At 38.5% G+C, this 1,153,433-nt stretch overlaps 7 protein-coding genes, 1 non-coding gene and 4 pseudogenes across 21 annotated transcripts; 3 read left to right on the top strand and 9 right to left on the bottom strand.

Moving 5' to 3' along the window:
• LOC130858475 (serine/threonine-protein phosphatase 1 regulatory subunit 10-like) overlaps positions 1-2,037 on the bottom strand; it is a 3,329-nt pseudogene extending 1,292 nt beyond the window's left edge.
• Positions 2,038-30,841: 28,804 nt separating this feature from the next.
• LOC130858425 (ras-related protein R-Ras2-like) lies at positions 30,842-41,453 on the bottom strand (annotated as a pseudogene).
• A 4,748-nt stretch (positions 41,454-46,201) lies between these two features.
• Positions 46,202-82,155, bottom strand: C1H1orf185 (chromosome 1 C1orf185 homolog). Its single transcript, XM_057744742.1, has 5 exons — positions 82,068-82,155; positions 76,551-76,656; positions 70,714-70,849; positions 47,907-47,943; positions 46,202-46,676 (listed from the first exon to the last, which is right to left on the bottom strand). The coding sequence occupies exons 1-5, from the start codon at positions 82,153-82,155 to the stop codon at positions 46,282-46,284; spliced, it is 762 nt and encodes a 253-aa protein (XP_057600725.1). The 3' UTR covers positions 46,202-46,281.
• An 87,566-nt stretch (positions 82,156-169,721) lies between these two features.
• Positions 169,722-169,828, top strand: LOC130842541 (U6 spliceosomal RNA). The gene has a single exon (XR_009050465.1). It is a non-coding gene; the product is annotated as a U6 spliceosomal RNA (small nuclear RNA).
• Positions 169,829-207,907: 38,079 nt separating this feature from the next.
• LOC130858313 (protein capicua homolog) lies at positions 207,908-240,375 on the bottom strand. The gene is made up of 4 exons (XM_057744632.1): positions 240,087-240,375; positions 239,878-239,955; positions 239,328-239,734; positions 207,908-208,707 (listed from the first exon to the last, which is right to left on the bottom strand). The coding sequence occupies exons 1-4, from the start codon at positions 240,373-240,375 to the stop codon at positions 208,504-208,506; spliced, it is 978 nt and encodes a 325-aa protein (XP_057600615.1). The 3' UTR covers positions 207,908-208,503.
• A 2,361-nt stretch (positions 240,376-242,736) lies between these two features.
• CDKN2C (cyclin dependent kinase inhibitor 2C) lies at positions 242,737-248,898 on the bottom strand. 2 transcript variants are annotated; one of them, XM_057710504.1, is made up of 3 exons: positions 247,500-248,898; positions 246,908-247,047; positions 242,737-243,489 (listed from the first exon to the last, which is right to left on the bottom strand). In XM_057710504.1, exons 2-3 carry the CDS (start codon positions 247,034-247,036, stop codon positions 243,112-243,114), a joined length of 507 nt encoding a protein of 168 aa, XP_057566487.1. In that variant the 5' UTR covers positions 247,037-247,047; positions 247,500-248,898; the 3' UTR covers positions 242,737-243,111. The 2 variants fall into 2 exon arrangements, with proteins under 2 accessions (XP_057566487.1, XP_057566497.1); XM_057710514.1 differs by lacking the exon at positions 247,500-248,898 and having other exon boundaries at positions 246,908-247,408.
• Positions 248,899-249,293: 395 nt separating this feature from the next.
• Positions 249,294-712,472, top strand: FAF1 (Fas associated factor 1). Of its 12 annotated transcripts, none has more exons than XM_057710451.1 (20): positions 249,294-249,432; positions 323,258-323,326; positions 393,686-393,732; positions 405,655-405,860; positions 438,465-438,556; positions 446,422-446,513; positions 469,979-470,084; positions 512,135-512,221; positions 561,262-561,357; positions 571,063-571,189; positions 572,157-572,220; positions 573,182-573,263; positions 590,020-590,174; positions 610,572-610,708; positions 614,716-614,804; positions 656,155-656,235; positions 657,121-657,198; positions 670,327-670,542; positions 696,963-697,113; positions 712,220-712,472. In XM_057710451.1, exons 4-20 carry the CDS (start codon positions 405,755-405,757, stop codon positions 712,240-712,242), a joined length of 1,782 nt encoding a protein of 593 aa, XP_057566434.1. In that variant the 5' UTR covers positions 249,294-249,432; positions 323,258-323,326; positions 393,686-393,732; positions 405,655-405,754; the 3' UTR covers positions 712,243-712,472. The 12 variants fall into 12 exon arrangements, 11 of the variants coding, with proteins under 11 accessions (XP_057566434.1, XP_057566467.1, XP_057566425.1 ...); XM_057710442.1 differs by lacking the exon at positions 249,294-249,432 and adding an exon at positions 249,864-249,985; XR_009049289.1 differs by lacking the exon at positions 249,294-249,432 and adding an exon at positions 255,584-255,786 and having other exon boundaries at positions 696,967-697,113.
• On the bottom strand, positions 291,542-303,749 carry LOC130858476 (60S ribosomal protein L34-like; annotated as a pseudogene).
• Positions 322,287-322,861, bottom strand: LOC130837511 (proline-rich protein 3-like; annotated as a pseudogene).
• An 18,579-nt stretch (positions 712,473-731,051) lies between the features above and the next one.
• Positions 731,052-733,994, top strand: DMRTA2 (DMRT like family A2). The gene is made up of 2 exons (XM_057708720.1): positions 731,052-731,622; positions 732,943-733,994. Exons 1-2 carry the CDS (start codon positions 731,067-731,069, stop codon positions 733,992-733,994), a joined length of 1,608 nt encoding a protein of 535 aa, XP_057564703.1. The 5' UTR covers positions 731,052-731,066.
• Positions 733,995-930,161: 196,167 nt separating this feature from the next.
• On the bottom strand, positions 930,162-1,016,059 carry ELAVL4 (ELAV like RNA binding protein 4). 2 transcript variants are annotated; one of them, XM_057744676.1, is made up of 7 exons: positions 1,013,106-1,013,381; positions 979,467-979,707; positions 955,502-955,605; positions 939,323-939,476; positions 937,208-937,433; positions 935,530-935,568; positions 930,162-932,525 (listed from the first exon to the last, which is right to left on the bottom strand). In XM_057744676.1, exons 1-7 carry the CDS (start codon positions 1,013,112-1,013,114, stop codon positions 932,198-932,200), a joined length of 1,101 nt encoding a protein of 366 aa, XP_057600659.1. In that variant the 5' UTR covers positions 1,013,115-1,013,381; the 3' UTR covers positions 930,162-932,197. The 2 variants fall into 2 exon arrangements, with proteins under 2 accessions (XP_057600659.1, XP_057600654.1); XM_057744671.1 differs by lacking the exon at positions 1,013,106-1,013,381 and adding an exon at positions 1,015,943-1,016,059 and having other exon boundaries at positions 932,198-932,525.
• A 60,877-nt stretch (positions 1,016,060-1,076,936) lies between these two features.
• On the bottom strand, positions 1,076,937-1,077,197 carry LOC130854114 (ubiquitin domain-containing protein TINCR-like). The gene has a single exon (XM_057736846.1). It carries the CDS (start codon positions 1,077,195-1,077,197, stop codon positions 1,076,937-1,076,939), a length of 261 nt encoding a protein of 86 aa, XP_057592829.1.
• Between the last annotated feature and the right edge of the window lie 76,236 nt (positions 1,077,198-1,153,433).

Genomic DNA, 1,153,433 nt, shown 5'->3' with positions numbered 1-1,153,433 from the left:
CTTCTCGGGGCCCCCTCAGTCTGAGTCTCAGCCTTCACCTCAGTCAACAGTCACTCAGGAGGGGTGGTTTGACTCTTTCCCTCTTCTTTCCATTTCTTCTTATCTTTCTCAGCAGGCTGGGTACTGTTTTGGGAGTGGATGACAGTCATCCAGTTGCTGAAAAGGACAGAGGCCAATTTCCAGAATTCTTCATCCTCACTTGACTTGCTCAGTTGCTTCACAGTTTGGCTGATTGTGCTGCTTGAGATGGTCAACAGTGAGTGGTAGATGATGCAGGGTCAGCAGAATTTGCTGCAAGGGGGAATGTTGTTGGTTGCCTTCGAATATGTCAGCCAATTATTAAGAAACTTGTAACTACCAACATCAGTAAACTTGACCTATATTTCTGGTGAACAGGTCTGCAGGAGAATGTTCAGGTAAGTGCATCAACTCACTATCTTTCGTGTTTCCTTATAAGACTGAAGATCTTTGAAATCTCATCCACACTCTCAACTTCCCCATCTGGGTTAAGGAAGGTATCCAGCTTCCTTAAGCTTAAGGAATCTCTTTGGGGTCTATGGGATCTAAACTCATGATCAAGGTTTTATCCGGCTCGTGGTGGGAGGGGGTTAAAATTTTGGAGAAAAAAAATAAAACAACCAACCAGAACCAAAAACTCAATTATTTGCAGGGCCTCATTGGATCAAAAAGTCTCTAAAAAAAACAAAGGGCAACTCAGTATGCATTCTCTCCACCACAACTCCATTTGGGGGGAGGGGGGGTCATAAAAAAAAGTTCTGAGTGGATTAAAAATAGTAAATGCTAGATGAGTGAATCTGGGTGGGTTTGGGAAGGGAGGGTTGTTAATTATTTTTGAAGTTATGTGGTGATGGTCCTTCAGCCACAGATTTCAAGTCCCAGGCAGTGTGGGCTGGTGGGGTGCTCACGATAGGTGTGAAGGGGAAGAAGACACAAGTGATCGGGTTAGTGGCTGCTGTTTTCCCTCCCCGCACCCCCCCCCCCACCCCCGCATCCTTTCAAGGGCTTAGATGTTGCTGTGGTTTGTTTCTTTTTTCCTTGTGGCCATCCTGTCTTTCTCTGAGGAAATCCAAACATCTGAAAGAACCCCAGAATTGAGCCCTCTATTTCTCCCTTCAGTTCCATCAGAGGGAAAAATGGGGGTGGGTGGAGGTGGAATAAGGGCGCCAGCCCTCTAAATCCCCTGGAATTTAGCTATATGGGTAGGGGCTTGCATCAGGGTGGCAGGTGCAGCAATGACTGCTTGCCTCTTTGTCTGCACCTCTGTGATCAGAAGCAAATCTTCCCCTCGAAGTCATAAGCAAGCCTTCAATAGCCTCCAGAGTTCCAAATAGTTACAGGAGGCAGATTCTGCTAGTGCAGCTGTTGTCTAGGTAGGGAGATAGAATCCTGGTGCTTTCTACTTTGCCGTCTTCCCAGAATCCTGTCTTGCTAACATTTTGCCCTCTGAAGCATAAATTGTGGTGATTACAACCTTTACAGTAAAACCAGGAGCTAAAACTGCCTGTAGTCCTCTTTTCGAGTTTTATTCTAAAGGGAAATTTTAAATAAAAAATAAACATATATTTCACTGATAGGCAATCTCAGAAACAGCAATCTAAATGTTTGATCATAGGGAAATATTAAGTAATTGTGTATTTACTCCAAGAGGTATTTTCTAAAGTGGTCACTCTCTACAAAATTACTCTCTGTTCCATTGCCTTGCTTTAATTTGCTTTATAGAATCTGACATCTTACTATATATGCATTGTTCATTGTATGTCTCTCTCACCAGAATTAAGTCCACAGGGTAAGGGCTTTGGCATATTCATTACCAAATCCTGTCATCTAGAATAGAACCTGGCAAATTATTATTGTTTGTTGGATATATGCATGAGTGAAACATGAAATTTGGGGGGAACATGCTATTTAGTAAAAAGTACAGAAAATAAAATGAATTGTATTCTCTCATTAAAACAATGAAAAAAATGACATACATTGACAGAGTTTGGAATTTAGGAACTTGGAGACAATGGTCATCAAGGTTACGTGGAGAAATGAAAAACAGTTTATATGGTAGGAGACAGGAGTGTCAGCAATGTTTTCTCTCCCTCTTTCTCTTTATTCCTGGTATTAGGGTTTCAAAATGGTTTGTGCACTGAAAAAAAAAACAGAAAACAAACAAAAAAATGTCATTTTCCTAAGGCAGATGAAATTACAGATAGAATATTATGCTTGCCAAACTTATTCCTGACAAATGGGGCTCTATATTCCAGAGTAGAAAGGAATAGTCCCTGGAGCTTTCAGAGAGAGGAAAATAAAGACAAAGAAGGAGGATGATTTGCTTAGTGTTCGAACAATAAGTCACAGAATATGTTATAATTAAGGGATGTGGGGAGCAGGAAACGGAAACTAGCTTCTCTGGTCTGTGTCCACGGGCTCTGTTCTGAATTTAACAATAGAACACCAATAACCAGGCAAGGCCAGAACATAGAGTCACACATTTTGTATATGTCACAAAGGTGCCCGAAGCAGGAAACAAGTGGCAGCTGAAATTCAGACCCTGCTCTACTCTCCAAGCCACTGAAACCTGGTGTGGGCCTGTATCCGCCCAGAGGATATACCTTTTTCTAATTTTCATGAAGGCATTGCAGGGGACAAGTATTGGAATGGGTCTTTGACTTAGCATGTTGGAGTCTGATGCCAAGTAAAATAACCTCTTGGTTGAACCACATCAATCATCACTCCAGTAAGCACTAAGGTCAGGCTTAATATGTAATCTTCAAATAACCATGTGAAAAGGCATAATTAATATTTATGACACACAGTCTGTTACCCAGATTTGCACACATGTTGGAAAACAGAAGTTTATATGCTGGATGTAAATATAGAACATTAATTGACCTTATCTTACCCTAATCCTATTGCCATGATTTAGTGAAGAAATGGGGTGGGAGGGTTGCAAACAGAAACAGAAAGAGAAGCTTTGGAGTCACAACTCTTAGAATCAATAGGAAAAACATTAGATTGAAGTGAAGTTTCCAATCACCTTCTCCCTAATACAACTCAGGGAAAAACATTAAAATAATTTCAGGCTTGCACTCCTCACATTCTCCACATCAATCATGTGAACTCCTCAATGTTTCCCAAACATACCATGTTCTCTCACCCTGCCTCTTCTTGGCCCATGCCTAGAAAGTTTTCCACTGTCTTCTCTTCTCAGCAAATTCCCTTCAGCTCCTAAAACTCAGCTCTAAGGTAATTTCTCTAGGAAGCCTTCCTGATATTCCCTCTTCCCCACTGTAGATATTCCCTTCTTCTTCCGTGTTCCCCCAGCATTTGGCATAACTCTCTATTAGCATCTACCATTATCTGTGAACACATCTACTGACCTCATTAAACTGTGGGCTATCCTAGAATAGAGTTTATACTTTTTTAATGATTATATCCTGCCTCAGCATCTAACATGGTACCTAACAGACAGGGGCATTTCAGGAATATTTGTTGAATCATGAATGAATGAAAGAATGAATGAGTGCTATGACACATACATCTAAAGGCAGAAGATCTGGGTTCAACTCTTTGTTTTACTGTTAACTTTCTTTATGTAGCAGCTTAAATATGGACACATATTTAATGATGCTCCTATTAAGAGATGATGGCCGTATGCTTTCCCCTTGAATCTGAGCAGACTCTGTAACTGCTTTAAGTAATAAATAAAATATGGCAGAAATGACATCGCAAGTTTCCAAGCCCAGGACTGAAAAAACTGGAAGCTTCCATTTCCTATCTCTTGGAACACTGCCTCTTGGGTCCTTTGGGTGTCATGTAAGATGTTTGACATCCCTTCTGGGCACACTTCATGAACAGGCTTTGAAACTATGTGCAGAAGAGAAGGACCTGACTAAGCCCAGGCTTCAAGAGAGGGACAAAGAGAAGGCCTTCAAGAGAAGGCTAAATCTACCTTTCCAGTTGTGCTTGCCAATGTCTCAGTCATGTGAATGAAGCTATGTTGGGGCCTTCAGACCAGCCCAGCTGTCAGGTCAATATCATCAACTGACCCCAGTTCATTTCATATGGAGTTAAAGAACTGGTCATTCAAGCCCTACTTCAAATATTGACACACAAAATCGAGAGAGATAACGATTTTTTTTTTTTTAAGCTACTAAGTTTTGGGGTGGTTTGTTAGGCAACAACTGATAATGACAACAGAAGCTGATAACTAGCAATTGGGCACTTCTATAACCCAAAACCCCAAACATGTGATATTGGCTTTGAGACTGGGCAATGCAGGGGGACTTGAAGGGCCTCAAGGCGTCTGTTAGAGAAAGCTAGGAAGACTTGGAAATGGTGTTGCTGATCACTTTCAGAACAGTCAAGGAATTGTTATTGGAAGCTAGAGGAAGATTTGGCAACAAGGTTACTTATGGTAACATGGAAAGTAGAAAGGTACCTAATGAATTTGAGGATCTGTTTGGGGAGTTTCCAGGCAGAAAGTCCAAAGCGTCAGCTGGCTTTTTCTAGCTATTTATAATAAAATACGAGAAGAGAGAGGTAAACTAAAAAAGGACGCAAGATAGTATTTCCAGGCAGCTCAGGAATCTCAAAGGAAAAAAATGGCCTCATAGTAAACATCAAATCTAAGGTGTTGCCAGCAAAATGAGATCACAGGGTAAAGACAAGTCAAGGATGCAACTGTAAAATCTTTCATTAAGACCTTAGACAGATTTTTTTAAATTGAGGTAGCATTGGTTTATAACAGTCATACATATAACATTATATTTTGACTTCTATATACACTACAGCATGCATACAACCAAAAATTTAGTTTATATTCATCACCATACAGTTGATCCCCTTTACGCATTTCATCCTCCCCCCCATACACCTTCCCCTCTGGAAACCACTACTTTGTTCACTGTATCTATGTATTTGTTTTTGTTTGGTTTGGTTTATTTTATTTTTTTATGTTCCACATATGAATGAAATCATACAGTGTTTGTCTTTCTCTCTCTGACTTATTTCACTTAGCCTGATACCCTCAAGGTCCACCCATGTGGCAAATGGTAAGATTTCACCCTTTTTATGGCTGAGTAGTATTCCATTGTCTGTGTGTATGCGTGTGCGTGTGTGTGTGTGTGTGTGTGTGTGTGTGTACCACATCTTCTTTATCCATTCTTCTGTTGATGGGCACTTAGGTTGTTTCCATATCTTAGCTATCATACATAATACTGTGATGAACATAGGGGTACGTGTATCTTTCCTAATTAGTGTCTTCATATTCTTTGGATAAATACCCAGTAGTAGAATAGCTGGATCATATCATACTTATATTCTCAATTTTTTGAGGAACCTTAATACTGTTTTCCATATGGCTGTACCAGTTTACATTCTCACCAACAGTGCAGGTCAGGAGGATTTAAGGCAGCGTCTCATAGATGCTTTCAAAGTTATTCCTGGTGGAAAAAAATTCTTTCTGGGGATCTTAATGCTGTGCCTCATGGACCCTCTGTGTTAAACAATAGGGTTTCTAAGAGTCTAAAGGGTATTGTTCCACAGCAGGTTCACAGGGGGCTCAAGGTCGAGAAAGGCTACCTGAAAAATTTGTGGGTGTGTTTTTTGGATAATGGAGTAGAGTGTAATTTGATACACAGGAAATCCCCCAAATTTTAAAGGATTACTTAGCTTGGCCTGAAAGTGACAGAGACAGTATAAAGTGAAATGAGGTCTTTGGACTCCCAGTCTACTAAGGGCAGAAAGCAGGCTGAGATAACTACTCAACTATAAAAATGGACTATTTCTTGTGGAAAAAGAAGGTGACTCAGAGGGCAGAACCAAAAGTCACAGACACTCATTCCCAGGGAGCACAACTAGGCCTTAGTTAAAGAACTGGCATCATGTGTTTGGCTAGATTTCAGAATTTCTAAGTACCGGTGACTGCTTAGTGCTTCCATTCCTTCTACCCACCACCACCACCCCACCCTCTTTTGAACAGGAATGTCTACAGAAATTACCTGATGCCTGCCTTACATTGTTTGGTATGTATGGGGAAGATAACTTTTCTCTTTTGTTCAGAGATTTTCAATGGAAAGGACAATGCTCAAGAAACTACACCCTAGAAACTACATCTGAGGAAACATCCACATCTGGAACTTATTCAGGTGGTGGGATCATGGACCTTGATCCTGAGGCTAATTCTGTAATAGGCTGAGTTTGGAGGGGTAGGTCCTTTGAGGAGGTGAATGTATTTTGCTGTGGGAAGAATGTAAATAATTTGTGGCCAGAGGGCAGACGGTGACAGATTAAAGATGACTGTAAATTCTTTGATCCTCCTTCCATTTGACAGTGGGGTCTACGTCTCCTCCTCTGGAGTCTGAATGGGCTCTATGATTGCTTTGACCAATAGAGTACTGCAGAGGAGACACTGTGCTAGTTTCCAAGCCCAGGTTTTAAGAGACTGGTAACTTCCACTTTCTGTCTCCTGGGAACATTTTCTCTTTGAGCCCAGACATACCATGTACCCTGCTGGAGAGATCACATTGAGACTATCTGGAAGGGGAGAGGGGGGCAAATGAAGCCAAGGCTCAAGGCATTGAGTGAAGCCAAATGAATACCACTGAGTGGAGCAGAAAAAGCAACTAGCCTAGCCCTGACTAGATTCCTAACTCATAAAGTTGTGAGAAATAATAAAATGGTTGTGGATCTAAGCTGCTGAACTTTGGGATAGTTTGTTACACAACAGTAGATAACTGAGATCTCCATGACCTTGGGTCAGTCTCTTATCTCTAGAACTACTTTAACTTGGGCAGTGTTGGGGTAGGTTAGGTGAACTCTAAGGTTGAACTACACCAGATGGCATTTAGACATCTGTTAAATGACCAGAGGAACATAGAACATATATTATTAGGTACTCAATAAATATTTTAATGAGTTTTGAAGGATAGAGAAGAAATGGATAAGTAGAAGTGAAGGGAAGAACACTTCAGGCAGAATGAATGGCATGTACAAAAATGCAAAAACCTGAACAGCTTAGGAAACTGAAAGCATTTCAGAATTGTTGAAGTAACAAGTACAAGGGAGAATGGGGGAGATGAAGCTGGAAAGGCAGACAAGGGCCAGATGGTGGAGGAACTTGTGTGCCTGGCCAAGTGCTTTAGGCTTTATCTACAGACCCTGGGAGACCTCTAAAGGAAAATTATCACTGAATCCTCAGTCAGATAAATGATGTTTTTCTTTTTTTATACATATAGAAACTGAGGTTTTGTCACTTGCCCAAGATCACATTATTAGTAGGTGGTTGATCCAGGATTTGAATCCATGTTTAACAGCTTTGAAACGACATTTTAAAAGACTTAAGAAGTTAATATAACTTTATTTTAAAAATCATTTTGAACATATTCTACATGGCTGAAATTGTATAAAGTAAAAGAGATGTGTAAGCAAATGTCACAAGCAATATGAATTGCTTATGATTAATTTTCCTTGGGGAAGATAGAAGGAATGACTAATTTTCCTTAGAGAAATGAATAAAGCTTCCTAGAAAAGAGGATGTTTAATTTGTTTATTCATTATTCATTTATTATTATTTTAAACCAGAGCTAACATTCATTGAGCGTTTTACACATGTTACTGATATCTCACAATAACCCTGTGAAGCAGGTACTATTATCTTCTCTTTTAGCTATTTCATCTGGTATTTACTTCTATTAAAAAATAATATACTGATTCTTTTTTGATTTATCAGTTTTAGACATTATCTTTCAAATTCCTATTGTGGAAGATGAGGATTCATCTCTTCCATCACCCTATGCCCCTATTTCCTCTCCCTTATGTAGTTAAAATATAACTTTTGACTAAATCCAAATTCATTTTTTGAATTTGTGTAAGTATTGGTTAATGCTAGGCTAAGTTCTGTACTGTAATTATATTTCCTTTCTTGTACATACTTTTCTTACTGGAGATATTAAGAATTTCACTTTTTCATTTGCTTCATTCTTTATGCCACTATTTTCTACATTATCATATATATCAGATAATTTATCTGTTCCACTTATTTTCCTGAAGACATGAGTCCTGGAGCCCTCTACTCCCCTGTTCAATCTTTATACATGCTAAGCAGTGGTCATCCTAGGATTCCCTTTTAAAATCATCATGGGGATTCTCTTCGCCTCTTTTCTGTGTTATATCTCCTGTGTTTTTGTTGTTGTTGTTTTGTTTTGTTTTTTAACCAATCCCATGTCTCTCTCTCTCTTTTAACACCATCATTTTGGTAGTACATATCCTATAGTAGCTTCCTGGAAAAGAGGTATGGGAAGAAATTTTTTTGAAGACTTGGCAACTCTCAATGTGCCTTAATTTTACCTTCACACTTGATTGGTAGTTCTCTGGATATAGAATTCTAGGTTGAAAAAAATTTTGCACAGAACTTTTAAGGCATTGCTACATTGTATCCTAGTTTCTAGTATTTGCTGTTGAGAAATTTAATGTCATTTCAATTCTCTCTCAGTCCCTTATATGATACCATTATTTTCCCCTTGAAATCTGAGTATATGTTTTTTTAAATCTCCTAGTGTTCTGAAATTTCTTAATGATGCACCTTGACATAGTTTTTGTTTTTGTTTTTGTTTTTTTTAATTCAATGTGCTCAGCCCTTGACAAGACTTTACAAACTGAAAATAGTTATTCTTTAGTCTGGAAATTTTTTCTTGTTTTCTTTCTTTAATACTTTTTCTCTTCTCTTCTTCTGCCTTTTTGCTTTCTCTTTTTGAAACTCACATTGTTTGGATGTTAGATCTCCTGAATTGTTTTTTCAGTTTCCTTATCTCTTCCTTATCTCTTCTCTCTTTTTGTTGTGCTCTTTGGGGCGATTTCTTTAATTTTAATTTCCAACCATTCTATTGATTTTTAAAAAGTTACTGCTTTCATGTTTTTTATTTTCATGAGTTCTTAGTCTTTTATTATTCCTTTTTTTTTTTTTAAAAAGAAAGCATCCTAGTCTTGTTTTATGAATGCAACATCTTCTCTTACCTAAGTTCACTGATGATCATTTAAAATTTTTTTCTTCTGTTTCCTAATTTCTACCCTTTGAGTTTCATTTTCTGTTTGTTTCTTTTGTGGCATCTCTCATTTTGGAGTCTCTTTTCAAATATTTGGTGAAACTTTGCAGCCCTTCATATTTAGCAGTAAGTTACTAAAAAGTCAATTGGAAGCTCTGTGTGAATAGATGGAATTTTTTTTTTTTTTAATTTTTTGGCCACTCTCTGACCAGGGATCAAACCTGCACCTGCTGCATTGGAAGTGTGGAGTCTTAACCACTGGACAACCAGGGAAGTCCGAATATGGAATTGGTTGATTGGTGGCTTCACTATTGAGTAATAGGGAGGCTACCTGACCATTTTGCTGGGTCAAAATATCAGTACAAAATATCAGTATTTGTAGTTCTTTTTTCTGAAGCTGGTCAGTTTCTTCAGTCTCTTCCCTTGAGTAACAGAGGCAGGTGTGACTGCCTGGCTATCCAATGACTCTAAGCTGAGTAGGACAAGGGGGTCAAAGGCCTCACCATTCAATAAGTAGACATTCACTTAATTCCCTTGCTTTCACTCAGCACTTCTCTCCCCCTACTGCAGGGCCTAATTTACCTGGGCTTTGGCCTCTCAGGCTCAGTTTTTCCTTTGATCAAATGTCTGGTCTCCTGCCAGGGTAGGGAGATATACCAGTCTGGTTGGTTTAGTTGGGGAAGGGACACTGTAAGTCTAACTTCTCTCTTCACAGACTTTCAACCAATCTCCATACCTCAACCCTGCCTTCCACAATTTCCTCAAATTACTGAGCCTTTCTCAAGAGGCAGTACAAGGTAGTTGTTAAAGGAATAACTTTTGAACCCAGATAGCCTGGGCTTGAAATTTGGCTACGTGACCTTGGACAAATTATTGACCTCATGCTTGAGTGTCTTCTTTTGTAAAATGGTAAAAATAATAGTATCTACCTCAAAGGATGTTGTGAGGAATAAATGAGCTTATATACATAAAACACTTAGAACAATGCCTGCCATCTACTAAGATATGTGTTAAGATATTACTCTTATTCATTTCTACAGCTTCTCCCCTCAGCATACTTCAACTTTCTCAAGTCTGCTAACTTTTCCCACTCCTAAAAATATGTCCACTGACAGCTTCTCTTGCATTCTCTTTAACTGTGAGTTGATACCTTTAAAACAATCATTTCTTCTCTTTTTATTGATGTTTTGGGAGAGAAGAAGAGATAAGTACCTATATAGACTCTAATATACACACATATATATAAAACATGTGTTACATATAACATATTTTGCATATATAACATATTATTTATATATTATTATGTTAGAACTGGTTCAAGCAGCCAAAATTGAAAGCAATGAAGTTATAACATCAATATTGTTAAGATAGTGGTAAAATAGGGAGCTCATTCATTATTGCTATCAACATAAATCAATACAATTTCTTTGAAATATAGAAATATATATTGAGTCATAAAAATACGTTGACCTTTGATTATCCTATGAAATTTTTTAGGGGAAAAAATTTAATAAAAAAGTTATTCATTTTAATGAGAAATTAGAGGCAACAAAAATTTCTAACAATCTCAAGATATTAAAATTCAGCAGATGTCTAGCTTGAGTTGATAATATCATATAGTAATTATTTCCCAACATGCATTACATCAACATTTAAACAATACAAAATAACACTAAGTGCAAAGAAAAGGACACAAACACAGGTTCACTGTAGGTAAGCAATGTAAACTTTATATGCTATAAAGGGAATATACAAAAATAAAACCAGTTATTTTAGTGAGGTAGAATTAGGAAGGTTTTGTTTTTCTTTTTAAAAAATTCCTTTTATGTTGCCATAAAAATGTTTTTATAATTAAAAAAAAAAACCTCTCAAGCCTAAAGCTGACAAAAATCATAGCGATTGTGTCTACCAGGCCCCTTAGGTGAAGATGAAAACTAAACCGTTCAGCCAAACATCTGAAAGTTTCAGAACAGCCAGGTCTTTGATGTTGGGTAGACTAAACAACCAGATGTCTGACTGAAGTTTTCCGTTTTCATCTGAAGGCTGACATCATGTAACTATAGCCTGAGTGCATTACTGATGTCAGTCACCATAAAGTTCAGTGAGTTGTTAGCATGTCCCCGTGCAGCTCTCCTGGCCTTCCTCATTTGGTACTCACAGACATCATCTTTAACTTGCTCTTTGCTTTAAGGTGTTACCTAACTCTTTGATTATTATTCATTGTCGGAAGAATAAAGGCTTAACTCTTCATAATGTGGCCCTAACTGGCATCACCAGCCCCATCTCTCACCATTTCCTTCCCTCACAAGGTCTATATGCTCTAGATGCTAGAAATATAGTCCCTGACCCTCAAGATTCTCATACTTGTATTATTAATATTATCATTGGCTAGAGAATATTAGTGTTATCATACATTGAACTATTATGTTCCAGAGTGCTAGGGCTTAGTATACACTATTGAGTTTAATCTTCACCATAACTTTCTGTAGCATGATTATTTCCATTTTACCAGTAGAGAAACAGAAGCTAAAGAGGTTAAGTATCTTTCCCCAAATTATATAACCATTATATATTACAGAGCCAGGACTCAGTCTATTGGATTCCAAAGCTTATACTCTTAATCACAACACCACTGAGACATGTTTACTAATAAATTTACTAAGGTATTATGGTGGCTATGTGGTAGTATGGAGAGAATGAGGTCCATAAACTGGCAGTAAATAAAGTAGAAACAGACAAAGGTTTAGTCCAAGTACCGTTTATAGAGTGCCTAGTATGTTCTGGGCCCTATCCTAGTTACTAGGGACACACAAAAAGCCAAATATCATCTTTGCCCTGAAGGAGAAATCAGTTTAATAAGGGTGTTAGATACCCAAAATTAGGTGGAAAGTGCAGGTGTTCCAGAAATGGAAGCCCAAAGGAGTGATGGTGTTATATATGCCCAGGGCTTGTCTGGGGTACCAAGTCATGGGGTAAAAGCCCCGGGAAGGGGAGAAAGGGAATAGAAAGATTCCCAGATACCAAGGAATCTGCAAAGAAGTGCCCAGAGAGATCTCTATCTCCCTACAGGGATATTTGAGGGATGCATAAGAGGAGAAACTATTACCCATCAGAATCAAGAAAGCACCGAAACGCATGATAGGCACAACTGTTTAAAACAATAAAGATTTTCTTTTTCACTAGTTCCTGTTGTGTGCCTCTACTGGGCACCAGGGATTCAGATAAGAGTTAGACACAGTCCATCCGTGTAGTTGGGAGGGACTCATTGGGGTTGGCTCATTCTTTCCACAAATAAGTATGGAGAAGATACTATGTTTGAGGCTTTGTTCTAGGCACTGGGGATATAACAGTAAACAAAACACACATGCCTTCATGGAGCTTATGTTCTATTAGGGAAAGACAGACAAATAAATATGTAAAATATATAGTATTTTAGAAGGTGATAAGAGTCTGGAAGAAAAATAAAGAAGGGAAGAGGGGCAGGAAGTATCAATGAGATAGCAAGATTAGGAAAGGCCCCTCTAGGAAGGTGATATTTCAGTAAAGACCTTGGATTTTCACAAAAAGGAAAGCATTCTATGTAGAGAAAAGAGCAAGTGCAAAGGTCCTGAGGCTGAAGTGTGCTTGGTGTGATCCAGGAATAGTAAAAAGGCCAGTGTAACTATGGCAGATTAAGTATTATAAGAATTTTGACTTATTCTGAGACAGATTGGTAGCCATTGGATGGTTTTTGAACCAAGCAGTGATATGATCTACTTTATGTTATCACATTTTCATTCTGGTTGCTGTGTTGATAATAGACTGAAGAAGGACAAGGGTGGAAGTAGAGAGACCAATTAGGTGGTATTGTAGGGGAGAGATGATGGTGGCTAGGATCGGGATGATAGCAGTAGAGGCAGTGAATGGTCTGATTCCGAATATACTGTATTTTAAAGGAAGAGCTTGTGAAGTTTGCTGATGGATCAAACTGAGGTGTGGAAGAGTGGAGTCAAGGATGACACCAAGGTTTTACCCTTAGGAAATGGAAAGGTGGAATTGTAATTTACTTTGGTGAGTAAGACTGAGGAAGAAGCATGTTTTAAGGGGAATATCTGGAGCTTAGTTTGGACATGACAAGCTTTATGTAACATATTAACTGTTCAGGTGGAGATGAGTAAGTAATTGGATTATATGGGTCTGGAGTTCAGGGGAGAGGTCCAGGCTAGAGATAAAAATTTAGGATTCATCAGCAAGTAGATGATTATTTGAAGCTTCATGAGGTCACCAAGGAACTGAGTATATACAAGAAAGAGGTCCAAGGACTGAGCTCTGGGCACTCCAAGATTTAGAGGTCAGGACATTAGAAACCAGAATAGAAGACTGAGGAAAAATTATTAAAATTAGAGGGCTTCCTAGGTGGCGCAGTGGTTGAGAATCCGCCTGCCAATGCAGGGGACACGGGTTCGATCTCTGCCCCAGGAAGATCCCACATGCCACGGAGCAGCTAAGCCCGTGCACCACAACTATTGAGCCTGCACTTTAGAGCCCATGAGCCACAACTATTGAGCCCATGTGCTGCAACTACTGAAGCCCACGCACCTAGAGCCTGTGCTCCACAACAAGAGAAGCCACGGCAATGAGGAGCCCATGTACCACAACGAAGAGTAGCAACTAAAGAAAGCCCGCGCACAGCAAAAAAGACCCAACACAGCCAATTAAATAAATAAATTTATTAAAAAAAAAATTAGAAAGAAAACCAAGAGAGGGTAGATTTTAAGAATCAAATGAAGGGCTTCCTAGGTGGCGCAGTGGTTAAGAATCCGCCTGCCAATGCAGAGGACATGGGTTCGATCACTGCTCCAGGAAGATCCCACATGCCACGGAGCAACTAAGCCCGTGTGCCCCCCCCCCCAAAAAAAAAGAATCAAATGAAGGCAATGTTTCTAGGAAAGGGAGTGATCAACTCAATTATATGCTGCTGAGACTTGACTGTTGGGCTTAACAATGTGGAGGTCATTGGTGACCTTCACAAGAGAAATTCCTGTGGAATTCTGGGGGCATAGCCAGACTGGAAAAGTTCAAGTGAGATTTAGAGAAAAGATGTGACACAGTGAGATTAGATAAGACTTTTGAGGACTTTCTCAGTAAAACAGCAAATAGGGTTCAAGTTGGAAGGGGATATGGAGTTAGGAGAGGGATAGGAATTTAATATGGGAGAAATATCAGCTTTTGTGGGTATGTTTATAGGAATGATCTAGTTTAGGGTTTCTCAACTTTGGCACTACTTACATTTTTTTAAATTAATTAATTAATTTATTTACTTTTATTTTTGGCTGTGTTGGGTCTTTGTTGCTGCGCATGGTCTTTAGTTGCGGCGAGCCAGGGCTACTCTTCGTTGCGGTACGTGAGCTTCTCAGTGCTGTGGCTTCACTTGTTGTGGAGCACAGGCTCTAAGTGCATGGGCTTCAGTAGTTGTGACACAGGCTCAGTAGTTGTGGCTCACGGGCTCTAGAGTGCAGGCTCAGAAGTTATGGCACATGGGCTTAGTTGCTCCACGGCATGTGGAAACTTCCTGGGCCAGGGATCTAACCCATGTTCCCTGCATTGGCAGGTGGATTCTTAACCACTGCGCTACCTGGGAAGTCCACTACTGACATTTTGGGCTGAATAATTTTTTGTTGTGGAGGGCTGTCTTCTGCATTGTAAGATTCTAAACATAACATCCCTTGCATTGTATCCACTCGATGTCAGTAGCATCCTCATCTCCCCAGCTGTGATAACCATAAGGGTCTCTAGACACTGTCAATTGTACACTGAGAGATGGGGGGAAGGTAATGAGCAAAATCACCCATGGTTGAGAACTACTGACTTAGTAGAAAAGAAAAATATTGATGATGCTGGATAGAAAATGGGAAAATTGCTGGGGCGATATCCTTGAGTTAGCGAGAAGGTATGGGATCTATGGCACAAGAAGAGGGATGGGTTCACTAGTTTCATACACTGTGAATCCACCTTAACAGAGAAAGCAGGGGTTATGGGCACAGATGCAGCTGAGTGGCTGGATGTGGTGGTACAAACCTAAGGAAGTTCTCTTCTAGTCACCTTTGTTTTTGCAGTAAAATAAGAAGCAGAGTAGGCAGCTAAAATTGAGCACATGAAAGGAGATGTTGGAGGTTTTAAGAGATGGAAGGTGATCTAGGAGAATGAAAGACAACACAGACTATTGAAATGTATTATGATTGCTGAGCAGCTTTACTGTTCAGCAGTAAAGACCCATTAAGAGTAGAGTAGGGCTAATTGACATTGTTGTGTGTTTTTCTCCAGCCACACTTAAAGGTCTTGGTGCACAGAATAAGCTGAGTTGGGTATGGGCAGGGTTGTAGCCTTACCAAAAAAGTATCATGAAATGAAGTATTATGAAATGAATGGGGCAAGGGGGTGGATAGAGTATGCAAAGGAGTGATTATAATCATGGTCCATGAAATGTAAGTTGGGTAGGGAGGGAAATGAGGACATGATGGGGTGAGGAACAGTGAAAAGGTGGTAGGAACATCAGTGGAATATAAGTCGGTCATCAGTGGAATATAAGTGGGTCATCAGTGGAATATAAGTGGGACTGAAAGATTGCTGGAGTTGGAGTATTAAAGAAAGTGAGCTGGAAATATAGTCAGAAAATGAGATGCTTGAAAGTGAAATTGTGGAGGGGTGTATTTATTGGTAAAGATAAGGTATGACTGTGTTAGTAATTTTCAGGCTGGGGTGGAAAATGGAGTCAGAAAGGCAGATGCACAGAACCATAGAGTATCAGAGTTCAGGGGATAAGGAGTGACAGCAAGACCTTACTGTAGTAATTAACATAAATATTTACCAATTTCCACCCTGCCTTAGATGATTAGCTAAGCTCTTTGTGATAACATTACTCCCCTTGCCAGTGACTGATTAAGGGGTGGCCGAGAAGATGAGGAAAAGTCTGCAGAGGAGTTTCTGGGATATACTTCCTTATTTCAAAGAAATAGAAAGTTTCTCTTCTTTCTCTAGATTATGTGATGCCTGAAACTTCTTAGCCATCTTGGTAGCAGCCTGAGGATGAAGTTAACACTGAAGATGGCAGAGAGAGGGAAAGGACCTGGATTCTTGATGATACCGTCAAACTGCTATACCAACCAATCCTAGAGCCTGCCCTACCCAAAGACTTTCTATTTTGAGAAATAATAAATTCTCATTGTTTAAGTCAGTTTGCATTAGGTTTCTCCTATTTGCAGCCAAAGCATCTTATAACACTATCCTTGAGGAGAACCCTGCCTGTGGGAGAGCCAGACGTGGAAACAAACACACACATCTCAGTATGCCAAGTACTGCCCTGGAGGAAAACCAGGGGACCCTGAGAGCCTTGTGTCAGTGCCTAACCAGATTGAGAATAGAGAAGCCTTTTCAAGGAAAAGTAGTTCTTAAAGGTCAATAAGGGATTTCTGGGCAAAAGGGGATTCCTAGGGAGAGAGAGCTGAGTATGTGATGGGGCAATGGTAAAAGAAAGCTCAGACCTATTTGTAGTTTTACAGCCGGCAGAAATTCCAGATGACCTCAACATAAACACTAGCAATAGTTGATACATATTTCCCAATCAAAAAAGGTAACATGTTAGAGGTTCATTAGTTACCTATCCAGCATCTACCTTCTCTCTCCCCTTCCTAATCATACTCATTTTCCTCTGGGAGCTACTCCTTCCTCCTTGTGTGGTTGACTCCAGCCCCAGCTCTAGAGGCGACTCTGACTGACAGAAGCCAAGTAATCTTAAGCCCCTTGACACAATGATTTGTTCTGGTGAATCAGGTACGTTAGTCAAATCTGGTAAATTCTGGCTATAGAAAGCAGTTTAGTGATGGTTTAGTCAAGTTTGGGACTTTTATTCATTAGTTTTGAGAAGCAATGCTCTCTCACTCTGCATGTGATCAAGAAAGCACATAATCTTCTTTCCGCTAGCTGCTAATTTGCATCCACTAGGGAAGCCAGTCCAAGGATTCCAGGCTACATACATGGTGGTCAGAGATGAGACAACTGAAGAGCAATTGAAGAAAAGCCCTCACTGAACTGCCCTGAAGTCTGCCTTACTGCTCGACTTTCAGTTACATTTGCCAATAAACTTTTCACTAGGTTAAGACAATTTGAATTGGATTTTCTGTTACTTGAAACTGAGTGGATTTCAATCTAAAACACACATACAAGGGATCAGTATGTTCATTTATAACTTACATTATATTTTATGTTAGCTGGTATATGAACAATTCATACAATAATATAATATTTTGTATTTTTTATTTCTCAGATAGATGAAATACAGAATGTCCAGTATTCTACACCAGACATCTGCAGACCCTGATGGCCTGGAATGGGATACATGGATATAACTCTGGAGAAGAGGACAGAGGACAGGATTTTATCCTAAAGATAAAGGAGAGTCAAGAGTAAGCAAAAGGTAATAATCATGGTTTTGAAGATAAGCCTTTTCAAAAGGGAAATTCTTTTTCCTTGCTTTTTTCTGTCATTAAAATTCTTATTGATTTCAAGATCAACCCATTCATTCAATAGCTATTTATTAAGCATTTACTATGTGCCAGTCACCGTTGTAGGGACTTAGGATATAACAGTGAACAAAACAGAAAAATAATCCCGCCATCATGGCGCTTATGTCCTTTTTAGGCCAAATAGTATCCTCTCCAAGATGTCTATCTGAATTTTCTCCATCACAATTAAAATCTCCTTCTGCTTTTATGGCATGTTGTACCATTGTAGTTACACTTCGGGTCTGCTACAAGGTAGAGGTATTTTTCAGATGTCAAATATCTCCCTCACGAGACCAAGGGAATCTTGGGGTCAGGGTCTATGTTATAGTCTGTCTCCCAAGCACAGAGCTGGTTTGGAGTAAGTGCCATTGGGCATTTGTTAAATGAGTGAATGACTGTGTCTACAGTCCTATAGGGGCAGCATACATGGTGCATCTCTCACTGCAGCCTCTGCCAGGTATTCATTTGGAGCTGTTTGGACTTAGGCAATCTGGGAGTTGTATAGAAATGACATTCTTACTGAGTGATTATTACTGATAAATGATAATAATAAAGTTCATTTGTATGACTATGGGCATAATAGGAAATGAAAGTCTGGATAATTCTATTATGAAATTCAAATAGCTATCCAGGTTAATAAGTGTAAATGGCTCTTTGATGAAGAAATGGAACAATGCCAGTAAAAATAGTGACGGCAAATATGAAAATATTTCTTTGGTTAAACTTAACCCAATAACTGGGTCATATATGCACTTGAATACTTTATAAAGTATTGTAATTTAGGGGTAAAGAACTCTGATTTTCCTAAAAACAAACAACAAAAAAAGAATTACTGTAAAGATGCAAAGCAATGGTTTCTGCTGGATATCAAATGGTTGCTGTTTTATTGCTACACGGTCAACAGAGGGAGCCCATGTTACAAAACCTAATAACAATTTCCTTACAGAATGTTGTACATTGGTAGAAAGCCAATAGCAGAAATAGAAAGAAAAAGAATAAATAGAATAGAAGAATTAAGGTATTGGACAATTTGGTTTTAAATTGTAATGGGAATCTGGAATCTCTCTTTCAAAACTGGGTTTGGAGAATGATGTTAATTACAGGTATTTCAAAATAGCACATATGTAGTGGCTTTTTAAAAAAAAGCACTTTACATACTGCCAGAGTGATCCTTTATCTCTAAAGTACACAATCATATTACTCTCCTGCTTAAAACCCTCCAATGGCATCTTTGTCATTCCTATGACAAACCCAACTTTATGGGATTGTGAAGATTAAAGGAGACAATAAACAGCATAGTGCCTGGCACAATAAATTCTCAGTAAATGCTTAGTATTATTTTTCACTACTGTGTCTTTTATTGTAGTGATCCTTCAGACTAGCCTGTTTCCTAAACTACCTTGTTCCTACTCTGGATTTTATCTTGTTAACTCCCTTCTTACCCTATAGGTTTCAGGATCTCAGAAGTCTTGCCTCATTCACAGTCTGAATCCTTTTCTGTTATTTATCACACCATATTATAGTAACCTGTTCACAAAGGTGTCTCTCTGACTTGAGAGCAGAGGCTGGAGCTCATAAATTGTTCTGTCTCTAATGCCTAGCAATAAGGTATCCAACCTTCTAGGTTTGCCTGGGACTGTTCCAGTTCTAGCACTGAAAGTCCCGTGTCTCTGGAACCTCACAGTTCCAGGCAAACTGGACAGTCACCTTGCCACAGGTTCTGAAACATAATGATAGTTCAATCAACAAATTTGTTTACCTCAGTAATTATTTTTGGTGAGTCACTTTTGCTTCACGGGTTTAAATTTATCCAACTATAACTAAAAAGTTTAAACAAAATAATATTTAAGGCCCTTTTAAACTCTGACATTTTAGAATTGGATGTCACATTTATGGCCTGCCTACCTTCATTATTTTACCTTATTTACAGTACTAAGGAAATCTTAACTAGGTATCCTCTATTTTTTTTAAAGCACTCCTGAAAATATCATGAAAAATTAAACGAAAAGAGTAAGATATACACCTTTTATACATGGTACGATTCTGATTTTGTAAAATGTGTATATATTTATGTTTTAGAGAAGAGAAGGGAATAGAAATATGAATATATTTTTATTGTGGATAAACTTTCTTACTTTTTGAATTTTCAAACATCTCTACAATGATCATATGATTTTACAGTCAGCAAATAGTATCTATAAAACACCAGTTTTTTTTTGCTAATGGGGCAGTGGGTATACTTTAAATAATTATTTTCTAGAAAATTTTTGGACTTCCCTGGTGGCGCAGTCGTTAAGAATCTGCCTGCCAATGCAGGGGACATGGGTTCAATCCCTTGGCTGGGAAGATCTCACATGCTACAGAGCAACTAAGCCCATGTGCCACAACTACTGAGCCTGTGCTCTAGAGCCCATGAGCCACAACGATTGAGCCCACGTGCCACAACTACTAAAGCCCATGTGCCTAGAGCTCGTGCTTTGCAACAAGAGAAGCCACCACAATGAGAAGCCTGTGCACCACAACGAAGAGTAGCCCCTGCTTGCCACAACTAGAGAAAAAGACTGTGCGCAATAGCCAATAAATAAATAAATAAATTATAAAAAGAGAATTGTTACTTTTGTGAGAAGTTATTGGCAAAAGTTAGGCAACTGATTACATGTTTCCTTTAGGACAGTGCTTCTCAAACCTTAATGTGGGTCTGGGATGTGCCTGCGATTCTGCATTTCTAACAAACTTCCAGATGATGCCAGGGCTTCTGGTCTGTGGACCACATTTGGAGTAGTAGGCTCTAGTGTACATTAAGTCTAATCTATATTTGACCATTAATTGCAAAATTTTTACCATCCTTTGCCTTTCATAGTGCTTCCCAAAATGATGCACTGGGGTAAATGCAGAAGGCTTCTCCTAATTCAACTTTCTGAGAACTGGGGGAATCAACACCTTGGGAACCTCTGTGAACTCTCTGAGGTACAGTATAGTGGTTGGGAGTTCCAGCCTGAGAGTTAGTTGTTTTTTGTAAACAAGAAGTCAAACGCAACAAAACATATCAGACCAACCAAAATACCAGAGCACTCTGTTGATGGATGCTATGTTACTCAAAATAGATTAACTGTCCCCTCCTCTGTGCCCCTCACAGAGCTCCTAGTACAGTTGTGTTTGAAGGCAGGAATGAGTTTAATTATATAATAATAGCTGACATTTGAATACTTTCTGCAGGTTTAAAGCACTGGTTCTCAAGTTTCAGTGTGTGTGAGACTTATCTGGAGAAGTACCTGAAATGAAGATTCCTGAACAGTACCCTCAGAAATTCTGATTCTGGGCAGTGGAGTTCAAGAATCTGCTTTTTTAACAGGCATCCAGATGATTCTAATGTAGATGTCTCTGGATACGTTAAGCAGCACCATTTTGTTTGTTTGTTTGTTTTTTATTATTTATTTATTTAGTCTGCACCAGGTCCTAGTTGCGGCATGTGGGATCTTTAGTTGTGGCATATGAACTCTTAGTTGCAGCATGTATGTGGGATCTAGTTCCCTAAACAGGGATTGAACTGGGCCCCCTGCATTGGGAGTGCAGAGTCTTAGCCACCAGACCACCAGGGAAGTCCCAGCAGCACCGGTTTTAAGTGTAAGAAAAAAAAAAATACTACAACCTATAGTAAGTACACTTTACAGCATGATTCAGTTCACACACACACACACTTCTATACATATATACCTGAAACAAAATGTCACAAAATAATACTAACCCTTACTCTGTGTTATATAGCCTGATATTTTGTATTTTATTCAACTTCATTATAAAAACACTGCCCATGACCAACCACATTGATTTCACATCATTTACCTCATTTGATCCTCACATCAGTGTTGTAAGGTAAGCACACTTAACTTCATTTTTCTTTATTTGGAAACTTAACCTTGGGGAAGATTAATGTGCCCAATGTTACACATCGAGTACATGGCAAAGGTGGAATTCAAATTCAGAATGCCTGGCTTTAAATGGCCCTGACCTGCCCTCACCCTCACACAGACATCCTGAAAAAGCTCAGCAACCCTCCAATTTGGGAGTACATTCAGACAACCTCTGGTTTCCCCAGTTGAATCCTATCACTTTTGAATACCAATTTGAAATTTCTAAGAGAAAAAGAATTTGACTCAACTTCGACCAGGTGTGAACTCTGATCTGTTCTGCTGTAGTCAAAAGGATGCTGAGGAGGGGTCACCTAGTACAGCTATGGCCAACAAACCCCTACAGCAAGGGCGGAAGCTGGGCAAGATTTCAAAGAAGGGGCAAAGGGCTTAGCAGTCACATAGAAACACATTTACTGTACCTGCATTTCTCCTCCTTTGAGAAGGGCAATTTTCTGCCTCCCTCTCCAAAAAGGTCCTCATTGAAGCACCATAGCAAGAGAAACTAGAACAGTATAATCACATCCCTGTCAAACGTCTGCCCTCTTCACCTCCCCAAATACATATGTAAAAGGGATAATCCTGAAAGTTCTCACCTGAGGCAAAGGAGAATGTCAAAATGCAAAGGGCATCTCCTTCAGTCTCTGTGACTGAGGACAGTGATTGACTTTCTGGGTCAATAAAGATCTTAAGAGATTCACAATAGCTGACTCCTCTCCATGTTTGAGGTTGTCGTTGTTGTCCCCTTCATATCTGGGTCCCAGCAGCAGGTTTTTGCCTAAGGTTCTGAAAACTTGATACTGTTGATTACATTATTCAAACCTTGCATCCAAGACACTATTTTAACCTTTTGAAAAATGAAAAATTGCAAAATTTCTTCCAAAAGTTGCTGAATAAAGAAAAAAAGCATTATTAGACTTTTAAAAAGTATTCAAAGTAGAAAGCTAATGTGGCAGTTCTTTAACACATGTTCCTTTCTTCTGTTAATGTAGGCACACACCTTTTATGAAGACCAGCTATGGAAGTTTCAAGTATGCCAAGAAACATAAGACTAAATAAATCAAAAGGTTATAAAAGCATATGGAATTTTTAAATGCCTAAATCCTTTTTGGACAAATCAAAGAGTGCTTTCATCTCAATCCTTTGTTTTCTTCCCACCCCTGAGGAAGATTGACAGTTTCTTTGATTAAAAGAATAATTTGATTGAACTGTTTTTTAAAAGAATATTTTTAAGATTTTACTCTCTGTTATTTTCAATATTCTTAAAAGTTTTAAGATATTTTGTCTCTTTAACCTGGCAAAATAAAGACTGACTTTAACTCGCCTTATAACTAGAATGTTAATAACGGTTATTTCTAAATGCACTCTAAAATTTTTTTAGAAATAAAAACAATCTCTAAATCCTAACTCAGCAAGTATTCTCCTTTTCCTCCCATTCTTTTCAAGTCTTTGTATGCTATGATTTTGTATAATGATAATCCTGGCGAATGTAAAATGTTGGGTTGTACCTTTTCCCTTTTATGACAACTACAATAACAATATGGTGCTTGCTTTTGCAGAAGTTCATTTGCTGTGCACAGTCATTATAAATATTACTTTCAAGTGTTTCAGGTATTGCTATCATGTCTCATACTCTTTCATCTGGGAGCATTTTGATTTATATTATTTAAGATGAGTATTATTTTAACAAACATTCTTTTGTTTGTTATTATTCATATTTACCTGAGTGAAGATAGCATCTACATCCTGCCAAAGTAATGCCAAAAGTCAACCCAAGGAGCATCTGAAAAGTAATAATACATTTTTAGTTCCAATAGGTAAATACTTTAAATAGTATTACTATTACTTTAATAAATAAAAACTGGCATTTTTCTTCAGAAAATAAATGTCTCAGGAAATAAATGTTTCACACAAAAAATTAACCAATTAAATGAAACTTTTAGGAAGAAAGAGGTAAATATACAATTGAATCCTATCTTAATGGTAGCTGTGAAGAAAGAATAATTGTATGTAAAGTTAGGCCTAAGTCAGAAATTGAATGTACTCAAAATTACCTTTTAAAATGTAAAGTCAGGACTTCCTAGGTGGTGCAGTGGTTAAGAATCCACCTGCCAATGCAGGGCACACGGGTTCAAGCCCTGCCCTGGGGAGATTCCACATGCCATGGAGCAACTAAGCCCGTGTGCCACAACTATTGAGCCTGTGTTCTAAAGCCTGTGAGCCACAACTACTGAGCCCATGTGCCACAACTATTGAAGCCCAAGCACCTAGGGCCCATGCTCCACAACAAGAGAAGCCACTACAATGAGAAGCCTGCGCACCACAGTGAAGAGCAGCCCCCACTCGCATCAACTAGAGAAAGACCATGTGCAGCAACAAAGACCCAACGCAGCCAATAAATAAATAAATAAATAAATAAATAAATAAATTTATTAAAAAAAATAAATAAATAAAATGCAAAGTCAAGTACTGTATATACCACTCTTTTTTTGTATACAATCATGTAGAATATCAATGTATAAGATACAGATCAAATATGAAGAATAGAATTCCAAGATGACTCAGAAGTTAAATAATTTAAGTACTTCACTATTTGAAAGACTGCAAATTACTGAAGATTCCAGCTTGTTGTTCTTCCTATAATTGATTTTATCAGTTCCTCTTTTCATTATCTAGGAAAGAATACAATTTATTTTCAATGCAACTGCATATGTTAGTATTTGGTTTGATTTCTATGAAAAATTTTGTTTTATTACATTTCAAAATCTCTTGTTTGCTTAATTTAGTAAGTTAAATGCCACTTTCATTGTATTTTTGTTGGTCTAGGTTTTGTATGTGTGTGTGTAAGAATAACACCAGCAAAGAGAGAAGCATGTTGGTAAAATCCTAATAAAAATAGTGTTGCCAAGACTGGAACAAAGAGTCTTGTGTTTCTGAATAGAAGAGCTAAAAAATAAGAATCTAAAACAATAATTATTATCCCTCTGAACTTAGAAACCCTGCAAATGAAACATAATTCTAAAAATGCAGGAGTTACAAAAATAATCAGACTTAATACTCAAAAATACATTTTTAGCAGATTCAAGGAAAGGTACAAAATATTTTAGTACTTGATATACCTATCTGAGGAGACTTAAATCAGCTGGCAAGTTTACATCTCTTCAAGAATATAGTTTCCTGGAATTTTCTTTGTAACTTTGTTTTGTTAAAGCACACAGTGTCATTTATGACAATCTAATAGGAAAAGTGACAGGGAAAAAGTATTTATCCTTTTTTGTTTGTTTGTTTTTTAATTTTATTTATTTATTTATTATTTTTTTGGGGGTACACCAAGTTCAATCATCTGTTTTTATACACATATCCCCGTATTCCCTCTCTCCCTCGACTCCCCCCCACCCTCCCTCGAGTCCCCCACATCCTCCCCATCCCAGTCCTCTAAGGCATCTTCCATCCTTGAGTTGAACTCCCTTTGTTATACAACAACTTCCCACTGGCTATCTATCTTACAGTTGGTAGTATATATATGTCTGTGCTACTCTCTCGCTTCGTCTCAGCTTCCCCTTCACCCCCTTGCCCCCTCCCAAACCTCGAGTTCTCCAGTCCATTCCCTGCATCTGCGTCCTTATTCTTGTCACTGAGTTCATCAGTACCATTTTTAGATTCCGTATATGTGAGTTAGCATACAATATTTGTCTTTCTCTTTCTGACTTACTTCACTCTGTATGACAGACTCTAGGTCTATCCACCTCATTACATATAGCTCCATCTCATCCCGTTTTATAGCTGAGTAATATTCCATTGTATATATATGCCACATCTTCTTTATCCATTCATTTGTTGATGGGCATTTCGGTTGCTTCCATGTCCTGGCTATTGTAAATAGTGCTGCAATAAACATTATGCTACATGTTTCTTTTGGGATTATGGTTTTCTTTGGGTATATGCCCAGTAGTGGGATGACTGGTTCATATGGTAGTTCTATTTGTAGTCTTTTAAGGAACCTCCAAATTGTTTTCCATAGTGGCTGTACCAACTTACATTCCCACCAACAGTGCAGGAGAGTTCCCTTTTCTCCACACCCTATCCTTTAAAATAAAAACTTTCTACATCTTGAATTTTAAATTTTTCAATTTTGACCTTGGGTATAGGAAAACATTTCAATACTCTTCTATTATTTTCTTTGCAAAACATCTTTCTCGTCTTAAAAATATTTTATGTCAATGATTGCCTATAGAATCTTAGCTTAGCATTCAAAGCCCTCCACGATATGGCTGCAATATATTTTTCTAGTCTTATCTCCCATCATTCTGTCCTTTTCCACACTCCGGCTCATGCCACATTAGACCATAACTTAATCTTCAAACAAGCTTCCTGCTCCTTTTGCTGTGTAATGTTAACTCTTCTGCCTGTGTCACTCTTCTCCTACTTCTCCGCCAAGTAAAACACTGGTCATAGATCAAGATTCAGGTCAGATTGCTTCTCTGATACTAGAGCAAGTTCTTAAATGATTTCCCTGCAGTTCATCTTGCATATCACTTCTAAGCCAATCTTATTAAAACTATTGCTTTATCCTTTTATTATCAGCTACCCACTGGGTCATCTAGTTCAAGATGGTAAACTAAACAATTATGTTATAGATGTGGGAAATACAGCATTCCTAAATACTTCAACATGTGACTCTTAAGCATGTGGACATTCTTTTACATTATCACAATAAAATTATCACACATGAAATTGAACATTGATACAAAATTATTATCTTATAGTTTATATTCCAATTTCCCCAACTGTCCTTATAATATTCTTTATAGCTCTGTGTGTTTATGTGTGTGTGATGTGTGTGTGTGTGTGTGTATGCGTGTGAGAGAGAGAGAGAGAAATCCAGGATCCAATCAAGTATCATATGTTAGTTGACATGTTTCTTTAGTCTCATTTAATAAAGAACAATTCCCTAGCTTTTCATTAGTCTTTCACAACATTGGCATTCTTGAAGAATCCAGGCCAGGTGCATTATAGACTATTCTTTAATTTGGATTTATTTTATTGTTTTCTCATGATTACATTCAGATTAATTGGAGGGGGGTCAGGAATACCACACAGGAGTTGTAGTGTCCTTCTCTGTACAAACCTATCAGGAGGCAAATGATGTCAATTGGTCCCATTTTGGGTGTTATATGTTTTGATCATTTGGTTTGCTCATTTTTAGATTTTTTTCATTGTAAAAGTACTTTCCTTTTTATACGTAATCTGTGAGTGATTCTTTAAGACTGAATATCATGCTCTCAATAATCTTAAACCTAACGTTTTAGTGTACATTGACTTGTTGCATAAATCAATTATAGCTAAAAAGATTGCAAAATGGTGATGTCCTAATTTTATCATTCTTTCTGCATTTATTACTTGGCTTCCTGTCATTACCTCCTTTAAATTTTTAAAAAAGTTAGCAGTACGGACTAAAGGATTATTTTCTATTCAATATGTTATAGCCTATTATTATTCACTTCGATTTCAAATTTTCCTGAATTTGACCAGTGGGAGCTCAAATTCAAAATTCAAGCTGGCTCAGGTGTCCTTTTGACCTGGCCCATCAATTTATGAGCACTTCCTTACTTTAGGCACAAGAAAATGTTCCAGGTTCAGTTTGTACTTTCCTTGCCCCAGCCCTAGAATTAGTCATTTCTTCAAGGAATGTTGTTTCCTTTGAGTGGGGAGTAGTTGTTAGAAACTAAGATCTGGGCATTAACTGTGCTCGTTGCCATTGGAATGAGGTATCAGTATTAACATATACAATGTGAACCTATATAGTATGAATATGCTAATACTAGTAATAATATTAGAGGTATCAGTGTAAATAAAGTACACACAGAAACACAATATATACACATACATACAGATACCTCTAATTCCAATTCAATACCATGCTACATCTTTTTTTTTTTTTCTTTTCTTCTGTGGTCCTACTCTGCATGAAGATTAGCAAAGGTCCCACTAAGGAATTGATATTTGAGATGGAATCAGAATACTATTTAGAAGCTAGCCATGCAAAACTCTAGAAGCAGATCATCAAAAACAGGGGGAAAAACACAAAGGTCTTAGGCAGAAATAAGTGTGATATATAGGAGAAGCAGAATGGCCAGAGTGGCTGGAATGTACTGAGCTACAGGAAGGTAGTTTAAAATGAAGTCAATGAGGTAGGAAGTAATAGTTGCCTCATATAAAGCTGTACAGGGTATGGTAAGGAGTTGGGAATTAATTTTAGCACAATAAAAAGGCACCGAAAGTTTTTGAGAAGGTGATTGTGATAACCTGATTTATGTTTCAAAATAATACTCTGGATGTTGTATAGAGAATAAACTGTTCAAGGGCAAGGGAAAAAAAGCAGGGAGATAATTACAAGACTTGCAGTAATGTAAGCAAGATAAAATGATGAATTAGAGTAGCAATAGATGAGACAGAAGAGAATATTCTTGAGATACATTTTGAAGGTAGAGCTAATTGGACTAATTCTGAATTCTCAAATGGTTAGTATACATCTAATATGTGCTATGCATTTGCTAAGTCTTGGGGATAGAAACACTAAAAAGAAACGAGCCCTACTTTTAAGGAGCTCATAATTTAGCAGCAGGGATAGATACACAAATAACTTTTTTTTGTATGTGTGATGAGATCAATTTTAGTCCTAGAACCTGAAGCTATACAAGGGTATACTTTATAAATGTCTGTTGTACACGTTCAATAAAGTGACAACTGTGCAGTACCCCTTAGAATCTCAAATCAGGAGCATACTTTTGAATTGCCTAAATACAATCCACAGAATTAAAAACAAAATAATAAGCCATCCACAGCTGTATTGTCAAATAAAAGTTCTACACTCACTACTTGATACAACAGTAAATATCTAGAAGGGGATATTGAAAGTGATTTCAGATTCTCATCCTGTTGTTGGGAGGTTTCTTGAGTAGGTAGGTGACTGGCCAAAGGTGGGTACAACAAGGACCAGAACAGCAAGTAAAAATTCTTTCACAGTTTCTGTAGTTTTCACTTTTTTGTCTTCCTCAGTTAAAAGTGAACAATGAGAATTAAATATTTATCTTTACATGTATACAAGGTATGCTATGAAAGCATATTTGCTTACAAACATAAAAATACTTGTTAACTAGTTTAATACGAAAATAATCTATAAAAGTACATAGCAAAAATATTAACAATCTCTGACCCTGGACAGATCAATTCCATATTTTATATTACAAACAAAACCAGTTTTGGGTTTTTTGAATCCCTTATCCAGAAATAGTTGAAAAGAAAGGCAGAAAAAATTATTTATTTTTACTCTCAACATGGCTGTGAAAAGATTAAATTAGAGTCCAAATACTTGGCCACACAGAATATTATCATCTTTAGGAGTAGGAGTAATAATAAAGGCTTTATAAACAGTTTTTCATCTACAAATACAATAGACATTTTGGTATTTTGGTCACTGGCAAGCAAAGACTGTAGAATCAGTAAAGTTTTGAGTTTTCTCACTTTTATGGATTCAATTTAGTGTATTTAAGGTTAACTAAAGTTGACATCAATACTTTCAGAGACAGACAAAAATTCACATTTTAAATAAACTCCCTATGATTCTATTTAGAGTAACAGTAGGCAATGATTCTAGAAGATAAAATATATTTCACAACCTATGACTTCAGATTGGCAAACAGTTTTGGTTCCCAAACTGATCCACTTCTACTAAAATAAAAGCCCTTACAAAAGAATGTGTCTGTGTATATAGATACATATTTAAAAGGAATCAGATAATTTAAAAAATATTTTATATATTTATATATTTATTTTAATCAAGTTATATGTGATATACAATAATATATTAGTTTCAGGTATAAAACATAGTGATTCATATTTTTATACATTATGAAATAATCCCCACAATAAGCCCAGTAACCATCTGTCACCATGCAAAGTTGTTACAATATTATTGCCTGTATACCCCCTGTATACATTATATACTGTGACTTATTTATTTTATAGCTGGAATTTCCTACCTCTTAATCTCCTTCACCTGTTTCACCCATCCATCCGCTCCCTTCCCCTCTGGCAACATGTTTGTTCTCTGCATCTATGAGTCTGTTTCTGTTTTGTTTTGTTTGTTCATTTGTTTCATTTTTTAAGATTCCAGATGAGTGAAATCATATAGTATCTGTCTTTCTCTGACTTATTTCTGACTTATTTCACTAAACATAATATCCTCAAGGTCCATCCATATTGTCACAAATGGCAAGATTTCATTCTTTTTATGGTTGAGTAGTATTCTATTGCATATATATATATCTTCATCTATTCATCTACTGCTGGGCACTTAAGTTGCTTTGCTTCTATATCTTGGCTATTGTAAATAATGGTACAATGAACATTGGGGATGCATGTATCTTTTTGAATTGGTGTTTTTGTTTTCTTCAGATATATACCGAGGAGTGGCAGTGCTGGATCATACAGTAGTTCTATTTTTCATTTTTTGAGAATCCTCCATTCTGTTTTCCACAGCAGCTACTTCAATTTACATTCCTACAAACAGTGCATGAGGGTGGCCTTTTCTCCACATCCTCACCAACACTTGTTGTCTCTTGTCTTTTTGATAACAGCCATTCTGATAGGTGTGAGGTGATATCTCATTGTGGTTTTGATTTGCATTTCCTGGATGATTAGTGATGTTGACAACCTTTTCATTTGCTTGCTGGCCTTCTGTATGTCTTCTTTGGAAAAACGCCTATTCAGATCTTCCATCCATTTTTTAAGCAAATTGTTTGGGCTTTTTTGATATTGAGCTGCATGAGCTCTTTGCATATCAACCTGTTATTGGGCGTATCTTTTGAAAATATCTTCCATTCAGTGGGTTACCTTTTCATTTTGTTGGTGATTTCCTTTGATATGCAAAAGCTTTTTATTTTGATGTAGTCCAATTTGTTTATTTTTGCTTTTGTTTCCCTTGCCTGAGGAGACATATCCAAAAAAATATTGCTAAGACTAATGTCAAAGAGTGTACCACCTATATTTTCTTCTAAGAGTTTTATGGTTTCAGGTCTTACATTTAAGTCTTTAATTCATTTGAGTTCATTTTTGTATATGGAATCAGATAATTTTTGAAGCATCCTTAGTGGTTCCTTTAAATCTGTCTTGAAATGACCATAAGATTAACTTCGTGGAAAGGATTAGCCAGCTTCTCGGTCTAAGGCTACCAGGATCATTTGTCTAAGGCTAGAAAGGCACCAATATTATGTAAACTGTAAGGAGAGGAGAAGATTCAGGTTTTTCCTGGCAGTTGTAGCTAAAACTCAAATAATTCTTAGAAAATGACACAATGGCAGCTTTTCTTGTCTTTTTCTTTCCTCGTTGGTCCTGGTGAAGAAAGACATTCCCACTCTTGAAATTTCCTTGTAACCCAGACAAGTTCACAGAAAGCTTGATCCAATCTTTGCTGACGCCTCCATGGTATGTTACCTTAAGTTGTGGGCTAACTGCTGTTCTTCCTGTTACCTGTCTTTGATGATCCAAGTCTGCTTTATTACCAATTAAAATCATTGGAACTCATCATGATCCTTTACTTTGAGAGTCTGTCTTTGCAACTTACAGATTTCTTCAAAATTGCCTCTATCTGTGACTGAAAAGAGCAATAGGAAACCCTCATCAGTTCTTAGGAACTTTCTTATAGCTCCAAACTTCTTGTCCTATTGTATCCAGAATATCTAGCTGGACAGCTGTGTCATCTATCACACATACACAGAGCAGATGGTTGGCTCACAATCTGTTACAAAATAGGACTGGATGATGAGCACCAACTTGCCTAAGCCTCCCCCATCAACCACCACCAACTGGTACTTCTGGCCGGAGCTGTTAGGTCAGTGGGCCACCACCACAGGTATGTGCACAGTCCAGCCTGGCCACACCAAGCTGCCACCCATGCTAGGTCTAGCTTTGGGGACATGCGTGGCCCACAGGTGTTCAGGGTCTGGTGGAACTGCAGTGCCCCTGGGGCTGGCTGGTCTGGCCCAAGGAGCAGAGAAGTGGGGTGACCTCAGGAGCCAGGAGCATCAGGGGCCAGGGTCTTGCTCCTCTACACCTCTCCGTAGCATCTGCCCACAACTAATTTTAATATATGTGTGATGAAAAGAAATAAAAGAGTTAACAATAATAACGACACTGAATTCAGTACTAGATAAAATGTCAGTACAAAGGAAGAAGGAATTGACTGTGCCAGATGCAGGGAGTGGTTATTGAAGCTTTAATAAATGATACAGAAAGCTGTCCCTTTTTTCCCCTCCATTGAGATATAATTGACATATTACCTTGTGTGATATTAAGGTGTAAAATATGTTGACTTGATATACCTAATATATTGCAAAATGATTACCACCATGGCATTAGCTAATACCTCTATCATCTCACATATTACCATTTCTTTTTTATGGTGAGAACATTGAGGATCTCTCTCAGCAACTTTCAGGTATATAATACAATATTATTAACTATAATCACTGTGCTGTACGTCAGATCTCCAAAACTTCTTCTTGTAACTGGAAGTTTTTACCCTCTGACCACCGAGAGCTATCTTTTAAAGGCTAAAGGAGTAGGGAGTAAAATAAGCATAGGTGCATGAAACAGCCTGATGAATTCCAGGACTGCTTAGAATGACGGAAACCTAGAGTTTAAGAACGGGATTAGCGTCAGGTGGAAGCAATTGAGGGGTTTTAAGTGAGGAGAGATAATATTAGATCTGCATTTTTAAAATATCACTCTGGCTTTATAAGGAAGAAGATGGATTTGAGGAATGTACAACCAGAGTTAGGAGGGACTTACACTTCTAGCCATGAGGCAGTAACAGGGACTAGATTTATCCTTCCACTTAACTAGAAAACCAGACAAAATATGTGAAACAATGTTTCAGACATTGGACAACAGGCCTTGCAGGACTGTGAACCCTGAGAAATGGGAAAGAAATGAAGCAAACCCTTTCATTTCTTCAGCTTACTCCCTGGAGGAACTTTCTACACCTCAGGGGAGGGAAAGGAAATTTAGAGTCTGGTCGTCCTGTTGAGTTGAGGAGATAAATACTGGAGTTTTTGGAGGTGAAGGCAGCTATTATTAGCCAGGCAGAGTGCCAGAGAGGAGGGAACTGCACAAAGAACGAACTTTGGAGATCTGCAGAGGGTTCCCCCTGAGTCTTTGGCTGAGCATTAATTTGTGAATGCAAATGAGGAAACTACCTGAGGCTAGGGAAAGTCTGTTAGAAAGCAGTGGGCCAAACAATTCCCACATTCACCTAGGGCTGGGACTATTTTGTGTGCAAAGTCCGAGTGGGGAGACATGATACACAAGGCACCAGATAGAGTTCTCAGAAGAGGAATGCCTTAGTAGTGGAGCTTTATTAGGCCTAGACTAAAGGCTCATCTGGATGCGCCTAACAAAATCTTTTTTTTTTTTTAAGAAAATATCAATATTTGTTTACTCGGGGAATTCACATATAATTCCTTATAATAATTTTTATGGTACTTTTCTGTATTTTAAAATGCAAAAACAAGCAAACCAGATAAGATCGTTTTTCCCAAAGAACACAAGTTTATTATCTTTTTTATTTTTTTAAATCTCTGGGCTGCTGATGAAGATATTATCATGATATTCAGTGGACATTTGACAGTTTCTTGAAGCCATAGAATTTAATGGAACAGCTTTGGGAGATGTTTTGTTTTGTTTTGTTTCCAGCTTTACTGTATTGAATATATTCTATATAATGTATACAACATATACATGTAATATATATATTATATCATGTTCAAATATTATAGAATATAATTGAATAATTATTGAATATAATTATTGAATACAATTTTATTGTAAAAAATTGTATATATTTAAAGTGTACACAAAAATTAATAAAACATTTTTTAAAATAAATATAAAGTGTACATGATGGATTTGATATATAAATCTTGATACACTGTGAAATATTTACCACAATTAATTTAATCAACATGTCCATCACCTTAATAGTTACCCTTTTTTGAGTATGTATTGTGAGATAGCTTAAGATCCACTCTCTTAACAAATTTCAATATACAATACAGTATTATTAACTACCGTCACCATGCTGTACATTCGATCTTTAGAGCTTATTCATCTTATAACTGAAAGTTTGTACCCTTTGACCAATATCTCACCATTTCCCCAATCCCTAGCAACTGCCATTCTACTCTCTTTCCATAAATGTGACTTTTTTTCTTTAGATTCCATGTATAAGTGATACCATATAGTAACTGGCTTTCTCTACCTGGCCTGTTTCACTTAGCATAATGCTCTCCAGATTCATCCATGTTGCGGCAAATGGCAAGATTTTCCTACTTTCTGTAGCTGAATAATATTCAATTATTATGTGTGCGTGTGTGTGTGCATTTGTAAACACCATATTTTCTTTGTCCTTTCATTCATTAATGGGTACTTAGGTTGTTTCCATATCTTGCCTATTGTAAATAACGCTGCAATGAACATGGAGGCACAGATATCTCTTCAAGATATTGATTTTCAGGTATATATTCAGAAATGGGATTGTTGGATCATGTGGTAGTTCTGTTTTTAATTTTTTGAGGAAACTACATGCTGTTTTCCATAATGGCTGTAATAATTTACATTCCCACCAACAGTGCACGAGGGTTCTCTATTCTCCATATCTTCACCAACATTTGTTTTGTGTTATCTTTTTGATAGTAGCCATTCTGATAGGAGTGAGGTAATATCTCACTGTGGTTTTGACTTGCATTTTCCTGATGATTAGTGATGCTGAGCATCTTTTCATGTACCATTGGCCATTTGTGTGTCTTCTTTGGAAAACTGCTTATTCAGTTCCTTTGCTAATTTTTAAATTCTGATTATTTGATTTTTGCTATTGCGTTATATGAGTTCCTTATATACTCATATATTTAGACATTAATCTCTTATTAGATATATGGTTTGCAAATATTTTCTTCCATTCCACAGGTTGCCTTTTCATTTTGTTAATGGTTTCCTTTGCTGTGCAAAATCCTTTTAGTTTGATGTAGTCTCACTTGTTTACTTTTGCTTTTGTTGCCTGTGCTTTTGGTGTCAAATACAAAATACCATTGCCAAGACCAACATCAAGGAACTTTTTCCCTGTGTTTTCTACTAGGAATTTTTACAGTTTCCAGTCTTACATTAAGTCTTTAATCTTTGTGAGTGGTGTAAGATAGAGGCTCAGTTTCATTCTTTTGCATGTGACTATCCAGTTTTCCCAACACTATTCATTAAAGAGACTATCCTTTCCCCATTGTATGTTCCTTTGTGCCCTTGTCAAAGATTAGTTGTATATGCATGGGTTTATTTGCAGCTTCTCTATTTCATTCCATTGTTCTAAGTGTCTGTTTTTTAGGCCAGTACCATAGTATCTTGATTACTATAGCTTTGTAATATAATTTGAAATCAGGAAGTGTGATGCCTCCAGCTTTGTTTTTCTTTCTTAAGATTACTTTGGCTATTTAAGATCTTTTGTGGTTCCATATAAATTTTAAGATTTTTTTTTCTGTGTCTGTGAAAATGCCATTGGAGTTTTAATAAAGAAAATAGAAATAGAGACACAGATGTAGAGAACAAACATATGGACACCACATGGGGAAAGCAGGGAGCGTTGGGGGGAATGAATTGGGAGATTGGGATACCAAATCGTACACTCTAAATATATGCAGTTTATTGTCTGTTAAAAAAATAAATTAATTAAAAAAAAAGGTATCAAAGAAGAAGAGCCACAATTATCTGAAAAGGCTATTATAATATTCCTCCCTTTTTCTGATTCTATCTTTGTGTGAGTCTATTTTCCTCATATACTTCAATCAAAGCAATATACTAACTATAGACTGAATACAGAAACAAACACCAGCTGTCTTCTATTAAGCTAGGCTTAACAATATTTGCAGAAATGTAAAATAATGCCACTTATTAAACTTTTTGTTTTGGAAAATATAAAAGAAAAGAAAAGAAAATTTTAAATAAATTTTGAATCTATAGATCACTTTGGGGAGTATGGATGTTTTATCAATATTAATTTTTCCAATCCATTTTTGTCTTGTTCAGTTTTTTTATCAGTGTCTTACAGTTTTCCAGGTATAAATCTTTCACCTCCTTGGTTACGTTTATTCCTAAGTATTTTATTGTCTTTAATGCGACCGTAAATGAAATTGCATTCTTAATGTCTCTTTCAGATAGTTTATTTTTAGCATATCAAAATGCAAGTGATTTTCCTATGTTGATTTTGTATCCTGCAACTTTACTGAATCTGTTTATTAGTTCTAATAGATTTTTTGGTAGAGTATTTAGGGTTTTCTATATATAATATCAGGTCGTGTACATACAGAGAAAATTTCACTCTTCTTTTCCCATTGGGATGACTTTTATTTCTTTTTCTTGCCTAATTTCTAGCCAGGACTTCTAGTCCTATGTTGAATGTAAGTTGTGAGAGTTGGCATCCTTGTGTTATTCCTGATTTTACAATGAAAGCTTTCAGCCTTTCACCATTGAGTATCATGTTAGTTGTGTGCTTGTCGTATATGGCCTTTATTAAGTTGAGGTACATTCCCTCAGTACTCACTTTGGTGACAGTTTTTATCATGAATGCATGCTGAATTTTATCAAATGCTTTTTCTGCTTTGATTGAGATGATCATATGATTTTATCCTTAATTTTGTTAATGTGATGTATCACATTTACTGATTTGTGGATATTTGAGCCATTTTTGCAACCCCAGAATAAATCTCACTTGATCATGGCTTATGAGTATTTTAATGTATTGTTGAATTTGGTTGGCTAATATTTTGCTGAGGAGTTTTGCATCTATGTGTATCAGGGGTGTTGGTCTGTAATTTTCGTTTCTTGTAATATCCTTGTCTGGGTGATGCTGGCCTTTCAAGTTGAGTTTGGAAGTGTTCCACCTACTTTAAATTTTTTGGAAGAGTTTGAGAAGGATTGACATTAATTCCTCTGTAAATGTTTGGTACAGTTCACCAGGTAAATCATCTGGTCCTGGACTTTTCTTTTTTGGGGAGATTTTTCATTACTAATTTAATCTTCTTACTAGGTATAGGTCTATTCATACTTTCTACTTCTTCATGAGTCAATATTTTCAAAAATTAAATAAAATTTTATTTTATTTAAAAATTTTTATTGAGGTATAGTTGATTTATAATATTATATTAGTTTCAGGTGTACAACATAGTGATTCAAAATTTTTATCTATTCAACATTGGCAGGTTATGTTTCTAGGAATTTATGTTTCTGTTAGTTCAGTTTGTTGGCAATTGTTTATAATGGTCTCTTAAGGTCTTTTGTATTTCTACAGTATCAGTTGTAATGTCTTTTCTTTCATTTCTGATTTATTTGAACCTTCTCTTTTTTCTTAGACAAGCTGAAAGTTTGTCATTTTCTTAGACAAGCTGAAAGTTTGTCAATTTTGTTTGTTTTTCTTTAAAACAGCTCTTAGTTTCACTGATGTTTTTTCCTACTATTTTTCTGGTCCATATATTGATACTTTTCCTACTCTGATCTTTGTTTTTCTTCCTTCTGCTACCTTTGGCCTTAGTTTGTTCTTTTTCTAGTTCCTTGAGGTGTAAAATTAGATAGCTAAATAAACTATGTATTCCTCTGATGATAGATGGATAATTTCAAATTACTTGTCTTTGAATTCACAGATTTTTTTTCTTCTGCTTGATTAAGTATCTTGTTGATGCTCTCTACAACATTTTTAAAAATCTTATTCATTGTATTCTTCAGCTGCAGAATTTTAAAAGTAATTTCTCTTTCTTTGCTGAACCTCTTATTTTGTTCACATACTGTTTTCCTGATCTCATTGAGTTGTCTGTGTTCTCTTGTAGCTCATCAGGTTTCCTTAAAACAATTATTTTGAAGGACTTCCCTGGAGGGTCAGTGGTTAATATTCTGTGCTTCCACTTCAGGGGGCGCAGGTTTGATCCCTAGTTGGGGAATTAAGATTCCACATGCTATGCAGCATGGCCAAAAAACAAAAACAAACAATTATCTTGAATTCTTTGCCAGGCAGTTTGTTGATCTCCATTTCTTTGGGGTTGGTTACTAGAAAATTACTGTGTTCCTTTGGTGGTGTAATATTTCTTTGAATTTTTTTTTTTCTTGAAGTCTTGCATTGCTGTCTTCACATTTGAAGAATCACCTCCTCTAATATTTACTAACTGGCTCCAGGAGAGAGATATCTTTATCTGTTAGTCTAGCTAGAAATTCTGAGGCTTTGAAAGACCTTTTCTATGGATGTGCCCAGTCTACACTTCTCGCTTCCTCTTAGGGGGTAATTCATAAGATTGCATGCCTTTTCTCAATCCTGCAAAGATAGGCTGGGTGCTGAGAACCTCCCTTTTTCTCCCTAGGGCAATGCCCTGAAATACTCAAGTTTGTGAGCCTTATCCTAGTCCCACAGAGTTGGGATGACTTTCTGTGCTTGTTTGCTAGCCATCTGCAAAGGCTAGCTCTCACTGTCCACAGGAGCTCATGCTGCGAGCCAGCCATGGGGAGGTCGTGGGTATGAGGGAGATGCACAGAGAGTTGAGGGTTCTCATAAGGTATTCCCAGTGTCTCATGACTGGCCTTCTTGATAGAATCCACAGATCAGTTGGTAGGAAGAAGCGTGAAGCTGTTAGTTGTATCCCTTTGATGTATACCAAGTATATCAAAGGGGCACAACTGTGTCCCTGTGCTCCCAGTCTCTCCCAGTCCCACAGCCTTGCAGATCACCTCAGTAATCTGAGTTAGACGAAAAAGAAGTGGACCTCTTGCACAGCATCCTGCACAGCTGGGGGAGGCAGGCACTCACTTGCAGGCTCTCCCTTTCTTCTGTGGGCAAAATCAGAGGCTGTGGGGCACCAAGTCCTGCCACCTTGTGAGAGAGGTGACATGGGCAAAGTGAAACTCTTTCTCTTACCCTGTTCAATATATTTATTCTCAGATTTTTTTCTTCAATGGTATTTTGGGACCTCTCCACTGGATTCCTGGACTCCCACAAATGTACCTTCATCTATGGGTGATTGCTAAAATTGATGTGGAGCCCCAAATCTGCATATAAATGCTCCAGTAATCCAGGGCTCAATATTTATTCAAATTTATTTAAATTTTTTCCAGTTTTACTGAGATGTAATTGACACATTAGTTTAAAGTGTACAACATAATGATTTCATGCATGTATATATTGCAAAATGGTTGCCACAATAGGTGTAATTAACATCCATAAGCACACAGTGTTACAATTTTTTTCTTGTGATAAGAACTTTTAAGGTTTACTCTCAGCAACATTAGCAACATTCAAATATATAATACAGTATTTGTTAGCTAAAGTCACCATGTTGTACACTATATCCCAGAACTTATTTCTTATAAATGGAAGTTTGTACCTTTTGACCACCTTCACCCATTTCTTCCACCCCTCACTCCTAGCCTCTGGTAACCACTAATCTGTCCTCTGTTTCTATGAGTTTTGTTTTTTGAAATTCCACATATAAGTGAGATCATACAGTATTTGTCTTTCTCTGTGTGACTTTTTTTCTCTTAGCATGATGCTCTTGATGTCCAGCTATGTTGTCACAAATGGCAAGATGTCCACTATATGGTCCTGTACACTATTCCATTGTGTATATATAACACATTTTCCTTATCCATTCATCTATTGATGGACACTTGTTTCCTTGTCTAAGCTATTGTAAATAATGCTACAATGAACATGAGGATGCAGATACCTCTTTGAGACAGTGTTTTCATTTCTTTTGGATATATACCCAGAAGAATTGCTGGACCATATGGTAGTTCTATTTTTAATTTTTTTGAGGAATCTCCATACTGTTTTCCATAATGGCTGCACCAATTCACATTCCCTCCCACAGTGCACAAGTGTTCCTTTTCCTCTACACCCTTGCTAACACTTGTTATCTTTTGTTTTTTTGATGACAATCATTCTCACATGTGTAAGGTGACATCTCATTGTGGTTTGAATTGAATTTCTCTGATGATTAGTGATGCCGAGCAATTTCTCATGTGCCTGTTGGCCATCTATATATCTTCCTTAGGAAAATGTCTGTTCAGGGCCTCTGCCATGGCTCACTCTTGAACTGTTATACAGGTGAAAATCCAAGTTATCCAGGGGCGAAACAAGAGCTGAAAGAGCCAAGCAGACACTTCAGCTGTTGTCTACCACAGTGGAGACAAATTTAACCTATAACGGTTAACTTGATTTGAATAAGAGGAAAAGCTCTAGCTCGATAAATAGGTCTAACTTGAATCATTACAATATAGAGTTGTGGCTTCTCAACCACATCTCAGATTTAAGCTTGTTTTCAGACCCAGAGTCCTTTGGATAAAAGATGGCTTTTGATGAAGGACCCTGCAGCTCTGCTGAAAATTTACAGTGTAAATCTGCCTAGCTTCCCTGCAAATATTTGCAACCATTTGCCAGTGTGATGGTGCATTAGGCTAAGGGAAATAACCAGATTTTAAAAATGGATTACTAGATAATGGTTGTGAACTGACACTAATTACTGGGGTTCTAAAATGTCACAATAGTCCACTAGTCGAATAGTGGTTTATGGAGGTCAGGTCACTAATGTAGTTGTGGTTTGGATCCATCTCAATAGGTCCAGTGAATTCCAAACGCAATCCATGGTTCTCTCTCCAGTTCCAGAAAGCATAATTGTAATAGATATACTTAACAAATGGCAAAAATCTCCATATAGGTTCTCTAACCCATAGAATGAGAGCATTATGGTAGCAAAAGCCAAGTGAAAGGCCCAAGAAGTGCTTCTCCATACTAAAATAATAAACCAAAAGCAATATCACACAGAGAGGTTGCAGAGATTAATGTTGTTTGAAGGATGCGGGGATGGTGATTCTTGCCACACATCTTCTTTCAGCTTGACTATTTGGCCTGTGCAGAAGACAGATAGATCCTAAAAAACAAAAGTGGATTGTTCCAAAAGATTTATTCAGCTGGTCCCTCTAATTACAGCTACTGTTCAGGTGTCGTTTCATTGCTGGAAAAAAAATCAACTTTCCCTTGTATCTGCTATCTGGCATGCCTCTGGCAAATACTACCCACCCCACCCCCCCTTTACCTTTATTCCTGTTAGTATGAACCACAAGATGCAGTTTTATTTCATCTGGAAGGATCAGCACTACACCTTGTTCCACCCCAGGGTTATATTATTTTTCTAACCCTCCATTAGAGTCTAGTCCAAATGGGTCTTGATCGTCTACATTACACATGAATGGACACCACAGAATATTTGTGGTATCATGCTTACTGGACATGGTGAGTAAAAATTAGTAACTATCCTAGATAATTTGATAAGATATATACATGTCAGAGAGTGAAAATAAGTTCCACAAAATTTAAGGACCTGTTGCCTCAGTAAATTCTAGGCATACAGTGGCCTGGAGCATGTCCAGATGCTCCAAGATGAAATACTAGTTGCTGCATCTGACTCCTCCAACCACTAAGAAGGAGGCACAATTGATATTGGAGGAAACATAAACCTCATTTGGGTGTTTACTGAGTAACCTGAAAGAGTTCCAGTTCTGAGTATTGCCCAGAAGAAAAGAAGGCTCTGCAACGGGTCCAGGTTACCAGGTTAGTTGTTCTGCCCTTTGGGCCATATGGCGCAGAAGATCCATGCTATTTGAAGTGTCTAGCAGATATGGATGCTGTATGGAGGCTTTAGCAAGCAAATACAGGTTAATCAGAGTTTACAGGATTCCAAACAAAGCTATGCTATCACCTGCCAATAATTATTCTCCTTTTGGAAACACCACCTAGCTTGCCACTAGACTAGCAGAGACTTAACATGTGACCATGGCCAACCAAGTTACCTTTGAATTGAGTTGTTCACCATGAACCGGATGTTGTCTGATTCACTAATACATAAAGTTAGGCATGCAGATATGCACTAGACTAAAACATATAAAATTGAATATGAGCAAATTCTGAAGGCACAAAGAAATTGTATGAGGAAATGGTTACTATACTGTGGCTCTTACTCTTACTACATGATCTTCTCTCTCTCAACATATATCTAGGGCATGAAGTGGAGTTACTTGTCACCAATTGACTGAGGAAAAAAACACTTGACCCTGGTTCATAGAAAGTTCTGCACAATATGCCAGCATCAGCTAAAAATTCACAGCTGGAGTACCATAGCCCTGCTCATATATGGCTCTGATGGGCAGTAGTGAAAGACAGTCTCAATTGGCATAACTCTGAGCAATGACCTATTTGTATAGCCTGGAAGAACAAATGTTCAGACCATATAGATTTTCACTGATTCATTGGCAGTGGCTAATGATTTGGCTGGATGTTTGGGGACTTGTAAGGGGTATAATTGGAAAATTAGTGATAAGGAGTCTAAAGAAAATATATGTAGGTACAGAATGTAAAGATAAATTTGAGTCCCTTGTAAATGCTCCCCAAAGGGTAGTATCAGAAGAAGTTAATAATCAAGTGGACAAGATGATCTGTTCCATGGCTGTTAGTCAGCCTCTTCCAACAGCTACCCTTGTCCTTGCCCAATGGACTCATGAATAAAATGGCCATGTTGGAAGGGATGAAAGTCACTCATGGGTCTAGGAAAACGGACTTCCACGCACTAAGGCTGACATGACTACAGCTACTTCTGAGAGCCCAATCTGCCAACATCAGAGACTAACACTGGTTCCCCGTCCCCTGGGGGGAGTACAAGTCAGCCACCTGGTAACAGGTTGATTACATCAGATGATTCCTACCATGAGAAAGACATCACCTGTGTTCTCAATGGAATATACACTCACTTTGTATATGGATTTGCCTTTCTAGACCACAATCCTTCTCCCATTACCACTATCCCTGGACTTCAGGGTGCCTCATTTGCCATCATGGTACCTGAAAGGATTGTTTCTGACCAGAGAATAATTCTACTTAACATCAGATGAGGTGTATCCGTAGGGTCATGCTCATGGAATTAACTTTTCTCACCATTTCCCCCATTACCCAAAGCAAGAACCCGACGCAATGGTGTGGGGGTTGGGTGGGGTAGACTTTTTGAAGACCTGGTTTTAGTGGCAATACTTTTCATGGCCCAGACAGATAATATCCTCCAGGATGTGGTATATGTTCAGGTACCAAGATATGGTGCTATTTGTCTCAGATAGGATTCTCAAGTCCAAGAGAGAAAGGGTAAAAATGAGAGTGACTCTTCTTTTACTCCTGGTAATCCAGTAGTGAACATTTTACTTTGTCTCAGCTGTGACCATGTGATGTTACAAAAAACAATGGTAGTAGTTACAGGACTCCTCCTTTGAAATGAATATATACCATTCTTCTGCTTTTCTTCCCCTATTTCTATTTCATTCCCCTACTAGCACATATGAATAGTGGCTAAACATATTTTATTATTTAGGTTACAGATTATCAATGGAGATCTGTCTCACTAGATGAAAAAATATCACTAAAGATGGATAAAGTGACATATGGGACTTTGTATCCGCCACTGGGGAGAGTCCTGGTGTATTGTTTGTTATAGGAGGGATCTTGCATCATGGAACATAAGAACATGATTCCTATTTTGCTATACAGAAGTTTTAAATATTGTTAAAGTGTAAATGAATGACAAATTGATGAGTGGACTGAGGTAGTTTTTACTCTGTTAACTCGTTAAGCTAGAATTATGTTTCCTAGTATCCTTTTCCCTATATGATTCTGGGTTAGAGTTGGCCAAAAGAGGAATATGTGCAATATTTGGAACACAGAATTTAAGCAGGAGCCATTACTCTGTGAAGGTCATCATGTGCTGTGGTAACAGCAGAGAGGACAGTGGGTTCCAAATTGTCCTCACTCTCCTCTGCCATGTTTTCAGTTCTTCTTCCCCATGTCCAGCTTTTCCTCCTAACTACTGCCCCTATTGACAAAAAATGGCCCCAGGGTCACCACCCGATGGTTGGTAAAGTACTGTCAAGGTAGTTGCTACTCAGAGGCACATCTCCCTATAGACGTTCCCACAAGCCTTCCCTCCCCCTCCCCGCCGCCGCCAACAGTAATATTGTGGCAGTCCGACAAGGCGGCTTCTCAGGTTATCTGACTGGTGACTTCTCTGATTCTCCAACTTCTCTCCTAAACCTTCACTTCCCCAGCTTTTCCTACAACTACATAAGATATAATTCCTACAATAAATCCCTTTTCTCATACATGACAATGGTTCATATTCCTTCATCAAAACTTGACTGGTGTGCATAGAGAAACTCCTGATGGACTTTGAGCCTGTTCCATCTGTTCCTGAGGCCCCGTTACAACCTTGTGCTTCCTATATTTAGTTTCTTAACCATTATTTGAATTCTATTTACAAAATAAAAATTTTTGTCCTAAACTAATTTGCATTAGTTTCCAGGTATTTGTGATTAAAAAACAAAAAAACAACTGTAACCAACACCCTATGGCAAGGCTAATTATAGATCTCTTGTATTTCTTCATGCCTGTAAGCAAAGACACAGCTTGCCAAACTCTTTTCAAGGATGTTTATGTAGCAAAGAGTCTTGGAATATATTGTGACTTCCTATGATACAAAGGGCTGGTATGCTTACTGCCCATTATAAAATATTTGGTTCCCTCAACTCAGTGCTCCTTTCCTGTTATGCAGTCCACTGTGCAGGTATTATCTGGGTCTCTTCCCAGTGCCCTGTGGGAACTGAGGCTCAGGAAATGAGGCAAAAATGATGATACTTTGGCTATGAATAATAAACTGTCCTTTGTGGCTGACCTAAGAGACATGAAACTGTTGCAGGTTAACTTGTCAGTTGGTATGGATGGTGAAATCTCAGCTCCTTCACAGTTCTTGAAAATAAGATTATTTTAGACTGGTGTAATTTCATATGTACTGCTCACTCATTAGGCTTTTCAAAGAGAACAATGTATATACCTATGATACAAAGTAACATTTTAATAAACAAGTAAATGTATTAGATTTTGAAGAAATAAACTCAGTTTATTCTATCACTTCAGTGTAACAATTACTTTAAATGCATAGATCTCTTTATTTCTCATTTGTAATGACAAGAATTTGGTTAGGATGCTTTGGTTATAGTAACAGAAACAAAATTCAACTTTATGCAAAAAGGATAACATTAAAACATTACAAGGGTACCTTACCAAAGCTAAGAAAAACAGTTAAAAACAGGCCTCAGGAATGGTGGCTAGCAACAGAAATCAAATCTTGTGAGCTTAAGCAAAAAGGGGAATTTATAATTAGGATTTGAGGGCAGGATTCATGAAGGGCTGGAATAAGGGAATGCAGCACTGTTAGAAAGCCAGGAATCACATTCCCTTGATCTCTCATCACTGTTCTTCACTTTGCAAATATTTCACTGCTCTATCAGATTTGCTGGGTTTTTTTTCTTCCTAAACTACAGGGTGGGACATGGCAACTCATAGTTCCTTAATTCATGTTTCCTCTATTCCAGAAATTAGTCAGACCAACGCTAGAATCTCTTGTCTCCAACCCCAAATTCCTAGGGAAGTTTTAGAATCTTATCAAAATTAGAGATGACTTTCTTCTCTGGGATAGACAGTAAGATAGATGTTGGTAGAACACCAAGAGACAGAGACCAATTCAAAATACTTTTTACCACTCCTTACAAACCTTGAGCTGAAGTAGCTTGTTTTGATCTAGGAATGGATAAAGAGATGTTCTCACAACCTACAATCAGTAGAAATGACCAGATGCTTCAAAAGAGAGAGGTGTTCTATTCCTTTTTAATATTCCCCCTAGGAGAGAAGTGATCAGCCTGGATAATGCTACTACCATATTTGAGACAAGTTTCTTTTTATTTATTGTAACAGGCATGATTTATCACTTGGGAAGATATGCACAGGTTCTGGTATGAGTATTTTAAGCACAAAATGTAATATTATATTTTGTTAATTGTTTTTCCCAAGAGAAAGAAAAACAGAGACTGATTACATGAAGAATATGAGAAAGAAATAAAACAAGATTAATTACAGGGTGGGTGTCAGAAATCCCTTAGAGCCTTACATAGAAATCTGATCAAGGGTCTCTCAAATTAGAAAGGGATTCTGGTCATCTAGCTAGAGTCAGGTGCCTATGAACATAGCTGCTCACATCTTCTTCATAGGGGGGTAAGGGTTGGAGGGCCATTCTGAGAAACACATATAGGAGAAAGCAAAGAAAATTATTTTCTATACTCTTCACAGTGTACCAGGCTCCCCTAAAGGAGCAAAGTTATATTGCTTATGAAAATCATGGCATAATAAGATTTAAATGGTAGGTGATTTATGTATTTAAAATTCAGAATAGCTGATGGAAGTATTCCGCCCAGCCTTACCCACACTGAAATAAAACTGAAAATGTCAAAAGTATAAAGGAATGCTGCAAATGTTTTATTAAAAATGTGTTTGTGCCAAAGATTTCTTAAAGTATTTCTCCTGTGTGCCGAAATACATTTGTATTATTTATGTCCTTTGATGAGATATAAGGAGTTAAACTTAATGTTTATGATATCACTCCAGTTATTCTTGTAATTTTGTTTCTAGAAATAATTGGCAAGGAAAGTAGGACCATTCTATGGTAAAGAACAAGAAAAGCAATATTAGCATGGACATGTTAAGAGACTCAGAAGCTGGTAATTCACTTTTAACTTTACATGATTTCAGTGCACACAAAGTTTCAAAAGAAAAAATCATTCACTATTATGTTGAAGGTTTTGTATTTCAACCTCTGTATTTCTTCGTGTAAATATTTCCTTAATGTTGTCATCTTTTTGATCATCATAAAGTGTCATATTTAGTACAGTTCCGGTACAGTCTTCTAGTGGAATGGTTGACAAGTATGAAAATACTTTTTCCATTAGAGGCTCCCCAAGAAAAGGCATTGGAGGGCTCTTTCTCACTAGAGAATCATCAGAAAACCAGTCATCAGCTACTTCTATACTTTGGCTGTAGTAAGAATCAGATGGTAATGTTGATAAGCTTAAGGTAACACTGCTGGGATTTGCTGCCGAGCTTGTCTCTGAGGGGTCACAAATAACCTTCTTTGTTGCAAGGCAGAATTCATCTTTAGAATGATCTTTAATTGCTGTAAAGAATTAGATTTACTATGAATATTACATATTCATTAGCCAAATCTTAATTATAAGGATAATGTTACTTTCTAAAATTCAAACTCTTTTTAGGGTTTTAATGAACAGGATGATGCAACAATGAAAATTCTAAGTTGCTATCATCATTCATACAATGTTAAATATGTTATGGGGAATCAGCAATATTTTCATGATAATAAAGAGTAGAAAAATCTATTCTAAATAAAATCAACCTGTTTTAACAGGAGAAGATTCTAAACAAGCTAGAAAGCTCAGTTTTTGAATGTCCCTTAAAATCAGAGATGGCAGACAGTTTCTTAACAATTTACAGCTAAATATTGTCTTATTTAAAACATAAATTTAAAAATGCCACCTTAAGCAGGTAGATTACAAAATGTTTGATTCACAGTGGGAAGGGCCCATGAGTGGCCGTACACCAATTAAAGTAACAACTAACATTCATATAGTGCCTTACAATTTACAAAGCAGTTCGATATACTTCCACATCTCATTTATCCTCTCAATTATTCTTCGAGGTAATTATTCTTCAAGGTAGTTATTAGCCCTACTTCACAAAAGATATGACTAAGACTGAGACTTAGAGGAATGAATCACTATAATCAGATATAAAATCTAGATTCAATCTAGACTTGTGTTATTCTAAGTCCCATGCTTCTCCCACTACATTACTTATGCTGTATAGTTGTAAATAAAAAATGTTAAGTTCTAGAAAATATCACATTTATACGATATCCTAAAATATCTTTTATAATATTTTACATATTAATTTTTGATATGAATATATAACATTAATTTTAAAAGCTATTTTAAATACCTTATTACATTTTATATTCAGCATTTCTAAAATTACGTAGGAGGGTAATGTGTTGAGGTACTAAGTCAATACCTAAAGGGTTACAAAACACTCATGTCTTTTGACTCTCCATCATCATTACGTGGTATTGACTATGATACCTTTGGATATAAACAAGGGACAAAAATTAAAATTTAACATTTTAATTTAAGATAGGACACTGTAAATCTTGTTTTCTAAAAAATATAGGCCAATTTATATACTAATAAATAAATGTTCCCCTTGAATTTTTATGATTTTAAAAAATATTTAGATATTTAGGATATATTTAGGATAGGCTCTTGAGTCTTTAAAATGTGAATTTTTGGAAGTTGATTACAATTTCTTCTAATAAATTGTTGAGAGAAAGTACCTTTTATATGCTCTGTTTCCGTTTTTCTTTGCTCCTCCTACATTAAAAAAATGTTATTTGTATTTAAAAAATTAACTTTTAAAATAATTCATTTGATATATATTTATATGAGAATAATATATTTAACATCATAATAAATTTTTGACAGAATCATATTTTTTTCATGATATGAATTTATTTCACCAAAGTATACTGACAAGAAAGAAAAAGTGCTGAGGTATCACTTGAAAAGAATGTGAATTGGTCCAAGAAGGCAGTCTCCAGGATAAGGAATGAAGGGTGAAATAGAGCTCAACAGGATGATTTCTATCCATTCTCACTAACTTAGAGTCACCTGGTTAGAACTAGAGAGGGCTAAAAAAGTAATTACAATTTCTATACTCATTCTATTAACTAATAACAACAAAAAAGTGAATTCTGGCTGAAGGCTTTTATAAAAATGCGACTATTCTTTTGAAGCAAATAAAACATTTGATCAAATAATATATTCCAGATGTGTTCTGGGAAGCGTGGTGGTGTAACAGCTCTCAAACTTAGGGCATCAGAATCATGCTGATTCTTGTACAGAATATCAGGTGCTATTAAAACAGATTTTCTACCAGTAGGGTTTAGGAGTATGCCTTGTGGAACACTCCACAAGCGGTTCTGATTCAGTTTTTCCTTAGACCACTAGATAAGCCATAAGCTAGGGCATAGGCTGTCTGGTATACAGTAGGTGAAGACAGAGCGATAACACTGTCTCTTGTGTTATAGGGAAGACATCCCCAACCTTTCTGGCACCAGGGACAGGTCTTGAGGAAGACAATTTTTCCACAAACTGGTGGGTGGGGGATGGTTCAGGCGGTAGTGTGAGCCATGGGGAGTGGCAGATGAAGCTTTGCTGGCTGGCCCACTACTCACCTCCTGCTGTGTGGCCCGGTTCCTAACAGGCTGGGGACAGGTACCCATTAGCGGCCCGGGGGGTTGGGGACCACTGTTACAGGGGAACAGTATTGGTACTCTATGCTGATCTTCACTGTCCTGTTCACCAAAAATGCTTGCTTAGGATATACATATATATAGGGTATACATATATATGGGATATACATATATATATGATAACACACAAGTACTTTTTTTACAACCTATTTTACTTTTTGGTCATTTTCACCTTTGATTAATATAAAAGCCAGTATGGGCTCATGACTTACCTTGCCTGGACTTAGGACCAATTCAATTTGTGATTCCTGTACAAATGATGTTAGAACACTGCTTCTCAGACTTTCATGTGCCTATATATCACCTGGGGGAAACTGTTAAAATGCAGACTCTAACTCAGTAGGTCTGGAGTGGGGTCTGCATTTCTAACAGGCCCCCAGGCAATGCTGATACTGTTGGTCTGGGAACCACTGAGTAAGGCCCTAGACAGATTAAAATTCTACCCAAACTAAGGTAATGACAAAATGGGCATTCTTATATATTGCTATATATAAATAGGTATAATTTTTTTGGAAGGCAATTTAACAAATCCACTTCTAGAAATTTATTATGCCAGGTAAATAATTTTGGATTTCTATAAATATTCAGTTACCAGAATGTTTATCACAACACTGTTTAGCATTTTAAAAACCTACAATTTAAAATTCCAAGAGTAAGGAAATATTTAAATATGTTAGGATATGAAGATATTAATACAATGATTATTCTTTCAAAAATGATACTATAGTATCAGAAGTAAATAAAGACTCATGACTTTCCTGGTGGTCCAGTGGCTAAGAATCCACCTTCCAATATAGGGGACAGGGGTTTGATCCCTGGTCGGGGAACTAAGATCCCACATGCCATGGGGGACTAAGCCCGCACGCCACAACTAGAGAGCCTGCACACTGCAACTAGAGAGAATTCCATGTGCCACAGCTAGAGAAAAGCCCCCACACTGCAATGAAGAGCCTGCATGCCACAACAAAGAGCCTGAGTGCCGCAACGAAGGCCAAGCATGCTGCAACGAAAGATCCCATATGTTGCAATGAAGATCCCACATGCCACAACTAAGACCCAACACAGACAAAATAAAATAAATAAATAAATATTAAAAAAAAGAAGTAAAGACTCAAAAAATGAAGGGGACATATAAAAAAGACAAAGAAATAATCTTGAACAAGTGGCTCACTGGTTAAATTTAGGAAAATTTGAGCATCAAAATAATGATAGTAATGGATTATAATCTGCTGAATAAAACAGAAATCCATGAGTCTATACTAATAATAAGTAAATAAAATAAGGAAGAGGGGAGGGCTTCTTACTTACAGTAGAAAGCCAAATGACAAATATGGGTGGGAGTGGTAGAATTAGAAAATCATCATTTTGCCACAGTTTTGTAAAGATTATCTCAAGCAATAATAATTTATAGAGCTAGCAAGTAGAGTTTGATGAAGAGGAGGATATTTACATGTTTTCAAAGTGTCACCACACAGACTGTTTATTAACTGCAAGAGTAAAAACAGAAATAATACAGTGAGGGAAGAACAGATATCATCTTGATTGTTCAATCAACTAAAATCACCAGGGAAGATCAGATGAACACTGTATGCCTTCAGACGTGATAAGCTGAGTTTGACTGCAAGGAAAAGTCACACTGAGGAACAGTCTATGATCTATAAAATAACTGGCTTGTATTCTTCAAAAATATCAATATTGTTGGAAGACAAAGAAAGGAAGTTTTAAAATATTTTGAACTAAATAATTATGAAAACAAAACATATAAAAATTTGTGGGATGCAACAAAAGAAGTGCTTAGAGGAAAGTTTAAATATTAAATGTTTATATTCTAAAAGAACAAAAGTCTCTGTGTAATAAAACAGAAAACTCCAGGCAAGACTGATTTAGGAAAAGAAAAATGTAATCAGGAATAAAAAGAGTGACATCACTAAAGATTCTATGATTTTAGAAGCATAGTAAGAAGAAACTATTAAAAACTTTCTGCCAATAAACGTAACAATTTAGATAAAATGGACAAATTAACTGAAAAAAATTTCTAAAACATACAAAATAGAACATTAAAATAGTTTCATATCTATTAAAGGGGCTAAATTCATAGTCAAAAATTTTCTCTTGAAGAATATTCCAGACTTTGACAACTTCATTGGTGAATTCCAGAAATAAGTTTGAGAAAGCAATATAACCAATTCCACATAAAAATTTTTCAGAAAGTAGAGGAGCAGGAAATATTTCCCAATTGTTTTGTGATCAGAATAAAACTGTGATTCTGAAATCTTACAAAATATTACAAGATACGAAAACTATAAAATAGTATCCCTTGTTAACATAGATGCAAAAATTATTTAAAATATATGAGTAAATCAAATCCAGTGGGGTTTATTCCAGGAATACAGGGTCGAATTAACATTTGAAATTCAATGTAATTTGCATTAACAAAATAAAAGCTAAAACCCATGTGAACAATTTCAAAAGATGCAGGAAAAGCATCTGGCAATATCAGTAACCCTTCATGGCAAAACAAACAAAAACAAACAGACAAACCTCTCAGTAAACTAGGAACAGAAGGGAATTTCCTCAGTCTGACAATATGCATCTACAAAAATTCTATAGCTAATCTCCTATTTAATGATGAAAAGCTGAAATCCTAAAATCAGAAAATAAAAGGGTATCTGCTCTCAGTACTTTTATTCATCATTATACCAGAGGTCCTGTCCAATGCAATAAGATGAAAAAATAAAAGTATAAACATTGGAAAAAAAGTAAAACTGATGTTTTTCACAGATCACACGATTGTACATGAAGAAAACCTTTTGGGGGTCCTCAAAAAAACTCCTAGATGTAAAAGATAAATTTATTTATAAAGGTCATAGAACACAGGTCAACTATAGTAAAGATGGCAATTCATTACAAACTAATCTATAAACTAAATGTAACTCTTAGGACTTCCCTGGCTGTCCAGTGGTAAAGACTTCACACTTCCACTGCAGGGGGCATGGGTTCCATCCTTGGTTGGGGAACTAAGATCTCCGTGTGGCTCCTGGGTGGCACAGCCAAAATAAATAAATAAATAATTCTCATCATGATCTCAAAAAGATTTTTTCTAGCTAGAGATAAGTTGACCATAAAATTTATATGGACACACACACACAAAAGAAAACCTAAAACAATGTTGAAAAAGAAGAATGAAATTGGAGTAATCATACTGCTCAATTTTATAATTTACTATACAGCTAGAGTGTGATATTGGTAGAGATAGATGCACAGGTCAATGAACCAGATAGAGAATGCATAAATAGACTCACACATATATGCCCAATGGATTTTTGACAAAAGCTGAAAAACAATTCAATGCAATAGATAGTACCAGAATAGTATGACATCAACAGCCTCCCAAAAATGAACTTTGATTTAAACATCACACCTTATACAAAAATTAACTAAAATGGATCAAAGATAGAAATATAAAATGTAAAACTAAAATAGCCAAAAAAATCTTGAAAATGAAAAACAAATTTGGAGAACTTACTGATATCAAAACTTACTACAAAGCTACAGTAATTAAGACAGTGTGGTATTGGTATAAGGATAGATATATAGATCAATGGAATAGAACTGAGATTCTAGAAATAAATGCTCATATTTACAGTCACTTGATTTTTGACAAGAGTTCTAAAGCAATTTGATAGGAAAAGAATACTCTTTTTAACAAATGGTGTTGGGACAACTAGGTATATACATGCAAATAAGTGAAGCTGGACACATACCTTACATCATATACAAAAAAACTAACTCAAAATGGAACAAACACTTAAATATAAGAGCTAAAACTGTTAAACTCTTAGAAGAAAACAGGCATAAATCTTTATGACCTCAATTAAGCAGTGATTATAGATATGACACCAAAGACACAAGCAACAAAAGAAAAGATAGGTAAATTGGACTCATGAATATTAAAAACTTTGGTTCTTCAAATAAAACCATAAAAAAGTGAAAAGACAACCCGTGAAATGGGAGAAGATGTTTACAAATCACAAATCTGATGTAGAATATATATTAAGAACTCTGAAGATGGCAGAGTAGATGGATGTGTGCTCACTCCCTCCTGCAAAAGCACCGTAATCACAACTAACCGCTAAACAGTCATCAACAGGAAGACACTGGAACTCACCAAAAGAGATACCCCACATCCAAAGACAAAGGAAAAGCCACACGAGATGCTAGGAGGGGTGCAATCACGATACAATTGAATCACATAACCCATGGTGAGCAACTCACAAACTGGAGAACAATTATACCACAGAAGTCTACCCACTGGAGTGAGGGTTCTGAGCCCCACGTCAGGCTCAGCCTTGGGGGTCTGACAACATGAGGAGGAATCCCCAGAGAATCAGACTTTAAATGCCAGCGGGATTTGATTGCAGGACTTCCACAGGACTGGGAGAAATAGAGACTCCATTCGTTGAAGGCACACACAAAGTAATGTGTGCACCAGGACCTGGGGGAAGGAGCAGTGACCCCATAGGAGACTGAACCAGACCTAACTGCTAGTGTTGGAGGGTCTCCTGCAGAGGCAGGGGGCAGCTGTGGCTCACCACGGGGACAAGGCCACTTGCAGCAGAAGTTCTGGGAAGTACTCATTGGTGTGAGCCCTCCTGGAGTCTGCCATTAGCCCCACCAAAGAGTCTGTAAGCTCCAGTGCTGGGTCACCTCAGGCCAAACAACCAACAGGGAGGGAATTCAGCCTCTCCCATCAGCAGACAAGCAGATTAAAGTTTTACTGAGCTCTGCCCACCAGAGCAACACCCAGCCTTACCTACCACCAGTCCCTCCCATCAGGAAGTATGCACAAGCCTCTTAGGTAGCCTCATCCATCAGAGGGCAGACAGCAGTATCAAGAAGAACTATAATCCTGCAGCCTGTGGAATGAAAACCACAGCCACAGAGAGAGAAAAAATGAAAAGACATGACTTTCTACTAGATGAAGGAACAAGATAAAATCCCAGAAAAACAACTAAATGAAGTAGAGATGGGCAAACTTCCAGAAAAAGATTTCAGAATAATGATGGTGAAGATGATCCATGACCTTGGAAAAAGAATGGATAAGATGCAAGAAATGTTTAACAAAGACCTAGAAGAATTAAAAAATAAACAGAGATGAGCAATACAATAACTGAAATGAAAAATACACTAGAAGGAATCAATAGCAGAATAACTGAGGCAAAAGAACAGATAACTTATCTGGAAGACAGAATGGTGGAAATCACTGCCATGGAACAGAATAAAGAAAAAAGAATAAGAAGAAATGAAGACAGCCTAAGAGACCTCTGGGACAATATTAAATGCACCAACTTTTGCATTATAGGGTCTCAGAAGGAAAAGAGAGAGGGAAAGAACCTGAAAAAAACATTGGAAGAGATTATAGTCAAAAAATTCCCTAACGTGGGAAAGGAAACAGCCACACAAGTCCAGGAAGCACAGAGAGTCCCAGGCAGGATAAACCCAAGGAGAAACATGCCAAGACATGTAGTAATCAAATTAACAGAAATTAAAGATAAAGAAAAATTATTAAAAGCAACAAGGGAAAAACAACAAATAACATACATGGGAACTCCCATAAGGTTAACGGCTGATTTCTCAGCAGAAACTCTGCAAGCCAGAAGGGAGTGGCATGATATATTTCAAGTGATGAAAGGGAAGAACCTACAACCAAGAATACTCTACCCAGCAAGGATCTCATTCAGATTCGATGGAGAAATCAAAAGCTTTACAGACAAGCAACAGCTAAGAGAATTCAGTACCACCAAGCCAGCCCTACAACACATGCTAAAGGAACTTCTTTAAGTGGGAAACACAAGAGAAGAAAAGGACCTACAAAGACAAACCCAAAGCAATTAAGAATATGGCAATAGGAACACACATATCGACAATTACCTTGAATGTAAATGGACTAAATGCCCCAACCAGAAGACACAGACTGGCTGAATGGATACAAAAACAAGACCCATATATATACTGTTTACAAGAGGCCCATTTCAGACCTAGAAACACAAAAAGACTGAAAATGAGGGGATAGAAAAAGATATTCCACGCAAATTGAAATCAAAAGAAAGCTGGAGTAGCAATATTCATATCAGATAAAATAGACTTTAAAATTAAGAATGTTGCAAGAGACAAGAAAGGACAGTAAATAATGATTGAGGGATCAATCCAAGAATAAGATACAATAATTATAAATGTGTATGCACCCAATATAGGAGCACCTCAGTACATAAGGAAAATGCTGACAACTATAAAAGAGGAAATCGACAGTAACACAATAATAGTGGGGGACTTTAACACCCCACTTACACCAATGGATAGATCATCCAAACAGAAAATTAATAAGGAAACACAAGCTTTTAATGACACAATAGACCAGATAGTTTTAATTGATATTTAAAGGACATTCAATCCAAAAACAACAGATTACACTTTCTTCTCAAGTGCACATGGAACATCTCCAGGATAGATCACATCTTGGGTCATAAATCAAGCCTCAGTAAATTTAAGAAAATTGAAATTTTATCAAGCATCCTTTCTGACCACAATGCTATGAGATTAGAAATCAATTATAGGGAAAAAGCTGTAAAAAGCTGTAAAAAACACAAACACATGGAGGCTAAACAATACCCTACTGAATAACTAAGCGATCACTGAAGAAATCAAAGAGGAAATCAAAAACTACCTAGAGACAAATGACAACGAAAACACGAGCCAAAACCTATGGGATGAAACAAAAGCAGTTTTAAGAGGGAAGTTTATAGCAATACAATCCTACCTCAAGAAACAAGAAAAATCCCAAATAAATAACCTAACTTTACACCTAAAGAAACTAGAGAAAGAAGAACAAACAAAACCCAAAGTTTGTAGAAGGAAAGAAATTATTAAGATCAGAGCAGAAATAAATGAAATAGAAATAAAGAAAACAATAGCAAAGATCAATAAAACTAAAAGCTGGTTCTTTGAGAAGATAAATAAAATTGATAAACCTTTAGCCAGACTCATCAAGAAAAAGAGGGAGAGGACCAAATCAATAAAATTAGAAATGAAACAGGAGAAGTTACAATGGACACCACAGAAATAAAAAGCACCATAAGAGACTACCACAAGCAACTATATGCCAACAAAATGAACAACCTGAAAGAAATGAAAAAGTTCTTAGAAAAGTATAACCTTCTAAGACTAAATCAGGAAGAAATAGAAAATATGAACAGACCAATCACAAGTAATGGAATTGAAACTGTGATTAAAAATCTCCCAACAAACAAAAGTCCAGGACAAGATGGCTTCACAGGTGAGTTCTATCAAACAGCTAGAGGAGAGCTAACACCTATCTTTCTAAAACTCTTTCAAAAAATTGCAGAGGAAGGAACATGCCCAAACTCGTTCTGTGAGGCCACCATCACCCAGAAACCGAAACCAGACAAAGATACTACAAAAAAAATCACAGGCCATATCACTGATGAATATAGAGGCAAAATCCTTAACAAAATACCAGCAAACAGAATCCAACAACACATTCAGAGGGTCATACACCATAATCAAGTTGGATTTCTCCCAGGGATACAAGGATTCTTCAATATACACAAATCAATCAATATGATACACCATATTAACAAATTAAAGAATAAAAACCATATGATTATCTCAATAGATGCAGAAAAAGCTTTTGACAAAATTCAGCATCCATTTATGATAAAAACTCTCCAGAAGGTGGGCATAGAGAGAACCTACCTCAGCATGATAAAGGCCATATACGACAAACCCACAGCAAACATCATTCTTAATGGCGAAAAACTGAAAGCATTCCCTCTAAGATCAGGAACAAGACAAGGATGTCCACTCTCACCACTACTATTCAACATAGTTTTGGAAGTCCTTGCCACAGCAATCAGAGAAGAAAAAGAAATCAAAGCAATCCAAATTGGAAAAGAAGAAGTAAAACTGTCCCTGTTCACAGATGACATGATATTATACATAGAAAATCCTAAAGATGCCACCAGAAAACTACTTGAGCTAATCAATGAATTTCATAAAGTTGCAGGATACAAAATTAACACAGAAAAATCTTTTGCATTCCTATACACTAACAATGAAAGATCGGAAAGATAAATTAAGAAAACAATCCCATTCACCACTGCAACAAAAAGAGTAAAATACCTAGGAATAAACCTACCTAAGGAGGTAAAAGACCTGTACTCAGAAAATTATAAGACACTAATAAAAGAAATCAAAGACAACACAGATGGAGAGATATACCATGTTCTTGGATTGGAAGAATCAATATTGTGAAAATGACTATACTACCCAAAGCAATCTGCAGATTCTACGCAATCCTTATCAAATTACCAATGACATTTTTTACAGAACTAGAACAAAAAATCCTAAAAATTGTATGGAGACCAAAAGACCCCGAATAGCCAAAGCAATATTGAGGGAAAAAAACGAAGCTGGAGGAATCAGACTCCCTGACTTCAGACTATACTACAAAGCTACAGTAATCAAGACAATATGGTATTGGCACAAAAACAGAAATATAGATCAATGGAACAGGATAGAAACCCCAGAGATAAACCCAAACACCTACGGTCAAGTAATCTACAACAAAGGAGGCAAGGATATACAATGGAGAAAAGGCAGCCTCTTCAATAAGTGGTGCTGGGAAACCTGGACAGCTACATATAAAAGAATGAAATTAGAACACTCCCTAACACCATACACAAAAATAAACTCAAAATGGATTACAGAATGAAATGTAAGGCCAGACACTATAAAACTCTTAGAGGAAAACATAGGAAGATATTCTTTGACATAAATCACAGCAAGATCTTTTTTGACCCTCTTCCTAGAGCAGTGGAAATAAAAACAAAAATGAACAAGTCAGACCTAATGAAACTTAAAAGCTTTTGCACAGTAAAGGAAACTATAAACAAGACAAAAAGACAACCCTAAGAATGGGAGAAAATATTTGCAAATGAATCAACAAAGGATTAATCTCCAAAATATTTAAACAGTTCATGCGGCTCAATATCAAAAAAACAAACAATCCAATCAAAAAATGGGCAGAAGACCTAAACAGGCATTTCTCCAAAGAAGACATACAGATGGTCAAGAGGCACATGAAAAGATGCTCAGCATCACTAAATATTAGGGAAGTGCAAATCAAAACTACAATGAGATATCACCTCACACTGGTTAGAAGGGACATCATCAGAAAATCTAGATGAATTGAGATCGGGTGCATTCAGGGTGGTGTGGCTGTAGACAGAAAATCTAGAAACAATAAATTCTGGAGAGGGTGTGGAGAAAAGAGAACACTCTTGCACTGTTGGTGGGAATGTGAATTGATACAGCCACTCTGGAGAACAGCATGTAGGTTCCTCAAAAAACTAAAATTGGAATTACTGTATGACCCAGCAATCCCACTACTGGGCATATACCCAGAGAAAATCATAATTCAAAAAGACACATGCACCCCAATGTTCATTGCAGCACTATTTACAATAGCCAGGTCCTGGAAGCAACCTAAATGTCCATCAATAGATGAATGGATAAAGAAGATGTGGTACATATATACAACGGAATATTATTCAGCCATAAAAAGGAATGAAATTGGGTCATTTGTAGAGACAATGGATGGACCTAGAGACTGTCATACAGAGTGAAGTAAGTCAGAAAGAGAAAAATAAATGTATATTAATGCATGTATGTGGAATCTAGAAAAATGGTACGTATCGACAAGTTTGCAAGGCAGAAACAGAGACACAGATGTAGACAACAAACATATGGACACTAAAGGGGGAAAGCTGGGAGGGTTGGAGTGGGTTGAATTGGGTTGCCATATATACATTACTAATAAGAAAAAAATATATCAAATGGTACAATTTAAATATATGCAGTTTATTGTATGTCAAAAAATAAAAATAAAAATAGAATATATAAAGAACTCTTATGATGCAACAATAAAAAGACAAATAGCCCAAAAAAGAAAAAAGGACAAAGCCTTTGAATAGATATTTCTCTAAAGAAGATATACAAATATATAATAAGCACATGAAATTATTTTCAACATCATTAGGCTTTAAGGAAATGCAAATCAAAACCATGATGAGATGCCACTTGATCCCCACTAGGATAACTATAATAAAAAAGTCAGGTTAAAAACAAGGGTTAGCAACGGTGTCACAAAATATAATCTTCATACACTGCCTCTGGGGATATAAAATGGTGCAGACACTTTGGTTAACAGTCTGGCAGTTCTTCAAAGATTAAACATAGAGTTACCATATGACACAGCATTTCCACTCCCAGGTATATACCTGAGAGAAATGAAAACATATATCCACACAAAAACTTTTATACAAATGTTCATAGCAGTGTTATTCATAACAGTTAAGAAGTGGAAACAAAATGTCTTTCAACTGATAAATGGACAAATAAAGTGTGATATATCCATACAATGGAATATTATTCAGCCATGAAAAAGAATAAAATACTGATATATGCAATAACAGATGGACCTTGAAAACATTATGCTAAATGAAAAAGCAGATACAAGAGGCCATATATTATATATTTCTATTTATAAGAAATTCCAGAACAGGCAAATTCATAGATACAGAAAGTAGATTAGTGGTTGTCTAGGCCTAGGAGGGTTGGAGGAAAATGGAGGGGCAGTGATCACTAAGGGTACAGTGTTTCTTTTTGAGGTGACAAAAATGTTCTAAACTGATTATGAAGACAGTTCTACAACTCTGTGAATATCTAAAAACTATACACATTAAAAAGGCAAACTGAATGGCATATGAACTATATCTCAATAAAGCTGTTAAACATAAAACAAAACAACTCAAAACTAACAAACTTTTATAAGAGAACTTAGAAGCAAATTCTTGTGACCTAGAGTTAGACTAAAAGTTTTTGGACATGACACTAAAAGCATGATTCAAAAAGGAAAAATGTACAGCTCAACAACAAAAAAGAAAGCAACCCAATCAAAAACTGGGCAGAAGGCCTAAACACACATTTCTCCAAAGAAGAAATACAGATGGCTAATAGGCACATGAAAAGATGCTCAACAGTGCTAATAGTAAAGAAATGCAAATCAACTACAATGAGGTACCACCTCACACCAGTCAGAATGGCTATCATTAAAAAGTCTACAAATAACAAATGCTGGAGAGGGTGTGGAGAAAATGGAACCCTCGTACACTGTTGGTGGGAATGTAAGTTGGTGCAGCCCCTGTGGAAAATAGTATGGAGGTTCCTCAGAAAACTAAAAATAGAATTACCATATGATCCAGCAATCCCACTCCTGGGCATACATCTGGATAAAACTTTGTTTCAAAAAAATACATGCACCCCTATGTTCATAGCAGTACTATTCACAATAGCCAAGACATGGAAACAACCTAAATGTCCACTGACAGATGAATGGATAAAGAAGATGTGGTACGTATATACAATGGAATACTACTCAGCCATAAAAAAGAATGAAATATGCCATTTGCAGCAACATGGATGCAACTAGAGATTATCATGCTCAGTGAAGTAAGTCAGAAAAAGAAAGACAAATACCATATGATGTCACTTATAAGTGGAATCTAAAATATGACACAAATGAACCTAACTATGAAACAGAAAAAGAATCTGGACATAGAGAACAGACTAGTGATTGCTAAGGGAGGGGGCCTGGGGGAGGGATAGAGTAGAAGGTTGAGGTTAGCAGATGTAAGCTTTCACATATAGAATGGATAAACAACAAGGTCCTACTATATAGCACAGAGAACTATAGTCAATATCCCATGATAAACCATAATGGAAAAGAATATAAAAAAGAATGTATATATACATATAACTGAATCACTTTGCTGTACAGCAGTAATTGACAAAACATTGTAAATCAACCACCCTCCAATAAAAACAAAATAAAAAGGAAAAAATGGATAAATTGGACTTCACCAAAATTAAAAACTTATGCTTTGCAAAATTCTCTGTTGAGAGGATGAAAACACAAGTCACCAAATGGGAGAAAATATTTGTAAATCACATATCCGACAAAAAGACTTGTATCCAGAATATACTCTCTAAATTAAACAGAAAGATAATCCAATTAGCAAATGCACAAGAGACTTGAAGAGACTCTTCACCAAAGAAGATATATAGATGGCAAAAAAAAATATGAAAAGCTATTCAACATGACTGCCCATTAAAGAAATGCAAATTAAAATCACTAAACACATTTAAATGGCTAAATTCTAAAATGTTGCTAAATACCAAATGGTAATGAGGATACAGAAACATGATTCTCTTATACATTACTGGTGTATATGTAATATGGTACAATCTGGAAATCAATCTGGGAATTTCTTTATAAATTAAGCATACTAGAGATAGGATTAAGGTGGCGGAGTAGGAGGACGTGCGCTCACTCCCTCTTGCAAGAGCACCAGAATTAAAACTAACTACTGAACAATCATCGACAGAAAGACACTTGAACTCACCATAAAAGACACCCCACATCCAGAGACAAAGGAGAAGCCGCAGTGAGATGGTAGGAGGGGCGCAATCGCATTAAAATCAAATCCCATAAATGCTGGGTGGGTGACTCACAAACTGGAGAACAGTTATACTGAGGAAGTCCACCCACTAAAGTGAGGGTTCTGAGCCCCACATCAGGCTTCCCAACCTGGGAGTCCAGCAACGGGAGGAGGAATCCCCAGAGAATCAGACTCTGAAAGCCAATGGGATTTGATTGCAGGACCTCCACAGGACTTGTGGAAACAGAGACTCCACTCTTGGAGGGCACACAAAAAAATGTGCTCACCAGGACCCAGGGGGAAGGAGCAGTTACCCCATAGGAGACTGAACCAGACCTACCTGCTAGTGTTGGAGGGTTGCCTGCAGAGGTAGGGGGGCAGCTGTGCCTCACCGAGGAGGCAGGGGCACTGGCAGCAGGGGTTTGGGGAAGTGCTTATTGGTGTGAGCCCTCCCAGAGTCTGCCATTAGCCCCACCAAAGAGCCTGTGGGCTCCAGCACTAGGTGGCCTCAGGCCAAACAACCAACAAGGTGTGAACACAGCCCTACCCATTGGGAGACAAGCAGATTAAAGTTTTACTGAGCTCTGCCCACCAAATCAGATTAAAGCTTTACTGAGCTCCACCCACCCAGCCCTACCCACCATCAGTCCCTCCCATCAGGAATCACACAGGAGCCTCCTAGATAGCTTCCTCCACAAGAGGGCAGACAGCAGTATCAAGCAGTATCAGCAGTATTTCGTCTTGTGGAACTGAAAACCACAGCCACAGAAAGATAGAGAAAATGAAAAAGCAGAGGACTTTGTACCAGATGAAGGGACAGGATAAAACCCCAGGAAGACAACTAAATGAAGAGGAGATAGGAACCCTTCCAGAAAAAGAATTCAGAATAATGATAGTGAAGATGATCCAGGACTTTGAAAAAAGACTGGATGCAAAGATTGAAAAGTTTACCAAAGACCTAGAAGAATTAAAGAGCAAACAAACAGAGATATGCAACACAATAATGGAAATGAAAAATACACTAGAAGGAACCAATAGCAGAATAACTGAGGCAGAAGGGCGAATAAGTGACCTGGAAGACAGAATGGTGATAATCACTGATGTGGAAAAGAATAAAGAAAAAAGAATGAAAAGAACTGAAGACAACCTAAGATACCTCTGGGACAACGTTAAACACACCAACATTCGCATTATAGGGGTCCCAGAAGGAGAAGAGAGAGAGAAAGGACCCGAGAAAATATTGGAAGAGATTATAGTTGAAAACTTCCCTAACATGGGAAAGGAAATAGCTACCCAAGCCCAGGAAGCGCAGAGAGTCCCAGGCAGGATAAATCCAAGGAGAAACACACCAAGACATATATTAGTCAAGTTGACAAAAATTAAAGACAGAGAAATGTTATTAAAAGCAACAAGGGAAAAACAACAAATAACATACATGGGAACTCCCATAAGGTTAACAGCTGATTTCTCAGCAGAAACTCTGCAAGCCAGAAGGGAGTGGCATGATATATTTCAAGTGATGAAAGGGAAGAACCTACAACCAAGAATACTCTGCCCAGCAAGGATCTCATTCAGATTCGATGGAGAAATCAAAAGCTTTACAGACAAGCAACAGCTAAGAGAATTCAGCACCACCAAACCAGCCCTACAACACATGCTAAAGGAACTTCTTTAAGTGGGAAACACAAGAGAAGAAAAGGACCTACAAAAACAACAACAAAACAATTAAGAAAATGGTAATAGGAACATACATATCGACAATTACCTTGAATGTAAATGGACTAAATGCACCAACCAGAAGACACAGACTGGCTGAGTGGATACAAAAACAAGACCCATATATATGCTGTCTACAAGAGACCCACTTCAGACCTAGGGACACATACAGACTGAAAGTGAGGGGATGGAAAAAGATATTCCATGCAAATGGAAATCAAAAGAAAGCTGGAGCAGCAATACTCATATCAGATAAAATAGACTTTAAAATAAACAATGTTACAAGAGACAAGAAAGGACATTACATAAAGATCAAGGGATCAATCCAAGAAGAGGAGATAACAATTATAAACATATATGCACCCAATATAGGAGCACCTCAATACATAAGGCAAATGCTAACAACTATGAAAGAGGAAATGTAAGGCAGAAATAGAGACACAGGTGTAGAGAACAAGCACATGGACACCAAGTGGGGAAAGCAGGGAGGGTTGGGGGGGAATGAATTGGGAGATTGGGACACCAAATTGTACACTCTAAATATATGCTGTTTATTGTCTGCTAACTGTATCTCAATAAAAGTTCTTAAAAAATAAAAAAATAAAAAAAAATAATTTTTTAAAAAATTAAGCATATTTACCACCTGATCCAGCAACTGCATTCCTAGGTATTTATTCTAGAGAAACTAAAACTAATGTTTTCAGAAAAGCCTATACACAAATGATCGTGGCATCCTTATTTTCTAATAGCTCCCAATTGGAAACAACTCAAATATTCCTCAACAGTAAATGGTTGAACAAACTGTGGTATATCCACACAATGTTACACTACTCAGCAATAAAAAAGGAAAAAACTATTGATACATGCAATGATATGGAGGAATCTAAGGGCATTATGCTAAGTGAAGAAAAGCTGAGCTCAAAAGGCCAAATGTTATATGATTCCATTTATATAACATTCCAGAAATGAGGAAATTTTAGAGATGGAGAACAGATCAGTGGTTGCCAGAGGTTAAGGAAAGGGAGGGAGGGAGTGAGTATAAAGGATAGTATGAGGGAGTTCCTTTATGGTGATGGAACAATTCTATATGTTGATTGTTGTGGTGGTTATACAAATCTATACATATGATAAAATGTCATAGAATTATGTATACAAAAACAACAAAAAGCAAGTACATGCAAAAACTGGTAAACTCTAAGTTAGGTCTATAGTCTAAATTTCCTGGTTTTGATAATGTATGCTTATAATAAAGTATAAAGTATACTTTTTATAAAGTATACTTATATAAGATGTTGTCATTGGGGGAAGTGCATAATGGGTATACAGGACATCTTTATAATTTTTGTTTTGCAACCTTTTGATCTGTAATTCAGAATAAAATAAATCAATTGTATTTATATTTACTAACAACAAATTGGGGAAAAAATTTTAAATCAATACTATTTACCATAGCACAACAATACCTATAAGTAAATCTAAAACAAATATGAAGGACTTCTATACTGAAAACTATGAACTAAAATAAAAGAACACCTCAATAAATTAAATTAATACATTTAAATTAAATGTCAATAAAAGTAGAGTAATATTATCCTCATAGATCAGAAGAATCAATATTAAGATATCCATTCTCCCTACACAGATATATAAATTCAATGCCAGTTCAGTAAAAATTCAAGCAGTCCCTTTTGAAGAACTAAACAAGCTGCTTTCAAAATTATATGGAAAAACAAAGCACCTAGAATAGCCAAAATATTCTTGAACAAAGAAGAATAAAGTTGGAGGACTTACTATTCTTGATTCTGTGACATAAAGCTACAGTAATCAAGACAGTACAGTGTTATTTAAGGACAAATAGTTCACTAAAAAGAATACAGAGTTCAATAAATAAACCAATGCATAAACAGTAGATTGATTTTCATTTGAAGCGACTAATTAGTTCAATGGGGAAAGAATGTCTTTTTAACATAATTTTCTGGAACAACTGGATATCATCATAGAAAATGATGAAACTTGACTTTTACCTCACAGACCTAAACATAAAACCCAATACTATACAGCAAAGATAAAAGAAAATATAGACTATTTTTGCAAACTTAGAAAGATAAATATTTGTTAGGATACCAATTTCTTTTAAAAGAAAAAAATCATAGATTGGTCTTTATTAACATTAAAAATTTCTGTCTACCAACTGGTACCATTATAAAAATGAAGAGACAAGCTACCGTTTGGAAAAAATCATTCACAACATATGTATCTTACAATAGACTAATTCCAAATTGTATTTAGGATTCCTACAAGTCATTAATTTAAAAAACAAACTAAAGCAAGCCACTAAATCAATTTAAAAATGAGCAAAAACTTGAACTGTCAGGTCACATACAAAAAAATGCAACTAGCCAATGAACACATGAAAAGGTGCTCAACATCTTTAGTTACCAGGAAAATGTAAATTAAAAGCACACTGAAATGCCATTACAGGCCCGTTAAAATGGCTAAAATAAAAAAATTCTAATAACACCAAATGTTGGCAAGGATATGGAGCAACTGGAGCACTCACTTATTGTTGATGGGAGTGAAATAAGTTATAACCATTTTGGAAATTTGTTTGGCAGTTTCTTATAAAAATACACATATGTCTACCCAAGTCCCACCAACTCCATGGTCAGGTATTTTTCCAAGAAAAATGAAAATATATGTTTACTAAAAGTACATAAATATTTAGAGCAGCCTTATTCATACCAGTCAAGAACTGAAAACAACTCAAATGTCCATCAATAAGAGCATACATAAACGTTATTGTATATTCATACAATGGAATACTACTTACTAATAAAAAGAACAAAGTTTTAACACATACAGTAACATGGATGAATGCCCAAAATTTGTATTAAGTGAAAGCCATATGTAAAATATATATATTATATGATTCCATTTGAATGAAACCTAGGAACAGATTAAAACTAAATTTTGTTGATATAAATCAGAAAGTGCTTACATGGGATGGTTAGAGGAACTGACTGGAAGGGGACATGAAGGAACTTTTTCAGATGATAAAAACATTCTGTATCTTATTTTCAGTGTTGTTTAAACGTATATACAATTGTCAGTATTTACTGAGTGGAACATCTAAGGTCTTGCATTCTATTGTAGGTAATTATATGTCAACAAAATATTTTAAAAATCATATAAATTTCACTTCAGTGTTATTCTTCCCCCAAATCCATGAGCCCAGTATAATAATGAGAAAAATATCAGATAAATCCAAATTGAGGAATATTTTACAAAATACATGGTCAGTACTCCTCAAAACTGTAAAGCTCAGGTAAAACAAGGAAAGACTGAGATACACAGAGCAGAAGAAATTAGAGACAAATGCAATGCAATATACTGGATTAGGTCTTGAAGGAGCAAAAGTAAATTCATGTGAAAACTGGTGAAACTCAAATAAAGTCTGGAGCTGGTTAATACTGATGTACTGAAGCTGGTTTCTTAGTTTTGACAAATGTACCATGGTAAAAAGATTTTTAACACCGGGGAAAATGGGTAAAGTACAAGATAGCTCAATACTATATTTAACCTTTGCAACTTTCCTACAAATCAAAAACTTCCAAAATACTTTACTTAAAAACCATATCATAAAAGCATAACAGAAAATTTCCTGTAATAAAAGCTAGTATAGGGTGGGAGAGAGTTGGATTGAGAGTTTGAAATTAGCAGATGCAAACTGGTATATGGATACAATGGATAAAAACAAGGTCCTACTGTATAGTTTTATGTATACGTATAGAACTATAATCAGTATCCTATGATAAACCATAATGGAAAAGAATATGAAAAGAATGTGTATATATGTATAACTGAGTCACCTTGCTATACAGCAGTAATTAACACAGAACTGTAATTCAACTATACTTCAATAAAAATAAATTAAAAAAAGCTAGTATAAGATGTGCAAGGCTTTTATAAAGGTAATTATAAAGCTTTATTAAAGATATTAAACATAACATATGTAAATACAGAGAAACATGATTTTCATGGATTAGAAAACTTAATATTCTAAAGAATCAATTTTTCCCCAATTGATCTAAAACTGCACTGCAGTTCCCCTCAAAATTCCAAAAGAATTTCAGTAAACGTTACTAGGCATGGGTAAACATGTGGGGAAAAAAGTGAAATTGGATTGCTATTTATACCAAACACAGATATCAATTCTAGATTGATTAAAGAAAGGTCTCTGTGGTCAAAACTATAAAACTCTTAGATGACAACACAGAAGAGTATCTTTATGACTCTGGAGTAGGGAAGGAAATAAATAACAAAGGAAAAGGCTAAGAAATTAGGTTACATTAAAAATTAAAGACTTTTTTGTTCATCAAAACAAACCATAAAATAGTGAAAAAAATAGAAACAGACTCACAGACATAGAAAACAAACTTATGACTACCTAAGGAGAAAAGTGGGGGAAGGAGGGGAGAGTGATAAATTAAGAGTATGAGATTAACAGATATACATCACTATATATAAAATAGGCAACAAGGATTTAGTGAATAGCACAGGGAACTATACTCAACATCTTCCAATAACTTTAATGGAAAAGAATCTAAAATATACACATATATACACACAATATATGTAAAAGCTGAATCACTTTGCTGTACACCTGAAACACAATATTGTAAATCAACTATACTTCAACTTAAAAAATAGTGAAAATAAAAGCCACAAAATGGATGAAGATATCAAAATTAACATAACTGACAAAGGATTAGGTATCCATATTAATATAATCCATTTATATTAATATAAAACTTTTAAAGTTTTATAATAAAAAGGCAAACTAATAGAAAAAGAGGTAAAAGATTTGAACAGGCGTTTTAAATAAGAGAAAATCATAGTGGCCAATGAACTTCAGAAAAGACAATTATCTCATTTTTAGCAGGAAAATATAAATTAAAACTATAGTGGGACTTCCTAGGTGGCGCAGTGGGTAAGAATCCGCCTGCCAATGCAGGGGACACGGATTCGATCCCTGCCCCAGGAAGATATCACATGCCGCGGAGCAACTAAGCCCGTGCACCACAACTATTGAGCCCCTGTGCTGCAACTACTGAAGCCCATGTGCCTAGAGCCTGTGCTCTGCAACAAGAGAGGCCACCGCAATGAGAAGCCCACGCGCCACAATGAAGAGTATCCCCCACTCACCGCAACCAGAGAAAGCCCATGTGCAGCAATGAAGATCCAACACAGCCAATTAAATAAATAAATACATAAATTTATAAAAAAAAAAAACTATAGTGAGATATCAAGAGAATGAGAAGACAAGCCACAGGCTGGGTAAAAGTGTTCGAAAAAGACATATAAGAAAAGACTGTTACTAAAAATATACAAAGACCTCTTAAAACTCAACAATAAGAAAAAAAACCCAATTAAAAAAGGAGCAAAAGATCTGAACAAAAGAAGATATACAGATGGCAAATAAACATATGAAAAGATTATCAGCATCATATATTATTAGGGAAATGAAAAATTAAAACAACAAAAAACTACTATATGCCTATTATAATGGCAAAAATCCCAAACACTGACACCACCAAGTGCTGATGAGATGTGGAGCAACAAGAACTCTGACTCATTGCTGGTAGGGATGCAAAATGGTACAACCACTTGGGCAGACAGTTTGGCAGTTTCTCACAAAACTAAACACCTCTTACCATTTGATCTAGTAATCATGCTTCTTGGTAAACACCCAAATGAGTTGAAAATATATGTCCACACAAAACCTTCACATGAATGTTTATAGCAGCTTTATTCATAATTGCCAAAACTCGAAAGCAACCAAGATGTCCTTCAGTGAGTGAGTGGGTAAATAAATTGAAGTAGATCCATACAACGAAATATTATTCAGCGGCAAAAAAAAAAAAAAAGTGCTATCAAGCCTTCAAAAGACAGAACTTTAAATGCATATTAACAAGAGAAAGAAGCCTGAAAAGGCTACATACTGTATGAATCCAACTATATGACATTCTGGAAAAGGCAAAACTATGGAAACAGCTAAACAATCACTGGTTGGAGGGAAGAATGACAGGCATGGAACAAGAAGATTTTTAGGGTAGTAAAACTATTGTGTATGTTATAATAGTGCATACATCTCTCTGTCTCTCTGTCTCTTTGTCCCTGTTTCAGTGTGTGTGTGTGTGTGTGTGTGTGTGTGTGTGTCTGTCTCTCTCTCTCTCTATATATATATATACGTCAAAATCCATAGAATGTAGAATTCAAGAGTGAATCCCAGTGTAAATAATGGACTTTGGATGATGATGTGCAGTGCAGGTTCATCAATTGTAACAAATGTACCACTCTGGTGCTAGATGTTGATAGTGAAAGAGGCTCTTTGTATGGGGGCAAGGAGAATATGAGAACTCTACACTTTCTTCTCAATGTTGTTGTGAACCTAAAACTGCTTGAAAAAATAAAGTCTACAAAGAAAAAACTACAGTGAGATACTATTACACATCCATCAGATTGTTAAAAATTTAGGAAACTAAAAATATCAGTATTTGTTGATATGGAGCAATCCTAGTAATTATGTATGCCTTAGGGGAATGTATATTGACAGAACTACTTTGGAAAATAATTTGAAATTGTCTAATAATATTAAACATGCACAAACCCCATGAGTCAGTGATTCCACTGCTAGGTACATTCCCTTTGGAAATTTCCTTAAAAAAACAACTCAAAACAACTCAAATGTCCATAACATAAAATCTGATACATTCATGCAGTGGAATACCATACAACAATAAAAAACGATGCATGGTGGATATACGCACCAACCTGGATGAGTTTCAGAAATATGATAGAAAAAGGGAAGAATATATTAGACATGGAGTCCAAAACCATATAAAAGTTAATAATACATTGTTTAGCTATATCATAGTTTTAAATTTCTACTGGTGTCTCCCTTGTTTTACTTTGTCCATACAACACTATTCTGATGCCATATAACAGAAAGTTAATTATGTGTCTACCTTTCACACTTGTACTACACTAGCACTCTGAAGGTAGGGTTTGTATCTTACTATCCTCAATAGGGAGGGCCCAGAGCTCAGAATGTAATGAAGACTTAATAAACCCTTATTAAATTGTATTTAATTTCAATTAGTTGGTTTGGTCAGCTTATTTGGCTATCTGAGTATACTCTTATCTCCAAATCTCTTTCTCCTGATAGGCTTGGCAATTTTTGCTTTTTCTTAATGCTATTTATCTCCATCCCTGTAACAATTCCATATGGGGACTACAGGTTCTCAGGCTAGAGATATAGAGAAGCAAATGTAGGAGACATTTTCATTTAGTTTTTCAGTTTCCTATAATATAAACTCTAACTAGTTTGGGTAATTTAAATTCAGCTCCTTGTTATTGTCCCTCAAATTTAAAAATAATAGTGTATAATTTAAATAATTTAAAGACAACAATGCTAATGACATGGTGTCAAAAGAAATTATTTGAAAAGATTGCTATAAAACATTACACACTACCTGTAATTGGAATCTTCCAGTATGAAAATTTCGAGAAATAAAAACACACTGAGAATGAGATTTAATCTTCGCCTTTGAAGGTCTCTGACTGCATCTCTCATCAATTGCTTTAAATTTGGAATCTTGAAAGATTTCTCTGAAAAAATTTTATAGATATTATTAGACATGAATTATAAAACAAAATTATTCTGTTTCTAACAGTTCTACATAAACATTTTAAAATCAGAATATATTACTATATATTTATTTTTAAAAGCAAAAATCAACGTATATATTTCCTTCTCATGTGTTACTGATTTCATTACAACAATTTTGTTCATAGAATGTAAATTAAGCTACTTCTTCGCAGGGTTAATATTTCCATTTTGAAGATTAACCATCAGCTTTTGTTAACCTTCTCTCTTGTGGGATAATTAATCAATTCTCATGTCAATTAGGCTTTTCATAAATTTGCCTTTAATGGTAAAGGAAATTAAATGAAATGAAACTCATTGGCCAATTTTATATTTAATAATATCTCTGGCAAAAGTAAGTAGAAGGAAACTGAATTGAAACTAATGACTTTACAAGGGAAGAGTACCTATGATCTTTATGCATGCAGCCACAAATAATTTTGAGAGAGGGTTAGAAAAAATGAAACAGCAAGTAAAACCCCAGCTAATCAGACAGCTAAGTATAAAGGAATGTAGTTTCCAATAGTAATTCTAAAATTAACAACCTAAAAAATAAAGCTGATTGCCATTTCTTCCTTCTGAGGTACCAGAAAATTTCCAAATTAATTCAAGAGATCATATTATATTACTTAATGAGGTATTAACAATTAAAATTCATTCAGTTATTGAATTCAATTAACTTAACAAATATTTACTGAGTACTTACTATGCGCCAGGCATTATGCTGGGTGTTGTATATACAGTGGCAGGGGAAAAAAAGCACAGCCACTACCCTCATGGAACTGTCATTGCTCTCATGGAGCTTAAACACCAGCAAGGAAGACAGATATCAATAAAACAATCACAAGAAAATGAAAGATTACAACTGTGGAAAGTGTTATCAAGGAAAGCTATCTGCTACTGTGTGAGCATATAAGAAAGGGAATTAACCTGGTTAGAGAGGTCAGGGAAGGCTTTTCTGAGGATGAGATGATTGAATTAGGCATCTGAAGAAATGGGAGTAGTTATTAGATAGAATGTAGTGGAGGAGGGCAGTTGTAGGAATAAGAATATTCTAGTCAGAGAGAATATCAAGCACAGAGACCTAGTGGCCAGATTGGGACAGTGTAGCAGAAGCACAGAAAGCAAGAGGGGAAGTGGGAAATGAAATTCGAGAGTATGCGTGGGCAGACCATGCATGGCCTTAAAAGTCATGTTGTTTTGTCTTTATCCTAAAAGAAATAGGAAGTCCTTTATAATATAGTGGGAATGGGGTGGAAAGGTGGAATGACTTGATTAAATTTGCATTTGGATAATATCTGGCTGAAGTGTGGAGAAGAGATTAAATGAGGACAATCGTGGATAGTCATAACTCCTGCTGTAGGAGTCTATGTGGCGGATAATGATGTTAGATAAGGTGGTGGCGATGGTAATAGAGAGAAATGGATAGATTTGAGCAATTAATGAGGTAAAATAAATATAACTTGGTGATGGTTCACATTTAGTAGGGGTGGGAAAGAAAGAGGGAGAAATCAAGCATGCCTTCCATCTTTCAAGGAAAAAAACCAAAACAAAACAATCCTTCCTTGACTTCACATTTTTTCCAGTTTCTGCCCCTTTTAGCAACTCCTCTACACCAAAAAAAAAAAAGCTTCTTAAAAGGGATGTATATACCTATATCAATTTTCTCACTTCTTGTGTTTTCCGCAAAAGTAAGTTTCTGAACCCATCACTCCACCAAAACTGTTCAAGGATACCAATAACTTCCATGTTGCTAAATCCAAAAGTATTTCTCTATCCTCATCTTTTTTAATCTTTAACATAACTAGTCATTGCCCCCTTGAAACATTTTCTAATTTTGACTTCCTTGACACCATAGACCTTTCTGCGTTTCCTTCTCAGATGTTGTTAATTCTTCCTACTCTTTTTTCTAGATTTCTAAATGTTGGTAAGCTGAAGAGAACAGTGCTATGTTCTTCTCTTTGAATGATCACTCCCTGGTTAGTCTTATCCAGTTGTATGACTTTAGATTTATACATTTATATCAATGTATTTTTAAACATTGATAACCTAAATCTTCAGCTTTGACTTCCCTCCTGAAGTTCACACATGTATATCTGACTGCTTATTTAACATTTTCACTTAGATGTCTCATAGGCTTTCAAACTTACTTCCAAAATACAACTCCTAGTTTGTCATCATTCCCTCAACTTCTTTCCCCCCAATCACCTCCTCATCTCAGTAAATGGCATGATTAACTACTCAGTTGCTCATGGTAAAAATATAGGTATTAGCATTAACTCTGCCATTTTACTTATCTTTCCTTACCTCACCCAGTTCATCAATAAGACCCGCTAACTTTACCTGCAAAACTATCCCAAATCTAACCCCTTCTTTTCATCTCCTCTACTTCCATATTAGTCTAAGACACTATCATCCCTAACCTGGACTGGGTAATAGCCTCCTAACTTGCTTCTCTGCTTTTACTCTTGCTCCATTAAAATACAGGATTCATAGACACATAAGAAAAATCTTTTAAAAATATGAATCAGGGGGCTTCCTAGGTGGTGCAGTGGTTGAGAATCCGCCTGCCAATGCAGGGGACACCGGTTCGATCCCTGCTCCAGGAAGATCCCACATGCCGCAGAGCAACTAAGCCCACGTGCCACAACTATTGAGCCTGTGCTTTAGAGCCCGTGAGCCACAACTATTGAGCCCATGTGCTTCCACTACTGAAGCCCACGCTCCTAGAGCCCATGTTCCACAACAAGAGAAGCCATGGCAATGAGGAGCCCGCGCACCACAACGAAGAGTAGCCCCCATTCACTGCAACTAAAAAGAAAGCCTGTGCACAGCAAAAAAGACCCAACACAGCCAATAAAATAAATAAACAAATAAATTTATTAAAAAAAGAATATGAATCAGAACTCTCATACATTGCTGATGGGAGTACACATCCATCTTGGAAAACAGTTTAGCAGTTTCTTACAAAGCTAATCATATGATCCAGCAATTCTACTCTTAGGTATTTACCCAAGAGAAGTGAAAGCACATGTTCAAAAAGATTTATACAAGAATGTTCATGGCAGCCTTATTCTTAAGGGCTAAAAATTGGAAATGACCTAAATGTCCATTAATAGAAAAATGGATTAAAAAAACTGAGGTATAGGCATACAATGTAATACTGCTCATTACTTAAAAAAATGAGCAGATAAATGCAATAACATACATGAATCTCAAAAATATTATGTTAAGTGAAAAAGGCAGACATAAAAAAGCCCATTATACAAAAGTGTAAAGCAATTATATTCCAGTAAAGAGCTTTAAAAAAAAAAAGCCCATTATATGAAGTTCAAGAGTAGGTAAAATTAATCTATGAGGATAAAAATCAGAATAATGACTGCCTCTGGATGGGAGGTGGGAAGTAATGCCTGGAAAGTACATTTTTTGAAATTCATCATCATATATTTAAAATCTATATCTCAAAATTTTTAAAGTATTATTAAAATGCAAATCATCTATAGGTGGTATTGTAGTCTTTAAAATTGGGATAATATTATTGCAACTTCATGGGGCTGTTATGAAGTCTAAATGAGATAACAACGTATAAATCGCTTAGAATAGTGCATAGTAAACACTTGATTTTCGCTATTATTATGATGATAATGCCATTGCCTTGCTTAAAACCTTCTGATGTCAGAAATAATAAAATCTACCTAGCCTACAAGTTCCTATGTGATTTGACCCCTATCTACCTCTTTAATATCATCATTTCCCTTTCACGGCAGTCTATTAACACTGACTTTTTCTGTTTACTGAACAATACCAAGATCATTCCCACTTGGAGTTTCTGTACTTGCTTTCCCATTAGCATAGACAAAAGTTCTTCCACAGGGTTGCTACATGTCTGATTTCTTTTAACCTAAGTCTCAGATTAAATAATACCCACTTGTAGAGACATTCCCTGTCTCCTCCCAGTGACACTACAAGTCTGTGAAATAAGAACCTTATTGGACTTCCCTGGTGGCACAGTGACTAAGAATCTGCTTGCCAATGCAGGGGACACAGGTTCAAGCCCTGGGCCAGGGAGATCCCACATGCCGCGGAGCATCTAAGCCTGTGCACCACAACTACTGAGCCTGCGCTCTAGAGCCTACGAGCCACAGCTACTGTGCCCACACACTGCAACTACTGAAGCCTTCACACCTAGAGCCTGTGCTCCACAACAAGAGAAGCTACTGCAGTGAGAAGCCCGTGCACCGCAACGAAATGAAGAGTAGCCCCTACTCTCTACAACTAGGGAAAGCCCGTGAGCAGCAACGAAGACCCAATGCTGCCAAAAATAAATAAATAATAAAATAAATCTTAAAAAAAAAAAGAACCTTATCTAACTTGTTCACAGTTGTATCCTCAGCATCTTGAACAACAGCAGGCACCCGATAAATATTTGTTGAAATAGTGAATAATTTCTGGTTTTCTGACTTGTGCAAGTTGATAGATAGCATGTATTCATTTGCTGAAATGGAATACTGGAAGAGTGTTTGGGAAGATCGTATTATAATTATTACAATTTACATTTTTTAGCATGAGCCAAAGCAAATACTGAACCAATTAAATAATTAAAAACATCAAATTTTAGTGTTGAAAGGAACTGAGGTAGCAAGTATCTTTTTTCCATCTCTGGCAAAAGACTACATTTAGATCATACCAGAGCATTCTGCCAGCTATTTTATTTTATTTTATTTTATTTTTTATTCTTTTGATTGTGTTGGGCCTTCATTGCTGCATGCAGGCTTTCTCTAGTTGTGGCGAGTGGGGGCCACTCCTCCTTTCGGTGTGCAGTCTTCTCATTGCAGTGGCTTCTCTTGTTGTGGAACATGGGCTATAGGCCCATGGGCTTCAGTAGTTGTGGCACGCGGGCTCAGTAGTTGTGGCTCATGGGCTCTAGGGCACAGGCTTAGTAGTTGTGGAGCACGGGCCTAGTTGCTCGGTGGCATGTGGGATATTCCCAGATCAGGGCTCAAACCTGTGACCCATCAATGGCAGGCAGGCTCCCAACAATTGCACCACCAGGGAAGTCCCCTGTCAGCTCTTTTCTTAAATATCTCCTAAAGAAAGACAGTCTTTTTCTCTCAGTAATGTTTTTAACCTCTAAATTAGTAGTCAAAATTTTAAAAATTTTATTAAAAAAATTAAAAATTTTTTCTAGCCTTCTATTATAATTCAAACCCATGTCTTCTATAGCAGGCGTCCCCAACCCATGGGATCTAATGCCTGATGATCTGAGGTGGAGCTGATGTAATAATAATAGAAATAAAATGCACAATAAATGTAATGCCCTTGAATCATCCTGAAACCATCTCCCATACCCACGGTCCATGGAAAAATTGCCTTCCACAAAACCGGTCTCTGGTGCCAAAAAGTTTGGGGAGTGTTGTTCTACAGAATAAAACAGATCTCATTATTCCTTAAAATTTTAATGCATGAGGATTGCTATTATACTACTCAGACTATCATACTACTAGGACTTCTCTTCTCAGGCTACTCTAAACATGTAAAGTTTTCTCTCCCCAATCAAATTACAGAATCAATATCATTATAGGTATTTAAGTTTAACATCACTTGAGAAAATCTTTCATTGAATTTTTAAAAGAAAAAAAAGTCAAATATTCTAATAAATCTTACCTTCGCTTGCAAATCAGGAACCACAAAGCTGATGCCAAAGCAAAGAAACCAATTCCCAAAGTAACAGCACCAGCAGCCAGAAAATAGGTTAAGTGGTTAAAAAAACCTATACAAATAAATTATAAAAGATTATTTCAGGCTTGTATCATTTTCTATGTAAAATTAAATGACGTAATATTTCAAATGATATTATTGTAGTGTTTAAGACATTAACTAGGAGGTTGGGAGACCTGAATTCTAGTCCTGTACAATTCTAATAAATTTCAAGACCCTGAGTTTGAGGATTACATGAGGCCTCATGCTGATTACAGCCCAGGGCACTTTTCTTTGACCTTACCAAAATCTGAGACCTAGGTTTTGTTTGTTTTTATACAGCTGTCACCTCCTTTTTTCTTATCTAGTTTTCTCCCTTTACAGTCCAGCTGTGAATTTTTATTTTCCCAGTATCATTCTTTGTCGTCCTCTAACAGAAAACAATTTTCCATTTTAAGATTTTTACTATCAATCACTACAAGGAGGTAGATTAGGGTAGTAAAGGACAAATACGAGGAATTTTTAAAGATCTTAGAAATCTTTAAACATTTTATCTCTTTCTCATAAACAGTAAAAGATCATAGCCAAAAGCTAAATAAAAGCAATGTAAATACTAACATATCACAGGTTTATAACTGGAAAAGTCTACAGGAATTATGTGGTATAACTCCTTCATTTTACAAATATAAAATTGAGGCCTAGGTGAGCCAAGTAAATGAAGTAAGGTCATGCAACAAATTAAAGGCAGTCCTCTGTTTTTGTTTGTTTGTTTGTTTTTTCTATTATCATATCCCTACTCCCAAACATCTTAATACTGGCATGTATTAAAAGGAATTAAGAATAAAAAGCATTATATATTTATAGTTAGGTTGGTCAAGTATTCATTAAGATTCTGAAATCTGCTACCTAAGCATAAAGCAAGCTGTGGAAAGCTTTCACAGAAGGCTGTATAGAATTTGAAGAACCTTAAGACAACTTAGGAGTGTATTATTTGGGGAAAAAGGGGTTTAAAAGTATAAAACTAATAGAAGATCTTTATGTGTGAACATATTATAAGTTCCACTAAGGGTATGACATGGTAAAGACTTTGTTGTTCCCATATTTTTGTTGTTTTCTAAGTATTGGGTTGGCCAAAAGGTTCATTCTGATTTTTCTGTAAGGTGGCTCTAGAAGCACTTGATTGTCTTTAACTTCATTCAAAACAATTTTGTCAGATTGTATTGTGACAGTTACATCAGCGTGTATTTTAATAAAAACTTATCAAAACTGGTGAATTTTTGTGTGGCTGTTTTAATACTGAAGATGGAAGAAAAAAAGCAACATTTTTGGCATATTATGCTTTATTATTTCAAGAAAGGGAAAAACTTAAAAACCAAAGGAACTTTTTGGCCAACCCAATAATTTCCAACTTTCTAGATGGTATCTCTCAAATCTTAGTTTTCTTTGGGTTCAGAAATATCTACATTTGGGAATTAATTAATGGTACAAAAAAGTTATGTAATGTTCTTTATCAAAGTGATTCTTACAACACCAAAACAGCACCTCCAAACGCCCCACAATAGGGAGTCAAGTGAATTATGATGATATTATATACGAAAAAAATATAGATATTTTGGACCAGATAAATTGTTCTGTGCGTTGTGCCAAAGATATCTCCAGGCATTACCAAGTGCATTCTGAGGGACAGAATCACCCTCAGTTGAGAATCACAGGCATAGTGGTGTAAGGAAGTATCAGATAGTATTAAATGATAAAAGCAAGATAGATGAAACCCATATTTTAAAAAAATTTAAAAGATATAGTTGTACTCAAATATAAGATAACTATTTCTATGGGCAAAAGAAGAAAAGCAACACAGAGAAATAAGTACGAGCTAAAACCACAGGCATGCTAGGCACTGAGATTTGTAGGCAGGAATTAAGTAGAAGAAACAGAGAAAATCAATGAGACAATTCCCAGACCAAGCTATCCTCCGGTGTAGTGAATGAGCAACTCAAAAGAAGACCAAGGAGGAATCTTTGAAATTATAAATTAAAAAATTTTAAGATGGAGTAAACTCTTCTTTAACCACAAAGAATTAATGAAATTAAAGATAATACTGAGAGGTTCACCCAGTTACATAAAAAAGTAAAAAATATAATAAATTATGAGGCTTGGAAAAGATTAAGAGCATACAGCATAAAACTAATAGGGATCCCAAAAGAGAATAGAGAAGTAGCAGAGAAAATAATCAACATTGGCTACTCCTGGGCTAAGGGCTTATTTATAATTTTCCACTCTAGACTTTTCTGTACATTCAAATTTTTCACCATGATAATCTTAGAAAAATCAGGAACAAAAAATTTTAATCCTCATATGTGATTCTTGACTGCTTTACTTAGATAATACAAGTCTCCTTGTAGCACCTTCTCTGTTGTTATCACTGTGTTTACAGCCTACTTAGTTTTCTCCTCCTTAAGATCTCTGCCCTACTCCTTCATCCGTTTTGTAATTCTCCATTAGGGAAGAAAATAGGTGTGATTAGTAAAACACCATTCTAGTCTCTGGTTTAAATGGGCCATTTACCTCTCAGGGGAATTCCAATGAGGTACCAAGAAAAAGACAAATTACATGTTTTCTACCTCCAACAAATCACATTTTATCTGTAAATAAATCTGTAAAATGAAAAGGCTTGACTGTGATCATTAAGATCCCCTCTCACTTTGAAGATTCAGTTCATATATAATTTAAAGAAACACTATATACAAAAGTAGTAGTTTTACTTTCTTGACTGCCCTTAAGTATGCTATCCAAAGTAATGACTCCTTACTTTCAACAGTCAGTTTATTATATCACCCTATTTCTTTGCTTTTAATAATTACTATAATAAATAATCTTCTTTACTATTGGTTTACTGTTTATAGTCTGTCTTCTACTAGAAGATGTCTTTTTCACTCTGGTATTCTTAGAGTTTAGAATAATGGCTGGTTACTTAAAAATGATTGACTATTCAATGAATAAACGACAGGCTCTGTGCTAGATGCTTGTATTACAAAAATGAATAGTAAAGGTATGTGGTCTTTTTCTTGGGTTTTTTTTTTTTTTTTGGCCATGCCACACAACATGCAGGATCTTAGTTCCCCAACCAGGGATCAAACCCATGCTCTCTGCAGTGGAAGTGCAGAGTCTTAACCACTGGACAGCCAGGGAAGTCCCTAGCTATATGGTTTAGTAGGAAGGTCATATATGTGATAAAGAACAAGTGCAATTAAAAAGGTATTATAGGCATTATAATGGAAGAAATAAACACAAAATATAGATACAGGAAGATCTATAAAAAGATAGGAGAAAAATTTATAAAAAGGTACATAGTTGAGTTAAATATAGTTTGAGAACTTTCTATTGCCAAACCCTTGTCAAGAATTGGTGACTGAAGGTAAGTGACATGTGGTCATAGAGCTTAAAATCTTGAGGGTGCAACATTTAAACAGAATATTCATTACAATATTCTAATTTCTATGATAATGACCTGTTGACAGCACTAAGATGACAGAGGCAGTTTGCCCAATGCAGGAACAGTTTCTTAGAGAACACCTGAGCTAAATCTTACAGAATGAGTAAGAGATAGCTAGCCAAAGATATTAAGTCCTAAACCAGGGTATGACTCTTTCACCTTAGGATAAACAAAACTTTCTCTCTAGGCACAGTAACCTCCAGCTTACAGTTGATCCTTTTCTTACCATTTGCAGCCAAAACTCTTAAAATGAAAATTTCTACTTTACAACTTCTGTTCCCAAGGCCATTAATAACTTCAACACAAAACTGAAAGGTTACTATTGACCATTCTCCCTTGGCATAAGTAACCTAAATTCACTTGGTTTTCTTCCCATTTCTCTGTCTATAACTTATTGCCTTTACAGGTTCCCCTTCCTCATTCCATCTATTCTTTAATCTATCCATCTATAGCTAGATATAGATATATCCTTTAACATATCTACATATGGATATACATACACAGATATATAAAGGATATAGATAGATATAGACATAGACATAGATGTTACTTATCTGTATTCTGTGCCTATATCTTTGACCAGAATTACTATATATTTATGTCAGGAGTATTTTCAGATTATTTTTTGTAGTGATTCCAGAACTAAATGTTCAGTTTTATTTTTTGAATATTCACAAATTACCTGTTTATTATACTCTTTTAGGGTTTTGCCAGATTTCAGTCTGAGGTTTATGCCAATTCTACAAACACCTATTGAGCATCAAATATGTGTGAGATACTGTTTGAGGCACCAAGTGAGGGATAAAAGGCCACTGAAGTAAGAATGATTCCTTACCCTGAGGTTTAAAAATCTGTAATGAAATATAAGCAGGGCTCCTATGCAACTGGTAAAAAAATTGACCACACTGATTTTTCTAATTGGTGGCTGCTCTGATTGAATATAAAACTAACTAGATCTCTGAACTTGGAAGAGTTACTTATTATGCTGGTTGGATTTTAATGTTATTATTTGAAAAATGGGAGTCATATTATCTGTGTCATAGAATTATAATAAGGAATAAATAAGATAATGTTGCAAGGAATTACTAACACACTAAAGAAGGCGACATCTCAAACAGCATGCATGTACCAGGCCATAAAGCAAGACTCAACAAGTTTTACAGAATCATTATTACACATACCACATTCTCTGACAGTAATGCAATTAATTTCAAATTAGTAACCTAATACATACTCTAAAAAAAACCTCCCATACTCAGAAAATTTTAAATCACACTGTAAATAATTCATGCATTAAATAAGAAATCAGTGGAAATTTGGAAATACATATATCTAATCAATAATGAAGCACTACGTATAAATGCATGCAGCAACAAAGCTGAAGGCAAATTCAAGGGGAAAAAAAGCTGAAAAATAATGAGCTTATTAGCATTCAAATTGCAAGTTGAAAAGACCAGCAAAGAAAGTCTGAATAATGTGGAGGAAGGAAATAAAAAAAGAACAGAAATTAGTGAAAAAATATTAAGATTTTAGGTAAAGACTAATAAGATTAACAAATCTCTAGTAAGAGTAACCAAATTTTGAAAAAGAAGGCACAGGTAAACAATTTCAAAGATAAGGAAAAAACATAATTACAGTTACAGCAGAGATTAAAATAAAAAATATTTTCAACAAATTTATGCTAGTATATTATAAAACTTATACTAAATTATATATACCTAAAAAGTGACTTACAAAAAATGACTCAAGAAGTAATAGAAAACCTAAATGAACATATATCCTTTAAAATGAATCAACAGTTACAAAATTTCCCCCAATGAAAACAGTAGGCCCCAATAACTTTATAATTTCTACTGTATACCCATGATTCAAGTATTTCTTATCTTATACAAGCTCTTCCAGAGAATAGAAAAGGATTTCTGGCTGTTTGTCCAAGTGTATTTTCTTCTTCCCAGGCAAAAAGCTAGACTACATGTCCCAGCTTCCCATACCATTAGGTGAAGCTATGTGACTGAGTTCTAACCAATGGAATTTGAATGGAAGTGATGTCATAAAAACCTCCCAAGCAGCTTTCTTCATGTTCTTTCTCCCTTTAGGCTTGACTGGGATGGAGATGATCTCCAGGGAACTTTGGAAGCCATGTGTCATCACAGATCTAATTGACATTTACAGAACACTCAGCCCATATAAAATGAAACACAACATATCAGGATTTGTAGGATGCCACTAAAGCAGTACATAGGGGAAAATCAATACCAAAAAACTGAAATATTAGGGGGAAAATGTGTGAATAACCTTAAAAACTAAAATAAGTAGAGCAAATTAAGCCCAAAGTAAACAGAAGGGGAAAAAAAATCTAAAAATCAAGTGAAAACCAATGAAAAGAAAACAGAAAAACCATACAGAAAATCAATGAAACAAAAAGCTGGTCCTTTGAGACCTATATAATTAATAAACTTCTAGCTAGACTGACCAATCAAAAGAAAAAAGGCACAAATTATCAACCTCAGAAATGAGAGAGGTGATGTTACTACAGATTTTACAGATATTAAAAGAATAATAAGGCAATATTATGAACAATTTTATTCTAATAAATTTAACAACTTAGATGAAAGGGAAAATTCCTTAAAAGATAAACACTTTCAAATTCACTCAAGAAGAAATAGATAACACAGATAAATACACATCTGTTAAATAAATTTAAATTGTAGCTAAAATTCTTAAAAAAAAAAGTCCATGTCCTAAGTGCTTCAATGGTAAATTCTACCAAACACTTAAGGGGAAATATAATACTAATTCTATACAAATGATTCCAAAAATTTGAGACAAGAGAATTCTTTTTGATTTATCCTATGAGGCTGATGTTATTCTAATACCAAAACCAGTAAAAAAAAAGAGACAAAGAAAGAGAGAGAGAGAAAGAAGTGAGAGAGAGAAAGAGAGGAAATTATAAACTGAACATAGATGCAAAATGCATCTATGAACACAGATGCAAAATTCTAAGTAATATTTTAGCAAATTAAATCCAACATTATATTAAAAGGATAATACATCATGACCAAGTGGAGTTAATCCCAAGAATACAGGGTTGGTTTACCATTAAAAAAACAATCAATGCAATTCACCATATTAACAAGTTACAAAAGAAAATCCATGTGATCAATATGAATGTGTCAACAGATGTGAAAAATTTTGAAACATCCATTCCTGATTTTTTTTAAAAAAGCTCTCAAAAATTAGGATATAAGGGACTATCTATCCTAGTTATCAGGTTCCCCAACCTGATAAAGGTCATTTATTGAAAAAAATCAGACTTGATGGTGAAAGAATAGATGCTTTCCTCCTAAAATACAGGAATGTCCACTCTTACAACTTCTATTCAACACTACACTGAAGGGTCTAGCCAGTGCAACCAGGCATGAAAAATAAATAAAAGGCATCTAGATTAAAATGGAAAAAAATAAGTGTTATATTCTCAGTGTTTTGGTCTGAATGTTTTTGAGCCCCTCATATTCATATGTTGAAATTCTAATGCCCAATGTGATGGTTGTAGGAGGTGGGGCCTTCAAGAAGTGGTTAGGTCATGAGAGTGGAGCCCTTGTGAAAGGGATTAGTGCTCTTATGAAAAAGATCCCACAGAGCTCCCTAGCCCCTTCCACCACTTGAGGACACAGCAAGAAGCAAGAAGAGGAATCTCACCAGACACAAAATTTGAGCCTTCAGCCTCCCTGATATCAGATTTACAGCTTCCAGAACTGTGAGAAATAAACTTCTATTGTTTACAACACATCCAGTCTGTGGTATTATGTTATAGCAGCTCAAATTGACTAAAACACACAGAGAACATGATCATCTATGTAGAAAACTCTGTGGAATTTTGAATAAACCAGTAAAACAATTGAGTTTAGTAAGTCTGCAGGATACAAGAAGAATACACAAAAATCAATTGGCTTCTGGAACTGTAAAACTCCTAGAAAAAAACAGAAAAAATGTTTCATGACATTAGTCTTGGCAATTATTTCACATCTTTTATCAGGTTTATCACTAAGTATTTCATATTTTTATGCTGTTGCAAATGGTAATTTTTTTCAGTGGTGTTTTAACTATTCTTTGTCTTTTGCATTTCTGTATGAATTTTAGAGCCACCTTATCAATTTTTACAGGAAAGCCTACTAGAATTTTGATTGAGACTGCATTGAAACTATAGATCAATTTAGGGAGAATTAATATTAAAACAGTAGTATGTCTTTCAACCCATGAGCAAGGTATGTGCCTCTATTTATTTAGGTCATCCTTAATTCCTCTTAGCAATATTTTGTAGTTACCTATGCACAGCATTTTCACAGGGGATTAGGGGATCAGAGGGGAATGGCCAGCATCTCCCCTGCCCACTTGGGCCTGGGGGAGCCTGCTGGGGTCCTAGGCCTGAACCTCTGCCCTATGGGGTCTCCTCCAGCTGCGCAGTTCCTGAGCATAAGCCCCGGCACTCCCCAAAGGCCTTTTCAAGCCACGTAGGTCCTAAGTCTAAGCCCTGCCCCCCAGGGCCTTTTCTGGTCACAGGGGTTCTGAGCCTAATCCCCACCCCCACCTGCCTCCCATCACCAAAGACTTTTTCTGGCTACATATTTTGTTTTTCTAATTTTATTTATTTTTGATTCTTTGTTATTCTGCTTTTTTTTTGCCATGCCACATGACTTGTGGAGTCCTGGTTCCCAGGCTGGAGGTCAGGCCTGAGCTCCTGTTGTGGGAGCATCATGTCCAAACTGCTCAACTAACAGAAAACCTCAGAAGCCAGGGAATATTAATTGGTATGGCCTCTCCTGGAGGTCCTCATCTTGACACCAAGAACCAGCTCCATCCAACTGCCTACAGACTCCAGGGCTGGATGCCTCAGGCCAAACAACCATCAAGACATGAACACAGCCCCACCCATCAAAAATATATTACAGATGAAGGAGCAAGGTAAAAACCTACAAGATCGAATAAATGAAGAGGAAATAGAAAACCTACCTGAAAAAGAATTCAAAGTAATGATAGTAAAGATGATCCAAAATCTTGGAAATAGAATGGAAGCACAGATCAAGAAAATACAAGAAATGTTTTAAAAGTGTTGAGAAAAACTAAAGAGCAAGCCAATAGTGATGAACAACACAATAACTGAAATGAAAAATATACTAGAAGGAATCAATAGCAGAATAAGAGAAGTAGCAGAATGAATAAGTGAGCTGGAAGATAGAATGGTGAAACAAACTGCCACAGAGCAGAATAAAGAAAAAAGAATGAAAAGAAATAAGGACAATCTCAGAGACCTCTGGGACAACATTAACTGCACCAACATTCGAATTATAGGGGTCTCAGAAGAAGAAGAGAAAGAGAAAGGGTCTGAAAAAGTACCTGAAGAGATTACAGCCAAAAACTTCCCTAACATGCGAAAGGAAATAGTCAATCAAGTCCAGGAAGCACAAAGAGTACCATACAGGATAAATCCAAGGAGAAACATGCTGAGACACATATTAATCAAACTAACAAAAATTAAATTCAAAGAAAAAATATTAAAACCAGCAAGGCAAAAACAAAAAATAACATACAAGGAAATCCCCATAAGGTTATCAGCTGATTTTTCAGCAGAAACTCTACAGGCCAGAAGGGAGGGGCAGGATATATTTAAAATGATGAAAGGGAAAAACCTACAACCAACACTACTCTACCCAGTAAGGATCTCATTTAGATTTGATGGAGAAATCAAAAGCTTTACAGACAAGCAACAGCTAAGAGAATTCAGCACCACCAAACCAGCTTTACAACAAATGCTAAAGGAACTTCTCTAAGTGGGAAACACAAGAGAAGAAAAGACCCACAAAAACAAACCCAAAACAATTAAGAAAATGGTAATAGGAACATATTTATTGATAATCACCTTGAATGTAAGTGGATTAAATGCTCCAACCAAAAGACACAGATGAGCTGAATGGATAAAAAAACAAGACCCATGTATATGGTGCCTGCAAGGGACCCACTTCAGACCAAGGGACACATATAGATTGAAAGTGAGGGGAGGGAAAAGATATTTCATAAAAATGGAAATCAAAAGAAAGCTAGAGTAGTGATACTCATATGAGATAAAATAGACTTTAAAATAAAGACTGTTGAAAGAGACAAGGAAGGACACTACATAATGATCAAGGGATCAATCCAAGAAGAAGATATAACAATTATAAATATTTATGCACCCAACATAGAAGCACCTCAATACATGAGGCAAATGCTAACAGACATAAAAGAGGAAATTGACAGTAACACAATAATAGTGGGGGGACTTTAACACCCCACTTAACACCAATGGACAGATCATCCAGACAGAAAATAAATAAGGAAACACAAGCTTTAAATGACACAATAGACCAGATAGATTTAATTGATATTTATAGGACAGTCAATCCATAAACAACAGATTACACTTTCTTCTCAAGTGCACATGGAACATTCTCCAGGATAGATCACATCTTGGGTCACAAATCAAGCCTCAGTAAATTTAAGAAAATTGAAATCATATCAAGCATCTTTTCCGACCACAACGCTATGAGATTAGACATCAATTATAGGGGAAAAAAACTGTAAAAAACACAAACACATGGAGGCTAAACAACTCGCTGCAAAATAACCAAGCGGTCATTGAAGAAATCAAAGATGAAATAAAAAAATATGTAGAAACAAATGACAATGAAAACATATCGAACCAAAACCTATGGAAAGCAGCAAAAGTGGTTCTAAGAGGAAAGTTTATAGCAATTCAATCTCACCTCAAGAAATGAGAAAAATCTCAAATAAACAATCTAACCTTACACCTAAAGAAACTAGAGAAAGAAAAAGAACAACAAAAAAAAATCCAAAGTTAGTAGAAGGAAAGAGATCATAAATATTAGAGCAGAAATAAATGAAATAGAAACAAAGAAAACAATAGCAAAGATCAATAAAATTAAGAGTTGGTTCTTTGAGAAGATAACCAAAATTGATAAACCTTTAGGAGACTCAACAAGAAAAAAAGAGAGAGGACTCAAATCAATACTAATAGAAATGAAAAAGGAGAAATTACAAGTGACACCACAGAAACACAAAGAATCAAAAGAGACTACTACAAGCAACTATATGCCAATAAATTGGATAACCTGGAAGAAATGGACAAATTCTTAGAAAGGTACAACCTTCCGAGACTGAACCAGGAAGAAATAGAAAATATAAACAGATCAATCACAAGTAATGAAATTGAAACTGTGATTAAAAATCTTCCAACAAACCAAAGTCCAGGGCCAGATGGCTTCACAGGCAAATTCTATCAAACATTTAGAGAAGAGCTAACAACTATTCTTCTCAAAATCTTCCAAAAAATTGCAGAGGGAGGAACCCTCCCAAACTCATTCTATGAGGTCATCATCTCCTTGATACCAAAAGCAGACAAAGATATCACACAAAAAAGAAAATTACAGACCAATATCACTGATGAACATATATGCAAAAATCCTCAACAAAATACTAGCAAACAGAATCCAACACACATTAAAAGGATCATACATCATGGTCAAGTGGTATTTATCCCAGGGATGCAAGGATTCTTCAAAATACACAAATCAATCAATGTGATACACTGTTTTTAACAAATTAAAGAATAAAAACCATATGATCATCTCAATAGATGCAGAAAAAGCTTTTAACAAAATTCAACACCCATTTATGATAAAAACTTTCCAGAAAGTGGGCATAGAGGGTACCTACCTCAACATAATAAAGGCCATATACAACAAACCCACAGCAAACATCATTCTCAGTGGTGAAAAAGTGAAAGCATCTCCTCTAAGATTGGAACAAGACAAGGTTGTCCACTCTTGCCACTATTATTCAACATAGTTTTGGAAGTCTTAGCCATGGCAATCAGAGAAGAAAAAGAAATAAAAGGAATCCAAATTGGAAAAGAAGTAAAACTATCACTGTTTGCAGATGACATGATACTATACATAGAAAATCCTAAAGATGCCATCAGAAAACTACTAGAGCTAATCAATGAATTTGGTAAAGTTGCAAGATACAAAATTAGTGCACAGAAATCATTTACATTCCTATACACTAACGATGAAAGATCAAAAAGAGAAATTAAGGAAACAATCCCATCTACCAATTCAACAAAAAGAATACAATACCTAGGAATAAACTACCTAAGGAGGCAAAAGACCTGTACACAGAAAACTATAAAACACTGATGAAAGAAATCAAAGATGACACAACCAAGGGAGAGATATACTATGTTCTCAGATTGGAAGAATCAATATTGTGAAAATGATTATGCTACCCAAAGCAATCTATAGAATCAATGCAATCCCTAACAAATTACTGAAGCCATTTTTCACAGAATTAGAACAAAAAAGTTTACAATTTGTATGGAAACACAAAAGACCCTGAATAGCCAAAGCAATCTTGAGAAAGAAAAACAGAACTGGAGGAACCAGGCTCCCTGACTTCAGAATATAGTACAAAGCTATAGTCATCAAGACAGTATGGTACTGGCACAAAAACAGAAATATGGATCAATGGTACAGGATACAAAGCCCAGAGATAAACCCAGACACCTATGGTCAAGTAATCTACAACAAAGGAGGCAAGGATATACAATGGAGAAAAGACAGTCTCTTTAATAAGTGGCGCTGGGAAAACTGGACAGCTACATGTAAAAGAATGAAGTTAGAAAACTACCTAACACCATACCCAAAAATAAACCCAAAATGAATTAAAAACCTAAATGTAAGACTGGACACTTTAAAACTCTTAGAGGAAAACATAGGAAAAAGGCACTTTGACATAAATCACAGCAAGATCTTTCCCAAGCCGTCTCCCAGAGTAACGGAAATAAAAACAAAAGTACACAAATGGGACCTAACTAAACTTAAAAGCTTTTGCACAGCAAAGGAAACCATAAACAAGATGAAAAGACAGCCCTCAGAATGGGAGAAAATATTTGCAAATGAAGCAACTGACAAAGCATTAATGTTCAAAATATACAAACAGATCATGTAGCTCAACATAAAAAAAAAATTAAAAACATACAACCCAATAAAGACACGGGTGAAAGACCTAAATAGACATTTCTCCAAAGAAGACATATAGATAGCAAAGAGGCACATGAAAAGATTCTCAACATCACTAATTATTAGAGAAATGCAAATCAAAACTACAGCGAGGTATCACCTCACACCGGTTAGAATGGTCATCATCAAAAAATCTACAAACAATAAATGCTAGAGAGGGTGTGACAAAAAGGGAACCCTCTTGCACTGTTGGTGAGAATGTAAGTTGATACAGCAACTATGGAGAACAGTATGGAGGTTCCTTGAAAAATTAAAAATAGAACTACCACATGACCCAGCAATCCCACTACTGGGCATATACCCAGAGAAAACCATAATTCAAAAACACACATGTACCCCAATGTTCACCACAGCACTATTTACAAAAGCCAGGACATGGAAGCAACCTAACTGTCCATCAACAGATGAATGAATAAAGAAGATGTAGTACATATACACAATGGAATATTACTCAGCCATAAAAAAGGAACTAAATTGAGTCATTTGTAGAGACGTGGATGGACCTAGAGACTGTCATACAGAGTGAAGTAAGTCAGAAAGACAAAAACAAATATCATATATTAAAGCATATATGTGGAATCTAGAAAAATGGTACAGAGGAACATATGCATAGGGCAGGAATAGAGATGCAGACATAGAGAATGGACGAGTGGACACAGAGGGAAAGGGGACAGTGGGATGAATTGGGAGATTGGGATTGACATATATACACTACCATGTGTAAAACAGATAGCTAGTGGGAACCTGCTGTATAGCACAGGAAGCTCAGCTTGGTGCTCTGTGATGACCCAGATGGGTGGGATGGGAAGAAGTGGTACGGATGTCCAAGAGGGAGGGGATATATGTATACATATAGCTGATTCACTTTGTTGTACAGCAGAAACTAACACAACATTGTAAAGCAATCATATGCCAAAAAACAAACAAATGAAAAAACCCAGTATGGTATTGGCATAAAGATAGACAAATAGGTAAATGGAACAGAAGAGAGAGTGAAGAAATAAACCCACACATAAGAAGACAACTGAGTTCTGATAAAGGGTCAAAGGCAATGCAGTAGTGCTGGAACAACTGGATAACCATATGCAGAAAATAAACTTGGATCTCTATCTCACAAAATCTCTCATAAAAATTTTAACTCAAAATTAATCAAAACTAAACATACCTAAAACTATAAATTTCTAGAAGAAAACACAGGAGAAAAATCTTTGTGACATTGAGCTAGGCAAAGATTTCTTAGATATGACACCAAAAGCACAATCCAAAAAGAAAAGATGGACAATATCAAATTTTAAAACATCTGCTCTTCAAAAGACACTCCTAAGAGAATGAACAGATAATCCACAGACTGAGAGAAAATCTTAGCAAAGTATATATCTGATTAAGAAGTTGCATCCATAATTGAAAGATTGGGATTGACAAATACACACTACTATATATAAAATAGATAACTAATGAGAACCTACTGTATAGTACAGGGAACTCTACCCAATACTGTGTAATGACCTATATGAAAAGAATCTAAAAAAGAGTGTAGATATATACATATATGTGTGTATATATATAAGTGTATATATATATGTGTGTGTATATATGTGTGTGTGTATATATATATAACTGATTCACTTTGCTGTACCGCAGCACTAACACAACATTGTAAATCAATTATAAATTTAAAAAACTTGCATCCAGAATATATAAAGAAATCTCAGAACTCAACAGTGAAAAAATACTGAACAGTGACAAAATGAACAACAAAATAAAAATAAACAAATTACATGAACATACCCTTTACCAAACAAGATATATGTATGACAAATAAGCATATGAGAAGATTCCCCACATTATTAGCACAGCTAAAATTAAAGATTGACCATACTAAAGACTGGCAAGGATGGGGAGGAATTGGAACTCTTATACTTTGCTAGGGGGAATGTACAATGGTATAACCACTTTGGAAAGTAGTTTGACAGTTTCATGAAAAGTTAAACATATGACCACCATGTGACTCAAAACCATTCTATTCCTATATATTATCCAAGAGAAATAAGAAATATACATCCACACAATTTTCATAGCAGCTTTATTTGTAATAGCTAAAAACTGTGTGTTAGGCAGAATTCTAAGATGGTCCCAAGATTCCTAGCCCCTGGTATACATGCTTCCATCTTCTCCCAGTTATTAAAACAGCACTAATCTAAGTACTATTTTGAAAAAATTGTGCAGATGTTATTAAGGTCCCAAATCAGTTGAGTTTAAGATAGGGAATGATCTGAGGGGCCTGACCTAATCACTTGAACCCTTTAAATCTAGGTTTAGTGATCAGATTGGTAAAGTCAGGGATTTGAAGCATGAAGGGATTCATGTATGAAAAGTTCTCTGCTACTGGCATGAAGATGGAGGGAGCCATGTGGCAAAGAATGAAGGCAGCCTCCAGCAGCTGAAAGCAACCCCTAACTGACAGCCAGAAAGAAAATGGGGACCTCAGTTCTATAACTAGAAGAAACTAAATTTAGTCAACAACCTAAATGAGCTCAGAAGTGGATTTTCCCCCAGAGCCATCAAAAAGAAATGCAGCCTGGCTGACACCTTGATTTCAGCCTTATAATACCGTAAGCAGAGAAATCTGGACTTACGGTGTGCCTGGACTTACGCCCTACATAACTAAAAACTAATAAAAGTCTGTTGTTTTAAGCAGCTAAGATTGTAGTAACTTGTTATGCAGCAATAGAAAACTACTACAGGGACTTTCCCTGGTGGTGCAGTGGTTAAGAATCTGCCTGCCAATGCAGGGGACATGGGTTTGATCCCTGGTCCAGGAAGATCCCACATGCTTCAGAGCAACTAAGCCTGTGCGCCACAACTACTGAGCCTGTGCTCTAGAGTCTGTGAGCCAGAACTACTGAGCCCATGCAATGCAGCAGCTGAAGCCTGCACACCTAGAGCCCATGCTCTGCAACAAGAGAATCCACCACACTGAGAAGCCTGCACACTGCAACGAAGAGTAGCTCCTGCTGGCCACAACTAGAGAAAGCCTGCACACAGCAACAAAGACTCAACACAGCCAAAAATAAATAAATTTAAAAAAAATAGAAAGAAAACTACTACAATCTAGAAACAATTCAAGTGACCATCAACAGATCAATGGATAAACAAATTGTAATATATTCATACAGCGTAAAACTCTCATCAATAAAGAGAAATAAACTATTGATACATGCAACATGAATAAATTTTAAAATTCTGCTGAGAGAGAAAAAGCCCCCCAAAAGGGTTACATATTATATGATGCCATTTTCATAAAACTCTAAAAAATGCAAACATCTACAGTGACAGAAAGCAGACGAGTGACTGCTTGGAGATGGGGGACAGGGAAGCATGGGAAGTAGGGATTACAAAAGGGTACACAGATACTTGTGGGGTAATGAATAGGCTTATTGTCTTGATTGTGATGATGTACATTTATACATATGTCAAGACTTTGTCAAAAGTGTCAAAAATATGTTTCGCTTATTCCTCAAGAAGCAGTTTTAAAGTAAAAATTAAATTATAATATTTAAAAAGAAGAGAAAAGAAAATTTGAACACAATGAAAATGAAATTAAATGCTACATGTTAAAAAATAAATAAATAGAAGAGTCTCTGGGAACTTTTTTTTTTGCTTGTTTTTAGAACCATTTAAATTCTACAGTGAAAGATCTGAAAACTTGCTAAAGTAATTATAGTTGATACTCATTATTTGTGGATTCTGTATTTGTGAATTCATCTACACACTAACATTTATTCGTAATACCAAAATCAATACAGTGTTCTCATAGTCGTTTACAGATGTGCATATGGGCAGTGGTGAAAATTTTGAGTTGAAGTGCATGTTTTCAACTGAGGTCAAACAAGGCATCATTGTGCCTTTCTATTGTAGCTCTTGTACTACGAGGGTGAGTCAAAAATTATCGACACTCTGGCTGTAGAATTTATTTTGATTAATTTTTAGAAAAAACAAATACATCATTTTTCAACACAGTCTCCTTGCTTTTCAATACACTTTGTCCATCTGTCAACAAGCTTTCATATTCCCTCATTAAAAAATGTTTTAGGCTGAGCTGCAAGCCACAAATGCACTGCTGTCTTCACTTCTTCATGAATCCAGCTCCTTCTTGATGGCTAACACTTGTGCGACCTTCCTTGAATTGCTCTACCCATTCAGACACACTTCTTCACGACAAAACACTTTCTCCATACTGCACACAAAGTTTCGATAAATAGCGCCACCAGATACACCCTCAGACCACAAAAAATGAATCACTACATGCTGCTCTTCTTTTGTGCAAATCACAAGTGGGGTATCCGTTTTTCCTCACACCACATTTACAAATGAACTGATGTAACACATTCACACCTGCACAGCAGTGACTGGGGAGACAGTAGCCTTGAATGGAAAGCACTGATAAAACAGTGCAGCCAACAGAAGTTTTAATATAACTGGAGTGGGGATAATTTTTGACTCAACCTCATAGAAACAGTCCTTTTTGTGATCTATTTAGTGCCATGGTTTTTGCATTTTTGCAATTTCTGTTGGTAATTTCACTGTTTAAAATGGTCCCCAAGCATATGTGCGTGCTAGATAAATTTCACTCAGCTATGAGTTATAGTGCTGCTGTGGGCTGTGAGTTCAATGTTAATGAATCAGCACGATACCTTAAAAAGTGTCTTTAAACAAAAGCACACACAAAACAGTATAATATATTGTTTGATGAAAGTATTGTAATCAGAGGCTTGCAGGAACCTAACCCTATATTTTCCCCAGAAGCAATATTTAAGTATTTGTTAATTCAGTGTTCACAGCAAGTTTATAGAACATAACTACTATGAATAAGGAGAATTTTGTTTTCAAAGAACTATAGATCTAGATCCTATAATCTAATGGCTTATATGGGTAGTCAGAGGCTTTAGAAATAATTATTTCTCTGATAACTTCTGCTTTGCTTATTTTTTATTTTAATAAATTAAATCCAATAAATTATGTAGATTTTTAGCCACTTATTCTTCACTGTAGATACTCTAATTTTTCTCCTTTACGCTCAAGTTTTCAATCCTATCTACTATCCTTGATTTCAGATGGCCTCTGTCCATTTCATGCTTTTTTAAAGCATGGACTTCCTCTCACCTAAAATCATTTTAAAATGTTATAAACCTTATAGTTTCAGGAATTGCATAAAATTCCTTCTTATATAAAACAAGGTGATATTCCAACTTTCCTTCTTAAATTTACTTTTAAAGAAATTGGTTCAGTTTCTACATGACTTGACAAGAAACATTACTGTATTTGCTGTCAAATTTTTATTGGGGATGCATTTTGCCATATCACCAAATAGTCTCTTAATAAAATCCTATGTGAGAAATAAGATTTTCAAAGGCAACAAAAGCAAAAGTAAGCAAGTGGGGCTACATCAAACCAAAAAGCTTCTGCACAGCACAAGAAACCATCAACAAAATGAAAAGGCTTGTAAAAAATGGAGAATATATCTGCAAATGTGATAAGGGGCTAATATCCAAAATATATGAAGAACTCATACAATTCAATAGCAAAAAATCACAATTTGATCAAAAATGGGCAGATGATCTGAATGATGGCCAACAGGTACATAAAAAAGTGCTCAACATCACTAATCATCAAAGAAATGCAAATCAAAACCACATCGGGGATATCACCTCACACCTTTCAGAATAGCTATTATCAAAAAAGACAAGAAATAATAAGTGTTGGTGAGGATGTAGAGAAAAGAGAACCCTTGTGCACTGTTTTTTGGGAGCGTAAATTGGTGCAGCCAGTATGAAAAACAGTATGGAGTTTCCTCAAAAAATTAAAAATAGAACTGTTATATGATCCAGCTATTCCACTTCTGGGTATTATCCAAAGGAAACAAAAACAATAACTCAAAACATATGCACCTCTCTGTTCACTGCAGCATTATTTACAATAGCCAAGACATGGAAGTAACCAAAGTATCCATTAATGAGTAAGTGGATAAAGAAAATACTGCATGTGTGTGTAGTGTATATATATATACACACACACAATGGAATATTATTCAGCTATAAAAAGAAGGAAATCTTTCCATTTGCGCCAATATGGACAAGAATTGAGGGTTGAGGTATTATTCAAAGTGAGATGTCAGACAAAGACACATACCATATAATTTCACTTATATGTAAAATCTAAATAAAACAAAACAAACAAAAGCAAAAACCAAAACTCATAGATACAGAGAACAGATTGGTGGTTGCCAAAGGTTGGGGGAGAGTGGGTGAAATGGGTAAGGTGGTCATAATGTACAAACTTCCAGTTATAAAATAAATAAGTCCGGCGATGTAATATATAGCATAGTAACTAGAGTTAATTATACTGTCTTATATATTTGAAAGTTTATAAGAGAGTAAATCTTAAAAGTTCTCATCATTAGAAAGGAAAACATCAATGCCTAAAAATTCTTTTTTTCCTTTTTGTCAAGGAAAATAATGTAGTTGACCATGTTGCCTTTTACATTTTGCTTTCTAGGAAGCTCAGAGTTAAACTTTAGGTTCAATATAGTTAATATGAAGACTTTCTATTTCAAAAAAATATTTTGCCAATTCTGAATCTTTACTCCTTATTTCTATTATTGAATGTGTTCTTGCTATAAGACCTTGTTGTAAGTTGTGTTGCATTCTTGACATAAAGACCAGTACATGACTGAAAGCTAATGTCCTAGCCTTACAATCACAAACCAGAAAGAATAGTTTAATATCAAATATGCCAAAATCAATATTTCTACTTAGGGAAAACGCTTTCCACTTTTCAATGGATAATACTAACTAATTTTATTCATTAGATCTGTAACTTTTGCATTGGGTGGGTAATTTTTACAGCTGGCTCATCCTGAAGGTTTATCTGGACATGACACTAAAAATCAGATGGGCAGGAATTATAAGCAAGTCTTTAATGATTAACGCCAAATTATAACAATTCTTTCAGAAAAAAGTTCAGGCCAAAATAATCTATTCCATTTTCAATAACAAAACAACAGCAACAAACAAACAAAATACAAACCCCTTGATACTTAAATAAAAAAAAAAATGTAGTCATCGTAGATACTCTTGGGACTCATCTGTTTTTGAAGATGGGCTAGCCCTAGGGGGAAGGTACCACACTTCAAAGCAGAAGTTCTGAGCTAAATTCTGATTCAGCCTCTTGATGTCTACCTCAGGGGTGTGGTGGCAGAGAAGGTTGGAAAGATTAAATTAGCTAATAAAATGAAAAACATATTTTCTGACTTACTTCACTTAGTATATTCTCTAGGTCCATCCATGTTGCTGCAAATCGCAATATTCTTTCTTATGGCTGAGTAATATTCCATTGTGTATATATACACCACTTCTTTTTAAACCAATCATCTGTTGATGGGCACTTGGGTTGTTTCCATGCCTTGGTTATTGTATATATTACTGCTATGAATATTGGGATGCATGTATCTTTTCAAATTAGAGTTTTCATCTTTTCACTTTGTCCAGGAGTGAGATTGCTGGACTTATTTTTAGTTTTTTAAGGAACTTTCATACTGTTTTCCATAGTGGTTGCATCAATTTACATTCCCATCAACAGTGAAGAAGGGTTCCCTTTTCTCCATACCCTCTCCAGCTTCTATCATTTGTAGACTTTTTGATGTAGCCATTCTGATAGATGGGAGGTGATAGCTCACTGTGATTTTCATCTCTCTAATAATTAGTGATGTTGAGCATTTTTTCATATACCCATTGGCCATCTGGATGCCTTCTTTGGAGAGATGTCTATTTAGGTCTTCTGCCCATTTTTTACTTGGGTAGTTTGTTTATTGAGCTGAATGAGCTGCTTGCATATTTTGAATATTATCCCCATCTGTCACATTCATTTGCAAATATTTTTTCCCATTCTGTAGGTTGTCTTGTTTTGTTGATTGTTTCCTTTTGCTTTGCAAAGGCTTTTGAATTTGATAAGATCCCATTGATTGTTTTTGTTTTTATTTCTTTTGCTTTGGGACACTGATGTAAGAAAATATTGCTATGATATATGTCAGAGAATATTTTGCCTATGTTCTTTTCTAGGAGTTTTATGGTGTCATGCCTTATATTTAAGTCTTTAAGCCACTTTGAGTTTATTTCTGTGTATGGTGTGAGGGAGTGTTCTAACTTCATTGATATACATGTGGCTGTCCCACTTTCCCAACACCACTTGCTAAAGAGACTGTCTTTTCTCCATTGTATATACTTGCCTCCATTGTCATAGATTGATTGACCGTAAGTGTGTGGGTTTATTTGGGGATCTCTATCCTGTTCCATTGAGCTATATGTCTGTTTTTGTGCCAATATCATGCTGTTTAGATTATGCAGCTTTGAAGTATGAAGTGTGGAAGGGTTATGCCTCCAGCTTTATTCTTTTTCCTGAGGTTTGCTTTGGCAATTCTGGGTCTTTTGTGGTTCCATATAAATTTTAGGATTATTTGTTCTAGTTCTGTGAAAAAATGTCATAAGTATTTTGACAGAGATCACGTTAAATCTGTAGATTGCTTTGGGAAGTATGGCCATTTTAACAACATTGATTTTCCAATGCATGAGCATGAGATATCTTTCCATTTCTTTATATCACCTTCAATTTCCTTTATCACTGTTTTATAGTTTTCAGCATATAGATATTTTACCTCCTTGATTAAGTTTCTTCCAAGGGTTTTTTTGTTTTTTGTTTTTGGATGCAACTTTAAACAGGATTGGTTTTTTGCTTTCTCTTTCTGATATTTCATTGTTAGTATAAAGAAATGCCACAGATTTCTGTATATTATTCTTGTATCCTGCTACCTTGCTGAATTCATTTATTAGTTGTAATAGTTTTGTGGGGAGAATTTAGGATACTATAGAGTATAGAGCATACTCTATAGAGTATCATGTCATGTGCCAACAATGACAGTTTTATCTCTTCTCTTCCAATTTAGATACCTTCTATTTCTTTTACTTGTCTGACTGCTGTGGCTAGGACTTCCAATTCTATGTTAAATAGAAGTGGTAAGAGTAGGCATTCTTGTCTTGTTGCTGATTTTGCAGGAAAGTCTTTCAGCTTTTCACTTTTGAATATTATGTTGCCTATGGGCTTGTCCTAAATGGCTTTTAATATGTTGAGATATGTTCCCTTATACCCACTTTGGTAAGAGTTTTTATCATGAATGGATGTGGAATTTTGCCAAATGCTTTTCGTCTATTGAGATGATCATGTAGTTTTTGTCTTTCCTTTTATTAGTGTGGTGTATCATACTGATTGATTTGTGTATGTTGAACCATCCTTGAGACCCTGGAATGAAACCAACTTGATCATGGTGTATGATCCTTTTCATGTATTGTTGGATTCAGTTTGCTAACATTTTTGTTGAGAACTTTTGCATCTATATTCATCAAAGATATTGGCTTGTAATTTCCTTTTTTGTAGTGTCTTTGGTTTTGGTATCAGGGTGATGGTGGCTTCATAGAATGAATTTGGGAGTGTTCCCTCCTCTTTAATCTTTTGGAATAGTTTGAGAAGTTCAGGTATAAATTCTTTTTATGTTTGGCAGAATTCGCCAGTGAAGCCATCCAGTCCTGGACTTTGTTTTCAGGAAGTTTTTGTTTTTTTACAGATTCTATTTCACTTCTAGTGTTTCTTCTTGACTCAGTTTTGGCAGGCTGTATGTTTCTAGAAACTTGTCCATTTCTTCTAGGTTGTCAAATTTGTTGGCATATAACTGTTCATAGTATTCTCTTATGATTTTTTTGTATTTCTGTGGTATTGGTTGTTATTTCTCCTCTTTCATTTCTTATTTTCTTTATTTGGGTGTTCTCTCTTTTCTTCTTGGAAAGCCTGGCTAGAGGTTTGTGACAAACTTCTTTTAAAATTTGATATCAAGAAACAGTCTTTTTAGACCACAGGACAATGTGTTCAGTTGTCAGATATAAGAACTATATACCCAGTGTTTCTTTGTCTTGAATACAAGAAAGTTCAAAAACTCATGCTTGATTATGGGAATTATGTTAACTAAAATTTTTAAATTATGACTTTTTAATTTCTCCTTCCAATTTTTAACTTTTATATCTTAATCAGTTCTATTATATGACTTTTACTGAAAGCTACTTTAAATCCTTTCTGAAAGTAAGATAGCTATATATTTCTTAAATTTGTTGGAATTTTGTTAGTAAGAAAAGGGCCCCATACTATTTACTTTTTGTGTCCCTGAGGATTTTAAAGTTTATCCTTAAATTTTGCTTGCAGCATAGTACACAATAGAGATTGAACTATGAATGGTTCATATTATCATTTGAAGAATTGCTACACAATGGGCATGGAATTCATTAATTCCATAATTATTTACTGAGCACCTACCATGTACCAGACACCATTCTGAAGCCAATGATATTGCGGTGAACAAGATGAGGGCCCTGGGACTCATATTTTAGTAGGAGAGGATAAATAATAAACACATAAGCAAATAAGATACTTTCAGAGAGTGATAAAGGTCTTGAAGAAATCACCTAAGAACCAGGTGGAAGTTGCAAAGGATACCTCAAGATAATGTGTATTTCTGCGCTATCATCCATAAAAAGATCTGAATTGTCAATCTGAATGGGAAAATGACTATATTTGTCACCACTTCAGTCATTGGAGGCACTTTTTTAAAACAATGCTAGGGAGTCTTGTTTAAGGATTTAGAAGTAGAAGATGTTGAACATCATATCATTAGAGCATCAAAATAACATAAGCAATTATGTTATTTAAGCTCATTATACAAACAACAGAACAGTCTGTTGACTTTCACTAAAGTAGTCTTCTATTTTTACCCCTTAAATTTCCTCTGCATTTTCCTAGGTTCTCTTCATTGTAACCTTTCTTCCAAAAGGTGAGCAGATGATAAACCAAAAGATAAACATGTATCACCAGCTAGGATAAGTACTTAAGTTTTAGTTTCCTTGACGTGAATTAGATAGACATAATATCATTGACGTCATTATTTTCTCTTCTTCATGCAATTTCAGCATCCTCTGGTGGGCATTAACTTATTTAAAAGATTTTGAGAAAAGCTTTTATAGTTTTGGAGAAATAGTTTTTATGGCATTTAGCACAGGAATAAAATATATAGTGCTTCATTAGTTTCATTGTTATCAACTTCACAAAGTACTATGTTAGTGCTTATCGTCAAATTCAAATACATATCTGAGAGATGTGTAATTACATAAGTACAAGTAATAATGACACTACTACAAATACATGATAATACATCATTCTGGAAAGTCTTCAATTGAATTTTTAGGGGAAAACAAATTTCTCATGAGATTTAAATTCTCTAACAGAGATTTAAAATCTCTAATGCTTTTATATATCTTGACTTCTGTCCCATGCACATTTATTCTCTCTTCAGAAAAACTAAAAAACACAACTGAAAAAGGCAAAATAAGTTATTTAATATAATTTTGTATCCAGTGGGACAAAAATTTATTTGTTTCTAATAAGAGACAAAATCGATGAAATAAAATAGCATAATTTATAAAACAAATAGCAAAGATTCTTTTTTTTTATAGGATGCTTTACAACCCAATTTCATAAATAGGTATTGATAATCTATAATAGAATACGTAAGAAAAGTTGGAGATTAGTGCTTTTTCATTTCTGAAATCGATTTCCTTCTAGTTATAGATGTTACTGCTTTCCAAGGAGAACCTGTAATAAGGAAAAGGGTCTCAAGAGAACAAAGTTGTGACAGTGGGATTAACTGGAAACCTACCCCAAAGCCCTGAGATTCCAATACTAGAGATAGGGATAGAATGCCAGGAGAGTAAATTATGTGTGGCTGATACATCACAAATGCTTATTATAACAAAAAACTGAAGAGAAGGTGGGACTTAAGTCAGGACTTAACGGATGCATAAGCTAAGAGTAAGTGTAAAGAAGGAGGGACTCAAGTGCTTATGAATCAAGAAGGGGACTCTAGAGTTACGAAATTCTAATCAAAAGAGTAATTACAGCTTCTGTCTGGGCAGGAGAACAAAACCACAAGTATAAGATAAACACTTAGCCAGTGTGGAAGAGTCACTAGGGCATTCTTTTTTTTTTTTAATTGATGTGTAGTTGACATACAATATCATAGTAGTTTCAGGTGTACAACACAGTGATTCAACATTTAAACAGTATGAATTTATCACCACAGTAAGTCTAGTAACCATTTGTCACCATACAAAGTTATTACAATATTATTGACTATATTCCCTATGCTGTACATTACATTTCTCCGACTTATTTATTTTATAACTAGAAGTTTGTACCTCTTAATCCCCTTCACCTATTTCACCTAACCACCTCCCCCCACTCCCCTCTGGGGACCACCAGTTTGTTCTCTGTATTTATAAGTCTGTTTCTGTCTTATTGTGCTTGTTCATTTCTTTTCTTTTTTAGATTCCACATGTAATCATATGGTATTTTTCTTAGCATAATATCCTCTAGATCCATCCATGTTGTTGCAAATGGCAAGATTTCATTCTTTTTTATGGTTGAGTAACAGTCCACTTAATATACATGTGTGTATACATAGATATAGATATACATATATATATATCTCATATCCATTCATTTATTAATGGGTGCTTAGGTTGCTACATTATCTTGGCTATTATAAATAATGCTGTAATGAATATAGGGGTGCATATATCTTTTTGAATTAGGTTTTCATTTTCTTAACCAGGGCATTCTTATGTTACTTTTAAGACCTCTTGAATGGCTGCCACTGTTTGGCATTTTCAAGTGTGTAAATCTCTCCTATCCTAAACTGACACTTTATCTAAGATTGGTGCTCTGACTGCCACCTAAAATACGGCTGTTTCTTTCCTGAAGTTTCTATGGTAAACCGCTGCTGAGCTGACTGAACTCCATTTTCACAATGCCATGAAATTTTGAAATCACTGTAAGTGCTACTACTTTTTTCTTCCATTGCTTTCTAATCCTGATAAGAAACTCTGAAATAAAATAAGCAATTATGTTATGGTCATTATACATTATGAAATAATCAAATATATGACTGTAAATTAATTTAACCTCCTCAAATCTGGAGGAGAATAAAAAGGAAAAAGTAGATTAATCTGTTCTACAACAGAAACTTCCAAGCCTTAGAGAATCAGGTCAATACAATCAGCAAGCCTTACTGCAAGCAACCTTTATATTAAATATGTTGTATATAATTCCATTCATGAAAGTACATATGTAAAAGATTTCCTTATAGTCACTGTTGTAATATCGTTTTTATAAAGACTATTTTAACCCAGTTTTGAGGCCCTGGCTAGATGCTGGTTAGTCCCCTTTCTTGAGCCAATTAAATTCATACCCCCAATCTCCCTTACAGATCTCTCACAATTCAAATCATTGTACACTTACCCTAACTGCTCCAGGACCAGGTACCAGACAACCAAGAACAGCCCCTATGTTCCAAAATGAACATATTGATGAACATATTCAAACCAGCCTACCTTAAGCCTCCTTACCCTGCCTCACCCTGTTTCCCAGAGGCACTTGCCTACTGTTCCCGACTCTCTCTCTGCCTTGTGACTTACTCTGGTACTTCCCAAGTGGGCCTGTGTGGCATACTGCTTCTTTCCAGGGAGCTGTGAGTATAATAAACTATAAAAGTCTTTCTGGTTTCTCTCTTTTGATCTGCATCTGGCCTCATATACCTCATTCAAGGTAATATGGTTTAAAACAAGTGTCAATAGGGAATTCCCTGGCAATCCAGTAGTTAGGACTTGGCGCTTTCACTTCCAGGCCTGGGTTCAATCCCTGGTCAGGGAACTAATGGCCCATTAGCTGCATGGCATGGCCAAACAAACAAACAAGTGTCAGTAATAGTTGTCAATGGAGTTTATAGTTTCTATCATAGACGACTATGTCCTATTACTTGGGAGCTGCCACAAATCAGCAAAAGTGACTGTACGTAAGCCCAAAAACTACTGTTTTATTTTAGTACAGTTCCAGTGATGCAGGTATTCAGCTAATAATGCTGAACCTGAAACTTTACCAATTGATCTTTTGTTACCAAAAAATTCTATTCTTAAGATTTATTTTTAAAATGGTAATATTAATAAACAAAGAAAAATCTTTGAAACAATTTAAACTATCTTTTGAAGAGATTATTACAAAGGAATAACCATGTCAGATAAGCAAAGCAACAAGGTAGAAGGACTAACTGAAATCTAACATAAAAGTAAGCACAAATGAAGAAAAACTTCCTACCATCCCTTGTACTGGATGTGCAAGGCATACAGTGCAAGGCATTTAGAGTTGACTGTATGCAGATTATGCAGAAATTGACCTATATGCAAGAAAACTTGACACACTGCATACATCAAACCAGGAAATGTTAAACTAAACAATTTAATAAATGGAACTGCCAGCATAGTTATAATATTTGATTTTTATTTTTCTGGTTATCCTGTGAGCCCCATCAGTAGATGTAATAGCTGAGCTGGGCTATTTTTTAAATGTGCTATTTTCACAAGTATCCAATTATTTGTACTAGAAGTAAATCTAAGGGTAGCATAACAAAAACAGTATGGGAAAAACAAAGTAGGGTTGGTCACATACTTACCTAATGGATTTCACCTTGCTTTGTTGATGTTCCTTGTCTCATCCCCCAAAAAGATCTCTAAAATAATTACAACTTCAAAGGGAAGAGACTTTAGCCATTATCTTTTTAATGTTCCTATTAATAATATTCCAGTGCCATTCTACCTTATCTTAGATGTAAAGTAAATCCAAGTTGATAGCAAGTGTGGTTTACTTCCTACTCAGAGTTGTAAGTGTCTACAACCAGCCTAAGTTTTCATCATAAGACAGTTTTATGTTCATCAACAGAGGAATGGATAAAGAAGATGTGGTACATATATACAATAGAACATCACTCAGCCATAAAAAGGAATGAAATAGTACCATTTACAGAGACGGGGATACACTTAGAGAAAGTCAGAAAGAGAAAAAGAAATATTGTATAATATCGCTTATATGTGGAATCTAGAAAAATGTTACAGATGTAGAGAACAAAATTTGCAAAGCAGAAATAGAGACACAGATGTAGAGAACAAACTTATGGATACCAAGGGGGGAAAGAAGGGTAGGATGAATTGGGATATTGGGATTTACATATATACACTACTATGTATAAAATAGATAACTAATGAGAACCTACTGTATAGCACAGGGAGCTCTACTCAGTGCTCTGTGGTGACCTAAATGGAAGGAAATCTAAAAAAAGAGTATAACAGATTCACTTTTCTGTACAACAGAAAGTAACACAACATTGTAAAGCAACTATACTCCAATAAAAATTAATTTAAAAAATAATAAAATAGTTTTAGAGAAACTAAGAAAAAGCTTCTGTTTGCTGTATATACTTCTTTTTTTGCCCTCCCTTCACCAGTTTTTTAGGTATAGATAAAATTTTTCATTGGCTTTGAGCTATACTCCAAAGCCCTCAGCCTTAGTCATTACATTCTTTTTTTTTTAAAGGAAAACAATTGTAATCAAAAAGTTACTGTTGCCAACCAGCAGGAAAATATAAGAATCTCAAGGAAGGGACAATTCACAAGAGAATTGAACTGTGTTGAAATTTACTTCTGGACACATGCAGTTAATAAGTTTTCCCACTGCCCAGTGAGAAGATATTAAACAAAACCATATTTACCTCATACATGTGATAATTAACTACACTTGTATCTAAGAGAAATAGTTTCACCTATAACAGTTTTGGCTCATCTAAACTAATTTATTTATTTTTTATTGGGGTATAGTTGCTTTACAATGTTGTATTAGTTTTTCCTGTATAGCAATGTGAATTAACTATATGTATACATACATCCCCTCTACAAGTATCATATTAATGCATATATGTGGAATCTAGAAAAATGGTACTGATGAACCCATTTGCAAGGCAGAAATAGAGACACAGACATAGAGAACAAATGTATGGACACCAAGTGGGGAAAGGGAGGGGTGGGATGAATTGGGAGATTGGGATTGACATATATACACTAACAGGTATAAGACAGATAACTAATGAGAACCTGCTGTATAGCACAGGGAACTCTACTCAGTGCTTTGTGGTGACCTAAACAGGAAGGAAATACAAACAAGAGGGGATACACACACACACACACACACACACACACACACACACACACACACAGCTTAGTCATTACATTCTGACTGTTAGTTTTTGTCACCCTATTAATCTCTTTCATTTTTGAAGTTTTCCAGATATAAAAATTAAATGTTTCTTAAACATTACAAACTAAAGCCAATATTTTAAAAAATAGATATCTACCTTCCCTGAGAAAAGATAGAAATTATAGATGGCAAAAATTCTTAGGTAACATTAAATTTTTAAAATTGTGTTAATTAGAAGGATTTAAAATTCAGTGAAAATGTTAAATCTCCCAGTTTTCTGGGTTTTGTACTTTAGTTATAAATTCTACTAAAATTCTTAGTGTCCTGCCCAGATCTGGGTGGGTTAAAAATAAAGAATGACCAAAAATGTCCATAGATCATTAACCAAAAACTACTAAAGATAATTAAATGGTTTAAGAAGATTCCTATTTTTTGTACTACATCACAAAACTGCTATCTCATACACTTAATCATGACTCTCACAGCTTATACTACATATAATTGTGAATGTCATTCACCTTATACTTATACAAAATATACTTTTACTCATCATCTTCTAATCAGATACATTCCTACCTTGAAGTTAAAATAAAAAGACTTTATTGATTGGAGGAGTGACACCACCAAAACAGTGAAATAAGAGTTTTCTACCATCTTCCCCTCAAAGAACACCAAATTTGACAACCGCCCATGGATGAGAAAGCTTTTGTGGAAGTCTGGAAGTCCAGTTGAAAAGTTATAGCACATCATTGAAGAGGAAAAAAAATCTGAGTTTGGATGCATTGAAGAAGGTAAAAGGAACAGTTTCACTTTACCCACGTTATCCCTCCACCAAGGTGGCACAGTTCAGTGCCTAGAAAGTTCTCCTTGGCCCATGATTTCTCCCATGGGAGAAAGTGAGAGCATGTGGGTGAACACCCAGATTTCCCTAGCTGTTCAGGATGCTGCCAAAGAGGCCCATTTCTCTCTTAAATACTGTCATGAACTATACAACTGAGGGTCAGAGAAGGGCTGAAAGAATGGCACCCAGGGCTCAGAATACGACATAACAAAGGGACACAGATCCTACTAACCACTTCATGGACTCCATCAAGAAGCCCATGCACAATCCACTGATGATGCCTTTTTTGAGGTTGCCACAGCTGGCCCATGGGCAGCCCAAATGCTCTGCATGCCTCATTCACAACCTGATACCCCACAGCTGGTTCCCTGCGCATGCCCTCAGCAGCAAGAGCAAGTCTTTGCAGATGGCTAGTGAGCACATGCAGAAAGCTGACCTGACTCTGTAGGACTGAGAGAAAGCACACAAATGAGCATTCAACACTGCACTAAGGAAAGAAAATGGGAAGCTGTCAGTACCTGGCCTGACTTTGCAGGATCAAGAAAAGACATACAATCTTAAAAATTCCCCACTAGAAGGGAACAAGAAGCATGGAGCAAGTCTATCCATAGGAAAGGACTGAGAACGCTTTAGAATCCCTAATAGGTCAGATGAAAGGTATTTATCCCTTGAAGCCAGTCAGTTAAGACTAGAAGACGAAATTGGCTCTTCAAATATGAAGACAGCAACACAAAACTTCAAGGAATATGAAAAAAATAAAGAAAATATGACACCATCAAAAGAACACAATAATTTCTAGTAACCACACCAAAGAAATGGAGCTATGCAATTTGCATGATAAAGAATTCAAAATTCTTGTTTGAAGAAATTTCAGTGATTTACAAGAAAACACAGAAAGACAATTCATTGAAATCAGGAAAGCAATACATAAACAAACTGGGAAATTTAACAGAGAGATAGAAATCATAAACAAGAAAAAGAACTCTGGAGTTGAAGAACACAATGAATGAAATGAAAATGCACTAGAGAACACCGAGGGCATACTTGATCAAGCAGAAGAAAGAATATATGAAGTAGAAGACAGATCATCTGAAATTATTTAGTCAGAAAAGAGCAAGGAAAAAAAATGAAAAGGAGTGAAGATAGCCTACGTGAACTTCAGATACCATTAAGAGACACAATCTATGCATTACTGGACTCTCAGAAGAAGAAGAGGAGGAGAAAGGGGTAGGAAGCTTATTTAAAGAAATAATGGATGAGAACTTCCCATATCTGGGGAAAGATTCAGATGTCCAAGTTCATGAAGCTTAGAGGTCCCAAACTCAACTCAACTCAACTCAACTCAACTCAACTCAACTCAAAAGGATCTTCTCCAAGTCACATTATAATTAAACTATCTACAATCAAAGACAGGTGAAAGAATTTTAAAAGCAGCAAGAGAAAAAATACTTCCTCCCATACAAGGGCCCATAAAGCTATCAGTGAATCTTTCAGCAGAAACCTTGCAAGCTAGGAGAGAGAGGGATGATATATTCGAAGTACCGAAAGAAAAAACTACCTACCAAGAATAATTTACTTGGCAAAGTTGTCTTTCAGAATTAAAGGACAAATAAAAACTTTCTCAGACAAACAAAAGCTGAGGAAATTCATCACCACTAGACCTGCCTTACCAGAAATCCTGAAAGGAGTTCTTCAAGCTGAAATGAAAGGACTATAGAATAACATGAAAACATGTGAATATATAAACATAATGATAAAGGTAAGTATATAGTCACAATCAGAATGCTTCACTATTGTAATATAGTGGTGTGTTAATCACTGAACTCTAGCATAAAGGTTAAAAGTACTAAAAATAATAGTAATGAATACGCAATATAAAAAGATGTAAGTTGGGCATTTCTTCTGCCCACTGGCCCAGGAAGCCTGCTGGGCTCCCGGGCCAGGTCTCCAACTTTCCAGGGTCCCCTCCCAGATGCGTTGGTCCAGGGGATGTTGGAGCATGGCAGGGGAAGAGGAAGAGAGGCAGACTGGTGGTGGGACATTCCAGGAGCAGAGGACCAGGGGAGGTGCAGAGGACCTTTCCCCAGCCCACTTGGGCCCGGTGGGCCTACTGGGCTTCCGAGTCTGGTTTCTTGGTCTCTCCAGTTGAGTGGGTCATACAGGAGTGGGAGGGAGGGAGGAGAGGAGAAGAGGAAGAGAGGTAGACAGCAGTGGGGGGGACCCTGCAGGACCGGAGGATCAGGGCGGATGCTGTGGGAAATCTCCCTACCCACTTGGCACCAGGAGGCCTATTGCACCCCCAGGCCTGGTCTTTGGTCCTCCAGGGGCCCCTATAGGTCTCACCGGTTCTAGGGGTGTAGAAGGAAAGCAGGGGAGAAGAGGAGACGTGGGCAGGGGAAGGGGCTTTTTGGGATTGGAGGATCAAGGGAGGTGGGGAAGGTATTTCCCCTGCCTACTAGCTCTGGGAAGCCTGCTAAGCTCACGGACCTGGTTTTTCACACTCCAGGGCCCCCTCCAGCTGCTTGGAATCTAGGAGAGTGGGGGGCGGGGGAGAGGAAGAGAGGCGAACAGGGACCCTACAAGACTGGGAGATCTGGGGAAGTGCTGCAGCTGTTGCCCTAGCCCAGTTGGCCCTGGGAAGCCTGTTGGGCATCAGAGTCTGGTCTCCTGCCTTCCAGTACCCCCTGCAGCTGTGAGCGTCCTAGGGGAATAGGAGAGATGGGGTGAGGAAGAAGAGAACCCAAGGGGGAGGGACCCTCTGAGATTGGAGCACTAGGGGAGGTGCCTAGCATTTCTCCCACCAACTCGGGCCCAGGGAGCCTGCTGGGTACCTTGACCTGGTCCTTTGCCCCAGGACCAAGAGGCATTCCTGGGCCCCTCTGCCTCATTGGGCCTAAGCCCCATTCCCCACCACCCCCAGGCCCTTTTCTAAGTGTAGGTCCTGCCCATTGCCTAACCTCCTCCCACATCCCCCCCACCCCTGCCCTTGTCTAAGCCTCGCCCCCACAGCCAAGGCCTTTTCTGGCTTTCTTTTTTTTTCTTCTTCTTTTTTTTCTTTCCACCTCCTCACTTAGGCTGTTGCAGTTGTTTTACCTTCCAGTTGCCGCTCCATCATTTTTTTTAAAATTTTTTCTAACACTTCTGTTACTTTTTTTATCTTGCTATTGTTCTGCTGTTCTCCTACTTTTTTAAAAAGTTTTTTTCGTTCTCCTGCTCCACACAGTTTGTGGGATCTTGAGTCACAAGTCCAGGGACAGGCCTGAGCTCCTGAGGTGGGAGCTCTGAGTTCAAAACATTGGAGTAACAGGGAAACCCAGTTCCCAGGGAAAATTCATCAGAGTGAGATCTCCCAGAGGTTCTCACCTCAACACCAAAGACCCAGATATACTCAACAGCCTACAAACTCCAGTGCTTGAAACCTCAGGCCAAACACCCAGGGGGACAGGAACACAATCACACCCATCCAAAGTGGGGGAAAATGAGATGACAAAAAAATATGTCACAGATGAAGGAACAAGGTAAAAATACACAAGACCAAATAAATGAAGAGGAAATAGGAAAATTGCCTGAAAAAGAATTCAGAGTAATGATAGTAAAGATGATCCAAAATCTCAATAACAAAATAGAGAAAATACAAGAAACAATTAATAAGGACTCAGAAGAACCAAAGAGCAAACAGACAGTAATGGACAACAAAGTAACCAAAATTAAAAACACTCTAGATGGTATAAACAGCAGAATAACTGAGGCAGAAGAATGAATAAGTGAGTTGGAAGATAGAATGGGGGAAATAACTGCCACAGAGCAGGAAAAAGAAAAAAGAATAAAAAGAATGGGAGACAGTCTCAGAGACCTTGGTCACAACTTTAAGCGCACCAACATTCAAATCATAGGCATCCCAGAAGAAGAAGAAAAAAAGAAAGGGTCTGAGAAAATATTTGAAGAGGTTAGAGTGCAAAACTTCCCCAACATGGAAAAGGAAATAATTAATCAAGTCCAAGAAGCACAGAGAGTCCCATACAGAATAAACCCAAGGAGAAATACACCAAGGCACATATTAATCAAACTAATGAAAATTAAACACAAAGAAAAACTACTAAAAGCAGCAAGAGAACAGCAACAAATAACATATAAGGGAAAACCTATAAGGATAACAGCTGATCTTTCTGCAGAAACTCTGCAGGCCAGAAGGGAATGGCAGGATATACTGAAAGTCCTGAAAGAGAAAAACCTACAACCAAGAATACTCTACCCAACAAGACTCTCGTTCAGACTCGACGGAGAAATCAAAAGCTTTACAGACAAGCAAAAGTTAAGAGAATTCAGCACCACCAAACCAGCCTCACAACAATTGCTAAAGGAACTTTTCTAAGCAGGAAACACAAGAGAAGGAAAAGACCTACAAAAACAAACCCAAAGCAATTAAGAAAATGGTAATAGGAACACACATGTCAATAATCACCTTAAATGTAAATGGATTAAATGTTCCAACCAAAAGACACAGACTGGTTGAATGGGTACAGAAACAAGACCCTTACATATGCTGTCTACAAGAAACCCCCATTTCAGACCAAGGAACACATATAGACTGAAAGTAAGGGGATGGAAAAAGATATTCCATGCAAATGGAAGTCAAAAGAAAGCTGGAGTAGCAATTTTCATATCAGACAAATTAGACTTTAACGTAAAGACTATTACAAGAGACAAGGAAGGACACCACATAATGATCAAGGGATCAATCCAAGAAGAAGATATAACAATTGTAAATATCTGTGCACCCAATATAGGAGCACATCAATACATAAGGCAAATGCTAACAGCCATAAAAGAGGAAATTGACAGTAACACAATACTAGAAGGAGACTTTAACACCCCACTTGCATCAATGGACAGATCACCCAAACAGAAAATAAATAAGGAAACACAAGCTTTAAATGACACATTTGACCATCTCAACTTAATTGATATTTATTGGACATTCCATCCAAAAACGACAGAATACACTTTCTTCTCAAGTGCACATGGAATATTCTCCAGGATAGATCACATCTTGGGTCACAAATCAAGCCTCAGTAAATTCAAAAAAATTGAAATCGTATCAAGCATTTTCTGACCACAATGCCATGAGACTAGATATCAATTACCTGAAAAAAAACTGTAAAAAATACAAACACATGGAAACTAAACAATATGCTATTAAACAACTAAGAAATCACTAAAGAAATCAAAGAGGAAATCAAAAAATACCTAGAAACATATGACAATGAAAACACAACAACCCAAAATCTATGGAACACAGCCAAAGCAGTTCTAAGAGGGAAGTTTATAGTGATACAGGCCTACCTCGAGAAACAAGAAAAATCTCAAATAAACAACCTACTCTACAATCTAAAGGAATTAGAAAAAGAAGAACAAACAAAGCTTAAAGTCTTCAGAAGAAAGGGAATAATAAAAATGAGAGAGAGAATAAATAAAATACCAAAAAAGAAAAAGATGATTGAAAGCAAGAGCTGGTTTTTTTAAAAGATAAACAAAGTGGACAAAACTTTAGCCAAGCTCATCAAGAAGAAAAGAGAGAGAGCTCAAATAAAGAACAAGAAATGAAACAGGAGAAATAACAACCAATACCACAGAGATACAAAAAACTCATAAGAGACTACTACAAACAGTTACCATTTGGATCAAAGATCATAAGAGATTACTAAGAACAACTACATGTCAATAAAATGGACAAACTAGAAGAAATGGACAAATTTCTACAAACCTGAAACCTGCCAAGATCATATCAGGAAGAAATAGATAATCTGAAGACACCAATCACTATTAGTGAAATTGAATTCATAATTTAAAAAAACAAACAAAAAACAAAACAAAACAAACAAAAAAACAACCTCCAGCAAATAAAAGTCCAGGACCAGACAGCTTCACAGTGGAGTTCTACCAAATATATTAAGAAGAGTTAATACCTATTTTTCTCACACTATTCCAAAAAACTGAAGAAGAGCGAATGCTCCCAAATTCATTTTGTGGCCACTATCACCCTGATACCAAAATCAGACAAAGACAACACAAAAAAATTATAGGCCAATATCTCTGATGACTACAGATGCAAAAATCCTCAAAAAAAATTAACTAACTGAATTCAACAATATATAAAAAGGGTCATACACCATGATCAAGTGGGATTTATTCCAGGGATGCAAGGATGGTTGTATATTTGCAAATCAATCAATGTGATAAACAAAAAGAAATAATAAAAACCACATGATCACCTCAATAGACACAGATAAAGCAGACAAAGCATTTGACAAAATTCGGCATCTATTCATGATAAAAACTCTCATCAAAGTTGGTACAGAGGGAACATATATCAACATAATAAAGGCTGTTTATGACAAACCCACAGCTAACATCATATTCAATGGTGAAAAGCTGAAAGTCTTTCCTTTAAAATCAGGAATAAGACAAGGATGCCCACTCTCACCGCTTCTATTTAACATAGTATTGGAAGTCCTACCACAGCAATCAGACAAGAAAAAGAAATAAAAGGCATTCAAGTTAGAAGGGAAGAAGTAAAATTGTCACTATTTGCAAATGACATGATACTATATATACAAAACCCTAAAGTCTCCACACAAAAACTTTTAGAACTAAGAAATGAATTCAGTAATGTGGCAGGATACAAGACTGATATCATAAATCTTTTGCTTTTCTATACACTAATAATGAACTATCAGAAAGACAAAGCAAGAAAACATTCTCTCATCAAAAAGAATAAAATATCTAGGAATAAACTTAGCCAAAGAGGTGAAAATCTTTATTTTAAAAACTATAAAACACTGATGAAGGTAACTGAAGATGATACAAAGAAATGAAAATTATCCTGTGTTCATGGACTGGAACAGTTAATATTGTTAAAATGGCCATAAGCAATCTACAGATTTAATGCAATCCCTATCAAAATACCCATGACATTTTTCACAGAACTAGAACAAATAATCCTAAAATTTATATGGAACCACAAAAGACTCAAATTATCAAAACAACCTTGAGAAAAAAGAACAAAGATGGAGGTAGCACACTCCCTAACTTCAGACTACACTGCAAAGCCACAGTCATCAAAACAGCATGATAGTAGCACAATAACAGACATAGATGAATGGAACAGAATAGAGAGCCCAGAAATAAACACACATACCTATGGTCAATTAATCTATGACAAAGGAAGCAAGGATATATGGACAAAAGACAGTCTCCAATAAGTGGTGTTGGGAAAACTGGACAGCTACATGGAAAAGAATGAGATGAGAACATTTTCTTATACCATATACAAAAACAAACTCAAAACAGATTAAGACCTAAGCATAAAACTTTAAACCATAAAACTCCTAGAAGAGAACACAAAACACTCTTTGATATAAATTATAGCAGTATTTTTTAGAATCTGTCTCCTAAGGCAAAAGAAATAAAAGCAAAAATAAACAAATGGGACCTAATTAAACCCCAAAGCTTTTGCACAGCAAAGGGAACCATCAATAAAATGAAACAACAACCTATAGAATGGGAGAAAATATTTGGAATGATATGACTGATAAGGGGTTAATATCCAAAATACATAAACAGCTCATACAACTCAATGTCAAAAAGCAAATAACCTGATTAAAAAATGGTAAGAAGACCTGAATAGACATTTTTCCAATGAAGACATACAAATGGCCAATAAGCACATGAAAAGATGCTCAACATTGCTAATTCACAGAGAAATGCAAATCAAAACCACAGTGAGACATCATCTGACACCTAACAGAATGGCTATCATCAAAGACAATAAATAACAAATGCTGGTGACGTAGAGAAAATACAACCTTATACACTGTTTGTAGAATGTAAATTGGTGCAGCTACTATGGAAAACATTATGGAGGTTCCTCAAAAAACTAAAACTAGAACTACCATATGATCCAGAAATTCCAACCCTGGGTATATAACCAAAGAAAACAAAAACAATAATTCAAAAAAAAATACACGCACCCTTATATTCAGCATTATTTACAATAACTAAGATATGGACGCAACCTAAGTGTCCATCAGCAGTTGAATGGATAAAGAATATGTGATATATACATACAATGGAATAATATTCAGCCATAAAAAAGAACGAAATCCATCCATTTGAAACAATGTAGATGAACCTAGAGGGTATTATGCTTAGTGAAATAAGTCAGATGAGACAAATATACTCTATGTTATCAGTTATATATGGAATCCAAACAGTAAAACAAATAAAAGTATATAACAAGGCAGAAACAGACTCATGGGTACAGAGACAAACTAGTGGTTACCAGTAGGGGGAGGGAATGGGGAGGGGGAAGATAGGGGTATGGAATTAAGGGGTACAAACTGTTATGTGTAAAATAAATAAGCAACAAGGATATATTATACAGCACAGGGAAATACAGCCCTTATTTTGTAACAACTTTAAATGGAGTATAATCTATAAAAATATTGAATTACTGTCATACATCTGAAATTAATATAATATTGTAAATCAACTATACTTCAAATTAAAAAAACCAGTATGGTACTGGCATAAAAACAGACACATAGACCAATGGAACAGAATTGAGAGCCCAGAAGCAAGCCCATGCATATATGGTAAACTAATATATGACAAGGGAGCCAAAAATACTCTATGAGGAAAGGACAGTTTTTTCAATAATAGTGTTGGAAAGCTGGATATTCACATGGAAAGAAATGAAACTATATCCCTATCTCATACCTCTCACAAAAATTAACTTGAAATGGATTAAAAACTTAAATGTAAGACCTGAAGCCATAAAATTACTAAAAGAAAACAGGGGAAAAGCTCCCTGAAATTGATCTTGGTGATGATCAAAAGCAAAAACAAACAAGTGGGATGACATCATACTAAAACCTTCTGCATAGCAAAAGAAACAATGAACAAAATGAAAAGGCAACCTACAATGAGAGAAAATATTTTCTTACCTCTTACATGATAAGGGATTAATATTCAAAATGTATAAGGAACTCATAGAACTCAACAGCAAAAAACCAAATAATCTGATTTTTAAAGTGGGCAGAAGATCTGAATAGACATTTTGCTAAAGAAGATATACAAATGGCCAACAAGTACATGAAAAGATGCTCAAAATCACTAATCATAATGAAAAGGAAAATTATAATGGGGTTATCACCTTACACCTGTCAGAATGACTATTACCAAAAAAGACAAGAAATAACGAGTGTTAGTGAGGATGTAGAGAAAAGGCGACTCTTGTGCACTGTTAGTGGGAATCTAAATCGGGGTACATCCACTGGAAAATAGTATGGAGTTTCCTTAAAAAATTAAAACTAGATTTATTGTATGATCCAGCATTCCCACTTCTTGGTATTTAACTAAAGGAAATGAAATCATTGCCTTGAAGAAATATCTGCACCCCCCCCCCGCAATGTTCACTGCAGCATTATTTACAATATCCAAGACATGGAAATAACTGAAGCACCCATCAGTGGATGAACGGGTAAAGGAAATGTAGTATATACGCACAATGGAGTACTATTCAGCTATAAAAACAAAGGAAATCTGGACAATGCAGATAGACCTTGAGGGCATTATGCTAGATGAAATAAGTCAGAGAAAGACAAATACTGTATGATTTCACTTATATGTGTAATCTAAAAATGCCAGTCTCATAGAAACAGAGTAGTATGGTGGTTACCAGGGATTGGTGGCTGGGGGAAATGGGGATATATTGGTCAAGGGTATAAACTTTCAGTTATAAGATGAATAAGTCTGGGGGTCTAATGTAGAACACGGTGATTAGAGTTAACAATAGTGTTAAATATTTGAAAGTTGCTAAGTAGATCATAAATGTTCTGACCACACATCAAAAAATGTTATTATGTGAGGTGACAGATATGTTAACTGTACTGTGGTAGTCATTTCACAGTACATACACGTATCAAGTCATCATGTTTGTACACCTTAAGCTTACACAATATGTCAATTATATCTCAATAACACAAAAATAAAAATCTTATTAAGCCCCATCTATAAATTAAAATCTCTCAAGAACTTTATCTTACAGAGTGTAAAGAAGGAACATATAGATATATGATGGATTTCTTTGCTATAATTGCCCTAATGACTATGAAGATGGATCTAATACCAGTAGGATTAAAAAGCTAATAATAAGGAGACTAGTTAAATTTTTACTTCCAAAGCACAAGTAAGTCTTTAATGGTCAGAATTAAGCAACATAGATGTAACTTTATAACTGATATCTACTGTTTTACTTTCCCTTCAGAATTCAAGTGATGACTAATAATAAACTTGTCCAAAGATGAGTTATCTTACACAGTAAGAGTTCTTTATAGTAGAACTCTGTAACATGAGTTTCTATGTAAACAGTATAATATTTAATAGGCATGCAATAATCCACAAAATTCAGGGGGGCAAAAACTGAAGTCTTAGTTATTTTAATAGTTTGACTACTTGTGGCAAATACTTTAACCTAGATGCGTTCTAGTAATTGTATTTCAATTTTGTGATGTTTTAAAAATAAATTCAGCATTATTTGCTCAGTTGTAGTCTAATTTGCACATGTCATTCAAGCTCTCACTATTATGGGTGTGGTCCATCTTGGTTTCACCTAGGCTGTTGGTACAATAGCTGATGTCCTTATAGTATCTTCTTTCTGTATAGGCAGTGTCTGATGATGAAGGTTCAGTCTTTTTTTTTTTATCATATCACATCGTAAATTATTTATTCCAGATGCAATCTTCATCTTATATCATCTTGTAAATTACTCATATTTTTCTACCTCTCATTTAAAGTATGCTGGCTGTGGGCCAGTTATTTTTTAGTGGAGTCCACCTTTTCTCTTTCATTAAATACAGAGAAAAATTTGACCATAACATCCAATGAAATGAATGGAATTATTTCTTTAACTTATTCCCAAAACCAACACCAGAGTTCAAAGAAAAAGGATGCTTTTTATCAAACTCCTAACTTACTAAACAACTTAAAATTTTGTTTCACAACATTATTTAGAAACTTTACAAATTAAGTAATCATTAACTATACACTTTGTTTTTATAATGTATAAAGTAGATTAAATAATTATATTGGATCAAAATCACGTAATTCTTGACCTGACTGTTTTTAGAACACTATCTTATGAGATTTATTCCAAAATTTATTTTCCAGTAGATTGTATGGTATTCCTTGAAATGCCCATTATTTTTCTGATAGAAAGTAAGTCTGATTGGATTGGTGGATTTAACAGTAAGGACTGGTATGACAAGTGGTGTGAGAAATATTTTTCATAGGTTGATGAACTAAATTCGCAGTTTCTAGGTACATATTGCAAAAAGCCCCTGCCTACCTCTGGCTTCCCAATCCTTACCTATGAGATGAATTGGGAGTGAGGAGGCGAAAGTCTATGGGCTCTCCTTCTAGCTCTGACCTGCTGGGTTTCTGTGATTCTCAGGCTTGAAACTAAGACGAAGGCAAAGGGGAGTCAAGCTGTGAAGGGAGCTCACAGCAGAGCAGGAGTGAAAGTCTCTGCTTCTCAAGTGCCTGGAGATCCACCAAGGTCTCCTGCCTCTTACACACAGCCAGCAGATGCCGGGCTGACTGGACAAACCCAAGAGCTGCCGTTTCTGTGATCAGGAGACAGGAGTGAAGGTGCGTGATTGCTGCCACAGGTCTCTCAAGTGAATCCCAGGCCCAGCAAGCCCCTCCTCATCACTCCTGGAAACTCTGTACCCTACGATGGGCACTGTTCCACTACTGCCCAGCAGAAGCGGGCACTGACTGAGGGGCTGGCAGGGTCAGGGCAGGGCCTGAGGATGAGGGAGCTGGAGACAGTGGCCCAAGGAAGCAGAAAGGGCAGGAGGTATGCTGTTTCCCTCCATGAGTCAAATGGGGAGCAAAAGCCCACAGAATCTAAACGACTCACCCCAAATTGTCCACCTAGAGCCCCAGCAGGTTCAGTCTTATTCTTCATCTAGTAGTCCACCCTAAAGTCCTATACTACAGGGCCACTTTGCCTCTCCTTTATCATTAAGATCCTTTGGTCATTACCATCTTTCTCTTCTCATTTCCCTTCCTTCCTTTAGCATATGGGAATTTTACATTTCCTCCTCATCAAGCCAGGGACTCAGATTGTAGCCTACTCTTTTCCACTGAGGGGTACCACTCCACCATTTTTTCTGATTCCTCATTCTCTCATTCTCTAAATAATACTGGATGCTGCTTTTAATCTACTACCTATTAGAAATCCAAGCAAAACAAGAGGAGTATGTGTCTGCACTCCTTTTTGGATTCGCCAATTCACACAAACACCGCTCCGCCACACACACACAATTTACATTATTCCTTGAAGCAGGGTGAAAGAACTCTGTATCATTCTTTATTTTATCTTCTTCCAAACTCCATCTTTTCTCTTCAGTCCATTTTAAAGTTCTCTAGCAGCTTTAAGGCAAACCAGTTCTTATATTCTCCTTTTCTCTTTTTGCTCCCGTTTGTTTTTATCTCATGCATAATATAGTGCCCTTTGAACTCAGCAATTTATAATCCAATGGTTTTGCTCTTGGTGATCAACAGAAAAAAAAAAAAAACCAGATCATCCCTTTCAATGTTCTATTAATCTGCTGCAAATTAACAATCACATATCTTTATCCTAATTGTGTTAGAATTCTGAGATGGCCCCTAAAATTTCTTTCCTCTGATATACATGCCTTGTATATGCCTCTCTCCTTGGATGCAGGTGAGACCTGTAAATATGATGGGATACTAATTCCGTGATTAGGTTATATTATACGGCACAGGTCAAGAGATTTTGCAGATATAATTAAGACCTATTATCAGTTGACTTTAAGTTAATTGAAAGGGAGATTATCTTGAGTGATCCTGACCTAATCAGGTGAACTCTAAAGTGGATTTAGTGGTCACAGTTGGAAGAAGTTAGAGGGAGATTCTCGTTAGCCTTGAAGGAGCAATTTGCCATATTGTAGAGAAGGCCATGTAGTATGGAATGGTAGTCAACCACTAGGAGCTGAGAATGGCCCTGGCTGACAGATAGCAAGAAAGTTAGGATTTAAACCCTACAACAATAAGGGATTGAATTCTACCAAGAGCCAATAAATGTGGAAGAGGACCCTAAGACGTGAATGAAATAACAGCTTACCCAAGACTGATGGGACCCTAAGCAGAGAATTCAGCTAATCCAGGCCCAGAGTTCTGACCCACCATAATTGTGAAATAACAAATTTGTATTTCCTGCTGAAGCTGCCATTCTGTAGCTTAAAAAAAAAAGAATATATTTATGAGAAGACTACAATTTTCTAGCCTTAAGTAATATATTCAGCTTTTAGAAGACTGCCATGAATTCTCCCATAAATGTACTGATTACTCTTTTTGATATATTTGCATTCTTTGAATGTGAACTAGTAACAAATGTGATGTTGACTTTAGATCACATTTCTAGATATATATGTTGCTTCTTTTCAAGAATATTTTTTACCTCAGATACCTGTCTTTTTTGTGATTCATTCCTGCCACTTGTCAATTTAAATATATCATATAAAACTTTTGATTCTTTTGTGACATTTACCATTTGGCCTTAAAAACTTATTATTTTGTAGATTTGGGTGACATTCTTTGAAAATGTTTTGAAGATTCCATCACATGACTATATTTAAATCTCACAATCTTTGCCAATTTAAATGAACATAGAAATCTTTTCTTGAACAAATTCTCAAGCTGCTGCTCTACTTTTGCGTTTTAAAATAAACCGAATAACTGTTTGAAAATCTGTTACTTTATTACAAAGGTTTCTTGAATTACCTTCTGTATACTTGTTCTATTATAATCAAACCTACATTTTCTAGAACTTGGCGACTCTTTTGCACTAAGGCTGATTTTTGTTTAACAGGGGTTAGTAAGGATGAAGAATCTTTACTTTCCCTTTGGGGTAAATTTGGTAAATTCTGAGAATACTTGCCAAATGTTTCAACCATTTATTAAACTACTTTAAAACCATAATCCTCCAGACATGCTTTAAATAAAACACTGTGGATTTTTTCCTTTATTTTCCTGTTTAACAAATAAAACATCTTTTAAATGCATTGATTTAAATGTATCATATGGTTTCTATGTTCTGAAACTCTGATGAATTATCTTTGAGTTAAAAAATGTTAGCAATGCAGTAAAAACATAATATCTTTTTCATTTTAGTTTGAAATGATTGTTTTCATTGTCCTGAAAAGAGCTGGTTAAATTTAATATTGAGATGCTTTTGTATTCCCACAAGATTTTCTTAATGCATTTACCAACAATATGTTAGAGCACATTGTTAATATTTATTAAAGTTACTTGAATTGGTATTCTTACTGACTTCTTTCTTAGGTAATTTAAAACTCCTTATATGTAATGTGATACACATTATATGTATGAATGTGTATACATATCATGTATGTATATGTATTTGAAGATCTTCAAACTTCTTACAATTCCAAACAATATTGTTTTTGCTGTTAAAGCAGAACTGTTTCTTTTTTATCTTTTTTAAATAGATATTTTAATTTCATTGATACTCTTTTTGTTTACCACATTAAATGATTCTTAAAGTATTTTCAAATGAAAGTTTTTGTTGCCAATTCTTTTGTTTCATATTTTCTCTTGAAACACTGCTTTTCTAACATGCATAAAATAATTTTTCTCCCCATCCCTTTAATAAATTACATTCTTTGAGGTGTGGCCTGCTCTGAATTTGAAGATGGTAGTTGTCCAATATAAGTAGTTTAGTTCAGCGCTGATTCTGATTCCCTTTTATTTGACCTGAAAAGTATAGTAAAATACAACCATAATTAAATAGATGTTTTAAATTGCTTTGTTATTCAATATTAAATCATTTATTATTATGATTAAAATTACTCTGAAAAATTCTAAGAATTAGTAAACTATACCATTAGAAAGAATCTGCTGAAGAACATAGTAAGAAAATTAATCATAAAATGAAGCTGCCTTTGATACTGTCAAAATGACTATACTACCCAAGGCAGTCTACAGATAAAATGCAATCCCTATCAAATTACCAATGGCATTTTTTGCAGATCTAGAACAAAAAAAATCTTAAAATTTATGGAAACACAAAAGACCCTGAACAGCTAAAGCAATCTTGAGAAAGAAAAACAGAGCTGGAGGAATCAGGATTCCTGACTTCAAACTATACTATAAAGCTACAATAATCAAAACAGTATGGTACTGGCACAAAGACAGACTTATTGATCAATGGAACAGGATTGAAAGCCCAGAAATAAACACAAGACCTATGGTCAATTAATCTATGACAAAGGAAGAAAGAACATACAATGGAGAAAAGATCATCTCTTCAATAAGTGGTGCTTAGAAAACTGGACAGCTACATGTAAAAGAATGAAATTAGAACATTCTCTAACACCATACACAAAAAAAACCCTCAAAATGGATTAAAGACCTAAATGTAAGCCAGATACTATAAAAGTCTTAGGGGAAAACATAGGCAAAACACTCTCTGACATAAATCGCAGCCATATCTTTTTGGATCCACCTCTTAGAGTAATGAAAATAAAAGTAAACAAATGGGACCTAGTTAAACTTAAAAAGCTTTTGCACAGCAAAGGAAACCATAAACAAAGTGAAAAGACAACCCTCAGAATGGGAGAAAATATTTGCAAATGATGCAACCGACAAGAATTAATCTCCAAAATATACAAACAGCCCATACAGCTCAATATCAAAAAAACAAACAATGCAATCAAAAAATGGGTTCAAGACCTGAATAGACATTTCTCCAAACAAGACATACAGATGGCCAACAAACACATCAAAATATGCTCAACATCACTAATTATCAGATACAAGCAAATCAAAACTACAATGAGGTACCACCTCACACTGGTTTAGAATGGCCATCATCAATCATCATCATCATCAATGGCCTCTCCAATAACTGCTGGAGAGGGTGTGGGAAAAAGGGAACTCTCTTACTCTGTTGGTGGGAATGTAAATTGACAGCCACTATGGAGAACAGTATGGAGATTCCTTAAAAAACTAAAAATAGAAATACCATATGACCCAGAAATCCCACTACTGGGCATATACCCAGAGAAAACCATGATTCAAAAGACACATGCACTGCAACGTTCATTGCAGCCCAATTTACAATAGCCAGGACATGGAAGCAACCTAAATGTCCATCAATAGATGAATGGATAAAGATGTGGTACATATATACAATGGAATATTACTCAGCCATAAAAACAAATGGAATTGGGACATTTGTAGAGACATGGATGGACCTAGAGACTGTCACAGAGAGTGAAGTAAGTCAGAAAGAGAAAAACAAATATCGTATATTAACACATATATATGGAATCTAGAAAAATGGTACCGATCAACTGGCTTGCAAGGCAGAAATAGAGACACAGATGTAGAGAAGAAACATATGGACACCAAGGGTGGAAAGCAGGGTGGGAGGGAGCTTGGGGTGGGATGAATTGGGAAATTGGGATTGCCATATATACATTACTAGAAAGAAAAAAAATCAAATTGTACACTTTAAATATATGTAGTTTATTGCATGTCAATTATATCTCAATAAAAATCCTAAAAAAAAAGGGAATGAAATTGTGTCATTTGCAGAAACGTGGATGGACCTAGAGACTGTCATACAGAGTGAAGTAAGTCAGAAAGAGAAAAACAAATGTCATATATTAATGTATATATGCGGAATCTAGAAAAACAGTATAGATGATATTTGCAAAGCAGAAACAGAGACACAGATGTAGAGAACAAACGTATGGATACCAAGGGGTAAGAAGGGGGTGGGATGAATTGGAAGATTGGGATTGACATATATACAATACTATGTATAAAATAACCAATGAGAACGTACTGTACTGCACAGGGAACTCTACTCAGTGCTCTGTGGTGTCCTAAATGGGAAGGAAATCTAAAAAAGAGAGTATATATGTATACATATAGCTGATTCACTTTGCTGTACAGCAGAAACTAATACAACATTGTAAAGCAACTATTCTCCAATAAGAAAAAAAGATGTGGTACATATAGACAACAGAATATTACACAGCCATACAAAAGAATGGAATAATACCATTTGCAGCACCATGGATAGACCAGAGATTATCATACTAAGCGAAGTAAGTCAGACAGAGAAAGACAAGTATCACATGATATCATGTATATGTGGAATCTAAAAAAATGAAACAAATGAACTTATTTATAAAACATGAGCAGACTTACAGACATAGCAAACAAACTTATGGTTACCAAAGGGGAAAGGTGGGGGGGAGGGTAATTAAGGAGTTTGGGATTAACATATAAACACTACTATATATAAAATAATCAACAAGGACCTACTGTATAGCACAGGGAACTCTACTCAATATTCTGTAATAACCTATATGGAAAAAGAATCTTAAAAAGAATAGATATATGCATATGTACAACTGACTCACTTTGCTTGCTGTACACCTGAAGCTAACACAACTTTGTAAATCAACTATACTCCAATATAAAATAAAAAATTTTTTAAAAATGAAGCTGCCTTAGCCTGGATGGGAGGGGAGTTTGGGAGAGAATGCATACATGTATATGTATGCCTGAGTTCCTTTGCCGTGCACCTGAAACTATCACAACATTGTTAATCAGCTATACTGAAATATAAAAGTTTTATAAAAACAAATAAATATATTAACTATTTTAAGTAAAATGAAGCTGCCTTATAAAATCTGATTCTATTAGCTTAATTTAGGAAAGTAACTATCAAAATCACCTCATCTATCAAGTGGAAATAATGATAGTATTTACCTCATTAAGGACTGTGAGAATTAATAAGATAATGCATATAAAGTGCTTAGTACATATCTAGCATTCTAAAACCTTAATAAACGCTAGCTGTAATCACTCTCCATGCCCTCCCCCCACCTCCATCCCAGCTCAGTCCCTAACTGCTTCACCTTTGAAATTTTAACTACCATATTCTACTCTTTGGACATAATATGCTTTTCTCTGATCATTATTTCAGCTTTTACTAGCTTAATACAACATTAATTTTAATTTTACTTCATTGATATTTCCAAACCCTTGATCTTACCATTTTCCCCCAATTTACTACTACTCCTTGGCTTTACTTCCAGTCCTTCTTCTTTCCCTACCTAATATAAGACCCCATAGTCCACAAGTCTAATTGCACTCCCATGGGCTTTGTTAAACCCTAGAAGTGTATCTGTCATAGGATCTGAAGCCAGAAAAACTTTGGGTTCAAATTCTGTCTCTGTTATTTACTATCTGTAAGAAATGAGCCTCTCTCTCTTTTTTAAAAATTTTTCAGAAAAACTTTCATTACACAGAGCATGATATACCTATATTTATGATAAAAATGCCATAACTATTGACAAGGTTATAATAAAAGTGCTTTGAATTCATTACTGTTATTACAATTATACCTTACATTTATCTAGGAGTTTACAATGTACAAAGCACTTTCAAATACACTGTTGAAATAAGCCTCTCTTGATATGATATATATAATGATGATTGTTAGAATTAAATGCAATAATGTATATAAAGCATTTACCATAGAGGCTATCATTAGACTTTCGATAAATCTTAGTTCTTTTTCTCATTCTTTTCAGTAACTATTCCAAAATTTCAGCTCTTCATTCAAACTCTCATTTAATTGGTTCCTCCCACTAGCCCAGCAGATGATATAATTTCCTATTTCACAGAGAAAATTGGAACCATTAGGCCCAAACTCCTTTCATCTCCTCCATACCTCTTATGAATTAACCTGCATCGGTACTCATCTTTACCTCATTTTTCCCAAGCTCAGTGGAAGACTCTCCCTTGTATCTATGACTTAAAGTTCCACCTTAGCTCAGAAGCCATTAATCATCATTTCTCTCTTCCTTCTGTACCATTCCTTTGCCACTCCTCTATTGATCTTTTCCCTTAACCTACAAACTGTTCAAGTCCCTTCCGTCTTCAAGACAAACCCTTTATCATTCTCCATAACCAAGTATCTTTGAAGAGTTGTTCACTCTCACTACTGTGCTTTCTTACATCCCAACTCACTCTAATATTACTTTGCCCATACAGTTCTTCCAAAGCTGCTCTCACTAAGGTCAACATTGATCTCCATATTACCATGGCCAATGGACACATTTCTGCAGTAATGACACCGTTGACCCTCCCATCATTCTTGTAATCATTCTCTTCCTTGACTTCTATGCCATAATTTTCTCCAGGTTTCCAGCTCTTGCTTTAGTCTTCTTGTCAGGCTCATCTTCTAATGCCCATCTCCCAAATGTCATAGTTCCCTAAGATTCTATTTTAAATCCTTGTGTTTTTTTCTCACATTAGTAGGGTGATCCACCTGAATACATGGCTTTAACTATAATACGTATATGCTGAAGACTTATTAAACTTTATTTCCAGTCTAGATATCTAGTACAAGCTCCAGAATTTTTTACTCAACTAGTTATCACATCTCTCCTCCTATATGTCTCATAAACACCTCAAGTTCAATAACTAAAAGCCAAACTCAAATTTACTTCTACACACATAGGACACATTTTAGTCAATGATAAGCAACCATCTTCCACACAATCACCAAGGTCTTTCTCAATCCATGTTCTTCACCTGAGTACATAAAATTATTTAAGTGACTATTTTCTCAATTTTTCCAAGGATCAGTAACATAATTAGTACTATTCCAGATGCACAGGAAGTTAATTCATTGCATATAATAGATACCTTAGGGCACCGGGGCTTAATTCTCTCATAGAACTTGGTTGAAATAGGTGCTCACTTACCTTCTGTTATTTATGCATCAAATTATGTAGCTTTTACTTCTATCTCTGGTATCCTCCACTCCTCCTTCTCTAACCTTTGTTAGTTTATACTCTCATGCTTTTCCATTTGACTACTACAATAGCCTATAAATCTGGTTTAGCCCAAATCTAACACTCTAAGTTGATTTCCTCACACTTTCCTTTCGGCTCATTATGCAACAGCCATACTATACTCCCTGAATATGATGCAGTCTCCTGAGCTAAAGTCCCTGCCTTTGCTGTTTCCTCTCTGGTATCCCTTCAATCAAGTTAATGTTCTTTTCTTTAATTACACAAGCAAATAATGAGTACACATTCTTTATAAAAGATTCACACAACACAAAAGTATACAGAGAAAAAAGTTAGGTATTCTTTATTTTGCCCTCTCTCCTCCAAGTTACACACACACACACACACACACACACACACACACACACTTCCCTCTCCACAGGTAACTATTATTAACAGTCTGGTTTGTATCCTTTCAGACAAAATTCTACTTAACAGCTGTAAGCTGAAGTAGATTTCCTTCTGAAACTCTCTCTGACTTTTAAAGACAGGGTGAATTAACTCCTATATGCTTCTCTAAAACCTTGCATTTACCTTTATCTGAGTATCATGATGTATTTTAGTTGTTTAACTTTTCGTTCATATCCAGTCTGAACTGTAAAATCCTGAGAGTGGGGCTTTCTTTTTAATCTTTATGTTCCCCAGTTTGTCACAGTGCTTCATACATTTTTGTTGAAGTACAAATTACACTGTTTTTGTTCTCATTATGGTCTAGTGGGGAGACAAATTGTTCTAGGGAGAGGAGTAAGGTGTTAAGAATCAGGTTTAGGAACATCTTCCAGGTAATGTGTGATTCCTGTAAGTGTGAATAGAAGTAGACTAGAAGAAATGGGAATGTGTTCCACAAATAGAGTGACACCACAAATATTCATGTATGCTTAAAATCTTAAAAAGAGGTGCCTAAGTATTACTGAACATTATCCTATAAACATATTTAAATATTTAAAGTATTTTTATGAGCTAGAGACTTAACATCACTCTAGGTATAATCTCTAATTATTATCTCTAGATTACAGAGAAAGAAGTTAAGGCTTAAGGAATGTATCAGACATGATTAGTGCCCAGCTCATAATCCCCTGTCCCACCTTGGAGGTCACCTGCAACTTCATGTGTCAACTTCCATTAAGCTATGCCAGAGGCTTCCTATCTCAACCATTTGTCTTTATGCCTAAGGGTTTTCTCTAGCAGCAGGCACATGCTACTCAAAGAAGTCTGCCTAGGGAAGTACCAGAGAATTAACAATCCCAAGAATAACGCTCAACCACTGAGAGAAGGGAATTAGTACCCCAATCCTTATCTCAGGGTCTTAGTTGTAGGAGAACCCAACTTAAGGTAAAGAAGTTGGTTAAATTCATACATAGCTAATAAATAGGGAGCTTAGGTCCATCAGACTCTACATAACCCACACTCTACTATATTTATATCACCTCCTAACTTGTTTTGAACTTTCTTTTTCCTATTGGTCAGGCCCACAATTAAATTCATATGAGGCATTAAACTCAGAGAAGAGTGGGGCTATAAAAGTTTAAGAGTAGAATACTAGTTTTGAATACACTTTCTTGACAGTGAATAAAATGAACTACATTTTGAAAAATATTTGATGGATTATAATAATGGAAAATATATTCAAGTAGAATCGGTTGCTTTTTTCATTTTCTATGCTATACAGGCATACCCCATTTTATTGTGCTTCACAGATACTGTTTTTTTTTTTTTTCACAAATTGAAGGTTTCTGGCAACCCTGCATTGTCAGATGATGGTCAGCATTTTTTTTCCCCAGATCTTTATTGGAGTATAATTGCTTTACACTGTTGTGCTAGTTTCTGCTGTATAACAAAGTGAATCAGATGTATTTATACGTATATCCCCATATCCCTTCCCTCTTGAGCCTCCCTCCCACCCTCCTTATCCAAAAGTTGTTTTTTGCTTTGTTTTGTTGGGGTTTTTTTTTTTTTTCTTCCTGTTTTTTTTTGTTTGTTTTGGCCACGCCGCACAGCATGTGGGATCCTAGTTCCCCGACCAGGGATCAAACTTGTATCCCCTGCAATGGAAGCAAAGATTCCTTTTTTTTTAAAGCTCTTTATTGGAGTATAATTGCTTTACACTGTTGTGCCCTGTATCCTCTCACTCCCACGATTGCTTCCCACCCTCCCTATCTCACCCCTCTAAGTCATCACCAATCATTGAGTTGATCTCCCTGTGTTATGTAGCAGCTTTCCACTAGCTATCTATTTTACAATTGGTAGTGTATATATGTCAATGCTACTCTCTCACTTCATCCCAGCTTCCCCTTTGCCCCCCACCCCGTGTCCTCAAGTCCATTCTCTACATCTTGCCCTGCCACTGGGTTCATCAGTACCACTTTTTTAGATCCCATATATATGAGGTAGCATACGGTATTTGTTTTTCTATTTCTTACTTACTTCACTCTGTACAACAGACTCTAGGTCCATCCACCTCACTACAAATAACTCAATTTCATTCCTTTTTATTGCTGAGTAATATTCCATCGTATACATGTGCCATATCTTCTTTAGTCATTCATCTGTGAAAGCACAGATTCTTAACCACTGGACCACCAGGGAAGTCCAGCATTTTTAGAAATAAAGTATTTTTAATTAGGTTACATACATCGTTTTCTAGACATAATGCTACTGCACAGTTAACACACTACAGTATAGTGTAAACACAGCTTTTATATGCACTGGGAAACCAAAAAAATTTGTTACTTTATTGCCATATTCACTTATTGTGCTGGTCTGAAACTGAACCTGCAATATCTCTGAGGTATACCTTTATTAGTTCCTAAGGTTCAGCAAATGTTAATTTCAGAATGTCAGCCATAGATATTCCTTTATACCCTGAAAGTTTACACTTCATTTCCATTACAACCCCTGCAAAAGTAAGGTCACATGTGAAGGAGCGGTTCTTGACCATTACTCTAATTAGACACGGTAGGAAATTAGTTTCTTTCCAGTGAGTGTTCGGATCTAAGGAAAAGGAAAAGAGGGTTATCTCACTATTCCAAAGACCCTTCTGGAACGGCCAGAATATGGCAACTTTTAAAATTCAGAGTTAGCAATTTCTTTATCATTTTAGGAAGATTCTGGACTTTCCCTTACAAACATGGCAAGGGCTCCTTATCACAAACCAGAGGAGTCAACTAAAGCACGGGCTCTTTCAGGAACTCTAGGTCAGACTAGATTTCTAAAATTCTAAAATTTTAGATTCCAAACTTCTAAAGCCCAATGGGTGCCAAAGGAAGGGAGCAAAAGAAAATGAGGGTGAAAATGGATGCTAGGTCGTTAACTCAAACCTGCAGTAGGAGACTCCACTGAAGACGCGAACCGCCACAAGAACTAGTGGTGCAGAGCCATTTCTTTCTAAGGGTTTGCTGAAACAGCAGAAAAGAAGAGACGCTCTTGTAGGGCAAGGAAGGAGCAAGAAGACGCACAACTGGCAACTGCTACCGCGTCACCCACCATGCGCTGTCGGGACTGGGCGGGGCCTCCGCGGCCGGCTGGAAGCCAGAGCCTCGCAGCCGGAAGCCGGAGCCCGGCCGGCGGAAAGCCTGGGCCCAGCGGACTGCGCCGCGCCGCGCCAAGCCGTGAGGCGAGAAAGCTGGGGCTGGGAGGTTGGAAGGTGGAACCTCATTCAGAATGTTGGCTCAACTTGGCACCAGTCCCTGGGCTGCTTTTATCTGAGGGAAGGGGACCAAGCCTTCTAAAGTGCTCCCAGATGGCTTCTTCGAGGCCAGTTTCCCAGTCCTCGTTCTGGCCTTTGGTTCTTTTGAGGTAACTCGCCCTTGCCTCCCGCCAAACCCCAACAGTGTGTCAAGCCCTTCCGAGTCCCTGTCCTGGGAGCTTCGCCTTTCCGTCCCACGCCAACCCCTACCTATTACCGACAGCCCCCTCCCCCCAACACCCCCACCCCACCATGACCTTAAGCTGGGTCTTGCCAGAGCACTCAGTATATTGTAGTCCCTTACTATTAGTGTTTAATTCAGTAGCATGTAGTAGATTTATTTGCGCATCCAAATTCTGAAAGAAATTAAAGGTCAAAAGGTTGATTCTGGTTCTTACCAACTTTGGCATATTAATTTAAGTAATTTTTTTCAACCAGCACATGGCACTGGGCATCAATCTGTCAAATCCTGTGGAAATGAAGCATATTTTTTGTTGTTTAGGAGCATCCAAGATAGGTAAGAATACTGTATTCAGCATGTTAATACTTCTTCATGTGTATTGTATTCAATGAGAATTTATTAAATAGCTATTATGTATTAAGCTCTGTGCTAGGTTTTGGTCTTAGGAAGTTGAATCAATCTTTATCTTAGAGATCTGAGCTCACAGTCTTGGTGAGGGAAAGGGACAGAGCACAAAACAATTATCTTTAAAGGTATAAGATGAATACTGATAAATGCTACTCACAGATTCAGAACAAGTCAGAGAAGAGGAGACAGAGAACTGAAGAATATGTCTAGAGGGAATTGGAAAAGCTTTGTAGAGGAGGTAACTTGTGAAGTAAGCCCTGGAAGAGGAGGGGTTATGTTTACAAGTGGAGTTCCGGCTTAAGGTTTGAACTTTCTAACATCTCACTTGAGGGCTTTGCTTCATTTTCTCTTATTTTTCCTAGCTTTCCAGTTCACTTTGCCTTCTACCCACCAGCTCTTGTTCTGTTTTCTTGAAAGTAGCCAAAGCCAGGTATTGCACTTACAAGTGATAATTACCTCTTATTAAAGTACTTATTTCTGCATAGACAATCCTTGTAAAGAAAAGATTTTATTTCTTTTTATTTTTTTTAAATTTGTTTTACACAAGTCGACAAAGCACAGTTCCTGTGGCCCATATCCTAGAACACAAGAATAGTCTCACCATGTAGAAACAGATGTTTAAAATGGTATTCATTAAAATCAGATTCCACCTGTAATGGAAAACAGAAAGTGGATGCAAAAGAAATGTCGTAAGCTGGCAGTGTTTGCTATTGTCTTCCATTCCCTTAGAAATGTATATTTGTGGGTAAAATATTGTTATTTGGAATATGCTTCTGGCTTTAATCTCTAGCCATGTGGGTTATTAGTAATAAAAACAATCACCATAGCTCATTATGAAAGTAGTAGTCATGAAACAAAACAAAACAAAACCCAAACTACCTCTAGGGTGGATGCCTTCTTACCAATGAACAAAGTTATCTTGGGTAGAAAATTAATAACTCTTCTATGTTAGTAACAGAAACTGACATTTACTGGTTACCTTCTGTCAGGTGCTTTACTTTTTTACAAGGACCTGATGAAAGAGATTTTATCCTAATTTTGTAGATGAGGAAATTGAGACTGAGCAATATATTAAATAACTTGCCCAAAGTCACAACTACATTGGAATCCAAGACTCTCAGATTCCTAAGCCAATGTACTTTTCCCACTATCTCACACTGTCTTTACAGCAATGGAGGCACATAGAGGTTAAAAACCCTACCCTATCAAGTGGAGTATCTGGGATTTAAATCCAGGTCTGTCTAATTCCAAATTCTATGCCTGTGTACTTCTATATATTTTTGGCCTTTGCTTCCAAGTTCGTTTAGCCCCATTTATGGCATGGAGGAAAAGAAGAGAACATCTAGTGAAATAGGCAGTGTTCTGAGTTATAACTAGCAAGGCCAGACTGGCTTTCGTAACTGTAAACAGAAAAACATTATATAGACTGGTGAAAATACATGAATCGTTTTTGAATATGTAAAATGTAGATTAACTTCTTTACTACTTCTTTCATTTGTATTTTTTCATGTTATTTCATTAATCAATAAATTTTGTTGATCTCTTACTTTTTGTGAGACATAAGATCAATCAGACAAAAGTTCCTGTCTTCATGGAGTTTACATTCTGGTTGGAGATGCAGGCAATAAGCAAGATAAATATAAAGCAGCAAAATATATTTCATGTTAGATGTTAAGTGTTAAATAGAAAAGCGAGGTGGTGAATGGAGATAGGATGTATGTGGTAGGGATTGTTGCATTTTTAGTTAGGGTGGCCAAAGAGGACCTTACCTGAAAGAGATAGGAGAAGGAGTCAAGCTGATATCTGTGGGGAGTGCATTTCCAGAAATAGACTATCAAGTGCAGTGACCCTGAGCCCAGTATGGCAGGAACAAAATATGGGAGAGGTAGATAGTAAGATGAGGTTAGAGTGATAAAGAGAGGGGGTTTCAGATCATGAAGGGCCTTGTGGGTCATAATAAGGACTTTGACTTTTATTCTGAGATGAAACTGTTAAAGAATGTTAAACTGATGAGTAACCCTATTTGCCTCATCTTGTTGTTGTAAAATACACATAACATAAAACTTACCATCTTACAGGTTTTTAAGTGTGCAGTTCAGTAGTATTAAATACATTAACCTTGTCGTGCAGCTATGACCATCATCCATCCCCATAACTCTTTTCATCTTGTAAAACTGGAACTTTATACCTATTAAGCAATAACTTCCCATTCTCTCCCCTTAGGCCCTGCCAACCACTATTACACTTTCTTTCTTTATGATTTTGATTAAGTACCTCATATAAGTGGGATCATATAGTATTTCTTTTTTTGTGACTGAATTATTTCACTTGGCATAACGTCTCCAAGGCATAACGTACCCATGTTGCAACATATGGTAGAATTTCCTTCCTTTTTAAGGCTAATATTCCATTGTATGTATATAGCACATTTCTTTATCCAGTCATATGTTGGTAAACATTTAGGTTGTTTCTCTATCTTGGCTATTAAGAATAATGATGCCATGAACATTGGTGAACAAATATCTCTGAGACCCTTCTTTCGTTTCTTTTGGGTATATACCCAGAAGTGGAATTGCTAAATCATAGGTAATTCTGTTTTTGACTTTTTGAGGACCCTTCATACCATTTTGCGTGGCGACTGTGCCATTTTATATTCCCATCAGCAGTGCACAAGGGTACCAATTTCTCCACATCCTCGCCAACACTTCTTTTCTGGGTTTTTGTTGTTGTTTTTATGTTTTCTTTTTTTCTTTTTTAATTAGCTATCCTATTGGTGTGAGGTAGTATCTCGTAGTTTTGATTTGCATTTCCCTAATTATCAGCAATGTTGAGATCTTTTCATATACTTTTTGGTCATTTGTATCTCTTCTTTGCAGAGATGTTGTTATTCAAGTCTTTTGCCCATTTTTGTACTGGAATGTTTGGTTTTTTGGTTGTTGACTTTGAGTTCTCTATTCTGGATATAAATCCTTTATTAGGTATATGATTTGCAAATATTTCCTTCCATTTTGTGGGTTGCTTTTTTACTCCCTGGATAGTGTCTTTTGATGTACAAAAAGGATTTGATGTACAAAAGGATTGGTATTAGTTCTTCTTTAAATGTTTGGTGGAATTCATCAGTGGAGCCTTCAAATCCAGGGCTTTTCTTTGTTGGGAGATTTTTGATTATGGTTTAAATCCCCTTACTAGTTATAGGTCTGTTCAGATTTTCTATTTCTTTGTGACTTAGTCTTGGTAGGTTTTGTGTTTCTAGAAATTTGTCCATTTCATCTAGGTTATCCAGATTTTTGCCATACAGTTTTTATAGTACTGTCTTATAATATTTTCATTTCTGCAGAATCAGTAATAATGTCCCCACTTCTATTTCTAATTTTAGTAATTTGAGTCTTCTCTCTTTTTTCTTAGTCTGTTTACCTAAAGGTTTGCCAATTTTGTTGATCTTTTTGAAGAATTAACCTTTGGTTTCATTGATTTCTCTATTGTTTCTATATTCTCTATTTTGTTTATCTCTGCTCTCATCTTTATTATTTCCTTCCTTTAGCTAGCTTTTGGGTTTTTTGTTCTTTATCTAGTTCCTTAAGTTTTAAAGTTAAGTTGTTGATTTCAAATCTTTCTTGCTTTTTAATGTAAGCATTTATAACTGTAAATTTCCTGCTTAGCACGGATTTCTCTGGATCCCATAAGTTTTTGTATGTTGTGGTTTTGTTTTCCTTTGTCTCTAAGCATTTTCAAATATCTTTGTGATTTCTTTTTTGACCCATTGGTTGTTTAAAAGTATGTTGTTTAATTTCCACAATTTCGTGAATTGTTTAGTTTTCATTATGTTACTGATTTTTATTTCATGCTGTTGGACAGAAAAGATACTTTGTATGATGTCTATCTTTTAAAATCTATTGAGACTCATTTCGTGGCTTTAACTTATAGAAAGTGCTGGAAAATGTTCTGTGTGCACTTGAGAAGAGTGGGTACGCTGTTGTTGATGTATGGAATGTTCTACATATATCTTTTAGATCTACTTGATTTATTGTATTGGTTGTATCCTCATATTTCCTTATTTATCTTCTGTCTGGTTGTTCTACCCATTATTGTGAGAGAGAAATTAAAGTCTCCAACTATCATTGTACACATGTATGTTTCTCCCTTCAGTTCTGTCAGTTTTTGCCTCATATTTCGATTATCTGTCATTAGGTTCATAAATGTTTATACTTGTTATATTATCTTGCTCTGTTGAAACTTTTATTAATACATAATGTCCTTCTTTGTCTCATAAACCTTTTTGATTTGAAGTCTGTTTTGTTTGTTTTTAGTATAGCCGCAGGTGCTCTCTTTTAGTTAATATTTGCATGGAATATGCTTTCCCCTACTTTCACTTTCAGCCTGTTTTGGATCTCAAATGAGTCTCTTGTAAACAGCATATAGTTGTGTCACATTTTTTAATCCATTCTACCAATCTCTGTCTTTTGATTGGAGAGTTTAATCCATTTACATTTAAAGTAATTACTAATATGGAGGGATTTACTTCTGTCACTGAGCTATTTTTTTATATGCCCTATAGTTTTTATGTCCCACATTTTCTTCATTCCTGTCTTCTTTAGTGTTTGGTTGATTTTTGTAGTGAAATGGTAAAATTCTTTTTTTTTTTTAATTTATTTTTATTTATTTATTTGGCTGTGCTGGGTCTTATTTGCAGCACATGGGATCTTGGTTGCCACATGCAAGATCTTCATTGTGGCCTGCAGGATCTTTTAGTTGTGGCATGCGGGATCTTTTAGTTGTGGCATGCGGAATCTTTTAGTTGCGGCTTGTGGGATCTAGTTCCCCAACCAGGGGTCAAACCCAGGCCCCCTGCATTGGGAGCACAGAGTCTTAACCACTGAACCACCAAGGAAGTCCTGGTAAAATTCCTTCTTAATTTCCTTTTGGATATATTCTGTAGCTATTTTCTTTGTTGATATTTTGTTGATAACACCCTAATGTTATAATGTTCTAATTTGAATTTATAGCAGCTTAACTTCAGTAACAGACAAAAACTCTGCTTCCTTACATCTTCATCCCCAGTGCTTTTGGTTGTTAATGTCACAAAATTCCATCTTTATTCCATCCACATTGTGTACCCCAAAACATAAACTAATAATTATTTTAAATGCATTAGTCTCAAATTATGTAGATAGCAAGATGTAGAGATGCAAACCAAAGTACAGTAATATTAGCTTGTTTTTTTTTAAATCTTTCAAGGTATTTGTTTCTTAAATTATGTAGAAAACAGTAAGTGCAATTACAGACCATTGTTACAATAATACTAGCTTTTATAATTGTCCATGTATTTGTTTTTATTGAGATCTTTATTTCTTTTCACAACATCAAGTTACTGTCTACTGTCCTTTCATTGCACCTTGCAGGTATCCCTGAACATTTCTTGCTGGCAGGTCTAGTGATCCTGAACCCCCTCAGCTTTTGTTTATCTGGGAATGTCTTGATTTATACTTCACTTTTCTTTTTTTAATTTAATTTTATTTTTTTAAGTTTTTGGCTGTGCTGTGCAGCATGCACAATCTTAGTTCCCCAACCAGGGATCGAACCTGCACCCCCTGCATTGGAAGCACAGAGTCCTAACCACTGGACAGCCAGGGAAGTCCCTCTACTTCCCTTTTAAAGGACAGTTTGTCAGATACAGGACTATTTGTTTACTCTTTTTTTCTTTTAGTGCTTTGAATATACTGGCTCATTGCCTCTGGTCTCCAAAGTTTCTGATGAGAAAATCTTCTTATTACTTTATTGAGGCTTCCTCGTATGTGACAATTCACTTATGATTTGCTGCTTTCAAGATTCACTCTTGTCTTTTGAAAATTTGATTATGATGTTTCTTGATGTGGGTCTCTGAGTTCATCTTGCTGGGATTCATTGAGCTTCTTGGATGTTTATATCCACGTCTTTTCTCAAATTTGGGAAGTTTTCAGCCATTTTTTCTTCACATATTCTCTTTGCCCTTTTCTCCTTTTGGGACTCCCTTGATGGGTATGTTGGTTTGCTTGTTGATGTTTCACAGATCCCTTAGGCTCTGGTGACTATTCTGCAGTTGTCTTTCTTTCTGTTTCTCAACTTTGATAATTTCTGTTGTCCTGTCTTCAAGTTCACCTATTTTTTTCTTTCTGATTGCTCAATCAAATCTGCCTTTAAATCTCTCTAGTGAAATTTTCATTTTAGTTATTGTGCTTTTCAGCTCCAGAATTTATTTTTAGCTTCTTTTTAGGTTTTATATTTCTTTATTTTACATTTCTTTATATTTCCATTTTTATCACAAATTGTTTTCTTTTTTTTTTTTTTACAAATTGTTTTCTTGACCTTCCACATGTTCCTTTAGTTCTTAGCACATCTTTAGGACAGATGTTTAAAAATCTTTGTCTAATATACATGCTATTAAGTCTTTTCCAGGGACAGGTTCTGTTGATTGATGTTTTTTTCCTTTTAATGGACCATAGGTTCCTGTGTCTCTGTATGTTTTGATTTTTTTTTGATGAACATTGGACATCTGAATCCAAAAATGTGGTAAATCTGGAAATCAGATTCTCCCTTTTCCCCAGGGTTTGCTATTTTTTTTTGTTGGTGGTGGTTTTTTGTTTGTTCATTTTGTGCTTTTTTTGTTTAATTGTCGTAGGCTATTTCTATGCCAAAGAGCAGCCCGATGTGTAAACTTAGTATGTTCCTAGGTCTTTTCTGAGCCTTTCCCTATGCATTCACTGTCATGTTGTAATTTTCCCCATACATGCAATTGTTTTTGAATGTTAGTCTTTAATGTCTGGCTCCTGAAAAAGGGAAAGCTAAAAATAGAGAGCATAAATCAGAACAGAGATCCCCAATATGTGGAGGACAGAGTCCTTTTTACCCACTAGATCCCACAGCTATGTGCAACCTACTCCAGGAACACATGCACAGCTGCCTGTCCTGTGTCTATCTGGGGTTGAGGAAAAGGTAGCTGCTACTATGTTAAGAGCTGAAATCAACTGAAATTAATCACATTTTACTGGCCAAGCCTTACCCTTTAAGACTCCAGAGTTTCAAGAGTTATATTAGACAGATTCTGACAGTGCAATTGTTTGGGTGGGGATGCAGATTCCTGATGCTTCCTACTCTGCCATCTCCCCAGAATCCTCTTTCCATTATGTTTTAACAGGATCATTTTGGCAGTTGTGCTGAGAATATACTGAAGGAGAGCAAGGAGGAAACATGGATACCAATTATGAGGTAAGTAACCCAGGTGAAAGATCCTCAACAGGAGATTGGAGTAGGTATGAGACTAAGGCAAGGATAATTACTCCCCTGTAAGGGGATTACTTCCTGCAGGGTCACCTGGCTGTGTCTCTTGACTAATGGCCGGTGTCTTTTTCAAGATAGGTAATTCTACACAATTTTTTCCTTTCCCTTTTCTCTTTGGGGTGTTGATAACTTGGCTACTATTAAATTAATGAACTATCCTTTGTGGTTTTCCTATATCTACATCTTATAAATATTCCTTTATAAATAAACCTTCATTGAGTTGTCTTTTTGAAGTGTGCCATTTATTTCTTATTGAGACCCTAATTGATAACATGTCTTAGCTCTGTCCACTAAAAAGGAGTAGAAAATGTTCAACCCAATAATAATGAACAACCCTAGCACCCACAGTCCCAGGTTATAGTCTAGAATTAACATTTGTCATTTAAAGAAACCAGGGCATTTTAGAAAAATGGCTTATTGCAGAAATGTGCAAGATGAATCTGGAACATCTTATCATTACTAGATAGCAAGAAAGCTATCAAGGTAAATGAAAAAGACACAGGCCTAAACTTGAAGAGGCTCCCATTGGCCAGATACAGGACAAATGGAGCTTCAATAAGATCATGATCACAATAGACTTAAAGTCATAGAATCCATGGGTTCATAGTGATAAATAATACTAGTCACTTTCAGAAAATGATAGGAAACAAATTTGTTACTTGAAAACTGGCAAAAGGAAAGATCGAGAAATTATCCTGCCTTTCCTGCATGAGCTGTATCATTTGGTAACCAAATAATAGATGAAGAGAAGCATCACTTTTAATGAAGTGTTTCTACTAAGAAAAAAGAAATGTTAGAATTAGAATATCAAGGACTTCCCTGGTGGTGCAGTGTTTAAGAATCTGCCTGCCAATGCAGGTGACAGGGGTTCGACCCCTGGTCCAGGAAGATCCCACATGCTGCGGAGCAGCTAAGCCCATGTGCTTAGTTGGGCAAAGCTCAACTACTGAGTGTGCTCTGGAGCCCGTGAGCCACAACTACTGAGCCAGAGTGCCACAACTACTGAAGCCCACGCACCTATAGCCCATGCTCTGCAGCAAGAGAAGCCACTGCAGTGAGAAGCCTGTGCACTGCAATGAAGAGTAGCCCCTGCTCACCGTGACTAGGGAAAAGCCCATGTGCAGCAACAAAGACCCAACACAGCCAATAAATAAATAAATAAATAAATTTATTTAAAGAAAATAATTAGAATATCAGCATTTTGGAAGTCTCAGTGAATTAGTGGCTAAAAGCGTTTGGCAGCAATAGCTGTTAAATCACAACCGGACATGATGTGCCTCTTAATGAAAGACCACAACACTACCTGTGGTCTTGATGATATGAATAAACCTGAATCTGTTCAAGCCTCAGGATCCGGTTGCCAACTTGAAGGAAAAAAAAAAAGAGTCAGAGGAACACCTGAATTGCATGTTCCTCTGACCCAGTTTCAATTGTGTTTACCTTATAATAATTCAGTGATCTACAAATTCATGTATTATTCTTGATCTGTGCTTTATTTTACAGTAAAAAAATAAAAAAGGATAAAGAAAATATCCCACTGTGCTAAATAGAATTGCTTGTTTTTCCTCGAAGTTCTCTCAATTTTTGTCATAAATAAATAAATAAATGTATATAGAGGGAAAGGGAGAGAAAGAGAGGGAGGTGGGGGGGTGGAGGAAGAGGGCAGTTTATTAAGAACATACAAGTTTTGTTTTTAATTTATTTTGTTTATTTATTTGGCTGCGCTGTGTCTTAGTTGTGGCATGTGGGATCTTCGTTGCCGTGTGCTGGATCTTTGCTGTCATGTGCTGGATCTTTGTTGTGGCATGTGGGGTCTTTAGTTGCAGCATGTGGGATCTAGTTCCTTGACCAGGGATCGAACCTGGGCCTTCTGTATTGGGAGCACAGAGTCTTAGCCACTGCTTTGCCACTGGACCACCAGGGAAATCCCAACATACAAGTTTAGAATTATTAAATCTTCTGGCAAATTGTCTTATGATTCTCTATGTTGTTAATGTTTTTTTCCCTTGAAGTCTATTTTTATATTAATATAATGACACCAGCTTCCTTTTGGTTAATATTTTCCTGGTATATCTTTATCCATCCAATTAGTTTATTATTATTTTTATTTTTTACTTTTTAAGCTCTTTATTGGAATATAATTGCTTTACACTCTTGTACCAGCTTTTGAGGTACACCAAAGTGAATCAGCTGTATTTATACATATACCCCCATATCCCCTCCCTCCCGTGACTCCCTCCCACCCTCCCTGTCCTGGCCCTCTAAAGCATCACCTATCATCAAGTTGATCTCCCTTTATTATACAGCAACTTCCCACTAGCTATCTATTTTACATTTAGTAGTATATCTGTGTCTTTGCTATTCTCTCACTTTGTCCCAGCTTCCCCTTCGCCCCCCCACACAGCCCCGTGTCCTCAAGTCCATTCTCTACATCTGCATCTTTATTGTTGCCCTGTCACTGGGTTCATGGGACCACTTTTTTAGATTCCATATATATGAGTTAGCATATGGTATTTGTTTTTCTCTTTCTGGCTTACTTCACTCTGTATGACAGTCTCTAGGTCTTATCCATCTCATTACATACAGTTCAATTTCATTCCTTTTTATGGCTGAGTAATATTCCATTGTATATATGTGCCACATCTTCTTTATCCATTCATCTGCTGATGGGCATTTAGGTTGCTTCCATGTCCTGGCTGTTGTAAATAGTGCTGCAGTGAATATTATGGTACATGTTTCTTTTTGGATTATGGCTTTCTCTGGATATATGCCCAGTAGTGGGATTACTGGGTCATATGGTAGTATGGTAGTTCCATTTTTAGTTTTTTAAGGAACCTCCAAACTGTTTTCCATAGTGGCTGTACCAGCTTACATTCCCACTAACAGTGCAGGAGAGTTCCCTTCTCTCCACACCCTCTCCAATATTTATTGTTTCTAGATTTTTTGATGATGGCTATTCTGACTGGTGTGAGGTGATACCTCATTGTGGCTTTGACTTGCATTTCTCTAATGATTAGTGATGTTGAGCATCATTTCATGTGTTTGTTAGCCATCTGCACATCTTCTTTGGAGAAATGTCTATTTAGGTATGCCACCCATTTGTGGATTGAGTTATTTGCTTTTTTGGTGTTAAGCTGCATGAGCTGCATATATTTTGGAGATTAATCCTTTGTCCGTTGCTTCATTGGCAAGTATTTTCTCCCATTTTAAGGGTTGTCTTCTTGTCTTGTTTATGGTTTCTTTCACTGTGCAAAAGCTTTTAAGTTTCATGAGGTCCCATTTGTTTATTCTTGATTTTATTTCCATGATTCTAGGAGGTGGGTCAACAAGGATCTTGCTTTGATGTATGTCATAGAGTGTTCTGCCTATGTTTTCCTCTAGGAGTTTTATAGTGTCTGGCCTTACATGTAGGTCTTTGATCCATTTTGAGTTTATTTTTGTGTATGGTGTTAGGAAGTGTTCTAATTTCATTCTTTTACATGTAGCTGTCCAATGTTCCCAGCACCAAGTATTGAAGAGGCTGTCTTTTTTCTGTTGCATATTCGTACCTCCTTTGTCAAAGATAAGGTGCCCATATGTGTGTGGGTTTACTTCTGGGTTCGCTATTCTTTTCTTTTTTTTTTTTTGGCTGGGTTGGGTCTTTTTTGCTGTGTGTGGGCTTTCTTTCAGTTGCGGTGAGTGGGGGCTACTCTTCATTGTGGTGCACGGGCTCCTCATTGTCATGGCTTCTCTTGTTGCAGAGCGTGGGCTCTAGGTGCATGGGCTTCAGTAGTTGCAGCACATGGGCTCAGTAGTTGTGTCTCACAGGCTCTAGAGCACAGGGTCAGTAGTTGTGGTGCACAGGCTTAGTTGCTCCACGGCATGTGGGATCTTCTTGGGGCAGGGATCGAACCCATGTCCCCTGCGTTGGCAGGCGGGTTCTCAACCACTGCGCCACTTAGGAAGCCCCCTGAGTTCTCTATTCTGTTTCATTGATCTAACTTTCTGTTTTTGTGCCAGTACCATACTGTCTTGATCACTGTGGCCTTGTAGTATAGTTTGAAGTCAGGAAGCCCAATTCCACGAACTCCGTCTTTCCTTCTCAAGATTACTTTGGCTGTTCACAGTCTTTTGCATTTTCATACAAATCGTAAGATTTCTTGCTCTAGTTCTGTGAAAAATGCCATTGGTAATTTGATAGGGATTGCATTGAAGCTGTAAATTGCTTTGGGTAGGATAGTCATTTTCACAATATTGATTCTTCCAATCCAGGAACATGGTAGGTCCCTCCATCTGTTTGTATTGTCTTTGATTTCTTTCATCAGTGTCTTAAAGTTTTCTGCATACAGGTCTTTTGCCTCCTTAGGAAGGTTTATTCCTAGGTATTTTATTATTTTTGTTGCAATGGTAAATGGGAGAGTTTCCTTACTTTCTCTTTCTGCTCTTTCGTTGTTAGTATATAGGAATGCAAGAGATTTCTGTGCATTCATTTTGTATCCTGCTACTTTACTAAATTCATTGATTAGTGCTGGCAGTTTTCTGGTACACTCTTTAGGGTTTTCTATATATAATATCATGTCATCTGCAAAGAGTGACAGTTTTACTTCTTCTTTTCCAATTTGGATTCCTTTTATTTCATTTTCTTCTCTGATTGCTGTGGCTAAAACTTCCAAAACTATGTTGAACAATAATGGTGAGAGTGGACACCCTTGTCTTGTTCCTGTTCTTAGAGGGAATGCTTTTGGTTTTTCACCATTTAGAATGATGTTGGCTGTTGGTTTTTCATATATGGCTTTTATTATGTTGAGGTAATTTCCTTTTATGCCCATTTTCTGGAGAGTTTTTATCATAAATGATGTTGAATTTTGTCAAAAGCTTTTTCTGCATCTATTGAGATGATCATATGGTTTTTATCCTTCAATTTGTTAATATGTTGTATCACATTGATTGATTTGCGTATATTGAAGAATCCTTGCATTCCAGGGATAAACCCCACTTGATCATGGTGTATGATCTTTTTAATGTGCTGTTGGATTCTGTTAGCTAGTATTTTGTTGAGGATTTTTGCATCTATATTCATCAGTGATATTGGTCTGTAATTTTCTTTTTTTGTGACATCTTCACCTGGTTTTGGTATCAGGGTGATGGTGGCCTCGTAGAATGAGTTTGGGAGTGTTCCTCCTTCTGCAATATTTTGGAAGAGTTTGAGAAGGATAGGTGTTAGCTCTTCTCGAAATGTTTGATAGAATTTACCTGTGAAGTCATCTGGCCCTGGGCTTTTGTTTGTTGGGAGATTTTAAATCACTGCCTCAATTTCCGTACTTGTGATTGGTCTGTTCATAGTTTCTATTTCTTCCTTGTTCAGTCTTGGAAGATTGTAGCTTTCTAAGAATTTATCCATTTCTCCCAGGTTATCCAATTTATTGGCTTATAGTTGCTTGTAGTAGTCTCTCATGATCTTTTGTATTTCTGCTGTGTCATTTGTTACTTCTTTTTCATTTCTAATTCTGTTGATTTGCATCTTCTCCCTTTTTTTTCCTGATAAGTTTGGCTAATGGTTTATCAGTTTTGTTTATCTTCTCAAAGAACCAGCTTTTAGTTTTTTTGATCTTTGCTACTGTTTCCTTCCTTTCTTTTTCATTTATTTCTGCTCTGATCTTTATGATTTCTTTCCTTCTGCTCACTTTGGCAATTTTTTGTTCTTCTTTCTCTAATTGTTTTAGGTGTAAGATTAGGTTGTTTATTCAATATTTTTCTTGTTTCTTGAGGTAGTACTGTATTGCTATAAACGTCCCTCTTAGAACTGCTTTAGCTGCATCCCGTAGGTTTTTGGTTGCTGTGTTTTCGTTCTTATTTGTTTCTAGGTATTTTTTGATTTCCTCTTTGATTTCTTTAGTGATTTCTTGGTTGTTTAGTAGCGTATTGTTTAGTTTCCATGTGTTTGTATTTTTTACAGTTTTTTTTCAGGTAATTGATATCTAGTCTCATGGCATTGTGGTCAGAGAAAATGCTTGATACAATTTTTTTGAATTTACCGAGGCTTGATTTGTGACCCAAGACATGATCTATCCTGGAAAATGTTCTATATGCACTTCAGAAGAAAGTGTATTCTGTCGTTTTTGGATGGAATGTCCTATAAATATCAAGTCAAGATGGTCTAATGTGTCATTTAAAGCTTATGTTTCCTTATTTATTTTCTGTCTGGATGATCTGTCCATTGATGTAAGTGGGGTGTTAAAGTCTCCTACTATTTTTTTAAAGAACTTTTACTGAGATACAGTTAACAGACAATATACAGCATATATTTAGAGTGTACAATTTGGTATCCCAATCTCCCAATTCACTCCCCCCAACCCTCCCCGCTTTCCCCACTTGGTGTCCATATGTTTGTTCTCTACATCTGTGTCTCTATTTCTGCCTTGCAAACCAGTTGATTTGTACCATTTTTCTATAGTCCACATATATGTGTTAATATACGATATTTGTTTTTCTCTTTCTGACTCACTTCATTCTGTATGACAGTGTCTAGGTCCATCCATGTCTCTACGAATGTCCCAGTTTCAAAGAACCAGATTTTAGTTTTATTGATTTTTGTTATTGTTTTCTTTGTTTCTATTTCATTTATTTCTGCTCTGATCTTAATGATTTCTCTCCATCTACTAACTTGGGGTTTTGTTTGCTCTTCTTTCTTTAGTTTCTTTAGGTGTAAGGTTAGATTGTTTATTCGGGAATTTTCTTGTGTCTTGAGGTAGGATTGTATTGTTATAAACTTCCCTCTTAGAACTGCCTTTGCTGAATCCCATAGGTTTTGGATCATTGTGTTTTCATTGTCATTTGTCTCTAGGTATTTTTTGATTTCCTCTTTGATTTCTTCAGTGATCTCTTGGTTACTTAGTAGCGTATTGTTTAGCCTCCATGTATTTCTGTTTTTTCCAGTTTTTTTCTAGTAACTGATTTCTAATTTCATAGCATTGTGGTCAGAAAAGATGCTTGATATGATTTCAGTTTTCTTGAATTTGCCAAGGCTTGATTTATGACCCAAAATGTGATCTATCCTGGAGAATGTTGCATGTGCACTTGAGAAGAATGTGTAATCTTCTGTTTTTGGATTTAATGTCCTATAGATATCTATTAAATCAAGCTGATTTATTGTGTCATTTAGAGCTTGTGTTTCTTTTTTAATTTTCTGTGTGGATGATCTGTCCATTGGTGTAAGTGGGGTGTTAAAATTCCCCACTATTATTGTGTTATTCTCAATTTCCTCTTTCATAGTTGTTAGCATTTGCCTTATGTATTGAGGTGCTCCTATATTGGGTGCATATATATTTATAATTGTTATCTCCTCTTCTTGGATTGATTCCTTCATCTTTATGTAATGTCCTTTTTTGTCTCTTGTAACGTTTTTTATTTGAAAGTCTATTTTATCTGATATAAGTATTGCTACTCCAGCTTTCTTTTGATTTCCATTTGCATGGAATATCTTTTTCCATCCCCTCACTTTCAGTCTGTATTTGTCCCCAGGTCTGAAGTGGGTCTCTTGTAGACAGCATATATATGGGTCTTGTTTTTGTATCCATTCAGCCAGTCTGTGTCTTTTGGTTGGTGCATTTAGTCCACTTACATTCAAGGTAATTATCGATATGTATGTTCCTATTACCATTTTCTTAATTGTTTTATTGTTGTTTTTGTAGGTCCTTTTCTTCTCTTATGTTTCCTGCTTAGAGAAGTTCCTTTAGTATATGTTGTAGGGCTGGTTTGGTGGTGCTGAATTCTCTTAACTTTTGCTTGTCTGTAAAGCTTTTGATTTCTCCTTTGAATATGAATGAGATCCTTGCTGAGTAGAGTATTCTTGGTTGTAGGTTCTTCCTTTTCATCACTTTAAATATATCATGCCACTCCCTTCTGGCTTGCAGAGTTTCTGCTGAGAAATCAGCTGTAACCCTTATGGGAGTTCCCATGTATGTTATTTGTCATTTTTCCCTTGTTGCTTTTAATAACTTTTCTCCATCTTTAATTTTTGTCAATTTGACTACTGTATGTCTTGGCGTGTTTCTCCTTGGGTTTATCCTGCCTGGGACTCTCTGCACTTCCTGGACTTGGGTTGCTTTTCCTTTCCCATGTTAGGGAAGTTTTCAATTATAATCTCTTCAAATATTTTCTTGGGTCCTTTCTCTCTCTCTTCTCCTTCTGGGACCCCTATAATGCGAATGTTGGTGTGTTTAATGTTGCCCCAGAGGTCTCTTAGGCTGTCTTCATATCTTTTCATTCTTTTTTCTTTATTCTTTTCTGCATCAGTGATTATCACCATTCTGTCTTCCAGGTCACTTAGTCGCCCTTCTGCCTCAGTTAACCTGCTGTTGGTTCCTTCTAGTGTATTTTTCATTTCAGTTATTGTGTTGCATATCTCTGTTTGTTCTTTAATTCTTCTAGGTCTTTGGTAAACTTTCGATCTTTGCATCCAGTCTTTTTTCAAAGTCCTGGATCATCTTCACCATCATTATTCTGAATTCTTTTTCTGGAAGGGTGCCTATCTCCTCTTAATTTAGTTGTCTTCCTGGGGTTTTATCCTGTCCCTTCATCTGGTACAAAGTCCTCTGCTTTTTCATTTTCTCTATCTTTCTGTGGCTGTGGTTTTCAGTTCCACAAGATGAAATACTGCTGATACTGCTTGATTCTGCGGTCTGCCCTCTTGTGGAGGAAGCTATCTATGAGGCTCATGCGTGTTTCTTGATGGGAGGGACTCATGATGGGTAGGGCTGGGTAGGCAGAGCTCAGTAAGACTTTTATCCAATTTGGTGGGCAGAGCTCAGTAAAACTTTAATCTGCTTGTCTGCCAATGAGTGGGGCTGTGTTCCCACCTTGTTGGGTGTTTAGCCTGAGGCTACCTAGCACTGGAGCTTACAGGCTCTTTGATGGGGCTAATGGCAGACTGTGGGAGGGCTCACACCAATGAGCACTTCCCAGAACCCCTGCCCCCAGTGCCCCTGTCTCCTCAGTGAGCCACAGCCGCCCTCCATCTCTGCAGGCAACCCTCCAACACCAGCAGGTAGGTCTGGTTCAGTCTCCTGTGAGGTCACTGCTCCTTCCCCTTGGGTCCTGGTGAGCACACTGTTTTGTGTGCCCTCCAAGAGTGGAGTCTCTGTTTCTCCCAGTCCTGTGGAGGTCCTGCAATCAAATCCCACTGGCTTGCAAAGCCTGCTTCTCTGGGGATTCCTCCTCCCACTGCTGGAGTCCCAGGTTAGGAAGCCTGACATGGGGCTCAGAGCCCTCACTTTAGTGGGTGGACTTCTGCAGTATAACTGTTTTCCATTTTGTGAGTCACCTACCCAGCATTTATGGGATTTGATTTTAATGTGATTGCGCCCCTCCTACTCTCTCATTGTGGCTTCTCCTTTGTCTCTGGATGTGGGGTGTCTTTTTTGGTGAGTTCCAGTGTCTTTCTGTCGGTGATTGTTCAGCAGTTAGTTGTAATTCCGGTGTTCTTGCAAGAGGGAGTGAGCGCACGTCCTCCTATTCCATCGTCTTGGTCCTATCTCTGAAGTCCTCTACTATTATTGTGTTACTGTCGATTTCCCCTTTTATGGCTGTTTGCATTTGCCTTATGTATTGAGGTGCTCCTATATTGGGTGCACAGATATTTACAATTGCTATATCTTCTTCTTGGATTGATCCCTTGATCATTATGTAGCGTCCTTCCTTATCTCTTGTAATAGTCTTTATGTTAAAGTCTAATTTGTCTGATATGAGAATTGCTACTCCAGCTTTCTTTTGACTTCCATTTGCATGGAATATCTTTTTCCATCCCCTTACTTTCAGTCTACATATGTCCCTTGGTCTAAAATGGGTTTCTTGTAGACAGCATATGTAAGGGTCTTGTTTCTGTACCCATTCAACCAGTCTGTGTCTTTTGGTTGGAACATTTAATCCATTTACATTTAAGGTGATTATTGACATGTGTGTTCCTATTACCATTTTCTTAATTGCTTTGGGTTTGTTTTTGTAGGTCTTTTCCTTCTCTTGTGTTTCCTGCTTAGAAAAGTTCCTTTAGCAATTGTTGTGAGGCTGGTTTGGTGGTGCTGAATTCTCTTAACTTTTGCTTGTCTGTAAAGCTTTTGATTTCTCCGTCGAGTCTGAACGAGAGTCTTGTTGGGTAGAGTATTCTTGGTTGTAGGTTTTTCTCTTTCAGGACTTTCAGTATATCCTGCCATTCCCTTCTGGCCTGCAGAGTTTCTGCAGAAAGATCAGCTGTTATCCTTATAGGTTTTCCCTTATATGTTATTTGTTGCTGTTCTCTTGCTGCTTTTAGTAGTTTTTCTTTGTGTTTAATTTTCATTAGTTTGATTAATATGTGCCTTGGTGTATTTCTCCTTGGGTTTATTCTGTATGGGACTCTCTGTGCTTCTTGGACTTGATTAATTATTTCCTTTTCCATGTTGGGGAAGTTTTGCACTCTAACCTCTTCAAATATTTTCTCAGACCCTTTCTTTTTTTCTTCTTCTTCTGGGATGCCTATGATTTGAATGTTGGTGCGCTTAAAGTTGTGACCAAGGTCTCTGAGACTGTCTCCCCTTCTTTTTATTCTTTTTTCTTTTTCCTGCTCTGTGGCAGTTATTTCCCCCATTCTATCTTCCAACTCACTTATTCATTCTTCTGCCTCAGTTATTCTGCTGTTTATACCATCTAGAGTGTTTTTAATTTTGGTTACTTTGTTGTCCATTACTGTCTGTTTGCTCTTTGGTTCTTCTGAGTCCTTATAAATTGTTTCTTGTATTTTCTCTATTTTGTTATTGAGATTTTGGATCATCTTTACTATCATTACTCTGAATTCCTTTTCAGGCAATTTTCCTATTTCCTCTTCATTTATTTGGTCTTGTGTATTTTTACCTTGTTCCTTCATCTGTGACATATTTTTTTGTCATCTCATTTTCCCCCACTTTGGATGGGCGTGATTGTGTTCCTATCCCACTGGGTATTTGATCTGAGGTTTCAAGCACTGGAGTTTGTAGACTGTTGAGTATAGCTGGGTCTTTGGTGTTGAGGTGAGAACCTCTGGGAGACCTCACTCTGATGAATATTCCCTGGGAACTGGGTTTCCCTGTTAGTCCAGTGTTTTGGACTCAGAGCTCCTACCTCAGGAGCTCAGGCCTGACCCCGGGCTTGTGAATCAAGATCTCACAAGCTGTGTGGAGCAGGAAAACGAAAAAAAAAAAAAAAAGTAGGAGAACAGCAGGGCAATAGCAAGATAAAAAATATGGTAAGAATAGGAAATTAACAGATGTGTTAGGAAAAAATTTTTAAAACAAATAAATGGAGCAACAACGGGGAGGTAAAACAACTGCAACAGCCGAAGTGAGGAGGTGGGAAGAAAAAAGAAAGCAAAAAAAAAAAGCCAGAAAAGGCCTTGGCTGTGGGGGTGGGGCTTAGACAAGGAGGGTGGGGAGTTAGGCAATGGGCAGGGCCTATGCTTAGAAGAGGCCCTGGAGTGGTGGGGAATGGGGCTTCGGCCCAATGAGGCAGAGGGGCCCAGGAATGCCTCTGGTCCTGGGGACAAAGGACCAGGTCAAGGTACCCAGCAGGCTCCCTGGGCCTGAGTTGGTGGGAGAAACGCTAGGCACCAACCCTAGTCCTCCAGTCTCAGAGGGTCCCTCCCCCTTGGGTTCTCTTCTTCCTCACCCCCTCCCTCCTATTCCCCTAGGACCTTCACAGCTGCAGGGGGTACTGGAAGGCAGGAGACCAGACTCTGATGCCCAACAGGCTTCCCAGGGCCAACTGGGCTAGGGTAACGCCTGTGGCACTTCTCCAGATCTCCCAGTCTCATAGGGTCCCTGTTCGCCTCTCTTCCTCTCCCCCGCCCCCCTCTCCCCTAGGTCCCAAGCAGCTGGAGGGGGCCCTGGAGTGTGAAAAACCAGGCCCGTGAGCCTAGCAGGCTTCCCAGGGCTAGTGGGCATGGGAAATACCTTCCCCGCCTCCCTTGATCCACCAATCCCAAAAAACCCCCTCCCCTGCCCGCCTCTCCTCTTCTCCCCTGCTTTCCTTCTACACCCCTAGAACCAGTGAGACCTATAGGGGCCCCTGGAGGACCAAAGACCAGGCCTGGGGGTGCAATAGGCCTCCTGGTGCCAAGTGGGTAGGGAGATTTCCTGCAGCGTCCCCCCGATCCTCTGGTCCTGCAAGGTTCCGCCCACCCCACTGTCTACCTCTCTTCCTCTTCCCCCTCCTCCCTCCTTCCCACACCTGTGTGACCCACTCAGCTGGAGAGGGCCCCAGAGACCGAGGGACCAGACTTGGGAGCCCAGCAGGCCTGCCAGGCCCAAGTGGGCAGGGGAAAGCTCCTCCGCACCTTCCCTGGTCCTCTGATCCTTGAACGTCCCACCACCAGTCTGCCTCTTTTTCTTTTCTCCTGCCACGCTCCTACACCCCTGGGATCAACGCGTCTGGGAGGGCACCCTGGAGAGTTGGAGACCAGGCCCTGGCACCCAGCAGCCTTCCCAAGCCAATGGGCAGTGGAAATGCCTTCCACTTCTCCCCCAATCCTCTGATCCCAGAGGGGCCCTCCCCACTTCTGACTCTCTTCTTCTCCCCCCATGGCTTCTCTCCTGTACTTCTAGAACCAACGGCCCAGAGGGGCCTTAGAGGGTGGAGGACCCACCTGGAAGAAATACCCGGTGGTGCCTCCCCTATTCTTCTGACCTGGAGAAATCCTTTCCCACCCCCACTGTCTGCCTCTCTCCCTCCCCCATCCCCCTCCCCCCCATGCCCCCAGGACCCACGTGCCAGAGAGGGGCCCGGAGAGTGAAGGACCAGGCCTGGGAGCCCAGTTGGCCTCCCTGGCCAAGAGGGCAGGCGAAATACCCTCTTGCCTCCCCATCCCCCGATCTCACAGCCCCCACCCCCACCAGTCTGCCCCTCCACCTCCTCACCCCTCTTCCTTCCCTCCCACGCCCCCAGGACCCAGGCAGCTCAGAGGGGGCCTTGGAGGGTGGAGGACCCCGTTGGGGAGCCCAGGAGGCTCCCAGACCCAGGAGCTCAGCAGGCCTCCTGGCCTCCTGGGCGAGAGAAACCCAGCTGCAGTTTCTTGATCTCCCCAGCACCCAAGGGTCCCTCCAGGTGGGAACCTTCCCCCTCACCCAGCCACCCCCCAGGGGCACCGGTCCCATCCTACTTCCCCTTTCCCACCCCCGTCCTACCCAGTTCTCTGGGGTTCCTCAGGTCTCCTTGGGCCTTAGGTCCCCCGCCGGCCTCTGGCAACCGATCTATTTGTGGGGAGACGCGATGTCTGCGTCTTTTCATGCTGCCATCTTGACTCTGCCTCTCCATCCAATTAGTTTTTAACCTTACTGTATTACTTGGTTTTAGATGTGTCTCTAGTAAATTGGATACTGCTAGATTTTGTTTTCCATACAGTCTGTCAATCTTTGTCTTTTAACTGAAGTTTTATACACCTTTATGTACTGTGATTATTGATACACTTGGATTTGTCTTATCAGCTTATTTTGTGTTATCTATTATCCTTTTATTTATTTATTTATTTATTTATTTATTTATTGGCTGTGCTGGGTCTTCGTTGCTGCACATGGGCTTTTTCCAGTTGTGTCAAGCAGGGGCTACTCTTCATCGTGATGCACAGGGCCCTCACTGCAGTGGCCTCTACCGTTGCAGAACACGGGCTCCTCATTGTGGTATACAGGCAACTAGCTGGGCAGGGGCAAAGCCCCACCCTTCAGAAGGTAGGCTGCTTTAAGACCCTCTGAGCCCACAGCCACCCTGAGACACACCCCTGTCCATCAGAGGATCAGGACCCTGCCCCACACTGTGCAGGCAGATCCCTGGAACTCCCAGGGGCCTGCAGCCAGAGAACCCAGGCTATCCATCAGCAGGTCAACACCAGCTCTGAGATACTTTGAACTCCTCAGCCAGCTGCCCCAGGATCCAGCCCCACTCATCATTAGGCTAACACCAGCTTTGGCATACCCTGGAACCCACAGCCAACCTTGTCAGGAACCGGCCCCACCTACCAGCAGGCTGACACTAGATCTGGGAACCCTGGCCACATGACCACCTACCTTAGAACCTGGCTCTGCCCACCAGTGAGCCTGCACTAGCCCTGAGATCCACCAGGTTTCTGCAGCTAGCTGACCCAGAGCAGCCAAAAATAAATTAATAATGAAATATCTACCTTCTGTTATCTACCTTCACCTCAAGCAACTAGTCTTAGCAGTTTCATATGTATGGCTGCTTAGTTTTCCATCCCATGAGTATATGAACATAACTAGCTCCCAGCTGATGAATATTAAGTTGCTTCCAGTCTTTTGCTAATACAAACTCTGTTGCAGTGAATAACCTTTTATATGTATAAATATATATATAATTTCATATATATATGAATAAATCTATGGAATAAATTCATAAGTAAAATTGTTGGGTTAAAGGATATGTTCATTTGTAATTTTGATAGAGTTTGCCAAACTGTCTTCCATGGAAATACCACTATATATTGATACTTCCATCAATAATATATGAGGACTTCCGGTTTCCAGTTTCACATGTAGGGAGCTTGGAAGTCACCACTTCATCCTAACAATAAGTAAAAAACTGAACAGATTGCAAAATAAAAAACTCATTTTGGACACAAGGCAAACCACTTCCCCCAAGACTAGAGAGAAAAACAGTTGAATACAGGAGGTCACAGCTTACCAGAGCAGAGCCTCCTGCCTGAGCAGAAAATGAACCAGAAACCAGTGTCAGGATAAAAGAACCTGAACTGTAACTGATGAATTGCTGGAGGCTCAATGTCAGCAACTATGAGAGTTAAAAACTCCAGGGGATAAAAAAAAAACAAAAAAACTCCAGGGGACACAGTCATAGGGGAGCATCCACAGTGCTGTGATATTTCTTTCCTAGAGTTCAACTAAATTCCCACAGCAAATATAGAGAAAAACAATCCCTCATGTTTCCAGGAGGAGGGGAAAAGAAACAAGTTTGAAATAAGCCAGATCATTCTGTTCTTCTTGAAAAGACCTGCCATCAGGCAAAACTAGTTAACCAGAGCCTAATCTTCTGGAATATTATCAGAGCCTAACTAACATGGGGGAAGAGAAATGCTCAACTCCAGCTCCCTCTAGCTATTCTGCCTCACCCAAGAGGGGAGAAAAAACTGAGATACACTTGTGAAATTCACAGTCCAATGGCATAGGCTCACTAAAAGACCAAGACCTAATCATAGGACTAATTTCCCCTCCCCTGACAGTTTACTAGCACGTTACTAAAGTTCTCTTTGCAGCAGTTCCTTTACCTAATATATCAACTGTACTCCAATAAAAATTAACAACAACAACAAAAGAAACGTGCTGAGGGCTCTAATGGGTAAAGTAGACAGCATGCAAGCACAGACCTGCAATTGTAAGCAGAGAGATGAAAATCCTAAGAACCAAAAATAAATGCTAAAGATCAAAAACACTATAAAAGAAATGAAGAATACCTTTTTGGTGGGCATATTAGTGGACTAGACATGACCAAGGAGATAATCTCTGAACTTGAGGATGTATCAGTAGAAATTTCTAAAACTGAAAAGAGAAAAGAGCCTGCAAAAAAAGAACAGAATATTCAAGGACTGTGGGACAAGTACAGAAGCTATAATGTATGTTCAGTGGGAATACTAGAAGGAGAAGAAACAGAAAGGAACATAAGACATATTTAAAATCATAATGACTAAGATCTTCCCCAAATTAATATTAGACACCAAATCACAGATCCGGGAACTCACACATCTAGCAGGATGAATGCCAAGAAACTACATCTAGGCATATTTTTTCAAATTATAGAAAGTCAAAGATAAAGAAAAAATCCTGAAAGAAACCAGAGGCGGGGGTGGTGGTGGTGGGGGGGCTTACCTATAAAAGGACAAAAATAAATTATATCCAACTTCTCCTCAGAAACCATTCAAGCAAGAAGGAGTGGAGACAAATATCTGAGGCATTAAGAAAAAAAAAAAAAAACTACTTAGAATTCTGTATCCTGCAAGTTATCCTTCAAAAGTGAGGGAGAGAAGCAGGGGAGGGGGTTGCGGTGAGATGAATTGGGAGAATGGTATTGCCATATATACATTACTAATAAGAAAAAATATCAGATTGTACACTTTATATGCAGTTTATTGTATGTCAATTATATCTCAATAAAATTTCAAAAAATAGTGAAAGGGAAATAAAGACTTTCTCTGACAAACAAAAATTGAGAAAATTCATCACTAGTACATCTGCCTTGCAAGAAATGTTAAAAGAAGTTCTTTAGAAAGATGGAAAATCATATAGTGCAGAAACTTGTATCTACATTAAGAAAGGGAGATCATCAGAGAAGGAATAAGGAATAACTAAAAACTTTTATTTTTCTTATTCTTAATTGATCTAATAGATAACATTTTGCCCAAAATAATACCAACAATGTGTTTAATTATGTGTGTATGCTTATGTACGCTTATATGTAAGTAAAATGAATAACAAAACGATACAAAGGATGAAAGGGAGGAATTAGGATTATTTTGTTGTGATATGGTACTCACACTACCCATGAAGTGTTACAGTGTTGTTTGAAAGTTGACTTAGATGTAACTGTGTATTCCAAACTCTAAAGCAACCATGGAAAACAAATTTTTAAGTATAACTGATATGCTAAGAAAGAAAAAAATGGAGGGGATTCCCTGGCAGTCCAGTGGTTAGGAGTCTGTGCTGTCACTGCCAAGGGCCTGGATTCAGTCCCTGATTGGGGAGCTAAGATTCCCCGAAGCCATGCAGCGTGGCAAAAAGAGGAGGGCTGAGGGGGAGGAAGAGAGAGGGAGAGAGAGAAAATGGAATCATATAAAATGCTCAATTAAGACAATGTATGAGAATGCCTCTATTTTTCCACGTCCTCACATATATGGTATTATATTCAACTTTTGTCACTATAAGGAAACTATCACAGTGTAGTTCTAATTTATTTTTCTTATTATGAGGAAGATTTTTTAATAAAGTGTTTGATGTACTTTTATTTCTGTGAGCTCTTTGTTGCTTGGAGACTAAGGGAAAAAAATGAGTTTCAGAATCTTTTTTGAATGATATTGTAGATCAGAAAATACTTCTGTCACTTAATTTTAGATTATTTTGAAAAAAAATTCCAAAAAAGACTTGGAGAGATTTGTAAAGAACAGTTTTTCTACTTACACATAATGGCTGCAGTGACCTAACTAATTATGTAACAGAACAGAATTGAACAATTTCTGTCACACCTCTAGTACATTTATCTTCATAATGGATGAGTCAGAGAATTTATGTCTAAAAGACATATTGGGGAACTTCCCTGGTGGAGCAGTGGTTAAGAATCTGCCTGCCAATGCAGGGGATGTGGGTTCGATCCCTGGTCCAGGAAGATCCCACATGTTGCAGAGCAACTAAGCACATGCACCACAACTACTGAGCCTGTGCTCTAGAGCCTGTGAGCCACAACTACTGAGTCCAAGTGCCACAACTGCTGAAGCCCACACACCTAGAGCCCATGTTCCGCAACAAGAGAAGCCACTGCAATGAGAAGCCCGTGCACTGCAACAAAGAGTAGCCCCCACTCGCAGCAACTAGAGAAAGCCTGTGCACAGCAATGAAGACCCAACACAACCTAAAAATAACTAAATAAATAAATTTATTTAAAAAATAAAATAAAAAGATGTTGGGGTGACATAAGCTGGATGGCAAAATAGGAAGTCCTAGTCCTTGTTTCCTAGAGATACATAGATTTAACAATAACATAAGTAACAAAATACCCTTATGAGCAATATATTATTCAGTTAAGAAGTTGCAATGCTCCTGACAAGCACAAGGCTGAGATCTGCTGCACTGAGACAGGTTAAACAGAGCAGTTTTTCTTTACCTGTATCACAACTAAGCACAAAAAGAGATTGTGACGCCTCTTTTTTGGGGGACAGAGAAAAAGTAGGTCAAACTTCCAACATCCCTGGCCTTTCAGTGGACTCCCAGAGGGACCAGCTTCAGTCTCATTTCACCCAAAGCACTGAAAGAACTGGTATAGTCCAGATGTCTGGGGTAGCTAAAGGAATGGACAGCGTTTTTGCAGCTGACATGGTTCTGCAAGATTGGAAAGAAGGCACATAACTGAGGCTTTTCCCCCAGAAGGGAGGGGAAAGAGTGGAGCATGGCCCCAAAGTTACCAGTCTTTCACTGCACCACCGAAGGGGCTGGTTTCTACCTCACCTCACACAGAGGACTGACATAATTGACATAGATCCCACAAGTCACGTGGCGTGGCCTAAAAAATTTTTTTTAATTAAAAAAAAAAGAGTTCATTTTTTTAAAAGATTCTGAAAATTAACAAACCGTTGACTAGACTAAGAGAAAAAGAGAGAAAACTAAAATAAATAAAATCAGAAATGAAAAAGTAGACATTACAACTGATGCCACAGAAATTTGAAAGATCATAAGAAACTATTATGCACAATTATATGCAATCAAATTGGATAACCTAGAAGAAATAGCTAAATTCCTAGAAACATCTAATCTACCAAGGCAGAATCATTAAGATTTAGAAAACTTGAACAGACCAGTATCAAATAAGGGGGTTTCATCACTAATTTAAAAAAAATCTCCCGGCAAAGAAAAGCTCAGGACCAGATGGCTTCACTGGTGAACTCTACCAAACATTTAATAATTAACACCAGTCCTTCTTAAACTTTCCAAAAATTGAGGAAGAGGGAACACTTCCAATCTCATTTTATGAAGCCAGCATTACTCTAATACCAATGTCAGACAAATACCACAAGAAAACTACAGACCAATATCCCTAATGAATGTAGATGCAAAAATTCTGAAAACAAACAAAAACACTAGCAAAGTGAATCCAACAGCTCATTAAAAGGGTCATATATCGTGACCAAGGGGATTTATCTTTGTGGTGTAAGGATGGTTCACCATATGCAAATCAGTTAATGTGATTCACCACATTAATAGATTGAAGGATAAAAATCACATGATCATCTCAATAAAGGCAGAAAAAGCATTTGACAAAATTTAACACCTTTTCATGATAAAAACTCAAAAAAGTATGTACGGGAGGCATTTACTTCAACATAGTGAAGGACAAATATGAAAAGCCCATAGCTAACATCATACTCAACAGTGAAAAACTAAAAGCTTTTCCTCTAAGATCAGGATGTCCACTCTCCACTTCTATTCAACATGATCCTGGAAGTCATAGCCCAAACAATTAGGCAAGAGAAAGAAATAAAAGGCACCCACATCAGGAAAAAAAAAGTAAAATTATCTCTATTTGCAAATGACATGATCTAATGTATAGAAAATCCGAAGGACTCCACAAAAAAACTATTAGAATTAATGAGTGAATACAATAAAGTTACGGGGTACAAAATCAACATACAAATATCAGTTGTACTTCTGTACACTAGGAACAAATTATCTGAAAAGGAAATTAAGAAAACAATCTCATTTACAATAGTGTCAGAAGGAATAAAATACCTACGAATAAACTTGACCAAAGATTAAAGATTTGTACTATAGAAACGATAAATCATTGAAGAAAGAAATTAAAGAAGATACAAATGAATGGAAACACTTCCTGTGTTTATGGATTGGAAGCCTTGATATTGTTAAAATGTCCATACTACCCAAAGTGATCTACAGATTTAATGCAATCTCTATCAAAATCCCAATGACAGTTTTTTAAGAAATAGAAAAAACAATCCTGAAATTCATATGGAACCACGAAAGACCCCAATTGCCAAAGCAATCTGAAGAAAAAGAACAAAGCTGGAGCATCACTCTTCCAGATGTTAAAATATATTACAAAGCAATAGTAATTAAAATAGTATGACTGCCATAAAAACAAACATATGTATATAGAACAATGCAACATAATACAGAGCCTAGAAATAAACCCATGGGTATAAGATGAATTGATCTTCAACAAGGGAGCAAGAACATACAATGGTCTCCTCAACAAATAATGTTGGGAAAACTGGATATCCACATGCAAAAGAACAAAATTGAACTCTTATCTTACACCATATTCAAAAATCAACTCAAAGTGGATTAGTGACTTAAACATTAAGACCTGGAAATGTAAAACTCCTAGAAGAAAGCATAGGAGAAAAGCTTTATAACATTGAGCTTGGCATTGATATGATATGATACTCATATGGATATAACATCAGAAAGCACAAGCAACAAAAGCGAAAAAACCCAAGTGGGACTACATAAAACTAAAAAGCTTCTGCACAGCAAAAACAAACAAAAAACCAAAAAACAATCAACAGAGTGGCAAGGCAACCTACAGAATATAAAATATTTGCAAACCATATATCTGGTAGGAGATTCATATCTAAAATATACAAGGAATTTTTACAACATAACAGCAAAAAAACCAAATAACATATTTCTTAAATGGGCAAAGGACTTGAATAGACATTTCTCCAAAGAAGACATACAAATGGCCAACAGATGTATGGAAAGATGCTTAATATTACTAATCATCAGGAAAATGCACATCAGTGCCACAATGAGATATCACCTCACACTTCTTAGGATGGCTGTTATCAAGAAAGTGGAATGCTTATATACTGTTGGTAGTAATGGAAAATGGTGCAGCCACTGTGCAAAGCAGTATGGAGATTCCTCAAAAAAAAAATAGAACTACTATATGATCTGGCAATCCTACTTATGGGTATGTGTCAAAAAGAATTGAAATCTGGATCTCAAATGAATGCTCCAGTGCTCATTACAGCACTATTCACAATAGTCAAGGTGTGGGAAAAACCTAAATGTCCATGAACAGATGAATGGATAAAGAAAATGTGTTGTATACATGCAATGGAATATTATTGAGCCTTAAAAAAAAAGAAGAGAATCCTGCAACAGCACGGATGAACCTAGAGGACATTATACTAAGTGAAATAAGCCAGTCACAGAAGGACAGATAGAGAATGATTCCACTTTTATGAGCTATCTAAAATAGTAAAACTCACAGAAACAGAGTACAAAGCTGGTTACCAGGGGCTGAAGGGAGGGGAAATGGGGAATTGTTTAGCATTGTTCAACGGGTATCAAGTTTCAGTTACACAAGATGAATACATTCTAGAAATCTATTGTCTGACATTGTGCCTATAGTTAACAATACTGTATTATGCACTTAAAAATTTAAGAGCGTAGCTCATATTAAGTGATAATTGTTTTTAATTTTAAAAGGCTTGTAAAGAGTTTTAAGCTACAGTATTTAATAAAAGAAAATGATGATTAAGAGGATATTTATGCTTTAAAAAAGTTACCATTAAGGAAAATTCCTTTCTATTTATGTTCTATTCTTATTTATATCTATCTAGAATTAATAATATACCTTGCATTCCTGTACTTTTATAGTATTATATTATTGGAAGACTTTTGTCTCAAAATGCAATAATATTAAACTTAGTGCATTAAAAACTGCATATGAAAAATTAAATAGTTTTTTAGCACAGCATTGTAAATCAACTACACGCCAATAAAATTTTTTAAAAAATTAAACAGTTTTAATTTGGCATAGCTTTGGACTTTAAGTAAACAGATTTTTAAATTCTATTTTACTATCTGGATTAAAATCTCTGATATTTATCTGAATTTCTAAGAAGCAGGTTTGTGTTAATACAAGAATTTGGGCTTTTAAGACTTGGGTTAAAATTATGACTTCTTGTTAGCTGTGTGACCTTGGTGGGTTATATAGTTACACAGTCTTGATTTTCCCTATATGCAAAGTTGAAATAATAGTACCAACTCAAAAGATTGTTGGAAGGATTGTGTTAGATAATGTACCTAAATGCCTAGCCTATAGTGGGATATACAATAAATGCTACCATTAAATGTAATTGTGAACTCTAAATTCTGAATCTTTGCAATGAAAATATTACAGAAAAACACTTTCAGTGATCTTTTTTGAAAAATCACATGAATTACACCAATGATTTTTCCATATACTCTCTGAAAAAGTCATTAAAACATTGCATGATTAAGACTTTTCTAATTAAAATACCACCATATTTAGTATAGTCTCCTATTACAGTCAATAAATATTTAAATCCTTCATATGAAAATAATATATACTTTTTGATTTGATATTGTCTTGATATGTTTGGTATGTCAACTCTAATATTTGATAATTACCAAAATATTTTTCATTCTACCCCCCAGAAAAGTAAAATTTCAAATAAATGCTTCATAGCCAGTGAGTGATTAAACTTAAATTTACTAAACATTTTTTCCTTTTTAAAAACCTACTCTGTATCAGTTCCCATATTTTAACAGATCCTGATCTTAAATCAGTATAAAATTTTAGTAGCATGCACAATATTTATATATGTAAACATACATATACATACGACACACACTAAAATATAATCTATTTGATGTATTTAGAACCAACTGGCCAGTTTGAAATTTTATATATGCATTTACTGAAGAAAATGCTTTAAAAAAGAAAAAGTAACAATGCTGGAGTTGGTTCAAGAGTTTATTTATATACCTGAAGCACTTTGAAAGAGATTGAGGAAGACTACTTGCCAATGTTTTATTTCATTAACCTAAACTTCATTTTAAATTTGTCATTTTTTTTCGTGAATACTTTCATTTTCAGTAACTTCATCTAAGTGTTTGCACAGCTCAGCTATTTGATAAATATCCACAAGATGGTGCCATGGTTAACATGTTAACATGGAAATTTGAAAATAAGAAGGGAGAAAAGTGTTTGATACAGCACCATTGTATATGACAAAATTACCACCAGATTTTCATTTCTTTTCTATAATAATACTCATTTATGCATTTTACATGTTCAAATTGTTATATTTTAGTATTAAAATATTTTATTCTTTGTAAATATATACTTCTTCAAAGGGAATATTAAACAATGAAATGATATTCAAAGTTGCTAAAAGAGACATAAATTAGACCTTTTATATTTTACAAATTAATAGATATGTTTTTAATGATCTCTGTTCCATTTTTACAGCCAAAATTAAGAATAATATCCAAATGGTGTCCCATTAATTAGCATCAATTAATCTTATATATAGGCTAGGTCTTTGCTATAAACTGAATTGTGTCCCCCCAGAATTCATATATTGAAGGCTTAACCCCCAGTGGGATGGTATTTGGAGATGGGGCTTTAGGCAGATAATTAGGTTTAGATGAGGTCATGAAGGGGACCCTCATGATGCGATATATAAGTGCCCTTATAAGAAGAGACACCAGAGAGCTTGTTCTCTCTCTCAACCATGTGAGGACACAGCCAGAAGGTGGCCTTCTGCAAGCCAGGAAGAATTCTCACCTCAAACTGATTATACTAACATCCTGATTTTGGACTTCTAGCCTCTGGAACTGTGATAAAGTAAATGTCTGTTGTTTAAGCTACTCGGTCTGTGGTACTTTGTTACAACAGCTTATAACGGTCTTTAGCAGACTAAAACAGTCTTTAACAACAAAAATTACCAAAACTGCAGAAAAAATTATTTTAAAATAAAGCATATTTACACAGTAGATGGAAATTCATATAGTTTATAACAATTAACTATTAGTTATCATTAACCATATATAATTGTTAACAATATTTAAGGCTGTTCCAATTTGAGTTCACCATAGCTGTAGAAATAATGATTTTGTTGATGAAATATCTCTTATAATCATTTTAAGGATGTATTTTGAAGGAAAATCTAAAGGAGAATTTGATGAGTGGGTGGGGAGAATTTGCAAAAATAGCCAAAATTATACAGCAGGAATACATTGAAATTTAAAAAAGTAGCTCAAGAGGGAAACTAGGAAAATGGTGAAGTGAAAAATTTGTGGAAAAGGGGAAGTGTGAAAATACTCTGATTGGATTTCCTACAAACACCTAAAAGTCATTATTTTAAAAGTTTATCACTAAACTCTTATCTCTTTGCATTTTTCTGTTATGGTGTGCAATTATTATTAGTTAGCTCTGCTTGAAACTTGAAGTCTTCTTTGATTTCCCTAGTTATTTTACATCTTATCCATCACAAGATTTTGCCATTTCTTTCTCTGTTTAATAGGTCTAATATATTTTCTACCTGATTTCTGAATTACTTATCCAAAAACCTTATAAAAAGAACCTTAACTACTTATTTTTTAAAATTTACATACTCTCCCAGATTTTAATCTAGTAGCCTACTTCCAACATAATCTATTGCTTAAGAGTTGCCTTTTATAAATTCTGTTTTGGTGATGTAACTATTCAAAAATCTTGTTTTCTTTTGGACTTATTCTGAATTTTGCAACCCTTCAATTACTGCCTCTTTCTTCCTGTCTCCCAATAGTCATTTCTCATTATTCATCATCAAATCATATGTTCATCTAATGCAGACACTGGGAAAAAAAATTGATGAGTATGGGTAATTAATATCTTTTTTACAAAAAATTAACCTCTCTCCTTTCTAAAAAAAATCTATCTATCTATCTATCTATCTATCTATCTATCTATCTATCTATCATCTATCTATTTTGGCTGGTGCCTTCTTAGTTGTGGCATGCAGGCTCTTAGTTGCAGCATACATGCAGGATCTAGTTTCCTGACCAGGGATTGAACCCAGGACCCCTACATTGGGAGCACGGAGTCCTACCTACTGGGCTACCAGGGAGGTCCCTGATATCTTTTTTAAGAACTTATTTTGAAATACTTTCAAGCCTAAAAAAGTGTAACAAGAATAGTACGAAGTTTTGTACATCCTTCAGTCAAATTCACTAATTTTACTGTTCTGCTAGTTTTTTAATTATCACTCTTTTCTATCACTCTCTCTACACACACACATATGTGTATTTTTCAATTTTCTGTTGTGGTAAAATACACTTGACATAAAATTTACTGATCTTAACCATTTTTAGGTGTATAGTTCAGTGGTGTTAAATAATTCATAATGTTGTGCAACCATCGCATGCTATGGAGATGGAGCTGTTCATCTCCATAGCTCTTTTCATCTTGTAAAATTGAAACACTATACCCATTAAGCAATAACTCCCCATTCTACCCTCCTCCCAGCACCTGGAAACCACCATTCTTTCTGTCTCTATAATTTTCTATATGAGATATTACTCTAAGTATCTCATATAAGTATAATCATACAGTATTTATCTTTTTTGTGACTATCATTTCAATTAGCATGATGTTCTCAAGGTTCATCCATGTTGTAGCAAATTTCATAATTTTTTTTACTTTTTAAAGCTGAATACTATTCCTTTGTATGTATGTACCACATTTTGTTTATCCATTTATCCATTAATGGACACTTGGGTTGCTTCCACATTTAGCTAATATGAATAACAGTGCTATGAACATGGGTGTACAAATAACTCTTCGAGACCCTGCTTTCAGTTCTTTTGGTTATATACCCAAAGTGGAATTGCTAGATCATAAATACATGTGTATTTGTGTGTGTGTGTGCCCATATATATATATATATATGTAATTTCTTGAGTCATTTGAGAGTTGGAGTTACAGACATAATGCCTCTAAATACTTATGTGTGTTTTGCCTAAGAACAGGAAAATATATGATTATATATCCACAGTACAATTCCAAAATTTGGGAAATTTTACATTGATACATTAGTATTATCTAATGTAGTGTCCATATTCAATTTTTGGCAGTTATCTCAGCAATGTCCTTATGGCATTTTCCCTTTGGTTCAGGATCCAGTTCAGGATTACATATGGCATTTTGTTGCTATGTCCTTTTAGTCTCCTTTAATCTAGAACAGTTTTTCAAATTTTCTTTGCCTTTCATTACAAATAATGGAGCAACGAATAGCCTTTTGCATATGTATTTTCATGTTTTTGGAGATGTATTTTGAGGGTAAAGTTTTAGATGTGGGGTTGCTGATCAAAGAATAGATATACATATATGTAACTTGTTAGATATTGCCACATTCACCTCTATAGGGAATGCACTATTTTTCATTCTCATCAGCAATGTATGAAAGTGTTTCTTTGCTCAAAGCCTTACCAATATACTGTGTTGAAAAGCTTGTGAGGTATGGCCAATCTGATAGGTGAGGAATGGTATCACAGTGTAGTTTTTATCTTGAAGGACTCCTTTTAGTATTTCTTATAGTACAGGTCTGCTAGTGATGAATTCTCTCAGTTTTTGTTTATCTGGAAGTGTCTTAAGTTTTCCTTCAATTTTTAAGAATGGTTTTGATGAATATAGAATTTTCTGTTTGACAGTCTTTTTTTTTTTTGAGTGCTTTGAATATGTCTCCTCATGACTTTTGGCCTCCATGATTTCTGATTAGAAATTAGCTATTTATCTTATTTAGTATATTTTAACCTGATGAATTACATCTCCCTTGCTACTTTCAAGTTTCTTTTTGTCTTTCAAAGTTTGATTTTGAAGTGTCTGGGTGTAAATCTCTTTGAGTTTATTCTACTTGGAATCTATTCTGCTGTGTGGATGTGTAGATTAATGTTTTTCATCGTTTGGGATGATTTGGGGCATTATTTCTTTTTTTTTCTTTTTTTTTTTTTTGATAGGCAAGAAGTAGATTTATTAATATAGGACACTTGTAAGAGATGCAAGCGGGCAGGCTAGGGGGCTCTGCCTGGGGCATTATTTCTTCAAATATTCCTTATGCCCTTTATCTCTTGCCTTTTCTTGTGGGACTTCAATTATGCATATGTTGATATGCTTGATAGTATTCCACAGGTCTGAGACTTAGTTCATTTTTGTTCATTCTTTTTTCTTTATGTTCCTTAGACTGGATAATCTCAATTATGCATTCTCATATGCATAATGGTATATATGTATAATGCATAATGGTAGTCCAAGAAGGCAAGGAGAGAGAGAAAGGGGCAGAAGAAATACTTGAAGAAATTTTGGCCAGAGATTTCCTAAATTTGGTGAAAAACATTAATCAACACCTCAGAGAAGCTAAACAAACTCCAATTTAGAATAAACTCAAAGATATCCACACCTAGACATCAACACCAGTTTCTATAAACTAGGATTATGGTTTCTTTGGCAACACAATTTCCTAAAATATTTAGTAGGTTTCTGATATACTTTGACAGTTCTGTGTTTTAATATTCAAAATGCAAGTTGTTTTCTTGAGACTAACTTATTTACTTTTTTTTTTTCTTTTTTGGTCTGTGCAAGATCTATCCTTTCCTCATTTAATGGCAGTTACCTTGAGTCCAGTTAGGTTAATAACAGCCTTGGGTGGGAAGACATCACCCTTAATCTAACTTTTGCAGTTGCTCTGGCTACCATTTTATGGAAGAAAAGTATTAATGGAAGAAGCTTGAGAAAAATCTGGAGCCAAATACTCTTGTTTGGAGGAATATAAGTAGTTGGAGTTTTCCAACCCTGCTGGGTATGAGTCAACCTACATGGTAGTCCACAGGCAGAGAGAATCTCTCTTAAGAAAACTGAATTCTTTTTCATCTGTGCCTGAAAATTGGCCAATTCTAGTCCAAAGATATTTCTTTCTTGTAATATCTTGCTGTAAGCATCAAGGAATACACACTATATGCTAGTATTTTGTAACTTCATCTAGAGCTCCAGGTTCTGTTAGTACATAATTTTACTTCCAAGATATCAGAGACAACAATTTTACCAAATCTCTTTCCACAGTATATGAAGATAATTAAATTTCCAACATGCAATTGTTTCCTTTCCATCTACTAAGCAAATCCAGATGCTGCACATTTGAGTAATTTTATTTATAGTATCATCCATTTCTGTTACCAAATAGTCTATCATTCTGGCTTTGCTCCAGGCAGGAGAAAGAAGATTAGATATTTCATGCATGAAGGAATTTAATACAGGGAATTAGGTGCTTAAAAATCTTTGGAGGGTTAAAGGAGTGGCTTCTTGAATGAACATCCTGGGATTACTTCCAGAATGAGCCTGAAGTGATACACTAGGCGACAACTACCACTGAGGCCACAGCATCTATGCTTTAAGATGCTGCTGCCACAGTGGTCTCTTACACTCAACAATGCAAAGAATGAGTGTCTAAGTTAGCAAACTAGAGGTTATGAAGTATAAATTCGGATGCAGAAGCATTGCCATGACTATTGTTTCTTTACTTACAGGACACAAGTGGACACAAATCCTTTTGCAGAGGGCTGCACATTTACAAAACTTGCTGTCTAGTAGCAACAGACTAGAACTACAGCTAAATGGCATCTATCTCACTTTCACCTTGTAAATCTCATTCGGGTGTATTCTGTTGGTAGAACCTGATTCATACACAGAAATCTAACTGCAAAGGAGTCTGGGAGATGTATTTTTTACAGCTTTCCAACCTCTACAAATATATAAAGAGAGAAATTGAAGTTGAGAGAACTACCCAAAATATCTACCATAGTCTGTTAATGTGGCTAATTTCAGTATTTTTTTTTACATTACTAAGCTAAGTTCCATTATATAATATTGCATTTTAAAATACACTGTTGGATTCAGTTAGCTAATATTTAAGACTTTCACAGGTATTTTCATAAGTGAAATTTGCTTGCAAGTTTCTTATGCTATCCTTGTTTGGATGCTCTGTCAAGGTTGCCTCATAAAAATAATTCATGCTCTCTTTCTATGTTCTATTCTCTGATATATGCATAAAATTCTACTCTTTGACACAGGCATTTGGAGAGGGGAAATAGGGAAGGGAGGTTGGATGAAAGATTGGAAAGGGAAGTATGCAACCAATACTACAGAGATACAGAAAGTTATAAGAGAATACTATGAACAGTTATATGCCAACAAATTGGACAACCTAGAGAAAAATGGACAAGTTTCTAGAAACATAAAGCCAACCAAAGCTGAGTCAAGAAGAAACAGATAATTTGAACAGAAAAATCACTAGAAGTGAAATAGAATCTGTAATAAGAAGAAGAAAAAAAAACTCCTTGCAAACAAAAGTCCAGGACTGGACAGCTTCACTGAAGAATTCTACCAAAAATACAAAGAAGAATGTATACCTATCTTTCTCAAACTATTCTGAAAAAAATGGAGAGGACAGAACACTCCCAAATTCATTTTTTTGAAGCCACCATCACCCTAATATCAAAACCAGACAAAGACACTACAAAAATAAAAAGAAAGAAATTGCAGGCCAATAACTTTGATGAATATAGATGCAAAAATCCTCAACAAAATATTAGCAAACAGAATCCAACAATACATAAAAAGGATCATACATCATCATCAAGTTATAGTCATTCCAGGGTCTCAAGGATGGTTCAACATATACAAATCAATCAGTGTGATACACCACATTAACAAAAGGGAAGACAAAAACCACATGATCATCTCAATAGATGAAGAAAAAGCATTTGACAAAATTTAGCATCCATTCATGATAAAAACTCTCACCAAAGTGGGTATAGAGAAAACATCTCTCAACATAATAAAAGCCATTTATGACAAATCCACAGCCAACATAATACTCAACAGTGAAAAGCTGAATGCCTTCCCACTAAATTCAGGAACAAGACAAGGATGCCCACTCTCACCACTTCTACTCAACACAGTATTGAAAGTTCTAGCCACAGCAAGAAGACAAGAAAAAGAAATAAAATGTATCCAAATTGGAAGAAAAGAGGTAAAACTGTCACTGTTTGCAAATGACATGATATTCTATAGAGAGAACCCTGAAGTTGCCCCACAAAAGCTATTACAACTAACAAATGAATTCAACAAGGCAGCAAGATACAAGTATAACACACAGAAATCCGTGGCATTTCTGGCTTAATATTATCAAAACAAACAACCCAACAAAAAAAATTGGGCAGAAGACCTAAATAGACATTTCTCCAAGGAAGACATACAGGTGGCTAAGAGACACATGAAAAGATGTTCAACATTGCTAATTATTAGAGAAATACAAATCAAAACTACAATGAGATACCACCTCACACCAGTCAAAATGGCTATCATCAAAAAATCTGCAATCAATAAATGCTGGAGAGGTTGTGGAGAGAAGGGAACCCTCGTACACTGTTGGTGGGAATGTAAACTGGTACAGCCACTATGGAGAACACTTTGGAGATTCCATAAAAAACTAAAAACAGAACTACCATATGATCCTGCAGTACCACTGACATATATCCAGAGAAAAACATGGTCTGAAAGGATACACGCACCCCAATGTTCATTAGCACTTTTTACAATAGCCAAGACATGGAAGCCACCTAAATGTCCATGGACAGAGGAATGGATAAAGAAGATGTGGTATATATAGACAATGGAATATTAGTCAGCCATTAAAAAGAATGAAATAGTGCCATTTGCAGCAGATCTATGTCATACTGAGTGAAGTAAGTCAGACAGAGAAAGAGAAATACATGATATCACTTATATGCGGAATAATACAAATAAACTTATTTACAAAACAGAAACAGACTTGGAGACTTAGCAAATGAACTTATGGTTACTAGGGGGAAGGGAGGAGTAGTTAGAGAGTTTGAGACTGACAGGTACACACTGCTATATTTAAAATGAATAGCCAACAAGGACCTACTGTATAGCACAGGGAACTCTGCTTAATATTATGTAACAACCCAAATGGAAAAAGAATTTGAAAAAGAGTAGATACGTGTATATGTATAACTGAATCACTGCTGTACAACAGAAACTAACACAGTATTGCAAATCAACTATATTCCAATATAAAATAGAAATTTAAAAAATAAAAATAAAAAAAAACCTGTGGCATTTCTTTACACTAACAATGAAATATCAGAAGGAGAAAAAAAAATTTAAATCCTGTTTAAAATCAGGAATAAAAAAAGACCCTAGGAAGAAACTTAATCAAGGAGGTGAAAGATATATGCTGAAAATTATAAAACATTGATAAAGCAAATTGAAGATGATTCAAAGAAATGGAAAGATATCCCATGCTTTTGACTTGGAAGATGGCCATACTTCCCAAAGAAATCTACAGATTCAATGCAATCTCTATCAAAATACCCATGACATTTTCCCAGAACTAGGAAAAAATAATACTAAAACTTACATGGAACCACAAAAGATCCAGGATTGCCAAAGCAATCCTGAGGAAAAAGAACGAAGCTGGAGGCATAACTCTTCAGATTTCAAACTATACTACAAAGCTACAGTAATCAAAACAGCATGGTACTGGGACCAAAACAGATATATAGATCAATGGAACAGAATAGATAGCCCAGAAATAAACCCACAAATCTACAGTCAATTAATTTATGACAAAGGAGGCAAGACTATACAGTGGAAAAAATACATTCTCTTCAATAAGTGATGTTGGGAAAGCTGGACAGCTACATATAAATCAGTGAAACTAGAGCACTCCCTCACACCATATACAAAAATAAACTCGAAATGGTTTAAAGACCTAGATATAAGACATGACACCATAACACTCCCTAGAAGAGAATATAAGCAAAACATTCTTGGACATAAATTGTAGTGATATTTTCTTCCATTAATCTCCCAAAACAAAAGAAATAAAAGCAAAAATAAACAAATGGATCTAATCAAACTTGAAAGCTTTTGCACAGTAAAGGAAACCATCAAGAAAACAAAAAGACAACCTATGGAATGGGAGAAAATATTTGCAAATGATGCAACCAATAAGGGATTAATTACCAAACTCTACAAACAGCTCTTACAACTCCATATCAAAACAAACAAACAATAAAAACAAAAAATGGGCAAAAGACCTAAATAGACATCTCTCCAAAGAAGACACACAGATAGTCAACAGGCACATGAAAGATACTCAACATCACTAATTATTAGAAAAATGCAGGTAAAAACCACAATGAGGTGTCACTTCATATCAGTCAGAATGGCCATCATCAAAAAAGTCTACAAATAAGTGCTCACTTCGGCAGCACGTATACTAGAATTGGATTGATACAGAGAAGATTAGCATGGCTCCTGCACGAAGATGACACACAAATTCATGAAGTGTTCCATATTATTTTTATACACTACCAAATGTAAAATAAATAGCTAGTGGGAAGCTGGTGCATAGCACAGGGAGATCAGCTTGGTGCTTTGTGATGACCTGGAGGGGTGGGATGGGGAGGGTGGGAGGGAGGGGATATGGGGATATGGGGCTGTATGTATAAATCTAGCTGATTCACTTTGTTGTACAGCAGAAACTAACACAACATTGTAAAGCAATTATACTCCAATTAAGACGTATTAAAAAAAACTCTGCAAATAAAAACTTCTGGAGAAGGTGTGGAGAAAAGGGACCCCTCCTACACTGTTGGTGGGAAAGTAAATTGGTACAGTCACTACGGAAAACAGTACAGAGTTTCCTTAAAAAACTGAAAATAGAGCTACTATATGATCCAGTAATCCCACTCCTGGGCATATGTCCAGAAAAGATGAAAACACTAACTTGAAAAGATATATGCCCCGCAACGTTCATAGCAGCACTATTTACAATAGTCAAGACGTGGAGACAACCTAAGTACCTATCAACAGATGATTGGCTTGAGAAGATGTGGTCTGTATATTTGAGGAAATATTACTCAGCCATAAAAGAGAATGAAATATTGCCATCTGCAGCAACATGGATGGACCTAGAGAATGTTATATTAAGTGAAGTGAGTCAAAGACAAATCTTTTATGATATCATTTATATGTAGAATCTGAAAAATTATACAAATGAATCTATACACGGAACAGAAACAGACTCACAGATAGAAAACAAACTTATGGTTACCAAAGGGAAAAGGAAGTGGGGGAGGGATAAATTAGGAGTATGGGATTAACAAATACAAACTACTATACATACAATACATAAGCAACAAGGATTTACTGTATAGCACAGGGAACTATATTCAATACCTTGTAATAAAGTATATTGGAAAATAATCTTTAAAAAATATATGTATACATCTGAATCACTTTGCTGTACACCTAAAATAACACAATATTATAAAGCAACACTATTTCAATTTTGTTAAAAGATTTTGCATCTGTATTCATGAGGGATATTGGTCTGTAGTTTTATTTCCTCATGATGTCCTTGTCTGGCTTTGGTATCAGGGTAATACTGGCCTCATAATTTGAGTTGGAAGGTATTACTCCTCTGTTTGCTGAAATAGTTTATATAGAATTGGCCTTATTTCTCCTTTAAATGTTTGATAGCATGTATCTGTGAAACCAGGGAGCACTCATGTGCATTCATGTGTTTGTATGTGTAACTACTTTTTATTACTGATTCCATTTATTTTCATATGTATATTCAGATTTTTATTATTTCAATTTCAGTAATTTTTGTTTTTCCAGAACTTTGTCCTTGTCATTTAAAATTTCCAATTTGGCATAAAGTTGTTCAAAATAACCCCTTTAATCCTCTGTTTTTCTGTAGGATTGGCAATGGCAACCATATCACTTCATTCCTGATTTTTGGTCATTTCTGTCCTCTCTGTTTGTTTCTTCGTCAGTCTGTCTAAAGATTTAGCAATTTCATTGATTTTCTTAATGAACCAACTTTTGATTTCACTGATTTTTAAGATTGCTTTCTATTTTCTATTTTATTGATTTCCTCTCTGATCTTTACTTTCTTCCTTTGCTTGCTTTAGGTTTAATTTCCTTTTTTGTTTGTTTGTTAGGGTTATAGCTTAGATGTGAGTTAGAAATCTTTACTTTGTTCTAATATATGCATTTTAAGCTGTATATTTTAATATAGGTCCTGATTTTGTCTCAAATTTTGGTACGTTGTGTATTTATTTTCACTCCTTTCAAAATGTTTTCTAATTTGTCTTATGACTTGTTAATGAAGAACCCATGGGTTTAATAGGCCATGGATTATTTAAAACTACATTGTTTAATCTGTAAATATTTGGGAATTTCCAAAATTTATTTCTATTGTTGATCTTTAATTTAAGTCCTAGTTTGACAAACATGCTTTTGATGATGTTTGTCCTTTTGAATTTACTGAGACTTGTTTTTGTGACCAGATGACTTTGCATATGGCCAGTTCTGGGAAATAGTCTATATATTCTTCATAAAAAAAAGTGTATTCTTTTTTTTCTCAAAAAAAAAGGTGTATTCTGCTGTTGTTTGGTGGACTGATCTCAAAATACCTTAGGGCAAAACCGTTGATGGTGGTGTTCAAGTTTGTTCTTTCCTTGTTGATTTTCTGCCAGCTTGTTCTATTTGCTATTGAGAACAATGTATTGAAATCGCCACCCAAAACTGCTGAATTGTCCAATTTTTCTCTTTAATTCTATCAGTTTTTGCTTCATATATTTTATGCCTCTGTTGGTGGATGTGTGTACATTTTTAATTTATCTTCTTAATGTATTGAGTTTTTTAATATTATGAAATGTGCCTCTTTGTCTTAAAATATATTTTATCTGATATTAACATAGTCACTCTAACTCTTATGGTTACTCTTTTAATAACACATCTTTTCCCATCATTTTAATTTGAACCTATTTGTGTCTTTAAATCTAGAGTGTGTCCCTTGTATACGGCATATAGTTTAATCTGCCTTCATACTGCTTTAAATTTTCTGCCTTTTAATTGGGATGTTTAGTCCATTCACATTTATGATATGGTTAGATTTACAGGCATGTCTTTTTTTTTTTGGCTGTTTAAAACTGCAGATTTTATTTTTTCCCTTTTTTTTTTATTTATTATTTATTTTTTAAGCTCTTTATTGGAATATAATTGCTTTACACTCTCATACCAGCTTATGAGGTACACCAAAGTCGATCAGCTGTTTTTATGCACATATCCCCATATCCCCTCCCTCCCGCGACTCCCCCCACCCTCCCTGTCCTGGCCCTCTAAGGCATCACCCATCATTGAGTTGATCTCCCTTTGTTATACAGCAACTTCCCACTAGCTATCTATTTTACAGTTGGTAGTATATATACGTCTATGCTACTCTCTCAATTCATCCCAGATTCCCCTTCAACCCCCGCCCCCCCAACCCCGTGTCCTCCAGTCCATTCTCTGCATCTGCATCCTTATTCTTGTCTTGTCACTGGGTTCGTACAATATTTGTTTTTCTCTTTCTGGCTTACTTCACTCTGTATGACAGTCTCTAGGTCTATTCACCTCATTACATATAATTCAATTTCATTCCTTTTTATGGCTGAGTAATATTCCATTGTATATATGTGCCACATCTTCTTTTTTTTAATTTTTTTTCTGGGGGGGTACACCAGGTTCAATCAACTGTTTTTATACACATATCCCCGTATTCCCTCCCTTCCTTGACGCCCCCCCCTCGAGTCCCCCCCACCCTCCCTGCCCCAGTCCTCTAAGGCATCTTCCATCATCGAGTTGGACTCCCTTTGTTATACGACAACTTCCCACTGACTATTTTACAGTTGGTAGTATATATATGTCTGTGCTACTCTCTCGCTTCTTCTCAGTTTCCCCTTCAACCCCCGCCCCCTCCCATACCTCGAGTTCTCCAGTCCATTCTCTGTATCTGCTTCCCTGTTCTTGTCACTGAGTTCATCAGTACCATTTTTAGATTCCGTATATGTGAGTTAGCATACAATATTTGTCCTTCTCTTTCTGACTTACTTCACTATGTATGACAGATTGTAGTTCTATCCACCTCATTACATATAGCTCCATCTCATCCCTTTTTATAGCTGAGTAATACTCCGTTGTATATATATGCCACATCTTCTGTATCCATTCATTTGTTGATGGGCATTTAGGTTGCTTCCATGTCCTGGCTATTGTAAATAGTGCTGCAACAGGCATGTCTTGTTTTATTGTGCCTTGCTTTATTGCACCTTGCAAAAATTCCATTTTTTACAGATTGAAGGTTTGTGACAACCTGCATTGAGCGTCTGTTGGCAAAGTTTTTCCAAAAGCACTGTCAGTTTGTGTCTCTGTGTCACAGTTTGGTAATCCTCACAATATTTCAACCTTTTTCATTTTTATTATATTTGTTATGGTGATCTGTGATCAGTGATCTTTGATGTTACTGTTTTAATTGTTTCAGGGTGCCACAAAACCATGCTCATATAAGATGGCAAACATAATCAATAAATGTTGTGTATATTCCGACTACCCCAGCAACCAGCTGTCCCCTTCTCTATCCCTCTCCTCAGTCCTTCCTATTCACTGAGACACAACAATATTGAAATTAGGCCAGTTAATAACTGTACAATGGCCTTTTAGGGTTCAGGTAAAGGGAAGAATCACACTTCTGTCAATTTAAATCAAAATCTAGATAGGATAAAGCTGAGTGAGGAGAGCATGTTGAAAGCTAAGATAGGCCAAAAAGTAGGCCTCTTGCACCAAACATTATCCAAGTTGTGAATGCAAAGGAAAAGTTCTTGAATGAAATCAAAAGTGCTACTGCAGTGAATACATGAATGATAAGAAAGCAGAACAGCTTTATTGGTGATATGGGGAAAGTTTTAGAGATCTGCACAGATCAAACTAACCACAACATTCTCTTAAGCCAATCCAGAGCAAGGCCCTAACTGTTTTTAAGAAAGAGGTGAAGAAGCTGCAGAAGAAAAGTTTGAAGCCAGTAGAGGTTGGTTCTTCACATTTAAGGAAAGAAGCCATTTCAATAACATAAAAGTGCAAGGTGAAGCAGCAAGTGTTGGTGTAGAAGATGCAGTAAGTCAGAAGATCTAGCTAAGGAAATTAATGAAGGTGGCTACACTAAACAACAGATTTTCATGTAGGTGAAACAACATTATATGAGAAGAAGATCCCATCTAGCATAGCTAGAGAGGAGAAGTCAATGCCTGACTTCAGAACTTCAGAGGACAGTCTGACTCACTTGCTAGGGGCAGTTGGTGACTTTAAGTTGAAAGAAATGCTCATTGACCATTTTGAAAATTCTCAGCCCCTTAAGAATTATGCTAAATCTACTCTGTCTGTGCTCTATAAATGGAACAGCAAAGCCTGGATGACAGCACATCTCTTAACAACATAGTTTACTAAATATTCTAGGCCCACTCTTGAGACCAACTACTCAGAAAAAACCAATTATTTCCAAGCTATTACTGCTCATTGACACTGCACCTGGTTACCCACGAAGTCTGATAGAGATGTACAGTGAGATTCATGTTACTTTTATGCCTGTTAATTCAACATCTATTCTGCAGTCCATGGTTCAAGGAATCATTTTGACTTTCAAATCTTATTATTTAAAAGATATATTTCATAAGGCTATAGCTGCCATGGATGGTGATTCCTCAGATGGATCTCAACAAAATAAATTGAAAAACTTCTGGAAAGGATTCACCACTATTTGAGATGCCATTAAGAAAAGTCATGATTCATGGAAAGAGGTCAAAGTATCAACATTAACAGGAATTCAGAAGTTGATTCCAATCCTCTTAACCACTGCGCCACCTAGGAAGTCCCTATTTTTAAATTAAGGTAGGTGCATTGTTGTTTTAGACATAATGCTATTGCATACTTAATAAACTATGTTATAGTATAAACATAACTTTTATGTGCAATGGGAAACAAAAAATTGTGTGACTTTCTTTATTGAAATTTTTGCTTTATTGTGGTGGTCTGGAACTGAACCCACAGTATCGCTTAAGTGTGCCTATACTTGGTGAACCTTTTTTCTATTGCTACTTTCAAGATTTTCTCTTAGTACCTCTAGCTTTTTGAGCTTCTTGAGAGTCTAAATCAAAGTTTTCATCTTTTAATTAAATTTTGGAAGGTTTCAGCCATTATTTTTCAAATAATTGTTCTGCTGCTTTCTCCCTCTCCTCTCCTCTCCTCTCCTCTCCTCTCCTCTCCTCTCCTCTCCTCTGAGACTTCCACTGCTTGTATGTTGGTACACTTGATATTGTTCCACAGGTCTCTGATGCCCTGTTAATCTTTATTGAGTGTTTTACTCTGTGTTCTTAAATTTGTATTATTTCTGTGGATCTAGCTGATGTTCACTGTTTTTTTTTTGACACAAATATGCATCTGAACAAAACGAATTTTTCTTTTGATTATTTTACTTTCAATTCTAAAATTTCCATTTGCGTCTTTTAAAAAATTCCTGCTTATATTGATATTTTCTATTTGTTCATTAATTGTCATTCTATTTTCCTTTAATCTTTAAATGTGGGTCCCTTTAATTCTTTGAACTCAAAACTGCTTTGAAATCATTTCATGCTAAATGCAACATTATAACACACCTAAAATCAGTTTTTGTAGACTCCATTTTTCCTGAGAATGGGTCGTATTTTCCTGTTTGTGTGAGAATGCAAGCAGCTTCATACAAGAATTCCACATTCTCCCTACTATTCAGCGGGTTTTCACAAACATATCTCACTTTGTTGATTCCCTTTGGTCTGTGAAGTTAGGGTTTTTTTTTTTTTTTTTTGAAATTTTTTCCAGCTTTAAGTTGTTTTGTGGTAAAAGGATTTGTCAAACTTTTTATTCTGCTACAGCTAGAAGTCTTTTCCTCTTAATTCTACATTTTTAACACTACTAAGTATATATTGTTATTTTTGCTATCAGGCAGTTTTCATTTAGATTTCTCTACATGTTTATATATATTCACTATTTCTTTATGTATTGTAGACTATCCTTCTGGGGTCATTTTTCCTATTTCTAAAGTGAATCCTCTAGAAGATTTTTAGTTTAGGTTTCTTGGTAGGTAACTCTCCGAAATGTTGCTAATCCAAAAGCATTTTTTTAAAGACATTATTCTTGAAATAAAATTTTGCTATACAACTTTAGAAGGTTATTTTTTCTAAGACATTATTTGAAGATATTATTCTATTTCCTCTCTTCCATGATGGCTTCTGAGAGGTCTTCTTCTGCCTTGTGTGTTAGTCCTTTATAAGTGACCTGTCCTTTTTTTCTGGCTACTTTTAAAATTCATCTTTTTTATCTATGTTGTTTTTTCAAGTTTCTCAGCAATTTATCTAGGAGTGCATTTTGTTTTTGTTTTTGTTTTTGCTTGTCCTGTCTGGTACATGTTATGGTTCTTACATCTAAATAATCATATTATTTATTAATCCTGGAAAATTCCAAGCTATAATCTCTTTGAATGTTACATCTCCTCTATTCTTTTTTGGAATCTTCTTAGACATATTTTAGTTCTTAAATTTTTCTTCCTATTTTCTTTTTTACTCTCTTTGTGCCTCACTCTTGGAAACTGCCTCACGTCCATCTTCCTTTCTATTTCATGTCTATTGTCCAGATTTTTCCATAGCTAGTCTGCTGTTTAATTCATCAACTAATTTTTTGTAATTTATTTATTTATTTATTTATGGCTGCGTTAGGTCTTCCTTGCTGCCCCTGTGCTTTCTCTAGTTGTGGCGACTGGGGGCTACTCTTTGTTGTGGTGCACAGGCTTCTCATTGCAGTGGCTTCTCTGGGCTCTAGGCATGCAGGCTTCAGTAGTTGTGGCTCTAGGCATGCAGGCTTCAGTAGTTGTGGCTCACAGCCTCTAGGGCGCAGGTTCAGTAGCTGTGGTGCATGAGCTTAGTTGCTCCCCAGCATGTGGGGTCTTTCTGGGCCAGGGATCAAACCTGTGTCCCCTGCATTGGCAGGTGGATTCTTAACCACTGCACCACCAGAGAAGTCCCCATCAACTAATTTTTTTAAATTTCTTTTATTTTTCATTGTTAGAAGTTTTATTTACTTTCAAATTTGCCTGATCATTTTGATTGTCTCTTGTTTATTGGCATTTTTAAACTATCATATCAATAACTTATTTTATATTCTTTGTCAGATCTTCTAATATATGAAGTTCCTGAAGGTTTAAATTTGTTGTCATTTTGTTGACTCTTACTCATGGTAACTTTTCCTTTGTGTTTGGTATTTTGAGTTCATATAATTTATTGAATTCAATATATAGAATCATGAAGGTCTAAATTAGGATTTCCAAAGAGCGAAGCATGTTATTTTGTTTGCTTCTAATAATAACCAGGAACACTATAAATATGGGACCACTTTGGCACCATTTGTGACCTCTAATTAATTATTAGAGTCTCAATTTCAGCTCTTTTACTTTGGGGCAGGGTCCATATTTTGCCCCCCAATATTAGTGTTGTCATTGGCATTTAACTCCAATGGAATCTCCTCTTCAGAATTTACCAGCCTCTCACAATTCACATTTCATATTACTGTGTCCTTATTTTGGCTCCTGGAAATCTCTTTCACTTTATTGAATGCCCAGCAAAGGGTTAAAAAAATACTTATTTTATCCAGGATGCCATTATAATGTAACAGGAAAACTCTTTAGAGTGTGTAATCGAACATTTTGTTGGAAGCAGACCTTTCATGTATTAATTTTTTCAGAAGAATTGAATGATGTATTGCATTCCAAAAGAATAATTTTGATTGTGAGTATATTAAATGTACAAATCAATAAAAGAATAAATAGCATTTTTCTATGCTAATGTAAGACATTTTTTTCCATTGAATTAGTTTCCTTTATATCCATCAGGCTTATGCTTTTCAGCATAATACTTATGTTTCTTATCAAGTTCATAACTAGAAATTCTTCTGGATGTTTTTTTTTAAAAAACATTTTTTGTGATGGTTGTCATCAGAATGGTTTTATTATCATGTAAAGTGAAACTTTGTAATTTTGCATATTTATTTTGTAACCAACTTAAGTTGTTCATGTTTCTAAAAATCTTCAGTTGATTTCCTTAGATTCTTTAGATTTTTTATCACATTATCTGCAAATAGTAATACTTTTGCCTCTTCCTTTCCAAATTAGTACCTTTCATTTTGTACTTTTGTCTCTATGCATTAGCTATAATTATCACAAACCTTCATGTTCTTGCACCAAAACTTTCCAAGATATGATATCTGTGTAGTATATATTTAAACTGGGAATAAAACAATTGACTAAAATTATCTATAAGCAGACATTTTAGTCCTTTACATACTATTAGAGGGGCATGTTATACCAACAATAAGTTGTTTTTAGATTTGTGATTAATTTAATCACAGCTTCCAAGTGATTAAATTAATTTCATCCTGAATTTGATCTCTAGAGAGACTCATGATGTCTAGAGAGACTCTTGGACTGGAATCACAAAACAGTATCCTGTGGTCTCTCAAAAATCACCATATTGTGTGGAGAAAAGGGAACCCTCCTACACCATTGGTGGGAATGTAAATTGGTGCAACTACTATGGAGAACAATATGGAGGTTCCTTCAAAAACTAAAAATAGAGCTATCACTTGACCCAGCAGTCCCACTCCTGGCATATATCTGGAGAAAATCATAATTTGAAAAGATACATGCACCCCAGTATTCATTGCAGCACTATTTACAGTAGCCAAGACATGGAAGCAACCTAAATGTCCATTGACAGAGGAATGGATAAAGAAGACGTGGTATACAATGGAATATTACTCTGCCATAAAAAAGAGTGAAATAATGCCATTTGCAGCAACATGGATGAACCTAGAGATTATCATACTAAATTAAGTAAGTCAGAAAGAAAAAGACAAATATGATATAATTTATATGTGAAATATAAAAAAATGTGATACAAATGAACTTATTTACAAAACAGAAACAGACTCACAGACTTACGTTATTCTGTGACCAGCAGAGGTTCCTTTATTGTTCGTCTGTAAGCGTCGGTGTGTGGGGAGGGAGAGGGTACAACAGTGGCTCCTTCTTCTGGGAGGGAGTGAGCAGTGGCGCACTGATGTCTCAGTCAGGCTTGGAGGTGCCTGTTGCAGAGGGCGCCAGTGGCTCAGGCGTAAACAGAAAGTCTTAGAGTTGGGCCTCTCTCGGGGGTTTTTTTCTTTTCTTTTCTTTTTTTTCTCTCGGCAGCCTCCCTGCTGCTGGCGTTGCAAGGGGTTTTAATCTAGCCCCACCCGAGTGCCTGAGGGTACTTGTTATCCCTGAGCGCTTTAGGTGGCCCGCAGGGCGTCTCTCCACTGCCTGTTGCAGAGGCACCGAAAGAGAGGGAGAGGCTATGCGCGTGGCTCCTCCCAGCTGCCAGTGAGCCTGCAGCCTCCAGCCGCCATCATGGCCGGGCAGCTCTCAGGAACGGGCACTCCTCTCCGCGGGCCTCCTCCCTCCTGTCCTCTCAGTCCGGCAACAATGTTTCCCACACTGAACCAGCTCTCCTGCTCCCACACTCCCGCTCCTGGACCCTCCGTTCAGCCGCGGATCGATGTCTTGGTCCGGGAACGCTGAGCTGCGCTGCGGACCCTTTGAATGTTTCTCACTCCCTCCCGTCTGCCACAGCTCCGCCGCTTCACCCTCTTTGAGCCCTCGTAGATGCCTCCCTACCGGCTATGTCGGGCTCCCCGCAGTCCCATCCGGTGTCCGAGGCCGTCTGCTGGTGTTCAGCTGGTTCTCTGTGAGAATTACTGCGTCCTTCCGTGCATTCCCAATGCATCTGTGGGGAGGGATGCACTCCACGTCTCTCTACTTCGCCGCCATCTTTTCCTCCTCCCAGACTCACAGACTTAAAAAACAAAACTTATGGTTATCAAAGGGAAAAGGTGGGGGGGATTAAATTAGGAGGTTGGGATTAACATATACACACTACTATATTAAAATAATCAACAAGAACCTACTGTATAGCAGAAGGAACAATACTCTGTAATAACCTATATGGGAAAAGAATCTGAAAAAGAATAGATATAGGAATATGTATAACTAAATGATTTTGCTGTACACTTGAAACTAACACAACATTGTAAATCAACTATACTCCAGTGTAAAATAAAATTTTTTGAAAATGCACTAAAGTGATTTCAATGTTTTCAATAATGTCTAAATTGCTTTTAGGCACTGAACGGAATGTCTTAGAGGACATGCTGGCAAGATGGCAGAGTAGAAAGAAATGAACTCACCCCTTCTTACAAAAACACCAAAATCACAATTAACTGCTGAACAACCATTGACGAAAATAATAATAATAATAATGCTGAACCTACCAAAAAAGATACCCTATACCCAAAAACGAAGAAGAAGCCACAATGAGATGGTAGGAGGAGCACAACTGTGATAAAATCAAATCCCATACCTGCTGGGTGGGCAACCCAGAAACTGGAAAATAATTATGTCACAGAAGTTCTCCCACAGAAGTGAAAGTCCTGAGCCCCACATCAGGCTTCCCAGCATGGGGGTCTGACAATGGGAGGAGGAGTCCCCCAGAGAATCTGGCTTTGAAGTCCTGTGGGGTTTGATCACAAGAATTCTACAGGACTGGGAAAAACAGAAACTCCACTCTTGGAGGGTGCACACAGGTCTGGTATGCACCAAGACTGAGGGAAAAAAGCAGTGACCTCATAAGAAACTGGGCCAGGCCTACCTCCTAGTATTGGAGGGTCTCCTGGGGAGGCAGGGGGGCAGCTATGGCTCATTGCAGGAGAAAAAGACACTGGCTGTGGCAGCTCTGTTGAGTACTCACTGGCATAGCCCTTGTGGAGGCTGCCATCCCCCCCCCCCCCAAGACCTAGCCCTAGCCTACAGCCATTTTTAGGCTCCAGTTGTGGGATGCCTCAGCCCAAACAACCAACAGGGTGGGAACACAGCCCCACCTATTAGCAGACAGGCTGCTTAAAGTCTTCTTGAGCATGGCCCTGCCCACCAGAGACACAAGACCCAACTCCACCCACCAGCAGGCAGGAACCAGGCCCTCCCACCAGGAAGCCTGCACAAGCCTCTTAGACAGCCTCATCTACCAGAGGGCAGACAGCAGAAGCAAGAAGAACTACAACCCTGCAGTCTGCAGAATGGATACTGCAATCACAGAAAATTTGACGAGATGATATGACAGAGGAATATATCCCAGGTGAAGGAACAAAATAAAACCGCAGAAGAACAACTATGTGAAGTGGAGGTAGGCAATCTCCTGGAAAAAGAATTCAGAGTAATGATAGTGAAGATGATCCAAGATCTTGGAAAAAGAATAGAGGAACAGACCAAGAAGATGCAAAAATGTTTAACAAAGACCTAGAAGAACTAAAGAACAAACATACAGAGATGAACAATACAATAACTGAAGTGAAAAATACGCTAGAAGGAATAAATAGCAGAGTAACTGATGCAAAAGAACGGATAAGTGACCTGGAAGACAGAATGGTGGAAATCACTGCTGTGGAACAGAATAAAGAAAAATGAATGAAAAAAAATGAAGGCAGTCTAAGAAACCTCTGGGACAATATGAAATGCACCAACATTCGCATTTATATGGGTCTCAGAAGGAGAAGAGAGAAGAAGGGACCTGAGAAAATATTTGAAGAGATAATAGCTGAAAACTTCCCTAACATGGGAAAGGAAACAGTCACCCCAACTCCAGGAAGCACAAAGAGTCCCAGGTACAGTAGACCCAAGGAGGAACATGCTGAGACACATAGTAATCAAATTGACAAAAATTAAAGACAAAGAAAAAATACTAAAAGCAATAAGGGAAAAGCAACAAATAACATACAAGGGAACTCTCACAAGGTTACCAGCTGACTTCTCAACAGAAACTCTGCAGGCCAGAAGGCAGTGGCACAATATATTTAAAGTAATGAAAGGGAAAAACCTACAACCAAGAATACTCTACCCAGCAAGGCTCTCAAAGAGATTTGACAGAGAAATCAAAAGTTTTACAGACGAGCAAAAGCTAAGAGAATTCAGCACCACCAGACCAGCTTTACAACATATAATAAAGGAACTTCTCTAGGTGGAAAAGAAAAGGCCACTACTAGAAACAGGAAAATTATGAATAGAAAAGTTCATCAGTAAAGGCAAACATAAATTAAAGGTAGGGAATCATCTGCACACAAATAAGATCTCAAAACCCACAGCTGTGAGAATAGGAGAGCACAAATGCAGTATATTGTAAATGCATTTGAAATTAAAAGACCAGCAACTTAAAACAATTTTGTTTATACATAGACTGCTGTATCAAATCCTCATGGTAACTGCAAACTGAAAATCTACAATAGATACACACACAAAAAAGAAAAAGGAATCTAAACACGACACTAAAATTAGTCATCAAATCACAAGAGAACAAAAGAGGAAGGGAAGAAAAAAAGACCTACAAAAACAAATCCAAAACAATTAAGAAAATGGCAATAGGAACATACATATTGATAATTACCTTAAATGTAAATGGATTAAATGCTCCAACCAAAAGACACAGATTGGCTGAATAGGTACAAAAACAAGACCCATATATATGCTGTCAAAAAGAGACCCACTTCAGACCTAGGGACACATACAGACTGAAAGTGAGGGGATGAAAAAAGGTATTCCTTGCAAATGGAAATCAAAAGAAAGCTGGAGTAGCAATACTTATATCAGACAAAATAGGCTTCAAAATAAAGACTGTTACAAGAGACAAAGGACACTACATAATGGTGAAGGGATCAATCCAAGAAGAAGATATAACAGTTGTAAATATATATGCACCCAACATAGGAGCACACCAATATATAAGGCAAGTACTAATGGCCATAAAAGGAGAAATTGACAGTAATACAATAATAGTGGGGAACTTTAACACCACATTTTCATCATTGGACAGATCATCCAGACAGAAAATCAATAAGAAAACATGGGCCTTAAATGACACATTAGACAAGGTAGACTTAATTGCTATTTATAGAGCATTCCATCCAAAAACAACAGAATACACTTTCTTCTCAAGTGCGCATGGAACATTCTCCAGGATATATCACATCTGGAGCCACAAATCAAGCCTTGGCAAATTTAAGAAAATAGAAATCATATCAAGCGTCTTTTCTGATCACAACGCCATGAGATTAGAAATCAACTACAAGAAAAAAAATGTAAAAAACACAAATGTTTAGCTTCCATGTATGGAGGCTAAACAATATGCTAATAAACAACCAATGGATCATTGAAGAAATCAAAGAGGAAATCAAAGAATACCTAGAAGCAAGTGAAAATGAAGGCATGATGATCCAAAACCTATGGGATGTAGCAAAAGCAGTTATAAGAAGGAAGTTTATAGCAATACAGTCTTACCTAAAGAAACAAGGAAAATCACAAACAACCTAACCTGACACCTAAAGCAACTAGAGAAAGAGGGGTGTCTTAATCTTCAAGAGCACTATTAAATAACCCTGTATATTTCTTTTCTCTAGAGTAATATAGTGTTCTTTAACCTTTATTATTAATTCCTATTTTCCAACCCTGTCATCATTTTCATTACTATCTCTAAAAGCCCTGTTTTTCTGAGGGTATAGAACTTACTGTTAGCTCACAATGGTCTAATAAGTATCTATCCAGTGTAAAGAGTAATAATTACAGATTGTTTGCCATATATTATCCTACACTTCTGGATGCTAAGATTTTATTTGCATTTTTAACAGCTTTAATTAGTTAGATTTATTTTCAGGTTGTGATACTTTGTTCTTTAATCCTTTCAGTTATACTTGCACATAGCCTGTGTTCAGTAAGAAGAACCTTTTCTTTTCTTTGAATAATGTCACTAGAAATTATTAATAGACCTTTATTAGAAGAAGGAAACCATTATATGTTGTGTCTGGAATCCAGCTAACACTCTCTGCATCTAGTCTTTTTTAACAATAGTGGATAACATTGGCATATTGACTTGATAATTAAGCAATAAAATGAGTGAGTTTTTTTTAAAATTTATTTTATTATGTATTTATTTTATTTTTGGCTGCATGGGGTCTTCGTTGCTGTGCGCGGGCTTTCTCTAGTTGCGGAGAACAGGGGCTACTCTTTGTTGTGGTATGTGGGCATCTCTTTACAGTGACTTCTTTTGTTTTGGAGCATGGGCTCTAGGCACACGGGCTCCAGTAGTTGCAGCATGTGGGCTCAGTAGTTGTGGCACACGGGCTTAGTTGCTCCGCAACATGTGGGATCTTCCCAGCCCAGGGCTCAAACTCCCCTGCACTGGCAGGTGGATTCTTAACCACTGCGCCACCAGGGAAGCCCCAATGAGTGTTTATTAAAAATGAATATTTATTAAAGACAATAATAAGAATCATAGGTGTAGGCCCTAGAGAAATGGCTAATTCTATTACTGAGGCAAGAAATTTACAACATGAACTGGAAAGTAAGAAAGTACTCAAACAAATAAACACCTAGAATAATGGGGGTATATCAAAAGGATGCAGTAGCTAACTGAAAGAGTTCCCAATAGTTGAAACAATTTGAATAACAAAATAAATGAAGTATCATTGGATTATAACCCAAAATCTAAAATAAATATCCATAAGCCCATACTGATATAAATAAATGATTGAATAAATGAATTCATGGGGGGAGAATAGACAATTATCTCATGGAGAAGAATTCCAAATAATTTATGTAGATAATTCACCTTTAAAGAGATGAATCATAAATCCCCAATACATAAGTGTGGGCTGCACATAGTGACTTTCCTCCAAAGAATAAATTATGGAAAGAGATTTTTTTAAAAGGAGAGAGAGTGATTTTACAGTAGAGAATCCTGACAAACATCTCAAGCCAAGTGACCAATGCTAGCATCAACAGTGATAAGTTGTATTGATAGTAGTCATATTGATATGATTAATATGATATTGATATGATTGATATGATATTGATATGATTGATAAATGAACATGGCATTTTACCTCTGTGGTCTTCCTCCCCAAAACCCATAACCTCAGTCTATTCATGAGAAAAACATCAGAAAAATTCCACAAAATACCTGGCTAGTACTCTTCAAAATGGTCGAGGTCATGAAAAACAAGCAAATTCTGAGAAACTATCACAACCAAGAGGAGCCTAAGGAGACATGAAAACTAAATATAATGTAGTATCCTGGATGAGATCCTGGAAGAGAAAGAGGACATTAGGGGAAAATGCAGGAAATTTGAGTAAACTATGGACTTTACTTAATAATAATATATCAATATTGTCTCATTAATTGTGACAAATGTAACATACTAATAATTTAAGATGTTAATGATAGGAGAAACTGGGAATGGGATATATCTCCACTACATTGTCATAATTCTGTATATCTAAAACTGTTATAAAATGAACAGTTTAGCAAATAAATTTCTAAAAATCTGGTGGTGGGGCTTTATTTCTTTCAAGTTTGGTATATAAATGACTGTGTTGAATAAAGACTGATAGTGTCCCAATCAAGTTTCATTGAGAAAAATGAGAAGAGATAGCTCATTTGTTTAAAAAGGTAATCAAGATTTTAAAAGATCTCAACAAACTGGAATGATAGACTGATCTCCAATAGGATACATTTCATTAAGTTAAATTATTTTGAATTTACGTCCAAAAATCAATTGCATAAGTAAATTAGTCAGCTGCAGCATATGTGAAAAAAGAATCTTAGAGGCTTTATTTTATGATGAACTTGGTGTAAAGCTTATAAATTTTGTTGTCTAAAAAAGTCAATATTCATCTACATAAACAGTATTTACAGTGAAAGGTAATGTTGCTACTCTATTATGGCCAAAATACTTCTTGAATGTGGAATTTGGTTTGGGAATGCTGCATTTTAAATGACACAAGACAGATTGGAGCATGTCCAGAGAAAAAGTAGAAATGCAAGGAAACTCTTCTTTGTATGTGAAGAAATTTTGAAGGAAATGGAATGTTTAGCTTGGGTCAGGGGAAATTAGAATATAATAAGTTTTTTCCATATTTGAAGAGCAACAGTACAAAAGGTTAATTTTATATGACTTCAGAAGATAAGATAGACATAAGATAAAAGCTTGAAGGAGATACATTTCAAGAAAAATTTAATTTCTGAATATAAAATTGTCTGTCTCATGAGTTCCCTGTCGCTGGAGTTATTCAAGTAAAATCTCTATGATAATTTGTTGAAGAACTTCAGGAATTCAAGTATTTATGTGGAGTTTCAGTAGAATGTAGTTAATACCCTTAGCCTTTATATTTTTGGACATTTCATTCAATGAAAAATTTTCAAAAATACATTATTATTTTCTGGTGCCAGTTAATCTTCTACAGATTTCATATTAGGCACTGAGGAAGCAGCATAGCATATAGTGGATAAGATCATACACAGTCTTTGGAACGATTGTCTGGATTTAGGTCTGGTTTTGCCACTTACTAGCTTTGTGACCTTGGGCAAGTTGCTTAGCTTAAGTGTGTTGGAGGTTTTACCCAGCCAGAAGCAATGTGTTTCCTCATTTGTAAAATGAGAATAGTGGTAACATCTCACAAGATTATTATAAAGATTTAATGAGTTCATGTTTGTGAAGTATTTAGAATAATAACTGGAACTTTGTAAGTATTATAAAAGTGTCGTTAAAAAATGAGGATTTTTAGTGAAAGTTTTAAGATGCTCTCGGGTTAAGACTGAACTCTATTTTATATGGTACATTTACATGTTAAATACAGTTTTTCTTCAATTTAGACCTTTTGGTGCTGTTTTGTTTTATTTTTAAATAAGAGGGAATCTTTTCAAGCTACAATTTAAAAATAATAAATCTATTAAGATCAGTAAACCAATAGTCCTCTGCTATGTAGATGTTTATATTTACGTTAAAAGCTTACTCAGTTTATGCTGTATCATTTTTCCCCACATTTACTCTATATCAAGTTTAAATTCCAAAGTGTTTCTCCCCTAACTTATTTTAAGGCCTGCCTTTCATCACTTTCTTTTTGCTCATCCCAAATACAACAGTCCCCTTGCTTAATCAACTGAACTTATGCATCTGGAATTGCAACATAAAGGTCCCAAAACAGCACTTGAGAAACTATGATTTATACTTAATGTGTTACAGGTGGCTTCTTAGGAGAAATGCTTATTTCTTGTGTCATTAAAATGATAAATTTCTAAATCCTTAAATTGCACTTCTGTTAAAAGTTTACTGTGGTACATTTTCTTCCAAACTTGGTTTTGCATACACATTCTCAAATAATACTTTTGACCTTATGTTTATAAGAGCAAATTACCATTAAAATCCTAGTAGAAGTAGATGAATATTAACAGATTTAGCAACAGGATTTCCTGCTATTAAAACATAAGTTATTTAGACTAAACTGTACCAGATTTTATAACATGTTCTAGAAATTGGTAAAAAATTTACATCAGATCACTGTCAAAACCAATATGAATGTAATGGATGAAGCAATCTCAAATACAAATTAAAATATGCAGCTATTATAGATTTTGATATGTGATGTTACATTGATATTTGAGAGGTTGGCAGCCAATTTGTCTCTTTTGAGAATTTTAGCTTCAATTTATAATTTAAAAAAAAGATTTACAGTGAAATAAATGAAATATCATGTCTTGAAAATGCATTTGACTTTACCTTTGCTAAATTAATGTTTTACAATTTAGAAGTTACTTTAAAAATGAATATAGGGGGATGAATTGGGAGATTGAAATTGCCATATATACATTACTAATAAGAAAAAAATATCAAATTATACACTTTAAATACATGCAGTTTATTGTATGTCAGTTATATCTCAATAAAAGTTCTTTAAAAAAATGAATATAGGGACTAAAAACATGGTTTCCAGTAAGCTTTGGTGTGATACTGAAAACACCTTTTGTTGACTTAAAGATAAGGAGTGTTTTGTACTGTGTTAATACTGCTAGGCTGAATTTTAGGTATACCTGCACAGATTGTCAATTTAATGCCCATCATTTTGGTACAAGATAATTAATCCTGTATAACTCTGTGATATTCTAGGAATATACTCTTTTGTTAGTGATTAAATGAAGATGGTTATTTTTGAAATTTCATATATGATAAATTAACTTTAAAAGTGCTGTGAAGACAGTCATTTCTATACTTCCTAATGTTTAATGCCATTGTATTCCTGATGAATGAATGTAGGAATGAGCTATGCTAGCCTGATTTGCCCATTTTTATTTCTCTCATGATTATTCTTAAGGAAAGATTGTAGATCTACTGATTGCTTGGCCTGCCTTGGGGAAAATAATCTGTCCCCTATTTAAATCACTTACCTACTAAAATTGTTTCTGGGAATATGAACAACTTTATATATTTTAATGTCTCCTTGAAGGAAGTAAATTTAGTGCCATCCTTGTAGTGTTCAAGTCAGAAATTATGGAGTTGTGTCATTTGAGCCTGTGGACCATAAAGAAGCCTCAAACTCTGCTACTAAACATGTAGAGTAAACTCAATACTGTAGCCTACCAGCATTTTTCCTCGTTGTTCTTTTGCTCAATCACTACAAAAACTTTTATTGTGCCTAATTTGTCAGACTCTATACTATATATTAATTTTTTTAAAAAACAAAAAGTTTGTTTTCAGGATTTTATAATTTAGTGAGATTTGAAATTGTTTGAAAATGCTATGATAGGGTACTTGAAAAACATAGCAAAGAGGTGCCTAATTGTGCCTGAGATGGCTTGGGAAGGATTGTTTTGTTTTGTTTTTTTGATAGATTTTTTTTATGTGGATTGTTTTTTTAAAGTTTTTATTGAATTTGTTACAACACTGCTTCTGTTTTATGTTTTTGGTTTTTCTGCCTCGAGGCATGTGGGATCCTAGCTCCCCGACCAGGGAATGAACCTGCACCCCCTGCACTGGGAGGCGAAGTCCCAACCACTGGGCTGCCAGGGAAGTCCCTTGGGAAGGTTTTTTGGATGAGTTACTGATTGAATTAAGACTGAAAATTTTGTGTAAATTAGTAGGGAAAATTTGGGGTAGGATAAGAAGATAAAAAGATATTTCAGGCAGAGAATAGCATTTGCAAAGGCAAAGAGTTTCAAGAGTGTGTGGTATGTTATAAAACAGAAAAATACTAAATATTTAGGCATAGCAAGTAAACAGTAGCCTATTGGTAGAATGAAGAAATATTTCTGGAATGGCAAGGTCCAGGTCAAAAAGGGTCTTCAATAAAAGCCTATAATTTAAAATTTTATTCTGAAGGTGACACATGGTCAGGCTGTTTAATGGTAGCCATACTACCATTTTTCATTAAGCTATAACCTACATATAGCAAAATGCATTATGTACAACTCTACAAAATTTTAATATATAAACACCTTTTTAACTATTACCCAGATTAGGATATAGATCATTTCCAGCATTCCAGGTTCTCTCATGCCCCTTCTCTATCATCATCCCTCACCCAGTAACCAGTATTCTAATTTATATTATCATGAATTAGTTTTACCTGTTCTTGTACTCTCTTTGTTCACTCAACATAGTATTTGTGAGATTCACCCATGTTGATGCAAGTAGTACTAGGTTTTTTTTCCTTCATTGCTATGTAGTCTCTTGTATGATTTTATCACAATTGTTTATCCATTGTACTGCTCACTAACATTTACATCGTTTCCAGTTTTTTGCTACAATAAAACCGAAGTACAGTAGTATAAACATTCTTTGCATATGTTGATATGTTGTTTGCATTCTTTGATAGATATATGCGTTCAGTTCTTTTGGGAGGATTCTCTTGGAGTGAAGTTGGCTGTTAGGTTTAGTAGATAATGCCAAAAAGTTTTTCTAAAGTGATGTAAATTTACTTGCTCACCAGCAATTGTATGAGTCGGTTGATCCACATCTTTTTCAGTACCTAATTATTTTTAGTCTTTTTTTTTTCTTTCTTTTTGGCCATGCAGTGCGGCTTGTGGGATCCCCAACCAGGGATCAAATGCGTGCACCTTGCAGTGGAAGCGTGGAGCCCTAACCACTGGAGTGCCAGGGAATTCCCTAATCTTTTTTCATTATTAGCTATTCTGGTGGATGCAAAGTGGTATTTCATTGTAGTTTTTGTTGTTTGTTTGTTTGTTTGTTTGTTTGTGGCTGTGTTGGGTCTTTGTTGCTGTGCACAGGCTTTCTCTAGTTGTGGCTCGTGGAGGCTACTCTTCGAAGAGGTGCTCGGGCTTCTCAGTGCAGTAGCTTCTCTTGTTGCAGAGCATGGGCTCTTGGCGCATGGGCTTCAGAAGTTGTGGCACACGGGCTCAATAGTTGTAGCTCATGGGCTGTAGAGTTCAGGCTCAGTAGTTGTGGTGCACGGGCTTAGTTGCTCTGCGACATGTGGGATCTTCCTGGACCAGGGATTGAACCCGTGTCCCCTGCACTGACTGGTGGATTCTTAACCACTGCACCACCAGGGAAGTCCCTTCACTGTAGTTTTAAATTGCGTTTCCCTGACGATAATGATGTTGATCCTCACTGGCCATTTGGATATCTTCTTTTAGAAATACTTGTTTAATTCTTTTATCAATTTTTAAGCTACAATTATTTTTTCCTTCTATCTTATTTGTAGGAGATTTTTGTAAACTCAGGATACGAGTACTTTGTTAGATGTATTTATTGTGAATATCTTCTCTGGACTGTAACCTTCTTTTTCAGTGTTTTTGATGAACTGAAGTTCTTAATGAAGTTCAATTTATTAATTTTTATTTTAGAGATTTTAGAGCAATGTTTCTTTGTGTCCTTTTTAAATCTTTGCCTTTCACAAGGTCATATAGATATAATCCTGTGTTTTCCTGTGTTTTAGCCTTCACATTTAGAGTCATGATTCATCTCAACTAATTCTTAAGGATGGTATGAATTAGGGCTTGTTTCATTATTTCTCTAGCATCATTGTTTAAAAAACTCTCCCCCCAGGGAGACTGGGATTGCCATATATACATTACTAATAAGAAAAAAAATATCAAATTGTACACTTTAAATATATGCAGTTTATTGTATGTCAATCATATCTCAATAAAAGTCCTTAAAATAAATAAAAATAAAGTCAGATACATTAAAAAATAAAAATAAAAAAAAATCCTCCCCCCACTTAATTGCAGTTACAACTTCATTGTAAATCAGGTGCCTGTATACATGTGACTCTATTACTGAACTCGCTACTCTATACCAATATTGGTCTGTACATCTGTTGTCTTAGTTCAGACTGCCATAGCAAATTACCATTGAGTGGGTGGCTTAAAAGGCAAGCATTTGTTTCTTACAGTTCAAGGCTGGGAAGTTCAAGATGAACATGCCTACAGATCCAGTGTCTGGTGAGAGCCTGCTTCCTAGTTTGCAGTTGGCTGTCTTCTCATTGTTTCCTCACATGGTGGAGAGCAGACAGAGAGGGAGCAAGCTCTTCTGTCTTTTTATAAGGGCACTAATCCCATTCCTGAAGGCTCCATCCTTGAGATCTAACTACCCCAAGGGCCCTACCTCCTAATAATATCACATGGGGGGGTTAGGATTTCAACATAAATTTGGGGGAGACAAAAATATATATTCTTTTGCCAACACCAAAGTGTATTAATTACTTACCTCTATAGTAGGTCTGCAAATCTTGTTTTTTTTTTTAATACTTTATTTATTTATTTATTTATTTATTTATTTATTTATTTATTTATGGCTGTGTTGGGTCTTGCAGCACATGGGATCTTTCATTGTGGCTCGCAGGCTTCTCTCTAGTTGTGGCAGGTGGGCGCCAGAGCATGTGGGCTCTGTAGTTGCAGCATGACACTCTCTAGTTGTGGCACACAGACTTATCAGTTGTGGCATGTGGGCTTAGTTGCACTGCAGCATGTGGGATCTTAGTTCCCGACCGGGAATTGAACCCACGTCCCCTGCATTGGAAGGCAGATTCTTAACCACTGGACCACCAAGCAAGTCCCCTAAATCTTGTTCTTATTCAGGATTATCTTGGCTATACCAAGTCCTTTGCATTTCCATATAAATTTTAGAATCGGTTTGTCAATTACCACAAAATTCTGACCTCAGATTTTGTTTGGGGCTGCATTTAATATATAGATAAAACTGTGGGGGAATTGACATCTCGATAATAGTGAGTATTTTTCTTCATGAGCATGGATTATCTCTCTTAATGAAGGTTTTTTTAAATTTCTGTAGGCAATGTTTTGTACTTTTCGGTGTAGAGGTTTTTCACATCTTTTGTTAGGTTTATTCCTAGGAGTTTAGTTTTTTCACATTATTGTCAATGGTATAACTTTAGAAACCTCACTTTCCATTATTTGTAGCTAACATATAGAAATACAACTGATTTTTATATATTAACCTTATAGCTAACTACCTTGCTAAATTCAGTTATTTTTGTAGATTTTCTTGGGTTTTCTATATATATAATCATATTATCTGCAAATAATGCAACTTTTATTTCCTTTCCAATCTTCATACGTTAAAAAAAAATTTTAACACTGACTAGAACCTCTAGTATAATACAGGCATACCTTAGAAATATTGCAGGTTTGGTTCCAGACTACTACAATAAAGCAAATATCTCAATAAAGCAAGTCACACAAATTTTTTGGTTTCCCAGTACATATAAAAGTTATGTTTACACTATACTGTAATCTGTTAAGTGTGAAAGAGCATTATGTCTAAAAAACAAAAAACCTATCTGGATACCTTGATTTCAAAGTACTTTATTGTTAAAAAATGCCTACAATCATCTGACAACGCAGGATTACCTTCAATATCTATAAAACACAGTATCTGTAAAGTGCAATAGAGTGAAGAGCAATAAATGAGGTAGGCCTGTGCTGAACAGATGGTAGTGAACATTAATGTCATCTTCCTAAGTTTAGAGGAAATTTAACTTAGGTATAGGTTTTATGTAGATAAAATTTATCAGATTTTTTAAGTTCTCTTTTTTCTTTAGTTTGCTGAAAGTTTTTATCGTGATTGCATTTCGAACTTTATCAAATGCTTTTGCTGCAGCTATTGAGATGATCATATTGATTTCCTTCTTATTCTGTTAATGTAGTAAATTAATTGATTTTTCTAATGTTAAACCATGCTTGCTTCCTGGAATAAATCTAACTTGGTTATGATGTGTTATCTTTCTTACATATCACAGAGTTTGGTTTACTTTGCTTAGAATTTTGGCATCTAGCTTCGTGGGAGATATTGGCCTATAATTTTCTTATAATATCTTTGTCAGGTTTTGTAATTAGGTTATGCTGGCTATGTAAAACAAGTTAGTGAGTGTTTACTCTTCCACTGTAGTCTGAAAGAATTTGTTAATATTGGTATTATTTCTTTCGTTAAATGTTAGGAATAATTTACCAATGAAGCCACATTAACAAAGCAAATAGAGAGAGGTGAAATTACTTTAAAGATGTTTTTATTTAAGAAAATATACCTAAATATTATCATTTCAAAATGTAGTCAATATAAAAATTGTTAATGAGATATTCTACATTCTTTTTTCATACTATGTCTTCCAAATCTGTGTTTTATTCTTACAGTACATCTCAACTTGAACTGGCCACATCAAGTACTTGATAGCCACATATGGCTAGTAGCTACCAAATGGGCAGTACTCTAGAGATCTCTGTATTTATCCTTGACTTATAATCATTAGTAGTTAAGTCAGTAAATACAGTCAAAAGTAAATCAAAACTTTTGCCACAATAGAAGAATCTTACAATAGTTTAACTCCATCTATCTCCCATCTTCCACATGTGGCATTGTTATCATATATTTTATTTCTAAATATATAATAAACCCCACAAGACAATACTATTATTAGTGTTGCTTTTTGAAAAAATCTGTATTCTTTTGCACTAACACATATATTTACACTTCACTCCATTATGCAGCTCTGCATTTCTTCTGGGATAATTTTCCTTCAGGCTGAAGATCTTTTAGGATTTATTGTTGTGTAAGTCAGGAGACTCACAGGAGGCAACAAATTCATTTTGCTTGCTTTCTGTCTTTATTTTACTTCATTTTAAAAAATATTTTTGCTGGGTACAGAATTCTAGGTTGGGAGTTATTTTCTTTCAGCAATTTAATGATGTCATTCTGTGATCTTTCAGCTTCTGATGAAAGTCAGTTAGAAATCTTATTGTTGCTCTTTTAAAGGGAATGCTTCCTTTTTCTTTGGATGCCTTTAAGATTTAAAGTTTCCTTCCTTTGACTTTCAGCAATTTTACTAAATTGTATCTGGGGATGGTTATCTTTGCATTTATCCTGAAGCTCTTGAATCTGTGTATTGCTATCGTTTTATCAGTTTTGGAAAGTCCTGGTCATTATCTCTTCAAATATTGCTTCAGCCCCATTCTTTTTCTCTTCTCCATTCATGACTCCAATTATATGTATGTTAGACTACTTGGCTGTGTATATACATCTTTCATTACTCTTCTGTTTTTCTCACTCTTTTTTATTTTCCATATCTTTATTGGAGTATAATTGCTTTACATTTTTGTGCCAGTTTCTACTGTACAAGTGAATCAGCTGTATTTATACATATATCCCCATGCCCCCTCACTCTTGAGGCTCCCTCCTGCCCTCCCTATCCCACCCCTCTAGGTCATCACCAGTCATTGAATTGGTCTCTCTGTGTTATGCAGCATCTTCCCACTATCTGTTTTATTTTTGGTAGTGTATATATGTTAATGCTACTCTCTTACTTCGTCCCAGCTTCCCCTTCACCCTTCCCCCCAACTGGTGTCCTCAAGTCCATTCTCTACATCTGCATTTTATTCTTGCCCTGCCACTGGGTTCATCAGTACCATTTTTTTTTAGATTGCATATATGTGCATTAGCATACGGTATTTGTTTTTCTCTTTCTGGCTTACTTCACTCTGTATGACAGACTCTAGGTCCATTCACCTCACTACAAATAACTCAATTGCATTCCTTTTTATGGCTGAGTAATATTCCATTGTATACATGTGCCACATCTTCTTTATCCATTCATCTGTTGATGGGCAATTAGGTTGCTTCCATGTCCTGGCTATTGTAAATAGTGCTGCAATGAACATTGTGGTATATGTATCTTTTTTGGATTATGATTTTCTCAGGGTATATGCCCAGTAGTGGGCTTGTTGGGTCATATGGTAGTTCTACTTTTAGTTTTTTAAGGAACCTCCATACTGTTTTCCATAGTGGCTGTACCAATTTACATTCCCACCAACAGTGCAGGAGAGTTCCCTTTTCTCCACACCCTCTCCAGCATTTATTATTTCTAGATTTTTTGATGATGGCCATTCTGACTGGTGTGAGGTGATACCTCATTTTCTCACTTTTTTTTCTTTCTATGCTTCAGTTTAAATATTTTCATTGGACCTGTCTTTGAGTTCACTAGCCTTTCTCATCTGCTTTTAAATGCATTTAATGAGTTCATTATTTCAGTTATTGTATTTTTCATTTCTAGATTATCCATTTGATGATTCTTTTTTATATGAATTTTAACTCACTCTTGAAGTTCCACGTTTTCACCCACTTTTTGAAATCTCTTTTTTAAGTTTTAAACATATTTGTAATAGTGATTTTAAAGTCCTTGTCTGCTAATTTCAACATGTGGATCATTTCTGGTTCTTACTCTATTTGTTTGTTATCTTGATTATTGGTGTCTCTTTTTTTCTCTTTATATGTATTGTAATTTTTAATTATATGAAGACATTGTGTTAATAGACCATAGAAAATACTGGTGATGGCATTTTTCCCCCAGAGATAGTCCACTCTTTTCTCTACAAAGTAAATGGAGTAAGGTGAAGATTACCTCAGTACAACTGGATTGAGCTAGGTTGGAGCTGAGTTTAGTTTTAATGAAACTCAATCCACCTCTAATGTGGCCCTTCTGAGCTTTCAGTAGAAAGCTAGGTAGGTCTTTGGTACTGACCTACTGTGGAGAAGCCTGAAACACCATTGGAGATTCATCCAGAAGTCTGAACATCATGAAACCACAAGAGATTTTACTCTACCTTTTCAGTTTAACCCCATCCTCAAGTGTGACCATCCCAGGCTTTTGACTGAAAGCCTAGTGAGTCTCTGTCTCCTCAATCCTGAAATTTTTTTGGAAATTTCTTTGAAAACTTTGAAGTTTTGAACTTAATTCGCTTGCTTCTCTTCTAATGCATGTTTAAAATCTAGCAAATTTCTTGAGAGGGATATCAGTTGTGTTTGTCTTTGTTTCCTAAGCACCATGAAATTTTACTCTGCCTCCCTGGCCCAGGCTCACCAGGTTTCTGATTCACTCTGTCAAAAAATCCCATGTGATTAACTGGCTGCACATTTGGGGTACCACTAAATTCCAATCCATTATACCAGCTGTCAAATGGTTTTGTTTCTTTTTCTCCCAGGGGAGTCCCTCTGACTAGGCCAAGCCCAATTCCTCAGTTTGTGCCTGGAATTAGCAAGTACAGTGAGGAAAGAAAACAGTTGGCTATTGTCAGCTTACCTGGAGAGGGCTCTTTGTTATGAAATTTTAATTCATCTAAATGAACACTAATGTATTTCAAAATATGATTTTTTTAATTTATCCATTTTTTTCCTAGTTGTTGCAGCAGAACATTGGTCTATGCTTCCCACTATATCCTATCTACAAGTGGAATTATCATTATCATTTAAAGTGAATTTTTCTGATTGCTAATTATTTTTTAAGTTCTCTATTGGAGATGATTGCTAACTGAGCTGTTTTCATGTATTTATCAGCATTGGATTTCCCTTGGTTTGAAGGAGATTTTTGTATTTTTTTTCTATAATGAGTCCTTTGTGAGTTTTATGTGTTGTAAATATATTCCTTCCTCTGTGGCTTTTTTTTTCCCCTCCTTTTCTGTGGATATGTAACATATCATAATAAAAAAGTTTGAAAATATTTTAGAAATGTTGAAATTAAGATTCGTGTGGACCATCCAAGTGAGACTGTCTAGGCCACAGTTATAGATTTGGGCATATATTTGATGCTTTTTATGCATTGCCTCAGATTTTCCGCTAGCCTTCCTGGCCTTCAGCTGCTTGCTCAGCCTCAGCTATTGCCTCCATGACCAGTTCTACAGACTCCAATGATCAAAGTGGTTTCACAACTGAATCCTGAAGTCTCTGAATCCTGCCACAAATTCAAGACTAAGGTGAAGGATCATACCACAGAGTATGATATCTTGCTTATACAGAAAGTACAGGAGAGGCCAAGTGACTAGAAAGGATAGGGTAATTAACTCTGTGAGGGGCGAACTTTGACAATGGGGAACAGGACACAAGAGTGGCCAGACATTCTCTCTTCATTCTTCTTCAGTAGATTTTTCTAAGGCATAGTGTTTCTGTAGTACCTGCTTGGATATGTCCTATTTGGGTAAGTTTCTGGTTGTGTAACTTTGAGAAGTAATGGCCAGTTTAGTAATATACCACATTATATTTGCTACCAACTTTCCCCTACCTCACTGCCCTTTTTCTTCACCCTTACATTAGCACTTCAGCTTTGCCTCAGAATTTGTTTTCTAGGGAACCCAGATTAATACTGCCTGTTAGTTAGTAGCCTTTCCTTCTCACTTTTAAGTTCTATCTACTCTTAAGTATCCAGTGTTATTTTCAGGTCCTGTTAAAATGCTGACTCTTCTATTTTACTTCCTAGATTCTTTATTGTTTTTTCACCCAACTCTCAAAGAACTTTTCCCCTTCCTTTCCTATGATTCTTACCATTTTTTACCTTACAATATAATGGTATAGCCTTTTTACTAAACAAGCTGAACCTGGTAGAGTGCTAGCAGACAGTAATTTTATCCTTTCCCACTAATTCCTTCAAGACTGCTCTCTCAACTTTTTTTCCCCCATCCCTGGATGATACCTCAGGAGGTCTCGTGGCTTTGCAGGTCACTTTGCAGTAATTTTTTAAAAAAACCCGCCAGTCAAAAAATGTCCAGACCAAACTCTCCTACTTCAAACTCTCATACAATTTAAACTCCTTTACCCAGCTTGACCTCTGTCAGATGTAAAATCCTGTGATGGAGAGAGTAACATAATTGACTTTTTTTTTCTACTTTACCACTTTGCACTTTCACTCCTTCTCCCCTATACACTAGACTGGAACAAGGGAGAGGTAAGAGGCAGAAAAATATTGCTTAACTGATATAGTTATAATCTGCCTTCAGAGTCTTCTTTATGGCAGTTACACAATCATTGGCTCTTTCACAGAGTGCTTTCATGGGCTTTTTCATGGACCCTTCTTTCCAATTCCTGGGGAATCTCTCTATACTACTCAATGTCTCTTCCATCTTACTGATTACAACTTCCCTCAGGCTTAGTTTCTGGCAGTCCACCCACCTGTAGAGGTCACCTCACCCTCAAAGCAGTCCTTTTGTATGGAGTCCTTCTAAAGAAGACCCAATCAGGCTCACTGGCACCCTTCTAGTACAGTGGTAGGGAATGAAGCCAGACTTGAGTGAGTTGACCACAAGATTTTCTTACATTGATTCTGAGTTTAGTGCCTTGACATTCAATAAATGTTAAATTTTGTTATTCAGGGACCCTCTGAATTCCTCAATGCCTCCAGCAGAATTCAAGGTATGACACAAAATTCTCAGCTTTTGGGAAGAGTTCCTCTCCCTTGCAATACTGTTTTACCATAAACATCTTCCTTGGGACCACCAGAAGTAATCTTGTGATGCTATTTGTCCCTGTTTATATCAATCATTATATCAATCACTACAAAAAGCCCAGATCTCTTATGTCATCCCTCTTTCCCCTCAATATAATCTCCATTAGACTATGTACATGTCTTACCTGACTTCTTTCCAACCTACCTCTGCCACTCACTACCATAATAACACCCTAGACCTTGTCTTACCTATAACTATAAACTTCCTATAATGCTGGTTTCAAGCATTCTACTCTCCAACCATCATCTGTCTTTCTAATCACTCCTTCTGGGATCATAACTCCAGTAATTCTCAAAGCCCTCTGAGAATTATAACCTGTTGTTCCTATGACCTTTTAATTGTCCTTCATGCCACTTATGACCTCAAACCATTCTTACCTAAACTCCATGGCCAATGATTATAATTATTTACTTCCACACATCTTCAACCCACTTGCTTCTCTCTCACTCATATTCCTATGGAAAAACTGGTTAAATTCAACTCTCTTTTTACCCTTTGAATACACTCACATCACTAAATGTGACGGGAGAAAAACACATAACTCTACTGACTGCTCTCGCTTTAAATTCATAATCACGAACCTCAAGTGGTCCATTAATGCTATTCAGAAACCATGCTATATTGTGCTAGTATGGGTAGTAGAAAAGTTTTTACTCTTCTACTCTCCTAGAAAACTATTCATACCTTCTGTTTTTCCTCAGCTCTCCAACTCCTCTCCCTTTTGCACTTTTCAGGTAATAACTTTACTTCCTATTTTACTGAAAAATTTGAAGCAATAAGAACAGAACTTCTGCAATTCACAAAACACTCTCCTGGTTTCTCTCTGACTACTCCTTTTCATTCTCTTGCTGGTTCCTCTTCATTTCCCTGACCTCAAATATTGGAAGGTCTCAGGACTTAAACCTTTTACTCCCTCTCTTTTTCTATCTAGCCGTATACTTTCAGGCATCTCATCCAATCTAATAGCTTTAAATATCATGTATGTGCTGACAACCTCCAAATTTATATCTCCAGTCAGACTTTCTCCCCTGAACTCCCGACTCATGTATATCCAACTGCCTACCCATCATCTCCATCTGGATATATGGTAGGCATCTCATATTTTATATCTTACCCCCAAACCTGCTTCTCCTACAGTCTTTCTTATCTCAGTTCTACTTGTTCAAACCTAAAACCTTGGAGGCAAACCCTACTGGCTCTCTCTATAAAACATATCCAGAATCTGATTATTTAATCACTATCTCCACTGCTACCATCCTGGTCCATGTTACCTTAGTCTCCTGCCCTGATTACTGCAATGGCATCCTAACTGGTCTCTTTGTTTCTCTTCTTGTCTTTGTCATCCTTCTCAGCATAGCAGCCAAGGTCATAGTGTTAAAATAGAAGATAGATTATTATTACTTTCCTGCTCAAAACTCCAATGGCTTCTTATTGTCTCACTCAGGGTAAAATTAAGAGTCCTAACAATACTCTCCAAGGTTATACATTATCTGTTTAACTGTCTCCTTTCTGATGTCATCTCTTCCTATTTTCTCCTCACTCGCTCTACTAATCCTACCATACTAGCTTCACAGATTTTCTTTGAATATGCCCACGACAGGCATTCTCCTGCCTGAGGGTCTTTGCACTTATTTTTCCCTTTGCCTTAACTTAACCCATATATTAATATTGGTTTGTATCTTTAGGTGTTTTCTTAAATTTCACCTCATTGATGCCTTCCATGATCACCCTATTTAAAACTGCAACTACTTCAATACTCTCTTTTTCCCTTTGTTATTTGATTTTCCTCATAGCGTTTACAATTTCATAGCATACCACATATTTTATTTGTATATTTTGGGTTTTGTCTTCATTCTTTCTACTAGAATGTAAGATCTATGAGGGTAGAATATTTGTCTGATTTGTTCTTTACTGTATCCCTAGAGTCTAGAAAAGTGCTGAACAAATGATAGGCACCAAGTACGTATTTATTGACTACCCAGGGGACGCCAGACTTTTTACTAGTTGTTGAGCATATTACTGTGAACAGACGTCATTCCTGCCCTCATGGAGCTTATGGCCTAATTTAGGGAACCAACTTTAAACACAAAATTACCCAAATAAATATTCAACTACATAAATACCATTAAACAAAAGTACTGGTTGATATAAGGTCATTGAACAAGAGGCCATCTAACCTGCTCTAAGGAGTCAGGAACGTTTTCCCTTATGAAATGATATTTAAGTTGATAGTGATGAGATAACAAAACATAACAAATAGAAGGAATAACATCTATAAAAGCCCTGAGGGAAGAAAGAGCTTGTCTTCTCTACAGAACTACAAAATCCCTAATGTTACTGGAATATAGTAGTTGAGAGTATTTTCAATTTGTGTTTCTCTGAAAGCAGAGTCAGAGACGCAGTCTTGGATGAAGGTAGTTTATTTGGGAGGCAGGTAGTTTATTTAGGAGGTAATCCCAGGAACCAAAAGGGAGGGAGTAAGTAGAGTGAAATAGGGAAAGAGGAAATCAAACATAAGGATGTGTTATTGAGTTTTTTGTAGTCCACTTTAAAGAGACTTGAGCATTTATCCACAAACACCACATCCTATTAATTGAGAGTTGCCCCAAATAGAGGTTAAATCCCCCACTCATCTGTACTGTGCTTGCCTAATGCGCTGAGCAAGCTCCCGTGATGTCTGGAGAAGGCCTAAGGATAGAATGCAGATTTATTTGAGTAGGACACTGGCAATGTGACATGAACTGGAATGACGTAACACAGATATAGCTAAAATCAGAGATAGGCTGTGAATATGTGATATGGGTGGTACCAGAGATATCTGCTACAAAAGGGGAGAGTGCAATTGCTACAATAATTACTGTTTTAAACTAAGAATGGAGTTGCCTCAGAACATGAACAGCTAAATTTGGAATCATTATATTTCAGTGCTTAAGCTTTTCCCTTCTCAAAATCAAATTCAATTTTTGGTCTAGTTAGGAAGCAGTGAGAATATTTATTACATTTATATTTACTGATTTCCTATTACATGAACTGCCTTCATGGAATTTATAGTTTATTTGGGGAGATAAGACAGTTTTGTAAGATGTACAAATTGGTGAATGATTCAGAATAAAATATAAAAAATAAAGTGTCTTGAATTTAGAGACATGGAATGTTCAAGAAAGGAAAATATTCTTAACCTCATTCTTAAAATATTAAATTGTTATTACTATAGGAAGTGGGGTACTTTGTGTATTTGACACCAGAAATGGATCATTTTGCTAACATTCCTCCTCTAGATGACAAAATTATTTTTAGTGAAAATAAGAAAATAAAATAAATAATCATAACGACCAGAAAAAAATGCAGACAGCAAAAATCTTTTTTATTGAGATATAATTGACATCTAACATTATATTAGTTTCAGGTATATAACATAATGATTCAGTATTTGTATATATTGTGAAATGACTACTGCAATAAGTCTAGTTAACATCCATCACCACACATAGTTAAAAAATTTTTTTTCTTATGGTGAGAACTTTTAAGATCTACTCCCTTAGCAACTTTCATATATACAATACAGTATTAACTATAGTCACCATGCTATACGTGTCCATGACATTTATTTTATAACTGTAAGTTTAAAGTTACCTTTTGACCACCTTCACCTATTTTTCATACCCCCCATCCCCTGCTTCTGGCAATCACCAATCTGTTCTCTGTGTCTATGATTTCACTTCTTGTGGGTTTGTTTGTTTAGATTCCACATATAAGTGAGATCATATGGTATTTGTCTTTCTCTGTCTGACTTATTTCAGTCAGCATAAGGTCTATATAGGTTGTTGCAAATGGCAAGATTTCCTTTTTTTATGGCTGAATAATATTATATTGTGTATATATAGCACATTTTCTTTATCCTGTCATCCATCAGAGGACACTACTGTTTCCTTTAGATAAATACCCAGAAGTGGAATTGCTAGATCATAAGGTAGTTCTATTTTTAATATTTTGAGAACCTCCAAACTCTTTTCCATAGTGGCTGCACCAATTTGCATTCCCACCAACAGTGCACAGGATTCCCGTTTCTTCACATCCTCACCAGTGCTTGATATTTCTTATCTTTTTGATAGTAGCCATTCTAACAGGAATGAGGTGGTATCTCACTGTAGTTTTGATTTGCTTTTCCCTGATGATTAGAGATGTTGAGCACATGTTCATATACCTGTTGCCATCTGTATGTCTTCTTTGGAAAAATGTCTATTCAAATCCTCTGTCCACATTTTAATTGGATTGTTGGTTTTTTGCTATTGAGTCGCATGAGTTCTTTATATGTTTTGGATATTAACTCCTTATCAGATATATGGTTTGCAAATATTTTCTCCCATTCCATAGGTTGCCTTTTCATTTTGTTGATGGTTTCATTTAATGTGCAGAAGCTTTTTTGTTTGATGTAGTCCCACTTGTTTATTTTTGCTTTTGTTGCCTTTGCTTTTGGTGTCAGATCCAAAAAAGTCATTGCCAAGTCAGATGTCAAGGAGTTTACTCCCTTTGTTTTCTTCTTGGAGTTTTATGATTTCAGGTATTATGTTCAAGTCTTTAATCCATTTTTAGTTGATTTTTGTGTATGGTATAAAGTAGTGTTCTAGTTTCATTCTTTTGCGTGTGGCTGTCCAGTTTTCTCAACACCATTTATTGAAGAGGTGCTTTTCCCATTGTATATCCTTGGATCCTTTTTTTTTTGTAAATTAATTGACTGTATATGCATGGATTGAAATACTTCTTTTATTGAAAACAAAAAATAAAAAAGTAAATATTATACAGGGGGTGGGATGAATTGGGAGATTGGGATTGACATATATACACTAATATGTATAAAATGTTTAAAAGTAAATATTATATATGGAATCTAAAAAAATGGTAGTGATGAACTCAGTGGCAGAGGAAGAATAAAGATACAGATGTACAGAACAGACTTGAGGACATGGGGAGGAGGGGAAGGAGAAGCTGGGACAAAGTGAAAGAGTAGTATTGACATTTATACACTACCAAATGTAAAATAGCTAGTGGGAAGCAACTGCATAATACAGGGAGACTAACTCCATGATTGGTGATGACCTAGAGGGGAGGGATAGGGAGGGTGGGAGGGAGGCTCAAGAGTGAGGGGACATGGGAATATATGTATAAATACAGCTGATTCACTTTTGATTTACTTTGTTGTACAGTGGAAACTGGTTCAACAGTGTAAAGCTATTATACTCCAATAAAGATCGAACAAAAAAAAGTAAATATTATAGTACAGAAAAAAAGTAAAAGATTAATCCTTCTTAATTTATTTTTAAAGGGGAAAGAAACATACTTACATAATGGTCTTTTGCAATAATGAATAACATTTTGTTTTTGAGCCTTAGTTGTCTGCATATTTGCCCATGACTTCATCAAAACTGATCTTCTTCACATACTCATATTCAGTAGAGAATATATAAAGATTTGTCAATCTATCTCTACTCACCGATTGAAGAAATCTTTTTAATTGACTCTAATTTTGAAAAGTTTCTTTTAAGTGAAGCAAGATATCTAGAAAAAGTTAGAAAAAGTCTTAAACAAAAAGGATAAGCTTGGCAGAGGTTTACAAAAATCCTATTTCACAATAAATTTTTGAAATTACACATCTTTGCTTATTCAGGATTGATTTTAGCAGCTTTCAAATATATCTAATTTAAATTTGAAATTTTAAACACAAATAAAAACTCCATATAATGACGTAAAATGACAGAATTGAAGAAATCAATTTCCTTTCTTCATCTTTACAATCTCTGCCTTATAATTTGCATCAAATTTACTGTTTAAATGCAGAAATATGTAGCAGCACAGGGGTTGGAGACAAGAACAACATATGTAGTGAACTCAAGCAATTCTGAACCAGTATGAACTTAGTCTAAAAACAAATGTGTAGCTGAGTCTGAGTGTGTTTGAAGCTGATTCCAGGTTAACTTCCATGTAGAGTACAATGTTTAAATAATTTTAAAATGTGCTAATTGGGGGCAGGGTAGGTAGATTGGCAGTTTGGGATTGCCATTGTACACAGTGCTGTATTTAAAATAGGTAACCAACAAGGACTTACTGTAAAAATAAATAAATAAATAAATAAATAAATAAATAAATAAATAAATAGAAACAACCAAAAAAAAAAAAAAAGAATAATACAAAAAAAAAAATGTGCTAATTGGAAGCTTATGTTATATTATTAAAACACAATTATTTAGAAGTTAGACTAACAAAAGGTTTGGGGGACAGGGTATCACTGTTTTGGTTTAGAAGTGCTGGTATAAGATGATAATAAAAAGCAGATCTAACTTGAATCAGTTTTAATTATTGTTTTTAATTCTCTACATTTAGTTTACCTCCGTATTGGCTTCATTCAGAACAAACTACTCCCACTGCCCCATCCTTGGTTCACCACTAACTCTAGATGGGTTTTAAACTTTATCCTAAACTATATCCCTATTTCTGATATTTAGATTAAAAGACCAGTGTATTAGGCCAACTGGGAATTTGCATGAATTGTTTTGCATGAAGTTTGGGAGAGAAAGAAGTTATAAAAACAGTAGGTAGGGTGAAAAGGAAAATTGGGAATACAACGTGGGGTTTGTCTTAGAGAATGGATTCAACTAATTGGTTTAAGTTTGAAGCCCTTAGGTACTTTAACAAGATATGGAACAGGTTATTTTTAGAAAATACTCTGGGAGAACTTGGGTCGCAATCAGCACTGCTTGGTTCCCAGGTATTATATAAAGTGTGGAAGAGGAGCATTCTCTGCTCTTCTGCCCTAAATGTTGCCCATTGAAAACTATAAGAAATCTACCAGTTTTTTGGCAGCTAAAGGATTTTAGCATATTGCTCCTAGCAGCCTTGGGAGCATCAGGAAGCAGTGTCTTTGAAACAGACATCAGAATATTCAAGATGAGCCTCAGAACTAGTATCAGTGAAGAGGCATCATTAAATAATTTCATGGGCAGTTAGAGGTCAGGAGATTTCACTGAAGGGAGTTTGGCAGGAGAGTATAACATGACAGGTGGTAGCAGAAGGACTATTCATGATCTTACATGAGATACTCTCAGACTTCCAGACATAACTGGGTGAGATTTTGGAGGTGAGAGATTATAAATCATATAATAATAATAACAACAAATAAAACAACAAAAAGCCATTTTAAATACCTATGTATATGCAAAATTTCTTTCTTTTCATAGAATCATTCCAATTCTACAAACATGCTCTAGTGTTCCATCTTTAAAAACCCTCCCTTGACACTAAATTCATTTCAGTCACCATCTCATTTCTTTCCTCCTTTTCACAGCAAAATTCTCTAACTTGTCAAATCTACTGTCCATTCTCCCTCATCTCCCATTTACTCTTCTTCCCACTTCATTCCAGCTTCTGCCCTTATTACTTTACTGAAACTACTCTTGTCAGTGTTATCAACAACCTTAGTATTACCAAATGCAGTGAATAGTTCTCTTTCCTCATTTTACTTGACCTCTCTGCAGTATTCAACACGTTTCTTCCTGAACTTTTTTTTTTTATTTGTTGACATCACTGCATCCAGATTTTTTCCCCTACCTCTCTGGTTCTTCCTGCTTAGGCTTTCTTTTTTCTCTTTCTTTTTACAGATTCTTCTTGTACTTAAGCACTAAGTGTTGGAGTGTTCCTCAAGTCAATTTATTTAGTCCCAAAACTGTAAGGCTAAATTCATCTCTCCAGCTTTGACCGCTTCTCTGTGTTTAAGACACTCACATATAACCGTTTATTTGACTTTTCCATTGTATATCTCAAATAAGCATCTCAAATTGAACAGATCCAAAACTGAACATCTACTACTCCCTGCCCCTCCTTCCCCCAAAATCCTGTTCTTTCTTGATTTTCCTCATAGTAGGCACTCAGTATCAACTGGTAGAATGAATGAATGAATGAATATTTACATTGCCTCATTTCATTCTGACATTTATTGTAGGTGCCATTTTCAGCCCCATCTTAAAAATGAGGAAGGCAAAGTAAGTAGCAAATATATTAGAGAGGCAAAGTAAATAACAAAGAATGTAAAATTTCAGAGCCAGGCTTTTGATCTCAGTCTACTTTTCTGTTCAGCTCAAATGTGTCTCCTCTATGCTATAAATGGCTTCTGTCAAAACAAGGATGAGTATCATAAGTAAAATTGTATTTGTGACTATAAACTGGTGCAAACTGGAAACATCAGTTACATTATTATTAATTACAATGATGATAACAGTGATTATACAGAGCACTTATTGAACACCTTTCATATACCAAGCATCATGAGAGGCCTTTTCTTTCTTAGTAATAGACTATATCATTTAGAACAGTTTTAGATTTACAGAAAAATTGAACAGATAGTACAGAGAGTTCCCATTTACCCCCTTATCCACACAGTTTCCCCTATTATTAACATCTTATGTTATTAGTATGATACATTGTTATAATTAATGACTCAGTAGTTGTATTATTTTTGACTAAAGTTCGTAGTTTATTCATATTTTCTTAGTTTTCACCTAATGTCCTTATTCTGTTCCAGGATCCCATCCAGGATCCCATGTTACCTGTCTTATCTCCTTAGGCTCCTGTTGGCTGTGATATTTTCTCAGACTTTCTTTGAAAGCTTTGACAGTGTTGAGTAGTACTGGTCAGGTACATTGTAAAGTTGTTCCCTTATTGGAATTTGTGTAATGTTTTTCTCATGATTAGACTAGTTAATAAATAATAAATAAATAATAAATCTATTTTGTTAATTTTTAAAAGGCTTTATTTCTTTAGAGCAGTTTTAAATTCACAGCAAAATTGAAAGGAAGGTACATAGATTTCTCGTATATTCATTACCCCTTACACATGCATAGTCTCCCCCATTATAAACATCCCTCACTTGAGTGGTACATTTGTTACAATTGATAAACCTACAGTGACATGTCATAACCACCCAAAACCCACAGTTTACCTTATGGTTAACTCTTGATGTTTTACATTCTATGGGTTTGGACAAATACATAATGATATACATCCATCATTTTAGTGTCATACAGAGTATTTTACTGCCCTAAAAATCCTCTGTGCTCTGTCTGTTCATCTCTCCAAGCACCCAACCCCCAGAAACCACTGATCTTTTTACTGTTTCGATAGTTTTGGCTTTTCCAGTATGTCACACAGTTGGAATCATACAATATGTAGCCTTTTCAGATCAGCTTCTTTCAGTTAGCAACATGCATTTAAGATTCCTCCATGTCTTTTCATGGCTTGATAGCACATTTCTTTTTAACAGTGAATAACATTCCCTTGTCTGGGTGTACCACACTTTATTAAAACATTCACCTACTGAGGGATATCTTGGTTGCTTCCAAGTTCTGGCATTTATGAATAAAGGTGCTATAAACATCCGTGTTCAGGTTTTTGTGTTAACGTAAGTTTTAAACTTTTGGGGATACATACCAAGGAATACAGTTGCTGGATCAAATAGTAAGAGTCGACTTCCCTGGCCATCCAGTGGTTAAGATTCTGCTCTTCCACTGCAGGGGGTGTGGGTTCAGTCCCTGGTCGGGGAACTAAGATCCCACATGTCCCACGGTGCCGCTAAAAAGAAAGAAAACACAAGTAGTAAAAAAACCAAAAACCAAAAAAGTCAAATAGTAAGAGTATATTTAGTTTTGTAGGAAACTGCCAAACTTCCAAGGTGGTTGTACCATTTTGCATTCCCACCAGCAATGAATGAGAGTCCCTGTTGGTCTACATCCTTGCCCAAATTTGGTGTTGTCAGAGTTCTGGATTTTGACCATTCTAATAGGTGTGAATGGTATGAGTTACAGGGTTTTTGGAGGAAGATTACAAATGTAAAGTGCCATTTTAATTATATCATGTCAAGGTTACATACCACCAACATGACTTATGATTGTTGATGTTGACTTTGATAACCTGACTGAAGTAGTGTTTGTCAGGCTTCTCCACTGTAAGGCTATTCTTTCTTCCTGCCTCTCCATATTGTACTCTTTGGAAGAAATCTGTGTGCAGCCCACACTCAAGGAGTGGCAACTCATTCTCCCCTTCCTTTAAGTTGGAGTATCTACATAATTTACTTGGAATTTTTCTGCATGGGAGATTTGTCTGTTCTCCCTCATTTACTAATTTATTCAGTCATTTACTTATATCAATATGGACTCATGAATATTTATTTTATACTTTTGATTATAATCAAATGCTGCTTTGATTTGAACAATGCTCAAAATTTCTCCAGCTCTGGCCATTGGGAGTTCTTTTGGTTGGCTCCTGTGCCCCATTGACATATCCCACTAATGTGTGTGTGTGTGTGTGTGTGTGTGTGTGTTGAACAGGTCCTTACTTTCACATGCCACAAGATGATCCAGGCTATATTTATCCATCTGTAGCTATATTAATCAAACAGGCATTTTTACTGATGTCTCTAACTTGAATCCATTACCATATTCATCATTTTCGTCTATTTCCCTGGCTTTTCTTTTCTGTAACCTCCCAGTCATGAGAGGAAATAGATATATATATTTATATATGTGAGATAGCAATTATCTCATTTTATAGTTGAGGAAACTGAGGTTCAAAGATGATACATTTTTTTCAAAGACACAGTGATTAAGAGGTGGAACTAGGACTTCTTCTGGAAGAACAAGAACATTTAAGAGGTGGAAATAAGAAGGTACATGGTTTTTTAGTAGGCCATCCTGTGAATTGGTAAAGTGGATTAAGGCTATGTTGGCATGGCCCTGAATTAAACATGGATAAATTTGAAATTATGCCAGTTGTTTCAATGTTGTGTGTACCTCTTTGAGGAGCAAACTATTATATTGAAAATTTGTTATTATACACCACTCCATGAATCACCTGAAAAACTTTAAATTTTATAACTTCTAAAAGAAGCGTGATTTGCTCTTAAATCATAAAGATCATTTTGTTTTATACATCTTAAATCAGTTGATTAAAGAATAATAAATAGGAGTGGATTAGGTAGGGAAATTGCACCTCTAGTCAATTTTTTCCTGACCCATCTAAAAATCTAAAACAACAACCATGCCCACCCAAATTATGGCCTACTTTAAAATCTTTATCTTTGACTGCTCAATGAAAAAGGAGCTCTGTGATAGAAAAGATTAAGAAACAGTGAATACATATCAATCCTCTCTTGCAAATTCATGTTTGCTTATTAAAGTAACTGATAAAACCTGCAACAGCAAAAAAATTAATTCAACTTTTGAGTAACTGTTGCCTAAATTTATTTGTCCATAGAATGCTTTTTTCATGTAAGTGCTATTAATATCCCGTAGATCGATATTGGGAACACAATTATTTATTCATTTCATAAGAGAAAGAACTTGGTTTATTTTTTCTGCTTTCAGAATTTGAAAATAGGGCCTGGCACATAAGAGGTCCTCAGTAATGTTTGTTATATAAGTGGATGAGCAAATGTTTGTTAAGTATCTGCTACATGCTAGTCACAAGCAATACAATAGTGGAAAAATAAACATGATTTCTGTCCTATGTAACTTACAGTCTACTGGAGAAGAAAGTAAAAAAATTAAACTTTAGATAAAAGTTATTATGGAGTTAATAACAATGGAGAATGAAGAAGGAGGCAGGAATGGTACTCTAGAAGATAAGCAGCTAGCCCTTCAAAGTATTTACCCAAACAAGTCAATAGTTAACCAGAATCTGAATATTTCCAACATCAACCTTCATTCAGAATGCATGTTGAAATCGTTTATGTTAATCAAAGTCTTTGCACTAAATGGATAGCATGCTCAAAAAGACAAATTAATATAGCTTGTAAGGGACTATTTACAGATATGTGGATAGGGTTAAGGGAAGAAGAGGATCTCAAGAACCAAAGACAGCCAGAAGTCATTAGCACTCTTAGGCCTGAAGGACAAGGGAGTCAGTGAAAGCAAGGCATTGGGGGTTGGCTGAAGAAAATGATATTTAATTTTCAAGGTTATATGCAGGCAGTATAAACAATATCTACAAAAATAGACCCAAACTGTGATTCTCTGTAAGCAAAAACTAAGTTTGTCTTCTTGACTGTCTCAGCACCTGTCAAAGTACTCATATGTAGCAGCACTCAAATGTGTATTGAATATATAAATTGCATACAACAGACATAACTTTCTTGAACGGCAATAATCATATGTGTTTAAATGGAGAGAATTTAAGTACTTTAAAGTTATAATTCTCCTGAAAATTTAATACATATACAGTAGTTACTGTAGTTAAAAAGTCAAAGTAACTTTTATAATACTCTGAGCATTTCAAGTTTCGAACTGTGTTCTATTTGGCAATTATATATTTCAAATGAAGAAAACTGTTCTTTTGTGAGTCTAGTGAAGAACCCAGAGATATCAGCAATAAACTGGACAGAGGTTTAAAAGGATACTGGAATAAAGGTGTAAAACAGGTCTTTTATGTTTACTTTTCAGTGTGTGAGCAGTAAATTATAGAGTACCTTAGAAAAAAGTATTTGCCACATAGAGGAATTTATCATGAATTTACACACATAATTACATTGTTCCATTCTTTGTGAAAAAAGATAGATTAAGCATGAATGAGCTTTTTAAAAGAACAGAGTCTAGATGATTAAAATATCGCTTTTTTTTTTAGAGAGATTTGTTTAGGCCACATAAATTAATTCACATTTGAAAACATACTACATGTAAAAATATTTTATGGGAATTCCCTGGCGGTCCAGTGGTTAGGACTTGGCACTTTCACTGCAGGGCCCAGGTTCAGTCCCTGTCCGGGGAACTAAAAACCTGCAAGCCATGTGGTGTGGAAAAAAAAAATTAAAAAATATATAGAGAGAGAGAGAGAAAGAAAGAGAGAATTATAAGCACTAAATACTGTTTTTCTTTCCTTTTCCCCCACTTAGTCTACTATATATAGAGAGAATTATTTAATGTTTATAACAGAGAACATAAGCAATTAAATGATCATGCTTCAAAATTATAGCCAAAATTATCTTTTTATCAGAATTCATCCAGGTGTTTTGTGTAGAATTGATTCAGTTCCCCCAGAGATGGGTGTAACTCAGGTTTGGGCAGACAGAGCCACAGTGATTACTTAAGATGTTGGTGTACCAGCTAATTAGAACCAATGAGACTCAATGATGAAAAAGGTAAGAAATCATCAGATTCAGATTCATAATATATTTTGGTGATGCAACCAACAAGGTTTGCTAATAGTTTAGATGGTGTAAAAGAAAGAGGAGAGTCAAGACTGATTAACCTGAGCAATTGCATGATGATGGGCCATTTACTTAGGAAATACAGAAGAAGAAACAGGTTTTGTGTAATAAAAGTAGAGTTTAGTTTTGAGAAAAATAAATTTGAAATGCCTATTAGACACAAGAAGAGATGTCAAGTAAACAGTTGTACAAGATGAATTTAAGGGAAATTTAGAATTCTTTACTGTTGATTCCTAGTAGTAGAGTTGCTGGATCAAAGGTGATATGCATTTTTTTAAATAAATAAATAAACTTATTTATTTATTGGCTGCGTTAGGTCTTTGTTGCTGCATGTGGGCTTTAGTTGCAGTGAGCAGGGACTACTCTTCATTGCTGTGCATGGGCTTCTCATTGCGGTGGCTTCTCTTGTTGCAGCATGGGCTCTAGGTGTGCGGGCTTCAGTAGTTGTGGCACAAGGGCTTAGTTGCTCCACTGCATGTGGGATCTTCCCAGGGCAGGGACTGAACCCCGAGTCCCCTGCATTGGTAGGAAAGGTTATATGCATTTTTACGTAGTTGTGCAGCCCCTGCTGACTTTTAAGAGCTGTTTGTTAAATTGTAAAAAATTTTGTGAGCCAGTAGTTAGAAACATCCATTTAAAAATTACATCATACAAACTTAAAATTAAATACATTACATTTTTTTAAGAAAGATAATGGAGCCAGTGTCAGAAGAAGCGTAGTATAGGGTCAGGACTTTCACCACTACCCAGCAGTAATGAGGCTACTTGTCTCCTCCTCCACAGTAGTGTCAGTGGAGGTCACAAGGGGAGCAGTAATGAGGCACTCCTATCTTTCCAGAGCAGGGAAACATCAGTTGGAGCACTACTAGGCAGCCAGAACTCCCATCCATGCCCAACAATAATTAATAGCCCTTACTTTGCATGTCAGCGGAGTCCAAATCAGAAACATGGACTTCTACCCCAACCTGGCATTAATGAGATAATATGCCCCTCTCCTCTCCTGCCACAGCAGTGTCAGAGAAATCTGGCTAAACAGAAGATTTAAATAAGATTCAGAGTCTCATAACACAAAACTCAAAATGTCCAAGTTTCAGTCAAAAATTGCATCCTACCTTGGGACGTCCCTGGTGGTGCAGTGGTTAAGAATCTGCCTGCCAATGCAGGGGACACAGGTTCAATCCCTGGTCCAGGAAGATCCCACGTGCCATGGAGCAACTAAGCCCATGGGCCACAAATACTGGGCCCATGTGCTGCAATTACTGAAGTCCACATGCCTAGAGCCTGTGCTCCACAACAAGAGAAGCCACTGCAATAAGAAGCCCACGTACTGCAACAATGAGTAGCCTCCACTTGCCACAACTAGAGAAAGCCCACAGCAACAAACACCCAATGCAGTCAAAAATAAATAAATGAATGAATAAATAAATAAATAAATATCACATCCTACCCAGAACCAAGAATGTCTCAAACTGAATTACAGAGGAAAAAAAAGAGCAATCAATAGCTGCCAACTTGATAACAGAGATGTTAGACCTGTCTGACAAAGATTTTAAAGTAGCCATCATAAAAATACTTCACTGGACACTTAAAAACATGCTTGAAACAAATGAAAAAGTAGAAGAAAGTTTCTGCAGAGAAATAGAAACCATAAAGATGAACCAAAAGGAAATTTTAGAATTGAAATATATAATAAAATAATAACTCAATGGGTGGGTTCAGTGGAAGAAGAGAGGGATCAGAGGAAAGAATCAGTGAACTACAAGATAGAACAATAGAAATTACTCAATCTGAACAACAAAGAGAAAATAAACTTAAAAAAATTAACAGAGCCTCAGGAATATGTGGGACAGTAACAAAAGATCTAATATTTATGTTATTAGAGTCCCAGAAAGAAAAGAGAAAGAAGACATGGCTGAAAAAATACTTTAAAAAATAATTGCTTAAAGCTTACCAAATGTGGCAAAAAACATAAACCTACATATTCAAGTATCTGAGTAAACTTAAAGACATCCAGACCAAAATACATCATGGTTAAAATTTTGAAAACTAAAGACAAATTAAAAATCTTGAAAGCAAGGAAAGAGGGAAAAAACACCTTACCTATCAGAGAAAAACAATTTAAATGACAATGCATTTCTCATGAAAAGCCGTGGAGGCCAGAAAGAAGTGGCACAACACTTTTCAAACACTGAAGATAAGAATTCTGAATCCAGAATCCTATATCCAGCAAAAATAGCCTTAAGAAATGAAGGGAAAATCAAAAGACATTCTCAGATGAAGGAAAACTAAAAAATTAGTATCAGCAGACCTACACTAAAAGAATGGTTAAAGGAGATTCTCTAAACAGAATGGAAGGAACTAAAAGAAACAACCTTGGAGCACCATAAAGGATGAAACAATATAGTAAGCAATAGAATTTTCTTCTTTTTTGAGGTTTCCAAAACATGTTTGATAGCTGAAACAAAAAATATTACACTGATGTGGTTATAAATGTCTGTAGAGGAAATATTTAAAACAACTGTAAAAAGGGGAGTGTAAAGAAACACAAAGGAAGGGACTCCCTTCAACTGGTAAGATGACATCAGTAGACTATGATAAGTTACATATGTATGAGGTATTCCTAAAGCAATCCCTGTTCAAAGAGATGCACTCAAAACTACTATAGATAAGTCAAAATGGAATTCTAAAAAATTCAAGTAACACAAAGGAAGGCAGGAAAGAAAAACAGAAAAATGAAAAAGAACAGAGAGAAGATGAAATATAAAATGGCAGCCTAACAGATCAACAGTTACCTTAAATGTAAATGGCCTAAATACCAATTAATAGACAGAGATTGGCAGAGTGAATTTAAAAACACAACCCAACTATATTGCTGTCTGAAAGAAACTTCAAATATAATTATCTAGGCAGGTTGACAGTAAAAGAATGGATAAAGAAACATCATACAAACATTAATTAAAAGAGCAGTAATGGCTATATTAATATCAGATAAAGTACAGCTTAGAGCAGAGACAATTACCAGAGACAGATAAATGTGTTATAGAATGATCAATCCACCAAGAAGACAGAGTAATCCTAAATATATATGCACCAAATAACAGATCTGCAAAACATGTGAAGTAAAAACTGATAGAACTGAAAGGACAAATCAACAAATCCACAATTATAGCTAGAAACTTCGATACACATCTGTCAACCACTGATAGATGGGATAACAGATTTAAATATAAGAGCTAAATCTATTAGAAGAAGAAAAAAGAGAATATCTTCATGGTCATGAATTAGGCAAAGTTTTTGCAGAGAGGACCCTAAAAACCATGACAGAAAAAAAATAATAAAAGGGTTTCATCAAATTTAAGACTTCTGCTTATTGTATGGATATACCATATTTTGTTTATTCATTCATCAGTTAATGGACTTGTGAGTTGTATCCACTATTTCAGCTGTCATGAATAATACTATGTGAACATTTGTGTACATAATTTTTGTGAACATATTTTTTCATTTTTCTTTGATATATATATATATATATATATATATATATATATATATACATACACTGAAAGTAGAGTTTCTGGATCATATGGTAACTCTGTGTTTAACAATTTGAGGAACTGCCAAACTGTTTTCTAAACTGGTTCTACTGTTTAACATTCTTACCAGCAGTGAATGAGGATTTCAATTTCTCCACATCCTTGTCAACACTTACCGTAGTCTTTTAGATTGTAGTCATCCTACTGTATGTGAAGTGGCATCTCCCTGTAAGTTTAGTTTGCTAATGATACTGAGCATATTTCATGTGCTTATTAACCATTAGTATATCTTCTTTAGAGAAATATCTATTAAAACACTTATGTCCATTTTTAAATTAGGTCATTTGTCTTTTTATTATTGAGTTGTAAAAATTATATATTCTGGATACAAGTGCATTATCAAATATCTGATTTGCATATATTTCCCTAAAATACATTTTGAAGTTAGCTTTTGTGTATGGTATGAGATAAGGGTCAAGATTCATTTTTTTTCCATATAAATATCATTTGTTAAAAATACTAAACTTACTCCCTTGAATTATCTTGGTATGTTGAAAATCAGTTGGCCATAATTGCATACGAGTATTTATGCAGATTCTTTTCTGTTTCATTGATTTATATATCTGTCCTTACACCAAGATCACAATTTTTTGATTAGTGAATTTTTACATTGTTCTTTTTATTATAAAATACACACAACAGAAATTACCATTTAAACTATTTTTACAAGTACAATTTAGTGGAATTAAGTTATATTCACAATGTTGTGCAACTATCATCACTATCCATTTCCAGATTTCTTACATCATTACAAACAGTAATTCTGTACCTATTACACAGTCATTCCCCATCCCCTTCTCCTTCCAGACCCTAGTAACCAATATTCCACTTTCTGTCTCTATGAATTTGCCTATGCTAAGTACCTCATATAACTAGAATCACACAATGTTTATCCTTATGTGTCTGGGTGACTTCACTTAACATATTGTTTTTGAGGTTCATTCATGTTGTAGCACGTAATAGAATTTCTTCCCTTTTTAAGGCTGAATAGTATTCTGTTGTATGTATATACCATGTTTTGTTTATCCATTTATCTGTTGACGGACGGGGGTTGTGGCTTCTGGCTATTGCAAAGCATGCTGTTGTGAATATGGTACAAATATCTGTTTGAGTCCTGGCTTTTAATTCTTTTGGGTATATGCCTGGTAGTAGAACTGCTGGGTCATCTGATAATTCTATGTTTAACTTTTTGAAGAATCATGAAAACTGTTTTCCACAACAACTGCACCATTTTACATTCCCACCAACAATGCATGAAAGTTCCAATTTGTCCATGTCCTCACTAACACATCATTTTCCTTTTTTTTTTTTTCGATAATAACCATCCTAATGGATGTAAAGTGACATTTCATAATGGTTTTGATTTGCATTTCCCTAATGATCAGTGATGTTGAGCATCATTTTATGTGCTTATTAGCCATTTGTATTTCTTCTTTGGAGAAATGTCTAAGTCTCATGCCCATTTTTAAATTGGATTTTTTTATTGTTGTTGTTGAATTGTAAGAGTTCTTTATATATTCTGGATATTAATCCCTTATCAATTAATTCTGGATATATGATTTGGAAATATTTTCTACTGTGTGGGTTGTGTTTTCATCCTCTTGATAGTGTCCTTTGGTGCACAAACGTTTTTAATTTTGATGAAGTTTATTTTTTCTTTTGTTGCCTGTGCTTTTGATATTATATCAAATAAATCACTGCCAAAACCAATGTCATGAAGATTTCCCTCTGTGTTTTATTTTAGGGGTTTTATGGTTTTAGCTCTTACATTTGGGTCTTTGATTCATTTTGAGTTAATTTTTGTATGTGGTGTAGGCTAATGGTCCAACTTAATTTTTTGCATGTGAATATACTGTTTTCATAGTAAAATTTGTTGAAAAAAACTGTTCTTTCTTTCATTGAATGATCTTGGCAGCATTACTGAAATCATTTGACCATATATGTGACGATATAGTTCTGGGCTCTTTTTTTTGTGGGGGGGTTCTTTATTCTATTTCATTGGTTTTAATGTCTATCCTTATGCCAGTACCATACTATTTTGATTACTGCAGTTTTTTAGTAATGTTTTTTTTATTTTTAATTTTTTAAATTAATTAATTAATTTATTTATTAGCCACATTGAGTCTTCATTGCTGCTCATGGGCTTTTCTCTAGTTGTGGTGAGCAGGGGCTACTCTTTGCTGCGATGTGTGGGCTTCTCATTGCAGTGGATTCTCTTGTTGTGGAGCATGGGCTCTAGGTGCGTGGGCCTCAGTAGTTGCAGCACACAGGCTCAGTAGTTGTGGCTTACAGGCTCTAGAGTGCAGGGTAGATAGTTGTGGCACATGGGCTTAGTTGCTCCTCGACATGGGGGATCTTCCTGGAGCAGGGATCGAACCCATGTCCCCTGCATTGGCAGGCAGATTCTTAACACTGCACCACCTAGGAAGTCCCTGTAGTAAGTTTTAAAATAAGGAAGTGTGAATAATGAAGTCTTCCAACTTCATTCTTATTTTTTCAAGGTTGTTTAGGCTATTTGGAGTCCCCTGAGATTCCATATGGATTTTAGAATGAGTTTTTCTATTTCTGGAAAAAAAAATGCAGTTGGGATTTTGATAGGGATTACATCAGATTGGTAGATTACTCTGGGTATTATTATCATGTTAACAATATTAGGTCTTCCAACCCTTGAATATGGGGTGGCTTCCCATTTATTTGTGTCTTCTTTAATTCCTTTCCTTTTTAAATTCCTTTCAGTGGTGTTTTCTGCTTTTCAGTGTACAAGACTGGTTAAATATATTCCTGAGTATCTTATTCTTTTTTTTTTTTATAAATTTATTTATTTATTTACTTATTTATTTTATTGGCTGTGTTGGGTGTTTTTTTGCTGTGCACGGGCTTTCTTTTTAGTTGCAGTGAGTGGGGGCTACTCTTCATTGTGGTGTGCAGGCTCCTCATTGCCGTGGCTTCTCTTGTTGCGGAGCATGGGCTCTAGGTGCATGGGCTTCAGTAGTTGCAGCACATGGGCTCAATAGTTGTGGCTCACGGGCTCTAAAGCACAGGCTCAATAGTTGTGGCCCACGGGCTTAGTTGCTCCATGGCATGTGGGATCTTCCTGGAGCAGGGATTGAACCTGTGTCCCCTGCATTGGCAGGTGGATTCTCAACCACTGCGCCACCTAGGAAGCCCTATCTTATTCTTTTTTGATGCTTTTGTAAATGGAATTATTATTTTGATTTCCTTTTTGAATTGTTCACTGATAGTGTATAAAAATGCAAACTTGCTTTCGTGTGTTAATTTTGTATGCTGCAACTCTGCTACTTTGCTGAATTGATCTATTAGCCCTAAAGTGTGTGTGTGTAATCTTTAGTGTTTTCTATGTATAATATCATATCATCTGCAGACAGAGATAATTTTACTTCTTCATTTCCAATTTGTATATCTTTTATTTCTGAAGTTTTTTTTTTAAAATTCTTTTCCATGACTTTTTTAAAATTGAAGTATATTTGATTTACAATGTTGTATTATTTTCTGGTGTACAGAAAAGTGATTCATTTATATATATATACATATATTCTTTTTCATATTCTTTCCCTTTATGGCTTATTACAGGATATTGAATATAGTTCGCTTTGCTATACAATAGGACCTTGTTGTTTATCTATTCTGTATATAATAGTTTGCATTTGCTAGTTCCAAACTCCCAATCCAACCCCCTCCCCTTCCCCTCGGCAACCACAAGTCTGTTCTCTATGTCTGTGAGTCTGTTTCTATTTCGTAGATATGTTCATTTGTTTCATATTTTAGATTCCACATATAAGTGGTATCATATGATATTTGACTTTCTCTTTCTGACTTACTTCCCTTAGTATGATAATCTCTGGGTCCATCCATGTAGCTGCAAATGGCATTATTTCATTCTTTTTTATGGCTGAATAATATTCCATTGTGTATGGGGAGGGGCACATCTTCTTTATCCATTCATCTGTCAATGGATATTTAGGTTGTTTCCATATCTTGGCTATTGTAAATAGTGCTTCTGTGAACATAGGGGTGCACGTATATTTTCAAATTAGAGTTTTATCTGGATATATGCCCAGGAATGGGATTGCTGGGTCTTATGGCAACTCTATTTTTAGTTGTTTTCCTTTTCTTCTTCTTTCTTTCTCTCTCTCTTTCTCTTTCTTTCTTTCTTTCTTTCTTTCTTTCTTTCTTTCTTTCTTTCTTTCTTTCTTTCTTTCTTTCTTTCTTTCTCCCTCCCTCCCTCCTTCCCTCCCTCCCTCCCTCCCTTCCTTCCTTCCTTCCTTCCTTCCCTTTCTCTCTCTTTCTTTCTCTTTCCCTTCCTTCCTTCCTTCCTTCCTTCCTTCCTTCCTTCCTTCCTTCCTTCCTTCCTTCCTTCCTTCCTTTCTTCTTTTTTGGCTGCGCCACATGGCATACAGGATCTTAGTTCCCCAGCCAGGGATCGAACCTGTGCCCCCTGCATGCAAGCATGGAGACTTAACCAAGTACCTATTTTTAGTTTTTTGAGTAACCTCCAACTGTTCTCCATAGTGGCTGCACCAATTTACATTACCACCAACAGTATACGAGGATTTCCTTTTCTTCACACCCTCTCCAGCATTTATTATTTGTAGACTTTTTGATGATGGCTATTCTGACCAGTGTGAGGTGGTCTCTCACTGTAGTTTTGATTTGTATTTCTCTAATAATTGGTAATGTCGAGCATCTTTTCATATTCCTATTGGCCAACTGTATGCCTTCTTAGAAGAAATGTCTATTTAAGTCTTCTGCTCAGTTTTTGATGGGATTGTTTGTTTTTTGTTATTGAGTTGTATGAGCTGTTTGTATATTTGGGAAATTAAGCCCTTGTTGGTTGCATCATTTGCAAAATATTTTCTCCTAGTCCATATATTATCTTTTTGTTTTGTTTATGGTTTCCTTTGCTGTGTAAAATATTTGTGAAGTTTTATAGTACATCTTGAAATCAGGTAGAGTTAGTCCTCCAACTTAATTTTTCTCTTCAAAATTATTTTGACTCTTTAGGAACTTTGCATTTTCATACAAATTATAGAATCAGATTGTCAGTTTCTAACAAAAGTATCCCCTAGGCATTTGAATGTGATTCTGTTGAATCCATTAATCATTTCAAGAAGATTAACTTCTTATTGATACTGAGTTTTCCAGCCCATGAGCCTATTATATCTCTCCATTTATTTATTTTTTTATAAATTTATTTACTTATTGGCTGCGATGGATCTTCATGTTGTGCGCAGGCTTTCTCTAGTTGCCGAGAGTGGGGGCTACTCTTCGTTGTGGCCCATGGGCCTCTCAGTGCAGTTGGCTTTTGTTGTTGGGAAGCACAGGCTCTAGGCACATGGGTTTAGTAGTTGTGGCACATGAGCTCAATAGTTGTGGCTCATGGGCTCTAGAGCGCAGGCTCAATAGTTGTGGCACACAGGCTTAGTTGCTCTGCAGCATGTGGGATCTTCCTGGAGCAGTGATTGAACCCGGGTTCCCTGCACTGGCACGAAGATTCTTAACAACTGAGCCACCAGGGAAGTCCCTGTCCATTTATTTTAAAATATAATTGGCAGTATTTGTGGTTTTAAATGTATAGCTTGTACACATATTTTGTTAAGTTTATCAGTAAGTAATTTGTGTTATTAATAAGTAAATTCCTTTCTAATGTCTGTGCCTTTTATTTCTTTTTCTTGCCTATTTCACTTGTTAGGATAACCAATACAATATTGAATAGAAGTGGTGAGAGTGTGCATCCTTGCCATGTTCCTGGTCTGATGGGGGAAAACATTCAGTCTAATAATTAAATATGAGGTTAGCTGTAATTTTTGCATAAATGACCTATTGAGGTTAAAGAAGTCCCATTTTATTACTATTTTTTAATTTTATCATGCATGGATATTGAGTTCTGCAAATGCTTTTCCTACATCTATTGAGAGATTATATGAGTTTTCTCCTGAATTCTGCTAACATAGTGAATTAAATTGATTGACCTTTGAATGTTAAACCAACCTTGTATTTTTGGGCTAAACTTTACTTCCTCAAGCTATATTATATGTTGCTGAATTCTACCTGCTAATATTTTGTTAAGAAGTGTTTTATCCATGTTCATGAGAGATATTCTATAGTTTTATTTTCTTCTGATACTTTGGTATCAGGGTTATGCTGATGTCATAAAATGAGTTGGAAAATATTTCTGCTTCCTCTATTTTCTGAAAGAGTTTGTGTAGGGTTAGCATTTGTTCTTCCTTAATAGTTTGTTGAAGTCAAACCAGTGAGGTCATTTGTGCCAGGAGTTTCCTTTGCATAAATGTTTTAAACTAAGAATTCAATTTCTTTAATAGCTAAAAGGCTATTCAACTCATCAAATGTTTATTTCTTCTTGATTCAGTTTTGTTAATTTATCTGTTTTCTTCAAGAAGAAGAGTGTTCTTTTCATTCAGGTTGTTGAATTTATTAAGATAAATTTGTTCATAATTTTTCTTTTTCCTTTAAACATCTGTAGTGATTAATTTTTGTATTTGCTATTTCTTGATCAACCTAGCTAAAAGGTTTATAAATATTTTTAATCTTTTCAAAGAACCAGATTTTGGTATCTTCTAACAAAGATATTCTCCTAAATAATCACAATCCCATTATCTCACCCAGGAAATTTAACATTTATATGTTAATCTTGTCCATTATGCAGTACACATTAAAATTTTCATAGTTGTCCAAAAATGTCCTTTAAAGTTGTCTTTTACTCAATCAAAGATCCAAGATAAGACCATGCATTGTTGCTGCATGTGTCATCTCTTTAGTTACTTTTAATCTGTAATAGTCCTGTCTGCTTCTTTTCTTTGATAACATTGATATTTTTAAAGCGTCTAGCCAATTGTCTCTTAGAATATCTCACAACCTATTTTTGTCTGATTGCCTTTCAAAAGTAGACTCAGGCTAATCATTCTTGGCAAGAAATTTCATAAGTAATATTGTGTACTTCCCACTGTATCATGTTAGGAGGTACTTAATATCAATTCATTCCATTTTAGTCATGCTAAGTTTGATCACTTGATTAAGGTGATGGCCAAAAGATCTCTCCATTTTAATACCTTTTCCCCTTTGTGATTAATAAGTACTCTTAGGGGTGATACTTTGAGATCATATAAATGATGCCGAAAACTCAGCCTATGTGCACCAGTGCCAAGTTGAATCTCAGAGGCAGAGTTCTGGGCGAAGTAGAAAAGAATAGCTTTATTGCTTTGGTAGGTAGTCTGTCAAGGCAGGTTCATGCCCTGAAAAACTGTGTCCACCACCTGGGAGAATTTGATGAGGAGTTTTATAGCAATTGTTCAAGGGTAGGGTTGCTAATAAGGATTAGGGTGTGTGCAGGGCCTGCACTCCTTTAATCTGGTCTCAGGTAGTCTCTTGATGAGCTTCTCTGGTTCCTTTAATCTGGCCTCATGTGGTCTTCTCTAGCATACAGAATGCTAGCATCTTCCATTGGTTGGGTTTTAGTTCTGTAAATAGCTCAAAGATATTGTTATGTGTATATCTTGAGGTGGAACCACGACCCTGCCCCAAGGCTGCACTATTGTTTGTTGGATGTTTCTCCCTTATCTCTGCATCCCCTCCCTTCCCTGATAAGCAACTGTTCAAATCTGCCCTTTGGAACTCAGGGAAGGTCATGAAGGCGGAGGTGTATTCCCTATAAGACCCCGGGGACACAGAAAGCCTTCCATGTCCAGGACCCTCACAGGGTCCTGCTCAGTTTCATAAATATCATATTACCCAGCAAACTTTCATACAATGATTTCCAACTAAGTACTGTTACACTGGTGGTTACAAAATAGTATTTCTTAATTCTTTCCTTCATTCTACTTTCCTTTTTCATTCAACACATGTTTACTGTGTGTCTACCATATGCTAGGCACCATGGTAGGAATTGGGGATAGTGAGGTGACCAAAAGAAACACGTTTCCCATTCTCATCTATGAAAATAAATAAGGAAATGGCCTTTTCTTAGCACCCCACGAAGGAGCTACCTAAAGAACATGTCCTACTTGGACTCATCATCATCTTTGAATCAAGTAAAGGGCAATAGACACATCTGGGTTTTGGTGTTTTTTGTTGTTTGGTTTTGTTTTGTCTCTCTCTTTTTAAAAAAGATTTAATGTATAATTCATATACCATAAAATTTAGCCTTTTTAATAAAGTGAACAAGTCAGTGATTTTGACATATTTACAAGTTGTGCAGCAATCACCATTATCTAGTCAAGAACATTTTTATCACTCCTAAAAGGACCTTTGTACCCTTTAATAGTCATTCCCTATTTCCTCCTCCAATAGCCCCTGACAAGAATTAGTCTACTTTCTGTGTGTATAGCCCATTCTGGACATTTTATATGAATGGAATCATAGAATATGTAGTCTTTTATGTCTGGCTTCTTTCACTTAAGATAATGTTTTCAAGGTTCATCCATGTATCAGTAGTTCATTCCCTTTTATGTCTGAAAATATTCCATTTTATAACTATATCATATTTTGTTTATCCATTTATCACCCCATATGAGTTTATACAGCTCTTCCTAACCTTTTAAATGGCTGCATAATTCTCCACTGTGTAATGTGCTATACTTTATTCTAACCAGTCTCCTGTGGATGAACACTTAAGATAATAATATTTTGCTGTTATAAATAATGTTTATTTATAATGCTATTACAAACACTTATACATAATGAAGTACTTTGCATTTATTCTTCCTATTTTGAAAGTGTAGTTTCAGGTTAAATTCCTAGAATTAAGATTCTAGGGTTAAAACACGAACACATATGTACTTTTGATATGTGTTGCCAAATTCACTTCATAGAGTTTATACCATTATTTTATTCTCACCGGCAATGAATAAAGTGCCTGTTTCCCTATAGCCTCACCAGCAGAATGCACTGTATATTTTTTACCAAATTAAAAATTTTCTACCAATGTTATCAGTGAGAATTATATTTTTACTTTGCATTTATCTAATTTTGAATGAAGCTGAAGATTTTTTTCAAATGTTTAAGGACCATCCTAGACTTTCCAACTGTATGTGCCTGGCCCAGATGAGAAGAACCCTCTAGTCAATCCACAGAACCACATTAAATAATAAATCTTATTGTTTTTTTTTTTTTAATTTTTTGAGGGGTACACCAAGTTCAATCATCTGTTTTTATACACATATCCCCGTATTCCCTCCCTCCCTCAACTCCCCCCCCACCCTCCCTCAAATCCCCCCCACCCTCCCTGTCCCAGTCCTCTAAGGCATCTTCCATACTCGAGTTGGACTCCTTTTGTTATACAACTTCCCACTGGCTATCTATTTTACAGTTGGTACTATATATATATGTCTGTGCTACTCTTTCGCTTCATCTCAGCTTCCCCTTCACCCCCCGCCCCCCCCAAACCTCGAGTTCTCCAGTCCATTCTCTGCATCTGCATCCTTGTTCTTGTCACTGAGTTCATCAGTACCATTTTTAGATTCCGTATATGTGAGTTAGCATACAATATTTGTCTTTCTCTTTCTGACTTACTTCACTCTGTATGGCAGACTGTAGGTCTATCCACCTCATTACATATAGCTCCATCTCATCCCTTTTTATAGCTGAGTAATATTCCATTGTATATATATGCCACATCTTCTTTATCCATTCATTTGTTGATGGGCATTTCGGTTGCTTCCATGTCCTGGCTATTGTAAATAATGCTACAATAAACATTATGCTACATGTTTCTTTTGGGATTATGGTTTTCTTTGGGTATATGCCCAGTAGTGGGATTACTGGATCAATCTTATTGTTTTAAGCCACGAAGTTTTTGGTTGGTTGGTTAACCAGCAAAAACTAACTCATATAATCCTATTAACCAACACAAATCATATGACTGAGCCTAAATACAAGGGGCTGGAAAGTACAGTCTGCCTCTTGTGAAAAGACTGGCAAATTCACCTGGCAAAGGATATAGATACAGGGAGCAGTGAGTAATTGGTCCTGTAACTCAATCTACCACAGTATTTTTCTTTGCTCCTGTCTTTATCAAGTTTTGGCATTTATCAAGTTTGGCCTATTTTTTTGTCTACATTGAGGTCAATGTGAGTAAATTTTATCTTACTAACAATTATGTATTTTTAACTATACTCAAATGTGTTTGCATAGAATTGTGCAAAATAGTTTTTCATTACTTGTTTTGATATTCTCTGTATCAATGTTTATTTCCCATTTGTCTTTTCTTATTTTGTATATGAGTAGTTTCTCCCACTTGATCAGGTAAGCTAGTGGTTTTTCCATATTATTGACTTTCTCCAAAGAAACAGAAATTTTAATTTATTTATTATATAGTTTCTCTGTGTTGTACCTCAATAATATTTGCTTTTACATTTATTATGTCCTCCCTCTGATTTCATTTGATTTATTTTCTTTTTCTGGCTACTTGAGTTGAAAAATTAATTCATGTAAATATTTTCATTTTTATTGATATGAACATTTAAGGATATTTTCCTCTGACCACTGCCTTAGTTATGTCACTGAAATTCTGATATCGAGACATTATTGTTATTTTTTGACAAGTTCTGGGATTTGCATTTGTATTTTCATTTTCAGCAAAGAGTTGTTTGCTAGAGAGTTATAAAATATGTAGTTGGAAGAAGCTTTTTTAGAAAATATTTTACTATTGATTTTTAGTTTTCTTAAATTAGAATAAGAGAATCTTGTTTGTAATATATCTACTTTATAGTATTTGTTGAGGGTTTTTTTGCTCACTATGTGACTAATTTTCATAGATGCTTCATATGTAATTGAGAAGAGGTATATTTTCTATTTTCAGAGTGTAAAGTTTGATATATGCATTAGGGCTACTGTATTCATTATGTTGTTTAGGAGTTTTAAATTCTTACATCTCTTATTAAAATTGACATGTGTTGGATTAAGAATTATATGTTAGTGTGTTTTTGTCTGTTTCTCCTTATACCTCATATAGGTACTAATTTATGATGGTAAGTTATATTTTTTCTTTTTTTTTTAACCATGAAAATATTTATTTGTGATAATCATAAGGCAGTAAGACCAGAACAGACATGGCTCCTACAGCGCTGGGATGGGTTTTACACACCCACAACACACCCACAGTGCGCACAGTAGGTGAGGCTGGTAGAGCATGGGGCTAATGAAACCACCGCTGAAACCATGGAGACCCCCCTCCTTGCAGCTGGTAGTAAGCTACTTATGAAGTTGCTGTGTTATTCATAAAATTTATAACTTCATTGTGCATTGTAGTCTTTAGTAATTATTAAAGTTTCCTTCTTTGTCTCATTTAATGTTTTTTGGCATTAATTCTACCTTGTCTGAGATTAGGATCATAAACTTTACTTTCTTATTGTTTGTGTTTGCCTGGTATATATTTGCCCATCCCTTTATGTTTAGGCTTTCTGGTTCACTTAATTTTAGATACATATCTTAAATAAAGCATAGATTGACTTTTGTCCTGAAATCGGAAAATCTTTTTCTTTTAATAGGTGAATCAAGCCCATTTACATTTGTTGATATGACCTATGTATTTGATCTCAATGGAAATAATACAAAGTATATTTTCTGGCTATAGTGGAAATAGCCCGTGGATCAAAGAGAAAGTCACAAGGGAAATTAGGAATATTTTTAGTTGACTGAAACTGAAAACAGAGCATATCAGAATTTGTTGGATGCAGGGAAATTTGAGAAACAACTGTTTCTTTTAGAAAATATGAAATATCTCAGATCAGTAATCTAAGCTTTCACTTTAAGAAAACAAGAGCAAATAATGCAAATGATGCAACCAACAAGGGGTTAATATCCAAAATATACAAACAGCTCATATAATTCAATATCAAAAAACCAAAGAACCCAATCAAAAAATGGGCAGAAGATCTAAAGACATTTTTCCAAAGAAGACATAGTAGCAGGCTAGCAGGTGCATGAAAAGATGCTCAATATTGCTAGTTATTAGAGAAATGCAAATCAAAACTATAGTGAGGGGACTTCCATGGTGGCACAGTGGATAAGATTCCACACTCTCAATGCAGGGGTCTGGGTTCAACCCTTAGCCAGGGAACTAGATCCCACATGCATACCTCAACTAAGGAGCCTGCCTGCTGCAACTAAGACCTGGAGCAACCAAATAATAAATAAAAATAAAGAAAAAAACTATAGTGAGGTGTCACATCACACTGATCAAAATGTCTATCATCAAAAAGTCTACAAATAACAAATGTTCGAGAGGATGTAGAGAAAAGGGAACCCTCTTATACTGTTGGTGGGAATGTAAAATGGTGCAACTGCTATGGAAAACAGTAAAAAACTAAAAATAAAACTACTGTATGACCTAGAAATTACACTCCTGGGTATAAACCAGGAAGAAATAAAAACACGAATTTGAAAAGATACATGCATCCCTATGTTCATAGCAGCACTATTTATAATACCCAGGACATGAAAGTAACTCAAGTGCTCATCAACAGATGATTGGATTAAGAAGATGTGGTGAGTAATGGAATATTACTCAACCATAAAAAAGAATTAAATGCTGCCACTTGCAGCAATGTGGATGGACCTAGAGAATATTATGTTTAGCGAAATAAGTTAGAGAAAGACAAATACTGTATGATATCACTTATAAGTGGAATCTCAAAAAATAATACAAACGAATGTATATGCAAAACAGAAACAGACTCATGGATTTAGAAAACAAACTTCTGGTTACCAAAGGGGAAAAAGAAGAGGGGAGGGACAGACTAGGAATATGGGACTAACAGATATAAACTACTATATATATAAAATAGATTAAGCAACAAGGCTATACTGTATAGCACAGAAAATTATAACCATTCTCTTAAAATAAACTATAATGTAGTATAATGTGCAAAAATAATAAATCACTATGCTGTCACCTGAAACTAACAAAATATTGTAAATCAACTAAACTTCAAATAAAAAAGAAACTAAGAGCAAATTAAACTGAAAGCAAGCAGAAAGAAGAAAATAATAAAGGTAAGAGCAGAAATCAGTGAAACTGAAAGCAGAAAAACAATTTAAAAAAAAATGAATAGAGCCAAAAGCTGGTTCTTTGAAAAGTTCAGTACAGTGATATCTTCAATTGATCAAAATAAATGAACGAAAGAGAAGATACTAATTGCCAACATTATGGATGTAAGAGAGGATGTAACTACCTATACTACAGGCATAAAAAAATAAGGCAATGTTATGACCAATGTATTTTCAACAAATTTAACAACAAAAGTAAAATGGACCAATTCCTTGAAAAACGCAAACTAACAAAGCTTACTAAATAATAGGTTACCTGAATAGCCCTATATCTATTTTAAAATTTGAATTTCTAGATAAAAACTTTGCCATGAAGAGGACTCCAGATCCAGAGGGCTTCACTAGTGAATTCTACCAAATGTTTAAGGAAGTTATAATACCAACTCTGTACAAATTCTTTCATAATATAGAAGAAGAGGGAGCGCTTTCCAATTAATTTTATGAGGTCAACATTACTATAGTACCAAAACCAGAAAAAAGATGTGTCTTATCTCTTCAGGCTGCTATAACAAAATACCATAAACTGGGTGGTTTAGTAACAACAGAATTTTTTTTTTTTTTTTTTTTTGGCCAGGTGGCATGGCTTGTGGGATCTTAGTTCCCCTACAAGGGATTGAACCCGGCATGCAGTTAAAGGGACAGAGTCCTAAGCACTGGACCGCCAGGAAATTCCCCCAACAACAGAAATTTATTTCTCAGAGTTCTGGAGGTTGGGAAGTCCAAGACCAAGGCTCTGGCAGATTCAATGTCTGGTGAAGGCCTGCTTTCTGGTTCATAGGTGAAAGGGACTAGGGAGTTCTGGGACGGGGGTCTCTTTTATAAGAACACTAATCCCGTTCATGAGGGGGTCTACCCTCATGATTTAAGCACTTCCCACAGGCCCCCTCTCCTACTACCATGACACTGAACATTAGCTTTCAACATATGAATGGGGGGGTGGGGACACACAAATGTTCTATCTATAGCAAGATGTCAAGAGGAAACAAAGCTATAAGCCAATAACATTTATGAACATAAACATAAAAATATTTAACGAAACATTAGGAAATAAAAACCAGCAATATGTAAAAAGTAAAATACATCAAAGCCAAGTGAGATTTCGCCTAGAAATGCAAGGTTGATTCAATATTTGAAAATCAGTGTAATTCACCTTTTTAACAGGTGATTTAAAAAAAACCTGATCACCTCAATAAAAGCAGGAAAAACTTGACAAATTCCACATTTATGATTTTTTTAAGCTGTAAGCAAACTAGGAATAGAAGGAAACTTCCTTAAACTGATAAAAAGGCATTTATGAAAAATCTAGAGTTAACATCATGGTGAAAGACTGAGTGCTTTTCCTCTAAGATCAGGAATAAAACAAGAATGTACACTCTTGCCACTCCTATTCAACATTGTGTTGGAGGTCATCTCTTGCCACTCCTATTCAACATTGTATTGGAGGTCATAGGCTTGCAGTAAGGCAAGAAAAAGAAATAAAAGGCATACAGATTGGACAGGAAAAAAAGAAACAAAACTCTGTCTTTATTTACAGATACATGGTTATCTATGTTTAAAATCAAAAATATCTACAAAAAAAGGAAAACAGAATAATTAGTGAGTTTAGCAAGATTACAGGATATAAGGTTAGTAAACAAAAGTTATTGTATTTCTATATGCTAGCAATGAACAACTGCAAATTAAAATGTAGACAGCATAAAAAGTGTGAAATACTTAGGAGCAAGTCTGATAAAATGTATGCAAAAACTGTATACTAAAAGTGGCAAAATATTAATGAAAGAACTGTTGAAACCTAAATAAGTAGTGAGATATTCATGGTCAAAAGACTCAAAATTGGTGATATGTCAATTTTCCCCAAATTGATTTATAGATGCAACATAATCCTAATCATTTTTTGAGAATTTGACATGCTAAAACTAAAATTTGAAAAATGTATATAGAAATCAAAGGACCTGGAATATCAAAATTAAATTTGATATTGAACAGTTGGAGAACTCACACTACTTGATTTTAAGACATTAGAAAGCTATAATAATCAAGACTATAATATTTATATAATGATAGACATATACATCAATGTTTCAGAATAGAAAGTTAGAATTAGACCTACACATAGATGGTCAATTGATTTTTCCACAAAGACGTCAAGATAATTCAGTGGTTATAGATAGTATTTTCAACAAATGATCCTGTAATAACTAGATATACATATGCAAGAAAACTTTAACCGTTTCCTCATACTATATATAAAAATTTACTTAAAATAGATTATAGATCTAAATGTAAATTCTGAAACGATGAAACTTCTAAGAGAAAAACTTATATCCCTGGTTTAAGCAAAGATTTCTTGGATCACACAAAGAACCAGAAAAGAAAAAAAATCGATAAATTATACTACATTAAATTAAAAACTTCTCTTCAAAAGACATGATTAAGTGAAAAGACAGGCCACAGATTAGCAGACAATATTTACAAAACACATATCTGATAAAAAACTTGTATCCAGAATTTACGAAGGACTCTCAAAACTCAATAATAAGAAAATAAACAAACAATAAAAATGTGCAAAATATTGTGACATTTAGTTTAACTTTTCCTTTGGTAATACACTCTAGCTTTATAAAGGGGCCTGCTGTCAGTCTTCCCACCTCACAATTGCCCTAAGCATTGTCTTTTATCCCTCCTAGAGTCTCCTTAAAACTAACAGGTTAACAGGTGTTACTGGTTGAATTTTGTCCCCCTAAAAGATGTCAAAGTCCTAACCTCCAGTACCTGTGAATGTGTTCTTATTTGGAAATAGAGTCTTAGCTGATGATCAAGTTAAGATGAGATTATTAGGGTGGGCCCTATTTCATTATGACTGGTATTCTTATAAGAAAAGGAAATTTGGACACAGAGGCAGACACATGGAGGGAAGACAATGCGAAAACACAGGGAGAACAGCATCTACTAGCCAAGTTACGCCTAAGGCTACAAGAAGTTAGGAGAAAGGAATGGAAGAGATTTTCCCTCAGCCCTCAGAATAAACTAACCTGATTTCAGACTTCTAGCCTTTAAAGTGTGAGACAATAAATTTCTGTTGTTTAAGCTCTTCAGTTTGTGATACTTTTGTTATAGCAGCTCCAGGAAAGTTACACCCCAGAGATCAGTGGATGCCCCCCAGAGCAGCTGGCATCAGGACTCATTTTCCCTCATTTTTGGTCTCTGTAGATTTCCCTTACCTTCTTACCAGTGCAACTCTGAATCCCAAAATATATTTTAAAAAATATTTTATCCATCAACTTATTTGTTTTGTTTTGGAAGGATTTTTAAGGAAATCTAGTTTTCATTTTGTTGGAAGTGAAAGTCTACTTGACTCTTCTAGAGTTAACTTTCTGAAAATGGAGTTTGGTTTCTCAAAGGTACTTATTACTTTCCAAATCTAATGTATTATTTATTTTGCACCTTCACTATGCCTAATATCCTGCTATACTCTGTATAAGGTATTTTGTTTCTCTCACTAAATTGCTAGTTCCTTGAGGGCTGAGATGATGTCTTACCTCATATACTCAGCATATGGAAAAATACCTCACATATAATGAGTTTTTAATAAGTGTGGTTATTAAACTGAATATACTTGTATAGTGGTCACATGTGTAGGTGCTTGGAGTGATGACTTTAAGTCTAAATTCAAAGTTTTTAATCTTAACCCACAAATGTCTGTGTTACTCAAGGTTATGTTCACCTAAGAGGGATTTTCTTTTCTTTCTGATTAATATAACTAAATCTAAATCTCAGAAAACCTGTTGGTTTATAGCCTTCCAAGTTTCCTATGTTAAAGTATTAAATGACTTATTAATAAATATTATTCCTAATTATTACAACCATGTGAAGTAATTATTATTATACCCATTTTACAAATGAGGAAATGAGGATTAGAAAGGTTAAGTGCCTATTCCAAGGTGAGCTACATATTAAGTACCAGAATTAGAAATAAAGTTTATTTAGCCCTAAAGACATTCATTCATTATCCTCTACTACTTATTATGGATCCCATTATGTAATGATTATGAAACTCCTAGGTGTTTTTCTATTCCCATTTGAATCAGAATATCATAGTCACTTGTTCTAAAATAATGAGAGATATACCTTTCAAAATACCTATGTATGTATGTTTTTTATATTTTCTGTCCATGCAGTCACTTTCCACTCTTCACCTGATATATTTGTTAGATATGGACACCCTCAGAGAGTACATGCTAGAAGAAGTCAATTATTTTGAGGTGGCTTTTCCTTTTTCTTCTCAATAAAGGAAATTTTCCACTATAGGATATTTAAATCAATATCATAAGTCTGGTGAGATTTTGGGAAATAAGTTTGCTCTTTTGGTGCAATCTATATCACATACTACCATGTGCTTGCCTATACCTTGCTTGCTTTCCAGTTGTTATATGTATGCCACATGAAAACTTTGTTTACCCAAATAGCTTTTTAAGTTCCTTGGGGTCAAGAATGGATTCTCTGTTACTTTATATTCCCCATAATAATAGTTCCCATTTATTAAATGCTTGCTGAGTACCAGGAAATTTACACACACTTCATTTATTATTTATAATAACATGACAAATTAGGTATTATTACCCCCATTTTGCAGATGTGGAAAGCTTTGGATATAATTAGTCCCAAAGTTGTAAACCTATTAAGTGACTATAATGATAGGTCCTTAATATGTGATTGTTGAGTTGACTGATTTGTGGTAATGTCTCTGAAAGTTCTTTCCATCTGGCTATAATGAAGTAATAAAAGAAATGGGTTTATATCCTTATGCTATAAATTACCAGCCTGTGACATGGGCAAATTACCCAAATCATTAAATCTCAGTTTCCCGATTTGTACAAATGGGAGAATAAAGCCCAATCCATAAGGGGGTTATGGATATTAAATTAAGTAATACAGAGATAATACAATATAGATATTGATTTATTAACTTGCTTGATTTTGTGTTTCTTTTCTCTCTTCTTTTACTGAAATGTAAGTTGAATTAATATATGTATAAATTAAGAAGTACCAAAAAGAGACAATTATTAAAGTATCTCCTATTTTCTTTGTGTACACATGATTTAACAGCCTACTAGATGATGACAAAATTCAATATATTTAGTACTTTTTATATGCTAACATGTTCATAACTATATTAAAATATCTTCAGAGAACCCTCTCAGATCAATTACTATCACACTTCCTAAACAGAGACTCACTTGCTTTTTAGCATTTCATATCCCTTTCCTAAATATTTAGGATTTTATTTCCAACAATATTGGATAAGAAACCACTAATCCTTTATTCTAATGGAAAAGAATTTAAATATTTTTTCCTATCACTCCTTTTCCCCAAATTAATGGAAGATTTTCGTGAGAGACAATTTTTCTGTTGGTTGATTTAATATCATTGTTGTTCTTTAACTTGAATTTTATATCTGAATTTTATGTTTTGATCTGATTTCTCTTTAGTCTGTTCTGTTGCTAAGTAAAGAGAAACCTCACAATTTCTACACAGAGTTCTATTGTGTAAATTCTATATACTTAAATTCAAAATGATGATATAAAATATTACTTTACTGTAGAAATGTTAAATAATCTTACATTGATCCTAAATATAATCTCTTTGTTCATAGAAGACAAAATGTGCTACTGAAAATTCCTAGATCTTTACCTTGATAATTCAAGACAGAACACTTCCCTTAGAGAGGACTGATTTTTACAATTCTTTTATATTGCTAAGCCTCACACTTTATTTGCTGATTTTAGGGTATGGTGCATGATCTTTCAATAGGATCTGATGAACTAAAAGGTACTTTGGATTACATTTCTGAGAAAAGTTTAAAAATTAGAATATTAATAAATTAGTATGTGTTGTATGTTTTATAGATATTAGTCATATGTTTGAAGAACTGTGCATTTTAAATCTTTAAAACAAAATAAATAAGCCTTTTTAAAGAAATGAAAGCAATCATTTATCTTCAGCTGATGTTATTATGTACAATTCTCTTTTATATTGCTGCATTAATATTTCCCCATGACATTTGTGATGTCCCTCTGGATGCAAAAAACATATATATATATATTCCTTCTTTTAACTGTCTTTGTATAAAGTTATCTGCTTTTCCATTAGGTACATGGTGTATTTAAACAACTGTAGGCAACTTATACTACCTCAGGGCCATTTTGATTACTCTTAAGCAAATTAGCCAGCATTCAGTCAGTTCGGTACTCTCTCCCATGTGGCCCTACTCCGGCTGCACATTAAACAGCCCCTCAGTCTAGTCCAGACGTCCAACTGTATCCACTCACCCTTTCAGAATGGTGTTGAACTTGCTATTTTTGGACAGAATATGTACATTTTGTATTTAAGTAAAACATATATGTAATTTAAAAATATGACTATAAATGATAAGTGGTTATTTTCTAGCTGTGTTTTAAAAGCATTATCCAAGTGAAAAAGTAGAAAACTTCACTGGAAACTGTAAAATTATCCATACCAAGAGCATTAATTTGTTTATATTTCCCATGGTTGTGTAATGGGAAAAAAAAATATTTTTTTTGGTCTTGTTTGCCCTGCTTTCGAATTATAGGGCAAATATCTTTTACTGGTCTTGCTTTGTCCTTGCTTTGGGATTATTTAGCAGATTGTCCCTTATGTAATTGATATTAAATTAACCCACAGGCATGGCTATCTAAAACTTGAAATGTCCATTCTTCCTCTTATCACTATCACAATTCTGTTTCTAATATTTCAAATTTGATTACATTAATTGTGGATGTTAAGTGGCTTTCATATATATATTTGCCTCATGATAAAAATTTGAAATAGTAACCTAGGTAGAACTAGGACCTACATCAGTGATTTCAGTTCTAAGATTTTAATTTATATCCTTCCCTGGATCTCACCTATATCTAAAAAATTATCAGCCTATATTTCTGTAGCAGAACATAATTTAACATCTTAAAAATAGCAATATGAAGTGAAGTGGTAGTATTTGTTCAAAATATCTATTTACTCAGTACTGAACGTTAGTAAGAAATACCTAAATACACATATACATACATAAAAATACTCATATAGAACAGGACCACAAAGTATTATTTGGATAACCTGCATAACCAACTATATGCTTATAGATAAGCATAGAGAACGTTAGTCTATATGCCAAGTGCAAATTTTAATTATAAAATAATAATCACTATAATTAAAATATATAATTTACCTGTAGGAGTAATTTATTTTAAAAAAATTGCTTTGGATTTGATATCATAGTCCTCTCTTCATATTTTCCTACAAGTATCAACATTTTAACTTTTTATTAGTTAAAACAATTAGCCTTATCTTACTATGGCAAATTAAAATATATTAAATTATTTTGCAAAGACCAGAAATTAAATTTAATATTTTCTAGATCTTGATTCTAAACTGATAATCTTAGCATATGTTATGTCAAAATATTAAATGTGTTTTAAGATTCCAACTAATCTATATTCAAAATCATAAATACACACTTGCTACAACCTAATGTCCACACTTTTTTCACTTAACTTTATTTTAAATAAAATACAGACAATGCTTTTTCACTCATAAGCCTATGATACATTTTAATTAATGGGAACAATTACTTTTTAGCATCACAAAACATGGTTTTTAAAGTTGAAGTAATGTTTGTGAAAAAAGAAGTAGATGGTTGAGGCAGCAGAAATAGAGGAGAATTGGAAACCTTTTTCTACATGCTATTTTTGTTCATCACTTATAATGTAGAGACAAAAAAGTAAAAGAAGTAGGAAAAAAAAAAGAAAGCGAAAGATGGGGACAGCCAAAAATATAGGTGAGAGTGTAGTTAAGTTTTTTTTAACTAATATGTTTTAATTATATTTTACTTAACATTGAAAAAGATATTCTGGACTTAGTTCCTTTTATATATCATGATGAGTATTACATAATATTTACATAATATTGTCTTTCACAGTTAAAAAATCATACCACAGTACACACTATTGCTTATTTCAATACTGAGATAGGGAATATTGTACTATTAATCATCATCAAATGCTGTTCAACTTAATAATTTGATCCCATTTATTCTTCTGATATATAAGGCTTTAAAAATTTCATCTTGAATCATCAACTGTAATAACTGATTTGCAAATTAATTATTCTAGGCCTTCCAAATATTAACGTTCATTCACATCTGCTCTGAACTTGGACAAAAGAAGAAATGCATGTTTCTTTTTAAATGGCGTGTGTAAGTCTAGTCTGAAGTTCTTGAATTAGCAGAATGGGCATTAGAATGCTGCTGCATCATTGAGGACAGTCACTTCTTAGTAAAAATATCTGAAGGAGAAAATTTTGGAACAAGAACAATTTGGGCCCAAATGGCTTTTACAATAGTTCCAAAATGTAAAAGAAGATACTGTTACATTAGCGGTATACAGAATAGTCAAATTATAGAATAATTATGCCTAAAGAACAGTGAGTTATTTTTTACTTTAGGACATCATGTTTCTAAGGCATACATTTGAAACTCAGGACAGATTTCTTTATCAGCAACTTGTGCAAACTGTACACTTAGAAGAAACAAGGGAGTGGACTGTAAAACAATTGTGATAATTTAGTTGCATTTCTAAACTAAAAATTTAACATTAAAAGATGTTGTCAGTTTTGCTTTATATGTGAACTTTCACTATTCTTATAACTAATCTGAAAAACTAAGGCATATAACTAAAATAAAATTAGTCAGTGTGATACTGCTTTATATGGTCAAGATAAAGCATCAGGTTTTTTCTAAGTAACCACTGTACTGATGAAATATAAAGGAAAGCAGAGGCTTCCACCTCCAAACATTTCAATGGAGTTTTCTTTTTTAGCTTTTCACCTATCAATTCCAGAAACTGTCCATTATTTTCATGTTAAAAGATAATTAATATCACTTTAATTATACCAATTGAATGCATTTGAAGTCCTGGTAAATTATTGCTTCTTTCATAGTATAGGTTATATGTAGGATTTCTTCTTAGTGCTCAAAAGAAATGACGGGTAGTTTGGATAAGGATTGGTGGTTTTTTTACTTCCTCCCCAAAAGAGCTGATGTTTTTGGCTGACTGGTTTTTGGGGGGGGAGGGGAGAGGGGAGGGAAGAGAAAAAGGCTGTATGTAGAATTATTGAATAGGCCTACACTAAAATTCTTCCTTGACCAATGGGGACTGGGGGAGAGGAGAAGTGAGGTGGAACACTTTAAATATAATATCTGTGTAGTTTTAAAAAATGTACAAACTCCTCCAGTCCCCCGTCCCCCTCTTCGTGTGTGCTGGTACCTCTGGACGGTCCAGAAGCCATTTTAGAACTCGAGAAGGAGTTCCACTTGTGCTTTTGCAGGTGCTGTGGTGGCAAGGATAACCTCTGCTCACTTGCCGGGTGTGTTACCATGATGTTATTTAATGTCTTTGAGTATTAAAGACAGCACAGAAAATTCCAAACCCACATCCTAACACCTGAAGCTCGCACAAGGTTTCTATAGCAGATGGCAAAACATTTCACTGGAACCTTGATTTATCAAGCGAATATCCAGATCTGGGGAGATTTTATTCTTTCCAGGCACTGCTGAAGATCCATACTCGACTTTCGGATCTATTCCGGGTTGAAAAAACAAGACCACTTCTAGGTGTTTTGCGCGCCCCAGCCCCACCCAAAGTCCCGACGGGCCTGCAATTTTCAGTGTTTCAAGCTAAGGGTCTTTCCGAATGAATGTGCATTTTCAGTCCTGGACGTCTAGTAATTTGCGGGGGAAAGGCAACACCATAGGACTTTCCGGACAGTCGAAGCGGGTGAAAAGCCTGAGAGGCGTTTGCCTCCTCGCAGTTGGACGCGAGGCTCGGAGCCCGGCTGTCCTCAGCTGTCACGGGGGGAGGAGGAGGGAGTGCTGGCATTGGCTTCGGGCATGGAGTTGCTCCAGCCGCCGCGCCAGGTCCCGCCGCCAGCTCACCTCTGCAGAGAGCTAGGCACTCACCGGCCCGCCTGCCCCTGCTCCCACGTCGCCCTTGGGCCCCAGTCCTCAGGCACAGGTCGCCGGAACCATCCAGCGGGATGGCCGCCGCCTCCTCGGGGACCGCTGCCTGAGGGCCAGGGCCGGGGAACCCTGGCTGCCCCGGCATCCCGTAGCGCCCGGGGCGCTGCGGCTGCAGCAGTGCGGCACCGGGGCCCGCTCCCCCTCCCCGCCCCCGCTCCCGCCTCCTGCCTGCTGCGCGGCGCGCCCGCTTGCCCCAGCCGGCTGGCGCAGCAGCGCACACACTCACTCCGAGGGCGCCTCCAAGGTTACCCGCGGGGTGGGGGCTGGGGCAGGCTCCGGCCACTGGCCTCCTCCGCTGCTCTGCTATCGCCGCGGCCCTTCCGCCGCTCCGGGGCGACCGGGTTCCAAACCCCAAAGTAGAAGAGACTCCAAAGTCCGGGGAGGGAAGTCGAGCTGGGAGCAGACAAGCGTCCGGGCGGGGGGCGGCCTTAGTTGGCTCTGGGTGCCGGGAGAGTCGGGTCAGGCGAGGTCGCGGCAAGAGGGGGCTGTGGCTCCGGCGGGCGCGCTCTGGGCCGCGCTGGCTGGGCCGGGGGCAGTGCGCAGGGGCTGCAGGCAGCACCGAGGCGTCCGAGGCGCCCCGGGCCCGCTGGGGGGCAGAGACAAGCGGGCGGCCAAACCTGCCGAGGAGACTAACTAAATAAAAGGAGACTGTTATTTAAGGCGCGGAAATTTGAAATATTTGGACAGGAAGAGAAAAGAAAAGAAACCTTAGCGAGGGAGGGGAAAAAAAAAAAACACAACGCAAGCTAACGGTTTTGAAACTCCCCCACCCCCACCTCGGGCTTTTCTGCGCGCCCTGAGGGAGCTCTGGGCTCCGGCTTCCTCACTAGGGATCCGGGAGCTGCGGTTGGAGTCTGGAGAATTTCGAAGGGACAGAAAGGATGACTTCGCAGCCCCTCCATAGAGGGCTTGGGTTTGCTTTGGGCAGAGCTTTACCCGGGTCTTAGGCTGGAAGATTGTCTCCAGTCTCTCATTAGATCCCTACATGGATCTGATTTTTTGGAATTGTGGTGTAAAATCAAAGCAGTCTCTAGAGACCAAGTGACAGGCTTTCCCCCTCCACCCGCCCCCCGCTCCCCGCCTTTTGATGAAGGTCGCTTAGGGCAGTCAGGAAGGCTGCGAGTGCGACCCTTTCTCGCTCCAGCACTGTGCTCTACCAGCGCTTCAGGACTATTACTTCTACCCCCGGCAAAAGCCGAAAGCACCTTTTTGGGAACTGAGATTTCGAAACTAGTCCGGGGCCACGGATTCCACAACGTTTGTTTGACCAACATGATCAGGGATATTTATAATATTACCAACTGAAATGCTTTCCTGGGACAGAATTGTTTTATCCATTTATTAGTCATCCAGCGTGGTGTGTGTGTAGGAGCTCATCACACCCTTAGGAGATGCATATTGTTTACCAGAATACTATTGATTCACTACCGAAACATGGTAAAATGCAGTTTGCTTAGTGACTTGGAGACCAGGACGTGGACTGAGGTCCTGTTGGTGCTCCTGCCACCCCACACCCACCCCCCGGCCCTGCTTTTCCCCAGGTGTAATCCAGGGGATTCAGCTAAGTGGGCAAAGGCTCAGCCTGAGTTTCCCGAAGTGGATGCGGGCGCAGTGAATAACTGAATTTGGGAGCGCATCTCTACTTACTGTCCTCCATTCTTTCTATGGCATCGTCCCCTGGGGCTCTGGTCATTCTATTAATTAGCACTTGCCTCTCTACTCTGCAGCTGAAAAAGTTCAGATCCTTCCCTGTCTCAGATCGTTGTAAACTAGACCCCGTTACACTCTGCAGCACCGTTTCTTCCATCCTATACATTTCGGTATAGTTGTCTTACTGAATATTGTCGAGGTTTTTGAGAGATTGAATAATGGTTTTTCATATTTCCTAAAGGAGACCACACAACTCATATCTAAAATACTTAGATTTGCAAAGCTGTTTCCTGTGAAGAGCCTAAGAAATGTGGCGATGATTTAATGCCTAGGCAAGTTTAAGGCTGATGAAGAGAGACAGAGCTCCCTCTCCTCTTTTCGTGCTCCGACTACCTGAGAATAAAGCAACTGCAGAGTACCTCTTTTTAACTTTATGAACGCCCTGTATTTGAAATATCTAAAAAGCAATCTTAGTGCTTATACCTGGTGGATACTGAGAAGTCCATTAAACTCGACTTTAAATTAAGAAAGGTTCATCTTTACAGTTGTAACTTGTAAGAAGTGTTTTTATTGTTTTTAGTAATAGTCCTGTGTTTAGAAAATATTCAGCTTACTCAAGCAGTGTATTTTGTATATTCATTCCAGTTTTTAAATCCAAATTACACCTTTTTCCTTCAAAAATCCTCTCAATTTCTACTTTTTTTCTGAACTTTAAAATGTTTTACATTTAATTTCATGTTGCTATCAAAAACAAATTTATCCAGTAACTTGTAGTTTGAGGTGGCAGAAGTTGAAGTCTTGTTGCACTTGACATAGGGAAGGTGAACTTAAAATGCCAAATGAAAAAGATTAATTTTTTCCTCTATATTCTTTTTATACTATCATGGAAAACAAATTATTAAAAACCATTTGCTTGCAAACTTCCACACCCTGTTAGGGCAGGCATCAGAACCACGTCCTTCAATAAGCCTTGAAGTATTTTGTTCTTTTTGGAGTGAGGGCAGGGAGCTTATCAAGCAGAAGGGAGTTTTCACATAAAGCATCTTTGTTCATGTGGGAGATGATGAATAAAGTATTTATGGATTTGAAAATGGCAACTGCATTGAAATCCTTTGGGTGAACCTTTAAAATAACAGAGTAAGAAGTAGATGCTGGAAAATTCTCTTGGGAATTTGATATTTCCATTTCATTCAATTTTTTTTTTATTTTTAGCTAAACATATTCTTGAGATTTTATATGCCTTTGCTAAAAAGTTTTTGGGAATCAAGTACTATATGTAGGAGTGGCCTATTTATTTACTGTAAAACTTTCTATATTTATTATACTGTAGCCCCTAAATACATTATGACCCTTATATGTAATATATGTAAGTTCTTGCTAAGCTTTTTATCCCCTTAATATTGGTATTTGCAGTGTATTTTAATACTTAAACATTTTGCAATTTTACACTTATGATATTTCAGGGAGAAAAAACCAGTGTTACACTTAGCATACTTATGGTATAATTTTGGGAAACGTACTCTTTAACCAATTGTTTCATTTTGTGATTTTTAAAAAATCAACTAAAGGGAAGCACTTTTAGATGGCATTTTCTTTATAAGTGCCTTTTAGAACTAACATATATTTGTTTTCAGACCACTACTTCTGAAACCTGTTTTTCAACTATTTAACTTTGAGAAAAAGGAAGATCGAATATTAGGATAAATTCACACTGAAATAATTTACAGGTTTAATTTCCAAAACTTGTTGTTCTTATTCTGTTTTAAAGCAGACATATTAGGCACCAAGGAAAATCTTTGAGGGGAGGCATGAGGAGAGAAAGAAAAGAATAACTGAATCATCAATAGAATATGTCTAGTGTTTCAACTGGCCTATTTTTTCTAATGTCAAGACTTAAAACACCATGATCGTTTAGTATAGTTCTTCTTAGCAAGAGGCAAATTATGTGGGGATTATAAGAAGAGTGGAAACCACAGAAAACATTGTCCTGTTTTGAAAAAGTGTTTTAATCAGGCAAAAAAAGCATCAGGACAAACCATTTTTAAAACAAAGTCTTCAAGTTGGCTATTGAGACTGGCAAAGGGAGAAGCAAGGAGAAAAGTCAGGGGAAGGTAAAATATTCAGAAGAAAGCCAAAGCTATTTGCAATTACATGTTAGCACTCAGGGTTTTGCAGGTGAAAAAGATGTTGCTTAAATATATTCATAAACTTGTAGTAAGATTTCCACTTAGCAGTTTCAGAAGATTTAACTAGCTGCTTAAAATATGACAAAACTGAATTTTAACAAATGATATTAAAATAGGACAGCCAATCAATTAACTGACAAAATAGAAGGCAGTGAGGGAGAGCCCTTCCCACATTCATTGCAGATTCGCAGCTCCCTCCGCCCGGTTTCCCTCCATCAGGCTAACGACCTCGTTTCTCCGGTAGAGCCTGGCCAAGTCGCAGGCGGTGTCCCCCTGATGGTTCCGATGCCCCACTTTGCAGGCCGTGTGCTTCACAAGGAACTCCACTACGGGGAGGTGGCCTTCTTTGGCAGCCAAGTGCAAGGGCAGGTTCCCTTCGTTATCCTCGATGTTAACATCAGCTTGAAACTCCAGCAAAGTCTGTAAAGTGTCCAGGAAACCTGCTCTGGCTGCATCGTGAATGACAGCGAAACCAGTTCGGTCTTTCAAATCGGGATTAGCACCTCTAAGTAGTAGTCTCCTGGCAATTTCGGGATTTCCAAGTTTCATAACCTAGAAAAGAAGAAAAAAATGGTAGAATCCTTCAAGTGCTCCTACTACAAGAATATTTTAAAATATCTATCTCTCTTTCTATTTATGTAACTATTTTTGGTGAAGGAGTGCTTGCGGAAGACCCATATGATGGGGTTTGAAGGGCTCAGTTGCAGGAAATTAGTACTACTAGGTAAAAGTAGAAGAAAACGTCTAAAAATTGATCTTCTATGATAAATTGGATAAAAACTGGGTAAAAATCTAGAATAAATTGATCAATAAAATAGAATGAGTCCGACTTATATAAAATTCACTGACAATTCAGTTCTCTACCTCCCATGAAGAGTAGTGTAATTGCATGAATTTATTAAAATAAAAGAAATGGAACTTGAGATTCCGTTTGCTTGTTTATGCTCATAAAATGTGCCTGGGGTATTAATTCTGTAAAATAAAGTGTAGGTAAAATTTATTTTCTAAATAGCTGAAAAGAGGTAAGGGGAGTGAGTTTCTTTAAATCCTCAAAGAAGTGTTTCCACACATCAGACTCCATCTAGTCTGATTTTACAAGCGTAAAAATGATCTCTTCAAAATCGAAACCTGGTATTTTCTTAAATAATTAATTTTCACAAGTTCTCTCCAAAAAGATACAGCCCCAAGTTTCCAAGTATTTTTTAAATAGTTCTTTTCTTTGCAGTTATTTCATATGCGTTACTAGGTGTATTTAGTGCTCAGGATCCTTCACTTGAAATTTTAAAATGTTACTGATTATTAAAGTGTTAAAAAAAAGCAACAGTGTTCTACATTACCAATGATACTGATTTATCTAAAACTAAGTTCATGATATGCCTTGTTTTAGATAGGAAATGATTGTATGGCAACTGTTCTTGAAAAGAATAGAACAGACATCTTACTATATTACTGTTTCCTAAAGTTCTAACTAGCCTCCTAATTTTCAAGTGAGGAAAAGAAGAGAAAATAAGATATTTAATGTATATTTTGGGACACAGACAGCTTTATCTTGTGGTTTCAGCCCATTTATTAATCAACTGGTGATCCCATCTTATTTCCTTTTGCAGTTATTATCAGGCATTTAGGGTGTAAACTGCCTATATTTTAAAAGCCAGAATTTGGTATTAAAATTTGCTATCAACATACAAATAATTCACATGACAAAGACTTATCTAATGGTGTTTGAATATATTTCATGCTAATAAGAGACTCTATCAGGCTCTCATGATTATAAAATATTTTGCAGAGCAGCATGCAATTATACAATACATATAATTTGGTTGTGAAAAATATAGTCTCATTAACATGCAAGAAAATTTCAGCATTTTGTTTTAATTTATATTTATGTATATTCATAATAACCTAAATTTATAATAAATAGATTGCATAGTAGACACTCAAATGTTTGTGAAATTAAATATGCACTGGAAAATACATAAAAAGCTGATCTTTAGAATGCTTGTTTTAAAAAATCACAAATTAAGTAATATGATAAAATATATTTAGAATGAATAATATTTTATAAATGCAGATTCTATAGATGGCCAAGATGTTAAGCTTCCCTGTTGATAAAACCCTGTTGACTTTTAGCCCTTTCTTTGGGGCAGTGTTTAAAAATGATACATAATTTATTTTTCAAGAACTTCAATGAAATTACTTTTTGGTTATTAAAAAAATTAACACAATCTAATTTTTACCATAACTGCCTCTAAATATTTAGTCACATTTAAGGACCTGAAATGGGAAAAATAAGTGACAGACACCTTGGATCTTTGTAAAGCAAATGTACGATTAAGGCCTTTGATAGTATTCTGATTGAGATGCTTACACTAGGAAGAGGGAAAAAGCTTTTATAATTGAGTTAAACATAATCGTAGGAGAAAATTTGCCATATTTCACCGAAAATAATAGTAATGCTGGAAATTGTTTTGAAAGAAAGTTCTTTCTTGAGTTATGACACAACTTCAGAGTCAGGATTATACATACTGAAAATAAGCCTTGAGACTCCTGTTTGTGTATGTTTCATTATATGTACTAGGACTAAACCACAATAAGTGGGTGTTAATATCTTGATAAGTATGTTTAATATAAACAAGACTGCAGAGTTGTATTAAAAATGTTTGTCAAAACTTTTTTTTTTGTAGTATTAATCTCCCAGTCTTCCTGCTCGTCAAAAAAAGTCCTGCAAGATCCTATTCTTAGAGGGTTAAGTGGCTTCTTCTTTGTGATATTTATATAGTATTTGAATGTTCAATAGGAAACTTTTCAATATATTAAATTTGTGGCATTGCTACCATCACAAAACCTGTTGAAAACTACTAGGTGGAAAAAGGAAAAAAATCTTTTCCCTACTTAATCTACCTGAAATAACAAGATAAATAATTTCGTGTCTATCTATAAGCTTCCTTATTACTGAAATTTTTGCTAGGTCAGTGTATTCTGATTTAAAATATACAAGCTGTATGGACTTCGACTGTTAATAATAATTTCCTGCCACTTAAATTTCTAATTCTTGCAATTAAAACAAAGCAGTCTAAAAACCCTCTCCCCAGTGGATTTTCAAAAACAGCTTTAAATGTTGCATTTCGAATACCAATAGCTCATAAGAATATCATCAGAACTCAGATAAAGCAACTGTTTGAGACTGCTTTGCCATTTTTCTGTTTCTAAGTCTTTCAACTAAGTTACATGATAACGTTCAGAGGAGGAAAAAAATTATCAGGTACAATACTTGGCAGCTGGATGTGTTTCATTTGTTGCTTGTAAATCTAATTACTAAAAATTAGAACATACCACGGTATGACCGCAGAGACAAAAACACTATAAACTGAGCTCTGATTAGAAAATTCAACTTTTTACTCCTCCTGACTCCTGAATGGGTGGATGGTATTACATTAACTGTGAAATGTACATCCTGTGCCCGTGCCCAGGCCACCCATTCCAAACAAGGAAAGGTCGTTTGTCAAAACTTGAAGCATTTTGAAGAAAAAACACCCTCGCCAGTAGTCAAGAAAATTAACGTTAAAGTCAATTATTGGAGCAAAGTACGGAAACCACTAATAGCAGTGTATTTACTTCAAATAATAATCAAAATAACGTGTTTACAGAGCTGTCTAAAAAAAAAAAAAACCCCAAAACTCGGCGCTGCTATGACTGCTACACAATCCCCATCGTCACAAAAGCATTCCAAAAATTAAGACCAAACCTGGAACCCACTTGATATCGAGGATGTTATTGGATTTGACGAGTTTGTTAAAAGTACGTCATTTTGGGGAGTTGGGTCCACTTAAAGATATAAAATATGGCAACCAACTAGTTTCAAAAACAGTGAAATTTTGTACCCCCGAAAGATTAAAAGCTATTATTCTAGAAACCCGGGTCACGTAGGCAACATTGTTGACCTGTTTCCCCCACCTCTCTGGATACCAACCTGCAGTGCAGTCCTTCCAAATCCATTTTGTGCATTGACGTTTACATTATTTTGCAACAAACTAGTAAGTTGCTCTAGGTCCCCCCTGGCAGCTGCGGACGCCAACTCGTTCCCCCAAGGCTCGGCCATTCTTTAGGGTCCTGACGATCGGGAAAAGATGAATTAGTTGTTTTTCTTTTTCCCTTTTCCTTCGCTCCTAACCAGGCTGCATGATGGCATCGGAGACTGACAGAAGGACTGGGATGGTTAATCTGGAGTAGAGCTTGGTAGTAAATACTAGTAAGATCTGCCTGCCAAAAGCCCGCCCCTCGATTCACACGTGATTATTCAGCAAAACTGAGCCATTGGAGAGGGGCTCCGCTCCTCGCTTTTTAGCTTAACCCCTATGAAGAATTCTGGTGATTAAACTGAGATATACAGACAAACATACATTCCTGGTAAATTACTCTGGACGTAAAATATAGGCAGAGCTGGCACGTACCTACACTACAGATCTCCATGAGGAATGTGTGCGGAGATTTAAGGGACTAGATCAGGGCAGAAAATACCGCGGAAAAAGAGACATTTGGGGGGGAAAAAGGCATTAACCCACCCTTTTTCACGGTGGTGACTTGAGCCGCGCGAGCCAGTACCACAGGGGCAGGTCCTCGGAGGGGCTCGGTCTCCATCCGTCTCGCCGAAGGGGTAGTCCTGAGTCCTCCGCTGCAGGGAGAGCGCCGCGGTGGCTGGATGCTGACGTGCTCCGGGGGTTAAAGATGATCGCCCAAAGCAAACGAGAGTAGCAGTTCCGTGGCCCTCAAGTTACAGGTCGTCACGACTCCTCCGTGGCCTTGGATTCTCCAGAGGAGCCTTAATTCGCGTCCAGGCCGAGCTGCGGGCTAACGCCGCGCGGGAGGGCTCCGGAGCCCGTCTGCCGGGCTACCGCAGCCCCGCCGAGCCTCAGAGGCCGTGGGAGCCAGGCTCGGCGCGCGTCTCCGGAGGCTGCCGGGCGCGCGGCGGGCCCCCGGCAAGCCGGTCATGCCGGCCCCGCCGGGTCCTGGGACTCCCAGCGGTATGAGGAAGGGGGGAGAGCGATGCGGGAAGCGTCTATGCGGCCCGGGCTGCTGGAGCAGCGCGCTGCAGCATCGCGGCTGCACAGGGCAGCCCACCGGTAACTTCCCGCCTACGACCGAGCCAGTTCAGACTTCCTAACGCAGAAGCTCATTGGGCTGCCGCCGCCTCTTTGCCTTCCTTTCTCGGTTTTCTGAGGGCCTCCGGAGCTCGGGAGGGTCCTGGGACGTCTCAGGCCAAGCTCCGAGTGTGGGGAGTCGCCACAATTCCAAGGCGCAGCCAGCCCTGCTGCCCTCGGCGAGAGCCCAGCGGCTTCGGCGTCCGGTGCCACTTCGCCAACCGCTCGCGGTCGCCTGGCCTGTGCCCCCAGCCTGTGCCGCCGACAGGGCAGCGGCCGCCAGCCAGCTGTGCCCGGGAGCCGAGCCGGGTAGCACCGCTTCCTCCCGAGCCGCAGCGCTCCCTGTGACAGTTTCTTTTGTAGCTGGTCCCCCCCAATTCACCGGACCCTGCTCCCTGCACCCCTACGGACACTTGCGCGTCGTGCCCCTTTCTGGTCTTTTCCTTCTCTCCCTCCCTCGCTTCTTTTTTCGCTCAAACAATTGCTGCTTCTGTTGCCGCTGCAGAGACGGTGCCGGTTTCTTCTCCCTTTTTTCCGACCTCATCAGCTTTTTTTGAAAAGAAAAAAATTGAGCGCTTTTTGAGTTGAAAAACCCGCCCCCATTTTAACGGCAGAGTTTTAAGGAGGCTCGGCGGAGTTGCCGCGCCGCGGGAGCGGGAAGGCCGGGCACCGCCCACGCCCCGCCCCCCGCCCTGGCGGCGCTCGGGCTCTCCGCGGGGCTCGCTCCGCCTCCCGCCCCTCGCCCTTTCTCCCGCCTCCGCGCTCGCCGCCTTGCTCGCTCCGTCTCTTGCGCTGCCTCCTGCCCGCCTGCCCGCCCAGCGGCCAGGCCCCAGCTGGAGCGGCTCTCGGACCCGCGGAGCCGGGTCTGGCTTCCCCCGGCTGGCGGGCGGAATGGAGTCTGCGACGTGAAACCCCGGGCTGCCCCGAGGCCGGCGGGGGCGGAGGTGGGGGACGCGGGCTTGTTAATTAAGGCTGCGGAGAGCCGCAGGGCCTTGGAGGCTCGGCGGCGCTGGCTGCTGGAAGGCGGAGAGGAGGCTGGCGCGAAGCGAGTCTTTCCCCGGCCTTGGCCGGGCAGCCCGGCCCGCCTCCGCGCTCCCCCGCTAGGCTCTCGAAGTTTGGGCGGCCAGGCCTACGGCTGCCGCCTCCTTTTCTGGGGCGCGTGCTGTGTCAACTCGGCCTCCTTTTCCTCAGTCCAGAGCTTCGGCCTCGCACCTGCCAGATCAACGCCCAGGGCCGCGGTGGGCAGAGGTGGCCGCGGGGGTGGAGGGACAGACCTGACTGACAGCAGAAACGGTGCCCAGAAAAAGCAAGTCTTTTTTATGGACTGATTTTTACGAAAACTAAAGACATGGTATAGGTAAGAAATCACGACGAACTCTGAAGCCTTAATGTTACAGGGACTTGAAACTGAAATATTCCATTTCTTTGGGGAAAGAGAGAAAAGCAATTAACTTTGAAGCAAAATTTTTTTAAAAAGTAAGTCTTGGGAAGGGTTTTCTAACAAGGCCATTTCTTGTCAAAGTTCCCCCCCTCCTTGATTACTTAGATGGGACTTGTTTTGGGGGGGAGAGGGGGTGTCTAAATGTAAAGGAGCAGTATCTTCCTTAATCGTGTATTTCAGTCATCTGAGACACCAGTTCTCTGTACTTTTACCTTCCTCTTATAGCTATGTAAGATTAATTACTGCTTTCTATATTTTTTGCTCTTAAAAATATCCAACACTGTTGCATGACGCACCCAGTGGTCAAAATGAAACCAAGCAAAAAATGACAGGTGGTCTAATTATTACCAGCCTCTAGCAAGCATATCATCAAGCAACATCTATACCCAGCTCCTTGAAGTACACTGGGAGTATTAGCGACGAAGCACACCAACAACATCTGGATAATCATCTAGCAACAGATTGCCTGGTAGGTAGAGGGAGAGTTGAAACTGCGAAGAATCTGGCAGTGTTTTCTTTAACTGAATTGTTGAGAGAAAAATAACCAGAGCTCTTTTCTTAGGTAACTAAACTTGAAATATGAATCGGACATGAACAACACAAGAAATTAACCTGTCTCGTTTCTTGCATATATCTAGACATTTCAAAGAGAACATTTAGGATTCCATGTATACCAGTAAATAATATGTATACCATAACTAATATAATTTACTTTTGATTACTCTGGCAATTTAGTATGTAATCTTTCAGTACAGCTGGAGGGTGTGATGATATCGTAGCATTGTTGGCTGATAAGAGGTAACTGGCATTAGTCCAATTTATGAGTTGCTTTCTAGCATTTATTGTAGTTTCTTGCTAAGAGAAGACATTGTAATAAGGAAGAATATTAAATTGTACTCATGTAAAGTATAGGTATACATGTGTTATAATTTTCATGAAATAAAATTCTTTTTGCCGAATTACAGTAAATAAAACTTACGGTAATTTAAGATGCATACAGAGCTGGATTAATATTTCTGGAGCTTCTAAGCACTGAAAAGATTTTGATGTTTCACCAGCTCACCTCATATGTAATTAAAAATAACATAAAACCAAAAAAATAAGTGTAAATAAGTCCAACAAAGTTCTGATTTTTCCCATGTTGACTACTTGAGTGCTTTTGCTGAAATATTAAATTCTTTAATGAAGTTTTTTGTTTGTTTTTTACTCTGGCTTTGCTGGTGTCCTAAAACATATACTTCGTTTGCTTATTGTATAACCTAGAACTGGCAGCATAGAGGTTACAGTCTTAGTTCAGAAAGTGTAAGTAAGCACAACAAAGGACCTCCAATGAAAATCTCATACTGAGTGCTAGTCCATTGAAGTAGATTCAAAGGTGAGTATCTCTGCCCTCAATAAGCTTAGATTCTAACATGGCATACAGGAAAGATTTACAGTTAAGCATCTATTATATTGAAAGTAGTAGTTTGCCTTTTAACACAGTAATGACACATCTCTCAAACACTGAGATAGAGTCTTGTAGTTGGATATAAAATCTAACAGTCATGGAAATTGTTCTCATACTCATTTTAAAGGGTTTATAGAAATACTGTAATCAAATTATTTTGTGCTTTTCCCCTCATTGACTTAAGTATGTGTAGTTTCTGAATAATTAACTTATGGATATGTGTATGTGGCATTTACAATTTCTTTACATAGTCCTAAAGCCTTCCTTTTGTTATATCTATAGATCCGAGGGAGGTAGAAAACAGATTGGTACCCTCAGGGGACCTTTTAATCATTTCATTATTGTGGCTTTGACATTTTATTTCTGAAATTCAGCAAGCTTTTTCATATGGGTTCTCACATATGCTTATGAAAGTCTTTTTGTAAAGAAAAAAAATGCCCAGTAAGCAACTCAAAAGGTTAAACATAATAGCAACAATTAATATTTGTATAGTGTTTCCTGGTTGTAACATATGATGCACACATTATTTAATCTTTACAACAACTCTGGGAGGTAAATATAATAACTATCCCCATTTTTCAGGTGAAGGAATTAAGGCTTATAGAGATTGTGACCAAGGCCAGTAAGTAGTGGATATAGGATTTGAACTCAGAATTGGTCCCCAAATGTTAGGCCTTTTCCATTACTTGAGTCCAGTTCACTGGAAACTTTGTGTTTGGAACGCTTCCAGATTTTTCCCTATATGCTTCTTCAGTTGGCTGGTTTTGGCCTGTATCCTTTCCCCTTTTCCTGTAATAAATTGTAACCATAAGTTAAAAAAAAAAAAAGTCCAGGATCAGGCACTAGTGTCCTAAGGAACATCAAATCATTATTTGAAATATATTTTTGATTACTTAAGTGTGGATCCAATTATAGTAGCACTAATCTTCTCAGCAATTACATTATAATTGAGTAGCATTGTTAAAAAGCTTGATTAACTTAAAGGGTCAAGGTTAACACCCCTGCAATAATAAGTCATGTTGATATTATGTGTCCCTGATATGATGTGATGAGGACATACCACCTTTGTGGTATCCTTTCTCTGAATCCATAAATTCAGCATAATTGTCTAATGAGAAAACATTAGACAAACCTAAACTGAGAGACACTCTATAAAATTCCTTACCACTACTCTTCAAAAGTCAAGACCAGGTAGTGGTCACAGATTGGAAGAGGCTAAAGAAATATGACCACTGAATGTAATGTGGTATTCTGGTTTGGACCCTGAAACAGAAAAAGTACATTAATGTAAAAATTCAAGTAGAGTCTCTAGAACATAATTAATAGTATTATGCCAATGTTAATTTCTTAGTTTTGATATCAGTACCATGGTTATATAAGATGGTAACATTAGAGGAAGCTGGATAAAAGGTAACTAGGAGCATTCTGTACTATGTTTGCAAGTATTATATAAATCTAAAATTATTTCAAATAAAAATTTAGCAAAACAACTACAAGTAAACTTTATTATATATATTTGAAAAATATGAAACAAAATTTCCTTTTAAAGGAAGAATGGTAAGATCAAAGAACATGGAGATTCTAGAAAAAGATCTATATTTGAATTAAACTGAGCTCCATGAGTTAATGCAGTAGAACAACTAAGAGAATGGAAAAAGTTATTTTTCTTTGCTCATGTTTATGGACAGAGAGTCTCTATACATTTTTTAAAGCTCTTTATTGGAATATAATTGCTTTACACTCTTGTACCAGCTTTTGACGTACACCAAAGTGAATCAGCTGTACTTATACATATATCCCCATATCCCCTCCCTCCCGACTATACATTTTTATTCTCTCAGTTTGTGACACTGGAATGAAATTGTTTCTTTTAAGGAAGGAATTCTGGGGAAATGAATTTTGTCTTAATTCAGTATTTATTTTTCTTTCATTTCTTTCTCTGTAGTAGAAAGTTACTCTGGATTCTGGGTATCCAGCCATGAATAGTTAGGTCATAGGGAGGAATCAGTCTCTTCAGGAACTATACACCATGGAGGGTAAAATGCAGGGAGGTAACAGGGTGAGTAAAAAGAGCACTAGTTTTGACCTAGCCTTGAATACCAGGTCTGTCACTGTATAGCATGACTTTGGGCAGATTCTTAACCTCTCAGAGTAGTTTTTTATTCTGTAAAATGGTTGTTTTAAGAATTAAATGAGATAAGGCATGTGAAGTACCTGTACATACTAGACATCCAATAAAAATTAATAAATTCAAAAGCATTGGTTGTTATTATGTACCCAAGACTTTGCTATGTATGAACTTATGGTGAATATAAAAACTCATGGAATGAAATGGCTTATAATCTCAAAGAACTTTCAGCCTTTGAGGAGAGATTAAAACATGCAGAGATGAAACAGAGGAAAAAACTACAGAATTTATCAGGGTATTAAATTGTGTTGTAAAGATAGTACGGCAGTGATTAGAAAGGAGAAGAATCCTTGTTGGCTTAAATTTTATGAAAGAGATGATCCCGAGAAAAGCATATAGGAATTGGTATACAAAGCAAAAGCAACGAATATGTTTAGAGAGTTTTAAGATTTCTGAAAAGTTTTCACAAGCATTTTATCACTCAATATTCACAATCACTCTATGAAATAAGTTTTGTGAGCCTAATTTTAGAAACAAATTGAGACTCAGAGAAGTTTTTTATTTGTTTTTGTCAAGGGGCAGAACTAGAACTCAAGCCTAGTAATACTGACTATGAAATCTATGCTTTTTTCCCCCCTATTATAAAGTTTTATTGGTAGGATATACATGAAGAACAACTATCAATGTCTATGCTTGTTTTGTAAAAATATTTTATGCTTCTCTGCATTTTCATAATTGTTTTCTCATCACCTGAAATAGTCATGTCAGAAGCTGAAGTCAGTCTCAGTGACCCATCCAAGTTCCTAGCTAATTAGTTGAGAAGGCAGTAGTAGAAACCATATGCCTGAATGTCTAGTGTATTCTTCCCTTCTTTTTATATTACCACATTCTTTTAATTTCCAGATGGAGAGAAGGGAGAGAGAAGGGGAGCAGTGCTGGATTTGAATGGGCTGTAAGATACACACACATGTCATCACAGAGAAAAATCTCCACTTTGCAGGGCTGCATTAATCCTGGCTATGTAACTAGAGACAATTATTCACCTGCCTTGTGCTGAGAATGACGTATATGAATGGGGCAAGTGGATTGCCACACTAAAATTGCTGATACTATATTTCACCTCATGATTCGCATTCGTGCTATACTTTGGAATTTCTTCCTTGGGAGTGGCGATTAACCAAGAAACCCTTCAATTTATGTGACTGTGGAGGCTTCTATTTCTTATATAGCTCATTCTGGTCTAAATACAGACTATTACATGAGACTTGTAAGCCAGACTATTTTCGTTGAAAGAAAAGAATGCAGAATAAACCTAGATCTTTAGAACACCATAGTGCTCTTTGTGTTCAGGGACTACAAAGACCTAGGCCTTGATTCTATATGGTGATTTCACTAGTATCTATTTTAACTCTACAGCACAAAATCAGCAGTCTTACTTCACACTTTCAGGATTTTACATACTTTCCAAGGCAAGTACATGCTTTACTTCAGTCCAGAAGATAATGTTTTCCCCAGTCAAAGTTGAACATATTCTGTCATTCTTCCTCCAGCGGGAATGACATTTATAAACTGTCGCACTTCATTGTACATAGTCCTTGGCTATTCTTGGCTCAAAGCCTTATCATCTTTTTCTCGGGATCGATATTCTCACCTTTCTCAGTTTCCATGTCTGCTCCTTGACTACCGTGGGAATCTGGTTACTTGCCACTTGTCGTTAATGTTTGAGGATGCAAGCGTCAGGGTTTGGGATCGAGTGCAACTCTGTATAAGTGGGTTTTGACAGGTTCAGCATAAAAGACTGTGAAATCTTATTTTGGTGAAACTTTTTTAAAGAAAATGTACATTTATGAAATGCTGTTTGTTAGACGGGATGTGACAGTGTGCTGAGTTGCTTTATGAGGCTTGATGTGTACATGGGTTACTATATAACCACGTAAGCAGCCGAATCTGATCCCCACCCCAACCATGGGGAGGCGGTACCCGGAGGCCTTTGCTTAATTCAAACCGGAATAACCTGTTGCGGGAGTCCAAGCTCCCGCAGTTGCAGGTTGGCTTCCCCGCCAGCCGCGCGCGGATCCCCTCCCGGTAGTCGCGCGCCCAGCGCTTGACAGGAGGGCAGTCACGTGGCAGCCGCAAAGCGGCGCTTTGCGACCTCGATGACAGGCAAAATGTGCGACAGCTTTGGCGCTGGCCAACCAGAGGCGGAGGCGGCGGCCAGGGAGGAAGCGGAGGAGGCGGAGGCGGCCGTGGCGTTCGCCCGCGTGCTCTTTCGCTTGCTTTCCCCGCCCCCGCCGGTCTCGCCGCCGCTGAAGGGAGCCGGCTGCGCGCTGTCGCAACCTGCCCTCATCCTGGCCGGCGACAGTAAGACCAGACCCACATCCCTTCCAACCTCCCTGTCGGGGCGGCTGCGGCTCGGGCACCGCGGGGCGCAGGCGGGCGGCCCAGGCGCCTGAAGGTTACCGAGTGCATGAGCGCCTAGCCTCCCGCGCTGCCCCGCCCGCCGGCCCGCCGGCCCGCCCGCCGGCTCGCCCGCCAGCCCCTCGGCGCCCGGCGGCGGCGGCTGCGGCGGCGGCGGCGACGGCCGCAGGAGGCGCAGTCTCCCTCCCAGGTGCGCGCTTCGCTCCTGGAGCCGCGGAACTCGGCGGCCGCCATGGCGTCCAACATGGACCGGGAGATGATCCTGGCGGATTTTCAGGTGAAGTGTCGGGCCCAGTTACCCTCTCACCTCCAACCTCGTGGTTTCCCGGTGCCCAAAGGGTGGCCTCTTTTCAGCACTGCAGTGCTGTGTGGTTTGGATTTTTATACGGTATCTGGTTTGGGGCGTGTGTGTGTGTGGTGAACTGTGGGGGACTATGTTATGTTGGGGGTGTGTAGAATGTGTTATGTACGGCTTGGATGGCATTTGTAGGGTGAGGGGGTGTTGTGTTGGGTTATTTTGTGTGTGGACTGTGTATTGTTTCCTGTATTATATGGGTAGTGTGTACCACTTGAGGATATTAAGTGGGGGGCTTTTAAGTATGAGGTGCTTTGGGTGAGGAGTTTTGGGTTGTTTATGAGGAGGGTGTGCTGTGTGGAGTGTGGGTGTGGTGTGGGTGTGGTGTATTAAGGGAAGAGTAAAAACTAATGATAATAGAGAGGTGGTGGGGGTAGTGGGGCATTGTGCTGGTTTTGATAGAAATATTTGAGACTTTGATAACCTTATTTGAATCTTTGGGGGGTAGGAAGATGAGGAGGAAGCAAATAGACTGTATATATCAAAGTATCTTTGCAGTGAATTCACAAGCTTAATGAATTACTAATTAATACTCGTGGATTCTCTTCCTCTACAGATTTGAATTACTTGGTTGGTGTACTTTCTCTAGGAATAATTTAAAGAATGAGCAAAGATTATTTCTTACTGACCCAACTGTAGTGACATTGGCATATAATTATTTTAGGGAGGCCCTTTGAAAGTAGAGCTGTGTGCTTTCATGAAAGACTTGGAGTTAGAACTAATACCCTGTAAACACCATTTTTGCCTTTTGATGTTTGAAGAAAATATTGTAGTGAGATTTTTTAAGCATTTGCTTTGGCATTAACCTAGAAACTATAGTTATGTGTAGGCAGACATTTCCCCCCTCCTTTAACACTGTCATCATTGCACATGGTCTAACACTAGCGTAGTAGGCAGTATTTTTCCTTACTGATATTTTGTTGAGGTTTTCTTCTTTCCCTAATTTTTTAAGTTCCTTATTTTTACAGCTAAATATTCTGATGGCCATTTACAGAGTTTGCTCTTTTAATTATTCAAGTGATATCTGCTACATTAGGAATATGCATATATCTACATTTGATTATACTGTAACTTTCAAACTCAAACAGAACGAGGTTCCGAAAATAATTGACGGCAAGACTTTGGTGCTTTGTAGCATTAGGATTGGGCTGAGATTTTTCTGCCTAATTCTTTCATCTTTTTTTTCATTCTCCAGTTCGGAGAATGTGAAGAATGTATCTAATGTGGAATGTAATTGTGTGAAAAAAAGGACTCTATATGTCTAGGAGTGATTTTATCCTTTTGTAAAATTGTTCTGCTCTGGTAGGAGTGGCTTTAGACAACAACAAAAAGTATGGTTTATCTCTTTAAAAAAGCTTTAAGGTATAGAGGGCCGGGATGGGGAGAGTGGGGGGGAGTCGCGGAAGGGAGGGAATATGGGGATATGTGTATAAATACAGCTGATTGACTTTGGTGTACCTCAAAAACTGGTACGAGTGTAAAGCAATTATATTCCAATAAAAAAAAATTAAAAAAGCTTTAAGGTAACTATAACTTTGTTTTGATTTACCAAACTTTTAACTTCCTCTAATAGTGTGTAGCTGTTTGCTCTCTTATAATTTGTGACAGTTATTATTATTATTGTTGTTATTATTATTTTGGCCATGCCGAGCATCACGTGGGATCTTAGTTCTCCGACCTGGGATCGAACCTGTGCCCCCTGCAGTGGAATCAGAGAGTCTTAACCACTGGACCGCCGGGGAAGTCCGTATTTGTGACAATTATTATATTTAGTTTTATTGGCCAATCAGGAAATTTAGCATTCTTTTATTCAGAGGCAAAGTAAGATTTTCTGAGAAGTATTTGGGATTTTATTTTGACTGTGTGAAAACATTCTAATAAGTTGTTTCTTCAAACCAATGGCAATGCTGTGAACAGTTGTTTACAAAATGAAAAAAGCTTATGGTATCTGCAGCGAATGATTGCCAAATGGTGAGAGTTAATTTCATATTGTCAAATAGCAGGAGAACATTACTGGTAGAATAAAAAGTTATTTAGAAAACTATGCACAAGCACATTAGCCTTTTGTGTATTTTTGGAACCTTGTATTGCCCTCCCCCCCCCCCTTTTTTTTATTCCTCTTACAAATGGTAATTCCAGATGAGTTTACTTTTGTGGACTTGGTTTTAAAATGGATTATTCTTCAGTTTGCTGTACACGTGAAACTAACACAACATTGTAAATCAGCTATACTCCAATATAAAATAAAAATAAAAAAGGATTATTCTTACTTTTAAGAAATATTATGTAAAAGTTTTATAGAATTAACTTTAAAAAATTAACATTTATCCAGTTATCAGAAACCAGACAATTTATTTTGAAAATTATAGCTTAAGACTTGGAATGTAGATGCTTGGATGTTACTGGCTTCTATAACTGGGCAAATCAATTTCCCCAGCCAGAAGTGAACATAGTAAAATTATGTTCTGTTTACTTAATATGATTGTGAAAATTAATAATAGTTTTGAGAGCTCAGTGCTACAATTGTACGGAGGACATGATTTTTAAATGTGACTAGGTTTTAAAAATAAGTAAGTTAAAGATTTTGATTATTGCAGGAAAATTGGTTCTTATAAATACAATGTCTAAATATAGGAACGTTTATCGAGAAGGATTTTGTATTCTCTTTTACTGTTTCAACTCAATAAAGAAAGGACTTCTGTTGAAATCGTGGCTAACAATCACATGAGGTAAATAGAACAATTTTACTGTGTTCACTTTAGGGTAGGGAAATTGATTTGACCAGTTATAGAAGAAGCCAGTATCAACCAAGCGTCTACATTCCAAGTCTTGAGCTATGATTTTCAAAATAAATTGCCTAGTTTCTATTAATGGGATAAGTAGTGGATGGAACATTCTAGCTCAGTTAATGGGATAGATTTGGGACTTTGTAGGTGAGTGAACTAATTACAAAGCAAATGTATTTCAGATTGTCCTCTAAAAGATTTTTTCCCTCAAGTAAAAACAGCTACAAATTGAAAAAAAAAATTAAATTGTGGTGAAATACATATAGCATAAAATGTGCCATCTTAACCATTTTTATCAGTGTGTCCAGTTCAGTGGCATTAAGTACACTTATATTTGCTGTGCAGCCATCACCACCAACCATCTTCAGAACTCTTTTTATCTTGCAAAACTGAAACTCTGTACCCACTAAACAATAACTTCCCATTCTTCCTTTTCCCCAGCCCCTGGCAACCACCATTTTTTTCTGTTTCTGTGAATATGAATGCCCTAGGTACTTCAAATAAGTGGAATCATACAGTATTGTGTTCTTTTGTGACTGGCTTATTTCAGTTAGAATAGTGGCCCTAATAATGTTCATACATGTTGTAGCATGCATCAGAATTTTCTTCCTTTTTAAGGCTGAATGATATTTGATGTTATGTATGTACCACATTTTGTTGGTCCATTCATCTATCAATGGACAATTTTTCCCATGTTTTGGCTATTGTGAATCATTAATGCTGTACATGGGTGTACAAATACCTCTTTAAGTCTCTGTTTTCAGTTTTTTGAGTGTATATCCAGAAATAGAATTGCTGGATCATATGGTATTTCTATTTTTAATTTTTTTAGGGCTGCACCACTAAAATTTTGAGTGGAGAGAATGACAGCATAGTGTTTTATCAATTATTTGTAAATTTCACTCTGAACAAGTGAGTTTATAACTTGGAATAGTCTAACAAAAATAAGCTTTAAATGTAAATAGTGTTAGCATAGTATATTACTGGTAAAGGAATGACTAGATTAGTACACCTACAGTTCTGGCTGACCAGAGCCAGGAGGGGGTGTAAAGGAATTTCCTGGGTTTAAAAAACAGGCAGGCACTGATGAATCGAGTTTTGTGTTTTTTTTTTTTTTTTTCTTCCTTAATGTCTTTTTATAACAAAGAGATACATTCAGGTGAAAGTCTCAAATCTTTTTCTCTTTAGCTTTTTTTTAAGGTTGAGATATAGAGCAAAAATCATTTGATCAAACAAACTTCTGAGACTGTATTTGGTTTGCTTACAGATGTGAAAACAGTTATCCAAACAAAATTGCAGTTGATTTTTAATAATTTCAGTCATTGGTTACCTCTTACTTTAGATCTATATGAACAAAAAAATGAGTCTTCTCCCTCCCCCACCCCTTTAACCTTTCAATTAATGCCATCCTAAATTCTTTTTCCTCTAAGACACTTTTTTTAACTTATAATTTTTCTTTGAGAACAAAATGGGTGGTATAGCCATTTAGATAGACTCACGTGGGTCTCATATATTTCTATTTATGTTTCTTTGTTACTGATAATATAGAGACATAGATCATTACCCAAGTGAAGAGAAAACAACTCTCACTAGTAGTAATGTTTTCTTTCAGACTGTGTCATAAACAAAACTTATCTGCCTTGCTAAAAAAATATTCTTTCTGAATCTAGTTCCATTGGTCACAGATTGAGTACTTTTATTTCTTCTCTAAGTTGGCACTGATTTTGATGTTACTTTCACTTGTATATCCTGTTTGACACAGTTATGCCTTTGTTTTTTACTCCTGGTCTTTCCAGCTAGTAATACCTTTGCTGCTTAAATTGCTTTATACATTTACAGATATTGGACTATCACTATGGGATGTAATAAGTTTTCATTCGCCTGTCATCTCCTCTTTGAAGCATGGACTTGTAGGTAGTTTCTGCCCTTTCATTACGTTCTTTTCCTCACAGATGAAGCTGTGAATCCCTCTTCTGTCTGCCTTTGACACAAAGAGATATTTTCTACAAAAGAGGATATCAGACTGCAAGTAGAAATGGTATCGATCCAAACAGATAGGTATCCTTGGTGATGTTGTGGATCAGGGACCAAACTAAGTATTCATGGAACATCATCTTTATTTCCTAGGAGGTTGCCTTGGGTAGGAGATACTATGGCATAGGAGATACTGTGGCAGAAAGTAGTCTTGTTACTATTCTTTCTTTCCTTTCTTCACTGTCCCCTTCATTTTTAGAGGGACAGATCATATTGTGTTTGGATTGTTGGTCATTTGGAAAATAAGGTTTTGGCATGTAGATTAAAATTTAGTAGTGGTTAAGAGCATGGAATTTGATGTCAGATTCCTTAGATTTAAATCACAGCTCTGTCAGTTACTTCACAGCACTTTGCTTCAGTTTTCCCATATGAAAAATGAATTAAAGTGATTAGAACACGTGTCTGACATAGAAAATATTTAATAAATTTTAACTGTTATTTTCATTGCTGGCAGTTTTAAGGTACACACTTGTTCTCTGCAAGGGACTTCAGAGATCATCTATTTCTAACTACTCATTTTTCCTTTTGTGGAAATTAAGAAAGACCCAGTAAAAGAAAGTGACATGTCCAAGGTCATGAACTAATTTGAAGCAGATTTTATCCAGGTGTACATAAGAGTGTTCATTTTCTAGCTTAATTTATCAGATAGCTTGGACTTCTAGAGGAAAACAAGACCCACCACTTAGAAATTTCTCCAAATTGATAAAACTTACATATAAAATAAATTAACAGTGCCTGGCATATAGCAGACATACCAGAAGGAAGGAAGGGAGGGAGGGAAGGAGGGAAGGGAGGGAGGGACTGCCATTCATTCCAGTCCAGTGCCATGCTTCTAAGCTCACAGTGGTCAGAAGCTGTGGAATGGCAAGACTTCAGATTTGTTGAGCATGGTTGGGTTGATGCCTGTTGTTTGCCATACAGGTTTTATGGACTCTGTAGTTCAGGAGTCAGGAAACTGTAGCCTGTAAGCTGGTTGCCTGTTTTTATACATAAAGATTTACTGGCACACAGCCACACCGACTCATTTACCTGTTGCCTATGATTGCTCTCTTCCTGCAGTGACAGAGGTGAGTAGTTGAGACAGAGACTTCATGGCCCACAAACTTAAAATATTTACTATCTGGGCTTTTAAGATGAAGTTATCTACCTCCACCTCTCCCCCAGCCCACCCCATGAAATTAATACTTTTCTTTCTAGGTTTTAGTAACTGCAAAGTGTTAGAACATTTGACTGCCTCACAGGTAGCATTACATGGTTCCTGCTCTATAGGAGGTGGTTAGAACATTGCATTAGGTAGACTAGAGCTCTCGTTTTTTGCTTTGTTTTTTTTGTTTGTTTGTTTGTTTGGCTGTGGTTTTCTGAGCAAGTCATTTATCCTTTCTGGGCGTCCGTTATTCAGTCTATAAAATGGAGATCTACTTAGAGCCATATCTACTTGAACACAGAAGATTGGACTAGATCAGTTATTCACATGGAGTCTGGACAGCAAGTGGGGTTGAGGACATTCATTTATAATTTCGGTACTTTATCTAGTTTAGGGGTCAGCCATCCTGAGGGCCAAATTACCATCTTTTTTTTAAACAGTAAAGTCTTATTGGTAGACAGTCATGCATATTTATTTACATATTTTCTTTGGCCACTTTTGCCCTCATTATCAGAGATGAGTAGTTAATTGCATGGCCTGCAAAGCCTAATGTATTTACCCTGCCCCTTATAGGAAAGTTTACTGATCCCTGGTCTACATAAGTAGTTTTCAACTTTGGATGATTTCTGTTCCCCAGAGAACATTAGGCAATTTCTAGAGACATTTTTGCCTATCACAACTGGGGGATGCTACTAGCATTTAGTGGGAGAGGCCAAGGGTTCTGCTAAACATTGTGTAATGCAGTACACATCCCGTGACAGTGAAGAATTATCTGCCCCAGAATTTCAGTAGTGCTGAAAACCTTTGATCTAAATCAGTAGTTCTCAAACTTTAGCTTGCACAAGAATAGGGCTTGTTAAATCACAGGTTAACAAGTTTTTGATTTAGTGGATCTTGGGTGGGGCCTGCAAATTTGCATTTATACCACGTTCCCAGGTTATGCTGATGTTCCTGCATCCAAGGACTACACTTGAGAACAATTGGTCTAGGTGATTTTTGGGGTAACATTCATTGCTGTGATTCTTTGATTTAATAATCTTAAGTACTCTTCCATTTTTTATGACTTAGGAAAATCTGAGTTTTTTGATATATACTTGATGCTCATAATAAAACGTGCTGTTTCATGACTCCATATGTTTGAACCCTTAGTTTTCATGTCCCTTTGGAAAACTTCTATTTATCGTTCAAAACTGTTGCCTACCTTTTGTTTATAACATCAATACCCTGTGCCCAGTTAGTGTTAATCATTTCTTATTGTATGAGGGTGAGTCAAAAATTATCCGCACTCTGGTTATATTAAAACTTTTGTTAGCTACACTGTCTTATCAGCGCTTTCCGTTCAAGGTTGCTGTCTCCCCAGTTGTTGCTGTGCAGGTGTGAAAGTGTTACATCAGTTAATTTGTAAATGCAGTGCGAGCAAAAATGGATGCCCCACTTGTGATTTGCACGAAAGAGAAGTGATTTGTTTTTTGTGGTCTGAGGGTGTGCCTGGTGCTGTTATTTATTGAAGACTTTGTGCACAGTATGGAGAAAGTGTTTTGTCGTGAAGAAGTGTGTTTGACTGGTTAGAGAAGTTCAAGGAAGGTCGCACAAGTTTTAGCCATCAAGAAGGAACTGGACACCCATCCACGTCCACAGCTGATGACAACATTGAGCATACACGAGAAGTGATTCTGTTGAATAGACAAGTGACAGTGGATTATGTGGCAAATCACTTGCAAATCACCCATGGCTCTGCCTAGGAAATAATCCACGACAGACTTCGGTTTCAAAAAGTTTGTGCTGAAGCCTGAACTTCGGATTAAACTCAGCGGACTGCCATCCAAGGGTGTTGTGATCTTGCATGACAATGCACGTCCGCACCCTTTTGCCCACACTGTTGACACTTGGCAAAAACTTTGTATTGAGGTCTTAAAGCATCCTCCCTATAGTCTTGATTGGACTGCATTGGACTTTCACTTGTTTGGTCCCCTGAGAAGAGCCCTACGAGGATGAAGATTCGCTTCTGTTGAAGAAGTGAGGACTGTGGTGCATTTGTGGCTCACAGCTCAGCCTAAAACATTTTTTAATGAGGGAATATGAAAGCTTGTTGACAGATGGACAAAGTGTATTGAAAAGCAAGGAGATTATGTCGAAAAATGATATATTTGTCTTTTCTAAAAGTTAATCAAAATAAATTTCACAGCCAGAGTGCGAATAATTTTTTTGTTTTGACTCACCCTCGTATATCTTGTACATATTTCTCTTCTTTTGAGTCTTAGATTGTCAGTAATCACTTAACATGTTTCTTTCCCTTACTGTCAGCTCTTTAAGTGAACAAATGCCTGGATCTTAACCGTTGTTCCTATAGTATCTATTAAGAGGTACTCAGTGAATATTTTTTGAAGGAATGTTATGAATATTGGCTGTTATGGTACAAATAAATGGAGTAGAATTGTAAATTTTTATGTATTTTTAAGCATCTACCATTTTCTGACATGGTTTTGGATAAGAAAATCTGTCATCGAGAATAAAAATTAGACTAGTTTATTGAATTGACGGTTATAACTTCAAGGTGACCCATTTATAGAGAAGTATAAAACACCTACCCTCTGTTTTGGCTTTTATAGAGGGCTCAGTAAGTTAATGTGACAAAATATAGGGCTTGAGGCCATGGACTTTGTAAAATTTGAATGCTGTTACTGAATTGCTATGTGTTAGCCATGTTTCCTGATTATGTTTTCACTCTCAAAGTGTTTTTAAGGCAGAAATTCTAACTTCAAATCAAAATTGCTTACTATGTTAAATCATTAGTCATTGACTTTAAGGTAAGTTTGAGATAATTTCAAGAAGCAAAATTAACAGAATAATTGTACCTGTCTTTGTACTTATTTGTGGTTAGGAAGAGTAATTGAGATAGAAAGAATGAGATGTCAAGTTGTGGTAAAGAAAAGTGGAAAAGTTTGCGGGTTATGTGCACCTTAATGGCATTAGAGTTAGGTTCCAGTCACTTGTTTTTTTTTCCCCTCTGCAGTTCACCTGGTTTAATGACTTAGCTGAAATAGAAAAGTGTTAGTGAGAGGAAGGCTTTGTCTCTTGTGCTCTGCTGGCTCCCCCACTCACTATCTCCCAAGGGAAAAGTAGTGGTTAAACTTGTTTTTTGTTTGTTTGTTTTAAAGTCAATTTTAGTCATATTCTTTGGCATGTAGCTAAAGTGAGATGGAGACACAAAATGAGTGTTTTTATTTTAGGTTTAATGAGGAAGGAGTAATAATATCAGCATATAGATTTTGATTGCTTTGTATGTGCCAGATATTGTGCTAGCCCCCCCCCCCCCCTTTTTTTAAGTTGATATGTTGTATTCTCATTTTCATTCAGTTCAAGAAATTTTCTTTTCTTTCTTTCTGGCCATGAGGCATGCGGGATCTTAGTTCCCTGGCCAGGGATTGAACCCATACCCCCTGCAGTGGAAGCCAGGAGTTTTAACCACTGGACCACCAGGGAAGTCCCTGTGCTAGGTTCTTAACATTTAAATTCTACAGTGACCCTGTTTTGGGATCCAGAGATACAGTTCTCCGTGGTTTCTGTATGTCTTGTGAGCAGAGGCACTAACTGTTTTTGTTTCTGACTGTGTTTTCAGGGATATTTCTGTAGTGAGCAGCTTTGGAAGACAGAGGTAATGTCTCTCTCTGAAGCAAAGGGCAGGCATGCATAGTGTCCATTTTAAAAGATTTGGGTGCTCTAGGTTCTAGGTTCCTCTTCTGTAACACAATCCACTGTGTGCACAGGTATCACTTGGCCTGCTTTGTGTCACCCTGTGGGAAATGGGACTGAGAAACTATGCAAAAAATTCTGATATTCTGACTACAAATATTGCCATGAGTCATAAAGTTCATTGTCTTCAACCCAGGAGTCTAGGTCTTCTGCCAGCATCCATGAAACTGGCAGGCTCTAACTTAGTTTGCAAGTAGGGTAAAAATCTCAGATCCTTCACTGCTCTTAACAGTTCTGGCAACAAGGATGGGATGTTGACAGACACATAGCTTTCTGGTGAGGGCCTTATGGGCTGGTTAATAATTTGAGGGAATTGATAGTGAACATGTTGACAAAATTAAGTGATTTTCTATTTTCTTGCCTGTTAATGAGGAATTAAGGAGGTGGTTGCAGACTGAATACCAGGAAGTAGTTTCAAAGACAGTTGCCTGAACATTCCTCTGGCTGTGGCTAACTCTAAACAACCCTCAGATATCCTCTCTGATAGAGGGAACTTTTTTCACCGATCTGTCAGTCATACTCCCCACAATGTAACAACTAGCACTAAGATTTGTCCTGGCTGGGCAGAAAGTTTTGCCTCCTTTCAGACATTTACAGATGTGTGTAATTTGTAACTGCTGTGGGCAGAAAGCAAAGCTGTTAGAACTTTCACTGGTTTGTCTGAGAGATAAGAGGATGGGAGTACATAATGTCTCAGCCCCTCCTTTGCCTTCCTCAGCTTTATTCCCAACTTCACTGTCGGAAGCAAAGCTGCTGACTCAATGAGGTCCTCAATTTATTGAGGTTTCCCTAAACCTGGGCCTGGTTCACCAGTGGTTCAGCCAAGCTGAAACTGATTGTGTCTGCTTGTCTTTTGTGGCTGTTCAGCTTCTGCACCAGCTATGCAGACTGGTAATGACTGTAATTGCTGTGTTCAGTGGACAGAACTCAAGGCTGTTCTTATAGGTCTGGCCCGTACTCTCCTTCATGAACTTGTATTTCTACTGATCCTTGGCCTGTTGCCAATGGCCTAGCTATTTGGTCTGCCACTTGGAAACTGTAGACTGGCAGATTAAAGACAGCTTTCTTTGAAGCTGTGAACTATGGAAACAAATTATAGCTGCTGATCAGACTGTCTGGATCACTCATGTAGATGCCCACAGTAAGGGCCTTTTCTCTGATGAAGTCCCCTGGAATCAAGCTTCTGATTGAGCCTGCACTGCCCAGAGCCATCATTGTTGCCAGGATCCATCATCGTATCAGATGTGACAGCATATCAACTATCGTAAAGTGTGTGTAAAGTAAAAGCCTTTATATTTCTGATGCAGAGGGTACCGTTGCATGCCAAACTTCTGACTCTTGCCAGAAGTTGACCTGTTTGTTACACAGTGAGAGATGCTACATTGCATGGGATGTGGCCCCTGCCTGCTTTTGGCAGATTAAATAAATTGGACCTTTGACCTCCCTCTGAGGTATCAGTGGTGCCTCAGTGCTGTTGACACTTTTTCTGGTTGTGTTTTTGTTGTTCTTAGTTTAATTAACCGACTGGCTACACCATTTTTGCCCTTGAAACTAATTATGTTACGCTTTCCAGCTTTCTGGACCATTTGCAGTCTGACAGTGGTGCACTTTTTATTGCAAAAGTCATCCAATAGTGAGCTGATAATCAAGATATTAGAGGGACCTTTCATGCCCTCTACCATTCACAGGCATTTGGTATGTGGATGAATGTTGAACGTTGGAACAACTTCCTCCTTAGTAAGTCAGTTTGGTCACAGAATGCAGCTATCTCCAGAAAGGGATCATTTCATCTTGGTTACTTCCTGGATAATGATCAGAACAGAAGGGGTGGGACGTTATATAGCTCTATTTTGAAAATTCAGGATTCTACCCTGACCATTTCTGGGCATGATGCTTCTTTATTTCTCCTAGCAGCAACTCAAGGTCAGCCTGTTGGTATACCTTCTATGTGGCAGCTTACTAAAAGGTGGCATAGGGCAGGCGTCCCCAACTCCCGGGCCTCGGATGGGTACCGGTTTGCAGCCTGTTAGGAACCGGGGCCGCGTAGCAGGAGGTAAGCAGCAGGCGAGTGAGTGAAGCTTCATCTGCTGTTCCCCGTGTCTTGCAGTACCGCTGAAACCATCTCCCTTCCACCCCCCGACTCTGTCCGAGGAAAAATTGTCTTCCACAGAAACTGGTCCCTGGTGCCAAAAATGTTGGGGACCACTGGCGTAGCGGATTCAGACTGAATTCTGGTTCAGCTACCTGGGTTCTTTTGTTGGATTTAACATGGTCCTGGGTCATAAGGATAATGACCACTTGGTTGAGTACACTGCTTGCTGAGCCTCCATATGATGGCTCATGTGGATCAGTAGGGACCTTAAATAGGTTTCTGTACATTTTATGAAAGTTCCCTTGACCATCTTGCACCTGACATTTCCAAATACGAGGCCTGCGTGTAAGCGGGAGATGATTGGAAAGAGGATGAAATTATAGCTGCTGGAATGGGACATATGATTTTGTGGCAGTGGAGGAAAGCAACAATCTTGACACCTGGGGAGGGAACACCTTAGACCCCAGAAAGTTTGGGGAAAGGAAGGACATTAATATTCTTTGTTTTTCTGAACCAAACTTGAAGCCTCCCTTATGAAGTAAAATGCCCTGGTACAGCTTTTCCAAAGTGTTGCAGGCACATTAGATGTAACCAACTGCTGGGTCTGCCAAACCTCATTAGAGGGCTCTGGTAGCTATTTGATTGTCATTCCTCTTAACCTTACTGACAGGTCTATTGGAAATACCAGGGGTTGCCCCTCAGCTTTTTTACCTTCATGCAAAACACCTGTTAACACTTCCTGATGCCTATCCCAACCCATACCATAGCCTTCACTCAGAGATTCTGGGGGCAGATTACTGGTGGCCTGAACAGATGGTACAGTTTGGATTAACTGCCTTTATTAATTGCTTTAAAAAACGAGGATTAGGCTCAATTGTTGGAACTGAACTCGGAAGCATAAGGGCCACTACGTGGATAGGAGGCCATGTTGGGAGACAGGTTGACAGTGCTTCCCAGACTGATGTAGGTCCTACTTGGAAGGACTCAACAATTGTAAACAACCCACTCTGTCTAGGTGCACTGTGTTTGCCCTCAGGACTGTATTTCTTGTGTGGAAATTTGCCAGGCATTAATTTGCCTTCCTCCTAAAAATATGGACTCTTTCACCTTTTGAGTATTTAAGCAAACACCACCAGTAGATCTTGTAGCCCTTACATGACTGTGGAGATCTCTCCAAAATGAGGCTATCCTTGGTTTCTTGGGGAAGCTTCCCAGAGTGATTTCTGATTTGTTATTCAGTTAGAATAGGTGGTTCAAAATTTGTTCCTGACTTTTCAGCTGAAGTGATCAGTGGATCATCTTGGCCCTGGAAAGTATTCAGATCAGCCTCACACCACTGACCAGAGTTGTTTTGGCTGATAAAATTGCCCTACACTTCTTCCTTGTGGGCCAGGGCAGAGTCTGTAGAACTGTTAATTTACTCTGTTGTTCCTGGATTAATGCCTTGGGCCAAGTGGAAAGGTTAATACAGAAATTTAGGGAGAATGCTGTCAGACTCTCTTTTCTGAGGTAAACCCTGATGACTTACTGGATTTCTTCATTTTATTTGGGTGTGGAACCCTGAGGAACATGGATGAAATAAACTCTGAAGGTTGGCCTCATCCTGTTGGCTGTTGATAGTTGCCTTAATTAAATGCTGTATGAGACAGATTAAATGGATTTAGTCCTAGCCTCTGTCAGTCAGATTAATCAGAGTGGCTGTTAGAGTGGCATAGTCATGAGAAACCAGAGTGTTCAGTGGTGAAGATGGTTAGGAGTGAGGGGTGGATATTGTTGGAAGACAGTTCTCTATGTGTCTCTTCTATTTCTGCACATCTTATGAACAGAGACACTGATTGTTCCAGATTATCTTTTCAAGGATGTTGGGTTGTAACCAACCTAGATAATGTCTCCTTCCAGACCAAAGGGCAAGTTTGCTTACAGCCTGTAAGATAAAGATACTTTGATCCTCCAAAGCAAAGAGTAGGCATGCTTACTGTCCATTATAAAAGATTCATGTTCCTTAAGCTCAGGGTTCCTCTCCTGTAATGCAAATCCACTACATGTGCAGGTGTCACCTGGCGCACTGTGTATCACCGTGTGGGAAGTGGGACTTGGGAACCAGTGCAAGAAAATGCTGACACTCTGGCTGCTGCTCTTGCCGTGAGTAATAAAGTACCTTATCCTTGACCTAGATGTCTTGAGTCTTCCTCCAGCATCCATGAAATTGTAACAGGCTGCGTTGTTAGCTTGCAAGTAAGTACGGTAAAATATTTGATCCTTCACAGTTCTTACCACCGTGAAAGGTTGGTGATCCCACATTTCACAGATTGATTTTGGACCTAATCTGTGATAACTCTTGTTATATTCCCGTTTTAAAGATGAGAAAGTGGAGGTGTAAAGAGGTTAAGTATTTATCTAATGACAGGTAGTTATAACAAGGCTGGGTATGGAACTCAGGTCTGCTTTACTCCAAAGTCAAGTCTATGATCTTATATATCCACATTTCTCAAATAGGTATGCTAGGGAGTACTCAAAGCTACAGAATAAATATACACATCTTGCAGCACCAATTTACTTGAATAACTTAAAAAGAAATATGTGTTTTTTTAAAAAAATTAAAAACAGTTATCGAAGTAAATATAAAGTTTGCATGAATTTTAAGTAGAAAATGAAATTTTAAAGAAATTGTAAAAATGTCTGCTTTTCTTCGGTTATCTCCTCCCCTCCTCCCATGAGGGAACGTGTTTTCTTTCCTCTGTAATTCTAACTACAGTAGTGGAAAAAATTAATAACTACTGCACTTTACAAGGTTGCGTTTTAAAAAAACAAATCAAAGATGCATGCAGTTATTTTTTGATTCCTTCATCCTGTTGCAGCTTTGTGAAACATGGAAAGGATGAATAAAGTTCTTCTGGTGTCCCTGGATTTACTGAGGTTGCTAGAGGGATCAAAGAAGAAAAAACTGGAATTCATTAACTTCTTATTTGGAAGTTGTATGTGGCAGTGGTTTCTATTGGGATTACTTAGTACTTCAGCAAGAGATTATCCTGTCACTGATATTTTTTTTTACTTCACTTACATTTATCAGAATCTGTATTGTGTTAATAGCAATCTATATTTATGCTAAGTAACTTTGCATTATTTGGGGGAGTGTTGTCAGTTTGGGTAGTTTCCTAAGGTCCTAGTAGTGGGACTTGAAACTAAAGTATAGTTGTCCCTCAGTGTCCACGGGGGATTGGTTCCAGGAGTCCCTGAAGATACCAAAATCTGAGGATGCTCAAGTCCCTTATGTAAAATGGCCGAGTACAATGAGTATAGTGGGCCCTCTGTGTCTGCAGGTTTCACATCCATGGATACTGTAATGACGTAGTGGCAAAAGTAATAGAATTGATTCCAGTTAAGGCAAGCTGACCCCAAGTTGATACACACAGACTTTGTTTTACACTGCATTGTATTTTAAAAAAGGAAAACATTACTTGATGATTATTTTGGGATAATGTAGTAAGAGATATTTTGCCAGGGCTAACTGAATATTTGATGAAATTAAATGCTTAGAGTTTTTAAGTGTGATAATGTATTGGGTTCTGTTAAAAAAAAATCCTTATCCTTTAGAGATATATACTGAAATACTTATGGATGAAATGATATGATGTCTGGAATTTACTTCAGAACAATCTGGGAGGGCTTTGGGGGTGGATTGGTTGGTGGCAGGTGAAACAAAAATGGCTATGGCTTGGTAATTGTTGAAGAGGGTATTGTGTTCATGACTGTTCATTTTGCTGTTACCTCTACTGTTGTATATGCTTGAACTTTTTTATTATAAAAAGTAAAAAAGATGTTCTGCCAGAATACAATGACTTGGAGGGATTGTAAGCTTCAGGATAATATCTTCATGTTCTAATGGACTGTAGGATTAGAGAAGTGGGGATGAGACTATTACAAGGAAGTTATAACAGCAATCACAGTATATTATGTAATCCTAGCATTTTACCAATATAGTTGGTAAATTTTTCTCTGTATTTTTGTCTACAATGTAAAACTTAAAATAGCTTATTACTACTTAAATTTTCTTTGTTAAAAGCCTTAGCTGAAGTCTTGGAATAAAGGTTTCCTAAAAATAATCAATTTTCTAACTAAGATAAAAGAAACTTGTAAGAAATTAACTTCGTGTGCTAAATTTGAATAACTGAAGACAAGTGTTATTTTGGCAAAGAGGTGCTAACAGCTTTTTTCTTTTTTTAAAGCAATATTTAAACAAAATCAGAAACTTAAAAATGTACAAAAGATGTATTAAGCAAAAAGAAAAGGCCAGTTAGATGATGTGTCATTTTCTGTGTGTATTGATACAATCTCTTTTTTGCAATTTCATTCTGCCTTTATTGTCCCAATAGAACAACAGCATGTGATGATAATATTTATTTTTTATTTTATTTTTTTAATAAATGAAATTTTATTTATTTAATTTTAGTTTTGGCTGTGTTGGGTCTTCGTTGTGGTGCATGGGCTCTTTCATTGTGGCGCACAGGCTCTGCAGTGTGTTGGCTTCTCTCTAGTTGTGGTGTGTGGGTTTTCTGTGGTGCATGGGCTCCAGAGTGAGTGGGCTCTGTACTTTGCAGCACGCAGGCTCTCTAGTTGAGGCGTGCAGGCTCAGTAGTTGTTGCTTGCGGACTTAGTTGCCCTGCAGCCTGTAGGATCTTAGTTCCCTGACCAGGGATCAAACCGCGTCCCCTGCGTTGCAGGACGGGATCTTTACACTGGACCACCAGAGAAGTCCTGAGAATGTTTAAATATGGCTTTTTCTTTCTTTCTTTTATTATACAAGGGTGAGTCAAAAATTTCCACACTCCGGTTATATTAAAACTTCTGTTGGCCACACTGTCTTATCAGCACTTTCCGTTCAAGGCTGCTGTCTCCCCAGTCACTGCTGTGCAGGTGTGAAAGTGTTACATCAGTTCATTTGTAAATGCAGTGCGAGCAAAAATGGATGCCCCACTTGTGATTTGCACAAAAAAAGAGCAGCGTGCAGTGATTCGTTTTTTGTGGTCTTAGGGTGTGCACGTCCTTGTACTTCTGCCCATACTGTTGACTCTGCAAAAACTTCATTTTGAGGTCTTAAAACATCCTCCTTATAGTTCTGATCTTGCTCCATCGGACTTTCACCTGTTTGGTCCCCTGAAAGCAGCCCTACGAGGATGAAGATTCACTTCTAATGAAGAAGTGAAGACAGTGGTGCATTCGTGGCTTGCAGCTCAGCCTAAAACATTTTTTTAATGAGGAAATACGAAATCTTGTTGACAGAGGGACAAAGTGTATTGAAAAGCAAGGAGATCGTGTTGAAAAATGATGTATTTGTCTTTTCTAAAAGTTAATTAAAATCAGTTCTACAGCCAGAGTGTGGATAATTTTTGACTCATCCTCATATATGCTTCAGGTATACAGCATTACAATTTGACATCTTTAGGCACTACAGAGTGATCACCCCCAGAACTTTAGTTACCATTCATCACCATACACTTGACCTCCTTCACCCCTTTCACCCACCTCCAGCTCCCTTCCCCTCTGGTAACCACTGATCTGTTCTTTGTATCTACACAATTGTTTTTGTTTTGTTTGTTTGTTTGTTTTGTTTTAGATTCCACATGAGTGAGATCATTTGTGTTTTTCTTTCTGGGTTTACTTAACATAATATACTCAAGGGCCATCCATGTTGTCACAAATGGCAAGATTCATTTTATGACTGAGTAGTATTCCATTGTGTATTTTATACACACATGTACAACCTCTCCCCCCCCCCCCCCCATCTTCTTGGTCCATTGATTGCTTTTTTTTTGGCAAGCAGGGGCTACTCTTTGTTGCGGTGGTGGACTTCTCAGTGTGGTGGCTTCACTTGTGGAGCGCAGGCTCTAGGCATGCCAGCTTCAGTAGTTGCAGCATGTGAGTTCAGTAGTTGTGGCACGTGGGCCCTAGAGTGCTTGGGCTTCAGTAGTTGTGGCGCACAGGCTCCATGGCATGTGGGATTTACCCAGACCAGGGATTGAATCCGTGTCACCTGCATTGGCAGGTGGATTCTTAACCACTGAGCCACCAGGGAAGTCCCTGGTTTTTTAAGTAAAATAAAAGACACATTTTTTCATTTTCACCAAGAAGTTTATTGAACCATGTATTCACCCTTTTGTTACACTACCTTCTGCCATTTTTCAGACAGCTTTGTAATTTTGTCTTCCCAAAACTTTTTATCTTTTTGAGCAAAGAACTGTTCCAGGTGCCTTTTACAGTCTTCCAGGGAATTGAAATTTTTTCCATTAAGAGAATTTTGTAAAGACTGAAATAAATGGAAATCTGAAGGTGCAATGTCTGGTGAATACAGCAGATGAACCAGAAGTTCCCAGCCAAGCTGTAACGGTTTTTGCGAAGTCATCAAAAAACATGTGGTCTTATGTTATCCTGATGGAAGATTACGTGTTTTCTCTTGGTTAATTCTGGGTGCTTTTCATCGAGTGCTATTTTCAGTTGCTCTAATTGGGAGCAGTACTTGTTGGAATTAATCGTTTGGTTTTCCAGAAGGAGCTCATATTAGAGGATTCTCTTCCAATCCCACCATATATAGAACATCACCTTCTTTGGATGAAGATCGGCCTTTGGTGTGGTTGGTAGTGGACATTTCGCTTGCCTCATGATCTCTTCCATTCTGTTCCATTCTGTATCCACTTTTCATTGCCTGTCACAATTTGTTTTAAAAACGGAATGTTTTCATTACATTTCAGCAGAGAATTGCATGTGGAAATATGGTCAAGAACGTTGTTTTTTTGCTTAACTTATGTGGAACCCAAACATTAAAGCAACGAACATAACCAAGCTGGTGCAAATAATTTTCAATGCTTGATTTAGATATTTTAAGTATATTGGCTATCTCCCGTATGGTATAACGTTGATTGTTCACAATTATTGTTTCGATTTGATTGCTGTCAACTTCAACTGGTCTGCTTGACCATGGAGCATCACCCAGCGAGAAATCTCCAGCACGAAACTTCGCAAACCACTTTTGACACATTGGATCAATCACAGTGCCTTCTCCATACACTGCACAAATCTTTTTGTGCATTTCAATTGTGTTTTTACCTTTCTTGAAATAATAAAGCATAATATGCTGAAAATGTTGCTTTTTTCCTTCCATCTTCAGTATTAAAATTGCTACACAAAAATTTACCAATTTTTGTGAGTCTTTTTTTAAATGCACGGTAGTATGACAGCTGTCACATACAGTCTAACAAAATTGTTTCAAATGGAAGTTAAAGACAACTAAGTGCTACTGGAGCCATCTTATCGAAAAAACCAAATGAACCTTTTGGCCCAGCCAATAGATAATGCTGCAGTGAACACAGAGGTGCATATATCTTTCCAAATTAGTGTTTTTGTGTTCTTTGGATAAATACCCAGAAGTGGGACAGCTGGATTGTATGGTAGTTCTGTTCTTAATTTTTTGAGGAATCTCCGTACTGTTTTACACAGTGACTGCACCAGTTTACAATACCACCAACAGTGTATGAGCTTTCCCTTTTCTACACATCCTGTCCAACACTTCTTATTTCTTGTCTTTTTGATAATAGCCATTTTAATAGTTGTAGGGTGATATCTTATTGTGGTTTTGATTTGTATTTCCCTGAAAATTAGAGACGTTGAGCACCTTTTCATGTGTGGGTTAGCCATCTGTATGTCGTCTTTGGAAAAATATCTATTTAGGTCCTTTGCCCAGTTCTTAATTGTTTTTTGTTGTTGTTGAGTTATATGAGTTCTTTGTATGTTTTGGATATTAACGTCTTATCAGATATGATTCGCAAGTATCTTCTCATTCAGTAGGTTGCCTTTTCATTTTGATGGTTTCCTTTGCTGTGTAGAAGCTTTTTAGCTTGCTGTAGTCCCATTTGTTTATTTTTGCTTCTGTTTCCCTTGCCTTTGGACTCAGATCCACAAAGACATTGCTAATACTGATGTCAATGAAGGTATCACCTATATTTTCTTCTAGAAATATTATGGTTTCAGGTCTTACATTCAAGTCTTTACTCCATTTTGAGTTAATTTTTATGTATGGTGTAGATAGCGATCTAGTGTCATTCTTTGGCTTGTGGCTGTCCAGTTTTCCCAGCATCATTTCTTGAAGAGACTACCCTTTTTTCATTGTATGTTCTTTGCTTCTTTGTTATAAATTAATTGACCATATATGTGTGGGTTTATTTCTGGGTTCTCAATTCTGTTCCATTGATCTATCTGTTTTGTACCAGTACCATACTATATAGCTTGTAATATAGTATGAAATCAAGAAGAATGACACCTCCAGCTTTGTTGTTCTTTTTGAAGATTTTGGCTATTCAGGATCTTTTGTGTCCTGTGCAAATTTTAGAATTATTTGTTCTAGTTCTGTAAAATATGCCATTGTAATTTTGATAGGTATTACATTGAATCTGTAGATTGCTTTGGGTAGTATGGACATTTTAACAATATTCTTCCAATCCATGAGCATGGAATATCTCTTCATTTATTTGTGTTTTCAGTTTCTTCATCACCATCTTATAGTTTTCAGTGTACAGGTCTTTTGCCTCCCTTGGTTACATTTTTTCCTAGGCATTTTATTCTTTTTGATGCAGTTGTAAATGGGATTGTTTTCTTAATTTCTCTTTAAGATAGTTCATTGTTAGTGCATAGAAATGGAACAGATTTCTATATATTAATTTTGTATCCTATGGCTACTGAATTCATTTATTAGTTCTAGCAGTTTTTTGGTGGAGTCCTTAGGGTTTCCTCTATCGAGTATCATGTCACCTGCAAATAATGACAGTTTTACTTCTTCCTTTCCAATTTGGATTCCTTTTAGTTGCTGTGGCTAGGAGTTCCAATACTATGTTAAATAAAAGTTGCAGTGGTAGGCATCTTTGTCTTGTTTCTGACAACTTTTCACTGTTGGGTGTGATATTAGCTGTGGGTTTGTTCTACGTGGCCTCTATTATGTTGAGGTACATTCCCTCTATACCCATTTTGTTGAGAGTTTTTATCATAAATGGATGTTGAATTTTATCAGATGCTTTTTCTGCATCTATTGAGGTGATCATGTGATTTTTTTCCCCTTTGTTATATTAATGTGGTGTATACATTGATACATTGATTAATTGGTGGATATTGAACCATCCTTGCATCTCTGGAATATGGTGTATAATCATTTTTATATATTGTTGAATTTGGTTTGCTAATATTTTGTTAAGGATTTTTGCATCTGTGTTCATCAGTGGTATTGGCCTGTAGTTTTTTTGTGTGTGTGTATGTGGTGTCCTTGCCTGGTTTTGCTATCAGGGTAATGCTGGCCTCATAAAACATGTTTAATATGGCTTTGTTTTAAGAACGGAGAAATACTGCATAAGCTATTAGTCTTCCCACTTAAACAGGCATGAAGAGTATGTAAAGTTAAAATGTATATTATGACAAAATGAAGTATGTTTTATTGTTAAGACTAAAGATTTTGCTGGATCATAAATCCTACCCATAATCCAGGAGTAATTTAATTTGCCAAGATAAAAATATTAATATGCCAAGAAACAATCACATACTTTCCTGGCATGTCTACTAGAGGATTTTTATTTCTTTACTTTTTTTTCAGTGTATGCATTGTGTATGCATGTGTGTGTGTGTGTGTGTGAGAACGAGAGTGAGAATGCGCGCACATGCGCGTGCTCAAGAGAGATTGATTATAGCAGAGTCTTGGTATTTCCAAGGGATGGATCCTGGAGGTATGCTGACTTAACATGGATATAGAGTCATCCTTTGATTAAAGGACAGTGGTAACATACATAGTTGGCCCTAGGACACAGTTCCATATGGAGTGCTCCTGAGTTTTTAGGAGACCTTCATGAAGATAGCTGCAAGGAATTCCCTGCTGGTCAGGGCACATCTCACAGTTGCAGCTGCTGTTTGTTACCCGTGGGGAAAGTATGAAACTGTAAAGTCATGTATTTAGGTTGCTTTTCTCACTTATCCCAGATAGGATGCTCTGAGCTTGCCCAACAAGTCATTTCCTTAGAAATACCTCTCTTCTGGTTGTTATTGTGGTCAGATAAGTGAGATAGAAGAGATGGGAATATCATGGAGTTTTGGTGGTATTAGTGATAATGCTAGATTAATGAGTAGAGTCTTTAATTCTTATTACACATCATATATTGTGATATGAGGTTATGATGTGAGGGTATGAAGAATACCGAGAAATATATATTACTTGAAACTGTCTTCATGAATATTTTCACTCACTTGACAAACTGAATTCCTGCTCTGTGCCAGGCATTATAGATAATTGGGAGATCACTACTTCATAAGGCAGCTAAGATCGCTAATAAAAGTTTATTTGTAATTTACTGATTTACTCTAGAGCTGTACAAAATTTTCCCACCACATGAAGGCACCTATGTTACTGTTAACTCCTATTATCTGAGCCCTAATTTTCCAATTCTTTCCACCACTCTTAACATTTGGTTGCTTTCCTTTGGATGTGTTTACTTATTAATAGCACACTTCAAAGGAGGACTTAACACAAAATTCCAAAAGCGATTTGGAGTGGAGTAGAATGGCTGTCCCCTAATTTTGCACATTATATTACTATTAATGCAGTTACCTTAAATTTTTGACACGTGTTTAATGGGTAGTAACTTAAAAAGCTGTATGCGCAAATACGGTATATATCCTTCATTTTAAATTTAATCATTTGAATTTCTCAAACTAAGTGGAGAACTTTACGTTTGTTAACATCCCTCTGCCTGCTCTTAATCATCTTTCTAGGAATCTGCTTCACGTCAGTTTTTCCTTACATTTCCTTTGGCTTCTGCATCTCCCTTTCTTTCTACTGGCTCCCGTTTCTCAACCTATTTCCAATTTAAAGACTTGCCAAGTTTCTCTCAGTTTAAAAATACCTTTTATTGATTCTATGTCCCATTCCGAATGCTTCCATATTTCTCTCTCCTTTCCCCCCGTATTTCTCTTAAGTATTAATGTACCTCAAGGATTTGTCCTTGTTCTCTTTTCCATTCCACCCTACCCTGTCAACAGATGGTCTCTCTGGATAGTCATCTTTCCTTTGGTTTTAACTATCCATTATATATGTGCTATTAACTCCTAGAGCAGCAGTCTCATTCCTAACTTCTCTCTCTCTCTCTTTCTTTAAAATTTTATTTATTTATTTATTTATTTATTGGCTCCGTTGGTTCTTCGTTGCTGCACGTGGGCCTTCTCTAGTTGCAGTGAGCGGGGACTGCTCTTCTGTTGTGGTGCACAGGCTTCTCATTGTGGTGGATTCTCTTGTTGGGGAGCATGGGCTCTAGGCACATGGGCTTCAGTAGTTGTGGCACAAGAGCTCAGTAGTTGTGGCTCACGGGCTCTAGAGCGCAGGCTCAGTAGTTGTGGCGCATGGGCTTAGTTGCTCCACGGCCCGTGGGATCTTCCCGGCCCAGGGATTGAACCCGTGTCCCCTGCATTGGCAGGTGGATTCTTAACCACTGTGCCACCAGGGAAGTCCCCCTAACGTCTCTTGAACCCTATATTTGATTGCTTATAAAGGATGAAAGTCAATTGGCATGGTTAACAGAGCTCACTGTGATTTAGCTTAAGGTAGCCCATACTTTCCCTATACCTGTACTGTAGTGATACTTTGCTTGTAATTTTTGTGAACATTTATCATTTCATGTGTCTTTGCCTTTGCCAGTTCTCTCAGTTGCTTGCCTCTAAATCTTCTGTTTATCCCTTATACTTCTACAAAGGCATTACCTCCTGTGAAGTCTTCCCTGACAGTTACTTCCCCCTCCTCTGTATTTCTCATTCTTATACATACATCCGCCATTGCAGCTGTCACATTACCTTATAAATATCTGTTTGTCATTCTTACTAATTTGTGAGGTCTTTACACCCAGGAACTATTTCTTATTCATTTTAGTATTCCTAATGTTTAGCATACTTTGTGGCGCATAGTGTATTCTCATTGAGTATTAAATTGAACTGAACTAGTTTTGAGCTTGTTGAAGTAAGACGAAGTAAGATGACAAGGATATGATTGAGTTTTTGGATCCTGATTTTGTCATCAGAATATTAGCTACTTTAGCTTTGTGTCATTTGTATATGTAAATGAACATCAGTCTGTTAGTTATTAACACTCTGAGTGTCCTGAGATTTGGAATTGTATCATGTTCACCTCTGTATTGCTGTTACCTAACACAGTGCCTGCCAAATGTCAGTTTATTGAACTGAAGTAAGTCAAGTTGAAATTAGATGAAGACATTCATGCTGCAGAGATTCTGTATGAATAGTAACATTCATCTTTATTTTTGTATTTAATCTTTAAGAATAAGTCAGAGAAATTTTGTCAGTTGCCTTATTGAAATCCAGATTTAGGAAATATATTCCTGACATGCAAGTCAAATCATCTGTTAAAAAAATGTTTGGGCATCGTTTATTTATAATAATATCAGTTCCCCTTCTAAGAACCTATTGTCCAGCATCTCTTCAAGAATTTGTTCTAAAATTTGTTATGAATTGATAGCAAAGTAATAGTTGTCTTAGTTTTTCTATTTTTCTCCTCTTTTGAAGTGCTTCTAGCATTACCTGTATTGAGAAAAAAATCCCTTAGTATCTTTGATGGTTCTTGGTGCAAGACATACATTTACAGATTTAAGAAGCTTGAGGAGGACTTCCCTGGTGGCGCAGTGATTAAGAGTCCACCTGCCAGTGCAGGGGACATGGGTTCAATCACTGGTCTGGGAAGATCCCACATGCCGAGGAGCAGCTAAACCCATATACGACAACTATTGAAGCCCACGCACCTAGAGCCCGTGCTCCGCAACAAGAGACGCCACTGCAGTGAGAAGCCCGCACACCACAACAAAGAGTAGCCCCCGATCGCCACAACTAGAGAAAGCCCACGTGCAGCAACGAAGACCCAACACAGCCAAAAAAAACAAAAACAAAACAAAACAAACAGATAAATAAATTTATTGAAAAGAAAAAAAAACTTGAGGAACAGAACGCCAAGGAGGATTAATACAAAGAAACTCACACATAGGCACATAAAAGTCAAACTCCTGAAAACCAAAGATAAAGAGAAAAGTCTTAAAAACATTCAGAGGAAAAAAAAGACATTCCATGAAGAGAACAGTGACAAGAATGTTAGTTAACTGCTTATCAGAAACAATGGAATACAGGGGACAATGGAATGATATCTTTAAGTACTGAAAAAATTATCAAAATAGAATTTTATATCTAGCAAAATTATCTTTCAAAAGTGAAAGTGAAGACATTTTCATAAAATAAAATCTGAGTGAATTTGCTGCCAACAGACCTGCACTTTATAAGAAATGCTGATGGAAGTTCTTTAGGCTGAACAAAAACAATACCAGATGGATGTGGATCTCTGGAAGAGTGAAGAGAACTGAAAATGGCACATACAGGCATTTCTTGAAGATATTATGAGTTTGTTCCAGACGACCACAGATAAAGTGAATATCACAATAAAGTGAGTGACACAAATTTTTTGGTTTCCCAGTACATATAAAAGTTATGTTAATACCATGCTGTAGTCTGTTAAGTGTGAAATAGCATTATGCCTACAGAAGCAATGTACACACCTTAATTAAAAAATACTTTATTGCTAAAAAATGCTATCCATCATCTGAGCCTTCAGTGAGCTGTAATCTTTTTGCTAGTGGAGGGTTTGAATTATTGCGGGAATTATCAAAATGTGACACAGCGATACAAAGTGAGCAAATGCTGTTGGAAAAATGGCACCAATAGACTTGCTTAATTTGTTAAAAAAAAAATCTGTGAAGCACAATAAAATGAAGTATTCCTCTCTGTGGCTAAACATAAAAAATTGTATTTCTCCTTGCATATTTTCTTTAAAAAACAAGTATTATAAAAAATAACACTACATTGCAGAGTTTTATATTTTATGTAGAAGTTAAAATACAGTTGACCTTTGAACAACATGTGTTTGAACTGCATGGGTCCATTTATACGTGGATTTTTGTTTCAATAAATTTGTACTACAATACTACATGGTCCATGGTTGGTTGACTCCACTGTGAAGTTATACACAGATTTTTAGCTGCATGGAGGGTTGGCCCCCTGGCCTCCATGTTGTTCAAGGGTCAACTCTATATGACAACAAGCTGAAAGAAAAGAAGTAATTGAACTCTCTTGTAAGGTTCTTACATTATATGGGATACAGTAATAATTTTAACTCAGGGTGCAGACTAATAAGTTATGCATACGTATAATTTTTAGAACAACCACTAATAAATAGAAGAACTGTAGTTAAAAAGTCAATAGAGAGCTTCCTAGGTGGTGCAGTGGTTAAGAATCCTCCTGGCAGTGCAGGGGACATGGGTTCGATCCCTGCTCCAGGAAGATCCCACATACCACAAGTAACTAAGCCCGTGAGCCACAACTATTGAGCCCATGTGCTGCAACTACTGAAGCCCATATGCCTAGAGCCCGTGCTCTGCAGCAAGAGAAGCCACAGTAATGAGGAGCCCGTGCACCACAAGGAAGAGTAGCCCTCACTCACTGCAACAGAAGAAAACCTGCGCACAGCAAAAAAAAAAAAAAAAAGACAGCCAATAAAAAAATAAATAATTAACTAAAAAAAAGTCAATAGAGATAAAATGGAATACTAAAAATAGGCTCAACCTTAATGCTGATAAGGAAAAATAACTGAACAAAAGAATTAGGACAGATTACAAACAAACAGAAAAGATGTTAGAGTTACCTCAGCCACAGTAATAATTATATTAAATATAAATAGACTAAGCAGTGATCAAAAGGTAGAGACCATTAGATTGGATAAAAAAGAAAAACTGATCTATATTGTTTACAAGAGGGGTATTTGAAATATAAAGACCCAGTTAGGATATAAATAAAAGGATGAAAAAAAGCTAAGTTATATAGACATTAATCACACTAAAGTTGGTGTGATTAACACATTTTTGACCAGAGACGAATTAGGGCCACAGGCATTAGTTTCTGCAAAATTTGCCCTGTCAGTAATGTGTTAGTATCAGTCGAAGTAGACTTTAAGATAAGGACTATTACTAGAAATAAGGAAATTCTGGCCTACTATTTTTATGCTTTTTAATCCTGGGTAAATCATATGGCCTTCTTTTGTTTTCTCATCTATAAATTACAATTAATATTTGAGTTCTTATGTTAGGCGCTTTACCTGCATTATCATCAGTCCTTGTGGTAGTCTTACAAGATGATTGTTATTCCCACTGAATGGGTAAGAATACTGAGGTTCAGAGAGGTAAGTAACTTTCCTAAAGTCACAGGGCTGGTAAGTGGCAAAGCGTGGATTTAAAGTCAGTTCTGCTTTGATTCAGACTTGATATTTTTTTCACTATACGTTTTTTCCTGCTGATATGCCCTCCTGAAAAGGACTGTATCCATATGTGTTTATTCTTCTTTAAGTCATATAAAAATAGTTGTATTCATATGTTTTTAATAAGTTGTGATTGAGACTTCAGTGTTGGCATTACGATTTTACTATTAATCAGTACATTTCAAAGATACCCTTTCCTGAAATACTTTAACTGTAGTCCCGAATTCCCCTAAGTCAGTATTAATTTGCTTTCATTTTGATTAAGCTAGTAGTATAGAGCATTGAAGTCCACATGGGAAAGAGATATTGGCATTTTGTAGCCTATTGTGAATTCTTTATATGATAAATTGCATGATGCATATTATTTGCTTCTTAGAGTTGTAGACTGTGCATTACTGGTACTTGTTTAACCTTTTTCATCACATTTGTAGTTTCTGGTTGGACTGAATACTTATAAACTGTAGTTTACAGTAATGCTATAAAAAACTAAGTATGATTTGTTTGTGTTTATTAAAGAATCTTTCAAATCTCTAGATGTACTTTGTTGCCTAAAATGCTATGAAGCCTGAGAGTGGGACTATATGTTTTACCTCACTGCATTTCCAGACCCTGCTGGCACGTGGTAGATACTCAATTAAATACTTGTTGGTAGTTTTATTATTATTTTTTCTGATTATTGTTCCTAAAAGTCTTATGTAAAAATTAGGGGTGTAATGCAGTTCCCATAAAGATGTATTAAGTGTTTGCTCCCTCTTGTGGATATAAAGGAAAATGTAAGCTGTTATAATGTCTATTCTCTAGTTTTTGTTTTTAAAAGGTGAACCACATTTTTTCTTTTTTTTGAAGGATATTAATCCATGCAACTTTATCAACTCAGTAAAATTTTTAGTTCACATACACTTCTAAAACACATAGAACTCATGCTCAAGTATCATTGTGTAGTGTCCAAGGTAAAATTTGTATATTATTATTCAAGCCAGAAGTTAGTAGCACTTTTTGAGCACACTCTTTCTAATATTCTGCATATAAATTACATGAATCGTGAAATAACTTAGTTTTAATTCCAAAACCACATTAGATATTTTTGTATGTATGTGAGAGTATTACTGAGTATTATTTCCTAATTGTGTTAAGCATTACTTGTTTTGATCAAAGTAAAAGTAAAAGGTTAATCAATTTGCTTGCCTTTCACAGCTTTTAATATTAACACACCTGACCAAACGGGTTTGTTTTTTTTTTAATGTCTAATATATTCATTCTAAAGACTTAATCCAACTGATACTATAAGCAACTGAGCCTTGGGAATGCTTTGACATGTGGAAAAATCTTTTTTAACACATGTATATATCCTTGAAATTCTTTTCTCTGTATACTTAGAGACTTTCACATTACTTTGTTAGGCTTCTTCATTTTTCTATTTACCTCTGTCGTTAATAGAAGTTGACTTCATTTTAGACTTTATTTATTTATTTATGGCTGCATCAGGTCTTACTTGTGGAATGTGGGATCTTTTGTTGTGGTGCATGGGCTTCTCTCTAGTTGTGGTGCATGGGCTCCAGGGCGCCACGCTCTCTACTTGTGGCGTGCGGGCTCAGTAGTTGCGGTGCGAGGGCTTAGTTGCCCTGCGGCATGTGGGATCTTAGTTCCCTTACCAGGGATTGAACCTGCGTCCCCTGCATTGGAAGGTGGATTCTTAACCACTGGACCACCAGGAAAGTCCCCATTTTAGACTATTTTTGGAACAGAAACAATATCTTCACCACTTGAGAAGAATTGTACTCTATGTGCCAGAGACAAGTAGCATGCAATAAATGTTCACTGTAGTGTAGATGTTGGACTCTTAATCAGGCTCACTTACTAGACAGGTATGTACTCCTGAAACCTGTCTAGCTGTGAAGCATGATCCAGTCCTCAACTCAGCAAAATCACAATTTATCTGTCATTAACTAAAGCAAACAAAAAACCAAAACTTTGTTGTAGTGTAATATTCATATAGCAGAGAACACAAATCATAAAAGTATAGTTTCATGAACTTGCACAAAATGAACACATCCATGAAAACCACATTCAGGTTAAGAAAACAATATAAGTAGAACTACAGACGCTGCTTTCTAGTCAGTACACCCTCACCCCTCAGGAAAACCAAGTACTTTTTTTTTTTTTGGCACACGAGCTTAGTTGCTCCGCGGCATGTGGGATCTTCCTGGAGCTGGGATCGAACCCGTGACCTCTGCATTGGCAGGTGGATTCTTAACCACTGCGCCACCTAGGAAGCCCAAACCAAGTACTTTGAGTCTAACATTATATATATGAGTTTTCCCTGAACAAAAACACTGTATTGTGTGAAACCGTGTGTAGACTTTCTTTTTGTGTGATAAAATATGCATAACATAAAATTTACCCTTTTAACCATTTTTAAGTGTGCACTTCAGTGGCATTAAGTACACTCTCGTTGTGTACCATCACTGCCTTCTATCCAGAATTTGTTCATCATCCCAAACTAAATGCCATACCAATTAACATTAAACATTAACTCCCCATTCCCTTCTCCCTCTAGCCCCTAGCAACCGCCATTCTACTTTCTCTCTCTGTGGATTTGACTGTTCTAGGTACCTCATATAACTAGAATCATACAATATTCATCCTTTTGTGTCTGGCTTATTCCAACATAATGACCTCATGGTTCATCTGTGTTATCGCATGTATCAGAATTTCCTTCCTTTTTAAGACAGTAATTTCTGTTGTATGTATATATCACATTTTGTTATCCATTCATCAGTCAATGGACATTTGAGTTGGTTTCACCTTTTGGCTATTGTAAACAATGCTGCTATGAACATAAATCTACAAATATCTGTTTAAGCCCCTGTTTTCAGTTCTTTTTGGTATATACTCAAGTGGAATTGCTGGATCAAATGGTAGTTCTGTGTTTAATTTTTTTGAGGATAGTAGGCTTTTGTCATGTATTTTGTATCCTGTGGACCTCAAAAATTTACCTGTCATCCTGGAAACTTTTTCTTTTTAAAGAATGCAGAGGATTTTCTACGTATAGTTATTTGTGATAAAAGATATCTTTGTTTCTTTCATGTTAAACCACCTTTGCATTGCTGGAAGAAACCCCACTTAGTCATGATGTGTTATCCTTTTTATATGTTCTTGGATTTGGTTTTGTTAAGGATTTTTGCATCTATGTTCATGAGGAAAATTAGTCCAGATCTGGAGAAATTGTAGACCTTCTTTCTGCTCCATGTTGGTGAGGTGAGCCAGTGGATCAGTGACAAATATGTATGAGTTACAATAGCACTGGGGACATACCTAGACTTTTTGATGGTAGTTTGCTTCTTCTCTTCTACCTTCTAAATCTTGCACACATTTTTCTTATGGCCATTCCTGACCTGAAACCACTCAGGAAAGAAATTTTCAGAAATGTAGTTTCAACTTAGATAAGTCTGAGATCAGCTGATATCATCTTGGCCACCCCTCCTATATCTCTTTGTTTGTCCCCTTGTTGTTACAAGTCTAACTTGAGTTATATTATACCACTTCATGTATAATGAGAGAACTTTATAATGAGTACACTTTGATTTATCCCCCCCAGCCTTTGTTTTATTCTTCTCTTTAAATTTCTACATGTTATAAACATCACAATTCATTGCTATTATTTTTGCTTTAAAGAGTTAATTGTCTTCTAAAGAACAGAAGAAATGAGAATAAATGTTTTATATTTACCCATATATTTACCATTTTTGGCACTCTGTGTAAAAGTTCCATCTGGTATCATTTCCCTTCAGCATGAAAAATTTAACTATATCTTATACCAAGAACGATCTGTTGGTGAGAAATTCTGTCAGCTTTTGTTTACCTGAAAATTTCTTTATTTTGCCTTTTAATTATATATTAATTTTTTTATTAAGGAGTTAGATGCAGTGGTAAACTTAATTGTGTTGGGTATGTAAAACATTTTGTCAAAGAGTATTAAAGAAAATCATTAGAGAAATTAAGTCTCTGCTACCTCATAATTTTATTATTCTGCTTTTTTTCTTTTGATAAGTAAAATTTATTTTGCTGTTTATAACTTAAAAAATTTTAATTTATGTGAAATGCATATTCAGTGAAATGTACTCATTTTAGGTGGAGAATTTGATGAGTTTTTAATAACTGTATATACCCCTCTAACCACCACCCTAGTAAAGATACATAATATTTCCATTGTTCTAGAAAATTTTCCTCATGTTCTATTCCAGTCAGTCCTCATGCCTGATAGGAAACCACTGTTCTGATTTCTATCACGGTTAATTAGTTTTGCCCTTTTTTGGTCTTCATATAAATGAAGTCATACAGCATGCAGTCTTTTGCATCTTGCTTCTTTCCCTCAACAAAATGCTTTTGCGTTTCATCCATATATGAGTATATATGTAGTTTGTATTGCTGAGTAGTATTCCATTATCCTAATAAAGATATAGAATATTTTCCTTGCCCTAGAAAGTTGCCCCAAGGCCTGTTCCAAGTCAATCCCTTTGCCTCATAGGAAACCACAGATTTCTATCACCATAGATTAGTTTTGCCTGTTACTGAACTTCATATAAACAAAATCACATAGCATGCAGTCTTTTAAGTCTGACTTTTTCTCAACCGAATGCTTTCGAGGGTCATCAAATACATGTATTATGACTATTTTATCACAGTCTGTGTCTTGCCTTTTTATTTTACCTTAGAGTCTGGTGTGTTCTTTGAGGTCTTGCCCCCTGGCTGTTTCTGAAGTGTAATTTTTGTCTTGTAGGACCATTAAAAATTATGCTCTTTTCTTTAGAGGTTTTTTTTTAACTAAGGTTTTTAGCTTTCTAACCTGTAGATGCCTATAATTTAGTAAATATTACTTACCAGAAAACCAGCACTATGTTTGAGGACCCCCAAATTTCATTAATGAGGCAAATAATAGTGTAAGGCAAAATGGAATTAAATGCAAAGTGATTGTTACAGACAGTCGTAAGAGAACAGAAAAGAAAGAAGTGTGTTTTTCCAGGACTTCATGTATGAGGGACTTTAAGGTTTTAAAGCTTAAAATCCAAGTCATCCTTTGGCTTTTTCTCTCTCACATTTCAAAATGGAATGTGATTAAATGCTAAGTAAATCAGTCAGTTTTTTGTTTTGGTGGTCTGAATACAGTAGTTTTGGAAAAATAGTTTGTCAATGGGCTAAGTCTGAAGAAAAAATGATGCTGGACACTAGAGAGTTGCATTGATTCACTCTTATCATATACTGACTTAGGGGGAAATTTAGCTTATATTAAAAAATGGTTTTTATTGGCCTATATAATTTTGTATTCTGATTTGTATGCCTGTGGCATCATAAGCAAAATTCCCTGTTTGGTGTAGTTGAAAACGAATGGAGAAAAAGATCTAACTTTAAAATTCAGCTAAGATTGAATCATAGTTGTTTATGCTAGGTTTTGATATTTCTCTGAAATGTGCCTCAAATATTGAGAGAAATTGGTGGACTTACAAGGAATCCAAGGTCTGGTCCTATGCTTTGCAGACTTACATATTTGATCTTTATTTATTATCCATTAGTGATAATGTTCTAGAAAATTGATTCAGTGTAACAGATTCGCAGGAGACTGATTGGTTAACTAGAACATTAGTTTACAACAGGATAGGCACTTTATTGGGTTGGCCAAAATGTCCTTTCGGTTTTTAGAGTAAAAATAAAAGACACATTTTTCGTTTTCACCAAGAACTATATTGAACAACGTATTCACCCTTTTTTTCCACTACCTTCTGCCATTTTTCAGGCAATTTCATAATTCCATCTACCCACAACTTTTTATCTTTTTGATCAAAGAACTGTTCCAGGTGCCTTTCACAGTCTTCCAGGGAATTGAAATTTTTCCCATTAAGAGAATTTTGTAAAAACCAAAATACGTGGAAATCCGAAGGTGTAATGTCTGGTGAATACAGCAGATGAATCAGAACTTCCCAGTCAAACTGTAACAGTTTTTGCCTGGTCACCAAAGAAGCACGCAGTCTTGCATTATCCTGATGGAAGATTATGCATTTTCTGTTGACTAATTCTGGATGCTTTTCGTCGAGTGATGCTTTCAGTTGGTCTAACTGGGACCAGTACTTGTTGGAATTAATTGTTTGGTTTTCCACAAGGAGCTCACAATAGAGGACTCGCTTCCGATTCCACCATATACACAATATCACCTTCTTTGAGTGAAGACCAGCCTTTGGTGTGGTTGTGGTTGGTGGTAATTCATTTCACGTGCCCCACGATCTCTTCTGTGCCACATTACTGTACAGTATCCACTTTTCATCACCCATCACAATTTGTTTTAAAAACAGAACATTTTCAGGCTTCCTAGGTGGCGCAGTGGTTACGAATCTGCCTGCCAATGCAGGGGACACGGGTTCAGTCCCTGCTCCAGGAAGATCCCACATGCCGTGGAGCAACTAAGCCTGTGTGCCACAACTATTAAGCCTGCACTTTAGAGCCCCTGAGCCACAACTATTGAGCCTATGTGCTTCAACTACTGAAGCCCACGTGCCTAGAGCCTGTGCTCTGCAATAAGAAAAGCCGTGGCAATGAGGAGCCCGCGCACCACAATGAAGAGTAGCCCCCACTCACTGCAACTAAAAGAAAGCCCACTCACAGCAAAAAAGACCCAACACAGCCAATAAAATAAATAAATTAACTAATTAATTAATTAAAAAAACATTTTCATTACATTTAAGTAGAGAATTGGATGCAGAAATACAGTCAAGGAGGTTTTTTCTGCTTAATTTATATGGAACCAAAACACAAAAGTGATTAACATAACCAAGCTGGTGCAGCTGATTTTCATTGCTTGATTTGGATATTTTGAGTTATGTCAGCTATCTCCCGTGTGGTATAATATTGATTGTTCTCAATGTCTCAATTTGATCTCTATCAACTTCAACTGGTCTACCTGACTGTGGAGCATCGTTCAGTGAGAAATCTCCAGCACGAAACTTGATCAGGTCACAGCACCTTCTCCATACAATGCACAAATCTTTTTTTGTGTTTCTGTTGGTTTTTTTTTTTTAATAAATTTATTTATTTATTTATTGGCTGTGTTGGGTCTTCATTGCTACACATGGGCTATCTCTAGTTGCAGCGATGGGGGGGCTACTCTTTGTTGTGGCGCACGGGCTCCTCATTGCCATGGTTTCTCTTGTTGTGGAGCACAGGCTCTAGGCGCGTGGGCTTCAGTAGTTGCAGCACATGGGCTCAATAGTTGTGGCTCATGGGCTCTAAAGCGCAGGCTCAATAGTTGTGGCGCATGGGCTTAGTTGCTCTGTAGCATGTGGGATCTTCCTGGAGCAGGGATCAAACCTGTGTCCCGTTCATTGGCAGGTGGATGTGTAACCACTGTGCCACCTAGGAAGCCCTCAGTTGCTTTTTTTCCTTTCTTGAAATAATAAAGCCTAATATGCCGAAAATGTTGCTTTTTTCTTCATTTTCAATTTTAAAATGGCTACACAAAAATTCACCAGTGTTGGTAAGTGTTTTTTAAATTGCACGCTGATATGACAGCTGTCACGATATAGTCTAACAAAATTGTTTTGAATGAAGTTAAAGACAACTAAGTGCTACTTGAGCCATCTTACGGAAAAAACCAAATGGACCTTTTGGTTGACCCAATACATTGACCACAGTACTTGTAATCATTATTCAGAACATTCTTTTCCTGGTATTAGGGTGCCTGAGAAACCAGTTTGGTCATCAGAACATAGATTGGTAAGCATGGAAGCAGAACAGAATACTTGGATTGTTTTGGGAGATGGTTTACCCAGGCCATGGTAAATTTAGGGAATTATTCCTGTTCCATTTCTAGTGTTTGGATATTCAGACTATCAGTTCCATGAATACTATCTTTTACTATCTTTAAGATATCTTTGGGACTTCCCTGGTGGTGTAATGGTTAAGAATCCACCTGCCAATGCACGGGACACAGGTTTGATCCCTGTTCCGGGAAGATCCCACATGCTGTGGAGCAGCTAAGCCCATGCGCCACACTACTGAGCCTATGCTCTAGAGCCCATGTGCCACAACTACTGAGCCTGCATGACGCAACTACTGAAGTCCGTGTGCCTAGAGCCTGTGCTCCGTGACAAGAGAAGCCACTGCAATGAGAAGCCCATGCATCACAGAGTAGCCTCTGCTCACTCCAACTAGAAAAAGCCCACACACAGCAATGAAGACCCAATGTGGCCAATAAATAAATGAATAAATAAATAATAATTTAAAAATATCTTTATAGTAACCTTTTTGGTCAGTAATGAACAAATTCGTACTTCCTTATTCTTCTTTTCCTGTGTTACCAATACCCTCCTGTTAAAAAATTTACTTAAGGCATATATTAATATGATTAGCTTGATTGATACTTATCTCCTGTTACTGACAGTTTGCTCTTCTTTTTTTGTTTTTTGCTTTTTGATTTTTTAGTACTCAAAAAATTTCACTTTTTAAAATTTAGCTTTTTAACTCTGTGCTTGTGCTTTCAATACTTTCACAATGATTTTCTGCTCATTGGTGAGGAAAGCTTGCTTGATCCTTTCACGGACACATTTAGCACACATGGAACCACCATAGGCCCAGCTAACATGTGTTTTCATTTTAGACAACCTCTAAGAACTTTAAGTCTCACAGTACGAAGTCCTTGAAGTCAGCCTGGGCACATGCCACATGCGGATTTTGGTGCTTTCCCAACCTTCTTGGTATAAAGGTAAACAATTCTATTACCAGGGGTTCGGGACAGCCTGGTTTTGTTAGAGGCTGTATTGTATAGGACAGCCTACAATGGTATGTCAAACGCTGGACAATCCTGAATACCTCTAGATACCATCCCTGGAAGAGGAAAAAGAAGCGACAGTTTGCTCTTCTTGATGAAATTGGGGAACAACCAGCCTTCCTAAGACTGTTTTACGTGGAGTGGAGGACATGGGGTGGGGTGAAGGGGAAGCTGGGACGAAGTGAGAGAGTAGCATAGACGTATTTACACTACCAACTGTAAAATAGATAGCTAGTGGGAAGTTGCTGTATAACAAAGGGAGATCAACTCGATGATGGGTGATGCCTTAGAGGGCCAGGACAGGGAGGGTGGGAGGGAGTCGTGGGAGGGAGGGGATATGGGGTTATATATATAAATACAGCTGATTAACTTTGGTGTACCTCAGAAACTGGTACAAGAGTGTAAAGCAATTATATTCCAATAAAGAGCCTAAAAAAAATAAAATAAAAAAAAGCAACCAAGGATTAATAGGGAAAAAACTCAGGATTCTTTCTAGGAATTTACATCTCATTAATTCAACAGATTTATTGTTTCCTATTCTGTGCCTGCTCTAGGTACTTGGAATTCAGCTGTAAATAAAACAGATTAAAAAAAGAAAGAAAAAAAGACTGTTCTACAGATACTCTTCCTTTTTTGATGTTAACACCTTGGTGAAATTTGCAGGGTTGTAGTGGAAAGTGCTTTGGTTTTCTGGTTCTAGATTCAGATTCTAGTTCTGCCACCAAGTAAATGAGTAACTTGAATATGTGGCTTGATTTCTTTAAGCTTAAATTTTCTCATCAGTGATACTTTATCTTGTAAGGATAATGAAACAGTTATGAATTAATGTGTCTGAAACACTCTAAAAGTGTGTAAGGAATGTATTTGTATAAAAATCACCCATCCATTCATCCTTTCAACAAGTATTAATTGAGTGATCTACTTATGTGCCAGGCAATTTGCTACACATGGGATTACAATACTGACCATAATAGTGGTCTCTTACAGCATTTACAGTTTAGTGTGATAGAGGCACATAAACAGGCAGTTATAATAGTGTGATAAGTGCTATAATAGGTGATAGAAACATATTTATAGGTGTTTTTAGAGGTGCTTTAAAAAAATACAAGTGTCAAAATCTTTAACACTTTTCAAGGCTTGAGTGCCCTAACTTAGTAACAGTGCCTGGTTCATTTCTGTGAATTGAGGGCATGCACAACTTATATGAAGGTAATGTTTGTATGAAGGTAATGTTTGTATGAAGGATAGCTAATCAGAATTAAATTCTGGTGTGGCTTCTGCATTTCAAGTTTTTGTTTTTGTTTTTAAAGAAAAACATACAGTTTTAAGAAAAACTTTTGAAGTTATTTAAGAAACTGAAACTTGGGTCAGTGACTGATAGTATTTTCTGATACCAGACTACTGTTTGATGAAATGTGTGTGCACTTGCACTGTGGCACTGTTTGGCATTTATAAGCATTCACAAACTTGTGAGTAGATTGCAGCAGTGTAGAATTATATGGCAGCTTACTTTGGGGAATGGTAGAGACATGATTTATTTTTCCTAATACACATTGCCAATGGAAGCAACTATGTAGGTTGATAAAACTAGACTAATGATGTTAAGAAAGAACAATAACAGCACAATCATGCTTGGTAAAAATTAATATAATTCAGTAGTTCTTCTTAACAACCAACAAAACTTTTATATTGAGTTAAAGTGGTTTACTTGAAAATGTCTAGCTGGGGGTTAGAAGGTGGGTAAAGCTCTCTTCCCGCTGTACTGGTGTTCCTCAAACTTTAGTCTATGAAAGAATCACCTGGGATGCTTAGTAAAATGTATATTCTAGAGCCCTATTTCCAGGAATTCTGATACAGTCTGAGGCATAGTCTAAAACTCTGTATTTTTAATAAGCATCCCAGGTAAACCTCATATAAGAAGGACAAGAACTAGACTGTAAATAACACTCTAGTCCACCATGCTGCCTCTTTTGTTGTCTGTGATAGTGACTTGTCTTGGTGCTGCTCAAGCCCTTCTGTCTATCTTTCTGAAGTTGGTGGCCTTCTTGAAATCATGTTGTTCTTACCATTGCAGCAATGACAGTAATAGTCTGTTCTGTATTGTGCTTTGGGCGTCTAAGTGCTCTGCTTTTGAGTATTATCCTTGGATATGTCTGAATTTTCTCAAAACATAGGGAATTTCATTCACTCTTTTCTTATTTTCCCCAAAATTCTTAATTTAAGAAAAATTCTCTGATATAAATTTGTGATTTAATAAAAGTAAATTATTTTTAGTTTCCTAACATGAATGCTATTTCACTGACTTTATCTCCTCTTTTTGACTTGCTGTCTTCTTCTCTACCTCTTCCTTCCTCCCATCACTCCTGTTTGTGTTTCTCTTAGTGAACTATGAGGTTCTTAAGCCTGAAATAGAATAGGTGCTTAATACATAAAATGAATAAGTGAAGGGGACTTCTCTGGTGGTCTGGTGATAAAGGATCCGCCTTGCAACGCAGGGGATGTGGGTCTGATCCCTGGTTGCAGAACTAAGATCCTACATACCTTGGGGCAACTAAGCCCGTGTGCTGCAACTATTGAGCTCATGTGCCTCAACTAGAGAGCCCGCATGCCTGCACACTACAGAGCCCACACGCTCTGGAGTCCACGTTCCATAACTAGAGAGAAAACCCGATTGCCACAATGAAGAGCCAATGTGCTCTGGAGCCTGCACTTGCCACAACTAGAGAGAAACTCCCCATGCCCCAACTAGAGAGAAGCCTATGTGCCACAATGAAGAGTCTACGCACTGCAAACTACAGAGCCCACATGCTCTGGCGCCCGTGTGCCACAACTAGAGAGAAAACCCACGTGCCACAATGAGAGAGAAGGCTGTGCACTGCAACGAAGAGCCTGCATGCCACAATGAAAAATCCCACTTACCACAGCGAAGATTCTGTGTGCTGCAACTAAGACCCAATGCAGCCACCCCCCCAAAAAAAAAAACCAAGAGAGAGTAAGTGAATAATATGCTTGAATTTTCTCAATAATGTTAGTCAAATATATTTCATAGTTATTTTACCCATTCATGGAAAGAGATTTTTCTTAAGAAAAACAAAACAAAGGTAAAACTCAGGATTAGTTAAACTAGTGGAGAAAGGAAGGCGATTAGGAAGTAGCACTGGGAAGGCTTCAGAGATGCTGAAAATGGTGTAATTTTTAAGTTGGGGGGCGAGTATATTAGTATCAGTAGGTATTTGGAAACTGGTTGTTCATCTTTGCTCTAAGTAGGGAGAACTAAAATATAAACTGACTATTATTAGGACCATTTGTAATGTAAGTGGAAAGGTTTCTGTGCTTGGGATGGTAAACCCCAAAATGAAATCCACTAGGAGATGTTTGAACACTTGGCTTCAGTGAGATTGGTAAGAAACTCTAAGCACAAATAAGCATTACTAAGGGCTTGGCTTAAACAGGATTTTAAAAATTCTAATAAAATATACATATGCAAAATTTATCATTTTAATAATTTTTAAGTTTACAGTTCTGTGGCATTTAAGTACATTCACATTGCTGTGTAACCATCACCACCATTCATCCCCAGAACTTTTTCATCTTCCCAAACTGAAACTCTGTACCTATTAACAGTAACTCCCCATTCCCTCATCTCCCCAGCACCTGGCAACAACTGTTTTACTTTCTGTATTTATGAATTTGACTCCTCTAGGTACTTTTATAAGTGGAATCATAGAATATTTGTCCTTTTGTGTCTGGCTTATTTTACTTAGCATGATGTCTTCAGAGTTCATCCATGTTGTAGCATGTGTTAGAGTTTCCTTCCTTTTTAAGGCTGAATAATATTCCATTATATGTATATATTCCATTTTGTTTATCCATTCATTCATCAGTGGACACTTAGGTTGCTTTCATGTTTTGGCTATTGTGAATAATGCTGATTTGGATATGAGTGTACAAAGATCTGTTCGGGTCTCTGCTTTCAGTTCTTTGGTATATACTCAGAATTAAAATTGCTGGATCAAATGGTATTTGTGTGTTTAATTTTTTGAAGACTGCCATACTTAAACAGTTTTATTTATTTATTTGTTTATTTATTTATTTATTTATTGGCTGTGTTGGGTCTTCATTGCTGCATATGGGCTTTCTCTAGTTGTGGCAAGCGAGGGCTACTCTTCGTTGTGGTGCGTGGGCTCCTCATTGCTGTGGCTTCTCTTGTTGCAGAGCATGGGCCCTAGGCTCATGGGCTTCAGTAGTTGTGGCACATGGGCTCAATAGTTGTGGCTCACAGGCTCTAAAGCGCAGGCTCAATAGTTGTGGCATACGGGCTTAGTTGCTCCACGGCATGTGGGATCTTCCTGGAGCAGGGATCGAATCCGTGTCCCCTGCATTGGCAGGCGGATTCTTAACCAGTGCACCACCTGGGAAGCCCAAACAGAAATTTTTTTTTTTAAAGAAAATGTGCAATTATATTAATTTTCTCAAAATGGGGGATGGGAAATGCTCAAGTAAGGAAAATATGTACAGAAACATACCAGTGCCTGATATAAATTGATGCAAACTAGATCTTTAAAAACTGCACAAATAATTGCGTGCAATAAATGGTATAGAACTCAGTTTCATACAATGGCAACAAAAGCTGAGCCTGCAATAGAATTATATATTGAAAAAGAAATTCAGTAGATTGAAAGTGCTAAAATTAAGAATCTGAAAAATTATTCTCACAGTTTTATGTTGTTTCCTATACCAAGGTAATAGCAATTTAATAGACTTATCCCAGGAGGAAAAGTAACTAAGGAAGAATAGAAAAGACCAAATGTGGAAATGGAGTTGGTTGACTGAGAATATTTGATTTCTTCAAGGATCCTATTGTAATTGGTTCCAGGAACTGGTCCCACAAAGGACCATTGGCTGGAAAGGTGGAAAACCAGGGAGTTTGTATCTCACTGCAGAGATCACTTTTACTGCATCATCTTTTTTCCCTGCAAGTGTGTGGTAGTGTAGAATACAGTATCTACGAGTATGATTCTAGTATACTGACATGGGGCACCAGAGTAAACAATTTTTTTGTTTTTTTCTTTAAGAACTTTTATTGAGATACAATTGACATACAATAAACTGCATATATTTAAAGTGTACAATTTGGTGTTTTTTTTCTTATTGGTAATGTATATATGGCAATCCCAATCTCCTAATCGTCCCCCCCCCCCCCCCACTTTCCCCACTTTGTGTACCAGAGTAAAGAACTTTTATACGGGTTTTGTTTACGCAGCTAGTTTTGTGAGATTCCAGAGGACGAACTTAGAGGAAGTCACCTATATCTATACTCTCTTGAGAGAGCAAACTGGAAAGAAAGGCAGTAAAAGACTACAAAGAATGGAGTACAGACTATTCCTTAGTCAGTCTCTGTTCTAGGAAGCCAGGGAGAATTAAACTCTGGCAGTATCTGTTGCTGCTACTGGGTTTGTCACTGGGAGTATATTACCATATAACTAACATGGTTGGTTAGCAACTAGAGTCTTTCCTATTCTGTTCCCTTCCTCCTTTTAAATCCCCTATTATACCTAGAGTTCTCTATTTATTGCAGTTTGTATTAGATATCCAAATGTTCCAACATTTTTTGTTTAGAAACTAGAATTTTTGTTAGTGTATGCACAGTGATTCATGCATGTACTAAAAATATTATTTAATTCATTTGAAAGACATTTATTATCACCAGTTATACTAGACATAGATGATGCAGCTACAAAAATGAGTAAGATACTGTTCATATCTTTTATTGTGGTGCGCAGGCTCCTCATTGCGGTGCAGAGCACAGACTCTAGGCGCATGAGGTTCATTAGTTGTAGCACATGGGCTCAATAGTTGTGGCTCACAGGCTCTAGAGCACAGGTTCAGTAGTTGTGGTGCACAGGCTTAGTTGCTCCACGGCATGTGGGATTTTCCTGGGGCAGGGATCGAACCTGTGTCCCCTGCATTGACAGGCAGATTCTTAACCACTGTGCCACCTAGGAAGTCCCTGTTGGAAGGTTTTTACTCACAGTTTCAATTTCATTATTCGTGCTTGGTCTGTTCATATTTTCTGTTTCTTCATGGTTCAGTCTTGGAAGTTTGTACTTTTCTAAGAATTTGTCCATTTCTTCCAGGTTGTCCATTTTATTGGTAAATAGTTGCTTGTAGTAGTCTCTTATGATCCTTTATGTTTTTACGGTATCAGGTGTAACTTCTTTTTCATTTCTAATTTTATTGATTTGAGGCCTCTCCCTTTTTTTCTTGATGAGTCTGGCTAAAGATTTAACAATTTTGTTTATGTTCTCAAAGAACCAGCTTTTAGTTTTATTGATCTGTGCTATTTTTGTTTGTTTGTTTCTATGTCATTTATTTCTGCTCTGATCTTTATGATTTCTTTCTACTAACTTTGGGTTTTGTTTGCTCTTAGGTTAGGTTGTTTTGTTTGCTTTAAGGTTAGGTCATTTATTTGAGATTTTTCTTGTATTTTGAGGTAGGATTGTATTGCTATAAACTTCCCTCTTAGAACTGCTTTTGCTGCATCGCATAGGTTTTGGGTCATCATGTTTTTATTGTCATGTCTTTCTAGGTATTTTTTTGATTTGCTCTTTGATTTCTTCTGTGATCTCTTGGTTGTTTAGTAGCATATTGTTTTGCCCCCATGTGTTTGTGTTTTTTACAATTTTTTTTCCTGTAATTGATTTCTAATCTCATAGTGTTGTGGTTGGAGAAGATGCTTGATATGATTTCAGTTTTCTTAAATTTACCAAGGCTTGATTTGTGGCCCAAGATGTGATCTATCCTGGAGGATGTTCCGTGTGCACTTGAGAAGAAAGTGTATTCTGCTACTTTTGAATGGAATGTCCTATAAATATCAATTAAGCCTATCTGATCTAATGTGTCATTTAAGTCTTGTGTTTTCTCATTAATTTTCTGTCCGGATGATCTGTCCATTGGTCTAAGTGGGGTGTTAAAGTTCCCCAGTAGTACTGTGTTACTGTCAGTTTCCCCTTTTATGGCTGTTAACATTTGCTTAATATATTGAGGTGCTCCTATGTTGGGTGCATATATATTTACAATTGTTATATCTTCTTCTTGGATTGATCCCTTGATCATTATGTAGTGTCCTTCTTTGTTTCTTGTAACAGTCTTGATTCTGAAGTCTATTTTGTCTGATATGAGTATTGCTATTCCAGCTTTCTTTTGATTTCCATTTGGATGGAATATCTTTTTCCATCTGCTCACTTTCAGTCTCTGTGTGTCCCTAGGTCTGAAGTGGGTCTCTTGTAGACAGCATACTTGTGGGTCTTGGTTTTGTATCCATGCAGCCAGTCTGTGTCTTTTGGTTGGAGCAGTTAATCCATTTACATTTAAGGTAATTATTGCTAGGTATGTTCCTATTGCCATTTTATTAATTGTTTTGGGTTTGTTTTCATAGGTCTTGTTTCTTCCCTTCCTCTTTTTTTCCTATTCTCCTGTGGTTTGATGACCATCTTTAGTGTTGTGTTTGGGTTGCTTTTTCTTTTTGTGTGTGTGTATCTATTGTAGTTTTTTGGTTTGCATTTCCTATGAGGGTTTGATAAAGCAGTCTGTCTGTCTATCTATCTATCTATCTATCAAAGGTTGTTTTAAATTGCTGGTCTCTCAATTTCAAATCCAGTTCCCATTTCCTCTTCTCACAGTTGCTGGGTTTGATATCATATTTGTGTGTGGATGATTTCATGCTTTTAGTGTATGATGCTTGGCTTTACCAGTAAGCTTTCCCGTTTGTGGTTTCCTTGTTTCTAGTTGTGGCCTGTTTGGTCTCCCCCCTCCATGCCCCCCCCCCCCAAAGAAGTTCCTTTAGCATTTATTGTGAAGGTGATTTGGTGGTGCTGAATTTTCTTAGCTTTAGCTTGTCTGTAAAGCTTTAGATTTTTCCATCGAATCTGAATGAGAGCCTTGCTGGGCAGAGTATTTTGGGTTGTAGTTTTTTCCCTTTCATCACTTTAAATATTTCATGCCACTCCTATAGCCTGCAGTGTTTCTGCTGAAAAATCAGCTAATAACCTTATGGGGATTCCCTTGTATATTATTTGTTGCTTTTCCCTTGTTGCTTTTATTATTTTTTCTTTATATTTAATCTTCGTTAATTTGATTAATATGTGTCTCATGTGTTCTTCCTTGAGTTTATCCTGTATGGGACTCTGTGCTTTCTAGACTGGGGTGACTGTTTCCTTTCCCATATTAGGAAAGTTTTTGACTGTAATCTCTTCAAATATTTTCTCAGGCCCTTTCTCTTTTTTTCTTTTTCTGGGACCCCTATTATTCAAATGTTGGTGCATTTAATGTTGTCCCAGTGGTCTCTTAGACTGTCTTCATTTCTTTGCATTCTTTTTTCTTTAATTCTGTTCCGCAGCAGAGATTTCCACCATTCTGTCTTCCAGGTCACTTATCTGTTCTTCTGCCTCGGTTATTCTGCTATGGATTTCTTCTAGTCTATTTTTCATTTCAGTAATTGTATTGTTCATATTTGCTTGTTCTTTAGTTCTTCTAGGTCTTTGTTAACCATTTCTTATATCGTCTTGATACGTGCCTCCAGTCTTTTTCTGAGATCTTGGATCATCTTTATATCATTACTCTGAATTCTTTTTCAGGTAGATTGCTTATCTTCTTTTCATTTACTGCCCAGAAGTTCATTTGGGTTTTTCCATAAGTTGTTGTTCTTATAGGTTTCCATCTTGCTCCTTCATCTGCAACATATTCCTTTGTCTTCTCATTTTGTCTAACTTACTGTGTTTGTGGTCTCCTTTCCGCAGGCTACAGGATCTTTGTTCCTCTTGCTTCTGGTGTCTGCTTCCTGGTGGGTGAGGTTGGTCCAGAGGCTTGTGCCATTATCCCCTTGATTGATTGGGTGTTTGACTGGTATATGGTGAATCTGCCCTGGATATTGAGCGGGGCCTCCCCTTTGTTCTGTGATTGTCATTGCCCTGTTAGGGGTAAGGTCTGCTCCCTGGTTGTTGGAGTAGAGGCTCCCAGATCTGTTTCTTAGCTGTAATTCTGATCTGTAGTGCAAGATAGGTGGATTGGAGCACTCCCTTTGGGAGAGAAGCCACTGAGTATTCCTCCTCTGGAGCTGTTCACCTTTAAATGTGCTTTGTTGTGTCCCCTTTCACCCGTTGTGTGGGCTCACAAAGTACACTGTTGTTGGCACTGCCCTCAGTCCCGCCTTAACTGTGGCTATGTTGACAGTTGGCCTTAGTGACTCTCAGGCTTTGTTTTCACCAGGCCAGCTGTGCAGATCAACTAAGGTCAGGTCCCGGGACTGCAGTGATTGTGTACCTGAACCCACTTTGGGGGCTATGGAGGCAGCTCAGACTGTGACCTGGTCCAACCCCTACATGTACCTAGCTCAACCCCCACAAAGGCCACAGCTGCTAAAGCCAGACCCATCCCAGCTGCAGGAGCACTTCTTGTGCTTTTGGATGTTTTGCAGGCACTGTATTTAGGGAGTCATCATTGCAGGTGTGACTCCATGGTTTGTGCAGCTGTGAGGAGAGATTTCAGCTCTTCTTATATATTCACTGGGCCCCTGGGGCTCAGCTGTGGTTTCAGACCCACCTCTGTATGTGTTCCTTCCATCGGAGTCTGCTCCAGGGGTTGCTGGAGAACACAGGCTCATCAGACAGGAAGGAGCCGAGGCAGCATTTGAGATGAGCAGGCCACCCAGGCGGGCGGGTACTGGGGTAGTTATTGGAATGTGTGAGCCTGTCAGGCAGCTATTGGGGCAAGTGGGTTGCCCAGGTGGGAGGGTGGGGGTGGAGGAGGCAATGGCAGGGGCGTGAGAGCTGGCTCTGGTGGGAGGCCTCCCTAGTGCCCACGGAGGTAGGGGCCAGTGCGTGAGGGGAGAGGCTGCAATGGTGGCCTTGCCCTTTGCACGTCACTCAACGTGGCACTTTGCCTCTGTGGTCTGGGTTTCCTCCACGAGCATTCCTAGTTGCAGAGCTCCTCACTCTTGTCCTCTCAGGCTGTCACCTCACAGCCAACAGCAGTCTCCTCCCAGCCAACAGCAGTCTCCTCCCTGAGTCTGCTCTCCAAACCCATATTCCAGCACTCAGCCCCAGCGTGCACCGGTGGACACCCCTCTTAGGCTGGGGCGTGCAGGGCTGTGGCACGGACTGTCTGTATAGGTCTCACTCTGTCCTGCCTGACACAGACTGGTTTCTGGGCTCTCGTCCAAGCCCCCAAAGCTCCCCTTCTGTCCCAGCTGATCTCCCCACTGTTGAGGGGTCTTCCCCCAAGATGCTGGAACCTCTGCTCACCTCAGCTTCCTGCCAGGGGCACAGGTCCCATCTTGCTTTCTCTCCTCTTCCTTTTCCCTTCTTTCTTTCGTCCTACCTGGTTACATGGGGTGTTTCTTGTTCTTTAGGTGTCTGAGGTCCTCTGCTAGTGTTTAACAGGTGCTCTGTGAGAAGTTTTCCATTTGTAGATGTATTCTTGATATGTTTGTGGGGAGAGAAGAATCCCATGTCCTCCTACTCCTCCACCATCTTGGAAAGAGTAGTATTTACTATTGAAAAAAAAAAAATCTATGTGAAGTAGACCTTGAAGTTCAAACTTGTGTTGTTCAAGGGTCAGTGTTAATCACGGGTGAATTTCATTAATCTCTTTATTTATACTTTCATTTAGCAAACACTATTTGAGAGAGGCAGTGTTGTAGGGTGGAAAGAGTACTGGCTTTTGAATTCTAATCTCATTTACTAGCAGTGGGATCCTGGACAAGTTAACTTAACCTCCTTGAAACTTTTCTCATTGCTAAAATGGGCATAATAGTAGTGTCTACCTCATAGAGTTGTTGACAGTATTAAATGAGATAATGTAAATTGCTTGGCTCATAATAAATAACTTAATGTTAGATTTTTATGGGTAAGGATTTTAATAGGCAGAATGTTTAACATGTTAGGATTATTGAGAGGATTAAAAATAATGTAAATTACTTGGCTCATAATACATAACTTATTGTTAGTTAGCTCCTGATGAACAAGAGTTTTATGCTTCGAATGACAAATCAATTTTGTGTGTTCTCCATTAGCCTCATTTCCCTTGTTTGAGAATTATTGTTACTTGGGTGTTCATTGCTGAGTTCTGATAGTTATCTTTTATAACTTATCTCTAGGTCTTAGGATGAAATAAGAAGAAACCAACTAGAGCAGACACCTCTATGTTTGCTTCAAAAGGCCAAGAGTTCTCTCACTAGAATTCTAGGCTTTTATTGGTTTAGTGGGCTTTTGGGTAGTGGCTTAATTTAGTTCCCTGAGTACTTCTTAGGGAAGCAGATAGCTTTGCCTATTATAAACAACATCTGTAACTCATCAAAACAGCTTTCATACTTGATTAAATTCATTTTGTCTTAAAGAGGACAGCAATATTTGTTAGTCATCAATAAACTGAAGGGAGAAAATAGCTAATTGGAGTGAGGAAGCATTTTTTTCTAGGGCAGGAGGGTGCTTTTAAAGCCAAACTGGTACGTCAGTGTAAAGAGGGTACAGTATAGCTAGTGGAACATTTAGTACCTGGATATTTTGCATAATATGTAATATATAATATTTTTACCTAATATTCTTTTCTGTTTGAGGATTCTATCCAGGATATCACATTTAGTTGTTGTCATGTCTCCTTAGCCTCTGCTTGCTGTGTTAGTTTCTCAGACATTCCTTGTTTTTGATGACTTTGACACTTTTCAAGAGTGCTTATCAGGTATTTTGTAGAATGTTGTTCAATTGGGATTTGGCTGATGTTTTTCTCATGATTAGACTGGAGTTGTGGTTTTTTGGGAGGCAGACCGCAGAGGTAAATTACCATTTTCATTACATCATATCATTATATGGCTTAGCATTGTTCATATCGACCTTCATCACCTGGTTGAGATAATGTTTATTAAGTTTCTCCACTGTAAATTACTCCCTCACTCCATATATTGTACTCTTTGGAAGGAAGTCACTGTGTGCATCCCACAGTTAGGGAGTGGGGAATTATATTCCACTTTCATGAAGGCTATCTACTTACATAAATTTTTTGCATTCTACATGGGAGATTTGTCTCATTTCTTTGTGTGTGTATATATAAACACATATTGTACTTTATATACACACGTATACTTTGGTTATAACCCAGAACTAGTTTATGTATTTTGTTGCTCAGCTGTTCCAGCTTTGACTGTGGGGGGTTCTTTCAGTTAGCTGCTGTAGTAACCCTTTGACATATTCCTATCGTGTGTGTGTGTGTGTGTGTGTGTGTGTGTGTGTGTTGTATTTGAGCATTTACTTCCTATCTGGCACTACCAGATGTTCCAGGCTTATCTTGAATATTGCCTACCCAGTCCTAGAATCAGCCATTTCTCCAAGGAACCCTTATTGGAGAATGGTGTTAGAAATCAAGATCTGGGTGCTAGGTGTTCTTGATTTTGACCTATTTTTACTTCCAAAATATAACCATAATTTCATGTATCCGTGTCTTTGGCCATGATGTTTTCTGTATATGGAATGTTCTCCACCTTTTATCTGCCAGTTAAACTCCCATGTCATCTTTCAAAAGCCTGTTCAAGTACTACTTTTGCTGGAATGCATTCCTTAATTTTCTGAGTCATTTTGTTTTTCTTTTTAATCCTTTTGTATATTTTACATGCTGTTATAACACATATCCTCATATAGTATTGTTTGTTTACATGTTTATTTACCCTGCTAGACATGGAGCTTCTTCAGGGCAGTGATTTGGGCATTCTTTTATGTTTAAAAAAAAAAACAGACTATCAAACAAAAACACTTGTCTTTGAGAGGAAAAGAGGTAGTGGTAATGATACTTAAAAGGGGGACTTGAAGGAATGGTTTTATGAAAACTGGAGTCCGAACACTGGGTATTACTACTATGACTAACCTGTCTTGTTTCTAATACAACTATTGCTCAGTGGAGACGATATGAAAAGGAAGACCGTTTTGTATCAGTCAGAGTTTGGTAAAAAACAAAAATAGTAAGTAGACCTCTAGGCATTTTTTTAAGGAAGGGAATTAGATGCTAATGAAACCTTTGGCTGGGTTAGAGAAGAAAGGTCTTTGCTTTCTGGAAATAAATGATTATAGGGATAGCTGGAAACTACTGCCTATGATCTCAGCTATTTGCAGTTCTGAAGCCAGTGATTTGTAACAGCTCACTTGGAGGCCATGACAGATTTTATGTCTTCAGTCTGTTTAAGGTTTTATCTTTTGCTGCAAGGAAGGATTGGTCAAAAAGATCGTTTGTTTTTTCCATAAGATGGATCTAGTAGGGCTTAGTTGTCTGTAACTTCATTTGAAAGAATTTTGTTAGATTGTATTGTGACAGCTGTCATATCAGTGTGTATTTAAAAAAACATCAAAATTTGTGAATTTTCTGTAGCCATTTTAACATTGAAGATGAAGAAAAACAAGTTTTTGGCATTTTATGCTTTATTATTTCAAGAAAGGTAAAAACACAAGTGAAATGTAAAAAAAGATTTGTGCAGTGTATGGCAAAGGTGCTGTGACTGATCGAATGTGTCACAAGTGGTTTGCGAAATTTCGTGCTGGAGATTTCTTGCTGGATGATGCGCCACGGTCAGGTAGACCAGTAGAAGTTGATAGTGATCAAATTGAGACATTAATTGAGAACAATCAACATTATACCACATGGGAGATAGCCAACATAACTCAAAATATGCAAATCAAGAGTTGAAAATCATTTGCACCAGTTTGGTTATGTTAATCGCTCTGATGTTTGGGTTCCAGATAAGTTAGGCGAAAAAACCTTCTTGACCATGTTTCTGTGTGCGATTCTCTACTTATACGTAATGAAAATGTTCTGTTTTTAAAACATTTTAATGGGCAATGAAAAGTGGGTACTGTACAATCATGTAGAACAGAAGGGATTGTGGGGCGAGCAAAATGAACCATCACCAACCACACCAAAAGCTGGTCTTCATCCAGAGATTGTGATGTTGTGTATATGGTGGAATTGAAAGGGAGCCCTCTATTGTGAGCTCCTTGTGGAAAACCAAACAATTAATTCCAACAAGTACTGGTCCCAGTTAGACCAACTGAAAGCATCACTCGACGAAAAGCATCCAGAATTAGTCAACAGAAAATGCATAATCTTCCATCAGGATAATGCAAGACTGCGTGCTTCTTTGGTGACCAGGCAAAAACTGTTACAGTTTGACTGGGAAGTTCTGATTCATCTGCTGTATTCACCAGACATTACACCTTCGGATTTCCACGTATTTTGGTTTTTACAAAATTCTCTTAATGGGAAAAATTTCAATTCCCTGGAAGACTGTGAAAGGCACCTGGAACAGTTCTTTGATCAAAAAGATAAAAAGTTGTGGGTAGATGGAATTATGAAATTGCCTGAAAAATGGCAGAAGGTAGTGGAAAAAAAGGGTGAATACGTTGTTCAATACAGTTCTTGGTGAAAACAAAAAATGTCTTTTATTTTTACTTAAAAAAACCAACGGAACTTTTTGGCCACTGTGAATTTTGGGGTGCCTGTAATTTTTCGAATTAGAGTTTCTGTCTTTTCTGGATATGTACCTAGGAGTGGGATTGCAGGATCATATGGTAACCCTATTTTTAGTTTTTTGAGGAACCTACATCATGTTCTCTACAGTGGCTGCACCAATTTACATTCCCACCAACAGTGTAGGAGGATTCCTTTTTCTCCATACCCTCTCCAGGGTTTATTATTTGTAGAATTTTTTTTTTAATCATCCAGTCTTAATGACTTTTTAAATCAATTAATTAATTAACTTATTTATTTATTTAATTGGCTGTGTTGGGTCTTTTTTTGCTGTGCACGGGCTTTCTTTGGTTGTGGTGAGTGGGGGCTACTCTTCATTGTGATGCACGGGCTCCTCATTGCCGTGGCTTCTCTTGTTGTGGAGCACGGGCTCTAGGCACATGGGCTTCAGTAGTTGCAGCACGTGGGCTCAATAGTTGTGGCTCACAGGCTCTAAAGTGCAGGCTCAATAGTTGTGGCGCACGAACTTAGTTGCTCCGCGGCATGTGGGATCTTCCTGGAGCGGGGATCGAACCGGTGTCCCTGCATTGGCAGGCGGATTCTCAACCACTGTGCCACCTAGGAAGCCCTATTTGTAGACTTTTTAATGATGACCGTTCTGGGTGTGAGGTGTGAGGGAATAAACCTCACTGTAGTTTTGGTTTGCATTTCTCTAGTAATTAGCGATATTGAGCATCTTTTCGTGTGCCTGTTGGCCACCTATATGTCTTCTTTGGAGAAATGTCTACTTAGGTCTTCTGCCCATTTGTTGATTGGGTTGTTTGTTTGATATCAAGTATATGAACTGTATATTTTTGAAATTAATCCCTTGTTGGTTGCTTCATTTTACAAATATTTTCTCTTAGTCCGTGGGTTCCCTTTTCATTATGTTTATGGTTCCCTTTTCTGTGCAAAAGCTTCTAAGTTTAACTAGATTCCATTTGTTTATTTTTTGTTTTTATTTCCATTACTCTAGAAAGCTATACATTTATCTTCTGAAATAGACCCAATTGTGTCAAATCATACCTAATGTAATGGTATAGATATAACGACAATATAGTACATGTAATGAAAAGATACATGAAACCAACAAGATGATATTACATGTAGCCATAAAATAGTCAAAATTTTTTCTATTTATTTATTCATTTATTTAGTTAAGAAGTTAGTAAAAACATCTGTATGCTAGGCACCAAGCTGAGCACGTGATACATTCTCAATGAAATCTGGTGCACATATATATTAATATGAGGGTTTGAAAGACAAATCTGGTAAACCAGGAAAAATTTAAGATGTGTATATCTTACAACCCGTTAAGTTCACTTTTAGGTGTCTACTCAAGAAAGACTCTTATACATGTGCACAAGAGGACATAAACAATGATGTTTACTGCAGCATTGGTCACAGTTTTTGCTACTGCAGACAATCTTTACTGTGAAAAGTAAAACGAACTGTGGGGTATGGGGTAGTCATACAATATAATATTCTACCATAGTTCAAATGAACTAGATGTACATATTCAAAATATGTGCATATCTGAAAACATTACCGTTGTAATGAAAGGATAGATTCAGATTGAGAAGATTTACATAGGACTTTAAAAACACAGAATGATATTGCTTATTATATCTGAATTCATATACATGTTGTAGCATGTATTAGAATATCATTCTTTTTTAGTGCTGAATCATATTCCATTGTATGTACATACCACTTTTTGGGATATTTCACTGGGAGTGAATATTTCTACCGTGAAATAATAATCAGTAGGAATTCTGACACATGATTAAATAATTGCTACTTCAAACAATTTCAGTATATTAGAAGCCATCAGTGCAATAAAACAAAGAAATGAAAGACTTCAATTTGTAAATCAAAAATGAAGAAGAAAAAATTATCTTTATTCTAATATAAAAGGGTTCTGTGTACTTAAAATCATAAGGAATCTACACAAAAGCTGGTTGAAGTAACAAGTCAATATACAAAGGCACCATACAAAAATGAGTTATATTTCTATATATCAGCCATTTAGAATAGAAATTTTAAAATGCCATTTACAGAAGAATTAAAAAAAAAAAGAGAAGAAGCATTTAGGGATAAATTCAGTAAAACATGTGGAAGATAAACATTTCTGAAAGAATAAAACCTAAATTAAATGGGACAGATTTTTATTCATCAGAAGTCTTAATACTGTTACGATATCAGTTTGCCCCAAATTGATTATAGGTTCATTGCAATCCCAGTTAAAATCCTAGCTGACTTTTTTAAGTGGGAGTTGAGAAACTGATCCTAAATTTATATGGAGAAGAAAAGACTTAAGATAGCCAAAACAGTTTTGGACAAGGACAAAGTTCAATTACTTACACTGTTTCTTTTCAGGATTTAATATAATATTCTTATATAGTATCTTTATTGGTAAAAGGTTAGACATATATATTAATGGAACAGAGTAGAGGCCATAAATAGATTCACACATATGTAATTAATTGACTTGTTACAAAGGTGCCAAGGTGATTCAATGGGAAAAGGACTTTTTTTTTTCTTTTTTAAAAAATTGTGGTATAATATGCACAACATAAAATTTACCATTTAAACTAATTTTGAGTGTACAATTACGGGGCATTTAGTACATTCGCAGTGTCAGCCATCACCACTGTTTCATTCCAGAACTTTTCATTATCCCTAACAGAAATGCTGTACCCATTAAACAATACCTTTACCTCTACGCATAGCCCCTGGTAATCTCTAATTTCTTGCTCTGTGAATTTATCTATTCTGGGTATCTCATATTATTGGAGTCAGACAATATTTGTCCTTTTGTGTTTGGCTTATTTTACTTTGCATAATTTTTCCACACTCATCTATGTTGTAACATATATTAGAATTTCATTTCTTTTTAGGGCTCAGTCATATTCCATTGTATGTATATACCACATTTTGGAATATTTCACTGGAAGTAAATATTTCTACTGTAAAATAATAATCAGTAGGAATTCTGATACTTGATTAAATAATTGCTAATTAAAACAATTTTAATGTATCAGAAACCACTAGTGAAGCTAACAAAGATTGGTAATTGTAATAAAATTGTCAAAGCTTTGGGGAAATAAGAACAGTTACAGAGAGTTGATAGCACTCACTATGAATTGATTCAGTCTTTCTTATATATTCATGTGTGAAGAACTGTCTCAGCTTAGATTTCTTAGAATCAAAGTCTGAGACAGGGATTCTTGTGCAAGTAATTTATTGAGGAAGTGGCTTCAGGAAAACCTGTTAAAGGAGTAAGAGCAGAGGAAGAAACTAGGTGGGAGATATACGGTTTCAGATGTCTATCTTCAGTCTGTTTACACAGGGAGCTTTGGAAACTAAAATTGTACTGTAGAATGGAATCACCCAGGGTCAAGGAACCACCAGCGCTGTTATACCTCTGCATCAATAATTAATTGGCCAAAGCCCACTCCTGGGGAGGAGCATGGAACCTTTCAGGCATCTCTGCTCTATAGCTCCTATCAGCAAAGGGCATTCCTCCAAGGAAGAGTGCACGCTTCAGCCTTTGGAAGCTGATACCTGTAGCAAGTAAGAAATAGATTCAAGAGCTGGGGAAAGATCATTTGATTGGGGCATAAACAGCATCTGCAAATGGACCTATAAAACTCTTGTCTTTTTGTTTTCACTTTTGGTTCATTGCATGAGTTAGAATTAGATTAGGGAAGGTGGGCCACTATGAATATGGAATAAAGGACTTATTAATAAAGGGATTAACCTTTACACAGTTGTGGAAAAAGCTGGGGGGAAGTAAAGGTCCAAAAGAGGGAAAAGTCACTCACCAGGTATCACAAAGGAAAGTTGGTGAAGAAGTTTAAGGAAGCCTACTTCCTCTGTGTATGGTGGTGAGCCTGAAGTCATTGTAGGTCAGTAAAGCAGGCAGCTAGGAAGAAAAGCTGAAATTCAAGAAGACAAATTGGAACCATGTCTATGACTGACACCACTTCTAACCCTGGTGATGTGGGTGATATATAGAAGAAGCTGGTACTGTTTGCCGTGTCCATGGTTGGAGATTCAGAGAGGCTAAAGGATGAGAGCTGGTGGGAACTGGAGGAATTGTAAGCCTCTCTGTTAGATCATTTCAATTTTTCGTATTATAAATAATGCTGCAATGAATAACTGTACATTGATCATTTTGCAGGTGTATAAATGGAAGTGGGACTGCTGGGCAAAAGGATTGTTTACATTTGTAATTTTATTTTTTCCTACAATAAACTGCATATATTTAAAGTGTATAGTTTGATATTTCTTTTCTTACTAGTAATGTATATATGGCAATCCCAATCTCCCAATTCATCCCACCCCAATCCCACCCCGCTTTCCTCACTTGGTGTCCATATGTTTGTTCTCTACATATGTGTCTCTGTTTCTGCCTTTACATTTGTAATTTTGATAGATATTTTCAGATAGGTTTTTTTTTTCAGGGCCGTATCAGTTTATACTTCTCTTATGAATATATAAGCTGGCTATTGTTACAAATCCTCACCAACAGAATGTCCATTACACCTGCAGAATTTTGGCAATTTATCATTTTGTTTCAAGTGTTTTTACTTTATTTTTTAAATTAAATTTCATTTTGTTCTCTCTTCCAGAGTGCCTCCAGTGTTTTGCAAGGTTTATTTTCCCCATCGTTTCTTCCATTTAGTCTTGTTTGTTTTTTGTTTTTTTTTATCCCCGCCTTCAATTTCTTTCCTAAATTTTGCTGCTTTGTGCTTTATCTCTTTCTATTTTTAAATCCTCTCTTCCTTGAATTTTGATGTCTGTCCTGATGGTCTTCATAGGGTTCATTGCTTTATTAAATATGCTACATTTATGGCAGGATGTTTGGTTACAATTTTTTATCTGCTCCTTAGCATTTTTATCTTTTGCTATGTTTTGCTGCCCTTTTCTACCCAAGGTATTGCTGCAGTGTCCCTTTTTTAAAAAAAATTATGTATCATTGCATGTGTTAGATTTTTCTGGATCCGTCCTTCCACGCCACCTCCCCTGCCCCTGAGATTTCTGTGGTGAGAAAGACCTAGAATATCCCTCTAGGCCTCACAAACTGAAGTTTCTTTCTTTCTCTGACACAAAGATAACCAGTTCCTTAAATATATTTCCTTTGTATGATTCTTTTTATAGTTCTAGGCTACTGCATATGAGCTCTCTCATTCATAATTGGCCATTAACCATTAGAAAGTACACTTATTTTTTTGACTGGTATTTTCTGATATCTGCCTCTACTGGGCTCCTCATTTCCCAAGTTTCTTGCTTACACCTGTCTCTGAATGCCTTCTATGTGAACCTATCCTTGCTTTCCCAGATCGAGTACTGGTTTTTGAGAACAAGGGATATTATTTTGCACTCCAGGTGAATTCTTTACCAGTCACTCCTCATAGTTTCCTTCCTCCCAGCTCCTGGCAGTCACCAATGTGCTTTCTGTTTCTGTGGATTTATCCCTTCTGGACGTTTCATATAAATGGAAATCATACAATATGTGATCTTTTGTGTCTGGCTTTTTCCACTTACTATGTTTTTGGGGCCATACATGTTGTAGCATATACTAGTACTTCATTCTTTTTTTGTGTGTATATAGCACATTATTTATCCATTCATCCATTGATAGACAGATGGGTTGTCTCCATATTTTGGCTATTGTGAATAATATTGCTGTGAACATTCCTGTACATGTTTTTGTTTGGATAGATGTTTTCATTCTCTTGGGTCTGTATCTAGGAGTAGAATTTGGTCATATGGAAACTATGTTTAACTTTTTGAGGAACCACCGAACAGTTTTACACAGCAGTTAAATCATTTTACCTTTCTACCTGCAGTGTGGAAAGATTCCAGTTTCTCCAACTCTTTGCCAACGTGTATTATTTTCCATTAAAAAAAATGCAACCATCATGGTAGGTGTGATAAAGTGGTATTTTATTGTGGTTGACTTCCATTTCCTTAATGATTGGTGATATTGAGCATCTTTTCATGTGCTTGTTGGCCATTTGCATATCTTTGGAGAAATACCTATTCAAATCCTTTGTTTATTTTTTATAAAATTAATTAATTAATTAATTAACTGGCTGTGTTGGGTCATCATTGCTGTGTGCGGGCTTTCTTTAGTTGTGGAGAGCAGGGCTACTCTGTTGTGGTGCGCGGGCTTTTTGTTGCGGTGGCTTCTCGTTGCGGTGGCTTCTCGTTGCAGAGCATGGGCTCTAGGCGCATGGGCTTCAGTAGTTGTGGCATGTGGGCTCAATAGTTGTGGCTCAAGGGCTGTAGAGCACAGGTTCAGTAGTTGTGGCACATGGGGTTAGTTGCTCCATGGCACGTGGGATCTTTATGGACAAGGGATTGAACCCGTGTCCCCTGCATTGGCAAGCGGATTCTTAACCACTGCGCTGCCAGGGAAATCCCTTTTGTCTATTTTTCAGTTGGGTTGTCTTTGTTTTTGTTGTTGAGTTGTAAGAATTCCTTGTTTAATCTTGATACTAAACCCTTATTAGAAGTATGATTTGTAAATATTTTTTTCTATTATGTAGGTTGCCTTTTCATTTTTTTGATAGTGTCCTTTGCCACACAGATATTTTTATTTTTCATTAAATCTAGTATATGCATTTTTAATTTTGTTTCTCGTGCTTTTAATGTCATATCTAAGAACCCATTACCAAATCCAAGATCATGAAGATGCACCCTTATATTTTTTTCTGAGTTTTATGATTTGGGGTCTTATATTTAGGTGGTTAATCCATTTTGAGTTAATTGTTGTATATGGTTTGAGGTAGGGATTCAGCTTCATTGTTATGCATGTGGATATCCAGTTGTCTCAACAGCATTTGTTGAATAGACTGTTCTTTCCCTATTGAACTGCTTTGGTACATTTTTGAAAAATCAATTGGCCATAGATGTTTGGGTTTATTTCTGGACTCTCAATTCTATTATATGTTTTTATATCTGTCATACACTGTTTGGATTACTGTAGCTTTGTAGTAAGTTTTGAAATTGGGAAGGGTGAGTCTTCCAACTTTTTTTTTTTACCCCCGAAGATTGTTTTCACTAGTGTGGATCCCTTGCAATTCTATGTGAATTTGAGGATCAGCTTTTTTTCTACAAAAAAGTCTGTTGGAATTTCGATAGGGATTGCATTGAATCTGTAGATTACTTTGAGTAGTATTGTTCTTAATGATTGTAAGTCTTAGAATCTGTGAACATCTAATGTCTTTTCACTTATTTAGTTCTTTTAAAATTTCTTTTAGCCATATTGTGAAGCTTTCACTGTGCAGGTCTTTCATTTCCTCAGTTAAATTTACTCCTTGATATTTTATTCTTTTAGACCATATTGCAAACATAATTATTTTCTTAATGTCCTTTTCAGATTCTTTGCTAGTGTATGGAAATATAACTGAGTTTTGTGTGTTGATCTTTTATCCTGCAGCTTTGCTGTATTAGCTCTCATAGTTTTTGTTTGGTGTGTGTGTGTGTTTGTGTGTGTGTGAATTCCTTAGGATTTTGAATAAGATCACGTCATCTGGGAATAGGGGTAGTTTTACTTCTATTCCAGTTTCTGTGTTTGTTTTTATTTTAATTAATTAATTAATTTATTGGCTGCATTGGGTCTTCATTGCTATGCACAGGCTTTCTCTAGTTGTGGTGAGTGGGGGCTACTCTTCATTGTGGTGCGCAAGCCTCTCATTGCCGTGGCTTCTCTTGTTGTGGAGCATGGGCTCTTGGTGCACGGGCTTCAGTAATTATGGCACATGGGCTCGATAGTTGTGGCTCATAGGCTCTGGAGCGCAGGCTCAGCAGTTGTGGCACACGGGCCCAGTTGCTCTGTGGCACGTGGGATGTTCCTGGACCAGAGCTTGAACCCACGTCCCCTGCACCGGCAGGCAGACTCCCAACCACTGCGCCACCAGGGAAGCTCAGTTTCTGTGTTTTTAATTTCTTTTTCTTACCTAATTGATATGGCTAGAATTCCCAATATAATGTTTCATAGAAGTGGCAAAAGAGGGCATTCTTATCTTGTTCCTGATCTTAGGGTAAAGAAAGACTTAGTCTTTCATGATTGCGTATGATGTTAGTTCTGGGTTTTTCATAAATGTCTTTTATCATGTTAAAGAAGTTCCCTTTTATTCATGGTTAAGTGTTTTTATCATGAAAGGTTTTTGGGTTTTCAATTCTTTTTCTGCATCATTTGAAATGATCATTTTTTTTGTTTGCTTTGTTTTCCCTTCAGTCTGTCAGTGTGGTATAATGATTCCTCTTTGTTGAACCACCTTTGCAATCCTGTAATAAATCCCACTTGATCATTGCTTGTACTCTTTTAATATGTAGCTGGTTCTAGATTGCTAGTATTCTGCTGAGGGTTTTTGCATCTTTATCCATAATTGATATTGGTCTCTAGTTTTCTTTTCTTGTGCTCTTTTTGTCTGACTTCATTATTAGGGTCATGCTGACTTTATAGCATGACTTAGAAACTGTTCCCTCTTCAGTTTTTGGAAATGTTACAGAAGAATTGGTGTTAATTCTTCTCTTAATGATTGGTAGAATTTGACAGTGAAGCCATCTGATCCTTGGCTTTTCTTTGCTGGAAACCTTTTGATTGCTGATGCAATAATCTCTTTGCTTGTTATAAGTCAGTTTGGATTTTCTGTTTCTTCTTGAGTCAGTTTTGGTAGTTTGTTTCTAGAAGTTTTTCCATTTCATCCAGGATATATAATTATTCATAGTGTTCTTTTTATATTTTTATTTGTGTAAGGTCAGTAGTAACATCCCTACTTTCACTTCCAACTTTAGTAATTTGAGTCTTCTCTCTTTTTTTCTTAATCAGTCTAGCTAGAGGTTTGTCAATTTTGTTAATCTTTTGAAGAACAAACTTCTGGTGTTGTTGATTTTATCTATTGTTTTTCTGTTCTCTATTTTATTAATTTCTACTCTAATCTTTATAACTTCCTTTTGCTGGCTTTGGGCTTAGTTTGTTCTTTTTCTTTTCCTTAAGGTGTAAAGTTAGATTATTGATTTGAGATCTTTTGCCTTTTTCCCTCCCCTTTGGCTGCACCTCATGGCATGGGTAACTTCCCTGACCAGGGATCCAACCCATGCCCCCTGCAGTGAAAACACAGAGTCTTAACCAGTGGACCACAGGGAAGCCTCTTTTGTCTTTTTAAATGAAGATATTTACAACTGTAAACTCCTTTTTGGTAGTAAAAAGGTATTTTACATGATTTCAGTATTTTAAAATTCATTGAAACTTGCTTTGTGGCTTTACATAATGTGCTATCCTAGAGAATATTCCATGTATGCTTAAGAAAAATATATATTTCTGTTGTTTGGGGTGGAGTGTTCTGCAAATGTCTGTTATATTTAGTTGGTTTATAGTATTTTTCAAGATTTTTATTTCATTATTGATCTTCTGTCTAGTTGTTCTGTACTTTATTGAAGGTAGGGTGTTGACATCAACTATTATTGTAGAACTGTTTCTCCCTTCAATTCTGTCAAATTTTTCTTCATACATTTTGGAAGCTCTGTTATTATTGTGTATATACTTATTTTTGTATCTTGTTGATGGATTGTCCCTTTTATAAATGTATAATACCTTTTAAATTCTCCTGTAATTTTCTTTTAACTTAAAGTCCATTTTATCTAATATTGGTATAACCATCCGACCTCTCTTTTGGTTAGTAATTACATGCATATTTTTCCATCCTTTCACTTTCTACCTGTTTGTGTCTTTGGATCTGAAGTGAGTCTCTTGTGGATAGCATTTAATTGAATCATGTCTTTCTATCCCTTCTGCTAATCTCTGCCTTTTAATTGGAGAGTTTAATACATTTATACTTAAAATAATGACTGATAAGGAAACATTTAGTTCTGCCATTTTGCTGTTTGTTTTTTATGTGTTATATCTTTCTTCTCTCCTCAGTTCCTTCATTACGGCCCTTTCTGTTTGACTTTTTTATATTGTACCGTTTTGATTCCTTATTTCCTTTTTTGTATATTTTTTAGTTTTTTTTAGTGGTTGCTCTAGGAATTACAAATAACCCCTTAAATTTATAACAGTCTATTTTGAATTTATACCAACTTCAACAGTATACAACTGTGTTCCTCTCTCTCTTCCTTTATTGTCATAATCACATCTTGCATCTTTATGCATTATGTGTGCATTAACATCTATTTGTAATTATTATTTTATGCATTTTTCTGTTAAATTATATAGAAAAAAAGACAAGTTACAAACCAAAAGCACAATAGTATTGGCTTTTATATATACCTGTGTACTTATCTTTACCAGTGTTCTTTATTTTTTTGTGTAGTGTCCAGTGACTGTCTAATGTCTTTTTATTTACTATTTCGCATTTCTTGTAGCATAGGTCTAATAGTGACAGCCTCCTTCAGCTTTTGTTTATCTAAGAATGTCTTTATTTCTCCTTCAATTTCAAAGGACTTTTTGTTGTTGTTGTTCACAGTTTTTGTTTTTTGTTTTTCATTTTAAGTATGTTATCCCACTGTCTCCTGGCCTTTTTAGTTTCTGAGGAGAAATTAGCTTTTAATCTTATTGAGGATTCTTTGTATACAAAATACTTCTCTCTTGCTATTTTCAAGATTCTCTTTGGCTTTTGGTAGCTTATCATAATGTGTTTTGGTATGGATATACTGAACTTCTTGAATTTGTAGTTTCTTGTCTTTTATCAAATGTGGAAAGTTTTCATCTATTGATTCTTCAAATATTTTTTCTGCTCCTTTTCCTTCTGAGACTCCCTGTTATGCATATGTTGGAACACTTGATGTGATCCCCTATATCTCTTAGACTCTGTTCATTGTTCTTTATTCATTTTAATTTGTGCTTCTGAGACTGGATAATTTTAGTTGACCTATCCTTAACTTCTCCGATCTTTCTTCTGCCTGCCTAAAGTTGCTTTTAAAATTCTATAGCTGATTTTTCATTTCAGTTATTGTACTGTTCAGTTCTAGGTTTTTCTTGTTTTGTAAAATAATCTTTATCTTTTTATTGATATTCTCTATTTGTGGACACATCATCCTTCTGGTTTTTGTTAGTTCTTTTTCCATGGTTTCTTGAGCTCTTTCAGCATATTTAAGATAGTGATTGAAAATCTTTGTCTAGTAAGTCTGATATCTGTTCTTCCCTCACAGACAGTTTCTACTGATTTCTCCTTTGAATGGACCATACTTTTTGTTTCCCTGATTGCTTCACAATTTTTTTTTTGAAAAGTCAACATTTAAAATATTACAGTGTGATAACTCTGGAAATCAGATTCTTCCCCATTACTCATGGTTTGTTTTTGTTGCTTTCTATGGGTTGTAATTTTCTGTTTAGTGACTTTTCTAAACTATTTTTGTAAATTTTTTTGGTCATGAGTGGTTTCTGTCTTAGTTTGCTCAGGCTACCACAACAAAATACCAAAGAACAGAATCTATTTTTTCACAGTTCTGAAGGCTGGACAGTCTGAGATTAGGGTGCCAGCATGGTTGGATTCTGGTGGGAACTGTCTTTCTGACTTGCAGATGGCCACTTCTCGTTTTGTTCTCACGTGGCATTGAGAGAGAGAGGAGAGAGCAAGAGTAAGCTCCTCTGTCTCTTCTTATAAGGGGCATTAATCCCATCATGAGGGCTCCACCTTTATGACCTCATCTAAATCTAATTACCTCCCAAAGGCCCATCTCCATGTATCATTACGCTGGGCCTTAGGGCTTCAACATAGAAATTTGAGGGGGGTGGGTGGACATAAACATTTAGTATGTAGCAGTATCTGAAATCTCTTTTTCTTTAGTTGTGCTCTGCTAGTGTTATGAGAGATATTTCCTGAACAGCTGGAGTAAAAAAAAAAATAAGAAGAAAGAGAGAAAAAGAAGAAAGAAAATCCTTTCCTAGTCCTTGCAGGCTGCCTCTGTGTTGGGGCGCTGTAACACTCAGGCTGTTGAAAACTCTGTGTTACCCTTCACTTCCTGCTTGTGCTGAGCCTAGAGATGAACCAGTAGTTTTCTCTGAGTAGGTGTCATGCCTTGGACATGTGCATGCCCTTCTAAATTCTCCAAATGTTTTTCAACGTCCTAATTTCCCAAAGAAGTTCACTTTGCAGCTTTTCCTCCAGGTTTTGGACGTGTGTGTTGTTTGACTCAAGTGTAATATTTGTCCCAGGTGGCAGTGGATTCATTTGCCTTAAAGTGTTTTTTGAAGAATTGCCCCCTGATAGCTACTTTTCTGTCTTAAGATCCAAGTTGATGAAACAAAGGGGAGTGCCTTCAGTCAGTCCTTTAGGTAGCCCTGTAGGTCACAATAGACAAACAGATTCTTTGAGAACAAAGTCTATTCTGCTTCCTCTAGAACCAGGGTCCAGGGTCCAACCATTGGAATGTGGGCTAGTGCATTCAAGACTGCTATTGAGCCAAGAGTGAAGAAAGGAAAATAAAAGTGCCTCAAGATTTTCATACTGTTTTTCTAATGTCACCTTTTTCTTGTTTCAGCATTTGCTTTGTTGACATACAGCTTTGACCATTTTCTAGAGTTTTGGCAAATTTGATTTTGACAGATTTTGCTGTGTTTTTTTCATGTTTTTATGGAGGGATGGTCTTGTGGAACTACCTCCTCCCCCCCTTTTTTTTCTTTCTTTTTTTTAAGAAAAATGGTGATGTCATTGTAAAGGTGTATTTTTGCTTGTGCTGTTTGATAGTTGCTGCTGTTAGGCTTGCTCTGTACTTCCTGTAGTTTTTCTTTCTAATTCCTTTTGTGTAACTTCTGCTCTATCTTAACTGTTCTTAGTAGCTTTTATTAGTACTTTGGAGCCTTTGGATTATTTCTGTCTTTTTCATGTAGCTTAAAATGAAGAGTGCATTTTTAAAAAATTTTATTTATTTATTGGCTGCATTGGGTCTTTGTTGCTGCATGAGGGCTTTCTCTAGTTGTGGTGAGCAGGGGCTACTCTTTGTTGCAGTGCTTGGGCTTCTCATTGTGGTGGCTTCACTTATTGCGGAGCTCGGGCTCTAGGAGCTTGGGCTTCAGTAGTTGTGGCACTTGGGCTCAGCAGTTGTGGCTCATGGGCTCTAGAGCACAGGCTCAGTAGTTGTGGCGCACGGGCTTAGTTGCTCCTCGGCATGTGGGATCTTCCCGGCCCAGGGATCAAACTGTGTCCCCTGCGTTGGCAAGTGGATTCTTAACCCATGCGCCACCAGGGAAGTCCCGAAGATTGCATTTTTAAATGTCTTACTTGTTTGCCTTTTGTTGCTTTTTTATGTTATTCAGGATTCAAACTGTTCCTTTACCCTCCAAAATTCCCTCTTGGTGTTTGTAGTCAACCCCTATTCCCACCTGATAACCCTAGTAATCATTAATATATTTTCTGTTCTTATAATTTTGCCTTTTCTAGAATGTCATATAAATGGAATCATATAGTGTATAGTCTCTTTTGAGTCTGGCTTTTACTTAGCATTTGAGATTTATCCACATTGTTTTGTGTTGTTAGTAATTTGTTCATTGTTATTGCTGATTAGTTTTCTATTGTATGAATGTACAGTTGAAGACCATTTGGGGTGTGTTCTGTTTTCAGCAATTATAAATAAAGCTGTCATAAATATTCATGTATAGCTTTCATATGAACATAAGTTTTTATTTCTTTTAGATAAATAGCTAGGAGTGGGATTACTGTGTCATAACTTTCTAAGAAACTGCTAATCTGTTAGCACTATTTTCCAAAGTGTCTGTATCATTTTGCTTCCTCCCCAGCAGTGTATGAGAGTTCCAGTTCTTTTGCATCCTTACCATCACTTGACATTGTTTGTGTTTTGGGTTTTTGTCACACTAATGTATGGAAATGGTAACTCTCTGTTTTGCATTTCTCTAATGACTAATGATGTTGAGTATTTTTTCATGTCCTTACTCTCATATGAGTATCGTCTTTGGTAAAGTTTCTGTTAAAATCTTTTGCTACTTATAATTTATCTAAACTGAGTTTTGAGAATTTAAAATTCTTATATTCCAGTTATTAGTCCTCTGTTACACGTGTTTTGCAGATATTTTCTCCCAGTGTGTGGCTTGCCTTTCCATTCTCTTAACAGTGTCTTTTGAAGAGCAGTAGTTCTTTTTTTTATAAAACTTCTCTTTATTTTAGTAGTTTTTTTGGCCTCACTGCATGGCTTGTGGGATCCTAGTTCCCCAACCAGGGATCAAACTTGGGCCCTCAGCAGTGAAAGCGCAGCATGCTAACCACTGGACTGCCAGGGAATTCCTGAGGAGTAGTTCTTAATAAAGTCCATTTTATCAAGTTTTTGGATTGTACTTTTGCTGTTGTATATAAATGTCACAAAGATTTGCTTCTATGTTTTCTTCTAGAACAGCATTAGGAATAGAATGTCATGTGTAATTAAAAATTTTTAGTATCTACGTTAAAAAACAAAATGTAGAAGAAACAGGTGAAATTAATTTAAATATGTTTTATTTAAGCAAATATATTTTAAATGATGGTTTCAACATGTATTCACTAGAAAAATTATTGAGATACTTTACATTTTTATTTTTGTACTAAGTCCTACACTAGTGTGTATTTAATGCAACACATCTTAACTCAGCTGAGCCACATTTCAAGGGCTCACTAGCCATATGTATCTAGCAGCTACCATATCCTATAGCACAGATCTAGAGGCTTTGTAGTTTGGGGTTTTACTTTAGGTCATTTATTTATTTAGGTATATATGTATTTATTTTCCACTGTGTTTGTTACTAATATAAAAAAAATTAAGAAAATAATTCATTCTCAGTTCTCCAACAGCTCTCATCCCTCCCTCTTGCCCACGCAATTCCTGACCTTTTTTCTCAGGGCCAGTTCAAAACTGAACCTGTTCACTGCCATTTGCATAGAAAACAACCAGTGCCAGGGAAGGAAGTTTGGAAGTGGGCAACAGTTCTGTCCAGGTTCTACCCAAAAGTTGCCAGGTGGAGATTCACAGAGTTCAAACAAAAGGGCTGGTGGCCTCACAGTGATGTAGTCTAAAATGGGCTGGAGAGGAGATAGGATAGGCCCATCTGAGGCTTTAGAGGACATCTCTTGGGCCTGTGTCAAACCCAGAAAAACTGAGACTAGAAGAAGAATGGGGCGGACTAGGGAGGCAGTCTTGTAGAAAGTTTCATAATTCTCCCATGTTGGGAGGTGGAGAGGTCTAGAGGGTACCAGCGGCTTCACTCAATTTGGCAGAAGAATATACTCTACTGTTGGAAGTCATGAAAATACTGTTGACACTGAGAAAGGCTACAAGGGGATACACAGTTTCACAGAGTGCACTGACCACAGACCATAGCAGTGGTAATCATGCTGTTGACACAGAAACTATGGAACCCCAAAACAGGAAGTGTAGCCTTTCAGGGAGTAACTGTACCAGTCATTCAAACTTGACCCCAGGTCAGACAACCTGATGAGTTTCACAGAGCAGCTGACACCATTGGGGGTAAGGGTTGTGACATATAAAGGACTTAAAACAAGCAGCTAGAAGAAGAGAATGGTAGGAAACTGCTCCACAGCTCTCAGGGGCTACACTGGGGGATTGGTGGACAGATGAACGAGAAACAGCACCAAAGAAGTTTCCTGTTCAGCAGTCCATTGGTGAGGGGGAGGAGGATCCAGGAGGTGGTTGAAAGGAGCAAAGATGGGGTCCTGAAGATGAGTCTCTGGAGGCTGGATCAGAAGAAAGAGTGCATACTGCGCACCAGTGATAAAACACAACTTTGGACCCAAATGGCTATGGGGGTGGGTGTGACTGACTGAGAGTGGTAGTTGAAACAGGGCCACAGGAAAGTATATGGCCACTAGGTCACAGAGGGCTCCTTCAAGCCTGAGTGGGAAGGCACAGTCTCACAAAGGAGGGCCATTGACACCTGGGTGGTAGAAGGCACAGAGGTCAGTCCTCATATGGACAGTGGACATTTTTGGCAAAGTGCCAACAGGGCGGTTGAATCTGTGTGCCATAACCTGGGGTCCATCCTTTAATGGGCAGGTGTTCTTGATAAGCGACCAGCTCTTGAAGCTTTGAGGATTTCTCTGCTCTTTGTGAAAGCCTCCCTAGAGGGATCCCCATGGCCTGGTCCAGGAAAAGGAAGTTCCGCATCAGCCCCCCACCAGCTATGACCATATGAGCCAGATCTGGAGCTTGGCCCTCCCCAAATTCGACCTCTGTCCCAGGGATGGGGTGGGAGACTCAGCAGTGGTGTAATCATTGGTCCTTTGATCCTGAAAGACCTCTGTGAAGAGCTGACTTGGGATCACCAGGGTTTCTATTGGTCATGACGGGGTGGGTGCGGGGCAGAAGGCTGGGTGGTCTGATGGGACTTTCATCCTTCTCCAGTCTCTTCCTGCTGTGGCAGTGGGGGCTGCTGCTGCTGATTCTGCTTCTTTCACTTCAGCATTGTGGTTGTGGCAATCGCGGCAGTGGGATTTTTGTCTGTTATTATTTTGAGTTAATTTTTGTATAAAGTACAAAGTACAGATTGAAGTTCATTTTTAACACATGGTTGTCCATCAGAAGCTCTTTAATAAAAGTTTTTGTGGGCAGTTAGAGATGTAGAAATCATCCTGGGCTCCAAAGCTCAACATTGAAAAATATTTTAGTACTTTATTGTCTTTTATTTCATTGTGATAGAAATTTGTATTGTAATTAACAATTTTCAAACCATCTGTGTAAAATGCTTAGCAGTGTTACACATTTAGTGTCTTGGCTTTATTTGTGTATCTGTTCAAACTTATACATGCTGTTTATTTTTTTTAACTCTAATTAACTTCTGCATTCCCAAAATTCTGTCTAAAATTCTCATTTGCTTTGTTTTAAGGCATGTACTGGCATTGAAAACATTGATGAAGCTATTACACTGCTTGAACAAAATAATTGGGACTTAGTGGTAAGTACTTTCTGTTTTCTTTTTCCAGCTTTTTTGAGATGTACTTGACATATAACATTTGTAAGTTTAAGGTGTACAACAGGATGATTTGATATACATATGTATTGCAAACTGATTACCCTAGTAAGGTTAGTTAGCACATTCATCACCTCACGTAGTTCTTGTTTTTTTTTTGGTGAGTACTTTTAAAATTACTCTTTCAGCAACTTTCAAGTATATAATACAGTATTGTTAACTATAGTTACATGCTGCACATTGTATCCCCAGAACTTATTCATCTTATAACTGGAAGTTTGTGCCTTTTCACCACCTTTACTCATTCTCTACCCACACCTGCCAACTACCAGTTTACTCTGTTCTTATGATTTGGTTTTCTTTTTAGATTACACAAATAAGTGAGGTCATGCAGTGTTTGTCTTTTACTCTCTGACTTATTTCAAGTACTTTTTTCTTTATCTGACAAGTAATGAAATTTTATGAATTCTTGAATGTCTTTAACATTCCTTATAGGTGGTTCAGCATGCTATACGTAGTCCATCTGTAATTCTAATCTGAATGAATAAAACCTAAATGTCATATCTTTAATATGAAGTTCATATTTAGTTCAGTATTAAATTACTAAATTATGAAATCTTAGGTAATTTAAATTATTTTTAAACTTCTCTTTTCTTACTGTACATTAAGGTTAATCTTCCCCTGTAGTATTGTGGTGGAGATGATTGTAAGGAGAGAAAAGTCAGACTTGTTTGAATGTCTGAATAGCTCTACTTGATGTTTCTCCTTGATTTCTTGGGATGGGAGGGGCCTCACTGATGATGACTCCTTTCTGAAGTTGTTAAAGAAGTAGCATTCTGCTGTGGCTTTCCTTATGAACTTCAGGCAGTTTATTATAGAAGTGGTTTAGTTTTTTTGAGGCGGGATGAGCACTAACTCAAAAGGCAAGGCCAAGCATAGCACTGCACATTGACAAAATCGTTATTTATTTACAATTGTAAAACAAACTAAAAATAAATTGTACAACAGTATAGGAACAATATTGGTTGTGTTGGGATGACACAGATGTCTCTCAATACCTTTGAAATCCTAAAAAAGTCTAAATTAGAATTTTGAAGAAGTGCTAATTTTTGAAAGTCAAACTCGAGGTGTATAATTACAGAGCTGAGATTAGATATGTAGGTATATTCAAATTCATATGTGGATTTACATAATCAACTGTTATCTGTGTGTTTTGTGTAGATTTACCACTATTAATTTTTAAATTCAAATATAAAAAACCTCTGCTTACAGCCTGTAAAAGTAATAACTCATTATAGTAAAATGAGAAAATGTGTAAATTTACTAAGAATAAATTAGTAATGACCTTTAGTTCCATCACTTAGAGATAGTTATTGTTTAACATTTTGGGGTATATTATTCCAGAATGTTTTCTTTTAATTATATGATTAAAATTTAAAAAATACAAATTACATTTTTCTATTCCAACCATTTTATAATCTGCCCTTTTAACTTAACAACCTATCATGAATGTCTTTCTATCCAAGTAAATGTGACTGTTCATCATTCTTTTTAATGTTTAATATTTGAATGGTACTTCATGGTGTGGTTGTAGCATAATAATTTTACCAGTCAGTCCTATGCTGTTAGACATTTAGAATTTTGGGAATTCTGTGATATTTTGGAATTATACACATTAGAGGACATTCTTGTACATCCATCTTTGCTTACGTAACCTATTGTTTTCCTAGAAGACATTGAATAAATTCAATTAATAATTGAGTTTCTGGGTCAAATTGTATACATATTTTAGGTTTGGGGATACTTGTAGTTATGTTGCCTTCCAGGATGGTTGCACTAATTTAGATTTCTACCAACTATATAAATTTTTAAGATTGCCTGTTTCATTAAACATTCATGTTCTGGCACTTGTCAAAATTTACAAATATTTGTATGGCCTTACTTCATATCCGTGCTTTTACCACTGTGTTATTCTCTTAACAAAGCACAGTATAGGTGATGTATTCCTGATTTCTGTGTGGGGGAAGGGGCAGTGACTTACTTGGAATGATATTACCAGGTTTCTTGTCTGGAAAATTCTTTTGCAATAGCAAGAGCATTGCTTTATTTAGTATGTGTATTTTTAGGGTATCTCTTGGAGAGGCTGATGTGAATTATTGGTTGAGGTTAAAAATCCCACCAAGCCACTCTTGCCATGGTACTGATGAGAGATATATGCGCTGGAATAAAGGGAGGTTGTAGACTGGGAGTAATGGACTGCAAGTCTTTGAAGTGAGAATTACCATTTTGGAGGAATGGATGTAAGTTCTTTCCTTATCTGCTTTCTGTTGGTCCATGTTCATTAGTTTCAAAGGTTAAATATTTATTGGTTCTGGATATTTTCTCAGTCCAATAATCTATCTAGAGTATTGCAAGAAGAGAATTTTTCCCAGATAGTGTTAAATAATTGAATGGTACAGGTATTCTCCAACTGTTTCTGAGTTTTTTGATTTTGGAAAAATCCTAAAATAGCACTTAGGCTAAAAACACTGTTGCTATGTTTCTGCAGAAATGCAGTCTCATCCTGTGTTGGGTCCAAGTAAAAGCATCAAGCTATCTTTCACAGTCTTAAACTCTGGCTTTCTTTTGAAATATATGTCCTAGCTGACTTTTCTTTGCAGATAATCCACTTTTATCCACAGTAAACATTTGCTGTGCTGTGAGACTATCTTGATCTGTAAAATTTCTCATTTCCCTTGCTTTTATACAGCACTCACTTTACATTGTGGTTTTTAAAAAATGAAGCAAGTATTTTGAATAACCTATTACTAGTTCAAACTTTCATTAGGATCATAGAACTTTTTATATGGTGTTTTTTATTTTTACCTGTGCATTATGTTTTGTGTTTCTAAATTATGATTATCACTGCTTTGTATTTTATGGGCCTTGTGGAACAGTTTGCATGGTTTGAGTTTTTAGCTTAGGACATGTCTGCGTTTTAAGTTTTTTGTACATATCAGTTAGACTTCTCCAGTGTTTCTGTGCGTATTTTGCTAGAGAGGTGTAGAGAAATGTGAGTTAGGCATCACAATCTGGAATTGTGATGAATTTTTAAAAGTCCAGTAGCAGAAAACTCATTCTGTCGGTACTAACTGCTCACAATATACCCAGATTTATGCTAGATACAGTGGTAGCTTAAAAACATGTTAGCACCATATGATGTCTGACTTTGAGAAGTGTACTGAAAAATTGATAAGACATGTGGTCTCATACATGTATATTATGCCCAGAAATGGGAGTAACTTCCTGAAAAAGTAATGATTGCAAATATTTTTGCTGTTTTATAGGTTTAGACACACAGATAAAAAACTGTTCTATATGAAAATATAGCCCAGTCCCAGCAACTTTAGTCATTAGTCACTTTCCCTGATCCTGTATGTTATTTTCATTGAATAGCTATCCACAGAGCAGTGCTTCCAAATCCTATGTTTTAAGTACCCTACAACTGACTAATTTTGGGGCAACTGCAGTTTGGGTTATATATGCTACATGCTGAAAACAAAATAACATGAACTTTAACACTATTGGTAGGCATCTTGGGATACTGATTTACTTGACATGAATCCCTATACCTCCATCGTCTTCAGACTTTCATTTTCCACATTGTCCTGTGCTTTGAGTTAAGAGAAGATTAATGTCATTGCAGTTGATTCAGTATACATCCAGAAAGGTGAATAACCAAGGAAGAATTATTAGCAATGAATTTTTAACCAAAGGATTGCCTTCTTAAATGGAAGCATGATCACTGTATGTTATAAATTATAAATCTGGGCTCCATAATTGACCCACTGCTCATTTGCTGTTTTCAGTTTAGAAGAATTTGGGCCAGTAGAGAATAGAAATGTATACGACTCGTGTTAATTTTGAGTAATCAAAATGTGAGGCAGCTAACTATAGTGGTAAGCCCATTGCATTCATCTTGAATCAGGATCCCTGGCTTTTTGAAACTCCTGTCGTTATTTTATTGAGTATGGCTTAGGCTAAGTTACTTCTCTCTGAACGTCATATAAAATAAGGGATTTGGGCTAGTTTATCCTCCAGATCCCTGATACATGAAATATTTATGGAGAATCTCTTTATGTCCTAATTTCTGTTAATATTCTACAAAAGCAGTCAGTTATGAATAGTAATACAAGTAAACACTTTAATGGAACTTTATAAGTTTGAAACTCTTGTATGTATACCATTTTGATGAATCCTTTTAACAACATTGTGACATAGATAATGGCTGGACAAGATGCTGTGGTGGTTGTTTCACGGAAGGTCTGTGTGTATGAAACTCCTTCAATATTTCCAGTAAGCTCTAGGAGATCCAGGGGAGGCTGACATACACTTGATAACCGAGTGCTAAGTGAAATCAAGTACAAATAAACATTAACTTAGCCATACTATACTTTAAGTACTCTCTGCTCTTAGGAAATGATTTTTGAACTTTGCACTCAATTTCTGCTGTAATTTGCTGCCTGTGCTGACATAGCTGTTTGTTGAAGAAAGACTCTATTCAGAATGCTTGTATTTATCTTTAACTGCATGTCCCAACTTAAGGCAAAAATGAAACAAATAAGCCTATCCAATTTTGGATCGTTACTGAATTTCTAGCCTTCTATTAATTTTGTATTAATAGAAGCTTATAATAAAGTCAGTAACTCTGAAGAATCAAACCCACGGAAAATTATGCACATAATTTGTCTCATTTTGAAATTCATTGAGGTGCTTTGAGACATTTCCATTCCACCAGTTTTCACTTTTGAAGAAATGTGTTTTAATACTTATCCTAAAATGCCTTAGAACAATTTCTTGTACCACTCTACTCAGGATGTGGCTATAGAGTTCCTCGAATGTGCTTTGCTTTGCTATCAATACTTTATACAGTGCTATGAACACCTGCAGTTTTATGAATGGACCAGTCTAACCAGTGACATAATGAGTCTCTGTCGTCAGAAAGCAGCCAAGCATTGAGTGCTGCCCTTCATCAATGGCCATTAGACACTGGCTTATATTTGCACAGATCTTTGCTATGACAAAAGAGATGTTATTGTGAAGGAGTATCTCATCATATCAATTTCTCCTCCTTTGGTATACCTTCTTTGTTTTTCTTGTTTTTAAGGGACTATAAGCCTGTTAAAATTCTACAGAAGTTTTCAGTTTCTCAGTTTGTAATTTGACTATCATCCATCCACCTCTACCATCTCTCCTTTTATTGAGGGTCTACTTTGTGCTAGGTTATCATGTCAAGTGATTTACCTACATTATTTCATTTAATCTTCACAGCAGTTCCAAAAGGTGGTTAGGTGGGTATTATCTTTGTTTCACAGATGAGAAGCTGAGGCCCAGTGACTTAAGTAAATTGTTCATGCTCACTCGGCTGATAAAGGATAAAAATGTGATTTTGAACCTAGGTCTCTCCATAAAAATTTTAATAGCTTTAAAATTGTAATTTAAGCTTATTAGATTTTCCATACCCAGTGTGTTATTCTTTTCTGAATTCCTATACTTTTCTTTCTACCATTCACAACTAATTTCACATTGTCAAGTGAAAGAGCTTTTGCTATAGTTACGTAATGATACTTTAAGTATGTTTATGCTTTGCTTTCAAATAGATTCTAAGATTCTAGAGGAAAGGAATTATGTTTCTTATTAATTTTGTCTTGGGACATGGTAGTTACTTAATAAAATATTTGACTGATTTTATTATTAGCATACTTATTTTTAAATCTATTCTCCATTTCCATTATTTGGGTATTTGAGAGGTCTTTGCTATTAAGATTCATGACTCTTACTGCTGTCAGTCTTCCTTATCTGGCAAACATAAGATTTGAGGAAAGAGGGAGGCCGAGATACACAAGGATTGGGCTGATTTCATTATCTCATGGATAAAATTTAGATGGTTTCTACCTGTTGTAGCTTTTTGAGAAATATTATTCACAAATCCTTTTCTTTGTAATTTTTTTTTTTGGCATCACACACACAAAATTTTTTTCTCTCCTGTTTATTTCTGGTTGTACCATTCTACCCTAAAGAAAGCTTGTCATATAAATCCAACCTATTTGAAATTTTTCATCAGTTCTGCCTCTCAGGGGAATACTAAGCATGGTAAAAAAAACTACTACTATTTAACGTATAATTAAGTAGGTATGAAAGAATTGTTTTCTCCCTTTCAAAGGAAAACAAGTTTTTACAAACATGAAATTCTCAGCTTATTAAACTTACAGTTAGTGGCTCACATTATCAAATCAAAACTTTGAGGTCCACATTTTTTCCAAGACTGCAACTTGACTTTCTGCTTATTTTTTCATTGGCTTTTGCTTCATATTTTGTTACTTTTCCTTTGAATATAATCTAGTTCTAGAATTACTTTATTGCATGAACCAAACATCTCCTCTTTTATAAAACCTATGGTAGATAAAATTTCAGAGATTTTAAGACCTAGTAAGAATGTGATGTGTTAACCAGCTAGCAGGAAATGATATACCCATTGTTAAATGCAATTTGGAAATGTGGCTAATGTTTATTGATTTCTAGTACTACTTATCTAACCTATGCTTCAGAGCACAAACTCTTTAAGTAAAGTATGTAGTAAGGAGTCCCCTTACCGCTATGAAACTAAGCCAGAGGTTTTATGCTAATTCTGAAAGAAGTAGTATATGCTACTTATGCTTTGAACATTTAAAAGAAAATAAAAATTTAAATGATTTTGTTTTTAAAATTGTTCAGTTCAATCAGATACAGTTTGATCTTGATATTTTATAAAGCTTGCTAAGCTACTAGTTAACTTGATTTTAAAAATGGGTTTGTAAAGTGTGGTTTTAAGCAGTAAAAAGTGACCTTTATCATGTTTAATGCTTTGAGTTTGAATTCTGTTTGGTCTAATATCAGTAGGCTACCCTACTCTCTTTGTTATCATTAGCCTGATATTTTAATTTAATTTTATTTTTAGTCATTACTTTGTTTTAGGTGTATATCTTGTATATAGCATCTAGTTGCGTCATTTCATGAGCTGAATTGAAAATGTTTTTCTTTTAATAATTAAGTCCATTCATATTCACTAATATGATTGATGTGTTTGGTCATTGCTGTCATAATATTTTGTAATTATGCCTGCTTTGTTGTACTTGCTGTGCTTTCTATGAAATACTACATGATTTATCAATTTTCAAGTATTGTACTCTCTAAGCCTGCCTTTTGCATATATAGCAATCAGTGTGCTTATTCTATTTTCCTTCCCCTCCTCCTTCTTTTACTTAAACATTACGTTACCTATATTTTTTCCAGGACATTAAAATTTATCTATTTGTCTTTCATCCTGCGTCTCACCTTTGTTTTAGTGATATGTATATTTATATATTTTAAAAATAGTCATCATCGATCCCTTTTACTTAAGTTTTCTTAATCATCAATTGGATGAAGCTCTTTCTCTAGTAGATCTATCAAGAAGGGCTGATTGGTGCACAATTCCTTAAGTTTTTGTGTACTGACAATTGTTTTCTTGTCACCCTGATATTTGAAGGACAGCTCTGCTGCATATAAAAATCTTTGGTTACATACTTAAATTGTGTTTTTAAAAAACTACTGTTTCATTATTGCTTTGTTTTATATATTGGATTGGAAAATCTGATGCTACTCTTATTCTTTTGCCTTTGTGAGTTATTGATCTTTTCCTGGAGGCCTTGAGGAGTTTATTTTTGACATTTAGTAGTTTTAGTAGAATATGTCTCAGAGTTAGTCATTCTGGGTTAATTTTTCTGAGGCACCAGTGAGCTATTCAATATATAGATTCTTATCTATAGATTATAGTTTTAAATTTTAGGTCTGTTCTATTGCTTTCTTTTTCTTTTTCAGGGACTTGACAATATGAATGTTAATACTTTGTCTCTCTTCCACTTCCACTGCTTTCTCTCTGATCCTTTTTACTTGTTTCCGTATGTTATTTTCATTCTCTTGGTTGGTTTCTTGACTTTCTTCAGTGCCTCATATTAAATTTTGTTGGCATCTATTTTCCCTTGGGCATCTTGTGATTTATTCTTCATTTCTGAGAGAATTTTCCTTTTTTCCTGGGTAACATCAACTTTCTTTCATTTTTTCCTGCCTTTTTGTTGTTGTTGTTCATAATTTTTGAACTTTCTCTATGAAGGTGATTTTTCATATTCTTAAATGTTTATTTAAGTATATTTAAATACACTGTTTGAGGTATTGATTTACAGGTTTTTCCTGCTTTATGGTTGCTTTGTGAGAGGGAATTTTCCTTAGTAGATATGTGTGAAATCTCATTTTCTGATTTTTTTTGCAATACCTCATATATTTGTCGGTTTGCGTGTGTGTGCACATGCACATGCATTTTTATAGGAATGGTGTGATTTGCGAAATTTTTATTTAATGGCGCCCTCTTCTGTCAGTTTAGCAAAGCTCAGATACTTATCCAGTTTTTTGGTTGGTTTGTTTTGGTGTGTGTGGAGCTGGTGGGGAGGGAAGGTGAGGAGTAACAGGTGCTTTGGTTTTATGATTCTCTTTTGCCTCTTCCCCCTTTTAACACTCGACTGCCATAGGGAGCTTTTCACTTTTGTTTTGGCTTTTATTTTCTTCTTTGCAGAAGCTATGTGTTTCTTAGCCTGCCCTTTGGGTCATGTCTACTCCTTTAAGTTGTACCTTTTTTTGAAGTCCTTTCCTTATAATCTTTGCTCTGATCTGTTTATACACTTTTTAGTGTTTTCAGATGGATCGGACTTAGGCTCTTAGGCAGTAGTTTTAGAGCAATTTTAATCTGCTTCTCTAGCTTCCCTCTTCTGTCTTCGCCACATTTTTTCTGTGTCTGTGTTTGTGGAGTAGGGTTGGGACCAGGAACACGAGAGATCATGCACTAGGATTTGGTAATTTTTCTCTTTTTATTCACGGTTATTTTGAAGTTTCAATATTCTCTGTTTAGCTTTATTTTACCCTTGTTGTTGAATAGTATTGTTATGGATGGTGTAGCAGTCTTGGGTCCAGTCAGTATATATAAAATCACAAAGTAGGTTAAACAGGTGGAGTTTAATATAATGAATTATTAACTATGATAAATGAGTAAGGATAGATATGAGGAAACTATATTGTACCATAGGGCTGAGGGAAAGTACCCAAGGAAGGACATACTTTGAAGGGATTCTGACCGTGTTGGAGAAGTGGTTCAGCTCACTCAAGAAGAAAAAGTTCACTGTATGGCCAAACCAGAAATGGTTTGTAGTCACTGGGCAAGTAATTGGCACCCTCTGGTGTGCAGAAACAGCAAACCAACAACCAGTAGTGTGAGTGTGCAGTGGGCTTGCATGGGATTGGGCACAGGCAGGCTGCATGTAGAGGGTGGGAGACTTGCAGAAGGAGTGGCAGCATGGTGTGAACCCTCTGACCACAGGTGGGCTGTGCACAAGGGCTTGTAAAGGGAGTCAAGGTACTGGTGGGTGGACAGGAGACCTTTGAAAACTGGTTTCTATGTTGAAAGGGCCATGAAAAGATTATCACTAGGCCAAGATGGCAAAGTTGCAGAAAGACCACGTTCTGGTCCCATGACTAGGGCAGAGCTCCATTGGGTGTCCTCAGTTCTGCACTGCCAGCTCCTATGCTGCAGCTGGAAACTGCAGGAGGGCCTATTTCCTCTGCAGTATCCTTCTAGTGCCCTCTACTGAGAAAATTTAAGATTGTACTCACTTTAAAAGAGATATTGAAAGGAATTGTTTCCTTCCCTTCCCTCCCTTCTCCTCCCCTCGCCTGTCCCAGAACATAGGAAATGTGCATTTGGACCTGAGAGTCAATAAATTGATAAATGACACAGAAAGAAATATTACATAATAGGTAGGCAGCCATTGTTGACTTAAGTTACCTGGAAGTCCCACCAAATTTTATACATCAGTACCTTTTTTCTCATTAAATCCTTTGTTTGCAATGCATCCCTTGGTACTTCAAACCTTTCCTTTCTCCCAGTCTGTCAAACATTTATCCTGCCTTAGGTACCTTATTTTATAATCTTTTCCTTAACCTTTTCGTTACCAATCACTGCCCCGTCCTTTGTAATCTTAATTTTAAACATCCCTCTTTCTCAGTCCCATCTCATACTCTTTAGTAACCAGATTTGGAAAATTCTTCAAGTACACTAGGATCTATATAATTCATTGATTCTGCCACCTTTACACTGTCTTTCAGATCTTCTGTATCTACCTTTTTTGACCAAAATTTTAGTTTCCTTCATTATATTGACATGGCTGGAAGGCCAAAACTTTGTCTGGGTCGTCTGACTCTAGATTCAGGTTCCACTATACTAGAGATGGCAAATGGTTTTAACATGTGTTTTTTGTTTTTTGTTTTCCCCCACTGTGTGCAAAGGCAGTTGATACTACCTGTCTGAAGAAGTGTATTAAGGTCTATGAGGTCATGTCCAGATTTAGTATAAGTGACATAATTGCATCTTAATACCTACCATGGACATATATTTTTCATTGTAACCACATTTGTTTCAGAGTGTCTTAAAAATCAGTTGTGTTCACTAGTAATGAAGTTCAAGAAGCAATTTTTGGTTTTGGTTTAGACAAAGATAATTGACATTGCATCTCTATTCCCACCACCTGCCATGATGTGTTCTATGAAGCTAATATAGAATTCCAAAATGAGTTTATCTCCTTCACCTATTAACTAATTAATTTAAATGTATTGAATCCTTACCATGTGCCAGCACTTTCCTAGGTACTGGGAATATAGCAGTGAACAATACCAGCAAGGTCCATACTCATATTGGAACTTACAGTCTTGAGTGGGAGCCATGTTATCTGCAAATAAATTTGTAAACATACAACAGAATTTTAGAAAATAATACCATGAAGAAAACCAAACAGGGCTGAAGACAGAGCAGGTTATTTTATATTGCGGATTCAGGTAGGGTTATTTTACGGGGTAGCATGCTAGTTAACACCTGGGAATGAGGAGCTAGCCATGTAAAGATTTGAGGAAAAAGCATTGCAGAGACAGAGGGAGGAGCAAATGTAAAGACCCTGAGGTGAGACCCAATGTGTGTTTGAGGAAGAGATGGAACTCTGATGTGGCTGTAGTGAGCAAAGGGGAGAGAATGCTAAGAGAACTCAAGGGACCCGATTTTGTAGGACAGTATAGATGAGAATTTTATGTGTATCAAGAATATTTTAATTTGGTAACTCATAATCCAAAAATGATTTTCTCAGTAATACATGAAACATTTAAACACATGCTTAAGAATGATAGCAAATAATATTCGTTTGGATTACAAAGTAGTGTTCTCTTACAATAGACCTCAAATGACAAGTTATATAATACCTATCAGTGAAGAAACAACGAAAGGATTCATTGCTGTTTTGAAGAAATCACTACTCAGACCCTCAGTTCTTTTTGTATCTACCTGTCTTTCACCTTTTGGACTTCATTGATCTAAGGGTTCAAAATCCACAAGAGAAAGAAAGTATTGGTTTTGGTGTGTCAGTGTGAAATGGTTAAGTAAGTACTTTTAGTGTAATGAGGCTTATAGTACATTAGTGTATCTGGATGCAACAATTTTATTTAGGGTAACGAAACTCAGTACACTTAGACAAAATACAGCAGGATCTTACATTTTTGGTCAATGAGTGAAATGTAGTCCAGAATTCCAAGGAAGTTAGAAAGTGTAATGAGGCCTTTGCATTCCTAGTCAGTCAGGAAATGTGATAGAGTCCAAATCTCTTACTTAGTCTGGAAACGTAATGATCCAGCATTCCTAGTTAGTCAAGAAGTGCAGTAGTCCAGCACTTAGCCAGATATTGCTTAGCAACTGGTATGAAGGTTTGATGGAAAAGAAACAGAAATAAATGGTCAAAGTGAAGTTTTGGAATCATTAGTTTATTTAAGCCATGCTTTTGATTGATTTCTTTAAAATTTTATGCCTTGTTATCTAGGTTTTTCTTTTTGCCTTAATAACTTCTTTTAAAAAATCTTTTACTATCTGGCTTTTCATTCTCTCTGTGTATTTCTGTCTTGTATATAAATTTATTGGCTAATTCAAAATGTTGCTTTTCAAATAACTTCATGTCTTTTTCTCTTTTATTTCCCTTTGGCCTAGAGTTTTTCCTAAAGGCCTAGAGTTCTTACCTTTGTCTTCCTTTTTACTAAAACCTCAAAGGCAAAGAAACAAATGAAAAACATATCTAGGTTTAGTCTGTTTCTTTTGAGTTTACTACTATTAATTATATTTTTACAATATAAATATTTGTGTTTAAATACATGAACAGTACATACATGTTATTGAAAAAATTGAAAACTATGTAAGAGCAACAAAGGAGTCACTAATAATCTTACATTACAACTTTTGTTTGTCATCTTAGTATATTTTTTCTAGTCTTTTTTTCCCTCCTATGCTTATGTATAAGCATGCACACATATGTATTAGTGTTTCTTAAACTGTTTTGGGTCACAAATATCTTAAAATATTTGGAACTTATGGATGAGGAAAAAGTATTTAAAATTTTATGTATCTTCAGGAGAAGTAAGGATTTAATATATCATCACTGGTCATTTTCATTTACTGGCATGTGTTGTTGCAGAACCTTATTCTTTTAGATCTTGTTCTTCTGCAGTGGAGCCATTGCTGCTTCATACCTTTTGGCCATGGTAATGCTGTAGTTGGGATGTACCACTCTCATAGTTCATGTCCAATGTTAGCTAAACATTTTTGACACCCATGTACCAAGTGACTAGGTCCTGAGAGACTTTCAGTTTCAGTAATATGTAGTGCCAGTACCAGTCTTACCTTAATAACCCATGTTATAATTTTCTATCAGCTGAGTAGTGTTCCCTTGTAGGATGTACCATAATTTATATAATTTATCCTCTACTGACATACCTTTAGGCTCTTCTTAGTGTTTCTCTATTTATTATAAACAAATCAATGGTGTAGTAAATACGTTCATATTTACTTGTCTGATGATTTCTTTGTGATATATTCCTAGAAGTGAAATTGCTCAGTCGAATTTGATACCAATTGCCTGGTTGCAGTTTAGAGACAACAAAGTTTATCTTTGCTAACACTAGTCATTATGGAATATTTTTGTTAGTTATAATTTTATAAGTGAAATGCATAGATCTTAAATATGCAGTAAGATGAACTTTTAACAATTATGTACACCTGTGTAACTAATACCTCCGATCAATATATAGAACACTTCCATTGTCACAGAAAGATTCCACAAGAAAAATTCCATTTTTTTTAGGTCATTTATGATTTTTGGTGACGTATCTATTCAGATCTTTTGTGCATTATTTTTGCATTGTATTTCTTATTAATTATAGACATTCTTTATATATATAGGTCCTGTTGTTTACCTGTTTTATATATAGTAATGTGTACATGTTGATCCCCAAATCTTAATATATATCCCCTCCTGCCCATTATCCCCTATGGTAACCATGAGTTTGTTTCTATGTCTGTGAGTCTATTTCTGTTTTGTAAATAAATTCATTTGAATCATTGTTTTTAGATTCCACATATAAGTGACATCATACAATATTTGTCTTTGTCTGACTTACTTCACTTAGTATGATAATCTCTAGGTTCATCCATGTTGGTGGAGATGGCATTATTTCATTCTTCTTTATGGCTGAGTAATATTCCATTGTGTATATAGCGTATCTTCTGTGTCCATTCCTCTGTTGATGGACATTTAGGTTGGTTCCATGTCTTGGCTCTTGTAAATAGTGCTGCTGTGAACATTGGGGAGCATGTATCTCTTCAAATTAGTTTTCTCTGGATATATGCCCAGGAGTGGGATTGCTGGATCATATGGTAACTTTATAAAGAACATATATAAAGGATTATATACAGTCTATTCCCATTTTGTGGAATATGTAAGATAGATGATGTTTTCTTCCTTTTACAAATGAGTAATGTGAGGTTTAGAGAACTATGTCTAAGGTCATAGCTAACTATCTTCTGCTAGACTTCTCTCCTAAGCCTTGGGGTCCTTTCTCTTTCTAATCACTCATTAGCCACTTGGATGTCCCACAGATATCTTAAATGCAAAGTGCCGCAAACTTATTCCTTTCTCTTTATATTCTGTAGTTAGTCATGCCTTTATCTACCCAGATGAATCTTCCAGGCACTTGGGTATCATCCTACAATTCCTATACTTTTATCTGATTGGCTTCAGGGGGAGAAGAAGTGGGGAAAGAGAACTAGTATTTTTCATGTATCTATTCAATCCCCTATTTCTTAATTTTCATAAATCTTTTTAAATGCTCTCAGCAACCACTGTGGTTAGATGGTGTCTCCATTTTTGCAGTTCTATAGTAGAAATCAGGAAATAGGCTCAAAGAAGTTAGGTAATTTGACTTAAATTGTAAAGAGTGACTCAGATTTGAACTGAGGTCTTCCAGTTTCTAAAGTTTTCATTCTCTCCAATGTTCCTAAGCAAATTTTTCTTAACTTTTCTCTTACTGTCAATGATACTACCATTATTTAAGTCTAGTTTGGATTGCTGAAAGAACCTATGCAATCAGTCTTTCTGCTATCAACCCCATTTCCTTTAGTTTAGCCTCCAAGCTGTTGAAGAGTGATCTTTTTCAAAAGCAAATCTATTCATATTGCTTCTCTTCACTGATAGCATGAAAACAGCAAACAAAGCACTTTATATGACCTAGTCCCTACCTGCTTCTCTTTCCTCATCTGTGCTTCCTCACGTCTACCCTACTCTCCAGGCACAATGAAAAACTGCATTGCAACTGCTATAGTCTGTTATGGCTGCATGCCCTCATATTTGTTATTACCTCGCTGTTTTACTCTCTGCCACATTATCTGTTACATTTATTATTCAAGATTCTAAAGTATACGTTTGTACTGGAAGTCTTCACAACACCTTCAGTGGTTGAATTAGGTGCTTTTTCTTTGCCCTATGCATATTTCTGTTATAGAACTACATTTTAACTCTTTGTTTTCATGCCTTTTGCTGTAAAATTCTGAGCTCTTTAGGGTCAGTAAATGTTAATGGATCGCCATCTAATAGTAACACTGTAAAAAATACCTTTCCTTAGGGAAGCTGGCATAAAGTGGACTTTCACAGAGTTGTGACTTTTATATTTATTTTATTCATCCCTGGTATTGGAATGGTAAATTGGGGAACCTGATTTCTGGTATTTGGTGCACTCTCTTAGGCAAGTCACTGTTAATTTTCTAGGCTTCAGTTACCTCATCCAGTTAATGACAGGTTGAATTAAATGTTTTTTGCCCCTCCCTTCCCCCCCAAATCCATATTTCCCAGTGATTCTGATTTTATTATTTTATCCGAGAAGTTTTTGAGCAGAGATGTGACACATTGACAGTAGTGTTTTAAGAGTTCCACTTTGACAGAATGTGTAGTGTGAATTAGAAGGGGATGGACTGCATGGATTCTGAGAGACCAGTTAATGAGGTTTGATGAGCATTTGGGATAGGATCAGTATTGGGGGAAAGAGAAATAATTATGAGGGAAGCTTTACAATTTGAAATGGTAAGCGCAAAGTAGAGCGAATTGTCTTCTGCCTCTCCTCCCTCAGTGGATTCCAAGATTCAAAGCCCATGTTGACTTCTGTAGGAAACTAGATTTTCTATTTTGAGGGAAATATAACTAGAGGAGTAAATAGCTTAAATTTCTTTCTAATTTCAGCCTTAGCTTCAAAAGAGAATAAAAAATGGAACTTCATAACCAGAGACATAGTCATTTCTAGATTTATACAGAAAATACATTTTTTTCCCACCTGAAGAGTTAGTTCCCTAAGAACACAGAGAGAGGGTTATTAGAAGCAGCATAAAGATAGGAAAAAAAGGGAAAATTAATTAAAGGAAAAAAACCCCAAAGTCTGAGCATGCTCATTGAGTTCAAAGGCTTTGAAGTTTTGGTTTTGAGATTTTCCTCATGGAACATACACTGTGGAGAAAGTCTCCTTGTTAGTATTATTGCAGTTGCGCACTTAAATTTAATATTTGTTGAGCTCTCATACTTATTCATCAGGAAGCTTTAGAAAACATCTCTGCTATACTGTAAGGATGCTGCTGGCTTTTATTCCAGACAGTCAAGAAATCCAGAAGACTCTCTGGTATCAAAATTGATACTGAGTCTGAGAAGTGCCATGAGTGATTGATCGCTCTGTTCCTGTCACTACCGCTGGGTCTGTGGCAGTATAGGACCATGGTAACAACTGTTGAGGCAGCTGTTGCTAATGTCTCTGCTACTCTGAAAGCTCTAAGTAATGTTTCCACTGGATTTGCAAATATGTTGAGAGGAAATGTGTTGGTTTTCCCAATTTCATCCTTCATATTTTTCCTGTCACACTGCACATTCATGTTTCTGGCAACAAGTATATTCTTTTCCTAGGACTGTCTTAACAAATTACCACCAACTTAGTGTCTTAATGCAGGAGAAATTTACTCGCAGTTCTGGAGGCCAGAAACTCAAAATCAGGGTGTTGGTGGGGCTGCACTCCATCTGAAGGATCTAGGGGAGAATCCTTTCTTGCCTGTTCTATCTTCTGATGACTCCTGGTGTTCTTTGGCTTGTGGCAGCATAACTCCAATCTCTGCCTCCATTTTCACATAACCTTCTTATCTGTGTTCTTTGTCTCTGATAAAAATACTCTCTTTGGACTGGGGCTCACTTTATTCCAGTATTATCTTAATCCTTAACCAAATCACATTTGCAAATACCCTATTTCCAAATAAGGTCACGTTTTTAGGTTATAGATAGAAATGACTTTTTTTTTTTTTTTTTTTTAAAGCACAATGTTCAACCCACTACAGGAAAGTGCTGGCAATTTGAAAACTTTTTGGTAGAGACCTTGTTTCCTTTTGACCATATTGATTTATTTGCTTAACAAACATTTAATGAACCCTAACGCTGTACCAGGAGTACGTTCAGAGAAAGAGGGACTAGTTAGATTCTTTGCTTTTAAAGAGCTCCCATGTAGTTGGAAGGCAGATATAGACCCAAGTATCTGAAGTGCAATATGAGAAGCTGAGTAATAGAGGCTTATACCAGGTGCTGAATACATCTTTGTATTCATTCTGTATTTGCTGTGGAGGGGCCTAAGAGAGAGGAGGTAAGAAGAGAGAAAAGATTTAACAAAAGAGGTGAGGTTTGAATCTTGAAGGAAGACAAGGAAGTTGCTGAGACAGAGGTAATATCAGGTGTAAAGGCACTGTAGATTGAAAGAGAGTGGCTTAGGAAACCATAGGTTTTAAAGTGTCATTGAATCGTGGAATGCATATGGAGGAATGGGAACAAATAATAAAACTTATGTTTTCTAACAACATTGACTTCTTGATCCTGGATTGCAATAATCCTGTGAACATTGTGGCAGAGGCATTACTATAGTAAACTTCTCCAAATACCTTTTTATATGACTTCTTCCTGGGAAAACAGAAAAGTTGATTTTTCTAGCCTTTTTGAAGTTACGTGGGGACATCCTCTCTTCCTTTCTTCTCCTCTTTCCTCCTTCCCTTCTTTTTTACTTCCTTCTAAGCTGTGGTCATTGATGGAAGCTCTGTTAACATGGTGGAGCAACAATACTGGAGCAGCCTGAATCACTGAGTTACTGTATGGAAGACAGCTATGCTGGAGAGTTGCCCATACTTCCAGCAGATTTTGCATGGGTGAGAAATAAACTTTTAGATTTGTTAAACCACCAAAATTGGGGTATTATTTGCTATTGCAGCAGATACTATCCTGACATAATTTTTTAAAATTTCCTTTAAATATCTCCCCAAATTAAAAATGGCAGAGGAAACTAGTTGCTACTTTTACATTTCAGGCTGAAAATATATTTCAAATGTAATTATGTGTTTCAAACTTAACCCCTTTTACAATTATAAAAGTCATACAGATTCATTTTTATGAAATTTAGAAAATATAAAATAGCTCTCTCGCCACCCAGTTATAAGTAAATACTGTTAATAATTTGGCTTAAATAAATCTCTCTCCCCCAAATGATTCTTTTATAAATTATTTTTAATAGTTCTTTTTAGATGTTATAAAGTATTTTTTATAAAGCATGATATTCAGTGGCTGTCATGGAACATAGTTTTTAACCAGCTTCCAGTTACTGTTCACTTGGTTTGTTCTAATTTTTTACAATATAAACACCAAAGATAATATCCATGTAGAAAAATCATGTAAAAAATTCCTAGTTATTTTCTTAAACCAAATACCTAATGATAGATTTGTTGGTTTAAAGGGATCGCCCTCCCTGACCTTTTTTTTTAAAAATAAATTTTATGTATTTATTTAATTTATTTATTTTATTGGCTGTGTTGCGTCTTCATTGCTGCACACGGGCTTTCTCTAGTTGTGGTGAGCGGGGGCTACTCTTTGTTGTGATGCGCAGGCTTCTCATTGCAGTGGCCTCTCTTGTTGCAGAGCACGGGCTCTAGGCACATGGGCTTCGGTAGTTGTGGCACATGGGCTCAATAGTTGTGGCTCATGGGCTCTAGGGCACAGGCTCAATAGTTGTGGCGCACGGGCTTAGTTGCTCCGCAGCTTGTCGTATTTTCCTGGGGCCGGGATTGAACCCATGTCCCCTGCACTGGCAGGCGGATTCTTACCCACTGCGCCACCTAGGAAGTCCCTCCCTGACCCTTTTTCATGCTTTTGATACTGTATCAAATTAACCTCCAGAGAGGTCTATTTACAGTCCTACCAACAATATAAAAGGAATCCTTTTCATTGTGCCTTTAGCAACACTATATTTGTGTGTGTGTGTGTATGTGTGTAAGTAGATATATATTTAAGACATACGTGTATATAAATATATTGATATATATTTTCCAGTCTAAGCAATGTGTTATCTTCTTTTATTAAAGTGTAGTTTATTTACAATATTGTATTGGTTTCAGGTGTACAACATAGTGATTCAGTATTTTTATAGATTGTATTCCATTTAGAGTTATTATAAAATATTGGCTATATTTCCTGTACTGTACCAAGTATCCTTGTATCTTATATATTTTATAGGTGGTAGTTTGTGCCTCAATTCTCTACCCCTAACTTGTCCCTCCCTTCCCCCCATTCCTCTTCCCATTGGTTGGTAACCATTAGTTTGTTCTCTATATGTGCTAGTCTGTTTCCGTTTTGTCATATATATTCCTTTGTTTTATTTTTTTTAGATTCCACATATAAGTGGTAACATACAGTATTTGTCTTTCTCTGACTTATTTCACTAAGCATAATACCCTGCAGGTCCATCCACATTACTGTGAATGGCAACATTTCATTCTTTTTTATATGTGAGTAATGTTCCATTGTATATATTATATATACCATATTTTCTTTATGCATTCATTTGCTGATGGACACTTAGTTTGTATCCATATCTTGGCTATTGTAAATAATGCTACTGTGAACATTGGGGCGCATATATCTCTTTGAATTAGTGTTTTCATTTTCTTCAAATACATACTCAGGAGTGGAATTGCTAGATAGTTATATTTTTAGTTTTTTGAGGAGTTTCCATACTGTTTTCCATAATGGTTGCACCAGTTTACATTCCCACCAAAAGTATACTAGGGTTCCATACCCTTGCCAGCATTTGTTATTTGCGGTATTTTTGACCATAGCCATTCTTACAAGTGTGAGGTAATATCTCATTGTGGGAGGAGAAAAAGATGGCGGCGAAGTAGAGAGACGTGGAGTGCATCCCTCTCCACAGATGCATTGGGAATGCACGGAAGGATGCAGTAATTCCCACAGAGAACCAGCTGAACACCAGCAGACGGCCTCGGACACCAGAAGGGGCTGCGGGGAGCCCGACATAGCCGGTAGGGAGGCATCTACGAGGGCTCAAAGAGGGTGAAGCGGCGGAGCTGTGGCAGACGGGAGGGAGTGAGAAACATACGGAGGGTCCGCAGCGCAGCTCAGCATTCCCGGACCGAGACATCGATCTGCGGCTGAACGGAGGGTCCAGGAGCAGGAGCGTGGGAACCAGAGAGCTGGTTCAGGGTGAGAAACATTGTTGCCGGTAGGGTGACTGACCGAGAGGACAGGAGGGAGGAGGTCCGCGGAGAGGAGTACCCGTCCCTGAGAGCTGCCCGGCCATGATGGCGGCTGGAGGCTACAGGCTCACGGGCAGCGGGGAGGAGCCGCGCACATAGCCTCTCCCTCTCTTTCGGTGCCTCTGCAACAGGCAGTGGAGAGACGCCCTGCCGGCCACCTAAGGCGCTCAGGGATAACAAGAACCCTCAGGCACTCGGGCGGGGCTAGATTAAAACCCCTTGCAACGCCAGCAGCAGGGAGGCTGCCAAGAGAAAAAAAAAACAACAACAGCATCAATAAGAAAAAAACCCCCGAGAGAGGCCCAACTCTAAGACTTTCTGTTTACGCCTGAGCCACCAGCGCCCTCTGCAACAGGCACCTCCAAGCCTGACTGAAACAACAGTGCGCCACTGCTCACTTCCAGGAGAAGGAGCCACTATTGTACCCTCTCCCTCCCCACACACCGACGCTTACAGACAAACAATAAAGGAACCTCTGCTGGTCACAGAATAATGCAAAAAAAAAAAAAAAAAAAAAAAACCCAAGGCAAGGAGAAGGACACTTACAGCTGAGACGCTAAGGAAACAGAAATAGTAGTATCAATACCTATTGAACTGGTCCATTCTGGGATCAGTTCTGGATTTTTTTTTTTTTTTCTTTCTTTCTCTCTCTCTTTTTTTTTTTTTTTTTTTGGATTTATTAAATACGATCTTAGCCCTAAGGGATCTACAAGTTTTATAACATAATTTTTTAATGATATTTTTTATTCTTTTTTTTTTTGGATTTATTAAATACGATCTTAGCACTAAGGGATCTACAAGTTTTATAACATAATTTTTTAATGATATTTTTTATTCTTTTTTTTTTTTTTTTGCCTTTTTATATACTTCTATATCTAGCTGAGTTTTTGTTAGTACGGACAATATATCTCTCATACTTTCCTTCCATCCCTATCTTTTATACATTTCTATTCCTTTCTTTTTATTTGCATATTTCCAACCACACTACGCTCTTCTGTTCCCCTTTCTTCCAGCCTTTTTAAGCTTATTTTATCTTAACATACTTATAAGCAACACGATCGATCGGTCTGCTCAGACTCCTTGCTCTATTCTCCAGATGACGCACTGCCTTGGTATTAATATTAGGCTTTTGTCTTTATCTTAGTTCTTAGTACAGTTGTCTAATTACATTCTGAGAATCTCCATTCTCTCTGGTGGTACTCCAGCTCTTTTCTATATTTGATCCTAGCTTACAAAATCTCCCTGGATTGATGTTTGTAGGTGTAGGGTGTTATTTGTTGTTTCTTTGCTTTTGCTTTTGTCTCTGATATGTTCTGTTTCAGTTGTCAATTTCTGTTGGGTTTCTCTTTGAATATCTGATAGCACACTGGGGTTCTGTCAGGTCTTTCTAGAGCCTTATGTCCTAACGGATTCAATAATTGTGTGTCTTATATATGTATGTGTTTCCTAGACTTAATATTCGTTTAATCCAATACTTGGACATTAGTCTGAGGCTTGGACAGTCTTCTATAAACACCTCTATCGCCAGGACAAGTAACCCCAAAAGTTTGGACAACCATGAGGAAACAAAGGAACACCATGCAGGCAAAGGAGCAGGAAAAAAACCCACAAGACCAAATAAATGAAGAGGAAATAGGAAAAATGCCTGAAAAAGAATTGAGAGTAATGATAGTAAAAATGAAACAAAATCTCGATAACCAAATAGAGAAAGTACAAGAAACAGTTCATAAGAACTCAGAAAAACAAACAGCAATGGATAACAAAATAACTGAAATTAAAAATACTCTAGATGCTATAACCAGCAGAATGACTGAGGCAGAAGAACAAATAAGTGAGTTGGAAGATAGAATGGGGGAAATAACTGCCACAGAGCAGGAAAAAGAAAAAAGAATAAAAAGATTAGAAGACAGTCTCAGAGACCTCAGTGATAACCTTAAACGTACCAACATTCGAATTATAGGCATCCCAGAAGAAGAAGAAAACAAGAAAGGGCCTGAGAAAATATTTGAAGAGGTTCTAGTGGAAAACTTCCCCAACATGGGAAAGGAAATAATTCACCAAGTCCAAGAAGCACAGAGAGTCCCATACAGAATAAACCCAAGGAGAAATACACCAAGACACATATTAATCAAACTAATGACAATTAAACACAAAGAAAAAATATTAAAAGCAGCAAGAGAAAAGCAACAAACAACATATAAGGGAAAACCCATCAGGATAACAGCTGACCTTTCTACAGAAACTCTGCAGGCCAGAAGGGAATGGCAGGATATACTGAAAGTCCTGAAAGAGAGAAACCTACAGCCAAGAATACTCTACCCAGCAAGAATCTCCTTCAGATTTGAGGGAGAAATCAAAAGCTTTCCAGACAAGCAAAAGTTAAGAGAATTCAGCACCACCAAACCAGCCTTACAACAAGTGCTAAAGGAATTTCTCTAAGTAGGAAACACAAGAAAAGGAAAACACCTACAAATACAAACCCAAAACAATTAAGAAAATGGTAATTGGAACACACATGTCAATAATCACTTTAAATGTAAATGGATTAAATGCTCCAACCAAAAGACACAGACTGGCTGAATGGATACAAACACAAGACCCTTCTATATGCTGCCTACAAGAAACCCACTTCAGACCAAGGGATACATATAGACTGAAAGGAAAGGGATGGAAAAAGATATTCCATGCAAATGGAAGTCAAAAGAAAGCTGGAGTAGCAAGACTCATATCAGACAAATTAGACTTGAAAGTAAAGACTATTAAAAGAGACAAGGAAGGACACTACATAATGATCAAGGGATCCATTCAAGAAGAACATATCACAATGGTAAATATCTATGCTCCCAACATAGGAGCACCTCAATACATAAGGCAAATGCTAACAGCTATAAAAGGGGACATCGACAGTAACACAATAATAGTGGGAGACTTGAACACCCCACTTACATCAATGGACAGATCATCCAAACAAAAAATAAACAAAGACACACAAGCTTTAAATGACACATTAGACCATCTCGACTTAATTGATATTTATAGGACATTCCATCCAAAAACGACAGACTACACTTTCTTCTCAAGTGCACATGGAACATTTTCCAGGATAGATCACATCTTGGGTCACAAATCAAACCTCAGCAAATTCAAGAAAATTGAAATCATATCAAGCATCTTCTCAGACCACAACGCCATGAGACTAGATATCAATTACAGGAAAAAAACTGCAAAAAAGACAAACACATGGAGGCTAAACAATTCACTCTTAAACAACCAAGGAATCACTAAAGAAATCAAAGAGGAAATCAAAAAATATCTAGAAACAAATGACAACGAAAACACAACAACCCAAAACCTATGGGATGCAGCAAAAGCAGTTCTAAGAGGGCAGTTTATAGCAATACAGTCCTACCTTAAGAAACAAGAAAATGATCGAATAAACAACCTAACCTTACACCTAAAACAACTAGAGAAAGAAGAACAAAGAAACCCCAAAGTGAGCAGAAGGAAAGAAATCATAAAGATCACAGCAGAAATAAATGAAAAAGAAAGGAAAGAAACCATAAGAAAAATAAATAAAACTAAAAGTTCGTTCTTTGAGAAGATTAACAAAATTGATAAACCATTAGCCAGACTCATCAAGAAAAAAAGGGAGAAGATGCAAATCAACAGAATTAGAAATGAAAAAGGAGAAGTCACAACGGACACCTCAGAAATACAAAACATCATGAGAGACTACTACAAGCAACTATATGCCAATCAATTGGATAACCTGAAAGAAATGGATACATTCTTAGAAAAATACAATCTTCCAAGACTGAACCAGGAAGAAATAGAAACCATGAACAGACCAATCACAAGTATGGAAATTGAGGCAGTGATTAAAAATCTCCCAACACACAAAAGCCCAGGACCAGATGGGTTCACGGGTGAATTCTATCAAACATTTCGAGAAGAGTTAACACCTATCCTTCTCAAACTCTTCCAAAATATTGCAGAAGGCGGAGCACTCCCAAACTCATTCTACGAGGCTACCATCACCCTGATACCAAAACCAGGCAAAGATGTCACAAAAAAAGAAAACTACAGACCAATATCACTGATGAATATAGATGCAAAAATCCTCAACAAAATACTAGCTAACAGACTGCAACAGCACATTAAAAAAATCATCCACCATGATCAAGTGGGGTTTATCCCTGGGATGCAAGGATTCTTCAATATACGCAAATCAATCAACGTGATACATCATATCAACAAATTGAAGGATAAAAACCATATGATCATCTCAATAGATGCAGAAAAAGCTTTTGACAAAGTTCAACATCCATTTATGATAAAAGCTCTCCAGAAAATGGGCATAGAACGAAATTACCTCAACATAATAAAAGCCATATATGAAAAACCATAAGCCAACATCGTTCTCAATGGGGAAAAACTGGAAGAATTCCCTCTAAGAACAGGAACAAGACAAGGGTGTCCACTCTCACCATTATTATTCAACATAGTTTTGGAAGTTTTAGCCACAGCAATCAGAGAAGAAAAAGAAATCAAAGGAATCCAAATTGGAAAAGAAGAAGTAAAATTGTCACTCTTTGCAGCTGACATGATATTATATATAGAAAACCCTAAAGACTCTACCAGAAAACTGCTGGCACTAATTGATGAGTTTAGTCAAGTAGCAGGATACAAAATTAATGCACAGAAATCTCTTGCATTCCTGTACACTAACAATGGAAGAGCAGAAAGAGAAATTAAGGAAACTCTCCCATTCACCATTGCAACAAAAAGAATAAAATACCTAGGAATAAACCTGCCTAAGGAGGCAAAAGATCTGTATGCAGAAAACTTTAAGACATTGATGAAAGAAATCAAAGACGACACAAACAGATGGAGGGATATACCATGTTCCTGGATTGGAAGAATCAACATCGTGAAAATGTCTGTAGTACCCAAAGCAATTTACAGATTCAATGTGATCCTGATCAAATTACCAATGGCATTTTCCACAGAACTAGAACAAGAAATCTTACGATTTGTATGGAAACGCAAAAGACCCCGAATAGCCAAAGCAATCTTGAGAAGGAAAAATGGAGTTGGTGGAGTCAGGCTTCCTGACTTCAAACTATACTACAAGGCCATAGTGATCAAGACAGTATGGTACTGGCACAAAAATAGAAAGGACGATCAATGGAATAGAATAGAGAACTCAGAAGTAAGCCCAAACACATATGGGCACCTTATCTTTGACAAAGGAGGCACGAGTATACAATGGAAAAAAGACAGCCTCTTCAATAAGTGGTGCTGGGAGAATTGGACAGCAACATGTAAAAGAATGAAATTAGAACACTTCCTAACACCATACACAAAAATAAACTCCAAATGGATTAAAGACCTCCATGTAAGGCCGGACACTATCAAACTCCTAGAGGAAAACATAGGCAGAACACTCTATGACATACATCAAAGCAACATCCTTTTTGACCCACCTCCTAGAATCAGGGAAATAAAATCACGAATAAACGAATGGGACCTCATGAAACTTAAAAGCTTTTGCACAGTGAAAGAAACCGTAAACAAGATTAAAAGGCAACCCTCAGAATGGGAAAAAATAATTGCCTATGAAACAACGGACAAAGGATTAACCTCCAAAATATACAAGCAGCTCATGAAGCTTAACACCAAAAAAGCAAATAACCCAATCCACAAATGGGCAGAAGACCTAAATAGACGTTTCTCCAAAGAAGACATACAGATGGCCAACAAACACATGAAAAGATGCTCCACCTCACTCATCATCAGAGAAATGCAAGTCAAAGCCACAATGAGGTATCACCTCACACCAATCAGAATGGCCATCATCACAAAGTCTGGAAACCACAAATGTTGGAGAGGGTGTGGAGAAAAGGGAACTCTCCTGCACTGTTGGTGGGAATGTAAGTTGGTACAGCCACTATGGAAAACAATTTGGAGGTTCCTTAAAAAACTACAAATAGAACTACCATATGATCCAGTCATCCCACTCCTGGGCATATATCCAAAGAAAACCAGAATCCCAAAAGAAACATGTAGCATAATGTTTATTGCAGCACTATTTACAATAGCCAGGGCATGGAAGCAACCTAAATGCCCATCAACAAATGAATGGATACAGAAGATGTGGCATATATATACAATGGAATATTACTCAGCTATAAAAAGGGATGAGATGGAGCTATATGTAATGAGGTGGATAGAACTATAATCTGTCATACATAGTGAAGTAAGTCAGAAAGAGAAAGACAAATATTGTATGCTAACTCACATATACGGAATCTAAAAATGGTACTGATGAACTCAGTGACAAGAATAAGGATGCAGATACAGAGAATGGACTGGAGAACTCGAGGTATAGGAGGGGGCGGGGGGTGAAGGGGAAGCTGAGACTAAGCGAGAGAGTAGCACAGACATATATATACTACCAACTGTAAAATAGTCAGTGGGAAGTCGTTGTATAACAAAGGGAGTCCAACTCGAGGATGGAAGATGCCTTAGAGGACTGGGGCAGGGAGGGTGGGGGGGACTCGAGGTGGGGGGAGTCAAGGAAGGGAGGGAATACGGGGCTATGTGTATAAAAACAGATGATTGAACCTGATTATCTCCCCCCCCCCCCCCAAAAAAAATCTCATTGTGGTTTTGGTTTGCATTTCCCTGATGATTAGTAATGTTGAGTATCTTTTTCATGTGCCTGTTGGCCATCTATATATGTCTTCTTCGGACAAAATGTCTATTCAGGTCTTCTGCACATTTTCTAATCAGATTATTTTTCATGATATAAAGTTGTATGAGCTTTTTATATATTTTGGATATTAACCCCTTATGGGGCATATCATTTGCAAATATTTTCTCCCATTTAGTAGGTTGTCTCTTTGTTTTGTTGACGGTTTCCTTTGCAGTGCAAAAGGAAAAGTTTACAAGTTTAATTAGGTCCCATTTGTTTATTTTTGTTTTTGTTTTCTTATTTATTTGTTTATTGGTTGTGTTGGGTCTTTGTTGCTGCACATGGGCTTTCTCTAGTTGCAGAGAGTTGGGGGCTACTCTTCATTGTAGTGCGCGGGCTCTTCATTGCCATGGCTTCTCTTGTTGTGTAGCATGGGCTCTAGGCGCGTGGGCTTCAGTAGTTGTGGCACACAGGCTCAATAGTTGTGGCTCACGGGCTCTAGAGCACAGGCTCAGTAGTTGTGGACCACAGGCTTAGTTGTTCCGTGGCATGTAGGATCTTCCTGGAAGAGGGATCGAAGCTGTGTCCCCTGCATTGACAGGCAGATTCTTAACCACTGTACCACCTAGGAAGTCCCTGCTTTTGTTTTCTTTGCCTGAGGACTAATCCAAAAAAATATTGCTATAGTTTATGTCAAAGAGTATCTGCCTATATTTTCTTGTAGAGGTTTTTATGATGTTTTTAGTCTACATTTAGGTCTTTAATCCATTGTGAGTTTATTTTTATATATTTGATGTGAGAAAATGTTCTAATTTGATTCTTCTACATGTTGCTGTCCAGTTTTCCCAATACCACTTACTGAAAAGACTGTCTTTTACCCATTGTATATTTTTGCCTTCTCTGTCATAGATTAATTGTCCATATGTTCATGGACTTATTTTTGGGCTCTCTGTTCTGTTCCATTGATCTATGTGTCTGTTTTTGCACCAGTACCATACTGCTTTGATGACTATAGCTTTGTAGTGCTTTGATGACTGTAGCTTTGTAGTATAACCTGAAGTCAGAGAGCATAATACCTCCAGCCTTGTTTTTTTTCCTTAAGATTGCTTAGGTTATTTGAGGTCTTTTGTGGTTCCATATAAATTTTGTGATTATTTGTTCTGGTTGTGTGAAAAATGTCATGGGTATTTTGATAGGGATTATGTTAAATTTGTAGATTGCTTTGAGTAGTGTGGATATTTAAAAAATATTAATTCTTCTAATCCTTGAACATGAGATATCTTTCCACATCTTTATATCATCTTCAGTTTCCTTCTTATTGTTTTCAGAGTATGGCTTTTTTACCTCCTTGGTTAAGTTTATTCCTAGGTATCTTATTATGTTTGAAGGGATTTTAAGTGAGATTGTTTTCTTAATTTCTCTTTGTGATAGTTTGTTATTAGTGTGTAGAAAAGCAACAGATTTCTGTATATTATTCTTGTATCCTGCAACTTTACTTAATTCATTCATTAGTTCTAAAACTTTTTTTGGTGGAGACTTTAGATTTTATATGTGTAGTATCATGTCATTTTCAAATAGTGGCACTTTTACTTCTCCTCTGATTTTTGATATGTTTTATTTCTTTATCTTATCTGATTGCTGTGGCTCGGGCTTCCAATACTATGTTGAATAGAAATGGCAAGAGTGAACATTTTTATCTTGTTCCTGATCTCAGAGGAAATGCTTTCATTTTTTCACTGTTGAGTATAATGTTAGCTGTGGGTATGTCATGTATGGCCTTTATTATGTTGAAGTATGCTCCCTCTATACCAACTTTGATGGGAGTTTTTATCGTGGATGGATGTTGAATTTTGTCAAATGCCTTTTAAGCATCTATTGAGATGATCATGTGATTTTTATCCTCCCTTTTGTTAATGTGGTGTATCATGTTGATTGATTTATGGATATGGAACCATCCTTGCGTCCCTAGAATAAATCCTACTTGATCAAGGTGTATGATCCTCTTTATATATTGTTGAATTTGGTTACTAATATTTTGTTGAGGATTTTTACACATATATTAATCAGGGATATTGGCCTGTAATTTTTCTCTTTTGTAGTGTCTTTGGTTTTGGTATCAGGGTGATGGTGGCCTCATAGAGTGAATTTAGGAGTGTTCCTTTCTCTTTAATTTTTTTGAATAGTTTGAGAAGGATAGATATTAGTTCTTTATATGTTTGGTAGATTTCCCCTGTGAAGCCATCAGTCGTGGACTTTTGTTAGCTGGGAGTTTTTTGATTACTAATTCAGTTGCACTACTAGTGATCAGTCTGTTTAGAATGTCTGTTTCTCCCCGATTCAGTTTTGAAGATTATGTGTTTCTAGAAATTTATCCATTTTTTCTAGTTGTCTGATTTGTTGCCATATAACTTTTCCGTATTCTTTCATGATATTTTGAATTTCTGTGATATCAGTTGTAATTTCTCCTCATTCATTTCTTATTTTATTTGGGTCCAGTCTGTCTTTTCCTTAATGAACCTGACTAAAAGCTCAGAAGTTTTTTTTTTTTTTTGTATTATTGAGACCTTACGTTTGTTTATTAAATATAGATTGATTTCTGTCAGCAGTATATAAAATCCAGGTGTTAATCTATTTTCATGGAAAACATCATCTCGAAATCTAAAAATTGTATCTAGTTTACAACTCTAATATATAAAGTCAAACAGCTGACAGAACTTTTAAGATTTGGAAATAGAGGCATAACATTTTGCTATTTTATAACAGTTGAAGTTAAAAATGAATGCTTAAGGACATAAAAGCTATGATAGCACTTGAGTAGTAGTTTTCTTTCTACTTCCTGTAACTTGAGGCCAATTTCATCAAATCTCAGTACCTGAAGATATGATCTTTAAAGGAATCCTATAGTTATCCTTTTGTAAAGTCTTTGTTATTTCCCTGCTATTAATTCATCAGAATGTCTAATTGTTCCAGACTCACAATAGAAATCTTCAAAAGGCAATTAGAAATGCATCTTTTATTCAGAAGTTTTTCTTGATGTTTTTCCTAGCAATGTTGTTCTGCCACAAGCTACTCCCATCATATGGATAGGTAGAAGTTCTGCAATATCTCCTGCTTATTAGAGTTCTTCCACGGAGGCTCTGTGCCCTCAGGAGAAAAGGCCACCGAGTTCTGGAAGGCCTCAGGCAGCCCTGCCCTGCAGAGTGCGTGGGCACCATCTCCGAAGCTCAGAAGTTTTGTTTATCTTAAAAAACAAAACCAGAAAACAGCAATTGGTTTCATTGGTCTTTTCCATGTTTTTGTCTCTATTTTATTTATTTCTTCTCTGATCTTTATTATTTCCTTCCTTCTGTTGACTTTTAGCTCTGTTTGTTCTTTTAAAAATTCCTTTAAGTGGCAGGTTAGGTTGTTTATTTGAAATTTTTCTTTTTACTTGAGGTAGGCCTTTATTGCTATAAACTTACCTCTGAGAACTGCTTTTGCTGCATCCCATGTTTTGTTAAGTTTTGTTTTTATTTTTATTTATCTCGAGATATTTTCTGATTTCCTTTTTGATTTCTTCATTGACCATTGGTTTCTTAGTAGCATGTTGTTTAGTTCCCATGTATTAGTGTTTTTCCCATTTTTTTTCCTCCTGTAATTGATTTCTAGTTTCATACCATTTTGGTTCAAAAAATGCTTAATATAATTTCTATCCTCTTAAATTTGTTGAGACTAGTTTTGTGGTCTAGCATGTCATCTGTACTGGAGAGCATTCCATGTGCATTTCAAAAGAATGTATATTCTGCTGTTTTTGGATATTAAGTCCAACTGGTTTAAGTGTCATTTAAGACCACTGTTACTGATTTTCTGTCTGGATGATCTGTCCACTGATGTAAGTGGGATGTTAAAGTCCCATACCAACATTGTGTTAATGTCAGTTTGTCTCTTTTTTTTTTCTTAGTATTTGCTTTATATAGTTAGGTACTTGTATAATAGGTGCATATATGTTAATGAATATTCTATTCTGTTCTGTTCCATTCTTTTCTTGTATTGACCCTTTTATTATTATATAATGCCCTTCTTTGTCTTTTGCTATAGACTTTGTTTGTAGTCTACTTTGTCTGATATGAATATTGCTACCCCAGCTTTCTTATTCTTTCCATTTGCATGAAATCCAGTTCTCCACCCTGTGTCTCTTGATTGGAGTATTAAGTCCATTAACATTTAAAATGATTATTGATAGGTATGTACTTATTGCCATTTTGTTACTTGTATTCTGGTTGTTTTTGTAATTCTTGTCTTTTCTTTTCTTCTTTTAGTTTCTCCCTGTGTGCTTTGATGATTTTCTTTTGTGGTATGCTTATGTTCCTTTCTTGCTAGTTTTTATATGTCTCTTGTAGGTTTTTGATTTGTGGTTACAGTGGAGTTCATATATGTTGACTTATAAATATCTACTTGTTTTAAACTGATAGTCATTTGAGTTTAAGCACATTCTAAAAGATCTACATTTTTTACTCCCCTCTCCCCCATGTTTTGTTTTTGATGTCTATTTTTACATCTTCATGTTTTTCCCTTAGCTACTGTTTATTGTAGTTACAGTTTTTTTGTTTGTTTGTTTCATCTTTTTTGTTTTTTGTTTTTACAATTTTTGTCTTTTCATCTTCATGCTGTGTTATCTAAGTGGTTGTGATACAGCCTTTACTGTATATTTGCCTTTACTAGTGGAATTTTTATATTCCTGTAAAGTGTTACTTCTTGTTGTAGCCTTCTTTTCCACTTAGAGAAGACCTTTTTAACACTTCATGTAGGGTCAGAATTACTATTGATTAATTCTTTTAGCTTTTGCTTGTCTGAGAAGTTCTCTATCTCTTCTACAATTCTAAGTAATAATCTTGCTGAGTAGAGTATCCTAGGTTGTAGGTTTTCCCCCATAAGCCGTTTAAATATATTGATACCACGCAGGGCCCTGTGGGGCTCCTAGGCTCAAAGTCATTCTGTGTCCCCCATTTCTTTGATTATAAGAAACAGCCTTCGTTCAACCTCCATGACCTCCCCTGAGTTCCACTGGGCAGATTCAAGCAGTTGTTAATTAGGGAACAGAGGGGATATGAGACCAGGGAGAAACAGTCAAGAGCGGCCTTGGGGCAAGATCCTATATCCCCAACAATGGATACATGCAACAATATCTTTGAGCTATTTTGCAGATACTGAAACCCCTTCCTGATAGGAGAAGTTAACGATTAGTGATGGTGTACTGCCCACAAACATGTAGACCCCAGACCAGTTGGACCTGAAGGTTGATGGTGCTGACTCTTACTTACCTCACCACCAGTCAGTCAGAAGAATGCAAGACTGTTGCTGCCTTGATCTTTATCGCCTACCCCTGACCACAAGCCCTGACTATAAGACCTCTCCCTATTCCCCAGGAAGGGGGGCACAGTTCTTGAGGCACTAGCCTACTGTGTTCCCCCTTTGCCTGGCAAAGTAATAAAGCTATCCTTTTCTACTTCACCCAAAATTCTGTCTCCGAGATTTGATTCAGCACTGGTGTACACAGAAGCTGAGCATTCAGCATCAATATCATACCATTCCATTCTGGCCTATACATTTTTTTGCAGAAAAATCAGCCTTATGGGGTTCCTTTGTATGTGATTCTTTGTTTTTTTCTTGCTGCCTCTAAAATTCTCTGTCTTTAACTTTTGCCATTTTAATTATGATATGTCTTCATGTGGATCTCTTTGCATTCATCTGGTTTGGAACTCTGTGATTCGTGTACTTGGAAATCTGTTTCCCTCTTCAACTTCAGGAAATTTCCAGCCATAATTTCATCAGATACATTTTCTACTACTTCCTCTCTCCCTTCTCCTTCCGGGACCTTTATAATGCAAACATTAAAGCACTTGATGTTGTCCCAGTGGCTCCTTAAACTATCCTCAGTTTTTAAAAATTGCTTTTCTTTTTGCTGTTCTTATTGAGTTCCATTATTCTGTCTTCCAGATTGCTTGTGTTCTTCTGTATCACCTAGCCTGCTTTTATTTATTTCTAGTGTATTTTTCATTTCAGTTATTGTATTATTCAGCTCTGATTGGTTCTTTTTTATATTTTCTAGTTCCATGTTAAAATTCTAACTGTGTTCATCTCTTCTTTTCCCAAGTTTGGGTAGCATTCTTATCACCTATGCACTGAACTCTTTGTCTGGTAATTTATTTATCTCTGTTTCATTAGAGGTTTTTCCCAGGGTTTTTTCTTGTTCTTTTGTTTGAAACAGAGTCTTGTCTTCTCATTATATTTAATTTTCTCTGTCTCTGTGAAATTAAGTGAAACAGTTACCTATCCCAGGCTTGAAAGGGTGTCCTTGTGTGGGAGTGTCCCTATGCATTCTGTGTGTACTCAGTGGCTTTGGCAGGAGAACTGGATCTGAGGTGAGCATGGGTCACGTCTTCCCTTGGGATGTGCTGGCATCTGCCACCAGCCTCTGCTTCTTCCAAATGCACATTCTCCCCTAGCAACAACACCTTTGCCATAATGGGGAGCAGTACTAGAGCAAGAGGGACCAGAGTGGGCACCCGGCATTGATGGGGGCAGGTGCTGGGATGGTCCTGGCATGCTTATCAGAGCCTCAGGCTGCTCTCAAACTGCTGCCTCCATGTGCACCAGCAGTGGGTATCCTCCCTCTGTTCAGAGGCAGGGCCAGATCTGAGCTTGCTCTGTCTTCTCCATGTGTGAACTCTTCTTGGCAGTGGCATGCTTCCTCTAATGGAGAGCTGTGCCTGAGCATGTAGGGCTGAAGCAGGTACCTGGTGTAGTCTAGGGTGTGCCCTAGGGCAGTAGTAGGAAACTGGCCTGAGCCCTAGGGAGTTTTCAGTCTGCTTCTTATGCCTTGTGATCAGGATTAAGCAAGCCTGTGCATTCAGTCTTCACAACTGGAATCTTGATTTCTTACAGCACTCCGGTAAGTCTCACTTGTTTTCAAACCAGCTGATGGGACTCATCTTCCTGATACTGGACCCCAGGACCAGGGCTACCAACATGCGGCTTAAACTTCTCACTCCCCAGGCAGGATCTCCAAGCCCGTGATACCCCCTTTTCCTCTGTATCTCCTGCTAGGGGTATGGGTCCTGACCTGATAGCATTTTCTCTCTTACTGCCTGACTCTGTGTGGATATTTCTTTATAGCCTGTTTGTGGAAGAGCATTTTTGCCAGTCTCCAGTTTGTTTTCAGTGAGAGTTGCTCCACATGTAGATGTATTTTTGATGTGTTCCTGGGCAGGAGGAGGTGTGGTCAGTATCATCTTACTTCCGCATCTTGATCTCCCTTCTACTAAGCATGATGTTTAATTTTTATTTCTTTGGGTGAGATTTTGTCTGTCCACTACCCCCCACCCCCAATAGGTTGCATTTATATTTATTCCCTATAGGGTTTATATCCTTTGTCCATTTTTTAGTTATTAAAAGGTTATTTTTAGTGAATTTCAGTAACTCTATTAAAGATGTGTACTTTTTTCTAAAATCATGTGTGTGCACCTATTTTTTTTCTTATTTTGTCATTTGTCTTTAAATTTATATATGGTTTTCTTGTCACACATTTTTGTTTTTATGTGGTCAAATCTTTTAACTTCTGATTTTTTCCTACGTTAGTATGCTTAGGGCTTCTCTACTACAAGATCAGATTAAACATGCCCATATATTTCTCCTAGCATTGCTGTGTTTTAGTATTTTTTCATGTTTAACTTTTTAATCTACATGGGATCTTAAAATTTTTTTTAAATTTTATATTGGAGAAAGGTTGATAAACAATCCTGTGTTTCAGGTGTACAGCAAATACATGGAATCTGTTGTTCTGTAAATAGTAATCTAACTTACTTCTTTTCCCTTCATTAATCAGTTGTTAATTTCAATTAGTCAGGAATTTTTTTTTTTACAAACTCTGTTTTCTCTATGACTTGAAATGTCATCTTTAGCATATGTTGACTTTTTCTATCTACTAAGTTTTGTTTTGGTCCCTTTGATTTTTATTTTTTTTAATTTTTTTAAGTTTTTGAATGCACACTTGGAAGATAAAACTATTCTTTTGTGGGGGGAGGGAGAAGTTCCTTTATTTTTTTAAAATTTAATTTTTATTTTATATTGGAGTATAGTTGATTTACAATGTTGTGTTAGTTTCAGGTGTACAGCTAAGTGATTCAGTTATACATATATCTATTCTTTTTCAGATTCTTTTCCCATATAGGTTATTACAAAATATTGAGTAGAGTTCCCTGTGCTATACAGTAAGTCCTTGTTGATTATTTTATATATAGTAGTATGTATATGTTAATCCCAAACTCCAAATTTATCCCTCCCCACCATGTTTCCCCTTTGGTAATCATAAGTTTGTTTTCTACATATGTGAGTCTGTTTCTGTTTTGTAAATAAGTTCATTTCTATCATTTTCTTTTTTTAGATTCCATATATATATATTGTCGTGATATTTATCTTTGTCTGACTGACTTTACTTAGTATGATAATCTCTAGGTCCATCCATCTTGCTGCAAATGGTATTATTTCATTCTTTTTTGTGGCTGAATAATATTCCATTGTGAATATGTACCAAATCTTTATCCATTCATCTGTCTGTCAGTAGACATTTAGGTTGCTCCCATGTCTTTACTATTGTAAATAGTGCTGCAGTGAACATTGGGGTGCATGCATCTTTTCAAATTATGGTTTTCTCCAGATATATGCCTAGGAGGGGTATTGCTGGATCTATGGTGATCCCTTTACTTTTAAAAGTCTGTTCTTGAACTAGCTTGAGGTCGTTTTCCTTAAGATAGCCCTGTAATGTATACTTACATATGATGGACAAATGTATTTTCATTACAGTTCTCTTATAAAAATGTTTTGCTTGTTTTCAACAGACTTTCTTTTCTTCTAGATTGGTTTTTAAAAAAAATTTTTTTTAAGATTTATTATTTATTTATTTATTTTTGGCTGTGCTGGGTCTTCGTTGCTGTGCATGGGCTTTCTCTAGTTGTGGTGAGTGGGGGCTACTCTTCATTGTGCTGCGTGGGCTTCTCATTGCTGTGGCTTCTCTTGTTGCAGACCCTGGGCTCTAGGCATGCGGGCTTAAGTAGTTGCAGCATGCAGGCTTCAGTAGTTGTGGTGCATGGGCTTAGTTGCTCTTTGACATGTGGGATCTTCACAGACCAGGGATTGAACCCATGTCCCCTGCATTGGCAGGTGGATTCTTAACCACTGCGCCACCAGGGAAGTCCCTTAGATTGGTTTTACAATTATTTTGTTTAGGTTACGAAAAGAAAATATTGGTATTATTATTGGAATTTTTTTTTATTCTTCTAAGATGACTTGGAAGGAATTGGCATCACTGTAGTAGTCTTTCCATTCAGGGGTAGCTTACTATTTCTTCAAATTTTCTTTTTATTTTCTTCTGTAAAGTTTTATTTTTTATTTTAAAGTGAGATGAGAAGCTACTGGAGTTGGTAAACAAGACTTTGAGCCCTGGAGGAAGCCACAATATTGAATAGCTTGTAATAAACTAGTAACAAATTCTGTTCAGATTATAAAATGTAGGTTGGTAAAATTTGGAAATGTTTTATAAAAAATTGTTGCTGAAGTGGCAATTCTGAATTGATTTAATGATCAAATTTATAAGAACAACTTTTTTTTTTTTTTTAAAGTGCCTGTGTTTTAAATGACATCCTTGGAATCATGAGGAGAGGGGTACGCAGGTTGTGTTTAATCTAGATCTCTGTGATGTGAATGCATATATCTTCCACCAACCTACTTGACCCCAAAAGGGACATAGCAAGCCAAGGTTTGTGTGGTGTGTGCATGCCATATTCTAATGACCAAACTATCATTACTGTTGTAACCTCACAATTCCTTTCAAGCTACTTACTAATAATGCTTTTTTTGTTTAGAATGATTTTTTTTCTTTTTTTTTTTTGCTCACTTGCAAAAGCAGTTTGGCTCATGAGGTTTAAATAACTGAAATGCTGACCCTTGGTTTGTCAATAATTGGCAGCTCAGTTACACGATGCATTATAGCTGCCCAGATTTAGAAGAAACAAGTGGAATAGGAAAAAAGAGAAGGGTGTGTGTGGGTAGTTTCTTGGTTTCCTGATGTTTCCACTCAGTAGTACAAAATGCTCTGAAAGAGAAGTGGACTTTTGGGAAGGATCATTGCCTCTGACTGCCTTTAATCCTGAGCAGCAGTCTCAGTTTCCTACCTACCCTGGCACACATGCCTGTTTTCCACTTTCGAAATGTGTTGAAGAAGGCAACAGATGGGTGTCAGCACTGTTGAGGTTAGGCTCTAATGAGAAGCTGCCTAGCTGAGGGTGAATCAACTTATGGTGTATAGCACACGATGTTAGTATTTCATAGTATGTAACACTGTGAAAGGCAAGTGTGAGACCTATTGAACAAATATTTAAGGATAAGACCTTTTTGGTATATTCTGCCCCACCCTTCTGGTTCCATTTTCACTTTCATGTTAGGATATAGCTCCTTGCAGGAATACACCTCCACGTCTCACTCCCCTCCACGTCTCACTCCCCTCCACGCCTCACTCCCCTCCACGCCTCACTCCCCTCCACGTCTCACTCCCCTCCACGTCTCACTCCCCTCCACGTCTCACTCCCCTCCACGTCTCACTCCCCTCCACGTCTCACTCCCCTCCACGTCTCACTCCCCTCCACGTCTCACTCCCCTCCACATTATGATTGTATCACATTACCTCTTAAGTGTTTGTATCAATTTTGTTACAAGTTCCAGTTGTTCTACATACTTGCCAGTACTTGGTATTATCAGCCTTTTTATTTTTATCCATTCTCTTAGGCATATAAAGGCATTTCATTGTGGTTTTAATTTATGTTTCTTTGATTACTGATGGCCATTTGGATATGTTCTCTTCTGAGTACCCATTCAAACCTATTTATTTTTTTATTGGATTGTGTCTTTTTCTTCTCCGTTTGCAAGGGTTGTGCATATTTTCTGGTTAGAAGCTCTTTGTTGTATGTGTTGTAAAGGTCTTCTTCCATTCTGTGGCTTGCCTTTTGCTCTTTTAATGGGGTCCTTAATGAGCCAATGTGACTCATTTTAATATAGCTCTGTTTATTAATCTTTTCCTTTATTGAGTTTGCCTTTATGGGTCCTGTTTTTTTTTTTTTTTTAAAGAACTCTCTGCCTATCCTAAATTGATGAAAATGTTCTTATAGATGTTTCTTTTAGAAACTTTACTAGTTTTGCCTTTTACTTTTAGAGCTGTAATTCATCTGGAGTTGATTTTTGAGTGTGGTATGAGATAGGCTTAAGTTTTTTTGGTTTTTTTTCTCCTGGATATTTGACTTACTATCATTATTAAAAATACTGTTCTTTACCTACTTCTTAGCAGTGCCATTTTTATCATTAATCAAGTACTCTATATGTGTAGACCTGTTTCTGAACTCTATTCTGTTCCACTGCTGTCTATCCTTACTTCATTACTATTTTATTTACTCTAAATTAAAAAAAAATCTTGATAACCTGGTGGTGTAGGTCCTTGAACTTTGTTGTTTTGAAGGTTGTCTTGGCTATTTTTGGCTCTTTCAGTGTTCACATATATTTACAATCAGGTTATCAGTTTCCACAAAGAATTGTGCCAGGATTATAGTTGAGATTATACTGAATTTAACGATTAATCTGGAGAGAATTATTGTCTTTACAGCATAAAGTCTTCAAATCCATGAATGTAGAATATCACTCTATTTATTGAACTTGTCTTTATTGTCTCTTAGTACTTTTTTTCCAGTTGTTTTTGTTGTTGTCTTTTACGTTTTTCATTTTACAGCCTCTAGGTACTTAAACCTTTGCGATTGTGATATATATGCTATGTTTTAAAATTTTTATTCATTGTTTTTCAATACTTTGAATTTTATTTTGTTGCATATTGTTCTGGTTCAGATCTCCTGTGCACTGTTGAAAGGTGTGATGCTAGTGGGCAACCCTGAATCTTCCCCATTCTTATGGGTAGAAATTTCAGCGTTTAAACTAAAAGTGACATTAGTTACAGGTTTTCTGTAGCTACACTTTCTCAGGCTAAGGAAATTTCTTCCTACTCTTTTAAAGAAATTATCTTTTAGTGATTATAATTGATATTGAGGTTTATTAAATACTTTTTTATAGATTGAAGCGGCCATAGAAATTTTCTTCTTTATTCTGTTAATGTTATGCATTACTTTGATTAATATTTGAATATTATATATTATTCTTTTTAGTTTACTTTTGGATGTACTTCACTAAATAATGTTTTAGGAATTTTACATCTGTGCTCAAGACAGAAACTGGTATATGATTTTTTTTCTTATAATGTTAATGTGTTTTGATATCAAGGTTATCTGGTTTCATAAAGTCCTGTCAGATATAGCAAATAAAAATCCCATGAATACTTACACTAAAAATATTTATTTTTTATCTGAAATTCAAATTTAATTTGGTGTACTGTATTTTATCTGGCAACACTGTTCACAAATAAGTTCAGAAATGTTGCCTCTCTCTTCTTTTCTGGAAGAGTTTGTGTAAGATTGGTGTTTCCAGTCTTAAATGTTTGGTAGAATTTGTCAGTGAAGCTATCTATGTTTGGAATTTTGTTAGGTTTGGACACAAATATTTCATTTTGAGGGTGCTAATATAAATGATATGTTTTTAATTTCAAATTTGAATTGTTCATTGCTGGTATATAGGAAAGAGATTAATTTTTATATATTGACCTTGTATCCTGTAAGACTATTCAATTCTTATTTATTGTATATTCTATTCTTCTTAAACTGATTGTGATAGAGGTCAAACATTGTACCCCTGATTTTTTAAAACCTAATATAAATGAAAAGTTTCACCTCTTTCCAGAAAAAGCAAGGGCATTAGAACAACACAGTATCCATTTATTGCTTATGTTGTTATGTATTTTGTTATATACTTTAATTCTATATACATGTAAAGTCCTATAAGAAATTATTATTATTGTTTTATACTGTAATATGCATTTAGATTTACATTCTAATTATTTTTTCTGTTGCTTTTTATTTCTTTCTGCATTTCCTTTCTTCCATCTTGTACCATTTCCTTCTGCTTGAAGAACATCTTTTAGTTTTTGCTTTATTATGGGTCTATTAACCAAAAATTAGATGTTTTCAGAAATGGATTTACCAAAAAAAAAAAAAGGATTTATCATCTTATTTTTTACTAACTCATTTTTGAAGAGTATTCTTAACTGGATATAGAATTCTGGATTGGAAGTTTATTTTTTCATTACTTTGAAAACATTTTCTTTTCTTCTGGCTTCCATTGTTTCTGGGAAGAAAGAAACTGTTAGATTTAGTTATGTTCCTGGAACTTAATTCTTTTCTTTTTAGCTGCTTTTAAGTTTTTGTCTTTGGTTTTTAGCAATTTAACTAATATGCGTAGGTGTGGCTTTCTTGTTATTTATCTTGCCTGGAATTCATAGGGTTTCTTTAATATGTGTCTTGATGTCCATCAATTTTACAAAATAGTAGTACTGTCCCTTTACATAAAGGTTCTGTCCTATTCTCTTTCTCTTCTAAGTCTGAAATCGAATTACATATGTGTTATACCTTTCACTTTGTCCCATGTCTCTTTTACTTATTATTCTATTATTTCATTCTTTTGTCTCTCCATGCTTCATTTGGTTATTTTCTTCTGATTAACCTTCTGTTCACTAATTATCTCTTTAGTTGTGACTACTCTGATGTTAAACCCATCTACAAAGTTCTTAATTTCAGTTACGGTTAAGTCCCTGACATACAAACGTTCAAGTTGTGAACTTTCAAAGATGCGAATGTGTGTTTTCACATCCAATCACGTTAATTCATGTGTCTGACGTACATTGTCCTGTGCGTGCATCCTCTACAAGTGGTTGTGCTTTTGTGTACTTTACTGTACAGCACTATATAGAGTGCAGTAGTACTGTACCTTTATTTCAAGCCCAGGGTGTCCGGAAGTAAGCATAAAAACAGCAGCGATGTAGCTGGTACTGCTAAGAAGCACCAAGTGATAACAATGGAAACAAAAGTGAAAATAATTGAGAGAGTGGAACGAGGCAAAAAGATGGTAGATGACACTTGTTTTTATAACATGAATCGTTCAACCATTGGCATGATTCTAAAGAACAAAGACTAGATTATGGAATGTGTGAAGTCTGCTGTGCTGATGACGTTAACAATAATATCGAAGAAGCATGAAAAAGTGATGGGGGAGATGGAGAAACTTCTCAGTGTGTGGTTGCAGGATCGGCATCAACATCGAGTCCCACTCAGCTTAATGCTGATTCAAGAGAAAGCTAAATGTCTTTATGAAGACTTGAAGAATAAACACAGCAGAGAATCACAGGGCACATCTTTTAATGCCAGCCATGGCCGGTGTCATCGGTTCAAGGCTAGAGCCAACTTTCACAGTGTAAAAGCACAGATACAGTAACTGCCCGGGAATGTCCTGAAACGCTTCGAGAAATTCTTGATGAAGGCATGTATTTACGTGAGCAGGTTTTTAAGGTGGATGAGACAGGACTGTACTGGAAGGGGATGCCAAACCGAAGTTACATCAGTAAGGAGGAAAAGTCGATGCCAGGTTAAAAGCCACAAAGGATAGGCCAACTCTGTTGTTTGGTGGCAGTGCTTCCAGTGATACGAAGCTGAAGCATCTGTTAGTTTATCATTCAGAGAACCCAAGAGCCCTTAAAAACATAGCCAAGGGCTCTCTTCCTGTTATGTGGAAGAGTAACCCCAAAGCCTGGGTTACACAGGCCATTTTCCAGGACTTGTTTTTTCACTGCTTTATCCTGGTGGTACAGAAATAATGCTTGGAGAAGGACATCCCATTCAACATTCTTTTGCTGCTCACCAGTGCTCCGGGCCACCCCTCATTCATGAATGACTTTCATCCCAACGTCAAAGTATTGCATCTGCCACCAAATACTACATCGCTTATCCAACCTATGGACCAGGGAGTTATAGCAACTTTCAAGAAATAGTACTCACATCACACTTTTTGTCAGGCAGTAAAGGTGAGTGATGAATCAGGAACAATCTTACAACAATTTCGAAGGGACTATAACATCTACAAGGCCATAAAAAACATTGACTTTGCTTGGCCTGAGATTATGACCGTCACCAAGAATGGGGTTTGGAAGAACCTTTGCCCGCAGTTTGTTCATGATTTTTGTGGATTTGAGAAGGTGGATGAAGAGTGCGAAGAGGTCTTCAGCAACTTAGTGACCCTCAGCGAGAAGCTGGAGCTAGATCTGCAAGAGAACGACTACACTGAACTCCTTGTTGTGCAACACAAGGAGCTTACTAATGAAGACCTGATGGAATTGGAGGCCCAGAGAAAGAATGAAGAGAGACAAGAGGAAGAAGAAGTAACTAAAGAACTGAGGAGATTCACAGTGCTGGAAATGTCAAGAGGATTTTCTTTAGAGGCACTGTTAGTTTTTGAGGCACAGTGCCCAAATGTAGAATAGTACACAAAGGTTGCAGCAGCTGTTCAGAATGCAATCCAGTGCTAGTGTGTCATCTATGACGAGAAAAAAGGAGCCACTCTCCAGACATCATGGATTGTTTTTTCAAGAGGGAAGATAGAATTGAATCCAGCAAGGAACCAGAACCTGTGCCTCAACGTCAGGCATGAGTGAAATTGCAACTTGCCCTCCGTCTCTTATTGCTAATGATCCTTCAGCTCTACCATCTCCCACCCCCTCTCTCTCCTCCAGTCAGTAACTCTTCTTGCCTGTTCACTGGATGCCAGCCCCTGTATGCCAGCTATTGTATTGTTTTCTTTATTGTTTGTGTTTGTTTTTTACATATTATTTGTGTGAAAAGTATTATAACCTATTACAGTACAGTACTATATAGCTGATACTGTTAGTTGGGTACCTAGGCTAACTTTGTTGGACTTAGAAACAAATTGGACTTACGAATTCATTCTCGGAACGGAACTCATTCGTATGTAGGGGACTTACTGTATTGTATTTTATTTCCATAATCTCACAGGATAAGGGGTGTGATGAGGGAAAATATAGATCAGGTTCTGTCAAAGAGCTCTGGTGAACACCCTAGGCAGTTTCAGTTGGGTCCCTGGAGGGATATATCTAAGGAATAATGGTGAACTGGAAGTAGACCAGTCCTCAGAAGAAATGAAGCCCCATTTTGAATCATCTCAGTGCTTGACTAGAGTAAGATATCTGTCTTTTACCTGTTTGTCTTCCAGGAGCAAAATCCATTTAACCTGAAATAGACTTCTTAATTTTTTATTTCCAGTGTTTGATACTTGATTTTTATAAGGCCTACCAGAAGTAAAATTTTTACTGAAGACCAGGAGAAACAGACAATTAGAAACAGATCCATAGAATATCCACATATTTTGTCAGGCAAGAATTTTTTAAAAATATGTTATTATATGACACAATGGAGTGTTTAAGCAGAGCAATGAAAACATAAAAACAAATTATTTAGAATTCATATGGATATATTTAGAAGTATGAGTATAAAATTTCAAATACATGATTTTCTAAAAAGTAATCTTTGTTATTGTTTTCTGCCATAATTTCAACATTATGGGAAAGTGTACTTTGTATGATTTCAGTTCTTTGCAGTTCATTGATACTTTCTGTGGCAGACTGACTCTAAGGTCGCTCCTGGTGATTTCTGCCTCTGTATGTTTGTGTACTTGTTTAATATCCTTCCTTCAAGTGTGAGGGAACCTGTCACTTGCTTCTAACCAGTGTAGTACAATAAAGTGATGATGTCGTTTCTGTGATTAGGTTTAGTTTAGTTTGGTTTAGTTTGTCTGAAACTTCTTTTTCCCCCTTCCTTTATTCTTGAAAAATATTTTCTCTGGGTATAGAATTCTATGTTGGTTGTTATTTTCTTTTAACATACTGATTGAAGATATCATTGCATTATATTCTGGCCTTTTTATTTCTAATGGGCCAGTCTCATGCCATTCCTGTGATAGTAATCTGCTTTTTTTCTTTGGGTTCTTTTATAACTTAAAAAATTTTAATTGAGGCATAATTTACATACAGTGATATTTGTACACTTTAAGAGTTCACTTCAGCTAACAGTGATACATGGGTACCATGTTTTATTTATGACTTTTTCTAAAGAGGAAGCATTTTCAAGGGTGAAGTCTAGGTGCTAGACCCAGGCTAATCCTCAGAGGGTCTTGGTCCAGTATGTTTAAGGATTTGTAGTAACTCAAACACTGGTCATATATCTAGCTATCTTTAGACATGGCTATTTTACTTTTAACTTTGGATGGCAAGAAGTTTTTTTCCCCTGCCACTATTTCTCTCTCTTTAGTTTCTCAAATGCAATTTCTTTCTTATCTTACAACATTTGCCCATGTAGTTTCTTCTACCTCAATATTCTTTCCCTAGTTTTTCAAGTAACTGACTCTTGCTCGTCTGTTAGGTCTTAATAAATACTTTACCTCTTCTGGTGCTTTTTAAAATTTTTTCTTTTCCTTTTGGCTGCATTGTGTCTTCGTTGCTGCATGCGGGCTTTTTCTAGTTCTGGCGAGTGGGGGCTACTCTTTGTTGCGGTGCGCAGGCTTCTCAGTGTGGTGGCTTCTCGTTGTGGAGCATGGGCTCTAGGTGCACGGGCTTCAGTATTTGCAGCACTCAGGCTCAGTAGTTGTGATACATGGGCCCTAGAGCAGGCAGGCTTCAGTAGTTGTGGCATGCCGACTCTAGGGCGTGTGGGCTTCAGTAGTTGTGGTGTGTGGACTCAGTAGTTGTGGCATGTGCAGGCTTAGTTGCTCTGCCGCGTGCGGGACCTTCCTGGACCAGTGATCGAACCCATGTCCCCTACATTGGCAGGCAAATTTTTTTTTTTCATATTTAATAGCATTTTATTTTATTTATTTTTTAACAAATTTTTTATTGAAATATATTTAACATATGACATTTTGTAAATTTAAAGGGTACAACGTTGATTTGATACACTTATATGTTGTAATATGATTGCTGTCGTAGTGATAGTTAACACCTCTATCATGTCACATAATTGTCATCTTTTTTTTTTAAAGCTCTTTATTGGAATATAGTTGCTTTACATTGTTGTGTCAGTTTTTGAGGTACACCAAAGTGAATCAGCTGTATTTATATGTATATCCTCATATCTGCACCCTCCCTATCCTGGCCCTCTAATTCCTCACCCATCATTGAGTTTATCTCCCTATGTTATGTAGGAACTTCCCACGAGCTATCTATTTTATTACATTTGGTAGTGTATATATGTCATTGCTACTCTCTCACTTCATCCCAGCTTCCCCTTTGCCCCCCATCCCCCCAACCCCCACCCTATGTCCTCAAATCCGTTCTCTACATGTGCATCTTTATTCTTGCCCTGTCACTGTGTTCACGGGACCATTTTTTTTAGATTCCATATATATGAGTTAGCATACGGTATTTGTTTTTCTCTTTCTGGCTTACTTTGCTGTGTATGACAGACCCTAGGTCTATCCACCTCATTACAAATAACTCAATTTCATTCTTTTTTATGGCGGAGTAATATTCCATTGTATATAATGTGCCACATTTTGTTTATCCATTCATCTGTTGATGGGCATTTAGGTTGCTTCCACATCCTGGCTATTGTAAACAGTGCTGCAGTGAACATTATGATATATGTTTCTTTTTGGATTATAGTTTTCTCTGGGTATATGCCCAGTAGTGGGATTGCTGGGTCATATGGTAGTTCCATTTTTAGTTTTTTAAGGAACCTCCAAATTGTTTTCCATAGTGGCTGTACCAATTTACATTCCCACCAACAGTGCAGGAGGGTTCCCTTTTCTCCACACCCTCTCCAGCATTTATTGTTTCTAGATTCTTTGATCATGGCCATTCTGACTGGTGTGAGGTGATACCTCATTGTGGCTTTGACTTGCATTTCTCTGATGATTAGTGATGTTGAGCATCTTTTCATGTGTTTGTTAGCCATCTGCATGTCTTCGTTGGAGAAATGTCTATTTAGATCTTCCGCCCATTTGTGGATTGGGTTATTTGCTTTTTTGGTATTAAGCTGCATGAGCTGCTTATATATTTTGGAGATTAATCCTTTGTCCGTTGCTTCATTGGCAAATATTTTCTTCCATTCTGCAGGTTGTCTTTTTGTCTTGTTTATGGTTTCTTTCGCTGTGCAAAGCTTTTAAGTTTCATTGGGTCCCATTTGTTTATTCTTGATTTTATTTCCATTATTCTAGGAGATGGGTCAAAAAGAATCTTGCTTTGATTTATGTCATAGAGTGTTCTACCTATGTTCTCCTCTAAGAGTTTTATAGTGTCTGGCCTTACATGTAGGTCTTTAATCCACTTTGAGTTTATTTTTGTGTATAGTGTTAGGAAGTGTTCTAATTTCATTCATTTACATGTAGCTGTCCAATTTTCCCAGCACCACTTATTGAAGAGGCTGTCTTTTTTCCATTGTACATTCTTGCTTCCTTTATCAAAGATAAGATGCCCATATGTGCGTGGGTTTATCTCTGGGCTCTCTGTTGTGTTCCATTGATCTGTATTTCTATTTTTGTGCCAGTACCATACTGTCTTGATCACTGTGGCCTTGTAGTATAGTTTGAAGTCAGGAAGCCTGATTCCTTCAGCTCCATCTTTCCTTCTCAAGATTGCTTTGGCTATTCGGGGTCTTTTGCGTTTCCATACGAATCGTAAAATTTCTTGTTCTAGTTCTGTGAAAAATGCCATTGGTAATTTGTTAGGGATTGCGTTGAATCTGTAAATTGCTTTGGGTAGGATAGTCATTTTCACAATGTTGATTCTTCCAATCCAAGAACATGGTATGTCCCTCCATCTGTTTGTATTGTCTTTGATTTCTTTCATCAGTGTCTTATAGTTTTCTGCATACAGGTCTTTTGCCTCCTTAGGCAGGTTTATTCCTAGGTATTTTATTCTTTTTGTTGCAGTGGTAAATGGGAGAGCTTCCTTACTTTCTCTTTCTGCTCTTCCGTTGTTAGTGTATAGGAATGCAAGAGATTTCTGTGCATTAATTTTGTATCCTGTTACTTACTAAATTCATCGATTAGTGCTAGCAGTTTTCTGGTAGAATCTTTAGGGTTTTCTATGTATAATATCATGTCAGCTGCGAAGAGTGACAATTTTACTTCTTCTTTTCCAATTTGGATTCCTTTTATTTCTTTTTCTTCTCTGATTGCTGTGGCTAAAACTTCCAAAACTATGTTGAATAATAATGGTGAGAGTGGGCACCTTTGTCTTGTTCCTGTCCTTAAAGGGAATGCATTCAGGTTTTCACCATTTAGAATGATGTTGGCTGTTGGTTTCTCATATATGGCTTTTATCATGTTGAGGTAACTTCTTTCTATGCCCACTTTCTAGAGAGTTTTCATCATAAATGGATGTTGAACTTTGTGAAAAGCTTTTCTGCATCTATTGAGATGATCATATGGTTTTTATCCTTCAATTTGTTAATATGATGTATCACATTGATTGATTTGCATATATTGAAGAATCCTTGCATTCCAGGGATGAACCCCACTTGATCATGGTATATGATTTTTTTAATGTGCTGTTGGAGTCTGTTAACTAGTATTTTGTTGAGGATTTTTGCATCTATATTCATCAGTGATATTGGCCTGTAATGTTCTTTTTTTGTGACATCTTTGCCTGGTTTTGGTATCAGGGTGATGGTGGCCTCGTAGAATGAGTTTGGGAATGTTCCTCCTTCTGGCAGGCAGATTCTTAACCACTGCACCACCAGGGAAGTCCCTTTTTTCTTGATTACAGAAATTTCTTCCACTTTCACCATCACATATGTGTCATAGCACTTTCTTCTTTTCCTCTGTATTGCTTAGTTCAGTGTATGGTTGTGTTTATCATTTGTCAGTTTCCCAACTGTCTCCTCTATTCGGAGTTATAGGGTTGACTCATGTAAGCTACATTCCCCAGGCTCTATTGCTGTCTGGCTTTCAGCTATCATCCAATGACGGGCAGTCTCAAGAGACTGGAGAGTGAGAAACCAGGCTATTCTCCCCTTCTCTCCCTGTTTCTGTGAAGTCTCCAGTGATTCCATTTTTTTTATGTCTCCAGCTCTTCTCAGAGTTCCATCTCCTGCTGGACAGCCTCTCCTCCATGATCCCTATTCCTATTAAGTAGTCTTGGCTTAATGGACTCTGTTAATATAGTCCTTTCCTTGGTATCTCTACCCTGGTTGGGGTAGTAGGGACTTCCTGTTGTTGCTTATTGCTAGGTTGCCTCACATAAGCTTTAAAAAAAAAATTGAAGTGAAATTCTCATAACATGATTAGCTATTTAAAAGTGCAATTCAGTGGTCTTTAGCGTATTCCCAGTGTTGTGCAACTGTCAGCTCTCTTTAGTTTCAAAACTTTTTCATCACCCCATAAAACACCCTGTATCCATTAAGTAATTCCTCCCCATTTCCTAGTCCCCTTCCCTTATCCTCTAGTAGTCTTTAACCTGCTTTCTGTCTGTATGAATTTGCCTATTGTGGATATATTATATAAAAAGAATTATATGATATGTAACCTTTTGTGTCTGGCTTCTTTTAGTTCACATACTGTTTTCAACCTATTTAGTTTTTCCAGCACTCTTGAAAGTAGTTTTCCTTATTGACATCCCTCTGTTGATCTGCCTGGCATTGGTTCCTTTTCCTTACTGGACACTGACGGATGAAATATTTATTTATATGTTTATTTTCTTGTCTGTTATTTGTAATTTTTTAGGTATGCCAAGCTTCATGAGGACAGAGACCATTACTGTTGTATTGTTTGTTGTGAGAGAAATTTTAGTAGGGTGCTGAGGAACATCACAGATCACAGAAGGATTATTAGTGACCTTATTCAAAATGAGGAACTATTTAACCTTTACAGTAAATTGGTCTGTAATGAGTACATTACTAATTGTTTTCACCTGCTTTTGATAAGAAGTCTCTACTAAAAACAGTAGACTGTCAGTTAACCAACATAAGAGTCTGCCAGTATAAGTATTTTTTAAGTTTATGTATTATTGGCACTACTCTAAGAGAATGTTTATTTTAATCTTTCCTTCCTTCTATTTCTTTATCCACAGGAATTTTTTTTTTTTAGGGAATTTTAAAATTGTGGTTTAAAAAAAAAAGATACAATATGAAACTTACCATCCTAACTATTTAAAAGTATACAATAAAATAGTGTTACACATACTCAATTGTTGTGAAACACATCTCCAGAACTTTTTTGTCTTGCAAAACTGAAACTTTATATTTATCAAACAATAAGTTCTCTATCACCCCTATACGCGACCCCTGGTAACTACCACTCTACTTTCTGTTTCTATGAATTTGACTACTTTAGATACCTCATATAGTGGAATCATACATTTGTGACTGGCTTATTTCACTTAGCATAGTGGTGTCCAGGTTTATCCATGTTGTAGTCTGTGTCAGGATTTCCTGCCTTTTTAAGGCTGAATGATATTCCACTCATTGTAGGTATATAACAAATTTTCTTTATTTATCAGTAGTCATTTGGGTTGCTTCCACCTCTTGGCTGTTGTGAATAATGCTGCTATAAACATGGGTGTACAAAAATCTTTTTTGAGACTCTCAATTCTTTAATTTCCTCTCATATCTTTTCTTTTATATACTATGATTAAGATGAGTGTTTACTAAAACTCACTATTCAGGTATTACTGGTAAAGTGCTTTATTATTATCTAAAGTCCCCCCTCCCACAAAAAAGAAAAAACACCTATCTTTATATTTGGATATCTGATAAATAAGTTTACTGTGGTAGTTGTGAAATCTGTTTTCATTGTTAATGGCTGGAAGAAACATGTTTCATTAGAGAAGTTTGACAACCTGCTAGTTTTCATATTTGCTAGTATGCTTTTTTCTTTAACTATTGCTAGAAATGGATACTTTACAATCCCAGAAATGATTGGGGTAGTAGAGTGATGTGCTAAATCTTAGAAATGTCTTTTGTATAAGTAACTGTATGTTTATTCCAGGAAGAGAGTTGTCCTGTTAGGAACAGAAAAAGGGGCAGTAATAAGATGTATGTGGTGCCATTAAGGGTCTTCTTAAGGATCTGAGAGGTAGGAGAATGATAAAAGTACATAAAAAGAAATGAAAATGGCTGCAAATGTAAGAGAAAATAGTGCTGTGGGTAGAAGACCAATTTTCAGATAGTGAGAGAGTAGACAGGAGATGCTCCAATTATCCCTTCTCTTTTATTCTTCTTGTGTGCAGCAATAAATAATCAATTTACTTCCTTTTTTAAAAAAATTTTTTCAACATTTTATCATGAAAATGTTTGAACATACAGAGAATTTAAGAGAATTTTACAGTGAACACCTATATACCTGCCACCTAGATTCTACTATTAACATTTTTAAAAAAAATATGTTGGAGTATCATTGATTTATGGCATTGTGTTAATTTCAGGTGTACAGCAGAGTGATTCAGTTATACATATACAAGTATCTATTCTTTTTCAAAATCTTTTCCCATTTGGGTTATTACAGAATATTGAGCAGAGTTCCCTGTGCTATACAGTAGGTCCTTCTTGGTTATCTGTTTTTTTAATTTGCTTTCTGTCTCTCATCATGCCCAGTGTTAAGATGGCACCATGTGGGAAAGTAAACAGAAAATGTGGCAGGAGGTCCTTTAGAGAGGATTTGAGATCAAATGTTAATCATATGTAATAGAATTATTTTTTTTTTTGTTTTTGTTTTTTTATTATTATTTTATTTTATTTTTTTTGGGGGTACACCAGGTTCAATCAACTGTTTTTATACACATATCCCCATATTCCCTCCCTTTGTAATAGAATTATTGATTGTGATTTTTGCTGTCTCATTGCTTTGATGTGAGACTTGAGAAGTCATAAAATTGTTAGTGTAATTTAAAAAAAACTAGAGGAAAAGCTAACTGAATTTTTTATCTTTTAATACGTGCAGAAGATAGGGGAGATGGTGGCTACTTTTCTCAGCATGCTGAAGGAGCATTATTGATCATTTTGCAGTTTATGTTATTTGTATTTTCAGACTGTGGTTAAATGTTTAGGTGTAGTGTGTTGGTATTGTGACTAACATCTGTGTACCAGTTGGCAGATAAGGTGTGTTTATATATTCTGTCATATTTTTGTATTGTTAAAAGGGTAGATTTATATGAAACAAAATTATTTGTCTTGGTGTTTTGTATGGATTGTGGTTCAACAAACATCACAGAAATTTTTTAAGGCCTGAACAAGTGTATTTGAATATTTCACGGAATCATTTATAGCAATTTCACATTCCTGTAAAGAATTGTACTCTACATTCTTATAGATTAAAAAAAAAATCTTGTGTTACTACAGTTAAACGAATTCAGCATTATTAATTGTAGCTATTTATTCTGTATGACAGTATGTTTTCAGGTGTTAAATAATTTTGCTGTATTTTATGTATGTAAAATGGTTATATTATTTATTTAGTTGGGAAAAGACACCATTTGCCTTAGCTCAGCCTATTTGGCTAGATCTATTGATTTTCAGAGTTTTAATTATTAGGGTTTATTTAAAAATATTTTTAACTTCCTCCAACCCCATCCCAACCCAGTATAATAGTTCCAGCCTTGCAAAAATATACCGTATGATTAATTTGGGAAAGTCAAACATCACTTTTACCCCTTAAGCTCCAATACTTGGTATTATTTTGTTTTGAGGACTTCTTAGGTAAACCATTAAATCATATCAGGGAAAATATAGATTTCCCTGTTGAGATTTGAAACCCAGAGAATATCACTGATCCTTGGCATTGGTCAAATTAGTTTGGGAATCAGTGATTCTTAAACTTCAGTGAACTAAAAATCACCTGGGGAGCTTGATGCAAAGCCCTGCCTCACCGCCAGCCAAATTTGCAGTTTTTATGAGCTTTTCTCAATATCTGGGTAGAATACTAAAGAGAATACTCTGGCGATGAAGCATATGGTTCACTGTGTCATTCAGTCTGCAGTTGCCCTAACTCCAAATCCCTACTTTTTGAGGTTCTGTTTCTCTTATTCACATACCATCTCAGTACCTTACCCCTACTTCCTCTCTCAGTGTCATACTTATCAAAATGATCCCCTCTTGATACTTATTACAGATCCCTATGAAAAATGGCTTTAAGGAAAGGACTTGATAAAATAATGGCTTTTAGAGATGACAAGGTGGTGCTATGATCTTAGACATGGGGCCTAAAGACAAGACATGATTTACAGCTCCTTTCTAATATTTACTATAAGAGCATGGCTAATTGGTTAATTAACTGCTTTAATCCTCAGGTAATCATAATTATTCCTCAAGGTTATGAAGATTAAACAAAATTACATATGGAAAGTGCCTAGCAATGTGCTTGTCAAATTGAATCCGATTTGATATTGAGCCTTGGGTATGAAAAAGTGTTCCAGTTACTGTTGCTGTATAATAAAGTACTCCAAAACTTAGTGGCATAAAATAAGCACCATATTATGTTCACAGATTCCATGGATCAGAAATTTAAAAAGATTATGATAAGAATGGCATGTCTGCTCTGTGATGTCCAGAGCTTCAGCTGGGATGATTCACACGGCTTAGAGTGACTCATATGGTTGGGAGCTGGAATACCTGGGGCTAGAGGATCTGCTTCCAAGATGGTTTTATCACTCACATGTCTGGAACCTGTGCTGGGATAACTACAAGGCTGAGCTCAGCTAGGACAGTAAACTGAATTGTCTCTCCATGACCTCTCCATGTGGTTTGTGCTTTTCTCACAGCTTGGGGCTAAGTTCTGAATGGGAGTTTCCCAGAAGTGAACTTTTAAGGTAACCGTGTAGAAGCTCTATAGCCTTTTATTACCTAGCTTCAGAAGTCATGTAGTGTACTACTGCTGTACTTCGCTGGTCAAAGCAGTCACAAACATACGTAGATTTAAGAGCCCGCTTCTTGATGGGAGTATTGTCCAAGAATTTGTGGCTAGTTTTAGAAACCTGCAAAGAGTCATTGGAGATTTTACATCTATAGCTTCTTGTAAAATAAATATGAGGGTTTATTGTATATGTCTGAATATGAGATGGTTCTCATTTTCGAAATGATAGGATAATAAAAATATCTTGGTTAGCCTGAATATATAAACTTTTCAAAGCTTGTATGTGAAATAATTGTAAGTTTAGCTTATTAAGTTATACATATATATTTTAACTTATATAAACTGTTACTTTAGAAATGTTGCTTTTTAAAAATGCTTATTTAAGGACACGTTATTCAAACTCTTCACATGCATTTTAAATGTTAGTGTCTTCCTCATTACTGGAATTACTCTCAGTTTTCCAGAACACGTGATCTTAATTTTTTCTTAAGTGATTTGAGATAGAGCACTTAAAAAATCTGGGTATGCTACTTTTTCTGGGAATTTTAATCTCAAGTCACAAGAACTCATTTACTATTCACAAGCTTTGTAATGAAACCCTGAAAGTAATCTTTTAATGGGCTTATTTATAATGACATCTAAAGTTTTAATTGTGAGCTAATGCCCCCTCCCTTCTGCTGAATAAATATGAAATCTGTTGAATTTCTTTGCCATCCTTTTTAACTGATTCCATTTCGTAACCTGTTTTCAGTGTTCAAAACTACTGTTGTCTGAAGTTGTTTTAGGCTCTATGTCTTTTCTAAACAGTTATTTTTGTTCTTCAAAAATAAAATAAGACTCAACTATAGGGCAGTTTCCTCTTTTCTTTGGGATAGTTTTGGGAAAAGAATTTTGCCCTATGTTCAGTATCATCATTTAAAATTAACCAAAGTATTACAAGAGAGCTAGTGAGTAAAGTGAAGGAGAGGTGGTTGAAGTGCAGTGGAGAGTCTAGAACAGTGCTGTTCAATACAGAAGCTACTAACTGCATGTAGGTATTTAAGTTTAAATGAATAATTTAATAATTATGTTAATTATTAAATTATAATTCAGTTCCTTGTTCATACTGGCCATACTTCAAGTGATCAGTAGCCATAGGAGGCTAGTGGCTACAATATCATACAGTGCTGATACAGGATATTTCCATCATTGCAGAAAGTTATGTTGGGTAGCACTAGACTAGAAGGTGTTCTGTAGCCTCAGAAATTCAGAGATTTCTAGGAATAATTATACTGGTGGTAGTAGATCGCCCTCCAGCCATCACCTTCCCTTCCTCCACATAGACACAGATGAGAGGTGGATTGATTTCCCAGTTCCTAAAATAGACTTAGTGACCCAAGGAATTATAGTAAATATTAGTATTGCTAGAATATTATAGAGATATGTATTTTGTTGCTCTGATACTCAGAGTACATCCTCTCCTCTATGTCGTTTTCAAGAAATAGACCCCAACTTGCTTTATGATGAGAAAAGCAGGATTTTTTGGATTCAGAGAAGTCTGAGTTTGAATACTACTGTATGTGATTTTGAATGAATCTCTTTAATTTTTCAAATGTCATTTTCCTCATCTGTTCCCATGCTTGCTTGATGGAGTGAGGATTAAATGAGATAAGTAGTAATGTATAATTACTTTGCATAATGCCTTGCACGTTAGATGCTCCCTTTCCTCTTCATTCCTCTTAATGTCCCAGAAGACATCTAAGAATGCAGATTATTCACTTAACACTTTCACTCAGAAATTCACTGGAAACTATTTATTGAGCATTTACTATATGCAAAGTTCTCTTCTCAGTGCTAGCAAAATAACAGTTAACCAAAACAGGTAAGACTCCCTGCCATGATGGAGCTTAGATTTTCATAACGGGAGATAGACAGTAAATGATATAGATAAGTAACATTATATAGTGTATCAGAAAGTGATAATTCTAAGGAAAAAATGAAACAGGGAAGAAGGATATAAAGTATGTTGGGTGGTCATCTGCAGTTTTGTAGAAAAAGTGGACAGGTGACAGTTGAATAAAGACCTGGAGGAGAAGGGAGTTAGCAAGTGAGCCATGTATCTGGGGGCAAGAACATTTCAGTCAGAGGGAATAGTGACCACAGAAATCCTTAAGTGAGAAATCAGGCCTGATATTTTTCCAGGAACATCAAGGAGCCAAGTATGGCTCAGGAAAGGAGGAAGAGAAGTTAGCGCGATTATGGGAGTGAGGGAGGAATAAGGAATCTTAAGGACATTGTCCTTTTATACTAGAGAAAATATCAATGGAAGATTTTGAGTAGAGCATTGGCATGATCTAATAACTTCACTGTAACTAAGAATACAGTGAAGGTGAGCAAGGGCAAAGCCAGGAAATCAGTTAGGAGACTATTATAATAATGGAGGAGAGAGAAGATGGAGACTTGGAGCAGAGTAGTGGCAGTGAAATGTGATCAGAATCTGAATGTGTTTTAACATTTCAGCAATCAAGAATTTGTTAATGAGTAGGGAGGAAGGGAATAGTGAGAGAAATAGGGAGTCAAGGGTAACCCTGAGGTTTTTGGCTGGACCAATCGGAAGAATGGCGTTGCCATTTATTAAGATAGTGACATTTTCTATGTTCTTCTTAATGCTATATTCTTATTTCTCCTCCTGGTTTCCCAAGGTTTGGGCTGTCTTGCCTGTTTTTATCTATAATATCTAGCACAATTCTTTGCACAGAGTAATTGCAGTCTACTTTCCTGGATTAAATTGATGAACATCAGTATCAAAATGGAGATAGCTGTACTCAGGACTGCTAGTAACCAGGAAGAGTGTTTTCCTTATGTTGCTCCTTATTATATAAAGCATATCTGATTTGTTGGCTTTGCTCAACCAACTAAAAGTCTTCCCTTGAATACTGCAGGATGTCTACCTCCATAAAGCCTTCTAACTGCTAACCTTCAAGACATTTCTGTCTTTTTTGGGTTTTAGCTTGCCAGTTGAATCTAGAAAGGGCAGATTAGTGAATTTCTCCCTTCCTTTTCCCACAGCCGTTGCATAGAGCAGAAGACAATTATTTTATAATAGGCAGGAGAGACAGAGGTTGAGTAGGCCTTTATGTGATGCTGACCAAAGTCTAAGTACTGTCCAGTTGCCTAAGGAAGAGTAAAGAATCCAGGGAAGGGAAGTAAGTGACTGTACCAGAAACTATCTTTCTTGCATTTTGATTTTAGTAAATGAGATCTTGGTTGTCAATTCATTTTGATCTTAGCTATGTGGTTCTCCCAGTTTGCTATTTGTTTTTTCATTTGTAGATATTTATTTGACAAGGATGAGTCTTTCAGGTACCATTATTAGTCTTAGGATTTGCCTCGTATTTCCTTTATCTTTAATTTGGTTTGCACCAAATTGGTCTTGATTCTGCATGTTGGGCTATTTTGATAGTGATATCTGCTTGGAAAGATTCAGTGAACTTTTTTTGCACTAGACTAAAAACAAATTTTGGAATGATTACATTTTTTAAATTGTTTTGCTCTCTGTTTTCTTTCGCTGAAAAAAATCAAATTAGAACTTATTAAAACCAAATATTTGGCTTTTAGAACATGTTATAGGATTGCCAATTGGAATTCTTTTGTACTGCAAAAATAAACAGTAAGGTTAATGAAAAGAAATTTGAGTTTAGAGTTAATTGTAGGGATGTTAAACTACTCACTTCTGCTTTGGTCTGATCATCTTATCTTTAACTGTTAGAGTATGTTGATGATGGTAGAACATTAAGTAGTGAAGAGAGAGGAAACATCTCTATAAATAAGTTGTCTGCAATTGGTAAGTGTTATGAGTGGAAAATTTTCTGTTTTTAATTAGTGTCCTTTCCTTGGCTTCAAAATTTTGTGATTAAAAACTATTTGTGATTTCAACCAAGGGTTGATCTGAGTATGACAACAGTTACAATAAAAGTAGCTCACCTTTACTGGGTATTTCACTATGTATCCAACACCATTTAAGCACTTTATATGTGTTAACAAATTTCATAAAAACCCAATGCACAAGTACTGTTATCACCCCCCATTTTACTGATGAGAGAACTGGGGCAGAGAGAAATTAGTGACTTTCTCAAGATCATGCAGCTAGTAAATGATGGGGCTGGGATACACGGCTTTCTGGCCTGAGAGCCCTCACTTTCAGCATATTTAATAACATATGAGTGAGGTTATGAAGAACCTATGCCTTTAGACATTAAATAACTTCTGAAATAATAAAGGGCTTAGGGGGAAATAATAGATTCTGTATGTAATGGCAGACTAACAGACTTTATATAGGTCTCTAAAATGTGTGCTATAAACTCTCTGTAGTTGTTCCCAGATCTAGTTGTGCATCAGAATCACGTGAGGAGTTTGTGGAGGGGAAAAAGATTTTTGGGTCTCATTTCAAACCACCTGAATTTGGATCATTGGGAGCAGGACTTTATATATCTGGATTTCTAGCCCAGCATGAGACAGATATTTATACACCACTGATGTACAGCACATAACAAAACTGATGAAAACAAAAACATCAGGTAATAGGGATGGATAATTACGGTGGCTAACATTTGTGGAGTACTTTTTAAAAAAATTAATTAATTAACTTATTTCTTGGCTGTGTTGGGTCTTTGTTGCTGCACACAGGCTTTGTCTAGTTGCGGCCAGCAGGGGCTACTCTTTGTTGTGGTGAGTGGGCTCCTCATTGCCGTGGCTTCTCTTGTTGCAGAGCATGGGCTTTAGGCTTCAGTAGTTGCGGCACACGGGCTCAATAGTTGTGGCTCACGGGCTCTAAAGCGCAGTCTCAATAGTTGTGGCACACGGGTTTAGTTGCTCCGTGGGCATGTGGAATCTTCCTGGAGCAGGAATCGAACCTGTGTCCCCTGCATTGGCAGGTGGATTCTTAACCACTGTACCACCTAGGAAGTCTTTATAGAGTACTTTTCTTGTATTATCTCATTTGATACTTATAACAGCCTTATGAAATAAGTTGTGTTATACGTCCACTTTATAGATAGGAAACTAAATCTTAGAGTAGTCAAGTTAACATGACAAAAGTCACACAGGTAATAAATATATGATAGAGCCAGGATTTGAAAGCAGACTTAGACTACAGAACATAGAAATTCCCTTAATTGACCTAGTTAAATTATAGATCATAGGTCATAGAGAACTAAATACTGAATATGAATTGTTACTGTAGTTTTTTTCTTTGCTTAAAAACAAAGTTATAAAATGAATATAAAAATTAGCATTTGCATGCCATCTGCCTTTTATCATTTTTTATTAATGGCAGTAAATTATCATACCTGATGGATTCTCTAAGGTCAACATTTCAGTATTAACGATTTGGTTGATGCATATATGTAGCTGTAACTGAGGTTTGTATTGAAGCTCAGATGCCCATATATATCTCCTTCTACTTCTCTGATACTTCTGTTTAACATTTTCTCTGATTTTTTTCTACATAACTACTTAAATGTTGGCATTCCAAAGGTTCCATCATGCGACCTTTTCTTTGGTCACACTTCCTCTCATTTTGGATAAACTTAATCCACTCCTAAGACTTTTACAAATATTTTTAAAAAACAATATTGAAGGACTTCCTAGGTGACACAATGATTAAGAATCTGCCAGCCAATGCAGGGGACATGGATTCGATCCCTGGTCCTGGAAGATCCCACATGCCGCGGAGCAACTAAGCCTGTGCGCCACAACTGTTGAGCTCAGGTGCCACAACTACTGAAGCCCACATGCCTAGAGCCTGTGCTCCGCAACAAGAGAAGCCACCTCAGTGAGGAACCCGTGTACCATGATGAAGAGTAGCCCCCGCTTGCCGCAACTAGAGAAAGCCCGTGTGCAGCAACGAAGACCCAATGCAGCCAATAAATAAATAAATTAAAAAAATATATTTTGAGATATAAAACACATAACATAAAATAAACCATCTTAACCACTTTTAAGTATACAGTTCAATAGCATTAAATGTAAACACGTTGTTGAGAAACAAATCTCTGGAACTTTTTCATCTTGCAAAACTGAAACTCTGTGCCTATTAAACTATAATGCCCCCATTTCACTCCCCAGCTCTTGGTAACCACCATTCTATGTACTTTCAGTTTCCATGAATTTGACTACTCTAGGTACCTCATGTAAGTGGAATCATATAGTGTTTTGTTAATTTTTTTTTTATTTTAAAATTTTTTTTGGCTCTTCCCAAACCAGGGATCAAATATATGTCCCCTGCATTGGCAGGCAGATTCTTAACCACTGCACCACGAGGGAAGTCCTAGTATTTGTTATTTTTTGACCAGCTTATTTCACTTAGCACAGTGTTCTCAGGATTTATCCATGTTGTAGCCTGCGACAGTATTTCCTTCCTTTTTAAGGCTGCATAATATTCCATTGTTTGTATGTACCACTTAAAAAAAAATCTATTACCATTGGTGGACATTTTGGTTGCTTCTGCCTCTTAGTTATTGTGAAAAGTGTTGCTTTGAACATGGGTATACAGATATCTTTTTGAGACCCTGATTTCAGTTATTTTGGATATATAACTAGACGTGAGATTGCTGGCTTACTTGGTAGTTCTGTTTCTCCCCAAATACTTTTTTTTAATATGTTTATTTATTTATTTATTTTATTGGCTGTGTTGGGTCTTTTTTGCTGTGTGCGGGCTTTCTTTTTAGTTGCAGTGAGTGGGGGCTACCCTTCGTTGTGGTGCACCGGCTCCTTATTGCCGTGGCTTCTCTTGTTGCAGAGCAGGGGCTCTGGGCGCGTGGGCTTCAGTAGTTGCAGCACATGGGCTCAATAGTTGTGGCTCACGGGCTCTAAAGCGCAGGCTTAACAGTTGTGGCGCACAGGCTTAGCTGCTCCTCGGCATGTGGGATCTTCCTGGAGCAGGGATCGAACCCGTGTCCCCTGCATTGGTAGGCGGATTCTCAACCACTGCACCACCTAGGAAGCCCCCCCACCCCACCCCAAATACTTTTTAAGTGAATGACTCATGACTCCAAACTCAATATCTCGAACTCTCACGTTGTAGATTCTTAACAATCTATTGGACATCTCTGTGTAAATGTCCCATGTGTACTTCAAAATCAACATGGCTAAAACTGAAAGCCTCAAACCTCCCTATAACTTACCAGCTGGTTCCTTTGCTCATATTCTGTGGCATTCATTCATTTATTCACTTGTGTATTCAGTGTATGTTAACTCATACCACCTAGGTACCAAGCACTGTTGTTCATGATGAGGGCACATCAATGAACAAAATAAAGTCCTTTGGACTTCTATTCTGGTGAGGGAAGACAGATAACAAACAGGGAGACAGTAGGATGGTTAAGGAAGGCCTTTCTGAGGTGACCATTGAGTAGAAAGCTGACTGAAATGAGGGAATGAGATATGTGGATGTCTAAAGGAATAGCATTCCAGACAAAGGGAAGAATAAGTTAAGGAGTTTAACGTGGGAGCATGCTTAACTTGTGCAAAAAATTCTAAGAAAACCAGAACAACTCGGCGGAGTTAGTAGATGATGTTGAGAGAGAGAGAGAGAGAGAGCTGGAGCCAGAATACATAGAGTCTTGTAAGGTCAGAATAAAGGCTTTGACTTCGATTCTGATGACATGGGACGGCATAAGAGTATTTTGTGTAGGAAAAGGGTTTTATTTAGTTTGACATTTATAAGCATCATGCTGGCGGCTGTGTGAATAGGCAGTAAGTGTGTGGGGCAAAGATGTTTGGAGACTATTGGAGTACTTCTCCAGAGGAAAGATGATGATTTAGACTAGAGTGGTAGCAGAGAAGGTTGGTGAGATCCTACGTTTTGGACATAGAATAAAGAATTCCTTATAGATTGGATGTGGAGTATGAGAGAAAGAAAGGTATTGAGGACTACTACATGATTTTTCACTTCAGCAATGGAATCATTAGAATTGCTTACTGTTTTTTAATGATCAAGAAGACTGAATCAGCAGCAGTCACCCAAGTCAGAAGGCTGGACATCATTTTCAGCATTTTTTTCCTTTTCAATTCATATCTCACAGTGCTACCCAAATGATTTTCCTAAAGGGCAAATTTGAATTGCAGCAGTTGCCTCCCCATTATCTTCAGGTTAAGTAAAACTTTTAATGCCTTTATCCTGCCTCTCATAATCTAACTCTTGCTTACTTTTCCAGCTGGCCTCTCACAGCTTCCTGATGCAAACCATTGCTGAAGCCACACAGAACTGCTTTTAGCTTCCAGGATATACTAAGTAGATTTATACTTTGCACTTAAAAAAAATAAAAAATCTCTTCCTGAATGCTCTCACTCAAATTTCTTTTCCCTAGAAGAGCCTTGTTTTAATACTTGGTTCAAATATCGTCCTTTCTTCCCTGCTTTTCTCTTAACGTTCAAATTACTTCCATTGTTTTGCCATTAGAGTATCTTATATATTTCTCTATAATAAATGGAGGAAAGGGTCATCAGCTTTGGAGTCATATAGTGGAGTACTTGAGAAAAATTTAGAGAAGACTATCATAACAATTAATGTATTTAGAAAATAGGAATTTGAAGGTACATTAAAAGAATTTAAATATAGTAGATTGTTGAAAATAATTTGTTACAGATATGAAAAATTAATTATTTATGAAAAATGATTTTCCTTTCTGCCCAGAAAGAAAGAGGGGAAAATGGTATGAAGCATCTTTTTGAGGCCTTACAGGCTTTCAACCCTAATCTCATGGTCTTTCTTTAGTGTGGACACTTAAATCTATTGTTTCTTTGTCTTATCACATCTGTAGCTGGGGAAATTTTCATCCCCAAATAGATCTCTTTCTCATAGCTCACTTGATTAACATAATACCAATGAGGTTTGTGAAATAATAGAGATTTATAATGGTCTGTCCTGGTTCCTGGCACAGAACTTCTAAAACCCTTGTAATTTCCTAATGATAGCATTTTTTTTGTTCTAATATTTGATCTTTGACCCTGGTTCCTGACATAGAGCTCCCAGATCCCTTGGAACTTCCTGGGTGATAGCAGTGTCTTTTGTTCTGTTGAGGAGAGTCTTGGGCTTGTGAATAGCTTCAGGAAAGGGGCTGGTCACCAGAAAGACCAAGCCATGATTAGAAGCTTGGAACTTTCAATGGTGAAAATTCCACAATTCACAGCTGTAGGATGATGATCTCTTTCAGAATTTCTCATTGGCCCAGCTTATGGCAGAAAGATGAGAGGAGGATGATTCTGTCTTATTCACAACTGCTTTTTCCTCCGTATTTAGAATAGTTCCAGGTTAGTAATTTAATATTTGTTGAATGGATTAATGGTGGAATGAATGAGTGAATGAATGAATGAAATATTTGAATGTATGAATAAGATGAATGATTGCTATGTAAGTACAACACAATGGAAAAATCATTGAGAAAAAGGTGGTGTGAGTCAGTTAGATTTTCTTGGAGAAAATGATTCAAGTCTGGGTCTTGAGCTCTTTTAGTCAACAATAGGCATTCCTTCCTTTGTGATCCCATTTCTCATGTTGGATTGAAATTAATTGTTTCTGTAACTGCTCAACCTGGGAGAAATGTGTCTTGCCATCCTTGTATTCCCTCCAGTGTCTAAAACACTGCCTTGATTATGGAGAAGAGAAAGCCCGAGTTTTGTTGAAAGAATTCACTTGATGGCAAGATCGGAGTTGTGAATGCTAAAATACTAGTATTTCGTGGGTCTGACACCTGTTGTTTAGATATTTTGAAAATACTTGAAATCTGACATGCCATAGTATTACATACATACCAAGAAATGGAAACAATGCTAATATTATCATCATAATTATTATCCTAGTTCACAGGCTTTCTAAATATGTGGAATATGCAGAGTTGCCTATACTGTTCTATCTGGTGATTTTATATATATATATATATGATTATATATAATGAAAATGTATTTGTCATTTCTGTTTCCATAAAATTTAAAATTTAAGAGGTTTTCTTTTTTTACTTGTCTATAAATTCTTATATTTGAAATGTATTAAGTATTTAGTTTCACTGATTTGCAATCAGTTAATTAATTTAGAGATTGACCAGCTGAGGAGGCTGCTGTAAGAATTAACTTAATGATAATGCTATGATGTAATTGTTGAAGACTGGAAAAATGGTGGTCTGTTAGTAACTTAATGTGTATTACGTTGAGTTTGTCACATAACCTCATCTAATCTTGGTTTATCAGTCTTTAAATACAAAGTAGAATTTGGGAGGGAGGATGGGAAGCAGGGTTTTTTTTTTTTTTTTTTTTTTAATTTTTTAAAAATTTTTTTGGGGGTACACCAGGTTCAATCATCTGTTTTTATACACATATCCCCGTATTCCCTCCCTTCCTTGACTCCAGGGAAGCAGGGTTTATTGGAAGGTTTCTGAGAAACTCACACATTTGAAAGAAAGCTTGAACAACCAAGTCTTAGGGAAACCATTAAACAGAGTTGCTCTGTCAGAAACTTATCATGAAAAGTGCCTCTGAGCACTGTTGTCAAGGCACATCTTCAACTAGTTAGTCACTCATTCAAGATCCACATTCCCAGGAGAGCCTGATTGGTCTAGATTGGGTCACATGATTAACACATTTTCAGTGGGATGAAGCAGGAGTAATTCTCCAAAGGAAGCATATGATCTGTATCAAAAGGAAAGAGGGAAGTGCTGATGGGCAGGTACAAACCACAAATGGGGCACTATAGTAGCTAATGGGACAATATATGCATCTGAGATTGCATTATTCTAGTGTTCCAGGAAATTGAATTAAACTGGAGTTTTAATGTTCTTTTGTTAAGTCAACTTTGTCAATGACTAATTTATATACATATACAGATTTTAATTGTATATAGCTCTATGAGTTTTGATGAATGTATACATTGTGTACGTATACATTGTGTATCCAATCCCCTCCCTTCAGGATATCCATTATGTTAGAGAATTTGTTTTCTTTTCCCGTCAGGAACCCTCAACCCTGCTCCAGGCAATCATTGATCTGATTTGTATCACCACATTTTGGTAGTTTTGTCTGTTGTAAAACTTCATATAAATAGAATCATATACTATGCAATCTTTTGTGTCTGGCATTATTTGCTCAACATAATGTTTATAAGATTCATCCATATTGTTGCATGTATCAAAAGTTCATTTTTATTATTGAGTGAGTCCTTTGTGTGAATATGCCACAGTCTTGTTTATTCATTGGTTGATGGGTATTTTGGTTGTATCTAGTGTTTTGGTATTTTAAATAAAGCGGCTATGAATATGTGTATACTAGTCTTTGGTGGACATATGTTTTCATTTCTCTTGGGTAAATTCCTAAGAGTGGATTGTGGTATTGTATGTTAAATGTTTGTTTAACTTCATATAAAACTGTCAAACTGTTTCCAAAGTAGTTCTGCCATTTTACATTCCCATCAGCAATGTGTGAGAGTTCCAGTCCTCCTAATCCTCATCGTCATTTGGTAGTGTTAGTCTTTTTAATTTCAGCCATTTTAGTGTGTTTGAAGCAGATTTCTTTGTGGTTCTCTTTTTAAAAATTAACTTTATTGATGATAAAAGGAACCCATTTTAAGTGTACAATTTGATAAGTTTTGACAGATGTATGTACCTACATTACTACCACCACCACAGTCATTATCCCTAAATTTCCCTATTGTCCCTTCTGTAACATTCCCCACCAACCCTAAGCAACCCTTGATCTGCCTTCTTTAACTAGAGATTAAACTAGTCTTTTCTAGCATTTCATATTCACAAAATCGTACAGTGTCTGACTTCACTCATTTAGCATAATGTTTTTGAGATGTACCCATGTAATTGAATGTATCTGTAGTGTGTTCCTTTTTATTGCTGACTAGTATTCCATTGTACCCAGACAGTGTGGTTTACCCAAAACAATGTCTACCTGTTGTTGGGCATTTGAGCTGCTTCTAGTTATTGGGTATTGTGATTAAAGCTGCTCTGAATATTAGTATATGTCTTTGGGGAATATGTTTTTATTTCTTTTAGATAAATACTTGAGTAATATTGCTAGGTTAGTGTTTACCTTATATACAAAACAGTTTTCAAAGGATTGTACAATAATGTGAGACTTCCTACTGTTCAACATTATTGTCAAAACTTATATCATATTTTTCAATTTTAGCCATTTTATTAGGTATGTGGTGGTCTCTTATCATGGTTTTAATTTGTATTCCTCTGATGACTATTTAATTTGAACAGCTTTTTATATACTTATTGGCTATTCATATGTCTTTCTTAAGAAGTTTCTGTTCAGATCTTTTGCTCGTTTTCTTATTGACTTATTTGTCATCTTATTGAGTTATAAGAATTCTTTTTATATTCTGAATATAAATCTCTTCTCGGACATTTATACATAGCAAATACTTTTTCCCAGTCTGTGGCTTACCTTTTCATTTTCTTAATGATGTCTTTCAAAGAGCAAACATTTAAAATTTTGAAATTCATCATTTTTTTCTTTCATCTTTTGCTTACCCAGTGTTGTCACCATTTTCTACTGTGTTTTCTTGGTGTCCTCATTTCTAAAATGAGGACGTAATATGAGAGTTAAATGGTTTAATATGAGTAAAGCACCTAGAGAATACATAGCACCTAGTAAGAACTATATAATGTTAGCTACCTTTATTGTTACTACAGCTCCTTTATTCAGAAGTTATCATTGAAAGGACTTCCCTGGTGGTCCAGTGGTTAAGAATCCGCCTTCCAGTGCAGGGTACTCGGGTGCAATCCCTGGTCGGGGAACTAAGATCCCACATGCTGTTGGGCAACTAAGCCCACGTGCTTCAGTTACTGAGCCTTTGTGCTCTAGAGCCTGCACGCAGCAACTACTGAGCCAACGCGTTCTGGAGCCCGTATGCCACAACTAGAGAGAAGCCCGCACGCTGCACTGAAAGATCCCTTGTGCTGCAACGAAAATCCTGCATGCCACAACTAAGACCCGACACAGCCAAATAAATAAATAAACAGATAAATAAATGTTTTTTAAAAAAGGAATTATCATTGAAGTTTTTGGATACTGTCTATACATCCTTGTCTCATCTCCCTCCCTGCTCAAGAAATCTCATTGGCATTTTCTTTAGCGTTCATTTGTTCAAAAATATAAAAACAGCAAAGCCAAGATTTGCTATGTGTGTAGGGGATGATTTGTATTAGATGTTGTAGTTTTTTTAATTAATTAATTAATTAATTAACTTATTTATGTTGGATGCTGTGGTTTTATAATCCACCAATTTATAAATGCTCATTTTTCTTCATCTACAGGAATTTTTGCCATTTCCCATCCCCCTGAAGGTCTATGGCCCACATGAGTGTCATCATTTTCTCCTTCTGTTAAGGCTGGAAGATAAGAGTATTTCTTCCAGCCACCTCAGACCTTGACTTCCACTATACTTTAAACATGCCTCACATGTCTTCCAGTGAACTCTGAGAAATGACATTTCAGAGGGTGTTGTCAAGTTTTGCTAAAGAGAACTTAGACGCTGGATTCTAATTGTGGTAAATTAACTAATTAAAAATGCCATGGACATAATTAGCATAAAGCAATAATAGTTATATACCAAAATGGATTTTCAAACAACCATAAACTGGGTCAAGGCAAGTTGCTGTTTTTGAAATACGTTGCAGTCTGATGAAGATCCATTGTAGTGTGTTTGAGTCAGTCCCAGAAATAGAAATATTGTCTTTATTCTCTGTTTCTTTGGCCAGATATTTAATCATTCCCTATTATTATTTTCCTGTTTATACAATGAGAGATATAATAGCTTCTTAGCCAAAAAAATCAGAAACCAAAAACAAATTTAGCAATGGGATTATTAGCGTTTAGTAAATGATATGTGGTTCTTATGTGCTCTGTATCATTTCTAGTCTATAATCTAGGTTTTTCTAAATCTAATCTCTTTTCTAAAAGTATCCCCTCTGTATATGCTCTCCTGAGCCCAAAATCAGGTACCAGGAACCCCCCAAATCTAGCATAGTGCCTGCAATGAATAGGCATTTGGTAAATAAGTTTGTTGAACCAAACTTTTCATTTTACCTTTTATTTCTTGAGTCTTCCCTTTCCAGTGTATTCTCTTTGAACTCAAGAAATCACTATTCTTTAAAAAAAAAAAAAAAAAGGCAAACCAAAACTTATCATAGCCATTCTTCTTGCAGTTCCTATCATTATACTTTTCGTATTGTTTCAAGAATCAGTTATACTTACTTTATTATTTCTCTTGTATTTCTTAGCTTTTTATAATATAGTTTTTACTAAAACTGTTTTCAAATATGTCTAACAGTCTCTTCTTAGGCCTCATTATATTAAACTATTTTCACATGTTTTATTTTGTCTAATCCCTCCTTATAGTACCTTCATTGCCTTCTCTATGACATATTCTTGGTCTTTCCCCTCCTGTCTAACCCTTCCATTTTTATTGTTTTGTTTTTGTTTTTAGCTTTCTCTTCTTTTTTCCTTACATATATGAATTCGCCAAGATTCTTTGTCTCAGTTCTCTTCACCAAAGAATAAAGAGAGAGAGGGAATTAAAGTATTTCTAGGGCTTCATTTATTTGCCTTTAAGCAGGTGTTTCGCTTAACCTAGCTTTGATTTTTTAAAATTACTTTTTTGTCTCCTTTTGGATATTACCGCAACTTCTCATAGTAAAATTAATTGTTGAGTGGATTTTTTTCCATGCTAGTAGATGTGCTATGTTATGTCCATTAGTATATCTTGTACATAGTTCGCAATTACTATCATTCCTTCGTATCTGTGAGGGATTGGTTCCAGGAGTCCCTGGGGATACCAAAATCAGCAGCTGCTCAAGCTCAAGTCTCATAGTGGTTCTGCATCTGTGGATTTAGCTAACTATGGATTGTGTAGTACTGTCATATGTATTTATTGGAAAAAAAAAACAAAACCCAAAACAACAAACTGAGTATTAGTGGACCTGTGCAGTTCAAACCTGTGTAGTTCAAGGGTCAACTGTCATACATATTTGTTAAGTCAGCAAATGATATCCTGCTCTTACCTCAAGGTTAATATTGTTCAAAGTCAAATTCATCTGAAATTTTCCTTTGCTTCTACGTCTACCCATTATTCAGTGTCCGTATCAAATGCCATCCCTTTTCTGAAACTTTCCTTAATCTTCACAGTCAAAAAACACTCTCCCTACTCTATATTTCTTTAGCAAATCATACTTTTATTGTACCTTCATTATGGATTACATTTTACTTATTTATGTACAGAGTTTATTATGTATATAAGGTTGAGGTCAGGGACTAATATTCTATCCGAAAGCAAATACATTATTTAAAATACTATTCAAAGTTAGAGAGTAGCATTGACATATATACACTACCAAATGTAAAATAGATAGCTAGTGGGAAGCTGCTGCGTAACACAGGGAGATCAACTCAATGATGGGTGATGACTTAGAGGGCTGGGATGGGGAGGGTGGGGGGGAGTCGCTGGAGGGAGGGTATATGTATTGTATAAATACAGCTGACTCACTTGGTTGTACAGCAAAAACTGGCACAACAGTGTAAAGCAATTATATTCCAATAAAGAGCTTAAAAATAAAATATATATAAGATCTTAGAAGAGGAAAAGGATTGAAAGTGAGGTGTGTCATGGTACCTTCTATATAGTATTGCCTCCTCTCCCATTGTGAAACTTTCATTTATCCTTCAGTCTTAGTTGAGACATTATTTCATCCAGGAAGCTTTCTGTGAGCTTTACTCAAGTCTCCACTGTGCGGCTTTTCTTTATACTCCTCTAGCACCATTCATTTAGCAAATAATTATTGAGTGCCTTTTTTGTGCGGGCATTGTGCTAGGCAATGGGGTTAAAGTGGTAAACAAAATTGGTGTCATCCCTTCCATCACGGAGCCTACAGTCTAGTGAGAAAGACAGACATAAAACAAATAATCACCAAATAAGTGATTATCAGTTGCTTATGAAGAAAATGTACGGGGTTCTATGTGAGAGTAAACCTATGGGGGGTGGGGGGTTGTTGATCAGAGGAATTTTTGGAAAAAGTGTATCTAACAAAAACATCAATTGTGGTGATTAAGATTCAGCCAGACAAAGAATAGGGAAAAGGGCATTCCAAGCAGACATAGTTTCTTAAAAGACCCTAAGAAATAAAAAACAAAACAAAACAAAAAAACAAAAAAAACTTGATGCCTTTAAGGAACAAAAAGGCAGGGCCATTTTGGCTGAATATATAGTATTCATGCCTATGAGGAAACTGAGGCTCAAGGAGGTTCAATGAGTATAGAATATAAACTAAGGTCGTCAAAGTAGTAAACGGGAGAATCTAGATTCAAACTTTGGACTTTTTTAATCCTTAGTGTTCTTTCCGTTATACCTTGGCATTCCCTAGTGAAAATTTGAACAAAATCTTTCCAAACTCTGGTATTTTGTTTCTTTTCCAACATCATAGAACATTCTCTTACCTTTTTCTAGTTTTTAACAAAGAAGATATTTGTATGTGGAACTACTGCTGTCAACAAAAAGGGATAATTGACCTGGCACCAAGCAGAGATGTTTCTGTTGAATTTGTGGCTTTGAAAACTGATTTTAATATTTGCTGGACTCCAAGAATTTCTGAGCCTCCAGAGTTGTCAGGGTTCTATGGTATCCACTGTCTATAATAATCTGTGCATTTCTTTGATTTTTGCCAGTGGAGTATTAAATCTTTCAAAATTAGTAGCAAGTATGTTACATTCTACGTTGTTTCCATTCAACAGTATAACTTTGTAAACTTGACCTGCCTCTGGCAAGTATTTAAGTTAATGTTTCACATAATACACAAACTCCTTTTTGCAATATATCTTCACACAGCTGATAAAACATCTCCCTCCCTTGCCCATTTTGATGGGGATGGGAAAGGGGAGGAGGGAAGAAGTTGTTATGATGCAAAGGCAAAGTTGGAAGAGTCATTTTTTTCTTCCAGAGAATCTTCTCTATCACCCTGTAATGATGTTCCCACAATCCAGGATGTAACAGCCTGTTTGCTTAGTAGCCTTCAAAAATGTCCATATCATGTCACATTTGTGCTATATTCTAAGTAATTGGTGACTTGTTAGCTTAGAGACCAATTTCAGGAATGTTTTCTATAAGGAGATTTCCCCAATGATGCTCCTTTTCCTTTTGTAATCTGATATAATTGCAGTGTGTTTATCAAAGACCTTTTACCCCTTACATTTTTCCCTTCTAAATGTTCTTTTCTTTAAGAATAATGATGAATTTAATTACTGAGCTAATTTTAAAATTCTTATTGGCATTTTTCATTTGTGATTTTATATCTTGCTCCTCAATCTGAGGAATGAAATAATGTTAAAAGATTACTTTAAGGTACTGATTTTACTTGTCCTAACATCCTTAAACTTTGGTTTTGTGGATGTTTTGCTTGAATGAAGACTGTGGAATTAAGCTTTTTATGACTCAAGATTTGGGGATATTAGATGCCAAATGCATGTTTTTTTAATTCTCTAAAATGCAGTTTTATTATGGAAAGGGAGAAAAACGTTTAATAGAGAATATTTTTTATCACTAAGGAAAGAGTATTTTGTTTAAATTTTCAAAGTATGCTTATTTTCCTTTGCAGTGTTTTCCACCACACTCCACTCCACCCCTGAGCACTTTTCTGTTTCTTTAAGTGTCTTCTCTGTTTTTTGTTTGCAGGCAGCTATCAATGGTGTAATACCCCAGGAAAATGGCATTCTGCAAAGGTATGTTATAAGGTGCTTAATAGTAAGATGAGAATTTAGCAAAGCAAAAAAGAGACAGTTGTTAATTTTTTTGGTTTCACTTTTTGATAGAGCATTTGATCTTTGGTGTATAAGTTCATTAATACAGTTTTTCTTTCAGACATTTTTATTAGTTATATTAATTTCCTAAAGTCCCCAGCATCTAACTGTATAATGTTATTTCAGATTGGGTGATACCACTTTTAAAGGTGATTTTATTTTATTTTTAAGAAAACTTTTCAAGGTCATCTTCTAATTCATAAGATGGAAGGAATTGAATCCTTTAAGTTGTTAGTGAGAACATGAGACATGGCTCAGTAACGCCAGAGCGTGATTATCATCTAACTATACAGGCTTTATCGCCAACCTTACTAACTCTTTTTTTTCTCCCTTTGGTTTCTAAATTAAATTTATGTTAATTTGCAACAATTTGAGTAAGTCCTTAATAATGAAACTTCCCAGAGCACTGAGCTGTTTTACCTGAAGTATCCAGTGTTAACATGTGGAATGGTCTTCGTGGTTTTGTGTCATTGCCAGAAGGTAAAATTAGAAGATGATGCCAAGAGAACTAAGTAACAAAGTAATTCCTTAAATTAAAAATAAATTCATAACTTTTCTTAAAATTAGAGACTGGTTCTGGATTAAAAGTGCACATTATAAAGTCATAGGAGGTAAAACCATTCTCCCTTCCAAGGGTAGTTTAATTATTTGATTTTTCCCCCCTCTCCTTGCAATTCAAACTTTGGCTTGAATTTTGGTGGCTGGGATTTCTAAGTCAGTGAAGCATGATCTGCTAAGTGCAGATGAGGCAAACAGAAACAGCAGACTAGGAATGAGGTTGTTTTGGAGAGGAAGAAAAGCGCTGTTGCAAAAACATCAAAAAATTCACCATGAACTGCAAAATGTGCTGTACTTTATAGGAAACTGTGTATATTTAGAAAGTAAGAAGAATTCTGTTTGGTACCTGTACCACCCTTAGTGATTAATGGTTTTTAGGTGAAAGCAATGATAAACAGACCTATTTTCCACCCTTTCCTTTTTTTTGGAAAGCTGTCAGAATTTCATCCAGAGTAAATGTGGCTGATTTCCAGAGTCTGTACCAAATTTTTGTGTTGGTTTGTTCAGTTTTTTTGTTTCTGTTTTCGTTTTTTTTGGTTCAGAAGCATTCAATTCTATTGAAACCCTTGTCTAGAAAGCAAACCAGATGATTACAGAAACTTCCTTCAAGATCATATTTTTTCCTTGGTTTTGAAAGTTTTAGACTGCTAAATATGGCTCCAGTTTTATTCTTGAGTAAATGTTATTCCACTTTTTGTGCCAAAATCTTTGCTTGCTAAACCCTTGTGGATTCAGCTGCTAGGTTCTGAGTACATATTGGATATATCTTACAATTAATAGTATTTGCTATGGGTGAACTGTAGAAATTCCCTCATCCCTGATGGGATGGGAAACATCCCATCTCTCCTGTTACAGGAGATACTTTTTGCTTAATATATTTTATAGCTAGAGGTTCAGTACTGAATTGATTTCTAATAAAGTTACTATAATATTTGGGGTTTAACTTTCATTAGAGTGGGTATTTGTTTTTTTGTTTGCTTGTTAAAGGAATGAATCATATGTCCACAGAAGAAAGTAATAGTTTTAAACTATTTTCCTTCCTAACTTTATTCTTTAGTTTTGAAATCATCGTGGGTTTGAGAGAGCTGAAAATTACTCTTGTATGTCTACTGAGCAGAGGAAATGAAAGGGGGCTCTTTCTCATAGGTTTAACACTGAAAGTGGAAGACACAACGCTAGGAATGGTATATGTAGGCAGTTTAAAAGGATCTGTTTTGTGTGTTCGATTTTTATAGTAAGTTGAATGTAATCTGTGAAAACTAATTTGTCAGTTTATATCTTAACAGAGAAGAGAGCTACCAAAAAGAGGTGTTTTTTTGTTTTGTTGTTTTTTAATATGAATTATTCTTAGAGGGAGAAGCACCTAATCTCTGTGCTTTATAGCTTTTCTTGAAGTCAGATGTTTATGTGAATTCAAAAATAGGAATTTATTTTTTTAATGTACCCATAAGTTCAAGGCAAAGAAACTAACTTTTTTTAAATGCTTAAGACACTGTGCTAGGTTATTGATATAGTTTTCTTTATTAATGCCCACTAAAACCCTTAAGAAATAAATGCTTATATTTCATAGATGAGGAAATTCAAGATTAGAGAATTTATAGACTTACTGAAGGCCACAAATGTAGTAGGTGGTGAAGTCTGGATTTTCTGATTTTGAAAACCATGCTTTTTCTTTGATACCATTCTGTCTTCTTCAAGGTCAGTAACTCAGGCATGTCACAACTTTTAAGATTTTTTCCTTTGGGTAAAGAAGTTGAAATTTAATATATGTATACAACATCTTTCTTCCACAGCTTTGTTTTTACAGTTATTATTTTAGTTGTAAGCAAGTAAAAGATATTATCCCTCATTTTACCGGTAGAGAGAATAAGGCATGAAGTGACTTGGCTCAGATGATACAGCATTATGTTGATGGAGTCGGGAGCATAAGCAAGTCTTCTGTCTCATCCTCCAACACTTACTTCACCAGACAATACATTGCTCATATAGCATATTTATAAAGTGTAAAACATATGCAGTCATAATTTAAACCATTCATTTAGTCATAAACAAACATCAAGTATATACATGCATATTTCCTACATCTTGGTGTAATATTTTATTTATTCAGGATATTTTCAGAGCCTTTAAAAATTATTTTTGGAGATTACTAATGAATCACTTGTATTAGTAGCGAGTAGATGCTATGTTTTATAAAAATTTTATGAATTAATAGTGTAATTTTACTCTTTGACTAAGTGGGTGGTATTTATCAACTCATTTATTTTATGATCCAGATGGGTGTACTATATGTTTCTTTATTGTTGAAGTCATTGAGGAAACCTAGAGAAGACAGGTTTGTTTTCAAATCTTGAGCATTATTATAATAGCTTTTAGAATATAGAAATGCTGAGATTTTCTGATTTAGAAAATGTCCATTTTGGCCAATTAGTCTCTATTTATTGTCTTTTCTGATGCCTGTTAAAAAATCTGGCTTTTTTCTAAAGATTTTTTTCCAAATTTATCTTTAAGACACATTTTTTTTTTCTTGTACCTAGAGGTTTTACCATGGGATGGATTTTTAAAAATTGAAATAAACAAATGCAGAATTTCTCTTTACATTGCTTTTGTTCACTGTCTTCCAAGGACCTGTGTGGTTTGTAGAGGAAAGTTGAGTAAGGATAAAAACACTCCTTTAGTTGAAATTTAGGTCTAAAATAGATTTCTCCATAGAGTTTCCCTTACCACTCAGTGTCTTTTTTTTTTCTTTTAAATTATTGATTAACTAGAAAAGAATAGTGGGAAGTTAAATTATAGGATGGTAGTCTTCATAGATGAAAAATCTTAAAAATAGTTTTTTTTGAGTCAGTTTTGGATGCCTCTGCACTCTTGGGATGTCATTGAACATCAGCCACAACTGATGAGATCGTTCATTATCTGATAGTCTCTTTTCCTCTCTCTCTCTTTTTTTTTGTTTGATTGCTAGTGAAAAACTCTAATGTAAATTCATTGTGTTTTGTTGATCTTGAAATAGAGTAATTATAGCTAATAATAACATTTTCAAGTGATAACTTTAAAAAAAAATCCTCTTTGTGGTTGAGAAACATACCAAATAGCCTGCTCTGATTAGAGATATTAAACTATCTCCTAGAGTTAGGGTTTGGTAAAGGGAAAAAAAGCACCACATTAGGAATTTCAAAAAAGAGGGGATTTCATATAGGGGATCAGTTACACAGATATGGAGTAGGTTGAAAGACCAAAAAAAGGATACTAAAACAATCTGGATATAATGACTGCAGGAAACAACGGGACCACCAGACCCAGATGGGGGTGAGTTCTGCTGGTCTATGAGGAAGAGAGCCTAGGGCAAGAGCAGACATAAAGCTGAGAAGGGTGAGCAGAGCCGGGACTGTAGGGGGCAGATCCATGGCATCCACTCCAGGAAACCTGTTCTAGGACAAACCTGCCCAGAAGAGCCCCCTATTGACCACTGAAGGGCACAAGGTCACTCCTGTACTGGAGGAAAAAAGGAAAGAGCTTGGGAGAGGTTGAAGTTAGCAGAACTTTGGAGCTCAGAGGAATGGCCCTAGGAACTTGGCCCCAGACATATGAGAAAGAAGGCCTGCTCAGCTGATACTGGTATTTCTGAGAGATTGCAGAGGCTTGTTTCGAAGTATTGAAAGAAAGTAGAAGCTAACTTCAGTGGCTGATGCGGAAACAAAGTGGGTGCCATTGTTACGGTGCTGTCACTGCTAGGGTGATGTTGATAGGATCAGTGTATAAACTGTAAGAAGAGAATTTTGTGTGTGTCTGTGTGCGTACACGTGTGCTGTTACTGTCCTTGTTTCTGTTATTGGTCATAAAGCCAGGGTTAATCTTTACCAGTTTCTTTCACTATTTATTCTGTATTCTCTCTGCCAGTGCCTCAGATAGTCAAGGTTCTTTACTTGGTGGGACATCGCAAACATTCATTGTTGAAGAGTTAGAATCCTCAGTGGACTTATCTTTTTTAAAAAATTGGTTGTAGTTTCCCATTAACTCTTAATTTTGGACATACCTTAGAAAATAGTCCATTGCATAGCAACAACCTGATTTTTTTCCTTGGTAATCAGGACCAGCTAGTATCTCCTCCTTTGCTAGTTGATTCAGTAGCATGAGGAATATAAAATGGCCAAGTGGCATTCTCAAATTCTAATATAGTGGAAGTACTGTGGAAACATTACATCCTGTGATCTCTGAACCACAAGAGCCCAAAGTTGCAGCAAGCAAACCTTCAGTAAGTTATTAGGCATAATAAGGGGAATCCTTACCACCACTTAATTCCCATACCCATTTTTTTTCCTGGCAATATGAGATATATCACTGTGTTTTGGTCATTGATATAAAGAATATACCACATCCTTTAAGGTGGAGACACAAGCTTTGAGGATATTTTCTCCCAACCTGTGGCATAGGTATCTTTACCATTCCACTGTTCAATCAAGCTAGCTGCTTCTGGGTAATATACACCAATGATACCAATGCTGCACTTCTGTTACTGTGAAATGAGTTCCTTAGTTAGAACCAGTATTGTGTGGGAAGCCATAGATCAATAAGGCATTCCCTAAATCCATGAATGGTGATGTTGGCAGAAGCATTGCTGTCAGGGTAGTCAATTTCATATTCAGAAAAGTGTCTTTTTAGGTAAGAACAGATCACTGCCCCCTCCATTATAGAAATGATTCATTACCAGACCCCTGAGGAATGGGGCCATATTGAGGGCTCCGCATTGGTCTCTGTTGTGTGCAGTTTAGGCACTCAGTAGTTTCCCTAGCCAGATTCAGACTTGGTGAGGGTAAGATAATGCTGTTGTGCCTATGCCTAACTTCCACCCCTGTTGGCATGGCCACATTGTACATTAATGCATTGAGTAGTCCTGGGGTAACAGAGGAGTAAAGGTAACTGACATCAACAGAACAATGTAATCCATATTGAGAGCATTTTTTTTTTTTTTTTTAGTGGAAAGCTTATAGACAATACAGTATATGTCACCCCATAAGATATATTCACATTTTGTGACCATTCCGAACGATCCATTTCCATTCCTCTTCCCCATACTTCCATGTCAGCCAGTTTTCTTTTTATTCTTTCCAAGTTCTGATCTGCTGGCCAGCCCATTAACTATTGCCTGTGATTCAGTGTAGATTTGTATCTCAGGTTATTTCTCCTTGATGGAGTGGTCAGCATTTGGTACAACCTTAAGTTCTCCTCACTGGGAGGCTTTCCTTTCACTACTGTATTTCAGGGATATGTTTGATTGGGGTTGTAATGTTGCCACAGTCTATTTTTGGTTGGTACCAGCGTATTATTCATAACCATTTTTCCTTTCCCAGTCCAATTTTTTTTCTTTTTCAGTTAGCTTAGATATCTCTTATTCATTGATGGGAAGTACAGGGTGCAGCAACCAGCCATTTATCATAATATGCTTCTGACCCCTGGACCCCAAAATTTCACCAAGGTGAAGGCCCCTGCATTTTTGTGGTGTGTATCTCCTAATCTCTAGCATGCATGGCAGAGTTTACAAGAAAAAGGTGGGAGCAATGATGTTAATACCAAAGCATCCAAGCACTTGCTACTTTTGCTTTTTAGGACCAGTCTACATTGTCATCACTATAATGTTTTTTGGAATACCTGGGTGATCAAGATCTATCCAGGCTATATTATTATGACAAAGAGCAAGAGAGTTGATATAATCTTCAGGAAACTACAGTGAAGGTATAGTGTTTACCCTGCTGAGAGGAAGCAAAATGCTTGTCATAGTGCTTGCAAATTAAAATAGAGAAAAAAAAAGTGTGTGCAAGATTAGTTGCTTCCTGTTTTCTGCTCCTATGTAATAACCCTAATTCCATGAATCAGGAAGTCAATATGAGCTATCTCTTGGAATCTGGGGAAAAAAGTACAGGGTCGGTTGAATAGATTGAATGAACCCCGTGTGAGTGAATTTAATCCAAAACTTCATTTACCACCGTAATCTTCCTTTTTTGTATCCCCAGAAATTAGTATTAGAGTTAGCATGTAGTAATCCCCTAAAGATGTAGATATTTTCCTTTTATCAGTACACAGACCCCTAGTAAATGACTACAGGCCTCTTAGGGGAATTCTTAGAGGAAAATTTACAGTACACATGTGGCTCTGTTGCATTGTCTTTGGGGGACCAAGGACTTTTATGTCTGTATTTGGAAACTGAGAGTAAACTTCCATTATAGTTATGAAAGTTAGGACCTAGGCTGCCAGATCTACATTTCTCCTGTTTATAGATCAAATAATATTTTAGTCAACTGACTTTTAATTTTGTTTCTTAGAAGTAATAAATAAATAAAGCACTAGTAAGAATCTCTGCAGGTTGAAATCTTCTGATTGCCACATTTCATCCATGCTGTCCATTAACTTCATTGCTCCCACCTTTTTCTTGTTAAACTCTGCCATTTGACCTTTGCACTCTAGGATCGCATCATGCCTCTTAGGCTTTTTCAGTGGTGTCATCTCCCCATGTTATTTCCAACCCACAGAAGACAGCTACTGCTGAGTTTTTCAAGGCTGTAGATTCCCTTAGTAATGTATTTTTCAATGCTTTAGTGCAGTGTTCCCTGGGACCTTTTGGATGATGTAGTAGGAGGATGTGTATATATTCAGATTGTATATAGTTAATCTACTCCAGCATTCATATTTTTCTAAGCATCTGGATTTCTTCTACATTTTGCCAGGAAGGTTTGGGCATTTCATCCTCATTAAATGTAGACTCCTTTGGGATTTAAGTTTCATTCAGTCAACAAGGAAACTATTAGAGGTACTTACAGCTGCTTAAGTAAATATATTATATTTGGCCCTATTCAAACTCTTTTGGTCACACTCACTTAAAATTCATTTCCACAGCTATTCCCTAGGTTTTTGCTGATATAACTTATCAAAATATTACAATTACTTTTGGGTATAAGCTATCTTTTCTAAGTTAAGACATTGTACTTATTTTCTTGGAGCGTGCCTGCATCTGATTTTAGAAGCAATAAGGAATGGCGGAGGTAGGTTTTGAGAATAGGAGGCATCCCCTTTCATGGCAACTGTCTCTGCTAAGAGTATTAATAGTTTTTAAGCAAGAGGCTAATCTTCTCAGTCATGGGAGGAGGAGCTGTTTCTGCTTACAAAAGAGGCTCAGAGAGACTCCAGGGGTTCAAGTTTTTCAACCTTCATCTGAATCCACTCAGGTATCCCCATTTAGGGGACCTTAGGTTCTCACTCCTTCCACAACAGTGCCTTAACTTTCACAAAAGAGACTTAGAAAGTATGTATATTCAACTTTCACTGTAAGTAGGCAAGCTACAAAATTAAATTTTGAATCTTTTTCTTAGGAGGATCATACCTGTGGTTACAAAAAATAAGAAACTCTTTTTAAAGTGCCACTTTAGAAACTCTGTAACTTTCTTATCATGAATTGAACTGAAAGTTAAAAACCCCAAGTGTGTCATTTTATTCTGTAAGCTCTCCTTCAGAGTCAGAAGCAGCCTGCTCCTAGTCCTTGTTGTCATTATTACACCATAATGGTCGGGTCAGATAGTCATTTGGTTCCCTTAGGCACTTGTTTCAATAGTGGTAATTAATCATTATGCCAGTGCATGGCTTTGATCACTAGTATCCCATTTTCCATAGGCAAGGAGCTCAGCAATGCATTAAAGGTCAAGGCCATAATCAAGCCAGTTCCTGAATCCTTTGTTTCCTGAGATTACCTCCATTATCAAGAAAATGAAACCATACTAGGGTGTTTTTAACAGAGGGAATTTAATGTAGGATTGGTTACACAGGTGTGGAAGACTAAAAGAGCAAAAAAGTAAAACTGAAGTAACCTAGGTATAATAACTGCTTCAAGAAGTTACTGCTTGAAGGTCTAGGGAACAAAGGACTTTGAAACTCAGAGGAGCTCTTTGGAGTTGAGCATCAGACCTCTGTGGAATGTGTACTGTCCAGCGATTACTTGTATCTCAGAGGGAATGACAGAAGAGTGCTGAAAAAAGCAGGAGACTGAAAGCTGCAGGGTGACGCTGATGGAAGTGCATGCAAACAGGAAGAAGGAAGTCTTTCGTCCCTTCCTCCCAACTACTAATCTCTACCTAGTATCCTCTATTTGACAAAGTCTATCAGGAAACCATATGCTGAAGGAAAAATATAATTTTGCAGAATCCTAGCCCCTGCATTACAGAGTAGAGTATAGAAGGGTGAATTTGGAGTTAAGAAAACAATGTCAGTAACCAAACTGCTAACTAGCTGTTTTTCTTAGGTTCTGAGAAGTTGTGACATTTAGATATGTGAAGTATCATTGCACAGATTCTGTTCATAGATACTTAGAAGCTCACTTTGGATTCCAACAGTGACATTCTTCCTGCTTTGGACATTTTCTCTGTTCTCATGTCTTCCTTCCCACATTACTTTCCTTGAATCTAACAACTGGGAGAATGGATAGGTTTTTGTCTTTGGATCAGTGATTACTAGAGTGTCTGAACTCTGGTGAGATCTAAATTAGTCACTTTCAAACTTTTTTTTGACAATGACCTACAATGAGAAATATTTGGAATCCAGAACACACATATTACAAATATGTCCCAGAATCAGAAGTTTTATGAACTAATACTTGGTCATAACTACTAAGTGAAACATACTGATAACTTCTGTCCTGTCCTATCCTTTCCTATCCTAACCTGTCCTTTCCTTTTCTATTCTTAATTTTATTCTAATTCTTTTCTTTAAGAGACTTACCATAACTGACTACATCAATTATGTAATCTATAATTTGATAAACACTGATCAAAGCAATAGTGTGAATAAATGTAAATATTTTCTCCTTCTTAATCGTATAAACAATGCTTAACTTGGCATGTTTTTGGTCATTCTTGTTATTGTTATTGTTATTCGGGTCCCCAACTCATTATTTTTCTATAAATTCAGGGTGAGAAGAAAAATATTTTAGAACTGAGCTTGCAGCTCTGGTGGTGGAGAAAAATTATGCAATAATGATGTGTAATGGGAGCATTTCTTAAGCTCCCTCACTCCCTACTTTTCCTACTGAGGGAAAAAATAATGACAATATGTATATGATAAGTCAGAGAAAAAAAATCCAAATTCTTTATTATTATTTCTCTACTCATTAGTTTGTCAAATATTTCTGTATCTTCTATGTATAAAATCTTGAACTTAGCAGATGATACAGCCATTAAAAACACAAATGTGAGCTTTATAATTATTGATAGCAGTGAGAAGTTACTAGTCTGAGGGAGTAAAACATGCTCTAAGCTGAAAAATATTCAATCTGGGATATGAAGGATAAGTATAATTAGCTAGAAGAAAGATGGAATTTAGGGATGGGATGGGAAGGCAAGAATATTCTTAGAAGGAATAGTTTTTATGTTACCCCATGAAATGGGAAGGATCAAGGCTCTTCTGGCTATTAGCATAGAGAGATGGAGATAGCATAGCACAAGATGAAGATGGGAAGGTAGATAGGATTCAGACCATATAGGGCCTTATATGCCACTTTGACCATTTATATGAAGAGCAAAGGGAAGTATAGAAGAAAATGATATGAAGGCATTTCTGTTTTTAATTTCATTCTAGTAGTGGTATGGGGTGAAATGCAGAGGGGTAAGAGTACGTATGGAGAGATTAGTTAGGCTATCACATTAATCCATGTAAGAGGTGACTGTGGCTTGGACTAGGGAGGCAGCTTCAGAGGGGAAGGTAGATGACTTATCTAAAAGATAGTTAGGAGGTAAAATTGAAAGGGCTAGTTAGATGTGGGAGTTGAGAGAGAAGAGGTCAAGGATAATGCCAGAGGTTTCTAGCTTGGGTAGCTGATATGAGGAATAAATGGGAAAATCAGGCTTGGGGAATCATTAATGGTTTAAACTTTGGCTATACTGAGTTTGAGGTTTGAGATCTTACTAAGTACCAGGCATTGTGCTAAGCTTTTCATATACATTATCCGAATTAATCCTTACAAATATAATTAATTTTCCTGTTTTATGAATGAGACAGCTATTATGTGGACAGAGCCATGATTTCATTTTTATTCTTTAAGAAGGGAGATTTAAACATTTAAATGTTTTTGAGAAGAATCCAGAAGGGAAGGAGATGTTGAAGATACTGGAAAGGAGAAGGATAATCCATAACGTAAAGCTAATGAGTAGATGGTTTTAGGTTTTGTGTAGGCAGAATGAGGTCTTCTCTATTTAGAGAAAGAGAGTACATATTGAGTTAGTTTGTGGATTTGATGTTAGAAGGGTAAGGGAGTTTCTTTTTGATGGCATTTGTTTTCTCTGCAAAGTAGAAAAAATATCTTTTAAGACTGAGGAGTGAGAGGGTGAATGGAGGTTTAAGGATGGAAAAGTTTCAGAATAGTTTTTGTGGGAAGTAGAGTTAATGAAATAAGTGATTCGGTAAGTAAATAAGAGTGGGTTAAGAAGACACTGTTCGTAATAAACAGACTTTAAAATGATGTTTTATCAACATCATAACAGCATAAGGCAAAAATCTAATTAAATGATATGTGTGATACTGCTAATAGACATAGAAAGGCAGGGATGGGAGGGAGAATAATGTGGCTTTCAGTCATCGGGAGAGAGATTTTGTGGAAGAATTAGTCTGTGATGCACAGATAGGTAAATTTGATATGAAGAACAACACAAACCAAGTACAGTAAGTCCTCTCTGTATGAACAAGTTCTGTTTCGAGAGTGTGTTCGTAGTCCAATTTGTTCCTAAATCCAACAAAGTTAGCCTACGTATCCAACTAACACAGTTGGCTATATATTACTATGCTGTAATAGATTTTATGATACTTCTCACACAAATAATACATAAAAACCAAAGACAGAAAAAAATAAAAACATTTTTAATCTTACAGTACTGTACCTTAGAAAGTAAACTAGTATAGTACAGTAGCTGACGCTTCTTAGCAGTACCAGCTGTATCACCACTGCTTTTATGCTTGCTTCCGGACATCCTGGGCTTGAAATAAAGATACTGTACTACTGTATTCTGTACAGTACTGTATAGTAAAGTACACAAAAGCACAACCACTTGTAGACGATGCACACACGTGACAATGTATACCAGACACGTGAACTAACTTATGTGATTGGACATGCAAACGCACGTTCGCATCTTTGAAAGTTCCCAACTTGACGGTTTTGTACGTAGGGGACTTACTGTACGGAGTGAGTCCTTAGTGGTAATCTGTAGTGATTTGGTTGATGATAATCCTTCTTTTATGTCAATATTTCAGTGACTATGGAGGTGAGACTATATCAGGACCTGCATTTGATCCAGCAAGTCACCCAGCTCCAGCTCCTGCTCCCTCTTCCTCTTCAGCATTTCGGCCTGTAATGCCATCTAGGCAAATTGTAGAAAGGCAGCCTCGTTTGCTGGACTTCAGGGTTGAGTACAGAGACAGAAATGTTGATGTGGTACTTGAAGACAGCCGTACCGTTGGTAAGGTTTTTCCTACCATATAGCCTCCACAAATAAACAGTTCATTAGATAAACATTCAGTTTATAGTCTTTTCTTTTGAGTTGACTGCTAACAAGAAGGGGAAAAAAACCAAATTGATATTGTTCCATACAGCTTATTGTATTCTAATTTTAAGTACTGTCTTAAGATTGAGGTAAGTTTGAGAAGAATTATTTTTTTTTTTGTTCCACATATACAGAATGGTATATGAAGCTGTTTTAGAGCAGATACAAATCAAACATCTCAGAGCTTAAAAAAAAATACCAAAATTATTAAGTATGTTGATATCAGACTTTACAGCTGAAGCTCCCTCATTTTTAATACTATGGTTAATGAGAAATCAGAAATAAGGCATTTCCGTCACTTCTTTTCCCTGCCAGCCGAATAAATGCTTCAGTACTATTCTCTCAAAGGAGACTCAAAGTGTATGCTTGCCATTTTCAGACAAACTTTACCAAAATTCTGAGAGAAACTATGTTGAATTCATGTTTGATTCATATTATTTGGTCTATGTTTGTTGTAAAATCAGTAATTGTGTTCATTTCTATTTTAATATAGTTTTATCTTAAATCTAAATTTTAGATATTTCGGAAGTTTTGCCTTTGTTCCTTTTTGGGGAAATCCTTTCCTAATTTTATTTTATAAGTTGAAGTACGTTACAGAGAAAAGCAAGGCTGTTGGAAGAGTGATCCTTCCCAAACATGAATCAGATTGCTGTTCCCTTACTTAAAGCCATTTAGAAACTTTCCACTGTTTGGGGGATAAAATTCAAATCTTTTAACATGGCCTGGAAGTCCCTGTTCAACTAGACCCTGCTGCATTTCTAGTTTTCATCATTACCACCCTCCTTTTTACTCACCATGCCTAAGTAGTAATGGACTTCTTTCAGTTCCTTGAACAGGTTATTAGCTCAGGGCCTTTGTACTTGTTTCTTTTTTTTTGCCTGGATTCCTCTCCTAGTCTAGTCCCTTCTCCCTGTGCCCATCCCCATGCCCCAAAACATTCTCTTGTGCATTCCTTTTTATTTTAAAAATGTGGTAAAAAACACATAAATGAGATATGTACAGTATAGTTTTATTAACTATAGGTACATTGTTGTACAGCAGATCTCTAGAACTTTTTCATCTTGCTTAAGTGAAACTATCCACTGAACAGCAACTTCCCATTTTCCCCTCCCGCCAACCCCCTGGCAATCGTAATTTATACTCTCTGCTTCTATAAGTTTGACTACTTTATTTTATCTTTAAAAATATTTATTTATTTATTGGCTGCCTTGAGTGTTCATTGCTGCATATGGGCTTTCTCTAGATGCGGTGAGCAGAGACTACTCTTTGCTGCAGTGTGCAGGCTTTTCATTGTTGTGGCTTCTCTTGTTGCGGAGTACTGGCTCTAGGTGCAGCACAAGGGCTCAGTAGTTGTGGCTCACAGGCTCTGGAGCACAGGCTCAGTAGTTGTGGTGCACGGGCTTAGTTGCTCCGTGGCATGTGGGATCTTCCCGGACCAGGAATTGAACCTGAGTCCCCTGCACTGGTAGGTGGATTCTAAACTAATGTGCCACCAGGAAAGTCCCAGAGTTTGACTACTTTAAATACCTTATATAAGTGGAATCATGCAACATTTGTCTTTCTGGCTTATTTCACTTAGTATGTTATCCTCAAGGTTCATCCATGTTGTAGCATATTACAGAATTTCCTTCCTTTTTTAAAGCTGAATAATATTCCATTGTATGTATATACCACATTTTCTTTATCCATTCATTTGTTCATGCACATTTACGTTGTTTCCACCTCTTGGCTATTGTAAATAATGCTGCAGTGAACATGGGATTGCAAATATCTCTCGAGACACTGCTTTCAATTCTCTTTTGGTGTGTGTGTGTGTGTGTGTGTTGTTTTTTTTTTGTTTCATTTTATTGCTTTATTTTATTTTATTTTATTTTATTGGAGTATAGTTTATTTACAATATTGTGTAAGTTTCAGGTGTACAGCAAAGTGATTTGGTTATACATGTACATATATTCATTCTTTTTTAGATTCTTTTCTCATATAGGTTATCACAGAATATTGAATAGAGTTCCCTGTGCTATACAGTAGGTCCTTGTTGGTTATCTGTCTTATATATAGTAGTGTGTATATGTGTGTGTGTGTATGTGTGTTTTTATCCCAGGCTTCTAATTAACACTCCCCCTCGCTCCCCCCAACACGTTTCTCCTTTGGTAACCATAAGTTTGTTTTCAATATCTGTAAGTCCATTTCTGTTTTGTAAATAAGTTCATTTGTTTCTTTTTTTTTCTTTTTGTTTTTAAATTAGATTCCATGTATGAGTTATGTCATATGATATTTGTCTTTCTCTGTTGGACTTACTTCACTTAGTATAATAATCTTTAGGTCCATCCATGTTACTACAAATGGCATTATTTCATTCTTTTTTATGGCTGCATAATATTCCATTGTATATAGGTACCACATCTTCTTTATCCATTACTAAATTGATGGACATTTAGGTCAGTTCTTTTGGATTAATACCTGGAAGTGGATTGCTGGATCATATGTTAGTTCTATTTTTAATTTTTGAGGAGCTTCCATACTCTTTTTCATAGTGGCTGCATATTTTACATTCCCAGCTGTAGTGCACAAGGGTTCCAATTTTTTCACATCCTTACCAACACTTGTTATTTTCTGGTATTTTGGTTTTGTTTTTATGATGGCCATCTTCACATGTATAAGGTGATATCTCATTGTGGTTTTGGTTTGCATTTCATGTTGATTGGTGATACTGAGCATCTTTTCATATACCTGTTGGTCATTTGTATGTCTTCTTTGGCGAAATGTCTAATCAAGTCCTTTGCCCAGTTTAAAATTGGGTTATTTAACTTTTTGCTGTTGAATTGTGAATTTTTTATTTGTTTTGAGTATTAACCCCTTGACAGATACATGGTTTGTAAATATTTTCTCCCATTCTGTAGGTTGCCTTTTGACTCTGTTGATTGTTTCTTTTGCACCACGAAAGCTTTTTAGTTTAATGTAGTCCCACTAGTCTATTTTTACATTTGTTGTCTGTGCTTCTTGGTGTCATATCTAAGGAATCATTGCCAAGATAAATGTTATGGAGCTTTTTCTTTGTTTTCTTCTAGGAGTTTTATAGTTTCAGATCTTTAATCCATTTTGAGTTAATTTTTGGGTATGATGTGAGATAAAGGTCTAATTTCATTCTTTTGCATGTGGATATCCAGTTTTGCCTGCACCATTTGTCAAAGAGACTGTCCTTTCTCCACCATGTAGACTTGACACCCTTGTCAAAGATCATTTGACTTATATGTGTGGGTTTATTTCTGGGCTCTCTATTCTGTTCCACTGGTACGTATTTCCATCTTTACGCCAGTACCATACTGTTTTGATTACTTTGTAAAATGTTTTGAAGTCAATAAGGTGAGGCCTCCAGCTTCATTCTTCTTTCTCAAGATTATTTTAGCTATTCAGGGTCCTTTGTGGTTCCATATGAATTTTGGTATTGTCTTTTCTCTTTCTACAAAAAATGCCATTGGGATTTTGATAGGGATCACATTGACTCTGTATGTCCTTTTGGGTAGTATGGACATTTTAGTAATATTAAGTCTCTCAATCCATGAACATATGATGTCCTTCCATTTATTTGTGTTATCTTTAATGTATTTCAGCAGTGTTTAATAGTTTTCATTGAATAGTTCTTTTGCCTCCTTGGTTAAGTTTATTTCTGTGTATTTTATTGTTCTGATGCTATTATAAATCAGATTGTTTGCTTAGTTTCCCTTTTGGATTATTTGTTGTTAGTATATAGAAACACAACTGTTTTTGTATGTTGATTTTGTATCCTGCAACTTTGCTGAATTCATTTATTAGTTCTAACAGGCTTTGTGTGTGTGTGTGTGTGTGTGTGTGTGTGTGTGTGTGTGTTTGTAATCTTCAGGGTTCTCTACATATAGGACACCTGTGAAAAGAGATAATTTTACTTCTTTTTTTCTGATTTGGATGGCTTTCATATCTTTTTGTTGCTGAGTTGCTCTGGCTAGGACTTCCAATACTATGCTGAATAGAAGTGGCAAGAGTGTGCATCCTTGTATTGTTCGTGATCTTTAGAGGAAAAGTTTTCCATTTTCACCACTGAGTAAGATGTTAGCTATGGACTTTTCTTTTATGGCCTTTATTATATGGAGGTAACTTCCGTCTGTTTCTAGTTTATTGACTATTTTTGTCATGATGGTACTTTGTCAAATATTTTTTCTATGTCTGTTAAGATGACCATGTTATATTTTCTCCTTCATTCTGTTAATATGGTGTATCACACTGATAGATTTTCATATTTTGAACCATGCTTGCATCCCATGGATAAATTCCACTTGGTTATTGTATATGATCCCTTTAATGTGCTGTCAAATTCAGTTTTTTAAGTATTTTTTAATAAATTTATTTTTATTTATTTATTTATATTTATTTATTTATTTATTGGCTGTGTTGGGTCTTCATTGCTATACACAGGCTTTCTCTAGTTGCTGCGAGTGGGGGCTACTCTTCATTGTGGTGCGTGGGCTCCTCATTGTGGTGGCTTCTCTTGTTGTGGAGCACAGGCTCTAGGCATGTGGGCTTCAGTAGTTGTGGCTCACAGGCTCTAGAGTGCAGGCTCAGTAGTTGTGGTACATGGGCTTAGTTGCTCCATGGCATGTGGTATCTTCCTGGGGCAGGGATCGAAATGGTGTCCCCTACATTGGCAGGCAGATTCTTAACCACTGCCACCTAGGAAGTCCAGTTTTTAAGTATTTTGTTGAGGATTTTTGTATCTATGTTCATTAGGAGTATTAATTAGCTTGTTGGTTTTTGTTGTTGTTGTTGTTCTTCTTTGTTTTGTTTTGTTTTCTTTTCTGGCTTTGGCAACAGGGCAATGTTGGCCTTCTAACATGAGTTTGAAGTGTTCTACCTCTTCAAATTTGGGAAGAGTTCGAGAAAGATTGATGTTAATTTTTCTTTAAATGTTTGGTAGAATTCTCCAGTGAAGCCATCTGGTGCTGGTCTTTTTTTTTTTTTTGTTATTGGAAGGTTTTTGATTATTGATTCCGTCTCCTTTCTTAGTTATAAGTCTGTTCAGATTTTCTTTTTCTTTATGATTCAGTTTTGGTAGATTATATGTTTCTAGGAATTTGTCCATTTCTTCTGTTATCCCATTTGTTGGCATATAATTGTTTATAGCAGTCTCTGTGATTCTTTTTATTTTTGTGGCATCAGTTGTAATATCTTCTTTTTCATTTCTGATTTTATTTGAGCCTTTTCTTATTTTCTTCTTGGCTTAGGCTGAAAATTCATCAATTTTGTTGATTGTTTCAAACATCAACTCTTAGTTACATTGATTCTGTCTGTGGTTTTTTTATTCTCTTTTCAGTTATTTTTGCTCTAATCTTTATTGATTCCTCCCTTCTGCTAACTTTGCACTTAGTTTGTTCCTCTTTTTCTAGTTACTTTAAGTGTAAAATTAAGTTGTTTAGTTGAGATTTTTCTACTTTTTTAATGTAGGCCTCTACTGCTATATACTTTCCTCGTAGTACTGCTTTCCCTGCATCCCATAAGTTTTGGTATGTTGTGTTTTTGTTTTCATTTATTTCACAATATTTTCTAATTTCTCTTTTGATTTCTTCTTTGGCCTATTGGTTGTTCAAGCACAAATTGTTTAATTTCTACATAATTGTGAATTTTCCAGGATAGATGCCATGTTAGGTTACAAACAAGTTAACAGATTTAAGAAGATTGAAATCATACCAAGTGTATTTTTCAGCTACAGTATAATGAAACTGAAAATCAACAGCACGTTTCCTTTACCCTTTTCTTCTTAAATTTATTATCTATCCTGGAGCATGTCCCATGTGTGCTTGAGAAGAATGTGTATTCTGGTGCTGTTAGGTGTTATGTTTTGTAGATGTCTGTTAGTTCCACTTTGTCTACACTGTTCTTCAAGTCCTTATTGGTCTCCTCTGTGGAAGTTTTATCCAGTATTGAAATCTCACACTGTTATTGTGTTGTTGTATATTTCTCCCCTTGGTTCTTTCGTTGTTTGCTTTACATATTGGGTTCTTTGATGTTGGGTACATATATATTTATAATTGGTACATCTTCCTGGTGAATTGACTCTTTTGTCATTATATAATCTCTCTCTCGTAACTTTTTTCCTGAGCTTTTTTTAAAAAATTGAATTATAGTTGATTTACAGTATTGTGATAATTTTAGGAGTACAGCATAGTGATCCAGAATTTTTGCAGATTATATTCCATTATAGGTTATTACAGGATATTAGGTATAATTCCCTGTGCTATATAGTTAATCCTTGTTTTTTATCTATTTTATGTATAGTAGTGTGTATCTGTTAATCCCATGCTCCTAATTTGTCTCTCCCCAGCTCCCTCTCCCTTTTTGTAACCATAAGTTTGTTTTCAATGTCTGTGGGCCTCTTTCTGCTTTATATATACATTCATTTGTATTTTTTTTTTTTTAGATTCCACATATAAGTGATATCATATAGTATTTGTCTTTCTCTGTCTGACTTACATCACCAAGCATAATATTCTCTGGGTCCATCCATGTTGCTGCAAATGACAGCATGTCTTACCTTTTTTATGGCTGAGTAATATTCCTGTGTGTGTGTGTATGTGTGTGTGTGTGTGTGTGAGAGAGAGAGAGAGAGAGATAGACAGACAGACAGATGTCAAGAGATCTCCTTAATCTAATTGTGTGTTGATGGTCTTGTAACATTTTTGACTTAGTCTTTTTAGTCTGATATAAGTATGACCATCTTGCTCTCTTTTGGTTACCATTTATATAGAATATCTTTTCCCATCCTTTCACTTTCAACCTATGTGTATCCATGAATCTAGAGTCCCCTGTGGACAGTATATAGTTGGATCTTGTTTCTTTAATCCACTTAGCTAGTCTGTGTCTTTTAATTGTGGAGTTTTATCCATTTACACTTACAGTAATTACTGATAGGAAAGGACTTACTATTTCCATTTGTTAATTATTTTCTTTGTGTATCTTAGCTTTTTTGTCTCTTATTTTCTACTCTTGCTGTCTTCCTTTGTGTTTGTTGATTTTTCTGTAGTGTCACTCTTTGATTCTTTTCACATTTTCTTTTGTGTATCTTCTATAGGTGTTTTCTTTGTGTATACCATGGGATTTACATAAGACATCTTACAGTTATAACAGTCTGTTTTAAACTAACTTCAATCATATATAAAAACTCTACTGTTTCACTCTCTCCTCTCTTTTTGTTACTGATGTCATAAATTGTATCTTTTCATATTATGTACCCATTAACATATTTTGCACTTTTGTCTTTTTAACTCCTCTACCAAGTTAAGTGATTTAAGCACCTCTGTTTTAATAGTTTGTATTTAATAGTTTGTATTTTGTTGCTGTCTCATGTCTTCTTGTTGCAACTTGAAGTACTGTCTTCTTATAAGACAGATCTGTTGTTGATGAACTCTCTCAGCTTTTGTTTATCTGGTAGTCTTTATTTTGCCTCAACGTTTGAGGGACAGTTTTGCTGGGCATAGTATTCTTGTTTGGCAGTTTTGTTCTTTTGTCACTTTGAATATATCATCCTACTCTCTTTTGGCATGAAATGTTTCTGTGGAGAAATATTAGCTGATAGTCTTGTGGGGTCTCCCTATATATGACAAGCTTTTCTCTTGATGAAATACAAATTTCTCTTCATCCTTTAATTTGACGATTTGATTTTAATGTGTTTTGATGTGGACTTCTTACGATTCATCCTTCTTGGTATCCTCAGTGCTTTATGAATCTGCATGTCTTTTCTTTCCCAGATTTGGGAAGTGTTCAACCATTATTTCTTCAAATATGCTTTCTCTTTCCCTTTCTTTCTCTTTTCCTTTCTTTCTCTTTTCCTCTGCAACTCCCATTATGCATATATTTGTTCTTTAATGGTGTCCCATAAGGCCTTTAGGCTTCCTTCCGTCTTTTTTATCCTTTTTTTTTTCTCCTCTGGATAATTTCAAGTGATGTGTCTTTAAGTTCATAGATTCTTTCTTCTGGTTGATCAAGTCTGTTGTTGAGCACCTTTAGTAAAATTTTTAATTCAGTTAATTATGTTTTTCAGCTCCGGAGTTTATGTTTGGTTCTTTTTTATAGTTTCTATCTCTTTGTTGATATTTAAAATGAATGTTTATTTTTAAAATCACCAAAACTTGTCTACTGATATTTGAAAAATAATTTTATTTATCTTTACAATAATAGTCAGAATTGACTATGCTTATTGCTCCCGTGGATTTGCAGTAATATTGCTAAGTTATTCTTGGTATATTAGTAGGGTGTTAGTAGGCCTTTACTTGCTTAGTATAGTGATGAATATATTCACTTTCATTAGAGAACTCAGTGCCATACACACTTTCTGTTTTAAATCATAAAATTATCTCAGATTTTTATCCATTTTAAGAAAACTAGAAGGCAGTCCTATATTAAATAAATTTTAACTGCCATTGTATAGCATGTGACTGAGTAGTTAACAGTGTTTCTTTCAAATTGACCTGATTCTTTATTTGATGGAATATTTGGCATATGGTGAAATTTCATGGATATTTTAATCACTTGAACCACTTTTCATTGATTCACTCAGTTGGAGTGAAATCCCCTGCTTATTTCAAAGATGGTGATCAAAATGCTAGCTTCTGGATTATACATGTTAATATTACACTTTAATTCTATCTTAATTTGGAGAATATGAACTATTTTAAAGCTTTGTTGTAGAAATATATGCTAGAATTTCTAGAGATCACATTTTATAAACTCTTGGCCTTTTAATTCACTGTAAAAGCAGACTTGTGCCTAAGTATGGTAGAGTAGAAGCATTTGCATTATTATTCTGTTTGAAAACAAGTACAATTTAAATAGATACATAGATTTGGTAAATAAAATTTGATTCAAAATGAATTGTAAACCAAATATTATTGTTATATGATATGTACACTTCTCCTTCTCTAAGCTGTTCCAGTTTTTTATTTGTTCTGGATTATAGTTGTTCTCTTATTACGAATTCCATGCCAGTCACACGTCGTGCACATTTTCTTTGTTCACTCTTGGTTTGTTGATATGCATCACTGTGGAAGGCATACTCAGGGATAGTTGGGATTGTTGGAAATTTTTTCTTCTTTCATTTCTTTTACTGCTTTTGATTAAGTTCTGTTAGTTTTATCACAGTATCACTTGAATTCCTCCTTTGTTTTGATTCCCTCTATTACAGTTCAAGAATTAATTTCTTTCATAAGTTATTAAAATAATTCCTCCATTTCCATTCTTTCAGTTTCTTTCTTCTAGTCTGTATTTTACATAGTTTCCCTATAGTGATCTTTTTAGAATATAAATGTCATATCCTTCATTGGTTCCTTATTTTCTATATTCTGTTACTTATTAAGGAATTGGATAAATACTAATTTTTCTGTATACATATAAATATTAAAATGCAGAGAGGTGCTAAATAAGATTGTGCCACTTCCCATGCTATTACCAGAAGACTCAACAAAGTATAAAAGTAAGCCTAAAGGCAGCCAAGAACTTTATATCAGAGTGACACCTAGTGGTAATTGTATTGGTCTGTTAATGTTTTTAGTGTCCTATTTATTACTGCAGTTTCATTTTATTACAAAATCCTTCTGGGTTTTCTTAAATAAATTTAAGTAATTATTTTAAAGCATTCATTCTTCTATAAAATACTATCTGGTGTGAAGTAGTGTCATCGTGAGGGTAGAAATTATTGTATATTATTATGTCTAAGATCTAACAATGGATTTAACCTAATGTACAGGTATTTGTTCAGTAAAGTTTGTTGAATCAGTGCTGTCAGCAAACCTACTTTTGCTGGGTCTGTTCAGCTTAGCCTTAGTTCCATTTCTGGAATGTAGCAGAAAAATAGGTCTGTTATTAGTAGAACCATTTGCCTTTTTTTTTTGTTGTTTTTAACCTGCTTTTATTATGTTGGATACCATTTTAGTTTAAAAGAATCACATTGAGTATGGAAAGAGTTAAAACATTTAGCAAGTGCATTTTGAGCCTAAAAAAATAGTTTGGGATATTTCCAACCAGTTTTTGTCTTAACTATATAAACTTGGATTCTGGACTTGACTCTGCAACTCAGATAAACTATGTAATTTTTAGCACAGGCTTCAACTCCTCTATGCCTCAGCTACCCTTTATGAATAATAAGCACTATGTAAGTGTTTTTCGTTGTTGGTTGTCATTAGTACATGTTAAAAGAAAGGAATAATAGCAATCTTACTTGCTCACATAGATGGTGTTAGCATGAAATAACAAGAAAACTGATCATAGCTTGTACTTTCGGGAGAAAAGATAGCAAATGTTGTGCATTAGTAGCATTATTCTTTAGTCCGTCTGCAAACTGATGTCTGTTGTCGCCATGCCGACAGTTATGTACTCCCCAAATTATTTATAAAATCATTTTCTTCAAGTTTTGTTGAGATATAATTGACATAAAACATTGTATAAGTTTAAGGTGTGCAGCATAATGATTTGACTTACATACATCATACTAAGTCATTTTAAAATATAAATAAGCAGCATCTCAGACTGTGGTCTTACTGTGCATAGTTTATTTTTATATATACATTAGCAATGTGTTTTTTTTTTAATTTAGCTTCACATTTTTTAATACTGCACTTTCAGTAAACATTTTTAAAATGGAGAAGTACATAAGGAACAAAATGAGTATCTTACTTTTCTCTGATTCTTAATTCTCTGCTGTTGTCAGTTTGGTATGTGGTTTAAGGTTGCCGTTTTATAAAATGTCTTTATTTAAAAGTAATGTTCACTCAGTTACTTTTATTCCTTATGTCACTTTTGTTGTCTTATCTTCAGAGCAAGGCAGTGAAGATCAGAAGCATAGACTTATGTTTTCTAACATCTTTATTTTCTTCCACTCATCTTTCAGTCTCCTCTTCCTCTGATAATTCCCTATCATCTTCCTTTGAAAGATTATGAAAGAACTTTTTTGCTTTTTAAAGGAATAAACATACATAGTAATGGCTTGGGCATATATATACAAGCATACCTCAGAGATATTGTGGATTTGGTTCCAAGGCCACTGCAATAAAGTGACTATCACAATAAAGCAAGTTACATGAATTTTTTGGTTTCCCAGTACAAAAAAAGTTGTTTACACTATACTGTAGTATATTAAATGTGTAGTAGCATTATGTCTAAGAAAATAATACACATGACTTAATTAAAGAATATTTTACTACTAAAAAATGCTAACCATCATCTAAGCCTTCAGCAAGTCATAATCTTTTTGCTGGTTGAGGATCTTGCCTCCACGTTGATGACTGCTTGACTGAGTGGGAGGGTGATGGTTGCTGAAGGCTGGGGTGCCTGTGGCAGTTTCTTAAAATAGACAACAGTGAAGTTTGCCACATCAATTAACTCTTCCTTCCACAAATGAGTTCTCTGTAGTATATGATGCTGTTTGATAGCATTTTACCCACAGTGAGCTTCTTTCAAAATGGAGTCAGTCCTCTCAAACCCTGCCACTGCTTTATCAACTAAGTTTATGTAATATTCTAAATCCTTTGTTGTCATTTCAGCAATCTTCACAGCATCTTCACCAGTAGCAGATTTTATCCCGAGAAACCACTCTCTTTGCTCATCTATCAGAAGCAACTCCTCATCTCTTCAAGTTTTATTGTGAGGTTGCAGCAATTCAGTCACATCTTCAGGCTCTACTTCAGGTTCTAGTTCTCTTGCTTTTTGCACCACATCGGCAGTTACTTCTTCCACTGAAGTCTTGAACTCCTCAAAGTTATCCATGAGGGTTGGAAACCACTTCAAACTCCTGTTAATGTTGATATTTTGACCTCTTCCTGTGAATCATGACTATTCTTAATGGCATCTAGAATAGTGAATCCTTTCCAGAAGCTTTCAATTTACTTTGTTCAGATCCATCAGTGGAATCACTATCTATGGCAGCTATAGCCATATGAAATGTTTTTCTTAAATAATAAGACTCGAAAGTTGAAATGACTCCTTGATGCACGGGCTGCAGAATAGATGTTGTGTTAGCAGGCATGAAAACAACATGAAACAGTAATAGTTTGGAAGCAATCTTTTTTTTTTCCTGAGCAGTAGATTTTAACAGTGGGCTTAAAATATTCGGCAAATCATTTTGTTATCAGATGTGCTGTCATCCAGGCTTTGTTGTTCCATTTATAGAGCACAGGCAGAGTAGATTTACTGTAATTCTTAAGGGCCCTAGGATTTTCAGAATGGTGACTGAATATTGGCTTCAACTTAAAGTCACCAGCTGCATTAGCCTCTAACAAGAGAGTCAGCCTGTCTATTGAAACTTTGTAGTCAGGCATTGACTTCTCTCTAGCTGTGAAAATCGTAGATGGCATCTTCTTCCAATATAAGGCTGTTTTATCTGTATGAGAATCTCTTGTTTAGTGTATCTGCCTTCATTAATTATCTTAACTAGATCTTCTGGCTGACTTGCCTTAGCTTCTGCCTCAGCACTTGCTTTTTCACCTTGCAGTTTTTTTTGTTATGGAGATGGCTTCTTTCCTTAAACCTTGTGAAGCAACCTCTGCTAGCTGCATACTTTTCTTCTGCAGCTTCCTCACCTCTCTCAGCCTTCATAGAATTGAGGTAGGACCTTGATCTGAATTAGACTTTGGCTTCAGGGAATGTTGTGGTTAGTTTGATCTGTGCAGACCTCTGAAACTTCCTCCATGTCACCAATATGACCGCTTTCTTATCATTTGTGTACTCACTGGAGTAGCACTTCTAATTTTCTTCAAGAACTTTTCCCCTGCATTCACAACTTGGATAATGTTTGGTGTGACAGCCCTAGCTTTTGACCATCTTGTCTTTTAACATGCTTTCCTCACTATGCTTAATGATTTTCAGCTTTTGATTTTAAAGTGAGAGACATACGACTCTTCCTTTCACTTGAACACTTAGAGGCCATTGTAAGGTTATTAGTTGCCTTAATTTCCATACTGTTATGTCTCAGGGATTCGGGAAGCCTAAGAAAAGGGAGAGACAGGGGTGGCCAGATGATGGAACAGTCAAAATACACGCAATATTTATCAAGTTGCACGTCTTATATGGGTGTTGTTCATGGTGTCCCCAAACAATTGCAATAGTAACATCAAAGATCACTTGATCACAGGCCACCATAACAAATGTAATAATAATGAAGGAATTTGAATTTTTGTGAGACTCAACAAAATGTGGCACAGAGGAATGAAATTAGCAAATGTTATTGGAAAAATGGCTCCAATAGACTTCCTGGTTGCCACAAACCTTCAATTTGTAAGAAATGCAATATCTGCAAAGTGCAATAAAAGGAGGTGGGCCTGTGATAGTAAATAACACTGCACTTTCCCAAGGTCTCATATTTAGCAATTACTGCTGAAAATTAGGAAGTAAGTTCCAAAAGACTTTTATGCATTCAGAATAAGTAATTTTATTATAGATGTTTGTTGATTACTTTGGGCTTAATATTATGCTAAGTTCTTGGGCTGTGTGTAAATAAGGCATTCCTTATCCAGGAAGATTCCATGGTCTATCTGGATAGAAGGAGAAAGAAGACATAGAAATAATGGACATTTATCCATTCATTTATTCATTCATACATGCATATACGCATACATATACACACATTACCTACTGTACACCAGCCACTATGCTCACGATACTTTGTTCCTATACAACCTTTACAACAGCACTATGAGACAGATGTTATTATCCCTGTTTCAAAGATGAATAAACTGAAGCTCAGAGAATTCCAGAACCACAAATTCAGCCTTAAATGAATCTAGAATTCATGATCTTTCCAGTAAAATAATGTCTATTATGAAAATACGTACAGAGTGCTGTAAGAATATTGAAAAAATGCAATTCAATTTTAGTTGGTGACTTAGGAGTATGGGAAGGGAATAAATACAGTTGTGAGGATGGTCAGGAAAGACTTCAGAGAGGGACCAGCCTATGAAATATGAGTTAAAATATGCCATGTGGACAAAGTGGGGAAGTTTATTCTAGACAAGGAAAAGCACAGAGGCAGGAATGATAATGTTGTGTCTTGAAGAATATGCAATCTTGAGTGTAAAGTTGGGGTTGTGGTCTTCAGTTAGCTAAGTCCACTTAAATAGAACCTCTCCTTTTCTACCAGTGACAGATTCATGCTACATTTCCCTCTCCTGATCCTGCGTCAGTCCCTGCCTCTGCTCTTTTATACTCATTGACTTACTTATTTTCATATTACCTTGGGATAACCAGAACCTGTATCCCCATATTATAGATTTGAGAACTGACATAAGAGAATAAGTGAATTATTGGTTCGTGGAGAGAAATGGATTTGGAGGGATCTGTAAAAACAGTCTAGCTGACCACAAAGTAAGCAGTCTTTTCCACATTTTTGTGTTAGGGTTATCTAGTGTGTACTTAAGTTTTTTTAGCAATGGGATGCTAATTAATTTTAAGGCAGTAATTCCATTGTTCAGCAACTTGGACTAAAATTTTATAAATAAAAACACTGTATATCAACCACATGCAAAACAAAGGTATCAATTAAATGTATTAGTTTTTTTCTTACTTTGAGTTGCCACCTGTAAATTCAATTCACTTGATCTCACTGTACTTTCAGAGACAAGAATATACAAAACAATATATTTTCTCTCCTGACAGTTCTCCAGATATTAAAAGACATTAATATTTTTCCCCATTTCTTCAGGCTAAACATCTTCAGTTATTCGACGATTGCACAGAGTTGTATTGAAATTAAAATTCATACTTTATGGGGATGTAATGTATAGCGTTTTGACTGTAGTTAGCAACTCTGTGTTGTGTATTTTAAACTTGCTAAGAGAGTAGATCTTAAAAGTTCTCATGGCAAGGAAAAAATTGTAAGAAAGTGATTTTTAATGAAACTAATTGTGGTAATCATTTTGCAGTACATACATATACCAAATCATTATGTTTTATATCTTGGAACCAATATAATGTTATATAACAATTATATTTCAGTAAAACTGTAAAAAGTACATTCTATAGATGCTAGTTGCTGTTACAGTCATTTTTTCTGAGGCATCATTTTCAGGTATTTTTCACATTTTAGAACCATGATTCATTTTAGGATGCCAGTGCTGCATATACAATGTGATACTCATATGTGTGCACACCTTGGGTTGAGAGAGCACAGTTGATCTGAGCTCTTCCTTGATTGAGGCATGTCATTTCTAGTAGTGTAACCTAAGTTATTTTTTGGAACCACCTTTTCATGATATTTCAGAGTCTCACAGTGAGATGGTGATTGGTTCTTGCCTGTGTTCTCTCTTTCTATCCTTTATATATCTTTGTGTAGCAGTTATTTTGTGGTTTCTTAAGAAGTTATCTTTCTGTTAGACCATGAGTTCCTTAAAGATGGGCATAATTTCTTCTTCATTGTGCTTGGTGCTTGGCAATAGTAGGTGTTAATTAAATATTTGTTGACTGCATTTATTGGATAATGGGATGAGCACAGATCTAATACTTACATTTTAGAGTTAAACAGTATCTTCTGTTCCCTTTCCTTTTCTTTTAGTTTCTGATGTTTTCTCGATGAGGACTTCCTTTCCTACAGCTCCTATTCCTATACAGCTTGAATTTCTGATTAGTTCAGGCTATTATACTTGCCTTTCTAAGGCCAGCTTGTTTGCCATCTTAGTTTGCTAAAGTCTGGATTAGAGAAAGCAATAGGAAGATGCCCTTAGTGTATGGCATTGATAGTTACTACCTCTTCTGTCAACCCAACAATCTCTTGTAAAAACTTAGTGCATCTTGAATGGATAAGAAGATGTGGCGCATATAAACAATGGAATACTACTCAGCCATAAAAAAATGAAACAGTGCCATCTGCAGCAATATGGATGGACCTAGAGATTATCATAGTAAAGTAAGTCAGACAAAGACAAATATGATATTGCTTACATGTGACACAAATGAACTTATTTATGAAGCAGAAACAGACTCACAGATGTAGAAAACAAACTTATGGTTGCCAAAGGGGAAAGGAGGTTGGTGAGGGATAAATTAGGAGTTTGGGATTAGCAAATACAAACTGCCATATATAAAATAGGTAAACAGCAAGGTCCTATGTATAGCACAGAGAGCTGTATTCAATATCCTGTAATAAACCATAATGGAGATGAATATGAAAAAAGAATATATATATATATACACACACACACACACATATAAACTGAATCACTTTGCTGTATACCAGAAACTAATACAACATTATAAATCAACTATACATCAATAAAAACAAACAAAACTTAATGCATCTTGGTATTTTAGGATTGTTGTACTTTTGAGCTTATCTTCTCTTCTTCATGCCACTCCCCATCCTCTCTCCCCTTTTAGGCATTTATGCTATTATAGGATATTAGACTGTTCCACCAACAGATTTGGCTTGGAAACTCTTTTAAAGGTTGGAAAGTAGATTCTAGTTTGGAGAAGACCAAGGAAACATAAAAATATAAAAATTTAGGTTAATTTGAGTATGTGATAACCCAGGAGAAATAGAATAAATTGCCTGCCCTTCATTTCCTGGCTTGGTCATAATAATAACTCAGACCCCAATGCAGACTGCTGCTATCAGCCTAAATTACTCCAGATTTCTTGGCATGTAGACACTTTGAAATTGTTTTGTCTGTTTATTTTGTTTTTCCCAGTCAGATTAGAGCCTTTGCCCCTTAATGGTTCTGTTATGTAAATACCAACCCCTCATTCAGATGGTCTCATTATTTTCTCCATTCTAGCTGATTCTTAATACTTAATAGCAATGCTCTTTTCCTTGCATGTGTTTACACATTTGTTTATTTACTTAGTATGTATTTTCTACTGTGATCTATCATAGATATAGGATGGAGAAGAAAACAGGCATGATATTTGTCTTCACAGAACTTAGTAAGGGATATAGACATAACCAATTCATTAAAAATAAATTGCAACCTATGAAAAGTGATCTATCAAGAATACAAATAAAATCATGTCACTCCTGTGATTGAAAAAAATTTCATGTACCTTATCAACAGACTAAAAAAGAAAAACCATACAATCATCTTAACAGATATAGAAAAAGCATTTAACAAAATTCAATATCCAGTTGAAAGAGATTCTTCAAAATTAGGAATAAAAAGTAGATTCCTCAGCCTTATAAAGGGCATTTATAAAAATCCTATACTTAGCATAGTACTTAATGATAAAAGATCTAATGCTTTCACCAAAAGAATAAGGACAAGGCAAGGAAGTTTATTCCTACCACTTCTATTTAACATTCTTCTGAAAGTCCTAGGTAATGCAAGAAAGCAAAAAAGAAAAAGAAATAAAATACTCATTGAAATGGAAGAATAAAAACTGTCTTTATCCAAAGATGACATAATAATCTATGTAGAAAGCCCCAAATAATCTCCAAAAAGTTACTAGAACTAATAATTGAATTTAGTATGGTCACAAGATACAAAGTCAATATATAAAAGACCAATTGTATTTCTTTATAGTAGCAATAAACAATTGGAAACTAAAATTCATTCTTGAATTGAAAGATTTGATATTGTTAAAATGTCATTTCTCCTCACATTGATCTATAGAGTCAGTGAAATTCCATTAAAAATTCCAGCTTTAGAAAAGTAGATATTGACAAGTTGATTCTAATATTTATATTGGAATACAAATGGTGTAGAATAGTCAAAACAATTTTGGAAAAGAACAAACTTGTGTGACTTTATATCACCTAATTTTAAGACTCATTTTAAGACAGTAATCATGACAATATAGTATTGGCAACAAAGACAGACAAATAGACCCACATATACCTGGTCAATCAGTTTTCCACAACTTTACGAGTTAATTCAGTTTAGTGAGAATAGATAGTCTTTTCAACAAATGGAACTGGTGCTGTTTGGACATCCAAATGCCAAAAGAGAGGCAGCAGCAGCAGCAGCACCACCACCACCACCACCTTACCCTTATACCACACAAAAAAATTAACCCCAAATAGTGCACAAACCTAAATGTAAGAGCTAAAACTGTAAAATTTGTGAAAGAAAATCATTCTGACTTTGGGCTAGGCAAAGTCCCCCCCTGCCGGACACAAAAAGCACAAATCTAAAAGAAAAATTGAAATATTGAACTTCATCAAAATTATACACTCTGATCTTTGAAAGAGTCTTAAAAAAAGACAAGCTGAGGTTTGGGAGAAAATATTTGCAAGATATATCTTATAAAAGATTTATATGCAGAATATCTAAAGAACTCTCAAGACTCAATCCTAAGAAGACAAACAACCCAATAAAAAATGGGCAAAGAATTCTGACAGACACTTTATCAAAGAAAATATAGGTAGAAAATAGTCTTTTTTAAAAAATTTTTATTGGAGAGGTAGAAAATACTCTTGTGAAAAAATTTCAATACTATTATTAGGAAAATGCAAACTAAAATCATAATGAGAAACAACCACACATCTATTAGAATGGCTAAAATTAAAAAGACTGAATGCCAAGGGGTGGCATGGGTGCAGAGCAACTGGAACTATTATATATTGCTGGTAGGAATGGAATGCAAAATGGTACTTAGTTTTTCAAATGTTTTAAAGTTTGGTAGAATCTTATAAATTAAAACATGTATTTACCGAATGACCAAGTGATTGTATTTTTAGATATTTACTCAAGAGAAATGAAAATATTTCCCCACAAAGATTTGTACATGAATGTTCATTGCAGCTTTATTCATAATAGCCCCAAACAGGAAACACCTCAATTGTCCATCAACTGATGAGTAAACAACTTTTGGTTTCAACCATGCAATGGAATACTACTTAGCAATAAAAGGAAATAAACTGTCAATGCAGGTAACAACATGGATGAATCTCAAATATTATGCTAAGTAAAAGGAGCCAGACACAAAAAGGAATCTTTATGATTCCATTTATATAACTTTCTGGAAAGGCAACACTAGTGAAAGAAATTAGATCAGGAGTTAGGGATAGGAGAGAGGATTAACTGCAGTGGGAGCATTGGGCAACATTTTGTGGGGATGAAATGTTCTTTATCTTGACTGTGGTGGTGGTTTCACAGGAGTATACATTTGTCAGATATCTCTTCAAACTGCCTCTTTTAGGATAAGTTCAAGTGCATTATCCTAGCACATATAAATATACCCTTTCTTGTCTGATCTTATCCTACCTTTCTAGCCCTACTGCTTTCCTTCCCTTCTAAGTCCCCAGTTCTGATTTCATTGTATGCCTACTATGTGCCATGTGCACTTCTAAGTCTTTTAAGGATAGGCTTGACATTAAAATGTTTGTTAAGCTCTTACAGAAAGCAGCTTCACAGGTAAGTAAAATACAGTCCCCAAAGGACAAATTAAGCAGTTGTGTAGTATGACAGAAAGCCACCACCTTTAGGCAGAAGTGATTATTAAGGTAATCTAGTATGAAGCAGTAGTTCTGTGGCAAAGCTGCAGATTATGGAGAGTCCACAGCAACATGAGCTGGTACCAACATGCTTGATAGCTAAGCCATTACTTCTATTCCTCCATCCCTCTTATCCTCAGGTTCTACCATTTATTGAACTCCATAGGAGTGTTTCTAATTTTATATGCATAAAAATCACTTTGGGAAGGGAATGAGGGCTTGATTAAATGTGTAAATCCTGGGCCAAATCCTATAGATTTTAGATTCTAATTCTGTAACGGGGTAGATCCTACAGATCTGCATTTTTAAAACAAATAGTACAGGTGATTCTGATGAACTTGAAGAACTACATCTTAAGAAACATGGCTAAAGCGTCTTTTTCACAGATTACTCTCTTGTGCCTCACCTTTTCCATTTTCAACATAAGCAATTTATGCCTTCCTTCACTATTTCTTGTATTGCTATTTTAATACCTTCTGCTAATAGGTTTCCTCTTTTCTGTTTCCCATTCAATTCTTTGCTCTACTGCTAGATTTTCTTGCTCAAAATCAATGAGTAACAAGTTCATCATTGCTACTTAGTATACATGGTTGAAATCTCACACTTAGAAGAAAGACTTTAAATAGATATTGGTTGCTTTGTTCACTTTCTTTCTTGAGTCCTAGAATAGAGATTGCCTTCCTCTGTTTTTAAATAATTCATTTCTAACCACATTCCTGCTCCATTGTTCATTGTAGAAAATTTATGAAATAGACAAAAGTGTGAAAAAAGTAAAAGTTACCAGTAATTCTGCTTTTAACTACAGTTAACATTTTGCTGCATTTATTTCCAGTTTCATTCTGTGTCTCTTGCATAAGTCTATGTTTTACAAAATTGAGATAGACTATATTTGAAAATTTAGAATCTGCTTTTTTTTTTTTACTTATATCATGGTCATTTTCCATATTTTAAAATACTCTTGAAGCACACAGTGTTTAAAGCCTGTACTATGATTTATTTTTCCGTCTTCCTTTTGCTGGTTATTTTGAGCTCCTCTTCATTCCTGATCTCTCACTATAATATACTGCAGTGAACTTTATTGAACATTAGTGATTATTTTTCTTCATAAAGGTGCCTAGAGGTGCAATTCTGCATGAGAGGGGATGTACATTTTAAAAGTTTCAGATATATTCTACCAAATTACTCTTCAGAGAAGTCTTACTTTAAATTGCCATCAACAGTATACTAAGTTAAAGTCTTGCCAGTAGTTTGTGATATTAAAAAAAACAAAACCCTCAAAGACCTCAGCATAAGAACTATGACTGTAAAACTCTTAGAAGGAAATATAAGGGAAAAGCTTCATGGCATTGAGTTTGGCAGTGATTTATTGTATATGACACCAAAACACAGGAACAAAAGCAAAAGTGGATCAGACCTCATCAAAATTCAAAAGTTGTGCATCAAAGGACACTATCCATAGAATGGAAAAGCAACCTGCCAAATGGTAGAATCACATATCTTGATAAGGGACTAATATCCAGAGTATATAAAGAACTCCTACAATTCAACAACAACAAAAAACAATCCAATTAAAATTGTTCCCACTACAGAAAAGAAATGATAATTATGTGGTATGATAGAGGTATTAGCTAATGCTACAGTAATCATATTTCTATATATAAATGTACCAAATCAACACATGTATACATTAAACTTACACAATGTTATATGTCAATGATATATCAATAAATTTTTTTTTAAATGGGCAAAGGACTTGAATAGGTATTTCTGCAAAGAAGATACACAGGTGACCAGTAAACACACGGAAAGATGATGAGCGACATGAATCATCAGGGAAACGCAAATCAAAACCGCAATGAGATATCACTTTTACCCATTAGAATGACTATTATTAAAAAAACTAACCGAATTGGAACCCTTGTGCATTTTTGGTAGGAAAGTAAAATGGTCCAGCTGCTGGGAAAACAGTATGGCAGTTCTTTAAAAAACTTAAACGTAGAATTACCATATAATCCATCAATTCCACTTTTGAGTATATACCCAAAATAATTGAAAGTAGGAACTTTTACAGAAAAACATAACGAAATGTAGAAGCAACCCCAAGTAACCATCGGCTGATGATTGGATAAGCAAAATGTGGTATGTACATACAGTAGAATATTGTTCAGCTTTAAAAAAGAGTGGAATTCTGCTATATACTACAGCATGGATGAATCTTGAAGACATTATGCTAAATATTTCATAAGCCAGATGCAAAAAGGACAAATGTATTGTTCCACTTATAAGAGATACCTATAATAGTCAAATTCCAGGAAGTATAGAATAGTGGTTACCAGGGGCAGGGGGGAGGCGGGAACGGGGACTTATTTAGTGGATACAGAGTTGTATTGTGGGCTGATGGAAAGTTCTGCAGATGGATAGTGGTGGTGGTTGCACAATGTGAGTGTACTTAATGTCACTGAACTATACACTTTAAAATGGTTAAAATGGCACACTTTTATGATATGTATATTTTATTACAATAAAAAAGAAAAAAAAGCTTTGTCAGTTTGGAAATAAATAGTATCTTATGTTTTCAATTCAGTTTTCTTTTACTACTAATCAGTTAATACACTAGGTTTATTGGCTCTTTTGTATATAAGTTTATATGCTTCTATTGTGACTTTCTTTTCAAAAATTTTTTGTTTATAACAACTGTTTATATATTGAGATTATCCTTTCATCCATTACCTGTTTTACAAATATTTTCCCCATTTGTGTTTTCATTTTATTGTGCTTTTGGAGATACAGAAGTTTTTTTATTTTTACACTATTAGACTTTTCCTTCATAGTTTTTCTTTCTATGTTTGTGGTTAGGAAGCCCTTCCCATTCTGACATATTACACAGTCTTTGTATTTTCCAGAGTGCTTAACTTAGTGCCATACACCTACTGGGTATAACATGAACATGAGGTTTTAGGACTGGAAGAGCCCTTAGAGGGCATTTAGCTGCTTTGTTTTATAGGTATGTGTAGTTAAAACTCAGGAAGGCTGCCCTGCCATCGTAGTTGGTAGCAGACCCCAGAACAGCCAGTCACTGTCTTTTGACTTTTAGCCCAGTCTTTTCTCCACTGAACTAAAACAACTCTGTTGTATGGATAGTGAGCACAAAGTGTCTTTATTTGGGTAAAGTTTCTACAGTGCAAGAAGCAAAGAGGTAAACAGAAAACAAAGTTTCTAATGAAAATTTGGTAATCTTTATTGATCATTATGCTTCATAAATGACTGGAACTTTTTGTCCCTGTGAAGTTATTTTAAATACTTCCCTTATATAATAGTCATAGTTGTTAGGTTTCTTTCAGTATTAATAGCAATATTAATGTTTAGGAAAAAAAGACTTCTGTCTTAATCTTACAGGCACAATTAAACATCAGCCTTTAGAGCAATCTGATAAGAGTGTTTTGTATGCTTTGTCGGGTACAATCTCATATCCTGTAGGACTCAGTGACGCACTGTAAGTAACCTAAAAATGAGTAGCATTTTCTGGAATCCTTTTGTCTCAGACTCCCTAAATATTCACATATTTATGATTCTTTTGATAATTATAGGTGTTATGGAAATGATCTTTTTGTTTAAATTTATGTGTTTGAGCAGCAGGATATACAAGGGCTACATCTTTGAATATATGAGGTGGGAAGGTATACAGGGAAAAACAATGGAGCATTGCCTTGTAGTCTTTGCCATTAACTTACTACTTGTTCTTGGGTAAGTCATATCCCAGAATGATTTTAAACAGCTTCTGAGCTGGGTTCTTTTTAGCCCTGAAAGTCTGATATGCTGCTTCTGCTGCAAAATCTTAATCTGATTTTTCTCAAAAGAATAGTTTCATAGTTGAAACAAGTGTTTTTAGGGGTTGGTGGCTTATAATGTTTAAAATAAGGCAATGAATGGAGGCAGTAGAAAATTTCTGACATTAGAAAAAATGTGATTTGAACAAAGGAGGAAGAAATTCGGTTTTCAGGATTGTGCTTGAGGAAAATCCACGATATGTTATTTCTCATTTTGTTTTTTCTAGGCTACAGGTTACATTTTCTTGTGTCTATTGGTAGAGTGAGTCCCATTCTTCTTTGGGGGCAGTTTTTACTTTTTGGCATCATGTTATGTTGATATTTTTTAATTAAAAAAAAGAGAATAAGGCAGTATTAATATGAAATGTATTCTTAGCTTTTCCCTTTTCTTTTTTAAATTAATGTGAAATTCGAGGCCCAGAAAGGGCCTATAAATTGGCTCAGTAATTAATAGTCACTTAGTGATAGAATTGGGATAAGCTTTTCAACCTAGTGATCAGTACTTTTGTATAATCAGTCTCGAGGAATCCCCCAAATTTCTGGACTATAGTTTTGAGAATCACTGCTTTAGATCCACCAAAATAATGTTGTAAAGAATTCTCAAAAGGATCAACCTAATATACATGAAATATAAGGACCTGTCAAAAATAAACTTTTATACTCCTTAGGGGCAAACCATTAAATGTAGACACTCATTAATGTAATTTTCATAATGTCTGGCAGTCAAGTCAAAAACTAGTAGACATGACAAGTAGCAAAATGTGACTCATAACCTGAAGAAAAATTAGAAAATAAAAATGCATTCATAAATGGCAAAAATAATGGAATTAGGAGATGAGAATTTAAAACAGCTATTATAAATATGTTTAAGGATTTAAAGGAAATCAAGAACTTGAAGAAAGAATTGAAAAAAAGTGGAAATTCTAGAGCTAAAATATAAGATCTGCAATAAAAAATTTACCCAGAAGGATTTAACAGGTAAATACTATAGAAGAAAAGATCAGTGAATTTGAAGACATGGCAATAAAAACAGTGTAAAGTACACACAGGAAAAATACAGGGGAGGGGGCAAAGGATGGCACTTAAGTGACCTGTCATGAAATAAAAAACAGCTTACTATCGGTGTGATTAGATTTCCCCAAGCAGAAAGGGGGAAATTTTAGAGAAATAATAGCACAAAATGATCCCAATTTGATGAAAACTGTAAACTTACAGATCTAAGAAGGTTAGCAACTCCAAGTAGGAGTAACTCAGAGGAAACCACATCAAGGCACATCATGTTAAAAGTGCTGAAAATCAGTAGTAGAAAAAAATTTAAAGTAGCCAGAGGTGAAGAAAAAAAAGGCACATTCCATATAGGGAAAAAATGATTTAAAAATAATGACTACAGACTTCTTATCAGAAACAATGCAAGCCAGGAAACAATTTGGTGATATTTCTAAGTGCTGAAGGAATAAAATGTCAACCTGGAATGCTATATTCAACAAAAATATCTTTCAGAAATGAAGACTAAATACAATTTTTTTTCACACAAAAACTACAAGAAATATTAGAGGAAGTTCCTCAAGCTGAAAGAAAATGATACCAGATGGGAAATTAGATTAACAGAAAGAAATGAAGAGTATCAGTAATGGTAAAAATTTGAGTATATACAAAATTTTTTCCTTTTTAATTTCTTTAAAAGATAATTGACATTATAAAGTAAAAGGGCAGTGTATTGTGGGGTTTATAAATTATGTAGAAGTAAAGGTATGAAAATAACAACACAAAGAATAGGAAAGTAGAATGGAAGTAATGCTGTTGCCGTAAGACAAGTCCTGTGTTATTTGAAGGTAGACTCTGTGAAGTTAAATATGCATATTGTAAACCCTAGAGCAATCACTAAAACAATGAAATACATAATAGTTATTAAGTCGAGGGTTGAAATGAAATGGAATACCTAAAACTATTCAATAAATGCAAATTAAGGTAGAAAAAGATGATAAAAGAAAAAATCAGGTAGGACAAATAGAAAACAAATAAGACTATAGATAATTACAATAAATATAAATGATCTCACATCCTTATGAGAAGGTAGAGGTTGTGAGACTGGATAACAAAGGAAAACCACTTATATATGTATAAGAAATCCATTTTAAATATAAAGCATAAGATTGAAATATACATATAAGAAAATAGTGATCAATATATGTTATATTAATAACATGTCATAATGCTAATATTAAATGAACTAGACTTCTGGACAAAGAATATTATGAGGGCTAAATGGGGACATTTCATAATGATGAAAATGTCAATTCATCACAAAAACATAAGTATCCTAAATGTGTGCATTTATAACAAAACTTTGAAAGTATGTGAAGCAAAAACCGATCAATAGAACTGTGAGAAAAGAACAGATCCACAATTGTAATTGGAGATAACACTCCTTTCTCATAGTAATGTTCAGAACAACAGACAGAAAATACGAACAGCATATCAACCAGTTTGACCTACTTGAAATATATAAAATGCTTCTCATAACCATAGGAAAATATGTACTCTTTTTCTCATGCACTTGCTACATTCATTAAGGTAGAAAATATGCTCATCCATAAAACAAGTCACAGAAAGTGATTTAAAGTAACTTAAAAATCATGTGAGTTATGTTCTCTGACAACAGTGGAATTAAATAGAAATCAAAGGAATCTGGAAAATCCTGATGTATTTGGAAATTAAACAACATATTTCTAAGTAAAGCATAGGTCAAAGAAGAAATCACAAAGGAAACTGGAAAATATTTTGAACTGAATTGTGATGGAAACATGGCGCATCAGTGTTTGTTTGGTGATGACCAACTGGTACTGAGACAGAAGTTTATGATTCACATGCTTAATTACAAAAGGAGGAAGTTCCAAAAGCAATAATCAAAGCTTACACCTAAGAAATAGGAAAAGTGCCCCTACCCCACCCCAGCCCACCCTTCTGCTTTCAGAACCAGGTTTACCTTCACCAGCTAGATTGGAAAACCTCATAATTTGTGAGGCTTTGGATAGAGTACAGTTGACTGTTAAACAGCACTGGGATTAGGGAGAACCAACCCTTTGCACAGCTTAAAATCTTCATATAACTTATAGTCAACCCTCCATATACTCCATTCCTCTGTATCTGCAGTTCCTCATCCACTGATTCAACCAAGAATTGTATAGTACTGTAGTATTCCCTATTGAAAAAAAATGCATATATAAGTGGACCCCTGCAGTTCAAACCTGTGTTGTTCAAGGGTACTTGGAAGTCTCTTGCCTTAGTAGTGTCAAGATTAGCCCTACATTAAATGCAACTCAGGTGGTTCCAACATCTTAAAAGCAAAGACCCAAAAGCACTGAACTATTTCCAGGTAACTTAATTGCCTCCCAGAACAAAGCACAAGTATGTTTATAGGAATAAAAAAACTTCAGCACCCATCAAGGTAGAATTCACAAAGTCTGGTATCCAATAAAAAATTGCCAAGCATACAAAGAAGGAGAAAAGCCAGGTTCATAATGAGAAGAGAAATCAAGTAACCAAAAACAACCTGGAATTGACATAGATGTTGAAATTAGCAGATAAGCACATTAAAACAGTTATTATAACTGTTACTTATGTTTAAAAAGAGAAAAGAAAGATTTAAAATCATAAGTAATTGAAAATGTAAAAATAACCCAAATCACATATCTAGAGGTTAACACCATGACGTCTGAGATGGGATTACAGAAGATTAGATATTGAAGAAGAAAAGATTAGTGAACTTGAAGACATCGCAGTAGAAACCAGTTTGGAAGAGTTTGGCTGTTTCCTACAAGTTAAAAATACACTGGCCATTCCTCTCTTAGGTATTTACTGAAGAGAAATGAAATCATATGTCCATCAAAGAAGTGTATGTTACTGTTCATTGCAACTTATTTGTAATAGCCTCAAACTGTGGAAAGCACAACATGTCCATAAACCAGTGGATGGATAAACAAATTGTTGTATATTCCTACAATGGAATACTACTTAGTAATAAAAGAAATGGATTATCATTACATGTAACAATGTGGAAGAATCTCAGATAATGTATTTTGAGTGAAAGAAGCCAGATTTTAAAAGAACATTCTGAAATTCCTTTTATTTAAAATTCTAGATAATTCAAACAGTTCATAGTCATAGAAATCAAATCACTGGTTCCCTGGGGATATGGTAGGAATAGTGTGGAGGAATTACCAAGAGACATAAGAAAACTTTTAGGGGGTGATGAATAAATTCATAATCTTGATGATGATGATGGTTTTACTGTTTGGTGTATTTGTCAGAACTTATCAAATTGCAGATTTTAAATATGTGCAGTTTATTTTATATCAACCATAATAAAGCTGTTAAGTTTTTTTGAAAAGAGCAAATCAAACCCTAAGTAAGTGTGGAAGAAAAAAAATTATACGCACACACACACATACAGAAATCAATAAAGCAGAAAATGGATAAAGACTAGAGAAAATGAATAAACCCTAAAGCTCTTTTTTGAGATCAATAAAATTGATAGTTCTCTTGCTAACATGAATAAGAACAAGAGAGAAAACACAAGTTAATCATATCAAAAATGAAAAGTGCCTACAGACATTAAATGGATTGTAAGGCAACATTAAGAGCAAATTTATGCCAGTAAATTTAAAGGGTACATGAAACATTAAAAAGAAAAATTATTTTAAAGGTATAAGTTACCACAGCTGACAGAAGAAAAAATTTTAAATCTGAATAGCTCTACATTTAATATATAAAGGTAATTAACAATGAAAACCGCACCCACACCCACCCCAAACCCAAGCCCAGATGGCGTCACTGATAAAATCTGTCTAATATTTAAGGAAGAAATGTTTGCAATCATTCACAAATAAAGATGAAATATTTCCTAATTCATTTTATGAAACCAGCATTAACCCTGACACTAAAACCAGACAAAGACATTACAGGAAAAGGAAACTTTGGTTGGCCAAAAGCTTCGTTCAGTTTTTTCCTCAGAGTGGCTCCAGTAGCACTTAGTTGTCATTTGAAACAATTATTTTAAATTGTATGTGACAGCTCTCATATCAGCATGTATTTTAAAAAAAAAATCAAAATTGGTGAATTTTTGTGTAGCTATTTTAATATTGAAGATGGAAGAAAAAACATTTTTGGAATGTTATGCTTTATTATTTCAAGAAAGATAAAAACACAACTGAAATGTGCAAGATTTGTGCAATGTATGGAGAAGGTGCTGTCACTGATCAAACATGTCAAAAGTGGTTTGTGAAGTTTCACGCTGGAGATTTCTTGCTGGATGATGCTCCGTTGTCGGGTAGACCAGTTGAAGATAGTGATCATATCAAAACAATAATTGAGAAGAATCAATGTTATACCATGTGAGAGATAGCTGACATACTCAAAATATACAAATCAAGTGTTGAAAATCATTTGCACCAGCTTGGTTATGTGGATCGCCTTGATGTTTGGGCTCCACTTAAGTGAAAAAAAAAACGTCTTGACCATATTGGTGCATGTGATTCTCTACTGAACCATGATGAAATTGTTCTCTTTTCAAAACAAATTGTGACGGGCGATGAAAAGTGGATACTGTACAACAATGTGGAATGGAAGAGATCATGGGCCAAGCGACATGAACCACCACCAATCACACCAAAGGCCGGCCTTCATCCAAAGAAGGTGATATTGTGTATATGGTGGGATTGGAAGGGAGTCCTTTATTATGAACTCAATCCGGAAATCCAAATGATTAATTCCAAGTGCTGTTTCCAGTTAGACCAACTGAAAGCAGCACTTGATGAAAAGTATCTACAGAAAACTCATAATCTCCCATCAGGATAACATAAGACCTCATGTTTCTTTGATGACCAGACAAAAACTGCTATAGCTTGGCTGGGAAGTTCTGATTCATCCACCGTATTCACCAGACATTGCACTTTTGGATTTCCATGTATTTCGATCTTTATAAAATTCTCTTAATGGAAAAAATTTCAATTCCCTAGAAGACTGTAAAAGATACCTGGAACAGTTCTTTGCTCAAAAAGATAAGAAGTTTTGGGAAGATGGAATTATGAAGTTGCCTGAAAAATGGCAGAAAGTAGTGGAACAAAATGATGAATACGTTGTTCAGTAAAGTTCTTGGTAGAAATGAGAAATGTGTCTTTTATTTTTACTTAAAAACCGAAGGCACTTTTTGGCCCACCCAATATTACAGACTATTTCTTACAACCATAGAGGCAGAAATCCTTTACAAATATTTGTAAATTGAACTCATTAAATATAATAAATATTTAATATGTATATAATATACCTCATGGTCAAGTGGGCCTTATCCAGGAATACAAGTCTTGTTTAACAGTTTCTATATAATCCATTATTGTAATTCACCACATTGATACAATGAATGAGAAACTTCGTTTGATCATTTCACTAGATGGAGGAAAAAGCATTTGACAATATTTAACAATATTTAAAATTTCTTTTTTTTTTTTAAATAACTAAACTCGCAGCAAAGTAAGAATCGACAGAAACAGTCCCACAAGGGTTCTCTTTTCTCTGTATCCTCACCAGCATTTATCTCTTGTCTTTTTGTTGATAGCCATTCTAACAGTTATGAGATGACACCTTGTTATGGTTTTTGGTCTGCATTTCCCTAGTGATTAGTGATGTTGAGCATCTTTTCATGTACCTGTTGCCCTTTTTTATATCTTCTTTGGAAAGATGTCTAATCAAGTCCTTTGCCCATTTTTAATTGGAGTATGGGGGGGTGGCTATTGAATTATATGAGTTCTTTTTGTATTTTTGTTTGTTTTTTCTATGCTGGGTCTTTATTGTGGCATGCGGGTTCTTCTTCATCGCGGCACACAGGCTTCTCTAGTTGTGATGCACGGGCTCCAGAGGGTGCGGGCTCAATAGTTGCAGTGTGTGGACTTAGTTGCCTTGCAGCATGTGGACTCTTAGTTCTCTGACCAGGGATCAAACCTGCATCTCCTGCATTGGAAGGTGGATTCTTAACCACTGGACCACCAGGGAAGTCCCTATATTTTGTCTATTAAACCCTTATCAGGTATATGGTTTGCAGTCAATGGACTGTTCCTTGATGACATCTGCATATCTTCACAGTTTTTGACGTAACATACAGGTGTACTGTAGTGGCAGTGCCATCTTATGTAAAGATCTTTGGAGTTAGGCAGACCTAGATATGAAAACTGTCTCTGAAACTTGCTGCATTCTAGTGCTTCACTGCCCTAAATTATTTTGGATATTTTTGAAACAACAAGAATATCCAAACCTGTCCTGTCCAGATACTATGCTAGACACTTACGTGTGTGTTACCTTAATTAATATGCCTTAAAACTACCACCATTTTTTGAGTCCTTTGTATGTATTGGACACATACTAACATGATGTATTTTCCATTCCGTATGTCATTTAATACAACAACCCAATGAAGTATTGGTACTATAGTTATTATTCCCACTTTAGAGAAGAAGAAATTGAGACCAACAAAGAATAATTTTTTGAATATGAGGAACTCAGGTTGCTGTCATGGTTCTGGGTTCATCTTCTATTCTCTCTGTGGAACAAAAGACTTTTTGTTTTATATGTTACCCAAGCTTGTTGCAAAAAGTAAGTGGGACTTTGACTTAAAATCTCTTTTTGTTTTTCTTTTCCTTTAGGTTATGAATGCTAAGGGTGTCTCCAAGAGTTTAAGCAGGAAGTGTCAGGTGAAGATAGGTTTCTAAGAGGAGAGCCCTGGGCAGACTTGTAAGCACATAAGCCTGGTTCCAGTTAGGTACAACTCTAGAAATAGCAACCTTAGCCACAAATGAAATGGCAGTGTTTATATGTATTTTGTATAAGAACTGTGGCTCACCTTTGTCTCATTTCCATGAACAGGACAATCCTTTGTCAGGAATGGTATTTGTGAAGGTCAAAGTTGATAAATTTTGTGCTTCTAAAATATACTGTTCACTCAGAATTCTTTTTATGATGTTTAATCCCTATTCAAAGTGCCCAGATAGGAATTTTCTTTAGGAAGGTAAAAAAATGTCACTAAGGCCATGAAGGGTTTGATAGTAGCATTGCTTACTTAGGCAGCTGTGCTTCCATAGAACTTGTGTATTGTAAGCTCCACCCTCCTTCTTTTCCCTTCTCAGCATGGAATTGCTTTTCTTTTAATGTATAGTATAATCATTTTCTGCAGTGTTCAGTCACTTACTATAAATGAAATTGAATTATGTGTTAATCTAAAATTATAAACTAACGACCTAATAAAAGCATATATATGAAATATCTGTACATTCTGATTTAATGATCTGTTTATTATACTGTAGTACCAGAAATTAGCTGGTTCATTTATAAGTAGACTTGATTCCTGAAAAGTAATCTGTGGAGTTACTGGGAAAATTGTGATTCCTCACTGTTTCTGATTAGCATCAATTTTATTTTTGCCTTTTTACCTTTTGGTCTTTGTCTTCACTAAATTAGAATACCTTGACTTTGATTTGGATCTTCTTTACAACCTAACTATACTTCAAGCTTGGTTTAAATCCATCTATATTTCAAGCTGGGTTTAAGTGTCATCTGTCTCACAAAGATTTCTCTGACTATTTGATCAACAGAAGTTTTTTTCTTTTCTGAAATTCTATTGCTTCTCCCTTTAACACAGTTTAAATTGTCTTTAGATTATATACTTTGGCTTTATTTTTTTTTCCAGCTGCTTTCATGGATGTTATCTCCTTTCACCCTTGAACCCTAGAGGTAGATAAGAGAGGCAATATCATTCCCCATTTTATAGATGCAAAAACTGAGAATAGATGAGTTATTTGATTTCTTCAAGATAAGACTTCAACCCAAGTCTTCATTCAACAATTTGCATTCTGTATACTATATAATGCCTCAAGTTTTGTACTTCACTGACTATTCCTACTGTATGCTGATCACATATAGGTATTATTGGTTGGTTTAAAATAGATTATTTCTGTTCAAACCCCCAATCATTGATACCTATTTCTTTTTAAAAAAACACTTAATTAATTGTGGAGTCTTTTATCATAATGTTGAAGCCTTAGTTCTTCAAAGGAGCAACATGTATGATCAAGATTTGAAATTTGGACTACTGAAAATTTTCATATTTATTCATCAGACAAATATGCCTGATATTAATTCTAGCTCTTGATATGAACAGATATTCATTGCCTTATTCTGTTAGTGATATCTGGTCTATTCTTATTTGTACAGGAGACATTAAACAGATTCTAGAAAATGAACTTCAGATACCTGTGTCTAAAATGCTGTTAAAAGGCTGGAAGACTGGAGATGTGGAAGACAGTGTGAGTCTCATAATTGCCTAGAAATAAAAGAAAATTAAGTTATGTTATTGACTAAATGATGTATAAAATTGCTTTTTTATTAATGTTGTTACATATGACAGATAGTAACTAAGTTTAAAAAATCAGCAAACAATGTTTTTCAAGCTAAAACATTTTCATAGTAAACCAACAACTGTTTTAAGTGAGTTAGGTATGTAAGTTGTATGTTTTTTGAATTTCTGACTAATTTATAGAAGTTAATTTGACATTCTATTTTGAGTGCTTTTACCCTTTTCTCAAACCTCATATGATGTCAGTAAATGCCTTGGAATGATAATTTACTGAACAATTACTTATTAGCTTGAAGGAAGTCCTACATAGTATATACATTTATGTCAAGTATTAATTATGGAACAAAGAAAATAATAGGAAATCTTTTTAACTTGGAAAATATAAATGGTAAGAATATTTCTTTGTTTACTTGGATAGGGTCAGGTGCATGGAATGAGTTATATTTTAAGAATTTGCACAAAGTGTTGCAATTTTAAGGTAGTAGTTGCTTTTCTCAAGGATGCAGTAGCAGCCTCGGGCATAAAATATTTCACATACTTATTCTTTTTCTGACAGAGAGAGTGGGGAGGGATAGAAAGAAATGAGTTAACTCCAAAGTTTTTGGTGTTTGAGGGAGAAATAATTATGAAATCTTCTCACAGTAGTTACTGAGTTGATATTTCAATACCAGACCTAAGCTTAGAATCTTCAACTTTTGGTTCACTTCTTTGTCTATTGCTTCTGGTAGACGTTGTGCTTATAAATACTTACATGTAAGTTCATTTGGTATATGGAGATGTTCTTAGTACTTCAGTAAGTTATTTATAATAATTTCAGGTTGGCAAGATATTTATCAATTTAGGTGCAAATTAGTGATGTGCTATATTAGGGGTCAGCAAACTTGTACAGAGCCAGGTAGTTAATATTTTAGGCTTCCTGGGCCATTCAGTCTTTGTTGCAGCTACTCAATTCTGCTGTCATAGCTTGAAAATAACTACAGACTATATGTGAAAGAGTGAGCATGACTGTTCCAATAAATCAATATTTGTGGACACAGAAATTTGCATTTTATATAATTTCACATATTGTGAAATACTTTTCTTTCAATTTGTTTTCAAACATTTAAAAATGTAAAAACCATGCTCAACTCTCAGGCCATGCAAAAGCAGGCACTAGGCTGAATTTATTGCACAGGCCATGGTTGACTGACCCCTGATGCTTTATGGCTGTTTTAATTGAAATGTGGATTAAAAAATAAAAAGAAGTGCTGCCTGAGTAAATCAACAACTTTGGCAGAAATAAAACACCAAAATGCATGTTTATATAGCTGTGTCATTTATTCATTCATTTATTTAGAAAGCTATGCTTATGAATCAGTCTTACATGTCATTTTCTGTAGTTTGTGAAGTGAAAGGCAGTCATTTTGAAAATATTCTTAAAGTATGTGTTCTAATACAGTTGTCTCTCAGTAGCCATAGGAGATTGGTTACAGGACCACCCCCCATGCCAAAATCCATGGATGCTCAAGTCTCTCATATAAAATGGCATTATATTTGCATGTAACCTACACATCCTCTGTATACTTTTAATCATCTCTAGATTACATATAATACAGTGTAAGTACTATGTAAATAGTTGCTGGTGTGCAGCAAATTCAAGTTTTGTTTTTTGGAACTTTTGGAATTTTTCTTTCTCCAGGTATTTTCCATCCTTGGATGTGGAACCCATGGATATGGAGGGCTGACTGTATTTGAACATAGTCTTTATTATCAATAATATTTTCAGTTACTTATTTCCATGTACTCTTCTCCCTAGGTGATTTCTGCTATTTCTATGCCATTAATTTTATGATTGCTCCCAAATTTACATTTCCAGGTTATACTTCTGTGAATTCACATATCCAAATAGTAGTCACTTTTTATACTTGCATACCTTATTGGCATCTTTAACTTAACATGTTTATAATGGAACTCTTGATTTTCCTTCCCATGCCACTTCTACACCAATAAATGGCAGAACTATATTGCCACCACTAAATCCAAAACTGTGGGCATTAATCTGTTCCCATTTGAAAAACACCTAATCCTCAGAAACTAACACAACATTGTAAATCAATTATACTTCAATAAGATAAATTTTAGTTAATTAATTAACTGACTGCATCACACAGCTTGCAGGATCTTAGTTCCCTGACCAGGGACTGAACCCAGGCCATGGCAGTGAAAGTGCTGAGTCTGAACCACTGGACTGCCAGGGAATTCCTCAATAAAATAATTTTTTTAAAAAAAGAAACATGCCATAATGTTCATTGCAGCACTATTTACAATAGCCAGGACATGGAAGCAACCTAAATGCCCATCAGCAGATGAATGGATAAAGAAGATGTGGCACATATATACAATGGAATATTACACAGCCATAAAAAGGAATGAAATGGAGCTATATATAATGAGGTGGATAGACCTAGAGACTGTCATACAGAGTAAAGGAAGCCATAAAGAGAAAAACACCGCATGCTAACTCATATATATGGAATCTAAAAAAAAAATGATGAACCCAGAGACAGGACAAGAATAAGGATGCAGATGCAGAGAATGGACTGGAGGACACAGGGTTGGGGGGGCAAGGGGAAGGGGAAGCTGGGACGAAGTGAGAGAGCGTAGACATATATATACTACCAACTGTAAAATAGATAGCTAGTGGAAAGTTACTGTATAACAAAGGGAGATCAGCTCGATGATGGGTGATGCCTTAGAGGGCTGGGATAGGGAGGGTGGGAGGGAGTTGCGGGAGGGATGGGATGTGGGGACATTTGTATAAATACAGCTGACTCACTTAGTTGTACCTCACAAGCTGGTACAAGAGTATGAAGCAGTTGTATTGCAATAAAGAGCTAAAAGAAAAAAATTCAAAAACACCTAATCCTTTGGTAAGGTCCTATAGATTCTCTCCAAAATAAATCTCAACTATGGCCACTTTTCAGTATTTTTATTGCACTGCCTAGTCCAGCCATATCTTGCCTGGAACAGTGTAATAGCTTCACTATTGTTTTTCCAGCTTTTTGTCTTGGGTTCTTCCAATGCATTCTCAACATAGGAGCCAGAATGGGCTTTTAAAAACATAAATCAAATTATATTACTCTCCTGATAAAACGTAACTTTATTGCACTTTGAATAAAATTCAAGCTACTCACCATGATTTAAAAGGTATTATATTATTTACCCTCTATTCACCTCTATAACCTCATCTTCAGCCTTTTATACCCTCACTTTCCAAATTGTAGCCATAGAAACCTTTTATTTTTAATTTTTTTAATTTATTTTTTATTTTTTTAGAAACTTCCTTTTAATTCTTCTAGTAGGTTCAATCTCTCTACATCTTTACTTGACAGATGCTATTTAACTGCCTGGAATGCTTTACTTCCAATTCTTCACATGTGTGGCTCTTTTTTCATCTTTCAGGTCTCAGTGTAAATGTTACTTTCTCTAACAGACCTCTGTATAAAATGGCTCCCATCCCAGCATTTTCCATCACAACCCCATAAGTAGAGGGACCATGTCTGTTTCTTTCACCATTAGATATCCAATGCCTGGTATAACAGGCATCAAATAAATGTTTGTGGAATGACTGAATGACTTAAAGAAAGTATCCATTTATTTCATTGTATCATATGTGGTTTGAGAAGGAAGATTTAGTGGAAAATCTTTGGATGATGGCATGTCAAAACAACAATAATGATCAAGTGGTAAGACCAAGCAGTTATCAGTAATCCTCAAAGTAAAATAATGAAAGATGAAAAATTGTAAAAATAACTTTCCTGTGTGTATATGCATGTAGTTTTTTTTTGTTTGCAAGTTAACTCTTGAAAGGTAACACAGATCACTGTCAAAAGGACTTGCATATATTTGACAAAAAGATTCAGAACTTCAAGGCTTCCTGGATGATTGTGAAGTTATGATTAATTGCCTACTACAGTGTTTTATTTTCAAACCGTGGGTCGCAAACCATTGGTGAATTTTGACGTTAACTGAGTGGGTTATAGCCAGCATTAAAAGAAAAAGAAATTGGATAAAAGATGTCAGTGTTTTGCAGATAATGAGTAAGCATTTCTTTTTATTTAAGAAATAACTGATATGAGTCAAGAGTAAGTCCAAAGCCCATGAAGGAAGACTGTGCCCTTAGTAAGATGGGCCCTCTCATAGAGGGGTCAAGAAGGAATTCATTATGTTCTATGCTTGGGTAAGATCAGCTCTCCCCAGGTGTCCCTACTTCCATCTGCAAGGTTAATAGGGATTCCTAGATATCCACTCCATCTTTCTTTCCAACACTTTCAGCCTTGACATTATTATTTGCTTTGGTTCAACCAGAACCAATTTCATTACTCCTTTTCCTACTGTTTATGCAAGTCACTTCAAGGAGTCTCAAATTCCCATATCACCTCTCACTCAAATCTCCATAGTCTCTGCACAGCCCATATCTGTCTCTATTCTTTTTCCTCTAGAGTGCTTGAAACCTTTTTGCTATGCCCTGTGGAACTAATTCATGATTAGCAAAATTTGTTCTATTGTCAGCCTCTTCCCTACACATTCTCTTCACCATCTACCTCTGACTGAAATCTGTCTTCCTGAGGACATTGTTTCTTTGTAGGCTTCCCAGTGTTAATTGCTTTTCTCTAGTAGCCATCATAGCACTGGACTAACTGGTAAAATGTGTGTCCTCATTGTTCTTCATTTCCATTTCTAGTCCTTCCTCTCTAAAAAACCTTCAGCTTTGACTTCCATGTAAAAAAAAATTATATCACCTACTTATTGAAGTCATCTTTCCTTATTTTCTGGAAGTTTTTCATTACTCGTTTATAATTGCTCTCTGTGTTAATTCTTAGAAATATAGGCTTGTAAGTGATTCTTCTAACACATTGGCCTGTTAGTTCCTTGAACCTATTTTCTACAATGATCTTTTTTCCCATCCTACGTCAGCCATATCTTCCTGTTGTCTTATTTAATTAAAACATTCTTAAATATTAATTTCAAGCTTCCATTTTCTGCTTATCATCTCTCATCTTTCTAGCCCACGTCTTTTAGTATCCTAACTCTAACAATCCTTTGGCTTTATTCAGACCTCCAAACCATTGTTTCTACCATCTTTTCATGATCATTACCACTTTCATGTCCTCTCTTCCTTCCTTAGAGTAGGCTAAATCCCATGGTCAGTAATTATAATCACTTTCTTGCACGTGGCTTCATTTCTTGCTTCATGGATCTTGCTTGACAAAAATCCTTACCTTGGATAAATCCAACTCTGTCTGTTCTGTGCCTCATAGCTAAATGTGACTAGAGACAAACAAAATCATGCTGATTGGTGTATGTTTAAATTCACAACCATAATCTTTACAGAGCCCCTTAATGTTGCTAGGCAATGATAGTATAGTTACCTGGTTTATCTACTCTCTCCTAAATGGGTATTTTATACTTATATTTTCCTCAGACCTTTAAAACACCTCTCCCCTATTCTCATCTTGAGCTGATGACTTACTTTCCTATTTTGTTTCACTGGTTAAATGAAGGCAATCGCAAGAGAATTTCTACAAGCTCCCAACTTGGTCTCTGTTTACTTACCTGCATCTTTTACACATACTCTTCTTTTTCTCCTGTTACTCTAGATGGCCTGTCCAGTCTCCTGTCTAACACCAAACCTCCATGTTTGCTTCAGATTACATTCTGTATTCCCTCTGGCATAATCAAAGACTTCCTTCACATTAATTCTTCCCTGCATTATCAGTATTTTCCTCTAGGAAAGCGTTACCATTAACATTCAAACGTGATGTTATTTCTTCCACTTTTCTCTTGATCCCATCTCACCTTCCAGCAATCACTCCATTTCTCTAGTCTCTTTGATAACAAAACTTCTCCCAAAGAGTTGTCTGTATTTGTTGTTTCTAATTCCTTTCCTCCTATTTCTCTCTCTCTCTTTTTTTCCCCTCCTATTTCTCTTTAGCTCAGTCTGTTAGGGACCTGCTAGTGCTCTTGTCAAAGTCACCAGTGACCACATTACTAAATTTAGTGTCATGGCTTTTAAGTGTCATCTGTATGCACTGTCAGTTTTATATCTCTGATTTATATTTCTACCCTAGACCCGTTCCCTGAATTCCAGATTGATATATCTGGTTCCTTACTTGTCTTCTCCACTTGAATGTTTGATACACATTTCAAACTTACATGTCCAAAGTAGAAGTCTTCATTTGCATTCTTCCCGTTTCAGTCGATGGCAACTTTATCCTTCCATTTGTTCAGTCTGAAATCTTTAGGATCATTATTGACTCATATCCAGTCTGTCAGGAAATCCCTTTGGTACGATCTTCAGAATATATCCAGAATTCACCTATTTTGCATCACTTCTGTTACCATCACACTGACATAAGCCAATTATCATCCTTATCTTAGTATATTTTATTACTCTCCTCTGTGCTTTTGCCCTCCTTTGTCAACCCTTTTCCCATCCATTTTCAACACAGTTGACAGAATGATCCTTTTAAAATATGAATCCAGTAATGTCACTCCAGTAGCTTTTGATCTCATTCGGAGTAAAAACCAAAGCCCTTACATTAGCTTAAATGCCTCAACAAATTTTCTCTGACCTATCTCCTACCATCACTGTTAACCTCTCTGACCTATTTCCTACCAGTACTCATTTGGCTTCAGCTGCTTTGGATTCCTTATTGCTCATTATGCGTTTTGCACTGGTTATGACCTTTGCCAGAAATATTCTTTTTCTGTATATGTTCATAGTTTCTTTCTTCACCACCTTCAAGTTTTTGCTCAAATGTTACATTCTCCAAGTGAGAACCACCCCGATAACCAAGTTTAAAATTACATAATTCGCCAACCTCATATTCTTCACCCTCCCTTTCCTACTTTATGTTTAGTCAAGAAAACTGTTGCTTCCTAATAATTAACTATATAGGTTACTTGGTTTATTCCTACTAAAGTGTAAACTGTAGAAGGTCATGGGTTTTAGACTATCATGTTCACTGCTATATCTTTGGTATTTAGAATACTCCTGGCACAGAATTGGTAGCTCAATAAATATATGTTGAGTAAATATTTTTGCCCTGAGTTATGATGTAAAGATGTAAAATGTGTTTCTTAATGTGTATTCCTGTTCAAAACAGTTTGAAGTACATTAGCAAGTATTTACCATTAAGTTGGGAGTTTGAAAGGTATATAGGAGTTCTCTGGCAAATAAATTTGGTGAAATTTTGTGTGGTTATCAAGATAGTAGGTCAAAGGTACCCAAGAATAGTTTATCCACCCCAAACAAAGTGCTTTAACAAAAAAAATTATCTGGAGTAAGAGTTAAGTGATCTAGGTGTAACACTTACTAAAGACCTCATCCAAGTCATTTCACCTCTTAGGCTTCAGCTCCTCATCCAAAAAGTCTTTGGGTTGAGCTACTCCCTGTGATCTTTTCTGTGTCTAATGATCTCTGAAAATCTACATTGCTCATTTTTGCTGTAATGATCCTGAAGTGGTTATTAGTTGCAAGGATATGCTTCATCAATGAAGAAGTTATTGATTCTCAGCTGTGTTCTTGAATATATTTGTATCTTTTCATGAGCTAAAGAATTTGTATTTTATTTTATTATTCATATTTATGCTCATTTATGATATATATGGGAGAGACATTTATTTGGATTCAATAGTTCTATATTTATCCTATTTAGGAAACTGTCAAAAGATGGAAAGTTAAACTACAATAGTGATAATTTTCTGAGAATTATAGGAAAAGATTAATAATACACAATCAATAGTTATTTTTTTTTATTTTTTCTTTTTCAGACGGTCTTAAAATCACTACACTTGCCAAAAAACAACTGTCTTTATGTCCTTACACCAGATTTGCCACCACCTTCATCATCTAGTCATGCTGGGTAAGGTGTTTGCTTTTCCTGGGAATCTGAAATGAAAAGTTTGATTGTTAAGTTGCTTTAAGCTGTATATAAATATCAAAATCAAATCAAAATCTTGTTGAAGCTTTAACTTACCAACAACTATGAACAATATAAATTTTAAAACTATTTGGTTTGGTTAGTTTATTTGTTTGATTTTAGTGATGGAGTCTTTTTACAAAGAAAAGCTTTAGCAAAACTCCATTAAGTAAAAAAAGAGTTAAAATGGTACTTCCTTGTTTGAAGGGGAAGAACTGGAGTTGGAGGGAAGAGGTGAGTAACAAACTGCAGTTTCTCCTGTGGCTAAAGAAGCATATCTTTGAGGAAGATGCTTGGGCTCTGCAGGACAGCTTGAAAAACACTGATGTAGAATTTTTATTAAGATTTTCTCTCTATTTGCAGTAGAGGGTCTCATTCTTTTTTCAGTTTTCACAGTGAAACAGTACATTTATGGAATGATCAGATGATTTTAATATTTAATTATATATTACATTATTATTGCTTGATGAAGCAACCTGATCTAAAGTGAATGATTAAGCTAGTGATAGAGTGATAATTTTTGTGAGTACAGTATCCATCCAGAACTATGTTTAAGTTGTTCTTAGATATTCACAATTTTCTGCACATTTTCTTTTTTTATTTAATGCAATTTGGTGTCCCTAAACTTTGAATATTGTCAAATTTTTCTCCATCATCTACCGAATATCTTTGTTATTAATGTAGTAGAAGGAAAAAAAGTCCTGTTTTTCTTAACTACACTACCCACAGAACACCTCTGGCCACCAAATGGGTCCACCACCACCACGAGGCAATTCTTCAATACCAGCTAGATGTTCTACAATTTAACTAAATTCTGATACTATCTACCTGGAGATAGCATTAGATCCGACAGGTTCAGGGCTCAGTCCCACAAGACTGCACCCACATCAGGCCCAATTGCAAGTCTACGTTGTCACCTATGCTTCTGACCAACTGGCTATAAATTGGAGGTTCCCACCACTCCCTTCTGGGTTCGATAATTTGTGAGAGAATGGCTCACAGAACTCAGAAAAATGCTCTACTTACTATTACCAATTTATTATAAAACATATTTTAAAGGCTATAAATGAACAGCCAGATGGAGAGATACATAGGATGAGATCTGGAAGGGTCTGGAGCACAGGAGCGCCTGCAGTGTTTGGGGTGTGCCACCCTCATGGATGGCACATGGATGCCAGCACATGGATGCATTCTTGTTTACCAACCTGGAAGCTCTCCAAAGCTCTTCAGCTAGGATTTTTTATGGAGGCTCACTACAGAGGTATGATTGATTGACTCATTGGCTATTAGTAATCAACCCAATCTCTAGTTCCTCTCTCCTGCTCGAGGAAGGGGAGGGGGAGAGGTATGTGCTGAAAGTTCCAATCCTCTAATCCTGAGGTTGGTTCCCCTGGCAACCAGCTTCTATCTAGAGGGGTTTTCCAAAAATCATCTGTTTAACAAACCCATGTGTGGTTGAAAGGGACTCGTTACGAATAACAAAAGAGACCTCTCTTTTTTTACCTTTATCACTCTTATCACTTAAAAACTTCCAAAGATTTTAGGAGCTCTGTGTGGGAAAGAAAACCAAATGTGTATTTCTTATAGCTCATACCATCACAAGTGGATAGTAGCAAAAAGAAAATTAAATTTCACTTTACCAAAGTAGAAATCACTGAACTGAAAAAAGTTAAATCTAACTAATTGTATCTGACAGTCTATTAATGGTTTATTTGAAACTAAGAATTTAAAGATTTCTTGGGTTGCTCTTTATCTCCTATGTTCAGATCATATATTAATGGGAATTTGCATTTGCGCACTGTTACAAGCCAAATGGTACTTGTAGTCCTCGTGTTTATAGTAATGTTGATATAAATACCAGATGAGATTATAAGTATGGGTTCTGTATCTGGTCATGTAGAACATTATTTTTTAGGTTAGTTAACAGAGTGTAACCACTGTCATCCAATATGTAATCCACATAATTACAAGTAGATAAGAGACATCATTGGTTATAATCTATTGCTTTCCAGTAACATGATTAAATGGGTTTATCAAAATGTCTTCCTGAAATGTTCTTCATTGCCGCGTGGCTCATGTTAGTTTGATTGCCAATTGCTCAGTCACTAGGTAGGCAGGGGCCTACAGTGCTTCTGAAATGCAGTGTTTTTTGGAGAATGAGTACTTTATATGGCACTAAAGTAGCCTTCCCAAGTCGACTTTAAGGATTTTTAGCAAGTTATAATGATGCTTTTTCCTGTGTTGGAAGAATAAGAAAGACATAAAAATTCAAAGATAAAAGACACAAAGCACAGTGTATCTGGCTAGTGAGAGGAAGAGCATTAGAGGTTCCTGCCAATGAAAAAGTTATATTAATGAACATTTTATTAAAATCTAACTAAAAAGTCAAGGTGTATTTCTTTTAGGTTTGTTAATCTAAGATATCTTTCTATAAAACTAGAGATTATTTTTCTTTGTGTGTGTGTGATGTATATCTTAAATTCTGATTTCATGAGAGACAATTTAAAAAAAACAAAATCCATACAGAATTTTTAAAGCTAATGGTAATAATTATTTTAACTTATTTTCATTTTGTGTTTTATCAAATAAAACTAATTTTTGACATCTTAACTATATAGTGGAGTCCAAAAATAATTTAACATTGTTATATAGCACACCATATTATCAAATATGGGAGACATAAAATTGCTCTGCAGTAACTCCATAATCAAATTGGTTTGTTTTTGCAAAATTTTATTATAATTGGTGGATTCATACAAATCTTATTTGTAATTTGCAACCAAATTTATAATCTGAAAAAGAGAAAATAAAAGGTAATTCTGATTTTTAGTGTTATATTTGAGAATTGGCAAATTAGAAGAGCTTTGAAATTCGTAGGGGAAAAGAGGAAAGTTTATGTACATATTATTTCACCCCCATCCTTCTCTTCACCTCAGATTTGGGATTTTTTAAAAAGGTATGTTTTATTTAGGTGGTTGGTTAGATATTTAATTGGTTTTATTCTTTTATTTCTCTGACACGAGTCGGTGAATGTTGGAAGACGGAGGGGAACTGGTTAACAAACTGCCTGTTAATTGCAGTGCAGAACTACGACGAGGTCCTGCTGCTGGATTCCACCATTCCAGTTCCAACACAGTGGCAGACATTAGGTTCTTTCTTTACAGAGTGTCAGTCTTCTCTCAATGGACTAGACAACACTGGTGTTACAGTGTCACTTCTAAACAGAATTTATTATAACCAAATCAGGAAAGTAATATGATTATAATCTGTCTCGCCATATAAAAGATAATAAGATCTAGAGAGAAAAGTGCTGGATTACAGTCCCAGCTTGGCTAGGATCTTAGATTTTTTCATATAGAAAATAGGAAGGATTTTAGTTGCCAGAGTGGTTGTAAAAATTCAGTAATTTCACATGATATGTGAAAGCACAAATTACAAAACATAATTATTAAAATGATTTATTTATGCTAGTAATACCAATAGTAATCTTTTTCATTCAACTCTCACTTGATTTTTATTGCAACTCTACAAGAATACAGGCTGATTTTGATATCTCTGTTTTATAAATTAGGAAATTGAGGTGTTTAGAAGAGTTTAGTGGATTGTTCAAGGTCAACAGTGAATACTTCCAATACTGAAATGTCCATCTGACCCTCCATCTACTATAGTTTCCAGTTTCTTGACAGAAATATATAAAGCTTTATTCCAAAGATGCCTTCTTTTTTGGAAGCTGTTCTCTATAATGACATTTAAAAAAAAAATCTTGTAATCTGTCATTATATACTTACTGTAATTCTCAAGAATATTAATGAAATTTCAGTGTGTGAATGAACTTTTAGTTACTGTTCACTATTAATCATTTAATAAAATGACAAGCTTTCCTGGTAGCACAGTGGTTAAGAACTCGCCTGTCAGTGCAGGGTTCACGGGTTTGAGCCCTGGTCCAGGAAGATCCCACATGCCATGGAGCAACTAAGCCTGTGTGCCACAAGTATTGAGCCTGTGCTCTAGAGCCCATGAGCCACAACTAATGAGCCCATGTGCTGCAACTACTGAAGCCTGCATGCCTAGACCCCGTGCTCTGCAACAAGAGAAGCCACCACACTGGGAAGCCCATGCACCGCAATGAAGAGTAGCCCCCGCTCGCCACAACTAGAGAAAGCCCACATGCAGTAACAAAGACCCAACACAGCCAATAAATTAAAAAATAAAATAAGTTAATTTTTTTTTAAAATGTAGATGTCAAATAACATGCTCTTAAATTGTTTACTGACAGTTTTATTCTCAAGGTTTGGTGAGGTTTAAAGACAAGGTTTAAAAAAACCATGTAAAAAAATTTTTTTTTGTTAACTTGATTTTACTGCCACTAGGGGGTGCCTGGTAATTGAGTCTTATTTTGTATTTACAATTTTTTTAAAAAAAGCTAAGAGCAGCAAAATTACCATATGTGTCTACAGCTGAATTATATTTAGAATTATTTTAAAGTAAATTATGTTTTTCAGAAAACAGGATTTCAGGCTTTTTGAGAATTTAAGGGCAAACTCTTTAGTCATAATCTTTATAACAGTTGAAAAGCATTTAAAAACTTTAAAAAATAAATCAGATTTCACTAATTAATTCAAAGGTGATGCAGTACCTCTGTGGCACAACTTCAGATTATACTGTAAATCGTAGTTAAATCAGAAGGGGTGGGGACTATTAATGATACCTGTTTCATATTATTATAGGGAAGATTCAATCCATCAGAGATTTATTGCTTACCTACTAGATGAAGACAATCTCTGTCCTCTAGGAGCTTATGACCTGTTCATTAAGGTTTTAGGCTTTTTCTTAATTCATCTCTTTAAAGAAAATTTCCAACACTGTCTTTTAGTGTACTGTCTGCCACTCAGGTTGATTGATCCAGTAAGCTCCTCTTTTCTTCATCTACTCTAAAGGTTGGTGTTCCCCAGAGTTCTGTTTTCAGCAGTCCCTCTTACTCTACATTCTCCCTGACATCTCCTCTCAATCCTTCAATTTCTAAATATGTATAGATGACAAATCTCTATTTACAAACACCTGTTTCCTAGTTGCCAGTGGAGCTTTTCACTGGTGTGTGTCCTGTATGTAATTCAGTTATATGTCTAGAACTGAGACAATCCTGAAAAATCTGTACTACTACCTATATTTTTTGTCTCGAATGTACAGTGGTAATGGTACAAAACTTTGCAGTGTATTCCAGGTAGGATGATGATTACTTAAAAGTTCATCGAGTTTGGCATGTAAGTAATTGATGCGTTTATTAAGATAATTTTTGGTAGAAAGATGAGAATAAGAACCAGGTTGTAGTAGATTTTAATGGATAAGTGAGAAATGAGAGATTAGAGTTACTGTTATTTTCATAAAATTCAACTGTGAAGGGAGAGAGAAGTTGAGGGAGGAGTATGGTCAAGAGACTGAAGAATTATTAGAAGTTTGAGGAGGAAGAGATGGCAAATAGCAAAAACTTGAAAAAGTGAAACAAAAAAGGGCTGGTGGCCAAAAAGGGTATGGGAGTATCTTCACTTAAGCTGCAATGACAGAATACCATAGACTGGGTGACAAACAATAGACATCTATTTCTCACAGTTCTTGAGACTAAAAAGTCCAGTCAAGGTTCCTGCGAGATTTGGTTTCTAGTGGAAGCTCTCGTCCTAGCTTGCAGACAGCTACTTTCTCACTGTGTCCTCACAAGAGGGGATGGGGGTGGAGGGGAAGGAGGGAGGGAGAGAGGGTGGAGGAAGGGATGGAGAGGAGGCAGGGAGCAAGCAATCACTGGAGCGCTCTTATCTCTCCTCCTCTTCTTATAAAGACACCAATCCTATGGGATTAGGGTCCCACTCTTATGACTTCATTTAATCTTAATTACTTCCTAAAGACTCTTTACAAATAGAGTCATATTGGGGGTTAGGGCTTCAATATAAGAATTCTAGGGGTGAGGGATGCAGTTCAGTCCGTAGTGGGGAGCCAGGGATTAAGTGTTGAAGTTAGCTGACAGGTTTAGAAACAGTAGAAAAGGTAAGAGAATAGAAGATTGGAGCAAATGGAGAACATTTCTGGGCTCTGGATTTCAGTGCAGTTAAGTAATAGTTGATGACAAAGTATAAATTACAGATAATATTGAAGTAGAAGATACGTAATAGTTATAAGAATAAGGATGTTAAGCACAAAGGTAAAGTGTTTGGTAAGTGACAATGACACAACAATTATCATTTGTGAAGACAAACTTTTTGCCAAGCTTTTTTATTACAGATGGGTAAACTGAGTTAGGGGTAGTGGTTAGGTGATGACAGAAAGAGAGTAGCTATTGAGAGTTTGTTTAGGCTCTTGTTTGAAGAAAGCTAGAGCTACTGATTGTTAGTCTGTATTAGAAAAACATAAACCTTGGTATAAATGTTGTAACTTAAGGGGATAAACACTAGAGAAAAATAACCTGCATACTTCTAGAAGAAAACATAAACATAAACAGCTATATGTTGTATAAGAGAGAAATATCTCTCAAAGAAATGACAAGAAGAGAAAGGGTACAGGAAATGATATTTGAGCCAAATGTTAATTTTTTAAAAATGTAGTGTAGTAATATTAATATCACATAAAATTGAATTTAAGGCAAATAATATCGAGGGACAGTTACCAAGAAGATATGATAATTGTAAACTTGTATGCACAAATCAGAAAAAATTGACACAATTACAAGGAGAAATAGTTCAACCACAGTTATATACAAATCATTTTTTGGAAACTAATGAATTAAGCAATAAATCAATATATTATTTGAATAACCAAATTAAACACATATGGAATACTTATGAAAATTGACCATGTGCTAGAACACAAAGCCAGTGTCAAAGAATCACTGTCATGCCAATCCATTCTCTGGCCATTATGCAATAAAATTAGAAGTGAAGTAATAATAAAATGTCATCTCTGAGATGCTCCATATATTTGGATACTACAAATAGTTTACTTCAAAATAATTTATGGGTAAAAATGAAATCATAATAGCAACCACTAGCTATTTAGAAGTAAATGTAAATAAGTACTGTATACTAAAACTTGGAATATAGCAAAAGTTGTACTTAGAGGGAAGTTTGTAATATTAAGTCCAACAATTAGAAGACAAGAAAGATAGAACAATTGCATTGTATGTTCAACTTAAGAAAATAGAGAAAAACAGAGTAAGTCTGAAGAAAATAGAAGGAAAGAGATTTTAAAGCAGTAATTAATGATAGAAGTAATCAACAAGTAATACCAGCTTGAAAAATCAAGCCAAGAGAAAATGAGAGTAAGCACAAAAATATTAGGTATGAAAAGGGGACTTAACTACAGATTCAGAAGATATTTTTTGATTAATAAAATAATTATTAAATAAGTTAATACTAAACAAATAAGAAATTAATAAATTAAATTGTTTTAAAACAAAAATGTACATGAATAGTAATAAAATAAGCATATATCTTTATGGCAATAAAAGCTGAAATTTAGTTGAAATTGAGAATTTTGCATAAGCTTTCATGTACTAAAATGAATACAGGAAATAGATAACCTGAAAAAAGTGATAACCGTTAAAAAAATTGAATTTGTAGTCAAAAATTTCACATGCCCCTTCTTCCCCCTCCCCCACCCCAAAGGATTTCCATAAAGAAATCTTACAAAAACTCTTCCCAATGGAACTGCTACCTATCTTATAATGTTCGTGTAATATTGTTACCAAAACTGGAAGAAGATAATGTAAGAAAGAGTTATGTGTAAATTTCACTTATAACCATAGATAATAAAAATGAGTAGGTAAACTTTTCTTTGCCTTCTCTCAGCCTTACCATTTAATGACCTCTTGTTTCCCCTGTCCTTATACCTCTGCCTTCGAATGGCACCTCTCCCCATATTCAAGTGGTCTAAGATATAAATAAACCAAAAACCAAAACTTGATTATGTCTCTCCCCTGCTCAAACCCCTCCACTTGCTTTTTTGTACTTAGAATAAAATTCCTTACTAAGGTATATAAAGGACTTAAATAATCTTGTTCCTGACTTTCTAACTTCATCTTTTATCATTCTCACCTCTGGCTTGTATCTTGCCAGCCACACTGGCATCCCTGCTCTTCTTTAAACATGCTAAGTGTGCTTCAACTTCAGGACATTTGCACTATGCTATTCCTCTGCCTGGAATTGTCTTCCACCAGTTATCAACTTGGCTTACTCCTTTACTTTATTCAGACCTCTACTCAAATTTACATCCTCAGATAGGCTTTTCTTGATTCCCCTGGCAAAAAAGCCCCCCTATTATACACTCTCCCTTTATCTCACATTATCCCAACAATGCAGTATATTAGTGATGTTAGTAACATATTCATATTCATATTTGTTGTCTGTGTCCCTCATCACAACGTAAAGCTATAAGAAATCAGGGACTTTTTTTTGTTCACTGTTGTATCCTCAGCAGCTAAAAGAGTGCTGAAACATAGTAGGTACTTAGAAATATTTGTGGAATGAATACTGTGAAGTGCTACATTCCTAAGGATGTTTGCCTCCTAAGAGAGACCAAAGCTAAGAAGTAAAGTTCTAATGGTGGGATATCAAGTATTATACGGAACAGATATAAGATACTTGGGGAGCCAAAGCTCTTACAAGGGTTCCATAAATGTAATGAACTAGGCAGTCTCCACTCCTTAGCCTGAGTTTAGCCTTTTGTCCACTGTTCCTTTTGATTTTTCTCACCCAAGTATGGAGTAGTGGAAGGAGCTCTGGCTTTATATAATCAGACACTGTTTATCCTATAACTGTCCTACACTGGTTTTGTGACCTCAGGCAACATCTTTCTTCTATGAGTCTTAGTTTCCCTAGTATTATTTCATATATGGCTGTCCTCTCACCAACCTGATCCTGAGCTGTGAAGAGCAAGAGCATTCTTACTGAGCATCTCCATCAGCTCATGAAAGTGCCATCTCTGTAAAGGCCCTTAATAGATAAACATTTGTTGTAATGAATATGAAAAGTTTCATGACAAATTGAGGGATTAAATTTTTCATCCATGCATGTGTAGTCTCTCCATTGGCTGTTTTGCTAATTATCAGGCTCATCATAAAGTGTTTTTCAGATAAATGGAGAGTCCATCTCATTTATTCATGCAAGATGTCAATTATTCACTCGTTTACCAGATATAGATTGGGTACCATCTTACAGTGTGTTAGGTCCTTGTTCTGGGTGTTAGGGATACAGTGAGAAACAAGACGACATGGTATCTGCTTTCATGGAGTATACAGTATAATATGTGTAGACATGAGGGTAGGGTTGGAGGGACAGGCAACAAACTACAAATAAGATAAACAAGAAAAATTATCATATGGCAATAAGTGCTTTGCAGAAAACTGAAATAGAGTGACATGATAAGATGTAATTGGGTGACTACTGTAAGTTTTAAGGTCAAGAAAGGCCTCTCAGAAGAGATACTGTTTCCACTGAGACATGAATGATTGAGGAACCATTAAAGTGAAGGGCAGAATGAATAGTATTCTAGGCAAGGGAAATAACTAGTGCCAAAGCCCTCAGGCCAAGTATAAATATAGTTGGAGAAGGTTTAGTATTTTTGGATTTGGTATTAATAATTATCACCTTGCTAGAAAAGGACTGAATGGGTGTCTTGGTAATAAAAGACAGTATTTTCAGCTTGCTTTGATCTTATTCTAAGTGCTAAAAATGTCCGGCTCTATTTTAATTGTATAGATTGTCTTCATTTTAATGGCAGGGTGACAGAAAATAAGGTATCCCTTATGTATAGTTGTCCCTTTTGTAAGTAGTAATTGTCTTGCTGTTGAACTTTGACCTTTTTATACTGGGAAGTTGGTTCCCATTAATATTTTGATGAGTTCTGTGAGGGTGTTGTTGAGCTCTGGTCATGCAGTCTAGCATATGGTCCTCTTGTGTGGCCTTTGAATTGTGAAGTTGCTTTTAACTCTGGCTTTGAATTAGTTGCTATTTGTGCAAGCATGAGTAAATTCAGGGTGCTAATTGGGACTCCTGTGATAGTTAAGTAAACCACTGGTGTTAAAATATGTGGCTTTTTTTTTTTTCGTCCTTGGAAAACCATTGGTGGGAAAGCAGGTGACAGTAGCCTTGAATTAGGCGAGAATAGGGTATTATATTTTCCAGTGGATACTGTGGAAGGAAATTGAGGAGTAGTGAGTCAAGATATCTGAGTCCTAGCCCCATTTGAGTTCTAGCCCTAGCTCTCCCACAGAATCACTGTTTGACTTTGGGCAGGTCACTCCTCTGCTCTGGGATTCAGATGCTACCAGAAAATAAAGAGGCTCCATGATTGGAAAAAGAAACTGTTTTAGTAGCCAGACAAGCACCAAATGGATCATGTGGCTTAGACTTGAGTCCTAAGTGAGGTCTTTTACCTTTCACTCCAGATCTAAATCTTAGGACCCATGTGCTCAAGTGCCATAAAAAGTTATGACTGGGTCTTCAGAGCCTTAAGAACTGATGCAATAGGCCTGCCTCACCAACCTAGTCACAGCAGGAAACATAGCTTAGAAAGCTCATGGCAAACCTTGTCCAGAAGTATCTACCACAGAGGATAAAAAGTGGAAGGGAATTTAGTGCATTAGGGCTTAGGAAATGGAAGAGGAAGCTGCTGGCCTCCTCCCTGCCTTCTGTGAAACCTAACCTAGTACAAGGTGACCTTGTGAATAATTGTAATAGTCTCTTCTTTTCTCTGGAAGAAGCAAGTTTAGAATGGGGGGAAAAAGCTAAAAGTGTTCTTATTAAAACTCTTTCCTTTGTGAGGAGAAACAGCATGGGCAGAAATAGTATTTGCCCTGTAAGCAGAGGCAGAAGCTTGAAGAAAAACAAATGAAACATTGTTCTCATGATCCTTGAGGTCTCTTCTAACCTACTTTGAGTATGCACTTCACTACATCCATTAAACATGGTATAATAAGGGAAAACCTGAAGTATTCCTTTTCTATCTCTGCTTCTTATAACTAGCTGTGGTAATAGGTATCCAGCTGTGCTCTTAGACTTGGTCTTAGCTAAGAGGTGACACCCTCTGGGTGATATGTGTATTGATACTTATACAAACAGTTTACTTTTTTGTTTTCTTTTTCCCATCTCTCCCACCCTGTACTGAGGCTATTAAAGATACTCGTTCACCCCACCCCCCATTATCCCAACTAAGAAAGATAACTGAGAAGTATCATGGAATCTGCTATTTCAGCTTTTGGTGTTCTCCCTTAACGCAAGAGTCACATCTGTGAGAGCTCTGACTTAGAAGAAAGCTCTAGGATATCATTTTTGGAAGGATTTAAAGGAAGCATCTAATCTAGTCTCATTTTATGACTGGGGGCCTGAGGTACAAAAAGGGGAAACTTTACACATGCAAGTAAATGTTCTGAATAGATTGGTTAATTTTTTTCTTCCAAAATGCTTTACAAAACAACTTTTTTTTTGTTTTCACAAAGGATATTCATCTGTGAAAATGTTTTATCGGTGTTGTAAGCAGTACAGTACTTTAACAATTTGATATATCATTCTTAAAGTAACTCGTCGTTTCTTAAGAATAAATTAATATAGGGACTCCCCTCGTGGTACAGTGGTTAAGAATCCACCTGCCAATGCAGGGGACACAGGTTCAATCCCTGGTCAGGGAAGATCCCACATGCCGCAGAGCAACTAAGCCCATGCGCCACAACTACTGAGCTGCGGGCCCTAACTACTGAAGCCTGCATGCCTAGAGCCCGTGCTCTGCAACAAGGGAAGCCACCGCAGTGAGAAGCCTGCACACTGCAACAAAGAGTAGCCCCCACTTGCCACAACTGGAGAAAGCCTGTGCACAGCAATGAAGACCCAACACAGCCAAGAAAAGAAAAAATTTTTAAGTACATTATTGTGATTACTGTTCAACTTTAATTTTTGTGAGCATTATTATTAGATTTTGTAAAAGTGAAATTTAGGAAGTATTGGATTGGTAAATGTTTTTTAATGAGAGGCTATTGAAGAGTGGCTTATTTTAAGAAGAGGACATTTCCCTAAAGTTATGCATTCTGGATGAAAGAAACCTGTCTCCAGTTAAAGCATTGATGGAGATCACAACACATCTAATTGGATTGGTGTACCAAACCCATTTATATAGTTTACTGCCTATTGGTAGGTCAGTCACTACTGAGATTAGCTTGTTAACATCACACTTTGAAGAAGAACTGCAGGTATCCTCTATGTCCAGGTTGATTTAATGGACAGTCCGGAAACTTGGTCATTAATTCATGAAACAAAGTCAGTGTATCTGTAAATTTTTTTCTTTCTTCATGGTTTGTCTAGATGGATAGAATTGTGTTTTGACAGTTTTGCTATGAACTATTTGATGGATCACAATATATCACTCTCACCACTAATTACCACATTTTGACTAATCTTATATACTTTGGTTAGTACATTTTGCTAAAACCAATATATCTCTATATTGATAAACAGTAATTATAGACATAAGGACACCTGAACTTTGAAATCTTCATGAAAAATGTTATGAAGAATTATATGAAACCAAATGTTTGTTTATGTAGACATATTTAATTGCTAGCAAAGAAAGCAATTAAAAGTAGCTGCAGAGTAAGAGGCCAACCTTTGTTAAATGTGGTTTTAAGATTGTTACAGAACTTGTGGTGATGATAACATGGTGTCTTGGAGGATGTTAACAACTGTAGCAGAGTGTTAATTAAGAATGATGTAATCTGCCGCTCAGAATTATTAGTATCATATATTAGTTTAGCTGGACAGGAGCAAAACCTAATTTCAGTTATGATGAGGGCTCAAGTTATATTTGTAGTGGAAAGATTAACATTTTATTTTTGTGCTGTTCCTGAGACAATTTAAAAATCCTGAATGAAATACAGTCAAATGTAAACATCAAGTCCCTAGCTCATTTACATATGTGCCAGATTTTCAAACTGATTGCTGTTTGAACCTAATCTGTCATTGCTGGCTGCATTAGCTACAACAAACATTACATTTACATATTGATTTCTTATTTTGTTTTAGTGTAAATAATCCATAATTATAGTAAATTTGGTCTTTTGTTGACAAGAGCTCATATGACTCTGTAAGTTTAGAATGGAAATTTAAATTGCCATGTGTCATGCTTTTTAATTTAAAAGCTTGATATATCTGAAAGGATAAAAAGATCATTGTAGATAATAAAATATTCCCAAAGAGACAAAGGAGGGAAAATTTTGTAGGGCTTTTTAGAAAGATATAAATTGTAAATTATTAATGAAAAATTCAATAGCACATTCTAAAATTATTATTTATATTTTTACAAGAAAAAGTCACAGTAATTTGAAAAAATTACTTTTTTTGGCTTCACTATCAGGTCATATTTAAAAATAAAATTATTGGAGATGAACCTTCTAAATTTGTTATTTTACATTAGTATTTGTTTAAAATACCCAGTGCAAGAAAGGAAGTAGCATACACTCACAGCAGGAATGAAACTGGAGATTTTCTATCTCTGTATTGATGTTAATATTTTACTCATCTTAACTACATATGCAACACTGATTTGGGAAATTTAATTTCACAGACAACAACCCATATATGTCAGTGATCATATAGTATTATTAAGTAACAGTGGCAAAAAATCCATGTTTAACATTTACATTGATAAAAAGTGTGTTCTGTTTTTGAGGTTAAAAATATGAGATCCATTTAATTGCAAAAACAGTAGTTATCCAGTTCAAGTACTTTTTTATGGCTTATAATATTTTTATGGAGATATAGTTTACATACAGTAAATGCACAGTTCTTAAGTATCCCCCAGTTATATGAGTTTTGACAAACGCTTATTGTTTTCTACAGTGGGTTTTAATGAGTGGAATTTTAATTTGGGTGGTCATATACCATTTAACAAACAGATGGCCATCTAGTAGAAGCCTGTGCAGAATTGATGGTATCTGTTTACTTCAGTGTGCAGAATTGATGGTATCTGTTTACTTGAGTGCTGTGAATACAGAACCCCTAAAAGCCCTTAGTCAGTCAACTCAGTTTGCTATAACAAAATGCCATGGACTGGGTGGCTTAAACAAAAGACATTTATTTCTCACAGTTCTTGAGGCTAGAAAGTCCAAAATCAAGATGCTGACAGATATGGTTCCCGGTGAGAGCCCTCTTCCTGGTTGCAGATGGCTGCCTTCTCACAAAGTCCTCATTTGACAGAGGGAGAGCACAAGCTCTGTTCTTTTTTCTTCTTATAAGAACCATAATCCCAAATGCCCTACCTCCAAATACCATCACGTTGGGGGTTAGGCTTTCAGCATGTGAATTTGAGGGGACGCAAACATTCAGTCATAACAGCCCTGAAACCCAAATCTGAATGTGTTTTTTTTCCTAGTCTAGTTGTTTAATCTTGATGGATTTATACTTTATAACAATGAGTGCTTCCCCTAGAACTGTTACTGTTTTAATAGGAAAGCTGTGGTTTAGCCTGTCCACCTCTTCTGCCCACTGAAGGTTTAAGAGGGAATTCTTGATTCAAGGTATTGCTGGAGAAGAAATCCTTAAACTTACTGTTATTATCCTTGATGCAAGACACCCTGCCTTCTGCTGTTCCACCCATGGGCCTGCTGCTATTTGTCAGGAGGAAGCCATTCCTCTTCCTAATCAGGAATTAATGACAGGTATATAAGTACATGATGATCAAATGATCATTTCACTGTCATAATGCAATCTTGTTAACCTTGAAAAATCACTGTCATACATATTAAAATATCTGCATAAATGGATCACTAAAGTGCTCTCTAAATGTGAAATAAACAGTCAAGACAGTGAAGGCTGTTATATATATTTTCTTAAGGTTGTTGCTTTTATCAATACTTGACATATGGAGGCCAATAATTTATGGCTTTTTATGTTCACGGGTATAAAAAATGTTCACAGGTAATTTCAAATTTATTTATTGGGGCCTGTGTTAAAATTTGCTGTATGCTAATTTTTCCTATACTGTCACCCCCCCCCCCAAACAAAACAAAACAAAACAAAAACTGGAGGGGAGTATAAACTGTATTAAACTACGTCAATGAATTAAAATGAAGTTGTTACTCACTAGAAGGCAGATATTTTACAGATGACTTCTCTGTTCCTGATAAATGCTCATAATTAAATTGGAATGGAATCCCCTCAGGCAGAGGTGGAGATTCTGCTAATGAAAGAGCACTAGAAGGTCAAGACTTGTGGATGAAAAAGAAAGTAGAGAAGGGATGTTCTACCAAAACTATTTCTAGAATTTTGTTGGTGGAATAGATATTAATGCTTAGTTATAGTACTGAAAATTTTAAGGAGGTGGATATCTATCTATCTATCTATCTATCTATCTATCTATCTATCTATCTATCTATCTATCTATCTTTTTGTAGTTCCCTCTTTTACAACGTACCTCCCCCCCTCTATCCCTCCCCCAACTTGAAAATTAAGAAACCGGCTCGGAGAATTATGAGATGGTATATGTGAAAATGTCTAGCACGTTGCCACTAATTGCTTTAAAATGTTAACAGTCACTGTGTTGTATTTTTTGCAAATAGCCACCAGTTCAAAGCTTGGGGACAATATATATATTTTCATTACATTCTTAAACGTTAATTTCAGTTTGTATTTGAGGGTAGAGCAATGGTACGTTTTAATGACTGTTGTCTATTTGTAGAAACAACCATCTCCTTGTTGGTAGATGCAGATATTCAAACTGAAAAGAAAATCATAATAGAGAATGAAAAATTAAAAACCAGTTAGAAGAGATGTTCTATTAAAACCATTTCTTGCGTTGAGTTAAAATTCAGCTGCTTCTAAAAAATTTCTACACTTACTTATACCTTTCCTTCTCCCTCTAATTGAAGAGAAAACATACCATTAAAAAAAACTGTTCTGTGTTATTTTGCATCCACCTACTTTGGTTGGCAGTTACCCTCAGAGCTATTCTGAAGGTCAAAGTTGAAGTGGCATGAATGACTTTGCATTTTGAAGGTAGAAGAGAGACTGCTCAAAGGTGGATTAACTGTGACTAACTATCCTAACCAACCATTAGAAGACACTATTGTGGAGAAAATCGCTCCTAGATGCAGCCACTAAGGACTCAACATATTCTGCTAAGCAGCAGCTAGAATCAATTTGTAGAGATAATATTTTAGCTGTAAAGTCTGTGAAAATTATACAAATCACCATAGTAAATTCCTTACAGCCTTTGCCCCCTCCTTGGTCTAATCTAGGTATTCTTCCTCTGTATTTCCATAGCACCTTAGCAAAAGTGGTATTAGAGCTCTTAGCAAATGGTACCATATATAACTTGTCTTGTCTGCGCATTCCTCAATAAACTCAATGAAGGCAGACATAAGATCTTACTGGATCCCCTTCCCCAGTATCTGGAGGACAAATCATGAGAGTTAGACCTTATAAGAGTCACTACTACTTATTTTGTGTGTGATACTAAGCAAGTAACTTCGTATCAGTTTCCTCATCTGTAAAAAGAAAATGATAATAATAAACAAATAAAGTTGACACAAAGCCCTTAATGCCTGATGCATACTAGCACTCATTAAAGGCTAGCCTTTAGTATTAATGGCTAAGTGAATGAATCAGGCTGGTGTCTGAGGTTGCAGATAATAAAAACCATTATCACAAGGAACATGAATGTGGTATGTCAACCCCAAACAAGATCTGTGTTAAAAAGAACCCTGTGAACTTGGATAACATTAGGCATAATATACAGTTATGTTCCATGCATCAGAAACGGTTTTACCTGGAGATTATGATACTAAGTAAAGTAAGTCAGGCAGAGAAGGACAGATATCATATGATATATATGCAGAATCTTAAAAAAAAATGATACAAATGAAGTTACTTACAAAACAGAAACAGACTCATAGATTTAGAGAAAAAACTTTTGGTTACCAGGTGAGGAGGGTTGGGTGGGGGATAGATGAGAGTTTGGGATTGACATGTACACACTGGTATATTTAAAATGGATAACCAATAAGGACCTACTGTAACAACCTAAACTGGAAAATTTGGAAAAGAATAGATACATGTATATGTATAACTGAATCACTTTGTTGTACACCTGAAACTAATGCAACATTGCTAATCAACTATACTCCAATGTAAAATAAAAATAAAAATAAAAAAAAGGCTTTACCCTCTATCAACTCCTCAGAGAAATGAAACTAAAACATGAAAAATAACTGCCACAAAAGCACCATAGACACTTGCTTAATGTTTCACTGTCACTGTAAGATTTTAAAGTATGGGTACCCCTCAAAAGTACTCTATTTTTAATAATAGACCACCTTAAAACCTATATGTAATAAAAATTCCCACTTGGCTTTCCAAAATTTAATATTCATAGTTTTATCAAGTAAAAGTTTTTTTTCTGAAGAAGAAACTGAGAATTTACAGAGTATTTAAGTGCCTAAAATAAGGTCCTGTATATGGTAAGCATACAATAAATAGTATTGAAAGAATTATTGTAGGGGTAGGGTACAGAGGTCAAACAACTAGCAGGTAGTGGAGCAGGAGTTGAAATCTGGCGCTGTGACTCCCAACCAGTTTAAAGCCATAAATATTTTCTTCTTGCCAAACTTACCCTTCCCCAGGACTACTGGAAAATTGTAGAGCTAGACTAATTTGATGTTCTTCTAACATAGTCTGGCAGTCAGTGCTGGTCCTGGCAAACCTTTTTACAAAGTTATTGCACAAGTCTGCCAGTCAAGATCAAGAAACATATCTAAGGAATTGCATAAAAGCAAGCACTAAAGGTATTAAACATTTGTGTAGATTCATATGTAAAGATAAAGGAGGATCTATCTGTATAATAATCAAGAATTCTGGAATTCTGAGCTCCTTAGCCCAGCATTTGAAGCCTCCATAATGTTGGTCTTTAACGTTTTTCAGGTTGCCTCTTTCAGAAACCCTTCTTTACATCCCCTTATACTTCGTCCTCGTTGATTTCTACACCCTTCCTTGTATTCTCCAATCTTTGTCTCTGCTCAAACTAGTCTGTGTCTGAAATCACCTCCATTATCTACTTGTTAAATTACTGTCCATTCTTCTTCATAGTACTTCAAAGTACTCCTTTTCTTCTCTACAATCTTCACACCTGTTTTAACTCTCAGAATAGTCTGTCTTGAGGTCAGTCATTATGTCTTTGATTCCTGTGTTATTACAAATGAGAATCAAATAATTATGAAAAGAATGAATGAATTGTGAACTAGCAGGCAGGGGTCTTATTCATCTTCGTTTCCCTTAAGCAACCTAGCCATTTGGGAGATAGGATGCTGATGTGTAAGGAACATAGAATCATATATAGTTTAGAAACTGGGTTCCATCTTTTTATAGCTGCATTACCTTGGGAAATTACTTAACCTTTCTGAAAAACAATTTTGTGAATAGAATGGCATTTCACAGATAGACTTAAAAAATGAGAATTAGTAGTTCTTTACATGGAGTTCTGGATATGCAGAACTATTCCTTAAATGTTTATAGGATTGCATTGAATCACCTTTTAGTATGCTAGTTGTTTAGGGAAATACAGATGAATAATAAAGATTCTTACCCTCAAAAGGCTTGTAGTCTTTTTTGTTTGTTTGTTTGTTTGTTTTGAGTATTTATAACAGCTTTATTCATAGTAGCTCCAAACTGGAAACAATACAGATGTCCTTCATGGGTGACCTGTTAAACTGTGGCACATCCATACCATGGAATACTGCTCAGCAATAGAAAAGAATGAATTATTGATTCATACAACCTGAATGAATCTCCAGAGAATTATACTAAGTGAGAAAAGCCAGTCATAATATGTTACATATGACTCATTCCTGTAACATTCTAGAAATGGCAAAATTATAGACATGGAGTAGATATTAGTGGTTCTGGAGACTGAGGAAAGGGTGGGTGTAGGACAGAAATGGGTGTGGCTATAAAAGGACAACATTAAAGATCATTGTAGTGATGTAGGTTTTGTATCTTGACACTAACGGTGTCAATATGCTGGTTGTGGACTATAGCTTTCCAAGATATTGAAAAGACTTGTGGAATTCAAGACTTTGAGTTCAGGACTTCCACAGGTGAAACAAAGCAAACCATTAATACACACTATAAATAAATATTATACAAGGTATATGATATATGAATTCAGAGAAGCGGCAGTCTGTAATAATACTAGTGGGCCATGAGGTAGTCTGAAAGCTGTGCAGTATTTTGGAGGAGAGGGATGCAAAGAAGGATGAAAATATTATTAGAGATTGAAGTGAGTATGATGTAAAGTTTTTGACATGAGGAGAAGTCAGTCAAGCTCTAGAACAAAAGCGAAATTCTAGAGAATAGTTGTGAAGTAGGTCTATTTATGCAAAGCCTTGAAATCCCAAGTAGGCTTTCCTTTACTTGCCACTTCCAACTCCAAATTCATTTGACATACATACATATACTGAATATTGACCCAGACTACCCTTTGAGCCTCACCATACTCCTCTCATATACCCTGAGCTTTGCACAATTTCCTGAACGTGATCATTTTTCTGGCCTCACTCCACTTAAAACTCAAGTATCATTTGGCATAATTGTTCATGCCCTCCTAATTGAAACAGTTACTTCTTTTGGCTACCTTGGTTTTTCTGTTTTTCTGTTATCTCACTGACTGTTTATCTGTCTCCTTTTCATTGATTCCTCTTCAAATTATTGGAATGCCCTTGGGCTCCATCTTGGTCTTTCTCCTTTTCTCTAACCTGTTTCCCTAGGTGATTTCTTTTGGTTACAAAATCTAAATACTGTCTATAGTAGTCCCCCTATCCATGGGGGATACATTTCAAGACCCCCAGTGGATGCCTGAAACCACAGAGAGTACCAAATTCTACATATACTATGTTTTTCCATATACAGACGTACACCCCAGTTATATTGTGGATTCAATTCCAGACCACTGAGATAAAGCATATATTGTAATAAAGCGAGTCACATGCATTTTTTGGTTTCCCAGTGCATGTAAACTTAAGTTTATACTATACTGTAGCCTATTAAGTGTGCAATAGTGTTATGTCTAAAAACGTACATACCTTAATTAAAAAATAATGCTGTCAGAAAAATAGTGCCAATAGTGTTGCTCAGTGCAGGGTTGCCACAGACTTTCAATTTGTAAAAAACATACTGTCTCTGAAGCGAAATAAAGCAAAGTGCAATATGATGGGGTATGCCTGTACATACATACCTGTGATAAAGTTTAATTTATAAGTTAGGCACAGTAAGAGATAAGCAATAATAGCTAGTAATAGAAAAATTATAACAATATACTGTAGTAAAAGTTATATGAATGCACACTTTCAAAATATCTTATTATGCAAATATGATGCCTTTTCCATTATCTTAAGCACTTATCACGCACTGTGGCCATAACTTTTGCATATAGAGGTGAGACAGCAAAACTAGCACAGATTTCTTTTTCCTTCTTCACTATTTCATAGATAGAAGATTCATTCTTACCGTTGATCTTAGCAACCTCAGCATACAGTTTTTTTAACTTTCCCTTTTTCACTTAAAAGAAGCACTTTATGACTTCTCTTTGGCATATCCAAATTGCCAGCATCACTAGTCTTGTGCTTTGGGGCTATTATTAAGTAAAATAAGGGTTGCTTGAATGCAAATACTATGATAATCAATCTGATAACCAAGGTAACTGCTAAGTGACTAAGGGGCAGGATATTTTGGACATAGGGATGATTCATGGCCCAGGTGGGATAGAACAAAAGGGTGTGAGATTTCATGACTCTACTCAGAACAGCATGCAATTTAAAACTTATAAATTGTTTATTTTTGGAATTTTCCATTTAATATTTTCAGACCTTGGTTAACTGCAGGTAACTGACATTGCAGAAACGGAAACAGAAGATGCGGTGGGGAGGGGGGCAGCTATTGTATGTGCTGTCGACTCTCCTGCTCCAAGCTCTCGTACTTGACCCTCAACTCTTATACACAACTGTACATGTTATCTCTTTTTGGATCTTTAATAGGCAAACTTTGATATATACAAAACTTCACTCTCAATTTTTCTACCTAACCTGTTCTTAACCCAGTTTTCCTTGTTAAATGCAATTCCTTCTTTCCATTTGCTCAGACAACCTTGGAGTTATGTTTTTCTCTCACATTCCATCAGTAAGTTGTCTGGCTTCTACCTCTGAAATACATCTGAACCTGACAACTCTTCACTGTCTCTGCCTCTCCTACCCTACTTAGCGTAAGCCACCATCACTTCTTGCTGGGACTAGCCCTGCCTTGACTCTTTCCACACTGTAGCCAGAGCAACCAGAATAATGTTGTATAAATGTAAGTGTAAGTCAGATCTTAACCATATCCCAATGTAAGACCCTCCAATGGCTTTCCTTTTCAATTACTATAAATACCAAGTTCTTTATTGTGGTCTACAAGGAACTACATGATCAGACTCCTGCTATCTCTTTCTCATACCAGACTCAACTTAAATGTCACTTCCTCAGAGATGTCTTCCCCAGCTATTATGTTGAAAATGATTCCCTTTCCCCCACCTCTCTGCCACCTTTCATAATCCTGTTAATTTTCTTCACAACACTTAACATTCTCTAAGGTTACTTATTCATTTACTTGCATATTGTTTCCTTTACTAGAATATAAGTTTCATGAAAGCAGGGACCATGTTTTTTTTTGTTCATAATTGTATCCCTAGCAACTAGAACGGTGTCATAAATATAGGTAGGTGCTCAATAAATATGTTAACTGAGTGAATCAACATGCTGTGTTCTTCCATTTATTATTTCCTTGTCTAAAAAATGCCACGCATCTCTCTCTTCCCCAAATAAAACAAAAATTTAGTCCTTTCCAATTAATAAACTCTAAGGTCCTACTTATCCTTTATATTTCAGTTTGTATTTTTCTTCTCTTCTGAAGCTTTCCCTTAACCCTTTCCCCCTCTCACTGAGGCAAAGTTAAGCACTTCCTTCTCAGTTTTCGTTGTGTTTTTTTCAATTTCTCAGTTGTACCTATTACATTATACTATGGCTATTTATGTATCTGTCTACCCTCATTAGATTGTGAAGGTTTTTCATGGACAGGAACTGTATATTATTTGGGTTGGTTTCCTTAGCATCTGGAATATTGCGAGGCATTCAGTTAATATGGATAAATAAGTGAATCAAAATCAAAATCTTAATTCCCATGGTAGTTTTCCAGAAGGCAACATTGCTGTGTAAAATACAAAGATGAGTAAGACTCTTGCCTTCTGAAAATTTACAATTTATTCATTATTAAATATTTATCTGCATTGTGTCAGGCATTGTGCTTAAGTGGTAAGGATACAAAGACAAAGGTCCCTGCCTAAAGAAACTATTTTAGCAGAGTATTATTTCCTTTGATTTTGATCAGTATTATTTCATGCTGTATATTTCCTAGGTATTTCGAATCTGTAATTAACCTGTAAACTCTATGGGAGACACTGGGACACAGATTAACTGCCTAATTCTAATCTTATGTTGCATGTATATTTATCACATAGTTGCATATTGGCAAAGGAGGAATGATGAAGGCCAGAACCATATATTTTTTGCTTCCATAAGCGTGGCATAATTACACTTGAGACTAGCAATACAGATTATTCATACATAATGGTGACAGATTTTTACTTTCATTGCCAATGGTGCTTTTTAGTATTGTCATAAACAAATACAACCATGGCTTATGTTTCTTAATTTATGTGGCTAAATTCATTTATTCTTCAAGGTTCTGACACATTTCTTATATTTTGAAACTTTGGCAGAGTTTAATATTGCTCTGAATTCTCCAGTTTCTGAATTCTGGATATTTCTGAGCCCTAAGTGAAAGCACAGTTATTTTGAAGGAATATTGGTATAGCAATTAAAGTTCTGTGGATTTCAATACTTTCTCAATTTTTACTGAAACTGCATTTCTATTCCTATATGACACTTATGAGTATAAACAATAGTTTCAAATTTCTGTTCTTCCAGAACTGCTGTTTCACTTGGAATTGAATCAGAGTCTTTGAGTATACATTTTAGCAGCATATTTAGAATTTAATATAATTGACAAATTTGCTTCTCTTGGAGAAAATACATATGCAGACAATAGCACATGACTTGTATGCAAAGTATTTATAATTGAAGTTTAAAAACACCTTGGTAGAGAAGGAGTTAACAGGTTAGCTCCCCTTGGTTGTTCTCAGCATGCTCTCTTGCCTTTAGGAGCTGAAAAGATGATAACATTGGGCCTGGACATGCCTGTGTGGAGGTTATGGTACTCCTGGGGTTTTTGCAACTAACTGTAAAGCAAGCTAGAACTTGTTCATCTCAGAGTTCCTTGTTTTTCTTTCAACCCTTTCAGTGCCCTGCAGGAGTCATTAAATCAAAACTTCATGCTGATCATCACCCACCGAGAAGTCCAGCGGGAGTACAACCTGAACTTCTCAGGAAGCAGTACCATTCAAGAGGTGAGTTATGTCTCACAGCTAAGGAATAAAGGTAGCTCATTATAGCTAATGTTGACCCTGTTAAAGAGGACTTACGTGTTCTGGTTGGAAATTCTCTTTATGTTTCATTATTGGGTTCTTAATTTTAATTAACTGGAGCATCAATGATTACTGTAGATATATTAAATGACTTGACCTAGAAAGATGAATGTTGTAAATGAAAGCTCTTGATAATGCTTAAAAGTCAACTTTTAAAACCCTGCTTAAAAATAACTTATTGTTATATATTTCACAGTTTTATAGTAATTATTCAGAATATTAATTTGGAGATTATTGACAGCATGCATTTTCAAACATTCTTATGTTTTATTTGAAAGGTTGCTTTCAAATATATTATTTATAATGTGTATCCTGCCTATTTCCAAAAGGAATTGAGGAGGCTTTTCTTAGGCAACTGAATTCCAGCCGTGGGCAGTATTGGTGAGATGCTGTAGGGGACCCAGTCATTTAGCTTAGAGTATCTAAGAAGAATCTATTTATAGTGTCAATATTTTCATCAATGTGGCCAACCAGGGCCACTGTTTCAAAAAAGAACCTCCCCCAAGAGAAAAGAGGTAACTTCTTATCTGTGGCCCCACCCACCTAAAAGCTAGTAATTTATCTCCTTGAGGGGGGAATGTAAGGCTAAGACAAGACTTATGTTTAGAAACAGTGAAATGATGATTATGTCACATTACCTTTGTAAGTTATGAAGACAGCAATCATTTGTCTACTCATGTTTTTATAAAGAAAATTAATCATGTTTAATCTCAGATTATTTCATAAATTTTTTCTTGGACTACATTGCTTCAACTAATTACTAACGTCATATTGAAAGAACAAGTTGTTTTCACCCTAATTATTTTTCAGAAGTATATGAATTGTTTCAGTAATGGCTGGACTGTTAATGGTTTTTCTTTTTTCATGTTTTATTAATAAATTTCAGCTTCTGAATTTGGCATAAATACCTCATTACTTGAAGTTTATTTTCTCTGTTTATCACTTGAACAGTTTGTTGACTAGTAACTAAGATCTTTAAAACTTCTCTCGGCCTCTAATTTGAATCATAGGTTTAAGTTATTTGATTTTTTTCCCCAGGATTTTAAATATATTAATTGCCATTTCATTTTTAATCTCTATAATGGATGTTCTGTTCTCTAAATTTAAATTTTTAATTCCTTGAAGAATCATTTTCGTTTTTACATTAAAAATAATGTTTAACTATGGCTGTATCACAGAGTTATTCTGGGAACCTCATGATTATGAAATTTAAATTATTTTTGAAGAAAGTTAAATAAGAAATTTAGTTTCAAAATAAATAACCACAGTTTAATCAAGAAAAGCAAAGATAATAAGAGGTAAATTTCATTCTGTTGTTGATTTACTTTTTTAAGTCAAAGGCTAGTATAACACATGAAGGGTAAATTAGACTGCCTTATTTTTTTTTTCTGATTGAAATATTTATAGCCAAAATTTTACCTTTTTTTGTTTTTTTGTTTTTTTGTATTTTTGTTTTAACATCTCGTTTCTATAGTTTGAGTGTGTTTCAACTTTCTTCCACAAGAGGGCAGAGAGGACTATTAAACTGATAGCCTAAAAATGCCATTCAGTGTTTTCAAATTAGCTTCTCTTATATTAACAAAAAGGAGCATAATGGCCAAGTTATTGTTTGATTTACAGATAATTGGCATATTGCAGGGAGGAGACTTAATTTCACCCTTTTAAATTAAACAGGGAGATTTAAAAAGACATAAAATATTCATTAATGTTCGGTGATTATAAAGTAGTGGCATATATTTATTTTGCCTTTATTACTGTTTCGATGGGAAAATACTGCAAATATTTCCGAAATCGAGTTGGCCATACTGACAAGTTGAAATGTTTAAGCAGCGTTAATGCAATCTGCTCACACCTGATATCCTATGCAGAATGATTCAAAATGACTACATCAATTATTAAAAGAAATCTTTAAAATTCTGTAAATGTGCCATTGTGCGCCACAGTTGGCTGAAACTGTTCTCCGTGGCCTGCTATTTAGATTATCAGATATATTTTAAGCTTCAAGGACTTGAAAACAGTAAATCTTTTTATACCATTTTCTAAATGAAAAATGTCCCAAAAATATTTTTGCAGACAGATATTCTTATGTATTTCTCAACACGAGTTTGGTCTCTTCTTTTTTTTTTCCCTTCTTTTAATCTTTTAAAAGTTGGTTTAAAATAATATTTAAAATGCTAGTTTCTAGGAAAAAAATAGATGCAGTTGTTTCTAATAGCTGTTGCTTTTCTATGGGCAGACAGGTACACATAGGCTCTTTTATTTTGTACAGTTTAGAAAAGGAACGTGGATTATGCTCTCTAGGCCTAGGGTCACACTCCGTAGGCCTAATCCTAAGACTTTTCTCCTTCAACTTGTGAAATACCTGGAAGGGGTTTCAGGAGGACAAGATGCTCTTATGCTGCAGCCATGCAACCCACAGTGACACTTAAGTACATTCATTTTTTTGTTGTTACATGATTGAAAGTCAGGTTGCAACACAATAAAAATATAATCTTGAAATGATTTTGCAGTTATTTTATAAGTGGTAGAATTTTTGCTATGATGTGGAAACTTAATGATACCATATATCCTAACTTGTAAATTAATTTTTGTCACCAGTTTCAGAAATCTCTTTTCAGTGTTGTTTAATAGATTCAAGAATGAATTCCAACCAATGTATGAGAGAAAGGAAGAAATTTAAAGAAAAAAGTGTTTTTATTTTCCAGTGTAGTAGTATATTATTTTTGTTGTAGATGGGGGAAAAATACCATTTTCTGGTATTTTTAATTTTTGAAAGCCATGTATTTTTAAAAGAAAGCTCTTATAATATTTTCCCCCCAGAGGGAAAGTTTTATTAAATGAAATAGGATTGACAAAGACACTATAATTTAAACTTTTAATGAACAAAATACATTTTTAAAAATACTGACTTAGAAAATAGAACTTAACTGCAGTTTGAATTTTAAATGACTTTTCAGTGACCATATGTTCATGCAAGTTGGTGATAAACTGATAGTTGTACAAGTGTTTGTTCATTCTGGCTCTGTGGTCTCTTACCTCACAATGCATGACTTATGTCCTTTGGGTGCTCTAGACTTTAATTTAAGCTAGTTAGATATTGAGGTTATTTTTTTTAAGCTCTTTACAAATCCTTCCACTTACATTATCCTCCTACTTGAGGAAAAGGCAATGATAGTATAAAAAGGTCAGAATGGAGGGCTGCAAGTAGTTATAAGAATAAAAATCCTTTCCCTTTTTCCATTATGACAAAATAGTTTATAAAAATTATCAAATAATGTAACAATAACTTTGTGATGATCTGTCTTTCTACCTTTTTGGATCCTTAATTAGCTAGTTGACACACTTTAGTGAGTTTCCTTGAAAGTTTAAACAAGCTTACCTTATTTTAATGAATTTTCTACACTGAGAATTTAGATTTTTAAACAGTTAATTGTGTAGATTTTAGTAATTCTGATGTTTAAAGATCTATGGCTACAAATGCACTTGGGATTGGTTAAATTAAGGGGAAAAAAAGATTGATTTGCCTACTTCAAATCCTAAACCCAGGTGTGGAAAAGGATATAAAGTCCCTGAAATCAAGCCAACTTTTCTTGGAAACGAGTTCTTTGTTGTCCATCTTACTATTGCAAAATCTCCTATTAGACAGAATATCCCCTTTTCTTTGTAGGTGTCATACAAATTTAAGGAATACACACATGACCCAGAATAACAGTGATAAAAAGAACCGTAACTATTTTTGGTACGGAATCAAGGGGTATTCCTTATCTCTTACAGCGAGAAGCACGATGAATAGCTATTGGAATTATTTAAATCCTTTTCTGAGTTTCACTTTACCTTAGAATTCTCACTGTTCTTATTAATGTTGATTTAGTTCTTCATGGTAATTTAAGGGAAAAATTGACAACCTATAAAAATATATCTTGCATGGAATAGTAAAACATTTCACTACTAATACTAGCGATTATTAAGTGGGAAACCACTAGTTTGAATTAGCAACAAGAAGTGAACTAAATAAATCATACCAGTCCTTAAAAATAATGTTGGCTAAATAATTGTGAAATGAAACTAATTCTGATTCTGCAAATTTGAAACTCCTGTTGGGTTTTTTTGTGTCTGTTTTTCTCTTGCTGCTTACTCAGGTTGTTTGACTAATACATATTTCGAACTATTTTCCTTTAATGCTGGAGGTTAACAGTAATCAAATATGTAGTCTTTTACAGATTGTACTAAAGAGCAATTTTCTAGTAGTGGGTTGACTATAACTTCTTAACTAACATGCCCTTTCTGTATGTTTTACGTATAGTTTGTTTATTTTTTGGTTGGCTTGTTTTCTGGCATGAAGTGGGTAGGGTGCTGCTGGCACAGAACTGAAGAGTAGGGAGATAAGAATGTGCATATGCAATAGGGTAAATTAAATTGTGTGCTTATTTAATTAAAAGTTTAAGTGGTTTATTTTTACTGCAAGATGAATGGCACATATAAGCTCAATTAGAATGAACCCATTTTAATTAGTGTGTATCATAGGTTGATTTTTAAAAATTTGAAGTCACAAATGACATCTTAGCAAGAATAAAAGATATAATTTCTTAAGCAACTGGGCAATGAATACAAGCCTTTATTCAGCTTTCAGAAAAGTAGATTATGAGTTTCTTTTGCATGTATATGATGTTTCAAGCTGCACTCTATAACTGAGATCTGTTGAATTTATACCACTTCAAATGAACAAATCAGTAATGATCATTTTATAAATATTGGGGTTTTCTCTGATGCTTAATAAATTATCCCCTTAGGAAATAAATTTAAGTAATATTTACAATGCAGCCATTTGGAACTAAGTCTTTCTCTCTGAAAGTATTTTAGAATAATCTCTATTGAACATTTCTTTTAGCCCATGTAAGTATTTCTTCACCTACATTTCAAGAAAATAGAAACAATCAAATTTTGTTAATGCTTTAGACCTTTGTTACTTAAGATATGTGTATCCTAACAATTTCTTGGCCCACTGTATTTCATAATCTTTGATTTGTGTGTTGGTAGTTTTAAAATGCTTGGGTTAAGAGATATTATGTTCCGTTATCAGAAACTAATAAACATAAGACATTTTTATATGCAGGAAAAGGCAGAGAGTAAATAATTGCACTGGTGACCAATACTGTAATAATCCTGTTTTACAATATGCACTTGACAGGTTGTAATAGTGCTAATTGAAGAGACTAATTCACACTTGCTTCATTCTATTCAAAGGCAAAATCAGCAGCTTGTTTTGCTTTTGACCAGATGGTCCTCATGAACACCTACTGTGCACTTTAAGTGCTTTACTAGAATTACAAAGGCTGGGGGCTGCGTTCGACTCCAAATGATTTGAGGAGTGGGGGGGGGGGAACCCTCTGTGCTCAATGGATTTGGTGCAAGTAAATTAATTCTAGTGGACCCATTACACATTGAGTCCCCTTTTCAAAGCTCTGAGCCTCCTCGCTTGCTCTGTAGCAATGAGAAAGAGAAAGAGAAAGGCAGATTACTGCAAACAGAAATAAAAAAAAGGGGTATGAAAGGGAGAAAAGAGGCCTTGAAGCCTTTCATATCATTTGAGTTTTTCAAGTGCGTTATTTTTGGGGAGGGTGGACATATGAAAAGCCAATTGGAGTTTTTTTTGTTTTAAAGTGCGCTATTTAAGCACCATGAATATAGGCGCAAGAGCAACAGTTGACTGAGTTTACTGTGGTGAAGCTTTGTGTTCGGGGATGAATCAAATTCATTATATTCAACTCTTTGTGTTTTAACATGAATGTAGGGTTAGTTTCACAAGACTGTGTCTGTTTAGGATAATTATAATTTAATATTTTCCTTTCATAAAGTTATCACTGTAGATGTCTAAAATTTTAATCAAAGCAGATTTTGTACATTGACTTTGAAGCACCCTGACAGTTTAAAATTCAAAGGAAAGCTTTTTTAGTTTTCAAAAGAAAAGAAAGGCTCATTCTAATGGCATTGAAGCAGAGATTATTATAACTAATTAGAAGTCACACATCTGTTAGCTTTTGGTTTGTGACTTACTTATGTATTTTTTGAGTAAAATATATACTTTAAAAATATATTGCTGTTGTTGAGTGAACCCAAAGGGATAAAATGCACTTAAAAGAGAACTACTTATTTGAGCCATTTTTCCAAATCTTCACTTGGTCGCACAAAAATATGTAATGTGTTAAAGTCCATTAAATGTAAATTTGAATTGTGTAATTAATAACAAGTTCAGTTGCACTTGCAAACAAAATCTTTTTGCACACTTCTTGTTGGCATATATCTGATCGTTAACCAAAGTTATAAAAATAACAAGAAAGTGTCAGCAAACCCAGTTTGTACAAATTTATAGTTATTTCTTACCCTCAAAGCTGTTTGTATACAGTTGTAATCTGGAACACTGACACTGTAAAATGATTAATTCTTATTCTAAGCTATGTGGGTTAAAATACAAGGGATCACATCTAGGAATGCATGTCAGTTATATTGTATGTTTTTACACTTTCAAGTATAATTCTCTTGTGATATATTTTTGTTCCATAGTTTCATAGTTTGCCTTTGTTTGATGGCACATATTGGTGACACTGTAATTCAAGTTTATTTTAATTATAGCCATTAGCAGAGAATACAGCAAAATCATACCAATCGTATTATATGACTTAATGACAATTGTAAACATTTTACAAATAATGAACATCTAGAATGTATATTTTTGGCATAATGCACCAATGTGCTTTATATGTTAATAGGTTTTAATGACTTTTTAGAAAATAAAATATAGAAATACAAAGACAACCACAAAAATATTTAAAATTTTACTTCTCAAAGACTTTTAATGAAGAGGATAGGATAACATGCCTTCTTTGATATTTAAATTAAATTTAATTAATTTCCTATTAATGTGGTCATTACTTTGGGACTTGTTCATTGAAATATTAGTTGTGGGATGGGGAGGAATATAAGGGAAATCCCGAGACCTTCAACTAACAAAATAGCCAATGAAATTTATAAGCAATGAGGTGTTAATGAATTGATATCCTTGGGGGAAAAGGGATTTCAAGAAAAAATCTGAATGATTAGGAAAAACTTACTGAAAAAAATTTTTTGCAGTAGACTATTTAAAATAAAGGTAAGACTACTAGATTCTCTTTCTTGTAGGTACCATAAAAAGCTGTCTTTAAAGCCAGAACCTCAATTAGCAGAAGTGGATTGATCATGACCATGTAGTCATTTATTTAGGTGGGGCTGGTTCTTTGGTTTCACACACACAGTAGTTGGAGTGTTTCTCCTCATGAAGAAGAGTTTATTTCAGTACTAAAATATTAACCCCTAAATGCCTGGATGTCAGAGACAGGTTCTCTTCTATAGGGTAAAGGTTGGAAAAGGCTGCAGTTTCTTTATAGACCTTGATAAGTACTGCATTACTTAAGCTGAGAAATGTTTTAACATTTAACTATCCTCTAGCCATAAAATGAGAATTACATAACCTCCCTGTTTTTCTCCTCACCCCACCCTCCCCCAGCAAAAATGTAAACAAAAACAAGGAAGTACATCAAAGGATGGATAGGTAAATGAATATAAAGTGCTCATAAGCATAAGCTAGACTTAGACTAGGTATATAGTAAGATAAGGCCTGCATATAGAAAATATTTACATATTTATCCCTATATATACCAAAGATTATTTGTCTATAACCTCTTAAAACATCTGTGTACGGTAATTTTTCTTTTGTCTAATGTCTTGTGTATGGCCTGATACTATTTAGTCAAGTAGTTATTGTTTTTCAAACATATTTATTTTGGTAAATATGCTTAAAATTTTTTTATTGCTCAATGTAGGGCTGTATTTATTACCTTATTATTACCCTCAATGTATTCCTATTATTTTCTTAAACTTTTTTTTTTTTTTTTAAGAAAAAAGACTTTAAAAGCTCATAGCAAACATTTCCTATAAATGACAAAATGTATTCCTTGCTTTGTGGTCATTGCGTGACCAGACAGTAGAGTACTGGATTGTTTAAAGGTTTTTACAGCTGCAAGGCAAAAGCATCTGCTCATTGCAAAGCCGGCATTGTTTAATTTTGACACTGACTTTTCCATGTGTCTTGTACCAAGGACTGGATTAGATGCCACTAAGATGAAATTTGTTTTAAGTTGCTCCTAAAGTGCAGCTGTCCCCATATACAGCCTGATAGCTTAACCAAAACAGACAGACATAGGATCAATCAAAATCTTTGTACAGGGTCACCTCGCTAGGCGAGAGAGGCTCAGAGGAAGAATGTTAATGATATTATTTATCATGAATAACTGCAAAATTAGTTTCCAGGCTGATTTAGTGTATGTAGAAATAGCCTCCTGCCTGCTTTATAGGGCAATAGAACCATTATTAAATATTTAGCTTTTAAACTGGAATATAATGGTCAGATATCAAGGTGCCTATCTGTGCATTAGGCACTATTCTTCTGCAATCACTTGCAGGAAAAATGATCAGTTTATTGGTCACTAAAGTAGTAATTGACTGAAAATAAAACTCAGTCTAAAATGGCTCTGCTAAAACATTGAAAAGTGGACATTTTTATAGAATGATAATTTTTCTTTAATGTTTCAAGTGAATGAAAAATGAAAGAGCACCTCACTTCCTGGGTTTCCTGGGATTGTGTGAATTTCTACCCAGCTGGTCCAAATTGATTGATACAGGGCCAAATATTTGTCTGCCTACATTTCAAAGTCTATAATTTGCTAATGAATTGTGGTAATAATCTTTCATCATACATGAAAGATTTAGCCAAACAATTTGCTAAGTATGTATTTTGATCATAAAATTTTTGGATTTACACCAAGCTTTACATCTATTTTACAGCTAATACATGGGGGTGGAGGGAGAGCAGGGGGAGAAATAATACTGAACATGGACACTAGATGGAAGATGATGAGGGAAACGAGGGAAGAAGGTACTTTGGAAAAGAACGATGCTGGGAAAGTCCTATGAGTGACAGTGGAAAACAGATTAGATTTGCATATAGAGTGCAAAATAGAATTTTTAAAATGCCAGTGGAGTTTTAGTCTTCATTGTCTAGAGGTATGGTATCCATGTGGATGGACACAAGGAAGGAATCTTTTCCTTTTTAGCTACAGCTATTCCACACATCAATTATAGAATAATTTGCTAGAAATTTATGCTAGGAAAGTCAGATGCCCACAAATTAGAAGTAATTGAAGGCATAAGAATAAAAGCCAGATGTTTGTTGGGTTTGATTTAGAGACTTTGGGGAAAAAAAGAAAAACAGTGAAGAAACAAATGTGATTGGACCAATAACAGAAGAAGGTGAGAGAGGAGCCTCCTAGTTAAGCCCTAGGAATAACCAGAAATGACTGTAGGCATCCAAGAGAATATTTTCTCTGGCCAAAACAAAGGGAAATCTCCTTATATTTGTGAGGGGATATTTAGGATTAAATAACCTCTATCTGAGAAGGTACAAACTTTATTTGTTATTTTGGGAAGGCAGCATAAGTTATACGCCACACGAAGTCCAAGATTAAACAGTGGAGTGAGAAGACAAGAAAATGTTCTAAATAAGACTCTTGTTTTGTACATGTAATTTCTCTTTCATTGTTAAAGATCAAGGAACTATGACTTCCTATTTGACTAAAATAATCTGAATTGCTTTCAAGTTGTCCAAGAGGAGAATATTTAATGATACTGATAAAATTTTCCTTGCTTTGTTAGTAGGGAGTTAGGAGAAAAAAAAAAGCAGGTAGCTAAAAAAGAGAGAGAGAAACCATATTATAAGCGACTGAACCTTCCGTTTTGTAGATTTTAAAGATAAGCAGCTCTAGAATTTTTACATACCTACTGTACCTCTTGAATATGTCACATTTCCAGAGCATTAATCTGTATCCATTTACATAATTCTCTTTTTGTTCTCTTAGAGATAAGCCTGTTCTAAGTGTTAGTACAGTGAATGTCTAGCCAAGATGGCACTGTTGGAAACTCTTAAAAGTACTTAGGAAAGTTAAAATTCTGTATGTCAAGCTACAGCTTATTTCTGATGAGTTGAAATCTTATTTTACACACTGACTTTCTTAGCCTCTTCTCCTCTGTCTTGCTGACTTTTTTTTTCTATTTTATCAATTTAATACTTGTTATAATTTTTTGTAGGTGTATTGTTATCACATTATGATAGTTACTGAAGTAAATATAGAAGAGATCCAATAATCATTATGAAGGGAAAAAATTCATCAAAATTATATTTAAATAAAATCAATTATAAGTGAGATAATTAGTGAGATTCCTGGTTCTCTTGTTAATAATTTTATAAAAATTCCATTTCAGAAACAAATATTAGACTTATAGATTATATATGTAAAATTCAAAATATCGAGTTGCCATTTGTTTCTAGTCCTTTTGGTGTTATGCTGTCAAAAGCACTTTACATTTCCACCCCTCCCTTTGCCTGATGAAAATGTAAAATATTTTCTCCTAAGAGGTTTACTTGTAATATCTAATAATAATAGAATATCATTGAAACATCAGTTCATTTCTGTTGAATTAGGAGATGTTTCCCTTATCCTTCACATTGTAAACAAGAGAATCTTAATAAGGTATTTTTAGAGGCTGATGTTTTCTTACAGGTAAAAATTTTTGTTGATGATAAAGTGGATCAGTTTGCTTGGAATTAGAAATTTCAAAAATACAGTAAAATGTCTCAGGACTCCTAGTTTCCATTGGTAATTATAATTTCAAATATTGTAACCAATTTTTGTATGTAATGAATTGAGCAATGTATGAAGTATCACTCTAAAGTAAATGTGACTGATACATTGACATGTATACATGTCATAAATGTAAATGAATATTGTCCTTCAAATTAGTCATTTTTGATGTTGATATACATATCCTTTGTTGCTCTAAAGTTACTCTAAAGTTACTCTAAATTTCTAAGAACTGGCTGTAGAGACGATGATGTGGGTTGTTTTGTTTTGTTTTATTTTGTTTTGTTTTGTTGAATAACCTCACTTATGGCCTGTCTTTGTCCTATGAAAAGGGGTAATTGATTTGTTAAAACTGCCTAAAATAATTTGAAGCCAAATGTTGTGAGCAAGGTGGTTATTCAATCTGGGTGGCCAAATCTGTGGTTATTTAGGTTAGGTGTCTCTGCTGAGCTCCGCCTCTCCCTGTGAACATATATCTGTCAAAAGCATTTACCACACTCATTTGCAATTATCTGTTTACTTATGTCCCCTGTTAGACGAAGGGCACCTTAAGTGTATGAAAAGTATTAAATTTATCTGTTTGTTTCTAGGCTTCCCACTGAATTTGTCACAGAGTAGGTGTGCTTAATGAATGAATGAACTAAAAAAAAGAATCTATAAATCAATGAGATTTTTTGTAACTAGAAGCATTTATAAAAGTGAAATTATCCAAGTATGTCTGAGTATTTCAAGCATTAATGTTGACATGAATATGTACTTTCTCAAGGGGATTATTATGACAAGATCTCTCTGATTTGGCTTCATAAATTCTCATTTATTTGTTAAAAATGAAACTTAGAATAGGTAGTTTGCACAACAGTAAAAAATAAAACTCCTACTTTAAGATAGATTTATGTCATCCTTAATTTGTAGTGTCTGCCAGGTAATTTTTTGGTGGTTTCCCTTCTAAATGAGATTGTAGCTGGTTTTAAAAAATGTTTTCTGAATCTAGGGATGCAGTGTAACAGATTTTAATCAAACTAACAGTGCTTCTCAATTGGCAAATAGTTAGCTTGTGATAGTGGAAAGATTATTGCACTATGGTGTAGGGAATCTGAGTTCTAATCCCCCTGCCACTAACAAGCTGTATGATCATCTAGCCTTGAGTGGCCTGATATTTCTTTTTCATTTGTTTGGCTTTTTCACAGTGTAGAACTGCAGTGTAGAACTTTTTCACTGTAGAACTGTAGTGAAAATATAAAGTGTCTATAGATCAACCAGTTTGCAAGGCAGAAATAGAGACACAGATGTAGAGAACAAACATATGGACACTGAGCGGGGGAAGGGGGGGTGTGTGGGGTGGGATGAGTTGGGAGATGGGGATTGCCGTATGTGTATATGTTACTAATAAAAAAAATCATCATGCACTTTGTTTGTTTGTTTGTTTATTTATTGGCTGTGTTGGGTCTTTGTTGCTGTGCATGGGCTTTCTCTAGTTGCAGCGAGCAGGGGCTACTCTTCATTGTGTTGCGTGGGCTTCTCATTGCTGTGGCTTCTCTTTTTGTGGAGCACAGGCTCTAGGCACGTTGGCTTCAGTAGTTGTGGCACGTGGGGTCAATAGTTGTGGCTTGTGGTCTCTAGAGCACAGGCTCAGTAGTTGTGACTCACGGGCTTAGTTGCTCTGCAACATGTGGGATCTTCCTGGATCAGGGCTCAAATCTGTGTCCCCTGCGTTGGCAGGCGGATTGTTAACCACTGCGCCACCAGGGAAGCCCTCAAATTGTACAGTTTAAATATATGTAGTTTATTGTATGCCAATTATATCTCAATAAAAGTCCTAAAAAAAATGAAAGAAAATATATAAAGTGTCATAGAACCTTAAAATATGCATAAAGTCCCTGTGTCCCATTGAACCTGTTAGGCACTTCTTTTGCAGCACTTCTGTCCTCTTATTTGGTTTGTGTTTGTTTTCCTTATCATGGTAGGCTCCTTGAGGGCAGGGTCTCAGTCATTTAATTTTCATATTTATAACACTTAAGCCTAGTGGCTAGCACCTTTTAAATGATTGTTGAATGAGCAGATATTTACATGAGTCAGCATCCAGTGGCTGAAAGAAGTTTGGAAACCTAGATTCTAATATCTGATATTTTGCTCTCTACCTATATGAGTTTGGGCAGTTCACCTACCTACTCTGGGTCTGGGTCATTTATGAAAAATAGGAAATGATTTCCAAGAATTTTTTTGATTGTTTTGTTTTGTTTTGTTTTGTTTTTCCTGTTCTGGGTTTTTGTTTTTGCTTATGGGCTTTCTCTAGTTGTGGCGAGCGGGGGCTACTCTTTGTTTCGGTGTGGTGGCTTCTTTTGCTGCGGAGCATGGGCTCTAGGCAAGTGTGCTTTAGTAGTTGCATCAAGCGGGCTCAGTAGTTATGGCACACGGGCTCTAGCGTGCACAGGCTTCAGAAGTTGTAGCGCACAGGCTTAGTTGCTCCACAGCATGTGGGATCTTCCCAGATCAGGGATCGAACCTGTGTTCCCTGCATTGGCAGACAGATTCTTAACTATTGTGCCACCAGGGAAGTCCCTTGGTTCTAAAATGTGGTGATTACACGTGAATTTAAAAATTTTGTATGTGCTTCAAGTGCACCTTGTGTGTGGGAGAGGGAGGGAGAGAAGGAGAATACTGGTCAATAGGCAATAACTGTATATGCATATTTGTCACGGTGGAATGTAAATATCCCTTTAATCATTAAAGTGTTATTTTAAAAAGTTCAAGGTTGAAATAGAGGCCTCTGTTGCCGTGATGTTTGAATTTCTATAGTTAAGATTTTTTTCTGAATAGTTATATTTTTATCTTAAAGTAGACTTTTACCTTAAATATATAGGATGCAACAAGACTTTAATAGTGAATTACACAAACATAGCAAGTCTTTTTAATATATAGGAAGATTTTTAAAATATTGAGATACAATAAAAGTGGTATTAATTTGATGTCATTAACTTCACTTGTGATAAGTGAATTAAAATTCTATGTGACTCAGATCAACTCGATGCTTGGTGATGACCTAGAGGGGCAGGGTAGGGAAGGTGGAAGGGAGGCTCAAGAGGGAGGGACATGGGGATATAGGTATAAATACAGCTGATTTGCTTTGTTGTACAGCAGAAACTGGCACAACATTGTAAAGCAATTATACTCCAATAAAGATCTGAAGGAAAAATTAATTGTATGTGACTATCAAGGCTTTGGTACTGCCATAAGGATAGACATATAGATCAGTGGAACAGAATTAGAAGTCCAAAAATAAACTCCTTACAGTCCAGGTCAATTGACTTTTAGCAGGATTGCCAAGACAGCTCAACATGGAAAGAATAGTCTTTTTAAAATATGATGCTGGAGCAACTGGATATCTACATGCAAAAGAATAAAATTGGCTTATTCCTTCACATTATGTATAAAAATTACCTCAATTGGATCAAAGGCCTCAATATAAAAGCTAAAACTAGAAAACTTTTAGAAGAAAACATAGTAATAAATTTGTGACCTTGGTTTAGGCGATGGTTGCTTGGATATGACACTAAAACGTAAGTAACAAAAGGAAAAGTAGGTAAATTGGACTTCATCAAAATTAAAAACTTTTTTACCTTAAAGAGCAACATCATTAAAGTGAAAAGACAACTCACAGAATGGAAGAAAATATTTCCAAATCGTATATTGGTAAGCGACTTATATCTGGAGTATAGAAAGAACTCTTACAACTCAAAAAGAAAAAGAAAAAGAAACTAATATTAAAATGAGGATAAGATTTGGATAGACATTTCTCAAGAGAATATATGCAGTCAGTAAGCACATGAAAAGTTGTTCAACATCTTTAGTCATTAGGGAATTGCACACCCAAACCAAAATGAGATACCACTAGGATGGCTAGAGTAAAAAAGATGACAATAATAGCGTTGGCAAGAATGTTGAGAAATTGGAAGCCTCAGACAAGTGGGTATGTAAAATGATACAGCAGCTATGGAAAACAGTTTGGCAGTTCCTCAAAAAGTTATACATTGAGTATACTGTATGACCCAGCAATTCCACTCATAGATATATATATAGATAGATAGATATGTAGATACACACACACACACACACACACAAACATATGTCCACACAAAAATGTGTACATGAATATTTATAGCAGTATTATTCTGAATAGTCAAAACATGGTAACAACCCAGATGTCCATCAGCTGTTGAGTGGATACACAAAATATGGTACATGATTAATGGAATATTATTCACTCATAAAAAGGAATGAAGTACCAATACATGCTAAAAATATAGATGAATCTTGAGAAAATTATGCTAAATGAAAGAGCCAGACACAAAAAGGCCTTACATTGTGTTATTACATTTATATGAAATGCCCAGAATAGGCAAATGTATAGAGACAAAAAGTAGATTAGTACAGCTGAAGCTACTCTGTATAATAATATAACGGTGGATACATGTCATTATAAATTTGTCCAAACCCATAGAATGTACAGTACCAAGAGAGAACCCTAATGTAAAATATGGTCTTTGGGTGATAATGACATGTAAGTGTAGGTACATCAGTTGTAATAAATATACTACTCTGGTAGGGTATGTTGATAATGGGGAAGGCTATGAATGTGTAGAGGCAAGAGGTATATGGGAACTGTGCCTTCTGCTCAATTTTGTTGTGAATCAAAAACTTCTCTAAAAAATAAAGCCTATTAAAGAAAAAATTTTAAGTGGATTCATGATAGCCAGGCGGAGTAGTAAAGGGGAATGGGTTATGGCTGCTAATGAGTATAGGTTCTTTTGTTGTTGTTTTCCTTTGTCTTGTTGTTTGTTTTCATTTTTTCATTTCATTAATAATAAACCACTAGGTATACAACATAATTCATTAAAAATATTAAATATCTTTAAATAATTGTGTATTTATTTACATGCGACAGTTTTTCATAATGAGAAATATGATGTAATTTAAATGCAACACAGTGGTCTTCATGTGGGTACCCACAGAATATTTAGTAAATTAGGAAAATCAGTTTAAATCTTCATGTTTATTTGTGTACACATTAGTTTTTGTGGGCATATCTCTCCCTACTTAAGTGAATTTTCAGAGTTCTAAAATATTGCTGGCTTTCTAAAAAATATCTGAATTTGCCATATATTTTTCCATGGTTTTAGTAAAATTTACAAAACATAAAATTTATCATTTTAACGATTTTTGAGCAAATAATTCAGTGGAATCAAGTACATTCACATTGCTGTGTAACCATCACCATATCTATCTCCAGAAATTTTTTCATCTTCCCAAATTGAAATCCTATACCCATTAAAAATAACTCCCTATACCTCTCCCCCATGTAGTCCCTGGCAGCCACCATTTTACTTTCTGTTGTTATGAATTTGTCTACTCTAGGTACCTCATATAAATGGAATTATATAGTATTTGTCCTTTTGTGACTAGCTTATTTCACTCAGCATAATGTTTTCAAGGTTCGTTTATGTTATAGTATGTGTCAGAATTTTTTAAGGCTGAGTAATATTCTGTTATATTTTTGTACCACATTTTGTTTTATCCATTCATCCATTGAGGAGACATTTGGGTTGCTTCCACCTTTTAGCTATAATGAATAATGCTGCTATGAACATGGGTAGACAAATATTCAAGCCTTTCAATTCTTTTGGATATATACCCACAAGTGTAATTTTTGGATCATGTGGCAATTCTGTGTTAAATTTTTGAGGAACTGTCATACTGTTTTCCACAGTTGGCTGCACTATTTTACATTCCCACCAGCAATGCATAGTTATTCCAATATCCTCACCAACACTTGTTATTTTCTGTCTTTTTAATAATAGCCATCCTAGTAAATGTGGAATGGTATTTCATTTTGGTTTTGGTTTGCATTTTCCTAATGGCTAGTGATATTGAGCAAGCATCATTTCATGTACTTATCAGCCATTGTATATCTTCTTTGGAGAAATGTCCATTTAAATCCTTTATCCATTTGGGGGGAGTTTCCTTTTGGAGTGATGAATATATTCTGGAATTCATTAGTTATGATGGTTGCATAAGTTTGTGAACATATTGAAGACCACTGAATTGTACAGTTAAAAATCGTAAAAAAGTAAACTAAGTAACAACAGCAAAAAAATGGATATGGAGAACTGAGAGTTTATGAGAGAGCTACACCTACAAATTGAAAAATTGTACCAAAAAGAAAGATTAAAGAACTGGGGATGATGCCATCAGGATAAAGTATATAAGAACACCAAGTTTCAATTTACCAGTGTTTGCCAAGAATTTAAAGAACTCTTTTTGAGATAGTAACTAGATATCCCCTCCTTTTTATTGACGTTAAACCAAGAGAAAACGGACTTGGTAATGTTGGAGATAATTTTTCTTAAATTTGATATTATTAAGCATTGGAGAGTTTTATGGAATCACATTTTATCAGCATTTCCATTAAATATTTAAAAGGGGACAGATTCTTACTTTGTTCTTACTTGATGGCAAGTCTGTTGCGTGACTGGAATAATATCCCAAGTGGATTATCAATTTTTTTTATCAATGGATATCAACTTTTTTTTACATGGTGGTAACATGGACAGAGGTACTACTAAATGATACTGATGACATCGTCATACAGAGTTTTTGTGATTTAATTTTGCGTACTGCTTCTTCATCAGTATTGTTCTGTTACTATGAATGCAGTTGAAGCATATTTGAGCATGGAATGAATACTTTGTATAGAGAATAAAGATATCAATTATTATTCTGTTAAAAAAACATATTCTCTGTGAGAAATTATCTATCATGTATAATCTAGTAGAGGCTCATTAAAAACTGGAATGCTTTTTATTTCACAGTAATTTGGATGAATTTCTTTTTTTTTCAATTCAGTTTTCCTCAGTTTTATTTGGACTTATTTGTGTTTATTTCTTTTTTTTTTTCATTAATGTAATTAGCTTTAATTCTTTTTTTTTAATTTTTATTTATATTGGAGTAGAGTTGATTAACAATGTTGTGTTAGTTTCAGGTATACAGGCAAAGTGATTCAGTTATACATGTATATGTATCTATTCTTTTTCAAACTCTTGGATGAATTTCAATGGAGACTCTTCTAGTTAGTGATATTCTGGTTATTTACCTTAAAGTTGTTGATAACTTCATTGAGGGGAAAGAGGAGGAAGCTTCACACTGGGTTAGTGTTTTATACTTTTCACTTCCCTTCCCCCTGCTTTAGTTCATTTGATTCTTATAGCCTCTATTAGTGTCAGGCCTGCTGCGTATGGCTATGCAGGTTGAAAATGGCACCTCCTGAAAGCTGTGGTCTTGATGAGCATGTGAATGTAGGACTTGATGGTAACTCTTTCTGCTATATAAATAGAGGTACTGATGCAGATTGTAGTAAGTGGTCTCTAAGAGTCCCCAATAAAATCATTGCTTTTTCCCATTGTATGATTTGTAGTGCCTTCAGTGATTCCATTTCCTAAATCTTTAATCCATTAACAAGGTCTGTATTGAGAAGTAACCTACTTCACCCTCCTTTTGTCTCTACATAGACTCTTTCCTCATCTTTAAAGTTAGCATAGTGATAACTTTACTTGCCTGACAGGTATTCAGTTGTGAGAATGAAAGTAAGACAATATAGGTGAACACTTTATTAACTCTAAAATACTTTTTATAGGAGTTATTCCTACTTCTTTCCACATACCTCAGATTTTACTAAATGATATTACTTGTCTCTGAACACGCCCCACCATTTTTAGAAAGGTTCCTTTGACTCTTCTTCTGTTTGACCCCTTCTCTTCACACTGTTCAAAGACACCTGTATATTTCAGGAAGACCATACTTAGCTGATGCATCCTCCAGGAAACCTGAAATCCTCTGTCCTATTATAAATAGAGCCTCTCCTTACCTCTTGATTTTGACCTCATATGCCAGAATGTGTTATTGTTCCTCATACACTCTACGTGTGGTTGTCTTAGCCCATTGTCCAGCCTATATACTCTTTGAGAAGAGAGAGATTATACTATATCTTCTGATCTTTATATTCTCTGTATATGGAACTGAATAGAATGCTTTTATAGAAGAAAAGGCATTTGTTGAAATTAACTGAGATATTCAAGAATTTTGTGAACCAAATGAACTGTTGCTAGCTTGAAATTGGCCACAGTGAGAGTATTTACACCGTGGAACTCAGCAAACTTTTCAAATCACAGCTTTTTGTTTGGAGAGCTGATTTATCAGCACACTGCTGGTTGTGTCTCTAACCCCCAGTAGATTGTGAACTCTTCAGATTCATCTTTGCCTCAGTGCCTGGCCTGTGATAGGAAAGCTCTTTGCTGAATTAATGAATAAATAAGTGATTGAATATATCAACTGCCTTATTCCTCTACGACATGACTCTTGCTGGCAGAAACTAAATTTCAGAATCTAATGTATTTTTTGAGACCAAGTTCTGAAATGGCCCATTGTCATGGACTGCAGTTTTCTTTCTCTTTCATAGTTTGAACCAAAAAAAAAAGTGTCTGTTGGGAAACAAGGCTATTAAACACACATGTTTCAATAGCACAGTAAGGATGACATTTCTATCCATTATCACCTTGTTAAGCTGTTCCTGCTATGACTTTGCTGCCTACTAAGTTTTTGGCATCTATTGCTTAACTAACTGACTTACCTTTTAATTTCTAAGTTGGAAGCCAATAGTGTGAACCATCTCAAATTAGCTGCAAGATTTTCTTTCACATTATAAGAGGTAACTAACCGATTAATTCTCTCTAGTCATGGATGTTACAAATGTCAACAAATGAAAATATAATGTCTTAGGACTTTAAAATATTACTTAAAAATAACTATATTAAAACAACTTGTACTGTTCTTTCTATTAATTTTCCTGTTGATTTTATCAAAAGTAACATAGAATGAAATTAAAAATGTTAACAGTCATTTGACTTAATTTTTTCTAAAACATCCTCCATTATGGTGATACATATAAATTTTTTAAAAATAATGCTAGCTCTTTGACCATTCCATGTGCTATCTATTACCATCTAAACTTGAAACCATTTTAATTTATTTTATGATTTGAGGAAAATAAACACTGTTCAGATCTCAACACTAATTATTAAAAGAATAGAAATATAGCAACTTAATCTCCGAAGATCTCAGTAAGTTTTATATTCTATACATCATATTTTGTGTGACTTATAATACTTTAAATTGCTTTTAAAAGGGCCAAGAGTACCAGTATGTATTAAATATGTAGCAGATTCACTCTTGTATAATCAAGAAGGTAAATAGTCTAATCACTTGCCAATGTGATTTTTTATTTTTCAAGTTCTGCTCTCATTTTACACAATAGGTTAAATATTTTTTTGGTTAAAATCGAGACAGACAGAAAGTGACATTAGACAACATGCATATTTGTTGGTTTTATTGAAAGTGCGAAAAATTTCAAACAGTTTTAATTAGGTGCAAGTGCACTCTTTCTCTGGAGGTACATCTTTCAGCATCAGCTACTCAGTTGCACATTGAAATTCTGTGCTGTATGGAATTAATGTACCACAGATACTAAAGATGCTTGATTCAAGAGTAATAATAATGGAGTGATGACATTTTAATAAAACCTTACCTATTTTTATGGAATAGTTAAGAGATAGAAGCTATTCAGAAAAATGGGAGATTCTTGTTTGGGTTCAAAATTTATGGTATATTAAGTGTGTGTATGTGAGAATATTATTGAAACATCCAGAGACTAATAAACATTTGAAATTTACGATAAATCAAAACATAAAAATTTAAGTACTTTCTCACAAAGTCTAGATTATGACAAATTAAGCATGTAACTAAGAGTTTTCTTTTTTCAGGCATTTCATTAAAATAACTAGAATTCTTAATGTAGTATCTGTGATCTATAATATATGGTCAATATATATCTGTAGAAGCAACTGTTCAGATTACAGAATAGCTTTGTGTAGCCTCTGCATATAATTGGTTTGCTTAAATTCTGTGTTTAAGTGTTCTAACTGTAAGAACAAGAAAATTAGGAGTATTTTAAGTTGACCTGAGTATCTTGGAGAGGGATAGAAATTCTCTCAAAATTCTGATCACTTGTGAGAGAATTTTGTTGTGGAGACTACTGCATTGAGTAATTAATTGTCTTGACTAGATGATCCCATAGGTCACTTTTGGCTTTAAAGTTCTTAGAATCTGTGTTGGATTTTCAAAGTGTGTTCTTAATAATATGATAGAGGATTATAACTTCTATTTCGAAGGTATCAAGGTATTGTAACTTCTGTATCAAAGGTATTTTGGTAAAATGCGTCTTATCTAGATAATGTATAGCAGGGAACAAAGTAAAAAATTATAATTGAAATGGTAAAGCTAATTGTCAGTAACACTTGAACACTAGTTTTGTAAAACATTAACTAGATATTCCTGTTACCAGTCTGTCATAAACTATCAGAACTTAACATTTCTTCAACTTGGAAAACATTATTTTAATCTTTTAAGATCCCCCAATTCTGTATCATAATTAATTCACTATGAAACAAAGCTGATTTCTTGAGCACCTACTATGTGTGCTAGATATATCACAGTGAAAATAGTTTTCCTTTTTTTTAGCTGGATTTTATCTCAAGGCAAATTATTACTTATTTTGAAGCAAAGGTATAAGTCCCAGGCTCTAGAACTTATTCCTATTTAGGTCATTTATCAGAAATAGAATATATTGGTGGTCTATGTAATGTTGTGTTTAGATGTAGTAACTGCCAAGATGTATGGTCCAGACTCTACTTAAATGCATGGACAAAAGCTATTTTTTAGTATTTGCACTTAGAATATCCGTGACATACAAATACACTTGGAAAGATACGGCAATTACCAATATTTTTATTTTCTATTTACCTATGTGCTTTACACTTTAATTACATAGAGTTATGATTTTATTAAGCAGTAAAAATGTGTTTTCAGCCATGCTAAACTGGAATACAACTGATAGAAATAAAATATAATTTACTGAGAAATTATTTACTGAGAATTATCACATTGCCTCCTTCGCTTAAACACATAGGCTCTTGCCTGCCTCTTACCCTTCTGTCTGAAACAGTCTTTGCATGATTGGCTCTTCATTCTTCAGGTCTCAGTTTAAATAACTGTTTGACCTTCTCTGCCACCATCCCCCCAGTTTAGGTAGGTCTCCACTCCTTTGTTAATTTCCATTATTAAACCTAGTTTATTTCCCTCATGGGATTGATCACAAGCTGTAATTATATATTTGCTTACTTGTCTTTTCTATTAGACTGTAGGCTTCATGGGTATAAAACCATGTCGTTCCATTCCCTGGCATGACCCAGGCACCTAGTTCAACATCTACAACACAGTTTCACTGCCTCTAAGAAACATTTCCGATCAAACACACTCTCTTCCTCTCCTATACTGTTATAGCACTTTATACTAGATTGTCCAGTTACAAACTCTCTGACCTTGAGAGTTATTTAGCTTCTTCCCGCTTCAGTTTCCTCATCTGTGAGATGATGACATATCTCGGGGGTTTGTTATGAAGATTAACTTTATTAGTATATCTAAATCTCTTAACAATGCTGAAACATAATAAGCACTCAATACATGCTTTTTATTATTTTAAGATATATTATTGCTTGGATTGTATGAAATTCTTTTATTGTTGTGCCCATTACTCTTTATTCCTTGTAAAGTTCAGGAACATAGTGGGTGTGTCTTGCTTATTTGTCTATACGACTGTTAGCTAGTACAGTGTTCTGTAGCAAGTTAAAGACTAATTCAACACCCATTTGATGCTTGATTCTAGCCCCTAAATATCTACAGCCTAATAATAATTGCTCTTTTCATGTCAGAGTGTTGTTATGAGCTAAAAACAATTTCACCTTTATTCTCCCTTGTTCACTAGAAGCTCTGACCACTCAGGGCTGCTCTGCATTGTTTAGACACACACTCTTGTAACTTCTGTACCTTTGCTTATTCATACTGCTTCTGCTCTGCTTTTACATTCCATGTCCATATCTAGAAAGTTTTTAAGGTCCATGCTCAAAAGTGCCACCTCCATAAAACTTTTGCTAATCTTTCATCATAGAGTTAGAATGACTTTCTTTTGATACTTAATGTAATATCTTAACTTTGGGACATTTGTATAAAGATCTGCCCATGTAAAAGAAACACACACACACACGTATGTATGTGTATATATACTCATTCAACAAATATTCCTGGTGTTCCAACCACATGCTAAGCACCATTCTAACAGCCTGTAATACAAGAATAATTTGCATGTGGACTTTCTATCTAGGGAGATAAACCCATACGTATTAAAGATGATTTAGTAAGTGCTGTAACCGAAGTCTCTTGAAGGATTATAGGGACTGGGACTAGCTTTACCTACAGGATTGAAGAAAGTCTTCTCAGGAAGCAGTATTGGAGCTGGACTTTTAAAAATGAGTAAGAATTTTCCAAGGGACTAGAGAAAAAAGCGTAGGGGCATGAAAGTAACTGCGTTTTAAGGAAACATTATTTTTCTGATATACATAGAAAAAAGGTTTCTTTTATCTTCAGATCCTGTCAGGGTCTACCCAGCATAGTGCTTGAAATATAGTAAGTTTTTAATGTTCAAATAATAAACAAAGTGATATGAGTCTAGTACAAGTCAGTATAAACCGTTCTCTGTGTCCATCTCTTGCTTCTACTTTCTTCTGAAGTATCATTATTCTTAGCCAGTAGCTTCCCAAGTAGTGATATTGTGGCTACTGTATAAAGCTCTTAGTTTATCTCCCAGTTTAGTAACTTTAGTGAAATTTGCCTTTTTCATGGTTACAGCAGAATTCTTGCTGCTGACTTAAATGGCTCAGCTTGGGTCCCATATTCATCTTTAAACAAAGAACTTGGTGGGTGATAGGATAATAATAAATTATTAATTTGGAGAAGTAGGTAGGGGCCAGATCATTTTAAGCACAATGGGATGCTTTTAGAGGTTTTAAAGAGAGATATTATATGACCTAGTTTTTGGTTTTTTTTAAATACTATTTTTGCTCAGTATGTAGAGTGGATCGCAGAAGGCAGACGTGAAAGCACCTAGATTAGTGAGGTGGCTCTTGTTGTAGTCCAGCTGAGAGATTACGGTAGTCTTGTTTCAGTCATAAATTAAAAGGGAGTGGATGGTGAGATTAAGGGGAAAATGAAAGATGATTCCTGAAATCTTGACTTAAGTAACTGAGTGAGTGGTAGTGTCGTTTATTGAAATGGGGAGGACTGAATGTGATGATAATTTAGTTTTAGCTGTAACCTTTTCATTGTCTATTAAATGTCTGTGTGGTGAAGCAGGTATATCAGTTGCGCAAGTCCTTAGGTGTCATTTTTTCTTATCTTTAAAGTGGAAATAATGCCATATATTATTTAATAGGGTTACTGAGGGATGTGGTAATGTGTAAAGCATGTGGCATATAACAGTTAGTTGAATGAATAAAGGAATAAATGAATGAAATTGGTATTTAAAACCTATAACTGCACCCTTTAAAAAACTGGAACTGGCTTACTTTCCCTCTGCAATTTTTTATGCCACATTTAGCAGTTAAAAAACTATGTACCCGGGCTTCCTAGGTGATGCAGTGGTTAAGCATCCTCCTGCCAATGCAGGGGACATGAGTTTGATCCCTGCTCCAGCAAGATCCCACATGCCTGCGGAGCAGCTAAGCCCGTGCGCCACAACTATTGAGCCTGTGCTTTAGAGCTCGTGAGCCACAACTATTGAGCCCATGTGCTGCAACTACTGAAGCCCACTTGCCTAGAGCCCATGCTGCACAACAAGAGAAGCCACAGCAATGAGGAGCCTGCACACCACAATGAAGAGTAGCCCCCACTTACCGCAACTAAAGAAAGCCTGTGCACAGCAGAAAAGACCCAACACAGCCAATAAAATAAACAAATTAATTAATTAACTAATTTAAAAAAAAAAACAAAAAACAATGTACCCTCTTGATATATCATATTTGGTAGATAAAGATTCTGGCATAGGAAAATGTATTTTTTGAAAAGCAACTAATTTTACTTTATCAAGTTGTCTAGTTCTTGCCCTCTTCCTTCTGTTTTACTTATAAAATTTGATGAGTTTTGTGAAATGTGTAGGCTAGAGTTAAAAAGAATTCTCTGTAGTACCCTGGTCAAACACGTGAACTTGCCCTTAGATATATGCTTGACATTGCCCGACCCATGAGTTAAATAAAAATTACATTGTGCTTTCAATAGTGTACAGTTGCCTGGTTACTCAGTCCCTATACACTTGTCTTTGAGGCTAATGGTATTTGGATTTATGAGAGATTGGAGAAATTCCATTTTTTATGCAGATTTTAGATTTTGTATTTCAAGATAATTTAAAAGGTGAAGGGGGGGGTTTAGGGGTTAGTTAAGCTGCTTATTAGCAGGGGACGGGCCTGACATCGTGTTAATTTTGAATGGATAGTGGCTATCTCAGGTAGTCTTAAATTATGCAAAAAATACAAATTATTTTCTTTTTGTAGTTTACACATGTGGCCTAGATTTACTTCACAATTTTAAAATTTATTAATGTAAAATAAAGTGAAGAAATTCTCTCATATATTCAGGTTGACATAATTTTTCCATCATAGTGTTAGTTTTTTTGTTAAATTATTCAAGGAGTACATGAATAATACTTTCATAGTAAATGACTCAGGAACTCAGGAGTCTAAAAAATAAAACATGACGTCCTACTTTGTGAGTTATGTGGGTTTCTCTGAGATAGCTACTTAGAAATGAAATGGCTGGGTTAAAGGTTACATTCACTTTATTTTGATAGATATTGCCAAATTGCCCTCCTCAGAAAAGCCTTACCTACTAGTTCTTCACCCACCAGCAGTATTAAGCATGCATATTACATTGTATTCTTACCAAACAATGGATTTTGTCAATATTTTTGGTTTCCTAATTGAAATAAATGGTATTTTGTTTTAATACCATTTCCTTACTTTACTCAATTACTACTTAATTACTTAATTATATTAATATGCATTGCCTTAAACATTTTTCTTTCTTTATCATTATCTTAATGATATTAGTTTCCAAACCAGGTTATTTTAGTATTTGTTGAATTAGAAAGTGATTAGTTAACATGCCTATACTAATAGTTAAACTATAATGACACTGACACACTTGGTTCACATTGTTAATATTACTGTAGACCAACTATATGTTGTAGTGTGTAATTTCTTGCCCTTTTCAGTATATCATAATTGGAATAAAATGTAGAGAGGCAGAATAGCATAGTGGTTAAAAGTATGGACTATTGAGCCAGACTGCCTGGATCAGAACTTACTATTATGTGACCTTGGTTAAGTTGCTTATATTCTCTGTGCCTCAGATGCCTTATCTCTGGATGAATGAATAAAGAAAATATGATTTATAAATATAATGGAATATTATTCATCCTTAAAAAAGAAAGAAATCCTGCCATTTGCAGCAACAGGGATGAACCTGGAAGACATTGTGTCAAGTGAAATAGACACAGAAGGACAATTCTCCATGATACTACTTATATAGGAATCAAAGATAATCAAATTTATGAAAGCAGAAAGTAGGATGGTGGTTGCCAGATGTTGGGGGAAGAAGGAAATGGGAAGGTATTAGTGAAAGGATGCAAAGTTTTCGTTACACAAGATGAATAAGTCCTAGAGATCTACTGTGAAACACAGTGTCTGTAGTTAACAGTACTCTATTGTACACTTAAAAATTTGCTATGAAGGTGGATCTTACGTTGTGTTCTTATTACAAAATAACAGTAATAGTAATGATAATAAATAAAGAGGGTGGGATGAAACTTTTGGAGGTTATGGATGAATTTATGGCTTAAATTGTGGTTTCACAGGTTCAACTCATCAAGTTGTATATGTTAAATGTGTATAGCTTTTTGTATTTTAATCATACCTCAATAAAGTGGTTTAAAAAAGAAAAATTGTGAAAATAGTTAATATCTGCAGAGTGCTTAGATTAGTGCCTGTAAATGGTATTTGAATGTCTGCTAAATAAATTCATAAATTTTATTGCACATTGAGTACATGTAATTCTTTAACCAATAGGATCTCAGCATTTTCAATAAAACTTTATGATGCAAATCAATCAAGTGTTAATGTCTAAAAATCACATTTTAAATATGTGTTTTATAAGTGTCTTCCAGAGTGATTATGAAATTGAAAATAATAAACTTTTCTCTTTTTTTCTGGTATGAGGTGGAATGGGTAAAAAAGTAATTTGTTTCATTTTCAAATGTTCATATGGTTGCTCTTTAGAAACTTAGACCTTTGTTTGGAGCAATGGGTACTAGTGTGATACGGTAGGAAAAAATGCACAGATTGTTAAAGTTGGAAAGAATAGAGTTCAAATCCAGGTCTACCACTTTAATAAAGTCATTTCTGTATACACAGGGTTGATGTGAGCATGAAATGTAGTAACATATGCAAAGTGGGTAGATCAGTGCCCTGGCACTCAATAAATGGTAGTTGCAGCTGTTATAATTGTTATAATTGTCTCTTCTGTACCCTCCTAATACTTTATTGATATCTTTATCATTATAATTATCACATTGTACCATGAATATTTGTTTCTGGGTGTGACCCTCACTGGGCTGTGACTTTTCTTGAAGGCAAGAATATTATCTCTATCTATCTTTGTATCTCTCCCACAGAGATTGCAAACTGACAACTATAAGACTGTTTTGTTTGGTTACCAGTTTTTGTCCCAGAGTGTTTTAAATTTGAACTGGTTGCCAACATTTAAAAGTTTAAAAGCTTCACATTTCAAGACAAAACAAAACAATACAGGATTCCTGGCTTTTGGCTTTTCTCAAAGAATCAGAAAATTCCAGCAATACTGAACCCCAGATTTTCCGTAGCAGCAGTCAACTGTTCTGAAGAAGCAGCTGCCTCCTTCGAGAGGCATGCTGTCTGGTTTGCCATAGTCCCCAACACCCCAATGTTGCTTCCTCAAAACTAAGGCTGAATGCCATTTGCCCATTACATTTCACTCGTCTGTGTTTCCTATCTGGCTATTCTAGATACTTGTGTTTGAGAAAGCTGCTCTAGTGACACAGAGTCTGGAACTTAGGAAGTACTCAACAAATGTTTGTTGAATGAATAAATGAACGAAAGAACCATAAACATATACATGTATAGAAGATTTACCAGATTTACTTTAAAATGTCCAAGGTGATAGGGGTCTAGCTGTGCTTTAACAACAGCTATTCCCATCATCTTTTTCAATATACAGCATGAGGAAGGAATGGTAATGTTGGGGGGGGTGGGTGTCAGAGAATGATGCTCTGAAATAACTGGCTTTCATTGGATGTGATTATTAGGCTGCCACATTTTCAAGAATATACACCCTCAAATTTATTCACTACTGGTATGATGCAGTGAAACATGACAAAAAAATAAAATATGATCAAATGCACTTGCCATTTATTTTGGAATGCATGACAATATCTTTTCACTTAAGCAAACATACAAACAACACCCAACTGTGTTTGAAGACACGGTATCTTTGATCATAACTCTGAAATACTCCTTTGAGTTAGCTATTAGTATAATAAACTTTATTAATTTGTACCTGACAGTAATTTGGGGTTTATGATTGTTTAGTCTAGTTGAATTAACACATGTCCCAAATCTGTGAAAGAAGGGTTAGCCAAGAAAGTGAAAAGTGTAGGTAACATGGTAAGGAATGGGGGGTGGATAATGATCTACTGGAAAACTTGTCTAGTTTTAGTTTTGGGGGGAAGTATCATAAATAGTAAAAAAGAAAAAGTGCCTCATGGTCCCATAAATTTCCTTTTGAATCCTGCTTCTGCTACTTGGAGAGTTTGGACCTTCAGTTGCATTTTTCTATAAAGAAAGAATAAAAGCTGCATTGAAGTTGATAGTAAGAATTAGAGAATATATACATTTTTATGTAAAGCATCTGACAGAACCTTTGCATTTCATGTTTTCTCTGCATGGAACACTGTTTCTGGGATTTGTACCTTCTCATTCAGGATCCAACCCATCCAAAGTAGAGAATGACTGGGAGGAGTCTAATGTCACTCTTTTTTTTTTTTTAAAGATTTCTTTTATTATTTATTTATTCATTTTATTTTTGGCTGTGTTGGCTATTCACTGCTGCGCAAGGGCTTTCTCTAGTTGTGGTATGCGGATTTCTTATTGCAGTGGCTTCTTTTATTGCAGAGCATGGGCTCTAGACGTGCAGGCTTCAGTAGTTGTGGCACGTGGGCTCAGTAGTTGTGGCTCATGGGCTCTAGAGCACAGGCTCAGTAGTGGTGGCGCACGGGCTTAGTTGCTCAGTGGCATGCGGGATCTTCCCAGACCAGGGATGGAACCTGTGTCCCCTGCACTGGCACGCAGATTCTTAACCACTGTGCCACCAGGGAAGCCCTAATATCAGTCTTCATAGAACTTATCTAATTCTGAAATTATCTTATTTATATGTTTGTATTTCTGTTCTGTCTCCTTTCTCACCCCTCCCCCCACCATACACCTACTATGTAGAATGAATGTAAGCCCCATGAAGGCAGAGACTTTGTCTTTTTAGTCACTGCTACAAAATAGTGCCTTCATCATAGTAGACACTCAATAAGTGTCTGTAGACTGGCTGGACAACTGAATGCTCATGAATTATTAGCACTCAGTAAATGTACTTGTTAAACTTAGAGCAGGTTTATTTGTTGCTTATATTGATAAGTCCATTGAGAAATTCTCTTAGCACTTTGTTAGCAGTACATTATGTATTTCTTTTAAAATATTTTTTACTGTCAACCTAATTTAGCGCTAATAAAGAGATGAAATGCTTTTTGTAAGGAGGCAAAAGTTTTATATTTAATTCTTAACTCAATCCCATCTGTAATTTTTTTCATGTATTCAGTCTTTACCTTTGAAATAAAAATTTTATATTTACCTTTAAAATAAAAGTCCTATAACAAGTGTATTTGTGTTGTAAATAACGATTCACACATTTTCTTCCCAACTAGATTTGGTTCCTTAAGGGAGTGTAGAAGTCTGCATCTTGTCTACCCACCACTTTATTTGCTGTGTTGTAATCACTTAAGTGATAGATGCGCAGTGAGAACTTATTGACTCAATAAGGGACTGAGTGTGAGACTGGTAGTAGTTATAGCATCCATTACACTTGTCTTTCCAGCTCTGCTCCAGGGATCTTGGCCCAAAAGAAGGAATTAATTTTGAATCATCCCTCACTTAATTTAAAAAAAAAAAACCTGCCAGGTGTACAGGTAACATGATTTATTATACTAATATCTAAATCATTTTAGTCATTCCCAGGTAACCATTTTGTAAATGAATGCATGAATTGATGAATAATTAGACCCATATAATATGGTAGCTGTGTAAGTTATAAGCTTACATTTTTGACTAAAGAATATTTTACTGTCTTGGATATTTATAATTGTAATTATTTAATTATATAATTAATTAAATAATAATTATTTAATTATAATATATAGCTCGTTATTGCTCTTTTTTTCAAGTAAGGTATCAATATGTGTATTCTATCATTATTCCTTCAATTTTGTGGAATTAATGCATATAATTCCTATTAAAAACAATAAAAGAATAAGTATGAAAAATTAATTTAGCACGACATTTCTACCTTTATGTCTCAAGGACTGTAAAGAAATAAGAATGAGTTGAAGCATGTTTAAGTATAGTATGTATATATAGTATAGTGCACATCAGTGGTATATTTTTGTGTTGTTCTATATTCTCTACTTTTTTCGTTTTAATCCACTATCCAGTAGGGTAGCTGCTAGCCACTTAAATTAATTAAAGTGAAATAAAGTTTGAGATCATTTTTCTTAGTCACATTATCTGAGTTTTAAGTACTCAGTAGTCACATGGGGCTCGTGGCCACTGTATTGGACAGCACAGATATAGAACATTTCTCTCATCACAAAAAGTTCTGTTAGCAGCTGGTAAGCCATCAGATACACAATTCCTTACCCCTTATTTTGCCACATTTATGATAGATTTTTTGTTTGTAATTTGAAAATGAAGTTAATATGTCTTAGAAATACTACCTGGCTTAACTTCTTAAAATCTCTTTTCTCCAAAATGGTTGTGTATCAACTATATATTTAAAATAATATGTTTCTTTTTTCCATTTATTAAGATAGTCAACACCTGATATTTTCATTATTTAAAACTCTAAATTCTGTGATTAATACAGTTGAAGTAATGCCTTTAGGTGTTGTTCACTTTTAAGACAACACAGCATATGATAATGTCTCCATGTGCCTTTTTTACCATATACAATGAAAAAATACTTATTAAATGGTGATTTTTCCCCCTTTATCTTATTAAGTAAATTATATGGTCCTTTTTTATGGAAGCCTTCATAGTTAGAGATGTAAAACAGCAATTTCTTGGTTCTATAGCATGACATAGTTCAGAGCTGAGATTAGAGAAACCCCGTAGAGTTGTTAATACTTGAGGGCATCCCCAACTAGAAAAGTATGTGAATTTAGGCATGGGAGGAAGGAAGGATCTGCTTTAAATTTAGTGTAGGGTCACTGAATCTTAATGATAGATTAAACAAGGGAGGTAGAATAATGAATAGGGGTATGCAGTGTGTAGCACTAATACCAGAAGTCCATGGTTTGTGGCCGTTTTTTAATGTCCTTTCCCATATGGTTTTGAATAGGGTAGGTTATGGCAGGGATGAGCTAAGGAATAGCTTTGTTAATGAATAAGTAGGAGTAATTTTTTTTTTAAACGGGAGACTTCAGGCTGTTTATGTAGAATGCCTGCTTATTTAATAAATTGTGATTAAAAATTTTTCTGATCTTAATAATACATTAAGGAATTATTAAGGTAATGCCTAAGATAATACGTAAGGATGCTAAGATATTCCTGCTCTTTTCTTTATAAGATAGCTATGTTTTCATTTCAGAGCCAGTCCTAACAGTGAAATCCTTGGGGTGCGATTTTAACTGCCTTAATTAAAAGCCAGTTGTATGGAGCTTCTGAGCATTGGCATCATCAGTCCTTAGTTAGGGTTTTGTACAGTATTAGACTTTCGTTCATGGTGTCAATTCACTGTGAAAGATTTAATTAAATTGTGATTTGGAACCAGTTTCCAACTCTACCTCATTCACCTAAAATTAACTAGGTATGTAATTTTGGTGGCTATCCTCTTATTATAAGTTTGCTCTTGACCAAGGCAGCTACTTTTCTTAAGATATCCTTCCTGCCCTTCCACCCACATTTATCTCAGAGAGAGTAATGCTAAAATTAACCTGATCTTGGAAAGTAGCAAGAAAACCTGACCAGACCCACTTTTAAATATTTCTCAAGGCTGTTCTTTGGAGATTACTTAATATTTCCAAAAGGAGTAGGTTGTCTCTGGTGCCTTGGTTAAGCAGAGGGAAGGGAAATGTAACTCTCCTGACTCCAGGGCCCCAAATGCAAACACTGGCCTAGTTGTTCGCAAACTTTCTCCTTGATGTGGGTGACTTGAATGGTTTATTTTCACTTGATGAGCCACACCCCCAGGCACTTTGGTATTCATGGCAGACCCCAACACTAAGTCCCTTTGTTGTCTTTGTTTTTTGCATTTTTTTGTTAACAAGAAAAGATAAAATTATAAGAGACCTGATTATAGACTGTGGTTCCATTGCTGATGGTTCCCACCACTTTTTTCAACATCTCAGAGAAAGGCAAAGGCCTGGATAGGCAACAGAAAGCAGCAAAGCAAACATAAACATTATATCTGAGCATCATTGTGGTGCTACCAGAGTGGGGAAGGATACACACTCTTTTTCAAAATATAAAGATGGGTCTTCATCAAAAACAGTAAGATTGCCAGCATCTGAAAAATTTTGAAGTTTCTATAGGAGCAGTGGTCCTTTAAGGGGAAAAAAATTCTTAAGAAGAAATGAAGAAATGGATTGAAAATTTTTTAAATCTGCATTATCATCCTGATTTAGGCATTAACTAAGTGAATGATGTTTGCAAGGCAAGTTGTTTAATTTGTCTGTGTGTGTGTGTGTATGTGTGTAAGATTTGAAAGAAAATACAGTGAATACAATCTGTGAAAAACAAATTGACAGAGTAGATTAATGGCATTGCCCTACGTTGTGTGTCTTCCTTATAGATGCAGTTTTGTTTTAGAAATTAAAGAGGTTGCAAAAAAGACAGATATCTGATCAGAGTTTCACTTGTCCGAATCAAAAGCACAAAAGAGGGGCTGGCAACAGTGCCCAACTGTTGAGAGAGGAAAAACTGGAATAACAAGATAGGGCAAATTGATTTACTGTATATTGGCAAAGTAGAAGCAGCAGGCCCATAGTGTGAATGTCTTTAACTATTTTTTTATTCCAGATGAAATTCTTAACATGTGTTGAGTAGAAACTCAGAAGGTATTGGGCAAAAGTTTATACAAGGAAGAGGCTTTGCTAACCCTCACATGATAAAGTTTATTTACTGTTTTAACTGTTCTTCTCCTTCTACCTTGATTTATTTTCCTTGAAAATTTTTTATCTTGCTATTTCTTTCCCAGCTGTGTGCAACACCAGGAACTGCCCTTTTTACTGTGAAGGCAGCATTCAGTCATTGAAACAATAGCAAGTTGCTATTTGATCTTGCAGTTGTCCTTCCTCTACAGCACTTAAAGTACAAAATTGACAGCCTGTAACTGCTCTTCATTGCCTGTCATAGCATAAGTATAAAAAGGCTCAGTTACTCTCTTGACAGAGGTTTCACCCATAGTTGGTCACTCTTACTTGTTACCACTTAATGCGTAATGTTCAGAGTAAGTGTAATGGTCTAATGGAAAATTTTTACACGTTACAATTCTAAAAGTGTCATGTAGAAAAGAATTTTAAAGATAATTTATTGTAACCTTATATTTTACAGAGGAGGAAATTCAGGCTCAGAAAAGATGTCATAGTCATGAAAGAATATAGGCTTTAGAGTCTTGTAGAATTAAATTAAATCCAAATCTCACCATTAGGCAAATTATTTATTGTCTCTGACCCTCAGTTTCTTTATTTGTAAAATGAAGATAAAAATACATGTAAAAGGTTATTGTGAGGATATGTTAACATAAAACCTAGTTCCTGGTTTATAGAAGATGCTCAATAATTGTTCAGTTGCCTTTCTCTTTCCTTTCCCTTCCCTTCACTCAGGGTCAGTCCGATAATTAGTGGCACAGCTGAAATGCAAACCAGGTTGTTCTGACTCCAAGTATGTCTTTACTTTGAATGAAAACAAATTTTTTTTAAAAAATTTCTTATTGCAGAAGTAATAGACACTTAGAAAAGTTAGATATACAGAAAATAAGTGAGTCATAATCCCGTGTTACAGAGGGAACAGATTTTAACATTTGTTCTGTATCTTTTTCTCTGTGCATATATAGTATACACACATATGTACATATACGTATATGTATATGTATAACTTAATAAACAGAAATGGGCATAATTTTGTAACTTAGTTTTTCTTTAATATGTAACAACTCTTTATGTTATTAAATATTCTTCTCCATTGGGGTTAGCAAACTTTTTCTGCAAAGGGCTAGATAATAAATATTGCAGGGCATGTGATCTCTGTTGCATCTGCTCAAGTCTGCCCTCATGGTAGTGCAAAAGAATCCACAGACAGTATGTAAACAAATGGAGGTAGTGGTGTTCCAATACAACTTCATTTACAGAAACAGACAGCAGACTGGATTTGGCCTCTAGGCTGTACTAGACTGACCCTTGGTTCTACATCATCATTTTAATGGCTGCATGGTTATTTATTTATTTAACTGTCTTATTATTGGATATTAAATTTGTGCCAGTTGTGTGTGTGTGGGAGGGGAGAGGTAAAGGTAACAAACAAGACTGCAGTGAATATCTTAGTAGCTAAACATTTGGCTAACATGTATGATTATGTCCTTACGATTAATTTGTATACTACTTCTGACATTATAGCAAATGGTTTGTCTACTGAAATTCAGACTTAAAGTATTTCTGATATACAAGTATTTCTTGGATTATGTGACCAGTTTTTAAAGTTGTACATAAAATTGAAATTTATAAAATGGTTTAAAGTTAAAGTAAAAATCCTTAAAATGTTCTTATAATTGTTCCAGTTATTTCTAGGATTGACTTTTGACTTTGTGGAAGGATTTATAAATTAATTTACTTGATTTTAAAAGGGGAAATTTTAAGAGCATTTAATGAATGATGATGTTTTATTCATTGCAGACAATAAAAAACATTCACTTCTATGGTATCTATTAGGCCATTGTTGGAAAAACTTTGCTCTTTCACTGTTTCCATAAAGTATAGAGAGGAAATATTGCCTTCTCGGATAAGGTTTTGACTGACTGATAAGGGGTTAACCTCCCACTGTTTTTCCTTTGGGTCTTGTTTCAGCTAGCCTATAAGAGAGACCAAAAAAACAAACCAAGAACTGTTTAGTCTTTCCTTTGCTTCAAACGGTTCTCTGCTGTTTAGGGATGTTTCCTCAATTCAACTGATAAGTACAGGTGTCTTCCAAGTTTATTTAGTGTGACCAATATATCATTTATCGTGGATTTGCAGTTTTACGGCAATTCCAAAATATATATTATAGCCAAAAAGCAATCAAACTTAAGGCAGAAGTTTAACACAGATTTTCAATGATGAATATTATTTATCAATTATTTCAGTGCTGTGGAGTCTGTAGTGAAGTAGTGCTATCTCTTATTTCTTAAACTAAAAATAATCACTTTATCATCAGAAAAAATTACAGCATTTCTTGAATTTCTCTAATAAATCATTATTAATCATGTTCATTCTCCAAAGGACTTAGGCAGGAGTTCAAAGAACTTTAGAATCAGTTAATTAGAAAGGCACGGCTATCTGGAAGAGCCTATAACTCACACAGTGCTTCTTGAACTTTGGCTTGGTAAAAGTTACCTAGAGGGCTTGTCAGAACACATATTGTGAGGTCCCAGCATTTCCAGCGCACTAGGCCCAGTATGGGTCCCCTGAATTCTCATTTCTAAGTTTCCAGGTGATACTAATACCGCTTGTCCAGGTACCACACCTTGAGAACCACAGGTGCAGAAAAATAATTGTTCCCATTTGTGAAACATACTCAACCTTGCTTATTTATAAACGTTTTCTTTACTCTTTAGGAGTTCTCTTCTAAAATCCAGGTTAAACTTTTAACTAAAGATAAGACTTAATTTTAGTAAATTTATGACTTTGTGATCTAACATTGCAATTTTTATATCATTTTCACCCACACCAAACTTTTAGGATAGGAAATTATGAATATAACCATGTTTCTAATGAAAGTGTTAAATCTTATCCTTGATAGTTTTTCAGGATGGCCAAAATCCATTTCTAACTATATGTGTTCAAGCTAGTTTCCGTATTTGATTAGCTTTATCGTCATCATTCCCAGTAATCTGTTAAGATGCCAGTTGTCAGATTTCTTTGCAGACAAGAAGCGAAATAAGTTTTTAAAGTATGGTACAAAGCAAAACTTAGTTACAGTTGTTGGAATGAAGAATTCAGTTAGAGCCAAAAAAATGTTTTAATAGACCAGAATGTAGTCTAAAGCCTGATTGAAGGCAAATTTAATTTTATAGTTTTCTTCAAACAACATCTTCATTGTTTTCTGGAAAGATGGTATTTGAAAAAAAGAAATGTCTCGAGTTACTGTTTTTATGAGGAAAGAATTGCTGAGTCTCTTAAATAGTTAATGAGAAGAAGTAATAGTTAAACACTTGAAGCATTGATTTCTGATTTGAATTCTCCAACACAGGCCAGCCCTGAGGGAAGGGGGGGGAAAAAAGCTTGCTAATTAACATTTGATTACTGATGCCACCTTCTCATTCCCCTTACACCATCCAGTTTCAAGTGTTTTTGTTCAAGAAGATTTTTAGGAGGGTTTTAACTTGTATCATAGTAAAACAAATCCATGTGCAATTGCAACGAGTGTACATTATGTTAAAAAAAGAAAAAAGTCCTTAGATATGAAGTATGTGTTCAAAACCCAGTCTGGATCAGAAGTGATTGGTTTCTTTACTATTATAAGCCTTTCAGAGCACCAGTGATTGCTAAGAAACTGGAACTAAGCCTAGTCTGTATGTCTTATTTTAAACACAAACACACACACTTATTTGTTCTTTGTAGTTATTATTTAGCAAACTCTTAACAGGAACATCATTTGATGGTGTGAATTACTTGGAGTTCAAATTTTGATACTTTTAAAACTTGGATAAGCTCAGGTTCTAGTATGACCAAAGCCCTCTTTCTTCTAAAATTGATAAGACAATGAGATACGTGTATGTAGTTTCAGGGTGCTTTTTTGCAAGGGTTGTAATTTGTCATAGTATTCTTAATTCAGAAAACCTAGAAACTAGAGTGCTAACAAATTGATAACTGTTCTAAGCCCATGGCAATTAAATATTTTGTTTCTATTTTTTCCATATTAAAATATTTGATAACTGAAAAATCATAGGCTGGATTTCCAAGTTTTAAAGATGTTGCAATAAGTTAATGGAAGCTTACAACTGTATCACTTAGCTTGTAGTATTCTGGAAAAACCATAGCCTATTTGTTTGATGAAATAGATGTTTGGGAAACCACTATGACAGGTTTTATTTTTAAAAGAGATCTCCTAGGGGAAAATTATTATTTAGTTTTTTCTTTAAAAAAAATCTAGACTTTTTGGTGTAATCAAAAGCAAAAACTAAAGCTTTTCGTTATCTAAGAAAAAAAAATTCACTTAAAATGCTTATTATATCTGTATTTCTTAACTGAAATTATTTGCAATTTTCCTTTTTGATATGTTGTATTAATCACTCTACTCTTTTTCATTTTCTAGTCTTAATGGTTTTAAACTTTCCCTCTTTACTTGTTTATCTTAAATATATTTACTTCTTCTTTTCCTGTACCTGGGATTAACCCCAATATTTTCAAAAAATCATAGAATTTTAGAGCTTTGAAAATTAGTAGTGATCTTGTTTTATTCTTTTCTAATTTGAATAAACTAGGTCTCAGGTTCCACCAACTTCCCACAATAACAGCTGGGCAGAATTAGGACTAGAAATCTAGTTCTCTGCCTCTCATTATGCCGCAAGACCTCAAACTTTGTGACTTTTCTATTATCAGAATTTGCTTTCACTTGAATAATACCTGAATGAAATTTAAAATTCCCTAAAATATTTTTCAGTAGTATGACCAACATTTAGTTCACAACATTTAGCTATAAAATATAGCTGACAGAGTTATCTACCAACTTTTATATTTTTCAGTTTGAATGGCTACAAACAGCTCGTTTTGTTTTTAACATTTTTTTTATTTATTATTTTTTTTGAGGTACACCAAGTTCAATCATCTGTATTTATACACATATCCCCGTATTCCCTCCCTCCCTCGACTCCCCCCCACCCTCCTCGTCCCAGTCCTCTAAGGTATCATCCATCCTCGAGTTGAACTAATTTAAGCTCATTTAAGGCTAATCTGAGCCTCAAAATTTGGCCTTTAGCAGCGTAACTTCCTAAGAATTTTTTTTTCTAAAAAATTCTGATAAAATTTAACCAAAATATAAAAGTTTGAAAATTTGTGGAACTCAAAACTTTGTGGGAGATGAATGTCTTATATAATTTTATATGCAGCAGGTCATAATAAAATGATGTTTTTCCCAGTGCTGTATTTATCATTGAAATTTCCATGATGAAGAAATATGAAATTTGAAGTGGAGATCATTGCTTACATTAATTATTATATATAAATAGATATTTATTAATAATGAAAAGCAAATATAAGGAAATAAATCAGTACTGCATTAATTCTGTACTACTTCAGGGTAATCTGATTAAAATATTGTTTTCTTAGTCACAAACAGCTGTCTTATATAAAGCAATGGGGGAGAAATGAAATTGTCCTTTTAGAAAATCTGGAAAATAAGCTCTGGAAATCTATTGTCAGTCTAGAACACTTGATCCAAATACAATATAGTTTGTAACATAATTTTAATGTTAGCTGGTAATCAAAGCACTTATTAAATTTTTTCAGAACTAATTGAAACATTTGCATAGTTTAGCAGCCTAAAATCTCATAGATTTAGAGCTTAATGCATAACAAGAATTGAAAAGATTATGAAGATTCAGCATAATCTTGAGCCAGTGCTGATCAAAGAAAGTATGTAAGACAAAAAGGCCCTTAGGAAATATTACCCTGTGAAGTGCCACTTGTCCTTAACTGGAATTTAACACAAATCTCTAAAGATGAAACTCCATCAGAAGTAGCAGAGTCATGGCAGCTGAGCATGCCAGCTACAGCATCCTAGCCTTTATGCGTGTTCTTCGTGACTCTCTGAAGTGCTCTTAAATCTCTCAAATCAATCTCTCAACCTTCCCCCTCCCCGGCCCCCCAGCTTCTCCCCTTTCCTTTAGTCCTTCCTCTTTCTCTCCTCTGTTCCTCCATCCTTCTCTCTCTGAGAAAACTCTGTCCTTCATTTGATTCATGATGATCTTAAGTTCATCTGCATCATTTTATATTTTGTCATTCAGCTTCCCTAGAATACTAATTTTTTAAAAAAGAATCATTTTTACTTTTGCTTTGTGTACATTTCTGATTTTTTTCTTCCCTGCAGAAGTGTCACTTAAAATTTAATTAAATAAACCATCAAAGACAATAGAATTTTTTAATCTCTAGTAATAAAAACATCACTAATTCTGTACTTTTGCTATCTTATCACTTGTGTTTCTTCCATATGATGGCAAAATTTGCCTATGGTTTCAGCACTGATAAGCATGGAATTATTTTTGAAAAGCTGATTTGTTTCACTTATATTGTTGTTTAGTGATGATGGTTTAACACAAGGTTCTTTTGGCTTAATTTCAGAAATATTGTGAACTTAGCTTTTCCATTGGAACAATCAAACATTAGCCTAATATGCTTTACGTTGTACCCTCTCAGCCAGGTTCTTTCTGCATTAACCAGTTTATTCTATGACAAGTTGCTTAACAGATGTCATTCTGGAGAGAACAATGAAGCCAAATACTTGTGCAATGGCTAACATTACTCTAACTTTGATCACTTTTGTTCAGCACATCAGTCTGGCGTTGTGCTTTATACCAACATAGCACTATAGCCAGAACATGCTTTTCAGACTTAGAATAGCAAAGGAATGTTATTCATTCAGCACAGTTACAGATGAGTTAATGAAAGAAGAAAAATACTGTTTATTTCATAATACCATATTGTTGTGTTTTGGAATTAAGGTGGCATTTAAAGAATCCCACTCCAGAGTTATTTGTTTATATACTCAACTCATAGTATTTGTGTATATTCGCCAATGCAAGGGTAGCCTTGCCACCTTTCCAACAGATGTAAATATTTGTCCTGCCTTCCCCTCCACCTTCAGAATAGCTGCTGACCCTTGATGTATCTGGACAACATAATTAAAACTAACTTTAAGAAAGGAATTTTTTGCCTTGAGGCCTAATGTTTCCTCATACTCCCTTCTTCTGTCCTCTCACTTTCTTTTATTAATAAACAATAACAATAATACTTTGGGTTTATGGAAAACCTTTCCCCCTAAGAGCACTAATGTTTAAGCATGACAGAATAGTCTTAGCTAGTGGAAATGGTAAGAGGTTAGCCCACTTGCATTTGGTTAAATTGTTGGGTTGATAATAACTCATGAAAATTTCCAAACTTGATGTGACTGACCGCAAACAAAATACTGCATGGTAGACTGGCCATTGATAAGAATCTCTGAAAAAAAGCTGTTTGTTTGAATTGAGTGGGGATCAAGCCATTCTCCCAAGCACCTCAGTTCTCATTTACTAAATCTTTTTTCACAGGTGTACATTAGAGATAAAAATAGATTGAGTTCCTGGTTTTTGTTTTGTTTCTTTGCCCAGTGAATGTATTTCTCTATTTCACTGGAAGGGTAACTTAGATGTGTTTATGTATACTAAACAGTAATATGATACAAAATGCTGTAATTGGACAACATGATACTTCGGGCTTCCGCATTTTAAAAACGTGACTGAATGCTGCTTGTTTTCCACATTTAAGTCGTATTATAAAACCTATTATAAGCAACATTTCAAAATTAGCTTCATTGTTACAGTAGGGTAACCCCACAACTAACCTGAAGAGTTAGTTAAGATGGATGATCTCTTCATTCTTACGATTTGATAATTTATTTTATTTGTAAATATGAAATGAAAGAGAATTTTTGTAACCTATTTAGAAAAAACCTAAAGAAATATATGATAATTACTGGATAAAAGAGTATAACCTTCCAACATTTTATTCTGATAAATTACTTACCTCTTCTCCTTTTAAAGTTAAAAGGTATTGGGAATTCCCCGGTGGCCTAGTGGTTGAGACTCTGTACTTTCATTGCTGTGGGCACAGGCTAACAGGGAACTAAGATCCTACCATCTGGCCAGGCACGACCGTAAATAAATAAATAAATAAAAGTTAAAAGGTATAATGTTACATGTTGAGAGAAACAGTTTTTGAACTTTACCAGTATTTAAAATAGAAACTATCATTACTATATTTTCTTTTGGGGAAGGGACTAAATACTATATTAATGGATGACTCGGTTAATAAATATTCTGTTGAAATAGTTTCTGATTTGAGACGATTTCAAAGAAATACCCTGTGCTGCTTTATTAATAAGTTGTTATATCCTTGAAAATTACATAAAACAATGAAGGAAACTTAAGGTTTTTCCATTCACCCCCTTGGGAAAATAACTACCACCTTTGTCTCGCCCACATAGAAATTTGAAATGTATCTTTTATTTGACTCATTGCACACCTTGAGTCATTGTTAAAATTAAATAGATTATAAAAATTTATAATTATAAATTAGTTCACGTACTCTGTCCTGCATTAACTGTGTACCTGAAGTTTCTTGACTGAAAAGAAACTTGAAGCCATCCAGAAATATAAAAATAATCAATGGGCGGAGCTGTTGTTTGAACTATTGTTTCATCTAACCTTGGTTTAAATTTTTTGGTTTAGGTTTTTTAAATAAAATTTTTATGATTTGTGTTTTCCTAGTTTCAAATTCTTGTTTTGAACCTAGAAGAAAACAGAGGAAACACAGTGTATCGTATAAATTGACTGGCAACTATCATAAGTCATGTGCAAATGGTATCTTAATTGTTCTCTTTCTTTTTATAGGTGAAGAGAAATGTGTATGACCTTACGAGTATCCCTGTTCGCCATCAGTTATGGGAGGGCTGGCCAACTTCTGCCACAGATGACTCCGTAAGTGACAGTTGAGTTGTCAGTTTTATATCCTCCTCTCTCTTTTGCCACTTTCAGTCTAATTGACAGTGATATTAAGCAGAATCAAATGCTTTGAATCCGTTGGAAGAATTTTACAAATCAAATAATGTGAGGGTAAGATGAATTGTAATAATTTGAGTTCACTTTGCAAAACTGGTATCATAAGCCAAGTATATTCTCTTGGTAGTGTTACAATATCCATATCAGGAACTTGATGCTGCTTGATTTGACTTAAATTTTTCCTTGATGAAGAAAATACAGATATTCAGGTGTTACCAATAAAATGTCCCAAATACAAAAATTTTTTCCATAAATTACAGGTATTTCAAAATCAATATAATCATTTTATTTAATTTTAAAACTGCATCTCCCATAGTTAGACCGTACTTTAAGAAGTTAATTTTTATAGTTAATATTAATAGCTCTCTATTCTTAAACATACTCATAATTTTCACTACCGTAAAAAACTGAAAGAAAAGACCTAGTCTGTAATTTTTAACTATTATTACATCTACTCATAATAATTTTCTTGTTGTAAATTTTGAAACCTTTTTTTTTTTAATATAAATTTATTTATTTATTTTATTGACTGTGTTGGGTCTTTTTTGCTGTGCGCGGGCTTTCTTTTTAGTTGCGGTGAGTGGGGGCTACTCTTCGCTGTGATGCGCAGGCTCCTCATTGCCGTGGCTTCTCTTGTTGCGGAACATGGGCTCTAGGCACATGGGCTTCAGTAGTTGCGGCACATGGGCTTCAGTAGTTGCGGCTCATGGGCTTCAGTAGTTGCAGCACATGGGCTCAATAGTTGTGGCTCACGGGCTCTAAAGCACAGGCTCAGTAGTTGTGGCACAGGGGCTTAGTTGCTCCGCGGCATGTGGGATCTTCCTGGAGCAGGGATCGAACCCGTGTCCCCTGCATTGGCAGGCGGATTCTCAACCACTGCGCCACCTAGGAAGCCCCTTGAAACCTTTTCTATCTCTGTCCTGTTTCCAGTGATTATTCTTTTCCAAGAGAGTAAATTTGATCATCTGAAGAGGCCATTTTGTACTTTTTTCATCATCTTGGTTGTTCTAACTAGATATTCACTTTTCTTTTAAAGTAAAAAATTAAGACTGTTTCAAGAATTTTGAAGTAAGTCTTATTTTTAAAATAATAGGGCTAAAAAGATATTAAGTTTTTGTAAACATCTTATAACAATAAATACCCAAATGATGATTATGGTAAGAGTTTAATTACCATTTCTTATTTTTTTAGTAAATATTATATTTCTATCTAGATAATAGTTGCTACTTCTCTCTCAGCTCCACCATCATATACTTTAAAGGAATTCTTTTGTGAAAGACAGAAATATTTTTGAACAATCTATTTATGTAGATGCCACTGGAGTCTAATATATTCCACAGTCTAAACACTGTGCCTTTGGAAAATACTTTGTGGATTATGAAACTTTAAAGATAATCAGAAAATAGCAAAATATATTTTTTAGGTGCACCCTTCAGAAAAAAAAATTATGTATATTACATTTAATTATAAACAATTGATTTTAACATTTACATTATAGTATATCATTAGAATTATTGGTTGGTTGTCCATGGCTAAGCAGTAAGGATGTGGTTGTTGTTTTTAGTTTGTTTTTTCCCCATTAGACTGAGAAATTTGATAGAAAATGTGATACATTTATTTTTTACAAAATTAAGAGAGTAAAGTACAGAAATGATAGCTTTCTGTTTACCTGAGAAGACGTGAGGAAACCAGAAATGTTCTTAGCTTTGTCTAATAACCTGCCACAATAAATAATAACATTAATAGGAGAAAATAAGATCAAGCATGTTACTTAAATTCTCTGAGTTTCAGTTATCTTACTATTTTGAAGAATTGTAATGAGGATTAGTGATTTTTTATATATATATATATATACACACACATATATATATGCAATCCTTGGCTCATAGGAGACACTCAATAAATGAAAGACTGTTTTATATATATATGATGAGTCAGTGTTATATATATATGACTTTATATATATATATATATATGCAGTACTTGGCTCATAGTAGGCACTCAATAAATGAAAGTCAGTGTTATAATTAATTTTAACATAACTCAGAAAGAGGTCACAGGCAAGAATTGACTGGTTTACATAGATGAAATGGTACCTGAGATTTGCTTCAAAATAACCTCTGGGGTTGGGGGCGTGAGTGGGAATATAGATAAATCCAAATTAGCTGTCTGTTGATCATTGTTGAAGGTGTGTAATGTGTATATTTGATTTTTTATACTATTCTCTCAAGTATTGTATATGTTTGAAAATTTCTATAATGAAAACTTTAAAGCAAAAATAATTGACTGGTTTAAGGTAATAAAGTCCAGAAATGTGGGTCTTAATAGGGCTGGAAATGCCAACTGCTCTTGGGTTCCACACTTGTAAAGACCAGGCTGAAATAGGCTTATCAGAAGGAGGTTTCAGGAGTGATAGGCAAAATCAGTGAAATACAATAAATTCATCTGTAACATAGTACCTTATACATTTTAGGTGTTCAGTCATTGACATGAGATGGCACTGTCTTTTGTGAGGATCACATTTTAATGATCTTTATTTAAATTTTTACCAAAGAGTTCTATGCAATTTCATTACTGTAGGAAAATATGGAAAGCAGCTAAAACTTACCATATGGAAGTCTGTGATGCTACCTGGTACTATAAGTCACAGCAGACACGAGGGTATCTCCATTAAGAAGCTTGGTTTTTTTTGTTTTTTGTTTTTTTTTTTTGCCTTATTTTTCATATTTGCACCTTGTCCCAGAACCTGTGAAGTGATGCCTGCCTGTACCTCCCCAGAGCATATGTTGCCACATTGGCAGGATGTTGCCTTGAGCTGCATGATTTGATACAACAAAGATGTTCAGGGCCAGGCTGCTTTTAATTGGTGCCATAGCAGATCCATTAGTTCCAATGCTTGAGTTTTGGCAAGAATTGCTTATAACTGTAGTCTTTTAAGGAGATCCTAGCCAAAGAAATGTCATGAAACCTTTCTTTCATTAGGACTATAAAAACTCATAAAGCTGGTGCTTGTAATCTATATTGTTGCAGGCAATGATGTTTTTATACTTATTTAAATCACTTGTGTGGAGGCATCTGCTACAAAATAAGATGGTCCTCACAGCTTTGGGCATGAATTGGGTACAGCTGAGAAATGTCAGCTGTGTAAACAGCCTGAAATGTGTTACCAACAAAAATATAATTAATTTCTTTCCAAGACTGTGTGCCATAACTGAATATTTAGGATGGTTTAACTTTCAGAGAAAGCACCTGAACATTTTCTTCTCAGTGCCAGAGTAGAGGATTGGTTATAAAGGTCATTAAAAGTGAGGTTAGTTGTACTTTTCCTGCTCAGTTACAGAAATTTGTGTGGCTTTGAATATATAGTAGCTATAGTACTAGTGGCTTCCATGAATTGATGGAAATATCTTAGATCAAGAAGTTAATAGTTTGGGATGATGGGAACGTTCTAAAATTAGATTGTGGTGACAGTTGTACAACTCTGTAAATTTACTAAAAATCATTGAATTAAACACTAAAAAGTAAATTTTATGACATGTAAATTATACCTCAGTAAAGCTGTTTTTTAAAGGAGGTTAGTGAAGAACTAGATTAAATGCTTTTCCATTTATGTTTTTATGTTGCATGAGAAATATTGCAGTAACATAGGAGGTGTTTTCTTCAATGTACTTCTCATTAACCTTTGACTTAGCAAACAGGACAAAGAAATAGACTTCTTACAATTAGATTCTAGTATAATCTTGAGTCTCTTATGAAACTGATAGACTACAGTCTTTTGACATTTTTTATACTACTCAGTGAAGTTAACAATCATTTAAAACATTGTTGCCCCATCTCCCTTCAGAGTTAAAATATTTTCTTTCCTTTTAGTTGTACTCTAATGGGATATGGAATACTGTATGAATTGTCGATAACTCTTTCAGTTCTTTTTGCACTCTTTTATCAGGGAAATAGGCATCTAAAGCTTCACCAGTGGGGGAATGTTTTCATGCTGTGACAGTTCAGCTGTGAGAACAAGGAGTTGCGAGTAGGCGAAATCTCATTTTACACTTTAACAAGGACACTCTTGGTTTCCAGAGCGTAGAAATAATTTTAACACTGTGAATTATGTCAAGGCACCTTATTATAATGCAGACAGTTTGAATATATGTAGTTTTTAAAACTCCAGGTTTTAATAGTACTTACATAAAGGAAGAAAAATCCTTCAGTTTTTATACTTTTTTGTTGTGCCCTAACCCCTTTTTTTCTTTTGAGATTACTGATGGTATTCTGTGGTTCCATCATTGGCTAAGGAATGTTAATTCAGAATTTGGGAAATTAGGAATTTTAGAACCAGAGGTCTTTTAGCCATGTGTTAGGAGTCAGAAAGCTACTTACTAAATATTAAATATTTTCACATAGAAAATGAGATCATTTATGAACAGAATCATTATACAGTGACTTTTCTATGAAATAAAAATAAAACAAAAATGATACACAAGACATTCCTTTTTTTTTTAATTAAAAAGAATTTGTGAATGAGGAAATGTCATCTACTTTGATTCTTCTAATGGGGGCCATTTTCTCCTGTAACTTCTCCCTGATGATTTGTTTGGCAGGTGTCAAATTATAAACATTCCCCTGATATTAGATCCCTACCCTCCACTTTGTAGGAGCTGCTGTCCCAGTATAGACTCTCCCTGTTACCACATACCTACCACACTATAGTTACCTACCTACTAAGTAAACTCAACCTCCGCTATAGTCATTCTATCCATTGCTGCAAGGTTAATATTTCTAAAGTGCAGAACAAGTCACGTTCAACCTTATTTATCTTCAATGGCAACCCAATATGTGCTAATTTATGTACAGATTTTGATGTTGTCATTCAAAACCTTCATCCTTTAGTCTGAAACTTCCCTTCCAGGTTTATTTTCCCATACAGACCTGGAATAATTGCTTAATGAATATTTCTTGAATAAATTATTGAATATGATACCACATATATCTCCAATTTAGCTAAATATTCATTTTGCTGTTCTTCAGACATACTTGGTGCTCCACTCTGTTATTTAATCCTACTATTCCTTCTACCTAGAATACCTATAGCAATTATCTCTTTTCTTCAAGACTCTTCCTTAAGAAACTTTGCCTGTATCCCTCTTCCCATGCCACCTTCTCCAACCATCTTAGAAATTAGTTTCAATTTTTTTTCTATTTAAATTATTTTCTTCCTTGTTTTTATTCTTTCCTTCCTTCATTCCTCCTAGTCGGCTCCATTACTTACCTGAGTAACCACAAATAACTTGATTAACCTCTTTGGGTCTCAGTGTCTATAACCATAAAACACAGATGGTATTCCCAGAGTTCTGTGAATACGAAGAGTCATTAGTTACAAATATAGTTACTCCTGCATTTATTTTGAAGATCGAAGTAGTCTGTGCTAGATAATGTCTAATATATGGTTGACCTTTGGCCATTACTATTTTTTCATCCATCTATTTATTCACTTGACATTTGTGAAACAACTCTTATAGCCCAGTAAACCACACTGGCCCTTAAAGTTGCAAGGATAAGGTCCTGTTCCTCAGGATTTGCAAAGTATAGAGTGAGATAGATACATAAACAGTGACAATGGAAGTTTATGTAAATGCAATGGGATCATAGAAGAGGAAACAACCAATTTCTCTAACAGGTATGGTGGAGAAAAAATTGGCTTCCCAGAGAAAGGAGCCTAATGTCCCTTAAGTTAAACAAATTAAACAAATATAAATTATATTTTAATTTGTATACTTGTGTCCTCCCTTATGTAAATTCTAAAAATTGGGAGTAAAAACTGTCTTCCTCATTTTTGTATGCTCTGCAGGATCAAATGTAGTGGGTTTTTTTTTCTTTTTAAACATAGTGTTTTATACATTCACTCATCTGAGTTGTTCAGAGCTCCGTTAAGTTGACATCTATGATAATAAACAACTAAATGATGAATTGGTATGATTTTAGTGACTTGATAAACTGTTTGAGAATCAGGTTTATTTTCTTTCTAATAAAAGTTATCAAAACTCAATATTTCTTTATTGGTAAATAGAATAACAAATTTAGGGTGGTGGGGAGCTGCTACACTGAGTGAACTTGTATCAGCATATGTTTAATTGCGTGTGTGCATGTATATGTGAGAGAAACAAGCAAGCAGACCAATCCAAGTGCATCAAATCCCAATATTGTTATCATTTCGATAAGTTACTTATATGAATTTCATTTTCCTCATCTGCAAAATGAGGATGATGTTAACACCCTTGAAAGTCTATTGTGAAGATTAAATGAGTTAACATAATAGTTTGAACCTTATGAAATTGCCATTTTTAAAAGACAAGATGGTTGTGTATTAGCAAGTCCTCATGGTTTTACCTAATATGTAAAGCATGTAATATAATGCAGAGTTTGGCAATGCAACCCGAATCTCACTCTCCATCTGTTTTTGTAAATGTTTTTTAATAGAGGTAAAATTGATATATAACATTATATTAGTTCAGGTGTACAATATAATGGTTTGATATTTGTATACACTGCAGAGTGATCACCACAAGAAGTCTAGTTACCATCCATTACCATACAATTGACCCCCTTCGCCCATTTCACCCACCCTCCAAACTCCTTTCCCTCAGGTAACAACCAGTCTGTTCTCTGTATCTATGCGTTTTGTTTTGTTTGTTCATTTGTTTTTTTAGATTCCATGTATAAGTGAAATCATACAGTATTTGTCTTTCTTTGATTTATTTCACTTAGCATAGCACCCTTAAGGTCCATTCATATTGTCACAAATGGCAAGATTTCCTTTTTTTATGCTAAGTTAGTGTTAGACACACACACAGACACCACCCCCCAACCCCCACCCCCATCTTCTTCATCCAGTCATCCATTGATGGACAGTTAGATTATTTCCATATTTTGGCTATTGTAAATAATGCCACAGTGAATGTAGGGGTGCATATGTCTTCTTTGGATAAATACCCAGAAGTGGCATAGCTGGATCATATGTAGCTCTATTTTTAATTTTTTTCAGAACTTGCATACTGTTTTCTATAGTGGATGTACCAATTTACATTGCCACCAACAGTGGCATAAGGGTTCCCTTTTCTCCACATCCTCACCAGCACTTGTTATTTCTTGCCTTTTTAATAATCACCATTGTAATAGGATGTAAGGTGATATCTTGTTGTGGTTTTGAATTGCATTTCCCTGATGATTAAAGATGTTGAACAGCTTTTTATGTGTCTGTTGGCTATCTGTAGGTCTTTTTAGAAAAATGTCTATTTGGATCCTCTGCCCATTTTTTAGTCAGATTGGTTTTTTGCTATTGTTTGAATTCTTACTATATTTTTGATAAGTCCTTATAGGATATATGATATGCAGATATTTTCTCCCATTCAGTAAGTTGCCTTTTCATTTTGTTGATGGTTTCCTTTGTTATGCAGAAGCTTTTTAGTTTGATATAGTCCCACTTATTTATTAAAATTCAACACCAAGACGGTTGTAAATAATGTTTTATTGGAGCACAGTCACACTATTTGCTTATGTATTGTATACAGCTGCTTTTACACTATAACTAAGGCAGGGATGTTGTTAGTTGCAACAAAACCACATGGCTCACAAGGCCTAAAATATCTACTATTTGGCCCTTAACAGAAAAAGTTTGCTAACCCCTGGTGTAAGACCTGGCATTTAGTAGGCATTCAACAAACATTAGCTCATTTTCCCTTGAGTAAGCACCTTCTTTATATAACATACACATGCAGAATCAGAAGCATTCTTTGAGTAGCTTCAGGGTCATCTTATGCTATTTAAATTACTTTGTTAGCCTGTCCTAGGTCAGACAGATTCAGGCAATCTTTGGACATTTTCACTGGCTTTTTCTTTATTTGGCAAGGTCATGGATAATGTTGCTTCTAACAGTGGTGTGACTCAGTAGCTTCAGAGGGTTCATTGCCCTTGTCAACATATAGAGTCTTTTACAAATAACACAGGCGAAGACTAAACAGACAGAAAGAACAGCTTTGAATGCAGTAGAAGAAAGTTTAAGTTTAAAAGGAATGGAAAGTGGTGAAATGGGCTATACGCTGAACAGTGAGAGTGAGAAGTTCGGGAGGGTGGATGAAGTGCTCAACAGACATATTTACTCGGTAAATATGAAAGAGAACACATGAGAGTGAGACAGCCTTCAACAGGAAATTTATAGGCACTAAGATCTGATGTTGCTAATCTTGATTTCAGTTTATTAAAATCCCAGACTACTGCTTCACCCATGGAGGAGTAACTGCTATGGGAAATTTCTTCCCTCTATAAACAGCTAGAAGAGTGGATAAAATATGTGAAATAACTGTTTTCAGATATTAGACAACAGGTAGTTCAGGACTCTGAAGAAGGAAACAAATGAGCCCTGCCAGGAGGCAGTTTTTGGATCCCAGGGCAGGGAGAGGAAACCAAAACAGAATCTGGTGATTTTATTGCGTTTGAAGAGACAGAAAGTAGAGTTTAGGGAGGTCAAGGCAGTCTGCAAAACACTTTGCAAAGCAGAGTACTAGCAGAGAAGAAGCTCCAGAAATCTATATAGAGTTCTCCTGGTCTTTAGCTGAATACCAATCTGTGCATGCATAGGGTGAAATTCCAGGAGACTGGGCAAAGAACTACTGTCAGGAAAAAGAACAATTAACTGGGAGCTGTAAGGCAAACAATTCTCAGAGCTCACGCAGAACTGGGAATAGTTTGAGTTCCCACAAGCCATAGTAAAGACACCTCAGTGAATATGTGGAGCATTCAGGAGATACCCACAGGAGAATCACACCTTAGTGGAGTGAATAAATACGGCTTAAAGTGAAGGCTTTTCTGGGACTGCCATTCTACAAGCTTAAAAACCACCTTCAAAAGGAATAAGCTGATTAATAGGTAACCACGGCTAAGAACAGAATCCAGTATGCAGTTAAAAGTTACTTTATATACAAATAAGCAGGGAAATCTAACCCCTAACCAGGAGAGAAATCAGTCAAAAGAAATAGACATAGAAGTTACTAAAATAATGAAATTGACAGATAGGGACTTTAGCTATTATAAATACTATGAATAGGCTCAAGGATTTAAAGGAAAACATGAACTTAGGAGAGAATAGAATATATAAAAGATAGGTAGATAGATAAACAATATAATATCTGAAATTCTAATTTTACTGATGAGCTTAACAGCAGATTAGAAACTACAAAAAAAACCAAACAGCTTAAAGGTAGAGCAATGGAAACTATCTAAACTGAAGCATAGAGGAAAAAAAAAAGACAAAAATAAATTAACAAAATATCAATGACCTTTGGGACAAAACCAAACAGTCTAACATGGAGTCTAATTGGAGTCTTAGCAGGAGAGAAAACATGGGAGGAAGGAGGTCAAAACAATTGAAAAAATAATTTCTGAAATTTTTCCATATTTGATGAAGACTATAAAACTTACAGATCCAAGAAGCTCAATGAATGCCATGAAGGCTAAGCACAAAGAAAAATTCCACACTAAGGAGTATCATAATCAAATTGCTGAAAACAAGTGATAAAAAGAAAAATTTCAAACCAGAGAGAGTAAAAAAAAGTATACATCACACAGGGGAACTAGCATAAACTCTTAAGATCAGAAATAACGCAAGCCAAAAACCAGTGGAAATGACGTTTTAAAACCATTGAAAGGTTTTTTAAAATGACAATTTAGAATTCTGTATCAGGTGAAAATAATCTTTCAAGACAGGCGGAATAAAGACTTTTTCAGACAAACAAAAACTGAGAGAATTTGGGCCCAGCAAACATGTACTGTAAGAAATATTAAAGGAAGTTCTTTAGGCAAAGGAAAAATGATATCAGGATAAACTTGGTGCTTTATACAGAAGAGTGAAAGTGCTAGTAATGGTAAAAATGTGGTTAAATATAAAAGACATTTTTCCTTGTTTTTAATTTCTTTAAAAGATAGTTGTTTAAAGATAAAATAACAAGTAATGTGGACTTTTGAACATATATAGAAGTAAAATACATGACAACAATAGCACAAAAGACAGGATGGGATTATACTGTTGTAGGGTTCTTATTCTATATATGAAATGGTATAATAATAATTTAAGGTAGTCTATTATATTAAAAATGCAAACTGTAAACCTTAAATAAACCACTAAAAAAACCACACAGAAAAGTATAGATGCTAAGCCATTAAAAGAGATGTAATGGAATACTAAAAATATATTCAAAAATCAGGCAGGGAAAAAAGAAAAAAAGGAGGAATGAAATGGTGGAATGTACAAAACAAATAGCAAGATGGTAGGTTTAAATCCAACCATTTTGATAATTACAGTAAATATAAATGGTCTACACATTAAATGGCAGAGATTGTCAAAATGAATTTTAAACAGCAAGATTCAACTATATGCTGCCTGTAAGAAACGTACTTTAAATATAATGACAATGGTAAGTTAAACATAAATGAGTGGGAAAAATTTACCAGGCAAACACAAAATGTAAGAAAGCTGTAACGACTATATTAACACTGGACAAAATACAAAACAAGAAATATTACTGGGACTAAAGAGAAACATTTCATGACAATTAAATTTAGGACAGCTCATCAGGAAGACATAACAATCTTAAATGTGTATGTACCTAATAACAGTTTAAAAATATGTTAAGTAAAAACTGACAGGACCAAAAGAATAGGCAGATCCACAATTATGGAGATTTCACATTCCTGTCTCAGCAATTTACAGGAAAATGACAGATAAGTATGTAGATTTGAGCAACATTCTTAACCAACTTGACCTGTTTTGAAGTTTATAGACACTTCACTCAACAATAGCAGAATGCACATTCTTTTCAAACGCATATGGTACACTCCCCAAGACAGACCATAGCCTGGACCATAAATTCTCAGTAAATTTTAGATGATTGAAATGAAGAGTATTTTCTCTGACTAAAACAAAATTAAATTACATATTTTATAATATTTTTTTTGAAATTTACATGTTACCTTTATTTTTATACAAATGTTTAGTAGTTTGTTTCTTTGTGTATCCAGTGTAATCAATGAAAAGCTACTAAAAGTGACAATTGAAACTACCAAGGTCATAGGCCACAAGATTACTGTACAACCCCCCCCCGCCAAAACAGTGTTAATATATAGCACCAAAGAACGTTTGAAAATGGAGGGTTTAAAAATTGTACTATTCATCATTCCATCCTAAAACATGAAATGTTTAAATATAAATCTAACAAAATATGTGTAACATCTGTACACTGAAAAGTACTTTTTTTTAGCTCTTTATTTGAATAGAATTGCTTTACAATCTTGTATTTTTTTTTAAAGGAAAGTGATTTTATTTTATTTTTTAAATTTTTATTGGAGTATAGTTGATTTACAGTGTTGTATTAGTTTCTGCTGTGTAGCAAAATGAAACAGTTATACATATATCCACTCTTTTTTAGATTATTTTTCTATATAGGTCATTACAGAGTATTGAGAAGAGTTGCCTGTGCTATACAGTAGGTCCTTATTAGTTACCTATTTTATATATAGTAGTGTGTATATGTCAATCCAAATCTCCCAATTTATCCTTCCCCTCTTTCTTTCCCCCCTGGTAACCATAAGTTTGTTTTCTACATCAGTGACTCTGTTTCTGTTTTGAAATTAGTTCATTTGTATCATTTTTTTAGATTCCACATATAAGCTACAGTATATATTTGTCTTTCTTTAACTTACTTCACTCAATATGACAATCTCTAGGTCCATCCATGTTGCTGCTGCAAGTGGCATTATTTTGTTCTTTTTTATGGCTGAGTAATATTCCATTATATGTATGAACCACATCTTCTTTATCCATTCCTCTGTCAGTGGACAGTTAGGTTGCTTCCATGTCCTGGCTATTGTAAAGAGTGCTGCAGTGAACGTTGGGGTGCATGTATCATTTCAAATTATGGTTTTCTCTGGATATATGCCTAGGCATGGGGTTGCAGGATCATATGGTAGCTCTACTTTTAGCTTTTTTAAGGATCCTCTGTACTGTTCTCTGTAGTGGCTGTACCAATTTACATTCTTACCAACAGCGTAGGAGAATTCTCTTTTTCCCATACCCTCTCCAGCATTTATTGTTTGTAGGGTTTTTGATGATGGCCATTCTGACCGGTGTGAGGTGATACCTCATTGTATGTAGTTTTGACTGGTATTTCTCTAATAATTAGTGATATTGAACATATTTTCATGTGCTTTTTGGCCATCTGTATGTCTTCTTTGGAGAAATGTCTATTTAGATCTTCTACCCACTGGGTTGTTTGATTGAATTGTTTAGTTTTTTTTCATATGGATCTGCATGAGCTATTTGTATATTTTGGAAATTAATCCCTTGTTGGTCCCTTCATTTGCAAGTATTTTTTCCCATTCTGGGGTTGGCTTTTTGCTTTGGAAAACTACTAATTACTGATGAAAAGCTAAAGTCCTTAAAAATGGAGAAATAGATCATGGTCATGGATTGGAACATAGTATTTTTAAGGTGATAGTTCTTCTCACACTGCAATCCGAATAAAAAATTAATAGGCCCTTTCGGGGTAGAAATTGACAGGTTAATCCCAAAATATATATGGAAGTGTGGGGGACCTAGAATTCCCCAAATAATTTTGAAAAAGAGCAAAGTTGGAAGTTTGAAATCTTACACTGCCAATTTCAAAATATAATACATTATTCAAGATAGTGTGGTATTTATGCAAAGACAGACATATAGATCAATGGATAAAATAGAGCATTCAGATATAGATTTGTATGCAGGTTGTCAATTGATTTTGTGCAAAGATACCAAAATAATTCAACAGGGAAAGAATGGTGTCATTTTTTAACAAATGGTGATGAATCAACTGGATATCAATAAGGACAACTTCAGTCTTTACCTTATGCCATTCATAAAAATTATCTTGAAGTGGATCATAGACCTAAATGCAAAAGCTACAACTGTAAAACTGGTAGATGAAAATACAGGAGAAAATCTTATATGACCTTAGATTATGAAAAAATTTCTTAGGATACTAAAAGCCCTCGCTGTAAAAGGAAAAAAAACCTGATAAATTGGATTTCATCACAATTTGCAACTTTTGCTCTTCAGATGATTCCATTTAGGAAAAAAGGGAGGGAGCAAGCCATAGACTAAGAGAAAATATCTGCAAAACATGTATTCGGCAAAGGGCCTCTATCCAGGTTATAGAAAGAAGTCTTACAACTAAATAACACAGGGGAATTTGGGGAAGTGATAGAACTTTTTGAAATTTTGATTGTGGTGGTGGTAGTTAAAAGAGTGTGTGTATATGTGTGTAACTCCTTGAACTGTTCACTTAAAATGAGTACATTTTATTATAGGTACCTGGACCTCAGTGAATTTTAACTAGTGATTTAGGATGAGTGTGTTGATCTGAAACCATAACTGGTAAATGAGAAGGTGAAATGCAGAACCAGTATTCAACTCTCAATCTGCCCCTTCCCTTATACCAATGTTCTTTCACTTGTACCATGCTAGATAGTCCTTATGTGTTCCATGTTGCTCAAAATAGTTCCAATTTTAAAATATCCATCCTAATTTTTTCCAGAATTGTACTCATACTGATTTGAAGTTATACAGTTGTTCAATAAAAGGCAGAAACAGAGAAACAAACTTTGCCTTTATTTTCCTTTATTAAGTTGGCACTTAGAAGTCTTTGAATATAAGTGAATTTAAAATTTTCACTGTAGCACTTTGGCTTATATGCGTATGTGTTCTTGAATAGTAGCCATGTTATTAATGTGGCAGGGAATGTGTAGCAATACTCTATTTTGGTACCCATAGTTACTTAACATAGCGATAGGTGAGTATATTATGAGACATTTATATAGTGATTTGTAGTTTACAAAACGTATTTCATATACATGATCTCATTTGAGCCAAGCAGTAGATTATAAATAAATAATTTTTGGTAGAAATAGTGTACAGTGGAATACAGTTACTATCTGTTATTGTAAATTTTCCTCAGAGTTTCTTCAAATCACATTTTCCTAATAGCTACCTCTTAGAAAGAGTACTTGTAATAACTTATTTGTTTACATACACTTTCCTCTATGAGACTATGAACTCCTTGAGAGCAATAAGCATGTCTTATTCATTTTTGTGTCTCAGGTGCCTAGCATAGCCCCTGGTACAAAATAAACACTCAGTAAATGTTTCTTGCATTTATATTAAACTTAACCCTGAAAAGTCACTTGCACTAAATTGCAATAAATAACTGCTAGTGTAGTACTCCAACACATATCATTGCTTTCTTCAGAGGTACCCCTGCTCTTTTTCAAGAAACCAAGCTCTTTTCCTCTGTTAACTGAGAAAGGTCTTATTGGAACTCTTGTACCTGCCTCTATTCTACAACTGAGAAATGGAGGGTTGTTTATAATACATATGTGCAGTGCTTAATCTCTGGCATTTGTGTTTTCAAGTTAACATGCTGTCTGTTGCATTTGAACAGCTGTAACATATGTGATAAGATTTCTTAACAAGTCATTTTCTTGAGCAACGGAAATATGAATATGAAGAGTAGTATTCCCAACTTGTTAAGTTGTGCTTTAGACCCTTGGATTTTGATATAATCAATTGCCCATAATTCTCTATTTGAGAAAGGTAGTAAAGGTAGCATGATAGTCTGTTTTGGTTAACAAAGATTCCATGGCATTTTTTGATGTGCAAATAAAAGGGATGTTTGCAACTGTGTCTAATTGGCTAAATTCTTACAAATTTTCTAGCCCAAAGAGAAGGCTTAAAATGAAAATTTATGCCTTTTGAGCTCAAGGTGATTTAATCAATAGTCAAATCAATTGCTGCCCCTACATCATGACTTTGTTTAATATTCTACATGTAGAATATATAAGGGTGTTTTTTGATAAGCATCCACAAGAGATTGTTAGTACTGATTGTTCCCACAGCCAAAGAAAGTCTTTTTGTTCTTTTATTGTGTGTTTGTTGACAGTTGTGAGCAACATGGAATGAACTGCTTTACAGTTTATTACTTTCAAAGTACAAATTTGAATGCTGTGGATTCAGATGTATAAAAGAGATAAAATTACAGACAGCTTTGAGTGGCAGTTACATATCAAACCTCACGGGGGTTTGACAGGCAACGAATATCGTTATTAGACGCTTTTTCCATAATTGCTGACATTTATCCAGTGTTTCACAGTATTTGCTAATGTATTAATGCAGTCAATCTCTGAGAGGCTGCACATGCCTTTTTAGCCCTGGCTTTTATGGGATTCTGAAATTCATAGACCCACAGATACTTATTCCCTGCTGGTTGCCGTAGTGACAGAGCTCAGAGATAAGCCAAGACAGAGCCCTTTTGTGATTGCTTTTCAGGTGACATTCAGCGGCAGCTTGAGTAGAGTGTCCTTTTATAGTTCCTGTAATTCAGAAAATGATAACAGCTTTTTGCTGCTTAGAAGGGAAGTCTGTGGACTGCTCCCGGTGGGATTTTGGTTTGCTGTGCCACTTCATACCAACACCAGCCTGATAAAGTTCTTATTATTGTGGAGATTTCAAAGTGCAAGAGGAGTGAATTAATTATGACAGGTTAGAAAATACAGGACTGATACTACAAATAAAACTTTTAAAGAGCCAATGCATGTTTCACAACCATATGTAACAAATTAATTTGGACATTTTAAGCTATTAGTGATGATGTAGTTAGGCACTTGCTTAATAAGTAAATGCACCTGACTTCTAAGTTGCTTGGTGAACCATGTTAGCTGTTCCATCTCAAAGTTTAGAAGTTATCTTTCAATTCCGTGTATCATTTTCTCATTTGAAACTGTTGCTTTAATATTTTGTTGTTTAGAGGCAGTAGCTTTATTAGGAAACATTCTTTTTAGTATTCTCAGCAGTGGAATAATTAAAAAGGAATGTTTTATAAATAGCTCATATGAAATACTTCAGATTCAGAAGCAAACATGATGGAACATGGTGGGTTGGGGGATACATTTTAAGAAATAACTGGAGAAAATGGAATCGTACCTTGAAAAAAACACAGATGTCTTAAGAAGCCATGTTTTTGCCCTAGACTCTTATAGTTAGGGGAGTTAATAGCTGTTATTCTGCAAGAAGAACTCCAGTAACAATGGGTAAGTGTAGGAAACTCTGAGACCGGGAAACCACTGTCTGTGTAGTTGATGTTATTGAAAAGAGGCCAAAAAAAGAACACCAGGAAGAAGAGGAACACTATCCCAAATTAAACCATGCAAATGTGAAGGGAGGTGTGAAGCACTTAAATATCTTACCCCTAAAATTTAAATGTAATTTCCAGTTAAACAGGAAGCAAGTAGAACTAGCTGAATAGAGAAGTAACTTGAGAATCTGAAGAGATGAAAAAGAATAGATATGTTCAAAATTGCTGGTGAGCCATGCTAGATGATTGAGCATATGGATAGCACATGAAAGTGGGCTCAGAAGAGAAATTTGGCCTAAAAAATCCAATTGGTTATCTTGGATTAGCTGTGCAATTGAAAAGCTGGAGATCTACTTTGTATTACTTTCTAACCTTTTAGGCTCATTTCATAAAACTCACTCTCATAAAATTCAAATATTTGTAATTCAGACAAAAGAGGGCAACCTTCAGACTAGTGACAAATATGACATTTTCAATGATATTTAGTAGACCTTTATTAGCACTGTGTTACCCTGTGATGCTCATTGCATTCCTTACTTCTTATGGTTTAACTTAATCATCAGTCATTTATTTTGATATATTAAGTAAGAGGAAGAAAGAAGAGAAATTTGTAAGAATTGTATTATATCATATGCTTTTCTGTGCTGTGATCATCCACTTAGGAGTCTCTCTCAAAATTTAGTCATCCACTGAGAAGGTCTTTCAGACCATATCATTCCCACAGTGTTTTAGAATGATTTATAATTTTTACTAAAACAAAACACAAAACAAGCAAGCAAACAAACCAAAGTAATGAAACCTATAGGATAGAGGAAAAGGGCATGTAGTCTCTCAGAAAATGTGATGCCATGTTAAAAAATGGTTATTATATTAAGGGGTTAGTTCTTTATGCTAACATAAAGTAACTAATCCCCTGAATTCAGAAACTCAAAAATTTCATCATAGTTTTTGCCTTTGATGTTTATTTATTTTCAGATAACTGTAAAGTCAAAAATAATTTAATGAAAATTAGTCTTTTGCAGCGTGACATCACAAGTTTTATGGTGCACTAAAATAGCTTCCAAAATTGAAGTTTAGTTATTTTAACACAAAATGTTACAACTAAATATGAAATACTTTTGTGACTTGACCTTATGAAGTAAAAAAGAAAAAATCTAGAAGAAATGTAACCATTTCTCTTTACCTCTATAATTATTACTTTGGTTTTTATTAATAATAACAGCAATAACAGGAATAATATCTATTTACCCCACTTTCTTCTAGGCACTTTGTTGGACCTTTATATGTTTTCTCTCTAGTCTTCTCATTAATCGGTCCTGAAAGGTAGATGTTATTATCCCCATATTTGCATGTGAAGGAACTCAGGCTTGGGGTGGTTTAGTAACTTGTCCAACAACAACACACAGATAAGAAGTGGTGGGAAGGGGATCCTGTCCCAGGTTTTGGGGATCTTGTCCCAGGTTTTACTGTAAAGGCTACCCCTTTGCACTGCACCATAGGGATTTCCTTACGGACCTTAAACCCCAAGTTCTTATTTTTCCTTCCCTAGCATAGTTCCCCAATTTTACCTCTTAGGAATGTTCAGATATTTTCCTTAATCTGTCTTATCCCCATAAGATTGGTCCCTTTGCCTTAAGCTCATCTTAGACCTGTGTCTCTGTGAATAATAATAATAATATTAGATAGTGCTTAAAAAATACTTGTCATTTACAAGGCACAAGTCTTAGCAATATATGTTTAATAAACTTAATCTGCCTAACAACCCTATGAAGTAAAGGTTTTTGTTTGCTCATTTTACACATGAGCAAGCTGAGGCATATTTATATGACCTCATAATCAGTGACAGTGGTATTTGAACCCAAGTAGAATAGAGGTCATGGCCTTACCCTATGCCTCTCATAATAGCAAAGGAAGATCAGTGACAGGACATCTGTGAAAGCCTGTCCATCATCTTTGTTCTTCACTATACTGTAATGTTCACTGTGGAGCAACTCAAGGATGAACGCCATATTCATTGTGGCCCTAGTTCCACTTTCATGAAATGTGAAATGGAAACTGGATCTTTCTACAATTTACTGTGAAGTATAACCACAGTATGCACCATGTCTGCCAATTCTCTTTATTTTTCTTTTAGTTTCATTGGTCTAGAGGCAGTTGTTTAATTACTCTTAAGCTTTTAACATCCAAGAAGAAGAAGGTATCATCATTCCAATCTTTTTCCTCTCTAAAGCAATATTAGCTGACAGTTTACTAATTGATCATAAAATTCCAGAAATAATATTAAATGTTATCCTCATTTTAAACATGGAAGATACTGTGGCTAGTTATTTAAAACCTTGTCCAAGGACACAGAGATAGGATTAAAAATTGGAAACTCCTTTACACTGAACATTAGAATATTGCCACTAGTCCAAACCCACACTTTCAAGTCAGATAACTCTGTAGAAAAAGAGCACTGGATTTGAGGGTCAGAAAACTTTGTTTCTAGTCTAAGCTGAGTAAGATCATCCCTCTGCCTGTCCTCTGTACCTCACCCCCTTCTGTATTCTCAGAACTATTAATAATTATCAGTTATCCTTATCAATAATTTCTTCTTTAGTATTTTTACTACTCTTGAAGTATTAGATATTCTATCCACATTTAAACATGAAAAGCCTTTTACCTTAAAAGAAACACATACATACATGCAATAAAAACAAAGACAGAAACAAAAATCTTCTCAGACTTTAGCTGCTACTTTCTCTTCCTCTTTGCATCCAAAATTTAAAAAGAGTTATCTATAGTTACTATCTTTATTTTTTTCCTCCACTAACTCCTCAACTCACACCACTCTGGCCTTCAATCCATTTCTCCACCAGAATAGCTTTTCTTCAGTTACCAATGACTGCTAAACCTCATTGTACTTGGCTTCTTAGCAGCATTAAAAACAAACAACCTTTGTATTGAAATACATTTATTCATAAAAATGTACAAATCATAAATATACAACTTGATGAATTCTCAAAAAGTCAATTCCCTTAGGTAACCAGCATCCAGACTAAGAGAACATTTCCAGCATCCAAAAACCCCCTCATGTCCGCTTTATCTAGGAGATAAGACCATAGATTAGTTTTGCCTTGTTTTTACCATATATAAATGGAACCATATAGTATGTACTCTTTGTTTAGCTCTTTCCTTCTTTCCTTTCTTCCTTTCTCCCCTCCTTCCTTCCTTCTTTTCCAACCTTATGTTTGTGTGATTAATCCATATTCTTATGTGTACTTATAGTTCATTCATTCTCATTGCTTTATAATATTCCATTATGTGGATATTCCACATATTCATCTCTTCTACTGTCGATGGGGCCTTTGGGTAGTTTCTACTGCTGGGCTGTTTTAAATACTTCAGTAGCATTTGACGCTGTTGAAAACTCTCTGAAACACTCTTCCTTTGGCTCCCAGGATACCACACTGTCCTGGTTTTTCCCGTTCCCTTGTGGTGCTCCTGGCTTTTCTGTCTCCTTTGGAAACTCATCCTTCTCTACCCAGTCATTAAATATTGGAGTTCCTTAGAGCTCAGCCCCATATACGCATTTTGTCTTACCTTGTATGTTCTTCCTTGGCATTCTCATCACATCTGTAGTTTAAATTATCACCCATGTGATGGTGATTAACAAATTTGTATTTCTAGCCCAGTCATCCCATGTCAGCTCCAGAAGAGCCTTATTTTCTCCACTTAGAGGTCCCGAATTAACTTCAATTCAACATATCCAGAGTTGAATTCTTGTTCTTCCCTGGCCATACCTCATTTGCTTCTAAAGTTCCCTAATTCCATGAGTGGCATCACCACCCATCCAGTTCCATAGGAGCTACTCTTGATACTCTCTCTCCCTTGCTGACCGTATCCAAATTGTCAATTCTTGTCAGTACTGGCTCTTACATATCTCTTATTCATTCTCTGCTATCCATTTCCACTGCCATCACCCTAATACAAGCTACCAACTTTTTGAATCTGGACTGTTGCAAGAGCCTCCAAACTGGGCTCCCATATCCACTCTCACTTCCCTTCAGTCCACTCTTTATACTACATCAGGATAATCCTTTTTTAAAAAGATATATGTTTACTCAAGTAATGTCCCTGTTTAAATCTTCCCAAATAAGGACCAAGATTCTTAACATAACCTACCAGGCAGTGTATAGTCTGGTTCCTACTTACTTCTTTAGTGTTTGTTTATATTACATTGCCTCTTCTTCTCTAGCTACACTGGTCTTCTGTCATTTCTTCTAATTACCATCATTGGGCCTTTACAAATGCTGTTGTCTCTACCTGGGACAGTCATCTTCCCTCCAGTCTCTTCTGTATATTTCTTACTCATTCTTCCAACTTAGTCACTTCTCCATGGAAGCCATTTTTTCATTGTGTTTACCACAGTTGTGATTTTACATTTTATTTATGTATTATTTACCACATAAACTTAAGTTCCATAAAGGCAGATGTCTATTTTTGTTCACCTTTGCATAACTAATGCCGTCTGATAGAAGCTGCTCAGTAAATATTGGTTGAATGAGCCTTGGTTTCCAGTTCTTGCAGCTATTCAACATTGTTGTAAGGTTCAAATAAGATAACATATGTGGAAATACACCCTAAATTACAATGCACTATAGAAATGTAAGGAGCTGGTATTATACCCAAGCAGAGAGAGTCTTGCTACAGGAGATTAAAATTATTAAATTTTGCTGTGATATGAGGATTATGCAAACAAATGGCAAAAATTATTGTGGTTTCAGTTCTCATTCTTTTGGTCTGTTGATCTGTTTCCACAGTCATTTCACCATTCCTGCCATAGTTCAAACTCTCATCATTTTCTCTTGGTTTCCCTGTTCCAGATCTTCCTCTCTTGCTTCCCTTAGTCCATCCACCCTTCTTCAGTATAGTTATCTTTATTAAATGCATTTGTATCATATTACTCCCTTGCTTCAAATCACTCTGTGGTTTCCCATTGCTTACAGGATAATGTCTAAGCTCCTTAATGCCCTATGCTTTCCCTTCTGCCTGTCTCCCTCACCATTTTCCACTTTACCTGCCCTCCAGCAACACTAAACTACTTGTTTATTAGATGTGTTACCTCCTTTCTTGCCATTTTGCCATTGCTTATATCATGTTCCTTGTCTTCTAAGGTGCTTGTACTCCTCTTGGTCTACTCCTTAATCATATCATTCTTTTAAGATTCAGTTGGTACTCCTTTGTGACATTTTCTCTTGAAGTCCTCAGGCAAAGTTAAACATTTCCTCCCAAAGCACCTATTAAGGGACTTACCATGTTGGTAAAATTCACTTACACTTCTTATGTACAAGTACATTTCACTACTTCTTGTGAACCCTGCAAAGGCAGGGATACTATTTTTAATCTCTCTATCGGTAGACATATAACAGATACTTGATATTTACTGACAGGGTGATTAGTGGAGAAGAGTAACCGAGAGAAATGAGGAATGGTCAGATTTTAAAGTATGGAAGATGTGTAGGGTCAAATTCATGTTGTATGGTGGATTCTGTCTATTGTTGTTATTAAGACTGAGGTCAGCTACAGGATCCTGGTGATATATAGGGGGGAGTTACAATACATTTGACCTTAGCTAGTTAGGGTTCTTATTGTGTCATCAAGATCATTAGCTTAACAGTCTGATGTTTTTATTGCACATATGCTTACTATATGGCACTCAAGCTTTACTTTGAGTTCTTATAAGGTAACCAAGGTGAACACATGCAGAAAGTTAGATATAATAATGCTCATATTATATAGTACATAGGATGAGCGTAGCAAATGTTGAAGGAATACAATCATCTGTTTTTCAGTTTTTAAAGTCATTTCACATGAACTAACTCATTTTCTTTCATAATCTTTTTAATCAGGCAGAAGAATTTTTGTTTTCTCTTACATATAAAGAAACTGAGGGTCAGAGAGGTATAGGACTTTGGCAAGAACACTAGAGAGTTAGAAAGTTGTGGAGTCTGGACTAGACTGACTTGTCTACCAAAATGCCTCCTATGGAGCCACCTGGCCTTTCTGGTTGGCTATACCAGTGCAGTGCCATTTGTGCTTTGATCTGTAAGAAATTTTTTAACCTGAGGCAAAAATTCTGAAAATTTCCAAATTACATTCAAAGTTAAACAGTGTCCCTCAAATGCCATAGTTAAAATGAATGAATATAAGTCTAGCAAAGTCTTCAAGTGCTCTTTGCTTGATAATTGATAGGGCTGGTTCAAGCTTGGTGCATCTATTGAGTTAGAGGAGATGTAACTCAACAGATATGGTTCAGTACAATTGGGAGATGGTAAGAGCAGCAGAGTCATGATATAGGAAAGATAATATTAATGAGCCTAGGGTATAGAGACTAGGGTACAGTATGGAATTACCAAGTCTAGGATGATGAAGGAGAGAACAGATCCTAGAAGAGGATTTGGGAAACAGGGATAGAGTGTAGAAGAAGCTCTAGGCTACCTCCCAGTTGTGCCCAATCGTGACTACCACTGCTCCCAGATATACACAGCTATACCATCAAAGGTTCCCCAGGGGAGCCAGATTCCCCTCTCCTCATGGTATCACCGGGGACATCCAGCTCTAGTAGAGAGTTGATCACTGCTGCTTGTTCCTTAGCTTCCTGTATGTGTCCAAAATGGCAGCCTACTGCCACTAAATTCCAAGAACCAACCTTGGTGAATGCCTCCTGAGTCAGCAAAGCTAGAAGATGCTTTCATTATCCTCTTTTCCTAGCAGACTTCACCAAAGACTGGCTGCAGCATAGTATTATTTTCTTCCAGGCTATAACTGGCTAAAGGTTTTAGTGTTAGGAAATTGGAGAAGGTCAAGTTTAGGTAATGTTATTTTGGTCTTGTCACATAGCTTTGAATGTCATTTTGCTGGAGAAGAGTTTCTATGATGTCATTTAGGAGGCTCTTGGATTGTGTTGGTAAAATGTGTATCTTAAATGACAACAAATGGAAAAAGTGTGGTACACTGAAGCTAATAGACCTGCAGTCTTCTCTCTGTAACTTGCCATCTTTTTGACTTTGGAAAAGTCATATAAGTCCTTTGAATGTTGGTTTTCTTAGCTGACAAATGAGTTATATTAGATAATATGCATATGACCGTGTATAATAGATCTTGAAGTAGCTTTAGACATATTTAATACTTTTGCTAAGCCTATGTTTCTTCATCTGTCATGTGGCAATATAAGCAGCTTTAAAATTAAATGAGTTCATGAATATGGATTGCTTGCCTGAGTAAAAGCTAGTTTCTTTCATATGAGTGAACAGATACAGATTCTAGAATCAGAACACCTTTAATTAAAATTGAATCTCAACCCTATCAGGAGCATATAGTTTCTCAGATATTATACCTACCTCATAGAGCCCTTGTATTAATGGGGAGTGTGAAGATGAATTTAAAGTGTCTAGTGCATAGTAGTTGTTCAGGAAATATTGGAATCCTCTCCCTTTCTTTCCATCATCTTGCCTACCACCAACTCCAAAGTTTCCCCTAACTCTAAAATTTTCTAATTCTGTACAATTCTAATATATAAGTCTTCAGCAAATGAAATGGATCAACGAAAAGTAGGTAACTTTCAAATAATAACTCCTGAATGACAACCTTACTAGTGTTCTTTGAAAATTAAAATTTTTCTTAATTCTCAAATCATTTCTTGCTTTCATTTTGCTGAGCAGTCTAAAGATTTTGTTTGGTTTGGTTTTTCAAGGAGTGTTTGTTATATGTTGATCAAAATAATTTTGTAAAAATGATTTATTCCTAGTCTCTGGAGAAAAATTTTTACTTTTTAGTTTTGTTATACTCACATTAAAGTGTTTTTTTTTTTTTTTTAGACTATAATGCTTTTCAGTAAAGCAGCCTGTAGCTCAAAGTTACAGGTTGATTAGTTTTTTGAAAAATTAGGACTTATAATTAGCACACAAAAATAATTACTGCCTGTTTTGGAAAGTTAACACTTCAGCACAGTTTCATTTTACAGTAATTGTTTCAGCATTGACATGAATAAGTGCTGCAGGTATGAACCTGCCTACAGAAGACATTCTTGACTCAGGAAAGGAGCATTATTTTATCATGTGTCAAATATCTTTTTAAAGATTATTAAATTTGAGGATCTTCTTATTTTTTTTAATACGAAATATTATTCTTGGTGTGTGTGTGTATGTGCATCAGCTTGTGTGTGTTCAAGAACCAGTGAACCAGTTAATTAACATATACACATGTATAATAGAGGGATTACTTATTGGTTCTTGTATTTATCTGAGTGTGAGTCCAAAAAGACAAAGTAGTAAAGTAATACTGGTATACTATTGTTTTCATGAGACGTAATTTAAAATGTGTTAGAGTATTTTGATGTATGGAATACATTGCTGGATAGTTTCTGTACCAATCTGAAAACATTTTTTATTAGCTATATTATGCATCCTCAAAATTTGAGAGCCGTCATGTTTTACAAAGTAGAGTTGAAATGACATTTGAATTACTCCAATTCCCACATAGTACACAGAGATGAAATACATTAGAATGGAAAGATAATTATACAGAAAAATTAAATATGAAATGAAGGTAATGTGCCTTTATCAAAAAATGAAAATGTAAGTTTGAATTTGATTGATGTTGAATTTGAGAGGTCTGTATTTTACTAATTTTGACTAGTTGTTTCAAGTCATCGGTGACTACTGAATTAAATTTAACCTATCTTATGTCAATTCTTTTGAGCCTTATACTTTTCACTCAAACCCAGAGGTCAATAAAACAGTACTCTGATGATAATTTTTAGCATTTCGTACCTCACTTTGGAATAGTTTCCAGGCACAGCCCCCTCCCCAGGTAGATTATGTATTTCTCTAGAAAATTACAAGTATCTTTTATATTTTATTTTGGCTGGAAAGTAGGGAAAGTACCCATTTAAATGAAAGCAGTAGACACTTATTATGTGGCTGACCCATCAAAGCAACCTACTAAGCCCTTGGGGGCTGAAAATGAGAATATAAGATCCAAGCTGTGTCTTCAAGGACTTTAGGACCTAAACGCAGACACAAGGAAAGTTAAAAGGACCACAAACCAAGAATTCCAGAGGTTCACAGTAAGGGTATAGGTGTTGAGCAGAAGGAGAAAAATCACTTGGCTGGGATGGGCCAGGCATGGATTAACTAGAAAGGTGAAGTTCTTTCAGTTTATAGATAGCACCCACTTATGCCACTGTGCCTAACTTTGTGCAGTTAATTCAGACTCTGTTTTTCCCAGGAGGAAAACCCGACACAAGATGCCCAGCAGCATTATGTCCATGTGCTGAGACCAAAGCTGTTAGCATAACTGCCTGAGTTTTCCAAGGAGTTAGATGCTGCTGGAAAAATATCCAGAGTTCCTATGTTTGCTATCCAAAGAGTTCCACAGTGTTGTGGGGTAAATGGCATCCCACTATTGACTAGATATGTGCCAAATGGCTGCTTAGTACTCTTTATGCATACAAAGCAGGCTTGAGATGTATCCTTGAATATTTGAAGGTTCTGTGATTGTGATAAGCTGAAGCCACCACTGATTAATACAGTAGCTCTCTAAAATAATGAGGTTTTTCCACTAACAGTATCTTTTCATCAAACTTAAAATGAGGAGCCAGCTTGAGGTAAAAAGCATCTTTCTAACCAAAGATTGTGTCTTGATTCTCTGTGAATATGTTGTGATTATAGAATAAGGCAAAGGGCTTGTTTTGATAAGATCTTGTATTCTTATGATCTATATTCCCTTTGTTGACTTTTTGTGCTTTTGTTAATAAATGACTTTCTAAATGTTAGAAAAATGAGGAAAAATGTTTTGAGGAGTTTTTTTTTCTCCTGCATAAGATACCCCTTCTGTATTTCAGATTGAGAAAAATTCTATATTTCTAATGCACCATTCATGTATGTGATGGTTTTTAAATTTCTGGAACTGTTAAGATATTGAAATTATGTGACCATACCAAAATTACTAAGGATTCACCAATAGATGTCATTTTCTGTAAATTAGCAACTGATTTCTGTGGAATTCCTGCTCAGCATCATTGTTTCATCCTTTGCTTTTCCTGAGTATTTAATGCTTCTACATTGTTTTTCAAAGAAGTCTCCGTGAGCTTTGGCTTGCATTCTCCAGCCAGGTTGTTGATGTGTATGTGCATGCATGCATGCATGTGTGGGTGTGTGTATGTGTGTGAGAAACAACATTGAATTCCTTTTAACTCTGCCCAGGTAACGGACACTGGGCATTTGTAAATCAAATCGTGCGCGCTGTGGCAAGTACAGACCCATTCACTGTTGTTTTGTTAGTATACATTAGCATTGATTATGATGTGGACATAGTTATTTCCCAGACTTTTGTCATCTAAATGACAGCAACAAATAATGAAGTATCTAGAGCTTAGCCATCATCATTTGGTGTTTCCATAAGTCCAAACTGAAGTAAAAATTGAGTAAAAGATCGTTTTATTTATTTTTAAAATCCCCTATCAAGAGAGAGTAATTAACTCAGGATCCACAATTAGCCTCACAGCAGTCCATATTAACCACTTCCAACCATCCCAGGTCTTTCAGAGGTGGCATAATTCTGAGATTATTTTGCACTTGAAACAGAGAGATTTATAATAACCAGCTTGAAACACATTTAAGAGTGTGAGGTTTTTCCTTTTTGTTTTTGAGTTGTCTGCCCCTCTAGTTATAATTTTCTGGTTTGCAAGTGGAAGGAAAACAAATATTTGGAGAGAATGTTCTTTCATACCAAGTTATAGAGTATGTCTCTCCTTTGGTAAATCTAAAAGTAGCTGCTTTGCTTTAGCTGGAAATTTCATTATTGATTTAGTTACATGACACAAAAGAATTAGCAAAATGAATAAAATATTCAAGCTTGGGAGAGAAACATGAAGAAAACTTAGAGAGGCCCACTCGTCACCATTGCTTGCTGGTAAAGTGTAATTTGCTGGCTCTTCCTTGTTTACCTTTTTGGTTTGGTTTTGTTTTAAAGGAAATGTTCAGTTGCAGAGCATTCCTGCATAATTCAGATATAGCACAAAGCTCGACCCTGGGAAACCTTTACTGCTGCTCTCTGAATGTTTTTTACGCAACCTGCTTTTACAGGTTTAAATTACATTCTGTGACACTGTTTTTGTGGTTGAATTAGAAACTTTTTTTTTTTTTTTAGTTAAACCTGTGATAAGTAATTGTCACAGTTAGCGCCCTGGTACAATGCTAATTTGAAGTGACATGTCCATACTGGCCCTCCGTAACATGAAGAAGCCTAACAGGTGTGAGGGGTGTGGCTTCCCATGGGCTCTGTTGAACTTCTAACCAGAGAAAAAAAGCAGAAAAAGTGAAATGAACCTTGAATAAAGCTGTCAGCAGTAATTATCTCAGCAACACTTTGTGAGGAGATAAAATAAGCACTGGTGCTTTTATAACCTGAACACACTGGACCCAAGATAGATTTTTCACCCATTTAACATAAACTGCTGAATACCTTTCAAGAGGTATTTTCATGGAGCCTAATTAAACAATAACAGTAATTATTATCATGAAATATAAATTGCTGGAAGACAGGCGTTTGTTTTTTAGGTTAACACATGGTTTCCTTTTAGTATTTTTTTTTTTAGTAGTTTTGGTAACAACCTTTTTTTTTTTTTCACGCTTGTTTTGGTACGTCATTATGGTATGAAATTTCAAATAGTCTATAGAAAATTATACTGTCTTCTGGGAAAGGATACTTTCACAACTGGCACAAAAAAAATGTTTGAAAGTTTGGTTTCAGATACTTCGAGAGGTGTTCAGTGTATTGGACTTGCCCATATAAAACAGAATAATATATATAAATGAGTTGAATGAAATGCAAGTCATCATATCAGCACTGCTGCGTATGCTTCCTTGGAGAGGTATAACAGCCCTATACTTTTGAGTGGGGTAGGATCCAAGGAAGATTTGATAAATCTTTTTCAATCTGTTCTTCAAGCACCATCCATTGTCATTTTCTTTGACAGCGGTATTTTTAAAGTGACTTTAATTTACTTACAAAATAATTCAAATGACATAATGACTATGTTTACCTAACCTGAGAAGTATAGAAAAGTTATAGTATGATTTTTATCTATTTCCAGGCTATAGCTAACTGTGCATAGAAACAGATGAGATTTTACAACATAAGTTGCTGTCTTTCTTTTATTTGCCTTTCTAGAGTTATGATTTCAGGTGATCTAATGACATTTAGAGACTTTTAAAATTTTTTCATAATTCAACTTTACCATGTTCCTGCACCCAATATACCAGAGGCTTAGCAAGATAGCCAGGTTGGCTTACATTTAAAGTGGAGGTGTCTAGAAAAACAGTACAGATCAACTGGTTTGCAAGACAGTAATAGAGACACAGATGTAGAGAACAAACTTATGGACACCAAGGGGGAAAAGGGGTGGGGGTTGGGGGTGCGATTAGGGTTGGGGTGGGATGAATTGGGAGATTGAGATTGACATAAATACATTAATATGTATACAATAGATGAGTAATAAGAAAAAAGTATCAAATTTTACACTTTAAATATATGCAGTTTATTGTATGTCAGTTGTATCTCAAAAAAACTCCTTTTAAAAGGAAAAAACAGGAAAAAAAGTAAAGGGGAGGTAATGTCATTTTTTTTAAAACACTAGGAATCAACATATGTTAGTCCTGACTCTGCTCTGTTTATTAGCCCTGAGATCTTGGGTGAAAATATGAACTTCATTTTTCTTTTCTGTAGAATGGGACTGTAGCAAAACTATGCCAAGTGCATTCTCATTTAGGGGATAACAAGGATTAGGTATAGCAGAATAAAATAGAGCTAACATAGCCTTCAATTCATTCACAAACCTGTAGCCTAGAAAGCCATTAACTTCGTATAAGTAGAAACTGTTCACTGTTGGCAGTATCCTTGGCACTCAGCTGAGTTCTTGGCACATGGTAGATGCTCAGAAACGTTTATTTAAGTGAATGAATAATATATTTTTCACTCTACTTAAAACAAATTTAGTACTATCTGTTTTTCTTTTCCTCAAAATTATATAGCAAAATCCTTACCATCGACCATATACCTATATATATCTTTACCTATATCTATCTACATATATATAATATATACATATAAACTATAATCCTCACAACAATCTTTAAAAATTTTTATTTTTTAATTTTTATACAATTTGTTATGGTTGCTTTCCATTTACAGTTATTACAAAATATTGGTTATATTCCCCATGTTGTACAGTACATTCTTGAGCCTATCTGACATCTGATAGTGTGTCCCACCCCCTACCAGTAGCCACTAGCTTGTTCTCTGCATCTGTGAGTCTACTTCTTGTTTTGTTATATTCACTAGTTTGTCTCACAACAATATTTTGACTTAGAAACTTTACAGAGGAGGGAATTGAGGCACTGAGAAGATAGGAGAGTTATCCAAAGTCACACAGAGCAAGGATTTCAAACACTGACAGTGTGGCTTTGGAGTCAGGTTCTTAATCACTCTGCTTATACACCTCTCCAAGCAAGTATAGTGACACCTGATTACCAAAGAATTTGCCTTACAGTGATAACACTTTTTTCTAGAAATTTCCTTGTCACAGGTACAAATGATTCAAGGAGACCTAGGTTCCTTCCTTACTCAGTAGATATTCCCTTTCCCTCTCACCTTCTAGAACATCAGATTCCCTGATCTATTATACCCATTGAAGCAGTGTCACTGCCTTTCTCGGGACTACCTCTTCCTCAGTGACAGGAATATCATACAGGGCTACGGCCTGGGCAGACTTCCCCCAGTGTAGAGTGACAGAGTTTTGATCCCTAGATATTTGGCTCTTCCACTCGGTTGGATCCAGTTCCTGAACCAAGCTTTAGCCCCTTCAACCCAGGCCCTGACCTCCCCGTGTAAGACCTCTGTCTCTCAAATCTCCACTGTCCCCTTTTACCCAGCTCCCACGTGTGATTCTGGTCCTCCCCGCAAGCAACGAGCTGACTAAAAGATGTTTGTTTCTGGAAGATTTGTCCAAGTGTCACTAGGAATGATCAACTACCAAAAGACACCAGTTGTTTTAGAAAACAGAGACTATTTTGAGGTTGGGGAGGTTATAGAAGGTTTTCATGAGGAAATTGAGCTGAGTTTTAAAGAAGTGCTTTTACTTACTTTTCTCAAATAATCCTAACAAACCTGCGAAGTGGACAGGTGGAGAAGAATGGAGAGAGGAACCCACACGAGAGTAGTGGCTTGAGCAAAAGCCTAGGAGTAGGCAAGTGCAGGGCATATTTTTGGATCAATGAGCAAACAAACCTGTATACAGTATAAAAAGTTGTGGGGGGTAACAGCTGGAACGGTGGGTGATGTTACAGCCTTGAAAAATTGGTTCAGAGTGAGAGAAAAGAACTTGGAAATCACTTTAGTAAGAGGCAGATTTAGGATTTTTACCCAGGTCCTTTTATCTACGTACAGTGCTCTTCCCATGTATTAGCCACAAATATTTTTAAACACGTGGAATCATATCACAAGCAGCATTGATGGGAGAAAGTCATAAAAAGGCACCATGCAGCCTTAAGACATAAAAGAATAATACTTGCTTTGCTCTAATGGGGGTGACAGAAGAGAAATAGCTTACAGACTCGTTGTGCATTTAAGCTGAAAGTTCTCAGTAGGCTTAACTGGTCTCCTAAAGTTACTGCAGCAGTGACTTTTCTGTACTTCCCAAAACCTGTTTTCCTATCTCTCAGTCTTGGTTTAGTTCACCTCATAGGAATTAAATGGCACACCTGTAGAAAGTTCCACTTTTGGATATCACTTATATGAAATACTTTTAAAAATCCCAGTCATAAGCAGATAGTGAATGTCAGAGATGAGCTCTTAGACAAACTGAGAGCCAAAATATATCTAAATAAACATACTCTCCACTGGGTGGCACTTACAAGAATGTTGTATAAGCTCTTGAGAAGAGAGAAGGAACATCTAAATAAACTTTGTTCACCTAGGAAAAAAATATTTTACTAAGTATTGGTCAACATCTGGAGATCTTTGGTGTGGAAAAGATTAAGTAATATATTTAGTTGCTCTGTGTATGTTTTAGAATACATACTAATTAAGTTAAATGTAGTTGACATAAAGTGTTATAAAACACTTATACCAATAAACACTTAACAAATACCAATATTGGCATCTAGGCTTAAATTCTTTAAAAAAAATTTTTTTTAATTTTTATACAGTTTTAAAGGTTACTTTCCATTTACAGTTATTACAGAATATTGGCTGTATACCCTATATTGTACAGTACATCCTTGAGCCTATCTTACACCCAGTAGTTTGTACCTCTCAATTCCCCCACCCCCAAATTCCCACCCCTCCTCCCCATTGGTAACCACTAGTTTGTTCCCTGTATCTGTGAGTAGGCTTAAATTTCTTAAAAGGCAGAAATAATTGCACATTGCTTCTGAAAACACCTATATGACAGTCTTTCCTTCTGTCAGAAAGCCAGTGAGGAAGTGTGTGTGTGTGTGTGTGTGTGTCTCACATTGCAAAATTGAGTCTGCTATTCTAGGCACCTTTTCATATGTTGTCAACCACGATATTATTCTTGGACTTCCTAGTGGCGCAGTGGTTAAGAATTCGCCTGCCAATGCAGGGGACACGGGTTTGAGCCCTGCTCTGGGAAGATTCCACATGCCACGGAGCAGCTAAGCCCGTGTGCCACAACTATTGAGCCTATGCTCTAGAGCCCGTGAGCCACAACTATTGAACCCATGTGCCACAACTATTGAAGCCCATGCGCCTAGAGCCCGTACTCCGCAGCAAGAGAAGCCATTACAACGAGGAGCCCGCACACCACAATGAAGAGTAGCCCCAGCTCTCAGCAACTAGAGAAAGCCTGTGTGCAGCAACAAAGACCCAATGCAGCCAATAAATAAATAAAATAAATTAATTAATTTAAAAAAAAAACCAAGATATTATTCTTATTTCTCATTTGAGGAAGCTGAAGTCTTGTGAGGTCAAGCAACTTACCTGGGAAATGACATTAAATATCAAAACAAGGATCCTAGGCCAGGTTATCTGCATCCAAATACCTGGCATATAATAGGAACTTAATAAATGTTTAGTGAATGACTAAGTTATAGACTCTGAGTAGTGATATGGTTAATATAGCTTATTTAGCAACTGGCTCTAAATTATGAAGTAATTATAGGGAAGAAGGGCAAAGTCAAGAGAAATCTGCACATTTCAGATTATTTTCTCACCCTCACCAGTCTTGTGGGTAGAAACAATACATTTAATATCTTGTTTTTGCTCTTCTGCCCTCCACCAGAGGGTGCTCATAAGCAATTAAATGATATAAAGCAGTAGAGACAGAAATTGAGAAACCAGTACCATTTTAATTCACAGCATGAATTATTGGCCTCTGTGCAAAATAGTTGACTTTAAAACAGAACTCTTGATTCAGTTGAAATAGCTTCTTTGGTTTAAAGTTGCCTTGCAAATAACAGTTTGTCTGCTTGCCTGTGCTAGTATCTTTATGCAGGTAAACCTGACCATTCTTGCTAAATAGATGCCAGAAAGACTGTGCCACCAGGCAGCATCAGGCTGGTCTAATAGGGCAATATTTCTTACATAACTTAATACTCTTTAATAGTATTCTAGTATTTTTTTTTTTTTTTGGTAGAACTCAAGGTAATGTTGGACCAGTGCAGAGAAGCATGAAGGTGGGCAATTATAACGTGAAAAATTAGCATCAGGAGATTCTCCTCGTTTTGAAGCTTCCCAGCAGATTAAAAGAAACAAACAAAGAACAAGTCAGAAGCATTTTTTATTATTTTCATAGATATTTCCTAAAATGTTTTAGAAATTTGAGGTAATTAAATCAAGATATTTATTAGTATTTTACAATCAACTGTAACATATGAAGAACTCAGTTAACATTATTTAGTAGGAAGATGTAGGATATGAGTCAAGAGAATATGTTTATGCTATCTTTAAGCAAATACGTGACTTGGGGCAAACAATTTTACCTCTACGTCTGTTTCTCTCCCTGTTAAATGGGAGGATTAGACTAGACCATCTAATCTAATGAGAAAAAATTGCCTTTCATGTGGAATCTGTTGGGGGTGATGGGACTCCTAATAAAAGAATTTTGAGAATAGGCTGCTGATACAGTGCTCTCTGGAGATCCTCAATACTAGCATGGAATGGAGGGTATGGCAGCAACGCTTAACTCAGTTAAGGCTTTGAGATCTCTGGTCTCCTGCTTGGGATGCCAACAATTGATGAATTCTAAGGACCCTTCCAACTCCAGTATCTTATGAGTCTAAAATGAAGCCATCTGTAGGAAGCCATCCTTGTTTCTTCCAACTCTTCCTTGTGTGATAGCGTTCATGTTTATCTATATAACAAAAAAACCTCAGAATTTGTTACTGTTGGTGTTTATTTCATTAAACCTTACCAACTTGCCAAATCAATTGAGCACTATAACACAGCAAGGCCAGGCAGAGAAGACAGTTTTTTTAGCTATTTACACAGGAGTTTTGTAGATAATTGATCTTGGCCTATACATCTCTTATGATATTCCATTGGTTCCAGATTATTATTAGTCACTTCCTTTTTAACAGTGTATTTTTTATGAGGTGACTAAACTGCTGTTTAACCCTGCTACAAGAATGTGACAGTGGGCTAGTCCAGACAAGTGGAGGTGCACTTGGTAACTAACATTCTTAATAAGCTTGCTTCAACCTGCCACAAATTAAAAGCTCTGTGACTTTTCTAGCACATAAGTGATTTAAAAAAACAAAAAAACAAAAAAGAAGCCTGGATTGTGAATAAATAAGCTTTTTTGATTTGCACTCTGGTTGGCAGTAATTGAAACTTCAGCCTGATGAAGTTTTGGCTTAAAACTACCTTAATAATCTGTCTCGCTAAACAGTGAGCATCTGAAATTTTTAAAGGGGTGATGCAGCAGTCATCTTACGGGATACGTAAAGACTTTGTGTTGCTCAGAAATGGGATGTAGTTGAAAACTCCACGGCCTTTGGAGTGAAATCTGCTTTGCCACTTAGTAGTTGATTGATCTTAGATAAGTTATTTTACCTCTCTAAGGCTGTTCCGTGATTTACACAATCATGATTGTTTTTTATTTGCAGGATTGTCATGTAGGGTAGACATATGTTAAGCACTTTATATATAGTACCTGGCAAATTGATGATATCTACGAGTAGCTGTTTTACTTTAGCCAAGGAAAGTAATTACTGTTTATCAGACTATAAGACAGCATATAGTAGGGCCTTAGTCATTGTTTGATTGAATTCTTTTTAAATGGCTCTGAGATAAGACTGCCTAAGTTTAATTTTGGCTTCCTATTCAGTACCTGTATGACCTTGGGCAAGCTTCTTAATCTATGTAAGGCTTAGTATCCTCATCTTTAAAAGGGGGATATAATAATACCTATCTGTCAGGGTTATTGTGAGAATTAAGTGGAGTAATACATATAAAGCACTTTGCACAATACCAATACATATTAAACTCTCAACAATAGCAATTATTTTAAAAATATTTTTAAAACTACTGAGTGGTTTCATGGATAAATATACATATTTCAAAACTTATCAAATGATACTCTTCAAAATATGTGTAATGTAGATCAATTATACCTCAATAAAGCAATACTCAATGATAGTGTGTGTGTGTGTGTGTGTGTGTGGTATGTATATATATTCTTCATATTGTGTTGATTGTATTCAATGCTGGTACCCAGTAGCATTCCCAAACCTGGGTAGAATTAATTATGCTGGTATCAAGATGATGACAAGCTTGAAACATGGTTTTAAAAAAACTTTCTTTTATTAATATTCTTTTTAAAACACAAGGGAATTGTATTTTACAAACTGATTTTTTAAAGATACATATAGTAAAGCTATACTTTCAGAACTGATAGTTTGTATTAGTAAGTGTGTCACATGCAGGGTCAGGGTCCTGCAGGTGACTGAACTGAATTTTCTTAGTGACTTATTGAGATCACAGTCCATTAGAAATGGAAGGGATCTGAGAGGTCATTCATGTGGGTTGCTCCCATAGTTTACAAAAGAGAATATTAATTCTCTTGATGACGGGCCCAAGGTCCCATAACTAGGTCTCCTAAGTTCTTGTTCAATACTTTAAAAATCTCTTAGTCTGTCATTAATGGTGAAGAATAAAGACAGGCTACTAGTGGGTATTTGGGAAAAGGCTAATATTTGGCTACAAAATAAAAATACATTTAAGAACTAATTCATATGTTTAGAGAAAGCATTGCTAAGAAGGGCCTAATGAACACACTGAGGACCAAGCCTAAAATAATAGTAATACTTGTCAGAGATAGTCAGTGATCAATTATGATGGTTTATAGGAGTGGTTTTTTGTTTTTGTTTTTGGCCTCATTGAGTCTTCATTGTTGCACTTGAGCTTTCTCTAGTTGCAGCAAGCAGAGGCTACTCTTTGTGATGCACGGGCTTCTCATTGTGGTGGCTTCTCTTGTTGTGGAGCATGAGCTCTAGGCATGCAGGCTTTAGTAGCTGCAGCACGAGGGCTCTAGAGCATGCAGGCTTCAGTAGTTGTGGCCTGTGAGCTCAGTAGTTGTGGCTTGCAGGCTCTAGAGCCACAGGCTCAGTAGTTGTGGCACATGGGCTTAGTTTCTCTGTGGCATGTGGAATCTTCCTGGCCCAGGGATTGAACCCGTGTCCCCTTCATTGGCAGGTGGGTTCTTAACCACTGCAACACCACCAGTGAAGTTCCCAGGAGTTGTCTTTTGCACATTGTTTTGGTATTTCATTTTAATTTGTTTATAAGGAAATTACATAAAAGGAAACATTGAGAAGATTCTCAAACTTCACAGAATAATGTGCTTTTGGGGCTTCTCAATTGTTTCAAATAATTGCCGTTATTATTTATGAAAATTAGTTTCATCTGTACACATTGATAGTCCAGCAGTTCACAACTTTTTGGTCTCAGGATCCTTTTGTACTCTTAAAAAAAAGTCATCAAGACCCCAAAGAGCTTTTGTTTATGTGGATTATATCTACTGACATTTGTCATGTTCAAATTAATATTGAGAAAAATTAAATGTTTACAGTAGCAATCATAAATTCATTACAGGTTAGTATAAATAGCATTTTTTAGGAAAAGTAATTGTATTTTCCAAAAAATAAAATTAGTGAGTAGAGTGATGTTTTACACTTTCGCATATCTCCTTAACATCCAGCTTAATTGAAGACAGCTGGATTCTTATATCTTCTGAATTCAGCCTGTTCTGATATGTTGTTTTTTTGATGTATATGAAGAAAATATGGCCTCACACAGATCTGTAGTTGGAAAAGTGAGGAGTATTTTAATAGTCTTTTCAGATAATTGTGAATATTCTTCTTTGATACTAAACCAACAAGTGATAGTTTTCCAAAGGTTAGTTTCAGTATGGAATCTGGAACCATATCAGTGTACTTTTTTACTTTGTTACAGCAAGATCCATTGGTCTGTGTTGCACTTTGAGTAGATCTTTTAACCATGAATAATTTTATAACATCATGCATTCATTGTTATTTAGAGAGTTTTGGTCCTTTGAGTTATACAGATTTTCTAATGTTGAAAGATTTCATTATATAATATCAAAAAAATCACTTCTGCTAATATTACCACCGATCTCATTAGAAGAATCTTTAAGTATTAAGGAGCTCTTGAGTTTGTGGTGTCTGATAGTTTTCCAAAATTTTAATTTTTAATCTTGAAAACACAAATTTTGTCATTGGCAGTTAATACTATCAGACTTGTGCCTTGAAATAACAAGCTTGCTTCATTCATTTTGAAGGAAAATCCTGTCAGATACCTAAATCTGAATAACCATAGTTCATCTGCCAGTCATTTAAGTAATAGTAGTGTTCCATGGAAAAATTAGCTGGTTCAGAACACAACTCAGCACAACCATAATTCTCTGCTGTGCAGTGTGAGTGCTTTATGCCTGCTTCCCAGTTGTCACATAAAATATTAAATGGCATGTACTCAAGAGTCAGGTTTAATTAAAAGCAATAATTTTTGCCTATTCAACAGGGACATTCTTAAGTGAAATTGGCATTTTTACAGTGAGTACATGGCACTGGAGACTTTAACACAATATGGTGTCACTACTTTGATTTATGCTAAGGTACCAGCAGTTTTGACCACCATGCTTTTTCACCATCAGTGTAAAAACATGGTAAAAAAGTCAAATATTATCTAAATATTTATTTAGAAAATTATTTTGTCTTTGTGGAACCCCTAAAATGCTCTTAAGAACCTTGTGTTTTTAAGAACCTTGTGTTTATAGACCACACTTTAAAAATCATTGGCATAGTTAATGGTCTTCCTAAGAAAATACTAAATGCTTTCCGTAAGAAGAAAAGAAAAAAAACTTCAAGTAGATTTTAGGAGTATTCACTAACTGATGGAATATCTATTATGTGGCAAATATATTCTCCTTTACACCATCCTCACAGAAAGCCTATTAGGAGAGGTAATATTATCCATTTTTATAGATAAAGAAACTGAAATTTGGGATATAAAATATTGATTGGAGTAAATAGTAGAACAGTGACTAGCAGAAGTAAATTTGAACTCAGGACACTCTGACTTAAAAAGTCCTTGCTGGGGACTTCGCTGGTGGCATAGTGGTTAAGAATCCATCTGCCAATGCAGGGGACATGGATTAGATCCTGGTCCAAGAAGATCCCACATGCCGCAGAGCAACTAAGCCCATGTGCCACAACTATGGAGCCTGTACTCTAGAGCCTGTGAGCCACAACTGCTGAGCCCATGTGCCACAACTGCTGAAGCTTGCCTGCCCAGAGCCTGTGCTCTGCGCTCCGCAACAAGAGAAGCCACCGCACTAAGATGCCCGTGCACCACAACAAAGAGTAGCCCCCACTCACCACAGCTAGAGAAAGCCCTCATGCAGCAACAAAGACCCAACACAGCGAAATTAAATAAATAAATAAATAAATAAATAAATAAATAAATAAATAAATGTCCTTGCCTTCAAGAGAATTAGAAGACAAGCCACAAAATGGGAGAAAATGTCTACAAAAGATACATTTGATAAGGGACTGCTATCCAAAATATACAAAGGACTCTTAAAACTCAACAAGAAAACCACTCAATTAAGAAATGGGCCAAAGACCTTAGGAGACACCTCGCCAGAGAAGATACACAAATAACCGTAGTAAAAGATGTCTCATCATATGTCATCGGAAGTGCAAACTAAAATAACAAGATACCACTACACACTTATTAGAATGGCCGAAATCCAAAGCACTGGCAACACCAAATGCTGGTGAGGATGTAGAGCAACAAGAACTCTCATTCATTGCTGATGGGAATGAAAAATGGTACAACCGCTTGGAAGACAGTTTGGCAGTTTCTTATTGAAATAATAAGCCTACTCTTACCATATGATCTAGCAGTTGTTCTCCTTGGTATATACCCAAGGGAACTGAAAACATTCGTCCACACAAAAACCTATACACAGATGTTTATAGAAGCTTTATTTGTAATTGCCATAACCTGGAAGCAACCAAGATGTCCTTCAGTAGATGAATGGATAAATAAATTGTGGTACATCCAGACAATGGGATATTATTCCCCATTAAAAAGAAATGAGCTCTCAATTCATGAAAAGACATAGATGAACTTTAAATGTGTATTACTAATTTTAAAAGTCCATGCTACATTCAGCTGTCTCCTGTTATCAAATAGAAAGAGTTCCTTTTAACAATCCACAAGAATTTTTTGATTTATTTAATTAATTTATTTGTTTGTTTGTTTGTTTATTTTTGGCTCCATTGGGTCTTCATTGCTGCACACGGGCTTTCTCTAGTTGTGGCGAGCGAGGACCACTCTTCATTGCACTGCATGGACTTCTCATTGCAGTGGCTTCTCTTGTTGCAGAACACGCGCTCTAGGCGTGCGGGTTTCAATAGTTGTGGCACATGGGCTCAGTAGTTGTGACTCACAGGCTCTAGAGTACAAGCTCAGTAGTTGTGGTACATGGGCTTAGTTGCTCCACAGCATGTGAGATCTTCTCAGATAAGGGATTGCACCCATGTCTGCTGCATTAGCAGGCGGGTTCTTAACCATTGTGCTACCAGGGAAGTTCCCAATCTACAAGAATTTTTAAGTGCCTGCATTTTCCTCAGATTATTTATTAACACAGCAGATTTTCTTGATTTTGGTCATTTTTCTTCAAGCCTAATTTAAAAACAAATTGGACATCCTGTGTTACCAAGTCCAAGCTCATACTGCTTGCCACATGACAGGCCAATAAATAGAGTTGTTGAGGCACGGGATAGTGACTTTCTTTGGAAAGCCAGCAGACTGAGAAGGTCATGGACTAGTGCCACAAAGAACCATCTTACTTGATTTAGATTTCAGGCTTCTTTTATACTAACAGGGGAGGGGGTGTGGTTGGTTGTTGCAAACTTCTTATTGCCAGAATCCTTTGTTCTTACAACTGTCCACATAGGTAGGTCCGGTCACAATGTTCCTGTAAACCTCCAACAAGACAAATGTTATTCTCTGTTCTGCAGCTTTTTATCTCTCTATGAATGGAAAAGTTTTATACCTTTGAAGGTCAGAGCCTTGAGAATGGGCTAGCCTGTATATTTTCAGGCTATAGGCAACATTCCTAACTTATAGAAAAAAAATAGAATACAGAGATTAAAATAAAAGAAACAGATCTAATATGGAGTCACATTTGTTCTTCCCTATTACACTTTCAGTCGTCAGGTGACAAGAAGAATCAGCTTGAATTCTTGCCTACTGTGGCTATCATGCTTAAAAATGTGGGGTTTTGTTTTGTTTTGTTTTGTTTTGAATACAATTGCTTTGCAATATTGTGTTAGTTTCTGCCACGCAGCGTAGTGATTCAGCTGTATGCGTACACACATCTCCTCCCTCTTGGACATCCCTCCCTCTGCATCCCACCCAACTAGGCCATCACAGAGCACCAAGTTGAGCTCCCTGTGCTATATAGCAGGTTCCCACTAGCTATCTATTTTACACATGGTAGTGTATTCATGTCAAATCTGATCTCCCACTTTATCCCACCCTCCCCTTGCCCCCATGTCCACAGGTCTATTCTCTACGTCTGCCTTTCTATTCCTGCCCTGCAAATAGATTCATCTGTACCATTTTTCTGGATTCCACATATATGTATTAGTATATGATATTTGTTTTTCTCTTTCTGACTTATTTCACTCTGTGTGACAGACTCTAGATCCATCCACATCTCTACAAATGACCCAATTTCATTTCTTTTTATGGCTGAGTAATATTCCATTATATATATATATATATATGACATATATATATATCTTCTATATATATCATATATATATATATAAATCTTCTTTATCCATTCATTAGGATGCTTCCATGGACATTTAGGTTGGACATTTAGGTTGTTTCCTGGCTATTGTAAATAGTGCTGCAGTGAACATTGGGGTACATGTATGTTTTTGAATTATGGTTTTCTCAGGGTATATGCCTAGTAGTGGGATTGCTGGGTCATATAGTCTATTTTTAGTTTTTTAAGGAACCTCCATACTCTTCCTCACAGTGGCTGTATCAGTTTACATTCCCACCAACAGTGCAAGAGTGTTCCCTTTTCTCCACACCCTCTCCAACATTTATTGTTTCTAAATTTTCTGATGATGCCCATTCTAACTGGTGTGAGGTGATACCTCACTGTAGTTTTGATTTGCATTTCTCTAATAATTAGTGCTGTTGAGCAACATTTCATGTGCCTCTTGGCCATCTGTGTGTCTTCTTTGATGAAATATCTATTTAGGTCTTATGCCCATTTTTTGTTTTGTTTTGTTTGTTTTTTATATTGAGCTGCATGAGCTGTTTGTGTATTTTGGAGATTAATCCTTTGTCTGTTGCTTCGTTTGCAAATATTTTCTCCCATTCTGTGGGTTGTCTTCTTGTCTTGTTTATGGTTTCCTTTTCTGTGCAAAAGCTTTTAAGTTTAATTAGGTCCCATTCACTTATTTTGTTTTTATTTTCATTACTCTAGGAGGTGGGTCATAAAGGATCTTGCTGATTTATGTCCACAATTGTTTTTCATATGCTTTCCTCTAAGAGTTTTATATGGTCCCGTCTTACATTTAGTTCTTTAATTCATTTTGAGTTTATTTTTGTTTATGGTATTAATGTTCTGATTTCATTCTTTTACATTTAGCTGTCCAGTTTTCCCAGCACCATTTATTGAAGAGGCTGTCTTTTCTCCATTGTATATTCTTGCCTCCTTTGTCATAGGTTAGGTGACCATAGGTGCATGGGTTTATCTCTAGGCTTTCTATCTTTTTCCATTAATCTGTATTTCTGTTTTGGGGCCAGTACCATACTGTCTTGATTACTGTAGCTTTGTAGTATAGTCTGAAGTCAGGGAGTCTGGTTCCTCCAGCTCCATTTTTCTTTCTTGAGATTGCTTTAGCTATTCAGGGCCTTTTGTGTTTCCATACAAGTTGTATAATTTTTGTTCTAATTCTGTGATAAATGCCATTGGTAATTTGATAAGGATTGCACTGAACCTGTAGATTGTTTTGGGTAGTATAGTCATTTTTACAATATTGATTCTTGCAATCCAGGAGCATAGTATATCTCTCCATCTCTTTATCATGCTTAAAAATGTAGTCATATTTTTAAAATATAAATACTGTAAAATCCCTTATTTTTGTAAAGCGGAGTTTGTTGAACAGTTTAAATATATGTTTTGTTGTGTTAATGTAGTAGAATATATACTTGTCAAATTAATTCATTAATTTAGGATCATTTCGAATCAGTGTTATCATGCTCTCACTGATCGTTTTATCCCAAGCCACAAGTACTCATTTACAGAATAACAAGAGTGTTGAGCATCTACTCTGGGCTAGGCATTGTTTTTCATGCTTTACATGTATTAGCTCAGCCTTATCCCAACCCTGTGAGAAAGTACTAGTCTAATGCTATCTCTATTATGTATCATTAGGGCAGCTGTGGTTCTTTGTTCTTTATTTGTTTGCTTTCATCTGTCTTATAGGTGTATAGTCGTCATCTTCCCAAGACATTCTTCAGAATATCTTTTAAAGGCTTATTTATAAGGACTTCCAACACTTGCAGTTGTGAAATCATACCTCTAAGAATAATCATGAAATTGGTGTTAAATATCCTTGTCTCCTTTATTAACCAATTCTGACAGATGAGCTCTGTAAGCTCCTGAAGCATCATTGGCAGGAGAGGGGAAGGGTTATTTCAGGCTGATTTATCTTTCCCAAACAGTCTATTGTAGTTCAAGTTAAAGTATTTGAGGGAGCACTCTGTAATATAAGAACTTTTGTAAACACTCAAATATAAGGCAACCTTTTCGAAGAGAGAATTTTAGATAAAACCTAATCTTACATTTTGGTATTTTAGGTGTATAAGTGTCTTATGGAATTTCTTTGATTCTGTGTCTCTCCTACAATTTGTATTTTTTAGGTTTCATGATACTCATATCTGATTTCCATGTACATTAGAGCCATTTATTTTAATCTCAGAGATATTTTTCTTTTTTCACTCAACTATAGGGATTGTTAACAACTTTCTTAATGATGAGCTTAGGAGAGAACTAGACAGGCCCCATTCTTGCCCTTATAGAACCTACAACAGTGTTAAGCTAGACTTACAGGTTTTTTTGTCCCCTCCACTTTTCAGTTACAAATATTATCTGTATTCTTATTCATTACCTAGCCAGGATTAGTGTTTATTTCCAGTATAATTTCAGGCTTAAATTTATGATATTCACTCAAATGGGGATCATTGTTCTTTATATAGAGAGGCTTTATTGAATATTTATGTTCCTAGAGATTACCAGTTTACAATTTTTTCCACCCCACCCCACCAGTGTGTTAAGTATGCAAGTTCAGGTAAGTGGCAAAAGAGTATAACTCATAGTGTTACTTTCTGGGGAAAAACTGCATACCATGAGATCCTTTCATATAACACTGGTACACTGCTGCTATTTGAAACATTACATTTTACGATGTTTTAATGTAATCTCTTGGGTTTTGGTTATATTCAGGTTTTTACCACGAATAGTCTTTGACTTGTGATTGTACCTTCTCCTGTTGACTAATAGAAAAATGTGTGTATTATATTAATAAAAAGGCTGAAAGAAATTAATAATCCTTTGTTACTAGTTTATCCTTTTTGTTTTGTTTTGTTTTTATTTTTGTTTGTTTTTGTTTTTTGTGGGATTTTTTCCGCCCACTAGTTCATCTTAGAGGAGACTCTTTCAGGTTTGATGTAGTAACAAATTTTTGCCCAATTATGTCAGGTCAGAAGCCACAATAATTTGTGACACAAAAGATCAGCAAATTATAGTCCTTCAGGGCTAGAGATTCTGAAGTAGTCCCTTCTCCCAATCAACAGACTTTTATTGAGTTATCATTTTGAACAAGAGACTGGGCTAGGTTTTGGAAGAGTTGTGAGGTGCAAAAGATCTAGTCCCTGCATCCAAGAGATAAGAAGAAATAAGGTATGTACAAAATAGCTATAATACATGTATTAAAAGAGAGGTATAGATACAGTACTGTGAAACCACAGAGGAAGGAGCCACTCTGCCTTTTAGCTATCTCATTAGGTTGCTCCCAACTTAAACACTGTTGTGAATAGTCATCCTTTTAGGAATCAAAATATAATGGATTGAAGAACAGAGTTAAAGGACTGACACTATCTGACTTCAAGACTTTCTATAAAGCTACAGTAATCAGGACAGTGTGGTACTGGTAAAAGAATAGACAAATAGATCAATGAAATAGAATAGAGAGCCCAGAAATAGACCCCTATAAATACAGTCGACTGGTTTTTAACTAAGGAGTAAAAGCAATACAATGGAGCAAAGATAGTCTCTTCAGCAACATTGCTGGAACAATTGGATATCACATGTAAACATGTGAACCTAGATACAGACTTTAAACTCCTCACAAAAATTAAATCAAAATATATCATAGACCTAACTGTAAAATACAAAACTTACTCCTTGAGGATAACAAAAGAGAAAACTTATATGACTTTGTGCATAGTTATACCTTTTAAGATACAATGTCAAAGGTACTATCTATGAAAGAAATAAATTAGTCGAACTCTATTAAAATAAAAAAAAAACTTGAAAAGACAATGTCAAGAGAATTAGAAGACAAGCCACAAACTGGAAGAAAATATCTACAAAAGATACATCTGATAAAGCACTGTCATCCAAAATATACAAGAAACTCTTAAAACTCAACAAGAAAACAGGCAGCTCAATTAAAAAATGGGTCAAAGACCTTAGGAGACACCTCACCAGAGAAGTTATACAAATGACAAATAGCCACAGGAAAAGATGCTACATCATATGTCATCAGGAAATGCAAATTAAAATAACAATGAGATATGACTACACACCTATTAGAATGGCCAAAATTCAGAACATTGACAACACCAAATGCTGGTGAGGGTGTGGAGCAACAGGAACTCTCATTCATTGCTGGTGGGAATGCAAAATGGTACAACCACTTGGAAGACAGTTTGGCATCTTCTTACTAAAATAATATGCATACTATTACCATGCGATCTAGCAGTTGTGCTCCTTGGTATTTACCCAAGGGAGTTGAAAACTTATGTCTACTACATAAAAACCTATAACATAGGTGTTTATTTTGTAAGACTGATGGCCCTTTCACCTTACTTCCTCACAGCCCCTCCCTCTCTATTCTTCCCTTTTACTTTACTTCCTCATGGCCTCCCTCTCTGATTCTATAAAACAAACTGTCATCCAGACCCCAAAAAGATGGTTTTTTGACAGACACGAGCCTGCCGTCTTCTCGGTCTGCCAGCTTTCCAAATAAAGTCGTATTCCTTGCCTCAAAACAAACAAACAAAACTATACATAGGTGTTTATAGAAGCTTTATTCATAATTGCCATAACCTGGAAGCAACCTGGATGTCCTTCAGTAGGTGAATGGATAAATAAACTGTGGCAAATCCAGGAATATCATGCAGCACTGAAAGTAAATGAGCTTTCAAGCCATGGAAAGACAGACGAACTTTGAATGCATACAGTCAGACTTCCTAACCGTGAATTTTGATCTGCAGTTGTTTGAATCCGCAGATACTGAACCCACAGATACAGAGAGCTGACAGTACTATGCCATTTTATGTAAGGGATTTGAGCAACTACAAATTTTGGTATCCTGGGGTCGGGAGCCTGGAACCAATCGCCCTTTGGATACTAAGGAACGACTATATTGCTAATTGAAAGAAACTAAATTTGAAAAGGTTATATATTATACAATTCCAACTATATGACATTCAGGAAAAAGCAAAACTATGGAGACATAGTGGTGAGGAGTCAAGGGGAGATACATAGAACATGAAGATTTTTAGCGTAGTGAAAATACTCTGTATGATATAATAATGGATAAATGCCATTATATATATATTTTTCCAAACATATAAAATGTACAACACCAAGAGTGCACCTTAATGTAAACCATGGACTTGGGAAATTATGATGTGTCAATGTAGGTTCACCCTCAGTAAAAGAAATGCACCATTTTGGTGAGTGATGTTGATAATGGGGAGGACTATGAGTATGAGGGCGCAGGGGGTTTAGGAGAAATCTCTGTACTTTCCTTTCTATTTTGTTGTAAATCTAAAATTACTCTTAAAAAAGAAGTGTTAATACCTATATAACAAAATCCTATGCCATTCACCAACATAATCCATTTTAGGCATAAAAATGCTACTTTTCCCCCAACTTTCCCAATTCTTAAGTATCCAGAAGAATATACCCCCAGATGTGCCGCAAGTGTGTAGAATTAAATAGTAAAATAAAGGAATCTTGACTTTATCCTATACTGAATTTTTGAACCCATTTTGAATCTCTGCATCAGCCATGATGGAAAGTCAGAGAATTAAGTCTAACATAGCCAGAAAAAAACTGAATAAAGACTTGAAATAGATTTTGAAATGAGTCACAGTCCTTCATTGTATTTGGTTAAAGCAGTGTTGTGATTGAAAGATTACCATTATATAGAGGTTAATTAACTAATTTGATGTATGTAAATCTAAATGTAAATTTTCAACTATAAAGTCAAACAGACCTACAGCCTAAATCTTTTTCTTTTTCCAATTTCTTGCAAAATAAATACTTCAATGATAATAATATCGATTATTTACAATTACATAACCATTGGATTTCACATACATTACCTTATTGGATCTTCATACCAACTCTGTGAGAGAGAGAACAGATTGTATTACTCTATTTTGTAAATTAAGGACAGATTGTATTATACCATTTCCTAAGTAAGAAAACTGAAGTACAGAAATTCTAAGTGATTTTGCCAGTTGGGCAATTTGAGTGCTTTAGCCAGCCTGAAACCTCCACCTTCTGACTTCACATCTGTTATATAAGTTTTAGTCATGAGTCCCAGCAAACCTTTACTTTAGGTCTAACTTCTTGAAATCACTCTTGAGTAACTATTGTCCCTTCCAAGGGGTCCCCAGCACTACCAAGGCTGCTATATAATCCCTGCTTTACTCATTTGTATTCCTTTTTCTATGTGTATCTCTTGTCTCGCCAAGTAGTATATCTGTTCCCTTAAGACAGACACTATGCCTTATATTTAATCAACACTGGGCACATAGAAATTCCTGCCCTTTTAATTTCCTTAGTGCAGAGTGAGGCCTGCCTGGTCAGCTACACACTAAGGAGAAAGTGCTGGCCACTGTCCTCTTATCTTCAGAAATTATTAGTAGCTATGGGGAAGATTAATGTTCATAACTATGGAGACAAGCCCATTAAAGAGCCAGCCCATTTGTAGTACCATGTACTTTTAGTGAGCGCCTTCCTCCAGCTCCTCCTAAAATATGTCGACTTCTTTTTAATTTACAATTGGGCTGTATGCAAAGGTAGTCACAGTGGAAGTTAATCACCATTTCTCTTCACCAAGTCCTAAAAATAATGACTGTTGGAATGATAACAGCTCTTCTGCCTATTTCAGTATAGTTTCAGAGCCAACTTTTGTTTATCTTTTCCTCTTTAACTTTTTCAAAAGTCCATTGAGGTAGTTAGGGCAGGGATTACTCACCTCAATTAATAAGAGAGGGAACTCTAGCTTAGAATAGAGAAATGACTTTTCCAAGATCGGGAGGCTAGGCAGTACTTAAACTGAGATTTTTTTAGCTCCTCCAGGTCTCTTTCCATTACACCACACTGCTTCTGATTGTCAGTGACATTTACCATCATGACTATTTCATTACCAGAGGATTTCTGGGTGGGGGCGGAGGAATGTTTTCAAATGAAAAAATGAAGGCAGCGTGTCATAAAATTTAGCCTGTGCTTCTTATCCAACTTAGCTTTGCTTTTATTTGTACTGAAATGAAATAAATTGAGCTAATTGTGAAAATTATGTTGATGGATATGATTGAATAGAAATGACAGAATCAATGCAGTTTTTCTTTACTTATTTTATTAATAAGGCCTTCTAGCATTTGTAAAGTACAATGCCAAAATACCTAGGTGCAAAAGCAAACAAAAACCTCTAATGAGACTAAAGGAAAGATAACAATAATCAGGCACATGATTTTTATCTGTACAATCTATATGACAACACACCACACATGATTAAAAATACCTGGATATGTAGGTGACATTTGCATTTTCCGTTCCAGTATTTGTCTTCAGTTAATTAGCCTAATTATAACACATGCTTGAATTGTAGTTAGGACTAACTCACTGTTGTGTCTGATCCTTATGAATTTACAGATATTTGGGTTTCCTCATATATCAATTTAATTCACACTTCCCCCAAAGTTACAATGAATGTTTGGTGGTGGATGCCGTATATTATTTCTAATAATAATAAAAGGAACTTCACTTTATGTTATTATTACGTTAAATATGTGTCATATTACTAACACCAAAGAAAAATACCGTCTTGGCTATCTAATATTGTCTTAATTCTTTTATGTATACAAAAGTGATATGCATTCATAGTTCCCTAAATTTAATTTAAATCTCAAAATAGTTATTTAATATCTGACCCACTATAAAATTCAATAGAAATAAATATATATTACTTTCATTGTTTTGGCCAAATTTGGTTAGCGTTTTAGATCATAATGGTAACAAAACTGAACGTCTGTGTGCCAGGTACTGTGCTAGGTGCTTCACATGTATAATAGACTCATCAGCTGTAATGATCTGAAATTATGGATTAATATTGTTAAGGGCATAAATGACATTGTAACCACGCATAGAAACATTTTTTTAAATGCTTTTGGCAAACACTCTTCCAAGTACCCTTCAAAATAGTTTTATAGAGTACTGCCCTGGGAATTGGGAAATGGAGGTGTTATTCTACTAATCAGAAAAGTAATAGACATGCTGGGGTAGGGAGGTGTACATGATTAGCTTTATTTTAGGTTTGTTACAGTTTCCTGGAGCCCCAGACTATTGTCTAATGAAAAATAGCCTTGCTATTGTAACATCCATATATGGAATAATTTTCAAATTTTCAAAGCCTTCCTTTGACACCTGGTCTACTAGAGTGAACTTTCTAATCTTGCTGCAGAAATAACAGAAAATATCTAAAAAGTAAAAATTTTTTGTGAAATGTGACATTTTGTTTATAAATGATGGATTCTACTTTTTTGCAGATGTGTCTTGCTGAATCAGGGCTCTCTTATCCCTGCCATCGACTTACAGTGGGAAGAAGATCTTCACCTGCACAGACCCGGGAGCAATCCGAAGAGGTAAACCTGTTTGCTTGCTTTTCATTGAACAGAAGGCCTATCCTCCACTCACCTGCCCACTTCCTATTCTTTTTTATCTGCCACAGCAATGAGTAGATAAAGTTAATGTAGCGTGAATAAAGTCTCAGTAAATTCTTAAAGGCAGAAACTTTCCATGCGAGATTATTGCTAATGTGCTCCTTCTTGTTCTATAAGTTTTGTGTTTCAAACAGACAGAATTTGGGTGGATTGGTTGAAATAATTTTTACTTAGAGCTGTCAGGTTAACAAAGGAATTTTCTTTGCTGCTGACTATATAGTTGAGTACATTTATTAGGATTCATCCTGTGGGTCCTGTTAACTCATTGAGTTGGAGCACCTTCTATGAGCCAGGCATTGTCCTCAATACTACATAACAAAGATGAATAACAATGTACCAATACCAAGGTGCTTAGTGTCAAAGATGATAGATTAGTAAACCAATAATAATGGTATAATGTAATAAATGCAGTGATAGCAGTGTATACAGCGTGCTGTAGAAACAAAGAGGGGCAAAGAGATTGAGCATGTTTATGTATGTGATATGCCTGCATGTGTCTTTGTGGGTCTGAACTATATTGAAAGGCAGTATCTTTTCCTTAGCACTGTGTCCAAGCATGACTTTGGTTGTAAGGAGAGAGCCTGGACGTTACAGTTTATCTGTTTTTAAAGTATTTATTGAGCTGCTACTCTGCATTAGGAAGAATCATCACCATGACTTAAAAAGTGCATGCAACAGAGGTCATAAACAAATAGTACAAAAAACTTTATTTATACCAGTGTTTTTCAGGCTAGCACATGATCCAAGTATTCAAAAGCTTGAGCTACGGACTTCCTAGGTGGCGCAGTGGTAAAGAATCCGCCTGCCAATGCAGGGGACACGGGTTCGAGCCCTGCCCTGGGAAGATTCCACATGCCACGGAGCAACTAAGCCCATGCACCACAACTATTGAGCCTGTGTTCTAGAGCCTGTGAGCCACAACTACCGAGCCCATGTGCCGCAACTATTGAAGCTCATGTGCCTAGGGCCTGTGCTCCACAACAAGAGAAGCCACTACAATGAGGAGCCCGCATACCACAATGAAGAGTAGCCCCCACTCGCAGCAACTAGAGAAAGCCCGTGTGCAGCAATGAAGACCCAATGCAGCCAATAAATAAATAAAATAAATAAATTTATTAAAAAAAAAAAAAAAAAGCTTGAGCTAGTCAGGTAAAATCTTTTCACTTACATTCTATACAAAATATGGTTGCAATATATTTATTTAAACATATATTTTGGACACTCATAATGGAAGCTGCCACAGGACTTCTCCAGCCATCCTTTGAATATATAATTATATCACTTAAATAAGTGAAAGAGAAAAAGGATGGCATAAGTGAAGTTCTAGTCTATGATCATCCTGTGAAAATGATAATTTGCTACTCAGTTTTTGGAAATCCATAAAGAAAGGAGGTTTTCCCCCTACTACAGATACTACTGTACTATTTCCTTGGGCCTCTAAAAATGTTAATTTCCTTTAAAGAGCCCACACCATTTTTTCTAGCACTTTATCTCAGTAATTACTCATGAAAGGAAAAATGATATTGAGATTCACTGCTTGGCAGAAATTGCCAGAGATAATTTGTTGAAATATTTCCTTCTAGTGCTTGAGTATATTTTTAATGATTAAAGTAGGTTATGCTTCAACTCTTTAATGGATAAATCTGCTAACATTGAAAGAGAGCCAACTAGCTCTACCCAAAATTCTTCATTATTCTATGCTCTGAGAGATGACAGTTACCTGTTTCACTTCATTTTATTTCCTTTTCTCACCCTCATATTTATACGCGTTATATGGGCAATCCCATCAGTGGAAAGAAGTCAATGCCGTGTATTCAGGACTGGCTGTTTTTGAGGCTGGCATACACTTTAGGTTACTTATGGAAGAAGGTAGAATGGGGTTAGGGAGCTTTGCAAAACTAAAGCAGCCACAGTCTTGGGAATATCTTTAAATCTGATTATCTGGGATGAGTCCATTATTTTTCCTTCCCTGGCTAACTGTAAATACCACTTCCTCCAGGGGACTGGTGAGAAACGGGAAAGAAGCTATGAGTTGGTTTTTATGTTGTCATAGAATTATAAATCTGGAAGGGATTTTTTTAATTTGATTTACACTCTCCCATCCACTCATTCCTCATTCATTTAAACATTTTTTTAATGTCTTCTACATGCCAAAAATTAGGATCACAGTCTCGGTGCTGAAAGAGCTCACTCAAAATACGAGTGTATCTGTGGTTTATCTCCAATGGCAGGGTTCTGTCCTCATGAGGCAACCAGTTCCATCGCTGAGCATCTCTGTTGATATCAACCTTATATTAAATTGCAAGCTGTGACCGTGTAGCTTCCACCCAGTGGTTCTGCTTCTTTCTTCTCATTTTAACCCTTCTCTTATATGACTTCGTGTATTTCAAGATAATTACCATTTTGCTATTGACTATCTTCAGCCTTGAGTTAGGAAGAAGATATTTCAGACCAGTAGTTAAATTCAGGTTTTGAATTTTATACATTGCAGTTATGTGTTCTTTAACTGGGGGAATTTTGTTTCTTACATCCTCCTTCTGGCCCTGCAAATATGTTTTCCTTATGATAATTTAGTGTTTCCTCTTTTTTTTTTCCCCATCCTCCCCTTGCTTCTGAGTCCCCTTTCAATGACCTTCCCATATTTTGGGGTACCTAGCTAGATACCTGTCTCTTCACATCCCAGCTGCTTGGGTAGGACAGTATAGGGACCCCCTGGACCCAGGTACCTTGGGAGTTGTCCAGTAGTCAGTTGATAGTGGAGGAGCAGGAGAGGTATTCTAAGAATGACAACAACAACAACAAATTTTAAATATAGTTAATGTTAAAACTACTGATTTATAATTTCAGTTATGGAGATGTCTATTGAATACTTACTATGTGCTAGTCAGATGAATATAAACTGAAAATTTCACATTGTATAGTTAATGAGAAAAGTGAGATAAGCATAAGATACTAGGGGAGCACATGCATGGGGGGAAGGGTGCTGTAACTTTCAAGAATGTTTTTAGGCAAAAGGCTTATCTGCCTTATCTACCTCTGTAGCCCTAACACCTAGTAAAGTGCCTGGTATATACCAGCCACAGAATACGTATCTGTGAATGAATATTTTTTTTAAAAGAAGAAGTGGGGGGAGGGGGAACTAGAGCAGATGACATACAAATCAAATTAAAAGAATGAGTCACAGTAAGCCAAATGAAGAAACACGGAGATAGTTTTCCATTCAGAGGAAATAGCATGATATGATGTAGTATAATGGGAAACATGAGTGCAGTTTGGTGTTCACGCAAAATAAAGTGGGAGACAAGAAAGATAAGAAATGAGACAAAGGTGAATAGGTCATGTATGTCAAGTTGGGAACTTGAACTCTGGGCAGCCTTAGAAGACTTTTAAGTGGGGAATGATTTTTTTTCCCCCAAGTGGACATTTTAGAGAAAAGTACTTTGACTGCTGTGTAGAGGCTAGATGTAAGGGTAGCAAGACTGGAGACAGAGAAATCAGATATGAATCTATTGTACTAGTATAGGCAGAAGATAATGAGATCCTGAACTAGAACATCGCTAGTAAAAGAGAGAGAAGGAAATGGATTCAGGATATATTTTGGAGGGAAAAATCAGTAGGACTAGTGACTGATAGGATCTGTGGGAGAAGAAAGAGGGAGGAGATAAGAATATCTAGGCTTTGGCTTAAATGACAGAAAAGATTCATTCAGTAGTCATTCAGTAAATTCTGATTACCTACCTACTCTACGCCTGACACTGGCATTAGTGCTGGGAATATGACTGTGGACAAAGCACAGTCTTTCCATAAAGGAGCTTGTACCTAACAAAATGAAACTGAATGCAGGTAGTTGTCAAAAATCTGTGTTTTGGTTTTTAAAACTTGATGAGACAAGTATTTAGCCTGTCTGTGTGTGGATACAATGCCACATACTTACCACAGGCAGACAAGCTGAATAGTAATTCAGTTCTTCCTGAACTTGTCCATCTGAATGCCCACTACAGATACACTCTGTATAAAACTGAACTTACCATGTGTCCCCCAAAACCCCTCTCCTCACCCTTCTTAGTGCTCATTGTGAACCCAAGACAAAAACTGTTTGTTCCAGTCATTGAGGGGCCTACTATTCTTTGAAACTGTGCCAACTGACCTGATACGTCAAGGTTTTTATGACCCTTTCCTCTTTGACCGTTCAAATTAGTATATTTTTATATCAGCATCAAAATTTTTACCCTAATTTGTTAGTTGGGCTGTTTGCTCTTAGAGTTTATGTTCTACCCATTGTCTTCATTCTACTTCCACTAGCCTTTCCCACAACGTGGGAGGGGTAAGGGCTCTGTCTTGCGTTTTTGTCCTTTCCCCATCTGTTGGTTCCTTCTCTTCATCCTAAGAACATGTTCAGATCTTCTCATCCTAAAATATATATATATATTTATATATATATATATTCGAGTCAGATAATAGTTTTTGGGAGATCAGCTGGGATGGCAGAGTAGAAAGACCCTGAGCCCACCTCCTCTCACAAGCACACCAAAATCACAACTATTTGCAGAACAGCCGTCTGTGAAAAAGACTAGAACCTACCAGAAGAGATCTCCAATTAAAGATGTAAAGAAGGAACTATGAGATGGGTAGGAGGGGCAGACTTGTGATATAGTCAAGTCCTGTAGTCCCAGATGGGCAACTCACATACTGGAGAATAATTATATTGCAGAGTTTCTCCTACAAGAATAAGAGTTCTGAGCCCCATGTTAAGCTCCCCCCACACACGTGCAATGGAATACTACTCAGCCAATAAAAAGAATGACATTTTGCCATTTGCAGCAACATGGATGGCCTTGGAGGGTATTATACTAAGTGGAATAAGACAGAGAAAGACAAATACTATATGATATAACTTATATGTGGAATCTAAAAAATACAACAAACTAGTGAATATAACAAAAAAGAACCAGATTCACAGATATAGAGAACAAACTAGTGGTTATACCAGTGGGGAGAGGGAAGGGAGGGCCAAGTTAGAGGTAGGGAATTAAGAGGTACAAACTACTATGTACAAAATAAGCTACAAGAATATATTATACAGCACAAGGAATATAGGCAATATTTTATAATAACTATAAATAGAATATAACCTTTAAAAGTTGTGAACCACTGTATTGTACACCTGTAACATAATATTGTACATCAGCTATACTTCAATAAAAAAAAGTTTGGGATAGAAAAAATAGTTTTTATAAAATACTATGCTATGCCATCTCTTTTCACTTTCACAGCCACCTTTGTGGGTCAATATAAAGTCACTTTCTGTGGTGATACAATGATGCTTGCCCAGAGTCATACAGAAAATGGCAACATATTCAACACCAGGTCTTTTGATTATAAGTTCAAGTTTCTTTGTTGTGTGTGTGTGGGTTTTTTTTTGTCATAATACCATAACTGTCTCTTAATTCTCGTCCTACTGAATCTGTTTACATTTCTTGTCTCCACTGAGATTTCCTCAGACCTTACTTCTCAGATTCTTTCTCTTAATTGCCTTTCTAATCTTTGACAGTTATCTTTCCATCTCTTTTACTGTTTCTCTTTCTTCACCAGTTGAAATATATATTCTGTAAACTTTTATCCTTATCACTGTTCATCCTTCATTTTTTAACTGAGTCATCTTATTCATTTCTATAACCTCAGCTACTCTTTATCTGTTGATTATTTCCAAATCTAAATCTTCTGAGCCTCTTTCTTGAGCTCCTAAAAAGATATTTTTTTTCCAGTTGCCGACTAGATGTTTTTACCTGTATGTCCTACAGCTTCCTCAAGTGTATTCTATTGAGAACTGGCCTCAATATTCTTCCTCACCACACCTGACCTTCCCTACCACTGAGTCACCCAAACTAGAAATTTTGGTTTCATATGCCTCTTTCATTTATTTCATCCTCAAATCTAATTGGTCAGCAATTCCTATCAGTTCTACTGAACTATATTTTAAGTCTGTTCCCGTCATTGAATTCCCACTGCTCAAGTCTTCTCACTTGAAACATTGAAATAAGTATCCCTTCTCATGGCTTCAGGTCTAATCTGCCACGTGCTACCAAAACACCCCAAGCACACACGCGTTCACATAAACACACACACGCACACACCCCGCCATCAGAGTTGTTCCCTTGAACAGTCCCCTACCTAAAAACCTTTAGTGATTTCCCTGTTGCTGTCAGAGTAAAGTCCAAATACCTTAGTATGCCAATTTAAGGACTGCTACAGTCTAGTTTCATGAAAACTTTCTGGCCTTATAGACAGTCCACATTCCTCTTCCATACAGAGAGCTGATGATTCAGTTTGTTTTTTGGAATTCTTTATTGATTTTTTAAATACCCAGTTTCTTGCTTGTGTTTTTTCTCTACTTAGAGTACAACTCCCTCCCCACCAATCTTTCATTACACACATTCCACAACAATGGTATCTTTTTTAAAGATATGGGTTAAATATTAGCACTTGAGTGAGGTCTTGCACAGTCTTTTAAAGTAACTAATCACTCTCTCCTTTATTCTCCAATAGTCTTTGCTTATAGTTTTATTGTAGCTCTTAACACACTGAAAAAGACATGTTTGCAGCTACATATATTTTCCTTTAAAGTGAGAATTTCTTGAAAGCTGGAGCCATGTTTTCTCTCCGTATCCCCCTGGTTCTTTGACATAGTAAGTAGTTGGTGAAAGAAATATCAGCTTCAATTATAAGCTTGTCTTACGTATGTATGAGTTCTAAATTTTTGCCTCAAGAAGTTTGGTTATCATCTTTTCTAAGAAGTTTGAACTGATTCCTCCCACTCCCAGTAATTTAGGTGCTCTCCTCTGAACTTACCTGTCATAACACGTATTGTTAGGTATTATAATTATCTATCTATGTATATGTATTATATTGTATTCCTTGAGAGAACATACACTATAGATCTTTCACCCAAGTCCAGACAATATAGCATTTAGTAGGGTTTATGAATGTATGCTAAATGATAAAGGGAATCAATGAATGCAATAAACAGCCAAAGAGAATCACTAATTTTTTTACTTTTTTAAAAAATTCTGCATAAATAGCTTCTCTGGATTCAAAGAATTTTAGAGCAACCATGACTGAACCAAGAGATTATCTATTCTCATCAGTAAACATTAATGAAAAAAGATTGTTTATCTCATTTTTTAGAAAAAGCTTTTGCTAACCTGTTAGATGGCTGATAAGAAAATGTGAAGAGATTGGAAGTTCCTTATACATAATTAAGTAGCTCATTTTTGCAGATACTTCAATAATTCATATTCGAAATATACTTTTTTCAACAAAATTGGCTTTTTAGATACCTCGTTTTGAAGATGTTGTTGTAGGATTTTGCTTTCTGGGATCTTAAGAGAGTTGGGAATTTTACACTTGGTGAAGACAAAATAATGTGTTACATAGGCAAAAATTAAAATCACTATCCTAATATGAGGTAAAGTCCTATTATGGAAAGGGGCTGTTATTTGACTGAAAACTGGATTAGGAAAAAAAGGATAGATGTGGTAAAGGTAGTGAGAAAAAAAAGATATGTAGAACAGTTCCTTTCCTTTTCATCCCTGTGTCCTCCAGACCTGCTTCTTAATCTGATGCCTCTTTAAAGGGAGGGTGAGTGCTAGGCAAGACTAAGTGAAGGCTGAGATGATAGACAGCTTAGCTGACAGAATTTGTGAGAAAGTTTGTCATATTGGACCTTTGTTTCTTCCCACTTGCCTATGAACCTGGCTAAGTACCCTAAAGGAATGTGTAGTATACCTTTTAGATCCTGAGCGTTTACTCATTTAAGACTGAGCCTCAAAATTCAAGGGAAGTTCACGCTTCAGATATTTGCTTGTCTGAAACAGATGCAATCCAAGAACAGTTATAGTCCTAGTAAAGGTGTTATTTTGAAGAGGAGGCTCCTTCACTGTTTTGAAATGAGAAAGTGTTTTGAACTTTATACTGTTGAATTGCTGAAATTAAGTGGAGACCTTGGCTCAACAAAGCAAAACACTAAAGTAGCATTAGAATTGCAAGTAGAACCAAGGCTTCAGTAGTGGTACAGTCAGAATAGCAGATAAATGGTTAGGGCAAGGAGCTTTCATTTTTACTCATCCGGTAAGTATATGTACATTACCTTCTCTATTGAAACCATTGGGAAAACTGTCTTTAAAATAAGAGGGAAAATGTTACATTTCTGGGCATTAATGCTTGGTTATGCCCAAGGAGGAAATGCTAAGCCTGTTGAGTCATATGGAGTAAATATCTTGGCTTCCTTATTTGGAGCTCTGAGACTCACTAGATTAGCAGTTTTAAAAATTGTTCCATAGTGTCCTGAGAGCCTTCAGAGGTACCCCCGCTATCAGAGGGGTGTGAAGAAGAAAAGGCTGAGGCCAGGAGCATTAGGCTCCTCGTTGCCCTCTCCCTGCATCAACCAGAGTGTCCTTACGCTTATCTATTGTATGCACTGTAATTTTACATAATATTTTGCTTGGGGCTAGGGGAGGGAGGTAACTCTATGAAAAGGAATTTGAAAACCATTAATGAGAGATCTTTAAAATGCCTTCCAGCTTTAAAGTCTATGATTTTATGACTGACTGAATTCTAACATCCCCTGTAGCCAAGTTTCATGAGTCTCTAATTTTAAGTTTCTTTTAATGCATTTTCATAATTTAGGTACACAGCAACATATTTTAAAAGATGGAAGCTTCATTTATTAAGTGGTCTTTGTAGACTTTATTTATTAAACATAGTACAGATAGGCATTTAGCCAGATACCTTGCTGGGACCCCCTTCTTATCCATGACATGAATATTTGTCAGTATTCACAACTCAGTTTGAACGTTTGAAACCTCAGTATTTTTGAAATCCCATTGTAACTTAGAGATCAGGAGCGAGTTCATGTTTTGAAACTGATGTTTTTTATTGTAGTGTCTTATATCTCAGTTGACGTTTCTGAAAACAAAATAAACAGAGCATGTTTATTAGTACCCAGCATGTAGTAAATTATCAGTAAATGTTTACTGAATTAAAACATTATTACATCTCATATTTAATGGCCTTCAGTTTACAAAGAGCTTTCATGTATAATGTATTTCATGTTATCTTCCAATAACACCATGGGGATAGTGTACCATATTTCACTAATGAGAAATTTGAGAACCACTGCAATAAGGAAGTGGCAAATTTTAAAATGCTACCATTACTTCTGCCCAAAAGTGTAGATTACCATGAGCTTTTTGAAAGACTCGTATAGCTTATTTATCTCTGACCTCTTAGATTGTACCCATTTCTTCATTTATTGAGCGAATATTTATTGAACATTTAATTGTATACTGTAGGCTGGGGATAAAACATAAAAATCCCAGTCTTCGTTGAGTTTGTAAGCATCCTTCATTTTCCCTCAGCCTCCAACATTTAATCTAGGGGTATCACAGCAAGATTAGAAATATATGTAAGCATTAAAATGAGAAATATTAAGCTTCATTCTAGCAAATAGCTTCTTATTTAATAAAACTTTTATAAGGCTAATATCCTATTGTGATTACATAACTTATATTTTGGAATTTGATTTCCTAAAGTCAGTATGAAACTAATCATAGGACTTTCCTTAAATAGCAAAGCACCGATGTTCATATGGTTAGTGATAGTGATGGAGATGACTTTGAAGATGCTTCCGAATTTGGGGTGGATGATGGAGAAGTATTCGGCATGGCGTCATCTGCCCTGAGAAAATCTCCAATGAGTGAGTATCAATAGCTCTTTGGGTCCAGCATTGTAATTCTCTCCTAGTGCAGAAACTTATGAGGAACAGTGAACTTAAAAATCTCTTACTGACTTTCAGGTTTGGAGATCTAAAATATAGCAAGTAGACATCATTCATAGGAACTAGAGCCTCTTACGTTTCGATCTTAAGCCCAACCATTCCCAGTACTTTAGTAAAATTCATTAAAAACTCAAGGGAATGTAACTTTTGTTTCGCATGTGTAATTATGAGTTTGTGTCTTTACTTTAAACCTAGAGATTGATGAACAAAATAGCCGTACTTCTTGTGACTGTACTTTTTGCCACACATCTTACTGGAGATATCAGTTTTATCAGTAGTTATATTACTTTTCCATTCATGATACCCATCTTTGGAAGGAAAAAAGTAAACTAAATGTGCCATCTCCCTCACTTGCATCTGGCAAGATGCATATTGTAGGATCCTAAGTGGTGCTATATCCAAAATGACTGTTAAACTAAGTCCATAAATGACTCATTCACTGTGAAATTAGGGAACGTTTATGGGCAGAAATAGATGTGATATTTACGTAAAATTGACTATTTTCCTGATTAATAAGGTCTTTAGAATAATTTGAGAACCTTTTTACGTAATTTAATCACAGATTTCATTCCAAGAAAACCTTGAAATCCTAATTAATGACCGGCACATATTTTCAACACCTAGCAGGACTGTATCAGTTTGTTTTCAAAAATTTATGAGCTTGAAATTTTTTTGAGGTTCTTTTTTAAGGTTTGATGAAATCTTTTAATGTATGTCGAGTTAAAATGTCTCCTCAGATATATCACAGAAACTAAAATTTAATTTTATTTCCTCTTTATTGATAAAATATATTTCTTATATGTGGGATTAGATGTTATGTGGTTTGTTTTTTGTGTCTATTTGTTTTGGTTTTTTGTTTTTGTTTTTTCTTTTGTTTGTTTTTTAGTGCCAGAAAACGCAGAAAATGAAGGAGATGCCTTATTACAATTTACAGCAGAGTTTTCTTCAAGGTAGGGTTAGGTCATTAACTATATAATATTGTTGTTCTTTTAATGCTACTGTGATTTTTCTGAAGCAACTTTAATCATAGATTGTTTTAAATTTTTCCTTAAAGTATTCAAAGGATACATTTATCAATATATGTAGTCCTGATAGTGAATACAGAGCTTTCAAATCAGATAACTAGTAAATTATTTATGACTCTTGAGATGTATTTATCTTATCTCTGTATCTTTATAGAAGCATAATAAATGGATTACTAATTTAATATCTTGACTGTATTTCCAAAAGGACTATGTTATTGGATACTAATTTTTTTACTATATCCTTGGACAAACAAAATCTTTAAAAAATAATATTGAATAAAAAGGTAATTAAAATTTTTAGATGTAAATGAATTTTTTCTTTTATTTTTTATTTTGGAATCATTTAACATTTCTTCTTTTAATAGTCTAATATAAAATTTTCTGTGCTTTGAGATTCTCCTTAAGTGTTTAAAAAGATTTGAATATTTTAACCTAAATTTTCTTGTAAACGATATTTCTCTTTAGTTCTATTTTTTGATGTACTGTAATTTGGAAACTTAGCAAGGAACCATTTTTTCCCTCTGTGTTGGACTTCCGGAATAAATGAACTAAAATGGAAAATTAAGGCTGTTGTAACTAGGAAAATCTTAGGGAAGTGGGTAACCAGGAATTGCTACTTATAAATGGCATGGTTTCATAGCACCTATTAAGTCCATTTGCTAGAAGTACTTAAAATTCCAGTGTTCTGATATATCGGTATAGACCAAGAAGAGTTCAGAAAACTCATGAAGCCCATTCCTAAGCCTTTAAAGAAATGTTTTAATGTTTTGTCTGTACTTAAGAGACATTAGCCCCAACATTTACTTAAAAGTCATTGGTTAGACTTGTGAAACTTGAAGTAAATTTGAAATGTATTTTAATTAATAGACGCAATTTTTTCCTATAGATATGGTGACTGCCATCCTGTATTTTTTATTGGCTCATTAGAAGCAGCTTTTCAAGAGGCCTTCTATGTGAAAGCCCGAGATGTAAGTGCAATCTTACCTTTTCTGGTTAAAAAGTGCATCCCATAGGTTTGCCACCAGGCATGAGGCAGTGCTCAATGTTTTCTGTTTTTTCAGGTTGAAGATTTGATTTTGTTTCTGGTTCAACTACCAACCTAATCATCACCAAGATGCCCATTTCAGAGGGGCAGTAGTATGACAGGGCACTTCTGGCTCTTGCAGAAGTCCTTGTCAAGCTCTGAAACAGGGCTTTTTTCTTTAGAAGGAAAAAGGGGCAGACATGCTTAGAATCGACCAGGCCGCATGTTTGTGTTCTTTTCAGTTATGTGATTGACAGTTTCTTGCTAAAGGATTTGTCCTTCAGTCTTTTCCCCAAATGATTTTTCCATCTAATAGTATATATCTTATAACTGTAATATTTTTTCCTAAAAGTCATTTTAGACAACAAAAAGATTTCTCCTTAAACCCAGAAATGGGCTTTGTGATCTTGAAATCAACTAGATGCAAGTATGTAACAAGAAATCAAGTTACATTTTGAGCAAGAAGATTCTATGCAGTTGTTCTATTTATGTGTTGACACTGCAGTCCATACCTCAGTTATCTGGCTCCTGCCTATCTGTACAGCTTCAGCTCTTCCCATTTCCTGCCTTACACTTAATAAATCTAGTAACAGTGTGCCATTGGTATTTCCCCATAATCTTACTCTTTTTTTCATGCAGCCCTGCTGTCAGGAATACCTTTCATCCTGCTCTTTACCTGGTGGACTCCTGCTCTTCCACACCCACCCATTTAGTACTTTGCAATGATACACGTTGCTTTTAATTATCCATTCTCTCTCTTTATATGTCTTCTCAAGAGATTTGACTTTCTTTTTGGCAGTGACTGTGTACCTTACATCCCTACACATAGTAAATACTCTATATGTTTAATGAATGAAGAAAAAGAGAGAGAGGAAGGAAGGAATAATGTGTAGATGGAGTTAAAGTTATTGGAATTAAAGAGGGCAAGGAATTTTGAGAATAGAGTGCAAGGGTGCCTCTGAAATTTCTAGTTTCTACTTATGTTAAACTCTGACCTAAAGAAAAATTCATTTTAAACAACTTTAAAAAATTGAATTCCAAGACAATAACTAGTCATCAAGCTTATTAGATTTATCACTGACAGTTCAGTGAAGTAAGTAGATTAAGAAACATAAACTGTTCTTTACCCTAAGAATAGTGGAATAGCCCATTGTAAAGGCTGTTTTAAACATCTGTTTTTTAACTATTAAATCTATGTTCAGTGGATTTTTTTTTTTGAAGAAATATATGTTTATGGTAACACAGGTTTATAGTTTCCATAAATACAGGTTTATGGAAGACACTGAAAAGCAAAAAGAATATATTCTAACACAGATTAACTTTATGGTATATGTTCTTTCCATATTTTTAGTATATATTTCATTGAGCACACATGCATATTTAATATAAAATTGGCCATGTTATAATCCTGTTAAAACAGCTTATTTCACCTTTTTAATATTATATAATCATTTCCTTAATTATATTTTATAATACTTTAACTTTTATTAAAACAATTTTTAGTACAGAAAAATTAAAAGAGTAGTACAATAAACACTCAAATCCCCTATACCTAGATTTAATAATTACTAAAATTTTGCCATATTTGCTTCTTTTATATACAGGGCATCTCAAGTTTTTAATGGAGCTTTAAGCCTTATAACTTCAAAAGTTTAACTACTACACACTTACAAAAGAGCAGCATTTAAAATTTAATTATTTACATTATGCTTATTAGATTTATGATTTTGATTAATCAATTTTTATGATAAATTTTTGTTTCAGTCCCTCTGATTGAAAATGGCAAACAGAAAATAAATTTAAATTTATTATTCAAGATTCACAAAAACAAACAAATATAAAAGAAATATAAAGTTGTAAATGATTTTTTTTGTTTTAGTAATTAAACTTTTGAAATTATTAAAACTTAAACTGCATAAAGCATTTAGGATACCCTTATATATTCATTATTTTTTGCTAAGCCATTTCAAAGTGAATCCCAGACATTTTATCCCTAAAAACTTCATATGCACTTTCCAAAAATAATGGTATTCCTCTACAGAATCACAATACCATTGTCACATGTAGCATAATTAACAATAATTTCCTAATGTCATCCAGTATCCAGTGCATATTCATATTTCACCAGTTAACTCTTTTTTTGGAAACCATGATCCACTCAAGGATCACAAATTACATTTGGTTGTTAGATTTCTTAAACTCTTTTAAGCAGACCTCCTTACCCACTCCTTTTTATGATATTTGCTGTGTGAAGAAATCATGCTGAAAGACTTATAGATTGTTCCAAATTCTGGATTTCTGTGATCGTTTCCTTGTGATATTATTTAACTTGTTCCTCTATCTCTATTTCCTAAGAAATGGATATTAAGTCTAAGAGCTTTGTTAGATTCAGGTCAGTTTGTTTTTTCTTTTTTGCAAGAATGCTTTGTAAGTAATGCTGAATACTTCATTATAACAGGATTTTTAATGGTTATAGAGTCTCTCATTGTATAGCAATATTATTATATTTAAATAATCACTTATTGTTGAACATAAATATGTTTGAAAGAGTAATTATAGCTTTAAAATAATCTATTTTTCAATTCATTCCTGGATAAGAATGAATTTGGGATTCATCTGTCTCTGCTTTCCAGCAAGATTTCTAAGCAGTGAAGTAACCAGAAAATGTGAGGGCCTTTTATAGCCTAAATATGGTTCCCAAATAGGCATACACATTGTTTAAATTCCGTTTAAAAAGCTACTATGAACACTATAACTTTGTGATGATATGTTATTTTAATATACTATATGTAATAGATGAAAGAACTTCTTACTGAGTGTCTTTGTACAGTAAATTGGCATTTGGATTTATTTAGACTGATGATTCCCAGAGGAGCATAAACTCTTTCTTATTAACTTCTGGGTATTTCTAATGAAACAATTGATTTTTGCTTTTGATCAGTGTGTTGGGATTTTAACTGGAACTCACAGGTCCATGTAATTAAGTGTTATGTTTCATATTAGGTTGATACCAAAACCCACTGACCTCTCTGGACTCCTGAACTGTCTTTTATCTTTTTCCCCTTGTCCAGCACTTTTTCCCTTTCCTCATTTCTCTTTTCCAAATTAAAGATCAATGACAGTTTATGTATTATTTATTACATTGCTGTAAACTTAAGTAAAATTTGGGATTGCCATATATATTATTACTAATAAGAAAAAATATCAAATTGTATACTTTAAATATATGCAGTTTATTGTATGTCAATTATATCTCAATAAAAGTCCTTAAAAATAAAATAAAATAAATAAAACAAAATAAAGGAAAGTGTAACCCTACTAAGGAAAACAAATGGACATTTAAGCAAATCTCTCTGTAAAATATAATTCCACTTTTTATTCTGTTAAAAAAATAAGTAAAGAAACTTAAGTAAAATTTATCCACATAGTGGGTAAATTATTCAAAATTAAATCTAATCAGGGACACATTACAGTCATCAACCAAATTGTACACGTCTCCTTTTAAAATTAAAGAGGGTTGTATAGAAAGTATAGAAATAGTACTGCTACTTTAGATTTATATGGTGCTCTATGGTTCATGAAACTTTTTCCTATGCATATCTTATTTGACCCCCACAACAAACCAGTGAGATAGGAATATATAATATCAATATTCCCATTGTAGAGATGAGGAAGCTCAGAAAAGCTACATGACTTACCAAAGGCAAATCAAGGGTAAGTAGTAGAGGCCAGATAAGAGTGCAGGTGTTCCAACACATATAAGTAAGTTTTTATACTATACCACCTTACTTCTAGAAGCTTTTCAGTGCTAACTGCTATACTACAGGATTCAGTTATCAAACTTCATCTCTTCTTTTCAGACTACACATTTGAGAGTTGAAACAAATCGTTCTCAATATTTTTTTTAAACTTCTGAATGAATCGTTTTTAAAAAACAGTTTGCTGATGTTCAGATATTTTAAGGCAAGTATGACCGATACTGTGGCATTGTTACTAAATTTCTTTCATCTTAAACATCACATGTTTAATTTAAACTGTGGGAGGCACGTTAATTTTACCAGGGCAACAGATGAGCCTTGAGCACCAGCATTCTTCACTTGAACTGAGAAATTGAGTTCCAAGAGTAAATAAAAACAAGATTGAAGGTTTAAATCCTCTGCTAGGCTTTTTGAACTTATATACTCATTAAATGTTTATTGGAGTGGTGGGATTACAAAGGATTTGGGGAGCTTCATCAACTGGTATATAGTTAATCACTAAGTAAAACACTACATTTGATAAAGTGTTTCTCACGATGCCACATTCAATCCATCTTAATGAAAACTGCTTCAAACTGATTTCATTTGAGAGCACTTGGTGAGAGTACTTATAGTTCTTTCTGCCTTTTTTCATGAGGAATTTACAATACTGTTCAAAGCAGAGCTCCAACTTCAGTGAAACAGGTATTCCAAGTTCTTGTGTTTAAGTATATTGCAGCAAAGTTTTGACTTCTGACAATGGGTTGATCAGTTTTATGATCTCCTCTCTTGCCCTTAACTATTAGGGATATTCACTCAGTTGAAATCCATAAATATTTGTCATATGCCTATTAAAGGACCTAGGATGTAGAGGTTTCTTGCCCTTGATATGTTCACAGCCTAGTAGGGAAGATAAGACAATATAAATAGATCCATATAGTACAAAATCCTATAGAAGCAAAGAGGAGAGGTGCTTCATGTGCCTTAGAAGTTCAGGGAGATTTCTTGAGGAGAAATGAATCTTACAAGACCTGAATCTTACAAGATAAGTGAAACTTAGGCAAATAACAGAATTCTAAATAGAAGGAAGGTGAAAAGTAAAGGCCAGAAGATTACAATTGAGGGAATTAAAACCCAAAAATTTAGACAGCAAAAAAATGCAAGACAGAGAGTTGGATTGCATGGTATGATGAGTCTAGGAACATCAACAGGAGAATAGGGAGGCTATAATGCTCTGGCATTACCTGGCATTTAAAAAATATTTGTTGAATGAAGCTTATATTTTATCTCTAGATAAGTAAGAGCCACTGCTTAGCTTCCTTAATTATGGTTGCAGAAGAGTACCACTTGCCACATCATGATTCCCTGGGACTTTCTTAAGGAAGGTTCTTTTTATCCTTAGAGCACCGCCCCGTGCCCCCCACCTCTCAGTTCTACTGTCCCTGAGTTCTCTTCACAACAAAAAGTACCCTAGAGAATGATTACACATTTGTAGTAACTAAAAATCAACAGCAATAAAAATCCCAGTGCTGGGGTTTATGGCCCATGGGAAGGATTGTTCCTTTCCCAACAGCCCTTTGGAAGACTGGGCTTTGATGTCAGTAATCCTGTTACACCTCCTTAGATCTGCACTTTAGACCCAGTGCTGTTTCCAAATATTACACATAAATTTAGGAAACCATTGCTTCAATTCTTGATTTCCCACTTAGTAACTGGGTTCCCAAACAAGTAATGAGCCTGTTTCTAATCTAGGAGGAAAAAAAAAGATGATAATACATATCTACTTTCTGTGGTTGTTTTGAGTATTAAATGGGATCTATTCATAAATGCACCAGCATCATGGCTAAGTTGCTTTTAAACAGTTTTGGATAAATTTGAGAAATGTTTGTAAAATGACAAATCTGATATCCCTATGCAATTCATGAACTAGCTCTAAGAACAATTCCGCAAAGGAATTTCGAGAACTCATTTGAGCATGTATAACACTAAAATGAATGCTTTGCTTTAACAGTACTTGTTCGTTATCAAGTTTTATTATATTCATTTTTAAAAATCAGCCCATTTTAAAGTAGTGCTGTTTCTACTTCCTCGAGTTAAAAGAAACCTAAATACTATCACTAGTCAATGTTTTTTAAGCAAAATAAGTTCTATCCAGATTTGAAGCCACAACTGCAGTTGATGAGTTTCTAGCACTCCATCATCCAGAAAAATCAAGCAAACCAACCTATTTGTGCTTTGGAAAATATGCCCAGTCTGTTCATCTTGTCTTTGTTTTCTTTTCAATTTAAATTCCTTAAAGGCAGACAGTGTCTTTAGAGTAATTTTTTATGACAGCTAGGACAGCATTCTGCACACGTGTGAGATAAGAACTATGATGCTAATATAATTTTTTGAAATATGTATTCATTATACAAATGAAATGTTTGTTGAAAAGAAGAGAATACAGATGCAAGTAGAAAATGAGTTACCTCATAATCTCAAACCTGAAAATAACCACTATTAAGTGTTTTTACTTTTAAAACAAGTGATTTTTTTAAAGGTCTCCTAAAATGTATATCAGTAAAAAAGTTGTTATGTTTTATATAAGTGCAGCTATACCAAATATGCTCTTCTTTAACTAGATATTACCAGCAAACAGTATAATGTTAACACCAGATTTAGCATTTGCCTCTTAATTCTCCGAGTTATCAGAACTACCTAATTAAAATTGTAAAAACCTTTAGTGTTATAATAAAATTATTTTTTAAATTAGTTAAAAATTAAGTTAAAGATATGCTGCTTGTGTAAAACATTTTTCTCAACTTACTGCTCTTCACCACTTTTTTGAGAACCATATAACCATATTCGAAAAGCAACATAGGTAAAATTTATTAAAATATGAAAATCAAGGCTGACTTTTATTCATGGACTTTATTCATATTTGTATCATTTTTCTCAAAGAGCCCTCCCTGTCCCTAGAAAGTATTTGTTACTCATATTACCTATTTTTAAAGGATAAAAAGCTAAATTGGATCTCTAATTATTTCATATGTAAATTCAAGAAGTTTGTTCCATATCTAATCTTAAACATTTTCACTTAAAAATAAAAAGTGTGGTAGAAAGAGAAATAATCGTAATTCTTAAATTTGAATTCTGAGTCCCCATTCACTTGCTGTGTGCTGTTAAAACTTGGTTACTCAATCTCTCTGAGCATCAATTTAAAAATTTGTGTTGTAGTACATGCCTCACGAGGTTAACAAAAAATTAATATAAGTAAAACATCTTCAAAATGTGTGTGAAACATCTTTAAGATTATTTGCTTATAGTAGATGGACATTGAATAAATCAGGCAGATTTGGATTTGAAACTGGACCCTGATACTGACTAGCTATATAAGCCTTCATTTTATTAACTCTGAAATGAAGATTAAAATGTCTTGGCAATTAACCCACCTTGGAATAATGAAACCTTACGTTAACAGTAACCAAGTTATTCAGATGCATGTTAAAGAGGATGAATGGGCCTGCATAGTTGGCACGTGTGAAGGAGCAGTAGGAAATCGGGCTAAAATAGAGAAGTAGACAGGGATTTCATCATGGAAATCCCTGAATGCCAGCTAAAGACTTTTATTATTGTTAGGTAGTGGTTAGCTTTGGAAAGTTCTGAAGAAGAGGGTGACACCATCAGAGGAATAAGTAATGTGGTGGCAGTTTGTAGGATGGATGGGAAGGGAGAGATTGGTGGCAGAGACTGAGCAACTGTATGCATTTGTATATGTGTAATTGTGGAGTGTCAGGCAATGATTAGAAAATCATGGTATGATAATAGCACAGTGTAGTTTACAAATTTTTGGCTTCTACATTTCACAGCCTGTTAGCTTTTGTATACCTTTTTATACATGTGTATCTTCTAGTATCCTGTTTCTCCCACATTCTTCATGGAGTGCCTAACAAAATAGAGAATAATACTGCTTTTGTCATAGACCTACACTAATGTGTTCTGACCTTTCTTTCCTCTGTGAAGCATTTCAATACAGTCTGGTTTTATATTTGCCTTGTCATTTACAGTCTTTTATAAATAACTATGTTAAGAAAATCAAAGTATTTTTGATGTTAAGTAGTGCCTAGTATCGTTATTAGATATAATGGAAGCTTAATTTTTCTAGCATATACATTTATGAAGAACTCTAAAAATCAATAAAAAGAAGATAGCAACCCAGTATGGGCAAGCAATATATGTAAATATTTCACAGAAAATGAAAGTAAAACAGTTTGCTGTAACAGCCAATCACTTGAGCTTCCAATTTCCATATTCATAAAAACTTTAGAAGCATGTTTATCTTCCTCAATTTTATGACCTGAGTATTATAGTTTGAACAATGAAAACTGATAAAGCTCTTACCCAATGAACATTTGTCAACTTATTTTATGAGGAGTTTGATTTTGCTTTAGGCTTTTTGGTTTGTTTGTTTAACCTGTGACTTTCATATGAGAGTTCTCCCTGTGTGAGACTCAAATACATCTGTGTCCTCAAGTGTGCCATTCCAACATCTGCTTCACAAAGTGAAAGGAAAAAGATACCATCCTGGCATGTCCTCATCTTCAGTAGCTGGCTGTTTCCTTTTGGAACTTCTCTAGTTGGTTGCTGTCTGTTGGTCCCTGAACTCAGCTTTGGGAGACAAAAAAGGCAAAGTGTCACAGTTCTTTACAAAATCAATCTTCAATCTGGTTCTTCACTCTTCAAAAATTACTAGCTTGGAGTTCTTTGAACATATTAGGCCATTGTTCGCACAGGGCCTTTCCCAACCTTTTCTCTTGGCTTTTCCTCTATTTCCCTCTTCTTTTCCTCACTATCAGCTAAATTTAAAATTCAGCTCAAATATCACCTTCATAAAGAAGCAGCCAATCTTGTTCATGCCTAGACCCTAGGACCACCTCTGTTAGCAGTCATGGCATCACTTCTATCTAGACAGAGTGTTGGACTTCCAGAGCTATGTGTCACCCAAGGCATAGAAAAGAGAAGTAGCTTTCCCAGGGTTACACAGCTGGGAGGTGGTACAGCAGGAATTTGAATCCAGACAATGTAGCTTCATGCTGCCCCGCCTCTGTTCTTACTGTGTACTTATCTTGAGTCATGGTTGGGTGCTGGGCAGGACCTACGAATATCCATATATAGGAACAAGATTGTGAAAGTGGGTGGTGTATTGTGAAAGATGATCCTAATTAGAACCTGGATTTAAAACAATAAACAAGACAGCTACAGAGGACATTTTGAGGTACTGGGGAAATTTGAATATGGATTCTATATTAGATGGTTGTAACAATATTAAATTGTAAATATTGTAAACTATTAAATGTCTTAGGTGTGATTAAAGAAATTATGGTTATTTAAGGGAATGTCCTTACTTCTTAGGAGACAGACACTAAAGTAGAATGGAGGTATCATGATATATGCAACTTTAAATGTATCAGGGAAAGAAGCACAAAAAGAATGATAGAGCAAATATGCAAAATGTTAATAATAAATAAATCTATGTAAAATATAAAAGTGTTTATTGTTGTATCCGTGTATCAGTTGTTTGTGTTAATAAAAGAACAGTGATGATTCTGATTATTATGGTGGCAGTAATGAGGATAGAAAAGGAGAAAGGAAACTGAAAGGGGAGGAATAAAATCAGGTCCCAGATTATACAAAGGAAATTATTTTTAATCTATTTTAATTCTTTTTTTTTTGGGGGGGGGGGTTACACCAAGTTGAATCATCTGTTTTTATACACATATCCCCGTATTCCCTCCCTTCCTTGACTCCCCCCCCCTCGAGTCCCCCCCACCCTCCCCGCCCCAGTCCTCTAAGGCATCTTCCATCCTCGAGTTGGACTCCCTTTGTTATACAACGACTTCCCACTGACTAGCTATTTTACATTTGGTAGTATATATATGTCTGTGCTACTCTCTTGCTTCGTCTCAGCTTCCCCTTCACCCCCCACCCCCTCCCAAACCTCGAGTTCTCCAGTCCATTCTCTGTATCTGCGTCCTTGTTCTTGTCACTGAGTTCATCAGTACCATTTTTAGATTCCGTATATGTGAGTTAGCATACAATATTTGTCTTTCTCTTTCTGACTTACTTCACTCTGTATGACAGACTGTAGTTCTATCCACCTCATGACATATAGCTCCATCTCATCCCTTTTTATAGCTGAGTAATATTCCATTGTATATATATGCCACATCTTCTTTATCCATTCATTTGTTGATGGGCATTTCGGTTGCTTCCATGTCCTGGCTATTGTAAGTAGTGCTGCAATAAACATTATGGTACAAGTTTCTTTTGGGATTATGGTTTTCTTTGGGTATATGCCCAGTAGTGGGATGACTGGATCATATGGTAGTTCTATTTGTAGTTTTTTAAGGAACCTCCAAAGTGTTTTCCATAGTGGCTGTACCAACTTACATTCCCACCAACAGTGCAGGAGAGTTCCCTTTTCTCCACACCCTCTTCAACATTTGTTGTTTCCAGATTTTGTGATGATGGCCATTCTGATCGGTGTGAGGTGATACCTCATTGTGGCTTTGACTTGCATTTCTCTGATGATTAGTGATGTGGAGCATCTTTTCATGTGTTTGTTGGCCATCTGTATGTCTTCTTTGGAGAAATGTCTATTTAGGTCTTCTGCGCATTTGTGGATTGGGTTATTTGCTTTTTTGGTATTAAGCTTCATGAGCTGCTTGTATATTTTGGAGGTTAATCCTTTGTCCATTGTTTCATAGGCAATTATTTTTTCCCATTCTGAGGGTTGCCTTTTAGTCTTGTTTATGATTTCTTTTGCTGTGCAAAAGCTTTTAAGTTTCATGAGGTCCCATTTGTTTATTCTTGATTTTATTTCCCTGATTCTAGGAGGTGGGTCAAAAAGGATGTTGCTTTGATGTATGTCATAGAGTGTTCTGCCTATGTTTTCCTCTAGGAGTTTTATAGTGTCTGGCCTTACATGTAGGTCTTTAATCCATTTTGAGTTTATTTTTGTGTATGGTGTTAGGAAGTGTTCTAATTTCATTCTTTGACATGTAGCTGTCCAATGTTCCCAGCACCACTTATTGAAGAGGCTGTCTTTTTTCCATTGTATACTCGTGCCTCCTTTGTCAAAGATAAGGTGCGCATATGTGTTTGGGCTTACCTCTGAGTTCTCTATTCTATTCCATTGATCTTCCTTTCTATTTTTGTGTTAGTACCGTACTGTCTTGATCACTATGGCCTTGTAGTACAGTTTGAAGTCAGGAAGCCTGATTCCACCAACTCCATTTTTCCTTCTCAAGATGGCTTTGGCTATTCAGGGTCTTTTGCGTTTCCTTACAGATCATAAGATTTCTTGCTCTAGTTCTGTGGAAAATGCCATTGGTAATTTGATTGGGATTGCATTGAATCTGTAAATTGCTTTGGGTAGTACAGTCGTTTTCATGATGTTGATTCTTCCAATCCAGGAACATGGTATGTCCCTCCATCTGTTTGTGTCGTCTTTGATTTCTTTCATCAATGTCTTAAAGTTTTCTGCATACAGATCTTTTGCCTCCTTAGGCAGGTTTATTCCTAGGTATTTTATTCTTTTTGTTACAATGGTGAATGGGAGAGTTTCCTTACTTTCTCTTTCTGCTCTTCCGTTGTTAGTGTATAGGAATGCAAGAGATTTCTGTGCATTGATTTTGTATCCTGCTACTTGACTAAACTCATCAATTAGTGCTAGCAGTTTTCTGGTAGTCTTTAGGGTTTTCTATATATAATATCATGTCATCTGCAAAGAGTGACAATTTTACTTCTTTTCCAATTTGTATTCCTTTTATTTCTTTTTCTTCTCTGATTGCTGTGGCTAAAACTTCCAAAACTATGTTGAATAATAATGGTGAGAGTGGACACCCTTGTCTTGTTCCTGTTCTTAGAGGGAATTCTTCCAGTTTTTCCCCATTGAGAACGATGTTGGCTTATGGTTTTTCATATATGGCTTTTATTATGTTGAGGTAATTTCGTTCTATGCCCATTTTCTGGAGAGCTTTTATCATAAATGGATGTTGAACTTTGTCAAAAGCTTTTTCTGCATCTATTGAGATGATCATATGGTTTTTATCCTTCAATTTGTTGATATGATGTATCACATTGATTGATTTGCGTATATTGAAGAATCCTTGCATCCCAGGGATAAACCCCACTTGATCATGGTGTATGATTTTTTTAATGTGCTGTTGGAGTCTGTTAGCTAGTATTTTGTTGAGGATTTTTGCATCTATATTCATCAGTGATATTGTTCTGTAGTTTTCTTTTTTTGTGACATCTTTGCCTGGTTTTGGTATCAGGGTGATGGTAGCCTCGTAGAATGAGTTTGGGACTGTTCCACCTTCTGCAATTATTTTAATCCTTATACTGAAAAAGACTATGAAATACCATTTCCAGAAATCATTTGTCATATCAACTTCAAAATCATTGAACCCAGACTATGGATGTTCTGGTACTTAAAAAGAAACTAGACACTTCCTTTTCAGTCTATCAGCAAATATTTTCTGAGTGTCTGCTCTGTGCCTGACTTATTTTGAGACATAGTCAGCTCATTTCTTCCAGCTCTAATGTTCCATGGTTCTGTGATGCTAAGTGTCTAAATACAATAGCTACTGTAGCTCAAGGCCAGGTCACACTGGTTGCTGACAGCTTGGCATTTCCTAAGCATCAACTTAGTACCTTAGCTCCTGGATTTGAATGTGAAGATTAGTGAGGCCCTGAAGGCACAGACACAACTAAGCATCCCAAACACTATTGCCAATAGGAGAAATGAAGGAGCTGTATAATATTTAGTATGTTTTCATGGCTATCATTTCTCTTGAAATAGCTTTCAAATCCTTTATTTTGCATGGATAGTTCCAGAATCTTAATCCTAATACTACATTTTACTCGGCATCTACTGTGGGCCAGTCATTGTAAATAGGTATTTTACCTACTTTATCCACAATCCTTATAAACACCCATCTTGCCCCCACAGTCACACAGCTGGTAAGTGGCAAAACTAGGCTTAGCACAGAGCTTTCTGTTACTTTAATGCTTGGAGACTTTCCTTTAACTGTGTTACCAAAACCTGGATCACAAAGAGGGAGTCTCAGAAGAGTATATCTGGGCTGCTTGCCTTTGTCGACAATGAGACTTACACCCTCTCTGCCAAATTAGAAAGGACAAATAAAATGTAGGTTTTTTAATGCCCCAATCTTATTGCTTCTCATATGATACTGCAGTTAAATCTTTGCTTTCCTCGTACGCCACCCCCTCCCCACCCCCAGCTCTTAGAGAGCAAGGAAACTTTATTTTCTTCATCTTTATATTCTCAATGCCTAACACATAAGCACTCTGCAAATGTTATTGAACTAAATTATTAATGGGCCAAAGGGGAAAATGGTTATAGTAATGGAAAACAAAACATTTTCCTATGCTTTTCCTATGTACTAGATGCCCTTTCTTCACAAAAGCAGTTTTCTGATATGCTGAACCCAGTTCTCACTGTTTTGGCTTGTGTTTAGTTGAGTTTGATAAGTAATCAGAAATCTGAGTCTGGGATTCATTTAGGTGTGTCTATAATTTAATCAGAGATTTATGTAGCCCAAATTTAGTAGCAGTTGCATATTATTAAGTCTTTATATTTTGCTCATTTTTACTGTCATAATAGCAGAAGAAAAATTTTTGTTTGAGAGAAAAGATTATTTTGAGATTACTCAGTTTTTCTTTTGAAAGCTACTATGGGAGTACCCCCAACCTGAAGATCCTTTTCTGATGCTCTTTGAATCATCTCCTTTCTCACAGTTTAGAGCTTAAAGTGAGAATTTTTTTTTTAAAGTGTGTTTTCCTGGCATCTCATGTTTAACAGTGTCAGGGGTTTGTGTCCCTGGAACGAAAACTGTTTCTCCAGTGCCTTTTTTCTCTCAGCTTCCAGTGAAAAGAGGGGCGAGGCGAGCCAGTCGCTTACCACAAAGCAATGCCACCACAAAGGAAAGATTAAGGGTTTAGAGAGAGGTCAATGTGGGTTTTTCTCTAACTAAACACTTTCCTAAAGTTTCCTTGTGGAAAAATAATGAAGTCATCTCAGAGTTTTTAAAGAATTTTTATTTCTTTTTCACCGTCTGCATTCGCTTGTCTTCTCAGCATGGATGTTTAATCTTCCTAGGCTTTGTGAATTGGCCCAAATGAATAAGTGGTGAGCTGTCTCTCTAGGAGCTAGAGGCTTATTCTAAGGGCCTAATCACTGAGTAAACACATCTTTGCCCTCCCTCTCACAACTGCGATATAATAGTCGAGATTCTAGCACAGTAACCTGGATATTGCAGGGACCAATGCTTTGAAATGCAGAATGGTTGATCCTCCAAAACAGACAGTGCCTGATCTTCGCCTGCCTCTTTCTTCTTTTTTAAATTAAATATTGCCAAAGAGATGCTGTTTTATTGCTTGATATTGTGCATTAGTGCCCTGGATTTCCAAGTTTAGTTTCAGTCAACACTGTAGGCTGCACTTATAGGGAACTCTCCATGTTGGGTTTCTTAGTAGCCTCTTCAGCACATGTGTGTTTGGTTTGGAAGAGCATTTAAATTAAATCAGTGAGATAGCAATGTAAATCAGTAATCTCTTTCTCAAAGTCTAAATGTTCCATTGCAGTGTTCTTGAGCGAAATGGGCATTTTAAAGATTTAACCATTGCTATTGTTTGCTTAGAAATATGCTGATTCAAAAGTGGACAGCTCTCTTGTTCCCAGTGTCTCATTAAATGTAGTTGCTGAGATACGATCAAGCAGAATTAGAGGTTGACATCCCTCTGTCTCTTGGGCTAGAGAGCTTCTAAGAGGAGGAGCTCTGAATTCGTTAGTGCTGCCAGGTTCACGTTCCTTTCCCTAAAGCAGCAGATTTCTAGATTCATTTACTAAGAGTGATTTCGCATTGCTGCTACCATTTGGTGTCTTTTTTGCCAGAGGGCTGTGATTGATGTCAGCATTCACATTTCCTTCCTCAAACATGCTGAGACCTATGCTAACTTAGGGATGCAAAGAAGACTGAAAGAGACCCTGTCTTCGCCCTTGAGAGACATTGTCTAGAGAGGAAACTGGTAAACAATTATAATACTAATAGAGGAGATAGAGGCCCAGAAAAGGAAACTCTTAACAACGCTGCCTGAGGAAATCAGGGAAGCCTTCAAAGAGGCATTTGCTTTGAGCCTTAAAGGATGAGTAGGAATTTTCCAGATAAGTATCTCTCCAACAATATATCTGATTACAAACTTCCTAGATACCAGCTACTGTTATCTGCATATATCAACATAGGTGAAAAAACCCTAAATCTTTCTTGCTCAACATTTAATCACTACTGCTTCCTGCTGGGCCTGACACAAAGAATATTTTAACAAATACCTGTTGAATGAATGAAAGAATGAATGGACACTGGAAGCAGCTACTGTTGGAGCTACTTAAACTCAGGAATTTTGTCCTTATTCCCATTGCATGCTGTCTCTAGAGCCCCAGAAGCACTGATGTATGAGTACCTGGTGCCTTAATATTCTACAAGCTCTCCACGCCTTGACTATAATGTAGTTAGGTTCCCTGCTACTTCTGTGGTATCAAAAGAAAGAACACTAGGCTTGGAGTTAGTCAATCTGGGTTCCAATCCCAGGTGTGCTACTTACTAACTAGTTGTAGAATTTAGGATAAGTCGGGTTTCTAAAGCTTAGTTTCCTCATAGACTGATGAAGTTAAGAATACTGTTTTATGGGTTTATTCTGGGGATTAAAGTACCTCTGGCTACCTTCATCTAGTACAAAATTTTCCTTTGAAGAAAATATTTTTATTATTATCATCCTCATCATTAGGATTAGGATTATTATTTGGATTATTTATCAGGATAATTCCAAGCATCAGACTTCCATCAACATGAGTCCTTTTTCTGTAAATGTCCTTCTTTTGTTTAGAATCCCACACAGCAAGTTTTTCTTCCACATCATATTCGTATAGTTTCCTTGAAATTTTCCTTCACCAGAGTTACACAGATTAGATGTGTATATTGTCTTTATCACAGAATTTTATCTTTCCATTTCCTGGTAACTGACTATTCTTAAATTCAGCTCTTCTGCAAGGTAGCACCACAAAGTTAAGGACAATTTAGGTTCTTAAATCATCATTGTTGTGGTTAAAGCTGACATTTACAAATTATGTTGCTCAAATTCAGTTATTTTATTGATTATCCAACTATTACAGAGGGTACTTTTAAGAGAGCAGATGTCATTTCTTGCAAGCAAGTTTTATGAGGCAAAGGGGAAAGGATAATTTTCCATATGAAAAACTACATTGAATATTTTCTGAAACATAAACTTAGAAAGTATTCATGTGAGGTGAACATTTTTCTATCATCCTTTCAAATGGCAATTAGATGTACATGCTCTTAAGTAAGGGCTTTGACATGAGAACACATTAAGGGCTTTGAAATTACCTGTGGATCTAAAACAAGTTTATTTCAGACCCTTTTCTTTCAAGTAGAAGAGACTATTCAGTGTTCAGATTAAAAACATAAAAATATGTAAGAGAGATTTTGGCATCAAATCTTAATCAGTGTTTTTTTCTCTTTATAGTTGAATAGTTCAAAATTAATTTTCTCTTTACATATAAAGTATGTATTAATTACGAAGAATGGTCATTGCAATTCTACTTCAATTTGTGCTTGAGATAAGCTTGCACATGTTAACAGGAATCTGACAGCAGTCTGTAAAACAGCATACAAGCATCCTAGCCTTTTCAGAGTGTAAAGGAAGCAAAATGTATTCACCTTAGTAGATGCTTTAGGAGTTCCAGGTGTCAGGTACTTTTTTAGGGAATAGCATTTAATTTTTATCATTGTTGTTTATATTGACTGATTGTGCCTTTCCAAAATTCGAGAATTCTTACATTAGTGCATATTTTAATTCATCAGTCTTTTCTCCTCTTTTCAGAGAAAGCTTCTTGCTATCTACCTCCACCATGATGAAAGTGTATTAACCAACGTGTTCTGCTCACAAATGCTTTGTGCTGAATCTATTGTCTCTTATCTGAGTCAAAATTTTATAACCTGGGCTTGGGATCTGACAAAGGACGCCAACAGAGCAAGGTAATACTGTTGTTCACAGGTTATAAGCTGGGCTTTTTTATTGTTAAAAGTCATCGTTGTATTTGGTTTCTTATCATCATGAACATTTTCATCCTCAGCATTAAATTTTCTATTATTACATTTAATTAGATAAAAGCTATTTGTTGTAGTTAACATATGCAGTTATTTACAACTGTGAAAAAATATCTTAACTAATAGAAGATTTCTTAAATTCAAGAATAACCTGAAAACCAAAACCAAAATACATTATTCCTGTCTTTTTGCAATAATATAGTACATTTCTATGCAGTGTATATTCTAACTTTCCAATATGTTGTTGAACATTAAAATCTATTTCTAATAATATTCAGGAAAGATAAGGAAAATATAATATATAATCCTACTAGTAAGTTTATTTTTTAATAATTCCAGTGATGAAAGCAGGGCATTCTGGACCAGTCCAGTGGGGTTGGTAATAGCTTAACTCTAGCATATGCTAATTGATGTAATCGCTTTATTGCACACATTCTTTTGCACACAGCCAGCAATACATCCATATTCTCAATAGGAAGAAAAAAATCCCTTTCCTAGCTGTCAGGATAAATTTGCTTAGTTTGTTAATCATGGTATCTGTAAATGATGAATATTTCTTCATATTTTGCCTATTTGAGTTTGCCATCTGAAATATATTTCATCGTGTTTAATTACACATGTGGCCATAACATCCCGTGATGCTACTTTGGGTATGTTAACACAATCATAATCGCAGGCTGGTGGCTTATGAACAGGGAGATTAAATTAATTCATTTCAAGGCAATCCTATTGTAGTTTCCTAACTTAAACGACTGTAGAACAATTAGAAATCATCTGATTTGTCTTTTTATTACTTTATGGCTCACTAAATTTTTGCTTATCATTCATACTTTGTTTTATGTAATCTGAATCTGAGAAGAAAGATGATTCTTCCCTTAAATGTGAAGCAAAAGAATGTTGAAGCAGTTTATTCATCTAATACTTCATTTCTTTAAGTAAATGATTAGGAAATTTCATAGGATGACTTCGTTCTGCCTTGGAAATGTTCCCTGTTATACATAAATAGAGAACCTTTAGCACCTGTATTTGTTTAAATTAAATCAGGTTATTATTCACACTCAGTTAAAGGTGATGAAAAGCAGTGCCAAAAACAGATAAAAATGCAGCATCGAAGGTCTTTCATGAGGCAAAATACATAGACTGGAGACTTGGCTAAATCTTTTGCCATTCACTGGCAGTAAGGAATCTCCTCCTTTCCTTTTATCCACAACTTGATGGAGAAGGAAACACTATTTCTAAACCATCTGTAGTGGCTAAGTTCAGCGGGCTACCTGCTGTTATTTTGTTCTATCCTCCATTTAATTCCTTAGTTCCTTTTATTTTACAATGACAAAAAATTGCAGTGTAGTTTCTTTTGAAAAGCAGTGTTTGAGGGTTTTTTTTTTTTTTTTTTATGACTGGCAATCAACAGCCATGTAATTGCTTTGTTATGTTTTACTAAAGAAGTCTGTTAAGTAGCACAACTTTGATACACTAGTAATAAGAGTTTGCAGGTTACAGAGACACCTGTGGTGACCAAAGCGACAGAAGCTGCTTATTAGAAAGAGCCAGTACAGCTGTGTCCTATTAACTCCTTATGACACTTTTTTAAAACACAAAATAAAGGCCTTGTTTAAGGTTTTAGAGCTATTTTGCAATGAATTGCGAGACTATGAAGTGTGATAGGATATTTCAATCTACATTTTTAAAAATGTGGCATCCCATTATTAAGTTACTGTTATGAATATAAAAAGAAATGATATTAAAAACTAGATAGAAACATCTAGGAATTGAATTTAAGATAAGCATTTATAGGAACAAGAAACAGGGCAGTGGGGAGAAAGAACATAATTTCTAGGATTTAAGATACTTGATGTTCTTATTCAAAGTCAAATTCTATTCATATTACAAATTAAAAACTATTGATATTTTAAGTTAAGGAATTACATTTCTCTCTATAAAGTAATAAATAAAATTACTTAGCTACTATTCATGTACACCTCCTCATTGTTAAGTTGAGGCCTATGGTAAAATTCACATTTTACAAACACAAGATGAAAATTCACTGGAATGGCATATTCCTAAAAGAGAGTAAAAGTAGATTTACTTTTGATATATGAAATTATAAAAGAATTACATAGGCTGTTTTATTGCCCCCCTAAAAAGAGTTTAGCTTTATTTTCTTGCCGTCTACCATAGTCTAATCCAAATAGAGTTATCTAATTGAGTTTCCATCTCTGTGATGTTTCTTGGATATTTATCACATTTATTTCAATGTCATGAAAATTGATTGTATCATCCACTTGATGCAATTAACAATAAGTAACAAAACCTAAAACTTTCCCTCTCAATTCTATAGAAGTCTGCTGCACTAATGTTTATTGATCAGTGGTCTATATATCAAAAGTTTTGGGGGCCATCATTTGCTATTAATAGGTAGATAAAATGGGACAGATAATATGTGGAATAGACATCACAAATAAGATTGTTGCTGTGGGTTTCCTTTCAACTGTAATTTCTTTATGACAAATTGTTAAAGTTTGGAAATAAATTCCTGGTGTATTTCTTGTCTGGTTCCATATCTACTTATCCTAGTTCAGGCTAATCATATTTTCAAGAGTCCTAAGCCTATAAGCTATTTAGTCTCGATGCTTCCTTAGTGGTTTTCTGAGACTATCCTCTGATATGATAGCTGGGGACATGGATGCCCAAGACAGGAAGGGACTTGCCAAGCAGATTTATTTTTGCTTCAGAAATACTTGGATGAAGCCTACAGAAACATTAGTCTCTATAATTTTCTGTGAATCTTTCCTGTTTGTAGAAGACAAGTGAAGGTTATTGAACTAAGTGAATGCTTTGGTAAAGTTGTCAGAATATGATTGTGAATTGCTAAGTCAAATTTCCTGATTTTGCTAACAAACCAGAATACCTGATTTCACTAACAAACTAGAATAAAAAAGAAACAGATTTCCGTAGAATGTCGCTGGTATACACCCCTTGATTTGGATTTGGATTTCCCACCTCAAAAATGATTCTAATAACTTCTAAGCTGAATACTTAACCAACCCATATCTGTATAATGGATTAGAATAACTTCTAGATTGATCTTGGAACATTCCAAATATGAACTGAGGCATCAGACTTTAGCAGTAATGATTACTTGCCTATTTGCTCCCTCACTAAATCGTGATCTTCTAGAAGGACTTATTTTATTTTTCTCATTAAACAAGGCACTTTACAAAATTCTGGGAGAAAGAAACTCAATAAGAATTTGGCAAATGAATATATTCTAATTCCACTTAAAAATGTTGCTTATAATTTCGGTATTATATATCTAAATGGAGCTTTCTTTCTTGGAAAACTCTATATAGTCTTATTGGCTGCCATGTGTAGTTGTACTTCAGAGCCATTCTTTCTTTTTTTTTTTTTTTTTTTTCTTTTTTAAGGAACGTTTAATTGAGCCGTTCTTTCTTAAAGCAATGAGCAGAAAGCCCTTGTTAGTCTTGAGAGGTGCTAGAGGGTGTAATTTCCCAAATATCCAGTTGAACAATGATCTTGATAGAAACAGTAGGATATGCCTGTAAAGAAAAAGCTAAAAATGGAGAGATAATAGTAAACAGAGATCTTGCAAATCACTTCTGAAAGTGGCTATAATATCTTAAGAAAGGTATATATTCCTCCATGTTTATTCATTGAGTAAACATTTACTGAATGTTTGGTATGAACCAGGATTGGTGCTATGCACTGAGGATAAAAAGTTGAAAAAAAAAAACATAGTGCTAATGCTTAAAACACTCATAGTCTAGTAAGCAAGACAGACATAAGAGCTAATATATAATATGAAATATGTACAAGGTGCTTTGGGAGTTTAGATGAACTTCAGACTGAGTCACTCCGCTGGAGCGAGCCGGGGAAGAACTTGAAAGAGACGACACACAGAAGGCGATAGTAGAATTTCAGTCTTTGTATTCAGAGATTTTTAATGTTAGCAGCATTCCTAGTTTATTGGGTTGCAGATATTTGCTATTCTTATAAAAGGATATTGGTATTTTAAACCTCATAATTAGCTATCTGAATTGCGGAGGAGAGAAGAAATAGGAGTAGACCAGCTAATGTAATCCTGTGCAGTCTGAACCAAATTGAGGATTAAGGCCAACCAACTGGGATGGACAGATCCCAAGAAGTTGTCTTGTTAATGATTCATCGTGGTATTGGCATATGCTTATTAGCAGACAGTGGAGCAGAGATCAGGTACTCTTTTGGATGTGTAACATATGGAAAACCATCATAGATTTAACTAATAAACATGTAAACAATAAAAATATTTTTAGCACAATATAGTGAATGAATGCTTGGTCTATGAAAGAATAATTTCTTAAAATTCAGAACACATATCACTTCTAGGAAGCATTGCATCTTCCCATTCTTCCCTTGCCTCAGTCTGGGTGAAAATGCACATTCTATGTGCTCCCATAGTATCACTGTACTAGCTTGTATTGATGGCACTCGTTATGTTAAATGTTTATTATCTATCTCCCTGCTAGTTTGTCAGCTCCCCAAGAGAGCTATGTCTATAATCTCGATGCATTAAAGTGCCTTTTAAAAAATAAGTGTTATATTGATAAATAAACCAATAATCTTTAATGGGCTTATTAAAACATAATGGGTAAGAGAGACCAGCTTGGGTAGTGGAAAGAGCATTGGAAATGCTACCATATCCCTCTAATTGTGTGATTTTCCCCCACAGTCATTAATAGGAATAATAAAGCAAAAGCCTTCAAAAGCCTTCTCCTTGCAGAATGAACTAAAAATGTTCAGACTGGGTACCTCGTCTTCTGATGACACTGTAGCACCCCAGGCTATTGTGGCCTAGGCTCACTATCTGGAAAGAGGATTGAATTCCAACATGAGTTTATCCACTGTTTCCAAAGTTTTCTTACCCAGATTCACCAAGTCTTTATGATACCGCTAAAGCAATTGGCCTTTCAAACTGGGCCGTTTGAGATGGTACTCTGAGCCTTCTGCTTTGGTGGTGACATTGATTAAAGTAAATATACCCATAGGACATATAGGAATGCTGGGCTGACTTCATGGTGAGCTATGCCAAGAAGCTAGGCAAAGGTCCATTTGGGCACCATCAGAATTAAATATACATAGAACTGTATAAAACTCTAGCACAATAAGTATTGATTTGCTTACCTCTATTAGAGCTATTTGGGACTGGGTAATGGGAACATTGGCACATGAGTGACCTCGGTGCTGAACTGCAGATTCTTGACTGAAGTTGCTTCATGAAGGAAAGCCATATAACATATGTGGCACAATAAACCACCAGTATTAGCTAGTAATAAGTGGGTTAATGGATATCACTTGTTCTGAACAGGCCTACATAGCAAATGTCTTACTTAGTGCCAACTGGGTAATCAGCCAGCCATGAGTGCTAAAAAATGAATTGCTTATATGTAAGTTCCTGAGATGAAAATGTTTGGCACATCAGTGTACGTGCTACAAAGTGTTAAGTCAGGCAGTGCACACTATTTCTAAGCAGTGCTCAGAATAGCTGCAGATAGTTCCCTAGGAAGTGCTGACAATGCCTCAATTACACAGGTTGCATGTACCATACATAGCATTGTATTAAATTTTGCATACACAGTTAGTAGCAGTGTTCACAGAGAGAATTCTGTTTCCTATCAATACCAGCTTTTGAACTTAATGCCCTTGGGTGCAGTATATCAGGTCACAGTAGACTGCTGCTATGCTAACAGGAACTTGTTAGCCTTAATATTCAAGTGATAGTTTTCCACATTACTTAATCTTTGGCAAGAGTTAATTGGCTTAAATCTCTTATTATCAGTTGGTTGTCTTTGCCTACACTTTCCGTCTCAGTAATTAGCCATATCACAGTGGTTTACCCTTAATTCCAAACTACTCACTGGTTCATGCCTGGCTGAAGCTAGCTGACCATGTTACTCTAACCCTACACTTCCATTTGATCCAGCAAATATAGCCCAGGTGTGGGGTCTGCATGGGAGACACAAGGAGTGTTAATTTCCAGCTGTTACCCTAGGAGCAGATGTGGATTCTGCAGAGGTAGCTGATAAAACAGATGGGCATGTTGTGGTCAGAGTGCTAAGACTTCCAGAGAGCCTTCATGCCAGATTTCCATATAATTTTCCCCAAACTTCTTTATTTCCTTTGTGACACATTTTCTTTCCAATACTTGTAAAGGAAATGTATTGCCATCCTAAACATCCCAGGTCAAGGCTTAATTAATGCTTTAAAATAAAGGTTCCAAAACACCAGGAGAGTTTGTCATTTTCTCCCTGGTTTGTTTTGTGAAGAGGGAGGAGAGAAGGTGAGGAGGAACCCCTCCTGTTCCATGATTACATCCTACCCACTCATTTTCTCCTTTTCTCCTCTGCTTTTGATTTTTAGTGGCGGTCTTAACAGAATGTCAAGATCAATTTGCAGCATGGTTTAACTCAAGGTTTGCGTTCTGCCAGCAGCAATTGTCCCTGCAAACAATGCCGTGTGTTCTTGTAACTTCAGAAGCTTTTAGAAGGATCATGGCAAGGGCAGCATCTAATGACTTTATTAGTGTAGGGTTTCAAAATGGGCTCAGTAATTGTTCATATCTCTTTGTCAGCAAGTCATAATTACTGCTCAGCATTGTCCAAGGGTGCACTTGTGAATAGTTTCCTAATAGTACTGAAAGAAAGGAAAAGAGGGAAAGGATAAAAGGTGATGGCCTCTTACAATTGAGAAGAAGCCAATCTGTGTATAGATGATGGCTAAACTGTTTATAATACATTCTTTACTCTTTTTAAAATAGACAATTATCCTTTTAAAAGTGTTCTTTGGAATAACTTTAAATTACCAGTTTACCAGCTTTTTTAACTCTGATTTGGATACTTCCCACACTACTGCCTAGTACTACAATCATAATTGCCTGGTGGTGCATGCATTGTACCTGAATCAAGCATTTGTATACAAAAATTTATTTCCTTGACATTAATCTAATTAATGCTATTCAGGAAATACCTGTTTAACTCAGATACACTTGTCTGTTTTCACAGTCTGCATGAAAACTGTTGTTAGAAAAGAACAATACAAGGTGATACTGTTGACAGGATAGTCCAAAAGAACATTTAAGTTTTTATCAAATCTGATTTTCCTCATACACTAGACTTTTTTTGTTACTCTGTTGGTGTTCTCCCAAACACTGTGCTTTGAGTATTCTAGGGATCTTGATTTTTGAGAGTCATAGAATTAAAAGAATCGTTGCCTTCTCAAGATCTATAAAGTCTGAGTTTCATACCAAGCCTTCACCCCTCTGTGCTGTGTTGCCAAATCCTTACCTGTTCTATGCCTCCCTGCAGGGTACTCGTGTATGGTTATGTGCAAATATTCACTTCCAATAGCTAGTTATTCTCGTATTTTAGGATGTACAGATTCAAATAAATATGACAGCTAGAGGTACTTGATCCAGTTTATATACATAGATTACAAAACATGAGTTATCTAATGAAACAAATTCTAAAAATAATTTCTAAAATAAAATATTTTTAAAGTAATATACCCCATCATGTCTTTTGCTTTCCTTCCTCCCTGAAATTGATAAGATCTCATGAGATTTATTTGTTTTCTTAACTGCTTTGTCAGTATTGATAATTTTTATATTCATGGTTGTTTCTGAAGAATTTTTACTGATCCTGTCACCTGTGCCATTTAAATTGGTAGCAGATTTCTCTCTTTCATAAATACTGGTAGTGAAACACTGAGAGAAACTGTAAAAGAAACATGTTAGTTCAGTCATTTAAAACCAGTTATGGAAACTGGTTCCTCTGACATTTTTCCAGTATTTGCTTGTCAGTCTACATGGATGCGCAAAGAGGTTTTAGTGCCCAATAATCTTAATGATCGAATCTGCCAAATGTACCGCCAAAAATTGAAAGAGGAAATTAGTCTGGAATTGAAGAGTGAGGTGAAATCCTGTTTCTTACATGTTTAGGTAATTTGTTAGGGAGTAGCATACATTTGTATCTTTGTACGTGATTGCACTATAGTAATAGAGAAAAGTGATAGTTTTATATTATTTACAAATAAAGAGTTAACTATAGGGATTTTTAAACAGCCATCTGTTAATTTATCTGCTGTTGGCCGACTTGGTGTGTAGCCACAGCAACAATTTTTTAAATCCTCCTAAATTGTTGCCTTCTGTATATCTTTCCTTTCTTCAATATGTGATCAGCACCAAGAAAGTCTGCTTTAACACACTTCTCTACAGTCTCAACTAAGGAAGGGATGAGGCAAGTTTATATGAACAATAAAGATGCTATGAGTATTATATTTCAATCTGAGAAATTGTTTCCCAGTCCCAGTAGCAAATAAGGCATTGGAGGTCCTGAGCTGCTCCCAAATAAGTTACCTAAAAGCCACAGCAACAAAAATTTATTATTTGGATATTATAAAAGCTATGTAACTATTATTTATTAGGTCTTAAAGCAAAATCTATTTACATTTAAATATGTCAGTTGCTATTCTTAAAAGACTGTGATTTTCAATACGACTGTTCCCTCACTGTTTATGCAGACAGTCATACGTCAGTTATAAAATGTAGAGCACTTAAGAGGTAAGACTCAGTCTGGGATTATGAAGAATTAGGGGCCATTAGGCAAGTGGTATAACATTTCTGTATTTTTTTTCTTCTATGAAAATGGGGGGTGGGGGGCAACCCTATTTGAACTGTTATCTCTAAAATTCTGTGACTTTCTGATGACCTGAACACATAGTTTCCAATAGAAAAATGAGGGTTAAGCAAGATTTCATTATAAAAATGAATGTTAGTAAAGACTGTAAGCAGATTGCAGCATACTGCCCTTACCAGCTTGTGATCTGGTCAGAGTAACCTTAGTGGGCTAGAGCTAAGGAAGCCACGGTCATTTTCCACCTCTTTCAGAAGGCATCTTCCCTGCCCTTAGAACTGTCCTTCAAACTCTTGCCAATTGTGATGAGAACTTCTAGAGTGTCAATAGTGAAGATCAAGATAATCACGACTGCTTTAAAACAACAACACATAACTGTGATCATTAATTAAGCCCCAGCTATGTGTCAGACACTATATATAAGACACTATATATATATGAGCTCATTTAATTCTCACTCTGTATACATTGCCCCATTTAACCACAGTTCTACAAGGTAAATGGCAAAGTCCAGTTTCACATGTGAGTAAACTATTTTTGGCTCAGAGAAATTCTGTAACTTACCCAAGGTCATGCAAATGGTTGTACCAGATATAAATCCCAGATCTGCCTGTGGTTTTCTGCTACATAATGCTTCTTGTCCCGTGACCTTGTCAAGCTGGATTATTATCAACAAAATTGTACTAAATAACTGTGCATAGCCCTGTGGGAGATATAAGAGAAGTATAAGACATGGATCTTTTGCTCAGGTAACAAATAAATGGAATTCACCAAATCTTAGAGTTGGAGGTTAGAAGCATTCTTAGTTAACATCCAGTTTGCAACTATGCAGGCATTTTCCCCTGTATTATGTCTAACTAATATTACTGCAATCTCTACCTGAATACTGCTAGGGACAGAGAAATAAAAGCTTCAAAAGATAGTGTATTTTTGAGCTGCTCTAAAAGCTGGAAAAGGTTTTCGCTATAGTGCTTCTTCTCATAGAGAGCTTCTACAGCTTTCTCCCTTTTGGTTCTACTTTTGGCCTTGGAATTACCTGGAATAAGCCTAACTTCTCTTCTGCATTATAGTCCTTTATCAGTTTAACCACAGCTGTCTCATCTGCCTTAATTTTCTTGCCTTTCCAACCAAGTGTATTTATTTCTTCCATTGTATCTCATATGATAGGGTGTCCAGACCTAGCCCATTCTAAAGGGCCCAGAATTGAGCATAATGCTTCAGAGGAAATTTGTCTATGGCAATGCTCAATTCTAGTCTGTAATTTTATTATTGGCTCCTATTAAACCAAGGGAGTCAACTAAAATCCCATAGCAGTTTTTCAGGTATGAGGTAGTCCGGAATGGGCTGAGTCTAAGTTGTTATTAAACCAGATCTATGCCATTTTCAACTAATGTAATTGATTGACAAGATCTTTTGAAGTTTGGATTCTAACTCTCCCAAATTTTATCACTCATAAACAATACCTGAACTTCTTATCATCTCTATTCTTTATTATTCTTGATAATTCTCTCAGTTCCCAGACTTGTCCAACTCCAGAAAAACTTTTTTCTTCTCTATATTTACCACACTTAGATGTGGTCATCAATAGAAACTATATCACCTTACACAAGGGTGAGTCAAAAATTATCCACATTCCAGTTATATTAAAACATCTATAAATTGTACAGCCAGAATGCGGATAATTTTTGACTTACACTCGTATATTTTGATTTCATACATCTGGCACTGACCAGTACTTCCTATTCCATGCACTTGCTCAAGTGTCACCAGTGCTAAATTTTCTTTTTAATCTCATCATGCCCTTCAATCTCTTGACCCCCACCACTTCACTCCATCCACCCTCTCCTGTGTCCAATCTTTATTTCCTTCGTTGTTCAACTTAAATTTCAAGGACCATCATTATTGCTTTCTTGTAATACTTTAAACTCTCTCATCTCTGTCTTCCTCCATTGCACTCAATTTGTTGAACCCAACTATTCACCTTCTCTATGCGTGTGCCTTGCAGTTGAACATTTCTGGAGACAGTCACTCCAACGAATTAAAAAATAAGTAAATAAACACAAACTAAGTTTTGTACATAAACACTGAATTCAGCTCTGTAATTCTGTCAGCTAAAGGAGAAAAAGGAAATGTGATAGGCATATGCTTACTCATTCATCTATCCATCCAATGTATATTTATCGTTTCTATTATGTGCCAGGTACTATGCCTTAGAGTTTACAGTTTACCATTTAAAATTCTCATTGTCTGATAAAAAGAAGCCTAATAGTTCATCTCAAAATTTCCTGGCACTGAATTCAAGGAAGAGTTTTATTGCATGATTTTTTATTTGAGAATCATTAAGGACTATAATAAACAGTTATTTTCTGCTGTTGTTTTGCATAAGAGATTATTTTAAGTAAGATGTTTCTTGTATCGATCCCCTTTAAAAACAGAGAGCTTTGTATTAAATCTTTTTTCGGTAATGGTAGTTCTTTAGGTGATATGGCCCTTAACTATTCCTTTTTCATGATCTAACTCATAGCAGATATAGAGCTTGCAGAAGAAACCTACATAGTAAACCTGTTCATTCAGCTCTTTCTGTCAAACATCAGCTGTCTCAAATGAGCCTTTGTCAAGTGCTGGGTTGTAATCGATTCTTGCTTGAAAGCTTTGATGAGTGACTGAAGTGCTGATACTCTGTGCTGTTGGTCATTTATCTTTTAAAGACTCTTCTCCTGTGTATAAGATTTCTACTAATGCTCTCCCACATTTTTTTATCCATTAGAATAATAATTCTTTTCAAATACATAAGGAAATTGTGTATAAATGTCAAGGTTTCAAGAGATTTTTGTATAATCTGAACAACTTTTATGTAATAATAAAATCACAAAGTCTCCAAGTTTTGCAGGAGGAAAAAATCAGAGAACATAACATGAAAATATCTGTATATATTTTCAGTCTCTAAGAGTAGGGTGTAATCTTATAATGATTTTGTAGACATTATACAGCAATATAATACAGTGCCAAGCATGCTAAGTATGCCTTCTTGTTTAGTCATATGAGTCTGAGATTTGCTGTTATAACTTATTTTAGGAAACATTTTGCCATATCCATAATTTGGGGGGAAGGGAAGAGAAAGGAAAAGCCAATTTTGACTCTGAAGCACATAAAAAGGGGGAAAAAGAGGTATTGATTAATCCACAGACCAATTCCAAAAGTTGGTCTCATTACCTTCACTTTATATGTGAGAAAACTAAGGCTCAGAAAGATTGTTATCCAAAGAAACAACTAGTAAGTGACAAAATCAGGTTTATTTGACTCCAAAGTCTTTGTTCTTCCCACAATATTGTGCTGCTTGCAATAATTTTCTTTCTCTAATATGGTAGTATTTGGATACTTTACAACCTCTTTTAAGTCACATTTTCAGTCAGTGGGTGGTGACAGGATGAAATTATGTAAAAACTGTAATATGCTAAAATCAGGAGGGAAACTTAGAGTCATGAACTTGTGGACCAGTACCTGCTATTTTGACCTATCAAGGTAGAAGCATAGTGAAAGAGGCCTTGGAGACCGTGATAATTCACACTAATTGTCTTAATTAAATTGATTTCAGCAAAGTGGTTGGAAGAGGAAAAGGAAGTTTGTATGGTCAACATTGTCATGGTGGAGATAAAGGTTACTAAAGCCTGAACTGGCCCATTCGTGTAACAAATACATGCTGTTGGGCAGTAGGTGCTAGGAATGTAGAGGTGAATAAGTGATAATTCTAATAGCTGTCTGGGAGCACTGTCTTGGAATGGAAAGTTCTCCCTGATTTCTAAACTCCCATTCCCTTCTCTGATTTCTTTCCAGCACTTAATCTGAACTAGTAAATCTAGCCCCCCAGTTATGTATCAGATTATGTTTCCTGTTTGGGGCTATTGATTTATGGGTTTGATAACCCAGAATACTCTTAGTATCTTAAGGACACAAGCCATGTCCTACATTATTGTATATTTAGTAGGTCCTCATAAATACTGAGCAACTGGTAAAAGGCAGAACACAGAAGAAATATTTTCTGGCATTTAACATAAATTTGCTCTCTTGTATAACCCCTGGAAAATGAATCTTCTCTTTACATTGCTAGAGAAAGGATTTCTGCGTTTGATAAGTGATTGGGTTCAATGTTCCTATTATCTCTCCAAACTTAAAATAAAATGAGGTACTTAAATGTTTATGTTCTTACTTGTGGTGAGAACACAGCCAGTTATTTATTTATTTATTATTATTGTCCCTCCAAAAAATTAGTGTAAATTAGTCCCTATAGATTAGTTACAGCCCTGTCATTAAACTGTCAGTGCCTTAAAGCCTTTCCACTTGAGTGATTTATAGATGACAACAAGGAGATACTTGCTTTTTTTTAAACTCTGACTACTAGTCTATTAAGACAGTTTAGCAGTTTACTGTTACTGGGTAGTCTTAAACCACAGACAGGTGAGAGATGCTTTTCAGATTAAATCTTCCCAAAGTCTCATCCTGTGTTTTCGCCTTTAGTTTCACTGTGTTCTATAACATGCATACAATATTTGCATTTGCACAGGGAAGCATTATAACATCCTTTTAGAAAACAATTTGACAATATGTATCACTAGTCATTAAATGATTCTATAACTTTTTACCCTGTAATTCCACTTTACAGACAGACTTTTTTCCCCTAAGGAAATACTTTAAAATTTTATCCCAGTATTATGTATAATGATTAAAAAAAAAACTAGAAAGAAAAATCTAGCTGTTGGTGAGTAGTTGTAAACATAGCAATGTATACATCTACGCAATGGAGTATTCAACCATTTAACATGCTGGCTCATTACTGTTGTATACAAGGCTAAAAAAGCTGTATCCAACTAAATACTGATTACCTCAGAAAAGAAAAGATATATTTGAGCAAAAGACTGATAAGAAAGAGACAAATGTGATTAACATTGTGTTAAAAGTTTGGGACTGCATGCAATTTTTCTTTATTTTTATGAGAGAGTTACTATCTTTCAAATTTTTTATTGTTTGATTGGGCAATACATTTACTTTAATCAAAACTCAAAAGATGTAGAAAGGTATGTAATGAAAAGTCTCCTACTTATCCTTGTTTCTAAGTTACCTTTTCCAGAGGTAATGTTTTAAGTTTCTTATTTAACCCATCCAGAGATTATTTTACATGTAAACAAACTAATATATAATTATTTTTCCCCAATTTTACACAAATGGTAGACACTATTTAACACCCTGCTTTTCCCACTAACATTATATCTTAAAAGATAGTTATAGCATAGACATATATACACTACCAACTGTAAAATAGATAGCTAGTGGGAAGTTGCTTTATAACAAAGGGAGATCAACTCGATGATGGGTGATGCCTTAGAGGACCAGGACAGGGAGGGTGGGCGGGGGGGGGGGTCGCAGGAGGGAGGGGATATGGGGATATATATATAAATACAGCTGATTCACTTTGGTGTACCTCAAAAACTGGTACAAGAGTGTAAAGCAAATATATTCCAATAAAGAGCTTAAAAAGAAAAGATAGTTCATATCAGTGTGTAAAGAACCCTATTCTATGGCTATGTAGTATTCCTTTGAATTCCATAAGATACTGTAATACATTTAACCAGATCCTATTGGTTGACATTTGGGTTATGCCCAACATTCTGCTATTACAAGCTTACAGTAAGTGACTATGCACATATATTTCCATCTGAAAATGTATCTATAGACTAAATTCCCAGTTGTAGGAGTGCTAGGTTAAGAGTTTGCATGCATGTTTAATTTTAATAGACACTGGCAAGTTGCCCACAAGGGAGTTGGTACCAATTTCACTCCTACTAACAGTGTACAGTGTTGCCTGTTTCCCTATAGCTTGCCAGTGCAAGGTATTACCAAAAATTTTTGTCTTTACTAATCTGACAGATGAAAAACAGTTTCTTAGTGTAGCTTTAATTAGGAGTTAACTTATTATGAGTTATTCTGAGTATTTTTTTCACATGTTTATGAGCAATTATTCTTTCCATTTCTGAAAGCTGTTTTTGTATATTATTTGTTGATCTTTTCATAATTGTTTTGAGTTCTCTGTATTAGGGAAACTAGCCCTTTTTCTGTGGTTTGAGATTCAGAATTTTTTCCCCTGTTCATCATTTATTTTTCAGCCTAGTTATGGTGTTTTTTACCATGTGAAAATAGTCAAAATTATCAATTTTGTCTTTTATGCTTCACTCTGCTTCAGCTATACTAACCTCCTTGTCACCTTTCAAATATACTAGATACTCTCCAACTTTAAGGTCTTTGTGTTTGCTGTTCTCTCTGCCTGGAATCCTCTTACCAGAGATATGTGTTCCACTTCCTCCTTTACCTCTTTTGAATCTTTGATCAAGTATCAACTTTTCAGTGAGACCTGACTTCTCTATTTAATATTGCAAACTACACCCTTTCCTGGCTTGTTTTTCCTCTGTCACCTGGAGCTCACAGACTTTAGTTTTGTCTCACATCATATTGCAGCTCACCTATACAAATGAAGCAAGTAGGAATTATCATCTTCAATGTAGTCATCACCTCAGGAGACTAGACACTTGGTCCAGTGAATATGCTGTCCCCAAAACATTTAGGGGACAACTTCTTTAAAAGCTGCCTTCAGAGAGAGCTTACAGCCTTTCAAGGAAAGCAGTCCTGCATCCTAAAAGCAGTGTTTCTCAAAGGTCAGAATCACCTTTGGTGGGGTTGGGAGCTTATTAAAAAAGCAGTTTCCTGGGCCTTACACCAGATCTGTTGAATCAGAATCTGTGAGGGATGAGGCTGAGGAACTTGCCTTTTGAATAAACTCTGTAGGTGGTTCCTAGACCATTAAAGCTTGAAAATCACTGCCTTTATAGTCTGTCTCCCAGGTTATTTACCTAACTCATTTTGAACCAAAGACTTAGGACTATTTCAAAAAATCAAAGCCACCCTTAAAGGACAAAGGCACATATGCCAGTGGTGCTGAAGATCACCTCCAGGAATGAGCTGAACAATGGATAGGCGTGCAGACTTGTGAAAATGATGTTGTGGAAGGAGACAAAAGTCTTTGGCTGGTTTTGGTATGCTTGACAATGCTAGCAACTTGCTAAGTCTCACTTCACACATGGCTTTAACTTCACTGTTAAAGGGAAAAGAAGAAAGGAGAATTGTGCATTGGCTGGATAGGTAGATGAGCTCTAAGGTTCTTTCTCTATTTTATGTTCTGGTTATTCTACTGATGTACATAAATGTCTTTTTAACAAACCCTGAACACATGAATGAATACGTATAAGTAATGAGGCTTATTACTATAGCAAAAACTGCAAGTTTGGTTTGCTTTAAAGAGAAGAGCCTTTTTAAATCAAAGTGACTTCAAAAGAAGTAGTATAAAAAATAAGCAAGCAACAACAACCAGAAAAAACACTTGACAACCATATTGGAAAAGTTCTATAGTACTGTTGAATGTGAATTTCTTCTGCTCAATAACCTTTCGTTTTAGAGAAATGGTTCACACAGAAAGACATTTAATGTGTTTAATGGTTCAAGGGTAAACAGCCAGGAATTGTGATACTATTTCTTGATTTTAAATTTGTTAACATTACTAAGCATAAATGTATTAAAGAGAAAATAGTGATTTAGTTTCATATCCCCTTTTAAACGTGTAAAGTTTTGTAATATTGCACAACTGCAGCGTTTATAACTGTGCTTATTTCCCAAGTATCAACACCTGCCCTTTCCTTCTCTGAATGAAAATAAAACCAGTGACTGTATTAGTCTAGTCAACAATTCTTTCATGCTATTTCTTACTATGCAAAAAATCTTTCAGTGTTGGCCCATAGGTATAACTTACGATAAAAATGTTAAATATCATTATGCATTTAATAATGGCAAAATAGCTACCAATTTTAAGGCCTTCCTTACCATATTCTAAGCACAATCCTGAGTACTTTCTGTATCTTACAAGAATATAAATGTTTTAAAGATTAAGTGTTATTTCCACTTTATATGCAAGGCTCCTTTAAACTTATGGAAGTCACACTGAAATGTAATAATCAGGAAGCCTCACACAGAGTATTTAGCAGTTTTCTAACCTCCATTTTTTATTAAATGTGCCTCTTTACATTACCTGGTATATGGTAGGTAGGCAGTAAGTGTTTGTGAAATTTCATCACCCTCCCCCTAAATTGCTGTGTTTCTTTTAGTATATGTTTTATGTTGAAGTACAGTTTAGTAAAAATCAGTGACTTAAGTAATTATGAGTTTGATTGAAAGAAACTAAACTATATCCTCTTTTGAATTAAAATGAGATTACTTTTTCTCATATCTGATTTATTAGTAATCCTGGTTTCCATTAGCAAGATAGAAATGATATCTGCTTCAGAGACTGAAAATTTTACTAATGATTAATATATGCTAGCCATCAGATATTGTTTATTTTTCTCCCCAAACTTTAGATTAAAACCACTTTATCTTATCTTTCCAATTTTAGACTTCTAATAGCAAGAATTGGAGAATATAAGCTACTAATTATATTTTGTTTCTTTTTTTTTTCCTGGCCATGTCATGCGGCATGCAGGATCTTAGTTCCCTGACCAGGGATCGAACCCACGTCCCCTTCAGTGGAAGCACAGCACCCTAACCACTGAACCGCCAGGGAATTCCCTATATTTTGTTTCTTTACCAAGGCCAGGGTTTTAGGCTTCCCAATCCCTATCCCCACCACCTCCAGCAACAGCTACCCACCCACCCCACCCCACCAGGGACCAGTGAGTTGCTTTATTATATCTGACTTTGTTACTTTAGCCTTTAGCTTTGGAGGTTGATTTTGCAATTTGTTATTCTCCCTCCTCAAGTAGGTCTATGTTGAGTAGGTTTGATTTATTAAAATCTTTTATAATAAAAAAGCAAAGCCATTTCTTCTTGCCACAGAATGGTTGCCGTTGCTTCCCCCTTTGGTTTTGAGATTGCAAGAACCCAAGTGCTGTGGAAATCATTTATCCCTTCATGACACCTGACTCTGGTGAACACCATATGCAGTTAGATTGACAAGTTTGATGCTGCCACTAGATGCACCGGCACACTTTGATGTCGTCCAAAGGAAGAAAATACCATAATTATAAGAACCACATTTATTCTCTTAAAACAACTTGTTTTTCCCATGTCTGATTTTGCTGTAATGTTTTGAACTGGATTTTTCTGCTGGTAGTGTGCTGTGAATGGTAACTTTGTGCTATGAATGATCTTGAGAGGAAGAAGCAGAGCCTCCCAGCCATGAGAAAGATTTGATATTTGTGTTGTGAAGTTCTTATAAATTGTAATGGAAGGAACCAACAAGTGGGAATTTTTTAATTTGGGGCTGTCCATTGGCCCTACAGGCTCTTGATGATTGCAATTTGAAAATCTCAAAGTAAACATGATTCAGATCCTTAGGAAGATTAATCAGATTAATGAAAATTTTAACAAAGTCTCTCTTTGATTAGAGCAAATTGTTAGTTAAGGCCACTAGAAAGCATCAGCTGGCTGTGTGATCCCTTTATATTTCTCAGCAGCTTCCAGAATATTAGAATGATTTGCCAATACCTGGTAGAAAACTGATCACCTTGTTTTTTATAGTAACTCAATGGCTTAATGTTAATGTGATGTGGAAGGCTGTACCTCCCTTGAATATGTTTTGTGTCGTTTTGAAATTTATGTTATATATTAATTTGAACCAATAAGATACCTACATTTTCATAATTATTTTCCCTTCTAGCTCATTTTCACAAAAACAGGATCAGGGATGTACACAGTTTCCAGACAAAATTGTCTTGAAATCAAATTCTTAAAACAACTAAGCCAACCTGCCTGCTTACCTCCCTTCTTTTCTTCTTTCCTTCCTGGCTTCTTTCCTTCCTTCTTTTTTGGGGGGTCTCTTGTTTAGCTAGTATTTAATATCACTTGTGAGGCTAGTGCTGTGATGGGTATCTGCTGTGTGATATCCACTTAATCCATTGGTGTGAAAGCAACAAGAACTTATTTTCTCCCTTTTGTGGGAAATGGCATTCCAACTGTTTCTGACGTCTTTAATTTCAGAGGTTGCCAATGATCAGATCAGGGTCAAGACTGACTACAAATATTTTAGTAAGGAGCAGAAAGAAAAATAAGATCCTAACTTTCTAGTCTCCTGATCTACACATCTCCATTAATGAATTAAAGCTATATGGGTGTGAAATTTGGTATAGAGGCTTGGACTGCTTGAGCACCTCATATCCCATAATAGTTGTGGAATGTGAAGATCTGAATTTTCATGGGGGCACTGATATTTCGTGACCAACAATGGGTTTTTTAAGGCCTTGTCATCTCAGATTGCCATGGGGTCTGATTATTGCTGCTCTAAATGTGTATTTGAACCTGCCTCCAAATGAACTTATGGCAGTGCTGCTGACTTGTCTTGACACTCTTGCCAGCAGTTCTAGTGGCCCTGTGTGTAGTCATGGCACAGGTTTTGTGGAGGATTCAGCCTAAATTTCTGGGATGCATTTCTATATACAAGAAATATATTGGCTTTAAAAATTAAGAGGTTTGATTCTGTTTTGAATATGGATATCAAATGAATCTGAGCACATGACATTTTAATGCCATTTGTCTTTTCAAATAGATTTACCTTCTAGTGCATGTGACGACAGGACTTCACTCATCAGCTAGAACGTACATTTCAGAGGAGTTGTTACCTAAAATATTATCATAAGGCATAAGAAAACACACGATTTAAGTTGCCTTTCATGAACATAATTAAGAATTAATAAGCCAGTACCAGTGGCTAGTCCCCAGAATTTCCACTGTTTTGCCTTTTGTGACCCGTGTTATTAAAAGTCCATTATTTTTACAGACTTTATTAAATTGGATCTTATTAAAGCATTCTATATTTGCATTTGGTCTTTCATAATTCATTATTATTATGACATTTACTTTTTACCATCAGATCTGAAAACATATCATAAGCTACCCTTTTCTCTTGAAAGAAATGCTAATTTCAAACAGTCCTCTAATAGAAGAGAAAAGCTTTATCAGTTTTTTCATTTATTCCAGATCGTGTTAAGAATACTAATGCTAGACTTCAGTATGCTAATATCTCTGAGCTTTTTTTGGTCAAAAGCTTAGAATTATTATTTTTATCCCATACTAAGTATGAGACTAGAAGACTTGCTACTACTGGAGAAAACACAATTCCGAAGTACAATTCTTGATTCTAAGGACTTGTGAAAATGTTGCCAAATCCTATTTAGACTAGGATGATGCCAGTCAGTTTAACTTTTACCACTTGGTATTTGCCCTCTTTAAGAAATTCTTTCCTCTTAAAATTCATTTTGTTTGTTTTTCTCATAGTTTAGGGTAATATAGCTTGCAATGTTTAAAACTAAAAATCCTATGCTATCAGCCTGTTAGCATTTAAGTTGTGCTGCCTGCTTTTCTGTAGGATAATCATTTCTATACCATTTATGATGTAGTTGAAAACTTTATAGTAATATTTCATATATTGATATCACATAAACTGTCTAATTTTAATATAACTGATAAAACACAATGAATTTTTCTTAGGGTAGCAATAAATTTATTAAACTCTGAAATGAAACTAACTTTGGATTTTGTCTCATTTTAGATTTCTGACAATGTGCAATAGGCACTTTGGCAGTGTTGTTGCACAAACCATTCGGACTCAAAAAACAGACCAATTTCCACTTTTTCTGATCATTATGGGAAAGCGATCCTCTAATGAAGTGTTAAATGTGATACAAGGTAAAGTACATGTTGCAAGAGGAGTAGAGTGTCCCCTTATGTATGTGATAACCTTATAATATTTGCCATCAAAGCTGAAAGTAATTCTCTGTATTGGTGAATATCTTTGCATTTTAAAATACAGAACACCCTGAAGAAGAATATCTTCAAAAAGTATAGGTGCTATGAAATATGAAATGTGCTGCATGAAAATCCAACAGAAACATCCTAGTAAAACTGAACAGCCCTTGGGACATAGGGTAATCATGTTAAATATTCAGAATTGTTAAATTTTCTAAACTAGAAATTAAGCCATAATCAGTCATCAAATATGACATTTCATTCATATATATACATATATATGTATACACACACATTTCTTGCTGTAATATTGATTGGTTGAAGGAAATCGTTATCTTCAGTTATCTGGAAAAACCAGTGACTGGATATTGTGAATTGAATAGTTCACAGTGGTGGTTGTTTTTCCTTATTTTTGTGAATCCATGTCTAGAATGCATCCCTGAGGTGTGAAACTATAGGATGCCTGTCAGTTTAATCACTGTGCACATTCTTTACCCAAAAAAAAAGAGTGATTTTTTTATGTTACTAATGTACCCTAAGGATTAGTATAAAAAATTGCCTTATTCATGGCAAAACTCAAATTGAAAATAGTATATCTTTTCTATGCCACAGGGAAAAGGATGTTTCAAGTGCTCCAAGCTAAAGCTTGTGTCTGAGATACTTAATTTCTGCCCCTATTTAAGTCAAAAGTTCTATAACAGATAATGTAATGGAAGAAGTGGTATAAATTCTAGTGCCTTTAAAACTCAAATAAAACAAAACCTCTGATGTTTTGTTTTCTCTATAGCTAGAGCATTCACTTTCATGAACAATGTTAAAGAAGACCTGCTGGGGGAACACATTGCACAGGGTAAATGGATAAGGAAGATAATATTTCACTCCTGGCTTCCCTGTCAGGGGCAATATTACAATCAGTAGTTCTTCTCAAAGCATGGTCCATGGACCCTGGAGGCCCACTGGACCCTTTCAGCAAATCTACGAGGTCAAAAATATTTTCATAGTAGTAATAGACTTTTTTTTTTTTTGCCTTTTTTACTGTGTTGACATCTTGCACTCGTGGCACAGAATTAGTGCTGTATAAAACTGCTGGCACCTTAGCACAAATCAAGGCCATTACACAGTACTAGTAGTCATATTTTTCCATCTCCATGAGTGCGGATTTTTTTTAAATTATTTTTTTATTAAATTTTAATCCTTTTTATAGTTTGTGTGACGCAATGGGCAGACATTTCTCCAGGATGAACAAAGTGAGTCTGTTATTTCAAGGAAAAGAACTGATAACATTTGTTGCCAATGATAAAATTTGAGTTTTTAAGCAAAAAGTTATATCTTCCATTTTAATATTGCCAGCTTAAATACTTTTCTCGTAACAGCAATGGTGATGTTAATAAATGTGATTTTTTTTGATGTCATAAAATTAGGTGTGTCAACATTCAAAAGAAATGCATGACCAGTGAACCAGTATTTTCCAGATGACCAGTGCATAATGTTATAAACTCATGCATGGGTAAAAGAGCCATTCAAAGAGCAAAATAGACCAGTGGATTTTAATATAGCAAAGTACAATAAGTTCACTGATACGGTTTCAAATTCCTCACATACCTAACCTTGAAAAAAATTCCTTGTCAGTTTGGGTGTATTAGGGAAGAATATCTACAATTATCTGTTAAAATACTACTCCCTTTTCCAACTACATTTCTGTGTGAGGCCATAATTGCTTCATAAATTTTAGCCAAGACAACACATTATAACTGGTTTAATGTAGATATAGACATGAGAATCCAGTTGTGTTCTATTAAGCCATATATTAAAGAAATTTGCAAAATATTAAAATAATGACATTCTTCTCACTAAACTTTTTCTTTTGGAACATATAGTCATTTTTCATAAAATGTGATATTTATATTGACAAATTATAGGATTATTGTTACTTTTAAATGAATTGATAAATATGTTTTAGAAATTTCAGTTTTAATTTCTAACACAGTAAATGTTGGTAACCATAATCCACATAAACAAAACTTCTTCAGGGATTTCAGTAGTTTTTAAGAGTATAAAGAAGTTCTGTTGCAATAGGCTATAAAAAATAAATTTTCCCTGAACTGCATTAACTGGTACCTTTCTCCATCTTGGATCATTAAGGGCTTAGGTATAAAGTACCTTCAAGTACAGTTTGGCAGTGAGTCCTTACAGTTAGGGCTGAAGCATAGTTGATAAGCAGTGGCTTTAAGCCTGAAAATTAATGGCCAGTGTGTAGTCATCTGTAAAATTATAGTATTTCCCCATTGATGATTATAGTACCCTCCACAGAGTATTCAGGCTCCATACTCTCTTAGTCACTACAGTTGACAAATAAGAAATGGAAACCCAAAGATTTGCCCAGTAACAAAATCTACGTTGAAGGTACTCTTATTAAACTTTTTGCCATTTGTTATATCTATTAATAATAACTGCCAGTGATTGTGTGTGTGCTGTGTACCAGGCACTTTACATTACCTCTAATCCTTCTAAGAACCCTACAGAGGTAGTGTTACCTTCATTTCACAGAGAAGGAAATTGATCGTCAGAGAGCTACAGTCACTCCCCCTCTTCTCTTATTCATTTGTTTACTAAGTGAATATTTATTAAGCCCTTGTCATGTGCTAGGCAAATTTCTAGGTACTAGATCATATAGTTATAAGTAGCAGAACTAGGGTTAGAACTCTGACTACAAAACCAGTTCTGTTTTCTTGCTAACATGATACCACACCAAGTATTTGTTCTCTAGCTCATTTATTGAGAGAGTAGTGCTGATGTGACCAAATTAGATTATTTCTTTGGCTAAGGACCACAGCTGCTCCCTAACCCCATGTTGCCAGTGGTCATAAGGAAAATTGGGAAAGGATCATTGAAAGATCATGTTACTCAAACTCTGCTCTGAAAGAATATAGGCAAGAATGCTTGCTATTTGTTGCCACTTTGGTGGCCATTCCATTAATGGGACAAGAAGACACCTTCTTAGGCCCTGGAGCAAGACAGGCTCTTTTGCCTGTAGGTTTGAAAGAAGAAAAAAATTATTATACCTCTATGTATTTTCATGAGTTTCCCTTTTGTAGATGCATCCAAAGCAAATAACAGGACTTAATGCATGCATGAAATGGCATATGTGTGCTATATGTTTGTTATGGACTTGGACGGGGAATAAAATAGCATTCAAGAAAATCCAACATTTGAAATACTTTCTCCATAAAGATTATAGCATAGTCACTTAAAAGCAGCTGAAAGGGAAAAACATCAGTCAGGCAAAAAAAAAAAAATTTTTTTTTCCAGAAATTGAATTACTACTTATTTCACCAAAGAATATTTAGTGGTAGGAGATAATTCTAAGTAAACAGTATGCTAAGGTGGCAAAGAAGACTGGCTTTTGAATGAGACTCATATGGTTTCAAATCCTGGCCCTGTAACTTAACCAACTTGACCTTGGTTAGTCAGGCTTGAGCTCTCTAAGCCTCATTTTCTTTCTCTTTACAATCAAAATCATAATAACACCTTCATAGAATTGTTGTACAGATTAAATGAGATTTTATATCTATAAACCTGATCCCTTAACCTAATTTGGCATATAAACAAATGGTAGTTCTTGCTAGTGTTATTAAGTAGATATGTTTTCCTAACTTGAAAGGTACTTTGATCCTCATGACTTGGATATTCTTCTTATAGTGCTAAAAATCCTTCTTATTAAGAGACTGTTCCCTCAAATCTAAGTATTCTGAAATTTCAACTGCCTGTATACTGCTTTACTCTCCAATTGAAAATATGAAACTTTTCAATGAAAACATGAAAGTATTTATTAGCGTGCTAGTCTGTAATTTTTTTAGACCGTAGTTATTCCTTACTGACATTCTAGAATGACTTTCCATTTTATAATAATCTTACTGTGAAGTTCAGCTATCTCCATGTGTTGCTAGGTAACACAACAGTGGATGAGTTAATGATGAGACTCATGGCTGCAATGGAGATCTTCACAGCCCAGCAACAGGAAGATATAAAGGATGAGGTAAGGTAAAAGGTTAAGTAGACCTTTATAGGATTTTGATGAGATAATTTGTCAAATGGTGATGCTTGCCTATGTCATGGTGGATAAATAAGGCATTGATGAAGATGCATTTCCATATGAACGAAGGATTTTTATGCCACTGAATTTACCTTCCAGTCCATTCTTTTCATGACCCCAAGACCCCAAAATTTGTTTAACTTTATGGACATTTATGCTTTGCTACATTTGGTGGCAGGAGGTCAATTTACAGGAAACGAATTCTGAAGCATATTTACAGAAGAAACTACAGTCCAGGAAATCCTATCTATTGTATGGGTTTTTCATTCACTTTTAAAGTCCTCTTACTCTTTTTAAGTGTTGAGATTGATTAGCAATAAACACATTTTACATTCGAACGTGTTTTCGAAGCACTGTGAGAATTAGTAAAAAGATCGCCAGAATTCTGTTTTTCAGTCTTCCAAATGTGTTTAGATGGTATAGAGGACATGAGCATGGAACCTCAAATAGAGTACTTATAACAGCAGTATTGATAATGACAACAGTAGTCAACACTTGCTGAATACTTGTAATGTACTAGGCATTATGCAAAGTGCTTTACATTTATCATCTCTTGTGATCCTCAGAATAATCCTCTGAGGTGGCATATGAGTCAGAGTTCTGGCTGGAAACAGATGACCCTTTCAAACTAGCTTATTTGAGAAGAGTTTAATAAGGGAACTATTTATAAAGATATGGGCAGAGTTTATGGGAGTCAACAATAGATAGTACACCCTAGGGCTAAAGGGAACCATTACCGCCCTTAGGCGTAAAGGCCTAGGAGAGGGTGGTATATGGAGAGGATTGCTTCTTTTAGAGGGATATAGCCAGCCCTTGGTGACCTGGTGAGGAGGAAACTAAGGAATAGCTTCCCTTTCCGTTTACACTCTGATCTCCTGCTAGTACCTCCCATTGGCCTAACCCAACTAGAAAGTAAAAGGCAGGCAAGAGAACCTCCCTGGGCAAAAAGCTACGTAAAGCATGGATACTGAGGGGCAAATGGAACATAATCCAGCAAGATTGGCACTGTTATCTCTACTTTTCACAGGAGAAAACTGAGGATCAAAAGGGTTAATATACCCAAGGTCACACAGCTAGTAGGATCTATAATAATCTCAAGTAATTATTAGTACTTTATCAGTCAAGAAATTTCTGGATTTGGAAAACAGTCTTAAGATAAAATATGAAACAAATATTATCATTCGTTAATTGGAGATGCTAAGTTCATATATCTATCAAATTTTTTTTTTCACTTTCTCTTTGTTTTTAATTTTTAAAGAAGGATTTACATAGAACAAATAAGGGAGCGTTTGATTTCTGGGCAGTGATGAAAAGTTTCCAGGTATAATGAGTGTTTTCAATACCCTTTAGCTATTGCAAATGAGAAACATGTAAACATTTTCAGTATAACCTTGTACTGTTGTATTTAACTTTGTTTACTTGTGTCTGTCTTCTATTAGACTGTGAGTTTAAGATTGGATTGTATCATATTCATGTTTGTAACTCTGTCTTCTAACAGTGTACCTAGGACACAGAAGGCACTCAAAAAATGTTTGTTAAATGACCGAATAAATGAATACTTGAAAGAATTTACATGAAATAATGTGACTTGAAAAAACAATACTTGATTACAATGGTATAAAACCTGATGTATCCACATTAGCAAATGTGAATATTCAGAGTGCTATAACTAGAGTTTTAATACTAAGTAGGTTCCTTTTATTGCTGTAAAAATGTTGTTTGTAATTTTTCTTAATAGTCAGTGTTTCATTTCCTCTGAGGGAAAGGTAATTGGGTATATGGTAGAAAGATGTTTATCTGTTACTTTATAAATTGAGACTGACATTTTGAAGTAATGAAGTACTGTACTTAGTTAGGAATTTGTAATAATAGGTGCATTGGCATTCAAGATTACGTTTATACTGGAATAGAGGCATTGATTGACAATAATTCACTAAACACATTCTTCAGCCATTTAAATCTTGAGTCTCATTAGTACTAGATTTACAGATTATGCTGTATAATAATATGAATGTACAATATTTGCATGTATATTCCCAGTTCATTCTTTCATCTTAATTTGTGTTCCTATAAATCATTGGTAAGGAAATTGACTTTAATTCCTTTAATACTGAGCACAAAATTTAATATGAGGGTTACAGGAAAAATCTAAGACTCCATATAATTGAAATTTTTATTGGAATTTAACTGCAGGAGATAAGAATTTCTCTTTGTTTTTAGAGTGTCTTCATGAAATTTCTCTTTCAGGTCATAAGCAGAGTTTCTAAGAAAAGCTTTTTCTAAGTTTAAAAACTTTTTTTAGACTTTGCATAGATCATGATTTGGTATCTGCTGAGTAAGTGATAAGAAACACTGTCCCTTGTAATTGTGAATTTGGCTTTACTTTTTAAAAAATTTCAAATAAGACTTAAGCATCAGTTAAAATTAAATTTGTGAACAGGTTTGAAGGATGGCTTCCTAGGCCTGAATTTATTTAAGCTTAGCTTTGGTTCAGTTACGTCCATCACTTCAATGATTCCATTGTATTAGTGCAAGCAGAGATGCCTATATTATATAAACCTTTTATTAAATAAAACCAAGCCCAAACCGTATTCATTCTCTGAATCATTCTTCAATGGCCCAGAATGGACTAACCTTTATATCACTAATTGTTCTGTCTCTAATCAGGAAGTATAAATTATATGAGCTTCTGTTCTGACACAACTACCTCTATATAGCTTTATTCATAGACATTTTTATTAATGGTATTAGTTTGGTTTTGTAAGTGTTTACTAAGCATCTATGAAGGATATAGCACTGGGCTGGGTCCAGGGGACAGAGAGGTGCTTTGCTCTAGTGAGGGGCTGTTGGCAAAGAAAGGATGAGGAGAAAAGCAAATATCACTACATGACAGTGGCCACATTTTAGAACCTGTTTTTAATTACTGCTTTGTTCCAAACAACAGATGCTTTCTAACATGTAAATGGAGTCAATTTTTTTCATGTGCGCTAATTTTTTTAGCCATGAATAATCTTGAAACCTCTGATTATCAAGAGTTTATTATACTTAGCTCTTGATCTATTTGTTGTTTCATTCGTTTGTTCATCCATTCAACACTAATTTACTTAGAATCCTCTATTGTAGGTGCAAGAATTACACCTTTCCAGCCTAACCACTCTGATTAATTTGTATCTGAGCAATATCTCTGTAACCGTCGCAACCCAAATGTTGCGGATCAGGGCAGATTTCAAGGTCAGTTACAGCATTCTCATTTCTTTGGTAATTTTAAGAATATACTACTGGGACATGGGCAGCATATGCCAGAGGGACGTTTTAGGCTTACCCTTCAAGGATTCTGATTTGAGACTCAAAAACAGTACTGCCACAGCACAGGAAGAGTTTTTTTATTGGCTCATGGTAGCTTTTTGTATTGCCAAAGAAAATTATTGGCTTTGTGTTTGCTCCGTGGAATGTGTAACTTTTTTGTCGTAAGTTTGTCTCTTTCTTACTGTTTGAAGCATTGCACTCCTTTTCCTTTCTTCTGTTTAAAATCTCACCATTTTCATACCCATTCTCTTTCCAGAACTCACAGTGATAAACCAGGTACAGATTCTGGCTTCTGTTGATGTTTTCTTTAAAACAGGAGTAAGCCATCACAATATAGAGGATAAAAACAGTATCTCTATGCAAAAGCTAAAACGAAACTTTTTTTTTTAGATTCCACATATAAGTAAGATTATATGGTGTTTTTCTCTGACTTATTTCACACAGCACAATGCTCTGATGGTCTATCATGTTGTCAGAAATGGCAAGATTTTCTTCTTTTCTATGAATGAATAATATTCCATTACATACACACACACACACACACACACACACACACATATATACCACATTTTCTTTATCCATTTGTTCATTGATGGACACTTAGTTTGCTTCTAAGTCTGAGATGTTATAAATCATACTGTAGTGAACATGGAGGTGTGTATATCTTTGCAAGTTAGTGTTTTTGTTTCCTTCAGGTAAACACCCAGAAGTGGAATTTCTGGATGATAGAGTAGTTCTATTTTTAATTTTTCTGAGGAACCTCTGTACTGTTTTCCATAGTGGCTGCACCAATTTACATTTCCACCAACAGTGCAGAAAGTTTCCCTTTTCTCCACATCCTCATCAACACTTATTTTTTGTCTTCTTGAGAACAGCCATTCTAACAGGTGTAAGGTGATATCTCGTGGTTTTAATTTGCATTTTCCTGATAATTAGTAATGTTAAATACCTTTTTACATACCTGTTGGCCATCTGTATGTGTTCTTTGGGAAAATGTCTTTTCAGAGCCCTTGCCCATTTTTTAATCAAATCGTTTGGGGGTTTTTTTTGTTTGTTTGTTTTTGCTATTGACTTGTGTGAGTTATTTATATTTTGAATATATGATTTGCAAATATTTTCTCCCATTCACTAGCTTGCTTTTTCATTTTGTTGATGGTTACCTTTGCTGTGCAAAAGCCTTTTAGTTTGATGTACTCTTCTGTATTTATTTTTGCTTTTGCTGCCTTTGCTTTTGGTGTCATATCCAAAAAAATCATTGCGAAGACTGATGATACAAAGCTTACTACCTATGTTTTCTTTTAGGAGTTTTATGCTTTCAGGTCTTAATTCAAGTTTTGAATCCAGTTTTAGCTAATTTTTGTGTATGGTGTAAGATAGTGGCCAAGTTTCATTCTTTTGCTTTTGGCTGTACAATTTTCCCAACACCACTTATGAAAGAGACTGTTCTTTCCCCCTTGTATATTCTTGGCTCCTGTGTTGTAAATTAATTGACCATATATACATGGGTTTGTTTCTGGGCTCTCTATTCTGTTCCACTGATCTATGTGTCTGTTTTTATGCCAATACCACACTGTTTTGACTACTACAGCCTTGTAATATAGTTTGAAGTCAGGGCCACATGATGCCTCCAGCTTTGTTTTATTTTTTGTGTTTTTTTCCCCCTTAAGATTGCTTTGGCTATTCAGAGTCTTTTGTGGTTTTATACAAATTTTAGGATTGTTGTTGTATTTTTGTGAAAAATGTCCTTGGAATTTTGATAGAGATTGCATTAAATCTGTAGATTACTTTAGGTAGTTTGGACATTTTTATTCCTAGGTATTTTATTCTTTTTGATGCAATTGTATGTTGGGTTGTTTTCTTAATTTCTGTGTTAGTTTGTTATCAGTACATAGAAACGTAACAGATTTTTGTATATTGATTTTATATCCTGCAACTTTACCGAACTCATATATTAGTTCCAAAATGGTTTTTTGGTGGAGCCTTTGGAGTGTTCTATATATAATATTATGTCATCTGCAAATAGTGACAGTTTTACTTCTCCCTTTCCAATTTTGATGCCTTTTATTTCTTTTTCTTGTCTGATCACTCTGGCTAGGACTTCTGATACTTTGTTGAATAAAAGTGAAAAGAAAGGAACATCCTTGTCTTGTTCCTGATCTTAGAGGAAAAGCTTTTAACTTTTCACAGTTGAGTATGATGTTAGCTATGGGCTTGTCAGAAATGACCTGTAATTTGTTGAGGTACATTCCTCAATACCCAGTTCGTTGAGAGTTTTTATCACAAATGGATGTTGAGTTTTGTCAAATGCTTTTTCTGCATCTATTGAGATGATCATATGTTTTTTATCCATTGTTTTGTTAATGTGGTGTATATCACATTGAGTTATTTGTGTATGTTAATCCATTCTTGCATCCCTGGAATAAATCCCACTTGATCATGACGTAATATCCTGTTAATGTTCACAAATATTTTGTTGAGGATTTTTGCCTCTATGTTCGTCAGGAATATTGGCCTGTAATTTTCTTTTCCTGTGATGTCCTTGTCTAGTTTTGGTATCAGAGTAATTCTCGCTTTATAAAATGAGTTTGGAAGTGTTTCCTATTCTTCTATATTTTGGAGGAGTTTGAAAAGGATTGGTATTAATTATTCTTTAAATGTTGGTAGAATTCACTTGTGAAGCCATCTATGGTCCTGGACTATTGTTTGTTGAAAGATTTTTGATTACTGATTCAATCTCCTTAAGTTGATCTGTTCAGATTTCCTGTTTCTTCATGGTTCAGTCTTGGTAGGTTGTGTGTATCTATACATTTATCCATTTCTTCTAGGTAGTCTATTATGTTGGTGTATAATTGTTCATAGTAGTCTCTCATGATCCTTTGTATTTCAGTGGTATCAGTTGTAATGTATCCTCTTTTATTTCTAATTTTATTTGACTCCTCTCTGTCTTTTTCTTGGTGAGTCTAGCTAAAGGTTTGTCAATTTTGTTTATCTTTTCAAAAAACCAGCTTGTATTTCATTGATCTTTTCTGTTGTCTTTTTATTCTCTTTCATTTCTTTCCACTCTGATTTTTGTTATTTTCTTCCTTCTACTAACTTTAGGTCTTGTGTGTTCTTCTTTTTCTAGTTCCTTGAGATATAGTTAGGTTATTTGTGATCTTTCTTATTTCTTGATGTAGGCATTTATCTCTATGAAATTCCCTCTTAGAACTGCTTTTGCTGCATCCCAAAAGTTTTGCTATGTTGCATTTCTTTTGTCTCAAGGTATTTTTTTATTATTCTTTGGATTTCTTCTTTGATCCATTTGTTGTTCATTAGCATGTTGTTTAATCTTTACATAACTGTGAATTTTCTCGTTTTCTTCTTGTAATTGATTTCTAGTTTCATACCATTTTGGTTGGAAAAGATGCTTGATATGATTTAACTCTTCTTAAATTTATTAAGACTGTTTTCTGGCCTAACATATAATCCATCCTGGAGAACATTTCATGTGCTCTTGGGAAGACTGTGTATTCTGTTGCTTTTGGATGGAATGTTCTATATATGTCTGTTAACTCCATCTTGTCTAACATGTTTTTTAAGTCCAATATTTCCTTATTGGTTTTTTTGTCTGGATGATCCATCCATTATGAAAATGGTGTATTAAAGTCCTCACTATAATTGTATTGCTATCTATTTCTTCCTTTAGGTCTGTTAATATTTGTTTTATATATTTAGGTGCTCCTATTTTAGGTGCATAAATATTTTAAAAGATTTCTTCATCCAGTGATTTTTCTCCATAGTTAGGCCCAGATCACGGAAGATGATGTTTTCTTTCGTCTTGTTTGTATATTTATTTCATAAATATTTATTGGCCCTTTTCTATGCACTAGATGTAGGGCACCAGTAACACAGCTGTGAGCAAGACAGACAGGGTCCTTGTGCTTACAACCCAGCAGTTCCAGTAAATCTATGAAGCAATCTGGCTGATGAAGCCCCCAGAGCACCCAGCTAGGGTTAGCTTGACATGCTATGTAGGCAGCTTGACATGGAGCACATAGAAGTGCTCATATATTCTGCCAGTGCAAGCTGTGAGACAGGTAGAACAGGTAAGGAATAAGATAACAATTGTAGTCATTCTTCACATTCCTGCTACTTGCCAGGTATAGTTCTAATCGCTAAGCCAGTGTTTTTCAGTGTGTTTCCTAGACTACTGGTGTACTCAGCTATCTATCAAGGATTCCAGGCAGTTAGGTATGAACAAACAACATAATCAGTTTTGTTTACATTTATTTCACATTTTGAAATGTAACATAAATTATGGTATCCCTCCAAATCCTATTTCATTTAATCATATCTGTTACAATTTATTAGAATTCTCATGTATAAAAAGGATTTCACTGGTTGTTTAGTCTTGACAAATACTCATTTAACTGGCACAGTTGATTTTGGCTTCTGAACTTTCATGTCATTCACGTGTTATTGTTAAATTTACATTCATTTTTCCTTGCTTAAATTAGTTATATTCTTAGTTCACCAGAATTGATCATGGCTTACAAGTGGTTCATTGAAGCATAAAAATAGTAATGAAAATACTATAATAAATACTGTAAATCAGTGTAGATAGTTGGAACTAGTTCAACATCAGTGTAAACATAGTTCAGAGAACTCTAGTGCTAGTATAGGAAGTGCCAAGGCAGCTGACTCTGATTTTGATGATTTCATACTACCTTCTATAAAAGAAAATTTTGACTGAGAATATGTGAAAATTGATTGTATAGGGAAAGCAATCTATTTACCCGTAGTGCAACTGTTTCTCTGTTTTAAAATTTTTCATAAAAGCATGAAGTCTTCAAAGGTTTTGTTTCATTTTTAAGTAAAGCCCAATGACCTACCTCTCTGTTAAATCAATAGATGTTTTTCAGAACTAGAGAAAAAAGAATACTTACCATTAAAATTGTTTTTTTAATCTTATTGCTTAAGTCAGAGAAGTAACCAAACCAGGAGAAATTGCTTACAAATTTTCTTTGAGGTAAAAATGGATTCAGATTCTACTGCTGCCAAGAAACTTGTAAATCCAGCTACTATAAAGTTAACAGTAAAAAAAAAAAAAAAAAGCTCAAACAAGACAGCAGAATAAGTTCCTAGGGAAGTACTTCATCAAATGGCACTGTTGGGTGGCATGCAATGCCAATTGGATGGTCTGTGGAAGAGCAGTGATCACATTATGCTCACTATCTTGCTTTTCAGTTAGGTAAAACCACTATTGTGTGCAAAGTAAGAATTGGTACTTGGTGTATTGTTACACATGTATATATATATATATATATATATATATGAGATGTAGAATCATCTCTTCATTCTGTTCATCAATGAGAAGTGTATATTACCAAAGAAGTTTTAACTTAATGATTATTTTGCAAGATTTGAGTTAGGTTTTAAAAGATAAGGTAGAATTAGTATTGATGACAAAATTACTTAAAAGAACACCATCCAGAAAGTGAAAAAACAACCCACAGATTGGGAGAAAATCTTCACCAATCATATATTTGATAATGGACTTGTATCTAGAATATATAAAGGCCACTTACAACTCAATAATAAAAAGACAGAGTACTCCCATCAAAAATTGTGAAAGGATCTGCATAAAGATTTCTCCAAGGAAAATAAGCAAATGAGCAGTAAGCACATGAAAAGATGTTCCATATCATTGGTCATCAGGCAAATGCAAATCAAAACCACAATGTGATACCACTTTACACCAATTACAGTGGCTTGAATCAAAAAGTTAGATAACAAGTGTCGGTGAGGATATGGAGAAATTTGAACCCTCTGGGACTGCTGGTGGGAAAATAAGATGGTGAAACTGCTTTGGAAAACAGTCTGGCAGTTCCTCAAATGATTAAACATAGTTACCATATGATCCAGCAGTTTCACTTCTTGTTATATACCTAAGTGAAAAGATATGTCCATACAAAAATTTGTACATGAATGTTTATAGCAACATTACTAAAGCCAAAAGATGGAAAAAATCCAAATATTCATCAAGGGATGAATGAGTTAGCAAAATGTGGTATATACATACAATGGAATATTATTCAGCCATAAAAAGGAATGAAATTCTGATACATGCTACAATATCAGGTAAATTTTGAAAACATTTTTCTAAGTGAATGAATGACAGAAGACCACATATTATATGGTTCCATTCATATAAAAGTCCAGAATAGGAAACTCTAGACAGAAAGTAGAATTGTCCTTGCTTACAGTTGGGTGTGGGGAGTGATTGACTTTGGAAGATAGGAGGGTGATAGCCAGAGGGTATGTGGTTCCTTTTTTCTTTCTTTTAAGTAAGATTCATAAGAGCAGAAAACTTCTCTCTTTTTTTTTTTTGGGGTCTTCATTGCTGTGTGTGGGCTTTCTCTAGTTGCAGCAAGCAGGGGCTACTCTTCATTGCAGTGTGGGGGCTTCTTGTTGCAGAGGTTTCTCTCGTTGTGGAGGTTTCTCTTGTGTGGAGCATGGGCTCCAGGGCACACGGGCTTCAGTAGTTGTGGTGCATGGCTCAGTAGTTGTGACTCATGGCTCTAGAGTGCAGGCTCAATAGTTGGGGCACACAGGCTTAGTTGCTCCACAGCATGTGGGATCTTCCCAGACCAGGGATGGTACCCATGTTACCTGCATTGGCAGGTGGATTTTTAACCACTGCACCACCAGGGAAGTCCTGTGGTACCTTTTTGAGGTGATGAAAATGTTCTAAATTTGACTATGGTGATGGTTGCATGTATCTATGACTTGTTCACTTTAAACCATTGATTGACTTGTACACTTTAACTGTGTGAATTATATGATATGTATGATTTATATCTTTAAAAAGATGGTTGCATATATCTATGAATATATAAAAAAATTGACTTGTACACTTTAAATGTGTAAATTGTACAATATGAACGAATTATATCTCAATCAAGCTGGTTTTATTTAAAAAAAACTATAAGTTCAACAAGAAAGATTATGGCTACTCAAATGAAAAGAATTGCACCTGAATGTCAGTCTAAACACTGCTTTACTGAAATGAATAGCTAGTAATTAATAGTATTCCCCTCAAATCTTGTTATGGTATTGAAGAAAATGATGAAAATTACTAATATCTTAGGCAGCTTCAAATAGACATCTTTCTGGTAAACTGTCTAAATAAGTTTAGACTTCTGGAAAAGGAGTCTTAAGATGTTCCTTCTCAAACAAGTATACTGGTCATCTAAGTCAGTGATCTCAGAGTGTTACCTGGGAACTTGTTAGTAATACATTTTCTCAGGCCCCAGCCCCAGCCCTGCTGAATCAGAATTATGAGAGTGGGACCCAGTAATCTGTTTTAACAAGCCCACCAGTTGATTCTTTTTTTTTTTTTTTTAATTGGCTGTGTTGCGTGTTTTTTTTTTTGCTGTGTGCAGGCTTTCTTTTTAGTTGCGGTGAGTGGGGGCTACTCTTCGTTGTGGTGCACGGGCTCCTCATTGCCGTGGCTTCTCTTGTTGCGGAGCATGGCCTCTGGGCTCATGGGCTTCAGTAGTTGCAGCACATGGGCTCAATAGTTGTGGCTCATGGGCTCTAAAGTGCAGACTCAATAGTTGTGGCGCACGGGCTTAGTTGCTCCATGGCATGTGGGATCTTCCTGGAGCAGGGATCGAACCCTTGTCCCCTGCATTGGCAGGTGGATTCTCAACCACTGCGCCACCTAGGAAGCCCCCACCAGTTGATTCTGCTACACAATAAAGTTTGCAATCCTCTACTCTAAGGGAAAGGTATGAGCATAAGTTTTTGTAGTGAGTCATGTGACAAAAACTTCTTATGACACTAATAATAAAGGTAAAAATGCAAGGGCCCTGTTCAAATTTTATATCTCAGCAATATATCCTTGAGCATCCTAAACCTATTTTTCAGGACTACAAATACCATAGTTTTTAACTTTGGGAATAAAATGTCAAGATTTCTTAGGAAAAAATGAACTATGGTGCACATGGCTTTAATTATCAAGAGTTTGATTCTTTCCAAAAATTTGATAATTTTTTTCATTCCTCAGTGAAAAAAATTGATTATGTGTAATAGAGGATATTTCAAATCCCTAATAAAGGCTTCAACAGAACATGAAGAAATACTTTTTCGAGCAAGAGCAACCAAAGAATAAATTAGGAATCCACTTACTACTATCTCCCAAGGTTAAACAGTCAACTCTTTATCTTTTGAGTGTGATAGACTCATTGACTTAAGTCTGACATAGCTTAAAGTAGCCCTGCATGAGGCCTTCCCTGGTGGTCCGGTGGTTAAGACTCCATGCTTCCACTGAAGGGGATGCGGGTTCAATCCCCGGTCGGCGAACTAAGATCCCACATGCTGTTTGGTGTAGCCCAAAAAAAAAAAAAAGTAGCCCTGTATGAGAAATGTCTTTATAATTTGAGTCCTTATTTGGTCCAAATATTCAGATATAACTGAAAAAGCCGCCAAGCATTAGATTATATTCTTAATAATATCTAATTGGAATTTTCTAAGTTATTAGCAATAAAGAAAAGAAATGGGATATGAAAGCTACCCTACAGCTGAAACTAGGAGTCATCAAACTGAATATAAATAACTTTGGTGAAATATTGCAAATAATATCAATTACCTTTTAACTGGTAATAAACTATTACTAGTATTAATTAAATATTATGGCTTATTTTTATTATCTAAAAATTATGATCTTAGAAATTTTCCTAAAATTGATGGGCAGTATCATAAGTTCAGTATTTTAAAGGAATTAAAGTCCATTTTTTTGCCGATGAATTATGAGGTACACAAATTAAGATAAAGAATGAACTGGGAATATGCCCGCGAATATTGTACATTCATGGTATTATACAACATAATCTGTAAATCTGGTATTAATCAGACTCAATTGATGAGGAAAAAGTATTTGACAAAATCCAACACCCTTTCATGATAAAAACGAACAAAAAAAATAGTTATAGAAGGGAACTTCCTCAACATAATAAAGGCCATATTTGAGAAACCCACAGCTAACATTCATACTCAATTCTGAAACCCTGGAAAGCTTTTCCCCTAAGATCAAGAGCAAACAAGGATGCCTGCTTTGACCACTGCTATTCAGTAGTGGAAGTTCTATACAGAGCAGTTAGGCAAGAAAAATAAATAGGAGGCATTCAAATTGGAAAGAAGTAAAATTATCTCTATTCACAGATGACATGATCTTATATGTAGAAAACCCTAAAGATTACACACACACACACACACACACACTGTTAGAGCTAATAAGCAAATTTGACAAAGTTGCTAGTATAGAATTAAATATCAGTTGTATCTCTATATACTAGCAATGAAGAATCTGAAAAGGAAATTTAGAAAACAATTCTATTTACAATAATATTAGGAACAATTAAATACTTAGAAATAAACTTAACCAAGGAGGCCCATGCCTTATATTCTGAAAACTGAAAATATTGCTGAAAGAAATTAAGAAGACCTAAGTAAATTGAAATACCTCCCTTGATCATGGAATTGAAAGACTTATATTGTTTAGATAACAACACTTTCCAAAGTGATCTGCACATGCACTGCAATCTTTATCAAAATCCCAAAGGTGATTTTTGCAGAAATAGAAAAACCCATCCTAAAATTTATACAGAATTTCAGGGAACCACAAATCACCGGAACAGTCTTGAAAGAGAAGAGCAAAATTAGAGGATTCACACTTCTTGACTTCAAAACTCATTACAAACCTACAGTATCAAGACAGTGTTGCACTAGCATAAGGATAGCTATGTGGACCAAAAGAATAGAAAAGAGAACCCAGAAATATTTCCTTATATGTTTGGTCAATGTTTTTCAACAAGGGCACCAAGACCATTTAATAGGGAAGGAAAAGTCTCTTCAGCAAATGGTGCTAGAAAAACTGGATACCTAAATGCAAAAGAATGAAGTTGAACCTTTACCTAACAGCATATAAAAAATTAACTCAAAACAAGTTGAAAACCTAAATTTAAGAGCTAAAACTTATAAAACTCTTAGAATAAAACATAGGGGGATATCACTATGACTTTGGATTTGGTAATGGTTTCTTGAATACGACATGAAAAACACAGAAAACAAAAGAAAAGATAGATAAGTTTCATAAAAAATTTAAAACTTTTGTGCATCAAAGGACACTATCAAGAGTTCATAAAAATTTAAAACTTTTGTGCATCAAAGGACACTATCAAGAGTTCATAAAAATTTAAAACTTTTGTGCATCAAAGGACACTATCAAGAGAATGAAAAGACAACCCGTGGAATAGAAGAAAATACTTACAAATCATACATGATAAGGGTTTAATATTCAGAATATATAAAGAATTCCCACAACTCAACAACAAAAAGCCAAACAGCACAATTCGAAATGGGCAGAGGACTTGAATAGATACTTCTCCAAAGACGATACACAAATGGCCAACAAGCAGAGGAAAAGATGTTCAACAGAGGGAAATGCAAATCAAAACCATAATAAGATACCATCTCATATCCACTAAGATGGCTGTAATCTAACAGAATGGAAAATAACGTGTTGACAAAGATGTAGAGAAATTAGAACCCTTGTACATTGCTGGTTAGAATGTAAAATGGTGCATGGAAAACAGTTTGGCAGTTCTTCAAAACGTTAAACAGAATTATCACATTACCCAGAAATCCATCTCTAGGAATTGAAAACAGGCACTCAGAACTTGTACATGAATGTTCATTGCAGCATTATTCACAATAGCCTAAAGATGGAAACAACCCAAATGTCTAATAATAAAATGTGGCATATGCATACAATGGATTATTATTGAGTCATAATAAAGGTTGAAGTGTTAATATATGCTGCAACATGGATGAACCTTGTAGACCTTGAAATGAAAAATGCCAGACACAAAAGGCCAAACTGTATCATTCCACTTATATGTCTTGAATAGGCAAATTCATAAAAACAGAAAGTAGATTAAAGCCCCAGGACTGGAGGTATGGGGTGTGTGGGGGAGTTATTGCTTAATAGGTTTAGAGTTTCTGTTGAGGGTGATGAGAAAGTTATGGAAATAGATAGTGGTGATGATTTGCACAACATTGTGAATGTACTTAATGTGACCAAATTGTATAGTTAAAATAGTAAATTGTATATTACACGTTACTATAATAATTTTTTAAAAAGGAAAACACAATACACATGTATCTTTGGTACTTTTGAGTGCAAAAAATGGAGAGATTGCTATGGGATGGCAACCTTGTTGATTCTTGGGCTCTGTACTTGCTGGACACGACTGGGGACTGACGTGGTGTGGAAAAGATTCAAACTCTGCCTTTTTGAGCTTTAATCCTGAGCAGTTTATTACTCTGTATTAAATTCCAAACTTCTGCCTCTTAAGGAAGCAAGGATGTCAGTTGAAGTACCTTAAAGAAGGAAACAAGCATGTATTGAGTGTCTGCTAGTGCCAAGCACTATGCTAGATACTTTCTATAAATACTCTTTTTTCGCTTTCATGGTAATCTTGTAAGATACTTATCATCCCCATTTTTTTGAGGAGGAAAGTGAGCCTTATAGAAGTTAAATAATTTACCCAAAGTCACACAGCTGTGTCAAAATCATAATACACGCTTATGTGCTTTTCGTACAGCATCATCCATTGTAAAGCTGAGTTACATTTACATTAAAGATTCATGAGATAAGACTTCCCTGGTGGCGCAGTGGTTAAGAATCAGCCTGCCATTGCAGGGGACATGGGTTCGATCCCTGATCCGGGAAGATCCCACATGCCTCACAGCAACTAAGTCCATGCACCACAACTACTGAGCATACACTCTAGAGCCCGTGAGCCACAAGTGAGCCCATGCACCGCAACTACTGAAGCCCACATGCCTAGAGCCCACGCTCCGCAACAAGAGTAGCCACAGCAATGAGAAACCCGTGCACCACAACAGAGTAGTCCCTGCACATCTCAACTAGAGAAAGCCATGCACAGCAACAAAGACCCAATGTAGCCAAAAATTAAGTAAATAATAAATAAATAAATAAATAAATAAATAAATAATCATTTTAAAAAACAAAAAAGATTCATGGTATAAACTGAAGTAGTGCTCTTACCAAGATTAGGTAGAATCAGTGGACTGACCTAAAGTGTAGGTCAGACACTCACAGATTCCCAAAGATCATATTCACTTGAGTAGAGTAAAAAAGTTTGTCATAACTGTCTACTCCTGAGCATGGAATAATGCTCACTGTTAAAAAGTTATGTCCACACCCTGTTTATTTACATTTGTTGCTCTTAAAGTGCCTGCTGATGGATCTGTTCATTCATGCTTGACACCTCAGAGTAGAAGTTAATAATTTGTCATTTGTGAAACTAATGTAAAGAGATTTATGACTCAGTATTGGCATTACAATTCAGCACACCTGTTCAGAGCCAGCGCTTCACATTTTTCCTTCCTTTGCCTGAGGTGGAGACTTCTTCATGGATTACAGTAACACTTTTTGACAAGCTTAGACTGGGTGGAGCTGCCTTGTAATGACAGAGCACAATTGATGATATCTCAGTAATGCATTCTTTTTTGATTTGGGCTGTCAACAGTTATTACTGTAAAGGCACTCATTTTTAAACAGCTGGCCCAACCTGTCCACTTTTTGTTTTTAGTAGCAGTAGAGTCTAACAAAGTATGTTTATTTTTCTAGTTATACAATATTAGCTAGCTTTGGGGGAATTATATCTAATTATTGTATTTTCTTTTATGTACCATTGTTTTAAAAGTAGCTATCTTAGCGATCTCCAAATAAAAATTAAAGCCTTCTGCTACTTCTAAAGTCTTCTCAAGTGGATATTGAGACTTTCCCAATGTCATAAACCCAACAGGCACCTAAAGAAAATGTTAACTGAAACTCTCTTAAGGCAGATCCTTTAAAAAGATACAGAAGAAACTGTTCGTGTCTTAAATGCTACCTAAATCCCTATCTTTGGAGACAGTCATATCCTTCATGAATTTTTCTTTCCCACTGGGAAATGTATGGCTATGTTTGTGAGAAGGAATTTGGGAGCTGAAAGTACATGTGCATTCCACCTTTACCTTGAATTTTTATGCTACCAGATTGAGGACCTACCACTGGTTGTTTTTGGAGAGGTGTGAGGGATAGTACTTTTCTTAAAGGAACTTACTATCTACAGTTTGAAAGTTAAAGCACATCCTTACAAAAATAGATAGTTATATGACCTAGAAGAATTCAGAAGGAGTGAATTTTGTATAGTCAGAAGACACTTCTCTGAAGAAGTGAGATTGGATTTGGTACTGGAAAGGACAGAACAGTTTGCATGTGCAGAGAGGTAAGAGGAGAGAGCATTACAATGTGGAAAAAGTATGACCAAAGGAACAGTGTAAAGAAGTTGAAGTCATGTTGGTCCAGTTTAAATAAAACAGAGAACTTGTATAGAAAGAATAGCAGGAAGTGAAATTAAATTGCCTATCATTAGTTTTTCACCTTTAACAAGTCACCTTTGCCTTTCGAAATTACTTTTCTCTAATTTTTATGCCTCTCATGGGTCATCCTGAGAATTCTTCAGCACCTTTCTCACAGTTACAAATTTGCCTTAACTCTAGTTACTCTGTTGTTACTTATCATGCCAGCAAACAGTAATTGCAATGTAGTATGAAAACAAAGCAATGGCAATAAGTACAAAAGTACAGAGGTGACACAAAGAAGAATTCTTAGAGGCAAAAACATTTGAAATCTTAAAGCCTGATATGTAGATAGTCACCAAGTAAATCACCATTAATTCATCTCTTTGGCCCCTAAATCAACACATTTTTATTAAGGACCTGCTATATGCCCTCATTTGTGCTAAGGACCAGTAGATATAAGGATGACACAGTCCTTTAGATGTTCAGTGAAGTGCAGACAAAAGGATCCTAGTAAATGATATAATTCCAAGATGGAGATAGATGTAGGGTATTAAATCTGCCTATCAGAGAAAATTCTTTTAAGTTGAAACTTTTTCAGAAAGTAACATTATAGCAGGTAGGCTTGTAGAGAAGTGTCTTCCAGGGGAAAAAAAAGGTACTTTTCTAATAGATGGCTAGATTGGAAGACTACATCATCAGCCAGAAGAGACACACATTATAATTAAATGGGAACTACTTGGTTAATTGGGCAGAAAGATTCTAATTTCAAATTAGATATTTAACTTCAACAGTAGCCATATATATCTCCCATATCCTATTATACTCATCTTGTCTTTGCAGACCATTTTTACCATAAAGCACACTAAAGGTAGTCAAGGCAAAGAAGAAATGATTCTCCACACTTCTAAATTTTTGTTGTTGTTAGAGGGGGTGTCTGTGTGTGTTTTAAAGTCTGGACATGCATAGGAAAATATCCTAGAAAAAAATTTTAGCAGATTAGTGGAAACTATTTTAATAGAGGATTTGCTTTTGGAATTCTCAGCTGTGCACATTGTTTTATTGAAGCAATTCACCGCCTGTGTGCTAAAATACTCATCACAGCTTTACATAGCTTTGGGGACTTGACTAAGGATGCTTATTACCCATGAGTTAGAAGAGAATATGCTCTGGTGCCTGATGAAGAACAACTGGAACTCTCATTCATTGCTCCTGGGAATACAAAATGGTTCAGCCATTCAGAAAAAGTTTGACGGTTCCTCAGTTAGTTAAACACACACTTAACACATGACCCAGCAATCTTATTCCTAGGTATTTATTAAATCTAGAAAAATGAAGACTTATGTTAACACCAAAACTGTACACGAATGTTCCTAAAAGCTCTGCTCATAATTGCCAAAGCTGGAACAAAAATGTCCTTCATTATCCTTCAGCTCACCTTCAGTGGGTGAATAAATAAATATACTATGTTATATCCCTGCCATGGAATACTTCTCAGAAATAAAGAAGTAACAAATTATTGATATGTACAGCAACTTGGATGTATCACAAAGGCATTATGCTTAGTTTTTTCTAAAAAGTCAGTTTCTAATGGTTATGTACTATATAGTTCCATTTTATATTTTTGCAAAGACAAAACTCTAAGGACAGGGAACCAATCAGTTGTTGCTGAGAGTTAGGACTCAGGAGAGAGGATGACAACAAAGGGATAGCACCAAGGATATTTTGGAGATGATGGAACTGTTCTGTGTCCTATTTTGGTGGTGGTTACATGAATCTATACATGTTTTAAAGATCATAGAAATGTACATCAAAAATAACCCATTTTACTTTATGTCCACATTAAAAAATAAGATTAAAAGATAGGAAAATCAACAGTACATAGAATTGACTTTAAAATGGACTTTATTAACATAACATTGTAAATCAACCATATTTCAATTTAAAAATTTTTTAATTTAAAAAATAAAATGGGGCTTTAGCAATATTTCATTGCTCTTTTAGTTGTATTATTAACTTTATTTGGATGCCTGTGATAATAGCTAACATATGTTGAATCCCTACTTTTAGGCATAGGATTGGGCCATTTACATTTCTACTATAAATTCTTCAAGACAGGTATTATTATACCCATTTTACGAGAGAGGGCAGAGCATTAAATTACTTTCCCAAGTCATATACTAGTTGGGGAAAAAGAAGTCTTATTTTATACACGGAAGTTGGGATTGCACCAACTTTACCAATATGGAATGCAGCCATTGGAGTAGCAGTACTCAAAAGTGTGAGGTAGTAGCTACTATCATCAGTCACTTGCAGAGCGTGTTTAAAATGCATGTTCCTGGGCCTCTGATATATTGAGTCAGTTTCCAGTTTCCTCTTGTATAAAATGGGGGTAATATTAGTACCTACTTGATATGCATGTTTTTGTTGGTGGTGGTTTTTTTGTTTTGTTTTTGGCATGTGGGATCTTAGTTCCCTGACCAGGGGTTGAACCCATGCCCCTTGCAGTGGAACCTCAGAGTCTTATCCACTGGACCGCCAGGGAATTCCCTTCATATGCATGTTTTGAAGGTTAAATAAGATAATGCATATAAAGCATGCACTAGTGCCTAGTATTCAGTAAGCAGTATATAGATAAATATTATCTATTGTTACTTTTACTCTAGGCTGAGCTGTAAGGAACTTTTTTATTTTATCTTATTTTTATTTTTATTTTTAAATTGAGAGTGTTGGTATTGAGCAGGAGTTAACATGCAACTCTTTTTTTTTTTATTTATTTATCTATTTATTGGCTGCATTGGGTATTCGATGCTGCACACGGGCTTTCTCTAGTTGCAGCGAGTGGGGGCTACTCTTCATTGTTGAGTGCAGGCTCCCCATTGTGGTGCCTTCTCTTGTTGCAGAGCACAGGCCCTAGGCACATGGGCTTCAGTAGTTGTGGCACCCAGGCTCAATAGTTGTGGCGCACAGGCTTAGTTGCTCCATGGCATGTGGAATCTTCTGGAGCAGGGATCAAACCCGTGTCCCCTGCATTGGCAGGTGGATTCTTAACCACTGCACCACCTAGGAAGTTGAAAGGAGCTTTAGAGATCATTTAATCTTAATTTCATTCTACAGTTGAGGAAGCTGAGCACTATATAAGTTGTTTACCCAAGATTACTTATAGGGTCAGGCCTGTTGTTATTTTTTCTCCTTTTAGTGTTATTTTCTCTTAATTGAAAGTAGTATTTTTCTTGAAATGGGACATTCAGTAGGTGTATGGGGATTGAGAGGAAATATTTCCAAATGATTTTCAGTTCTAGCTTTTTGTTTCTAAATAACATTCCCTTTTTTTTTTCATTGAGATATAATTGACATACAACATTATATTAGTTTCAGATATACAATATAATGATTCAGTATTTGTATATAGCATCCATTATTATATATAGTTGCAAATTTTTTTTTCTTCTGATGAGAACTTTTAAGATTTTCTCTTAGCAACTTTCAAATACATAATATAGTATTAGTTGCCATGCTGTACATTATATCTCCACAACCTGTTTATTTTACAGCTGGACGTTTATGTCTTTTGACTCCCCTCACTCATTTTGCGCACTCCCCACCCCCTGCCTCTGGCAACCATCAGTCTGTTTTCTGTATCTATGAGCTTGGAGTTGTTTATTTGTTGTTTTAGATTCTGCATGTAAGGATCATACAGTATTTGTCTTTCTCTTTCTGACATTTCATTAGCATAATGCCCTCAAGTTCCATTCGTGTTGTTGCAAATGATGGGATTTTCTTATTTTTAGTGGCCAAATAATATTCTGTTGTGTGTGTGTGCATATACATATATATATATATAAGAATACAATCTGTGGAATCTCTTCTCAGCATATATTGCAGGTGTGACTAAGACAAAGAACATACATTTTATAGTCCTGAACTAGTTTATTCATGCAAAGCAGAAAGATTCAGCTTTGCAACCAACCCAAAGTTTTTGTGAACATCTCTTATCTTGGAAGGAGGTGATAGCTTCTATACAGCTTTATATCTAAATACCAATTTAAATGCATAGCTGTATCTATCTAACTACTATTAACTAGGAGTCTGAACTCCAGAATTTCACTTTGAAAGTCAGGACCAGCCAGCCATGGATAACAATCTCTCATATGCTTAAGGGCCCTTTTATACTTGCTTCTCAAAATGACAACCCTCTCTCTAGAAAGGAACTAACAAATACCTACCCACTCACTCCCTCACTCCACTTTAGAGGAATTACCCATTCCCCATTCATGTGCTTTCTCTTTAACCACTGACTGTAGTTTAGCTGGTAAAATGCTTGCTCTGCATTTCAGTCCAACAAAAATTCTTTCAGTGCCTGACATGTGCCAAGCTACACTGGGTGACAGTTTCTGCCCTCAGAGAGCTTGCCACTTAATCTCTAGAAACAAAACCTCAGTACATGAAGCAATTAGTGAACAATTAGGTTCAAACCAGGGAGATATATAGTTCATACAAGTGGAATGGAAGGAAGTTAGTTCAGAAGATTAAAAGATGAGAGTGAGCTAGAGGAACATGAACAGAAATATGGTTTGAGTTAGGCCCTGGTTATCTGAAAGAGAGAACTTGCTTGCGAATAGCTCACTGTCTCATAAGAGGCAACTATAAGTTAGTGGTTAAGAGTTCACGGTGCCATGTAGCCTGAATTCAAATCCTACCTCTGCCACTTAGCAACTCTGTAACCTTGAGAAAACTCTCTTAATCTCTTTGTGCCTCAGTTTCCTCAATTAGTAGTTACTTGATAGGATTAAATCAGTTGATACATGTAAAGTGCTGAGATTGGTACCTGGCATCTAGTAAGTACTTTTGAAATATTTTCTAAAATAATAATATATATATAAACTGAGTTTGGAAGAATGAGTAGTAAATAATCATTTGGGTTAAAGAGGAAGTACATTGAAAAAATGAGGAAATGTGATAGAGGTCGGAGATGTGAGATGGCTTGGGACGTGTGGGAAATGAGAAGTAATTCAGTAAGGCAAGAAGGAGGTATTAGTAGAGGGAAGGGAGAAGAGAAGAACCCAAAAATGTGCTTTAGGGTCACACCAAACTTTTATGCTGTGCTGCAGAATTTGAACTTTAAACTGTGGGCATTGAGTATTCATCACATCTTTTAAGCAAGAAGTTGACCTGGTTAGTGTGTAATTTAGGAAACTAGTTCTGATGGTTATGCTGTTTGTTCATCAGTTTGTTCATATCTTTATGATAGTATTTATTTTGATGTTATAACTTACCTATTATTTTTTCTTTTTGAGGTACAGTGCTTTTCTAAGTGTGGTCCATTGAACACACATTTGTTAAAAGCACAGACTTTAGAGCTTCCATGCTAGAACTATTGAATCAGAATCTCTGCAGTTGGGCCAGAGAATCTGTATCTTCATAAGTCTGCTGTGTATCTTAAAATTTGAAAACCATTGGTTTAGTGGAAAGAACATAGCCTTTAGAAATAGACAGACCTAAGTATAAAAGCTGATTCAGTCCCATACAAGCTAGACACTAGGGGCAAATTATGTAGCCAATTCAGGTCTCAGTTTCCCCATAGTAAAGTGGAAGTAATAATTGCAGTATTGTGAGGATGAAAAGAAACAGCATATTGTAAAATAAGTAACCCATAAGAGGCCCTCATACATGTTGCCTTCCTTTCCAATCTTATACATCTATCTCCTACAACTAGTGAGAGATGGAAACCACATCTTACATGTCTTACTGTTTCCATTTCCTAACACAAAGCTTAACATATATAGTAGGTGAGCATAAATGTTTTATAAATGTGTGAGTGAATAAATGGTTGAATGAATTTTATAGGAAGGGACTGGAAGTTAGGAGACCTACTAAGAGGCCAATGCCATAGTCTAAGGAAGAGATGACCAGGGTCTGAGCTGAGACATCATGCTTGAAAAATGTTCGGATTTCATCCTACGTTACCAGGCAGATAGGTAGATTCTCTCTGGATTGGTTTAACTTAACATAAACTCTCACCCACAAGTTGGCCCACTTCCTCTAAGGCAGACACTGAGACAGCAGTTCATCTCATGGTTTGAAATCCTGCCACTAAAGAAATTAGCAAACCAGTATTAAATCCAGCTTTTCAACTCACTCCCACATACCACTTCTATCCAGATGAAAAAGAATCTTTTCTAAACACCTCCACCGGAAATTCCAGAGACTTACATTCTAGCAAAGCAAGACAGTCTTAGGACTTGGAAGTTACTTGCTACTTGTGAATTCATCTCTTTGTTTTCATAGTCCTACAATAGGACTGTGATACAAATACAAGATACAAACATCTTGAAATTTCTCTTTTTAAAACTTTTGATAACTAGATTTTTTAAAATAACCAGTTGGTCTAACATTTAGGCTGTGTCCTTGATGTAATAGGTATTAAACCTATTCTTTCAGACACTAACCTGAAAGAATATCAAGTATCAGGTTTGCCATAATCCTTGTTTTACCATTTTTGAGCACTAGCAGGTCATTAATGATTTTATAGGCAAATCAGTTTAACAAATCTAAATTTATAATGCAGATGTCTGTGGAGCCAAAATGCTCATTCATTGTTACATTTTTAAGGTTCTAGGAAGTACCAGGCACTGCTTGGGATTGGAACTAGGGATACAGAGATAAACAAGGAAAAGTCTCTTCAATTTGCTTTGTATGAAGAGAGAAATAGACATGTAAATAGATGGTCATAACTCTACAGGATAATACAAGGCTGGAGGTACATATCCATTTTATACCATCTTGCTATTCTCTGTGGAGAGTCCGTTGGTAATGAAATAAACTAAACCTGTATCTGTTTTTCCTATTCAGTTCACTCAGCAAGTGAAAACAGTTTATTCCCAGGAAAATCATTCCATAACTATTACCTACACTGATTTAAGGATTATATTTGCAGTGTTTGTAAAGAAGAAAACTTAGAGGGAGAAACACAGTAAGTGTGTAGGTTGAAGAGAGATGAAATGGCAAAAGAGCTCTAAATGAGGTAACAGGTAGCCTACATTTTAACAAGCTGAGTGACCCTGGAAAAATCACTTAAAGTTTCTCAGTCTCAGTTTCCTCATCTCTAAATGGGGATCAAAGTCCTTTCCTGGCCAACCTCATTATTGTGAGTATCACATGTGAAAGTGCTTTGTAAACTTTGAAATATAAGACTTTAAAGGATTAAAGGTCTTAGATAAGATATAGGCAGGGGGATATTCATTAATACTTACTACATTTTTCCTTTGCAAATACTTAGTTAATGGTAGCTTTGATTAACAAGGAAATGAGAACTTTTTACAGAATGGAAACCACAGTGATAAATTAGGCCTAGGGCCAAGGAATTCATTCTTACCACAGAGTGGATGAGGCCTTCTAAGTCATTCTTGATTCTATTAACAAAATGATCAGTCCTTTCAGTCTGGAACCTTAGTCCATTTCAAATCACTGTCCCACCGTGTGTTCTTCTATTTAATCCTCACAGCTTGGGTCACTTGTAAGTACAGCAAACTTAGGGGTTTGTCTTGGCCCTAAAAAGCCTCCCTCCTCTGCAATTTAGAATGTGATTACGTAAAGGGAGACCAAACACTTATAGAATAAGCAAAGTAAGTTAACCAAATAAGTAGGGAGACAGGAAAAATATGTGTAAACAGAGTGATACCTTTTGAAATTTAATATTTCAGAAAAAATTGAAGTAGTCTTAAGAAAAATTAGAATTTTGTCAGACTTCTGGATACAGTATAATATTGCTTTTCTTCTAAATTACATATGGTGCATAATCTCTGCTTAGGATCTCTAACGTTCTTTTTTTGGCCTTGGGACACCTGTCAGAACCCTGGCACATAGACAGTGACTTGATAGGGTTCAGCAGTCAGCTATGGAACAATAGGAAGATGCTTCGGAGACCTGAGGCTCGTGTCCGTATAATTATTCATGAACCTTCCCCTGTTTACCCACCTCTACTACTGCCAGTTTATCTATCAAAAAATAATTCTATTAATGAGGGATGATATGCCCCCCAGGCCCTCCCAAGGCAGTCCTTGGAAGAACTTCAGAGAAATTCAATTGTTTGGCCTGAGGTTACGCATCTAGTTATTATAAGTAAGAGGATGAATATTATTAGGATGATGATGGTGGTAATAATTATTAGGGTAACATTTATCAAATGCCCACTGTGCTAAGTGATACGTATTCATTTCGTTTCATCCTTTCAGTAATCCAAAGAGGAGGTATTTTTCCCATTTTGGAGATAAAATTGATCAGTGTTAAAAGAGGTCAAGGAACTTGCCCAAGGACACAGAAATTAAGTGGCAGACCTAGAATTCAGACCAAGTCGAGATGTCTGTGTTTGAAGCTGTACTTTTTCTCCGTACTGTTCTGCCATCAGGATGGAACAAGGACTAGAATCCCAAGTTATTTGGCTGGAAGATGAATGTACTGGCCACAGTATACCATGGAGCTGATGCTACCAGGCAGTACTTCTTTAGAATGCCAATTTAACACATCTTTTCATCATTTATACTTAAAGTGCAGAAAAATTAAAATATTCTTCTCCCTTTTTACACTGTAGAGAGCTTTGTTATTATTTAGTTCTTGGCTCTGTAATTTGATACTTGGGGGGCGGTGGTTAGGCAAAATTCAGATAACATAAAATGAACCATTTTAAAGAGTACAATTCAGTAGCGTTTTGTACATTCACGATGTTGTGCAACTATTACTTCTATCTAGTTCCAAAACATTTTTATCACCCCCAAACCCATTAAGCAGTGACTCCCCCAGCCCCCTCTGCCCCCCACCAGCCTCTAGCAACCACCATGCTTTCTGTCTATGGATTTGCCTATCTCAATGTTTCATACAAATGCAGTCATACAATATGTGACTTTTGTGTTTGGTTTCTTTCACTTAGGTTCCTCCACATTGTAGCATATGTCATTACTTCACTCTTTTTAATGCTGAATAATATTCCCTTGTATGGATATATCACATTTTGTCTCTCCATTTATCTGTTAATGGGCATTTGGACTGTTTCCACCTTTTGGCTATTGTAAATAATGATGGAATGAACATTCATGTACAAGTACCTATTTGAGTCCCTGTTTTCAGTTCTTTGGGGTATATACTTAGAAGTGCACCACTGGGTCATGTGGTAATTCTGTATAACTTTTTGAGGAACCACCAAACAGTTTTCACAGCATCTATACCATTTACATTCCAACCTACAAGTTACAAGGATTCTTCACATCCTCACTAACACTGATTTTCTCTCTTTTTTAAAATAATAGCCATTGTAGTGGATGTAAGATGGTATATCCTTGTGGTTTTGATTTGCATTTCCCTAATAATGAGCAATGATGTTGAGCATCTTTTTCATGTGCCTGTTGACCATTTGTATATCTTCTTTGGAGAAGTGTCTAATTCTGATACTTTAAATTATGAGATACTATAATATATAACTATCTTATTTTGTAGACAAGATTATCAGAATATTCTGTGGCCTGAAAACTTTTCAAAAATAAGATCTTAAATATCTGAACTCCAGTTCTGTCCCAATTAGACCATAAAGTGGAGATTTAAAAAAAGGGGGGGGGGTGATTGTTACCTCCCAAATACTGAAAAGGAAATTGAGGCAGTCTTACATCTTTTTGGTGCCTAATAAATTATGAATGAGGCCCTTAAGAATGAATTAGCCCCTTAAGAATAATTTAATTCCTGAAATCTCTGCTTCCTCTGTTCTCACATCAACCAGGTATTTACTTAGAAAATAAAATGATCAATTTAGCTCTAGAGGCAAGTTTTGAAAACTTGGCTTTAAATGATCAAATATTTGAATTATTTCACTTTTTTCTTTTTGGCATCACTGAATCTACAGAATTGCAAGGGATTGGTTTATCTATTTTAGTGACTCAGGAAGAATCAGTTGATTGTCCTCCCAGTTCAATTCAGTCCACATTTGTAAAATACCTACTGTGTGCTAGGCACTGTGCCCAGTCATCACATGAAGCGTCCCCTGAAAAGAAATTTGTCACCCTGCAGATTATGTTACAGAAAGAAGATAACCGTGGAATAATCTAGCACCCTACACAAGAGGATAATTTTCCTCAGTAGAGCTATTTTCTTATTCCTATCCTGCCTGTTATTATTTCTCTCAGGACTTCTAGCTATCTTATAAATCTCAGAACCCAAGTTTGAGTGATGGTAGCAAGAGGAAAGTAAAACAAGAGCGTTTAGCTTGCAAAGGCTTTTGGCACTTTTGAGGTCCATGACAGTTCCTGAAGCAGATATCTGACCTCCCTTTCCCTTTCTTTCTTCTTATATGTATAATCCCCTCCTTTCTTTCCTCTTTACCTCAATATATCTGAGGATTAAATAAGATAATAATGTGATTAGAAGAATGCCTGGCATATAGGAATGTTAACTACTATTATTATCTATCCAGTGCCAACTTGGTAGTGTTAACTTATGCTGGAAATTCAGAAATTAATAAAACAGTATACCTGCCCTCTAAGTGCTCAGTCTACTGAGAGAGAGAAATATGTGAATATATAATTAAATAATACAGTGAGTGAATAGAACACAGAAGTGAAGCCATTCAGCCCAGGATGAGGTACCCATGAATGCCTAGACACTTAAGTTGGGCCCAAAGGATGATTGTGATTTTGCCGAAGAAGGAGTGATGAAGAGTGTTCCAGACCAAGGATGAAGGACATGCAAAGGCAGAGAAGCATGCAAAGCCTGATCTGTTCAGGAAGCTGTGAGGGGGCTTGTATGGCTGGAGCATAGGGTATGCAGAAGGGGGAAGTAGGTAATGAAACTGATAAAGTAATTGAGGGCACCTGTGCTAGGAAATTTAGACTTTATCCTGAAGGTATGGGGAAATCATTAAAGGTTTGGAAAGAGGAGTGTTATGATGTGATTTTTATTTTAGAAAGGAAACAAGCCTTTGACACTATGCTTTCAACAATAGAAATTTGGTAACAGCAGTATATAACTACAAAATCTCCATAAAAATAGCCGTCCCCCCAAATCATGTGTCCCTTTCTTTTAGATGAAATTTAAAACACTTTTAAAAGTAGGACTAGTTTAACATCTTTCTCTTTCCTATAGTACCTGGCCCAGTGATTACTCATAGTAGATGTTCAACAAAGTCATTGCCTGAAATTAAGCCAAGATACCAAGTGGTTCAGAACAAAAAGTTCTATACCTAAGCCTCTAAAACAGATGATTTGTTCAAATGTGTCTAGAGTTAGAAATCATTCTTCCACTTTTCCTACATACCTGGAAACCTGTCCAAGTATGTAATTCTCTTGCATTCTTACATTTAATCAAATTATTTTTATCTGTGGTATGAACTCAAAACCTTTTATTATTAGCCCATGTAAAATTGGATATATGCTGCTATGAAACCTTTGACTTTAAACCTTTCATACTGATGTCAGAGCTAGTTTATAGCTTCTGATTTTTTTGTGTGTGATAAACAAATAAGTTACTCTTTCCATCTGACCTTTTCTTGAAGCTCTCCCTAGACTTATGAACTTTAAAATCTCATTAGGGTTTTATTCTCTACTTACTAAAAGTTAAAAATTAAAAAGGCTGAAACTGGGACTTGCCTGGTGGTACAGTAGTTAAGGCTCCACGCTCCCAATGCAGGGGGTCCAGGTTCAATCCCTCGTCAGGGAACTAGATCCCTCATGCATGCCGCAATTAAGAATTTGCATGCCACAACCAAGGAGCCCATGTGCCGCAACTAAGGAGCCCACCTGCCACAACTAAGACCCGACACAACCAAAATTAAAATAAATAAATAAATAAATAAAAATTGTTTTTAAAAGGCTGAAACCAATATTTATGATTTTTATCAGATAGTAAGTATTTTCGACTTTGAGAGCCACATACTCTCTGTCACAACTACTCAGCTGTGCCATTGTAGCACAGAAGTAGCCATAGACAATTCATGAACAAATAGGCGTGGCTATATTCCAATAAAACTTTATTTACAAAAACAGGCCACAGGCCAGCTTTGACCCAAAGACCACAGTTTGCTGACCTGTAATTGAAAGTAAGCTTCCATCTCCTGTCTTCTCTGTCCACCTTCAGGAAGGCATCCTGACTAGAGAAGTGGCCACAGAATGTAGTATTTAGATTTTATCAAAGACTATTACATCATCTCTGTTGTGTGCGTGTGCGCACGCGCACACACCCCCCCCCCCCCCAAAGAAATCTCCAGAGCATTTAGCTGGAGTTTCCGTGTAACAGGGTTGCCATATTGAAGAGGAAATATGTTTGTCTCTCTCTGTTACCTTTCTCAGAGTTTATGCTCTCAGTAGACAAGTTCCTATGCGAGCAATCTACATGTCCATTTGGGAACCTATTATAGGACTGTGTTCAAAAGTACAGGTCTTGTCTCCCAGACTTCTTCCTGACTGCTAAAGAATTAGATCCTGGCCCTAGTATTTAACCATTCTTCTGCACCAGTGTGGATGAACTTTCCCCATTTTTGGCTTTCCTGAAGGCAAAATAACGCCCCAACCACTTGTCACTTAAGCAATATATATTATTTTTAAGCGAAGTTTCTTAACCATTGCTTTTCTAAATTAAATGTGCATAGGAATCACCTGGAAAATTTATTAAAATTCGTATTCTGATTCAGTCAGTCTGGGGTGGAGCCTAAGATTCTATATTTCTGACAAGCTTCCAGTTGATTTCAGTGCTGCTTGTTCTTGGACCACACTTTGCTTAGCAAGGTTCCAAGTACTATTTCTGTTACTACAACCCAGTCATCCAAGGTCTTATCATTAGATCTGCAGAATCAAGACCTGGTCTTCTTCAGGTGAGGTGGCATTCAAAGCTGTCTTTGACTATGGTGACTTCAGTCAATTTATTTGCTTATTCAGTTTGGTAGTTTCTGTAGAACTAAAGCTTGGCCACTTATTCTTATCTTTCATCCATACTGAAAAATTCAAAAACATTATCTCTTTGAGTATTGTTCCGTTCTTTACATTCCCTTCTAGGATTCCTAGTAGATGCATATTAGGCACTCTGATTACATCCTCCATGTGCTCTTAACTTCTCTTGTCATACTTTATTTCTCTTTGTCTCTCTGTGTTGCGATTTAAGTAATTTCTTCAGATTTACTTCCGCTTTATTAATTCTCTCTTCACCTGTGTCCAAGCTGCTGTTTAATGCATATATTAATTTTTCAGTAGTATTAATCACTTATTTTCTAAAGCTATATTGAGGTATAATTGATATATAATAAATTATACCTATGTAAACTGTCCAATTTTTAAAAGTTTTGGCATGTGTATACCACAATCAAAATAATGAACATACCCATATCCATCACTCTCAAAAGTTTCCTCACAAACCTTGTAATCCCTTCCTTCTGCCTCTACCTCCCAACCATTCAAGCTCCATGCACCCACTGATCTTTCTGTCACTATAGATTTATTTGAATTTTCTCAAGTTTTATGAAAAATTGAATCATACAGTATATATACTCTTTAGTCTGACTTATTTCACTCAGCATAATTATTTTGAGATTCATCCATGTTGTTGCATGTATCAATAATTCATTCCTTTTAATTGCTGAGTAATACGCCATTGTATGGACAGACAGCAATTTTACAATTTTGGGGGGTTCTAGTAATTTTTTTTAATAGAAGCAGAATTTGCATAGCATACAGTTAATTATTATAATGTGTATTATTCAGTGATGCTCAGTGTATTCACAGTGTTGTGCAACCAGCATCTAACAATGTTAATATTCTTAAGATTAGAATAATTTAACAGTTACATTACAATTTTTTGCATAAGTGCCTTTTTATAAACAAGTTAAAGAAAATACAGCTCAAATTACACAGTATTGTTTTCACATTAGCTCATCTCTTTCTCTCTCACACATGTGCACACGCACACGCGCATACACACATAAGAATGCTTAAATATTCCACTATACTAAACTGCAGTATTCCAACTGACCCCACTGCTTCATTCATTGTTAACTATCCTGGATCCTAAAACAGGCTGCCAACATATACAACAAATCTAGTCTCCAATAGCCACTGTGCAATATGATGGTTGTAAAATGTGTGCATGCAGGGTAACTGCCTGAGCTTAGTACTCGTCAGTCACTGAAACAAACACTACAGATTTTACTTGATTCATTCTAAATACTTATGTGCCCCCTAGTCCTCAGTGGAACAATTGTCAGTCTACACTTTGATTCAACCCTGTATGTGACCACCACCATCATCATCATTTACATTTAGTAAAATGAGGTGGGTAAAGCTAAGAATGGGTAGTTTCAGTTCTCACTAAATTGTATCTTCTCTGCATCTCCTCTGTTTTCACTGTTTCAAGAATGAAGCCAGGTAGTCTCATGTAACCTTGCATTTATTTTGGTGCTGTCTTGGGTCTTGAGAGGAACCCATTTTGTATTGGTTGCCTTTGGTAACCGACTCTAAGTCGCTCAGTTCTGAGTACACCCCTTCTTTTGAGTCTCTGACTGAGATTTGGTCTTCATAAGAGAACTTAGGTCTCGAAACCTACTAATCATTGCCTTAAAATTTACATAAAAGTCACTGGTAAATGGCTTACTACTCTCATTCTCTGAAATCCTATGAAGGGAAATTGTTATATTATGCTATGAACAAGGAATGGTTAGACAAAGCCCTTAATGCTGCTTTCAGTAGTGTTTGTATTTTTTCACATTTTTAAATATCTGTTCACCTATTCATGAACGTAATTGGAATATTTCCTAGTTTGGGGCTACTACAAATAAAGCTTCTATGAACATTCATATACAGGTTTTTATATAGGCATATGCTCTCATTTATCTTGGGTAACTACCTAGGACTGGAATGACTGGGTCATATGGTAGGTATATGCTTAATTTTTAAGGAAACTGTCAAAGTGTTTTCCAGAGTGGTTGTACCATTTTACTTTTCCAGTGTGTAAGAGTTCCAATGGCTCCACTTCGTATGGTTAGCCTTTTTTTAATTTTAGACATTCTAATAGGTTTATAGTGGTGCCTCATTGTGGTTTTAATTTGCATTTTCCTAATCACTAATAATATCAGGCATCTTTTCATATGCTTACTTACTATCCATATCTTTTTTGATGGAGTGTTTGCAAATCTTTTGCCCATTTTAAAAATTGTGTTCTTAGGACTTCCCTGGCAGTCCAGTGGTTAAGACTTTGCCTTCCAATGCAGGGGATGCAGGTTTGATCCCTGGTTGGGGAGCTAAGATCTCACATGCCTCAGGGCCAAAAAACCAAAACATAAAACAGAAGCAATATTGTAACAAATTTAATAAAGACTTTAAAAAAATGGTCCACATCAAAAAAAAATCTTGGGACAAAAACAAAATTGTGTTCTTTATTATTTTTGTATTCAAGAGTTTTTTATATGTTCTAGATACAAGTCCTTTATTTGATAAGTAATTTGCAAAGATTTTTCTTCCAGGTCGTGGCTTAATTTTTTATTATCATTTTCAACTTTATTTAGTAGTGCAGAAGACTTTAATTTTGATGAAGTTCAATTTAGATTTTTTCTTTTATTATGTTTTTGCTTCATATCTAAGAAGTATATTGTGCTAACCCAAGGTAATTATTTTCTTTTTTCTTTCATTTTTTTTAAAGTGTAGAATTTCATATTCTTTTTCTTATTAGTAGTGTATATATGACAATCCCAATCTCCCAATTCATCTCCCCCCTCCCCCCCCACTATTTTCTCCTATGTTTCTCCTATCTTTCTTCTAAAAGCATTATACCTTTAGATATTAGGCTTAGGTCTATGATCCATTTAAGTTTTATATATAGTATAAAGTAGGGATTGAAGGGTGTTTTGTTGTTGTTTGTTTGTTTTTCCTGGATTTAAAGGGAGATATGGATATCAGTACTTCTGGCACTATTTGCTGAATTGCCTTTGCATCTTTGTCCAAAATCACCTGATCGTATATGTGTGGGTATAAATCTAGACTCAATTCTATTCCATTGTTCTTTGTCTGTCTTACACTAATACCACACACAATTACTTTAGCTTTATGATGAATCTTGAGATCAAGTAGTGTAAATCCTTTAACATTCTTCTTTTCATAGCTGTTTTGGCTGTTCTAGGTCCTGTGCATTTCCATATGAATTTTATAATCAGTTTGTGCATTTCTAAAAAAATAATAATACTGCTGGTATTTTTATTAGAATTCATTGAATTCATAAAATTTTATGAATTTTATTAGAATTCATTGAATCTAGAGAATTTAGAGAAAATCGACATAAAAATTGACGCTTTTTTTAATTAATTTTTATTGAAATATAGTTGCTTTGCAATGTTATGTTAGTTTCAGGTGTACAGCAAAGTGAATCATATATATATATATATATATATACACATACACACACACATACATATCCAGTCTTTTTCTTCCCACTTAAGTCATCACAGAGCATTGAGTAGAGTTCCCTGTCCTATACAGTAGATTCTCATTTAAATTTTCTATTTTTTTTGGGGGGGGGGAGGTAAACTCATGCATTTTATTTTATTTTATTTTTTAAGCTCTTTATTGGAATATAATTGCTTTACACTGTTGTGCCAGTTTTTGCTGTACATCAAAGTGAATCAGCTGTATTTATACATATATCCCCATATCCCCTCCCTCCCTATCCCTGCCTTCTAAGTTATCACCCATCATCAAGTTGATCTCCCTGTGTTATGCGGCAACTTCCCACTAGCTATCTCTTTTACCTTTGGTAGTATATATGTGTCAGTGCTACTCTCTCACTTCATCCCAGCTTCTCCTTTGCCCCACCGTTCCGCGCCACCCCCTCCCCCCCCCACCATGTCCTCAACATCTGCGTCTTTATTCTTGCCCTGTCACTGGGTTCATCACTACCATAGATTCCATATATAAGTTAGCATACGGTATTTGTTTTTCTCTTTCTGGCTTACTTCACTCTGTATGACAGACTCTAGGTCCATCCACCTCACTACAAATAACTCATTTGCATTCCTTTTTATGGCTGAGTAATATTCTATTGTATATATATGCCACATCTTCTTTGTCCATTCATCTGTTGATGGGCATTTAGGTTGCTTCCATGTCCTGGCTATTGTAAATAGTGCTGCAATGAACATTGTGGTACATGTTTCTTTTTGGATTATGGTTTTCTCTGGGTATATGTTCAGTAGTAGAATTGCTGGGTCATATGGTAGTTCTATTTTTAGTTTTTTAAGGAAACTCCATACTGTTTTCCATAGTGGCTGTATCAATTTACATTCCTACCAAAAGTGCAGGAGGGTTCCTTTTCTCCACACCCTCTCCAACATTTATTGTTTCTAGATTTTTTGATGATGGCCATTCTGACTGGTGTGGTGTGATACCTCATTGTGGCTTTGACTTGCATTTCTCTAATGCTTAGTGATGTTGAGCATCTTTTCATGTGTTTGTTCGCCATCTGCATGTCTTCTTTGGAGAAATGTCTATTTAGGTCTTCCACTCATTTGTGGATTGGATTATTTGCTTTTTTGGTATTAAACTGCATGAGCTGCTTATATAAAAATTGACTCTTTTAATCCATAAAAAAGATACATATCTCTGTTTATTAAGGTCTTCTTTAATTTCTCTCAATAATGTTTTAAAAATGTTCAGTGTACATCTTTTTTCAAATTTATTCCTATTTTATGTATTTTATGCTATTATAAGTGGCATCTTAAAAATTATAAGTTCTGATTATTTGTTGGTGTATAGAAATACAGTTGCTTGTTGTATATCAATTTTATATCCTACAACCTCACCAAAATTAACAATTCTAATAGTTTTTTGGTAGAATCCATAGGATTTTCCAGATCCCTAATCATTTTATCTGTGAGCAAAGAGAGTTTTTCTTCTTCCTTTTTGTTGTTGATGTTTTTTATGTCTTTTTCTTGCCTTAGATTTGAAAATAATCAATCATTGTGATTCACCATTCAGTCATCTCAATGGATGCAGAAAAAGCATTAGACAAAAATTAATCCATTCCTGATAGAAATTTCAGTAAAATAAGATAGAGTAGAACATGATAAAGGGCATCTGCTTAAAAACCTACAAGCTAATATTTTGCTTACTGGTGAAAGACTGGATGTTTTCCTGCTAAGATCAGGAAAGAGGCAGGGATGCCTTTTCACTTCTATTCACCATTGAACTGGAGATTCTAGTCAGTCTAATAAGCAGTAACTCTCCATTCCACTCTAATCTACTTTCTGTCTCTCTGAATCTGCCTATTCTGGGTACTTCATGTAAGTGGAAACGTATAATATTTGTCTTTTTGTGTCTGGCTTCTTTACTTAGCATAATGTCTTTTAAGGCTTATCTGTGTTATAGTGTATATCACAACTTTGTTCCTTTTTGTGGCTGAATAATATTCCATTGTATGTATATACCACATTTTGTTTATCCATTCATCCACTGATGAGTATTTGGGTCGTTTCCACCTTGTGGCTATTGTGAATAATGCTGCTATGAACATGTGTTTATTGACCCTTTATATGTCTTCTTTAGAGCAATGTCTGTTCAAGGCCTTTGCCCATTTTTGAATTGAACTGTTTGTTCTTTCTGTTGTTATTGAGTTGTGGGAGTTCTGGATATTAAACTCTTACCAGGTATATGATTTGCAAATATTTTCTTCCATTCTGTGGATTCTCTTTTCACTCTCTTGATAATGTCCTTTGGTACACAAAAGTTTTTACTTTTGATGAAATCTAACTTAACTGTTTTTACTTTTTAATGCCTGTGCTTTGTATCACTAAAGAAATCATTGCCTAATCCGAAGTCATGAAGATTTTTAACTATATTTTCTTCTAAGAGTTTTACAGTTTTAACTCTTTAATTTTAGATCTTTTATTCATTTTCAGTTGCTGTTTTTGTATTTGGTGTAAAGTGAGGATCCAGCCTCATTCTTTTCCGTCCAGATACAGCTTTCCCAGCACCATTTGTTGAAAGCACTCCCCTTTCTCCATTGAACGGTCTTGGCATCCTTGTTGAAAACAAATTTACCATATATATGAGAGTTTATTTCTGGGCCGTCTGTTCTATTGCATTGGTTTAGGTGTATATCCTTATGCCAGTATCACAATGGTTTGATTACTGTAACTTTATCGTCAGTCTTGGAAATGTGAGTCCTCCAACTTTGTTCTCCTTTGTCAAGATTTTTTTACTATTTAGGGTGCCTGAGTTCCCATGTGAATTTAGAATGGACTTTTTATTTCTATTAAAAAAAATGCCATTGAGATACACTCAATTGTTTCTTAAAGAGATTTAAATAGTAAGGGGGAAAATGTCTATTAATTTACCCATGAAGCTCCCATTTTCAGTTCCCTTCATTCCTTTGGGTAGATCCAGATTTCTGAGTGATATTATTTTCCTTCTCCCTAAAGGACTTCCTTTAACTTTTACTGTAGTACACACGCTGGTAGTTAATTCAGCTTTTGTATTTTTGAAAAAGTCTGTATTTCACCTTCAATTTTGAAGATATTTTAACTGGATATAGAATTCTAAGTTAACAAGTTTTTTGTTTTGTTTTGCTTTGTTTTTCTTTTAGTGTTTTAAAGATGTTGCTCCACTGTCTTCTTATCTGAAGTCTGATCTGATTCTTATTTTGTTCCCCTGTACATATTATGTCTTTTCTTTTCTCTGATTGATTTTAAGATTTTTTCATTTTAATGTTAGTTTTTTACAATTTGGTTATGATGTGCCTTGGTGTAGCTTTCTTCATGTGTAATTTGCCTGATGTTCATTTACATTCTTGGATCTATGGCTTTATAGTTTTCATCAAATTCAAACAATTTGGGGCCATTATTTTTTAAAATAATTTTTCTCCCCCTCTCCCCTGCACCCTATTTCCAGACTCCAATTGCACTTATATTAGATTGCCAAAAGTTACCTCACAGATAACTTTTCCAATTTCCTATGTTGCTTGGCTCCAAAATGAAATCTTTTGGTTCCAGCTGGGCCTCTAGGTTACCAAGATAGATAATCTACCTGTTAGGTTCCAGGTTACCTCACCATTTACAGTGCTGATTTTTAATTTCCTCTTTAGTTTTGGTACCCAGGAATTGTTCTTTGTTCTTTCTTTCTCACAGGCTGAGTAATACTCTTTAACATTTTTGCCACATTTTATCTACTATCTCTAAGTATTTATATTGAAAGAATTTCACATTATCTTGGTCCACATCTCCTTAGGGACAGACCAGGACCATTTCCCTGTTTTCAAGGTCATACTTATTAAGGCAAAGAACAGTGTGTACACTCTAACCCAGGCATTCAGAAGAGCAAACAAATACCGTGCGTATATATGTATGTGTGTATTTGTGTATGCAATTGGTTATTACTCGAAACAAGCCTAACCACTATATAGCTTGCTTCAATTTGATAATGTGAAATTTTGCATTAGTCCTTTGAGAATTAACTGATGATTACTAATTTTAAACACTACTGAGAAGTAACAAGTTATACTTAAATCCCATATCTGGTTAAATTCCTCTTTTAGGAACCATTTGATAGCTCATAAAATGTTTTCATTATTTTTAATGGGTTATAGAGAAATTAATTCAATGGCCATTGTTTCAAAGATGTAAAACTATACCAAGCAACCCAGAGTGCCACAGTCGGAAAAAAAGCACAGGCTTTTTTTCGGGAGAGAAAGACTTGGTTTGAGTTCTAATTCCAGCACTTCTTAACAAGTCATTTTACTACTCAGAATAGGGAAAATATGCTTAAATAAAAAACTATTAGTCTGAAGGATACTTAGAGGTTCCAGAACTTCAGGTATAAAACTGTTGAGCAGTGTTAATTCCACTCATTCATCTACCAAATATTTATTGAATGCTTGCCATATATTAGATAGTAGACTAGATGCTATAGGAGATACAGAGTCCTTTCCATTTTGGGAACTCACAGCTCAGGTAGGGAGTGGTGAGACAAATGTACAGATGAGTGTAGCATAAAGCAGTGTGAGAGCAATGACAAGTATGCTACAGATGAAAGGCTCCAGTGGATATTGTCACTTAGTTCTGAGCAATCCAGCTTCTGTCTTTGCTGTAACAAGGAGTATTTTCATACCAAGTGGCCCAAGCCATAGCCCAGGCAGCACCTGAAACCTGTTCCTGAACCTCATCATCCAGCTGTTCTCCCTCCACACAATCAACAATGTATTTCTCATCATTTTGATGTGTCCTCTAAGATTTAGCAAGGGGAACCTCCACAAGGACAGTATTTGTAGAACACAGGAGAAATTCCAAGAGGCACATCTACAGTTTATGAGAACAAATTTATACATGAACTATTAACCACAGCACCTGGAATTTTCTTAAAAGTCTCATCATATAGAATAATATGGGGGGAAATGCTAAACAGTGTTCTCTAAATCCCCAACTTGGAAATGACTGTGAATAGGACAGTGGAGAGGCAAATATAAAAACTACAAGACAGAACAGAAGAAATGATAGCCATTTACATGCAACTACCAAACACCTAAGAAGCTATAACCATGATAAGTTTAGGGAAGGTCATCCTCAGCAACACTTCAGTCTGCAGTGGTCAGGGAGAGCTGTGGATAAGGGAAGAAGCATTGGATTGCCAAGGGAGAGGAGAGAAAAATGTTGGGAGACCTGGACTCAGTTCTGCCACTGACTTAATGGTCTTGTGTAAATTATTTCCCCTCATATGATTTCAGTTTTTTCATCTGTATACTGGCTTTGCTGGACATGTTGATCTTTTATATTTCTAAATGTATATGAAAAGCTGGTAGGATTTTAAGTGATAGAGCCAATGGAAAAAGAAGTTTTCCAGGTGGAGAGAGTGACATTACTTAAGGAACAAAAGGAAAATAACACAAAACTTAAATACTGAACTCTTCAATCAATCAGTAGACTCCATAAAATAATGAGGTGTTCCAAGCATGATTATCTACATTTACCTCTATTAAACTGTGGCCTGCTACTGTATCCCCACTGCTAGTGTGATGTCTAAAGTAAAATTGGTGCTTAATGAATATTTGTGAGAAGGAAAGGAGGGAGGAGATATAGGAGAGAGAAAAGTGGGGAGAGAAGGAAGCAAGTTAGCTTCAGGAAGTCCTCTCACAACAGGTGCCACATTTTGTGGCAGGGATCCCTGTATATAATGGCCTTCCATATCTGCAACAATCTGTTTTAAAACAGAGCTGTTTACTTAGAATGCTTTTATTATAAACTATATTTGTGCTCAGAGAGCGCTTCCAGCTGTGGTAGCTTTGAAGGTCCCTTTGTTGTGTGTACCTAGTTTCATAACAGGTCATTTCTGCCCAGCCCGTCAATTTCATTGACTCAGATGGGACTGCTTTGTGAATGAGTTATATCATTTTCCTTAATTTTTACTGTAGACAATAAATGTTTTATGCCTGGAAAGATAGTTCATTTATTCAACAGATGCTTATTAAACACCTCCCAAAAGCTAGGCATTGTGTGAAAAACTTGGAATACAGAGGTATGTAGTATAGACAAGATCCCTGCCTTTATGATGCTTACAGTGTCATGGGGGACTCTCACATTAAATAAGTAATCATATGATAATTAATACAATTGTGATAAATAACAGAATGTTACAAGAGAAATCTAACTAATTTGAAGGAGTGGAGTCAGGAAAGTATGTTACAATTAAAATTCTAAACATCTTAAATATTTCCCTACTTGAAATATAACAAAATAAGATTACTCCCATAGGTTGTTTGATAGTATTCGGAATATCTAAATTTAGAAAAATAGACCTATTCAGAGAGGCATAGAATCCTTACAGATTCAATTCTTTAATTTAATAAATGACTGAAAAGGGAGACACTGTTTACCCAAGAACACACTGCTTGCTACTAGCAGGGCTAGGGCTTGAACACAGGTCTACTAATCTTCTCATTACCTTTCCTTGTTGACATAAAAAAATAAAGACATTATGCATCAAATATAGATCAGCCATGGCCAAATGAACTATTAAGTGTCCACTCTGTACAAGTTTGTATATTGAGTGGGGGAGGGTGTTTACAGAGTAAATGCAAATACACATATAAACAGAAATATACAGAATATGTCCTATCAGGCTGATTGTATCTGGTCATAGTAAAGCTGTAGTATGTAGACCAAAGTAGGAAATACCTCGTTGGAATCAGTGAAAATATCATTAAAGGAATATGCTTCTATCTCTTTAAAATAAAAATGCCAACGGCTAAGTACAAGTCTCCAAGTAGAAGTTTTTAAAACCTGTTTTTATTCATGTGTAGTATTACATGATATGCAAATTATACTGACTACTTCGCAGCCTAAGTGGTCTCTCAGGTTAAACATTATTCCTGATATTTTGTTCCAACAAATAATTTCCCTGGCATACTCTTTCATCATACATGGTATAGCAGTTAGCTTCAGGCCAGCAACATCTAATTCTTCCTAATTTTTATTTGGAAGATTAGGAATCAATGAAATGTTACTGTTTATACCAGAGATTGTGGAATTAACGGAATCATTGAAACCAAAAGGAGTTTGAGGCTTCAGGGAGAAGGCCAATCTTGAATAGATATCAGAGGGAGCATCTAATACAATGCTGAGCATATACTCAGCCTGAATAAGCTTATATTGGATTGAGGAGACAAAAAGAATTGTTAAACTATATAAAATTTTCATAGGTTAAAACTAGTCAAATATTGGTGACTTTATTATGATTCAGCCTGTTGTGCAAAATGACCAAAAAGGGAACTTATACTCTGATGTCAACAGGTGTGGGTATTTATTAAATTTAAGTACATGTATATTGGCTGTACTCCAGAATTTAATAAATAAGAAATTCTGGTCGTTGAATTAACTTTTAATTTCATATGAAATCACAATTTAAATGTAGGCAGATGGCATAATCACTTCAGACACTAAAAATATTCCAAAAGATCTTCAATTTAGATAACTTCTACATCATCCACACTTCATAAGTGTGAATGTTGTGGGGAAGTACTTATTTGACAACCAAGCTTTAGTGGTATGATGTGGACTAAAGTTAAACAGGGTATTTTGCTTTCAGCCTCTTTCTGTGCTGACCAGATTACTTCCTAGTCCTTTACTCTCTCCCAGCCCTTAGTCCCAGTGCTAATAATCTCCAAGTTTATCTTAGAAAAATCAAGAGAAGGGAACTAATCACTGAAAATGAACTAAATGTCAGATACTTTGCTAGATACTTTATATATCATTGTATTGAATTCTCATAACAACCCTGTGAGACAAATATTTTTTTTCACAGTTGAGGAAATTGAGACCTAAAGAGAGTAAATAACTTGGCCAAGGTCACACAATTTGTAAGTGGTAGAGCTGGGCTTCAAACATTCTTATTTTCATTATCTACTGTGCTACTCACCTTATTATTTGTTAGCTTATTTATACCATACACTTTAAAAGTGCCTTGTTTAATTATAATAAATTTACACAGGAGAAAGACAAGGGGATTATCATTGTCTTTTTCTTTGAAAACGGTAATGTGGTAAAATGCATTTGAATATTTTCCTTTCTTTTAAGGACGAGCGAGAAGCCAGAGAAAATGTGAAGAGAGAACAAGATGAGGCCTATCGCCTTTCACTTGAGGCTGACAGAGCAAAGGTAGGTTTGGTCAAGGGACTTCTGGGATAAAGAACTCAATCCTAAATAGTCTTTCATTATTTAAGTGCCAGCGCTTTAATCATTTTGAAACCTAAGAGATTTGGGTTTGCAGTGGAGAAAGCTAGATTCAATTAACAGAAAGAATATAATTCTACCTCTGGTTCTTAAAGCACGGTTCATTTTGACAAGGTAAATTTTTTCAAGAATCATGAGAAATGAAAATAAAAATGGGCCTAGTATTGTTTTTTAATCAGTCTGTGGTAAAATCTAGCAATGTTTAAAAAGCCCTTTAGGTGATTTTACTGTGCAGTCAGGGTTGAGAACCACTGACTTATTTAATGCCTCTTGAGTACCTGCTTCTGCACTGGGCATTGAAGGAGAGGAAAATGAAGAAGCCACACTTTCTGCCTTCAAAAGAAGGCTCGCATTGTGGTAGAGAGTAGATTCAGTCAAGAGCGCAGATAGCTGGAACACTTAGACTAGGATCCTAAAGGTCAAAAGGGCAGCACTGAGCTCGGTGAGAGTTCAGTGAACAGGATTTTCAGTGAAAAGTTTTTTCCAGCTTTTTTGGAGAGCCAAGAAATGGAATGTGCTAAGGAGGGTTTCATAGAAGAGATTGTATATTCAAACTGGGTGGAGAAAGAGGGGTAGGAGAGAAAGTAATATATGCTAGCCTTCACAGGGCCAGAAAGCATGGTTTCATGACAGAGGCTGATGTGAACAGAGTTTGATATTTGGGTACAGGAGAGGTAGCAGAAAAGACCAGAAAGAAAGACCAAAGAAAGGTTCTGAAGGTTCTTTTATTTTTCTTTCTTTCTCTCTCTTTTTTTTTTTAAGTAGGCCATTGTTTATTAAGTGTTGGATTTCCTTCTCTTTTATCAACAGAGGGAAGCTCATGAGAGAGAGATGGCAGAACAGTTTCGTTTGGAACAGATTCGCAAAGAACAAGAAGAGGAACGTGAGGTAGGGCATAATGTTTAGAAAAGTTACTCAAGTGCTAGGTCTATTTCCATTGCATTTGATACTAAGGATGTTAATATTTCTTAGAACTTACTTCTTCCCATTTTTCCCAGACTTTATTTTAGTATGGAAGACTAATCTTGTTTTAGAAGATCATTCCTGATCTGTTGTGTTGAACTCTTAGAAAACTAGACCTTGTACTCGTTTCATGGCTCTCTATTCTTTTCATTTCCTCTCCCCTTTCTTTCCTACAGATACTCCCATCCTTCCTAAATATTGTCTCACCCAAAAAACACAAAGAATGTATTTTCTCCCCTTTTCCCAGGCTTCGCTTTACCCACCAAAAGATACTGTGAATTACTTCTGCAACATCTTGCACTGGGCCCCTATATATGAGAAATCCAATTAGCTTGGCTGATTTTTTTTCCACCCTGAGTTCATGTCATGTCTATAACAATATAGAGAATTTTTTTGACTACTTAGTATGTGCCCAAAATCTGTTAGGAAGTAGGAATACAGATGTGGGTCCTCTGCTTCAGGAGTTCATAGTCTTGTAAAAATAGAATTACATACTATATGTAAAAGTTATTATAGAGATTTACCCAAAGTGTAAATCTCTGTAATAGAGATAAAGAGAAGGGGTGTCAAATGACTTCCTAGGATGGCTCACAAAAAAGGGCTTTTAGAACTTTTTTCTAGACATGAGATCAATGGCAAAATTCACTTATAAAAAGAGGAAGCCATCTAACAAGTAATAGAAAGACCTGGAGGGCCCTAACTTGAGCTGAGGAAATCTCCAATAGTCATCATTCTTGGTCAGAGGATGCCATCTCGTAACTTATCCAACAAATTTTTTTAATTGAAGTATAGTTGATGTGCAGTGTTGTACAGCAAAGTATACAGCTCGCTCGCTCTCCCTCTCTCCCGTTCTCTCCCTCTTCCCCTCTCTTCCTCTCTCTCTCTCTTTACACACACACACACACATTCTTTTTCAAATTCTATTCCATTATAGGTATTTACAAGGTATCAAATATACTTCCCTGTGCTATACAGTAAATTCTTGTTGTTTGTTTTATGTATAGGGTGTATCCATTAATCCCATACTCCTGATTTATCCCTCCTCACCTCTTCCCCCATTTGGTAACCATAATATTTGTCTTTCTCAGTCTGACTTACTTCACTTAGTATGATCATCTCTAGGTCCATCCATGTTGTTGCAAATGGCAATATTTCATTCTTTTTTTATGGCCTAGTAATATTCCATTGTATATACATAGCACATCTTCTTCATCCACTCATCTGATGATAGACAGGTTGCTTCCATGCCTTGGCTGTTGTAAATAATGCTGCTGTGAACATTGGGGTGCATGTATCTTTTCAAATTAGTTTTCGTCTTTTCCAGATATATGCCCAGTAGTGGGATTGCTGGGTCATATGGTAGTGCCAGTTTTAGTTTTTTAAGGAACCTCCATACTATTTTCCACAGTGGCTGCACCAATTTACATTCCTACCAACAGTGTAGGAGGGTTCCCTTTTCTTTACACCCTCTCCAGTATCAACAAATGATTTTTGAACAAGAACTATGCTAGGCACTGAAAGAGAAACAAAGGATAGTAAGACATTTTCTGCCTGCAAGAAGAGTTTATATCTTGTAGGGAAGATACATGTCTACAAGTAACAGCAAATCAAGGAAAAACATGCTAAATAACATAAGAGAAATGAAAGCAAAATACTTAGAGTTCGGGGGCAAAGTAAAAGTCTTCACAGCTTTTGGAATCAGACAACTCTGTAGAAGCAGTGAAATTTGAGCCAGATCTTGAGAGATGTGTAAGATTTCACTGTTTGGAAATCAGAATTTATTCATGTTCAAACAGTTACTGAGTGCCTAACACATATGTACAAAATGCTATACCTGACAAATTCTAGTCTCTGTCCACGCTGAGGATTCTCAATAATGGAAGGTAGAAAATATTTTGTTGAACATCTTCTGTATATCAAATACTCTGCTAGCTGCTGTACCTATGCTTACTCATTGACCATTAAAACAAGCTACAAGGGTAGAGATTTCTCTTTACAAGTGAGAAAACTGAAGTTCATTGACAGGTTATACATAAAAACAGGAACAGCTGAGATTCTCACCTAGGTCTTTATGACTATGTACCAAGCTCATGCTCTTTTGCTTACTCCATCCCTGTACAAGACCATATATCTTTGTATGTGGCTGCAGGAATCATGTATGCAGAGTTTAACAAATGTTTAGATAAGAAATTTGTTACTGTACTTTTAGGCTGTTTCAAGAAATATAGTTTTAAAAATTAGGACTTTCACTCTCTCATGCACTATTTCACAAATCTTCTCTCTCTTTCTCTTAGTAGTATGTCTTCAACATATACTTACTAAGTGTCAGGTATACACAAATAACTGCATGTTCTGGAACTAGAGCTTGGTAACATATGTACTTTCTTCTGATGATTTACCTTATTTACCCTGGGCTAAAATTTTCTCTCTTTCCAAATATAGATAAAGCTTGTCCTTTCATAGAGAACCCCATAAATATCCTTTAGCAAACCTCAGTATATATGTTCCAGCTGTAAACATGTATGAGGACAGGGCACGGGGGAGAAAGGATAAGTCATACTTTACAGCTAGTGCTAGTCATTACCTGCACTTGTCCATTGATATGCTCCTAGAAACAAGTTCAGGTAATGCTATATTCTCTATCCTCTCACCTAGAGAGTCACATTAAAGGCTCTTATAAATCCCACCATGGAGAAACTATTTATCTTCTGTTTATCTTATTTTGATTCAGTCCTATCCAGACTTATTTGTCCCTTTTTTTTTATAGAGCACTAATTAACATATTTCAGCACACTATCATATAACAAATGACTCTTTGGGAAAAGCTGGTATTGTGCAACCTCTGAAGAAACTGAGACCCAGAGAGATTATACAGTTTGCCTGTGATCACCAAACTGGTTGGACACATAACCTGGACTAGAAGCCAGGTCACCTGACTTTTCACAGTAACACTGCCTCCCCTTCTAACCAGAAATCCTAACCCATAGTATTGCATTGAGAAACAAAAGTGGTTTTATTATTTTCATTGTCTCTAGTATTTCAAATCCTTTTGAAAAATGAAGTATTGAATAGTCAAATCACCTTGGTTGCAGGAAAATTCCTTCATTTTGCTATGTGATAAGTATTGCAGTAAAATCTAGGAATGTATTTTGATCTGGTCCTTGGCCATGATAAGGGGAAAGTTTATAAGACTAAAGAAATGACAACGAAAATTTCTATTTTGCAAATTTATATATCTACCTATTCTTTCCAAAATGAGTTTCAAGTAACTTACATAAATACGTGCAATTCAAATGGATTAAAAACAAAAGAAAAGGTATAGAAATCAGGACAAGATCAAATAAAGGAAGGTAAAACGAAAGGTAGGATTAATATGTTGACAACAGGTTATCCAGCACAGGCACCAAATGCATGTGACTGGGTTGTGTACATTTGCCACAGAATTTTTTATACGCCCCTCTTGGGCTAAAACAAAGGAAAATATGATTGTTTACAAGTTTCACTCTGTAACATCAGAGAAAGGCTGATGTTACAGTCTCTGAAAAGGTTCCCAGATTTTTCAAGCACAAAGACCTTAGAGCAGTGTTTCCTGTGGTTCCTGTTCAAGAGGAAGCTGCACAGTATGGTGAATACTGTCTTCAGCTATATCCAGTAGCTGTAATAGAAATAGCAAGTCATGTATAACAGCTTCTTACAACTTTCTATAATTTAAAGTCATAAGGCCAGAGCACAATTTAGTGAAAGCCTCTCTGCAAAGGCCCAAACAATACGTTTTTCTGATAGTCCAGTTTAAAGGATGGATTTTATAGTAACTAAAGAAATGTATGAATTACGTATTTTTAAAGGAATCCTTCCTGAATATTGTTTTTTGCCACTGAGTTTGAGGTAAGTAGAGAGGTTTCAGCAGAGATTTTTGATGCCCAAGGCTTTTAATCAGTCAATATTTAGCAAATATTTGTGGTTTTTTTAATTAATTAATTTTGGCTGTGCTGGGTCTTAGTTGTGGCATGCAGGATCTTTGTTGCGGTATGAGGAATCTTCAGTTGCAGCATGTGAATTCTTAGTTGCAGCATGCATGCAGGATCTTAGTTCCCCAACCAGGGATCGAACCCGGGTCCCCTGCATTGGGAGTGTGGAGTCTTACCCACTGGACCACCAGGGAAGTCCCACAGCAAATATTTGTTAATCTCCTTCTATGTAAAAATCAATAAATCGGGTACTGTGGTTACTATATAGTATGTGTGAGAGAGCTTCTGCCCTTAAGGAGCTCACTGTTTAATACAGAGCAGTAGATGAATACAAAATAATTACAGGAAAAGATACCAGCTTCTGACTAGGAAGGCCAAGGAAGACTTCCCAGAGGGAGGAATCTTTGGAGGGTTGATTAGACATTGAATCGATGAATAGATGGGTGGTTGGATGAATGGCAAAAAGTATGGGCTTGGTAATCATGAACAAGGGAAGAAAGGCACAGAGCTTCCTTGGAACACTATATGGACAAATTTAGAACATAGTCTTAATTATTAGAGCTAAGGCTAAAAGGCCAGGTTTTGGAGAATCATGGATAGGAGAGAATGGGCACAAAGCTATTCCTTTTTGCTGCTGATTTCCTCAAACAGAAAACTTAAAAGTTATGTTTTTGCCTATGTATCCAGAGTTGGTTCCTTTCGCATCTTGATGCCTCTTCAAGTAGAAAATCCTAAGCAGCATTAAAGACCATTAAATGAGAGAACAGAAGAGCATGGAGTTAGAAACATTGATACTTCTCTTCAGTTCTCTGATTTAATCTTCATAACCGTCCTCCAAAATGGATAAGGGAGATAGTATCATTACCATCTTACAGACAAAGAAGGTAAGATCATAGCAGGATGAAAAAGCCTATTTTTAAATTCTTACCTAACATTGGTCTGGTAAAAGCAGAACCAGAGCTCCTATCCAGTATTCTTTCTACCTATTATCCCACAAAGGAAGAATGAAGGCAGCACCATGAATAGGTTATTAAACTAAAACTGATTTTTATAATTTGTGTTTTCATCTTATGTAGGTTGCTTCTTATCACATAGATAACACCACTACACTGGGCCATAATGTAATCATCCTTGCCGTCAGCATGTCACTATCTATTCAGCAATGAATAGGCCCCAAACTCTGTGCTGAGCACTTTACAGACATTATCTTATTGATTCTCTGTAACAATTTAATATGGTAGGTGTCAGTCTATAAATACACCTGATCATAATTATAGAGACCATATATCCAAAGTTTCTTAGGTAGTTCCAATTTGGAGTATTCTGCTGCTAGCCTCATACACCATTAAAATAGACTAGAAATTTCAGTCTCGTAGTACCCAACTCACTACCTACAGCCTGTTTTTCATATCCAAAAGCACCCCAAAAATCATGTATCTGAATTTTAGTTTACAAAATGTGATAATTTGCCTTGATTTACTTTATCCAGCAGTGAGGCTGTATTTTTAGTAAGCTATTCATACCCTCTAGATGAATGATTGGTTGCCAGGAGCAGAGAATGGCTACAGGATTGGGTCAGACCAACTGTTCCCATATGAGATCCATTATACTCCTTTGATGATCTCATTTAGTATCATGACTTTAAATACTGTCTATACGTTTGGCTCCTAAATTTATGTCTCCAGCTCTTCCCATTCCGTGAACTCCAGACTTAAATATGTAATTGCAGTCATCTCCACTTAGATGTCTAATAGCCATCACAAACTTACGTCTTAAACTGAATAACTGATCTTACCCTCCCCACCCAAATCTCACCTTCCACAGTCTTCCCTATCATAATAAGTGGAAAATCTTTCTAGTTGTTTGAGCCAAAAACCTTGGAATCACCCTTGACTTCTCTCTTTCATATCCATGTTTAATGAGCAAATTTTAGTGACTTTACCTTCAAAATATATGTAGAACTTGGGACTGCCCTGGTAGTCCAGTGGCTAAGACTGCACTCCCAATGCAGGGAGCCCAGGTTCCATCCCTGGTCAGGAAACTAGATTGCATATGCCACAGCTAAGAGTTCACATGCTGCAATGAATATCCTGCATGCTGCAGCTAAGACCCTGTGCAGCCAAATAAATAAATAAATATTTAAAAAGAATATATATATATATAACTCAAACACTTCTCACTAACTCCACCACTACTACCCTCATCTAAGCAACCATTTTCTGTTACCTGGATTACTTTAGTAGCCTCCCAACTTGACTCCATGCCTCCATTTTGCCTTTCCTATATGTCTTTTGATAAATTCTTTTTAGAACAATTGACACATCATGTCACTTCAAAAATCTGCAGTGTCTTCATATTTCAAAATAAAAGCTAAAATCTTTACAGTGATTCCTTTGCAGGAAAATCAAAATCTTTGCAGGATTTTTTTTCCTTTTTTAGAACTTGACAAACTGATTCTAAAATTTATATGAAAAGGCAATAGAATTGAAATAGCCAAAAAAAATTTTTGAAAAAAAAAGAACAAAGTTGGAGTATTTATACTACTAGAGTTCAAGACAATATAATCAAGACAGTGTGGGAATTGCCAAAAGGATTGTCCCATATATCAGTGAAACAGAACAAAAAGTCCAGAAATAGACCCACACATATATGGTCAATTGATTTTTGGCAAAAGTGTAAAGACAATTTAATGGAGAAAGGATGGTCTTTTCAACAAATGATGCTGCAAACTAATGGATATCCATATGTAAAATAAAATTGAAAACAAAACAGTAAAAACACTTCCAATTCATATCTTGCATCACATGCAAAAATTAACTCAAAATTGGTCATAAACCTAAATGTAAAACTTAAAACTATTAAAGTCCTAGAAGAAAACATAGGAGAAAATCTTCATGGTCTTGAGTTAGGCAAAGATTTCTTAGTTCTAACACCAAAAGCACATCACAAAATAACAAATATCTAAATTAGACTTCATCAAAGTTAAGAACTTCTACTGTTCAAAAGATATGGTTAAGAAATTGAAAAGGCAAGCCACAGACTGAGAGAAAATCACCTATCTAATGTCCAGAATATATAATGAATTCTCAAAACTCAATAATAATAAAAAAAGCTCTAGTTTAAAAATGGGCAAAATATTTGAAAAGACACTTCACCAGAGAAGCTATACACAGAGGCAAGTAAGCACATGAAAAGATGCTCAACATTATTAGTCATTAGGGAAATGTAAATTAAAACCACAATGGATACACACCGATTAGAATAGCTTTTTAAAAGAAAAATGGTCAATACCAAGTACTGGCAAAGTTGAAGAGCAACTGGAACTCTCATGTATTAATGATGGGAATCATTAATGATAGCACATCCACCTTGGAAAATAATTTGGCATTTTCTTAAAAAGTTAAACATACACATAGCATATGACCCAGCAGTCCACCTAGGTATTATACAAGTGAAATGAAAGTAACAATAAAATGTATTTTCACACAAAAGTCTGTACCCAAATGTTTATAATGGCTTTATTTGTAGTCATGCCAAACTGGATAAAACTCGTGTCCCTCAACTGGAGGAGTAATCAAACTGTAGTGTATCTATACAATGGAATACCAATCAGCAATAAATAAGAGTGAACTACTGATATATTTAACAACATGGATGAGTCTCAAATGCATTACACTAAATGAAGGAAGACATTTATATGACATTTATAATTAAATTTATATAACATTCTGGAAAAGGCAAAACCAGGGACAAAAAAAAGAGGTGGCCTGGGGATAGAGGAATTTGGGGGCGGGGGGTGGGGGGGAGTGATAGAACTGTTCTTTATCTTGATTGGTGATGATGGTTAGACAAATGTATGCATTTATCAAAACTCACAGAATTATTCATTTAAAAGGATGAATTTTACTGTGTATAAATTATACCTAAGTTTTAAAATGGGGGAAAAAAAATCATTAAGTGGGCTATTCAAGGCATATATGATCTAATCACTCCTCTCCTGTGCTTCCTCTTTGACTTCAGCTCCTCCCTCTTTCCCCCAATCATTCTGCTCCAGCCACATTGGCTGCCTTACTATTCTTCAGTCAAGCCAGACACCAGGGCTTAACATTTACTGTGACTTCTGCCTATAATACTCTCTCAGATCTAAATGTGACTCCCTCTCTCCTTTAGGCCTTTACTCACAGAGGCCTACAGCATTTGTATTGAGGTTTACAGTGTTTAAAATTGTACCCTCCCTCTACCAATACTCCCTCCACTTTTCTCCATAGAAAAGTGACAAACTGTGTTTTCTTGTGTGACACATCACTGTGTGTCAGCAATGCCTGACACATAGGAAGTGCTCAGTAAGAATTCGTGGAATTAATGAAGGTTGGCTTTAGCCTGTTTCACACTCTGCTTCAGCCAGCCTGTAAAATGTTATTTGGTGGGTACTCATAGCCACCTAGAAGATATTGTGCATGGGCATTTATTTATGTTTGCGTGTGTGGGTGTAAATTAAGCCAGTCTTTGATCCTTATTGTAAAACATTGGTGTACATGTATCTTATCCTTCCTATTTAAAAGATATAATTGTATAGAAACAACCTTTGCTGGGTATCTATCTTCACTGCTTAATTTCACTTCAAAAGTCCTTATTTCTCATCCCTCAGATGTGAATGCTTTGCATATTCATTTGGCTTTAGTGAAACAAAAAGCCCAAGATCAGTTCATATTCCTAACTTATACTAGGTTTCCTTGTTTTGTTACAAACCTAAAATAATGCAAATAAAAGACTGTATTTGTTGAGCAAACCAAATTGAAGTTTAACAATGGTGTTTACTATGACTGCTATTCAAATGTAGGTGTCCTTTGTGCCATTGTTTTACCAGTGTTTACTTATATGAGGCCTTTGCTTTCAGCAGGTTGAAACTGAGCTACTGATGTATTTTTGTTCTTTTTTGCCATAAAACTTGGGTATTCAGATCGCAAGGTTGCCCTAATATCTCTTCATTGTTTTCCACATTGGATCATTGGTGAGGGATATCTGAGGTCTGTTTTCCTTCTGGGGAAAAGCCGTGGAGACTGGGTGCATTGAAGAGCAGACATTGTCTGCACAGTGAGTGGGGTAATGAGCTACTGTTGTTTGTCTATAGTATAATTGGTTGAGTTAAGACAATAATGTAGCATCTGTTGTTATACTATGCAGGGAAATGTCAAAATAGAAAGCAAGCAGACAGGTGGATTAAAGGAAGAACAGGAGGAGAAACCAGGAAATACCACATTAAGTTCTGATTTAAAGTAGGTGCAAAGGGAATAATGATAGTGATAACACCACCAACAGTGACTGTCATCTGTTGAGCCCAGTGTTACAGCATGAAGTTCAGTGCTGGGCACTTCTCACTAATGTTAGTGCTGACCATGTGTAAGCACTTGCTAAGTGTTTTATAAACATGACTGCATTTTATACAAGAACTTTTGTGAGGAAGATATTATCAGCCCTGTTAAATAAGGTAACTGAAGTTCATAAAGACTGTCATATGCCTCATGGCCAGGATTTGAACCTCTGGCTGTCATACCCAAAGCCTGTATCCTAACCATATGTTACATTTAATGTAAAGATTAAAGTTTTTTAAACTGCAGTGTTAAAAGTCAGGATAGTGATTAACTTTAAGGAAGGTAATTCTCAAGAAGGGGGCAAAAGGATTCCCAGAGGCTTGATCAGGTGCTAGTTACACAAGTATGTTCACTTACTGAAAATTTATTAAGCTGTACACTTGAGATATGTGCACTTTTTCATGTATGTTATATTTCAATAAAAACATTAATAAAATAATGACAAAATATGTGACTTTGAACAAAAGATAAAGCTGTGTATAACACTGATTCAAATTTTGTTTTAAAAAGTTCAAAAGTATATTTATATAAAAATATGCATGAAAAATTAATGGAGAAAGTCTGAGGTGATGAAAAGTTTTAGAAATAGATAGTGGTGATGGTAACACAGCATTGTGAATGTACTTAATACCACTAAATTGTTCACTTAAAAATAGTTTAAAAAAATTAATGAGTGTAACACTCAAATGACGGCCGTGCCTATCTCTTAGTGGTGAATCTGGAAATTAATTGTAATGTTTTCTTATTTAATCTGGTTTCTGCGATAAATATATATTACTTTTATAATCAGGAAAAATTTTTTTAATCTCAGAGACACATTTTTAAGGAACTACCAATGTTAGAGAAAAAAAATAGTCAAATGATTCCATTAATAGTGAAGAAAATGTGTATAACCAATCCATAGAGGTAGTTTATCCTACAAACAACTCTTTATTAGCTAGTCCTTACATGACACATATGTGGAAAGTTAATCTGAACAGTTGATGCTGGAGGGAGTCAGCCTCAGAGAAAGGAAACTCAGGATGTTCAGTTCTTGGTTCCTAGAAATAGAAGCCATGATATTCAGACTCTTTTAGCATTTATTGAGCATCTACTATATGCTTATCACCATACTAAGCACTTTTACATGCAGTATTTCTGTTAACATGTCAATTTATTCCTTCTCTTATCAAATATACGTATTGAGCATCTATTTTGTACTATACCCTATACTTGAAATAAAAAGTAAGGCATGTTACCAAATCCTTACAGAGCTTGCAGGCTAGTGGGAAAGCCAGACATTAAACAAATAAGTAATATAGTATAGTGAATGTTATAATAGACATAATTTGAACTTAATTTTGATATACACAGGTTCATCTATTCATTGGATTATTAATATACAACAGTGTTACTAAAATAGTTTAATATTTGAAAATGTTTAGCTGAACTCATTGCTGATCCAGAACACTAATATTAGATGAACTTCCACTCATGATATCCAAAAAAAAGATAAAAGTAACTGGTTTAACTTTCTATTCTTCTGATTTTTGAACTATATTTTTTGTCTTCATTTCAGGGTATCAGTTTCCCCATATAAAAAATGAGAGTGTAGGACTGTTTAGCCAGTGTAAGCCCAAGCAACCATTAACCAAAGCCTATTGTGTCTCAGACACCACATTGGGAACTTTACATATATTGTGTATATAATTCCCATGTTATAATCCCCTATGAAGTAGGTGATATTATCCAGTGCCTCCAGAGGGAAAATGACCTCAGTATCATAGAAAAGACTAGCTTTCTCTATACACTGCAGAAATTTTTAATGCTTTTTTGAAAATACTTAAGTACTTTAGAACCAACAGATTATCCTGAATAACACAGAAAGTAATTTCTTTTACATACCGGAGTCTGAGCAAACTTTGTTCTGCTATTGGTCGTTTTAAATATATTTTAACATGTAATACATTTACATGAATCAGAAGTAAAAAATATAAAAAGCATATTCAGAAAATGCTGTCACTTCTTCCACTCTGTTTCCCCCACCCTCTGTAAGTCCATTTTTGTGTATTTCTTTTTATTTGTTTGTAAGTTTATCAATTTTTCTCCAAAAAAGCAGCCTATTTATTGGTTAACTAGTTACATTTTTCTTTTTTTTTTCTAATGCATTACTTTATGCTTTTAGTTTTATTATTTTCTTCTTAGCTTACTTCCCATTTGTTTTATTGGGGTTTTTGTTTCCTCCTAGTTTTTTAAGTCTAACTCTTAATTAACTTATTTTTAATCTTTCCTTTTTAATGATATAAGAATTGTAAGGCTATGAATTTCCCCTGAGCACTGCTTTAAATGAATCCCAGAGATTCCAATATGAATATGAAATTTCAACAGCCATTGTTTTCTAGATATTCTCTAGTTTTCATTTACCTAAGAGTTGTTTAAGAGTTTTTTGTTGTTGTTTTCTCCAAAGGGAGTGACACCAACTTTGAAAATTGTGTTGTGATGTTAGAGAACATATATCCAATTTCTCTCACATTAATTGCGGGAAATTTTTGTTTTTCCTATTGATGAAAATTGGGACCATGGAGATGTGAAAGTAACCAGGAACACAATATAACTGTGCAGCTGAGCATGCCAATACCAGGCTTACTTGTCTAAGGAACTTCCCACAGTGCTAGGAACAAAAAGATTTTAGTGAATTTCTGCCATGGGCAGGGACATCAGAGACCTTTAACCTCCTTCCACTGGAGTATCTTAAATATGAAACAACGTAATACTAGGTTTATAACTAGAGCCCAACTCTAGCCATGAAATCTCTGAACAGTTTACCCTACTTGTTTGAGTCTCTGCCATCTCTAGGTCCAGAAATCTGGACTTGGCCAAATCGCACAGCAATTTAGTGGCATGGCTGGAACTAGGACCATAGTCTCCCACCGCCAGTAAACCTGATATTTTAATTTCTTTACATTCCTTTCCATTTTTTATTGTAGCAAAATATGTATATAACAAAAATTTGCCTTTTTAGCCATTTTTAAATATAATTAAGTGGCATGAATTACATTCACAGTGTGGCAACTGCCACCACTATTTCCAAAAATCTTCATCACCCCAAGCAGAATCTTCCCTCCATTTCGTTGTTAATATATTATGCAGAATTCTACAAAGCCTTCAGCCTTTCTACTTGGGAAATGTGTGTTCTTTCTTTCAGGCGGTCACGCACGCTCTCCTCTTCCCCACCCCACACCCCCATCTCTCCCTCACCCTTTCTCTCTCTCCCTCCCTCTCTCCTTCTTTCTCTCCAACACCCCATCTCTCTCTCTCCACCCAACCATCTGTGTGTGTGCGTGCATGCATGCACACGTCTTTTGCAAATGCTTCTAATAGCCTTAATTCATACCCTAGAAAGGAAGCAATTGGGTATTTTATACCTATTTCCTCAATCACAAATACCTGAGCCCTTCAGCAGAAAATAAATTACCTTTCTTTTCCATGTAATTACCTATCAATTTAATGTGTCCTCAAGGTGGGATTTATTTTAATTAATTGCTTATTGGGCTAATATTAAGAAAATGGAAAACACGTGATTCTATTGTTCAAGCATTAGGCTTAGTTAATAAATGGGCAGTAACTTTTTGATGAGTTTCTAGAAAGCAGCAGGGTTTTTCTAGTCTCTCCTTCCCCTACCCTCCACAGTTCCATGTATCAACAGTTTGACACCTGGTTTTTGCCTTCTTTAGGCCATCAGGCTCTCCTTAGAGCAGGCCTTGCCTCCAGAGCCAGAGGAGGAAAATGCTGAGCCTGTGAGCAAACTGCGGATCCGGACCCCCAGTGGCGAGTTCCTCGAGCGGCGTTTCCTGGCCAGCAATAAGCTCCAGATCGTCTTTGATTTTGTAGCTTCCAAAGGATTTCCATGGGATGAATTCAAGTTACTGAGTACCTTTCCTAGGAGAGATGTAAGTTTGCATGCCTATCTTGGGAAGTGTGTCCAGATGGGAGATAGCCCATCAGTAGGGCTGGATAAAGTAGGCCAAGAAAAATACCATGGCACAACTTACCACGAGACCACACACTCAGGAGTCCTTTTTTGTTCTGCTCACCATTCTCTCCTCAGCCTTTGGAGAAGGCCAGCAGACATGTGCCTGGTAGCCTAGGTAAAAATTAGGTACTAGATCTTTCTTCCTTCCTAGCTATTTCCCCTATTCCAGCACTCATACAGGCCTTCCCAAGATCTCATCTCTGTATACCTTAGGGTAGATCTGAGAATTACATGCTTAAAGGCTTAACAGTCAAATCAGGGTCAATGATTATAGGTTCACCATGAACAAGTCATGCTAAGCCAAGAGTATTTTCTGATTTGATAGTTCTTACTAGCCTGGGAAGTCAGGGAAGGTGACCTGTATTCACTGTATCAGTATTACAACAAGGCTTTTGATAGTCTCTCATAGTATTCTGGGGAAAAGTAGAGAGATGTAAATCGACAGGTAGATTCATTGCTGATTAAATGAATGTGTCCAGAAACTATTGACTAAGAGACTGCCCTCTCCCTGGAGGGAAACAAGAAGCTCTATATTTAATTCTTTATTACTCACCATACTTATTGGCAACTTAAATGAAGACATTATCAAATTTATGGATTATGAAAAATAAGATTCAAGAAACCCTTAAAATGTGAAACAATAGGCAAAAAAGAACCTAGAAAAATTTTACAAAAATATATAGGCATAAAAAGAGATGCCTGCATAGGCTTAGAAAACCAATTGCTTAAGTTTAGGATGGAAAAGTTATCCTTTAGTAGAGGTTAGTGTAGTTGAATTAAGCAGAATATACATTAATGATGTGATGTGACTGCCAACAAAAAGCCAGCTGCATTTTTAGAGATGTAATCCCAACAAGAGAATAACAAGTCCTAGTCAACTCTGTATGAAGATAAACTACCCGAGTAGTCCTTAGACTCAGTGCTGAAACTCCATGCTGTCGCCTGAAGAAACAGGAGCTTGGGACTTCCATGGTGATCCAGTGGTTAAGACTCTGCTCTCCCAATGCAGGGGGCACAGGTTCGATCCCTGGCCGGGAAACTAAGATCCCACATGCCCCACAGCGCGACCAAAAACAAAACAAAACAGGAGCTTATCTAGAACAGGGCTGATAGAAAGATGAGGGAATTAGAAATCATATCATTTGGGGAATATTTTCCTCTAGAGAAGGAAGGGCCATGGGAGATGTGATTGTTGTCTTCAGCTACTTGAAAGCCTGCCATGAAGAAGAGGGATCTGACTTTGTGCAGCTTCAACGATAAAGTGGGACCAATAAGTTAAAAGTTATTGGGAGGCAAATTTGGCCCAATGTAAGAAAGCTACTTTGTAAGAAAAGAATATTTTATGTTGTGAGGTAGTGATTTTTCTATTTTTGGAGATAACAAAGCACTACTGAATTATCCCTTTTTGATAGTAACGGATGAATATGGAGAAGGAGTCTCCTGGTGTGCCTACTTTATATGAAGATGGGCTTAGACTAGCTTATCTCTACAATACATTTTATTGTTTTTAATTGGGGTATAGTTGCTTTACAATGCTATATTAGTTTCTGTTGTACAACGAAGTGAATCAGCTATATGTAAACATATATCCCCTCCCCCTTGGACCTCCTTCCCACCTCCACCATCCCATCCATCTAGGTCACCACAGAGCACCAAGCTGAGCTCCTTGTACTATACAACAGGTTCCCACTAGCTATCTGTTTTACATATGGCAGAGCACATATGTCAGTCCCAATCTCCCAGTTCATCCTCCTGCCATCCTGTGTCCACATGTCCATTCCCTACATCTGCGTCCTTATTCCTGCCCTGCAAATAGGTTCATCTGTACCATTTTTCTAGATTCCACATACATGCATTAATATACATTTGTTTTACTCTTTCTGACGTACTTCACTCTGTATGACAGACTCTAGGTCCATCCACATCTCTAGAAATGACCAAATTTCATTTCTTTTTATGGCTGAGTAATATTCCATTGTATATGTACCACATCTTCTTTATCCATTCATCTGTGGATGGACATTTAGATTGCTTCCATGACCTAGTTATTGTAAATAGTGATGCAATGAACACTAGGGTCCATGTGTCTTTTTGAATTATGATTTTCTTAGAGTATATGTCCAGTAGTGGGATTGCTAGGTCATATGATAGTTCTATTTTTAGTTTTTTAAAGAACCTCCATACTGTTCTTCATAGTGGCTGTATCAATTTACATTCCTACCAACAGTGCAAGAGGGTTCCCTTTTCTTCACACCCTCTTTAGCATTTATTGTTTGTAGATTTTTTGATGATGGCCATTCTGACCAGTGTGAGGTGATACCTCATTATAGTTTCGATTTGCTTTTCTCTAATAATTGGTCATGTTGAACATATTCGCATGTGCGTCTTAGCCATCTATATGTCTTTTATGGAGAAATGTCTAGGTCTTGTGCCCGTTTTTTCATTGGGTTGTTTATTTTTTTGATATTGAGCTTCATGAGCTGTTTGTATATTTTGGAGATTAACCCCTTGTCAGCTGCTTCGTTTGCAAATGTTTTCTTCCATTCTCAGGGTTTTTCGTGGCGTTTATGGTTTTCTTTGCTGTGCAAAAGCTTTTGAGTTTAATTAGGTCCCATTTGTTTATTTTTGTTTTTATTTCAATTACTCTGAAAGGTGGGTCAAAAAAAGCTCTTGCTGTGATTTATGTCATAAGAGTGTTCTTCTAAGAGTTTTATGGTGTCTGGACTTACAATTTAGGTCTTTCATCCATTTTGAGTTTATTTTTGTGTATGGTGTTAGGGAATGTGCTAGTTTCATTCTTTTACATGTAGTTGTCTAGTTTTCGCAGCACCGCTTATTGAAGAGACTGTCTTTTCTCCATTGTATATTCTTGCCTCCTTTGTAATAAATTAGGTGACCATAGGTGTGTGGGTTTATCTCTGGGCTTTGTATCCTGTACCATTGATCTGTATTTTTGTTTTTGTGCCAGTACCATACTGTCTTGTTTACACTCTTTGTAGTATAGTCTGAAGTCAAGGAGCCTGATTCCTCCAGCTCCATTTCTCTTTCTGAAGATTGCTTTGGTGATTCAGGGTCTTTTGTGTTTCCATACAAATTGTAAACTTTTTTGTTCTAATTCTGTGAAAAATACCATTGGTAATTTGATAGGGATTGCATTGAATCTGTATGTTGCTTTGTGTAGTATAGCATTTTCACAGTATTGATTCTTCCAATCCAAGAACATGGTATGTCCCTCCATCTGTTTGTGTCATCTTTGATTTCTTTCATTAGTGTCTTATAGTTTTCTAAGTACAGGTCTTTCTCCTCCTTAGTTAGGTTTATTCCTAGGTATTTTATTCTTTTTGTTGCAATGGTGAATGGGATTGTTTCCTTAATTTCTCTTTCTGACCTTTCATTTGTAGTGTATAGAAATGCAAGAGATTTCTGTGTATTAATTTTGTATCCTGCAACTTTCCCAGATTCATTGATTAGCTCAAGTAGTTTTCTGGTGGCATCTTTAGGATTTTCTATGTATAGTATCATGTCATCTGCAAACAGTGACAGTTTTACTTCTTTTCCAATTGGATTCTTTTTATTTCTTTTTCTTCTCTGATTACTGTGGGAAGGACTTCCAAAACTATGTTGAATAATTGTAGTGAGAGTGGACATCCTTGTCTTGTTCCTGATCTCAGAGGAAATGCTTTCAGTTTTTCACCATTGAGAATGATGTTTGCTGTGGGTTTGTTGTATATGGCCTTTATTATGTTGAGATAGGTTCCTTCTGTGCCCACCTTCTGAATAGTTTTTATCATAAATGGGTGTTGAATTTTGTCAGAAGCTTTTTCTGCATCTATTGAGTTGATCATGTGGTTTTTATCCTTCAGTTTGTTAATATGATGTATCACATTGATTGATTTGCATATATTGAAAAATCCTTGCATACCTAGGATAAATCCCACTTCAACATGGTGTATGATCCTTTTAATGTGTTGTTGGATTCTGTTTGCTAGTATTTTGTTGAGGATTTTTGCATCTAAATTCATCAGTGATAAGTTCTGTAATTTTCTTTTTTTGTAGTATCTTTGTCTGGTTTTGGTATCAGGGTGATGGCGGCCTCATAGAATGAGTTTGGGAGTGTTCCTTCCTCTGAAATTTTTTGGAAGAGTCTGAGAAGGATGGGTGTTAGATCTTCTCTAAATGTTTGATAGAATTCACCTGTGAAGCCATCTGGTCCTGGGCTTTTGTTTGTTGGAAGATTTTTAATCACAGTTTCAATTTCATTACTTGTGATTGGTCTGTTCATATTTTCGATTTCTTCCTGATTCAGTCTTGGAAGGTTATACCTTTCTAAGAATTTATCCATTTCTTCCAGGTTGTCCATTTTACTGACATATAGTTACTTTTAGTAGTCTCATGATGCTTCTTGTTTCTGTGGTGTCCATTGTAACTTCTCTTTCATTTCTAATTTTATTCATTTGAGTCCTCTCCCTCTTTTTCTTGATAAGTCTTTCTAAAGGTTTATCAATTTTGTTTATCTTCTCAAAGAACCAGCTTTTAGTTTTACCAATTTTTGCTGTTGTTTTCTTTGTTTCTGTTTCATTTATTTCTGCTCTGATCTTTATTATTTCTCTCCGTCTACTAACTTTGGGTTTTGTTTGCTCTTCTTTCTCTAGTTTCTTTAGGTGTAAGGTTAGATTGTTTATTTGGGATTTTTCTTGTTTCTTGAGGTAGGATTGAATTGCTATAAACGTCCCTCTTAGAATTGCTTTTGCTGCATCCCATAGGTTTTGGATCATTGTGTTTTCGTTGCCGTTAGTCTCTAGGTATTTTTTGATTTCCTCTTTGATTTCTTCAGTGACCTCTCGGTTATTTAGTAGCATATTGTTTAGCCTCCATGTGTTTGTGTTTTTTACAGTTTTTTTCCTGTAATTGATTTCTAATCTCATAGCATTGTGGTCGGAAAAGATGCTTGATACAATTTCAATTTTCTTAAATTTACCAAGGTTTGATTTGTGACCCAAAATATCATCTATCCTGGAGAATGTTCTATGTGCACTTGAGAAGAAAGTATAATCTACTGTTTTGGGATGCAATGTCCTATAAATATCAATTAAATCTAGCTGGTCTATTGTGTCATTTAAAGCTTGTGTTTCCTTATTAATTTTCTGTGTGTGTGATCTGTCCATTGGTGTAAGTGGGGCGTTAAAGTCCCCCACTGTAATTGTGTTACTGTCAATTTCCTCTTTTATAGTTGTTAGTATTTGCCTTATGTACTGAGGTGCTCCTGTATTGGGTGCATATATATTTACAATTGCTATATCCTCTTCTTGGATTGATCCCTTGATCATTATGTACTGTCCTTTCTTGTCTCTTGCAACATTTTTTTAAGAACATTTAATGAGATACAGTTAACATACAGTAAACTGCATATATTTAGGGTGTACAATTTGGTATCCCAATCTCCCAATTCATTCACCCCCAACCCTCCTTGCTTTCCCCACTTGGTGTCCATATGTTTGTTCTCTACATCTGTGTCTCTATTCATTTTTTATTTTGAAGTCCATTTTATTTGATATGAGTATTGCTACTCCAGCTTTCTTTTAATTTCCATTTGCATGGAATATCTTTTTCCATCACCTCATTTTCAGTCTGTATGTGTCTCTAGGTGTGAAATGGGTCTCTTGTATACAGCATATATATGGGTCTTGTTTTTGTGTCCATTCAGCCAGTCTGTGTCTTTTGATTGGAGCATTTAGTCCCTTAACATTCAAGGTAATTATCAATATATATGTTCCTATTACCATTTTCTTAATGGTTTTTGTTTTGTTTTTGTAGGTCCTTTTCTTCTCTTGTGTTTCCCACTTAGAGGAGTTCCTTTAGCATTTGTTGTAGGGCTGGTTTGGTGGTGCTGAATTCTCTTAGCTGTTGCTTGTCTGTAAAGCTTTTGATTTCTCCATTGAATCTGAATGAGATCCTTGCTGGGTAGAGTATTTTTGGTTGTAGGTTCTTCCCTTTCATCACTTGAAATATATCATGCCACTCCCTTCTGGCTTGCAGAGTTTCTGCTGAGAAATCAGCTGTTACCCTTATGGGAGTTCCCTTGTATTTATCTTGTTTCCCTTGTTGCTTTTAATAATTTTTCTTTGTCTTTAATTTTTGTCAGTTTGGCTACTGTGTGTCTTGGCATGTTTCTCCTTGGATTTATCCTGCCTGGGACTCTCTGCGCTTCCTGAACTTGGGTGGCTATTTCCTTTCCCATGTTAGGGAAGTTTTTGACTATAATCACTTCCAGTATTTTCTCGGGTCCTTTCTCTCTCTCTTCTTCTGGGACCCCTATGATGTGAATTTTGGTGCATTTAATGTTATCCCAGAGGTCTCTTAGGCTGTCTTCATTTCTTTTCATTCTTTTTTCTTTATTCTTTTCTGCATCAGTAATTTTCACCATTCTGTCTTCCAGGTCACTTATCTGTTCTTCTGCCTCAGTTAATCTGCTACTGGTTCCTTCTAGTGTATTTTTCATTTCAGTTATTGTATTGCTTATCTCTGTTTGCTCTTTAATTCTTCTAGGTCTTTGTTAAACTTCTCTTGCATCTTTTCGATCTTTGCATCCAGTCTTTTTTCAAAGACCTGGATCACCTTCACTATCTTTATTCTGAATTCTTTTTCTGGAAGGTTGCTTATCCCCACTTCTTTTAGTTGTTTTTCTGGGGTTTTATCTTTTATCTTCCTTCATCTGGTACAAAGCCCTGTGCCTTTTCATTTTCTCTCTCTATCTGTGGCTGTGGTTTTCAGTTCCACAGAACAAAATATTGCTGATACTGCTTAATAGCGCTGTCTGTCCTCTTGAGGAGGCTATCTGAGAGGCTTGTGGGTGCTTCCTGATGGGAGGGACTGGTGGTGAGTAGGGCTAGGTGTTGCTTTGATGGGTGGAGCTCAGTAAAATTTTAATCTGCTTGTCTGCCAATGGGTGGGTCTGTGTCCCCACCCTGTTGGTTGTTTGGCCTGAGGTGACCCAGCACTGGAGATAACAGGCTCTTTGGAGAGGCTAATGGTGGATTCTGGGAGGGCTCACGCCAGTGAGCACTTCCCAGAACCCCCTGCCACCAGTTTCCCCATCCCCGTGGTACGCAACAGCCACCCCCCACCTCTGCAGGCAACCCTCCAACACCAGCAGGTAGGTCTGGTTCAGTGTCCTATGGGGTCATTGCTCCTTCCCCCTGGGTCCTGGTGTCCTGGTGTACACACTACTTTTTGTGTGCCCTCCAAGAGCGGAGTCTCTGTTTCCCCCAGTCATGTGGAAGTTCTGCAATCAAATCCTACTAGCCTTCAAAGTCTGATTCTCTGGGGATTCCTCCTCCCGTTGCCAGACTCCCAGGTTGGGAAGCCTGACATGGAGCTCAGAACCCTTACTCCAGTGGGTGGACTTCTGTGGTATAACTATTCTCCAGTTTGTGAGTCACCCACCCAACAGTTATGAGATTTGATTTTATCATGATTGTGCCCCTCCTGCTGTCTCATTGCGGCTTCTTCTTTGTCTCTGGATGTGGGGTGTCTTTTTTGGTGAGTTCCAGTGTCTTCCTGTCAGTGATTGTTCAGTGGTTAGTTGTGATTCCAGTGCTCTTGCAAGAGGGAGTGAGCGCATGTCCTCCTACTCCGCCATCTTGAACTGTCTCTCTGCTAGTATTTTTTTGAAGGTTTTTACATCCATGTTCATCAGTGATATTGACCTGTAATTTTCTTGTGATATCTTTGTCTGATTTTGGTATCATGGTGATGGTGGCCTTGTAGAATGAGTTTGGGAGTGTTCCTTCCTCTGCAATATTTTTGGAAGAGTTTGAGAAGGGTGGATGTTAGCTCTTCTCTAAATGTTTGATAGAATTCATCTGTGAAGCTATCTGGTCCTGGACTTTTGTTTGTTGAAGGATCTTTTTTTAAGCTCTTTATTGGAGTATAATTGCTTTACACTGTTGTACCAGTTTCTGCTGTACAACAAAGTGAATCAGATGTATTTATACATATGTCCCCATATCCCCTCCCTCCTGTGACTCCTTCCCACCCTCCCTATCCCACCCCTCTAAGTCATGATGACTCATTGGTTGATCTCCCTGTGTTACGCATTAGCTTCCCACTAGCTATCTATTTTACATGTTCATTGTTGGAAGATTTTTAATTGCAGTTTCAATTTCATTACTTGTGATTGTTCTGTTTATATTTTCTGTTTGTTCCTGGTTCAGTCTTGGCAGGTTGTATCTTTCTAAGAATTTGTCAGTTTCTTCCAGGTTGTCCATTTTATTGGCATATAGTTACTTGTAGTCATCTCTTATGATCCTCTGTATTTCTGCAGTGTCAGTTTTAATTTCTCCTTCTTCATTTCTAATTTTGTTGATTTGAATCCTCTCCCTTTTTTTCTTGATGAGTCCTGCTAAAGGTTTACCAATTTTGTCTTCTCAAAGAACCAGGTTTTAGTTTCATTGATTTTTGGTATTGTTTTCCTAGTTTCTATCTCATTTATTTCTGCTCTGATTTTTGTGGTTTCTTTCCTTCTCCTAACTTTGGGTTTTGTTTGTTCTTCTTTCTCTAGTTACTTTAGGTGTAAGGGTAGGTTGTTTATTTGAGACATTTCTTGTTTCTTGAGGTAGGGTTGAATTGCTATAAACTTCCCTCTTAGGACTGTTTTTGCTGCATCCCGTAGGTTTTGGGGCATCATGTTTTCATTGTCATTTGTTTCTATGTGTTTTTTTTAATATATTTATTTATTTATTTATTTATTGGCTGTTTTGGGTCTTCGTTGCTGCGCACGGGCTAGTTGCGGTGAGCGGGGGCTACTCTTTGTTGTGGTGTGAGGGCTTCTCATTGTGGTGGCTTCTCTTGCTGCAGAGCACGGGCTCTAGGCACATGGGCTTCAGTAGTTGTGGCATGTGGGCTCAGTAGTTGTGGCTTGCAGGCTCTAGGGCACTGGTTCAGTAGTTCTGGCACACAGACTTAGTTGCTCCCCAGCATGTGGAATCTTCCTGGCCCAGGGATCGAACCTGTGTCCCCTGCATGGGCAGGTGGATTCTTAACCACTGCACCACCAAAGAAGCCCTCTATGTATTTTTTGATTTCTTCTTTGATTTGTTCAGTAATCTCTTGGTTATTTAGTAGTGTATTGTTTAGCCTCCATGTGTTTGTGTTTTTTACATTTTTTTTCCTGTAATTGATTTCTAATTTCATAGCATTGTGGTCAGAAAAGATACTTGTTATGATTTCAGTTTTCTTAACTTTACCAAGGCTTGATTTGTGACCCAAGATGTGATCTGTTCTGGAGAATGTTCCTTGTGCACTTGAGAAGAAAGTGTATTCTGCTGCTTTTGAGTGAAATGTCCTATAAATATCTGTTGTCTGTTTGGTCTATTTTGTCATTTAAAGCTTGTGATTCCTTATTTTCTGTCCGGATGATCTGTCCATTGGTGTAAGCGGGGTGTTTAAATCCCCCAATATTATTGTGTTACTGTCAATTCCCCCTTTTATGGCTGTTAGCATTTACCTTATGTATTGAGGTGCTACTGTGTTGGGTGCATAAATATTTATAATTGTTGTGTCTTCTTCTTGGATTGATCCCTTGATCATTACATAGTGCCTTTCCTTGTCTCTTATAACAGTCTTTATTTTAAAGTCTAGTTTATCTGATATGAGTATTGCTACTCCACCTTTCTTTTGATTTCCATCTGCATGGAATATCTTTTCCCATCCCCTCACTTTCAGTCTGTATGTGTCTCTGGGTCTGAAATGGGTCTCTTGTAGACAGCATATATATACATGTCTTGTTTTTGTGTCCATTCTGCCTGTCTGTGTCTTTTCGGTTGGAGCATTTAATCCATTTACATTTAAGGTAATTATAGATATGTATGTTATTATTACAATTTTCTTTATTGTTTTGGATTTATTTTCGTAGGTCTTCTTCTGCTCTTGTGTTTCCTGCCTAGAGAAGTTCTTTTAGCATTTGCTGTAAAGCTGGTTTGGTGGTGCTGAATTCTCTTTGTTTTTGCTTGTCTGTAAAGCTTTTGAGTTCTCCATCAAATCTGAATGAGATCCTTGCTGGGTAGAGTTATCTTGGTTGTAGGTTTTTCCCTTTCATTACTTTAAATATATCCTATCACTCCCTTCTGGCCTGCAGAGTTTCTGCTGAAAAATCAGCTAATAACCTTTGGAGATTCCCTTGTATGTTATTTTTTGCTTTTTTTTCCCTTGCTACTTTTAATATTTTTTCTGTTAATTTGATTAATATATATCTCTGCGTGTTTCTCCTTGGGTTTCTCCTCGGTATGTGGGACTCTCTGTGCTTCCTGGACTTGATTATTTCCTTTCCCATGTTAGGGAAGTCTTTGACTGTAATCTCTTCAGATGTTTTCTCAGACCCTTTCTCTTCTTCTTCTGGGACCCCTATAATTTAAATGTTGGTGCATTTAATGTTGTCCCAGAGGTCTCTGAGACTGTCCTTAATTCTTTTCATTCTTTTTTCTTTATTCTACTCCACAGCAGTTATTTCCACCATTCTGTCTTCCAGCTCACTTATCCGTTCTGCTATTGATTCCTTCTAGTGTAGTTTTAATTTCAGTTATTGCATTGTTCATCACTGTTTGTTTGTTCTTTAGTTCTTCTAGGTCCTTGTTAAACATTTGTTGTATTTTCTCCGTTCTATTTCTGAGCCTTAGGGTCATCTTTACTATCATTACTCTGAATTCTTTTTCAGGTAGGTTGCCTATTTCCTCTTCACTTATTTGACCTTGTAGGTTTTTACCTTGCTCCTTTGTAACTTATTTTTTGTCATCTTGTTTTTTTTGGCCAGTGGGGCTGTGTTCCTGTCTTGCTGCTTGTTTGGCCTGAAGCATCCAACACCTGGAGTTTGCAGGCAGTTGGTTGGAGCTGGGTCTTGCTCTCAAGATGAGGACCTCTGGGAGACCACACACCGGTTAATATTCCCTGGGACCTATGAGTTTTCATTCCTGTTTAGACTGCAAAGGGAGAAGACAATGTCTGGATAGTTCTCCTATCCTAGCAGCCTTCAGTGAATTTCCACAGTCCTTCATTGACCTTTGATACGTAATTATCAGAGTATTTTGTGTCCTCTGCCTGGCATGAAATCTCTCAGAGCACGCACACAGGAGAGCATTCCGTACAATGGAGCCTCCTTTTCTTCTCCATCAAACCTCAGCCTTTCCCAGTGCAGCAGGTAGAATGCTGCCAGCCAGGCTGCATAAACAATCTCTAAAACTTACTACTGGTATACTTTTAAACTTCTTAACCATTTTGAGCTTCCATTTTTCCAACAGAGGTAATATTACTGAACCAGGTTTGTTTTGTCCAACACACAACAAGCCAAAATGCTGAGATGCTGAGGTTTGCAGCAAAGAGAGAATTTATTCACAAGGCAGCCAATTGAGGAGACAGGAGAAGTAGTCTCAGATCCACTTCCCTGAAGGCAAGGGGCTTGGGATATTTATGAGATCTCTAAGATATATTTTAAATCTTAATATTCTGTGATTACATTATGATCTGCTAATGTGAGGTTTAGTAACCTAGACTTCATCTAACACACCAAAACCAAGAATTTGGTTAAGGTTCATCTTAGTCCCTCACATTAGCTATTGGATTTGCAGGATAGAGACAGAAACTAGTGGCATATGGTTAGCTCTGCCACTCAGCCACAAACCCCCAAAGTGGGATGAAGATGCTACCACTATATCTAAGCCAAGGAGACTAAAGTGGACCTCAGATGCTGGACTTTGTCCCTTCTCTCACTGCTCTCATCTACTGCTCCAACCTCTTCCTCTTTTTTCATGTATGAGATTCCCAAGGGAATGCACGCATGCACGTGCTCTGTGGACCACATGGTCAAGTAAGAAACTACCTGAAATTCTGATGCTGAAGTTGAACTTTAAATGGGTGAACAGTTAGAAAAGAGGCACTGTCAAGGGGTTCAAGATCAGCCTGGTTCTCATGCTGCTTCCAGCCCATGCTGGACCATGAACATCTCACCTTGGAGAACTTACAAAACTTAGGAGCTAAATTAGTCCCTTCCAACACTTGGTTTTAAGTTACCCTTCTGGGCCTCATCTGTAAAATGAAGATACTGGAAGAAATGGAGTCTAAGGACCTTCCTGGGTTTTAAAAGTAATCATTCTTTCAGATTAATTTTTGAAACTGGTTGCTGGGAGTGGGGTGGGAGGAACAGTCTCTTAAAAGGAGCTGGGTTTTATGATCAGTATTAACAACTTCTTCCCATAGCATAAAAATGTGGACTGTGGAAAGATGCTGTTAAAAACAATCAGGGTAACTGTGAAGTGAAATGCAGAGGGTTCTTAGGCTGGCAACCTGCCTGCCTTGAGTTCTACTGACCAAACATTCAGCCTTTTCAGTGCAGACTGTGTTAAGTATCAGTATGGACTAGCCCTAAATGGAGGGTCAGTCACTTGGTCGTAGAGAAAATTTACTCTTGATTTAGACTGCAGTTACTCACACTTTGTTTTACTCTGCTGAAGAACACTATTCAATCTGGTTAACAGTCTCTTCTCCCTGACCCATTTCTAACTCCATCTCATCCCAAGGTCAGTGTAGACCAAGTTTGGCCCAGTTGCCCAGAGAAAATGTCTAACCAGAAAGGTTTGTTCCTATTGGAGAAATCAAGAGTTTCCCAGTATCCATCACAGCTCCATTTTACGGTCCTTGCTCAACCTGAAACTCTCTGCCACAGAATGATTATTCTAAAATCCTACTCTGATCATTCCTTTTCTTATTTAAAAACTCTTTGGTGGCTCCCTACTGCCCTAGGATAAGTACAGACCCCCTTAGAATGTTTTAAAAAACTCACCACAATCTGGTCCATACCTACCTTTCTCACCTTAAATCCTGCCTCTCCTTACTTAGTTCCATCACCAGGAGATATGACATTGCTCACTTTTTACTAAAGATACAAGAGCCTCTCATGCCTTTGTGCTTTTGTATACTCTGTTCTCTCTTCCTTGAATATCCACCCTCCACACTTTTCCTGACCCACTTGAACTTGTCTTTTAATGCCCAGTTCAAATGTCATCTCCTCTGGGAAGCCATCCCCTTCTCCCAAGCTCCTCACCATGTACCCACTGCAGTTTATACATTGCTCTCTCATAGGACTTCTCCTATTTTTCTGTAATTATTTACAGAGACTGTTCATATCATGTTCATGTCTGTCTCCCCTGAGGTTCCCAGCATGGTGCCTCACACATAAGCATTCAAGTTACTGTTGTCAAGTATTAATGACCTCAGGTCTGATCCTAAATCCCTGATTCCGGAGTGAACTAGAGAGGCTGTTCCAAATGAGAACATATGCCATAGGCCCACCCAGATTCCAGACCCAGACCTAAACCCAGAAAGCCCACCCAGGACTCATTAGACCTCCTAGAGCTAGGGGTGGGATGAGAGTTAATGGCCCTTCATCCTTCTCTGAATGCTCTTTCAAGTTGAATGGCTAGTGTTTTTGCAAGGCTATTCTGTAACAGCCATCTGTGTCTGCAAGGATTAGGATCTAATTTGTAAAAGTCATCTTAAATTACAGCCAAACTAAAGACTGTTAAAAAGCACATCTTAAGACCTTGCCTTTTTAATAACAAATAACATAAGACTTAACTCTAAGAATCTTATTGTGTCTTCAGCCTTTTCTCCACAAAGCAGAGACTAGTTTCTCACCAGAGGACCTGTTAAACGTTCTTCTGTGCCCCGCCCCCCAATCAAAACAATACTTCATGTTAAGATTTCCCAGCTGTCCGACTATTTACTAAATGTCTGCTGGGTATGCCACTGAACTGAGTGCTGTGGGACAACGAAAATAGCAGCAGACACAGGCCTTCGTGGGAGAAGCTGATTGTCAAGATGCTGAGAACACTGAGTTATTTGTTTGTCTTGTTATGTTGTTTGCCATTTTGCTAATAACAGTTACTAAGAGAAGAAGTAGTATTCATTTCAGAGCTGCCATCATTAAGCCCTACCTGGTGAGTATGTTAGAGCCATGTGAACATTATTGGCCCATTTGCCTTACTTGGGCATTGCCCTGGCAGTGAGGTAGTTGAGTCTAAACGCTGAAGAATGACACTGACTCCCACTACTACTCACCCCACCTTGGAGTAAGGGGCCCCTGAGAGCACCCCATTGCCCACTGGCAAGAGATTTAAAAGTCTATATATGAAACTCTAATCTGGCATAAGAGCAGTCTAATTAAAGGGAAAAAATATTCTTTCTAGCAAGGGTGGTTTACATTTCTTCAGGTTATTCATTTTGTTTAAGAAATCTGTTATTTTCTAAATTGTAAGTTTTAATTTTTTTTTAAGTAATGAAATGAAGCATGCTATGCCTTAACAGCACTGAATCAATCTGAAAACACATAGCTTTGGGGGGCCTCTACTTTATCACTGGAATGATTGAGGAGATGGGAATAGAGAGAAAGCAATAGTATGAAGGAAGGAACACTGGACTGGGAATCACATGATTATTAGCTGTGCAACCTTCAACAAGGTACGCCCTCTCTCTGTATCCCAGTTGTCTTCTCTATAAAATAGAAACAATAAATTCTGCTTCTCCCAGGACTATAGCATGGCTCAGATAAGGCGATGTATATAAAAGTGCTCTGTAAACTGTGAGATACTGTCCAGATATGAAAAGTAATGATGCTCATGATGATTCCCCAGTAGCCAAGTGTTCAGGATAGAAAAATTGTTAATAGTATCTATTGAGGGCGCACAATGTCCAATATGCATTATCTCATTTAATCCTAAAAACTATTCTAAAGGTCAGTATGCACACTGTACTCACTCCAGCACAAAACTTTAGGCACATATACCTAATGTAATAGTAAAAAGCAGAACCAGTGTATGCGTGACTCTAGAGACTGTGCTCTTAATCCCTTTGCCATCATGCCTCCTGAGCTAGGTAAGGAATAAATTAGTGAGGTAGTTTATCATCTAGAAAAATACTTTCAATGTGTAAATGAAGCTCAGTTCTATGTATTTGGAAAGACTTCATTATCTCTGATTTCTTTATATTCCTTGTAATTTTTATTCCTAAGTCACAGCCAGATGTAGATGAAGTATACACTGAGTTGTATTTCATACTCTTTTTATCCAGGCACTGTGCTCAGTGCTAAGGAATGAGGCACAGTCCTTCCTTTGAGAGTACTCTGGCATCTCCTATAAATAATCCTCATAGTGCAGTTCACACAATGGGTCTTAAGAGTAGTCAGACCAAAAGGGGAAAAGAAGTCAGGGCTGCCTGGGTGACCAAGAAAAGGTTTGTAAAGGAGGTAGCAGGTAAACAAAATTTTGAGATGATAGGCTTTCTGGTGGGCTGATAAGGGGAGAGCATTTCTCCAGCCCTTGGGCCAGCTTGAGGAAAGAAGCTAATGTTGGAAAGTTCAAGGCATGGCTAGACAGTGGAGCATAGGCCAGATTGATTGAAATATGGAGTTTGTTTCATAAAGTTCTGAGAAAAGCCTGAAGGGGATTGTATAAAACCTAGAATACCAGGAAAGGGAGCTTGGCTTTATTCCATGTAGTGTGTTGAGTAAGGGTCATCATGGTTATCTTCAGGGTAAGAATAATTACCCCCCCTTACTCCATAATGAGCAGATTCACATTGGCTGGCACATAGTAAGTGCTCAGCAAATGTTAATTCTCTTATCTCTTTCTACCTTCAATATCTAGGTGATTTCATTCATCTTGTGGCTTCAATTGCCATATATACAGTTGCAGCTCCAAAGTGTATATCTCCGCCCAAGCTTTCTCCTGAACTCCAGACATTTATACATACACCTGCCTACTCAACATCTCCACTTTTTGTCTGTTTGGCATCTCAAATTAAACATAGTCAAAACTGAACTCCTGATTTCTGCCCTCCTCCAAACCTGCCCTTCTCATAGTCAACCTCATCTCATTAAATGACAACTTCATTCTTTTTGTTCAGGCCAGAAACCTTGGATTCATCCTTGACTCCTCTTTCTTTCATTTTTCTATCCAACTCAAAGCAAATTCTGTTGGTTTTACCTTCAAAATATATCCAGAATCTGCTTCTCACTGCCTCTACAACTAAACCCTAGTCCAAGTCACTATAATCTCTCATCTAGATTATTGTAATAGTGTCCTAAACTAGCCACTCTGCCTCCATGTGCGCACCCTTCCCTTTCAGTCTTTTTTTCGGAAAAAACAAAAACAAAAAAACAGTGATTTTTTTAAAAAAATATATAAAGCAGATCATGTCATTTCTATTCTCAAAACCCTGTAATGACTCCCCATCTGGTTCTGAGTTTTTGAAAGGCCCTCCCTGATGTGACTCCCTGGCATTTCTCTGACCCCACTCAATCTTTTTCGGTCACCCTGGCATCCTTGTTGTTTGTGAAAAACCACAAAACATCTTCCCACTTTGGGTCCTTGTACTTTCTTCCTTTCGATATCTATCTTGCTCCTGCCCTTACTTCCTTTAGGTTTCTGCTCAAATATTACCTTTCCATTGAGGCCTTTTCTGACCAACCTATTAAAAAAAACAGTCCTCCTTCCCTCTTCTCTGTGCCCACCTTCCCTACCCTGCCAGACTGGCGATCCCTGTGCCTCTCACCTTGCTTTTTTTTTCTCCACCAAACTGATCACCATCTGACATAATAATATTTACTTGTTTACTGTCTACACCCTACTAGAATGAAAGCTTTTTGAAAGCAGTTACTTTACTTGTTCAGTGCTATACCTGGCACCTAGAACAGTACCTGGGACTTAATCGATGCTCAGTAAATATCTGTTGAATGAATGAATGAAGCAGAAAAACAACTTGTGAAGTAATAATAATGCTGTCTACCACTGTGTGAGTTCCCACTTTGTGTTGGGCAACTATGCTATGCACTGGGCGGGTATCATTTAACTGAATCCTTACAACAGCCCTATGAGATTGGTATTATCCTTACCTTACAATTTTTTTTTCAATTGTAAAGGCACAAAGAACCAGATTTCAAACCCAGGTCCAGAACCTATTATACCAAGCAAATATTATCTCCATTTTACAGATACAGAAACTGAAACTCTGTTTTGACCGAGATCACATGGCCAGGGAGTAGCACAGCTGGAAATTAAATATGAAGGTGCTGATTCTTTTTCTGTTATATCTCACTTGCGGTTTGGAAAGATGAATTGACATGGAGAAAGCCTGAAGCTAGAAGAATAGTCAGGGGATGTTTCAGTACTTAAAATAAGACTGATAAAAATGCAGCCAAGCAGGGGAAGATTAGAGAGATTGTTGTATGTAAAGTCTAACGCCTGGACCAAGTATTGTGATAAATGATTCCATAGCTTCTCCTGCCTTCTCTATACTTGGAGTCAGACAGATCTTCGTTCTAATGTTGGCATTTCTATCCATTTGCTGAGTTACACTGAGTAAATTATTTCTATTTTCTATATTTCTGTTACTTCATCTTTCAAGTGAGGATAATGTCATGCATCCTCACAGATACACTGTGATAAGATCAGAAGTGATAATGAAAACACTTGGTAAATGGCAGTGGGCCATGCCATTTGATTTGGTAATGCTGAGTTTGTTTGATCCATCTCCAGCAAGTCACAGCTTTTGACCTGTCTCTAGCCTTTAAAAAATAAGTTTTTAGACACATTCCTCATTCTTAATATGAGGGTCACATGCACTTTGTCACCTGGACTATAACAGACCCTTCCTTGGAAGAAAGTCCACTCTTTATTGTAGTTCCCCTAGTGCAGAAAAAGTGTGTTCTGAGCATTGACAGTCACGATGGGAGAGACAGCATGATGGTATAGTATGAAGAACGAGTTATCAGGTGGACCTTGGATGTGTTACATAACCTGTATAAACTGGTTCCTTCACCTGTAAAAAGGCAGATAATAATAGCCACCTACAGGGTGGTTGTAAGAATTAAGTGAGGTGATTTGAGAGGGAGGACATGACACGTAGTAGGTACTCAGATATGTGAAGCTTTAAGACGTGTAGACCTTGTGCTGGAAAGGAATAACACAGCTCACCATGGGCATGCCCCTGGGCAGAGCTCTGCGTGAAGGATGAAACCACACCATCTCACTTTCAAACTTTCCTTTAAGGAAGTATATTCTCTTCTCCTCCTTCCACATCACTGTTTGCTTAAAGCAGAGTCTTCTTAGTTGGAATTGCATGGAAATGTGACTAAACACCAGAGAGGTTTTCAGTAAAAAGTGTTGGTACAATTTTTTGCTTAGTTTCAAGATGAGCTGGGTCTGAGCCTTCTGAAAGTGAGTGAATTGCTAATGTGAAAGTTTTCTTTGAAATTTTTATACCTGATTTGGTGATCTCTTCGGTTCTTACAGCCTTTTCTAGCTTTCAGTCAGACAAGAATAATAATAATTATTCATGTGATACTCTATGTATTAAGAGAATACTTAAGTATTCTCTCAATCTTTATACAAACCCTAAAGCATAGATAGTAGCCCTGTTTTACAAATAAGGTAACTGAGGCTAAGAGACATTTAGTACTATTTCCAGGGTCACATACTTGGTAACTGACATAATTGTGATTTGAACCTCCAGAACCTATGCATTTTAACCTAAACGGAAAACTTTTTCATATAATATATTGGGGGGTGGTCCCCAAGACCCACCTCCAGGTTCAGTGATATTCTAAGAGGACTCACAGGACTGAGCATAGTCATATTCACAGCTGTGATTTATTACAGCAAAAGAATACAAAGCAAAATCAGCAAAGAGAAAAGGCACATGGGGCCAAGTCTGGGGAAAACCAGACAAAGCTTCCAAGGGTCCTCTCCCAGTGGAGTCACACAGGATGAGTTTAATTCCCCCAGCAATGATTTGGGACAACACGTGAAATGTTGCCAAGCAAGGAAGCTTTTTAGGGACTCAGTGCCCAGGGGCTTAACTGGGGGCTGATTGCATAAGTACCCTCTGCCTGGTACATACCAAAATTCCAAAATCCAAGGAGGAAAGCAGGTGTTCAACATAGCTATATTGTTTGCACAAACAATTTAAGGTTAGTGAGCTACTCTTATTGGTTCTAGGAATAGTGGGAACCCTCCTAAAAGCCAAGTTCCCAGACACCAGCCAAAGGCTGACCTTGTAAGTAAGCCTTTCAAAGGATGGCAGTCAGGCCTGCTATGTTAACTCTTTTCTGCAGCAATCACGCCCTTTGCTCCTGACTGAGGCATCTTTATAGAAAAATTATGATCAGTAGGAACCTGCAGACAGGGTGAGAGAAACCTGTAGTATTGATCTCAGTTATTTGTGCTTTTTAGGGATCCTGGACTTAGCCAGTTAAAACAAATCCCATTAACCATTAAAGTCTGTCTTAGAAAGCCAGATGACTTATTTCCTCTTAAGTTTCTGTATTAACCATTTTTCTCACCTGGCCCAAGGCATGGGTTCAGGTGCAGCACAATTCTAGGGAGGATGAAGCTGACCTGAACTTCTTCCAGGGCTGACAGTGTCATGATATCAGAGTACACACCAGAAGTACAATCACAGAGGGCATTCTGTGGTACCCCTGGAAACAAAGTTTACAAGTGTTAGAGCACCCCAAGCAGGATGTACATTAGTCAGGCCCACTGTGATACCTCCCACCGTTGGATTCTCAGTCGGCAATTTAGTTTAGCCCTTGGTTTCAGAGGAACTGCCTAAGGCAGTCTCAAACAGTTTTGCTTATCTGTGACACCAGTTCATTCACCTCATAAGTGTAGACAGCATCTGGAGGCGTTCTGTTTGGAAGTTAAGGAGCTGAGGCCACCCCCTGCTGTCTCATAGTCACCACTGTCATGTGTGATTGTAGACTCAGCAGTCAGTTTGAATTCAAAGCACTTGCAGCAGCTTGGAAAGGCAGCATGGGGAGTTTTTCTTCAGGAAGAGGGGAAAGTTTCCAGAAACTGTTTTGAAAAGCAAAGATCTTTAATGCATTCTCCCTCCCTTGCACCCCCACCTCAGCCCCAGGTGCCAGGGTTTTGATTTGTCTTGTTTTTTCTCCTTTGTTACAAAATCATTGTGTCTCAGCAGTCATAATTTTACTTTTTTTTTTTTTTTAATCATCCCCTACTCTCATCCAGACCTTTCCTCAGGAAGAACTGTATATGCAACAAGGACAAAAGATTTTTTATAGAAAATCATACAACGTAACCATAAAGACACATCATGTTTAGGAGTTGATTAGTACAAAATTCTGAATTATGAAAAATTTTTAAAACAACTTTATATAACCTCGCACCCTTTTTGTCCTGTTCACGTATCCAGTGAGCAGCCTAGGAAAGATCAATCCCTTTTTTGAGAACAGTAGCATTTAATAATCAAACTGTCTTTCTAAGGTGTGTGCTCCCAGAAAAAGGTGACAGAAGTAGAGTCAAGCTATTTATTAGTCCATTGTTGCAAGTTGCAACTATTCTGGGAAGCTGAACACAAGTCAGCAGCAGTGAGACATCCCCCAAAGGGCGTTGAGAGTCCATTCTGTCAGAAGTGGGCTAGGGGGTCACACTCCTCGTGATATGCTCTCCGACAATTTGTAGGGATATGTTCAGTCTCCATATCAAATATAAGCCCGACAGCAGCTTGATTTTAGATGGTTCCATCAAAAAACAAGCCCTTTCCTGTTGGCGTTTTATGTTACCCAGATGATACAGACAACGTCTGTGATTTCAGGCCCCACCCAGAGGCATCCTAAATCTACAGTGGTCCCAGAGTCAAAGTCCTGTTCATTGAGCCTATGCTTGTTTACAGTTCCACACAGTACATTCTGATGCTGAAGCCACTCACAGCACACAATATCAGGTTTTAGTTTAGAGTCAGGTCTGGACAATTAGGATTTGTGGATTTAGGATTCCAATAGAAGCCAGCAACTTTTCTGCAGCAGCAGCAAAGCCAAGATGCTATTGGTACAGACAGCTGTGTTCTAAGTTCAAGTGACAAGCAGGGCTTTCCTAAGCGCTTTGGATCTTGTCCATATCTACCTACTCAAAAATATGCACAGTATACTTGAAAATCATAAGCCTCTAAAGATCAGACATCTGATTTTATAAGTGCTCATCAGCAAACTAAAAACTGCTTTTTAAAACTCCCAATGTGTATCTCTGTCTGGAGATTGCCTCTTTTCTATGTTGCATCCCTTTTTCCAGAGGCTCCAATAAGCAAAAATCATTAGTTCTGGACACTTGTTTTGTTGTTCAAAGAGTTTAAATTCTAACCCACTCACCAGCAGCAAAAAACAAGGCAATTGTGTTCTAACACCTTTTCTTTGCAGCTTTGCTTAATTGAGCTGATTCCTCTAGCATTTATGAAATTAGAATTGTATAATGTTTTATATCAATTTTTACCATTTTAATCCCTCCTTTTTTCTCATTGCAAATTTACTTAACCCTCCAGTGGTAAATTTAGCATTTACAGGGTTGTTATTAAAGTTGGTGGGGAAGGATCTCTCCTGGAATGCAAAGGAAGTCGGGAAGGGAACCATGCTAGGTTGCTGCAGAAGGGTGACAACAGAGAAACTGGAGAAATGGCTGATATATTTTTCTCCCTTAATTTTCCCTCTGGTTTATCTAAAATTGTGCTCCATTCTAGGGAACTGATTTAACTTTTTTTTTCTCCCCTTAAAGAAGAAAACAGTATAAACTTTTAGCATTTTTGGCCCATCCAATCTCTTGCCACCTGAAAGAGAGAACAAAAGCCAAAGGCATTACAAGGCTGCACTTTTTTCCCCTCACTTTAGCCAGTACAGCCAAAAGAAGTCAGGGGATCCAGTAAACTGTTCTCCTGGAATTGGATCTATCATTTTAAAATTCCATGAGGTAAATTTTACCTCTCACAACAGACCGTCAGCTCACCTACTGTTTCACACCATGAATAATGACTCTATATCCACCCAGGCATGAAAGGTTCACCATTCCCCACTTCTTCATCCTTTTTTTTTTTTTCTTTGCAAAACAGGGCTTCCACCATATTTTGATGAGTCTGGCTAGGCTTTTGAATCCCACTTCTGACACCGTCTGTAAGGCAGGGGTTCCAAGACCACTCCAGAGTTCGATGATTCCATAGCAAAACTGGGAAGACTTATTTAGCATGTAGTCATACTCACAGCTGTGATTTATTAAACCAAAAGGATACAAAGCAAAATCAGCAAAGAGAAAAGGCACATAGGTTGAAGTCTAGGAGAAACCAGGCAAGGTTTCTAAGGGCCCTCTCCCAGTGGAGTCACACAGGATGAGCTTAATTCCCCTAGCAATGATTTGAGGCAACACATGTGAAGTGGTGCCAAGCAAGGAGGCTTATTAGGAACTCAGTGCCCAGAGGTTTCACTGGGCGCTGATCACATAGGTACCCTCTGCCTGGTATATACCAAAATCTCAGAATCCCAGAGGAAAAGCAGATGTTCGGCATAAACTATGCTGTTTGCACAAACAGTTGAGGCACAGTGAACCACAATTATCAGTTCTGGGAATAGTGCACATCCTTCTAAAAACCAAGTTCCCAGATGCCAACCTTGTAAGCAAGCCTTTCAAAGGAATAATCCTCAGGCCTATTCCCTGCACATATAATTTTATTTTTTAAGATAGTCATATCTCAAATTAACTTCTGCTGAATTCGTTTGCTACTGGATATGTAGGTGGAACTCTGTAAACTGGGAAACATCTAAGCATTTGACTTTGCCTCTCATCTTCATTTGTAGCAGAATTTAGTCCTGTAGTGAAGGGTAAAATTAGCCTCAGAATACTACCAGGTATCAGTTAATCCTGTATTTTCAAAGGAGATTTTCAAGAGAACCTGAGGGAAACTCATTCCCTGGAGATGGCCATCTCCTATTTTCTAGGGTACCAACATATTCAACGTAAACTTGCCCCAAAATCTGTAGTTGTCTGCTCAGAGCCCCTGCAGTTGTTCTTGAAGCTGCAGGTACTTTCCCTCACCACAGGGGGATAATACTTTCTTTAAACTGGCTACTTAAAATAAAGGGGGAGTTGTTGGTGTTTATTTTTCCTTGCTTGTTTTATGAGCAAATATAAATCAACACTGTAAGGATGATTTATTTAACACTACCTCTTCTTTTCAGTCATTTCAGAGGCATTATAGCCTGAAACAAGAGCATACACAGGCCTGGAGTCAAATGGACCTGGCCTTGAATTCTAGATCAACTTTTCACTGAGTGATCTTAGAGAGATTACTTAATCTTTTGGTAAAGTGAGAGTAACCATATCTACTTCAAAACGTTGTTGTGAGCATTAAGTGAAAGAATAAATGTAAAATGTTTAATATATACAGCATTTAACACAGAGTAAGAATCTAATAATGGTAACTGGTATGATGGAAATGGTGATTATTTCTCTCTTCACTCCCACTCTTCTTTCCTATCCTTACTTTTTCTTTTATGTTTTGGTTTCAAGAAGACAGGGAATCTCTATCCACTATTAACTGTTTGGAAAACTACCATCTTTCCAAGAAGGATATCAGTCTACCTTACGTGACCAATAACAAAAGGTTGAAGGGGGTGTTCAGGTCGAACTATCTAGAGTTTAATATCTGCTTTCTGTTTTACCAAAACAGCAGATTTCTTTCATAGTTGGAAACATTCCTGAATTAGTTTATGATATTTTTCCTAGGGTAAGAGACAGGCTTATTTCCTCATGGAGACTTACTTCGTTTATGTCAGGGTCCTCCAGGGCCTCCTCTGTGTAAACTCAGTTAGGGCAGTAACTATACTGTGTCTTATTTGCCTTTGCTTCCCCTGTTTCTGACACAGGGACCATACAGGCCTATCACAGAGTAGGAGCTCGCTGCATTGTGGGTGGACGGAGGATGGGTGGGTGGCACACACTGTGGAGGATGTGATGATAATCATAACATGGCCGTGGTCTACAAGGCCAAGTCTGGTAGGGGAGATAAGCCAGGAGATCACCCTAGCAGGCAAGAGGCACTTGTCACCAAGCAAGGCACAACATGACGCATACACAGATTTGGCTGAACAAAAAGGTCTGTGTCGGGGTGCAGATTGTAGTGAGCAATGTATCTGAAGCTAAGAAATTGCAATTTTATTCTGAAGGCTGTGGAGAGCTATTGGTTTTAGAACTGAAAGGTACAGTCAGTTCTTATGATTTGCAATAGTTATGTTGTATAAAGTTTTTACAACCACTAAATTAGCAAATACTCAATTGTTGCCCCTAGGAGAAACATAGGGTTAAACTACTATGAGCCTCTGGTCACAAATTTTCATCAACCAATCAATACATAACCTTGTTTTATGTGTGTTTCTGTTTAAAGACACTGTAGTTAATATATAATGTTGACAAATTAACATTGAACTCATGACCAATAGTACTATAACTCATGCCTAAATGAAGCTTATCAAACACACACCTGGTCTCCATAAGGCACATCACAGCCTTCTTACACTTAGGAACACTAGGTAGCACTTCAGCACTATGCTTAGCGGGCATTTATTGGGGATTTCACACAGTTTCCTATGACTGGGATTTAGGATATGAAATTGGGTGTGGAGGAAAATGAGACAGGAAATGAAAAATACTAGAGCGTTTTCTTTGCATTAATCCTATTTGAGCACCTCTTATGTGTAAGACATTGGGGATACAGTAGTGAATAGGCTAAACAAAGTTTTCCCCTCACGAAACCAACTGTAGTGGAAACTTGAACTAGTTAAGTTAAGGTGGATGTTGACCTTTGTATTAAAGATGAGGAATGTAAGCTTAGAGCTGTCAAATGGCTAACAAATTGGGTAGCTAATAAGTTGCAGAGCAATGGCTCCATCTAGGTCTTTTGATTCCATTTCTGTTTTTTCCCCACTGTCTCAAACCTGTTGATTATTTTTATCAGAAAGGATTAGTGAGAGCCTGGGAAAGGGAAATCAGATAGGAGTACTGAGGTAGACAAGACAACAGGGAGTCAGAACTAAGATGACAGCAGTAGGGATGAAAAGGAGGCACAGAATCAGGAAGAAGAAACAATCAGTGAGATTTGGTGATTGTCTAGCTATGTCAGGGTGGTAGGGAGGGTAGGAAGAGGATTTGCAAAGGTGCTTATAAGTTCCCAGCCTGAATGATTAGGAAGATGATGGTTACCATGTGCAGAAATCAAAGAAGACAGCTGAAGACGCAAGTTCACTTTGGGATTTGTTAAGTCTGAGGTACCAGGAGAAAACGTCTAGGTGGTGCTTTCTAAAGATGATAAAGAGATTTAAATTGTGAGGCTGGCTCAGTACCAAGAAAGGGCCCTGGCAGTGAATGGAGTAGATCTGAAGGAGATGAGGGACAGAGAGACAGTATAGGGCAGCAGTTAAAAGATTGAGTTCTGGAGCCCCAGGCTGAGTCTCAGTTCTGCATTTCCTAGCTTTCTGATCTTGGGCAAATTACTTAGCCTCTAAGTAGCTCAATTTTCTCATCTATAAGAAAAGGTTAATGATAATACCGACCTCACAGGGCTGTAGTAAAAATGAAATGAAGTGATACTTATGAATCGCTAGTATATAGTAAATGCTCAGTATATCTAAGCTATTGTGATGAAACTGACGGCAAGGACAGGAAAGGATCTTGCTAACCCACAAAGGTATTGAGAGAACCAGTGATATTATATAAGAAAACCCATCATTGTATGCCCCTGACCAGATCAAAGGAATACACAATGGAGTTTTTAAAATATGTTTGAGGTAGTTACAGCCATTTCATGGAAGTTGAGTGGAATTCAGAGCCTTAGTAAAATCTGCCTTTGCCCCTTTCTAGCTCATTTACAAAGTACTTGGAACAGTAGGAGGTTATAACAATGACTAAAGCCATTTATTTTATGCCTGTTATATGCACAATCAAGTATATTAGTTCTCTGAAAGATGTATATCATCCCCATTTTACACATGCGGGCACAGAAGCTTAGAGAGCCTAAATTTCTCAAGGTCACACAGTAAATATCAATACCAGTATTTGATTCCTAAAACCCAGGTTTTTTTCCCTACACCATGCTGAGCATAAAATGGAGTGACTATTAGGATTGTGTATAGGTATGTTGATGTATTTAAACCTTTCCAAAATTACTTACTTTGCCCTAGAACTTAATTTTATAAGGTGCTTATAAAGCACTATATCACTAAAAACTGCTGTATCAGAAATCAAATAAACTTTTGAAGGCTGTACATAACAATCCAGTCTGGCTCCATCCAGCCATAAATAAAAAATCATTAGTTCTGTGCTCAGTATTCCAGGTGCTTTTGCAGACACGCTTTGCTCACTTAAAGTCTGTATAATAACCCCATTGTAAATACAAACAACTGCAAATGTATATATGCGCAGATTAACCTTTTCTAGACACTCCTTGTAATTTTCAAAGCCAGTGCTGGAGTTCCAGAGTGCGGTAGCACGTTCATCAATGTGCCAAATCTCCTGGGCCTCACTGCAATGCCAGTTGCAGCTCCGGCTCCAGCCTGCTTCACCCAGACCACACCCTGCTCTTCACCAGAACCAGGACCTCAAGGCTTCAGGTGTAGTGTCTGTGGCAGAATCCCAAACCTGAAGATTCTTTTGATTTTTCAATTTATTTCACTTTCCTTCCTCTAGTTATAAGAGCCTTGTGTAAACAGGCCTTCCTCATGCATGCATTTTAGACTGTGAGAACTAGAAAAGACCCTTATTTTATAGATGAGAAAGCCAAGATGCAGAGAAAGAAAGTAACTTGATCAAGGCCTAGAAAAACCAGACACCAAAAGCAGAAATGCTTGGCCCAAGTTTACATAGTCACAGAATGAGGGTAAGATATACATTTTTTTTTAAAACAAACAAAAAATAGAATTATACACATGAAGTCTGAAGTTATTTGAGATTAGGTCTAATTCATCTGGATGTTCCCTAGTAAAGTGCCTGGTGCATACTAAGCGACTAATACTGGTTTATTGTATATGAAAGTATAAGTCAGTAAAATGGTTAATTAGATTATAGGAAACAGTTGTGCATGTTAGAATGAGACAAGCAGGAAGAGCAATATGCAGTTAATTGACACACTGGGACTGAGTTAGGTGTTTACCTTCCCTGTGCTCCCCTGCTGCCCTCTTCTGTATCGTAGGCCTTTACTGTTCTGAATTGCAGGGGGCTGCTTTCTCGCGCATCCTGCCCTAGACTCTACACTCCCTGAGGGCAGAGATGGTGCCATGCTCGCTGTTATATCCCAGTGCCCAGCACAGTTTCTGACACTGTAGTAAACACGCAGAAAATATTTGTCTAGTAAATAAATGAGGAGAAATAAAATATTCCTACACATTCATGCATCTACTGTTTTTGTTTGGTTTTCGTATTTCTCATCTCATCAGGCAGAAACTCATATGTAATTTATTGTATCCTCATGGTTGAGGAAGGCAAGAGAGGGACCACAGTATAGTGACATTCACCCTTACTTATTCCTTTTTCTTCCTGCCTTGTTGCCTGTACACTTGCTTCTTTCCCACTATAGATTATTACAAGATATTGAATATAATTCCCTGTGCTATACAGTAGGTCCTTCTTGTTTATCTATTTTATATATAGTAGTGTATATCTGTTAGTCCTAAACTCCTGATTTATCCCTCCCATCCCCCTTCCCCCTTTGGTAACCATAAGATTGTTTTCTATGCCTGTGAGTCTACTTCTGTTTTGTAAATAAGTTCATTTATATCGTTTTTTTAGATTCCACAAATAAGTGATATCATATGATATGTGCCTTTCTCTGTCTAACTTATTTCACTTAGTGTGATAATCTCTAGGTCCATCTGTGTTACTGCAAATGGCAATATTTCATTCTTTTTTATGGCTGAGTAATATTCCACTGTATATGTATACCACACCTTCTTTACCCATTCATCTTGTCAGTGGACACTTAGATTGCTTCCATGCCTTGCTATTGTAAATAGTGCTGCTATGAACATTGGGGTGCATGTATCTTTTTGAATTAGTTTTTGTCTTTTCCAGATACATGCCTGGGAGTGGGATTGCTGGGTCATTCGGTAACTCTATTTTTAGCTTTTTAAGGAACCTCTAACAAGAGCCTACAATATGCTGCCTACCAGAGACCCACTTTAGGGCAAAGGACACACCTAGGTCGAAAGTGAGGGGATGTAAAAAGATATTTCAGGTGTTTTTTAACAGCCAGTTGTCAGCCTCGTATTGACATGTCCAGCAGAATAGTCTCAGAAGAATGCAGTGTAGTGGAAAGGGGACAAAGCTGGAAGCCAGGCATCCTGGGACAGAATTTTTACTCTTCATTTGTTGTGTGATCTCAAGGAAGGTATATACTTTTCTGGGTCCTATTTTCCTCATATGAAATATGAAGAGATTAAAATAAGTGCTTTTTTAATCTTCTGTCAGCTCTGATACTATGTGATTTTATAATTAAATGACCTAAATATAGATAATACCTGCCCCATTTACCAACTCTCTTCTGAAAACTAAAACAAAACCGTGGGCTTCCCGGTCCTACTGGCTTATTTAAGATCATCTTCTCTCACTCCTTTTATGTGAGAATGTCTCTGTTCCAGGCAGTTTATGGGGACTTAAGCTTTTATTTACTGTAGCTGGCAGCTCCTATAAGCTGGGGCTTTGACAATATTTCACATTTATTTATCTGAGCCAGAGCTTAGGATCAGGTGGCAGTTAAGTCACTTAAGGTTATTCAGATGCATTGAAAATGTTGCTTAATAATTCAGAACCAGTTTTCTCTGTTTAGAGTATTAAGATTTTTTAAATCCTTTTAATTATCCATTTCCAACAGCAGTTTAAATAGACAGAGAAAAAGCTGTCCCTTCTGAAAGGGCAACTAATGCAAACTTATTTTCAGTCCCTATGTCTGTGCAGCAGGGCTGACTGAGGCAAGGGCCGGAGAGAGTCCAGAGCTAGAGGACTTGCCTGGATGACATGCTGATGATATTGCTGGCAGGCTATGCCTGCCATAGGAATGAGGCAAGGGGGAAGAGGTCTGGGGATATGGCTTCTTTTGACTTTGGGTTGGTGGAGGCTCTAGGAAGGAGCAGGGAGCCTCCATTCAGTAGGTCAGTCTTTTAGCAAACATTTGTTGAATTCACACCATTTCTGGCAGTATACTAGACCTTGGGGATAGGTAGCCCGTAAGACCTCATTACATGCCCTCGGAATTCAGTGTAACTGGAGAGACAGACTCATAGACAACTCCAAAATAACCTGAGAGATGGAACAGACAGATAACTCATTCTGAGACTGTATCTGATCCTTTGGGGTAGGTCCTCCAGAAATGGGTCATTTTGCCTGGTCAAAGTACAGGAGTACTATTTTAACAAAGGACAAGGTTGGCATTACCTGTGCCTATTTGACAGTTTAAACACTTACCTTGAGCCTGCCAGCAGACCTTTGAGCCACCTTGTCTGAGAAGCCTAAGGGGATGCAAAGATAATAGTTAAGCAAATGTGAATTTGCCAGGGAATTCCCTGGTGGCTCAGTGGTTAAGAATCTGCCTGCCAATGCAGGGGACATGGGTTTGATCCCTGGTCCAGGAAGATCCCACATGCCACAGAGCAACTAAGCCTGTGTGCCACAACTACTGAGCCTGTGCTCTAGAGCCCACGAGCTGCAACTACTGAGCCCTTGAGCCACAACTGCTGAAGCCCACGCGCCTGAAGCCTGTGCTCCACAACAAGAGAAGCCACTGCACTGAGAGGCCCATGCACAGCAATGAAGAGTAGCCCCAGCTCGCCGCAGCTAGAGAAAGCATGCATGCAGCAACAGAACCTCAACGCAGCCAGTAAATAAATAAATAAATAAATAAATAAATTTATATTTAAAAAATGTGAATTGGCCACATGCAGGGGAGTGGAACAGGAGTATGATGAAAAGACCATAGTGAACATGTGTGTCCCCTTTCTCACAGGAGGCATGGCCCAGTGAATGGGAGAAGATGCTCTGTCACTTAGGCCTGGTTTCACTCAGCAGTTGAACTGAGCTTTGAAGGCTGTGTAAGTTTTTAACATGTGGAACTGGGGAGAAAGGACAGTCCAATAGCAGAAACAACATAAGCAAAGGTTCAGGGAAGAGAAGCATGAGACATAAATGGGGAATAGCAAATTGCTCTGGTCTATTGGAGCATAAGGTCTTTGAGGGAATAGTATTTTTTTTAAGATTTATTTATTATGTATTTATTGTATTTATTTATTTTTGGTTGCATCGGGTCTTGGTTGCGGCATATGGGATCTTCATTGAGGCACATGGGCTTCTCTCTAGTTGTGGTGTGTGGGTTTTCTCTTCTCTAGTTGTGGTGTGCAGGCTCCAGGGCATGTAGTCTCTGTAGTTTGCAGCAAGCAAGCTCTCTAGTTGAGGCACATGAGCTCAGTAGTTGTGGCATGTGGGTTTAGTTGCCCCACAGCCTGTGGGATCTTATTTCCCTGACCAGGGACCGAACCCATGTCCCCTGCATTGCATGGCAGATTCTTTACCACTAGACCACCAAGGAAGTCCCAAGGGAATAGTATTTAGAGATCAAAATAGTAAAGAATGTTGGGGCCAAGCCACCACCACCCTTCAAAAAGTTTAGGCCCAGATTTTACTTATTTGATTTTCATTTTCAAAAGAAAATAGAATAAATGCCTGTTTTGTGACTTATTCCTAAGATGTTGTTAATAAAGGTTTGCTCTGTATTTTTCAATGTTCCATGATGTATATTCTCTGGTTTGATCATTTATTCAACAAGCACTTATTGAGAGCATATAATGCACCAGATTCTTTGCTGGATGCTCGGGATACAGAAACAGGAAACAGTCTTGCTGTTAAGTTATTCAGTCTTATCCCGGAGATACTTCCATGAAGACAAGCTGTGATGATGCTCGTCACAGGCCTATAAGGTGTTGCATCAGACGTCAACATCTTTGTTTAACAAACAAGGGAACTCAGAGGAGGAAAGGTGACTTGCTCAAGATCACACAGGTGGTCAGAAGTAGTATGCTAGGGTTAGTAGCCAGGTTTGCAGTCACTCAGAGGGTGCTTGCTCCCTTCTCTCCTCCTCTACTCTGAGGCCTGACCGTCTGTGGACATCAGGACTGAACTGATAAGAAATGAGCATGAAGAAATTTCTGGCCAGGTAAAATGCATGTCTCCAGCTACCTTCAAGTACCGCTTTCTTAACATCTTCTCTCTGAAATACTTTTGTTTCTCATCATGGTACTTTTCCTTAAATCCATGCATTTGGGAGCTACTGGTATAAGTTTGGTATAGTACAGGCACCCACTAGACCAACCTTTAAAGAAAACACCTGCTCTGTTCATGATTCTTGGCTTCCAGTTTAATAAGATTTGGGCAGATGAAATGTAATATCAGAATAGCTCAGAGAGAGCCTTGGTAACATTTAAGATATTGAACGTGCTGCATCTGGTAACTAGAAAATTTAATGATCTCCTGCTGTTTTGGTAATTGGATAAGTAAATACATCAGAATAAATCACACCAGCAAGTCTTTTGTATGTCGTTAGGGACTCAACTCTTTTAACTCCTGTTCAAAGCTCCAGCTCTTGAGCGGTGTTTGCGTGCAGTTACGCACACACCAGCTCTCACGGCCCTGTTTGAGTATTAAAATGCATTCAAAATGCTTACTTTCTCCCCAGCCACTCTGCCTGAAGAGTACATGTAGTTTGCCATTTCAGATCTCTCTGAAGCCAGGGAGAAAAGTTTTTTCCAGAAGTTTAAACCTAATAAGGCATTTGAAAACTTCACAATCTATCTCCAAGCTGTCTTTACGGCCACGTCTTCCACTATAGGCGTGCTATGAGCCTTGCCAGAAACACCACCCATTTACAAATTGGGGGAAATGAGTCAAAGCAAAAAAGGAACTATCCTGTTGTAGTCAGGAATCACATAAGAGTTTTAAGTAGGAGAGAGACAGGCTCAGATATTTTTTTCAACTCTCTCTCGAGTGGCAGGAAAGACCCAGAGAGAAATGGTCTATTAGAGCTTATTAGGTGTTGAATGATGTTGTCGTTACAGATGAGAAATTTGGGTTTTCTGGAGGTTAAATGACTTGTTCAAGCATACTCATGCAGAACCAAGATTCAAAATTCACTGGAACTTTTTCTTACTGCCTCCCTAATTAGCACTTAATCCATGTCTACTGGTGACCTGGGACAAACAATAATCAGAGTTTCTCAGAGAGTTTTAAGCTGAAGTAGCCATTCTGAATCTAACCAGTTAACAGCTTCCTCTCCTTTCATTTGTCTCTTAGTGCCCTGTTCCAAACACAGTGGTTAGTGTTGTGGACCAGTCTTTTATCAGAGGCATCCTAGGAGCCTTTTCTACAAGAGCCTGCCTGCCTTCCATGATATCAGCCTCTGAAAGTGAGGCATGTCCCCTTGATCATTGCTTTCCAGCCTGTTTCGCAGCATCATACACATTGAAAATGTTTGTGTGCATCATTGGGGTAATCATACCAGGTCGCTCAGGGTCAGAGGTAACCTAGCCCTGAGGATTCTGGCTGCTTTGAGGGATGAGACCAGCATCTTGGTACGCCTGTAACCTGGAACACCACTAGAGCCGATCTGCACTGGATTTCTCTTGCCACTATCCAGAAGCCTCATTTGTGAATTTGCCTATACCTGTTTGTTAAGCTTTCAGAAACAGTGAGCTTGCAAACCATTCTGTAAAGCAGGAGTTCCTTTTTGTTACTTGAAATTGTGTCTTCCAGAGCCCAAGAGGGACAGGACTAATCTTGGGCTTCCCAGGATGAGGAGACGTGTCTGTTCTTATTCTTTTTGTGCTTTTTATGTTCATTCTGCTGACTTGGATCTTCTTGTGCTTCTAGACTAAAGAGGCTTTCCCCACCCCACCCCACCCAAACCTTCTTAATAGAAGTCTTGTATTCCCTCTGGGCCTTCCCCACTAACATTGTTTAATAGTATAGTGACCAGGCTGCTCTCACCTTATGAGATGGACTGCATTCTGCCTGTGGAATTTGTCTCTCTCTCAATAAACCTGCTTTCACTTAAAAAAAAAAAAAATAGTACAGTGACCAAAACCACCATCAGGGATACCAGTACAAGGAGAGGGTCACATTTTTTTGTTTGGTGCCTAGGATCTCCCTAACAATGTGCCAAGTTTGAGGCCATTTTGACATTAGCAACACTTTAGAATTGGTATCCTCATTAAACAGCCCGTCTAAAGGCACAGGCTGGGAATGAAGAATCCAGATTTGGTCCCAGATCTGCCATGAGTGCTGAGTAACCTTGGGTAAATTCTTTCTGCTCACTGGGCTCTTCTTTCCCCATCTGTTACAGAGATGACCTCTAAAGACCCCTCCAGCTCTAACAATTACTAGGTTCTTGATAATTGAGGAGCTAGATGAGTGAAATTTGCCCAAATGCCTAAGGTAGTAATATACTCTGTTGTGGGGAGATACGTGCTTCAGTTACATGAAGGGGATAGTCTTTCCAAGCAAGAGACTTAGAATAAATAGTCTAGTCTATGACTACAATACTAAAAGTATCTAGTGTGGTGCTTAAGAAAACAGATTTTGGAGCCAGACCTAGTTTTAAATCCTTGCTCTGTTATTTCCCACCTGTGCAATCTTAGGCAGGTTATATAATTTCTCTGAGCTGCTATTCCTCATATTTAAAGTAGAGGCAACGGTACCTCCCTCATAGGGTTGTGTATACTTATAAAGTACTTGGAACAGTTAGCACCTAGTAAACTCCCGATAAGTGTTAACTATTGTTATTATTATATTGTGATAAAACAAAGAACAGACAGGGCAGCCTACACCTTAGTTTTCTTTTGTTCTTCCTTTTACTTTTCTTTTATTCTCCCTTATTCCCACCTAAAAAAGTCAAGGAAAGAAAATGTTCTGTAGGCATCCTGTGCTTTGCAGCCACAGAAGACCATCCAGCCTCACTTTCTAGCACCACAGTTGTCCTACCACACTTTAATAATGGAAAGAATAGAATCTGGCACTGTTTCCTGGAAACCCTCACCCCAGTGCCACTTCTTTTCTGTGATCCAATGAGACAGATTGGTCCAGAAACTACACCGGATGCTGGGATGTAAATAAGCCATAGTGTAGTCCCATAGTGGGACCCTTCCAGATTGGAAGTTCTTTTTGGGGTTGCATTACCACCTGCAGCAAATGTAGAGAAGTTGCTTGGAGCTGCAGCTGGTGTTGTGGATGACAACGATGATCAATCCCTCATGTTTGCAAAAGACTTTATAGCTACCAAAGCCTTTTCACGCTCTGATCAGCACATGACCTGCAGAGTGGCTCTTAAGTTCTCCCTCTGATACTTTGTGGGTGTAACTGCCCTATTTAAGGATTCCCAGCTCATCAAAAGGTGTTTAAAGAAAATGGACAATTAGCTATTAGGACCAAAGTGACAGTAATAAAAGATAGCCTGTGTTCCTATGGGGAACAGCAAAGCCTGTGCCACAACAGGGATGTGAGGCAGGACAGCTGCAGAATGCCTGCTTTCTTAATGGCCAAGGGAAAGCCATTTAGTCACATTAACTGTCCCCGGTTTACAAGTAGGATCAGAGGTTAAGAGGCAGTGAAGGGCAGTGCATCAGATAACAGGCTAGACACTCACAAACCTGGGTGCAAATTCCAGTGTTACCTTTCCTACCTCCCTATGTAATCTCGGGCAAGTCCCGTAACCATTTTTGACCCCAGAGAATTCATCTATAAAATGAGAATAATAGGAGTACCTATCTCATAGGATTGTTGTGACCATTTAATTAGGTAATACATAGAACAACTAGTATAGTTCCTGGCACTTATAAAATGCCAAATAAATGGTAACTTTTTTGGTACTAATGACATTAACAATTATTTTTGAAACTTGTAACATTTGATATGCATGCTTTCTAATAGAATAACTAACAGAATATGTTACTCATAGCTTACTAAAAAAATTAGTTGTTCTCCCAAGTTCAAAGTAAATGCTAGTTTTGAAAAAAAACAAGGCCAGGACTTCCTAGATGGCGCAGTGGTTAAGAATCCACCTGCCAATGCAGGGGACATGGGTTCAATCCCTGCCCCAGGAAGATACCACATGCTGCGGAGCAACTAAGCCTGTGAGCCACAACTGTTGAGCCCATGTGCCACAACTGCTGAAGCCCGCGTGCCTAGAGCCCATGCTCTGCAACAAGAGAAGCCACTGCAATGAGGAGCCCATGCACCACAGTGAAGAGTAGCCCCCCACTCTCTGCAACTAGAGAAAGCCCATGTGCAGCAACGAAGACCCAGTGCAGCCAATAAATATATTAATTAATTAATTAATTTTTTTTTTAAAGAAAAAAAAAAACCAAGGCCAGATATATTCATCTTAGGAATAAGTCACAAAATAGGCATTTATTCTATTTTCTTTTGAAAATGAAAATCAAATAAGTAAAATCTGGGCCTAAACTTTTTGAAGGGTGGTGGGAATTCACATATGCAGCCTTTGTGCTATCTCAGAGTAGAAGGAGCTCAGGATTTGAAATGAGAAGACCTGAGCTCCACCAAGTTCTAGCTGTATGACCATGTGTAAGTAATGACCCTATTTGAGCTTTGGTGTTCTCATCTGCAAAAATGAGGATAAATTAGTCCAATCTCTTAGGATAGCTCTAAGGTTTGGATAATATATGTGAGAGTACTTTGAAAGCTTGTTAGCACTGAATAATATTCCATTGTCTGGATGTTCCCATTTATTTATCCATTCATCTACTGCAGGACATCTTGGTTGCTTTCAGGTTCTGGCAGTTGTGAGTAAAGGTGCTTATTAAACATCTTTGTGCAGGTTTTGGTGTGAACCTTAGGTTTTCAGCTTCTTTGGGTAAATACCAAGGAGTGCAATTACTGAATTAAATAGTAAGAATATGGTTAATTTGGCAAGAAACCACCAAACTGTCTTCCAAAGTGGCTATGCCATTTTGCATTCCCACTAGCAATACATGAGTGTCAGCATTTGGTATTGTCAGTGTTCTGGATTTTGGCCATTCTAATAGGTGTGTGGTGGTATCTGGTTATTTTAATTTGCATTTCCCTGATGGCATACGATGTAGAGGAGTATCTTTTCATATGTTTATTTGCCATCTGTAGATCTTTAATGAGGTGTCTTTAAGGTCTTTGGCCCATTTTTTAATTGGGTTATTCATTTTCTTATTGTTGAGTTTTAAGAGTTCTTTGTATATTTTGGATAATAACTCTATATCAGATGTGTCTTTTGCAAATATTTTCCCCCGGTCTGTGTCTTGTCTTCTCATTCTCTTGACAGTGTCTTTAGCAAAGTTTTTAATTTTAATGAAGTTTAGCTTATCAATTATTTCTTTCATGAATTGTGCCTTTGGTGTTGTATCCAAAAAGGCATCACTGTACCCAAGGTCATCTAGATTTTCTCCTGTGTTATCTTCTAGGAATTTTATAGATTCGTGTTTTACATTTAAGTCTACAATCCATTTTGAGTTAATTTTTGTGAAGACTGTAAGATCTGCACATCTAGATTCACTTTTTTGCATGCAGATGTTTAGTCCAAAACCGACTGTTGAACCTAGCTTTTTTTCCTAAATGTGAAAATATCAGATCCAGACTTTCCTTTATTCAATTTCAAAATAAAAGCTTACTTTAGCAAAATTAAATAAAATAAAAAGGATTGATAATAATACCAACCCTGCAAGATTGTGATTTGATGTTTGTGTAAATATCTTACAAACTATAAAGTACTATTCCTATATTGCTGCTGCTGTTATTTTTAGTATTACTCCGCTCCTGCCTTCAGGTAGCTCCCAGCCTAGTAGTATAGTGTTATGTTTATGCTCAGGGTCTTTTTTTAAATGAGAAGCAGAATAGTGCGACTAGAAGGAACCCCAAAGCAGAAGTCAGAAATGGATAAGATACTGAATCTATGGCTTATCAACTATGTGATCTGGGCCAAGTCACTTGACCTCTCTGCGCCTCAGGTTGCCCACTCATAAAATGCAGGGGTTGGACTATATGGCATTCAGGAGCTTTCCCACCCTGACATTCTGGAACTCACTCACTGTGGCCTAAGGATGAGAATCTGTCACATTGATTCACATTTTTCTCAGCAGCAATATTATACTTTTTCAGGGAAAAAAAACCAAAAAACAAAAAACTGAAGCCCAGGGGAGTAATAGAAGTACGATGTACATGAACGTTCAAACTGCTGAGAAAAGTGACCTAGAAAAGAATAACTCTCTTTGGCAGAGAACATATCCCATTTTCTGTTAACATAAACAAGTTTCACAAAGCCAGTTTGCTAAAATATTAACTTAATGAGAAAATATATACCTATTCAGGTTTCCTAAGTATTCTATAATGAATAAAATGTCAAAATGTCAAGAAGGTTGACTTTCCTTTTCTAACATAGACAGAGTCAGGCCATACCTCTTATATGAGAAAGCCCCTCCTCCCCCAGGGAGTCCCAAAGGGTGGGTTTCTCTGTTGATTTAGAAAGTCAATAATTCAGTAAAATCCCAAGTAAATGGCAGAACATAAGCTCAGATTGCGTTTTTGTATTCGTATTTTATAAACATTTCAAGATTTTTTCCTTGACCTTTGATCTTTTGCCATTCTTAAAGTGAAGATCTTATATCCTAGAAGCTTGGTTAGAAACAACCTCAAGGTCATCTCATTCCAACTTCCTTCTCTGTGTGGATTCTACTCTTAGCAGCACCTCTGGCAAAATAGTCCAGTAGTTAAACATATGGATTCCAAAGCTAGATTGCCTTGATTCACATTCTGGCTCTGCCCTTAACAACTTTGAGACCTTGAGCAAGTTTTTAATTTGTTCCATGGCTCAGTTTCCTCATCTATAAAATGGGAATAATAATTGCACCTACGTCAGAGGGTTATTATGAAAATTAAATTGTTTTCTGTTAAGTGCTTGGGATATGCCTGGTGCGAATGAAATGCTTGATACGTGTTAGCTTTCTCATCATGATCTTCCTCCTCCTCAAATAAGCCCCTGCTTGAATGCGTCTCGGGACAGCAGAGAGTGCACTCACCTCTCCCCTCCCTGCCCCTTTATCTTCCCAAGGTAGCCTGTCAACATGTAGGCCAGAAGCATTCTTGTTATCATGAGCTTTGGAGTCAGAGAGACTTGAGTTTTAAACCTTATTCTGTCTGCAGCCTTGGGCAAGATAACCTATGGTATGTTCAACCTTAAAATGGCAGTAATAATACATACTTCATTTGGCTATTTTGAGGTCTAAAGTATTCTATATAAAGTACTTAGCATGGTTCCAGCTTCATGGTAGGCACTAAATACGACTGGCCCTTGAACAACATGGATCTGAACTATGCAGGTCCATTTGTATGTGGACTTTTTCCAGTAGTCACTACTACAGCAGTTGGTTGAATCTTGAATGCGGAACCCTGGGTACAGGGGAACCACAGATATGGAGGAACTGCCTGTGTGGGGGGCTGACTATAAGTTATATGTGATTTTCAGCTGCATGGAAGGTGGCACCCCCAACCCCTAGGTTGTTCAAGGGTAAACTGTAAGTGATCGTTGCTGCTATGATGCTGATGGTGTAGGGGATACAGAAGAAGGGAAAAAGAAAGAGAAGTAGCGGCCACACCAGCAGCTGCTGCCCTGTTGAAAAGTTTTTTCTAACCAGCTGAGTTCTGCCCCACAATTTTACCTCATCAGTCCCAGCTCTACCCACCAGAGCTGCAGAGAACACATCTGCTCTGTCTACCTGTCCTGTTTGCCAGCCCTAGACCTTCAAAGAGGGCTGACACAGCCCCCTCTCTGCCCCTATAGCAGCAGTGCCCTCTCTCAGGAAAACATATCCCATTTTTCAGATGTGTCTTAGAAAATGGCTCCCTCCTGGCACACTCTCCATCATTCCTGAATGGGGCCCAGAACACTGCAGGATCATTTCACAACGTGGCCACTCACAACATGGTGTCCTGCACCTCCCTAGGTTCCCTACAGTCTTTCTCTCCACTCCAGACAGATGAGAATGGAAACAAAAATTGTCCTTGTTCACTTTAAATTTCTGTCTGAAATGACCTTCAGAGGAAAAAATTGCTTGTGTATGGGGCACCAGAGGGAGCAGCCCCATCCCAGCCATGTTTAACGTGAAGCAGTCCATTGGTGGCACAGCCCCACTGAAGCTATAGAAGGGGGTCTCCAGGTATGGAGACATTACCCTATCGGGGAAAAGAGAGCCCTTCTGCTGAGCAGCAAGATTGAAATAAGAGAGAGAGCCTGGTGCAGGCCTGGGCTCCAGGAGACTTTGATGAAAGAGCTCAAGCTAAAGCTAGCCAGACCAGGGCCCTACCCAAGGCAACACTCCAGCCAGTAATGGCTGCTACCAGCTGAGCACTTACTGGTTCAGTCTCTGTACCAGAGCCTTCATCAACATTATTCCATTTAAGTAGCACAACCTATAAAAGAGAAACTGATTATTCCCATCTTAAAGGTGGGAAAACTGAGGCTCTCGGGTTGTATTTCTTCATCAAGATCATATAGGTAGTAAGTAACAGAGCTAGAGTTTGAATCTAAGTTGCTTCACTCTTCTTAACTATCAATATTATACTGTATAGACAAACCCTCACTACCTATGTGGCCTTAAACAAGTGGCAGCCATGTGGAGCCTCGGTTTTCTCATCTCCATCTTACCTTGCATGGTTGTTTAGGGATTAAATGAAATAACATATTTAAAGTGCCTGGCAAGTAATAGGTGTTCAAGAAATTCTAGTTTTCTTCTTCTCAAGTCCCATCTCTCCCATTTAAAGTGACTAGGGAAAATCAGTCACCATGAAAACTGGGTGTGTTTTCTGAACATCTAACCTTGCATATTGACAACGTGGCCCCGAGGCTCCAACCTCCCAACCTCTTTTGCTTCTTAGCGTATCTTTCTGCCGGTATGCACAGCTCTGGCACTATTATGATTTTGGTTTCAACCAGCAAGCATCATATTTACAAACCACAAATAACAACGTAGAAGATGCCGGAAGAGCTCTGGCATATTAATTAAGAACAATTGCGGAAGCAGCTGGGCAGAAAATGCCAACGAGTCAGAAGCAGAGGCAGCGTAGCTCTGTTTGTTGACAGAAGCCAGCGCAGTGTTGTACATTAATTGGGGAAGTGGGTAAACATTTGCCAGCAGCTTGCCCCCCAGTGCAGTGGGAGACAGACAGCAGGCTAGGCCCTCCCCACCACCTTGCCTGCCCATCTGCCCAGAGCCCAAGAGAGGCCAGTAGAGCAGCCTTGCTATGGGTTCCTTATAAGCACAGAGGATTCTGGAGGCGGATGCGTCTCCCTAATGACCCTCCTGGGCATACCAGGTTTCCATCTGGATACAGTCAAAGATAGTGTTCCTCCTTCAGCTCGCCATCCTGCCTGTGACACTCAGGCCCCCAGGGTGTCCCCTCCCCATTGGCTTGGAGAAGACAGCAGAGCCATCTCATTAGGTGTGGCTTGAGTTGAGCAGAGAACACGACTGCCAGTCTCAAGTGCTGTAGTCTCTGCCCAGGGGCCCAGAGCTCCTGTACACATCTGACAGAGCAGACTGCCTGGCCTCCCATCACACACACTCGGAGCTGTCCATTTATCTGTGTCCGTCGTCCATCCTTACAGTTGCTCACATACACAGCAGCCCTCATTGAACATCTGCTCTGTGCCAGACACTGTGCTAATTATATGTTTTTTCTCACTTAATCCTCACATCAGTCCTACAAGGTTGATACTAACTCCAAAGCCACAAAGCTAATAGCCAACACAGCTGTGATTTAAACCAGAATCTTTCTGGTTCCAAAACCTATTGTCCTAGTATTTCTCAGCTTTTTAAAATTTATGTTCCCTTTAGGAAATTTTAGGCTTTTTTCTCTCACTCTCAGATTCAGAAAACCTCCACATCACATCCTTACCCCTAACCTAGGAGGCCATAAACCTAATGTAGGGTTCCTATATGATTAACATATCCCAATTGAGCCAAGAAGATTTTGTCTAGCTTTCTTCTCTATAATTCATATTATAAGATAATCATTTTTTATTTCTAAAATATAAAGTCATATTATGACATTGACTCATTTTTTGGAACTAAGTATCTTCACCATCACCAATAAGGAGACTGTGATATGCCTTCCTGGGGAGCTTCTCAGCAGGGAAGATGCTCGTCTCTGGGCACAGTGGGATGGGCACTCCCTAGTTCACTACAGGTATGTTTAGCAGGAAGATCAGCCCCCAAAGCTTAGCTCTTTCCCACAAAGCAGAAAAGGCCCTCCCGCTGTCAGTAGTTAACCAAGCACGGGTCCCCAGCAATGCCAGTCACTTGTTTAACCAGCACCCTTTCCTAAGGCCCTCCTGCTCTGCTGGCCTCCACCTGCCTAGAAAGAGGTTCAGTCTCCTGAACCTATGCCCTGAGGTCAGATGCTAGTTCTTCCACTAAACTGTGAGACTTGACCTCTCTGAGCCCTGGTTTCCTCAGTTATAAAATGAGAGTAACAACATCCACCTCACAGGTTATTTTGGGGATCAAATGAGATAGCAGATGTGAAAATGCTCATGCCCATGCATAGTAGGCTCACAATCACTGTGCAGGATAGGATCTAATTGCCATGAGAGAAAACAGTGCTTCTTCCAGTCTTTTGAGTATGTGTTTTCTTTCTTTTTAGGTAACCCAGCTGGACCCAAATAAATCATTATTGGAGGTAAAGTTGTTCCCTCAAGAAACCCTTTTCCTTGAAGCAAAAGAGTAAACATGGCCCAGCGGTGGAACCAGCCGTTCCTTGACAAGCCAGAGGCCTGCATCAAGAGAAGGGCTCCTCGCCAACCCACCTACACGCTCGTCTCACTCAATTCAATGTCACACTTCTGCCTCTTGCAAGATTGCTGGAAAAAAGTAATAATAAACATAGCTACTTAAAATTTCCCATCCACGAGTATATGTTCCCAACCCTCATTGTAGAGAATTACAACTCTGCCTCCCTTACCCCCTTCACCTCTCTCTTGTTCAATGACTAATGCACTGTTGAAGTGTGAGTGATCATGAAGTAGGATTTTTACCTCTCCAGTGCCCATCTTCTCCACACAGTGTCTGGGCAGTTCTGTCTGACCTGTGACACCAGGCTGCTGTGTATTTGATATGTCTCATTGAGCCAGGGCTCACACACCTCTGCCTTTTTCTTTTCATGACTGGATTTCTACTTTGCCACCTGATTTTAAGAGGCAGGGGGAAAACATCAAATGGGACTTCTTGGCGTGGAGATTAAACACTGTTGTAGGAAAAAAAAAGCATATCATTTTTGTTGGTACTTCCTGACTTCTTTACTAAGGTGTAAGGTTGTGTTTGAGGACTGCATTTGGCATGTATGCAAGGTATTTATTTACTGCTGCTGCCTTGGGTCCCCAGGTTCCATCTAGGAGGTATTTGGTGTTCCATTGCAGTGTGAGAAACTGTTTAAGCTCACAATGTGAATATTGAGATAGTGTGAAGAGGACCAGTACCAGGACTTCAGTATCTGGCTCAGCTGCAGGAAGCTGCTGTTAGGTTTGCATTCTGGCAGTTAGAACCTCATGGATACCAGCTCCCAGGTTGCTGGTCCATCAGTGTACAGTGAACGCAGTTCTCTCCTGCTTTTTGCCCCCTCTACTCCATCATGCATTTGGACCTTGTCACTTGGTGTTTTAAGCACCTTGATTGTCACCAAAATCTGATCGGCCACCCCATGGACTCTGAGCCCAGCTGTAATAAGGAACCTGCTCCACTATTTCATTCTTTTAATGTTTCAATATTAGATGGTAGACCCCCATCTCGAATGCAAGGGATCTCATTCTATGGCTGAAGATTCTGACTTCATATATTTAAGAGAGCAAACTTGGGGGCTCAGCTCAGAAGATATCTGTTGCCTGAACTTACATATAATAATTTGGGATGATTTAGTAAATGTGGATTCTTGTTAATCTATGGATTTGGGGTTTGGAGTTTAGTTCATGGAAGCACTGTTTATACCTTCACCACCAATGATTTCTTTTCAGTCTTGAAATATTTCTCCATATCTGTTTTTGTGTCACCTGTGGTCTCTATCCTAAGGTTTGGGATCCTGATTTGACATTTTGTACTTGTCCAAAAGAATCTAAGTGCTGGGTTTTCCCTCCTGGTCCAAGCCAAGGGATTCTCAGAAGACTCTAACCACAGCCTGAGATATGCCTGGTCATTTTCCCTCTGCCCAGAAGAGGGCATTGGCCAGGAAGATTCCACCTTGTGTCTTTTCTCTGACACTTCAACAAGGGACCTCCCCTGAACACTCCCTTAAAAGAAATATGTTCCTAAAGACTAGTGCTACATCTGCCTGGGTGCAGGCCTTCTCTGGTCCCAGGGGTCTCTCCAGGGAAGCTGAAAGGAAAAGAGACGCAAAGTGGGGGAGTTCAACCTGAGCACTTCCACTCCAGCTCCACTCCCAACTTCCTAAGCTAATGGCCCCACAAGACAGTCATATCCAGTGCTACAGATGCACTAGGGCACCAGCTTTTCCTTTTCCAGGGAGACCGTGTTTTATAGCTGCCATGGAGAAGCCACAGCCCTGAACTCAGGCCACACTCAGGAACAGCAGCAAGGGTGTGGGTGGGGATTGGAGGGACGCGACTCTGAATTCACGTTCATGTTTGCCCTCTTCCGTCTAATTTGGGTTTGACTTCATCATATTGTTCCCCCATCATCTTCACTTCTGTATTCCAATAATATAGACTTTACTCTGAAACTGATTTCATAAAAGTTATTAAACACTACTTGAATGTGTATGAAGTTTACATGCCCTTTTTCAACCCTGCCTTGGAAGGTTCTTGCTCAGTCCCGTGAAATCCTATCCTTTAGGCCCCTTTGCTGGGAAAGGCCTCAGCTAATTATCACTGTTCACTCATGCCATTCTGTTCTACTGAGCTCCAGAACAGGAGGCCAGAGCAATTCTATGCCCTTTCTTACAAACACAACGTTAAAATGACTTATATAAAGTTAGGATCCAAGAAAAACATTAAGTGACTTACTGTCACCACAGAAATAGCATGTCATTTGTAATTCTTCCTTCTACCCTTAAACTTCCTGGGGCTGCACATTCCAGCCTCCAGACACAGAAATGTGTCAATCAGAATATGTGCTCTGTGTTCTTATGCCCAGCTGTCTAGAGTAAGGTTCCAGGACTGCTGTCATCCCTGCCCCATTCCAGTTCACACCTCTGTGTTTCTTGGATTATCACTTGTATGTTTGGAGCATCAGTTTGAAGGTTTAAGGAAGCATTGCCAATTTCCCACTGCCTCTCAGAAGGTGCAGTTTGGGGGAGTTTTCTGGTTTGCTATGTTGTCATGCTCTAGCACCACTAGTTTTATGGGACATACAGGTGTTACATCTTTGAATTGCAAGCATCTGAAGTCTGAGTTCTTTTATGGAATCTTTCCGTTTCAGTGTAGGAAAATAGGAGTCAGGCTTTTATGGATTTTTTTGGTGACATAAAAAACATAAAATAAGTTTGCAGTTTCTTTAAAATTGCTACTCCCAAAGCTAGACATGCTGTGTTGAGTGTGCTAGTCAGTAAGATGGGTTTTAAAGAGGTTGCAGAGCTTTGGCAGATGTCCCCAAAAGCACAAAAGTTGTTCATTTGGATGTGAAAAGGGGTCTTAGTTGTCTCCATAAACAGCATCCCTGATTGTCACACTTCCACCATCCCTCTCAGCCCCTCACCCAACCAGTCCTGGATCCCAGAGGCAGATGGAACATGGAATCCTAAATTCAGTCCAGAGAAACTCTGATAGGCGTTGCACTTTATAGTCTAAGTGACCCTTCCAGATGCATTATCTCGTTTGATCCTTTTTAAAATTCTTGGGGGCAGATCTACACACACACACACACACACACACACACACACATTCCAGAGAACTCAGTGTCTTTCAGTTTGAACCTTGGTTCTGCCACTTAATAACCGTGTAACCTAAAGGTAGGTAACTTCTCTGATCCTCAATGTCCTGATAACATTCACACAGCACTTTGCAGTTTACCACACCTTCCACACCCATCATCACAGTCCACTGCAGTGAGGGAAGCAGGGCAGTTATGATCATTCCATATTTGTACATGAGGCTCAGAGGGTAGGTGCTTGCCTAGAGCCACACAGAATGTCGTAGAAGAATCAGAACTCAAGCCCCAGGTTCTGAACTTCAGGTCCACAACTCTTCTATAAAGAACCTCTAAATTTCATGTCCAAGAATGGATCTTGGAATCCCCTACAATTGTATACAAAAAGTTAAATGTATACTTTTCTCGGAGGGGAGTCTGTATCAGATTCTCAGTGGGTTCAGTTGACACACCAAAATTTGATAACCAGCATTTAGATTATGCGAACAACATCAGACCATTTGGGAAGCTGAATTTGTCCATTCTTCTCATCAAGCCACAAAGAGGGTGAGATGCAATAACTAGGCTTTCTTGCCTTGAACCTCCTTCTACATTTAGTGCTTCTTCCTTATCTAAAATAATCTGCTTTGGAAGATAACCCTTAACAACCCCAACTGGCCATACAGCTCTTGCATTTTGAAAGTTTTGTCTGAAAGGAAACACGGATAAAAGAGACTTGCTCTCCAGTCTCTGGTTCATTAACTCTTAATTTGCACACTATCTGTTAGCTGTAGTTCTCGGTTTTGAGAGGTGACATAAGGTGTAGTAAAAAGAATAGCCTCTGGGGCCATACTGCCTGGGTTCAAGCCACTCCTCCACTTACTAGTGTGCCCTTGGGAAGTCACTTCACCTTTCTGCACTTAAGCTTTTTAGCTATAAAATGGGTAATAACAGAACCTGGCTTACAAAGTTGTGAAGATTAAATGAATTAACACTTAACTGCTAGCTAACATGTAAAGCAAGACAACTACTATCTGGTCTGCAAACTTATGGGATTACAAAAAGAAAAGAGAAGGGGTGATGACAGCAGTGAGAAGTGGCAGTTTACAGGGGAGGACACAGAAAACGTGAAAAACAGATACAAGAAGTCCAGGAGCACTGCTCTAGAGCCCTTCAGCGAAGGTCAAAGAGTCCTGCACAAAGTGTCACTGAGTTACTGGTGTCTGTAAGAATCAGTCCAGGGCATGATGGGAAGGAGAAAGGGGGAGGAGGACAAACTTGCTGAGCACTCAGGAAATGTCCCGTACTGTGCTCAGAGCATTACATACGTTAGTTACCTCTTGTAACCCCACAACAACCTGCTGGGTGGGTGATCTTGACCCCATTTTGAAGAGGCAACAGGCTCAAAGAGCTGAATTGACTTGCCCGACCTCCACAGCTAGTAAAGAGCAGAGTAGAGTCTGAGACCCAGACCTTTGACTCCAAAGCTCCTGCTATGTTTATGACAGTGCAGTGCTACCTTCAAGGAAAGTATGACATAACTAAGGCATTTCAAATAGTAATTACAATATTAACATCTTTTAAATGTTGGAAGATGCTAAAACTCAGCTTTCCAAAAATGACTCATTCCCCAGTGTGTCAGGAGCCAGAATTTAAACAATGCCTTTTATTTTAAAGTACATGCAGTGATTTAAGAAGGTTCCCATAGCTTCTGCTGCTGACCTCTCCAAACTCCACTCCCTACTTCTTCATCCTTTGTCCCACTGACATTTCTTCCCTTCAGACCTGTATCATTTCTCACCTGGGTTATAAAACCACATCCTAACTGATTTCTCTTTCTCTAGTCCCTTCTCTTCTAGACCAGTCTCCACCTAGCTGCCAGAAACAGCTTTCCTCCTCACCATGCTACACCCCTGCTTCAATCCCCCCAAAGGCTTCCCATTGCCCTCCAAATAAAATCCAAACTCAGCTTGGATTTAAAACTCCTGTCATCTGGCCCCTACCTCCCTCCCCATCTGTATCTCCAGCCACTCCCTCAAAACACATACCAAACTACCTGCAGTTTCCTGAAAGCATCAGCTTCCTAGCACCTCTGTCCTTGCACATTATTCCCTCTGCCCTGAGTGCTCTTCCAGCACCATCAGACTCCTACCACCATCCATCCAGCCTGCACTTTCAATTTAGACTTCACTTCCTCCAAGGTGGTTCCCCTAACCATTGCTACACCCTCTGCATACCTTCCAGGTTAGGTGCCTGTGCTGTGAGTCTTCAGCCCTGTGCTGACTTTCTTGAAGCACTGGATCACTCCGAACTGTAACTCTCCACTCATATGTCCTCCCTCCCCCGCTCCCAGACTGTAAGCTCCCCAAAGAGTCTGAGTCACTTCATAACCTTAAGGCCTAGCAAAATGACTAGTATGTAGTAAGCACACTGTAAATTTGTACTTATTAACTGAACTTAAACAAAGAAATAACAATGGTCACTTCCACCTCTAACATCCAGCTTATCTGGGAACACTGTGAGGACAGAGACCAGATCTAGTCATCTGTTTATTCCCTGAGCCAGCCCGTGGTCTGGCACATAGCAGTCGTGCACCCAGTAGTTACTGAAGCAGTTTATTAATTAGAGCTGGAGCAAAACCAACTGGACCTGGTTAGGAGAAACAAAGACTAAAGGAATTGGTGTCAAGCACCCAGGTAAGCCCTGCACTGTGCTGGGGGCCTTATGCACTGTCCTCCCCACAACTGCCTCAGAATCACCGTGAGGTGACTACTGTTCATGTCCTTATTTTACAGTTAGGAAAACTGAGGCTCAGAGAAATTATATCAGTGTCTTAGAGACATGCAGTAGTAGGGAGAGACGCTGACCTTCCAGTCTGGATCTGAGCCCAACCCTCATGCCTGCTCTGTTTCCCCTCATCAATGAGGCCCCCTCCCTGAGCTGCTGCAGTGGCTGTAACTTCTAGCCCACAGAAGGTAGAGTATAATAAACATTCTCACACACTCCCCTCTGCTTTCCAGGAAGTCATACTTCTCTAGTTTTCCTGCCACCTCTTTGAAAGGTCCCCCTCTGTCCCCTCTGTAGTTTTACTGTTCTGCTTGCCTGTGAAATGTCAGCAGCCCCTGAGTTCCTTCCTCTGCTCTTCCAAACTTTCCTTAGGTAAGAGGCAATTTGTACTTTGAGACTCAGTTCAGATTTTGCCTAAAGTATAGACTCCACGAGGGTAGAGTCCATGTCAATCTGATCGTTGTTTTATCCCTCAGCACGGGCCTGGCACTGAGTAGGTTCTAGATAAATGGCTGTTGGTAAGATAGTGAACATTTATATCGTTTACTGTACACCAGGCAGTAAGTGCTTTACTTGCATTAACTCATTTACTCCTCACAACAATCCGATAAAGTAGGAACTGTTACTATCCCCACTTTATTGGTGAGCACATTGAGGCACAAGAGATTAGGTAAGTAATTTGCCCAAGGTCATACAGCTAGTAAACCAAGAAGTCAGATTCAGACACAGGCAGTTTGGAGCCAGAATTCAGGCAATTATCACTCCACCCCACTCCTCCTCCAGGAAGCCTCATGGAATCCCCCGGACAAGTTAGGGCCCTTTCTAATCCCTGTGTTTACCCCCTAGTAGAGCAGTTATGACATTATTGTGATTATTTGCACAGAAGTCTCCCCTGGGGACCATGGCAGGTCTGTGCCCACTGGGCCTGGCACAGGGCACAGACAGTAAATGTTATATGGATGAATGAACTACAAAACTGCCCTCTGAGGTGGAACATACGATCTCTGTCTCTTACATTGATACACTGAGGCTTAGAGATGGTAAATCATTTGCCCAGAATCTCATAACTACTATATAACATACCTTGTCTAACTCCAAGGTAAACCTTTTTTCCACCATGCGTTTTCATCAGGCCGGCATTTAACTTGAGTGCTTTTAAGTGCCCTTTTCCTTGTGGAGATTGGGTCAGTTTTGACTGATCCATCCATTCATCATTTAGACTTTTTGTTAAAAGCCTAACATTCTCAGCCCAGAAATCCCAGGCTGGGGCGGGGCCACCAACTTCAGGGCAGTGTGATCAATGCTAGAGGAGTTCCAGGAGCTGTGGGAACCCAGAGGAGGCCCCTGGGAAGTCAGAAGGGCTTCTGGGGAGGGGTGAACCCCTTCTAGGAGCTCTGGCCAGAGTCTGCTCTGTAATGAATGGGACCACCCAAGCCCAACAGTCAGATCCCAGAGTTAGAGAAGGAAGGCATCCTGCCATCCTCCAGGATCAGCCTGGAGCCTGCCCCTCTGGGCTCGGGTCTCCAGGCCCCTGGAAATGTTATTGCCTTACTTGGGCACACACTGGTAACATTTGCATAGGACTTTCCTGAGGAGTTGGCAACAAGGAGAGTCTTACTGAAACTTTTCTCTGTGTTTTGGGGGTTGGGCGGAAGAACATGCAAGGGAAACCAGGTGCGGAGGCCAGAACTCTGCTCTGTTTCCAGAAGTGGGTGGCAAGGCCTCAGCTGGATGGCGCATCCCACATGAGAATCATCCTCTTCCTAGCTGGATGTGCATAGTCCTTTTCTCATTTCAGAGCGTTTCCAGATCCAGCAGGTCTACCTTTCCTCATTCTACAGATGAAGAAATGGAGAACCACAGCAGTGAAATGACTTGGCCAAGGCATCCTTTCTGGCATACCATCAACCACACCAAACATTGGTGGGGAACTGGCTTGCACAGCTATTGCCTACATGCCTCAGTTTCTTCATATAAAAAAGGGGTGCATTTTACTAGTTTTTTGCATGCTATGGGAGGTCATGAACACAGAAAAAAAGAACAGGTTCTTTGCAATAAGTTGTACTGTGCCATGGAGGCACAGAGCCCAGACCCTGCCTTTGGCGAGGCCCACTAGGAACCAGCAGTGCCAGGATGTGCTCCAAATAGTGGAGGCCCTGAGAGGAGATGGGTAGGGATTCTTCCAGAGGCTGGGGGTGGGCCCTGGGCTGGGCTGCTTCTTTCTTACTGACACAGTACCACCTTGTGCTCTGTGGCAAACATGTTCTGGTTAATGGAGCCCCTGAAGAAGGTGGTGGGTGGAATGGATGAGGTGACTGAGGGAGGGAGGGAGATACCCTAGGCTTGCCGGAAGATCTCTGAGCCATGCAAATCCATTGGAATTCTGATTCTGGAGGGAGTTTTCAGATTATGGTTCAAGTGCAGAGGCACATCCTGTCACCAGCTCCCAGCTCCCCAGTTTTCCTTCTAATGGAGGCAAAAAGGTATGGAGAAAAGAACAGTTTTTCTCTTTTCAGGCAAAGAAAGGACATTCATTCATCCAACAACTGCTAAGAAATAATAATACCCAATGTACCTCAGTGTTTGCTACGTGTCAGACACTGAGGGCTTTACATCAGTTGTCTCACTGAAGCCTCACAATGATCCCATGAAAGCATTATTTTTACTCCCATCTTACATAGGAGGAAATGTGACAAATGCAGGACTCAAGCCCAGGTCCGTTTCCACACTGGCAGCCCTGCTCAGCCAGGCCCTGTGACAAAGGCACTGAGGATGCATGAAGGGTGGTGCCAGACTCTTGCCCGGCAGTGAGGGCACAGTATGGTCAGTCCTGAGGGGCGAAGGGCAGGTTTTAGGTGCACAGAAGGGAGGGAAGAAACCCCCAAGAGGCTTCAAACATCTTCCTCTACCCCTCCTCCACCAATCCCCAGGGGATCAGTTCAGAGAAATGGGGGTGAAGAAAGTGGCCTCCACGCCACCTCCAAGTCTCCAACCAGTCTCTTCTGTAGATGCAAAGAACAGTCTTCATCCCTTCCCCCACCTAGCTGTGTGACCCTGAGAAAGTCACTTCCTCTCTCTGTTTCCTCCGGTATGAATTGGACATGAAGATGGGTGGCTTTGTGACTTCAGAGAGGGGGCAATGCAGAGGCACTTGGAGAGCTTGCAGGGTCAGCCTGTGCCCATTGTGCCTCTGACAAGGACAGTGGGGATTCAGGGGCTGAGTACTAAAGAGTCAGTAGGAGTTTTCCAGGTAACGGACTGGCCTGAACCCGCGAACCTGGAGAGGGCATCTGCGCCTCCTTGCCATCGCAAGCCTGGAGTCTGAACCACCCACTGGGGCAAAAAGGCCTACTTGTAAGCCAGTTTCCCAACCTTGACCCTGCCACCACCCCAGCCAGGAAAGAGTTAACATGTTGAGCTCCAGGCCAACCAGTATCCAGTCATGCAGCTTGGAACTCACCCACCATACACAGTTTGGAAGAAGACTAGGCAGTCCCAGTGCAAAAAAAAAAAAAAAAAGGGCAGAGGGAGTAGGAGGTGGGGCAGTGGTGGTGGAAGTTAGAGTAGGAGAACTCTTTTATCTGAGGAAAAGAGGCCCAGGGTGGGGGCTGGGCCTGCCAGTGAGGATGGATTAGGTCTTTCGCTCCAAGCCCCATCCCTCCCACATGTCTTCATTTTGGTTAGTGACCTGGGGATTACAGTCTGGGTACATGCGGCTGCTGACAGATGGTCCCCCCACTTCTGGAGCGGGGTTGGGACTCAAACCCAGGCTGATTGGGCCCAAGTGCCTAGGCCTAATGCCCTTCCTCTTTGAATTTTCTTCCCCCCAGATGTGGTGGCCTGGCTGCTGCCATCCTCCAAGCAGTCTGATTCCAGTGTGGCCGGGAGGTGAGCCCAGAGGGGGTCACAGCAGCGGTGGCTCTTGAGTCAGGAGTCTGGATGGCGGGCTGATTCCCAGAATCGCTGTTTCCGAAGGCCCTCTTGGGAGATGGAGACCAGAAGGAAGGTCCAAAGGAGACCACCCTGTGGGTGCACACCATCCCCAAAGTCCCAGGAGGACCTGCAAATCACTTGGGCCTTTGCACCTTTTAGTCTGGGCAGAATCACCTCTCTCTCCCTCCCTTCCTCAGCCTGGTCAATTCCATGGCCTTCCAAACTCAGCTCCAGGAAACTATGAGAACTAATTTAAAAGGGGGAGGGAGTCAGAAAGGAGGCTGGTTTGAAGATAAATATACTAATCCATAACTTTCTTATGCTCCTGTCATAACCAGTTAGACATTGTAATAAGTGAAAAGATTCCATTCACAATAGCCACATAAAAAGCCAAAGAATGCTTAAGAAACGGAGTTATAGGAACAAAACGACAAAATTTACAAAGAGACATAAAAGTTGTGAATAAGTGAAAGTCATTCTGGGTTCTAGTTGGAACATATTGTGAACACGTGTAATCTCCCTCAAATTAATTTCTAAAGGCAGTTAAACCAAATTTCCAAAGGGCTTTTTAAATTTCACTTTCTTTTTGGAACTAGCCTTAAAAATTCTAAAATATTTATTCGGAAGACTGTCTTTCCAAAATAGCCAGAGAGACTTTGGGGGGGAAAAAAAAGAATCAGGCATCAGAAGGTGACTTGTCCTTTCAAATATTACAGAACTACAATAATTAAAAGAGTGAGATTACTGCAAAAGGAAATAGCTCCCTAGATGAGAAAGCGCTGAGAGGACATAAGTTCATGTGAGAATGCAGCGTAGGTATCTGGTCAATGGGGACAAGGTGAGTCATTAAGTAGTGATGTAATTACTGGCTAATCATTGAGGGGGAAATTAAATCACAAACTTACTCCACATCTGCCACCAAAATTAATTTCAAAAAAGATATAAATGTAAATAATTTTAAAAGCTCTAATATAAAATATAAGTGAACGCTTTTAGAAAGTTGGATTTGGAAAACCCTTGTTAAGTATGATCTGTAAATAGAATCTATAAAGAAAAAACGACAGATTTGACTATATGAAAAATTTTAATTTTGGTATAACAATGACAAAACAGGACCAACAAAAACAAAAATGGAGAAATGCAGCATATGTACAGATAAGAGAATACTGCTGCCTTTACTACATAAATGGCTATTACAAATTAAGCAAAAGAGAAATTATATGTTAGAAAAAATAAGCAAAGATATACACAGACTTTTAAAAAAAGAGTGACCAATACATATAGGAAAAACTAAGGAATAACTAAGGAAATGCAAATTACAGTGACAATAAGATACATTTTTCCTGCTTGAACTGGCAAAGATTAAAAAGATCAGCAGATGCACTGCTGTTGCGTGTGTTCGTTGATACCACTTTTCCTGAGGGCTATCAAAACCTTAAAAAAAAGTCTCTGACCCTATGACCAATCAATCTTATTTCTAGAAATTTATCCTAAGAAAATAATTAGGCAAATTCACAAAGGATGTTCATTGTAGCATTTTTTTTATTATAGCAAATATTGGAAACAAACTTAAATATCTATTAATAGGGAATTGGCTCAATAAATTAGGATACATTCATACAACGAAATATTAAGCAATTCTTTTAAAAGATTATGTAGATATATTGATATGAAAAATGCTTATATTTGTAAATTGTAAAGCAAGTAAAAAAAGTATATTTTTGTAAATGCAGGTACACAGAAATATATATATTCCAGATATACTTTGCTGAAATATCTAAAATGTTTTATGTTTTACTTATCAGAACAGGCAATAATAATTTTTCCACTTGGGAAACCTAACATCTTGCATCAGGGGTCCCTTTCTTCAGAAGATTCCCTTGACCCTTCTTTGCCCACTCCCACCTCAGCCCGGTTCTGTGAGGTCATTGACAGGTGACTAGGTCCACAGTTGGCCAACAAGCTCTTTAAGCACCCATCACGGTTGATTTATCTCCAGGCCTGAGGGCCAGGCACATACTAGGTGCTCAAATTAGTGAAATGAACGAATGAATGAATGACCAGTATTCGCGTTTTCCTGAATAATCAGCGAGTAGAATGGAATCCAATCTACCGAAAGCCCCCAGCTCTGATTCTACCCTCCCAGAACTGAAAGTGAGAAGAAAAACGCCTGAGAGTGGGAGTCGGATCTGGGTGCCTATTTTCCTTTAGGATCAGCAGTACTGTAAGTTACCTCGCCTCGCTGAACCTTGGAACCTCGGCGGATTCATTTCTGAAACGCGGAACATCACACCTCCTCCAAGGACTGCATACCAAGCAAGACAGCACACACCAAGCGTTTAGCAGAGTAGTGGTACACAGTAGGCGCTTAAAACTAGAAGCAAGTAGTTGGCCAGTGAACACCACTCTCTGCGCGTTTGTCCCAGGCTCAGAAGCGCTCAACGAGAAGGATGTGGAGATAGGAAGCCTGGCGACACTGGGCTGCCGCCTCGCCTGCGCCGCGACCTGCAGACACAGGGGCTTGATCCAAAGGAGGGCTGCCGCTGGGGCTCTGCGTTAGGGTTCCGGCCGCGCTCTCTGCGTGGATGCCATCTCCTTCAGCTAGGTCCCCGGCCCACTCCTCCCCTGGGGGTTCAAGAGCTCGGGAAAAGGCTGGTCCTGCCGGCGCGAGGGTAAGGGTTCCGAGAGGGGCCTCAGGCCAGACAGCCATTCGTCCACCGCGCCCAGCCCGAGCCCGCGCCTGGAACCCGGCAGAACTTGGGCCTTGGGTGGTGGCCTCCCCTGGTACTCCTGGGTTCGAATTCTGCTCTGTTCCATACTAGTTGTAAGATGCTGGACAAGTCATCTCACCTTTCTGAGTCTGTTCTCTCACCTGTCAAGTGGGATAATAGGACTTGCCTCTCAGAGGCAGAGGATGGTGCGACTTAGGACACTGTGAAGGAAGTGCCAGGCACAGGGCCCCTCACAGGAAGAGGCGCCTGTGAAGTCAAGCGCCGCGATGGCAGAGGGTCTTTCTGGCTGCAAAATTATTATACCTGGGTCCTTGGTCCTGGCCTAGGCCAGATTCGTGGCCTTAACTACGTAAAAGCTATTTTAGCGGGCTGGGGACCGAGACAGCAAAACCAGGCTGCCCTTCTCCCTGTCCATTTGGGGTTGCACGCGGCTGACAGTCTTAAAGTGTCTCGAGAGTTGATCCGGAGGAAAATGTGGTCGTTGTGTGTCTGTGCGTATACAGGTGTATGTGTATCCACGCGCGTGTCTTGTGACAAGAGCGTCTGCGGTTGTGCAGGAAACAGCGTGCTTGGGACGGCCGCGTGGACTCCTTCTCCCAAAGGCACCTTCCCTCTGTTCTCCGCGCCCCCTTCCCGGTAAGGAGTTTCAGCCAAACTAACGGAATCCGGCGCAGCCAGGGGAGGGGTAGGGACGGGAGGGGCGATTTCGTCCCGGAGCCACTGGTTTGGGGATAATTACTTTTAATGTCAGAAAGATTTAGTTTAATATCATCTCTATTAGGCTGCCGGGAGGGTAATTAAACGGGACGCGCCGCAACCGGCAAACAGATGGCGTCTGCTTGCTCCGAGGCCGCGGGCAAACAGCGCAAAAGTCAATGCCTCCCGGGTCCCCCATCAGCGCCCCCGGCCCTGCTCCTACTCAGCGCCACCGCGCCGCGCCTCCAGCCCCCTCTGCGCCCTCAGCCCCCAACCCCGGCCTCACCCTGGGTCTCCACCAGGGCTATCTCTTTGTACTCTACCACTGCCTGGGCGGGGGCAAGGGTTGGGGGCTAGTCTCAGACGTGAAGGAGGTGGATTTTCGTTGGTAGGAGCGCTCACCCGGGGCCCCCACACCTTGGCAGAGCAGAGGCATCAGCAAATAAGTTTGAGCGAAGAGGACATGCGTGAGTGAGTGTGTATGTGTGTGATTGTGTTAAGACGCGCTTTCTGCCCTCAGCCACCTCATTTGCCCCGGAGGTCTGGCTTTCTCTGCCCAGGGTCCAGCGGCCCGCAGAGCCCTGGGGTAAGGTTAGGTCGGTGGACGAGGGATGGTGCAAAAGCACGATCATATGCTCCGGTCTGGATATTCAGTCACCAAAGTGGGGGTCTGTGGACATCTGGGTGAGAGGTCACACACCGAGTGGATCTCTCAGAATGAGGACATGCGTATGAGAGCGCTGTGAAGTCCATCAGACTTTCCGAAGGGATCCTCTCGGGTGGGAGAGCAGCGTCAGAGATGCGTGCACCACCGCCCCACCCACCCACGGACTGCAAGCAGGTGCGAGGGTGTGTCCAAGACTTTTGCAGAATGAGGTCACACGTGCGGACTGCGTGTCCAGCTGTGAAGTCACACTCCGGTGTGTGTTAGGGGTATAGCGCCTAATGCCTCAGTCAGGCATGATCTCCCCACCGCTGGTGGCTCTGTCCAGCCATCCCCTTCCGGTCTGCTCCCCTCTGAGAGCAAAACCAAATCAGAACCAGTCCAGAGTGGCCTATGGAGGTGTGAATGAAGTGACCTCGACCGAGGACGGTTACTCTGACTCCTTCCATGACACATTCACTCAGTGAGCATGGGGGGACAGTGCAACCTCGGCGACATCAAAAGAAAGGTTGTGGGTCCCGAACCTGTTGGGCTGCGAACCCGACGAGAGAGGGGACTGCTCCAGGGGTGGGCAGGTTCCCTCTTGTTGGGCTGGGATCCAAGATGTGTCCTTTCCCCATCTTAAGAAAATGAGATTCCTTTTACACCAGCGGGAAAACGCGGGGATCCCAAATCTTGTGGCTTGACCCTTGATTGCCGCAGGATCATTGGGACAGAAGTGGGGGAATCTCACTGTGGCCTGGACTTAAGTGCGAAGAGGGGTGTTTGGGCCAACGCTCCCCCCACCCCCCCGAAAATAAGCGGATCTTTGTAGTTCATTTCGTTTGGGGCTTAAAATAATGTGTCGAAAACTTTATCCAGGGTAGCTCTGGGAGGAGCCGCCTGACTGCCCCCGCGCCGGATTCTGTCCTCTCTCCTCCGCCCCGCCCCGCCCCCCGCCTTCCCGGGTGGAGTTAACGCACAGATTTCCTTGACCTCATAACCTCAAGGTGTTGGAAGGTGGGGTCTGGGTCCTACGCTCCTGCAGGACTGTTATCCCAGACTCACTCCCTTACCCTCACTCCATGCCGGAGACCCAACGGGAGATGACCCCTTTCTCTCTTCCAAACACATTCTCAGGCTCCAGCAAGTGGAACTTGCTAGGAGCGAACAGCCCAATTTCTATCGTTATCGCAGACTGTCAAGGTCCGAGCCCTTAGCGCGCGGGCCTGGTCAAGTTTCTGGTAGCAACCTGTCCGAATCTGCCTGGCTCTTCCGCACACCACCCCCTCCCTCGCCCTGGTCCTTGGTTTGGCTTCGCAGAGGAACCTGCTCGAGGTTCCACGGTGTCCGATGGGGCCCTGCTGGTCTTGTCTTCCTACCCCAGTCCCCAGCTCCCAGCGTCAAGGCGGCTGGGCTGGCAGCATTAGGCCTGCCTGGTGGAAGGGGCTGCGCCCCGAGGCCGCCGGCCGAGTCTGCACGCCCAGTACGTCCGCGCCCGGGACCAAGTGGGCCAGAGCGTGGGGGCCCTGGAGGTTCGAAAAAGCAACGCGGAAACGCTTGGTCGGGAGTGGAGGGAGAACGACTGGAAAACTCACTTTTTTTCTCATGAATTAAACGAATTTTCTTTACCCTGAAGGAGACAGAGAAAAGTAGAAAAGAAAAATGAGTGAGAAAACATTAGAACGAGGAAAAGACAGAAAGAAAAGGGAAAGAGAATCACAGCTAGAGAAACCCGAGGCGATCCCGCCCGAGGACCTCCGCATTAATTCCAGATGTTGCCATTCAAAAGGGAAACAAAATCCGAAATCTGTTACCTCCTCTGCGCACCGAGCTGTTCCTCAGAACCGTGACGTCAGGACTGGAGAGTAAGGCGAAAGTTAAAACTACTCTTGCGGGCCCGCGGCGACCTTGTCTCCGGAACGGAAGGACAGACAGACCGATGTGCGTCCTGTGTCCAAGAAGATCTGGGGAGACAGAGGCCACTTTGTACTTTTGTTTAAAAAAGAAAATCAAATTGTTTGTTAACTGAAACAACGACGAAAAGAATCCTACCACCACGGAAAAGATATCTAGTTGATGCAGAAATAAGGAAAGGAAAGAGCAAAATGGGGTAGAAGGACGGGGTTAGGGGGTTGGGAGAGGAAAGGCGCAGAGCGCACTGCCCCGGCGGGCGCCGACAGGAAGCGCAATCTCATTTCTCCTCTCCCGGCTCCTTTTTAAAAAAGAAAATCCTCAAACCACACTTACCCTCCGTGATGCCTATCGTATCAGAACTTTTAAAAATAAAGGACCTGCGTTTTAAAGGCGGCAGCGGGGGCGGGGGGAAGGGGGGAGGAAACAGCCTCAACTACCCCAAACGCGTCGGACTTGGGAGCATGCCGAAACAGAGCCGGATGGAGGCAGAAAAATCGTCCTGGCATTTATGCCACGAGCACCCTCCCTTCTCCACCCCCGCGCTCCCCCATTCCACCCCCACCCCCACCACGGTAATTGAATTGTCACCTGCCCCCATCCCGCCTTGGGCCGCCAGGGCTACTTGGGAAGATCTGCCTTGCCAAGCGCCCCCGGCCAGTGAGAGCGGCGCAGCGGAGCCGGCGCCCTGAAACCAAGGGGTTACACACGTCTACGTAGAGGCGCACCGGACACGGTAATTAGGCGCAATTCACACGCTCTCCGGCACACGGAAACTACTTGTCACGGTATTTTCAACGCTCCTCCTTGCCCACTTTTTTCTACTCTTTCCCCGGCGCGCCCCCTCCCCTCCCCGAGGCACTCAGAGAAGCTTTTGGAGTTTCGAATCTTTCGGACACTGTAGAATGCGGGGCTCCCCGGGCGCGGGCCCGGCCAATCAGAGCGCCGTCTGCCTCCCCTGGCCAATGGCAGGCGCCACATTGTTGTCCAATTCTGTCTAATGGAGCCCTAAGGAGCAACAATAGAGCGGGCGAGCGGCTCATTGAGAGTCTGGCAGCGCCGGGCAGCTGGGGCCCGACTGTGGGCAGCGTCCGGCGCGCTCCGCGAGGGGACGCGGCGCGGCGAGGGCCGGGTCGCGGGTTCCAGCCAGTCGATCCCTAGACGGTCCCCCGGCTCCGATTTCCGACGGAAGGGTTGGACTGCGCAGCGTTCTGAGGGGGTCCGGAAGTTCGGACATGGTGACCGAAGGAGGGTGACGTGGTCATTTAAGGGGTCGGGGGCAAGGGTGAGAGGCCGAGAGCGCCGGCGTCGCGAGCGGAGCTGGGAGGCGCGTGCAGCGCCAGCGGAGGAGAATCCCCGAGCCCAAGGTAGTTGAGGGCCGCAGGGAGGGCAGGGGAGGCGGCCTGGCCTTCCGCCCCTGTTGCCGAAGCCTGGGCCGCCCGCCTTAGGGACTGCGCGGCTCGAGGGTCCCGAGGGAAGAGGCAGCGCGCTTAGGAACGGAGTCCAGAATTCTTGGGCGGAGACACCTGGATTCGGGCCCGGGCTCAGGCGAGGAAGCGGGGACCCAGAGGAGGCCGCGGCGGAAGCTTAGAGTTGGGCCTGCTTGGGCCTTCAGAGGCCACGGCGCAGGGGGGACTCCTGTGTTCTCTCAGACCCAGTCCCAGAGGCGACTCCCACGCCTCGGTGCTGCCTGCTAGGCCATTCAAGTCCCAGGAACCCAACTTCGAGACCAGGACTTGGGAATCTGCTCCCGAGCGGGGTCCCGCGGGGCCCCAGGATGGAGAGGGCGTGTCTGACGACTGGATCTCTAAACCGGGAAGGGAGGGGAAGGCCGGAGGGGAAGTTGGTTAGCGAAAAGGCTCTCCCTCAATGTCTAACTTTTGCAAGATACTTTTTCCTCCCCGACTTCTCTAGACTACAAGGCTGAAATTTGTACCACACGTTTACTCCATCCCCAAGCCCGCCTATGCCTGAGGTTTTTTTTTTTTTTTTAAATTCGTGCACACCCCTCTCTCCCGCGTGGACCCTGGGTCCCAGACCCCCATATCACCTGTTTCTCGCTGTTTTCCTCGCCCCTCAAGCTAATCTTCGGCTGGGTTTGCCTATCAAAAGAAAGTTTCTTCCACTTAATTTCTCTTTAATCCTCCTCCCCAGGCCTCCACAACCACTCAGTTCCACAACAATTTTCTCTTACTCTGTGGAGGCCCTCGCCTTGTAACTTGGAGCCCCCGCATTTCCACGGGTCGTTGGGCCCCGGGCCTAACTTTGCCCCTGAATTGTTTCCTAGCCTTCACTCCACTTCCTAGAGCTATTTTATTTTCCTGTTCCTGATTTTTCCCAACAGCTCTCCTGCTCCCACAAGCAAAAAATCTTCCAGCCCAACCAGCTGAACTCTGTGCCTTGGTATCGCCTTCCTCTTCACTATTCTACAAAACCGAACGTTTCGCCTCGGATTTTCCAGTTTTGCTTTTGGCATCAGTCTAATTGTTGGGTCAAAATATTCCCTCTAATTCGGGTCCCATCAAACAAACATTTCTCTCTACCCGTCTAACCTGAGTTATGCTAAACTTTGGGGGATAATATTTTTTTCCAAATCCTAGTTACATTTATCTTAACCAGTGACTTTCAAGCTTTATATGTCTTTTAATTTTTTCCAGGGGAACCACTGATTCAAATGAAATCTTACACCCAGTGCATAGATCAGTTATGAGAACAGCTCTGGTGGGAGTGGGGTGGGGGAGCTGGGCATTTACAAGGGGGCTCCAAAGGCACCTCCTCCTACCAATTTGGCAAGTGCTAGCCAAACCTCTTGCTGCCGAAATGCCCCTCTCTAAACCTGGATTCCTCCAGGGTGAGCTTTAGCTTAGCGCACCATGCGCTCCTCACCGCAAATTTCTCCCCTCTTCCCTCGTTCTTCCACGCCAGGTCCTGCCATGGAGCTGCGCTCCGAGCTGCCCAGCGTACCCGGCGCGGCGACGGCGGCGGCGACAGCGACGGGGCCGCCCGTGGCTTCGGTGGCGTCGGTGGCAGCGGCGGCGGCGGCGGCCGCTTCGCTACCGGTGAGCGTGGCGGGCGGCTTGCTACGGGCGCCGCCGCTGTTGTTGCGGGCTGCGGAGAAGTACCCGCGGACCCCCAAGTGCGCGCGCTGCCGCAACCACGGCGTGGTGTCTGCGCTCAAGGGCCACAAGCGCTACTGCCGCTGGAAGGACTGCCTGTGCGCCAAGTGCACGCTCATCGCCGAGCGCCAGCGCGTCATGGCGGCGCAGGTGGCGCTGCGCAGGCAACAGGCGCAGGAAGAGAACGAGGCGCGCGAGTTACAGCTGCTCTATGGCACTGCCGAGGGCCTGGCGCTGGCCGCCGCCAACGGCATCATCCCACCGCGACCGGCCTACGAGGTCTTCGGCTCAGTTTGCGCCGCGGACGGCGGGGGGCCGGGAGCGGGAGCGCCCACGGGGACCGGAGGCGGCGCAGCGGGCGCGGGGAGCTCAGGTGAGGAGAGGGGGGTCGGAGAAGGGGTCCAGGGGCGCGTGGCCCAGGGACTTGTCTCGGTGCTGAAAGAGTAGAATCCCGTTCTCCAAAAGCCCCAACTGCTGGAGTTGGCAGCGCACCCTGCCCCTGATTTGGGGCATAAACACACAAACTCTCCTTTCATCCCTTTCTGAAGCATTTGCACTTTATTCCTTTCTCTTACCGCAGGCCCAAATGTAAACGCTTTAATCTTATCGCCTCTACCCAAACGCACGCATGTCCCAGCTTCCTTGCTCACTTCGCTGGGCCTTCTCCCCAGCGCGAAAACCCATGCGTCTTATCTTTTCCTTCGTTCCGCGCTTCATCGCAAGCCGTAGATCCCTCCGCTCCTTCCAAGCTCTCTTCAGAAATCCGACCACCTCCAGGTCTTCTCCCTTGCCCCGCTTCGCTTTCTCTAGGTATTGAAGACACCGAATTCCGCCCCCCGCCCCCCGCCGCGATTCCTTTTCTAATGTTCCTAATGTTCCCTGGTCCGCCGCCCTGCTTCTTCTTTCTAGCTTCTTTCCCCACTCATTTTCCTTTTCTCACAGTACGCTCTCTCTCCCTTCTCTCAATCCCCTTTCCTCTTCTTCCTGTCTCGCTCCACCCTCTTCTTCGCGACTCCCTAGGCTTTTTCTGGCGGGGTTGGGGGCGGGTATTAGGCCAGGGCCAGGGAGTGAGGGGGGTGGGGGGAACTGAGCTTCCAACTTGGGAGGGAAGAACTTCTTAGGTCTTAATTTTGGAAAGGATGGATTAGAAATAGAGGCTCTACTTTTGCCTGTAGAGAGGCTCGGGATTTTCTAAATGCCCAGGGCGCCTTCCTTTACAGGCTGTGCTGCCCAGGGCCAGAGATCATCCAGGGCTGGGTTGGCTCTTGGAATCACAGAGGAGGAGTGAGGTCTTCTATACAGTGTGTGGTACAGGTGCAAGTTGTGTTGGCCCCTGTTTGAACTCTGGGTCAGGCCACTTCTCCAGAGCAGGGCAAGACTAGGAAGGGTGAAGGTGTTGGGCACAGAGCTAGGAAGAGGGTCACTGGACGTTGAGTTTACAGGGCACAGGTGGTTGGGCTTCTGGGTTACAGAAAGAGAGTGCGCTCTGACAGCCGGGAAAGAGAGCCAGGGCTATAGGGGCTGAGAGGGGAAGGAATGCTGGAGCAAAAAGAAAGAGGGGCTTTGGAGCACAATGAATGAGGGTTGTGAGGCTCAGAGGGAAAGGAAGCTGGGATCCAAAGGGCTCGGTTTCTGTGGGGTGCTGTCATTTCCCTGCTAACCGCTCCTTACATACCCATTTCTCCCCTCCTAGAGGCCAAGTTACAGAAGTTTGACTTATTCCCCAAGACGCTGCTTCAGGCAGGCCGCCCAAGCAGCCCGCAGCCGCCTCCGGGAAAGCCCTTATCACCCGACGGCGCGGACTCGGGTCCCGGGACATCGTCCCCAGAGGTGCGGCCGGGCTCGGGCTCAGAGAATGGTGACGGCGAGTCCTTTTCTGGGTCACCCGTGGCCCGGGCCTCCAAGGAGACAGGTGGCAGCTGCCCAGGCAGCGCTGGCCCCGGAGGCGGCGGCGAGGAGGACAGCCCGGGATCCGCCAGCCCTCTGGGTTCAGAATCCGGTTCCGAGGCCGACAAGGAAGAGGCAGAGGCCGCGCCCGCGCCGGGGCTTAGCGGGGGCCCGGGTCCACGGCAGCGGACGCCGCTGGACATCTTGACACGCGTCTTCCCGGGCCACCGGCGGGGCGTCCTGGAGCTAGTGTTGCAGGGCTGCGGCGGCGACGTGGTGCAGGCCATCGAGCAGGTGCTGAACCACCACCGAGGGGGCCTGGCGGCCGGCCTCGGGCCCGCCGTGCCCCCTGATAAGGCTGCGGTGGGGTCGGTAGCAGCAGCGGATGACGCGTGGCCTGGCCGCGTCGACGCCGCGGCCGCCGGGGGGCCCGGGCTGCCCGCGCCGCTGCAGGCGGGCCCAGCCGCACCTCCGCACCACAGACCTTTGCTGGCCGGCGCCATGGCGCCCGGGGCGCTGGGCTCGCTGAGCAGCCGCTCGGCCTTCTCGCCACTGCAGCCCAACGCCGGTCACTTCGGCGCCGACGCAGGCGCGTACCCGCTGGGCGCACCGCTGGGCCTAAGCCCCCTGCGCCTGGCCTACTCTGCTGCAGCGGCGCACAGCCGCGGCCTGGCCTTCATGGCTCCTTACTCCACCGCCGGCCTGGTGCCCACACTCGGCTTCCGCCCGCCCATGGACTACGCCTTCAGCGATCTCATGCGCGACCGCTCGGCCGCCGCCGCCGCTGTGCACAAGGAGCCGACCTACGGCGGCAGCCTGTATGGGCCCATGGTCAATGGCGCCCCTGAGAAGCAGTAGGGCGAGCGGCCCGGCAGCCGGGCGGCCCCCAAGCAAGGAGCCCAGCCTTGTCCCCACCGGCCGCCGGCCCGTCTTTGCCAGGTGCCCTCTCTGCGCCCCGGCCGGGGTTCTCTCGCTCCAGGGTGGTTTTCAGTTTTGTTTTGGATTGTGGGTAGGGAGAGATGGGCAAAGAGGAGCAGCTTCAGATACAGATGTACTCGGAGGGGATACGAGACCTGGATCCTCGTCCTCCGACCCCTCTCATCAAGGCTCCCCAGCCCTTCAAAAGGCCGGGAATTCTGGAGAATTCAGAGGCTGCAGCCGCCGCGCAAGCTCCCGCCACTACTGTCGGTATGCTCGTCCCACCTGCCCGCGCTCCCAAATGGATGGCAGGATAGTCCGAGAGTCTGTCTTCTGTGTCTCCCCCCCCCTTAAAAAAAGTTAAATATTCGCTCTAACAAATATAAATTTAGGATGTATAAATCTCTTGGCACTGAGTCGAGTCTTTGGGACACACATATATATCGATATCAATTGTAAAAAAAGAAAAAAAGAAAAACAAGTTCTAAGGTGCACTTTCCTTGTTGCGGTATTTGTCGCTCTCCTTGTTGCTTATGCCGATAAGCATGGGTTTCCTTGGTGCAGTGTGAGTTTTTATATATGTATAAATCTATATATAAACTATACATATATATACAAGCCAGTGTATAATGTTATAAAATGGAATTCTAAGTTATTAATTGTAATCTGTAGGTGACCTCGGTATTAACGTGAAAATATTCAAAAACATGCAAAAAAAAAAGACAAAACGGAAAAAAATTAGACTATGCGCGCATTGTACTTATCAGGTTTTATAGATTATATTGTAAACTCGAGACGAATCCTGCCCACCCGCCCCTCTTGCCGGCGGCCGGTCTCTCCCTAACGAGCGGTGGAGGTGCGCACTGAAGCAGGAACAGAGTGACGTGTGACTGAGCCAGAACCGCCCGCCGGAGGGCCCACCCTGGCCTCGCAGGACTCGCCAAACACTTCGGCCGAAGGGCCGGCAGCGGGAAACGCTGCTGCAGAGAATGGCTCAATTTGTGCTTTCATTTGCATAGACACGAGCTAGAAATAAATGTTATTTTCTAAGAAAACAAATACCGAATCCCGTCCCGCTTCTCGGGCGGCCGGGTTGAAAATCTTAATTTCTCGCTGGAGCCGCGGTGCCAGGGAGAAGCTTGACTGAGGTCCGGCGGGTGCTACGACCCTCGGGGGTGCGGGGCGAGGAAACTTCCTGCAGCTCCTGGGAGAGGCGGGCGCTCATTACTCGCGGAGGAGCTGCGCCGCTGCGCCTGTGGGACCTGGTGTCCCGCGCACTCGCCGCTCGGGCGCGCGGGTTGCGGCGGGGTCGCCTTGCCAGTGCTCTGCGTCCCCGGAATCCTGCGAGGCTGCCGGTCGGGTTCCTGTTCCCCCCGGGGCGCAGATTTGGGCGCCCACCGCGCGCCTCCCTTCTCAGGTTTGGAACGAACGGCAGCCGAGGCAGCCTCTGGGGAGTGAAGGCTAAGACCGCTCTGCCACAGAGGCCAGCGGCCTGGGAGTTATTTTGGGGGTGTGGGGGGGCAGGGTGCTGCCTTCGCCCTAAGCCGTGTAATCTAAAAGAGGCGGTGAGGACGCGCCTTCCAGCCCGACCTCACTCCGCACCCCTTTTACCTTCCCTCCTTAAGCGGAGCCGAGGAAATTAGCGGCTCCGGGGCCGACCCCCTCCTCCGGCCTCCCGCGTCCTTCCCGCTCCCGGCTTGGGTAACTCCCCCTCTCAGAGAAACAGGGTGCCTCCTCCCCTAGGCTGGGCCGGCGACTTCCCAAGGTAAACTTCTGGGGCCGGCTCGAGTTCCGCCAGGCGATGAAACTTAATAGCAGGACAAGAAAACGGTTTAATAAAGAAGGGCTTTAATGGGGAACTAATTTGATTGAGTTGCCTAATTCCACTTTAATTGGAAAGGGGTTTGGCTGTTTGGTTATAAAGTGCGAGGGTGACGAGGAGCTGGAAGTGAGGAGGGGGGAGAAGGAGCGAGAGAAGAAAGATGGGGCAAGAGAGAGATGGGGCGAGACAGGCAATGAAGACAGGAAGGAAAGAAGAGAGAAAGAGGAGAAAGAAAAGAGGAGTTACCTAGTAAGTAGAGAGGAAGGCGGAAGAAAGTGCACGGGAGCTTCTAGAAGTGTGAAATTTCTTGTGCTTCAAGGCTGCGCGCTCTCAAGCCTCCCACTCCAGGTTTTCCCTCCTCCCACCCCAGGTTTTCAGAGGCCTCGCGTCCTCCCTCAACCCGGGCTCCAGCCGCCCCCTCCTCGGCATCCACCCGCATCCCCACTCTAGGTGAACTTAAGATCGTCCTTGGCCTCTTGGTTTCGGGAGGGATCTATACTGGGTCCTCTGAAGTTCTTGGTTCCTGATGGTGCTCAAGCCAGACAGAGAGGCGGCCTGTGGGCCCGCGTTACCCACTCTTTAGAACACCTGGAGCTTCGTAGATTTCAAGATCATTATTTTAGTTTATCCTCACAGCAAACCCGGAAAAATCTAGTGAGTTTATTATTGTTTGCATTGTACAGAGGAGGAAACTGAGTTCCAGAGTGGTTCAGGGACTTGTCCAACCATCCAGAGACCTTGGATCTCTTTTCCTTTCCAGTCTCCCAGTGGGCCTACTCCTCCTCATCTCATGAAGCCGTCTCGGCTGACCCACGATAGGGGCTCTGCGGAAAGTCCCCTCCTGCGTACACACACGGCCCAGAGAGGAGAAGCGGCTTGCTCCTAGAGCCCAGAGAGGCCGTGGCCTCAGCTCCGGGCTTTGAGCGTCGGCTTTGGTGGAGCTCAGAATGGTTCTCTAGCGGTGGAAGTTAGAGGGGGTGGAGTAGTGGGCTTCCACGGTTCCTCTTCTCCCTGGCCCGACGATGGAAACCCAGGGCGGTCAGTCACAGCCTTGGCACCTGGCAAAGTCCTGCACCCTCGGCGCCTCAGACTCCACTGCCCACGAAGCAGTTTGGAAGTCTAAGGCTCAGAGGCTGACGGTGAGCTGACAGTGACCGGCCCAGAGTCACACATTCAGGCTCTGAGGAGTGGGAATCAGAGCCCAGGACCCTCAAACCGGGTAGCTAAGTTGCAGTGGTGAAAGTGGCAGGGGGCAGGTGAGTAGGCACCTCTGGTTCAGGAAGCTTCTGCAGCCCGAGGTAGGGGGCTTGGGCCAGAGCTCCCCTGGGATCTGTTATGGGGAGACGCTTGGTGTTCTCCCATTGGGCGTTATTCTCATCCCGATGGAGAGGACAAGGATAGGAGCATCACCTCTTTTCTCCTGGGAGGGAAAGATGGAACAGGAGTTCCCTTCCTGATCTCTACTGTCCCGTGTTTATTTCCAAACTCTCCCCTAAGCCTGCTGCAGCACCGAGAGCACACAGGCCTGGACTGCCTTGAGGGAGACACACAACTGAGATAGTAGGCCTTTTAAAGTTACCTCCTCATCTTCCTCCTCCTCCTCCAAGCAGCTACACACTATTCAGTGCCTGCATGTGCCAGGTCCTGTACTAAGCACATTCCCTGCACAGGATCCTGCTCAGTGGGTGAGAAAGCTGAGAGCTGGGATCCAGGCTCTGTCGCTGGCTAGCTTTATTTGTTCACATATTACTTAAGTCAGCAAGTACTTACTGAATGCCAAACGCAGTGCAAGACAGGTGCCATCCCTGCCCAATGGAAACTGTGTGTTGGGGGTTTAGGGGGGAGGCAACTAAACAGGCAAGGAGGATGCACTGATCAGTGCCAAGGAGGTCGGCCAGGGAGGTCAAGGAGGTCTGCCAGGGAAAGGCAAGTTAGGCAAGGTGCTTCACCTTAGTTTCCTTCTCAGTTAAATGGGGCTGATAGTAGTGTATGCCATGTTGAGTGCTGTGAGGGTTAAATGAAATACTGAGCAAAAAGCTTTTAGCTCAGTGCCTATTCACTAAGCTTCCATTATTATAACTCTCAGATTCTTTGGTGTGGATATTGTCCCATTTCACAGAGGAGTAAACAGCTCAGAGGGATTGAGTGACTGGAACAAGTTCAGCTTATAAATCCTTTAAAGTGTAACAAGTTATGGGAGACACCCTGCTCCGAGCAAGGAGCCACAGAGAAAAGTCATCAGATTGAAGAATGTAGGTTCTGGAGATGCTTCTGAGAAGAGGTGAGGCTGTAGCTAGGTTCTGAGGGGTTTGGTGAGGGGTAGCATTGTAATTCATGGCAGGAAATTGGTGAGAGAGTGAGGGGTACCTCTAAAGGAGCAGGTGGAGAGGGAGGAGGTGGGAGCAGGCTGTGATGTTAGAGGTTAGAGGTCAGATCATGGAGATCTTTGAACTCCAGAATAAGGGGTCTGGCTTTCAGACTGTGGGTACTGGGAGCCATTGACAGCAGTGCCTGGTGAGATTTGCATTTGGATTGGGTAGATCGTTAGGAGGAAGGCTGAACCTCTCTGAGGATGAGCCATGATAGATAGCAGCACCAAAAAAATGACCAGTGGGAGTGGGGGCAGGGAGAGAAGAGGTTGACTTCAAGAAGTGCTGGGAGCTAGACTCCTCACTGTTGATCCACGGTGGGGGGTAAGCTGGGAGGAGGGCTCCTGGCTGATTTGCAGGTGTCTGGGCTGGGTGATTCATTGAGGGTTGTGGGCTCCTGAACAGAGCAATATTGGAGGGTAAGGAAAAAATTTTTCAGTATTCAAAATACAGACTTTGGGGACTTCCCTGGTTGCCCAGTGGTTAGACTCTGAGCTCCCAATGCAGGGGGCCCGGGTTCAATCCGTGGTCAGGGAACTAGATCCCACATAACTAAAAGCCCACATGCTGCAACTAAGACCTGGTGCAGCCAAAAAAAAAAAAAAAAATAGAAGAAGCAAACAGACTTTGGAGGGCTTATAGGGCCTCTAGGAATGGATACTAAATAGTAGAAAGAGTCAACATGTGGATGGCAGAGGGCCTTGGGAGGATGAAGTGGGCCAGCACCACCCCTTCCCCCACCACAGAACACAGGACTCTCTTAGTGGAGGCCATGGGCCAGGGGAGGGTGTTGAGACCCCAGACTTTGGAGTTCTGTCTCTCACCATTTTTGTTCATGCCAAGAAGGCTGGCCTATTAAAATCATTCTCTTAAAACTTTGCACCCTTTAAAGGTCATTGTCCTGGGGCAGGACCCTGGGCAGTCAGTCCTGTATCTATTGTGACACTAATGGAGTTTAAAACTTAAACTTAAGAACTCGTCACCTGTACAGGTTCTTTTCAAGGTCTTGCATTTTGTGCACATGGTCAAGTGGCTTCTTTTTCTTAAAGTTTCAGGCTCCATTAAAAGCTGCATCTGCCACTACACAGCATAAGTCACACCTTCTGGCTTCCTGTTTCTGTTAATTATTGCTGCACAGTAAATGGCCCCAAACTTAGTGACTTAAAACAATAACCATTTCATTAGCTCATAATTTTGTGGGTCCAGAACTTGGACAGGGCACGGCTGGGTTATTCTTCTGTTCCATGCAGTGTTGATGGAGATCTCTTGGTAGTATTCAGCTGGTGGATGTATTGGTCTGGAGGGTAACAGCTTCAGTCACATTTCTGGTGCCTTTGCATGGATGGTGGGAAGACTGGGCTCAGCTGGACCATTGATTGGAGCACCTACAGGTAGCCCTTCGTGATGGCGGCCTCAGGGTATCAGACCTCTTACATGTTGACTCAGGGTTCCAAGAGCAGATATTCTAGTGAACAAAGTGAAAGCCACATGGCCGTTTATGACCTAGCCTTATAGGTCAAGGAATGTAACAAGACTCTACTATTTGCAAGTAACTGACACCCAAGCCACACTGACTTAAAAAGAGGTAATTGATGTCCTCCCCAAAGCCAGTCCTCAGTTACCAAGGCTTCTGCAGGATATAGGGCCTCTGGAAAACGAAACTTTCAGGACAGCTGAATGTTTGCCCATTTTAGCCCTACTAGTCTTCATATATATATATATATATATCTTTTTTTATATATATACATCTTTTTTATATATATACATCTTTATTGGAGTATAATTGCTTTATAATGTGTTAGATGTGGCACATATATACAATGGAATATTACTCAGCCATAAAAAGGGACAAGATTGAGTTATTTGTAGTAATGTGGGAGGACCTAGAGTCTGTCATAAAGAGTGAAGTAAGCCAGACCAGATAGTCTTTGTTTTAGCATTTTAGGGTAGAAACTTTATAAAACATGGTACTTGCTTTTCCATTTTTTTCCCCAAAGGACACTGAAATACTCCAAACATTCTCTGAGATGAATTCAAATTCATCTAGGATGTACTGTGATAGGACTGTGGGGCCTTATTGGAATGAGGGTTCATTGACTCTGCACTGAGAGACTCAAAATTTCTAGAATTTTCTGATGCATTTTTAAAATTTTGAAAACCTATTGTTATGAATGATTTCAAGCATATAAGAAAGTAGAGAATATGATAAATCTTTATATATTTGTCACATAACTTTAATTATCACTATTTGCCATATTTGTTTGGCCTAAATTTTTCTTTGAAGTACAGTATTTAAAAAATAGATTACCCACATTGTGAAATTCCACTGTGAAATAATTCAGTATGCATTTCTAAAGCATGAGACATTTTCTTGCAAAACCACAGTACCATTAATATACTATCAATAGTAAAAATAATTCCTTTATATTATCTAATACTCAATACATATTAAGATTTACCCAATTGCCCCCGCTGAGGATGGACTTTGTTTTGTTATATGTACATACATATAACATATAACATTGATTGACTGTTCAAATTAGGATTCGGTCATCTATAGCAGATGCTGTCAGAGTCCCACTCATATTCTTTGGAGCTTTTAGTTCACTGATTTCCAGCTTCCAGAAACAGTTTCTCTATGTCTAAGAGCTTTTAGTTCAGAACCACAGAAGCAGGTGACACACCAGGGTAGGGGCAGTGGGAGCCCCCCTCCTCAATTAGGCAATTAGAGGGTGCATTGTTTGTAGAGCGTTTAAAACAATAATAATACTGACTACAAGTAGGCCAGCTTTTTAAATTATCACCATAGCCCAGCCATTCTGAAAAATATCAGGAAGAAAATATTACTCACCTCAGAAAAATTGTTGGTGCTCAAAGTTCTAAACAATCCCTGCAGTGATTATCTGTGTATACAGATAGATAACAAACACATGTAAAATATATTTATATATTTCTTTTTTTCATCTTTATTGGAGGATAATTGCTTTACAATGTTGTGTCAGCTATATGTATACATATATCCCTATATCCCCTCCTTCTTGAACCTCCCTCCCACCATCCCTATCTAGGTCATCACATAGCATGGAGCTGATCTCTCTGTGCTCTGCAGCATGAGAACAGAATGGAGGTTCCTTAAAAAACTAAAAATGGAACTACCATATGACCCAGCAATCCCACTACTGGGCATATACCCTGATAAAACTGTAATTCAAAAAGATACATGTACCACAATGTTCATTGCAGCACTACTTACAATAGCCAGGACATGGAAGCAACCTAAGCGTCCATCAACAGATGAATGGATAAAGAAGCTGTGGCACATGTATTTCTTTGTTTTACTTATTTTTTTCCCTTTAAAAAGAGTTTTATTGACATATTATTTCATTTTTGGTGATTGTGGATGGTTGAATGGAACTGCTATAAACCATGAACAGGCTTTTGTGTGATCACAAGTTTTCATTTGTCCAGGTATACTTGGGAGTATGATTGCCAAGTCGTATGGTAAGTGTATGTTTAACTTTATGTTTCCAGAGGGGTTATACCATTCTGCATTCTTGCGAGCAACATATAAGAGTTGCTGCATCATCTCTCTTGGTTTGTCTGGTTCATTTTTTTTTTTTAAGCCATTCTGATAGTAGTGCGGTGGTATCTTATTGTGGTTTTTTTTGTTTGTTTTGTTTTGTTTTTGGCTGTGTTGGGTCTTCATTGCTGTGCACGGGCTTTTTCTAGTTGTCCCGAGCGAGGGCCACTCTTTGTTGTGGTGGCTTTTCTTGTTGTGGAGCACAAGCTCTAGGTGCACAGGCTTTAGTAGTTGCAACATGCAGACTCTATAGCACGCAGGCTTCAACAGTTGTGACGCACGGGCTTAGTTGCTCTGTGGCACGTGGGATCTTCCTGGACCAGGGATCAAACCCATGTCCCCTGCTTTGGCAGGAGGATTTTTTTTTAAAGAACTTTTATTGAGATACAGTTAACATACAATAAACTGCATATATTTAGAGTGTACAATTTGGTATCCCAATCTCCCAATTTATTCCCCCCCCAACGCTCCCAGCTTTCCCCACTTGGTGTCCATGTTTGTTCTCACCATCTGTGTCTCTATTTGGCAGGAGGATTCTTAACCACTGTGCCACCAGGGAAGTCCCTCTTATTGTGGTTTTGATTTGCCTTTCCCTAATGACTAATGACTTTAAGCACCTTTTCATGTATTTATTTTTTATCCATATATCTTCTTTGCTGAATTGTCCAAATAATTTGCCCAATTTTTAAAAAGTTGAATTGTTTGTTTTCTTACAGATGAATATTTTTAAATAACAGCTTTTTTGAGAAATTGTTCACATACCATACAATTCACTTTTTAAAGTGTACAAATCAATGATTTCTAGTATATTCCCATAGTTGTGAAACCATCACCGTAATCGATTTTTGAATATTTTCATCATCACCCAAAGAAATTCTGTACCCATTAGCAGTTACTACCCATTTACCCCAAACTCTCCAACTCTACATACCTACTAATTTACTTCTTGTCTATAAATTTGTGTTCTGGAAAATTCACATAAATGGAATCATACAACATGTGGTCTTTTGTGTTTGACTTCTTTCAGCACGATGTTTGCAAGGTTCATCCATCGTAGCATGGATAATTACTTCATTCCTTTTTATTGCTGAATAACATTCCATTAAATGAATATATCATATTTTGTTTATCCATTCATCTGTTGATGGACATTTGAGTTGCTTCTACTTTGTGGTGGTTATGAATAATGCTGCTATGAACATTTGTGTACAAGTTCTTCTGTGAACATACATTTTCATTTCTCTTGGTTATATATCTAGGAGTGGCATTGCTGGATCATAACTTTATATTTAACCTTTTGAGGAGCTGCCAAACTGTCTTCCACAGCAGCTGCATGATTTTACAATCTTACTAGCAGCGCAATAGGGTTACAGTTTCTCCACATCCTTGACAACACTTGTTATTATCTGTCTTTTTGATTCTAGCTATCCTGAAGAGAGTGCAAGTCATTGTGGTTTTGATTTTCATATCCCTGATGACTAATGATATTGAGCATCTTTTCATGTGCATTTTCGCCATTTGTATATCACCTTTGTGGAAATGTCTATTCAAGTCCTTTGCCCATTTTAAAATTGGGTTATTTGTCTTTTCACTCTTGAGTTGTAAAAATTCTTTATATATTTCAGATACAGCTCCTTATCAGCTAGATGATTTACAAGGATTTTCCTTCATTCTGTTATCTTTTCACTTTCTTGGTGGTGTCTTTTGCAGTACAAGGTTTTAATTTTGATAAGGAACAATTCATCTGTCTTTTCCTTTGTTGTTTGTGTTTTTGGTATTATATTTATGAAATACTGCCTAAACTAAGATCATGAAGATTTACACCTTTTTTTCTTAAAAGAGTCTTTTTTTTAAATTTACTTATTTAATTTATTTATTGGCTGTGTTGGGTCTTCATTGCTGCACACGGACTTTCTCTAGTTGCTGAGAGCAGGGGCTACTCTTCATTGTGGTGTGCAGGCTCCTCATTGTAGTGGCGTCTCTTGTTGTGGAGCACGGGCTCCAGGTGTGTGGGCTTCCATAGTTGTGGCACATGGGCTCAATAGTTGTGGCTCATGGGCTCCAGAGCACAGGCTCAATAGTTGTGGTGCACAGGCTTAGTTGCTCTGTGGCGTGTGGAATCTTCCCAGAGCAGGGCTCGAACCCATATCTCCTGTGTTGGCAGGCAGATTCTTAATCACTGTGCCACCTAGGAAGTCCTTTCAAAGAGTTTTATAGTTTTAACTCTTATATTGACTCTTTGATCCATTTTGAGTTAATTTTTGTATATGTGTGAGGCAATTGTGCTAATTCATTCTTTTGCAAATGGATATCCAATTGTCCCAGAACCATTTGTTGAAAAGACTGTTCCTTCCCCCATTGAATTATCTTGGCACCCTTGTCAAAACTCAATTAACCATAAATGTGAGAACTTATTTTGGACTCTCAGTTCTATTCTGTTGATATGTGTCTATCTTTATGCCAGTACCACACTGTCTTGACTACTATAGTTTTGTAGCAAGTTTTTTAAAAAATAAGTTTATTTATTTATTTATTGGCTGTGTTGGGTCTTCGTTGCTGCACACAGGCTTTCTCTAGGTATGGCAAGTGGGGTCTACTCTTCGTTGCTCTGTGTGGGCTTCTCATTGCGGTGGCTTTTTTGTTGCAGAGCCTGGGCTCTAGGCATGCGGGCTTCAGTAGTTGTGGCACGCAGGCTCAATAGTTGTGGCTCACGGGCTTAGCTGCTCCGTGGCATGTGGGATCTTCCCAGATCAGGGCTGGAAGCCGTGTCCCCTGCATTGGCAGGCGGATTCTTAACCACTGTGCCACCAGGTAAGTACCTCATAGCAAGTTTTGAAATTGCAAAGTGTGAGTCCTTCAATTTGTTTGTCTTCTTCTAGATTGTTTTGGCTACTTTGTGTCCCTTGAATTTCCATACAAATTTTAGGATTAACTTGTCAATTTCTACAAAGAAGTCAGAAAATTGATGAGGATTGTGTTGAATCTGCACAGTAATTTGAGCATTCCCTTCATAAAAATATTGTCTTCTGATCAATGAACATGAAATGTCTTTCTATTTATTTGGGTCTTTTAAAATTTCTTTTAACAGTGTTTTGTAGTTTCTCAGGAATAAGTTCTGTACTTATTTTGTTAAATTTATTCCTAAGTATTTTATTCTTTTTGATGTTATTGTAAATGGAATTGCTTTCTTAATTTCATTTTCGGATTGTTTATTACAAGTGTATAGAAATACAATTGATTTTTGTATGTTAATCTTGTATCCTGCACCCTTGTTGACTCATTTATTAGTTCAAATAGTTTCCTGTAATCAGTTCCTTAGGGTATTCTACACAAGGTTATATCATCTGTAAACAGAGATATTAGTTTTGCTTCTTCATTTCTAATCTAGATGCCTTTCATTTCACTTCATTACCTAATTTCCCTGGTTAGAATCGCCAATAAAATGTTGGATAGAGCCACAAGCCTGGACATCCTTATTTTGTTACTAATCTTAGGGTGAAATCATTCTGTTTTTCACCATTAAATATGATGTTAGCTGTGCATTTTTTGTAGGTGCCCTAATTAGGCTGAGAAGTTTCCCTTCTATTCCTAGTTTGTTGGGTGTTTTTATCATGAAAGGGTGTTGAATTTTGTCAAATTCTTATTGTGCATCAATTGAGATAATTGTATGGTTTTATCACTTATTCTGTTGATATGGTGTATTATATTAATCAATTTTTGGATTTTAAACCAACCTTATATTCCTGGGGTAAATCCCACTTTGACATAGTTTATAACCTTTTTTGTATGTTGATGGATTTAGTCCATTTTGTTGAGAAATTTTGCATCTGTATTCATAAGGAATATTGGTATGCAGTTTTCTTGTGATGTCTTTGTCAGATTTTGGTATTGAGGTAATACTAGTTTCATAGAATAAGTTGGAAAATATTATCCCCTCGTCTATTTTTGGGAAGAGTTTGTGAAGAATTATGGTATTGATTCTTCCTTAAATGTGTGGTAGAGTTCGTTGGTGAAACAATATGTGCCTGGATTTTTCTTTGTGGGTAGTTTTTTGATTACTAATTTGATCTCAACTTATTACTGATCTATTCAAAATCTATTCAAATTTTCTGTTACTTGTATCAATTTCAGTAGTTTGCATTATTCTAGGAATTTGTCCATTTCTTTGAAGTTATCTAATTTGTTGCTACATAGTTGTTTATAATCTTCCCTTATAATCCTTTAAAAAAATTTCTGTAAGGCCAGTAGTAGTGTCACCTCTTTCATTTCTGATTTTAGTAATTTGAGTCTTTTTTCCAGTCTTTAGTCTTTTTTCTTGGTCAGTCTAGCTAAAGTCTTCTCAATGCTGTTAATCTTTAAAAAAAACATTTTTTAATTTTGTGGATTGTTTTTCTATGCTCTATTTCATTAATTTTCACTCTAATCTTTATTATTTCCTTCCTCCATTGCCTTGGGTTTGGTTTGTCTTTTTATTATTGAATATTGAGCATTTGTTTTTACATATTTTGGATACAAGTCCTTTGTTGGATAATTTTTGAGCATTTTCCTTCAGTCTATAGCTTGTTTTTTCATTCTCTTAACAATACCTTCCACAGAGCAAAAGTTTTAAATTTTCATTGTTTAATTTATCAATTTTTAAAGAATTACATTTTTGATATTATATCTACAAACTGTTTGCTTAAGTCAAAGTCATAAAGATTTTCTCCTATCTTTTCTTCTAAAATTTTAATAGCTTTACATTTTACTTTTTGACCTATGATCTGTTTTGAATTAATTTTTGTATAAGGCATGAAGTTTAGGTTGAAATTCATTCTTTTGCATACGGATGACCAAATGTTCTGACACTATTTGTTGACAAGACTATCCTTTCTCTATTGAATTGTCTTTGCACCTTTGTTGAAGGAACAATTGGCCATGTCTGTGTGTGTCTATTTCTGGATTCCATTTTGTTCCACTGATTTATATATCTATCCCTTTGTTAGTACCATACTATCTACATTACTTAGCTTTATAGTAAGTATTAAAATTGGGTGCCACAAATCCTCCAACTTTCTTCATTTTTTTTTTTCAAAATTGCTTTGATTATTCTAGTTCCTTTTAGCTCTCCTTATAAACTTTAGAATATGTTTGTCTGTATCTGCAGAAATCCCTGCTGGGATTTTGATTAGAATTGTGTTGAATCTATAGCTCAATTTCAGTTTTAACGACAAATTGAATTTTAACTCTATTGAGTATTCCAACCCATGAACGTGATATGGCTCTCCTTCCACTTAGATCTTCTTTCATTTCTTTCATCAGCGTTTCACAGTTTTCAATACACAGACTCTGAACTTCTTGTGTTAGATTTGTACCTAACTATTTCATTTTGGGGGGAACTATCAAAAGTGCTCTTTTAAACATTTGGTTTTCTATTGTTCATTACTATTATAAAGATATATGCTTGCTATTTATAAGCAGACTGTATCTTGCAACTTTACTAAATTCACTTATTAGTTATAGGAGCTTTTTTGTATATTCCTTGGGATTTTTCTACATAAATAATCATGTCATCTTTAAGTAGGGATAATTTTACTTCTACTACAGTGTTGAATGGGAGTTATGAGAGTAGAGATCCTTGCCATATCTTAATCTTAGGGGGGAAAGATTTAATTTTTCACCATTAAATATGATATTAGTTCTGGGTGCGCTGTTTTGGGTTTCAGGCTTATTTTAAGTACAGGCTGGGAGAGGAGTAAAACAAGAAAACTCACCACTGGATTAGTGGGTCTTCAAGTTCTGGTTTTCTTCTTCAACCCTCCTGCTATTATTTACTCTTCAGAGTCCTCAGATAACTGCTCCATGTGTTCTTTCTGGGATTTTTTTGGTTGCATACAATGGGAGCGATAGGGTGGAATGTGCTTGCTCCATCTTAAATGGAACCAGAACCAAATGATCACCTTTTAATTACTTATACTTTAACAAGCATTATATTGTACATGGAAATTAATTCAGAGCAATCCAAGGTGTACAGTCAGCCCTCAACATATGTAGACTCAGCTACTGACATTTGTTTCAAAAATTTGTTAGTAAAAGTTTGGAATCATTGGAGCTTGCTTAGGATGCAGTTCATTACTCCAGCCTCTGTGAAGCTACACATTCCTGTGTTTAAACAGCAGATTTGAAATCAAGGATAATAGCATAGTGAGTGTAAAGATGAAGAATCAGAACTTGAGTTAATTTTGTCACTGTATGTGACCTCTTGGAGATTTTTGTTTGTGTTTGAAATTTGAAACAGTAAAACAAAGTGTGAAATTTGAAGTGCAATATTTTTGTTTGGTAATCATGGTGTAGTTCAGGTAAAAATCAAAGATATTAATCCCAAATCCTTACTTGTGCCTTTTACAATAGTCTCTGAACTTTTGTGGAGTTCATACTTTTGGAAGTCCTTTTTAGTGTGTGATTTTTTTTTAAACTTTGGGGAAAAATTATCCTTTCTTTTCAATATCACCTCATCTACTAAAAATGCTGCTGAATGTAGGTATATCAGTGAAACAGACTGATATTTCCAGGTAGATGAAGCTGTGTGCACAATAAGGACAGAGTTTGAAAGTTAATATTAACTTTTGAAATACCGTGCAATCTAAAAGAAAGCATAGGCATGAGGATTAACTCATAATTTATTCTTTGGCCTGCATGATTTGTTTTCTGAATTATATTTTATTATTTGGTGTGAAATTTTAGATGAGGTTAATAAGACACAAATGTTTGCAAAGGGGCAGAATCAATGTATAGTAAAATTCATGCTTAAAGATTGGCACATAAAAATTGTGGAGAAGGTCATTGACCATACAACACAAAATGAAAGGGATGAACATTTATAAGGGAAAAAAATCAAATTTTGAAGAATTCCAGGAGAAGTGGCCAAAGATGCCAGAAGAAGTAAAAAGGCAATGTTTGAATACTTTAATCATTTCTACCAAGAACTGGACACTCATTCTAAAGCAATGACTAAAATAATGTCAATATGTGCTATCATTCAGCCATTTCATCTTATTTTGCAGAATAAAAATGGAGATTTTTACCAAGCATAGTAGAATGTTGAAGATACTCTAGTGGAAATTTTTGACTCTGGAGACAAATTGAAGTCCACTAACACGCATCCTCCAAAAACAAAGTAACATGCAGCATTTTGCTTTCCGGAATTTATTGTGAAATGGGTTTTTAAGAATCTCCATCAAAGTATTTATGGGTTGCTTCATGTAAAAGAGATTTTTCAAAATTAAAACTGATAGAAAGGAGTAAAGTAAAGACAGATTGATAGGTTATATTGACTATTTACCATGCATACATGAAGAAGATAATTTTGACGAAGTCTTCACAAGTTTGTTAAAGTTGTAAAATAAATTTTATTGTTATTATTCATTATTGTAATAGATCAATAGGGGGTATATTCCCCCCCTTTTCAAAAACTATGTCGATATATTTAGGAAGCATTTATCTCTCCTTTTTTTGGCATTGTAATACTTACTTTTATTATTTATTATTTTAAATTTTAATGGCATGTTTATACATACAAAGTTCAACAAAAGAAACTTTTCACTGTATTTCTTTTCTATCTGACTATTTTTCATTTTATTATACTAATTATTGAAGATATTTTTCTCATATAGTGAAAGGGGTTAAATGTGATCCATTGCAAGTATCAAATATATTAGGTATACCACTGTACAAGATTGCTTTACCTGCTTGCCACATGCCAAGGAATTAACGCTCCCAGAAACCAGTCCTCTACAAATGACTTTTGCCAGTTGGTATGTAACTATCCCAGCTCTCTTGCTTTTTGGGTGGGGGTAATTCTGAGTCTTGTGTTTTGTGCCATTTCCACAAGTTTCTTCATGAGATTGAGATCGAGCTGCCCCTGTGGTAGCTGACTTAACACTAAATCCTGCCTTAGTGCCTTTGCTTCCCTGTATTTCTTCCTTGCTTCCCTGTTGGTACTCTAGTACTCCCAAATACACTCAGATCCATATATTGGAGTCTGCTTCAGGGGGAACCATTATTATTTAATCTAGAACAGCCTTTGGGCCTTTTCTTTTTTATGTCAGTGATTTACTAAAGAAACTGAGGCAATTTTCCTGCTTCTTCATGGTGTCATTTAATTTTTTTCCTCCATCCCCTGTGTTTCTGGTAAACTAGAAGTTAGTTATGAGAGGTTGTTTAAAGTCCTGTAAAACATTCTTGTTAAGAATATTTCATAGGTGATGCTTTTTATTTCATACTACATAACATCAGAATGTATACCACATCTGTTGTCACACAATAGTGATGTTAAAATTGATCAGTGGGTTTAGTTGGGGACAATCTGACTCCTTCATTGATAAGGTGAATTTTCCCCTGTTATGATCTCTAAGTAATCTGTAAGTTGATAATTTGATACTTTGCAAGCATCTAGTTCCTTATTGTGGTAAACAAAAATAACACCTTTCCCCCAAAGATGTCCGTGTCCTAATCTCCAGAATTTGTGAATGTGTTATGTTACCTAGAAAGAGAGAATAAAGATTGCAGATGGAATTAAGGGAGATAATCAACTGATGTTAAGATAAAGATATTATCTTGGATTATCCAAGTGAGCCCAGTGTAAGCACAAGGGTCCATTAAAGTGGAAGAGGGAGGCATGGGGGGAGCGGTCAAAGTCAGAAAGAGATTCGAAGATGCTACACCGATGGCTTTGAAGAAGGAGAAAGAGGCAGCTAGGCAAGGAATGCAGGCTGCCTCTAGAACCTAGAATAGGCCAGGAATCAGATTCTCCCCTCAGGCCTCATAAGGAACACAGCCCTTGTGACACACTGATTTTTAGCCCATTGAGACTCATTTCAGACTCCTGACCTCCAGAACTGTAAAATAATAAATTTATGTTGCTTTAAGCCACTGTTTGTAATTAACAGTAGCAATGGAAAATGAATACACCTACCAAACTTTGATCAAATGTGTTTTGCATTCATTGCTCATCATTACCGAGAACATTATTCTATGAGGACTTGCAAAAAAGTGTTTTTTTCTAATTCCATCATTTCATCAACATTTTCCAGTTAAAATTCTTTTGTAAGGCAAGACCTTTCCTCCTCAGCCAAGGGTATTTGGTTACATGCAATTTGACAGGCAGTTTGAGCAGAAAAGGCAGGCTAAAGGCTTTATATTTTCCCATTAATTGCCAATATTCAGAATTAGGAATGTGTACAGTGGCTATCTCCAATGGTTATAAATGCATTTTTAAAAAGGATCATTATGATATGTTTTGACCTCAGTCAAGGTAAATTCTGTAAGCCTTCTTTTCCTCATTTGCAAAATGGGGATGATAATGGTCTTACCTCAGAGTTTGCTATAAGGACATAATAATAATAATAAATCTATGCACCTAATAACAGATCCTCAAATTAGCTGAAGGAAAAAATTGACAGACTCAAAGGGAGAAACAGACAGTTCTACAATAATAGTTGGAGACTACAATATCTCCCTTTCAATAATGGATAGAAAAACCAGATAGAAAATAAGAAAAGCAGACTTAAGAGTGAAATTCTGATACATGCTACAACGTGGATGAAGCCTGAAGACACTATCCTTCGTGAAATAAGCCAGTCATAAAAGGATGAGTATTTTGTGTGATTCCACTTATATAAAGAACCTAGAATAGTCAAATTCATAGAATCAGAAAGTAGAACAGTTGTTACCAGGGGCTGAGGAGAAGAGAGAATGGAGAGTTAGCATTTAATGGGTACAGAATTTCAGTTTGGGATGATGAAAAAATCCCGAAGATGGATAATGGGGATGTTTGTACGACAGCGTGAATGTAATTAATGCCACTTAGTGAGTTGTATGCTGAAGAATAGTTAAGATGGGACTTCCTTGGTGGTCCAGTGGTAAAGAATCTGCCTTCCAATGCAGGGGAGGTGGGCTCGATCCCTGATTGAGGAACTAAGATCCCACATGCCACGGGGCAACTAAGCCTGTGCACCACAACTACTGAGCTCGTGCGCCTCAACAAGAGAGCCCGCGTGCTGCAAACTACAGAGCCCATGTGCACAAACCACAGAGCCTGCACGCCACAACTAGAGAAGAGAAAACCCGCATGCCACAACTAAAGAGAAGCCTGTACGCTGCAACGAAAGATCCTGCATCCCTCAACGAAGATCCCACGTGCTGCAAGACCCACCGCAGCCAAAAAAAAGAAAAAAAAAAGTTAAAATGTTAACATTTTACTGCAATAAAAATAAATTAAAAATATATAATACTAATAAAGAGCTTACTACGTTCTAGGCCCTGTTCTAAGCCCTTTACATAATATAAGCACACTTAGTATGTACATAATACACTTAGCATAAAGCCTGGCACATAGAAGGTGCTGATAAATGTAGCTAATAACAATAATTACTGGTGTTGAAGATGACAGTCCCCATTTTGAAAATAAGAGACTGAAGCTCAGGGACTTGCCCAAGATCATTCAGCCTAGAAGTGATAGTTCAGGGTCTCCATTTGGCAGCCAGACTCAAAAACCTTCACTTTCTCACTTTTCTGCTTCCCATGAATTATTGTGTTTTACAGCCAGCACTGATAGCAATGGAAAATAGAAACAATTCCATCAATGCAGACAAACAGCTGTTAGCAACCAAGATTTTCAGTGCAAGAAAAATTGATAAAATCAGAGAATCTCTGCATGAAAAGATGCTCAATATCACTATCACCAGGGAAAGCAAATGAGAACTATCATGAGATGCCAGTATCCAACCGCTAGAACGACTAAAGTGAAAACGTGATAATATCAAGTGTTGGCAAGTTTGTGGAACAATCAGAACTTTCATGCATTGATGGTGGGAATGCAAAATAGCTCAGCTATTTTGTAAAACAGTTTGGCAGTGTTTAATAAACACACACTTACCATGTTTCCCCCAAATCCTACTCTTAAGTATTTATTCAAGAGAAATAAAAACATGTCCATAGCAAGACTTGTAGTGGAATGTTTATAGCCACTTTATTCATAATAGCTCCAAACTGAAAACAATCCAAATGTCCATCGGGAAACTAAGATGAATGGATAAACAAACTGTGGTATATCCATACTAATTCAGCAGTAAAAATGAATATAATATTAACATATGCAAAGGTATGGATGAATCTCAAAAACATTATGCTAAGAGGTCAAACACAAAAGACTATCATATACCATTTATATAAAATTCTACAAAAGGCAAAATTAAAGTGACAGAAAGCAGATCAGTACTTGCCAGAGGTTAAGGGTCAAGAGATGGGACCAGCTGCAAAGAAGCATGAAGGAATATTTCAAGGTGTTGGATATTACACAATTGTATACCTAAAACAAGTGAATTTTATTGCATGTAAATTATGCGTCCATACAGTTCGTAGTAAGAAGTCAAAGGAGTTAAGTAAAACTCCTATAATGTTAACTTGAATTAGTAATATTAGTATAAACTCATGATTTAAAAACATTCGTATTTCTCCACTCTGTTCCCCCCTTTCTCTTGGAGCTACCCTTGAATGGGCTGTAGTGTAAAAGTCCATTTTCAACTTGCACAAATACATTGAGTCTACTGTCCGTGAACCATGCCTGGGTTTTTCTCCTTCCCATCAGCTGCTTGTTGCAAACCTCCTCAGATGCCATAGGTGAAGCTGTTGGAGAGGCCTCAATGCAATAGAGGCAGGAGACATGGAATTTGGGTCCTATTTGTACCTTCTGGACCTTCTCAAGCCCAGCACCAAGGGTACCATTTAAATTATATGATAGAATTGCTGGTGGATCTGATAATACCTAGCTCTTGATAAGCATCTCTGGTTTCATAGTCACCTGATTTTCTAGGTCAGGTGCTTGGTTTATATCCTAAGGCCCAATAACATGCCAGGAACTTGTCTTTGAATAATGAGGACTTCTCTGCTGCAGAAATATGAATACCATTCTCCCAGAATCCTAGAAGCCTACACTGAAACCCTTATTTTGGGGCTAGTCAGAGATTCCATATGGTCTTTTCGACTCCCATAGACACCTCTAACACAATTGGGTCTACTGGATCATATAGCCCACAGTCAGGGCAGCTTTTACAGCAACCTGAACCAGCTGCAGAGAGCTCTCAAAGTAGGTAACCTTCTAAGTCACCCAGAAAATAGATTAGAGCAGCATACCTAAGTGTAGGCTGACATGCTAGGGGCTGTGACTCTTTCTTAGTTGTAGGAGATAAAAATGCAGTAACAGCATTTATTTTGGGGTGGTGCGATGTCCTCCAGTGCCCTATGCCATTAGACTACTAAAGTGTTGTTGATGTGACAGGCCCCTTAATTAGTCTTGCAACTGGTTATAGGGCTTTTGGGGAAAGGGGGGGTAATATGTATTATATATATTTGCTATGACACTGCCAGCTCCTTCCTCAAGGGGACCTGGCCTCTCCTTCAATTAATGGACTCTGGCTCAAGTCTAGAAATTGGACAAGTGATCATCATTTTCCATCACGGCAATGATTATCAGCCTCCTGCTTCCATGCTCTTGTATTTTTTGATTTATGTCTCTCTAGATCGCTGCCCATCTATCTCACCTCTGGAAACACTGTGGTCTATTAGCCATCACCACATACCCTTTGGGTCAGAGTCTCTCATTACCATTCCAGTTTTATTGCCCATAAAACCCACATTGCCTCTGATGTTTGAATGCTACCACCTGGCTTCAGAGAGTTCAGATTTCTATATTCCTACAGCCACTAGGTAGCTCAGTTCCATAGCTTCATGTTCATCATGAACTTGGCTTACAGAGGAAAGCCACCCCTGAGTTTATTCTAGTATGTCCCTTATTACTCCATAGTTCACGTCCCCTTAGTAAAGTGTCTTCTAGCCCTCCTACAGAACTTAGTCGGTTGGTGGCTGTCTGGTCTTACATTATAAATCCATGGTAGCGTGCCCACTACCCCGAGCCTCTAACCTCTTCCACAATACTCTGCCAAGGCAGCTATGGTGTTTCCACCTCATATGCTGGAGGCCATTGTCATCTGCAAGTTTCAAGGAACCAACCTAGCAACGTGTTAAGATTGACTTTGAACATCCTTGTCAGGTTGTGAAGTCTTGAGTGACAGGAGCACCCACTTCTATAAACTATCCCCTATCCAGCCTTATGGTTTTCTCCCACCATGGTCCAGTACCCTCAAGATACACTCTCATATATAATCTTCCAGTTCCTCCTGGTATATATGTTAGTTCCTGTAGCTCTGATGGTGAATAATCTGTTAACTTCCATATAAGTGCAGGTTCTACTCCGTTAAGCCATGCTGAGATCAGACCATAGTTTTGGTCTACTTGTCATGGACAATGGGGTGGGGTGGGGTGGGGGACACAGGAGGACAACCGTTATCCTGGAAGACATTTGTCTTAGGTGAGGACTTTGCACGGTCTCTTGGCGATGGGAGCGGAAGGGCGGCATTTGTGCCAACATACAGGGTTCAGGAGGATGTGGGGGTCCGAAGTTTTTAAATCTGAATCCCAAGTCTCAGGGTCTCTTCTGCCCTGTAGACCCTTACTTTATTGCAGGACTTACTGGGGTTGTGGATTCAGCTTCTTTTGTAACCTGGCCATGCTTACAATCAAATCTTGGGCTGATTTTTGGCACGGTCTCCTCCAGCTGCAAGAGATGAATGTCTCTTTAAATTGCACCATGGAAGCCCTTCCAGTTTTCACTTTGTGCCCTGAGTTGCTAGTGGACTTACTGAGCCTGTCGAATTCTCTTTCTTCCAGGCTTCTGTGGCAGATAACAGAAGCTAATCAACTCCGTGATCCTTGTAGTTGACATTGCCTCTCTCAAGCTCTCCAGGGCTGGAGCTGTTACATAGCTTTTGATTCCCTTTGCACTTATATATCTGCCCAGTCCATCACAGGTGAGAGTCATGAATTGCGATGCTGCAGAAGCATCCCACTTCCCACTAGAAATGAGATTCTTTTTTGCCATCTGACTGGTTAGTAATTTAATTCTGGAATCTCCTCCTGATATCTGCTTTCCAGGGTCATTTCTGTTACTGACTACTTAGTTTGGGTTTCTCCGAATGTAGATCTTGAGACAAGGATTTGGGTGTGAGTAGTTTTTTTGGAAGGTGATTCTAGGAGGCACAGCAAGGGAGTGCAAAGACAAGGCAGGAAATGGAGAAAAGTAATAAAAATTACGCTAATGAGCGGGTTGCCTCTGGCATCATCTGAAGCTCAATACAACTGGGTACCCTCTGAGGTCTGGGAGGCGGGAGGTCCTACCCACCAACTCCCAGCTTGTCTTTTTTTTTTTTTTTTAAAGAGTAGTTTTTTTTTTTAATTAACTTATTTATTTTATTTATTTATTGGCTGCGTTGGGTCTTCGTTGCTGCACATGGGCTTTCTCTAGTTGCTGCGAGTGGGGGCTACTCTTCATTGTGGTGCACAGGCTCCTCATTGTAGTGGCTTCTCTTGTTGTGTAGCACGGGCCCTAGGCTCGTGGGCTTCAGTAGCTGCAGCACATGGGCTCAGTAGTTGTGGCTCACAGGCTCTAGAGCATAGGCTCAATAGTTGTGGCGCACAGGCTTAGTTGCTCCGTGGCATGTGGAATCCTCCCAGGGCAGGGCTCGAACCTGTGTCCCTTGCATTGGCAGGCGGATTCTTTACCACTGCGCCACCTAGGAAGTCCTCCCAGCTTGTCTTGAGTTAGGTTGTTTCTGGGGCATTAGCTCCTCAGCATTTCTGGCCTGCCCTGCACATGACTGAGAAGACTCCAATGCTGGAGAAAGTAAGAAGCTGTTGGCACTATGCAGGGTAGGGTAAGGTAGGGCTTCAGGCAGTCGACATCTCCCTTCTGATCCCAGCAACCCCCTCCCTGGTACCTCCCAAGGCTCCAGGCTGACCAGGCCATTGTGCTGTTTCAAATCCTACAATGACTTTCCATGGTTCTCAGGATGAAGTAGCTGCAGTTCCCTGAGGGCCAGTGAAATGCCAGATGTTGTATAAAGATCTGCTCTTGCATTGGTAAGTTTTATCTTCACAAGAGCCTCATCATGTTCATTCCACTGAGGAGAAAACTGAGTCTCAAAGAGGTTTAAATGCCTCTGATTGGCACAGAGAAACTCCTTCATAATCTTGCCCCTGCCTGCTCCTCCTCCCTCTGAGCCCTCTCCCTTGTCTCAGCCACACGGAGCCACTTGCAGTTCCCTAAACAGACCCATTTTCACACTTTCCTACTTTTCTCTGTGCAGTTTTCTTTGTCTGAAAAGCTTTTTCCTTTCAATGTCTTGCAAATGCCTTCCTGCCCTTCAAGACTCAGCTTAGATGACACCTCCTTCTGGAAGTCCTCCTGCCCTGCCAGGCTGAGCGAGCCCCTCCTTGGTGCTGCCACAGTCTCTGTGCTCTCTATCAGACCACTGCCCTCTTGGTGTTCCATTTGCCTGTTTACAAGTTTGTGTCCCTGCCAGGAGAGCCTGAGGGAACACTCAGTGTATGTTTGCCAGGTGAATGAAGGATCAGCCCATTCATTTTAGTTCTCACTCTCTGCTGGCTTGTGCTGTTTTCCCACTTTTTCACATTCCTAAGTTTTTCCAGGACCAAGCTGTAGGCTTCTAGGGAGGCAGCCACCTCTGTCCTCTTCCCTGGATTGGAAACTTCTGGAGGGCAGGAAACCTAGTGGACCCCTCATCCCTGTCTCCCAGCACCTAAGCCAGGCCTGGCCCCAGAGGAGATGGCGGGGCTCGACACACACAGCTGAGTAAGTGAATGACTCACAAGCGCTCTTCATGATGTGCGCTCACCGTGCTGCGAGCTGCGGAGATGAATAAGGCAAATAGACCACGTCTCTGTCCTCAAATCCAGGTTCCTCCGGCAGCTGACCCTGAGGTAAGGGCTTTTGTGCAAATAGGTTATCTGAGAGGTGATCCCAGAAAGCACTTCTCCAGGACAGAGAGGAAGTGAGGCAGGCAGGCAGACAGCCACCTGAGGGCGTGTCACTGAAGCTCATGTCCCCACAGTGAGCAGCTGGAGCGTCACGGCACCAGGAACCCCCGTGGACAACACACGCCTCAGAGCTCTCACGCTGAGGGTGAGGGAGCTGGGGTGTTTATACGGGGACCCCCGACAGTCAGCGGTTGAGGGCAGGCACAAGGGTGGGGCAAACAGGCTCTGGTAGCCAAAGGAGGCCCTTAGGGAAAGCAGGGCAGATGCTGGCTGTGAAGGGGTAAGGACAGGGGCTGTGGGTGGGGTGTGGAGAGGGACTGCTACATCCAGCCAGTGACAGTCACATATACATGGCGTCACTGTATAGCCAGGCTCCAGGTGAAAATTCCAAGCACCAGGAAGGTGCTGTAAATGAGAGAAATGCTTGGGTGGAGAGCAGTTGCCTCTTAAAAGTTGCATACTCTAGGCTTTGCCACTCCCTGTTGCTCTGACAGAAAGTCACTGCTCGTTTTAAGAAGGATGCGTGTGGGTGGGCGTTGTCTCTAATCCTGCCCTGCTGTCAAAGTTGTTAGACCCCTTGGGGAAGGGACTGTGGTGGGTGGACAGTGTGTGCCCAGTCTAAGCGGGAATGAGAAGGCTTTTCTGCTCCAGCCACTCGTCACCAAGTGGGAGGCTGGGGTGCAAGATGATGTGGGGTCAGATCTGTTTTTGTTTTTGGTTTGAAAGAAAAGTGGTCATCTAGATAGTTATGTAGACTCTTCTGACTTTAAACGTACTGGGTTGAATAGCGTGTCCCCTCCCCCCCCATTTATGTTCATCGGGAACCTCAGAAGGTGATCTTATTTGGAACTAGGGTCTTTGCAGATGTACGATGGGGTCCTATGGTTTAGAGTGGGTCCTCATCCAATGACTGTGTCCTTATAAGAAGAGAAAACAGGGACCTGGGTACACAGAGGGAAGATGGCCACGTGAAGACAGAGGCAGAGATTGTGCTGCCGCGAGCCAGGGAGTGCCGAGGATGGCCAGCATCCACCAGAAGCTAGAAGAATTAAGGGAGGATTCTTCCCTAGAGACTTAGGCAGGGGCCAGGGAGGTGAAAGCCTCCCTGACACCTTGATTTTGAACTTTTAGCCTCCAGAACTGTGAAAGAATACATTTGTGTTGCTTTAAACCAGTTTGTAGCACTCTGTTACCCCAGCCCTAGGAAACTAACACAGTTGGCAGTGACTCATTTTTAAACTTAGCACTGCCTCCATGGTGGGGGGTAAAACACCTCTGGAGGCTGACCCTGGTCCCTGAGTTGCCAGTTTGCACCCTTGGCTTTGGGACCTGCTGTGACAGAGGGCAGGGGAGCTAAAGGAGGAGCTGCTAGTGGCTCCTGGGGCAGCAGGGAAGGCTCCCAGGGTGGTGGCTTGGAAGCGGGTTGACGGCGGGGGGGGGGGGGCAGGGGGGAGAGGTGGACCTAAGGGAGTTTGGGAGAGCAGCGCTAATGGGAGGCAAAGGGGACTTGGTCGGGGGCGGGTAAGAGAACCAAGTGCTGGGTTATGCTGAGGTTTTGAGCTCGGTTGACAGAGGGTGTGGAGATGGCAATGTCCGAGGTGGGGAGGACGAGCAGTTTGAGTGGACCTCAGCTCAGGTTTTAACATTTTGAGTTGGAGGTTTCTGTGGGACTCACGAGTGGAGATGGATGGGGCATCTGGGCATGTGGGTCTGTGCTTAGGCGAGGTCTCTGGGCTGGAGTCAGGGATTTCGGGATTTGTCAGCAGGGAAGGAGAAGAGCCTACCAAGCAGAGATGTGGCCGGAGAGGAAGGAGGGAAATCTGGAGTGACCACATCAAGGGGGCACGGGACCTTCTCGAAGGAGGGAGGTTAACACGGCCACAGGCTGCCAAGGGGTTGCTTTAGCAAACAGAAAGGTTTTCTTTCATTTGCTTGTTTGGAAGTCACCAAGTTTTTCAGAGAGGGTGAGAGACAGGAGGGGACAGGGACTCTTTTAGGGGCGGGGATGGAAGCCAGGGAGTGGGGAGAGGAACGTGTGGGCTGCGGTAGAGGAAACAAAGACTGTGGGAAGGTGACCTGCTGGTGCTGGGGGACAGGTTTAAATGCAGGTGAGGAGGTGCCTGGAGAAGGAGGAGCTGATGGATGAAGAGATGCATGGGTTGCTGGGTGGCTTTGGGCAGGAGGAAGGATCCCACTTTTCAGAGGGACGGAAGGATGGGGCAAGGATGGTAGAGAATGCTGGCAACTGGTGAAGGGGAAAGCTGGGGGGCATTTGTTTTGGGGCCACAGCTGACTGGGAGGCAGGGTCTGAGGTCACTGCTGAGAGTGAGAGCTGAGGGGTGAGGGTGGTGCACAAAGAGAGAGAACCATTTGGTCACCAGTGGGCACAGCAGGGGCTGATCAGGGCCTCCTTGAGGGAGCCCCAAAGCTCACTCTCCTACAGAGGCCTCACTTTTCTGTGCAAACATTCTTCTTGAAGTGCATGGTTGGTGGGTGCCAGGGGCTCCGTCTATAATTTACTGTCGTTGGCTGAAAAGACCGACCTGAGTGGGGGTGTGCATCCCCAGGGGGCCTCCAGCGCTCCTAGGCACGGCAGCACACGCGGCTGAAGGCTCCTCTGAGTATCTGCTGTGTCTGAGGCGCCGGAGCATCTTCATTTGTTTTACTCTTTGAAATAATCCTGTGAGAGTATTATTATTCCTCTTTTAGAAATAATAACAGAACTCCTTGCTTGGAGCATCCTGTGCACCAGGCTGGCCCTTTGCGTGTGTCATCTTATTCCACCCTCCCTCCTGCCCTGCTGAGGAAAGAAGGATAATTGTTATCCCCATTTTGCAGACGAAGAGGGTGGGGTGGGGGAGGGACTTTAAGTACCTGAGCCAGGGGCATCCGGATGCACCTCCAGCCCGGCTTTTGGAGACTAGGTGCAGCCCTCCTCCTGCTTCAACATGCACCCCTTCCATGCCACCTGTTTGGTGTGTTCACTATCCAAATGTTTGTCCCCGACAGGGACAGTGTGAGGCCGAGCAGGGCCAGGATCTCTTCCCTTTTTCCTGACAGGGGCAGTGAGCACGTCCAACAGACGTCCCACTGCTGTCCAGCACTGTCCTTTCAAGCCTGTCAGCAAGCTGCTTGAGAGCAAAACACCGTGCTGGCCACTGCGGAACCCCAGATAGGGCCTGGCATCAGGCTGTGCTCAGCAACACAGTGCAACTGAATTTTAGCCACTTGGGCTGAGCAGGCACTTTCTGTCCCCTGCTGAGTCAGCCAGATGTGGAAGAAAAGGTCAAAGGACCTTATTTTAAGTCCTGGCTTTGGCCTTCCCTGGCTCTGGATCCGTGTGCTAAGTCACGGAATCCCTCTGAGCCTCAGTTTCCCCATCTATAGGATGGAGGGCATATTTTCAGCAGCACTGTGCAAACCTGGAAACCAAGGCCCCCACTTCATGTTTTGAGATTATTATTTTTCAATAATCATTTTGTTAGTTACAGAAGAATCTCCACTAGTACTTTTTTTTAATTTTAATTTTTAAATTTTTATTGAAATATAGTTGATTTACAATGTATTTGTTTTAGATATACAGCAAAGTGATTCACATATGTGTGTGTGTATATATTTTCTTTTTTTACATTCTCTTCTATTATTGGTTATTACATGATATTGAATACAGTTCCCTGTGCTATACAGTAGGTCCTTGTTGGTTATCTACATTATATAGAGTAGTGTGTATATTTCAATTCCAAACTCCTAATTTATCCCTCCCCTCTTCCCTTTGGTAACTGTAAGTTTGTTTTTCATGCCTGTGAGTCTATTTTTGTTTTGTAAATAAGTTCATTTTTTTTTAGATTCCACATATAAGTGATATAATATGATATTTATCCTTCTCTGTCTTGTTTACTTAGCTTAGTATGACCATGTTGCTGTAAATGGCATTATTTCATTCTTTTTAAGGTTAATATTCTATTACATGTAATATTATATATATAATCATGTATATACATATTTATACATATATATGTGTGTGTGTATATATATATATATACACTCACACACACATACCACCTCTTCTTTATTCATTCATCTGTTGATGGACATTTAGGCTGCTTCCATGTCTTGGCTATTGTATATAGTGCTGTAATGAACATTGGGTGCATGTATCTTTTTGAATTATGGCTTTTTCTAGATATATTCAGGAGTGGGAATGCAGGATAATATGGAAGCTCTATTTTTAGTTTTTTAAGAAATCTCCATACTGTTCTTCATAGTAGCTGTACCAATGTACATTCCCACCAACAGTTCCTTTTTCTCCACACCCTCTCCAGCATTTATTACTTGTAGACTTTTTGATGTTGGCCATCCTGACCCCTGTGAGGTGATAACTCATTGTCATTTTGATTTGTATCTTTCTAATAAATAACAATGTTGAGCATCTTTTCATGTGCCTGTTGGCCATCTTTATGTCTTCTTTGGAGAAATGTCTTTTTAGATCTTCTCCCATATTTTGATTAGGTTGTTTGCTCTTTTTTTTTTTAAAGCTCTTTATTGGAGTATAATTGCTTTACACTGTTGTGCCAGTTTCTGCTGTACAACAAAGTGAGTCAGCTGTATTTATAGAATAAAATACCTAGGAATAAACCTGCCTAAGGAGGCAAAAGACCTGTATGCAGAAAACTATAAGACACTGATGAAAGAAATCAAAGACAATACAAACAGATGGAGGGACATACCACATTCTTGGATTGGAAGAATCAACATTGTGAAAATGACTATACTACCCAAAGCAAGTTACAGATTCAATGCAATCCCTATCAAATTACCAGTGGTATTTTTCATAGAGCTAGAACAAGAAATTACGATCTCTATGGAAATGCAAAAGAACCCACATAGCCAAAGCAATCATGAGAAGGAAAGACAGAGCTGGACGAATCAGGCTCCCTGACTTCAAACTATACTACAAGGCTACAGTGATCAAGACAGTATGGTACTGGCACAAAAACAGAAATATAGATCAATGAACAGAATAGAGAGCCCAGAGATAAACCCATGCACATATGGGCACTTTATCTTTGACAAAGGAGGCAAGAATATACAGTGGAGAAAAGACAGCCTCTTCAATAAGTGGTGCTGGGAAAATTGGACAGCCACATGTAAAAGAATGAAATTAGAACACTTCCTAACACCATACACAAAAATAAACTCAAAATGGATTAAACAGCTAAAGGTAAGGCCAGACACTATAAAATTCTTAGAGGAGAACACAGGCAGAACACTCTATGACATACAGCAAAACAAGATTCTTTTGGACCCACCTCCTAGAATAATGGAAATAAAATAAAAAATAAACAAATGGGACCTGAGACTTAAAAGCTTTTGCACAGCAAAAGAAACCATAAACAAAACAAGAAGACAACCCTCAGAATGGGAGAAAATACTTGCCAACGAAGCAACGGACAAAGGATTAATCTCCAAAATATACAAGCAGCTCATGCAGCTCAATATCAAAAAAGCAAATAACCCAATCCACAAATGGGTGGAAGACCTAAATAGACATTTCTCCAGAGAAGACATGCAGATGGCTAACAAACACATGAAAAGATGCTCAACATCACTAATCATTAGAGAAATGCAAGTCAAAGCCACAATGAGGTCTCACCTCACAGCCATCAGAATGGCCATCATCAAAAAATCTAGAAACAATAAATGTTGGAGAGGGTGTGGAGAAAAGGGAACTTTCCTGAACTGTTGGTGGGAATGTAAATTGATACAGCCACCATGGAAAACAGTACGGAGGTTCCTTAAAAACTAAAAATAGAACTACCATCCACTAGTATTTACATAGTGCAAAAAGCTGTTATTATTCCCAAGATGTGATATAAAAATTATCTTTCATATGGCAAAAACACTAAGATGAAAATCCCTTCATGTTACAATTCATGCTAGTTTTTTCATTAGAGCATTACAATTAAGACATTAAATTATAAATTCATGTGGTATATTTAGAAATTAAATTACAAAATAATACAAATACTTTTAAGCTGTGATGTGCCAACAAAGTTTAAATTTTTATCACTAATTAGGATTCAGATTTCAGAGTAGGCAAACAGTTTGGTTGTTTCTGTGATATGTGTAAAGGTTAGAAGGGGCAAGGGAAGAGGAAAGCATCCATAAATAAATTATTTCACTGAAAAAACTTAAAGTAAGAAAAAAGATTAAGTTTTTAAATGGATAAGTTAATATTCTAACCTGTTGGCACATACAAAAACACAATAGTAATAGTTGCTGTTTACGGAGTGTTTACTATGTGCTAAGTGCTACTCTAGCACTTTACATCTGTTATTTCATTTAATCCTCACAACTCTGTGAGGTAGGTAAGGAAAGTGAGGTAAACAGGTTAAATAACCCAGCTAGGAAACGTTCTCGTGCCAATTACGTGTCCTAACAGCTGACCACATCCTCTCTATTCCTCAGTGTCTTCATCTATGAAATGGGTTCACAATACTCTAAAACGTGAGCAAACGGCGGCTTGAAGGATCCCTGTTACAGTTAGTAGTGCTTTGTCTGCCTATGGCTCTTGGGACTTCCAGGCTCGATCTCACTGAATGTCTGTCTCCCTTCCCCTCATTTTACTGCTTTCACTTTTTTTCTTCTTTTTCTTCTTCTTCTTTTTTGGATGTACTTTCTAGCCCTCTCTAGGTCTTTAGCCCAGTCTCCTACCCTCTCCCACCCCTCCATCCCCAAGACCCTCTCCGTTTTCTCCGCCTGTCCTCTGCTGCCCTCCTGTGGCCCAACGTGGAAAGGCGGCTCCTCGCGGACCCTCACCCCTCGGGGCGCCGCGCACCGGAGGCCGCAGCTGCGAGTGAGCGCTGGGGATCCAGCAGCGGTGCCGGGGTATCCAGAAGCGGTGCCGCGCCGGAAGCGCGCCGTCTGCCCGCTTCGGACGGGCGTGTGGGTTTGGCACCCAGCCTTGGACTTGGCTTCCCCGGGGACGTACATGACCTCGTCTAGGTGCGGGGGCCAGAGGCCTGGCTCTAACCTCGGTTCTGTGTGACCCCATCCCCGCCACCCGGAGAAGCTGTGGTCGCTGCCCGGTTCCTTTCTGAGCCTCAACCTGGAGGAGGGCTTCGGCCTGGGTGCGTGAGCGTCCCGCCGCCTCTAGAATTCGGTGAAATTTGAACTCGGGAACTGTGATGGTCTTTCTCTAGCCTCATTCACTCCAAGGACCACTCTCCCGGCCACACCCAGTGGTCTCTTTTAATTGCTGCTGTTGTAACTGAAGGTCACAGTGGTCACCGTGCATACACAGAGGCATTTATTCGCTTTCGTGGCATACGGCCAATGAGCGACAGCGCACGGACTCAAAGCGCTGGCATCCTCAAATAAATACTTTTCTTACACTACCCAGTCTCTTCTCAAAGCTGAGGTATCCTCCCGTCGGAAACCTGATGAACACCCTCTTTTTAAATTGTTTTATATGGTTTCACAATATTTAACTCACTTGCTTAAATATATTTTAAAATTGCACGAGCCGTGAGTGGAAACTGTAGAAAGATTAGAAAGGCCAGCAAAGGACTGCCAACTAAAGATGACAGGTTGGAAATGTACGCTCTTTCCTGAAACTCCACTAAAATGACAGCAAAGAGATTTGATTAATATATTTAAAGCCACAAGGACAGAGAGAACAGGAGAGGGGATGCCAGCAGCTGCATTTTGGAAGCTGGGAGTAGAGAGCACATTTGAGCCCAAAGGCTTCAGAAAGCTGCATCTTACACCCCAGTGGGTCTATACAAGCAACTGGGTTTACACTGGGAACCCCTCAAAGGCTCAGGCACTTCTAGAAGTAGGTGGGCTGAAAACAAAGAGTAGTTAGACCCCCTGATTCATTCCCGGCGGCCAGATGACCGCCTCCCCAAGTAAGCAGAAAACTAGAGGTTTATTCTTTAGAGCGGGTAAAACTGAGGGTTTCTGACCTGGGGGGAGGGGGGACTTGAGGGTGGGAAAACAGGAGGTTAAGTGAATGTTTACATCCTGAAGGTTGAGTCCCCATGACAACACCCCTTTCCCAGCCCACCTCAGCTCCTGGCACCTGGCAATCAGGCAGATTCCTCGATGCAGGAGATTGGAATGTGATCCCAGGAAGAGGGGCAGCACCTAATGAAATGGCCCAGTCAGACCTCCCAAGGCCTCCACCCCAGGGATGCCCACTATCAACAAGCCCCACCATGTGCATGCAGCACCCAATCAACTTTTTAATTTTTTAACTTTTTTTTGCCTAATTTAGAGAAAAATTGCAAGAATTCCTGTCTATTTTTCACCAAATTCCCCTAATATGTATATATTATTCTTTTACTGAACATGATGTCCCTTTATTCCTGATTCAGTGAATGTTTCTCAAAACCAAAGACATTCTTTTACTCTTTTTACAATTGATAATAACGTTGATCCAGGGCTATCATCTTATCTACAGACCTAATTCAGATTTCGCCAACTGTGCAAATAATATTCTTCAGAGCAGAAAATTCCAGATCATGTGCTGCATTTAGTTATCATGTCTCTTTAGTCTCTTCTCATTGGAAGCAGTTCCTCAGTATTTCTTTGCCTTCATGACATTGACATTTTTTTTTCAAGAGTTCAGGACAGGTATTTTTCAGAATGTCCCTCAGGTTGGATTTCTCTGATGTTTCCTTCTGATTTATGCCCCGTTGTCAGGAACATCACAGAAATGATTGTGTTCTTGATACATCATTTAGGAGGCACATGACATCTTTTTATCCTATTGCCAGTGATGTTAACTTCAATCACCTGTTTAAGGAGGTGTATGTCAGATTTCTCCAGTGTTAAGTTATTGTTTTTCCCTTTATAATTAATAAATATTGATCACTTACTAGTTTCAGCATCACTGATTCCTGCTTGAAGCACTTGTTATCATGATATTATCTGGTGGTAATTTTCTAATTTTGCCATTCCTTTTACATTTATTAGTTGGTTTTCTAGAATAAGGAAGAGCTTCCTCTTCTTCCCATGTATTTATTTATAAAGTTATATCAGTGTGGACTCATGGATTTTATTTCAATCAATGAGTTATAGTCTGTTGCTATTGAGATTTCTATCGGTTTACATCTATATCTATATCTACTCTATTCCAGATTTATCCCATGGGAGCTCCTTCAAGCTGATTCTTGTGTCATTATGTAATTCTTTGAGCACATCTGTCACAAAGGTGTTCTGGCCTCATCTACTACTTTCTCTGCCCTAGCTCAGGAATCAGGCATTTCTTCAAGGAGTCTTCATTCTTTTAGTAAAAATGCTTCAAGTAAAGACAACAAAGGATCACCGGAGAGCCAAGGAAAGTGTCTAGTAGAAAAGATAGAGACAAGACAAAATCAAACAAACACAAACAGATAAAAGCTACTTGGCAGAAACAGAGATTATGTAGGAGAGAAAAAAAATATTCAACACACTGTCATGAATAATTTCAGAGAATCAAGAGAAGCTATTGCATCCATTAAAGAACAGGATGCCATAAAAAGAATGATAAGTGAAGAAACAGCTATTGGATGTTAAATATTTGAGAGCACAAATGAAAAACTCAGTTGAGGGGTATTGAGATAAAGACGAGGAGATATCCTAAAATGGAAGCAAAAAGACAGAGCTGAAAAATATAAGAGCAAAAATAAAATAGAGGTCCAAATTCTGAGAAGTAGGGGTTCTAGAAAAAGAGAAGAGAGAAAATGGTATTGAGGTCCATGGTAAGTGGGGGTGGGCATTGGTAGACTTGGGCAAAACTACTTGGCAGAAACAGAGATTTGGTCTTTTACTGAGTGAGGGACAGGGCTGCAGTTTTCAGGTACAGTATTTGAAAGCTGTTGGTAGGAGTGTGCTGAAAAGTTTTTAAGAACCAGCACTCCAAAAATGTGTGCATGTGTATGCACCCATAAGTTTGTTATAAATTTGCTGATGAGTGACACAAAATTTGCAAGAATAAAATATACGATATTCTTTTTTTTTTTTTTTAAATTATCTTTTTTTTTTTTTTTTTTTTTAATTTTAATTTTTTTTTTTTGGGGGGTACACCAGGTTCAATCAACTGTTTTTATACACACATCCCCATATTCCCTCCCCTCCCCGACGCCCCCCCCTCGATTCCCCCCCACCCTCCCCGCCCCAGTCCTCTAAGGCATCTTCCATCCTCGAGTTGGACTCCCTTTGTTATACAACAACTTCCCACTGACTATTTTACAGTTGGTAGTATATATATGTCTGTACTACTCTCCCGCTTCTTCTCAGTTTCCCCTTCACCCCCCGCCCCCTCCCATACCTCGAGTTCTCCAGTCCATTCCCTGTATCTGCTTCCCTGTTCTTGTCACTGAGTTCATCAGTACCATTTTTAGATTCCGTATATGTGAGTTAGCATACAATATTTGTCTTTCTCTTTCTGACTTACTTCACTCTGTATGACAGATTGTAGTTCTATCCACCTCATTACATATAGCTCCATCTCATCCCTTTTTATAGCTGAGTAATATTCCATTGTATATATATGCCACATCTTCTGTAGCCATTCATTTGTTGATGGGCATTTAGGTTGCTTCCATGTCCTGGCTACTGTAAATAGTGCTGCAATAAACATGATGGTACAAGTTTCTTTTGGGATTATGGTTTTCTTTGGGTATATGCCCAGGAGTGGGATTACTGGATCATATGGTAGTTCTATTTGTAGTTTTTTAAGGAACCTCCAAATTGTTTTCCATAGTGGCTGTACCAACTTACAGTCCCACCAACAGTGCAGGAGAGTTCCCTTTTCTCCACACCCTCTCCAACATTTGTTGTTTCCAGACTTTGTGATGATGGCCATTCTGATTGGTGTGAGGTGATACCTCATTGTGGCTTTGACTTGCATTTCTCTGATGATGAGTGATGTTGAGCATCTTTTCATGTGTGTGTTGGCCATCTGTATGTCTTCTTTGGAGAAATGTCTATTTAGGTCTTCTGCCCATTTGTGGATTGGGTTATTTGCTTTTTTGGTATGAAGCTGCATGAGCTGCTTGTATATTTTGGAGGTTAATCCTTTGTCCGTTGTTTCATAGGCAATTATTTTTTCCCATTCTGAGGGTTGCCTTTTAGTCTTGTTTATGGTTTCTTTTGCTGTGCAAAAGCTTTTAAGTTTCATGAGGTCCCATTCGTTTATTCTTGATTTTATTTCCATGATTCTAGGAGGTGGGTCAAAAAGGATGTTGCTTTGATGTATGTCAAAGAGTGTTCTGCCTATGTTTTCCTCTAGGAGTTTGATAGTGTCTGGCCTTATATGTAGGTCTTTAATCCATTTGGAGTTTATTTTTGTGTATGGTGTTAGGAAGTGTTCTAATTTCATTCTTTTACATGTTGCTGTCCAATTTTCCCAGCACCACTTATTGAAGAGGCTGTCTTTTTTCCATTGTATACTCGTGCCTCCTTTGTCAAAGATAAGGTGCCCATATGTGTTTGGGCTTACTTCTGAGTTCTCTATTCTGTTCCATTGATCTTCCTTTCTATTTTTGTGCCAGTACCATACTGTCTTGATCACTGCGGCCTTGTAGTATAGTTTGAAGTCAGGAAGCCTGATTCCACCAACTCCATTTTTCCTTCTCAAGATTGCTTTGGCTATTCGGGGTCTTTTGCGTTTCCATACAAATCGTAAGATTTCTTGCTCTAGTTCTGTGAAAAATGCCATTGGTAATCTGATCGGGATTGCATTAAATCTGTAAATTGCTTTGGGTAGTACAGTCATTTTCACGATGTTGATTCTTCCAATCCAGGAACATGGTATATCCCTCCATCTGTTTATGTCATCTTTGATTTCTTTCATCAATGTCTTAAAGTTTTCTGCATACAGATCTTTTGCCTCCTTAGGCAGGTTTATTCCTAGGTATTTTATTCTTTTGGTTGCAATGGTGAATGGGAGAGTTTCCTTAATTTCTCTTTCTGCTCTTCCGTTGTTAGTGTATAGGAATGCAAGAGATTTCTGTGCATTAATTTTGTATCCTGCTACTTTACTAAACTCATCAATGAGTGCTAGCAGTTTTCTGGTAGAGTCTTTAGGGTTTTCTATATATAGTATCATGTCATCTGCAAAGAGTGATAATTTTACTTCTTCTTTTCCAATTTGGATTCCTTTAATTTCTTTTTCTTCTCTGATTGCTGTGGCTAACACTTCCAAAACTATGTTGAATAACAGTGGTGAGAGTGGACACCCTTGTCTTGTTCCTGTTCTTAGAGGGAATTCTTCCAGTTTTTCTCCATTGAGAACAATGTTGGCTTTTGGTTTGTCATATATGGCTTTTATGATGTTCAGGTAATTTCCTTCTATGCCCATTTTCTGGAGAGCTTTTATCATAAATGGATGTTGAACTTTGTCAAAAGCTTTTTCTGCATCTATTGAAATGATCATATGGTTTTTATCCTTCAATTTGTTGATATGATGTATCACGTTGATTGATTTGCGTATATTGAAGAATCCTTGCATCCCAGGGATAAACCCCACTTGATCATGGTGTATGATTTTTTTAATGTGCTGTTGCAGTCTGTTAGCTAGTATTTTGTTGAGGATTTTTGCATCTATATTCATCAGTGATATTGGTCTGTAGTTTTCTTTTTTTGTGACATCTTTGCCTGGTTTTGGTATCAGGGTGATGGTAGCCTCATAGAATGAGTTTGGGAGTGCTCCGCCTTCTGCAATATTTTGGAAGAGTTTGAGAAGGATAGGTGTTAACTCTTCTCGAAATGTTTGATAGAATTCACCTGTGAATCCATCTGGTCCTGGGCTTTTGTGTGTTGGGAGATTTGTAATCACTGCCTCAATTTCTGTACTTGTGATTGGTCTGTTCATGGTTTCTATTTCTTCCTGGTTCAGTCTTGGAAGATTGTATTTTTCTAAGAATGTATCCATTTCTTCCAGGTTATCCAGTTGATTGGCATATAGTTGCTTGTAGTAGTCTCTCATGATGTTTTGTATTTCTGAGGTGTCCGTTGTGACTTCTCCTTTTTCATTTCTAATTCTGTTGATTTGCATCTTCTCCCTTTTTTTCTTGATGAGTCTGGCTAATGGTTTATCAATTTTGTTAATCTTCTCAAAGAACCAGCTTTTAGTTTTATTTATTTTTCTTATGGTTTCTTTCCTTTCTTTTTCATTTATTTCTGCTCTGATCTTTACGATTTCTTTCCTTCTGCTCCCTTTGGGGTTTCTTTGTTCTTCTTTCTCTAGTTGTTTGAGGTGTAAGGTTAGGTTGTTTATTCGATCATTTTCTTGTTTCTTAAGGTAGGACTGTATTGCTATAAACTTCCCTCTTAGAACTGCTTTTGCTGCGTCCCATAGGTTTTGGGTTGTTGTGTTTTCGTTGTCATTTGTTTCTAGATACTTTTTGATTTCCTCTTTGATTTCTGTAGTGATTCCTTGGTTGTTTAATAGTGAATTGTTTAGCCTCCATGTGTTTGTATTTTTTGCAGTTTTTTTCCTGTAATTGATATCTAGTCTCATGGCGTTGTGGTCTGAGAAGATGCTTGATATGATTTCAATTTTCTTGAATTTGCTGAGGTTTGATTTGTGACCCAAGATGTGATCTATCCTGGAAAATGTTCCGTGTGCACTTGAGAAGAAAGTGTAGTCTGTCGTTTTTGGATGGAATGTCCTATAAATATCAATTAAGTCGAGATGGTCTAATGTGTCATTTAAAGCTTGTGTGTCTTTATTTATTTTCTGTTTGGATGATCTGTCCATTGATGTAAGTGGGGTGTTCAAGTCTCCCACTATAATTGTGTTCCTGTCGATGTCCCCTTTTATAGCTGTTAGCATTTGCCTTATGTATTGAGGTGCTCCTATATTGGGGGCATAGATATTTACCATTGTGATATGTTCTTCTTGGATGGATCCCTTGATCATTATGTAGTGCCCTTCCTTGTCTCTTTTAATAGTCTTTACTTTCAAGTCTAATTTGTCTGATATGAGTATTGCTACTCCAGCTTTCTTTTGACTTCCATTTGCATGGAATATCTTTTTCCATCCCTTCACTTTCAGTCTATATGTATCCCTTGGTCTGAAGTGGGTTTCTTGTAGGCAGCATATAGAAGGGTCTTGTTTTTGTATCCATTCAGCCAGTCTGTGTCTTTTGGTTGGAGCATTTAATCCATTTACATTTAAAGTGATTATTGACATGTGTGTTCCAATTACCATTTTCTTAATTGTTTTGGGTTTGTATTTGTAGGTGTTTTCCTTTTCTTGTGTTTCCTACTTAGAGAAGTTCCTTTAGCACTTGTTGTAAGGCTGGTTTGGTGGTGCTGAATTCTCTTAACTTTTGCTTGTCTGGAAAGCTTTTGATTTCTCCCTCAAATCTGAAGGAGATTCTTGCTGGGTAGAGTATTCTTGGCTGTAGGTTTCTCTCTTTCAGGACTTTCAGTATATCCTGCCATTCCCTTCTGGCCTGCAGAGTTTCTGTAGAAAGGTCAGCTGTTATCCTGATGGGTTTTCCCTTATATGTTGTTTGTTGCTTTTCTCTTGCTGCTTTTAATATTTTTTCTTTGTGTTGAATTGTCGTTAGTTTGATTAATATGTGTCTTGGTGTATTTCTCCTTGGGTTTATTCTGTATGGGACTCTCTGTGCTTCTTGGACTTGGTTCATTATTTCCTTTCCCATGTTGGGGAAGTTTTCCACTAGAACCTCTTCAAATATTTTCACAGACCCTTTCTTGTTTTCTTCTTCTTCTGGGATGCCTATAATTCGAATGTTGGTACGTTTAAGGTTATCACTGAGGTCTCTGAGGCTGTCTTCTAGTCTTTTTATTTTTTTATCTTTTTCCTGCTCTGTGGCGTTTATTTCTTCCATTCTATCTTCCAACTCACTTATTCGTTCTTCTGCCTCAGTCATTCTGCTGGTTAGGGCATCTAGAGTATTTTTAATTTCAGTTATTTTGTTATCCATTGCTGTTTGTTTTTCTGAGTTCTTATGAACTGTTTCTTGTACTTTCTCTAATTTGTTATCGAGATTTTGTATCATTTTTACTATCATGACTCTAAATTCTTTTTCAGGCATTTTTCCTATTTCCTCCTCATTTATTTGGTCTTGTGGGTTTTTTTCCTGCTCCTTTGCCTGCATGGTGTTTCTTTGTTTCCTCATGGTTGTCCAAGCTTTTGGGGTTGCTTGTCCTGGTGATAGAGGTGTTTATAGAAGACTGTCCAAGCCTCAGACTAATGTCCAAGTATTGGATTAGACGAATATTCAGTCTAGGAAACACATACATGTATAAGACACACAATTATTGAATCCGTTAGGACATAAGGCTCTAGAAAGACCTGACAGAACCCCAGTGTGCTATCAGATATTCAGAGAGAAACCCAGCAGAAATTGACAACTGAAACAGAACAAATCAGAGACAAAAGCAAAAGCAAACAAACAACAAATAACACCCTACACATACAAACATCAATCCAGGGAGATTTTGTAAGCTAGGATCAAATATAGAAATGAGCTGGAGTACCACCAGAGAGAATGGAGATTCTCAGAATGTAATTAGACAACTGTACTAAGAACTAAGATAAAGACAAAAGCCTAATATTAATACCAAGGCAGTGCATCATCTGGAGAATAGAGCAAGGAGTCTGAGCAGACCGACAGTGTTGCTTATAAGTATGTTAAGATAAAATACACTTAAAATGGCTGGAAGAAAGGGGAACAGAAGAGCGTAATGTGGTTGGAAATATGCAAAGAAAAAGAAAGGAATAGAAGTGTATTAAAGAAAGGGATGAAAGGAAAGTATGAAAGATATTTTGTCCGTACTACCAAAAACTTAGCTAGATATAGAAGTATTTTAAAAGGCAAAAAAAAAAAAAAAAGAGTAAAAAATATCCTTATAAAATTATGTTGTAAAACTTGTAGATCCCTTAGGGCTAAGATCGTATTTAATAAATCAAAAAAAAAAAAAAAAAAAAAGAGAGAAAGAAAAAAAAAAAAAAAAAATCCAGAACTGATCCCCGAATGGACCAGTTCAATAGGTATTGATACTACTATTTCTGTTTCCTTAGCGTCTCAGCTGTAAGTGTCCTTTTCCTTGCCTTGGGTTTTTTTTTTGCGTTATTCTGTGACCAGCAGAGGTTCCTTTATTGTTCGTCTGTAAGCCTCGGTGTGTGGGGAGGGAGAGGGTGCAATAGTGGCTCCTTCTCCTGGGAGGGAGTGAGCAGTGGCGCACTGTTGCTTCAGTCAGGCTTGGAGGTGCCTGTTGCAGAGGGCGCTGGTGGCTCAGGCGTACACAGAAAGTCTTAGAGTTGGGCCTCTCTCGGGGTTTTTTCTTTTTGATGCTGGTTTTTTTTTTTTTTTCTCTCGGCAGCCTCCCTGCTGCTGGCGTTGCAAGGAGTTTTAATCTAGCCCCGCCCGAGCGCCTGAGGGTGCTTGTTATCCCTGAGCACCTTATGTGGCCCCGCAGGGCGTCTCTCCGCTGCCTGTTGCAGAGGCGCAGAAGGAGAGAGAGAGGCTATGCGCGCGGCTCCTCCTCCCCGCCCGGGAGCCTGCAGCCTCCAGCCGCCATCATGGCCGGGCAGCTCTCAGGGATCGGCACTCCTCTCCGCGGACCTCCTCCCTCCTGTCCTCTCGGTCCGTCACCCTACCGGCAACAATGTTTCTCCCCCTGAACCAGCTCTCCGGTTCCCACGCTCCCGCTCCTGGACCCTCCGTTCAGCCGCGGATCGATGTCTCGGTCCGGGAACGCTGAGCTGCGCTGCGGACCCTCCGTATGTTTCTCACTCCCTCCCGTCTGCCACAGCTCCGCCGCTTCACCCTCTTTGAGCCCTCGTAGATGCCTCCCTACCGGCTATGTCAGGTTCTCCGCAGCCCTTTCCGGTGTCCGAGGCCGTCTGCTGGTGTTCAGCTGGTTCTCTGTGGGAATGACTGTGTCCTTCCGTGCATTCCCAATGCATCTGTGGAGAGGGATGCACTCCACGTCTCTCTACTTCGCCGCCATCTTTTTCTCCCCTACGATATTCTTTATTGTAAATTCCATCTAGCCAATTGTTTCTCACAGAATACTTTCACTGGTTTTTGCCAAATTCTTATATCTGTAACTAATTGAAGGTTGTGATTCATAATTTGACAAAGAGAGTTGCATTTCAATCTGTTCTTTTTCCATATAAATGACTGTCATCAAATCAGATATATGTTCTTCTGTGAAATTATTTCCTAAACCTCATACAAATTATAGTCACTACATTTAAACCTCTTTCAGTTTCGGTATCACACATTTTGTAATTTCACCAGTTTGTCAATGTTGTGAATGACTTTTCTTTCTGCATTAGATAATATCTTTTAAATGCTAGAAAAATACTTCCTCAATATTTTCTGTGATTTACAATGTAACAGCTATAGACCCGACATGTTAATACTCTGCAGTATTAACATTTTCTCCCTCACTTTCTTATGTCTGGACCAGAGGTCAGCAAACTCTTTCTGTAAATTGTCAGAGAGTAAATATTTTAGGGCTTTGTGAGCCTGTTATGGTCTCCATTGCACATTCTCCTTTTGTTATCGTTTTCTACCATTTTAAAAATGTAAAAATCATCCTCAGGTCACCATACAAAAATAGCATGTTGGCTGTGGTTTACTTATTCCTGGTCTAGACAATCAACAAAACAGTAACTGAAGCCTGACTTTATAGTGTTTACAGATTTCTGTGGTGTAAATACTCTCACTATGGTGATTTCAAGCTACCGTGTGACGTCCCTGGAGACAGAGATGGGGAGAGAAGCGCAGCAGCTCACTGTTACGTAGCATTTGCACCATACAGATACAGTAGATTTAAGTATTCCCAAGAGCATAGAGAAGAGTAAAATGTAATAAAATAATTCAGAAGGAATACATTTTGAATGTGTCACCTTTGTTTTTCTATACAGCTTATTTAATTGTAAATATGTAGAATTTAGTTTTTTTTTTTTTTTTTTTTTTTTAGGGCGCACGGGCTTAGTTCCTCCGTGGCATGTGGAATCTTCCCAGAGCAGGGCTCGAACCCATGTCTCCTGCCTTGGCAGGCGGATTCTTCACCACTGCACCACCTGGGAAGTCCTAGAATTTAGTTTTTAATAATGGCGGTATTTAACAACTGCGGAGGAGGCCAGCGTCTGGTGGGGTCTGTGGGTTGCTGTAGTCTCTAGTTAAGGTCAGAACTCAGTCTCTAGATAAGGCCAGGCTCAGGCTGTGACCTTCATCATGGCCCAGTCTTTGCAGGGCTCCATCTGAGGTTTATTTTGGGGCTCCGTATATGACCTGAGAAAAGTTGAGCATTTCTCCTGGTGAAGCAGGCTGACCCCTGCATGACTGGAGTCTCAAACCCAGGTCTTTCCATTTACAAGCCTGGGAACCACCTCTCAGACCCCAGGCTAAGCAGAGGCTCAGTTATTGTGCATTTTCCCCATCTTCTGGTTGAAGCCTCCCCTCCTGTCATCTCCACATTTCCCACTAGAGGGCAGCAGAGACTTGACTGAAAAAGGAAAATGTCAGCAAAACCTTCACCCAGGGAACAGTGGCTGAAGCCTGCTGCCAGGCTTGACCCTGTGATCTGAGGGTGGGCAGAAGGATTTCCCCCTCTACTTGCACGACCACTGTGGTTCTAGGCACAGCCTTCTGGCTGAGGCTCTGCTCCCACGGTCAGGGAGCCAAACTCTGGAAACGTGACTGACCCTGACCCCTACCTAACCCAGCCTCAGCCCTGGGCCTGTCTGGTTAAATCATACATTCCTGGATGTTGGGAATGAAGTTGATTGCATTTGCACTCCCAGTGCCTGTCATAGAGCCCAGCACTGAGTGGGTGCTTAGGAAATGTTTATTGAATCAGTACTTGAAGGGCGGAACAGTGCAGTATGTGGGAAAGAGCCTGGCTTTAGAATCAGATAGACATGATTTAAACTCTAGCTCTAGCTGTGTGAACTTAAGAAACTTATTTAGCCTCTCTGAGCCTCTGATTTGCCATTTGTAAGAGAAAAATACTGGTACCTAACTTGAAGGGCTGTTTGAGAATTAAATGAAATGACATGGGGTTGGACCCAGTACATACGAGTTTCTTAATAAAGGGAGAAGTTATTATGATGCAGTTTTTTTTAAGCTCTTTATTGGAATATAAGTGCTTTACACTCTTGTACCAGCTTTTGAGGTTCACCAAAGTGAATCAGCTGTATTTATACATATATCCCCATATCCCCTCCCTCCCGCGACTGCCTCCCACCCTCCCTATCCTGGCCCTCTAAGGCATCACCCATCATTGAGTTGATCTCCCTTTGTTATACAGCAGCTTCCCACTAGCTATGTATTTTACAGTTGGTGTGTCTATGTCTATGCTGCTCTCTCACTTCATCCCAGCTTCCCCTTCGCCTCCCCCACCCCAACTCCGTGTCCCCTAGTCCATTCTCTGCATCTGCATCCTTATTCTTGCCCTGTCACTGGGTTCATCATTACCATTTTTTTAGATTCTGTACATATGAGTTAGCATACGGTATTTGTTTTTCTCTTTCTGGCTTACTTCACTCTGTATGACAGACTCTAGCTCTATCCACCTCATTACATATAGCTCAATTTCATTCCTTTTTATGGCTGAGTAATATTCCATTGTATATGTGGGCCACATCTTCTTTATCCATTCATTTGTTGATGGACATTTAGGTTACTTCCATGTCCTGGCTATTGTAAATAGTGCTACAGTGAACATTATGGTACATGTTTCTTTTTGGATTATAGTTTTCTCTGGGTATACACCCAGGAGTGGGATTGCTGGGTCATATGGTAGTTCCATTTTTAGTTTTTTAAGGAACCTCCATACTGTTTTCCATGGTGGCTGTATCAATTTACATTCCTGCCAACAGTGCAGGAAGGTTCCCTTTTCTCCACACCCTCTCCAACATTTATTGTTTCTAGATGTTTTGATGATGGCCATTCTGACTGGTGTGAGGTGAGACCTCATTGTGGCTTTGACTTACATTTCTCTAATGATTAGTGATGTTGAGCATCTTTTCATGTGTTTGTTAGCCATCTGCATGTCTTCTTTGGAGAAATGTCTATTTAGGTCTTCCGCCCATTTGTGGATTGGGTTATTTGCTTTTTTAATATTGAGCTGCATGAGCTGCTTGTATATTTTGGAGATCAATCCTTTGTCAGTTGCTTCGTTGGCAAGTATTTTCTCCCATTCTGAGGGTTGTCGTCTTGTCTTGTTTATGGTTTCCTTCACTGTGCAAAAGCTTTTAAGTTTCATTAGGTCCCATTTGTTTATTTTTTATTTTATTTCCATTATTCTAGGAGGTGGATCAAAAAGGATCTTGCTTTTCAACTTGATGATGGGTGATGCCTTAGAGGGCCAGGACAGGGAGGGTGGGAGGCAGTAGTGGGAGGGAGGGAATCTGGGGATATATGTATAAATACAGCTGATTCACTTTGGTGTACCTCAAAAGCTGGTACAAGAGTGTAAAGCAATTATATTCCAATAAAGAGTTTTTTTAAAAAAAGGATCTTGCTTTAATGTATGTTATAGAGTGTTCTGCCTATGTTTTCCTCTAGGAATTTTATAGTGTCTGGCCTTATATTTAGCTCTTTAATCCATTTTGAGTATATTTTTGTGTATGGTGTTAGGAAGTGTTCTAATTTCATTCTTTGACATGTGGCTGTCCAATTTTCCCAGCACCACTTATTGAAGAGGCTGTCTTTTCTCCACTGTATATTCTTGCCTCCTTTGTCAAAGATAAAGTGCCCTATGTGCTTGGGTTTACCTCTGGGTTCTCTATTGTGTTCCATTGATCTTCCTTTCTATTTTTGTGCCAGTACCATACTGTCTTGATCACTGCGGCCTTGTAGTATAGTTTGAAGTCAGGAAGCCTGATTCCACCAACTCCGTCTTTCCTTCTCAAGATTGCTTTGGCTATTTGGGGTCTTTTGCGTTTCCATACAAATCGTAAAATTTCTTGTTCTAGTTCTGTGAAAAATGCCATTGGTAATTTGATAGGGATTGCATCGAATCTGTAAATTGCTTTGGGTAGGATAGTCATTTTCACAATGTTGATTCTTCCAATCCAAGAACATGGTACGTCCCTCCATCTGTTCGTATTGTCTTTGATTTCTTTCGTGAGTGTCTTATAGTTTTCTGTATGATGCAGTTTTGAGGGATGATGACTAATTGGATGTGGATAAAGGAATAGATGGGATATGGAAGATGTGATTGTCCGAAGAGGCTGAAGGTCATGATGGAGCCTCAATGCCATGTTAAGGACATAGTATTTTCTTAACTCTACAATGAGGAGCCCCTGAGGAGCTGTCCATCTACTTGGTGAGACAGAACTAAGACACAGGAAGTCTCTTAGCTCTTTGGCAGTCTCACTTATTGAGAATCCACTACACACACATACACACACACACACACACACACACTCTTAATTTGGAAATTATTTCAAATTTACAGAAGAGTTTCAAGTATAGTCAAAAGAATACCATATCCTTTTCATCTTGAATCACTTGTTATAAATTGTCACATTCGCTTTATCATTTCCCCTTCCCCCCTCTCTGTATTATTTATTATTCCTGAACCATTTGACAGCAGCATACATCGTAATCCCTTGCCTCTAAATATTTTAGTGTATATTTTTGAGGGAGGATATCTTCTTACATAAGCATAATTGATAAACAGTTATCAACATCAGTAAATTTATCATTAGCACTTTTATCAATTATTGACTGAGTTGGCAGAATAATGGCCCCCAAAGATGTCCGTGTCCTAAATAAATTTGTGTTGTTTTAAGCCACTAAATTTGTGATAATTTGTTACGGCAGCAAAGAAACTAATATTAATGCTTTCATCAATTCTGATTATTCCAATTCTGTCAATTGACACTATCATGTCCTTTACAGCATTTCCCCCCTGTAGTCTATGGTCACACATTGTGCTTAGTTGTCATATCTCTTTTTTAAAAGTGTATTTATTTATTTAAATTTATTTATTTACTTTTGGCTGCATTGGGTCTTTGTTGCTGTGTGCTGACTTTCTCTAGCTGAGGCAAGCGGGGGCTTCTCTTCACTGTGGTGCATAGGCTTCTCATTGTGGTGGCTTCTTTTGTTGCAGATCATAGGCTCTAGGCATGCGGGCTTCAGTAGTTGTAGTGTGTGGGCTCAGTAGTTGTGGCCCACAGGCTTAGTTGCTCGGTGGCATGTGGGATCTTCCTGGACCAGGGCTAGAACCCGTGTCCCCTGCATTGGCAGGCTGATTCTTAACCACTGAGCCACCAGGGAAGTCCCGTTGTCATATCTCTTTAGTCTTCTATAACTTGAAACAGTTCTTCAGCATTTCTTTGTCTTTTCTGACAATGACATTTTTGAAGATACAGTCTGCCCACTCCCTGCTCCTTTTTCAATTGAATGTTTCTCCTTTCGTGTTTGTCTGATGTTTCCTTGTGATTAGATTCAGGTGTTGCCTCCATGGCTGGAACACTGCATAAGTGATGTTGTGTCCTTCTCAGGGTAACATCAGGAGGCACGTGATGTCCATCATTGGTGGATGTGAATTTTTGATGCTGGATGCCACTGAGAAGCTGCGCTTGTGGTAGGAACTGGGAATTTGCTTCAAGGTGGTCATCGCTCTGCTGGGAAGTGGGCATGAGGAGACAAGGCTCCCTAATGCCTGCCCTTGAGGACTACGTAGCTTCTCAAGAGGCTCCCAGGCGAGTGGCTGGAGAGACGAGTAGACTGATTCATTTATTCATGTCTTCATTCCACACACAGTTACTGGGCACCCATGTGGGCTGGGGCTGGGCTGCGAAGGTGAGCGAGAGAGAGCTGGTGCTTACCTTCGTGATGCTCACGGTCTCGCGGAGAGGACAGCTGGTGAAAAGATTGCTGCGTCCCCAGCGTCTAGACCAGCGCCTGTCACCTAGTAAACAGGGGTTGACTGAATGAATTGCTGAACATCAGAGCAGCGTCAACCCTTCCCTAGAGGCAGTGTTTTGCTCGTGCTCCCTGAACAGGTGAAGAAACTAAGGCTGGGAGAGGGGAAACAACCTTCTGTGGCTAGCCAGGTGGCTTTGGGAGTTTCAAGTCCTGATCTTCCTGAGCAGAGTGGGCCAGCACGTTGGAGTTCCCTGCCGGTGAGCAGCTGGGGGCTGGCTCATCTCGGAAGGAGCTGTCTCCCCCTCCTTCCTGCTGCACTTCCTCCTCTCCCCATCCTGCTCTGGGGCCTGGGGCCCCCGATGGGGCCTGTGGTTATTTAGTCAGCGATAATATTGGATTTACTTTCATCTCTGAATTGCATCAAATGTCGCCAGTGACATTTAGCTGACACACAAGGAGGAGGCTGGCATTTTTAGATTGTCAGCCTGTTACAGATGTAGAAGTGGATTGTGTCGGTGTCTGGTTTATTGTTAAATAGATGGAGCCTCAGTGAGCGGGTGGATAAGCCCTTCCACAGCTCCCGCTTCAAACTGACTTCAAACCCCCTCCCAGAAGTTAATGAGGCCCTGACAATTTTCCCATTGTGATGGGGAATTCACTTCAGAAGTTTGGGGAGCAACCGACAAAGTGAGTTGTTCTCCATCTATGGGCCTCTTTTATATTTCAATTATTCCCTGACAACTCACTGTCTTTCTCCTTTACAATCGAGAGATAAAGTGAAAGGAAAACAGTCACATTTGGATAGCAATTCATATGAGTTCAACATTTACACATCAATAATATGTACTGAGTGCTTTCTAGGTGTCTGACTCCAGGGTAATTCCTTAACCTCCCTGTCTCAGTTTTCTCTTCTGTTAATTGGGATAATAATGGTCCTACCTCCCAGGGTTGTTGTGAGAAGAAAATGAATTTAAACATTCAAAGTGCTTAGAATAGTGCCTGGCACGTAGGAGGCACTGTGTCCCTTTCTGCGGCCACTATGAGCATTCCTATTTTGTGATTACTTGGTGGGCGCTGGGGAGATATGGAGTTGTGGGAGATACACCCTGTCCCTCACATAATGTATGGTCTGATGGAGGAGGTGAGGTATCTATAACCAACTCTTCAGAGTCCTGGATTGTATCATTTCAAAATTCTTTGATTATGGGACCTGGAAGTTCTATGATTTCACATTTTTAAGATTCTCCAAATTTATGGTCCTCACATTCTATGGGTCTAGGATTCTAAGGTTCTGTGATTCTAAAGGGCCAAGAGGTGATCTGAAGTGGCAAGCACTGGCTTGTTCTTCACCAGATCTGTTTCCCTCCCCTCCTGAACACACAGACTGTTTCTCCAGCCTAGCTTGTAGTTAGGTGTGACCATGAGCTGAGTTCTGGCCAAGGAAGGTGCCTGGAAGTGATGTGGCCACTGCCTGTCCTGGCCCAGGAACCTCCCATGAGTCCTGCGTGCCCTTGCTTTTTCCATCTCTTGACTGAATGGAGAGCATACCAAGGACCTATAAGTGGGCAGAGACACAATATGGAAGGAGCCTGGGTCCGTAGATAAGCACGTGGAAGGTTGTTCAGCCAGGAACATGAGCAGGAACTGAACTTCTATTGTGTTAAGGCACTGAGATTTCAGGGTTTATCTAATTTGGCAGCTGGCAATTTGGGGCAGATGAGAAGGCAGATGGGAACCTTTCCTGATAGAGCCTCCTTTCCATCCTTTCCCCATCATCTCGTGTCTGTGGCATTTCTCTCTCATCCCCTTCAGCAGCCCTGCAGCTGGCTCATGACACTCCCAACATGCCGGTCCAGGCTTGCCCCACCCTGAGGCCCAGACTCAGCTTTTTGCAGGAGGGGTTTAAGACTGTCTGCTATGGTCATATCTCTGTGGCTGAGTCCTTAACTCTCCTTATCCTGTAACAAGTAGGAAAACCTTGGCTGGAGTTGATGCTGTCATCGCTCTGACTGTGGGGCTGAGGACCCCATCCTGTGGGGGGGCCCAGGCCTCTTCCTTCTTCCCTTTCTCTGCTGGAATGAGCTGGGCCCAGCTCTTTCCCGGGGTAGGGGGCGGGTAGTGGACCGTCTGCCTGTGTTGTGTGCTCCTCTGTCTCCTCTGTTGCTTGTACCTGCACGACCCCCCCACCACCCCTGAGTGTGCCTGCCAGGCGGTACAGGCTGCTTCTCCCCCTTGGATAAAGTCACCTCCAGCTCAGCCAGAACTGGGGCCTGAGGAACGAGGGCAGCCCTCAGGAGAGGGCAGAAGTTGCTTCAGTGGTGTTAGGAATACAGTCTGCTCCTTGTTGAAGGAAACTTTCTGTAATTTATGCTTAAATTGCACTGGGAGAGATTGTGTTTTCAGCTTGCACTAACTCTTTAAGTATCAACAAATGGGCACGTGGATAAGAACCTTTGCATCTGCCTGGGCATGGCTCACATCCTGGGATCAGAACTTTAAAAATAACCATATGAACTTCACTGCTAGGCTACAAAAGTAGTGGAGAAGGGGAGGGGGGCACGTGGAACCCTGTCCTCTCTACATGGAAGACCCTCCCTTTCTTCTCTATCTGGCAGCTGAAGCTCCCAAGCCACCTCCTCCAGGATGCCTTCCTTAATTCCCCCAGAGTTAGCCACTCCTTCCTCTATACCTCAGTCTCCTCATCCGTAAAAGGGGCACACTAAGGATTAATGAGATGCTACACATAACGTGTTCAGATCTGGGGCTGGCCCTAGTGAGCATCCCATTCTATCAGTTGTGGCTCTTCGGGTTGGGTGTTGATGTTGATATTAGGGTGGCTCACTAGGATTCCAGTCTTCATGGAGATGCACTGATCTTCTGGAGAAAACACCAGGAATGAAAACTTTAGCTTCCAGACACCGATGTTAAGGACTTGAGTCAAAGAGAGGGGGACTCTGGGAAGGGTGTCCAGCAGAGGCAGCAGCTGGTCTCAGTCATCTCTTCAGCAGAGGGGAGCACTTCTGAGCAGGGACGCTGATGTGGCTTCCAGCCCAGCCGTCCAGCAAATACTGGTCCTGGGTTCCTAAAGAGACTGGTAAGGGTGCTCAGTGGAAACCCAGAAATGAGAGCTGGGGCAATCCGATTTTATAAACTCGGCCCAGACAGTTTATACCTAAAGAAGCTGAAGTTCAGAGAGGGTAAGTTACCTCCCCAAAGTCACACAGCCATTAACTGGTAGAGCTGGGGTTGGAACAGCAGTTTCCAGGTATTTCCCTTGGTTTGGTGCAGGGCCTGCATGGATGAGAGCAGCAGATGCAGGGGCAGAGAACTCCCAGCTGGCAGTGCTGGTGCAGGCAGCTGGAAAGCTCTGGATGCCACCGAACAGAAATCATGAGCCTCCCCAGGGACGAAGAGAAGGAGTTTGGGGCCTTCTAGTGTCGTCATTCCCTGTCCCTGGGATGGCCTTCCCCTCCAGCGGGCATGGCAGAGATGTCAGCAACGTCATATGTGATGCCTGCTCCCTACAGATTAGTGCTTGTTTGCAAGGACCATGTACAAAGTGCATTTGCCCTATGTAAATAACAAAATAAAAAGGCAGTCTCTGCCACCGTGCAACTCTGCAGTCCCTGTGCAATTTCACTGTCCCTTGGAGCAGGAGGCTTCCAACTGAAAGATGCTTAGATACTAATGGATTCTACTTGAGTTGACATCTAAACAGCAAACATCTTTGCACCTGCAAAAAATCTTCCCCATTTCAGATGGGCGGCAGGGGGAGAGCCTGCGAGCTGGGCGGAGGTGGGCTTTACACGCTGTTATTTTTAGAACATGGGGGAAGGCCTTAGAGATTTTCAGGTTGGATACAACCTCAAAAACTGGAAAAAGGCTGAAAGAGGTGGTGATTCTCTAATGGTTGAGCCTGAGATAAAGGGCTGAAATATTTATGTCACCTTTTTAACCTGAGTTTTATAGGGATGAAATGTAGTATCTATCTTCCATTAGATGTTGTCAACCTTATAGCAGTGCCCAGTCACAGCTGCTGTGGTGTGCAGCAGACACTTAATTCTCGTGCTCACACGGGTCCTCTCTGGAGTCTCACCGAATCCCTGACCACTATGTTTGGTAATTTTCTTGAACACCTGTGTGGTTGGAGGTGGCCTAAGTGACGTAGAGCTTTGAGTATATGAAAGCCCTGGTTTGTTTGTTTCCCTTGTGGTTGCTGCAAAATCGGAAGATACACGGAAATCGATCTCTGATTAATGGTGAGCCCATAAATAACCTCAAGACATGGATATGTGCTGAGAACAAGGAAAGAAGTCGGGCAAGGCAAGTCAGCCCAGGGAGGGGAGACTGTGGGAGCCCCAGTCGTGTGACTGGAGGCAGCCGTGCAGGGAGAAAGGTACATGTTTTCCCCTGAGACACACTGGGCTGTGGTCTCAGATCTGCCACTTTTGCCCGTGAGGCTGGGAAAGTCATTTCACCCCTCTGAGCTTCGGTTTTCTTATCGGGGAGCAGGTAATAGTTCCTGCCTTACAGGGATGACATGAAATAAGGAATGAAAAGTCCCAGCAACCAGCGCGACAGTGCTGGTTTCCATTCCCTCCGGTGACAGCTGCGTTTGCTGTATTTCTCTATTTTCTTCTCTCTCTGTGTGCTACTGACATAGAAGCTGAGCTGAGCAGAACAAAGACTCGGGGGTGGGGGTGGGGTGGGGGTGAGGATATTGTGACTCCTGTTTTCTACCAAATAGCTGACATTTTCAAAGTTTAGGATGTTGTGGTACAGACTATTTCTTGTTATAAGTAATTCCTCAGCTGTAGATGAAAACTTAAAAGACTTGGTCTGTGGTCCTTGACTCACAGCTGGTCCTCGGTAACTATTTGGGGTGGAGTGTTGACAATCAAGGCCCCAGGGCTTTCTATCACACCGGAAACATGTATTGACCACCTGTCCCTGAAAGTGGCTGAGCAGACACAATTGGGTTGGCCAAAAAGTTCGTTTGGGTTTTTCCATAAGACGTTATGGAACTTTTTGGCCAACCCAATAAAACACTTTGGACTTGGAGTGGTCTTTAGTTTCCTCAGCTGAGGTTCTGCACAGCACGCCGGGGTACACTGAACAGAGAGGCACGAATAGTCTGGGGAATCAGGAAGACTTCACAGAGGAGGCAACGTGAGCTGGGCCTTGAAGATGCACAGGATTTCTCCAAAAAGAGAAAGAGGTAAAGAGTGCTTGGGCAAACAGCACATGTAAAACCCACAGGCTTGAAAGGTGAGCTGCAGTCCTTACCCAAGTGAAAACCAAGGAGTCAAGTTGAGATAGCAGCTCTGCAACCCCCAGGGGCGGCTGGTGCTTCAGATGGACAGACTTCCCCCACAGAGCTGCAGCTGGGGAAGCTGCTCATCATGACATTAGCATTTATTGAGCACTTAGTCTGTCCCTGGCAGTGGAGATGCTTTACACATATTAACTCCTTTAATTTCCATCAAGTTTATGAGGTAGCTGCTCTCTCTCTATCCCCACTTTAGAGATGAGGAAATTGATGGCCACGGAGGCTAAATAACTAACCGAAGGTCACGTACCTACAGGTGACAAGCATCCCTCGTCTTCCCTTCCTCCATTTCGGTGCACTGCCTTATTTGGTGTCTGCCCACACATTTGTTATATGATAAGGCCAGAATGAGCCACTAATTTGGAAATCATTGTTCAGCTGGGAATGGGAAGGGGAGGGAAGAAGAAATTGCATGCGATGACAAGATGGAAAATTAGAGGTGGCTAAAATTAAGTGATATTACTCACATACCACAGACCTACTCCCACACCTGGTTTTCATCCTGTTTTCTTCCCTTTTTTCCCTTTGGGTTTTCAGTAGGGCTGGGCACAGGTTGCTGGTGATAAGAAACGTGAGAATTACAGTGTCCAGAGTGGCCTCCCTGCTGGCACTGGCCTAAGAGGCAGCACCAACTCCCTGGTGCAGCAGTTGCTTTAATTTCCGCCTTCCTCCTTTGTCTTTCTCTTCCGAGGCTCGACTTTAAATGAAAAAAATCTCCCCTCACGTGTTGAAGGCACTGGGGATTAGGAAGTTTGTCTGGAGGGGTGGTAGGTGAGGGTGGCTGTGGGATGGAGGGGAAGGGGGGGAAGAAATAGAAGGGGGAGGGGAGGAGGAGGGAGCTGAGCGTAAAGTGAGGGGCAGAGGAGGAAGAAAGGGCAGGAGAGGAGGAAGGGAAAGAGGAGGGGAGGAGGGGGAGGGGCAGGGGAGGGGGAGGGGCAGGGAAGGAGAGGGAGGGGAGTGGAGGGGGAGGGAGGGTGTGAGATGGATGATGCTCTGGGGACCCTCTTCTCCTTGCCTTTCTGCCTGCTTCTGGGGTTCAGAAGGTGGGAATTGTCCTTTGAGTCCACAAACCTCAGTGCTGGGGAAGAGGCCTGGTGTTGGACCTGAGGAGTCAACTTGTGTGGGTCTGAGCAGAGTTGTAGCTGCTCAGTGACTGTGTTGAAATGAGCTGAATGGACAGGCTGACTGGAATGGGCTGGGGTGTTGGTCAGTGATTGTGGGTGAGGCTTAGTTTCAGAATCTAGAGGAGAGATGGCCCCAGGGCGGGGTGGGGGGGTGCTGCGTTTTGGACTCCAGGAGACCTGTATTCAGATCCCAGCTTCTGCCACTCACCAGCTGTGTGACCTGCGCAAGATTCCAAATCTCTCTGGGCCTCAGCTTCCTTTAGGGCTGTTGTGAGGTTTACATGACATAAATTATACAAATAACCTGGCACATACGAGTTCCTTTCTTTCTCTCTACTGAGTATTAACTACCTGTGTGACTCTGGGCATACACTCTGGCTACTTCTCCAGATCTCAATTTTGTGATAAAATGGGAGAAATAATGGACTGCCTCTTGTGCCTACCTCACTAGGTCAGTGCAAGGATGAAATGATGCAAGGAATACTTAAAAATCTATCTGTAAAAACTGCAGACAGGAGAAAAAGATGGCGGCGAAGTAGAGAGACGTGGAGTGCATCCCTCTCCACAGATGCATTGGGAATGCACGGAAGGACACAGTCATTCCCACAGAGAACCAGCTGAACACCAGCAGACGGCCTCGGACACCGGAAAGGGCTGCGGAGAACCTGACATAGCCGGTAGGGAGGCATCTACGAGGGCTCAAAGAGGGTGAAGCGGCGGAGCTGTGGCAGACGGGAGGGAGTGAGAAACATACGGAGGGTCCGCAGCGCAGCTCAGCGTTCCCGGACCGAGACATCGATCCGCGGCTGAACGGAGGGTCCAGGAGCGGGAGCGTGGGAACCGGAGAGCTGGTTCAGGGGGAGAAACATTGTTGCCGGTAGGGTGACGGACCGAGAGGACAGGAGGGAGGAGGTCCGCGGAGAGGAGTGCTGATCCCTGAAAGCTGCCCGGCCATGATGGCGGCTGGAGGCTGCAGGCTCCCGGGCGGGGGGGAGGAGCCGCGCGCATAGCCTCTCTCTCTCTTTCTGCGCCTCTGCAACAGGCAGCGGAGAGACGCCCTGCGGGGCCACATAAGGCGCTCAGGGATAACAAGCACCCTCAGGCGCTCGGGCGGGGCTAGATTAAAACTCCTTGCAACGCCAGCAGCAGGGAGGCTGCTGAGAGAAAAAAAAAAAAAAAAAAAAACCAGCATCAAAAAGAAAAAACCCCGAGAGAGGCCCAACTCTAAGACTTTCTGTGTACGCCTGAGCCACCAGCGCCCTCTGCAACAGGCACCTCCAAGCCTGACTGAAGCAACAGTGCGCCACTGCTCACTCCCTCCCAGGAGAAGGAGCCACTATTGCACCCTCTCCCTCCCCACACACCGAGGCTTACAGACGAACAATAAAGGAACCTCTGCTGGTCACAGAATAACGCAAAAAAAAAAACCCAAGGCAAGGAAAAGGACACTTACAGCTGAGACACTAAGGAAACAGAAATAGTAGTATCAAGACCTATTGAACTGGTCCATTCGGGGATCAGTTCTGGATTTTTTTTTTTTTCTTTCTCTTTTTTTTTTTTTTTTTTTGATTTATTAAATACGATCTTAGCCCTAAGGGATCTACAAGTTTTACAACATAATTTTATAAGGATATTTTTTACTCTTTTTTTTTTTTTTTTTTTTTTTTTTTGCCTTTTAAAATACTTCTATATCTAGCTAAGTTTTTGGTAGTACGGACAAAATATCTTTCATACTTTCCTTTCATCCCTTTCTTTTATACACTTCTATTCCTTTCTTTTTCTTTGCATATTTCCAACCACATTACGCTCTTCTGTTCCCCTTTCTTCCAGCCATTTTAAGTGTATTTTATCTTAACATACTTATAAGCAACACTATCGGTCTGCTCAGATTCCTTGCTCTATTCTCCAGATGATGCACTGCCTTGGTATTAATATTAGGCTTTTGTCTTTATCTTAGTTCTTAGTACAGTTGTCTAATTACATTCTGAGAATCTCCATTCTCTCTGGTGGTACTCCAGCTCATTTCTATATTTGATCCTAGCTTACAAAATCTCCCTGGATTGATGTTTGTATGTGTAGGGTGTTATTTGTTGTTTGTTTGCTTTTGCTTCTGTCTCTGATTTGTTCTGTTTCAGTTGTCAATTTCTGCTGGGTTTCTCTCTGAATATCTGATAGCACACTGGGGTTCTGTCAGGTCTTTCTAGAGCCTTATGTCCTAACGGATTCAATAATTGTGTGTCTTATACATGTATGTGTTTCCTAGACTGAATATTCGTCTAATCCAATACTTGGACATTAGTCTGAGGCTTGGACAGTCTTCTATAAACACCTCTATCACCAGGACAAGCAACCCCAAAAGCTTGGACAACCATGAGGAAACAAAGAAACACCATGCAGGCAAAGGAGCAGGAAAAAAACCCACAAGACCAAATAAATGAGGAGGAAATAGGAAAAATGCCTGAAAAAGAATTTAGAGTAATGATAGTAAAAATGATACAAAATCTCGATAACAAATTAGAGAAAGTACAAGAAACAGTTCATAAGAACTCAGAAAAACAAACAGCAATGGATAACAAAATAACTGAAATTAAAAATACTCTAGATGCTCTAACCAGCAGAATGATTGAGGCAGAAGAACGAATAAGTGAGTTGGAAGATAGAATGGAAGAAATAAACGCCACAGAGCAGGAAAAAGATAAAAAAATAAAAAGACTAGAAGACAGCCTCAGAGACCTCAGTGATAACCTTAAACGTACCAACATTCGAATTATAGGCATCCCAGAAGAAGAAGAAAACAAGAAAGGGTCTGAGAAAATATTTGAAGAGGTTCTAGTGGAAAACTTCCCCAACATGGGAAAGGAAATAATGAACCAAGTCCAAGAAGCACAGAGAGTCCCATACAGAATAAACCCAAGGAGAAATACACCAAGACACATATTAATCAAACTAACGACAATTCAACACAAAGAAAAAATATTAAAAGCAGCAAGAGAAAAGCAACAAACAACATATAAGGGAAAACCCATCAGGATAACAGCTGACCTTTCTACAGAAACTCTGCAGGCCAGAAGGGAATGGCAGGATATACTGAAAGTCCTGAAAGAGAGAAACCTACAGCCAAGAATACTTTACCCAGCAAGAATCTCATTCAGATTTGAGGGAGAAATCAAAAGCTTTCCAGACAAGCAAAAGTTAAGAGAATTCAGCACCACCAAACCAGCCTTACAACAAGTGCTAAAGGAACTTCTCTAAGTAGGAAACACAAGAAAAGGAAAACACCTACAAATACAAACCCAAAACAATTAAGAAAATGGTAATTGGAACACACGTGTCAATAATCACTTTCAATGTCAATGGATTAAATGCTCCAACCAAAAGACACAGACTGGCTGAATGGATACAAAAACAGGACCCTTCTATATGCTGCCTACAAGAAACCCACTTCAGACCAAGGGATACATATAGACTGAAAGTGAAGGGATGGAAAAAGATATTCCATGCAAATGGAAGTCAAAAGAAAGCTGGAGTAGCAATACTCATATCAGACAAATTAGACTTGAAAGTAAAGACTATTAAAAGAGACAAGGAAGGGCACTACATAATGATCAAGGGATCCATCCAAGAAGAACATATCACAATGGTAAATATCTATGCCCCCAATATAGGAGCACCTCAATACATAAGGCAAATGCTAACAGCTATAAAAGGGGACATCGACAGGAACACAATAATAGTGGGAGACTTGAACACCCCACTTACATCAATGGACAGATCATCCAAACAGAAAATAAATAAAGACACACAAGCTTTAAATGACACATTAGACCATCTCGACTTCATTGATATTTATAGGACATTCCATCCAAAAACGACAGACTACACTTTCTTCTCAAGTGCACACGGAACATTTTCCAGGATAGATCACATCTTGGGTCACAAATCAAACCTCAGCAAATTCAAGAAAATTGAAATCATATCAAGCATCTTCTCAGACCACAACGCCATGAGACTAGATATCAATTACAGGAAAAAAACTGCAAAAAATACAAACACATGGAGGCTAAACAATTCACTATTAAACAACCAAGGAATCACTACAGAAATCAAAGAGGAAATCAAAAAGTATCTAGAAACAAATGACAACGAAAACACAACAACCCAAAACCTATGGGACGCAGCAAAAGCAGTTCTAAGAGGGAAGTTTATAGCAATACAGTCCTACCTTAAGAAACAAGAAAATGATCGAATAAACAACCTAACCTTACACCTCAAACAACTAGAGAAAGAAGAACAAAGAAACCCCAAAGTGAGCAGAAGGAAAGAAATCGTAAAGATCAGAGCAGAAATAAATGAAAAAGAAAGGAAAGAAACCATAAGAAAAATAAATAAAACTAAAAGCTGGTTCTTTGAGAAGATTAACAAAATTGATAAACCATTAGCCAGACTCATCAAGAAAAAAAGGGAGAAGATGCAAATCAACAGAATTAGAAATGAAAAAGGAGAAGTAACAACGGACACCTCAGAAATACAAAACATCATGAGAGACTACTACAAGCAACTATATGCCAATCAATTGGATAACCTGGAAGAAATGGATACATTCTTAGAAAAATACAATCTTCCAAGACTGAACCAGGAAGAAATAGAAACCATGAACAGACCAATCACAAGTACAGAAATTGAGGCAGTGATTAAAAATCTCCCAACACACAAAAGCCCAGGACCAGATGGATTCACAGGCGAATTCTATCAAACATTTCAAGAAGAGTTAACACCTATCCTTCTCAAACTCTTCCAAAATATTGCAGAAGGCGGAGCACTCCCAAACTCATTCTATGAGGCTACCATCACCCTGATACCAAAACCAGGCAAAGATGTCACAAAAAAAGAAAACTACAGACCAATATCACTGATGAATATAGATGCAAAAATCCTCAACAAAATACTAGCTAACAGACTGCAACAGCACATTAAAAAAATCATACACCACGATCAAGTGGGGTTTATCCCTGGGATGCAAGGATTCTTCAATATACGCAAATCAATCAACGTGATACATCATATCAACAAATTGAAGGATAAAAACCATATGATCATTTCAATAGATGCAGAAAAAGCTTTTGACAAAGTTCAACATCCATTTATGATAAAAGCTCTCCAGAAAATGGGCATAGAAGGAAATTACCTCAACATCATAAAAGCCATATATGACAAACCAAAAGCCAACATTGTTCTCAATGGAGAAAAACTGGAAGAATTCCCTCTAAGAACAGGAACAAGACAAGGGTGTCCACTCTCACCACTGTTATTCAACATAGTTTTGGAAGTGTTAGCCACAGCAATCAGAGAAGAAAAAGAAATTAAAGGAATCCAAATTGGAAAAGAAGAAGTAAAATTATCACTCTTTGCAGATGACATGATACTATATATAGAAAACCCTAAAGACTCTACCAGAAAACTGCTAGCACTCATTGATGAGTTTAGTAAAGTAGCAGGATACAAAATTAATGCACAGAAATCTCTTGCATTCCTATACACTAACAACGGAAGAGCAGAAAGAGAAATTAAGGAAACTCTCCCATTCACCATTGCAACCAAAAGAATAAAATACCTAGGAATAAACCTGCCTAAGGAGGCAAAAGATCTGTATGCAGAAAACTTTAAGACATTGATGAAAGAAATCAAAGATGACATAAACAGATGGAGGGATATACCATGTTCCTGGATTGGAAGAATCAACATCGTGAAAATGACTGTACTACCCAAAGCAATTTACAGATTTAATGCAATCCCGATCAGATTACCAATGGCATTTTTCACAGAACTAGAGCAAGAAATCTTACGATTTGTATGGAAACGCAAAAGACCCCGAATAGCCAAAGCAATCTTGAGAAGGAAAAATGGAGTTGGTGGAATCAGGCTTCCTGACTTCAAACTATACTACAAGGCCATAGTGATCAAGACAGTATGGTACTGGCACAAAAATAGAAAGGAAGATCAATGGAACAGAATAGAGAACTCAGAAGTAAGCCCAAACACATATGGGCACCTTATCTTTGACAAAGGAGGCACGAGTATACAATGGAAAAAAGACAGCCTCTTCAATAAGTGGTGCTGGGAAAATTGGACAGCAACATGTAAAAGAATGAAATTAGAACACTTCCTAACACCATACACAAAAATAAACTCCAAATGGATTAAAGACCTACATATAAGGCCAGACACTATCAAACTCCTAGAGGAAAACATAGGCAGAACACTCTTTGACATACATCAAAGCAACATCCTTTTTGACCCACCTCCTAGAATCATGGAAATAAAATCAAGAATAAACGAATGGGACCTCATGAAACTTAAAAGCTTTTGCACAGCAAAAGAAACCATAAACAAGACTAAAAGGCAACCCTCAGAATGGGAAAAAATAATTGCCTATGAAACAACGGACAAAGGATTAACCTCCAAAATATACAAGCAGCTCATGCAGCTTCATACCAAAAAAGCAAATAACCCAATCCACAAATGGGCAGAAGACCTAAATAGACATTTCTCCAAAGAAGACATACAGATGGCCAACAAACACATGAAAAGATGCTCAACATCACTAATCATCAGAGAAATGCAAGTCAAAGCCACAATGAGGTATCACCTCACACCAATCAGAATGGCCATCATCACAAAGTCTGGAAACAACAAATGTTGGAGAGGGTGTGGAGAAAAGGGAACTCTCCTGCACTGTTGGTGGGACTGTAAGTTGGTACAGCCACTATGGAAAACAATTTGGAGGTTCCTTAAAAAACTACAAATAGAACTACCATATGATCCAGTAATCCCACTCCTGGGCATATACCCAAAGAAAACCATAATCCCAAAAGAAACTTGTACCATAATGTTTATTGCAGCACTCTTTACAATAGCCAGGACATGGAAGCAACCTAAATGCCCATCAACAAATGAATGGCTACAGAAGATGTGGCATATATATACAATGGAATATTACTCAGCTATAAAAAGGGATGAGATGGAGCTATATGTAATGAGGTGGATAGAACTACAATCTGTCATACAGAGTGAAGTAAGTCAGAAAGAGAAAGACAAATATTGTATGCTAACTCACATATACGGAATCTAAAAATGGTACTGATGAACTCAGTGACAAGAACAGGGAAGCAGATACAGGGAATGGACTGGAGAACTCGAGGTATGGGAGGGGGCGGGGGGTGAAGGGGAAACTGAGAAGAAGCGGGAGAGTAGTACAGACATATATATACTACCAACTGTAAAATAGTCAGTGGGAAGTTGTTGTATAACAAAGGGAGTCCAACTCGAGGATGGAAGATGCCTTAGAGGACTGGGGCAGGGAGGGTGGGGGGGAATCGAGGGGGGGGCGTCAAGGAAGGGAGGGAATATGGGGATATGTGTATAAAAACAGTTGATTGAACCTGGTGTACCCCCCAAAAAAATAAAATAAAAAAAAAAAAAAAAAAAAAAAAAACAATAAAAAAAAAAAAAAAAAAAAGAACAAGCTCAAAAAAAAAAAAAAAAAAAAAAAAAAAAAAACTGCAAAGAGCTGACTGGTAGAAGCCATTGAGGTTTGGCTGTGCTGCTTCTAGCTGAGACCATTGTTCTCAGCGCTGGGGGTCACAGAGCCACAGGGCTGGGCCTACCCTTGCTGGACTGTGTCCCTGAAAACCTTAGGGTTTAAAGGACAGCAGAATTACTCTGTGGCAAGGGAGGCTTCTGGGGTGCTGTCATGCTCTGTATTTTGATATGGGAGCTGGTTAGACAGGCAGTGGGCTTTGTGAAAATTCATCAGGCTGTATACCTATGATAAGTGCACTTTTTGTATCTATTTTTTACATCAAAAAACAGTTTACTTAAAAACATTTGTGTGTGCTTTTTTTTACATGAAAAATTAATTCCTTTATGTAGATTTTTTAAAGCTCTTTATTGGAATATAATTGCTTTACACTCTTGTACCAGCTTTTGAGGTACATCAAAGTGAATCAGCTGTATTTATACATATATCCCCATATCCCCTCCCTCCTGTGACTCCCTCCCATCCTCCCTGTCCTGGCCCTCTAAGGCATCACCCATCATCGAGTTGATCTGCCTTTGTTATACAGCAACTTGCATTTTTAATGATACTAATAATTGTTAAAATTTAAGGTAGACCAAGGGTATTTGTTTAAAACAGAAAGAATTCTTATTTTTAGGTACATGTTGAAATGTTTAGGGGTGAAGTGAATGTTTTTGATTAAAAAAAAAGCCCAACAACCAGGGACTGGTGGGGAGGGGGAGTGGGTAGAAATGTAGCTGAATCAAGACTGGCCAGGGGCTGATAACTGATGAAGCTGGGACATAGGTTCGTGCAGGTTTACTATACTCCCTACTTTTGTATATTTAAAAAAATGTCCATAATAAAAATGTTTTAAAATATTGAGAGGTTTGTATATGCTGTGACCAAGTGGTATTTGTCCCAGGTATGCAAGGCTGGTTCAACACTTGAAAATTAATTAATGGAATCCATCACATCAACAGACCAAAGAAGAAAAATCACATGATCATATCAACGGATGAAGAAAAAGCACTTCACAAAATCCAACACCCATTCATGATAAAAACTCTAAGCATATAATCTATAAAAATATTGAATCACTATGTTGTACACCTGAAACTAATATAAATGGTAAATCAGCTATACTTCAATAAAATTTAAAAAAAACTCAGCAAACTAGGAATAGAGAGACAGTTCCTCAACTCAATAAAAAAAATCTACAAAAAACCTACAGCTAACATACATAATGGTTAGAAATTATAAGCTTTCTTGCTAAGATCAGGAACAAGGCAATGATGTCCCCTCTCACCACTCCTCTTCAACATCACAGTGGAAGTCCTAACTAATACAATAAGATAAGAAAGGAAATAAAAGGTATACATTTTTGGAAGGAAGACACAAAACTGTCTGTGTTCACAGATGACATGATCATCTATGTAAAAAATCTGAAAGAATCTACAAAGAAGCTTTTGGAACTAAGCAATTATAACAAGGTTGCAGGATATGGGCTTAGTATACAAAAGTATACTAAGTATACCTTCCTATATATCAGTAATTAACAAGTGGAATTTGAAATTGAAAACACATTATCATTTACATTAGCATTCCCCAAAATGAAATACTTAGATATAAATATAACAAAATACGTACAAGGTCTATATAAGAAAAACTATAAACCTCTGAAAAGAAAGAGGAAACTAATAAATGCAGAGATATTCCATATTGATAAATAGGATGACTCAATATTGTCATTTCCTCCTAACTTGATCTATAGATTCAATGCAATCCCAATGAATATCCCAACAAGTTATTTTATAGATATCAATAAACTAATTCTAAAGTTTATATGGAAAGGTAAAAAGAACCAGAATAGCCAACAAAATATTGCAGGAGAAGAACAAAGTTGGAGGACTGACACTACCCAAATTCAAGACTTACTATAAAGCTACAGTATCCAGACAGTATGGCACTGGCAAAAGAATAGATGAATAGATTATTGAAACAGAATAGAGAGTCCAGAAATAAACTCACTTAAATATAGTCAATTGATCTTTGACAAAGGAGCCTACAATGGAGAAAAGATAGTCTCTTCAACAAATGGTGCTGGAACAACTGGAATTCCACACACTAAAAAAAAAAGAGAGAGAGAGAGAGAGAAAAGAATCTAGATGCAGACTTTATACCCCTCACAAAAATTAACTCAAAATCGCTAATACATGTAAATGTAAAGTGAAAACTATAAAACTCCTAGAAGGAAACAAAGGAGAAAATCTAGATCACCTTGGCTTTGGTGATGATTTTTTACATACAATATCAAAGGCATGATCCACAAAGGAAATAATTGATAAGTTGGACTTTATTAAAATTAAAAACTTCTGGCAGTGAAAAATGCTGTCAAGAGAATGAGAAGACAAGCCTGGGAGAAAATATTTGCAGAATTCACATCTGGCAAAGGACTGTTATCCAAAATAAACAAATAACTCTTTAAGCTCAAAAATAAGAAAATGAACAAATAACCCAATTGAAAATGGGCAAAAGGTCTAAACAGACACCACATCAAAGAAGATATACAAATATCTTGAAAAGATAAACATGCTGTTATAAGGGAATTGAAAGTTAAAACAACAATAAGATACCACTACACATCTATTAGAATGGCCTAAATCCAGAACACTGACAACACCAAATGCTGGTGAGGGTGTGGAGCAGCAGAAGCTCTCACTCACTGCTAGTAGGAATGCAAAATGATGTAGTCACTTTGGAGGACAGTTTATCAGTTTCTTAATAAACTAACCATACTCTCATCATATAATCTAGCAGTTTTACCCTTTGCTATTTACCCAAATAAGTTGAAAACTTATGTCCACACAAAAACCTGTGCATGGATGTTTGTAGAAGCTTTATTCACAATTGCCAAAACCTGGAAGCAACCAAGATATCCTTCAGTAGGTGAATGGATAAATAAACTGTGGGACATTCAGACAATGGAGTATTACTCTGCACTAAAAAGCTATCAAGCCAAAAAAAGATATGGAGAAACCTTAAGTGCATATTGCTAGTGTAAGAATCCTATCTGAAAAGGCTACATATGATATGATTTCAATATATGACATTCTGGAAAAGGCAAAGATATAGATAGAGTAAAAGGGTCAGTGATTGCTAAAGATTAGTAGGGAGGGATGGATGAATAGGTGGAACATAGAGGATTTTTAGGGCAGGGAAACCATTCTGTATGATACCACAGTGGTGGATACATGTCACTATAACATTTGTCGAAATCCATAGAACGTACAATGCCAAGAGTGAACCCTAATGTAAACGATGGACTTTGAATGATAACAGTGTGTCAATGTAAGTTCATTGATTGTAACAAATGTACCACTCTGGTTCAGGATGTTGATAGTAGGGGAGGCTCTGTGTGTAGCTTTTTCTACTGACTTGTAGCCTCAGTTTCCCCCAACTGTAAAAGTGAAGATAATGCCTATCTTTTAGAATTGTTGTAATCACTAAAAAGAACAATATATATATGCCTTACTTTCAACAATGGATAGATCATCTAGACAGAAAATCAATAAGGTTACATTGGATTTAAACTACGTTACACCAGTTGGACCTACATACATATATAGAACATTCCATCCAAAAGCAACAGAATACACATTCTTCTCAAGTGCACATGGAACATTCTCCAAGATAGATCATATGTTAGGCCACAAAATGAGTCTTAATAAATTTAAAAAGATTGAAATCATATCAAGCATCTTTTCCAGTCATATTGATATAAAAGTAAAAATCAATTACAAGAGAAAAATTGAACTCACAAATATGTGTAGATTAAACAACATGCTCCTGAACAACCAATGGGTCAAAGAAGAAATAAAAAGGGAAATAAAAATTACCTTAAGACAAATGAAAGTGGAAACACAATATACCAAAACTTGTGGAACACAGCAAAAGCAGTTCTGATAGTGACATTTATAATAACAAATGCCTATATTAAAAAAAAGAAAGATCTCAGATGAACAACTTAACTTTACACCTTAAAGGACTAGGAAAAGAACAAACTAGCCCAGAGTTAATAGGAGGAAGGACATACAAAGATTAAAGCTGAAATAAATTAAAAAGGGACTGGAAAGATAATAGAAAAGATCAATGAAACCAACAGTGATTGTTTTAAAAAAGGAAAACAAAATTGGCACACCTTTAGCTAGACTAAGAAAAAAGGAGAGAAGAGTCAAAGTCAGAAATGAAACAGGATACATCAGAACTGATGACACTGATATAGTAAGGATTTTAAGAAACTACTATGAACAACTACATGTCAACAAATTAGATCATCTAGAAGAAATGGATAAATTCCTAGAAACATACAACCTCTCAAGACTGAATATGAAGAAATAGAAAATCTGAACAGATCAATTACCAGTAAGGAGATTAAATTAGTAATCAAATATCTCCCAACAAAGAAAGGGACAGGACTAGATGGCTCCACTGGTGGATTCTACCAAATATTTAAAGAATTAGTATCAATTCTTCTCAAAATTTTCTAAAAGATAGAATAGGAGGGAACACTTCCAAACTCATTTTACAAGGCCAGCATTACGCTGATACCAAAACCAGACAAGGACACTACAGTAAGACAGTTACAAGCCAATATCCTTAATGAGCATAGATGCAAAAATTCTCAAGAAAATATTACCAAATTGAATTCAGTACATCAAAAGGATCATACACAATGATCAAATGGGATTTATTTCAGGAATGGAAGGATGGTTCAACATATTCAAATCAATAAATGTCATATACCATATTAACAAAAATCATACGATCATCTCGTAAAAACTACCAACAAATTAGGTATAGATGGAACGTACCTCAACATAATAAAGGCCATATATAACAAGCTCAAGCTATAGTGAACTTGGGAGTACAGATATCTCTTTGAGATAATGATTTGTATCCTTTGGATATATACCCAGAAATGGGATTGCTGGATAATATGGTAGTTCTGTTATTAATTTCTTGAGGAATCTTGGTTGTTTTCCATAGTGGCTGTACCAATTTACATTCCTATCAACAATGCACAAGGGTTTCCTTTTCTCCATATCCTTCCCAACACTTGTTATTTCTTGTCTTTTTTGATAATAGTCATTCTAACAGTTGTGAGGTGATAGTTCATGGTGGTTTTGACTTGCATTTCCCTGATGATTGGTGATGTTGAGCACCTTTTCATGTACCTGATGACCATTTGTATGTCTTCTTTGGGAAAATGTCTCTTAAGATCCTTTGTCCACTTTAAAATCAGGTTATTTGGGGTTTTTTGCTATTGAGTTGTATGAGTTCCTTGTATATTTGGATAGTAACCCCTTATCAGATATGTGGTTTGTAAATATTTTCTCCCATTCTATAGGTTGCCTTTTCATTTTGTTGATTGTTTCCTGTGCTATGCATAAGCTTTTTAGTTTGATGTAGTCCCACTTATTTATTTTTGCTTTTGTTGCCTTTGCTTTTGGTGTCAAATCAAAAAACTCATTGCCAAGACCAATGTCAGGAAGATTTCCCCCTATGTTTTCTTCTAGGGATTTTATGGCTTCAGGTCTTACATTCAAGTTTTTAATTCATTTTGAGTTGATTTGTGTATGGTGTAAGATAGTGGTCCAGTTTCATTCTGTGGTATGTGGCTGTCCAGTATTCCCAACACCATTTATTAAAAAGACTGTCCTTTTCTCATCATTTAGTCTTAGCTCCTTTGTCAAAACTTAATTTGACTATATGCGTGGGTTTATATTATCTCATGTAATCCTCACAGTAACCTCAGATTCAATATTCCCCTTTTACGGATCAGGAAACTGAGGCTGAGTGGTGACTTTCTTGAGGAAGTGGTAGAGACAAATTGAGCCCAAGTTATCAGACACAAAATGTGCTTTGGGTAGTGTTTTTGTGAAGAATTCAAAGGCAAAAGCCCAGAATTTTATCTCATAAAGGATTGAACTGGCAACGCTTGTGAATGATGCAGTCTTAAAAACAATTCTCCCCTTAAGAGAGTCCTCAAGGCAGATTGCCCCCTCCACATCTTTGCCTGGGCCAGCTTCTCAGCCTGGAACATCTTTCCTGCTTCACTGGGCCCATCTATACCCTCCCATCTCTCAGGGCCAATCTCCAGCTCCACTCCTCAGGAAACCTTCCACGAGGACCCCGGGGCCCTGGCATTCCCAGGAAGTGCCTTCTAGAGAGGAAAACAGTTTTGCCCAAGATTACCAGCTAAAAAAGATCACAGCCAGGAGGCTGGACTCAAATCCAGTTCTTGTGACCCCTCCTCTCTTCGTCATAGGCACCACCTGAGCTGCTCTGCCTCATGGGCAGCTGTGCCCTGCCTTCTGTAGGCTGAGGTTCCCACCCTCTCCCTCTCCCTGCTGCTCAGATTTCCTGCTGGGAAGAAAGGACATTTTTTATCTCGCAGAGATGACTCTATTCTTGTGGTCATAGATTACTCCTGACACCTAATTACTGTATATCATTGTGCCGTAAAATGATGATTGGAGGTGTCACTGTCCCAAATTTGCGCTCATAAAATACGTGTTCTTTTTGTTTTCCTCCTCTGCATTTGTCTGGGAGAAAAGACAGGCAAATTTATTCCAACTTTTCAGATGAACTTTAAAGTACAGGAACAGAGGAGTTTTAGAGGTGGGTGGTTTTAAAAATACCCTGCAGAGGCAGGAGGCCCCAGCCTTGCTGATTTTGTTTGCCCCGGGGAGGAAATGAAGACCTTGGTGAAGATGTTGACTCCTTCTAACCTGCATTTCTCTGCCTTTGCTGGCCTGGCAAAAACCCCTCTTCCAGCCTTTCTTCCTTCCTGTCCCCATTGTCCCTACCTGCCACCGGGCCTAAGAAAGCATTGGAATGAGGTGGGAAAGGTTCCCATTCTAATGTCATCTGGATTTGAGTTCAAATCTTGCCTCTGCTGCTTTTCGGCCCCGTGACCTTGGGAAAGTTATGCCACCAATGGAGTTTTGGTTCCACTACATATAAAATGGGGAATAACAAATGCTATATCTACCTCACATGGCTGCTATGAGGATTAAAAAAAAAACAACCACTGTAGAGGTAAAGCACCTACTAAGGGCCTGACATAAAAGAGAGCTCAACATATGTTAGCTCTTTTCCCTTCCATCTGAAAGTTCTCCTGCCTGTTCTCCCTAAGAGGGGCCTGAAGTCCTAGAACCACTCCTTACCTGGTTAACATGCCTCTTTTCCTACAAGCTCAGGCTGTAATCAGGAGCCACTAGGAAAGCAATCTGATTAAACTGGCTGGCATTAGGGGAGAGGGATGGGTGTCCCTTTAGCCCTTTGAGAGGTATCAACCGGGATTTTTTTTGCAATCTTATTTATCAGTGGGAAGAGCCAGGAAAGTCAGCCTGTCCCATCACCTTCCCTGCACACAACCTCCCGCTGGCAGCTTTCCAGCCTCTTGCTCACCTCGGATGGGGTTGAGCTGTTTGCCTCCAGAGGGAGCCATTTAGAGTTCCCCTCCCTCAGGCCTCACGCTGGGCCCCCAGCTCTCACACAACAAATACTGAGTCTGCCAAAAAAGTTTCTTTGGGTTTTTCTGTAAGCTGTTATAAGAAAACCCCAACGAACTTTTGGCCAACCCAATGTATCCTCTGGGTTATGGGAGTGGTTTTTTAAACCAAAATAGCCTGTGCATCCAAACCAACCTGCAGGCGATTCTGAGCTTTCGATGGGGAACTTGAGGACTTCCAGGTGGGGATGGAGAGGATGGCTGCCAGAGGGGTCCTTCACCCCGTCTCACTTTGGCCTGGCAAATATCTCACCTCTCTGGCTCAGCCCAGAATCCACCCTGTTCAAGCGTCTTCCTCAGCCCTAGCTTGAGGTATGTTTCCTACTCTGGGACCTCTCTGTACTGGTTCCTGCCTCTATTTTACACTTTTCTGAGTCAGCCCTGGGTCATTGGCCACGTATGGGTCTGGGCCCACCCTCCAGCCTGGGATCCGGACTCTCAGAGCACCCTGCGTGTTCCTCAGGCCTGTTCATTGTGTTCTCTGGGCTGGCAGCTTCACACGGGCAGTGGCTCAGAGGTGCCTAGTACAGTGTCTGGCACAGAGTTGGTGCTCAGTGAACAATCTTAGTAACACTGACCCAAGGCTTACTGCCACGTACTGTTTTGAGCACTTTACATATTATCAATTCATAAAATCTTCACAACAATCCTTTAATGTGGGTACTGTTATCATCCCAGTATGACGATTAAGAGCAGTGATCCTGGAGCTAGATTACCTGGGTTTCTGTCCTAGCTCCACCACTAATTTTCTGTGTGACCTTGGTTAAGTTACTTAACCTTTCAGTGCCTCACTGTCAAATGGGGATAACAACTGTACCTACTTCACAACAGGGTTGCAATGTGGTTAAATGAGTTCACATACATAAAGTGTTATATATTAGGTATTATCCTCATTTTGTGATGGCAAAAATTGAGACACAGAGAGTTTTGGTAACTTGCCCAAGGTCACACCGCTGAGAAGGGACAAAGGTATGACTGAAATCCAGTTGCTTGGGCTCTAGAGTCAAGGCTCTTAACCACCTCACTGTGCTGCTCTTACTGAAGACGAATTTGAAGACCTGGCTCCCTGGTGGGAACACTGTGGGGGTCTCTCCTCATCTAAAACCTGCAGCTAGGGTGGGTGTTTAGGAGTCTTAAGCCGGCCCGGGCCCGTGTCTGAGCCTTTTTGCTCTGTGTGAGCACAACGCGGGGGTACTCCTGCCGGCTGATGCTCACACTGGGTGGGAGCGGTCCCACCCACTCTGAGCGGGCGCCGTCGGTGGCGGCCGCCTGGCCGCCGGTTCCCGGCGCAGCGACTCTTCCCTCGGCCAGCAGGGGTCAGCCGCGGCCACTGTTGGCATCTCCAGGGAGCGGTGAGCGGTTGCCAAGCGCGGAACACAGCCCGGCTCGGCGCCGGAAGGACCCTTGGAGGTCATGGGTCTACCGAGGACCCCGGGTTCCGGGGAGGTCTCGCCCAAGGTCACCCAGGGGTCCTTGCCAACAGTGCGGGACCCCAACTCCCTAAGTCCCTGGCTCTTCCCGAAAGCCCAAGGGGCCAGTTCTAGGGGGCTCTAGGAACCAGGAGGTTTGGGTCCCTAGAAGGTTCCACAGGAGGTCTTGGTCCTAGTCCCAGTTGTAACATGGACGTGCTGTGTGACCTTGGGCAGGTTGTCAGTATCCGTCCAAGGAAGGGGTCCCGGCGGCCGATGCGTCCTGTGATTCCAGAGAGGGCCCCTCTGTCATTACCGCATCCCCCGGCCATGGATGGTCCAGAGTCGGCCCAGCCGGGCCCTGAGTCTGCGGGTGAGAGCCACACGAGTAGGGGTCCCATCCCCTCTCTCGGAGTACAGCACCGGGCTGGTTGGGAGCGGAGCGCCCGGCGTCCGGCAGGGGGCGCTGTCGCACCGTGCGCAGTCCCCGCGCGTCCTGCCAAGGACAGCGTGGACGCCGCGGGCGGCGCAGGGGCAGTGGCTGGCTGAGTCCGGCCGCGCCCACGCTGCTGCTGCAGTAGTTCCGAGACACCGTCTGGGGCGTCGGGATTGGGGGAGAGCCAGACGGCGCACCCGCTGGCCCTTAGCCGGTTTCTGGAGCCCTGTGTGTAGGTGGGGGCAGGGGGCAAGGAACTAGCTCTGGGGGGTCAGGCCTCACTCGCTGTTTGACCTTGAGAGGTCACTGCCCCTGTCTGAGCCTCGATTTCCTGTCTCCGCAAGGGAGTTTCTAAGAAGCCGATGAATATTGCATGTGAAAATGCTTTAGGAAATCTGAAGTCCCGGCCAGATGCTTTTATTGAAAAATAGCTATACCCTGCTCACCCAATCCATCCTCCCAGTTCAGCAAAGGTTTGAGCCCTTTTAACTTGTGTTTTCTAATGTTTACCTAAATGTTGAAGTAATATGCTTATATTGCTGTTTCTCCACTTACCAACTTCAGACATTATCTGTTGTCTTCCTGTTGGAATAAATAAGGAATTAGCTGCGTTCCAATCCTATTTGTCCACCCAGCATATCTGGAACGTTATTTTTAGGTAACTCAGTGATCAGCATTACAATTAAGAAATTGTGGCTCTCCATTTCCCCAAAAGTTCTATCAGAACTGCTTTCCATCTATGAACCCATATCTTCCCCCTACAAAGTTGTGTCATGTTCCATATTCGGACTTGGGCTTCCTTTTCCCAGGAATGTTCCCTCTCAGATTGAACTGCCCAGCCGGCTGCAGGGGCTCTCTTCCCCAGGGTTTGCTCCACACATCCCTGTTTCTTGATCCTCTGTCTCTGTTGGTTTACTTCCTTCTTTTGGAAACTCCAGTTGCTTCCTAAGAAATTGGGCATGGGTGGGAAATTTTCATATATGTGGACTTTATATTCTACCCTTATACTTGATTGATAATTCAGCTAGGCATAGAGTTCTGGGTTGGAAATTATTCTCCTTCAAAATTTCTGTGCTCCACTCCATTGTCTTCTGCACCTATAGTTACTGTTCAGAAGCTTCATGCCTTCTGATTTGTTTTTATATGTAACTTTTCTCCCTCTTTCTTCCTCCCCATCTCTGTTTTTTAGGATTTTCTCTTTATCCTTGGAATTCTGGAATTTCACAATGCATGTGACATGTTGGTGACTTTGTCATTCATTGTGCTGGTCCTTGGGTGGCCCTTTTCAATCTAGAAACTCATATCCTTCAGTTCCATGGAATTAAAACATTTTTCTTTAATAATTTCCTTCTCCCTCTTTCCTCTCTGGAAATCCTATGAGTTGGATCCTGGATATGATCTTCTAGGTCTCTTTTCTCCTATTTCCCTTGTCCTTGTCTTTCTGTTCTACTCTCTAGATTATTTCCTTAAATTTATGTCCTAACCCTTTTATTGAATTTTAAAATTTCAACTATTATATTTTTAATTTCCAAGAGTTCTTATTTGTTCCTTGTTCTCCCCCTGCCGTGAGCCTCCCCCACCAAATGAAACAATAGATATAGCCTCTTTATTTATCTCTCTGAGGATACTACTTAGTGATTTTCCCCTTCTGTTTCCTGACTTATCTCTGTCTCCTCTAGTTTATCTATTTTGTTTGTTTGGTTTATTGTGGTCTCTCTGTGGCTCTGTGTTGAGGTCTCTCTCAGCCTCATGTTGGAGGTTTCTCTGATGTTTAGTGGTCCTAGGTTTTTGTACACAATTAGGATGAGGGTCCAAGATGTTGATTGACATTGGATGTACTGTGAAGGCAGTTGTACCAGTTTCCCTTTACGTGGACTAAGCAGGGCCTGGCCTTTTGGTTTGGAGAGAGGTAAATATCAACAAGGGGAGCTCTTTTCTCTGGGACTGCTCTGTAAGGCAGGGTGGATGTGGTTAAAAGCATGAATTCTGGAGCCAGTATACCTGGGCTTGAATCCCAGCTCTGCCACTTACTAGCTGTTTGACTTTGGAAAAGTCACTTAATCTCCCTGTGCCTCAGTTTCCTATGTGTAAATTAGACCTAATAGGAATATTACCCCATGGGTTGTTGGGTTTGTAAAGCTATTAGCCTAGTATGTAGTGATGGGTCTTGGGGTCGCTGCCTGCAGCTTCATTCTCTACAGAGTAGGGAAGAAGGCTGTGGGGTCTGACAGTTCTCCTGGGCAGATTCTCAGTTAATCTTCCTGTTTTCTGCCCTTTCTGGCCTCAAAATCTTCTATTCCAGGCCCCCTTCCCAGCTCAGCAAAGCAGTTGCCTTTCTTCTCAGTGGTACACCTTCTGCAGGTCTTATCTGACTCAGTAGAAACTAGTGCAAATTTAGTTCATCAAAAAATTGTACCAAGCAAGAAATCACTAAAAAATGAAACACACATTGTAAACATTTTATTTTAACCTAAAACATATAAGTGCCTATTCCCTTTTCTTTGAGTATGGGTCTGTTCGCAAGACCTCTGTGAGGTCTTTCTTGCACAAACCCCAGTGCTTAAAGCATTGTCTACCAGATCCTGGTCTGCTTCTTTATAGTGCAGCTAAACTTAAAGGAACTTAAGGAACAATCTAAACGCAGATTCCTTCTAGATTTATATAATTTCCTCCCAATCTGTTTCAATTGCTTGTCTGTAACTCATCTGAACATTTTTTTTATAGCAATCTGCCTTCACTGTTTTTCAAGGCATTCAACTTACTTTCATAAAACAACTCACTTTCACAATCATATTTTATTGGTTTATTAATATTAAATTGAATCACATAATTACAAAAGCAAGAATAACTGGCATAAACAGGTTTGGGAATAAGCAATTGTTTCTGGGAAAGCAGATGAATTAACTGGAAGAGAGATATATACAGGCATTCTAAGGAGCATCCTACCAGGCAGGGGTTTTCAGTTCCTAAAGTTTGTGGAGAGAAGGCAAGTGTGGCTATTCTGACAGCACTCATTCAGTGGTGGTGGAGTGTGAGAGCTTAGGTTCCATTACTCTGCAAAATAAGTACCAGTCACTCCTTCGGCCCCTTTCAATCTTATAGAAATTCGTTGAACTTTCTTATCCATTATAACTCCTTTTCTTCCTGTCCTCTGGGTTTATATCTTCTCTTTTCCTTATTGTCATTTTAAGGGGAGGGGGTGTAGAGAGGGAGAAAAGATAAGCATTAAAGTTCAAGCTGCCATTTTTATCCAGACAATTCTCTCTTATTTAAGACTCCCAACATCCAGTGAGTGGCAGAGACTATTATTATCTCCACAAAGGTCACACAGCTGTAAGTGACAGAAGCAAGTTTCAAACTCAGGTCTGTCAGAGGCTGTCGTGGATGCTGTGGTGCTTTGGCTAGATCCCCTCTCCAGGGTCAGCACACCATCCTCCAGCTTCTGGGGATACTGGTTGCTGGTGGCTTGCGGGAAATTGCCCTTGGCTGTAGGAACTGCCTCACCCTTGCATGCGCTTCATCTCAGGGGATCACTGTGGCCAGGAACTGGCTCGTGTCGAGGTATAAGAGCCCAGCCCTCTTCCCTCATTTGGGATGATTCTGAGGGGCCATCGCAGCTCCAGGGCTCTTTGTGGGATCTGCTGAGATATCAGTTGCAATTCATTGTGGGTCAGCTTGTCGCTCTGCCCAGTTACAGGTGTGACTCCAGAGAGGACTCCTTTCTATACATGATTCCTCACTTGAGAGTCTGTTTCTAGGAAGACCAGTGTAAGGCAGAGACCATGGTCCTTAATTTCTTGCTGCCTTGTCAGGTAGTGAAGATCCTGAGGTCTCAGGCTATCTTAGGGTAGGATTCATCAGCAGGGCGAGGAAAGCTGGCCTGAGGATGGTTGTTGCAGAACTCGGGACCCAGCAGGGGCTGACATCCATGCGGAGGGGCAGGGATGCCACATTCCTTGGTGTGGTTGGAGGATGGGGCTGTGTGTGGAGTGTGCGGAGGATGATGAGCTGAGCAGGCAAGCACTATGCGGGTCCAGGTCCTGGAGGGATTTACAGTCAGTGGGGGTCATAAGAGGGTTTTCTTTCTTTTCTTTTCTTTTTTGGCTGCATTGGGTCTTCATTGCTGCACGTGGGCTTTCTCTAGTTGTGGTGAGCAGGGACTACTCTTCATTGTGGTGTGTGGGCTTCTCTTGTTGCGGAGCACGGGCTTTAGGCGTGTGGGCTTCAGTAGTTGCAGCACACGGGCTCAGTAGTTGTGGCACGCAGACTCAGTAGTCTTTCGAGGGCTCTAGAGCTCAGGCTCAGTAGTTGTGGCACACGGGCTTATTGCTCTGCAGCAAGTGGGATTAATCCCTGAATCTGTGTCCCCTGCATTGGCAGGCAGATTCTTAACCACTGCGCCACCAGGGAAGTCCCCATAAGAGGGTTTTACATAAGGAGTGACATGATCCAATCTGTGATTGAGCAAGATGAACTTGACTGCAAGGCAGATAGGAGAGCGCCAGCTGGGAGCAGGGAGGGCACTGAAGAGGCTGCTACTATGGTCCAGGAGAGAGAGGATGAGGCCTGGTTCAGGGCAGTGAGGATGCAAAGATGGTGACTGACCGCTCCCCACCCAGAACCCCAATCTCTACTATCCTGCTCTTTTTCTGTATTTTTATTTTTTATTTATTTATTTTTTTAAAAGATTTTTTTGATGTGGACCATTTTAAAAGTCTTTATTGAATTTGTTACAATATTGCTTTTGTTTTTTGTTTTGGTTTATTGGCTGCAAGGCATGTGGGATCTTAGCTCCCTGACCAGGAATCGAACTTGTACCCCCTGCTTTGGAAGGTGAAGTCTTAACCACTGGACCGCCAAGGAAGTCCCCTTTTCCTATACTTTTAAATGTGCCACATAATTAGCTTACTTGTTATGGTTATTGTCTGTCTCCCTCCACTACAATGTAAGTAAAGGCAGAGATTTTTCTCTGTTTTGTTCATTGATACATTGTCAACCATAAAAGAGTGTCTGGCACATGGCAGGTGCTCAGTAAATAATAATGGCTGGGGGATGGATGGATGGATCCTTGTGAGGTATGAGGGACTGGAACATGGCATAAGGGTTGGTCTTTTGGCTTCTGCCTGGGTGCCTGGGGGAATGGTGGGGGCTCCATGGGAGGTTGGAAGGAGGGGCTCCATTTTGCAGGAGCTGAGGGGCAGGCACAGGAGGTGGGGGGAGTCCCCACTGCTGATGTCTAGAAGGTCTCAGTGCCTGTAAATTTGAATTTTTCAGTATTGCTATGAGTGATGGGTTGTCTGTAGGGTGACCAGAGGGCTTGGCATGAAAAGGGTCCTCCATTTGTAGTTTAAAATGCTACTTATCTTTTGCCTCCTTATCCCAGTCCCTCTCAGCTGAGAACCCTGAGCCCTGAGCTCTGCTGGTGGCTCTGCTGGGGATGAGCTCTGTGCTTGGTGGGGTATTTCAGCTCTCTGAGCCTCAGTTTTCCTGTCAGGTGGGGTGAAGTTGTTTCTGAGAAGCGCTCCTGGCCAGCCCCCATCAAGGTTTCCTCCCTTCTCTCATGGTTTCCAAGGTACCGAATGCTGCATCACATCTGAGTCACCATGGGACTGGGGAAGCTGTTTGTCGCAGATACGGAACTGGCTTATGGACAGGAAACACAGGGCAGAGACAAACAACTGCTTTCTCAGATAGGAAGCATAGAGGATTGAGCTTGCCATGGTAGTGTTGGAACTTGTTTGTTTGTTTAGTTTTGAAGTTTTCCTTAAATGACCCAGAAATGATCTTTCCAAGATGCACTGATTTCTGCTGGAATGCTTAAATGAGGGAGTGTGGCATCTCAAAGTCAAAATGTGTAAAACCCAACTCAGCACCGCTCCTCACAAACTGCTTTTCCTGCTCGCTTTCTCTCTCTCTCTCTCTCTCTCTCTCTCTCTCTCTCTCTCTCTCTCGTGATGGCATCACTGTCCTCCATCTGCATGATTGTAATCCCCTCCTGCTTCCGTATTCTCTTTCTTCTGTTGTTGCTACCACTTGGAAACATCTTTATTTTGCTTTTGCTCTTTACAAAAAGATTTATTATAGAAAATCCAAACTCATACAAAAGTAGAGAGAATAATGAAGCCCTGTGTACCTGTCACCCAGCTTCACAATTATCAACCCATGGCTTGCTTTGTTTCATCTACTCCTGCTCACTCTCCCCACCCTACCATGCCCCCAGATTATTTTAAAGCAAAGCCTAGACTAGATAGCATATCATCATGCCTATAAATATAAGGATGCATTACAATACACAACTATAGACATAAGCCAGTCACAAAAAGGCAAGCACTGTATGATCCACTTACAGAAGGTACTTGGAGTAGTCAAAATCGTAGAGACAGAAAGTAGAATGGTGGTTGCCAGGGGCTGGCTGGAGGGGAGAATGGGGAGTTAGTGTTTAATGGGTACAGAGTTTCAGTTTTATAAGATGAAAAGAGTTGTGGAGCTGGATGGTCGTGATGGTAGCACAACATTATGAGTATATTTAATACCAATGAACTGTTAAAAATAGTTAAGATGGTGAATTTTATATTCTGTATATTTTACCACAATAAAAAAATTGGAAAAAATACATAGGTCCCCTGCCATCCCCTAAAGGAAGGTAATGACATAATGTCATTACTGTACCTAGAAATAAAAAATTCCTTAATATCATCAAATTGCAGTTAGTGTTCAAATTTCCTGAGTTAATTCATAATTTTATTTCTTTTAAATTTTATTTGATTCAAAATCCAAATAAGTTCTACATGTTACAATTGGGTTATAGTGTCTTTTAAGTCTTTTTTTAGCCTGTAGGTTACCCCCTCCTCTTATCTTTCCCCAGCTCTATAATTGTTGAAGAAACTGGGTTATTCATCCTGTTTCCCACACCTGGACTTTGCTGATTGTATCCCATGGTGTCATTTGATGTGTTCATTTGTCCCCTGTGTTTCCTGTATATTAGTAGTTACATCTAGAGGCGTCATCAGATTTGATTTTTGAGCCAGAATACTTCAGAGGAGGTGGGGTGAACTATTATCATGAGGTACAAAATTGTCTAATCATCACATCTCTTTTGGTTATTAGCTGCCATCGATCCATTATTTCTTCAGCGTTTGCACAATGATATCCTATCATTAAAATAATTTTTTAAAGATCTTATTGGCCTTCTTCAACAATTCATGAATTGGGCAGGATCTTATCTAGCAAATAGAAAGGAGCTGTACAAATCAGAAAACGTTTATAGGTAGCAGGGAGCAAATTGGTTGTGGCAAGGTCACCTTCCTTTAGGGGATGGCAGGGGACCTATCAGGCAGATTGCCTCACTAGTTCTGACCAGGCAGTTCCTAACTGACTGGTTTAAGATCCCATTCTTGGGAGAGGCTGAAACAGTAGTTCAGTTAAGTATTAAGTCTCGGTTTGGTGACGTGGGGCTTAGCATAAGTGCCTCCATTTTGGAATGTTGTGTTAACCGAGAGAGCCTAATAGAGATCTGATCAAAATTTAGGACCTTAGCACCACTCCCAGCTACTGCTCTGAAGTTTTTGCAGTTTTTGCTAATCCTGTGTGGGATTCACAGGTCATGATATCTTTTTGCTGAATCTCTGTGGTGTTCATAGTTCATGACTTCAAGTTCACATTTTTGGTCATTTTCTTCATTCTCTGATGTTCCAGTCTTAGGAAGATCATTTGCTTGGTAGTTAGCAGCTGCAAACATGTGTTTAAAGCTTTTGAGAGAATACAGTGCACCAGAGAAACCATAATGATTATTATGAACAGGATAACTCCTAATATCTTGCATGCACTTCAGAGCCATGGTCCCCAAGACCCAAACAATCAATATCAAATAAGTCAAAGAAAGACCCCATTGAAGGAGTCACTTTCTTAAGCCAGGAGACTTGTTCAGTGATCTTAAGTAGCTGAGCTTCAACTTCCCCAGAAGTGTTAGTCCAGCTGCGGCAAGTGGTGTTGGCCACAGCAGACACCTCCTTGCTCAGCTGAAAGGTAATCAGGGACTATCCTACTATCAAGAACAACTTTGGCCAAAGAGGCTTAGGATTTTTGTTTGGCAGCTATTGCCTTAGCAGTGGATTTTGCAACATCTTCAAGAGTTGAGGAGAGGTTCCTATTTATAGCTTCATTCCCACTCACTCTTAGGCAGGAAGGTAGGGACCTGCCAAAGGAAGCGAATCCTGAATCATGAATGCCTTCTAGTAGGACCCTTCTAACTTGACGATGTAAATTCAGGGGAGTTGACCAATGAGGTGTTTCAGTTTGATTGTGGGCAGTTTGGGGGCACAGTCGGATAACCTAAGAGGCATTGCCAAGTGAAGTGCTAGCCGTCTAGGCATTCATAGGATCAAGGGGAACAATAACCATCACAGTATCATTTTTTCCTTTGTTCTTTAGCTGGACTTGTTTAAAGAGTAACATCCTCTCATAAACTATTTGGATACCCTGAGGTACAGTTCATATAGGAAAGGCAGGGTAAGTGCTTGATTCCATTTATTTTCAATTTTAAAAATAATGAGTTCGTTCCCTAGCATTATCTAAAGGTGACTAATGAGATGATATTGTATCATTATGAACTCATGGATTTAAATAAATGTGATGTGTTTCAGTCCATTTCGGTTTTTATCTTTATTGATGCTCAAATGCTCCCATCTTTGGTTAATGGGAACCTCTTCAACTGGGCTCCCAAGTCCTTTTGATTATGACCTCAGCAGTCTCTGCTAGCTTGCCTGCTTTCTAGAATGACATGATGTTCCATTTTGTGCATTTCCTGCCCCAGACCTGCAATCTAGCCATTTCTCTGAGGGCTTGGGGTAAAAAGGGGCTTCAGTAGGCTCCTAGTTTAAAATGCTGCTTATCTATTGTCTGCCTTTCTTTTTAGTGGGAAATGATATTTAGAGACTAGAGTCTAGGTACTAGGGGTTACATTATTTTTTTAATATTACATTTGATACCTACAAAAAGGATATATATCATATATATAATTATGAAGTATCATAACGAAATGGCTACTCATCAGTCACCACCCATTGGAACCTTATCAACAGCAGTTCATTGTGTAGGTGCCTTTCCTTTATCTCAGCCTTCAGCTGAGGCTGGATTGTGTACTTATCATTCTATTGCTTACAAAAAGTTTTATCATACGTGTGTGTGTCCTTAAATATGCATGTTTATAGGGTTTTTTTGGGGGTTTTATAAGAATGATATTGTGAAGTATGTTCTTCTGTGATCTGCCTTGATTTTACTCAGTGTAAATCAAAATAAATCTGAGAAATATCCTGTTGGATTTTTAGCTGTAGTTCATTTATTTTCATTGCTATATAATATTGTACTGTGTGACTATACCATAATAATTTTATCCATTCTCCTGTTCGTAGACATTTGAGTTGTCTCCAGTTTCTGCTACTATAAATATTTTGCTAAGGTAATGCTGCTGCAGGTATTCTTGTTCATGTCTCTGGTACATGTGTACAAGAGTTTGTCTAAGGCAATGGTCATCAAACATTCTAGTTTCAGTATCCCACAGAACTTTTGTTTATGTGAGTTATAGCTATAGATTTTACTATATTAGAAATTAAAACAGAGAAATATAACTGTATTACTTATTAATTCATTTAAAAATGGCAATAACAAACTCATTACATGTTAGCATATATTATATATTTTAAATGAAAAATCACTACATTTTCTAAGACAAATTAAGAGGAGTAGCATTGTTTAAATTTTTGCAAATCTCTTTAGTGTCTGGCTTAATAGAAGACAGCTGCTTCTCATATCCGCTTCTGTGTTCAAGCTGTTGTGATGTCATACATCGCGCAGCCTCTCAAAAACTCCTCTGTATATTTGTGAGAGAAGAGAGAAAAAGTCAAATAATGTCTTTCAAATATGTTATGAAAATGGTTTTGACCTCTTGGATTCCCCTGAAAAGGTTTCAGCGTCCCTGAACCACACTTTGAGGACTGTTGCTCTGGGGAGTATTGGTCTAAGAGTGAAATTGCGGAGTCATAGGGTTGCATGTGAACATATGCAAATGTTCCGCTGTATAAATTAATGCCAAGCTGTTTTCCAAAATGGTTGTAACAATTAACACTCCCACCACTAGCATCTGAAAATTCTCGTAGATTCATATTTTCCCCAACACTTGATGTTATCAGACATTCTATTTTTAACCATCTAATGAATGTGAAATGGTATTTCATTGTGGTTTTCTGTGCCCAGTTTCTTCTCATTTTAGTCCGTCCTTCTCACACTGCTGTATTAATATTTCTGTGATGATATTTTGATCATGTTATGTTTGTTCTGCCTCAAAATCTTTCAAAGGCTTTTTCTTCTCTTTCTTTTTTTTTCCTCAACAGAACTAGGAATAAGTGTATCATTCCTCCATTCAAGGCTCTTTCACCAAAGGCTGACTCAATCAGCCAAATTTTCTTCTACATCGTTACTAATGCTATACATTCCAGGCAAATGGAAATAACTTGCTATTCTCAAATAGGCAGTTTCCCCCTCCAAGTTTTTGCGCACAATATTCTTCTGCCTCAAATGCCCTCTGTATTCCGTCTGCCTGCTGGAATCCAATTATCTCTGATGATGTAGCTGAAATGCTGTTTCTCCCAAGAAGCCTGCCCACATCTTTCCCTCTTCTGAACCCCACCACACAAGCCTTGTCTCTCTCTTATCCTTTTACCATACCATCATGGATTCTAGTTAGAAGTGAATGTGTTTGCTTCCCTTACTGGTCCAGGAGCTCCTTGAAGTCAGAGACCGTGTACTTTTGTCTTGGTATTCCCCACACCTCTAACATAAAATAAGTGCTAAAAATCTATTTGTTGACAATACAAGGTGTTTTCTGTTAAGGGTTTTTTTTTCTTCCTTTTTTTTTTTTAAAGGTCAATCTATTATATGAGGAAGCAGAGAGAAAGGGCTATAGGAACTCAGAAGAGGGAGGGGCTTAGGGTGGAGAGGGAGGGCTTCCTGGAGCCAGTAGGGCTTAGAGTGGGCTTGGGAAGATGGGGCTGTGGATGAGTGAAGTGGAGACACACAGGGCCTGGGGCCATGGGGAAGGGAGATTGGGCCTAAAACACAAGGCTGAAGGATTTGGTCCAGATTCCAATGCACAGAAGCTGTGCATCTTGGAACCCATTCTTACTGCTGTCTGTCCGGCAAGGGGATGGCCTGGATGGAGCAGAGACCTGGGGACAGTAGAAGATGAAGTGTAGGCCCAATGTCTGGGGTGCGCTGCAGCTCCTGCACTAGCTGCAAAGGACTGGACCCCCAGAGGCTCATATGGAGTCTGGAGGTGACTCTGTTGACCTTTAGAGAACAGCTGATCTGTTGGGTCCATTCTGGGCCTGGGGAGTTTTAGAGATTTCACAGGTGATCAAGGTCAGCCCTTGGTTGTGGCTTCACTTTCTTCCCTGCTGCAGTCCTGCTGCATCTCTTGATCTTGGAGTTCCTTTGCTCCCTGGTTCCTTGGCAGCTCACTTTCTCCTCCAGGGCTCCACACTGCTCAAGACATCAGCCAGCCTCTCTCCTCTGCCCTTGGTCTCCTCCCATGTTTACCCAGGTACAGAAGGGCTGTTTGCTGGGATTTGGATTTGGTCATGGGGTGGAATAATTAGTCAGGGGCCTGCCTAGGTTCTTTTCCAGCTAGTTCAGGTGAAGGAGACTTCCCATGGCCCAGCCCAGTTCTCAGCACTGGGTTTGGGGCAAAGCCTGCATTTAAAAATCAGTGTAATCAAGCTGTTCCTTTTCTAGTTATTGTCTGGGTTCTTTCTTCACTCAGGGACTTGAAGGAGATAGGCAGGGCAGGGTTTGGGCACAGTAAAATCCAGTGGCACTTGGATTCACCCTGGTTTCTAATAGGGTCCCTTGACCCATCAGGATAAACATGGTCAGTGCTTATCCAGGGGGCCCCAGCTCTCTCTGAGGCCTTGGTCCCACTCTGCTGAGGAGACAGTTCATGTCATCATCCTCAGTACCATCAGTGCCAGCACCATCATCATTGTCAAACAGCTTCTGCTCACAGAGCACAGCTGTGTGGACCAGGCTTTGTGTCCTATGTTAGGTACTTTATGTGCAGTAGTTCACTGGATCTTTGAATAACTTTACAGAGCAGGTATTACTACTCCTGGAGAGAGATAGGTGAGGAAATGGAGGCTCAAGACTGGAGACTTTTCTATAGTCACACACCTTCTGACTTGTGGAGAAGAAGGCAGAAGCTAGTGCCCCCATCTCTTGGTGCAGGACTGTTAGTGGCCAGAGCAGGGGGTCACTATGCCATGGCTCATGTGGTTCTGAGCTTTTTGAGAGAAACTGAGGCAAAGAGCAGGTCTGGCTCACAGGGCCAAAGTCTGTAGATTTAGCTGGCTTATCCAGACCCTTGGCCACCACAAAAGCTACTTGTCCTTCCCTGTTTGCTTCCTTGAGTGGGCTTTTGGGGCCCACTGCATGCTGAAGCAGGAAGGGAGGAAGTAGGGCCTGCAGGACCTGTGTGATCCAGGGCTCGTCACCTAGGCTCCTGTGCCTTAATTTCCTCTTCCGAAAACTAATACCAGGAGCATCTCTGCTGCTTTCTCAAGACTTTTGTGAGGAAGAAACAGCGCCAAACAACAATTCATTTGATACCTGTATGTCACGTGTTATGCAGGCGCTACACGTGATCACATTATAACCTTCACAACAACCCTGAGCACTAGGTATTTTATTATCTCCATTTTACAAGTAAAGAAACTGAGGCTTAGAGAGGCTGTATGACTTGCCCCACATCTTTGAGCTGGGAAGTAGTGAAGCTGGGGTTTGAACTCAGGTCGGTTTGGGCTGCTGTGAGTTTTGTATTAGTAATGGTGCAGCGTGTGATGGCGTGTGCTGTGATTTCACATGAATGTGGGCTCCAGGCAATACTGGTTTGCAATGAGCCAGGCCCCTGTGCAGGAGACAGACCAGGGTGGGTCAGACCAGCTGGTGATGTTTCATTTGCCAAAAGATATGGCAGAGAAGAGGAAGGAAGAGTAGGTTCTCAGGAGGGATGGTGGGTGGTGGCAGAGGCAGTGCACAGCCAACAGCCATTGGGCACCTGCTCCGTGGCAGCCTCCGTGCCAGCCTCTAAGTTCCCAGCAATGGAACTGACCTGGTCTCACCCTCAGGGCGCTTAATTGGGGGAACAGACATCCCAACAGACACCAGTCATGCTGTGTTCTATTAGGATGCAGAGGTTGTATTCCGAAGAAATCTTGTGTTATGAAAAGTGGAATTATGGAGACAGTTGCTTCAATGGGGAGAAAGAGGTTAAGGGCTAGGCAGTTTCAGACTCACCATAACAAAGTTATTTTCCCTTCAGGAATGTCAATAATACAGGTGCTTTTACAGCTCTAAGTGTATGGCTATAAAACCTGAACATCACAGAGCAAATCCAGCCTTAGATGTCCCCACGCTTTTGCTTAAGAGGAATAGCCTTTCTTTTTCTGTCACCCCAGCACTGTCCTAGGGCAAATTTCTCTCTCCTTCCTTTGCCTTGACCATCCACTGCTGGAGTAACAAAGGGCCAAGCCCGTCTAAGGAAGCGTCCTAGAGACACCAGGACACTGCTATCCCCAGCCCCCACCCGCCTCCTCCACTAGTTCCCCTGTAGCAGATTCTTCCTCTCCACTGTGTTATAACCAACTGTGATCTGTTCGGAGTAAATTGTGCTCTCTAATTAAAGGATCACATTATATTTAATTTGCATTTAAAAATCTCACCATAGGAGACATTCTTACCAGGTATAAGAATAGCAGTGGGGGTATGTAGAGGCAGTGTTGTGTCACCATTAAGAGTGGGGCCTTTGGAGCCAGTCTTCGTGAGTTGAAATCTTAACTTTGCCACTTACTAGCTGTGTGACCTTGGGCAAGTCACTTAGTCCTCTGTGCTTCATCTCTAAAATGGGGAGAATGATTGCATCCGCTTCATGTGATCATGCGAATTCAAAGAGATAATGATTGTGAAGCCTTAGCACAGAGCCTGGCACATAGTGAGTGCTCAGTCTTCCATGGTGCAGAGAGGGTGGGGGTCCACTGAGGCTGGGTGTGCGGTGTGGGAAGGGGGTAAGGGAAGTTGCTGTGGAGGAGGGGAGACTGGAGCTAGAGTTGAAGAGTGAATGCGATTGGACAGGAGGATGAAGCAGAGGGAACATAAAGACACAGCAAGGCTCTTTTGAGGCCCCCAAACAAGTCTGGAATGATCAAGGCCATGGTTTCTGCTTAACACCAGCTGCTGTAACAGACAAAACTCTAAAAAGTCAATGGCTTAATATAATAGGTGTCAATTTCTTGTTCACATAAAGTTCAGTCAGTGACAATGGAGGAATAGAGGTACTCTGAGCCTCACCGTTATTAATCCAGGCTAACAGAGGCTCTACAACCTTCCCCGTGGCTTCCAAGGTCACCCTGGACATTGACCTCCAGCTGACAGATGGGGGAAAAGAATGTAGAGCATCATGCAGGAAGTTTTTATGGGCCAAGCTTGGAAGTTACTTCCCCTCCCATTTCATTGGCTAGAACTTAACACATGGACACATCTAGCTGCAAGGGAGTTGGGGTAATATAATCTAGATATGTTCCCAGAAGGAAGGCAAAATGGATTTGGTGACTAGCTAGTTGGTCTCTGCCCCAGATTCTGGGGTTTAAAAGGTGCACCCACCCAGATGAGCAGGGGTCAATGGTGAGGACTTAGGTGAGGAGCCAATGAGATGGATCTTGATCTGAAGACAGTGGGGAGCCATTGCAAGGGGGTCATCAGGGAAGCAATGTGGTCAGAAAGTGCCAGGGGGTTACTTGGCTCACTCCACTGCAAGGTGGAAGGATGTGGGAGGGTGAGGAGGAACAGTTGAATGCAGAAGACCAGTTAGGGGCTGTTGCAGGGTTATAGGCAGGAGTTGATGAGGCCAGCACTCAGCTATGGCCACGGGGATGGGAAGGAAGCCTGGCTTTGTGAGACTTCACCAGGCAATAGTTACTTAGAAGACACCTGTTATTCTATGATCCTAGAGCTCAGAGCCATGGAGAATATAAGGGAAATTAGGCCTTATATGTATACTCTATTTATAGACATGAAACTGACAAAGATGTCTTTTAAGTGTCAAAACTTTGGAGTGAGCTGGCCAGGGTTATCCCAGAGTGGCTTCCTACGGACTTGAACACTGTCATCTATTTCTTCCATCTTTGCTCACTGTTTTTCTCTCTCTCTCCCTTTCCATCTTTCATCTTTGCTTCTCTCTGCGTCTGACTTCATTCTCTCAGGCAGGTTGTCCTCACCAGGCTAGAACCACAGCTGAAGCCAGGTCCAGGCTTATATTCACACATCCTAGCAGCAAAGAGGTATACGTGTCTGATTGTGGCTTAGAGCAGGGGTTCTTACACTTACTGTGCATCAGAATCACCTAGAGGGCTTGTTAAAAAACAAACTGCTAGGTCCCAGAATTTCTGATTTAGTGGGTGTATTCGTTAGCTAAGGTTGCCATAAGAAAGAACCATAGACTGGGGTGGCTTAAACAGCAGAAATTTATTTCCTCACACTTCTGGAGGCTAGAAGTGTGATATCAAGGTATTGATATCAAGGTTGGTTTCTTCTGAGGGCCTCTCTCCTTGGTTTGTAGATAGCCATCTTCTTCTGGTATCCTCATTTGGTCCTCCCCCTGTGTGTGTCTGTATCCTAATCTCTTCTTACAAGGACACCAGGCATGTTAGGTCAGGGTCCACTCCAATGACTTCACTTAACTTTAATCACCGCTTTAAAGACCCTATCTCCAAATATATCACATTCTAACTACTGAAATTTAGGACTTCAACATGTAAATTTGAGGGGGACACAATTCAGCCCATAACAGTAGGCCTTGGAGGGGGGCCCTAGAATGTGCTTTTCTAACAAGTCCCCAGATGATGCCAGTCCAGGGACCACACTTGAAGAACCGCTGGCTTAGAGTGGTTACCCCTCTTTCTGGTATATATGCACCTGGACAGGAGCAGACTTGGGCTCAAAGAATTATAATATTAATTAGAAGGAATGCTGAACGTTTGGGGTTTATTTTCAGTTTGAATTTATTATTTTATTTTATTGTACTGAAGTATAGTTGATTTAAAATGTTGTGTTAATTTCTGCTGTACAGCAAAGTGATTCAGTTATACATGTATATACATTCTTTTTTAAAATATTCTTTTCCATGATGGTTTATCATAGGATACTGATTGTAGTTCTCTGTGCTATGCAGTCGTAGGAATGCTGAACATTTGTAAACGGCAAATGGGGGAGAGGGTTTTGAGATGAGGAACTTTCTGGCTTTTCCAAAATTACATGGCACTGATACCATGACCTTTTAGCAGCACGTGGCAGGAGAAAGGGTTCAGGTTTTCACATTGGAGACATCATGGATCCAATCCTGGCTTTGTCCTTTCTGAGCTAATTGCTGGCATCCCACATAATCACTCTGCGTTTCAAATTTCTCATCTATAAAATGGGAGTGAAAATAATACCTATCGGGCAGTTGGAGTTAAATGTAATAATTTATGTAAAGGGCTTGGCACTTAGTAAATGGCAGCTATTACTGTTGTTTTTAATTTGTCAGTTTGCTTATCAAATATGTGACTAGAAGTCAGAAGACATGAGGTCTAGTCCCAGCCCTGGAACCTAGCTGTGTGCCCTTGGGCCCCACTTAACCTCTTTGAGCCTCAGGGTTTTTATCTGTCAAACAGTAAAGAATGCTTTCCTCTCACCACCCCCAATCATGGTGGTTTTGAGGACCAAATAAGATAATGTGAAAATGGAAAATTGACTATACTGTGCTACACAATGGAAAGCACTCATAATTTTGTGGTTGTTGTTGATGTAATAGTCGCCAATAGGAGTAACTGCCTGATTCACAGCAATTCCTTTTTCTCTAGGAATAGTGTCTGTGCTCTGTAACCCCACACACCTGGTCAGAGGCGTGCCCCTAACTCAGCTGGGCCATTTGGAGGGCTTCTGTGGGATTTTTCAGACCGGAATGAGAGGAAGGAAATCCTAGGTCTTCTGTGAGAGTGGGAGTTGTTGGATGTGAGGCTTGGGAGGCGTAGGTTGTCACATTCCATGCCAGATGGGGGAAAGCATGCCTTTTTTGGATTGAATGATGCTAATATGCAGAGAGAGGGCGAGATGGGTGACAGAGAGACCTGGCAGCATTTGAGGCCCTGGCTCCTGTGGTTCCCAAGGTCCAGCTGCACCTTAGTCACAAGGGACACCCTGTATCTTTCCCTTTTTTTATCTCGGCAAGTTTCAACTGGGTTTCCAACACTTATGACCCTGACAAATATTTTATTCAGATAACAAGTATTTATTAAACAACTACGCTGTGTTAGCCACTGAGCTAGATGCTAGTCAAATGGTGTAACAGATTGGTTAGGTCATTTTATCGCCCCCAAGCCTGTTCCGCCTGCCTCCTCTGTACTCCTTAGTGAGAAACTGCAGAGTCCACCTCCGTCCCCTGCTCAGCCAGACCTATGGGCAAAGTCACAAAATCATAGAATCTTAGTCTCTTAAAGTGTAATTAAATCTGAATTCTCACAGACTTTAGGGAAAATCCTTGTATGGAAGATACAAAGCCCTCCCAACTCATACCAGGGGGGTGGCTTTTCCATACTTCTCACGGGGCCTTGGGGTGGAGGTAGACGTCAAGGAATATTTCAAGGGGGTCCACTTGCTTTTAGTCACCACTGCAAATTGGAATCAGTTTCAGCATTAATTAATTTATTTTTATTTTTAAAATTTAATTAATTAATTAATTAATTTTTGGCTGCAATCAGTCTTCGTTGCTATGCATGGGCTTTCTCTAGTTGCGGCGGGTGGGGGCTATTTGTTGCGGTGTGTGGGCTTCTCATTGCTGTGGCTTCTCTTGTCTTGGAGCACGGGCTCTAGGCACACGGGCTTCAGTAGTTGTGGCACACGGGCTTAGTTGCTTCACGGCATGTGGGATCTTCCCTGACTAGGGATCAAACCCGTGTCTTCTGCATTGGCAGGCAGATTCTTAATCACTGTGCCACCAGGAAAATCCCTCAGCATTTATTTAAAAATAGATTCCTGGATCCCTGCTCTAACCATCCAAATCAAAATCTTTAGGGGCAGGACCTGGGGATCAGTATTTTCAAGAACTTCAGAAGTGTATCTCATGCAGTCAGTCCCTAGGCCTCTATGGTGGAGGCCCATGGATTCCTTCCTCTCCTCTTCTAAAAGTGAGAGAAACTGAGTGAGGGGCTAAGGGACGAGACTCACAGGGACAAGACTAGAAGGGCTCAGCTTGGGGACAAATTGACTTGGAAGCAAATTGCTTCCCCTTTCTGAGCCTTGTTTCCTCATCCGACAATCAAGATTGATGATAACTTCTGCTTCACAGGGTTGTTATGAAGAATTTATTCCCTTCTCCAGTGGTTAGGCTTCTGCCATGTAGGAGTGAAGCCTCTAGGAGGGCAGGGCTTCAAGCATTTTCCTTGTTTCTCAAAAGGCTGAAGATGCAAATGGTGTCCTGTGGATGCTTGTTGATGGGTCATCCTCTCCTCTCCATCTGCACAGCCATCAGGTGAGGCCTCATCCCTGACCCCTGGGCTGTGGCCCCAGCCTCCTCTTGGGTCTTGCCTGTCCTTCCCAGAGCTCATGCAAGGAGGAAGCCTGGTTCTTCCCAACGGCTCCTTCTAAAAACTCCAGGCACTCCTTCTGAGCAACCCACCTGCACCTGGGCCTCTATTGTCAGAAGTTCTGGGTCAGTCCCCAGGGAGCTAGTTGGGGTTTCCTCTTGGATTCTTCCTGCCTTTAATCTCAGTCCTCCGAGAGGGCTAGTGATGGATGACATAGCCTCTGGCTTGGATCTCAACTCAAGAGCTTCTTGAAGCCTACTTTTAACAGAGTGAGCTGAGAGGAGACACTTGGAATCTTGGGGTCAAATTCCTAGCAAGTTGTCTCTCTTTGGGGGGAGGCCTCAGTTTCCTTGGGTGTCAAACGGGGGGATGACAGGGTTTGTCGGGTAGGCTTCTGTTAAGGTTAGAGATACTATAGACACAGTGCCTGGAAAAGAGAAGTTGCTCAGTGAATGGCTGCAGATAATACTTGGGTACACAGCTCTCTCTCACTAAGCTGGAAGCTCTTTAAGGGCAGGGACCATGCTTTTGTGTAATATAATAATTCTGGTCTACTGAGCATTTCCTATGAATTGGGCAGAACTTCCATGGGGTAAACAATTATATTTACTTCATAGGGTTGTGTGTAGATTAAATGAGGAGGTTTGTCCCCATTTTACACATCGAGGAAACTGAGGTTCAACTAGTTTAACTTTGTTGCTCTGTGTGTCTCTGTCCCTACACAGGGCTTCACACAGGGCAGACACGTGAATGACTGTGAGATTGTAGTACCTGGCATAGCGGTGACTTGGCCCTGCTCACAGGATGTATGGGAGAGGCCCAGGCTTCCCAGCCCCTTCCCTTCCCTTCCCTTCCCTTCCCTTCCCTAGCCTCCCTGGCAGGAAGGGAGGCTGTGAGTCTGTTACTGGGCTGGCAGCAAGGGGGTCAAAAGTCAGGGCGCCAAATTCAGAGTAGGGGAAGCCCATCAGAGCCCCCACCCTTGATGAGAGGACATTTCAAAGAGCCAAAGAGCAATCTGGGAAGGCTTGAGTCAGGTTCAAGTGGAGGATGGGGAGGGGATGGAAATGGAAATGTGCAAAATCCCACCTCTGCTCTGAGTAGAAGAGCTTTCTGCTGAGCAGTGGGCAGAGGCGCTCAGCACTCCCTGGCCTCCTTCCAGTTGTTCCTCTTGTTGTCCTATTTCCCCTTAGATCTCTTCCTATCCCTGACTCATTTTCACATGGGGCCATGAGGACGGCTCAGCCTGTGCTGCGGGAGAGCCCGGTGTGTATACTGAGCACTGGGCTTAGGGTCAGACAGATTGGGATCCCTTCCACCATTGGCAGCACTGTGACCTTGGACAGCTTACTTTAACCTCTCTATGCCTCAATTTGCTCATTTTTAAGATGAGGTATTAATAATCTCCACCCCATAGGGTTGAATGAAGATTAAATGAGGAAATGAATGCACCTTGTCTAGCACAATGCCTGGCAAAGCAGATGTTCAAAAATGTGGGTTCATTTGTTTCTTTGGTCTTTGGATCCTGCCTTTTTTCCCCAACTGCCCTAACTCCCTTTCCGCTTACCTTTCCTTGTTCCTTGGGCTTTTCATACCATGATGTCAGCATGTGGTTATGCTGCATAGTTCTTTTTTTCAGAAGCAAGTAAAGGGAGAGTTCGGTGGACAGCTCAGAACCTCAGGAATCAAGCCACAGGAAATCCGTCTCAAAGGAGGCAGTGAACTGACCTACAAGAGTGACCTGCTGGTTTCTGGCTTCACTGAGAGTATGCAGGGGCTGTGGGTAGAAAACTGAATGCAGAGCTGGAAGACTGCTCTGCTTCTGAGTAGCTGTGTGACTCTGGGCCAGTCCCCTACCCTCTCTGGGCCTCAGTTTCTCCATCTGACAATAAGGGGCAGGCCAGAGGAAGTTCTGATGCTCTGAATTTCCAATTTTATTCTAATTATATGTTTCAGGAAGGATAAGTGGGCCCCGGATGTGATATGATGAATTAATATTATTAATGAGAAGTGGAAATAATTTGTGGTTGAGAGCTGTGCCTCAGATCAGAGTGACAGGACACATGGCCAGGCTATATTTTCCAGCAGATTAAGTTAAAAGCTGTGGCCCAAGACTCTGAAATATGAAGAAAAAAGGAGATGATGACAAGATATCTTTTTAAAATAAATTTATTTATTTATCTATCTATCTATTTATTTATTTTATTGGCTGTGTTGGGTCTTTTTTGCTGTGCGCAAACTTTCTTTTTAGTTGCGGTGAGTGGGGGCTACTCTTCGTTGTGGTGCACAGGCTCCTCATTGCCATGGCTTCTCTTGTTGCGGAGCACGGGCTCTAGGCACGTGGGCTTCAGTAGTTACAGCACATGGGCTCAATAGTTGTGGCTCACATCTCTAAAGCGCGGGCTCAATAGTTGTGGCGCACGGGCTTAGTTGCTCCGCAGCATGTGGGATCTTCCTGGAGCAGGGATTGAACCCGTGTCCCCTGCACTGGCAGGCGGATTCTCAACCACTGCGCCACCTAGGAAGCCCAGACAAGATATCTTTTTAAGGAAAAAAATTTTCCAGCCAAACCGTGCAGCAGATGACTTCCAGGAATTTATTTTCGTTCTCTATCAAAGGTGGAGAGTTCACAGCCCCCAAGGAAACAAGAAGCCATGGGATGGAGTAAGGGAACCTAGGTGGCCTTAGGCCAGTTGCAGAACCCTTCTGAGCACCAGTTTCCTTGCCTCCAAAATGTGGATAATCTTTCTACCTAGGACAGTCCTTGCAGGGATTAAATGAAGTATTGAGTGTGAAAGCATCCCTCCCTTAGCACACGATTCCCAACTAGGAGGATCTGAGTTCTGGTTCTGGTCCTACTTGGTTGTGGCTGGTTGGAGGTCAAAGAGGTAATTAGGGGGATTGCCAGTTTCACGATGGGGAGCCCAGATTGACTTTTTAGACCAAGAGTGTAGCTAAGGTGATAACCTCACCATTTTGTTTCTTCACATTTATTTATTGAGCCAGTATTTATTGAACACATGTTATGTACTTATCATTTTGCTGGTGCCGGGGTGGACAACAGACCCACCCTCAATGTGTAAAAGCACCTCCACATCCACAGGCTCCCTCCACCTTGGGCCAGCCCCATGCAGCAGCTGCCCAAGTGGAGAATGAGGTGCAGCATCCCTCTTCCTCCTTCTGCATCCAGACAAGTGCCATATCTGGTCCATTCATTCTCCTGCCATCACTCACCCTGTTCCTCCTCCTCCTGCTGCACGAGTCCAGACCACCACCCCAAGTCAGGGAGCCCAGATCAGCCTCCTCCTTGCATATGCTACCCAGATTCCACATACCAGCCAGGGCAACCCTTTGAAAATATAAACCATGCCACTTCCCTGCTCAAGATTCAATGGGTTTCTTTTGCCCTCAGTGGAAAGAACATGGCCCTTTGCATGGCTTAGCAGGGCTCCCCATGACATGGCCCTGCCTGCTCCAGCTTCATCGTGCGTGACTCTTTCAAACCCAACCTCGCCTGGTGGTTCAGGATGGGCTGGTTCAAGCCTCCATGGCATTGCTAGGCACCGTCCCTCTACTGGATTTCACCCTTCCTTCCAGCATCTACTCCATGTTTACTATCACCTTCTCTGTGAAGACATTCCTGAGTTTCCCTCAGCAGAGCTTTCTCCTTTTAGCAGCTGTAGAAATAATCTCGGAGAAGGGAAGTGACCACCGAAGTTCACAAATGGGCTATGACACAGACCCTCTATATCAGTCTGCTGGGGCTGCCACAGATCACAGAGACTGGACAGCTTAAGCAACAGACATTTATTTTCACGTAGTTCTGGAGGCTGCAGCTCCAAGGTCAGTGTGCTGGCAAGGGTGGTTTCTGGTGAGGCCTCTTTTCCTGGCTTGTGGGTGGCTACATTCTTGCTGCGTCCTCACATGGCCTTCTCTCTATGCATGCTCACTATGTGCGCCCTGTGGAACCAAAGGATGCAAGATGGGGCTTGGTATTTAGAGGAGAGGCAGAAGACTGGGATGGTCAGGGATGAGAAGAGGAGGGTTTTAGTGTCTTAGGGCGAAGGCAAGGAGGGGGAGCAGCCTGTGCAAGGTAATGGGGGCTGGACTAAGTGTGACTATGCAGGCTGGACAATGGAGGGGAATGGGTAAGGAGGAGGATGGTGAGCTCAACCTGCCTTGACCTTGGGAGGGAGCAGAGAGCAGGTCTCTTGTTTGCAGAGCAGGTGGTGACTAAAGGCTGCCGGCCACTGTGAGAGCCATCTAGGCCTCATGCCACTCTTCATCCCTCATTACAGGGATGCACACCCCCATTTCTGGGAAGTGGTAAAACCAGCCGCCTAGGTTAAGAGTCTGGCAAGCAGCAGAGTCAGGACTTGAACTCAGGGGTCCTGATCCCCAGTCTGGGTAGAGCCTTTTCTCTGCTCAGGGTCAAGAGTGGGGTAAGGCCAATGAGGTGCTTAGGGTGCAAAATTTAGGGAGGCACTTGCACAATCTTGAGGGTGAGTGCCTCTTTCCTTGTCCCACCCTTGCTCTGGCCCAGTCTGGCCTCCTCCTTGGTGGCGATCCCTTTCTTCTATCTAACCTCGGCAGAGGCAGCAAGCTGCAAGGACCTGCAGCTGCACTTGGCTTTGCTCCTACCAAGTGGGAAACATTGAGTTAATGGCTCTACAGGTGAAATCAATCCAGTTAGAATTATTGCCTTCTCTTCCCCTGCCCACTTTAGGAGCTAGCCACGCAGCATTTTCTGTTCTCACTCATCTCCTCAGTTCATGTGTCCCCTAGGTCCACTTTCAACCTCTGGGTGCCTGGCACGGAACTGGGCTGGAGCTGGTAGAAAGGGGCAGGAGTCTCTCTCTCCTCACGCTGCTCTGTAGCTTATGTCAGCTATTGTCAGAGGCCAGGACGAGCTCAGGACTCAAAGCTGGAACACTGAATTCAAGTCCTAGCTCTGCCACCTCCTGTGTGACCTGGGCAAATCTCTAGGCTTCTCTGAGTCTCCTTGTCTCCTCTGTGAAAGGGGTAAAATAATTTTTGCCCTCCCACCTTCCAGGCCACAATGAGAGGTTAATGTGAAAATTCTTTAAAAGTTGAACAGGAGTGAGGCAAAATTGGAAATAACAATTGCTAGCATTTTTATAGTACTTGCTGTGTGCATCTATAACCCTATAATGTATATACCACCACCACCACCACCATCATCATCCCCATTTGGAAAAGGAAGGGAAAAAAGGCTCCAGGTGTTAAGTAGCTTGCATAAGGGCAAACCACTAATAAATAGTAAAGCTAGGCTCAAACACTGGCAATCCAGCTCTATATCTGTGCTGTTAACCATAATGCTATTTTTCCTCCTGGGACTTTTCCCACTAATGTTTAAATGTTAGTTAAGAATGATCAGGTCAGGCACTTTGTGTTTTTTTTTTTTTTTCATTTGATCTTCCCGAGATGATGGAAATTATTTACCCGTTTTTTAGATGAGAAAATTGAGACTTAAAGAGGGGCATGTGGTTAGTGAGTGGAGTCAGGATTTAAACCTAGGTCTATCTGTTCTAAAATAATAGCAATGGTAATGACAATATGATAGTATTAATATTAGTAACAGTTACCAGGTACTCACTGTTGTCAGGGTCAAGATAACCTGAATTCTCATCTTGGCCCTGCCTCTGGTCTATGTGTGACCTTTCACAAGGCCCTCCGCTCTTGGGATCTCATGCTGTAGTCTCTGGTTCTCAGGTCCCTACCCCGGCAGGTGGTAATTCACCAGGGTTGGCAGTCTAAGGGCAGATGATTCCCTCAGATGGAGGCATTTGTTATCTGTACATTGGAAATATTTATGTGTCTCAACCAAATTAGGGAACAAGCATAATAATAATAATTTAAAAAGCCATCCTGGAAAGGGAATTGCTATTGGAAACAATTATTTAGACAAAACACCATTTGTTTCCAGCTCTTGCGCCCTGCTGGAATGGCGGGCCACTTGTTTTGGTGACAGATGCCTTTCGACTGGGGTTTTGGAGCGTGAGCAGCTGCGTGGGTAGGGGTGGGGGATGGAGCTGGCCCAGTCCCAAGGGCCTCTGAGGGGATTCCTAAAGTCTCCTGGCGGTGGGGGACTCTCTGCCCGCCTGTAACCATGGGGGCTCCATATCTCTGGGGCAAGGCTACACCCCCTGTCCTGATGTTACCCTATACACTTTGACTCAGAACTGTGGTCCTGAGATCACAGCAACTCGCCCAGAGTCACTCAGCAAGATGGTGGCAGAGCCAGAACTAGAATTCACATCTTGTTCTTTCCGTGGTGGCATGTCGGCTTCTGAACCAATGAGGATGTCAGCTCACTTGGCTCTAGTATCTGTCTACGTGCCCTTGTTCAAGCCTTGTCAGAAATTACTAACTCTTTGTGTCCTTCCACTGATGCAAAGATTACTATCACCCTCTGGCTGGATGGATACCGGCGGGGATAGTGCTTTATGTGGCCTAGCAGAACAAACATTCAGGGGCATGCAGGGTAAGAGGGGCTTGAGTCACATATAATGCTTCTGGTCTTGGTTGTGTGACTCCCTTGCTTGTGTGTGGTCAGTGGTTACTTCCATTCACCAGCATGTTTTGATCTCGGATTCCTCATTTATAAAATTGAGCAGTAATCTCTGTTCTCCATACTCCATTCACAAGGGTGCCGTGAGGATCAGCTGCTTATAAACTGCTTATAAACTAAAGAGTTATATAAAAGTATTACTATTAATAATGGCCAACACTTACCAAGCACTTTCTATGTGTGTGCTAGTTGAGGTGTTAACACTTGCTGCTGGAACACATAACCTTCACATCTCAGTGGATTAAACAACACAGGTTTATTTCTTGCCCAACATAGGCAGAGGTTAACCAGGTGGCTTTTGGGAGCAGCTCTTCTCTAACTTTATTTTCCTGGAGTCTTTCCCTTTTAGCCTCACTGACAGGGTGAGAGAAGCATAGAAGGTGCATGGTGGATTTAGGGCCAAGCCTGGAAGTGGTATGCCTCACTTTTTTCCACATTCCACTGGCCAGAATTCAGTCCCGTGGTTCCCTGTGGGAACTGGGAAATGAAATGAAGCTGTGTGCCCAGGAAGAAAATAAGCCTATTTGGTGGACACATGGCATTTTCTCAGCTACAGTGTGTGATGCACCTTGTTATTCCTCATGGCAATCCTCTAAATGGTTTCATTATCCTTTTTTTTACCCCCCAGAGGAGGAAATAGAAACTCAGAGAAGTCAAATGATTGATTGAAGATGCCAAAGTAATGGGAGGGTGGTGATCTGAATTCAGTCAATCTGGCTTCACAGCCCCTCAATTTTACTTTTTTTCTGGAGAGAACTTCCAGCTGCAGGTGGATGAGTTTATTGTGTTATTTATTGAGTGCCCACTATGTGCTGAACTCTGTGCTATCTCCTATAAAATGTCATAGCTGTTCTTTTTCCTCTTCCCCATGGCTAGACCACTTTTATTTCTCCAGCAATTCTAATTCTGTCTAGTCTTTAAGGTTCAGCTTCAGACTGTTCCCTTCAGGAAGTTTCCCCTGATTACCCCCTGGGATCACTCTTTTCTGAACCTCTCTTGTGCTAGCCTCAATTCCAGGAAATAGTATGTAGGAGAGAGTGAGGTGCAAAGTGAATCCTTTCGTCTCCCAGGAATTGACAACTAAAGTTTACAGCTTAGAAAAAAGACACTAAGTCCCTACATTTTAAAGAGACTGACCAGGAGTCAAGATGACCACTGCTGGCTGAGAGTCTCCTGGTTTAGAAAATCAGTCCTATTCTCGCAGACCTCTTCTCTCTAGAAGAGGAGGATTGGGAGAGGGAAAAGCTGTTACTTTCCCATCCCAATGCCCTGGAGGAGACAAAGGATTTTCACTCCCTGAGACAAGGCCCTAAGGAAAGGGTAGACTAACTTTTTGCTTTTCCATTTAACTGCCTGGCCTGGCTTTGGTGTAGCAGTGGAAGAGCAAAGAAGAGACATGTGGTGGTTTGGTCAAACAAAAGATGCAAGGATAGGCACCCTGCCCCAGTCAGGTCTCAAATGTGCTCACAGGCCTCTGAGTGGGAGCCACAGAGATTAGGTGAGATTAGGGGCCTCATACAGTGAGGAGTATCAGGGTATTGAGATGTGAGACCAGGATGTGGGGATGTCAACTAATGATGAAGCTAATCTCAGTGGTGATCGTCTGTGCACCTGGGAGCTGCTTCGGGAAGGCCCTCTTCACCAAGTTTATGAGAGCCTCCCCACCACCCATAAGGATCCCACAGACAACAAACCAGGTCAGTGGCTAAGGCATAATTAGGAGAGGACTACCTCACTGTGAGCTGTCACACTAGGAGTCCACTACCTCCTCCTTCCTTCCTCACGGCCCAATATCAGACAGTAGAAGAGGGAGGAGGAGGTGAGTGAGAGCAGACCCTGCTTCTCCTACCCCCAATGAGAGCCAGATGCTTGATCTGGGTTAGGGATGATAGGGGCAGGGGGCACGGAATGACAAGTGTGGGGTAGGAAGAGATTTGAATCACACATAAGAATTAAAAAAATAAGTAAATAGGATTGAGTCCTAAAGAACCCAAATGAGACTGTTCTAATAACTGAAAGTGACTGAAAAGTTATGGCCTCGGACTGAGTTTGTTAAGGTGGCCTGCCACCCAGGGTTCAACTGAGTGCAGTTGGTAGCAGTTATTGGAAAAAATAAAACTATTCCAGGTTTATACCCCAATGAACTGAAACTCCACAGTAAATCAGTTTCATACTCATCCATTTAGCTACTATTTGCTGAGCTTCTCGTCTTTGCCAGACAGTGCTCTTGGCAGTGGTGATTCTAAGGAGTGATTCCAAGGTGAGGAGACAGACAAATAAAAAAGGAACTGTACAGTGTGATAAATGCTACGAGATAGGATGGTGGAGTGCAGTGGGGCATGGAGGAGAGAGGGACTTAGTTATGGTTGTATGTGTCGGGGAGGGGTTGGGAAGATTTTCTGGGGTCTTGAAGAATGTATGGGAATTGACTATGCAGCTGTATTGGGGAAGGATCTCCATGAACACAAGCATTAAAACATGAAATAATGGGGCACATTAGGGGGACTGTAAGGAGTGTGTTTGAGCAATGCATAGCAAGTGTTCATTACTACCCTTTTGCTTCTTATTTTCATTTTGTTTCCTTTGCCCAACTGGACTGTAAGCTCCTTCCAGGAACGGTAATGTCAAATCTCAATTTTATGTCCTTACTACAACTAGCATAGGTGTGCAAATGTAACACCGAAATGCTTTTCACTGAGGTAATCCAGCAGAAGTTGCATGATTCTCAGGACTTGGGGAATCCTGCAGTGGGAGGGAGATAAATGAGCCTGTTTGTGGCTTAGGGCAAGTCAGCTCCCTGTCTAGGACTTAGTTTCCCCCTTTGTATGTAAGAAAGTTGACCAGATGATCTCTAGAGTTAGTTTGAAAATAGCTTGAATTTAGAATTTGGGAGATGAGAGCTGTGGATTAGAAGTCAGGAGACTTGGTCCCTAGTTCCAGCTCTGCCATTGGGTAAGTATATGACCTGCCATTTCCCCTCCAGGCCTCAGTTTCCCTATTTGTAAAATGAAGGAGTTACACACTATAAAAAGTATTACCTCTATGCCTTCCTCACTGAATTCAGTTGACCTTGTCCTGGCCTGGTGTCCTTGCTCAGGAAGGCCTCAATTTTCTCAATATTCTTCAGACACATTTTCAATCTCTGTGGGGTAAAGGAGGGAGATTAGGGCCAGGAGAGGGTTTTGAGTGAGGCAATGAATATTTATAACAGACGCTCCCACCAGAGGACACATTAAGTCTTGCAGCATAACAAAACTGAATTACCATGAAATAAACTTTCTTAATTAAACCAATTAAATTTCTTCCCAGTATGTAATTTAGAAACTCTGATAAACCCTGGTTGAAAAGGTTTGTTTTAGCCTTAAGCTGGCTGAGAAAGCAGGAACATCTGGTTGGTGGTGGAAAGGCCTGTTTAGGCTCCAGGCCATGGGGGCAGCTCCATGGAGCTATCCGTGGTGCTGAAACAGCCTCTGCCTCACAGCCTCGATAAAGGACACAGGCAGGCCAGGGCCCAGCAGTGCTTAGGAGATGTGCTTTTTGAGGACAGCATCTTTCATTCTAGGCATGGTGCACTTTTCTGTTCCTATGCTTGACAGCAGCCACTCAGAAGTTAACCATGTATTCTCCCCATTCCCACAGATCCTCCAGAGTTTGAAAAGATGCTGTGAATTTTCTTATGTTTATGGAATCAAATCTGGGAGGCAGGGACTGGTCCAAATTCCTCATTATAAGTAAAGGAATTTGATATTCAAAGGGTTAAAATGACTTGACCCAAGGTTACACAACTTCTAAGTGATTGTGATAGGTAGAGAGAATATCATTCTCATGAAATCAGGGAATTTTAATGCTGGAAGAAACTTAGAGGTGATCGCTTCCTACCCCCTCATTTTATAGACAGGGAAACTGAACTCGAGAGAGATGAGGGACTTGTTCAATATTATGAAGTCATTCATGGCAGGCTTTTATGTGTAGACATTGGGGACACAGGGAAGGTAAGACAGAGTCCATGCTCTCAGAATGTTCCCAGGCTAATAGAAGGAGGGACATGGACACAAGCAGGTACATTCAAGTGTCACAAAGGTAAGGATAGAGTCTATGTGGGGCCTAGTGCAGTTGCAAAGAAGGGGCACTCATAGAATAGCACACTGAAAGGTCAAAGGGATTTATGTGAACTAGTCAAGGTCAATCAAGGTCAGATAACAAATGCCCATCTCCCAACTTCTGCAACCACTGACTAGAAGGAATTTCTGCCTAGGAGTAGCTTAAGCTGTAACAGTGGAGAGAAGCAGACACTGAATCTGGAATCTGAAGGTCTGAGTTCCAGTTTTGGTTCTGTTTCTTTCTCGCTGTGTGGCATTGAATTTGCTACTCCCACTTATAGAAGCATGAGTTGTTTAATTATAAAATGGAGGGAGGATTTACTTTACCCCTTTCAAGGTCATGGGATGATCATAGAGAATACTTAAGTGTAAGTGCTTAGTTAATTATAAATATATAATATTTGATATGATTTGATATATGATAAAGTAATATATATGTTAATTGTTATTATTCCTCCTGTATAGAGCTTGATGCAGAAGAAAAACTTCTGGATTATAGTTGAGTCCGCTCTCTGGGCTCCTGCTTTCTTGTCTATGGATGAGATGATACCAGTCCCAACTATCTTAAAGAAATGGTATAAAGTGAAAAATACCCATGATAACAAAATCATAGGTGTAAACAAACAAAAAGTATGACCGTATTCTTGGATAGGGATCAGTGATTGAATAGAAAGCAAATGGGGCATTGTTACTGTAAACTTACATTTGTAGTTTGAATCCATTTACAAAGAGCATTCGCAGACATTATCCCATCTAATTCCCTCAACAGCTTTGTGAGATGAGCCTATAGGAATGAGCCTATCACAGATTATTAGCCTCATCTCACAGGTGAGAAAACTGAGACTCAGCAGAAGTAGTGAGCCCGGAGGCTGAATCTCAGGATAGCCTCAGCATCACCTCCCCTCCTGCCTTTCCAGCCCACTCCCAGTTTCCTAGTGCCCAGAACTCTGTCTTCATGCAAGTCAGTTTGGAAGACAGGCCAAAGTCTTGTTCTTTTGGACTTCCCCCTTGCCTTGGGGAGCAGTGCTGGCCTTCCCCCCATTCAGTTTTTAGCCCTGGGGGTGCTTGATAAAATCTCTTTCCCAGAAATTGGTTAGAGGTCTCACCTGCATGGGGTGCCCCTGCAAACTAATAAATGAAGCCACCTGTATCTTTTTCTTTGTTCAGAGGATTCCAGGTGGGAGAATGACACAGCTGGCACGCTCTTTAGTGTGCTTTCAGTTTCTTAGGCTGTCTTAGCCAAGACATGCTCTGCTTTGTTCCTGATCCCAGTTGAGGACTGTCCTCGCCATTATGTAGGCAGGAACCTAGGGGTTATTGTCCACATCTCTGTTCATGCTCCTCCTTTGCTGAGAACTTCCAGTGGCTGGATTAAGCCAGGCCCCATCTGTGTTCCCTTCTCTGTAAATATGCTAAAGAAGGGAGAAGAGGAGAATTATTCTGTTTTGGGATCTTGGGGATGTAATTTAACTATGTTTTGTTAGAAGGTTAATTGCAAAAAAAATCTCTTCCACGCTCTGTCCATGGAACTTTGGGAGACTGTTAAGCTGGAGGCTTCTATGAGGCCTGAGTATTGAGAATCCAGGAAGTAGGATTTTACTGAGTCTGCTTTCATCAAGAGCAGGATCTGGGTTTGAAGGATACATATCCAATTAGGAAGGGAAAGGATTATCAGGACCAGAGCCGGTCCAAGCACAGGAAACGCTAATGCCTGCCTCCTGGGGAAAAATTATTGACAGATAATTATCTTTCAGGGGCAACCCAGGCACCCCTTCTTTCAGGATTCATCCCTGATCTCCAGGCTGCATTGCCAGGGTTCTTCTCCAGGCTCCCAGATTCCTGGGCTGCTCTCTGTCCCAACCTTTGTCATACTGTGTGGTTATAGAGTTAGTGACTCTCTCCCTCCACTAGAATGTAAGCTCCTCTGCTGCTGGTTCTGGTTCATCTTTATATCCAGCTCCCAGCACAGGGCTTGGCATATGGTGGGTTTGGCATTGTGGAGCATGGGCTCTGGAACCAGCCTGCCTATTTGATTCCCAGCTTGACCACTCACTAGCCTGAAGACTCAGGGCCAGTCCCTTAATGACTTGGGTCTTTGTTTCCTCATCTGTAAAGTGGGAGTAATAATGGTAATTATCTCATAAGTTGTTACAAGGGTTAAAAATGTAAAGTATTTCAAACAATGCCTAGCACAGAGTAAGTGCTATGTAAGGGTTGGATATTATTATTTTGGGTCTTCACTTTATGTAAAGTGTGTCTACCTGCATTAGGAAGTATGATTCTATTTCTCCCCTCCCCCAAGTTTAGCTGTGAGAATGAGTTCCAAGTGTCTGGGGCTGGAGGGCAGAGCAGGCAAGGAAGATTGCACAGGAGAATTTATAAATGGTTTTTGCAAAATTTGACCCTTAATGAAATCTCTGTGTTATGTAACACTAAATGCAATTAGACTGACTCCTCCTTTCTCTACCCCTAATCTGCTTACGTGGCACCCATCACCTGGGTCCAGAGGATGCTGAGAAGCATTAGTGTTCTATACAGCAACAGGAAGGCCTTCTGAAGGCTGATCCAAACCGGCCTTGGCTGGTTTGTGTTGAGTGGCCTGGGTGGGAGGAGAGGTTGGAGGGCAGCCAGTGGAGAAGCGTGAGCAGAAAGTACCAGAATGCTTCCTCTTGGGGAAATTATGCATAGGCTAGTCCTACTAGATATGTCTATAGAACATAGTGTCTGGTACAGTGTTTGTAAAATAAAATAAAATAAAATAAAATAAAATAAAATAAAATAAAATAAAATAAAATAAGATAAATCCTCAATCAATCTGGTGAGGCAGGCCATTCTAGGACTTTGGAGTCTGAAGTCTTGGCCCTGCCACTTACTGGTTGTATGACCTTTGGAAAATTAATCTCAGTTTCCTCTTCTGGAAAATGAGGGATTTAAAATCAATGTTCTCAAAGTCAGCATTCTTAAACTCAATCAGATTCCCAGGCCTCACCCCAGAAATTTTAATTAATTGGGCCTGAAATGGGGCCCAGGATCCTGTACTTTTTTAAAAAATTTATTTACTTATTTTTATTTATTTATTGGCTATGTTGGGTCTTCATTGCTGCATGCAGGCTTTGTCAGTTGCTGGGGTGCAGGGGCTACTCTTCAGCACAGTGCACAAGCTTCTCATGCAGTGGCTTCTCTTACTGAGGAGCACAGGCTCTAGGCTGGTGCTCAGGCTTCAGTAGCTGTGGCATGTGGGCTCAGTAGTTGTGGCTCGAGGGCTCTAGAGCACAGGCTCAGTAGTTGTGGCACATGGGCTTTTAGTTGCTCTGTGGCATGTGGGATCTTCCCGGACTAGGGCTCGAACCTGTGTCCCCTGCATTGGCAGGCGGATTCTTAACCACTGCACCACCAGGGAAGTCCTGGATTCTGTACCTCTAATAAGAAACTAGGTGATTGTGATGCATGGACTACACTCCATGTTAATTAATTGGTTCTTCCTAGATTTAATATGTTATGGGTCTATAATTTTCTCAAGATTAAGTTGCAAATCTGACCACATTGGCCCTTGCATAAAACTCTTCAGTGACTCACTGTTTTGGGGATAAAGTCGTACTTTTTTGGCCTGGCTGGGTGCTGGTCCCCAGCTCCATGTCTGGATTCAGCCTGTACCACTGTCCTCGACCATGCTATATGCTAGCCATGCAGACTTCAGCATGTGTGTTTCCCACCTCCACCCCTCTGTTCAAGCTGTTCGCCCTTTCTGGTGCATTCTCTCCTTTTCTTCCTTTTAAGACCTGGCTCAGTCTTACTTCTTCCTGGAAGTATTGCATAACCACTCCAACCACAGAAATTTTGTTTTCCTCTGAGCTACAGAAGCACTGACATTTTGTACCACTCACTGGTCATGGGCAGAATGCCTTGTATGATTATTTACTTGTGTCTTAGATTCATCCTGCCCTCTCCCCCATTAGATGATGAGCTCCTGGAGAGCAAGGATTCTTTCCTGTCTCTTTATCCCCTGCTTTCAGTTAGCAGAACATCATGGACATTCAGCAAATGTCTGAAGATCAGTGATATTCTCTCTTTTAGAGAGGCCTTAAGGCTCTAAGTTTACTAGTTGATTGTCCATCTTGGGGTGAACCAGATTGTCCCTTGTTTCTCAGCTGGGAAATATACTGTAATAGCCAATCAGAATAAAAGAAAGTTTCATGACTAGCAGTATTATTTTTACTTCTAAACGTACCATCCTGAAATTATCACCCATTAATGAGAACAACGAACTGTTATAATTTGTTAAAATTGGAAACAATTCATAGTTATTATTTAAAAATATTATAAAATGTTATTATATAATTTAACAATAATAATGAATATTATTATTTTCCTTAGGTGTTTGGGGAAAGTGTGCTTATGCTCACATGTATCTGTGTAATACATGTAACACAGTTAAGGGGTGTCTGTGGGAGATGAGCACTTCTAAGCTCTGAAAGCCCCACCCAGAACTCTTTTGCCCTTCTCTTCTGCCTCCCTCCACCTAGGCCACATGGATGCCATGCTAATAGCATTGTTACCTAAATAAATAATTAGTATTTTCAATTAAGGAGCCCAGGACCTCTGGGAGCCAAGCTGACCCAGACATTGAGAGGCCCTGTGGCCCCACGAGGCTACAGAGGCAGCTGCAGCTCTGCCCTTAACCAGACCCAGATTCAAAGGGCTTTCCAGACCCTGGAGCCTTGGACCCTCATGACCCACTAGCTCCACTACCGATCATTGTGACTTGGGGAAAGCAGCTCTGGCCTGGCAGTCAGATGACTTAGTATTAGTCCCACATAGATCTCTTGCCTGCTAGACCAGTGCTTCTCAAATTTGAAAGTGCCTGTGAAGCACCTGGGGATGTTGCTAACATCCAGATTCTGATTCAGAAAGTCTGGGGTGGAGCCTTGGGTTCCGCATTTCTAATGAGCTCTAAGGTGGTGCTGCTGATTCATGGACCACACTTTGAGAAGTAAGGAGCCAAAGCCTGAGCTTTCCCTTCTGAGTCTCAGTTTCTTTATCTTTGAGGCACTAGACTTGGTTATCTCTGAGGACCTGTCCAGTTCTGAGTGTCTGCGATTCCATAATAAATGACAACCATGGCTTTTGTAGCCAATGTTTACAGCAGCTTTATTCATAATAGCCAAAATATAGAAAGAACTCAAGTGTTCTTCAAACTGGGGAAAGGATAGACAAACTGTGGTGTATCCACACAACGGAAAACTGCTTGTCAATAAAAAGGAATGAACTATTGATACACTCAACAACATGGATGAATCTCAGATGTATTGTGCTAAATTACAGAAGCAAGACATGAAAGATGACATAATGCGTTACTCCATGTATATGAAACTCTAGAAAAGGAAAACTATAAGGACAGACATCAGCTCAGTGGTTTCTAGGGGCCATGAATGGGAGGAGGGTATTGATTGAAGAGGAGCACAGGCAAAGTATGATGAAGGGGTGATGGAAATGTTCTATATCATGATTGTGGTGGTGACTACATAACTGGATACATTTGTCCAAACTCATTGAATTATACACTTGAAATTGGTACGTATCTTTGTATACCACAAGGAAATTGACAACACCTCCCCTACCAAATCAAACCGCCCTAGCTATGGTTTATTGAGTATCCACTATGTGCCAGGCATTTTATAGAATTTGTTTCCCTTCTTTTTTAATACCCCTTCAAGGTAGGATTATCCCCAGAGGAGAAAATCAAAGCTCAGAGGGGAACTGACAGCTTTCAAAGAAAAAGTAGGATTTGAACCTAGGTCTGATGACTCCAGGACCTGGGCTACTTCTGGATGGCTGCCTTGAGTCCCATATCCCTCAATCCTTTCTTGCAGCCTAATGAGTTCTAAAAAGTATCCCAGGTTCATGCCTGGTTCCTGGCCTCTCTACCAGGGACTTTCATTTTAAGAGGTACTATAATTATGCATCCTTTGTTGAGCACGAAACCCACCTTGGTTAGAACATGCCCCTGACATTGGCAGCCTGGAGGGTACAGTAAATCATCAATACACATATTTCTTTACATGATTTTTAAGTAAAAAAAAGGTTCTATGAGGAGCCCACAGTATTTGGGGGAGTGGGCCCAGTGGGGAAGGTGGAGTTCCTGGTTAGGAGACATGGACAGGACAGCCCCATTGACCTGTCACAATTTACTTGGGAGGCTAGGATTACTGTCTTCTTCATTTATAGACTGAGACCCTGAGGCTCAGCAGGGCTGAGCAACTTCTCTGAGGTCACACAGCTTATTAGTGGCAGAGGCCGGGCTTGAACTCTGTTCTTGTGGCTCCCAATTCCATGCCTTTTCCCTTTCCCCACAAGCAAGGAGAAGGCAGACCTTTGCCCTTGAAAAGTTTACAAGGATACTATGGCTGACTCAAAGCCATAAAAGAAAAACAGGCTATAATGCTGTGGACTCCATGGAATGGCACAGAGTAAAAGGAATTCAAAGGGAAGGCAGAAGCAGTCAGGGAAGTCTTCCTGGAGGAGATGAGGCCTGGGTAGGTTGGCCGTGGAGGTTGGGTACAGCTAGGGCAGGCAGAGGCAGTGGAGTAATGTTTGTGTCCCTACCCCCAGCTTCCAAGAAAGATCTTGATCTGAACCACGGGGAGAAGACCTGAACCATGGAGAGAAAACTTGGGAGGCACTAGGCTTGGATCTGACCAAGATGACTGGAAAAGCTCTCTGCTGTTCTTTTTCCTCTGGTTCTGTCCAGAGGGCCTTTGTGGGAAGGTGAAGCAACAGGAAGGGCATCCGCTACAGATGGGTGGAAGAGAAGTGGAAGGGTGTCCTCAGGGCCTTTCAAATGGCCTGCCTGTCAGACATGTCAAGATGGCCAGCAGGTCTTCCCACTCAGTCAGGCTGGGCACCAGATCCTGCTGCCATGGTTACTCCAGATGTGCCTAGGAGCTGCTGGGTATTACTCATCCACTCCCAACCTTGAATCCACCTCCACCTGGGACCAGGCCACTCTTCTGGGCACCCAGGAGGCTTGTTGGCTCCAGCAGCTGGTGCAAGATCAATAATTGAGGCTTTCTCCTGAGGCCTGAATCCACCAGGGACCAGTCCTCCTGCTGCCTGCTATTATTGTGCTCTGATCAATTAGTGAGGAAGAAATGAGGTCAGAGAGAGCAGGTGTGGGCTTGGCTTTGTTTCCGGGGAAGGGCTAGGCTGGGCTGGGGCTGGGGTGGGGTGGGGTGGTGATGATGAGGAGACAGTTCTCAGGGCTTTAGGCCCTGAGTAGCAGAGAGGAGAGTGCACCAGGGCAAGCACACAGCTTTTAGCTCAGAGGGCTTGGCCTCACTGTTGCCAAGAGATAAAAACAGCATTTGGAAAACATTTGTGCTCCAGGCTGCACAGGGCACTGGGATGGGCCCATTAGCCACTTAATGTCCTGGATAATGACCCTCGGCTTCCGAGAATATCAGCTGGAAGCCCAGATTCTACCAATGGTGTGGAAACAGGCCAGCATCCTTGGCCTCACGTGCAAAACCTCCCCTATCTAGCCAACCAACCTACTTGCTTCATCCACAACCTTCCTCTCACGTGGCTCTATGCTCCAGTGACCTGAGCATGTCCTGGGCTCTCTTATTTATTTCTCTTCCTTTGCTTAAAATATCACCCCCTTCTGTCCCACTTTGTTCCATCTCTGCCTGATGAAATCCTCCTCATCCTTCCTGCACCCTGACCTATGCCAGCTTCTTCATGCAGCCTTCTCTTTTCAGAAGTTGTCTCTTGCTTCTGACTTCCAGGATGCCTGCAACATTTGACCTTATATTAAGGGGATCTGAGCTTGTTTTCATCTTCGTTTCCTGCCTGAGAGCACTGGAATCATGAAGGCCATCATGTGTCCAACTCTGGACTGTTGGCCTTGACTGTACATGACTTGTTCAGAAGACCATGACTTGGGCAGCATGCTTTCTGGCCCACAGTAGATCCAAGGAACTATTTGATAAATCTAATACCCATCTGCACACACACAGTCTATTTCTCTATATTACTCTGAACACCTACTGAGTGTGCAACTTCTTTCACCCATTGATACCTTTGCACTTGCTGTTCCCTTTGGCTTAAGTACCCTTCCTTACTTTTCTCTCTGGCAAGATCCAACTCCAAGTCAGGTTAGTCTGTGGTCTCTGTATCTTTTACTCTTGTCTCTGATGGTGTGATTCACACTGTGCTGTGAACAAGGCAGACTTTTTCTCCTCAAAAGACATGCAGCCTGACAAGCAGGCAAACAGCTATAGTGCAGTCTTCAAATCCAGAGCCCACTCTCAGGGTCCAGGATTTGATGTTGTAAAAATTCAAATGGTAATAAAGTGGTAGGTTATAAAAGATTTATTTTCTCCAAAATCAGGGCTGCTGCTGTATCGCACAACTCCAGGGGACAGCATTGCTATTGTGGTCTAGGTGTATGGCTCCATCTGGTCTTGCGTAGTACACAGGCTTTACAGCCACACCTGACAGCCCCAGTCCAATCCTTCAACTGCAGTTCCATTCCCCAGAGATAACCACTGTTACATTTCTTATGTATCATTTCAGGTGCTCTATACATATCAAGCATTTGTGTGTACATGCCTTGAAGGAGCAATCTCCTCTAACCCTTAAGCTGGCATCAGCAAAAGGGACCCGGGGATGTTATATGAGGCTTTCCTCAATTTTAATCTTCTCTTATAACACTAATTCAGCTTTGATTTTATATATAACCTATCTTTTTGATTTTCTGCACATTTAAAAGTTCATTATCAAGATGACTCAAATGATCTATGACAGATCAGGCTGCTATTTTTCTTTTACCCACCTCCATAAAGATAATCTCCTGGTCACTTCCTACAAGAGAATAATTTCCTCCCTTTTTGAGCTGGTAGGGGTATCCCATTCAAATCTGAGGGTTAAGTATAAAAAGCAGGTGAAGAGCTGGGAACAATGATTCACCAGAATTTGAAAGGATAATGACAAGTGTTCTTCAGGGGCATTGGAATCAGCCTTTCTGGAAGTTAGTGACACAGTCTCAGAATCATTGTTGTCTGAGTCATAAGGATTATGTCCTAACGACAACGCAAAAAGATAAAGATAGAAAATAAAGAACAAACTTCGTTTGGAGAGGCCTGTGGCAGTAATTATCTGACTTTGAGAACAGAGCAGTCTGGGACATCCTCTGGATTGACATGAATTACAGTGAAGCAGAAGAAGAGAGAAGAAGGGAGAAAGAGGGAGAGCAGAGGACAGAGAGAGTGAAGACCAAGTGGTTAAGAATGGAGATGGAGAAGAGGAGACTAAGTTCCTGTGCATAGTAGGTGCAGGTGAGCTGCTTACTATGCCAGGAACTCCACACCCACAGCTCATTTATACCTTGTAAAAACTCTCAAGTGTGGTGATGTCATCATGATCAGAAAGGGCAAGTGACTCATGCAAAATCTCTCAGAGAATAAGTGGCAAAAGTTGGACTTAACCCCAGGGCTATCTGACTCCCCAAACTGTGCTCTTTCTTCTATACTGTACAGGGCTGAGAATGGGTAATGGGTAGACTAGGGCAGAGGGAAGGGAATTTGGGAAGGTAATAAGGCTGAAGGAGGCTCACAAAATCCAAGCGCTTGCCAAGCCTAACCGCTCATGCCTGAGTGGCTGGCTGATTTTTCATAAAATAAAAGAAGTCCCTGAATTGAGAAATATGTGTGTCTCCTAGATTGGATTGTGCAGTGAACAGTAGCCAGAGCAAGCAGTAATCCATCATGGCCTGGCGTTGCCGGGTGCTGCCAGCCGGAGCCCTGGTGGAACTGTCGTGAAGATGACCTTGGGAGAAAGCCAGGGTCCAACCTCCAGCTGCCTCCTGGGAGTCTGGGAATGGGTGGGAGGGAGTTGGGTGACAAGTTCCCTGCTCCCTACTGTGGAGCTGTTTTTCTCCATTTTCTTTTCAGTATTTTATATCCTGCACCAATGCTAGTCGGACAATAGCTGGCCAGGTCCCAGGAGATAAGAATGGGGCTGAGGTGGGATTGAGCTAGTAAGACTCCCAAATCTTACACTGAGACGCAACTTATCAGGCCTTGTGACCCCACACCTAACTGTGCCTCCTTGTTAGCTGAGGCTCCTGGTGTGGAGCCAATCAACCTGAGACGGGCCCTGGAGGGCATCCCCTCACCCAGGGAAGGCCAGTGGTTAAGGATTCCGGCTCTGTAGTCAATCAGACCTGAGTTCAAGTCCTGGTTTGGTTGCCTGCTTATTATCTGTGTGATCTGAGCAAGTTATTTAACCTGCTGACCTCAGTTTCTTCATCTGTAAAATGGGGATTCTTAATGTACCTCAGAGAGAGAAATAGGATAATGTAGGTAAAGCCATTAGTTAAATGCCTGATGCATAACAAATATCTTTTCAAAATGGAAGCCATTATAACTATTTCCTTTACTCCTCAGGACCACCTTGTCAGATGGGAATTATGTATTCTATTTTATAGAGAGCCAGAGATGTATACCCCTCTATTCTTTTGTGGGTTTAGAAAAGAGAGAGAACAAAAGGCTTTTTTCCTGGAACTATTGTAAGCTTTGATATTTTATGGTCTCCTGCAGATGTTGTTGGGTTTTCTGGCCTCCTGAATTCTTGGCTACCATAAACTGAGTGATCACCATGTTCCAGGTACTACACTAAATGCTTTTCAAATATTAGCTTTAGTTAGTGCATCACTAGCTGCTGTAACAAGCAAGCCCATGAAAGCATAGTGGTGCAGATATTATAGAAGTTTATTTTATCCTCTGCTAAAGTCCAGAATGGGTGTTCTTTTTTTTCTTTTCCATTATGTTTATTGAATATAGTTCCCTGTGCTGTACAGAAGGACCTTATTGTTTATCTACTTTATATATAGTAATTTGTATCTGCTAATCCCAGACTCCTAATTTATGCCTCCCCCATCCCCTTTCCCCTTCAGTAATCATAAGTTTGTTTTCTATGTCTGTGACTCTGTTTCTGTTTTATAATAAATACATTCATTTGTGTCATATTTTAGATTCCACATGTAGGTGATGTAATATGGTATTTGTCTTTCTCTTTCTGACTTACTTCACCTAGTATGATAATCTCTAGGTCCATCAATGTTTCTGCAAATGCTATTATTTTGTTCTTTTTTATGGCTAAGTAGTATTCCACTGAGTATATATAACACATCTTCTTTATCCACAGAATGCCTGTTCCTGATTGAGAGGAAGCTCTCCTCCAAGTGGTGAGTCAAAGACCCAGGCTCCTTACATATTGTGGGTCCGTAAAGTTTAACATGTGGCTCTGGAAGCGCTCTCTTGTCTGCACCCAGTAGCAGAAGGGGAAAGCATGATGGTTTCTGTGTGCCAGGTCAAGAAGTGGCACTCATCACTTCTGCTCATGTTCCATTGGCCAGGATTGAGTCATATGGCTTCTCCCAATGACAGAAGACTGGAAAGTGTGGTCTAGCCATGTGCCCAGAAAAAGAGGATATTGGGTTGGTAAAGAGCTAGCCAGTCTCTATCATACATCATTCTATTTTATTCTTACAACAATCAAGAGAGGGAGGGAGGGAGAGGGAGAGAGAGAGACTGCTCTTTCTGTCTTAATCAGCACCTTGTTATCAAGTCTTTTTCAGCCTTCCAATAATCTACCTGTCCCTTTAACCCTGATGATCTCAACTGATCCCCCTTTTCTTCCTTCTTCCCTCCTTCTGAGTTCCTTTGTTCTCATTATTTCTGGTAGGGTGCCAGATATTTGTATAAGATGATGCATCTGTAAAGAGTTTTCTGTAATATATCTTACAGTAGATGGTGAGCGTTATTCTGTGATAAAAGATAGCACTTATTGAGTGCTGATGATGTGCCTGAAAATTTCCAAGCATTTTACATATATTAGCTCATTTAATCTTTGCAACCATTTACAAGGTAAGTTCTATAAGAATCCCATCTTACAAATGAGAAAACTGAAACTCAGAGAGATTAAATAACTTGTCTGAGGTCACCCAATGGTGGAGCCAGAATTGGAATCCAGCCAGTCTGGCTGCAGAATCTGTGCTGTGACAGTGTTATTGTTGAGCAGTATTGTGGATGAGACTCAGAGTTAAATATTCCACATGGATTAACTACAGGCTTATGATGAGGAGATAATTGTCATGGTCCTCATTTTATGTACAAGAAGCTCAAGGCTCATAGGGGTTAACTGACCTGCCCAAGGTCACATATGTAGTAAGTGACAGGTCTGAATGAGAACAAAGCCTAAACTCTTAACTGCAGGACTCTAAGAATACTAAGGAGATGGGGATCATAATCGTATTTTCATTTCCCACTGGGAAGTAAAAGGACTTATTTTAAGGATGAGAGAGCTGGTGGTTAAGTGTGTCATTTCAGGTAGTTTGTGTATATTTCAGAGAGGAGAGCAAGCACTGAGGGAGAGGAAGTGTCCTCCAGTTTGCTGACTGTGACAAGGAATCTTGAGTTCTTCTGAGTCCCATTTACATTCCTGTATTCAGGAGCCTGCATTGCTTGCAGAAAACTTGTGCATGTTAGCATCCAATATAACTATGTTTAAATCCAAGATTTGCCCTTAATCTTGAATAAGACTGAATATCACATAGTCTTATTTTCTTATTTCTAAAATGGTGAAGATAGTGTATGTCTGCATTGCCGGTGTGTGTGTGTGATGTTCTTTACAGAGTCTGGCACACAGTAGGTGTTTTATAAATGGTTTCTTTTCTTGTGTGCCAGCTGAAGGGTTGGGTAGCTGGCTTGTTACCAGAGAGCAGAAGATGGGCCAAGAGCAGAAGTGCCATCCTCAGGCGAGGTGCAGAATGGTCCTCCTCTAAAGATAAGGAAACTGAGGCTAAAGATCAGAGAACTGACTTTCCCAAGGTCACACAGCCAATTAGTGGCAGCAGCAGGACTCCTGGCCCAGAAATCTTTCCAGGACTCAGCCTCAAACAACAGCCTTTTGATTCCACACTTTGCAGCATTTCTTTGATGGGCTGGATGATAGTCCAGGGGCCTCCTAGAACTACTCTGACCCACAGAGTCCCTAGTGAAAGATAAATGGCGATTGAATCTTTTGCAATGAGTTGGAGCTACTTCTCCCTTTCCTTTTCAAGGCCTGGAGGTTCCAACAGTGGCTCAGTGCCTGGGAACTGTACTGTGGGGACCCACCAATAACCTTGTGCTGTGTGTTGGCTAAATGCATGAGGATTAAGATCCTTACTTGTCAAGTTCACCTTGGCTCTTAGATGCCATGCAGTTTCCCTCAATTCAGAAAATGAACAATTCCTTCTGCCCAAGGCTGACCTAGTGTTGCTGATGTTCTTCTGAGATGGTGCTGCCCACTCATACTGCCCAGCTTCCCTTCTCTCTATCTCACTGGCTGCTCCCTGCCCTCATCCTCATCCTCCCTGGCTGGGCTCTGGCTTGGCCCCTGTACCTCCCATCTGGTCCCCTCTAACTCACTGACACTGAAGCCAGATCAGTTTTATTTATTTTTATTTTTTATTTTTTTTGATAAATTTATTTATTTATTTATTTATTTTATTGGCTGTGTTGGGTCTTTTTTTTTTTTTTTTGCTGTGCGCGGCCTTTCTTTAGTTGCGGTGAGTGGGGCTACTCTTTGTTGTGGTGAGCAGGCTCCTCATTGCCGTGGCTTCCCTTGTTGCGGAGCACAGGCTCTAGGCACATGGGGTTCAGTAGGTGCAGCACATGGGCTCAATAGTTGTGGCTCACGGGCTCTAAAGCGCGGGCTCAATAGTTGCGGTGCACGGGCTTAGTTGCTCTGTGGCATGTGCGATCTTCCTGAAGCAGGGATCGAACCGGTGTCTCCTGCATTGGCAGGCGGATTTTTTTTTTTTTTTTTGGCGCACGGGCTTAGTTGCTCCGTGGCATGTGGGATCTTCCTGGAGCAGGGATCAAACCCGTGTCCTCTGCATTGGCAGGCAGATTCTCAACCACTGCGCCACCTAGGAAGCCCTCCAGATCAGTTTTATTGCCAAGTCACTCCCCTGCCTGGAAAACACTTTCAGCTTTTCTCTGCCAGCTGAACAAAACTCCAAACTTGTTGACTGGACATACGCGTCTCACCCTTCCTGCCCTCCAGTATCATCTCCCACATTCCCTGCTGGCCCCGTTCCCTCCACATGCCCCGCACATTCCCAGTTCCGGGCCTCTGCCCTTGCTGTGCACACTGCCTGCAGTGCCGATTCCCCCTCATCTACCCAGCCAAAGCTCCAAAGCCTAGCCAAAATAACCACCCCACCCCTCCACCACAACAGCCCAGGTTCTCCTTCACTGGACTCCCATGACGCTTTGCATGTGGTTCTTTTATAGCACGAGGTTCTCTGGGTGGTGACTGGTGTTTACCTCTCTGCCCAGCCCCTTAGTTCCCCACTGGGCAGTAAACTCCTGCAGGACAAAGCCTTGGGTCCCCCAGGGCTAATGGCTGGACTGTACCAATAGAACCCCGCTGACTGTCAAAATGTTGAAATATTTTTACGCTGGTTGGTAATAGGTGTCCTGGCCTTTCCCCGAAGACCTTCAGCTCTCTTACAGTCCAGCTGGTAAAGAGTTAATATTGGGAATGCAGGGAGTTTCTGATTGGTCAAGCTGGTTGTGACATTTAAGTCTTTCACAGGAATGGGCCCTGTCCTCTACCAGAAAAAGTCTCAATTCCTCCTAGGTCTTGACTTTTAACTCATGAACAGTCTTAGTGGCTTTGGAGGCCCTGCTCTCTAGAAAGTAACAAAAGCCCTCCCTTCAAGATGCCCAGGTCTGAGAACATGGAAAGTGTGGTCCTGCTCTGGAGGTCTGTCTTGGAGACAGGCATGAAAAGCTTTAGATTTCAGGCCACAGGCTACAAGTTGGGGCAGCCTTGGTAGCGCGGCTCAGTTATGGAACCCATACTGCGTGCCTGGCACCGAGGGATGCACCCGGGCTCCAGAGCTGCATCAGGGTGGACTCTGCCATTCAGAGCTCACAGCCCCGATGGGGAGACAGGCATGGGAACAGACAAGAACAGGATGGGGTTATAATAGAGGTGGGGGTTGTGGTAGGACCTCTAGAGGCCTAGAGTCAGTGAGAGCTCCTTGGAGAAAGGAGAAAGTAGGCTGGAGCTGAGTCCCGGATGACACAGAGGGGCCCTGCCCTGGCCCTAAGGTCACACCCAGAGGCCACTGCCCTCCTGGAGGAGCAATGCCCAGTCATCGCTCTGTCTCATTGCTGGTCTTTTGCCAAACCACAGCGTGAATAACAGCAACAATACCAAACCTTAAGTAGTGCTTATCATGTGTTAGGTGCTTTGTATATAATGACACATTAAATCTTCACAATAACCCTCTGAGGTGGTTGCAATCACTCTGCCTATTTTGTAGATGGGGAAACTGAGGCAAAGAATATTTTTGAAACTTGTCCAAGGTCTCAGAGGTAGGATGTGGTAGAGCAGCCAGGCAGTCTAGTTCTAGGGTCTCCGTGGGCTTAACCACCATACAACACAGTCCCAGTTTCACTGTTGGGGCCCTCATCTCTGTGATCAGTGGCAGGAGGTGATGCCTTAGGTGTCTGAAAGGCCTTTTCCTCTGGACCTTTTCATGTGGTTAGTAGTCCTATAGTCTCAGGCATCAGCCACCTTCTGATACAAGCTCCCGCGAGCCCAGGGCATTGTGTTTCTGTGTGTGTGGGGTCACTGGGGGGGGCCCAGCTGTGGTCAGTCATACACCATCCCCTCAAAGCTGGAGTAAGCTCACCATATAGGAGCCCAGCCCTGAGGGAGGATCCCTAAAGCTGCGAAAGTCATTGTGCCCCAAACTGGCCTTGTTCTTTCTCATACCCATGTCCTCACAATGCCCCCTCCTCTTAGAGAAGGCTGCATGGAGGAGGTGACATCGAAGTTGGATCCTGAAGGGTGAGGAGGAGTTTTCATGCACAGGAGAGGATCACAGACATTTCAGGTAGATGGAGCTGCCCAAGCACAGGCATGGGCGTGTGAAACAGCACAATATGTTTGGGGAATGGGGAGGGCTAAGGCTGGTGATAAGGCTGGGAAGGTAAGAGGCTATGACCTTGGCCTTCAGTCAGTGGGCAAAGGGGAGTCACGGAAGAATATGGAGTGGTAGAGCTGCATGGACATATTAGTATTTTAGAATGACCACAGAGCATGGTCATAGGGAGGGACTCCCTGTGGGGCAGCCAGGAGGGAGGCTGTAGCCATAGTCCTCCAACAATAATGGTCTGAGTTAAGGTGGTGACAGAGAAGGGGGCAGCCAATAAATGCTTTTGAGGACTTAGAACTGTTGACTGTGGGATGAAGGAAGGGAGGAGTTGAGGCTGATCCTCAGGTTCCTGGCTTAGGTGACTGGGGGATGGGTTTCCAGGAAGAGGGGATGAATTTGGGTGGATGGTAGTGAGATCTGTTTTGGTCTCTGACTCAGGTGAGACCCGGGTGAAGATGTCCCTTGGGTTGTTGCTTATACAGGTGAGCTCAGGAGTGGGCTCTGGTCTAGAGGTAAAGATCCAAGAGCCTGCAGAGGAGGGAAGAGCCTGAAGCCATGGGAGGGGGTGAAATTCCTCAGGGAGCATGTTGGTGACACCAGGAAGGAGGATCAAAGACTAGATCTGGATGGAGACTAGCAGTTTGGGGGTGGGCTGCAGAGATGCTCTCTTCAATCTGTGAGGTGTAATTCATTCATCCAACAAACTGAGCTCTGTTTGTGTGCCAGGCTCTGCCCTTTATGCTGTGAATGCAGCAGAAGATAAGACAGGAAAAAAAAAACTGCCCTGTGGAGGTGCTTTCTAGTGTGGAGAGGTGGACATACACAAAAGTAAAATACATACTATGATGAATGATGGTAAGTGCTCTGGAGGCTCATTAAGCAAAAGGGTTAGGGAGGGTCAGGCGGGGCTGCAACTGCAGGTGGAGGAGGTCTCACTAAAGGAGACATTTGAACGAGTATTTGAAGGACGTGAGTGAGGTGCATGTCTGGAGGAAGACTGCTTATGTAGAGGAAACAGCAAGTGCAAAGGCCCTGAGGCAGGGGTGTGCCTGGTATGTGGGAGGAATAGCTAGGAGGACATGTGACTGTCACCAAAAAATGTATAAGTATTACTATTATATAATTATTATAGTTTCAGGTTTCTACCCCTGCTCTCTGTTGCCATGATTTCTATAGAGGTGATCTTGGGTGAGTCCTTTAACCTCTCCATGCCTCGGTTTCCTCATCAGTAAAATGGGGATAATGACAGTATATACTTGTTGGTTGGATCAAATGAGTTAGTGTATACAAAGTACCTTCCATGGGACCTGGCACAGTGTGTTTGCTGCCACTCTATTAGTAGCATTATTATTATTTTTATCCTCACCATCTTCTCCTGTCAAGACTGCAAGCCCTTTAAGGACAATTGCTGTGTGTGGTTCTTCCTTGCAGTCCAGGGCCAGACCAGGGCAAGGCCCATGATACGGGCTCTATAAGGGGAGCTTTTGGATAGAACAAATAAAAATATAAATGGCAGGACAGGGAAGGAGCTAGGTTCCTGCTGGCCAGCACCTCCCAGATCTCCAGGCCCCATAGAGCTGGCCAGAGCCTGGGCGGCTGGGGCTTGAAGCAGGCCCAAACTCAAGGAAGGCGCACACAGAGCCTCCGGGGCTGACAATCTACTTGTTATTAGGGTAATAAATAAACAAGTTGCTTGTCAGCACGGGGACTGGCACGAGCGCCTTAGAAGATAAATGCTGCCTCTGAAATAGACAAATATTTACCATCCTCCAGACGAAGTTGTCAGCCCTGCTAAAGGCCTCCGGGGCTTAGAATTAAAGTGAACGTTAAGATTTTTTTCACCCTAATGGAAATATATCGGCGTACTTCTTCATAACAAAGAATGTGAAATTGCCTCTGCTTGAGCACCTACTATGTGCTGGGGCTTCCGTCAAGCTCACCACAACCCTTTGGGGGTAGGGACTGTGATATCCATGTTTCAGATGGAGAAACTGAGACTTGCATGAATGACTTGCTGGAGGCCACACAGCTGATGGTGGTTGAGTTGGAATTTAAACCTGACTCCTAGCCCACGCTTTGGGTTGGAGTTTCCTGTAGCCAGTATGTCAGGATTCTTAGCTTAGTGGGAGGAGTAGGAGGCAGAAAGACAAGCTCCTCTCCCCTGATGGTGCTGGGGTCACTTTTCCTTCGTGGAAGAGACAAATGAGGCTCATGAGGGACTGTGCACCTGAGTGAGGTGGTCACAGGAGGATGGAGGAAGTTGAGTTATAAGATTTCAGAGTGTCAGAGCTGGGGGAGGCTTTAGAGTTCCTGTACAGATGGAGACCAAGTACTGGCCCAGCCCTAATACATTAGCTTCTACTCTGTGCACAGGAATCAAGTGATGTGGCCCCTTCATTTTACAGATCAGGAAACCAAGGCTTGGAAGACTGGTGACTTATCTAAGACTACATGGCCATGAAAAGGCAGCCCCAGGGTTCCAAGGTGGAACATCTCCAGATTGTACAGGTAGAGTGAGTGGGGCACCTACCTGCCAGACTGCCAAGGTTCAATCCTGGTTCTGTCAATTATTAGCTGCATGACCTTGAGCGAGTTACTTTGCTCTTTGTGCTTCTGTTTCTTTATCTGTAAAATGTACTTAATAATAACTTAACTTGTAAGGTTGTTAGGAGGGTTAAAAAAGTATTAAGTATTTGGACTGTGCCTGACATAGCAAACTGTTAATAGTTATTATATACTAATTATTATAAATATTAGTAGTTATTACCATTGTTATTGAGTTGTTTGTGTTTCAACCATTCATTCAGCAAAATTTCTAATTATCTGAAGCAGATGCTATCAGTGCCCACCCACATGCCCCGAGCATTTACCATTTCTGAGCACAAAGAGTAGGCCAGAAGGACCGTGGTGTTAACATCCCACCTCCCCCCAGAGCAGCTCTCAGCCAACAAAGGATGGGAGCTGGTGGATAGCCTAGCTCCCTCACCCCCAGGTGAAATAACTCTGAGACAAGAGTTCTACACAGGCTCCCACAGTTAGTTCTACTTATTCATGGAGGTAGCTTGCTTAAACATGCACCCTTTATTAGTGCCTTCCCTGCCCTGTCTCATTTCCCAATTTCCTTCTCGTGGTTCCTAGGGCCCTTTTCCAAATACACAACCTCTACTTGAATCCTTGTGTTAGAAGCTGCTTCTGGGGAAATCCAAACTAGGACAGTTTCTAATGTGATCAGATCCTTTGCTTGGGATTGGGGTAGATGAAGTGGGGATGGGGAGATGGGGAGGAAACAGTATCTGCAAAGGTATCGAGATGTGAACAAACTGTGCTTGGCGAATGGCCAGGAAAGCAGTAAGGCTGGGGCAGAGGGCTTATCACCTTACAATTTGACTTTCAGCTTGACCATGATGGGGATAGGCTTGTCTGACCGTGATGGGGATAGGCTTTGGAAAGATCTCTCAGATGGCCATGCAGAAGACTCTGTCCAGACAATAGCCTCAATTTAGTATTTGAGGACCTCTCTGCAAAGGATGGGGTGTGTATCTACATTTTTTCTGAAAGTCTCCAAAGGTGTTCATGAGTTCGAGGTTGGTTTTAAGTAGTTGAAGTTCATTAGAAAACACCAGTAATTGCTGATGAACCCCATTGCAAAAGGTTCAACCTAGAAGCTATGAAGGCAGCTGAACATTCTCTGGAACTGTTGAGGGCAGGAGGCTCATCACAGTCCTAGAAATGACCTCTGTTCTGCTCCAAAAGCAGGGGCAGGGTCTGGCCTCTTCCCTTCCCTGAACAAAGATTTCCTTTCCTTGTGTCTCTCCTCCAAAAAGTGCTCCTTCCACACACACACACACACACACACACACACACACTACTGATCTTCTCATGCCTCTGCAGTTCTTTTTGGGTGAGCACTCTTTTTGTTATTCAGTTTAGCAAACAGTTCCTGAGCTTGCACTTCAGCAGGGCTCTGTTCCAGGCCCTTGGGACCCAATGATGCCTCAGATGTAGGTCTTTGCCCCAGGGAATCTCTTACTTTGGACAAGGTGATGGACATGTAAACTGACCGTGGCTTATATGGTGAGGAAGATGTCACAATAAAAAGTCAGAGGGAGAGATTGAGCAAATCTAGGGAATAGATTATGGAAAGCAGAGCCAATGAAATCCAAGAAGGGTTTTAAGGATGCTGAAAAGTTGGGTACTGCACTTTCTTGGTCAGGTGTGTTCCTCCCTAAGAGGATGAGTGTCTGGCTCTACCAAACTTTTAGCTTCTTCCCCTAGCTCACAACCCTCCACAGCAAGATACACTCAGGTGCTACCTCCATTCTCAGCCACACCAGGAGTTTTACCTCTTCCTGGTGGGGAGCAGAAAGTAGCTGAGAGCCTGGACCTGGGACCAGCACTGCCCCTCCCCACCCCAACTTTGCTATTGCATCCCTGAGCTGGAAGCTCCCCTTCAAACCTTGGGAACCCTGGGGGTCCTTTAGTTTCCCCATTGAGACACTCATATTTCAACTGTCTCTTACTTCAAAAGGAGCCTCTACCCTAGTCCTCCATCCTGAGTTTAGACAGTTTTTATTTCCTCTTCTAGTTTGTAACTCTTACATGAGCATCAGTTCCAAAGTTCCCTTTACCACTTTGCCCAAGGTTCTTGGAGCCCCAATGTAGAAATATTCCTACTACCCCAGGATTCCAAGGTGGATGTGCAGATTAGGTCTCCATGGTGACACCCACCAGACTTCAAGTGGAAGGCGGCATAACTTAGAGATGGCACTTACAGGCTTTACCCTTAGAGAGGTGTTGGTTAGAATCTAAGCCTACTGTTTCTTTGCAATATGACCTTAGGCAAGATACTAACATCTCTGAGTTTCAGTCTCCTCTTGTGTGAAATGGAGACGTTTTATACAACAACAATAAAATAACTTATATAAAAGGGTAAGCTTAGTGGCTCTCAGAGAGGCAGGAGGAAAAGCTGACTTCATGCTTGCTGTCAACACACAAATAGCTATCTTGCTCTGGCCTGGAACACTCCCTGCAGAGCTGGGGCATCCCATTTTACCTGTTTTGCTTCTTTGCTGTCTTTCCCCTCTAGACTGTGAGATCTGTGACAGACTCCAAATCCATTATCTGATTTATTTTATCCTCACAATATGAGATGGGCCCAGAGGGATAGAGGTAGAATGAAGGTGGAGTGCTTGGTCATACAGCCAGGCAGTGTCTGAGCAGATCCCTGGACCTGGGTCTGGCTGAGACCATGCTACCATTCTGCTAAGTCAATTTGTTAGAGCCTGGGGGATGCTGGAACATTCTGATAGAGCATTCCAAAGATGCTGAATATTTCAATCAACCAACCTGGTTCCAATCTTAGCTTCTCTCCACTAACAAATTCACAATTTGTGATAATTCAGAATTTGTGAGCTGGCCTGAAATTTGCCTTTGCATTTTCCATGAAAAGTCTTACCAAAGGTAAATATTCCTGAGGAAAAATTGCGGTGGGGATGTTTAATTGATACTAAGTGTAGTAACACGATATGCCCATGGGAATGATTCATATTCCTTCTTAGAAGTGAGTTATTCTAAGCGTGAGTTTGTTGGGCAGTAGAATGTGCCCCTTACAGAGGTGTGGGGCAAAACATATTTCCTTGCTTTCATCCTGTAATTCACACTTTTCTTTGTTAGAGTCTCTAAACATCTCCCCCACAACCAGTCACACTAATTTTGATTATTTCTTCTTCGTGTGTTTTATAAAGGGACAGCCCCTACCTCTGCCACTTGTGCCATTACTCATACTGAAGGTGAGGGCAAAGTGTTGAAGGGGAAGAGTTCAGGAGTCCAGTCCTAGATCCCCCACTGACTCTCTGTGTTCTTGGATAACTTATTTAACCTTTCTGAGAATTTAAATGGCATTCAAGTCTCTCTTTACTTTGGCCCAACTTACTTTATAGCCTCAGCTCCCACTTATATTCCACGTGTCCCCTAAACCCTCCAATCAAACAAGCTTACTTCTCATTCCAGGAACATGCCCCATGCCCTCCTGCTTCCTGCTTCACCAGGATGCTCTTCCTTTCTATGCCATTAAAATCTTATGCACAAGGGACTTCCCTGGTGGTCCAGTGGTAAAGAACCCACGTTGCAATGCAGGGGTTTGATCCCTGGTGAGGGAACTAAGATTCCACATGCCGCAGGGCAACTAAGCCCTTGCACCACTACTGGTGCATGTGCCTCAACAGAGAGCCCGCAGGCCACAGACTACAGAGCCCATGCACTCTGCAGCCCATGCGCCACAACTAGAGAGAGAAAAGCTGCACACCACAACTAGAGAGAATCCTGCACACCACAACAAAGAGCCTGCACTCCACAACGAAAGATCCTGCATGCCTCAAAGAAGATCCTGTGTGCCACAACTAAAGACCCGACGCAGACAAAAATAAATTTAAAAAATTAAAAAAAAATAAATCTTAAAAAAAATCCCATGTATCTTTCAAGACTCAGATGAGAAGCTGTTTTCTCCATAAAGCTTTCTTCCCAGTTGGCTATGTGCCTCCTTTATCATCCTGTTTGGGGGTTTTTAATCACATTCTACCTGGCAATAGAGTTCTTGTAGACATGTCTTTTTTCCTATTAATAGAGCATAAGCTCCTTGAAGGCAGAGCTAATATCTTCTATATCCTCATAAATCCACACTGTGGACTTGAGGTATACAGCTGTAAGTGAAGAAGCTAGAATTCACAGCTGAAGGTTCTGACTGCAAAATCCCTGCTTTTGCCTCCCCATGTAATGGATGGAAGAACCTCAGTTTCCCTGGCTTTCAAATGCAGACAGATAATATTCTCTGCTTTGTGTTACCTGTAAGGATGAATCATAAACTCTGAAATTCTGTCATTCTCAGAAGGTTATGGAATGGCTCTGGCTTTCTTGAATGAACAGGCTGAAAATTCAGCAGGAATTCAGTGGCATATCTATGGAACTTCCCTATGGAGCCCAAGGCTGGATCTTGGGGATATCCAGGCCTGAGACTGACCATCTCTCATTATCGGGCTGTGGAGCTGGGTGGGGCTCTGAGGCTGGGTGGGTCTCTGAAGCTGTTTCACAGTCAGCCTTCTTATACCGCTACACCCTCTCCTCCCACTTCTTTACCATCCAATGTCTATTCAAGGAACATTGGTTTACCCCTTCTGTGTATCACACATTGAGCTCTACCCTGGGAGTAAACAATACTATCAACCAGATACTATCTTTGCCCTCCAGGGAGAGGCAGACATGTGAACAGCAAATAACCACCCAAGGAGACATACATTATGATAGAGGGCAGCTCAGAGGTCATGGTGGTCCCAAGAAGGGAGTCCAAGGGATCTGAGAGATCACACTTCCTGACTCTTGCTCTCTCTGTGTTATGGAGGACATTGACTCACTGTGAGATCTTAGATCACATTTACTCTCTGGATTTGGTTTTCATTTCTCACACAGCAAAGCATCTGGGCTCAGTAGTTTCCCCAGATCTTATCCCACAATACTTACCTCTTGTCACTGTGCTCATGCTGATAGGCACCATACCAATCTTCATCATACCATCTGTGTTTCTCAAGAGGGTGGAGGCCTCCTCAGAGCCCCAAGCCCCTTTAGGTGGAAGTTCTAGCATTGAGAAGTTGACTCTGGGACTTCCAGAGAGGTTTCAGACCTTCTGTTGGTGTCTCAGTCAGTGCTGAATATGGCCAGGCCTGCTCTGGGCACATTGCCTGCCTTCCTGCTAAGTCATGGTGGAGGCTGCTCTCCGTGAGCTTTGTGCCAGGACCTGGGAGTACAGTGGTGAGCAAAAACAGATGCAGTTCCTAACCTCATGGAGTTCACAGTCTATTTGGGGAGCTAGTACTGTATTAATATATCAGCCACACAAATGAATGCATAATTATATCCTGAGGTAAGTGTTTGAGAGCAAGAAACATGGTCCTAGGAGAGCAAGTATAATAAGGACTGAAAAATGCCAATGAGTTTAGCAGCATCAGGTCATTCTTGACAGCTGTTTTGTCAGAGTGATGGGTCCAGAAACCACACAGGAGTGGGCTGAGCAGCAAATTGGAGATAAGGAAGTGGAGGTGGTCAGTTGTAGATAATTCTTAATCAGTGAGCGCTTAAAGGGCTGGAAGGAAACTTAGAGGCCTTTCATGGCAGGCAATTTCAAAAATGATTTCTAAGGTATCCACAGACATCATCTTTGTAATCCTTAGAAAAATCTTGTGATATGGGAAGGTCAGGTTTTGTTTCCATTTGACAGATGAGAAAAATTGAGATCCAGAAAGGTTTTGTGTCTTGAGCAGAGTATTCACAGCAGAGCCAGGACTGGAACTGAAGTGCCCAGAATCCCTGCTCTCTTTCTGCTCTCCAAAGGCTGGCTTTTTAGAGGATTGTTTTCACTACACTCAAGGTTTCTTTATTACTTCCTTTTCCTCTCCACAGAGCTTAAAGATTCGGGACCATGGCCAGCACCCAAACAACCTCTGCAAACACTGAAATAAGTGTAGAGCCTTATAGCCAGTGAGATCAGCACTGCTTTTGTAAGTTGGTTTTCTCAACAAACATCAATTGAACATCTACTAATTATCAGGTGCTGTGAGAAGTGCCGGGGATATGGAAATGGAAAACTTCCCTAGACAGAGCCTTCTGTCTATGTCTTCTTCTCTGTCTAGGATGGAGAAGAAGATATAGACACAGATAACACAACAAAGTGTGAGGTGTGCACAGAGGTGTGGGATTAAAGAAGGCTTCCTGGAGGAGGCCCAGCCTGAGCTGAATCTTAAAGAGAGCAAATGGCAGTGAGGAGCCATACAGGGGTTTTAAGCAGGGGCATGACAAGGTCATGCGTGTTGTAGAAAGATTCCCTCTGGTGCAATGTGAGAATAAAGGAGGGGGTGAGAGAAGAGGCAGGGGCTGACTCAGGACACTGAATAAGAGTACAAGGTTTCCTCAAGCACATTCTAAAAGGCATAGCCAAGTTTTCATCTTGCTGGCAAGAGTAGATGGAAACATTCTGCATTTTGTGTTTCCTTTTGGCAGCTGTCAAGGTTCACCACATTGACCAGCTGAAACACACAGAGAGAGAATTGCAGTTGCTGTTGGAGAGGTGGGAATTGAAGTTTGGAGAAAGGGGGAGGGACAAGAATTTGATTGTTGAAATAGTCACTATGTATCCGCACCATGCTAGGGGCTTATCACATTCTCATTTAATTCTCCCAATAACCTGTGAATTAATGACGCCCCTAATTTTCCTAGAGAAACTGAGGATCAGAGAGATCAATTTACTGTAGCCCATGGCCACACACAAAATAAAAAGAATCAGGACTTGAACCCATGACTGCATGGCCCCAAACTCCTCACATTCCCTCCTCATGTGTATGCTGTTTCAGTGGAGAAGGTGGTGGAGACCCAGCCGACAGAGGAGCAGATTAATGACTCCTGGGCACCCGCTCCTGCAGGCTCCTGTTCACACACGAAGGAATAATCACATTAAGCATTCTTTTCTCGGCTCCCAAATCCAGGAGCTTCAGAAGGCCACGAATGCACCCAGGATGGGAGACACACATCATCCTCCCTGGGCTGGGTGGGTTTTGCTTGCTCCTCTTCACTCCATAGAACCCTGTCTTGCAGGAAAAAATGCTTCTGTGTTCAGGGATGAGAAGATGAGGTATTTCATATTGATGCCAATTACCTGATTTGACACCCCTGAGGCGCCCTTGGCCCCCAACTTTTGGAGGCTGCGCCATTCTCTCTGGGCCTTCTGCGGCGGCTGTGGCAGTGTCTGCCGCAGAGCCCGAGGAAGCTTTATGGAGATGGTCACACTCCAGTGCCCAGCCTTCTTGTTGGAACTTTCCAGAAATATTGCACTGCAGACATTTTCCACGCCGTTATGCTAATGGAATCAGGAAAAATCAATTGTCCTTAAGGAACAGGGGAATGAGACGTGCTGTAAATGCCACGGGATGAGTGATTGGTTGATTGCTTGCCGGCGATCTGAGCGCGTCTCATCCCTACATTATTCTGATGAATTTTTATGGCGTGCCTCCTCTCTTTCCCCCACTCCCCTAGCTGGGGAGGAAGGTTTATGGTTTGCAGCTTCTCAGTTGATTGAATGCAGCTGGCATTGTTGCAGCAGAGGACAAATAGGTACATTTGCTTTACAGGCTAAGAAAAGTGGGTTTGGAGAAATTGCACCTCCACGTCCCTCTGCAACAAAGGCATCCTTAAAAATGCAGATATTTTTTATGAAATGACTTTACTCTCCTTCTTGGTTGTCCCTAATCTTCCTATCAGAGGAAAGGGCAAAAAAAAGAAAAAAAAAGAAAAAATGTTGGGAGAAAGAAATATATGGCTTGCAATTCTGTGGGAATCCGATTTTTCATTCTGATCACAAAGGAAGCTAACGAAGGCATTTCATTAGTATTCATTTTAGGCCGATGTGATTTTCTCCTCTTTGCTAACACAAAAATAAATAAATAAACAGTCCAGCTACGTCTGGGAAACTGCCGACAAGACGTCTTGGAGCAGAGGTCGGCGTTTTCTGGCATGAGTGTGCACCACATTCAGCAAGAGGGCCAGGAAAATGGATCTAGCTCAAATAAGGGCTATCTGGGGCAGGGAAGAGACAAGGTTTAGGTGAAGACAGATCTCTTGCGTTTCAAAGCTGGTGTCCGGCTTGGCCATGGCAGTTGATGGACTGGGGAAGGCAGACAGGCTGTGACTGTTGTTTTCTGCAGGGACTGCTGCAGTTCCGGCTGCAGGTCCTGAGGCGGGGGATGCCTCACAGCTGGTCAGGGCACTAGGTAGCTACTTCTTTTGTTTGTTCTTTCTTGTTTTCTTCCTCAAGGGCAGCGAAAGCCTGTAGAGGATTGGGAAATCATATAGGGTGAAAAATCTGGGCTTGTTTGGCTGGGAAGAGGAGATCTGGGGACATAGCTGTTGTCTTCATCCATCCAAAGGGGCATTGTGGACAGAGCAGCAGGCTTATTGCATTGGGCTCCAGAGGGCTAACCTAGGATTGGTGGGTGGAAGTGACAGAGAGGCAGAGGAATCCATTATATTCGAGATCAAATTTTAGATCAAGCATTTTCTTGGTATGCCTATAGGCAAGTTATTATGTCTCTGAGCCTCAGCATTCACATTTGTATAATGAAGTAAATTAGAATAAAACCGAATCTCTTTTCAAAAAGTATTGTCAGGTATAGTAACGTGAAGTGCTGGGAAAGGAGCATTCCTGGCTCCTTTGCAGAGAAGAGGAAATCCAGATTCAGAGAGGCAGAGTGTCACACAACCTCCAGGAAGCAGGCCCCTGGCTTCTGAGGCCAAAGCTCTTGCCTGTCCCTAACCAGAGGCCTCCTTGTTCAACTGCTTCTCAGGCTCCTCGGAGGAGGAAGCAAGATACACAAGCAGAAAGCTAGTTGTTCTTAGATAAAAATTCCTACCCAGTTTGCCTCAAATACAGTTTGATATGTTTCATTCTCTCTCCTGGGCTGCATACTCCCAGAGGGCAGGGTCCCTCTGTACCCTCTGTGCTTAATTCAGACGGTTCAGCAATTCCTGACTTGCCTTAACGTGCCATGTGCTTTGATACTCCCCAACCCTGGCCTGTGCTATTGCCCCTTTGTGGAGCTTTCTCCCCTGCTTTTTTCATGTGGCCAAGTCTCTCCCATCTTTCAGTTCCTGGAAACCTTCCTGGAGACCCACAGAGGCCTTTGTTCTCTCTGTGCTCTTGTTGGGTCTCAGATGTCTGAACCATAACTGTGATGGTGACAAAAAAGTCATGGGAATCATGAAGTTAGGGTGACCTGGGTTCAAATTCTGCCACTGATGTGTAATCCTGAGCAAGTTACCAAAACTCCCTGAGCCTCACTTTCCTCATTGGTCAGTGGGGAGAGTTAATAGTACCACCTCAAAACGCTGTTTGGAGGACTTAGTGAGACCTGTTTGTAAAGTACTTTGCTCAGTGCCTGGAACACAGGTGACTTTAAGTAATTCAAATTGAATGAATGAATGAATGAATGGTGTTTCTTTCCAGTTGGCTAGAAACCTTGATAGGAAGGGCTGAGAACACATTTTTTTCAGTTCCCTCAATCCTGTCCTTATTCCCCTAGCCTCAGCTCTCCCCACATGGCCTATGAACAATAATTAACCCCACAATGTGCCAGGCAGTTAATGGCAGGCCCAGGATAGAACCAGAGTGTCTGAATCCCTAGTCATTTTCATTGTCTCTCCTCCCAATCGGTCCTGGTTGATTGCTGGTCGAGGGCCCGGGGTCCCATCTTCCTCACCTGTCTCCCTTGCAGTGCCTCTCACAGGTCAGGCCCCGCCGTGGGTGTCCATGAAGCTCTCCGACAGGAGGGCCATGAGGCTCGCTGGCAGAGAGAGCTGGAGCCCAGTTCAACCCCTGCCTGCCTGTGTGACCCCAAGGCCATCCGTGTCTCATCCATCATGGGTGATGATGCTTCCTGCCAGACCTACTGCTTTGGGTTATTGTTAGAGAGAGGGAGGAAGGGCGGGAAGAGGAGGGTGCTCTGTCGGCCCTTGTGCATCTAGGAGTTGAAATGATTGCTGCTGTTGCTGTGGTCATTGCTGGTATTGCCTCTCAAAAGAAAAAAGTCCCCACAGCCCGGGTCTCTTAGAGGAGATGGCTCTGCCCTTGAAAGCCATTCTCTCTGTCTGGCGTTTCCTGTGGGTAATTTGAAACTGGGGCTCAGAGAACTGAACTCTCGTTAATGGTTTTCAATAAAGAATTAAGTGCTGCTCGCCAGGCTGGCGCTGGGGCCCGGTTTCCTGGAAAGGGGGCGAGGGCTGGGTGGGGTGGGTGGGGGGTGCGGCGGTGGCCAGCGTGTAGGGATGCGTTTGCATTTTCCGGTCAGTTAGGCAGCCTGATGAAACAGGGATGAGATCGGGCCACAGCAGCCAGAGGGCAGAGTGGAGGGGGCGCCAGAGAGACGCAGCCCCCGTACTGGGCAGGCTGCAGGGAAGGAGTGATGGTCACTGCCATTAGAACCAGATCGGCTGTTTCCACAAAAAGCCTGTCTGTCGGGCACCTGGCAAGTGCCCCCTCCCCTCGGGGCAGCCCCTGCAGGAAGGAATGCTGAAGCTTCTTCTGCTAGTGCTGCCTCCCACATCAGACATCACTTTTATAACAACCACAGCTCTTGCTGCGTGCTTTCTGCATAACATTACTCCTTAGAGCCTCATCTACAACTCTAAGGGGTTGCTATTATTTTCTTCACTCTTGTTTTGCAGATGAGGAAACTGAGGTATGGAGAGGTTAGTAGCTTGCCCAAAGTCACGCAGCTTCTGAGTGACAGATCTGGGCTTCAAATCCATATGGGCTGTTGCCAAAGGCCATGCTGCATAACTCCTACACTGTACAGTATAACGTTCTGTTCCCTACTAGGGTCTCTGAATCACTTTTATCTCCAGCTCATGAGGTTGGCAGTAGAGGGTCATTAGTTCTACCTCACAGATAAGGAGACTGAAGGTCAAGGAAGTATTATGCCTGGGCAAAGGGGGCTAGAGAGAGGGAGAGAGAAAAGAGGCATCCAGACATGGGGAGCAAAGTAGAAAGGCCCCATGAGAAAGGTATTTGCTGCAGGTATCAAAAGCCTTAAAATATTCATACACTCTGACTTCTTATTTCTGTCTCTGGTAGTCTGCCATAAGGAAATAATCCTGCTGAAAGAAGGGCATTCTGAATACAAGAAAGAAGAGTGATGATTTACAATATCTAATCATTAGAAGCAATTTAAGTACCCAACCATGGGAAATGGTTAGATAAAGTCTGCTATTTACACCTGATTTGACAGTCTGCAGCCATGAAAAATAATGATTTTTGAAGGCAACATAGTTACCTGAAAAAATGCTTATGGTATAATGTTAAATAAGGAAAAAGTAAGATAAAATTTTATGAATAATAAAATCCCAAGTATATACCAAGCATACAGGAGCTATACAAAATAATAGCTGCTATGTTAGGATGATGAAATTGTAAGCACGTTTCCTCTCCTTTTCCAACTTTCTGTAAGTTGCTTAAGTATGCATAAATTGGTGGACTTAGTCCAGGATGTCATTGGATGACCTAGGAAAGGTTACATCTTTCTATGCTTCAGTTCCCCAATTGATAAAATATGGATAAAATCCCTTTCTTTCCAGGATTGTTGTATCTAATGAGATAATATATGTAATATACCTAGCACAGTGCCTGTGCATCATAGGGCTAAGTGATGCAATGACTCCCCTGAGGTTTCTTTCATTTCTCATATATTGTCTTCTGACTTATTGAGGTTTGCACAGTAAAGATGGAACAGCGGAGTCCAAATCTGAATTCTAGAAATGGGGGCTCTTCAGAGTCAGGTGTAGATATGTCACACCCCATTGCTTGACACCAGAATGAAGGCTAGACCCTCCAAGGAGGGTCAGCTGGACCCCAAGCTCCAGGACAGCCCCTGAGATTTACTCTCACCCAGGTCCTTTCAGCAACACAAGCCACTAAGCGAGGCTTCTGGGCAGCGTTCCCCGGGACTTCTGGCAGGGCACAGAGACTTGTGCAGCTCTGATGCTACCTGCTAGGGGCCCACAGGTCATCAATGCCCTCATCCACTCGTTCATTACTCACTCATTTACTCACTCATTGAGTCATGTAGGGAGTCAGCTACAGTAGACCTTTATTGAGTGTTGACTTTATGTTTACTGGGTGTGGGAGTGAGGCTGCCTGGATCAGGGGTTTTCACTGACCTTAGCTTATTGAATCCTCATATCTGCCTTGCTCAAGGGGTTCACTTAGCAGAGCTTGGCAATTTTAAAAAGCAAGATATAAATGAATGTCTCCTCCCATGGTTTATCAGTCAGTCCCTGGCCCTGCCAATTCTGCCTCTTTAGTACCTTTCAGATCTAAGCCTTCTACTCCAGCTCCCAGCTTCAGCCACTCTCTCTCTGCTGGAGTTATCTTTAAAAACCCAAACCCAGCCTAGGAGAGCATCCCAGATCCTCAACCTGGCAAAACTGGTTTTCTGTGGCCTGATCCCCCACCATGCACCTCGATACACAGCCACTTCCTGCTGCTCTGTACTCCTCCATGCCCCTTTATGTCTTTATGGTTTACAGACTCTTCCAGCCTCCTAGAATACCCTTTCCTACATGGCAAATTCTTACCCATCCTCTAGAACATAGCACAACCTCCCTCTCCTTTGGCTCCCATACAAGTTTTGCTGTTCCCCTTCTGTGCCCACCTCCCATTGCACTGTAATAATTTCCCAGTCTGTTCCTCTGTGGCTCCCTCTCCCCCAACCCCAAGGATTGTGCATCCCTCAAAAGCAGGGACAATGTCTTTTTATTTCTGCGTCCCTGGAGCTTAGCTCAGAACCTGGCACAGGCATGAGGCACAGTGAGTGTTTGTTGAATGAATTATGGATGACAGTGTGATCTCAGGGCCTCCACCAGGGAGGAACAACAGGGCCCCTTGACCTCTTGGGAATGGGAAGTGTTCACAGCTGAATTCTCCTGGCAGACACTTTTCAGCATCACCAGCTGCTCACTCCCCAGAGGCCCTCTCTCTGCTCAGCTCCCTGATGGGTATAAGAACATTTGGCCATAAACCCACCTAGCTGTGGGATTGCAGCCACCGCCTCACAGGGAGCTCACCCTGAGAAATCCTTGACCTGGATAGCTGGGCATACAGGGGTCTCCTGGCCTGGCCCTACCACATCTCAGCCCCATACCATGCCTCTCTGTACCCTCATGCTTCAGGCTACAGCCAGACTGAAACATTTGCTGAAGACACCTTGTGATTTCTCTTTTCTTTATAGTTCCTTCTGCCTGGAATAGTCTCCACCTGCCCATCCCTGCATCTTTGTCCAGTGAACTCCTACTGGCTGTTCTGCTTGGTTCAGGTGTCACCTTTCCTCTGAGCCAGAGGCCTGCCCTGTATACCTTCTGACGACTGTGTCACCTCCATCATCACGCTGTTCACAAGTTGTCATTGTCTGTTTATTTTCTCAAAAAGCCTTGGGCTCCCTGAGGGCAGGGACTTGGTCTAATTCACTTTGGAGTCTGAGTACCTGGATCGTGATAGGTACTCAGGTCTGTGCTGGCTGTCTGGTTGTGTGGGTGCATTGTGCTAGGACCTTCCCTGTAGCTCAGAGTCAAACTTTAGTGTGCATGAGGTGTGAGGGTGAGGGCTATAGCATATAAGAAGATACTCTCAGGCTCACAAGGTAAATAAAACACACTGTCATTAAGGGGAGCTGAGAAGGCGCAGCTGTAGGTTGGAGAGAGACCTGGGCTTTGGTAACAACCTTGCTTCGTACTGGCTCTGAGCAATCTCCTCACCTGTCCAAACTTGTTTCCTGAGCTCTAAAATTGGAACCACACCCCCTGCTCAGCCTACCTCACAGAGTTATTGTGAGGATCAAGTGCAACAGTGTCCCTGAAATTACAGTAAACTGTGACGTGGCGTGCCTGTACTTTCGTTCTCTCCGAGGGGACGCTCAGCACTACAATGTGGCAGTGCCCACTAGAGGGGGTGGCAGAGCAGGCCAGGCCCTCCACGTTAGAACTCTGTGGACAGGAGGTGCCAGCTCTGTGCTAGACCCTGGGCTGGCCCAGAAAGAGGGGATGCAGGGTTCAAGACGTATCATGATGAGGTCCCGGGCTCCCCTCTGCTCATATTTCTCTCCAGATTCAAATGACGTCTGGGCTATCTCTGAAGTGCTAGAAGAGAAAGAAATAGAAAAAGCCCAGGCTGAAGGCACAGGAGTCAGCCCTAACTCTCTGCTTTATTAACAGGGGTGGCTATGGGTGGGATGAACATGTAAGACCTTGGGTTCTTTCCTTTGAGCACTGCTTTCTCTCATTAGCTCGGGAGCCTGGATCCCAGGGCTCTGAGGCCGTTGTCTGACTGGCGTAGGGCACATTGCCCGGCTGATGGAATGCCACCTCAGTGGAAGAGGGCTGAGATCTGTGCCGACCTCCCTCCATGGAGGCCTGAAGGCTGCAGGCTCGGCCTCACAGTTGATTAGCTCCCTCTTTGCTGGGGTGGGTGGGACCAGACAAAAAGGCCAACTGGAGGAGAGCTCTGTAACCCAATTTGCTGTGTGGAGAAGCCAGTCTGTCTGGCAAGAGCTAATTGGAAAGCTGCTTCCTCTAAGCCTGGACCCAGGAGGGCACTAGGCTGGCTGGGCGGGGCCCCCTCGACTTAGGCCCACATCACTTAGTGCTTTGTGGGGGTGCTCCCAGCGGGAGAGCACTTAGCCCTGGTAATTGGCCAGGCAGTCTCATCATTAATTCATGGCAAATTGTATTTTTTTTTTTTTTTTGAGAGAGAGAGAGAGAGAGAGAAGAGTAGGGGTAGGTGGGAATAAACGAGTTTTTGAAGGGAGGAGTGTGTTTCAGTCTTGGTCAAAGCAGTTTCAACTTGGGAGGAAGGAGATCAGGGATTCATTTGCTAACTTGCCGTAGATCTGAGCAAGTTATCTTCCCACAGGTCTCGGCTCCCTAATCTGTGGTGGGAGACAATAACCATTATATCTCTTCCTCAGAAATGGCTTTGAGGATTGAATCCAGATATGAGAGATGAGTGCTTGTCACATGGTCATTTCAACAGGCCCGGGGAGGCAGGGAACCATTTATATTTCATGTGGCTATTGATGTAGAGTGGGGTAGATTTACATCTGTCATCTTGTGGATGGACAGCATTTTTAAAATGATTTTATCTCTTTTATTGGCTTATTAACTCTTTGGTGTGTTGTTTTAGTGGTTGCTTTAGGGTTTATAGTAAACATCTTTACCATCACGGTGTACCTTCAAGTGTCATTGGAACACTTCCCCTAGAGTATAAGACCCTTCCAATAGTGTATTTCCATTTCTTCCCTTCTGATATTTATGCTAACTTTGTCATGCATTGCACCTGTAAATTCCACAATACATTGCTATTATTTTTCTTTAAACAGTTGTCTTAAAACTTTTTTATTGTGGTACAATACACATAAAATTAACCATCTAATCATTTTATGTGTACAATTCAGCATTATTAAATACATTCATCACTACCATCCATCTCCATAGCTCTTTTCATCTTGCACAGATGAAACTCTGTACCTATTAAAGTCAATTCTCTTTTAAAGAGCTTTAAACAATTTAAAATCTTACACATTTAAGTAGCTGCCATTTCTGATATTTTTCATTTCTTGTGAGGATCCATTTTGCCATCTGGTTTCATTTTCCTTCTGAGTGAAGGACTTCCTTTAACATTTCTTATAGTACTGTTCTGCTGGTGATGAATTATTTCAGCTTTTGTAGGTCTGAAAAAGATATATTTTGCTTTTACTTTTGCAAGGTATTTTCACTAGGTATAGAATTCTAGGTTGACAGCTTTCTTTTTCTAAGCTATAAGAATGCTACTGCACTGTTTTTTGGCTCACATTATTTCCAATTTAAAAAATCTGTTTTCACTTTATTTTTGTTCCTTTGTACTTAATGTTTCCTTTTCCTATGATTGCTTTTCAGATTGTCTCTTATTACTAGTTTTGAGAAATCTGATTATGATATGTCTTCATGTAGTTTTCTTCATTTTTTTGGTGTATGTTTGGGGTTCACTGAGTTTCTTAGATCTACGAGTTTATAGTTTTTATCAAATTTGGAAAATGTTTGAGCCATTATTTCTTCAGATAATTTTTCTGCCCCCACATTAATAGACTCTAATTATACATATGTTAGGTTGCTTGAAGTTGTCCCACAGGTCACTGATGATCTCATTTTAAAGTTCCTTATTTCCTCTCTGTGTTTCATTTTAAATAATTTCTATTTCTTCAAGGTTACCGATTTTTTTTTTTTTGGCAAGGTCTATTCTGCCTTTAATCCAATCCAATGGATTTTTCATCCTAGACATTTTAGTTTTCACCTCTAGAAGTTTAATTTGGGTCTCTTTTTCACATCGTCCATTACTCTATTTAATTTTTTGAACATAGGAAATTAATCATAATACCTGTTTAATGTCCTTGTCTCCTAATTCTAATATTTATGTCAGTTCTGATTAATTTGTGTTTCTCCTCAGTATGGCTCATATTTTCCTGCCCCTTTGCATCCCTGGTAATCTTTACTTGGATTCCAGACATTGTGAATTTTACCTTGTTGGGGGCTGGATATTTTTTGCCTTTCTTTAAATATTCTTGAGATTTGTTCTGGAATATAGTTAAGTTATTTGGGGACAGTTTCATCCTTTGGGGGTCTTGATTTTAAGATTTTTTTTTTAAGGCAGAACCAGAACAGCTTCTAGTCCAGAGCTAACTATTTCCCATTACTAAGGCAAGACCCTTCTGAGTGCTCTACTCAATGCCCTGTGAATTATGTGTTGTTTTTTTCAAACTGACTGGTGGAAACAGGCACTATTTCTGACCCTGCGTGAGTGCTGGGCACTGATGGGTCTTTCCTGGGCCTTGTTTAATTTTCTCACACACATGCACTCAATGCTCAAGGAGAAACCTCCATAGATCTCTGGATTTCTATGTGATGCTTTCCATCCCCATTATTCTGTCTTGTGAACTCTCATTGCTTTGCTCTCCCTGGACTGTCAGCACTGAGTCCCCAACTCAGGGAGTCCACCCGGTTTTCCTTGGGTTCTCTCTCTTTGTTCTGTGGCCTAGAAACTCTCTCAAGGCAGTAAGTTGGGAGCAATTGTAGGATCTGCCTTGCTTGTCAGGCTTATCAGGCTGACTCTGATATTTCAGTTCTCTGTAATTTGGATCTAGAAAGGACAAGAAACACCTGTGAGAAGTCATTTTGCCCAAGCTCTTATATATAAAATGCAATCATAGTGCTCTCTTTATGTTATATTGTTGTTTGTCTATTGCTTGGTAACTCATTTAATCTTTCAGCAATTATTTATTGACCAATGACTATGTGTTAGGCAACTTTCCAGTTGCTGGGGATAAATTAGTGGATAGACAATAATCCTTGCTCTTCTGTGCCTTATATTCTAGTGGTGGAGAAGAGACAGTAAATGCGCAATGGCTGAGGTGCCATTCCTAACAAACCTACGGAATGCCCATTGGGAGAATGTGTGAGGCTTCCAGGACTGGCAGATGCAAGTCATGTCAGTACCACGGAGAGCTCCAAGGGAGGCCACCCCCTGAAGAGAGCGCCTGAAACAAAGGCGTGCCCTGGTTGCCCACCAGCTGATTTGCCTGGCCAACTCAACCCTAAGCCTAACTCTGTCCTAAATTCAGGTCAGGCTGCTATCTGAGTCTGAGTCTGAGAACTGGAAGCTAGTCTACCCCTGCCTTACATCTCTTGCTGTCAGAGTAGTTGGCAGAATCTTATAGTAATAAAATCTCTGGAATTATCATCTGAAAACCAAGGTTTGAATCCTAATTCTGCCACAAACTGTCTGTATGGCTTTGGACAGGTTAGTTAGTTTTTCATCTGTAAAGTGAGACTTACGATATTTACAGTGGTACGTGAGGACTGAGTAGGATAGATCTAGCAAAGCACCTTGTGCACTGCTTGGAATGTACACCTAGCTTGCAACACTTTGTTGAAAGGTGAGTGAAGTCTCTGGCAATGTTAAGGCCTCTCTGGAGGTGATGCATAGGATCTCATGGATGCATAAGAGGGAGAGGACATTTTAGGCAGAGAAAACAGCAGGACCAAAGGCAGGGAGGCATGAGAGTGGATGACTTGGCCAGGAAATGGAGAATCATGTAATAAGATTGAAGCTATTCAGCTGCCACTTTTATTCTGAGGCCTCCTGAACCACTATTTTCAGCGCAGAGCATTTTGTTGAAACTCCAGACTTTATTTCCAGCTAGCCTATTGTGCATCTCAGTTGAAAGATCTATGTGTACCTCTGACCTACCTTTCCAAAACAGAATTTATCACTTTCCTCCAATGTGCTCTCCTCAGATGGCATGTTAGAAGGAAGAAGTGTGTCTTATGAATGGTCTTAAATTGGGTGAAAGTTTTGTAGAGGATATGGTGACCTTATTCTCCTTTCCAAGTGAGAGCAGAAAATGAGAATGGCTTAACCTAAAGCATGGGATAATTGGGTTAGAGAAGGGAGAGTTTCCAGTATCAGAGATTGTAAAAAACTCAGAAGGGATGATTAAAGGAAGTCACGCAATTATCTTCCCTGAAGAAGAGGAGACATTATCACCTAGCTGGAATCTTCTTCTTCTTCATCACTACTTAGTTGCTATTATAATAGTTGAATTATTAATATCCTTTTAACAGCAGTTTACATTTGTATACAGCTTTACAACTTGTAAAAGGTCTGATTTGATCTTAATCGCCACCCTCTGAGATTATCAAGACAAGGACTATTAACTCATTCCCCCTCTGCCCTCACTTTATACATGGAGAAACTAAGATTACAAGCCACAGAAGTGATAAATTGGCAAGAAATCAAGTAGTACAGTCAGGAACAAGGCTCTGTCTCCCAGCTCCCACCCAGACCTAAGCTTTTTTCCAATACAGCACTCTGGCTATGAACTGAAAACAACAAGAGCAACGGTTGAATATATGACTAAAGATTCATATAGTCCCTCTTCCTATATTAGTTGCAGCAAGGAGTGGGAGAAAGAAGATCTTACTTCATGGAATTCAGGAGTCTTGGTTCAAAATCCCAGAGCTAAGTTATTAGAAGGGAAAGTGGGCCCAATGCCGTGTTAACTGTAACCAAGAAAATTGGCAATGATCTCGCTCTCACCTGGCCTAGAACTTGACAGTTTACAAAGCACTTTTACACTCTCTAGCTCATTTGACATATTCCTGCCACTGTGTGAAGGATGTATCATTGCTAGCACCCATTTTCCAGGCGTGGATGAGGAGGTTCAGAGAGGTGAATGAATCTGTCCAAGGCCCCTGGTCAGCAACTGAGCTGAGCTCTGAATTGCTTTCTCTGGCCTCTTGGTTTAAACTCTTTCTCTTGCTCTTTCTGCCACGTCCCAGCTGCCTCTGGCCAGACCCGAAAAACAAATCCTGTAATTGAGTTGGAATGTGGGTGCTGGGGCCCAGGAGACAATGTTTCCTGCCTTTCAATCTGTTCTTAATTTATTAAAGTGATGAAATAAGGAAGAGGCCCAGAAGGGGTGGATGTTTTCCGTCAGTGAGTCACGGGAACGTGCAGAGGCAGAAGGTCAGGAGGAAGGCACTGTTGCTCTGGCAGCCCCTCTCTCCTGGCAAAGCCCACACAGACATGCTTGGGGGTCTATGTGGAGCCACTCCTTAGAGTGAAATAAGCCAGGAAAGAGCAGGCCCCACGGAGGACTCCCTCCTGTCCCATAATGTCACATCTGACTAACTGAGCACCTTCCCTCGCATCTGACAAATGCCCAGTGTTCAAGGAAGGGGAACCAGGGAAGACAGGAGGGGGCCTGGCCCAGCCTGAGGGACGTCAGGAAAGGCTTCCTGGAGCATGTGACATTGAAGCTGAGATTGAAAGGTAAAGAGATGTTATCTGGGAGAAGAGGAGGTGAGGAGGAGAAAGCATTTTTCAGGCAGAGGAAACAGCAAGTGAGAGGCCTGAGGGGAGAGAGAGAATGGCTAGAGCCAGCAGGCTTGAGAATTGAGGCTGAAGAGGCAGAGGGGTTGGCAGTGCTCACATCCCAGAGGGCCTTCTGGGTAAGTTTGAAAAGGTAGATTTCCCTCTGAGGAAGGGTTTGGCCGTTAGCTCAATCTCTTTGGCTATACATAGAGAATGAATTACAGCAGGGCTGGGAGTGGTTTCCAGAGGCAGGGAGAGCTAGCGGGATCTGAGCTGGGGCAATGGGAATGGGGATAGAAGAGGCATAGAAGATGGATTTTTGGTCAAATTCTGATTCAGAAGTGAGCCTTGACCTACAAGTGAGAAAATAGGCATTTAAGCAGTGATGACCACATGGAGGGAGCAGAATCCCAATACCCAATAAGACCCCCTTGATTCCCAACCTCCCTCTGGTGCCCTCTCTGGGCTCTTGCAAGCCCTCTGTCCCAGCCTCATCACACCATGTGGTCATCACTGTTTATATGCCTATCTTCTCACTTGGAGGTCAAGGCCCACGTGTGAATCATCACTGTACGCCCAGTGCCCAGCACCGAGTATGATTGGATAGTGTGTGGGGGAGGGAGAGGAAGAATCTGGTTTGGCACAGGCCTTAGTGACTTGGCCCAGGTGTCCACTGCTGACACTTGTCTGTGTATAGTGGATTTGAGGGCTGCATTCTCTAACCACCATTCTTACTCAGACTGCTTTCTATCTATTAGGCAAACGCTGCTCTGTGCTGGGCACTGGGCATGCAGTGGTGATTCAGAAGTGAGCCTTGACCTACAAGTGAGAAAATAGGCATTTAAGCAGTGATGACCACATGGTGTGATGGGACTGGGACAGAGGACTTGCAAGAGCCCAGAGAGGGCACCAGAGGGAGGTGGGGAATCGAGGGAGGCTTCCTGGAAAATGTGACTCCAGAACCAGCTCTTGAAGGCTGGGTAGAAATTAACTGGGTGATTGAGGAAGAGCAGGTAATTCTGAGGACAGAAAGGGGGTTGTGAGAGAACATGGTATGTTCAGGGAGGTCTATGGGGGGAACCAGGCCCGAGGAGGAGATAGGCAGGGCTAGGCTTTCCTAGCCTGGTTCTTTGTGCACTCTGCTCTTTCTTTTCTTTTCTTTTAAATACTTTTAAAATTAATTTTATTTATTTATTTATTAATATTTATGTATTTATTTGCTATGTTGGGTCTTTGTTGCTGTGTGCAGGCTTTCTCTAGTTGCGGTGAGTGGGAGCTACTCTTTGTTGTGGTGCACGGGTTTCTCATTGAGGTGGCTTCTCTTGTTGCGGAGCACAGGCTCTAGGCACGCAGGCTTCAGTAGTTGTAGCACATGGGCTGAATAGTTGTGACTTGTGGGCTCTAGAGTGCAGGCTCAGTAGTTGTGGCACACGGGTTTAGTTTGCTCCGCGGCATGTGGAATCTTCCCGGCCCAGGGATTGAACCTGTGTCCCCTGCGTTGGCAGGTGGATTCTTAACCACTGCACTGCCTGGGAAGCCCTGCACTCTGCTCTTTCAACTTAAGATGGTTTTCTCTTTATCCCACCTCAGACCAGGTCTTCAAGATCCACTTTAGATTCAAACTCTCTCTTGAAGCACTCCTGATCCCCTCCCTGGTCAAAGTAATTTTTTTAAAAATAAATTTTATTCTTTTTATTTATTTATTTTTACCAATTTATTTATTTATTTTTATTTTATTGGCTGTGTTGGGTCTTTTTTGCTGTGCATTTGCTTTCTTTAGTTGTGGTGAGTGGGGGCCACTCTTCGCTGTGGTGCGCAAGCTCCTCATTGCCGTGGCTTCTCTTGTTGCAGAGTATGGGCTCTAGGCACGTGGGCTTCAGTAGTGGCAGCACATGGGCTCAATAGTTGTGGCTCATGGGCTTAGTTGTTCCACGGCATATGTGTATATATATGTATATACACATATTGCATCTTCTTTATTCATTCATCTGTTGATGAACACTTTGGTTGCTTCCATATCTTGACAATTGTAAATAATGTTGCTATGAACATTGGATCACCAATATCATTTTTATTAAAAATAATCTGTTGTTAGGTGTATCTTCCCACTAGAATGTGAGATACCTGGGGGCAGGAACAATGTATGACTTATCTCTGTATTTTCAGGACATGGCACATAGCAGGGACTAGATAGATGTTGAACTGAACTGCACTGTTCACCTCAGAAGGATGCCATAATGAATAAACAAAATCAAGTATATAAAGAGCACAAGAGTTCACGTTCTTTCTCAATATATATAAAAAAAATAAAGAGCACTTAGTAGGTCCTCAAAATAAATTACTTGTGACTGGGGCATCCTAGGTGGCACAGTGGTTAAGAATCTGCCTGCCAATGCAGGAGACATGGGTTCGATCCCTGCTCCAGGAAGATCCCACATGCCCCATACACACACACACACACACACACACACACACACACACACACACACACACAATGGAATACTACTCAGCCATAAAGAAGAATGAAGTTTTACTATTTGCAACAACGTGGATGGACTTGGAGGGTAGTACTGAGTGAAATAAGTCAGACAGAGAAAGAAAAATACTATATGATATCACTTATATGTGGAATCTCAGACATAAAACAAACTGGTGAATATAACAAAAAAGAAACAAACTCACAGATATAGAGAACAAACTAGTGGTTGCCGGTGGGGAGAGGGAAGTGGGGAGGGGCAAGATAGGTGTAGGGGATTAAGAGATACAAACTGCTATGTATAAAATAGATAAGCTACAAGGATAGATTGTATAACACAGGGAATACAGGCAATATTTTATAACTATAAATGGAATATAACCTTTAAAAACTGAGTCACTGCGTTATATACCTGAAACTTCATGATATTGTACATCAACTATACCTCAATAATAAGGAAATAATATTGGTGCTATTATCTCAGTTTTGCAGATGAGGAACTCAGACTCATATTCATTTCTTAACTGACTTGGTGCAGGGTCATAAGCACAGAGAGTGGAACCCAGCTCCGGGTGGCGTTGAAGTCAGCGTTCTGTTCCCTGCTCCTAAGACACTTAATCGTGATCTGCCTGCCTTGAGGAAAGGATATATAAATAGAGATACTGATAGACTTAACCTACCCATGCTTGGTTTTTAGCTCATTGGAAGCAGAATCCAGTGTTGTAGAGTGCTCCTGCAGAGAGAGATCTTGAGGAGGGGATGTGAACTAGCCCTCAGGAAGCGCCCACTGACAACCTGGGCTTCTGACACCAGTCCCACTTCCCCCTCGTGTGCCCCTTCCTCTGTGCTTCCAACCTGCTCCCACCCTCATCCCACCTGGTTCTTATCTCATGGTCCTTGCCCATTCATTTGTCTGTCTTCCCTACTCCATCAGTTTGGAATCTTCAGAGCCCAGCATAGTGTGTGGGCTGCTGTCAGAATTTGGTAATCTTGAAGTGGATTGGTTTGAATTCTCCTTATTGATTTTCACATGCTCTCACAGAGTTTGCACATGTCTCTATGAGCATTTGTGTGTGTTGAGTCTGTGGTTTCTGTGTGGGCTCACTCATAGTTTGCATTATATGTGTGTAGCTCTTGTGTGGGGTCTTGCATCTGTATGTTTCCTGCAAGGGCATCCACAGCCCCTTCTGAACCCTATGCCTCTTCACCTCATTGGCATATTATCCTGACCAATCCTAAATGTCCCTGTTTTCCAGAAATACATTTCAAGATAACTTTTGTCTCCCAGCCATGATTGAAATAGTTCTGAACACCATGGGGTTTAAGCCTGGCCTCTTGGTGCTTTATCAAGAGCCTGCATTGGCCAGCTGAGCTCCCCAGCTCTGTGAGTACCCACAGTGAGAGTGGGCCAGCTTTGTTCTGAAGGGGAGTGGGCAGTAAATGGTAAAACTACACTCAAGCCCCTGCATTGTCTGCAGCCCCCAAAGCACCTGAGCTGGTTTATGGTTTTTTTAAGGGGCTAAGCTTTTGGAGGGAGGGATGAAAAGGTAGGAATTTGGAAATTGTTGTCTTCAGACGGTTTGCGTTTCCGGGTGTATAAGAAAGTCGTGTTCCCCCACCCCCACCCCTGCACTGGCCCCACCATCAGGGTGCTTTAATGATTCAAAATCATGAATATTAAACCAATGGAAAGTTGACAGTATTTAAATGAGCATCATTAAGAGACACATAAATTAACAAGGTTTTTAGTTCTTGTGGAACTGCCGTTTCAATGTTAATTAAACAACCGGAGTGCTCGGGCGCTTTTGCAGCAAACTGTCCCCAAAGTGTGCTGCAGAATATCATTATGGGTGGCTGCCTTGCTGTTTAATTATTTTCAAGTTTTTTTTTTTTTTTCATTGCTGTGGTAGTTTTATGCTTGTCTTGCATTTGGAAAAGGTGATGGGGCTGAACCTCCGGGGAAGCAGCAATGTGATCTGTTGGCCCCATGGTGAAGACCTGAGCTGAGCAATGCTTGTCCCTTCATGCCAGCTGTATGTGCAGGAAGCCCCAGAAGACCCTTTGGAAGCCCCCGTCCTGATGGACTGTTCCATGGCTGAGTCTAGAAGGCACCTGGATCCTTAGTTGTAGATAATCTTGCTCTTAGAAAGCCGGGGGCCTGAATTTGGTTGGAGCCCCGAGATGGGGAAGGAAAAGCAGGGGTGACAGTGAGAGAGGAGGTATAAAGGCCTCCACAGCTATATTTGAGGCAGTGTGGAGTGGAGGAACCAGGAATCCTGGATCTACTCTTGAGTCCATGGGCCTGAGCTAAGTGACTTTGAGGCACTACTGCCTTGCACTCTGTGGTATTAATTTCTTCAACTGTAAAATGAGAAGTTTAGATTAGATCATGCAATCAAAGGGGGCAATATTGCCCCCAAGAAAGTAGTGATATTTCATCCCAAGAGGGTGAAAAATTGTTCTTGGGGACTGAGGAAAACTTACTCTTTCAAAAATGTATGAAACACAGATATACAGAGAGTACATAAACAGATACATGGTATATCTGTGGTATTAAAATTTCATGGGGCAGAGGGGATCAAGAGAAAAAACTGTTTAAAAACACTTTTTAGGTAGTAAACAATGGAAAAAAGATTGAGAAATAGTGGACTGGATGAACCCTAGGAGCTTCATCTATAAAGAAAAGAAAATCCACTGTAACGTGGCCATATGACCATATGCCCTGGATATAGAAATGGTCTCTGTTATTACCTATGTGAATCTGGCTGAGCTTTTATCTCCCCTGGGCCTCAGGGCCCTAGTCTTTCAAATGAGGACATTCATATCATACCAGTCTCCAAAGGTAGGGGGATGGACCAAATGGACTTTTGGCCTTTAGATGCCAGGGAAGTGGCTGGTGAAGTAGAAAGATGCAGTACTGAGTCCATACTGAGCTGCAAAGGCAGAGTGTGTGGCTTCTGGAACCAGCCCACTGGCATCAAAGCTTAACTCTACCACTTAAAACTGTGATTTTGTGATTCCCATCCTATGCAAGTATTTCCCTGGAAATATTGAGTGAGGAAGAAAGAAGGCAGATTTCAGCATGGTGAGGTACAGCTGGTCTTGAGTCTCTCGATCACCATCTTCTAGCTGGCTGGTCTCACCAATATTGCCAACATCCAGCATGAAGTGCTATAAGAAGGAGGTCCACTCCACTCATTTATTTGTTCATTAAATATTGTCTCCTTCGTGCTAGGCTCTCTTCTGGACTGTAACAGTGACCCAAACAGACCTGAATCCATGCCGTGAGGGAATGTACATCCTGGTGAGGGGCAGACAATAAAGGAAATGCATAAGAAGACATGTAAAGCTGAGGAGGGTATGAGGAACATCTTGTGCGAAGTAGTTTTCAATGGGGTGGTGAAAGATGGTCTCCGGAAGGAAGTGGTATTTGAGCAAAAACTTGGAGGAGGTGAAGGAGGGGAGGGTGTGGGGGCAACACAGAAATAAACAGTAGAAATGAGGAAGGGAGCAGTCCACGGCGACGGAGGTACATCATGCAGGAGCCCTGAAGAGAACACTTAAGCCTACCTGAGGAGGTCAAGGAAGGTTTCCCAGGGATGTGATGGCGGAGAGGGGGCTTTGGGGACAAGTAAGCCTTTGCCCAGTAGGCACGGACAAAGGGCATTCTGGCAGAGGAAGAAGTCTGTGCAAAAACATCATGAAGCCATGAAACCTGTGTCAGGGTGAAACATGACACCCAGACCCAGAGGGGTTCAGTGCTCACTTGAGGCCAGTTAGTAATAACAATAAAACCAATTAATGTTAGTAGTGGTGGATAGACTCAACAGTGAGTGAACTCTTACTGCGTGTCAGGTCTGTTAAAGTCTTTCTTTGTGTTGATTGCCTTAGTCCTCACTACAACCCTACAAAGTATGTTCTGTTCCTAACTCCATTTTGTTAATGGGGTTCAGAGCTCCCCCAAGATTGCACCAGAAGGCCCAGACATGCTTTACCAGTAACTAAGGTTTTCCCTCCAAGCCCCAGGGAGCTGAGTTGGGCCACAGGGTAAATTTCCTTCTCCTAAGCTTATCCAGGGTGCATTTCCCCAGACTACAGCAGGCTGCCGCTGCTAAAATCCAGCTCTAATATCTTATCACTATGACTCAAGGAAATACTAATCTAATGCCAAGAAAAGTGGGAGGAGGGAGTAATGGTGGGTGCTTGTCCCTATCCTCAGTGATGACTGGCTTGGTTGCAGTGGGGGGTTGGGGTTAGAGAGACCCTCCAAAGAGAGGTGCTTGGATAAACAACTTTTCTTTTTTCTTTTAAAATATATATTTTTTTAATGTGGACAATTTTTAAGTATTTTTATTGAATTTGTTAAAATATTGTTTCTGTTTTATGTTTTTGTTTTTTTGTTTTTGGCCCTGAGGCATGTGGGATCTTAGTTCCCTGACCAGGGATCGAAACCGCATCTCCTGCCTTGGAAGGTGAAGCCTTAACCACTGGACTGCCAGGGAAGTCCCAAAACAACTTCTCTTTTATGGTTCTTTAATATTCATTTATTTGTTCTATATCCCTCTGGGTAGATTTATTTAACAGCATATGGTAATTTTCCTAATACATTGTTAAATGGAAAAAAAGAAAAATACAAAACTATTTATCTATCTATTGTTTATCTCTGTCATTATATATCTATCTATCTATCTATCTATCATCATCATCATCATCATCATCTATCATCTATCATCTCTCTATCTGTCATCTATCTATCATCTATCTATATCTATCTATCATCTATCATCTATCTATCTATGTGTCTATCTATCATCTATAGCTATGCAGGTATATAGGAATATATACATTTGAATGAAATCCAGTCAAATGCTACTGAGAGGTCCAATTATCCATCAGGTTGTGCTTTGAAACATCTGTGAGAAGGCCAGGGCTTCCCTGGTGGCACAGTGGTTAAGAATCCGCCTGCCAATGCAGGGGACGTATGTTCAAGCCCTGGGTCGGGAAGATCCTACATGCTGTGGAGCAACTAAGCCTGTGCGCCACAACTACTGAGCCTGTGCTCTAGAGCCCGCAAGCCACAACTATTCAGCCTACATGCCACAACTACTGAAGCCCACGTGCCTAAGCCTGTGCTCCGTAGCAAGAGAAGCCACTTCAATGAGAAGTCCGCACACCATGAGGAAGAGTAGCCCTCACTCGCCACAACTAGAGACAGCCCATGCGCAGCAATGAAGACCCAATACAGTCAATAAATAAATAAATAAATATATAAAAAATAAAAAAAACATCTGTGAGAAGGGCCCAATGTGAGATCTGGTAACAGAAAACAGCCTAGAGTTGGGTTGACATCAAGTCTGGGGTGATTGAAGTAGGGTCTCTAACCTCCCTCTAATGGTGTTCACCTGGGAAGGCCACATAATGTGAAAGGAACACAGCATCAGTCTTTTCTGGGAGGGGCCAAGACCTGGGATTGGCAACGAACTGGGGTTTCCCCTCTTTTGGCCTTGGCCTTCTGGGCTTGGCCTTCACTGGGGACCCAAGTTAAGAGGGCCTCCAGCCAGGGATCTACCTTCCTTCTTTCATAAACCCATTTGGACAAGTAAATGTTTGTTTAATCTTAGGGTTATGGAAGGCTTTAAAAGTCAGGACTCTAAAGACAGAAATCAGAAAGGAAAAGGTTAATAAAGCCATAAGGGCATAAAACTTATCAATTATTATAGTTACTGGTTTAAGATGTTTTATATATTACACTGTAAATTCCATGGGAAAAAGTGTTGTGTATGCCTTTTCCACTGTTATTTGACTGGTCTTTGAGGCATAGGAGGTGCTCAGTAAATAACAATAATAATATATAACAATAAATAAACTACAGGGAGTCCACCACACTCTTAGTATATGTTATGGTTATAGGGAATAACTCAATTAACAATAACAAAAACTTTCTTTGGAATATTCTCCATTCTTTCTTCCTTGCATATGCCAGGATTAATAGAAAAATTGTTCATAAACCTTAGGGTGAATTGCAAAAATGGCTACAATACTTGCAAATTCTTCCATGAAGAGGTGTAGTGCATTTCAGGCTGGTTTTGTGTCTCGCTTTGGCCAATAGAATAGATGGCACTGGGAGAGTTTTAAATCTAGGCTTCAAGAGGCCTTGCAGCTTCCTCTCTTGGTGTTCTTGGAACACTTATTCTACCACCATGTGACCAAGCCCAGGCTAGCCTGCTAACTGATGAAAAATACGTGGCTCTCTTGTCCTCCTTACCCTCAACTGGCAGCTAGTGAATCCCCAGAAACAAAGCTTCCTAGCTGACCCACAACTATACACTGACAGATGAATAAACCCAGCCAAGATCAGCAGGAGAACCCACTTGAGGATAGCCCAAATTGCCAACCTACAGAGTCTTGAGCCAGGGTAGTGCTAAGCCACTAAGTTTTGAATGGTTTGTTACACAGCAATAGATAACCATTTAAGACCTCTTCAGGGGGATATTCAGGACTAATTAGAAGGGGTTTCATCTTATACCCTACCAATAGAATCACAAACAAAGCTCATTGGGAGGTAGTGTATAATGACTATCATGATGTAACAGCAAAATTTTCAGGAAGAACCATGTTGAGCAGGTGTTTCCACAATGGACAGCTGTCTAAGGGAGAGATTGCTGAAGGGTGGTGGTGGTGGTGCCGTGGTTGTGTGTTGGTGGTAATGATTATGAAGGTCCAGACGTTTATCCAGTTTTTTTTTCACGCTTCTAATCTTTTATTATCAACCAACTTTCCAGATAACATCTCTTCTCCTAAATCCAAGGAAGGCACACACTAAACCTCAATGCATTTTAGGAATACTACCAGATCACAGAGAAAACGCAGACAGAGGTTGACCTCTGAGAGAAAGAGACAGGTGGCTTATCGCATAGAGATTGGTGGCTTCTCAGCACAAATTATTCTCAGGTTAAAGGAATGGGAAATTTTAGCCAGCAATGACAATGCCATCATGAGAATGCACATCACATAAAACTGCATCAGGAATGTGTTCCAGCTCACTCATGGTGCCTTTGAGATTCTTCCAGTTGGTTCTTAACATGTGTTCCTTGGCTCGGCACTCTTGGAAGATGAGTTTCCAGCAAGAATAATCAGAGATGCTGCTCTCAGGAAGGTGCCCTTCCTGCTGGCACAGCCTGTACCCACAGCACTTCATCTTCTGCAATCACCTTCCACATCTTGCTTACCTGTGTGCACCTTCCTAGTTCTTTCCGGTCCAGGTACTGATATATATTGATTGCCAACTCATAAGGCAATTGGATATCAAAGAACGGCACATCATCCATTTCATTCATTCTAGAAGCCAGAAGTCCAAATCCATAGCACTGGGCTGAAATCAACATGCCGGCAGGGCACTGCTTCCCCAGAGGCTTGAGAGGAGAATCTGTTTTCTTGCCTTTTCCAGCTTCTACAACACACACTCCTGGCACTCCTTGGCTTGTGGCATCTTCCTCCATCTTCAAAGCCAGCAGCATAGCGTCTTCCTTCCATCATCACACTGCCTTCCAACTCTGTCTCCAGTTTATTTTTCCCTTTTAAAAAGAATTTTATTGAGATATAATTGACATACAATAAACTGCATATATTTAAAGTGTGCAATTTGATATTTTTTTCTTATTAGTCGTCTATTTTTTTTGTTTAAAACTTTTACTGAGATACAGTTAACAGACAATAAACAGCATATATTTAGAGTGTACAATTTGGTATCCCAATCTCCCAATTCATTCCCCCCCAACCCTCCCTGCTTTCCCCACTTGGTGTCCATGTGTTTGTTCTCTACATCTGTGTCTCTGTTTCTGCCTTGCATTTCCTCTTTCATAGTTGTTAGCATTTGCCTTGTGTATGGAGGTGCTCCTATATTGGGTGCATTTATATTTATAATTGTTATCTCCTCTTCTTGGATTGATCCCTTGATCTTTATGTAATGTACTTTCTTGTCTCTTGTAACATTTTTTATTTGAAAGTCTATTTTATCTGATGTGACTATTGCTGCTCCAGCTTTCTTTTGATTTCCATTTGCATGGAATATCTTTTTCCATCCCCTCACTTTCAGTCTGTATGTGTCCCTAGGTCTGAAGTGGGTCTCTTGTAGACAGCATATATATGGATCTTGTTTTTGTATTCATTTAGCCAGTCTGTATCTTTTGGTTGGTGCATTTAGTCCATTTACATTCAAGGTAATTATTGATATGTATGTTCCTATTACCATTTTCTGAATTGTTTTGTTTTTGTTTTTGTAGGTCCTTTTCTTCTCTTCTGTTTCCCGCTTAGAGAAGTTCCTTTAGCATTTGTTGTAGGGCTGATTTGGTGGTGCTGAGTTCTCTTAGCTGTTGCTTGTCTATAAAGCTTTTGATTTCTCCATTGAATCTGAATGAGATCCTTGCTGGGTAGAGTATTCTTGGTTGTAGGTTCTTCCCTTTCATCACTTGAAATATATCATGCCACTCCCTTCTGGCTTGCAGAGTTTCTGCTGAGAAATCAGCTATTACCCTTATGGGAGTTCCCTTGTATGTTGTCATTTTTCCCTTGTTGCTTTTAATAAATTTTCTCTGTCTTTAATTTTTGTCAGTTTGACTGCTATATGTCTTGGCGTGTTTCTCCTTGGGTTTATCCTGCCTGGGACTCTCTGTGCTTCCTGGACTTGAGTAGCTATTTCCTTTCTCATGTTAGGGAAGTTTTAAACTAGAATCCCTTCCAATATTTTCTCGGGTCCTTTCTCTCTCTCTCCTCCTTCTGGGACCCCTATAATGCAAATGTTGGTGCGTTTAACATTGTCCAAGAGGTATCTTAGGCTGTCTTCAGTTCTTTTCATTCTTTTTTCCTTATTCTTTTCTGCATCAGTGATTATCACCATTCTGTCTTCCAGGTCACTTATTTGCCCTTCTGCCTTAGTTAATCTGCTATTGGTTCCTTCTAGTGTATTTTTCATTTCAGTTATTGTGTTGCATATCTCTGTTTGTTTGCTCTTTAATTCTTCTAGGTCTATGGTAAACTTTTTGATCTTTGCATCCAGTCTTTTTTCAAAGTCCTGGATCATCTTCACCATCATTATTCTGAATTCTTTTTCTGTAAGGGTGCCTATCTCCTCTTCACTTAGTTGTTTTTCTGGGTTTTTATCCTGTCCCTTCATCTGGTACAAAGTCCTCTGCTTTTTCATTTTCTCTATCTTTATATGGCTGTGGTTTTCAGTTCCACAAGATGAAATACTGCTGATACTGCTTGATCTTGCTGTCTGCCTTCTTGTGGAGGAAGCTATCTAGGAGGCTCCTGTGTGCTTCCTGATGGGAGGGACTGATGGTGGGTATGGTTGGGTGGGCGGAGCTTGGCTTGTCTGCCAATGGGTGGGGCTGTGTTCACACCTTGTTGGTTGTTTTGCCTGAGGCTACTCAGCACTGGAGGTTACAGGCTCTTTGGTGGGGCCAATGGTGGACTCTGGGAGGGTTTATGCCAATGAGCACCTCCAAGACCTCCTGCTGCCAGTGCCCCCACCTCCTCGGTGAGCCACAGCTGCCCTCCACCCCTGCAGGCAAACCCCAAACACCAGCAGGTAGGTCTGGTTCAGTCTCCTATGGGGTCACTGCTCCTTCCCCCTGGGTCCTGGTGAGCACACTGTTTTGTGTGCCCTCCAAGAGTGGAGTCTCTGTTTTCCCCAGTTCTGTGGAGGTCCTGCAATCAAATCCAGCTGGTTTTCAAAGTCTGATTCTCTGGGGATTCCTCCTCCCGTTGCTGAACTCCCAGGTTGGGAAGCCTAACGTGGGGCTCAGAACCCTCACTTTAGTGGGTGGACTTCTGCAGTATAATTTTTCTCCAGTCTGTGAGCCACCCAGCCAGCATTTATGGGATTTGATTTTAATGAGATCGCGCCCCTCCTACCATCTCACTGAGGCTTCTCTTCTGTCCCTGGATGTGGGGTGTCTTCTTTGGTGAGTTCCAGTGTCTTTCTGTTGGTGATTGTTCAGCATTTAGTTGTAATTCCAGTGCTCTTGCAAGAGGGAGTGAGCACACGTCCTCCTACTCCGCCATCTTAATCCTATCAGTCTGTCTCCAGTTTTTAAAGTACAAGTTGCCACAACTCTTCTTCCTGGGCTCCAAACCGACTTTGTCCACCTATTCCTCTCATCTCAATGCCACTGCAAGTCTCATGCCAGAGAAAGTCCCCATTATCTGTAGGAAAGTATTTACAATTCCTCTATATTTTTCGACCTCAGGAGACTTACCCATTTCCTCTCAGGTCTCAATACCATCCCATATACACAATTGCCATCCAGACCAGTCTTGATCATCTAAACACACTTCTCTTTCATGACTCTATGTCTCCATATATGTTCCTTCTCCCCAGACCCATTCTTCATCTGGCAAGACCCCACTCATCCTTCAGGGCACAATTATACAAATATTACCTTCTTTGGGAAACTTTTCTCGTTAGATGATGTCAATTGAACTGCCTCTGAGCTCCTAGATCTTTTTTGCAGCATCGTGTCTCATTAGGAGCTAAACTTTTCTCCTCTCCTCATCTCTTCTCCTAAACTTGTCTCCTCTCCATCTACAAGTAGAATCTCCATCTAATTCCTGTTTGTAGGTTAATTTCTAGCACATGGCCTGGCATAGGAACTCAAAAATGTTCTTTGAATGAATGAATACATGAAAATTAACCTTTGAGCAGGGTTTTGCAGCATACAAAGTATTTTTATCCATTGTCTCAGATATTCTCATTAGCTCCATTTTCTGAATGAGGAAACTGAGGCTCCGAGCAATTAAATGACTTGTTGGAGGTTTCTCAGTGAGTAAGCAGAGGAGTCAGGAATCAAGGCCTTTGAATTCCAAAGCCCAGGCTGTGTAATGCATGGTCATTCATTCATTTCTTCATTCCACACATATTTAATTTGTGACCACTCTCTGCCAGGTCTGCTCCTGTACCTCTTCCCACCTTTCCTCCATGCTGCAAATACTGCCAAGATAACACTTTTGCCATATTCCCTCTATATCCTTCACATTAATCTCCCTGGGAAGTCTTCATTGAACCCAGGTTGGGTCGTGTACATGATCTCTATTCCCAAAGCTCTTAGATTTTCCTGATCTGTCTTCCCTATTGGGCTATGAGGATTTTGAGGGCCCCCCAGAACCCCATATGATATCCATACCAGCAAGTTCTTTGTTGGGGTAGAGTGAGGGGGCCACGCAAATGACGAGGCTTGGGGCGTTCGGCAGAGGACAGATCATGAAGGGGCTTCTTAATCATGTGAAGGGACTTGGACTTTATCCTGTAGTCAGTCAGGAGCCAGGAAGGGTTTTAAGCAGATGAAATATCATCATTTAAATGACAGAGAAAGTGCAGTTCTTACAGGGAAATGAGAAGGGTTAGCTGGAGAGACTGGGAAACCAATACACAGGCCGGGGGAAACCAACACAAATGAGAGCCTTCTAGCAGATAAGATTGGTGCTCTACATAGGTCTCCTTGGGTCCCCACCCATCACTTCATGTTCTTCAATGGCACCTGTGGCTTTTCTTCAGGGGACGACTCTCAGGCTGCTGGACACTAGCACTAGCCCACTATTGCAGGCAGCCAGAAGCATCTGGGAGTTGACTGATGATTGTTGGGTTGTTGCAAGTGAGAGTGTGAAAGCCCAGTTCCACTCTTGAGTTGGGACAACTTACATTCCGGAGTTCTCCTGCTGGATCAGGCTAAGACTTTCCCTAGGATTTCTACCTGAGATCACACCTTTGTTTGGCTCCTTTCCCTTCCTGTCCTACTTTCCCTGCTTCCTTACTGGTTTCTTCTGGGAGCATTTCCTTAATAAATCACTTGCACGTGAATCCCCATCTCAGAGTCTGCTCTGAAGTAGCCAGTGTAAGACACATACATGGGTATACACATTGATATACAATTGGGCATACAAACTGTGCTCATGCCCCAAAGCAGTGGCTAAGAAGCACATACTCACCCCTCTCCACACATCTGGGCTGTGAATAGACACAGGGGACCATGGATCCTACCTCCTAGGACCCCAGTAAGAATCGACCAATCCCATGAAGCTGAAATGAACTTCCTCTGCCTTCTTCATCCATGAGAGATTTGTTTTAATTCTCCCCATCTCCAGAGCCCTTTTACATCAGTTCTCTCACTAAGCATCCAAAACATCCTGCAATATGGGCAAGGATTGCTTCAGCTTCACTTAACAGATGAGGAAACTGAGGCTCAGAATAATTGGGTGACTTGCTTGAGGCCACAGAACTCATCTGGTTTCCTTGATTTTACTGTCTGATTTCTTTACCATTCGTTCCTCTGATGGACACTGGATCTAAACCAAGAGAAAAGGTTCATACATTTGTGGTATAATATGAAGATGAGTAGGGAGTAAATAGAAATAGAAATCCAATGCATCCAACCAAACCAAAAACACAAAGGTGTCTGGGAGTTAGGGTCAGGGTTAAACAGAGCACCTGAACGGTGGACAGAAAATACTGGGAAGTACTGAGGTTGAAGAAAACTATGTGTTCTTCAGGACCTTGCTGGCTAGAGGAAGAGCAGGAGTGTCCCTTGAAACTAACTCTGCAGCCAACAGAGTTTTGGGGGCAATTGGAGAACCACCACATGAATGAGGCCACATGCTCAAAACAATGATATGAAAAAGGACATTGAAATGAAGCTGCTCAGGTTCTTTTTGCATCACCATTATAGCGTCACCTTCTCGAGAAGGTATTCCTTGGCCCCCAAGACTGGACAATCTGGCCCTCTCTTGTGTTCTTATTGTTTCCTGTTACCCTATTTCACAACTCTTCATAGTTGATAATTTCAGTTTACCATCTCCCTGACTAGACTATGAAATCCATGAGCAGAGACTAGGTCTAAAGTGTTTATGAATCCCACTGTCATGTCACACACTGAGCCACGATCCTGATCACAATTTAACCTGGCTCTGGCCAGAGACTGGTTCCGGACCCCAGGTCTCAGTCTTGGCCACAGACTGAGCTGTAATCCTGTTTCTAGCCTGAGTCTTCGTCTTGGTCGCAACTGGAGCCCTGACTTTGGTCCCAGCCTGAGAGTCTGATACTGGTCACATATTGAGCCATAAACCTGGCCCCAGATTGAGTCCTGATCTTGGTCGTAGACTAGACCCTGGATCCATCTAATATGCCCATCATTTCACAAGGGGTTCAGTTCTGCCAACTCTCTTGCTATTTAAACAATTCCTTGTATATATGTTTCCCCCTTATTTCACCTGTTTCAGCTTCACATTTCTGTTAGACCTTGGGCACCTCCAGGGCATGTCTGCCCCATCGGCGAGCTCAGGGTGGAGCCTCTGCAGCCTGCTGATGAAGATGTGTTTACTGTGGCTGCACTGGGCACGAAACAGGAATTAATAAGGTCAGATCATAAACAAACTTCCTCATTTCTTTTACCCTGGTCATCTCTGTGATCAAAGGCCATTTGAGAAGATTTATCTTTTTTACATGCTTCAGAATCCCATGTAACAGAATCTGCTTTTCCTTAACCAAAAGTCTGCCAGAAGTGTGAGAACTGTCAGGAACTTGAGGGCAAAGAAAGTAGAAAGGAGAACTTTTGTCTTCCCAGGCAGAAAATTAATTATAAAATCAGATTGTGTTATCAGAATTGTTTATATCTGTGTTTAAGGAATTTGCCATCTTCTGAATCTAATAGATGGAGCAGTCAGAGCTTGACTGCTACAACAGTTTTTAATTTGTTTGGAAATTAGTCCAAATAATGAAGAAATGCTTTTCAATACAACATGAAGGCAATACAATTGGCACGTCTCCTTTTAAACAACAATGACAATCCAGTTCTCAACACTGAATAATTAAGGAAATGCATAAGTCAGAAACAGGTAAACTTCTGGTTTGAAGGAATGCTTCTTCTAAGGGGATACGAACACCTAACAAGTCTTCATAGTTTAGCCCTTGGTGTCTGTATCATTTTTGCCCTTTAGAATAGAGATGGAGGAGGGTGGGTAACCTTACCTTTCATTTCAGAGAAAGGAAACTCAGACTCAGAATGGAGTCATTTGCCCAGGGGCACAGAGCTGAGCTGCTGCTCTCGGCACTCTGCGTGCTGCCCCTTTCTGAGTTTGGTATAGGCATTGTCCTGACAAGAAACAGATAAATGGCTTTCCTTGGTAACTTGTGGGTTTTAAAAATGGGCAAATCTGTCTGGGGTGTTAATGATGATTGGTGATATAGACAAAGTCCATACATTATGGTCTCATAGCCTATTTTCACATAGAACTGTGTTCCTGCCCCAGTTTTATCATTATTAACCCACTATGTGACCTTGTGCATGTCACTTTTCCTCTCTGAGCCTCAGTTTCCTCCTCAGCAAATGGGGGTGATACCTACTTCACTGATTTATATGAAAATTAAAGATATTGTTAATACATTAACAGATAGTTGTGAATTAGTTAACTAGTGGTTGTGAAGTGTTAAACATTGGTCAGATGCAAGATGTTATAGTGCTTAGAACCATGCTCGGTGCCCAGTAAGTTGTTGCCCCTGTGCCCATCCTCAGGCCCCGCCCATCCTCGGGGAGAGATGTAGCTCCGCAGTTCCAGGAGTCACAGAAATGTCATGCCTCAATAAATGATTGAGCTTTGAGAGATCTCATCATAAAGTTTGATCTCAAACTCACTCCTGAAGAAAGGAAGGATGCTTCTTGGTTCCTTGCTCCTTCTTCCACTGGGAAATTTCAGTGGATTAGGGCATGGCTTGGTAGGGCAAGCTTGCCCATTGGAGCTGAATTTTATTTTATTTTATTTTATTTTATTATTTTATTTTATTTTAATTTTATTTTATTTGGGTCCTGAGAGGTAGACCAGATTTCAGAAAGCAAACAGCTGGAGGAAGTGTTTGCCAGGCATATGCAGCAGCCAGAGCAAATGTGCAGAGTTGCAGGGAGTGGGGGAGGGAGAGGATGGATGGGGGCTAGGTGGGGCTAAGGAAGCAGACTTGTTCTTCTGACAATTCTGAGCCATTGAAGTCTGGGGAGAAGAGTAGCATTTGCTGATTTCCCATTAGGCACTTTGCATATGTCAGCCATTTAACCCTGTGAGGTAGGTATCATCATGCCCATTTTACAGATTGGAAAACTAAAATTCAAAAGGCAGAAGTAACTTGCTATAGTTTGGAAGCATGGGAGTCAGGATTTGAAGATTTGAGGCAAATTCTAATCATTTCCAAAGCTCTTGCTCTTTCTAGCACAACTCGCTGCCTCCCAGTGCAAAATGGTATATACTCAAGTGGGAAATTGGTGAGGTCAAGTTCCTGGGGGTGGGGATCATGAGGGATTGAGCAGAAGGGGAGACCAGAACTGCCAACTCCTAATTTCCTCCGTTCGTCCCAACAGGAGGCTCAGAAGCCAGTGATACCAGGTGGGCAAGGCAGTATCCTCCCCTCCTTCCTTTCTCTCATCTTCTCACCCCTGCTGCTCTACTGGCCTCCCTTCCCCTCCAGTCTGTTATCCAGCCTTTTATCGCCCTCCGAGATGTCTGGGGACAGCCTCTTTCCGTGGCTGGGTCTCAGTCCTGATAAATGATTTGCATGCACAACACACAGCTGAGAAATGGTGGAGCTGGGCTGGAATCCAGGAAGTCAGAGCTTTTTGCATTATACTGTTCACACCGTGCCTAGCACATAGTACGCGCTCAGTGAATAGTAACTCTTTCCCTTCCTGCAGGAGCCAATGTCCATCCGACTGAAGGGTCAGAATTTTAGGACCTGAAGCTGCATTGGCCCCTCCTTTCCCTTTGTAGGTAGTTCTTGTCACTGGCCAGATTTCAACCTTTTCTGGAGGAGTAGGAGTGCCGGGGTTTTCCCGTGTCCACAGCTTAGGCCAGGGAGGCTGTGGTCCAAGGGTCTGGCCGTGGAGAGAAAGAGAGTGGCTCAGGGAGGTCTTGGCTGCTTTGCATACGGGATGAGGGCTCCTCCGGTCAATTTGCTTTCACTAATGTCAGGCCCCCGCGGCGCCATCGTCGGTTGCGTAGCAACTGACCGAGCAGCACGGCAGAGGTGGCCATGCATAAAAGATGACACATGATGGTGGAGCATGGGGTGATGATTTGCAAATTTAGATACAGTCGCAGCAGGAATATGAACTGGCCACTCCACAGGCATGGGGGCGGGTGGCTCTCTTTGCTTCCTCCCTCCTCATTCAGAAAGCCGGGTTCCCACCATACTTATAGAGGTTTGAGGAGAGGGAGCAAAAGGGGGAAAGGGTGGTTTGGCTCCAGCCCCCAGAAAGCCAGGGGCTGAGCTGGTGGGGGCTGAAAGGGAAACAGAGGGGTAAACATGAAGGATGGCAATGCCAGCATGGACAGAGGCCTCAGGACATCCTGAGGATCTTCTCTGGGTGCCTGGCTCCTGGAGACTATCCCTGCCCTGGTGGAAGGGTAGCGAGAGGGGTCTGGATACCCCTCCTCTCCAGGTGGGTCTCCTCTGTGATGCTCCTGGCTGCAGGGAGATGAGGTGTGCTGGACTTGGTGTCCCCAGGTCTGAATTCTAGTCCCAGTCTTGCCATTCCTGAAACTGAGAACTTCAGCAGGTGACTTTAAATTACATTCAGTTTAATCCATTCAATACCAATTGAGCACCCGCTATGAGCCACACGCTAACCTAGGGCCCGGGGACACAATATTATAAAATACAGTCTCTACCCTTGAGTAGCTCTCAGTGTGGTGGGAGAACAGATGTTCAAATCAATAAATTATACTTCAGTGCAATGAGTGCAAAAATAGACGGACTAGGAAGGAGGTGATTTCTGCTCTGAGTTTTAAAGGTAATATAGGGCCTGTCCAGGAAGGCAAGGACCAGAGGGGAGCTCCCAGGCAAAGGAATCAGCAGGTGATTTCAGCAGGAGGTGAAGGGAACTTGAAGCTGTTTGATATGGCCAGGAAGTAAAACTTAGTGCCTCAGTGTCAGTGAGGACATGCCTGGTGATCTCTAAAGGTCCTCCTGGGTGTGTGGGCTTATCTTCCTGCCCACCCCCACTTCATCATGCAAGAGAGAGCTCCCCTCAGGAAGGAGTAACAAACCACACAATCACTGACGGCCACTTGGAACTCCATCTGACCCCAGCTCCTTATTTTCGAGAGGAGAAAGCAGGCCCAGAGCAGGGGAGGGACTGTTGGAGGCCACTCCTTAACTTAGGTGGGGACAGAGGAGGGAGAAGAGGGGACAGCAGTGAGTGGGGTGGTGGGTACCTGTCACTGAGGATCCTGAGATTCTGATGTGTCGGGGAATGTGGTGGTTTCATAGAGACCGCCTCCTTCATGAAGAGCTGGTCTGGGAAATAATTCCAGTGCAGATGTCACCTTCAAATGTCAACTCTGAGAGGGCAGGTTTTGTTTTGTTTTGTTTTGTTTTCCTAATACCAAGAGCACCAGGCACAGGTAGGTGCTGCCTGAGTAACTGGAATGAATCATTTCTCTCTTGCCCAGGGCTTCGACAAGCTTTCGATCCTTTCATAACCTTTAAGGTAGGTATTGTATCCCCATTTTTCAGATGAGAACCAGCTCAGAGAGGAGCAGGAACTTGTCTAAAATCACACACGGTGTCAGATGCTGACCCCAAGTTTTCTGACAGCTCTGTTACGCCCTTGTGCCTCCATACCTAGGACTTCCGTTCTGAATGAACCGAGGGTCAGCTTGACAATGGCAACAGATAGAATTATGATGTTGGGAGTTTGGCCAGAAAATTGAGTTTGAGGCTATCCTTGAGGAATAAAACTGCCCAGAAAAAAGATGTAATTTGGCTAAAAACTTTGTTTGAGCCTCCCTGCATGGACTCATATATCAAAATGGAAACTGACCAGGCAACGTGGCATCCTTCGTACCTCCTCACAGTTTTTCATCACTCATGGGAACCATGCAGGAGTTCAAATTCCAACTCTGCCACTTATTTGCTAAGTGAACTGGAGTCATTCATTTTGCCTCTATTTCTAAGTTTCCTTCTTGGTAAAATAAGGGCACTAATAGTACCCACCTTGTGGTGTTGTTGCAAGAACTAAGTAAATCAATATATGTGGCATATTTAGAACACTGCCTGTCATGTGGTAAGTGCTTAATAAGATAATTATTATTATCATGGAGGGATGCCATCCAGCTTGGGATATGAGTTAGAAGATGAAAGTTGGGGAAAGATCTCTTAAGGGACCTAATAACATGGGTTGAGTCTGGGAAGATATAGGAGTTAGCCAGTCAAGAAGTGGAGGGAGGTTTTGGCAGACAGGCAGAACAGTAGGTGCTAAACCTCAGAGCCTCCAACCCTTCATTTAGTGGATGAGGACACTGAGGTGCAGAGAGGATACCTTCCCTGTTGGAGGTCATGTGGTAGGTAGTAGCAGAGCCAGGCTGACCTCCAGGCCCAAGGCCTGAGGGGAGAGAAGAGCTCCGGGTACCTGCAGATAAACATAGCCTCAGCCCTCTCTACTGGACTGCATCTGGAGGTCAGAGGGCAGAGGAAAGGTGGAGAGGTGAGATGGGCCTTCTGCAATGTCCAAGGAGTCGGAAGGAAAGCCAGGTTCTGCTTGATCTTTGAGCTGGAGCTGCTCCCTGAGAAGAAGGGAGTGGTAACTCATGCGGTAACTCATGTGGGCTGGGGGCGCTAATGCTTGGAGCCTCTGGCAGCTGAGGGGCTCACTGGGCTGCCAAGTAAATGGGTCAAGCCTTGGTGTTATTTCTAGATCTGGAACCTGAATATGGGAGCAGGTGCCTGGTCTGTTTAAGGTCCCAGGAGGTGCCCAGAGGAGGCAGATACCTCCACAGCCCACATCACCCTGTGCAGAGTCTGTGCATTTCCAGTTGCCTTTATAACCTCTATGGGCTTTAGCACCTGTGAGGAGCTGAACAGAGATTCTTACCCAGAAGTTCCCTGGGTGAGTCCTTGACTGACCTGAGCCCAAGACCTACATGACATGAACCCTTGACTGACATGAGCCTAAGAATGTTGGTCTTAGAGACAAACTCTCTCCTGAGATGTATTCTGGTTGCTTCTGGGAATTGAGTCATGGTGGCCAAGGTGATTGGTAGCTTCTTGGGAGCAACTAGACAAATGCACCAAGGGTTCAGACCTCTGCTCTACCTCCTCCTGGATGTCTGACCTTGGCCAAATTACTTAACCTTCCTCCCTTTCCTTTTCCATAAAATGATGATAATAGTAGTACCAACCTCAGAATTATTCAGAAGATTAAATGAGACTGTGTATGTAAAACACCTGGCAAATGAACGATCTGATGCAAAGGAAATGCTCACCCAATGTTAACTGTTACAGTAGGTTTCAAATTTAACTCCCACTCCAGCCCAACTCTGCAGAAAGACTGCATTATTTTTTCTATTGGTGATCTGGTCTTCCTTTTGAGACTCCCTTCTCTCCCCCTGCTAGTTGCGGGGAAAATATAGCTGAAAATATAGCTTTTAGTCCCAGCCAAGATAAAATTCTGGCTATTTTTTTTTATATACAAAGTTTCCATTTATTAACAAATATATTTCCAGGCTCTCTGGTTATTATTTTTTTTAATGTCAGAGGCTACATCTTTCTCTTAGAATTCTTTCTGGAAGATTCTCAACTTTACATTAGACTGGGGAAGGCTCATGTACTTGGAGAAGCAAAAGAAAATAATGCATTAATAATTTCCAAAGTATTGCCTCTGCTACCCTTTCACTATCATACTAAAGATGCAGGGCTTGCGCCATCCACTCTAGGCTGCGGCTAAGATTGCAGCACACCTTACACCCCGAGGCCAGAACCAGGCATGGGCTATCCTGGGCGGCACTGCTCGAGTGGGGCCCCTCGAGGGAAACTGCCTGCACTTGCAGAGGCAGCTGGTCACAGAAGCCCTCAGCAGACGGCCCCTCATCTCTCCACAGGCCCCATCCTCACCCCCTGCTGCCACTGCTGTGCCAAGGCAGCACAGACCCAGCCACCTGATCTCCAGTTGCAGCCCTGGTCTGGTCCTCAGAGCACTGTTCAGAGAATTCCTTCAACACAACAGAGAAAAGCAGTGGCTCTTGGGCTTGTGTTGTATTTATTTTTTAAAAAACCAAAACCCCCAAAGTCCATTCCCTTCTCTCCTTCTGGAAACTCTTCTCTGGATCAGCAACCAACCGTCTCTCCCCCACCAGCCATAGAACCCAGACTCACAGTCAGACGGAGAGCCCCAGAGGTCCCGGGAGGAGCGGCCTGATGGGGGCCGCCCACAGATGCCGCCACTGAGGAATCAGCCTGCAGATATTCAGAACTATGGGTCTGAACAGTATTTCTTGCCACGTGCCTGCTGCTCAGGCCTGGACAGTGACCTGGGCCTCTCCAACTCTCCAAAGCATGCATAATTTTAGGTGATATGTAAGATGGTTTGAGGTGACCTTTTGCAAGTTACTGAACCTCTGTGTGCCTAAACTTTTTCTCTCTAAAATGGGAAGAATGCTAAACCACATAGGACTATTAGATGAATTAAATGGATTAAATGAGTTAATTTTTAAAAAAGCTTTTAGAACAGCCTCTGACACATAGTATGTGCTATGCACATATTTGTTAAATAAATAAACTGCAAAGGTCATTGCATTAAATAGCACTGAACTCATATGTTGAAAAAGAGGATTCCATTTAACTCCTCTTTCAATCTGTTTGATTCCATCAAGAGGTACATACACCTTGGTTTCACACTAATATGTCTTGAGCATCTTTCTAAAACTTGCTTTTTCCCAAATAGAAGGCAGGCTTCAGACTCAGAACCTCTAGCACGCAAGGGCCTCTCTAGAATGTAGCAATTTTGTTTTCAATGTAATTAATTTTACATTTGCTTTTCTCTTCCTGGTATGTAATATTAATTTTCCATTTATGATATGATATGAAATTTATTTAAGATAAAAAGTGAATAAATTTAAAGAAAGATATAAATTAAATAATGGTATTGGTGACTTATGGACATGGCAAAAATAGTGATACTGGGAAGTAAGTCCTCGTGGTTAGGGAAACACAGCAATGAAAAAAGTCTCTCTCTCTATCATCTATCTCTATCTCTATCTTCCTTCCTCCCCCACCCCCCATCCCTTCTCTCTCACGCTCTCTCTTTCTCTCCCTCTCTCAGATCCCTAAAGACGAGTTGGGAGATCAGTCTTTGGATCTGCTTTGAGGAGTGTCTTTCTCTGCCTGTGACCCACATAGGCCCAGCCTGGCAGAAGCCACCCTACTGTGCCCGTGTGTGGCCCAGCTCTCCAGATGTGCCCCAGGCTGGTGCCTCTTGAGGCTCTGCCACTGCACATCACTCTCCCCTCACACTCTCTCTCTCCCTCTCTGTTAATCTTCTTGCCTGGCAGAGTGGCTGTAAATTACCACATTAATTTCCAAGTCAAGCCAAGTTCCATAGTAACGGAACGGCTTCCATCCAGACCTGAAAAGATTCATTAGGAAGTTGATTTGCTAAGTGCCCTCAACTTACTCCTTCAAAAGAACAGCTGCATTTACCCGATTGTGATAGCTCTCCAGGGACCAGGGCTCCAAGTAGCTGTGAGCCTGACACCCAGACTACAGAGTGAGTCCTTAAGCCAGTGGGGTGGGAAATTCAGGGATCCAGGAACAGCAGAATGTAGACATTGGGTGGACATCAGAAATTTGGGTACATCAGTGGGGAGATGCTGATCTGCCTGTTCCCTTCAAGATGCCTCCTGGATGCCTCCAAGTTCTCTTTGTAGGCAGGCTCGTTGAACTTTCTGGGAGAGGTGCCTGAGGAACACTTTAGGAGGGACAGTCAGGTCCCAGGATGCTGGGATTCTGACTGTGGGGCAAAAGTAGAGGCATAGGACACCCCAGCCTCTTTATGTCAGAGGGAGGAACTGAGTAGCCAGGGCATATATTTCATGGTTAAAAGGGGCTGGTAAAATATTTATTTTATTAGGTTCAAGTCATTTTCAATGTAAAGTGTCCCAAATAGGCTTATAGCTTGGAAGCCTCCATATTCTCTTCTAAAAAATGGGGATAATAATACCTTCTAATAGGGTTGCTGTGAGGTCTGAATGAGATCATGTATGTAAAGCACTTCGTATAGTGCCTGGCATGAGGTTACTTCTATCTATGATGATGGCAGTGATGAAGGTGATGATTCAGAGTCCACCTGTCTGGCAACAGCACTACTATGTACTCATCCATCCATCCCTGTCCCTCAGCACTCCCTTACTTAGCAAGTGAATAAATCCTGAACATGCCCCTTCTGAAACATCCCTCTATCCCACCACCTGCTCTACCCTCATCTGCAACTGCTGAGGCTGTGATCACATTTCATTTGGACACTGGAAACAGCTTCCCAACCAATGTCCCTTCCCTAGTCAAAGCTGAGAGGAGCGAGTGAAGCAGTTTCTCCTCCTTTCTCCCTCCCTCCCCTCTAAGAAGTAGTGGTTAAGGTTAGGCTCTGAAGTGGTTAAAGCTCTGGGGAAGAAAGACAGAGTCTGATCAGCGTCTACCACTCATTAGCTGTGTGACTTTTGGTAAGGGACTTGACTTCTCTGAGCCTACATAAAACTATGTGGTGCTTCTTCTTACCTTATGAAGTACTATTAAATTCAATGAGATTGTGTTTGTGAATTGGTTAGCCCAGAGCCTTACCCAGAGCAAATGTCTGGTGCATTTTAGCTGTTCTGCTCATTTTCCTGGGCTGGGCCTTATGCTAGGTCCTGGGGCCTCAAGCTGACAGTCAGAGGTCAGTTAGCCTGGCCGATACAACTGTGAGCTGTGAAGTCTTTTGAGGGGAGTGACCTTAGAGCCATTTTTTTAAATTTGAGAAAACATTTTGAGGAGGCATCATGTTTATTGTTTTCACACATTTTGTGTGATTTAATTTAACTGTGAGGAAGGCAGTAATAACAACAATAGCTGGCAAATTATTAAGGATCTACTATGTAGCCTAGCTCCAACTAAGTGCTTTTGGTGTATTATATTATTTGATTCTCAGACAATCCCATGAGGTTTACATGACTGTTGTTTCCCCATTTAACTGGTGAAACAGAGGCTCAGAGAGGTTACACAGCTCAGGATCACACAGCTAGAACATGGAGCCTTCCTGACTCTGGATGGAGTCTCAACTAAGTCTCCTGGTACCAGGAGATCCATTATACTCACCATTATACTAAGTTTCCTGGTACCAGGAGATCCAGTTTGCAGATGGGAAAACCAAGGTTCAGAGGGGTGGCAATCATTTTGGAAGGGAGTTGCAGGGCAGTGGTGTGATATGAGGGGTTCAAGGACTGTCTGTAGAGGAAAACCAGGGCTGGTGATGAGGACCACCCTTCCAGGAATAGAACCAAGGTGCTGCCCCCTCCTGGCAGTGCCCTCTGTGGGCAGTGCCAGCAATTTCCCCTCAAACAACTTGAGGCCTGTGTGCAGGCTCCCCCAGCAAAGTCTTCCTAATAGCATTCCATATTTGCAGTACACATCCCTGTGTCCCATGGTGGGGAGGGTGCCCGAGTTTTAATTTGGCAGAAATTAATAAGCCTGAGCAGAGAGACATCACACATCGGGCTGAACATGGCATTGTCACCCCCTCTAATTTGTTAGACAATACCGCCCTACCGCAGCTTCCAGTGTAGACGAGGAAAATAAACACATGCATATTTATGGCTTTAAAAGATTTCCCTTTAACCAAGCGTGTCGCTTTCTTTGTATTCAGCATATCATCAGATCAATAATTAGTCCCCATACATTTTAATAACTGGAGTTTTCACTTATGATTGTTTTTTCATAATTTTGCATTTATGTTTGACAAGTTCAAGAACTTGTTCAGTCTGAAAAGGGAGGAAGAAAGTCAGGGATGTTTTTTTCTTGTGCTGTGTATCCTAAATCTAAAAAAGCAGGGGAGGTGTGAGCTGAGAGTGGCTCACCAAAATCTGGTAAGTCTCTTGGCCCGACTGTGTTCTGGGTGGTTCTAACCTCAGGGTTGTGTGTATTGGAGTGGGGGCAGGGATTGTACTCTCCATTATCCACTGCTTTTTGTTTTATAATTAGCAATAAGCCTATTCAGAAGGAGATCCACTGGGGAAGGTGGGGAGTGCTTCTACATGTGTAGAACTACAGCAAAGCTTATTCAGGAGGTGTCTTAGCCCCACACATGTCTAGCTTTGAGCTCCTATCTCTTTTAGGAAAGGCCCTTGTCCCAGTGGTGGTTGGTGGGATAGACCTAACATCCACTGACACCTACTTTATGCCAGGTCCTTTCTGTATTGTCACTAAACCCATGATAACATTTTCTGCAGGTATTATTACCCCACTTTACAGAAGAGGAAACTGAGTTCCACAGAGGGTACATGAGTCACCCCGGGCCGCACAGCTGAGAAGGCTCTGAACCACAGTCTGCCTGACTGGTTGCTGGCACTCCTTTTACTGTATCTTCCCACCCCTCCCCTGGCATGTGGCTCTTTTCCACTTTTCTGTTAAGATCCAGCCCATGAGTAAGTTCTTCCAGAGAGCCTCCTCTGGCTGCTCAGGTGTCCTCTGTGGCCTCCACACCACTGTACTTCCCTCTGTCGTGGCACTGCTGTCTGCCCTGGGCATGGATATCAATACACCATATATGCACCCATGTGTTGTGGACATCTGTCTGCACCATGTCTTCCCCATTAGAAACTGGACTCCTCAGAGTGAGGACTATATCTTATTTATCTTTGTGTTTCCAGGCTTGGAAAGTAAATATTTGTAGGAGAAAGGAAGGGAGGGAAGGAAAGAGAAAGGTGGGGAAAGAACAATAATTATATTAAAATAAATTGAGCAGATTCTAAAATTGCAGTCTTTCTCAGTGTACCATATTCAGGCTGAATGGAGAAACCTCATTTCTCTTTTCCCATAATCTTTTTATTTTTTATGAATGTGAAGGTTTATTTATTATTAAAGACATATTATTATTTCAAAATGAACTTGGTGCTCTGAGTAAGGCAAGGAAGGCTACGACGTCGGTCTTTACTTTCTCAGACCTTATAATAGAGCTTGAGAGACACACATATAGGATATGTTAAATAAGTAAATAAGGGAACTTATGATTAGGAAGGGTAGGATGGAGTGAGAATGCACAGTTCTTATGCATCTGCAACTGGCCAGGAGCTGAGCTAGGAACTTCATATACATTATCTCCTTTAATCCTCGCAGTGGGCATGACAGCCCTCATTTTATAAACAAAGGGCCTGAGGCTAGGGTGGTGGAGGGGCTAAGTGATTAACAGAACTAGCTGGACCCAGGTTTGTAAAATTTCCAAAGCTTGTTCTCAGTGAAGTTCCCAAATGAAGAGAACAGTCAACCCAGAGTATGTGAGTGTCTAGGGGTAGTGAAGGCAGGGAGAAGACATTCTGCTGGCTTTCATCTCCTAGCCAGCTCAGCTGCCAGCCCCAAAGCACTCAAGCCCTGAGCCATCCTGATGCTGGTGGGATGCTTTGGGGCTCAGTCTCAGTAGTGGGTGGGTTCTGGAATTAGGCTCACAGTCTGAGCCTAGAATGCTGGATACCTGCTGGGAGCCCTCTGACCTGCAACTTCCTTTCTTGGTGTTGGCCCAGTGGATGTTTGCGTCAGTTTCCTTGATGGATCTCCAGTGTCTGACAGAGGCCTCAGCCTAGCCCTCAGCCTGCTTGGCTGATACTTCGATTCCATAACTGGTTTTCATTCTGATTAAAGGAGTAGGAAGACAATACCCTGTCAGCAGGTGTCTAGTAGAGAAACAAACCTCTCTAGATATTTTAAGCAGAGAGACTTTGTTACAAAGCTATTGGATGGGCTGGAGAGTAAAAGGGGATTAAAGGGGTTGCTCCCCAGAAATTAGTTACTGGAAGGAAGCCATTACTGCTCCTCAGTTTGAAGAAGTAAAAGGGGGAGAATGGAGGCTGCACCTTAGTTCTCAGGTTTCCAGCCCTCATGGTGCGCAGAAGAGTATACAACAGCAGGTGTAGGGCTGAAGACCAATGGCAACATCCAGTGCAGGATGGAAAGAGCAAGGCCTTGGGAATTAGATAGCTTTGGGTTCAAATCCTGAGTCTGCATTAATGGGTCCTTGGCAACTTAACTCCCTCTGACTTAGTTTTCTCATCTGTAAAAAGGGAATAACAACAACAACAACAATAATAATAATACCTTTTTTTAGGGCTAGTGTAGGTTTAAATAAGATTATACACACAAAGTACTTAACAGAGTCCCTGTCCACAGTAAATACTCTCTATAAATTTTAGCTCCTGTTGCTAGTAGTGTGTTTCGGTTCACTTCCCTTCCATACGTGCACAACCCTGTGTTTCCTGCTTATCTCTGCTTCCTAAACATTATAAATCAATGCCCGAGCTTACCACCCGTGGGGACTTTTAAAAACAAGCCAGGTCCTTGGAAGGTATTCTACATTTGCAGAGAAGCTTCCCGTCTACACTGCAATGAAGTGGGATCCTACCCAAAGTTGTGTTTTTCCTCACTCTTTTCACCTCAGTTTCCCTATGTGATGCCAAGAAAGTTAACAGGGGTTGAGCAGGAGTAGAAAGTGCCCATTGTGTGCCCACATCTGTGACCTCCTTGACTGCTCATGGCAACCATGACAGTAGGGATTATTGACTCCGTTTCATAGAGATATTGTAAGTTCAGGTGACCTACTTTCTGCTTGCCACCTACTCCAATGCCCTATGGTAGGAGTTGGAGGGCTGCACTGCTTGGGTGGTGCTCAGCTCCTTTCAGCAAGTGTTTCCTGGGCGCCCACGGGTGGTGGGCACACAGCCAGGCAGCCACTGCCAAGCCCATCCCATCTGGAGTCAACTCACGAGACTCACGCGGCTAGGAGGGGGTTGGCAGCAGGAAGGGGACGGTGTGAGAAAAGAACATCTCATGCTCCCCTTGCCCACGCACGAGCCTCTCCTGGAGAAGTTGGATCCAGCCACTTTATTCAGTTTTCTGGCTCTTAAAATGCAATATTAGGCTGGTTTCAATTCAATCCCATTTTATATGGGTTTTGTTGAATATCTATGCAGAAGGGTCAGGCCCAGAGTCTGGGGAGGCAGATACATAACAGGAAGACAACACTGTGTGGTCAGCACTATGTCAAGGAGGCACAGGGCTTGTGGGAACACAGAACACGGGTCCTAATTCTCCCTTCACGAGTCAGGGGCAGCATCTCAGAAGCTATGACTTGAAGGAGACAGAGGAGATGGTCTGCTAAAGGAGTGGGGGATGGTGGTCCAGGCACAGAGATCAGAATATGCAAAAGCCATTTGGGGAGCTGAGACGTGCTCAGGTGGCTGATGCATGGAAGGCAGAGGCAACTGAGGCAAATGCTGAGGCTGTGAGAGAATGGAAAGGGCTGACTCATGAAGGGTGTTGTGAGTTACGTCTGCAAGCTTGGACTTCCTCCCGGGGACAGTGGAGCACCACTGATGGGTTTTAAGCAGGAAAGTGACATGGCCAGATTCATGGTTCAGAAAGAGCCTTCTGGGGCCAAAGTGGAGCAAAGGACAATCCAACGGAAGACGTGGAGGCCGCTGAGGAGGCGGCTGCTGTGTCTGGGGAGAGATGGTGGTGGCCTGGATTGGGGCAGTGGGACGAGGCATGGCGAGAGGGGCAGACTTGTCCGTGTGACACTTAGGAAGTAGAAGCAACCAATATAACAACATTAACCATAAAGGCAAACACACAGAACTCTCACCATGTGCCAAGCATTGTTCTAAGCACTTGACATGAACTCATTCAGTTCTCACAATAACCCAAAGACACAGGCCCAGAGGGGTATATGTCATATTCAAGGTTACATGCCTAGTAAGTGGTGGAGGCAGGATTCAAAGTCAGGCAGCCTCGCTCCAGAGTCCATGCTCTCAACCTCACACTCTAGTGCCTCTTGAGATCACAGTGCTTGGTGGCTGATTAAGCGTGGGACAAGGAAGCATCCATGATGCCTCCCAGTTTCCACTGAGGCTCATACTGTCCTGTCCGTTTAAGCAGAGCAAGGGCAAGGCTGGGGGAAAATTGAGAGGGAAACACGGCTGGACTCCTCTGTGGCTCCTGACCAGCTAGACTCAGATTCCATTTTCTTTCTGGGCCCAGATTTGTCCTCACTTTTTGCTATAGATTGAATGTTTGTGTCACCCCAAGATTCATACTTTGAAACGTAACCCCCAATATAATGATATTTGGAAGCTGGGCCTTTGGGAAGTGATTAGATCATGATGCAGAGCCCTCATGAATGAGCTTAGTGACCTTATAAAAGAGACCCCAGAGGGCTCCCTCGCCTCTTCCTCCATGTGAGGACACAGCAAGAAGATGACTGCCTATGAACCAAGAAGCAGGCTCTCACCACCAGACACCAAATCTGCCAATGCCTTGATCTCAGACTTGCCAGCCTCCAGAACTGTGGGAAATCATTTTGTTGTTGTTGTTGTTTTAGCTGCCCAGTCTATGGTATTTTGTCATAGCAGCCCAAACAGACGAAGATACATTTCCTGGCATTCTGTGGGAGCCTTGACATTGTTCAGAACCATCACCTCCTGATGAACCCTGGGACTTCCTTTCCTCCCCAAGGGGCCTGAGGACACAGAAATGCTTCAGACATGGCCTGTGCCATTGACAGTCTTTCTGGGGACATCCCTGCTTCCTCTCTCCCACTCCCTAATATACCCCACTCATTAGCATGTCCTTTAAACTATTCTGTGGTGAAGGATCTTTTATTTTTCCATTACTACTATGTTCTGGACCAATAGTCTTGCAAAATAAAATAAAAACATCTCAGAAATATCAAATTGCTATAAAGGTTTCTAAGTCCCTACTTTCACCTCTCCTTTTTTGTACTTCTCTCATTATGGACTGGTTATAGCCCACAGATCAGCCCCAGTCTGCAGACCACACTTTGCTGAATGCTGCTCAAGTCTCTGTTTCCAGTTCCACTGCCACAACTCTGGACTAAGCCACACTCATTACTTGCCGACTTTTGCAGCAGTCTCCTAAATGGTCCACTCTCATGCATTCTGGTCCTCTCCAACCCATCCTCCACCTAACAGCTAGATGGATTATTCTAGCACATAAATATGACCATGTCATGCCCTTGCTTAAACCTTCCTGGGACTTCCCACTGTCTTCAGGGTGGTTCATGATAGACCCATTCCCGCTTCTTACTTCTTATTTAAATTCTCACTTTCCTCCTCATTCACACACACCAGGGTTCGAGTTGTACCCAGCCACTGCAGTTCTTGAAAATGAATGCACCCTCTCATGCCTCAGGGCTTTCATACAGGATATTCTCTCTATGTGGAATGTCTCTTACTAAAAAATCATTCATTCTTTTAACCCAAATTTATGGGCTACCCACTATAAGTTAAACATGCTAAGCACTGGGACTGCAAAGGTGAAGAAGGTACAGCCCCTGTCCTTTAGAAGCCCATGATCCAGTAAAGGGAGAGAGACAAGTAGACTGAAAATGATTTCATAGTGGGGCAAGGCAGTGATAAAAGAAAACACAGGGGCAGTGGGAGACCAGAGGATGATCTTGCAACCTTGCCTGGGGTCAGAAAAGTCTGCCTGGAGTAGATAGATAGCACTTGGACAGATCATCAAGAAATCATTCAGAGTTAGCCTGGTAGTTGCTGAGGCGGGAGTGAGGAAAGGTGATCTGGGCTGAGGAACAGACTATGCAAAGGCTCAGTGGTGCCAGGCAGGAAGGGGACTGAGGAAGGGCAAACGAAGTCTTCCTCATTGCCCAGGTGTTCTTTGTCAGGCCTTATGCAAGGTCCTAAGGACACAGCAGTGGTGCCAAATACCCCACATGTAAATACACACCTATGACTTAAATGCACACAGACATAAAAACATATATGGAGAGCCTCGAAAATATTATGCTAAGTGAAAGGAGCCAGATGCAAAAAGTTATATGATTCCATTTATATGAAATATCAAGAATAGGTAAATCCACAGAGACAGAAAGCAGATTAGTGGTTGCCCGGGGCTGGTGGGAGGGGAATGTGGAGTGACTGCTTAAAGAGTACTGTACAAGGTTTCTTTTGGGGATAATGGAAATGTTTTGGAACTAGATGGAGGTGATGGTTGTACAACATTGTGAATGTATACTAAATGCCACTGAACTATACACTCAAATTGGTTAATTTTATATTATGCAAATTTTACCTCAATTAAAAAATATGTAGAAACCCACAGACATATTCACTCAACAAATAGTTACTGAGTGCCTCCCGTGTGCCAGGCACCGTACGAAGTACAAGAGATCAGGGATAGTTCCTACCCTGAAGGTTCCACGTGTGTAAGTCACACAGATTTGAACCCATACGGACAAAAACACAAGCCTCATGAAGATATGTGGGCACATTCACTCAACATTCATTTAACAAGTATTTATTGAGTGCCTCCATGTGTCAGGCAATAGGCTGGATGCTGGGCCTACAATGGGGAACAAATAGACATAATTACTGTCCTCATGGCTTAAGGATACAAACACATAATCACCTACAGAGGCACATCTAGACTGAAGTACACAAACACACACATACCTAAACAAAAACTCAGTCAATGTCCACGAGCCAAATACATGTTGGGTGAAATAAAGGACCAATAGCACACAGACAGGCAAGCATAACCCCATCTCCCCAACATGTACACATCCCTCGAGCAATCAATGGGAGGTCCATTAAAAGTCAGATTAAAACTGGCTGGGGATTTCAGAGCCTTCTCAGGAGAGGGGAATAGACAGGCCTCAGTAGAAGGGCCTGGAGCATCGAGAAAAAAATCCCCAAGTCTCACTTAAGTGATTTTTGGCAGAAATCAAATTAACTGCGAGACTATGGACTGCTGACAAGGTGCTCCATCATGCTCTGCTGTGTGAATGTGTTTCTTATACATGTTGTTTTCATTAGCACTTCATTTGATAATGATAAATGGCATTTTCATTTGAAAGGAAAATATTAAAAAGTTCTGATTTGCAAGACTGAGTTAGAATAAATGATATTATTATGTTCTGCCACTTGTACGGCTCAAAGAAAAATAATAATAATGATAATAAAAAACCCCAACAGCTTTCCCTGCTGAAGAAACACAAGCATTTTATTTCTCCAGTGGGCCATTTGCTCGCCATCAAATCTGTCCTTGGCGCAGAACCTGCTGAAAGGCGATGGTTTAGGAGAGTGGGGGAGAAATGCTAGAGACATCAAAGACCATCAGGAAAGGTGACCTTGGGAAGTCCTGCAGGAGGAGTGATTGCTCCCTGACTGAGGCTTTGTTGGGGCCTAGAATGAACTTTTTTTGCCTTTGAGTCAGATTTTAGCATCTTTTCCTTCAGTTTGTAGAAATCTGGCCTCTTCTGAACCTACTTCAAGGACCCTGGGGTCATTATGATGGTTGATCAAGTCACTACCCTGCTTACAATTCACGAAGGACTAATATCACCTACAGGAAAAAGTCCTAACTCTTTAGCTGTGGTGAGCAGGGGCTACTCTTCATTGTTGTGCACGGACTTCTCACTGCGGTGGCCTCCCTTGTTGCAGAGCAGGGGCTCTAGGAGTGCAGGCTTCAGTAATTGTGGCGTGTGGGCTCAGTAGTTGTGACTCACAGGCTCTAGAGCTCAGGCTGAGTAGTTATGGTGCACGGGCTTAATTGCTCCACGGCGCATGGGATCTTCCTGGACCAGGGCTCGAACCCGTGTCCCCTGCATTGGCAGGTGGATTCTTAACCACTGCACTACCAGGGAAGTCCCTGCACATCTTTCTATTATACCCACATACCACGTGGAGCCCCTGGAAAGCTCTTTGGATGAACTCCTAGTCATTCCAAGAGCCAACTCAATCATCCCCTATGAGACCTTGTCTGAATCCTCTTCCAGGAAGAGACTTCATTCATCAGGTCCCAATCCTCATTTTACATACCTTATCATGTGTGTGAATACATGAAATGACCTGGAGCAGATGAAAGGCTGCAGGTCACTGGCATGGTGGTGCAGAGGATGCGGGCAGGTGCAGCGAAAGAAGCACTGTGGCGGCAGCTGGGCCCCGCCTGTAGAGGGTATGGTGTCTGCAAAACTTCTTTGACCTTGCCCACCTCAAGCTACTGAGTGCTCCCTTCCTGGATCTCATAGCATTCTGGGCTACCCCATCCTATGACCCATCACAACCGGTTGTCTGGGTCCATAGTTCTGCCCTTTTCTTGCCCCGAGACCAGGAGCTTCATTAGCACAGGGTCTGCTCTGGGTTCTCTTGGTGCCCTCAGGGCATGGCTCAAAGGCTGCTCAAAGTGAGCATTTGTTAGATAATCGAGTAAGTGGATGGTGGCTTGATGGCCTCTCTAAGAAGGTTTAGGTGTCACCTAACCCTAAAGAGAAGTTGGGAAAGTTGAAGCCTGGGGACAATTGTTGTTGTTTGGATGACTTTGTTCTTGGTCTTTCTTCATATCAATAATGTAACCTTTCTTTTCTTCAGAGGTGGATCTGAGTCAAATAAGCTTGTTTGAAAACCCAGCACGTCTCAGCGAGGGTCGATGGCATTAGCATGCATTGGGAGATTTCCAATGTCTGGCATCAGTCCAGGCAATTGATGAATCTCCCTCCTGTCTCCTCTGCAGCAGAGGCAGGTTGGCATGAAGAGAGAGGGCTGAGAGTTAGCTCATGCCTCTGATGGAATAAGAGCCGCTCAAGGTCAGTGACCATGGCAATAACTCAGGGGTTTGTGGCCATCTTTGGTCTTTCTTCCTAATCATGTGACCACCTACCACCTCATTTGATGCCCTCCAAAAGCCCAGTTCAACTAACAAGAAATGAGCTCCCACTAAGTGCCAAACACCCTACTGGGTACTACTGACAGGAGAAGTATGACTATTCCCATTTTAGAGATGAAGAGACTGAGGTTCAGAGAGAGAAAGGGTCTTACACAAGTTAACTTAGCCAGATAGTAGATGAATCAGGGCTGGAATCCAAGTCTGTCTTGCTTTTATCTAGGTTAAGGGTCTTCCTCTTACAAGCATCTATTGGCATTCAGCCCTGGAAAGGGTGCTGGGGGAGAGAAAGGGCTGAATGAGTTGGGGAAATCAGGACAGAAATGAGAGTTTGTATCTTGGCTGACAATGAAGGTCTCCATAGCCAAGCCCTACTCCCGCTCATCCTACATCTCAGCCTGTACTCCAGTCACACCTAAGTATTCTCTAAGCAGGCCGCCTTCTTCACTCCACATCTTTGCTCAGAACATCCCTCGTGCCCAGCAAGCCCTTCTATTATCTTCACCTGTTAAAATTCTAGCATCCTTTAGGATCCAGCTCATATTCTACCTCCTCCAAGAAACCTGCCAGCTACACTTGGTTCATTATTCCCACAGCACTATGAGCCATGTGGGGCCATAGATTCCTCTAATTCATTCTTGAATTATGCCTGACACAGAGTAGATGCTCAGTAAATGTATATATAATGACAATCACCATAGCACGTTCATGGTTATTAACATTGCAATACTTGTGAGATTGGTCTAGAATGGTGCTTCCCAGCCAACTTTGGGCCACTTTCTCCTTTGAGAATCTGCGATTGGGAGTCACAGATCCTCCCGCCACAAACACACAAACAGAGAAGTCACATCTTATGCAGGTGTTGGATTCTAAAGAGAGTCTGTGAGGCAAAAATCATATGTAATAGAAATTACCCTTGCAAATCCTTTGAATTGCCTCTAAAGTCCAGAGTACATAGTCTATGCAGTAGATGGTCGGTTTACATTTGGGAGCCATGTTGTATGAAAAAGCCTTTCTTTAAATAATAGAATCACCATCCACACAGCAAGATGCTTATCTGTAAAAGAGGCATGGGAAAAGTCAGAGTTTTTGCAGAATCAGCAGATCTCTGCCTGTACATACAAATTTAACATCAACTTTGAGGGGCTTATGGACCTCAGGCATGGACCTCAAGTTAAGAGCTTTTGGTATAGAGCTTTAAAATGTACAAAGTCTGTATCATGCAGTAGCCTATTTTAACCTTCAAAACCATCCTTTGAAATGGATATCATTGATATTATTCCTACTTCATAGATGAAAAAAATTGAGACAGAGAGGCATAATGACTTTTAGTCCAAAGATCTGGCATCTTGTCCAATGACTTTTCCCAAAGACTTTCCCACCCCACTGCCTTAATGGCCACATTGAGTGTTTGAATTAATCCTTGATCTACTTGTCAATGGAATAGGAAGTTGTGTGATCTTAGACTAGTTACCTAACCTCTCTGAAACTCAGAAGCTATGTTTGCAAAATAAAGATAATAATATCCGCTGAGTAGTGTCCTTGTAGGATTAAATGAGCCATTGGATGTGAAATTGGCTGGCAGGGTGCCTAAGATATTGCAAAGTCTCCCTAAGGGGTTAGCTTTTCTTCTGCATCTCTGCTGGCACTCCTAGGAAATCAAACAGAGAAAAGCCTTCCTCTGTGCAGTGTCATCTCCCCTCCTGACCTCCAAAGGGCTTCAAAGATTTGGAGTCTTGGGCAAAACTGCTTAAGAATATGCAAATACTAATTGGGAGATTGGGATTGTCATATATACATTACTAACGAGAAAAAAAAATCAAATTGTACACTTTAAATATATGCAGCTTATTGTATGTCAATTATATCTCAATAAAAATTCTTAAAAAAAAGAATATGCAAATACCTTTCCTTGTCTTTGAAATCTCTGGATCCTTAATGCCATTTGTTGAACACTGAGTGGAGAACAGAGGAGCAGGCACAAAGTGTCTATTCCATCACAAATTTTGTGTGACTTTGGACAGGTGTCTTCAATTCAAGAAATGGTGATGGAAACATAAACACTTCATCTGGGCTTTCCAGGCCCTTCATGAACCTCTGCTTGAACCCTCCAATGGCTATCCATTTCACTTAGAGTAAAAGCTCAAGTCTTATAGGGGCCTATGGAGCCTACATCAGTTAGGATCCAGCTGAGAAAACAACCCACACCAGGCAATTTAGCAGAGATCATTTAACATAGGGAGTTAGTTACAAAGGCATTAGAAAAGCTGAAAGAGCAAGGGAAGGTGAGGCAACCCTGAGATTTGCAATTGCAGGGGGATGCCACTTCCCTTAGGGATGCAGGAATAAAGGGAGCCCAAGGGCTGGAGCTGCCCCACTGGAGCCAGAACCAGGATGGGCCTGTCTGGTGGGAGCTGGAGCTATGGGGGGTTGTGGCCCCTGCTACCTGTATCACTTGAAACAGACAGAGTGGAAGATATATTTGGCTTTTTTTCCCTCTCTCTCTCTAATCTCCTACCAGTGCCTCCCAATGGCCAAAGCTAGCCAGAAGTCAGAGGGCAAGGGAGAAGCACAGAGAAGGAGGAAAATGAGAGGAAACCAGTCACTGATGGCACAGAGCCCTCAGGATATGGTACATCCCTCTCCAGCCCCCTATTATCTCTCTGAACTCATGTCCAAAATCTTACAATTCACTCCCTGTGCTCCAGCCACATGGGCCTCCTCAGTGTTCTTTGGACACACTGGGCTTTGACATTTGCTGTTCCTTCTGTCTGAATTTTGTCCATTGCATATCCACAGGGCTCCCTTTCTTTTTTCTATCACTTTCTAAGTGAGGGCTCTCCTGACTCTTCTACTTAAGTTTCCACTGCCCTCCCCACTGGCCCTCCTTATCTCCTTCCTGCTTTATTCTTCTCTCTAGTTTTTATGACCATTTAACAATCTTTGCAATTTATGTTTGTATGTATATATTTTTAGTGTCCACCTCTTCTCTCTAGAGTGTAAGCTCTACAAGGGCAGAGATTTTTGTTTGCTTTGTTTACTGCTATATATCCAGTGCCTAGAACAGTGCCTGACAAATAATAAATATTTGTTGAATAAATGAATTGATAACTCCAGATGCAAACACTCCCTTTATTTTTATTCATTTATTCCTGCAGTGAAGTCTAGTGTGGGGGATGGATTGGAGTGGGGCATATAAAGAGGCAGTATGAAAAATTATGATGCAATTCTTATTGCTGGGCCTTTGTTTCCCCATCCACAAGGCAAAGGGACTGAGCAGGAAAACTCAAAAGACCCTTCCAGCCTCACCATTCTACAAACCTAAAAGTATTTCCCCAGCAAAAATACTTGGAAGATAAAATTAATCCTCTCCTTAATCAGCAGTTCCCATCTCTGCACGTGACTTGTCAGAGGAACTTTTCTCTGATGCAGACACGATGCGGGAACTTGTCACATCTTCCATCTCTGGGAACAGCCTCACCTGAAATTGAAAGGTAAATATTTCAGTTGTGAGTCTCTCTGTCATGACTCAAATAATTTTAAAATTGCTTAGATGTCTTTGCCTAACAATGTTCAGATTGTTCTAATGCAGGGGAAAACGGTAGTTTTAGACACAGTAATATTGATAGCAGCTAGTAATTTCCATGTATTTCTCACGGTTACTGGTGCTGTGAGGATTTCCAGGGAGAATTTTTTACTTATTAGAAAGGCATTCTATGTTGAGGGCCTAGCATGGTGTCTGGCAATAGAAGATGCTCACTAGGTGATGACCTTCGCAATAATTATTTTCATTGAGTTGGGTTCAAAAATAGTCATGCTTATTTCCAGGATGCTATGTCTGCAGGGATCTCAGCTCCAAGGGATTTTATCCCCAGTAGCCCCCTTTAGAAACCAGGACAGACCCACTGCAAGAGTAGCAGAAACTTCGTAGGGGAGAAAAGAATTAAAGGATTGAAAAGTATTGAGAAGGGTTTACGACTAGGGGTCAGTGGACAGAGAGCCCAGAGTTGGTACAGTTTGTTCTCTCATTCATTCAGCAGATAGTCTCTGGTACCTTCATAATAATCAAACTCTGTCCCTGCCCTCAAGCAGCTACCAATCTAGTCAGAAGGACAATATAATGTGCTGTAAATATCAGTTGGTGGGTCTCAGTGCAATGCTGGGAGAAGGTACAGGGTGTTCCTTTGAGTCTTTAGAATATCAAAGAAAGATGTTTAAAACTATGCATTGAATCAAGCACAAGTTTTGTTTTGTCACCTTCACTCACCAGTGCCAGCAAAAGGGAAAAAGGAATGAATATGGTAAGCAATTATCACCATTTAAAAGACTGTATTGTTTATGTTTATGTGGTCACTTTTTTTGTCTGTTTCCTTCTTGAGGCAAGGAATTTTATCTGCTTGTTAATTGCTTTATCCCCAGCAACTAGAATCACGTTGGGTGCATAGCAAATCTCCAAAAAATATTTGTTAACTGATGTACTAGACCACCCCCACTGCACAGGAGAAGAAATAAAACTGGGCCCTGGTCAGCAGAGAAGCTGGAAGAGCCCCAAGGTCCACATAGTCAATGAGGTACATAGTGGTGCGTGTGACAGTTGAGAGGAGGGGACAAGGTTGCAGGAATTGGAGGCATGGCCAGATCCTGCAAGGCTTAAATGCCAGGCCAAGCATCTTGACCTGTGTCCCCGAGGCCACAGAGAGACAGTGAAGGATATTTAGCTCAGTGAAGCCTTCTCAGAATCCTGCTCCAAGACTTCTTTGTTTCCAAAGAGGTTTCCAAGTTCCTTTTGTGTCACTTACTGTATTCGACTAGGCCAGTCTTACTTGCGAGTTCTCTAGCAAGAGTCTTTCAGTGAGTGAAAGGGACCCAGTTATCTGTTCCTCCCTTTTCCCAAATTCAAGCCTACATTCTTCCTGTAGTTAAACCCAAACTCCAGCTAAATTAGGCAAACATTTTAAAATGGCAACTCAAGAAAGATGTTTTAGTAATTGTGTGATGAAGATGTCAGATCTTTGTCATCTTATTGCAGCCTGAAGGACAGCTGGCAGGGAAGTTACTCTGAGGGATTTTAATAATAAGTCCAATTCTTCTTGTGAGTCAGAATGATGACAGCTGGATGCCAGTTTCAGAGGATGGGTCAAGCTTTGGATTTGTGTGTCTGTGCTGCCTGTCATATTTCAGGATCTTTTAAAAAAATATATTAACAAAATACTTTATATTGACAAATATTTAACCACCTCCTAGGTTCCAGACACTGCCCTAGATGCTGGTCCCGGGGATTCAGTGTTCACAAGAAGCAATGTCCTTGCCATCAAGGACCTTTAGTCTAGTAGGGAAGATTTAACACATGGTCATAAGATCAGCGCAACAAAAATAGCTTTCTTATCTACTATGTGTGATTGACATACATTTTCTCATTTAGTTCTCACAGCAGCTCATCAAGGTTAATACTTTTATCACTATTTTATTAGACAAGGGAACCAACCGTTGCAAAATCAGTAAATGACACAGTCAGGATTTGAACTTAGGTCTGACCCCAAACCCATGCTCTTTCTACTGTGCCTGTTTTACCTTAGAGGAGAGGTAGTGTGTGTGTGTGAGGTGGGGCTGGGAGAAGGGCAGCCATGTAGCATGTCAGGCATTCTTAGAAAAGATGAAGGAGCAGATGGAAACTGGCTAGGGTGGGGAATGGGAAGTTGAAAGGGGTGGAAATGTTGGTCTGCTATGAAGGAGGGCAAATCACCACGTTGCAGGGGTCCTCCCTGATGGCCAGTTCTACCGTGGCAGATTTCCTGACCCCTCCCTCTAGCTACACCTCACATTTCTGATTCTCTCCTTCTGACCCACCACTTCCATTCCCTTTGACCCCTGGGAGAGGCCCTAGTGACAGTTCTGCTTCTGACACCAGTGTCACCTCAGCACAAATCTCCCACGTACCTCAAAGGGGGCAGGTTTAGCTCCAGGTTTCAGCTGTTCCTTCCAGTGATAAGAGAGAAAGTTCCTCTTGCAAATGGAAATGCTTTTCTTTTCTTCTTTTTTTTTGTCTGCGTTGGGTCTTCATTGTTGCATGCAGGCTTTCTCTAGCTGCGGTGACTGGGGGCTACTCTTCGTTGCGGTGCGCCGGCTTCTCATTGAGAAGGTGAAAGAGAAGATGAGGGAGGGGCCTCATCACTGGGGGGGCCTCAACCTTGGGGCCTCTTCCAGGGCTTAAAGTGAGGGAGGACCAGAGTGGCCTTTACATGGGACATGACCTGAGCAGGTTCACTGCTGATGTGAGTGGGAATGTGGGTGGAGAGTGACAGTGAAGAAGGAGCATCCTAGGCAGGGAAACTGTAGGTACAAAGGCATAGAATTCCTGGGGTACCATAACACTTTGAGGACTTTGGGGTTCCAGAGCAAAAGGGGCCAAGGCAGGAGATGAATCTGGAGAGCTCAGCAGGGGTGAGGTCATAGAGGGTCTCGTATACAAGGTGTTGTCATTGCTGTGGTCATCAAAATCTCCACGCGATTCCTCCTTTGCAAGAGCACAGAGCTTGACTGCATTCCCAGCCTCTCCTGAAGTTAGAGAGGCTCCACAGAAACCTCCAATATGTGATCCTCTCTCTCTTCCCCTGTCTGCTGACTAGAGGCAGAGGAGTCAGGGCCTTAGGGGATGGTGAAGCCACAAGAAGGAAGAAGTTTTGGTCTACAAATTTCCACTTGGAGGAAAGCTTCTTACCTGTAAGGAACACCCATTAGGACTTTGTGTGAATGAGAAATAAACTTCTCTGAGTTAAGCTACTGGATGAGGAAGGTTATCTGTTATAGTAGCCAGCAGATTCCTTTACTCAGTGATCCTCAATCTTCAGCATACACCCAAATCACTAGCAGTGCTTGTTAAAACACAGATTTCTGGGCCCCACTCCAAAGTTCCAATTGAATAGGTCCTGAGGTGGGGCTCGAAAACTTGTATTTTTTAAACAATTTATTAGGCGATGCTGATGCTGCTTGTATGGGGACCACACTTTAAGAATCACTGTCTTAGACAAAGGATTAATCTCCAAAATATATAAACAGTTCATCCAGCTCAATATCTAAAAAACAAACCACCCAATCAAAAAATGGGCAGAAGACCTAAATAGGCATTTCTCCAGAGAAGACATACAGATGGCCAAGAGGCACATGAAAAGCTGCTCAACATCACTAATTATTAGAGAAATGCAAATCAAAACTACAACAAAGTATCACCTCATGCCAGTTAGAATGCGCATCATCAGAAAATCTAGAAACAGTAAATGCTAGAGAGGATGTGGAGGAAAGGGAACACTCTTGCACTGTTGGTGGGAATGTAAATTGATACCGCCACTATGGAGAACAGTATGGAGTTTCCTTGCAAAACTAAAAATAGAACTACCATATGACCCAGCAATCCTACTGCTGGGCATATACGCAGAGAACACCATAATTCAAAGAGACACGTGCACGCCAATGTTCACTGCAGCCCTATTTACAATAGCCCGGACATGGAAGCAACCTAAATGTCCATCAACAGATGAATGGATAAAGAAGATGTGGTACGTATATACAATGGAATATTACTCAGTTTTAAAAAGGAACGAATTTGGGACATTTGTAGAGACATGGATGGACCTAGAGACTGTCATACAGAGTGAAGTGAGTCAGAAAGAGAAAAACAAATATCGTATATTAACACACATATATGGACTATAGAAAAATGGTACAAATCAACCAGTTTGCAAGGCAGAAATAGAGACCCAGATGTAGAGAACAAACATATGGACACCAAGTGGGGAAAGTGGGGGGAGGGTGGGGGGGGAATGATTTGGGAGATTGGGATTGCCATGTATACGTTATTAACAAGAAAAAAAATATCAAATTGTACACTTTAAATATATGCAGTTTATTGTATGTCAATTGTATCTCAATAAAAATTCTTAAAAAAATAAAAAATAAAAATAAAAACAAAACAAAACAAAAAAGAATCACTGTCTTAACTCTTACACCAGGTTCAAGGATTTCACCCCAATGAGAGAGGAATAACCTTGGGTCTCCTGAGGGTAAAGGCACAGCTGCGTAGGAAGGGATCTTTGTTAGACGTTGATGATAGTGGAAATAATGGCGATGATGACGAAGGCCAGCATCTATTAGGCGCTCACTGTGTGCTCGCATGTGTTCTAAGTCATTAAATTCTGCTGACAATACGATAAAGTAAGTATTCTTAAATTTCCACCTTTGAGGAGCAAAGGCTTCTGTTGCAAAAGTGCCTTAGATGTCCCCTCCGTCAGGCTGTGTAAGAGGAGGAGGAAGCAAATATCCTGGGAGAGATAATGAGATTTAGTGGAAAGAGTACATAAGCTTTGGAGTCAGATGGACTGGGCTAGAATCCCAACTCCCCACGGACAACCTGTAGATGCTGGGAGAGTCACATAACTCCTCTGCATCTCATATTCCTCACCTGTAAAGCAGGAAAAATACTATGTACTTCATAGTGTAGGAAGAGGACAGAGAATGTATTAAAACTCCTGGCTCCTGGTCTGCACTCAGGAAAAGGCATCTTTGTTTTTAAGTCTGCTCTGAGTTCCCAGACCCCATTACTGGGCTTGGCCTGGCCATGTTAGTGTGTGCAAGTCTATTCCTTTTCCCTGAACTGCCGCAGTTTCCCTTGAGCATCTGTGGACAGCTGTCTGAAGATGGAGGAGGAGCTGTGTCTATCTGCAGCCACCACCCTGCCCAACTGGTGCTGTCCTAGAACTCCAGCCTGGCTCTCTTATGTCGCCAGCGCACATAGGTCTGGCCCGCTTGATTCAGATGTTCTACGCCTTCTGTAACTCTTCAGAGGGCTGAAGCAAGTCTTTGCAGAGGCAGAAGTTTGGATGAGGGTTAATGGCCAAGCCAAAGAGGGGCTAGGCAGAGCGAGCCCTAACTTTGTGGCCGTAGCAGGACAGAACTCCAGGCTCCAGGTACTTTCCTGTCAGCGGGTAACTTCTCAACCTACCTTCTCAAATGCCAGGAACTTAGCTGGAATCTTGGCTGGAAACCCCCAGGCATTGCTAGAAAATGCTTTTTAACTTGTACCATAGCATAACAGCCTTTGTTGATTTTAACTGTATTTAACCTCTTTAAAGGCGATCCATTTCTAGCTGTCCCTTTTGCTTGGTCTGTCTTTAACAATCCGGTTAAAATGTCCTACGAGCTCTGACAATGACACCTCTGGAGATCCCTGGCTAACCTTATTTGAACCTGAAGACAATGGTACAAGGTAAGCAGGTCAGAAATGGTTATCCCGAGACAGAGATACTCAGTAGAGGTCACACCGAATAAGCCTGGCAGAACAGGGATCCAAATCCTCAGGTCTTAATATTACTCCACGCTCTTTATTTAAAAAGTTGACAAGACGGATGAAGTCAGTGACCTTAGAATAAAATCCACAGTTGTTACTGGGATCTGCAAAAGTCTCCATGATCTGGCCAGCTCTCCAATGTCTTCTGGCATCTCTGTCCCTTCCCTTCCTGTTCTTCTGCCCCTCTGGCCACCTGTTGTTTCCTAGAAACTATTAAGCTCTTACTTACCTCTAGGCATTTGCGGTGATGTTCTTTGCCTGGCTCTTTCACAATGACTCTTTCTCATCCTTTCATGTCTCATTTCAAAGTCCTTTTCTCAGGAAAAAGATTTCTACCCTGCCTAGGTAGAACCCCTCTGCTATTTTCTTCCATAGTATTTTTTTAAGTTCTTTATTGGAACATAATTGCTTTACACTGTTGTGCCAGTTTTTGCTGTACAACAAAGTGAATCAGCTGTATTTATACATATATCTCCATATCCCCTCCCTCCTGTGGCTTCTTCCCACCTTCCCTATCCCAGCCCTCTAAGTTCTTCCATAGTATTTTCCTTCTCTGCCCTTATCACTATCTGTAATTATTTATTGAATGAACAGATGGATTAATGACTTGGTATTCAAGTCATTCAATTCAATTAATATAATTATTCACTTATTTAGCAAATATTTATTGAGCACCAACTAAGGGCCATTCTTTCAGGAGCTAAGGTTACAGTGGTGAGCAAAGACACAAATCTCTGCACGATGGGGAAATGTCCAGGGAGAGAAGGGAAACAAATGGAGTTAAGGGTCACTCCAAGGGTTTTGTCTTGAAAGACTAGAAGGCTGGTGCTACCATTTGCTAAAGTGGAGAAGAGAGTAGGTTGAGTGGATGGGAAGGTAAAAAGGAATGGTTTTTTGGTTATGCTAAGTTTGAGATGCCCTTTAGACAGTCAGGAGGAGACATCAACTTGGCAATAGTATATATGTCTTCAGAGTCAAGGGGAGAGATCTGGGCTGGAAATATATTTAGGAGTCATGTGAACATTAATTATCTTAAAAGCCATGATCCTGAATGAGTGATTCTGATGAGTAAATGTAGTTAGAGAAAAGGTCCAAGAACTCAGCCTTCAATATTTAGAGTTCAGAGAGATGAGGAAGCAATTGAGAGCTAGTTAGAAAGGCAGGAATAGGAAGCAGAGACTTCACTTGAGAATGTAGATGAGGGAGGATGTATTGGAGGTTTGAAAGAAAGAGGAAAAGCAGGAAGATGTCACGTAGGAGAGCGAGTGAGCGAATGAACTAGAGTACAGTGAAGTGAGGGAGGGCCAATAAAGAATGTTTGCAAGGATGGGATTATATGTTTGACCACGGGATTTAAACTGAATAGGAAGGAAAGTGGGGATGTGGGGGGTGGGGGGAGGGGAAGGACAGTAAAAAGCGAGTTGAAGGTCCCAGTGGGTTGAAGGGTTAGTGTGAGTAAGAATACTAAAAGGAGAGGGATTGGAAGTAGTCATTGACAAGAGGGTGCTTGAAACTGAAATTCAGGTCTTAGGGGCTAAGGTATAAGCAGGGAGGGAGTAATGAGGGGGAAGGAGAAGCAGAAGTTGAGGAATTCAGAAGCCAGGATATTGGAAGGATCATCTACGTGCATACTGAAATCATCAAGAATTATGACAGATTAGTTTTGGAGAGTGAGTGTGGTTTGGGGGAGTATTTATGGGAGATAAGGTGTGTGCTTGGCATGCAATGAATTCTCAGTCAATGCAGTTTGATCATTTATTTGCTTAATATTTGTTCAGGGTGCTGGGGCTCCTCCTCAGGTGCTTCCAAGGCAGAGCTCTCTGGAAGGTTGTGACACTGCATTTCAGGTGGGCATGGGGGTTGGGAGACACAGCTGGGGCATGAGCCTGGAATGCGGGGGTCCCTGTTGCTGAGGCTGCCCTGTAGTCTAGGGTGCAGGCCCTTCTGCTGGCTCTAGGCTGGACTCCCACCAGAGCCGCACGCCTTCAGCTCAGCGGCAGCAGCAGATGGTGAGAAGTGGGTAGGCCGGGGGTATCTGCAACTGATCCCACAGTTGCTGCATTAATGAGGCCTCGTGCCCGCCTTCTTTTCTGCCGTGTGCCAGCCGACTGTAGCTTCCTTTGCTGGGGTGGGTTTGTTTGTGGGAAATTTTTTGGCAGTGAAAGCTCAGTACCTGATTGAAAACTTCCTCTCCCCCTCATTTTCCCCCCTCCCCCAGCTCCTAGGCTGGTTCTAATATATTCTGGAGCCTCAAGCCTGCCCCTGGGGTTGCTCCTGGTACCAGACTGATGAAGCTGAGATCAGGTAGTCCTGCTCTTGCATTTACAAATGGGGAAACTGAGGCCTAGAAAATTTAAATATGTGCAGAGGCTCAGGACTCTGCACATATTCTAGGCCCTTCTGGTTTCTAGCTGCATCCCCAGGTTGGCATAGACTCAACGAGTAAGAACTTGGATTGTTCATATTTGAGGCTCAGACATATATAAGCATATGTGAGGTCATGGGGAAAAGGAGGCACTGAAAGCCAGATCACCATGAGGACAAAGGGGTCCTGAGAGAAAACATCACTGTAAGTGTGGAGGGAGGCTGGCACAGAGGACAGGCTAGCAAAGTGGCTTGAAGATAAGGAGCATTAGTTGTGGGCATAGTGTAAAAGTCTTCTTAGCCCACTTTGGCCTGGCCCCTTGGCAAATCCAAAAAGCTATTTCAGTAAGACAGTAAGGGTCCATGTAACTCTTTGGGAGGACTGTTCCTTTCCCAGCAAAGTGCGATAAGAGAAATGAAGGGCACATCCCTGATGATGAGAAAGAGTGAGAGGACAAGTGAGAATGTGAGACAGTCCTGGGGATCTGGAGGTGAGCAAAGATGCTAAGATTCCAATTAGTGGGGTGGTAGGAGCATGAGAGGTCAAAGATAGGTCAGTGTCACTGGGTGGGTAGCCCAAGAGGAGCCTTGGCCACATGGCAGACTGATGCAGGCAGCAATACAGCAATGACGATCTGGAGGTGAGTGGGGATGGAACTCATAGCAGTGGAGACAGTAAGGGCATTGGACATCTGCGGTGAACCTCAAGTCCAATATAGGTCTCATCAATGTGGTCAAATAGGGGCACAGGCAACGGCCAAGTGGGACAGAGTGGTCAGCAAACTTAAACCCGTGAGACAAAGTTGCTTAATCTTTGTCACATAGTGGTATACGTACAAAAATATTTATTTCTCCCAACAGAGTAGAGGGACAGACTGTTTGGGGCCAGAGATGAATGGTTTTGGGGTTCTAAGGGTCCAGGGCCCCACCTGGCTGCTCAGAGTGTTGAGGAAATAAAATGAGCACATCAATAAAAATGTATTCACTGGTTGGGAAGCTCCGCAGTAAGAAGTGTACTTTTCTCAAGTAGTAAGAGGTCTTGGAATAATCCAGGCCTGCTGTAGCAGCTCAGAGATACCGTTGAAGATCTAGGCACCTCATGGGCTTCTAATCTGCTGTTCATAGTTTTTGACTATTCTCTTCATGGTTGCAACAAGACTCTTGCAGCTTCAGACATCACATCAGCATTCCAAGTGGGACGGAGGAAGTGGGGAGGGGGGCAATGGCAGAAGGAAAACACTGTGTCATCTTTTAAAGAGCTTTCCTGAAAGCCTCACCAAGGACTCGTTACATCTCATTGACCAGAACTGTGTGATGTGGCCACCTCTAACTGTAAGGAAAACTGAAATATGTTTTGTAACTAAGCATTTTGTTACAATAAAATCAGAGTTCTATTAGAAAGGAAGAAGAAATGTGGGTAGGCTTGTGACAAATGCTGCGCGTATTCAGGGAACGGTTCATAGTTTTGCATAGTTAGGCCACAAACTGTGAGGCAGGAAGAAGAGAGGAATGCGGCTAGTTAAGCCATCAGAGTTTAGGTGATGCAGGGCCTTGGAAGTCATGATCAGGCTTCTGGACCATATCACCTAGGTGATGGGACTCCACTGATGCAATGTGGGCAGGGGAGTGATTTGGTCAGACTGGTGTTTTTGGCAGATCATTCTGGCTGAGGGGATGAAGGAGTGTGGATGGTGAGGAGGGGAGGTCTCCTATGAGGTTAGTACCAGAATTCATGTCCATACACAGAAGATCTCCAGTTAATCTCTGAATGAGATGATAATACTTAAACTAGGGTATCAGCCATGAGGAGGGGATGAATTTGAGAAATTTTCAGGAGGTAAAAATGAAGGGGTTTGGTAAATGATTGGTAGTTAGGGGAAGGTGGTTGGAGTTTAGCAATACCCCTGGATTTCGCCCATTAATAGGGATGTGGAATACAAGAGAAAAAGTAGGTCTGGAGTATATTGTTGACACTGGAACAACATGAGTTTGAACTGCATGGGTCCACTTATACACAAATTTTTTTCAATAGTAAATACCACAGTACTATACAATGCATGGTTTGTTGAATCCGGGATGCAGAGGGCTGACTATAAGTTATATTCAGATTTTCAACTGCCAGGAGGGTTGGCGCCCCTAACCCCTGAGTTTTTCAAAGGTCAACTGTATAATTTGTTCAAAATCTCACAGGAAGTTGGTGGTAAAGCTAGGAATTGAACCCAGCTCTCCTGGGCCAGTGTTCTTTCCATTACTCTACTTTATTCTCCATCCTCTATCCTCTGGAACCAGGAAAAACAGTCCACTGATGTTGGACCCATTGATTCTTCTCCCCCTCTCCACTCACTGAATCATGAGAGCCCAGAGATGAAGTTAATATGGTGATGGCATCTTGCTCCTGGAGGGCCCAGTTTGATGAGGATGTGCTAAAGGGGTGGGCAGATGGGGCCACCATAATCCCCAGCCCTGCTCTCACTGATGCTGGGGATCAGGGAGGGCCTGGACTGAGCATTAACTTCTCCCCACAACTACTCTTTCTCTAATCCCTGCTTCATGCTTGGCTTGTATGTTAATTTCCTATTGCTAACAATAGGAAATTAACAATTTAACAAATTACCACAAACTCTGTGGCTTAAAACAACACAAATTTATTCTCTTATAGTTTTAGAGGTCAGAAGTCTAAGATCAAGGTGATGACAGGGCTGTGTTCTTTATGGAGTCTTCATGGGAGAATCCATTTCCTTACCTTTTCCAGCTTTTTGAGGCCAGCTATGCTCCTTGGCTTGTGGGCCCTTCTTCACATCACCAGAACCTTTTGCTTCCATCATCACATGTCTTACTAGTGACTGATCCTCCTGCCTCCCTTTTATAAGGACCCTGTGATCACATTAAGTTCATCTAGATAATTCTGGATAATCCAGAATAATCTCTCCATCTCAACTGAATCACATTTGTCAAGTCCCTTTGACCATGTAAGGTAACTTACCCTCGAGGTCCAGGGATTGGGATGTGGACGTCTTTGGAGGGACCATTATTCAACCTATCACAGCTGAGCAACTTCTTTATTTTTGTGCTCAGCCTTGTGCCTGACAAATAGAGCCCAAATCTTGCCCTCGCAGTTGAGGGGCAGAAGAAGAGAAGTCAATAGCAAATTCATGTGCAGTTTGAGAGAGGGAAGAACAGGGACTTTGGGAACCCAGAGAAGTGGTACATAACCTGGTCTGGAAGGTCAGGGAAGGAGCTCCAGAAGAGACAATATCCATGCTGAATTTTGAGGAATGTGTAAGAATTAACCAGATGAATAATAATGACAATAATAATAAAAGCAAACATTTACTAGTTACTGCTATCTGCCAGGTTGTGTTTTAAGCACTTAACACATATTAATGCATTTGATCTTCTCAATACCATGTAAGGTGGGTACTTTATCATCCCTATTTTATAGATGAGTAAGCTGAGGAGAAGATGATCCATTGGCTGGAATTTAGGTCCTTCCCATTACTCTTAAAGTAAATATCAGTCTTGGGACTTCCTTGGTAGCACAGTGCTTAGGAGTCCGTCTGCCAATGCAGGAGACACAGGTTCAATCCCTGGTCTGGGAAGATCCCACATGCTGCGGAGCAACTAAGCCTGTGTGCCACAACTACTGAGCCTGCATGCTGCAACTACTGAAGCCCAAGAGCCTAGAGCCCGTGCTCTGCAAGGAAAAGCAACCGCACTGAGAAGCCCGCGCACCGGGACGAAGAGTGGCCCCTGCTCGCCACAACTAGAGAAAGCCTGCGTGCAGCAACAAAGACCAACGCAGCCAAAAATAAATAAATAGATTTATTTAAAAACAGAAGTAAATATCAGTCTTTCCGTGGCTTGTGAGGCCCTTGGTGATCAGATCCTTGCTACCACTCCTACCTCAGCCCCATTCCCACCTCCAATGCTGCGTCACTGGGCTCCTTTCAGCTGAGCCTCGCTTCTCTCCACCTCTGGTCCTTTGCACATGTTATTATCCTCTGCCTAGGGTGGGACATACCTTATCCTTCAGCTCTCAGCTCAAATGCCACAGTATTAGGGCATTCCTCGTCCTCAGCCGGGCAGGTGTCCTTGTTACTCACTGTCAGAGTAGTCTGCACTTGACCTTAACAGCACTTGCCCCCAACTGTATACAAACATCTCTTTCGTCCCCTCATTGTATCCTCAGTGCTGTATAGTAGGTGGTCAACAAATATTTGCAATCAGTAAAAAATATAGGGGAGATGAGTCTAGGAGTAAGCAGGAGAAAGACTGCTGGAGACCACCTAGTCCAAAACCTTCCTTCAATCTTTGGGAAACTGAGGCCCAGAGAAGTGCAGTGACTTGCCCAATGTCCCACAGTAAGTCAGAGGAAGAGCTGAGGATGCTGACTCTTGGTTCTGAGTCGCTTCCGTGGTTCCCAGTGTGACGAAACTGACCTTGCCCCAATGCCTGCCTGTCCAAATATGTCATCCTTCAAGATACAGCTGATTCCTAAACACCTCTAGGATGCCTTTCTTATTACTCTTCAGTTTCACCCCACCCTGCCAAAATCAGAATTGACTGCTCTTTCCTCTGTGCTCCCCAAATACCCTCTGGCTTTGATCTTGCCCTGCAACGCTCAGTTTACATTTGAGCTCTTCCAAGGCAAGCGCTGCGTCTGAGTCCTCTGTACAAATGTGATGTGTGAAGTGTGCTGTGATACACAAACGCAGAGAGATGTGGGATTGTCCAGGAATCCCTAACCCAGCCTGAGGGTCAGGGAAGGTTCTCGGGAGGTGGTGAACCACGAGCCGAACGAGCTGGATTCGCCGCGGGGGTGGTACGTGTATGTTTGTGTGTGTGTTGAGTGAAACGGGGCCTGGTGGTGGAGGGACAGGCATTCTAAGGAGAGGAATCTTACTATTTGTGAAATGGGATAATGAGATAGTCACACGGCTGGGGGGAGGGGAAACCCAAAGCCCCCTTTCTCCAAAGGATTCAAATAAGGAGCTTGACCTGACTTCCAAGGACTTTCCATAGCTAACAAAGCAGACGAGGCCAAGGCCAATTGTGTGACAAGCTGTGGCGGGGTGCCCTTTACAAATAGTCTGATTGGATCATCTTGGGTGAGATAGAACTTATGACTCTTGTGCCTACAGCCAAGAGGAGTAGGGGATATCAGTCTTTTCCCAGGTATTTGCTTGCGAACGAAAGTGCCTCATTTCTCTGCTCAAGAGCCTTCTGGCACCCTGCTTTTCTAAAGAAGTCCCGTGCCTCAGCCTGAGTGTTCCACTGTTTTTCTCTTGTTCTGCTGCTGTCTGCCCACCCCTGCCTACCTAAGCTGCTCAGCACCTGCCTCCATCCCTTCACCAACCCCGGGAAGGCCTGTCTGAGCGCCACCCTGCCCGGCCACTCCCCACTGTACTGCACAGGCTGTTCAAGCTCCTGCCCGGCCCAAGCCGTACTTTACCAGCAGGCCATGTTGTGTAGCACATGACCCCAGTCCTGGCTTCAGCTGTTTGGACCAGCTTGTTCTGTGAGAAGGAGAATTAATGGTACCAGCAGCTTGTAAACACTAATCAGCCAGGGCCAACCTGGTCCCTCTCTCTGGAACTTGAACTGTTTATTCAGGGAGAAGCAGACTGCCGGTAAACAGCATGACTGAGGAGTCACAGGGAGTAAGGAAGTGAAATGCCTGAGTCACTGTAGTGTCCAGGCTCCAGGCAACGGACCATTAGTTCTCTGGTTGCTGAGGAGCTATCAGAGCCTCTGCCGGTGTGTGACTGGAGCTGTATTTCGAACGCAGCTCAAGTACCATAAGACCAAGTGAGATTTCCAAGAGCTTATTCCCACATGCACCCCCTACTATTTTGTCCCTCTTTTACTTGAGGGTTTCTCATCTTTACATCCAGAGGCATCCACCCGCCCCGCCCCGGCCCGGCCCTGCCCCGGCCACCCTGCCCCCCAGCCAGTTGGCCCTGTCCAAGCTCTTTTCCTCTGGGAATCTTTCTGGCTACAGTTTAATTCCCACTATTCTTCACTGAGTGCCAGAGACGATGTATTTTATCTCTAATCCTTCTTTCCCTGATCAGGAATTTCAGAGATATTAAACAATTTGCCAATTTGCCAGGGAATTCAAACCCAGAACTTTCTTTCACTAGAGTGTTCTCTTTCCTTGCTGGGTCCCAGATTACTCCTTCCACTCCGCACAGATTTCGTAAAATTTCCTGTAATTCTTCTTTCAGCACAGAACCTATCTGGCATGGCTGAATAATTGTTTCATATGCCTAGTCTTTGTAACAGAATCCCAAACTTCCATTCCTGTTTTTTGTTTGTTTGCTTGTTTTCTGTCATAACCTATGACAGTGTCACACACAAAATAGGCAGAAGAAAAAAAAAGGCTGAATATGTTTATTCATCGTGTGCCCCTAGCTCAGTGACTGGCACGTGGCAGGTATGCAGGGTAAGGATTCTAGTATAAACAAGGCTTAGGTTGGTTCCCGCCCCTCCCCACCCTGCTGTACTTCACAGGTAGGTGGGTGTTCAACTGATGGTGGTGTCACATTTTTTTTAAAGCTCTTTATTGGAATATAATTGCTTTACACTCTTGTACCAGTTTTTGAGGTACACCAAACTCAATCAGCTGCATTTATACACATATCCCCATATTTCTCCCTCCCGCAACTCCCCCCCACCCTCCCAGTCCGGGCCCTCTCAGGCATCACCCATCATCGAGTTGATCTCCCTTTGTTATACAGCAACTTCCCACTGGCTATCTATTTTACAGTTGGTAGTGTATATATGTCTATGCTACTCTCTCACTTCGTTCCAGCTTCCCCTTCGCCCTCCACCCCCCCAGCCTCATGTCCTCCAGTCCATTCTCTGCATGGTGTCACATTAAAAGGCCATCCGTGTGGTTTAGTGGAAAGACATTGGATTGGAGCCAGATGGCATGGGTGTAAATTCCAATTCTGCTACATGCTGTACAACCTTGGGCAAGATACTTAATGTCTCTGAGACTTTTTTGTCAGATGTAAAATGGGGATTATGTTATGTGCCTCCCAGGATTGTTCCAAGGATTCGGGGGGCAACACAGATAGTGAAGGAGCTCCCACCACAGTAATGCTGGTTCACACAGTGCCTTTAATTTGTGGGGAGACTCACAGGGCCAGCTCCTAAGGCAGCTCACGTGGCTTGTAAGCATTCTCAGCTTCTGACCCTATCCTTGACGCCTTTCAACCTCCGTGGCTTTTGGTGGTTTCAATAGATCGGTCAACAAATCATCTTGTTTTTTTGGCACTGCTGAGCAAAGTGTTTAAAAACTATTCTTTTCAGTTTTTCTTTGTCAATTTGTTTGTAAACCAATATTATTGAATCTATTTTTCCATTAAAGATTTGGGGAGAAGGTTAGCCCCAGGCATGGTGCATTAACTTTACTTCCCTTGTTCGTTACATAACAGGACTCATCTCCACCTTTAATTGAAATGAAGCTCTAATTATGATAGAATTGGCTCATAGCCAGGGTGGTATAACTGGGGGCTTTGGGGTCAGATAGGCCTGGGTTTGAATCCTGTCTTTACCACCTACTCACTTGCGCAAGATATCAAATCTCTCCGAATCTCTTTTCGCTCGATGTAAAAGGGGGATGTCACCCCTCACTGAGTTGGCAGAAGGACCAAATGCTAAATGTATAGTGCCTGGCATATTGGAAAGATAATAAATGCTAGTGCTCTTTCTAGAAACCATTTCTTAAACCTCAAGGACTTTGCTGGAAACTGTTTAAAATAATTACATGGCATCTTGGGGTGGCATGTGCATCCACTTTACATTTGAACTGCTAGTAGATCAAGCTGGACTTGCATAGTGAAGCCTTTTGGTAATTAACCCAGGGGTGGGTGATTTTAAGCCAGTTTTTATCCTGCTGCAGAAACAAAAAAAGATGAGACTGGAGAAATGCTATTCCTTTAATTGAAGGAACACTTTTATGTTCTCAGGTCTATTTTAATCTTAAGCGCTGATTATGCATCATTCTCTCCTGTTAACAGACACTTTTGTAAGTGATCTGCACAGAGAGAAATATGACTCTCACATAAATACTGTACCATGAGAAATTATCTTATTACCTAATATGCCAAAAAGCTAATAAGATAAAGGAACAGTGCGAGTCATTTTTGGACAATATTAAAACTTGATTGTAGCTCATGGAAATAAAATATAATTTCCTTTTATTATTCTCTTTTCCAGGTAGAACAAAGGCAGTGAAGGGTGTAAGGATATTATACAGCTGTGTTCCGTGAACTCTTGTTAAGGCTGCGGAATGGATCCAGGAAGGATGGCCTCAAATTAAGATTTTAATGGCTCTTCCGTTTTGAAATCACACTCTTGCTGTTAATGCTGTCTTGTCAGGTCTGATTTTTTAATTTTGCAGGTGAAAGTAGAAAACCTCACCTCCTATTCGACTGTACAAATGTTTCCTTCTGTGTGTTTGCATGTGTATGTCTGTTAGGGAACAAATGCATAGTGCCTACAGAAAGTCAGGGCAAAACAATTTCAAGAAATGGGAGTTTCCTGAATTATCCATGGTAAAAGGCGACTAAGTGCCAGATTTTGACAAGGATAAAGTAGCCAGATCTAAATGCTGACTGAGGTGGGGCCCTAACAGAGTTTGTGAGTGTCAAGTGTACTTTTAAATGTTATTCTTTGCAGTTTAAATGTTTTATTTAATAAATAATGATTGATCTTGATGAAAGAAATTTAAACAGGACCCAAGCTGATAAAAACTTCTAACTGCAACCATCATTTGGTCAGTGTTTGATCTTCGGTAGCGAATGTAAGTAGTTTTGATGCTGGTGGTGATGATGTGGGATGGTTTTAGACACAAGCACGTGTTTTTTTGCCCTCTTCTCTTCCTATCACTTTGACAGAAATAACACTAAGTAAATGCCTTCAGCCTTCTCTGGCATGCAATGTTTCATCGAAGCGAAACATAATGTACCTATGATCTGAAAGAAATTTAATAATCTCTGGGTTCTTGTGATTTGTTAGACCTCTCCAGCAAACACCTACAGAAACTATACAATGTTTGCCTGGAGATTTGAGGTAACAGTCTTACACTTGCAGCAAGATGGATTTTTTATTAGATGTTAGGCAGACACGTTGTGCTGATGTGGGGAAGTGTTGCCATAAGAGTGTATGTAGAATGTCCTTTTTTGGACATTTTAAAGATCTAGTGAAACACTTACAGCTAATTGTGAAACTTTCAGGATAGATCTGTTGGAGGCTGGGGAATGAACTATGTGAACTGGTAAGATTCCATCAACTTCCAATATTCCAAAATAATGTATCCATTTGTTTAAAGTGCACTAAAATGATACCTTTAAGGAGCAGGGATGGTGATGATTGGTGATAACTATCATAGGTTTGGCAGCAACATTTTTAGATCCTATATACACATTTGCGAAGCTCTGTTATTCCTGGGGGCAGTGATTAGTTTGAATGCCCATTTTTCTTCAGAAAAGGAACATAGGGGCTTGTCTTTAAGATAAAACTAAAAGAAGACTCTTTAAGTATGCAAAGTTCAGGCTGACTTAGAGTTTTAATATTTAGCTTGATTAATTAAATCCCATTCTTTGCCCTGAATTTAATTATCCCAACCACCGAGGTAATTTAATATAATAATAAAAAAAAGGAGCTAATGAGAAATGGAAGAGAATCTGACTATTCCTTCATCTGGATCAGTGGGGGCATTTCTTCTTCAAGTGTCAGTTTGTGGATGGTGATGTGATGTTTTATGGGGTATTATGAATTTTCAATTAGTGAGAAGATGAAGAAGACAGACAGTAGATCATCAATGAATGGTCACATCAGGAAATCACTAAAAAGCTCATCTGTAAAGTTCAGGGCATATTTTAATATGACTTCATGATACCTTAGGCAGTCTTTTCCCCCTAAGCTGAGCTTAAATCATGTTCTTATACACAGTATGAAAAGTCCTTGTTTAGGGTTTCTGTTCAAAGGTAAGAAAAAGTCAGATATTTGCCACTTCTCAGCAAAAATGAGTTTAAATAAAGAGGTGACTTTTCCTTTCACTTCCAGTACAGATCGGCTGTTTCCTTACTATTGCTCAAGCTCTGGCATCTGAATGCTGAGGTGCAGTGCAGTTATATCAGACACAGATTCAAATCCCAGCTGGAAATTTGCTAGCTGTTTCAAGTTACTTAATCGCACTGAGCCTCAGTTTTGTCATCTGTGAAATGAGGATAGTGCTATCTCCTTCTCCCAGATTGCTGCAGGACCAAGTGAGAGAATGTAGAGGGCACCACACAGCCTGTCTGACACATAATAGATGCTCTGCAAATAGTGACTCTCTTTCTTCTGCATAAGTCACAAGTATGCCTGTAAATGAATAACAGACACTAATGTATCATAATGCCAGACAGAATGCCAAATATGCCTGCTTGTTATCAACCAAGACAGTGCCCCTCACACTTTAAAATACTAGTGATTCACCTGGGGATCTGGTTAAATATAGATTTGCATTCAGCCTGAGATTCTGCATTTTTAACAAGCTCCCAGATGACGCTTATACTGTGGTTGGAGACCACACGTTTAGTAGTGTGGAACTAGGGCAATGACTTTTGAATACTGAGTTGACTTTGAGAGACTGGGCTAAGTTGCAAAATAGAAATTTTCTCTGCCTTTTTTGTTTGTTTAATGGTAAAAATATTGGGGAAATCTGAAGATGCTACAGAAAAAAAAGTGTGAATGAACACATTTAAAAATCTGGGAAGCTCAAATCCATTCTACACACTTTCATTTATTGTCTGGACAAAGTACAAATAATTCAAACACAACAAGATTATGAAAAAAAAAAACATTTACAATACTTTCCCTCAGAAATCATCTAAACTAGCAAGATTAACATGAAGTCATTCATTATAACTAAAGTATACAACTGCCTGGTCCTAAGAATTTTTTTCCTTTTTTTTCCCCCAAGAGTGAACACATTATAGAGAAGAGGTTTTGGCATGCCTTTCCCACTAATGCTTAGCAAATGCATCAAAACTTTGCCAGCAAACTGCGTTCATTCATAGCAGGTGATGTAAAAAGGTTTCCCTGAATGTTGAACGAGTGTTCTCTGAACTGAAATCTGGTTTTTTTTTTTTTTTTTTCAAAACCGAAAAGAGGAAAAAAAACAGAAAAAAAATTTAAAGGAGGAGTCTATGATGCAGCCGTGGTTTTCGTTATCTGTCTACCACTACGACTACTACTACAAAGTTTGCCTCTTTAGTGTGAAAACAACAGTTCTGTCTACATGCACTTAGTGGGTTCAGCATGTGAAAAAACGCACAAAATAAGCACAAGTTATAAATAACCATAACGTTTTATTACCATTAAGACTAAACTGGTATTGAAAAGATTGTATATAACAAGACAAGAAAAGCAATAGCAAATTTAACTATCAACTAGATTATGCATAGCGAGTAACTGTTTCTATTACCCAGGGAAGAGCATGAACCCTTGTATTTTTTTGTTTTGTTTTTGTTTTAAATATATAACCGTACAAAGCACAAACATACTAAAATGATCAGTGCACTGGACATGGGAGAATGCTCCCTCAGTCATTTTGTTCCCTTAGCTCTGTTTTGTTTTCCCCAATCTGAATTACATTAAAATAAAGACCCAGTTGTTTTTATTTTTCTACTGTGCAGTAAGAAAAAATATTCACAACAAACATGACAATATATCAAACAATAGTTCTACACAAGTTACCTTGATACCTCTTTAACTGTCACTTAAATATCATAAGAAAACATTTTGACATATACAAACAAAACTAGCCAAGTGTTACAACTTATAATAAATTAACTCAAAGAAAAAATAACTTTATATATATATATTTATATTGTATATACACATACACACACAACAGAATGACACAATAATATGCTTCTTCCCATAGTTTAAGTAAACAAATAAGTAGTCTAGCCAATCTAGCTATATTTGATCTCGGCCATAGGCATCATCACATCGGCGATTAAATAAATAAGTGTTTCAAGCAACATAAACAGTGTTTCAAATGTACCAACACAGCCCAATTCTATCAGCATGGGCTACAAAGTGAATTTGAAAATTCCTTAATGAATTTAAAGCAAAGGTATCTTTTGTTTTCCTCTCCTAAACACATTACATTTAACTATGATACTAAGATATGTAAATAATTTCGTAGCACCTACTGCTCAAACTAAGGAAGTTTTAGATCAAAAGGAAAATTAATCTTTTAAATTTTTGTTCTGCTGACATCCCATACTGATGACTTAAAGAAAAACTGTCTTTCAACTCATCTCCTTGCTTTTGGGTTTTGACTGTGGGGAACTGTGGTACCCTGGGTAGAACGAACACTCCTTTCCCCTAGTAATTAATAATTTTTTTAATTATTATTACATGCTATGAAAAGATATGAAGATCATCTGTTTATAGCCCATCCTTCAAAAAACAGTCTACGAATCCAGTTTAAAACACACATCTTGATCTCTAAAAAGTTACCAGTGCAGTATGAACGCGACAAAGTTGTCAATTTCCCCTAAATTAGCCAGTCAAAATATTTTTTTCTCAAATCCAGATTCTCTTGTAAAAATTCTTTATATTTTATAAAAATAGATTTTTCTTGAAACCCATTTTCAGCAAAGAGACCACCTCTTTGGCAACAATGTTAGTGTTATTAAATTGTTAATGTCATCAGGTATCCCCCTGGCCCCCATCCCCTAACAGAAGACTGTTTTAGTTCACATGATATAAAAGAAAAAAGGAAAAATAAAAAAATTTGCAAAAGTTTTTTTAATTTTTGCAATTTTTATTATTCCTCTTTAATTTGTGTGGGTTTTTTTTTAAACCAATCTGATTGGATCAACGTTTTGACAAAAAAGAAAAATCTTTTTTTTCTTCCTTTGAATCCCATTACTTTGTAAAAATTGTTTTATTTTTATTATTTTTTTTTGTTTTTTGTTTTTCTTCTTCAAATGAGCGAATGGTCATCTTAAAAAGACCCACCTTCAAGGAAGGTAGTAAAGTTAGCTGGCTGGGTAAAAATCCCTGCACGTCGCTATCTATGTATATTATAGTCAACAACGACAGCTATGAAAGAACATTCAATGCATCAAAGGTATTTTTTTGTGTTTTTTTCTTTTTTTCTAAGCATTATAAAATCCTTTCCTGGTACACCTCAGGATAATCCAATGTTTTAATACTTAGGCAACACTGGCTTATAAAGTCCATGGTTGAATATAAGCCTTGAAAAGTTTGTTTCTTCCTCTTTTGTGTGTGTGCATGTGTGTGTGTGCGCGGGTGTGTTTTGTTCGTATATATTTATATATATATTTTAATAAGTAAGGATGGGAAATTCAGGACTTGTGGGCTTTGTTGGTTTTAAAGGAAACTTGCAACACTCGGTCTCCCAGGCGGTACCCGTTGAGGCTGGCAATGGCCATGGCTGCCTCGTCATAGTTGGTCATGGTGACAAAGCCGAATCCCTTGCACTTGTTGGTGTTGAAGTCGCGGATGACTTTGACGTTGTTCACGGCTCCGAAGGGGCCGAAGAGCTGCCAGAGGACACTCTCGTCAGAATCAGGGGACAGGTTGTAGACAAAGATGCACCAGCCTGTTCCTGTGTGACCAGGGATGTTCATTCCCACAAGGCTTGTCATCCCATCAATGGTGATTGGGGAGAACCTGGGGGGACAAGCAGAAGGGGGGACTGGTCCAGACATCAGTCTGACCGTGGATAACACACAGATGTACAGACACAGACATGGGGCAGAGGGCTGAGTGAGTGTTTTCAGGAGAGTGTTCAGGGTTTAAAAACCAAAATGCAAAAACTAATGTCTGTGGCATTTCTTCTAATGGGAATAGTTAGACTGGCTAAGGCACGTATATGTCAAGAGGAAGGCCTAGGTCAACTCCTAAAAACCATGAAGAACTCCCAAAGCAAGACACTGTCATATGATCACAGTATATGTTCATAGGATATCCCACTCTGACTCTCACCCTCCCTCCCCACAACAGATAGTGAGCTCTTCAGAGAAGGGGCCCTACCTCATTCATCCTTTTGCTCTACTTATTCAGTGGAGCTTATATGGGAATCTCACAGACATGACACATAGAAAACACTCAATAACTGTTTATTGATTGAATAGGCGAATAACACTGGTGGATGTCAATGCTTGGGACATTTTGTTTATTTTTTAAGGCAGTTTAGGTCATGGCCATAGAAGTGCTCGTCTACCACCTTTGCAGTCCCTTGACTTACGGTTGTCAAAGATCTCTTGATATTATCGGGCATGGAGATACGTAAGAATGAACAGACATGTCTTGTTATTAATCCAATGGGTGGTTTATGTTTCATTTAGCATTTATTCAAAAGAGTTCAGAAAAAAACCCCTGAGCAATAAAGATGTACCACTCCCTGACGCTATATTATCTGGAATTCATTTCTAGCATCACAGGAGTGAGATTTCAAGTGGTTTGTGCATTTACATATCTTGAATCACTGTACCTTAGAAAAGCAGAAAACTGTTATTTGTCCTATTACAACTACTTTTTGTATTAGGCTTTGAAATCGTCTCAGTTTTCACGTCATCTTGAAAAGAAAAACAATCCTTTAGATTCTATACACTGTCTGATAAAATATGTATGTGATTCATGATGGATGCATCAGATGAAACAATTAGGTTACCAGTGCCTACAGCAGAAAAAATATTTATTAACATTTTACTTTATACCAAACTTATACAGGTATTTTGACTCTATACACTGACTAGTCTCTTGCTTTTCATTTGGTTACTTTTTGTTTTTTTTTCTGAAGTGGAGGATAGGAGGAGAGGAAGCAAAAACTGGGGAAGCGAATGGATAAAGTGTCATTTAGGACTGTTTTAAGCATATATTCTTAGAGATTTGAAAGTCCTATGAAAGAATAATTGTGTATCTAACTACAATTTAGGTAATCAAATGGCTGCTGAAGATATGTGAAACATAACAACTCAACAGATATTATTTTTGGTATTATTCACTGTCAGTCTTCCCTCTTAAAAACAAAAAACAGGACAAAACCAAAACCATCCTAGTACGGAGTCTTAGAAGGGCAAATCCATGTCTAATGTTATTTGCATTATTTCTGAAGACTGTCTTCTCAACCTTCTCTCCTCTAACTGCGTCAACTGACCTCTTTCAGTTTTTATAGGTAGAGAACAGCTAAATATTATAAGGCCAAAGTCAGGGCTAGCAAAGAGTTTTCAAGTAGAGCCTGCACTGTAGGTGGTAATGCTACCTGCACTTTGGTAGAAACGACTCTGGATCCAAATCTGGGTTTAATAGGAAACGAGAATGCTCTTATCAACTTGTGAAGTTTACTACAGGTGGGGAACTGGAGGAGATGGCAGGGTGCACGATGCACTGCAGGTGTCTTCCCTGACCTCATCTATAGATAAGCACCACTCTCTTCATAATATTCGGTGCAATCTCACAGAAGTTCAAGAGGAGCAAGGCATGGGACAGAGCTGGGAAAATGTAAAATGCATGGGAACAGGCAAGCAGTGTGCTGGACACGTGGAGATAATTCAGTTACCCTCATGGGGGCTGGGATTGAGATTTGAGAGGCTGGCGCCCTGAGAGTGAAGTCTGCAGTCAAGTTACTTCCACCACTGCGTGCCAGTTTCCAGAGCAGGGTACTTACCATGCAGGGCCAAGTGGTGAAAGACCTGCCTCATACAGGGACTGTGACTCAGACTATTCAAGACCACATCCCTGTCCCTTGACTGGAGGAAGGGGAATTAAAGTGTGCAGCTCTACAGAGCAGGATGATGAAGATGCTATGTTCCTAGCAGCTCAGGGGGGCTTATCAAAAGTACATGTGGGAATCTCATGGACACAGTGACATAAAGCACCCAACTTTCCGAAATTCAGTTTTCCCGCTAGGTCTGGAACACACCTTGTGACTACGTTCAGAAAGTCCCCCAAACCTTAACTCTGTTTGAACCCTCAACACCACAAAAAGGTTTTAAATAAAAGAAACAGTAAGTTTAAAACATACATACATATACAACCAAGGGAGTATTGATAATTACTGCTAAAACCTGTAACAAAAGAAACCCCTGGTTGAGGTGCACACAGATACACTTCATTCGCAGTCTGGGCCCCGAAATGCACATTGAGGTGGGGACAGGAGTCACAAGGTAATCCGCACATTTATTCATACTTTTGCCAGGGCTGGTGGTCCGAAATCTAATTTTTCCACTGACAATCAGAAGATTGTCAACAATGATTAGCAAAATGTTCTAATATTGATCTGCTGGAATCTGCCCTCTTAACCCAATCTTGGCATTGCTAATGTAAAACAGTTGCTTTGCAAGTTTGCAAAATCAGCTGGCAAAGAGTCACAGCCTTCCCTCTTAGAGGAGCCGTGCAGAGGACCAGATTATCAAGGGCTTGGTAGCTGTGGCACCTGAACCATAGGAGAAGCCCACCTGCAAATAAAAGAAAAAGTGAAACACACAAACACACTTTGTGTGCCCTAAAAGAAACAAAACCAACTGAGGTCTGAAAGTAAAAAAGAATTTGACATGCTGGTGGAAGAAAAAGGAAGAATTAAAAAAAAAGTAAAGTTAGTGAATTAAAAAAAAAATTCTAGCCCCAGTCTGTGCCAACACGGACATCTGGCAATCTGTGGAGTTTTAATTACCTCTTTACGCCATAGGCCATATTAAGCAAATTGTCCAGCCTGCAAAGAGAAGGAGGGTCTCTGGGTTAATGCCTCACAGATGGCAAGATCGCTCAATGGAACTATTAATAAGAATGCTCCATTTTCAAAGAAGAAAAGCTCAAAAACTTTCCCCAGTGCTTATGAGTCTATCCGCTACTAGTTTCCCCTTTTCCTGCCTCCAACTAAAGTAATTCATGTTCAGGTCAATGCGAAAGTTTAAAGCAAGTGTCTAATGAACCTTTCTTTCTTTCAAGGTCTGAATTAATCCCATTCCCTCCCACCTCTCAGAACATTTGTGTGGATTTTATTTTATGTTGTGCGTGAAAATTTTTTAAAAGGGGCGGCTTCTTAAGTTGTTCACCTTTTACTGTAATGAAATTTATGAATAAAGGTCTCTGTTCCAAATTAACAATACAAGCACACACATTATGCCTATCAGAATGGATCTTTTCTCTTAGCCTGGCTACATTAACTAAATCTTCTTACTACACACACATTTTTTTTTGTTTTGATTGGGGGAGTTTGAGGGTTCAGATTTTTTTAAAATTAACTTACTATTTACAACCTGAAAGCACCTCCCAGCAAACTGCCGTTTTGTTATAATCTCCTTCATGTTCACTATCTTACTTGGGGACACACTATTCACATCATGGGGCAGTAGTAACCACAGTTTCCACCATTAGAAGCCTACTGGAAAGCTTTTTTAAATAAATACTGCATGTGCTCTCACACAAAATAAAAATTAGATGACTTGGACCCTTCATGAAATCACTAACCATTTCACATTCAGGGGGCATGGGAGGACACTCCAGAGGCTGATTTTTCTCCTCATTGTGGCTAGAGGGAAGGGCCTACTATCTTCTCATGTGATGTCTGACAAAGAGAAAGACCCTTTCATTAAAGGGAAATTGGGTGGAATCAAATAATTACTTAGAATTATTATGGGTAGGTCAAGAATATTCTTAACTCTTTCACAACAGAGGCTGGTCAAGGTCAGGTGGACTGCCTGCATGGAGAGAAATCTGCCTTTCAGAAATGTCCCAGGAGAAGGGGAATGCCCAGTTGCACCTAGAGCTTCCTGAGGGTTGGGTTAGGAAACACCCATAAGGCTTGGACAAAGTCTTCCTCCTTGTCTTCCTGGAGTCTGCTGACTTAATGTCAGAGTAAAGTTAACACAGAAGAGAGGATTCCCTCCTACGCCCACCAACCCAACAGAGCTATCGGCAGAAGAAAGAGGAGGGCAGACCAAACCGCTCCCTCTGGCAAGGATGTGTCTCCTGGGCTACTCTTTTCTTTCATTTTATTAAAAGCCACCGCATTAGCCTTAAGTCTAAACTGCTGAATGTGGTCACTTCTCTGTGATTAACTCTTGTTGAAACTGAACCTTTTTATTTGGTTAAATGCAGAAATTTCATTTCAATCAAAGAATCTGAAGTTTAATCACAGTCACAGTGGTCGTTTCAAAGGGGGTTTAGGAAAGTATCTGGTCCAGTCATCATATTTTATAGCAGTGGAAACTGAGATTTGGGGGTAGTTTCCCACAGTGATTCCTAGGGGCAGAGGTTCTCACCCCGCCCCACGCTTCAGGGCTGTGGGCTTCCCTGACTCTTGCCCTGTACTTGTGTAGCAGGGCTCTTTCTCCTGTGGGCACGCCTACCTGAACCTCTGAGCCTGGTGGTGAAGTGGGCCGGGGTAGCGTCGGTTGGGGGACTGGTAGAGCTGGGAGAGCAGGGCCTGGCTTGACTTCTGGCTAGGGTTGTTGGCAAACTTCACAGTAATCGGTTCCGTAGCACCGCTGGGCTTCTGGCCATTCAGCCCTTTGATTGCTTCTTCTGCCTCAATCCTCTTATCAAAGCGGATAAATCCCACCCCTCGGGACACTCCTGGGGAAAGAGAAAGAGCCTTCATAAAGACTGAACAAACCAAACTGGTAAACATCTCCAGGAAGAGATGGGCTGGGTCCCACGGATGTTCCTTGGGAAGTTAGCCCAACTGTGGGGCCAGGGCTAAGCCTGGCTTCCTGAGTCTCTCTTACCCATGAAAACGCACCTGCCTGCATTTCTGCCATCATAGCTCTGGACTGTGACTCCTACCCACAGAACACAGGCATCTTTCATATATGTCCTTTCCAGCCCTCCACCACCACCCTGCTCAGTCAAGTCTCCTTTAGTTGCTGTAATTGATCACCCACTGTCTGGTTTCTAGTCCTCCACACCTGACAACTAAGTAATCTATTTGAAAAGCAAACTCTGCCCATATTATACCCTTTAAAAACTTCTTTTATACCTTTTTTGTACCTTTTCAATTTTTTACCTCATGGATGGTACCTGTTCCTCATTGCTCCCCACTCCAAACACAGAATAACAAATGAACAAAACCCACAAAAAACCCTTCCATAGCTCCATGTTGCATACAGGTGAATTCCAGACTTCTTGGCATGGCATTTAATGCCCTTGAGGATCTGGCCGCAACCCCTTGTTGGACCTCATGCCAGCCATGCTAAACTGCCAGATACTCCTTGAACAGGTTATGTTCTTCCTCAACTCCATGTCTTAGGGCATGTCCTATCCACCTATTCAACAGGATACATCTTATCCACCTAGCACGCTCTGTCCTTCCTTCTTGCCAGATAACTGCAAGTCACCTTCCAAAACTCTGCTCAAACATCACCTCCTTGATTCCTTCCCAACAATGCCCACAACATGCCTTCTCCTGAGCTCTCTTTGGGAACTGGACAGCCCTAGCAGGTACTCATCACATTGGAGTCTTGTAAGGGCAGAACTGTGCCACCTTCATCCTTGGTCTCTGGCGTCCCCCTGCACAGCGTCTGGGGCAGAGCTGCCTTCAGTGAGGGTTTGTCGCCATAGTCAAATGATAAACACATGCTAAATAACTCTCAGGATGTGTTTTAAATTGGAGTAGGTGAAAACCTTCTGTCATCAAAGATGCAACCTGGGGTAAGTGAGGGGAGGGATAAACTGGAAGACTGGGATTGACACATACACACTACTATATGTAAAATAGATAACTAATAAGGAGCTATAACTGTATAACACAGGGAACCCCACTCAATATTCTGCATGGCATGTATAGGAAAAGAATCTAAAAAAGAGTGGATATATGTATTTGTATAACAGATGCACTTTGCTGTACACCTGAAACTAACACAACATTGAAAATCAATTATACCCCAATTTAAAAAAATGCAAACTGGGTGCCTTTCTTACTGAGAGGCGGTGGTGGTTGCTTTTCTTTATGATGGCCAAAGTATCACAGTACCAGATCCTGGGTTATCCCTGCACTGCTACTAACTAACTGGACAGATGTCCCACTTTGGACCTCTGTTTCCTCATGTGTGAAATGAGGCAATTTGAGGTTCCCTCTAACTTTATAATGCTATCACCAGAGTCAGAGCTATACATACAGGCTATTTTCACATACAAAAGTAATGTTATTTGGTTGAGGGTTGAAAGAGACTTTGAAGGTCATTCAGCCCCACTCCCAGCCTCATGGCTGAATCCTCTTCACAACTCTGCCAAGTAGTTTAGCTGCTGCTGGAACAATTCCCATGATGGAGATCTCCTACTTCCCAAGATGGCCCATTTTAAATTTCAGCAGTTGATTGATAAAAAGTCTTTCTCCTAAGTCAAAAATCTATTTACTCATGACCCATATCCTTTTCCCTAAGTAACCATTACCCCTCTGCTCCTATGGGTCACAGGACACTGGCTGGTGACACTGAGACACAAAATAATGACAAAAAATACTTAACCTGTGACTTGATCAACCAGGATTCGTGAGGTGATGATACGGCCATATTGTGAGAAAAGCTGCTCCAGTTCCTTCTGGGTCATGGTTTTGGGAAGGCCGCTAACGTAGAGGTTAGCATCCCTGATTGAGGCAGAGCTCGGACGGGCATATGAGACCTAGGAAAAGGCAAGAGGCGCTAAATCCATCATAGGCAACAACCTCCGAGTAGAGACCGAGTGGACAACCAAGATGACAGCCCTGCGTCTATCATTCTAACTCACAGTGTCAGTTCAAATAACTCTGTAGTTCAGATTTTTAGCTACTCTTGTAATAGTAGCTAAAACCAGGAGACCAGCAATAGAGGAACAAAAGGAGAGTCGATGATAACTTAAAACAAATGCACAGATAAGGGTCTCTAAGTGCAGAACAAAATAGCTACTGTATGGCAGCTGTTAAATGCAGAACTACCCACGCATGCAGTTCTGAAGATTTACCTCCTGGATGTGGGTGTATAGATGATTTACTGTATCCAACACATAATAATCTTTGAATAAACCAAAAAAAAAAAAAAAAACCCATGAAATTCTGCTCTGCAGATTTCTTTCCTTGCCCCGCCCCACCCCCCATTCCCCTTCTTGAACACATAAAAGCGATCAGGTTCTCTGCAAGATTTTTTTACATCCCATCCTTTGTGTTGCTCCAATCTGTTCCCACAAGGTCTGCTCTCGCTGAATGACAAAGTGCTGGTGAAATGGGGCTGAATGAACATCTGCTTGCGAAACTGGATATGTGACCTTGTCATAACATCTGCAAGAACCAGTTGCCTTCTAACTTTGAGGCAGAGCAGATAAACCACAATAAACAAAAATGAGGGCACGATGGAAAGGAGGGAGGGGGAGGGCAGTGGAGAGAGAAGCGAGCCTCACCGATGGTTATAATAAGTTCGACTTTGTAAATTTGTCCTCCCAGATCTTGCAACTGCTTTTTTTTTTCCCCAAAAAGCTAACACAGAAGTGTAAACAGATCTGAAATTCCATCTGCAAGAAGCCAAATCTGTAGCAGTACACATAAGCAAAGCAAACCCCAGCAGTCATTAATTTTAGACTTTCATTTACTTATTTATTTTTTAAGAAAACAACATCAGACATTTGAAATATAATTTACAGCTAGTCTAACAAAAGCACTTTCCTGCTAAAGCTATTTCTGGGGTGGTTAGGGCTCAGAATAGATGATGAAAACAGTCATTTCAGAGCACATCTGACAATATTGGACAGGAAGGGACCTATATGCCTTAGCATTTTTCAGTTTTATTTAATTTATATAACCAATTCACAGGACCTGCTAAGACTATAGGAGTGAGTGTGTGTGCATGTGTGTGTGTGTGCTCTGCACACACAAAAGCATGTTTGCAAAAGGAATTGTACGTGTTAAACTGGACCTTTGGCATTAGGAACTACATCTCCAGCAGTGAAGCAGACCTTGCATCTGAGAATGGGTTTAGCAGCAGGTCACACAAAGAGGCATGAAGGATGAGCACACCCCCTACCCATGGCACTCTCTCCCTTTCCATGCAGAGATGCCAGGTCCCTTTACAGGTTCCACACCTAAAAATAGATGTTGACTCAATAGATAAAATGATAGTGAGTGACTAATCTGCCTTGCTGGCCTCCTCCTGCCAATGGAGCAAGGCAGCCCATCTTAACATCTACCTCTTCTAGAAACTCATCGGTGGCCTCTGTGGGCTCCTTCCCAGCACATGGATGACATGCAGAGAGGCCTTTATAGGAAGGGTCCCCGTGTATGCATTTGAGAATGGGCACTGAAGGACCAAGAATCCCATGTAACTTCCAGGACAGGGTGTCACTCTACACAAGGTTCTCCTACTCTTGTCCTTTCGGGTTATAACTTAGCAGAACTATTTTTTTACACATGAGGAGGGAGCTGTAGGGAGAGGGAAATAAAACCATCGCAGTGATATGTCTGTGGTAATGAAGATCACCCTTGTCTCACCCTTGCCAATTATTGACAAATTAATTATCTGAATGATCTTTATGCTCCCCCAAAATATACCTTCCCACCTCTGTGCTTTGTTCACAGGGAACATTGTTCCACCTCCTTCCTCAGGTGCTAACCCTACTCCTTTTAAGGCCTAGCTCAAATGTCACCTTCTCTAGACAGCTTTCCTTAATCTCACCTCCTCCTAAAAACTCCCCTTGCAGTGCTCTCAACGAACTGTACCCGTGGTCCTTAATCCATCTGATCTTGAGTCTCCATCTCTCTATCTAGTCTGCTGATCTCCTTGAGGTCATGGGTTGTGTGTATGTGCGTGTGTGCGTGTGTGTGTGTCTTATTCATCTCTTTGGCTCTAGCTCCAGCACACAGCCTGATACTTACAGGGTGCTCAACACCTACTGAAAGAGTGAATGAACACCCACCCATCATAATGAATGACTTGGGCATTAATGGCTCTTTGGGTTAATTGCAGCTTGGGTTCCTCCACTTAAGGGGATCGCTGAGAGTTAAGTATCCAGAATCATAGCTGTGTTTTCCTACTAAGCTAAGAGATAAGAGACAGGTTTCCCATTCTCCAGTATCTGAGGTTGGAAGGACTGAATATTGCTTGAAAACTAGATTTAGAGGCCTCTCTTAGCAAACATTTCCTGAGGATCTACTAAGAGTCAGGCATAGTGTTGTATGCTGGGGACACAAGTAAGAACAAGTATGGTCTCTTGCCCTGAAGGACTTTCAAGGCCAATGGGGGCAACAGACAACACACAGCAGGTACTCAATAAATGAGCTGAATGGAAGAATGGTGCACATATGAACCAATTATCATAAAGCCACAAGACGTGTGCCATTCCAGGGCTGTATAGGTGGGACTGGAACACAGAGAAGGGGACACTAAGCTCCCTTTCAATTAAGGGTTAAAAGGGCCAGGAGCTTAGATGAGACTGGTGGTGAGACAGTTCGTATCACGTTGTGTGGTGAGGTCAGGGAACCGTGGTCTGACGATAGCTCTCCTCTGCTGTGAGGACAAAAGAGATGATGAAGGTCAAGGGCTTAGTGCGGTGCCTGCCTGGCACCCAAAAAAGGCACAATGGATAGTAACGACCTTGATCCCCTAAGTTCTGGGCAGCCAGAGCTGGGATACATGGCAGAGCAGGCTGGAGACAGACTTGCTAGGGAAAAGGGGCTGGCACTGGAAAGTCAATGACAGACCCAAAACCATTTCCCCTAAAGAGGATTCTGACAGAGGCAGAATCTCAGCCAGGGAGGATTACTGTGACAGACCCCAGTCACGGAGCAGTGACACATCCCAAGGGTGAACAGCACCTCCATCATTCACCAAGCCTAAATCCTGCTTAGTTTTTCTCCTCTATTTGGAACTTTAGGCCTATTGTTCTCTCAGTCCTCTATCCAGGAAACCTGCAGAAGTGGGAGTGGGCAAAAACAACAAAAAAAGGATCTTACCACATTCAACATCCAAATGCTTGTCTCAGTATCTAAATTTTTCAAGTCTCTTCATACATTTATTAAATCCTAACTGAGTGACTACAGGTGTCAGGCCCTTTGTTGGGCTGAAACATTTCTAAAAAAAATCACGGACTTTTAGCTCCCGCAGAGAGTCTGCCATTGCTGGCTTATTAACCCCACGAGAGCCCAAGGCTTCCATTGCTGGACGAAGTGCCCTAAAGAACCCTGTGCCTCAGACCATCAGGATCCTGCTCACTTCTCTTATCCAGAACCTCTGAAAACAAGACTGGCATTTCTATGCCTGCACCAATCTTGCTCTGGAGCTCAGGAGCTGGAATGGGGAGACCACTCCTCTCTCTCTCTGGGTAAGGGTGGCCACAAAGCAGGTGACTGTACAAATGATCTTGATGGAAGATCCACAGTCACTCCAAACTCCCTATCCCTATCCACCCTTGCAGGCTCATAGTAACCCCTACTCTTTGCAAGAGTGACAGTACAGCACGGAGCTTATGAGCCATGGGCTGGCTCCAGTACTCACTAGATTTGTGACTTTGGGCAAGTAACTTGATCTTGATAAGTCTGTTTCTTTACTGGTAGAAAGGGGAACAATTCTCCTTTGATGGGTTATTGTAAAGAATTAAGACAATAGACTTAATGTGTCTAGCACATACCTAGAATTTAGTCTCTACTCTGTAAATATTATTATGTGATGACTCAGACAGTTGTTCGTGGGCCAGCCTGGGACTCTAGCGCCCATTGGGACACACCTTTCAATTTTACCACACAAGCAAACATCTGGAACACTACCAGGGAGCACCTATAGAAGCGCTGTCCTCCTCCATCAGACTGGTGGGGGTCTGGATCACCCTTTACCACGTCACAGCCATGAATTTCCTCTAGCACATTCCTACAGATTCCACTGCCTCACGTCCACAAAGTACTTTCCACTCTCCAAAGTGACCTCACAAGGCTGCTCTTGGCCATTCTCACCAAGGTGGTAAGGCAGGCATTGTCATTTGCCACAGATGGGGCAGCAGGACCGGGGCTGGGGCTGCCCCTTGCTGCACAGCACTCACAGGTTCCTTCACCTGCTCACAGCCAGGGCTCGGCAAGGTGGGAGGAACAGTGTGGCCTGGGAGAAACCTCTCCTGAATCATCTGGCAACACCCCGGTCCTTGTCTGACCCGCCACGGTACAGAAAAAGAGAGTGCTTGGAAAGCATGTTAAAGACATGATCTTGGCTGCAATGAGGAGGGTAAGGTGAGAGGGAAGGTGCTTCGTTAGGAAAACACTGGTATGAGAAGATGAGCGTTCACTCATTCCTTCCCTTCTTGAACACTTACTGTGTGCCAGGCCCTGTGCTGGGAGAGTTTTTGCTTTAAGGATTCTACAGTCCTGTGAGGGAAGTAAGCAAACAAGTGGAGAGTGTAATACAGAGGGCTGTTCCTGACACGGGGAGCCTCGTTTTCCACTCCCAGAGTTTCCTTCCATGTCGAGGATGCCCCCTGGAGGAACATTCCAGGTGTCTTCGTACCCCCGCACCCCCTCTTCTCCAGGGAAATGGAGCGATGGCTCTGAATAGGTTTTGATAAAGGAAATGAGCATGTAAGCCTCAGACACTGCCTGCTTCCTCCCTCCTGGGAGCCAGATGCCAGCCGGAAGACCATTTTCTACTCCAGGCTGGAAGTTCTATGGGAGCTGGCTATGCTCTCATGTGCGGAGACCTATGGGGCTCAGAGCACCTGTGACATAGTATGTCAGTCTGTCAAAGTGTGGGGTTCCACGTTAGGAAGCCTGTTGTGTCCATGGAATCCACCTGGGCCTTAATCAGTAATCAAGAACTTAGGATTCCATAAGTTTTCCTTTCTTTTAATCTTCTCTCTCATTTGGCTTAAAACTTGGATGCAGAAAACAGGGGTGTCATTTGTTGGGCCCTTTTCAATTATAAGGATCTCTACCATTAACTGGATGTTTTCATGAGCTAGGCATTCTATTCACAACTGCTAACCTCCACAACTATAGTTCATGGTAAGTGGAAATAAGGATGACAGGTGACACTGGTGATCTCAGCAGAAAGCATTATCCTTGAAATCTGTTTCATATAACTTGATGCTGGAAGTGACCTCAAAAGTTCAGGGCAGGATGTAAGACAGTTGGCCATCCACCTTACACATTTCCAAAGACAGGAAGCTCACTACCTTACGAGACATCCTACACCATCACTGGCCATCACTGATCATTGGAAAGTTCTTCCTTCTGCTGAGTTCAAACCTGTCTCCTCTGTAAATTCCAACCTTCTCCTGTTTCTATTCTGGCTCCACACACTGGGAGCCAGAATCCTTTCTGTCCTCATCTCCCCTTATCTTGTGGGTCTCACTGATAGGTGATAGAGCATCAGGCAACTGTATTTTGAGACAGGTCACTCCAAGGAGTTTCTCATTTCTGTTACTTTAACTGAAATGGAGCATCTATTCTGGAATGGAGACAGGGGTTAAGAGCAAGGGTTTTGGGGTTAGAGAGATGTAGATTTAAATCCTAATCACTTATTAGCTATAAATTGTAAGGCTTGAGGTAGTCACTTATACTTTCTGAGCTATATCACTTGAATAACCTAGTTTAGAAGCTTTCTAATAGAGCTATTAGAGTATTAAACAAGCTAATGCATGTACGATTCTTAGGCACTATGCCTGGCACACAGTAAGTGCTCAATAAATAGTGGCTTTGATACAATTGCTATGTACTTAGGCCTTATGCCAGAAACTGGGGGCACAGAGATGAATAAAGCAGTCCCTGACACGTAGGACTATTAGTCTAGCAGAGGAGACACACTCATTTCAGAATAGGCTGCAGATTTCCCCCAGTCTGTTGTAACACAGTACTCTCTGAGTGAGCAGAAACTCCTCAGAGCATACAGATCCCTGGGGACATTCATCCCAAAGAGACCAGGAGGATGGCAGCAGAGAACAGGCTCTGGTGCTTCCAGGGCCTTCTAGGAGCAAACCCTCCCTGGGACTTCCGATTCTACCTCCAGGAGCTGGGAGAGAAGAAAGAACCCGGCTGGGTCCTAGAAGCAACAGTTTTGATTGTGAGGATCAGCTTGCCCCTGTGCCTGTGGCTGCAGCCCTGCCCACAGGCAGGACGGGTGTCTGCTTATGTGGCCCCACTCATCATCTTCCCCCACCAACCACAAGATACATGATATATGATTGATATGATATTCTTTTATCAGGGGCAAGACCTGATGGTAATGTTTCTCTCTTTTTATTTTAATTTTATTTATTGGCTGCGTTGGGTCTTCCTTGCTGCACACGGGCTTTCTCTTGTTGGTGCGAGCGGGGGCTACTCTTCATTGTGGTGCGTGGTCTCCTCATTGTAGTGGCTTCTCCCATTGCAGAACATGGGCTCTAGGGGCTCTAGGCGCATGGGTTTCAGTAGTTGTTGCACATGAGCTCAATAGTTGTGGCTCACGGGCTCTAGAGCACAGGCTCAACAGTTGTGGCACACAGGCCTAGCTGCTCTGTGGCATGTGGAATCTTCCCAGAGCAGGGCTCGAACCCGTGTCCCCTGCATTGGCAGGTGGACTCTTAACCACTGCGCCACCTAGGAAGTCCGGTAATGTTTCTAATGAGTTCTGATTGTGCTACTTCTTGCTCCCAAAACCTTCAGTGTTTCTCCAGCACCTTATGATGGAAGCCAAATCCCTTACCTGAGCATCCAATGCCCTTTGGGATCTGGCCCAACCTCTCATCTCCTGCTAACCCCTCTAAGCACCCTACACCTCAATTCAAACAAAATGTCTCTGTTCTTGCTATCTGGCAAGATGAACTCCTGCTTACCCTTCCAGGCCCAGCCTGAATGCCGTCTCCTCCATGAAGCCCAGGCACAAATGACTGCTCTCTCCTTGGACTCTATAGATGATACACATTTCAGTGGCAGCAGCTATTACACCCTGCCTCCCATCACAGCCATTTGTGTTAACACCTCATCTGGCCAGACAGTCTGAGCATTGTCATGGTCTTTGCAGAGCATTCTGATGGTCTTTGCAGACCCTCTGTGGCATCTAGTCTCAAAGCCTTACATAGGGCAGGAGTACAATTACGTTTTCTGAATTGAAACAAAAGGTATAATATACTGTATGTAATGCATTTTAGCTCCTTTCCCAGGAACTGACTCTGATATGGAGAAGGAGCTAGAGGGAGCCATGGATATGAAGTGTATCCAAGAATATCATGAGAGTATCTGGCACACAGTAGGCTGGATAAATAATTCTTTTAAAAAACGATGTGATGATAGAATTCATGTGCCTTACAACTTCTTTTAAGAAGTCCATCTGATTATCAAGGGGGATTACTTGGTAAGAGGACCTTGCTGTCTGTCTAGTGACCTCCAGAAGGGAGAGATGTGCTAAAGGTTTCGTGGCCTGGCTCGTGGAAGAACTGGTCTCACACTCGGGGTTTAAGATATCAAGTCTCCTCACTAAACTGCAACTCCTGACTCTGCTGTGGCCACTTGGAAGCTCCATGATACTTTCCACTATACAAAGTAAGACTCAGATTCATTCTTTATGTATCTCTGAAACAATAGATGGGAAAAAGTCTTCCCTCCTCCACATGTAATTTTAACCTTAGGGATAACCTTATTCACTATCATCTTCATTCTGCGGAGCATTACTCGAGCAATCCACGATAAGCCAGGGTTACCTATAAGTGAGATATTATTAGTTCCATTTTCCAGATGACAAACTCTGGCTCAGTGAGGTCAAGTACTTGTCCAATGTCACATAGCTGAACTAAGACAAAGTTGGATATGACTAAGTTCTGGGATCTTTCCACTATGCCAGGCTACGGTGGACAGTGAAATAGAAGCCTTGTACTTGGCACAAACTGCTACTTATCCTGGAAAGTTACCAATCTGGAAAGATCATGCTATAATATTTTATTAGTTAGACTGTTAAAGTTGGAAGGAACCATTCTGCAGATGAGGAAATAAGTCCAAAGAAATAAACTAAGTTGTCCAAGGTCATCCTAGTAGTTTTTAATGGAGCTGGACCTGACTCTCCATCTGAACTCAGAGCTCTTTTGAATGGACAGCAAGGGGGAAGGGGAGAGGCATGTGGCTCTATGACCTTTGATAGACCAGCTGATTTGCTCTGGGGCTTCACAGTAACCATGGAGAAGTGATCCTTTATTCCCAAGGGCCACTGATGTTCTAGGCCAGCATTATCCAACAGAAATTTCTGGGATCAAGAAAACGTTCTAGATCTGTGCTGTCCAACATGGTAGCCACCAACTACGTGTGGCTACTGAGTACTTCAAAAGTGCCTAGTGTGACTGAGGAACTGAATTTTTCATTTAATTTTAATTTTAATTAATTTAAATTCAAATGTAAACAGCCATATGTGGCAAGTGGCTACTAGACAGAATAGCTCGAGACCTATAAACAACACAGAGTTATAGCATCTCAGAGCTAGAAGGGACCTTTAGGATCATTTAGTCAGACTCCAGTCTGGTATAGGAATCCTTCTAAGTCATCCCTAATGATTCCATTTGAATATCTCTGATAATCAGGGACTCACCACCACCCAAGGCAAATGATAGACACATAGATTCTTTTCCCAGATTCTTGACGTATGGAATTGAGTTTCAGAGTCACTTTTTTTCCCTCTAGAGAATGGAAAAGCAACCACTGTGGGATGAATATGTGAGTGCAGCACCATTTGGCCGTCTTCCTCATTTGCCTCTGGACAACTCTTAGAGCATCTGGTCTTTTCAAAATTTGGAGCTGAGAATTGGACACAAGACATCAGGGATGGGTTGACCAGAGTGGACAAGAAAGGACCACTGTTTCCTGGGATCTGGAGTTCGCAATTCTCCTAAGACAGCTGAGGTGTGATGAATTTTTTTTTTTTAGCAGTTCACATCACACTGTGGTATCTTTACATTTGCAGACAGCTAAAGCCCCCAAGCCTCATTCCATTTACTTCTGAAAACTTAGATGTTCTTGTAACTTGCACCTGCCCAATTTTCTTTTGTAACCCAGACACAGGATGTTGTGGATGACCTCTAAGATACTAGGAACATATGAGCCTCACTGCGTAGAGAGTAAGGGAACTGTATTTCCCATCTCTCAAACTCCTACCCCGTATCTGAAATTATTGGCTCAAAGGAAGTTAACAGGGTGCTAGGAAGCAAAGCAGCGGAACAGAATCTCTCACAGGAGAGAAAGTGCCTGGTACAACTGGGGTAAACGGGTCTCCCATTTCCACTGGTGTTGCCACCCCCTCTCTTCACTCCTTAGGGATTCAGTGATCCAGCCGTCCCTGCTGATGTTGGCATGGAAGCACTTCCAACACTGGCTTTGACTACAGCCATCATGGGGGAAGAGAGAAAATGCCTTTTTATTATTAATGAGACTGAGTGAGGTAGTCTATCATTTCTGGGTGGGGTGATATCCGTCAGTAAAAAATGATCTGCTAACTCTCCAGGAAGCATTAAGAGCAGTGATAGGAGAAATAATTGCTTATGCCGAGTGCAAAGAAAAGATGCCTCAGCGGAATGGAGGCCTTTAGCAAGGCAGGTAGATTGCAGGCGGAGAGAGGGAGGTAAGGCTCCCTGATGACCTCTGGCAAGAGAAAGAAGCAGGAGGAGCAAACGGGAACCTGCAAAACTCAAGTGTGGAAAGATCCCCCGGAGGCCCTGTTAGTGCTATTAGAAGAATAAAGCGAAAGTGGAGAAATGCTCTAAGCAGCATCAGAGCAGAAGAGGCTGAAATAAAGGAGCTGCTCTCCTTCCCAGAGAAGGGAGGGCTTTTTCTCCTTCTGAAAAGCTTTCACTCACACACCTTCCCCTCCTCCAGCCCTGCTCCCTCTGGAACCAGGCTGTTGCCTTATGATAAAGCTTCTTTCTTCCTCTCTCACCCCCTCTCCTGACCGAGTGCCAACCCTCCTGGGTTCAGTCACAGTGGCAGCAACAGCCTTTTTGTCTCCTCATCCCGACCTAATCCTGAAATCACTCACACCTCCAGTTTGCACAAGAGCTGTGCTCTAGGAATGCTTTCTTTAAAGTCACATTTTTATAATTTGAGTAATAGCTTAATGCAATGATTAGGAAAAGAAAAGCCACAAAATCATTTGTAAATGTAATACAATGAGAAAAGGAAGGAAATACATAAAAATGTTAACAGCATAGAGTTGGGAAATAGCTGACATTGCCTTCATTATATGATAATGAATTTTCCAAATTATTTATAAATAAGCATGTTTCGCTTTTAAAATGAGTAAAAAAGCTCCTAATAGAGCTGATGAAAACCGATGTCTAGGGCTGACAAAAACCTACCACAGTCGCCTGCAAGCCCCTGGTTCCATTCCTCAGATATCCCAAGTGACCCACCCTTGCCAGATGAACCTTCTCGGAGCTTTACTTTGACCAGATCCCTCTCCTGCTCAAACCTTGCACAGCTCCCTACTCTGGCTCTTCCTCTACCCCAATCAAGTGGGAACCCCTGCAGCCCCGTGGCCACCCCCATCTCACTGCATTAGAGGTGCTTCTTTGCATGTTTGTGCCTCCCAGGAGAGAGGAGGTTCCAGAGGCAGAGCAGGAAAGGCTTCTCTAATCCTCCTCAAACTCAGGTCAGAATCCAAAGAGGTGTCCCACTACTCTGAAAGGTTTCGGATTCTAAATCCTCAAATTCCATTTTGGATCACTTTTTACTAAAGGCTCTCAGTGTAACTTGTACATCAATCCAAAGTTTTGATAAACATATCCCTCTTTTGAAGCTATCACAGAACCATCTACTTTTCTTTGTTTCTAATTAATGCAACACAGAGCTGGACCACTGCAACTGCATTCAACAGAGTGCTTCTTAGTGAGAGGCTGGAATTACAGGGTAAATTCAGAAGCGGCTCTTCTAAAATCCCTGCAGAGGTTCAAGGCTCGGATGGGCATACACCGTGGGGCCTAGGAGTACTAGGAATCATTTTCCAGAATCCACAGCTATTTTGCTCAGTGCTTCTCAGGGTCTAAAGTGGTCTCTGTTGGAGACAAACGGGGGTGGGGGAGTGTGAGAAGCTAAACAGCATTTCCAAGGCCCTAAACAGGGCAGATAATCTCCAATGGGTTTCCAGCTGAAATGGTGAGAAAAGACCCAGTTTGGGGTCTTTGGCAGGCTAGTCATTGTAAGCCCATGGTCCATACCCCATGCCTCTCTGACACACATGGATGGAAGAATCTCCAGGCACTGCCATCTCTAAGTCACCTAAGTCCTAAGACCTAGCCCAGGGCCTGGAAAGCAGGGGTCTGAGAAGAAATGATCTGAAGTCAGGTCTGTCTCCTGATTGAAGGCAGAAGCTCTGAACTACAAGTCTGTTTACTGAAGAAACTGGAGGAGCCGTGCAATTCATCTGTTTGCTTTTTATATCTCCTTCCCTCGCTAGGGAGTATAACCTGTGTGTGTGCAGAAGCAAATGCACACCCACACACTCATAGAATGCATGTGCTGCTGAGCAAGCAGGCGGTGTGACATCCCAACACTGATGACCTATTGCCAGAGTTATTTTTAAAACATTTTTTTCTTACTCCAAAGCTCACTTACTAACTGTGTGATCCTGGATAAGTCTCTTAAACTCTTTGGGCCTCAGTTTCCTCATTTGTATAAAGGAGAGAATCAATATTTAAGAATAAGAGCTGATGTGTGTAAAGCATCTAGCCCTAAGGAAACTTCAAGGGTTAAATGTTATTAAACGCGCAAAGGGGTTAGAATACTGTTGGACACAGAGCAAATACTCAATATAAGGTTTCGTTGCTATCATTATTATTATTATCTCCTTTCAAGTTCATGCTCACATATTAAGCAGCTCCTCTTCTGGAAGAATCCTTCACAGCACCTTTGGATGCTATCTCAGCTCAGTTGCTGGCCACTTGTGTGTCTTTGGACAAGTCACTTCATCTCTGAGCCTGGTCTCCAAGCGGGGTGGGAACCTGGCCACTTTCTCCCACTAAAGAAGTTACAATCCAAAGAACAATTCCTCTGCAGTCACATGTTTGCAAACATGTACTAGATGCTTCAAAGGAGATCTCTGTAATGCATGCTTCCAATGAAGATATTTGTTTTTTTCCAGATAGGCAAGTTATCTGCAGTCATCCACACTACTTAGAGGGGCTTATTTAGCGAAGCATTCTTTTTCTCTGCTTTGATGCTGTGTCTATGCCAAGATTATATTCTCCTTGAGGACAGAGGCCTGGTCTTGCCCTCCACATGTCCTCGGGATTCACACACAGTCACATTACATCCCCCTTAATAAAGGCGAAATGAACATTTGTTAACAGGGAACCATCATTTGTGGGCACCTTCTACTAGCAGCCTAATAATGAATCATTCACTTTCAACACGCAAAATAGTATTTGTGTATTTAAATTTGAGTTCAGAGGCTGCAAACTGCTTCTCCACAAGTCAACTCTTAAGTTTTGTTTGGCTTGCCTACATAATGCTCTAAAAATTTTTGAGTTGGTTTTCAACCTTTAAACATTGGGAGATTCGGCATAAAATATCTAGATTTTGGTTTCTATTGAATAAGTGGAAGATCTGACAACGATCTGGGTTTAAATAATCAGCAGTAGCTGAAGAATAGCTGCCCTTTCTAGTGCTCTCCAGCTCACTACAGTCTCCACTACTCCTTCAGGGCTTTCTAGAACTATCCCTGAACCTAGCTGTTCATCATTAACCTTCAAAGCTTAGGAATTCACTCTTGATTTGCCTGCATCTATGTTGTACATTACATTTCAAGTCGTGTGTTTTGCATGAATCAAAAGGAGGGACAGACTTGACCAAAGTTTACAAACATGTACTACATGGTTCTGAGGAGATCTCTATGATGCATGCTTCTAAAGAAGATACTTGTTTTTTCCTGGTAGGCAAGTTATCTATTCCTTTATGGGAGTCAGACCAAAGGGATAAATCTCAAGTCACTTATCAAAGTAAACTGAAGCAGAAGTAAATAGTGGACTGAAAGGCAGAAAAGCAATTTTAAAAAATTAATAAATGATGAGACTATTAACAGCACACGAAAAGGGTTTGCTTTTTTTCCCTCCCTTTAATATGATTTTTACCTTAAACACTGTGTCCCTTTAGGAAAGGGAAGAAAAGTTAATAAAGGAACCTATCACTCAAATCTATCACTTAATTTTTAGTATGGCAAATAAACTGCTTTAATGAAAGGGCTGAAATCCCCAGGTTTGCACATTAAATTTTCATTCGTCGTAGAGAATGGAAATTATTGATTCAGCCGTGGCATCATGCATTTTGAATCCTACAGTGCCTCGGAAGCCCACGTTACTGCTGGGTGCAAATGCGTTGGCAGCATTTTGATGCGGGGTGAGCACACGGTGGGTGAGGGGGTGGGGAGAGAGATACAGAGAAGAGGAGGAGGCAGACTGGTTCTTCACAGAAAGAAAATAACCAGTGTTCCTTGTCTCTAAGATCCACTGAGACAAAGCATGGCTTCTGATGGCATCATGGGCTTGGGGAGCACTCTGAGATCAGAAATGCTGGGTCCACTCAGCCTCTTGGGAATCCCCAATGGCTTCATGGAATACTTCATTTTAAAAAAGCAGAGTGGATGGCTGAGAATTTGACCCTAAGCTCTTGGGGAAGTTTGGGTTTTAAGAAAACTGTAGAGGAAAGAAAAGGATCTTTCTCAGTTCAAGGTTAGGGAAGAACATCAAGGGAAGAGCAAATGTCTGACATTCTAATGCTGAACTGGATAGCACAGAAAATCAATCAAACCCACAAATACAGCTCTCTACCTGATGTGGCCTCATGGAAGGATCGGGTGACAAGAGCATCCCATCTCAAAAGCACTGAAAATAGATATGTTTTTCCTTTGAAAGGAATTAGTGCTCCTGCCTCTCAGAGGACTACCCCATAATTAAACAACTCTCGGTTACTCCCCCCTTAGAGAACTCACAGGGATGAAGCTGAGACTGAGGCAACCTGCATCAAGCCCATTTTGTGGTCTCTGCGAAGCACAGACTATATGAGATCAGGAAAGTGATCCTCTTTAGAAGTAAGCTAAACTGAACTGCAAAATTAAAGTGGGTTAAAAGAAAGGAAAGAAGGAAGCAAGGAAGGAAGGAAAGAAAGGAGAAGGGAGGGAGGGAAGGTAGAGGGAAAGAGAAAGGAAGAAAGAAAGAAAGAAAGAAAGAAAGAAAGAAAGAAAGAAAAGAAAGAAAGAGGAAAGAGAATATGTATAAATACAGCTGATTCACTTTGTTGTACAGCAGAAACTGGCACAACAGTGTAAAGCAATTATACTCCAATAAAGAGCTTGAAAGAAAGAAAGAAAGAAAGAAAGAAAGAAGGAAGGAAGGAAGGAAGGAAGGAAAGAAAGAAAGAAAGAAAGAAAGAAAGAAGGAAAGAAAGAAAGAAAGAAAGAAAGAAAGAAAGAGGGAGAGAGGAGAGAGAGAAAAAAAAGAAAAGGAAGAAAGAAAGAAGTAGAAAAGAAAAGAAAGAGAAAGAGAACCACATAATACATTCCAAAAAGTGAAGGTTTCTGTTTCGTTTTTGTTTTGATTACCTCTCAGCTAAAAGTATCTTATACCAGTAGCCTCCTGTCAGTCTGGATGTTGGAAAAGTAGCTCTGCTGAACTAAAAAGTTCTGGTTTTGTGTTTTCAGACACTGAGAGCTGGTGCCATCTATAGATTTCCATTCTGGGAGAGGTTTCTCTTTTGTCCTACTTTGCGTCAGACCTGCTGTCGTGAGGATAAGAGCGCCCAGGAGACACCTCCCTGTGGTTTAATAGGCTATGAAGGATGGGACTCATTAATCGGCTGGCAGCTGCCCCCAAACAGGATGCTGCCTGGAGGTGGAGGAAGAAGGGAAAGGGAGGCTGAGGAGGAGGCAGGCTCCATCCAGGAGACCACCACTGGCGGTCAGGGGGTGGGGGCGGAAAGCAAACAGCACTGCCTCCTGAAGGATCCCCAAAGGTGAAGCGTGAACCCAGAGAGTGACAATCCAGCCACAGAAACCTCCGCCTGGAGGAGCAGGCTCTGGGTAACTGTTTTTCTTTTTTGACTTAACCCCTCCTGAGACACTATCTACCAGTCTGATTATTTGGGGATTGCTAGCATGTTGCTTTTTCTGTTATTCCTTTTCTATGTTCCCAGATGTTATAGTACCTGTCCCTATTACACCAGCGAGTTTCTTCATAACTGATTTTTCCTTTTCAAGTCTTGTTTAGGAAGGTCCTCTTCACCTGTAGGTAAAGCCAAGCTGCTTGGCCTGGCATGTGAGGCCCCTGCCCACCTCCTAGCCTCATCTTTTCATCATCTCCCCCCTCAGCCTTAGGCCATAGTGTTCTATATGCTGTTCCCCACTCACAATGTTTATATACATTTTCACAGCTTTGCATGTGCTGTTCCCTCTTCCCTTGGCTCTCCTCTGACCATCCTTGCAGGCTTGAGCTCACAGTGTCCTTAATGGGGGTAGTCATCCCTGGCATCTTACCTGCTCTCTGGATTGGAGGTCCCACAGCTTTGTGGTCTCCTCCCTTTACTCAGCCCTCACCTCCTCTGTAATGATCTGCATCCCTCACTTAGTACAGTGGGTGGTAACTGTCCTTTGAATAAATAAAGAACGCCACTGCCAGCTCCCTCACAGCCTGGATTTATTAGACCAAAGGAATGAAGTTTAACCAGTGCTTCCCAAATAAGGAGCTAGCGTATAGCCTCTTACCTTTATGGTTTTGGTCTGGAGTCTGAGTCCATTTAAAGTGTTGATGGCTTTCTCTGCATCCTTTGGATCAATATAGTTAACGAATCCATACCCTAAACTCTGTCCTGTGGAAACAGTTTTTAAAAGAGAGAGAGAGAGAGAGAGAGAGAGAGAGAGAAAGCTCATTATCTTTATAGAGGTAACACTTTCCATTGCAGTGCGTCAAAACCCTCTAGTATATAGTTCCTTTTACATCAGGGTTTACTCCCAGGTTGAGAAGTTTCTAGTTCTTCTATCTCTCACTCTGGTCAGCCTTTAAACTCACAGGTGCTGCTGCAGCTGGGGATGGGTAAGTGCTCCTGCACATCCACACCCACATACACACAAGTGTCCACTTAATTGGGAAGAGGCAGGGCAGGGTAGTGGAAAGCGAGCAGGTATGGTTTGTTAGAAGCGATCTGAACTGGAGTCTTGAGACTTTTCCTATCAGCTGCGTGACTCTGAAGAGAATTCACTTTATCTCCTGTTTTCCCTCCACATTTCCTCTCTGCAGATAACAGCACTTGCCACAGACAGGTTTGAGAGAGTTAATGAGATATTGAGTATGAAATGCCTACCTAGAACATAGTAGCTGCTCAACAAAAGACTGCCCTGCTATGCTTAGTCCTGTAAAATCGGGGCAAGCGCTGGATGCAGTCGCTGTGTCTGGTGCCTCAGTCATGCCATGCCCACATGCCACACTCAGAGGACTGTAGCAAGATCTGAGCAGCAAAGACTGGAGACATTTATAGTGAAGGCATGGCCAGAATTTAAAGCGACTGCTACAAATCATTCACTGCCCTCATCATCCCCCCAGCCTAAGAACAATAAAAAGGGGGGGGGGGTCTATTGGAAAGAACTAGGGAGCTCCTAACACAAAGAGGAAAGTGCAAATGCACTCTTCAAAGAGGATTTAGCTAGTTTAGGTGAAGATGGCATCAACTTGTCTGAAAAGAGAGGTGGCAAGTGACAGGACTCCCCCCAAGTGAAATAAAAATAATGTGCTTGCGATCGTGCCACTGATTATAAATAGTCCATCAGCTCTGCCATGTGTCATCAGCCAGAAATATCATTAGGAAACTTCACATTTTCCGACATACCCTTTAAGAAATACAGAGCTTAGGGTGGCTGCAAAACCAGCTTGAACTTCCCAGGCAATGTTATTGATTTGTGGGCGGCAGCAGAGCCAAGGGGAGAAAAATGACAGGACGTCACATGTCAGGAAAGACTGATTACATAAAGCTCTCTTTGGAGTACTAGGGCCAGGGCTGGGAGACAATACAGCAAAAAGTCTGCCATGTCCTGGTGACAGGAGCCCATTTCAGCAGCCAAAAAATCTTTCCAACAGCTTCTGTTTTGCTGGTAAATGTCTGTGTTTGTGTTGGTTGTAGGAGGCAACCTGGGAAAACAAGTTGGGTTCCGGATCAGAAAATGGGTGACTTTGTTATTCTTTATAGGGTGGAAGTAAAGAGAATCAGGAAGAAACTCAATTGCATTTTTGTCCTCAAAACGGAAAACCCCAAATGACAATGTTAGGATATTCCTTCTGTTTTAGAATAACAGGGTTAGAACAGGAAAGACAGGGGCAAACTTCACCAGACATGCCCTTCCCCAGCCAGAATGAGTAACCGAAGAAGGGGGAGAGAATGCTGAGCACGCTGTAGCTACCGGGGCCCTTCTCTTTCTGTTTCACTGTGTTATGTGTGGTGTGTGAGCAGTGTGTGTGTATGAGTGGTGTGTGCGCGTGCGCACACACAAACACACACACCCACAGGGGAGTAAGAGTCAGAGAAAGAGGTGTATGTGAATTACAAGACCCTGACACATGTTCTGAGAAAACTTTTTGCAAATCCAAAAATACATGAGACGAATTCATCGGTTTAAAAATATCATTCATCCTAAATTCAGCTTCACCTCATCAAGCCTAGCTAAATTCACTTAATTAAATCTATTTTCATCATGCAAATCTATCAGTCCTATTTACCTTGTATATAAGAGAAGCCTTAAAAATTGCTGTAAAATATTCTTCCGGTTATTTCTTTTAAACAGTCACACACCAAGTTGAGGGGCTTTGAAGGGCATTTTTTAAAGCAATAATCTCAATGACAAAACTTAGGTACCAATTCTAGGAAACAGGTCAGACAGAGTCAATCTATCCGACTAAATTTAATTTGTATAAAATTAAAATGAAATATGGAAAATATAGACAAAACACTCACTGCTTAACTGCAAGCAATTCATGACTCATTGTACTGATGGAATATATGTGGAAGAATTTATCGTGCCTACCAGTGGTACATGTTCCCTGATATACTATCTTTCTTTCCAATTATTCATATATTCATGGAAATCTTAAATACATATATAGTGGCTATGACTTTTACACTCTACATTTTATCTTTATTTTAGAACTTTGCTTCAGCAGGAAGGAAAACACACTCAGATTCTGGGAAGGTTCTGAAGGTCAAGTGAAGGAAAGACTCCTGCCCGGTAAGAAACGCCATATCTACCCATCTGCCTGTATAGCCCCAAACCTACCATCACCTTAGTACCTGACTGTGATTAGCACAACCGTGTTATCATCACCTGCTCTAGGTTTAGAGAGAGACTGCATTTCACATCAAGAATGACGATGCTTTGAGGAAAACTAAAAACTAGATGAACACTGCTTCAGAAAGGGATAAAAGATCAGAGATTCTCCTTGATATAAAATAATGAACTGCAAACTCTAAAACAGGACACTGCACTGAATAGGAGGAGGAGAGAGGTGGAAAGACTTGCCTGTGAATTGAAAGACATGAGATAAACTGGCAGCACAATAAAATTACCTGTGGTTAGCCTAGTTCATGAACAGGCTTCTTTACGTGCTTCTTTTGACATCAGAGAAGGAATACAGCCAAGTCTGATAAAAAATACTCAACAGAGCTAAGCATATTCTTTTAAAACACTCTAGAGAGGATTAAGTCCCTAGGTAGAAAATATAAAAACCCAAACCTCATTTCTTTCAGAAACTGTTTTAGTAGTAGGGGAGAGAAAAATGAGGAAGAATTTTATGTTTTAATTTTGGTGGCCATATATTGGTGATGGGTTTTGGATTTGCATTCCCGTATTTAAATTGTACACAGAACATAGCAAAATATGGAAGAAACATATTCACAAAGAATACCAACACTACTGACATGAGGACTAAGAGAGCCACCATGCTGGGAAGGCCCAGGGGACCCAGTCTGGAGCCTAGAGCTAAGTGTGTATAACTGCCTCCCAGAAATAGATAAGGTTTTTCTTCTTTTTCCCAAATAACTTCATCGTCTCCCTCTATCAGTGGTAGCAAGATTTGACCATACAGGTATGGTGACAGAACTTTCAGAACAGAAAATTAAAACAAACTTGATTTTTGCTCCCAGTTTATGAGCTTATTTTGATAGTAAGTTAAACAAAAAAATTAAATCATTGAAGTTATGTTCATTGAATCATCAATAAAGAAAAAACAAAATCATTGAAGAAAAGATAAAATATTATAAAATGAAGACTACCTCCAATATTTAGAAACTACAGTGAGTGCCTGCTCCTTGATGTGCAGGTGGTCTACAATGCTTACTTGTGACCAGTCCTTAACAGTCCTGACCAGCAGGCTTGGGTGAGAGGCACCAGTGACCATGAATGGGCAAGAAAGGCATTCCTGGCAGTTGAGATAGAAACTTAAAATTAGAATGTAGTTTCCAAGGGAAAACTGTTATACATAATGGCTACATTTTTAAGGCGCTTCAGTGTATTTTAGATTAAACAGATTCTTGTTTTTAACAAGCTTTTCTTAAATCTGAACCTGAATATTTCTATTTTTTAAACTGTGCACATGTGCACGTACACACACAAAGACACAACGTGTCCTCGTACTACGATGTGGCAATATCTCTCTTCTGTCATAATAATTTCTATACCTAACTTCTTCCCTTAGAAACCAAACACTTTTCCCTGTAAGAACTAGTTTGTAAAGTCTGCATACTTCAACACAGTAGGTACTCAACCAATATTTGATAAGGGAAAGAATGAATGCATATGTTTGTACTAATTCTCCATTGCTGGAAGCATATGACCAGAAGGTGTTTACGTTTGTGGGGAGAGGAGAATGAGAGGGGCACCTGGGGAATTCATTTGTATTTGTGAAGAACGGAGAACAGGACAACAAGCTGACACCAGAGACTGGAAAACAAAGCACAAACAGAAAATGTCCTGGTGGGTTCCCCTCCAGCACAGATCAGGTAAACAATAAAAACCATCCCAGCCCACGTTTCCATAGATATCTGAGTTTGCAAAGTGCTTTCCCACCCATTCTGTCACATTTGATTCTTACAACAACCCTGTGGGAGAGACAATCATCATTTACAGATGTGGAAACTGAAGCTCCGAGAGAACAGCGATTTGCTCAACTATCTCTGAAGAGCTGAAATTGAGTCTAGATCTGGGGTTTGCACACTGTTTCATGTTTAGGGTGAGACAGTAAATGGTTTAGGATTGGTGGGTCCTCCGGTCTGTCATGACTACAACTGCCATTGTAGCGTGAAGGCAGCCATGTACAGTCTGTAAACTAATGAGCGCAGCTGAGTGTCAAAACTTTATTTGGAAAAACAGGCAGTGGGCTCAGTTTGGCCTTTGGGTCATAGTTTGCTCACCCCCTGGTATAGATCTTTTGACTCCAAAATCCAGTCCTCTTTGCCATAACCACAGTTACTCCACTGGAACTAAAGTGTTTTTGACAACTATTCTGAGGCCCTGAAATACCTCTGAGGTTTCTTTGAACCACCTGAGAAAAAAGTAAATTGTCTTCAATAGTTTGTGCTAAGCACTTTTATTGTATTCAGACTCTAGGAAGTGTCACCATCATAGCTGATTATAACCCCTCATTTCCCAGTCATTCTGGATAGAAGTGTTTTCCCTGGCCTTTGGGGTCCTGGGGGTTGTGACAGCAGGACTCTAAATGTGACATCCTCATGGCTGATGGCAGCAGCAGAGAAGCTGTCCCCTCGCAGGGATGACCTGAAGGAACCTCAGCATTTCTGCACTGCCAACCTGCACACATTGCTCTTTCTTTCTTCAAAAACCGTCGTTCTCCAGAAACGTAACAGCTACTCCCCTCATCTGCAAAGCCCCCAGGGGGGCAAGCCAGATGGGTAGCTGCTGTTTATAAAACCTTCTGAGTTGAGTAAGGAATTTTTGTGGACGTTAGAACCCATAGCTCAGGCTGAAATTCTGTTCTCAAAGCACATGATAAAATCCCCAGTCACCTCAGGATCACCTGCACGGCAGTAATCCACATGCTGGGTGAACTGCAGCCAACTCCCAATCCTAGGGCTCCTTCCCTACCAGTCCTGAGATGACTTTCCCTGTTGTCCACTGCCTTGAAATCTACCTCAACACACCCTAAAGAGGGTCAGAGAGCTCTGAGGCTATAATTGCATGTACATGTGTATGTGTGGCCCCAAACAGTACTTGTTGTATATCCTTGGTTAATTTATGCAAGCTTCGCCAGACTGTTGCATTATCTGGAAAAACAGGGATAATCCCTTATCCTCACAATCAAGGATCAACAGTGAGGAGTAACTATATTAACATGTGGATGCACAGAAGCTACAATTTACTCAGTGCCTACTTTGTGCCAGGCACCCTGCTAAATGGCTTACTAAAATTACCTAATTTAATCCTGTGTGAAATGGGTACCATCAGGCTCACTGTGAAGATGAGGAAAGTGAGCCTAAGAAATGTTAAATAACCTGCCCCACGTCAACCAGGAAGTAGGCTTCCAGGCTAGGATTTGAATGAACCCAGCTCTGTATGACTTCCCCGCTCATGCCTTCTCTCCACAGGGTTTGGCCCCTGTGCAAAGGCACAGCAGAGTGTCTCCCAACAGGCAAGAACTCAAGGGGATGCATACCCCTTGTGTTGGGGACTCTTCCCCTTCTTCATAGTGACTGGGATACTTTGAGATTCTAGAACATCCATGGCTTTGTTCCTTCCCATCCCACCTCTGGGTGTTTACACGTGATGGATAGTCTGAGTCTTGGCTTTTCTCCTGTAAACTCAATGTTAGTAGAGCCAACTAATTAGAAGATTTATTTTCTTGTGGTAGTTGACACAATTCCCTCAAATTAAGTATGCTTTAAAGTCTTGCTACTCTAAGTGTGATCCCTGTACCAGTATCATCGGCAACACTGGGGACTGGTAACAAATGCAGCTTCAGCTAATTGCTGTGTGACCCTGGCTAAGTTAAATGAACCTCCCACACCCTGGCTTCTGAGAAAACTACACATCTAACCCATAGTCACAGGGAAGGGAAGCTCTGATAGAAAAGCTCTCAGGATTTCTTAATATATGCTATTTCTTTTCAGCCCCACATTTTCCATTCTTACTTTGCCCCTTTTTGCTGTAGTAATCTCATCTGTAAAATGGACTTAATATGACTTTTTACACGGTGTTATTAGGAGTATAGAAAATGGTGATGCATGTAAAGTGCCTGGTGTATAACAGATGCCCAATCAATGCTGGTTCCTTTCCTTTCTTCGCCCATACCCCTGTAGATACTGCCTTACACCGCTGCCTCTGAGGATGTTATCTCCTGCATGAGGTCCCAACCTCTTCAAGGTGGAGAATGTTTCTGATGCTTTTCTTTCACACTGAATACATAACATGCAATAGGCACACAAATTCCACACATAACTGACACTTACTACGTGCTAGATACTATGAGTGGGCCTCTAATGACCAAGAAATTCTTCCTGCCTTCATGTGACTTGTCTCATTCCTTCACCCCCAATCTGAATATCAATTCACTGATGGCAGAAACCAAGTATTTTTTGTTCTCTGCTAAGTTCCCAGAGGATGGTGGTAAGAGCTGTGGAACCAGATCCCATGAGACACATCTGAAAGACGTGCGGGCGTTAATCTTGAAGGAGAGAAGACTCTAGAGGGGCTCAAAGCCCCTTCCAATACTTGAAAGGCTGCATGGGAAGGCAGGGCTAGACTTCTTATGTGGGGTCCCAAGGGAGAGAATGAGGCTCAGGCAACAGAACAAAGTTAGGGAGTAGATTTTTGCCTTGATAAGAGGAAGAACTTTCTACCAATGCTTTTATAAGGATACGGGCTGCCTTGTGAGGTAGTAAGGGCCCCAAGACTAAAACTATGCAAACAGAGGCCAGATCTACATTTTATCACGAGATGTTGCAGCAGTTAGCAAGATCAATTCATAAGATCCCTTCTAAGGCTAAGACACAATGATTCTAAATTATATTTAGTTGAGACCCCATGCTCACAGTTTATCCTGATTTCTAACAGAAAATAAAGATAATACAGAATATTTATTAAGCACCTACTCTGGGCTAAGAACTTTACATATATTATTATTTTAAGCCTTTACAACCTCTGAAGCAGGCATTTCCATCCTTGTTTTACAGAAGGGGAAACTGAGGCCTCAAAAGGAGAAATAACATACCCAGGGTTATTTAGCTAGAGAATAGTAGCCAAATCCATCTGACTCCAGAGACTTTGAACTTTCTGCTGTGCCCTGGTTTCTTGAATATGTGCTCATTTGTATGTCAAACACCTGCCCTGACACAGCACAGTGTGTCTGAGACTTTGAGAGCCTGAGTTTTCTAGTACTATCTCCAAGTCCTCATTCTTTCCATTTAATTCCAATATATAGCCCAAAGTATCCCATTCCTATCTTCCACACTGTCTGTGTCTGTCAAATTGGATCTGGTAGGTCATAGAATGACAGTTTTGGAAAGGACTTAACTATCAATTATCTTTGAGTCCCTTCTACAGATTTGGCAACAGAGGACCAAGGAAGAAGCAAGCAGTTCATGGTCTGGTAAGAAAATTGGAACTGTGAATCAACAACTACAGTAGACTGTGGCTAAGTGTTATGACACTGAGAAGGAGAGAGGGTTTTCTGGAGGATATATCTGAGCTGAGACTAATTTGAAAAGATTGATAGGAAATATCCAGGCAATAGAGAGAGAAGGGCATTCCAGGAGGAGGGGACAGCTTGAGCATCTATCCCTTGAGGAGAAAAGACTGCTATTCAGTTTATAGCTATCACTTCCAGGAGGCCAATGCTGTTGATATCAACCTGAACAGTCAATATTGATTCTAAGTTGAGTGCTCAGATGTATACATGAGATCTCCCCATACCTCTGGCACAGATGCAGGAATCATTTAGACATCTGAAGTTTTGAGTGCCTCTGCTCTCTGCCAACAACAAACACTATTAAAAATAACAGAATCCAGCCTTCCTTATTCTGAATTCCCAAAGTATTTAAAATCACATTGAGTCAGTACTTGGTTATTTCCAGAGGCTACATTGTGGTTCCCTAAGCAGATGTAATTTCCCAGTTGAGAACTCATCATGTGATATCAAGATGATAACAAGCAAAGCACTTGGTCCACAGTGGGCATTCAATACAAACTTGTTGAACTAAATGTATTTCTCAATGGATCCTAAGTTTCTTAAGGCGGGGATATGGGTCTTATTAATTTTGGTACAACAAATGTCTGGCACATAGTAGGCTTTCAATAAATCAAAGTTGAATGAATGAATGAATGAATTCAATAAGCAAATGGATAATAATAAAATACTTATTTTTTGAGTGCTTACTATGTGTACTGAGTGCTTTATTTCTTTTTTTCCAGCTTTATTGAGGTATAATTGACAAATAAGCTTGTAAGATATTTAAAGTGTACATCATACACACTACTATATTTAAAATAGATAACCAACAAGGACCTACTGTATAGCACAGGGAACTCGGCTCAATATTCTGTACTAACCTAAATGGGAAAAGAATTTGAAAAAGAATGGGTACTTGTATGGGTATAACTGAATCACTTTGCTGTACACCTGTAACTAACACATCACTGTTAATCAACTATACTCCGATATAAAATAAAAATTTAAAAAATAAAAAAAGGCGTACATCATGATGATTTGACATATATATATATATATATACACACACACATATTGTGAAAGGATTCCTCCCATCTAGTTAATTAACATATATTTATCTTTTTTTTTTCAGTGAGAATATTTAAATTCTAACTAACTACTTTATTTATATCATCTCATCTGCTCCCTAAAACAATCTTACAAGTTAGGCATGATCACTGCCATTTACCATTGAGAAGACACATCCAGAGGCCTCAGATCCCAAGACACAAGTCCATCTAACTCTAAAGCTCATACAGGCTTCCAACAGAGTTTCCTGATTTCAGAGACGATATCAACCAAACTGTTCAAGTAGATGTAAAACAATACCTCTGTTACTGGGGTAAGGTACATGGAAATTCTGAGTATATATGATGATTTCTGGGAGTCCCCAAAGCAGGAAGGACCAGTTACAAAGCTACACTAGTTCATAGAGAAAGCCAACCAATTCTCAAAGGAGTTGTTTTTTTTTTTTTAAACTTACCCTTTTGGTTTGTTCTATAAAATAAGTTGCTCCAAATGGCAGATCTTCAAACATGCATTTTAATAATAAGCCTCAATAAGTGAAAAAACCTAACTAATCTGAACCTTAATTTTCTTCTGTCTGTTCAGGAAAGAAAGGCAATTCATAGGATAAAATGCTAGTATCAAGTACTCAGACTTAGTTAAAAAAAAAAAACCAAAAGGAAAAAAATAACCTAGGTCATGTACCAGGGAAAATAGAAACCTCAGTGACAACTATCTTACCTTCAGCATTTATCACACAAAAAGAAGTGTTCAGACTGATGACCCTGGGGCAATAAAAGATTCTTAATAGAAACAACATTACATCAAATTATGTTCAGAACACTCTTACAAATAGGAAAGAATAGTCACATATTTAAATATTTTAAAACAAGGGCCAAAACAAAAAGAGAAGGAATCTGGCAAACTCCCAGCTAGCCAGAGAAATGAACTAGAATTCTTAATTCTTGGTTGGCTTACTCTCACATGAAACAGAGGTCTCAATACCAGACAGACAAGACTTTCCCCCTAGAATGGATGTGAACCAACAAGTGATTCCAGAAATGCAGCTGATGTCAGACAAGGGTTTAGCAACAAAGGAAGAAGAGGTAGAAAAAGTTATCAGGTTAATACTAATTACATACACTGTAATCAGCCTTTGGGCAAAATGAGATTGTCTATGGGTGAGACATCTGTGGGTGAAAGGAACTGCTATATTCAGGCACTAAGACAATGGCTTCCAAAACTCCCACCAGGCACTATTCTTATAAAGGGCAGCTGGAGGCTCTTGATATCATGTTGGGATTTAAATTAATTGAGATAAGTTATGTGAGAGGGCTTGGCACAAGGGAAATGCTTCATAAATATTAACTGAATATAAATCTATTAAAATTGCCTTTATTTGAAGTAAAAGAAAATTCATGGCTCTTAATGAAGGATATGAGATAAATAACTTTGTGCAGAGATGAGTCAGTATGTCAAATGTGAGTTGGAGAAGAAGTTTGTCTGAGAACCTTTGCCAGTGTGTCTTTCCTGAACTAAGGGTCTGTGGTTCTCTGGCCTTGGACTTACCACTAACAGCTGTATGGAATTCCCCGTCCCTATCATCAAGGAGTTCACTGACAGTAAAATACCATCAGGAAGCTCATGACCGTGGTCTGAAAGCTCAGTTTGGCTCCAACAAATGTGAAAAAAGAAAGACATTCCCTAGATGCATGAAAAAGGAAAGAAATAAGAAGGAAAAGTGTATTTCCCCTTTTCTTCACCATTCAGTTTACAGGTAAGAAATAAGACAACATAAAGAAATCAAAACCCAAGAACAAAAGAACTCACACAGAAATGGGTCTGTAGAGTAAGAATGGAGGAGGGAAGCCATCTTCTTTTGTTATTTTTTTTTTAAAAGCTAAGGGCTTCTTGGGGAAAAGTTGCACCATGCAAGTGTGACCAGCCTCATTACACTGAGTCAAATACCTGGGAGAAGTGAAGATGAAGGAGTGCCTGGGATGTACGTGAAAACTACCAAGTATAAACACCTTCTAATGGCTCAGCTCTTTTGGGCAATGGAAAAAGAAATGTTACCCTGACAGTCAGGAGACCAAACGAACCCATAATTTAAATAATTTCCAGAACATACTCAATAATTTTCAACAAAAATGCCTAGTATGTGACGTGACTGTGCTGGGTGCTAGAGAGATGGACCCATATGACATCATTTTCTGTTCCTCTTGGGAATCAGTAACACTTTCCTGGGACACCAAGGCCTCCACTTGCCCATCCACATGCAGTGGATGACCCCACCTCTTTCTAAACAAAAGAAACGAAGTCATCAGGTAGTAACTGGCTCAAACTCTCTCCCCTACCCAAAAACTTATCCCTAATGGAGCTCCATTTCTCCCTCCTGGCTAAGAATATACAGCCCACAAGATGCTACAGAAGAAAACCTTCTTTGGGTAATGCTCCTTATTATATACCATTCTTTTTAAGATTTATAACACACATTAGCACAGACGCAGAGAAGTAGTGATAAAAAGAAACATCTAACTTGGTTTACTTCAGTTTCCCAAACTTGTGCGGTCACATAACCTATTTTTAAAAACACATTACCTGTTAAACACCTTTGGGAAAGACTTTTAGATGGGATTCCCAAATCAACATTACTCTTTCAAACAGGACTGAATACTGTCTCAAGATATAATTACCCTAAGGTTGGGGGTGTGGACCCCAACTCTGAGCTATAGTTTCTAAGATACCAGAGGGGCCAGCAGAAAACAAGGAGACCAAGCCAGAGAATACTTCTAAGGTCTCTTTTCACTGTGATAGTCCATGATTCTGTTTCTCAGAAGATATCACACAGACTTGCTTCTGGGATAATCTAGACATAGGACAGAAATGCACAGTGGGGAGGGGGTCAGACATCTGTGCATATATTTTCATGTTAGTACACATTGTACAAGTCTGGTTCTAGTTCACTATGTATCAGTAGTCAGCATGCAACGAACTCAAGGAGTTTCACTAGGAGAACCAAAGATCCAGGGGGAAAACAAAACACAATTGTGTGTGGCTATATGGACCCCAAGCAGGAACACACACTTCTAGGTACACACATGCAGGCACACACGTGAACAGTATCTGTACTTAACTAACTAGGCCTACGAACCTGGGAGGCAGTATAGTATTGTAGGTAAAAATAGAGATTTTGGAGTCAAACAAACATGGGTTCAACTTTGCTCTGCCACTTAGAAGCTGCATGACCTAGGGCAAGTTACTTAAGCTTTCTGAGTCTGTTTCCTCACCTGTTAAATAGGGCAAATAATACCTACACCTCACAGAACTGATGTGAGAATTATATATGTCAGGTGCTGTTCTGAGTGTTTTACATATACTGATGCTCACAATAATCCTGTCAATATCCCTATTTTACAAATGAGAAAACCGAGGCACAGAGAGAGTAAACATTTTCCTGTTATACAGCTAGTAAGTGGTGAGGTTGGGATGCAAACACAGGCAGCTAGCTCTTAATCACTAGGCTCTCCTGCCTTGCACAATCCTGGATTATAGTAGGTCCATGATATTCCCCTGGAAGACACAGACACACATACACAAATATATAAACACCCTACACCTCCTCTTCCTCTCTGGCTTTTCAAATCTGCTGTTTTTGTCATTAGTTTATTATACGATGCAGTTCAAGTGGGCAGCATGCAGATACCAGCTTCCCAAACACAAGGATCCTGTGTGGCTGCTCAAGGAACAGAAGAACAGATTCAACCCTGAGAAATGTTAGTTCATTCTGAACGATGACTCACAGCCGCTATTTTCACAAACAGCCTGCTAATTAAACTTTCTTATGAACTCTGCTAACCAATTTTTCCAATGCATGGAGAAAAATCATTCATTATAGACCGGAATCCAAAATCTAATATTAAAGCACAAGTAGGATCTGTGGCATTGTAATTTGATCAGCTTGAGCATTAATAACAGTTACACACTGATGTCTGAGAGAGGTAATCAGCTTTTGTTGAGATCTACGTAGATAACTGAACAAAACATCTGGAAGGCAGACTAGAAAGCAAAGCTAGCTTATCACAGGGGTTTTAGTATTTACCCTCAGAAATCCCCTGCTTACAATGTCCTATCTTCCAGGTGACTACAGTAATAGCCTGAATTGGTGTAGCACTTTAAGGACTTACTGATACATTAGCAGCTCATCTGACATCACGACACACGGTAAGGTGGAAAGAACCAGTGTATCCCCATTTTATGCACAACAACCTGAGGCACTGAATGGCTTGATCCACTGCAAACCCTAGAGCTAGAGTTAGAATGAGAACTTGGTGGATCTTTCCATTTCCTCATGTCGCACATCATCAAAGTGGCCTGATTTTTAAAACAATCTCAGAAACCACCCTGACATTTTCAAATATCAAACTAAAGGCTTTCATTTACAATCTTCCAGAACCACTAAAACTGCGTTAGTAAAGTGCATTATTACTGTAGCTATTTCTGAGGCTTACTGGGATACATCCTACACAGCCACATTCACAATGCAGGATGAAACAGCAGAATGTGGGGAACCCTCTCTGTGAAGTTCTCCTATCCCAATTGGCAGCAGCATGTGGTCAAACAGACACAGGTACACAGACAGCTTGGCCACCTGCCAACTGTGTGACTTCAGGTCAGTCATTTTAAACTCCATGAGCCTTGGTTTCCTCATCTGAAGAATGGGGCCACTGTTACCTTTTGGGGGCAAGGTCAGGATTAAATGAGATAACAAACATAAAGTGACTGGCATCTAGCAGTACTTAATAAATGTAAGTTCCCATTCCATTCTTCTGCCTTCTCCTGCTTGCTCCTTGGAATTATGTACTGAGGCCTGAACTAGGACAGAAATCCACTTTTCCACTCCTCTCCACTCTTCTCCCTTTGTCTATTTGTTGGCCCAGTGGTAGAACCCTTGGAGAGAAGAGGAAAGGAGTTATGAGATAGAAGGGGCTCCTCTCATTCACAGGTTGCTTTAGTTTACAAGTGTCTTTATGTGTCACCTGATTTGAACTCACAAGCACCATCCAAAGAAGGTAGGGTAAGGATTTATCTTTTTATTGTATATTGAGAAAATGGGGGTCCAAGGGAATACAGTGACTTATGCAAGGCCACACCTACATCTATTAAGTGTGTGTGTGTGTGTGGGAGGGGTGGTGGTGTAAGACTCTGATTGACATCTGTCTCACTTCTGGTTAGTCCAATGCACTGCATCTGGTATTTTTGACAAGGAAGTTCGTGTATGTGTGTGTGTGTGTGTGTGTGTGTGTGTGTGTGTGCTGGGGAGTGTAGACCTCTTGGGTAGTACTCATTTGTCTTGTACTTAAAGGTTGGTCTGTCTCATTGGGAAGTCTCCACTGACTGGTGAGGGGCACTGGGAAGAGAAAAGACAGCTGAGGACTAGTTGCAGTTTCCAGGGTCAGCACCAGGAAGTGAGAGTGACATTCATTTTTCCTGTTTGTTGTCCAGCTCTGGGTCCTGGACAGTGGGGAACCTGCTAGAACTCAGTTCAGGAACCCTCACCAGGAAGATGGAAGCAGAGGACTGATGTTCCTGTGTGCCCAGCCTTGGGGGGTGAGGAAAGGGAAGACTGCGGAGACTCAGAAACCACTGATACCTCAGTTCAGGGCAGCAGGCAAGGAATCCTGCTTGAGGACACCTCCTTTGGCACACTGTCTGCACCTATGTTAATGAATACAGGGACTCCACTCAGGCTACTTCTCTGTGTGGCTGCCTGCCCTGGCCATAAGAAACAGGTCGATCAATCCAACGCGGATTCAATTTGAGAAAAGGAAAACTCTATGTATGTGATTTCAGGCTTCATATCCCATCCTGTAGTATAGCTGGCAATGGTCTCCATGACCAGAGGCTCTAGTGAGTGTGGTGGGAGGCCGGGCCGGGCTGCTCCTGGTTACCACTTAAGAATTAGATCAAGGTTGTCACCATCCGTATTTCCTTGATGTAAAGAAAACTCAGACTAGGGGGCCAGGTGGTCTGTTACTTCTCAGACAAGTCACCTAGCCACATATAATTTACGAATTTTCTCTCTCATCTCCTTTTACCATTCTACACCTATTTCCTTTCTACCTTGTCTTTTTAAAAAATCTATGGCTATTTTAATTTTAGCTCTTTTCCATCTCATAAGCCAATTCAAATCTTTTTTGGATCAAATGGCATATAAATAAATAAGAAGGCAGAAAGAGGAGACAGGACAGGAAACAAGCAAAGAAAAGAAAAAAGAAAGGAAGAGAAAGGAAAATAAGAAGCCAAATACTTCTTCTTGGGGGTGCACTGGTCTTATCTGTAAAGTAGGTATAGACATTGCCTACATTGGCTATTTTAGTAGGGTCAGAGCAAGTACTGAATATAAAAACCTTTGAAATAAACATTAAAGGCAAACATAAGGGATTATTTAGTATATATTTTAGGCTCATACTACCAATAAAATGATTTAATCTGACTTAAGATGTTTGTGATGAGAAATTCTATTAGCAGCCATAGGCGTTAGAATAATTACCCTAATTAGCTGTATCCACTTAGTGTAGCTGGGGCCTTTTGCCACCAGACATCCAACGACAAAACCAGGGCCAAACAGAAAACCAAACTTATAAATCAGCAAGAAATTGAAGTAGGTGGAAAGAGAGTCACTGAGAGAACATGGCCCTGACCTCAGCAAGAAAAACAATGATTCTCAAATCACAGACACCACGGGAAGTATGCAAGTTGTCCACCTCCTGTGTTAGGTCAGGCTGTTTATTAGCAAAGTAAAAGGAACCCAGACTTCGGAGTCTGACAGACTTGGGTTCAAACCACAGCTCCAGAACTTATTAGCTGTGACCTTGGATAAATTACTTAACCTCTCTGAACTTATTTCATCAACACAAAGGGGGTACTAACTTTACCTCACAGAGTAGTCCTGACTGTTCTACTCACTATCCTGTGACTATGTCTCTGAAACTTGGCTCAGCTGCTTTCTCTGTGTGTACTAGTCTCCTGTAATCTACTCTCTACCAAGTTCAAGGCTCATTCCTGTTTGACACGTGTTCTGAGAACCCCAGCCCACAGTGATCTCTTTCTCCTCTGAACACCCATAGATGATGTTTTCTTCATCTTCATTCAGCAGAGGCAGGTAAGGTAATAGAAAGACTGTAGGCTTTGCATTCTCCGAGCTAACTGATTCTGTCTTGGCTTTCTTATCTGTAAAATGGGGACAATACCACGAACCATGCATAACTGGTCCAAAGCTTCAATGAGATGGCATATACGGCATGCCTAGCACTGTAGCTGACACAAAGTAGGCATCCCATCAAACCTCCAACTTCATTGTTCTGTAATGAATCCTTTTGTGCTGTCTTTCCAATGAAATTAACAGCTAGGGTCAGGAAAGTTGAGTTTGGGCTTTGGAGAGGAACAAAACAATCCCCCTCCCCCCCCCCCCAAACATCAAAGGTGGCACCACCTTTATGCATCATAAGCAGGGTCCCAGCCCCTCCCAGACCTGCAAGCTGCTGTAGGGCCCTGTAATTTGTCCTGGCTTCCCCTACTCTCTGGCCCTGCTAACAGCAACATGTGGGCACAAACTATGTCTTACCCTCTTTAGATTCCTCACAGAAACTGATACAGAACTGAAGAGAAAGAAAGAAAATAACATTTATTTGGTCTGAGGGAGCAGACACTAGATAAATATAGTTGGCTGACTGAAAATGTTTTACAAATGTAAAAGCCTTATACAAATATACGGTCTCCATCTGAATTTATCTTCTCTCCAAGCTAGAAATATCTTCTCCCATCAAAGCTCAATTTGGGACTATAGAAGAAACAGAAAGGCAACTTGAAGATCTTTAGTTCTGACAAGGAATAAAAGACAGATAACAGTGTTCATCAGTTAAGAGCAGTAAGGGAAATGTGGAATGGGGGCAGGGTGGGGGCAGAGTGAAAAAAGAAATCACCACTACCACAGCTCACAGAAGACAAGAAAAAAAATGAATTTCCCATTAACACATTTCAGAAAGCACTTTCCTCCTACCCTGAAGCTGATGAATTACATTTTTAGATAATGTGTGGAAATTTCAGTTTGACATTACCTTCCTGCTTAGTTCCTAGTCTCAATCAACCAGGTCATTCTACAGAGAAGCGGGGAGTGAGTAAGTGAGTGTGTGTGCGGGGCGGGGGGGAGAGGAATGTGTGTATATATGATGGGGGGAAGCGGGGTGGTTAGTGAACAGGGAATTGGTCTTACGAACCAAACAGTTAGCTAAAGTACAGAAATAGAAAATCCTTAAAATATCCAGTCCTGATTCACATCCTAGGTAAAAATCCTTTGAGACATCTCTCTTGGGATGTGAGAATACTTCCCTATGGTTATCTGAGTTCGGAAGCAGGGCAGAACCGGCTGGTTTGGAAGAGAAGATGAAGGGAAAGATAGCCAGGGGGCAAAAGGAAACCATACCTGGTCTATAATCCTGACTAATGCCGTCCTGGGGAAAAAAATGTGTTGAAAGAAACAGACTATACCTGCCCAAACCCTAAACCTTATAGCTCCACTCAATTGCCAACGTGTCCTAATTAGAAAGGATGGGAGGTCTCTGATTGCCCTTGATGGGTGTGTAAGAGGAAAAATGATGATATGGTTTACTGTTTGCATTTAACGTCCTGATGTTCTCTAAGTTCCCTTCAATAAGGAAAACTCCTATTGTCCTGTTTTGTAACCCCATTAGTCTGCCAAATCTTCTCCATACCTAAAAATTTTCCATTCACCCCCAGTAATAATCAACCACCCTCCCCAAGTCAACAACTCAAAATTCTTTTAGTCTTCTTTGTGGAATGTGTATAAAATGACTGCAGGGAGGTGATAAATAAAATAACAGGTGCAAATCTGCTTGACTTTCCTCTGAACTCAGGAGGTACATTGTACTGTACCAAGTATATTTTCAAAATCAGCAGCAAAATATGCTGATGAATGCTACTATTTCCTCTATCCTTCCCATCACTAGGGAATATCCCTCTGATATGCATGTAGAAAAGTTCATTTAGCTAATCAATATCTTGGGATTTTCTTGGATATGCATAATTGAGGCTGGGTTTTAAGTGTGCTTAAACTTAAGGCAGCATCCATTTCAATACGGTGCTTACAAGATAAAGAAAAGGAGAACACAGTGAGGGGTATTTTGTGAAAAGAGAATCTCAAGGTAAAGACACTCTAAGTCTACTCTTCCTTGCTCAGGTAAGCAGTGAGCTGCTTAATTTAAAAACTCTGATATTTATTTATTTTAATGCATAGCATGCTATTTTCCAAAACCAAAGATTTTGAACTCTAATTATATTGTCCTTGTACTAAAAGTTTTCATTCCCTAGGTAATATAAGCTGAATTGGTTTGTAAAGGGGAAACAAACGTCAGTTTAGTGTTTTTAGGGAACTTGCCAGAGATAAACTCTAATGGGACAACTCGCAATTAGTCAGACAGCCAAGACTTCAAGTCCCAGCTCTCCTACTTGGAAGCTAAGTCACCTTGGGCAAATGACTCAATTGCTCCTAAGTACAAGTTTCTTCAACTGTAAAATGACTGTCTTGTGGATTACATGAAACTCCATTTACTGATCTCAGCACAATGCTTAGCACATAGAAAGTACTCAATAAACACTGGCTATGATTATGAATCTCCAAGAAGTCCCAAGTCACTATTTAAATGAGCATCTATATTTAAAGCTTTTAATATAGTGCCCAGAACACACAGAAGGCACACAAAAACATACAAAAACTGCTGCTATTATTTTTCTTTTTCTTTGCTGGGTGCTGTCAGAAATTATACCAATAAACTTACCCTAGGGCTGAATTCAGATTTCAGGAGTGAATTCAAAGCACTTTCATATTGTAGGATTTTTTTCAGAGCCTTTTATTGTTTATAAAGTTATCTTAGAAGCAAAACAATTAAATTCCCAAGGTGTCCCTATTAGTCCAGTTACTTGTAAGTATGTGAGGTAACATATGGTAACGCGCAACCCTCACTCTCCTCTCCCTCTTCAACCCAAGAGACTGTATTCCATGTAATGCCTCTTGGCCTTGATGCTCTAACAGACGCAGTCCCCCTCCCATTCCACCCCCTCACTGCTGTAGTCCACACTCCACATCTTACCTCCTGAGAGGGACACACAGGGTTGTTAGCACTTTCACAAATCCGAGAAAGAACAGAAGTTACCCAATGTCACTGAATCAAAACTAAGTTGGTTCCTTTAATTAGAGATGTGATTCTACAGACAAAGGCTGAGGCAAAGAATTCACCCTGATGTCTCCAGTAGCGAAGCATCTTTTTTGCCTTACTCTGCTCTTTCCACTGAATGATAATATTAATTAAGCCAAAGACGTGTCATAAAGGAAGGAATGAAGAGATGGATTAGGGGTGGGGTTTAGGAAATGTTGTCTTTGTCCGTTGGGGTGCAACTCTAACTGACTTAATGTTTTTGTATGTTTAACTTCGCTTGGCAACACTGCTTTAATGTAAGACTACTGCTTCCAAAGAGGCACATCCCAGCTCTACTTCCTTTGTCCAAAGCACAGAGGAATAAAAGAGGCTTTTGTTCTTAAACAGGAATTTTAGCTCCATTCCTTTCCTTTTTTTCCCTCTACCTAAATCCTAACTCCATCTTTTAACCACCCCTCTCCAATAACTCCAGCTAGCACAGACCTCACCCTTTCTCAACCATCCACAGCTCATATAATCTATTCCATATACTGGTCCCTCCATACATTCAGTTTTATAATCCATAACGTTCAGTTTGGAGCAACCTGTCCTCAAACCCCCCGCTTCAGAGCTCTCATTTGCCTGAAATGGACAGAAAACTACTCTTCAAAACTATAATGCATGGGCACATGGATAGTGACATCAAGTAAAAATATAATTCTGTTTTTATCACAATGATGCAAATAATCGCACAATCTAGACAGGCAGATCAAAACTATTTGTTGTTGTACACTGACTTATTTCTGGGGATTTTTCTTTGTTACTTCCCCCCTCCTTCCTCTATTCCTTTTGGAGAGGGGTGATAACAAGAGAGACAATTATAAAAATACAGTTTAGCATTCCAGCTGTGCTGGCTTTAAGACATATCCTGAGCCACCTAACTCTATTCTGGTTCAGCCATATGTTTCCTCCCCTAAAATACTGATCATCTAGGAACCTGGATTCAGAAATGCAATCTCAAAGCTTGAAAAACAAAGAGGCAACAAAATAAAAAAAATAAGAAACTAATTCAATTATCTGCAGTCCACAGGAATAACAGAATTTTTACTAAGGGTTTGATGTTCTTTGTCTGAGTTCCCTGGTTGTATGAATCCTTGCGGGCCACATGCCATTTTCCTTCCTCTCCAGCAGCAGAGGCTGCAGGTGGATGGAGGAGAAAAATAAAGGACATAGCTTCCAGAGCCTCCTCGTGTTCACAGCTGTACACAAAAGCAACTTGAGACACATGTTTTCTCTCCCTGGTACCTAGATTATCTTGATAAGTGTCCTTTCCCAATTGGAAAAAGAAAATCTAATATCTCTGAGAAGATAAGTAACAGAGATGTCCAAAAACACTGTAAGGGAATCTTAAACCTGGCACTTTCAGTGAATTTGTCTCTCCACTGAAGGCTGAGTTACATCCCCAGAGGATGATAAATATTGTTATCTTTGCCTCCCGTTATACACAGGAGTCTTGTTTTAAGACACGGTGCGTTAGGTAGACTTTGCAGAGTGCGGCCAGCAACTGCTACTCAGAGGAACACAATGTTTCATTGAGTTATGGGGTGAGGGTTAGCAGAGATCTTCAGGTAACACAGGCAGGGGCACCTTGCACATGCTTCCACAGAAGATCACGCTTTTGGAAACTGGGGGTGAATCCCGATTCTACCACCTGCTAATAACTGTGCTGCCTGGGGAAGTTACTTAACCTCACTAAGCTTCTGTGTTTTCATCTAAGAAAGTGGAGGCTGTTTTCAATGTTAAATGAAATAAGGTATGTTCAGTGCCTAGAAAGTACCTGGCATAGAGTAAGTACTTGATAAATAATAACAAGTACGTCCTCAGTACTACACTTAAGTCCATGCCCAAATTCAAATGGAGAATTTGTTGACAACCCACAGCCAGGAGTGAAGCCATCCTACTAGCAATACCATTAACAATTTCTTTTTCCTTCTTTCCCTCCCTTTCCCTCCCTTCCTCCCTCCCTCCCTCCCTCCCTTCCTTCTCTCTCTCTCTCTCTCTCAATTTCAGAAGCCAGAACCTTCTAAGGGATCTATTACATTCTCTTAGGGAGTGGTTTAGGTTGGAAAATCTTAATCTTGAATTCTTATCTCTTTGCCACTTCCCACCCCTCAAATCCTCCCACTGGATATTTAGAACTCCTTGTAAACTTCACAGGATCGAGATGCATTGAGATCTGTAGGAGGTGTTGGAGGAAAAGAGGGGACTGGGATGTTAAAAATCAGGGCAACAAAAATACCTATGATGTCATTTATCCTGACTTCTGAACCACTAGCAGCAGCCTTCTGACTTGGCTGGTGTGAAACCTCACCTCTCCCAGCCTGTGTTATCACTCAAGCTCAAATGTAGGCCTCAGAGGGTCTTCCATTAGAGCGATCCCCACTCCTTCCCCACCTCCCCTCAGCCCTATCTCTCCCTCCTTCTCTGACTTTTAGCATAGCCAATTAAACCTGAACAACGGGTGGATGGAGGAAATATGCTGCATCTATGGAATGGTACAGCAGGGACCAGTTTCACTGTTAATTTAAAATGCTAGAATTAATTAGGTAGTGTAAATGAAGAATTTAATAAGCACTCTTTACAACCACAAGTTCTACTTTTATTAAACACTGCTACCAAATGAGGGCAAATATCTCTGGTCTCTCTATATTTCCCTGCCTCATTCCCATAAGTTCTCTGCAAATAAAATTCTTTTTTTCCCCCTGAATTAAAAAAAATGCATAATTATAAATTTATGCCTGCATTGTATTTCTGCTTTCAACCCATAAGCTTCTTCTTTAAGCTCAGATGCTACTGTATGTCTCTGCTTGTGCTGGAGAGGGTGCTAAACAAACCAAAGTTGACAATTTTGGTTTTGTATACCAAATTAAAGGCTGTCTTCGAAGCTGTCACTCCTATTCAAATCCACTCAGTGAACTACCAAATTAGCATTCTTTCAGTAAAGGAATCTGCTTGTTTAAACATGTGTCTTTAGAAAACAAGGAACAACACCATGAATCAGTACTTCTGAAAAATCTCACTATAGATCTAAAGGAACTCTTTTGAAAAGGTGATTAATAATATTCACTAATATAGCTGGCGGAGTCTCTATTTAGAAGGTAAGTCTACACCAAAAATACATTTTCTATACAGGAGTGGGAGGAAGAATCATATGGTTAACTGGTTTTAATTTGGTTTGAATTATCATCCTATTACATAAAGATTATTCAGGAATCTAAACACTGGCTTTCTGAGAGCATAGGCAGTTCTGTCAAAGGACGGATGATCCAGGGTTGTGGGATAAGAACACCAAAGCCCTGGCACTATTTGAAGACCTTGATAAAATTTCTCTGCTCTATCCACCCTCCTTGAAACATACTAGCTGTACCTATAATAATAATACCTTCCCACATTACTGAGAGACTGCTATGCAATAGGCATTGTGTTAGGCAGTATATATCCAGTCTCCCATTTAATCCTCACAATAAGTCCTTAGAGATAAGTGTTATTTCCCAATTTTACAGAAGAGGAAATTATATTTGGAGTGTTATGTGACATATTTTTGACAGTTATTTTAGTTTTATGATTTTGCAAAATACTTAATATATATGGGGGGGCAAATTGACAAGTGAATTAGAAGAATCAGAGAATATATATAGTTACATGCACACAAATACACTGGATTCTGTGATTTAAAAATCAAGATAATGTATTTCTGTATTTTAGAATTTCCTGTTTCTTATATAGGCCATCTGCTCTTCAGTTAAACTGTCCAGAGAGAGGGAAACAAAAGTCAACACTCAAAAATGACGAATACTCAAAGCTAAGTGTGAACGATTTTAGGAGGGGAGCATCAGAGAGCAGCAGCTTCACGGCTGTCACAATGTAGTCCAATATGTTTCTAAGAAAACATTCCCACTTCCAGAAAGATTACAAGGAAACTACCCCCATCCCCAGCCCCAAAGGATTATAGCATCAGTATCTGGCAAACACTAGGTCCTCAATGGCCATCAGTTAGAAAAAAATCAGAACCTAAAACTTTCAAGTACTGAAGTAGAGGGTATTGTTTCACTTTCAAGTATAAAGTCTCTGACTTTTCAAAGACTATTTTCACAACAAACAAATAAATTAAATAAAATACCTTCATTAAGCATCTCCCTCCTACTACAGAGTAGTATAACAACAACAGTAATAGTTATTATTCCAGAATAATCTGCTATCCTTAGGGCCTATTTCTCCCAGGGACAACTGGCAGTTGTGACCACAATGGCACCCTTTAAAACACTGTCTCAGACACATGAAAGAATACTGAACACACACAAACCAAATGTTTGAGAGGAAAGGAATAAATAGATAAAAACTACTATAGGGAGGGCAGAGGGCAGAACCGAGAACTAAAGAACAAAGGGTAGGGGTGGCTGATTAAGAATAAAAGAGGATACAGCCAAAGGATTATTGCTCATAAAGTAAAGCTGAGGAAGCTCCAAAATCTTTATCTGCATCCCAGTCCTACCAATCTGCAATATGGTTTCATGTAGTGTACACACGCATATGAGTTTATGACTATGTATCACACCACCCTTGAATGCAGGACACCTGATGCAGACACTCAAAGGCATCACCACACATATGCATTTCTGCTAAGATCTGCGCATCTAATGGAACAACGCAGCTGTGAATCCCAAGCCTAGAATATTGAAGAAGAGCATACCTGTAATTTTGTCTCTCACGAGTTTGCAGGATTCTATTTCACCAATGCTCCCAAAGAGACTCCTGAATTCCTCTTGGGTCATATTCTGGGGTAAATAGTTGACTATGAGGTTGGTTTTGCTGTCATCTGTGGCTGCCCCTGTCTGCATGGGAGAAGGACAGTTTCTATTGTTGCTGGAGGGTCCATTGCTTGTATTGGATGTCGGGCCATTTGACACCTGAGGCTCCATGGTGCTAATTATCTAAATAAAAATAAAAATATTAAGCCTTTTGATATCTCAAAGACACAAAGTCTCTTTCAAGATTTTATTTTATTCTTTGTAAAGAAAGAGAACAAGATAAAGCAGGATGGAGCAAAAGAGACGGGGTTGTGAACACAGCCAATTTAGAAACATGTTTTTAACCAAAATGTTAAACTCCCCTTGCTATTTTTAGGCCAGCCCATAGATTTTGAACACAGACTAGAATGCAGTGGGAACTCTCCCATTATTTTGTTAATGAAAAGCTAATTCCTGTTTTCATTACACAATCACTCTCAGAAATGTATACTTAAGCCACACCAAATTATAATTAAAATGTAAAGTAATAATCATGATTAAAATTATAGTTCCATTAAAGCTGAAAAAGCTAAATATAGAGGGCTACGCTCACAAGATCAAATACAGTACCTGTTTATTAACTATCTCATAATGTAAAATGACATTAAATTAAGTGGGGCTGTTCCATATGGGAAGGGTTTAGATTTTCACTGATGCTTAATACTGATCAAACTCCAGATTTCATGAAGGCATGCTGGGGAGCTACAAAGTTATCTAACGATTTTTCTCCCCAGCCGCTCTGTTACTGTTTCTCCTGGACCTCAAATAAAATTAAAAACTTCAAGGAAAATTCCCTCTAGGTCTCCACTTTAAGTCTAGCACAGCCCTAGGCTGTCCTCTCACACATTACTCAAAAAGGACTTTCTCTGTATTTAAATAGTTAATAAAACAAATATTTCCACGAATGTGTGAACTGTTTGAGGCAGCATGCATGGAAATAAAGAGGTAAGTGTCAGTCTCTACCCACAAGGAGCTTACAGCCCACAGAGGACACAGAAAGCCAATGGCTACAGTAGGACAATGGGCATGTAACCAGAGGAGCAATTAAACCTGCCTACAGGATGGGGGATTCGGGGAAAGTCCCAAGAAGATATTGTTAGAATAAGATTTCACATGAAAAATGGGTTTAAGCTCATGGAGCCAGGTCACGAAGATGCCCTCTGTGGTATGACAAACATGGAGAATCACAAAATACAGAGCCAGAAGGCACCTCAGGGAATCAAATCCAGTTCAAAACTCTCATGTTTGAGATGAATTCCAGAGACATCCAGTGACTTCGTTCTCATTACAGGAAAGTGGGGCAGAGTCCAGGCCTGCACCCAGTTTTCCTGGCCCCAAATGCAGCCCATCAGTCCCACTTTTCCATTCTATCCTAGCACCATCCCTTACTCATCCTTCATGGTGTGTTTTCTGTCTTACGTGAAATAGACCATCATCTCCTTGGAAATGGAATCATGCTCTGCCATGTCCTAGTTGTGTGACCTTGGGTAAGGAGCTTAAACTCTGGGAGCCTCAGTTTCCCTCATTTGAAAGAGGAGAACAATGCAACCTGCCTTGCAAGGTGGTAAGAAGGATCTGGTGACAGGATATATGTAAAGTGCCTAAATAGTGGTGGGAACATAACCACAATCACTGATATTTATTAAAGTCACTCTGCCAATCACCTGATGTGACTTCTCTCACTGACTCCTCTCAAGAAAGCAGTGAGGCATATTCTAACATCCTCTACATTTTATAGACAGGGAAACCAAGGCTTACCAGATATCCGATTACTAGTAGCTTCCATTATTACCATTTGGCTGCTCAGAGAATTTGGGGGAGAGAAGCATGTTTATATAATATACATATAGTAAAGTATACAAATCTAAGGGTACAACTCAAGGAATGTTTACAAAGTGAACGCAACTCACACCCAAGTAACCATCTTTCAGATCACGATACAGAACATGCCCAGCATTCCAGAAGCCTTTCTTTTGTCCCTACCCCCATCATTCATACCACCCCCAAAAGGTAACTACTACTCTGACTTCTAATCCACAGATTTGTTTTATCTGTTTTTGAATTTTATATATATGGAATCACACAGTATGCACTCTTCTATGTCTTTTCACACATTATATCTGGGTGTTATCCATGTTGTGAGATGTAGTGGTAGGCTGTTTCTCTCCACTTGCTGTAGAGAATTCCATTGTATGAAAATATCATGTTTTATTTATCACTTCTACTTTGATGAACATTTGAGTTGTTTCTAGTTTTTAACTATTATAGATAATGCTGCTATGAGCATTATACACATGTCTTTTGGTGAACACACACACACATTTCTGTTGGGAATATTCCTGGGAGTCTGTTTTTTGGGTCATAGGGTGTATTCTGCTTTGATAGGTACTGTCAATAGTTTTTCTAAGTAGATGTACCAACCAACAGTCCCACCAGCAGAGTATGAAAGTTCTAGTTGCTACTCATCCTCATCAACATTCAGAGACCACTTTTTGTTTTGTTTCGTTTTGTTTTTTGCTTATTTTCTCATCTAAAACATAGTGGTATAGAAAAAAAAGGGAATTAGTTTTTAGCCAAGGGAATAGCTGACTTAAAATTCTAGTTCTACTACTTATTAGCTCTGTGATCTTAGGCAGGTTACTTCAATACTCTTGAGCTTCAGTTTCCTCTTTGTAAACTGGAATAACACCTACTGTGCATGGTTATTTATATATACAAAGTGCCTAGAACATAAAGTGGCTAGACGCATCACAACTATTATTCCTCATGGTGCCCTACATAGGTGTGCATTACTCTAATTGTTTCTTCTTCTGATAATCGCAAATGGGAAATGAAACCAAAAGGAAAAAAAGAAGTCTCAAGAGGAGTCAGGGAAATAAGGCAGATTGAGGAAGGTGGGACGCTTCTAAGATTCTTTACCATCACGTAGGTAACATAAGTGGCTCCACTTATCACATTACCAGAACTCTCTTGGCTTCAGGTCAACTGTGGGATTGTGTTAGGCTGGTCCAGACAGCAAAGGTAAAGCAAAGGGCTTCTAAGAGGAATCTTAAATCAAGCTCTCCTCAGCACTGATAGAAAATACACCCAGTAAATCCTATTCAGCTGTTCTGCCCTTGAGGCAAGGGTCCAGGAAAGAATGAGGGCGATGTGCCCAGGGGAGGGGTCATGCTAATGGAGATGATGTTATAGAGCATCATCACAACTCCTGGCTGGGAGGCAGGTTTCTGCTCCGCCAAGCCGTCAGCCTCCTGGGTCTGTGCAGTGCCTCCATTTGCTGTGTCGTCTCACTGCTTCACTGAGTCGTCTCACTGCTTCACTGAGTCAGGTGTCCAGGCAACAAACACAAGGAGCACTGCCAACTCAATGAGGAACTTGAAAAACAAATTTATCCATTTCAGGAGGCTCGGCTGGCAGAACCACAGAGCTGCCCAACTACTACATTATGATTTAGTGGCAAAAAAGCCAGTCCTACTATCTACAGAACACCTTCCCTGCTCCACTTTCTTAGGTTACCCTTCTTACAGCTTGGCTCTTGTACAAACACCTAGTGAATATCCTACACTGAGGCAGATTTTGGGGTGTTAATGATGGACCAAGAAGGATGTAATTCATACCAAAGCATGCTGAGATTCTGTGGGATAGCCATGTTCATTTTTTGTTCACAGGATGCTCGATTCACAGACGTATGTGGTGAAAGCCAGCACTTGTCTCTGTGAACATCTCATGGGTGTCCCTGCACCAGAAAGGCCTAGGAAGTATCAAGTCTGCAGCAAAGAAATTTCAGTTCCCCAGTCAGCTTTCTGGATCTCCTTATGTCCTATGTGGATTTCCGAATTTATGCTGATTCCTGGGGCTGAGCCCTATCTGTATATCAGACAACTGAACAGGGCCCAAACCTCTGAAAAGGAACTATGAGATCCAATGTTCGGTACTAAGCTACTTTAAGCAAACAAACCTGTAAATTAGGTCAAGTCATTTCTTGTCTCATGCATATGGAGCTCTCTTTGCTCTGCACACACACTACACAGTTATCCTTTTGTGGACTCAGAAGGAACTGAGGAAAATACACATATTCATACACACAGAGTTTTCTCAATAAAAACGTACAGCTTCAAAGCTGAGAAACATTTGCAAATGTGTTAATATACATTGTGTAATAAGGCCCCTCACTGGTCTTAATGACGCATCCCAGGATGCAAGACAGGCTTAAAAAAAGAATCAGAATGTAAAATGTCAGAAGCAAATCTGATACACAAGTGAACCAAGAGCATTTTAAAACATGACTTGGAAAATAAGAAAGTTGCCAAGATGTAAATATATTGAATCCAAGAATATGAAACTACAGCATTTTAAGGCTACATGATAGATCTTAAAGAGAGGACACCTGTAATCTCTACTAGGGAAACAGAACAGAGGTAAACATCTGTGTTAGTGGGAAGCATATCCTCCAATAAATTCAGAGGCTGGATTGGCAAACTCAGAATGCTTGCTTCCCTGGGCTAAGGGCTTTGATATTCTAGTTGCACAATTTTCATTGCAAATAAATATATCAGTTACTCAAGTGTGCATATGTACTTTAATGAAGGATTCTGTGTGGGTCTCACAGCCAACTTCGTAGCTGACCAGGTTCCAAACCCCTGACTTGCCTTCCTTCCCTCCTCTGAATCGCAATTAAGAACAGAATTACAGTCAGCATCCAGGATAGAGCATTGAGGAGATTCAGTTGACTTCAAACTCTAATGGTTGTACAAAGCACTGCATTAAATCTTTTATGTTTCCGTGATATATTTTAAGAAACATTACACAGGCAGAAAATTTCAGGGGTAAACTATTAGAGCAGTGCACAATAAGGTAGGCACTCAAATCCTGTCATTGTAAATGTCGATGGTTTGAATGACTAATTACTCACACTCAACGCATTAACCTCACCCCTCCCACTCTCTTTTTTTTTCCTCCTGCAAAATATACAACAAAAGGAAGGGGGAAGGCCTCAGGCATGCAGGCTGGATCATCCCTCAGGGTCGTTTATCTCTGCAGAGGCAGTAGGGGTAAAAAACGGAGGCTGGGCCAGGCTTCTTTCTTTCTCAGGATGCTCCTGAAAAAAGAGCCAACCCTCTCTGCCCCTCATGGCATCTCTGTCACCACAATCCTGGGTCTTTCCCAATGGTCCTAATTAACTGTTCAATCACATCTTTTGTTATTGTCCACCCAAGGTATCTGTTACACTATTTCCTGGACATGCCTGGTTATATGCATGAAAAAAGGATTTATTTCCACACTGGCTAGATCTGGGAATGTTAGATGAATGAGGATGGAGCCCTGGAGTGCCAGGCACTGTGCTAGGTCCTGGGGATACACAGACAACAAAGACAAGGAGCTGGCCTTTCCTGAGTTCACAGTATGGATCATGGATCATGACAGATATCAGAGAACATTAGGGACCGCAGAGCCTCAGGAAACTGAGGACCAGAAAGTAAAGTGACTTGCACAAGGTCACAGTGCTAGTTAGAGGTAGAGATGTGACATTAAGTATAGGCTTACAGACTATCTCACTTGAATACTCTTGAGACAATGTAGACATGGCCATTTAGATGAAAGTTTACCTCTACTTTTTTGGAGGGGGAGAGTGTGAAGGTGGCCATTATCATAGAAATGCACCTGAATACAGGTGTGGAGACATGTCTACCTCCTTGCTTTTCTGAGTAGAGTTCTTTACAGTTCACAAAGAATGGCAACTTGAACTCTGAGCTCCACAGTGCAGAGACCACCTCGGTTTATAATAGTATCTTCTGCATGTAGGACAGGGCCTGAGAATTGGTTAAGTTCTGCATAAAGAACTATCAAATGAATGAAAGTCTTGCAAGTCCAATAGTTTGCTAGATCCTTCTGAAGTACAAGCCAATAATTTTATTAATGTCACCTTCAACTTACATATAACTAGAGGACAGAACTTATTGAGTTCCTATTATATGCCAAGCATACATTTAGGTATTATTTCATATGCAGATTTTAAGAGGCATTCATTCAAGCATCAGGGCTGAAGCTTTGGCTGACATGGACCCTGGAGAGAACCTGGTGAATGCCTTTGCCCTTTCTTCCCAGAAAAATATATATGCACACAACATTTTAGGTACACTAAAGTCAATCCTTTGTCTCAGATTGAAATCTCCCAATTGAGTCTAAGAGTAGCAATATAATCAAAGGGCAGAAACTTTCCTTCCTTCCCAAATCACTCTTTTCATGTAATTTCTTGTCCTCAGAATTTATTAAAACAAATATTTATTGCTGAAGGGTCCACACGTCAGAGGAGACAGTAAGCACGTTTTGTGGCCAGAAAGTCCTTTAAGTGTATTAAGCAAGACCCATTCTAAAATTCTAAAAAGTACTTAAAGCCTCCTTTAATATTTCTTCCATCATCTCATGAATCCCTTAGTGCTCCCTCTGTCCCCCACTCTTCACAAGGCTTTCATGCTCTCAGGCTTGGGGGAAGTCAGGTAAGAGTTATGGGGCTCGTCCTGCTCCTCACAACTGAGGAAATCACTATTCCAGACCCCAGAGAGGCACATCGGGGTCCTACCATAGCCCCCTCACCAATCCTGTCAGTCACACCATACCATGACCTTGCTCCAGTGTTTTCCACAGAAATGGCAGTCTGACAATAAACTGTAAGGTCTTGCATTTATGTATCTTAACCTAGTTTACACTTTCAGTGTTTACTTCACGAGGCAAATAAAAAGTTACAACTTTATATTAGAAGAACATGCATCGATGTAGAACTCCCCACTGACATTCATCATCTGAGAGCCCAGTCTACTCCCATCACGCCACTCTTGGCTGTCCTCAACTTCTGATTTTCTGGGGGAGGGGTGACCTCGATACTCCATCATCAGGCAAAAGGATCAAGAGAAAAGAACCTAAGAAGGTCACAGGAATATGATGTTTCTTATTCAAATACTCTTCCCTTCTACTTTCAGCACCCTCTAAATGTCAGTGTTCCCAGAAACTAGAAAGATGCTAAAGGAATGTACTAATTGCAGACATGTTTCAGGTGTGTACATCTGCGATACACATATGTATTTTACTAAATATTTTAATGAGTATTTAAAGGTGTTTTCTTTTACCATGTTGGAAGGACTTTTGAAAATTTATGTATAAAAGCTCACCCTTATGTAATAGAACAAGCGTTCCCAAGAGCTTGAAGAATAATGTTTACCAAGGGCAGTCACTGAATTGAACCATTAAAGAAATAGATTTAAATTATTCATGAGAACAAAAATAAAAGTCCTAATTCTCTTTGTAGGCATTTCCCACTTAACCCTTATAAAATTCTGACATGCACTGTGTTAGATTCTGGTGGAGCAGCTCAAACTGCTGCATCTCACCCGCTTTTCAAAAGCCTGAAAAACAAATCCCCAAAGTTAGAAAATTACACAGCAGGCTCCGTGTTCCTGAAGACAGATATTATTTTTAGGAATAATTCCTCACTTTGCTTCTTGCTCCTTGAAAGATACTAAAAATGTCCTTACAACCCCCCAATTTCATATTTCTTTAAAGCTTTGCCCATCAGCTCATAAACTTCATACTCTCTCCTCCTTTTCAAGAGGCTTTAATTTGCTCAAGTCCCTTCAGATTAATTTTTTTTCTCAATGCAACACTTTCCTGGTTATGATTCAACTGGGAAGGAGACACATGTTATTAATGGGGCCCAAGAGGAGGGCCTGAGATCTATGATCTGATCACTCTAGGAAAAGAGAACTTGGGAATACATACCCATCCCCTACCAAATCACAGGTGAAGACTTACAAAGACCCCTGCCCAGGGGAATCTGGCTGAAGACTGCACTCATGTCCCCCAAAAGCATTTGTACCAAGTTTCTGTAGATTCTGCTAGAAGGTAACTAGAAAACTCTAGAAAAAAAATTTAATTCCAACTGGGGAAAACATGCTGACAGTTTAATAATACCTTTGGGCAGATGCACAAATAACCTAAAAGACCTATTTTCTCTAGGAAGTTACGTGGTAATAAATTCTCAGCAAATCTTTAAAAAAAAGTGTATTCAATTCAAGACAAGTTTATTGAATGCTATTATAGACCATGGCATTGTTCAAGGAATTGGGGAAACAAAAATAATTTGATCCCTGCCCTTAGAGGGTTCAAGTTGAGAGGATGGGAAAGGAGGGGAAGTAAACAAATAATTAAAATCAATTGTATACACCCCTTTCTTTTAAGCAATTCCCTTTAGACTTTCTCTAACCATTCCCCACTCCCTCACCAAAAGCACCTAAATGAAATTACACACAGACTAGTCACACGCCATTCTGATACTGAACGGACACTCTTGTTTCTGGTCTAAATGCTTACGTCCTAAACAAATGACTGTTTGTAACAATGAGGTAAGCTTGAGGCATGACTCCTTTGAAACAGCATCTTCTTCACTGGAGATGAACACCAGGCATGCCAAAGTATTCTCAGTGGTGGCAGTCAGGGCTTTTAAAAAACCAGCAGCCGCTGGAGAGAATAAGAGGCATTAATACTTAAAATAGCAGGGCCAGCATTTAAATGAAAAGCATAATCAAAATTTAATTTCTCTTAGGCGTTATTCTCAAATTCACAGAAATCCAAGTTTTTAATCTTCTTCCCGAGACACATCACATACATTTCTCCTCCTAAATAAATACTGGCCTCCTTTATATCCTACAGTGTTTCTTTAGGGCTCCAGTTTGGGCCTAAACTTGATATCCTGGTGTGCCCATCTGGGGCAGTCCTGGTAAAATCCTGAGTATTTGATTTTAACAGACTTTTACAGAAAACTCTCCAGAGCTGAGGGATGGCTTGATCATCCAGTTCATTACAAAGACAGGGAAACCTTCAAACCACACCCACCCCCCACCCCCATTCAGTCTTCTTTTCCAAAATGGCCAATAAATAAATACAATCCCAAAATTTCAATGAGTTTTCTTTGTTTGAAAAAGACAAATGTTTTTATTTTAATATAAATTCAATTTCGTGGGCAAGCTCTCAGGCTTCCTGAAAAAATATCAGCTCTAATAAAAAAATCAACTAGAAAACAATTCCTTTCTCATTTTACTCCCTAAGCCCCCAAACTCTGAATGTTTAATGTAGACAAAATAACTGAAATGCCCAATAATAAGCTATGGGTTCCTGTTGGGATGGGAACTAGTTGTGATGGTATATATATTATCTTCCTCTTCCATACAAAGAACATTAATGAGTCACTTGTAAAACTGTCCACAGACTGATTAAGTCTGACTTATCTTCTGATTAAATGCATAAACAATAGCCAGTGGCACGATTCATGTAAACATGAATACTGTATGTTTAAAAAATGCCTGGCTAGTGGCTCTGAGTGTGAGCAAGCTCACCAAGATTCAGCTGTAAAAAGCCATATGTTATTCTGTATCTATATCATGATTTAAAGCATTGGGTCATTTCTATGAATTTAAGTTTTGTGCACACTCAGATTAAATTCTTCAGAAATCCACATAAAAATATTCTTTATTTTTGAAAATTAATACTTGTTTTCTTAACACAGCTGGGGTAGCGATGAGGAGGAGAGCAGAGGGAATTTAGTATCTAGAAAAATCTGCACAGAGCAACCTTCTCTTTGTTAAGAGGAATTGTATAATGCCAATGGCTCTTCTAATTCAAAGGAGAGAGATTATCTGTGGACATTCTGAAGCCAAAGATACTGAGAGAAACAAAACAGTTCTCAGCACCTCAGCGCATGTATAAGTGGCCAATGTATAAATTAGACCCATGGACAATTCACAAGCCTCATATAATATCTATATGTTCATTAGTGAAAAGATCTTGAACGTCAATCTGATGGGGTAGTTTTAAATTTGAAAATTCCTTTATCACACTTGAAATTTTATTTTTAATTTCCTCCTTCATTGACTTCCTTTCTGTTTTTTGTTTTTGTTTTATTTTTTGTTTTTGTATAAGATAGAAACAGTAGAAACAAGGGACCTTCTCCGGGAAAGCAAGTAGGTGTAAGTAAAACTGGACTCAAGCAAACCAGGGCTGGGGAGAATGCAGACCTGGGCTGGAAGAAGTGTGGATTTGAATTATTTGTGGACAAAATGTTTACAGAGAACATAGATAGAAATTCAAAATTTGCAAGTGTCAAGCTTTGAAGTGCAGTGAAATAGTCTCTCTTATCATTATTGGTGGAAATCTAAATTGGCACAACCTTTCTCAACCTTATGTCCACATTCTTGGACCCGATGATCCATTCTGAAGCTTAGAAAAGAATCCAAAATTCCGTAGACCAAAAGTATGCACCATAAGGTACATTGAGAAAAGTGTACCTAGAAGAGTGAAAAAATAGAAACAACTTGAGGGCCCAACAGAGGGAGTGACTAAGTAAGTTATCATATAATTTTATGATACAGTATTCCACAACTGTTAAAATTATGTTTATAATGGGTTTTTATAACATGTAAAAATGTAATCAATGTAGAGAAAAAGGTGAAACGAAAAATTGATTATGTCAATTATATAAACATGCACAGAGTGGGAGGGAAAAATTAAAATGTTAATAATAACTAGTAAGATTATAGGTGATTGCCATACTTGTCTCCATTTCTACTTTCCAAGTTTTTTTTGGCTTTTTTCATTTTACAATGAAAATATAGCACTTTTATAACCTGAAAGGAAGTTATTTTTTAAAAAGAAAGAAAATGTCAAATCCTTCAAACCAGTTCGGAGCCATAGTATTAAAAATGGTTCCATCTCCTTCCCAGAGCTATCCTGCAGGATCTCTCCTTGGCCACACTCTGCTTGTTTCTACCTAGGAGCCTAAATGAATAAAAATTGCATTTCTTGAAACACTCTCTGATTCGGTCTCCCCTTCACCTAAATCACCGAGCATTAGCAAGGTTACAATCTAAGTCTGCCTTATCGCCTGGCAGCAACCTTCATGAGGACAGCAAGGAGAGTGGATGATTTATAAGAAAAGTATTCCCTGCATCAGAGAGTGAAAAGTACTGATCCGTTCTAAAAGCTCCTGCTGACAAACTCTGATATTATGAACATTCTGCACTTGGACAAAAGCTCCCACTTTTCTTAATTACATGGTTTGAGCAGGAGCCTGCTTTCAGGATCTGCCCAATCACACAACAGCCATTTATTTTCCCAACTGCAGCTGCCAAAATTTCCCTGATCTCTGTTCTGTGCTCCATCTTCAAGGACATCTTGTGAATGTATGACGCTGTCAAGCAGCATTCCACGCCATGCTTTTTAAGCTTCTCTCTCTCTCTTTCCTGCATACGGAGATCCTCCTAATACATATTTATAAAAATCGCATGAACAAGAAGCAAAGTGGAGAGGCAAAAAAAAAAAACAAAAAAACAAACAAACCAAAAAACCCGAAAACCCCCAAGTATCAGAATATTTCTGTTTGTTTTGAGGCAAATACTTTATTATGGCAACGAACCACTAATATTCTCTATTATCTATGTGATGGGTTTACTTTTATTTTATGGATGCCACATCCTGTAATTCATTGGGTCCCCTCTTTGTAACATTGCTAGGAAAATGAGTGCCAAACCTGTAGCCCTCTGTGTGTAAAGAAAGAGAACAGGACCTCACTGCAAACTTGATTTTTTTTTAAAGTGCAAACCTTACCCCTGAGTTTATCTTATTTTTAGAATTCTCTTAATTTTCCTCCATCTCAATATCCTCACTGTTCTACTTTTTAAAATCTCCTGCTGTATGTATTATGAATTGCTTCATAACAACAGAGAATTCTGGATTAGAGCAGAGGATAAATAAGTTAATATTTCTGTCTTCACAAACAATCTTCTGTCTTTATCAAAACATGCTTTTAGAATCTCACTAATTCATCTTAATTGGGCAAGAGTCAAATTGGCATCTTAAGAAATGAGAAATAATAAGCCTTTTAAAAACACATGATAAAATTCCAAAATTATTACCTTTATAATAAAATTCAAACTGCATAATACATAATTCTCAAATAAGGCCCTTTTAGGGCTAATTTAATATGTCCCTAAGAATAATTTGGATGTGACACATTCAAATTATGATACACTAAGCTTATTGAAAAGAGTTTACTTCTTTGAGTAGGGTAAACATCTCCTCTGAAATCACAGACACAAAGCAAATTTGCTTGCAAACTCTTCCAACTCTTGATATATTCTTTTCATCCCAGAAATTTACCTTTTAAAAGAGTGAAAGACTACCAAATATTCAGAATCAGCTGTTGTCAAATCAGCGCAACCTAAACTTCTTTAGTTACAGGCATACCTTAAAGCAAGTTATAAGTCACAATTTAATAATGATAATATAGAGCTTCATTTAAATAGCCCCTTCCCACAACTGAGGTTAGCTTTTAAAAGAAGAAAAGCAGTATAAAGAGACAAAAGCCAAGCTAACTTCCTTAACATTAATGAGCTCCTTCGATGAGCCAGAAGCCATTACGTTAAATGCCAGGGATATGAAGGAAATAAAAGAGGTTCCTGCCTGCAAGGAAGTAAATAAATAAGTAAATAAGTAATTACTATAGAATGTCATAAATGTGGTAATGGAGAAGTACACACAAAGTGCCTAGCAAAGTCCCTGCCTGGAATATGGCAAAAGCTCAACAAACGGAGATCCTGTGGTAATGCTGATCAAAAGTACTTCGATTTACCCAGGAAACTGTCTCGGCAAGCAATCACCACGAAGTCCTTTCAATACTACCAGCAGCACACAATACATGGTGATAGGTATCTCCATGAACATTAATTACTTCACTTAATTCTCCCACAGCTTTGCAAAGCCCGTAGTTGTCACTCCTCTCATTTACAGGTGAGGAAACCGAAGCCTGAAGAAGTGAAATCACTTTACACATGATGGAGAAATGAGGCTTCAGGCAGTGCCCACTGTCACTCAGCTGGAACTGCAACTTGAACTCAAGTCTGAAACCAAATTCTGTGCCCTTCCCTAAACCTCCAAGTCTGAGGGAAGAATTCCTATTAGCATAAAATGCAACTCAGTAGTCTCAAAGAAAGTAAATGACCTAATCCAATTAAAGCCATTCAGTAAATACTGCCAAATAAATGGATGTTACTGGAAAGATCTTAATTCAAAATTCTACATGGTGTAACGGAAAGAGCATGAGGTCTGGGGTTGATCTGATCTGGGTTTGAAAACCAGCTCCAGCCTTGTCCTTGGCTTAGCCACTTAAGACTCTCTGAGGTGCAATTTAAATTTACTCATCTGAAAAATGCGAACAATTTTCTGTCTGCCTTGCAGGGCTACTGTGAAGATTGAAAATAACAAATTTAAGGCATTAGGCTCAGAGCTCGGCACACAGTAAGCACTTAATACACGTTCATTCCTCTTGTCCAAAACATAACATACTGAAAATATGTGCCCACTGAAATGTGCTGCAGGTGGCAAAGTTGACTAATCTGAGAGCTGGTGAGATTTATCCTTGGAATTTAATTTCTGAAATAGAAAAGAACACTTAAAAACATTACTACCCATCACCTATATCAATAGCTATTTCCATCTTCAAAATGCTTCACAAACATTAATAAGTTCTCACAATAATACCAGTCAGGAAAATACAGAGCAAAGGAGGAGAGATTAAGTGAACTTTAAAAAATGAATAATGAAAACACCATTTTTAACACTTAAAAACACAATTTCTGGTACACTCTGCCCTTTTAAAAAAAACTCTCTGCTGTGAATGGGTTAAACTTAGATACTTCAAATGCAATAAGCAAAGTCATTAGGGCTTCTGATTTCTCTAAATGAAAACCCTCTTGTTTTCATGGGAAATTTTGGGGAAATTGACACACTGTGCTCTGTATACTGAAAGTGGAGAGCATTCCAGGCTTTCCACGTGGACCCGCTCAGGATGTAAGAGCAGGGGATATTTTTGGTCCACCCTCCACTTGGATGGCTCTTCCCTTCCTGTGGACCCCAAGGGGCAGCTTCATGGATCAAATGCACTTCGGGAGAGTTTTCCAGACCACCATCAGAAAGGTATGTGGCAAGTGCAGAGATAACACAGCAGGTGCAGAAACCAAACGAACTCTTACAAAGCCACTGGGAAGAATGCATTAAATCACATGCTAGACACAGAGCTGTGTCTAGCATACCTCATTTAATCTTCATGAAGATCCTCGGATCTTTCCTCCCTCCCCCCACCACTTGCATTTTACAGGTGCGCAAACTAAGAGTTAAGGAGAAAAAGGAGGGTTGAGTGACCAGACTTTGTTCACAAGGTGCAGAGCTGGGATCTGAACTGGGGTCTTCCTGTCACTGACTCACATCTTCCTCCTTTACCCATCACAACCTCCATAAGCTCTTGGAAAGCACACTGGGCAGCATTGCTGTGTGGTCAGCAATGACAAACCAGAGCACACTGTGTTCTTTCTCATGCCACACTCCGTGAAGCACTCCTGTTGGCCTGGAAGGGCCTCCTCCCTCATCAACAGGCCCCAAACGCCCTTCCCCAGCCCCTATCGCAGCTCCCTTCTCTGTCCCTTGTACGCACTTCCAACATGGACATTTACCACATAGCATCAGGACTCTCCATCTTCCTACCTCTATCACTGGACTGTGAGCTCCTTGAGGACAGGAACTGTGTTTGATTCATTTGTAATTCCAGGGACCAGCTCCAGGTTTTGTTGGTAGGATAAATGAGTGAATGGATGGCTCTCTGCTCTGCATGGTAAAATCTGTGTTCCTTGCTCTGTTCCCCATCATTCAGCTCTTATCATAAACCTCTCATTTCTCTCTCTCTCCTCTTCAAAATCAATTTAAAAGTAGGAGCACTTTCATCTTTTAAAGCTACATGTACTTATCATTATTGTTTCCCTCAGCTTCTTTCAAAGTGTCTCAAAAGACTATATTTTTAAGGCCAGGGGTCTTCCATTTTCTGGATAAGACCATCTTTACAGCCTCTGTCTCTTCACCTCCAGATTCCTTTGACCTCTGATTTCCTCTGTTTCAGGCCTAAACTCAAATTTCGTTTTCACTTTGGGTTTGAATCTGACTAAAGTCTGGAGATAAAAGCTCAGAGAACATTTCCAACACCTGTGAGAGTTTCTACAGGTTACACAAGCCAAAGCCAAAGCCAAAGCCAAAGCCAAAGCCAAAGCCAAAGCCAAAGCCAAGGGGCTTCTTAATATTTTGCTGTACCAACTATCAGAGCCTGGCATGCCAGCCATGTTGTTTTTTTTAAACAAATGAGAGAATACATTATCATGTAATTACTTCTACATCCATTCAATTCAATTCAATTCAATTCAAATGCTTATTAAATATCTATTGTATAGCATAATTGTTAAGAACACTGGCACTAGAGCCTGAAGGCCTAGGTTCAAATCCCTGTTGTGCTATGTGACCTTGGGCATGTTACTTAACAGTTCTATGTCTCAGTTTTCTCAGTATTGGTAGGGTTCATAGAAATGTGGCAAAGATTAAATATTTTATTATTATTAGATAATCGAATTCCGAGGCATTTGATACTTGCCCTGTAGGAATTCATGTCTTGAGGGATTAGCAGATAGATTGTAAACAAAGTTCCAAAATGCAATAAGGCAAGTGCCATTCTCTGAATGCCTCCTGTGGTATATCCCTTCCATGTTATGTCCCCTCCATGTCTTTGCATGTGTTCTCCCTCTCCCCCCACTAAAATGCTTCTCCCACCACCATCTAAATAACGCTGCCATTTTGCAAAACTCAGTTGAAGCCAGCCTCCCTGACCCACACAATCTCGGGAACCTCCTCTCTCTCCTCTGTTGTGGCACTTACTACCCTGCATTCACTCACAGTCTACCTGCCTGTCTCTCCACGGAGGGGGAGCTTCTTGAGAGCAGGGCCTGACTTCTAGTTGACTTGCTGCTCCCTGCTTGCAGTACACAGAAATAATTCAACCAAAGCCCACTGAATGACTCGGTAATCAGAGGCAGGGGCAGGGTGCTAGGAGAGTTTAGAGGGAGAGAACACGAGGACATTGGAAGAGACTTCCTTTTTCCCAACCCACCAGACTCTGCAGTGTGCTGAGAAAACCGTAAGAGGGACATGTGGTTCTATATTTTTAAATCCTTTTCTTAAGCCTTTTCTTCACTTTTCCTGCTCTGTTTATTTTAGATGAGTGCAGACATCAAGATCAAAACAAATGTGAACTAATGGCCGAGGGGGTCAAATAAATTCTCTGAGAATCACAGTACTAACATGCCACTAACAACAAGAGGAAGAAAACATTTAGGGCTTCATCCAGTGCTCTTCACAAAAGGTGTGCTGTCAAATGCTCGGACAGGTATTTTTCTTCTGTTACAAGTGTTTACCAGAGAGTTTGCTTTAAGTAATTTTATGTCTACACATTGCTAATGAAAACAAAGGAGCTTTGGGATAAGAATAAGCTGTATCTCTCTCTCTTTTTAATCTTAAGATTTTAATCTAATTTTATGCAATAGTATACACAATGGAGAGAGCAAATAAAAATATACAGAGATTTTTTTTGGGGGGGGGAGCTGTGTTGGGTCTTCTTTGCTGCACGTGGGATTTCTCTCTAGTTGTGGTGAGTGGGGGCTACTCTTCATTGAGGTGCGCAGCCTTCTTAGCGCGGTGGCTTCTCTTGTTGTGGAGCACAGGCTCCAGGCGCGCAGGCTTCAGTAGCTGCAGCACATGGGCTCAGTAGTTGTGGCACACGGGCTTAGTTGCTCCACGGCATGTGGGATCTTCTTGGACCAGGGATCAAACCCATGTCCCCTGCATTGACAGGCGGATTCTTAACCACTGGGCAACCAGGCAAGTCCCTATATAGAGGTTTCTATCTATATTGTAAAACTAATATTCTTCAGTTGCTCACACTGGAGCATCAAGTAGATTTACTTACAATTCCAGTTAGTATAGGAGCCTTTGCCTGAATACTTTTGACCTATGAAAACACACATTTATAAGTACTCAAACTTAAAACTAGAAAGTAGCAGACTCAAGAACTGAATTCAGGGTTTCAGATTCTGAAGCCCTTTTACCAAGTGCCTTTCATCACAGAGCCTCAGGCCTCTAAGGGCCTGTGACTCCAGGAGGGTGGAGCCAACACAGCTTTGTGACAGAGACTGGCTGTTCCAGTCTCTACCATACTGATTTGGAGCAAATCAAATCTTACTTTCCTCTTGCATCCACAACCCTTTCTGAGATGATACCTCCTCAGTTTTGAGGGTACCTGCTCTCTTTTTTGAAGGCTATACAATGGGAAGTAGCTCACATATTTGAGCCCTGCAATAAATGATGGATACATAAAATGCACACCCTGAGGGGACTGAACTTTAAAAAAAATTCTTTATTAAAAGCTACTATGTAGCCAGGCCCTGAACCAGGCTCTTTACATATGTTAACAATCCTCTGAACAAATCACTGAAGTAGGTATTATTAGCTCTATTTTAAATGCAATTAAACTGAGGCTCAGACACATTAGTGACTTTACAAGACCCCACTGCAAGTACATAGGGAATGAAAAAACCCTTGATTTTTGACTCCAAAGCTCATGCTCTTAGCCACTGTAATACTCTTATGAACATGAAGAATCCCATGATAGTGTCAATGACTACTGCACTTTTTAGGTCCAGGCTCCTGCAAAGAGCTATCAGGAGATCCTACAAAATTACTTGACAAACATCCCAGCTGACCCTGTCCTTAGCTGAATGATTGGCTAAAACTTCCTTCTGACCTTCTCAGGATGTTTATTCCACTTCACAGCTTTAGCTGCAGGGAAATAGAGTCTCTCCCCTATAGACTGGAGACCCCTGGCCAACTTATGAGTTCTCTAAGTTGGATTTTCCTGAGGCCTAGACACTTAAACCTAATCATTTAATTTCCTGCCACTCCAGGGATGTCCACCCTACACTGAGTGCAGGTAATCCCAAGAGTTAGCAGTTGGGCATATAAAGCCCAGCCTTTCAGAGCAGGGCATGGACTTCTCCACCTCACCAAGTAGAAGCAAGACATTGGCTGAACTGTTGTGGCCTCCCTGTGTGTCCACAAACAAGTACTCATTAGTGACACTTTCCATTATCTGTGTTTTTAAAATGGCATTCCATTATGTGAACTAAGATATTACACAATAGATATTATCTACTAATATCCACTTATTTACTCTATTGTCTGTGTTCCCTCTCTAAAAAGAAAGCTCTATGAGGGCAGGGACTTGTCTTAGTCACCACTGTATCTCCAGCACCTAGGACAGTATCTGGCCTATAGCAGGCACTAAACAAATATTTGAAGAATGGGACACAAGTTAATATTGTATGATGATAATGAGGGGTATGGCCATTAGCACTTTATACGCCAAACACTGTTTCTAGTCCTTAATACACATTGGTCCAACAAATCCTCACAAGGACCCTAGTTTAAAGATGAAGAAATTGAGGTGTAGGGAGAGTAAGTGATTTGCCCAAGGTCACGGTTGGTAAAGCCAGGATTTGAACCCTGGCAATCTTGATCAAAAGTCCCACTAGGCTAAATGCCTCTTATTAATATTAATAACCACGAGGCTAAGTGCCTCTTTTTAGTCCCCACCCTTTAAGACATGAGTAATAGATAATGGGAGACAGAACATGGGTTTTGGAATCAAACACACTAGGCCTGGATTTCCAAGACTGACATTTCCTAACCATGTGACCTTGTACAGGCTATGTAAGCTACATGGTGCTCTTTCTTCAAAATGGGAATAAAAATACCTGCTTCCTAGAGTTGTTGTGAGGTTTAATGAGATAACCTAAGTAAAGTTCTTTTTGCAAAGTCTGACACATACACAATAAAGGCCACTATTATTGTGATACATTACTGTTAACTGCGTGGTACAGAGAGCAAGTGACATAAAGGAGTCTAGAGGAAATAAGAATTACCGAGGAAGCACAGGTGAGTCATGGTGATCAGGAAAAGTTTCACATAAACAGACATACTCAAGATCTTCAACTTAAAGTTACAAAGATGTGGTTGGTGAGCAATAGGAGTGTCAAAACCAGTCTTCTTGATAAAGGGGCTTTGGGCCCAACACCTCTTTCATAGGCTAGACGTTAACAGGGCACCTGGTAAGAACCCTTTTATGGACAACCTAATAGACAACCAACTACATCACTCAGTTAACAATTAATCTCTGAGCACCTACTGAGCCAGGCAGAGAGATAAACATAGTCCTGACTGTTGAGGTGGTGGTGAAACAGACAAATCAACAAGTGGTTACACTGTGTGGAGGACCAATGATGGAAGGAGGCAGATGCAGCAGTGCTAACAGAGGAGGCTCTAACCCTGCATCACTCAGACAATCTTTCCTGGGTGAGAAGTCACCTCTGATTTGTCTCATGAAGTCAGGTGAAGAAGAGCAGAAAGATGTTTGACACCCGGGGATTTGTTTGGGCATACGCATAGAACTGTGGTGCAGTTCCACAGTGAAGAATGAATGGAAGGCAGAGATGGGAGACTGCAAAGGAGGGCAGGGCCCAGGCCATGGAGGGTCTCCTGGGCCTGGTGAAGGTGGCTGGGGCTGGTCCTAAGCCACAAATCTATGAAGTAGCCATTTCTGTGATTGCATCTCAACTCTGTGCCCGTAGCAATACACTGGTTCTTCATGAAATACAAACAAAACAGCACTGAGAAAGAGAAAGAATACATTATTTCTTTAGGCTCACTGCCGAATTTTCTTTGGGGCCCTGTTTTCTTCCTGAATAGATCACAGGCATTTTTAGTGCTAGTGTAGTTTATTACCACCTCATGATACTGTTCCCCTTTTGTGCTCTAAAGTTGTTTTAAACTCAACTCTGTTCAGCACAGTTACTCTCCCTTCCTCAGCACAGTACCTGAACAACTTGGTAAATATTTGCTGAACTGGGTTGAATTCCTTGAGTGACAACTATATGAGGTAACATTGTACCACTGAGCAAGGCTGGGTCCCAGGGGGAGGAGGGGATAAAAGATGACAATCACAGCACCCTCAATAAACCTGAACTTCTAACGATGCAAATGAGGCATGCATGACCATAATATCCACACCCAAAAGCAGACTGCAGGGTGTTGCGCTCTTTCAGTGGTGGCCTATTCACGTGGTGGGAGTCAGAATCCCACTCTCACAGCACTTTCACCAGACACTCAGTTCTTTGAGGGCAGGGTACTATGTCTCCTTTACTAAATCCTCAGAGACCACCAAATAGTAAGTGCTTAGTAAATATTTATCAAATGGATCTATTTAATCTTCACAACGATACTTATCCCTGAGAGGGATAAGTATTTTACAAATGTGGAAACTGAGGCTCAAAGAGGTAATGTGACTTGCTTGAGGTTATAAGGTTAGTAAGTGGTACAGTAAAAATAACAACAACAATAATAATTATTGTTGTTTTTAATACTAAGGAAGCCCACCTTTCATTTATCATCTCCAAGTGTCTCTGTCACAGGATTCTCTTTTTATACTAAAATGGAAAAGGTTCTCTCTGCCTGAATAAAACTTGAAGTTTATAATTTGAGTTCCTGAACTCCAGTTGGCTTTTCTTGCTGCCATTCTAGGAGTTCCAAAAGGCACTGAATGGCTTTAGGACAGATAGATCTGCCACATTGCAGGTAAAGACACTTTTTAGCACAAAGCTTTCCCAATACTGTCCCATTCTTTCCCCAATCACCAGGTAAGAATTAATCCAGTTTCAATTCACTTTAATAAATCTTTATTGAATACCTACTATGTGCCAGGCACTTTTTCCAGTACTTCCAAAAATAAAATACTTAGTATGAGAGTCTTTGTGCCTGTCCTTTTAAGATTAAATCACATTTGACTTACTTTCATGCACAGAAAAATCTCAAGGGCAGGTAGTAAACCCTCGAGGGTAAAGACCAATGACCCATCTATCTTTGTAGAGGAGTACAGTGCTAACATATAGTAGGCATCTTAAGACACCTTCATGGAAATTTAAATTTTTGCTCTGGAAGTAGACAGACCTGGGTTCAAATCAAATCTTTGACCAATCAATTATTGGCTCTATAACTTTAATTGACCTTCCAAAACCTCAGTTAGCTCATCCATAAAATAGGAAAATTAACATTTACCTTTTAAATTGTTCTAAGGATTAAAAGGGATGCTGTCTATAATGCACAGTGCCTGACTTACAGTAAGAAATCAACAAATGAAAGCCAACTTCATTATTTCTAGTCTCACATCTAGGTCACCTCCACTACTTATTACTGTCATTATTATTATTACTTTGCAGGTTCAGCTAAAATAGCTTGACCAAGGAATGAGATTTGCTAGTTAATAAATATTGTAATCACTAGGGAGCCCCAACATATATCATGCAGACATTAATTTTCAAAGATTTAGGATACAATGTTCCACATTGTCTAAAATAATCAGAAGTTATCCTTTCTTTAATAATTTGGAAAATACTAGAGAACTTGCATTGCATAGCTCTGAAAAAAGTTGACTGTTTTTTTCCCTTTGGATAATTTAGAGCTCATTATCATCTAGAACAGTGTTTTTCAAACTTTACTAACCATGATCCAACAAAGCAAAAAAAAGTAAGAAATATATTGAACACTGCAACTTCATATCACAACTTAGAACATAGGTAACTGAAACAAAAGTTTCATGAAATAATACCCTTATTAAGTACCAGCCACTGAAATTTTCTTTTCTGTTTCATTTGTTGTTTTAATTTTTAAAAATTCTGGTTAAGACTCAGTAAAACAATTTTAGGCAAACTAGAACTTACTAATTTAACTAATATTGTTATCCTGTCCAAGTGTATTAAGGATATAGTTTAACTAATCCTCCCATCAAGTTATGAAGTTGTATTAATTCTATTTTACATATTAAACAACTGAAACTCAGAAAGATCTGGAGACTTGGACTAAACAGACTCCCATAAGTTGATGACAAACCCAAGATTCACAAGTTTTCTAAAGCTTCAATTCAGGCTCTTTAAAAAGATTAAGGTAACTCAATTCAATAAATATTTATTGTACCTACCACACGTCCAACGTTGAAATAAGAAAGTATTTGACATGATCTCTGCCCTCCAGGGCTCCCAGACTACCAGATGAGACAAGCATGCCTTGGTACATGCACTCGGAAGTCTGAAGTGGGTACTTTTCTATTCTGGAGGAAATCAGTTTATTCCCAAACCACTACCATCCTCTCTCTGGCTACACATCCCACAAAATGTACCTGTTGATGAGAGAATGCAGTGAACTCCTCTAATGGCACATTTCTTTACGATCTGAAATAAAGTTGATATTTTCCCTCCTACTGCTCTTTGGCACTATAACCCTAAATGCAATGCTCCGCGTGACTGCACCAAAGAGCATCAACATCATCATAGCATCACACCATGACCAGAAGAGTGCTTTGAGGCCAATTCGCTCTAAATAACCAATATGTAATTTAGAAGCATCTTTATGGTGACTTCAACTTCTGAGAAATCATGATTCAATAAAAACAGGTCTTGACCCTGCCAAACCATCATGAAACTCTAGTCTTCTGATCTAAGACACTGCATATTCAAATCAAGTCAAAACAAGTCAAAACCCCTGAACCATCTTAAAGCATAGCTTTTACCCATCTCTCTAGTTTATCTTTACAAATCCTATGCTGTACTCATATCAGACTACTTATTCCTTAAGCAAGTTCCCACCTCTGTACTTTTACTCACACTCTTCCCTCCACATGGAATTCCCCTTTCTCCTAATTTTTCTGCCTATCCATCTTTCCTGGATCCATTAGCATTTCCTCCATGAAGCCATATCTCCTTTCTCCAACAACAGTGAATGTCTCCCTCTTCTGTACGTTGTACCTCCTCTGCTGAGACAATTTTCACGTTCTGTCATGTCCTTACCCGCTATATTAGAGTATGTTTTAAATACTGTGACATTCCAGGAGGCACCTAGAGTGTGGTTTATATGCAACAGACACACAATTATGTTTGCTGATTCCACATTGAAAAACTCGATCTGAAAAACTTGATCACTGAAAAACGTGATCTTGCTCCCCGAGAAGTAAACTTTGGCCAAGCTGGATGCATTCCCAAACACTTTGGATCTAGTACTTTTTATATTGCTAAATATGTAACCTAAGGCAGGTGGCTTAGTTTTATTTTCTATAAAAAGGGGTTAACAGTCCCTGCCCTAACTACATGAAAGAGATTGAACTGCCATCACAGGGTCAAAATTATGCAATGTTAAGTGAATATGAGAAATGATCTCCATGGTCACAAATCCATTACAGTAGAACTGTGCTGGGAACAGCTGAAGTTCTAGAAATGCAAACGTGCTCCTCTATTCTTGAACAACTGATATTTCAGGGGCAGTACTGTTAAGGTTATACCAACTGCAAGCCCATGTCTCCAAAGTTCACCTGTTCAAGAGTTCTTACTAAAGCTCTTCTAAGCTAGAAGTCTTTTTTCTTTTTGCAGGGAACCTTAAGCCAGAGGTGTAAAGCAAGAAGGAATTGAGATTCAAGTATGGGCTTAAATATGGGTCATTTTTAAATAATGCAAACACTTATCTGGCAAGGAGATCCTAAGAATATCCACCTGCCCCTCCCCTGTCCATACACCTGCTCAAATCACTCACCCAATCATGTCATTTTGGTCTTTTATTAATAGGTATGAGATTTTTCTAGGACAAATATGCAGAAATGTCTTCTATTCTACCTTCCTCAGATTTGAGCCTCTTTCTTCCACTGATATATTTCTGTCCATATAAACACAATCTAAAAATCAACCAAATTCTTCCAGAGAGCTTGAGTACCACATACAAGGCTGCTTACAAAATCCTTTGGTGAACCTTGGTGAAGCCTTGAAACAGATACATGTGGGAAGAGAAAAGTTCAACTGTCTGTCTGCTTCACAGTAAAGGGTCTTTTTCATAAAAACATAGGGCCTGCAAAATGGCACGTGGGGGATCAGATCAATTTATAATTCCTTCCCCTAGTTTTAAGTATTAAATTGAAGAAAAGAAAATTGCTCCCTTCATATCCTTCCCATGATCATATGAAGTGAAATTCAAAATCCATGACATTAAAACAGTATTCTAAGGTTATGTTTTCAGTTTAATTCTTGAATCCCTGGAAGGGACTACTTGTGTTATTTCTTCATCCTCACTGGTGACAGCAACAGGTCCCAATTTAAAACAATTTGTGAATTTATGTTATGTGCCTACTTATTTCCCCCTTCAGAGCCTTGGAACAAGGTATAAATTAAATTAGGCTTGGCGTAACACCAGTTCTGACACCACCCATTACCCCTTCCCACATGTGTGTGATCAACAAATATGTCAAGGCCTTTGGGGTGATTTTCCTCCTTTCTCTTTTCTTCCTTCAAATGGGAGGCTAATAAATTGAGGACCAGCATTCCGCTCCCATCTCCCACACCTCTCAGTCAATCTGATCACTTCTAGAGCTGTTTACACTGCCAAAGCCATCCATCATCCTTGCCTCACCAAGCAGGAGAGGAAAAACTGATGGCAAGTTAGAAAAATCTCATTAAGCCGCTTTCTGCCTCAACCTCTTCCCCACTCCTTCAGAAACAGAACTTCAAAATTCAGCCTATTGGGGAAACAAGAGGGATAGAGGAAAAAAAGCTGATGTGGTGAAGGGGAAAAATAGGTCCAAAGTAAGCTGGTTTTGGTGCCAAAATCAAATAACTCACTCATGTGCGCGCGCTCTCTCTCTCTCTATCTATCATCTTTTAGACAACAATGATGAGACCATATCAATTAACCTTAACTTCTTTTTATTTTCTTTCTGGATGAGTTCTGAAGTTTCTAACAGACTCATGAAATGGGAAAAACAGCATCAATTAAAATTAATTTTATGTTCACCTTCTTTCTGATGACTAAATCCCAAGTTAATTCTAACTCCAAAGGAGATCATGGATGTACCTTGCAGAAGCCTAGGAAAATGTAGAAAACTTAATAAAGCCACACAATTCCAGGAAAAAACTGAGGGCTTGTCTATGTTTAAAAACTACTGTGTGTCAAACACAACCCCCATTCCCATGAGTTCTAGGGAGAGGATGGATTCTGTGAGGTTAGCACGTGATATCACTTCTCCCCAGGATATTTGGCATGGAAAGAGAGCGAATGTCCTCTATGCACCTTTAATTTTCAAGTCCTGTGTATGGTTGGTGCATTCAAATACTATTTCTTATCTTATCCTCACAGAACCCTGTAAGTCAGGCATTATCAGTCCCATCTTAAAGATGAAGAAACTGAGGTTCAGAAAGTTCAAGTACCTCATCCAAGATCACATTACTACTAATTGGAAAAGTCAGGATCCTAACCCAAGTCCGCCTGACTCTGAAGTCCTTTGCACATCCTGGTTTCTTAAGACAAAAAGCAATCTTTCCAGAGGCTTGCCTGTACAGGCACCCCATGAAGGTCCTCCAGGTCCAAGGCAGACTCGTGGTTCCCTGGCCTCTGAGCTGACCCTGCTAGCAAAAACATGGGAATAGTGGTATCTAGTTAGAAACAAATCTTATTTTTCTACATGTGCACCAGTTGATGTAATATGTTTTTAGCCTCATCTGCACACTGGCCCTCTGGTTTCTAATCACAATAACCAGGTTGATTTCAGGCCTGGAACCTTTTCTACCACAGAGACAATTAAAATATAATCAAGACAGAAAGTTATCCTCCCCCAAAGCCACCTAAAACAGAGCAACTCCAAAATAAAACCAATTTACATATTTTAGCCCAAATTAAAAAGTAAAAGCTAAGGATTCCCTTTTAATATCCTGAATAATAAATGCACATTTATGTAAAGCTTCCTTTGGGGAATGGTTACTATGAGGACAACTTTCCCAATACTATTCATAAATATCACTTTTGTTTTAGTGTTACAGTAAGAATATGAACTTGTGGGAATTGTGCTGTCTGTACCCAGTGTATCAACAGAGATAATTAATACTGAAGACATGTACCATATCCAGAATTTTAGATGTGTGGTTGGCTGCATTACAAAAAGTAACATAAGAAAGGATAAGTCAAATCTGGTCAAAATCACAAATTATAGGGACTTAGTCGTTTACTCCATTTTAAGTGAGTACTTTCCTAATGAAAATTTCATTAGTAAAGACTGCAAGTTCTCAGGCTTTCCACTGCAGACTTTTAAATAGCACTTACAGCTAAAGTTTACCATTAAAGCTGTGTTTACTACTGCTGCATCTTCAAAGGGGGCACTAGAAGAAAAAGTTCAACTCAGCCTGTTATTTTTCATGTACAAATTAGAAAGCAAAACTCTAAAGGGTTTAGACTGGCAGCTTAAGAAAACATAGGCTACTTGAGAAGCCATTACTGATACTTCCCAGGGCACATCGAGGGTCATGGCTGTCTATCTATACCCCACTCCCCCACCTTCACACACATATACACCGCACGTGGTATCTAGGTGTATATGACAAAGTAACTCTCCACTAGCAAATGTCAAGTTTGCATAGGGGTTATATCAACTCTACTTCTACATAACTAAAAAAAGGTTTGCACAGGGGTATGCCAAGGAGATCACTATCTTCTCAGATTGTCGCTGGAGAGTAACACGGGAAAGGGTATACAAAGAGTCATCACTGTCAGAAGCAAAGCATTCTTATTTCTGTAAAGTTAACAGGTTATCTAACCAAGCTTCCCGGGCAGCTGACGGCAGATAGACAAGTTCCTTCCAACTGTCCAAACTTTACCTTTTCCTGAGAGTGAACATCTGGATATATGGAACCTTATAGACAAAAATGTCCAGAAGAGCTTCTATTTCTATCTTTTAGAGTCATGCACTGACTCTTACAAATACAAAAGGAAAAACATTTACGTACTTGAATGTTTCAACAGATCTTTTCCCATAATTTGACATAAACCTCATTGAATGACGTCCAATCTTAAACTCCCTCACCCAATTATATCCCCAAATCACAGAGATTTTAGCCTCTAATATATCTTTTGATTAATGCCAGGAAAAACGGTGACTTCGAGGTCCAGGTTTCAAAGAAATGCACATAGTAAGTCTTCAACAAATATTTCTTCATCCAACAACAAATGATAGCCAGCCTCTACTATGAACACAGCTGGCAAAATAACATCAAGGGCTAGTTGTTCCAAGAAAGTAGACAATAGAAGGTAACTGACTCAGAATGAGCAGGAGTGGATTCAATGCCACAAAGTGCAAAACAGAGGAAACCTCCACGCTGTGGTGTGTTTTTCAGAATTCGCCATCTTGACTGGAATCGTTTCTCTGCTTTCTCATATCCTGAAAAAAGAACTAAACCTCTTATAGAAAAAATACTTATGAATTACTACATTTTTATACCTTTAAAATGAGTAATTAAGAAACGAAATTTGATTTTCAATGTTATTTTCAAACCCACAGTCCAAGGAAAGTTATTTTCAGGAAAGACCTATGACTTATAATTTTTGTCCATTAAAAAAAAATCACACCTGCTAGTTTTGTGTTTTACTTTTGTGGTTAAAACTAAGGCTTTCCAAAAACAATAAAAAACAAAAATGCAAGTACAACAATTATACTGACCTTATTTCTTTAACATTTTCACTGCTTTTTCAACCAAAATTTATTTAAGAATTCCTTTATGGCATGCAGCATTTCTTGATCCTTGTAGAGGGGGATACACATTAGGGGGGGAAATATTTCTGGCATTTGATACAATAAGGATCTGAATAATGCTCTTCCCCAAAGCAAAAATAGTCAGTACTAAAATGGTATGGCAAAAGGTAAAAATCTCAGGAGTAGGGAGAGGGCAAGGGAAGAGACAGAGATAGAGAGATGGCGAGGGGCGAGAGAAGAAGAGAGAGAGAGAGAGAGACGGTGCCACCAGTCTATTTGGAGCACTGACACTACATAAATTATTTCTTAATGAAGGTACAAGGAACAGCATAAATATTACCATTAAGCAGAGTGGATGTGAACATCCAAAGCAAGCTAGCTGGCTGATTGCTTTCTCATTTTTTGTTCTTTTGTAACAATTCCATTTCCAAAGTGCTTGATTCCTGTTGCTGATGCTCCAAAGCTATTGTGAGCACACTGCTTGAATGCTTAATGAAGTAAACAACAAACAAAATGGCTCATCTTTGGTGCCCCCAGCTAGCATCCCAAACTGGATAAAATTAAAGGTGTGAACAAGCAAGCAAAGAAGAAATGAACCTGCAAAGTCAAGGTTCTGAGAAATTATCGGGCAACCTGCACTGCACCAGTTCAAGTTTATCACTCATTACCTCTTACACGGGCAAGGTGCAGATCCACATGTTGGTACCCCTCTCCACTGTTGTCCTCCAGCTTTCTTTTTTCTTTCTACTTCTAGATGGCTAATTTATGACAATTACTACTTGTGACAACTCCCACCCACCCACCCACAGATCACCTTTCTTTTTACTCTTGAAAAGCTGCTGACCTATAAAAGCCCTTTACCCTTAAAATACACTGAGATTTAAAAAATACGAAGATGTTCCTAAAACACACACACACACACACACACACACACTCTCACAAAATGAAGCACGAGAAGCTAATAACACAACCACCCTACCAGCTCCTTGATTTTACCAATGGTTAAAAATTAAGTGCAAATGTTCCCAAAGCAAACACAATTCTCCTTTGACATATAAATATATTTTAATTTGAACTCAACCCCTTGATTGAAAGGGTAGCTTCTAGCTCACAAATATTGTTATGGATTCGCACATTTATGTTTTCTCATGTGGCAACCAAAGAAAGGTGTTTCGTTACTAATGGTCTGTGGGGTCTAGATATATACTTTGATGAATTTTTGTAGCCTAGTTTGGTTTTCTTTCCATTTTTAGATGCACATATACTTGCAAGTATGTATACGCATTTGGTAATACCAAATAAGAAAAACCTAAGACAGGTGCAGGATTCTAGAAACACAAATGCTTACACACATGCACACACGCACGCGCGCACACACAGAGTCCCTCTCTCTCACATACACATATCTATCAAATTGATAGGAGATGGATAGTGGGCGATAAAAGGTTGACTTCACTTTCAAAAGGGGAATTGGCCAGTTCTGTACAACATGGGCCATCGACTGGAAGATAGTAAGATAAAAGCTTGAGACTATTTATGTCCCCTCATACCCCACAAATTCCCAGTGACATTGGGAAAAAATACTGCATTGCAGCATTCGCCAGTGCGTACTCATGTGTCTAGCATCCGCTGGCCAGCTCACCAACAAATGTACATATTAAGTGTCCAGGCATATAAATTAAGTGCCTGGTGGCCACAGATCATTGAAACTGATGAAGAAATTTGTCAAGGCCAAAGTACTTCTGTCTACGTACAATGACCTCTATCAAGACCGCCATTCCTTACTCGCGGTACACACTGATAATTTGTTTCGGCTTTTTTTTTTTAATTAAAATAAGGCATTAAGATGCCATAGGGCTAACTGAAGCAGCATATCAACATATCTCCTCATGGAAGGAGCAGTTTTTGGTCTACATATAGGAAGAGAATCCACCCACAATAAGGAAAAAAGAGCAAAGGGAAGGAATCAAACCAAAGAAAAGGACTTGCCCTGAGTAAACCGTTTTCATTGTTAGTGGTAACTCTTACTTGAGTAAAACACCTTGATTCACTTACAAATTCTTTTAGACATATTAAACACACACACAAAGCACCACTCATGCAATGATTTCCAGATTTAAAATTTCAAATAGATTATCCCCTATAGAAATGCTAAGTTTAAAATACGTGATGTCTAACATGTCTCAGACCCTATTTCAAGACGGAGTTTTAATACTAAAGTGTGTAGCTCATTTTCTTTCTCTTTCTTTAAAAAAATATTCTATTGTTATTGCCTCACAACAATCTGGCCTTCCTCTCATAACAAAATCCTTGAATATTCAAAGGATGAAGGAAGGGCTATAGGAAGAGAAAAGTTTTGAGGCTTTGGAAAACCATCAAACAGAATGAAGTTCATCCATTTCTGGCCAGGAGGATGACTTGAATGAATGGCAGTTAGAAATGAACGGAACTGAGATCACAAATGGATGGTTAAGTTGCTTGTTAGTTTCTTTTTTTAATGAGATATAAAATTGTCCTATAAATCAGTGGTTTTCAAAGAAAATTTTCAGCTATTTCCCCACCTATGTTCATTCAAAAACTTAAATATTAAATGATTTAACCATTATATTACAATGAGATAGATGAACATTCTGATCATTAAAACTGTGATGTAGTCAGGTGATTTTTGCAGAAATATTTCCAATCTGATTTTGGTTTCTTAATAAATGCACACTCAGCCTTGTGCTTCCGTAAAGACACACCTCCACATGCAGGTAGTAGGTATTAATATTTTTAAGACAAAAGAAGGGAGAAAGGTCAGCAATAGAACCACATGTCTTTTTTACAACCCAAGCCAAGGTGACAGTTCCTACGAAATTATGTTCCCCCTAACTAAAATATGCCGAAAAATTCTCAGAAAAAAATAAATTCGAGATAATCGGAAAACTATTCTATTTTTAATAGCAACATATGTTTACGCACACAAGATATGAGAGTAAGAGGTTCAGGTGTATGACCAAAAATATAAGTTTATTTATTTTTACCTCGACAGTCAAAACAAATTTTAAAAATCCCCCAATAAGAAGACAAAACAAAAAGAAGCAACTGCAAGGAAGACAGAATGGGAAGGGTGCGGAGATTTGCAATGGAGAGAGTAAAAATTAAGAGTACTTTCAATAAAGCCAATTAAATTTCCTAACCTTTTAACGTATTTCAGTGTCTTTTAATCTCTCATTCTGTGGCTTAAAATTATCAGGTACCTAATTTGTCTCTCTGGAAGAAATCGTAATAGATCATTGTTTCAGTTGTTTTTATGCTACCTTCTATTCACCTGAGTAATATACCTTTCAGTCCTTCTGGTACCCACCATCATGAGAAAAAGAGGCTACTAGTAAAGCATACTTGGAGAGAGAAAAAGCGAGAGATGCCTGTCACCCAGTGCACGCATGGGTCTCAGACATTCAGAGACGCTGGAAAAAAAATCAGCTTTTCACTCAGTTTATGCCAAGACCAGGACCAGGACCAAATGCCAAATGGAAGGCAGTGGTTGAGAGTGTGCAGCCTGATGGATCCTGTAGCTGGAGGCATGGAGAGGGAGGTGAAGCAAAAGACCAGAAAACAGCTTTTCATTTATTATTTTAAAAAGTAATTTCTACTCGGGATATAAAATGAGAGATACAATGAACTCCCTGGAACTGTAGTATCAATCTCTGATTTAGTAAAAACACCAATATCACCTAGCACACAATCATTGCTTACAGTAAATCCATTCTACCTATATTTCTCCTACGGATATTTGCTGGAAATTTCTAAGAAATCATTTACAGAACATATCAGCTGTGGGAGTTCACTATTATGCTTCCGTCAACTTCATTCAATATAATTTACATTTTTTTCAAATGGCCTCACAGGATTCCTTGCGATTTTTCGCACGTACAATTTCACAGCAGGGAAAAGGGGGAAAGAGAGAGAGGGAGAGAGAAAAAAATGCAAGATTCCCTACCCTCCCTTCCCCCTCCCCCCTCTCTCTCTCCCTCTCTCTGTTTTTTAAACCAAAAAAAAAAAAAAAAAAACCCAGAGGAGACAGAACAGATGCTTAAAAATAGATTTCTAAAAATCACTGTAAACCAGAGTTAGAAATGTAATTAACACCTATTTATAAAGAATAATTAAAGTTGGGCTGGCCACAAAGAACAGCAAAGATAATCGAGGTCCTGTCCCCCCCCTTTTTTACACTGTTTGCAGTGTGTTCTCATGATAGCCACCTGCTCCCTACTCGGCTTTTCCTCTGTTCGTTTCCCCGGCAACCTTTCATTGGGTTTTCCTCCCAGCTATCGCTTTCAGTTGGGCTGCTCGGTCTAATCTTATTTGTTTTACACCCATCAAAACAAGCAGCCAGACAAAGGCAATCCGCTAAGAATGGGAAAAAGACCACAGCTTTGTTATAACATCTATGCAGAGCGAAAAGTCCTCCCCAGGCTTTTCTAGCAAAAAATAAGTGAGATGGATATGAATTTACAGCCTCCCCCCATACCCACCTTTGAAACCCTGTGAAAGCTATTGCTAGTGAAATTCAAAGTCAAAGTGGGCACTCGTGCCATCTGATCATGCCATTTTGTGCCATATCTTCAGGGTCAACATCAGGCGACAGGAGCGGCACTCAAGGAGTTTCCCTGCTTCTTTTTTTTCGGAAAAAGATGATGCTAAAAATAGATTTACTACTTTGGCAGAAAGGTTTTCCACTTCCCCTTCTACATCCAAAAGTCCTGTTCCACAATTTCATCTGCTGGTACTGAACCTCACCTCCTCCACCCCTCATTCCCAGCCTTTCCCATCACTCCGAGCAGGAGACTGAAAAAGAAATGTGTCTTTAACTTTAACAGTCGTGCAATTCCGTTGAGAGCTCACAGAGGCGGTGGACACGCCAGTCGACAGCTATGGTGACACTGTGATTGTCAAAAAAGACACCAACCTTGCTTGGCTAAAATGTGTGTTCAGTGGAAGAGACAGTGTGTGTGCCTTGTGTGCATGCAATGCCATTACACTTGGAGATGGATTCTGGGTTTCAGAAAAGAGAGAGACTCATAAACACACACATACACACACAAACGACCTGCACAGTGATTTACGAGGCACAGTCCACCATCCTTATACACACACACACACACACACACACACACACGGCTGGAATCTCCAAGCTGCCTTCCTCTTTTCACTTACCATCTTCAAGCCATTCCACTCCATCTGTGATCAGAAGAAGATGGACCCTCACACAGTGTGTCAAAAGCGGAAAGGAACGTTATGTAAAAGCTGACATTCCTTCTTACAGAGCTGCTGCCCAGAGAAGGAAGCAACAACTCAACACGCCAGGCACCGCTACACATACAAGCCGCCTCCTCTTTTTTATGAGGTCATGACAGGAAACTCTTTGAAATACAAGATGCAGCATTTACTGAAGCCCAAATAAATCACTCTCCTTGCCGTTTTGACTGCGCAGTCCCCCGAAACACAACTGCCCATCTCAACGTTCGGTATTCAGGAGCTGCCTCTCAAGGTTTAAATTTCCAGCACGGAAATGGAGAGATTCCTAAGCCCGCTGCATCCACCTCCAGCCCCACAAAACCCAGGCACAGAGACAAACCCCCTCTCCCTTACAAAAAGAAAATTCTTCTTTTGCCATTACGGTCTCATGTAATATAACCTCTTTCAACAAACCAGCAATTATTTCAGCCCACCTCCCCTTCCCCACCCCCACCTTTATGTTGAAGGGAAAATTGACAATGACCTGTTAAAAATGACAATCTATTTCCCAACTGCTTTTCAATAAAAGGACCTACCCGCATTCTCTACACAAAAGAGATAGTAAATGTAGGAACCAAAAAGCAGCAGAGAACTAAACTCTTGTGCAAGCGTAAGACTGGTCAAGGTGGAGATGCTTTTCTTCCCTCCAGCAACACAAACAACAGATTATAAATCTAGTCATACCTACCATAACCATTCTTATTGGCAAATATTGGGTCTCGCAGAGCTTCGACTCTTCTCTTAAAATTTGCAAAGGTTTCAGAATATATTTTTTTTAAATGACTACTATTGTTATATATTTTTAAAGATCCACAAAACACAGTGTGGATGATTGCAAAGTAAATCAATTATTTTGGGGGGATGGGGGGAGAGAAAGAAAAAAAAAAGAAAGAAAAGGAGCAGTGAGCTGAAACCCCCGATTCTAGGATGTAGATAAGAACAACTGAACAGAGCCTTGCTGAAATTGGCTCGAAGCTTCCCCTTTTTACATCCATTTATGGGACCATCTGTCAGCCGAAGCCAGGATCTGATTGGCTGGGGAAACGAAGGGAGGCGTTGCAACATCAGGTGCTATTTAAATTAGCTACTGCCAGATTGACGATGTTAATGATTTGGTGACCTCTACAACAACAGAGACCAGATTTCTGAACTGCTTCTTGTGTCTGGTAATTAAGGCCAGGCTGAAGCAACAACAGCCATACTTGTATTTTTACCTTTTCCCTCCTCTCAGCTCAAAAGTACTGTAACAACTGCAGTTCACTGGCGGCTTGCAAACCTTAATAGTGAGAGTGTTCTCCCTTCCCCTGTCCTGAGGGCTGTGCCACCCCACCCCTATGAAAGAGGGCTTTTCCCTTATAGAATGTTTTCAACCACCTTATCTTTTTCGACAGTTGCTTTCTAGAGAAATGCATATTTAATGACCTGCCTCTGGGCTTAAAGATACAACAAAAGCACTTTAATGTGCTAATATATCTACATTTTAATTTTATTATTTCCCAATATTGCTGATTTTTAGTGAGTACTGCTCCTTCTGCATCTATTATGGCCAGTGTTTCAAAAGAAAGCAAGTTTGAGATTGGGTTTGCTCTGTGAACTAGGTTCATACAAGTTTGCTTCAGAAAACTACTTCCTAATAAACAAAAAAGAAAAAAAGCTGTGGGGAGAAGGGCGGTAGTTGTCAGCCTCTACCTTTCTGCCTTCTGCCTGAGCTTTTCAAAACAGAGAATGATGAATGATTTATTTAAATGAATTTATTTCTCAACTTGGATAGGGGCATGATCTGAATTTTTAAAAATCCACTAAAACGCATTCTCTTTTTGCTTTTTCTACTGCTTCAGGAAAAGGTAAAACACGCTTTTGACAACAGCCGCATTTCATAACCGGTGCAGAGTGCTCATCTTGCTTAACTGAACACGTGATTTTGCTTCTCTCCTTCAAAGGATGTCTTTTTTTCTTTGGCCTCTTAAAAGACTTGCAAAGAGACATTTAGCAAGTGTGTGGTGATGTACACAGTTTGTCTGCCTATTTTATACATTTCATAACCTTTATGCTACCAAGCCTCCAGTAGTATAGTTTTTTGTTCTAGTTTGGGTTTTAAAGTGGCTTATCTGAGGAGTTTATGTTCAACTTTTACCCCAGAGGCTAATTTATCACTATTTAATTCATAACTTAGTCAATTTGTTCGTCAATAAATACACAGAGGTAAAAAATATTACTAAAGACATAATTTAACATAATTTTTAATCTTTGGCTGGAGTTGACAGCGGGATAGGATTGGGCCAAGTGGAAATATAGGCCGAAAATCATGCTACGCTCTAGGCTTCAAAGTCCAAGAATAAATGGGTCTGTGAAAAATTATTATAAAAGAAAATAACCGTTACATTAAAAAATTAAAGCTATTCTCTCCAAGCTACGATTTCATGAACACACACATACAAATATACATATATATACACATATATATATACACACACACTTTAAAAATACAGATACACCATAAAACAATGTCTGTTGGGTATACAATATGAACTATTAGACTTGAATATAAGTAAATTCAGCTATTAGAAATGAAAATGCATGAAATAGAAAAGTAGAAATGTTAAAACCATAATCCCATCAAGTGGAACAATATTGAATTAAGTAAACTTTTAAAATAATTTCTTGAACAAGTGTATAAAGAGTCCTACGAGTCACAATAGTACTACAGTATCCCTTGAACTGTGTATGAAGGACAAATTCACAGGTTAAGTGGTCTAAAGAGCTCAACATATGTACACAGGACAGATACAGGTGCCCCAAATCAACAACAGAAACTCTGAGTATGATCTCACCAATATCAAAATACTGTGAAAAGTAAACATGAACACAGTGCTGACAAACACACAAATAAAAATAGCTCACTGGAAACAAAATATTTACTGTGTATTTCTCTGGAGGTTATAAAAGTCGGAATTTCTTAAAACCCATTTCTTCCATCCATACTAATCTCAGTACACTTAGTGAGCCATAAATTAACATTAGGTATATCAAAAGACATTCTGGCCACTTTTCCAAAATAGTAACTGTATATTACTGTATAAACAATTAACTGGTTTTGCTAGGCTAAAAAATCCATGCACTTTGTATATCGATCACTTCTCCAAAAACCTCCACTCTAAAGTCTTTCAACGAAATCCTCAAACAAATGCACAAATGTCCTCAGAGGCCTTTTCTCTAAAGACAAAGGCAGAATCCTATTGTTGGGAAAAGTCAACCTTATTATTGCATTTCCAATAGTACCATTCATCTTTCGGAGTGAGGGGCTGACCGCTGCATCAGTGGTGTGACATTTGTAAAGCAACAGATTCTCAATATATTATCTCAAGAATCAGGCAGGCGAGTCTCCCAGTCACGCATGATATTTTTTTTTTCCGCCACAATCCTCCACCACCACAGAAAGAAACTTGTCTCACTCAAGCAGCTAAGGCAACCTAAAAATGATATCCCAGAGCTGTGGGGCTGCCAGCGCCACTGTATCCTTCTTACCATAAATGAGCAGTTTCTTGACTCATTAATAACAATTTCCCTTAAAAGAAGTAATCTCATATCAGTCAGCCCCTCGCCACCATGCACACATCCCAAAGGTTGCAGATATCTCAGCATCAGTCACCGGCAGCCAGCTTTCCCACACAGAGTCCAGATGGACTGTACCAGAAGCCAATTCAGCGTTAATAACTACCTACTCCGCGCAGTGGAGAAGCCTTACGTGGCACAATGGGCTAGGAAACAGCAGCCGGCTGAAACTGCAAATAAAAAAAAAAGACAACCAAATTCTCCAAAAGCACCGAAAGGAAGGAACAGAAATGGAATCGTGAATTGTATTTCCCTGACTTCAATGAGAAGGAAAAAAAAAGAAAAGAAAGAAAGAGAGGAAGGAAAAAAAAAAAAAAGAATCCTTCATAAATACAGAAAAAAAAAATGAAGAGGGGGGAAAAACAGATGCTGCCCAGAAAAAAGTGACAAAATATTACCTCATTATTTAACAAAGCAGCATTAAGCGTCCTGCTGATTTCAAACATCTTGCCACAGATTTTGTTTTAAGAGAAACAGATAGAATCCTTTGCAAAGCACTCCGTCTGCAAAGGGTTCTTCAATTTTCTTGCGTGCCACGGAACAGTCAATATATTATTTCCCTAGAGTTCGCACATTAAAACCTCTAGTCAGTGAGCTGAATTTTCCCCTTATCTCACACACAGTAGACTCCTGTTATATGTACTGCTCTCTTTGCAAGAGCAGCCTGCCCCAAACATGGCTGGTGTTTAAACTACTCTTTAAAGTAACAGTTCACTGTATAACCACCAGGTGGGTAGAGTGCACAGATTCAAATGAACCATCTTAAAAGACTGTTTTTTTTTTTTTTTTTTCCCTTGGAATAGCTTTTGGGTGTAAGATATGACATGAGAAATGCCAGTAGCCTAACAGGCATCTGTCTTGTATTTCTCTCTGTATCCTGTCAAAATGAATAAATAAAATTCCCTCTCCTGACTTATAGTGAGGAAATAAAACAAAACACCATCACCAATTCTAATAAGAACTGTGAAGAATGAAACACAAACGAGCTTTGTTTCATTCAGCAAAGGATGAAAGAGGAAAATGCAATCAACGCAGAGCAAGGGGGAAAACCAAAAACTTCATGGAGATATTTTCTTTTAGCAAAGGGAGAGAAATATTGAGAAGTGTGATAAAAACCCGATTCAAAAGTAGGCATATGAATGAAGCACACACAAGATGGAGGCAAGAGTTTAAGGGTGTAACTTTTCTTCATAGTAATATTTGATATGCTCTTTCATGATGGAAAATAACCGAAAGCTTAAAAGTAAAGACATGGTAAAAAAAAAAAAAAAAAAAAAAAGCCTTGAGCTCTCTTTTTAAAACACAATTATAAATAACCACAACAGCAAGCTAATAAACATATATCTCCCAGTGCTGTTCTTTTTCCCTAAGATCTACCTCAAAGTGGAATATTTCTGTCGTGTACTATTCTGTCTGTATAGTTAACTTGGTGTCTCCTTTGTACAATTCTATTCCAATTAATCTGCTCCTCTGCCAGGAATAAATAGAATGTCTCAAGTTGAAAGCCCCAAGTGATGGAGGGATGATGTTAAAAGGATAAGGAACCACCTGGACAAAAATAAATCTCATCACATATCATTATATGGCCTGTTTTTAAGGAGGATTTTATTACTCACAGAACATGCATGCACCATTCTATGTTCCCTCATATCTAAAAGAGAAAGCAACATACACAGATACCTGGGATTCTGTTTTCTTGGCTGGACAAAATTAAAGCCCTGAAACTTCCACATCCTCTTGCAAACACGGATGTCAATACTAGTATTTTTCCAGCCCATCCAGTCAACAGTTAGCCACATACAACAGTGACTGTCTCCCTCTTTAAGTCAAGTCTGCATCACTTAATACCATTTAACCTCCTCACATATATTAAGTTTCAAGTGACAATTTTTAACTGGGGAGTGAGAAGGAGGAGTTGCTCTCATCAAATTCTGGTTGTATGAAATAAGCTAATTTGTACACTCACCATATGTCTTAAACACTAATTTTAAAATGTCACTTTCTTCAAACATTAAAATGTAATCAGCCTAGTAAATAAAATATTCTCGACGTTTTTTTTTTTTTTTTGCCTTGGTGATAACTTAAAGAGTGTTTATCTCAAGGTAACCTCTCTGTTTTGATTGCCAAGGAAGGCTTTTGATTTGGAAAGGGAAAAATGGAGATAGTGGGGGCTGGGGGAGTGAGAAGAGAAAACCACAACTGTACGTAGCTGCACAAAGGAAAATAAGATGGAGCGGGTTTTTAAGGACCCATAGTCTTGTTACCCTAAGGCAAATCCAGCCAATCAATACCACCCATTGACGGTCTGCCATCTGCCATGCTACCCAGCGATGTGGCTAAACAGACCTGTTCCATATGACCGTAGCCGGCTCATTTTCAGTCGATTAGAGCAGTTCCAGAGCATTCACGTGCAATAGCACAAAACTCCAAGTCAGACTGAGCCTCTCTCTTCACACCAGTCCCTCCGAGCACAGCTGCAGACCTATTCCTCCTGTTCCGGGTGTCTGGGTTACCTCTTCTTGCCCCTCAATTAAATTAGCAAAATGGGGTGGGAAGGTAGAGAGAACAGACACTCACATAGCCACACACACACACACACACACACACACACACACACACACACACACACAGAGATAATTGCTGGCCCTTCTTCACTGTCATGCATAAATCGGGAATTCCATGTGCTCTGCCCTAATATGATTATGGCACACTATTTAAATAGCGTCATCAGTGACTACGACCAGATATTTTCCTGTGGTTCTATTTCTTTTTATCCTCTCTCTCTTCCCTTGAAAAATAAACCTGAGCTGCTGGCATTTCTTCTTTTAGGGAAAACACAATCAGTATGCCCAGACAACGGTATGCTATATTTAAGGGCTTTTGATAAATTTGAAGCCTAATTTTCCTTTGATGAATTGTGGTGTTGGTTTTGTCTTGTTTTTTTTTTTTTTTTCCTGTAGAAACATTAAATCAAATTTTATAAGAAAATGCAAACATACCACAGAGGAAAGAACGATGTGTCAGACTGACACGGAGTCTATCAGTAGGATCAGGACTTCACTGCTGATGTTCTATTAGAGATATATGACCTGACTGTGTGATGCCTTTCTCTTTCCTAAGTAGTTTTGTCTACTATGAATTGTGGGAAAGGGCTAGAAGAATGCTACTATGTGGAGAAATATAACAAATGGATGTCTAGTCCACTTACATTACCAAGAGCTTACTGAGGCAGGTAAACTAACTTAAAGGTAAATCCACAGTTGATCTTCCTGTTTTCTTTCCATACTCCTAAGCCTACATTAGAACAGCAGCTGAAAGTAGAGGCTTCTTTCCAGAATCAATGCATGATTTTTCAAATGTGCCTTTGACCGCACTCTTAAGGCACTAGGGTGTCTTTCTGGGAAAGATAATTTAAAGGACAGGAAAACTGCCTTACTTACAAAATTCTAAAAAAAGGTAAATACATATTTATCCAAGAAATCTAATTTAGGGGAGTCCCTGTCTGGACTTTTCACCGACATATTCTTCATCATAGCTTAAGAAAACTCAGCAGGGTAAATGTGCAAACACAGAGATTTCTGAAGATCCCTATATTAAGGGATTTGAAGTCTTTTCATTTTGGTTCAGATGAGCTTTGCTAAAAATAAAAAAATAAAATAAAAAACAAACAGAAAACCCTAGTATAGATATAAATCTTCACAAATCAAAGGCCACTGAATAGGTGACATATAGAGTAGTTACTCACATTACTAAAGGATGCAGTGTTTATCGAGATTAATACAGTTTTGAAAATAATTCAGTGTAGGGCCTTTTAAAACTCTGGACTCTTTTATAATTCTGTAACTACAAATAAAGAAATAGATGTACTGTAAAAGGCCAGGAAGGTAATTTGTGAAAGAAGGAGGAAGAGGAGTAATAGAAGGAAGAGGGAAAGCTAAAGGTAAAGGGGAGGAGAGGAGAGGGAGGAGAAGAAGAAAGAAAGACATAGTAGGACTTATAAAGTGTGAATAAAGATTTCTCTTTTACTAGGAATCTGCTGTCTACTAACCACTGTACTAGGCACTTGACATGCACAATCTCACTCAACATTACAGAAGTGACAATTGTTATATCTAAGAATTCTTCTAGAAAGATGTTTTCCTCATCTAAAAGTAAGATCTCCCCTCCATGTACCACTGAAGAATACACTTAGTAAATATGTGTTGAATAAATGAGGAAGACCGACACAGACTAGAGAGAAAGCAAAGGGAAGATGGAAGGTGCATTTGACTTTTTTCTCAACTAAAAATGATCAAGCAGTTTCTTTGTGATATGCTTCTAACTAGTCATGTCCTCAAAATGTATCTCATTTAATCCATCATTATGACCAGGCTGTAAATTTGGAGTGAGAGACAAAGAATCAAAGCTACAAAGCACAAAATCTTAGAAGGCAGGATTGAGTCCCCAGCCCTATCCCCTACTTCCTCTTCCAAAACTGGCAAAACTCCTTACAGAGAGTATCTGCTCAGCAAACACTGATTGAATTAACTTCTTTGTCCTCTGCCCCTTATAGCACAGAGCCTGGCTCCAGGCAACACTCCAGTCATGGGGAATGAATGAAGATCAATAACTGCCCTCATCACCTCAAATATTATCTGAAGGCCTATTTGTTTTGATTCAGCTAGGGGTTGCTGAACACCTTCTCAGGGGAAATGATATGCTAGGCTCCTTAAGCTTCAGTTTCCCCTTCTGCAAAATGGGCACAATAATACTTCTCTTAAGGTTTGTGCCAGAATTAAGTAGATACAGGCTTGGTGGAGGCAGCACTCTAAATGGTAGCATTAATGTGGAGGATAGGGAAAAACTGTGTGAATTAGTACCTAGCTACAAGATAAGTCAATTTTGTTGAAGAAAATACAATTCAAAGACTCTCAAAACAATTAGATAATAAAAAGACAGTAATAACTAAGAAAGGCTGAAGAGGCTGTTCCAGTTCTAATGAAAAATGTCTGCTGCAGATAAACATTTACTTAGTCCTGTGCACAAAGTTCAGTGCTAAATTCTTAGCATGAAATATAAAAAGAAATACAAGTCATCGTGCTCACCAAGGAGCTTACAGTCTGGCTAGGAAAGACCTTCATTTTTATGCATGAATCCTAATAGTATAAAGAAGAATGTAAAGAGAATAGTAACAAAATGAAATACTGATGGGCAGTCAATGATGAGGATACCGTTGAGTGATGGGGGGAAGGCTTCATGAGCTGGAACTGAAGCTAGGCTTAAAGAATGATAGGATTTGTTTTGGAAAGTGGAGGGTATTTCACATAGGAAAAAAGGTCGGGGAGGAGGGCAGGAAGGGGATATCGGCAGTCAGCTCCTTCTAGCTAGACACACTCTGAGATCTCCTCTAAATCTATTCCAACCTCTTCCATTTTTAAAAGTTGTAAATAGAGGAATATTATATGATGACTGTGGGAGAGAAGACCTCTAATTCAGTAAGAAATTTTATGAAAAGAACAAGAATTAGCATTTATTGAGCATCCACTATGTGTCAAACATTGCATTAGGTGCTTTGCCTATAAATCTCATCTAATCTCACAACTCTCAGATTCCTAATAAGAAAACTAAAGATTAGAAAATTTAAAGTGATTTGCTCAAGATCATGCAGCTAGTAAGAGGCAAATTTAGGTTTCAAACTTGTATATGTTTAACCTCAGTCCACACTCTTTTCAGTATAAATTCTACCTTATACAGAAAAGCGTAGATCTAAAAAATTTAAATCTTATTCTCTGTTAGTATATAATCAAAAACTAACATTCTGATTAATGCTGTTGAGATGCGCAGACATTTAAAACAATAACAATAATTAAAAACAAAACAAAACCAACTACCTAACTTACACCTGTAATTTTAATATTCTGCCACCAGGTGATGATAGAATCCTGGTCCTATGAGAATTACAAGGGTCACAATTTTGTTTGCTGTTATTTTGTACATGTGTGCTATTCCCGCCTCCATCTCTGAAAGTAAAGGTAAGAGTGCCTGATCTTCAGATGGAATCATCTACTAAAGCTTCAAGACACTAAAATTTCCAAATATTTTCCCAATTTTATTTATCAAAAATTCAACTGTGAGCATAATTCTGAACTTCAACAACTTTCAACAATTCTATTACAGATTGTACTCAATGAATTATAGTTCTTTGTTACTCTCATACTATACTGTGAGCTTGCAGGGTAGAAATTGTATGTTATTTGCCTTATAACCCCCGCACGTAGAATATCAGTACCTGGAACATAATGGGCACACAATAAAAGAATATAAATAATTGATTCCAAATATTTCAGAAGAACTTTTGAACCAAATGCTTAGGGCACAATGATTTGGTACTTCATTCATTAACACATAGTTTTATTTTTCAACTCACCCTTACTGCTTGCTGGGTAATTGTAAAAAGCCCTTTTCTGAGGTTGGCCATCAGCAGAAGCATTTCTCTCAGTGGTCAGGCACTCTCTTCTGCCTTAGCCAGGGACAGCCTACATTCATAATAAGCCTTGCCCTGCTCAGCAGCCTAGTTTACCTTTTCAGCCCTCTTATGCCTAGGAAGGTTGCTTCCTTTCTGTACAAAAGGTGAAGAAAAAAATGTGAAAAACAAGAGAGGCATGCTATATAACTGTCAGAAAGAGGCAGCTCTCCACTTGACCCTTTTTAGTTCTTTCCCTCTCTGATTTTGAAGATGGGGAAATGATTTAACTACTTTTAGGCAGAAGAGTAAAGTTACACATTAGTGCTGAGTAGCTCATTTCCCTTAGCAACACCTTAGCAACAGCAGCTTCAAGTCCAAAATACCTCCTTGAAAAGGATCACATCTTTAACGAGGATGAGTATTTTTTTTTAATGTAAGATTTTTGAACAGAAGTTGTAACATTATAACCCCCTAAAGCCTTGTAGGCTACAAATACCTATTTCATGCTAACCTTTCTCTATGATATTATGTGGTAACCATAAAGATGCTGGGCTCCTGTGGAATTCCAGTCCCTGGAAAAGCCCTGGTCCTACTCTGAAATTATTCACAAATACATAACTTTTATTTTATCAAGGCACCATTAATTCTAGGTTATTACAGAAATTATACTTAACGTTCTTTTAAAAGGGTTATTGTTATTGACCTCACTATTCAGTTTGCTCCCTTACTGAGAAAAGTGAATAACTAAAATCATAGTTTTAAAACCTACATCAGGGTTTTACAAACTATGTTACATGTAACTTAAGATTCTGTGGATAGTTTAAAGAAAAATATAAAAAAGAATTTCAATTTTACCCCAAACTGGTACTTACTGATTTTGTTATTCAATACCTACCTTGCCTATTTTATTATCCATAAAATGGATCACGGGATAATAAATTAATCATCACATTTGATTGTTTTTACACTGTCAATAAAATGAGAATGCTTGCACAAGGTTTTGCTAGCCTTCAAAAACCTTAGGAATCTAAACTCTGTGTGTCAGTTTATATAATATATGTTATGTATATTATTAAAATTTTCATCTTGTTCAAGAATTTTGAAACTCTTTTGTCATCTTAAAGATTTCACAACTCAGATAATATACAAACTACTGCTTGAAATTTGTTCTTTATGGTCTATTAGCATATGAGCACCTCGGGGTACAAGGAAACAAAATGCATACAGGCTCAGAACAGTAATTTCAATGGAATTCTTCACTGTTAAAATTTATTATTAAGTAAGACACACAATCTATGTGTGTCAATTACAAGAGACAGATAGGTAAAAGGCAGATTTTTCCCCTATATCTTTTACTTAGTATTAGTATATATAGCCAAACTGTGCCATCTGCCTAACATGAAGTTTTACACATTTCCAAGTGTAAGGGTATTACTGAAGAACATGCCTAGAACAATGGCCCTTATACACAGGAGGCATTCAATGTGTGTTCTTGAAAGTAACATTCATTTTATTTATTTATTTATTTACTTATTTATTTATTTTCCTTTTCTGAATGGAAGGTTTTATTTATTTATTTTTTAATTGGAGTATATTTGCTTTACAATGTTGTGTTAGTTTCTGCTGTACAACAAAGTGAACCAGCTCTGTGTATACATATATCCTCTCCCCCTTGAGCCTCCCTTCCAACCCTCCCTCCCCCGCCATCCCACCCCTCCAGGTCATCAGAGAGCACCGAGCCCAACTCCCTGTGCTATACAGCAGCTTCCCACTAGCTATCTGTTTTACACATGGTAGTGTATATATGTCAATGCTACTCTCTCAATTTGTGCCATCCTCCCCTCACCACCCTGTGTCCACAAGTCCGTTCTCTATGTCTGCATCTCATTTCCTGCCCTGCAAATATATATGTTCATCAGTACCATTTTCCTGGATTCCACATATATACGTTAATATACAATATTTGTTTTCCTCTTTCTGACTTACTTCACTCTGTATGACAGACTCTAGGTTCATTTTAAATTACAAGGGAACAGAGAGGATCCAGGAGATATCAAGGTCAATTCCATCTCTACTACCAATAATTCTAAGATTTTGGGCAAATCACTTCTCCTCTTTGGACCAGAATCTTTTTGAGTAAAGAAGAAATGAAACTGAATGCCAGCTCTAATATGTCAGGGTCTATATATAAATAGTTTTAATTAGCAAATGAAATTTTCAGTGAGGGTAACTCAGATTTTCAAATGATGTTAGAGTGTAAGAATGCTGGCTAAAGGGAAATCAAACTTTTGAAGGAGATTTTAAAATCTGCCACAAATGAAGAGCCAGATTAGTATCATGTTCCTCCAATATCCATTCTGGTCACTAAAGTTATTTTAATAAAATACAGAACTGGAGATGGTAGGTTAAAAATCATAAAATCAAGGGTTTTGACTAGAACCTTAAATCCGAAGATACTCTCAGTGTCATCATACTTAAAATGGGGACAACAATAATGCCTGAGACTGTGAAGATTAAATGACATAATGCATGTAAGGCGTGTATTACAGGGAATGTGACATACCGTTAAGTACTCAAAAATGTTAACTATTATTTATATTAGGTTGAACACATGAAATTGTTTTTATAGGTCAAAAACAGTCAAATATTGTCAATTTCATATGATTCAATCTATATTCTGTTGCTTTTTACCTGAAAAACCTTCATGATGCTCACTGCTTAAATCAAATCCAATTGTGCAGTATGGCATTCAAGGCTCCTTAAAATCTGACCTTCATTCAAGCTTCCTGACGTCTCTGGGAGATTCCCTTGCATATACACTGCTCTAAACATGCCACTCTATTCTACTACGTCACTTGGCCCTTCTACCCCATGCCTTTGTTCCTGCTGTTTCATTCCATTTGGAATGACTTCTCTCCCTGGAAAATCATACCCATCCTTCAAGGCTTTAACCTCACTAGGCAAAATTAGCTGCTTCATTATCCGAGCTTTTATAGCAGCTTGTTCTTCCTGCCTCCACAGAATTCATGCCAGAGTATTACCATAGTTGTTTACAGGTCTGTCTCCCAGAGCTGTTTTCAAGGTACTCCAGGGCAAGGATTGTTCTTATCTGTCTTTGTTTCCCTCCGGCTGAGTATGGTGACTGTCTTACAGTTGGCACTCAGTAAATATTTGTTAAAGTGAATACATTCACATGGCAGGTTAAGATATGGCCTCTCTTTGAAATAAATGATAAACAGATGAATCCCAAAGATGACTAAAAAAAAAATAATAACTTTTAGAATCCACCCTTCTACAGAGTCATTTTTTCTGATGTGAGAAATCTCTGCAAAAGGATGGTCTTTTTCCCTCTAAGAAATGTTCAAGTGACTAAAATCAGAAACTCTAAAGTGGACGTCGCTCTTTAGAACAAACCCACGAGCTGAAGCCATGAGCTTTCGACAGAGACATTGCTTTATTGCTAGGTGGGTAATGCTCTGGCTGCAACCTCCTTTAGTGAATATAAAGTGAGGGTCTGCACACTGAATTTGTGCTTCTATAGCTACAGAGGTCTTCAGTCACCGAGAACTCCAGTAAGGCCTGGATGATGTGGAAGGTATGGAAAAGAGCAGGGTGCTGCTGATGTTGCAGCTTGGAGTGTGAATTCATCACCTGCCCTCATGCCCACTCTCCACGTAACCACAACTCTGGAAAAACTCTAGGAAATGCAAGTGCTTAAGAGAATTAATAGTGTATCCTAAATGTCATCTAACTAATGTTACTACCTATATAGACAGTAATGTTAGTTAATACTTAATATATATATGTACGTGTATGTATAGTTAAATCATTATATAATTACATATAGATAGATAGATAGATGATAGATAGATAGATAGAAAGATAGACAGTTAGTTTAAAAGGAGAGTAAATAGTTCTGCACTATAGGAATATCATGTTATTTATAGCCAGTTTGTAACTCCTGAGGATTTACTTTCAAACTTTTTTTCCGACAAGTGATTTTTCCGAAGCAAAATCTTAGGAAACCCCCTAACATATAAACAAAACAGTGCTGGTCTCCTGGTGGGGGGGAGAGTGGGCCCTACTAAACACCTACCCCACCCCCACATATTTCCGGGGGCACTCTGAGGAACTCAGCAACCAGTGAGGAAACCAGTCTAAATGATACTACAGTGGGTAAAAGGTGAATTGAGAGTCAAAAGACTTAGATTATAGCACCAATGCTACCACCCTTAGGCCCAAGCCTCCTCGTCTATTACATCTACTTTAAAGCATTTGGTGACTGCTATCCAAGATTCCAGGTGGAATGTCTCAGCTTCTGGGGCTTCCCAACCACACAGGTTAACAGTGCTTACTCCTCTCATACTTTCTACCTACCTTAAAATTTCACAATTAATCCACTTCCCAGTCACTCTTCACTTAAGAAACACAAACTTCAACAATTAATAGTGGGGACAACACAGGTTTCACAAGTGCACAGAGCGGGAATGGAAAATAAACCTGGTGTCTTGATCTCATCCTTCAAGATATTCCTCTTTTAGTTGAGAAAAACTGCCTGTAAGTTTCTCAAGAGTCCTGCCAACTGCTTAGTTGTGTAGATTATATCTCCTTAGCTTTTCTTATACCTACTGCTACTGCCTTGGTTCAAGTGTCTGCATCTCTTTCCTGGATTATTATCATCCACATATTCTTACCTCCAATTTTGACTGAATCCCAGTTACCAACCACAGTGACCTTTCTAAAATTTCAGTCTAACTACAACTGCTTCCTTGATTAATATCAATGTCCACCTCCTCTTCTACTGTGCCCACCCCCTCTTATACTGAGATTTTCAATGAGTGATCTATGAAGGGGTACCCAGCAGACCTGTAACAGACTCCACAAATCTATAGGACACTGTCTCATGACACAAATACAGTAAGTTCGTAGTCTTCTTTTGCATGACTGTTTCTCTTACTAGGCTTGAGATCCTTAAGGGTGGGGTCATAACTGATTCATAATCAAATGGTTGAATAAATTAAAAAATGTAACCTTCCCTAAGCAAAGCTTCCAAATAGCTGTTTTCTCATTTTTAAGCTGTAGAAAGGTAGCTCTGTTTCATTTGCAAAGTGTTTTCACATAATAACTACTGACTATTGAGTGTAAATGCTCAATAAATAACGTCAGGCACCAATCTTAGCTATTTACATGAGTTAACTCACTTAATATCACAATAATCCTATAAGGTAGGTACTATTATTATTATTATCCCTGCATTGACAGATGAGGACAACTAAGGCAGAGAGAGGTTAAGTATACACACATTGACCCATAATCATTCAACAAACATTTTCAGAGTATTTATTGTGATATTCTCACAACCAACCATGAGAAAGGCAGTATATATACAATCATCACTTTGAAATAAGGGCCAAAGAGAAACCATGTCATGCTTGGAGATGCTTGGAGTATCCAGAATAGAATCACATTCAACCAACATCTGTTGAATAAGTGTTGAATTAGCATTCCTGCAATCTGTTTTCTACATCAACTACTTTCCTTGATTGATGCTTTAGAGAAGGGATTTCTCCTTCTCTTGGTCAAATCCAGATACCTTTTTTGTATCTTTTTTCTATCTATTTATTTATTTATGTATTTTTAATTGAATAAACGCAGATACTTTTGAGAGTGCAAAGAGGCTCTATTAATAACTACTCTTAAACAACAGGCATAAACTGGCACTCTCCAAAGCAAATCAGGTTGTGTGGTCACATTACCTATAACCAACTTAACCTGATACCTGATTATGATGTTGACAAAGTCCCTGGCGAATATGTGCTGGTATGGTCAACCTTGCTAAGATACTTAGCATAGCAATATGTGAGGAGCATTTGGTCAAAAACTAAAAAAGAAAGGCCATTATCCAGAAAGCCCATTGACAGCTACACGCTACAAGAACACTATCTGGAATTACATTCAAGGAAACAACATTTAGGTAAATAAAAATGTATACTTGTGCATGTGTCTTTGTACAAGCTATTCTGTCTGCTTAGATCACAGCTTCCTCTGCTTCTTCTGCTTGATGAACATATACTCACCCCTAAAAATCAAGTTCAACTATTAATTCCCATAAATTCATTCAGCATATATTTATTGAGCACCTACTATGTGCCAGACACTAGGGATTCAACACTAAACAAGGCATACAAATCCCCTGCCTTGAGAATTTACATCGGACTGGGAGCAGACGGTAAAGCTTCCCAATTTCCCCCACACCGTTCCCTATTTGACATCTCACAGAACTTGCTCCTCAGACTATTCCATTCCTCATGGAATTGCAATTACTGCCTTCCACGTCTACTTTCTACTCAAAACTGTGAGCTCTTTTAGGACAAGAACTGCTCTTCATCTATGTCCCCATGACTGGCACAGTGCTGGGTTACCGGATTGAACTGAAGGCCACATGCTTCCCCCTCAAGACGTCACACCCTGTGAACATTTCCTAGAGTTCATTGCTTGATTTCTTAATATTTAAAAATCACTAAGCAGTTCCTTGGCAGCTACAATGTACTGTTCTTAGTGCTGGAATAGGGGATGCAGCAAAAACGTGACATGGTTCAGGATCTTTGAACATTTACAATCCAACTAAGGAGCCCAGGTTTGCTGATGAAAGTAAGAACAGAATAAGACAAGAGAGTACATAATCAAGGACTAGATCATGTGGGTCAGACCCGAAACATTCCCTAAGTTCAGAAAATTGAGATGTCACTATGGGCCCAGAGACAAGGGTGAACACAAGCATTATAGAATATCATACTTCACTTTTAGCATAGTGATGCTGCCAGGTGCCCACTGGGGTTTGCCACTCTCCAAAACCATCCCTAAATATGCCGAATATCCTTATATGGGTCATATTCTCTCAGGCTTTTATGCTTTTGCATAAGCTGGTGCCCTGGGTTGGGGTGTCCCTAAACCCCAATGTGTCTGATAGTCATTCAGATTCAGCCCAAATGCCACCCCCTTTGTGACACCATCCCTGATCTTCCCAGGAAGACTAACCATGCTTTCACTGTGTGTCAAATCCTGCTCCTTCCCCACATATATACCCATCATACCCTGGGGTCTTTTGTATCCATCACTTATTTATCTACATGTCCATCTTCCCTACCAAGCTGTGAACTTGCTGAAGGCAAAGACCCTCATTCATCTTTGTATCTCAAGCACAATTCCTGGTACAAAGTTTGTGGATGGACAGATGGATGAATGTGTCAACATACAACTGGAGTCAGTTATAATGGGCTGGAGCACCACCCTCCAGCCCCAAAGAAAAAGCATCAGCTGCTATAGCATTATGTGGTCTAGTGAAAGAGTTTGGGAGTGTAGATAATTGGGTACTAATCTTGAATTCATATCTCACAGACCTTAAGCAAGTCACTTAATCTCTCTAGACCTCAAGTAGTCTTATCTATTAAATGGGGATAAATCATGAAATCCCTACCTCACACAATAATGAGTAGGAGTTTTAAACGAGATGATGGAGGTGAAAGTGCTTAGAAAAAAAAGTTGTTTCAATTTAACATGACTTCATGGGGATAAAGCATCAACTACAGTAATGTTATCTAGAGATATTTTTAACGAAGGCCAATACTTTTTTTTTCCTTCCAAACTAACACATGGCTGTGCTTTTTCTAGGTCTGTTAAGAGAACAAATAGGTGACAAACCTTTGTGTTGAGAGTCTCTGGAGTGAGTTTCTTTTCCTCTTGCTAGATGGGAAAAAGAGGATTTGTTCTCTTTATGGGCCTGGGGTTTCAGCTCTCAAGGTCTAAACATTTTTGATGGTCTTGAACTAATTTCGGCCACCATCGGCAGAATGGGGTGGAAAAATCCCCACCACATCTGCCTTGTCAGGTGGTGGAGGAAAGAACTTTCTAAATAGCCTCATTATTGGTCCCAGCTGAATTCTGCTCCTGTTCTGTGATGCCAGCAAAAGCATTTTAGTAAGATGCTGCCAGCATCAAAAGCAGATCCACTTACGGCTTCCTGTAAGCGTATCTGCAATGGCAGAAGGTGGCGGGCAGCCAGGTGTGAGCGTGCGTGCTAAAAATCTCCAATACATCAAGCTGGAAGAACAATTTATGAAATGAAATTCAACATTCTATTTCTACTCCAAGAATTCAGTTTAAGGCACCAGAAATTCGGCTGGGTAATTCAGCTCCAATTCTCTCCTGCTTTACCGAATCAGAGAATCTGAGAGAAGAACGTCCTCTCATTCTTCTAGATTGAATGTCCCCCACTGCACCCCAACAGGACATTCCAAACAAAGGGTCACTGGACTCTGCTTACATAGCTTCAATGAGAGGAGCTTATTCACTTCTTTTCCAATAATTTGTCCAATTTTGGATTAGTTCTGGCCATGGGGCAGGGAATATCGTATGTCCACCAAATCCTATCTCCTTTGCTTGCCTGGCCACCCAGCTGGACTACAGTGGGGCTGAGTAACTTGAGGTCTGGCTGTTGGAATGTGGGTAGAAATGATCACTTCTAAGCCTGGTCCCTAAACAACTTCTGTATGATGTTTTATCTTCTCATTCTTTCCTTGCCTACTTAGTAGATGCAGAGGGTACAAGGGAGAACTCCAAGGCCCTAAAGCAAAGCAGAGCCACTAAATGGGAGGGGCTGGGTCCTTGAATGACAGCAGCACAGCCTCCTGCAAACCATGTTGAACTCTGGTATAAGTGAGAAGGAACCTTGCTAAGTCTCTGAGATTTGAGGGTTGTTTGCTATATATATAATAATTCACCTATTCGGACTAATACACTGTTCCTTCCATTTTTTCAAATGACAAAACCACACTAAGTGTCTTAGAAGTTACTGTATCACCACCTCCCTTAGAAGCCTTAGCAGCACATTTTGTACAGAACAATTTAGTATGGCTCTATGTATTACTAGCTCCTGAAAAGTGAAAAAAAGTAGTGCAGGAAGGCAGGGGAAAGGGTATGGGAAGGAAGGAGGGGTGAGGAAGGCTACATTTTTTTCAAGGACCAGTGTCTTTATGCATGTGAGTTTAATTTATCCCTTACAACACTCTAACAAGATAGACAGAACTATCACCATTTTAAATAGGAGGAAAAGGAGACTCAGGCAGATTGATGTACAGAACCTCTGACTGAGCCTGCTTGGCCTCTGCCATTTTCCATGGATCTCAGCACCATAATCTTCCAACTGCCTCCTGTGGACAGACCTTCTCACAATCTCCACCTGCCTCTCTAATGCCCAAACACCAACCTCAGAATCTCTGTTGCTATGCTTTCCATGCTGGGACCCCAAATACCAGGATTTTACATGACTCTAAAGCAAACGAGTCCCTTGGACACTGGGATTCCCCACCTGGCTGTTCTCCTGCAGGTGGCCTGAGACAGCAGTTGTGTTCTCCTGCACCTGGCTTCATCCTTCCCATCCAGGGTAGCATCTACTGAAAACACACACCCACCCTTCCAGTCCATTCTAACTACAGAAAGGATGAGAAAGATGTTTTTAAGAAGTCAAAACTTGAGAGAAGGCTGAAATAAATCAAAGTTTAAAAAACAGATATCAAAAGTTTGTGTTTCTTTCATCACAATTAGAAACTATGAAGATTATCTTCGAATCTAAAAGGAAAACCTTCCAAGGTAATAATGCCTTATCCCTTTAACTTAATTTGGCCGGTTTTTTAGAATCTGCATTAGGTACCCTCCTCTCTTCTCCTATGACCTCCCCTGTTTCTTCCATTACAACACTTTTCAGGCTGTAATGATGGGTTTATAGGTCTTTCTTTCCTGTTACATGGAGAGCTCTGCAAAGCCAAGCACCACATCTAATTCCCCACTTTATCCCAGTGCCAGCAGTGTGCCAGATAATCCTGGAGGAGCTGGTCGGCTTTAAGGGTGGCTTTGCTGTAGAGGTTTTCAGGGTGGCTTTGCTATGGAGTCATAAATCCTCGCTTTGGGTCAGCACCATCAGCTGTTATATAGGGCTATGGCTGTACCCTGCTTGCTTCACAGAGTAACTTCCAACTCTGTGTAGGAACCAAATACAGTCATTTGAGTGGATCTGAAATGTCACTGCCTCTGGCCAAGGTTTAACTGATTTTTTACTCCTAGCATTTGGAGAACAGGGTCTGTAGGAGGATGTGAGAGGTGTTCACTAGTTGTGTGGGTTGGTGCTCTTTCTTGTTTCCTGGTTTCTAGTACCCTGAGTGATCCAAGGAGCCTGTCTATCTCAGAGGTGGAGGACATTTGGTGATTAACATTACAAAAGTAGATTACTGCTCTGCTAAGACCTGCAGACTAGGAGCTGGCTTTCTTTTATTTCAAGAACTTTATAAGGCATAAGTTTGCACATTTTTAGATCTCATACTTTGTCTGAGGTTGTTAAGTATTTGTTTCCAGTTTTGACATCAGCTGGATCCATTGGTGCCAGGGCACCAGACCTGCAGTGGGGAAGATTGAGAGGCTCAGAATTTCGTTAGAGATGCCTGTGGAAGAGTTGGTCTACAGAGAGAAAGGATGACCTCCTAAAAGGAGTCTATGATTCAGATGTTTTATACAAATGTTAATGAATAACTCATCATGGCAGGGAAGACAAAACCAGCACAGTAATGCTGTTCAGGTATCAAGTGCATTTGCCTTTAATTAAGTGATTTCAGGAGCCTGGAAGTGAGTTCCCAGCATAGCAAAGACCTCTGGCTGCAGTGACATCACAACGCTAATGCATCCCCTTACTCCTGGTTTAATGGAGAATAGGCCAGCTTTCATCCACTAGTCCCATTTGTGAGCCAGGATATTTCCAGTCAACAAAAGACTATTTCTTACAAATAACGTAAGTGCTCTGAAGCACTCACAACTCAAACCCACAAAAGGTACCCAGAGCATCAAAGGAATCATCAGAACAATTTTTCTAAAACACGGATCATGGGACTTCCCTGGAGGTCCAATGGTTGAGACTCTGTGCTTCCACTGCAGAAGGTTCAGGTTCCATCCCTGGTTGGGGAACTAAGATCCTGCATACCATCTGGTATAGTCAAAAAAATAAAACTAACTAACTAACTAACTAACTAACTAACTAAAACACAGATCATCCTCAATAATCTTGTATTTTGCATGTCTACTGGGTCTAGGAACCAGGATTTAGTAAGAGAATAAAACTTGCATATTAGTCAGCTTGGACTATCATAACAAAATACCATAAACTGCCTGACTTAAACAAGAGAAATTTATTTTCTCACAGTTCTGGAGGTTGGAAGCCTGAGATCACGGTGCCACAGGTTCTGGTGAGGGTGATTTTCCTGGCTTGTATTGTGATCACCTTCACGTTGGCTCTGGACTCACATGGAAGAGAGAGAGAAAGATCTCTCTCTTCCTCTTCTTATAAGGCCATCAATCCTATTGGATTAGGACCCTACCCTTATGACCTCATTTAATCTCAATTCCCTCCTAAAACCTCCGTCTCTAAATAGAGTCACATTGGGTGTTAGAGCGTCAACATATGTATTTTGGAGGGGCACAATTCAGTCCACAGCAACTTTCACATAGAAAATTCAGTGTCTCCTTCAGGTGGTTACAATTTACGTCACATTACTAAGGTGAAATTCACAAAAATAAAAATATATTTGTCCTCGGTGAGTTATTTTAGCAAAGAATTTTTACAAATAGACTCTAGGAGATGTATCCTATTTGTTGTTCATGGCCAAAGTTGTAAAATTTACTTCTCTGGAGATTGTGTGAAAGGAAGCAATAGAAAGTACTGGAGTGGAAGGCATGAACACCAAGCATCTTTACTGTGTAACTAACTAGCTGTGTCTAAGAGCTAAGTCTCTAGCCCTCTCTGTGCCTCTGTTTCCTCATTATACCGAGCTGTTTTAAATAATAAAACCCATTAATTTAAAATAAACCATGTTTCAGAGGTCCACTTCTGGGTGGCTGTTTTGGGGATGCAAATCAGTGTAGTGATTAGGAAAAAATCTCCTGCCCCAAAGGGGTCTACATAAGGAAAATAATGGATGATAAAATAAACATCCTTAAACTGTGGGCTCATTTTCTTTAGTTTTAAGCTGACAAGATAATTGATTGCCCCTCTATGCCCACCCTCTTCCTTGGTACTAGCATTCTCCCTTTGGAAAAAAAGGTAAGAACAATCAGTAGCATTTGGGAATCTCTCCCTTTAGCTGAAGAACAGCCAAGGCCAAGGAGCGACTTGAGGGGCCTAGAATGAAGGACTGGCCTTGGATCTACAGAGCCCCTGACACAATGCACTCACACTACAGCAGCCCCCAGCCCTCTGGGATAATACACAACCTCCCCTCTCTGAAAAGCAAGCAACAAAGGAACACTGGCCACAATTCAATTATCTGGAGGGTGCACCACTCCCAGGACAGCAGGAGGGAGGGGTTGGGAGAGCTCACAGCAAGAAGAGCTCTGAAAATGTATCTCATATAGAATGCAGGCTTCTGGCTTAAAAACATTAATTCCATTTCAGAGAGTCACTGAACAATTTTCCAAGGATTCCCAAGATCTCTTAAGCCATAAAAAGCATCCTTATTATGTTAGTATGCTAAAGGGTTCCTCTGCATACTATTCCAGGAGATAGCAGGGAGGGCAAAAAAAAAAAGCTGAATGATTCCAAGGAACTAAACAAAGAAATACCTTTAAAGCTTATCTAGTTATACCTCATTTGAAATCTATTTTTTCAAAGCCAAATTGGAAAAAAGTTTACACCTGTTTTGGGGAAGGCACTACAGAACCAGGTATTTACCACTCAAACAATTTCAATGTTCCTTTATACAATTAAAAAACACTTTCTAAATGAGACCTGCTTATCAAACCATAAAATAAAAAAATATGAGTAACCATTCATCTAATCTGGGACTTTTCTAAGTTTAAAAGCAACTAACAAGAAAAAAATGGACAGAATGGACTACATGTAAATTTAAAACTTTAGTAAGACTAAAACAGTAAAAATTATAAGAAAGAGAAGCTAGAAAAATATTTATCACAGATATAGAAAAGGATTACTGCTTTTACTATTTAAAGCACTCACATAAATATGTTACAAAAGACATCAATATAGACTCAAGACAAAACACATGAACAGTTACCCATAAGAGGACTTAAAACTGGCTAACAAACATTTGGAAAATATCTAACCTCACGACTAGTTTAAAAAACATGTACATGAAAACAACACCGATAAGGGTCGGACTCAGGATATAGCTCCCCCTTCACTGCTTGCTTGAAAAAGAAGCTTGCAGGAATAAATCCAGTCAAGCTCAGGAGCTTTTTATTGGCTCATAGTCTCAGAGGGTAAAGTTTTTACTATGCCATGCATTCAATATCATCAGTTTTTAAAGTCTTTGTTTATTTGATACATGAGAATAAAAATGGTACCTCATCTGTTAAGGAGATGATATTAAAATGACATTTGGACAGGTCTGTACCAACAATGATAGGACAAACAGTCTTCTTTTGCTCTGAACAGGTCTCGCCATTCTGATGCAGATGTGGGGAAAAGGGGGAAGGGGCAACTTTTTAGGCTCTGGCAGCCTTGAGGCTCAGCAAAAGGAATCCTCTGCAAGGTTCAGCCCAGGTTACAAGGGCTAAAGATGGAGCCCAGCTGTGCACCCCTGTTTGCCATCATTCTCTGCACTTACCTATCTCTGTTCGACCTTACAGGAAAATAGGCCAAGAAAAGGATTCAGGTGTTCTTGGAACTCTGGCCACATGTCAACTTTATATTATCCCCTTGTCAAGTGAGATTCCTTTATTCATTCAACAAAAATGTCCTGGGCGTTTACAATGTGCAGGCATCATTTGAGTCACCTATCAAAATAGTTAACACTTTTTTTTTGTCTATTTCACTTTATTTATTTTAAAACCACTTTATTGAGGAGATGATTTCAGATGTATACTTAGCTAAGACTTTTGAAACTGATCACACTAGCAAGGGTGCAGTGTGACTGGTACCCTCACATAGAATTTGCAGTTATATACATTTTGGAATGTGGGGATGAAATTTTTGCAGTAATATGAAGCAAGAGCCTTAAAAATGTTCCTACAGGGACTTCCTGGCAGTCCAGTGGTTAAGACTCTGCGCTTCCAATGCAGGGGATGTGGGTTCAATCCCTGGCCAGGGAACTAAGATCCCACATGCTGCACAGTGTGGCCAAAAAAAAAAAAAAAACAAATGTCCCTAGAGTTTAACCCAGTATTTGAACTTCTAGAAACCATCAGAAAAATAAAGTGTTTTAGATAAAAAAAGTTCAATATAGAATCATGTGGAGGCCCACGCTAGGCTAGACCTACAAAATGAAGGTGATGTGAGGATACAGTAAAAAGGCAAATAAAATAAACTAATAGTAAGTTGTAACAGGTGCTATGAAGGAAACCCAAAAAGAGCTAAGAAAAAGAGAACGTGATCTACTAGAGACAGACATTCAGGGAAAGACTACACATTTATACTGGTACCTAAAGGATAAGAAAAAACTAACCATTTGAGAGTGGACACATGAGCAGCTGAGCCAGAGGGACTGGCGGGTACAAAGGTCCTGAGGCAACAACATTCTGGGCTTTTTCCAGGAACAGACAGGCCAGCGTGGCTGGAGTGTGACACCCAAGGAAGAAGAAGGTATGAGATGAAGTCAGAGAGGAAGGCAGAGCCAGATCATATATGAAAAATGCTTATGCTGTTAAGTGAAATCAGGAGGGTCGAAAATTGTGTTCACAGTATAATCTCAGCCATGAAAAAATATGCATAAAAAAAGACTTGGAAGAAACATACTAGAATGTTAACAGTGGTTATGTGGGAGAAGCACAAAAAGAGTACTGGTTTTGGAACTAGGAAAAGAAAGAATGTTATATCCAGGCTTCACTACTTATCACTTAGGGGGACAGTTAATTAACCTTTCTAAGCTTTAGTTACCGAATCTACAAAGTTAGGATTATCTCACCCATCTCACGACAGTGGCTGACACACAATAAGCATGCCTTACTTAAAGAGCATTTTTTAATTACTACCATTACTCTTGGATAAGAGAATTATGGGTGATTTATCTTCTTTATACTGTTGTGTATTTTCCTAATTTTAAACACTTGAATATGTTTCTTTCATAATCAGAAAAACATAAACTTTATTTTTTTAATGTTCTGATGGCTAAAGGAAAATGAACTACACTGTGTTAAATCAAATGCCTTCCACTGCAACAAACGCATTTCCATTGGCATGCAAGGCATTCAAGGCAGCCCCAAACATTGAAGGCAATGCAACATTTATAAGGGACCTTTAGCAATAAAGGTTCAGCTATGCAAACATGCAGAGACTCACAATTAACTTGAAATATCAAACAAGTTGTTATTGACCTTTTAGGAGTGTCAACAATGCTGCAGGTTCTCTACAAAATACAAAATTAAGAAACATGGCTGCCCAGTTTGGCCCTAAAACAACCTTCAGAAATCTCTAAAAAATCACAGTAAGCATTCTTCTTTTTGCTTAAATACAACTGATTTTTAGATTTCCCAGAAATTGGAAAGATGTTAGTAACAGTGCCCTGGAGAAATTCTTGATTTGCTAATTTACTTCCTTAAAAATGGAGTTTTTGCCTAAAATTCTATGTTTAATGAGAAATAAACTGACTGATGGACCTAGAAAAGGCTGATGAGATTTGGTGCCCACCTGCAGATAGCTAGAGGCTTGTTCATCCAGGGAAAGTGAGCAGGGAGCTTTGGAGTCAGACACACCTGGATTCAAGTTGCAGTTCAACCTTGATGACTCTGGATGACTTAAACGGTTACATAATCTCTTTAAGTTTCTGGTTTCCTCACCTGTGAACTACTTTGCTGGGTTAGTAATAATGTACCTAAGAAGCCTTGTAGAGTGCCTGGTACCAGGTAGGTGTTCAAGAAATGGTAGTTGGTATTATTCTCCAGGGGAGGTTACTTCCTGGCCAGTTCCTTTCACCTTTTCCCATCAAAAATGCCCAAATCTTAGGGTAACTCCTGTTCCAAAAAGCTGGCTCTTTCTGTGGTTCATGTTGATTCAGTAGGCACAAGGCACAGAAAATAGGCTGATTTATAAATACGAGTAGGCAGGTACAAAGGTAAGTAGGTAGACAGTCAGGTAGGTACAAAGAAAGGGAAGAAGAGAGGAAGGGAGATAGGAAATCTGTCCCATAGTTATAGATGAAATATTAATTCTAACTAGCAATCCCACATACATAAATGAATACCACCATGTCTTTTAAGCCAAAAATCTGGGCATGATGTCTAAAAAGCACACTCTGTATGATGATGGGTCAGAATATTTGAAATCATGACTTCTACAGAAAGTTGCCCTAGTTGTGGAAAAGCATGTAAATGGCTCTATAAAACCCATCTCCACTGAAAGATGTGTGGGGTCACATCCATTAGAATCACCCTAGGGTACTTATTAAAATTCATAATCTTGGGCTCCGGCCCAGACTCACTGAATCAGAATCAGGATTAGAGGCTCAGAAATCAGTGTTTTAACATAGCTCAGCAGGTGAGTCTTGGGCGTGGCTACAGCCACTGGTTACAGGAAACAGTGCTCTTACTTAGTAGTGCTTCCTTCAGTTTGTGAAGATACGCTAGTGAAAGCTGATGTGCATCTACACTTCATCCACCAGAGACCTCTCTTAACCACACATGGCCTTTCTCCATGTGCTGTTTATTAACCTTCATGCTGGGTATTCTAACGTTCTTCAGAAACCATCTGATCCACCAAAGACAAACTGAATTCAGTTTGAGGCATGTCTTGCTATACTCTCATTCTTTAAAAAATATGTAATTATCTACATATGGCAGCCTTGAGTAAACACAACAATGAACAATCCAGAACACTGCTTTCTCAACCTGGGTAACGAGGTTTATGTTTTTATCTATCATTTCTGGGCTCTTTCAGCACCTCCACAAGAGGGCAGTCAGGGGAAAGTTTTACTTCTGTCAGAAAGCCTCTCCTTAGAAGCTCTTCTAATCTTTGAATCAAAAGATAGTTCTTGGTTCTTCTTAAGACCAAGAACAAAATCAAATATCAGATAAGATTAAGTCACACTTTTACAGATATACATAATTGAGTACTGACTCTACAGAATATAAGTTTTAACTAAAAGGGCTCTGGATATAACTTCTCTTATTCTCTCTCCATCCTGACCTTCTCATCTCTGTCAGGCCCATGAGTTCATTTCTCTCCCATCCGATGGCTCACAGTCTGGGAGGAAAGGCAGTACGGAGTGGCAAGTGTTGTTGTGGCATTGTGGGGAAGCCAGGGAAGGCAGCTCGGTGGAGGTGACATTTGAACTGAGACCTGAAGGATGCATAGGCAGTGAGAAGGCTTTCTGGGGAAAAGAAATGGCATGGACAAAGATACAGCAGTATAAAAGATCCTGATACATGCAGATAACTAAAAGAGCTTTGCTAAGACTCTGCATTTTATGGTGGAGATGTTATGGAGCTAAAGAAGGTATTTTGGCAGGGAAGTGACCCAAGGAAATCTGAGTTAGAGATACATATAAATACATGCATGTATGAGAGAAATCATATGATGATGAAATTAATAGAATAACTGCCTGAGTACATCTGTGTGTGTGTGTGTGTGTGTGTTTGTGCGTGTGTGAAATTAACAGCATATTACACCTTTGAACTCCTGTACACAGTTCTTTCTATAAGCAGTTTGTCCCTGGAATTGACTCAGAGCTGCTCAATATTCTTGATCTCTGGAACATTCATCTTTCACATTGATGGCTTTTGCCAACGTGTTCTCATGTCTGAGCCCTATAAGCTGACAGAACTGACTCCAGGGTCAGTGCAAAGTTGGGAATGCTAGGGCCAGCACTCAATGACGTTTAATTAACCTCACTGATGGGAATAATGTTAGCAATATTTAAAAACTGCACTAGGACTTAAAATTTCTCTGAGCCTATATGGGATATAAAGTGTGAAGACAGATAGTCAAGAAAGTGATTCCAGCTGCTCTAACCATCCTGGATTAAGGTCAGAGTTCAGAATAGTCATTTCAGTGGAAAGGAAATCAAATCAAACCAACCCTAGAGGTTTTAAAATAGGGTGGCATAAGCACTTTTAAGACATGATTAATAACAAAAGAGAGAGAGGAAAGGGTGTCTTTGGGGAAGTGATAGGAATTAAAAACAAGGGTATACACCGACTTCATGACTCTTACTGAGAACTTATTCTGAGAAAATACACTCAACTCAGTTGCAGAAATGTTTACTGATATATATATATATATATTTACTATTAATATTCACAACTAAAACCTTACATTTGTTTAGCACTTTTGAGTATGTTTTTGTACGTATCAGCTTTCCAATAACTCTGGAAGTTTCTACTGTTGTGGAGGCTGTGATAAGCCATCCAGGTCTTCCTTCAGGACTGAAGGACTCAGTCACCTAGACAGCCCTCAGCTGACTGAAGAGAAGTGTCTCTCCAAAGGTCATGCCCCCTTATTGGGGCACCCCATATCCAGTGACTGGTCAACATAGGGTATGAAGACCTGGCACGCTTACCCCAATTCAAGACACTTTTGAAAGGCTATCTCAGCTTCAGAGGTCCTCTTGGGGTTGACTGAGGCCTTCAATGAGATTGTGCTGCAGCCCTACTTCTCCCTCTGCCTGATCCTGCTTCTTCCCCTCTCTTCCCCTCCCTTTCCTTCCCTGGTGATGACACCAAGAGCACTCCTTAATACACCTCTTGCATGCTAGTCTACATCTCAGAGTCTGCCTTCTGGGGAATCCAACCTATGACAGTTATTATCCTAATTTTGAAGATGGAGAACCGAATATCTCAGACAGTAAACCGATTGCCTGAGTTCACCACCTGATGAGATGGACAAGACCAGACTCAGATCCAGCAGATGTTATTCAATGGATGCCAGTGTGCAAGTGTGGCAGGGGATAAAAAGATGAATAAGGGCCCAGCCCTTCTGAGCTCTTGAAGGAGTGAGCAACACAAACACAGTCACAACTCGCATGGCCATCAACAGAGGCTCCTGTGAAAGGCATGAGAATGGGGCAGAGAGAGTGACATCAGCAGGATGTGTGATTTGTACGGGGTGGGGGGGGGGGTCCTAAAGAAATTCCAGGGAGGCTGCAAGGAACAAGGGCACCTTTCTTATTTTACTTGCCCTACCTCTACCTCTGAGAAAAGCAGAACAGCAAGAGAGCACACCCATAAGGGGGTCAATGCTGACAGACGGATGGACTATAGGTAGGACTGACTGTCCCAGTTTCACTCACTCAGCATCCTTTACACCACATAGCAGGGTCAAAAGAGTACTACTGGCTCTGGAGTTGGGCCTCTGTTCCCTTTGTTCAGTCCCAGTTCCCTCTGGTATTTACTGCCTGGCAAGTGAGCTTTGATTTTATCTGTAAAATGGACCACCCCACTAGCAGGATTGTTAAGGGAACTACTTGTAAAACACTCATTATGCAGCTTGGCATATGGCAGACCAGGGGTCAAAAATTGATGTTGGCCGAGCAGTGTTTTGTAAATTCCAAGATTTCAATGTCTTTAAGTTAAGAGGACACTCTCTAGTTCTCCACATACCCTCTACTCCTTCTGACTTATTCTTGACTTCTTCACACACGGATGTTACCTGACTGGCCCCTGAAGGCATGTGAGTTTGTCTCTGTCACCACCACCACCACTACAACATATATACCATCTCTACATATATACATACATAGTATATATTTATATACTAAATGCCAGTTCTAGTCTAAGCACTTTATAATTATTATCCCATTTCACAGAAGAGAAAATTGAGGCACAGAGAAGTTAATAACTGCCCCATGCAGCCAGTGAGAGTTGGGATTCAAGCCACAGCAGACTGGCTCTAAAATCTGTGCTCTTCTTCACCATGTCCTAGTGCAGGCAGTCTGTGTGCAGTAACAATTATAGACATGGACCCCTCCAAGAGGTAAAAGGGGAGATAAGGTCATCATGAGAATTAGATGAGATAAAATAAGTTAAACAGAACAGTAACGTACTTGTGAAACACAAAGTAAATATAAACTATTATCATCAAGGAATATCTTTCCCCCCTGAATAAACAGTGACATGCCCTTATATTCATATAGTGTTTTTTAACTCACACAGCATTTCTACAACAAGCATGGGAAATGTGATGGTTAATTTATATGTCAACTTGACAGACCCACAAGGTGCCCAGATATTTGGTCAAACATTATTCTGGTTATGGTTGAGTGTGTTTTGGATGAGATTAACACTTGAATCAGTATACTTAGTAAAGGAGATTGCTCTCCTCAGTGTGGCTGGGCCTCATCCAATCAGTTGAAGCCAGAATAGAACAAAAGACCAACCCTTCTGTGAATAAAAGGGAACTCCTGCCTGACTGCACTGAGCTGGGACAACAATTCTTTCCTGTCTCAGGACTCCAGCTGAAACATCTTTCTGGGTCTTGAGCCTGCAGGCATTCAGACTGGAACTACACCATCAGCTCCCCTAGTTCTTGGGCCTTTGGACTCATACTGGAACCATGCCATTGGCTCTCCAGGGTCTCCAGCTTGCTGACTGAACATCTTCGGACTTGTCAGCCTCCATAATTACATGAACCAATTCTTTATACATACAAACATACATGATACTGGTTCTGTTTCTCTGGAGAACCCTGACTAATTAACTAATACAGGAAGTACTCTCACCTTTCCCATCTTACAGATGAGGAACTGAGGCTCAGAGACATTGAATGACCTGCACAGTTTACATCTCATCTCCTTGTTCTTCGTCCCCAGGACTTCCTGAATCCTGTAGATTGCACCTTCATCCATTTGGCAAACACTTATCAAGCAACTATTATGGGCCAAGCATTGTATCCCTAAAAACTTTTCAAATCCATGCTCTCCCTCTCTATCCTACTACCCCTGGCTCTACCCTGCACAGCATCCCTTGAAGCCATGACTTGACAAGTACAAGCTCACAATCTTGTTCACATGGTCCACTGAAGATGTACGGAAAGCAGTTGGAGATGCAGGAGTCCTACCTGGAAGTTGAGAGCATGGCCCCAATTAGATCTCTACTTTCCTAAGCACAAAAGGCCTTTGGTAACTGTGGCCTCTCTAGCTTGGTTATGGTCACCATTACATTCAGACAAGTCTCTTAATATTTTCCTCATTTCCATCAGATCTCAAACCCTGTGGATAACCAAAAGTTAACACTGCATATTAATGTTTCATACACGTGGAGTTGTTTTATCCTTAATTCATCTTTTCATAAATTTTTCATGTATATTATTGATTTTGCATTGAAATAGTTTTGCAAAGCATTTTAGCTAGAATCCTTATTTAGCATCTTGCAGACCACAACACCTAGTGATAATGATTTTTCACAAAAAGAGGGACATGGGTTTTTGTTACTTTGCTTTAAAAAAAAAAATCAATAGAGCATTTGTGCCTGTATGAGAGATTAAAATAGCTTCTGCCTCACAATTAGAGTAAGCTTATTTTTTTTAAGAATATAAGAGACTTTATTAAATATCCTTGTCCCCATACACAAAATTTCTGTTTCTTGAAAGTTTAAAGATACAGAGGGGGTGAAATAATAAAATATGAAATTAAGGACCCCGAGATGGTATCCCAGCTCCACTGCCTACTAAGAAGAACTGGGAGAATATTTCTTACTCAATAAAGGTGGAGTAATGCCCTCCACCCTCAGGTGCTGTGAATCTTGAGGGAGGCTGTGTGTCTGAGGAAAAGACTGAGCTGAATGCAAACAAATAGTACCCATACCTTCTAGTATCACAGAAGCACTCAGGTACAGGCACCTTCTATCTTGCAGCTCAAGATAGCACATCATCCATACAGAGTGGATTTAAAAAATTTCATCTTAATAACCATTGACTAAGCTGAGCATTGGGGATGGATGGCAGTTAAATGTGAATAAGATGTGTCTTACCTCCTAAAGAGTTCACAGTCTGGGAGAGACAACAGACCACCTTAGAGAGTGATACCTTAGCACAGCTCTAGGATCAAATGACTATGCTTGAAATAAGAGAAATTATTACTAGGCAACATAGGGAAAAGAGACAGAAAATCCATAAATTAGACAACATGAGAAAACAAAGAAACACCTCGCAGGCAAAGAAGCAAGAAAAAACCCCACAAGAGCAAATAAATGAAGAGGAAATAGGAAAATTGCCTGAAAAAGAATTCAGAGTAATGATAGTAAAGATGATCCAAAATCTTGATAACAAAATAGAGAAAATACAAGAAACAGTTAATAAGGACTTAGAAGAACTAAAGAGCAAACAAACACTAATGAACAACAAAATAACTGAAATTAAAAATACTGTAGATGGTATAAACAGCAGAAAGACTGAGGCAGAAGAACGAGTAAGTGAGTTGGAAGATAGAATGGGGGAAATAACTGCCACAGAGCAGGAAAGAGAAAAAAGAATAAAAAAGAATGGAAGACAGTCTCAGAGCCCTTGGTGACAACATTAAGCACACCAACATTCAAATCATAGGCATCCCAGAAGAATAAGAAAAAAAGAAAGGGTCTGAGAAAATATTTGAAGATGTTATAGTGGAAAACTTCCCCAAAATGGAAAAGGAAATAATTAATGAAGTCCAAGATGCGCAGAGAGTCCCATACAAAATAAACCCAAGGAGAAACACCAAGGCACATATTAATCAAGCTAACAAAAATTAAACACAAAGAAAAAATATTAAAAGCAGCAAGAGAAAAGCAACAAACAACATATAAGGGAAAACCCATAAGGACAACAGCTGACCTTTCTGGAGAAACTCTGCAGGCCAGAAGGGAGTGGCAGGATATACTAAAAGTCCTGAAAGAGAAAAACCTACAGCCAAGAATACTCTACCCAGCAAGAATCTCATTCAGATTTGAGGGAGAAATCAAAAGCTTTCCAGACAAGCAAAAGTTAAGAGAATTCAGCACCACCAAACCAGCCTTACAACAATTGCTATAGGAACTCCTCTAGACAGTAAACACAAGAGAAAGAAAAGACCTCCAAAAACAAACCCTAAACAATTAAGAAAATGGTAACAGGAACGTACATGTCGATAATCACCTTAAATGTAAGTGGATTAAATGCTCCAACCAAAAGACACAGACTGGCTGAATGGATACAAAAACAAGACCCTTCTATATACTGCCTACAAGAAACCCACTTCAGACCAAGGGACACATATAGACTGAAAGTAAAGGGATTGAAAAAGATATTCCATGCAAATGGAAGTCAAAAGAAAGCTGGAGTAGCAATACCCATATCAGACAAATTAGACTTTAAAGTAAAGACTATTACAAGAGACAAGGAAGGACACTACATAATGATCAAGGGATCCAACCAAGAAGAATATATAACAACTGTAAATATCTATGCCCCCAACATAGAAGCACCTCAATACATAAGGCAAATGCTAACAGCCATAAAAGGGGAAATTGACAGTAACACAATAATAGTAGGGGTCTTGAACACCCCACTTACATCAATGGACAGATCATCCAAACAGAAAGTAAATAAGGACACATAAGCTTTAAATGACACATTAGACCATCTTGACTTAACTGATATTTATAGGACATTCCATCCAAAAACTATAGAATACACTTTCTTCTCAAGGGCACACAGAACATTCTCCAGGATAGATCACATCTTGGGTCACAAATAAAGCCTTGCTAAATTCAAAGAAATTGAAATCACATCAAGCATTTTCTCTGACCACAATGCCATGAGACTAGATATCAATTACAGGAAAAAATTTGTAAAAAATACAACCACATGGAGGCTAAACAATATGCTATTAAACAATGAAGAAATCACTAAAGAAATCAAAGAGGAAATCAGAAAATACCTAGGAACAAATGACAATGAAAACACAACAACCGAAAACCTATGGGATGCAGCAAAAGCAGTTCTAAGAGGGAAGTTTAAAGCAATAATGTCCTACCTCAAGAAACAAGAAAAATATTGAATAAACAACCTAACCTTACACCTAAAACAAACAGAGAAAGAAGAACAACAACAACAACAAAAAAACCCCAAAGTGAGCAGAAGGAAAGAAAAGATCAGGTCAGAAATAAATGAAAAAGAAATGAAGGAAACAATAGCAAAATAGCAAAGATCAATAAAACTAAAAGCTGGTCCTTTGAGAAGATAAACAAAATTGATAAACCATTAGCCAGACTCATCAGGAAAAAAAGGGAGAAGATGCAAATCAACAGAATTAGAAATGAGAAAGGAGAAGTTACCACTGACACTGCAGAAATACAAAAGATCATTAGAGACTACTACAAGCAACTATATGCCAATAAATTGGATAACCTGGAAGAAATGGGTAAGTTCTTAGAAAAGGATAATCTTCCAAGACTGAACCAGGAAGAAATAGAAAATGTGAACAGACCAATCACAAGTATGGAAATTGAGACTGTGATTAAAAATCTCCCAACAGACAAAAGCCCAGGGCCAGATGGCTTCACAGGCGAATTTTATCAAACATTTAGAGAAGAGCTAATACCTATTCTTCTCAAACTCTTCCCAAATATAGCAGAAGGAGGAACACTCCCCAACTCATTCTACAAGGCCACCATCACCCTGATACCAAAATCAGGTGAAGATGTCACAAAAAAAGAAAGTTATAGGCCAATATCACTGATGAATATAGATGCAAAAATCCTCAACAAAGTACTAGCCAACAGAATCCAACAGTGCATTAAAAAGATCATACACCATGATCAAGTGGGGTTTATCCATGGAATGCAAGGATTCTTCAATATACACAAATCAATCAATGTGGTACATCATATTAACAAATTGAAGGATAAAAACCATATGCTTTTGACAAAATTCAACATCCATTTATGATAAAAACTCTCCAGAAAATGGGCATAGAAGGAAATTACCTCAACATAATCAAAGCTATATATGACAAACGAACAGACAACATCATTCTAAATGGTGAAAAACTGAAAGCATTCCCTCCAAGAACAGGAACAAGACATGGATGCCCACTCCCACCATTATTATTCAACATAGTTTTTGAGTTTTAGCCACAGCAATCAGAGAAGAAAATGAAATAAAAGGAATCCAAATTGGAAAGGAAGAAGTAAAACTGTCACTCTTTGCAGATGACATGATATTATACATAGAAAACCCTAAAGATTTACCAGAAAACTGCTAGCAGTAATCGATGAATTTAGTAAAGTAGCAGGATACAAAATTAATGCACAGAAATCTCTTGCATTCCTATACACTAACAGCAAAAAAGCAGAAAGAGAAATTAAGGAAACTCTCCCATTTACCATTGCAACAAAAAGAATAAAATACCTAGGAATAAACCTGCCTAAGGAGGCAAAAGACCTGTATGCAGAGAGCTATAAGACACTGATGAAAGAAATCAAAGATGATACAAACAGATGGAGAGACATGCCATGTTCTTGGATTGGAAGAATCAACATTGTGAAAATGACTATCCTACCCAAAGCAATTTACAGATTCAACACAATCCCTATCTAATTACCAATGGCATTTTTCACAGAACTAGAATAAGAAATCTTACAATTTGTATGGAACCTCAAAAGACCCCAAATAGCCAAAACAATCTTGAGAAGGAAAGACGGAGTTGGTGGAATTAGGCTTCCTGACTTCAAACTATACTACAAGACTGCAGTGATCAAGACAGTATGATACTGGCACAAAAACAGAAAGGAAGATCAATGGAATAGAATAGAGAACCCAGAGGTAAACCCATGCACATATGGGCACCTTATCTTTGACAAAGGAGGCAAGAATATACAATGGAAAAAAGACAGCCTCTTCAATAAGCAGTGCTGGGAAAATTGGACAGCTAGCTACATGTAAAAAAATGAAATTAGAACACTTCCTAACACCATACACAAAAATAAACTCAAAATGGATTAAAGACCTATATATAAGACAAGACACTATAAAACTCTTAGAGGAAAACATAGGCAGAACACTCTATGACATACATCAAAGCAAGATCCTTTTTGACCTACTTCCTAGAACAATGAAAATAAAATCAAGAATAAACAATGGGACCTCATGAAACTTAAAAGCTTTTGCACAGTGAAAGAAACCATAAACAAGACAAGAAGACAACCCTCAGAATGGGAGAAAATACTTGCCAATGAAGCAACGGACAAAGGATTAACCTCCAAAATATACAAGCAGCTCATGCACCTCAATACCAATAAAACAAATAACCCAATCCACAAATGGGTGGAAGACCTAAATAGACATTTCTCCAAAGAAGACATACATATGGCTAACAAACACATGAAAAGATGCTCAACATCACTAATCATCAGAGAAATACAAGTCAAAGCCACAATGAGGTATCACCTCACACCAATCAGAATGGCCATCACCACAAAATCTGGAAACAACAAATGTTGGAGAGGGTGTGGAGAAAAGGGAATTCTCCTGCACTGTTGGTGGGAATGTAAGTTGGTACAGCCACTATGGAAAACAGTTTGGAGGTTCCTTAAAAAACTACAAATAGAACTACCATATGACCCAGTAATCCCACTCCTGGGCATATACCCAGAGAAAACCATAATCCAAAAAGAAACATCTACCATAATGTTCATCGCAGCACTATTTCCAATAGCCAGGACATGGAAGCAACCTAAATGCCCATCAACAGATGAATGGATAAAGAAGATGTGGCCCATATATACAATGGAATATTACTCAGCTATAAAAAGGAATGAAATGGAGCTATATGTAATGAGGTGGATAGACCTAGAGTCTGTCATACAGAGTGAAGTAAGTCAGAAAGAGAAAAACAAATATTGTATGCTAACTCATATATACGGAATCTAAAAAGAAAAAATGGTACTGATGAACCCAGTGACAAGACAAGAATAAAGATGCAGATGCAGAGAACGGACTGGAGGACATGAGGTTGGGGGGGTGGGGGCCGAGGTGGAAGCTGGGACGAAGTGAGAGAGTAGCATAGACATATATATACTACCAACTGTAAAATAGATAGCCAGTGGGAAGTTGCTGTATAACAAAGGGAGATCCACTCAATGATGGGTGATGCCTTAGAGGGCCGGAACAGGGAGGGTGGGGGGAGTCACGGGAGGGAGGGAATATGGGGATATGTGTATAAATACAGCTGATTGACTTTGGTGTACCTCAAAAACTGGTACGAGAGTATAAAGCCATTATATTCCAATAAAGAGCCTAAAAAAAAAAAAAGAAGAAGGAATGAAATTGAGCTATATGTAATGAGGTGGATAGACCTAGAAACTGTCATACAGAGCGAAGTAAGCCAGAAAGAGAAATACAAATACTGTATGCTAACTCATATATATGGAATCTAAAAAAAATGGTACTGATGAACCCAGTGACAGGGCAAGAATAAAGATGCAGATGCAGAGAATGGACCTGAGGACATGGGGTTGGGGGATGGGGGTGAAGGGGATGCTGGGATGAAGTAAGAGAGTAGCATAGACATATATACACTACCAACTGTAAAATAGATAGCTAGTGGGAAGCTACTTTATAACAAAAGGATATCAACTTGATGATGAGTGATACCTTGTAGGGCCAGGATAGGGAGGGTAGGGGGGAGTCATGGGAGGGAGGGGATATGGGAATATATGTATAAATACAGCTGATTCACTTTGGTGTACTTCAAAAACTGGTACAAGAGTGTAAAGCAATTATATTCCAATAAAGAGCTTAATAAATAAATAAATAAATAAATAAATAAATAAATAAATAAATAAATAAACAAAAAGTTTAGACACTTGTAAGCAATAAATTGTTTTCTAAAGTGCAATAACAATAAAGAATAATAATTAAAAATGAAAAAGAATGACTCTGCTTGATCTCCCAACTCCTCCATTTTCTAGCTGGGGTACTTTGGTAAGGTCATTTCATCCCTTGAAACCTCAGTTTCATCATCTGAAAAGTGAATGAAGATAACAATAGAACCTATACCCTAATGTTGTAGAAGGAGTCAGACAGAGGATTGAGCACAATGTCTGACATTAGCAAATACTCAGTCAATCTCTGTATCAAGATTATTTTTTACATCATTCCCTGGGGTTGCAAAGACCACAGATTTGAGAGACCTTCAGAGTAGGTTGAAGTCTAATGACTGAGACAAGGAGGATCTACATATGCCCCTTGATGACCTAGAGGGAAAGATGTCTTGCCCACAGCCCTTTCTCTTTCAGACCTATTGTCCTTCACCAGTGATGGCAACAGTGAATAGCTGCCACTCTGATGGGTCTTGGCATCTGTCCAATAAAACATTGGGCAATCCCAGTAGGGCTGTGTGGCCCAAGCATGCTCATGCCTCTGTTGGGGAGGAAATACAAGGTGGTTCACATTCATACAGGAGTACAAAAGGCATCTGTGAATTATCTAGGCCATAGCTTATTTCTCTTGCTTTTGGCATTTTGGTCACAATGCCTCCTACAGATGATAGGCAGGAATTTGACGGGGGAAGAAAATTGAAACGTGCATAGGCTAAGATTAGGTTTTGGCACTAGTCCATTTGCCTTTTCACTTATTCTTTCACTTCAGGACTTGCATTTATTTCTGTCTGATTCCAGAGTCCAGGTTCTTATTACACTTAAGGGACTTCCCATGCTTACTAAATACAAACAGAGAGCAGAAAAATCCAACAGTTAGTTTAAAGTTTGTTCAAATTCAAGGAAATCTAATCATTAACACCAGACACCCAAATCTTTACAAGTGTTTCAAATCATTTTAAAGTGTTTTAATAATTTTAATATAAATAATAGGTACTGTTTGTTGAGTACTTACTGGGTGCCAAGCACTTTATATGCATTTATATCAATTTATTTGAGTGCCACTTGATGTAAGCTGTTATCACATATATTTTCTCAACAGTTTTACAACAACTCTTATGTGGTAGGAGTCCTCCCCTCCCCTACCTCCCTTCCCCAGGTATGGGCCTCATTTTACAGACAAGAAATCTGAAGCACATAGGAGGTCAATGGACTTGAACAAGATCACACAACCAGTAAGTACAAGGCCTTCAGCACTCTTTGCCTATCCTGTTTGGTTACAGCCCCCACCATCTTCAGACAAAAATCTTGGTGTTCTCTTCATCAACTCAACTCCAGTTCTTCCCATTCTACATTAGCCACCTCTCTAAAAATCAGCTTCCAATATAAGCCTGCACCTAACAATTTCTATCCAAAAGGCAGTCACCTAGTCCATAGGAATTTGTATCCACAGTGAACCTCAACTTGACTCTGAGTCTCTTAATCAAATTGTCCAATAAACTTTTGTTAGTTGAGTTAGTAAAAATAAAAGATGAATAACCCAGGCTGTTCTAGGAGCCAGCCCTACTCACCAGTACCAGCAGCCACCACAGACAAGCCTCCAACTGTTCCAGGGGCCAGCCCCACCCACGAGTACATCACAGACAGGTCTTGAAGCCTTTCTAGGGGAGCAGCCCTGTCCACTAGCACATCACAGCAGCAATGGTGGCCCCGCCACAACAGGAGGCACACAAAGCCTTATAAGAAACACCCTTTGAGCACCTGGCTCTGGTGATCAGGCAGGATTGTGCTTCTGAACCCCACAGGACAGCTTCTGCATAAGACCACTTCTTCAAGATTGGGAGGAGTAGCTGATTTACCTAATGCATACAAACAGAGAATTAAGCAAAGTGAAGAAAGAGGAATATGTTCCATTCAAAAGAACAAAACAAAACCTCAGAAAAACAACTAAATGAAATGGAGATAAACAACCTGCCTGATAAAGAGTTAAAAGTAATGGTCATAAAGATTCTCACTGAACTCAGGAGAAGAATGAATGAACTCAGGAGAAGAATGAATGAACACAGTGAAACTTCAACAGAGAGATAGAAAATATAAGAAAATATCAAACAGAAATTATAAGTGAACTGAAAAATAAACTAGAGGGGTAAAACAGCAGATTGGATGAAGCAAAAGAATGAATCAGCAAGCTGGGAGACAAAGCAATGGAACTCAACCAGTCAGAGGAGCAAAATGAAAAAATAATCTTAAAAAGTGAAGATATCTTAAGGAACCTTTGGGACAACATCAGGTGGAATAACATTTGTGTTATAGAGGGTTCCAGAAGGAGAAGAGAGAGAGAAAGGGCCAGAAAAATAATTTGAAGACACAGTGGCTGAAAAATTCCCTAGTCTGGGGAAGGGAACAAACATCCATGTCCAGGAAGCCCAGAAAGTTTTGAAATAGATGAACTCAAAGAAACACACACAAAGACACATTGTAATTAAAATAGTAAATGTTAAGGATAAAGAGAGAAGCCTAAAAGCAGCAAGTGAAAACCAAATTGTTATGCATACATACAAGAGAAATGCTATAAAGCTTCCAGCAGATTTTTCAGCAGAAACCTTAAAGGCCAGAAGGGAGTGGCATGACATATATATAGCACTGAAAGGAAAAAATTTCCAACCAAGAATTCTATACCCATCAAGGTTATCATTCAGGATTGAAGGAGAGATTAAGAGTTTCCCAGATGAGCAAAAGCTAAAGCATTAAACTGATCCTACAAGAAATGGTAAGGGATTTCTTTAAGCTGAAAAGAAATGGCACTAATTAATAACAAGAAAATATATGGAAGTAAAAAATCTCACTGGAAAATGTAAAGGTAGTAGATAAATCACATAAAGTAAACATGAAGGTTAAAAGACAAAAGTGGTAAAAGTAACTAAAATTTTAATAATTAGTTAAGGGATATATAAAATAAAAAGATGTAAAATATGTAATCAAAGTATAAATTGTGGAGAGGTAGGGAGTAAAAAGATATAGCTTTGGAATATGTTCAAATTTAAGTTTCTATCAAAACATATTGTTATTTACATAGGATGTTATATGTAAACCTCCCAGTAACCACAAGAAAAAATTTATAGTAAGTACACAAAAGATAATGAGAAATAAATCTAAACATAACACTAAAGAAAACCACCAAAATGCAAGGAAAGCGAAAGAGAAGAGAGGAACCCAAACACAGACAGAAAACAATGAACAAAATGGCAGTACATTGATACCTATTACTTTATATAGAGTGGCTGAATGGATTAAAAAAACAAGACCAATTTATATGCTGCTTATAAAAGACTCATTTCAGAAGTAAGGACACAGACTAAAGATGAAGGAATGGAGAAAGACACCCCATGCAAGTGGAAATGAAAAGAAAGCTGGAGTAGCTATACTCATGTCAGACAAAATAGACTTTAAAACAAAGACTGTAACAGAAGACAAAGAAGGACATTACATAATGGTAAATGGGTCAATCCAGCAAGAAGACATAACATTTATAAAAGTACATGCACCTTAACATAGTAGCATACATATATAGAGAACAAATATTAACAGACTTAAAGGGAGAAATTGAAAGGAATACAATAACAGTAGGAGTCTTGAACACCACACTTACATCAATGGATAGATCATCCAGACAAAAAGTATATAAGGAAATAGTGAACTTAAATTACACATTAGATCAGATTCACTTAATAGATATATCCAGCAGAATACTTATTATTCTTCTTTAGTGCACATGGAACATTCTCCAGGGTAGATCATATGTTTGGTCACAAAATAAGTCTCAATAAATTCAAGAAGAGTGAAATCATATCAAGCATATTTTCCAGCCACAATGATACAAATCAATCACAAGACAAAAAGGAGAAAAAAACAAAAACATGGAGCTTAAACAACATGCTACTAAATAACCAATAGGTCTACATCAGAATCAAAGAAGAAATAAAAAAATATCTAGCGATAAATGATAACAGAAATATGACATATTAAAATCTTTGGGGTGCAGCAAAAGCAGTTCTCAGAGGAAAGTTCATAGCAACACAAGCCTACCTCAAGAAACAAGAAAATTCTCAAATAAGCAATCAAACTATAGACCTAGAGACCTAGAAAAATAAGAAATGAAGCCCAGAATTAGAAGGGAAAAAATACATATCAGAGCAGAAATAAATGAAATAGAGACAAAAACAGAAAAAAATCAGTGAAACTAAGAGATGTTTCTTTGAACAGATAAACAAAATAAAAAAAGCTATTAGCTAGACTAACCATGAAAAAAAGAGGGCTCAAATAAATAAAATCAGAAATAAAATAGATGTTACAATTGATACCACAGAAATATAAAGGATCATAAGAGACTACTAAGAATAATTATATGCCAACAAATTGGACAACCTAGTAGAAATGGGTAAATTTCTAGAAACATGCAATCTTCCAAGACTGAATCATGAAGAAACAGAAAATCTGAATAGACCAATTACTAATAAGGAGACTCAAACAGTAATGGAAAAGCTCCCCCAAAACAAAAGCCCATGATCAGAAAGCTTCACTGGCAAATTCTACAAAACATTCAAAGAAGATTTAATACCAATCCTTCTGAAACTCTTCCAAAATATTGGAGAGGAAGAAAACCTTCCAAATACATTTATGAAGTCAGTATTACTCAGATAACAAAACCAGACAAGGACACCACACACACACACACACACACACCAAAAAACCACAGGCCAATATACTTGATGAACACAGATGCAAAATTCCTCAACAAAATATTACCAAACTGAATCCAACAATACATTAAAGGGAATCATACATCATGATCAAGTGAGATTTATTCCAGGGATGCAAGGATGATTCAACATCTGTTAACTCAATAAATGTGATATATCACATTTACAAAATGAAGGATAAAAATCATCTGATTATCTCAAAATATGCAGAAAAAGCATTTGATGAAATTGAACATCCATTTATGATAAAAACTCTCAACAAACTGGGCACAGAGGGAACGTACCTCAACATAATAAAGACAGTATATGAGAAACCCACAGCTAACATCATACTCAACAGTGAAAAGCTGAAAGCTTTTCCTCTAAGATCAGGACAAGACAAGGATGCCTACTCTTATCATGTTTATTCAACAAAGTATGGAATCCTATCTAGAGCAACTAGGCAAGAAGTAAAAGGCACCTAAATTGGAAATGAAGAAGTAAAACTGTAACTATTTGCAGATGACATGATACTATATATAGAAAATCATATAAACTCCACCAAAAAACTGTTAGAATAAGTGAATTCAGTAAAGTTGCAGCATACAAAATCAATATATAGGAATCTGTGTTGTTTCTACACACTAATAATGAACTATCAAAAAGAATTTAAGAAAATAATCTCATTTACAATTTATACCAAAAAGAATAAAATACCTAGTAACAAATCTAATCAAGGAGGCAAAAGATCTGTACACTGAAAACTATGACACTGATGAAAGAAACTAAAGAATATCCAAAAAAATCAAAAGTTTTTCTGTGTTCATGGATTGAAGAATTAATATTGTTAAAATGTCCATACTACACCCATTTTAGATTGGACTAAAATGTCCAGTCTACAGAGTCAATGAAATCCCTACCAAAATGCCAATGTCATATTTCACAGAAGTAGAACAAACAATTCTAAAACTTGTATTGAACCACAAAAGACCCCAAAAAGACAAAACAATCCTGAGACAGAAGAACAAAGCTGGAGATATCAAACTGTGATTTCAAACTATATTACAAAGCTACAGTAATCAAAACAGTATGGTACTGGCACAAAAGCAGAAACATAAATCAATGGAACAAAAACAGAGTCCAGATATAAATCCACACTTTTGTGGACAATTAATGTACTACAAAGGAGCAAAGAACATCTGGAGAAAGGACAGCTCCTTTAATAAATGGTGTTGGGAAAACTGGAAAGCCATATGCAAAAGAATGAAATTAGATCACCATCTTACACCATACACAAAAAATTAACTCAAAATTAGTAAAGACTTGAATGTAAGGTCTGAAACAATAAAATTTCTAGAAAAAAACATAGGAAGTAAGTTCCTTGACAGCAGTCTTAGTGAAGTTTTTGTGTATCTGACTCCAAAGACATGGGAAACAAAAGCAAAAATAAACAGATGGGACTACAACAAACTAAAAGCTTCTACACAGTGAAGGAAACAATCATCAAAATGTAAAGGCAACCTACTGAATGGGAGAAGACATTTGCAAATCATATATCTGATAAGGATTTAGTACCCAAAATATATAAAGAACTCATACAACTCAACAACAACAACAAAGAACCCCAAACAACCCAATTTAAAAAATGGGAAGAGAATGTGAATACACTTTTTTCCAAAGAAGACACAAAGATGGTCAATAGGCACATGAAAAAAATTTCAACATTATTAGGGAATTACAAATCAAAAACACAGTAAGATTTCTTCTTATATCTGTTAGAATGGCTACCATCAAAAATACAGGAAAAAAACAAATGTTGATGAGGAAATGGAGAAGGGAAACTTTGTACACTGTTTGTGGGATGGTAAATTGGCATAACCACTATGGAAAGCAGTATGTAGAGTCCTCAAAAAATTAAGAATAGAATTACCATATCACCCAGCTATTCCACTTCTGGGTATCTATTCAAAGAACACCAAAACACTAATTCAAAAAGATAAATGCACCTGTATGTTCACTGCAGCATTATTTATGACAGCCAAGATATGGAAGTAACCTAAGTGTCCGTCAATGGATACATGGATAAAGAAGATGTTGTGTGTACACACACACACACACACACACAATGAAATACCTCTCAGCCATAAAAAAATAATGAAATCCTGCTATTTGTGACAACATAGAAGGACCTTGAGGGTATTATGCTAAGTGAAATAAGTAAGATGTAGAAAGACACATACCATATGATTTCACTCATGTGAAATCTAAAAACAGAAACAAAAACAATGAACAAACAAAATATAACAGGAACAAACTTATAGATGCAGAGAACAATTAGTGGTTCCCAGAGGACAAGAGGTTTGGAGATGGGTGAAGGGGGTAACTATATGGTGATGGATGGTAACTAGACTTGTGGTGGTGATCACTCTATAGTGTACACAGGTGTTGTTTTATAATGCTGTACACTTGGAACATCATCATGATCATCACCATCATCATAAATAAAAAAGATGCATAACCCAGGAAAAAAGATGTTACAAAACTGAAATCAAGAATATCCCTAAGGAATGAATAGTGCCAGGTATGTTTACATCCATGGCAAGAAATACTGTTTGAGCACTTACTGTGCGCCAGGCACCACTGGAGGAGCTAAGGAGATAACATTCAAGTGATGGGAGAACAAACAAGTAATAAAAGACAAAACAGTTTAAGATAGCAGTAAACATATAAAGAAAATAATGCAAGATAAGGGGGATAGACAGAACAGGGGAGGAGGGAGAGCTCTTCCAGATGTGGGGGTCAGTTGAGCAGAGGCCTGAGCCAAGCGAAGGAGGAAGCCACCTGAGGGTCTGAGGAGCAGGAAGGCCCAAGGCAGTAGTCAGCTGGGCATGCTGGAATGAGACAAGATGTCCAGCGAGGCTGGAGTGGGGTGATCTGAGAGCAGGTCTGAGAGACAGGCTGAGGTCAGATAATACTGGTTGTTGCAGACCACTGTTAGGAATTTGGATCGCATTTATTCCACCAACAGTCCTACGGAGTTTGTGGTATTTATAGAGGAAAATCTTGAGGTCTAAAACAATAATATAACTTTCTCTGCCCTTATGAGATCTCACCATTTAGTGGTGGAAGTTTCAAATTCTATATTCTTGCCATCAAATGAAAGTAGAAGTCAGTTAAGAGGAAAGTGAAAATAATGAGGAAGGGAGTCCCATAGAAGAGCCCATGCATTTTTTTTCTTTCCAGGAACTGCTCTTAAATAGGGTTAAATGAGTAGAAATCTGAATGAGGACTCAGGAAAATAAATGCAGTGTTCAGTCCTCTCTAGCCATTGCAGTTCTAGGGCATCTCCTGAAAACCAGAAATAGTGTCCCAATAACTGCTATCTCCTGTATTCCAGTGACCATTATTTACATCACACATATTCTATGTCTAAGCACATTAACAGTGCTAAGAAAGCTTGGGAATACAAGGAATTCTGTTGCCTGGAAAAGCCAGGGGTGGCAAATACATCAATTCTAGCTTAGTCTAGCTATTCACTGTAATAATTCTGCACTTAGCAAATTCAACTGAGGGGAAAAACTGACAGAATTTCATAAAATATATTAATTAAAATAGAAAGGACGCTAAAATAGAAACGACTTAGAAATGCTTAAATTTTTAGGTAATACCTCCAATCAGTCTTCTCCAAAAATTCACGAGGACTGATCCTCTATGAGTTATTGAGCACAGGGAGGGGCTACAAAGGCAATACAGGACCAAGGTTAGGAGTGTGAGTCTGGAGTAAGACTGCCTGGGTTCAGAGCGTGATTGTAAGGGTTTAAAAAGATAATTCATGTAAAGTACTTAGTACAGTGCCCAGCAAATAATAACTCTAAAAACCAAGCTGTTATTATTATTATTATGGTGCCATCATTAAAGAGATAAATAAGTCCCAGATCCTGCCTCAAGGATGGTGAAGTTAAATGAATAACATCACTAAGAGGAATACTGCTAAACAGAGATGCCAAGGACAAATTACAAGGGTGTAGGGGATCCAAGGCCACATATCCAAAACACATTTATTGAACACCTACTCTGGGCCAGATACTGGTGACTAAGAATACAAATAAGGTTGACAATATGATCCCTGTCCTGGAGGAACTGACTGTAACTTTCCTTTCACCCATGAGTGAATCCAAGAAGTATTTCATAAGCACCCATGTCTAGTGTTGCACAAAATACTAATTGAGTTCCTGGCTTAAAACATGATTCTTGGGTTAGAAGAACACACAACCCATTTAGGGAGACAAGATTCTACCAGAAGAAACAATAAGAAAACAAGCTTGTGAGAAGGGTCAGGGTATAAATGCTAGAGGTGACAAAAGAGAAAAATGGGGGCCAGAGAGATCCAGGAGGACTTCATTAACCAGGGACAAAGAGTGAAGTGTCCTCATCAGCACAGTGACTAGGTCTCCATCCAGAGCAGGCAGTCCTCATAGCTGGTAAAATGATGCTGCTGTTAAAGAAATTGAAATATGACTCAGAGATACATAAACAGAACTTGCATGAAATGAAATCCGTTTCGTATAAGACAGCAGGATATAGCTGAAAAAGCATGGACTTAGAGCCACAAGGCCTCAGTGATTACTGTCTGTGAAATCCTCGGTAAATTACTTACTCTCTCTGAAATAAATAAATGATTGTGAATAAATGAAAAAAATAGAAATTAAATTACCTTACCCTGTTTAAATCAGGTACAGCTCTGTGGACAAGAAAACGATTCTCTGATGCTAGAAAGAGAAAATGCCTATGAAATGAAAAAGAGGTTACTTTTAATTCATTTTATATAGGAGAACAAAACAGAATAGGTTACTCTTCTAGGGAAAACGTATCTGTTGACCTCCATTTAAATCCACAGCTATCTCAACTGAATACCTGCAGGAAGATCCATGGATTTCACAGAACTACATGTGTGATGTTCAGGAATGCAATTAAAAAATCAACTCTTGATCACATACTCTGTGTCAGACACTGGGACAGACCAACAGGGATATAGAGATGAAAAAGACACCACTCCTGTGTCCCTGCAGAGTTCACAGGCAATTAACCATGCTGTTCCAACACAGTGCTAGAACGCTTTCTATCCTCTACTATTAGGCAGCACAGACTGTAACCCCTGAAACCTCCAGCCATTGGTTCCAGGTAGTTCCTGTCTTCTCCCACTGGAGAGTCCTTCAAAATACTAGAAGATGAAAAAAAAAATACTAGAAGATGGAGGTTCACCAACTCTCCTGAGCCTTATTACCCCATCTCACCCATCCCCAAACCAGTCCAACTGGACTGCTCTTCCCCAAACACAGTCCTTATTCTCCCATGTCTAGTCATGTCTAGTCTTTTATTTCAGTAAGACCTTCATTTCCCACTCCCATCTCTACATATTCCTTACCACCTACTGAAAATAATATTCCCAGGTCTATGCTTTTTCATCTACTTTATTTTCCTCATACCATTTAATAATGATCTGAAAGTGTATTATTTTATTTAATAGTTAATATCTTATAATTTATATGCTCTGCTGGAATGTAATCTGTGATCCCAGCACCTACTGTGACATCCAACATCTACCACAGTGCCTGGATGCTGTAGGTACTCAATAAATTCTTGTCAGAATAAATAAATGACAGAACATACAAACTCCATATCACTTTGTACCTTTCTGACAATATCTGTCCCTTTTGACATGGTAATATGTATACTCCTACTTATATACATGAATATGTCTTTAATACATGGTAGGAAACCCCTTGAGGATCCATGTCTGTTTCACCTTTGTTTCCTCCAATACACATGGTAGAGTGTTTCCTTCGTTAATGCCTGTTGAATGAATAAATGATGTGGTCCCTTGGTTAAGATCTGTTGAATAAATAAACAATATGGTCCCTTCCTCTTTAGGCTTCTTAATCTTGACTTTGTCAAGACTCTACCTCAATCCTCAGAAATATGAACATATTTGGTTGGTAATATGGAAAAAGCACAGGGTCTTTTATATTATACTTCTGCTGCTTCTTTTTAATAACTAATTACTTAATCATATTTAAAGGTTATTTTTCCCCCATCCACCAAACCCTTACCTGGTAGGGTTTTTGCAAACACCTTGAGGATAAAAAAGTGAATAAAACCTTTAAAAACCACATACGCTTCTGGAGTGCACCAATCTCAGCTTGCTGTGGGTACAAGCTATTTTTATCAGGTGATACTGTGATATTCCTTTTCAACACATGATATTCACTCTTTCAAGCTGTTCAGCACTGTTCTATTTGGTTTCATGTTACATCAATGAGACAGTTTGAGGGAAAAGGAAAAATGGGACATGCTATATTTAGTAGACCACTAAAATCCTAAATAAAAATTGAATTTCCTAAACTCCTTGACTAACCCAATCTACTTCCAGGACGCTAACTACCAACCCAAGATTAGGGCTTGGGTCAAGAGAATATTTTTATAAGAATGTTAATTACAGAAAGCCATTTGCAATGTCTCTACAACTTGAGGGAGTTAAAATTGATACATAAAGGTCATAGAAGGGCCAAACAATTACTACATATATTTTGTATCTTCATAATATTTTTACTCTGGGATTACCAGTCTAATTATATTTTAAAATGATAACACATGTGTTTACACATCTAGGCATGCTCAGTTTGAGGTGGTCATGTGACAACTATGAAGTGCTGGATAACAATCAGTTAGACATAAAAAAATAAAGCTGTGGAAGGTTTAGGCTGGAGTATCAATGGAACCATGAAAGTAAATAAAATGACTCTTGAAGAGTCAGGAGAGAAGTAGGCCGAGGAAGAAATATTACTGTGAAAATGTGAGCAATGTGTGCTAGAAGGTTAAAAAAAAGGTATCAATAGAAGTATGTGCCCAAGATTGTCTCAAAAATACTTAACTCACAGTCTTGTTGTAAGACTCAGTGGTTACAGGCAAAAGGTCTTTGTCATCTGCCAACCAGGCTACAAATATTTGTTTCTATCAATTCTGTAAGGAATGTTAAGGGTGGTATGGCAGAGCAACTGAAAAACTGGTCATAATCTTGACTTCTCCTCGTACCCATGCCCTTTACAATGTGACTGCAGATCTTCCTATCAAAAGATGTAATCTATTTCCCAGTGCCTATATCTGGGCTGGCCTTGTGATTTGCTTTGGCCAATAGAATGCAGTAGAGTTCCTGCTGTGTCAGTTCTTGCTTACTTTCACTCTCTCTAGGAATCCTGCCCAGCTGTCATGTGAACAAGCCCCAGTTGTCCTGCCAGAAAAAGCAAGACCACATAGAAAACACTCCAGTGAGTCCAGTCAAGGCCATTTTAGAACAGCCTATAACCAGTCAACTCCACACATGTAAGAGAGCCCAGCCAAGAAAAGCAGAGCTGCCTACTTGCCCTAGAGCTGACTGCAAATGTATGAATGAGCCCAACTAAAATCAAGAGAACCGCCTAGTTGACCTGTATACTCATGGGCGATAATAAACACTCGCTGTTTTAAACCACTGAGTTTTAGAGTCGTTAGTTATACAGAAAGAGGTGACTGGTACAAGTAGCAATAAATAAACTAGCCTGCCAGGAGCCTTCTATATGCTTGGCACTGTGCTAATAAGCACTGTTTACAGGGGTTATTTCATTTGCTTCTCTCAATAACTTTATGTTATTATTATTATCCTCATTTTACAGATTATAAAACTGAGCACAGAGTTTAAGTTCACTTGCCCAGTGTTGTACAGCTAGCAAACAGGGGGCCAAAATTTAAATCAGGTAGTTCAACTACAGAGCAGCACTTAATCCAACAAATAAGGAAGTTTTCCCAGTCTTCTCCAGAATAAATAATCTTTTCTAACCTTTCCTTGCACTTCTGATTGTTCCAACTCAAAAGTCCATTTCTATGAAAAATAATAATAACATCAGTGACTTCATTTGTTGATACATTATCTCATTTGATCCTTACAACAACCTGGCCATCACCTTTATTTTACAGAGGAAAGGGAAAAAAAGGTGGAGAGGGAGTCTCTGAGAGATTAACCTAACTCCCTATATCACACAGCCTGTGAGCAGCCTAGCGGGTCTGTAACTCCAGGTCTGATAACTTCAGAGCCCAAGTCCTGCTGCCTGGCAGCTCTTCTGAACCCCCTCCAGGTTCTGTGTTTTCCTGCAGCTCAGTGCCAATCAATTCTTTCACTTAGCAAACAGATACCAAATATCTCCTATGTCTCCAGCCACAAGACTGGCTCTTGAGGAGATTTCAAAACAGTTAAATCCATGTTTTCTGCCCTCAGAGAACTCATGATTAGTTGGGAATGCAAGACTGAAATATACAAAAAGCTAAATGACATAATAAGAGATGAAATGTAAGAAGGTATTACTGTCAAATGAATGGAATAAACAAAACAGTCAGATTCCAGAGTTCAAAGGGCAGTGAGAGAAACATAGGTTGGATCTGTCTGGCAAGGATTCACATGGGAGAGACCATGAAGGATGCACAGGATGGGAGATTTCCTATGGGAGCACAGTCTTTTGTTGCTGTAGGTGTGTGATTCTTGTAGGGTTGTCATGGTGATTATAGCTTCAAGATATCCACGTGGTGACTATTCAAATCTGGTGGGTTTGGACAAGACCAACTCCTTTATGTGAGGAGAAAGCACTTACCTGAGAGTCCCAACATATCCAAAACTTAAAAGGGCTGATAACTGGTTGCTGGAAGCTTGAAGCAACCACCATGTCATGACAATCAACAGATCCAGAAAATGGATAATTAGTCTAAATGTATTGTCTAGACCAGTTCCATGGGATAGGAAAGAAGATGGAGAGAACAACCAAGAAGAAATGCAATCCATGCATAATGCATACAAAATGTCAGCAGTTTGTGTTCCAGCCCTTGGAGGGCCTGGGAAAAATTAGCTAAGAATAAAACAACTGCCTTTGAGAAAACTCAACCAGTTTCATTTCCAGATTATTTTTTTTCTGTTCTCAATATCAAGGAAAGACCCTCCATGATCTGATACAATCTAACATCCCAGAATTACCTCTTGCTGTCTAAGCCCTTGCACTCTACCATGCACCAACTACATTGCAATACTTGCTTTTTTTTTTCAGCACACTTTGCTCTATAACACACTCACAATACTCCTGGCCTCAGGAGCTTTGCACAGGCTATTCCTTCTACTGGAGCTCCCATCTCTTCTAATCACCATACCTAATCCTGCCTCCCTTCTTCACTAGTTAATTCCTATTTTTCTTCATCCTTAGTTTAAATGTCACTTCCAGGTTTAACAGAAGGGAAACAGAAAGCTCTGAGGGGGAAAAAACACCATAAATGAGGAAAGAGGCTGGGACAGTGGGCCTAAAAGCTGGATGGGATCAGTGTTTCCAGGTACAGTGGGAGGTTCTAATTGAAAGCCACATTTAACAGTTTGAGAACAGGAAGGATGTGTGATAAAGAATGAATTAACTCTTATCGTGAAGAGCCCAAGCCCCAATGCTATGGGATCCTCACAAAAGCAGGCAGACATAAGAAAAGGAAAATGCTTCACTACTAACTGGAGAGAGATAAGCACCTGAATCTGGAGGTAGGAAAAATGGCAACAAACTCCACATGTCAGGAGAAAGAACAGATGCTCCAAGAGGTCTTGAGGGGAGAGGGGTGGTTAGCTGAGATGAGCGCAGCAAAGTCTTGGTAATAGATAAGTGCAGATGCCAATAAAGGAACAGAAATCTAGAGACTGGCCACAGAGGTAGCTGATGAACCTGCAGGTCACATGGTGTAGGTGTTTCCAACTGCGGTGTAAAACAGCAGAAAGGTACAGGCAGCTTTAAAGCAACACATAGAACAGCAGACAGTGGCCAGGATATATGATGAGAGGTGGTATCAGAGGAGAAGAAAGGAAGAAGTGTAAGTAGCAGAATATATTATATGATATTAATAATAATGGCAATAATATTCATTATATAAAAGTTTTACTCAACTACCAAGCATATACCAATAATATGCATTATTTCATTTGCAAGAAAGAAAGATGACTTTTGAGGATGCCCAGAGAGACATAAGAAAGGGACAGAAGTGACAGCCTGCCATTTGGTACATAGGAGATTATAGACACTGGACTTAGTGACAAAGATTTAAAGTGACCTCACCTAAGAGCCATGAACAGGAAGGGTCTAGGGGACACCAAGGTTGTAATTGTGTAGAACCTAATTATCTGCCAGAATGAAAGCTCCTTGAGGTCAGAGACTCTGCTCCTTGTTCACCACCATATGAACAATACCTAGCACTGTGCCTGACACACAGAGGGCTCTCCATAGATATTGTTAGTGTCTTAATAAACAAATGGATGGAAGGATGGATAAAAATATCAGCTTAATATACGTCTCGTAAACAAGATAAAAAGGCATTTGTCTGTGTTTGAATCCAATTTTTTAAAGGGGCTGAAAAACACCCTTGAATCCAGGCCTGCTAATGACAATGGGAAATAAAGTAAGATACTTTCAAGAGAACGGTATAATTCATCTGCCTCCCCCACCCTATTCCCTTCCTATGCATTCACTTCCAAATCTCTTTCTACTCACACCTTAGAAGGTTCTAGGTTTAGGAGTTAACAGGCCAGGCAAACAAATGACTCTACTCATTCATTTATTCAACAAACACTTCTGTAGCTAGGCATGCAACTAGGCACTGGGCACTCAGACAAGCAGGAGACAGTTCAGCAAACATCAACTAAGGTGGGTGTGGTGCAGTAAGACAGAGGGTTCCTATGAGAATACAGAGCAATCATGCCCAACTCAGTTTTGGGAAGGTCAGAGGACATGACAGGCATCCCAGATGAGTATGATGTCATGGGCCAGAGGGATAAGAAGAGCTAGGGGATACACTGTTAGTGGGAATGTAAATTGGTTCTCCACCATGGAGAACAGTATGGAGGTTCCTTAAAAAACTAAAAATAGAGTTACCATATGATCCAGCAATTCCACTCCTGGGCATATATCCGGGAAAGCAGAAAACTCTAATTAGAAGAGATATATGCACCCCAATGTTCACAGCAGCTCTATATACAAGAGCCAAGACATGGAAGCAACCTAAGTGTCCGTTGACAGATGAATGGATAAAGAAGATGTGGTAAATATACAATGGAATACTACTCAGCCACAAAAAGGATGACATAATGCCATTTGTAGCAATAGGGATGGACCTGGAGATGATCACACTAAGTGAAGTAAGACAGCAAAAGTCAAATAGCATATGATATTACTTATATATGTAATTTTAAAAAATGGTACAAATGGACATATTTGCAAAACAGAAACAGATTCTCAGACATAGAAAACAAACTTATGGTTACCAAAGGTGAAGTGGGAGAGGGATAAATTAGGAGTTTGGGATTAACAGCTATATACTACTACATATAAAATAAAATAGATAAACAACAAGGATCTACTGTATAGCACAGGGAATTATATTCAATATCTTATAATAACCTATAATGGAAAAGGATTTGGAAAAGAATATATATACATGTGTATGAATGTATATACACATATATGTTTGTGCATACATATATATACACACATATTTGAATTACTTTGCTGTAGACCTGAAACTAATACAACATTGTAAATCAACTATACATTAAAAAAAAAGAAGAGGTAGGAGATATTCCATGCCAGGGGTAGAAGTGAGAAATGACACAAATTTGCTTCCTCCCCTCTGGACTCAAAGGGCACCCTGCACACATCTCATCATTGCACTTAGAGCAAATTTTGAAACCGTTTGCTTATTTTCCTTGCTTTCTCCATGATTATGAGCTCCTTGAGATAAAGGCTACATTATTCATCTCTGTATTCCCAAAGCCCAGCAGTTTCTGGGATACAAAGGATACTTGATTGGATCAACATCTAGAATGGGGTGGTAACACACCATAACAGTTAAGAACACGAATAAGAGCACTGAAACTCATTTGGCTGTGAGATCCTGAGTCACTTCTCTGTGTCTCTGTTTCCTCATCTGTAAAGTGAGGATAATAATCTATATCAATTGTATCCTCCCAGAAGCAAACACTGAGACAGTGCAAGAGATTTTTCAGCTTATTGGAAAAATACACAGGGGAGGAAATAGAATTGGAGAAGGAGAGGCTCAGACCACAATGCAGATCACACAAAGGCTTGGCCAACCCAAAGGGGAGTCTGGAACAAAGATTTTCCATCAGAAGAGTCCCCACCGTGGGCAGAAATGGTCAGGTCCTAGATCCCCACTGTGTTCCATTACTGGAAGCATGTGGCCTAAAGGAGCTGTAGCTGGAAGCAGTCATCTAACTGTACTCCTTGCAGATAAAGTGAGTTCTCTCTTGAAGGGAGATCTGAATGGCACACTTCTATGGTGGCCACACTACCTAGTGGAGTTATGAGGAGGCTTCCATTAGTTAATATACATAAAACATTTAAATCAGTGCCTAGAACTCAGTATGTTCTATTAAAGTACTTGGTATTACTGTTAATTATCTGTACAATTACATATAACTGCACAACTTGAATCTAGGTTGGAAATTACAAACTCAAATGACTGCAGGGGCTACACAGGAAACCTGAATGTGTAAACTGACCTGAATAAGATAAAAGGATAAGGGGGCCTACGGTCTCTGTAGCCTATCTGGAAGGTACATACTCTGCCTAAACGTATTCAGATAAGAACAATACCAAAGAAAACAGCTATTATTAAAGCCTGGCTAAGATTCAAACTTTGGAAACTAAATTTGTACACAATTTTATGAATAAACAGAAGCTATTATGCAAAGATCTTGTCCATCACTTTTGGTCATTGACAGCAGAGCATCACAAGGATCCTGCTTTTCATAATTCATTCTGGTGAAGTTGGCCTCTTTGATACTTTAGGACTGATACTGCAGTCTCAAAAGGTATCAAGGAATATTGGGGTTTCTTTTGAATTTAGTTATTCAAATTTATATTTTTTAACGTATGGAGATGCTTTGCTGGACATTAATAAACATGTGTTTATTCTTCTCTCCAACAAGAGAAAAAGAAGAAAAATTACCCTTAATGAAGAGTGTAAATCATGCTTGAGTGGTAAAAGGCACTCAGGGTATCTTCCCATAGGAAATAAGTGAATAGCTTTGTCCAGCCAGGCTCCATGAGATGGAGTGAGTGGTCAGGGTTCTGGGCCTGTAAAGGTGTAGAAAGAGTTCTGAGACCTGAGACTTGCAGACGACAGTGGGAGAGCACTGCTGCAAATGGGATCATACTGGTGGTACTACAGTAGTTAGAAGAGGACCCAGTCTAGCATATTCTCAGTTACAACCAGCCTAGATCCTCTTCCACATGGCAAGAGCAAGAGCCTGCTTCACAAAGTCCTTAAGTCACTGGTGGATCCACCTGTCCCAGGCAAGCTGCAACTCTGCAACCAGTGCTCACTCCATGATTTAGCTGTAAAGGGAAACACCACTCATGATTCCTGAGTGGGGCACAGTGATATACTATGAGCTGCTGAAGGAAAAAAAAATGTAGACACCTCTGTTATATGTGATTATGTATCATGAAAAGTCATACAGCTTCTATTGGAAGTGGAGCTTTTGACATACAGATGTTAGATGCCTATATGACAGTCCTTGATGACACATGAAAAGGTCATACCAATCTCTCTGAACTCTGAAATTCTGGAATCTATATAAAAAGATTTGACAATTTATTCTGTTTTTAACTGCACTGAATGGTATATGACAGGCAAACTCCAGGGCACACAATAACTTTTATTTCAATTTTGCATCACAGTATAATATTTTAAAAATAATTTATTGAGGTGAGACTTATATAATATAAAATTAGTCATTTTAAAGTGAACAATTCATTGACATTTAGTACACTCACAATGTTGTGCAACCACCACCTCTGTCTAGATCCAAAACATTTCCATCATTTCAAAATAAAACCTTTACTCTCCATTGCCCCTATCTCTAGCCCCTGGCAACCATCAATCTGCTTTCTGATTCTATGGATTTATCTATTCTGGATACTTCATATGAACGAAATCACATAACACGTCACCTTTTGTATATGGCTTCTTTCACTTAGTATGTTTTGCAGGTTCATCAATGTTGTAACCTATATCAGAACTTCATTCCTTTTCATAGCTAAATATTATTCTGTTGTATGTATATATCACAATTTGTTTATCCATTGATGGATATTTGGGCTGTTTCCACCTTTTGGCTATTGTGAACAGTGCTGCTATGAACATGTGTGTACTTGAATACTTGTTTTCAATTCTTTTGGGTATACAACTAGGAGAATTGTGGAGGTCACATGGTAATCCTATATTTAGCAACTGATAAACTTTTCCATAGTGGCTGCACCATTTTACAATCCCACCAGCAATGCATGAGGGTTCTAATTTCTCCACATCTTCCCTAACACTTGTTATTTTGGGTATTTATTTATTTATTTACTTATTTTTGCTTCTTTTTTATTACAGCCAGTGGATGTGAACTGGTATCTCATTGTGGTTTTGACGTGCATTTCACTAATGACTAATGACGTTGAGCATATTTTCACGTGTTTTTTGGCTACTTCTTAACATTTTAAGTGACAGCCAGGGATACAAATTCAAGTTAAAATTCAACTGTATAGGAGGTTTCCAAATGCAAATAACTCAACCGAGGTGACAGTTAAAGATACTTGCTATTAGCTTCACAAAGTGCACTCATGCACAGGCAGTGATAACCACATGTTTTTTCAAACACTGATTGTAAAAGTGGGTTTCCATTCCAGAAATCTTATCTTCAAATCAGAGAAATGTGATGTTTAAAAAAATGTAAGCACCACAAGGGCAGCAATTTTTGTCTATATCATTCTCCATGTCTGAATAAGGCACATACTAGGCACTCAATAAATGTTGGCTAATTTTAAAAAATCAGGTTGACTCTCTGGACCCAGAGACTTGTAAGTGAGTGTAGATAATAAGGTAGACGGATGGATATAGGATAATTCAAGATTCTTCTACTTAGGTCCACTGGAAAAATGATGGTGCCATTAACCAGGATAATAAATATAGGAGCAAGAACATTTGTGATAAAGGAATTATCTCAGAATTCTTACCATTAATTCAGAATTCCTTTTTAAATTTTTTTTCTTTAACTTTTATGTTTCTTTTACACCACCTTTCTATGTGGAAAAACGTAACAAAGAAGTGAAACGATATTCTATAAACATAACCTAATAATGCCGCTACTCACAAACATTTCCTTCCTTAATTTTTTGTTCTTTGGTTTTTCTTCCTATATGTCCTATCCTGACCTCATCCATGCTGAATGTCACTCCATCCCATATATGTCCAATTTTCCATGGTTATTGTGACAGTCTTTATAGTACTGCTTATCCCAATTTGGTTTGGCAAACTTATTAACTCTCTTCTCTGGTTTATGAATTAGAGAATGTCTCCCATTGAAAAGAACTTAGAAAAGCAGAGCATGGTCCCTTGTGACTCCATAAGACACTATTTTGTAACTAGAGGACAGCTCGCTAAATTTTAGTTTACTCTGATCACTTCCCCCTTGGAGACTATGTGTCTTCCATTTCAAAAATCAGAAAAAAATATTTCAAGTTTACTTTAATCTGGTAAAAATGTCTTGGTACCGCTTGTCTTTTTTAAAAAAATATTATTTATGTATGTATGTATGTATGTATGTATTTATGGCTGCATCAGGTCTTAGTTGTGGCACATAGGATCTTTCATTGCAGCATGCAGCCTTCTCTTTAGTTGTGGTGTGGGCTCTGTAATTGTGGCACGGGGGCTTAGTTATTCTGTGGTATGTGGGATCTTAGTTTCCTGACCAGGGATCGAACCCGCATTCCCGCATTGGAAGGTGAATTCTCAACCACCAGGGAAGTCCTCTACTTGTCTTTTGAAATTATTTTATTATAAGAATATTCTAAGGTTGCATAATTTATACCCCAAAGGAACAGATCACACCCTCAAAGGGAAGAGAAATTCTGTTTCAACACACAATAAGATTGCCTATGTATACTAAAGTTTCTTGAGCTCTGTCCTTCTGCCATATGTCTCCAAACAACATAGTAATTTAACCTCAAATTACAGTATAGTATTACAGTTAGTATCATTTTCCCCTCAATAAGTGATAGTCTGAGTGGACAGGGAGAATTTGTAGTACAAAACTCTTACTTGTAATACAAACTTGGGATCTGACTTCTATTATTACAGTCATGCACCAGGGACTTTCAGGAGCACTAGCTCCTATGACTTGAGTAAGATCCTCAAAACTGCTGCTTCCGAGATGACACTTTGTTCAGAAAGTCATGCTGTGAGAACCAAAAGACCTTTAATATTAGAGATGTAGGGGAAAAATGGCCAACCAATCTTTAGGGAGAAAAAAGGGAAATCTTTTCTATAATTGTAGCAGAAAAAACTAACATAGGTCAACCACAACCGTTGAAATATTGGATAAGAGACCAAAATTGTACAGAGTCCTACTCAAGCCTCTAGCAGCAAAACCAGGACTCTGTGGCATGGACTCCATATTTAGGAACTTTCCACTCGATGACAGCTCAGAATTTTTGCTTTTTATCTTTTCTTTGCTCCTAATCTCATCCCACCTTTCTGATATTTTAATTCAAATCAGTAAAAACCACTTCAAAACTTTTCTTGTAAAGGTTTTGGTTGAAGGATCCTCACACAGAGTCACTGGCTCAATAAACACTTGTTGATTGTCTACTAGGCGCAAGGCCCCACACCAGGCCCCAGGACTCAAGGGATACAATGATGAACAAAGACCCAGATTCTGTCCTCAAGGAGTTGAACTTCTTTCCTCAAGTCTTGCAGCTCTGTCTGTGGGGTCCAAAAGATTTCATGTGATGCTTTCCTACAGAATGCTGATGGGTAAGTGGTTCTCTTGACATATGATGGGGCTAGGGGCAAGGATGGTGATATTGCAGGCAGAGAAACAGCAAATGCAAACAGGCAAAAGCAAATGTGAAGCATGTTTGGTCAACTGCAAGTAATTTAATATCGGAGCAAATGTAGGATATGAATGGGAGAGAATGGAGAGCCAGCTTAGATAGAAATGTAAGGATAAATGTACAATAACAAACCAACAAACTTAGGCTTCATCTTGTGGATAGTGGGGGGAAGGGAAATGACAGGGTCATATCTATGTTTTAGAGACAGTGTTTGGTGTTGGTGACCAACTGGAGGAAAAGAGACTGTAAAATAGGGCTAAGAGTAAAGAGGATTTTATGGTAGACCAGTAAAGAGATGAAAATGGAAAATTTCAGATTATTAATTATTCACTATGTCCTTATTTTTTAATCATCATGAACAACAAAAGTAAACAGTCTAAATGCTTCCTGATTTTGTCTCCATGCTTCTCCGATGAAGATATAACATGTTTAGATTTTGTGTGTGTGTGTGTGTGTTTTGTTTGTTGTGTTGTTTTGGCAGGAAGGGGAATAGTATTTCTTTTTAAAGAGCCCAACTCTTTACAAAGGCCCTTCTGTGTTTAAGGATGTATCAATAAATAACATCCCATACAGTACACTTTTAATTGGAGACCAAAGTAGAAAGGTTTTCAACAGTATCCACCAGTTGGGATATATTCCTCTGTGGTATATTCAAAATTGATTATGCCTCTTTGTCACAAAACCAGGATCAAGTCCCTACTATGTCATTTACCAGATTTCTATCATTGGGCCCAACTTGTCTAAGTTGTCATCTTTAAAGCTGTGTCTCAGTCAGGGTCTGAGTCAGGAAACAGAAGGCATACTCAAAGAGTAAAACAGAGCAAGGTTTAATGAAGGAAATTCATCAAGGGATGATGATGTGCCCTGGGGCTAGCAATAGTGGAGACTCATTATCACCTCTTTGACCTTGAGAGAACAGAGAGAAAGAAGGAGAGAGAGAGAGAGCACGTGCATTGTAGCTGTAGGATGGGTATGGACTGTGGCCTCCACACAGCCACTGCTAACCAGTAGCCTAGCAGAGAAAGAGCTGGGTAAATAAATACCCTGAACTCACCTTTTTTCTGCCTTCAGATATTCTGCCAGTGCCCCCATTGGCCAAATCCTTCTAGAAGCAAGAGGGCAAGGAAGCCCACTGATGCAGTCTGTAAAGGTCAGCCTTGGGACTTCCTGGTGGCACAGTGGTTAAGAATCTGCCTGCCAATTCAGGGGACACAGTTTCCATCCCTGGTCTGGGAAGATCCCACATGCTACATAACAACTAAGCCCATGTGCCACAACTACTGAGCCTGTGCTCTACAGTCTGTGAGCCACAACTACTGAGCCCGTATGCTGCAACTGCTGAAGCCCACACGCCAAGAGCCTGTGCTCCACAAGAGAAGAAACTGCAATGAGAAACCTGAGTACTGCAACGAAGAGTAGCCCCTACTCTCCGCAACTAGAGAAAGCCTGCACGCAGCAGCGAAGACCCAATGCAGTCAATAAATAAATTAATTAATAATAAAAAAAAGGTCAGCCTCCAAGGCCAAAGAAAGGATGGGGAAAAGGGTAGAGAGTAGATCGAGAGGCCAAATGTAAGAAACCCAGTTCAAAATGTAATAATGGCTATCCGCTTCTCACACAGATTTGCTATGAGGGTCAAATGATATATATATATACATATATATATATCTCAAATGAGATATATATATCTCCAAATATATATAATTTGTAAACTGTAAAGAAAATACACAAACATAATAATTATGAGATCCATCCTCTATGAAGTAAACAAGAAAGAATAATGCCAATCTATGGTATGGGTATCCTGAGGTTGACAGATCTCAAACTTTCAAATCAAGAGCAGCTCTACGCTGGAATTTTTTCTTTCTGGTTAAAAGTTCAAATCTCCCCCCCCCACCCCCCCAGTTTTATTGAGAAATGATTGACATACATCAATGCATAAGTTTAAGGCCATGGTGGTTTGATTTACACCTATTGTGAAATAATTATCACAATAGGTTTAGCTCACATCCATCTTCTCATATAGATACAATAAAAAGAAGAGAAGAAAAGAATAAAGAGGAAACATTTTTTCTCCTTGTGATACGAACTCTTAGGATTTACTCTCTTCTCTGTTTTTTGGCCGTGCAGCACGGCTTGTGGCATCCTAGTTCCTCCACCAGTGATCGAACCCGGGCCCCCTCCAGTGGAAGCATGGAGTCCCAACCACTGGACCACTGGGGAATTCCCAAGATCTACTCTCTTAACAACTTTCCTATATACATTACAGCAGTGTTAACTACAGTCTTCATGTACCTGACACCCCTGGTACTTATTTTTCTTATAACCAGAAGTTTGTATCTTTTGACCACCTTCCTCCAAGCCCCCTAAATTTTGTGCGAAAGCCAGTGCCTTGTTCTGCCCACCCTAATCCCGGTCATGACAGCTGAGTGGAGCCAGCAGCTCCTACCCACCCCGGGCTCATTTCAGCCTCACTCCTGGGAGGGGGTGGTCTACTATCGCACAGATTTTGTGGGAGAGAAACTGAGGCCAAGAAGGGCAAGTCTTAGCTTCAGGTCACTTGGCTAAGGGGAGGCAGAGGCAGAATTCAAACCCTTGACTCCTGGGTGGGGTTATCGCCTGTCTTGGATCCAGAGACGGTGTAACCAGCTTTCCCCAGCCCCTCAGAGCTTTTTCTCTTGCGAAACCCACCACATCCCATCCATCTAGGAGGAAAAGCCCATGCCCTCCCCACAAGGTTCTGCACTACCTGACCTGTCCCCTCCCTGCCCTCCCCTCCTCCTTCTCCCCACCCTATCTCCTTGCTCCAGCCACACAGGCCGCCTCCTCGCTGTTCCTCCAACACACCAGGCACGGTCCTGCCTCACGGCTTTTGCACAGGCTGATCCCTCTGCCTGGAAAGCTCTTCCCCCTCATCATTCACCTGGATCAGTAGCTATTGCCTCCACGCTTGTCCCCTGGCTCCCCAACTCACCCCGCCGCCGCCACTACCTCCGCAGTCTGCCCTCCCAGTAGTGGCCACCAGAGGGGGTCCGTGAGCACCTGAGTCAGGCCCCGCCCCTCCTCTGCCCACAGCGCTCCAGGGTCCCACCTCCCTCCAGATAAAAGCCCAAATCCTCCCCTCTGCGCACAAAGTCCTTCGGGACCTGCCCCCAAGGGCAATGAGATCCATGGAAGGCTAAAGTGGGCCAGCAGAGCCAGGCTTTGCACCCAGTGGCATCTGGCTCCAGTGCCTTCTGGGCTTCTCCCCTCAGCCTCCCAACCTCTAATAAACTCCCGAGAAGTGTTGGGCAGACGCGGCAGTGAGGACACTCTTTACCTGTCCAGATCAGGCCAGCTTGGCGCAGCAGTCAATAATTAATTCTGAATTTACCCCATTTGTCAAAGTGGCAGGAGCCAGAGTGCCTGGAATCCCAATCCCAAGGTTCTGTGCCCCGTGGCCACCTGGAGCTGGACACAGTGGTGACAGAAACCGGGGCGGGGGACCCTCCTCGAGCCTGGGAAGGGAGGGTGTCCTTGGCTCCCACTTCCTTACTCCTGGTTATTAAATGCTGCACAATCCAACAGTGATCAGACCAGACCTCATCCCAGCCTTCACGGTGCCCAGAGGCTAGTGGGGAAAATTATACACCGAATGAATAATAATATAAATAATTAATGCTACAAAGGAAAAGAACAGGATACTGTGTGAATGCAAAACCATGGGAACGTGGACTTCCTAGGTGACGCAGTGGTAAAGAATCCGCCTGCCAATGCAGGGGACACGGGTTCGAGCCCTATCCTGGGAAGATTCCACATGCCACGGAGCAACTAAGCCTGTGCGCTACACCTGTTGAGCCCATGTGCTGCAACTCTTGAAGCCCATGCGCCTAGGACCTCTGCTCCACAACAAGAGGAGCTGCTACAATGAGGAGCCTGTGTACCACAGTGAAGAGTAGCCCCCGCTCTCAGCAACTAGAGAAAGCCCAGGTGCAGCGATGAAGACCCAATGCAGCCAATAAATAAATTTAATTAATTAATTAATTTAAAAAAAGTCTCTTGTTTAAAAAAAACTGAGGGAACATGGTTGTTTAGAGCCTCCCCCAGGAAGTGACATTGAACCTGCAAATCAGAGAATGAAAGGTGATGGGTGGGGAGAGGGTCCTCCAAATGTAGAGGGTCCTCCAAATGTAGATACAGCACATGCAAAAGCCCTGTGGCTGGAAAGAGTTTCTCCCACGTGGGACCCAGCAAGGGGTTAAGTGGGTCTGGAGCTCAGAGCACAAGTGTGAGGTCAGTGCCAGGCCTGGAGTCATCATGGTGAGGCCAGCAGCCTTCAGTGGACAGCCAGGGACCATCTGAGGAAGAGGCAGGAAGTTTCTTTGATAATCTGGGGCTGCTTCCACCCCAGGTGAGTCAGACAGCAGCCTGGACAGGCGACTCTGATTTTTTGTTTTCTTTTTTCTTACAACTGTTTGTTTTCCCCTCAGAGGATTCTTTCAAACTCACTCAGGTGGGAGGAAGAGTCAGGATTTCTCTGCCAAGAAATAGCCTAGGCCATGCAAGCAGCTTCTTGCCCAGCCACCTTAAACACCTCCCTCCTTGGGTAGGTGGGGAAACTGAGGCTCAGAGAGGGACAAGGACCACTCAAGGTCATTCAGAAGAGGACTGTGGGCCGAGCGCAGAGAAGGAGTTTCCAGGACCCTAAGGAGCGGCCCCCTGCTCTGCAGCTTCTGTCTCTTCTGCTGAACCTCAAGCCCCATGAGGATAAACAGCTGGGTATCCTGGTCACCATGCTGTCCTCAGTGCCCCAGAGTGAGGTCAAGGCTCCTGGGAGATGCTCCCCCACCCCCACCCCAGCCTGCTCCTTCAGCTAGCATCTCTGGTCCCCTTGGTCATGGCTTCACATCCTCCAACCCAGATTACCTGGGGTCGCTGACGAGCAGCAGCACCGAGCCGCCCTGCAGGTGCGCATCGCGCACCGTCTGGTGGTCGTCCAGCCGACGCGCGTTGTAGTAGAAGGTCCGCTTCCAGGAGCTCACGCCCTGGCCCACGAGCTGGGCGCGCAGGTCTCTGAGCGTGTCCCGCGGCCGCACCGTGAGCGGCAGCAGCGCCTCGTCCGCCAGGTGCACCTTGATGTGGTAGCGCTTCCAGCGCGACAGGCCCCGCCGCAGCCCCTCCATGGTCCCCGCCGGGCTCTCGGACCCGGCCCGGGCCCAGCTCGCCCTCCGCACCCGCCCAACCGGCCTGGAAGCCCCAAAAGTTCAGGTCTTGAAGACAAAAAAAATCAAACTGAAAAGGAACTGTTCAGTACCAAATGCTTAAGGCTAAGTGAAAAAATTAATTCCCTATTGAGGTCAGCGTGACAATGGTCAGACAGGACTCAGACACCTACACATCAGCATCTCCACGTTATTTTTCTGCCCTTCCTTTTTCCCAGCTTCAATTCTAACGTTTGCCAGAAACAGAATTAGCAACAATTCTAGAGGCCTATTCCACTTTCTACTGTGGTTCAGGACCAGTTCTTATAAGCATCAATTCATTTGCCAAAGAAACATTCAACAAGCATTTGCAGAGTACCTGCCAAGTGTTTAGAATATAAGTTAATAAGCACTATCTACTCATCAGTGGATGATGAACTATGACAAAGTTTATTCTGCATACAAACCTTATAATCCAATTTATAATCTTTTCCCTTCTTATTCACTCCTCTTTAGCCATACTGATCTCCTTGCTGTTCCTTGAACCACTCAAGTTACACTCCTGCCTTAGGGCTTTCCTTCAGGCTATTCCCTCTGCTTTTTCCACAGATAGCCACATGGCTAACTTCTTGGTCTCCATCAAGTTTGCTCAAATGTCACCTTCTCAATGAGGCTTACCCTATTCAAAATTGCAAGCCCCTGCCCAAGCTCCTGATCCCCTTTATCCTACTCTATTATTTTTATAATCTTTTAACATGCACATAATGTGCATGTTTATTATGGGTATTTTAAATTTCTATCTCAACTTTTACTCCTACTGATATTTGAGTTTTGTTTACTGATGTATCCCAAGCACCTACAACTGGGCCTGGCCCATAATGGACACTTAACAAATGTTCACTGAATCAATCAATCAATCACTGAGCCATGTGAAATGGTTTCAGGAGACTCACTGACATTAGCAATTTTTTGTTAATGAAAATTTTAAAAGTTGAAAAAAGAAAGCTATGTTGAGGAAGAACGCTCTTTGACATAAATCACAGCGGGATCTTTTTTGATCCACCCCCTAGAGTAATGGAAATAAAAACAAAATAAATAAGTGGGACCTAATGAAACTTCAAAGCTTCTGCACAGAAAATGAAACTATAAGCAAGATGAAAAGACAACCCTCAGAATGGGAGAAAATATTTGCAAACGAATCAACAGACAAAGGATTAATCTCCAAAATATATAAACAGTTCATCCAGCTCAATATCAAAAAAACAAACAACACAATCAAAAAATGGGCAGACAACCTAAACACACATTTCTCCAAAGAAGACATATGCATGGCCAAGAAGCACATGAAAAGCTGCTCAACATCACTAATTATTAGAGAAATGCAAATCAAAATGACAATGAGGTATCACCTCACACCAGTCAGAATGGGCATCATCAGAAAATCTACAAACAGTAAATGCTGGAGAGGGTGTGGAGAAAAGGGAACGCTCTTGCACTGTTGGTGGAAATGTCAATTGATAGAGCCACTATGGAGAACCAGTATGGAGGTTCGTTACAAAACTAAAAATAGAACTACCATATGACCCAGCAATCCCACTACTGGGCATATACCCAGAGAACACCATAATTCAAAAAGACACATGCACTCCAATGTTCACTGCAGCACTATTTACAATAGCCAGGACATGGAAGCAACCTAAATGTCCATCAACAGATGAATGGATAAAAAAGATGTGGTACATATATACAATGGAATATTACTCAGCTGTAAAAATGAATGAAACTGGGACTTCTGTAGAGACATGGATGGACCTAGAGACTGTCATACAGAGTGAAGTGAGTCAGAAAGAGAAAAGCAAATATCGTATATTAACACATACATGTGGAATATAGAAAAGTGGTACCAATCAACCGGTTTGCAAAGCAGAAACAGAGACACGGATGTAGAAAACAAACATATGGACACCAAGTGGGGAAAGCAGGGAGGGTTGGGGGGAATGAATTGGGAGATTAGGATTGCCATATATACATTACTAATAAGAAAAAAATACCAAATTGTACACTCTAAATATATACAGTTTATTGTATGTTAACTGTATCTCAATAAAAGTTCTTTAAAAAAAAGAAAAAGAAAAAAGAAAGCAATGTTGAGATTGTATTTTAAATCTAATGGCCTTGGGACATCCCTGGTGGCACACTGGTTGAGAATCCACCTGCCAATGCAGGGTACATGGGCTCGATCTCTAGTCTGGGAAGATCCTGCATGCCATGGAGCAACTAAGCCCATGCGCCACAAATACTGAGCCTGTGTGCCACAACTACTTAGCCCACGTGCTGCAACTACTGAAGCCCGCTCACTGAGACCCTGTGCTCCACAACAAGAGAAGCTACCACACTGCAACAAAGAGTAGCCCCCACTTGCCACAACTAGAGAAAAAGCCCACACACAGCAATGAAGACCCAACACAGCCAAAAATAAGATAAATAAATGAATAAATTTAAAAAAATGAGTTGATAAGCAATACATTTAATAGCCTTGTCTCAACTATAATTTGTTCCAAATTTTTGCTCGTAGGTGAAAACTCATATAAGTGATGATTAATCCCCATTATAATTAAATGTAAAAGCTATAACATTTCTATTAAAGGAAATATAAGATCAAGCATCAAATGGGTACTATAGATAATGAGTGTTTGTAATTAACATACTGTGGATAACTGTAAACTCTGTCATCACACTAATAAAATCTAAAAATTCCTAAAGCAACTGGGAGCTGGGTGGCAGCTGCAACATCAACACTAGCCACTTTGCCAGTTGTTCAGAGGCTGTGCAAATTAGACAAACTGGGAGTAACACACATAACGCATTTGGGAGCCATTTCTGCACAACATAAGTTTATGTCCCTTTTTTTAGATAAAGATTTTTTTCTTTTCTTTAGATAAAATATCACATCCTGATGCATGAATATGTGGAGCTGAGATAAACTTCAGACTGGTAAGGGGAATAAACCAGGAAGTGGGCAGTTTAGGTACCTCTGAGTAAACTATCACCAGGTTTTGATTTGAGTGAAGAAAGGTTACTTATGCAGCAAATTTGGGTCCATAAATTCATGGCTTGAATATGCAGAAAATATGAATTCAGAGATTAGTACAATCATTTTGTTCCAGAGATAGCTGGAAAGTCAAAGAGCTCAAATGACAGAACTAGGTATGAAAGTATAAAAGAGTTAAATGGTTTCTCTCCAGAAAGCCAAACCTTCTACCTCCATTATCTAAAGTGCTATAGAGTCAGAAAAATTAGGAAGCCACTGCATAGCCAATCAATGAAGGACATGATTTTTAGTCGACCCAATCACAGATTAAACTCAGTTTAGAAAATGACCCTAACTCTGATTCAGTTGTAATCAGCCTCACATGTAAAAGGTGTGTGTGTGTGTGGTGTCGTGTGGTGTGGTGTGTGTGTGTGTGTGTGTGTGTGTGTCTGTTGATACCTGATGGATATGTTTGGGTTACTGCAACATGGAAGTACATCTAAATCCAAACTGAACTATCCCTAAACAAGAAGTAAAATCTGACTTGTTTCCTATACTACATACAGAGCTACAATATTTTGAAAGAACCAATACAGCTTTTTACTAGATACCATGTGTTGTGGGCTGAATTGTGTCCTCCCAACCAAATTCACATGTTGAGGATCTAAACCCCCAGTACCTCCGAACATGACTGTATTTGGAGATAGGGCCTGTAAAGAGGTAGTAACTGAGGTAAAATCAAGTCATACGAGTGAGCACTAATCCAATATAACTGAAGAGAATTAGGACAGTCACACAAAGAGGAAAGACCATGTGAAGACAGAAAGAAGATGGCCATATACTAGCTAAGGAGAGAGGCCTCAGAAAAACAGCTCTTCCTACACCTTGATCTTGGACTGCAAGCCTCCAGAAGTGTGAGTAAATAAATTTCTATTGTTTAAGCCACCCAGTCTGTCATATTTGTTATGGTAGCCTTACCCAATACACCACTGTATGATTCATCTCATTATGTCATTGCATGAAAAGAAGAATGAAGTTTAAAAAATTCAGTTCCCAATCACAAATCACAAGCATGAATGTCAATGGATACCTCATTTATGCAGTATCATAAAGGAATAAATCATTCAACATTAAGTAAAATTTATGGGTAACTAAAGATTGCCTCTTAACAAACCAAAATTTCTAATCTAATCATATTGGATGGAAATCTTCCTAAAAATACATTGTTATATGCTATTCCCCTCTTAGAGTAGAGTATACCATGATGCAACATTTTAAAGAATAAAATGAAAACTTCCAACAAAATTGGTAATTGTTATTCAGTTCTCTAATTCAATTATTGCTTCTACTTACGATTAAGACTAATTTCTCATGTCTCACTTTTGTAATTTGTTTGTCCCTCACTTCCAGTTCACCTTTACTGAAAATTCCAGTGTGTCTCCTATCTATCAAGCCTTCTAATCTGCTGCAGGCTGAGAAATTAGGGAACTAAGCACTATGTCTCAAGTAAGAATTAAAAGGCTTGAGAGTGGGTCCAAGGAACTTGTCTGTGAGTAAACAAGTTAACATACTCTCTATGGCATATTTTTGGTTCTCAGAAATGTTTTTGCTTCCATCATAGCTTTTGCCTGTATTCCTAAGGGCTAACATTGAAAAGTTATGACCACTGTGTTTGGATAAGTGAGATTTTATTTTTACAATATTTTATTAATAATTATTGGCTTGTTTTCACTTAAAGACTTTTCACAGCATCTTTATAGTGAATTTACATTAAAATCTGTATAGTGTTGATTTCTGACCTCCAAAAAAAGATGAATATGAATACATCAATGTTAATAATAACAGCTAGCATATATCAGCATTTACTATGTGCCTGATACTGTACTAAATGCACATAAGGTATCTCACTTAACTACCAGCAATGCAAAGAATTTATTGAAAGCAAGGAAAGGAATGCAAAGTCACTATGACCTTTCAGGAATTGTGCTTACTGGATGGATATATTATGCAAATGAGTATTACTTTGTCAAATAAAACATTTTAATCCGGTTTTTAAAAAGCTATTAGTAAAAACTAATACCATATGCAAGCTCCAAATTAAATATAATCCTGGCACAAGCCAAATAATCATTCTTTTCCATGGACCATCACTCCTGACAACAACCTGAAAAATTATAGTTCCTTCTCTCCAGCATGAATTTATGAAGAAGATATGCTCATAGACAGAGGAGCCTCTGGAAATGAATCACTAGGTTATGCAGAATTATGCTGTTATGTCAACTCCCACCTCCCAAAAGGGATGTATTTAACACATTTGGAGGTTAATTTTTTTAAATGAACTTTATTGAGATGTAATGCACATACAATCAAATGCACAGATCTTAAGGGTTCAGTTTGATGAGTTCTGATAAATGGATACATTCTGTAGTCAACACCCCAATCAAAATACAGCATATTTCAATTACCCCAGAAAATTCCCTAATGCCCCTTTGCAGTCAATCTCTTTCCCTAGCTATAGATAGGTATTTTTCAGCAGATATATGTAGCAGCGATGGTAATAGCTACTTTTTATGAACTATTAACAATAGGAGTATTTACTGAGTGCCCACATGCCAGGCACTGTACATATATGGTATTCCATTTAATTCCCATGTCAAAGGTTGGTATTATCCCCATTAGTCTACTGTGAATAAAAGAGTGGGAAAAAATAGTATGATCAAGAAATTGATTATGCAAGGTCACATAACTACTGAGTGGTGGGACAGACCTGAACCAAGAATATCTGAATTAGAATCCCTCATTTTAAACTCTATTGCCTCTACACAAATGCTAAGGAGTTCTCTGTTAATTCAACACACACACACACACACACACACACACACACACACACACACACACACACACACACAGTAGTGGAATTAGAGAGGCCAGCAGCTCTAACCCACAACCCCACCTCTATTACAATCACACCCAAGTACCTTATCTTATAAGCAAGCAAAGGTTTCAGAGGCTAATACGAATGATAACTAAAGAGGATTACTTACAAGTTCCTTAACTAAAAACCTGCATGTAAATCCCTCATATATTTCTAAGGTAGTTAGGAGAGGGGGAAAATCCTCTATATAGGTGGGTGGGTCACAACCCCATCAGAAAATGAAGGGAAGGAATCCAACCATCCACTTTTCTTAGTCAACCACAATCCACTCTACCCAACAACCACAAGGAGAGGCTCTGTGCAGCACTCTACTGTCACTTTATTAGGGAAACACAGAGGCAAACATCTGGATTCAACTTTTTGATTCCTCATTACATTAATTTTATTCAGTGTTTTAAACTCAACCCACTCACATTTACAAAACACTTCACACAGACTACTTCCCTCATGAATGGAGCTCCATTCACATTTCACTTAAAACATCAAACTTATTCTGAAATGACTGAGGTTAAAGCCTGTTCAGTGTCAATTTACAAGTATTATAAATTAATGAAAAACTAGGCGCACAAATGCAGAAGATAACAGTGAGGCAAACCCTTCAAGGTGTTCTACTGAAATAAAGCAGCTAGGTAAGGGGCGCAGGCAGGCTTTCAGGAACCCACAGGGCTCATGACAAACTGTTGTAGAGTGGGTATTTGATTCCCCAGAGGGAAGATTTATGAGAATTACCACCTTTGAGCAGTACCAGCTAACCTCTAGGGAATCAATATGACTCATTTCCCCCCAAACCTCGAGTTGTTTTTGAGAAGTCCCTTTCCTAGGTTTCCCTGTGGTCTCCCTAAATCCCTTAACATATGTTGGGGGAGGAGAAGTTCTTTCCCCTTTAGAAACGAATTGTCTCCAGCAAGTTCAAGACTCCAGGACATGTATTTACTAAATCCTAAACGTTTGACAACCCCAGCCCAAAGAGAGACAACAATTAGAACACACAAATATACCCTACCCAACACCTGCTCCTCCTCTTTCCTCCGCTAAACAAGAGCACTGCTCACTGGAACAGAAGCGCCCTCTCAATCTCTTCTAGGAATATCCCAAGCCCCAGGTCGGCAGCGGGCTGTAACAGGGGAAAGGGATCGAGGGGTGCTACTCCTCGACAATTAGCGGCAGTCACACAGACAGAAGGGCCCCCCTGAGGATACGCGCTCGCTTGCCCAGCACCCTGGGGCACCGCTCGCTCCAAGCCGCCCGGACTCTTTGGCGCCACCAGCTAGTTCAGCAAAGCCACTCCGAGTACAGCTGGGGAAAGGCGCAAAGGGGGCTGGCGCGCGCGGGGCGGCGGCTTCTCGGCCGGGCTGGGTCGACTGTCGCGGGGGGCAGGCTGCGCGGCAACCCAACTTTCGGTTGCCTCCCCTGAGGCGGGGAAGTCTCTGGTGGCCCGCGGGGAAATGACCAGGAGCCCATCAGGAACAGAGCCGCCAGATGGGCGGCGGAGGGGGTCGCCAGGAGTCCCCGGGGAGCACCGGGGCCGGTTCCTTCCTGCGAGGGCCCCTTCCCCCTCCCTGAGAGTCCGGGTGGCAGGACCGGCAGCCTGGAGTGACCGAGTCGCGGCCACGTGGCCGCACGGCCGCGGTCGCGCGTGACAGCCGGTGGGCCGGGTGTCAGGGGCTCGGCGCCCGCCCGGGGCGCGACTACCTGGTTCTTGAGGCGCATCTTCCCGGCGGCGCGGTCCAGCAGGAGGCGGCGGGGGCTGGGCGGGGCGCGGCGGGGGCTGGGCGGGGCGCTGCGGGCCGGGAGCGCGTCCGCAGAGTCACACCGCGCTCACTCGCTCGCTGGCTCGCTCGTACGCCCGGCGCTGCGCGGTCGCTTCGCCACTGCCGTCGCTGTCTCTGCCACTCCCCCCCCCCCCCCCCCCACCGCCGGCTCCAGGGGGGCGCCTCGCGCGGGAGTTGCAGGACCGACCCATGAGGTTCCCGGCCCGGGCGCCTAGCCGGGGCTTGGCATCGAGCTTATGCTCAAAAAGTTGAATGGATAAATCTCCAGTACTGCTACCTGTGCTTAAATTTTAAGGGAGGCAGTCTTTTTGGCAGTTCATGTCCACCAACAGCATTTGGACCAATGTTTTTGGCAAAACACTGTGCTGGGCTCCGAGGATTTACAAACGTGACCAATTTGGAATCCTTAGAATAAATCTTACCCTACAGGCAAAGGCGCACTAGAAAGGTGGCTTGTCTTTGGCAGAGTGTGGCCACACTAACTGGATCCTTCAAGCCATGTTTGGCCAGTTGACTGGTGTCTAAGATATATCCAAAGTAAAGTGAGAAATGGAGACAATGATTAACATCACTAAATCCCAAACAAAATGACCAAGACTTTTGTGCACTATGATTTCAGGTATAAATGTCTGTTGGCCTCAGTGACTTGGGAAAGCAGAGTTATTCTGTGGCTTCCTAAACCACAGCAGACTTTTGAAAAACAGTGTTGGTCTGGTGCTGGGTAATCTGATGATCACTAAAATTGGGAAACTCGCTTTTTGGGCCCTCCCTGACTTTTGTAAAACTTACACGCCCCGGGGTCCAGGAACTTGAAACTCACAGTTGGATTGTTGAGAATGCCCATTATTGCCTAAAAGAAATCTACTTTGATTCAAAATACAGGAAATAAAGGTATGAGTAAGACTTATTGGGTTGAAGTAAGCTTAGCGTGGCAATGTTAGAATGGAAATATTAAAGAATCATCTTATCAGATGCCTCTTTATAAGGAAGGCTTTGAGGCCCAGAGAAGAGCTGCCCAGGTCACAAGGGAAACAGGAGGAAAAATTGTAAAAGTTCTCCTAACCCCTGGTTTATTGTTTTATTTCACAGTTCTCAGGATTCTCACATTTTCTATTTTTAGGACTTGATCCATTCAGACCTTCAAATAGACACCAATAAACTAAAGAGGCTGCCTAGGTAATAGGAGGACTTGGAATGACAAATGAAACAAATTTGATGTTATTTTCATTATGATAGCTGTTAGTTATGGAGCACTTATGTGCACTTTCCATGGATTATCTCATTTAATCCAAGTTTTAAATGGTGCCGCTTTAAAATTGAATAATCCCTGATGGCTCTAAGAGCTGTTTTCCCAGTCTCCTTTGACTATGTAATACAAAAGAGTTTTGTTCCTGAGCAAATGGGGATATACCAACTCAAAATTCTGCTGACTCGTATTCTTTGACCCAGCAGTTCCATTTTTATAAATTTGTTTTAAGGAAGTAATCATTAATGTGTTCAAAGACTTGCCTCTATGATTATTTACTGTAGCATAGTTTGAAATATGGAAAAATTGGAGATAGTCTTTAATGGTCAACAAAAGAGACAATGGAATGTTCTGCAGACAGTAAGAATGATATAGTTGATGAATATTTATCAACATGGGAAGACATTCACAGCATATTTCAAAGTGAGAAAAAGGAGATCACGAAAGTATATCCTGTTTTTGAAAGTAACAGTGGTTATTTTGGAAGGTGGGATTATGAGTGATTTTTATTTCTCCTTCTTTTGCTTATCTGTATTTTTAAAATGTCAGTAGTAAATATTTATTAGTTTGGAATTAGAACAAATTTTGTTTTAATGAATCACTATTTCTGATTATTAGCAATGAGCAAGACATTCTAGGAAAGGCCGGCAGGCAAGAATTCAGTGCAGTTTAGCAAAGAACACAGTCTTAACCACTGCAGTTACGGTATTAATCAGACCTAGTTTCTAGATCAGCTCTGCCCTTTTAAAAGTATGTCATCTTGAACAAGTTACTTGGTTTTTTTAAGCCTAAAAACAGCAATGACAATGATAGCTAACCTTAATGAGAGTTTACTTTGTGCTGGACACTATGCTATGCACTCTGTATACAATCTCATTCACACATCACCTGAGAAGGAAATTGAGGCTTGAGGAAAGTTAAACAACTTGTCCAAGTTTACACAGTTAGATAAATATTCACATCATAATGTGGTAGTGACGGTTAAATGCAAGGGTGCACTTAAAGCAGTTAGCTTAATATACTGGCAGATATGCATATGTATATGTATGTATGTAGGTAGGCATACATACATATATTTGATGCTAGTTATTTATTTTTTAATAATTTAGGCAAAACCCGTGTAGCAAGTTCTGCTCTTTATAACAATTTTAGTGCTTAAATCACCTCTCCAGGGAATCTACTTTGGTTATATTGTGGTGGGTAAGATTATGGGCTCTAAAACCTGTCTTGGTTTGAATCCCAGCTCTACCTCTTACTAGCTCTGTGATCTTGGCTAAGTTACTTAACCCTCTTTGTGCCTCAGTTTTCTCACCTGTAAGATGGGCGTAATATTAGAACTGACTTCATGGGGGTTGTTCTGAGTATTAAATGAGTTGACAGAATGCAATAAGAGTAGTGCATGGTATACTTATAGTTTTAAAATTAGTACACATTTTACAAATTGTAAGTTTTTTTATACTAACATAAGGATCTTAGTATGTGTTCCTCATATTGATATATGAACATATTGTTATTTAATGCCAAAATGTTATGTAAATGCAAAATGTGTCAGAATTCATTGTAGGAAGCAGTCCCCATTTAAAAGAAACCCATGCACCATTTACATGTGCTTATGTTACTAAAATAGAAGTCAAATTCAGAAACAAGATACAAAAAAAAAATTCCAATTTGTCCAGTCTTAACTTTCCCAAAATCAGTTCAGTCATGGATTCTTCAAAGAAAAGAATCTGGCATATTTGGGACTTTACTTTGTCATGCATTTTGCTTATTATATTCAGAGATTCGAGCTATTCTCTGGATTTATGAGGTCTTTTAAAACAATTGAAAAATTCCACATAGAGATAAAAAAATAATACATTTTCAATTTTGTAATCAAATATATTAAGGTAATACTGCTTATGAAAAAATCTCATAAAAGAGTAAATCATCATTGTATTAAGAACCTTGCTACAGGGGAAAAAAACTTTCTCATCAATTGAAAATATATTTTACTATATATATTCATATATGTGTATGTATGTATACACATTTAATTAAAGGTAATATATTAAAATATTGATTTTATCATCATGGTATTGACTATCTAAAACAAGTGTTTTGGAATTATGTTCATTTCTCCAAAGTACAATGATAATTTATATTCCTTCTCAATACAAACCATAAATGGAGTCTGTGATAATTTTACAATTACAAGTCATATTGTGGCTCTAGGATAGCCAACTTCCTGTAATAAAACAATTGGTAAGAGCATAGAAACTTACTTTCTTCCTTTGAAAGGCAATTCCTGTATTAAGGGCACTGTTATTTTCCTTTAGAAGTCCTGAATCTTCACACAAAGGCAATACAAGCCCATCGTGCACCTTAATTATAAGGGCACCTGTGTTTCTTTGTTTATCTGGTTGGTCGGTCCTCAGGATTTGATTTGTCACACTCCTCCCCTGTCCCGCCCTATTTCTCTCTTAATGAGAACAACTTAACAATACCATCTGCACAACCTCCAAGCCCCAAATAATGACTGGGGAGGAATACAGGTATTACTTATGATTGGGGAGCTCTTATTGCTTAACCTTGATGTAGAGGGCTAAAATTCAGGGTTAGTAAGCATAAACTTGGGGGATATATTGATTTTAAAACATAGCCTGAAACACCACCCCTACCCTTCCACCCCCACCCCCTTCTCCTCTACCATCCCCTCAACCTCCCTCTTCTCCCTGGGGAGGCAGTGTGATATTAGATGGTGTCAGATTAATCCCACCTCCATCATTCAGGCGTCCTGTGATCTTTGGCAAGTTCCTTTATTCCTCTGAGCCTCAGTTTCTATATAATAGAGATAATAGTACTTACCTCATAAGTTATTATGAAGGTGATTTTTAATGTTAGTGGAAAAAGTGTGGAAAGTAACCACTTAATACAAGTTGCCTCTCTTTCCTCTTTCCCCTCTGCATTGGGAACATTCAAAAAAGACTCTAACTATGCACATCCATAGAAGAATAAGCATGTGTGAAGGTATGGATATTTGAGGGATTTGGGAATTTGATGTAAGATAGAAATGCATCTGTTGTCTTCATCATCAACATCTCCTGAAAGGGAATGAAAGCATCCCATTCATCAAACAAATAATCTTTAAGCGTTTACTTAACCACTGGCAATAGAGTTGTTTTCTGTCCTCAAGAAGATCTCAGCCTTAGGGGACAGTAGATGAGGAAATGACAGACTGTGACAGTTCAATATAACAGCATAACAAGTACTAAAATAGAGAGAAGCACCAGGGACTGTAGAATAGGGGCATCCAAAGCAAACCCCGGGGAGAAGCGTTTAGGTGAGAGGAGGGTCTGGAAAGATTCTTTGGCGGGGGCGGGGGGGTAAAAAATGATTCTAGAATTGAGTTTTGAAGAATAAGCAGGAGTTAGAAGGTGAAAGAAGGAACATCGAAGCTTGATAGAGGTGCCTTTTAAAAAAGACATAGTTGTGAAGTAAATGGTGTATTCCATTGTCAGAATGAGGCTACATTGTAGTGTTATGTTGATTATGGATATAACAGAATTTGTGCATTCTCTGATGTTTCATCACATGACATTTTAATGGGAGCAATGAATAAGCACTGTTTTTGAGTAAGCCGATGAGCATATGTTCAGAAACACTTGATTAGAGCCTTTGCTCTAACAATTTTAACTCTTCTCAGTTGCTCCTTAACAGTTACAGCTTGCACATAATAGATTAGATAATTAATTGCTTCTTAGTAGAAAATAACACAGCCAATCATGACATGCACGAAATGATAAGAAAAAGAGTACTCAGTCTTCATGAGGGTTTTAGTGCTGGAAAGAACCTTAGAGATCATTGATATCATCTTCATTTTACTGGAAATGTCAGGTCCTGGGAAACTCAGTGATCTGCCCAAGTTCTCACAGCTGATGAGAAGCAGAGCCAGGAATAGAACCCAGTTCTCTGGGCTCCCTGTCCATTGCTCTCACCAATGACAGTGGCTACCATTTACTGGACATTTCCAATGTGCTAACATGATAACTAAAATCTCTAAGTATTATTTCATTTTACTGACATTTTTAATCTAATTTGAGTCCTTTTAGAATGGAGCAGGAAGTAACTACTTTTTTTTTTTTTTTTTTTAAATTTATTTATTTATTTATTTATTTATTGGCTGTGTTGGGTTTTCACTGCTGCACATGGGCTTTCTCTAGTTGTGGCGAGTGGGTGCTACTCTTAGCTGTGGTGTGCAGGTTTCTCACTGTGATGGCTTTTCTTGTTGCAAAGCATGGGCTCCAGGCACGCCGGCTTCAGCAGCAGTGGCATTCAGACTCAACTGTTGTGGTTCTCAGGCTCTAAAGCGCAGGCTTAGTAGTTGTGAAGCACAGGCTTAGTTGCTCCACGGCATGTGGGATCTTCCCGGCCCAGGGTTTGAACCCATGTACCCTGCATTAGCAGGCAGACTCTTAACCACTGAGCCACCAGGGAAGTCCCAGTAACTACTTTTAAAAAGTAAATATTTGTTGTATGGATACTGGTGAATGAAGAAATGGTGTTGACATAGATCTTGTTTCGTTAGCTGGTTAACGTATTTCTTTCCAAGCTAACTTTAGTTTTATATACATCTTTCAGATTTTGTTTCTAAGATTTTCCTTTAGGAGTTTGATTTAACTCAGTTCGATTGTACTAATATTTATTGAGTCCTAGTGATAGGAAAAGCAAATCTTTCTTTTCTGTTGCATTCCCTCTGGACGTCAGGTGTCATGAGAGTCTCTGTCATGCCAGGAAAGAGCACATGCTTGGGAGTCAAATAGGCTTTGGTTCAAATCCCAGCTCCACAACTAACCATCTCATGGATCTTGGAAGGTTACCTAAATTCCCATATCTGTAAATTGAGGGTGTGAATTAAATCTACTTTACAGGGTTGTTCTATGGATTAAAGTGAATGAAATAAGTAAATGGAATCCATTTTATCCATGGCCATTTGTTCTGCAGATTACTCATGTTCATTAAGCTGAGCAGCATTCTGTTAAAGGTCATTTATTGTAATGTGTGGCAGATTGTATTTTCCTAATGTGGCTACAACAGTATCTCCCTGCCCACCTGCTCTTTTACAATGTGACCTTGCTACTCTCTCACTAAAAGGGGAATCTAATCCCCTTTCTCTTGAATCTTGGTCACTCTTAGTGACTCTGGGTCACACTATCCAGTGTCCCTTCCTTCCAGCTGATAGGGATGAAGATGTCATGGTGGGAGTGGAGACACAAGTTGGCAGCACAACAGAACAGGAAGTCCCCAGAATCTTGATGATTATGTGTGTTGTCATAGCAGCCGTGGACTACATACCCAGACTTTTACATTACAGAGGAGTGAAATTCTATCTTATTTAGGACACTTATTTTGGACCTTCCTGTCACAGCAAACCTACCAATGTGCTAACCTACACAACTGGAGACACTAAAATGAGTCTAAAGTGCCTGGCATAGAGCAGGTGCCCAATAGTAAGTAGCTAGCAAATTTAAAAACACTAAAACCATCTACTGCCCTCCAAGACACAATCTCACCTTTCTGGGTAATTTTTGTATGTGGCTCACTGACCTCTTTCACATAGCTTTCCCTCTATCTTTGCCTTCTGGGTCATCAACAGACAACAGTAGTCTTTTTAGTCACTTATTGCCACTAATCCTTGGACTCCTCATCTCCAATGATTCACTTTTCCTCCATCTCAGCCACCAGCTTCACAATCAACTCCAGGCATCATCATGGCACTAAGTTCTAGTTCATGGCACCTGTAAGTTTTAGAATTCTGCCATTTTTCTCTCTGATTCCTGCTCTCAGTCACCTCTCTTACTCCCTCACTGCTACCAGTCCAGTTTTCATCCCCATCATGTTCCTATCCTGTGTGCCAATGTGATTTCCTGACTGGCCTTTCTATTGAGAATGGGCCACATGGTCAGCACTTCTCATGCCGCCCTACAGTCCCACTCCACCCCCTTCATCTTATGCTATTCCCACCTGGTCAGCTTTAACCCAGGCTGGTCGAAGTTGGGCTCCACTGGACTCCTACAGCCCCTGTGCTGTCCTCTATCACAATTGGTGCTACACTGCTTTATCAATTTCAGTTTGTGAGTCTGTCTCCCCACTAGACTATGAGCTTTTTGAGGTTGGAGACTGACTTATTTGTCCATGTAACTACAATTCCCAGCAAAAAAGGGATGTCTACTATTTGGAATGTCCCAGGTTTTCCCACCTCCATGCCTTTGCTTATGCCATTCCTCCCTGGGAATATTTCCCCCCATTGCCTCCTTCTAACAACAGAAAAATCCTGTAAGTTCATCTCAGATGCCACCTCCAAGAAGTTCTTCCTTTGAAGCTCCAAAGCATTTCACTGGTATTTCTTTGTAGGCCCTTTGATTTTGCAGTCAACTCAGTTACTGAGCGTCTAATATTCATTCAGTGATATGATGCCCACTTCACTCATGGCTATCCTTTACTCCTTGTAAATACACAATCATCCTGATTTTGCAGATAAGGTAACTGAAACACTGAAAGGTTAGATGATTTTGCCGCAAGCCACACAGCTAGAGAGCGGTTGGACCATGATTCACTCCAAGGTCAGTGTTTTCATGCTGTGTTGCTCCACATCTGCTTTGGGCTTTTGTCCCTTGTGTAAATATCTTGTCTCTCTGTATGAGTTCTTTGTGGACAAGGGCTGTGTCTCTCACTTGTATATCTCCTCTAACATGTAGCCCAGCCTCTTGCAGATGGTGAATGCAACAAAATACACAGAAAGTAAAATACTGATTCCGGGACTCTCAGAAAACACCTGCAAGACAGTCTGCAGAACCCTCCCTCCATTCCCATATCCCTCTCACTGACTCAGGGGCCTGGCTGCCAATGGGCTCACATCCGACCCTTCCAGGAGTAGGTGCTAATTCAAACAACATCATTAACAATCTGTGGGGCTCCTAAACTAATGACAGTGGGGTTTTAACTATATTTCCCACAAGTCAATAGCTTCTGTTTTTAACTCATAATGGTAGGATCTAGAGGAGAAGGAGTGGACAGGGATCTACTTTTCTCCCATGCCATGCTTTGTCCCCCCATAACATCCCAGAGGCAAAGAACCCATTAAAAATAAAGAAAATACATTAAATCAGCTACATAAATTGTGATTTATATCTCACAGTTTATTCATTCCTTGGCCGCGTAAACATTAGATTTTTAAAAGTCAAGGTAAATCTAAAAACAAAGAAAATTTATCAAGCTATCACTGACTGCAACAGAATAAGCACCCCTTTCGGCAGTCATGTAGTTTCCATGATACTTCAGCAATTCCAAATATTCCTTCGCTCCTAAACATCACTCCTCTCTTAGGAAGTGAGGCCCAGGCCCTATAAGGTTTAGTGTGTTTTTGTTTAGTGTCTATTCCCCCCATTTCACTTTGAACTTAAAGCTGGACCTCTGTTAATTATTTATTGTGAACCCAGCTCTTGGCAGAATGCTTAGCATAAACTACACATAGTAAATGTTTGTTGAATAAATAATCTGGTTCAGTGTTATTTAAACTTTTTAAAAGCTGTGCAAGGTGAAAAATGTAATTTATGTTCTCTCGCTCTCTCTCCGCCACTGAAACAAAAATTTTACTACTTCTGAAACTATACTTTATTACCTGCAATGCACTGTGATGTGTGCTATTCAGTCCTATACCCTTCTATTATTTTATTTCTTTTAAATTCTGGCTGTGACCCAATAAATTGATTTATAACAACACTAAGGCATTCCAAACCTAATTAGAATCATATTAGACTATGTACAGGAATTATATTTTCTTGTTCATAGGTTATTTTATTAACCATCACCATGTTTTTTTTTCCTATTTTCAAGTGTTGAATGAGGACATAAATTAAAAATAAACATGAGGAGAAATCTTTGCACAGAACAGACAATAACTTTCCTCTGCAGGGTCACAGTGTTTAAAGTTTGCCTCTTTGCATTGGAAACACCATGAAAGCTTGGGATCTGAATGAGTCATTCTTGCCAATGAGTGTTTCCCAAAATGTATGTGTCCGTTCTTCCTTGGGCCACCAAGTGAAAATAACACCTAACATTTACTGAGCACTTACTAAGTTCTAGGTACTATTCTTCTAATTCCTATCTCTCTCTCTCTCTATATATATATATAAATATATAGAGATAGATCCTCAGTTAGTTCTCACAAAACACGTTTAGGTAAGAACTATTATTATTCCCATCTTATAGATGAGAAAACTGAGGCACAGAGGGACTCACACCTCTGGAAAACAGCAGAGCCAGTATTTGAACCCAGGCATTCTCAAAAGGATGTGTATATCATAGCTAGACTATGACATTCAAATCCTGTCTCTGCCATTTAATAATTGTGAGATCTTGATCAAGTTACTTTACATCTCTGTGCGTAGGTTTTCTCAACTATAAAATGAAGCTGATAATAACAGTAGTTACCACCCACAAGATTTTGGGTGACGATTAAGGCAGTTTATATATAATACTCAGAACAATTCCTGGCACATGGTGAGCACTTATTAAGTGTTTGCTCTTAATATGATGGCTTCAGAACCTGCACTCTAAACTGCTGTGCTAAGCTGCCTTTATAGATGTGACTTCCATAGTGAGAGAAACACATGCACTGAAAGGAACCCTAGAGATCAGCTAGTTCTACTTGTTCATTTATAGATGAGGTTGGTCTGAAGAGGAGAAGGGGTTTGTTTGTTAAAATGTATGCAGTAGAGCTAGGCCTAGAACTTGGGTATCTAATGTCCACGTCTGGTGCTCTTTCCACCACCCAGTCTCTCTCCCTCACTCATGGATTTAGTCCGTTTCTTGTGAACACTGCTATCCTGTGCTCTTCACTTTCTCCATGTAATTTTGTTCCTGGGAGGAAACCTAAGTGCTGGATACTGGGGAAATTCTTTTTTTTTTTTTTTAATTATTTTATTTTATTTTTTTGGGGGTACACCAGGTTCAATCAACTGTTTTTATACACATATCCCCATATTCCTTCCCTTCCTTGACGCCCCCCCCCTCGATTCCCCCCCACCCTCCCTGCCCCAGTCCTCTAAGGCATCTTCCATCCTCGAGTTGGACTCCCTTTGTTATACAGCAACTTCCCACTGACTATTTTACACTTGGTAGTATATATATGTCTGTGCTACTCTCCCGCTTCTTCTCAGTTTCCCCTTCACCCCCCGCCCCCTCCCATACCTCGAGTTCTCCAGTCCATTCTCTGTATCTGCTTCCCTGTTCTTGTCACTGAGTTCATCAGTACCATTTTTAGATTCCGTATATGTGAGTTAGCATACAATATTTGTCTTTCTCTTTCTGACTTACTTCACTCTGTATGACAGATTGTAGTTCTATCCACCTCATGACATATAGCTCCATCTCATCCCTTTTTATAGCTGAGTAATATTCCATTGTATATATATGCCACATCTTCTTTATCCATTCATTTGTTGATGGGCATTTAGGTTGCTTCCATGTCCTGGCTATTGTAAAGAGTGCTGCAATAAACATTATGGTACAAGTTTCTTTTGGGATTATGGTTTTCTTTGGGTATATGCCCAGGAGTGGGATTACTGGATCATATGGTAGTTCTATTTGTAGTTTTTTAAGGAACCTCCAAATTGTTTTCCATAGTGGCTGTACCAACTTACAGTCCCACCAACAGTGCAGGAGAGTTCCCTTTTCTCCACACCCTCTCCAACATTTGTTGTTTCCAGATTTTGTGATGATGGCCATTCTGATTGGTGTGAGGTGATACCTCATTGTGGCTTTGACTTGCATTTCTCTGATGATTAGTGATGTGGAGCATCTTTTCATGTGTTTGTTGGCCATCTGTATGTCTTCTTTGGAGAAATGTCTATTTAGGTCTTCTGCCCATTTGTGGATTGGGTTATTTGCTTTTTTGGTATGAAGCTGCATGAGCTGCTTGTATATTTTGGAGGTTAATCCTTTGTCCGTTGTTTCATAGGCAATTATTTTTTCCCATTCTGAGGGTTGCCTTTTAGTCTTGTTTATGGTTTCTTTTGCTGTGCAAAAGGTTTTAAGTTTCATGAGGTCCCATTCGTTTATTCTTGATTTTATTTCCATGATTCTAGGAGGTGGGTCAAAAAGGATGTTGCTTTGATGGATGTCAAAGAGTGTTCTGCCTATGTTTTCCTCTAGGAGTTTGATAGTGTCTGGCCTTACATGTAGGTCTTTAATCCATTTGGAGTTTATTTTTGTGTATGGTGTTAGGAAGTGTTCTAATTTCATTCTTTTACATGTTGCTGTCCAATTTTCCCAGCACCACTTATTGAAGAGGCTGTCTTTTTTCCATTGTATACTCGTGCCTCCTTTGTCAAAGATAAGGTGCCCATATGTGTTTGGGCTTACTTCTGAGTTCTCTATTCTGTTCCATTGATCTTCCTTTCTATTTTTGTGCCAGTACCATACTGTCTTGATCACTATGGCCTTGTAGTATAGTTTGAAGTCAGGAAGCCTGATTCCACCAACTCCATTTTTCCTTCTCAAGATTGCTTTGGCTATTCGGGGTCTTTTGCATTTCCATACAAATCGTAAGATTTCTTGCTCTAGTTCTCTGAAAAATGCCATTGGTAATTTGATCGGGATTGCATTAAATCTGTAAATTGCTTTGGGTAGTACAGTCATTTTCACGATGTTGATTCTTCCAATCCAGGAACATGGTATGTCCCTCCATCTGTTTATGTCATCTTTGATTTCTTTCATCAATGTCTTAAAGTTTTCTGCATACAGATCTTTTGCCTCCTTAGGCAGGTTTATTCCTAGGTATTTTATTCTTTTGGTTGCAATGGTGAATGGGAGAGTTTCCTTAATTTCTCTTTCTGCTCTTCCATTGTTAGTGTATAGGAATGCAAGAGATTTCTGTGCATTAATTTTGTATCCTGCTACTTTACTAAATTCATCAATGAGTGTTAGCAGTTTTCTGGTAGAGTCTTTAGGGTTTTCTATATATAGTATCATGTCATCTGCAAAGAGTGATAATTTTACTTCTTCTTTTCCAATTTGGATTCCTTTAATTTCTTTTTCTTCTCTGATTGCTGTGGCTAACACTACCAAAACTATGTTGAATAACAGTGGTGAGAGTGGACACCCTTGTCTTGTTCCTGTTTTTAGAGGGAATTCTTCCAGTTTTTCTCCATTGAGAACAATGTTGGCTTTTGGTTTGTCATATATGGCTTTTATGATGTTGAGGTAATTTCCTTCTATGCCCATTTTCTGGAGAGCTTTTATCATAAATGGATGTTGAACTTTGTCAAAAGCTTTTTCTGCATCTATTGAAATGATCATATGGTTTTTATCCTTCAATTTGTTGATATGATGTATCACGTTGATTGATTTGCGTATATTGAAGAATCCTTGCATCCCAGGGATAAACCCCACTTGATCGTGGTGTATGATTTTTTAATGTGCTGTTGCAGTCTGTTAGCTAGTATTTTGTTGAGGATTTTTGCATCTATATTCATCAGTGATATTGGTCTGTAGTTTTCTTTTTTTGTGACATCTTTGCCTGGTTTTGGTACCAGGGTGATGGTAGCCTCATAGAATGAGTTTGGGAGTGCTCCGCCTTCTGCAATATTTTGGAAGAGTTTGAGAAGGATAGGTGTTAACTCTTCTCGAAATGTTTGATAGAATTCGCCTGTGAATCCATCTGGTCCTGGGCTTTTGTGTGTTGGGAGATTTTTAATCACTGCCTCAATTTCTGTACTTGTGATTGGTCTGTTCATGGTTTCTATTTCTTCCTGGTTCAGTCTTGGAAGATTGTATTTTTCTAAGAATGTATCCATTTCTTCCAGGTTATCCAATTGATTGGCATATAGTTGCTTGTAGTAGTCTCTCATGATGTTTTGTATTTCTGAGGTGTCCGTTGTGACTTCTCCTTTTTCATTTCTAATTCTGTAGATTTGCATCTTCTCCCTTTTTTTCTTGATGAGTCTGGCTAATGGTTTATCAATTTTGTTAATCTTCTCAAAGAACCAGCTTTTAGTTTTATTTATTTTTCTTATGGTTTCTTTCCTTTCTTTTTCATTTATTTCTGCTCTGATCTTTACGATTTCTTTCCTTCTGCTCACTTTGGGGTTTCTTTGTTCTTCTTTCTCTAGTTGTTTGAGGTGTAAGGTTAGGTTGTTTATTCGATCATTTTCTTGTTTCTTAAGGTAGGACTGTATTGCTATAAACTTCCCTCTTAGAACTGCTTTTGCTGCGTCCCATAGGTTTTGGGTTGTTGTGTTTTCGTTGTCATTTGTTTCTAGATACTTTTTGATTTCCTCTTTGATTTCTTTAGTGATTCCTTGGTTGTTTAATAGTGAATTGTTTAGCCTCCATGTGTTTGTATTTTTTGCAGTTTTTTTCCTGTAATTGATATCTAGTCTCATGGTGTTGTGGTCTGAGAAGATGCTTGATATGATTTCAATTTTCTTGAATTTGCTGAGGTTTGATTTGTGACCCAAGATGTGATCTATCCTGGGAAATGTTCCGTGTGCACTTGAGAAGAAAGTGTAGTCTGTCGTTTTTGGATGGAATGTCCTATAAATATCAATGAAGTCGAGATGGTCTAATGTGTCATTTAAAGCTTGTGTGTCTTTATTGATTTTCTGTTTGGATGATCTGTCCATTGATGTAAGTGGGGTGTTCAAGTCTCCCACTATAATTGTGTTACTGTCGATGTCCCCTTTTATAGCTGTTAGCATTTGCCTTATGTATTGAGGTGCTCCTATATTGGGGGCATAGATATTTACCATTGTGATATGTTCTTCTTGGATGGATCCCTTGATCATTATGTAGTGCCCTTCCTTGTCTCTTGTAATAGTCTTTACTTTCAAGTCTAATTTGTCTGATATGAGTATTGCTACTCCAGCTTTCTTTTGACTTCCATTGGCATGGAATATCTTTTTCCATCCCTTCACTTTCAGTCTATATGTATCCCTTGGTCTGAAGTGGGTTTCTTGTAGGCAGCATATAGAAGGGTCTTGTTTTTGTATCCATTCAGCCAGTCTGTGTCTTTTGGTTGGAGCATTTAATCCATTGACATTTAAAGTGATTATTGACATGTGTGTTCCAATTACCATTTTCTTAATTGTTTTGGGTTTGTATTTGTAGGTGTTTTCCTTTTCTTGTGTTTCCTACTTAGAGAAGTTCCTTTAGCACTTGTTGTAAGGCTGGTTTGGTGGTGCTAAATTCTCTTAACTTTTGCTTGTCTGTAAAGCTTTTGATTTCTCCCTCAAATCTGAATGAGATTCTTGCTGGGTAGCGTATTCTTGGCTGTAGGTTTCTCTCTTTCAGGACTTTCAGTATATCCTGACATTCCCTTCTGGCTTGCAGAGTTTCTGTAGAAAGGTCAGCTGTTATCCTGATGGGTTTTCCCTTATATGTTGTTTGTTGCTTTTCTCTTGCTGCTTTTAATATTTTTTCTTTGTGTTGAATTGTCGTTAGTTTGATTAATATGTGTCTTGGTGTATTTCTCCTTGGGTTTATTCTGTATGGGACTCTCTGTGCTTCTTGGACTTGGTTCATTATTTCCTTACCCATGTTGGGGAAGTTTTCCACTAGAACCTCTTCAAATATTTTCTCAGACCCTTTCTTGTTTTCTTCTTCTTCTGGGATGCCTATAATTCGAATGTTGGTACGTTTAAGGTTATCACTGAGGTCTCTGAGGCTGTCTTCTAGTCTTTTTATTTTTTTATCTTTTTCCTGCTCTGTGGGGTTTATTTCTCCCATTCTATCTTCCAACTCACTTATTCATTCTTCTGCCTCAGTCATTCTGCTGGTTAGAGCATCTAGAGTATTTTTAATTTCAGTTATTTTGTTATCCATTGCTGTTTGTTTTTCTGAGTTCTTATGAACTGTTTCTTGTACTTTCTCTAATTTGTTATCGAGATTTTGTATCATTTTTACTATCATTACTCTAAATTCTTTTTCAGGCATTTTTCCTATTTCCTCCTCATTTATTTGGTCTTGTGGGTTTTTTTCCTGCTCCTTTGCCTGCATGGTGTTTCTTTGTTTCCTCATGGTTGTCCAAGCTTTTGGGGTTGCTTGTCCTGGTGATAGAGGTGTTTATAGAAGACTGTCCAAGCCTCAGACTAATGTCCAAGTATTGGATTAGACGAATATTCAGTCTAGGAAACACATACATGTATAAGACACACAATTATTGAATCCGTTAGGACATAAGGCTCTAGAAAGACCTGACAGAACCCCAGTGTGCTATCAGATATTCAGAGAGAAACCCAGCAGAAATTGACAACTGAAACAGAACAAATCAGAGACAAAAGCAAAAGCAAACAAACAACAAATAACACCCTACACATACAAACATCAATCCAGGGAGATTTTGTAAGCTAGGATCAAATATAGAAAAGAGCTGGAGTACCACCAGAGAGAATGGAGATTCTCAGAATGTAATTAGACAACTGTACTAAGAACTAAGATAAAGACAAAAGCCTAATATTAATACCAAGGCAGTGCATCATCTGGAGAATAGAGCAAGGAGTCTGAGCAGACCGATAGTGTTGCTTATAAGTATGTTAAGATAAAATACACTTAAAATGGCTGGAAGAAAGGGGAACAGAAGAGCGTAATGTGGTTGGAAATATGCAAAGAAAAAGAAAGGGATAGAAGTGTATAAAAGAAAGGGATGAAAGGAAAGTATGAAAGATATTTTGTCCGTACTACCAAAAACTTAGCTAGATATAGAAGTATTTTAAAAGGCAAAAAAAAAAGAGTAAAAAATATCCTTAAAAAATTATGTTGTAAAACTTGTAGATCCCTTAGGGCTAAGATCGTATTTAATAAATCAAAAAAAAAAAAAGAGAGAAAGGAAAAAAAAAAAAAAATCCAGAACTGATCCCCGAATGGCCCAGTTCAATAGGTATTGATACTACTATTTCTGTTTCCTTAGCGTCTCAGCTGTAAGTGTCCTTCTCCTTGCCTTGGGTTTTTTTTTTGTGACCAGCAGAGGTTCCTTTATTGTTCGTCTGTAAGCCTCGGTGTGTGGGGAGGGAGAGGGTGCAATAGTGGCTCCTTCTCCTGGGAGTGAGAGAGCAGTGGCGCACTGTTGCTTCAGTCAGGCTTGGAGGTGCCTGTTGCAGAGGGCGCTGTTGGCTCAGGCGTACACAGAAAGTCTTAGAGCTGGGCCTCTCTCGGGGTTTTTTCTTTTTGATGCTGGTTTTTTTTTTTTTTTTTTTTCTCTCGGCAGCCTCCCTGCTGCTGGCGTTGCAGGGAGTTTTAATCTAGCCCCGACCGAGCGCCTGAGGGTGCTTGTTATCCCTGAGCGCCTTATGTGGCCCCGCAGGGCGTCTCTCCGCTGCCTGTTGCAGAGGCACCGAAAGAGAGGGAGAGGCTATGCGCGAGGCTCCTCCCCCCCGCCCGGGAGCCTGCAGCCTCCAGCCGCCATCATGGCCGGGCAGCTCTCAGGGATCGGCACTCCTCTCCGCGGACCTCCTCCCTCCTGTCCTCTCGGTCCGTCACCCTACCGGCAACAATGTTTCTCCCCCTGAACCAGCTCTCCGGTTCCCACGCTCCCGCTCCTGGACCCTCCGTTCAGCCGCGGATCGATGTCTCGGTCCGGGAACGCTGAGCTGCGCTGCGGACCCTCCGTATGTTTCTCACTCCCTCCCGTCTGCCACAGCTCCGCCGCTTCACCCTCTTTGAGCCCTCGTAGATGCCTCCCTACCGGCTATGTCAGGTTCCCCGCAGCCCTTTCTGGTGTCCGAGGCCGTCTGCTGGTGTTCAGCTGGTTCTCTGTGGGAATGACTGCGTCCTTCCGTGCATTCCCAATGCATCTGTGGAGAGGGATGCACTCCACGTCTCTCTACTTCGCCGCCATCTTTTTCTCTCCTTTTTTTTTTTTTTTAATTTTATTTATTTATTTATTTATTTTGGGGGGTACACCAAGTTCAATCATCTGTTTTTATACACATATCCCCGTATTCCCTCCCTTCCTTGACTGCCCCCCCACTGAGTCCCCCCCACCCTCCCCACCCCAGTCCTCTAAGGCATCTTCCATCCTCGAGTTGGACTCCCTTTGTTATACAACAACTTCCCACTGGCTATCTATTTAACAGTTGGTAGTATATATATGTCTGTGCTACTCTCTCGCTTCGTCTCAGTTTCCCCTTCACCCCCCGCACCCTCCCAAACCTCGAGTTCTCCAGTCCATTCTCTGTATCTGCGTCCTTGTTCTTGTCACTGAGTTCATCAGTACCATTTTTAGATTCCGTATATGTGAGTTAGCATACAATATTTGTCTTTCTCTTTCTGACTTACTTCACTCTGTATCACAGACTGTAGTTCTATGCACCTCATGACATATAGCTCCATCTCATCCCTTTTTATAGCTGAGTAATATTCCATTGTATATATATGCCACATCTTTGGGGAAATTCTTTAACTCATCAGGCTATAACACAGCACCCTGCTTTCTATGTTTGTTCATTGCAGGAATTTAGTACTTTATTAGAACATATAAAGTTAGAAAACGTAGAATTTGGAGGAAGATAGACCTGCCAGTTTTGGCTCTATCACTTACTAATTTCTCTGGGCCTACACATACTCTTCTGGTGCCTCTCTCATCCCCAGCTTAGCCTGCTGCCTTGGTTTCCTCAGGACTTCCTGTGTCTTTTCCTGCCCCTATAGTCTACTCCCACAGCAGCCTGAGTGAGCCTTTCAAAAAATATGATTATGTCACTGCTCTGCTCAAAACCTTTCAATGTTTTTTCATTATTTGTGGCACAAGGACCAAAATCCTTAAGGTGGTTTATAAGACCCTGCTTGTTCTGACTCCTGCCACCTCTCCCACTGCACTGACCCTCAAGCCTGCATTCTCCTTTCACTTCCTTGAAAGCACCCTCCTCTCCTCCCCCACAGGAACTTTGCATATTCTGTTTCCTTTATCTTAATTGCTCTTCGTTGGGGTTTTATTTAGTTAATACTTACCTTCCTTTTAGCTCTTTCAGTGATTTATTTTAGTTCCATCATCACCTGCTCAGGGAAACCTAACTTTTTCTAAGTGACTTTGTAGAATTTGTTATTTTAATAATTTTACTGCTTTTGCTTATTTCTTGATTAATCTCTCTATTTCTTCCACTAAGAGTATAAACTCTGTGAGGATCAGAATAGTATCTTATTTCTCTCCAATTCAGAGCCTGTTATATATTAATTAGGCCTTTTTTCTTGCCATGTATCTAACCTACATTATATGCAATTGTCATAATGACCCATAAGGTAGGTCTAGTATGTCCTTTATAGATGAGGAAACTGAGATACTATGGCTTGCCCACATTGTTGAGGTTTAGGGAAATGCAATTGTTGTAAACCAAGTAGCTTTTATTCATGATTTCCTCATGTTTTCTTTATTTCTACTCATTGTTGCATCTTTATTATCAGTTTGAAACAGATTTTTCCTCTTGTATCTTGTTAGTTTTATCTTCCCAGAATTTGTTGTAAGGAAGCAAATTGTAGATTTCACTTTGATTCTGATGCCTCCCTGAACTTCAAAGGCAATATTCCCTCAGAGAGAAGCTCCAATTCTAATTTTTTATCTCAGAAAATTAATTATACAGGTAACGTATTTGAAGTAGCATGGTGGAAAATTCTAAAAGAAGAAATGAATGCATGAGGTTTCCTTTTAAAAAAGGTACAGATAAGAAAGTAGAAGGAAGGAAAAAACAGGACTATATGATGAGGACAGACCCCCTCAAGCACTCAGAGGCAAATCTAACAAACTTTTTTTTCTTTAAGATAAAAATTATCTTGAAGTAAAAATGGGAACTGATTATGATTTTCAAGGCAAGGGATAGAAAACTATTCTTACTACAGTTTTTCTTCTAAAAAAAAAGTGAACTCATACCAGCTTTTTGAAAATATCTTAGAAAATAACATTCCCTATTGCAAAAGGGCAAGCTCTGTCCCATGGAAATGCTGCTTTTATTTGGTAAAAACAAAACCAGAGAGGCGAAGCATAACTCCCACTCCTTAAGTGTGGGCTGCACATGGTGACTTCCTCCAAAGAATATAGTACAGAAAGGGGGGAAAAGAGTAACTTTACAGTGGAGAAAACTGACAAACACTACCTCAGCCAGGTGATCAAGAGCAACATCAATGTCATAAATCATGCTGAAGTATATACCTTTGCTATTATGTGATGGAAATGGCAATTTGCCTCTGTTATCATCTTCCCTAAAACCCATAACCACTGTCTAATCAAGAGAAAAACATCAGACAAATTGCAATAGAGGGGCATCATTCTGAGTAATATTCTCCAAAACTCTCAAGGTCATCAAAAACAGGGGAAGTCTGAGAAAATGTCATAGCTAGGAGTAGCTTAAGGAGACATATCAACTAAATGTAAACTGGTATCCTGCAGGGGATCTTGGAAAAGAAAATGCACATTAGGTAAAACAAAGGGAGTCTCAATAAACTCTGGATTTTAGTTAATAATAGTGTATGAAGGGAATTCCCTAGCTGTCCAGTGGTTAGGGACTTTGCACTCTCATTGCCAAGGGTGTGGGTTCAATCCCTCGGCAGGGAATTAAGATCCTGCAAGCTGCGCTGTGCAACCTAAATAAGTAAGTAAGTAAGTAAATAAACAACTTCATACATCTTTGTAAAAAATAGTGTATCAATATTGGTTGATTAATTGTAACAAATATACCATACTAATATAAGAACTTAATAATAGGGGAAACAGCGTGTAGGGTATATGGGATATTTATACTATTTTCTCAGTTTTTCTGTAAATCTACGACTGTTCTGAAAAGTAAAATCTATTTTAAAAAATAACAAATAAAAATGCTTAGAGGGTTATTTGAAGGGCCTCCATGGGAATTTAGTAGGACACAGAAACAATGGATGTTACATAATAAGTTCTAACATTTGCAGTGCTTTCTGGTTTAGGAAATGCCTTAATATATACAAGTCATTTAATTTCTAAATAGTCTAGTGAAGTAGATACAATTAATTACTCCTATTTACAGTTAGGAAAAATGGAGCTTAGAAAGATGAGGTAACTTGCTGCAAATCAAAAGCTGATCGGAATCTAGTTTCAATGATTTTCTCATCACATCCCAGTTGCCTTTCTATTTACTGTCCCCAAATGTTAGCAACAAAAGGGAAGAAAAGCAGTAACAGCTCTAGGGTTTTAATGGTTGATGAACTTAAGCCAAATGATTAATTCTTAAACTTTTTCCTGTTTGCCCCCAAAAGATATTTATCTAAGATATTCACTCAATCATTGGTCAGTGGCACCTTATTGGGAAAGTCAATGAGTTGTGTTTGTCTTTGATGACAAGGATACAGAGTGTGTTACCACTGAGGGTGGATGGTAATGTGCATGGGCAGTAGTTTCCTTCTTGTCACAGAGCTTTACTTTTTAGTTTTGCACAGTTTAAGAATATGACCTCTACTCAAGCCTACTTTAAACATCTCATGTGGCTTTTCAGAGTTTGCTGATAATAGACGGTATTCTGTATTTTGAACTGGGGAAGTGTTCAAAGACCAGTGATGGTTTGGGTATCCTTTACAATGCATTCCAGCTGTGGCAGCCATGTGTCGCTCCTTCTGCATGTATTGTGTGAGTATTGTTCTGCAGTGTCCCATAGCATGCCCACTCTTGCTTTTGGATTACAAACTCCTTGGGGTATGGATATGGTTTTTGGTTTGGACCATTTTACCGCTGCAAAGCAACACTACCCTTTCTCCCTCAAAATGCAGAGGACACGTGGCTCTTAAGTTGGCTATTGTAGGAGCAAGAAAATATACAGATGTGAAACTACATCTTTTTCAACCCCAGTTTATTGTGGGGTATCGACCAAGACACATATAGCAACAACAGCAATTATTGGATATTATTAAATACATCTATGTGAGATGAACTCACCATACAAAATCTGTCTTTAATCCCATTTAAGCTGGTTTATAATTATGGATCTTGTTGGATGTCCTGAAGGGTAGCTGACCTGGGTCTATGCCAGATCTTAGTTGGGGAGTGGGTGTAGGAGGAAGATGAAGATATCACACAGAGAGAATTTTAAAGAAGTAGTCTGTCTCATTCAATATTGCTTTTAACTTATATTGCTGGAAACTCTATTGGAAGGAAAGTCCAGATTATTTTGATCACCTTTGGGAGCATTTAGAAAGAGGATATTTTTAGCACCTTTGGGGCTCGGATCAGTTATAAGGCTTCAGGGAGTATACTCAATTGCTCCAACCACACGGAAACCATTTTCCTGTTCACCTTGTTGTTGAGTCGTCCCAGATTTCCTACAGTTTCCTGAATATTCAAGCTGTGTTCTCTTACCTTCTGCTTCTCACATCTCTTACTGTTTTCTTTACCTAGGATCCTCCCCTTCTTCCATGTCCTTTAAAACTCAGCTTATATTTTACCTTCCTCTAGGAAATCTCCTTTGATCATACTGCATTTCAACTGCAAGTTTAGGTTAGATGCACTGTCTTTGTACTCCCCAAATACCTGTATCATAACTTTTGTTTGTTCATTCACTTATTTAGTCATTCATTAAAAAATATTTATTAAGTATCTATTATGTGTCCAAAGCTGTTTTACCTGCTGATGATACAGCACGGCACAAAACAGGTAAGGTTCCTGCTCTCATAGAGCTTATAGTGGGGAAATAGTCAATAAATAAGTAGGAAAATAATTAAGCAAATTTTATGATTTTAGATAGTAAAGGAAAAAAGCTGGGTAATGTAATAATGAGTGACTGAAGGTGGGGGTTATTTAATTGAGTGGTCAGAGAGGGTTTCTGTGGTGACATTTGAAAAAAGACCTGAATGAAGTGAGAGAGCAAGTGATATGAAGAGATGAGGGAAGAGCAGCCCCAGCAGAGGCAAACAATGAAGGCTGTGAAGGGGAAACAAGCTTGAGGTCTTTGAGGAGCAAAAAAGAGCTTGTGTGACTGGAGCATGGTGAGTGAAGAGGAGCGGGGTAGGAGGTGAGATTGGACAGGCAGGCCTAGCCAGCTGATGTTGGACATTAAAGGCCAAGGAGAGAACTTTATGCATTGGTAGAGCCAGAATTTGTGCTTAGACTTATCATACTCCAAAACTTGTGCCTATTGTGTTACCTATACCTATCATATTCTATATTACAATGATGGGACGTGAAACCTTTAGGCTGTTCAAAAATATGTAATTAAAATGCATTCAACTTTAATACAAATGTTTTGGGAAAAATTAATCATATTTATTAATCAGGAAAGAAATATACCGTTTTAGGCCTAATATTAGTCATTAATTTATTTTGATCAACTCAGTGAAGATTTAGATTTTTATCAGGCTAAACTATTCTCGAAAACTCTTGTGTTTGTGAATCATAAAACGTCTCAAATTCCAATTCCATATTTATAACACTAATTGCATATTCAGCTTTCTTTTCACATATTTTATGAAAAAACGTCATGGCACAGCGTTTCATTATATAGCCATAAATTTCCAGATAGTTCTCGGATATATATACTTTCATACACAATTTCAGGGATATTTTTACTGGGCATAGTTAACTCTCATATCAGTCACTTCTCCTTAAAACTAATAGAAGAGATGCTTATTAATTTGGACACATCATAAGATTTGTACTCCAACAGCAATTCTGGAAATTTAGGCTTGTTGGCACCTCAATCTGTGAATCTCTTCTGAAACTGTTACTCTGTTTCTACCACCTAACTCTGTAATTCTAAAATTTGTTATTTTTTTGAGCACTGGAAAATACATTTCCACCGCCTCATGTTCAAACTAAATGTCTTTACTTCCTTGAACCAGTCAGCTACAGCCTTGTTTTATTCCCTACAGTTTCAAGCTCAGTGTGTTTGGATATTTGTCACATCAGAAAGTCCAATTGTAATAACACTGGGGCACCTAGCAAAATGAGTATCATAGAGACTTTTAGCTCCAAGTTTTTAATTTTATTTCTTAAATAAGTTTTTAACAACCAAGCCACTTGACGTCGTTAAATAAACTGGATTTTCATACCCTACTTTGTCTCTTTCAAACATCCCATTAATAAGTAACAGTTAAGGCATAAGCATGAAGAAAATTGGATATCTTCATCTCTACTTTCATTAAATCACAGAGAACTCAGCACATCTAGTTCATACCACACACTCTGAAAGAGGTATGAAAGCTGAAGCGCACAACCCTTCTCTCCTAAAGTGAGGAAAGCAATTTTCCCCTTTTTCTGCAGGTGCCTCATCTGTGACAAGTGCAATTGTCTTTTACACATTTAAACCAAACTTCTCAAGTGTCTTCTCAGCAGATGGTTAAGTTCTATCAGTTCATATGTCCTGGCTAATTGGGTAAAACATTTTTTCCTGTAAATATTACACCAGAATGTTGGCAAGGGTGTCATGTGACAGGTACATGCACACCCTGCCAGTGAGAGCATAAAGGGATGCCGTCTTTAGGGAGGACAATTTATCAATATGTTTCAAGAGTCTTGAAAAGTTCATCCCCTCTGACCCAGTGACCTTGTGTCTAGAAATCCAAACCAGAGAACTGATCAGAGATGATGATCGAGGATGTTCACTACAGTATTATTTATGACAGAAAAAAAAGTAGGACTTGATTGACCTAAATATCCAAGAAGGGAATGGTTTAATTAGTTATTTTGCATCCCTAAGATGGATATTTTACAGCAACAGGAATAATGTTTTCAAAGAATACCTTGTAATATGAGAAAATTCTCATAGATTAAAATTAAGTGATAAAACTGAGGCATAAATGCATTTTGTGATATCTCAATTAAAAAATAAATTTATATATGGGTATAATGCACATTCTAGTCCCAACTCCATTGGAGTCTCTAGATACTAAGGGTTGGTGAGGTCTGATCCTTCTTTGACTACTAATCTCACCCAAATGAAGAGCCACATAAAGTATACAAAGTTCTTTAAGGAGGTAGCTCTTAGCAAGGAGTGGGAGAAACAGAGACTGAAACCCATCCATTTTCAGCAGTCTCTTTTATGGAAGAAGTGAAGCTTTTCAGACATGGCCCTTCAGAAAGAGGGTGGCCTTTGTGGGAATTTCCATCTTGGGAGCTCTTTCCCTTCTCAATTTCCTCAACCTTTCTTCTTTAACCCCATTTCCTCCAAATCTCTGAGGCCCATGATCTTATTCCCTTCTTCGGGAATTTTACTCCTCTCTCTGAAGAAGAACAATCTATCCTCTGACCTTTTGTATATATCTGATTTGGGCCAGTTTTCCCTCAGCTTCTACTCTTCTCAGTCATTGCCTGTTCCTAACAGAAAGATATCACTACTGTTTTCCTCATTAATTAACCCAAGAAATAATCACATCTCACCAAAGGGGTATGTGTGTGACATTCATATTTCTTGGAGACAGTCAACATTTACCAAAGACACATGATCACTTCTATGTATTTCTTTATGGTTTTATCACCCAAGTGTGTATTCTTAAACAATATAATTTAGTTGTGCACATTTTCGATTTAATATGTCCCTACAATTGGAAAGGGAGATATAAGAAAATAACTCATGATTCAGGTGATAGGTGCAATTAAAATGTATATGCAATGTAGAGTGGTAGTCCATTGCACTAGTTAAAAGCATAGAATCCAGAGACGAGCTGGTTGAGTTCATATCCTAATGTTGCCAATTATTAACTCTTTGAGCTTGACCAGTGTTATTCAGCTTCTCAGCGCTCATTCTTTTCCTTTATAAAATGGCAATAATAATATCTACTTAAGTACATAGAAGGAAATATACAATATATTTTTTAGGAAATAAAGCAATTAGTTAAATGCTCAATTCAGGAAGAGTAAACCCTAAGAACCACAAAAGGGGGGAAAAAGGGAATAAATGATTAATTTAAATAATGTGGAATAGACTTCCAGTTGACCCTCAATATTTCTGCTCCTCTTCCTCTCCATTAAATAGATCAATTTCATGGCCTTGTGACCTATGCAGTCACACAGGGTGCAATGCTCAGAGAGCCCCAGGAATAGTCTAACACTTTCCTGTTGCCTTCTTGAAATTCTTAATAATTTTTGCAGAAGGGGGTCCCACATTTTCATTTTGTACTGGGCCCTGCCAATTACGTATCCTTTCCTGATCTGGGCACACAACTGCCCATGATAGAGATCATTTCTTCAGCTAGGAGTGTTTCTGTGAGCAAATTCTGCTCAATGGGATATAAGTAGAATTGTATGTGCAACTTATAGAATGTGTCCTTAGAAGACATTTCTCCTTCTTGCTGGCTGAAATACAATCTTGATGGTTGGAACTGCAGTAGTCCTCTTGGACCAAAATGGAAACCATGCAAAGTGGAGCTCCAAGATATATACAGTTTGATCCCTAACGCTTAGAGTACCATAACAACCCTACTATCTCAAGACTTCTTAAACTTAAGAAAGAAGAAATATTTTATCTTGCATAAACCACTGGCATTTTGGGTTTTCCTTTAACTTGTACCTAAATCTAATCCTAACTAACTGAATAACTGAAGGAGAGAAAGAGAGAGGGCAAGAGTGAGAAAGAGTGAGAATGAGAGAGAGAGAGAGTTTCACAAAATTAAAAGCTTTGAAAAAATCAACAAGAGAGATATATTTCTGGTAATAACAATTAAAAAAATGGAAAACCCACAATTCATAATAAAAAACAAATATATAGACATAAGAGAGATCTTAAAAATTAAAAATATGAATATTTAAAACATAAATGAATTTTTTTCCTGAAAAATATAAAACGTCAAAATTGGCTCCAGAAAAGTATAAAATAACAACCATTAAAGAATTAGAAATGATAATTAAAAAATGTCCCTCCTCAAATTCTCTAGGCTCAGATGACCCATTTTATTTTCTAACATAGATATAAACATTTAAAAAATAAAATAGCTAACTGAATCCAACTATGCATTAAAAAAACAACTGTGATACAATAATATTTAACCCCAAAATAATATTTAACCCAAAGATGTTTTAACATCAGAAAATTGATTAATTTGTTTTACTGCATTAAAGGGCAAAAACCTCATGGTTATCTTAGTAGTTGCAAAAAAAAGCTTTTGATTTAAAATTCAATATTTGTGTGTAATTTAAAAACTCTTTGAAAACTTCCTCAACAAGACAAAGACTTTGAGTCAAAAGTTACATTTAATGGAAAAACTTTAGATGTAGCACCTTTAATGTCAGGAAAAGACAAGAATCCTAGCTATAAACTATTTTAAACACAAGACTAGAGGATCAAGCTAAAGCAATAATACAGGAAAAAGAAATATGTTAAAAGAATAGGAAGGGAAGAGACAACTATGGTTTTGCAGTTGATTTTTCTTATAGGTTAAAAAAATCTGAAGTAGTCAACAAACTCTTAGACATAATATGAGAGTTCACTGAATTTTACAATTCCAGTATTAACTTACATAATCAATAGCATTTGTTTACATGAGCAAAAAAGCAAGTATAAAAAATTGTAGAACATAAGGCATCATTCACAATACTGTAAAAACTATGAAATATGTAAGAAGTACATTTTAAGTGGCATTTTCAGGGAAGACCTCTCCAATAATGTAACATTTGAGATGAGACTTGAATGAAGTGAGAGTCAGGCAGATATCTGAAAAAAAGAGCAGTCTGGGCAGAGGAAATTACAAGCATAATGACTTTGCACCATTGATTTCTCTCTTCCTTTCAATATCAAAATATTTTCCTTTCTGTTGAGTTCAGTCATGCTCTAACTTTTAAATATTTTATTCAGGCTAAGAAAAAATCCTTAACATTCTTTTATAGTCTTAGCATAAGGCAGTTTTTTGTTTGTTTGTTTGTTTTGTTTTAATTAAAACAAGCCAAATAAGAAAAGACTGGTAATATTTTTAGAAGGCCAAACAAACGTAAGCAAAGTAGAAATATAAACGACAAATTTGATTAAAAAATATTTTCACCTCTCTTCTGCCCACCCTTCACTTCATCTGGCTGACCCCACCTCATTGTTAATATTCAACTCACTGGTCATTTCCTCCAAAAATCTTTCCCTGTGCCTACCAAGGGCATCTCCCTTTGACGCTCCTATACTTTTTGAGCATGCCTGTTATCGTTGCTCTTACCACATTTTTTTTGAAATTGTAAACTGGATTTGTGTTTGTTAATCTTTTCTTCCCATTAAATTGTAAACATTAAGCCATGGATTTTTGATGTGAAATTACATGACCTAACATAGGTGAATTTCTTAGCACCATTTCAGTCTTCCCGGGTTTGCTAATTTCTGACTGTGTGACTTGTGCAAGTCACTTAAACTCTCGGAATCTCAGTTTTATCTTCTGTACAGGATAATGACATTAATGCCAAGTTTACAGTGAGAATTAAATATTTGTGCATGTGAGAAATGTGATTATAACTTGAATATCTCTTTCATTCCGTACTGCATCTAACTCCGTGCCAGGCACATGGTAAGTATCATTAAAAAAAAAAGGTTACAGGGGAAGTGGGTGGGTTGAATCTTACAGGGAATATTTTTCAGAAGGAAGGAACCTTGGCTTTGTGGTAGGTGGGTGGCTGTCTGTGGAGGCAGAAATTACAGGAGATATTTGGGGAAGGCAGACATCCCAGGGACACTCTGAATGGCATCAGGAGAAAACCAACTCCCATGGCCCTTGGGGGGGGGGGGGCATTTCTTTCCCAAGCCCCATGCTGTGCTATTTCACACAACAAAAGGGAAGCCTCTGAGGACTCCAGCATTACTTCCTAAAGAGGAGCTGACACATAGGAGAACTAAACCTGGTCCAGTCAGTGCTGATTTTCCCAGGCATTCCATCTCCTCTGCTCAGTTGGCATTTATCTATCAATGCTGTCCAATAGAACTTTCTGCAGTGATAAAAATGTTCTATGTAAATGCTATTCAATATAGTAGCTACTAACCACATGTGGCTATTGAGCACTGGACATGTGGACAGTCTGACTAAATAACTGATGTTTAAATTTTATTTAAAATTTAAATTGAACAGTTCAGTTTCATAGATTACCTTTTGATGAGAACCTTCTATATGCTTCATAAATTTGTGTAGATTATTTACTACACAGCCTTTTGATTTTCCTGGCTCTAATCTACTCTCTACATAGCAACCAGTGCAGCTGACCAAATCCCTGACCTGCTTAAAAACCTGCCAATGGGTTTCTACCCGTTACAGGATCAAGTCCCCCATGTTTTAGTTCTCCAAACTTGCCCTTACCTATTGATGTAGCCACTCTTGCCTCGGTCTTCACTTCAGATACACTATCCTTTGCTTTCCCCATGCAGTTCCTATTGACTCAACCATCCTTTCTCCCTGTATTCCTGTACTCTTTGTCCAGCTTACTGCTACTTGCCTTTGAAGAGTCAGATAGGACTCTCTCTCCTTCAGGAAGCCTTCCCTGAATATCCCTTCGCCTATCCCCTCTATCCCAGGTTGGGTTATGTGCTCATCCTCTGGGCTCCCACAGTCTCCCATGGTTTCTTCTATCAGAACACTGATCATGCCGGGTTGTAATTACTGGTTAAATCTCTTTTCCCTTCTGGACTGTGAGCTCCTAGAAAACATGGACAGTGTTATATTCACCTCTTCATCTCCAGCACTTGCACAGAGTCTGCCTCAGCAGAGAAATCAAGGGATGCTTAAGTGAATTATTCTAAAATGTCCTAGGTTCTTTATTTACTAAATTTATACTTGTCAAATGTATTTTAGTCTATCACACCATTTGTGATTTAGAGAATTTTTTGTGGCAGGCAGGACCTTTGTCTCCGTTTGTTGGAAAACGAAACTGAGGCTCAATGAGTCTGTCAACTACAAATTGGCACTTGCCATCTATCTCTACAAGGATTAAATCATGTGCTGCTGCAGCTGCTGACTTTCAACACCCCCTGAAAGGAGTTCAGGGTGGAGAGCAGAAACGAGGCCCTCTGTGCTCTGGGAAAAACTGGTAGAGCAGGTTTTCAAATAGATTCTTTCAGGACCTGATTTTATGAGCCCAATTCTTGTACCTCCTCATATTTAGAAAAGCACTGAAATCCTTTATGGTGGCTCTGCTCTTTGTGAGTAGCAATAACCTTCTGCAAAACATATGTTCTTGATTGCATGTACTCCCTTTTCACCAAAATCACATATATACCAACCTTCCCCAACCGCCCCCCTCCCCAACCTCTTCAGAGCAGTTTCTCCAAGCTATCTGAGATGCTATCTCCTGGGCTATAGTCCTCATTTTTGCCCCAAATAAAACCTAAGTTGCGACTCTCACCTTGTGCATTTTTTTAAGTCAACACATTCTTCAAGCCTCAGCTAAAGTATCCACTCCTCTCTGAAGTCTTCACTGATAAGCTATCCACCCCCCCACCCCCCCAACTTAAGAGTTCCATCTCTCTGATCCTATAGCACTTCAAAGACTAGCTAACTTCTATCAAAGTCATTCTCTCTTCTCCTTTCTCTGTGAGCCCCTGGAGGAGTAGGGGCCTATCTAGCAAGGTGTTTGGTAAAAAAAAAAATTAAATGCTCAATAAAACAGGTAGGAATGTGCAGGTGTGAACTTAGGAACCATTTTTTATTTCATAAACATTTACTTAGCACTTCCTTTGTGTCAGCCACAAAGCTGTATTATGGAGTATACAAAAATAAAGACAACGACCCCAAGCATAAGGGAACTCACTCTCAGGTGAGGAAAAGAGAAGTAAATAACGCATAAAGCACTGTAAGTGATAGGACAGGAATGCACAGGGGACTGCGGGAGGACAGGGCAGTTTTGTAAAGAATAATGTTCTAGTTTGCTCTTAGAAGGTAGTGGTGATTCGCCAGAGATGCGAAAGAGCATCCGTATACTGAGAAATAGACCAGCGAAAGGCAATGCCTTTTCTAGAGTTGGGGGCTGGTGCGGTTGTAGAGGCGCGAGGAGGCCGACCCCGTTACTCCTCCGCATATTTGGGGGTGGGGTGGGCACATAATTACTGATTCTCAGGGCATCTCAGTTGAAGATATAAGTTACTCAGCATCTCGATCACGGCCAGGCACACGGTGGGGAGAAGCGCTGGGAAATCAAGAAGCCTGTCCCAATCTCCCAAAGTTGAGTATCAACCACAGAAAAGCCAGCCCACCCCAGCTCTTCGGTCAGCACGAGCAGCCGCGCGCACAGTAGGAGAACGCGACCCCAGCGGACCCGGTCCCTGGGTCCCAGAGGCGGCCGAGCATGCTCAGTCGCCGGGACACGGTGGCCTGGTTGCGGGTGAGAGCGCCCCGGATTCCCAGCCCCGCATTCCCAGCCCCGCAGGCGCCTGGCCCCGGGGGGCGCTTGCGCCGAGAGGGCGGGGCCTCGGATACACGCTCGCTCCCTCCCCCGCCCCCTCGCCCCCTCCCCCCGCCACGCGCCGGCTGTCAGCCAGCCGGCCGGCCGCCCGTTGCCCTGGCAACCGTCGCGCAGCGTCTTCCTGAGGGAGCTCCTGTCAGCCGGCGGATCCCATCGTCCGCTCCCCACTGCCCCCCAATTTTCGCGTGGGCTCAGAGGCGGAGGGACAACAAAAAATGGCGGAGCGGAGCCAGACGGCGCCTGAGGCAGGTCTGTGGGGGCGGTCAGTTAGCGGAAGCGCTGAGGTAGTGCGGCTGTCCTGGGCCTGAGGGGATAGCCGACTTGGGCAAGGCGCTACTCCTGAGGAGGCGCCCTCTGTGCGCGGTGGGCCTATGACCTCGGGGTCAGGGGTCAAGGGAGGAGCGTACCCCTCTGAGTGGCGGGCAGGGGCCCCGGAATCCAGGCGTCGCTGAGGCGTATAGACAGCGTGCACACTTTTGAGTGAGCATTGGCTAAGAAAGGGTTAGGACTCCAGGGAAGACGCTGGACTCCCCTCCTGAGGGGGCCTGTGATGGGGGCTGATTGTAGGGGTAAGCTGCGTCATGGTGGGGGGCTGTACACAATCGTGTGGGAATATGGGAGTGTTCCCTAAAGAGGCACGGTTTAGGGGAGAGGAGCTCTGATTCTGAGGAGGCAGGTGTAAGTAGGAGGAGTGTAACTTTAGTATCAGGCAGTGCCATGGAAGGGGGAGATAGGAGTGTTTGTACTTTGGGGAAGTGTAGTACCTGAGGGTCACCCTTGGTCACAGAGAAAGTATGCACATCCGCATATGGGTCCTTAAGAGGATAAGAGGCTTGAGGGGACACCCAGTCCTTCAGAATCCTACCAGAGGAGGCTGGAGACTGAGTGTGGATTTATATGGGATCAGTGATCTTGAAGGTCGTTCAGAATCACAGAGGTGCATGTTCATATATCTGTGGGTGAAAGGTAGTGTTTAAAGTGCAGGGAGACTAACAGGCAGAGAGACCTAGGTTCCTGTTCCTGAGGGGGCCGCCTTGTGAGTATGGCTGGGCTTGGAGAGATAGTGACCTAGTGTCTTACAGAATCATAGAAGAGAGCAAGGGTTTTTATAGTCCTGTGTATGTGGGAAGTAGTTTTTCCCTAAAAGGGGCTGGGAACTGAAGAACTGGAGCATCAAGGTGATATCTCTGTGTGTGTGTGTGTATGTGTGTGTGTGTGTGTGTGTGTGTAGAAAAGCAGTGGCTTTGGTGATATGTGTGGTGGTGGGTGATGGAGTAGTATACATAATCTTGTATATGTGTCCTGATTAGGTATTTTGGTTACAAGAGTGACCCATTTGGGGATGGGGGGCGGAGGAGTTGGGGAGAGGTCATGGTTATGGTAAGACCATACAATGACTGGAACTGGAATCTGTGTGTAGCCATCAGGAATGGTTTAAGAGACCATTATCTCTCAAGACCTGCATGGTTTCTCTTTCTTTCATGGCATCTCTGTTCTTCCACTAAGTAATTCCTCTATTCATTTTATAGTTTAAGCTCCCTCATTTTGAACATGCTCATTCTTTTTTTTCATACATCCACTCAACACATGTTTGAGTGCCAACTACATGCTAGGCATCAGGTTAAGCACTAGAAACTCACTGCTTGTGATTCTCTTACCTTACTCTTTTTTCTTTTCTTTTCCCCATAGACTTACTGCCTTCATACATATTAGTTAATCTACTTATTATTTTTATTGCTTATTGCCTGTCTTCCTCCTCTAGAACGTAGGCTCCATGAAGGCAAGGGTCTTTCTTGTATTTGTTAATTCCACATGTCTAAAACCATACCTGGTATAGAGTTAAGTTATTAATTAATAAATATTTGTTAAATGAATGACTGAATGACCTGATATTGTCTAGATGTTCAAGGAGCTTTCTCTGAGGAAGTGATATTTTAGTTGAGATATAACAGAGATTGAGTAAATGAAGAGAAGGGCAAGCCACGTGCAAATACCCTAAGGTAGGAAGAAACATCTGTTTGTGTCATCTTCAATTTCTTTCATCAGTGTCTTACAGTTTTCTGAGTACAGGACTTTTACCTCCTTAGGTAGGTTTATTCCTAGGTATTTTATTTTGATGTGATGATAAATGGAATTGTTTCCTTAATTTCACTTTGTGATAGTTCGTTGTTGCTGTATAGAAATGCAGTAGATTTCTGTATATTAATTTTGTATCCTGCAACTTCACTGAATTCATTGATAAACTCTAATAGTTTTCTGGTGGTATCTTTAGGATTTTATACATAGAGTATCTTGTCATCTGCAACAGTGACAGTTTTACTTCTTCCCTTCCTATTTGGATTTCTTTTCTTTTTTTCTTCTCTGATTGCTGTGGCTAGGACTTCCAAAACTAATCTTGAGAAAGAACAGAGCTGGAGGAATCATGCACCCTGACTTCAGACTATACTACAAAGTGACAGTAATCAAAGCAATATGGTACTGGCACAAAAACAGACATATTGATCAATAGAAAAGAGTAGAGAGCCCAGAAATAAACGCATATACTTATGGTTGATTAATCTATGACAAAGGAGGCAAGACTATACAATGGAGAAAATACAGTCTCTTTAATAAGTGGTGCTGGGAAAACTGGACAGCTACATGTAAAAGAATGAAATTAGAACATTCTCTAACACCATATACAAAAATAAACTCAAAGTGGATTAAAGATCTAAATATAAGACTTAATTTTATAAAATTTCTAGAGGAAAATATAGGCATTGACATAAATTGTAGCAATTTTTTTTTGGCTCTGTCACTAAAACAAAGGAAATAAAAGCAAAAATAAACAAATGGGACCTAATTAAACTTAAAAGCTTTTTTACAGAAGAGGAAACCATCAACAAAAGGAAAAGACAGCCTACTGACTGGGAGAACATATTTGCAAATAATATGACCAATGAGGGATTAATATCCAAAATATATAAATAGCTCATACAATTCAACATCAAAAAAATAAACAAAATAATGAGCAGAATAGCTGAATAGACATTTTCTCAAAGAGCACATACAAACAGCCAACAGGTACATGAAAAGATACTCAACATCGCTAATCATCAGGGAAATGCAAATCAAAGCCACAGTGAGATATCACTTTGTACCTGTTAGAATGGTTCTCATCAAAAAGAACACAAATTACAAATGTTGGCAAGGATGTGGTGAAAAGGGAACCCTCTGTCTACTGGTGGTGTGAATGTAAATTGGTGCAACCACTGTGGAATACAGGATGGAGGTTTCTCAAAAAACTAAAAATAGAACTACCATATGACTCAGCAATTTCTCTCCTGGGTATATATCCCAAAGAAACAAAACCACTAATTTGAAAGGATACATGCACCCCAGTGTTTATAGAAGCATTATTTACAATTGCCAAGATATGGAAGCAGCCTAAGTGTGTCCATCAACAGATGAGTGGATAAATAAGAATTGATACACACGCGCACAATGAAATACTACTCAGCCATAAAAATGTATAATAGTGTTTCTGTGAGCCTCAGTTTTATTAATCTTTAAAATGGTGATGCTAATCCTTTCCTCCATAGAGTTGTGAGGGTGTATGTTATACATACGATAGAGTAGAAATTCTGTTAACCAACTCACTGGATTAATCGATGTCTTCCATTCCATGAGATATACAGCTTCATATGTGTTTAAAGAGGCTCTCTGATCGTGTTGCTACCCCACATACTGGAAGAGAGCAATTTTTTAGATGTGTAGTCATAAATACATTTAGAACTTTAAATAATTTTAATTAAAATTAGAAATATCATCCAAAGCAATAATGCTCTAACTTCTCATCTTACTAATGTCATTACCAGTGTACCACCACAAGAAGAACAATGACTGAGAAATGCTAGTAAGACTTTTGCAGCTTGGTAAAAAATTATTGTCAACGTTTTGAATTTTCCAAACAAACAAACAAAAACATCTGGAAGGCCTTATCTCAGTTTAGGTTTATCAGTATTATAGGGTCTTTGATTTGAAGCTCAGCATCACTCATATTATAGAACTGGATGAAGAATCAAATGATTTGATAAACAGCGTGGGTAATTTTTATTCTTTCCTCCAAAGACACTGGATCTTTTATTTCAACTTAATGTAAAATATATGTAGTCTAGAGTTCAATTTCATGAAAACAACTTTCCCTGTATTCTGAGGAGGGAATCATGATCTAAGTTTTATGTTTATCTTTTTATTAATTTATGGAAGTTCATTTAATAAGATCCAGAGGGGAAAAAAATCTTTCCTTTGCATCAACATTTGCCAGAGTTGAGACTAATTTTAAGTTGGTTTGCATTGATTATACCTTTTCTGATACTGGGAGACTTTTGTCTTGTGACTAGATCAGTGGTTTTTTAATTGATTGTTTCTGAAGTTATGGAACTCAATAAATAACTGAGGTATTATATGTATTTTAATTGAAATCTGAAGTGGTACATTCTGAGACAATAGGTGTTGTAACTAAATTAGTGAACCAGATTATCCGGGGGTCAAATTGTTTTTAGGGGGGGAGGAAGGAGATGGAAATTTTTCTTTATCATTTGTACATCCTTCATAGTGGTTTGAAGTTGGCAAAAAGCTGTTCTCAGCAAACTTTACATTAAAGTGCATGTCTTCATAATGAAATGAAGTAAGTACAGTTTTTTTAGGTTTCTAATTTTAATGCTATTTCTAGTTTACATTATCAAAAGTTGCCAACTACCGTTGGCACATTGTCTACTTAAAACTGTGAGATTGAGTTTTCCTGTTATTAAAGTGACAAAAGCATCCTTATCCTGTAGTTATCTGCTCTGAACAATAAATACTTTGAAAGTTTACAAATTTTAGTCAAATTGTTGTCAAAAACAGGGTTAAGTATTGTCAGGAGAATAGATCAATTCCTTTTGTTTCTGTCCTAGCAAGCTAAATGTTGTTATATTGAGGACTTTATTTTTTCAAGCTCTTTATTTTTTTATCTATCAATCCATTCTCTTTTTTTTTTTTAAATTTTTTTTTGGGGGTACACCAGGTTCAATCATCTGTTTTTATACACATATCCCCGTATTCCCTACCTTCTTTGACTCCCCCACCCCGAGTCCCCCCCACCCTCCCTGCCCCAGTCCTCTAAGGCATCTTCCATCCTCGAGTTGGACTCCCTTTGTTATACAACAACTTCCCACTGACTATTTTACAGTTGGTAGTATATATATGTCTGTGCTACTCTCTCGCTTCGTCTCAGTTTCCCCCCCACCCCTCGCCCCCTCCCATACCTCGAGTTCTCCAGTCCACTTTCTGTATCTGTATCCCCATTACTGTCACTGAGATCATCAGTACCATCTTTAGATTCCGTATATGTGAGTTAGCATACAATATTTGTCCTTCTCTTTCTGACTTACTTCACTCTGTATGACAGATTGTAGTTCTATCCACCTCATTACATATAGCTCCATCTCATCCCTTTTTATAGCTGAGTAATATTCCATTGTATATATATGCCACATCTTCTGTATCCATTCATTTGTTGATGGGCATTTAGGTTGCTTCCATGTCCTGGCTATTGTAAAGAGTGCTGCAATAAACATGATGGTACATGTTTCTTTTGGGATTATGGTTTTCTTTGGGTATATGCCCAGGAGTGGGATTACTGGATCATATGGTAGTTCTATTTGTAGTTTTTTAAGGAACCTCCAAATTGTTTTCCATAGTGGCTGTACCAACTTACAGTCCCACCAACAGTGCAGGAGAGTTCCCTTTTCTCCACACCCTCTCCAACATTTGTGGTTTCCAGACTTTGTGATGATGGCCATTCTGATTGGTGTGAGGTGATACCTCATTGTGGCTTTGATTTGCATTTCTCTGATGATTAGTGATGTTGAGCATCTTTTCATGTGTGTGTTGGCCATCTGTATGTCTTCTTTGGAGAAATGTCTATTTAGGTCTTCTGCCCATTTGTGGATTGGGTTATTTGCTTTTTTGGTATTAAGCTGCATGAGCTGCTTGTATATTTTGGAGGTTAATCCTTTGTCCATTGTTTCATAGGCAATTATTTTTTCCCATTCTGAGGGTTGCCTTTTAGTCTTGTTTATGGTTTCTTTTGCTGTGCAAAAGCTTTTAAGTTTCATGAGGTCCCATTCGTTTATTCTTGATTTTATTTCCCTGATTCTAGGAGGTGGGTCCAAAAGGATGTTGCTTTGATGTATGTCATAGAGTGTTCTGCCTATGTTTTCCTCTAAGAGTTTTATAGTGTCTGGCCTTACATGTAGGTCTTTAATCCATTTGGAGTTTATTTTTGTGTATGGTGTTAGGAAGTGTTCTAATTTCATACTTTTACATGTTGCTGTCCAATTTTCACAGCACCACTTATTGAAGAGGCTGTCTCTTTTCCATTGTATATTCTTGCCTCCTTTGTCAAAGATAAGGTGCCCATATGTGTTTGGGCTTACTTCTGAGTACTCTATTCTATTCCATTGATCGTCCTTTCTATTTTTGTGCCAGTACCATACTGTCTTGATCACTATGGCCTTGTAGTATAGTTTGAAGTCAGGAAGCCTGATTCCACCAACTCCATTTCTCCTTCTCAAGATTGCTTTGGCTATTCGGGGTCTTTTGCGTTTCCATACAAATCGTAAGATTTCTTGCTCTAGTTCTGTGAAGAATGTCATTGGTAATTTGATCGGGATTGCACTGAATCTGTAAATTGCTTTGGGTAGTACAGTCATTTTCACAATGTTGATTTTTCCAATCCAGGAACATGGTATGTCCCTCCATCTGTTTGTGTCGTCTTTGATTTCTTTCATCAGTGTCTTAAAGTTTTCTGCATACAGATCTTTTGCCTCCTTAGGCAGGTTCATTCCTAGGTATTTTATTCTTTTTGTTGCAATGGTGAATGGGAGAGTTTCCTTAATTTCTCTTTCTGCTCTTCCGTTGTTAGTGTATAGGAATGCAAGAGATTTCTGTGCATTAATTTTGTATCCTGCTACTTTACTAAATTCATCAATTAGTGCTAGCAGTTTACTGGTAGAGTCTTTAGGGTTTTCTATATATAATATCATGTCATCTGCAAAGAGTGACAATTTTACTTCTTCTTTTCCAATTTGGATTCCTTTGATTTCTTTTTCTTCTCTGATTGCTGTGGCTACAACTTCCAAAACTATGTTGAATAATAGTGGTGAGAGTGGACACCCTTGTCTTGTTCCTGTTCTTAGAGGGAATTCTTTCAGTTTTTCCCCGTTGAGAACGATGTTGGCTTTTGGTTTCTCATATATGGCTTTTATTATGTTGAGGTAATTTCGTTCTATGCCCATTTTCTGGAGAGCGTTTATCATAAATGGATGTTGAACTTTGTCAAAAGCTTTTTCTGCATCTGTTGAGATTATCATATGGTTTTTATCCTTCAATTTGTTGATATGATGTATCACATTGATTGATTTGCGTATATTGAAGAATCCTTGCATCCCAGGGATAAACCCCACTTGATCACGGTGTATGATTTTTTTAATGTGCTGTTGGATTCTGTTAGCTAGTATTTTGTTGAGGATTTTTGCGTCTATGTTCATCAGTGATATTGGTCTGTAATTTTCTTTTTTTGTGACATCTTTGCCTGATTTTGGTATCAGGGTGATGGTGGCCTTGTAGAATGAGTTTGGGAGTGTTCCGCCTTCTGCAATATTTTGGAAGAGTTTGAGAAGGATAGGTGTTAGCTCTTCTTGAAATGTTTGATAGAATTCGCCCGTGAACCCGTCTGGTCCTGGGCTTTTGTGTGTTGGGAGATTTTTAATCACTGCCTCAATTTCTGTCCTTGTGATTGGTCTGTTCATAGTTTCTCTTTCTTCCTGGTTCAGTCTTGGAAGATTGTATTTTTCTAAGAATGTATCCATTTCTTCCAGGTTATCCAATTGATTGGCATATAGTTGCTTGTAGTAGTCTCTCATGATCTTTTGTATTTCTGAGGTGTGCGTTGTTACTTCTCCTTTTTCATTTCTAATTCTGTAGATTTGCATCTTCTCCCTTTTTTTCCTGATGAATCTGGCTAATGGTTTATCAATTTTGTTAATCTTCTCGAAGAACCAGCTTTTAGTTTTATTTATTTTTGCTATGCTTCCTTCCTTTCTTTTTCATTTATTTCTGCTCTGATCTTTATGATTTCTTTCCTTCTGCTCACTTTGGGGTTTCTTTGTTCTTCTTTCTCTAGTTGTTTGAGGTGTAAGGTTAGGTTGTTTATTCGATCATTTTCTTGTTTCTTAAGGTAGGACTGTATTGCTATAAACTTCCCTCTTAGAACTGCTTTTGCTGCATCCCATAGGTTTTGGGTTGTTGTGTTTTCGTTGTCATTTGTTTCTAGATATTTTTTGATTTCCTCTTTGATTTCTTTAGTGATTCCTTGGTTGTTTAAGAGTGAATTGTTTAGCCTCCATGTGTTTGTATTTTTTGCAGTTTTTTTCCTGTAATTGATATCTAGTCTCATGGTGTTGTGGTCTGAGATGATGCTTGATATGATTTCAATTTTCTTGAATTTGCCGAGGTTTGATTTGTGACCCAAGATGTGATCTATCCTGGAAAACGTTCCGTGTGCACTTGAGAAGAACATGTAGTCTGTCGTTTTTGGATGGAATGTCCTATAAATATCAATGAAGTCGAGATGGTCTAATGTGTCATTTAAAGCTTGTGTGTCTTTATTTATTTTCTGTTTGGATGATCTGTCCATTGATGTAAGTGGGGTGTTCAAGTCTCCCACTATTATTGTGTTACTGTCGATGTCCCCTTTTATAGCTGTTAGCATTTGCCTTATGTATTGAGGTGCTCCTATATTGGGGGCATAGATATTTACCATTGTGATATGTTCTTCTTGAATGGATCCCTTGATCATTATGTAGTGTCCTTCCTTGTCTCGTTTAATCGTCTTTACTTTCAAGTCTAATTTGTCTGATATGAGTATTGCTACTCCAGCTTTCTTTTGACTTCCATTGGCATGGAATATCTTTTTCCATCCCTTTCCTTTCAGTCTATATGTATCCCTTGGTCTGAAGTGGGTTTCTTGTAGGCAGCATATAGAAGGGTCTTGTTTCTGTATCCATTCAGCCAGTCTGTGTCTTTTGGTTGGAGCAATTAATCCATTGACATTTAAAGTGATTATTGACATGTATGTTCCAATTACCATTTACTGAATTGTTTTGGGTTTGTATTTGTAGGTGTTTTCCTTTTCTTGTGTTTCCTACTTAGAGAAGTTCCTTTAGCACTTGTTGTAAGGCTGGTTTGGTGGTGCTGAATTCTCTTAACTTTTGCTTGTCTGGAAAGCTTTTGATTTCTCCCTCAAATCTGAATGAGATTCTTGCTGGGTAGCATATTCTTGGCTGTAGGTTTCTCTCTTTCAGGACTTTCAGTATATCCTGCCATTCCCTTCTGGCCTGCAGAGTTTCTGTAGAAAGGTCAGCTGTTATCCTGATGGGTTTTCCCTGATATGTTGTTTGTTGCTTTTCTCCTGCTGCTTTTAATATTTTTTCTTTGTGTTTAATTGTCATTAGTTTGATTAATATGTGTCTTGGTGTATTTCTCCTTAGGTTTATTCTGTATGGGACTCTCTGTGCTTCTTGGATTTGGTTAATTATTTCCTTTCCCATGTTGGGGAAGTTTTCCACCATAACCTCTTCAAATATTTTCTCAGACCCTTTCTTGTTTTCTTCTTCTTCTGGGATGCCTATAATTCGAATGTTGGTACGTTGAAGGTTATCACTGAGGTCTCTGAGACTGTCTTCTAATCTTTTTATTCTTTTTTCTTTTTCCTGCTCTGTGGCAGTTATTTCCCCCATTCTATCTTCCAACTCACTTATTCGTTCTTCTGCCTCAGTCATTCTGCTGGTTATAGCATCTAGAGTATTTTTAATTTCAGTTATTTTGTTATCCATTGCTGTTTGTTTTTCTGAGTTCTTATGAACTGTTTCTTGTACTTTCTCTAATTTGTTATCGAGATTTTGTATCATTTTTACTATCATTACTCTAAATTCTTTTTCCGGCATTTTTCCTATTTCCTCCTCATTTATTTGGTCTTGTGGGTTTTTTTCCTGCTCCTTTGCCTGCATGTTGTTTCTTTGTTTCCTCATGGTTGTCCAAACTTTTGGGGTTGCTTTTCCTGGCGATAGAGGTGTTTATAGAAGACTGTCCAAGCCTCAGACTAATGTCCAAGTATTGGATTAAAAGAATATTAAGTCTAGAAAACACATACATGTATAAGACACACAGTTACTGAATTCGTTAGAACATAAGGCTCTAGAAAGACCTGACAGAACCCCGGTGTGCTATCAGATATTCAAAGAGAAACCCAGCAGAAATTGACAACTGAAACAGAACAAATCAGAGACAAAAGCAAAAGCAAACAAACAACAAATAACACCCTACACATACAAACATCAATCCAGGGAGATTTTGTAAGCTAGGATCAAATATAGAAAAGAGCTGGAGTACCACCAGAGAGAATGGAGATTCTCAGAATGTAATTAGACAACTATACTAAGAACTAAGATAAAGACAAAAGCCTAATATTACATACCAAGGCAGTGCATCATCTGGAGAATAGAGCAAGGAGTCTGAGCAGACCGATAGTGTTGCTTATAAGTATGTTAAGATAAAATAAACTTAAAAAGGCAGGAAGAAAGGGGAACAGAAGAGTGTAATGTGGTTGGCAGTATGCAAATAAAAAGAAATGAATAGAAATGTATAAAAGATAGGGATGAAAGGAAAGTATGAGAGATATTTTGTCTGTACTACCAAAAACTTAGCTAGATATAGAAGTATATAAAAAGGCAAAAAAAAAAAAAAAGAATAAAAAATATCATTAAAAAATTATGTTATAAAACTTGTAGATCCCTTAGGGCTAAGATCGTATTTAATAAATCAAAAAAAAAAAAAAAAAAAAAAGAAAGAGAGAGAGAAAGAAAAAAAAAAAAATCCAGAACTGATCCCAGAATGGCCCAGTTCAATAGGTATTGATACTACTAGCTGTAAGTGTCCTTCAGCGTTTCCTTAGCGTCTCAGCTGTAAGTGTCCTTCTCCTTGCCTTGGGTTTTTTTTGCGTTATTCTGTGACCAGCAGAGGTTCCTTTATTGTTTGTCTGTAAGCGTCGGTGTGTGGGGAGGGAGAGGGTACAATAGTGGCTCCTTCTCCTGGGAGTGAGTGAGCAGTGGCACACTGTTGTTTCAGTGAGGCTTGGAGGTGCCTGTTGCAGAGGGCGCTGGTGGCTCAGGCGTAAACAGAAAGTCTTAGAGCTGGGCCTCTCTCGGGGTTTCTTTCTTTTTGATGCTGTTGGTTTTTTTTTTTTTTTCTTTTTTCTCTCTGCAGCCTCCCTGCTGCTGGCATTGCAAGGGGTTTTAATCTAGCCCCACCCAAGTGCCTGAGGGTGCTTGTTATCCCTGAGCGCCTTAGGTGGCCCACAGGGCGTCTCTCCACTGCCTGTTTTTTTTTTTTTTTTTTAAATTAATTAATTTATTTATTTTTTTGGGGGGGTACACCAGGTTCAATCATCCGTTTTTATACACATATCCCCATCTTCCCTCTCCACTGCCTGTTGCAGAGGCGCTGAAAGAGAGGGAGAGGCTATGCGCGAGGCTTCTCCCCCCCCGCCCGTGAGCCTGCAGCCTCCAGCCGCCATCATGGCCGGGCAGCTCTCAGGGACGGGCACTCCTCTCCGCGGACCTCCTCCCTCCTGTCCTCTCGGTCCGTCACCCTACCGGCAACAATGTTTCTCACCCTGAACCAGCTCTCCGGTTCCCACGCTCCCGCTCCTGGACCCTCCGTTCAGCCGCGGATCGATGTCTCCGTCCGGGAGCGCTGAGCTGCGCTGCGGACCCGGACCCTCCGTATGTTTCTCACTCCCTCCCGTCTGCCACAGCTCCGCCGCTTCACCCTCTTTGAGCCCTCGTAGATGCCTCCCTACCGGCTATGTCGAGCTCCCCGCAGCCCTTTCTGGTGTCCGAGGCCGTCTGCTGGTGTTCAGCTGGTTCTCTGTGGGAATTACTGCGTCCTTCCATGCATTCCCAATGCATCTGTGGAGAGGGATGCACTCCACGTCTCTCTCCTTCGCCGCCATCTTTTCTCTCTCAAACTGTTTTCTATAGTCGATCCATTCTCTTTTTTAAAGAAACTAGAAATTAGTAAAATCTGTAAACTTTTCCTCTCTAGCTTTCCTGATATTTTGCTGCAGGCTTTTCCTACCCCTGCATTGTTCCAGTTAAGTAGAAGAGATTGGCATACTGAATAAACACAAGATCTTTGGTTTCTTTCTTAAATTTTTTTTTATCATTCTCTCTTTTTTTATTACTTGGCTATGATCTGTTTGGCGGAGCAATTGAAGTCTCTGTTTCTTGGGTATTTCAGGTCTCAAATGGATGTGCTGTTTATTGTTGCCAGCTACCTTGATTATCATGAATATTTAGTGCCAAAGAGAAGAAAGAGGCTAGGAATTATAATTAAAAAATCCTTATGTATATGGAATTCCTAAAAATCAAATCTGAATTTTAAATACTGCAGATTTTTAAAATGATAAATCAGGGCTTAAAATGAAATTTTCTATTCATATTAATTTTCGGAATCTAAGAAGACTGCTTCTGATGAAAAGTAAAGCAATCCTTGGATATATAAGGAATCACCATATTTCTTAATTTTGAAACTATTTTTCTCTTTGCCTTGCAAGTTTCAATTAGTCATTTTGAAAAAAGTATTAGTAGTTATGTGGAATTTAAGTAAAGAAACATAATTATTTCAAGTTAGGTTACATATAGCTTTATTCGAACCATATTTATCACATTATTGCTTGTATTCAAGTTATTTTGTGTACATATCTCCTAATTTTGCACATTTTCCTTTATAAAATTGTAAACAAATTTATATCAGGCACAGGCAATATCAAATGAGTGTGTCTGACTAGATTTGTGAGTAGAACCTTCTGTTTCCCTCCATATTGGCTTCCTTGGGTTTTGGAAGTGTAACTTTAATTATTATTATTTTTATTATAATAAGACTTATAAAACTTAAATTTGGCTTCCATACAGAAAGTAGGAGCTTAAGAAAGCTGAGGCTCTTACCTTTCTGCAGTGCATACCCTATAAATCACAAAGTGTTAGCATTAAGGTAAAGGGCCTCTGGTGGTCTTTTCTGTCTCTTACCCACCAGTCCCCGACAGTTAATTCCTCTGTGGACAATGTCTGTGGTCATGTGTCAGACTTAGGGGCTCAAATCAATGTGAGGAAACCAGTACCATTCCTGGACTGACTTAGGGATATTGTGTTTTTTCATAGACTGACTGTATAAGACGAAGTTTAAACAATTTGGTCCATTTGACTTGCTACGCAAACTGAATCTTATGATTGTTCTTTCAAATTTATTTACTAGAGACTTATTTATTGGAACCTTATTTTGGATTGAAATAGAGAAATGACAGCTTGCCACAAAGAACTTAACCTTCAGTAATTTATTTACACAATAGGAACATCAAAGGTGGCAATGAATCAGGTAAAGTCTTTCTTCTCTCATCTCAATGGCTATCAACAAAATAAATTCTTGCTATCAGGAAAGATCTGGAATCATGCCATGTTGTTTTTCTTCGACAAGTCATTGCAAAGTGGCATCACATGGGATGGATCAAGCTACCAGATATATTTTGTTGGGCTCATGAAGCATATTATTTAAAAACAGGGCGCCTTCACATGAGTGTGAATTTCTGACTTCCCTTGAAAATTCAGGAGACTTGGCAAAATTGGGCCTACATTGATGCATGTTCACTATTGGCTGGAGCTGAGCAGCTAGCGCCACCTTTAGAAGGGGTCAAAGGCTTTCTGGTATGACATGGTCCCCACCACTCACTATTTTCTCCTTAGTTCCTTACTCTCAGTTTTTTTTTTTTTACTCATTTGGTCTTACCAAATGAGTAAAAAATTTGCAAACCCTGTCTTAGACCATCATTGTGAAAAAAAAAAAGCATGTTTTTTCTTTCTGATAGGCTAAGTTGAAAAAACCCACCAGAAAGGTAAGTTTATGTTCGCCTTCCTTCTACAGTCATAGAGGGTACTCTTCTAGACTATTAGTTTTACTTGGTCACATAATCTTATAGGATCAGCATATCTAGACAGATAGTTTTGGATATAAACCATAAGTTGTATTATTTGGCTATTTTAAAATAACTCCATTTAAAATAACCTTTATATTATGGAAATTTTCAAACATATACAGAAATAGAAAGGATAGTGTAAGAACTCCTACATACCCATTATCCAACCTCAACAATTATCAATTATGCTTATCTTTCCTACTCTGCTTCTTCCCTAGGACTGTACTGAAACATAGTGAAAATATATAATTTAAGGTATAAATATTTCAATCTGTACCTCTAAAAGACACATTCTCTCTCTCTCTATATATATAGTATACTACATGACATACATATATATAATTATACCATGTATATAATCATACCAAATAACAATAATTCCTTAATATCAAATATCCAGTTAGTTCTTAATTTGCTTATTTCATAAATGGGTTTCTCCCTCCATTTCTTTTATTCCCTTACCATTTTTTTGTTTGCAGAAAGCAGATTGTTTTCCTGGATTTTGCTGATTGCCTTCCCATGATGTAGTTTAACACATTATTCTGTCATCTACATTTCCTATAAGTGACTGGGTATATCTAGAAGCCTGATTAGATTTGGGCTCCTTTTTTTTTTTTCAGGACTATTTCAAAAGTGGTTTTATATGTTTCATTGTTTCTGTTTTTGTGAAGCTAGCAGCCATTAAGCAATTATACATGATTCAGATTTAAACAGTAATAATTCAAAACAAGAATAGACTAGAATTGCCATTAAAATAGTACCGCTGAACTGTAGGAATTTAGAGGAGGAAAAAAATAACTTAGGACTAAACTGATCAAGGAAAATTTTATGGAAACAGTGCTGCTTAAGATACATCTTGAAGAATGAGAATGATTATGGTAAAAGTATACAACATATTAGCCAATTTAGGCTAAGTTATACAGTGATAAATGACTAAAAAATCCCATGGGTTTGTAACAACAAGAAAGGTTTATTGTTGTAATAATAACAAGAAAGGTTTATTTTTTGCTTCCAGTGTTTGTCCACTGTGAGTCAGTTATAGCTTTGCTCCACATCCTCATGTAAGGACCCAGGCTGATGGAGTAGCTTCTGTTTGGGACATTTCTGATCTCATGCAAGAAGAAAAGAGACCTTGTTGGAACCATGCAGTGGTTCTTTTTAAAGCTTTTGCTTGGAAGTTGCACATGTCACTTATGCTCACATTTCTGTTCAAGGCTTATAGCAAGCCTGCTGCTGACAGGATGGGTTGTATAATTCTGCCATAGGACAGGGCAGCAAGTATTTAAAAGAATACTACACTCTGTGAAGGAAAGATTTCTGGATGAGAAAGGAAAGTGTATTCTGGGTATTCTGAGAATACTGTCCCTCCTCTCATCTTAGAGATCCTAAGGTAAGGAAAAAGGAGCAGCCTCTTCTTTTTCTTCTATAAGAGAAATTGTACCATCTGGGGAGAGTCAGATTTTAGAGTAAGGAGGTAGTTGAAACATTTAATGAATAATAGAGGAGTATTGGAAAATACCCAAAGGAAGAGGCACAAATGCATGCAGTATATTTGGGAGTTAGTAAGTAGATCCATTTTTCAGGAGTGGACTAAGTATTGGTAGAAGGAAGATAGAATAGATCTGGGAGAAGAGTGGAGATTATCAAGGCTAGGGAGGGAGGGTACAGTAGAGTTTAAATTCCATACTCATGTTCAGCTAACGTCCTCTTCCATTGAAGGCTAGACTTTGGAATAGAAAACTAGCTCGGCGATCCACATATGTAATCTTAAACTTGCTAAGTAGCAAAATTAAAATATAGAACAGGTGAAATGAATTTTCATGTATTTTATTTAACTCAGTATGATCCACTCTACATCTGTTATATTTATTTGCCTTATTCATCATTGTATTCTCAGTACTCAGGAAGTGACAAGGAATTCTAGAGTAATTTCACTGTAAGTAGGGAATGGATGTTTTGGTCTCATGACCTGGCTTCTCAAAGAGAAAGCATTTTTGAATAAAGATGGAGTAGTAATGATCTATAAGCAAACAAGGAGCTGAGAATACCATTCCTTCTCTTATCTTAGAGATCCTAGGGTAAGGAAAAAGAGGAGCCTCTCCTTCTTCTCCTTCTTCTCCTTCTTCTCCTCCTTCTCCTTCTTCTCCTTCTTCTCCTTCTTCTCCTTCTCCTCCTCCTTCTTCTCCTCCTCCCCCCCCCCTCCTCTTCCTCCTCTTCCCCCATCTTTCCCCTTCTCCCTCCTTCTCCTGTTGTACTCTCTGGGGAGAGCCAGATTTTGGAGTAAGGAGATAGCGGGAACGTTTAATGAAGAGTAGAGGAGCATTGGAGAGAGTGTATAAGACGTACAATCCTAGAAATCATGTTAGTACTAGAAGGTAGGTGACATGAGGGGCTAGACTGGATGCAGAGTGATTAGACAGCCTTAAGAAGGGTAATTAATGAAGAGGTAGTGGAGAATTTGTAGCAAAGTTAGTCTCAGAAAATTATAATGGAATCAAAGGATCATAGGGATGAAGGAGATTGTTGAAAGGTGGGCGGAAGGAACTTGGATGGAATGAACTTTTCCAGGATTCCAAACTGATGGAAAGTAGTTTAAGTGCCTTTGGGAGCTTAAACTCCTAGGTATGAAGAGGCCTTTGGACAGGCTTCTTTTGTTTGTTTGTTTGTTTGTTTGTTTTCTGTGGCCTTTGCCCTGGATGGATAAAGAAGTAGATGACACCCAAAACTTAAGGATTTAAATAAGAAGGGCCCAGAACAGGAATGGGGGCATTTCAAAGCAAGGATCTATAGTTCTTGATGACTGGATGTGATTAGTGAAGAGAAGTTGCTTTGTCAATATTTGTGAATGGTCACTATTCATTAGGCACCTTATATACATTATATTTAAGCCTTACAAAATCCTGCAAGGTAAGTGAAATGAATTTCTGTTTTTACAGACATGGAAACTTAAGTTCAGAAAGGGTATAATAAAGAATTTGCCTAAGCTCACACAACTAGTAAGAAAGCTAACACAACTAGTAGGAAGTAGAAACAGAACAGAAGTAGAAACAGATCCAGTTGACTCCAAGGTCCTTTGCTGTTTCTTCTGTATGATATCTTTGGCTGCACTGGGTCTTCATTGCTGAATGTGGGCTTTCTCTAGTTGTGGCGAGCAGGGTCTACTCTTTGTTGTGGTGCATGGGATTCTCAGTGAGGTGGCTTTTCTTATTGCAGAGCATGGGCTCTAGGCACGCAGGCTTCAGTAGTTGCAGCATGTGGGCTCAGTAGTTGCAGCACTTGGGCTCTAGAGTGCAGGCTCAGTAGTTGTGGCGCACAGGCTTAATTGCTCTGCGGCACGTGGGATCTTCCTGGCCCAGGGATCAAACCCATGTGCCCTGCATTGGCAGGCAGATTCTTAACCAGTGCATCACCAGGGAAGTCCTATATGATATCTTTCAGAGAGGAGAGAGAAAGGAATAAAAAAAGATTGAGTTTTTTATTTTATACATCTTTACTCAAAGGATTGAGTTTTTAAACCTGGGGTTTCACTGACAGAAATGGAAGAATCAAAGGAGGAAATGGTTTTGTTGTAGAAAGGATAGGTTTATTTTAGGCATATTGAATTTGAGGTAATAATGGGATATTGGTGTGGACATGATGAAGATGCAGTTAGAAATTTGAGACTTGACTCTGAGAGAGCCAGAAAAAGAGATGAAATCAATGAAATTGTGTGTAGTTGAATAGATAAGTATAGATATATAATATCTAAAGAGTGAGTTTTATATAAAAATGAATCATTTATTTAAAGATTTTCAAACATCACAGTATGTAAAATTTCTGAGTATTATAAAGTTTTCAATATATTCATTTTTAAATGGATTTTATTTCATATATGCAGATTTATGAAAAATTACTTATATAGCTATATTGAAAACAATAATGTATATAAATATATAAAATTATGTATGTATGTATGTATTTTTAAATATATACTAAAACTAATTCCTGCAAGGGGAATTCAAATTATATTGGGTCTAATAACATTGCATGGGCATCTTTGGACTCAAAATATTAATAATTGATGATTTTAATATACCACATAATATTCTGTCTTATAAATGAAAGGTTATTATATATGAATATTGCCGTCATATAATAGTCTGGATTAGATAGTGTACTAAATCTCCCTGGCTTCACTGGGAGTTTCACTTGTATATTTTTAAACAAACATTTATTGAGAGTTTGCTTTGTGCTAAATAGTTTTCACATGTGTTATTTAATTTAGTTCTCAAGAGACCATGTTAGAGTTGAGATTTTTTTATAGAGAAAAGGATATAACTTTAACATAATATGTCAGAAATGATATCATTTTTATGCCACTTTAGAACATACATAGCAATTTCATATGCATAATTCGTGTTAGTATAAGAGTCATTGTGTTAAACATGTGCTATGTGTTACAGGTTTCTGAAACTTATTTAATCCTTACAAATCAACTGTGAGGAGACTGTTATGATCATTTTCACAGTGAGGAATGTGAGACTTATGTAGTTAAATAGCTTGGCCAAGGTTACATGCCCAATAAGTGACAGATCACAGGTGATTTTAAGTACATTACAACTTAAGCCACTACAATTAGTACTGTTGTCAGCCTGGGTCTTGACAGAAATTGTGCAATAGCTAAAAGAAAATAAAATATGAAAAACAAATGTCATCTCCACATTAATATTGTATTTCATTTTAGTGGTTAGTGCCATTATAGAAATCATTCCAATATTTGATAAGATATTTGTTTTTAATTTGCTTGGATTATTTTACAAAATTGTTTTAAAACACAATTATGTCTAGGGGCAGGGGTTTCAACAGATAATTCCTAGCTTTTTCCCACTCCTCACACCCTAAGTATATCATGTAATTACTTTTTTTAGGAAAGGAAGAAATAGAAATCTATATAATTGAAGGCATACCTACCAGGAAAAAATTAAAAAGTGCCTTGGTCCTTCAGATGCTGTCTTGTATTTTTATATCATTCAACTATTGTAAGATCTGTGGTTTCTGTGAGGAGATAATACTGTGAGGAGATAATATTTTATAAGTTTCTGAAATATTTCAGCATAATAGAGCTGATTGGAATGGCATTTTATATTTGAACTTATTTTTATATTTTTAAAGAGCAAAGATACAGACATATAGCTTGTTTTTACATTTTTAATTTTTTAAATCAGTCAAGCAACATGTCTTGATTTAAAACAAAGGAGAATTTCTGCTATTCCTTTAAATGGTTTAATTAGAGGCAATTCATTGATGTCACTTTTGGATTTGTTTGAACAAGTCCTATCTACCCTTTTTTGGTATGTTGTGAGGAAAAACACAAACTCCTCTGTTTGGTGGAAAATAAAAGTACCTACTAAGCCTGTACTACAGATGATAAAACTACCAGTATAGGCCTAGTTTAAGCTGTGAAAGCTACTTTTCTATACAACATGCCTTTCCTGGGCTTGTTCTCTCATTGTTCCTGACTGCCTAGACCATATCTCATCAGTGATATCCCATCAGAGCTTTTTCTCCCTGGGTAGGGCATCAAGCTACATATCTCTCAAAGATCAACTTTCTTTACATTTAAAATACACATCTTGTCTCTACCCTCAAAGCTCTGTCATGTGTTGTTTTCTGAGAAATTAATCCATTATTTTATGTTGATGCACAATCATCTATTATTCTTTTCAGCTTACTTGGGATCTGATACTGATATTTATACTAGGCTTAGTTGAGTATTTGAGTGGCAGCACAGTCAAGCTGTATGATCTTGGACATGTATAGTAACTTCTCTGAATCTCATTTTCTCTTATGATAAGTGGTACAAGTACAGGTTTATTTCTAGGATTAAGTGCGTAGTGCTATACATATGTAAGGCATTATCATTAAGGCATTTTTGTGTTGTTATCTAGATACTCAAGAGCTTACTTTAAGGGGAATTTCAGATGCTGTGGCTTACTGGAGAAAGAAGCATTTTTGAGTATATACAAAATATAGTCTGGTACTAATACTAATTCTCTTAGTAGTTACTATTCCTACTACTTTTAAGAAACTGGGATGGAATTTAGAGAGAATTGGGATTGAAGTGACTTTTATAGCTATAGAGCCAATTTTTTCCCAGACGTTCTTTGGGTTGTTCTGGTTATATGTGATAATCCAAGATGTATTTGATTTAGAAATCCTTATGTTAATAGTGAAACCAGTCAGAGGAAGCAAGGCCATTAAGAGTGGAAGTCTAATCAGACCAAGAAAGCAAAGACTTCTTTCTTTTGCTTCATGTAGGCAGGTCTTTCCTTTAAAAAAAAATTAACTTCAGGGCTATAATGTACAGCATGTTGAGTATAGTTAACAATATTGTACTGTGTATTTGAAAGTTGCTAAGAGAGTAGGTCTTAAAAGTTCTCTTCACAAGAAAAAGAATTGTAACTGTGTGGCAATGGATGCTAACTAAACTTGTGGTAGTCATTTCTCAATACAAACATATGAAGGTGAGTCAAAAATTATCCATACTCTGGCTGTAGAATTTATTTTAATTAACTTTTAGAAAAGACAAATACATATTTTTGACATAATCTCCTTGCTTTCCAATGCACTTAGTCCATCTGTCAACAAGTTTTTGTATTCCCTCATTAAAAATGTTTGAGGCTGAGCTGCAAGCCATGAATGAACCGCTGGGTTCATTTCTTCATCGGAAGTGAATCCAGCTCCTTCTTGATGGCTAACACTTGTGCGACCTTCCTTGAACTTCTCTATCCATTCATAAACACTTCTTTGTGACAAAACACTTTCTCCATACTGTGCACAAAGTCTTCGATAAATAACGGCACCAGGTACACCCACAGGCTACAAAAAATGAATCACTGCACGCTGCTCTTCTTTAGTGCAGATCACAAGTGGGGCATCCATTTTTGCTCTCACCGCAGTTACAAATGAACTGATGTAATACGTTCACACCTGCACAGCAGTGACTTGGGGAGACAGTAGCCTTGAACGGAAAGAGTTGATAAGATAGTGCGGCCAACAGAAGTTTTAATATAACTGGAGTGCGGATAATTTTTGACTCACCTCGTATATTAAATCATTATGTTGTACATCTAAAATGAATAAAATGCCAGTTATATGTCAATTTAAAAATGAAAACACATAAAAATAATGTCGACATGTTTTCATTTTGCCAGAAACCTTTATCACTGAGGGGAAAATGTTCATTCTAGCGAGGGCTGTCTCTATTGTAGCTCTGTAAAGCCCTGGAAAAAATAGGGAAAGTAAGATGTCTGGGCAGGAAATTGACCAAATGACCTTACAGTTCTCTTATTTCCTCTTTCCCTCCTGAAGAATGCAATGAAACTGACTGCTGGTACTCTTAGATAGTATGCTTAGAATCGACTAGGTAAATGGGCAGATAAAAAACTTGATTTGAATTGCATCCTTGATTAAAGAATAATTAGAGAACAAGTTCAAGCTATTTTTGTTCTCTCTGTGTTTTGTACTTCTAAACTGTTTAAAAGAAACTTCATATTGTCCAAATATAGATGAATATTCATATTTTCTTTTATAATATTATATTTGTAAAATTGATGACATACTGTTTTAAACAAGCTAAATATGCACATAGCAAAGGACTATATTTTTTCCCTTTGAGTCTTCCTATATATTTTTCTTAATTTAAATAAATGAACAAAAATTTATTCTCTGAAGTAAATGATCAAAAGGTCAAGTATAGCACAGATTTATTAAAAAAGAAAAAAAATGGATTATTTATTTTGGTTGTACTTTTATAGGTATTTTCAGCTATTTGTATAGTTAAGAGCATGAACTCGAGTTAGACTGCTGCCTGAGTTCAAATTCTTGCTATTTACCTGCAATTATTTTAAGAATTAATTGAGTTAATATTTGCAAAGCAATTAGTACAGTGCCTAGCACATACTAAACACAATGTGTAAGTATTTGTTAAACAAGTTTTAAAAGCTACATTGTTAGAAATCAGATGACCTTTCCAGTTCATGGTACTTGTGTATAATATTTGAACAAAACATGAGCTCAGTGGACATTTTTAAATTTATGGTTACCTTACACATAATATGTGCTTTGCAAAATTTTAGATGAATGACACCAAACACAAAAAATGCTCACCATTATTTTCTTTGTTGTTACATTGCTATTTTTCGTGGCTTCTTCTATTTTCTAGAAGCATTGAAAATATATTTAATTTGATTTCTGAATACTGATAACAGATTCCTTGAATCTCATCTCTCTATAGATATATCAGCTTGGTTACCTAGTTGTTAAGAACTGCTGAATTGGTTTGCCTTAAGGAAGAACCATTTTAGATTGTTCAGCTCTTGTTATCATAGCGCTAATGTAAAAGTGTTAACAATATACCAAAGCTCCTTATCTAAAAGGCTTGTTTCTTAGAAAATGGAAATAAATAATTTCAAAACTCTTATGATTGAGATGGGTTTTTTTTGCCTCTTAACATTTGTGGATAAAATTAGAGTTTCTCTAATGATTTGGCATGGAGTATAAAAAAATGAAAGTATTAAATATAGTTGGCAGTCATGCTAGTATATGCCTATGTGTTTTATAGATCTGTTTTTTTCCCCTAGAGTGGTTGTATTATACATAGATCATTTCCTTTAGCAGCAGGGAAGTGGTTTCCTTAGAGGAATAAGTGAAATAAAATCTTCTCTAGATTTGGGGGACAGATGATGTTAGATAGTCACTCCAGTATCACAGAAACATTTTCTTACAAAGAGATATGAGAAAAGAAATGGAAGCTTATAATTTGGAATAATAGATAATTGGTAGTACTGTATGAGATACATTTAGAATACATAGATGAATATAGGTATCACTTTGTTGTTTACTATGGGCATTGGTGTCACATAAGTAAGTTAACTCATTAAGTTTCGTAGTATGCTTATGGGACTTTGGGATTCACTACAGAAGAAAGGTTAGCAAAATATTTGGTTTTAAAAGAATCTATTAAATAGAAACGTATGGCAAATTGGTACAAAATATTTTCAAAATGAACTTACCACATAAGAAGTGGAGCTATCAAAACTCTCATACACTGCTGGTGGCAGTATAAACTGGCACGACCACTTGAAAAACAGTTTGGCAGCATCTGTTTAAGTTGGGCATATGCATACCCTATGACCCAAAGCTAGGTGTGTACCCTTCCCCCAGATGTGTACGTATGTGCACCAAAGACATGTACAAGAATGTTGATAGCAGTAATATTTGGAATAGCTGACAATTGGAGCAACCCAATTGTCCATCAGCAGTAGAATGTATGGTTAAATGGTTGTATATTACTAGAATGGAAATCTCTACAGCAATGAGAATGAATGAACTACAAGCAACATAGTATTGAATGAAAGAAGTGGATTCAAAATAATATGTCTTATGATTTCATTAATATAAAGTCCAGGACCAGTAAAAACTACTCTATAGTGTTAGAAGTAAGGATAGGATTTACCTTTGGGAGAAGAATAGGAGATAGTGATTGGGAAGTGGCAAGATGATGACTTCAGGGTTCTGGAAATGTTCTTTTTCTTGATGCGGGTAATTATTGTACAAGTGTGTTCATTGTGGTAATTCACTGGTCTTCATATTTATGATTTGTACATTTGTCTGCATGTATGTTGTATATAGATAAAAATAATTAAAAGATAATCTCTTCCAGGATCTCAGTGATTTGTTGCTGTATCTGGAATACCCTGAGAGAGGAACAGCAGGATATAATTTAAAAGGCCTGAATAATTTTCTCCCTCTTCATCAAGTCTGTACTCAGATGTCAGCTTCTCAGTGAAACCTTCCTTCACTGCCCTCTTCTGTGCATGCACCCTTCCCTGCTTTTTCTCTCCTTTGCCCTTATCAACATTTAATGTATTATAATTTTCCTTTTTTATCCTGTTTATTATTTGTTACTTATCGCCAGATCACTCTTAGTTACTAAAAGAATGTAAAGCTCCAAGAAGGCAATAATTTTAGCCTCTGTTTTTCACTCAGATCCCAGAGCAGTGCTCAACCCATAATGGATAAATGAGTGAGAAAATTTGTAAGTGAAAGAATAAATGAATGAATGACAACTAGTGAGCTGAAGCTGGAGAGTTAGAGAAAGGCCAGATGATCTAGGGTTCATAGGTCAGGTTATTGAATTTAGATCTCCTTCTAAATGCAATGGCAAGTCATCAAAGATTTGAAATGGGAAATGATATAGTCTAATTTATGTTATAAAATGTATAATTTATAGCAAGAGTGATAACTGGGGGAAGTAGGAAGGAAGCAATAACCCAAAGTTGTTAGTGGCTTCAGTCAGGATGATGGTTGTAGAGCTAGAATATAATGAGATATTGTAAAAAAAAAAAAAGGCGTTAGAGTAGGAGAAATTGGTCCTTTCTTTGTTTCTGTCTCTTTTTCATAAGAAACTTTCTATCTATTCAGTTGGGGCAAGTTGTTTCTCCTCTTTAAACCTCAAATAATCATCTATAAATAGAGAAAATAGTATTAGTGAGAATCAACAGCATGGTTGATTTTAAAGTATTATAAAATATGGTTCACTTGCAACTGTTATTATTAAATGAATCAAAGAAGTAGCAAAGATCAGTGGTCATTACATTCAAAAATCTGAACATCTGTAGATAATAGATGCTGCATTTAAGCAAGCAGTAATTTTTTTTTAAATTATTTTTTGGGGGGTTACCAAGTTCAATCATCTGTTTTTATACACATATCCCCGTATTCCCTCCCTCCCTTGACTCCCCCCCCCACCCTCCCTCGAGTCCCCCCCAACCTCCCTGTCTCAGTCCTCTAAGGCTGCTACCATCCTCAAGTTGAACTCCCTTTGTTATACAACAACTTCCCACTGGCTATCCATTTTACAGTTGGTAGTATATATATGTCTGTGCTACTCTCTCACTTCATCCCAGCTTCCCCTTCACCCCCCGCCCCCCCCCCAAACCTCGAGTTCTCCAGTCCATTCTCTGCACCTGCGTCCTTGTTCTTGTCTTGTCACTGGGTTCATCAGTACCATTTTTAGATTCCATATATGTGAGTTAGCATACAATATTTGTCTTTCTCTTTCTGACTTACTTCACTCTGTATGACAGACTCTGGGGCTATCCACCTCATGACGTATAGCTCCATCTCATCCCTTTTCATAGCTGAGTAATATTCCATTGTATATATATGCCACATCTTCTTTATCCATTCATTTGTTGATGGGCATTTCGGTTGCTTCCATGTCCTGGCTATTGTAAACAGTGCTGCAATAAACATTATGGTACATGTTTCTTTTGGATTATGGTTTTCTTTGGGTATATGCCCAGTAGTGGGATTACTGGATCATATGGTAGTTCTATTTGTAGTTTTTTAAGGAACCTCCAAATTGTTTTCCATGTGGCTGTACCAACTTACATTCCTACCAACAGTGCGGGAGAGTTTCCTTTTCTCCACACCCTCTCCAACATTTGTTGTTTCCAGATTTTGTGATGATGGCCATTCTGAGTGGTGTGAGGTGATACCTCATTGTGGCTTTGACTTGCATTTCTCTGATGATTAGTGATGTTGAGCATCTTTTCATGTGTGTGTTGGCCATCTGTATGTCTTCTTTGGAGAAATGTCTATTTAGGTCTTCTGCCCATTTGTGGATTGGGTTATTTGGTTTTTTGGTATTAAGCTGCATGAGCTGCTTGTATATTTTGGAGGTTAATCCTTTGTCCATTGTTTCATAGGCAATTATTTTTTCCCATTCTGAGGGTTGCCTTCTAGTCTTGTTAATAGTTTCTTTCGCTGTGCAAAAGCTTTTAAGTTTCATGAGTTCCCATTTGTTTATACTTGATTTTATTTCCATGATTCTAGGAGGTGGGTCCAAAAGGATGTTGCTTTGATGTATGTCATAGAGTGTTCTGCCTATGTTTTCCTCTAAGAGTTTTATAGTGTCTGGCCTTACATGTAGGTCTTTAATCCATTTGGAGTTTATTTTTGTGTATGGTGTTAGGAAGTGTTCTAATTTCATACTTTTACATGTTGCTGTCCAATTTTCCCAGCACCACTTATTGAAGAGGCTGTCTTTTTTCCATTGTATATTCTTGCCTCCTTTGTCAAAGATAAGGTGCCCATATGTGTTTGGGCTTACTTCTGAGTTCTCTATTCTTGGTCTTCCTTTCTATTTTTGTGCCAGTACCATACTGTCTTGATCACTATGGCCTTGTAGTATAGTTTGAAGTCAGGAAGCCTGATTCCACCAACTCCATTTCTCCTTCTCAAGATTGCTTTGGCTATTCGGGGTCTTTTGCGTTTCCATACAAATCGTAAGATTTCTTGCTCTAGTTCTGTGAAGAATGTCATTGGTAATTTGATCGGGATTGCACTGAATCTGTAAATTGCTTTGGGTAGTACAGTCATTTTCACAATGTTGATTTTTCCAATCCAGGAACATGGTATGTCCCTCCATCTGTTTGTGTCGTCTTTGATTTCTTTCATCAGTGTCTTAAAGTTTTCTGCATACAGATCTTTTGCCTCCTTAGGCAGGTTCATTCCTAGGTATTTTATTCTTTTTGTTGCAATGGTGAATGGGAGAGTTTCCTTAATTTCTCTTTCTGCTCTTCCGTTGTTAGTGTATAGGAATGCAAGAGATTTCTGTGCATTAATTTTGTATCCTGCTACTTTACTAAATTCATCAATTAGTGCTAGCAGTTTACTGGTAGAGTCTTTAGGGTTTTCTATATATAATATCATGTCATCTGCAAAGAGTGACAATTTTACTTCTTCTTTTCCAATTTGGATTCTTTTGATTTCTTTTTCTTCTCTGATTGCTGTGGCTAAAACTTCCAAAACTATGTTGAATAATAATGGTGAGAGTGGACACCCTTGTCTTGTTCCTGTTCTTAGAGGGAATTCTTCCAGTTTTTCCCCATTGAGAACGAGGTTGGCTTTTGGTTTTTCATATATGGCTTTTATTATGTTGAGGTAATTTCGTTCTATGCCCATTTTCTGGAGAGCTTTTATCATAAATGGATGTTGAACTTTGTCAAAAGCTTTTTCTGCATCTGTTGAGATTATCATATGGTTTTTATCCTTCAATTTGTTGATATGATGTATCACATTGATTGATTTGCGTATATTGAAGAATCCTTGCATCCCAGGGATAAACCCCACTTGATCACGGTGTATGATTTTTTTAATGTGCTGTTGGATTCTGTTAGCTAGTATTTTGTTGAGGATTTTTGCGTCTATGTTCATCAGTGATATTGGTCTGTAATTTTCTTTTTTTGTGACATCTTTGCCTGATTTTGGTATCAGGGTGATGGTGGCCTTGTAGAATGAGTTTGGGAGTGTTCCGCCTTCTGCAATATTTTGGAAGAGTTTGAGAAGGATAGGTGTTAGCTCTTCTTGAAATGTTTGATAGAATTCGCCCGTGAACCCGTCTGGTCCTGGGCTTTTGTGTGTTGGGAGATTTTTAATCACTGCCTCAATTTCTGTCCTTGTGATTGGTCTGTTCATAGTTTCTCTTTCTTCCTGGTTCAGTCTTGGAAGATTGTATTTTTCTAAGAATGTATCCATTTCTTCCAGGTTATCCAATTGATTGGCATATAGTTGCTTGTAGTAGTCTCTCATGATCTTTTGTATTTCTGAGGTGTGCATTGTTACTTCTCCTTTTTCATTTCTAATTCTGTAGATTTGCATCTTCTCCCTTTTTTTCCTGATGAATCTAGCTAATGGTTTATCAATTTTGTTAATCTTCTCGAAGAACCAGCTTTTAGTTTTATTTATTTTTGCTATGCTTCCTTCCTTTCTTTTTCATTTATTTCTGCTCTGATCTTTATGATTTCTTTCCTTCTGCTCACTTTGGGGTTTCTTTGTTCTTCTTTCTCTAGTTGTTTGAGGTGTAAGGTTAGGTTGTTTATTCGATCATTTTCTTGTTTCTTAAGGTAGGACTGTATTGCTATAAACTTCCCTCTTAGAACTGCTTTTGCTTCGTCCCATAGAATTTGGGTTGTTGTGTTTTCATTGTCGTTTGTTTCTAGATATTTTTTGATTTCCTCTTTGATTTCTTTAGTGATTTCTTGGTTGTTTAAGAGTGAATTGTTTAGCCTCCAAGTGTTTGTATTTTTTACAGTTTCTTTCCTGTAATTGATATCTAGTCTCATGGTGTTGTGGTCTGAGATGATGCTTGATATCATTTCAGTTTTCTTAAATTTGCTGAGGTTTGATTTGTGACCCAAGATGTTATCTATCCTGGAAAATGTTCCTTCCATGTGCACTTGAGAAGAACGTGTAGTCTGTCGTTTTTGGATGGAATGTCCTATAAATATCAATGAAGTCGAGATGGTCTAATGTGTCATTTAAAGCTTGTGTGTCTTTATTTATTTTCTGTTTGGATGATCTGTCCATTGATGTAAGTGGGGTGTTCAAGTCTCCCACTATTAATGTGTTACTGTCGATGTCCCCTTTTTTAGCTTTTAGCATTTGCCTTATGTATTGAGGTGCTCCTATATTGGGGGCATAGATATTTACCATTGTGATATGTTCTTCTTGAATGGATCCCTTGATCATTATGTAGTGTCCTTCCTTGTCTCGTTTAATCGTCTTTACTTTCAAGTCTAATTTGTCTGATATGAGTCTTGCTACTCCAGCTTTCTTTTGACTTCCATTTGCATGGAATATCTTTTTCCATCCCTTTCCTTTCAGTCTATATGTATCCCTTGGTCTGAAGTGGGTTTCTTGTAGGCAGCATATAGAAGGGTCTTGTTTCTGTATCCATTCAGCCAGTCTGTGTCTTTTGGTTGGAGCATTTAATCCATTTACATTTAAGGTGATTATTGACATGTGTGTTCCAATTACCATTTACTGAATTGTTTTGGGTTTGTATTTGTAGGTGTTTTCCTTTTCTTGTGTTTCCTACTTAGAGAAGTTCCTTTAGCACTTGTTGTAAGGCTGGTTTGGTGGTGCTGAATTCTCTGAACTTCTGCTTGTCTGGAAAGCTTTTGATTTCTCCCTCAAATCTGAATGAGATTCTTGCTGGGTAGCGTATTCTTGGCTGTAGGTTTCTCTCTTTCAGGACTTTCAGTATATCCTGCCATTCCCTTCTGGCCTGCAGAGTTTCTGTAGAAAGGTCAGCTGTTATCCTGATGGGTTTTCCCTTATATGTTGTTTGTTGCTTTTCTCTTGCTGCTTTTAATATTTTTTCTTTGTGTTGAATTGTCATTAGTTTGATTAATATGTGTCTTGGTGTATTTCTCCTTAGGTTTATTCTGTATGGGACTCTCTGTGCTTCTTGGATTTGGTTAATTATTTCCTTTCCCATGTTGGGGAAGTTTTCCACCATAACCTCTTCAAATATTTTCTCAGACCCTTTCTTGTTTTCTTCTTCTTCTGGGATGCCTATGATTCGAATGTTGGTACACTTAATGTTATCCCTGAGGTCTCTGAGACTGTCTCCTATTCTTTTTATTCTTTTTTCTTTTTCCTGCTCTGTGGCAGTTATTTCCCCTATTCTATCTTCCAACTCACTTATTCGTTCTTCTGCCTCAGTCATTCTGCTGGTTATAGCATCTAGAGTATTTTTAATTTCAGTTATTTTGTTATCCATTGCTGTTTGTTTTTCTGAGTTCTTATGAACTGTTTCTTGTACTTTCTCTATTTTGTTATCGAGATTTTGTATCATTTTTACTTTGATTACTCTGAACTCTTTTTTAGGCATTTTTCCTATTTCCTCCTCATTTATTTGATCTTGTGGGTTTTTTTCCTTCTCCTTTGCCTACATGTTGTTTCTTTGTTTCCTCATGGTTGTCCAAACTTTTGGGGTTGCTTTTCCTGGTGATAGAGGTGTTTATAGAAGACTGTCCAAGCCTCAGACTAATGTTAATATTTCTGTTTCCTTTGAGTCTCAGCTGTAAGTGTCCTTCTACTCACCTTGGGTTTTTTTGCATTATTCTGTGGCCAGCAGAGCTTCCTTTATTGTTTGTCTGTAAGGGTAGGTGTGTGGGGAGGGAGAGAGTACAATAATGGCTCCTTTCCCTGGGAGTGAGTGAGCAGTGGCGTACTGTTGTTTCAGTCGGGCTTGGAGGTGCCTGTTGCAGAGGGATGCCGGTGGCTCAGGTGTAAACAGAAAGTCTCAGAGTTGGGCCTCTCTCGGGTTTTTTTTTTTTTTCTCTGCAGCCTCCCTGCTGCCGGAATTCCAAGGGGTTTTAATCTAGCCCCGCCCAAGTGCCTGAGGGTGCTTGTCATTCCTGAGCGCCTTAGGTGGCCCACAGGGCATCTCTCCACTGCCTGTTGCAGAGGCGCTGAAAGAGAGAGAGAGGCTATGCCCGCAGCTCCTCCCCCCTGCCCGTGAGCCTGCAGCATCCAGCCGCCATCATGGCCAGGCAGCTCCAAGGGGCAGGCACTCCTCGCCACGGACCTCTTCCCTCCTGTCCTACTGGTCCGTCACCTTACTGGCAACAATTTTTCTCACCCTGAACCAGCTCTCCGGTTCCCATGCTCCCACTCCCGGACCCTCTGTTCAGCTGTGAATCAACGTCTCAGTCCGGGAACGCTGAGCTGCGGTGTAGACCCTCCGTATGTTTCTCACTCCCTCCCGTCTGCCACAGCTCCGCCGCTTCACCCTCTTTGAGCTTTCGTAGATGCCTCCCTACCGGTTATGTCAGGCTCCTTGCGGTCCTTTCTGGTGTCCGAGGTCATCTGCTGGTGTTCATTTGGTTCTCTGTGGGAATTATTGCATCTTTTGGTGCATTCCCAATGCATCTGTGGAGAGGGATGCATTCCACGTCCGTCTACTTCGCCGCCATCTTTTTCTCTCCAAGCAGTGATTTTGGAAAAACGGAGCAACATGTGAGTTATTAAAGGATGTGCTGAAAGGCCCCCCACCTACTGGCTCTTTCATCATGATACGTAAGCAATCTGTGTCTCTCATCTACAGAACAGCAAATCCATTCATGAAACAAATATCCCCTTTAGCTATTGCTTCATAGCTGAGTTTTTTGAGACAGTTTATATTTGTGATTTATTTTTCCTCACTTCCCTTCCTCAACTCACCATCCAGCTTCCATACCTGTAATTGCAGGAAAAATTCACTCTCTTTCAACCAGTACTCCTGCTCTTAGCTTCACTGGCACTTCCATTTTCAGAGTAATTCTGGTCTTCCATAGTGAGAATCAGCCTGCTTCTTTCTGGGCTTTGCACTACTGCCCACCATAGCTTTGAGTTTTCTTTGTTCTTTTTACTTGCCATTTGTCTGTTAGCTTTTCAGCTACCAAAATTTTACCATACCTCCTTTTCTCCTCTTCCTTTGGGTTTATATAGTTTTAATTCCCCTCATTCTTGTCATTTTAGTGAAATTTTCAGAAGGAAGTTGTGATAAATACCAATTTTTAACATAGCAGATTTAACAAGAGGGCTTATTAATGTTATTCACTTGGTCAAGTTATTTCATATGTGTGGTCTTTAGTTTCCTTAAATTATTTGGATGATCACCAAGGTCTCTTTAAATCTAAAATTGGCAATGTTCTTATTTTATTTTTGGTAAAGCATGTGCAATAAACAATAACAACAACAATAACAACAAAACCCACAGTTTTCTGTCATTTAGCACTTTGAGCACCCAAAACAGCTTAGCATTATTATAAACTTCCACAGTAATAACACATGCATGATTATTTATGATAGATTGCAAATCAAGTTCAGAATGTGATTTTGACATTGTTCATTAATTCAGTGGTGTTTGCTTCTTACATGTATTCTCTTATACTGAATAAGTGTTCAGTGATTGTGTTATGTTTTCTGATTTAGTAATTTTCTTCCTAACCCTTTGATCATTTATATATGACTTTCAAATTTCAATAGAACATGGCATTGGAATCTTATCATTCATATAATCCCAGTATTTTATTTGCAATGAGATTTATATTCCCATCAAATTTTTAAAAAAATATTATCTGAGAGTCATAATGTTGCTTATTCAAAGTTAGTTATCTACTTACATTTAAATATAAAAGCACTGTCAAGGAATCTATTCAGAGATACAGTTCTTATGTTTTCAGACGTATTTGAACTTCATCTACTGTTCATTTGCTTTAGAATAACTCTTGTGATTCAAGGACTGGGAATAATGGTGAAGTGCATACTGAAAAAACCAGGTATACATAACTGATTGTTATACTATGATGCTTAAAAATTCTTTATGAATTTCTATAAATATGAAAGCAATTGAAAAATATTCATGATTGAAGTAGATGTTCAAAGTATTTGCAAATTCTAATTTTACTATATTTTATGTAGTGCTGGAATACTACTTAATACTGAATACATCTTATCACCATTCACTATTTTTGATTCTATCTTCTTTAAGAAATTATCATATTAAGGAATATCCAGGTATACACAAAATAGTACTTTGGCTGCAACAGTGAAGTTCAGTCAACATTTATTTAGTACCCTTGACATCAAGAGCTAGATTCTGGAGCTTTTGTCAAATCCAGTGAGCTTCATATTTGAAACAAAATTGAGAAAATTATTTTAAATGATAAAAAGGGAAATTTAAATAGGGCATAAGGAAGAAAATCTTCCTGATACGTATAACAAAAGAGATAAAAGAGGCAAAGAGTAGAATCTATTTCCTGGATTTATTGATAATTATGGCATTAGTTTGTTCATAAGATGGATTAGGAAACTGGCCTAGAGGCTTACCTAATTATAATAGCACACACTTATCTGTCTGGTACAACCCTATTAAGTAAACACTATTATTATCTTTATGAGAAAACTAAGGCACAGAGCTGTTAGGTACATTATCATCTAGCTAGTCTTTGGTGGAGCTGTGATTTGAACTCAGGTAGTCTCAGTATATTATATTATTATATGAATAAAAATATACTGGTATTTATGTATTATATAATATGCAAATAAAATATTTTTTAAAATGAAAATAGAGTAAAATCCCTCTTACCTGGTCTGAATCAATAGTTTATTAGAAAAGTCAGTTAAAACAGTAAATCATAAAAGTGATACATATACACTTTAAAAAAATATTTATTTATTTTATTTGTTTATTTTATTTTTGGCTATGTCAGGTCTTAGTTGCAGCACACAGGATCTTCATTGCGGCATATGCGATCCTTCGTTGCAGCACATGAGATCCTCTGTAGCACACGAGATCCTCTGCTGCGGTGCATGGGCTCCTTATTGTGGTACATGGGCTTCTGTCTAGTTGTGGTGTGGAAGCTCCAGAGTGCATGGGCTCCGTAGTTGTGGCGCATGGGCTCCAGAACACATGGGCTCTGTGGTTGTGGCATGCAGGCTCTCTAGTTGTGGCCTGTTGTGCTCAGTAGTTGCGGCACGCAGGCTTAGTTGCTCTGTGGCATATGGGATCTTAGTTCCCTGACCAGGGGTTGAACCCATGTCTCCCGCATTGGAAGGTGGATTCAAACATGAATATATAGGAGATAGGCCAAGATGGTGGATTAGATAGACTCTATCTATGCTCATTCCTCTTATGAGCACACCAAAATAACAAATACCTGCAGAGCAACCACCAATGACAAAGACTGGAACCTACCAGACTAGATCTTCTACAACTAAAGATGTAAAGAAGGAACCACAATGAGATGGGTAGGAGGGGTGGACTTGTAATATAATCAAGTCCCATACCTCTGGGTGGGCGACCCACAAACTGGAGAATAATTACATTGCAGAGGTTCTCATACAAGAGTGAGAGTTCTGAGCCCCATGTCAGGCTCCCCAGCTTGGGGGTCCTGCCCCAGGAATATGAACCCCCAGAGCATTTGGCTTTGAAGGCCAGCGGGACTTAATTTCGGGAGCCTCACAAGACTGCGGGAAATAGAGGCTTCACTCTTAAAGGGTGCACACAGAATCTCATGTGCACTGGGACTCAGAGCAAAAGCAGGTGAGAACTACCTGCTGGTCTTGGAGAGTCTCCTGGAGAGGTAGGGGGCAGCTGCAGCTCATTCTGGTGACATAGAGACATTGATGCCACCATATTTGGGAACGTTCTACCATGTGAATACTGCTGCTGGTGGCTTCTGTCTTGTGACCCTCCCTCTAAGCCATTAGCATCAAGACTTGGCCCTATCCAACAGCCTGTATACTCCAGTGCTGGGATGCCTTAGGCCAGACTAACTGGGCAGGGACACAGCCCTATCCACCTGCAGACAGGCTGCCTAAAGACTTTCTGAGCCAAAAGCTGCCTGTAAACATGCTCCTAGAAATAGCCCTGCCCACCAGAGGGCCAAGACCCAGCTCCACCCACCAGTGGGCAGGTGCTGGTCCTGCCCTGCAGGAAGCCTGCACTAGCCTGTAGCCCAGCCTTACTCACCAGAGGGCAGACAACAGATGCAAGAAAACCATGATCCCACAGACTGGGGATCCAGACCACCTACAGCTGGCCACACCATACCTTGAGACCAGCTGGGCCCTGGCTCTGTCCACTAGCAGGCCAACACAAGCTTTGGGACACCTCAGATCCCATACCCAACTGTGTCAGGAACTGGCCCACACTCCCAGAACTGGCCCAAATCCCCACCAATCATCTAAAACAAGCTCTGGGATCCCTGGGCCCTGCAAACAGACTCTCTGAACTGACTCTGCCTGCCAGTAGTCTGTTACTAACTCCTGGTGGCTTCATCCACCAGTGGGTGGGCAACAGCTTCAGAGTCTTCAGGACCCTGACTCTGCCCACCAGTGAGCCAGCATTAGCCTTGGCGGACCCTAGGGTTCTGCAGCCAGCTGCCTTGTGACCAGGCCCTGCTAAACAGCAGCCAGCAGCATCTGCACAAGGCAGGGCCTGGTAACCAACTGGGATAGGGGCCAACTAAGCCTACCAGACCCCCCATGTAGTCAGCTTGCCACAACAGAAGGACCCATGCAGCACTCATAGGAGGGAACCCCTAGAGCATATATCCTGGGTGATGAGAGGGGAGTACACTGCTGCGATGTATAGGACATCTCCTGCAGAAGGCCACTTCTCCAAGGTCGAGAAATTTAACTAATGTACCACATACATAAAATTACAAATAGCAACTTAGACAAAATAAGGTGGCAGAGAAACGTGTTCCAGACAAAGGAATAAGATAAAACACCAGAAGAACTAAGTGTCGTTAGGCAGTCTACCTGAGAATGAGTTCAGAGTAATGACCATAAAGATGATCAAAGAACTTGAGAGAAGAATGGATGTATAGAGTGAAAAGTTAGAGAAAATATAAAGGACAACCAAACAGAGATGAAGAATACAATAACCGAAATGAAAAATACACTGGAAGAAATCAATAGTAGATTAAATGATACAGAGGAATGAATCAGTGAGCTGGAAGACAGAGTAGTGGAAATCACTGCCGCTGAAGAGAAAAAAGAATGAAAAGAAATGAGGACAGTTTAAGAGACCTCTGGGACAACATCAAGCACACTAATATTTGTATTATGGGAGTCCCAGAAGGAAAAGAGAGAGAAAAAGGGTCTGAGAAAATATTTGAAGACATAATAGCTGAAAACTTCCCTAGGGGAAGGAAACAGTTACCCAAGTCCAGGAAGCACAGAGAGTACCATACAGGATTAAGCCAAAGAGGAACACACCAAGACACGTAATTAAAATGATAAAAATTAAAGAGAGAATATTAAAAGCAGCAAGGGGAAAGCAACAAATAACATACAAGGGAACTCTCATAAGGCTATCAGCTGATTTTTCAGCAAAAACTCTGCAAGGCAGAAGGGAATAGAATGATATATTTAAAGTGATGAAAGAGAAAAACCTAGAACCAAGAATACACTACCCTGCAAGGCTCCCATTCAGATCTGATGGAGAAATCAAAAGATTTACAGCCGAACAAAAGCTCAAAGAGTTCAGCACTACCAAACTAACTTTACAACAAATGTTAAAGGGACTTCTCTAGACAAAAAAGGCCACAACTAGAAACAAGAAAATTATGAAATGAAAAAGCTTGCCAGTAAAGGCAAACATACAGTAAAGGTAGGAAATCATCCACACATAAGCTAGTAGGGAGGTTAAAAGACAAAAGTAGCAAAATCACCTATAACTACAGTAAGCAGTTAAGGGATACACAAAACAGTTAGATGTGAAATATGATATCAAAAACAGTTATCATGAGGAGAGGAGAGTAAAAATGCAGTTTTCAAAATTCTCTAACACCATATACAAAAATAAACTCAAAATGGATTAGAGAGCTAAATGTAAAACTGGGTGCTATAAAACTTCTAGAGGAAAACATAGGTGGAACACTCTTTGACATAAATCACAGCAATATTTTTGCATCCATCTCCTAGAGTAATGGAAATAACAAAAATAAACAAATAGGACTTAATTAAAAGCTTTTGTACAGCAAAGGAAACCTTCACCAAACTGAAAAGACAACCTACTGAATGAAGAAAATATTTGCAAATAATATGAATAATAAGGGACTAATATCCAACATATATCATACAATTCAAAATAAAAAAAAATCCTGGTTAAAAATGAACGGAAGAACTGAATAGATATTTTTCCAAAGAAGAAATGCATATGGCCAACAGGCACATGCAAAGATCCTCAACATCACTAATCATCAGGGAACTGCAAATCAGAACCACAGTGAGATATCACCTCACACCTGTCAGAATGGTTCTCATCAAAAAGAACACAAATAACAAATGTTGGCAAATATAGAGAAGCAGGAACCCTTGAAAACTTTTGGTTGGAGTGTAAATTGGTGCAGCCACTGTGGAAAATAGTTTGGAGGTTTCTCAAAAAACTAAAAATAGAACTACCATATGACCCAGCAATTCCATTTCTTGGTATATATCTGAAAAAAACAAAAACACTAATTTGAAAAGATATGTGCACCCCAATGTTCATAGCAGCATTATTTACAACTGTCAACCTAAGTATTCATAAACAGATGAATGGATCTTCAAGTGGTATATATACAAAATGGAATACTACTCAGCAATAAAAAAGAATGAAATTTTGCCATTTGCAGCAACATGGATGGCCTTGAAGGGCATTATATGCTAAGTGAAATGAGTCAGACAAAGATAAATGCTGTGTGATATCGCATATATATGAAATCTAAAAATACAACAAACTAATGTATGTAACAAAAAGAAGCAGACTCACAGATATAGAGAATGAGCTAGTGGTTACTGGTGGGGAGATGGGGATGGGCAGTTTAGGGGTGGGGGAGTGGGAGGTGCAAACTATTGGGTGTAAGAGAAGCTACAAGGATATATTGTACAACACAGGAAATACAGCCAGTATTTTGTAATAACTGTAAATGGAGTATTACCTTTAAAAATTGTATAAAAATTAAAAAAAGAATGCATCTCTGAAACCAGAAAAAAATGTATATTTGCATAACATGTTGTGTATATTTTCCAAGTTCACTTTCTTCAAAGTTGAGCAAGAATTTAGACACTTGTAAAGCAAACTGTGTAAAGAATCCTTCTAAGACTTTTATAATTTTAAGTGTTTTTACAGTTGTCTATTATGTACTTCATCCAACAATAGTTTTTTAGGTACTTACCCTCACCTTCTTAAAGTTTCTGCAAGCATTCAACTATATTTCTATATAAGCATCTTCCTTTCATATTTATAATTCAGCAGTCTATGTAATATTTAATTAAAGTAATAAGTGCAACTGACATAAATAGTCTTATTATGGGGTAAAATGGACTTCTTAGAAACAGTATAACTTGGCTGACAGGAGCCGAAATGTGGGGCACACTTGAGATTAGCCCCTTAGCCTTGAGCAGTTAATATGCCA

Source organism: Hippopotamus amphibius, chromosome 1 (genome assembly GCF_030028045.1).
Source record: "Hippopotamus amphibius kiboko isolate mHipAmp2 chromosome 1, mHipAmp2.hap2, whole genome shotgun sequence".
Taxonomy (NCBI): domain Eukaryota; kingdom Metazoa; phylum Chordata; class Mammalia; order Artiodactyla; family Hippopotamidae; genus Hippopotamus; species Hippopotamus amphibius.
The sequence above is the reverse complement of the archived record's forward strand: the minus strand, read 5'-3'. Positions and strand labels throughout refer to the sequence as shown.

Bases quoted from the DNA above. Each gene is read 5' to 3' on its own strand.
- ELAVL4 (XM_057744671.1), bottom strand. From the start codon at position 1,016,059: ATGCTGAGATATCTGCAACCTTTGGGATGTGTGCATGGTGGCGAGGGG. The intron at 979,708-1,015,942 runs GTAAGAAGGATA...ATTTTTATTTAG, and splicing joins CAAGAAACTGCTCATTTATG to ATAATTAGCACCATGGAGCC. The intron at 937,434-939,322 runs GTTAAGTATTTT...CTCTTTCCCCAG, and splicing joins CCTGGTTGATCAAGTCACAG to GAGTGTCCCGAGGGGTGGGA.
- LOC130858313 (XM_057744632.1), bottom strand. From the start codon at position 240,375: ATGTTGGTCAAACAAACGTTGTGGAATCCGTGGCCCCGGACTAGTTTC. The intron at 239,735-239,877 runs GTGGGGGTGGGG...CCTTTTATTTAG, and splicing joins GGCGCGCAGAAAAGCCCGAG to TTAGTCTCCTCGGCAGGTTT. The intron at 208,708-239,327 runs GTGAGTGTGTGC...CTTTCTTTTTAG, and splicing joins ACCTTGGAGGCGCCCTCGGA to CGGCACCGTGGGACATGTGG.
- LOC130854114 (XM_057736846.1), bottom strand. From the start codon at position 1,077,197: ATGGAGGGGCTGCGGCGGGGCCTGTCGCGCTGGAAGCGCTACCACATC.
- DMRTA2 (XM_057708720.1), top strand. From the start codon at position 731,067: ATGGAGCTGCGCTCCGAGCTGCCCAGCGTACCCGGCGCGGCGACGGCG. The intron at 731,623-732,942 runs GTGAGGAGAGGG...CTCCCCTCCTAG, and splicing joins AGCGGGCGCGGGGAGCTCAG to AGGCCAAGTTACAGAAGTTT.
- CDKN2C (XM_057710504.1), bottom strand. From the start codon at position 247,036: ATGGCCGAGCCTTGGGGGAACGAGTTGGCGTCCGCAGCTGCCAGGGGG. The intron at 243,490-246,907 runs GTTGGTATCCAG...CTTCTTTTCTAG, and splicing joins TTGGAAGGACTGCACTGCAG to GTTATGAAACTTGGAAATCC.
- C1H1orf185 (XM_057744742.1), bottom strand. From the start codon at position 82,155: ATGAAGAAAGCTGCTTGGGAGGTTTTTATGACATCACTTCCATTCAAA. The intron at 76,657-82,067 runs GTATGGGAAGCT...TTATTTGTATAG, and splicing joins TCACATAGCTTCACCTAATG to GTTTTTTTAACCACTTAACC. The intron at 70,850-76,550 runs GTAAGATTTATT...AAATTTTTTCAG, and splicing joins TTCCTGATTTGCAAGCGAAG to AGAAATCTTTCAAGATTCCA.
- FAF1 (XM_057710402.1), top strand. From the start codon at position 255,742: ATGGCGTCCAACATGGACCGGGAGATGATCCTGGCGGATTTTCAG. The intron at 446,514-469,978 runs GTAAGGTGTTTG...CAACCCTTTCAG, and splicing joins TCATCATCTAGTCATGCTGG to TGCCCTGCAGGAGTCATTAA. The intron at 657,199-670,326 runs GTAGGGCATAAT...TGCCTTCTTTAG, and splicing joins AACAAGAAGAGGAACGTGAG to GCCATCAGGCTCTCCTTAGA.